The sequence below is a fragment of the Chiloscyllium plagiosum genome, unplaced genomic scaffold, assembly GCF_037043375.1.
Source record: "Chiloscyllium plagiosum isolate Xiang-an unplaced genomic scaffold, Cpla_swu_hap1 HiC_scaffold_14, whole genome shotgun sequence".
Classification (NCBI taxonomy): Eukaryota; Metazoa; Chordata; class Chondrichthyes; order Orectolobiformes; family Hemiscylliidae; genus Chiloscyllium; species Chiloscyllium plagiosum.
In genome coordinates this window covers 107513461-108666893 of record NW_028270152.1, presented here as the reverse complement: position 1 = coordinate 108666893, position 1153433 = coordinate 107513461, and the positions used below count along the sequence as shown (strand labels likewise).

At 42.3% G+C, this 1153433-nt stretch overlaps 4 protein-coding genes, 4 long non-coding RNA genes and 3 other non-coding genes across 19 annotated transcripts; 6 read left to right on the top strand and 5 right to left on the bottom strand.

Moving 5' to 3' along the window:
• The first annotated feature begins 38075 nt into the window (after positions 1 to 38075).
• Positions 38076 to 38149, top strand: trnat-agu (transfer RNA threonine (anticodon AGU)). Its single transcript has one exon. It is a non-coding gene; the product is annotated as a tRNA-Thr (tRNA).
• Positions 38150 to 243098: 204949 nt separating this feature from the next.
• Positions 243099 to 258839, bottom strand: LOC148148126 (uncharacterized). 5 transcript variants are annotated; one of them, XR_015759449.1, is made up of 6 exons: positions 256433 to 258833; positions 254147 to 254308; positions 251875 to 252047; positions 251332 to 251618; positions 250740 to 250925; positions 243099 to 243279 (listed from the first exon to the last, which is right to left on the bottom strand). It is a non-coding gene; the product is annotated as an uncharacterized LOC148148126 (long non-coding RNA). The 5 variants fall into 5 exon arrangements; XR_015759451.1 differs by lacking the exon at positions 243099 to 243279 and having other exon boundaries at positions 250587 to 250928; positions 256433 to 258839; XR_015759446.1 differs by lacking the exon at positions 243099 to 243279 and having other exon boundaries at positions 250587 to 250925; positions 256433 to 258834.
• A 53-nt stretch (positions 258840 to 258892) lies between these two features.
• LOC122545699 (uncharacterized) lies at positions 258893 to 1116554 on the top strand. 3 transcript variants are annotated; one of them, XM_087994564.1, is made up of 4 exons: positions 258893 to 259215; positions 1112313 to 1112446; positions 1113314 to 1113391; positions 1116309 to 1116554. In XM_087994564.1, exons 1-4 carry the CDS (start codon positions 259071 to 259073, stop codon positions 1116396 to 1116398), a joined length of 447 nt encoding a protein of 148 aa, XP_087850690.1. In that variant the 5' UTR covers positions 258893 to 259070; the 3' UTR covers positions 1116399 to 1116554. The 3 variants fall into 3 exon arrangements, with proteins under 3 accessions (XP_087850690.1, XP_087850691.1, XP_087850689.1); XM_087994565.1 differs by lacking the exon at positions 258893 to 259215 and adding an exon at positions 1110110 to 1110402 and having other exon boundaries at positions 1116399 to 1116554; XM_087994563.1 differs by lacking the exon at positions 258893 to 259215 and adding an exon at positions 1110122 to 1110402.
• LOC148148125 (uncharacterized) lies at positions 265871 to 271570 on the top strand. The gene is made up of 5 exons (XR_015759445.1): positions 265871 to 267015; positions 267672 to 267832; positions 270148 to 270320; positions 270577 to 270863; positions 271284 to 271570. It is a non-coding gene; the product is annotated as an uncharacterized LOC148148125 (long non-coding RNA).
• Positions 271907 to 282287, top strand: LOC148148124 (uncharacterized). The gene is made up of 3 exons (XR_015759452.1): positions 271907 to 272122; positions 278923 to 279109; positions 281727 to 282287. It is a non-coding gene; the product is annotated as an uncharacterized LOC148148124 (long non-coding RNA).
• LOC148148123 (putative G protein-coupled receptor 139) lies at positions 344412 to 379156 on the bottom strand. The gene is made up of 3 exons (XM_087994567.1): positions 378983 to 379156; positions 365171 to 365177; positions 344412 to 345331 (listed from the first exon to the last, which is right to left on the bottom strand). Exons 1-3 carry the CDS (start codon positions 379154 to 379156, stop codon positions 344412 to 344414), a joined length of 1101 nt encoding a protein of 366 aa, XP_087850693.1.
• On the bottom strand, positions 483852 to 483925 carry trnai-aau (transfer RNA isoleucine (anticodon AAU)). Its single transcript has one exon. It is a non-coding gene; the product is annotated as a tRNA-Thr (tRNA).
• Positions 873129 to 875711, bottom strand: LOC148148122 (putative G protein-coupled receptor 139). The gene is made up of 2 exons (XM_087994566.1): positions 875651 to 875711; positions 873129 to 874030 (listed from the first exon to the last, which is right to left on the bottom strand). Exons 1-2 carry the CDS (start codon positions 875703 to 875705, stop codon positions 873129 to 873131), a joined length of 957 nt encoding a protein of 318 aa, XP_087850692.1. The 5' UTR covers positions 875706 to 875711.
• Positions 921672 to 921745, top strand: trnat-agu (transfer RNA threonine (anticodon AGU)). The gene has a single exon. It is a non-coding gene; the product is annotated as a tRNA-Thr (tRNA).
• A 6513-nt stretch (positions 1116555 to 1123067) lies between the features above and the next one.
• LOC148148120 (uncharacterized) lies at positions 1123068 to 1129489 on the bottom strand. 2 transcript variants are annotated; one of them, XM_087994561.1, is made up of 4 exons: positions 1129192 to 1129489; positions 1127156 to 1127289; positions 1126211 to 1126288; positions 1123068 to 1123313 (listed from the first exon to the last, which is right to left on the bottom strand). In XM_087994561.1, the coding sequence occupies exons 1-4, from the start codon at positions 1129334 to 1129336 to the stop codon at positions 1123224 to 1123226; spliced, it is 447 nt and encodes a 148-aa protein (XP_087850687.1). In that variant the 5' UTR covers positions 1129337 to 1129489; the 3' UTR covers positions 1123068 to 1123223. The 2 variants fall into 2 exon arrangements, with proteins under 2 accessions (XP_087850687.1, XP_087850688.1); XM_087994562.1 differs by having other exon boundaries at positions 1123068 to 1123223.
• A 263-nt stretch (positions 1129490 to 1129752) lies between these two features.
• Positions 1129753 to 1138199, top strand: LOC148148119 (uncharacterized). Of its 2 annotated transcripts, none has more exons than XR_015759443.1 (4): positions 1129753 to 1130626; positions 1136381 to 1136553; positions 1136809 to 1137095; positions 1137502 to 1138199. It is a non-coding gene; the product is annotated as an uncharacterized LOC148148119 (long non-coding RNA). The 2 variants fall into 2 exon arrangements; XR_015759442.1 differs by lacking the exon at positions 1129753 to 1130626 and adding an exon at positions 1135863 to 1136235.
• Positions 1138200 to 1153433: the final 15234 nt, after the last annotated feature.

Here is a 1153433-nt window from a genome sequence, read left to right as displayed (position 1 = left end):
ATTCACAAAACCTGCACATCTTTGGACTATGGGAGGAAACCGGAGAAGCCATAGGAAACACACGCAGATACGGGGAGATTGCGTAAACTCCACACAGACAGTCTCCCGAGGCTGGAATTGAACGCGGGTCCCCGGCGGTGTGAGGCAGCAGTGGAAAAATGCCCAGGACCTGAGTAGGTGTACCCGAGAGCTCTGTGGGAAGCTACTGAAGTGATTGCTGGGCCTCTTCCTGAGATATTTGTATCATCGATACTCACTGATAAGGTGCCGGAAGACTGGAGGTTGGCAAACGTTGTCCCACTGTTTAAGGAGGGTGGTAAGGACAAACCAGTGAACTATAGACCAGTGAGCCTGACGTTGGTGATTGAGAAGTTGTTGGAAGGAATCGTGAGAGACAGGATGTGCATGTATTTGAAAGGCAAGGATTGATTAGGGGTAGACAACATGGCGTTGTGCCTGGTAAGTCATGTCTCACAAACTTGATTGAATTTTTTGAAGAAATAACAAAGGGGATTGTTGAGGGCAGAGCGTTAGATGTGATCTATATTGACTTTATGAATGCGTTCAAAAAGGTTCCCCATGGGAGACTGATTATCAAGGTTAGCTCTCATGGAATACAGGGAAAACGAGCCATTTGGATACAGAACTGGGTAAACAGTAGAAGGCAGAGAGTGGTGTTGGAGGATTGTTTTTCAGTCTGGAAGCCTTTGACCAGTGGAGTGCCAGAAGGATCGGTGCTGAGTCCACTAAGTTTTATCATTTACATAAATGATTTGGATGCGAGCAGAAGGGGTACAGTTAGTAAGTTTGCAGGTGACACTAAAATTTGAGGTGTAGTGGACAGGGAAGAGGATTACCTCAGATTACAACAGGATCTTGACCAGATGGGCCAATGGGCTGAGATGTGGCAGATGGAGTTTAATTCAGATAAATGCGAGGTATTATGTGAAAGCAAATCTTAGCAGGACTTATACACTTAATGGTAAGGTCCTACGGAGTATTGCTGAACAAAGAGACGCAGGATCATACATCCGTGAAAGTGAAGACGCAGGTAGATATGATAGTGAAGAAGGCGTTTGGTATGCTTTCTTTTCTTGGTCAGAGTATTGAGTACAGGAGTTGGGAGGTCATTTTGCAGCTGTACAAGACATTGGTTAGGCCACTGTTGGAATATTGCGTGCAATTCTGCTCTCTTTCCTATCGAAAAGATGTTGTGAAACGTGAACGTGTTCAGAAAAGATATACAAGGATGTTGCCAGGGTTGGAGGGTTTGAGCTATCGGGAGAGGCTGTACAGGCTGTAGCTGTTTTCCCTGGAGAGTTGGAGGCTGAGGGGTGACCTTACAGTGATTTACAAAATTATGAGGGGCATGGATAGGAAAAATAGGCAAAGTCTTTTCCCTGGTATTGGGGAGTCCAGAACTAGAGGGCATAGCTTTATGGTGAGAGGGGAAAGATGCAAAAGAGACCTACGAGACAACTTTATCACACAGAGGGTGGTACGTGTATGGGATGAGCTGCCAGACGAAGTGTTGGAGTCTGGTACAATTGCAACATTTAAGAGGCATTTGGATGAGTATATGAATAGGAAGGGTTTGGAGTGTTATGGGTCGGGTGCTGGCAGGTGGGACGAGATTATGTTGGGATATCTGGTTGGCATGGCCAGTTGGAATGAAGGGTCTGTTTCCATGCTGTATGTCTCTATGATTCTGTAATTCCATATCCTTTACAATACAATCCAGCACATTCCCGAATTACAGTCAGGCTAACACCGTTTGGTTTCAGACTGAATGAACAAATGGTTGTGGATATCGTTGTGCATCTATCTGAACATGATAACTTTCAGACCACAACGATCCCCTTTAGGAACTGTTCATTCTGTAAGGATTATCGTTACACAAGTCTCACTCTCTGGGCACATTCCCAGCTATCGTTTACTCCTGCACCCTGCCCCCACACTTCCTCTAACATAAATATCTTTCCTGACTGCAATCAAGTCTGAAGATGGATACTGCACCCGAAGGACAAAGAACAAAGAAACTTACAGCACCGGAACAGGCCCTTCGAAACTGCAAGCCTGCGGGGATCCAGACGCTCTACCTAAACCTGCCGCCTATTTTCAATGGCTCTATTCCCTTTGCTCCCAGACCATTCATGTGTATGCCCAGGTACATCTCACCGGCCGCCATTATTCTTATCCTACCACCTCCGCTGGCAACGCATTCCAGGTGCCCACCACCCTCTCTGTGAAGAACTTTCCCCTTACATATCCCATAAACACTTCCCATCTCACTGTGAACTGGAAACCCCTAGAACTCCCCGAATGTTAAGTCTGGTTATTTCTCGGTCGGAGGTATCTGAGATGCAGAACATTTCCAGTAACACACTTCAAGATTACTTAATAAAAATTGTGATGAAGCACAGGTGGATTGTTTTGGCCGGGAGAAATTGAAATAAACAAGTGTACAATCTCTCTTGCTTTTGTAGGTGAGCATTATTAAACAATGGGTCAAACTCAAGGTCGAGGAACGGAAGGGCAAATAATAAAAAAAAAGAGAGTTTTGCAGGGCAGAAGGGCACCATGTGATCATCGACACCCACTCCAGAAAGAGCTCCCCAGGTAGTACCACTGTCCAGCGCTGCCTCGGTCGTCCCCTATCTTCATCCCTTTCAAACAGATATTCAACTTTCTTTTGAAACATTCTATGTAACCTGGCTCCAACACTCTGCCAAGCAATGCATTACAACTCAGAAAATCTCTCTCTGTAAAGACATTTCTCTTCACCTCATTCCACGTAGTCTTACTAACAATATTGAAGTTACAACCATACGTCACTGAAATATTAATTAATCGAAATAAAATATGCTTTTTACACGATTAAAATCATACATAATTTTAATTGCGTCATTGGGATTACCTCCTTATCTTCTCAGCTTCAATGCAAGTGTCTTCAATTGTTCCTTGCATCTAAACACATTTTGTTTTCTGGTACGATTGTACGAAATCTCCTTTGTACTCTTTCCAGGGCTTAAACTAGGCGCCATAATTGAAACAGATACTCTAAACGTGGACTCACCAATGATTTTTTGCGACGTGTCACCATCATTTACTTGTTGTTTCTCTCAAGATCCCTGTTTAAAACCTCAAATATCCTACAAGTATTCTGAAATAATATTTCAAATTACCTGTTCACCTTCAGAGAATTATGTGGAATGAACCCTCATTCTGTCCTCTCCTGTACTGATCTCAAAAGTGTAATTTTGAGCCCATTTTGTCTTTATATGTTTCTGACACCAAACTGTAGTACCTCACAGATTTCTGCATTAAATGTCATCTGACAGGTAACTGATCATTTGAACAAATTTTCAAAGTCCGTCTTAAGTCTCTCAGCATCTTCCTCACAATTCACATCTCTCACTGGCTTAGTATCATCTTTAACTGTAGAAGTTTTGACATCAATAAGCAACTCCAAATCAGAGAAAAGCAAGATCCCAATACAGTTTGCAAGGGAAGACCATTTTCAACTCATCTTCAATTTGTGAAATGACCAGCTGTAACTATCATCTGTTTCATTTCCTTTCGCCAACATCGATTCCATGCTGCAAGAGACACACCAATCCTAAGCATTCCTCCTTTGATAATTAACCTGTTATGAGGAACCGTATCAAAACATTTATGAAACTCCAAATGTACTGCATCCATAGCGTTATCGTGATCTGCTACGTGGGTCACCTCGTCGATGAAATGAACCAAACTTTTCAGACATGAACTGCCTTTCGCAATGCTATGTTTGACTGTCTGGAATTACTTTAGTTTTCTCTACCTGTATATATACCTTATCCCGTGTTAGGTCTGCCATCAGTTTTCTAACTCCGATGTCAAACTGACTGGTTTGTCGTTTCGACAGTTATTCTTTATCCCTTTCTCATGAACAAAATCTAGGGAGGCAGACCTTAAGCATTAACACGATGCACAGTGGGAAGTCTCACCGTCCTAACAGTGGCTCGGAAAGACTCCGAGGTAAAGCAGCAAGTTAAAGGGTTAGATGGAATACAAGATCCTTGCGGAGCTACAGGCTGTCCATTAAATAAAAAGTGCCAGTATGGTTCACGGAAGTCCCAAATCAGGACCCAGCTGTTGGAGTCAGCTCTCGTTGATGCTACGTATTCCAGAAGTGGACAGGAGTGAAAGTTACCACCTCATATTTTGTTTACAGAGATCAATAACAGATGTCCTTGATTAGAGGAACATTGTAAACTAATTGGCGGGGCTTTGCACGCTTGACCAAATAAGCTACATGCTCGAGGAATACATCACAATGGGGAAACATTAAGCAGGAGGACGGAGGGGTCTTCAACAGAGACGTTACAATTCGGCATTACCTTCCGGTGAGAGGTGAACTAATTTATGTACAGGAGGCTGTGAGACAGCTTATTAAAGCTGCATGCCAAGGACTAATGTTCTCCTGGGTGAGTGGCATTTCAGCGAAATGGTTGCTTAACCAGGAGGGAAGCCATTAACAGCAAAATAATTTCCACAAACTCTCCTTTTGTTTTACATAATCAGTTGAGCAGGGTCACGAGCTTCAGTAAAAGAAGAATGTAAGCAGAGCCGGGAGATTATATGGACAGGGAAGCTCAGAATCTGACAGATAGTCCTCAGAATAAGAGGTCTCAGCGCTGTTAGATCTGGAGTCTGGGGCTCAGTGCCCGGAATAGCCAGACAGATGCTGATCAGCTGAAATTATAATGGGACAGAGTGTAGCAGCAGTGAAACAAAGCATCCACAACCTGTACAATGAAACTCTCAAGGACCGCGAGAAGTGAAAAGAAAACAAGAACAATACATCTTTGCAGTAGGGCGCTGCTGCAGGAACCGATCGATGAGCCCACCCCAACTCCACATGTCCCACCGGGAGCTGGGCTTGCTTTGAGGCGGTGTTCTCTTGTAACGACATTTGTGCGTCCACAGAAATATTGCTTTGACTTTGACTACTGTGTGGCTTGCTCTCAGAACTAGGTACCGGCCTTGTCCCCTCGTCTCCAATTTTCCCTGATCCCAAGACTGGGTGTACCTGTGAATATAAACTTTGGAGAGATTTGGTTAACTTGTGCAGATATTTCACACTTGTCCTCCACTATTGTGGAAACAGTATCAGACGTTGGAAGTGTTCCCACTCATCTACTACATACATTTGCTATTATTAGGCAATATTTGCAACAACTTACTCGAGGTAATTCTATGAAATTAATTTGCGAATAAGTGAAAGGGCCGACCACGTAAGCTAGTGGTTCGAGAACCCCCTCTTTCCAAAGTGTGGGATGACGCTCATAATCAGCTAAAATACGCAGGATGTTTCCACAAGGCTCCGTAATGGTGGGTCACACCAAAAGCTCAGCGAGAGTCAGTGAGTGGTTTTGCAAGTTTTAATTATGCTAGGATGCAAGCATGTTGGTCCTAGCGTTATCTCCAAGGCAGCCACACGGGCACTTCGCTCCTCAGTGGCCACATTTCCACATTGGTCCTAGGGTTTTAGCTGGCTTGTTCCCAGTCCCATAGGTGTCATACCGGGTCCTGCTGTCACGTTTCCTATGGTCCTCTCTGGAATCGGTTCTCAACAGTCGTTGCTGGGCGGATATCTGAGGCTGATGCCGGCCCCCACGTGCATGTAATCTCGATCAACCTCTTCAGTGTTGGCACACGGCGTGCATGGATCGCGAGGTTGTTGGGCATATTGTGTTCTGCCTATAATTTGTATCATGGCATGGTCTTGTTCTGGCCATCGCAATAGAAGATCACTGTTCACCCCACTTGCGAACAGAAATTCTGATACGATTTCCAAATGGATAGTACTAAATTCATGATCTGTGGGAGAAAAAAAAAACATTCACGGACCTCGAACTCCAGGCAGCAAAACATAAACGTTCAGTGACCAACAAGCAAATGTGATTTCAATGCAAACCACAAAATGTTACCCTTTCTGCAAGCTTCAGTGACTCAGCGCTGAAGTGGTATCTTTCGCTGTCTGTCAACCTTCATACTTTTCCATTTTATTTTACCATCTGTTGCTTCCTTGCTCGTTAGGGGAATGAAACATTCACATTTCAGAACAGTCAAAATGAGAGAGTTTCAATTCTAACAACATTTTCACGCCAAATTGTCTGTGCTTCTGATTTAATCTATGGCCCAGGGGAAATATAATGGAGCCTTTAGTGGTCGTCAAATGTGTTGCCGAGACTAAATTCATCAATGTTTGGAAATCCTGAGGCATGCAACTATAAGTACAGCAGATTTGTACTCGCCAATTACGAAAATGTTGATCACTAGAGTGGATCAGGTCGTCTTGCATCATGCTCCGGACTTCAGAGCGGATGCAAGGCTTGTGAATTTGGATTCATCTCTCATAATCCTCGGGCAAAAAGATTTTTTTTATTATCAATCACAGTAAATCATACGATGCTTACACCATCATGGCCTTTCCGGAAATTTAGACCCTGTTGAGTACTTACACGAAGAACTTGTGGACAAGTGTCGTGAGCTACAACAGTATATCGACAAGCTTTCTGTCCCTGGCCATCCCTCCCGCTCGTTTGGCAAGCGATAACAGCGGCAATCCGGTCTGGGGCGGTAGTTGTTTGGAACACAGGGGATTCGGGTACTGGTATGGTGGGAGGGTTTACGAAAGAGTTCCCTGGACGCTGATCTCGATTATCTTTATCGGTGGTTGATGACTCTTTTCCACTTCCTTAAACTCAACAACCGAATTTCTGACCTTAAATGTTGCACCTCGTCTGTTTACCATGGGAATACATAGTCTTCTCTGAACAGGCAAAAGCACGGCGTCCCGTCTGCACGACATTGTCTCGAAACCCACGGCTGCACTTTGATCTTGCTTGTAGAGTGATTCGATCGCTTCCTCACCTCGGCGGTCCCAGACGCAGAGCAGTCACCTGCAGGCAAACAAAGAAGACACAAACAAAGCCAAACAACAACAAAAAAAAGACAAAACCCTGGCGCCAGGTCCAATTCCTGAAGGCTTCACCAATCCTGGCAATCAGCAACGTTTTCAATCCCAGACATTTAGATCTGCCCATCTTCCATCGCACCACAAGGAATGAGCCTTCAGGCTCAGATCGGGAGTTTGCCAATTTATACATTAAGAGACACTATCTGCCTATTTTCTGCCTTGCCTCAGGGGAACAGGCAGCAGGGGCAAGTTAGGATTAAATCCTTAACCAAATGTACTACGTTGATGTGATCATTTCATTATTTCGTCTTCCCTCAGGGGATGAGCCTGCAGTCTCAGGTCAGGATCATGCTCTTAATCAATTTTAGCAATTTGATTATCTCCGCACAATACTCACACTTTCTCATACACCAATTCAAATTATTGAAAGCACTAACGTAGGTTCGCACAAGATCATCTATTGAAGTCGAAAATGCCAGTAGTTCAACAAATTCTTGAGAGGCAGAACTCGAGCATTGAGGATTTTATTCCACGGTGAATCATAGGTCAAACCTTTGGCCTAAGCGTGGATCGGTCGGACTCCGAGGCACAGCAGAAATTTACAAATCTACGTAGGAACCAAAAACCAGGCTGAGACACAGGCTGACCATTACTTACGACATGTCAGGATGGTCTTAGGAGCTACTGAAACAGGGTTTAGCTATCGACATCAGCCCTATTACAGCTACGTATTACAAATGTGGACCGGAATGAAAGTTATCATGTAAAATGCATTTTACAAAGATCCACTACACATATCAGACAGATGTCCTTTATTAGAGGAACCACACACATTGGCAATACACCATAAACTAATGTATGGAGCTAAACATTTTCGAGCAACGAAGCTACTTACTCTCTCAATACATGACAGTGGGGAAACATTGAGCAGGTAAACCGAGGGGCCGTGAACAGAGAAGCTGCACATTGGCATTATTCCTAATGAGAGAGGAAATAATCTATGTCTAGGATCATGCAAGCCAGACTCTCACAGCTACATGCCAAGTACAATTGTTCTGCTTGGTGAAGGGCACTTCAGCAAAATAGCTCCCTCACTGAGAGGATAACCATAACCAAAAAAAAAGGCTTCCACACTCTGGTTTCCTCAGTCCCCGAGTCTACCTCTCTTATGTTCTGATGTCTTAATTGCTTATTCATTTATGTTTTTGTTAGGATGTTGCAATTTTGTTATTCATGTATTCCCTTTTACGCTTACCATCTTACGATCATATTCTCTGATGCTCCTGTTTTCTTATTCTGTGAGTTTTATTCTCCTCAGTTATTACATTCTTCTATTCTTTTGTCTGATGTTATTATCTCCTACCCTTTTCTGTTCTCATTTCGTAATGTTCTTATTCTGTCATTCATACGTTTACTGAGTTCCTTGTGTTATTATTCTATTGTGTTGATGTTCTATTCGGTACTTCTCTTATGTTGTTATGGTCATATGTTCTTATTATTTTCTTCACTTTCGTTCTTTTGATTCAATTCTCCTCTCTTCTTATTCAGTCTGCTGTTCATTTCTTATGTACTTGTCTTATTGTGCTCTTATGATGCTATGTTCTTATTCAATTTTATCGTTATGTTCTCGTACTTTTATGTTATTATTAACTTACGCTCTTGTTTTCCTATCCTGTTATGTACTTTTTTTACTGTGCTCATTATCATGTTCTATTATTCTCTGCTGTTCTTATTTTCTCATTCGGCTCTGTACTTACTTTCTTCTGTTATACTCTATTGTAATCGCATGCTATTAATCCAAATATTTTTATTCTTTTATTTTCTCATTCACTTATGTTCTTACTCCCTTATGTTCTTCTCGACCTGTTTTCTTATTCATGTATATTGTTACTCATGTACTTTATTCTCTTACTCATGTGTTATTTTATTAGATTCGTACTGTCTTATGGACTTACAATCGTTTACTCTCATGTTCTTATCATTTTATTCACATATTCTCTTCTGCTATTTTCCATTATGTCCTTATTGCCTTATATACCATCCTCTTTTTTTCTTGGTCGTTAATCTTATTCTCTTATTCAATGATGATCTTATTCATTTATAATCAGAAGCTACTTTTCATGTGTGTTTGTATTCAATCGCTCATGCCTTTTCCTCATCTCCTATGTTCTTATTCTCTTGTATTCATATTCCCTGATATTCTTGTTCTCTTGTTTTCGTAATCTCTAATTTTCTCACATGCACACGTATATTTTTGGGGGGAATTTATACTTGCAGAGTTACATTGTACTTTGCTCAAAAACTGCATGCATTCATGTGGGACTCTGAGCTGAAAAACTGCATGAATTTATGTAAAACTCTGTTATCTTACTTTTTAGAATAGAATCAATCTAAACATCAGGTCATAGACAGAGAACATAGGGGGCTAACACCTTCAACATATTGTCTAGCTATCACCATTGTTAACCCCTTACCCGAGAATGCAACTTAACAAAGACAGGTTTTGTGATTTACACATGAAAGAATTGAAACTATCACTGTATTCTAACAGATGAAACGCTTAACAGAACATCAATTTTTCAATGTATAATTTCAGTTACATCACACTGCAAATTTTTGCTATAAATTCTGTGTTACGATCGAGCCCTCCACAATCACCTGATGAAGGAGCGTCGCTCCGAAAGCTAGTGTGCTTCCAATTAAAACTGTTGGACTATAACCTGGTGTTGTGTGAGTTTTAACTTTGTACATCACATTCCAACACCGGCATCTCCAAATCATGTCTAATTTTCTCATTCGCTTTCAATCTTCTTTTCCGATCTCTTCTGTTCTGATTCTCTGCTGTTCTTATTTTCTTCATGAGTGTATTTTCTTATTCGCTTATTTTCTTCTGTTATTATACCCCTTTGTTCTTCTGTTATTGTCTTATTTTTCGCTTATTCCTTTATGGTCTTACTCTGTTAATCTCTTCTTTTCTCATACTTTAGATCTCTTATGCTAATCTGTTTTTATTCTCTTATCTTCTTATTTTCATACGTTCTAGTTTTCTTATGATGTTATTCATTACGTTCTTTTTCTCTTATGCTCATACATTGTTATTCTCATATTTTCTTATGTTTTAATTTGTTATCATGTTCTCAATCCTGTATGTCGTTATTCACTTTTTTGGTCTTATTTTCTTATTCTCTTGTGTTCCCTAGCTCTTATTCTCCTCTGGTCTTAATTTCATACTCTCATGTTCTCTTGTTCCCTTATGTTCGTGTTCTTTTCTTATTTTTTTTTTATTCTCTTGTGTCCTTACCCTCTTAGTCTGTGATGTTTTTATTCTCCTAAATTCTTGCCTCTGAAGGTCTTTAGTTATTCTTGTTTTAACATTCCCTAAATCTCTTAGATTCATATTTTGTTATATTCTTATTCTCGTATCTTCTAAGTCTCTTATTCTGTTATTCCCTTTTGTTCCTATTTTCTCATGTTCCTAATCTCTCATTCATTCCTGTTCTTATTTGGTCTTGTCATTCTCATTTGTACTGTTTTCTCTTATTCCATTGGATTTTCCCAAGTGTTCTTATTTAGTTGATCTCTTCTGTTCTTTTTCAATTACACTCTTATTCTGTCATTCATGCCGGTTCCTAATCTATTATGAGGTTATTCTCTAATGTTCATATTCTGTTATGTTCTGATTCCCTTGAATTCTTAATCACTTATCTTATTATTCTCTTATGCCTTTTCTTTCTGATGTCCCGATTCCCTCATTTTCTTATTCTGTTTCTTTCTTTAGTTCACATTCACTTATGTTCTTATTCATAATATTCTTATTCTCGTATGTTCTTATTACCTAATGTCCATTTTTGTCTCAGGTCGTAACCTCTTATGTCTTTATTGTCTTATGTTCTTATTCTATTTTTTCTTAAGTTATTCACCTCTCATGTTGTTGTTCTCCATTGTTCTTATGTGCTGATTCTCCTGTGTTCTTACTCTGTTCTGTTCTCTTACTCTTATGTTTTTATTCTCTTATCGATCACTGATGTCACGATGGCCTTAATATCTTCTGTTCTTAAACTGCTATGGTATAATTTTGTTATGCTCCTATTCTCGTGTCGAATGTTCGTATTTTATTATTTTCTTATACTCTTACAATTTTATTTTCTTATGCTCTGATTAATTTCCCTTCACATTCTCTGATGTTGGTTATCTTTGACATACTCATTCGTTTATTCTAATCTGTTGTTATCTTATGTTCTTATTCTCTTAAATGGTCATTCTTTTCTGCTCTTATTTTCTGATGTTCGCAATCTCCTATTCATTTCCATTCTTTTATTTTCTTAGGTTTTTATGATCTCATTTTCTTATACGGTTACGTTGTTGTTCTCTTCCGTTCTTGTTCTCTTACTCTCTTCTCGTTTAATTCATAGTTTATTAGTTTCACAGATTCATAGTAAAAGTTAACGAATGGGCCTATTAGTCCGTCAAGCCTGCTCCGCCATTCGTTAAGATCACGGCCGATTTATCCATCGTGTGTGCTCCTCATACCCATAATTGCCCAACCATGAATATTTTTAGTGGAAGTTCCTCTGCCACCTCATGGACGCAGACGATTCCTTAGGTTCACAGCTCTCTGAGGAAAGCGGTTCCTCCTCATCTCTGTCCTAAAACTGCTCCTGCTAATCTTGAGGACATGTCCCTTAGTTTGAGTCTCATCCATCGATGGAAATAACTTGACTTCCTCTATGTTATCTATGTATTTCATATTTTTTATCTGAAATCATGAAAGGCTTATGACCGAAACGTCGACTGTCCTACTTCTCAGATGTAGCCTGACATGCAGCACCACACTCTCGACATTATTGACGGTCTTCTGGGAATCCAAGTATATATCATCCACCTGCTCCCTCCATCCATGTGCTTGCTTCATCCTCAATGAAATCCAGAAAATATAACAAACACAAGACTCTCTTCCTGAATGCATACTGCGTCTGTCTGAATGGAACCCTTTACACTCGATGTCTCACTCTTTCTTCTTTCATGATTTCCTCCAGCATTTTCCCGACTACAGATATTAAGCTAACTGGCTTGTAGTTACTTCTTTATCGCCTACACGATATTTATAGACATTGGCGTGAAATTCGTCGTCTTCCAGTATGACAGGTTCTGCCCGCAGTCCAGTGAATTTTGGTAAATTATCATTAACGCATCTAGTGTAACTTTTACCATTTATTTCAGCACCCTGGGATGTATTCCATCAGGATTAGGCGACATAACTACATTTAGAATCTCTAGTTTGTTCAAAAATAAAACCTTTAATGAGAAAAGTTGAATTAAGGTCCACACCGCCGATCGTGTCCTCAAAGTTATTCCTTGGCATATTTTCCACTGTGAAGACGGACATAAAGTAGTTATTCATCGCCTCAGCCGTTTCATCATGAACCAGTATCATTTCACCTTTCTCATCCTGCAAGGCAGTTACATCCACTTCAGTAACCTTTTTCGGGTTCAAATATTTATAAAAATAACATTTTTCCTGCATCTGTTTATATTCTGTGTTCAGTTTACATTTAAAATCTAGCTTTGCTTTCTTTGTTGCTTGCTTAATGTTTTTTTTTTTAATCGCAATCTTCCTGTTTCCCATTAATCTTGGCTTCTTTGTAAACCTTCATTGGATCCCTTCCATTATTTCCGTGATTGGCCAAGGCTGGCTCTTCGTACCGTTGTTATCTTTCTTTTAGACCAGAATGTACTATCGATGAACATTGTAATGTATCTCTTTTAAAGTCCTCCAGTGTTCCTCAGATATTTCGCCATACAACTTGTTTTCCTCGTCAAATTTAGCAACTCCTTCTTCCTTCCACAGCTTCCCGTGATTTCGCATAATTCACTGATTTTAGATGACATCACTTCACCCTCCATTGCTGTCTCAAAATCGATTGTACTGTTATCTCTCTTTCCGAGAGGTTCTTCAACGATGGTAAGTTATATTGTGTTTGACTTCTATTATGTTTTATTAGATTAGAATACAGTGTGGAAACAGGCCCTTCGGCCCAACAAGTCCACACCGACCCGCAAAAGTGCAACCCACCCATACTCCTACATTTACCGCTTACCTCACAGTACGGGCAATTTAGCATGGCCAATTCACCTGACCTGCACATCTTTGGACTGTGGGAAGAAACCGGAGCACCCAGAGAAAACCCAAGCATACACGGGGAGAATGTGCAAACTCCACACAGTCAGTCGCCTGAGGCAGGAATTGAACCCGGGTCCTATGTTATTATTCTCTTAGATTCGTATGTTCTTCTCATGCTATTATTCTGTATTGTTCTTATTCTCCTACTTTCCTTTCCCTAATTACTTATCCTCTTCAGTTCTTATTCCCTACAGTTCTTTTCCCTTATCTTCTTATTCTACAATGCATTTCACTTCTTATCCTTTTTTTTATTATGCTCTTATCCTTTGACATTCATTTTCCCTTATTCTTTACTGTTCATTCATGAATGTTCTTATTCTTTTATTACATGCTAGTGGTAGGTTCGGATTCCCTTAGATTCTTACTCTCTTATGCTGTTATTTTATTGTGTCCTATTTTCTTATTCTGTCATGTACTTATATAATTATTCTGTTTGGATGGGTATAGGTTTGCTCGCTGATCTGGAAGGTTCGTTATCAGACGTTTCATCACCATACCAGGTTACGACTTCAGTGAATCTTCGAAAGAATCACTGGTGGCATAGCCCACTTTCTTTTTCGATGTTTGAGTTTCCTAGAATTGGTGATGTAATTTCCTGCAGTGACATCAGTTCCTATGGTGAAATCATTTCCTGTTCTTTTTTCTCCGGGCGTGGTAAATGGGATCCAAGTCTATGTGTTTGTTGACAGATTTCCAGTTGGAAAGCAATGCTTCCAGTAATTCCCGTGCATGCCTATAATTGGCTTGTCCGAGGACGCATGTGTTGTCCCAGACGAAGTGGTGCCCTTCCTCATTCGTGTGTAAGGATATTTGTGAGAGTGGACAATTTAGTTTTGTGGCGAGTTGATGTTCATGTTTCCTGGTGGCTAGATTTCTGCCTGTTTGTCCAACGTAGCTTGGGGCGACACAGTGGCTCAGTGGTTAGCACTGCTGCTCACAGCACCAGAGTCCCAGGTTGGATTCCAGCCCTGGGCGACTGTCCGTGTGGAGTTTGCACATTTCCCCCCTGTCTGCCTGCGTTTCTTTCCGGTCCTCCGGTTTCCTCCCACATCCAAAGATGTGCAGGTCAGGTGAATTGGCAATGCTGAAATTGTGCATAGGTTAGATGAGTTAGTCAGAGGGAAATGAGTCTGGGTGGGTTACTCTACAGAGGATCAGTGTGGACCTGTTGGGACAAATGGCCTGTTTCCACAATGTACAGCATCTAATCTAGTATTTATTACAATTCTTGCAAGGCATTTTGTAAAATATATTGGTTTTACTTGTTGTCTGTATCGGGTCTTTCAATTTCATGCTCCCATGTCCTTGTTCAGTCATGTCCTTACAACCTTATGCTCCTATGATCTGCCACAGTTACGTTATTATTCATCTCAGTTGATTTCCCTTACGTTTTATGATTTATACGCTTACGTTCATCTTTCAAAATCATGAATGTTCTGATTTACCTATTCACTTACGTTCTTATTCTTTCATTCTCTAATTCTCATATTGAAACCTTTTATTCTATTTTCCAATAAATTGTTTTTATCTTATGTTTTTTTCTCTCTCATATAATCCTGTGGTCCTGCACTCTTTTTGGTCTTTTTCACTTTCATTGGAAACTCTTTATTTCTTACGACTTTATTTTATGTGTTTCTTTTCTTATTCATAAATGCTCTTTGTTTTGTTCTCTTATAATTTTATTGTCTTACTCTCCTATGTTCTTATGCGTTTAGCTTTCTTAATCTCCAATGTACTTATTATTTAACTTCTTGTTCTTTTGTGTTTTTATTCGCATATTCACGTTGTTCGGCTTCTCATATGCTCTTGTTTCCGTATTCTGTTATGTACTTATGACCTGACTGTCTTACGTTTTTATTCTGTGCTCTTTTTATTTTCGTATATTCGCATGTTCTTATTCTCTTTTGTTCCTATTGTCTCATTCCTTAATGTTATTTCTCACTCATATTCTTATTGTAACCTTATCTAATGTATTTATTCTCTGAGGTTCTCATTATCTTATTCTCTTTTTCTCTCATGATATGATCATATTAATGTCTTACATTCTTATTATCATATTCTCTTCAGTACTTACCATTGGCTGGTCTTACTCTCGAGTACTCTTATGTTCTTACTCCCGAATATTCTTTTTGCCTTATTCTCTTATGTCCCCATTGGATCATGTTGTATTCTAATTTACTCTTATTCGGTTATTCACTTACTGATGTCTTATTTTTGAGATTACCATTGTCTTATGTTCTTATGATACCTATTTCTCATGTTCTTATTCTCTCGTTGTCTTTGGCTTGCACTCTTATTCTCTTCATTTTTAATCTTTTATTTTCTAATCATATTGTCTTAGTCTATGATTGGCTGATGTCCTTATTCTCTTATGTTTTTATTTACTTATGTTTTTATTCTTTTGTTTCCTAATTTTCTTATTCATGTTCTCATTCTTTAATGCTCTCATCTCCTCGATCCAATATATTATTATTCTCTTGTGTTATTAGTCACTTACGTTCCTATGTTCTTACCTGTTATGTCCTTATTAACTTGTGCTGTTTTTCTCTGTGAATCTTATGTTTCACTCTGCTATGTCTTGTTTTCATATCCATAAATGCTTATTACCTTATTGTCATATGTTCGTGTGCTTTTATGTTGTTATTATCTCAGGTTCGTATTATCTTTCGCCCTATTCTCTTACCTTCTTGTTCACCTAATCACTTGTGCTCCAATTCTCTTACCTTCTTATGACCTTGCCTTCCAATTCTATTGTGGTCTCATTCACAACGTTCTGAATCTCCTAAGTTTCTATTAAGATCAATTTGCATTTTCTTATTTTCTCATTTGCATATTGATATATATATGCTCTAATTTACTTGTGTTCTGATGTTCTCATTCGCATTTGTTTCCTGTCCTCACGCTCTTGTGTTCAAATTCAATGTTTTATTACCGTATTTTCTTTGTACTTATTCTGTCATGTTGTCGTTATCGTTTGTTTTTATTCTGTTCTGTTCTTATAATCGTATGTTCTCATGTTTTTCCTTTCTTATATTCTCAAATTCTCTTCATCCATTATGGCCTTGTTGTCTTATGCTATTGCTCACTTGTGTTCTAATTATTTTGTTCTTGAATTCTTTTATATATTTTTACTCTCTGAGGCTCTTATTTTCTTGTTCTACGTTCTTCTTCTCCTTTGTTCCTATTCTATTATATTAATTGGTTCCGACGATGTTTAGGCATTTTCACTTAAGTTGGTTTTGACTTGTTCTTTTCTTTTCTAATCTTATGTTCTGATGTTAATATTCATCAAACACCTTATGTCTTAATTATATTATTCTCATATGTTCTTACGGTCTTATTATGTTAGTCTCTTATGTCCTTATTATATCATCTTTGCTTTCACTTATGTCCTCAATCGCATATTCACGAAGGATGCGATTCTTTTATGTTTTTGTTGTCTTACCGTCGTATTCTCTTATGTTCTGAATCACTTCTGTGCCTACGCTCTTATGTTTCCATGATGTTACATTCTTAATCTGTTCTGTTCATATTCTTTGACTGTTATTACAATCCTAACTCTTTTGTTATCATGTTCTCAATCCCTTATGTTCTTACTCAGTTATATTTTTATTATCCTATTCACTTATGTACACATTCCCTAATATTCTCATTTTCTTATTCTGTTACTGTCTTCGAACCTTGTTCTCTTTATCTTGCACATTCGTAGACTATTATGTTTTTTTTTATTTTCTTATGTTAGATTCTTATTTGTGTCTTGTTCTATTAGATACTGATTCTCTTATATTCTTATGATCTTCATTTCTCATGGTCTAATTCTTTTATTCTCCAACGTTCCTATTTTCGTCTATTCTTGTTCTCTTGTATTCTCTGTGTTTTATTCATTTCTTCATGTACTCGCATTCTCTTCTGTTACGATCCTCTTATGTTCTTAGGTTTTTAGTCTAAAAGTTTAATTGTGTTTTTCAAGCTCTTATTATCTTATGTTATTACTACCTTCTGTTTCTATAATCCGCTTCGCATATATTCTTTATCACCTTTGTTCATTTATCTGCCTTTTTTTAAATTCTGTTTCCTTATTGTTGTGGTTCTGTTCGCCGAGCTGGAAATTTGTGTTGCAGATGTTTCTTCCCCTGTCTGGGTGACATCCTCAGTGCTTGGGAGCCTCCTGTGAAGCGCTTCTGTGATGTTTCCTCCAGCATTTATAGTGATGACATCACAGAAGCGTTTCACAGGAGGCTCCCAAGCACTGAGGATGTCACCAAGACAGGGGACAAAACGTCTGCAACACAAATTCCCAGCTCGGCGAACAGAACCACAACAACGAGCACCCGAGCTACAAATCTTCTCCCAAACTCTGTTTCCTTATATTCTTCTTTTCATTATCATAAATCGTCTTATGGTCTTCTCAACTTGCGTTCTTGTTATCTATTCCCGCGTACATATATTTAAAGCTTTGTTGTCTAATGATAATATGTTGTTTTTGTCTTATTATTTTTCTCTTTATTCTTTATGAGGATGTGGCCATCCCTGATGAGGCAACATTCATTGCCCATCCCTAATAGCCCAGCGAGTAGCTCAAAGTCATCCACTTTGTTACGGAGCTGGAGTCACATGTAGGCCAGACCAGTTAAGTATTGACAGGTTCCTTCACTAAAGGGCATTAGTGAGACAGATGGAGTTTTTATTTCGAGCAGAGGCAGTGGATATAGAGCAGTCATTAGAGTTTTAATTCCAAATATTTGTTGAAACCAAATTCCACATTTTATCATGGCTCGCTGGATTTACTGTCCACTGATTATACAATTAAGCCATCACATCCCCTTCGCATTTTATGAGCATGCTGTCTTATGTTATTCTGTTCCTCCTCACTTTTGTAGTTTTTCATTTATGTTGATTTCTCTTTAATTCTTATGATTTTAATTTCTGCATTTATTTTGTTATTCATAAATGCTCTGACGTCTCATTTATCTGAAGGTCTAATCCTATTACTCTCATTTTCTATTCTCCTCCTACATTTTAAACTCAAATGTGTTTCTTATTTTAAAATCATGTACCCTTATGTTATTATTCGCAAATTCGATAACGTACTACTTCCTTTATGTCGTTATTTTCTCATTCACTTATGTGCTTTTTCTCTGGAGTGCTCATTATCTTAAGAGTTTATTATTTTCTATTTTTATTCGCGTATTTTTCTAAATCTCTTTTTCATTTATATTCTCACTTTCTTACGCTTTTATATTCTTATTATTTATTATCACATGCACTTATTATCTGATGTTCTCAATCCCTTATTTGGTCATTGTGCATTCTGTTCTTACGATTTCCTTACCATTTAATATTCTCTTATTCATAATATCGAAAATTCGTATTCTCTTATTCGCTTGCTTCTGTATGTGCTTATTCTATTATTTTCACATTGGGTCAAGTTAAAATTACACAACACCAGTTTGGAGGTGAACAGTTTTCCCTGGAAGCATTATCTTTCGAAGCGCTGCTTCGTCATTAAGTGGTTGTGGACCAGAATCATAAGACACAGAAGTTAAAGCAACAAGATTGAATTGTCATGGAATTAAATATTAAACAAAATTAGCTTTAGTCTTTTATCATTAGGAATGATCATGTTATTTTCAGTTCCTTCATATGTAAATCCCAGAGTTTTTAGAAGTGATATGATCAGCATAGTTTTAAAAATAGAAGCCATTTCAGATCAGATAATGCATTGAAGGTGTGAGGTTAAAGTCTGTGTCCCAATGTTCGTTCAGACTGATTGAATTTCAAAAACGGGATTTTCAGAATCGTAAATGAATAATGCAGTTTTCGCGCAAAATAAAATGTTGTGCAACAAGTACAAATTCATAGAAAAAACTTTAAATATATGTGTGAGTGCAGGGTAGACCGAGTGAGTGTGTGTATGTGGGTGTGTATGTGGGCACGTGAGTGTCCATGAGAGCGTGTGTGTATGTGTGTGCAATGGGGTATATGTTATTGAAAGGGTGCGTGCATGGGTTTGAGTGTGGGGATATATGTGTGCGCGCATGAGGGAGAGCTTTTGTGTGAGAGAGAGTTTGTGTGAGTGTCCCGGTCTGTGGCTGTGTGTGTGTGCCTGTATGTGTGTGTATGCGCACGCGCCTATATGTTTACGTGCATGCGTGTGCTCGTACTTGCACTTGTGTGCATGTTTGTGAGAGAAATCTCAGTGTAGTGAGGTCACCTGTCGTGTGACATGAACTCAAGTTTACGCTTGACGCCATCCCCATTAGTACCAAACTTGGCTGGCAGCCTCTGCACGGCCACTTTGCATTTTTGCCTTGCTCACAGTCAGCCTTGGAGGATGGAAAACCGAAGAATCAAGGCCGAATGTCCTGGACCACTGAAGAGCTCCCCGACTGCGAGAGAACACTCCTGGTTGTTGATTGTTTCCTGTTTCGACTCAGCCTTTGTTGTTGCCTCTGCCCTTTTCACCAAAAACGCGTATATCAGTGCATCATGTTTTATGTTGCATTCTCATTGACTCCTGTTCTATTATTGTCTTCTTCATTTTTCATTCTGTTCGTTTGTTATGTCTTATATTATTATGATATTCAGTTCTCATGTTCTTATTGTCTCGTTCTCTTACTGCTATACCTTTCCTCTCTTTTGTTTTTATTCTCTCATGTTCTCATGCTTTTAATCTTATGCTCTTATTGTCTAATTTGCTTACGTCCTAACTTTCATGATCTTATTCATTCATGTGTCTATGTTCTGATTCTGTTATTCACGGTCTTCTTCTCCAATGTTCGTATTCTCTTATGTTTCTACTCGGTAATGTTCTTATTCACTTATAGATTTTTCACTTCAGTTCTAAAATATTTATATCTTATGCATTTAAGTTTATGATCATAAATGTTATTATGTTCTTATTCCCTTATTCTCGTATGTTTTTAACTCGTCATTCATTTTGGTTCTTATTTACTCACCATGCTATTCTCTTATGTTCTAATTCACATATTGATGTATGTTCGAATTCACCTATGTTCTTATTATCTAACCTTCACATTCTCTTATGTCTGTATTTGGATATTCACTTATGTTGTGTTGCCTTCATGTATTCTAATTCGTTTTTGTTCTCGCGGTCACACACACCTGTGTTCTTATTCAACTATTTTCTTATTTTCTGTTTAACTTATGTTCACATTATATTATATTCTTATTCAGTCCTATTCTTATCCTCTTATGTTTTTGTGTTGTTTGTCTCTTATTTTCCCCTTCATTCTTCCCCATGATTTTATGGACGTATTTTACCAATCACTTATGTTTTTATTCCTTTGCTCTTGAAATATTTTCGAGATGTTCTTGTTCTCTTATGCTCGTCTGTTCTTGTCTTTGCGTGTTTTTATTGTCTTTCGTTTTACTCTATTCTGTTCATATGTTCCTACTGTCCTATGTCCGCTCTAACGTCTCTATTTTTTCTATTCTTGTCTTGTTCTCATTTTAGTGTTCGCAAATGCTATGTCAGTGTTATTTTCTCATTTCCGCATGATCTTATGCTCTGACCTTGTTAATCACTAATGTTTGTACTGTCTTATCTTCATGTTCTCTTTTTGTTCTTATTCACCGAGACACTTATTTTCTGAGTCGCTATCGTATTATATTCTCATATGTTATGTTTTTATTCTGTTGAGTTCTTAGTCTCTTATGTTCTTGCTCTCTGATATTCTGTTTTCTGTTCTACCCTTATATCCTTATTGTATTATTTTATCTGTCAGTGTTATTCTTATTGTTTTGGTCTTGAATTTGAGTATTCATGTTCATAATCGCTTGTGCTCTGATGTTCTTGTTCTCCTATGCTCTTATTCTCTTATGTTCTTTTTTTCTAAAATGTTCATATATTCCTGATATCTTATGTTGGTCTTTAGGTATGTTGTTTTAATCTTTTTTGTGAATGTTCATTCTCTTACGTTCTTACCTGAATATTTACACATGTTCTTATGGTCTTATTCTCTTGTGTTATAGTTCACCCATGATATTATTATTGTACCTTCCATTTCCCTTATGTTTTATTTGCATATTTACTTATGTTCTAATTTGCTCCTGTACCTATTCTTTTTCTTTATTAACTTACGTTTTTATTTTGTTGTGTTCTTCTTCTCCAATGTTAATGTACTTATTCTCTTTTGTTGTCGTTTTTTTCATTCCCTTATTTTCTTCCTAATTTATTGTCTTATTATTTTATTCTCATGTATAGTCATTCTCTTGTGTCCTCATTCTCTTCTTCTGTTATTCATTTGGAGTGTTATCGTCTTCATCTCTAAATTTCTTATTCACTTACGTTTTTATGCTGTTATTTGTTATTGCCTTATGTTGCATTCTCACGTATTCCTATTCTCGTCAATTCGTTTTCTCCTAGGTTAAAATTGTCTTATTCTCTTTTTCTAATATTCATATTCTATATGAATCTTTTGTTTTCATTCTTTTATGTTCATATGCCACTAAACATATTCTTAATTTGGCTGTTTCAAATTCTTACATTCTTATGATTATCCGTGTTATTCTCTCTTATGTTCTTACTGTTTGACGTTCCTATGTTCTGCTCACTTATGTTCTAGTCAATTACTTTGAATTCTGTTTTAATCTCCCAATTTTAGTCTCTTATGTTCTTCTTTTCCTAATCATAAATAATCTTATTTACTTATTCACTTACATTCTTATTCTACTTTTCTCTAATTCTGATATTCTTTATTTATTCTCAAATGATCTTGTGTGTTTTTCTTCTGTTCTTTTTCTTTTATTTTCCCATGTTGCTGCTCTCTTATGTTCTTGTTCACATCGATTGATTTCTTTTCCGTTCTTATTATTTTATCTTATGTACTCCTTTTCTTGTTCATAAAAGCACTTTGCTTTTGTTTTCTGAAGGTCTTATTCTCGTACCATCGGACGTTCTTATACTCTTACATTTTAAACTCTACTGTACTTTGTATGTCCTAGTATATTTATGTTCCTATTCACTTATTTTCGTCTTTTCCATTAATGTAATTCTCTGGTTCATGTGCTTACTCTCTAATGCTCTTCTGTTTCTGTTCTCCTGTTTAATTATTCCACTGTGATCCTATACTGTTATGGTCCTATTTTTATACTCACTTATGTTCTAACTCACTTAGATTGTTTTTCTCGATTTAGATCTCATGTTTTTTTTATTCTATGTTCATATTTGCATATTCATAAATGTTCTTATTTTCGTATTCTCTTATACTCGTATATTGTCATTCCTTTATCTTTTATTCGCATAGGTTCTTCTTATTTTATCAACTTCTTCCCTTTTGTTCTTATTCGCATATATAACTCTGCTCAAATTTTCTAACATTATCATTGTCTTGCCTTCCCATTCTCTTATGTTCTTATTCATATATGGACTTATAGTCTGATGTTTATGTTCCTTATGTTTTTGTTCACTGTTGTTCTCACAGTCTCACGCTCTTATTTGCTGACTCACTTGTGTTTTGTTTTCGTATTTGCATCTGCACATATTCCCTTATGCTGTTCTTATCTTATGTTTTCGTTTCGTTCTGGTATTATTTTCTTATGTTCTCCATCTCTTACATTCTCATATTCTCTTCTTCTGTTATATCCCTCTTCACATATTTATTACTCACTTATGTTCTTATTCTTTTGATCTCGAATTCTGTCACTCTTTTTTTATATGTACGTCTTTTCTTGTTCTCCCATGTTCAAGCGCCCGTGTGTTCTTGTTCTGGTAAATTCATATATTTCTCCTCTCTTATTTTCGTATTCACTTATGTGTTTTTCTCGTTTGTTTTGTGTTTATATTCTCTTCTGTTCTGAGTTTAATATTCATAAAATGTCTTGCGTACTTATTCTACTCCTTCTGTGTGTCATATGCTCTTATCATGTTGTCTCTGACGCTCTTATTATCTTAGTTTCCTGTTCTGTAATGTTCTTATTTTCATGTTCACTTATGTTCTGATGCGCATATTACTTAATGTTGTCATTATCTTACAATGTTAATCTGTCCTGTTCTAATTCACTTTTGTTCTTCTATTCTTTGTCATAGTTTTATTAAGTTCTCATTCCCGAATGTCTTATTCGTTCATATGTTATTATCTCATTGTCTTTTGGGCTCATTCTCCTTTGTACTCATGCTCTTATTCTGTTATTCCTTCAGAGAAATATTCTCTTAATCTCTGATTTTCTTATTAGAACTCAGAACATAGAACATCACAGCACAGTATAGACCCTTCGAAACTCGATGTTGCGCTTCTCATTTCGTCCATGTCTGAGGTCCATCTATCGTACACTTTTTATTTTCATCCCCATGTCTAACGAAAGACCATTTAAATGCCCTTAAATTTGAGGAGTCTAAAACTACTGCAGAGATTGCGTTTCACGCTCCCCCCTACTACCTTCTGAGTAATGGAACTACCTCTCACATCTGTCGTACATCTACCACCCCTCAATTTAAACCTATGTCCTCTCGTGTTAGTCATCAGCATCAGAGCAAAAAAGGCTCTCACTGTCTACACTATGTAATCCTCAGATTATCTTGTGTGTCTCTATTAAGTCAACTATAACGTTCTTCTCTCGAACGAAACTGCCTCATGTCCCTCAGCCTTTCCTCATGAGATCTTCACGCCACACCAGGCAAAATGCCTCCGTATTTTGTGCAATCGCCGACCGTCTGTAACCTTATATAACGCCTGAATGAAATCAATATACACCACATCAATCGTTTCAGTCTCATCCACATGTGTGGTCACCATCTCAAGAACTCAATAAGTTTTGTGGCGCATGGCGTACACTTTAGATACTGTATTGATAATACTATATTGATAACACTGAATCAACTTATTCCTCTGCAGATGGTAATAAATCCTGTCTCTTCTATCCTTTTCCAAGACTTTACCCATAAGCCAAGAAATGTGCACTTGTCAATATTTACCAGGGTTGCCTCTACTCCACTTATTGAACAATGGAATAACATTTGAAACCCTCCAGTCGTCTCGCACGATTCCTTTGACAAAGACCAAAATTAAGGCTCTGTATTCTCCTCGCTGGCTCCCAGCGAACCCTCTGGCACAGGGGTTTCATCTATTTTCACATTTTGCACACCTGCTAACACTTCCTAGTTACAAACGTCAATTCCATTTAGTCTAGTTGCATTTGTCTCAGTGTGTTCCTCGAAATTATCTTATATTCCTTAGATTTAGATTTCTCTTGTTTTATTCTCTTATTCTGTTGTGCTCGAATTCTCTTCAGTTCTTTTTCTCATACCTTCTGATGATCTTACTCTCTTATCGAATTACTCCTGTACACTTATTTTCTTAAGATTTTTCATCTTCTGTGTCTTTTGTTTGGAATCGTTATCTCCATTTGTCTTTTCTAAGTTCTTATTCTCTTATGAAGTTACGTTCTTGATCTCATATAGTCTTACTCCCTTCTGTTCCTGTATTATGCCTCACGTATATTCTTATTTACCAATGTTGATTTCTCTTTAGGTCTAATGATTTTATTACGGTATGTTATCTTAAATGTAATAGTGGCTTGAAGTAACTTTAATTAGGGCATATTTGCATTAGTATATTATTTTGGGTTTCAAGTCAGAAAATGTTAAGAGAATGTGGGTTAGAATTAAAATTCTTTGTTGTCTAATGATGAATTTTAGAGTTAAGAAACAAATTGTTTTTTTACAGTGGAAATTAGGAGTTTTCTGTCACTCCTACTTTACCAGATTATGAAGTGAGATGGGATTTTTTGGGTGATTCCTTCATATAGCAGAAGTGCTCACCGCCGTGTCGAAACAGTTTGGGGATCGAATCCATGGTTTCGACGGTTTTAGACAAATCCAATCTGGATTTGGAGAGATTTGAGTTGATTTTTGGTTGGAAAGGTCCAAAAGAATGTAAACACATGCCAATTAGTGGCTCACATCTTTAAAAAAAAGTGAAGGTGAGATTTTAATTTCGGTTACTTGTGTTCAGTTAAATAGAAAGTGAGAAAATTGGCTTTAATATTGCAAACATCGCTCTGGGATTTCAAGACTATTCCCAAATATGTTGGTAAAGTTCAGAAAGACAGAAATACGACACAAGTTTTAAATTAGCAAAGAGGTTAGAATGTGGTTTAACAAAGGACAAATGTAATACTGAAAGGGCTAGGGAGTTAATCAAGCAGGTCGGTCTGTCAGAGAAACAAACAAGTGCAGCAGAGTTAGAAAAAATACTTATATTACATGTTCGGAAAATGGAGATAGAAGATAAAGAAAAGGAAAGAGAGACACAAAGAGAGAGAGAGATACGAGATAGAAAGAAGTGAGAAGAGACAGAAAGAGTAAGAGAAGGAAAAAATAGAGTGAAAAGAAATAAAGAGAAGGTGCTGAGTTGAACAAGGAGACATCGAAGACGGGAAAAAAAGAAGAGCGAGAAAATAAAGAGAAAAGGAGAGAGAAGTTAATCTTCAGAATTTGCACCATATCCAGGAAAGTCAAGTTAACCATGTGGATATGAAGAGAGAAGATTGTGATACACACAAACATGTTAAAGCGCATCCACATTTTGATGAGAATGATTTAGAAGTCTTCTTTATTTCATTTGAACAATTGACTCGGCATTTGGAGTGTTTGAATTGTGGGAAATGTTCGTTCAAACTAGGTTGATAGGCAGAGCGAGTGAGGTATTTATAGTTCTGTCAGTTGAGTGGTCAAGTGATTATGAAGATGGGGAGGAAGTGAGGTCTGCAGATTCTGGAAATCAGAGCTGAAAATGTGTTGCTGGAAAAGCGCAGCAGGTCAGGCAGCATCCAGGGAACAGGAGAATCGACGTTTCTGGCATAAGCCCTTCATCAGGAATTCCTGAAGAAGGGCTTATGCCCGAAACGTCGATTCTCCTGTTCCCTGGATGCTGCCTGACCTGATTATGAAGATGTCAAGCAGTCTGGTTTTGATTACTTATGAATTCGTACCAGAGGCGTATCGACAGCGGTTGAGAAAAGTAAGGAAGGAACAAGGTCAGACCCATGTTGAGTTCAATAGAATTAAAAATCGTAATTTTGATATTTGGTTGCCATAGTTACAATAGCCAAGGCTGACGTGGCTATCAGAGAGATTAATCTTCTGGAGGAGTTTTGAAGAACTCACTCTCAGAGATGACAAGAATTTGTGTGGATGAACAATAACCAATAAGCGAGAATAGCAGCAGAGATGACAGATGAATACGCACTGTTGCATAAGGCAACGTTCAGCTTTTGACAAGAACTCCATCCTGTGAGGGACAGAAATTTGGAGAAGTACTGATCTCAATCTACAAAACAAAATTAAGAGCACGTTGGCACTAGTCTACAACAGGTTAACAAAGAAGCCCAAGAGGAGGAAAAGGAAGTGATATCCGGCAAGTGTTTCCACTGTGGTAAAGGAGGACGCATGAAGTCACTGTACTGGTCATTAAATTAAGCTACTTTGGGAAAAGATGTGATGAAAGACGCTAAGCCATTGGCATTCGTGAATGTAGTAAAAGAAGCCCCCGAGTAAAATCGAGGAGCTACTGGATAGTGCACAGCTCATATACGAGCTGGGTATGGAGTGAGTCCCTGATCTGGAAAATAATTCATCTCTCTGGGTAAAGTTTACTCAGAAAGAACACACAGATAAGGGAAATATGTTACTATTTTCAGAGATACAGGATCGAGAAGTGAATGTTTTTGCACACGTTCTGACATGTTACCCGAGAGAACAGTGATCTGTGGGATAGTTCGACAGGAATTTAGCGTACATTGTAAGATCAGTTTGGAAAGCAAACTCAAGACAAGTTGGAGTAGTGATCGAGTGTGAGTTCCAGGAATACAGTTTTTTCTTGGGATCTATTGATCAGGGTATCCAATGTGGGAGTGCCACCAGTGTTGTGGAGACACCAACGGAGACCAAGGAATTGAAGAGTTAAAAGGTAAATAACCTGGCATGTTTTCAGACAGTGTAGTAAAACGATTCCGCTATCATTGGTCACTGCACGAAGCAGAATGTGAAGAGAAAGACGAAGAAATTGAGCTTCAATTAGCGGGCACACTGTTTGATGTAATGGTTCAGGAAAACTGGAACTGACAAGGGGTCAGGCAGAAGTGACTAAATGGAAGGCTGATGGACTTACAACTGAAAGACGAGACAATAACAGATATATATGTCGACGTATACTCAGAAAATAAGTCAGAGTTTATTCCTGATGGTTATTATTTTAAAATGGACACCATGCAGAAGAGCGTAGGGGAGAACTGGGCTGAAATGCACAAGCTTGTGTTGCAAATAGCAATAAAGGAAGTATTATGGGTCATACATGAACAACAAGTACGAGGTCAACTGTCTGGAAATACGATTCAGGCTGAGGTACAAAAGCATTTATATTGGCCTCAAATGCAATTAGGATGTAAATAACGTTTGCCATACATGTCATGTGTTCCAAATGCTACGTAAGCGACAGCAGTAATAAAAACAGCAACTTTATTGCCAAATAACACATTGGAAGAAGCTTTCATGCAGGTGATCACTAATTCTGCACGTCCCCTCCCCAAATTAGAAGCGAGAAGCAGTGCTTGCTAACCATAATGGAAATGGCAGATTTGCGGAGGCAATTCCATTACGGAGGAAGAAGAAAATAATAATGGTCGTGGAATCAATAGCTTTCTTCACATGGTATAGGCCACCCAGGAATATTCAATCAAACTAAGGCCAAATTTTACTACTCGGCTATCTGACGAAATGGTGGATGGCTGAGGAATACAGCACTTTAAAACAAGTGCGTTCCATCCTGAATCCCAGGGAGCTTTGGAAAGGAGGCATCAGATGCTGAATACCGTGTTAAGAGGGTACTGCCAGGGCTGCCCGAATGGTTGAGATAAAAGTATCCTATTTGCATTGTTTGCCATTGGGCATGCCCCAAAACAAATCTTCTAAGTTTATGCCCTTTCACATAATATTCAAACATGGAGTGAGAGGCCTTTTGAAAATAATTACAGAGAAATTCATAGGGCCAGAGTAGAAGACCGCGCACTTGGATTATGTATCGGAGGTGATGCAGAGATAAATTCGGTTAGGTGAGTTAGTTAAACAACACCTGAAGTAGCACAGCGTAGAAAGGCACGGCGGCAGATAAAATCTCAGAACTTCGGACGTTTTCCCGTGGGGATGACGTATTACCAGTTGTAATATTCACTCAAAAGCCAGCTGTCGTGATCCTTATCAAATTGAGAAGAAAAGTTGAGTCAGGAAAAACGGTTTCATGAAGACGCTGGATTCAGTATTGGGATCCCAGCTTCACTTTATATATAAATTATCTGGTTTAAAAGGCTGGTGGCACACTGGCGAAGTTCGTCGATGATACAAAGTTAGGTAAACAGGCAGGTAGTTCTGAGGAGTTGGGGAGGCTACAGAAAGGCTTGGACAATTTAGGAGTATGGTACAAGATATAGCTGATGGAATTTAATGTGAGAGAATGCGAGGTCTTGCACTTTGGAAAAAAAGAACAGAGGCAAGGACTACTTTATGAACGGTGAGAAAATTCATAAATCCAAGGCACAATGGGATCTGGGAGTGCTAGTACACTGCGGAGTGATTTGCAGGTTGAGTACGTGGTTAAGAAAACAAATGCATTCTTGTCATTTCTCTCGAGAGGGTTGGAATGTAAAAGCAGTGAGTTGCTACGAAGACGTTATAAAGCTTTGGTTAAGCCCCATTTCGAATACTGAGTCCTGTTGTGGACCAAACCTGAGGAAGGACAGACTGGCACGAGAGCTTCTCCAGCGTAGATTCACACAGATGATTGCTGGGATGGTAGGTCGAACAAACGATGAATCGTTGAGGATCCTAGGATTGTATTCGTTCGAGTTCAGAAGGCTGAGGGGAGATCTAATAGTAACATACAAGATGGCTTGGAAAAGGTGGACGCTCGGAATTTGTTTCTGTCTCGTGAGGATACTAGGACTCGTGGGCCTCGCGTTAGACTGAGAGGGGTCAACTTAAAAAGGAAATGAGGAGACATTTCATCAGCCAGAGAATGGCGGACCTGTGGAATTCACTACCTCGGAGCACAGTGGAGGTGGGGGCATTAAATGTCTTCAGTGAAGAGATTGATAAATTCTCAATCTCACAAGGAATTAAGGGATACGAGTAGGTGGCGTTGAAATGCCCATCAGCCATAACTGAATGGTGGAGAGGACTCGATTGTCTAAATGGCCTTACTTCCACTCCTATTTCTTATGTTCGAAAGGTCTTATGCGGATAGAAGAAAACTGTGACGGGCATGTAATATGAACACGTTTAAACCTTGTTACAACAGAGAGAGGGCGCTGAAAAAAACAGAGTTAATTACTGCCCAACAGAATGAGAAAATAAATTCAGATGATGGGGCTTTTGATGGACCGCAAATTAAACAATGAGGAAGTCCCGGAGTACTGTGATGCGTCAGTGAGCTAACTGTCGCAGGGGGAAAAAAAACGCAGTTGAAAGATAGCAGCAGTATGACGACAGTTGCAAGAATAACATGGGGAGGACTAATGCCATTGTGCATGGGGTAGAAGTAGGGAATGCTGTTCTGATAAAACAACACCCCTATAGGATTAATCCTTTCAAAGCCACGCAAGTGTGAAAGGAAGTGGATGGGAGCTCAACGAAAATATTACCGAACCGACTCAGACTGTACCAAGACATTTGGATAAGCTAGCAACATTAGGTAGTGGGAACTAATACGTTGTGCTGGGCAGATACCTTTATCAGAGAAATACAAAGAGGTTTGAGTGCTTCTGACTTCAAATAGGTTACATCAATTCGAAGTGATGCACATTGGAATGAAAAATGCACCAGCCACATTCCAAAGGCTCATGACCTTATGGCTTATGGCTGCATTAGGAAACCGTGCAGTCCATCCAGATGATGTCGTGATCGTTAGTGAGTCATGGGGAGATCACATGCTGCAATTGGCAGAGCTCTTTGAACGATTAAGAGAAGCAAAACTCGTAATAAATTGAAAGAAATCAACATTCACGAAAGCAGAGGAGAGGTTCTTGTTACATAACATCGGTCATGCAATTTGGACACCATCAACATACGCGTTGGAGCTGTACTGCTGTTCGAAGATCATGATGGAATTGAACGCCAGTTGTTTACTGCACACTAAACTCCACACCCACCAGCGAAAGAAAGAATTATTGAGTTTCGTACTGGCCTTCCAACAGTTTAATGTTTATGTGACAGATTGAAATCCTTTTACATTCTTGGAACGAATAAAAGACAAGAATGTGAGTTTTATGCGTTGGAGTCTTTTGTTGCAGACTCTTAATTTAGACATTGCACGTGTTATGGCTCATAATAATTTGGTTATAGGTGCGTTATTGCTGATTTAACAGAAAAAAACTATAGATAAGGTTGAACGGATAAGTGTGTGTGTGTGTGTGTGTATGTGTGTGTGTGTGTGTGTGTGTGTGTGTTTGTATGTGTGTGTGCGCGTGCGCAGGAAATAATATGAAGTAACATTAAGTCCCAACGCATTTCCTTGCAATGGTGAATAAAACCTGTAAAAAAAACGTTTTTCACCGTAATGGTTCATATCGTTTTCGTAAGTGGGGAGATGTTATAAATTTGCGGGTGTCAAATGTACATTAAAAAGAGAGGGAAGGCTGTTTAGCAATGACAGCTTGCAGGTACCAATCATGTGACTGACTAGCAGTATCAGAGTGTACTGGAAATTTGAAAATATACCATATTTCATTGTGAAACAAATACCCGAATATCGGTTCTTGTTTTTGAAATGATTAAAATTGATTAAAAAAACATCAGCTTAAATTAGGCCCAGCAAATTAAAAACTGATTATTTTGAATTTATTGTTTTGCAAATATCATACCACTGATATAATCCAATGCTTGGGCAGTAAAGAATCAGACATTTTGACAGTTAGACAGAGTGAGACTTAATGTCATCGATAGAGTAAACTGTCCACGAATTATTCCCGATTGAAGTTCCTTTTTCACACGAAATATCCTTGAACGATAATATCGAAGATGACCCAGGGAAACCTATAGCCAGAGGGAGATGGAAACTGTCACTGAAAGCCGTTGTGTGGTTTTGAAATTTCGTTGATGTAATTTTAATATATGGTTATTGGAAAAGTATGTTGCTGTCCAGTTGAAGGCCAATAACAATTAGTTAAGAGAAACTGGTTTTAAAGTTGTAAATGGTTTTGCTAAATGTTCACTTTTAGAGTTAAGGAACACATTGAGTTTTTAAACTGTACTGGAATTTGGGAGTTCTTTGTCACTCATACTGCGAAAAAATTCTGAGGTGAGGCCAGTTTCCTGGGTGTTTGGTTTGTTCAGCAGGAGGGTTTTCCACGTTGTCGAAGCAGTGTCAAGCAAAACCAAAGCTGACACAACCAATTACCGCAGAGTATCCTGAAAAGTTAACAGAATAATCTCAGTGATTCCTATGGGCAGGGACGACTGAACTGCCTTCCCATGCTTCATGTGCAACAACGACACCATGTTTTTTTTTTTCTCTGTGACTGCCTTTGGAAGTTTGTGGTGGAAGTTGTACGAGAGGATTAAGGTTGTCAGCATTCCAGTGATATGTTATCGTTAGTCATTGTTTATCTGCAGTTGATATACTATCTATTGATAAATGTACATTCTTGTTTAATATAGAAATGAAATCCCTGCATTCTGTACGTGTTTCTGTGTTTGAAAACACACACACACACACACATATATATATATATATATATATATATATATATATAATATATATACTGAGGCTAATTGGATTTGTTTTAGCCATGTGAATTGGAAAATATGTCAGCTCTGGAACAGGCAAGTGCAATTTGCTGACGACAATAAAACAATTACTATCTGAAAGTTCAGAATATTTGACGACGAGCAGAAGTGCATTGGCATAGTCGGGTCTGGGCACAACATAGATTAATAGGGTCATAGAGATGTACAGCATGGAAACAAACCCTTCGGTCCAACCTGTCCAGGGCGACCAGATATCCCAACCCAATATAGTCTTACCTGCCAGCACCCGGCCCATATCCCTCCAAATTCTTCCTATTCATATACCCATCCAAATGTCTCGTAAATGTTGCAATTGTACCAGCCTCTACCACATCCTCTGGCAGCTCATTCCATAGACGTACCACCCTCTGCGTGAAAACGTTGCCCCTTAGGTCGCTTTTATATCTTTCCCCTCTACTCTAAAACTATGCACTCTAGTTCTGGACTCCACGACTTCAGGAAAAATACTTTGTCTATTTATCCTACCCATGCCACTCATAATTTTGTAAACCTCTGTGAGATCACCCCTCAGCGTCCGATGCTCCAGGGAAAACAGCCCCAGCCTGTTAAGCCTCTCCCTGTAGCTCAAATCCTCCAACCCTGGCAACATCCTTGTAAATATTTTCAGAACCTTTTCAAGTTTCACGACATCTTTCCGATAGGAAGGAGACCAGAACTGCACGCAATATTCCAACAGTGGCCTAACCAATGTCTTTGCACAGCCGCAACATAACCTCCCGACTCCTGTACTCAATGCTCTGACCAATAAAGGAAAGCATACCAAACGCCTTCTTCACCATCTTATTTACCTGCGACACGACTTTAAAGGAGCTATGAAGCGGCACTCCAAGGTCTCTTTGATCAGCAACACCCCCTAGGACCTCACCAATAAGTGCATAAGTCTGCTAAGATTTGCATTCCCAAAGTACAGGACCACGCATTTATCTGAATTGAACTCCATCTGCCACTTCTATGCCCATTGGTACATCTGGTCAGATCCTGCTGTAATCTGAGGTAACCCTCTTCGGTGTCCACTGCACCTCCAATTTTGGTGTCACCTGCAAACTTACTAACTGCGCGTCTTATGTTCGCATCCAAATCATTTATATCAATGACAAAAGGTTGAGGACCCAGCACTGATCCTTGTGGCACTCCACTGGTCACAGGCCTCCAGTCTGAAAAGCAACCCTCCACCACCACCCTCTGTCTTCTACCTTCAAGCCGGTTGTGAATCCAAATGGTTGGATCACCACACTTTGCTAACTAGTCTCCCATGTGGAATATTGTCGACCTGCCTTATAGAAGTCCACAGAGATCCCGTAAACGAGTCTGCCCTCATCAATCCTATTTGTTAATTCTTCAAAAAAGTACTCATTCAATTTAAGGAGACATAATTTCCCACGCATCACGCCATTGCTGACCATCCATAATCAGTCTTGCATTTCCAAATACATTAAATCCTGTCTCTCAGGATTCCCTCCGCAATTTACCCACCGCCGACGTCAGACTCACAGGTCTGTCGTTGCCTGGCTTTTCCTTTCCTCCTTTCTTAATTAGTGGTGTCATATTATCCAGCCTAGTCTGATGCCACCTCACCTGTGATGATCGATGACACAATTTTCAGCACGTGATGCATAAATCACTTGTCTCACTTTTCACAGAGTTCTGTGGTGTGACCTGATCACGTCACAGCGATTTATTAACTTTTAGCCGGTCCACGACATCCGGCGCTTCCTCTTCTGTAACAGTTCTTTTCCTGCAGTGAACAACATCCATTTCCCTACAGACTACATCTTTCATGCCACAGGTGAAACGTTATCGATGGGGCATGGGCAATTATAATGCGATTAGGCAAACTTAAGATGCATAGAATATGGTAGAAAAATGCGAGGGATGCAGACAATGGAAATGTGGAGCTGATTTAAGGAACAGATATTGCGTTTCCTTGATAGGCATATCTCGGTCAGGCAGGGAAGAATTGAAAAGGTAAGGGAACCATGGAATACTACAGAAATTGCAAGTTTTGTTAATAAGAAGATTGAGGCTCATGTGTTGAGAGACAAGGTGGTTCAGATGATGCAATGGAGTGTTACCGATTAGCTAGGAAGGATTTAAACAGATTTTTCAGAAGACGAGCAATCTTCAGCAAATAGAATAAAGGAGAAACCTAAAGCCTTCTGGAGGTATGTGAGGATTAAAATGATGACTAGGGTAGGAATAGGGCCAGTCAAAGACAGAAGTGGGATGTTGATTGGGGACCCTGTGGAGTTGGGAGAAGTATTAAACTAACATTTCCCATCGGTTTCCACTCAGGTAAAGGAGAATAATGTCGGGGAGAAGAATGAGAGAAGAGATATTAGAAAAGAAAGGATCGATGTTAGTTATGAAGAGGTGTTATCAATTCCAGAAGGAGTGAAAGTAGACTAGTCCCCTGTGCTGGTTGTGATTTGTCCGAGGATTCTCTGGAAACAGAGGGAGGAGATAGCAGAGCATTTGGCTTTTATATTTGAGTCGTCATTGTCTACAGGTTTAGTATTAGAGGACTAGAGGATCGGAAACGTTGTGCCCTTGTTCCAGAAAGACAGCAGAGATGACCAAGGTAATTATATATCAGTGACCCATATTTCTGATGTAGGAAAGGTTTTGGAAAGGATTATAAAAGGTAAGGTGTATAATCATCTGGAAAGCAATAATTTGATTTCAGATAGTCAACATGGTTTCGCCAAGGGTAGGCAGTGTCTCACAAACCTCATTGAGTTTTTTATGATAATGTGACCAAGCATGTAGATGAGGGTAGAGCAGTTGACGTGGTATACATGGATTTCAGTAAATCCTCTGTTAAGGTTCCATGTGATAGGATCTTTGAGAAAATGCAGAGGCATGGGATTGAGGGTGGTTTAGCCATTTGGATGAGAAATTGGCTTCCTGAAAGAAGGCAGCGAGTGGTAATTGATGGAAAATATACAACCTGGAGTCCAGTTACTGGTGGTGTGTCACAATGATCTGTTCTGGTGCCACTGCTGTTTGTTATTTCTATAAATAACTTAGACGCATCATAGGTGTATGTATGAGTCAATTTGCAGATGACACTGAAGTCGGTGGAGTAGTGGACAGTTTGGAAATATGTTACAGGTTGCAGGGCGACTTGGAAGGGGTGCAGAATTGTGTTGAGAGGTGGCAAATGGCGTTCAATGCAGCTAAATGTGAGGTGATGCACTTTGGGAAGAATAACAGGAAGGCAGAGTATTGGGTCAATGGAAAGATTGTTGGTAGTGTGGATGTGAAGAGGGATATTGCAGTCCATGTGCGTAGATCCTTGAAAGTTGCCATCCAGGTTGAGAGTGCTGTTAAGAAGGCATGCAGTGTGTTAGGTTTCATTTGTAGAGGGATTGAGTTCCGGATCCGCAATATCATGCTGCAAATACACAATACGCTCGTGTGGATGTATGTCGGGAAGAATGTGAAAGCATTGGAAAAAATGCATAAGGGATTTAGATTAGATTCCCTACAGTATGGAAATAGACCCTTAGGTCCAACAAGTCCACATCGACCCTCCCAACATAAACCCACCCATACCCATTCTCCTATATTTGCCCCAGCTAATGCACCTGGCAATAAGGGCAATTGAGCATTGCCAATTCACCTGAATTGCATATTTTGGGACTGTGGGAGGAAACCGGAGCAACCCACGCAGACACAGGGAGAATATGCAAACTCCACACAGGCAGTTGCCCGAGTCTGGAATTGTAATCGGGTCCCTGGCACTATGAGGCATCAGTGCTAACCAGTGAGCCAGCATGATGCCTGGTCTGGAGGGAAGGCCTAATGAGTAAAGGCTGAGAAACTTGGGTCAGTTCTCATCGGAAAGAAAAAGGCTCAGAGGGGATTTGATAGAGACATACAAGATGATCAGAGAATTAGCTAAGTAGACATGAAAGTCATTTTCCTAGAATGATGATGTCAGTTTGTATGAAGGTACATAACTACAAATTGAGATGTGATAGATTTGAGACAGATGCCAGAGGCAGGTTCTTTACTGAGACAGTGGTAAGGGCGCGGGATACCCTGCCTGTCAGTGCAGTTAACTCAGCCACATTAGGGAGATCGAAACAATCCTTGGAGAAGCACATGGGTGATGATAGTTTCTTGTAAGGGGATGAGCTGAGAATAGTTCAAAGGTCGGCGCAACATTTATATCGGGGGGATACAAGATTACCAAGGTGAAGAACCAGCAAAGATAATTAGCGTCACTGCTTTAATTCAATACGTCACACTTTGTGGAGCAGTGCCTTTCACTGGCAACTTGAACACATTCGTCTTCACGTGCCTCCTTCAGTGTTGCCTGCATGTCTGCTGGACGTTTCCATTGCTGTATTCACAGTCACTACGCGATTACATGATCCACTCCAGTGAAATGTACTTTCATAATCTGAGTCATGGCCTCTTCCTTTCAAGACTCTAAACAAGTTCGGCGAGAAAACTCTGGTCATTTCTAGCCCGGGATCTGGGATCAGACAAGTATCACGACACCCTTATTGGTGCTGCCAGCTCACCGGAGACCAGCGCGTCAAAATGAGGCCCTGTGACCACCAGCCTGTTATGTGCCTTCCTGCAGTACATCTGCTGAACAACATCATATTATCACAGCTCCTCTTTCTTCATATTGCAATCCAGTGCGATAATATGAACTTTTTCGAAACTTGGAGTGAGCAACTTTGCAGCTGAAGTTTGTTATGGAGTCAACGACAGACACAAGAGTGTCTACAAGTCAGGTTTTAATTTTACAGTCATCATCACAGGAGGTCCCTGTTTCGGAGTCCGAGTTTGCATTGCACAGACCTGGATATAATTCCCACTCAGGTAATGAAGATTTATTTCTCTTTTTGTAAATTATTAGAATGAAAACAAATCTTGCTTGCATACAGAGCACTCACCCAGATCCTGCCAGAATCGGTCAGTAATTGTTTCCATCCGTATATAATGACAAAGGCAGCAGAATCACGGGAAACGACCACCGCAAATGCCCTTTCAATCATATCATCTTTCCGAGTTGGATGTATCTCGCTGATCCTTCAATGTCGCTGAGTGTAAATCCTGGAAATACCCCACGAACTGCATGTCTGTGCTGAGGCGTTGAAAGCTTCAGGAAAGTAATTCATCCCCTCCATCACTGTGGTAATTCTGGATATGCAGTGAATCCTTTCCCATTGAGTGACGACTATACTCCAGGAATCCGTTTCGAAAATTTAAAGGTTCCTATCAGACATCTGCAATCGTTTGAAATAAGTTGAGACGTGGACGAAGACAGTGAAATAAAGTGACAGACAATGATGCCTGAGAGGCATAAGGCAGGAAGTCAGCGCGGAACTGATGGAGCAAAACTCAATGTCGGTGCCATTGGGTCAGCTTTTACTGCCCAATGCTCATACTTACTTACACATTACACATTGCACATTGCACATTGCACATTGCACATTGCACATTTGTCGGCGGCACGGTGGCACAGTGGTTTGCACTGCTGCCTCACAGCGCCAGAGACCCGGGTTCAATTCCTTGCCTCAGGCGACTGACTGTTTGCACGTTTTCCCCGTGTCTGCGTGGGTTTCCTCCGGGTGCTCCGGTTTCCTCCCACAGTCCAAAGATGTGCAGGGTCAGGTGAATTGGCCATGCTAAATTGCTCGTAGTGTTAGGTAAGGGGTAAATGTAGGGGTATGGGTGGGTTGCGCTTCGGCGGGTCGGTGTGGACTTGTTGGGCTGAAGGGCCTGCTTCCACACTATAATCTAATTACAGCTAGTCAATTCACCGCAATGACCTTGTTTCTCTTGATGTGATGTTCCCCTCTGTGTGTATTAACGTGGTTCATGGGCCCCGATAGAATGAGCACCTCCTCTTTCTCCTGTCACTTTAACCAGGTGAAAATACCAGTTTTAAATGAATGCAAGAAGAGATTATGTTTTTCTGTGCCTTTTCAGTGGATAATTTTCAGCTGTAAACTGTTTGTATTTGAAAAGTCGAGGATTGAATACAATTCTCTGTGAGCAACATTGATCCGAAAACACATGTCCAAGGACTGTGAGGAAGTGGTTTAGCAACTCCACATATGGATGAGTGAGGGCGTTACTGCTGTGGCGCCGTGGCTTAGTTGGTTAAAGCGCTTGTCTCGTAAACAAGGAATCCTAGGTTCAACTCCCAGCGGTGCCTACTTGTTGCGTTCAGACTTGGGCTTGGTGTTTCCAGTCTTCGCAAAAATAACTGAGCGCCTTTTTGGACTTTCACCCATTTATGATTTGGTGATCCGGGTTAAGTTCCAACTGTGAATGCCATTTTTTTTATATTCCGAACTATTACTTATGTCTGTGGTTTATTTCCATTATTCCACAAGCACTTCTGCTTCTCCTCCTCTTTTATTCCCCCTCCTTCATTCCCAGTCAGGTCGGAATAACAAGATGAGGCAGGAGACGCTGCAGATTTGCCGGGGAATTTTGTGGTAATGGCAGAGATACCAACAACTGATCACTCTCATTCTCTGATGCCACCGTTCATATATTTAAACCAACAATATATACATCAATGCACTTCTTTATTTGTAGTGTAATTGCATTTTTTTTCTTGTGGATTAGGTATTCCATTTTGAATTCGAAACAGTCATAATTGTTTGAGGAAGAAGTGTCGCCTTGCCTGGTTTGAAGTGACAGACACATTATCCGGAGAATATGAGCCCAGTTCAACGCACTCCAGTCAGTGGGCAAAAAGCCTCTCAGCAGCTGCACACTCAAATTGTCTCGAAATGTCAGACTTTTCACAGAGCCGAAATAGGTAAAGAGCTGTATGGACAGGCCGAGTGTCGGAGAATGTGTAACAGGAAGAGGGTGAGGTGGATGCACAGAGACAAAGAGAGACATATGGAGACACATGCTGAGTTAGACACTGAAATGACCAATTCTGTATTCGACATTGCTGCAAACTGAGAGAAAGGAAACGAAAGAAGGCAATCATTTAAGCACAGCCTTTCACCAACTGAGAGCAACGGAAACAGCATTACAGTCAATAAAGACCTTCTGAATTTGTAAAGGTGATGGTTGTCTGTCATTGAGATATTTTGATAAAAATCCTGATTCAAAAGATAAAACTGATAATTTTCCCAGCATTATTATATAGAAATGTATAAGTAACGGGTTTCTGTCGATCTAAAACTTTAACTCAGTTTCTCTCCACAGATGCTGTCAGGTCTGCTGAGTTTCTCCAACAATTCATATTTTTGGTTCAGATTTACAATATCAAAGTAAAATGAAAATCAACATTCTGTTGATCGCTTCATTTTTAAAACCCATCAGAAAATATAACTGGTTACACTCGCAGACACAAATATACACTACAACGACTGTGCACATGCAAACCCACTTTCAAATTTAGGCCGTGGCAGACCCAAGACCGAACGTCTCCGTATCGTATTCGAGACTAAACAACGCATTGGGAATTCACGTTTTCGCGACCTGCCAAATGCACAACTGTCAAATTGACTGGCTGTAACAACAAGCTCCATCGAAACAGCCTGTCCTTGGCAGAGTGGGATCGGGAGAATAATATTGATAAGTTTTCAACTACAAATTCACTCTGTCATCACGACCACGTTATTACATCTCAGGAACAGTACCTGACTGTATCGCACCTCAGCAGAAAGTGATAACTTTAGGTGCTGGAGATCAAAGTCAATAAGTGTAGCACTTGGAAATCACAGCCTGTAAGGCAACATCTGAGGAGCGGGGAATCGACGATTCAAGCCTTCCTGATGAACATCTTGTACGCGAAACATCGAATTTCCTGCTCCCCGGATGCTGCTTGACCAGCACCACACTTTTTGACTCTATTCCCATCTCAGCTGATCTGTTTCGGAAAATTGAAGTTTGAATCTTCTGTCACATGTTTGACAGCTTGCAACATTCCACTCCTCATAAAACTCAGATCATCCAAATTACTAAATAAAAATAAATTGTGGATGCAGGAAATCTGAAACACAAACATAATTGCTGGAGAAAATCTGCATTCTCTGATATCAACTGAATAGTTGAACATTAAACTGTGAACAGGCAAAGAAAAAGCTGCAATTTGATAACTGCAACACTTCGTTTCTCCAAAAAAAAAGACATCATGAAATGCAGTGTTTCGACCAGGCTCTCACCGTCTCAAATACTGATAGGAGTGGGGAAATAAATGTTGGCCCAGTCATTGCTGAACAAATGAATAAAAAGACTTATTGCGTTCCTAATCAGTTGCTACCCCGGCAGACCATGTTAATGTGATCCACAAAGCAGGACAGCCAGGTCCGTCTGTATTTCAGAGTCCTGTAATATCTAATTTAAATAAAAGGGTCGTTATTGAATGTTCCTGCGAACATCTCATTCTCCACTTCATACTGCATTGGTCAATATATTACTCACAAACTTCCTCATCTCGACATCACTCAATTTTTATATCCTTATCGTTCTCTTCATGGTTTACCTTTCAAACTATTTTCCCAAGTACATGCCAATTTTTATTAAGTCGAAGACTAAGTTGAGATGATGTCTGTTGTAAATCCAAATATCGCTCTATCACAATTTGTCCCTTGTGTACTGTGTCCGTGTAAAACACGTTAAACTTGTGCCCTCTCGTTTTGAATTCCACCATCCTGGGTAAAACCATGGCCTAGGCCAGTCACCGATCCAACCCCAATCATGATTTTATAAACGTCTAGAAATTTACACACCAGCCTGGAACACTGCCGGGAAAATCCCCTGCTCAAACAGTCTCGACTTACCACTCAAGCCCTCTCGAAACATCCTTGTAAATCTATTCTGCACTATTTCAAGTTTTACAATATCTTTCTGGTTGAAGGTGATCGGAGTTGTCAGCAGTATTCTAAATGTGGCTCCACTAATGCTCTGTTCAGCCAGAACATGACATGTGAACTCCAATAATCAATGTTCCGACTTATGAAGGCAGGCATGCTAAATGCTTTCTTCACGAACTTTTCTACATGTGACACCTATTTTCCTGCTCTCGCAATATGAGCCGTGACTTATAAAGTCGTGCTTCTCTTCTTAACTACTATATTCTGCTGCCTTCACGAATCTGTGGACCCACATGCAAAGTGACTCTGTTCCTTTGGGTTTCCCAGTGCCCTACCGTTCTTTGTGTACTTCCATGACGTGTTACTTACAAAATGCATCGCCTGATGTTTTTATTGTTATTTTCAGCTCCCCCATCTGCTCATTTGACAAATCCACCTCTGAAATCCTGGAACCTAAGATCTTCTTCCTCACTGTTAACCACTTTGCCAATCTTCATATCCTCCTCAAATTTTCTTATCATTTCCCCAATATTATTTTTATATTGTTTATGTGCAATCACAAACATTAAGGGACACAGCATTGAATCTTGTGGTACACCACTGAATACCCGTTCCACGTCACAGAAACAACACCTTCCTTTGGGTTCCACCACCCAAATAAGTTTGGATCCAACTTAATACGTGACCCTGTATCCCTTTTATATTAACCTTGTTACCAGCCTCCGTTGTGGGATCTTGTCAAAGGCTTTCTAAAATCCTCATAAACTAAATCAATTTCATTATCCTCGTTTACACATCTGATCGCCTCCTAAAAAAATATTTGTTCTGTCAGGCATGACCTCCTCTGACAAAACCATGCTGACTCTCGCTGGTCAAACTTTCTCTGAAGAAATTGCAATTAATTCTCTCCCTAAAGGGCTTCTCCAAAAGTTTCCCTACATGTGATGTCCGACTCACTGCTCTGTAACTTGCTGCATTATCTCTGCCAGCCTTAGTGAAAACTGGAACTGTGTTCGTAGTCCTGAAATCCTCTAACTCCGCCCTGGTGGCCAAAAAGGAATGTAAAACATTGGCCAGAACACGTGTAATTTTCTCTCTGGTCTCACAAAGCAACGTGAATCATAACTCCATCCCGAACTGTGCATTTGCCCACCTTTAGCCTATCAAAACTCCAATACCGTCTCAGTCACGATGTGAAACGGCTCAAGAAACTCTCAGTCCCTCGTCCCTGCATTCTGTACCCATATATTACCACACAAGGACTGTTCCCCGGCTGCATATGTAAGGTGATTCGCTCAGTTATCCCATTTACTGACACAACTGTACTATCACACTGGAGGAAGATCATTCAGGTATTATAAGTGAAAAAAGCTGTTTCAGCCTTTGCGCCTATAAATCCTTTTAGCTTCGATAGCACATTGTCAGAGTGAGAAAGTGTTTTAGTTTTCTCTATCTGAAAAAGTGTCACTAAGTTCCACCTCCTGCAGAAACTCCAGTCTGTTCAGATTTGACATGAGTTTTTTTCTCTCTTTCTCTGTTGTTGATCGCATTCAAAATAGAACTGCGATACAAATCCCATGCTGAATTAATAGACCAAAGAAGTTGATGCCTGTGGCTCACATTGTAATAGGATCAATCGACAAGAGAAGTTTTCAAAAGGAACAGAGGACTGTCTTCGGTGCAGAGGATCATTGAGCACGGACAATCTTAGGCTACTAAAAGGGCACACGCATGACCTTTGTTCCTTGATCATTCACAGTGTCAGATGGCCTGAGACAGAGATGTGGGCCAAGGAACATGTTCAAAAGCAGAAGGTGCTGGAACAGCCAAGCAGGTCTGGCAGCATCTTAGAAGAGAAATAAGAGTTAGCATTTCCGGTCCAGTGACCCTATTTCAGAACTGATGGTACCTATGAAATATTGACCTATATGCAGAAGATAGGGTGGTGGGACTGCGGTAAGAAGTAAACGGTAGGTTGGTGTCGAACTCAAAGAGAGAGAAGAAGAATTGGGCAAACTAATGGATAATGATCAGGCTGGGAGGGTGAGTAGCTTTATATGGCGACTGTTAGTGACTAAACATGGATAGTGTGTAATGGCTGCATTTGTGATAACAAGGAGTGGCGTGTGAGGTAGAGGGCGAGGAGATGGATGAGTTCACGTCCTAAAAATATTGAAATTGATGGATTACAGAGGTCTGCAGCATCCCCAAATGGAAAATGAGATGTTGTTCTTCACGCATGTACTGAGCTTCTCCGGAACACTGCACTAAGCCTGAGACAGAGATGTTGGCCAAGGAACGGGCTGGTCCGCTAATGGGGCGGGGAAGTGATGGTTTAGGGTCTTTCTTGAAGATGGAACTTGGATTTTCTGAAAAGCAGTCACTTAGTCCACACTTCATTTCCCAAGATAGTGGAGACCACATAGCGACCAGTGAATGTAGTAGACTGGGTTGTGCGAAGTGCAGGCAAAGTGTTTGTTCACCTGGAAGGTATTTTTGGGCCATTTGATACTTAGGAGGGAGGACGTAAATGGACAGTTGAGGAGAAACAAGATGTTAAAAGGAAGGATTATTCAGGAGATGTTATGAGAGATGTTGGAAATCATGAGGCTAAGAAAGCTATCATGAAGTCAGTTTCCCAAATGATTGTAGCAATTGGAACAAGGTTGAAGAGTTAATGACACAAATCGTTTAGAATGAATAAGTTTTGGTAGCCATTACGGAGACATGGTTACAGGGTGGTCATGACTGCGAGTTAAATATCCAGGGTTTTCAGACTTTCCGTAAGGACAGACAGGAGAGACTGATATTCAAGAACAACTTCAACGCAGAACTGTGAGATGGTATAGCTTCGATCGAGAATGAGATTGAATCCATTTTGTTGGAAATTAGAAATTCTAAGAAGAAACGTTCACTGATAGACGTAGTCTGTAGACCACAAAATAAACGATTACATTGGGGGAATAAATAGACAAAGAAATAAGTAATGCTGGTCAAAATGGGACGGATATTAACTTTGAGGATTTTGATCGACATTTAGATTGGTCGAACGAGCTCAGTCAATGTTGCTTTGAGGAGTACGTTGTTGGATTTAATCGTGACAGTTTTCTGAACACTATGTCAAACAAACGGCGAGGTAGCAAGCTATCGTCGATCTGGTTCTCTGTAGTGAGACAGGACAAAATTAAAAACTTATCGTTAAGGATCCGCTTGGAAGGAGTGATTACAGTATGTTTGAATTAAGAATGCAGAGAGAGCGCGTGAAGTTAAAAGCCAATGCCAGATTCCTGTGCATATACAAGGAGCTCTACAATAGATAGGGGAGAGCCTGGCTAAAGAAGACTCAAAACAAAAAAAAAATATGGTGGGCCAGCTGATGAGCAAAGCTTTCAATTACATTTTTCAAAGGTCTGAGCAAAATTATATTCCAATGTAAAGGAAGGGCAGTAAAAAAAGGTGTAATCTGGCATGGTTATCTCAAGAAATAAGGGAGACTGTCAAATTGAAGGAGAAGGCATACGAAGTGGTTAAAATCAGCATGAAACTGGAAGATTCGGAAAGCTTTCTCGATCAAAAAAAGCCACAAAAGTGCTGTAATGAATCGTAAGATTATAAAGATTGTAAAGACGTTTAGAAGAAGTTTCGACAAAAATATACAACGAAAAAGAGTGGTTAAAGTGAACGTTGGTCCTTTAGGCATTTAGTTATGGGATGTGATGAAATGTCTGAGCCATTGAACAGTTATTTTGTATCGTTCTTCACAGTGGAAGACACTAATACATGGCAGTAATTGAAAAGAGATAGATGTCAGTGAGGACCTGAAAAAATCTTTATTTCGTAAAAGCTAGTGTTGGGCAAATTAATGCAGCTAAGGATAGACAGTCTCCTGTCGCTGAAGGAATCCATCCCAAGGTGTTAAAAGAGTTGGCGGGGGAACTAACAGGTGTACAGGCGGAAATCTTGCAAATTCGCTGGACTTTGTGGCAATTCGAGCAGATTGGAAACAGTAAATCTGGCGCCACTGTTTAAAAAAATGGAAGGAAGACAAGAGAGGGGGTTATAGACCCACTAGCTTAACTTCTGTATTAGAGAAGGTGCTTGAGTCCACTATCAAGGAAGGGGATAAGATGTCACTGCGATAGAGATTGAACAGACACAGCACAGACTCATGTAGAGCAGGTCATGCTTTACAAATATATTGGTATTCTATGAAAACATGACGAGTATGGTGGACAACGAGGACACACTGAATGCGGTATACCTAGATATCCAAAAGACCTTCGACAAGGTGCCCACAAGAGGCTGATGCATAAGTTGAGGATGCATGGTGTTAGTGATCGAGTATAAGTATGTATCTAGGTTTGGTTAAATAACAGGAAGCAAAAAGTGGCAATAAATGTGTACTATTCTGGCTGGCAACCAGTGAGTAGTAGTGTGCCTCAGTGATGTGTTTTGGAACTGCAATTATTTACAATTTATATAAATAATTTGTAGTTGGGGACAATTTGGAGCACGTCCAACTTTGCAGATGACACGAAAATGAATGGCAGAGGACAGTGTGCAGAGGAATGTCAAACTTTGTAGAGGAAAATAGTTACATTAACGAAATGGGCAAAGATTTGGCAGATGAAATATGAAGTCATCCATTTTGTTAGAAGTTACAGGAGAAAGGGTTATTACTTGTCGACTAAAATGTTGAAGCATTCTGCTGTACAGGGGGACGTAGGTGTCCTTGTGCATGAATCACAAAGGTCGGGTCTGCAGGTACAACAAGGAATTAGGTATGCAAATGGAATGTTGTCTTTCATTACGAAAGGGAGAGTTTATGTTGCAGCTGTACAGGGTGCTGATGACGACATTCTTAGAGTACTGTGAGCAGGTTAGGTCTCATTACTTGAGAAAAGATGGACTGGCACTGGAAGGGGTGCAGATGGGGTACACTGGGATAATGCTGGAGTTGAGGGGATATGGTTATGAGGAGAGACTGAGTAGATTGTGATTATATTCATTGGAATTCAGAAGAATTAAGAGAGACCTTATAGAAATATGTACAATATTGAAGGGAATATGTAAGATAGAAGTAGAAAGGATGTTTCCACTGGCGGGTGAAATCTGGAAAAGAGGACACAGCTTAAAATGTGTTGCTAGAAAAGCGTAGTAGGTCAGGCAGCATCCAAGGAGCAGGAGAATCGACGTTTCGGGCATGACCCCTTCTTCAGGAATTGGGTTGTGCGATTTGGGTTGAGAAGCACAGCAGATAAGGCAGCATCCAAGTCGGAAGATACATTTCAGTCAGAACCTCCATGAGGATTCCTCACTGCTGTTCCAACAATAATGCATTGCCCAACACCACCCAGAACAGAACAGCCAAATTGATCAGCACCGCATGAATGACACAATATCGACACAGATCCACTTCCTCCTCCACCAAATACTCAGACATGCAGGTTGTACCATCCACAAGATTAAGCGCAGAAATTCACCACACCTCCTTCAACAGTACCTTTCACATTCACAATCACGTCCATCTCAAAGAGGGCACAGCCTCAATATTAGACGGAGCAGATTCAGCACAGAATTGATAAGGAACTTTTTAGACAAAGGGTTGTTACTCTTTGGAATCCTCGATTCCTGATGAAGGATTTTTGCATGAAAGGTCAATTTGCCTGCTCATCAGATGCTGTCTCACCTGCTATGCGATTTGCAGCACTACACTCTTACATCTAATCTCCAACATGTGTAGTCCTCACTTTCATAATTAGAATTATTTGCCCAGTGAAGTAGTTGCCACCACTTCAGTAAAAGTTTTTAAGGCCATGACCTTACTTTTGAACAATAAACGAAGTAAGGGATACAGTGAGAGGACGGGTAAATGGATCTGAACGCACGAAATGATCAGGCATGAACCTATTGAATGGCAGAGCAGACTCGAAGGGCTGGAGGGCTGACAGCTGCTCCTATTTCTGATATTTCATGACTGCATGTTTCACATCTTCAGCAATTGGAGGGGAAGATTCCACAGTACCGTGTGGGGAGGTGTTGGGAGTGAAGGCAGAATGCATCAGTGTGCCCCAGATGGAAGGTTTCATGCGGAAGGCAGAGAAGGGAGGTGAGAGGAATATGTGTGGGGTGATGGCATTTTGCTGGAGCTAGGGGAATTGCAAAAAGCAATCGATGATCACTTTAAGCACCACAGCGCATAAAGCTGCAGAATAAGTTCTGGAAAATAGGATGACAGTGGATAGTCGCTTAATGCCTGACATTGGCAAGAAGGGCCAAGAGGCCTCTCGACTTGCTGTGAAAGTCCCAGTCTCTATGAGAAATTAATTGAACCAGCCTTTTGTGGCGACAAGATCAGTCAGAATCCGGGATTTCTTCAGCAAGTAATGCAATTCTTTATTCCTTGAAGCCTATCTATCAGATTGCCTGCCATTACACACCACCTACGAAAAGCAACTAAAAATCTTCATTAACCGATTTTCACTCTCCAAGCCAGATCGTTATCCACTCCATCGTACAACTGTTCTTCTCCTTCTTTGGGTTCTTTCCCCACCTGTCGTTTATTCCTTTACAAGCCAGAAATAAGAAACATAACTAAATACTTCCTATTTGCCTGAATAAGTGCAGTATTGAAAAGCATGTTGCAGGAGAAGCACAGCAGATAAGGCAGCATTCAAGTCGGAAGATACAATTTCAGTCAGAACCTCTTTGAGGACTCCTCAGTGCTGTTCCAACAATAATGCATTGCCCAACACCACCCAGAACAGAACAGCCAAATTGATCAGCACCGCATGAATGACATAACATTGACACAGATCCACTTCCTCCATCGCCAAACACTCAGACATGCAGGTTGTACCATCCACAAGATTAAGTGCAGAAATTCACCACGCCTCCTTAAACAGTACCTTTCACGTTCACAATCACGACCATCTCAAAGGTAAAGGACGACAGGTGGGTAGGACAACCCGAAAAATCAGTCGCCATACTGACCTGGAAATATTTTGCCATTCCTCCCCGGCACTTCGTCAACATTCTGGATTTCCTTCCCTTACAATCTGGATGTACTGATAGCCCATGGACAACAAGGGTTCCAGAAGGCTGCTCATCATCACCTTGGACAGTCAAATTAGGAATGAGCAATACATGCTGACCCTGTCTTGAATATACACATCCGAAAGAAGAATGATAATTAAATGATTTGGTGTTTTGTTTTTAAAATGCTAGCTCTTACTAAGCTATTTCTGTTTTCATTTAAGAATTATTAAAGCTGAGGATTTTCATTGGAAACTGACACGGTATCTGATGGAGTTGTTCAGTTTAAAGTAGCCTGAATACGTCGGCTTTTGAAAATGAAGGAGAAAACAACATTGCGAGTCGAGTGAAACCATTCACGTGTGCTGTCTATGGGCTGGGCGTTAGCCAATCATCTGGACTGCCAAGATATAACTGGAGGGACACTGGAGAGAACCTTTGGACATGTTCTTACTGTGGAAAATATTCAATTATTCACCTACCATGACAATTCACCCGGCCACACTGGGGAAAGGCATTTCACCTGTTCTGAGTGTGGGAAGCGATTTGTGCAGTCATCTAACCTGCTTTGCACTAATGCATTCACACTGAGGAGAGATTGTTTACTTGTTCAGATTGTGGGAAATGCTTTCAAAAAAAATTCTCCAAAACTGGTATCACAAATGTGTTCATACTGATGAGAAATAAATCAAGTATTCTCATAGTGGAAATGGGGTCAGCCCGTCATCTGATCTCACTTTTCATCTGGGAACTCACTGAAGAGAGACCGTGCACCTGCTCTAAGTGTGGGAAAGGATTCACTCGAGCATTTGGTCAACTGAGACACCAGCAGTTTAACAGAGAAAAGAGACCATTTGTCTGTTATACGCGGGAAGAAAGTACTTGATTTCTGCAACCCGCTGAAATACAAGCGAGTTCACACTGGTGAAAGGCCATTCACCTGCTCTGAATGCGGGGAAGGGTTCACTCCATTAACACACTTGCTGAGACATCAGCGAATTAACATTTGCAAGGGGGCATTTATATGTTCCATTTTTGGGAAAGGTTGCACTTAAATCTTCCACTCCGCTAATACACCAATGGGTTACAAGTGAAAAGAAACCGTTTAAATGTCCAGAGTATGGGAAGTGCTTTATATGCTCCCAGGAACTGACCTCCTATCAACGTGTTCACACTGATGAGAAATCATTCACGTGCTCTCACTATGGGACTGACTGCCCACTGTGTATCGACACAATTTAACTCTTGCATCTCCTCAAGCAGTGATTACACTTCTCAAGGACTTCCATTGCAGTGAAACACAGTCCGTAATTCTGAATGCATCAAATAAATTTTTAATACACATCAAGCTTGAATAACGAAGAAAATGCCCAAGAACAGAGTGCAAATGCATATCCACCAGATTCCTCTCATTGGAGAGAAATTGGGGAAAACTGTATATTTGATGTGATTGATACTTGAGCAATTAAAACCCAGTTCAATTAAAGAGGCTATTCACATCCAATGAAGTAAACGCCTGCTGATAGAATGAACACAGTTCATTTCTGGATGGAATAACAGCAGGATACAATCACATTTGACCTCACTGGAATGCGTGTACCACTCTCGGTATGCAGACCATAAGAGCTGTTCTCTTCATTAGACAGACAAAGTGACTGGTGGTGATTTAACCAGTGGACTCCTAGACCTCAGGCAAAGGAAGGGGTTGAGAAGCACAGTTGCTTATGGTATTCTCAACCCGTTGATGGGAACGGAACCCCTGTTGTCAGCATCAGACTAGTTTACCAACAAGCAACCCAGTGAACTGAGCTAAACCAATCTGTTGCATCGCATGTGCGGATGAATTATTGATTCCATTGCTACACATAGTGTAGGTGAACGGCCTCTACCCTCAAAGCGTTTACTGTCGTTTCATCAAAGCATTGTTATGCCTGAAGCTCTTCTCACAGTCAGAGCATTTACCTTTTCGCGCAATGGTCTGAACAAGCCCATAATCTGCTGAGATTGGAGAACCAAATGAATCCCTTTCCACACAAGGGGCAAGTGTTTGTCACTAATGTAAATAATCTGTGCTCACTGACTACAGTTGACCACGTGAATCGCTTCCAACACTCAGTTGAGGCGTATGGTCTCCATCCAGTGTTTATCAAGTTTGTGCATCTGAATCTTTACTGATTTAATACACCTCTTCTCAAGCACAGAGCAGAAGGATGTACACGCTCTAGTTTCAATTCGACTGGTTGACATTAGTGTGGATTGTGGAGGTTATCTCTGCCTAAACGGAATGGAAAAGCTTCTCTCCCAGTGACGAAGATATATATGCGATATTAGGCTGGATCCCCTAGCGAAGATTTGCCCACTCATGGAACAGCTGAAGGAGTTCTCGCCCATGGGAATAACTTGATGTTGAATTAAGATCTCTGAATTTCAGATCTGAGAAAATCTAAAAGATTCAAAGTTTGTGCGAAGATTTGTATCTCGGGTGCTCGTTGTTGTGGTTCTGTTCGCCGAGCTGGAAGTTTTTGTTGCAAACGTTTCGTCCCCTGGCTAGGCGACATCATCAGTGCTTGGGAGCCTCCTGCGAAGCGCTTCTTTGATGTTTCCTCCGGTGTTTATAGTGGTCTGTCCCTGCCGCTTTCGGTTGTCAGTTTCAGCTGTCCGCTGTAGTGGTTGGTATATTGGGTCCAGGTCGATGTGTTTGTTGATGGAGTTTGTGGATGAATGCCATGCCTCTAGGAATTCCCTGGCTGTTCTCTGTCTGGCTTGCCCTATGATAGTAGTGTTGTCCCAGTCGAATTCATGTTGCTGGTTGTCTGCGTGTGTGGCTACTGAGGATAGCTGGTCGTGTCGTTTCGTGGCTAGTTGATGTTCATGTATGCGGATTGTTAGCTGTCTTCCTGTTTGTCCTATATAGTGTTTTGTGCAGTCCTTGCATGGTATTTTGTACACTACATTAGTTTTGCTCATGTTGGGTATCGGGTCCTTCGTTCTGGTGAGTTATTGTCTGAGCGTGGCTGTTGGTTTGTGTGCCGTTCTGAGTCCGAGGGATCGCAGTAGTCTGGCTGTCAGTTCTGAGATGCTCCTGATGTATGGTAGTGTGGCTAGTCCTTTTGGTTGTGGTATGTCCTCGTTCCATGGTCTTTCTCTTAGGCATCTGTTGATGAAGTTGCGCGGGTATCCGATTTTGGCGAATACCTTGTATAGGTGTTCCTCTTCTTGTTTTTGCAGTTCTGGTGTACAGCAGTGTGTTGTGACCCTTTTGAATAGTGTCCTGATGCAGCTTCGTTTGTGTGTGTTGGGGTGGTTACTTTCATAGTTTAGGACTTGGTCTGCATGTGTGGCTTTCCTGTATACCCTTGTAGTGAATTCTACGTTCGGTGTTCTCTGTACCATCACGTCTAGGAATGGGAGTTGGCTATCCTTTTCTTCTTCTCTCGTGAATCGGATTCCTGTGAGTGTGGCGTTGATGATCCGGTGTGTTTTTTCTATTTCCGTGTCTTTAATGATTACAAACGTGTCATCGACATATCTGACCCAGAGTTTGGGTTGAATTTGTGGTAGGACTGTTTGTTCTAACCTTTGCATAACTGACTCTGCTATGAGTCCCGAGATTGGTGATCCCATGGGTGTTCCGTTGATTTGTTCGTATATCTGGTTGGTGAATGGGAAGTGTGTTGTGAGGTACAAGTCCAGTAGTTTCAGTATGCCGTCTTTGTTGATAGGGTCAGCGTCCTGTTTTCTGTTCTGTATGTCCAGTAGGTTGGCTATTGTTTCTCTGGTTAGGCTTTTGTCAATCGAAGTGAACAGTGCCGTCACGTCGAATGATATCATGGTTTCTTTTTTGCCTATGTGTATATTTCTGATGAAGTCCAATAATTCATGTGTTGATTGAATAGAGTGTTTGGATCCGCTGACCAGGTGTTTCAGTTTCTGTTGTAGTTCTTTGGCCAGTTTGTATGATGGTGTCCCTGGTAGTGATACTATGGGTCTGATAGGGATGTCTGGTTTGTGTACTTTAGGTAATCCATAGAATCTGGGGGTGTTGTTGCTTTCCAGTTTCATTTGTTGTAGGTCTGCTCTGATTATCTGTCCGTTTTTTTGTAGATTCCTTAGTGTATTATTTATCCTATTGGTGAGTTGTGGTGTGGGGTCAAATTCCTTCATTTGGTAGGTGTTGATATGGTTTCTTAGTGATTTCAGTGCTTCCCTCTCCTTGGTGTTGAGGTTATGTGTTTGTCTTTTCCTTATTATCATAGGTACGACAGTTTGTCTCACTGTTTGCTGTGCCTCTTCTGTCAGTCCATTGTTCCTGAGTGTGCATTCTCGTGCTGCTAGGAAGTCTGCTGTCTTGGCGTCTCTGTGGTTGTAGTTGCATCAACAGATGACTAAGAGAAAGACCACGGAACGAGAACATACCACAACCAAAAGGACTAGCCACACTACCATACATCAGGAGTATCTCAGAACAAAACTAATGTAGTGTACAAAATACCATGCAAGGACTGCACAAAACACTATATAGGACAAACAGGAAGACAGCTAACAATCCGCATACATGAACATCAACTAGCCACGAAACGACACGACCAGCTATCCTTAGTAGCCACACACGCAGACAACAAGCAACATGAATTCGACTGGGACAACACTACTATCATAGGGCAAGCCAGACAGAGAACAGCCAGGGAATTCCTAGAGGCACAGCATTCATCCACAAACTCCATCAACAAACACATCGACCTGGACCCAATATACCAACCACGACAGCGGACAGCTGAAACTGACAACCGGAAGCGGCAGGGACAGACCACTATAAGCACCGGAGGAAACATCAAAGAACCGCTTCGCAGGAGGCTCCCAAGCACTGATGATGTCGCCTAGCCAGGGGACGAAACGTTTGCAACAAAAACTTCCAGCTCGGCGAACAGAACCACAACAATCTAAAAGATTTTTCCCCACTACCAGAGGAAAGGTCTATTGTCAGTTTAAACCCACAGATGTCACACGAGGCTGAATGACAGAGTAAATCCCTTTCCACACACGGAGCACGTCAGCAGTCTATCGTTAGAATGTCTGTGTCGCTGAGCTTCCAGCTTCTCTGAGCAGCTGTAATCCTTCCCACAATCCATAAATCTCCATGTTGCTGATCTCCTTTTATATCTCCAAGTCCAATGATCTGTTGAATCCTTGCCCTTAAACACAACAAAGGTATGGCTTCTCTTCAGAACTTTTAAAGAATGTTAATTGGATTATGTGAAATAATTTCTGCAGTCGTTGCACTGGAACACTCACAATGTAGAGTGTCTGTTTGTGAGTGTGTGTGCGTGCTTGCATGTGTGTGTATTTGCATGTGTGTGTTTGTTTGCATGTGTGTGTCTGTGTTTTCATGTGTGTGTGTATGTGTGCGTGTGAGTGTGTGTGTTGGCGTTTTACAATCACACAGCCATTTGAAATCTTTTCCCACAGACATACCAGATAAATATATAGCCTTCATGGCCTGCTGAATTTAGTGACTCCGTCGGATCTTGGATCAGTATATTCATGCTTGATTTGACTCACTCAACTTCAATTCTTTCAATCTCGGTATTTGCCGAGAGGTGCGAGGGAGGAGCGAAGAACTTCTGGGAAGGTGAATTTAACAGTTAAAAATCCTTAGATCAGGCGTCGGGGCCTCCATTTGCCAGAGGTGAGAGGCAGGAGCGAAGGACTGCTGGGACGGTGAGTCTGAACTTTTAAAAACCTTAGTTCAGGCGTAGGGGCCTCCATTTGCGGAGAGGTAGAGGGAGGAGCGAAAGACTTCTGTGAAGGTGAGTCTAAAGGTTTAAAACCCTTAGTTCAGACGTCGGGGCCTCCATTTGCCGCGAGTTACAAAGGAGGAGTGAAGGAAATTTGGGAAGGTGAATCTAACAGTTTAAAAACCTTAGATCAGACGTCGGGGCCTCCATTTGCCGATAGTTGCAAGGTAGGAGCAAAGGACTTCTGGGAAGGTGAATCTAACATTTTAAAAACCTTAGATCAGGCACCAACGCCTCCATTTGCTGAGAGGTGCGAGGGAGAAGTGAAGGACTTTTGGGAAGGGAGTCTAATATTTTAACAACCTATGTTCAGGCAACGGGGCTTCCATTTGCCTAGAGGTGTGAGGGAAGAGCGAAGGACTTCTGGGGAGTTTTTAAGTGTGTGACATCTAAACCCGAGACCTTTCACCATCAAGCCGCCCTCCTCCCTACCTCCTCTAACCTTCCTAAGCTTCTGTAAACTAGGTACGTTTTCAGGTTTCTGATTGTTTCTCTCTTCTCTTCGTTTGTTTAGATCTGCGCGAAGTTTCAGACTAGCGGGATATGGAGGTCAGGGCAGTTGCATGTTCCTCCTGCAGCATGAGGCAGGTGAGAGACACTTCACATGTTCCTGTCGACTACATCTGCGGGAAGTGCAGCCAACTCCAGCTCCTTGAAAATCGAATTAGGGAACTGGAGCTGGAGATGGATGAACTACGAATCATCCGGGAGGCTGAGGGGAAATTGAGAAGATGTACAAGGAGGTGGTCACTCCCCAGACACAGGATAAGGACAGTTGGGTTACTGTCCGGGGGATTAAAGGGAACCGACGGTCAGAGCAGGGATTCCCTGTGGTCAATCCCCTCAGCAATAAGTATATCGTTTTGGATACTGCTGGTGGGGACAGCCTACCAGGGGAAAGCCATGGCTGTCAGGTCTCTGGCACAGTGGCTCAGAAGGAAAGCGGGGGAATAGAAAAGCGCAGTGGTTGGGGATTCATTATTTTGGTGGATTGACAGGAGATATTGTGGTCAGGAAAGGGACTCCTGGAAAGTATGTTGCCTCGCTGGTGCCACGGTCCGGGATGTCGCCCATCGAATTTGCAAGATTCTGAAGTTGGAGAGTGAGCATCCAGAAATCATAGAATATATTGGCAAAAATGAAAGACAGGAAAGTGACTGAGGATCTGAAAAGTGACTACAGAGAGTTAGGTTGCAAGCTGAGAGCAGGACGAGTAGGGTAGTGTTCTCAGGTTTGCTACCCCTGCCACGAGATAGTGAGATGAAGAACAGTCAGCGAATGGAACTTAAATCTTGGCTGCGAGGCTGGTGCAGGAGGGATGGCTTCAGATACCTCGACCATTGGGATACCTTCTGGGGAAGGTGGGACCTGTACATGAAGGACAGGTTGCACCTGAACTGGAGGGGTACAAATGTCATGAGTGGGAGATTTGCTCGTGCGATTCGGATGGTTTTAAACTAGTTTTGCAGGGGGTTGGGAATCGGAGCCATATGTCTGAGAGGGGGTAGGCTGCAGACAGGACAGTGACAGGATATATTGAATCTCTCCGGAAGGTTTCTATTCAATAGTACACCCCAGAATGTTGTTCATGGAAGATTCAAGAATAAATTTGGTGTTGAATGTCAAAACGGGAAACTCAAATTGTATCTTGATGAAGATGGTCATTGTAAGGCATATATGTGATATGACGATTATTTGCCACTTGTGCAGATTTTGTATGATATCTAGGTGTTGTCACAAATTAATATACGATTTTTGCGAAGTACTTTTTAGCGCATGTTGAGATTCCGGCTGAAAAGTTGTTCTCAATTAGAACACATCTACTAGCTCAGCTAGCAAACATACAACCTGAACATACGCATATGCGCGACTTCAGTATCTGAGCAGTTGAAAATGATGTTGAATGTTGTCCAACCGTCAACCAACATTCCCACCTTTTTTTACATTACATTACTTACAGTGTGGAAACAGGCCCTTTGGCCCAACAAGTCCACACCAACCCGCCGAAGCGTAACTCACTCAGACCCATTCCCCTACATTTACCCCTTAACCTAACTATTCATCTAACCTGTACATTTTTGGACTGTGGGAGGAAACCAAAGTACCTGGAGGAAACCCACGCAGACACGGGGAAAATGTGCAAACTCCACATGGTCAGTTGCCTGAGGCGGGAATTCACCCCGGGTCTCTGACGCTGTGATTCAGCAGTGCTAACCACTGTGCCACTGTGCCGCCCACTGTGCCACCGTGCCGCCCACGGTGAAGGGAAAGTCATTGACAAAGCAGGTGAAGATGGTTGGGCCAAGACCCCGACCCAAAGGAACGCCAAAGGAAAAGTGTGGACTGCGTATGTTGGAAATCAGAGAAGAGAGGTTGTTGCTGGAAAAGCGTGGGATGTCAGACAGCATTCGAAGAGCAGGTGAATGACATTTCGGCCATGAGCCCTTATTGCTTATGAAGTTCTGAAACCCGGAAAAGTCGATTCTCCTGTTCCTCGAATGCTGCATGACCTGTTCTGCTTTTCCAGCACCACACTCTCGATCCTTTGTAACTCCACTCTGACAAAGAAGGTCTGGATTCTCAAGCACCACCGTCTTCGCAACACGTCTGAACAGGTTGATTAAAAATGTCACCTGCAGAAAAGTCCAGAGTTTAAAGCAGACTGTGGTATTTTTTGACAAATGCACCTGTATGTTATGCTTTTAAAAAGGCTACCAGCCAGGATAGCGCACCACCAAGGAAATGGATTCTGAAGAAAAGGCACACAAGACTGGAATTGTTAACTATGCTTCTTTGTCCATGTGTACTGCCAGACCCGCTGACTTCCTCCATCCCTTTCTGTTTTAATCTCAGATTTTCCATATTTGCAAGTATCACGCTCAGTTACAAATCCGTACTAGGACGTCACCATTCCGCCCACCCATGCGTCCAGAACCTTAGCCAGAATGGCAGCTGTTTACCTTGGAACTGTAAAATATTTACCCACTATTTATTTTTCAAGGTGCTCGATTTTCGCTAGAAGCGTTTTTAACACCCTCGGCCTGAATCTCTCTCTCCAGGCTCCACAGCCTTAACGTCTGGAAAAGTTCATCACTCCCATTGACCACGGAGGTGAAGCCAGCATGCGAATGCCCCTCCCTCTCCTGTTATGAGTACAGTCTCGAGGCGTGGAATGCTGGGTAGTTACCCAGCCATTGAATCCAATTGTTACAGAATGTGGATTATATTCATTCCTAATTTTCTCTTTCCTGCATTTCAAGCTTCTGCTTCCAAATGATCTTTGGAAAACAAAATTGGCTGGTGAAAAGACATCTTAAATTGCATGCATCTATCACATCTCTTAAACCCTCTCGCCAACATAACCTTATCATTAAAATACCTGACTCCTCAAACCATTTTGTAAATTCCCATCCTGAACTGACAGTGCTGGATTTTGGAAAGTTCTTTAACATATGGATGGTTGGAACTCAAACGAAGAGATGTATATGTTTCTTCTGAATGTCTCTCAACATATTTATTTTATCATCTCATTTTACAGAAAAGTGGAAGGCACGAAAACTGAAGTGTTTGTCTGACCCCATTACTGTGTTATATTTTCAGCTACAGTGGATGTGAATCCATGATCATCCATAGCTCTGCTCGCGATCTTTGCCATTGTCCAAACTGTCGTATCTTTAATAATGAATATTTTAATTTTCTCTGTTAGTTTGTTGTTATTTCTTCCAGTCATGATTAAATGAGGGTTGCATAACTGCAGGTCCCGCAGCTATGTGCTGCTAATTTATTCCACTCGTATATGCGGCCTCTTTCACAAGCATCACTCGGACTCTTCTCAGCTCCTGCTTGCCCCTGCTTGGCTTTTGGGGATGAGGCTATGGGGACACATAGAAGGATAGGAATTCAAGGATAGAAAGGGAGATAGTTGTCCTTTTGACAGAGTGAGGGGACTCGGCAGGAACACTATCCCACTGTGGACATTCACCAGAGAAACTGAGAACCCACTTATATTTTTGGGTGACGAGTGGGCCTTCGGGATTAAGGCAGTTGTAACAGACATTTGCTTGACACCTCTTGGCTCCACTCCACGGGGAAATGGAAAAATGTGTGGGAAATACAGTCGTGAACCAATTATAAGGGGAGGAGAAGGAGTTTCATAACTTTCCTACCACAGTGCAAAATGATGTGCAGTTTTCTCGTTGTATGGTGAAAGGATCTCTCAGAGTGGTTTCAGGATATGCTGACAGAATGAGAGGTGAGCGGAGGGCGAATATTCACTAATCGTCGGGCACATTGGCACCAACACTATGTGTGCAAAATAGGGGTGAGGACATAGAGGCAGACAGCAGTGTGTTGGGAAGCAAGCTCAACAGTGTGATCTCAAATGGGGTGATCTTAGAATGATGTGCAGTGCCACCTGGCCATTAGTGTAGAAAGAGAAAGGTATATCGGGCAAAGGTATGGCTAAAGAGATGGCGCTCGAGGGAGAAGGAGTGGAGTGGATGAGGTTCTGATTATGAACACCATTTCTTGCAGTGAAGGAATCAATCCACACTGGAGGCATGACAACTGGGCAGGGACTGAGATCATTGGGGTCGTGGGGCTGTGTGTTGGTTATTCATCCAGGCATATACAAGGACTGTTTATTTAGAATGGCAGTGTGCACCGTGTGAGCAAAACTGGTAAGAACGGGCCGCGGGAAAGCAAAAAGACTGGATTCCATAGGAAACTGGACATTTCGCTTTAAAAAATGCTGGAAGGAGCTTTGAATAGTTCCTACTTATAATCCTCTGGTTTAATGAGGACTGTGATTAACAATGCCTATTTATAATATAAGTTTAGCAGGTCACTGCTGTTTAGTAAGAGTCTGTCCGACGATCTGGAGAAATCGAGCCCATTACCTTTGGTCTAAGTCTAGCTGGAGCTGAAATGACGAGAATCGTTGCGTGAAAGTCTGTTTCTGACTGAGGCTGTTTCCTGGAGCTATGCAGCTGGCGTGAGCTGCGGTGGTTTGGGTCCACCTGTGGACATGAGCAATGCAACAGATCACAACGTGAATGGCCTAAGAAGGCACTGCAGGAAGAAACCTCTAACTCAGCGTTAAGTCATTCGTATGAGGAAAAGAAAATTGAGCAAAGTGTCGAACAGAATTGCTAACAGATGTTTCTATGACCCCTATCCATGTGCAAAATCGTATGTTTGCAAAAGTTTATTCAGCAAGTGAATTAAGTTTCTAACCAGTAATGAGATCGAGAGGACAAAGCGAGATTTTCATGTGAGATGCTACTGCGTGAATTTACATTGACAATGATCACATCAAATGCGTTCAGATCTCCCCAACCCCCACAGCCCCTCATTCTGTTGGAAAAGTTGCCATTTTGTTTCCCATGTGGAATGGACAAACTTGTATTCATCTTAAAATGTGATAGTGTTTGACAATGTATCTCTGAGAGTCATTGAGAGCAAATATGGAAAGGTAAGATTTAAAATGACAGAACGTCGTCCAAACTCAGGGTGACTTTGAAACTAGCAAAACTGTGCCATCAACAAGAACCTATTTTAGACATGCCTGGCCAGTTTTTAAACTTTTGGACCTAATGTGTTCAGTTTTCCAAATATTGGCTGGATGCCTGAAATGTTTACTGCAACTCAAGGTGTACAGTTTCGTGCCAATGTTTCAATCACACTTTTTTTTTCATTTTTCTGTACACTGAAATTACTCCATAGTGGCCAGCATCCTATTACTCAGACATTCCTCATGACAAGTGCGCAACACTTGACATAAGTTCGTCTTCCTCAGAGCCAGCTCTCATAGAGGAAAGAATCTCCCACAATTTAATTGGACCTGCCAGCCAATAATCACTGTATGAACCATATTAAATCATCCTCTACGAATTACACATGGCTGACCTTGTTTTAATCTCTCCAAAACAATTACCATTAGCAATTCAAACAGAGAAATACCTCATGAGCATCACACGGGGAAAAAAAAAGCTAATTCAGTTGCATTGATTGCCTCACTTGCAATTGTAGTAGCAGGAAGAGGAACTCAACTTTTAAGTGGATAAACAGTAAGACAGAGAGAGATATGGGTGGGGGGAGAGACAGGTGGAGAGAGAGACAGAGAGAAAGAAAGAGAGACAGAGAGATTTGTCGCTTGCACAACCACAACAGCTACAGAAAGGTGAAACTAAAACTGTGATTTTGTGGGATACGTCACAAATCTGGTTTCTTCTTTTGCATCAAAATAAATACAAGGCTTCATAAACGTTTTGTTTTTGTAGGCTTCAGGTAGTGATCTCGCCAATTCTGTCTCAACTTCCATTTCTTTCACAAAAAAGACAGCATAAAATGCACCTGTCAAAGCCACAGCATCGCCCCATTCAGTGATGGTTATGGAACAGATTCGTTTCGGCAAATGAGATTGATATAAAGCTTACTGCGGATCCTGATGATAATGTTCTGAAATATCTACTGTCGTTGCTCTTGTAGACAATAGAGAGTATGAGTTTGGAAGGCGTTGTCTGAACAAAATTGATTATTCTCTCAATTTTTCCACGGCTGCGACTTGTGCGCTGGCGTTCGAGGAAGAGGAATTTTCAGTGTTGCCAAAGACAACAGCTACTTTGCCAGGGATGCCATTAGACTTCTGGAGCATTATTGAGAAAGCATTCCAACGAGTAAGTTTTGTTGATTATACTTTGCTGATAGTTGGATTCCATCCTCTGGCGACTGTCTTTGTGGAGAATGCACATTCTCTCTGTGTCTGCTGGGGTTTCCCTGAGTATTTCAGTTCCTCCTACAGTCCAAAGATATGGTGGTCAGGTGAATTGGCCTTGCTAAATTGATCACCGTGTTCGGTGCGTTAGTCAGGTGTAATTATATGGTAGGGGAGTGGGTCTGGTTGGGTTATTATTTGGACGATTGGTGTAGACTAGTTGGACCGAAGGTCCTGTTTCCATGCGGTCGGGAATCTAATCTAATCAGTATATACTGGTTTTCTTGTGAACATTATTTTGCCAGAATGTAGTTGCAATGTCTGGCTCAGAAATAGTGGCTAAACAGCAATGAGCTCCTTGAATTGTCGTGTTTTATTGAATAAAACAAATGCAGCACATGTGGGTCGACTCAGGCTCACCGGGACACAGGTTTTTAGTTGTCCCGGTAGTGTAAGTTGGGGTGGGTATTGGAGAAAGATTGAAGCAGATAGACACAGATCTGTCCGTTTTGCTGAAAAAAAAACTGGCGTACTCTCTCTGCTGTTGTAGAGTTTTTTCTTTTTTTTGCATTTTTTTCCTTCTCCATGACTGAAGATAACCGATTAAAAAGAAGAATCTGCTTATGGGAACAAAAACGACAAATGCTGGAAAACACAGCAGGTTTGGCAGCATCTATGGAGAATAACCAGAGTTAAAGTTGCGTGTCCACTTACACTTCATCAGAACTCATGGTTTTTGGTCATGCTGCTACATTTTAACAGTTGAGAATTTGTAGTTGAACAAAATATACGTTTGGTCAACTTTTATTGGATTAGAAGTGATGCCAATTTTACATTCTTTGTTGTATGTTAACTTTTATTTTAAAGAATAATGTGTATTTTGCTTAAAGCCAAGTAGCTGGAAGAAATCATACATATCTGGAACACTACACTTTTGCATGCCTTTACATCAATACAGGTCAAGGTCTAGGGTATCTTCTTGATAAGTTTTGAACTGAGCTTGTCCAGTTCGTTATACTTCCCACAGATATCACTGGACTAGATTCTGAAGTTTCAATTTAATCAAATATGCATCAGAGGAAAGGTTGAAAATCAGAATGAGAAAATGCAGGAAGACAATGGAATCGGTCTCACTCTGTGAGTGACTTCTCTACATCTGGCAACTACAACAATAACATTTTAAAAAGAAGTACAAAAGATGTGTACTGTCTGTAAAATATTAAAAAAATAAACAAAATCTGTTAGAGAAACTTGGCAATTCTGGCACCATCTGTGGAGACAAAGCAGAGGCAACGTATCGAGTCCAGTGACTCTTCATCAGAAACGTCATTCAGATAAGTTGGTACCATGAAGCTATCCATCATTGCTGAGGGATCACTCCTTAACAAACTCCGCTATGTGTGATTTGGTCGGCACGTTTTGTCGTCAATTTGTCTTTGTATTTCTTGAGCAGTTATAATATGTTTTTGAAAACAGTATCATTGCAGCTGATGTAATGTTTTTGGTCAAGTATGTGCAGCGAATATCAATGATGAGATGCACAGCCATGTTAGTGAGGATGTATTTCAATAACATTCCAGGGCCCACTTGAATTGATCAGTTCAGATGATCTTGTTAAACTATCACTTCCAGTCAAATTAAAACAGCTGCTTATCCAAGAAATAGAACATGCAATAATTGGTGAGTTCGAACGCACTCACTATTCGAATCTGGCAGCTGTTCGGGTCCCCGGTACGCTCCTTTTTAATTGCTGATCTTGAACATCGCTGTGAGCTCTGTATGTTCTTGTCCGCAGTTCTAATTGATTTATTTCACAATCCTTGTTGTCCTTAACAATTGAGCAAAGTGAGTTACTCTGTCCACAATGTTACATTGCTTTAGATTGTGTTGTATCAGCAACGAGTTTGCTTTGTTAGTTTCTAGCATTCAGTTTAACAAAAGGGGCATACTGCTTTCAAAAATGTGCTAGTTCTTGTTCTCTCGGGGGTGTTTGTGAGTCTTCACAATTCTGGGCATCAAATAATAAATGACTCTTTTTATGAGAAGAAATCATGAAAGCAGAGCTAGTTTGTTGATAACCAATGAAGTGAAATAAAAGCAGAGATATTCAGACATATTCAGGAAAGTCGAGATGAGGATAAACGTGTGTGAGTTATGAAATTATCGAATAGCAAAGGAGGCTCTAAGGGAAAAAGCATCAACTTATGTATTTTTGGTTGTATCTTCAAAGGGTTAACGAAATGTGATTTTCCTTGAGTGTTTGTGTTTCGAAATGGCTTCTGGTCAAGTGTCAGGGAGCGGGGAGTCATAAATTCTTTCTACTTTTTCCTTGTGAGCCTGGCGATCAGAATAAGAATGATAAAATACCTTTCGTGTGAAAGCAGGCCATTCGGTCCACAGAATCCACACCAATCCTTCAAAAATATCCAACCTCGCTACCCAAAACCTGTAACACAGATTGCACATGGCTGACACTGCACATCCCTGGATATTATGTGCTATTTACCAAGTGTAACCCACGTTCTGTGCACGTCCTTGCACTGTGAGAGGAAATCGGAACTCAAAAAGGAAATCCATGCAGACACAGGGAGAATGTACCAACTTCGCGTGGTCGCCTGAGGATGAAATTAAACCGACGTGTCTGGCACAGTGAAGCTGCTGTGTTAATCACTGAGACACTGTGACAAGAAAAATCGTTTAATATACATACTTTCACGAAGAGATCTGTGATTTTCCGTCCCAAAATTACGCAGAGGAATCTGGAAATCGTCTCACCCTAATCAGAGGCTTATGTGTGTTAGGATTTAACAATATTGGCTATCTGTCTGATGTTTTATAATATTGTGCATAACTAAGCCTAAAACAGATTGTCGTAAGATTTCCAGTAAGATGAAAAAAAGATGAGAGATTAATGTAAGTTAGAAAGAAAATAGCGTCGAGCACATGCAGGCACAGAAATTGATCAGGAAGAAGTCAGTATAGGTATGGATCTGGGTGGAGCGAGCATGATCGGTAACAGATTAGGAGAGATCAAAGGATGAAGAGATCACACAGACAGAGTGAAGAAAGACACAGGAGGAAGCAACTGCAGGTTTGAGAGGAGACTGTGTTTTGCACAGTTGAGATGCAGACGCAAAACGCCAATTGGGAGTGTCTGAGAGAGAGTGACAGCGAGGGATGGAGAGTAAATTCGAGGGATAGAAAGAGATGAAAAGGTATTGAGATTGATGGGAGAAGCTGTGAACCTAACAGACCATGCACAGTAATTCACGGCAGAAGCTTTTTTTTTGTTTCTTGACAGAACCCTGTCTTATTGAGTGATATTGCAATTTGGCCTTACTTTCTACAATTATGTTCCTTTCAGTATGACAGTCTCTTCCAGAAACCTGTTACCATTCCAAAATCTAAACCGCATTTGTGTCCAATGTCGGATCAATTCTTCACAACACAGTATTTGAAACTGAACATAAAAAGGCCTTTCCCACAGAAACCGGAAACAGCCCAAGTCTGATGGGCTGGAAAGCAATTTAATTCTATAAAAATAGGCCGTGTGGAATTAATAAACTTGGTTTGCACCCTTCGCTTACCTGTCACTAACATCAAAGGCCATATCGATTAATGATTGATACGGCTCTTGAACCATTTACTGTTAGTTTAGTTAAAGAAGCACTGCTGCACTTTAATCCTCCACAGATTGCCGACAGTGTGGAAACTGGCCATTTAGCCAAAACGTCCACACCGACCCTCCGAAGAGTAACCAGCTCCCTACTGTATTACTCTAGCTTTACTCCTGACTTTTGAACTAACATACATACCCTTAAACTATGTGCAATTTATCATTTCCAATTCACCTTACCAGCATATCGTTGGATTAAGGAGGAAACCGGAGCTCCCGGAGGAAACCCGCACACACAGGGAGAATTCTTCTTTTTCTTATTGTTTTAAATGGATCCCGACAGTGTGGAAACAAGTCCACATTGATCCTTCGAAGAGTATCCTATTCAGATCCAACCGCCGGCCCGATTACTCTGCATTTCACCTCAGGAATGCACCTGAATTACACATCCGTGAACTCTATGGACAATTGCGCTTGGCCAATTCACCTGACATGCACGTCTTCGGAATGTGGGAGGAAAAACACTCACACGTAGGAAAAACGTTCAAACTCCACACAGGCTGTCGCCCGAGGCTGCAACTGAACGTGGTTCTCTGGTACTGTGAGGTAGCAGTGCTCACAGCTTAGCCATCAGGCCACTGAGCTTTGATTGCGTTGAAATATAAGCAAATATGGCGGAATTGTGGAAGCACCACAGATATCGTAATCTCAGCGTCTCTGTACGGACATCGATTCTCATCCATTCGTAATAGATACATTTGAATTTAATGATTAAATAAACTCGCATAATTGGCAAATGTTCTCCCTTGTTTCATTTCGTGGAGGAAATCAGTCGGCCTATGTGCGACATCAGAAGAGACAAACAAACCGAAGATGATGAAATCCAAGGCAGACAAGCAGGAGGCTTGGAAAACAAAGGAAGTCAGGTAGCATCAAGATATCAACGTTTCGGGTGTAACCTTCCTTCAGTCGTTGGGCTGGGTGTAAATGGATCCGCAGATTAGGCGGGGTAGTGGTTGAGGATGGGAGTGTGTTGTGTTCAGGACAGGTGAAATAAAACTAGGGCCGGTCTGGTTGGTTTATTGGAACAATACATTTGTTTATTTCTGGAGGAAATGCTTGATTAGACGAATGGAAGATAGGGAGAGGAGATGGGCTGGAAATGTTGCTAGGGGATAGGAAAGGAAGCTATTTGAAGTTGAAGAACTCAATGCTGCGTGTCCGGGCTACATTGTCCACAAACAGAGGGCGAGGTGCCATTTCCCACAACCTGCAGTCAGATTCGCTGTGGCAAAGAGGCTAAGGATGGTCATGTTGGAGAATGAGTAGGAAGGGGAATTACAACAGACAACGACTAGGAGGTCAGGTCGGCTCCAGCAGGCCAGGCTGAGATGTTTAATGAAACGTGGACTCAATTTACGCTTGCTCTCATCGATGACGAGTGGACCTCATCGGGACAACTGGATACAGTAAACTAGTTTGCAGGAGGAGCAGTTGAACATCAGTTTCACCTGCAAAGGTTGTTTGTGGCCCGGGATGGAGGTGAGTGAGTGGTGGTGCGCCAATACGTTTTGCATGCCTTTCAGTCGTATGGGAAGGTACCTTTGGGTTCAGGAGTGTTTACAGGCAATGTCCCCAAAACATTTGAGCAATGCATTGATACTTGACGTACACAGGAGAGGTGGCGAGAGCAAGGTATTCTTGGTGTTGTGGTCTAATTAGAGTTGTCAGAAGGGTTTAAGGATGATCGGTTGAATATAGAGACTGGTCAGCACAAGGGTGAGCACAAGGTTCAACTTATCTTTACTGTGTGTAAAGGGATTTTGAGAGCAGTGCAATGGGGATGGGAGGAGGTGCGATCGAGTGCTCTGTGGATGACAGGGCAGAGCAACATGTTTACCAAAATGGGTGGACATCTATGATGGTTGAGAGTGGAATGTCTCCTCATCCACGCAGATTCGGTACAGGCTGAAGATTTGCGTGAATGCTGTGGACTGCTTGACGGTTATTGGCAGGGAAAAGTTGTCAGTCAGGTAGCGATGAGAGTCTGTGGGTTTTCTTATACTCATCCGCCTGGAGATTGCACCCGAGATAGAAACGGAGATGTTAAGGCAGGGGAGGGTGATGTTCAGGATGGATCAAGTGTGAGTCCTATAATGTGCCTCATTGTTAACTGACCTGATGCAGTTGTAGGGAGTGATAAAATACTACATATTATACTATTCAATGCATGAACTATTAATAGAACATTACCATTTTTGCTTCAAGTATTTCGAACTACCTAATTCAGTCAAGCTGTCTTCACTTGCGTTTCATAACCGTTGCTCTCTCGAGAAACCCAATGTTCGTTTCAAAGTTAAAAACCACACAACACCAAGTTATAATTCAACAGGTTTATTTGGACGCACTATCTTTCTGAGCGCTGCTCATTCATCAGGTCTTTGCGGAGTTTCAAACGTCTTAGAAAAGATTCATTCAGTTCGCACATTTCTCATGCATTCTGCCTTGGCAGAACACAGTCTCTCCTTCTATTTAACATGTTGAAAGGAATATTTTCCGTCAGACTTCATCAGCTTTTAAACTGGTGCCAAATCCGAATTTGTACCATTGGATAATCTGATTGATAAATCATTTTGCCAGTTGCACACTTCACTGTATTTTACTTCAGCAATTCAAGTGGATCCCATGCAATTTTAAAAAATTAAATTACGGTACTGAGTAAATAAATTTTTTTTTTATCAAAGCAAATTGGACAGAAATAGAGAGAAAAATATCATCGTCCATAATAGAAATGGCGAAAATCGATAAAAAGAATTCATCCGAGAAATGTTAATTGCGACTTTGACTCTGCTTCTGATCCAAATCTATTTTGTGTCGTTCGGTTAACCTGAGTATAATCTTTTTCCTGTCCCGCTGAAAGTGTGCTTTGATACTGTCGAATAGACTGATCTATAAAACATTTGATCTCTACCTGACTTCACTGTACCTGACTTCGGCCATTCAAATGGATCTCGTGCTTTTCTTCCTCATTTCCGGTATTAAGTAAATCAATGAGAAGTGATTTCCCATTTCCACCAAAGGAAATCGAACAGAAATACAGAACAAAAGTTTACTTTCCTCATTGAAGTTGCAGAATTTCGTCTAGACATGTTAATTGCGTCGTTGTCTTTGTATCTGATAAGAAAGCTCTGAGATTATTTTTCAGTCTCCTTCAGTTCACCACATTTCAGTTGTCATTGGATCCCCCGCAGCAACTGTTCTTTCTTCAAAAGCATCCTTCACAATCGCCTGGTCGTTCTCACGGGAGTTATACTGTGGTGGACAGCAGCAATGTATTTCCGAGATTCATCCCTGCTCATCACACCTGTTTGTTTTCTCATGGCCACTTTGAACTTTGCAGCCACGGTTGTTTCACTGGCTCACTGTGGTTTTCCCCTCTGATTTATTTTTCTGGCCATTTGCTGTGATTAGCTTAAAACAAAGCTCTGCACTGAAAAAAAGAAAGCAGTGATTTTGGTTCTAACAACAGTGAGCGTACTGGGCTGTTTGGAACCTCTTCCCCGAAGCTTTACACAAGAAGCTCGATTTATGATTGGTATTATTCCCTGGAAATGCAGTTTGAAACACAAACTTGTTGGTTACACGTCATGGACCGCATTTATCATGCTTCATTGCTCCCGTCCGCTCTTGTTCTGCTGCTCAATATTCTGACATTCGCAACGTAGTGACTACTACAGAATGACTTGGGCACGAGGACTGCACCACTGGAGAGAATGACAAAGACCGAGAAATGGTAAAGGGAAGGAGATGCATTATTTTACTCTTTAGTATATCTGATACTTTCATACTTTCATTGGCTACTCGGCTTGTGTATGATATGATGAGAAAATGAGGTCTGCAGATGCTGGAGATCAGAGATGGAAATGTGTTGCTGGAGAAGCGCAGCAGGTCAGGAAGCATCTAGGGAAGAGGAGAATCGACGTTTCGGGCATTAGCCCTTCTTCAGGAATGGGCTAATGCCCGAAACGTCGATTCTCCTGTTCCCTAGATGCTGCCTGACCTGCTGCGCTTCTCCAGCAACACATTTCCATCTCTTGTGTATGATATGGATGTGCGAATTGAAAGCATTGAGTTTTATCCCTCTGATACAGATCACCGAATGATAACAGTACGTATATCTGCCATGATATAGCTCATCAGCAAATGTGCCAACATTTTCCATTGAACTGTAACACAGCAACAATTCGGAAATGAGCTCAATTATACTCTGAAGTAACTATGCAAATGCATTGTAAAATTAATAATAGCTTCTGACCGTTTACAGCGAGTGTGGACTTGCCCCTGGATCAAATATGCTGACTACAACACTGGAACAATGTCGAAGACAGAGGAAGCCTCAATGTGCAAGCAAGTTTACATATCACCGCAGTCATCAGATGGGGTATTGTCTTATTGAGTGACAAGTATGAGGCGGTGAATTCCTTGAATGGACAAGTTATGAGTTGAAACCTGCGGTGTGAATGCGGCATTCAGTCTGTCGTACATTCGGCTCTGCAGTGTTTCCTGAATTCTTTTTGTTGTTTTTGTAGTTAATAATAAGCATACTTAAGCAATGTCCTAAATATTTATCTCGATACACAATTAGCCTGTTCTCTTCAGTCACTTTCGACTTAACTTTTTTTAATTCGTATCCCCGAATGCAGACATAATTACATGAGGCAGAGCTGCATTTTGGGATTCGAGTACAGCGGGATTCTGTCTGAAGAGGTCTGCAAGGGACTGATTATATCGAACGGTTGATTTTAAGAAGGAGTATGCGCTGCAAAATGTTGCAAACATGATAATGCATAAATCCCTTGGGGAGACGGGTCGTACCCAGGGTTTTCACGAGAAGGGAAGGAAGACATTACTGTCTTGGCCATGATCGTTTCAGTCCACTTGAGCAGTGCCAGATGATTGACGCTGGCGCGTGCTCTTCCGTTGCTCAAGAATAGGAACAGGAATAACCCTGGGAATTATTGACAAGTAGGTCTTATATCATTGGTGGGCACAATATGGGAGAGGATTCTGAGAGTTAGGATCTTTTATCGTTCGTTAAAACATAGTTTGACCAGAATAGTCCGAGAGGTTTTGTGAGTCGAAAAGTGTGGTGCTTGAAAGCCATAGCAAGTCAGGCAGCATCCGAGGAACAGCGGAAATGACGTTTCAGGCATTAGCCATTCATCAGGATTGTGGCTGGGAAAGGAGTTGAGAGATAAATGGGATGCAGTCGTGTTGAGGTGAATTTAGCTGGGTAGCCGATAGGTAGATTCAGATGGTGGGGGGGGGGGTGATTGTGTTAGGTCGGGACAGAAGGTGGTGCGGATAGCTGGGCAGTAACATGGAGAGGTGGAACTGGCTAACAGGGCAGTACCACGTTCGAGGTTTGAATGAGGGATGCGGTGGAGGGAGGGAAGATAAGAAAACTGACGAAGTCAACATTGATGCGTGCCATTCGATGATACCAAGCCGGATGGTGAGGTGTTCTTCCTCCTGGCGTTGTCTGTCAAGTATTTGGCAGAGGAGGAGGTCCAGGACTTGCATGTCCTTAGTGGAGCGGGAAGGGAAGTTGAAGTGATCAGGGACAGGACTGTGGGGCTGTCTGTTGCATCTGTTCCGAGATGTTCACTGAAGCATTCAAAGCGTTGCCGCCTTGTCTCCACAAAGTAGATGAAGCCAAATCACTACCAATGGACAGAGTAGGTTAGGTGTTTGCAGGTCCAGGTAAATCTCTGCTGGATGTGGAAGGATCGTTTACGGCCTTGGATAATTTGGCGGGGGGGGGGTGGGGGCAGGTATGAGGGCAGGTGTTACAGCTCTTGCTGCGTCAAAGGGATGCTGCCGTGAACAGACGATGAGTTGGAGGAGTGCGTGGATTTCACGAGGGATTCGTGGATGGTATCATCTCTGCAGAATGCTGAGAATGGTGGGGAGGGAAATATATCTCTGGTGGTTGGCTCTGCCTTTGGTGGCGAGAATGGCAGAGTATAATGCGCTGTATCCGTATGTTTGGGGGTTGGAAGGTTAGGTCCAGTGGGGTTCTATTCTTATTATGGTTGCAGGGTTGGCGTTCAAGGGCGAGGGTCGGGAAGTGGAGAAGATGCGCTGGAAGGAATTCTGACCCTGTGGGAGGGGATGTTGCTCTCCTGAAAAAGAAACCATCTGTAGTGATATGGAGTGGAACTGCTCCTGCTGGATACAAATATGGCCAGGACGGAGGACTTGGGATTAAAGGAACAGCGTTTTAACAGGAGGCGGGCAGGGAACAATTGTAGTACAGTTAGCTGCAGGAATGGTTAGCATTGAACCTCATGTCCGTGTTGAGTTGTTTGCCAGAAATGGAAATGGAAACGTCCAGGAAGAGAAGGGAGTTGTCTGAGAATGTCTGTGAACTTGAGGTCAACGTGGAAGGTGCTTGTGACATTGATGAACTGTCAAACGTCCTCAGGGTCGCACAAGGTGTAGCCCACAGTGTCATCAATATAACGAATAGATATAAATCAGAAATGGTGGAATGTTAACTCCTGAAGGTGGGTTGATCCACATATCCGATGAAGAAGTAGGCATACCTTTGGCTCACAGTCTGACCATGGCTGCTGTTTTGGTGTGAAAATAAATGGAAGGATTCGAAGGAGAGGTTTCTGAGATTGAAGACCGTTTTCACCGCTTGAATGAGTGTGTCGGCGGATGGATAATATTTGAATCAGCGGGAGAGAAGGAAACGGTGGTTTTAGAGGGTTGCACCACGGTGAAAGGATGTGAGTATGGAGTGATTGTCCATGGTGTAGATGAGGCATTGTGAGCACCAGGGAAACGAAAGCCCTTGAGGAGGTGGAAGGCGTGGATTGTGTTCCCAATTTATGGGAATGTATTGGACCAAGGTGGATAGAACATTGGCAAGATAAGGAAAGATAGTTTATGTGGGGCATGGGGTTGGCAGAGACGGTGTTTCGACAGTGGCAGTAAGGTTTGTGAATTTCTGTTCAGAGATAGAAACAAGCACCGTGGATTTTCAGGACGCTGAGACTAAAGGGTGCGCATGAGACATCCCTGAGATGATGAGATTGTGGATAGTATGGGAGATCATGGTTTGTTGATGGAAGGCGAGGCCATAGCTGGGGGGGCGGGGGAGGAGGAGGTGAGATAGCACCTGGCTTCCGTGGTTTCGAAGTCAGGACATCAAATGAATAGAGCGCACCCACAACATCCCGTCACATGGATTTATGCTGACTTTTGGCTTGGAGTGAAGGGAACTGAGAACTGAGCATTGTGAGAGTGAGAGTTCGGAGTGCGTTAGAGGGGTGGACAAGTTGAGGTGACCAAAGTGATGGCGGCAGTTTGTGGTGATGCCGTCTGGGACGGGCAACAGACCAGCACAGTGTATCCAGCGGATACAGTATTTTGAAGGTCGCAGAACGGATCCTCGGAGGTTGGATGGACAAAGTAAGGGAGTAGTCAGAAGCAGAAGAAAAAAGTGGGATGTTGCAACACCTGTTGAATTTTTGTATCCGCAATGTAGTGCAATGAAGGTCAGAAATTTAATGAGTACTGAATGTTCGTGCTCAGTAAGGGGGAGGTGTGAGGGATGGTTTAAAAAAAGGACTCATCAAGGCTGCAATTCAGGTGCAGAATTAGAGTTGAGAGCTGTGGCAGAGACTGTCTCGGTAGCAAATGTGATCATGGCATTCATTGAGACATCATCAAACGAAGTGTAAATAACCATGTTCATTGGAGGGCGGAAGTGCTGCGTTCAGTGGCATCCTAGGCAACGGAAGTGTCCTTACACATGACGTTCGTGGTGTCTTCAGCGGTGGCTGCATTGATTAACTTCACTGACGGTGGAAGTGCCTTAGGGGCCAGCAACCTCTGGGCTGGAAGTGGCGCTGCGAGTCGCCTTGGAAGTGAATTAATCAGAGGGGGACAATCCTGCCTTCGAATTATATCATGGTTCCTGCAATGTGATCGAGTTTATCTCCTGGAACGCCTTCCCTATTGGAAGTGAGGCTGCTCCTATAGCACAACCTTGCTACATCATTCTTAAAACTCTGCCCCTCTATCACACGTAACATGCCTTTCCAATTCTTCAATCCTGTCCTTTCACATCATTGTATGCCCTTTTCTAGTCTTAGCCTTATTCTTTCTCAGCCTTTTCTGTGACAGCAAAATACTTGCATGTCAGTCTTCTCTTCTCTTCATGTATGTCGCTGCTTGACTCTCCATCTATCTCTCTGTTTCCCCCCCTCTCTTTTTCTCTGTTTTACCCTCTGTCAGTGCACCTCTCTGTCCTTCAATGTGTGGTGGTGCCTCTCTCCATCAGTCTCCCTCCATTTGTAAATAATTTGATGGATCACGTATGACAAGTATCCACTTCGGTACTTTATACCTCACAACACGACCCTCCAGTATTCCAGAACACACAATATTACAGTGCAGAGACAGGGTGCTTAATCCATCGTGTTCGTTCCGTCAATGGTGCAGTTCAAATTAATCACAAAGTCCTGCACATTGCCCATTTCCCTCTACGTTCACGTCCACGCTCGCCACCGACTGTTCAAGCGTCTGTCGATATGCTCCTTAAATGCTGAGACCATATCTGCTTCTACCTCTCCCCTGGAAGGTAGGCGCACGCCTACTACCAACCCCTGTGTTGAATAAAAACTCTATTGTCTCTCATCTCCTATAAACGTGTCACGTTCCACCTGAAACATTACATTTGACACTTCAAGTCTCGATCAAGAGATTGTGATTGTCCACCCGATAGATGTCTCTCATAATTGTAGGGGCAGTTGTCAGTTCTCCAGTCAGCTTCCGACTCCAAGCGAAGATAATCCAAATTTCTAAAACTTCTCTTTTCAGATATTACATTACGTTCCAAGTAACGACCAAGAAACTTCGATTACACCCGCTTGAAAGCAACCAGATTGTTGTTCTGCTGTGGTGACTACAACTGTGCTCATTGCAACAGATTGCAAACTTCCTGAAGTATTATGGAGCTGCACCATGACTTACCAAGTTTTATACTCAGTGCCCCAACCTGATGAAGGTAAGCATGTTGTTCGCCATTGTTACCTTCTTATGCGATGATAAAATCACTTTCAAGGAGCTAAGGACTTCCAACAAAGGCCCGTCCTGTGTCAATAGTCCTCTGAGTCATACTATTTTTTCACACTGACTTCTTGCATCAACGTCCTCAAGTGCGTCTGCTGCCACTTGCACAGATGACGTTCCATCTGCCATTTCTATATCTATCTTCACACCCACACAAACACACTAACTTATACAGCTGAAGTCCCATCACTCCTTGCAGATTACCACTTGTTAATTCAAGTCAGAAACAACCCACCACAACGATACGTTCTTCCGTGGACCAAGCAAACGTTTCTAACTTATTATTTCATTCACATGCCACCTCAGTTAATGGTAAATCCCAGTCTTCCATGCTTGCTTGAAGTTTTCGAAAAGCCCACTCAGGTAATATTATGGAAGTTAATCTGGCAGTTATGTAGTTAACGTAGTGATGTAATGCATACCCAGGATCATATCACAGGGCGCCAGTCACAGATAAAGGTCGTGCACTGTGATTCGGCTAGTTAATTCACTGCGAGATAAGGCACTGCTGAAGGTGATGGTAGGACAATGTGGTAGGTTACGTGTAATGTAGGGAACCAGTCTGGCAGACGATGTATAATTTAGAAAGGTAATGGAAGCCAATATGATTTGTTATGCTAATGTCATGCAATAAGCCAGGGAACAACAAATGTATCAACTGCAGTGGAACAAAGGCTTGTTGGGCAATCACGCAGCCATTAGCTGATTGCCAGAGTTTTTCTTCGCAAATTAAAATTTCTCCAGGTAATTTTTGGAAAATATTGAGTGATTCGATGACAACAAAGTTGGCATGCCAGATGGGACTGGGAGAAACATTCCCTTCTGTAAAGATGCTGCAGCTGCAAGGCACTTACATTTGTGCCAAACGCGCTCCTGAGAAAGACAGAGTAAAAGTGCTGGCTACACACAAAAGAAGGGCAAACGTTTTGGTGCTAATTTGACGATATTCTGTCAAATAAGGGAGGTTTTTAGAATCAAAGAAGTGGACAGAAAGCTGCTGATGGATCTGACTGGTCCAAAGAATGAAAGAGTGAACGGTAATTTAAAGTTTGTAGATGTTCAGCAAAACTGTGCGGTGAGGGGGTGATTACGTATAGAAAAGAGAGATTGAAACAAAATTTCACGTCGGGAATATAAGTTCTGTTGGTTCCGCCCTGAAATAGTAACGGTAAATAAAGAAGAAAAAAAAAGGAAAACCAAGTGACCGAACCGTCAGAACTGGTGAGGACTGTTTTGTTGTTAGTGCTATTGAATTTCAATGAAATTGAAAGCCGGCAGTTTGGGAGTAAAATAATAGAAACTAGACAAGTTTTCTAATCAGACCGATGCAATTCTACACATGAACAAAGGATCTGCTAAGACAGATATGTTATCGGTAAAAGAGACAGAGAGAGAGAGAAGCTCTGGCTTGCAGAATGACTTTGTGTGTGTCTGTGTGTTTGAGAAAGAGAGACTCGAGAGTACAACCATTGTGGTCTGGTTTTTGTCCACAATTTCTGGTTGGTTAAATGGTTATATCTTGCTCCCCAGAGCTCGAGATGCGGGAGTGTTTTGATTTTGTTTTGCAATGTAGGAATTCAAGATCAAGTTTTCCTTTAAAGCTTTTTCAAGGAATCATCATTGATTATGTAATCTGCAAATTTAGCCCTGGATTAGTATAGGTAGAACCAACGAGAATAGAAAGTCTTTATTAATTAGTTGAAACTAAGAATGTTTAGGGACTGATGAAATGATGAGGGATGACTGTGATTTGTAGAGTTATGGAATATTCACAAAAATGGACGATTTGCTGCCGGATATTTGAGGCATAAGGGAGTGAATTGTGAGAATAGAAGAAATAGATCAGCTGGACTGTAATATATGTCAGGATGAACAAAGTTGAAATACCGCGTAAGAAATTACCAATAGAAAGAAAGGATATCATAATAAAAACCTGAAAAATGGGAATACAGAAATGAGGGTTTAATATCTTAATGGCCAAAAGAGGGTACTTTTGATGAAAATCTGTGTGATGAAATGGAAGGATTATTTAAGAATTCCAGACCTCAGAATGAATGCTTCCGTGAGTTGTTTAGGGGGTACTTGTCTGCATACGTTTGGTATTGTGACTGCGGCACATTTTCGTGTCCGTGTGATACATGATGAGCTCATCATGAACTCTCAGTTTGTTCCCTTGGTCGATACCTGATAATTGTGCGACCTCGAAATTTGGGCTGTATCCGACGCTTCCCTTTGTTTGGGATGGCACCCGTGTGATGCTACTCTACGAGATTGTTACCTCGCCACGAAATTAGTTTGATGTTCTGTCCCCGCTGACATTGCATCGACCGAAACGGAAGAGTGTCCCTGATTCTGCAGTTCCAATGGACAGTTTTGATCAGCGACCGTGTATTCCCAATGTGTTCAAGGCCAGGAATGAGATATCCATGGGCTGGGAGTCGCTTATCCCTGTCGTTGGTAATATCAAGAATGCTGAGTGGATTAATTATATCTATTACAATCATCCGACATTTATTTATTGCTTTAATGACGGCCTTTCTGGGTTAGTTGCGCAGTCGGATGGTATGGCAGACAAGGCAGTCCTTCAACTGGTTGTCGGCTGAGAAAGGTGCGCTCTGTGTACAGTTTTGGGGACATTCACAGCCCGGAGGGATACTTTACATGGGCTATGGGGAGGCTGTGGAATTTATGGAAGGAGCTAAAGGAGGATGCGGGGTCCGCCGATCGGGTGTTTAGTCTTGTTGGATAGTATTTTGGGTGGATGGGGGTTTAGTTCATTAAGACAGGGGTTGTTGCGGGTGTCCTGGTGTTTGTTGTTGCATTTGTCTTTTGATGTCTTATACCTCTATTTAAATCTTTTCAGTGTGTCTTACTGCGTGACAATTCTCTGTTGTTCCAGTGGACTCTGGCCTGGCCCGTCTTCCACTGTGGATCCACTGTTTGACTACAATGATCTGAAATCTGGTGCAGTGCTGAAGTCTTCTTCCGATGGAGACACCTGACTTGCATGTGCTTCACGCGTGTTTAGATTATGCGGGGTCTTTGGGTCTTTTTTACTATGCCAGTAATTTTGGGACATGTTTTTGACCTGTGCTTCCAGGTGCAGAGGAAGGTTCCTTTGAAATCTACTCCCTGGAAATTGTTCTTGACTGGTTTTGCGACTGTGCGAATGGATTTGGTCTTTGTGCGTCCAATTTCCTTTTATTCTTTCTCTGCATGAGAGCTTTTGATCTCAAAGGGGTAAATGCATGGATGTTAATTTGGCATTTATACCGCTAAGTTAGTGTTGCAATGCATGCGCAAGATCTATCAGATAAGCACAGGAAAAACAACTGTCTCAAGTGCAACAAAACAAAAGGCGCGTGGGCAGACAGGGAAGCGATTTTATAGCTATCACAGCTTTGATTTCACAACATTAAAGTTTAATTTTTTTTTGAAGGATATCCCGTGTGTCCTGGGGTTTTTGTTGAAATATTGAGTGATTCTCCCACAACAGTACACCGTGGACCCCATGCGACTTCATCTTCTCCATCAGCCTACCATGAGAATCCAATCAAAACGTTTTCTTGAGACCCATGGAAATGACATCCAGGGCGCTTCCCTCATTCATCAACTTTGTCACTTCCTTAAATAATTCTATGAAGTTGGGAAGATGTGACTTTTCCAGCACTAAAGCATGTTACCTGTAAATGCTAATACCTTTTATTCCAAGTGGGAATATATCCTATCCGTCACTATCTTCTTCAGCAGCTTCACTACCACTGACGTCAGGATCACTGGTATGTAATTACCTGGATTATCGCTGCTAGCATTCTTCAACAAGGGTACAAAATTAACAATTTTCCAGTCTTCCGTATCCCCACCCATCTTCAAGGATACTGCAAAGATATCTGATAAGACCCCAGCTATTTCCTGTCTTGCATCCCTCAGAACACTGTGATGCATCCCATTCGGATCTGGGGACTTTACCACTTACATGCCTTTCAGAATATGCACCACTTCTTCCCTGCTGATTCCGTTATGATCGAGAGTAATCAAACATCTATCCCTCCCGTCAGCATCCGTTATACCGTTCTCCTCGATGAATACAGAGGTAAAGTACTCGTTAATAATCTCACTAGTTTGCTCTGACTCCACGCATAACTTTCCTCCTTTGTCTTTAATGGACTAACCCTTTCTCTGATTAACCTCTTTCTCCTTATATATGAATTTAAAAAAATTGAGAAAGTTTTCCTTAACCCTGCTTGCAGAACTTATTTCATGACCCCTTTTAACCAACGAAATCCTTTGTTTCAGATTGGTCCTACATTTGCGATATTTTTCCAAAGCTTTGTTTGTCGACAGTCGCCTCAAGCGTATGTACGCTTCTGTTGCCTCTTTGCTAGTCTCACGATTTTACCTGTCATTCAGGTTTCCATAACCTTTCCATTTCAGTACCTCATTTTGTTTCTAAGAGCCAGCGTGACGAGGATAAGGATTCTCTTTAATTCTAGATTATAGGTACATGGCAGGAGCTCAAATCATATCGTCATGCATAACCAGAATTGGAGGCAAATTATTTGAACATATGTACACTGTTGCTCGTAATGGAAAGCAAAGTTTGAAAAAAAAATTCGCAGAGCAGCGTGGATCTTACAGCTGCTCCTGGAATGGCAGACATAGTTAAATATTAATTATAGTTTTACTGCAGTTAATACACATATTATAGTCTATTTATAAAAGATTAGTTGTCTATTTTGTTTTATTAACATGCAAAACAAGCAAAATATCCAAAAATAATTCATGATGATTTTGAAACTACCATTTTTTTAAGCAAGGTGGAATATAATAATATTAGAAATGTCTGTATACGTTTTAAAATGTTTCTTTTTTTCACTGCAAATGTTTCATTTTAGTTTATGAAAACCAAACAGTTCAGTGTTAAATAAGAAGTTGTGCCTAGTCCTTTCTGTCTGCTAGCCAATATCATATTCATTCTATTCCTGACTCATTAATCCTTGAATTTTAATAAAGATGATTATAGTACGTTGTTATGGAGCAGGGCCGACCCCTGCATACATTTTAAATCTAATAGCTCAGACCATAACTTCGCCATTTGTTTTAGGTAAGTGTATCATGGATATCCCCAGAGCGAATTAGCTGGTCCGACTGCCTTTTTTTAAGTAATCGGAACTTATTTACAAAATTATGGAATGAAACACAAAGAACACAAAATACAATACTGGATAACTTATCCTATCCAAACTTGACAGGCTATAGAGACTTAACGATGCTGTTCCAAACTACTTACAACATTCCCAAAAAACAAACCACTGAATACAAAGAATAAAATGGCAAAAAAATTACAGGTTACGATGTCAAAAGGATAGAAGGAGGGGAAAAGCATCCAGTTTCAACTGTGACCCTGACTCAACTAAACCCCGAACTGAACTTACCTGCACACTCAGAGTGCTGGCCACACTCGCTTGGTTGTACCAGTTCATTTTTAAGTCATTTGCATGAAACATTATACGCTTGGTATAAACAAAAGGGCCCCAGTGATCCACTCAAACTTCAGACATGCTGGATACTTGGGTTGGTTTGGAAATCTCTGAAAACATCAAGGACATCATAACATTGTAAAAGGCCCAGCTTTTTGACACTCCCCACCCCCTAAGAAATTGACCATCAATATCCAAAGAACGCTTCATTCGTCAAAAACGCCCAATGTTTGTTTAGTACTCTAAAACATTCGTATATTCACTGACTGTAAATATGCAAATATGTACAACGAACTTCGGATTCAGACTGTCGTACTCCCACCACTCCCACTGCCTTAATCACTCATTCAGGTCTCGACTATGGGAGAGCAAACACTTTTTCACGATCTGCCACTTACACAGTTTTCAAATTGAATAGCGGTTACAACAGGTTCCACCTAAACAATCTTACATTTTTGTTTTTCAATTCCTCCACAAGATTTAATGAGTTATGAATAATGTATAAAAATGTCTCGGATGCGTTGCTGGTCCGTATAAACATTGAAATGTTCTAATGTTATCCCCAAGCTCAAAGTCTCTTTCTCAGCTTTCTAATATATCTGCTGATGAACGTGAAACATCCTGGAGAAATATCCGATAGGTATTTCTATCTTCTTGTGGACTTTCTGAAAAAATAACCATCAACACCTACGTCACTTGCATCCACACTCACACTGAAAGGCCTTGTGTAACACCAGGCCAGATGTCAACACAGCTTTGAGACTGTCAAATTACATTTGTCAGTCCCCTGTCCATTGAAATTCCTTGCTTTTCTTGGGCAACTCAGGGAGTGGAGCAGACACATACCTAAAGTTCGACAAAAACATTCGATTACATCCACCCAATCCCAGGAGACTTAGTACAACTCTTTTTAACGATGGAGTGGGAAATTACACAATTACCTTCGTTTTCGCATCTCTGCGGCCGTTTGTCCGTATCCAATAACACGGCCCGGGAAGGTGAATTGGCCTTTGACAAATTCAGCTATGGCCAGGTTTATCAAAATGAAATAGATTGAACTCGTCTCATAAATGTTGCAAATATTCCTTCCATGAGGCATGACAAATCATCGTCATCAATGCAAGAGAGTTTGGTAATCTGGCAATTACTGTATTGTGTTCTGAGAGTCTTTAATCCCAAACAGTTTGATTTCAAACTGATTCAGTCCATTTGGCGTTATGAAAGCCGAAATTGCCTTTGATTTCTGACATAACTACTAGCCAGTATTCTCAGAGCAAGTCCAAATTAGAAATGTAAGTTGTTTGTCCTACCTTTTCAACACAATCTTGCAACCGCGAAATTGAATGTGTAACGGTCTTTGTAACTGCATTGACTTGTCCATAGGACACACAAGAAGCTTGGTCACCATCTGGCTTTGGTAGTATGACTTTGAATGAGCTCGAGTCACTACATACTCACTTCAAGTATTTCCTCTTGGAACATGCGTTGAATCTCCTTCCGAACCTGTGACAACCTAAGATGGTTATGCCTGTAAGGATGTTGGATATTCGGAACAGCATCACCTAAGTCTACATCAAGAACAATAATATGAGCGTTTTCAAGTTTGTTTCTGCATATGTACCTATATTTTAGTGTTACCTCTTTCAGGTCACTTTGATTTTTCTTAGGAATGTAACTCAATCATTTTTCCGAAGTTTTCACAATTTACTCATTGTCAAATTAAAATTGACGAATGTCCAATTCAGGTTTGCTTGAACTTCGTTCTTGCTTCTGTGTTGTAATCATTAACATCTTCTCCAAATGCTTTCCTTGCTAATCAACATACCATATGTGCCTATTCACATGATACACCCTGTGAGATTTCTTTCTGTCTGGAGTTCCTAACAAGACTTTCACCTCATCAATTTCCTTTAGAATTGATCGTGTACACAAAAAACTTAGTTTTAAAGGTTCACGTATCAATTAAAGTAACAATATCACCTTAATCCCGAGAACAAAATTTCAAATTTTTGATTTCTTGCCCGTTGGCTATCTATTTGCATGATGTCATGGTTTAAAATGCGGTCGAGCAAACTCCCCAGCTCTGTTTAATCTCTGCCTAAAATCTGACACAATATCCAATTCTGTGGTACCTGCATACTGACTTCCGAATTTCTCCTTTATAAATGTTAACGTTCCTCTCAATTTATGTACAAACACTAATTCAAATGGACTGAATTTGGACGATTTATTTGGTGCATCTCTGATCATAAAAGGTACAAACGGAATTCCTTTATCTCAATTCACGGGACAGCCTTGACAATATGCTTCAAAATCGTCTTTAATGTTTGAGGACACCTGTCTAGCCCTCCATGAGATTCTGGGTGGCATGTAGATTTGAGTTGTTTTATACCTAAGCTGTCAAGAAGGACTTTGAATACTAGGGATGTGAAGTTTGAACCTGGATCTGACTGTTTCTCTATTGATAGTCCATTTCTAATTGCAAATTTGAGTAATTTGTCAATAATTCTTTGAGCTGCAATAGTGCATAATATGATGGCCTCTCGAAACCAATTAATACATGTATTATGGTTAGGAAATAGTGATTCAATCTTTTCGTGTGAGTTAGGGCACCGAAGAAATCAATTAAGATTCTTATAAAAAGATCCTCAAATACTGGAATCGGTACGAAAGGTGCAGATTTTATTATTGCCAGTGGTTTTCCAATTCTCTGGCATGCATGGCATGTCTGACAAAATTCAACTGCATCCTTCTGCAATCGAGGCCAGTCAAACTGTCTTTGTACTTTAGCCTGTGTTTTCCTAACTCCGAAATGACCTCCAAGTGGTTGCACATGCGCCATTCACAGCACGTCCCTTCCATACCCCACTGGCAAGATAATGTAATGAAAACATGCCCATTTGTCATCAGGTTGAATATGTGATTGTCTGCATTTCCTAACTAAGACATGATTTTTCAAATGATAACACCCAGAGATACATCCAGGTGCCGCCCCCCGCCACACTGTATATGCTTTTTCATACCAGTGCTTTAAAAGTTCATCTTTCTCATGTAACTAAGTTAGTTTAGTTGAGTTAAAATGTTACATGGTCACCTGTTTGTTTCTGTTTTGTCTCAAATAGATGATCACAGAGTCTGCTGATGCGACTTCAGCTTCCTGATCTGAAGCCTCTCTATCCTGTTTCAACTGGTGAATTTGTGACCTTGTTAAAACACAATCAGGCAAGATTCCAGAATGAGTGCCCTGCCTTGCTTCAGTTTCCTGCGTGTCCACTGTCTGTTCAACCACAGTAGGCAGCATTCCAACTGGTCAATCAGCTATATCATTCACAAGGACAAATTAGATACCCGGAGCTGAGAGTTTGTCCAGTTCTCCTGTCACAAATTCTCAAAACTTTCTGGACGTTCTCACCTCACGTTATATAACTGAGCCCGTTTTTGTCTTAAACGCTCTCGGTTTTTCTTTTTCCTTTTTCTTCAATTAAATAATTTGTTGTTTTACTATTTCCTCTGCTAAAACCGTTCTCTTGCTTTCTCTTCTGATTTTCATAGGAATTCAAAATGTTTTATTTCTGGGTCTAGCTCAAGCTACTCTATTTTCATTTGAGGTTGTGCCATCCCAACAGATCCTGATGAATTTCCAGCAAATTTAAAAGCTGAGATACTGCCACAAACCTCCAACTTGTCCTCACGTTCGGAATTAGCTTCAATTCCAGCTTGTCTACTAATTCCAGAAGCTTGGTGTTATTAGGTTTTTGTGAAAACCCCAATGTCACTGCTTCCACCTCCAGAACGTTCTTGCTGACTGAAATATTAATTGCTGTTCGAAGGTATTGTTACTCAACCAAATGAACACATGAAATAAAAGATACTGACACTTACCACTCGCTACCTAAATCCTGCATAGAACCCACAATGTATTATGGACCAGGCCGGACGCCTGAAAACATTTTTAATCTGGTAGCCCTTGCCATAACTTATCTTTTTGTTGAAAGTAAGTGTACAGTGTCTACTCCTGGAGTGAATTAGCTGGTCAGACTGCCGAGGTTTAAACAAACAGAAATAATTCTGAAGAATACGGAATGAAACACAACGAACCAAAAACAGTATACCCGAACAAACTATCCTCTTAGAACATGACAGAATTCCCAGAAGTAATAAGTTTGTTCGAAAGTACGAGCAAAAATCCCAATAAACGAACCCCTTTGCACAAAGAATATACGTGAAGCGCAGAAGGAGGCGTGAGCGTTCAGTTTCAAGTGATATTCTGTCAAAGAACTCCCGAACTGAAATGAAATGCCCAGCTGTAGACATGTCCATGCTCCCTTGATTATAAGTCTTTCTTAAGGCATTGAAAGCTTTCTGACTGCGGTATTATCTGTTGGGTATAAACAAATGGCCCCCTACTTACCATTCAAACATTTTAAAACTTCGGTCGTTTAGTTCCTCCCTGAAAAAAAAATCAAGGATAACATTACCTTGTCAAAAGAGCAGCTTTGTTACAGCATGCCACATTTGGCTTTATTAAGATACAAACTTGCCTCATTTGAACTCCGAGATGAATGTCCAGCGAAACCACACTTGCTGTATCTCCTCAGGAGAAATATGACCACTGTAAATCTATTGGTAGGTGCCTGTTCCAGTGAAGGAGAGCTCAGCACAGTCGCAAAATGGTGATTGTTTTTTTTCGTTGGTGGGGGCGGGGGAGCATGGTATGGGATTCAGGCAATTGTAGCTTTGAAAACGGACAACACAGCAGAATCATCTCGCCAGTGATCAGAAACATTCATCATTCTCCCTCCCGACTAACGTCACGATGGAAAATGGGAATGGAACATTAGACCAATTGAAAGCGATCTGGATTAGTGGTGCTGGAAGAGCACAGCAGTTCAGGCAGCATCCGAGGAGCAGTAAAATCGTCGGGCAAAAGCCCTTCATCAGGAATACAGGCAGAAAGCCTGAAGTGTGGGGAGGTAAGTGAGAGGAGGGCTGGGGGAGTGGGGAGAAAGTAGCATAGAGTACAATAGGTGAGTGGGAGAGGGGATGAAGGTGATAGGTCGGGGGGAGGGCGGAGTGGATAGGTGGAAAAGAAGATCGGCAGGTAGGACAAGTCAGGACAAGTCATCGGGACAGTGCTGAGCTGGAGGTTTGGAACTGGGGTGAGGTGGGGGAAGGGGAAATGAGAAAACTGTTCACTGTTCAAGTCCACATTGATGCCCTGGGTTGAAATGTTCCGAGGCAGAAGATGAGGCGTTCTTCCTCCAGGTGTCGGGTGGTGAGGGAGCGGCGGTGAAGCAGGCCCAGGACCTCCATGTCCTCGGCAGAGTGCGAGGAAGATTTGAAATGTTGGGCTACAGGCCAGTGTGGTTGATTGGTGCAGATGTCCTGGAGTTGTTCCCTAAAGGACTCTACGAGGAGGCGTCCAATCTCCCCAATGTAGAGGAGAATGCATCGGGAGCGAAGGATACAATAAATGATATTGGTGGATGTGCAGGTAAAACTTTGATGGATGTGGAAGACTCCTTTAGGGCCTTGGATGGAAGTGAGGGAGGGAGGTTTGGGCGCAGGTTTTGCAATTCCTGTGGTGGCAGAGGAAGGTTCCAGGATGGGAGGGTGGGTTGTAGGCGGGTGTGGACCTGACCAGGTAGTCACGCAGGGAACGGTCTTTGCGGAAGGCAGAAATGGGTGGGGAGGAAAATATATCCCTGGTGGTGGAATCTTTTTGGAGTTAGCGGAAATGTCGCGGATGATTTGGGTTATACGAAGGTTGGTAGGGTGGAAAGTGAGCACCGGGACATTCTGTTCTTGTTACGTTTGGAGGGCTGGGGTCTGAGGGCGGAGGTGCGGGATGTGGATGAGATGCGTTGGAGGGCATCTTTAATCACGTGGAAAGGGAAATTGCGATGTTGGACGCCATTAGCCATGCGGCTGCTGCAGCTACCATCAGCACGCTGATTGATGATGTTATTTCCGTCCCCATCATGGCTACTCCCACAGCCACTTCCGCACCTCACAATTCCTCATGCATCACACTTGACATCACTTTCGACCCTCACATCACCGCTGATGTCCTACACTCATTGACTTCTGCCCCGCCATTGCTGTGGTCATTACCACTTCAACCCCCCCAACGCCACTCGCCTGTATTCTGCTGACACGCTCCCCACAAATCCCACTGTCACCAACCCCGCCTCTTAGAACCCTGAGGGGAACACTACCCCAGCTTATGACTCCACCCCCATTCCCCCCACCACACCCATTCCAGTTACAGGCTCCACCCCAACTCCCAGTTCCACATCCACACCATATCCCAGATCCCAGCCCTGTCGAGTTTTCACCGTTCCTCCATACCTTCCCTTCACTGAGGAAGAACGATCAGTCCTCAGCAAAGGACTCACCTTCATCCCCCTCCATCCACGCATCAATGAATTTAATACACACCGTGACTTTGAACAACTCTTCTGCCGCCTCCGCTTCTGAGCTTACTTTCACAATCAGGACTCCTGCCCCCCGTCTGAGGACCCCTTCCACCACCTCCAACACACTGAATCCGCCTGGATACCCCGCGCTGGCCTATTACCCGCCCTCGAACTGTTCATTTATGATGCCACCGGGACATTAACCGCCTCAACATGTCTATCAGCCTCCCCCACTCCAACCTCTAACCGTCACAACGCGCAGCTCTTCAATCCCTCTGCTCAAATCCTGACCTCACCATCAAGCCAACAGATAAAGGGGGCGCAGTGGAAGTCTGGCGTACTGACCTCTACACCGCTTAAGCCAAACGCCAACTCGAGGACACCTCTTCCTACAGCCCCCTTGACCATGACCCCACCACCATCACCAAACCATCATCTCCCAGACAATACAGAACAACATCAGCTCGGGAGATCTCCCACCCACAGCTTCCAACCTCAAAGTCCGGGAACCCCGCAATTCCCAGTTCTACCTTCTTCCCAATATCCACAAGCCTGACCACCCTGGCCGACCCATTGTCTCAGCATGTTCCTGCCCCACTGAACTCATTTCTGCCTACCTCGATACTGTCCTATTCCCCCTAGTCCTGGAACTCCCCACATACCTAAGGGACACCACACATGCCCTCCAACTCCTCCAAGACTTCCATTTGCATGGCCCCCATCACCTCATCTCCACTATGGATATCCAATCCCTCTACACCTTCATCCGCCCTGACGAGGGCCTCCAAGCCCTCTGTTTCTTCATCTCCCGACGTCCCCAACAGTACCCTTCCACCGACACTCATTCGTTTGTCCGAACGGGTCCTCACCCTTAATACTTTCTCCTTCGAATCTTCCCACTTCTCTCAGACCAAAGGGGTAGCCATGGGCACCCGTATGGGCCCCAGCTATGTCTGTCTCTTTGTTGGCTACATCGAACAGTCGATCTTCCTTAATTATACCGGCACCACTCCCCACCTCCTCCTCCGCTACATTGATGACTGCATTGGCGCCACCTCGTGCTCTCGTGAGGAGGTTAAGCAATTCATCAACTTCACCAACATCTTCCACACTGACCCTAAATTTACCTGGACCATCTCTGCCACCTCCCTCCCCTTCCTCGACCTCTCCATCTCCATTATGACGACCGACTTGATACCGACATTTTTTACAAACCCACCGACTCCCACAGCTACCTGGATTACACCTCCTGCCAGCCCACCTCCTGCAAAAATGCCATCCCGTATTTCCAATTCCTCCGCCTCTGCCGTATCTGCTTGCAGGAGGACCAGTTCTAGCACAGAACAAACGAGATGGCCTCCTTCTTTAGAGATCGCATCAATGTGGACTTCAACAGTTTCCTCATTTCCCCCTCCCCACCTCACTCCAGTGCCAAACTTCCAACTCAGCACTTGTCCCATGACTTGTCCTGACTTGTCCTACCTGCCTATTTTCTTTTCCACCTATCCACTCCACTCTCCCCACCCGAACTATCACATTCATCCCCTCCCCCACTCACCTACTGTACTCTATGCTACATTCTCCCTTCCCTGACTCTCCTCTCACTTATCTCTCCACCCTCCAGGCTCTCTGATGAGAGGGCGTTTGCCCGAAAAGTCGAGTTTACTGCTCCTCGGATGTTGCCTGAACTGCTGTGCTCTTCCAGCACCACTAATCCAGAAACTGGTTTTCTGCATCTGCATTCATTATTTTTACCCAATTGACAGCGATGACAGCATTCATTCCAGTACAGTTCTTATTGTCAAATAAATGTGCCATGTTGCAAGGGGTTAACCAGAAGTGTTTCCACTGTGGCTGTGATTGATGTCGGTCTCCATAGATTCTAATTTTGTCATTGGAGGGTTTACCTTTTCTATTAGTAAGGGGGTTCTTGAAATGTTTTCTCCCATTGTAACAGTAGGTGTATGACCTCCGACACTGATAGGGATCAGCAGCTACAGATACACGGACAAGAGAAGACAGACTCCGGGGATAGTCTGGAATGCTACAGCAATAGATCAAAATCAGAGAACAGAAGCTTGGTATGTTGGAACAATGGATCAAAATTTGAGAGCAGCAGACTGCAATGTTGCAACAACGGATCCGAATCTGAGAAAAATAAACTGGGAAGTTAATAAAGTGGATCCATATCTTAGAATAGAAACTGGAATGCTGCAATAATAGACAGCAGTTTATCCACGGCTATTTTCTATCTTCCCTAGGTTTGGTCGACATTTTCAGATCGGATATTCGGTGCACTGCTGATTATTCCGTTGGGCTACTATCCCATTCTCGCTACTGTTGGTATTTCTGATATGTTTCTCCATCACTATTAATTTCTTAATCCCAAGCACTTGTGGTGAACTTCTTTGCAATTTCATTATTTTTCTTTAGCAAAGATGGAAAAAACTTGCAAACGACATTTATAATCACAAATTTGCGAAGGGCCCATACCACCCCGCCCACTCCTTTCAAACATCTGAGAACAGGACTGATCGCATTCCCAAACACAAATTTCAAAGGCCCTGATCATTATCCGAAATTCACTGCTCCTCACCCACCTACAGATGACAGCGACACCTTCTGAGAGTAGTAAATTCGTTAGAGATGTAATAGAGAGGCGCAGGATATTACATTAAAAACAATGGTTCACAACTTCTCACAGACGATAGAGACACTGTGCCAGAGTAGTAAGGTCACTGGAGACGGAATTAAAAGGGAAAGGTTATTCCACTAAAGACACTGTTTCACATACTCCCACCGACGATAGTGGCACTGTGTCAGAGTAACAATGTCGCTGGAGATGTAATTCAAAGGGACAGGTTATTACACTAAAAACACTGTTTACCATCCTCCCACGTAACAAGGACACTGTGTTAGAGTAGTAACGTCGCTGGAGATGTAATTGAGAGGGAAATGTTATGACACTAAATTTTTTGTTTTGCATCAGCCCATAGATGACAGTGTCACTTTGTCGGAGTAGTATTACCACTGGACATGTACTTCAGAATCCCAAGCTATTAAAATAAAGGTACTGTTTCACTTCTTCCACATGTAGGAAGGAAACTGTCAGAGTTTAATGTGGTTGGAGACAAAACTCAAATGGAACAGGTTATTACAGTAAACACACTGTTTCATATCCTCCCACAGATCACAGGGGCACCGTGTCGGAGTCAGGATGTTGCTGGAGATGCAGTTCAGAGGGAAATGATATTCCACCAAAGGAACTGTTTCATAGTATCCCACAGTTGATACGGGCACTGTGCCAGAGTAGTAACATCTCTGGAGATGTCATTCTCAACGACATACTATTGCACGAAAGATATGTTTTCACATCTCCCACAGATGATAGAAACACTGTGTCAAAGTAATAATATCATTGGAGATGCAATTCATAGGCCCAAGTTATTGCACAAAGGACTCTGTTTCACATCCTACCGCAGATGCCATGAGTACGTAACATGAAATGGCAGCAACTGGAAATAAAATCGAATTGCACGAATATCAACCATAAGACTGCCAACATTTTCGCTATTTTACAATATTTTTCACTTCTATCATTTGGTAAATAAATCTTTCATTATTACCTAACCTAGCTTAAGACTGATTCCAGACCCACAGAAATATGCTTGGCTCTGGATCTATGTGAAGAAATAGTTTCATAGTAAATGGCTTTTAGTGAGGTCAACAAACGTCTGCATTGCTAGCAGCCCATATAATAACAACATTACTTATGAATTAATTAAAGAATGATGCTAAATATCGGAAACAATAAAGACGAGCAATTGCCAGAGAATATAAGCAAATTTGGCTGGCTCGAGTGAAAACAAACAGGTGGCACTGTGAGTCCGATGACCATAGATCAGAACTGACCGCAGCTGGGGAATAGCGTGATTGATGCTGGTAACAGGGACGTCTTTTCTCAAGTGGAGCAGGAGCGAGTTGAATGGGTAGAGAAAGAGAGAGATTGAAGAAAAATCAAAAACTGGAATTGTTGACAATCAGTTAGTGTGGAACTGAAAAACGGGATTAATCTAATTTATTTTTCTCCTGTTCCCATATTCGAGAATATCGTGCCCATGTAGGTATACATTAAAGTCATTGTTAAAGTGAGACATGTCCCTTTGCCTCTATTCCCTGAGTGTGATCATTTTCTTTTATTCATTAACGGGATGCTGTGCCAGCATTTAATTTCCTTTCACAATTGTTCCTGAGAAAATGTTGGTGAGCTGCCTTCCAGACACACTGCAGTCCGCGGGTTGTATGTAGTGAGTGCTAAAATACATGTGGTTTCATTTCTTTGAGGCTTTGTAGTGGAGTAATATGACTGAGTGGCTAGCCTGCCATTTCAATGTGAATTCCAAAGTCAACCACAGTGCTGGAGTCACATGTCACAACCAGGTGAAGATAGTAGATTTTCTTTCATGGAGGACATTAGACAGCCAGATAGGGCTTTTTATGACCATCGGTAAGGGTTTCATTGTTTCGTTTAATTCTTCATTCCCGATATTTTATTGAATCCAAATTCCACCATTTGCTGTAGTGGGATTTGTGTCCGTGACATCGGACATCACCAGGGTCCTTAGATCAATAACCTTGAAATAATACCGCGAGGCCATGGTCTCCCAGTATCTCCAAACATCTTCATTGGCACTGATAAGGTGTTGTTACTGATAATGTGGTTGTGCTTGAAGCAGAGCTGTTTGCAAGGTAGAGTAATGTTTTGGCAAAATATACGATCATTCGTAATTTTGTATTTACTAGAAGGTTAGAGGATCGGACGTGGTCTCGGCGAAAATGAACTGGTTGGCCTTCGTGATGATTCAATGACAGAATTCACAAAGAGCAGCAGGAAATCTGCACATTCCATGATGTGGCAAAAGTATTAAAGTATAGGGGTGAATATGCCTTCCTATAGTAGTAATGTGCTGTTATGACAGTACTTGTGACACTGTGTACAGATGTTCCCATCTTTTAAAGGAATTATCATCTTTCCACAGATGGACAATGTAAAGTAGATTCACCAGAAGAATGTCTTTGGTGATGGTCCCATGCGGAAAGCGTGAAGGAAACGTGATTTTAGTCTGGATGGTTATAACTGAATAAAAGCTGTTAATATTAAAACTTGAGTGCTTTGGACCAACAGCCGTTAATTCAGAAACGAAACATTGATAGCGAGAAATATAACACATGTTTTCGCGCAATTTGCATGTTCACATTTGGACAAAGAAATAGAAAGGAAATGTTTAAAATGTGGGTTCAAGCGCAGGAAAATGCGGTAAGCGTGGATGTACATTTTCGTCGTCAAGGACTAGTTTGCGCTGAAGAACCTGTCTCCGTTCTGTAGGACTCTATGACTGTAAGATATTTGCTGTAAGTTGTGCGAGTAAGAGCTTCAGGCTCTAAATGTCTCTCACTGTCTCAATGCGCAGTTGCTGTGTGTCCCTACATCAAGCGTCATTTTTTTTCCCAAGTCTGTCAACAACCACTCTCTGAAAGAGTTAGACATTCCCACCCACTTCTGACTTCCAAACCGAGCATTAACCTATCTTCTCCGAGATGGAATATGCCTCTTTGTGACTTGGCACAAACCATCCATTGTCCCTCCTCACTGTCAGCAAACTATATTAACGTAACATGTATGTACCATTAGCATCAGAGCCAGGAGGAGTAATGTGGAGAAGTCTTCCTTTGCAGTCTCTGTTTCATTGGATTGTCATCTCGGAGCATCAATGTCAAACTCCTGTTATTGTGTTTCAGTATGGAGGTGCTGAATGGCCTCTTCTGTTAATGTGTTCGTGTCTCAAGTGGCTGAATGACCTTCTCCTTGTCCCAGGGAAGACGTTCAATGACAGTATTGGACGACCCGTGGTTCCTCCTTATCAGCGTGCTGGACTCACTGGATACCTTAAATTCCTTTGTAATTGGAGGCAAACAGTAGATTGAAGGACTCTGCACGATAGGCAGCAACATAAGGTGGAGAAGTCAGCATTTCAGGTAAAACCATTCTTCAGGACTTAGGGTGATTTAGGAGCACCTGCAGTTAAAGAGGGTAGAAGTGGTTCGTTTGGCGAAAACAGTAGAATGATGAGGTAGGAATAGGTGAACAGACGTCGTGGGTTCAACTTGATCGTTTGATGTGAGGGGTGAATCTGGCAGGTAGCTGGGAGACAAGGCGATTCGATGGAATGGAAGGCAGGCCGGAAGATTGGAAAGGGAGTTGGGGCATGGTTGGGAAGAGTATTTGAAATAGGAGAAATTATTGTTGAGTCCTCCAGATTGTAGACTGCCAAAGTGGAATATAAGCTGTGAGAACATTGAACATTGCAGTACCAATTTGAAGGCATTCAAACCCAAACTATTCGTTTTTCATTCCTATATCTATCCAGTGATCATTTTGACTAGTTTACCACAGTTGTCGGCAGCGTGTTACACGCCCATTCGACTCTCGCAGTAAAGAAACTACACCTGACATCTGTCCTACATCTATCGTCCCTCGATTTAAAGCTATGCCCACCGTGTGAGCTATCACTATCCAAGGAAAACACTCTCACATCTCCCCCATCTAACCCTCTGATTATCTTGCATGTCTCAATTACTTTCCCTCTCAACCTCTTCTCTCTGACGAAAACAGTCACAATCTTCTGCGTTTTTACTATTCAGAACTTCTCTCCGTAACAAGCAACATCTTCGTAAATCAATCTCCTCTGAACCCACTCCAAAGCTTTCACATCCTTCCGATATTGCAGTGATCAGTGCTGTACACAACACTCAGAGTTGTGTAAAGCTCAGCATGACGTAGTCGTTCCAAACACAATCCCTCTATCAATTAAAGGTTGGGGCACCGTATGCATTCTTAACAAATGCACCAACCTGCGTGGCAACTTTCAGGGATCGATGTGCATGGACACTGAGATTTCACTGCTCATCTACACTACCAAGAATCTTACAATTAAATCCGCAGAATTTACTCATTTGCTCTTTGCAAACTGAATCACCTCACACTTTTCCGCATTAATCTCCCTTTGCCTCCTCCCAGACCAGCTCTGCAGTTTATCTCTGTCCCATTGTTACCTGTAACATCCTTCAGCGCTATCCACAACGCCAGTTATGACAGAGGGAAAGGCATTGATGAAGCTGCTGAAGACTTTTGTGCTGAGGAAGCTATCCTGAGAAATTTCCTTCGTGATATCATAGATTGAGAAGACTGATACCGACCAGCCACATTGTGTTCCGATTGATGCAACCAGAAGGGTTTTACAACTGATTCCCGTTAAATTGCATTTTGTTCAGGCTCTTTAGCGCCTTGTTCAGTCAAATACTGCCGTGATACCAGTGCCAGTCACTCTTACATTATGTTCATATCTTTTGTTGATGTCAATAGGACACGTGAGTGTCTGGAGAGTGTTTCCTTCACACCAAGGGGAGAGATTGCTGAGACTTCTCTATTCCAGAGAGCTGGGAAGATTGATCACCGAGATGTTTAGAAGGCGGTTACAATGGATACTTGAGGCATCAGAGAGTTGAGAGCTGAATAGATTGGACATTCAAGATTACTTGAAGCCAAGGACAGATCAGCCATGATCTGCTGGAATACAAAGACATGCTTGAGGGGCTGAACGACCTTATCGTGTTTCTTATGTGCTTTTATTCTGTAATTGGGAAGTTATTTTCCTGGATGGTCTGTTCTTGGATGTTGCAGTCAGAGAGACCGTAGGATTCTGTGAGTCATCCCTGGGTGTGTTATGGGAGCTATTTTCAGTGAATATGCGTCTACAACATGAACAATGCATGAAGAAAAAACTGTTTCAAAGCGTCATCTGCTGCTTCGTTCCCCAAGGATATTTTCCAAGCCTACACCAAACAGCACGTGACCGTTTTCAGGCGCAGTATGGTCTTCGGGTCTGTGCATAGATTATTTGAGTAACTGGCCTCGAGCTGCTCTTGTGTAGCATGTTTCCGGGGCTGAACGGAACAAGGAGAAACTGGACTGAGGAGCAGGAAGTGGGTCATTCGCCACTTTGAGCGTTCTCCACCAGCCACGGTGATTGTGAACAAACTGGTTGTGGTCTCAGCCTCAAGTTCACATCTGTACATCAACAACCTTTTGTTTTTGCAACATCTGAGCGACACAACTTTGAATAAATGCAAAAAAACCCCACAATCACTACAAACTTCTGGCAAGAGTATTCGCACTAAAATAGCCCTTTATGAATTTCTCCACATACCTGTTCACACTGAAGTTGGAGGGATGCCAGACAGCTAGTCCTTTTTTTTCTAAAAGTTGTTCCTTTTCGGAAGGATACATTGTAATTGTTTTATTTTTTCATAAGGGTCTTCTAACAATCCAGTTTGATACAGAGCTGAAAGTGTATTAGGAAGTCTTTCTATTTATACGTAAACAGATGAGACTTTAGGCCAACGCGTATCTTTTTGAAGTGAACTGTGTAGTGGTCAGTCCTAATAGCTGAATTCTTGATTGAGTCAGTTAAACTGTGGGCTGTGAGGAAACTAGCTGCTAGACTCTCTCACCTTCTCCCATTCTAACTTTGTCCTGCAAACTCTGGTTTCATTTTTTTTTATCTGAGTTAAATGGGTTTGTTTGTTGGGACTGTTGTGTACATTTGGAACAGCATAACTAATTCGAATTTGGATAGATTGAGTTCTGTGGATATTCGATATTCTGCTCTTTGCGTTTCATTCCACAATTTTGTGAATACATGTTTGTCAGTTTTAAAACCTGTAAATCAACCTAGCTTACTGCTCTGGGCAATTTTCAACTGTACACTTCACGACACAAATTAGAATATTACAGTCTAGGCTGCCTGCTGAAGAATGTTTTGACTGGTCTGGCCTAGTCCAGAAGGTACTGGCTCTTTGTGCGATTTTCAACAGCCAGTGTCATGTGCTAGTCTGTTTATTTCGCGTGTTGGTTTGTTTGTGTAGTCAAAAATGGGCTAGCGATTGCTCTTGCAGTCGCCAGGAGTTCCTTTTGGCGGTGGACAGGGTGAACTTGGTAGTTTTGCAACAGGTGATTATGGCGAAGCTGCAGGAATTAGAAGACAATCTGGGGTTGGAGCTGCCTCCTTCTGTGTGGAAATGAGAAATAATTACAACAGTAGAACTACGTTTAAAATGCTGGAAATACCATTCGGATCTATTGTGGTGATAATACTTGAATTGCAAATGAAGAGACAGCAGTTAGAGGCGAAACATAAAGAAAGGGCAGCAAAATTGAAACAGGTTGTGTTCCGAATACAAGTAGAAGGGAGGGCAAAAGAGCGAAGCAGAGGTGAGAGAAAAAGAAAGAGCGTTTGAACATTAGATGCTGACACTCAAATACGGAAGTCAGCATAAAAAGGTGGAGATGAAGGATGAAGTTAACGTTAGCGAGGAAGAAGGGCATACTCATGTGGAAGAGCAGAGCGTTAGAACGGCAAGTGTAGAAGCTGAAGTGGATGATTATGATGGGTTCATCTAAACAAAATGGCTTGGTTTCCAGAATCAATTTCGTTGGACATAAGAGCTAGAAGTTAGTGAAAACAGGAAACCTCACGTGAAAAGGGATAGATCTCAGAGACGAAGGCAAGGAGAACTTACCACAGGGTAAAAAGGAATCCCTTGACTGGTACAAAGAACGCAAAAAGCTCCAGTGCTTTAATTGTAATAATGTGAGTCAAATAACACCACAATGTTGGTAGGCTTGGAGAAAGCCAGATGTAGGAAAAGAAGATAACACTGCATGTTTTGTTGGCATGGTGACAGAAATTCCACTGGAAGCTAGAAAGCGGAATCATGGGTAGATTAGGGAGAAAGTCCCAGATCTGTTAAAAAAAAACAAACAGACGTAAAGCTCATTCGCATAGGTCAGGAGTGGCAGGCAAAGAGGTTATGATATGAGGCGATAGAAGATCACTTCAGTCTGCAACGCTGGAGGATGACGGGACTTGTATTCCTGAAAAAGTATTGATGGAAAAGCTATTGGTAACAGGAATTCATGGTGAGAGTACAAGTGCTCAGTTATGTAAAGCGAGGCTACAATGTCAAGAGAAGAATGTAGAATTTGTGATAGGGGTCCTTGACAAACTCTCAGCTCGAGGAATACAGTTTCGCCTTGCGAATGATATATTTGATTCGCCGGTAGTTGTGCTGCCAGCTGGAGTTGAAATGGCAGTGGAGATGCAAGCAACTGAAGAAATTCAGAACATTTATTCAGAAGTATTCCCTCATTGTGTAGTAACACGATCGCAGAATCACAAGCTGAAGTCGGAGAAATCAAGCGGCACAGATAAGTAAGCTGAATCAGCTTTCTCAGAGACTTTGTTTGATTAGGCAATTGCGACAGAACAGGAGAAAATAAGTAAAAATGCAAGTTCCTTTACCTCTGCTGAGTCTATTGAGTTGCAGCAGGAAGATGAGATCTGAAAGTGCTTAGAACAAAAGCATTTGAACAAGGAGTATATTTGCTTCCCTGTGTCTGTTATTACATAACAAGTCGTGTCTTAATGAGGAAATGGAAACCGTCACATATTGGAACAGATGAGAATTGGGCACAGGTACATCAAATTGGTTTGCCAGTAGGCATAGAACGGATGTGCTGGGAGTAACACATGTGCTTCTACTTGGAGGTAATTGACAAGTGAAGAAAACACCGACCATAATACAAGGACATTTTTACTGTCCTGGACTAAGCAAGAATTTAGTTGGATTTTGCCTGACATGCAATACATGTCAGCTAATCGGATGTTAGTTTTTAATAGGTGAACATTGAAAAGCAACTGTTCGTGACGCTTCTTAAATAGAGAGGAAATTGAGTGAGGTGAATTTCTTGATAGGGATTCTAGACAGAGAGAACTGTCACAAAGTGTGTCATGACGACATGCTCAAAAGCATTTTGACAGGGAAGGAAAGAACCATGTTCAGAGTATTCTGTACTGGACATTAGTCATATCAATTTGGACAACGGAGAAGTTGTCAAATTTGAGATAAATTATTAAGTTACGTTCAGCAAGAAAATCGAAACGACCTGAAAACTTTATGATCGTCACATGTAGAGACATGCAGCAATAACCTGGGGATTAGTAAGCTAGTTGTGTATGATGTAAATATAAGCGATTAGACTGATGTATTTCGACTTCTGTGGCTGGTCACCTGTGTCAAAAAATTGGGCCAATAATGCATTTCTAAGTTGGACTTGGTTAGAGGCTATTAGCAATTATCTCTGATGGAGAAAGCAAAACAGATTCGGATTTCATTACACCTATTCAACTGTGCTGTTCAAAGCCAGGCGATTTGGTATGACAAACGCACCAACCATATTGGAGAGACTGAATAATAAGGTCACTGCCAAATGTATGGTCCTTATTGTTGACCTGGTAATTTTTAATCATTAATGGAAGGAAAATTCACAACATACATCAGTCTTGTTTGATCAATTTTGGAGAGCAGGTTTGGTGATAAATCTCGCTAAGAGTGAAGTTTCCAAAGCTCAAGTCAGCTTCCCGAACCATGTTTTCGGAAGCAGAAAAAATGGCCCCAAGAAATGCGAAAGAGAAAGTAGTTAGGGAATTTCCCACATTGTCGACGAATTGAACAGTACTAAGGTTCCTCGGATTGAGTGGAATTTACCAAAGGTTGGCTCAGGATTTTAGCAGTGCAGCTGAACGACTAAACGAATTCTTATGAAAAAAAGGCAAGGAGTTTCATTGAACAGGGAGCTGTTAAAAGGCATTTGTCAGCCCAGAACTGTGTTAACTACTGCCCCGGTATTAGTCACACCAAATACTCAAATTCTTTCAAATTGTATATCAATTCCAATGATGTCTGTGTTGGTGCAGTGATCCTGCAAGAGGATGGCTAGCGTAGAAGGAAACATCAGGTATTTTTCAAGGCAGTTGAATGTTCATCAACAGAAATATTCTACAGTGGCGAAAGTGATTGTGAGCTTGGACTTGATATTGAATCATTTCAGTGTTTAAATGACCAGCAAAGTATCCCAGACAATTGTATACTCTGGTCGTAACCACTGACACTTGTGGAGAAATTTAAAAACAAAAACGCCAGACTGTTTAGATGGAGATTGTTGTTGCTGCCATTCAATTTGACAATTGTGTATGAGGCAAGTTGCGAACACGTGATTGCTGATGCATCACCAAGACTCCAATGAGATACAGAGGCGTTCAGTAGGGAGTGTGCCACTGCCTGAAATTGAATGTGTTTGCTTGTTTCCATGTGAGCCAATATTGTAGTGTACATTCGTGTTTTAGAGTAATAAACCATTGTTTTTGAGGCGTTTTAAAATCAGCCATCTTTCGACACTGATGGTTCATTTTTTAAGGGAAGAGCTATCAGTAAGCTGGACTTTTTTTCTGAAAGCTGTTCATTTTCTCAAGGATACTGTATCATTTTTTTTTGTTCAGAGAAGCTGTTAAACACTCCCAACTCAGAATCGGGTGTGTACAGAGAGAAAAGTGCATCAAGAGGCACTTTTATTCGTAAACACGTGACTTTAGCCCAAAGCTTATGTTTTAGAAGTGATCTGGATAATGAAAGTGGAGTGGTCAATCCAAAAAACTGAACTCTTGGTTGAGTCGGATATACAGTGGGCTGTGTGCAAACGGCTGCGAGACTCTCTCTCCTTCTGTCCTTCTAAGTTCGAAATAGAAACCTTTGAATCATTTTTGCTCGGTGTTTAAGGGGTTTGTTTATTGAGACTGTTGTGTATGTTCAGAACAGCATAATTATGTCTCGTTTCGAGATATTCTGAGTGCTGTGGGTATTCTATATTCTGTTCTTTGTGTTTCCATCCGCAATTCTGTAAATAACATTTTTTTAGTCTGTTTTCTAACCTGATAGTCAACATAACTAGTTTACCCCAGTTGTTTTCACTGTGCACTTACAAACACGCATTGCAAATACACAGTCTGGGCTATCAGCTTAAGAATGCTTTGGGTGGTCAAGCCCAGTTAATAAAATAGTCTCTCTTTCATTTACTGGTCCTGCTACTTCATTGGTCATGACTAATTTTAAATGTTACCAGGTTAGTGATATGGCTAATGATATCGGTCTCAGAGTAGGTCAGATCCATTGTTAGGGACAATTCAGATATATATCTTAAATTTACAAAAATAACTCATCTTTAACCAAAGCAACGTTACTCAAGTTATGAATCAATGATACATGAGAAGCAATTTGGGCAAATATGTGCATCAATTCTTCTATTTCAATGCATGCAGAGATGCACTTCGTTCGCACATACAGACATACACATACACAGACACACACCGAGACATACACAGAGTCGCGCACACAGGTGGACACAAACCCATACATACACATACCTGAAGACAAACAGAAAAGAAAAACCTGCAGACTATTAACTCGAAAGTGTTTGTCCAAGCAACAGTTAAATTCCAGAAAGGAGGCGAAATTAGATTGCCCCAAATGCTATTTTGCCTGTCTGGTTATTCTGCTCAACCAATTTGTGGGCAATGGTATTACTTCCTGGAAAAGTTGTATTTTGCTTCAGGCAGTGGAAAGGATCCAATGAATCATCAACAGGAATCTTTCACTTTTGTTAAAGATGAATGGCATATTTTCACCTCTCACATTTTACTGTGAGAAGGAACAAGGAAAGAGAGTGAGCAATAAGCCGTGGCTTCTCCAATAGATTACGTTTTGACAGTCTCTGACTGAAATTGACAATAATGTTATCTGACCATCAAACTGGACTACGTGAGGCCTCATTGAAAATTATCTGGAATGTATGACTCCATCCTTGTTCCCTGCTCCATGTCGAAGCAACCTTTAATTTATAATTATACTCTCTTGGTGGCTAAGCAAATTTGAAGATATGTTCAAATGTGTTCTCCTGTTTTTTGTCCAATAAATTCATGTTGTCATAGTAACTGTGTTAAAATGTACACATTATTTTCTTAAATTTGAATCCTTAGCTCTAGTGTACCATGCCAGGGGAAATGTCCATCAGCGACGCACCTCTCATTCTCGACTCTGAAGTGTTTTGGCCTTCTAAATGTGTATTAAACCAAGACGGGCATAGAAATGGTAAATCACCAACGTCATTTTCCTACTTAGGCGGACTCCAAAACTGGAGCACATAGATTTAAACTGAGAGGTGAAATATTGAAAAGGACAAAAGTGGTAACCGTTTCATGGAGTGCTTGGAATTAATTGCCATAAGGTCTGTTGGAAAATGCGACCATAACAGCATCTAACAGCCATTTGGATAAATACATTAATAGGAAAGATTTAGACGGAAATGGACCAAATGCTGCCAAATGAGACTTGATTAATTCAGGACATCTGGTCAGCATGGGCAAGTTCTACGGAAGGGTATGTTTCCGTACTTTATGACAGAACATGGTCTTCTTCCAGGAGCAAGTAAAGTGAAATATATTTGCAAAGCTTCGAAAACAATTGGGTATATATTTATTTTCAGTTTAGGGAATCATAACTACATACAATACATCAGATGCGGCCTCAGAATTGCTCTGTACAGATGCATTAAATCATTCTGATAGCATTTGTATGAAGTAGAATCATTCCATATACGGTCATAATCACTTGTTGCATCTGCATACTAACCTTGTGTGATTTATGTAACAGGCCGCACAAATGCTTTCTACCACTAAAGTTTGTGATCTCTCTCCATTTAAATAGTTTACTGTTGTCTTACACTCTGTCACAGCACGAATTTCGTTATTCCAGTCTATACTGTTTCTGCTGAAGGTTTGCACATAACCCAACTGTCTCTATCCCCTTACAGACGCTCTACCACCAATTGACATCTGATTAAATTTCTAATTTGTTTGCTGAGCTAATTGAGCTCAATCCAATCAGTATACACATCTAAAACATTGACAGATTCTAAATAGTTGCTAATCTTACAGTGTGGAAACAGGCCCTTCGGCCCAACAAGTCCACACCGACCCGCCAAAGCGCAACCCACCCATACCCCTACATTTACCCCTTACCTAACACAACGGGCAATTTAGTATGGCAAATTCACCTGACCTGCACATCTGTGGACTGTGGGAGGAAACCGGAGCACCTGGAGGAAACCCACGCAGACACGGGGAGAACGTGCAAACTCCACACAGTCAGTCGCCTGAGGCGGCAATTGAACCCGGGTCTCTGGCGCTGTGAGGCAGCAGTGCTAACCACTGTGCCACCGTGCCGCCCTAAATAATTGACTCTGTGCCATTCCACCAATGTAAATCTTTCCAACCTGAAAAGAAACATCTAACCCTAATGTCGATTGTCTGACAGGACCCAGTGCTCCCCTGTTCCTGTGCAGCAGGCTGGAAATGTTGAATGACCTCTTCCTGTTCTGTGTAATGTACTCATAAGGCTGAATGACTTCACCCTAACCATTTGTCAAAAAAAAAGGGGAACAGAATGTTATCCTCCTGTCTAATTGCATCGATGCTGACTGGCTGAATGGGATCTTCCTTTCCTTCTGTAACAGCATCGAGAGGCGAAAGTGAATGCTGCAGTTGATGGAGATTAGAATCAAGTGTGTGGCGTCCGAAAAGCACAACAAGTCAGACAGCATCCGAGAAGCAGGAAAATCGGGGTTTCGTGCAAAAGCACTTAATAAGAAAATAATGCTTATGATGTAGGGCTTTTGCCCAAAACGACGCATTTCCTGCTTTGCATTTCCGGCGCAACACTCTTGACAGCATCAATGGATTGAGTGAGAGTACACCACATGGATTGCGTGTAGCAGTTGGCCATTTAGCCCCTCGAGCCCTCTGCACCGTTTTGAATATGCAATGTTGACGTGAATATTGCTGCATAACACTTTCCTGTTTGTTCCCAGTTGGCATGGATTCTTTTGATCATCAAAGATCTATGGACCTGAACCTTGAATGTTTTCAGTAACCCATTCTTCACTGCTCTTTGGGGATGAGAACTCCACAGCTCACACAACGCTAAAGAGAAACGAACATCCCTTCTTCAATATGAAGTGTGAATGCTCTTATTCTCAAATGTCTTTCTCTCTCGACAATCTCCTGTGTTTTGAGACACAAGGATGCAACAACGAGGAACAGATATTGACTAATCACCCTTGATAACTGTCCACATGTCCATTAAATCTCTTCAATGAAATATATACCAAATTTTGCCTCCATTGAATTTAGCAGAATTCCAGATAGCATAAGCTCACAAGAGTATAAGAAATTGGAACATAGAACATAAAAGAGTACAGTACAGCGCTTCAGCCCTCAATGCTGCGCTGACCTTTTATCCTACTCTAAAATTAAACTACACTACATACCTCATTTTACGATCATCCATGTGACTATCCAAGAGTTGCGTAAATGTCCCTAATGTATTGATTCCACGACACCTGCTGGCACATCATTACAAACACATCGGATCTCTCTCTTCAACCTTCCTCCAATCACCCTAATATTCTGGTCCCTTTGTGATCGATATTCCCACCTTGGGAAATACATTTCTGGCTTTGCACCCTATCTATGCATCTCGTCATCGTGCACACCTCTGTCAAGTTCTCTCATCATTCATCACTCGAATGAAAAAAAAGCCCGAGATCCCACAAACTTTCTTCAACAGTCATGCCCCTCCCCCTCCCAGTACAGGCAGAATCCTGGTAAATCACTCCTGCACTCACACTAAAGCTTGCATATTCTTTCTCCAATCGGGCGACCAGAACTGGACACAAAATTCTAAGTGTGATCGAACCAGGGCTCAATAGAGCAGCAACGTCCTGCTAATGAAAGCTTACACGCCATATGCGTTCGGAACAACGTTCAAATTGGGTAGCAACTTCGAAGGGTCTATGGACATTGACTTCAAGATCCCTTTGTTTTTCAACACTGCCAAGAATCCTGCCTTTGAAACTACAATCTGCATTTAAATTCGATCTTCTAAAATGACTCACTTCAGGAAACAGTAATTTTAGCAGAATTGGGACACTTAACCCAATGGATCTGCTGTGCCAATTGATCACGTTTGAAATGCTTCTCAGCCGTATTCTCGTGCCTTCTCCAACTGACCATTGATTACTCTATGAATGAAAAACCTATTTCTGTCCTAAAGAAATTTCGATGTGTTTGCATGTAAGTTAGCATATCCACATGTTTCTGTGGTAGCTGTTTAATATGTGCAGTTATATTTGTGTGCATCTCTGTCTGTATCTCTGTGAAATGCTGTCTCTGTGGTTTTTCCAATAAATCAATTGGAATTGTGATCAACTCCCGCCGCCCCCACGTCATCTGCCTGTCCCCTTCAATTTTATACACATACAATGACTTCTCCAAGCAACCACAAAAATAGCAGATATGCTTTTTTCTTACTCTGAGAGGACAGCAAATACTGTGAAACTCTCACGGTGCACGGCTGTTTAGTTTTTTTTTTCAAATACTGTCTTTGGAAGCACAGAACAGTTTGTCTGATACGGAGTAATGTTGTTCTTGAAATTTTGCCATCACCAATGAGCCAGTTTCAGAGCTTTTAAATCCATTCTCACTTATAGTTTGTAGGATTGCATTACAAATGATTTAAAATTAAAGAACGTACAATAAAGTCATCACATCACCTTACAAATGGTTCTGTCGGAGATGCTTGGATACGATTCCAATGGAAATACACTTTAATGTGCACATTCTGTTACGAATAATCATCAAACATAAATTGCTTCGACATTACAGAGCAAACATATACATTACTCTACATGATCATATTGCACTCTGAGGGCCCTCAGTACAATAAGTTATCCTGCCTCTTTCAGCGTGTGTGAGTGTTCGTGGTGAAGGTGCCATGCACAGTGATACACACAGAGATACACAGAGACGAATACAGTCACAAAGATGCACACAAAGATGAATATTATAGAGTCACACAGATACTAATGCAGCCATACAAAGACAAATACTGATACACAGATGCACATGCACACAAAGATACGCAGTCATCAGTACACACACAGTACACACACTGACCAAAATACAGATTTAGGAAATCTGGCAGTACTTACTTTTCTGCGTGATGACTTTCGCAATATTTTAGTCGCTCTGTGTGGTCTGTGTCAGTATTTCTGCTGTCCTCTGTACCCTCGCTAGAGCTTCACACATTTCGTTTAATAAGTCGACCAGAATTGAACACAATATTTCAAGTGTGGTGTTATGCCTTCTGCTAATTAAAGTTCGCAAGCTTTAGCTGCCTTGTAAGCTATTAATATACAAGTGAAAGAGAATTAACAAAATCAACTATTTTCAAAAACAAAAGAAAACAATTTATTCCTTTGTCTAAAAGTGATCATGAAACAGCAACTGTTCATAGCTCATGCCCACCATTATCTAAACTTGTAATCCGCATCCAACTTTATAACAACGTAGTATTCCAACCAAAACTTGTATTAAGAATACATAAACTTAATTTCTGAACCAGACAGCGGTTATCGTATTCAATGCCCGACTTCTTCGGCTAAGCATCTCCCTGGGTTGTCTCCGGTAAAAATGCTTCATACAAAAAAACGTACCCTTGATAGAGAGTGTTTTAAATATCAGTCTCTCTCAATGGCGGTTTACTTCTGTGTAACATTCAAACTGACTGCCTCTTTATCATCCCAATATCGATCCTCCCATTTGTTCAATTTTGACAAAACAATGAATACAAAATCGATTGAATTTTAGTATCCTGTGACATAATTTAAACTGCTTGGTTAAATTTGAATTATTGTCAAAATAGCACACAAAACCTAGCTATCTATTCCACAGCGAGATGTACATATTTTTCGTTTTTCTGGAAACTCTGAGACTGCGAGTTATTCATAACAAAGGTGCTTGTGAACACTGTACAGAATACCATTCACTCTCTCCTGAAGCTACAGGGCACACTTCCACATTCATAGCAATGGCTTAATGCGGGCTTTATGCAGCTGCATCACAACCTCGCGGCTCATAAAGTCAGTTCCCTGGCTAATGCAAGCCAGCGCACCATGTGCCTTCTTAACAACTCTAACAAACTGGGTGGCAACTTTGATGTATATTGACATAGACCCCAAATTACACTGTTCTTCCACATTACCAAAAATTGTGTATTCAAATTCATATTTGAACACCCGAAGTGTATTATTCACACTTTTCCAGATTGCACTTCATCTGCCAATTATCAGCTCAATTCTGCATCCTGTCAATGTCTCGGTGAAACCTACAATAAGACTACACACTGTCCACAACTCGAACAATCTTAGTGTGATCAACAACATTCCTTATCCACTCTTCCAATTACACATCGAAGTCATTCATAAAGATCAGAAAGAGCAGATATCCCAGAACCGATCTCTACAGAACACCACTGCTCCCTGAGCTCCAGGGTGAATACTTTTCATCTTCTGTCTTCTATGGGACTGCCAATTATGGATCGAGATATCTAGATCAACCTGCATCCCATGTCTTCTTACTTTCTGAATAAGCCAACCATGCGGAAAATTATGAAGGCCTTGGTAAAATCCATTTACAACACATCCAATGTTCTACCTTCAACAACGTGTTTTGTCACATCGTCAATGATTTCAAATAGGCTCGTGAGGCATGAACCGCTCCACAAAAAGCCATGCTGAGTCTACCTAATCAAACTATGGTAATAATGAGTCCTGCATCTTGGAATCCTCTCCAATAAGTTTCTAACCACTGGCATAAGAATTACCAGGATTAACCCTATTCCCTTTCTTGAAAAAGGAATAACATTTCCACCCTCAAATCACAAAGCACTACTCCAGTGGACAGTGAATGCGAAAAGATCAATACCAAAGCAATATCTTTCCTAGCCTCTCATACTAACCTTGAGTCCGACCCAAAAGATTTATCTATCTGTGCGTTTTTCGAAATTTTCGGCAAATTCCCCTTCCTCACATCAACCTGTTCCAGAATATCAGTCTGTTTCACGCTGTCCTCAGAAACATCAAGGGTTCTCTCAGTACAGAATACCGAAGCAAACTATTCATTAAAGACTTACTCTCGCTCCTCCAATACCAGGTGAAAGTACCCAACACCGACCCTGATCAGCCTTACCCTCACTCTGGCCACCGTCTTGTTCCCCACATTAGTATAGAATGCGCTCTGATTTTGCTTAATCCTACCCATATTTTCACGCCTCTTTCCAGCTCCCGCTTAGTCCATTATTCAGTTCCTTCCTGACTACCTTGAAACCCTTTAAAGCCGTGTCTGATCCTTGCCCCCTCAAACATACGTTAGTTCTCTTCTTTCTCTTGTCTAGATGTTCCATATCCCATGGCTCAATTGAGGTATGGAGCTCTGAATGAATGGGAGCTGTACCTCCTGTCATTTCCAGCAGGGGCTGCACGATTCCAACTGTTCGACAGTGATCGAACACAGTCTTAGCAAACAATGCACAGGGGCGTTGCACACAGCTGTACTTTCCGGGAGGGCAACAGCTCCTGTTTTACAGATCAATTCACTGCTATTCGCTGCAAGGATCCCCATGCTGGACAGGCAGCTAATCGACTAGTGTGTTCTGCACGGTCTGCACAGATTGTTGCGGTGCATTGAGCAGGACATTCGACTGGTCTGCACATTGCTCCATACTGCACTGACATCTCATTTGGTTTGTGGTATCTGATTCTCTGAGGTAGATTGATTAACTGATATCACTGTCCATTTCAGCTGATTTATCGCCACATTTATTTTATGATCTCATTCCTGATATTGGACTCATCAAAGTCTGATTCGTCAATCCTGTCCTATTTCTTTAAGACGACCCACATTTCTGCAACTTGGTAAAAACAATGACTGCAGACGCTGATTTCTGCAACTTGCCGATCAAGTACTAATCCAATGATAATGTAAATGTCTGTCCTTCTGTACCTTTACCCGACTTTGTTGCTCATATCCCTGGATCCCTGGGTACAACATCATGAAGCTCAGAAGCAATGTGCAAAATGTATACCTCACGCTCCCCTGTACAACCCGGGTATGGCTCACATTTAGCTCCCTAGTGTATGGAGTGCTGGACTTATGAAACTCAGAAGCACTGAAATGGGGTGTGTCGGGATGGCGTTCACTTCTGGTGTGTCCCGTGTGGTTCTCCATGTTGGACTGGGGAGTTTCAGCAGCTTTCTCTCACATCTTTGAAATCTGGCCAGTGCCTGTCCACTGAGCATCTATGTTTGTCCTTTTCAGGTGATCGTGTGGTCAGTTACATGAGAAAGCCCCTCACGTATTTTTGGAAAGGCAGGCATCTAACTTGTCACTGAGAGGCTTCTGACTGACGCATGTCCTTGAAATTTAAGTTATGGTGCTGAGGTTGGTTTGCTGCAGGTTGTGCAGTGATCTGCCTCTGATATTCCGGGAGTGATGAGGATTAGTGACCCAACTCTGAACTCTGAATGAAGCACGGGGACTGTAGTTCTAGCAACTGGGTGCATAGCATTACCAACAAAAGAGCAGAGGCTCCAGTGTGGGGTTGATCTGAAACCACGGAGTGAGTGCGTTTGGGGAAAGGAGTTTGGCCGTATCCACCCATTGTTTTCCAAGAACAGTTTCTCAAGCTACACGTAACCCAGGAGTTGAGTGTAAGGGGGCACTGATGTAACAATGAATCCGTCACAGTGCAGTGTCACTTCCTTCAACACGACTTGCAGCTTCACACCAGGGGGTGGACCGTGCTTTTACGGGTTATTAGTGTCACACTTTCATTCATCTTCTTTGATCCGGACTTTCCAGGCAGGAGGGCGGTGACATATCGACCATCTCCTCGTATGTTGACGTCAGTGTCACCATTTGGTGACTGAAGAAATATATCGTGTATCAGAACAATAGGGCACTTGGAACATCAGGGAGCAGAGTATTCGGGAATGGAGCACCACGTCCGATGTCTGAACGGTTTGGAGTGAAACCTCCAGTGCGCACTGTATCACTAAGTCCAGTATTGTCTCTACATTTCAGTAACATATTCCTTGCCAGTCTCACTGAAATCAAAATGACATGTTATATAATACGTTAAATTCCACTACTAAACAATTACAGACTGACTTCACTTATCGATATCCATTTCCATAATCTCCAACTTCCCTTGATAATTTAATTCCCTGTTTATCTTAGTTTAATCGCCAAACTTAGTTACAGTACATCTGTTCCCTCCTCCTGATTGTTGATGCAGATTGTAAATAACTGAAGACCGAGCACCGGCCACTATACGGCTCCAATGGTTATGGTCTGTCAAACAGATTAAATCTGATTTATCCTGGGTGCCTGCTGCCTGTTTGCTAACCAATCCACCCCCATTCTTGTGTAAAACATTCGAAGGGCTGAGTAAGAATGCCGAGCATTAGACAGCAATTCAGCTTTTCGAGCCTGCTCCGCCATTTAACACAATCATGGTTCTGTCATCTCGGGCTCAAATGCACTTTCCTGCCGACTCTCCATTCACTTCATTTACACACGATCCAGCATCCCCTGCACTCTGGGGCATAAAATCACAGAGATTTACAACGATTTGAGGGAAGTAAAATGCCCTCAACCCTGTTCAAAGTCTGTTCCACCTTATCCTAAAACTGTGATCTCCTGTTCTAGGTTAGTGAACATGAGGAAATATCCACTCCACATCTACACTGTCAATCACCTTAAGCAACCAACATACGTCAATGAGAACTCCTCTCATTCTTCTAATTCCAGACAGTGTAGGACTGACCTACTCAATATCTCTTCAGAGGACAAACTCCACAACTCTAGAATCAATTCGGGGAACCTCTTCTGAACTGTCTCAAATGCAAATACATCCTTCCAGCAGTCAGGACAGCAAAACTGCACACAATATTCAATTTGATCTCACAAATGCATTGCGTTTTTGCAGCAACATCTCCCCCTCTTTAGAATCGACTGTTTTAGAAATAAATGCTAAAATGACACTGACCTTTCTTATTACCTGCTGCACCTGCATCTGAACCTTCCGTGATCTGTGTGAGGACATCCATTAATTCTGCATCTCAGCATTCTGAAGTCTCTCTCTGTTTGGATAAGGCGTTCTCTTTCTGTTACACTGACCAAAATAGACACCCTCATACTTTTCGTTGTTCATTTTCTACTGCCAAATGTTGGCCCATTCTATTCATATCCTTTTACAAATTTATTACATCTTCATTTAAATTTCACAAATGAGTTTGTGTCATCTGATAATTTGGTTATAGAATGTCTATCCCCTCAAATAAGTAACAGTTTAGATTGCAAACAGTTGGGGCATGGGGACCGAGCCCTATGGTACTCGAGAAGTTGCATTTTGCCAAAAGGGAAATGATACATTTATTCCATCTCACAGCATTTTGTTTGTTCTCCAATTCGGTATCCAAGCTAATAAATTACTTCTAAATATACGCAATCGTATTTCACAGAGAAAAACTTTTTTGCATAATTTTTTCAATGCCTTGTGGAAGTCGAAATATTACATCTCAAGGATCCCCATTATCCAGCTTGCTTTTCACATCTTCAAAGAGATTTAGAGAGTGATTGAAATATGATTAATTCTTTGTCAAATCATATTGATTCTGATGGATTGTGGTTTGCCTTTTGAAATTTCCAGTAATCAATTACTGAATAATTGATTTTAACAATCTTTCTTAAATTTTAACAGTTTTCTCGCTACCTTATATTGTTTAATTCAAAATTCTTATCTTTCTATAATCTCACCATTCCATGCAATGCGATATAAGAAACACAAAGCGTGAAGTCGCCTGCTCTCGCTGCTGTTCATGAGACGGTAGTGGCTAAATGGACTCATTTGCATCTTTGTGTACAAAACCGGTTGGCTATTGTTTTTCTGGTATTTCCACATAATCGTCGTGATGGTTCTCATATTGTTGATGCCGAAGACTCTGCAGGGCTTATGGAACCTTCCTGTTGATATATAATAGTTTGAGCGACTGAAGACCGTCCTCATATTCCTCCATAACAGGCTGGAGACAGTGAATCGTCTCCCCCTGCATCTCTGAAATAGGACTGATGGAGTATTTGGCTTCATTTTGTTCCCATACAACAGACACGTGAGGTGAACGTTTTCCTTCTTTCACAAAAGGAGTCTCATAATTTGCATCCTTTTTCCAATTCCGGTGCAACAAGTTTGATGCAACTCAATGGCCTCATGTTAACCCTATGTATTACCCTCCAGTCACCCCGTGACGCCTTCCACTTCCTGCTTTACAGACTTAAGGAGGCTGAATGGACTGATCCTGTTGCTGTGTATCATGATACTGGTGTTGCATGGCCGACTCTGGATACTGTGCTACAGGTTCGAGAGACTGATTGGGCTCATCAGGATAGCATTCTCCTGTACTGGTTTAACAGGGTCGAAGGCCTCAATATCCTTCTGCTGTTCCTGTGTAACCGGTTGGAGAAGTGTAATGGATTCCTCCATTAACTGTGAAATTGGCTTCTGTTTCTGATATCTTCCAGTGTTCAATGTAAAAATAAGATCATTTTTCAATCTTGTAAACTCCAATTGTCTAGGGATCAACCTGATCATCTTTTTTCGGATAAATTCATAACTTCACTGCAGGAATCAGTTGAGCGCGCCAACACAGCTACCAAAGTCTGACATGCCTTTTTCAGTGTGGAAACTAGCTCTTTACACACGAATCTAGATGTGATTTCACGAAGATACTGTACGGCAGCAGCAATACTTTCCAAGCCTGCTATAAAGTTCCCACTCTCTTTCGAGCAGTTTTAGTTGTCTGGCGGAATACACAGCATTACTGAAATATCATTGTCCTTCTGTACTCCAAACAAAAAGGAGATCTGGTGTAAATATCATAATGACAGTTGAGAGGAACATGAGAAGATGCAGAGGTGTGATCTTAAAAGAAGTCAAAATAGGTCTGGCTGAATCCACCGTGCATCACCCCACAACCCACGTCAGCCAAACTCTACTGAACTTGATAAAATAGAGCTTAGAACAGACTAGCATTGATGGAAGTTATATATCAAAATGAAAACGGTGACACAAATGTCGGGCATGTTCAAAAACAGGAAATTGGATATAGAAGTTTGTGAGTACTGCAGTAACAATGTAAGTTACAGAACAACTCTAGACACATCTAAACCGGCTCAATCCAAATGAATGCTAATGCTCGGAAAAATGGATTTCATGAGTGTGTATGAGATGGCTTGGTTTAATAGTGAATTGACCAAAAAGCGAGAGATCAAGCTGTTTTGGAGTGGATACTGTGTGATTAGAAGACGTCATTGAAAACCTTGTGGTGAAGGAGTTTTTTTGGGAATTTTGATCATAGCACATTTTTCTTTCACAATAATATTTGAATACAAGACGGTTGATGATTTCTGTTTTGGAAATTTTGTCCAATAACCTGAATCATGCATGTAAAGAAGATGTGAGGGCAAGTTGACTTCAGTTAATTGGAAAAGTGAATTGGAAGACAGACACTGCCTTTTAAGAAAAGAAACACTTTCAGGTGTACAATTCACATTTATCCCTTCAAGTTGAAAACATCAAAAGGGAAAGGTGACTCAATAATGGTAAACAAAACGTATTTTGACATTAGATCAGAGTAAGCAGCTGCGATAAATTGAAAATATTGTGAGAAACCATTGATTCAGGGAAAATTAGGATCCAAGCATGGTGAAGCAAGAAGCTAATAAGTCAATAAGAAAGAGAACAAGTTTGTAAAGCAAGTGGAATCATAAATATTGGCGAAAACCTTCTACCGATAATTAAAAGAAAAAGCAAGCAAGGTCAATTGTGGAATGGTGAGTGTGCAAACAGGATTTTATTTGTAGGAGAGAATCGAGAACCTAATCCGTTACTTTGTGCCTATCTTCATGGAGGAACATCCGGGAAACCTCCCAGAAAAACTGTCTGACAATCATACCTTTGTTAATAAAGTCCTTCAAATCAATGACGAGCTTGTAATGCAAACATGTCTGGTTGAACATTGGTATATCTGACGAACCAGATGTAAATCATACTAGCATTCCAGATGAGATGGTAATACACATATTGATTGCATTGGGGAATGAAAGTAATTTCTTCCTGTATATTCTAGAAATTCAGGTAACTCGGCCGATATTGCCAACTGCTTTAAAAATGACGGGTGATTTCAATGAAAGTTAGTTAATTCACACAGACAATAGCACAGAGAATTTGGGACATGTGAGCGGGCAATTTTAAGGAGAATCACAAGATATTTCACAAGGACATCAAGCGAAACAGAATAACCAGGGAAGAATTAGGTTACATTAGAAACAAGGGAAGAACATTTGTGTGAAGCTGATGAAGATTGCCAACTTGCTACCTGATAGATTCACAACAGTTTTACTTGGGAGAAGGAGGATGCAAGTATAGTATTCGAGAAAATAGACTGGGAAGATCCTGAGAAGATTGCCAGAAGATGCAAAGCTTTTCACGGAGAGGGTGTTGGGGGTCTGGAATATGCTTACTGAGACAGCAGTTTCACATGTACCCATACGAACGTTAAAAAGTACTTGGACGAGCACTTGAAGTGTCAGAAAATTCCCAGCGACGGACCTCGTGTAGGAAGATGAGATTTAGGTAAACCGTGCTGTATTTCCTTTGGTACAGAGTCTATGATGCTGTGATTGCATGGCTGTGAAATGCCAATTATTGAGCAACATTAGACAGGACTTCATGGGTTACTGAAAAGTATATTAACAAGGTTCTTTTGACTGAACTGTTATAGCTTCTAAAGGTATGCCAGTGCGAAAGCGAAAGGTAAACACGAGCACTCTCCTTACGGTCTAAAACTAGAGAATGGAGAACTGAGAAATGGCAGAACTATGACGTAATGATTTCAATTCTATTTTCACAGCAGAAAACACAATTTAAAGAAAATTTTCTCAAGTAATAATAGGAATGTTAGGTCTGGTGAGAAAAAAGAATAGAATGAAATTTCTAAAGAGACGATTTTGAAGAAATTATTAGGAGTAAAAGCAATATAGATTTATGAGATAGGAATCATGATTGAAAAACTGACTGGGAGATAAAGTATGAAGAATGTATCAATACAAGGCATTTGGGTTTTCTGAAAGAATATCAGTAAAGTGTCAATCTGAGTGCACAAAATCAAATCGTCTGGAAATGAGCCTTCTAAATGTATATTCTTTTAGGATGGGAGAACTGACAGGAAAGAGTGAGTGGGAAGGAAGCAATGTATTTCTTTTAGTGGAAGGCACGTGGGGTGTCAGAAGAATCTGTACTTGGGCCCCAGCTATTCCCAATACATATCAAGCATTTGGGCGAGGGAATCAAATGCAATATTTCCAACATGGCAGAGGGCACTAAACAATGTCTAATTTTTAGTGGGTGAGGAGAAGGTGATAACTCTCCAAGGTCACTGAGACAAGTGAAATGAATGTGCAAACACGTAGCGGATGAAAATCGATGTGTAGATTTGATGTTCTGCACGTTGTTGGGAATATAGAATAGCAACCTTCCATATTAAAAGTGACTAATCTACAGACACCCAACAACTGGATAGCTGTAACACTGAAAAGGATCTTGATCTCCCTGTACACCAGTCACTGAAAACAATATTTCAGGAGCAGAAAGCAGTTAGGAAGATAAACGGTGCATTGAATTGCACATCAAGAATTTGTGTAGAGGAATAATGGCGTCTTACTGTCGCTGCAAAGACCTTGATGAGACCCCATCTCGAGCATTTTGCAGTATTGTGTGCAGTTTTGTTCTCCTGACCTAATAAAGGACAAACCTGACATTGAGGATATATAGTAAATGATGGCCACACTAATCTCTGCGATGACAGGCTTAATGTGGAAGCAGATTTTGGGTCTGCATTGCATGGAGATTGGTAAAATGAGTGATGAGCTCGGTGAAGACAGGTCGAGAGAGATTTGAAGCAGGGATGATAGTTCCTCTGGCTGGGACGTCTTAAACAAGGGGTCACATAATAAGATACAAACAGACATATCTGCATTGAGTTAAGAATAAATGCCAGCGCTGAGAGTCTGGTGACACTGTGGAATTCTCTGCAACACAAGGTTGTGGAAGCCAAGGCATTTTTAGCCTCTATACGGATAGGGAGAGAGCAGGTGTTCACTGTGGAGATATCGGATCAGACATAATTATAATGGGTTGGGTCCAAACCCTGACAGACAAAAGGGATTAGTGTTGTTCCTATTTTATATTTCCCAAGGTCAATCACATTAAGAATTGTGTACAGTCTGTGCGAAAAGAGGATTGAGGAGACGTTCGGTAATGAACTAGAATGGGAAAGGATCATTGTATTGGATGAGCTACTCCATTCATGATGTTTCTGCGCAGTCGACAGGAAATCTCTGGAAATGTTTTCGAAAGCTCTCATATGTTTGGAAGGACATTTCTACAGGGTCGACAAGTCTCTGGTACCCACTCCTTTTTTTGAAACGTAGGCTGGTGCTGAGTGTTCTGTCCTGATTTATCCTTTAAAACCATGGAGCAGTTCGATACAATTGAGAGATTTGCTTGGCCGTTTCAGAGACCATTGAAGACTTTTTCACGTGTTTCGTAGGTCTGGAGTCACCTTTAGGCCCGACCAGGAACGAACGGCTGATTTCCTCAGTGAAAGTACGTTGGGGAAACAATATGTTGATTAGAATCGACGTTGGCTTTAACGTCACTGTTGATTTTAGATCGCAATGTTTTATAATTGTTTTAAACGTCCACCAGTTACCAGTGCATTAGCCTGATCTGGCTTAGTCACCCATTGATATTTCCACAACAACATCACCTCCACATGGAGACATGTCGGAAATTACCCTGAGCATGTTATTTCTGTGCTGCTTGAGAGCTGTGTCAAAAATAATATCCACAAATTTGACTGTGGTGATGAGACTGAGGGGGAGGTAATTAATCAGGTTGTATTCATCCTTTTCGCGGACGGGACAGAGTTGAGTCATTTTCCACATTGTCGGAGAGATGTCAGAGTTGGGGCGAGACTAAAATAGACACGTACAGACGTAACTTGTTGCGCAGACATGTCTTCATTCTTATTGCAGGAAAGGTGTCGGGCCCAATTCCTTTTTCGTATCTATTGTGTTCAGCTGTTTAATTCGTGTCACGTGCAGCGAATCGATTGGTTGAAGGCTGGCATCTGTGATTCTGTGGGCATCATGACGAGGGTGAAGTTGATCATCGACTGAACACTACTGACTGAGGATGGTGCAGTTGCTACCTCTTTGTCTATTATACTGATGTACCGGGATTTTCCTTTATTGAGCATGGGAGTATTTGTGGGACATTTCTCCAGTGAGTTGTTTAACCGTCCATCACCATTTATGACTGGATGTGACAGGATTCATGGTCTGTTAGTGTTGGGATTCTTATGTCCTCAAATGAGATGTTAGTTCTGCTGTTTGGAATGTAACCAGTCAAGTGTGATAGCAGTAACGAGTCGTCATCAGGTTGAGGCGCACATATTTCTGACCCGGCTATGTTCAGTAACACTATCATTGGATCATAGATCGGCTTGATGATAATTGCAGACCAAGGGAATATCCCGAATAAAAAGTGACAGAGTGTGCTTGAGTATAATTCTGCTGCTGCTGTGGTCTTCATTACCACATCAATGTCAGGAATTCTCTATTTAATAAAGTTCGGAGAGGTAAATCTTTACAGGGGATTTCTGATCTGTAAATGAGGTGAGTGCATTTAAAATTTAGTGATGAAAGAGGAGTTATACAGTCACAGACTCACAGCATCATGCAATTTGCAAATACACCCTCCAGCTCAAACCATCCATGCGCACCAGGTTTGCTAAACTGAACTACTTCTATTTTTCTTTTTTTAGCAAATAACCCTCCTATGCATGTCCCAATCCAATTGTCATTTAAATGTCATAATTGTAGTCCAAATACTACATCCTCTGACAGCTCGCTCCATATACACACCAACCTCTGTGAGGAACAGCTGCCCCTTTCATCTCTTTTAAATTTCTTCCCTCTCACCTTAAATCTCTCCTCTCTGGGTTTGGACACCCCCACCCTGAGGAAAAGCCCTTCGCTATTCATCCTATCAATCCGCCCCGTGATTTGATAACACTTGACAAGGTCATCCTTCAGGATCTGAAGCAATGGGAACAAATTACAGCCCATCAATATACGTAAAAATCTCCAGTCCACATCACGTGACTGAAGAAGAGCACAAAGTTTTGTTGGATGGCAATGCCAGGAGATATTCAACTATTTGAAAACCAAACCACAGCAAACTTCACAAAAACTTTTATAGTCGCATTCGTTGCTAGTGACATAGGAGCAGAAGCTGTACTGCTATAGTAAGATGAGAATGGTGTTGAAATGTCATTGAGTTACGTTTCGAAGAAACTTAACATCCACCAGCGGAAATATTACGAAGAAGTTAAGGTGAATTAGATTGAAGTAATCTGCATGTCATGTCAATATGTTTGAAAAATAGACAAAAATGTGAAGCCGCATTTTCATTATGATTGCTCCTTTTGTTTTTTTTTCGGGGTGTGTTGTGAAGTTCTAAATGAGTTGAAGGACTTAGCAAATACACCGACTACTAGAAAATTTACAATGTAACATTTCACCATGCAGTTGGCAGTGCCTGGGATGCTATGAGACAAAAAAAAAATTCGAATCAGTCAATCCGTTTAAACTATGCCCCAAAAATACACAACTCCAATCAAGTTTGAATTTAGCATTTTGACAATATTATCACCACTGAAACGGTCAGTTTTGGGTATGAAATCGAAAAACAATGAACAGTTGAGGGGAGAACTGCCAAGACACGAGCATGTGCAGACGGCCCGTAAAATGGTTGTCTTGAAAGAACCTCTTTCTGTCAATGAACTGTAAACCTGAAGACAGAGGAAGATGTAAAGTGAAGATTCGACAGCTGACTGGTTTTGAAATCTGAAGTTTTTGGTAAATCTTAATTGGGGTTTTGTGGGACCATGTAGACGGGGAAAGGAAGAAAAATGGGTAAGAGGAAGGAACAGTAAATAGTTATTACTCAATTACTCTGTTAGTTTTTTTTAAATATATCAATTGTTAGTTTAAATAGTGATTTGGGGGAATAGTTCCTTATCTCTCGAGTTTTCCAAGATTACCAAACGGGTTAAATCGTTTCAGGGTTGGATTTCCAAATTAGCAACTGGCTGGGGATTCATCCGTGTCATAACAGAGGTTTCCCCAATCAAAACTAACACCACTCCTCTCATTCCTTCCATTATATCTTTCATGAAGCATCTGTACCTTGGAATAATGAACTAAGAGTTCTGTCTCTCCCTCAGTTGTGTTTCTGTAATACCTGTGAAGTCCCAGTCCCATGTTCCCATCCATACTCTGAGTTCATCTGCCTGAGCTGTCAGGCCCCGTGCAGGTAAATGAATTCAGTTTAATTCATCAGTTTTCCCTCGTTGCTTGCTTTATATTTGTCTGCATTGTTCGTTGAAATTACTCACTTCAACGTCTGCAACAGCTTCAACCTTCTTACTGTCCTTACAACTGTTCAGGTTCCAACATCTCTGCCAGATTAGTTTAAATCCTTTCGGGTAGTTCCAGAATTTCCCCAGCTGGAGATGAAATCCCCTCCCGCTTCCAGTTCAGGTGTCTTCCCCACCCTATCTAACGTTGCTGACAACTTCAGGGATCTATGGACTTGTTCATTGAAGTCCGTGTGTTCCTCAACACTCCCTAAGGATCCATCGTTCACCAGGTTTGTGCTCTATTTATCATACCTCCCAAAATGTATTAAATCATACTGAGCAGGAATATACTACATTTTCCATTACTCTGCACTGTTTTTCATAGGATCAATATCAGACTGTATACAGAAACTATCCGCCTCACTGTGGACAGCACCCTGACATTTCATGTCATCTGCAAACCTGCGACTGAAACCTTCTAGTTTGACATCCAAACTATTAATGTAGATAACAAACAGTTGTGGTACCGCCGCATGTCACCGTCGTACACCACTGGGCAAAGTCTGCTCATCACGAAAGGAACAGTCCACCAATTTTGGATCCAAATTGCCAATTTATCTTGGATTCCATAGGCTCTTCCCTTTTGGAGCAGCCTTCATTTGGAGCACTTCACCTGTGTCCAGCAAAGTATTAAATACATACGCCAGTGCTCCTGCAATCTCCTCCCTTCCCTCCCATAGCAGCCTGGAATACATTCTCTTGGGCCCTGGTAACTCTTCACCTTTATGCCCACGAAACATTTAATACCACAACCTTATTGATCTTAATATGTTCTGGAATCTCAACGTTCGAACTGAAATTTCTTTCTCCAGTGTGAATACTGATGAGAAATATTATTTTAAGACCTCACTTCCTTCATCCGGCTGCATACACAGATTATCGCTTTGGTTTCTAAAACGTCCTATTCTTTCCCTGGTAATCATTATTACTCTAACTATCTTATAAAAATATCTTTTGTCTTTTCCTTAACAGAACCTGCCAAGGATAGTTCATGGCCATTGTCTGCGCCTCATTTTTAAGAACGCCCCTGTATTCTCCTTCAGCTGTTTTTATTGTACTGTAATTTATTTATCAAACTCACCAGTAATGATCAGTATTGACTGGAATTCCTGCCTTTGTCATTCACTTTTGATGAACAAACTGTCCCTGAATTCCCACTGTATTACTTTACATTACTAACACTTCCCGATTTTTGACTCAACTGTAAATAGTTCTTCCCAGACTATATTTGTCACATCCTGTCGAAAAGCGGTTAGAATGTCTAGTGATACCTAATGATAATTGGCCTTACCTAAATTTAGACGATTGTCTTCTGCACAATCCTTATCTCTCTCCGTAATGACTTCGAAACTGACAAAATGCTTCTCACAATACCCAATAAACTACCAAATCCTTATCTCGGTCATCTTGCCAAGTAGCTCCAGCTCAGGTTACCTCTGTAACATCCTCCAGCCATTAGGAATCTCCCGATCTGAGCACCATCCTCCTGACTCTACAGTCTCAATATTCCTATAAACTTCTCCTTTCCCTGAAGCATTCCCCGATCCTGTCAGATTGCATCTCACTCCCTTTAATCTTCTACCATACTTGTAAATCTCCTTAGCTGATTAAATAACTCCAGTTCCTACAGCATTTCAAGTCAATACTCCTTTTATGTGACATTGTAAAACCTTTTGAACCTTCCTTTGATCTGTAAACTCGCCCAATCTTTGAAATCTTCTCTGACTCTGTGACAGCCTACCATTACTATTAGCCTTTCTAACGCTGTCACCTCCTGCAGTTACTGAAATCATCAGTGAATGGATAACATCCAATTGATTACTGTCACCTCTTGTAGTGCGGACAATTCTTTTGCACCGAGTATTATGTGCAAAAACGATAGTAGAGGAGTTAGCAGCTTTCATCACACGGTACCGGCTGCCCAGGGAGATGCAGACGAACCAAGGGTCAAAGTTTAATATGAGGCTGTTTAAGGACGCCATGGATAGCTTCGGTTTACAGCACTTTAAATCCAGTGTAATCATGTCAAGAGGATATGGTCAGGATGACTCAAATGATTGGGATAAAAGCATTCAATTCGTATTGTTTGCCATTCTAGATCTCACAAACGAAACTACTCAGTTCACTCCGTTTGAGTTAATAATCGATCATAACGTGAGAGACCTTTTGAAATTAAAGAATAATTGGTCGGACCAAAGTTAGAGATCTCAGAATTCGATTATGTATCGGACGGGATGGAGAGATTAAATCGAGTAGTAAGTTAGTTGTACAGCAGCGAAAGAGGGCACGGTGTTGATTGAAGCAGGTGGAAGATTAAACCTTCTGAGACTTGGACGTTTCCTCAGGGGATAAATTGATAGTACTGTTTCTGATGGTAGCAGATATCTTCAAAGCCACGTGTACTGGTTCCTATCAAATGGAGAAAAAGTTGAGTCACGTGAATTATTTAGTAAAGATGCTATCAATGAAAAGGAGCTATCAAGTATGTCATGTGAAGACGTTGAAAACATATAGCAGAGAAACAGAACTGGAGAAACAGGTGCTAGTTACTGCGCGCAAATTGAGGAATCAAATCCAGATGGTATGGATTTTGAAGTACCACAGAATAGATTAAATATGAGGACGTCCTTGAGGAGTGGGAAAGATTACTAAACTACCTGTCTCAGGAGCGTAGAACGGTGTTGAAAGAGTTGGACCATAAGGAACGAAGTAAAAATCAGATGAAGAGGACTAATGCTATTGTACATGAAGTAGATGCAGGGAATACTGTTCTATAAAATAATACCACTATCGGCTTAAAGTTTTGAAAGCCAGACAGGTCCAAATGAAGGTAGAGGCCATGTTCGATGAGAACACCATTGAAGCAAGCCAGAGCGAGTGGAGTTTGCCGATCGTCTTAGTGCCCAAAACTGACGAGACACAATGATTCTATACGGATTGTCGGAAGGTCAACGCCATTACAAAATTGGACTCATATCTAATTCCGAGGTTGGAGGACTGTATCGAGAATTTCAGACAAGTCGGTTACACTACCGAAATTGGAATTAATGCGTGGCTACTGGCATGTACCTGTAGTAGAGACGGCAAATAAATTTCTCCCATGTAACACCAAATTTGCTACATTAGTTTAAAGTGATGCCCTATAGAATGAAGAACGCTGCTGCCACATTCCAAAGACTCATGACAAGCGCTTCGGTTAGTTTAACAAGCTGTGCAGTCTATTTGGATAATGTCGTGATACTTAATGTGATCTGGAAAGATCACTTGGTACAGTTGGCATACCTAATTGAATGACTACGAGAAGCAAAATTGGTGATAAAGCAAATAAAATGGAATTTATGAAAACGAAGGTGATGATCTTGGACATAACATCCGTCATGGAAGGATTATCTCCTTCCCTCGGAACACATAACGATGGCTGTCGATACATTTCCATGCCCAACCTCAAAGAAAGAGGTGTTTTGAATATTTAGGACTCAGCGAATTCTGTCGGAAGTTTGTTACAAACGTTAACAGTGTACTGGCAGCGTTAACAGATGTTCTGAAGAAGACCACAACGTTTCGGTGGACAGAACCATGCCAGAAGGCATTCAACCATTTGAAATCGATATTCACGACCAAACAAGTTTTAGCAACACCAAACGTTTCAAAAACATTAAAGTCGCCATCGATGCAATTGATATTGGAGTTGGAGCTGTACTCCTACAGGAAGGTGAAGATGGAATTGAACTGCCAGCTGGTTATTTTTCGAAAACAAGATAAACCTCTTGCAGTGGAAATGTTCCACAATCAAAAATGGGCTATTGAATTTGGTACTGACCTGACAACATTTAAATGTGCATTTCATGAACAATATTTCTGAGACGATTGGTACGCGGATCACAATCCACTTATATTCTTAGAATGTTTTAAAGTTGAGAATATGAGACTATTTCGTTGGAGTCTTATGTTAAAGACGTTTAATTATATATAAAAACATACATGTCCAGATCGGAAGACTGCAATCACAGATGCATTATCACAAATATAACTGATAGAGTTTAGATGACACACACGCACAGGTGGACGGGAAGAAGTTAAGGTGAACTAATACTAAAGTTATTTGTATGTTAGGATAACGAGTTTAAAAAGTAGGTAAAGAAAATGTAGCAATCTTTTCATTATGATCGTTCTTTTTTTAAGGGGGGAGGTGTTATGAAGATGTAGGTGAACGTTTAGAGAGTTAAACGCAGCGGAACTTCCAGACAACTGTTCTCAATAAGGCAACAATGCAAGTTACACTTGGATAACCAAAATGATCAGCTCGTTGCCTGGAGCCAAAAAAAAACAAGTTCGAATTCGGACAAATATTTAAGATTATATCCCGAAAGATATCAAACTCCAATCCTGTTTGAATTAAATATATTGACAATCTTAAAAGCTAATAACATAATCTGATGCTTTGCGGATAGAAGGCCAGGGAAAATTGAACAGTTGAGAGGAGAACAGCCAAGTCCTGCCATGTAACAGACTGCTTGAAATGTTATCTTTCTGAAAATACCTTTTCGATCAGGAGCCTGTGACGCAGACATTCCTGACGAGGACACAAGAAGGCACAGGAAGATCCGAAGACAAGCACCTAAAGTTGCCTACTTTTGTGATAAGAAGTGTTAGAACATAAAACATCGAAAAAATACAGCGCAGTACATGCCCTTTGGCCCACAATGTTGCGCCGATCCAAGCCCACACAACCTACACTAGCCCACTATCCTCCATATGCCTATCCAATGCCCGTTTAAATGCCCATAAAGAGGGAGAGACCACAACTGCTACTGGCAGGGCATTCGATGAACTCACGAATCGCTGAGTAAAGAATCTACACCTAACATCTGTCCTATATCGACCACCCCTTAATTTAAAGCTATGTCTCCTCGTAATAGCTGGCTCCATACGTGGAAAAAGGTTCTCATGTTCAAGCCTATCTAAACCCCTAATCGTCTTGTACACCTCTATCAAGTCACCCCTAAACCTTCTTTTATCCAATGAACACAGCCCCAAGTACCTCAGCCTTTCCTCATGCGATCTTCCTTACCATACTAGGCAACATCCTGGTAAACATCCTCTGCACCAGTTCCAGTGCCTCTACATCCTTCCTATAGTATGGCGACCAAAACTGCACACAATACTCCAGATGCGGCCGCACCAGAGTCTTAAACAACTGCAACATGACCTCAGGATTCCGGAACTCAATTCCTCTACCAATAAAAGCAGTACGCCATATGCCTTCTTCACCGCACTATTTACCTGGGTGGCAACATTCAGAGATCTGTGTAAATGGACACCAAGATCGCTCTGCTCATCCACACTACCAAGCATCCGACCATTAGCCCAGTACCCCATCTTTTTGTTACTCTTACCAAAGTGAATCACCTCACACTTACCTACATTGAACTCCATTTGCCGCCTTTCTGCCCAGCTCTACAACTTATCTATATCCTGCTGTAACCTGACACATCCTTCCTCACTGTCAATAACTCTACCGACTTTCGTATCATCCGCAAACTTGCTCACCCAACATTCTAGCCCCTCCTCCAGGTCATTCATAAAAATGGCAAACAGCAATGGTCCCAAAACAGATCCTTGAAGAACCCCGCTAGTAACAGCACTCCAAGATGAACCTTTACCATCAACTACTACCTTCTTTCTTCTTCCAGCCAGCCAATTCCTAATCCATACCTCTAATTCACCCTCAATGCCACACCTCCGTATTTTTTACAGTAGCCTAACACGGGGAACCTTATCAAACGCCTTACTAAAATCCATATGCACCACATCTACCGCTTTACCTCGTCTACCTCCTTAGTCACCTTCTTAAAGAATTCAATAAGGTTTGTGAAGCACGACTTGCCCGTCACAAAACCATGCTGACTATCCTTGATCACATTATTCCTATCCAGATCTTCATCAATCCTATAACATACAATTCTCTCTAAGACTTTGCCCACAACAGAAGTGAGACTCACCGGCCTATAGTGATGAGGGTTATCCCTACTCCCCTTCTTGAACAAGGGAACCACATTTGCTATCCTCCAGTCTTCTGTCACTATTCCTGTAGACAACGAGGACATAAAAATCAAGGACAATGGCTCTGCAATCTACTCCCTTGCTTCCCAGAGAATCCTAGGATAAATGCCATCAGGCCCAGGGGACTTATCTAATTTCACCCTTTCCAGAATTTCCAACACTTCTTCCCTACATACCTAAAAGCCATCCATTCTAATAAATTGTGATTCAATATTCACATCGGCAACAGTGTCCTGTTCCTGAGTGAATATTGACGAAAAGTATTCATTCAGTGTCTCCCCAAACTCTTCAGCCACCACACGCAACTTCCCACTACTATCCTTGACTGGACCTATTCCTACCCTAGTCATTCTTTTTTTCCTGACATACCTATAGAAAGCCTTCGGGTTTTCCCTAATCCTACGAACTATGGACTTTTCATATCCCATCCTTGCTGCTCTTAGCTCTCTCTTCAGGTCCTTCCTGGCTACCTTATATCTCTCAATCGCCCGAATTGAACCGTCACGCCACATTTATACATAGACCGCCCTCTTCCATTTAACAAGGGATTCCAATTCCTTATTAAACCACGGCTCCCTCGCATGACCCTTTCCTCCCTGCCTGACAGTTACATACTTATCAATGACACTCAATAGTTGCTCCTTGATCAAGCTCCACATATCAATTGTGCCCATGTTTTGAAGCCTACTTTACCAAGCCACGCATCCTAAGTCGTGCCTCACCACATCATAATTTCCCTGCACCCAGCTAAAACTCTTGCCCTGTAGTGCACACTTATCCCTCTCCATCACTCGAGTAAAAGTCACTGAATTGTGATCACGGTCCCCAAAGTGCGCACTTACTCCAATTCTAACACCTGGCCTGGCCTGAACCAAATCCAATATGGCCTCACGTCTTGTTGGCCTGTCTACATCTTGTGTCAGGAAACCCTCCTGCACACATTGGACAAACACATTGGATTTTGTTTTGTAAATCTTAATTGGGAGTTGTATCGGACTGGAATTACAGAAGGGAAGGGAAAAGATAGATTTGAGTAACAAATTGCAAATAGTGGTTAGTTAATTATTCTCTGTTATACTTTATGAAATTATGTTGTTAAGTTAACTCAACACAGTTGTTGTCCACTCGAATATGTACAGCTGACTGCACGGGATAAACCTTTTCTGTGTGACTGGTTTTAAATTAAGCAGGAGATGTTTGCCTATGTCGTAATACTAAGCACATAATGAGACGGGGATAGGGCCTCCATTCCTGAAGAAGGGCCTGTGCCCGAAACGTCGAGTCTCTTGTTCCCTGGATGCTACCTGACCTGCTGTGCTGTTCCAGCAATAAAGTTTCAACTTTGATCTCCAGCATCTGCAGACCTCACTTTCTCCTCCATCCCAACGAACCTGCACTGGCACATGTTGCCTTTCTAAATTTAAAAAGAACGCTCTTGCGTCAACACATCCTATACCATTCTATTCCCCACCGACTCATCTCTGTGCTAAGATACCTCTAAAATGTTGCTAATTTATTTTCTTCTCTGTCAGTGTATTTCAGGCACTTCCACATTCTGTACAGAAAAGAAAAAAAAAGCCTGTCGCATCTCCGTCAAACTTCCCACCTTTTCCTGAAGCATATGTCCCAGAGCTATTGATATTTCTACTCCAGGTGAAAATAGCCTCTAACTCCCCTCCGCTCTATGCCTTTAACAATTTTGTAAATAACTATCAGCTAGCTCCTCAGCCATTGATGTCCACGTGAAAACAACCCATTTGGTACAATTTCTCTTTCAGACTAATATCCTCCAAAGCAGGCGATATTCTGGAAACGTTTTTCTACTTGCTCTCTAGCACCTCGGTTTTGCTGCTGTGAAAACCAATACTGTGCACAATATTCCAAATATGGCCACAGTAAATTTCTATAACTCTGCAACATGATCCATCAATATTTATACTGTATACTCCTACAGATGTACCCAATTCTTCTTAACCACTATGATTACCCATGTTGTCACTTTCAGGGAATTGTGGAGCTGTACTCTGACAACCGTTCCGATATCGATATGACTAATAGTTTTTTCTTCTACTGGATGCTTCTCTCCTGCAATTGGCCTTGTAAAATGCATCATCGCACAACTGTCCATACTAAATTGCATGTGTTTTTTTCTCTCTTCCAAGTTTCCAGCCGACCGATATGCTGGTGCGTCCTCTCGCAATCATTCTCACGATCGAAACTCCCTCACTCTTTTCACATATCTCCAGTCACAAAAACACCATGCCACATCGACTTAGTCCACAATGACCTCACAGTTCTGGACCCATCTGACCGACTTACTGCTGATCCCGTGTGACTTTAATTTCTGTGTGAGCCAACAATAAGGAGCACTATCAAAGGTCTTACTCTGGTCCATAAGAACACCATCAAGCCCCATTCCCACATCAATCACCTTTCTTAATTCTTCAAAATGTTCAATTGAATTTGTCAGACATGATCTTCCCCACACAAAGTCATTCTGCCTTTCGCGCATCACCCATGTTTTTCCATGAGTCAGCTGTATCTTTAAGAATGTTCTCCAGTAATTTCCCTACAACTGACGTAAGGCTCACGAACTGAATTTTCTTCGATCAACTCTCGTTCCCTTCTTCAGAAAGGAAACAATGTTTACTCTCTCCCATTCTCAGTAAACTCTCCTGTGACCAGAAGAGCATAAAAAGGAATGTGTACAATGCTCCAACATTTTCTTCCCTCACTTCCATCAACACTCTGTGATTGATCCAATCATATCTAACAGACCTGTCTAACTGAATGCTTTAGAAGACGACCAGTATATCCTCCAATTTTTCGAAACTGAAGTACCCTGGAATATCACCACATACTTCTCTCGATTTACCATCCATAATGTCCTTCTCGACTTACCATCCATACTGTCCTTCTCCGTTATGAATACGAATACATAATATTCGTTGAGGACTTCACCCACTTCCTCCACGCATTAATTCCCTCGTTTGTCCTGGCATGGACATACTCTTTCCTTGGCTACTGCTTACTCCTGATAAACCAGCTTGGGTTTACCTTAATTCCATATCCCAGTTACATTCCAGGATGTATCTTAACTCTCTGCGCTCCGTGTTAACATTTTTATGTGTTTTTAATGCAGTTTCCGGGCCTGTCAGTGTCTTCAGTTTCCACACACTGACAAGTTCCTCCTTTTCGTTTTTTGAATGAGCTCTCCATTCCTCTTGTCACCAAAGCTTCCCAAATCTTGCCATTCTGAGCACTCTGTGTCGATGATCGGATGTCATGTTCCTAAATGCAGGAACATTTAGACAGTTTACGAAAATGTTCGAAGAAAATTCTCATGAAATTCAATGTGAGCAAATGTGAAGACTTGCACTTTGGAAAAGCGAACACGGCCATGAACTATTTTATAAATGTTGAGGAAATTCATGTTACTAACGTACCAACGGATCTGGGAGTGCTACTACATGTTTCTCTAAGGTTGACTTGCAGGTTGATTCCGTGATTTAAAAAGAAAATATAATATTGTCATTTATTTCAAGAGGGTTGGAATGTAAAAGTAGTGACGTGCTACTGAGACTTTATAAAGATCTGGCTCGGCCCCGTTTAAAATACTGAGTCGAGCTTTGGGCCCCATACCTCAGGAAGGACATACGGGCACTGAAGCATTTCCAGTAGAGATGCACATGAATGATCTCTGGAATGGTAAGCCTAACATGGGATGAACGGTTGAGGATCCTGCGATGGTATCCATTGGAGCTGAGAAGGTTGAGGGAAGATCCAGTAGAAATGTACAAGATATTGCATATCTTGCAATGGGCGGACGCTGGAAAATTGTTTCCGTCATGTAAGGATATTAGGACTTGTGGCCACAGCCTTAGATGTAGTCGAGGTCAATTTAGAATTTGGGCAGCCACAGAGTGGTGGGCCTGGTTAATTCATTGTCACGGAGCGCATTGGATGCCGGGTTATGAAATATGTTCAAGGCACAGATTGATAAATTCTTAATCTCTCTAGGAAGTAAGGGTTATGGAGAAAGTGCAGTTAAGTGGCGTTCAAACATCCATCAGTCATGATTGAATGTCGGAGCGGGCTCGATGGGCGGAATGTAGTCTTCTCAAACAATACTCCCAGATTGATCACTATATCTCACATTGTTGAGGTCCTGTTAAATTTAAATTCAAATTAAGTATCATATACAAACCTTGCACAGCTACAGTGGTTTCTGTTGTTTGCCTTTTGCGTTCCTTACTTTATTTGTTTTCATTTTCTTTATTGCAAACATGTATCCTGAATATTGCTTGCTCTATCTTGCTCTATCATTTCACAATTTCTTTGTTGGTCACACCCCTCGACATTCCATTCTCCTCTGTAGTACTGAGATCCCTCTAAATGACATTACCTAAGCCTTTTTTTGGCAGTATGCTTGTTAACTTCCAGGGAACTCTGGATTTAGCAGCCAGACCCTTATCATTTTTGGGAAAACACTTTCTCAGAGCCACTTTTCTCTAACTGATATTGCTCTGATTCTAGGAGAAAATGAGGGCGGTAGATGCTGGAGATCAGAGTCGAGAGTGTGGTGCTGGAAAAGCACAGGCGATCAGACTGCATCCAAGGACCAAGAAAATCGACTTTTAGGATATGAGGCATTCATCAAGAATGAGGCTGTGAGCCAACGGTTTGGAGAGATAAAGAGGAAGGGGATTGGGCTAAGGGGAGTTAGCTGAGAGTGTGATCGGTAGATGGATGTGGATGTGATAGTGATAAATCAGAGAGGAGGTTGGAGCAGATAGGTGGGAAGGAATCTGGCCAGGTAGGACAGTTCACGAGTGTGGCACAATTTCCAATGAAGAGTTCATGCCCGAAAAGTCGATTCTCCTGCTCCTCAGATTCTGCCAGACTGGATGTGCTTTGCCAGCATGACACTCTCGACAATGTTCTGATTCTGATTAATCTACTTATTCTCGTTTCCTATTCACTTGAATGACATTTTTCCAAAGTTAATGAAATGAGCATCATTCATGCTAAGAAGCCAATTCTTAGTCTAGCTTTGCCATTTGAAATACTTACGTCAATATAAAATGAATTATGATCACCATTCCTTAATTAAGGCCCCTTTCCTTCCAAATAGCAGTGGTCATGAGTGTGGAAAATGCTGTCTAAGGAATGCCACGGCACTCACACCTGCTGCTGTGCCTCAGTGGAGGAGGGTATGAATAGCAATCATGAGGACTGATTTTATCCAGTGTTATTCTGGGACGTATCCATCATAGTCTTTGAGGACAGGCTTTCGGGCATCAGCCATTAAAATGCAGAATTGCTGGCCTCTGACCTGTTCTTGATGGCCGTGTCATTTATATGGCTAGTCCATAACATGTCTGGTCAATGATAACAAATTTTATGCACAGAAGCACTATGTTGGGCACTCTGCGGTGGTAATGCTATTGAAAATCAAAGAAGGATGGTTTGATTACTTCTTGCTGTATTTTTCTAGCATTCATGTGGCATGAATATTATTTGTCATTTATGAGACTAAACGTGGCTATTTTACAGGTCTCATTGCGGATGGACTGTTTCAACATCTGGGGAATGGTATGATCAGTGAATATTTCCACCTCTGAACTTATAATAGACAGAGAGTCATTGCAGCAACTGGAAGTGGCTCAGTCTTGCACACTCGCCATCCTGAGGTATGGCTGCAGAGCTGTCCTGAAGTTCCAATTGCTGACACTCACAACAAGCATTTTAGCGCTGGTGATTATTCCAAGCAGGAGTGTATTTTCCCCAGATTCCAGTTAACTATAATTTTATTCGGGCCCCTATCGTCACACACTTTAAATGGTGCCTCGATGTAAAGAGTAATTGCTCTCACTGCCCTTTTGGAATTCCACTCCTTTAAACTGAGCTTGCAATGGAGATAGCAGCTCAGTGAGCCAAACGACACACTAACTGAATGACACTGAGCAGGTTATTGCTGGTTGATCACATTTTTATTGCTGATTGCTTCCTTAATATTTACATGGTAGATCGTGCACCAATGGTTCAGTGATCAACTGCAATGCAAGTCCCTGCTTTTTGTTTACATGGCATACTGTGCAACGTATCACGTTGTGGGTAGATGTCAATGTTCTTGCTCAAATGGAACAGATTTGTTGGAGGTGTGGCAATCTCTGGAGGTAAGCCACAGTTTCTAGTGTCTCCAGCCATATCTGGACATTGTGTGGGGTAAAGCAAGTTGTCTGAACACTGGGGTCTGTGATGCTGTTGCCTCCTAAAGGAACAGAAATGGATCATCTGCTCATCCCTTCTGGCTGATGGTTGTTAAAAATGCAACAGCTTTAATTTCGCTTCTGAAATGCTGCGCTCCCCCAAAGCTGTGCATTTGATTGTTGGAGAGCAGTCTCCTCCTCTAATGGTCTCTTTCATTATCCACTATCATTTACACCAACATGTGGCAGGACAACAGAGGCAGGTCTAAACCATACATTGTGGGACCACTCAGCTCTGTCCTTCACTTGCTGCTTCTGGTGTTGAACATGCAAGTTGGCATCTTTTTGTAGCTGACGGCAATAAAGCCGTCTCCAGGTTATTCTCAAATATCTCGCTCTGGCTGGTGCTGCTTCCGGCATGTCCTTCTGCCCTCTTCACAGAACCAGGCTGGATCACAGGCTTCATATTTACTGCAGAGATGGAGGTATGCCGGGCCGTGAGGTTCGTGACCGTATGAGTTGTATAGCGCATGATTCTGCTGCTGCCTGATGGCCTATTACACGTTCGTTGCTCTTTCTGTTTAAAGTCTGTCCCATTCAGTTCACAGGTTGCCACACAATATAATAAAGGGTTACAAAATATGAAAATGACCCTTCCTCCACACACGTTCTATGCAATGGCAACTCTTACTGATATATTAAATTCAGAGGTGTCTCTCTGAAGTAGAAGAAACGGTGATGATGTTGTCATCTGTATGCTTCTCATAACGTGCCTCTGAGCAACCTCGCAGCGACAGGATTCAGCATAAATGCTGAACGCAATGCTGATTATATACCAAGAAGCGACCTACCAACCCCACTCACGCACCTCTGACGCACATGGCGTCTTGCACTGAATCCCTCATAAACCATGTTCAGTGCATGTCAGCTCCACAATGTCAGTATGTAAGCAGAAGTGATGACAAACATGATCCCACACCAACTTCCAAGTGTGTGACTCGAGATAGAAATATCTGTGTAGGTATTTTCAGCATTGGTCAAACCATTAACAGCAAAGTCGCTTTATTGACGATTCGACATCGTTAGGTAATATTGACTTTTCCATTGTCCGATAAGCACAAACCCACCCATTCCTCCTGTTCACTTTTATTATAACTATATGATGAATGCACAAATCACAATAAGGGGCTTTGGAATGATACATCTCATTACTACAACCAAGAGAAAATTATTATGAAGTGTAAGGATGCAATTACTTTCCCTTGTAATAACATTGTGAGCTAACATTCACACACAATCATTTTCATGGCAAATGTATCACTGTCTAACGTTCTACAGCTAGATATGGGTACATTGTCAATTGCTTCTGTCCTTCTCATAGCGCAGGAATGTGATGTGTCAATATCAGTGTGTACCTGATGTTAGGTATGTAGGCCGTGCTTTTGGAAGACTGACAATGTGTTTCAAACAGCAAATCCTTTGAGCTGTTCACAGCAATCAAGGTACTGACTGTGCCCAACCAGCATGCGCTCACAAAACCAAATGCTCAGAGCCCAACTTTGGGCATTGATTGGATAAAATATTTTTTATTCTAACTTAGTCATGGAATGGGATTGAGCCAGGAAATATTGCCCTCCCATGTTGCCCTTAAGGAGGTGGTGGTAAGCTGCCACAATAAACCACGACAAACCATGCGCTGTAGGTACGTTTACAATACCCTTAGGGAGGGAACTTGTACCAGTGACACCGAGAAACAGCAATTCATGTCCCAATCAGGATGGTGGGTGGCTTAGTATTGACTGTTCTGGTGTTCCCATGTATCTGCTGCCCATGTCCTTCTTGATAGTGGTTTTTCTGGGGTACTTTGTAAGAGACTTCGGTAAATTTCTGCAGAGAACTATGTAGAAGGCAGGCATTGTTGCTCGTAACTGTCAGTCGATGAGGAGTGAAGCTGCGCTCATATTGATACATGGGGTATAATTCATCACACGCATTTTCAAAATGTGTCAAAATGATGGCGGATAGGCTTTCAGAAATCTTGAGGAAATGTATTTTTACTGGATTCACAGCCTCTGACATACTCTTAAAGACAATGAATTTATTTCAGTTGGCAAGTGTGGTTCCGGAATAGCACAGGATGTCAGACAACAACTGAGGTACAGAGACTCAAAATGTTTCAGTTTAAGCCCCTCACTGGAACGGATAATGAATTTATTTGGTCCATCCAGTTCTGGTTAACAGTAATATCCAGTATATTCGTCCTTCGGAATTCTGTTGTGGCGATAGCATTGAATGTGTTGTTACAGGTGATAGTTGTCTGACATGTTGGGCGGCACGGTGGCACAGTGGTTAGCACTGCTGCCTCACAGCGCCAGAGACCCGGGTTCAATTCCCGACTCAGGCGACTGACTGTGTGGAGTTTGCACATTCTCCCCGTGTCTGCGTGGGTTTCCTCCGGGTGCTCCGGTTTCCTCCCACAGTCACAAAGATGTGCGGGTTAGGTGAATTGGTGAATTGGCCATGCTAAATTGCCCATAGTGTTAGGTTAAAGGGGGTAAATGTAGGGGTATGGGTGGGTTGCGCTTCGGCGGGTCGGTGTGGACTTGTTGGGCCGAAGGGCCTGTTTCCACACTGTAAGTAATCTAATCTAATGTGTGTAAGGATATGCGCCTGCATATTTTGCATATCTGAGTAATCACATATCATGTTGAATATTATGCAATCATTGGAAAACACTCCCACTTGTCAGTTTACGGTGGAGAGATAGTTTTTCATTATGCAGCTAAAGATTGTTAGATCGAGAACAGACATCACTCTAAGAACTCACTGATAATGACATTCTCTGAGCTAGGAAGTTTGCTTCGACTTCCACCGACTCCAGACGTGTGTAACAACATATCTGAGCAGATTAATATTAAAATATCTTCCCTAAGGAGTCCAGTGAGGACGTCGTTAGCTCAATCAGTTGGATGGCTAGTTGTAATGCAGATTCATGCCAACAGTGTTGGTTCAATTCCTGCACTGACTGTTTGTACTGTCCTGCACAGTATTGTTTCACTCAGCCACTCCTTTCTGTGTGGCACACTCACTGTCCAGTTAAAGTACTACCGATTGTCTCTGTCTAATAAGAGCGTAACCACATAATCTCTTCAGATTATGGTGCCTTACCTTTCCATATCTGATCTACAGGCATACCCAGGAACACTTCCCCGAGTTAATCGCTTCAGCGCTGTCGTGGAGCTGAGATAGCTGCTTTCAACCATCATCCTTTGTACCAGGTATAGCTTGAACCATACAGAGGTTTCTCTGATTCTCATTTGCTCCACTTTAGCAATTACTTCTTGATTCCACACCTGATCAAGAGCAGTTATGTTAACGTTAAGTGCAGCCATTTTTGACTCACATGAGAAGTTAGCTGTGTGTTTTCTTGTTGTCCATGTTTAAACCAAGTTTTCAATCGGCCAGGGGATGAGTGCCCTGGCAGATCTCAAACTGAGCTTCACTGAACAAGTTGGTGCTGAGAAAGAGCTGCTTGATACCACTGCTGATGACATTTGTCATCATAATATTCATGATAGGTGTGAGACCAATAGGGCAGTCAGTGAGTGATGTTTTTCTGTGCATGTACAGGACACACTCGATAGTTTCCTACATTGTCAGGTCGATGCCAGTGCAGTAACCCAGCAGGAACTGTTTGAATGTCATGTTACTAAGGCCCACAGCCTTTGCATTATCCAGAACCTGCAGCCTGCTTAGAGATACCACACGAACTGAATCAAGTTAGTTGAAAACTGTCATCTGGAGGAGACTAAAATATATCATCCTTTCGGCACTTCTGTCTGAACCATTTTGTGAACGCTTCAGCCTTATTTTTCTATTATTGTGCTGGCCTCTTCCACCATGTGGATGCCTTTGATGATAGAGTTCCGGTTGGAATGCCAGGAGTTCTCGTGAGTGTGTTTGTTTAGTCTGTCACAGGCTGGAAGTGTTGTCCTCGTCTAACTGATGTCCCTCATCGTTTATGTGCATGATGCCGGTTATAGCTGATCATGACTTTTGGTGGCTAGTTTATGCTCATATATCCTGGTGGCTAGTTTAATGCCCTCTTGTCCAATGTCATATTTGTTGCAGTCGTTGCAAGGCATTTTGTACATGTCGTTCAATCTACTGGTTGTGGTTACGCAGTCGTGTAAAGTCATCAAGAGCTGTTTAAATGTCCTGGTAGTTTTGCGGCCTGCCATGATGCCTTGGGCCAGAGTAACCTGGTCGTCATCTCCGAGATGTCTTTGATGTTCGGAAGGGAGACTCGAGTCTCGGGGGTTCTTCAGTTACCCTGGGAAAAAATACAGAATGTGTTCAAATTCTTCATGCCTCTCATGACCTCTACACTTCCAAAACATACCCCTCTGTCTCCTACTTTCGAAAGATAAATGTTGTAGCTTGTCCAAACTCTTCCTATATCTGAGAGCATTGAGTCCTAGGTAGATCCTTTTAAATTTCTATGGCACTATTTTCCCGTTTAATAATATCCTTCCAATAGCAAGGTTAACAAAACTGAACACAATGATCGGACTACGGCATCACCGACATCCTGTACAACTGTAACATAACTTCCCAAAGTCTGTACTTCATGTCCTGACTGATGAACGACAGTGTGTCGGAAACCTCCTTCCTTGTACTGTGTACCTGTGACTCCACTTTCAGAGAACCGTGCATCTGAAAGTCAAGGTATTTCTTTTCCAGTGAACGCTAAAGACTCTGCTATTCACCATGGAAATTCTACCTTTACTTGATCTTAAAACATACAAGCCCTCACACGTATCTATATTAAACCACATTTACCATTACTCAGCCTAATTCCCCACCTGTCATAATTTCTCATAAACTTTCTCACTGCCAACGATACTGCCCTTTTTAGTGTGATCTACAAACTTCATCATCATGCTTGAACGTTGTCATTGAAGTCATTGAGAAAAAACAACAGTAATGGCCTCAGCACCATTCCCTGAGGAACCGCACTACTCACAAGCACCCAGTCCAACAAGCATCCTTCCACTACTCCCCTCTGTTTCCTACCATCAAGCCAGATTGTATCCAATTTGTCAGCTCCCTCTGAATTGCATATAATCTATTCTTCCAGAGCAGCCTGCCATAAGGAACCTTATCAAAGTTCTTACTGAAATCCACATAGACTATGTATCCCACCCGAGGAGCATTCAAAATTCCCTAAACCTGTAACATTTTCCAGTCCACACCATCCTCCATATCCTTGTAATATTCTCCAGTCCATGCCATAATTCCCATTCGTGTAATATTCTCCAGACTCCACAACTGCTGTTAAATCTACCACATTCTCGACTCTACTGAATGTTTCCACACCCGGCTCAATTTGGCCACTGTAACGATCGACAGCCTTACAGCTGTCCCTACCTCTGAAATCTCATCTAGCCACTCCAAGTCTGCAACTTGCTCCAAACTGTAAAACCCTTCCTTGCGCGATTCTCTGACATTCTCTGACAGCTGGTAACTGCCTTTAATCCTGTAAGAACCTCAACCGCCTTCAGACTTCTGTAACTCTATAATCCCATCTAACCCTCAAACACACACTATCACTGAAACACTCACAGCATTCTCATCGCGGCTTTCAAGGTAACCCTTCTTTCCCGGACTAACCAAAATCTGATAATCACTGTCGGAATTATACTTAATGACCTAGCCTCGACAGCCCTCTGCAGTTACGCAATCCACAGATTCAATACCCACAGAGAGGTTAAATTCATCCTCATCTCCTTATTGAGTAAGATCTTGCTGAGATTTGATTGTCTCTGGTCACAGATTCTCACACAAAGTAAAACAAAACGATGTGGTAAAAATAATTATTCAGCGTAAGGCTGTGGAGATTCTCTACTTTAACATTACTAAACCACTTGACGATGGCAGGTTGGTCTGCAAAATCAAATCACAATCTATGGAATCCGTGAAGATTGATAAGTTGGATATAAAATTTTCTTTGTCACAGTTGTCACAGGTATTGGGCGGTTTATTTCTGTTTACAGGTCTGTGGTCAGGGATGCTGTGCAAGAATCAGTGCTGCAATCTCTGTACTTTATATCAGTTTTGCCTGTATGCATTAGTGTTGACTTTCAGGAGAGGTTGGACACAGTTGGATTGTTTTTCTAGAGTGTGGAAGCTCAAAGGCGACCTGGTCCAGATATATCAGGGGAAAACGTTAGCGCTCTGATTAGTAATTTGACTGACGATATGTGGAAAGACAATTCGTTATTGGGCTATCTGGGAGTATTGTGGATAATGTGGAAGGATGTAAAAGACTGTAGCAGAATGTTGATCAGCTGGAACACTGGTTGGAGAAATAAAAAAAATGCATTTCATCGTGACAAGTATGAAGCGAATCATTTTGGAAGTCAAATGGTAGAGTCAAATACACTACAAACAACCGACTGTGCTATACAGATGGGTCTTGGTTGCATTTCCATAGCTTCCTGAAAATAACAACACGGCATTATGTGATGGTAAAGAAGGTGTACGGCATGTTTGCCTCCCTCGTTCGCAGCATTATTTGCAGACGTTTATATGTCATGCTGTAACTGAATAAAGCTTCAATCGGCTCAGTTTGGAATGGTATGTGTCGTTCTAATCGCCACACGATCGGAAGGATGCGGAGGCTTTGAAGAAGGTGCAAAAGAAGTTTACCAGAATGTTGCCTGGATGACAATGTGACAAGGAGAAGTCGAAGTTTTGCCTGTATGCATTAGTGTTGACTTTCAGGAGAGGTTGGACACAGTTGGATTGTTTTTCTAGAGTGTGGAAGCTCAAAGGCGACCTGGTCCAGATATATGGCATTGGGAGAGGCGTGAATAGTCTGGATGGTCGGAATCTCTTTTCCAACGTGGAAATATCAAATGCTAAGGCGCCTTAGTCTCAGGTGAAAATGACAATTTTAAATGAGATGAACGACACAATTTTTTTTTTTTTTGCACAGAGGGTGGAAGCTGCCCAGGATAATGTAGAAGAGGAAAAGTTAGCAAAACATTTAAGTGGGGTTCAGACAGAAATACGAACAGGCAGAGATTAAAGAGATATGTGCAGGCAGATGGTATTAGTTGATACAAGCATCATGATCAACACAGCCATGGAGTGCCGAAGGGCATTTGCTGTGCTGTATATTCTATTTTCTAACCTCCCAGTTTCTACCATGGCAAATGCACTCAGAATCTTCGATTTGCATTGAAATTCTCTTTCATTCTTCTAAATTACAGTGTGTTCAAGTTCAACTGACTCAACCCCTTATGATTAGAATATCGGTCCAGCCCCAACATCATCCGATCATCCTCTGCCCTGCCTGCAAAGCCAGAATTTCTTTCCCTGGGACATTAGTACTGTTCATATTATTCTATGCTTCATTTGATTCGGTACTTGTATAATTTTAGCAAGTCCTCCCTATGTTTGCAAACCATTCCCATTGTAATAAATTACAGCATCTTGTTTACATGTTGTATTACCCACTGACCTGTAAGCTGCCACTTACACAAGAATTGTCAAATCTCCTTGTGTGAAACCAAACGGTGCTAGCCCCTGACAGTAAGTTGGGAAAAGCTAGACTGTAATATATAGGCTATGACAATAAATAATAACTGCACACATAGAACCAATGGGATACACATGATTTTAGGAAAAGGAAATATGTTTCAACCTGTTTGGATTTTACATTTTGGAGTGACCATTAATGACAGAATTGATAGAGATGTGGGAGAGGACTCTCGGTTTGGGGACGTTTGACGTTCCAGACACGTTTGGAACAATTTGAATAAGGGATAAATCTTAGCTAGGGAGAGATTAGGGCCTCTTAAAGTTCAATGAGGTTGTCCATGTGTATCCACTGTTGATGGGGGAGATCTGAAACAAATATCTTGCTGTAGGACCTCCTATTGAGAATGATAGGAAGCTCAGGAATCACGGAGAATAAATTGTGATATCTTGGAAAGTTTTCACGTTATAAAATAAGATGTGCTGGAAGTCTTGAAATGCTAAAATGTTTACGCAACCTGGGGACATGAGCAGACATATGACAGCACTTTATGAGATGCTCAGGAGGAAATTGAGAGCCGCTCGCAGATATATTTATCTCATCGACAGGCACTAAAGACCAATGAGACTGATCAATGTGGTGCATCAGTTGTTGGAGTAGATTCTGAGAAAATAGATCATCATGCATTTGGAAAGGCAAGGAATAATGAGCAACATTAAGCAAGGGTTTTTGCGTATAAAGTGGTTTCTGACAAACCTGACTGGTTTTTGAGGAGGTAGAGAAGTGTATACCAAGGTAAAGCAGTACACCTTGTCTACATGGACTTTAACAAGGCCTTTGGCAAAGTTCTGCATGGCAGAAGAAAATAACATAAAACTACAAGCAGAGGTCGGTCCTCTGGCCCTTCAAGCCTGCTCCACCATTCAATAAGTTCATTGCTTATCTATTCCTGGACTCAGAACAAACTATCAGCGCGCACATCTTACTCTTTCATTAATTTTTCTTGTCAAGAGTATGTCAACCTTAGCTTTAAAACGTTTACTGAAGTAACGTGAACTGCTTCTCTGCAGTAGGAATTCCACAGATTAAAAGCGTTTTTGGTGTAAGGGTTCCTTCTCAACTTAGTCCGAATGCTGCTCCTTCTAATCTTTTCCCTATGCCATCTTCTCCTAGCTTCACCTGCCAATGGAAATATCTATCATCTCTTCTCCCTTCATAGTTTCATTTTTTCCGCGATCTCCCCGATTGGTTTCAATTCCAATGAATAAAGTCCCAAAATACTCTTTGCATCTCCTTATAAGCCAATCCGCTCAACTTCGAAATCGAACATGTGAACGTCATGTGCACCGCTCCTGTGTCAATACATCCTTCCTCAAGTAAAGAGACCAAAACAACACACGGTAATCCAGGCTTCGGCAGCACCTTGCACAGTTGCAAAATAAAACACTCTGCTCTTAAAATCAATCCATTCAACCAATGAAGGACAACATTTAATTGCCTTCCTAATTAGTTGTTTCACCTTCGGACCAACGTTCTCTGACTCATGCACAAGTGCACCCAGGTCCCTCTGCACAGCAGAGTGCTGCAACATTTTACCATTCAAGTAATAATCGTTTCGACTGTTAGTCCTGTCAAATTCTGAGGGTGCTGGTGTTCGACTGGTGTGCACAAAGTTAAAATTCACACAAAACCGGGTTATATTTCAGCAATTTCGTTTGGAAGCAGCAGCTTTCCATGCAGCGCTCTCCTCATCGACATTTGTCTCTTTATCGATCACTGGCATGTTTTGAGTGTCCTCCACTGTGAAGACTGATCACAAATACCTGTTCAATGCCTCAGTCGTTTAATCATGTTCCATAACTAAATGCCTCAGCTGTTTTATCGTGTTCCTTAACTAAATGTTCCTCATCATCATCTAAATAACTAACATTTAATTTCGCCACTCTTTTGTGTTGTAAATAATTATAGAACATTTTGCTGTCTGAACTGGAACTGCATTTTCTTCTGTGGTAGTTTATCTCATGGTCTACCTTACTATTCTTTGTAGCGCTTTTGGCGGCTCTCTGTTGATCTTTGAAGTGTTCCCAATCTTCTCGATCCCTGATGTTTTTGGAAACTTTGTATCGCTTCTCTTTCAATTGTTAGCCTCCCTTGTTTCCTCAGATAATCATTGCATATTACCCGCTTTTCTTACAGTCGTTTCTTTTCGCTAGAATATGTTTTTTTTTTTTGCTGAGCATCTTGAAAAACATGCTCTGAATGTCCTGCGCAGCTCGTCAACATATTCACATTAAAATATTTGTTTTCTGTCTATTTGAGTCAAGTCCTCGCTCATTCTATTGTAGTCTCCCGTTTTTAAGCACAGGGCCTTGGCATTTGATTTTGTCTTCACACACTCCACTTGTACTCTAAATTGAAAAAAAAAACTATGAACACTCCTTCCAAGAGGATTTCAAACAAACAGATCATTAATTAATCCTGCCTCATTACATAGGACCAGATCTGGGACAGATTGTTCCTTCATTGATTCCATTTCATACTGTACTAGCCAACTATCACGGAAACACTGAACTAACTCTTCCTCAGGTCGAATGTGACCGAGCTGGTTCACCCAATATTCCCCATAACAATTGTCATGCAATTTTAGAGACTATAGTTATTTGTTTGTTGATTGCCCGCCCCTGACATATTAATAAGTTTAGATCACACAGGGCCAGGGAGTGCTCACCATCTGGATTCAATATTTGATTGACAGTTGACGACAAACTGTGTCCATAGTGGGTTGAGGTCAAGGTGCAGGCCAATGTGAAACAGTGAATCGTGAGGTTTGGTGCTGGGTCCACTGTTGTGCATCGTTTATATATACAATTTGTATGTGATAACAAGAGTTATGTATAGCAATTTTACGAGTGACATTGAAATTGGTGGTAAAGTGGACAGTGAAGTGGTTTATCTACGAGTACAACGGGATCAACAATACTGCTGATCCATTGTTGAGGTATAGCAGGTGGAGATTTCAAAGACGTTGCATTTTGCGAATATAAACCATGGCGGTTTAATGAATGCTCGTGGTCTGGGTAATTTTACCAAACAGAAAGACCGAGAGATGCAACGACACAGTTCTTTGAAGGTTGTGTTGCTAATATTTTTTATCTTTCTGTTGAATATGTTACACACTTCCTTCGAATGTTTTCCACTGTTCACTTCCAGCAGCACATTTCAGTCTGTTAACCTGTTTAGTTTGGTTAGTTCTCCACTCAAACTCATGTAATCGACTTTTATATGATTATCAGCTGTGCCTACTGGTCATTTTAAAAAAATCATAATCTCTTTGAATTCCAATATATTACAATTTCGCTGATGTTCGCTCAGTGTGATATCTCTCATTCCCTCACTTTCATCTCCTCATCGATCTGAGAGAGCTATGTTCATAACGACTTGCACTATTTGGTATTCAAAGAAATATGACAAAAAGCATTCCCCACAGTCCAGTTTGAACAACACTCTTGCGAGTGTGACTGTCCCAGAATGTAGAAAGATTAACGTCTCCCAAAACTGTTACAAATTCTAATAATTCATGTCTAATGCCACGATGAGTAATTAAATGTTGCTCAGCAGCTGAGAATCCATTCTCCTGCTGGAGCTTTTGACAAGTTGTACCTGGAGTGCAGTCGGATTCAACTCAATAATCTGAGACCAATTGTTTTTTTTTGTAATGCCTTTGTCAGGATTACACAATCTGCATTCCCATTCAGCCTGCGGCACGGGCCTGTTGTATACTATTGAATATTTATGTTCTACAGGTTGTTCACTCTTCTACCACGTCTGTCCATCGAACCTATTTCAGGTAATTTGTCCTTTCCGAATGAAATATATAATGTTCATGTCATCAGCATTTCCTCTAACTATCCTATTAGGTGATGTACAGATTTAGTTCAAACTCTGTCCATTCCTGTTCCTTTCACTTTGTCTTTTGCCATATCTCCAATGCTTTTCCGATACTTCCCTTTTCCACTTTGAATTTCGAAAGGTTCTTTCACCTGAACAATGTCTCTGCGTCTTCTCTGATTGTTTAAATACCTTTTCATAAACGTATAAATGGGATTGGCCAGGACACAAGTCCCAGCAGGGTTATGTTTATTTGATGCGTGCGATGTAGATGTTTCTTGCTGTTCAGTGTTTCTTGCCTGAGCTGGCCTTGAAGTGAGTGGCTTGCTAGACAATTTCAGAGATCAGCTGAGACTCAAACACATTGCTTTTGTTCTGGATTATATACATGCCAGATAGCTGCTGATAACAGATTTCCTACCCTGAAAGATATTAATCTATCAAATGGATATCCCTTGCTGAATTGTCTTGTGAAAAAGCTTGGCCATCGTCTGACCACTAATAGATCACTCACCCCTGAGTACTGATACAATTCCACCCACGTTCTTCGTGACAATTGTTTGATCCTGATACCTTCCTGAACTCTGGTGCTATCACTCGATATCTATTCATGTGTTAACCCTCTCCATGTGTGTCCAATTTCCTCTGCCTTCACCTTTTGCAGCTACTCCAGATCCTGATTGAACAGAAATTTCCGCTCCAGAGAGATGAGGTATCAGAGGCCAAGGCGGAGACTGGGATTTTCGTGATCTCTATGGGCCTCAGCACCATTCTCCAAGTGTAACACTCAATGAATCACTCTATTTTCCGATTCTCTCTGTTTCTCTGTCTCCAGTAGGAAATGCCCAACTGAATAGACTTCACAAAATCTGGGAGTCTCGTCCATCACCATGAATTTCAATACGTTTGTTGAGCCCACACTAGGATGAATTCATTCTCCCATTCGAAGTAGTGTCCTTCTGTGCATGTCCGTACATATAGTAGTGATAGTTGTTCATGTCTTTTGGTGGCTATTTGCTGCTCGTGTATCCTGGCAGCTGGTGTCCTGCCTGTGAGACTGATGCAGTTTTTAGCTGAAAATGTGTTGCTGGAAAAGCGCAGCAGGTCAGGCAGCATCCAGGGAACAGGAGAATCGACGTTTCGGGCATAAGCCCTTCTTCAGGAATGAGGAAAGTTTGTCCAGCAGGCTAAGATAACAGGTAGGGAGGAGTGACTTGGGGGAGGGGCGTCGGAAATGTGATAGGTGGAAAGAGGTCAAGGTGAGGGTGATAGGTCAGACTGGGGTGGGGGCGGAGAGGTCGGGAAGAAGATTGCAGGTTAGGAAGGCGGTGCTGAATTCGATGGATTAGACTGAGACAAGGTGGGGGGAGGGGAAATGAGGAAACTGGTGAAATCCGAGTTCTTCCCTTGTGGTTGGAGGGTTCCTAGCCGGAAGATGAGGCGCTCTTCCTCCAACCGTCGTTTTGTTGTGGTCTGGCGATGGAGGAGTCCAAAGACCTGCATATCCTTGGTGGAGTGGGAGGGGGAATTGAAATGTTGAGCCACAGGGTGGTTGGTCCGGGTGTTCTCTGAAACGCTCCACAAGTAGCCGGCCTGTCTCCCCAACATAGTGGAGGCCACATCGGGTGCAGAGGATGCAATAGATGATGTGTGTGGAGGTGCAGGTGAATCTGGGGCGGATATGGAAGTTTCCTTTGGGGCCTTAGAGGGAGGTGAGTGGGGAGGTGTGGGCGCAAGTCTTGCACCTCCTGCGGTTGCAGGGGAAGGTGCCGGGAGTGGAGTTTGGGTTGGTGGGGGGTGTGGATCTGACGAGGGAGTCACGGAGGGAGTGGTCTTTACGGAATGCTGATAGGTGAGGGGAGGGAAATATATCCTTGGTGGTGGTGATGATGCAGTTTTTCGTCAGAGGGATGAACGACAACTCCAGGGTTGTGAACAAAAACAACTTCGATTAGCACTGGAATCCAATCCACAAGACAATGGATTTATGGAAGAAACTGAGCATGCCATTAGACAGACAGCAGCTTCAGCACTAAACAGGACAAAACAAGGGACACGCCCCGAATACCCATGAAAGGAAAGCCCTGGAAGGACTGAGAAAATGTAGTGATATTGTAATCCTACCGACTACAAATGGCACGTGGCCGTCAATCTAAAAGAACACAGTACATTGGAAAGGCAAACTCTGTACTCGCATACACTGACACCTTACTACAGGTGGAAATGGATCTGACTCCACAGCATGAAAACTGGATCAGAGCGCACTGCGGGATCTCCACAAAGCAGGCGAAATGAACAAGACTGACGGCTCAAGAATGAAACCTGGTAGATACAACACCTCCCTTTTCTACGAATTACCAAACGTCCACAAATCGGGGATGTGGTGGGGGCGGGGGGGGTACTTCAGACCCATCGTGCCACTCACTGGAACACCGAAGTACAGATGACCAGAGAAGCTTCACCAAAAACTGAAACAGTTATTAGAAGCCTTATGCTACTGAATCCACTCCACCAAACAATTCTGCAGCATCACCCATGCACCAAGCTAGGGGAAGACGAAGTCATGGTTACCTTCGACGTAGCAAAATCAATTAACATCTGCCTGGCCAAAGAAACACGGACTGCACTACGAGACGGTACCAAGGACGTAAGTAACAGACAGCACTAACGCCATCAGAAAGTATAGCATCTTCAAGGTATTAGTCCTGTGTCTCACTGCCCACTTCATGTTCAACGACCAGACAGACAAACAAATCAACGGGACACGCATCAGATTATCAATACCAGGATTCTTAGCAGAAGTAGTTTTCCGGAAATTTTCACAAACAGCCCTTCACATGTTCCAAACCAATCTTTCCATCCGGTATTTGCATGACACATTATTTTTATTGCGAACTGGAACAAATTTGAAGAAACCTGCAAACTCAAGAACTGACTGGTATAATATTCACCAAAGATGGAGAGAGCACAAGCGGACTCCCCATCCCAGGTGAAGCGTTTTTTTTTTGTCCAAAACATCGATTTCCCTGCTCCTTGGATGCTTCCTGACCTGCTGTGCTTTTCCAGCACAACTCTAATCTTGACTGTAATCTCGAGCATCTGCAGTACCCACTTTCCCCTTCCGAGATCTCCCAATAAAAAGGTTGAGAGTCGGCGTTGTGATGTCATGCTGTAGCTGTACAGAACATTGCTGAGGTCACCATATTGATCAGCATTGATGATCAAATCTCCTCTCAGCGTGCTCTGCTCCGAACATTCCTCATAACTGCACTTTGACTTTCACAGACTAAGGAATTTTCTCTGTTCTCTCTTCAGGTCAATTCTTTCCATCCATGTGACAGGGTGACCAGAACTGCACTCAATCCACAAATTGCAGTGAACTCATTATTTCCACATTTGCAGCAGAAGCTTCATGCACTGATATTCTGCATTTTGGCTGATAGAGGAAATAAAGCCATTCACTCACTTAAAGATATTATTGAAGTATTCTTTTACCTTCTGGGTGCCCCCCAATTGTTTGCCTTGCACTTCTCTTAGTTGTTTGCTTCATTCACCTGGGTCCAGGCGATTCGGTTTTTAAATGGTACGCCTTGTGTTCCCTTGCCAAATCCAAGTACATGACATCAAGTTGCAAGTTACTGTCTCAAGCCAAAGCAGAAAGATTAATTCTGCATGATCCTTCTGAAACAAATCCAGCTCGCCTGCCTGGGACTCCCTGGGCAGAAACCCAGCAAACAAAATCATTGCAGTAATGCACAAAATCTTAGTCTGGTGAGAGAAAAACGAATGTAATTTGGAAAGAAATGGTTTTAGAGAAATTATTGGGACTAAAAGCCAAGATAGATTTATGGAATTGGAATCATGTATGAGAAATTGACCGATAGATACATTTTGGAGAAACAATCGATTCAACACATTGGGTTATCAGAAATAAATCAATAAATCCAAGCTTAGTGGGCAATATTAAATATTATGGAATTGGGCAAAATATATTAGCATGTTTTAAGAATGGGAGAGCTGACAGAAAGCAATATGTTTTTGGATCTTAAGAATTATGTTGTATTGCGGTTGTGTTTGCCGAGCTGGGAATTTGTGTTGCAGACGTTTCGTCCCCTGTCTAGGTGATCTCCTCAGTGCTTGGGAGCCTCCTGTGAAGCGCTTCTGTGATCTTTCCTCCGGCATTTGTAGTGGTTTGAATCTGCCACTTCCGATTGTCAGTTCCAGCTGTCCGCTGCAGTGGTCGGTATATTGGGTCAAGGTCGATGTGCTTATTGATTGAATCTGTGGATGAGTGCCATGCCTCTCGGAATTCCCTGGGTGTTCTCTGTTTGGCTTGTCCTGTAATAGCAGTGTTGTCCCAGTCGAATTCATGTTGCTTGTCATCTGCGTATGAGGCTACTAAGGATAGTAAATTCTCACAAAATTTGAGTTATCTGGTATTGCATGGTTTGGTTCTTGGGCCCCAGCTATCTCGACACATGTCAAACGTTCAGTTTAGGGATTCAAATGTAATTTTTCCGAGCCTACTGGTGTCACTAAACAATGTCAGGTTATGCTCAGATGAGGAGGAGATTAATAAAAAAACACGCTCCAAAATGATTGAGACAAGTAGAATGAATCGGGAAGTACATGGCAGACAAAGGGCGATTTGGACTTTGTGCTCTTTGGTGATAGATAGAATACAGCAGCCGACGTTTGTAATAGGTTTGTTTGAAAAATATTGAGCTATAAAACGATTTATCCTCCTTTTATTGTTTTATTCAGTGCAGACCTCTGAGGTCAATGCAAGACAGTATGCTCTTAAGCTAGACATCAATATGGGAATTACTTTGGCACACTGAGCAATGCACGTAGACCAACGAGGTGGGTAGCTGCAACATTTAAAAAGATTTGGATATCCTTATCACCAGTCATTGAAAGCAATATTGCAGGAAAAGAAAGCAATGACGATGATAAATGGTGTGTTGCCCTTCATTGTCATCAACCCTCCACCATCACTTTCGTTTCTTACCTTCGAGCTCATGACTCCAGTTCTCCACGGATTCCATATGATCTAACTTTGCTGACAGACGATCATGTGGGAAATTGTCGAACACCTTACTGAGCTCCATGTTGCGAACATCGGTTGCTGAGCCTTCATCAATCTTTTTCATCATTTCCTTAAAAACTTCAATGAACTTAGTGACACACTATTTCCCACGCACAAAGCCCTGATGTCTACCCCTGAGCACTCCATTGTTTTCCAAATACAAGTAATTCAGTCCCTCAGAATATAATCCAAGAGCTTGCCCACACCGACGTCAGGTTCACAGGTGTGTTATTTCCTGGTATTTCCTTATCACCTTTCCGAAATAATGGTACGGCATTAGTCAACATCCAATCTTCTGGCACCGCGTCTGCGGCTATCCATGATGCAGATATCTCGTTAAGATGCCCAAACAATCAAATCCTTAGCATTCCAAGGGATTTGGTGTTACAACTGATGAGGTTCCCGGGCTGTATCCGCCTTTGTGCATTTTAATACTGTAACACTTCCTCTTCTCGATTATAGACACTTCCCAAAATATCACTATCTATTTCCACAATTTATCTAGATTCCATAAGCTTCTCCACAACAGATATTGATATGAAGTATTCATATAGTATCTCACCAAACATCTGTGGTTCCACAGATAGGTGGATTTGTTGTTCTCTCCCCAATTACTCCATTGCCCTTACTGCATTTGTAGAATCCATTTGGATTCTCCCTGACCCTATTGACTGAAGCTTTCTCCGGTTCACATTAGCCCCCCTGATTTCCATCTTGCGTATGAACCTGCTGTCATTATACTCCTCAATGGATTCAAGTGATCACTGCTCTCCAAACCTATCATATGCATTTTTTCTGTTTCTTGACCAGAGTGTCTGCTTCTAGTCATCCAAAATACCTCACAACTGCCAACATTGCCCTCCTCTTGAACAGTAATATACTGCTGCTAGTCTTTGTAATTTTGTTTCTGAAGATATCCCATTATTCAGCGTGTAATCTCTCCAAAGTACTTTCGAAGTGCTTCGCTAAAACGTGCATTATTGGCCTTAACAAATTTAGAACTTTAATATTTATATCAGGACAATTCTTCTGCATATCTCTTTTAGAGCCAACAGCTGCTGCATAACAAGCTCCAGACTTCCTGCAACATGCACGAAAGGCTGAATGGTCTCTCCCGTCACTTTCTTTCAGAAAGACGGCGATAGACTGTTACCCCCTGTTCCAGAGAAGCCCACCCAATGATCTAAATGATATCTGACTGTTACTATACGATTTGAAAACAGGGTATTTCACAATAGGTGCAGCATTACATGATGTCCATAGGCCATAAATATTGCTACCGTGATTTATAATCTCTGTTAATTTTCCAATCAGTCACGTTCTGCCGCTGGTCTCGTATAAACAGGGTGGAAAATGTACCACTCTGCAGTGGCATGGCACTATTCCCCAATACAAGCACGAAGGATTAAAAACATTGAAAGATTTATGGTCCATCCTTCAAAAACTCTCATTCATTCCATCCATACCCCCTCAGTAAATGTTCCCTTTTATTAGGGCATGAAAAGTGAAGAAAGGAAGGGGTTAATTGAAACTGTTTGTACAGTGACTGTGATTAATGAGAGCCTCCATGGATTCAAATTATTCCAGTGGAGGGTTTACATCTTTTAATGAAAACTGCTCTCCATTAACAGTTTTATAACAAAAAATGAGTAAGAGCCACTAAAGCACGAGCAGGAATCAGCAGCTCCAGGGAGAAGGAAAGGACAGATCAGAATCTTATAGCATTACATGGGAGTGTTCCAACAATGGATCAGAATCTGAGTACATTATACCGGAATATTGCAACAGTGGACAGGGATTTATCGTGAAATATTTGGGCTCTCTCTACATATTACGATTATTTGCCATTTTCAGGGCGAATTACATATGTACATTACATTATTCAATATATTTATTCTCCAATCTTGGCTATCGTTGGTGTCCCTGGTAAGTCTTCCTTTTCAGTTATTAATTACATACACCGTTTGTGAACACAATGCTGTTATTTTCATTTTCTCGACTCTCCTTGCTGCTGCTATTGTACCAGTTGAGAGTCTGAATCCAGATAGTCACTCCACAAACTATCTACATCAGTCAAATTGTTAATACACACTCTCTCTCTCTCTTTCCTTCTGGCAGAGTCCCTTGTGTGTCTCTATGTTGATCTTTCAGTTTCAGCTGTGATCCACGATTCATTGTATCACTGCCCTTGTTATTTGAATATTGTGAGTGTGGAGATTAGTCTCTCCTGTTCTGATTACAAACATCATTTTCTTACTCTCACTCCAATTTCGAGCCAATATCAGAGCCTGAAAGAGACAATGTGCAGCTGTGGTGATCGCTTTGACCATGAACTGATTCCTGCTACCATAACTCACCATTCTAATCGTCATTCATAACAACTCCAGAATATATTTCACTGGCTCAGCCTATCTGGGACATTGACCTATGAAGTACAGACTTACTGATGTCAATAATCTGCTGCTGACAATTCCAGCATCAAACCTGCAGAAGCAAATCTGGGTTGACACTCCATGGCTCGTATCTAAAATCGCACCGAAATTTGTGCGCAGTGATTTATATTGCTATTGGGATTCGTAATGCCATTATTTTAATATTAACAAACATGACATCACATCTGACTGTCCATATCTCCCTTGTCAGTTACCCAAACCCCGGCCAGTTACTCATATTAAAATGGATTTCCAGCATGGGTGTACTTTGTCCCACAATGACTTTCACATCTACCACCGCCTCAGATACAGATGCAAGCACACATAAAGAACCTTTCCTTGAGCTGGTACGTACAGATACAGACATAAATTTGCGGGAGCCCCAATTACTGTCATTTGCAGTGTGGGCTGCAAATCTTCACTTGTTCAGCAGATATCTAGTTCACGGATCACAGCAATACACTGACACAGGTTTGAAATACTTCCAATGTTGGACACAAGCTTGGTTTACTGACCAATGCACGAGCACTGTCTGCACAGCTGTCTGTGCTTGTCTGTTACCTTGTCTCAGTTTCTACTGCCTGGGCTGGTTCTGTGAGGCAGTTTCAGAATGTGATATGACGTGCCATATCAGTTGACCTGGCAAAGCCTTTTTTCAATGTTCTCATTCTTTTGAATTAAACCGTCCAAAGCATAACACTTCTGCCTTTCTTTCCGCTACATTTCCACAACATGTTCTCAGTTAATGAATTGTTTGTTTCTATCTTTTCGTGAGTCTCCCTGTCCCTCTGGATTTTTCCCTGGTAATGGTATCTGAGTCACATCTTTGAAACTTGTTCTGTGCCAGTCCTCTGAACGCCTTTGTTGGTCCCTCCCAGCTGATCGTGCAGTCAGTAACGGGGATGACCCCAAGTATTATTGTACAGGACAAGGCATCTAACTTGAAGCTGAGGGGCTTCTGACCGACTTTTGCTGTTGAAACGTTAATGGAGGTGCTGGGGATGGTTTGTTCGAGGTTGTGCGATAATTTGCCTCAGAAGATCACGGGGAACTGAGCATTTTGTAACTCAATTCTGGACGGCGCATGTGGACCGTACTTACACCATCTGGGTCGGCAATATGAACAAGTGAAGCAGAGGCGCTGAGAGGCGAAGTTCTGAAACAATGGAGTGAGAGCGTGCGGGGAGAGGGTTCTGCAGTATCTGTCTGTGTCTTAAATAGACACACTCTCACTCTCCCTCTTTCACAAGCTCACACTTATACTCTCTCAGACACGAACACAAGCCCATATATTCAAATATTTGGTGTGAATATATATTTGCAGATTTGTATTTGCAGATAGATTATATTTTGTTTTAGACCATAAAATATATGGACATCAGATAATGTGACATTTTATGAAGTCTTACTTTGGAAATAAAACGGGTCTGGCACCAGTTGAAAACACAGACAGACTCAAAACCTCCACACGCCTAAAATACATTACATGACCAAAAGGGTCCCCTCCTTTACATCGATAATGCCTTAAGTTATCTCCAGGCAGTGATTTGACATAAAGTCTGAAATGTTGAATACTGCTGTATCAATCCCTTCACCTCCATTCTCACTGACTAAAGATGTTAGAGCCATCTTACATGTATTGAATCTATGTGCATAAGTTGCATGACCTTTTGATCTTTTCCTCATAAATGATCTCTCTCTCTCTGGTCTTCATTTTCACTAACACCTGACGAAGCTGGAGCGCTCGAAAGGCTAGTGTTTTTAAAAAAATTCCTTTGGACTATAACCTAGTGTAGTGTGAATTTTTTTACCTTGTCCAAACCAATCCAAAACTGTTACCTCCATAGCACGGCGTTCATTGGTTAGCCAATCATCTGTCCAACCAATTTCTTTTAAGCCGGCGGGTGCTTGTATTGCATGGCCATAATTCGTGGGGCACCTTATGCCAATGCCATCTGGATGTCCAATTACAATATATCTATAAGATGCCTTTTCTCCATTTGACACATTTATATATAATCTTAGCAAATAATTCATACTCGACTTATCCTTCTTAAAATCATATTGACTGAAATGGACTTTACTTGGACTTTGAAAATCCCCTATTATTAATCTTTTAATAACAGGTTTCAACTACAGCTTCAATTCCAATAGTTTGCTCTCTACTTTATATCTCCTTGTGGAGCTGGTTATTCTAAGTGCTTATATTTCTATAACCTTTACGTTCCCAATTCATTTCCTGTATAACAGACGCAAAACGCTCAAAGATCTGCTCCGATTGCTGGGTACAGGCATGACTGGCTGAATGGATTCATTTTTGTCCTGGTTTACTTCATTTGTTGAATGTACTCAGGGTGTTTCGACATTATAGTCTCGATGCTCTGAATGTCCTGCTCCTTTTCCTGACTAAGCCGCTCAAGATCTGAATGTTCTCCTCGTGTTGTTGTGGAGACGTTTGGGGATTTACAGAATCTTCCTGCTGTGGTGCAACGTTTCAACAGGCTCAAGTGACTTCTCAAAAACGTCAAGAACAGGCTCGAGATCCTGAACAGTCTCCCCCTACATCGCTGAAATGAGTTTCAGAAAGTGACTGTTTTGCTCCTGGTCTAATTCAACAGAAATGTGATTGAATTACCTCCTTATGTTTACGTGGAAAAAAACTCAACAAGCTTCACGTCTTTCTGCTGTTCTTGTGCAACACACTCAATCGGCGAAATAGCCTTGCTCTAAACTGACAATTTCCCCTCACTTTGGCTTCTTCCAATTATAGATTTTCATCATTGAGAAGGCTGAATAGTCTCATTCTTCTGTTGTGTAACACGATACAGGTGCTGCATGGTCTATTATGGGTCCTATGGTGTTGTATCGATGGACTAATTGTCTTCTATCTTCTATAACATGTTTGATGATGTTTCCCTTGCTGTTCTAATGTTCCAGGCCCGATATCTGAATTGGACTCCTCAATTTGCCGTGTAATTGCTTTCTATTGGTGAGCTTTAAAACAAATCTTATTATCCTTGTAAATTTTAATAGGTGTTGCATCAACCTGCCCATCTCTCTCTCATCTGTTAATATGACGTGTGCCTTAGTTGTTTAAAGTGCCATCTCGTTAAACAAAGATATCCGGGGTTTAAATCTTAGAGGTGCCGACACCTCACATGAACCAGATCTTGCTTAAACTTCTCTCAACCCCATCTTGCTGTTCCATTAGGATGTTGATTCCACTTGGTGATGTGGAAGGAGTCAGACATTGACTGAACGTGATTCCCGTGTTTAAAGGAAACAGTGTTCCCATTCGTGTTACCTGGGCTTGACAGAGAATTTTGTGTTAAGTTCAATTGATGGTTCACTGGATTTATCACTTCCTTGTGCTGCGAGAGATGCAGCAAAACCCTCAGGAGCTGGTAGCAAATTTCACTCATGGATTCAGTTCAATTTGGTCGTGTGGCTGAGTTGGCTTATGTGCTGGATTTAGGCTTTGGTATCGAAGTAAGTGTGGGTTTGTATCGTATTTCTACCACTTATACGTGTTAAGGTGTTAGTTGCATCTTGTTACGGGTGAGTTCTGTTCAAGTTAAACGCAAAAAAGCCTCTTTCGTGGAAATCGATATGTGATGCGTGACAGCACAGAAGCGTCAGAATATGAAATTATCACATTCACTTCATATAGGAAAGTTCCTTTTCCGATACTGGGCAGAAACAAGACTTTGCGAATGCTTCGATGTGCACGAGAGTTCCTTCGACCACACAGGGTAGCGTGGTGGTTAGCTCTGATGCCTCGCAATGTCAGATACCTGAGTTCAATTCCAGTCAGGCATCACTGTGTGGAGTTTGCATATTCCGGTCTTGTCTGCATGGGTTTCTGCAAGGTTTTCCAGTTTTCTCCCACAGTCCCAAGATGACCAGTCTATGTGGATTGGCCAAGATCAATTATCTAAAACATTGGGGACTTGCAGACTGGGTACATTAACTATGCAAAATGCAGAATGACAGAGATTGTGAAAGTTGTGAGTGTGCTGTGGAGGATTAGTGTGAAGTAGATGGGTCAAATAGCCTCCTTCCAAACTGTAGTGATTCTATGATGAATATAGTACTTTCAGAATAACCTCTGAGTTAATTCTAATGCCCTGTCTTGAGTGAGGCTGTTAAATCTGTACAAACTGCTCCAATAGTGACTCCTTACGATCATGTACAGTAGCAGTAACACTTTGCCAGCCTGCTGAAAGGTTCTCATAGTTTACAGCAATCTCAGCTGTTTGGGGGAACAGATACTGTTGTTGAAAGATCATTGTCCTCCCCTACTCCACCAGAGTAACAGGCGATCAGGTAAAAAAAATGTCACAATGCCACTTGAGAAGAAGAGATGAGATGTTGCAACATGATATCAATGCTGAGATCAACCTTGCCGAACACCTTGCATGAATCTACTATTAATCTGCTAGAGCTCACGTCACTCAGATTCCACTGAATCTGCTAAAGTGGAGATTAGGATCAGCATGAAGACGCAAACATGGAGCAAAGTTACATAGTAAAGCAAAAACTGCAATGCGAATGTTGGGCATGTTATAAAATAGGAAATTAGATCTAACAGATTCTGGGCACTGCAGAAATCACGAAGCAATTCAATTTGCGTCAAACCTGCATTAAACCAAGGGAATGCCAATGCGCGGAGAAATGCATATCACAAGCATGGGTGAAATGGTTTCCTTTAACATGATGTTGAGCACCAAGTTTCAGATCAGGCTGTTTTGGAATTGGTGTTGTATGACCAAAAGAGCGAATTGAAAACCTTGCTGTAAAGGAGATATTGGGAATAGTTAATTTGGCATAACAATAGACAATAGACAATAGTTGAAGGAGTAGGCCATTCTGCCCTTCGACCCTGCACCACCATTCAATATGATCATAGCTGATCATCCTTCATCAGTATCCTGTTCCTGCTTTATCTCCATAACCCTTGATTGCACTATCCTGAGAGCTCTGTCCAACTCTTTCTTAAATGAAACCAGAGACTAGGCCTCCACTGCCCTCTGGGACAGAGCATTCCACACAACTACCACTCTCTGGGTGAAGACGTTTCTCCTCATCTCCAACCTAACTAGTCTGCCCCATAGTTTTAAGCTGTGTCCACTGGTTCGGCACTCACCCTTCAGCAGAAACATGTTTCCTGCCTCCAGATTGTCCAATCATTCAATAATTTTATATGTCTCAATCAGATCCCCTCTCAGTCTTCTCAACTAAATGGTATGCAAGCCCAGTCTCTCCAGTCTTTCAGCGCAAGGTAGTCTCCCCATTCCAGGAATTGACCTTGTGAACCTAGGCTGCACTCCCTCAATAGCCAGAATGTCTTTCCTCAATTTTGGAGACCAGAACCGCACACAATACTCCAGGTGTGGTGTTACCAGGGCCTATACAGCTGCTGACTCACCTCTTTGCTTCTATATTCAATTCATCTTGTTATGAAGGCCAGCATTCTATTCGCCTTCTTCATTACCTGCTGTACCTGCATGGTCACCTTCATTGACTGGTGTACAAGAACACCCAGATCTCTTTGTACTGTAATAATCTGCCTTCCTGTTCTTGCCACCAAAGTGGATAACCATTCACACTAAACTGCATCTGAATACTCACCTAAACTGACCAGGTCACCCTGTAATCTCCTAACATCCTCCTCACATTTCACCCTGCCACCCAGCTTAGTATCATCAGCAAATTTGCTAATGTTATTACTAATACCACCTTCTATACCATTAATATATATTGTAAAAAGCTGGGGTCCCAGCACTGATCCCTGCGGTACCCCACTGGTCACTGCCTGCCATTCCGAAATGGAACCGTTTATCACTACTGTTTGTTTCCTGTCAGCCAACCAACTTTCAATCCAAGTTCGTAATTTGCCCCTAATACCATGCGCCCTAAGTTTGCTCACTAACCTACTATGTGGGACTTTATCAAAAGCTTTTTGAAAGTCCAGGTACACTACATCTTCTGGATCTCCCTCGACCACCTTCAGAGTTACATCTTCAAAAAATTCCAGAAGATTAATCAAGCATGATTTCCCCTTCATAAATCCATGCTGACTCTGACCTATCCCGTTGCTACTATCCAGCTGTGTCGTAATTTCATCCTTTATAATAGACTCCAGCATCTTTCCCACCACTGAGGTCAGACTAATAATTTCGGTTTTACTCTCTCCCGCCTTTCTTAAAAAATGGTACGACATTAGCCACCCTCCAATCCGCAAGAACTGATCCCGAATCTATCGAACTCTGGAAAATAATCACCAACGCATCCGCGATTTCTCGCGCAACCTCCTTGAGTCCCCTGGGATGTAGACCATCAGGCCCCGAGGACGTATCAACCTTCAGACCTAACAGTCTCTCCAACACCAATTCCTGGCAAATATAAATTCCCTTAACTTCAGGTCCTTCAGCCACTGTTACCTCAGGGAAATTGCTTGTGTGTTCTCCAGTGAACACAGTTTTGAAGTACCAATTCAATTCTTCTTTCTTCCCCGGAGTATATTCCCCTGTTTCTGTCTTCAAGGGCCCAACGTCTGAACACAAAACTGATTGTTTTATTTTCAATTGGAAGTGCCTAAGTCACGGAAGCCAGGAAAGAATGAAGAAGGTGATAGCTTCAAATGAACTGAAAATGTAAATGAAATAGATTTCAAAAAGACAGGCAATAACTGTTACTTGCAGAATCACTCCAGAGTATGAAGTATGCGTACATCCCCTCAGGGTGCAAATAGCAAAAGAGAAAGGCAACGGAAAGATGGTTAACAATAAAAGTTTAACGTTTTATTAGATCAAAGGAAGTGGCTCAGAAAAATTCCATGTATTGTTGAATCAGCGAATTTGGGACACAACAAAGAAGGGTCAATAAACTGAGAAGGAAATCAAAGAAAAGAAAACAATGATGCAGAATAACAAGAAGCATAAAGACTGGCGTAAAGCTTCTAACAATTCTTGAAAGGAAAATAAAAGAAAGATCATATGTGGAACAGTGAATGTGCGGACAGGGTATTGTTTTGAAATGAACAAAAAAATGACAGTAAAAGTAAACAGTTAATTGTATTTTATTCATGGAGGAAGATTTAGAAAATCTCCCATGAATAACGTATGACCCAGGAACATGTGTAACTAAAACGCAATCATTTATGCCAGTGACGAGGTAGTAATTGGAAACAAAACTTTATTGAGTTTTGTTAAGTCTGATGGACAAAATACACTTGATACCGGAATATCAGAGCAAGCAGAAATCGACTTATTGAATGCCTGGAAGATCATGCACACTTCAAAATTAAAACTGTAAGGGTATAATCGCATTTTAATAGATTTAAAAGGGGAGGAAAGGTTGAGTCGAGAACTACAGACTAGTTATCTTGTCATCTACATGAGGGAATGTGTTGGGATCTAATACTTAAAAATGCGATATTGGACACTCAGTGCTCGTAGAACTGTGAGGCACTGGAAAAGAAAGGGAGGTCATGCAGCATCCAAGTAGCAGGAGGGATGACGTTTCGGCCATAATTACTTCATCTGGAATGTGGGCGGTGCGATGTCCAGAGGCTGTGAAAAATAGGGTGTGGGGATGAAGCTGGGCTAAGGTAGCTTGGAAGGTGATGCGTAGATACCGTGGGAAGTGACAGTGACAGGTGGGACAGAAGATGGACGCGGTGGCAGGTGAAGATGGCCTGTCAGTCTCGTTCTGCTTCCTTCCCATATTCCCGATGAAGGCCCTCTGCCCGAAACTTCGACTCGCCTCCTCCTCCGTTCCTGCCTGGCCAGCTGTGCTGTTCCCATGTCACACTTTTCGGCTCTGACTCTCAAGCATCTGCAGTCCTCACTTTCACCGAGAAAATGAAACAAACTTCAAGAGAATGATTGACTGTTAATGAAAGGGAAGTCATAGTTTACATTCTTCTTGTTTGAAGATATCTCTTGTAGACATCAACAAATAAGAACTTGTGGATGTGGTATAGTTGAATGCTCGGGGGACATTTTTAGGGAGTTCACAAAATGAGTTCTTAGAAAAAATTTAAAGCAAATGATATTGAGACGAACCTATGCAAACAGAGTTTGTAAAATTCAGATTTTCTTCATTTAATGGGTATCACGAGATAGATGATGACGAGTCATCTCGACTCAACGTTAGCTTGCTGTCTCTCCAATTATGCTGCCTGCCCTGATGAGCTCTCCGGCAATTGTTATCTTTTCAGTACAGATTCCAGTATCTGCAGTACTTTGTTTCCACGTGAAGTAAAAAGATCCTGCACCAGTTTCACAGAGTGTTGGTGAGAGCGAAGCTGTAGCATTGTGTGCAGTTATGATTTTCTGATATAAGCAAGTATATACTGATCACATATACTGAATGGCCATTCTCCAGTTTAATGCTGCAGATTCGAAGATTGTCCGATGATTCTCCGTCTGTGTTCAGTGGAGTTTAAAGGAATGAGAGGTGATCGCAGTGAAACATTGAAAATTCACACCAGTGGGGACTGACTAACTCCGGAAAATGAAAAAGTGCAAGCAGGCGAAATTCGGCGGAATCCCAGGATTTTTCACAATTGCAGCAACTAGAAAAATATTACCAGGGAACAATTACTGTCCAATAGAAACCAAGCAGGCAATCTGTGTGTGAAGCTCGTAAGCATTGATAAATTGTTACATGAAAGTTTCACACCTGGTTTGTTATGGAGAAGGATTATGCATGTCAAGAATTCGAGAAGATTGACTGTGAAGCTCTTAAACACATTTACATAAAATGCGAGCAGGAATGATTGCTTTTGCCTAGTCGAAAATTAAACAAATCCCCAGTACTTGGTGAGTTTTATCCCATGCTGCTGTGGGATACAAGAAAGGAAAGGCCATGACACTTACCAGGATGCTGCCTGGACTGGAAGACATGTCTTCAAAAGATATGTTCAGGGAGCTAGGGCTTTACTCAAGGAAAATTAGAAGGATGTGAGGTGATTTGATAGAGGTACAGCACAGGCAGAGATGGAGTGAATAGCCAGAGACTTATTGCCCGTGTTGTAAATGGCTATGATATTGGGACATAACTTTCTTGTTTTTGGAGGAGGGTTTTGGGGCGATGCCTGATGTAGTTTCCTGCACAGTGATTTTGTGCTCGTGGAATGCAGTGACCACAGTATTAGTAGAGTCAGATACATGAGAAGACTTTAAACGAGTACTGGATAGATACATGGAAGATAGTAAAATGAAGGGTGGCTGGCTCTGTTTAATCTGAGAGAAACGTATAAGGTCATCAAAAAATGGAGGGCTGAAATTCCTGTACTGTGCTCTACTGTTCAATGGTCAATGTTCTATGCTCAAACGTTTAAGTAGAATCTGGTCACAGGGGATGTGCCAGAGGAATCGAGAACACCCTTTAGATGAAGGGTGGTGGAGATACAACAGGGAAGTATAGACCAATGAATATCAGATCAGTGTTAGGGAAACTACTGGAGAAACCAGAAAAGGAGAACAATGTTCTCCATTTGGATCGGCAATGCAGAATCAGGAATAATCAGCATGACGTCATTCGAAGGACGTCATGCCTAATAAATGTTGTTGTATTTTTTGGAGGTGTTCGTTTACACGTGTTCTCAGCAATACCTTTGATAAAGCCCCACAGAGTTTCAAGACAAGTTACATACAAAATATTCTTAGGAGCAGGAGACAGGGATAAGTGTTGTGTCGCTTATTATTCACAGTAATCATCAATGATATAAATTGGAGGGTGGAACGCGGATGGGTTGAGTGAGACATGTAAGTTTGAGCTTAATATAAAAAAATCCCATGTGGTTGGCAGTGAAGAGGACTGTCTTCTGTGACTGGAAGATATGGATAGATAGGTCAGGTGGGCAAGTCAATGGAATGTAACCCTTTGAATATGAGGAGATGCACTTTGGGAATCGGAACCAGACAGGAGAATCCTCAAAGATGGGCGGCACCATTGAAAGCCCAGAGTGTGCTTTAGCACAGATCCCTGATTGTGACTGAACAGGATAATAATTCACCTGAGAAGGCTCACAGGACTGTGGATATCGCCTTTATTCATTTAAGCACAGAGAGTAAGAGCTAAACAGAATTTTATTTCCCCACAGGTGGAATGTTGTGTGCTGTTTTGGGCGCCATACCACAAGAAGAATGAAAATGCATGGGAGGGGTGCAGAAGGGATGAACAGGCATGTTCCCTGAGATGCAGCATATCACCTATGAAGAGAGGCTTAGAAGCTCGGATTGTTGGCTTTCGAGCAGAGTAGCCTGAGGGGGGCGTGCTTCAGAAAGATAAGATTACAAGGGGCATAGACAGATTGGATATATCCGAGCTGCTTTTTTTCGTGGTTCGATAAAAAAAAGGAAGCACACATTAGAAGTGAAGCGTTTTCTGTTTTAGACAGGTTTTGAACCTCCCTCTGTCGTCTCCTCTATACCTTTCTCCAAATATGTTAAACAATGAATCCTTGTACCAGTCAATCCTGCCCCGAGGAAAGGTATCTGACTATTGACGATCCATTCCTCTCATTATCTTGTCTCCCTCGATCAGGTCTCCTCTCTTCCTCCTTCTCTCCAGGGAGAAAAGTCCGAGCTTATTCACCCTCTCTTCATAAGACAAGTCATCCTCTCCAGGCAGCATGCTGGCAAACCTTCTTTGCAACCTCTCCAAAGTCTGTATCTTTCTTTCCTATAGTAGGCTGAACAGAGCTGGACACAATACTCCATGTGTGGTCTCACCAGGGACTTGTAGAGCTGTAGCAAAACTGCGTGGATCGTAAACTTTATTCCCCTTTTAATGAAAGCCAAAACACCATGTGCTTTCTAAACAACACTATTCACTTTGATGCCGACTTTGAGAGAACTATGTACTTGCACATCTAAATCCCTCTGTTCCTCCACACTGCCAAGAATTCTGTCTTTAATCCAAAATTCAACATTCGAGTTCGACCTTCCAAAATCATCACTTCGTATTTATCCAGGGTGAATCCATTTACCATTTCTCAGCCCAGGTCTGCATCCTGTCAAAGTCGGGATCTAGAATGGAAAAGCCCTCAACGCTATCAATGACACCTCCAACCTTTGTGTTATCTGCAAATTTAATAACCCATCACTCAGCCTCATCATCTAAGTTATTTACAAAAACTACAAAGAGCAGAGGCCCAAGAATAGAGCCCTGTCGGACCCCACTCGTCACTGACCTTCAGGCAGAACAATTTCCATCTGCAACCACTCTGCCATCTGTCACCCAATCTATTCTGAATCCAGATAGCCAAATCTCCTTGCATTCCATACATTCTGACTTTATAAATGAATCTACCATGAGACTCATTCATTTCAGCAAGGCATTTGATAAGGTTCATCTGGTAATCCTTGAGAATCTTAAGACAGGAATTGATGCGTGGCTAAACAGTACATTAAGAAGTGTTATAAGACGGGGCTGCCAATGGGAAAGTCAAGACAAAATAAGTGCAGCTTCTTTTCAGACTGAAATCAGAGAATGGAGAATGGAGAACGGGGAAATGGCAGAACTATGGAGCAACTGCTTCAGTCCTGTCTTCAAAGAAGATGCAAAACAAAAGAAAACAAAAACGTTCTCTGCAATACTAGGGAAACCAATCCTGGTGAGATGGAGGGGATAGAATGATACTAATAGGTATAGACAAATTAAAGCAGTTTTACAAAATGGGAATCATATCTGAGAGACTGACTGGTAGGTACATCACGGAGAAGCAAAGAATGAAATACATTTGGATTTTCAGAATGACATTTGAATAGGCCGAAGCCTATTGTCACATCTGTTGATGATTGTGGTTAATATTTCGACAAAGTTGTAGAATTGTACGGCTGGCAGGAATCAGTGAGGAGGAATAAAATGTTGTTTTTTTTTGGAGGTGAAGGCACATGTGATATGACAGGGATTGGTACCTAGGTCCTAGCTATTCCTGAAACATCACCAACATTTGGTTGAGGGAATCAAATGCAATATTCCCAAATCTGCTGATGGCACTATATGAATTTGGATTGTGAGTTGGTGAGGAGAATTTAAAGGAACTTCAAGGTGATTAAACTGGTGGAGTCAACTGGCAAACACGTGGAAAATGAAGTGCAATGTGGATAGCTGTAACTTTGGGCACTTTGGTGGAAAATAGAGAACGGCAGTCTACCAATTTAAAAGGCATTGGCTGACCAGGATACATCGACCAACAAGTGGGCAGCCGTAACACTGAAAATGATCTGGAACTCCTTGTACAGAGGTCACTGAAAGCAATATTACAGGAACAGAATGCAAGTCGGAACGTTAATGGTGTGTTCACGTTTATTATAAGGGAAATTTGAGTTCGGGAGGAAGGATGTCTTCCTGCAACTGTACACGGCGGTGGTGAGACCACATGTCAAGCATTGTGCAGCATTGTGCAGCATTGGACTCCTTACCTAATAAAAGGAAAACTTGACACTGAGGGAGGTCAGAGAAAGATGACCAGACTGATCTTTGAGATGACAGGTTTGTAGTGACATCAGGGTTTGAGTCGAATGGACTTGTATGACATGGGTTTTCGAATAATGTGAGAGGGGATCTCAATGAAACATGTAACATGCTGACAGGGTGAGACAGATTGGAAGCAGGGATGGTAATTTCCCTGGCTGGAATGTCTAAGACTTTGAAACACAATATTCGGTACAGGCAAGCCACTCTGCATTGTGTTGAGAGTGAAGGTCAGTATTCAGACGTTGGTAAACATGTTAAATTGTCTTCCACATTCGGCTGTGAAACCAAGGCACTGAATATAACTAGGGATTCCAGACCCGAAAGGGATTGCGAAATTGCAGGTGTATGGTGTGGAAATAATTTGTCAGGCTTAATTAGATTGAACGGGATAGAAAAACCATGTACTGAAAGGATACCTGCAGTTCCTACTTTAAATGCTTCGAATGGTCAATAATTGATAACTTCCTTGTGTGAGAAGATCGCGTTAAAGGATGCGTACAATATGTGAGAAAAATGCATTGAAGACAATTTCGGCCATGTACTAGAATGGTATTTGTTCAATGTCTTCAATGGCCTATCCCTTGTCCTCTGTTTTTGTGCAGTCTGTTGGATAGATCTGTACGTGTTGTCACAAACTCTCAGATGTCCGGAAGAAAAGCTCTGCAGGATCAACATGAAGGTATTTCACGTTCCCTCTTCTGATACAGAAGCTGGTGCTGTGTTTAATCATTTTCGACCTCGGAGCAGTTTGATACAATCGAGTACCTTGCTCAGCTGTATCAGAGACCATTGAAGAGTTGATCACATGTCTGTGTGTCTGGAGTCACTTTCAGACAAGACCAGGAAAACAATGTAGTACTGCATCCTGACATCACACTGGGGATGGGCTTTGGTGCTTACAATCGACATTGGCTTCAAAGTTACGATTACCGATACCAGATCTCAGATCTCGATGTTTTATTAATTGTTTTTAACTTCTACCAACCTCCAGATTATTAGCCTTGTGTAGTCCAGTGACATTTCCACAAAAGCACCATCTCCACATGGAAAACTATTCGAAGTTTGGGAGAAGATTTGTAGCTCGGGTGCTCGTTGTTGTGGTTCTGTTCGCCGATCTGGGAATTTGTGTTGCAGACGTTTCGTCCCCTGTCTAGGTAACATCCTCAGTGCTTGGGAGCCTCCTGTGAAGCGCTTCTGTGCTGTTTTCTCCTGAATTTTTAGCACTATAAATGCCTGAGGAAACATCACAGAAGCGCTTCACAGGAGGCTCCCAAGCACTGAGGATGTCACCTAGACAGGGGACGAAACGTCTGCAACACAAATTCCCAGTTCGGCGAACAGAACCACAATGGAAGACTATTGAACACCATGCTGAACTGGTACTTTCTGTGCTGCTTGATAGCTGGGTCAAAAGAACTCCCACCAATTTGACTATCGTGATGAGACTGAGGACGTGGCAACTATTCAGATTGTAATTATTCTACTTTGAGTGTACTGGAAATGGTTGACCTTTTTTCACAATGCCAGATCCATGTCAAAATTGGAACTGGAATGAGACAGCTTGTTTTACAGCACAGGTCTTCAGTTCTGTTGCAGGAATGTTGTCAGGGCCCATTGCCTTTGCCACATCTCCTGTACCGCTGTTGCTGACGCCATGTGCAGAGAATCTAATCGAAAACTGCCAACTGTGATTTTGTCGGCATAATCCACACAACACTTCTGGCTGTAAATGGTTTCAACACTGCAACATTGTCTTCCAAACTGATGTGCTGGGCTTTTCAGTTCTTTGTACGGATAAGCAATTGGCGAGTCGTACTACTGGTAGGTTGTAGATTAAGGCACTGATGTGTGTCCTGGATACCTGGGTTCATATCTTGACAGGGAAGGTGGCGGAATTCGAATCCAACAAATATTTGGAATCTTGAGTAAATAATGTAACAAATGCTCACAATATGAAAAATCCATCTGCTTCATTAATGCCCATTAGGAATGTAAACTACCATTTCTTACCTGTTCTGGCCGATATGTGACTCCAGACGCATAGCACAGTGTGAGCTCAGTGAACCACTCTGGTTTCTGATGTGGTTATTTTGATATTCTCATTCTGTTAGGGACTCGCCATGGTGTCACGCCTCCAACGAAATTCATTTCTCAAAAGCCTTTTGCATATTATCTGAATCATTTACCTTCCAGGAGGCCCATCTTCTGTGTTTAATGTGAATGCATTTATCTCTGTTTCTCTCCTTGTCTGTGATTACGAGCTCTGTGATGTCAGTAATACCAGACTTGTGTCGTTTCAGTATCAATGAATTTGTGCATCTTGCGTTCTCGCTCACTTCACATTGTATGACACTCGATGTCGGACAGGGTGTTTCAGGGGCTTTGACGCACGCCTTTCAAACTTGTTCAACAGAAGCAATTGTTGGAGAACGGAAGCAAGTTTGGCCGCATCTGTGGAGTCAAAGCAGACTATGTTTTTAAGTTCCAGAGACCATTCATTTTCGCTTTTGTTTTCTCCAGCTATTTTTTATTTTCATTTCGAATACCCATAGTAATTTGTTTAATTTAAAAGGTGAGCTGTGCCTCTTGTTGTCTGGAGAAACTCAGCAAGTCTGGCAGCATCTGTGCAGCCAGCGAAACACATTGAATATTTCACATCCAGTGTGACACTTCTTCACAACTGAAAAGGATTGGAAATTTGGCTTTTCAATATCTTCACATAGGTGGGGGGTTAGATGACTGGAAACACAGCACGTGTAGGAGCAATGCCACAACGCAATGGGACTTAAATTATGGTGAACGAGATAGAGCTGTTAGATTAATGTAAATTAGGGTGTGAACGAATGGGGTAAGGACGTGCTGTCTTTTGAATGAAATAAGCAAGACGCAATTTCCAAGGGAAACCAAGTGGGAGATTGTTTGACAAATGGACAATAGTCATAATGCAAATCAAGCTGAGATGCTTTGGTTTGAATATTGACTCTGACAGGCGAGAACGTACCAGAATCTAAAGTGAGGTTTTACTGGAGCTTGGATTGTGCTTCATTGAAAATCAACAGCAGCTTAGGCCCGAAATGTCAGCATGAGAGCAAGGTAGTTAGTGAAGTGTGAAGCAATGAGAAGGCCAGGCTTATTCTTACAGACAGCTGGTTTTTGGTACTTAAGCAGTCTTATTTTTTGACATCGTAAAAGTAAAGGAGACTGCATTGTGAGCAGCAATTACATTGGACTGGATTGAAAGAGGACAAGTGAAATATTACTTGTTCTAGAAGGTGTATTTGGGGCCTTGGACAATACAGTGAAACGGTGAAAACGAAAACGTTGCGTCTTTTGCAATTGCATGAAAAGTGCCATTGGGGTGTAGGAAAGTGTTTGGGGTGGTGGAAGGGGTCAGAAGTGTAGTGCGAGAAAAGTCCAGCCGGCCAGGCCGCATTTGAGAAGCAGGGAAATCGGCGTTTTATCTCTCCACCCTTGGGGCACACAGCCTCATTCGTGATGAGGACCTTTTGCCCGACTCTAACCTCCAACATCTGCCGTCCTCTCTTTCGCCACGATGGAGGGTGTCCACAGAGGGAATGGCCCCTGTGAATTCCCGACAGTAGATGGAAGGGGAAGATGTGTTTCATGCTGCTGTCCTGCTGGTGGAGTTGGAAGTGGTGTCGAATGATTCTGTGAATGTTGATTCTCGTGCAGTCGGATGTGAGGACAAGGGGATCTCTCTCATGGTTGTGGGCTGGAGGGGAAGGAGTGAGGGCTTAAGGGCAGAATATTGGACAGTAACCTCTGATGGCCCTGTCCATGAGAGTTGGGGGAATTTGTCATTGACAGAAAAGGAAGTCATGCGGGAGGCTTCCTACTGAAATATGGAATCATCAAACGGAAATGACAGAGAGACAGGAACTGGAAGAATTTTGTCAGATGATAAGCATCGGTTTATATTCTCCACTTTTTTTTCTTTAACGAATTCGTTAATCACATACTCCCGGTGTCCCTTATATACTTTGCTGATTTTCCCGCGTCCAAGTGTCACACATTAATCTTGAACTACATCTCAGATGATTTGTTGTTCAGCCGCATGCAAATGATTTAAAATAATCAGACCTCGAAATTACAGCTTTGTATCTTATGTGGGATGCGAAAATATATCCAGGTGAATGTCAGTGGGTGCAGAGTGGCAGACTCTTAAGCAAACATGTCATAGCGCTCAACAATAAATGAAAAGAAGGGCTCGATAAGAAGATGAACTACCCATACTTCACAAAGGCTTTCAAGTATTTTCATTGATCACAAATTGGTGAGAACTAGTGTTGGACAGATTTGCGATGTTTATTGTCGTTCAAGATTAACATGTGTCCCTTGGATGCGAGAAATTCAGGAACATATATAAGGGACACCTGGAGTATGTGACTCGGTAATTCGTTTAAGGGGAAAAAAAGTGGAGAATTTAAACCAGTACGTAACATTGTTATTCACGGTGGAAATTCTGTGTGTTTCAATGATATAAGCAAGACGGTAATGGGAGGCAAATGCTCAAACGGTCCCTCACACAGGAACTAGGATTTTGATAAAACGGTGAAACTAAGTGTAGACAAGTTAGCAGTTTTTAAAAGAAGTGTTTACAGACAACCTGAGCATTGCGTGAAATGTTCCATAAGTGGCCAGATTGCATGAGTATTCCAACGAAACTGAAGAATCTTCAACGTCGCAAATGCCTTCTCCAAGAGAGTGAGACAGAAAAGAGGTAATTATGCGAGAATCAGTTTTTTTTTTAATTAAGGAATTCCAGGGCATTAAGCAACATCAACATGGTTTTGAGAAAGGGAGATGATGATAGCCCTGTAGAATCATGCAACATTTTACCCGAAATCCTTGCAGACATTTCATTCGGGTTTCAAGAGACTATCCACAAATACCACAAAATAAAGGTCCCTACACAAGCCAGGAGCCCCCAGTATGACACATTATATATGAGCATGGAATGAGGATTAATTAACACAAATACGTCTGAGAGTCCGGAGTAAAAGGACCTTATCAGGATAAAATGATGTATTTCCTGTGTTTCCACAAATATCATTGCAATGACATCAGTTATCAACATGTGATGATGCTGGGGTCTCCGTGCGATAAATATCTAAGTTTGCTGATGACCTAAATATATGGGGACGTGCTGCTGCAATAAGGATGTGAGGAACCTCAAATTGGATGTAGATCAGCTCTGCGACTGGGCAAATAATTCACCGATGGAGTTTATTCTAAAAACTAAGCATGAGGTTATGTACTCTGGCACTGACAGCCATAAGTCGAACTATTCTTTAATGTGGAGGAAATCAAAGAAAATTGCAGCACAAAGAGATTGGGGTGTTTCTGTGTATGAAATAGGAAACAGTGTTGCTGAGAAAACAATGGACTGTGTTCATTTGCACTCCGTTGATCTTTCCTTGTCCAGGTTGCCGTTGACAGATGTGAACAGGGCGGTTAATTCAAAGTAGACAATTTATCATCCTTTTCTATCTTGTTATCTTTGACAGTCTTCAGGAAGTTTTGGGTGGAATGGATGGAATGGCGAGAGTCTTTTAGACGTTGGTGCAGCTCTTTGGCCAACCTGCAAGTTGGTGTTCCATGTAGCGAGACTATGGGTCTCAGAAGTCTCCTGGTTTGTGTATTTTGTGTAATCCGTAGATGCGTGGTGTGTTGGATCGGTCTGGTTTCATTTTTTTTGCAAGTTTTTAAATAGGGCTGTGATTCAGTTCTCTAGTCATGCAGTCGAGTCTATCAGCGCGTGTTGTTAAGTTTTGTGATCGGCAAGTAGTGTGTTCGCTTTGTCAATGTAGGACCTTTGATTTAAAATGACCGTCAAGCGTCTTTTTTCTGCAGGTAGATTAACAATGAGTTGATCTTTATTGTCATTTTTTCCGTGCGCTCCATTCTTGTGTATTGAGTGTGTTTCCTTTCTTTGAGGAGAAAGTGAGGTCTGCAGATGCTGGAGATCAAAGTTGAAACTTTATTGCTGGAACAGCACAGCAGGTCAGGCAGCATCCAGGGAACAGGAGACTCGACGTTTCGGGCCCTTCTTCAGGAATGAGCACAGAGTGTTCAGCAGGAGAAGATGAAAGGTAGGGAGGAGGGACTTGGAGGAGGGGCGTTGGACATGTGATAGGTGGAAAGAGGTCAAGGTGAGGGTGATAGGTCGGAGTAGGATGGAGGCGGAGAGGTCAAGAAGAAGACTGCAGGTCAGGAAGGCGGTGCCGGGCTGGAGGGAGGGGGGGATGAAGAAACTGGTGAAGTCCAAGTTCATCCCCTGTGGTTGGAGGGTTCCCAGTCGGAAGATAAGACGCTCCACCTCCGACCGTCGCGTTGTTGTGGTTTGGCGGTGGATGAGTCCAATGACCTGCATATCCTCGGTGGAGTGGGAGGGGGAGTTGAAATGCTGTGCTACAGGGTGGTTGGGTTGGTTCGTCCCGGTGGCCCAGAGGTGCTCTCTGAATCGCTCCGCAAGTAGGCGGCGTGTCTCCCCAATATAGAGGAGGCCACACCGGCTGCAGCGGATGCAGTAGATGATGTGGGTGGAGGTGCAGGTGAATCTGTGGCGGATATGGAAGTTTCCTTTGGGGCCTTGGAGAGAAGTGAGGGGGGAGGTGTGGACGCAAGTGTTGCACCTCCTGCGGTTGCAAGGCAAGGTGCCGGGAGTGGAGGTTGGGTCGGTGGGGGGTGTGGATCTGACAAGGGAGTCGCGGAGGGAGTGGTCTCTACGGAAAGCTGATAGGGGAGGGGAGGGAAATATATCCTTGGTGCTGGGGTCTGTTTGGAGGTGGCGGAAGTGACGGCGGATGATGCGCTGTACATGGAGATTGGTGGGGTGGTAGGTGAGGACCAGTGGGGTTCTGTCCTGGTGGCGGTTGGAGGGGCGGGGCTCAAGGGCGGAGGAGCGGGAAGTGGAGGAGATGCGGCGGAGGGCACCGTCGACCACGTCGGGGGGGAAATTGCGGTGTTTGAAGAAGGAGGCCATCTGTGTTGTACGTATTTTGAACTGGTTCTCCTGGGAGACAGTGTGGTGTTGGAGGAATGGGAGTGTGTGTTTCTGTGTATATATGTATGATGATGGGAGACTGGGTGGTAGTGGTGGAGGGTTGTCTGTATGTTTCTGTAAATAACTGTTTAATTGCTTAAAAACAGGAAACAAATTGCTGTTCAAGGGTTGTGTGTGTTTGTGTGTGTTTCTGTGTATGTCTGTACAATGGCAGGAGACAGGGTGTTGGTGACGAGATGTTTGTGTGTTTCTGTTTAAATCTATTTAATCACCGGAGAGTGTGTGATTGGGGAGGATTGTGTGTGCATGTGTATGGTTATGTGCATATCTGATTAATGGCAACAAACAGGGTGGTGGTGGAGAGTGCTGTATGCGTGTGTGCTTCTGTGTATATCTGTTTTAGGGCAGGAGACAGAGTGATGGTCGAGGATTGTGTGTGTGTATTTCTGTGTATATCTGCTCAATGGCACGAGAACAGTGTGGTGGTGGAGTGTTTGTGTGTGTGTGTGTGTTTCGGTGTATATCTGTTTAATGCCAGGAGACGGAGTGTTGGTGTCGGGTTGTCTGTGCATTTTGTTTCTGTGCCAGTCTGTTTAATGGTAGTTGATAAGGTGGTAGTGCAGGGTTGTGTGCGTTTTTCTGTATATATCTACTTAATGACAGGAGACAGACTGGTGTTCGGGGAGGGTTGTGTGTATGTGTGTTTCTGTGTACATCTGTTTAATGCCAGGAGACGGGGTGTTGGTGTCGGGTTGTCTGTGCATTTTGTTTCTGTGCCAGTCAGTTTAATGGTAGTTGATAAGGTGGTAGTGCAGGGTTGTGTGCGTTTTTCTGTATATATCTACTTAATGACAGGAGACAGACTGGTGTTCGGGGAGGGTTGTGTGTATGTGTGTTTCTGTGTACATCTGTTTAATGGCAGGAGACGGGGTGGTACTGAAGATATGCGTGTATGTTTCTGTGTATATCTGTTTAATGGCAGGAGACAGGGTGGTGCTGAAGAAATGCATGTATACTTCTGTGTATATCTGTTTATTTGCAGGAGACAGGGTGTTGTAGGAGGTCAGTGTGTGTGTGTTTCTGTGTATATATGTTTAATTTCAGGAGACAGGGTGGTGGTGGAGAGATGTGTATATGTGTTGCTGTATATATCTGTTTATGGATAGGAGATGGGGTTTCGTATAGGTTTCTGTGCGAGTGTGTGTTTCTGTGTATATCTGTTTAAGTGCTGGTGACAGGGTGGTGATGGAGGGTTGTGTGTGTATTTCTGTATATCTCTGCTCAATAGCAAGAGAACACGGTGGTGTTGGAGGATTGTGTGTGTGTTTCTGTGTATATTTATTTAAGGGCAGGAGACAGGGTGGTGATGGAGGATTGTGTGCATGTTTCTGTGAATATCTGTATAATGGCAGGAGACAGGGTTATCGTTGAAGGTTGTGTGTGTGTGTGTTTCTGTGCATATCTGATTAATGGCAGGAAACAGGGTGGTGATCGAGGGATGTGTGTGTGTTTCAGTGCATTTCTGTTTAATGGCAGGAGATATCCACCGAGGATATGCAGGTCATTGGACTCATCCACCGCCTAACCACAACAACGCGACGGTCGGAGGAGGAGCATCTTATCTTCCGACTGGGAACCCTCCAACCACAGGGGATGAACTTGGACTTCACCAGTTTCTTCATTCCCCCTCCCCCCACCTTGTCTCAGCCGAATCCCTCCAGCCCGGCACCGCCTTCCTGACCTGCAGTCTTCTTCTTGACCTCTCCGCCTCCATCCTACTCCGACCTATCACCCTCACCTTGACCTCTTTCCACCTATCACATTTCCAACGCCCCTCCTCCAAGTCCCTCCTCCCTACCTTTTATCTTCTCCTGCTGAACACTCTCTGCTCATTCCTGAAGAAGGGCCTGTGCCCGAAACGTCGAGTCTCCTGTTCCCTGGATGCTGCCTGACCTGCTGTGCTGTTCCAGCAATAAAGTTTCAACTGTTTCCTTTCTTTTCCTGCTTAATGTTGGAGTGACTGTCTCTCCGAATGTTTGCTGGGTGTATTCTGTGATTAGGCTGTTTTTCAATGTGGTTTCTCAAGCTGTTAAGAAATCGTTCTTGTCCACATCTTAATCCTCTCACTAAGACGGCTTTTTAGTGTCTATTCAGGATTGGTAAGATAAGTTTATTCTTAAAATCCATGCATCTGTGTTGTCTGTGATGTTACTTTAGAACATAGAACATAGGTCAATACACTGTATTGCAGGGCCATTTGGCCTTCAATGTTTCGCCGCCCTGTCAAACTAATCTGAAGCCAATCCCACCTACACTATTCCACGTCCGTCTATATGCCTGTCCAATGACGACTTAAATGCACTTACATTTGAAGAATCTACTGCCGTTGCAGGCAAAGCGTTGCACACTCTTACTACTCTCTGAGTAAACAAACGACCTCTGACATCTGTCTTCTACCTATTTCCCCTCACTTTAAAGTTGTGTCCCTTCGTGTTTGCCGTTCCCATACTTGGAAAAAGGCTCTCCCTGTCTACCCTATCTAACCCTCTGATTATCTTGCATGTCTCTATTAAATCACCTCTCAAACCTCTTCCCTCGAACGAGAACAGCCTCAAGACCCTCAGACGTTCCTAGTAAGACATTCCTTCCATACCAGGCAACCTCCTGATAAACCTCCTCTGCACCCTTTCCAAAGCTTCCACATCATTCTCATAATGCGGTGACCAGAACTGTGCCCAAAATTCCAAGTGTGGCCTTTCCAGAGCTTTGTACAGCTGCAGAATAACCTCCTGGTTCCGGAACTCAATCCCACAATTAACAAAGGACAAAACACTGTATGCCTTCTTAACAACCCTGTCAATGTGATGGCAACTTTCAGCGATCTGTGCACATAGACACCGAGATCTCTCTGCTCATCTGCACTCCCAAGAATCTTACCATTAGCCCAATACATTGCATCCAGATTACTCCGTCCAAAGTGTATCACCTCGCACTTGTCCACATTAAACAAAATTTGCCACCTCTCAGCCCAGCTCTGCATCCTATCTATGTCTCTCTGCAACCTACTACATCATTTTTCACTATCCACAACTCCACCGACCTTAGTATTGTCCGCAAATTTGCTAACCCACTCTTCTAAGCCCTCAACCAGGTCATTTATAAAAGTGATGAACAGCAGTGGACTCATCACTGACCCTTGCGGTACGCCGCTAGTAATTGGACTACAACCCTCTGTTTTCTTTCAGCAAGCCAATTGCTGATCCAAACTGCTATGTCTCACACAATCCCATTCCTCTGCATTTTGTATAATATCCTACTGTGGGGAACTTTATCGAACGCCTTGCTGAAATCCATATACACCACATCATCCGGTTTACTCTCATCTATCTGTTTGGTCACTTTGTCAAAAAAGTCAATAAGGTTCGTTAGGTACGACCTACCCTTCACAAAACCGTGGTGACTGTCCCTGATCAGATTGTTATTTTATAGATGATTATAAATCCTATTTCTTTTAACCTTTTCCAACACTTTACCAACAACTGAAGTGAGACCCACTGGTCTGTAATTACCAGGGTTGTCTCTACTACCCATTTTGAACAAGCGAACCACATTTGCTATACTACAATCCTCAGGCACTATTCCTGTACACAATGATGATTTGAAGATCAATGCAAAGGATCGGCAAACTCTTCCCTTGCTTCCCAGAGGATTCTCGGATAGATCCCATTCGGCCCAGGTGACTTATCTATTTTCACATTCTGCAGTATTTCTAATAACTCTTCCCTGTGAATCTCAATCTCTTCTAGTCTAGATGCAAGTATCTCTGTATCTTGCTCGCCAACATTTTCATTTTCTATAGTGTAAGTTTGTTTTTCTGCAGATCTAGTTTTCTGGGTTTTTTTGTGTTTGTCGTTTTCCAATGTCGATATCATGTTCTATTCTGTCTCTCCATTCATGGCCCTTTGCATTAGTGTGTGAAGGTTTTTGGTGGAAAACTTCCCTGTTGTATTTATAGAGTCTGTTGTGGGCCTCATTAATCATTTACTGAAGCATTCCGTGGCAATTTTACTCTGCCATTAGCCTGGTACGAGGGTGTACAAGGATATCTGTATTTTGCTCTCTTACTAAGATGGATAATAAGATGCTACTTAAGACATTTAGGTAGCAACTGTTTCGTTCGTCATTCGTACATGAAATACAGCTGCTCGTGGGCGGACCTCTGTTGGAGGGCATTGATTTCTCTTTGACAAAATCCTTTGACGTAACAGCTCTGTTCACATCTATCAACATCATTGTGGACATTGAAACAGTGACTACACCAAAAGACGTACTAATGACACATACACCAAACTCCACCAACTTCCTCAGCAAGGACAATATCTTCAAGCTCTTTGATCCATCCCTTAACACCCACTTCAACTTCAAACAAAGAAAACCTCCAGACAAACCAACAGAATACCCATGGGATCTCCAATGTTAGGTATTCTCTCAGAGGAAGTAATGCAGAGACTCAACCAACCCAAAATTTGGGTCCACTTCGTGGATTACTCCTTTGTCATCACTAAACGAATCAAATTACAGGAAACTTTCAAGACCATCAATATTATGCTAACCGGCGTAAAATTCACGAAAGGGGAGGAAAAGAAAAATAAATTGACGTTTCCAGGTGTCGCAGTAGAGCGAACAGCCAATGTGGAACTTCAACCCAGCATCTTCAGGAAAGCAAAACATACGAAACAAATATTGAACTCCTGAAGCAATCATCCCAATGTTCACAAACCAATCTGGATTACAAGATTACTTCAACGAGCCATCACACACTGCAGCGCAGAAAAACTCCAAAGAGCAGAATTAATCAACTATACAGTGTATTAAAAATAATGGGTACCCAATGCTAATGGACCGCTAGTTTCTCAGCAACAAGCCCAAATCATCAGGCCAAACACGTCCAAACACGTCCAGACAGCCGAGCCACTTTCCACTACATCTAAGATATCTCGGAAATTACTGCCAGTGTACTCCGACACTTCGCATCATAAAAGCCCGAACACATACCAACACAATATCAGAGCAGCTAATGAACATGAAAGTCCCTATACAAGCATCAAGGAAAACTTACATCACTTTACAAATATGTTGCACGAGGTGTACAAACATTACATTACATTGGACAAATATGAAGAAAAATGGCCACCAGGACATTTAAACATCAACTCGTCACAAAAATGCATGAGTCACTCTCACTGGTGTACTTAGATACAGATGAGGAAGGAAAATACTTCGACTGTGACAACACACCCATCCTAGGGTAAGCCAGAGATACGCACGTGTATTCCTAGAAGCATGGCATTCCATCTGGAACTCTATCAACTTACAGGTTCACTTGGATTTCATTTAGCATCCCTGAGACAAAGAACAAGCAATAACATCACCGTGTTAATTAATGACACCACATCAAATGACATAACCAAAAAAGGATTCCCAGACACATAATTAGAAAGCAATCTATAGCAGCAGTGCTTCAATCCTGAGGATCGCTGAAGACGTTACGTAGTATGGTGATGAAGCGCGTGAAAACGACCCTTCCAGCTCAGTGAGCAAACCTACATCCACAGCAGGGAGATCTGGCCATTTGACGACAAAACTTTATCGAACGTGGAAGACAGAGTGTGGTGGCACAAGACTGCTTTTCAGACTGGAGGTCTGTGAAAAGTGGTGTCCCACAAAGTTCGATGCTCTGCCCAATAAGTTATTTGTAATTTATAAATATGATTTGCATGTGAACAAAGGAGGTATACTTAGTCAGATGACAACAAAATTGGAGGCGTCGTGGGCAGCGAAGAAGATTACCTCAGAGTACAACGGGATATTGATCAGATGAGCCAATGGTGTGAAAACTGGAGTTTAATTCACTTGAATGCGATGTGCTTCATTTGGAAAAAAAATCAGACCAGGGTTTATACAATTAAATGTAAGGCCCCCTGACGATTGTTGCTGATCAAAGAGACGTTGCAGTGCAGGATCATAGTTTCTGAAAAGTGGAGTCGCACAAAGATATGGTCGTGAAGAAGGCATTTGGTATGCGTTCTTTTATTTGTCAGACTGTTGAGTACAGGAGTTGAAGTCCATATTGTGACTGTGCAGACCATTGGTTAGGCCACTTTTCGAACTATGTGTGTAACTCCATTCTGCTTCCTCTCAGACGGATGTTCCGAAACCTGAAATGATTCAGAAAAGACTTAAAAGGAATTTGCCAGGGTTGGACTATTTGAGCCGTGTCAAAAAGAAATCCAACATATTTGATGATCATGATGGGGCAGATGGGGATGGCAGTTGGGCAGAATGTAATTATCCTCTTCTTGGGGACTGGGCAAAGTTAAGTCATTTTCCGAATTGCTGGGTAGACGTCAGAGTTCGAGCTGGAATGAAACAGCTTCCACAGTGACTTCATTTATGATGTAGCACAAGTCTTCATTCCTTTTGGCTGGAATGGTGTCAAGACCTTCATCATATCTTCTGTGTTCAGCTGCTTTTCTACGGTATTTGCAGCGGATCGCATTGATTAACGACTCGCACATTTGAATCTCTGGTCATCTTGATGACGACACAGATACGACAACCTTGTCATATGTATAGGAATGCACAGCTCTTCCTTTACTTGGGATGGGGATATTCGTGGAACGTTCTCCTCCAGTGAGCTGTTTAATTTTCTGTCACCATTTGTGACTGATTTTTTTAAAAATTAGATTAGATTACATACAGTGTGGAAATAGGCCCTTCAGCCCAACAAGTCGACACTGACCCGCTGAAGCACAACCTACCCAGATCCAGTCTCTTACATTTACCCCTTCACCGAACACTATGGGCAATTTAGCATAGCCCATTCACCTAACCTGCACATTTTTGGATTGTGGGAAGAAACCAGAGTACCTGGAGGAAACCCACGCAGACACGGGGAGAATGCTCAAACTCCACACAGACAGTCGCCTGAGGCGTGAATTGAACGCAGGTCACTGGCGCTGTGAGGCAGCAGTGCTAACCACTGCTAACCAGTACTAACCACTGTGCCACCGTGCCGCCCACAATGCTTAGATCTGATCTGTTAATGTGGGATATCATTTCTTCCTCTCTACCTCATTCTAGTTCTGCTGTTTGGAATGCAAGGAGTCAAGTCCGACCGTTTTCTGGCTGATAATCGTCTGTTTTAGGTAAACATGATTCTCACCCCAACATGTTCACCACACTCGTCACTGACTTGAGTGTAACGAAGAATTAGTGGTGAAAGATGAGTTGCAAGGTCACAGACTCTTAACGTAGTGCAATATATAAACAGACCCTTCAACCTAAATCGTCCATGCTCACCAGTTTTCCTAAACGTAACTAGTCCGATTTAGCTTCATTTGGCACTAATCCCTCGGAAACTTTCCCATTTATTTATTTACATCTCACTGTCTTTAAAATGTTGTAATTTTACTTGCCTCTACCACATTTTCTCTTAGCTCGTTACATGTACATACTACTCTCTGTGAGAAAAAGCCTCCACTTAGATCTCGTTTAAATCTCTTCGCTGTCAAAATAATCTTCTGTCATCCGCTTTTGGAGATCTTGCCCCTGGGGTAAAAACCTTTGCTGTTCTTCCTATCTATGTCTGGCATGATCTTATAAACCTCTAGAAGATTACCCCATATTTTCCAATGCAAACGAGAAAAAGTCCGACTCTGCACATCCTATCACTGTGTCTCAAATCATCCTGTCTCCGTCACATCAATTTAAATATGTCTTACCATTTCCAGTTTATAATGTTCTTTTGTATCGCAGGGCGACAAGAATTGTACTAACCGTTGTACAGTCATAACTTGGCGTCGCAACTCCTATTCTCAGTGCTCTGACCAATGAATGTCGCATGCCGAATAATTTCATACCATCCTTGTCAATTTGCGATTACATTTCAAGGAACTCTGCAACTGCACCCTGGTTCTGTCTGATTAGCAGCACTCCCAGGGCTCGATTGTTAATTGTGTAAATCCTGCCTTACTTTTTCAAACAAAAATGCAGCAAATGACATTTAAATGTACGATACACCATCTTCCATTGTTCGGCGCACTGGCCCAGTTGAATGAGATGACATTGTCCGCTTAGATAACATTCTTCACACTCCAATATATCGCCAATTTTGAGTCGTCTAAAAACTTAGTATCCCTGCTTCCTATCTTCTCATTCAGCCTATTCAGAAAATTACAAACAACTGTGGATCTTTCAGCGATCCTTGTGGCACGCAGCTGCTCACAGGCCTCTAGTTGAAACAAAGAACCACTGCCATGCTGTTAAGCGAATTGTGTATCTAATTGGCTAGCTTTCGCTGATTCCCTTTAAAATGTCTCCTGTGCAGAACCATGTTTGGCCTCGCTGATGTGCATGTCGACAACGTATGCTGCTGTACCTTCATCTATCTGCTTTGCCACGACTAGGAAAAGTTATGTCAAGTTTATGAGAGACGTTTCCCTCACACACCAAGTTATGCTGACTATCATTAATCAGTTCTTGACTTCCTGAATGCATGTAAGTCCTCTCTCTCAGAATTTACGCCCAACAGTTACCCACCCTGTCAACAGACTCACTGTTCACTAGTTCCCTAGATTTTCCTTTCTGCATGTTTAAAAATAATGTCACAACATGAGCTGTCGGCCATACTTCCAGCATCTCAACCGTGGCTGTCGATGAGACAAATGTAAAACTGAAATAACTGCAGACATTGCAGAAACAAAAACAGAGATTGCTGGTAAATTTCAGCATGTCTGGCAGCATCTGTGCAGAGAAATGATAGTTAACGTTTTGGATCCCGTGACTCTTCTCCAGAACTCCCATGAATGATGCAAATATCTCAACTATGGCGTCCAAAATGTTTCACTAGCTTCCCACAATCACCCGGGACAAACTTGTACAATCCCTGGATATTTATCTCTGGTTAACATATTAAAGACCTCCAGAATTCCTCTTCCATCATGTGGCCTCATTGCATAACATCACGACGTGTACTTATTTCCCCGAGTTCCAGAGCTTCTATGTTTTTATTCACAGTAAGTACTCGTGTAGGATTTCACCATGGAGAGGGAGCAAGCTGTAAGACAGCGGACCGAGGGATCCCGAGTCATTGGGAGTATTGTGAACCCAGCATGACCAGGCGCTTGAGAACTCGTAGTTAAATCGTGTTTCTTTATTTTTACACTTTCAACGGAAGGACAGCCGTGTTTTAGACTTAGACATTTCTTCTATTTTGTGAAACGATACTGTACTATGGGGAGGGCAGGTACCTTCATACCTTATGTTGTGTGATGTGTTGCAAAATGTAAACCTTGAGTGAGTACATGTGACAATTAGTCTGAAAGAGCAGGTTATTCTGCAGTGTTTCCTTACATATATGACTGTTTGATTTTTGTTTTAATGATTGCCTACAGTGTGGAAAGAGGGCTTTCGGCCCAACAAGTTCACACAGACCCTCCTAAGAATTATCCACCCAGACCAATTTCCCTCTGACTCACGCACCTTACACTCTAGGACAATTTCGCATGGCCAGTTCGCCTGACCTGCAAATCTTTGCACTTTGGGAGGAAACCGCAGCAAACCTACATGGACATGGAGAGAATGTGCAAACTTAACACAGACAGTCACTCGAGGCTGGAATTGAAACCGGGTTTCTGGTGTTGTTAGAATGCAATGCTGACCACTGAGTCACCGTGACACCCGTTTTTACGAGGCCAAATTCAAAAACAAGTTTTTGTTTGCAATTAATATAGTTGTAAACTATCTTCCTATTCTCGTTTAACCAATCCTGATGGAGATTTTATCTTCGTGAAACATTGATTCTCATGCTCCTCGGATGCTGCCTAATTGGCTGTGCGTTTACCGCATCACACTCTTCGACTCTTGTCTCCATCATCTCCGTCCTTACTTCCAGAATCAAACAAAATTCGGCTAGTACTTCCCATGTTATTTCCACATATCTCCCCATGTGATAGTAATAACACTTTCGGGTCATTTCCACTTACCTCTGGAAGGTAACTGAATAATTTAACCCAGTTTTTAAAACTTCCTCATTGTCCAATTTAAATTGAGGTACGTCTGATTTAGAATCTTCTGGACTTGGTTTTCCCCTCTGTGTTGAAACCAAGAGCATAGTCTCCTTTTGCTTTCCTTCCCTGTCAAAACACCTCTTGATCATATTCGCATGACACACTTTGTGAAATTCCTTTCTGTCTGGAGTTCACTTCACTACATTTTTGCTTTCGACTCGCTAATCTCCACTAAACCTTAATTGTAAAGTTTCACCGAACATTGGGAATACGATAAACACCTTATACACGGTAGCAGAAACTCCAGTTTTTGATTTCCTGCCTGCTTCCTGTTCCATTGTATGCTGCGATACATTCAAATTCTATCTAGCGATCTCCCCACACTATTTGGTTGTAACCAAACATTTTATGCATGGTCCAAATAGGAGTTCTGTGAATTCTGACTTACCAATTTCTCCTCAATCATTTCTTTGCGATCTTCTCACTTGATGCCAAAAAAGTAGTTAAAATGGACTGAATTTCGTTGATTCATGTGTTGTTTCGCTGATCACTGTGTTTCGTTGTTTCTAGTGGTCTCTGCGCTTCTGCGAATTTCCCACTCTTTGCGCAACATTTTAACCGAACTTTACTTAATTAATTTTTTTTGTCTCACCTTGAATTCTCGTTACTCAGAACTTTTCTGGAAATAGTCCTTCAGAAGTACATATCTCGTTGTCTTTCAACATCACAGATTGAGAGCAAACTGCAAATCTTAATATTGTAATCTCTTAAAATGCTGCTCCTGACATATGCGAATAAACTTTTCATTCACAGTAAATGATTTAAGAAGGTGTGGTACCTCCTCTTTAAAAACCTTTGTCCAGCTTGTGCATTCTGGTGTACCTTTTTAATCTTCATTGTGATTTTTCGCTGCCACTCCAAACAAATTCATTGGCTTATTCTTAATTTTTATTCCTACATCTGTCTTCCCGGTATTTTCCTCACCCACCAACATTGTGACTTCACTTGGCCTATCTTTCTGCAGTGAAAACGCTGGAGGTTTTCTTTTAAACTTTACTTTCCACTTCAAGGGATTCCCTTTTATCCTGTGGTCGATTATCCTTTTGATCCTCACTAAGAATTATATTTCGCTTACCGTTTCCCGAATTTCTGTCGCTGATGGAAAGAAATTTAGTTTGAAATCCAACCTTTCTTTAATGAGCCCATTCATAAATGTCAGCCATTCCAGCTGCTAAGCTTGTCTTTTCAATTCTCTGCACTTCCACGTGAGTTCTCACTGATTTAGAAAGTGAATTTTTGGTCCCCTTTCTTCACGCCACTTTCTGAAGTACAATCCGCCTCGTCCGCCCTATCTCCTCTCTCTTTCCCTCCAATTCTCCTTCTCTCTGTTCCCTCTCTCTCTCTTTTTTTTATTTTTTCTCTGTTTTTTATCGTAATTCCATGTCCTTTCCCTCAATCTCAGGGTGCGGTATGTCCAACTGAATGTTAGCTATATTGAAAGATTCTGATGGCGAGTGCTTCACTCAGAAAGCTATAGAAACATATTCTACAACTGCGATCTGCCCAGCTCTTGTTCTGGACAAATATCTCGTCCGGGTTTATAGATCATTGCAATGGTGTAGTCTGAACAGTGTTCCCCTCTGGGCCGGTTGCTTGATTGGACAGAGCAGAACCGAATGGATATCTCCTTTGGATTTATGGTGTTTGAGTTGGTTTCGTGCGGTGAATTGATAATGTGACACAATAAAACTGTTCAGTACGGAAATGTCTTTACATATTTTTCTCATTCTTATGATTGGAACTTCGTCTCACTCTGTTGACGTTACAGTGTGACCATGCACAGTACATCATGTTGGTGAATACCCATGTCCCATTGTCTTCGGATCTCCTCGACGAAATGAAGAATGGCATCTCGGGTAAAGGCTTTGACAAACGGTCCAGTACACACTGCCCCTCACATTTCGCCACCACCAACCAATCAAATAAAATATCCCGTGTGCACTGAGAGCAATTATGCCAGTGGGAACATCAAGTAAGTCATCATCAGGCAGATGGAGCAATAGTTTCGATGTCTCAATGGGTCAGCGTGAACCTTCCAGTAGACTCTGTATTGTGAAATTCTGTAATTCTTCCGTTGATTATCATATTCAATTTTTTATTTTTTCCTGAAACATTCACAGGTTCTCAATGAACTATGTTATGTGCCAACTGCCAAATCCCTATTGCTTATCATATTACAGACTCTCCGCATCCGGTGACAACTTCGTTTCCTGACTATATTAGCATCACTGATGAATTTAATGAGAATGAATTTCTTCCATTTATTAAACCATTGGGAATGTTTGCAAATAGTTGTGGACTCAGCACTGATTACTCTGTCACTGTAGTTGTTAATGTCTGTTAAACTCAGAGACTAATTTATCAATTTTATTGAGTCTTCCGATTCTGTAACCAGTCCACCTGTGTTCAGATTTGAAAGTCTAAACATTTCTTAACACTTCCTATGTGACAGCTATGAGAGATTAAACGCTCTCCTCCAATAGCTGAGTAACAGCATCGAATGGCTGAATGTCGTCATTCTTTTGCTGTTTGGAACTCTTGATGGGCTGAATGATCTGCTTCAGTGTCGGTGTAGGTGTGAATGGTTCTGAAAGTTTTTGAACCATCAGAGAACAGCCCAGCACTGACTTTACGATGGAGGCAAGGACATTGATTTTGCAGCTGCTTGATGCCCAGTTTCCATTTGCTCGGTCCTTTGGAAGTATATCCAACTTCACAGGAGTTAGTGCCAGACAACAGATTGGGCTGTATCTTCAATTTTAAACTGAGAAATTCACAACACGAGGACGATATGCTGGCTCCTACTACATCTGGCATCTGTTGGATGGTTAAAAAAAAAGGATCTTTCATGAAATGATCTAGATATTGTCTTCGCTGTATTAGTATTGCAACAATGTGCCAATTGAGTCAACATCCCGCACGTCCCCCCTCAAACCCCATCCCTGCAACCGTATCAAGGACAGAACGCCACCCGGTGCTCACCTTCCAGCCTACCAACATTCGCAAAAACAACATTATCCAAAGACATTTTGTCACTTCCAAATGGAGCCCAACACCCGGGATATATTTATTTCCACTTTCCACAAAGAGCATTCCCTCCGTAACTAACTGGTCAGGTCCGCACCCCCAAAACAACCCACCCTCCCCTTCCTGGCACTCTCCCCTGCCGCAGCAGGAATTGCAAAACCTGCACCCACTATCCTCCCTCCCCTCCATCCAAGGTCGCAAAAGAACCTTCCACATCTATCAAGTTTTAAAAACACATCCACCAATATCAATTATTGTACCCGTTGCTCCCAAAGTGGTCTCTACTTTAGAGAGACTGGACGCCTCCGAGCAGAGAGCTGTCGGGAACATCTCCGGGACACCCGCACCAATCAACACCACCGCCCTCTGGCCCAACATTTCAACTGCCCCATCCACTCTGCTGAGGACATGCAGTTCCTGGGCCTGCTCCACCGACGCTCCCTCACTACCCAAAGCCTGGAGGAAGAACGCCTCATCTTCCGACTTGGGCCACTTCAACCCCAGGACATCAATGTTGATTTCACCAGTTTCCACATTTCCCCTTCTCCCACCTCACCCCCCTTCAACCATCCAGCTCAGCACCGCCCTCATGACCTGTCCTACTTGCCTATCTTTCTTCCCACCTATCCACTCCACCATTCTCTCCGAAGTATCACATTCATCCCCATCCCCATTTTCCCATTGTAAGCTTTGCTACCTTCCCCCACCCTCCTCTTTGACCTAACGACTCCATCTCCACCCCTACTCACCTACTGTACTCCATGCAACTTTCTCCCCACTCCCATTCCCCATGTATTTCTCCACTCTGCATGCACCCTGCCTTTATTACTGATAAAGGGATTTTTGCCAGAAATATCAATTTTACTGCTCCTCGGATGCTGCCTGCCCACTGTGTTTTTCCAGCACCACTCTAATCTAGTCTCTCTTCCCCGGAGCATTCTACAACTGACATGCACAAGAAAATTGTGGTACCGACATTCTTCAGAACATTCTACACCCGACACTTTCTGAAACAATCCAAAAATAATTTTCCCGGAGCATTCTATAATTGACATTGTCTGGAAAGTTCTATCACTAACATTGTATAAATGATCCTATGACTGACATTGCCAGGAATATTCTTTCACTGACAGTATTTATGAACGGCCGAATGTCAGTGATTTGAACTAAAGATACGATCCCGAGGGGCAATATCCTTTTGCAAGTAGAAGCAGGACCAGTTCGGACATTTAATGAAGTGAATACATTTTCCCGACGTTTACATTTCTACATGACAGAGCATCCATCACAATTTAGACTGAAAAACAGAAATTTCCAAACTGCGCTTGTCCTTTAGAAACTGGATGAGAAACCTTCAGGACTGCAAAGTTTTCACCCTCTGCACTTGAACTCTCGGGTGAATGAGTGTGTGGGAATGTTCGAGAAAGTATCTGTTATTGTGTCTCCGTGTGCTTGGTGAAGGAGGTTTTCTTGCGTTTTATGTCATACTTTTGTCATTAAGTCAGACCTTGCAATTTATCATTTCAGCTCCAATTATTTGACCAAGTCTATAAAAGCAATGACACATTCAAAAGTGTCACTGGGTCCTCAAAAAAAAACGGATAATTTGACTCCAGGCTGATATATAATTTGTGTTTTCCATTCTCACAGTTAACATAGTGACGATCTACGTCCTTCTTTCTAAAGATTGTGGATTGTCTCCATACGTCAGACATTACCTGGGTGCCATGGCAGTGGCAGATCTACTGGTCATTATCCTCGACTTGATATTAAGACACATTCCTGTTGTTTATTACGAACAGTTTTATTTCATGTATTACATCCCCGTGTGTAATATCCACGCTGTCCTGCTTTATGCAGCCATTGACTGTTCTGTTTGGTTCACCATCAGTTTCACTTTTGATCGATTTATAGCAATTTGTTGCCAGAAGCTGAAAACTAAATATTGCAGTCAGGAAATGGCGGCTGCGGTCCTTGAAACAGTGACAGTGTTGAGCAGTTTAAAGAACATTTTCTGGTACTTTATGTTCACAGCTAAGTATTGGCTGGAAAACTTCCCCTGGTTTTGTGATGTAAAAAAAAAAACTGTTCGTTACTCCAGAGTCTGGATTGCAATCGAGTTCCTACACCACATTCTAACACCGGCTCTCCCATTTCTCCTGATATTGCTGCTCAATGTTTTCACCGTCAGACACATTTTGGTGACCAGCAGAGCCCGCATGAGACTCCGGGCTCACAATAATGTGAACGCTCAGTGTGACACAGAAATGAGAAATCGACAAGAATCTGTCATTTTACTGTTTGTGATCTCGGCAAATTTCATCCTGTTATGGTCAACGTTAATGGTGTATTCTATATGGTACCGGATGCATCTTATTGGGTTTAATGCTATTTTTCTACATAGATTCGTGACGGAATTGGGCTTCATACTGCAGCTCCTCAATTGCTGCACAAACACTGTGATTTATGCTGTAACCCAGAAAAAGTTCAGAAATCAGCTGAAGAATGTGTTGAAATATCCCTTTGCCCAAATTCAAAAATCAATTACATTCCCTCAAAAATCAATACCTTAAGGTCTTTCTCGATTCCGTTCATTGTTTCAACAACAAAACAACCTACCACCGTGATAACCGATTGAGGATCGTGCTGTTTTGTCAAATCTTATCCCACAGGGAATTATAGGGACACATTTCAAAGCTTCTCACAATTCAGGGGCCATTAAGCAAAGACGCATCCCAATATCTGCATGGTTCACTTCAAATTGTAAACAATAAACGTGTTTATTAAGAAGTTCCAAGCAACAGAGTGAGCTATATTGTTATTTCTGTTTGTGTTGAAGAAGCTGAGCTGGAGAGAGACTGACTCAGCACCAAGTCCTTGACCTCAGGGAAAGTAAGAGTAACGGAGCTGATCTCAGGTGATTAATTTAAGTCACTCCATCTCTACTTTCACCTCTGGGTCACTCAGATCGATCTGGCCTTCGGCAGAATTCAACTCATTCGCTTTGTCGGTTTCTATCCATATCTCCTTCCAGCGCTCACATTGTCCCTCTATATATATTTCTCTCTGCTATTTCCGTTATCACACTCAGTTTTTTTGCCCATTCGATATTCTCGTTCACATTCTCTCTCGGTCTTGCACTCTCTATCTCTTAATATCCCTCTTTCCAAACCTAGCTTCTTCGATTCCTCTCTCATCTTCCGTTGTAAGGAAACAGAGACAGGATTTGGTGGTGCTGTGCATTATTGGTCGTTGACAGAGTAACAGAGGGAACGTTGTGGAGTATCAGTCCGTTGCTTCGGTAAAAAGCTGCGGATTGGGTCCAATGCGTTCACAGGTAACACAGTGGGTGTGAGAACATTGAACGTTACTCAGGTGCAAATGTACGAATGGCACCACACTGTTGCCAAGATGTAACAGTGGGATTGGAACAACAGGGGATTGTGTGCGGATGGGGACAGAGGCCATTTCTAGAGGATTCGCTGCGGAGGGGTTTACAGGCCAGTGCTCAGGTTAGTGAGTGTGGGCGTAAGTGATCTTGACAGAGGGGCAGTGAGTGGGATGGTGTGTGTGACGGTGGAGTAGTAGACGTGGAGGTGAGAGTGACGCTGGAGAAGTGTGAGGCTGAGTGTGTATGGCGGAAGGGGAGTGTGCACAAAGTGAAAGAGTTTGTGGAGAAGTGAGCCTGAGGATGGAGTAGTGCCCAGGGAGAGAGACTGACGTTGCAGTAGTCTGGGGGACAGTCAGCGTGGTGGTGGGGAAGTGAGAGTGGAGTGTGTGTGATCGAAGGGAAATGAGCAGAGAAGTGAGTGTAACATTGTTGGAGAGTGCAGAGGAGTCAGCATGATGATGGGAGATTGAATGGGTGTATTTGCATAATGGTGTGGATGTGCCCGGGAAAGAGTGTGACGGTGTGGGGGAAAGTCCATAAGTGTGCTGAACGTGAGTGAGTATGCAGATCAGTGAGCATAACGGTGGGTAAGTGAGCGGTGGTGTGTGCTTTATTAAGGGGTAGTGAGCGAGGGAGTGAGCGTGACCCTGTGAGAGTGTGCAAAGCAATGAGCATGATGGTGGAGTATTGACTGGTGAAGTATGTCTGAATGTGGGAACTTTGAGGGTAGAACTGAGTACAATAGTAGGGGAGAGTGCAGAGCAGCTCGCATGATGCTGAGAGAGTGTGCACTGGAGTTACGGGACAGAGGGTAGTCTGCAACTGAGTGAGAGTGTTGGTGATGTATTGTACAGTGAGTGTTGGTGTGAGGATAGGTGAATGTGTAGGGGTGTGGGCGTGGCAGTGGACGTCGGTGCTGGTTAGTTAGTGTGACAGTGGGGGTGTGGGACCGTGACATTGAGCGAATGTGCAGGGGAGTGAGCATAAAGGTAGGTGTCTGTGTGGGGAAGTGATTATGACGATCTGGGAATGCACATAGGAGTGAAAAATACAGTTCTGACATTAGGATGGTAGAAATGTCTGCGTGTGAGTGACTGAGATGGTGTTGGATTGTTTGGGCCAGTGAGCGCGATGATGACCGAGTGTGCTGAGATGTGAACGTGACGGTGCAGGAGTGTGCAGAGGAGTGTACCTGACGCTGGAGTAGAGTGTGGGCGAGTGCGAATGACGATGTGAGATTGTACAGGGGAGTGCGTTTGATGGTATGGAAGTGTGTGAGGGAGTGCGCATGTGGTTCAGGTGTGTTCCGTGGAGTGCAAGCGATGGTGGCGTCTTGTGCTAGGGAGTGTGGACGACGGTGGGGAGTTGTGTGAAGAAGTGAGTGTGACAGTGGAGTAGTGTGAGGGGACTGAGTGTGACAGTAGGTTAGTTTGCAGGGAGAGTGAGTGCGATGATCGTGGAGTCTGCATGTTATGAGAGTGACACTGATGGAGTGAACAACGAGTGGACATGACGGTGTGCAAGTCAGCAGGGGATTAAGCCTGATGGGTGGTTGTGTGCACGGAGGGTGAACGAGATGGGAGCGATGGGTGCAGCAGCATGAGCTTGACAGTGGGGTCAGTGGAGGACAATGAGTTTGATGGTGGGTGTGAGTGCGGTTCTGAGTATCTGGGAGTGGAGTATCCACGGAAAGTGAGTGTGACGGTGCGGGAGTGTGAGAACAGTGAGCGTGATGGAGGGATAGTGTTATGGTGAGTCAGCATATCGGTGGGGAAATGTGTGGGCAATTGGTAGTGGCGGTAGCGGACCGTGAAAAAATTGGGATCTGTGCAAAACAGTATGAAAATGTGCAGAGGAGTGAACCTGATGGCGCAAAATTATGTGAGGGAGTCAGGATGATGTTAGGGCCGTGAGCCAGAGACTGAGTGTGATGGAACAGATGTGCAGGGAAGGGGAGTGTGCGTGATAATGGGTGAATGGCTGTGAACGTGGGAGAGTATGAGGAATATTTATATTGACGGTATGGATGTGAATGTGAGAACGAGTGTACTGGGGAGATTGAGCACAGGAGCATGCCTGAAGGTCGGTGAGATTGCCGGGGATTGGGCATGATGGTGGGGAAGTTAGTGGGGGTATGCATGATCAAGTGGAAGTGAGGAGAGCCGTGACCATGACTTTGGGAGAGGGAGCACGAGAATGTGTGTGATAGTCATGGAGAAACCGAGGGAGTGTACATGTTCATGGGGTAGTGAGCGAGGGAGTGAACATTACGGTGTTAGAATATGCTAAGCAGTAAGCATGGTGGTAAGGGAGTCAGTGATGGAGTGAGATTGATGGTGGGTAGTGTGCTGAGACATTGAGTGTGAAGCTCAAGGCGTGGTTGGGGGAATGAAAGTGATGGAGAGACAGCATGCACAGAAGTGAGTGAAACTGTGTGGTAGTTTGCGAGGGAGTGAGTGTGACTATGGGTAAGTGTTCAGTTAAATGATCAAAACAGTGGGAGAGTGTGTGCGTGAGTGAACGTGACGGTGAATGAAAGTGTGGGGAGTAAGAATGATGGTGTGGTAATATTTAGGGGAGTCAGCATGACGTTAAGGGTGTTTGTTGGTGAGTGAGTTTGTTGGTATGCCAGTGTGTGGGGAAGTGAGTGTGATGGTGGGAGAGTGTGCAGGTCAGTTAGCATGAAGTAGGGCGTCCGTGCTGGGGAGTGAGCGAAACCGTGTCGTCCTGTGCACGGCAAAAGTGTGTCGGTGGCTTCGTGTGCAGCGAGAGTGACATTACAATCGGGGAATCTGCGGGGGAATGAGGATGAGGGTGGTGGAGTGTATAACAAGTGTGCATGACCATGTAGAATTGTGCACAAGAGAGACTCTGACGTTAGCAGAGTGTGCAGTGGTGGACGTGGGTGAGTGAAAGTGATAGTGGGGGATATGCATGAAGAGTGAGTGCGATGGTGGGGTACTGTGTGTGAGTGTGTGTGACAGAGAGGGAGTATGTGAGGGACTGAGCATGAGGGTGTGGATTTCTATGGGTGAATGAACGTGATACTTGGGCAGTATTCACGGGAGTGAGAGCGACAGTGGCAACGAGGAAGTGTGCAGGAACATGAGCTTCACAATGGCTGAGAACCATCATAATGGGTGATTTGAGGGTGCAGGTGGAGGCAAGTGTGGAAGAGTGAGCATGATTGTGGTATAGTGTGTGGTACGAAAGTGGGGGAGAATGCAGAGAGAGTGAGTGTGATGGTGGCAGAGTGTGCGTTTGAGTGGCAGTGACTGTGGGGGAATGTATGGCGACTGTGCATGATGGTGTTAAAGTTACGCAGGCGAGTGAGCTGATGTGACGTGAGTATACTGCGGAGTCAATGTGATGGCAGTGGAATCTGCAGGGGATTGAATGTGGGAGACAATGTGACAGTGGAGTGTGCGCAGGGAAGTGAAATAAACGGATGAGAGTGTGCAGGGGAATGAACATGATGCTGGTAAAGAGTGCAGGGAAGTGAGTGTGGTGGTGTCATAATGTTTGGGCGAATACGTGTGACAGTGAGGGAGTATGCAGGGGTTTGAGACGTTAGGTTTGGGAGTGTACAGGGGATTACGTTTGATGGGATGTTACTGTGTGGCTGAGTGAGTGTGAGAGACCATAGAACAATACAGGAGAGGAGAGAGTATTTGGCACTCGACGTTGCTCGAAATGGGAAACTAATCTGAAATCTATAAAACGACACTACTCCATGTTAATCCATATGTTTATCCAATGAGCATTCAAGTGGCCTTAAATTTGGCGACTCTACTACTGTTGCAGGCAGGCTGTTTCTCGCCCCTACTATTCTCTAAATTAAGGAAGGACCTCTGAGATCTGTGCTCTATCAATCACCCCTCAGTTTAAAGCATTGTACCCTCGTGCAAGCTATTACCATCGGAGGAAAAAGGCTCTCACTGCCCATCATACTTAACATTTGCATTATCTTACATGTCTCACTTAAGTCACCTCTCAACTTTCTTTACCCTACCGAAAACAGCCTCAAGTCCCTCATGCCTTCCACATCTGACCTTCCCTCCTTAGCAGGCAATATCACAGTAAATGTACTCTGAACCCTTTCCAAAGCTTCCACATCATTCCCATAATGCGTTGACAAGAACTTTCCACAATACTACAACTGCAGCTGCACCAGAGTTTTGTACAGCTGTTATCCATAACTCTGCATGACCTCATTCTCTGAAACTCAATCCCTCTCCTAATAAAAGCTAACACAATTTGTGGCTTCTCATTAAAGTTATCAACCGGGGTTGAAACTTGCAGGAATCTATATACATGGATACCGAGATCTCTGCTCGTCTACACTACCAGGAATCTTACCATTAGCCTTGTGTTCTGCATTCTTGCAACTCCTTACAAAGTGAACTATTTCACACTTTTCGTAATTACCACCTCTCAACCCACCTCGGCACTTTATCTATGCCCCCCTTCTGACTTAAAACAGCCTTCAGCACTATCCATAACTCTGCAACCTCATTGTCATCCGCAATTTTACTCACTCATCTTTCTCCGCTCTCATCCAGGCAAAGTATAAAAAAGACAAACAGCAGTGAACCCAACACAGATCCACTCGTAACTGACGCCAGGATGAACATTTCCCATCAACCACCGTTCTCTGTCTTCTGTCAGCGAACCAATATTTGATTTTCACGGCCGAGTCTCCCTGAATCTGATAACTCCGAATTCTGTGCAATAGCATACAGTGGGGAACCTTATCAAACGCCTTACTGAAATCCATATGCATCACGACAACCGCTTTGCCCTCATCCAACTGTTTGCTCAGCATCTCAAAGATCTGAACAAGATTTGTGAGGCAGAAACTAACTTTGACAAAAGAGTGTTGCCTGTCAGTAATCATTCTTATTCCTTCCCAGAGGATTTGAATCCTATTTTTTAACCTTTTCCGACGCATTATCCAGAACCGAAAAAAATGCCCACTGTTCAACAATTACCAGCATTGTCTCTACTCTCCTTCTTGAACAAATGATCACCATTTGCTAACCTCCAGTCTTCTGGCACTATTCCTGAAAACAAGGACGACTAAAAGAACAAACCCAACCGCTCCACAATCACCGCCCCTCCCCGCACAACCCGACCTCGGTTGCCAGAGAATTCTAAGTAAATCCCATCTGGCCCAGGGGACTTATCAACTTTCACACTTCCATGAATCGCTAAGACCAACTTCTTATGTACCTTAACCTCATTTGTTCTCGTAGCTGATATCCCAGAATGCGATACGACAAATCATTGTCTTTTTCTAGGTGATAATACTGACAACAAATACAAATAGATGCGGTGTGTGTGTGAGGGCGTGGGCATAATGGCGTGGGAGCGCCTTTGACAATTGGGTAATGTGCAGCGTAGGGACTCGTGGTGGGGGAGTGTGTAGTGGAGTTAGTGCGACAGTGTGCAAGGTGTGGGGGGCATGACGGTGAGGGAATGTGCGGCGGGGTGAGCGTGACTGTGGTGAAGTAAATGTGGAGTAACTGTGATGGTGGGATTGAGCGTGTCACTTTAAGAGTGTCTGGGAGAGTGCGCATGACGATGGGTGATTGTGCGCCGTTGTATGCACAGTAGGGTACACCATGGTGGCTGATTATGAGGGTCAATGAGCATAAATTTGTGGGAGTGTGTGGGGACTGTGCGTTAAAGCGGAAGGGTGTGCGGGGCATTGAGGTTGTTGGTAGACGTTTGTGTAGGAGCGTGAGCATAACGGTGTGGGAGTGTGTGACAGAGATAGCATGGTGGTGGGAGAGTGTGCGGTACAGTGAGCGGGATGCTGGCGGTGAGGGCAGAGGAGAGAACGTGACAGTGGGCAACTGTGCGGTGGAGTGAGCATGACATAGGGGTGTGGGCGTGAAGTCAGTGAGCTCGTCGTGGAATGAGTTATGAGCTTGCACGATTATGGATGAATGAGCGGGGATATGAACCTGGTGTCTAAGTCTCTTTGTGGAGTGAGCATAATGGTGGTGGAGTCGGCAGCGGAGTGTCTGCGATGGTGGATGAGAGATAAGCACACTGTGCATGGGTAATGTAGAAATTTGCGGACTGAGTGCAATCACGGGGAGTATCTAGGCAAGTGAACGTGACTGTGGGATTGTGTGCGGGTGAGTGAGTGTGATAGTGTGATGTGCGGAGAAGTGAAATGGGCGGTGTGGGAGTGTGCGGGCGAGTGAATGCGATGATGTTGGAGTGTGCGGGATATTGAGTGAAACAGTGTGGGTGTATGCATGTGATGGCAATGAAGGTGTAGGCATTTGCAGGTGGTATTATTGTGGTGGTGGCGGAGTGTGCTGAGGAGTAAACGTGATGTTGAATGAGAGTGACTCGATTGATATTAATGGCTTCCGAATGTATGAGGAAGTGAGCATGAGGTTGGATTACGTGTGGAAATAGAGTTTGTTGATGTGAGAGTGTGTGGGTTGGAAAACATGCTGGTGGGGAGTATGCGAGGGAGTGTCATAGTCATAGAGTTATAGAGTGCACTGAAGAGCTTGTGTGGGAGAGAGTGAGACGGAAGGAGTGTGCAGATTAGCATGTGAGGGAATGAGAGTGAAGCTGGTGAAATGTGTGACAGAGTCCGTGAAATGGTAGTGAGTAGTGAGGGGGATTGAGCGTGACAATGGAGTTAGTACCCACGATGGTAAATGTGACGGTGGTGGTGTGTGCGAGTGTGTGAGCATGATGGTTGGGAATAGCGCAGGACAACGATCACTATGATGTTGGATTGTGTGTGAGAGTGAGCATGGTGCTGCGTTGTGTATGAGGGAGAGTGTTTGAAAATTGTGGAGTGCGCAGGAGATGGCGTGGGATAGCTGTAGAGTATGTAGTGCATTAAGCATTATGAGGGAGAGTGAACAGGGTTGTGTGCGGGCGATGAGAGTGAGTTTGGGGAAGTTTGCTGTGTTGTGATTGTGGTTTGAGAGTGATAGTGAGGCAAGTGTGCGGGGCACAGAACGTGCCCTGGAACAGAATGTGTGTAGTGAGAATAACGGTGGACAGGTGTGTAGGAGGATGTGAACATATTGGTGGGGACATGTGCCGAGGAGTGAGTGTGACTGTGTTGGTGAGTGCAATAAGTGAGAACTTTGGCGAAGAAGTGTGCAATTGAGTGAGGTTCGATGTTGGGAAGTGTGCAGAGTGTGTGCCGGATAGTGGGAGAGTCTGAGAGGGGTGTGAGAGACAGTGAGCCTGGGGGAATGCGCATAGCAGTGTGTAAGGAAGTTAACGTGACAGTGGGGGAATGCACAGCACACTGATTGGGACAATGGTGGACTGTGAGGGAGAGTGAGGGTAACCATGTGGGTTTTTTTGGGTGAGTGAGTGCCACATTGCGGGAGTGAGCAGGCGAGTAAGCGGGATGGTGGCGAAGTGTGTGCGATTGTGTGCAGGTGAGTGAGCCCGATCGTATGGTCGTCTGCTGTGAATTGAGTGCAATTCTGTGGGAGACTATGGAGAGTGAGTGGAACACTGGGTATGTGATAGGGCCCTTGGCCATGATGGTGTGGAGTGTGTGGGTACTGCGCATGCCTGTGCAGTGTTGTGCGTCAGGGTGAGCTTGACAGTTGGAGTGGGTGCAGGTTTCTGCGCCGAAGTCTGAGGGAATGTGCAGGGGATTGAGCCTGACAGCTGTCTCCTGCGCGGTGGAGTCAACTGGATTGTGTGAGTGTATGAGTGTTTGCGTGTAATCTGTCTGGGTAAGCAGGCGTGTGTGAATTTGGTGGACAGTGAAAGGGGGAGTTGGTGTGATTGTGGGGGAGTGAACGTGGCAGTGAGTGTGACAGTAGGAATGTGAGTAGGGAGTCAGCATGATTCTTGGGGTACGCATGGGGCAATGTGAATTTTGGAGTTGCAGTGGACAGTGAGGAGTGTTACATAAGATGACAACACGATCCTGCGGGTGTGTGAAGGTAGTGAGTGTGAGAGTGACTGTGAGTGCGACGGAGTGAGCGTGACAGAGAGTGAGCAGGAGAGTGTGCATGGTGTGCTGCGAGGGTGACTGCATGCGGCAGTGTGCACGACTGTGGGAAAGTGAACAGGAAGGAAGCACAACGGTGAAGCAATGTGTGGCAGATCAAGCATAGCAATGAACTTTTATGTCACGGTTAGGGAGTGTGCTGGGAAGTGTCTGCCACAGGGGGATGTCTATGTGTGGGTGAGTATGATGTTAGGTGAGTGTGCCGGGGAGTGAGAATGCCATTGGAGGACTGTGTGGGGGACTCCGCATGATGGTGTGGGAATGTGCATACAGGTAAGTGTAACGGTTTGTGGAAGAAGGGTGTGCGCATGGGAGTGTATGAAGGAGGCAGAGTGGTGTTAGGATAGTGTGCTGGGCAGTGAGAGTGATAGTGTTTCTACTCGGGGACGTCGTTCACTTGGTGATCCAACCTGTTGAGAACCCAGCAAGTTCACACTGTCGAGATATATTTTATATTGCGCAGACTGCATGATGTGCCGCATAAGTTCCTGGATAGTGAATTGTCATCAACGTGTTCACACTGAGGAGAGGTCTTGTAAATGCTCAGACAGGTGGAATCAATGCACAAGATCGTGGGAACTGTTTCATCATCAACATGTTCGCATGCTGAGAGAGCTCTCAGATGATTTCATTGTGGGACTGGATTCAGGTGGTCATCGCAACTCTCAGTATACCAGCAAGTTGACAGTGCAGACAAAGCATTTACCTGCTCCATGTGAGAAAAAACAGTTATCTCACTTTTCGAACTGTTGAGAGAACAGAGATCTCCGAGTGGGGTACAGGCCTGAAACTTGCTCCGTGTAAGAAAGGAATCCATTCACTGATTGACCTGCTGAGAAAGCAAAGAGTTCACATATCTCAGCAGGGTTTGAAATTTGCTGTTCCTCACATTAAGGACTGAAATTAAAGCTTTAATAACTTAAAAAGTTAAATAAATGAGCTTTTCTGAAACAGAGTGTGGCAGATCATTGCGAGGATGTGATTACCGAGTATTTGAAGTGTCAGCACAGCTTCGATAAGGGGACATAATATCAGTCAAATATGTTTAAATTCTTTGAGGTGATTATGAGCAAGATAGACAAAGGAAAGCCAGTGGATATCATCTTTTTGGATTAACCGACGGAATTTAGAAAGGTGCAGCATGGAAAGCTGTTAAATAAGATCCATCGTGTTTTGAAGGTACTGGCATGGATTGAGGTTTGAATGACTGGCTGAGGAGAGAGAGCTGGATAAAGGTGTGTTTTCTAGAATGGTAGGCCGAGACAAGTGGAGTTCAGCAGGCGTCAGTGTTGGTACCACAACTATTCACGTAATGCATGAAAGATTGTTCAAAGGAATTAGACGGTGTTATTGTTACGTTTGCAGATCACACAATGACAGATGGAGGGACTGGTCGTTCTGAGGAAGGGGGAAGACTGAACAATGACTCGAATATGCTGGAAAAAGAAGTGGCCTGAGGAATACTATGAGGGAAAGTGTGAGCTCATACAGTTTGGTCGGAAGAATAGAGACATAGATTATTTTTGAAGAAGGAAAGGCTTTAGAAATGTGAGTGCAAATGGTCTTGGGAGATCGTGTTTAGGATTCTATTCGGGCAAACAAATTGGCATAGTTGGTGGTTAGGAAGGCAAACACAACGTTGGTCATTATTTCAAGAGATCCAAGAAACAACAGTTGAGATGTCCTGCTGACACTATAAGAGTTTAACTACAATTGGAATATTTGAGTTATGTTGAGCAACGTGTCGAACGAAAAATGGGTTGGAGTAATCCATCGGAGGGTTACAATCGGCTGCTCAGTGGTTAACACTGCTATCTCACACCCTCAAGCACTGAGGTTCAATTACAACCTCTGATTACTCTGTTGGATTATTGCACATTTTCCCGAGCTCTGCTTGGGGTTCCTCTCACAGCCCAAAGGTGTGCGTGCTATGTGGATTTGACATACTAAAGTATCCATAGCGTCTATGAATGGCTAAGTTAGGTGGTTCAACCATATAAAACATAGAGTTTCAGCGTAGAGTGATGAATTTTTGCGAAGCCCTTCCGAGGTTCAGTGTGGGCTTGTTGGAACGAATGGCCTGATCCGACATTTTAGGGTTTCTATGAGAATAAGATTGATCACAATAATGACAGGCTTCTCATGTAAGAATAAACGAGAATCATTAGATATATAAAAAAAAACTGCGTTCGAATCAATCTAGTTAACAGGACAAAGTGTGCAGTAGCATTCCGAACAATGCGGTCATACAGCCAACGAGGATATATGAGATAGCCTTGGCAAATAGTTGTTAGGACCATCCAAACATATCGAAACGCATATTAAGAGCAAGACAACAAATAGGGCCGGTTTCAAGTGGAAGAAGTCACCTTTTATTTTGAAATGCAGGAGGTGGGAGAGATAGTAAATGACTGTCACAATTAAGATATTAAAGTGAGAACAAAATAGAGAGTGGAGAACTTGCGAAAATATTGGTGTTGTGTGAACAGTTAACTTTACAAAAATGGAAGTGCTGGAGGTCTTTGGAAATATAAACTTGGATATTTCTTCTGGATCTGATCTCGTGTGTTCCACTGAGGCATCATCTATAGTAGTGCCCTGTCCTGTAATGTTCAAGGTATTATTAAGCAAGAGACAGTAAAGCAAACATTTCATAGAACGGTGTTAGGAATAGAAGTTTAGAGTTAAAAGAAGAGGATAACAAGGCTGGGACTTTCTACATTGGAGTGAAGGAGGTTGAGGGGAAACCTAAAGAGGTTTCGAAAATCATTAAAACTACAGGTGCCTTTTACGTTGGAGGAGGGATTGCAAAATTAGACGGTGTATGTTTAAGTTGAGAGGAGGAAGATTTAAAATGACACCGGGATAAGTGTTTTACACTGTGAGTAGTTCGTGTGTGAAATGAAATTCCTGAGTAAATGATGGATGTGAGTCCAGTTACAACATTTGAAAGACATTTGAAAAATAGAAACGATTCAGAATGGACTTTATTCAAGTACATGGGAAGATCTAGACCGCCTTGCCGAGTCTCCTCGGTCTCGGGATAGATCAAAAGGATCACTAGGAGTACGGTCTGTTTAAAGCACGTTTACCAGTTTAATAACTTAAGACAGCCTGGCGCCGATTTGTCCAGAAAGACAGAGGTTAAAATCTTCTGTGTTCCGTGAAGAAATGGCGAAATTACATTCGAAAATTACACATTATTTATATCTTTTTAAAGAGAAAGTACAGCCTTAATTGCAAGAAAAGACCAATGAACATACAACATAGAACAATACAGCACAGAACAGGCCCTTCGGCCCACGATGTTGCGCCAAACATTTGTCCTGAATTAAGCACCTATCCATGTATCTATCCAATTTTCGCTTCAAGGCCACCAATTATTCTGACTCTGCCACTCCCACAGGCAGCGCCTTCCATGCCTCCACCACTCTCTGGGTTAAGAACCTACCCCTGACATCCCCCCATACCTTCAACCCTTCACCTTAAATTTATGTCCCCTTGTACCCGGGGGAAAATGTCTTTGACTATCTACTCTATCTATTCCCCTGATCATCTTATAAACCTCTATCAAGTAACCCAATCCTTCGCCGTTCCAATGAGACAAAGCCCTGCACTCTCAACCTATCCTCTTACAACTTATTGTCCATTCCAGGTAACATCCTGGTAAATCTCCTCTGCACCCTCTCCATAGCTTCCACATCTTTGCTAAAATGAGGCGACCAGAACTGCACACAGTACTCCAAATGTGACCTTAACAAGGTCCTGTACAGCTGCAACATCACTTCACGACTCTTGAATTCAATCCCTCTGCTAATGAACGTTAATACACCATAGGCCTTCTTACAAGCTATTTCGCCCATCAATCCCACACTGATCCTCCACAGAGTAAATCAGCCAGATCCATTCAACTACACCTACCCCAGAATAATGCATCTAACACGATGGGGAACAGGCTATTTCGCCCATCAAGTCCACACTGATCCTCCACAGAGTAAATCAGCCAGATCCATTCAACTACACTTACCCCAGAATAATGCATCTAACGCGATGGGGAATTTAGCATAGCCAATTTATCTGACCTGCACACATTTGGATTGTGGGAGGAAGCTGATTAAAACTGACACAGACACGGGGCGAATCTGCAAATTCCACACAGGCAGTCGCCCAGGTTGGGGACCGAAGCCTGGGTCCTTGAAGCTGTGTGGTAGGCGTTCTACCCACTGTGCCACCGTGGCACCTATCCCTAAGAACCCTTGTGAAGGTGGGGGTGACATGCTGCATTGAACCGCTGTAGTTCAAGCACTGTCAATAGACTTACAATGCCATTAGCGAGGGAACTTGAAACACTGACACTGAAGGAAAAGCAATATATGTCCAAACTAAGATAGCGTGTTGCTTTGAATGCAACGTGAACATGCATCTGCTTTCATTGTCCTTCTTGAAGGTCAAGATTTCAGATGGACATTGTTCTGATCCTTGTAAAATTTTTGCAGAGAACCATGTCGATGGCAGACATTGATACGACTGATTGTCAGTGGATGAGGGGTAAAAATGCACTCACACAATTAAAGGGGGTTATTTCATCATACACACATTCAAAGTGCGCCTCACAGATGGCGGACAAGCTTTAGGAAAACATGAGAAATGTTATTTTTGCAGGAATCATACCACTTGACATTTTCTTCCAGCCAATAGCTGTAAATGTGTGACTCAGCAGGTCAGGGAGTATCCGAGATACAGGAGAGTCGACGTTTTAGCATAAGCCATTTACAAGAATGGGTAATTAATTGATATTGCCAGTTCAGTTCTGGTTAACAGCAATTCCTGTGATATGAGTAGTTGAGAGTTCGATGATGGTGATGGCATTGAATGTTGCAGGATATATGTTCAATTCTGTATTGTTACAAGTGATCGTTATCTTGAAGAGATGTAATGCAAATGTTACTTGTCAATTTTACAAACAGGGCTGCATATTTTGCATACCTGAGCCACCACGAATGGCGATGAACATGGTCATATCATTGGCGAACACCCGCAGTTGTGATTGTACGGTGGAAGGATGGTAATTTATGAAGCAGCTGAAGAATGTTGAGCCAAGGGAAGAGAACAGTCTTATGACACATTGATATTGTCCCTCCGTCTGAGCTAGGAGCTTTCGAGGTTTGTAACTGCTTGTCTGAACAGATTAATATTAACATATCTCCCCTCAGGAGATGAGTGACGACGTGCTTATCTCAATCAATGGGACGGCTAATTTATAATGGAGACTAATGCCAACAATTTTGCATTCCTGCACTGACTGAGGTGACTGGAAAAGACTGTCCTACTCAACCTCTGCCTTGCTTGAGGCAGGATGACTGTCCAGTTAAACTACAAACAGGCGTATCTGTCTGACTGTAGAGCAATCCGATAATCCCGCAGGAGCATAGTGCTTTACCTTTCCATTTCACATCTTCAGACGTACCCAGAAACACCTCCCCTGGGGAACCGCTGCAGAGCTGACCTGGATCTGACATGGCTGCTCTCCAGCAACCGCAACCATCTTACGTTGCACCAGGTATAACTTCAACCAATGCACAGATTTCCCTGATTCCAATTTGCTTCAGTTTTGCTGTTAATCCTTGGTCAAATACGGGTATGATAATGTTAAATGTCATCACTCTCGCCTCACCTCCCGATTTCAGCTTTTAAAAAAATGTTGCCCAACTTTAAATGAAGGTTTCAATGAGGTCAGGGGATGAGTGACCCTGATAGAACCCAAATTGAGCTTCAGTGAGCATGTTGGTGCTGAGGGAGTGCTGCTTGATCCCACTGTTGATGGCGCTTTTCCTCACTTTATTAATGTTAGAGATTAGAGCAATGGAGCAGTCATTGATTGTCTGATGTTTTGTCTGTGTGTGTACAGGACACACATGGATACCTTCCCTCATTCTTAGATAAAGGCCAGTGTTGTAGCTCAGCAGGAACAGATTGAATGGAATGTTATCACAGCCCACGGCCTTTTCATGATCCAATCCTTCCAGTCAATTGTCGAAAGCACACAGTGATTGGAAATAGTTGAAGACTGTTATCTGGATTATACTCAAAAAAGATCATTCAATCGACACTTCTGTCTGAACATTGTTGTGAATGTTTCAGCCTTATTATTTCTATTGTCGTGTTGGGCTGTTCCATCATCGAGAATAACTATGTTTGTGCAGCCGTTTCCTACACTGAGTTGTTTGTTTGTCCAGACACCTTTCAACCAGACTTCATGTGATAGGATGGCAGCGATGGGGTCGGATGTGTTGGTTGTGGTCCGTCACTTGCAGCTTCTGCTTTTTGTTGAAGAAGTTGGTGCTGTTTTGGTAACTTCATCCCACTTGTAGGTGTGCCTAGTGCTACTTTTGGTAGCGCCTCCTTAATAGAACAGAGAACATTACAGGCTCTTCCAGCCTCGATGTTGCGCTGACTTGTGGAAATAATCTGAAGCCCATCTATCCGACAGTACTCCATTTTCATTCAAATATTTATCTGATGAACTTTTAAGTGTCTTAAACGTTGGCAAGTTTCCTTCTGTTGCAAGCAGTGCATTCCATGTCCCTACGACTCCCTGAATAAATAAACTACTTCTGACATCTGTCCGATATCTAGCACTCCTCAATGCATAGTTATGTCCCTTCGTGCAAGTCATCACCGTCCAAGGAAAAATGCCACCGCTGTCCACTCTGTTTCATGCTGATTTTTCTTCAAACTCAATGAAGCCACCTCACACATTTCTTCGCTCTTACGAAAAAAAGCCTTAAGTCCCTCAGCTTCTCCTCGTTAGACCTCATGTCCATACCTGGCAACATCCTAGTAAATCCCTGCTGAACCTTTTCCAAAGCTTCCACATCATTCCTATAAGGCAGTGAGCAGAACTGCACACAATACTCCATGTGCAGCTGCACCAGAGATTGTTCGCAACTGCAGCATGACGTCATGGCTCCGAATCTCAATCCATCGACCAGGAAAAACGAACTAACCATATGCCTTCTTAACAACACTACCAGTTGTTACGTTCAGTGACAACTTTCAGGCATCTATGAACATGGACAACTATTTCTTCATTGAACAATAATTTATCAACTGGCTTGATGGTCAGGGTAATGTGGATAGAGGCCAGACTGTGTTACTGAAAATTGTGCTCGAGTACAATTCTACCTCGGTTGGTAATGACCCTAATCACATCACACAGCCGCGTGTGGAGTTACTCGATCAACTCAAAATCTGTCACGTCGAGTAGCACGATGATGGTATCACACACACACACAAAGAGGGTGCTCGCAATGTAAAAGTGAGTCATTGACTCCACATATGCTGTATGCAGTAGTCACTGTTACCAATATGGTCATCGATCAATGTGTCTGTGGATTGGTGAGTATGAGGTCAAGTATATTTCTCCCACTTCGTCGTTCCCTCCCCATCCAATGCAGACTAAGTCCAGCAGTTATGTCAGTTTTGACTGGACCTGCTCGATTGACAATGCTGAAACCCTCTTAGTGCCAGTTTTGAAATGGCCCTCACAGTAAACATTATCCTCCTTTGCCACTCTCTCAGTGCTCCTGAAATTATTGTAAATTTGTCGAGTGATACTGATCCATCAGCTGAGGGACGGTATTCAGCAGGATGTTTCCGTGTGAATGTTTTTTCTACAACACCATGAGTCTGAGGGAGGAGAGTCAGCAGGAGGTTTCCTTGTCAGTGTTTGATTTGACACCTTGCGGCTGAGAGAGGCAGTCAGAAAAAGATTTGCATATCCGTGTTTGATCTGACACCATGAGGTTTCATTGTGTCATTTGTTGCTTTAACAGTTTGTCGGGCAGCTTCGCCAATTCTGACCCGACCCCCCAAACGTTACAAAGGAGCGGGTTGCAGGTTCCACAGGGCTTTTTTATTGTTGTCGTTGTCAATCGAAGGGCCTCTCCTGTGCTATACGATAGTGACACCGTGTCTCTTTTGATTGGACCCTACGACCTTTTATGACTTCAGTTAGTCCAACTACCTTGTCGATTCCACAGATTTCTACATTTTTCCTCAATACTTTATTATGTAATACCGTTAAACTGTCCATATAATTTCTGTATGTATCCCTTTCACATCCTCCGGCTGCTACATCCATCCCTTTTCTCAGTGACCCATCGTACCTCCACAGTCTTCATCATATTTGCGGCTGTAAATTCAGGCACAATGGCGACAACTCCCACTCTCTGTGATCTCTTAGAGACGTCATACCATTGCCTACCATTCTAACTTCCTCCAGACCCTACACCCCTCTCTATCGCCGTAACATCCTCCAGCCCGACATCCCTCTCTCTCTCTTTGTAAACTCCTCCTGCTACAACATCCCTCATTATCTCTGTAACCCTCTCCAGGCATGACGACCCTCGCTAACTCTGTAACCTCCCCAAGACACTGCACTTTCCCTTTCCCTGTAACATTCGCCCGCCTCGAAACCCCTCCTGATCTCGGTAACGTTCTCGGGCTTATAGAACTCTCCCTACCTGTGTGACATCCTCAAATTTTACACACCTCCCTTTCTATGCAACCTCCTCCAGCACTTACACACTTCTCCATCACTGTAACTTTCTCCAGTTCCTACACCCCTCCTTATCTCTGAAATCTCCTCCAGCAATACAGTTCATCCCATCTCTGTGAACTCATATGGACGTTACAACATTCGCTACCTCTGTGACGTCCTTCTGCACAACAACAATCTCTCTCTCTGTGGCCCCCTCGAGATATTAGACCTCCTCCCTCTCTCGGTGAACCTCTCCAGTCCCTACACCCCTCCATATCTATGTGGTATCCTCTCGCATTACACCCCCTACCTATCCATGAAACCTCCTCCAGCTCCTACCACTCTCCCTCTCTCCCTCTGACCCCCTTCAGCTGTTACACCCCTCCCTGCCTCTGTGACCACTCCAGCCTCTGCAACCCCTCCCAATGTCTATGAACCTTCCGGCTGGTACACCCCTCCCTATCTCTGTAAATGCCTTCAACTCTCCCTCTCGTCCCCGACCCCCTTTAGCTATTACACCCCTCCTTATCTCTGTGACCTTCTCCAGCCCCTACACCCCTCCATATCTCTGTGACATCTTCCAGCATTGCATCACTTCCTTATCTATGTAACCTCCTCCAGGTCTTACAAACCTCCCTCTCTCTCTGTGACACCCTCTAGCTATTACACCCCTCTCTATCCCTGTGACCCCTCCAGCCTCTGCAACCCCTCCTAATATCTGTGAACCCTTCTGTTGTTTCAACGCTCCCTATCTCTGTAACCCTCTTCAACTGTTTCACCTCTCCCCATCCCGCTATCACTCTTTAGGGTCTGCACCCCCTCCCGGTGTCTTTAACACGTTCCAGCTGTTACACACTTCCTGACCTCTGTGACCTCCTCAAGGTGTTACACACATCCTATCACTGTGATCCCCTCCATCCAATACGCCCCTCCCTATCTCTGTAACCTCCTGCTGCCCGACGCTCTCCCTATTTCTGTAACTGCCTCCGCCTACTACATTAATCCCTATTTCTGTAACCTCATCCAGCCCCGATATCTGTCCCTATCTTTGTGACCTCCACCGTTCCATAAAACCCTCCCGGTCACTGTAACCTCCTCCAGCCCCTATATCCATTCCTATCTCTGTGACTTCCTCCTGCATTACACCCCTCTCTATCGATGTAATCTTCTCCAGCCCATACTCCATTCTCTATTAATGTAACCTCTGCAGCTACTACATCCTTCCATATCTCAGTAAATATCTCCAGTTGCTGCATCTCCTCCCTAAATCTCAAACCTCCTCTAGCTCCTACACGCCTCCATTGCTCTGAGACCGCCAAGCTTTTAACTCCTCCCAATCTCTGTGAACCCTCAAGCGACTGTACCCCTCCATACTTCTGTAACTACCTCCAGCCTAGGCAACCCTCTCCCTATCTCCAGAATCGCCTCCAGCTACTAAAACTTCTTATCTCTGTAACCGCCACCAGTTCCTACACGTCGCCCGATCTCTGCAACCTCCGCCAGTTACCACATGCCTCCCTAATCATTAACATCCTCCAGCTACCAGACCCCCACCTCTGTAATCTCCTTCAGCTCCTAAGCCTTCCCGATTTCTGTGATCACCTCCTGCCCCTAGACCCTTGCTATCTCTGTGAAGTCCTCCTGTACTATACCCCTCCTTTTCTGTGTAACTTCCTCCAGATCCAACAAACTTCACATTCTCTGTGAGCCCCTTTTGCCTGTACACTCCCCTATCTCTGGTGCCCCTGCTAGCATTATACCATTCCCTCCCTTTGTTATCCCCTCCAAAATCTGCATTCTTCGCTATATGTGTGACATTCCCCAGCATTTACACGCCCTCCTTTTGTCTGTGGCCACCACCAACTGTTACACCCATTCCTATCTCGGTGACCCGCTTTAGGCCATGCAACCCCTCCCTATGCCTTTTATCCCTGCCAGATGTTACACTCCTCCCTATCTCTGTGAAACCCTCCAGCGACTACAGCACCTCCCTGTCTCTGTACTCGTAATAAATGCGTCATATGAGAGTTCCAGAGACAATTCCATTATGGAGTTTCAAGGCCAAAATGGTGGAAGAGGAGTTGGCAGCTTTCATCGTTTAGTATGGGCAATCCAGGAACATTCAGTCGGATCAAGGGTCACATTTTTCTGCTAGGCTGTTTAAGGAGGTTATGGATAGCTTAGGTATACAACAGGTTAAATCCAGCGCGTATCATCCTGAATCGCAGGGACCTGTAGAAAAATGGCATCAGACCTTGAAGACCACGTTGAGATCTAACTCCCACAATTACCTTATTTCTTGAGATAAAGGCATCCCACTGGTATTTGTTGCCATTATAGATACACCAAACGAATCTACACAATTCATTCCATTTGAATTAATATTCGGACATGAACTGTTAGGCGCTTTGTAAGGAATTAAAGAGAAACTGACTGGACCCCCAAAGTCGGAGATCTCACACATCGATTATGTATTGGAGGTCAGGGAAAGATTAAATCTATTAAGTGACTTCGCTAAACAGAGCCTTAAAAGGGCACATTATACAAAGAAGCGGGTGGCAGGTAAAAAAACAAAACCTGCGAGTCGGATTTTTCCAGTGCAGATGACATGTTAGTATTGTTACACAGATAGCAGATCCCTTCAAAACCAGATGTAGTGGTTCCTTTCAAATTGAGAAAAGCTGTGCCAAGCGAACTAGCCTGTAAAGATGCAAGTTAGAAAAGAAAACTGTCTTAGTAGGTCGTGAGAACATGTTGAAACCGTATTACAATTGACAGAAAGAACTGGAGAAACAGATATTAGTTACTGCCTGGCAGAGAGAGGAATCAAATTCAGATCTTGTGGCTTTTAACGTGGGTCAGAATATATTAAAAATGAAGAAGTCTTTGAGGATTGGGATAGATTAGTGAACTATCTTACTCAGGAGCAAACAACACAGTTGGAAGATTTATTCCTGCATTATGAGGACATGTGCAGGAATCAGATAGGAAGGAATCATGCTACTGTGCATGAAGTGGACCTAGGTAATGCAATTCTGATAAATCAACCTCCCATCGTCTTAATCCGTTTAAATCCAAACACATCCAGAAGGAGGTGAAAGCCATGCTCAACGAGGACATCATCAAATCAAGCCAGACGGAGTGGAGTTCGCGATCGTCTTAGTTCCCAAACCTGACGTGACTCAACGGTTTTGTGTGAATTATCGGAACATGAGCACAGTTACAAAATCAGGCTTACATCAAATACCGACATTGGAGGACTGTATCGAGCAAGTTGGATGAGCTAGTTACAACACCAAGTTGGAATTAGTGCGTGTTTACTGGCAGATACCTTTATCAGACATGGCGAAAGAGATTTTTGTGTTTGCAAACCCAATTGAGCTACGTCAATGAAATGAAAAGAATGCACCTGCCACCTTCCGAAGACTCATGAGCAGAGTTGTGGCTTGGTTAACAAACGGTGCAGTCTATTTACACGATGTATTGATCATTAGTAAGTCCTGGAAAGATCACATGCTATGGTTAGTAGAGCTCTTTGAATAACTCCGAGATGCAAAACTTGTCAGAAACTTAAACAATTTGAAATCTCGAAAGCAGAGGTGACGTTCCTGGGACAAAACCGTCTTTCACTGAAGATTGACCTCTCGAAATGCAACGGTGAAGGCCATCGAGGAATTTCTCAGACGAACTCGAAAAAAGAGGTGCTTTGATTCTGAGGATTAAATGGATTATATTGGAGATTTGTTCCAATCTTCAGCAGAAGAGTGGTAGCGTTAACCCATTTGCTGAAGACAACACAAAATTTCGGTGGACAGAACCAGGCAAGAAGTCATTTAAATACATATTAACTACCGCAAATGCTAAAGCGACCCCAAACATTACGAAAATCTTGAAAGTTGCCATTGCTGCTTGTCACATACGAGTGGGGGCTGTACTGTTGTAGGAAGATGTTGATGGAATTGCTTTTTGAATAAACTCAAAGTCCACCAGAGAAAACACTGTATGACCGACAATGAACTGTTGAGTTTCGTACTAGGTTTACAACAGTTTAATGTTTATGTCACGAATCATGGTCGGAGCCGATTGTGTACAAGGATCACAATTCGTTTACATTCTTAGAATGGTCTTAAACGCAAGAATATGAGACCGTTTCATTCTAGGTAAATGTTACAGATTTTGAACTTAAATATCGTGCATGTTGTGGTTGTAATAAACGCAGGGGCATTATCGTGGAGTTAACTGATAAAGTTTCGATGTAATTCATAGTTATCCAATGTTCTATATATATGGGAAGAAGTGAAGAGTAACTTAGATTAAACTTATCTATATGTTATGGTGATGCGTTGATGGAATAGAGAAAAAAATGAAACCACACTTTCGTTATGGTAGTTCATTTTTTCTGAAGGAAGGAGGTGTTACGAAATTTTCAACGTGTACTCTACCTGAAAGGGAGTTGAAATTAATGGCTGTCACGAAATGTTCCAAATCATTTAAAATGTAACAGTTTTTTGAAATAACCAGCTGCAGCTTTGTTGCGATTGTATACAACAAATTCGAATTTAGCCAATCAGTTTAGTTGATGCGCCAAGTTAAACAAACTGCAAACGAATTTAGAATTATATTGTTTGACAGCACTAACCCAATCATAGGATCCGATGTTTCTGGTATAAATGTCATATATTTCGAACAGCTCTTCTCAGTGGATAAATCGACCAGCACCAACAAGGTGAGACTGATTACAGAAAGACCTGCTCTCTGTAAAATCCCTTTATCTATCAAAGACTTGTGAAGCAGAACACCTAAGAAGAAACGAAGGCAGGAATCTACAGAGAAGAACTGAAATCTGCCTGGTTTTGAAACAAGAAATTTTCTTTGTAAAACTTAATCGGGGTTTTGATCATACTCGCATTGTAGAAGGGGAGTTCAAAGATACGTTTGAGAGAAAGGAGTTGTGAATAGTTGCTGTGTTATGGACTGAAAGAATAAAGACGTGAAGTTTTAATTTAAATAGTGAGATCTGGGATAGTTCTTTGACACACAAAATTTAACAGCTTAGGACGCAAAGTGAGCTTTTTCTGTCTGGTTCGTTTAAAATCGAAGGGGGATTACTCCGTGTCATAACTCTTCCAATATATCATTCTTCTTTACTGCAGTCATTGACCGCGCAATTAATAAAATAATATCATCTCCTGCTTGTAGTTCTGATACCACAGAATATTGACATGCCAATTGTAACCTCCTTCATCCACATCAATGATGGCAAAAATGTCACAATTTCAAATGTCATTCCATTCCCTTAACAGATCTGTCTGATCTGTGATGCTGACAGCATTAAGGTAAAGACCTCCTGATGAGAATATAATAACCAGAACAGTCTATACCCCTGAGTTCTACAGACATTCACTGTTTGTTATCAGGCCTCACAATCTATTAACCAAAACTATAACTATGAAACTGTAAAAAATGCCATTTGTCGAATCATCATTTCTTTTTTATAAATTTGCTGCATCAAATGCAACTTTCCCGATGTGAGCAATCACCGACACATATCATGGGTTTCTAGTGATTATCTCCCCATACAGTGTGCAGAGGGGACAATACTCAGTAATGGGGCAACCTTGTTTGTGTTCTGCACAAGTGCGTGTGCTCCCAGCGATGCTGCTGGTATGTGCAGGGTACTGGCTTGTGCTGACCCTTTATGAACAATAATCACTCTCCACATGGCCGATCAAACCTGTCTCTCGCCAGATGGAATTTCCCACAAGGAAATGTTTGGTGGCTTCTTATGTTATCCATTCCAAAATCCACAGGGTAGTGAAAACCCTAAACGGTCAGGAAGATCGCACCGTATATACCCATGAAATGGAAAGCAACCAGTCAGTGGGTTGAACAGGACATTATGGAGTGGGACAAGTTGAGGTGAATGACAGACTTTTTCACTCAGTTTGTGGTGAGTGTGTGAGGGAGTGAGATGTGTGAGTTCAAGAAGCTGGGGAGCGGCGTTAGGCCAAGATATCCAGTTATTTTGCACATTGTTACATTCAACTGCGTGTCAAGTACAATATGTGTATGTGTGACCAACACCGGACAGAATCCGCAAAGTTCACTGATTAACGTGATGCTCGGGTTGATATTTGCTGCTTTATATTTCAGATGGACTCTGCAGGTCTGATCTCTAAACCTACTTACAAGAAGGTTCAGTTTCCCATGTATTAATCTGTGGCCATCCATGCAGATGTGCAGTTTTATTTTCACACTGATGAATGTGAAGGTGACATATCCTGAATATGGTTTAGCGTGTTCACTGTTCGACACAAGGTGTTATAGATTAGATTACATAACATTACAGTGTGGAAACAGGCCCTTCGGCCCACACCGACCTGCCGAAGCACAACCCACCCATACCCCTACATTTACCCCTTACCTAACACTACGGGCAATTTAGCATGGCCAATTCACCTAACCTGCACATCTTTGCACTGTGGGAGGAAACCGGAGCACCCGGTGGAAACCCACGCAGACAGGGGGAGAACGTGCAAACTCCACACATTCAGTTGCCTGAGGCGGGAATTGAACTCGGGTCTCTGGCGCTGTGAGGCAACAGTGCTAACCACTGTGCCACCGTAATCACTGTGCCACCGTGCCGCCCACACCACTCTGCCACTGTGCCGCCCACAGGACTACAGGAAACTATCAAATTGTTAATTTCTTCACCCTGTGTCAGATCAAGGGTTTTGGTATTGGGTATCTAGACGGTATGGCAGATATCATCACTATAAAAGGCTTGTGGTGTGTGATATTGGCAACCCCTGTTACGACACGGGGTAAACTCCCGTGCTTAACTTAACCCATTACAGAGATAGGATTAATTTTGTTCATTAATCTCTGAAAATTCGGGAGACCAGGAACGACGTAAAGTAAAAATTAACAATTTTGTCTCATTAGGTATAACAGAAAATAATTAACCAACAATTGATTACAACTCTTTCCTTTAACCTATCAATTCCGTTCCTTTCTATAAAACGCCCGAGTAAGATTTTCAGATTTCAAAAACCAGCCAGCTGTCGGATCTTCCCTATGTATCTTCCTCTGTCGATTTGCTTTCCAGTCGGTGTCGATATTTTCTTCACTCTGCGCAAACTCCTTCTCTAGACAGGTATCTGTTTGTCTTTTGGCAGCTCTCTTCCATCTCGGGCTTCGACCACTAAGCATCGGATGGTTTCATTGGATTTTCATATTGTCAATGTCCCAAATTCAAACTTGAAAGGAATTTGGTATTTTTGGGGTATAATATAAAATGATTGGCCGAATTCAAATATTTTTTCACCTCCAGGCAAACAGCTATCCTAGCTGCTGGACCACATGTTACATTGTATCTTATTCAGAACACTTGGTGCTCTCAAGCAGTTCTGCTAGCTTTTCAGGCATCCTACATTCCACACCTTCATAGCATTCCATACATTTGCACCCTGCGCAAGATTGGGACTGAAGATGAATTTGTAAGACCGAGTTGCTGATCGGTCATTGGTATCTAATTTAGACTGCATTTGGGACCTACACGATGACCACTTATCACTATTGGCTAGTTTCCCTCCTATTCATGATGAAGTCCTTATAATTTGCTGTGAAGGAATGTTGGAACGACTGCCCTCATCCAGGTTGGAAGCTTTCTGCAAAGACTTAGGAGCAGGGTCAAAATCACAGGCAGCTGTGAGTTACAGTGACACTGTGCCTTGACTCAGGTCCTTGGGAAGCCATTTTTAATATAGGACGTGATTGCAAATGATGAGTTTCTCAGTCTGAACAACAATAAGATAGTTACTGTGTTGTGTGAGTTGGCAACAATAACATGTGAACTCTGAGTATTTCGCTGAACAATACTTAGATTATCTCTGAGAACAATTACGTTGTAGCTTTCTTTATGGAAATAAAATGTAAATTAATGGAAACACTAAATGATACAAAAAAAACATGTTATTTTATACAGAACAGAGAATATGTTGTCTCATTGTTGTGGTGATCACAATTACATATTCATTGTCAGTATTCAAATGAATACATTGTCACTCTAATATTTCACAGGTTGTTGTTCTCTGAACCGTTGGTATTCACAGTGAGCAATCAAAGTAATCAATTGAGTAATCAAATAGTTTTACCTTTCTTATGACTTTAAATTTAATTAAACTATTTAATTTCTCACTGAAATATACGAGCTTTAGGTAATTGCAAATAATTTGGAGAAAAAGAAACATTAATTCGATACGCACATGGACTATTAACCTTAACAAAAAAAATTGCGTCATTAAAATGTCTAAATTTAATAAGCCAAATCATGCATGCCCATTTTAAAATGGCGATGGTTTTCTGAATATTGAAGTGAACTCAAAGTGCAGGCTCAGCTGTCTGAATGGAAAGGCTGCGAGGTGACATGTTCCAAAATATACATCTGTAACAGTTGGCTGTTAAATGGATACGAAAGTTTTGATTGCTGTTTTGACATCAATTCAAAGTTTAAGATCCGCCCAGGAACGGCCCATCTGAACACTTACTGTCAAAGAAATCAGAAGGCACTCTATGAAAAAGATACCTTTTCTTGTCAAACGTACTCGGAGTAAAAATAAAGACGACCAAGGGAGATCAGCAGACAGGCGATTGAAGGCAAAGGAGGAGACAGAGACTGTATGGATTTGAGATTAATTCAATGTAATGTTTAATAATTGTGTTATTGGAATAGCATGCCAAGAGGATCGTGTTCAGTTAGGTGAAGGAAAATTAAGTTTGTTAATAGTTTTGCTTGGGGTGTTCTACTAAATTGTCACTTTGATTTAAGTAGTGGAAATTAAGAGTTTCCTTTCAGTCCCTCACACTTCTTTTTTTTCTGGGTGTTTGGTTTTAATTAACAGAGAGGTTCGAAATATGCGCTGTTACTGATTGAGTGCTCGTTTGGGATTTGGACATGTTTGAATATATTTGAAGTTCGAAAGACCCCAGCAGATCTAAACTGTTGGCCATTGGTGCCCTGGATATTTAAATAAACTGGAGGTGAAAGAAAGCGTTTAGTTTAGATTCTCATCTGTGCAGAATCTGGCCCTTCACCGAAAACGTCCCCCCGACTCTCCGAAGAGTAACTCACCCTGATCCATTTCCCTCTGACTAATGCACCGAACGCTGTGGGCAATTCACCTGACCTGGACAACTTTGCACTATGAAAGGAAGCCAGAGCACCTTTTGGAAGCCCATGCAGACATGGGGAGAATATGCAAACGCCACACAGACAATCACGCGAGGCTGGAATCGAACTTGGGATTCTAGTACGCTAATGCTGCAGTGCTAACGACTGAGCCACCGTGCCGTAAAATTGCAGTCATTTGTGTTTGTTTAAATTGAAAGTGAGGGAAATGGCACTTACCATGCTAAAGATGTTCCGTGTTTTTAAGATTTTTTCCAAATTTGCCAAGGAAGTTGAGAATGATAGAGGACAGATATACTTTTTTTATTATCTGACAGCTTAAAATTCGTTTTACCCCGGGACAAATGGAAAGCTGAAATTATAATGGACTTGGTCAATCAGTTAGGCATATGGGAGAAACAGAAAAGTGCAATTCAGTTAGAAAAATTAAATTGAAAATTATTCAAATTGAGGTTGAAGAAAAAAAGAGAGAAGGTTCTTCCCTGTGCAATAAGAAAGAGAAAGTGGGAGAATGAAAAAGAGTGAGAAAAAAGATAAAGAGAAATAAAAACAGGAGAGAAGGTTCTTAGATGAGCACAGAGAGTGAAGAAAGAGAAACGGAAAGGGAGAGATAATTTAGACTTCAGAAGTTGTAAAGTAGTCAGAAACGTGAAGTTAACATTTTATACATGAAAAAGAGTGAGGTATTTATTCAACTGTTTTAAAACATTGCCGCATTCCGATGAGAAAGATGTCGAAGCCTTCTTTATTTCGTTTGAATAACTAGCTCGGCAGATGGAGTCGTCAGAGACATTTTGGGGAATGCTAATTCAGACGAAGCTGGAAGGTAGGGCAGTGAGGTATATGCAGCGGTCTCAGCGCGCTCAAGAGATCATGACGTTGTTAAACTGGCTATTTTGAGTGCTTATGAATTGATACAAGAAGCAAAGAGTCAATGAATCACCGACATGAATAAGGTAGCAGATCAGATATGTTGATTTTTAAAAAAATATTAATCATAGTAATTGTTTGTGCGGCACTTAAAAACAGATAAGACCTATGAGACTCCATGCTGAACGAGGTTAAAACTCACTTCCAGAGATGTTGACGAACAGAACATTCAAGAAGTGAGACGAGAGGCAGAGATGGCAGATGAATATGCATTCGTGTCGCACGTAATATATACATTCCGACATGAATTTCATCCAGTAAGGGATAAAATTGGGACAAGGGGTGATGCTTCACCGCAAAACTGGGAATAGTTTACCGGAAGTGAAAAGAGAAAGCCAAGGATGTGCAAGGCCTCGTCATTCTTCACTGATACCAAGGTATCATTGTGGCAAGTGGGAGACAAAAAGTCACTGCATTGTTCATTGAAGAAAGACACTGTGGGACTAGCTGACATAAAAGAGACTAGGCCAGTAACATTAGCGAACATAGGAAAGGAGCCCCCAGGGAAAGTCGAGGAGTTGCAAGAAATTGCACAGCTGAGGCAGGGGCTGGATATTGACCTCTGGAAAGACTTCACCACTGTGGGTAAAGATTATACATGAAGAACAGGATAAGAAGGCAAACAGTAAGAGATGAAAGTGTTTTCAATCGTTCCCACATGTTACCCGAGAAAGTAATAACTTGTGGATTATATTGGCAGAAATGTAGCTTTCCCCTGCGTAAGATCAGTTTGGAGATCCAAATCAAGACTTGGGAAGTAACAGTGGAAGTGATTGACAATGTCATTTCCAGGAAAACAGTTATTCTTGGCAATGTTTTGTCAGGATCCAATGTGGGTGTGAAGCCCCTGGTTTTGGAGGAGCCAAAGGATGACCAGGAAACTGAGTAGTTCAAAGAGAGGTACCCTGGAATGTTTCTAAACAGTATTATAACAAGATCCCATTGCCATAAGTTAAAGCAAGAAGTGGACAACTAAAGTGAAAGATGAGGGTGCTGAGGTTGAGTTAACGGACACTCTTTCTGATGTAACGGTGCAGGAAAATCCTGAACAGGCAGACAGCAAGGCAGTCATGTTTCGTACTAATAGGCTAACGCAAATGCACAAAAATATGAGGTAATAAGAAAGGAAGCAGAGCATCCTAAAATGAAAATGGAGACCTCGGCAGGTTAGTGCACAGGAGAAATGAACAGAAGTATTGCCAGTAGCATACAAGCAGGAGATGTTAAATATAGTAAATGAATTACAAGTAAAAGGTCAGATAGATGTGAGGAAGAGTCAGGCTGATTTTCACAGCTTTTCCGTTGGCATGGACTGCACAAAGATGTGGTTGAATTTTCCGCATATGTCATACCTGCCAAATGGTAGTTAAGCCAGAGGCGGTATTAAAACCAGCAACGTTTTTTTGCCAATTCCTGCATATGGAGAAACGTTCACGTGAGTTATAGTTAAATGTGTAGGTCCCCCCCCCCCTCCACCCCTAAAAGTAAGAGTGGGAACCAATACTTGCTCACCATAATCGATATAGCTTCCAGATTTCCAGCGGCAATTCATGAACGAAGTACTAAGGAAAACTGGTGATGGAGAAGTTGGTTGCTTTCTGTACCCGGTGTGGGCTACCCAGACTGAATTAATCAGGCCACGGGTATAATTTTACTGCTAGGCTTTTGAAGTAAGTCATGGATAGCATAGGCATGCAGAATTTTAATCCAAGTCCGTATCATCCTGGATCCCACGGAGCCTTCAAAAAGTGGTAATAGACCATGAAGACAATGTTAAGACCGCATAATCAGGATTACACGATTGATTAGAATGAAGGTATCCCAGTCAAATTGTCTGACAATCGAGATGCCCCAAACGAATCGAATCAGTTTACATATTTGGGTTAATGTTTGGACAAGAAGTGAGAGGGCCTTTAAAACGAATTAATGAAAAATTGATGGACCAAAGTGATGTCACTTTTGGAATATGCATAGGAGATGAGGGAAATATTAAATCGGGTAGGGGTGAGTGAATTTAACAGCACCTGAAGAGGGCACAGCATAGACTGAAGCAGTTGGCAGATGGAAACTCAAAATTCGGACATTTTCTCGTGGGGTTGACGTATTAGCACTGTTACCAAAGTAAGGAGATCCCATCAATAGCAGGTTTAGTGGCCCCTATCAAATTGAAACTGAAAAAAGAAGTTGCTTCAGGTAAACTATCTGGTAAAGTTGCTAGATGGAACAAAACCTTTATTGTGTATGAGATGTAAATATGTTGAAATCTTAATTCAATATAGACAGGGAAGTGGCGAAATAGGTGTTAGATACTGACCTACCAAGTGAGGAATCACGTCCAAATATCGTGGATTTTGATGTGCCTCAAGTTACGTTAAATAATGAGGAAGTCCTTGAATAATGGGATAGGAGACTCAGCTACCTGTCTCAGGAGTAAGAACTCATTTCAAAAGTTTGTTGCAGCAAGATCAGGACATATGCAGGAATAATGTGGGAGAACTAATGCTATTGAACATAGGGTCCAAGTCGGGAATGCTGTTCTGATAAAACAATACCCATACAGACTTTATCCTTTCATAGCCGCACTGGACGCGAATGAAGTGGATTTGATCTCAATGAAGACGTCATTGAACAGAGCCAGATTGATTCCGGGCCTCCGATCGTGTTAGTTCCCAAACCTGATGAGACTCACCGATTTTCTGTGGACTATTGGAAGGTTAACACTGTTTCAAAATTAAACACTGATCCAATACTCAGATTGGAGGACTGTACGGAGAGACTTGTAACAGCCAGTTCCATCACACCGTTGGACTTACTGCATGGTTACAGACAGTTTACTTGGCCAGAGAAAGCGAAAAAGGTGTCTCTGTTTGTAGCCCCAGATGGGCTGTATCCATTCAAATTGTTGTACCGAAGAACGCACAAGCCACGTTTCAAGGACTCATTAACAGAGTTGTGCCTGGATTAAGAAATAGCGTCGTTTATACACAAGATGCGGTGATCTTTAGCCATTCATGAGAAGATCACACGGTACAGTTGACAAAGCTGTTAGAATAATTATTGAAAGCAAAACCGGAAATGTACCTCAAGAAAACAGAACTCACAAAGTTAAAAATCATGAAACACTACCGGGCGGCACTGTGGCACAGTGGTTAGCACTGCTGCCTCACAGCGCCAGAGACCCGCGTTCAATTCCTGCCTCAGGCGACTGACTGTGTGGAGTTTGCACGTCCCCCCCGTGGGTTTCCTCCGGTTGCTCCGGTTTCCTCCCACAGTCACAAATATTTGCAGGTCAGGTAAATTGGCCATGCTAAATTGCCTGCAGTGTTAGGTAAGGGGTAAACGCAGGCGTATGGGTGGGTTGCGCCCCGGCGGGGCGGTGTGGCCTTGTTGGGCGGAAGGGCCTGTTTCCACACTGCAAGTAATCTAATCTAACCAGGTTAAAGTCCAACAGGTTTAATTGGAAGCAGTAACTTTCGGAGCGCCGCTCCTTCATCTAGTTGTTGTGCAGTACACAATTGTAAGACACAGAATTTATAGCAAGGGTTTACAGTGTGAAATTGTACTTTGCTCAAAAACGACATGAATCCATGTAAAACGCTTTTTAAAATTAGAATCTGCCTAAACATTTTGGCACAGAAAGGGAACACAGGGGGCTAACACCATCAACATCTTAACAGCTTATCTGGCTGACACCAATTGTTACAGTTAATCTGAGGATGTAGATTTTTTAAAATAAAAGTATGATTGACAGAAGAAAGAAGCGAAACGATCATGGTCATTCTAACAGATGAGAGAATCAACAATCAAGGCATTTTTAATGTATAATTTCAGGTACATCACATTATAATGTTTTGCTATAAATTCCGTGTCTTACAATTGTGTACTGCACAACCATAGCAACACTTTCCTCGTTCCTGAAGAAGGGCTCATGACCGAAACGTCGATTCTCCTGCTCCTTGGATGCTGCCTGGCCTGCTGCGCTTTTCCAGCAACACATTTTCAGTTCTGGTCTCCAGCATCTGCAGTCCTCATTTTCTCCTTGTTCCTGATAAGTCTCTGTATCACTATCCATTTATTAATCCCATAAGCCATGTTGAACTTCATGGTTATTTCTATTACCTATATTTGGCAAAGTCGAAATCTGTTGTTTTCAGTTTTAATTTCAACCTGCATTCATCGCCCACATACTTAAGACCTCCCCACTGGCACATCCCCCATCCGGCAAAATGTGTTCACAATCCCGGGATCCCCTTTTGCCCTGAATTGATTTCTGTCTCAGTATTGTCTCCATTACAAAACTTGTCTACTACCAGATCCATAAAATCCCCAGTCTCCACCTCTGTGTCTATAGCTGTTGCTATATAAACCATATTTTATGTCTTGGTAAAATTCAGACTTTACGGTTCCAGCTCTCTTGTAAGCACTCTTTCAGCAACAAATATTTTGACCACAACTTTGCTTTTGTGTCTAAAATAATGACATGATAGCGACATTGCGTCAGATTAGTAATGCTGCTGGACATGTTATTCAGAATTTTTGAAACATTTTAGAAGTAATTACATGAAATACAATGTAACGAATCGTACCACAAATGACGTCAGAACTTAAGTTCAAATGACAGGAAATAAAAGCAAATTTCAACAATGGCACGACAACACTATCAGCATTTTGTTCAAAAGCTTTCCTATTTCACTGATGTCCTTGAAGTGTAGCATTAATACCTGGTCTGGATTAAGAGTGACTTCAGTATCACAGCAATGTGCTTGGCTCTGTACTATCTTAAGGAATGGTATCGCTGTAAGGGGCATTTAGTGAGGTGAACATATACTACTGTTGATAGTGTTGTAGACAGCCTATATTACAAAAATATTTACGGTTAAATCAAACAAAGAATAATGCGAGAGATCAGAAGCAAAAAGAACAAGAAAATGCCAGAGAAACTGATCAGATTTGGAAGCCTTGAGTCGAGAGAAAAAACAGAATTGGTATTTCAAGTCCACTGACCTGACATCAAAACTGAACGCATCTGGGGAACAGTGTTGTGAAGGGGCGAAGGCGTAAGTTGAATAGATAGAGAAAGACAGAGATTTTAAAAAAGGGATTTTTGATGATCGGCTGGCATGGAAATAAAAGACGAGATTAATCATATGTATATTTCTCCTGTTCCCAGATTACTGAAAACCGCGAACATTTAGGGTATGCATCAAAGCCCCGTTTGAAGTGAGTTCGTGCAATAATCGTCTTTCATTCGTTGGATGCTGCACCAGAATTTAATTGCTTATCCCCATTATCCTTGAGAAGGTTTTGATGAGCTGCGTTCCTGACCACTGCAGTGCGTCGGCTGTAAGTGGTCAGTGGTTAGTTCTGTCCGCTTTCACTTCTTTGAGACTTTTTAGAGTGTGATTCAGCTTAATGGCTAGCTTGGTCATTTCACAGGGCAAATGCGAGTCAAACACATTACTATGTATCGGGAATCACACAGAAGCCGGAGCAGGTGAACATGGTAGATTCCATTCCCTGAAGGATATTAGAGTGCAAGGTAGCATTTTCGGACAATCGACAATGGTTTCTTTGTTTCATTTGATACTGAATTCCCTTTTTTTCAAAGAATTCCAATGCCACTATTGGCCATGATTGGGATTTCGGATCCGGACTCTGGGTCATTCTTGGGTTCGTGCATTACTACCGCGAGACCATCGCATCGGCAAGCAGCTCCACTGATGATGGTGGCGTTGCTGCTGGTGTGGCTGTGCTTGAAGAGCAGATTTTCTTAAAGCAAAGAAATGATTAGGCAAAAGTACCACCCTTATGATTTTGTCGATGTGACATTGTCAGAAGATCGGAAGAACACTTGGCGAAAATGAGCTGTGTGTCCCTGGTCATGAGTCACGAACATAATTCATACCAGGCAGTAAGTAATCAGCACAGTAAATGATATATTGTACTTCTTTGCAAAATTATTAAAGTTTAAGAGTGAAAATGCCTTCCTGCAGTGGTCGAGTGTTGTTCAGAAAGTAATTGGAGCACTGTGTACACTTGTCTATCCTTTATAAGAAATTATCTCCTTGCCACAGAGATACAGTGTAAAGGAATTGCTGGAGTTAATCACTGCGGTGATGGTGCCATGAGGAGAGTGTGAAGGAAATAATCTGTATCGCTCGAAAATAATAAAAGGTGATTGCATTAAAACTTGAGGGTTATGAAAAACATTCATTATTTTCAAAACAGAGCATTAACAGCGTGAAGTATAATGTGTTTTCCCGTGCTCCATGTTTCCACATTGTGACAAGTATATCGATAGGAAAGGATTAGAACGACATGGGACAAGTGCAGGGAAATGGCTGGAGTCCTTATCTTCCTGATGAATAATAGATAGGCAGGGGCTGGAAGACCACAGCAAGTAAGGCAATATTTATTTCTCCAATTTCAAATAATCTCCCTTTCAATTGCCCAACTTCCTTCCGAGCCCCTTGGTTACCTTCAATTCCTCTGATCAACCATTCATTCAGTTACTAATCGGATTCATTCCTTCCATCGAGCAGCCGGGTGATACTCTCTTCTTGTGTTCACCGATCCCCACCTCACCGCCCTGCCTCCTCCTCCATCACTTCGCCTCTTTTTCTGTAGCTCCCTTACCCCTACACCTAAAAATACTTATACCCAAAGTAGTGACTTCTTCACCTCCTGATGCTGTCTGACTTGTTGTGCTGCTCCAGACACCTGCCTGTCTATTTTGAAGTCAAACATTTGCATTTCTTTAAAGAACACTCTTCCTGTATAATACACAGGAGACCCTGCACGGGCTGTGCGTCTTCTTGTGCAATAGTTTCGATAGGCTTAATGGATTTGTACTGTCTCTGTTAAACCAGTTTGAGATGCGGAATGAGCTCCTCTTTTTAGACAAAGGAAATGTGCAAAGTCTCGTGGCACTGTTATTGGCATGTTACCGACATGTTAACAGCACAAGATTGAATGCTGTTCAGGGTTTGATACTTTAGCAACTGAGGGGGTGACGCATTGTTTTGAACATTGTGCGATCTTCACTGAACATCCTCATTTCTTTTGGCATGTTGTGGGGAAATACATTGATGAAGCAACTGAAGACATTTGTTTGGACAAATCTACACCGAGGAATGCACATAGCTATATGCAGGGACTGAGAGGAATGATGTCCACCAGTCACATTGTGTTCTGAATGATCCAACCAGTGATGACTGTACAACCGATGCCAGTTAAGATCAATTTTGTTCAGGCTCCTTGACACCTTGCTTCGTCAAACCCTGCCGTGATAACAGGGCCATTCACTCTTATGCTGTGTTCATATATTTTGTTCATGTCAACAGGACAATGTATATGTGTGGGGAGTGTTTCCTGTTGTCAGAGGGTTGTGACTGTTGGGGCCACTTTCCACAGATAGTTAGGGGAGCTACGTCACTTAAATGTTGGGGAGCGTGTCAACGCATTTTGACACGTCAGAAAGTTGAGGTTTACCAAGAATTCGGTATGAAAGAGAAATTGCCTAAAGGCGATTATCTATAATCTTCCTGAAGTGAAAGGTAGGTCTGAGAGGCCTGAGATACTATTCTATTATTCCCCATACTCCAGTCATTTGTTCCCCCGTGTTACTGAATTGAAGAGGTTGAATGGACTGATCCTGTTGCTGTGTAACAGGATACGGGTATCTCATGGCCTAGACTTGGTCCAGTGTTCTCGGCTTGAGAGGATGACTAACCTCCTCTTGTAACTATATATGAGTCTCCAGGGCTAAACCGCCTCATCCTGTTCTGTTGTAACTGAAATCCATACACTAAACCTACTTCCCCCGGAGAAAGTGAAGACAGCAGATGTTGGAGATCAGAGTCTAAAACTTGGCGCTGGAAAAGAAAAACAGGTCAGGCAGCATCGAGGAACAGGGGAATCGAAGTTTTGGACATTTCTAATGAAGGCCTAAAGCACGAAACGTCAATTCTTCTGCTCCTTGGATTCTCCCTGACCTGCTGGGCTTTTCCAGCACCACATCTCCGGATATCTTCCGCGCACTAGTAAACCATTCTGGGCACTTTATCAAACTTCAAGAAATTTGTCAGGTATGAAGTTCCACGCACAAAGCAATGCTTACTATTCCTAATCAAACCTTTTCTTTCCAAATGCATGTACGTCTTATCCCTGGGAATCTTCTCAATTAACTTACCTACCACAGACGTTAAACTTCGTGGTCAATAACGACCCGGTTTTTTTTTTCAGTCTTTCTTGAACAAGGTCATTTTGCTTCCCACCTATTCTCTCCACTCTTCTCTCCGACCTATGACCCCCACCACAGGATTGACAACGTTTTTGGCATAAACCCTTCATCGGAAAGGCATTGGTGCCTTCCCATTCATTACCATTCCAGTATTACAATATGCAATGGAATTGGGAACTGTACTTGCTCAGGAAGGCGGTGCTGAATGGAAAGCGGTCTACCAGATGTTTGAAGGGGGCATTATGGAGTAGAGAATTGGAGATGAAGAACAGACTCTTTGAATTAAAACTCGAGGATACATAAATCTTCTGGGCCAGACGGGATATAACCCAGATTACTACAGGAAGCAAGGGAAGAGATTGTTGCTTCTTTGTCGATGATCTTTCAGTCCTCACTGTCAACTGCAGTAGTGCCAGATGATTGGGGGGTGGGAAACGCTCTTCCCTCATTCAGGAAAAGGAATAGGGAAAATCATGGGAATTAAAGACTAGTCAATCATATGTCAGTGCTGGGCATTGTATTGCAGAGAATTCTGTCAGACATGATTTATAATTACTTTTAAAATGAGTGGTTGATTAGGGATAGTCAGCATGCCTTTCTGAGGGGCAGGTCATGCCTCACAAACATTATTAAATCATTGGACGATGTGGCAAGACACATGGATGAAGATGGTGCAATGATATGATGACCATGGATTTTAGCAAGGCTTTTTATAAACGTCCACTGATGGGTTCATTCAGAAAAAAGGAAGCATGGGATATACAACTGGTATGGAAATACACGTTGTTTGGGTGCAGAATTAGTGGCCATAGCAGCCAGAGGGAGTAGTATATGCAAAGTATTCAGCCTGGAGCTCGGTGATCAGCGGTGGTCCGCAGGGTCGATTTTGGGACATCTGCTCATTTTGAGTTTTACAACTGAGTTGGATGAGTCGAAGGATGCGTAGTATGTTTGCCAATGACACAGACGTTTGTCGAGTTGTGGATAGTGTGAAGGCCTATGGTATGTTGCAACGGGACATTGCCAGGATGCAGGACTGGGCTGAAAATTGGCAATTGGAGATCAAAAGGAAAAGTTTGAAGCGTATGATTTTGGATGGTCGAAATTGAATTCAAAAGACGGGATTAAAGGCAGGATTCTTGGCAGTGTGGAGGAATACAAAGTTCTTGCAGTCCATCACCGCAAATTGCATGACGTTGAAAAGATTATTTAAAATTCTGGATTAGTGGTGCTGGAAGAGCACAGCAGTTCAGGCAGCATCCGAGGAGCAGTAAAAACGATGTTTCGGGCAAAAGCCCTTCAACAGGAATACAGGCAGAGAGCCTGAAGAGTGGAGAGATAAGTGAGAGGAGTGTGGGTGTGGGGAGAAAGTGTCATAGAGAACAATATGTGAGTGGGGGAGGGGATGAAGGTGATAGGTCGGAGGAGGAGTGTAGAGTGGGTCGGTGCAAAAGAAGATAGGCAGGTAGGACAATTCATGGGGACAGTGCTGAGCTGGGAGTTGGGAACTGCAGTGATGTGGGGGAAAGGGAAATGAGGAAACTGTTGAAGTCCACATTGATGCACTGGTGTTGAAGTATTCTGAGGCGGAAGATGAGACGTTCTTCCTTCAGGCATCTGGTGGTGAGGGAGCGGCCATGAAGTAGGCCCTGGACTTCCATGTCCTCAGAGGGGTTTTGAAATGTTGTGCCACAGGGCGGTGTGGTTGATTGGTGCGGGTGTCCCGGAGATTTTCCCTAAAGCGCTCTGCTAGGAGCCGTCCAGTCTCCCCAATGAAGTGGAGACCGCAACGGGAGCAACGGATACAATACATGATATTGGTGGATGTACAGGTAAAAATGTGATGGATGTGGAAGGCTCCTTTAGGGTCTTGGATGGAGGTGATGGACGAGGTGTGGGCACAGGTTTTTCAATTCCTGCGGGTGGCAGGGGAAGGTGCCAGGATGGTATGGGAGGGTGAGTTGAAGGGGGGCCTGGACCTGACCAGATAGTCACGGATGGAACAGTCTTTGCAGAAGGGGTAAAGGGGTGGGGAGGGAAAATGCCATCCCGTATTCCCAATTCCTCTGCCTCCGCTGTATCTGCTCCCAGGAGGACCAGTTCCCCCACAGAACACACCAGATGGCCTCCTTCTTTGGAGACCGCAATTTCCCTTCCCACGTGGTTAAAGATGCCCTCCAACGCATCTCTTCCGCATCCCGCGCCTTCGCTCTCAGACCCCACCCCTCCAACCGTAACAAGGACAGAACGCCCCTGTTGCTCACCTTCCACTCTACCAACCTTCGCATAAAGCAAATCATCCGCCGACATTTCCGCCACCTCCAAACAAACCGCACCACCAGGGATATATTTCCCTCCGCACCCCTTTCTGCCTTCCGCAAAGACAGTTCCCTCCGTGACTACCTGGTCAGGTGCAATTGCTCTTTGTCTGCCATGCTCGGTGTAAATTGTGGGGCAGCTCTCAACTGAGAAAGTTAAACTCTATGCACATTGAACTTTTAAAGATGGTACCAGTGCCACAGATCACAAAATATTCCGGCACATCGGGGAGATGGTGAGTCCCTGCAGCCATGATGTGTAGGAGAATCGTGCTGGCATTGAATGAGAGGGACACTATGGAGAATGCGGGAGGTGGTTAATGAAGTGAGTTCGATAAGGTAGCACTCAGAAAATAGCTCAACCTCTGTCACACTCAATGAAAATGACACTGAGACAAATTATTGTTAGATTAAGCCAAATAAGTCCAAGACTCTGGTGAGCACATCCACAGTCACAAACCTGCAGAACAAATGGTTATTCAGAACTCTCCATCAACTGACCTCATACCAATATCCCGTTCACCTATCAGTTCTGGAAACAATCATTTCGGATTTAGGAAACAATCATTTCTGTTTTAGGATGCTATCGAAATGTCTGTATTTCAGCATTCTGTAACCAGAGAACATATTCTTGCATGGCATTATCTCCCAAACTCCCCTCTGTCTTTATATTGCATATCCCTACCTTTTGTTGGTATTGAAACTGGTTCCCTCGTTATCTCCCTCTGGCAGTGCATTTCATACCGACAGCAGAACTTGTCAGAGCACAATACTGATAATGGGTGTGACCTGCAAATCCAGCACGAGCTGCAAGTTTCTCCATTTTTGACAGCGATCAACACAGTAGTATTGAGCAATACACTGGGGTGGAATGCAATGCTCCATACCTTTGGTGGATAACTGCTCCTGCTACTCACATCAAATCATTGATGTGAAAAAGAATATGAAATGTCGGAGCATGAGCATGCCATCTGGCCTTTGGAGACTACTCTGCAATTGAAAAAAATATCTTTGCTGATCTTTTCATGAACCCAGGTGCACTTATCCGTTCTTTCACTGAATCCCTTAATTTGTTTATTGGTCAACAACGAATCTATCTTTAAAGTCTTTTACTGAACTCGCGTCAACTACTTGACTGGGAAAGGTATTCCATAGATTTTCAACCCTCTGGGTGACAAAGTTCCTTCTAAATTCATACCCTCCTCTGTTCCCTCTAATTTTGAGGCGATTCCCTCTTATCCTAATTTCACCTTCCACTGGAAACATCATCTCTACTTATATATTATCTGTTCCCTTCATGACTTTGTATAGTTCTATAAGATTCTTCCTCATTCGTCTGAATTCCAATAAATATAATCCCAGTCTGCTCGGTCTCTCCTCATAGGCAGTCCCCCTCATCTATGATATTAAGCTAGTGAAACACCTCAGTACCCCCTCTAGTGCCAGCATATCCTTTTGCAAGTAAGGAGAACAACATACCATGCAGTACTCCAGGTGTCGCCTTACCTGCACCTTGTATAGCTCTGGCATTATCTTCTTTTTATAAAACTTAATCATTTTCACCATGGAAGACAAAATTACATTTGTCTTCCAAAGTAATTATAGTCCCTGCAGACCAACCTTCCTTGACTCATCACCAAAACTCAGGTCTCCCTGCACAGCAGCATCCTGATATCGTCCTTGAAGATCAGAGCTACACCACCTCCCTTATATTTCTGTCTGCCCTTCTGAATAGTCTGTTACCTCTGGACATTTAACTCCCAGATGTAATGGACTCGGTCAGACCATTCAAAACATTCTGAAGCAAACAGACCAGGCCACAACTTTGCAATTTGTTTCCTGAAGTTTACAAGATTTTAAAATGAGCAAACATTTATTCACAAAATTACACAATTCAACGTAAAGACCACAGCAAATAACTCCGACAGGACTCAATCTTTCCAAATTTACTTCATTATGCTGTTCCGAATATAAATATACATGCCAATACGCAAATCCCCTGAAACAGCAGTAAAAATGGAACAAATGATTACAGATTGAAGTTACAAAGGCAGAAATAGAGAGAGTGTAGCTGTATTTCTTCACAAAGTCCACTGCTGAACCCCTGAACTAGTTCTGGACTGAACTGCTCAGCTAGAGAGCTGACCACCTCCCTTTCATTATCCTGGTCACTTCTAAATCATGACCACTTTGGCGTGAATTCTCATCAGTTGACACTTAATCAAAAGGCTTCATAAAATCATTCTTCATCTCTGTTCCAAACTAATTTATTCGGAGCCAGGACCTGTTTACTCCCCAACTGAAAGAATACTGAGGGCACAGTATAATTGAGAAAAAGAACAGTTTTTAGAAAAAAATCCAGCTTTGTGACACAGTCATAACCATTCTGTAACCGTGTCTCCATAATTGCTCATAAATCATATTCATTCGCGATGATTCGTGTTGTTAACTCATCGACCTTTTTACAAATGCGACGAGCATTCAGGTAACGTGCCGTTATGATAGCTTTCGTAACTTCATGATTTCCAAAATATCGAAGAAAATCTTTGAGTTATCCTTCTTTTTTCACTCCTTTAATCGTCTGCCTTAAACACTGTTGCACACATGCTAACCTGCTGCCTGCCTTTTTATGTACCATTGCACTTTCTGTGATTTTTTTTTCCTTTCCCTTCCTCTTCCACTCACTAATTGAAAGATCGATTGATCACCCTATTTAGCCTTTTCAGATGAGAACTAATTCCACATCGGAGACCATCCCATCCGTACAGATCCAAAACAGATGTCAATATCCAATGAATTGGACCCCTTTTCCCACATCATTTCCTTAGCCACGTGTTTAACCCCACAGTATTCTTATCCCTAAACCAATTTGCACGTGTCACAGGCAGTAATCCAGAGATTATAATCTTTGAGGCACCGTTCCCTAATTTTGTTCATCGTCTTTGATAATCCCCAAACAGATCTTCCTTCCTCACCATGCCTGAGTTGTTCGTCCAAACGTGGATCACAACATTTGGATCCTCATCCCCACCCCCCGACCCATTACACTTTCTAGCCTGTCAGAGGTGTTCTGCATCGTGGCACCGTTCAGGCACCACGTATTAGGGGCTCTTGATCTGGCTCATGCACCCTGTAGCCATTTTCCTCATCCAAAAAGGGAGCAAGCATTTCACACCTGGTGGATAAGTTCCAAAGCTGAATTTCCTCTATTTCTGAACTCAGAATATCCTTACGTGCTTCATTTGCAACCACACCCTGTTGTTACTGATCACTAACTCAATTTCAATTACGTATTCGACTAGGTGTGACTGCCTCCTGAAATAAAGTTTCCAAGCAACTCTCCCACTCTTGGACCTGCTGCAGTGTTTGACGCTCAGATTCCAGATCAGCAACTCTGAGCTGGCGTTACTCCACCAACCACCATTTGCTGCAGATGGTGTCACTGCCATTCATATTGAGATTCGCCCGCTCCCACATCCGACAGCTGCAGCACATCACCTGCACAGACACCTCTACTTCGTTAATTACGTTATTACTTTATATAACTGTGTTGGTTAATTGTTTTCTAACACTTCCTGGTCACACTCTGTTTCAAATTTTCATGAATAGATAAATAGAAAAAGTAATCAATGAAGTAATTTTTAAACTAATCTCACGATCGAACAGAAATAGAAAACCCTTACCCTTTCAACCCACCACTGTCTTAATTGTTAGAGGAGGAGGGTGGGTAGGAGAAAGTGCACGTGTCGTGTGTTGGCTTCAGCTGATGCCAAAATATAGCAGTTCATTTACCTTCTCAACAGCTCCTGTTCCCCGCTCTCACCACTACCGCTTCAACTGCAAAATGAAGCTATGTTCCACATACTGAATACTTGTCTTCTTCGCATTTATAGAGAAAGGCACTGCTGTGGTCTGCATATCTCCCCATGCCAAAGAGACCGTTTCGTCCTGGTTAAGAATTGAATGTAGCCGTGTGTGCTCCACTGCTCCACATGTTGGACAGATAGCTCGTCGACTGGTGAGCACTGTACAGTGTTCCTGAACAGATAGCTGGGTTGCACTGAGCCTGAACTGCACATTGTTCCATGGTAAGCAGATATCTCATCTGGCCATCCATGTTTCTGAACAGAATCTGTGAACTGGATTGAGTATCGGATATAACCCTGATATCGATATCACTCCTCCATCCTGACCCATTCTGCTGTTAAGCTCCATTCTTCTGCAACATATTGTCCATTAAGTAATTATCCAATTAAATCGTGAATTTCGGTCCCACTCGTTATGGACCAAGTAGAGTCCCTCAAAATGCATGCAGATGGTAGACCTGACCTGCACGCTTTCTTCGTAACAAGGTAGATGTGACGTGCTGAATTTCAGACAAAATTCGATTGGTCAAAATATTCGACATTAAGCAAACCAAAATTTATTCAAACACTGTCGATAAATTAGAGAAAAAGTAAGAGGAACATTGAATAACTTAATTCTATTGGAAAACCTAACAGAAAACTACGTTGTTGAACTACTAAACAGTAAATGAGGAAAATGAAGACTGGCTTAGAACAACAGACTGAAATGTTCTAAGAATGGATCAGAATCTGAGAACGTTGACTGGAATTTTCGAACAATGGATCAGAATCTGAGAACATTCGACTGGAATAATCCAACAATGGACTGGAGTTTATCCTTGGCTCTTTCCTGGTTTTCTCCGGGCTGGACATGTTTAGAGTTGCAGACAGAAGCTGTACTGATGATTGTTCACGCACGTTAGTATCACATCCTCTCTATTGTTGGTGTACCTGGTGAGTCTATCTCTGCCAGTTCAATAAACGACGGTGAATGTTATTGCTATTTTACATATGTATATTTAGCAAATACATAAACTGTTATCTTCAGTTTTACTAACAAACTCCCCCTCATTTCCATGAATTTCAGACACCTCGCTCACACATTTCAGAAGGAACAACACTGGTCCACCCCTTCAATCTCCCTTTTCCCTGGTGTTTTATGACCCGTATACTATCTGTCATCAAACATGCCTACACTGAACTCTATCATATTGACAGTCTCCAATTCCGCCTCAGTGCTGTTGTTGCATGAGCAATCATCCAAATTTGTTAACCTCAGACATTACAGTTCCAGTTCTCGTCTGACTACGTTTCCATTTACTTATGTTTTGACCACAAACTTGCTCTTAGCTCTTCACTTATTTCACAATAGGGACTCCGTATCAGATTTATAACGTCACTGAACGGATAATTCAGAGGCACAAGTTATAACTCTGAAGGCATTGTTTCAAATCCTACCACAGCCGCTGACATAACTTAAATTTAAATGAGAAAAATTGGAACAAAAACTCATTTTACTAATGGCAACAAGAAACTATCGGGATTCATTTTATTATTTCACTGATAACCTTCGGTAAAGAAACTAAACATTATTGGCCAGTCTGGACGAATTGTGAAGACAGATCCACAACATTCTGGCTGGCTCCATATTATCTTGACAAATGGCCTCACAATCAAGGGCAATTAGTGATGGACAAGGAATGCTGTCCTTGCCAGTGATGCTGACATGACGTGACAAACAAAATACTAAAAGGGAAATAAGCCAAGGAACTGTGGATGCAAGAGATCTGAAATGAAATTCTTCAGCGTATGGAAATGTTGGAGAATGTCATCTGATATGGGAACCTCGGTCGGGAGTAAAACAGATGACGTATCGTGTCCAGTGACCCGACATCGGAAATGTAAACAACTGGGAAATATTCTGATTTATATGAGCGATGGCTGGATGACAGATGGAGAGGTTGGGATTAAATGGAAGGAGAAATGTCCAGCGAGAGAGAGAGAGAGAGAAATATAGATAGATACAGAGAGAGAGGAGAGAAAGAAAATGCATGCATTGCTGATGGTGAACTGAAAGGAAAATGAAATAGGAGCTTATTCCAACATTTTTCTTTTTCCCATATTCCTGAATATCACGTCATTTATGTATGTCCCTGTTTGACGTGAGTTATATTCCCTCTCCCTCTTTTTTCTGTATGTGGTAACGTGGTAATCAACGCCATTGTCAAGATTGATGCTGCTGTCATAGTTGCTGAGATGCAGGGGATGATAATTTTACATTGTCAACTGTTTCTTTTGAGGAAGGAACTGCTACTGCGCGATCATGCAGTGATGCCAAGGCATTTTTCAGCCAAAAAGGAAAACATTATCAACACTGAATGGATGCAGCATATATTTGGGAATGTCACTTGCTCCATTCATTGGAAAATATGCGGAGGTTCTATGGACGCTTTTTCTCGGATTTGTGTTGGCAAATGTTGCATTCATTCAGGGAGAACCGAGAGTCTGTTGATCACACTCTGGACCCTGCACCTACAGTGTATTTGGGTCCATGACAAACAAATATCGCTGAGACAACACATAAGGGAAGCCCTGTCCCAGGAAGGAGCAGGGCACTGCACTTCACGCACCGACCCCTCCACTTCCCGAGTTTTCAACGAATATTGTTAAAAGCTGAACCAATTCCAAGTGTAAAATGTGAACCCAGCTTCTTTCGAAAATGTGGTGGTCAGTGTCTGTGTCCCATCCTTCAGAATAATGTAGTTTCACACGTGTGGCATGACTGTGCCGAGACTCGTCATGAAGTGAAAAACATTGAGTTTGACCTTTCCAGGCAGGAGTGGGTAACACATTCATCGTTTCCAAAGTGCAGCCTTTGGATGTATTCACGACTTGACAGAAGCCACCTGACCACTGAGAGGAATACATTGTTTCTATCTCCCACAAGGAAGGTGCAGCAAGTAACTTCCCGAAATACTAGGGAATATAGGGACTGTTGAAGATGAGGAACTGCAGGAAGATAGAATTAACGAAGAGTATGTTTTTATAATGGAATTGACTTGAAGCTTGGCGAGTTGATGCATCTGATGAGCTACATCGAAGAGTACTTTGGTGGGCGGCACGGTGGCACAGTGGTTAGCACTGCTGCCTCACAGTGCCAGAGACCCAGGTTCAATTCCCGCCTCAGGCGACTAACTGTCTGGAGATTGCATGTTCTCCCCGTGTCTGCGTGGGTTTCTTCCGGGTGCTCCGGTTTCCTCCCACAGTCCCAAGATGTGCATGCCAGGTTAATTGGTCATGCTAAATTGTCCGTTGTGTTCGGTAAGGGGTAAACGTAAGGGTATGGGTGGGTTGTGCTTCGGCGAGGCGGTGTGGATTTCTTGGCCAGAAGGGCCTGTTTCCACACTGTAAGTAATCTAAAATAAGTACTGAGGAGGTGGCAATAGAACTAGTGAAAGAATGACTCATTATTCATTAAAGCCATTTGGATTCTGGAAAGGATCCTGCAGACTGGAAAGCAGCTATTGTGACACTAAATATCTAAAACAAGTGGGAAAACAGAAAACAAAATGGCTTGGTGTCAGCTGTGTGAAAAAAATGGAACATTTGATTAGGAATATGAAAACTAGACATTTGGAGAATAATAATATGATTTGGTAGACTTAGGCAAGATTCAGGAAAGGGAAATCATACTTTATATACGTTCTAGAGTTTGTGGAGATTTTTCATTGTGACATCGACTATTGGGAACCACTGGGATTGGAGTCTTCGAATTTTCAGAAGATATTTGAGTTGGTTGAATACAGGTGAGTGGAGAATGTTAGAGTTCATGGGATTAGAATATATACTGTATGTATGAAAACTTGGATCATCGAGTGAATGTGGAGAGTCGTATTTTTCATTGGACTGAAGGCTTGTGTGTCATGAGAGGAATCAGTGCTCGGGCAATAGCTGCTCAGAAGATATAAAAATGATATGAATAACAAATATAATAATTCTCATTTTTGTTAATTAAATGGTGAAATGTTGGGGAGTACTTTTGTTGAAAAGGAGTGGGTGCCCTTGATTATAAGTTACTAACAGAATTCATGTGTGGCAGTAAGTAATTATTACTGTAAATGATATGTGTTCCATCATGCAAAATGATTAAAATACCAGGTTAAATGTATCTTACTCAATGGTGGCGTTTTGTTGAAACACTGTTGGGGATATTGTGCACAGATGGAGTTAGCTTTAGAAGTAATGACCTTCATGTGACCGAGACAGTTCAAGGAGTTTCACCAGACTAAATCCTGGCATGACGTCACCATGAGGAGAAAGTGTTTAATCTTCAGCGCTGTAAGAGATAAGAAGTTGAAACTTGACCGTTATGGACTACACTCATTATATCACAAGCAGCCATTGATAAGGTGAGAAATTCCATACTTTCTGTAAGATGCTCAATTCCCGATAATTTACATGCCTGTCTAGTGACCTCATGTTGATTGACAGAGAGATACAAGGTCTGAGTGAACTCGGGGCTTTTTAATGCACAGTTACTGTGTGACGCTGCACTCAACGTTACATTGTTCACAATCCTGTCAGCAGCGACTATACCTGCATTCTGAAACAGTTAGCCACTCCACACAAGCTTCTGACCTCCAGAAGGAACATGGGTCTGCTCTCTCGGAGATGAAGATGTCTTTGAGAATGGCGAAAACAATGGCTTTATTCCCAATGCCAGAAAACCATGATAAAATAACACGTATGCATATGACGAATGAAGCCACGAGGAACAACATGGAGCAGTCCATCTGTGCAGTACTTGCTCCATTTGTTTTTGACATTAAAGCATCTCTGAACTTTCCTGGTCATGTGTTAGTGAGAAGCTGAATGACCTTTATAAATGATTCCAAGTTTGAAATTCTCTCTTTCTGATCTCGCGTACGTGTTTTATGGGGCTGAGCACATTCCTTGCCTTCATGTGTAATCGGCAGGAGGAGCGAATTGTGCTGTCCCGATTCTTGTCCAATAATTTTGATGGACTGAATGGCTTCCCCACATTCTTGTGAAGCCAGATTGAGGTACTGAATGAAAGTGACCTGACACGTTATTACGTTAGCTGAGAAATCACCAAGACATAGATTGTGTTCGTCGGAAATGTGCAGTGTCTGACACCGTTGTTACATGAATGTTACCGACACTTTAACAACAATGGTTTGAATGACGTCCAGGTCTTTTTGCACATTGATACAGAATGTTCAGGAGCTGAAAGGGTCAAATTGTTCTGAACATTGCGTGTTCTTTAGTGATTTGGATCTACGTTGACTCAATAGGGTGAATGTCCTGCTTCCACTCTGCAGTCATTCCCCACTGACAAATTGGGAATGCTAGGTTGACGAAGCTACCCTGAGGATCTTGCAGGGATAATAAATGTCCACCGATGATAAACAACTGCTATTGTGCCCTGAATGACTCCAAACAGTGGAGAGGCCATAATCGATTCTCATAAAGTGAAATTTTGCTCAGGCTCCATGATGTCATTGTCAGTTAAATCAAGTCTTGATGTTAGGGCCAGTCGCTCTCACATAAGCCTTTGTATTCACCTTTTTTGGCCGGGTGATTAGCAGTAAAGCGGAAAGACTTATGTTACAGGATGATACAGATGGAATAGTAAAATGGGCAGATCAGTGGCAGGTGGGAAGCAAAAAATTATAAATATGTGATGATGCACTTTGGAGGAAGGAAATAGACGGGGGAGTACAATGAATGACAGCACACTAGGTAGCTCAGAGACTGTTTTTCGATTAATTCCTGAATGTGACTGGACATGTTAATTGGTTAGTTAAGAGGTCACACGCGACTGTAGGCACAGCCTTTATTCATCGAGACATAGAATGTGAGAACTAGAAAGGACCTTGTTTAGGCCAGCTATTCCAATTACATTTCAGGGATTTGCTTGAGGGAATCATATGCAATGTTTCCAAGTCTGCTGACAAAATTAAACAATGTCGGATTACGAGTGAGTGCGGAGGACGGAAGAAAGTTGCAAGTTGACGGAAACAAGCAGAGTGAATGGGCAAATACCTGGCAGATGGAGATCAATTGAGGGTGATGTGACGTTGTGTACTTTGGGCGGGGGGAGTGAAGAGAGGATGGCAGCTTAATAGGTGAAACGGCATTGGTTGTAAAACTTTGATCTTTCAAGGGACCGGTGCTCCTTTCTTTTTGTTTCCTTCTGCGGAGACCTCTGAGAACCATGCAGGGTATTATGTTCTGAAGCCAGAAGTCAATTCTGGGAATGGCACTGGTACGCTCACCCGTGTACATAGACCCACCAAGTGGGTAGCTGTAACATTGAAAACGATCTGGATCTCTTGGTATACCAGTCACTGAAAGCAATATTGCAAGATCAGAAAACAATTGGAATGATTAATGTTGTGTTGACCTACATTTCAGGGGGATTTGAGAACAGGGATATGGGTGTCTTACTGCAGCTGTACAAGGCTTTGTTGAAACTAGATCTCGAACATTGTGCAGTACTTGAGAAGTTTAGATCTCCTTATCTAATAAGGGACAAACTTGATACTGAGGGAGTGCAGCGAAGCATGACCGCACGGATGTCTGGAATAACAGGCTTATTGTGGGAGCAGCATTTGGTTCGAATGGGCTTTAGGAAAATGAGTTAAATATATAAAACGCTGACAGTTAGAGAGAAATAGGAAGTAGGGGTGATAATTCCCCTGGCTGGTTTGTCTAAAACGGGAGACTACATATTAGTGAAGGGCAGGTCACTCCGCATTGAGTTGTGAATACGTGTTTGCATTCAGAGACTGGGGAACCTGGGGAGCTATCTGCAACAGAAGACTGTGGAGGCCAATACACAGAATTTAAATCAGGATTCGAGACACAAAAGTTATATGGAGAAATCAGGGGTACGATACGGAGATGGAGGGTCAGTCATCATTATGTTGGATAGAAAAGTCGACGGAACAAGGGGACTATGAAAGTTCATTTTTTATTTTATTTCCCCAAGCTGAATCCGACTGAGGGATATGTACTTTGTGAGGAAAACGTGCATTGACTTGTGCTGATTGACCTCCTCCTTTCCCGATGTTTCTGTGCGAAAGTTCTGTAAATATTTTCAGAAGGATGTCCCTGCAGGGTTGATAGGACTGAATTTCGCATTCCCTTTTCTGCTATCGAGGCTGGTGCTTTATGTTCTGTCCGGTTTATCCTTTGGACGTCGGAGCAGTTTGATACAATTGGGTAGCTTGCTTGGCCGTTTCAGAGACCATTGAAGAGTTTATCACAAGTCTGTGTGTGTGGAGTCAGTTTTAGGCCAGACCAGTAATACACGGATGATTTGCTTCCTGAAAGTACGTTGAGGAAGAAAGTTGATTTTTACTACAGGCATTGGCTTCCGGGTCACTATTACTGATACCAGATTATAGATGTCAATGTTTTATTAACTGTTTTTGAATTTCCATTGGCCTGGTTTGGATTAGTAATCCAATGACATTTGGCAACAGTACCATCCCCACATGGGGACCAAATTGAAACCACACTGAACGGGTTTTTCTGTGCTTCTTGACAGCTATGTCAAAAAGAACACCCACAAATTTGCTTATCGTAATGGGACTGCTGGGGTGGTCGTCTCCTCTTAGGGGATTGGACAGGGTTGAGTAATGTTGCATATTGCCAGGTAAATGTCAGAGTTGAATATGGAATGAAGCAGCTTCCACAGGGACACGGTTTGCTGTGCAACACAAATCTTCAGTCATGTTGCAGGAATGGTGCCAGGGACTATACGTTTGTGGTATCTACTGTGTTCAGCAGTTTTTTCATGCCATGTGCAGCGAATCGAATTGATTGAAGTTTGACATCTATGATTCTGTGGGCATTATGGAGAGAGTGAGGAGGATTATCGACTGAACAATTCTGGCTGAGGATGGGACAGACACTGCATCCTCGTCTTTTACACCGATGTGAACGCTGTTTTCTTTTATTTTTGATGGAGTAATTTGTGGCCACATATCCTTCAGTGAATTGTTTCTTTGTCCATCCACATTTGTGACTGGATGTGGCAGGACTTCAGAACTTAAATCTGATCTGTTACTGTTGGGATGATTTCCCCCTCACCATCAAATGTTCTTCCTGTTGTTTGTACTGTTACCAGTCAAGGGTGGTAGCTTTAAGCATTTGTCATCAGACTTCTGCACATATGTGTCTGGCATGTTAACCCCCACTCATCGCTGAACATAGATGGGATTGATGGTAATGGTTGACTGAGGGATTATCCGGGAAATAAAGTTAAAGTTTGTCGTTGAATGCAATTCTGCTTCTGTCCTGATGTGGTCTACGGCGATACATCAATGTCTGGAATACTCTATTCAAGAAAGTTCGGAGAGTTAAATCATTGACAATATTTATACAAGATTTTTGACTTCGAAATATATTGAGAGCAATGAAGAATTAGAGACACAAGAGGAATTATAGAGTCATGGACACATAGAGTCACGCAATACGTAAACAGACCCTTTGGCCCAACTCGTCTGCGCTCACCAGGTTTATTAAACTGAACTAGTTCCTTTTTTTCTGCATTTGGCGCATACAGCTGCAGACTTTTCCTATTCATGTCTCCATACAACTGTCTGTGAAATATTGTAATTGTACTCGCGACAACCACTTCTTCTGACACCACCGTCTGAGAGAAACAGCTGCCCCTTAGTTCACTTTTAAACCTCTCCCCATTCACCTAAATCCCACCTTCTCCGGTTTTGAAAACTCCTACCCTGGAGAAAATTCCTTAGCTATTCATCCTATATATGCCCTTCATGATTTTATAAAGCTGTTTAAGGTCACCCCTCACCCTCCTACGCAAAGGGAACAAAGTCCCAGCCCATTCTTACATCTCAAAACCTCCAGAGTCCGTCACATCATTTTAAACATTTTAGTCCCCTTTCCAGTTCACAACATCATTCCTGTAGCAGGGCGACAAAGATTATACTCAAGCCTCCCAAAGTGTTCTTACCATTCTCTTGTACAGCCACAATATAATGCCCATATTCCTATACCCAATGCTCTAAGCGATAAAGGTAAGCGTTCGTAATGACTTCTTCAATTTCCTGTCTACCTGTAAATCCACTTTCACGGAACTATGTACCTGCACCCCTGGGTCTCTGTTCGACAACACAGCCTACGGCCATATCATTACCTATTAAACCCTGTCGTCGTTTGTGCAACAAAATGCAACACCTCGCATTTATCTGTATAAAGATCCATCTGACATTCCTTGCCCCACTGGTCCGGTTGATCAAGATCTCATTGTCCTATTAAATGACACTCCCACCATCCTCTAAACAACCAATTTTGGTTTTGTCTACAAAGGTACTCTCCATGATTCCTATATTCTCATCCATAATATTTATAAAAATAACGAACGATAGCAGATTGGTCCTTGTGGCGCACTGCTCGTCACAGGTCATCAGTCAGAACAACAAAACTCTCCAAGCATCCTCTGTCTAATACTGTCAAGACAATTTTATATATAATTGGCCAGGTCTCCCTTATCCCCTGTGATCTCACCTTATGAACGAGGGTATGATGCAGAAAAGTGCGGGGCCGCACTAAGGTCCATGTAGATAACGTATGCCGCTTTACCTTCATCTATCTTCTGGGTCACCTCTTGAAAACTTGCAAACCCGTTTACGAGACGTGTTTTGCCATACACAAAGTCGTGCTAACTATCCAAAACCAGTTCTTGACTTTCTGAATGCATGTAAATCATGTCTCTCAGTATCTACTCCAAACACTTAACGACCCCCTGACATCAGACTCGCCGTTTTATAGTTCCCTGGCTTTTCGTTGCAGCCTTTTAAAAATTATTGTCTCCACATTGGATTAAATTCCATACCATATGAAAACAGGCCCTTTGGTCAAACAAGTCCGCACTGCCCCAAGAGCATCCCGCCGAGGCCATTCTCCGAATCTATATTTACTCCTGACTAATGCACCAAACATTATTGGCAATTTAGCATGTCCAATTCACCTGACCTGCACATCTTTGGATTGTGGTAGGAAAGTAGAGCATTCGTAGTTATCTCACGCAGACACGGGGAGAATATGTAAATTCCACACTGACAGTCGCCGAGGCAGAAATTCAACCCTTGCCCGGAGTACTGAAACCCCGTGTTCCAGTCCTCCAACATTTTCTCCTGTTCCTGAACACTTATTACCACGCTTTTGTAAGACGCTTACTTGCCAGACGTCCCTCTATCCATAAGCAATTTCTGTCTACCTGTACCTTTAAAGTTCCTGCCTAATGTCAGCAAAATTGCGCAAATTTACAACTTTAACTTGTGGACTAGTCTTATATACTTTCAGAACTGCCAGAACTACTTTCAAAATGAGATAATTACATTCACTGATTCCAAAGTGCTCCCAGTCTAACAGCTCAGTCACTTGCCCTACCTTAGTTCCCAAGAGCAAATAAAGTTGAGGCTGACATCAGCTCAGCCATGTTCTTAATAAATTGCAAGGTTGGAACGAGAGAACGAATGTCTGCATATAATTGTTTGTTTATGGGTGTGTGTGTGCCTTTACATATGTTTAACTGTATTAATCTGTGCACCTTTGCATCTGCTCCTCTGAGCATCTGGTTTCTGATGCTATGAGAGCGAATAATTGAACTGAGAATCGAAATATCCCTCCTCGCTCCCTCACTCTCTCTCTCTCCATCTGTTCTTCCATCTTGTGCTAGTGTGATGTAATACCACCCTCTGCCAGCCGCGCCATTCCACTGCATAAGTAGCAGCCTGATTTCGAAAAGGCATCAAAGACAGCCTATTAGAGGCCTTACCCTCTTCCTCGTTACCCTCTTTCTATTAACGTATTTGAACAATATGTTTAGATTACCCTTAACCTTTTCACCTCATACTATCTTATATCCTTTTTTGCCGATATTTCTCTCAATAATGATTAAGAGGTCAAATTGAACAAAGTTGTTTCTTTATGATGTAAGATTCGCTTTTATTCTTGAGTAGAACCGCAATAACTTTCTTCATCCGTTGTTCCTTAATGTTACCAGCCTTACCGTTCAGGCTAACAAGAAGATAATGCCTCGCAACTCTCGTCGTCACACTGTTGAACGCTTCCAACTTGTCAGACCTTCTTTTAATCTTTTAACAGTGCACATCAATCAAACTTGGAAAATCTTTGTCAAATGCCATTAAAATTTGTGGTACTCAAATTAAAAATATAATGTTAATGGAAGGCTTATTCTGTTCCATTACCATTTTGAAAGTAATAGAATTATGACTTCAATACCCAATGTGTTCCCTCACTTTTACTTCAGTCACCTGCCCTGTCTATTCTAGGAAAAGAAGATATAGTATTGCTTCTTCGCTCTAGAGGCATCCACGTATTGATAAAGACATTTTTCTTGAAAACATTTGACAAAATCTTCACCACAAAAAGTTAACACGACGGTAGTACTAGTCAATTTTGGAAAATTAAAATTTATCATTATGAAAACCTTACTATGGTTATGTATATCTGAGACCTCCCTACATATTTGTTCCTCAATTTCTTTTTAATGCTGGGAAATATATAGTGCAATCCCATCAACGTGTCCTTTACTTTCGTGCTGCTAATTTGGGCGGCACGGTGGCATAGCGGTTAGCACTGTTGCCTTACAGTACCAGAGACTCGAGTTCAATTCCCACCTCAGACGATTGACTGTGTGGTGTTTGCAAGTTCTCCCCGTGTCTACGTGGGTTTTCTCCGGTTTCCTCCCACAATCCAAGACTATGCAAGTTAGGTGAATTGGCCATGCTAAATTGCCCGTAGGTGTATGGGTGGGTTGTGGGTTGCGGGTTGCTGTGGACTTGTTGGGCCGAAGGGCCTGTTTCCACCAAGTAATAAAATTTAATCTAATTTCTACCAATATATTTTCACAGGACGATTTGTCACAGATGAGCATATTGTTCAATCTCTTCAGCGTGATCTTACTTTCATATCTTCCCTCGTTACTGCAATACTTTATTCACTCATCATCCTCTGGGTGCTTCGGATTCCTCCCACATCCCAAAGATGTGCAGGTCAGGTCAATAGGCCATACTAAATTGCCCGTAGTATTAGGTTCATTAGTCTGAGGGAAATGATCTGGGTGGGTTACTCTTTGGAGCGTCGGTGAGGACTTGTTGGGTCGAAGCACCTCTTTCCACACTTTAGGGAATCTAATCTAATCTAATCTAATCATGATGGCAGCCCTCCAGCAAGCCCTCGAAACCCAGCCAGCCACCACATGTCTCATTTTCTGTCCTTTTTATGGCTCCAATGCCTGGAACATTGAACTGCCACTCTTGAACATCTCTTTAGGAATAGCTATTATGTCCCACTCCCACGTTCTTCAACCTGCCCTGAATTCATCAGCCTTCCCTGTAGGACCCTTGAAATGAAATGAATGTAATTTAGTTCTTCAGACTTACTATATTTTCTGACTCCCTTGTCTGTTTTTTTTTCTAATTGATGTGCTTCATCAAATTCAGAACCTCCATCCATCCTACCATTTACAATGCTACTTAGAATAACTCCTGTTTCTTTCTCTAAAGATGTAAAGTTTCCCTTGAAAAAGTTAGCAAATCTTCTTTCTCAGATATTGGTTGCTTTTCAGTTTAGATTAGACCAATCATTTTTGGTCTTTTCTATTCCAAATCAAAACATTTTCCAAAAAACTTATATGCCTGAACAATCAATTGTTTGCAATTGATTTTTTCTTCCTACCGTTTTGTTCTTTCCCTTGGTTAAGTTTAGAGTTTGGACCAAACAAGAAATTACCACTTTTAACTTCTTTTTTAAATTCTTCCACCACAACTCTTAAATTTACTCTGTACTATTTATTATTTTCCCGAAAAATGACATTCTTACCAATATGTGTCATAATTTTGGCTTCTCAATCTCATGTTTAACAATATGTTTCAAATGCTTAGAGACGTTCTTTATCTGAATAACGCAACAAGCTATTCTTAATTTACGCTTACTGCCACAGAAGCCTGTGTTTTGCCCCTGTCAGAGCAATCCCCTGTGGCAACAATTCTACCAAATATTTTCAAACGCTTCCAAACATTAGAATCATTCCAAGTGTTCAATAACTGATGGCTCTTCCATTTTCTTCGGAGAGACTACCCCTGCAAAAGTTCCAGTAACTGAATATCTGTTTGATGAAGGAATAGCCAGCCGAGACTTATCAACTATCTTTTTATCTTTCCTGAGTCACCAACTTTCTGAACGGTTTTGCTGGATAATAACGTTCCTAAGTGTTCCAGCCATATCTTTCACTACTTTTTATATGGTCTTAATAACATTATGCCGAAAAGCAGGATTTTATATGATACCTTTCACTACCTACAGACAATAATGTTTATATGTATAGGTATGCATACACACACACATACATATATCAAACATGTAAGATTAAATAAAATCAATCATTTAGCTAAATAACTCAATAAATCGACCCCTCTTCAATAAATTCCTCGACGAAAAAATGTCTTTTCCAGAGATGAACATGCGTTGGACTCTCCACAATGAAGGCATAACGTCTTATTTAAAGCTAAACTGTTTGGTTTTCCAAAACAAAATGAAAACTTTTGCAATGAAAAAAGAAACGCTTCAAAAGATATACAGAATTTTCTAATCTTATTATATTCCACCCTGTAAATCGTGACTTACTTTTGTCTTTTGTTTGTTTGTTTCATGTTAATAAAACAAATAGAGAAAAAAACTGTGTGTTAATAGACTACCATGAATATATTAACTGCAATAAAATAATAATTAATATTTAACTATGCTTGCAATAGCGTGAACAGCTGTAAGATCCATGATGCTCTGAGAACGTTTTTTACAAACTTTCTTTTCCAGTATGAAAAACAGTAGGCATATGTTACAATAATGTGCTTCCAATTCTTGATGATATGGTTTGGTCTCCTGCCGTTTGCTGTAAATCTAGAATTTTAGAGTATCGTTAGAGTATCTGGCTCTTTCAAACAAAATGATGGATAGAAATGACAAGTTTAGGGAGCCATGTATGACAGGTGAAATTGTGAGACTAGCTAAGAGGAAATAGAAGCGTACATAAGTTTGAGACGACTGTAGACAGACCAAGCTTTGGAAAAATATCAGGAATGTAGCACCAATCCGAAAAGAGTAATTTAGGGATTAAAAGGGGTCATGAAATAACTTTAGCGAGCAGATTTAAGCAAAATTCCAAAACCTTTTATTTATCTTAAAGAAACAAGAGGGTAACAAGAGAAAGGGTTGGCGCACTCAAGGCCAAAGTTTGAAAGTTGTGCGTGAAGTCAGGGAAAACGAGTGAGATTCTTCATGAGTACTTTATATCGGTATTTGTCGAGGAGAGGGGCATGAAGGATGTTGAGGGGAGAGATAAATGTTTGATTACTCTCAGTAAAGTCAGCAAAAGTAGTGAGGAAGTGCTGAGTATTCTAAAAGGCATTAAAGTGGTCAAATATCCCGGTCCGAATGTGATCTATCCCACTCTTCTGAGGCATGCAACAGAGGAAATAGCTGGGGTCTTAACAGATATCTTTGCAGCATCCTTGAACACGGGTGGGGACATGGAATACTGGAAAATTGCGAATGTTGTCACCTTATTTAAGCAAGCTCTCAGGGATAATCCAGGTAATTATAGCCCGGTGAACCTGACGTCAGTGATAGGGAATCTGCGGGAGAAGATAGTGATGGATAGAATCTATTCCCACTTGAAATAAAATGGTCTTAACATTGATAGGTAATATGCTTTAGTGCAGGAAACGTCATGTCTTCGAAACTTCATAGAAGTTTTTAAAGAAGTGTCAAAGTTGATAAATGAGGGAATGGCTGTATATGTCATTTACATTGTTTTCAACAAAATGATTAGGTTCCCCATGGTAGGCTTATGGAGAAGATAAAGTCGTATGTGTTCCACGGTGCACTGTTATGGAAAGATCACTCAACGTTCAATTAAAAAATACCAGGAGACACAGAAAATCATTCACGAAATTAAAGTTTAATCTTGCGAAGTCAAAGCTGTGGCAGCTAGAAAATCGCTCCCCTGTCTACCCAAGAGCCTTCTGTTCCTCTGTACTTTATGCAGTTTTCTTTCCTGCGTTTATCTGATAGCTTTACCATACCCAACCATATTGGCTTGCTTTGCTTTCCTCACCTAATAATCCTCTGCCACACTGGTTCGCTACATTGCACGTAACCTGTCAACTTACAGTACAATCGCCTTCAGTACTAGATCATCTAGTGGTGACTGAATTACCCTATGACAATGTGAACTACCATAATTGGTTACTGGTGCTCTGTAAAATGATCCTGTGCATGCATTACAACAGTAAGTTATCGACATAACTGCCAAATTAACATCCATGCATTTACCCCATTGAGATCAACAACACTCATACAGAGAAAGAACACACGGATGTTGTATGCACAAATGCCAAGTCGATTGCATAGTCCCAAAAGCGGGCAACAATAATTTCCAGGGATTAGAACTCAAAAGCTTATCCTTCTGGACCTGGAAGCACAGGCCAAAAACTCGCACCTCTCGCACTGGAAGAGAAAAAACAAAATCTAAAATCCCCGCACAATCGAAATTCGTATGCAACACATGAAATCAGGCGTCTCCATCGGAACAAGGCTTCAGCACTGCATCGGACATCAGATCAAAGTAGTCAAGCAGCGGATCCAGAAGAGCGGGCTGGGCCAGAGTCCACAGGAACAACAAAGATTTGTCGCGCAGCAAGACACATTAAAACTACATAAATAGAGGTAGATCACAGCAAAAGACAAATAGAACATCAAGCAACATGACACCCGCAACAATCACAATCTTACCGAACAAAGTCCCCAATCCACACAAAATAGTATTCAACCAGACAAAAGAACCGATGGCCGGACCCTTCATTCTTATTAAGCTGCTTGCGTAAATTCTGCAGCCTATCCATAGCCCGAGTATAGGATTCCTCCAGGTTAGAAATCTCCTCAGAACTGTACACAGACCCCACCTTTCGCAACTAACAAACAGTCCAAAGCTTACCTATTCAGCCATGCTGTCTGACTGGTCACATCCAATTGCTTAACTCATGTGGAGAGGGCATCATCAGAGTATTAAATAATTCCCTGCTAATTGTAATAGTTATCATTAGTACACTAAGTATTCTTGCTAATACCAATGGCAGGGATAAGCGATTGACCTGGAACATATTGGAGTTACCCCGTGGCTGACCAGTACCTTTCACAGGCAAAGCATTTTCAGGGGCAGACTCCCATTTCGGGTGGCGCAAAGTCGGCGGGGCAGAACATCAACTGAGCCCCTTGCGAAGCAAAAGTCTCATTGAAGAGCATCACACGAGTGCAGTAGCCATCCCAACTAAACAGAAGTGTTGGACACAGCCCCCTTCGACGCCACACAGATACCAGGTATAGGCCAAGGGAACAAACTGAAAATTTATAACGAGCTCATCATGTATCACACGGACATGAAAAGGAGCGGCAGTTACAACACCAAATGTAAGTACACAAGTACCCTCAAAACGGCCCACGGAAACATTTTCCCTTTGGCCTCGAATTTTTAATTAATCCTTTCATTTTATCGCAGAGATTTTCATCAAAGCTACCCTCTTTTGACAATTTAATTAGTATATTTTGAGTTCGTTTTATCCGTTTTTTGGAATTGTTTACGATATCCTTTCTTACTACTGAAAATTTCTTATGCAGTATTTGAACCTCAGTCCCTTTGTTCAACTTGACATATATTCCAATCAAGCTGATCGATTGCCTCTCTTCTCACAATTCAATCCCTATTGCCTTACATATCCGGTAGCACCTCGTCAATTGTTGTGAATATTCCATAACTCCACAATTCGCAATCGTCTCTTATCAGTTTAACTGTCTTGAAACTTCCTTAGTTTCAACTAATTAAGAAAGACAATCTATTCTCGTTCGTTCTGCCTGTACAATTGGAGGAGTACATCTGCACGATACTGTAATCACTGATGCTTCTTTGAAATGGGTTTTAACAAAAGCTCGATTTTAAATTCCTGCAGTGCAAAACAAAATCAAATCACTCCCGGATCTCAAGCTCCGAGGAACAAGACATAAACATTTAACCACCAAGAATGAATTGTGCGTACAAACCAGTAAGTCTCTCTCTCAAACACACACACACACACACACACACACACACACACACACAAACACACACACACACACACACACACACACACACACACACACACACACACACACACACACACACACACACACACACACACACACACACACACACTGTTTCTGCAAGCCAGAGCTCCAGTCTGATTATCATCAAGGCCACTTTAAGAAAAAAAAATCAACAGTCCAGTAACACTTTAGAAAACTTGCTATTCTCTGCTATTTGACTTCTAATCGTGTATTTCCAATCTGCCGGCTTTCAATTTAAATGAAAATTAATTATACCGGTTCTGCCCATTCAGTCAACTAATTTTCCTTTTCTTTCTTTTTTAAACAAAATTCCTTTACTATTTCAGGGCAGAATCCACAGAAGTTATTTACACGACATGGAATTTTGACTCGATCTCTTTAGTCTGTGCCTAATCAACCCCCTGCGCAGTTTTCCTGAACATCTTCAACCTTTGATTTACCATCCAGCTTTTGATTCTTTGGATCAGAGAGACCCACCAGAAGCTTTCTTTACACATTTGTGTTTCCGAGAACCTTGCTTATTTGACAAAATATAGCCCAGATTAGCAGCCAAATGTTTACCCTTTCTTTTGTGTGTGGCAAACATTTTTATTCTGCCCGTCACAGGAGAACTCTCGCTAAACCTCGGATGCTGCAGCCTCTTTTTAAAGGGAAACGGCCCTTCCCAGTCGCATTAAACGTGCCAAGATGGTTGTGGAAGAATCACTCAATATTCTGGAAAAAATTCCTGGAGACGCAGACAATCCCTCAACAAGATAAACTTTAATTAGCAAAGAAAAGCTGTGGCAATCAGCTAATTGCTACCCGATTGGCCACTAAACCTTTGCTCCACTATAGTATGAACAAATGGCAAGACTCAGAGGACCATTGACACATGAAGAGTCTTTGGTTGGAAGTCCGTTGCTCCTTCAAATTTAAATTACTATAGCGTAACGAGGTGACAAAGGTGTACAACATACTTACCTTCATCAGGTTAGGGAACTGAGTACAAAACTTGGCAGGTCACGTTGTTGCTCCATAATACTTTAGTAAGTTGGCAAGTATGGCATTGAGCACAGTTATGGTCACCACAGTAGAAGAACGATCTGAGTGCTTTGGAACGAGTGTAATCGAAGTTTGCCAGGTCATTTCTTGGAAGGTAATGGAAGACCTATAAGGAGAGGTATGAGAAATGTGGATTATCTTCGTTAGGAGTCGGATGCTGACGGGCGAACTGATAGCAGTCCGTACGATTTTGAGAGATTTGGACATTTTCAATCTTTTATCCGAGACGAGAAATATCAAATACAATGGTTACGGTGGAAGGGGCAAGTTTATAGGAGATGCGAAAGGAAAGTGTTCTTTTTTACACAGAGATTGGTGAGTGTGGACGCCGCTTCCAGGGGAGAGGTAGAAGCAGATAAGGTCACGGTGTTTAAGGAGCATATCAACAGACACTTCAAGAGTGGATGTCGGGCGTGGGCGTGATCGTAGAGGAAAATGAACAATGTGTGGACATATACGATTAATTTCAAACTGCACCATTGACGCCACAGACCCGATGCCTCAAGCATCCTGTCTTTGCACGAAATTCTGTATGTTCTGGAGGACTGACGGGTCGTGTTGTGAGGAATAAAGCACCCGAACGGATACTTGTCAAAAGTGATGCACCAAATTATTTACAAATACAGGGAGACTGACGGAGAGAGGGTCCAGACACATTAAAGGACAGCGAGATGCAGTGACAGAGAGATAAAACACAGAAAGAGAGAGAGAGCGGACAGGCAGAGAGATTCAGAGTCAAACAGCAACATACATGAAGAGAAGAGAAGAGTGACATGCAAGTACTTTGCAGTTGCAGAATTGGCTGGGAAGGGATAAGGTGAATACTGGAAAAGGGCGTATAATGATGTAAGAGGGCAGTCTTGCAAGAATGAAAGGGCGTATAATGTGTGACAGAGGAGCAGAGTTTTAATAACGATGTCGCAACGTTGTGCTATAGGAGCACTCTCATCTTCAAAACGGAGGGCGTTCTGGGAGGAAAACTTAATCACACTGCAGAAACCATGATACAATTCTCAGTCTGGATTGCCCTAACTCCTGGCATCACTTCCAAAGCTAATTGCAACATCATTTCCTTCCCTATTGTTGCTGCCCGAAGACAGTTCCACCCCATTGAAGTCAATCAGCAAAGCCGGCGCTGAAGACACCACGAATGTCATACGCAAGGACTCTTCCAATCCCGAGGATGGCACTGAATGCAGCACGTCTGCCCTCCAAACAACATGGTTCATGGCACTTCGTTTCGTGACAGTCTCTGCCCCAACTTCCAACTCCAGCTCTGTGCCAGGTCCTTTATGCCAGCCTTGCTGGGTGGTTTTATCCATCCCTCACACTTGCCATTACTGAGGATGAACGTTCAGTCCTCAGTTGAAGGCAGGCGCCATCTACGTTCATGGATCAATGATTTCAACAGCTGCTGAGCATCACATTTTTCTTCTGCTGCCACTGACTACGTGCTTATTTTATCCTTCAGGAGTCCCATGCAACATCCGAGGATCCCTTCTCCTACTTCCAAAATACTCCATCCACTTGGATACCCTGTACTGCTCTGTTGCCCGCCCCAGACCGCTTCTGCAGCAACTGGCAGTTCATTGCCCATCTTAACCGGTTCACCCCTTTCAGGCACTCCAACCTCACTCTCACACTGCTCAGTCCTCAGTTCCCTTCACTTCAAGCCCAAACTCATCATCAACACACGGGACTGGAAGTTGAGAGTGCGCTGTGTTCGTTTGGTACAATTATTTCTAAACAGTTGAAGACAGGCGCCATCTCACGGATGCCTCCTCCTGCTGCCCCCCCCAACCACGACCTCATCTTTTATCAACAAATCATGATCTCCCATATTATCCACAACCTCACCATCTCAGAGATCTCTCATGTACAGCCTTCAGCCTCATCGTCCAGAAAACCCACACTTTTTAATTCTACCTCTCAACCAATATTCACAAAGCTTATTGGCACCATCGAACCACTATCTCTTCCAAATCATGCCCCACAGAACCTATTTTTTCATATCTTGCCAGTGTCCTATTCCCCTCGGTCCAGGACCTTCCCACATACATTGGCAACACAGTTCACGGCCTCCACCTCCTCCATGACTTTCATTTCTCTTTTAACCGAATATCTCATCTTCACCATGTAGAAGCGTTCCATGCACTCATCCATTCAGCACGGTGCAACCCTCTAAACCCTCCGTTTGCTCCAGTCCAGTTGATCCAGCTATTATCCCTCCACCGATACACCCATTCAAGTGGTGGAACTGGTGTTCACCCTCAGTAACTTCTCCTTTGAATCCGTCAACATTTTTTAGTCCTCAACGGCAGCCATGGCCAAACATGTGGGCCCAAGTCAAGTCTGACTCTTCATCGTAAATATGGAACAATCCACCTTCAGGAGTAACCATTGCGCAATGTCTCATTTTTGTTTCCATTCACAACATTGATGGTTCTGTGGGCGTGACCTTGTGCGACTGTGAGGAGGATTTACAGTCCATCAAATTCACAAGCACTTTCCACGCTGACCTCACGTTCACCTCACCATTCTCAGACACCTCACTCCTCGTCATGGACCTCTCCATTTCCATTTCTGGCAACCAACTCAGCACGCACATCAGCTTCAATCCTAACCATTCCCACAACGACCTGAAAAACAACTGCACCCTCACCTCTTCCTGTGAAAATGCTGCCCCATAATCCTAAATCATCTGTCCCAGCCGTATTTGTATTCAGTAGTAACAATTCAACTCCAGACCATTGCAGATGGCCTCGTTTTCAAGGAAAGCAACATCCCACTCCACGGGGTCAGCATGCCCTCCAGCGCAGCTCTTCCATTTCCCGTCACTCGCCTTTGAACCCCATCCCTCCAACCAGAATAAGAATAGAAATCCCACCGGACCTCTGCTTCCAACATCAAATATACGGACAGAGCACATAATCCTCTGCCACTCCCGCCACCAAAGGCAGACCCAAGTACCAGATGTATGTTTCCCTCTCCACGACTCTCAGCATTCCGTGGAGAAAATTCCCTCTGTGACTCTCTCGTTATCTCCACGCGCCCTTCCAACCGACCCTCTATTCATGGTCGCTGCAGGACGTGTTACACCTGCTCCAACAACTACCCCGCCACCTTTATCCATGGGCCTAAATGATCCTTACACATCCAGCAGAGATTATTCTGTGTTTGCAAACACGTGACCTGCTGTGTCCATTGGTCGTGATATGGTTTCCTCTACTTTGCGGAGACAAGGCGCCAACGTGTGGAATGTTTCAGCTAACATCTCTGGAACATACGTAACAAGCAACCCCACTGCCTTGAGGCCTTATACTTCAACTCCCCCTCCAACTCTGTTAAGGACATGCAAGTCCTGGAACACCTGCACAGCCAAATACTTGCCATACAACTCCAGGAGGAAAAACACCTCACCATCCGCCCTAGTACTCTCGAATGACACGCATCACAGTCGACTTCGCCAGTTTTCCCATCTCCCCTCCCTCCATTTCATCGCAATTCAAACCGCCAACGTGAATTGTTCTATGTCTCCATGTTCCTGCCCACCTTCTGTTCCGACCAATCACCACCACGCCCCAAATGCACCTTCCTTTCGGTTTCCCAGCTAACCTCCACTCAGCACCACTGCCTCCCATTTATCTCTCAGTCCCCTTCCCTGCTACAATCCTGATGAAGGACTTACACCTGAAACGTCGATTCTCCTGCTCCTTGGATGCTGCCTGATTTGCTGTAGCTTCCAAACACCACAGATTTCGACACTCAAAACCATGCTGACTATTTCTACACAAACAATGCTTTTTACGAACATTCATAAATCCTAACTCTCAGAATCCACTCCCATATTATGCCCACCAACGATATAAAAGTGACTTGTCCGTAATTCCCAGACTTATCCCTATTCCACTTCTTGAATAACGGAAGAGCACATGTCAGCGTCAATCATCTGGCACTGCACAAGAGGACTAAAAGATCATGGCCAAAATAGGCATGTCTTCCATCCCTTCTCGTGGAAGCCTTGAGTACAACCCGTCTCCCCACGGGATTTATATATTGACAAACTTTCCAGCGCATCCATCTTCTTAACATCAACCTTTCGATAGTATCAGTCCCTTTCCCTCCTCTCTAAACAAAATCCAGCTATTCTCCAGCCTCCAAATGCAGCCTCATGGAATTGAGTCTGCACTAGAGGATATGAATAACTAAATAATAAATCCGGAAGTGACTGGACAGAACGGGCTTATTGTTTATCGAGATAAATATTTAAGGCATTGTTTAAGTGTGCATATTATTCACTACAACAACAAGAATTCAGGAAACAATGCAGAGCCGAATGTATGGCGCACTAAATGCAATACCAACGCTGCAGGTTTCAATTCACAGCTTGTCCATTCAAAGAATTCACCGGCTCATACTTGTCACTCAGGCAGACAGTACAACCGTTGATGACTGAGGAGATATGTAAATTCACTTGCACATTGAGGGTTTTTCTGTTCTGGACATTGTTCCAGTGTTGTCGTCAGCATATTTGTGCCAGGAACAAGTCCACAGTCGCTCTAAATAGGCAGAAGCCATTACTAATTTTGCAGTCCATTCTCCTTGGTATTTCACAGTGTGATTGAGCTCATTTCCGAATTGATGCTGTGTTACAGTCGAAAAGAAATTATTGGCAAATATGCTGATTAGCTGTATCATGGCAGATGCGCGTTCTGTTGTCATGTGGTGATCTGAACGGGAGGTATAAAACTCAATGTTTTAGTTCGCACATATATATATAATAAAAAAGCCCAGTAGCCAGTGAAACCATGAAAGTATCAGATATACTAAAGAGTAAAATAATGGATCTCCTTCCCTTTACCATTTCTCGGTCTTTGTAATTCTCTCCAGTGGTGCAGTCCTGCAGTCCATGTCACTCTCTCGTAGTCACGACATTGCGACTGTCAGAATGTTGAGCAGCAAAACAAGAACAGACGGGAGAAATGAAACATGATAAATGCGGTCCATGACGCATAAGCAACAAAGCTGAGTTTCAAACCGCATTTCCATGGACCAATACCAATCATAAATCGAGCTTCCTGTGTAAAGCCTCGATGATGAGGTTACAAACAGCCCAGTACGGTCACTGCTGTTAGAACCAAAATCGGTGTTTTGCTTTTCAGTGTAGTGCATTGTTTTATGCTTTTCACAGTAAATGGCCAGAAAAATAAATCAGAGGGGAAAACTACAGTGAGCCAGTGAAACATCGCTGGCTGCAAATTTTAAAGTGGCCATGAGAGAACCAACACGTGTGATCAGCCGGCATGAATTTTGGAAACAATTTGCAGCTATCCACCACCATATAACTCCGGTGAGAACGACCATGCGATTGTAAAGAATGCTTTTGAAGAAAGAACAGTTGCTGCGGGGGAGAGGATGACAAATGAAATGCATTTAACGAAAGGAGACAAAAGAATAATCTCACAGCTTTCTTATCAGATACAAAGACAACGACGCAATTAACATGTCTAGACGGATTTTTTTTTACCGTTTCCTGTACATTTTCAATAAGGAAAGCAAATTTTGCTCTATACTTCTGTTCAATTTCCTTTGCTAGAAATGGGAAATCACTTCTCATTGATTTACTCAATACCGTAATTGAGAAAGAAAAGCACGAGATCCATGTGAATGGCCGAAGTCAGGTGCAGTGAAGTCAGGAAGGGATGAAATGTTTTGTAAATAAAGTTATCCGACAGCATCAGAGCACACTTTCAGTGGGACAGGATCAAGTTTAAACTGAGGTTAATCGAATGAGACAAAGTATACTTGGATCGTAAACAGAGTCCAAGTCGCAATTAACATTTCTAGGATGAAGTTTTAATCGTTTTCCGCCATTTTTATGGTGGAGAATGATACTTTCTCTCTCTATTTCTGTACAATTAACATCGATTTAAAAAAAAAGCTTATCATTTATTTACTCAATACACTAATTTAATAAAAGAATGCATGGGATCCACTTGAATGGCTGGAGTAAAGTGCAGTGAAGTATGCAACTGGCAAAGTGTTTTGTCAATTAGAGTATCCAATGGTATAAGTTCGGATCTGGCACCAGTTTGAAAGCTGGTGAAGTGTGACGGCAAAAGATTCATTTCGACATGTCAAGCAGAATGAGAGACTGTGCTCTGGTCAGGCAGAATGTATGAGAAATGTGGGAATTGAATTAATATTTTTACGACGTTTGGAACTCCACAACGAGCAAAATGAAGAAGCTGTGCTCCTAAAGCTCGTGTTTCCAAACAGACCTGTTAGGTTAGATTAGATTACTTACAACGTGGAAGCAGGCCCTTCGGCCCAACAAGTCCAACACCGACCCTCCAAAGAGCAACCCACCCGGACCCATTACCCTACATTTACCCCTTCACCGAACACTACGGACAATTTAGCATGGCCAATTCACCCAACCTGCACATTATTTTTGACTGTGGGAGGAAACCGGAGCACTCAAAGAACACTTCCTTCTTCATAAGATCAAAAAGGCCCATTCGAAGCTTTGCCCAAAAGTTCCCTAATGCTGAGATTTCAAAAATTGTTCCTTGACACTCGAGCTATTGTACAATATATAACTGTCAACAGAATGATGACTTCCACCTTAATCCTTGTTTTTATATTTAAAATATTTATCTCAAACCCTGTATTAAAAAGATTACACTTAATTTTAAACCATGATTATGTAATTTTAAGGGATTGGGGCTACCATTTCTAAAGTCTCTTAGTAGCCTTAGCAATGTTAGAACAGATTTATGTGAGTAGATAAGGATCATCCAACATGATGCCAGAGCACAAAAGGGTTAATCTGAAAAAAATGTCAAAGCATTATAGATAGAAAATGAAAAATGACAAAAAATATCCTTGGTGCCGACGAAACACCACTTACCCCAGACTTCTCCATTTCTTCTTCCCGTAATTGTGAGCCATGAATATTGAAGCGTGGATTTATGAAGAAAGACAGAGAAGGATCAGAAGCTCAGACAGAAAAGACAAGATCTCAAACATGCAGTAACAGGTGCCAAGGGACATAACAGTCATCACAACATAAACTGACAGAGTCATAAACAGAGTCTTAAATAAAAATTGTTTTCAATCCAGTACAGTGACTTTCATCACTGTAGAAAGTACTTCATAAAACTTTTAGTATGTTAATATTGAAAAATTGAAGGCGGGAATGAAATTATATTTTGTCAATGTTCTCTATAAAGAAAAATGCAGAAGTTATTCTAATCATGATATGGATAATTATACATGAATAGAAAAATGTCATCTAATAATTAGAATGGACCTGTCGAACTAAAGCTTGGCGTTGTGTGATTTTTAACTTTGAAAATAACGTTGGGTTTCTCCAGAGAGCAACGGTTATGAAACTCAAGTGACGACAGCTTGACAGAATAAGGTAGTTTGGAATAATTGAAGCAAGAATGGAAGTGTTCTATTAATAGTTCATGCATTTAATAGCACACTATGTCAGTATTTTATCACACACTACAACCGCTCCAGGGCAGTTAACAATGAGGCACATTGCAGGAGTCACACTTGGTCCATTCCAGACATCAACCTCCTCTGTCTTGACATCTCCATTTCTATCTCGGGTGCAATCTCCAGGCGGATGAGTGCGAGAAAACCCACAGACTCTCATCGCTAGACGAACAACACCCTTTCCCTGCCAACAACAGGCAGGTAGTCCACTGCATTCACGCACTACTTCAGCTGATACTGCATCTGCTTGGATGAAGAGACATTCCACTATCAAGCATCATAGATGTCCACCCATTTTGATCAAAGTGAAATTCAGAGAGCCCTCGAGCGCACCTCCTCCATTCTCCACTGCGCTGCTCTCAAAACCCCTTTACACAAATTAAGATAAGTTCACCCTTGCGTTCAGACAACGGCTGAGCAGTCTCTACATTCAACCAATCATCCTTAAACACTTCTAACAACTCTAATTGAACCACAACACCAAGAATACGTTGCTCTCCCCACCCCCTACCCCTCATGAGAACATCAAGTCTCGTTCCAGTCCCCAAAAGTTTGGTGACATTGCCCCGTAAACGCTCCCGAACCCAAAGGCACATTCCCATACGACTTAAGGCATGGAAATACTATTGGCACACTACCACTCACTCACCTCCATCCCGGATCCCAAACTGTCTTTCCAGGTAGAACTGATGTTCACCTTCTCCTCTCCAAACCAGTTTACTGTATCCAGTGGTTCGGATAAGGTCTACTCGTCTTCAGCGAGAGCAAGAGTAAACTGGGGCCACGTTTCACTAAGCATCTCAGCCTGGCCTGCAGGAGCCGGCCTGACCTCCTAGTCGTTGACTGTTGTAATTCGTTTTCCAGCATGTCCATCCTTCGCCTCTTCTTTGCCACAGCGTATCTGACTGCAGGTTGTGGGAAACGGCACCTCATTCTCTGCGTGCAGAGAATATAGACTGCATTGAGTTCTCTAATCTCAAATACATTCATTTCCTATCCCCCAGCACCATTCCAGCCCCTCCCCTGCCCCCCTCTTTCCATTCCACTAACCAAGCATTTTTTCCAGGAACAAAACGAATGCATTTTTCCCATCAACCAACCAGGCCGTACCCTCTATTTGATTTCACATGTCCCGAACACACCACACTGCGATCCTCAACCACGACTCTGCTTCATCTATGGATCCACTTACATCCATCTCCAGGGCTGAAGGAAGGTCACACCCGAAGCTTTGACATCTTCACCTCCTGATGCTGCCGGACTTCCCTTGTTTTCCAAGCCTCCTGCTTGTCTGCCTTGGATTTCACCATCTGCAGTTTTTTTTGTCTCTTCTGATGTCACACGAAGGCCGACTGATTTCCTCCACTAAACGAAACAGGGAGAAAACTTGTCATGGTGCGAGTTTATTTAATCAATAAATTCAAATTTATCGACTATTATTGGATTAGAATCTATATACATATGGTTATGCTGAGATTACGATATCTGAGCTTCTACCAGAATTCCTTACATTTGCTTATAGTTCAATGCAATTTTAGCTCAGTGGCCTTGTGTCAAAGTTGTTCGCACTGATTCCTCACAGCGCGAGACAACCAAGTTCAGTTGCAGCCTCGGACGACAGCTTGTGTGGAGTTTGCACGTTCTTCCCATGTGTGAGTAAGTTTTCTCCAATATTCAGAACACGTGCACATCAGGTGAATTGACCAAGCGAAATTGTCCATCGTGTTCAGGGATGTGTAATTTAGGTACAATCGTCAGGCAAAATGCAGAGTAATCGGGTCGGGGTATGGATCTGAATGGGATACTCTTCGAAGGTTCAGTGTGGACTTGTGGGGCCAAGTGGCCTGTTTCCACACTATAGGGATTCCATTTTAAAAAAAAAGAGAAAGAAGAATCTTCCCCGTGTGTGTGTGAGTTTCCTCCGGGAGCTCCGGTTTTTGTCTTTAATCCAAACATATGCAGGTAAGGTGAATTGGAGATGAAAAATTGCACATCGTGTTCAAGGTTATGTAGGTAAGGTTCAAAAGTCAGGAGTAAATCTGTAGCAATAGAACAGGGAACTGGTTACTCTTCGGAGGGTCGTTGTGGTCATTTTGGCGAAATGGCCTGTTTCCACACGGTCAGCAATCTGTGAAGGATTCCACTGCAGCCGTGCTTCTTTAACAAACCTAACAGGAAATGGTTCAAGAGCCATATCAATTATTAATCCGTCTGGCCTTTGAAGTTAGTGACAGGTAAACGAAGGGTGAAAACCAAGTTTAATAATTTCACACGGCCGATTTTTTTGCAACAAAATTAAATTCCAGACCATCAGACTTGTGCGTTTGCAATTTCTGTGAGAAAGGCTTTTTTATGTTCAGTTACAAAATACTGGGTTATGAAGATATTGATCCAACATTGGACTCAAATGCGGTTGAGAATTTCGGAATGGTAACAGGTTTATGGAAGAAACTGTTATGCTGAAACTAACATAGTTGCATCAAGTGTGGCCAATTTGCAATATCGCTCAATAAGACAGAATTCTGTCAAGAAACAAAAATCAGCTTCTCCCGTGAATTATTGTGCACGGTTTGTTAGTTTCACAGCTTCTCCCATCCATCTCAATACATTTTCATCTCTTTCTATCGCTCTAATTTATTCTCCACCCCTTGCAGTCACTCTCTCTCAGACACTCCCAATTGCCATTTTGCGTCTCCATCTCAACTCTGCAAAACACAGTCTCCTTTCAAACCCACAGTTGCTTCCTCCTGTGTCTTTCTTCACTCGGTCTGTGTGATCTCTTCATCCTTTGATCTAACCTAATCTGTTACCGATCATGCTCGCTCTACCCACATCCATACCTGTATTGACTTCTTCCTGATCAATTTCTGTGCCTGCATGTGCTCGATGTTATTCGCTTTCTAAATTACAATAATCTCTGATCTTTGTCTCCCCTTATTTAAAATCTTACTACCATCTGTTTTAGGCTCGGTTATGCACAATATTTTACAACATCAGACTGATAGTCAATATTGTAAAATCCGAATAAACATAAACCTCAGAATAGGGTGAGATGATTTCCAGCTTCCTCTACGTATTATAGGGACTGGAAAACAGAGTTTTCCTCCTGAAAAGATTTATATCAAACGGTTTTTCTTGGCACAGTGACTCAATGGTTAACACAGCTGCTTTTGTGGAGCTGGATTGGACATTCTTTGGAAGATTGGTGTGGATTCCATGGACTGAACGGCCGGCCTCCACAAGAAAAGTATTTGGTTATACTTATTCTGATCGCCAGGCTCACAAGTAAAACCTGGTAAAAATCGATGGCTGTCCACTCCCTTCTCATGGCCAGAAGTCTTTTTCTCAACAACAACACTCAAGGAAAATGACAATTCGTTAACCCTTTGAAGATACAATCAAAAATACATAAGTTGCTCATTTATCCCTTAGAGCCTGCATTGCGAATAGATAATTTCACTCACCTTCATCCTCATTTCGACGTGCATGAATATTTCTGAATATCCCTGCTTTTCTTTCACTTCATTGGTCATCAAGGAACGAGCTCTGCCGTCATGACTTCTTTTCATTAAAAATATCATTTATTAAACTTTGATGCCCAGAATTCTGCTGATTCACAACCACCCCTGAGAGAACGAAAACACCACACTTTTTAAATATACATGCCCCGTTTTGTTAAAGTAGGACTGAATGCTAGAAATTAACAAAGCAAACTCGTTGCAAATACAACGCAATCTAAAGCAGTGTAACACTGTGCACGGACTAACTCACTTTGCTCAATTTTTAAATGCAACAAGATGTTCTGAAATAAATCAATTTGAACTGTATCAAGAACATACAGAGCTCACATTGATGTTCAACATCAGCAATTTACAAAGGAGATAACCAGGATCTGAACAGCTGCTAGAATCGGCTAGTGACTTCGCTCTAACTCATCAATTACTGCTTCTACCATTTCTTAGATAAGAAGCTGTTTTAATTAGTCTGGAATTGATAGTTCAATAAGATCCTCTGAACTGACCCATTCAAGTGGGCCCTGGAATACAGTTGAAATACATTCTCACTAACATGGTTGTGCACCTCATCATTGATATTCGTTGAACTCACTTGAGCAAAAACCTTACATCAGCTGCTATGATACCGTTTTCAAAAATATGTTATAACTGCTCAAGAAATAAAATCACAAATTGATGTCAACACTTCTGACTAAACGCATATCGTGGAATTCGTTAAGGAGTGATCCCTCAACAATGAAGTGTAGCTTCATGGCCTTCACTGATCTCAATGACGTTACTGATGAAGAGTTACTGGACTCGATAGGTTACCTCTGATTTTTTTTCACAGATGCAGCCAGAATTGCCGAGTTTCTCGAAAAGATTTTGATTATTTTGTATATTTTACAGACAGTGCACACCTTGTGTATTTCATTTAACATGTTACTGTAGAGAAGTCACACACAGAGTGAGACCGATTTGGAGGTGCCGGTGTTGGACTGGGGTGTACAAAGTTAAAAGTCACACAGCACCAGGTTATAGTCCAACAGGTTTAATTGGAAACCAACTAGCATTCAGAGCGACGCTTCTTCATCAGGTGATTGTGGAGGGCTCGATCGTAACAAAGAATTTATGCCAAAAATTTGCAGTGTGATGTAACTGAAATTATACGTTGAAACATTGATTGTCTGTTAAGCCTTTCATCTGTTAGAATACAGTGATAGATAGTTTCGGAGTGAGACCGATTCCATTGTCTTCCTGTAGTTTCTCATTCTGATTTTGTCTGATGCACGTTTGATGACATTGAAACTTCAGAATCTAGTCCAGTGACAGCTGTGGGAATTGTTACGAACTGGACAAGCGCCGTTCACAACTTTTCAAGAAGATACCCCCGAACCTAAACTTTATTGATTTAAAGGCATGCAAAAAGTGCAGTGTTCCAGATGTGATTAATTTCTTCAAGCTACTAGGCTTTAAGCAAAACACACTTGCTTCTTTTAAAAAAAAGTTAACACACCGCAAAGAATGCAAAATTGGCATCACTTCCACTCTATTAAATGGTTGACCAAACGTATACTTTGTTCCACTATTAATCCTCAACTGTTAAAATGTAGCAGCACCACCAAACACCATGATTTCCGAAGAAGTGTGACTGGAGACGCAACGTTAACTCGGGTTACTGTCTCGAGATGCTGCCAACCCTGCTGGCTTTTTTTCCAGTATTTGCTGGGATTTGTTTCTCCCATCAACACAGATTCTTCATTTAACCTGCTATCTTCAGTCATGAAGAAAGGAAAAATAATAAAAAGAAAAACGCTGGAGCAGCAGACAGAGCGCGCCAGTTTTTTTTCAGCAAAAGGGGCAGATCTGTGTCTATGAGCTTCAATCTCTTTCCACATCCCACCCCAACTTAAAATGATGCGAAAACTAAAAACCTGTTTCCCGGTGAGAATGAGTCCACCCAAAGATGCTGCTTTTGTTTACTTCAACAAAAGGAAACAATTCAAGGATCTCAATGCTGTTTAGCCACTGTTTCTGAAGCAGACATTGCAACAACATTCGGGCAAAATAATTTTCGCAAGAGAACCAGTACACAGTTATTAGATTAGATTCCCGACAGCATGGAAACAGGACTTTCGGTCCAACAAGACCACACCGACCGTCCAAAGTTAAACCCGCCAGGACTCATTCCCGTACCAATAATTACACCTGACTAACGCATCTAACACGATGGACAATTTAGCATGGCCAACTCACTTGACCACCACATCTTTGGATTGTGGAAGGAACTGGAGCACTCAGAGGAAACTTCAGCAGACACGGAGGGAATGTGCAATCTCCACATAGACAGTCGCCCGAGGAGGGAATCCAACTATCTGCAAAGCATAATAAGCAAAGCTTACTCGGTAGAAAGCTTCCTCAATAAGTCTCAAGAAGTCTCATAATATCCCTGGCTAAGTACATGTCTTCTTTGGCAACACTTAAACTTCCTCTTCCTCGAAAGCCTGTGCACAAATCGCAGCCGGAAATAGTGAGAGAATAATCAATATTGTTCAGACACCGCCTTCCAAACTCACTCTGTATTGTCTACAAGAGCAAGGAGAGTAGATATTTCAGAACATCATCGTCAGATCCGCACTAAGCCTTCGTCAATCTCATTTGCCAAAAACAAATTCTGTTCCTTAACCATCGCTGAATGGGGAGATGCTATGGCTTTGACAGGTGCATTTTATGCTCTATTTTGTTTTTGAAATTAGTGAACGTTGAGACATCATTGGCGAGTGTTCCACCTGAAGCCTTCAAAGCAATATGTTTATGAGCCCTTGTATTTAATTTGATGCAAGAGAAGAAGCCATATTGTGAGGTATCCCAAAAAATCACAGTTTTAGTTTCAGCTTTCTGCAGCTTTTGTGGTTGTGAAAGCTACAAGTCTCACTCTCTCTCTCTCCAATTCTCTCTCTTTGTCTGCAACTCTCTCCCTCATCTCTCTCCCTCACTCTCCGTCTTTCTGTTTGTTCTACTTAAAAGTTGAGTTTCTCTTTCTGCTGGTACAACTGCAAGTGAGACAATCAATGCAACTGAATTAGGATTTTTGTCCATGTGTGGTGATGATGAGGCATTTATACGTTAGAATTGCTAATGGTAATTGTTTTGTAGGGATTAAAACTAGATCAGACAGGTGAACTTCATAGAATATTATTTAATATGATTCAGCCAGGGATTATTGACTGACAGATAAAATTAAAGTGTGGGAGGTTCTTTCCTCTCTAAGAGCTGTCTCTGAGGAAGATGAACTTATGTCAAATGTTACGCACTTGTCCTAAACAGTGCCTGGGTAATGGGATGCCGGCGTCTATGGAGTAATTTCAATGCACAGAAAAGTAAAACAAAAGTGTGACTGAAACATTGGCTCGCAATAATAGTCATTGATTTGGAGTAAGCATTTCAGCCATCCAGCCAATATTTGGAAAACTGAACACATTAGATCCAAAAGTTTAAAAATTGGCCAAGCATGACTTAAAATAGAATCTTGTTTCCGACACAGATTTGCTAGTTCCAAAGTCATCCTGAGTTTGGACGACGCTCTGTCATCTTAAATCTTACCTTTACAAAATCTGCTCTCAATGACTTTCGGAGATACATTGTCAAGACACTAGCACTTTTCAGGACGAATACAAGTTTGTCCAATCCACATGGGAAACAAAATGGCAACTTTTCCAACAGAATGAGGGGCTGTGGGGGTGGGGGAGATTTGAACGAATTTGATGTTGTCGTTGTCAATGTGAATTTACGCAGTAGCATTTCCCATGAATAGTTTCACCTTGTCCTCTGGATCTCATTGCTGGTTAGAAACGTAATTGACTTGCTGAATAAAATTTTGCAAACAGACGACATGGCAAATGAATAGGGATCATCGAAACATCTGTTAGCAATTCTGTTCGACAATTTGCTCAATTTGCTGTTACTCATGCGAATGACTTAACGCTGAGTGAGAGTGGTTTAATCCCGCCGTGTCTTACTAGGCCATGCACGTTGAGCGCTGTTGCATTGCTTCTGTCCATAGGCAGATCCGAACCACCGAAGCCAAAGTCAGCTGCACTGATCCAACAAGCAGCCTCACTCAGAAACAGACTTGCAGGCAACGATTCCCGTTGTTTCAGTTCCAGCTAGACTGAAACCAAAGGTAATGGCCTCGATGTCTCCAGATCGTTGGACTGACACTGAATAAACAGCAGTGAACTGCTAAACTCACATTATAATTTGGCATTGTTAATCACGGACCGCATTAAAACCAGGGGTTTATAAAGTGGAACCCTTCAGAGCTGCTTCCAACATTTTATAGACCAAAATGTCCAGTTTCCTCTGAAATCCTGTCCTTTTGCTTTTTCACGGCCATTCTTACCAGGTTTGCTAACAATGTGCACACTGCCATTCTAGCTAAACAGTCCATGTATATGTCTGGTTGAATGACCAACACACCGCCCCTCCATCCCAATGATTACGTATGCGAAATGAAGATGGGTACATGGTGTTTCCTTCAATGTGCCAACTCTCCAAACCCAAGTCATTGCCAGTCACTGATAGTAGGAACAGCCAGTTCTCGGGATCAGTCACCTACCTGTCTTCAGATCTGCAAGCGACTTCCTGGAATGGATCGTTGACTGGTCTTTTTTTGGCACACGGTTCCCCCCCTTGAGGGAAATGTACACCATATCCAAACGGGAACTCTGCTTCTCTCTCTCTTTCTTCGAGAATTTATGATCTTACTTTCTAGGCAATAAGGAAATGTGGCTCAATGTTCAACCCGGACAAACGTAGATGAATCTGTCGGTGTCAGGGACGGTTGTCTTGGGCAAAAAGCAGCGCTCCTATTGGGCGCCTCACCTGCTTTGCTATGCTCGCTATTCAGTCATTGGACAAGGAACCATTTGTTCAGGGCTATTGCCTGTTGTATAAAAACAGGAGTTCATGTGGTTTCGAAAGTCAGAAAACAGCGATGGCTCTCTTTGAGCTCCTCCTCCTTTCCTGCATATCTCCAGGTAAGATGCGGACTTCTTTGAAAAATTTTCCTCTTTTGTACGTTGACAGAGAAAAGGAACGCAGAGTAGGTGTCTAGGAAACGCCGTGACAAACAGCGGTTGTCGCTTCCCAATGCTCTGATGCTGATGGGAATTCACCGCTCTTTTGCTGCTCAAAGTGTAATCTGAAATGTTCCCTGCTCAGTGACAGCGATGGGAAAGTTGCATTAATTTATCGGTTCTATAAGATGCTTAGATGTTTGTATTCATATAATGCGAAATTCTGAGAGAGCTCAGAAAACTTCCTCGGTTGCGTGGTTAGAGAGAAATCGATTTAGATTTAATTGGAACTCATCGATTTAAACGGGGCTATCGACAAAATTGCCCTTATGCTGAGGAAGTGAGTGATCGGAGGCCGTGTTAGAATGGGACAGGGCGTGGGATTCACTCCACAACTGGGCCCTGCATTACCCATGAGGGGATATACTGTGGATTCTGAAAGTCGTCAACGCAGGGCGGCACAGTAGTTAGTACTGTTACAGGACAGCTTCAAGGAATGGCTTGAATTTCACCATCGGCAACTGATTGCATGGACTCTCCCCTGTGTCAGCTTCGGTTCCATTAGGTGCTCTGGTTTCCTCTGACAGTCCACGGATGTGCAGATTATGTGTGTTGTCCGAAAATGCAGGGTGACAGGGAAACTGCGGGATGCACTGCGGCAGGTGTGACGCACCAAATGGCCTCCCTTTACACTGTTGGGAATTAATAGCAACCAAAACTGTTTTATAAAGTGAGCTGGTCTCGTATCATCCGCAGAGACAGAAAGCTGAGTTAATAGTTCATAACTGACACAAATGTCATTGATCTGAATCATTGTCAAAATTGTCGACAATGCAGTCAATCGTGACAAGCACTCTTGTATTTCTTTCGAAAAAAGGGGTAATGAGAACTGTGCCTAACAGCTATCCTGATTCTACATCTGGGAGAGATAATATATCCCTTTATGGCGCGGTTTTACCAATAGCATTTCAGTAAAGCAAATTCTCATTATGACCTGAACAGTCTCTCTGGAAGCATTTTCCAGTCCAGAATCTGTTGAGTCCCGGGCAGCCACAGCTCCTGTGGCCAGTTGTGTCCTTATGCAGGAGAGACAAGAAACACGTCAGTTCAAATGGCACAAAGAATCCTGACCATTCTGGTCTGAGTGTCCCATACTGAAAAATCACCACAAGACATTGTCATTATTCAGATGGTAACTAAGGGGAATGATATAATACCTCGATGCAATCCTAGATTCTCCTATCCTTCTGGATCCTCCAACTCACTTCTCTACAGTAAACAAGAAAATCTGTAATTCTTCCACCTCTGAGCTTACCATTAAAGGCGAAAACTACTTCTGAAACCTTTATGAAGGTCCTTGCTGCCCAGTGTTGCCAGTGTTCTCAATCCAGTTCTCTTTCCATCAGCCTAAATTCGGTGAATCTGATTAACCAGTCAGGGCCAACGCTCATTGATGCATGTCTTTATGGAAGAGTTATTGGAAATGATTGTAAAATGACTCGATTGCTCTGTGCAAGATGAAATGTGTTCTGAAGAGGGTTACAGTGGACCCGAAACATTGACCGTACATTCTCTGACTCCACAGCTCCAGTCGCAATGGAAGGAAGGTGTAGACATGGAAACACTGCAGCAGGAAGTCTGCAACTCGCTGCCTCATGAGTCCAATTTGGCGGTGAGTTTCAGTAAGGATCATCCTGGTGTACCTTCCCTGAAATGCATTCAAGGAAACGATATATTTCCTTAACTAAGCACATTTTCCTACAGTTATGTTTTTTTTCCCAGCACCTTCCATCTCATTCTTACTTCGACACCTTCCTTCCAATGCGACTGGAGCTTAAGGAAGATGTTCTCACACAGGTGACATGACATTGTGGCCCAAACTAAAATTCAGAGACATGGGAGAGATTCTGATTAAATAGGGAATGCTTCCCTGAAGACAATGAATGAACCAGTTTTCATATTTTAGTTGAGTGTGGAGTTGGGGCGACGGACATTTTTTCTTTAAGAAATTCAGACAAAAGAGCGCAAAAGTGATTCTCTCGCTGTTTATCTTCGGGAGTGCGTGCAATTTCAAGACCCGAGGAGAAGATACAGTGAAATTGCTCGAGAAACTCAGCAACTCTGGAAGCAGCTGTGGAGTCAGAGAATGTACGGTCAATGTTTCGGGTCCACTGTAACGCTCTTCAGAACACATTTCATCTTGCACAGAGCAATCGAGTCATTTTACAATCATTTCCAATAACTCTTCCATAAAGACTGGTCAATCAGATTAACTGAATTTCGGCTGATGGAAAGAGAACCGGATTGAGAACACTGGCAACACTGGGCAGCAAGGTCCTTTACAAAGATTTCAGAAGTAGTTTTCGCCTTTATCTCTCTCTCTCCCTCCCTCTCTTCCGAGCTAACTTTAAAGGTAAGCTCAGAGGTGGAAGAATTACAGATTTTCTTGTTTCCTGTAGAGAAGTGAGTTGGAGGATCCAGAAGGATAGGACAATTCAGGATTGCATAGAGGTATAATATCATTCCCCTTAGTTACCATCTGAATAATGACAATGTCTTGTGGTGATTTTTCAGTATGGGACACTCAGACCAGAATGGTCAGGATTCTTTGTGCCATTTGAACTGATGTGTTTCTTGTCTCTCCTGCAAAAGGACACATCTGGCCACAGGAGCTGTGGCTGCCCGGGACTCAACAGATTCTGGACTGGAAAATGCTTCCAGAGAGACTGTTCAGGTCAGAATGAGAATTTGCTTTACTGAAATGCTATTGGTAAAACCGCGCCATAAAGGGATATATTATCTCTCCCAGATGTGGAATCAGGATAGCTGTTAGGCACAGTTCTCATTACCCCTTTTTTCGAAAGAAATACAAGAGTGCTTGTCACGATTGACTGCATTGTCGACAATTTTGACAATGATTCAGATCAATGACATTTGTGTCAGTTATGAACTATTAACTCAGCTTTCTGTCTCTGCGGATGATACGAGACCAGCTGACTTTATAAAACAGTTTTGGTTGTTATTAATTCCCAACAGAGTAAAGGGAACCCATTTGGACCGTCACACCTGCCGCAGTTTCCCTGTCACCCTGCATTTTCGGACAACACACATAATCTGCACGTCCGTGGACTGTCAGAGGAAACCAGAGCACCTAATGGAACCGAAGCTGACACAGGGGAGAGTCCATGCAATCAGTTGCCGATGGTGAAATTCAAGCCGTTCCTTGAAGCTGTCCTGTAACAGTACTAACTACTGTGCCACCCTGCGTTGACGACTTTCAGAATCCACAGTATATCCCCTCATGGGTAATGCAGGGCCCGGTTGTGGAGTGGATCCCACGCCCTGTCTCATTCTAACACGGCCTCCGATCACTCACTTCCTCAGCATAAGGGCATTTTTGTCGATAGCCCCGTTTAAATCGATGAGTTCCAATTAAATCTAAATCGATTTCTCTCTAACCACGCAACCGAGGAAGCTTTCTGAGCTATCTCAGAATTTCGCATTATATGAATACAAACATCTAAGCATCTTATAGAACCGATAAATTAATGCAACTTTCCCATCGCTGTCACTGAGCAGGGAACATTTCAGATTACACTTTTAGCAGCAAAAGAGCGGTGAATTCCCATCAGCATCAGAGCATTGGGAAGCGACAACCGCTGTTTGTCACGGCGTTTCCTAGACACCTACTCTGCGTTCCTTTTCTCTGTCAACGTACAAAAGAGGAAAATTTTTCAAAGAAGTCCGCATCTTACCTGGAGATATGCAGAAAAGGAGGAGGAGCTCAAAGAGAGCCATCGCTGTTTTCTGACGATCGAAACCACATGAACTCCTGTTTTTATAAAACAGCCAATAGCCCTGAACAAAGGGTTCATTGTCCAATGACTGAATAGACAGCATAGCAAAGCAGGTGAGGCGCCCAATAGGAGCGCTGCTTTTTGCCCAAGACAACCGTCCCTGACACCGACAGATTCATCTACGTTTGTCCGGGTTGAACATTGAGCCACATTTCCTTATTGCCTAGAAAGTAAGATCATAAATTCTTGAAGAAAGAGAGAGAGAAGCAGAGTTCCCGTTTGGATATGGTGTACATTTCCCTCAAGGGGCGTACCGTGTGCCAAAAAAAGACCAGTCAACGATCCCATCCAGGAAGTCGCTTGCAGATCTGAAGACAGGTAGGTGACTGATCCCGAGAACTGGCTGTTCCTACTATCAGTGACTGGCAATGACTTGGGTTTGGAGAGTTGGCACATTGAAGGAAACACCATGCACCAGTCTTCATTTCGCATACGTAATCATTGGGGTGGAGGGGCGGTGTGTTGGTCATTCAACCAGACATATACATGGACTGTTTAGCTAGAATGGCAGTGTGCACATTGTTAGCAAACCTGGTAAGAATGGCCGTGAAAAAGCAAAAGGACAGGATTTCAGAGGAAACTGTACATTTCGCTCTATAAAATGCTGGAAGCAGCTCTGAAGGGTTCCACTTTATAAACCCCTGGTTTTAAAGCGGTCCGTGATTAACAATGCCAAATTATAATGTGAGTTTAGCAGTTCACTGCTGTTTATTCAGTGTCAGTCCAACGATCTGGAGACATCGAGGCCATTACCTTTGGTTTCAGTCTAGCTGGAGCTGAAACAACGGGATTCGTTGCCTGCAAGTCTGTTTCTGAGTGATGCTGCCTGCTGGAGCAGTACAGCTGGCTTTGGCTGCGGTGGTTCGGCTCTGCCTATGGACATAAGCAATACAACAGCACTCAACGTGCATGGCCTAGTAAGACACGGCGGGATTAAACCACTCTCACTCAGCATTAAGTCATTCGCATGAGTAACAGCAAATTGAGCAAATTGTCGAACAGAATTGCTAACAGATGTTTCGATGATCCCTATCCATTTGCAATGTCGTTTGTTTGCAAAATTTTATTCAGCAAGTCAATTACGTTTCTAACCAGCAATGAGATCCAGAGGACAAGGTGAAAATATTCATGGGAAATGCTACTGCGTGAATTCACATTGACAACGACAACATCTAATTCATTCAAATCTCCCCCACCCCCACAGCCCCTCATTTTGTTGGAAAAGTTACCATTTTGTTTCCCATGTGGAATGGACAAACTTCTATTCGTCCTGAAAAGTGCTAGTGTCTTGACAATGTATCTCCGAAAGTCATTGAGAGCAGATTTTGTAAAGGTAAGATTTAAGATGACAGAGCGTCGTCCAAACTCAGGATGACTTTGGAACTAGCAAATCTGTGTCAGAAACAAGATTCTATTTTAAGTCATGCTTGGCCAATTTTTAAACTTTTGGATCTAATGTGTTCAGTTTTCCAAATATTGGCTGGATGGCTGAAATGCTTACTCCAAATCAATGACTATTAATCCGAGCCAATGTTTCAGTCACACTTTTGTTTTACTTTTCTGTGCATTGAAATTACTCCATAGACGCCGGCATCCCATTACCCAGGCACTGTTTAGCACAAGTGCGTAACACTTGACATAAGTTCAGCTTCGTCAGAGACAGTCTCTTAGAGAGGAAAGAACCTCCCACACTTTAATTTTATCTGTCAGTCAATAATCCCTGGCTGAATCATATTAAATAATATTCTATGAAGTTCACCTGTCTGATCTAGTTTTAATCCCTACAAAACAATTACCATTAGCAATTCAAACGTATAAATGCCTCATCAGCACCACACGTGGACATAAATCCTAATTCAGTTGCATTGATTGTCTCACTTGCAGTTGTACCAGCAGAAAGAGCAACTCAACTTTTAAGTAGAACAAACAGAAAGACGGAGAGAGAGGGAGAGAGATGAGGGAGAGAGTTGCAGACAAAGAGAGAGAATTGGAGAGAGAGAGAGTGAGACTTGTAGCTTTCACAACCACAAAAGCTACAGAAAGTTGAAACAAAAACTGTGATTTTGTGGGATACCTCACAATCTGGCTTCTTCTCTTGCATCAAATTAAATACAAGGGCTCATAAACGTTTTGCTTTGAAGGCTTCAGATAGAACACACGCCAATTCTGTCTCAATGTCCACCAATTTCAAAAACAAAATAGAGCATAAAATGCACCTGTCAAAGCCATAGCATCTCCCCATTCAGCGATGGTTAAGGAACAGAATTTGTTTTTTTTTGGCAAATGAGATTGACGAAGGCTTAGTGCGGATCTGACGATGATGTTCTGAAATATCTACTGTCCTTGCTCTTGTAGACAATAGAGAGTCAGTTTGGAAGGCGGTGTCTGAACAATATTGATTATTCTCTCAACTATTTCCGGCTGCGATTTGTGCACAGGCTTTCGAGGAAGAGGAAGTGTAAGTGTTGCCAAAGAAGACATGTACTTAGCCAGGGATGTTATGAGACTTCTTGAAACTTATTGAGGATACTTTCTACCGAGTAAGCTTTGCTTATTATGCTTTGCAGATAGTTGGATTCCCTCCTCGGGCGACTGTCTATGTGGAGATTGCACATTCCCTCCGTGTCTGCTGAAGTTTCCTCTGAGTGCTCCAGTTCCTTCCACAATCCAAAGATGTGGTGGTCAAGTGATTTGGCCATACTAAATTGTCCATCGTGTGAGATGCGTTAGTCAGGTGTAATTATTGGTACGGGAATGAGTCCTGGCGGGTTTAACTTTGGACGGTCGGTGTGGTCTTGTTGGACCGAAAGTCCTGTTTCCATGCTGTCGGGAATCTAATCTAATAACTGTGTACTGGTTCTCTTGCGAAAATTATTTTGCCCGAATGTTGTTGCAATGTCTGCTTCAGAAACAGTGGCTAAACAGCATTGAGATCCTTGAATTGTTTCCTTTTGTTGAAGTAAACAAAAGCAGCATCTTTGGGTGGACTCATTCTCACCGGGAAACAGGTTTTTAGTTTTCGCATCATTTTAAGTTGGGGTGGGATTTGGAAAGAGATTGAAGCTCATAGACACAGATCTGCCCCTTTTGCTGAAAAAAAACTGGCGTACTCTGTCTGCCGCTCCAGCGTTTTTCTTTTTATTATTTTTCCTTTCTTCATGACTGAAGATAGCAGGTTAAAATGAAGAATCTATGTTTATGGGAGAAAAAATCCCAGCAAATACTGGAAAAAAAGCCAGCAGGGTTGGCAGCATCTCGAGACAGTAACCCGAGTTAACGTTGCGTCTCCAGTCACACTTCTTCGGAAATCATGGTTTTGGTGGTGCTGCTATATTTTAACAGTTGAGGATTAATAATTGAACAAAGTATACGTTTGGTCAACCATTTAATAGAGTGGAAGTGATGCCAATTTTGCATTCTTTGCGGTGTGTTAACTTTTTTTTAAAAGAAGCACGTGTGTTTTGCTTAAAGCCTAGTAGCTTGAAGAAATTAATCACATCTGGAACACTGCACTTTTTGCATGCCTTTAAATCAATAAAGTTTAGGTTCGGGGGTATCTTCTTGAAAAGTTGTGAACGGCGCTTGTCCAGTTCGTAACAATTCCCACAGCTGTCACTGGACTAGATTCTGAAGTTTCAATGTCATAAAACGTGCATCAGACAAAATCAGAATGAGAAACTACAGGAAGACAATGGAATCGGTCTCACTCTGTGAGTGACTTCTCTACATTTGGCAAATACAACAGTAACATGTTAAATGAAATATACCAGGTGTGCATTGTCTGTAAAATATACAAAATGAACAAAATCTTTTCGAGAAACTCGGCAATTCTGGCTGCATCTGTGAAAAAAAATCAGAGGTAACCTATCGAGTCCAGTCACTCTTCATCAGTAACATCATTGAGGTAAGTGAAGGCCATGAAGCTACCCTTCATTGTTGAGTGATCACTCATTAATGACTTCCGCAATGTGCGTTTTAGTCAGAAGTGTTGACATCAATTTGTGATTTTATTTCTTGAGCAGTTATAACATGTTTTTGAAAACGGTATCATTGCAGCTGATGTTAGGCTTTTGCTCAAGTGAGTTCAACGAATATCAATGATGAGATGCACAATCATGTTAGTGAGGATGTATTTCAATTGTATTCCAGGGCCCACTTGAATGGGTCAGTTCAGAGGATCTTGTTGAACTATCATCTCCAGACTAATTAAAACAGCTTCTTATCTACGAAATGGAAGAAGCAGTAATTGATGAGTTAGAGCGAAGTCACTGACCGATTCTCGCAGCTGTTCAGATCCCTGGTTATCTCCTTTGTAAATTGTTGATGTTGAACATCAATGTGAGCTCTGCATGTTCTTGATACAGTTCAAATTGATTTATTTCAGAACATCTTGTTGCGTTTAAAAATTGAGCAAAGTGAGTTAGTCTGTGCACAGTGTTACACTGCTTTAGATTGCGTTGTATCTGCCACGAGTTTGCGTTGTTAATTTCTAGCATTCAGTCCGACTTTAACAAAACGGGGCATGTATATTTAAAAAGTGTGGTGTTTTCGTTCTTTCAGGGTAGTTATGAGTCAGCAGAATTCTGGGCATCAAAGGTTAATAAATGATTTTTTTAATGAAAAGAAGTCATGACGGCAGAGCTCGTTCCTTGATGACCAATGAAGTGATAGAAAAGCAGGGATATTCAGAAATATTCATGCATGTCGATATGAGGTTGAAGGTGTGTGAAATTATCTATTAGCAATGCAAGGTCTGAGGGATAAATGAGCAACTTATGTATTTTTGATTGTATCTTCAAAGGGTTAACGAATTGTCATTTTCCTTGAGTATTGCTGTTGAGAAAAAGACTTCTGGCCGAGAGATGGGAGTGGACAGTCATCAATTTTTACCAGGGTTTACTTGTGAGCCTGGCGATCAGAATAAGTATAACCAAATACCTTTCTTGTGGAGGCCGGCCGTTCAGTCCACGGAATCCACACCAATCTTCCAAAGAATGTCCAATCCAGCTACCCAAATCCTGCAGCTTGCATTTCACATGGCTCACACATCGACACTGCACATCCCTGGATATTATGGGCTATTTACCACGTATAACCCACGTTCTGTGCACATCTTTGTACTGTGAGAGAAAATCGGAGCTCTCAGAGGAAATCCATGCAGACAGAAGGGGAATGTACAAACTTCCTGTGGTCGCCTGAGGATGAAATTGAACGGACGTGTCTTGCACAGTGAAGAAACTGTGTTAACCATTGAGTCACTGTGCCAAGAAAAACCGTTTGATATAAATCCTTTCATGAGTACAACTCTGTGTTCCAGTCCCCATAATACGTAGAGGAAGCTGGAAATAGTCTCACCCTATTCTGAGGTTTATGTTTATTCGGATTTTACAATATTGACTATCAGTCTGATGTTGTAAAATATTGTGCATAACCGAGCCTAAAAGAGATGGTAGTAAGATTTTAAATTTGGGGAGACAAAGATCAGAGATTATTGTAATTTAGAAAGTGAATAACATCGAGCACATGCAGGCACAGACATTGATCAGGAAGAAGTCAGTACAGGTATGGATGTGGGTAGAGCGAGCATGATCGGTAACAGATTAGGTTAGATCAAAGGATGAAGAGATCACACAGACCGCGTGAAGAAAGACACAGGAGGAAGCAACTGTGGGTTTGAAAGGAGACTGTGTTTTGCAGAGTTGAGATGGAGACGCAAAATGGCAATTGGGAGTGTCTGAGAGAGAGTGACAGCAAGGAATGGAGAATAAATTAGAGCGATAGATAGGGATGAAAAGGTATTGAGATGGATGGGAGAAGCTGTGAAACTAACAAACCGTGCACAATAATTCACGGGAGAAGCTGATTTTTGTTTCTTGACAGAATTCTGTCTTATTGAGCGATATTGCAAATTGGCCACACTTGATGCAACTATGTTAGTTTCAGTATAACAGTTTCTTCCATAAACCTGTTACCATTCCGAAATTCTCAACCGCATTTGAGTCCAATGTTGGATCAATATCTTCATAACCCAGTATTTTGTAACTGAACATAAAAAAGCCTTTCTCACAGAAATTGCAAACGCACAAGTCTGATGGGCTGGAATTTAATTTTGTTGCAAAAAAATCGGCCGTGTGGAATTATTAAACTTGGTTTTCACCCTTCGTTTACCTGTCACTAACTTCAAAGGCCAGAGGGATTAATAATTGATATGGCCCTTGAACCATTTCCTGTTAGGTTTGTTAAAGAAGCACGGCTGCAGTGGAATCCTTCACAGATTGCTGACCGTGTGGAAACAGGCCATTTAGCCAAAATGACCACAACGACCCTCCGAAGAGTAACCAGTTCCCTGTTCTATTGCTACAGATTTATTCCTAACTTTTGAACCTTACCTACATAACCTTGAACACGATGTGCAATTTTTCATCTCCAATTCACCTTACATGCATATATTTGGATTAAAGACAAAAACCGGAGGTCCCGGAGGAAGCTCACACACACACGGGGAAGATTCTTCTTTCTCTTTTTTAAAAAATGGAATCCCTATAGTGTGGAAACAGGTCACTTGGCCCCACAAGTCCACACTGAACCTTCGAAGAGTATCCCATTCAGATCCATACCCCGACCCGATTACTCTGCATTTTTCCTGACGATTGTACCTAAATTACACATCCCTGAACACTATGGACAATTTCACTTGATCAATTCACTTGATGTGCACGTGTTCTGAATATTGGCGAAAACTTACTCACACATGGGAAGAACGTGCAAACTCCACACAAGCTGTTGTCCGAGGATGCAACTGAACTTGGTTGTCTCACGCTGTGAGGAAGCACTGCGAACAACTTAGACACAAGCCCACTGAGCGAACATTGCATTGAACTATAAGCAAATGTAAGGAATTCTGGTAGAAGCTCAGATATCGTAATCTCAGCATCACTATATGTATATAGATTCTAATCCAATCATAGTGGATAAATTTGAATTTAATGATTAAATAAACTCGCATCATGACAAGTTTTCTCCCTGTTTCGTTTAGTGGAGGAAATCAGTCGGCCTACGTGTGAAATCAGAAGAGACAAAAAAAACTGCAGATGGTGAAATCCAAGGCAGACAAGCAGGAGGCTTGGAAAACAAGGGAAGTCCGGCAGCATCAGGAGGTGAAGATATCAAAGTTTCGGGTGTGACCTTCCTTCAGTCCTGGAGATGGGTGTAAGTGGATCCATAGCTTAAGCAGGGTAGTGGTTGAGGATCGCAGTGTGGTGTGTTTGGGACACGTGAAATCAAATAGAGGGTACGGCCTGGTTGGTTGATGGGAACAATGCATTCGTTTTGTTTCTGGAAAAAAATGCTTGGTTAGTGGAATCGAAGAGGCGGACAGGGGAGGGGCTGGAATGGTGCAGGGGGATAGGAAATGAAGGTATTTGAGATTAGAGAACTCAATGCAGTCTATATTCTCTGCACGCAGAGAATGAGGTGCCGTTTCCCACAACCTGCAGACAGATACGCTGTGGCAAAGAAGGAGGCGAAGGATGGACATGCTGGAAAACGAATTACAACAGTCAACGACTAGGAGGTCAGGCCGGGTCCTGCAGGCCAGGCTGAGATGCTTAGTGAAACGTGGCCTCAGTTTACTCTTGCTCTCGCTGAAGACGAGTAGACCTCATATGAACCGCTGGATACAGTAAACTAGTTTGGAGAGGAGAAGGTGAACATCAGTTCTACTGGAAAGACAGTTTGGGACCCGGGATGGAGGTGAGTGAGTGGTAGTGTGCCAATAGTTTTTCCATGCCTAAAGTCGTATGGGAATGTGCCTTTTGGTTCGGGTGCGTTTAAGAGGCAATGTCATCAAACATTTGGGGACTGGAACGAGACTTGATGTACTCATGAGGGGTAGGGGGTTGGTGAGAGCAATGTATTCTTGGTGTTGTGGTTCAGTTAGAGTTGTCAGAAGTGCTTAAGGCTTATTGGTTGAATGTAGAGACTGGTCAGCCGTTGTCTGAATGCAAGGGTGAACTTTTTTTAATTTGTGTAAAGGGGTTTTGAGAGCAGCGCAGTGGGGAATGGAGGAGGTGCGCTCGAGGGCTCTCTGAATGACAAGGCAGAGAAACACTTTGATCAAAATGGGTGGACATCTATGATGCTTGATAGTGGAATGTCTTTTCATCCAAGCAGATGCAGTATCGGCTGAAGTATTACGTGAATGCAGTGGACTATTTGCCTGCTGTTGGCAGGGAAAGGATGTCGTTCGTCTAGCGATGAAAGTCTGTGGGTTTTCTAGCACTCATCCGCCTGGAGATTGCACCCGAGATAGAAATGGAGATGTCAAGACAGAGGAGGTTGATGTCTGGAATGGACCAAGTGTGACTCCTGCAATGTGCCTCATTGTTAACTGCCCTGGAGCGGTTGTAGTGTGTGATAAAATACTGACATAGTATACTATTAAATGCATGAACTATTAATAGAACACTTCCATTCTTGATTCAATTATTCCAAACTACCTTATTCTGTCAAGCTGTCGTCACTTGAGTTTCATAACCGTTGCTCTCTTGAGAAACCCAACGTTATTTTCAAAGTAAGAAATCACACAACGCCAAGCTTTAGTTCGACAGGTCCATTCTAATTATTAGATGACATTTTCCTATTCATGTATAATTATCTATATCATGATTAGAATAACTTCTGCATTTTTCGTCATGGAGAACATTGACAAAATATAATTTCATTCTCGCCTTCAATTTTTCAATATTAACATACTAAAAGTTTTATGAAGTACTTTCTACAGTGATGAAAGTCACTGTACTGGATTGAAAAATATTTTTATTTAAGACTCTGTTTATGACTCTGTCAGTTTATGTTGTGATGACTGTTATGTCCCTTGCCATCTGTTACTACATGTCTGAGATCTTGTCTTTTCTGTCTGAGCTTGTGATCCTTCTCTGTCTTTCTTCCTAAATCCATGCTTCAATATTCATGGCTCACAATTACGGGAAGAAGAAATGGAGAAGTCTGGGGTAAGTGGTGTTTAGTCGGCACCAAGGATGCTTTTTGCCATTTTTCATTTTATATCTATTATGCTTTGACATTTTTTTCAGATTAACCCTTTTGTGCTCTGGCATCATGTTCGATGATCCTTATCTACTCACATAAATCTGTTCTAACATTGTTTAGGCTACTAAGAGACTTTAGAAATGGTAGCCCCAATCCCTTAATATTACATAATGATGGTTTAAAATTAAGTGTAGTCTTTTTAATACAGGGAAAGTATAACTGTTTGAGATAAATATTTTAAATATAAAAACAAGGATTAAGGTGGAAGTCATCATTCTGTTGACAGTTATATATTGTACAATAGCTCGTGTGTCAAGGAACAATTTTTGAAATCTCAGCATTTGGGAACTTTTGGGCAAAGCTTCGAATGGGCCTTTTTGATCTTATGAAGAAGGAAGTGTTCTTTGAGTGCTCCGGTTTCCTCCCACAGTCAAAAATAATGTGCAGGTTGGGTGAATTCGCCATGCTAAATTGCACGTAGTGTTCGGTGAAGGGGTAAATGTAGGGTAATGGGTCCGGGTGGGTTGCTCTTTGGAGGGTCGGTGTTGGACTTGTTGGGCCGAAGGGCCTGCTTCCACATTGTAAGTAATCTAATCTAACCTAACAGGTCTGTTTGGAAACACTAACTTTAGGAGCACTGCTTCTTCATCAGCTAGTTATGGAGCTCCAAACGTCTTAGAAAATATTAATTTAATTCCCACATTTCTCATGCATTCTGCCTGAGCAGAGCACAGTCTCTCATTCTGCTAAACATGTCGAAATGAATCTTTTGCCGTCACACTTCACCAGCTTTCAAACTGGTGCCAGATCCGAACTTATACCATTGGATACTCTAATTGACCATACACTTTGCCAGTTGCATACTTCACTGCACTTTACTTCAGCCATTCATGTGGATCCCATGCATTCTTTTATTAAATTAGTGTATTGAGTAAATACATGATAAGCTTTGTTTAAAATCAATGTTAATTGTACAGAAATAGAGAGAGAAAATATCATTCTCCACCATAGAAATGGCGGAAAACGATTAAAACTTCATCCTAGAAATGTTAATTGCGACTTGGACTCTGTTTACGATCCAAGTATATTTTGTCTCATTCGATTTCCCTCAGTTTAAACTTGATCCTGTCCCACTGAAAGTGTGCTCTGATTCTGTCGGATAGCTTTATTTACAAAACATTTCTTCCCTTCCTGACTTCACTGCACCTGACTTCGGCTATTCACATGGATCTCGTGCTTTTCTTTCTCAATTATGGTATTGAGTAAATCAATGAGAAGTGATTTCCCATTTCTAGCAAAGGAAATTGAACAGAAGTATAGAGCAAAGTTTGCTTTCCTGATTGAAAATGTACAGGAAACGGTAAAAAAAATCCGTCTTGACATGTTAATTGCGTCGTTGTCTTTGTATCTGATAAGAAAGCTCTGAGATTATTCTTTCGTCTCCTTTCGTTAAATGCATTTCATTTGTCATCCTCTCCCCCGCAGCAACTGTTCTTTCTTCAAAAGCATTCTTTACAATCGCATGGTCGTTCTCACCGGAGTTATATGGTGGTGAATAGCTGCAAATTGTTTCCAAAATTCGTGCCGGCTGATCACACGTGTTGGTTCTCTCATGGCCACTTTGAAATTTGCAGCCAGCGATGTTTCACTGGCTCACTGTAGTTTTCCCATCTGATTTATTTTTCTGGCCATTTGCTGTGAAAGCATAAAACAATGCACGACACTGAAAAGCAAAACACCGACTTTGGTTCTAACAGCAGTGGCCGTACTGGGCTGTTTGTAACCTCATCATCGAGGCTTTACACAGGAAGCTCGATTTATGATTGGTATTGGTCCATGGAAATGCGGTTTGAAACTCAGCTTTGTTGCTTACGCGTCATGGACCGCATTTATCATGTTTCATTTCTCCCGTCTGTTCTTGTTTTGCTGCTCAATATTCTGACAGTCGCAATGTCTTGACTACGAGAGAGTGACATGGGCTCCAGGACTGTACCATTGGAGAGAATTCCAAAGACCGAGAAATGGTAAAGGGAAGGAGATCCATTATTTTACTCTTTCGTATATCTGATACTTTCATGGTTCCATTGGCTACTGGGCTTTTTTATTACATATGTGTGCGAACTAAAAACATTGAGTTTTATACCTCCGGTTCAGATCACCACATGACAACAGAACGCGCATCTGCCATGATACAGCTCCTCAGCATATTTGCCAATACTTTCTTTTAGACTGTAACACAGCATCAATTCGGAAATGAGCTCAATCACACTGTGAAATACCAAGGAGAATGGACTGCAAAATTAGTAATGGCTTCTGCCTATTTAGAGCAACTGTGGACTTGCTCCTGGCACAAATATGCTGACGACAACACTGGAACAATGTCCAGAACAGAAAAACCCTCAATGTGCAAGTGAATTTACATATCTCCTCAGTCATCAACGGTTGTACTGTCTGACTGAGTGACAAGTATGAGCCGGTGAATTCTTTGAATGGACAAGCTGTGAATTGAAACCTGCGGCGTTGGTACTGCATTTAGTGCGCCATACATTCGGCTCTGCATTTTTTCCTGAATTCTTGTTGTTGTAGTGAATAATATGCACACTTAAACAATGCCTTAAATATTTATCTCGATAAACAATAAGCCCGTTCTGACCAGTCACTTCCGGATTTATTGTTTACTTATTCATATCCTCGAGTGCAGACTCAATTTCATGAGGCTGCATTTGGAGGCTGGAGAATAGCTGGATTTTGTTTAGAGAGGAGGGAAAGGGACTGATACTATCGAAAAGTTGATGTTACGAAGATGGATGCGCTGGAACGTTTGTCAATATATAAATCCCGTGGGGAGACGGGTTGTACTCAACGCTTCCACGAGAAGGGATGGAAGACATGCCTATTTTGGCCATGATCTTTTAGTCCTCTTGTGCAGTGCCAGATGATTGACGCTGACATGTGCTCTTCCGTTATTCAAGAAGTGGAACAGGGATAAGTCTGGGAATTACGGACAAGTCACTTTTATATCGTTGGTGGGCATAATATGGGAGAGGATTCTGAGAGTTAGGATTTATGAATGTTCGTAAAAAGCATTGTTTGTGTAGAAATAGTCAGCATGGTTTTGAATGTCGAAAACTGTGGGGTTTGGAAGCTACAGCAAATCAGGCAGCATCCAAGGAGCAGGAGAATCGACGTTTCAGGTGTAAGTCCTTCATCAGGATTGTAGCAGGGAAGGGGACTGAGAGATAAATGGGAGGCAGTGGTGCTGAGTGGAGGTTAGCTGGGAAACCGAGAGGAAGATGCATTTGGGGCGTGGTGGTGATTGGTCGGAACAGAAGGTGGGCAGGAAGATGGAGACATAGAAAAATTCAAGCGGGCAGTACCACGTTGGCGGTTTGAATTGCGATGAAATGGAGGGAGGGGAGATGGGAAAACTGGCGAAGTCGACTGTGATGCGTGTCATTCGAGAGTACTAAGGCACATGGTGAGGTGTTCTTCCTCCTGGAGTTGTATGGCAAGTATTTGGCAGTCATTAACAGAGTTGGAGGCGGAGTTGAAGTATAAGGCCACATGGCAGTGGGGTTGCTTGTTGCGTGTGTTCCAGAGATGTTAGCTGAAACATTCCACACGTTGGCGCCTTGTCTCCGCAAAGTAGAGGAAACCATATCACGACCAATGGACACAGCAGGTCACGTGTTTGCAAACACAGAATAATCTCTGCTGGATGTGTAAGGATCATTTAGGCCCATGGATAAAGGTGACGGGGTAGTTGTTGGAGCAGGTGTAACACGTCCTGCGGCGACCATGAATAGAGGGTCGGTTGGAAGGGCGCGTGGACATAACGAGAGAGTCACAGAGGGAATTTTCTCCACGGAATGCTGAGACTCGTGGAGAGGGAAACATATATCTGGTGCTTGGGTCTGCCTTTGGTGGCGGGAGTGGCGGAGGATTATGCGCTCTGTCCGTATATTTGATGTTGGAAGCCGAGGCCCAGTGGGATTTCTATTCTTATTCTGGTTGGAGGGATGGGGTTCAAAGGCGAGGGTCGGGAAATGGAAGAGTTGCGCTGGAGGGCATGCTGACCCCGTGGAGTGGGATGTTGCTTTCCTTGAAAACGAGGCCATCTGCAATGGTCTGGAGTTGAATTGTTACTACTGGATACAAATACGGCTGGGACAGATGATTTAGGATTATGGGACAGCATTTTCAGGAGGAGGTGAGGGTGCATTTGTTTTTCAGGTCGTTGTGTGAATGGTTAGGATTGAAGCTGATGTGCGTGCTGAGTTGGTTGCCAGAAATGGAAATGGAGAGGTCCATGACGAGGAGTGAGGTGTCTGAGAATGGTGAGGTGAACGTGAGGTCAGCGTGGAAAGTGCTTGTGAATTTGATGGACTGTAAATCCTCCTCACAGTCGCACAAGGTCACGCCCACAGAACCATCAATGTTGTGAATGGAAACAAAAATGAGACATTGCGCAATGGTAACTCCTGAAGGTGGATTGTTCCATATTTACGATGAAGAGTCAGACTTGACTTGGGCCCACATGTTTGGCCATGGCTGCCGTTGAGGACTAAAAAATGTTGACGGATTCAAAGGAGAAGTTGCTGAAGGTGAACACCAGTTCCGCCACTTGAATGGGTGTATCGGTGGAGGGATAATAGCTGGATCAACTGGAGTGGAGCAAACGGAGGGTTTAGAGGGTTGCACCGTGCTGAATGGATGAGTGCATGGAACGCTTCTACATGGTGAAGATGAGATATTCGGTTAAAAGAGAAATGAAAGTCATGGAGGAGGTGGAGGCCGTGAACTGTGTTGCCAATGTATGTGGGAAGGTCCTGGACCGAGGGGAATAGGACACTGGCAAGATATGAAAAAATAGGTTCTGTGGGGCATGATTTGGAAGAGACAGTGGTTCGATGGTGCCAATAAGGTTTGTAAATATTGGTTGAGAGTTATAATTAAAAAGTGTGGGTTTTCTGGACGATGAGGCTGAAGGCTGTACATGAGAGATCTCTGAAATGGTGAGGTTGTGGATAATATGGGAGATCATGATTTGTTGATAAAAGATGAGGTCGTGGTTGGGGGGCAGCAGGAGGAGGCATCCGTGAGATGGCGCCTGTCTTCAACTGTTTAGAAGTAATTGTACCAAACGAACACAGCGCACTCTCAACTTCCAGTCCCGTGTGTTGATGATGAGTTTGGGCTTGAAGTGAAGGGAACTGAGGACTGAACATTGTGAGAGTGAGGTTGGAGTGCCTGAAATGGGTGGACCGGTTGAGATGGGCAATGAACTGGCAGTTGCTGCAGAAGCGGTCTGGGACGGGCAACAGAGCAGTACAGGGTATCCAGTGGATGGAGTATTTTGGAGGTAGGAGAAGGGATCCTCGGATGTTGCATGGGACTCCTGAAGGATAAAACAAGCACGGAGTCAGTGGCAGCAGAAGAAAAATGTGATGCTCAGCAGCTGTTGAAATCATTGATCCATGAACGTAGATGGCGCCTGCCTTCAACTGAGGACTGAACGTTCATCCTCAGTAATGGCAAGTGTGAGGGATGGATAAAACCACTCAGCAAGGCTGGCATTAAGGACCTGGCACCGAGTTGGAGTTGGAAGTTGGGGCAGAGACTGTCACGAAACGAAGTGCCATTAACCATGTTGTTTGGAGGGCAGACGTGCTGCATTCAGTGCCATCCTCGGGATTGGAAGAGTCCTTCCGTATGACATTCGTGGTGTCTTCAGCGCCGGCTGTGCTGATTGACTTCAATGGGGTGGAACTGTCTTCGGGCAGCAACAATAGGGAAGGAAATGACGTTGCAATTAGCTTTGGAAGTGATGCCAGGAGTTAGGGCAATCCAGGCTGAGAATTGTATAATGGTTTCTGCAGTGTGATTAAGTTTGCCTCCCAGAACGCCCTCCCTTTTGAAGATGAGAGTGCTCCTATAGCACAACGTTGCGACATCGTTATTAAAACTCTGCTCCTCTGTCACACATTATACGCCCTTTCATTCTTGCAAGACTGCCCTCTTACATCATTATACGCCCTTTTCCAGTATTCGCCTTATCCCTTCCCAGCCAATTCTGCAACTGCAAAGTACTTGCATGTCACTCTTCTCTTCTTTTCATGTATGTTGCTGTTTGACTCTGAATCTCTCTGCCTGTCCGCTCTCTCTCTCTTTCTGTGTTTTATCCCTCTGTCAATGCATCTCGCTGTCCTTTAATGTGTCTGGACCCTCTCTCCGTCAGTCTCCCTGTATTTGTAAATAATTTGGTGCATCACTTTTGACAAGTATCCGTTCGGGTGCTTTATTCCTCACAACACGACCCGTCAGTCCTCCAGAACATACAGAATTTCGTGCAAAGACAGGATGCTTGAGGCATCGGGTCTGTGGCGTCAATGGTGCAGTTTGAAATTAATCGTATATGTCCACACATTGTTCATTTTCCTCTACGATCACGCCCACGCCCGACATCCACTCTTGAAGTGTCTGTTGATATGCTCCTTAAACACCGTGATCTTATCTGCTTCTACCTCTCCCCTGGAAGCGGCGTCCACACTCACCAATCTCTGTGTAAAAAAGAACACTTTCCTTTTGCATCTCCTATAAACTTGCCCCTTCCACCTTAACCATTGTATTTGATATTTCTAGTCTCGGATAAAAGATTGAAAATGTCCAAATCTCTCAAAATCGTCCGGACTGCTATCAGTTCGCCCGTCAGCATCCGACTCCTAACGAATATAATCCACATTTCTCATACCTCTCCTTATAGGTCTTCCATTACCTTCCAAGAAATGACCTGGCAAACTTCGATTACACTCGTTTCAAAGCACTCAGATCGTTCTTCTACTGTGGTGACCATAACTGTGCTCAATGCCACACTTGCCAACTTACTAAAGTATTATGGAGCAACAACTTGACCTGCCAAGTTTTGTACTCAGTTCCCTAACCTGATGAAGGTAAGTATGTTGTACACCTTTGTCACCTCGTTACGCTATAGTAATTTAACTTTGAAGGAGCTACGGACTTCCAACCAAAGACTCTTCATGTGTCAATGGTCCTCTGAGTCTTGTCATTTGTTCATATTGTAGTGGAGCAAAGGTTTAGTGGCCAATCGGGTAGCAATTAGCTGATTGCCACAGCTTTTCTTTGCTAATTAAAGTTTATCTTGTTGAGGGATTGTCTGCGTCTCCAGGATTTTGTTTCCAGAATATTGAGTGATTCTTCCACAACCATCTTGGCACGTTTAATGCGACTGGGAAGGGTCGCTTCCCTTTAAAAAGAGGCTGCAGCATCCGAGGTTTAGCGAGAGTTCTCCTGTGACGGGCAGAATAAAAGTGTTTGCCACACACAAAAGAAAGGGTAAACATTTTGCTGCTAATCTGGGCTATATTTTGTCAAATAAGGAAGGTTCTCGGAAACACAAATGTGTAAAGAAAGCTTCTGGTGGGTCTCTCTGATCCAAAGAACCAAACGCTGGATGGTAAATCAAAGGTTGAAGATGTTCAGGAAAACTGCGCAGGGGGTTGATTAGGCACAGACTAAAGAGATTGAGTCAAAATTCCACGTCGTGTTAATAACTTCTGTGGATTCTGCCCTGAAATAGTAAAGGCATTTTTTTAAAAAAAGAAAGAAAAGGAAAATTAGTTGACTGAATGGGCAGAACCGGTATCATTAATTTTCAATTAAATTGAAAGCCGGCAGATTTGAAGTACACGATTAGAAGTCAAATAGCTGAGAATAGCAAGTTTTCTAAAGTGTTACTGGACTGTTGATTTTTTTTCTTAAAGTGGCCTTGATGATAATCAGACTGGAGCTCTGGCTTGCAGAAACAGTGTGTGTGTGTGTGTGTGTGTGTGTGTGTGTGTGTGTGTGTGTGTGTGTGTGTGTGTGTGTGTGTGTGTGTGTGTGTGTGTGTGTGTGTGTGTGTGTGTGTGTGTGTGTGTGTGTGTGTGTGTGTGTGTGTGTGTTTGAGAGAGAGACAGACTGGTTTGTACGCACAATTCATTCTTGGTGGTTAAATGTTTATGTCTTGTTCCTCGGAGCTCGAGATCCGGGAGTGATTTGATTTTGTTTTGGACTGCAGGAATTTAAAATCGAGCTTTTGTTAAAACCCATTTCAAAGAAGCATCAGTGATTACAGTATTGTGCAGATGCACTCCTCCAATTGTACAGGCAGAACGAACGAGAATAGATTGTCTTTCTTAATTAGTTGAAACTAAGGAAGTTTCAAGACAGTTAAACTGATAAGAGACGATTGCGAATTGTGGAGTTATGGAATATTCACAACAATTGACGAGGTGCTACCTGATATGTTTGGCATCAGGGATTGAATTGTGAGAAGAGAGGCAATCGATCAGCTTGATTGGAATATATGTCAAGTTGAACAAAGGGACTGAGGTTCAAATACTGCATAAGAAATTTTCAGTAGTAAGAAAGGATATCGTAAACAATTCTAAAAAATGGATAAAACGAACTCAAAATTTATTAATTAAATGGCCAAAAGAGGGTAGCTTTGATGGAAATCTCTGCGATGAAATGAAAGGATTAATTAAAAATTCGAGCCCAAAGGAAAAATGTTTCCGTGGGCCGTTTTGAGGATACTTGTGTACTTACATTTGGTGTTGTAACTGCCGCTCCTTTTCATGTCCGTGTGATACATGATGAGCTCGTTATAAATTTTCAGTTTGTTCCCTTGGCCTATACCTGGTATCTGTGTGGCGTCGAAGGGGGCTGTGTCCAACACTTCCGTTTAGTTGGGATGGCTCCTGCACTCGTGTGATGCTCGTCAATGAGACTTTTGCCTCGCAAAGGGCTCAGTTGATGTTCTACCTCGCCGACCTTGCGCCACCCGAAATGGGAGTCTGCCCCTGAAAATGCTTTGCCTGTGAAAAGTACTGGTCAGCCACGGGGTAACTCCAATATGTTCCAGGTCAATCGCTTATACCTGCCATTGGTATTAGCAAGAATACTTTTTGGACTAATGATAACTATTACAATTAGCAGGGAATTATTTAATACTCTGATGATGCCCTCTCCACATGAGTTAAGCAATTGGATGTGACCAGTCAGACAGCATGGCTGAATAGGTGAGCTTTGGACTGTTTGTTAGTTGCGAAAGGTGGGGTCTGTGTACAGTTCTGAGGAGATTTCTAACCTGGAGGAATCCTATACTCGGGCTATGGATAGGCTGCAGAATTTACGCAAGCAGCTTAATAAGAATGAAGGGTCCGGCCATCGGTTCTTTTGTCTGGTTGAATACTATTTTGTGTGGATTGGGGACTTTGTTCGGTAAGATTGTGATTGTTGCGGGTGTCATGTTGCTTGATGTTCTATTTGTCTTTTGCTGTGATCTACCTCTATTTATGTAGTTTTAATGTGTCTTGCTGCGCGACAAATCTTTGTTGTTCCAGTGGACTCTGGCCCAGCCCCCTCCTCTGGATCCGCTGCTTGACTACAATGATCTGATGTCCGATGCAGTGCTGAAGCCTTGTTCCGATGGAGACGCCTGATTTCATGTGTTGCATACGAATTTAGATTGTGCGGGGATTTTAGATTTTGTTTTTTCTCTTCCAGTGCGAGTGGTGCGAGTTTTTGGCCTGTGCTTCCAGGTGCAGAAGGATAAGCTTTTGAGTTCTCATCCCTGGAAATTATTGTTGCCCGCTTTTGGGACTATGCAATCGACTTGGCATTTGTGCATACAACATCCATGTATTCTTTTTCTGTATGAGTGTTGTTGATCTCAATGGCGTAAATGCATGGATGTTAATTTGGCAGTTATGTCGATAACTTACTGTTGTAATGCATGCACAGGATCATTTTACAGTGCACCAGTAATCAATAATGGTAGTTCATATTGTCATAGGCTAATTCAATCACCACGAGATGATCCAGTACTGAAGGCGATTGTACTGTAAGTTGACAGGTTAAGTACAATATAGCAAGCCAGTGTGGCAGAGGATTATTAGGTGAGGAAAGCAAAGCAAGCCAGTATGGTTGGGTATGGTAAAGCTATTAGATAAGCGCAGGAAAGAAAACTGCATAAAGTACAGAGGAACAGAAGGCTCTTGGGTAGACAGGGGAGCGATTTTCTAGCTGCCACAGCTTTGATTTCACAAGATTAAACTTTAATTTCGTGAATGATTTTCTGTGTCTCCTGGTATTTTTTAATTGAACGTTGAGTGATCTTTCCACAACAGTGCACCGTGGAACCCATACGGCTTCATCTTCTCCATAAGCCTACCATGGGGAACCTAATCATTTTGTTGAAAACAATGTAAATGACATATACAGCCCTTCCCTCATTTATCAACTTTGACACTTCTTTAAAAACTTCTATGAAGTTCCGAAGACACGACGTTTCCTGCACTAAAGCATATTACCTATCAATACTGAGACCATTTTATTTCAAGTGGGAATAGATTCTATCCATCACTATCTTCTCCCGTAGATTCCCTATCACTGACATTAGGTTCACCGGTCTATAATTACCTGGATTATCCCTGAGAGCTTTCTTAAACAAAGTGACAACATTCGCAATTTACCAGTCTTCCATGTCCCCACCCGTGTTCAAGGATGCTGCAAAGATATCTGTTAAGACACCAGCTATTTCCTCTGTTGCATGCCTCAGAAGAGTGGGATAGATCACATTTGGACCGGGATATTTGACCATTTTAATGCCTTTTAGAATACTCAGCACTTCCTCCCTACTTATGCTGACTTTACTGAGAGTAATCAAATATCTATCTCTCCCCTCAACATCCTTCATGCCCCTCTCCTCGATGAATACCGATGTAAAGTACTCATGAAGAGTCTCACTCGTGGGCGGGACGGTGGCACAGTGGTTAGCACTGCTGCCTCACAGCGCCAGAGACCCGGGTTCAATTCCCGCCTCAGGCGACTGACTGTGTGGAGTTTGCACATTCTCCCCGTGTCTGCGTTGGTTTCCTCCGGGTGCTCCGGTTTCCTCCCACAGTCCAAAAGATGTGCAGGTTATATGAATTGGCCATGCTAAATTGTCCGTAGTGTTAGGTAAGGGGTAAATGTAGGGTTATGGGTGGGTCGCGCTTCGGCGGGTCTGTGTGGACTGGTTGGGCCAAAACTCCATCTGCCCAAGGGCCTGTTTCCACACTGTAAAGTAATCAAATCTAATCTTTTCCCTGACTCCACGCACAACTTTCAAACTTTGGCCTCGAGTGCGCCAACCCTTTCTCTTGTTACCCTCTTGTTTCTTTAAGATAAATAAAAAGGCTTTGTAATTTTACTTAAACCTGCTCGCTAAAGTTATTTTATGACCCCTTTTAATCCCTAAATTACTCTTTTCGGATTGGTGCTACATTCCTGATATTTTTCCAAAGCTTGGTCTGTCTACAGTCGTCTCAAACTTATGTACGCTTCTATTTCCTCTTAGCTAGTCTCACAATTTCACCTGTCATGCATGGCTCCCAGACTTGTCATGTCTATCCATCAATTTGTTTGAAAGAGCCAGATACTCTAACGATAATGTAAAATTCTAGATTTACAGCAAACGGCAGGAAACCAAACTATATCATCAAGAATTGGAAGCACATTATTCTAACATATCCCCACTGTTTTTCATACTGGAAAAGAAAGTTTGTAAAGAACGTTCTCAGAGCATCATGGATCTTACAGCTGTTCACGCTATTGCAAGCATAGTTAAATATTAATTATTATTTTATTTCAGTTAACATATTCATGGTAGTCTATTAACACACAGATTTTTTCTCTATTTGTGTTATTAACATGAAACAAACAAACAAAAGACAAAAGTAAGTCACGATTTACAGGGTGGAATATAATAAGATTAGAAAATTCTGTATATCTTTTGAAGCGTTTCTTTTTTCATTGCAAAAGTTTTCATTTTGTTTTGGAAAACCAAACAGTTTAGCTTTAAATAAGACGTTATGCCTTCATTCTGGAGAGTCCAACGCATGTTCATCTCTGGAAAAGACATTTTTTCGTCGAGAAATTTATTGAAGAGGGGTCGATTTATTGAGTTATTTAGCTAAATGATTGATTTTATTTCATCTTACATGTTTGATATATGTATATGTGTGTGTATGCATACCTATACATTTAAACATTATTGTCTGTAGGTAGTGAAAGGTATCATATAAAATCCTGCTTTTCGGCATAATGTTATTAAGACCATATAAAAAGTAGTGAAAGAGATGGCTAGAACACTTAGGAACGTTATTATTCAGCAAAATCGTTCAGAAAGTTGATGACTCAGGAAAGATAAAAAGATAGTTGATAAGTCTCGGCTGGCTATTCCTTCATCAAACAGATATTCAGTTACTGGAACTTTTGCAGGGGTAGTCTCTCCGAAGAAAATGGAAGAGCAATCAGTTACTGAACACTTGGAATGATTCTAATGTTTGGAAGCGTTTGAAAATATTTGGTAGAATTGTTGCTACAGGGGATTGCTCTGACAGGGGCAAAACACGGGCTGCTGTGGCAGTAAGCGTAAATTAAGAATAGCTTGTTGCGTTATTCAGATAAAGAACGTCTCTAAACATTTGAAACATACTGTTAAACATGAGATTGAGAAGCCAAAATTATGACACATATTGATAAGAATGTCATTTTTCGGGAAAATAATAAATAGTACAGAGTAAATTTAAGAGTTGTGGTGGAAGATTTTAAAAAAGAAGTTAAAAGTGGTAATTTCTTGTTTGGTCCCAACTCTAAACTAAACCAAGGGAAAGAACAAAACGGTAGGAAGACAAAAATAATTGCAGACGATTGATTGTTCAGGCATATAAGTATTTTGGAAAATGTTTTGTTTTGGAATAGAAAAGACCAAAAAGGATTGGTCTAATCTTAACTGAAAAGCAACCAATATCTGAGAAAGAAGATTTGCTAACTTTTTCAAGGGAAACTTTACATCTTCAGAGAAAGAAACAGGAGTTATTCGAAGTAGCATTGTAAATGGTAGGATGGATGGAGAAGGTTATGAATTTGATGAAGCACATCAATTAGAAGAAAAAAAACAGGCAAGGGAGTCAGAAAATATAGTAAGTCTGAAGAAGGAAATGGCATTCATTTCATTTCAAGGGTCCTATAGGGAAGGCTGGTGAATTCAGGGCAGGTTTAAGAACGTGGGAGTGGGACATAATAGCTATTCTTAAAGAGATGTTCAAGAGTGGCAGTTCAATGTTCCATGCACTGGGGCCATAAAAATGATAGAAAATGAGACGTGTGGTGGCTGGCTGGGTTTCGACGGCTTGCTGGAGGGCTGCCATCATGATTAGATTAGATTAGATTCCCTAAAGTGTGGAAAGAGGTGCTTCGACCCAACAAGTCCTCACCGACGCTCCAAAGAGTAACCCATCCAGATCATTTCCCTCAGACTAATGCACCTAACACTAGGGGCAATTTAGTATGGCCTATTGACCTGACCTGCACATCTTTGGGCTGTGGAAGGAATCCGAAGCACCCAGAGGATGATTCGTGAATAAAGTATTGCAGTAACGAGGGAAGATATGAAAGTAAGATCACGCTGAAGAGATTGAACAATATGCTCATCTGTGACAAATCGTCCTGTGAAAATATATTGGTAGAAATTAGATTAAATTACATTACTGTGTAGAAACAGGCCATTCGGCCCAACAAGTCCACACCAAACCATACGGGCAATTTAGCATGGCCAATTCACCTGACCTGCACATCTTTGGACTGTGGGAGGAAACCGGAGCACCCGGGGAAAACCCACATTGACACGGGGAGAACGTGCAAACACCACACAGTCAATCGTCTGAGGTGAGAATTGAACCTGGGTCTCTGGTGCTGTGAGGCAATAGTGCGAACCACTATGCCCAAATTAACAGCACGAAAGTAAAGGACACGTTGATGGGATTGCACTAAATGATTCCCAGCATTAAAAAGAAATTGAGGAACAAATAGGTAGGGAGGTCTCAGATATACATAACCATAGTCAGGTTTCCATAATGATAAATTTTAATTTTCCAAAATTGACTAGTACTACCGTCGTGTTAACGTTTTGTGGTGAAGATTTTGTCAAATGTTTTCAAGAAAAATGTCTTTATCAATACGTGGATGCCTCTAGAGAGAAGGAGCAATACTATATCTTCCTTTCCTAGAATAGGCAGGGCAGGTGACTGAAGTAAAAGTGAGGGTACACATTGGGTATTGAAGTCATAATTCTATTACTTTCAAAATGGTAATGGAACAGAATAAGCCTTCCATTAACATTATATTTTTAATTTGAGTACCACAAATTGTAATGGCATTTGACAAAGATTTTCCAAGTTTGATTGATGTACACTTAAAAGATTAAAAGAAGGTCTGACAAGTTGGAGGCGTTCAACAGTGTGAGGACGAGAGTTGCGAGGCATTATCTTCTTGTTAGAGTTAACGGTAAGGCTGGTAACATTAAGGAACAACGGATGAAGAAAGTTATTGCGGTTCTACTCAAGAATAAAAGCGAATCTTACTTCATAAAGAAATAACTTTGTTCAATTTGACCTCTTCATCATTATTGAGAGAAATGTCAGGAAGGCAATAAAGGATATAAGATAGTATGAGGTGAAAAGGTTAAGGGTAATCTAAACATATTGTTCAAATACGTTAATAGAAAGAGGGTAACGAGGAAGAGAGTAAGGCCTCTAATAGGCTGTCTTTGATGCCTTTTCGAAATCAGGCTGCTACTTATGACGTGGAATGGCGCGGCTGGCAGAGGGTGGTATTCCATCACACTAGCACAAGACGGAAGGACAGATGGAGACAGAGAGTGAGGGAATGGAGGACGGATATTTCGATTCTCAGTGCAATGAATTCACTCTCGTAGCATCAGAAACCAAATGCTCAGAGGAGCAGATGCAAAGGTGCACAGATTAATACTGTTAAACATATGTAAAGGCACACACACACCCATAAACAAACAATTATATCCAGAAATTCGTTCTCTCGTTCCTACCTTGCAATTTATTAAGAACAAGGCTGAGCTGATGTCAGCCTCAACTTTATTTGCTCTTGGGAACTAAGGTAGGGCAAGTGACTGAGCTGATAGACTGGGAGCACTTTGGAATCATTGAATGTAATTATCTCATTTTGAAAGTAGTTCTGGCAGTTCTTAAAGTATATAAGACTAGTCCACAACTTAACGTTGTAAATTTGCGCAATTTTGATGTCATTAGGCAGGAACTTTAAAGGTACAGGTAGACAGAAATTGTTTATGGATCGAGGGACGTCTGGCAAGTAGGCGTCTTACAAAAGGGTGGCAATAAGTGTTCAGGAACAGCATGTTCCTGTTAATATGAATGGCAACGCTAGCAGAAGTAGGGAACAGGACAGGACAGGAGGTATTGTGACTCTGATCAATGAAAAAAGAAGGAGGGATATTTCAGGCGCTGTAATCGGGATCAAGAGAATCCCTTGAGCGTACGTGCTGTAAGAGTACACTTAGCAGCGACATCACAAGGACAGAAAGGAGATCTGAGGCAGCTTTGTCTGATAAGGTTATGGCAAGTGGACAGAGATCCTGCCAGTACATTAACGATAAACAAAGAAACTAACAAAGGGAGATAATCGGGCCCCTAAAAAAAAAATTGCATTCCGCGTGTAGTTCCAGACGAGATGAATTAGGTTTACCAGGTTTATTGTCACATGTACTCACATGAGAACAGTGAAAAGTTTACAAGTTGCCACATGTGAACCAAACGTTTGGACAACTGTAATCCCCACCAGTTACAGACTCTCAGTGCAAAACGGAAAAAAGAAAGCAAAGTTAAAATGCAAAACATTACATTCCTTCCTGTAAATGTGGAAAAACACAGAAACTCAGTTAAAAGTTGAACAACACCGTCCATAAGTGCCTGTTCATGCTAGGTTCACACTAGTCACAAGGGTTCGATCTCCACCATTCCGTGACCTTACAGCCTGTTCCTGCACGATGGGTGAGATCCAACACAAATATGTAGAATCAGTACTTACTGTGGACAAAGACATGGAGATGAGGGAACTTGGGGAAATAAATCCATGTTATGCCGTTCTGAAAAGCGGCTACATTACAGAAGAGGAAGTGCTGGAGGTCTTAAAATGCATCACCGTAGATAAATGCCCAGTGCCTGTTCAAGGATATCACAGGTCATTGTGGGAAGCTGCGAAGAAATTGTGGGGCCCTCACTGAGATATTTGTATCAGTCCTCAGGGTGCTGAGGAAGGGTCACTGGACCCCAAACTTTACCTCCGATTTCTCTGCACAGATGCTATCAGACCAGCTGAACATTCCCAGAAAATGTTTGTTTTTCTTTCTGATTTAGCATCTACAGTCTTTTCAGGTTTTTTTTTCTTTTATCCGGAGAAAATGCTGGAGGACTGGAACACGGGGTTTCGGTTGTAAGCACTGCTGCCTCACAGTACTCCGGGCAAGTGTTGAATTTTTGCCTCGGCGACTGTCGGTGTGGAATTTACATATTCTCCCCGTGTCTGCGTGAGATAACTACGAATGCTCTACTTTCCTACCACAATCCAACGATGTGCAGGTCAGGGAAATTGGACATGCTAAATTGCCAATAGTGTTTGGTGCATTAGTCAGGAGTAAATGTAGAGTCGGAGAATGGCCCAGGCGGGATGCTCTTAGGGGCAGTGCGGACTTGTTTGGCCAAAGGGCCTGTTTTCATATGGTATGGAGTTTAATCCAATGTGGAGACAATAATTTTTAAAAGGCTGCAACGAAAAGCCAGGGAACTATAAAACGGCGAGTCTGATGTCAGGGGGTCGTAAAGTGTTTGGAGTAGAAACTGAGAGACAGGATTTACATGCATTCAGAAAGTCAAGAACTGGTTTTGGATAGTTAGCACGACTTTGTGTATGGCAAAACACGTCTCGTAAACGGGTTTGCAAGTTTTCAAGAGGTGACCCAGAAGATAGATGAAGGTAAAGCGGCATACGTTATCTACATAGACCTTAGTGCGGCCCCGCACTTTTCTGCATCATACCCTCGTTCATAAGGTGAGATCACAGGGGATCAGGGAGACCTCGCCAATTATATATAAAATTGTCTTGACAGTATTAGACAGAGGATGCTTGGAGAGTTTTGTTGTTCTGACAGATGACCTGTGACGAGCAGTGCACCACAAGGACCAATCTGCTATCGTTCGTTATTTTTATAAATATTATGGATGAGAATATAGGAATCATGGAAGGTACTTTTGTAGACAAAACCAAAATTGGTGGTATAGAGGATGGTGGGAGTGTCATTTAATAGGACAATGAGATCTTGATCAACCGGACCAGTGGGGCAAGGAATGTCAGATGGATCTTTTTACAGATAAATGCGAGGTGTTGCATTTTGTCGCACAAACGACGACAGGGTTTAATAGGTAATGATAGGTCCGTAGGGTGTGTTGTCGCACAGAGACCCAGCGGTGCAGGTACATAGTTCCGTGAAAGTGGATTTACAGGTAGACAGGAAATTGAAGAAGTCATTACGAACGCTTACCTTTATCGCTTAGAGCATTGGGTATAGGAATATGGGCATTATATTGTGGCTGTACAAGAGAATGGTAAGAACACTTTGGGAGGCTTGAGTATAATCTTTGTCGCCCTGCTACAGGAATGATGTTGTGAACTGGAAAGGGGACTAAAATGTTTAAAATGATGTGACGGACTCCGGAGGTTTTGAGAATGGGCTGGGATTTTGTTCCCTTTGCGTCGGAGGGTGAGGGGTGACCTTAAACAGCTTTATAAAATCATGAAGGGCATAGATAGGATGAATAGCTAAGGAATTTTCTCCAGGGTAGGATTATCCAAAACCGGAGAAGGTAGGATTTAGGTGAATGGGGAGAGGTTTAAAAGTGAACTAAGGGGCAGCTGTTTCTCTCAGACGGTGGTGTCAGAAGAAGTGGTTGTCGCAAGTACAATTACAATATTTCACAGACAGTTGCATGGAGACATAAATAGGAATGGTTTGCAGCTGCATGTGCCAAATGCAGAAAAAAAGAACTCGTTCAGTTTAATAAGCCTGGTGAGCGCAGACGAGTTGGGCAAAAGGGTATGCTTAAGTATTGCATGACTCTATATGTCCATGACTCTATAACTCCTCTTGTGTCTCTAATTCTTCATTGATCTCAATTTATTTCGAAGTCAAAAATCTTGTATAAATATTGTCAATGATTTAACTCTCCGAACTTTCTTGAAGAGAGTATTCCAGACATTGATGTAGTGCCGTAGACCACATCAGGACAGAAGCAGAATTGCATTCAACGACAAACTTGAACTTTATTTCCGGGATAATCCCTCAGTCAACCATTACCATCAATCCCATCTATGTTCAGTGATGAGTTGGGGTAAACATGCCAGACACATGTGTGCAAAAGTCTGAAAACAAATGCTTAATGCTACCACCCTTGACTGGTTACAGTACAAACAACAGGAAGAACATTTGATGGTGAGGGGGAAATCATCCCAACAGTAACAGATCAGATCTAAGTTCTGAAGTCCTGCCACATCCAGTCACAAATGTGGATGGACAAAGAAAAAATTCACTAAAGGATGTGGGGCCACAAATTTCTCCATCAAAAATAAAAGAAAACAGCGTTCACATCGGTGTAAAGGACGAGGATGCAGTGTCTGTCCCATCCTCAGCCAGAATTGTTTAGTCGATAATCCTCCTCACTCTCTCCATGATGTCCACAGAATCATAGATGTCAAACTTCAATCAATTCAATTCGCTGCACATGGCATGAAAACACTGCTGAACACAGTAGATACCACAAACGTTATCGTCCCTGGCACCATTCCTGCAACATGACTGATGATTTGTGTTGCACAGCAAACCGTGTCCCTGTGGAAGCTGCTTCATTCCATATTCAACTCTGACATTTACCAGGCAATATGCAACATTACTCAACCCTGTCCAATCCCCTAAGAGGAGACGACCACCCCAGCAGTCCCATTCCGATAAGCAAATTGGTGGGTGTTCATTTTGACATAGCTGTCAAGAAGCACAGAAAAACCCGTTCAGTGTGGTTTCAATTTGGTCCCCATGTGGAGATGGTACTGTTGCCAAATGTCATTGGATTGCTAATCCAAACCAGGCTAATGAAAATTCAAAAGCAGTTAATAAAACATTGAAATCTATAATCTGGTATCTCTAATAGTGATTCGGAAGCCAATGTCTGTAGTAAAAATCAACTTTCTTCCCCAACGTACTTTCAGGAAGCAAATCATCCGTGTATTACTGGTCTGGCCTCACACTGACTCCAGACACACAGACTTGTGATAAACTCTTCAATGGTCTCCGAAACGGCCAAGCAAGCTACCCAATTGTATCAAATTGCTCCGAGGTCCAAAGGTTAAACCGGACAGAACACAAAGCACCAGCCTCGATATCAGAAAAGGGAATGGGAAATACAGTCCTGTCGACCATGCAGAGACATCCTTCTGAAAATATTTACAGAACTTTCGAACAGAAACATCGGGAAAGGAGTAGGTCAATCAGCACAAGTCAATGCACTTTTCCGGTACAAAGTACATATCCCTTAGTGGGATTCAACTTGGGGAAATACAAAAAAAAGATCTGTAGTAATCCCCTTGTTCCGGCAACTATTCTATCCAACATAATGATGGCTGACCCTCCATCTCCATATGGTACCCCTGATTTTTCTGTATAATTTTTGTGTCTCGAAATCCTGATTTAAATTATGTGTGTTGGCCTCCACAGTCTTACGTTGCAGATAGCTCCCCAGGTTCCCCAGTCTCTGAGTGCAGACGCGTATTCTCAACTCAATGTGGAGTGGCCTGCCCTTAACTAATATGTGGTCTCCCGTTTTAAACATTCCAGCAAGGGGAATTATCACCCCTACTTCCTATCTGTCTCTAACTGTCAGTGTTTTATATATTTAACTCATTTTTCTAAACTCCATGGAATACAGGTCCATTCGAACCAAATGCTGCTCCCACGGTAGGCCTGTTATTCCAGAGATCCGTGTGGTCATGTTTCGCTGCACGCCCTCAGTGTCAAGTATGTCCCTTATTAGACAGGGAGATCTAAACTGCTCAGGTACTGCACAATGTTCGAGATCAAGTGTCAACAAAGCCTTGTACAACTGTAGTAAGACACCCATATCCCTTTTATCAAATCCCCCTGAAATGAAGGTCAACACAACATTAATCATTCCAATTGCTTTCTGATCTTGCATTATTACTTTCAGTGACTGTTATTCCAAGAGATCCAGATCGTTTTCAATGTTACAGCTACTCACTTGGTAGGTCTATGTACACGGATTAGCGTACCAGTACCATTCCCAGAATTGACTTCTGGCTTCAGAACATAATACCCTGCATGGTGGTTCTCAGAGGTCTCTGCAGAAGTAAATAAAAAGAAAGGAGCACCCGTCACTTTATAGATCAAAGTTTTAAAACCAATTCCGTTTCACCTTTTAAGCTGTCATCCTCTATTCCCTCCCCCGCCCAAAGTACACAACGTCACATCTACCTCAATTGATCTCCGTCTGCCACGTATTTGCCCATTTACTTGCTTGTTTCCGTCAACTTGCAACTTTGTTACGTCCTCCTCACTCACTCGGAATCCGACATTGTTTAATTTTGTCAGCAGACTTGGAAATATTGCATACTATTCCCTCAAACAAATGCCTGAAATGTAATGGGAATAGTTGGCCAAAACAAGGTCCTTTCTAGTTCTTACACTCTCTGTCTCGATGAATAAAGGTTGTGCCTACAGTCGCGTGTGTCCTCTTAACTAACCAATTAACGTGTCCAGTCACATTCAGGTATTAATCGAAAAACAGTCTCTGAGCTACCTAGTGTGCTGTCAGTCATTGAGTACTCCCCGTCTAGTTCCTTCCTCCAAAATGCATCATGACATATTTATAATTTTTTGCTTCCCACCTGCCATTGATCTGTCCATTTGACCATTCCATCTGTATCATCCTGTAACATAAGTCTTTCCGCTTTACTGCCAATCACCCGGCCAAAAAAGGTGAATACAAAGGCTTATGTGAGAGCGACTGGCCCTAACATCAAGGCTTTATTTAACGAAGAATGACATCATGGAGCCTGAGCAAAATTTCACTTTATGAGAATCGATTATGGCCTCTCCACTGTTTGGAGTCATTCAGGGCACAATAGCAGTTGCGTAACATCGGTGGGCATTTATCATGCCTGCAGGATCCTTAGGGTAGCTTCGTCAACCGAGCATTCCCAATTTGTCAGTGAGGAATGACTGCAGAGCGGAAGCAGGACATTCACACTGTTGAGTCAACATAGATCCAAATCACGAAAGATCACACAATGTTCAGAACAATTTGACCCTTTCAGCTCCTGAACATTCTGTATCAATGTGCAAAAACACCTGGACGTCATTCAAACCATTGTTGTTAAAGTGTCGGTAATATTCATGTAACAGCGGTGTCAGACACTGCACATTTCCGACGAACACAATCTCTGTCTTGGTGATTTCTCAGCTAAGCTAATAACGTGTCAGGTCACTTTCAGTCAGTACCTCAATCTGGCTTCACAAGAATGTGGGCAAGTTATTAAGTCCGTTAAAATTATTCGACAAGAATCGGGATAGCACAATTAGCTCCTCCTGCCGATTACACATGAAGGCAAGAAGTGTGCGCAGCCCCACAAAACACGTCCGCGAGATAAAAAAGAGAGAATTTCAAACTAGGAATCATTTATAAAGGTCATTCAACTTCTCACTAACACATGGACAGGGAAGTGTCAGAGATGCTTTAATGTCACAAACAAATGGAACAAGTACTGCACAGATGGACTGCTTCATGTTGTTCCTCGTGGCTTCATTAGTCATAATGCATACGTGTTATTTTATCATGGTTTTCTGGCATTGGGAATAAAGCCATTGTTTTCGCCATTCTCAAAGACATCTTCACCTCTGATAGAGCAGACCCATGTTCCCTTTGGAGGTCAGAAGCTTGTGTGGAGTGGCTAACTGTTTCAGAATGCAGGTGTAGTCGCTGCTGACAGGATTGTGAACAACGAAACGTTGAGTGCAGCGTCACACAGTAACTGTGCATTAAAGTGCCCCGAGTTCACTCAGACCTTGTATCTCTCATTCAATCGACATGAGGTCACTAGACAGGCATGTAAACTATCGGGAATAGAGCATCTTACGGAAAGTATGGAATTTCTCACCTAATGAATGGCTGCTTGAGATATAATGAGTGTAGTCCATAACCATCACGTTTTAACTTCTTATCTCTGACATCGCTGAAGATTAAACACTTTCTCCTCATGGTGACATCATGCCAGGGTTTAGTCTGGTGAAAGTCCTTGATCTGTCTCGGTCACATGAAAGTCATTATTTCTAAAGCAGACTCCATCTGTGCACAAGATCCCAAACAGTGTTTCAACAAAACGCCACCATTGAGTAAGATACATCTAACCTGGTATTTTAATCATTTTGCATGAAGGAACACATATCATTTATAGTAATAATTACTTACTGCCACACATGAATTCTGTTAGTAACTTATAATCAAAGGCACCCAGACCTCCCCAACATTTCACCATTTAATTAACATAAATGAGAATTATTATATTTGTTATTCATATCATTTTTTATATCTTTTGAGCAGCTATTGCCCGAGCACTGATTCCTCTCATGACACAAAGTCTTCAGTCCAGAGAAAAATAAGACTCTTCGCATTCACTCAATGATCCAAGTTTTCATACATACAATATACATTTTAATCCTACTTACCCATGAACTCTAATATTCTCCACTCACCTGCATTCAACCAACTAAAATATCTTCTGAGAATTCTAAGACTCCAATCCCAGTGGTTCCCAATAGTCGATGTCACAATGGACAATCTCCACAAACTCTAGAAGGTATATAAAGTATTATTTCCCTTTCCTGAATCTAGGCCAACTCTACAAAATCATATTATTATTCTCCAAATGTCTAGTTGTCATATTCCTAATCAAATGTTCCATTTTTTTCACACAGCTGACACCAAGCTGTTTTGTTTTCTGTTTTCCCAGTTCACCCTGTTTTAGATATTTAGTGTCACAATAGCTGCGTTCCAGTCTGAAGGATCCTTTCCAGAATCTAAATAGCTTTAATGAATAATGAGTCATTCTTTCACTAGTTCTCTTACCATCTCCTGAGTACACTTAGATATAGCTCATCAGATGCATCAACTCGCCAAGCTTCAAGTCAATTCGATTATAAAAACATACTCTTCGTTAATTCTATCTTCATGCAGTTCCTCATCTTCACCAGTCCCTCTATTCCCTAGTATTTCGGGAAGTTACTTGCTGCACCTTCCTTGTGGGAGATCGAAACAATGTATTCCTCTCAGTGGGCAGGTGGCTTCTCTCAATTCGTGAATACATCCAAAGGCTGCACTTTGGAAACGATGGATGTGTCACCCACTCCTGCCTGGAAAGGTCAAACTCAATGTTTTTCACTTCATGACGAGTCTCTACACAGTCATGCCCCACGTGTGAGACTACATTATTCTGAAGGATGGGACACAGACACTGACCACCACATTTTCGAAAGAAGCTGGGTTCACATTTTACTCTTGGAATTGGTTCAGCTTATAACAATATTCGTGGAAAACTCGGGAAGTGGAGGGGTCCGTGCGTGAAGTGCAGTGCCCTGCTCCTCCCTGGGACAGGGCTTCCCTAATGTGTCGTCTCAGCTGTATTTGTTTGTCATGGACCCAAATACACTGTAGGTGCAGGGTCCAGAGTGTGATCAACAGACTCTCGGTTCTCCCTGAATGAATGCAGCAGTTGACAACACAAACCCGAGAAAAAGCGTCCATAGAACTTCTGCATATTTTCCAATGAAAGGAGCAAGTGAAATTCCCAAATACAACGCTGCATCCATTCAGTGTTGATAATGTTTTCCTTCCTGGCTGAAAAATGCCTTGACATCACTGCATGATCGCGCAGTAACAGTTCCTTCCTCCAAAGAAACAGTTGACGACGTGAAATTATCTTCCTCTGCATCTCAGCAACTATGACAGCAGCACAAATCTTGCCAATGGAGTTGATTACCACGTTACCATAGACATAGAAGAGAGGAAGAGGGAATATAACTCACTTCAAACAGGGGCATACATAAATTGACGTGATATTCAGGAATATGGGAAAAAGAAAAATGTTGGAATAAGCTCCTATTTCATTTTCCTTCCTGTTCACCATCAGCAATGCCTATATTTTCTTTCTCTCCTCTCTCTTTTTCTATCTATCTATATGTGCCTCTCTCTGTCTCTCTCTCGCTGGACATTTCTCCTTCCATTTAACCCCAATCTCTCGATCAGTGATCCAGCCATCGCTCAAGTAAATCAGAATATTTCCCAGTTGCTTTCATTGCCGATGTCGGGTCACTGGACGCGACACGTTATCTGTTTGTCTCCCGACTGAGGTTCCCATATCAGCTGACATTCTCCAACATTTCCAAACGCAGAAGAATTTCATTTCAGATCTCCTGCATCCACAGTTCCTTGGCGTATTTCATTTTTAGTGGGTTTCTTTTCCACGGGATGTCAGCATCACTGGCAAGGACATCATTTCGTGTCCATCATTAATTGCCCTTGATTGTGAGGCCATTTGTCAAGACAATATGGAGGCAGCGAGAGTGTTGTGGATCTGTATTCACAATTCGTACAGACTGGCCAATAATGTTTAGTTTCTTTAGCGAAGGTTATCAGTGAAATAATAAAATGAATCCCGATAGTTTCTGGTTGCCATTAGTAAAATGAGTTTTTGTTCCAAGTTTTCTCATTTAAATTTAAGTTATGTCAGCGGCTGTGGTAGGATTTGAAACAATGCCTTCAGAGTCATAACTTGTGCCTCTGAATTATCCGTTCAGTGACGTTATAAGTCCCTATTGTGAAATAAGTGAAGAGGTAAGAGCATGTTTGTGGTCAACACATAAGTAAATGGAAACGTAGTCAGACGAGAACTGGAACTGTAATGTCTGAGGTTAACAGATGATGGCTCATGCAACAACAGCACTGAGGCGGAACTGGAGACTATGGATATTATAGAGTTGGATGTAGGCATGTTTGATGACAGATAGTATACGGGTTTCAAAACACCAGGGAAAAGGGAGACTGAAGGGATGGACCAGTGTTGTTCCTTCTGAAATGAGTGAGCGAGGAGTCTGAAATTCATGGAAATGAGGTGGAGTTTGTGAGTAAATCTGAAGATAACAGCTTATGTATTTGCTAAATATACATATGTAAAATAGCAATAACATTCACCGTCGTTTATTAAACTGGCAGCCATAGGCTCACCAGGAACACCAACAATACTGAGGATGGGATACTAACGGGCGTGAACAATCATCAGTACAGTTTCTCTCTGCAACTCTAAACATGTCCAGCCCGGAGAAAACCAGTAAAGACCCAAGGATAAAGTCCAGTCCATTGTTGGATTATTCCAGTCGAATGTTCTCAGATTCTGATCCATTGTTCGAAAATTCCAGTCAACGTTCTCAGATTCTGATCCATTCTTAGAACATTTCAGTCTGTTGTTCTAAGCCTGTCTTCATTTCCCTCATTTACTGTTTAGTAGTTCAATAACGTAGTTTTCTGTTAAGATTTCCAATAGAATTAAGTTATTCAATGTTCCTCTTACTTTTGCTCTATTTTATCGACAGTGTTTGAATAAATTTTGGTTTGCTTAATGTCGAATATTTTGATCAAACGAATTGTGTCTGTAACTCAGCACGTCACATCTACCTTGTAACTAAGAAAGCGTGCAGGTCAAGTCTACCATCTCCATACATTTTGAGGGTCTCTACTTGGTCCGTAACGAGTGGGACCCAAATTCCCGATTTAATTGGATAACTACTTAATGGACAACATGTTGCAGAATAATGGAGCTTAACAGCAGAATGCGCCGAGATGGAGGATTGATATCGGATATCCGATACTCAGTCCAGTTCACAGATTCTGTTCAGAAACATGGATGGCCAGATGAGATATCTGCTTACCATGGAACAATGTGCAGTTCAGGCTCAGTGCAACCCAGCTATCTGTTCAGGAACACTGTACAGTGCTCACCAGTCGACGAGCTATCTGTCCAACATGTGGAGCAGTGGAGCACACACGGCTACATTCAATTCTTAACCAGGACGAAACGGTCTCTTTGGCATGGGGAGATATGCAGACCACAGCAGTGCCTTTCTCTATAAATGCGAAGAAGACAAGTATTCAGTATGTGGAACATAGCTTCATTTTGCAGTTGAAGCGGTAGTGGTGAGAGCGGGGAACAGGAGCTGTTGAGAAGGTAAATGAACTGCTATATTTTGGCATCAGCTGAAGCCAACACACGACACGTGCACTTTCTCCTACCCACCCTCCTCCTCTAACAATTAAGACAGTGGTGGGTTGAAAGGGTAAGGGTTTTCTATTACTGTTCGATCGTGAGATTAGTTTAAAAATTACTTCTTTGATTACTTTTTCTATTTATCTATTCATGAAAATTTGAAACAGAGTGTGACCAGGAAGTGTTAGAAAACAATTAACCAACACAGTTATATAAAGTAATAACGTAATTAACGAAGTAGAGGTGTCTGTGCAGGTGATGTGCTGCAGCTGTCGGATGTGGGAGCGGGCGAATCTCAATATGAATGGCAGTGACACCATCTGCAGCAAATGGTGGTTGGTGGAGTAACTCCAGCTCAGAGTTGCTGATCTGGAATCTGAGCGTAAAACACTGCAGCAGGTCCAGGAGTCGGAGAGTTGGTTGGAAACTTTATTTCAGGAGGCAGTCACACCTAGTTGATTACGTAATTGAAATTGAGTTAGTGATCATTAACAACAGGGTGTGGTTGCAAATGAGGCAAGTAAGGATATTCTGAGTTCAGAAATAGAGGAAATTCAGCTTTTGAGCTTATCCACCAGGTATAAAATGCTTGCTCCCTTTGTGGATGAGGAAAATGGCGACAGGGTGCATGAGCCAGATAACTATAACATTATGGTGCAGAAGGCCATTCAAGAGGGGGAGGAAAAAGACAAGTGGTAGTTATGTGGGATTTTGTAATTAGTGTGACAGGTATTATCCTTTACAAGCCAGATCAAGAGCCCCTCATACGTGGTGCCTGAACGGTGCCACGATGCAGAACACCTCTGACAGGCTTGAAAGTGTAATGGGACGGGGTGTGGGGATGAGGATCCAAATGTTGTGATCCACGTTGGGACTAACAACTCAGGCATGGCGAGGAAGGAAGATCTGTTTGGGGATTATCAAGCACGATGAACAAAATTAGGGAACGGTGCCTCAAAGATGATAATCTCCAGATTACTGCCTGTGACACGTGCAAATTAGTTCAGGGATAAGAATACTGTGGGATTAAACACGTGGCTAAGGAAATGATGTGGGAAAAGGGTCCAATTCATTGGAGATTGGCATCAGTTTTGGATCTGTACGGATGCGATGGTCTCCGATGTGGAATTAGTTCTCATGTGAAAAGGATAAATAGGGTGATCATTCGATCTTTCAACGAGTGAGTGGAAGGGGAAAAGAAAGGAAAAAAAAAACACAGAAAGTGCAATGGTACATAAAAAGGCAGGCAGCAGGTTAGCATGTGTGCAACAGTGTTTACGTACAAGGCAGACGATTAAACGAGTGAAAAAAAGAAGGATAACTCAAGAGATATTCTTCGATATTTTGGAAATCATGAAGTTCCGAAAGCTATCATAACGGCACATTACCTGAATGCTCGTCGTATTACTAAAAAGGTCGGTGAGTTAATAACACGAATCATCGCGAATGAATATGATTTATGAGTAATTATGGAGACATGGTTACAGAATGGTTATGACTGTGTCACAAAGCTGGACTGTTTTCTAAAAACTGTTATTTTTCTCAAGTATACTGTGCCGTCAGTATTCTTTCAGTTGGGGCGTAAATGCTCCGATTAAATTAGTTTGGAAGAGAGATGAAGAATGATTTTGAGAAGCCTTTTGATTAAGTGTCAACTGATTAGAATTCAGGCCAAAGTGGTCATGGTTTAGAAGTGACCAGGATAATGAACGGGGAGTGGTCAGCTCTCTAGCTGAGCAGTTTAGTCCAGAACGAGTTCAGGAGTTCAACAGTGGACTTTGTGAAGAAAGGCAGCTACACTCTTTCTATTTATGCCTTTGTAACTTCAATCTGTAAGCATTTGTTCCATTTTTACTGTTGTTTCAGGGGATTTGCGTATTGGCACGCATATTTATATTTGGAACAGCATAATGAAGTAAATTTGGAAAGATTGAGTCCTGTCGGAGTTATTTGCTATGGTCTTTATGTTGAATTGTGTAATTTTGTGAATAAATGATTGTCTATTTTAAAATCTTGTAAACTTAAGGAAACAAATTGCAAAGTTGAGGCCTGGTCTGCTTGCTTCAGAATGTTTTGAATAGTCTGACCGAGTCCATTACATCTGGGAGTTAAATGTCCAGAGGTAACAGACTATTCAGAAGGACAGACAGAAATATAAGGGAGGTGGTGTAGCTCTGATCCTCAAGGACGATATCAGGGCAGTGCTGAGAGATAACATCAGTACACGTGACAATGCATTCAATTCAATTCAATTCAATTCAATTTACTTAATCCATTTGGGTGAAACTTAGAAGTACGAAGATGAAAAATATCACTGAGAGTCTTAGTCGATGGACCATCAAATAATAAGATCTCCGTGCAGCAGGTAATAAAAAAAGGAATAACTACTGCCTGTAAAGATTGTACAGCAATTACCATGGCAGATTTAAAGATACATGTCGATTGGTTGAACCGGCTGGGTCAGCGTAAACTAAAGGGGGATTTCCTTGAATGCATCCGTTATAATCCTCTTGACCACAATGAAATGGAACCGACGAATGAACAAGCTATCCAAGATCTGGTCCTGTGTAATAAGATCAGAACAATTAATGACCTCATAGGCAGGGATCCACTTGGAAGGAGCGATGACTGAATAGTTGAATTTCAACACAGATGGAGAGTGTGAACATACAGTTGAATAAAAAGTCATGTGCTTAATAAAGAGGGGCTAAAATAGAATGAGAGACGACGTGGCTAAAGTAGACTGGAAGAAAAGATTTGATGGTGGGACAGTTGACGAGCAGGAGAGGACTTTCAAAGGAATTTTCCAAACTGCTCAACAGAAATATCGACAAGTGAAAAAGAAGGACTGTAACAAAATGAGTAATTTTGTCATGGCAGTGGAAGGAAACAAGTGGGAATATTAAATTGAAATGGCAGGCATACAATGTAGCTAAGAACATCAGGAAACAAGAAGTTTGGGAAAACATTAAAAGTCAAAATAAAGTCACAACAGAACTATACGGTACATGAGAAAATACACTGGCACTGAATATAAAGACAGATGACAAACGTTTCTATAAAGAAATAAAATGAAAAGGTAAAGGATAAAGTGAATGTTGGTCCGTCAGAGGATGAGAAAAGACATTTCGTTCATGATATGTTGAAGTGGTCGAGGAGTTAAATAAGCATTTTGAATCTATCTTTACAGTGGAGGACACCAATACTATGCCAGTAATTAATAAAGAGACAAAGGTACGGGAGGACCTGGAAACAATCATTATTACTGAAGAGGTTGAGTTGTACAAGCTAATGGAAAATAGGGTAGTCACGTCTCCTGGTCCTGATGGTATGAATTTCAATGTACTAAAAGCGGTGGTGGGAGAAATAGTAAGCCGCACTATCAGTAATTTTCCAAAATTCTCTGGACTCTGGGGCAGTCCGAGCAGATTGGAAAACAGCAAATGCAATCACAGCAGCTGTACAGCGTGCTGGTAAGGCCACACCTGGAGTACTGCATGGTATGTTGCTCTCCTTACTTGCGAACTGATATGCTGGCACTCGAGGGGATACGGAAGTGTTTCACGAGCTTAATATCATAGATGAGGGGTCTGCCTATGAGGAGAGACCGAGCAGACTGGGATTATATTTATTGGAATTCAGACGAATGCGGAAGAATCTTATAGAACTATACAAAATCATGAAGAGAACAGATAATATATAAGTAGAGATGATGTTTCCAGTGGAAGGTGAAATTAGGATAAGAGGGAATCGCCTCAAAATTAGAGGGAACAGAGGAGGGTATGAATTTAGAAGGAACCTTGTCACCCAGAGGGTTGAAAATCTATGGAATACCTTTCCCAGTCAAGTAGTTGACGCGAGTTCAGTAAAAGACTTTAAAGATAGATTCGTTGTTGACCAACAAACAAATTAAGGGATTCAGTGAAAGAACGGGTAAGTGCACCTGGGTTCATGAAAAGATCAGCAAAGATCTTTTTTTTCAATTGCAGAGTAGTCTCCAAAGGCCAGATGGCATGCTCATGCTTCTAGATTTTATGATCTTTTTCACATCAATGATTTGATGTGAGTAGCAGGAGCAGTTATCCACCGAAGGTATGGAGCGGTGTATTCCACCCCAGTGCATTGCTCAATAATGCTGTGTTGATCGCTGTCAAAAGTGGGGAAACTTGCATCTCGTGCTAGAAGTGCAGGTCACACCGATTATTAGCATTGTCATGCAAGAATGTGTTCTCGTGTTTCAGGATGCTGAAATGCAGACATTTCGATAGCATCCTAAAACAGAAATGAATGTTTCCAGAACTGAGTGGTGAACGGGATATTGGTATGAGGACAGTTGATGGAGAGTTCTGAATAACCATTTGTTCTGCAGATTTGTGACTGTGGATGTGCTTACCAGAGTCTTGGACTCATTTGGCTTAATCTAACAATAATTTGTCTCAGTGTCATTTTCATTGAGTGTGATAGAGGGAGCGTCTGCCCGAGGTGAGCTACTTTCCGAGTGCTACCTTACCGAACTCACCACATTAACCACCTCCGGCATTCCCCATAGTGTCCCTCTCATTCAATGCCAGCCCGATTCTCCTATGTATCATGGCTGGAGGTCCGCACCAACTCCCCGATGCCCCGGTACATTTTGTGATCTGTGGCACTGGTACCATCTTTAAAAGTCCAGTGTGCATAGAGTTTAACTTTCTCAGTTGAGAGCTGCCCCGCAATTTACACCGAGCATGGCAGTCAAAGAGCAATTGCACCTGACCAGGTCGTCACGGAGGGTATGGTCTTGACGGAAGGCGGAAAGGGGTGGGGAGGGAAATATATCCTTGGTGGTGCGGTTTGTTTGGAGGTGGCGGAAATGTCGGCGGATGATTTGGTTTATGCCAAGGTTGGTAAGGTGGAAGGTGAGCACCAGGGGCGTCTGTCCTTGTTACGGTTGGAGGGGTGGGGTCTGAGAGCGGAGTTGCGAGATGTGGACGAGATGCATTGGAGGGCATCTTTAACCACGTGGGAATGGAAATTGCGGTCTCCAAAGAAGGGGGCCATCAGGTGTGTTCTCTGGTGGAACTGGTCCTCCTGGGAGCAGATACGGCAGAGGTGGAGGAATTGGGAATACGGGATGGCATTTTCCCTCCCCACCCCTTTACGCCTTCTGCAAAGACTGTTCCCTCCGTGACTATCTGGTCAGGTCCAGGCCCCCCTGCAACTCACCCTCCCATCCCATCCTGGCACCTTTCCCTGCCACCGCAGGATTTGCAAAACCTGCGGCCACACCTCGTCCATCACCTCAATCCAAGACCCTAAAGGAGCCTTCCACATAGATCACATTTTACCTGTACATCCACCAATATCATTTATTGCATCCGTTGCTCCCGATGCGGTCTCCTCTTCATTTGGGAGACTGGACGGCTCCTAGCAGAGTGCATTAGGGAACATCTCCGGGACACCCGCACCAATCAACCACATCGCCCTGTGGCCCAACATTTCAACTCCTCCTCCCACTCTGCCGAGGACATTGAAGTCCTCGGCCTCCTTCATGGCCGCTCTCTCACCACCAGATGCCTGGATGAAAAACGCCTCATCTTCCGCCTCAGAATACTTCAACATCAGGGCATCAATGTGGACTTCAACAGTTTCCTCATTTCCTCTTCCCCCACATCACCCCAGTTCCAAACTCCCAGCTCAGCACTGTCCCCATGACTTGTCCTACCTGCCTATCTTCTTTTCCACTTACCCACTCCACACACACCCTCACCTATTGTACTCTTTGACACATTCTGCACACCCCCACACTCCTCTCCCTTATGTCTCCACTCTTCAGGCTCTCTGCCTGTATTCCTGATGAAGGGATTTTGCCCGAAATATCGATTTTACTGCTCCTCGGATGCTGCCTGAACTGCTGTGCTCTTCCAGCACCACTAATCCAGAATTTTAAATAATCTTATCAACTAGAGTGGCAACTTCATGCGATTTGCGGTGATGGACTGCAAGAACTTTGTATTCCTCCACACTGCCAAGAATCCTGCCTTTAATCCCGTATTCTGACTTCAAATTCGACCATCCAAACTCAATCGCTTCAAACTTTTCATTTTGATCTCCAATTGCCACTTTTCAACCCAGTCCTGCATTCTGACAATGTCCTGTTGCAACATACCATAGGCCTTCACACTATCCACAACTCGACAAACGTTTGTGTCATCGGCAAACATACTGCGCATTCTTTGACTCATCCAACTCAGTTATAAAACTCAAAACGAGCAGATGTCCCAAAACTGACCCTGCGGACCACCGCTGATCACCGAGCTCCAGGCTGAATACTTTGCATCTACTACTCCCTCTGTCTTCTAGGGCCATTAATTCTGTACCCAAACAACGTGCATTTCCATACCAGTTTGTATATCCCATGCTTCCTTTCTTCTGAATGAGCCTACCAATGGAAGCTTATCAAACGCCTTGTTGAAATCCATGGTCATCGTATCATTGCACCACCTTCATCCATGTATCTTACCACATCGTCAAATGATTTAATAATGTTTGTGAGGCATGACCTGCCCTTCAGAAAGGCATGCTGAACATCCCTAATTAACCTATCATTTTAAAAGTAATTATAAATCATGTCTGACAGAATTCTCTGCAATACTATGCCCAGCACTGACGTATGATTGACTAATCTATAATTCCCATGATTTTCCCTGTTCCTTTTCCTGAACTAGGGAATCGCGTTTCCCACCCTCCAATAATCTGGCACTACTGCAGTTGACAGTGAGGACTGAAAGATCATCGCTAAAGAAGCAACAATCTCTTCACTTGCTTCCCTTGTATCCTCGTGTTTTTACTTCAAACAGTCTGTTCTTCATCTCCAATTGCCATCTCCATAATGCCCCCTACAAACATCTGGTAGACCGCCTTCCATTCAGTGCTGTATACATTGCCGCCTTCCTGAGCAAGCACAGTTCCCAATTCCATTTTATATTGTAATATTGGAATGGAAAACAATGGGAAGGCACCAATGCCTTCCCGATGAAGGGTTTATGCCAAGAACGTTGTGAATTCTGTGGTGGGGGTGATAGGTCGGAGAGGAGAGTGGAGCGAATAGTTGGATGCCCTTGTTCAAGATGCCCTTGTTCAAGAAAGACTGAAGTAAAAGCCTGGGAGTTATTGATCGCTAAGCTTAACGTCTGTGGTAGGTAAGTTAATTGAGAAGATTCCCAGGGATAAGATGTACATGCATTTGGAAAGAAAAAGTTTGATTAGGAATAGTAAGCATGGCTTTGAGCGTGGAACTTCATACCTGACAAATTTCTTGAAGTTTGATAAAGTGACCAGAAAGGTTTACTAGCACGTGGAAGATGTCGAAAGATGTGGTGCGAGGAAGGCCCAGCATGTCAGGGAGAATGCAAGGAGGAGAAGAATTCTCCTGGTCCTCGATGCTTCCTGACCTGTTTTTCCTTTCCAGCGCCAAGTGTTAGACTCTGATCTCCAGCATCTGCAGTCTTCACTTTCTCCTGGGGCAGTAGATTTTGTGTATGGATTTCAGTGACAACAGAACAGGATGAGGCGGTTCAACCCTGGAGACGAATATACAGTTACAAGAGGAGGTTAGTCAGCCTCTCAAGCTATAACACTGGACCAAGTCTAGGCCATGAGATACCCATATCCTCTTACACAGCAACAGGATCAGTCCATTCAACCTCTTCAATTCTGTAACACGGGCGAGCAAATGACTGGAGTATGGGGAATAATGGAATATTATCTCAGACATCTCAGACCTACCTTTCCCTTCAGGAAGATTATAGATAATCGCCTGTAAGCAATTTCTCTTTCATACCGAATTCTTTGTAAACCTGAACTCTCTGACGTGTCAAAATGCGTTGACACGTTCACCAACATTTAAGTGACGTAGCTCCCCTAACTATCTGGGTATAGTGTCCCCAACAGTCACAACCCTCCGACAACAGGAAACACTCCCAACACATATACATTGTCCTGTTGACATGAACAAAATATATGAACACAGCATAAGAGTAAATGACCCTGATATCACGGCAGGGTTTGACAAAGCAATGTGTCAAGGAGCCTGAACAAAATTGATCTTAACTGGCATCGGTTGTACAGTCATCACTGGTTGGATCATTCAGAACACAATGTGACTGGTGGACATCAATCCTCTCAGTCCCTGTATATAGCTATGTGCATTCCTCGGTGTATATTTGTCCGCACAAACATCTTCAGTTGCTTCATCAATGTATTTCCCCACATCATGCCAAAAGAAATGAGGATGTTCAGTGAAGATCGTACAATGTTCAAAACAAGCTGTCACCCCCTCAGGTGCGAAAGTGTCAAATCCTGAACAGCATTCAATCTTGTGCTGTTAACATGTCGGTAACATGCCAATAACAGTGCCACGAGACATTGCACATTTCCATTGTCTAAAAAAAGGAGCTCATTCAGCATCTCAAACTGGTTTAACGAGACATTACAAATCCATTAAGCCTAGCGAAACTGTTGGATAAGAAGACGCACAGCCCATGCAGGGTCGCTTGCGTATAATACAGGAAGAGTGTTCTTGTAAGAAATGCAAATGTTTGACTTCAAAATAGACAGCAGGTGTCTGGAGTAGCACAACAAGTCAGGCAGCATCAGGAGGTGGAGAAGTCACCACCTTGGGTATAAGTTTTTTTAGGTGTAGGGGTAAGGGAGCTACAGAAAAAAGAGGCGAAGTGATGGAGGAGGAGGCAGGGCGGTGAGGTGGGGATCGGTGAACACAGGAAGAGAGTACCACCCGGCTGCTCGATGGAAGGAATGAATCCGATTAGTAGCTGAAACAATGTTTTATCAGAGTATTTGAAGGGAATCAAGGGGCTCGGAAGGAAGTTGGGCAATTGAAAGGGAGATTATTTGAAATTGGAGAAATAAATATTGCCTTAGTTGCTCTGGTCTTTCAGCCCCTGCCTGCCTATTATTAATCAGGAAGATAAGGAATCCAGCCATTTCCCTGCACTTGTCCCATGTCGTTCTAATCCTTTCCTATCTATATACTTGTCACAATGTGGAAACATGTAGTACGGGAAAACACATTATACTTCAGAGCTGTTAATGCTCTGTTTTGAAAATAATGAATGTTTTTCATAACCCTCAAGTTTTAATGCAATCACCTTTTATTCTTTTCTAGCGAAACAGATTATTTCCTTCACACTCTCCTCATGGCACCATCACCGCAGTGATTATCTCCAGCAATTCCTTTACACTATATCTCTGTGGCAAGGAGATCATTTCTTATAAAGGATAGACAAGCTATACACATTTCTCCAATTACTTTCTGAACAACATTCGACCACTGCAGGAAGGTGTCTTCACTCTCAAACTTTAATAATTTTGCAAAGAAGTGCAATATACCATTTACTGTGCTGATTACTTGCTGCCTGGTATGAATTATGTTCGTGACTCATGACTAGGGACACACAGCTCATTTTCGCCAAGTGTTCTTCCGATCCTCTGACAATGTCACATCGACAAAATCATAAGGGTGGTACTTTTGCCTAATCATTTCTTTGCGTTCAGAAAATCTGCTCTTCAAACACAGCCACACCAACAGCAATGCCACCATCATCAGTGGAGCTGCTTGCTGATGCGATGGTCTCGCGGTATTAATGCCCGGACCCAAGAATGAGCCAGAGTCCGGATTCGAAATCCCAATCATGGCTAATAGTGGCATTGGAATTATTTGAAAAAAGGGGAATTAAGTATCAAATGAAACAAAGAAACCATTGTCGATTGTCCGAAAATGCTACCTTGCACTCGAATATCCTTCTGGGAATGGAATCTACCATGTTCACCTGCTCCGGCTTCTGTGTGATTCCCGATGCGTAGTAATGTGTTTGACTCGCATTTGCCCTGTGAAATGACCATGCCAGCCATTAAGCTGAATCACGCACTAAAAAGTCTCAAAGAAGTGCAAGCAAACAGAACTAACCACTGACCACTTACAGCCGATGCACTGCAGTGGTCAGGAACGCAGCTCATCAACTACTTCTCAAGGATAATGGGGATAAGCAATTAAATTCTGGTGCAGCATCCAACGAATGAAAGACGGTTATTGCACGAACTCACTTCAAACAGGGCTTTGATGTATACCCTAAATGTTCGCGATTTTCAGTAATCTAGGAATAGGAGAAAAATAAATACGATTAATCTCGTCTTTTATTTCCATGCCAGCCGATCATCAAAAAGCCCTTCTTTTTATATCTCTGTCTTTCTCTATCTATTCAGCTTACGCCTTCGCCCCTTCACAACACTGTTCCCCAGATGCGTTCAGTATTGATGCCAGGTCAGTGGACTTGAAATACCAATTCTGTTTTTTTCTCTCGACCCAAGGCTTCCAAATCTGATCTGTTTCTCTGGCATTTTCTTTTTCTTTTTGCTTCTGATCTCTTGCATTATTCTTTGTTTGATCTGACCGTTAATATTTTTGTAATATAGGCTGTCTACAATGCTGTCAACAGCAGTATATGTTCACCTCACTAAAGGTCGCTTAAAGCGATACCATTCCTGAAGATAGTACAGAGCCAAGCACATTGTTGTGATACTGAAGTCACTCTTAATCCAGACCAGGTATTAATGTTACACTACAAGGACATCAGTGAAATAGGAAAGCTTTTGAACAAAATGCTGATAGTGTTGTCGTTGCTATTGTTGAAATTTGCTTTTATTTCCTGTCATTTGAACGTAAGTTCTGACGTCATTTGTGGTACGATTTGATACATTGTATTTCATGTAATTACTTCTAAAATGTTTCAAAAATTCTGAATAACATGTCCAGCGGCATTACTAATCTGACACAATGTCCTTATCATGTAGTTATTTTAGACACAAAAGCAAGGTTGTGGTCGAAATATTTGTTGCTGAAAGAGTGCTTACAAAAGAGCTGGAACCGTAAAGTCTGAATTTTACTAAGGCATTAAATATGGTTTATATAGCAACAGCACTGACACAGAGACTGGGGATTTTATGGATCTGGTAGTGGACAAGTTTTGTAATGGAGACAATATTGAGATAGAAATCAATTCAGGGCAAAAGGGGATCCCGGGGATGTGAACAAGTTTTGCCGGATGGGTGATGTGCCAGTGGGGAGGTCTTAAGTATGTGGGCGATGAATGCAGGTTGTAATTAAAACTGAAAACCACAGATTTCGTCTTTGCCAAATATAGGCAATAGAAATAACCATGAAGTTCAACATGGCTTATGGGATTAATAAATAGATAGTGATACAGAGACTTATCAGGAACAAGGAGAAAGTGAGGACTGCAGATGCTGGAGATCAGAACTGAAAATGTGTTGCTGGAAAAGTGCAGCAGGCCAGGCAGCATCCAAGGAGCAGGAGAATCGACGTTTCGGGCATGAGCCCTTCTTCAGGAATGCGGAAAGTGTGCCAAGCAGGCTAAGATTAAAGATAGGGAGGAGGGACTTGGGGAGGGTCGTTGTAAATGCGGAGGTGGAAGGAGGTTAAGGTGAGGGTGATAAGGTGTGGATGATAGGCCGGGGTGGGGGTGGGGGTGGAGAGGTCAGGAAGAAAATTGCAGGTTAGGAAGGTGGTGCTGAGTTCGAAGGGACTGAGACAAGGTGGGGGGGAGGGGAAATGAGAAAACTGGAGAACTCTGAGTTCATTCCTTGTGGTTGGAGGGTTCCTCGGCGGAAGATGAGGCGTTCTTCCTCCAGCCGTCATGTTGCTATGGTCTGGCGATGGAGGAGTCCAAGAACGTGCATGTCCTTGGTGGAGTGGGAGGGGGAGTTGAAGTATTGAGCCGCGGGGTGGTTGGGTTGGTTGGACAGGTTATAGTCTACCAGGTTTAATTGGAAGCACTAACTTTCGGAACGCCGCTCCTTCATCAAGTGGTTGTGCAGTACACAATTGTAAGTCATGGAATTTATAGCAAAACATTATAATGTGATGTACCTGAAATTATACATTGAAATATGCCTTGATTGTTGATTCTCTCATCTGTTAGAATGACCATGATAGTTTCGCTTATTTCTTCTGTCAATCATACTTTCTTTTAAAAAAAAAGTCTACATTCTCAGATTAACCGTAACAATTGGTGTCAGCCAGATAAGATGTTAAGATGTTGACAGTGTTTGTTCCCTGTGTTTCCTTTCTGTGCCAAAATGTTTAGGCAGACTCTAATTTAAAAATGCGTTAACAGAGTTTTACATGAATTCATGTAGTTTTTGAGCAAAGTACAATTTCACATTGCAAACCCTTGCTATAAATTCTGTGTCTTACAATTGTGTACTGCACAACAACTAGATGAAGGAGCGGCGTTCCGAAAGTTAGTGCTTCCAATTAAACCTGTTGGACTGTAATCTGGTGTTTTGTGATTTTTAACTTTGTGAGTTCTGTTTTCTTTAGGTGCATTTCCAGTTTTGCTTTCAATAATTATTCTAACAGCTTTGTCAACTGTACCGTGTGATCTTCTCATGAATGGCTAAAGACCACCATATCTTGAGTGTAAACGACGTTATTTCTTAATCCAGGCACAACTCTGTTAATGAGTCCTTGAAACGTGGCTTGTGCGTTCTTCGGTACAACAATTTGAATGGATACAGCCCATCTGGGGCTACAAACACAGACACCTTTTTCGCTTTCTCTGGCCAAGTAAACTGTCTATACCCATGCAGTAAGTCCAACGGTGTGATGGAACTGGCTTTTACAAGTCTCTCCGTACAGTCCTCCAATCTTAGTATTGGATCGGTGTATAATTTTGAATCAGTGTTAACCTTCCAATCGTCCACAGAAAATCGGTGAGTCTCATCAGGTTTGGGAACTAACACGATCAGAGGCCTGGAATCAATCTGGCTCTGTTCAATGACGTCTTCATTGAGATCAAATCCACTTCATTTTGGTCCAGTGTGGCTATGAAAGGATAAAGACTGTATTGGTATTGTTTTATCGGAACAGCATTCCCGACATGGACCCAATGTTCAATAGCATTAGTTCTCCCACATTATTCCTGCATATGTCCTGATCTTGCAGCAACAAACTTTTGAAATGAGTTCTTACTCCTGAGACAGGTAGCTGAGTCTCCTATCCCATTCTTCAAGGACTTCCTCATTATTTAACGTAACTTGAGGCACATCAAAATCCACGACATTTGGACGTGATTCCTCACTTGGTAGGTTAGTATCTAACAACTGTTTCGCCACTTCCCTGTCTATATTGAAATAAGATTTCAACATATTTACATCTCATACAGAATAAAGCTTTTGTTCCAACTAGCAACCTTACCAGATAGTTTACCTGAAGCAACTATTTTTTTCTCAATTTCAATTTGATAGGGGCCACTAATCCTGCTTTTGATGGGATCTCCTACCTTTGGTAACAATACTAATACGTCAGCCCCACGAGAAAATGTCTGAATTTTGAGTTTCTCTCTGCCAACTGCTTCAATCTATGCTGTGCCCTCTCCATGTGCTGTTTAACTCACTCACCCCTACCCGATTTAATATTTCCCTAATCTCCTATGCGTATTCCGAAAGTGACATCACTTTGGTCCCATCAATTTTTCATGAATTCGTTTTAAAGGCCCTCTCATTTCTTGTCCATACATTAACTCAAATAAGTAAACTGATTAGATTCGTTTGGGGCATCTCGATAGGCAGACAATATGACTGGGATACCTTCATTCTAATCAATTGTGTAATCCTGATAATGCGGTCTTAACATTGTCTTCATGGTCTAATACCACTTTTTCAAGGCTCCGTGCGATCCAGCATGGTGCAGACTTGGATTAAAATTCTGCATGCCTATACCATCCATGACTTACTTCAAAAGCCTAGCAGTAAAATTATACACGTGGCCTGATTAATTCACTCTGGGTAGCCCACTCCAGAAAGCGACCAACTTCTCCACCACCAAGTTTTCCTTAATACTTCGTTCATGAATTGCCTCTGGAAATCTGGAAGTCATATCGATTATGGTGAGCAAGTATTGGTTCCCACTCTTACTTTTAGGGAGGGGACCTTCACAGTTAACTAGAACTCACGTGAAAGGTTCTCCATATGCAGGAATTGGCAAAAAAGTTGCTGGTTTTAATACCGCCTGTGTCTTAACTCCCATTTGGCAGGTATGACATATGTGGGAAAATTCAACCACATCTTTGTACAGTCCACGCCATTGGAAAAGCTGCGAAAATCAGCCTGACTCTTCCTCACATCTAGCTGACCTTTTATTGTAATTCATTTACTATATTTAACATCTCCTGCTTGTATGCTACTGGCAATACTTCTGCCCATTTCTCCTGTGCACTAACCTGCCGAGGTCTCCATTTTCATTTTAGGATGCTCTGTTTCCTTTCTTATTACGTCATATTTTTGTGCATGTGCGTTAGCCTTTTAGTACGAAACATGACTGCCTTGCTGTCTGCCTGTTCAGGATTTTCCTGCACCATTACATCAGAAAGAGTGTCCGTTAACTGAACCTCAACACTCTCATCTTTTACTTTCGTTGTTCACTTCTTGCTTTAACTTATGGCAATGGGATCTTGTTATAATACTGTTTAGAAACATTCCATGATATCTCTCTTTGAACTCCTCAGTTTCCTGGTCATCCTTTGGCTTCACTCCCACATTGGATCCTGCCAAATGATTGCCAAGAACAACCTGTTTTCCTGGAAATGACATTGTCAAACACTTCCACTGTTACTTCCCAAGTCTTGATTTGGATCTCCAAACTGATCTTACGCAGGGGAAAGCTACATTTCCGCCAATATAATCCATAACTTATTACTTTCTCGGGTAACATGTGGGAAAGATTGAAAACACTTTCATCTCTTACTGTTTGCCTTCTTCTCCTGTTCTTCATGTATAAAATTTACCCACAGTGGTGAAGTCTTCCCAGAGGTCAATGTCCAGCCCCTGCCTCAGCTGTGTAATTTCCTGCAACTCCTCGACTTTCCCTGGGGGCTCCTTTCCTATGTTCGCTAATGTTACTGGTCTCTTTTATGACAGCTAGTCCCACAGTGTCATTCTTCAATGAACAATGCAGTGACTTTTTGTCTCCCACTTGCCACAATGGATACCTTGGTATCAGTGAAGAATGACGAGGCTTTGCACATCCTTGGTTTTCTCTTTTCACTTCCGGTAAACTATTCCCAGTTTTGCGGTGAAGCATCACCCCTTGTCCAGATTTTATGCCTTACTGGATGAAATTCATGTCGGAACCGGTATATTACGTGCGACACGGATGCATATTCATCTGCTATCTCTGCCGCTCGTCTCACTTCTTGAAAGTTCTGTTTGTCAACATCTCTGGAAGTGAGTTTTTAACCTCGTTCAGCATGGAGTCTCATAGGTCTTATCTGTCTTTAAGTCCCGCACTAAAAATAACTATGATTCATATTTTTTTAGAAATCAACATATGTCTGATCTGCTACCTTCTTCATGTCGGTGATTCATTGTCTCTTTGCTTCTCGTATCAATTCATAAGCACTGAAAATAGCCAGTTTAACAACGTCATGATCTCTCGACCGCGCTGAGAGCGCTGCATATACCTCACTGTCCTATCTTCCAGCTTCGTCTGAATTAACATTCCCCAAAATTTCTCTAACGACTCCATCTGCCTAGCTAGTTTTTCAAATGAAATAAAGAAGGCTTCGTCATCTTTCTCATCGGAATGCAGCAATGTTTTAAAACAGTTGAATAAATCCCTTCACCCTTCCTTCACTTATAATATGTTACCTTCACGTTTCTGACTAATTTACAACTTCTGAAGTTCAAATTATCTCTCCCTTTCCGTTTCTCTTTCTTCACTCTCTGTGCTCATCTAAGAACCTTCTCTCCTGTTTTTATTTCTCTTTCTCTTTCTTCTCACTCTTTTTCATTCTCCCAATTTCTCTTTCTTATTGCACAGGGAAGAACCTTCTCTCTTTTCTTTCTTCAAACTCAATTTGAATAATTTTCAATTTAATTTTCCTAACTGAATTGCACTTGTTGTGGTTCTGTTCGCAGAGCTGGAAGTTTTTGTTGCAAACGTTTCGTCCCCTGGCTAGGCGACATCATCAGTGCTTGGGAGCCTCCTGCGAAGCGCTTCTTTGATGTTTCCTCAGGTGGTTCTCGTGGTCTGTCCCTGCCGCTTCCGGTTGTCAGTTTCAGCTGTCCCCTGTAGTGGTTGGTATATTGGGTCCAATATACCAACCACTACAGCGGACAGCTGAAACTGACAACCGGAAGCGGCAGGGACAGACCACTATAAACACCGGAGGAAACATCAAAGAAGCGCTTCGCAGGAGGCTCCCAAGCACTGATGATGTCGCCTAGTCAGGGGACAAAACGTTTGCAACAAAAACTTCCAGCTCGGCGAACAGAACCACAACAACGAGCACCCGAGCTACAAATCGTCGCACAAACTTTGAATTGCACTTGTCTGTTTCTCCCATATGCCTAACTGATTGACCAAGTCCATTACAATTTCAGCTTTCCATTTGTCCCGGGGTAAAACGAATTCTAAGCTCTCAGATAATAACAAAAGTATATCCGTCCTCTATCATTCTCACCTTCCTTGGCAAATTTGGGAAAAATCATAAAAACACGTAATGTCTTGAGCATGGTTAGAGCCATTTCCCTCACTTTCAATTTAAACAAACACAAATGACTGCAATTTTACCGCACGGTGGCTCAGTCGTTAACACTGCAGCATGAGTGTACTAGAATCCCAAGTTCGATTCCAGCCTCGCGTGATTGTCTGTGTGGCGTTTGCATATTCTCCCCATGTCTGCATGGGCTTCCAAAAAGTGCTCTGGCTTCCTTTCATTGTGCAAAGTTGTGCAGGTCAGGTGAATTGCCCACAGCTTTCGGTGCATTAGTCAGAGGGAAATGGATCAGGGTGAGTTACTCTTCGGAGAGTCGGGGGGACGTTTTCGGTGAAGGGCCAGATTCTGCACAGATGGGAATCTAAACTAAACGCTTTCTTTCACCTCCAGTTTATTTAAATAACCAGGGCACCAATGGCCAACAGTTTAGATCTGCTGGGGTCTTTCGAACTCGAAATATATTCAAACATGTCCAAATCCCAAACGAGCACTCAATCAGTAACAGCGCATATTTCGAATCTCTCTGTTAATTAAAACCAAACACCCAGAAAAAAGAAGTGTGAGGGACTGAAAGGGAACTCTTAATTTACAATATTTAAATCAAAGTGACAATTTAGTAGAACACCCCAAGCAAAACTATTAACAAACTTAATTTTCCTTCACCTTACTGAACACCATCCTATTGACATCCATTAACACAATTATTAAACATTACATTGAATTAATCTCAAATCCATACAGTCTCTGTCTCCTCCTTTGCCTTCAATCGCCTGTTTGCTGATCTCCCTTGGTCGTCTTTATTTTTACTCCGAGTACGTTTGACTAGAAAAGGTATCTTTTTGATTGAGTGCCTTCTGATTTCTTTGACAGTAAGAATTTAGATGGGCTGTTCGTTCTCTGGCGACACAGCTGTTGCTCTGCTGGTCAGTGGCAGTTGCTCTGACCAATTTTCAAAATGGCCTCTTTTTTATACTCCCACAATCTTTCCCTGTCACTGGTTCTATGTTGACAAATCAAGAAATTCAAACTCGATTTGGTTTCAAAACATTGAATTGATGTCAAAACAGCAATCAAAACTTATGTATCTATTTAACAGCCAACTGTTACATATGTATATTTTGGACCATGTCATCTCGCAGCCTTTCCATTCAGACAGCTGAGCCTGCACTTTGAGTTCACTTCAATATTGAGAAAACCATCGCCATTTTAAAATGGACATGCATGATTTGGCTTATTAAATTTAGACATTTTAATAACGCAATTTATTTATTTAGGTTAATATTCCATGTGCGTATCGAATTAATGTTTTTTTTCCAAATTATTTGCAATTACCTAAAACTCGTACATTTCAGTGAGAAATTAAATAGTTTATTTAAATTTAAAGTCATAAGAAAGGTAAATCTATTTGATTACTCAATTGATTACTTTGATTGCTCACTGTGAATACCAACGGTTCAGAGAACAACAACCTGTGAAATATTAGAGTGACAATGTGTTCATTTGAATACTGACAATGAATATGTAATTGTGATCACCACAACAATGAGACAACATATTCTCTGTTCTGTATAAAATAACATGTTTTTTTGTATCATAAAGTGTTTCCATTAATTTACATTTTATTTCCATAAAGGTAGCTACAACGTAATTGTTCTTAGAAATAATCCAAATATTATTCAGCGAAATACTCAGAGTTCACATGTTATTGTTGCCAATTCACAAAACACAGTAACTATCTTATTGTCGTTCAGACTGAGAAACTCATCATTTGCAACCACGTCCTATATTAAAAATGGCTTCCCAAGGACCTGAAACAAGGCACAGTGCCACTGTAACTCACAGCTGCCTGTGATTTTGACCCTGGTCCTAAGTCTTTGCAGAAAGCTTCCAACCTGGATGAGGGCAGTCGTTCCAACATTCCTTCACAGCAAATTATGAGGACTTCATCATGAATAGCAGGGAAATTAGCCAATAGTGATAAGTGGTCTTCGTGTAGGTCCCAAATGCAGTCTAAATTAGATACCTATGACCAATTAGCAACTCGGTCTTACAAATTCATCTTCAGTCCCAGTCTTGCGCAGGGTGCAAATGTATGGAATGCTACGAAGGCGTGGAATGTAGGATGCCTGAAAAGCTAACAGAACTGCTTGAGAGCACCAAGTGTTCTGAATAAGATACAATGTAACATGTGGTCCAGCGGGTAGAATAGCTGTTTGTCTGGAGGTGAAAAGAAATTTGAAATCGGCCAATCATTTTATATTATACCCCGAAAAATACCAAATTCCTTTCAAGTTTGAATTTGGGACACTGACAATATGAAAATCCAATGAAACCATCCGATGCTTGGTGGTCTAAGCCCGAGAAAACGTGAAGATGGAAGAGAGCTGCCAAAAGACCAACAGAGGTGGTCGTCAGAACCCTCTGAGAGAAGGAGTTTGCGCAGAGTGAAAAAAATATCGACACCGAATGGAGAGCCAATTTCCAGAGGAAGACACAGAGGGAAGATCCGACAGCTGGCTGGTTTATAAAATCTGAAAATCTGACTCGGGCGTTTTATAGAAATGAACGGAACTGATAGGTTAAAGGAAAGTGTTGAAATCAATTGTTAGTTAATTATTTTCTTTTATAGCTAATGAAACAAAATTGTTAATTTTTACTTTACGTCGTTCCTGGCCTCCCGAATTTTCAGAGATTACTGAACAAGATTAATCCTTTCTGTGTAATGGTTTAAGGTAAGCACGGGAGTTTACCCCGTGTCGTAACAGGGGTTGCCAATATCACACACCACAAGCCTTTTATAGTGATGACATCTGCCATACCTCCCAGATTCCCAATACCAAAACCCTTGATCTGACACAGGGGGAAGAAATTAACATCTTGATAGTTTCCTGTAGTCCTGTGGGCGGCACGGTAGCACAGTGGTGTGGGCGGCACGGTGGCACGGTGGTTAGCACTGCTGCCTCACAGCGCCAGAGACCCGGGTTCAATTCCCGCCTCAGGCAACTGAATGTGTGGAGTTTGCACGTTCTCCCCCTGTCTGCGTGGGTTTCCTCCGGGTGCTCCGGTTTCCTCCCACAGTCCAAAGATGTGCAGGTTAGGTGAATTGGCCATGCTAAATTGCCCGTAGTGTTAGGTAAGGGGTAAATGTAGGGGTATGGGTGGGTTGCGCTTCAGCGGGTCGGTGAGGACTTGTTGGGCCGAAGGGCCTGTTTCCACACTGTAATGTAATGTAATTTAATCTATAACACCTTGTGTCGAACAGTGAACTCGCAAAACCATATTCAGTATATGTCACCTTCACATTCATCAGTGTGAAAATAAAACTGCACATCTGCATGGATGGCCATAGATTAATACATGGGTCACTGAACCTTCTTGTAACCTTCTTTCGTGATCGGACCTGCAGAGTCCATCTGAAATAAAAAGCAGCAAATACCAACCCGAGCATCACGTTAATCAGTGAACTTGGCGGATTCTGTCTGGTGTTGGTCACACATACGCATATTGTACTTGACACGCAGTTGAATGTAACAATGTGCAAAATAACTGGATCTCTTGGCGTAACGCCGCTCCCCAGCTTCTTGAACTCACACATCTCACTCCCTCACACACTCACCACAAACTGAGTGAAAAAGTCTGTCATTCACCTCAACTTGTCCCACTCCATACTGTCCTGTTCAACCCACTGACTGGTTGCTTTCCATTTCATGGGTATATACGGTGCTATCTTCCTGACCGGTTAGGGTTTCCACTACCCTGTGGATTTTGGAATGGATAACATAAGAAGCCACCAAACATTTCCTTGTGAGAAATTTCATCTGGCGAGAGACAGGTTTGAACGGCCATGTGGAGAGTGATCATTGTTCATAAAGGGTCAGCACAAGCCAGTACCCTGCACAGACCAGCAGCATCGCTGGGAGCACACGCACTTGTGCAGAACACAAACAATGTTGCCCCATTACTGAGTATTGTCCCCTCTGCACACTGTATGGGGAGATAATCACTAGAAACCCATGATATGTGGCGGTGATTGCTCACTTCGGGAAAGTTGCATTTGATGCAGCAAATGTATAAAATAGAAATGATGATTCTACATATGGCATTTTTTACAGTTTCATAGTTATAGTTTTGGTTCATAGATTGTGAGGCCTGATAACAAACAGTGAATGTCTGTAGAACTCAGAGGTATAGACTGTTCTGGTTATTATATTCTCATCAGGAGGTCTTTACCTTAATGGTGTCAGTATCATAGATCAGACAGATCTGTTAAGGGAATGGATTGACATTTGAAATTGTGACATTTTTGCCATCATTGATGTGGCTGAAGGAGGTTAGGATTGGCATGTCAATATTCTGTGGTATCAGAACTACAAGCAGGAAATGATATTATTTTATTAATTGCGCGGTCAATTACTGCAGTAAAAAAAAGATATATTGGAAGAGTTATGACACGGAGTAATCCCCCTTCAATTTTAAACGAACCAGACAGAAAAAGCTCACTTTGCGTCCGAAGCTGTTAAATTTTGTGTGTCAAAGAACTATCCCAGATCTCACTATTTAAATTAAAAATTCACGTCTTTATTCTTTCAGTCCATAACACAGCAACTATTCACAACTCCTTTCTCTCAAACGTATCTTTGAACTCCCCTTCTACAATGTGAGTATGATCAAAACCCCGATTAAGTTTTACAAAGAAAATTTCTTGTTTCAAAACCAGGCAGATTTCAGTTCTTCTCTGTAGATTCCTGTCTTCGTTTCTTCTTAGGTGTTCTGCTTCACAAGTCTTTGATAGATAAAGGGATTTTACAGAGAGCAGGTCTTTCTGTAATCAGTCTCACCTTGTTGGTGCTGGTCGATTTATCCGTTGAGAAGAGCTGTTCGAAATATATGACATTTATACCAGAAACATCGGATCCTATGATTGGGTTAGTGCTGTCAAACAATATAATTCTAAATTCGTTTGGAGTTTGTTTAACTTGGCGCATCAAATAAACTGATTGGCTAAATTCGAATTTGTTGTATACAATCGCAACAAAGCTGCAGCTGGTTATTTCAAAAAACTGTTACATTTTAAATCATTCAGAACATTTCGTGACAGCCATTAATTTCAACTCCCTTTAAGGTAGAGTACACGTTGAAAATTTCGTAACACCTTCTTCCTTCAGAAAAAAATGAACTACCATAACGAAAATGTGGTTTCATTTTTTTCTGTATTCCATAAACGCATCACCATAACATATAGATAAGTTTAATCTAAATTACACTTCACTTCTTCCCATATATATAGAACATTGGATAACTATGAATTACATCGAAACTTTATCAGTTAACTCCACGATAATGCCCCTGCGTTTATTACAACCACAACATGCACGATAATTAAGTTCAAAATCTGTAACATTCACCTAGAATGAAACGGTCTCATATTCTTGCTTTTAAGACCATTCTAAGAATGTAAACGGATTGTGATCCTTGTACACAATCGGCTCCGACTATGATTCGTGACATAAACATTAAAATGTTGTAAACCTCGTACGAAACTCAACAGTTCATTGTCGATCATACAGCGTTTCCTCTGGTGGACTTTGAGTTTATTCAAAAAACAACTCCATCAACATCTTCCTACAACAGTACAGCACCCACTCGTATGTGACAAGCATCAATGGCAACTTTCAAGATTTTCGTAATGTTTGGGGGAGCTTAAGCATTTGCGGTAGTTAATATGTATTTTAAATGGTCAAATGATTTCTGGCCTGGTTCTGTCCACCGAAATTTTGTGTTGTCTTCAGCAAATGGGTTAACGCTGCCACTCTTCTGCTGAAGATTGGAACAAATCTCAAATATAATCCACTTAATCCTCAGAATCAAAGCACCTCTTTTTTCGAGTTCGTCTGAGAAATTCCTCGATGGCCTTCACCGTTGCATTTCGTGAGGTCAATCTTCAGTGAAAGACGGTTTTGTCCCAGGAACGTCACCTCTGCTTTCGAGATTTAAAAATTGTTTAAGTTTATTACAAGTTTTGTATCTCGGAGTTGTTCAAAGAGCTCTACTAACCATACCATGTGATCGTTCCAGGACTTACTAATGATCAATACATCGTGCAAATAGACTGCACCGTTTGTTAACCAAGCCACAACTCTGCTCATGAGTCTTTGGAATATGGCAGGTGCATTTTTTTCATTTCATTGACGAAGCCCAATTGGGGTTGTAAACACAAAACTCTCTTTCGCCATGTCTGATGAAGGTATCTGCCAGTAAACACGCACTAATTCCAACTTGGTGTTGTAACTAGCTCATCCAACTTTCTCGATACAGTCCTTCAAAGTCGGTATTTGATATAAGCCTGATTTTGTAACTGTGCTCATGTTTCGATAATTCACACAAAACTGTTGAGTCACGTCAGGTTTGGGAACTAAGACGATCGGCGAACTCCACTCCCTCTGGCTTGATTTGATGATGTCCTCGTTGAGTATGGCTTTCACCTCCTTCTAGATGTGTTTGGATTTAAACGGATTAAGACGATGGGAGGTTGATTTATCAGAATTGCATTCCCTAGCTCCACTTCATGCACAGTAGCATTATTCCTCCCTATCTGATTCCTGCACATGTCCTCATAATGCAGGAATAAATCTTCCAACTGGGTTGTTTGCTCCTGAGTAAGATAGTTCATTAATCTATCCCAATCCTCAAAGAATTCTTCATTTTTAATATTTTCTGACCAACATTAAAAGCCACAACATCTGAATTTGATTCCTTTCTCTGCCAGGCAGTAACTAATATGTTTCTCCAGTTCTTTCTGTCAACTGTAATACGGTTTCAACATGTTCCCACGACCTACTAAGACAGTTTTTTTTTCTAATTTGCATCTTTACTGGCTCGTTCGCTTGGCACAGCGTTTTCTTAATTTGAAAGGAGCCATTACATCTGGTTTTGAAGGGGTCTTCTATCAGTGTAACAATACTAACATGTCATCTGCACTGGAAAAATTCGACTCGCAGTTTTTTTTTTACCTGCCACCCGCTTCTTTGTATAATGTGCCCTTTTAAGGCTCTGTTTAGCGAAGTCACTTAATAGATTTAATCTTTCCCTCACCTCCAACACATAATCTATGTGTGAGATATCCGACTTTGGTCCTGTCAGTTTCTCTTTAATTACTTACAAAGCGCCTAACACTTCATGTCAGAATATTAATTCAAATGGAATGAATTGTGTAGATTCGTTTGGTGTATCTCTAATGGCAAAAAATACGAGTGGGATGCCTTTATCTCAATAAATCAGGTAATTGTTTTAGTTAGATCTCAACTTGGTCATCAAGGTCTGATGCTATTTTTCTACGGGTCCCTGGGATTCAGGATGATACGCACTGGATTTAAAGTGCTGTATACCTGAGCTATCCATAATACCCTGAAACAGCCTAGCAGAAAAATGTGACCCTTGATCGGACTGAATGTTTCTGGACAGCCCATAGTGAATGATGAAAGCTCCCAACTCCTCTTCCACCATTTTGGCCTTGAAACTCCACAATGGAATTGTCTCTGGAACTCTCATATGACGCATTTATTACGAGTACAGACACAGGGAGGTGCTGTAGTCTCTGAAGGGTTTCACAGAGATAGGGAGGAGTGTAACAGCTGGCAGGGATAACAGGCATAGGGAGGGGTGTAATACAGGAGGGTGTCACAGTCATAGAGAGGGGTTGCAGCGGCTGAAGCGGGTCACCGAGATAGGAATGGGTGTTACAGTTGGAGATGGCCATAGACATAAGGAGGGCGTGTAAATGCTGGAGAGTGTCACACATACAGGGAAGTGTGCAGATTTTGGAGGGGAGGGAATGGTATAATGCTGGCGGGGGCACCTGAGATAGGGGAGTGTACAGGCAAAAGGGGCTCACAGAGAATGTGAAGTTTGTTGGATCTGGAGGAAGTTACACAGAAAAGGAGGGGTATAGTGCAGGAGGACTTCACAGAGATAGCAAGGGGTCCAGGGGCAGGAGGTGGTTACAGCAATCGGGAGGGATTAGGAGCTGAAGGAGATTACAGAGGTGGGGGTGTGGTAGCTTGAGGATGTAAGGAGGCATGTGGTAACTGGCGGAGGTTGCAGAGATCGGGCGACTTGTAGGAACTGGTGGAGGTGACAGAGATAGGAAGTTTTAGTAGCTGGAGGCGATTACGGAGATAGGGAGAGGGTTGCCTTGGCTGGAGGTAGTTACAGAAGTATGGAGGGGTACAGTCGCTTGAGGGTTCACAGAGATTGGGAGGAGTTAAAAGCTTGGCGGTCTCAGAGCAATGGAGGCGTGTAGGAGCTGGAGGAGGTTAGAGATTTAGGGTGGAGATGCAGCAACTGGAGATATTTGCTGAGATACGGAAGGATGTAGTAGCTGCAGAGGTTACATTAATAGAGAACGGAGTATGGGCTGGAGAAGATTACATCGATAGAGAGGAAGTCACAGAGATAGGAATGGATATAGGGGCTGGAGGAGGTTACAGTGACCGGGAGGGTTTTATGGAAGGTGGAGGTCACAAAGATAGGGACAGATATCGGGGCTGGATGAGGTTACAGAAATAGGGATTAATGTCGTAGGTGGAGGCAGTTACAGAAATAGGGAGAGCGTCGGGCAGCAGGAGGTTACAGAGATAGTGAGGGGCGTATTGGCTGGAGGGGGTCACAGAGATAGGATGTGTGCAACACCTTGAGGAGGTCACAAAGGTCAGGAAGTGTGGAACAGCTGGAACGTATTACAGACACCGGGAGGGGGTGCAGACGCTAAACAGTGATAGCGAGATAGGGAGAGGTGTAACAGTTGAAGTGGGTGAAAGAGATAGGGAGCGTTGAAAAAGAAGGGTTCACAGATATCAGGAGGGGTTGCAGAGGCTGGAGGGGTCACAGGGATAGAGAGGGGTGTAATAGCTAGAGGGTGTCACAGAGAGAGAGGGAGGTTTGTAAGACCTGGAGGAGTTTACATAGATAAGGAAGTGATGCAATGCTGGAAGATGTCACAGAGATATGGAGGGGTGTATGGGCTGGAGGGGGTCACAGACATTAGGAGGGGTATAATAGCTAAAGGGGGTCAGGGACGAGAGTGAGAGTTGAAGGGATTTACAGAGGTAGGGAGGGGTTTACCAGCAGGAAGGTTCATAGACATTGGGAGGGGTTGCAGAGGCTGGAGTGGTCACAGAGACAGGGAGGGGTTTAACAGCTAAAGGGGGTCAGAGAGAGAGAGGGAGAGTTGTAGGAGCTGGAGGAGGTTACATGGATAGGTAGGGGTGGAATGCGAGAGGATGCCACATAGATACGGAGGGGTGTAGGGACTGGAGAGGTTCACTGAGAGAGGGAGGAGGTCGAATATTTAGAGGGGGCCACAGAGAGAGAATTGGTGTTGTGCAGAAGGTCGTCACAGAGGTAGCGAATGTTGTAACGTCCATATGAGTTCACAGAGATGGGATGAACTGTATTGCTGGAGGAGATTTCAGAGATAAGGAGGGGTGTAGGAACTGGAGAAAGTTACAGTGATGGAGAAGTGTGTAAGTGCTGGAGGAGGTTGCATAGAAAGGGAGGTGTGTAAAATTTGAGGATGTCACACAGATAGGGAGAGTTCTATAAGCCCGAGGACGTTACCGAGATCAGGAGGGGTTTCGAGGCGGGAGAATGTTACAGGGAAAGGGAAAGTGCAGTGTCTAGGGGAGGTTACAGAGTTAGCGAGGGTTGTTGTGCCTGGAGAGGGTTACAGAGATAATGAGGGATGTAGCAGGAGGAGTTTACAAAGAGAGAGAGGAATGTCGGGCTGGAGGATGTTACGGCGATAGAGAGGGGTGTAGGGTCTGGAGGAAGTTAGAATGATAGGCAATGGTATGACGTCTCGAAGAGATCACAGAGAGTGGGAGTAGTAGCCATTGTGCCTGAATTTACAGCCGCAAATATGATGAAGGTTGTGGAGATACGATGGGTCACAGAGAAAAGGGATGGATGTAGCAGCCGGAGGATGTGAAAGGGATACATACAGAAATTATATGGACAGTTTAACGGTATTACATAATAAAGTATTGAGGTAAAATGTAGAAATCTGTGGAATCGACAAGGTAGTTGGACTAACTGAAGGAATAAGAGGTCGTCGGGTCCAATCAGAAGAGACACGGTGTCAGTATCGTATAGCACAGGAGAGACCCTTCGATTGACAACGACAACAATAAAAAAGCCCTGTGGAATCTGCAACCCGCTCCTTCGTAACGTTTGGCGGCTCGGGCCAGGATTGGCGAAGCTGCCGGACAAACTGTTTAAGCAACAAATGACACAATGAAACCTCATGGTGTCAGATCAAACACGGATATGCAAATCTTTTTCTGACTGCCTCTCTCAGCCGCAAGGTGTCAAATCAAACACTGACAAGAAAATTTCCTGCTGACTCTCCTCCCTCAGCCTCTTGCTGTCAAAGAAAATACATTCACATGGAAACATCCTGCTGAATACCGTCCCTCAGCTGATGGATCTGTATCCCTCGACATTGTACAATAATTTCAGAAGCACTGAGAGAGTGGCAAAGAAGGATAATGTTTACTGTGAGGGCCATTTCAAAACTGGCACTAAGAGGGTTTCAGCATTGTCAATCGAGCAGGTCCACTCAAAACTGACACAACTGCTGGACTTCGTCTGCATTGGATGGGGAGGGAACGACGAAGAGGGAGAAATATACTTGACCTCATACTCACCAATCCACAGACACATTGATCGATGACCATATTGGTAACAGTGACTACTGCATACAGCATATGTGGAGTCAATGACTCACTTTTACATTGCGAGCACCCTCTGTGTGTGTGTGTGATACCATCATCGTGCTACTCGACGTGCCAGATTTTGAGTTGATCTGGTAACTCCACACGCCGCTGTGTGATGTGATTAGTGTCATTACCAACAGAGGTAGAATTGTACTCTAGCACAATTTTCAGTAATAGTCTGGCATCTGCTCCACATTACCCTGACCATCAAGCCAGTTGATAAACTATTGTTCAATGAAGAAATAGTTGTCCATGTTCATAGATGCCTGAAAGTTGCCACTGAACGTAACCACTGCTAGTGTTAGATTAGATTAATTAGATTACATTACAGTGTGGAAACAGGCCCTTCGGCCCAACAAGTCCCCGCCAAAGCGCAACCCACCCATACCCCTACATTTACCCCTTACCTAACACTACGGGCAATTTAGCATGGCCAATTCACCTGACCTGCACATCTTTGGATTGTGGGAGGAAACCGGAGCACCCGGAGGAAACCCACGCAGACACGGGGAGAATGTGCAAACTCCACGTAGTCAGTCATCTGAGGCGGGAATTGAACCCGGGTCTCCAGCGCTGTGAGGCAGCAGTGCTAACCACTGTGCCACCGTGTTGTTAAGAAGGCATACGGTTAGTTAGCTTTTCCTGGTCGACGGATTGAGATTCGGAGCCATGACGTCATACTGCAGTTGCACAAAACTCTGGTTCAGCCGCACATGGAGTATTGTGTGCATTTCTGCTCACTGACTTATAGGAATGATGTGGAAGCTTTGGAAAAGGTTCAGCAGAGATTTACTAGGATGTTGCCAGGTATGTACAGGAGGTCTAACGAGGAAAAGCTGAGGGACTTAAGGCTTTTTTTTCGTTAGAGTGAAGAAATGTGTGAGGTGGCTAAATTGAGTTTGAAGAAAAATCAGCATGAAACAGGGTGGACAGCGGCGGCATTTTTCCTTGGACGGTGATAACTAGCACGAAGGGACATAACTGTGCATTGAGGAGTGCTAGATATCGGACAGATGTCACAAGTAGTTTATTTATTCAGGGAGTCGTAGGGACATGGAATGGACTGCTTGCAACAGAAGAAGACTCGGCAACGTTTAAGACACTTGCATGTTCATCAGATAAATTTTTGAATGAAAATGGAGTCCTGTCGGATAGATGGGCTTCAGATTGTTTCCACAAGTCAGCACAACATCGAGGGTGTAAGGGCCAATAATGTTCTATGTTCTAATAAGGAGGCGCTACCAATAGTAGCACTAGGCACACCTACAAGTGGGATGAAGTTACCAAAAAGCACCACTTCTTCAAAATAAAGCATAAGCTGCATGTGACGGACCACAACCAACACATCCGACCCCATCGCTGCCATCCTATCACATGAACTCTGGTTGAACGGTGTCTGGACAAACAAACAATTCAGTGTAGGAAACGGCTGCACAAACATACTTATTCTCGATGATGGAACAGCCCAACACGACAATAGAAATGATAAGGCTGAAACATTCACAACAATTTTCAGACAGAAGTGTCGATGGATGATCTTTTTTGAGTATAATCCAGATAGCAGTCTTCAACTGTTTCGAATCACTGTGTGCTTTCGACAATTGACTGGAAGGATTGGATCATGAATAGGCCGTGGGCTGTGATAACATTCCATTCAATCTGTTCCTGCTGGGCTACAGCACTGGCCTTTATCTAAGAATGTGGGAAGGTATCCATGTGTGTCCTGTAAACGCACAGACAAAACATCAGACAATCAATGACTGCTCCATTGCTCTAATCCCTAACATTAATAAAGTGATGAAAAGCGCCATCTACAGTGGGATCAAGCAGCACTTCCTCAGCACCAACATGCTCACTGAATCTCAATTTGGGTTCTATCAGGATCACTCATCCCCTGACCTCATTGAAGCCTTCGTTTAAAGTTGGGCAACATTTTTTTTAAAGCTGAAATCGGGAGGTGAGGCGAGAGTGACGACACTTAACATTATCATACCCGTATTTGACCAAGGATTAACAGCAAAACTGAAGCAAATTGGAATCAGGGAAATCTGTGCATTGGTTGAAGTTATACCTGGTGCAACGTAAGATGGTTGCGGTTGCTGGAGAGCAGCCATGTCAGATCCAGGTCAGCTCTGCAGCGGTTCCCCAGGGGAGGTGTTTCTGGGTACGTCTGAAGATGTGAAATGGAAAGGTAAAGCACTATGCTCCTGCGGGATTATCGGATTGCTCTACAGTCAGACAGATACGCCTGGTTGTAGTTTAACTGGACAGTCATCCTGCCTCAAGCAAGGCAGAGGTTGAGTAGGACAGTCTTTTCCAGTCACCTCAGTCAGTGCAGGAATGCAAAATTGTTGGCATTAGTCTCCATTATAAATTAGCCGTCCCATTGATTGAGATAAGCACGTCGTCACTCATCTCCTGAGGGGAGATATGTTAATATTAATCTGTTCAGACAAGCAGTTACAAACCTCGGAAGCTCCTAACTCAGACAGAGGGACAATATCAATGTGTCATAAGACTGTTCTCTCCCCTTGGCTCAACAATCTTCAGCTGCTTCATAAATTACCATCTTTCCACCGTACAATCACAACTGCGGGTGTTCGCCAATGATATGACCATGTTCATCGCCATTCGTGGTGGCTCAAGTATGCAAAATATGCAGCCCTGTTTGTAAAATTGACAAGTAACATTTGCATTTCATCTCTTCAAGATAACGATCACTTGTAACAATACAGAATTGAACATATATCCTGCAACATTCAATGCCATCACCATCATCGAACTCTCAACTACTCATATCACAGGGAATGCCGTTAACCAGAACTGGACTGACAATATCAATTAATTACCCATTTTTGTGAAGGGCTTATGCTAAAACGTCGACTCTCCTGTATCTCGGATATTCCCTGACCTGCTGAGTCACACATTTACAGCTATTGGCTGGAATAATATGTCAAGTGGTAGGATTCCTGCAAAAATAACATTTCTCATGTTTTCCTAAAGCTTGTCCGACATCTGTAAGACGCAATTTGAATGTGTGTACGATGAAATAACCCCCTTTAATTGTGTGAGTGCATTTTTACCCTTCATCCACTGACAATCAGTCGTATCAATGTCTGCCATCGACATGGTTCTCTGCAAGAATTTTACAAGGCTCAGAACAATATCCCTCTGAAATCTTCACCTTCAAGAAAGACAATGAAAGCAGATGCCTGTTCACATTCCATTCAAAGCAACACGCTATCTTAGTTTCGAAATATATAGCTTTTCCTTCAGTGTCACTGTTTCAAGTTCCCTCGCTAATGGCATTGTAAGCCTGTTGACAGTGCTTGAACTGCAGCGGTTCAATGCAGCAGCTCACCCCCACCTTCACAAGGGTTCTTAGGGATAGGTGGCACGGTGGCACAGTGGGTAGAACGCCTACCACACAGCTTCAAGGACCCAGGCTTCGATCCCCAAACTGGGCGACTGCCTGTGTGGAATTTGCAGATTCGCCCCGTGTCTGTGTCAGTTTTATTCAGCTTCCTCCCACAATCCAAAGGCGTGAAGGCCAGATAAATTGGCTATGCTAAATTCCCCATCGTGTTCGATGCATTATTCTGGGGTAAGTGTAGTTGAATGGATCTGGCTGATTTACTCTGTGGAGGATCAGTGTGGACTTGATGGACGAAATAGCCTGTTTCCAAATTGTGGGGCATCTGATCATATTCCATGAATAGATTCGAATGAAAAATATTGTCCAATCATGCCCATTCCTGGACAAGGAGTGTTGGGATTTGTGAGCGCTAGCTGGTTGGATCCATTCTATACCTTGCTTTATGCAAACAACGTAAGGGATATGCAGTTTGAAACAATCTGGCCTACATTCATGGTATCACACAGACAATGACATTCACTCCCTCCCTTCACCACTGACACTCAGCAGCAGATGTGAGCACCATGACACTCCTCAGACAACACTGCCCACACTCATTATCACTGCCATCTTGTAGAGCAAAGGGACTCGTGATCATAATTCATTTGATTTCTACATGAGTATTTTAAAGCATAAAGCTCGATTAAGAGTTGGTGGTTTAATACCACACAGTCGAACTTTGATAATCTGAGAAGAGATATCATTGAAGTGAACAGAAACAATAAGTAGAAGATAAATCAGAATCAGTGGATTGGCAGGCATTCAGAGGAGAGATTAAAGTGGTTCCAAGAAAATGCATACTCACAAAGTAAAAATCATCAGGCTGCTAAATCCAGAGCTCCTTTGAAATCTAAAAACGCACAGACAGAACAGAAAAGCTTACACCAGACAGTGGGAAAACAACTTACACAACACGAGAGGAGTATGCAATGTAAAGGCATGAAATCTGAATCGAAATTACAAAGCAAGCAGTCAGCGTGAAATGATTCTTGCAAGAAATGACAAGCGACCTTTATAAGATTTATTTCCGAAACAGCGAATGAAAAGTAAAATAAAGAGTATAAATGGCAAGAAATAGAAACCACATGTAGCTGAAGAAGGTTTGTATATGGTTCTGCGTTTCAGCTAAAGCTAAAACGGACCTCAGCAATAAGCGCTATTCTGATGAATCTGGAAGAATTTTCTGAGATGCCCATCAGACTAATTTAGATGTTACGGCATTTAGGAATATGAGATCTAGGCATAGAGATAGGGTGGTAAGAATGGCAAGATTTGGGAATCTTTGATGACAAGAGACATTGCGAGCACAGGCAAAAAGAAAAATGAGGCATATGTAGGAATGTGAATTCAAGACAGTCAGAGAACTCTAAAAACATAACACACAGGAAAAATGTAAAGAAAAATTTGGGAGGGCTATAAAGGAAATGACTTTGCTAAACAGGATGAATGGAAATCCCAAACCAGTTTATCGGGATTAATATATTAGCCAGTGGAAAGAATAGGCCCACTCAAGGACAATGGGGAGAATTAATTGCGGAGCTGGCGAAAGTGGGTGAAGTCCTTAAGGAATACTTTGTATTGGTATTCACAAAGGAGAAGGACGTCGTGGCTCGTGAGCCTAGAGAAGGATCTGTTGATAATCCACGTCATTTCTTTATAAAAAAATTGGAGGATGTGCTGGGTGTTCTGAAAAGCGTTTATATCGACAAGTCGCAAGGATATAATGGGATCAGTCCCAGAATACTGAGAGAAGCGAGGGAGTAAATTGATAGGGAAATACAAGTGGAGTTCAGCAGGAATCAGTTCTGAGTCCACTGCTGTTTTTAATGTTTATTAATGACTTGGAAGAGGGAGTTGAAGAGTGGGTCAGTAAATTTGCAGATGATACGAAGTCTGGTGGAGTTGTGGATAGTGAGGAGAGCTATTGTCGGTCGCAAAGGGACTCAGATATGATGCAGAGCTGGGCTGAGGAGCGACAGATGGAGTTCAACCCTGTCAAGTGTGAGGTTGTCCATTTTGGAAGGACAAATAAGAATGCAGAATACAGGGTTAACGGTGGGGTTCTTAGTAAGGAGGAGGAGCAGAGGGATCTTGGGGTCTATATTCATAGCTCTTTGAAAGCTATCACTCAGGTGGATAGAGCTTGTAAGAAGGCCTATGGTGTATTAGCGTTCATTAACAGAGGGATTGAATTCAAGAGTCGTGAAGTGATGTTGCAGCTGTACAGGACCTTGTTAAGGCCACATTTGGAGTACTGTGTGCAGTTCTGGTCGCCTCATTTTAGCAAAGATGTGGAAGCTTTGGAGAGGGTGCAGAGGAGATTTACCAGGATGTTACCTGGAATGGAGAATAAGTTGTAAGAGGATAGGTTGAGAGTGATAGGCTTTTTCTCAATGGAACGGCGAAGATTTGGGTGACTTGATAGAGGTTTATTAGATGATCAGGGGAATAGATAGAGTAGATAGTCAGAGACATTTTCCCCTGGGTACAACACAGTGTTACAAGGGGACATAAATTTAAGGTGAAGGGTTGAAGGTATGGGGGGATGTCAGGGGTAGGTTCTTTATCCAGAGAGTGGTGGAGGCATGGAAGGCGCTGCCTGTGGAAGTGGCAGAGTCAGAATCATTGGTGGCCTTTAAGCGATAATTGGATAGGTACATGGATAGGTGCTTAAATTAGGACAAATGTTCGGCACAACATCTTGGGCCGAAGGGCCTATTCTGTGCTGTATTGTTCTATGTTGCATGTTCATTGGTCTTTTCTTGCAATTAAGGCTGTACTTCCTCTTTAAAAAGATATAAATAATTAGATTAGATTACTTTACAGTGTGGAAACAGGCCCTTCGGCCCAACAAGTCCACACCGACCCGCCGAAGCGTAACCCACCCATACCCCTACATTTACCCCTTACCCAACACTACGGGCAATTTAGCATGGCCAATTCACCTGACCTGCACATCTTTGGACTGGGGGAGGAAACCGGAGCACCCGGAGGAAACCCACACAGACACGGGGAGAACGTGCAAACTCCACACAGTCAGTCGCCTGAGGCGGGAATTGAACCCGGATCTCTGGCGCTGCGAGGCAGCAGTGCTCACCACTGGCCCACCGTGCCGCCCATAATGTGTAATTTTCGAATGTAATTTCGCCATTTCTTCACGGAACACAGAAGATTTTAACCTCTGTCTTTCTGGACAAATCAGCGCCAGGCTGTCTTAAGTTATTAAACTGGTAAACGTGCTTTAAACAGACCGTACTCCTAGTGATCCTTTTGACCTATCCCCAGACCGAGGGGACTCGGCAAGGTGGTCTACATCATCGCATGTACTTGAATAAAGGCCATTTTGTATGTGTTTCTATTCTTCAAATATCTTTCAAATGTTGTAACTGGACTCACATCCATCATTTTCTCAGGAATTTCATTTCACACACGAACTACTCACAGTGTAAAACACTTATCCCGGTGTCATTTTAAATCTCCCTCCGCTCACCTTAAACATATACCGTCTAATTTTGCAATCCCTCCTCCAACGTAAAAGGCACCTGTAGTTTTAATGATTTTAGAAACCTCTTTAGGTTTCCCCTCAACCTCCTTCACTCCAATGTAGAAAGTCCCAGCCTTGTTAGCCTCTTCGTTTAACTATAAACGTCTATTCCTAACACTATTCTATGAAATTTTTGCTTTATTGTCTCTTGCTTAATAATACCTTGAACATTACAGGACAGGGCACTACTATAGATGATGCCTCAGTGGAACACACGAGATCAGATCCAGAAGAAATATCCAAGTTTATAGTTCCAAAGACCTCCAGCACTTCCATTTTTGTAAAGTTAACTGTTCACACAATACCAATATTTTCGCAAGTTCTCCACTCTCTATTTTGTTCTCACAGTAATATCTTAATTGTTACAGTCATTTACTATCTCTCCCACCTCCTGAATTTCAAATTTAAAGGTGACTTCTTCCACTTTAAACCGGCCCTATTTGTTGTCTTGCTCTTAATATGCGTTTAGATATGGTTGGATGGTCCTAACAACTATTTGCCAAGGCTATCTCATATATTCTCGTTGGCTGTATGACCGCATTGTTCGGAATGCTACTGCACACTTTGTCCTGTTCACTAGATTCATTCGAACGCAGTTTTTTTAATATCTAATGATTCTTACATTGCAAGCCTGTCATTACTGTGATCAATCTTATTCTCATAGAAACCCTAAAATGTCGGATCAGGCCATTCGTTCCAACAAGCCCACACTTAACCTCGGAAGGGCATCGCAAACATTCATCACTCTACCCTGTAACTCTGTGTTTTATATGGTTCAACCACCTAACTTAGCCATTCATAGACGCTACGGATACTTTAGCATGTCAAATCCACATAGCACGCACACCTTTGGGCTGTGGGAGGAATCCCAAGCAGAGCTCGGGAAAATGTGCAATTACCCAACAGAGAGTCATCAGAGGTTATAATTGAACCTCAGTGCTTGAGGGTGTGAGATAGCTGTGTAAACCACTGAGCAGCCGATTGTAACCCTTCGATGGATTACTCCAACCCATTTTTCGTTCGACACATTGCTCAACATAACTCAAATATTCCAATTGTAGTTAAACTCTTATAGTGTCAGCAGGACATCTCAACTGTTGTTTCCTGGATCTCTTGAAATAATGACCAACGTTGTGTTTGCCTTCCTAACCACCAACTGTACCAGTTTGTTTGCCCGAATAGAATCCTAAACACAATCTCCCAAGACCATTTGCACTCACATTTCTAAAGCCTTTCCTTCTTCAAAAATAGTCTATGTCTCTATTCTTCCGACCAAACTGTATGAGCTCACACTTTCCCTCATAGTATTCCTCAGGCCACTTCTTTTTCCAGCATATTCGAGTCATTGTTCAGTCTTCCCGTTTCCTCAGAATGACCAGTCCCTCCATCTGTCATTGTATGATCTGCAAACGTAACAATAACACCGTCTAATTCCTTTGAACAATCTTTCATGCATTACGTGAATAGTTGTGGTACCAACACTGACGCCTGCTGAACTCCACTTGTCTCGGCCTACCATTCTAGAAAACACCCCTTTATCCAGCTCTCTCTCCTCAGCCAGTCATCCAAACCTCAATCCATGCCAGTACCTTACTCATAACACGATGGATCTTATTTAACAGCTTTCCATGCTGCACCTTTCTAAATTCCGTCGGTTAATCCAAAAAGATGATATCCACTGGCTTTCCTTTGTCTAACTTGCTCATAATCACCTCAAAGAATTCAAACATATTTGACTGATATTATGTCCCCTTATCGAAGCTGTGCTGACACTTCAAATACTCGGTAATCACATCCTCGCAATGATCTGCCACACTCTGTTTCAGAAAAGCTCATTTATTTAACTTTTTAAGTTATTAAAGCTTTGATTTCAGTCCTTAAAGTGAGGAACAGCAAATTTCAAACCCTGCTGAGATATGTGAACTCTTTGCTTTCTCAGCAGTTCAATCAGTGAATGGATTCCTTTCTTACACGGAGCAAGTTTCAGGCCTGTACCCCACTCGGAGATCTCTGCTCTCTCTGCAGTTCGAAAAATGAGACAACTGTGTTTTTTCTCACATGGAGCAGGTGAATGCTTTCTCTGCAGTGTCAACGTGCTGGTATACTGAGAGTTGCGATGACTGCCTGAATCCAGTCCCACAATGAAATCATCTGAGAATTCTCTCAGCATGCGAACATGTTGATGATGAAACAGTTCCCAGGATCTTGTGCATTGATTCCCCCTGTCTGAGCATTTACAAGACCTCTGCTCAGTGTGAATACGTTGATGACAATTCACTATCCAGGAACTTATGCAGAACATCATGCAGTCTGCGCAATATAAAATATATTTCCACAGTGTGAACTTGCCGGGTTCTCAATAGGTTGAATGACCAAGTGAACGACGTCCCCCGAGTAGACACACTATCACTCTCACTCCCCAGCACACTATCCTAACACCACTCTGCCTCCTTCATACACTCCCATGAGCACACCCTTCTTCCACAAACCGTTACACTTATCTGTATGCACATTCCCACACCATCATGCGGAGTCCTCCACACAGTCCTCCAATGGCATTCTCACTCCCGCGCACATTCCCCTAACATCGTACTCACACATAGACATCCCCCCTATGGTAGACACTTCCCAGCACACTCCCTAACCGTGACACAAAAGTTCATTGCTATGCTTGATCTGCCACACATTGCTCCACCGTTATGCTTCCTTCCTGTTCACTTTCCCACAGTCATGCACACTGCCGCACGCAGTCACCCTCGCAGCACACCATGCACACTCCCCTACTCACTCTCTGTCACGCTCATTCCGTCGCACTCACAGTCACTCTCACACTCACTACCGTCACACACCCACAAGATCGTGTTGTCATCTTATGTAACACTCCTCACTGTACACTACACCTCCAAAATTCACATTGCCCCATGCGCAGCCAAGAATCATGCTGACTCCATACTGACATCCCTACTGTCACACTCACTGCCATGTTCACTCCCCCACAATCACACCAACTCCCCCATTCACCCCTGTCCACCAAATTCACACTCGTCTGCTTACCGAGACAGATTACACACACACACTCTCACACACACTCACACAATCCAGTTGACTTCACCGCGCAGGAGACAGCTATCTGGCTTAGTCCCCTGCACATTCCCTCAGACTTCGGCGCAGAAACCTGCACCCTCTCCAACTGTCAAGCTCACCCTGCCGCACAACACTGCACAGGCATGCGCAGTACCCGCACACTCCACACCATCATGGCCAAGGGCCCTATCACATACCCAGTGTTCCACTCACTCTCCGTCGTCTCCTACAGAATTGCACTCAATTCACAGCAGACTACCATACTGTCGGGCTCACTCACCTGCACACAATCGCACACATTTCGCGACCATCCCGCTTACTCGCCCGCTCACTCCCGCAATGTGGCACTCACTCACCCAAAAAAAACCCACATGGTTACGCTCACTCTCCCTCACAGTCCACCATTGTCCTAATCAGTGTGCTGTGCATTCCCCCACTGTCAAGTTCGCTTCCTTACACACTGCCATGCGCATTCCCCCAGGCTCACTGTCTCTCACACCCCTCTCAGACTCTCCCACTACCCGGCACGCACCCTGCACACTTCCCAACGTCTAAGCTCACTCAATTGCACACTTCTTCGCCAAAGTTCTCACTTATTGCACACTCCAACACAGTCACACTCACTCCTCGGCGCATGTCCCCACCAATACGTTCACATCCTCCTACACACCTGCCCACCGTTATTCTCACTACACGCATTCTGTTCCAGGGCACGATCTGTGGCCCGCACACTTGCCTCACCATCACTCTCAAACCACAATCAAAACACAGCAAACTTCCCCCAAACTCACTCTCATCGCCCGCACACAACCCTGTTCACTCTCCCACATAATACTTAATGCACCACATACTCTACTGCTATCCCACGCCACCTCCTGCGCACTCCACAATTTTCAAACACTCTACCTCATACACAACGCAGCACCATGCTCACTCTCACACACAATCCAACACCACAGTGATCGTTGACTTGCGCAATCCCGCACCATCATGCTCACACACTCGCACACACCACCACCGTCACATTTACCATCGTGGGTACTAACTCCATTGTCACGTTCAATCCCCCTCACAACTCACTAACATTTCACGGACTCTGTCACACATTTCACCAGCTTCACTCTCCTTTCCTCACACGCTAATCTGCACATTCCTTCCGTCTCCCTCTCTCCCACACAAGCTCTTCAGTGCACTCTATAACTCTATGACTATGACATTCCCTCACATACTCCCCACCAGCATGTTTTCCAACCCACACACTCTCAAATCAACACACTCTATTTCCACACGTAATCCGACCTCATGCTCACTTCCTCATACATTCGGAAGCCATTAATATCAATCGAGTCACTCTCATTCAACATCACGTTCACTCCTCAGCAAACTCCGCCACCACCACAATAATGCCACCTGCAAATGCCTACACCTTCATTGCCATCACATGCACACCCACACTGTTTCACTCAATACCCCGCACACACTCCAACATCATCGCATTCACTCGCCCGCACACTCCCACACCGCCCATTTCACTTCCCCGCACAATCACACTATCACACTCACTTACCCGCACACAATCCCATAGTCACGTTCACTTGCCTAGACACTCCCCGTGATTGCACTCAGTCTGCAACTTTCTACATTACCCATGCACAGTGTGCTTATCTCTCATCCACCATCGCAGACACTCCGCTGCCTACTCCACCACCATTATGCTCACTCCACAAAGAGACTTAGACACCAGGTTCATATCCCCGCTCATTCATCCATAATCGTGCACGCTCATAACTCATTCCACGACGAGCTCACTGACTTCACGCCCACACCCCTGTGTCATGCTCACTACACCGCACAGTTGCCCACCGTCACGTTCTCTCCTCTGCCCTCACCGCCAGCATCCCGCTCACTGTACCGCACTCTATCCCACCACCATGCTATCTCTGTCACACACTCCCACACCGTTATGCTCACGCTCCTACACAAACGTCTACCAACAACCTCAATGCCCCGCACACCCTTCTGCTTTAACGCACAGTCCTCACACACTCCCACAAAATTATGCTCATTGACCCTCATAATCAGCCACCATGGTGTACCCTACTGTGCATACAACGGCACACAATCACCCATCGTCACGGGCACTCTCCCAGACACTCTCAAATTGACACGCTCAATCCCACCATCACACTTACTCACCATTTACTTCACCACAGTCACGCTCACCCCGCCGCACATTCCCTCACCGTCATGCCCCCCACAACTCGCACACTGTCACACTAACTCCACTACACACTCCCCCACCACGAGTCACACTACGCTGCACATTACCCATTTGTTAAAGGCGTTCCCACGCCATTATGCCCACGTCCTCACACACACACCGCATCTATTTGTATTTGTTGTCAGTATTATCACCTGGAAAAAGACAATGATTTGTCGTATCGCATTCTGGGATACCAGCTACGAGAACAAATGAGGTTAAGGTACATAAGGAGGTGGTCTTCGCGATTCATGAAAGAGTGAAAGTTGATAAGTCCCCTGGGCCAGATGGGATTTACCTAGAATTCTCTGGCAACCGAGGTCGGGTTGTGAGGGGAGGGGCGGTGATTGTGGAGCGGTTGGGTTTGTTCTTTTAGTCGTCCTTGTCTTCAGGAATAGTGCCAGAAGACTGGAGGTTAGCAAATGGTGATCATTTGTTCAAGAAGGAGAGTAGAGACAATGCTGGTAATTGTAGACCATTGGACATTTTTTTCGGTTCTGGGTAATGCGTCGGAGAAGGTTAAAAATAGGATTCAAATCCTCTGGGAAGGAATAAGAATGATTAATGACAGGCAACACTCTTTTGTCAAAGTTAGTTTTTGCCTCACAAACCTTATTCAGATCTTTGAGATGCTGAGCAAACAGTTGGACGAGGGTACAGCGGTTGTCGTGATGCATATGGATTTCAGTAAGGCGTTTGATAAGGTTCCCCACTGTATGCTATTGCACAGAATTCGGAGTTATCAGATTCAGGGCGACTCGGCGTGAAAATTAGGTATTGGTTCGCTGACTGAAGACAGAGAACGGTAGTTGATGGGAAATGTTCATCCTGGCGTTAGTTACGAGTGGATCTGTGTTGGGTTCACTGCTGTTTGTCTTTTTTATACTTTGCCTGGATGAGAGCGGAGAAAGATGAGTGAGTAAAATTGCGGATGACAATGAGGTTGCGGAGTTGTGGATAGTGCTGAAGGCTGTTTGAAGTCAGAGGGGGACACAGATAAAGTGCCGAGGTGGGCTGAGAGGTGGTAATTACGAAAAGTGTGAAATAGTTCACTTTGTAAGGAGTTACAAGAATGCAGAACACAAGGCTAATGGTAAGATTCCTGGTAGTGTAGACGAGCAGAGATCTCGGTATCCATGTACATAGATTCCTGCAAGTTTCAACCCCGGTTGATAACTTTATTGAGAAGCCACAAGGTGTGTTAGCTTTTATTAGGAGAGGGATTGAGTTTCAGAGAATGAGGTCATGCAGAGTTATGGATAACAGTTGTACAAAACTCTGGTGCAGCTGCAGTTGTAGTATTGTGGAAGGTTATTGTCAACGCATTATGGGAATGATGTGGAAGCTTTGGAAAAGGTTCAGAGAACATTTACTGGGATATTGCCTGCTAAGGAGGGAAGGTCAGATGTGGAAGGCATGAGGGACTTGAGGCTGTTTTCGGTAGGGTAAAGAAAGTTGAGAGGTGACTTAAGTGAGACATGTAAGATAATGCAAATGTTAAGTATGATGGGCAGTGAGAGCCTTTTTCCTCCGATGGTAATAGCTTGCACGACGGTACAATGCTTTAAACTGAGGGGTGATTGATAGAGCACAGATCTCAGAGGGCAATCCTTAATTTAGAGAATAGTAGGGGCGAGAAACAGCCTGCCTGCAACAGTAGTAGAGTCGCCAAATTTAAGGCCACTTGAATGCTCATTGGATAAACATATGGATTAACATGGAGTAGTGTCGTTTTATAGATTTCAGATTATTTTCCCATTTCGAGCAACGTCGAGTGCCAAATAATCTGTCCTCTCCTGTATTGTTCTATGGTCTCTCACACTCACTCAGCCACACAGTAACATCCCATCAAACGTAATCCCCTGTAGACTCCCAAACCTAAAGTCTCAAACCCTTGCATACTCCCTCACTGTCACACGTATTCGCCCAAACATTATGACACCACTACACTCACTTCCCTGCACTCTTTATCAGCATCATGTTCATTCCCCTGCACACGCTTATCGGTTTTTTTCACTTCCCTGCGAACACTCCACTGTCACATTCTCTCCCACATTCAATCCCCTGCAGATTCCACTGCCATCACATTGACTCCGCAGTCCACTCACGTCACATCAGGCTCACTCTCCTGCGTAACTTTAACGCCATCATGCACAGTCGCCATACATTCCCCCACAGTCACTGCTACTCAAACGCACACTCTGCCACCATCACCCTCACTCTCTCTGCATTCTCCCCCACTTTCGTACTACACACTACACCACAATCATGCTCACTCTTCCACACATGCCTCCACCTGCACCCTCAAATCACCCATTGTGATGGTTCTCAGCCATTGTAAAGCTCATGTTCCTGCACACTTCCTCGTTGCCATTGTCGCTCTCACTCCTGTGAATACTGCCCAAGTATCACGTTCATTCACCAAGAGAAATCCACACCCTCATGCTCAGTCCCTCACATACTCCCTCTCTGTCACACACACTCACACACAGTACCCCACCATCGCACTCACTCTTCATGCATATCCCCCACTATCACTTTCACTCACCCACGTTCATCCGAATGTCGCGCCTCCACCACTGCACACTCTGCTAACGTCAGAGTCTCTCCTGTGCACAATTCTACATGGTCATGCACACTTGTTATACACTCCACCACCCTCATCCTCATTCCCCCGCAGATTCCCCGATTGTAATGTCACTCTCGCTGCACACGAAGCCACCGACACACTTTTGCCGTGCGCAGGTCGACAGGGTTTCGCTCACTCCCCAGCACGGACGCCCTACTTCATGCTAACTAACCTGCACATTCTCCCACCATCACAGTCACTTCCCCACACACTGGCATACCAACAAACGCACTCACCAACAAACACCCTTAACGTCATGCTGACTACCCTAAATATTACCACACCATCATTCTTACTCCCCACACTTTCATTCACCGTCACGTTCACTCACGCACACACTCTCCCACTGTTTTGATCATTTAACTGAACACTTGCCCATAGTCACACTCACTCCCCCGCAAACTACCACACAGTCTCACTCACTTCTGTGCATGCTGTCTCTCCATCACTTTCATTCCCCACCCACGCCTTGAGCTTCACACTCAATGTCTCAGCACACTACCCACCATCAATCTCACTCCATCACTGACTCCCTTACCACCATGCTTACTGCTTAGCATATTCTACCACCGTAATGTTCACTCCCTCGCTCACTACCCCATGAACATGTACACTCCCTCGGTTTCTCCATGACTATCACACACATTCCCCTGCTCCCTCTCCCAAAGTCATGGTCACGGCTCTCCTCCCTTCGACTTGATCATGCATACCCCCACTAACTTCCCCACCATCATGCACAATCCCCGGCGAACTCACCGACCTTCAGGCATGCTCCTGTGCTCAATCTTCCCAGTACACTCGTTCTCGCATTCACATCCATACCGTCAATATAAATATTCCTCATACTCTCCCACGATCACACTCATTCACTCATTATCAAGCACACTCCCCTTCCCTGCACATCTGTTCCATCACACTCAGTCTCTGGCTCACGGCCCAAACATCATCCTGACTCTCTCACATAATTCTGCGCTATCAGGTTCACTCTTCTGCACATTTTCATACTGTTTTGCACAGATCCCAATTTTTTCACGGGCCGCTACCGCCACTACCAATTGCCCACACATTTCCCCACCGATATGCTGACTCACCATAACACTATCCCTCCATCACGCTCACTGTTCTCACACTCCCGAACCGTCACACTCACTTTCCGTGGATACTCCACTCCCAGATACTCAGAACCGCACTCACACCCACCATCAAACTCATTGTCCTCCACTTACCCCACTGTCAAGCTCATGCTGCTGCACCCGTCGCTCCCATCTCGTTCACCCTCCGTGCACACAACCACCCATCAGGCTTAATCCCCTGCTGACTTGCACACCGTCATGTCCACTCGTTGTTCACTCCATCAGTGTCACTCTCATTACATGCAGACTCCACCATCATCGCACTCACTCTCCCTGCAAACTAACCCACTGTCACACTCAGTCCCCTCACACTACTCCACTGTCACACTCACTTCTTCACACAACTCCCCACTGTCGCCCACACTCCCTAGCACAAGACCCCACCATCGCTTACACTCCACGGAACACACCTGAACCACATGTGCACTCCCTCACACACTTCCATACCATCAAAAGCACTCCCCTGTACAATCTCACATCGTCATTCGCACTCGCCCACACTCTACTCCAGCGTCAGGTACACTCCTCTGCACACTCTTGCACCGTCACGTTCACATCTCAGCACACTCGGTCATCATCACGCTCACTGGCCCAAACAATCCAACACCATCTCAGTCACTCACACGCAGACATTTCTACCATCCTAATGTCAGAACTGTATTTTTCACTCCTATGTGCATTCCCAGATCGTCATAATCACTTCCCCGCACAGACACCTACCTTCATGCTCACTCCCCTGCACATTCGCTCAATGTCACGGTCCGACGCCGCCACTGTCACACTAACTAACCAGCACCGACGTCCACTGTCACGCCCACACCCATACACATTCACCTATCCTCACACCAACACTCACTGTACAATACATCACCAACACTCTCACTCAGTTGCAGACTACCCTCTGTCCCGTAACTCCAGTGCACACTCCTTCAGCATCATGCGAGCTGCTCTGCACTCTCCCCCAATATCGTACTCAGTTCTACCCTCAAAGTTCCCGCATTCAGACATACTTCGCCAGTGAATACTCATCATCATGCTCATTGCTCTGCACACTCTCACAGGGTCACGCTCACTCCCTCGCTCACTACCTCTTAATCAAGCACACACCACCGCTCACTTACCCACCGTTATGCTCACTGATCTGCATACTCACTCACGTTCAGCTCCCTTGTGGACTTTCTCCCACACCGTAACACTCATTCCCCGGCAAGTCCACACCATTATGCAAATACACCCATTCAATCTCCCATCATCATGCTGACTCCTCTGCACTCTCCAACAATGTTACACTCACTTCCCTGCTCATTTCCCTTCGATCACACACAATCCACTCTCACTTCCCCACCACCACGCTGACTGTCCCCCAGACTACTGCAACGTCAGTCTCTCTCCCTGGGCACTATTCCAACCTCAGGCTCACTTCTCCACAAACTCTTTCACTTTGTGCACACTCCCCTTCCGCCATACACACTCAGCCTCACACTTCTCCAGCGTCACTCTCACCTCCACGTCTACTACTCCACCGTCACACACACCATCCCACTCACTGCCCCTCTGTCAAGATCACTTACGCCCACACTCACTAACCTGAGCACTGGCCTGTAAACCCCTCCTCAGCGAATCCTCTAGAAATGGCCCCCATCCCCATCCGCACACAAACCCCTGTTGTTCCAATCCCACTGTTACATCCTGGCCACAGTGTGGCGCCATTCGTACATTTGCACCTGAGTAACGTTCAATGTTCTCACACCCACTGTGTCCCCTGTGAACGCATTGGACCCAATCCGCAGCTTTTTACCGAAGCAACGGACTGATACTCCACAACATTCCCTCTGTTACTCTGTCAACGACCAATAATGCACAGCACCACCAAATCCTGTCTCTGTTTCCTTACAACGGAAGATGAGAGAGGATTCGAAGAAGGTGGGTTTGGAAAGAGGGATATTAAGAGATAGAGAGTGCATGACCGAGAGAGAATGTGAACGAGAATGGCGAATGGGCAGAAAAACTGAGTGTGTTAACGGAAATAGCAGAGAGAATATATATAGAGGGACAATGTGAGCGCTGGAAGGAGATATGGATAGAAACCGACAAAGCAAATGAGTTGAATTCTGCCGAAGGCCAGATCGATCTGAGTGACCCAGAGGTGAAAGTAGAGATGGAGTGACTTAAATTAATCACCTGAGATCAGCTCCGTTACTCTTACTTTCCCTGAGGTCCAGGACTTGGTGCTGAGTCAGTCTCTCTCCAGCTCAGCTTTTTCAACACAAACAGAAATAACAATATAGCTCACTCTGTTGCTTGGAACTTCTTAATAAACACGTTTATTGTTTACAATTTGAAGTGAACCATGCAGATATTGGGATGCTTCTTTGCTTAATGGTCCCTGAATTGTGAGAAGCTTTGAAATGTGTTCCTATAATTCCCTGTGGGATAAGATTTGACAAAACAGCATGATCCTCAATCGGTTATCACGGTGGCAGGTTATTTTGTTGTTGAAACAGTGAACTGAATCGAGAAAGACCTTAAGGTATTGATTTTTGAGGGAATGTAATTGATTTTTGAATTTGGGCAAAGGGATATTTCAACACATTCTTCAGCTGATTTCTGAACTTTTTCTGGGTTACAGCATAAATCACAGTGTTTGTGCAGCAACTGAGGAGCTGCAGTATGAACCCCAATTCCGTCACAAATCTATGTAGAAAAATAGCATTAAACCCAATAAGATGCATCCGGTACCATATAGAATACACCATTAACGTTGACCACAACAGGATGAAATTTGCCGAGATCACAAACAGTAAAATGACAGATTTTTGTCGATTTCTCATTTCTGTGTCACACTGAGCGTTCACATTATTGTGAGCCCGGAGTCTCATGCGGGCTCTGCTGGTCACCAAAATGTGTCTGACGGTGAAAACATTGAGCAGCAATATCAGGAGAAATGGGAGAGCCGGTGTTAGAATGTGGTGTAGGAACTCGATTGCAATCCAGACTCTGGAGTAACGAACAGTTTTTTTTACATCACAAAACCAGGGGAAGTTTTCCAGCCAATACTTAGCTGTGAACATAAAGTACCAGAAAATGTTCTTTAAACTGCTCAACACTGTCACTGTTCCAAGGACTGCAGCCGCCGTTTCCTTACTGCAATATTTAGTTTTTAGCTTCTGGCAACAAATTGCTATAAATCGATCAAAAGTGAAACTGACGGTGAACCAAACAGAACAGTCAATGGCTGCATAAAGCAGGACAGCGTGGATATTACACACGGGGATGTAATACATGAAATAAAACTGTTCGTAATAAACAACAGGAATGTGTCTTAATATCAAGTCGAGGATAATGACCAGTACATCTGCCACTGCCATGGCACCCAGGTAATGTCTGACATATGGAGACAATCCACAATCTTTAGAAAGAAGGACGTAGATCGTCACTATGTTAACTGTGAGAATGAAAAACACACAAATTATATATTAGCCTGGAGTCAAATTATCCGTTTTTCTGTGAGGACCCAGTGACACTTTTGAATGTGTCATTGCTTTTATAGACTTGGTCAAATAATTGGAGCTGAAATGATAAATTGCAAGGTCTGACTTAATGACAAAAGTGTGACATAATACGCAAGAAAATCTCCCTCACCAAGCACAATAACAGATACTTTCTCCAACATTCCCACACACTCATTCACCCGAGAGTTCAAGTACAGAGGGTGAAAACTTTGCAGTCCTGAAGGTTTCTCATCCAGTTTCTAAAGGACAAGCGCAGTTTGGAAATTTCTGTTTTTCAGTCTAAATTGTGATGGATGCTCTGTCATGTAGAAATGTAAACGTCGGGAAAATGTATTCACTTCATTAAATGTCCGAACTGGACCTGCTTCTACTTGCAAAAGGATATTGCCCCTCGGGATCGTATCTTTGGTTCAAATCACTGACATTCGGCCGTTCATAAATACTGTCAGTGAAAGAATATTCCTGGCAATGTCAATCATAGGATCATTTATACAATGTTAGTAATAGAATTTTCCAGACAATGTCAATTATAGAATGCTCCGGGAAAATTATTTTTGGATTGTTTCAGAAAGTGTCGGGTGTAGAATGTTCTGAAGAATGTCGGTACCACAATTTTCTGGTGCATGTCAGTTGTAGAATGCTCCGGGGAAGAGAGACTAGATTAGAGTTGTGCTGGAAAAACACAGTGGGCAGGCAGCTTCCAAGGAGCAGTAAAATTGATATTTCTGGCAAAGATCCCTTCATCAGTAATAAAGGCAGGGTGCATGCAGAGTGGAGAAATACATGGGGGGATGGGAGTGGGGAGAAAGTTGCATGGAGTACAGTAGGTGAGTGGGGGTGGGGATGGAGGCGTTCGGTCAGAGAAGAGGGTGGGGGAAGGTAGCAAAGCTTTCCATGGGAAAATGGGAATGGGGATGAATGTGATACTTCGGAGAGGATGGTGGAGTGGATAGGTGGGAAGAAAGATAAGCAAGTAGGACAGGTCATGAGGGCGGTGCTGAGCTGGATGGTTGAAGGGGGATGAGGTGGGAGAAGGGGAAATGAGGAAACTGATGAAATCAACATTGATGTCCTGGGGTTGAAGTGGCCCAAGTCGGAAGATGAGGCGTTCTTCCTCCAGGCTTTGGGTAGTGAGGGAGCGTCGGTGGAGCAGGCCCAGGAACTGCATGTCCTCAGCAGAGTGGATGGGGCAGTTGAAATGTTGGGCCAGAGGGCGGTGGAGTTGATTGGTGCGCGTGTCCCGGAGATGTTCCCTACAGCTCTCTGCTAGGAGGCGTCCAGTCTCTCTAAAGTAGAGGAGACCACTTTGGGAGCAACGGGTGCAATAATTGATATTGGTGGATGTGTGTTTAAAACTTGATAGATGTGGAAAGTTCTTTTGCGACCTTGGATGGAGGGGAGGGAGGATAGTGGGTTCAGGTTTTGCAATTCCTGCGGCGGCAGGGGAGAGTGCCAGGAAGGGGAGGGTGGGTTGTTTTGGGGATGCGGACCTGACCAGTTAGTTACGGAGGGACTTTGTGGAAAGTGGAAATAAATATATCCCGGGTGTTGGGCTCCATTTGGAAGTGACAAAATGTCTTTGGCTGATGTTGTTTTTGCGAATGTTGGTAGGCTGGAAGGTGAGCACCGGGTGGCGTTCTGTCCTTGATACGATTGGAGGGATGGGGTTTGAGGGGGGACGTGCGGGATGTTGACTCAATTGGTACATTGTTGCAATACTAATACAGCGAAGACAATATCTCGATCATTTCATGAAAGATCCTTTTTTTCCATCCAACAGATGCCATCTCTTATTCCGACATCTCCCCCACCTCCTTTGACTTTTTGCATAACACTCAGAAATATGAAATGCTTCAGATGTTCAATTTCCAATGTCAGTCATCCTTTCGTCAGTTCTCTCTAATGCCATTAAATCATATGAACGTCCCCTCAAGTATGCAGTGAACTCCTTGATCTATTTTAAGGATATCATACACATTTTGTTTGAAGACCATTCGTTCAACTGTTTAACCAAATATTCCTTGCTTCATTGTTCCCTTTAGTCCTCATAATGACCAGTCAGGAAAAAGGTTGAAGCTGTCATACTCACAGAATCAAAACTGATGGGAAATGTTTCATGAATTACCATCACCTTCCCTGAGTATATCCTGTCCAAACGAATAGACAGACCACCTCTGGCTACATCGTGGTATGCATTCAGGGTCTGAATTACTTTGGAATTGCCGAACATTGATTCCAAAACTAGAGAAATCTCATGATAACAGTTCTAGGAAATCTCCTGATGGTGGACATCCACTGTCCTCCACACCAGTTGTTTTGCATCAAGTAAGTCCCTGTCAATGCTGAAAATAAATGAAGAAGCGCTAGGGTGACAATGACACCGAGCGTACTCTGGGTCGAGGACTTTCATGTTGATCACCAAGAGTGTCTATATAAGCAAACCCCTGACAGAGCAGGCAGAGGACTGAAACACATAGCAGCCAGACTGTGGGAATTGATGGATGTACAAACATTCTCGCCAAACTACCTGTCACAGATGGATCTGCCCCAAACAATATCTGTATTAGGAGCCAGCACATAGACCTCGTATTGTGAATTTCTCAGTTTAAAATTGAAGATACAGCCCAATCTGTTGTCTGGCACTAACTCCTGTGAAGTTGGATATACTTCCAAAGGACCGAGCAAATGGAAACTGGGCATCCAGCAGCTGCAAAATCAATGTCCTTGCCACCATCGTAAAGTCAGTGCTGGGCTGTTCTCTGATGGTTCAAAAACGTTCAGCACCATTCACACCTACACTGACACTGAAGCAGATCATTCAGCCCATCAAGAGTTCTAAACAGCAAAAGAATGACGACAATCAGCCATTCGAAGCTGTTACTCAGCTATTGGAGGAGAGCGTTTAATCTCTCATGCCTGTCACATAGGAAGTGTTAAGAAATGTTTGGACTTTTAAATCTGAACATAGGTGGACTGGTTACAGAATCGGAAGACTGAATAAAATTGATAAATTAGTCTCTGAGTTTAACAGACATTAACAGCTACAGTGACACAGTAATCAGTGCTGAGTCCACAACTATTTGCAAACATTCCCAATGGTTTAATAAATGGAAGAAATTCATTCTCATTAAATTCATCAGTGATGCTAATATAGTCAGGAAACGAAGTTGTCACCGGATGCGGAGAGTCTGTAATACGATAAGCAATAGGGACTTGGCGGTTGGCACATAACATAGTTCATTGAGAACCTGTGAATGTTTCAGGAAAAAAATAAAAAATTGAATATGATAATCAACGGAATAATTACAGAACTTCACAATACAGAGTCGACTGGAAGGTTCACTCTGACCCGTTGAGACATCGAAACTGTTGCTCCATCTGTCTGATGATGACTTACGTGATGTTCCCACTGGCATAATTGCACTCACTGCACACGGGATATTTTATTTGATTGGTTGGTGGTGGCGAAATGTGAGGGGCAGTGTGTACTGGACCGTTTGTCAAAGCCTTTACCCGAGATGCCATTCTTCATTTCGTCGAGGAGACCCGAAAACAATGGGACATGGGTATTCACCAAAATGATGTACTGTGCATGGTCACACTGTAACGTCAATAGAGTGAGACGAAGTTCCAATCATAAGAATGAGAAAATTATGTAAAGACATTTCCGTACTGAACAGTTTTATTGTGTCACATTATCAATTCACCGCACGAAACCAACTCAAACACCATAAATCCAAAGGAGATATCCATTCGGTTCTGCTCTGTCCAATCAAGCAACCGGCCCAGAGGGGAACACTGTGTTGACTACACCATTGCAGTGATCTATAAACCCGGACGAGATATTTGTCCAGAACAAGAGCTGGGCAGATCGCAGTTGTAGATTATGTTTCTATAGCTTTCTGAGTGAAGCACTCGCCATCAGAATCTTTTGAGATAGCTAACATTCAGTTGAACATGCCACACCCTGAGATTGAGGGAAAGGACATGGAATTACGATAAAAAGCAGAGACAAATTAAAAGAGAGAGAGAGAGATAGGGAACAGAGAGAATGAGAATTGTAGGGAAAGAGAGAGAAGAAAGGGCGGACGAGGCGGATTGTACTTCAGAAAGTGGCGTGAAGAAAGGAGACCAAAAATTCACTTTCTAAATCAGTGAGAACTCACGTGGAAGTGCAGACAATTGAAAAGGCAATTTTAGCAGCTGGAATGGCTGACATTTATGAATGGATTCAGAAAAGAAAGGTTGGATTTCAAACTAAATTTCTTTCCATCAGCGACAGAAATTCGGGAAACGGAAAGCGAAAGATAATTCTTAGTGAAGATCAAAAGGATAATCGACCACAGGATAAAAGGGAATCCCTTGAAGTGGAAAGTAAAGTTTAAAAGAAAACCTCCAGCGTTTTCACTACAGAAAAGTCGGCCAAGTGAAGTCACAATGTTGGTGGGTTAGGAAAATACCGGGAAGACAGATGTAGGAATAAAAATTAAGAATAAGCCAATGAATTTGTTTGGAGTGGCAGCGAAAAATCACAATGAAGATTAAAAAGGTACACCAGAATGCACAAGCTGGACAAAGGTTTTTAAAGAGGAGGTACCACATCTTCTTAAATCATTTACTGTGAATGAAAAGTTTATTCGCATATGTCAGGAGCAGCAGTTTAAGAGGTTGCAATATTAAGATTTGCAGTTTGCTCTCAATCTGTGATGTTGAAAGACAACGAGATATGTACTTCTGAAGGACTATTTCCAGAAAAGTTCTGAATAACGAGAATTCAAGGTGAGACCAAAAAAATAATTAAGTGAAGTTCGGTTAAAATGTTGCGCAAAGAGTGGGAAATTTGCAGAAGCGCAGAGACCACTAGAAACAACGAAACACAGTGATCAGCGAAACAACACATGAATCAACGAAATTCAGTCCATTTTAATTACTTTTTTGGCATCAAGTGAGAAGATCGCAAAAAAAATGATTGAGGAGAAATTGGTAAGTCAGAATTCACAGAACTCCTATTTGGACCATGCATAAAATGTTTGCTCACAACCAAATAGAGTGGGGAGATCGCTAGACAGCATTTGAATGTATCGCAGCATACAATGGAACAGGAAGCAGACAGGAAATCAAAAACTGGAGTTTCTGCTACCGTGTATAAGGTGTTCATGGTATTCCCAATGTTAGGTGAACCTTTACAATTTAGGTTTAGCGGAGATTATCGAGTCGAAAGCAAAAATGTAGTGAAGTGAACTCCAGACAGAAAGGAATTTCACAAAGTGTGTCATGCGAATATGTTCAAGAGGTGTTTTGACGGGGAAGGAAAGCAAAAGGAGACTATGCTCTTGGTTTCAACACAGAGGGAAAGCCAAGTCCAGAAGATTCTAAATCAGACGTACCTCAATTTAAATTGGACAATGAGCTAGTTTTAAAAACTGGGTTAAATTATTTAGTTATCTTCCAGAGGTAAATGGAAATGACCCGAAAGTGTTATTACTATCACATGGGGAGATATGTGGAAATAACATGGGAAGTACTAGCCGAATTATGTTTGATTCTGGAAGTAAGGACGGCAGATGTTGGAGACAAGAGTCGAAGAGTGTGATGCGGTAAACGCACAGCCAATTAGGCAGCATCCGAGGAGCATGAGAATCAATGTTTCACGAAGATAAAATCTCCATCAGGATTGGTTAAACGAGAATAGGAAGATAGTTTACAAATATATTAATGGCAAACAAAAACTTGTTTTTGAATTCGGCCTCGTAAAAACGGGTGTCACGGTGACTCAGTGGTCAGCATTGCATTCTAACAACACCAGAAACCCGGTTTCAATTCCAGCCTCGAGTGACTGTCTGTGTTGAGCTTGCACATTCTCTCCATGTCCATGTAGGTGTGCTGCGGTTTCCTCCCAAAGTGCAAAGATTTGCAGGTCAGACGAACTGGCCATGCGAAATTGTCCTGGAGTGGAAGGTGCGTGAGTCAGAGGGAAATTGGTCTGGGTGGATAATTCTTAGGATGGTCAGTGTGAACTTGTTGGCCCGCAAGCCCTTTTTCCACACTGTAGGCAATCATTAAAACAAAAATCAAACAGTCATATATGTAAGGAAACACTGCAGAATTACCTGCTCTTTCAGACTAATTGTCACATGTACTCACTCAAGGTTTACATTTTGCAACACATCACACATCATAAGGTATGAAGGTACCTGCCCTCCCCATAGAACAGTATCGTTTCACAAAATAGAAGAAATGTCTAAGTCTAAAACACGGCTGTCCTTCCGTTGAAAGTGTAAAAATAAAGAAACACGATTTAACTACGAGTTCTCAAGTGCCTGGTCATGCTGGGTTCACAATACTCCAAATGACTCGGAATCCCTCGGTCCGCTGTCTTACAGCTTGCTCCCTCTCCATGGTGAAATCCTACACGAGTACTTACTGTGAATAAAAACATCGAAGCTCTGGAACTCGGGGAAATAAGTACACGTCGTGATGTTATGCAATGAGGCCACATGATGGAAGAGGAATTCTGGAGGTCCTTAATATGTTAACCAGAGATAAATATCCAGGGATTGTACAAGATTGTCCCGGGTGATTGTGGGAAGCTAGGGAAACATTTTGGACGCCATAGTTGAGATATTTGCATCGTTCATGGGAGTTCTGGAGAAGAGTCACGGGATCCAAAACGTTAACTATCATTTCTCTGCACAGATGCTGCCAGACCTGCTGAAATTTACCAGCAATCTCTGTTTTTGTTTCTGCAATGTCTGCAGTTATTTCGGTTTTACATTTGTATCATCGACAGCCACGGTTGAGATGCTGGAAATATGGCCGACAGCTCATGTTGTGACATTATTTTTAAACATGCAGAAAGGAAAATCTAGGGAACTAGTGAACAGTGAGTCTGTTGACAGGGTGGGTAACTGTTGGGCGTAAATTCTGAGAGAGAGGACTTACATGCATTCAGTAAGTCAAGAACTGATTAATGATAGTCAGCATAACTTGGTGTGTGAGGGAAACGTCTCTCATAAACTTGACATAACTTTTCCTAGTCGTGGCAAAGCAGATAGATGAAGGTACAGCAGCATACGTTGTCGACATGCACATCAGCGAGGTCAAACATGGTTCTGAACGGGAGACATTTTAAAGGGAATCAGCAAAAGCTAGCCAATTAGATACACAATTCGCTTAACAGCATGGCAGTGGTTCTTTGTTTCAACTAGAGGCCTGTGAGCAGCTGCGTGCCACAAGGATCGCTGAAAGATCTACAGTTGTTTGTAATTTTCTGAATAGGCTGAATGAGAAGATAGGAAGCAGGGATACTAAGTTTTTAGACGACTCAAAATTGGCGAGATATTGGAGTGTGAAGAATGTTATCTAAGCGGACAATGTCATCTCATTCAACTGGGCCAGTGCGCCGAACAATGGAAGATGGTGTATCGTACATTTAAATGTCATTTAATGCATTTTTGTTTGAAAAAGTAGGGCAGGATTTACACAATTAACAATCGAGCCCTGGGAGTGCTGCTAATCAGACAGAACCAGGGTGCAGTTGCAGAGTTCCTTGAAATGTAATCGCAAATTGACAAGGATGGTATGAAATTATTAGGCATGCGACACTCATTGGTCAGAGCACTGAGAATAGGAGTTGCGACGCCAAGTTATGACTGTACAACGGTTAGTACAATTCTTGTCGCCCTGCGATACAAAAGAACATTATAAACGGGAAATGGTAAGACATATTTAAATTGATGTGACGGAGACAGGATGATTTGAGACACAGTGATCAGATGTGCAGAGTCGGACTTTTTCTCGTTTGCATTGGAAAATATGGGGTAATCTTCTAGAGGTTTATAAGATCATGCCAGACATAGATAGGAAGAACAGCAAAGGTTTTTACCCCAGGGGCAAGATCTCCAAAAGCGGATGACAGAAGATTATTTTGACAGCGAAGAGATTTAAACGAGATCTAAGTGGAAGCTTTTTCTCACAGAGAGTAGTATGTACATGTAACGAGCTAAGAGACAATGTGGTAGAGGCAAGTAAAATTACAACATTTTAAAGACAGTGAGATGTAAATAAATAAATGGGAAAGTTTCAGAGGGATAAGTGCCAAATGAAGCTAAATCGGACGAGTTACGTTTAGGAAAACTGGTGAGCATGGACGATTTAGGTTGAAGGGTCTGTTTATATATTGCACTACGTTAAGAGTCTATGACCTTGCAACTCATCTTTCACCACTAATTCTTCATTACACTCAAGTCAGTGACGAGTGTGGTGAACATGCTGGGGTGAGAATCACGTGCACCTAAAACAGACGATTATCAGCCAGAAAACGGTCGGACTTGACTCCTTGCATTCTAAACAGCAGAACTAGAATGAGGTAAAGAGGAAGAAATGATCCCCACAATAACAGAGCAGATCCCAACTTTGCAGTCCTACCACATTGTGGGCGGCACGATGGCACAGTGGTTAGTACTGCTGCCTCACAGCGCCAGTGACCTGGGTTCAATTCCCGCCTCAGGCGACTGTCTGTGTGGAGTTTGAGCATTCTCCCCGTGTCTGCGTGGGTTTCCTCCAGGTACTCTGGTTTCTTCCCACAATCCAAAAATGTGCAGGTTAGGTGAATGGGCTATGCTAAATTGCCCATAATGTTAGGTGAAGGGGTAAATGTAAGAGACTGGATCTGGGTAGGTTGTGCTTCAGCGGGTCAGTGTAGACTTGTTGGGCTGAAGGGCCTATTTCCACACTGTATGTTATCTAATCTAATTTTAAAAAATCAGTCACAAATGGTGATAGAAAATTAAACAGCTCACTGGAGGAGAACGTTCCACGAATATCCCCATCCCAAGTAAAGGAACAGCTGTGCATTCCTATACATATGACAAGGTTGTCGTATCTGTGTCGTCATCAAAATGACCAGAGATTCAAATGTGCGAGTCGTTAATCAATGCGATCCGCTGCACATAACGTGGAAAAGCAGCTGAACACAGAAGATATGATGAAGGTCTTGACACCATTCCAGCCAAAAGGAATAAAGACTTGTGCTACATCATAAATGAACTCACTGTGGAAGCTGTTTCATTCCAGCTCGAACTCTGATGTCTACCCAGCAATTCGGAAAATGACTTAACTTTGCCCAGTCCCCAAGAAGAGGATAATTACATTCTGCCCAACTGCCATCCGCATCTGCCCCATCATGATCGTCAAATATGTTGGATTTCTTTTTGATACGGCTCAAATAGTCCAACCCTGGCAAATTCCTTTTAAGTCTTTTCTGAATCATTTCAGGTTTCGGAACATCCGTCTGAGAGGAAGCAGAATGGAGTTACACACATCGTTCGAAAAGTGGCCTAACCAATGGTCTGCACAGTCACAATATGGACTTCAACTCCTGTACTCAACAGTCTGACAAATAAAAGAACGCATACCAAATGCCTTCTTCACGACCATATCTTTGTGCGACTCCACTTTTCAGAAACTATGATCCTGCACTGCAACGTCTCTTTGATCAGCAACAATCGTCAGGGGGCCTTACATTTAATTGTATAAACCCTGGTCTGATTTTTTTTCCAAATGAAGCACATCGCATTCAAGTGAATTAAACTCCAGTCTTCACACCATTGGCTCATCTGATCAATATCCCGTTGTACTCTGAGGTAATCTTCTTCGCTGCCCACGACGCCTCCAACTTTGTTGTCATCTGACTAAGTATACCTCCTTTGTTCACATGCAAATCATATTTATAAATTACAAATAACTTATTGGGCAGAGCATCGAACTTTGTGGGACACCACTTTTCACAGACCTCCAGTCTGAAAAGCAGTCTTGTGCCACCACACTCTGTCTTCCACGTTCGATAAAGTTTTGTCGTCAAATGGCCAGATCTCCCTGCTGTGGATGTAGGTTTGCTCACTGAGCTGGAAGGGTCGTTTTCACGCGCTTCATCACCATACTACGTAACGTCTTCAGCGATCCTCAGGATTGAAGCACTGCTGCTATAGATTGCTTTCTAATTATGTGTCTGGGAATCCTTTTTTGGTTATGTCATTTGATGTGGTGTCATTAATTAATACGGTGATGTTATTGCTTGTTCTTTGTCTCAGGGATGCTAAATGAAATCCAAGTGAACCTGTAAGTTGATAGAGTTCCAGATGGAATGCCATGCTTCTAGGAATACACGTGCGTATCTCTGGCTTACCCGAGGATGGGTGTGTTGTCACAGTCGAAGTATTTTCCTTCCTCATCTGTATCTAAGTACACCAGTGAGAGTGACTCATGCATTTTTGTGACGAGTTGATGTTTAAATGTCCTGGTGGCCATTTTTCTTCATATTTGTCCAATGTAATGTACTGTTTGTACACCTCGTGCAACATATTTGTAAAGTGATGTAAGTTTTCCTTGATGCTTGTATGGGGACTTTCATGTTCATTAGCTGCTCTGTTATTGTGTTGGTATGTGTTCGGGCTTTTATGATGCGAAGGGTCGGAGTACACTGGCAGTAATTTCCGAGATATCTTAGATGTAGTGGAAAGTGGCTCGGCTGTCTGGACGTGTTTGGATGTGTTTGGTCTGATGACCAGCGGTCCATTAGCATTGGGTGCCCATTATTTTAAATACACTGTGTAGTTGATTAATTCTGCTCTTTGAAGTTTTTCTGCGCTGCAGTGTGTGATGGCTCATTGAAGTAATCTTGTAATCCAGATTCGTTTGTGAACATTGGGTTGATTGCTTCAATATTTGCTTCGTATGTTTTGCTTGCCTGTAGATGCTGGGTTGAAGTTCCACATTGGCTGTTCGCTCTACTGCGACACCTGGAAACGTCAATTTATTTTTGTTTTCCTCCCCTTTCGTGAATTTTACGCCGGTTAGCATAATATTGATGGTCTTGAAAGTTTCCTGTAATTTGATTCGTTTAGTGATGACAAAGGAGTAATCCACGAAGTGGACCCAAATTTTGGGTTGGTTGAGTCTCTGCATTACTTCCTCTGAGAGAATACCTGACATTGGAGATCCCATGGGTATTCTGTTGGTTTGTCTGGAGGTTTTCTTTGTTTGAAGTTGAAGTGGGTGTTAAGGGATGGATCAAAGAGCTTGAAGATATTGTCCTTGCTGAGGAAGTTGGTGGAGTTTGGTGTATGTGTCATTAGTTCGTCTTTTGGTGTAGTCACTGTTTCCACGTCCACATTGATGTTGATAGATGTGAACAGAGCTGTTACGTCAAAGGACTTTGTCAAAGAGAAATCAATGACCTCCAACAGAGGTCCGCCCACAAGCAGCTGTATTTCATGTACGATTGACGAACGAAACAGTTGCTACCTAAATGTCTTAAGTAGCATCTTATTATCCATCTTAGTAAGAGGGCAAAATACAGATATCCTTGTACACCCTCGTACCAAGCGAACGGCAGAGTAAAATTGCCACAGAATGCTTCAGTAAATGATTAATGAGGCCCACAACAGACTCTATAAATACAACAGGGAAGTTTTCCACCAAAAACCTTCATACACTAATGCAAAGGGCCATGAATGGAGAGACAAAATAGAACATGCCATCGACATTAGAAAACGACAAACACATAAGAAACCCAGAAAGCTAGATCTGCAGAAAAACAAACTTACATTATAGAAAATGAAAATGTTGGTGAGCAAGATACAGAGATACTTGCATCTAGACTAGAAGAGATTGAGATTCACAGGGAAGAGTTATTAGAAATACTGCAGAATGTGAAAATAGATAAGTCACCTGGGCCGAATGGGATCTATCCGAGGATCCTCTGGGAAGCAAGGGAAGAGTTTGCCGATCCTTTGCATTGATCTTCAAATCATCATTTTGTACAGGAATAGTGCCTGAGGACTGTAGTATAGCAAATGTGGTTCGCTTGTTCAAAAAGGGTAGTAGAGACAACCCTGGTAATTACAGACCAGTGGGTCTCACTTCAGTTGTTGGTAAAGTGTGGGAAAAGGTTAAAAGAAATAGGATTTATAACCATCTATAAAATAACAATCTGATCATGGACAGTCACCACGGTTTTGTGAAGGGTAGGTCGTACCTAACGAACCTTATTGACTTTTTTGACAAAGTGACCAAACAGATAGATGAGAGTAAACCGGTTGATGTAGTGTATATGGATTTCAGCAAGGCGTTCGATAAAGTTCCCCACAGTAGGATGTTATACAAAATGCAGAGGAATGGGATTGTGTGAGACATAGCAGTTTGGATCAGCAATTGGCTTGCTGAAAGAAAACAGAGGGTTGTAGTCCAATTACTAGCGGCGTACCGCAAGGGTCAGTGATGAGTCCACTGCTGTTCATCACTTTTATAAATGACCTGGTTGAGTGCTTAGAAGAGTGGGTTAGCAAATTTGCGGACAACGCTAAGGTCGGTGGAGTTGTGGATAGTGAAAAATGATGTAGTAGGTTGCAGAGAGACATAGATAGGATGCAGAGCTGGGCTGAGAGGTGGCAAATTTTGTTTAATGTGGACAAGTGCGAGGTGATACACTTTGGACGGAGTAATCTGGATGCAATGTACTGGGCTAAATGGTAAGATTCTTGGGAGTGCAGATGAGCAGAGAGATCTCGGTGTCCATGTGCACGGGTCGCTGAAAGTTGCCATCACATTCACAGGGTTGTTAAGAAGGCATACAGTGTTTTGTCCTTTGTTAATTGTGGGATTGAGTTCCGGAACCAGGAGGTTATTCTGCAGCTGTACAAAGCTCTGGAAAGGCCACACTTGGAGTATTGTGCACAGTTCTGGTCACCGCATTATGAGAAGGATGTGGAAGCTTTGGAAAGGGTGCAGAGGAGGTTTATCAAGAGGTTGCCTGTTATGGAAGGAATGTCTTACTAGGAACGTCTGAGGGTCTTGAGGCTGTTCTCGTTCGAGGGAAGAAGGTTGAGAGGTGATTTAATAGAGACATGCAAGATAATCAGAGGGTTAGATAGGGTAGACAGGGAGAACCTTTTTCCAAGTATGGGAACGGCAAACACGAAGGGACACAACTTTAAAGTGAGGGGAAATAGGTAGAAGACAGATGTCAGAGGTCGTTTGTTTACTCAGAGAGTAGTAAGGGTATGCAATGCTTTGCCTGCAACGGCAGTAGATTCTTCAAATGTAAGTGCATTTAAGTCGTCATTGGACAGGCATATGGACGGACGTGGAATAGTGTAGGTGGGTTGGGCTTCAGATTAGTATGACAGGGCGGCGAAACATTGAAGGCCAAATGGCCCTGCAATACAATGTATTGACCTATGTTCTATGTTCTAAAGTAACATCACAGACAACACAGATGCATGGATTTTAAGAATAAACTTATCTTACCAATCCTGAATAGACACTAAAAAGCCGTCTTAGTGAGAGGATTAAGATGTGGACAAGAACGATTTCTTAACAGCTTGAGACACCACATTGAAAAACAGCCAAATCACGGAATACACCCAGCAAACCATCGGAGAGACAGTCACTCCAACATTAAGCAGGAAAAGAAAGGAAACACACTCAATACACATGAATGGAGCGCACGGGAAAAATGACAATAAAGATCAACTCATTGTTAATCTACCTGCAGAAAAAAGACGCTTGACGGTCATTTTAAATCAAAGGTCCTACATTGACAAAGCGAACACACTACTTGCCGATCACAAAACTTAACAACACGCGCTGATAGACTCGACCGCATGACTAGAGAACTGAATCACAGCCCTATTTAGAAACTTGCAAAAAAAATGAAACCAGACCGATCCAACACACCACGCATCTACGGATTACACAAAACACACAAACCAGGAGACTTCTGAGACCCATAGTCTCGCTACATGGAACACCAACTTGCAGGTTGGCCAAAGAGCTGCACCAACGTCTAGAAGACTCTCGCCATTCCATCCATTCCACCCAAAACTTCCTGAAGACTGTCAAAGATAACAAGATAGAAAAGGATGAAAAATTATCTACTTTTAGATTAGATTAGATTAGATTAGATTACTTACAGTGTGGAAACAGGCCCTTCGGCCCAACAAGTCCACACCGACCCGCCGAAGCGTAACCCACCCATACCCCTACATTTACCCCTTTATCTAACACTACGGGCAATTTAGCATGGCCAATTCACCTGACTTGCACATCTTTGGAGTGTGGGACGAAACCGGAGCACCCGGAGGAAACCCACGCAGACACGGGGAGAATGTGCAAACTCCACACAGTCAGTCGCCTGAGGCTGGAATTGAACCCGGGTCTCTGGCGCTGCGAGGCAGCAGTGCTAACCACTGTGCCACCGTGCCGCCCAATTAACCGCCCTGTTCACATCTGTCAACGGCAACCTGGACAAGGAAAGACCAACGGAGTGCAAATGAACACAGTCCATTGTTTTCTCAGCAACACTGTATATTTTATACACAGAAACACCCCAATCTCTTTGTGCTGCAATTTTCTTTGATTTCCTCCACATTAAAGAATAGTTCGACTTATGGCTGTCAGTGCCAGAGTACATAACCTCATGCTTAGTTTTTAGAATAAACTCCATCGGTGTATTATTTGCCCAGTCGCAGAGCTGATCTACATCCAATTTGAGGTTCCTCACATCCTTATTACAGCAGCACGTCCCCATATATTTGAGTCATCAGCAAACTTAGATATTTATCGCACAGAGACCCCAGCATCATCACATGTTGATAACTGATGTCATTGCAATGATATTTGTGGAAACACAGGAAATATATCATTTTATCCTGATAAGGTCCTTTTACTCCGGACTCTCAGACGTATTTGTGTTAATTAATCCTCATTCCATGCTCATATATAATGTGTCATAATGGGGGCTCCTGGCTTGTGTAGGGACCTTTATTTTGTGGTACTTGTGGATAGTCTCTTGAAAACCCAATGAACTGTCTGCAAGGATTTCGCGTAAAATGTTGCATGATTCTACAGGGCTATCATCATCTCCCTTTCTCAAAACCATGTTGATGTTGCTTAACGCTTGTCGAAATGCCCTGGAATTCCTTAATTTAAAAAAAAACGGATTCTCGCATAATTACCTCTTTTCTGTCTCACTCTCTTGGAGAAGGCATTTGCGACGTTGAAGATTCTTCAGTTTCGTTGGAATACTCATGCAATCTGGCCACTTATGGAACATTTCACGCAATGCTCAGGTTGTCTGTAAACACTTCTTTTAAAAACTGCTAACTTGTCTACACTTAGTTTCACCGTTTTATCAAAATCCTAGTTCCTGTGTGAGGGACCGTTTGAGCATTTGCCTCCCATTACCGTCTTGCTTATATCATTGAAACACACAGAATTTCCACCGTGAATAACAATGTTACGTACTGGTTTAAATTCTCCACTTTTTTCCCCTTAAACGAATTACCGAGTCACATACTCCAGGTGTTCCTTATATATGTTCCTGAATTTCTCGCATCCAAGGGACACATGTTAATCTTGAACGACAATAAACATCGCAAATCTGTCCTACACTAGTTCTCACCAATTTGTGATCGAGGAGAATACTTGAAAGCCTTTGTGAAGTATGGGTAGTTCATCTTCTTATCGAGCTCTTCTTTTCATTTATTGTTGAGTGCTATGACATGCTTGCTTAAGAGTCTGCCGCTCTGCACCTACTGACATTCACCTGGATATATTTTCGCATCCCACATAAGATACAAAGCTGTAATTTCGAGGTCTGATTATTTTAAATCATTTGCATGCGGCTGAACAACAAATCATCTGAGATGTAGTTCAAGATTAATGTGTGACACTTGGACGCGGGAAAATCAGCAAAGTATATAAGGGACACCGGGAGTATGTGATTAACGAATTCGTTAAAGAAAAAAAAGTGGAGAATATAAACCGATGCTTATCATCTGACAAAATTCTTCCAGTTCCTGTCTCTCTGTCATTTCCGTTTGATGATTCCATATTTCAGTAGGAAGCCTCCCGCATGACTTCCTTTTCTGTCAATGACAAATTCCCCCAACTCTCATGGACAGGGCCATCAGAGGTTACTGTCCGATATTCTGCGCTTAAGCCCTCACTCCTTCCCCTCCAGCCCACAACCATGAGAGAGATCCCCTTGTCCTCACATCCGACTGCACGAGAATCAACATTCACAGAATCATTCGACACCACTTCCAACTCCACCAGCAGGACAGCAGCATGAAAGACATCTTCCCCTTCCATCGACTGTCGGGAATTCACAGGGGCCATTCCCTCTGTGGACACCCTCCATCGTGGCGAAAGAGAGGACGGCAGATGTTGAAGGTTAGAGTCGGGCAAAAGGTCCTCATCACGAATGAGGCTGTGTGCCCCAAGGGTGGAGAGATAAAACGCCGATTTCCCTGCTTCTCAAATGCGGCCTGGCCGGCTGGACTTTTCTCGCACTACACTTCTGACCCCTTCCACCACCCCAAACACTTTCCTACACCCCAATGGCACTTTTCATGCAATTGCAAAAGATGCAACGTTTTCGTTTTCACCGTTTCACTGTATTTTCCAAGGCCCCAAATACACCTTCTAGATCAAGTAGTATTTCACTTGTACTCTTTCAATCCAGTCCAATGTAATTGCTGCACACAATGCAGTCTCATTTACTTTTACGATGTCAAAAAATAAGACTGCTTAAGTACCAAAAAACAGCTGTCTGTAAGAATAAGCCTGGCCTTCTCATTGCTTCACACTTCACTAATCTACCTTGCTCCACACTTCACTAATCTACCTTGCTCTCATGCTGATATTTCGGTCCTAAGCTGCTGCTGATTTTCAATGAAGAACAATCCAAGCTCCAGTAAGACCTCACTTTAGATTCTGTTACGTTCTCGCCTGTCAGAGTCAATATTCAAACCAAAGCATCTCAGCTTGATTCGCATTATGACTATTGTCCATTTGTCAAACAATCTCCCACTTGGTTTCCCTTGGAAATTATGTGGTTGCGTCTTGCTTATTTCATTCAAAATACAGCACGTCCTTACCCCATTCGTTCACACCCTAATTTACATTAATCTAACAGCTCTATCTCGTTCACCATAACTTAAGTCCCATTGCGTTGTGGCATTGCTCCTACACGTGCTGTGTTTCCAGTCATCTAACCCCTCACCTATGTGAAGATATTGAAAAGCCAAATTTCCAATCCTTTTCAGTTGTGAAGAAGTGTCACACTGGATGTGAAATATTCAATGTGTTTCGCTGGCTGCACAGATGCTGCCAGACTTGCTGAGTTTCTCCAGACAACAAGAGGCACAGCTCACCTTTTAAATTAAACAAATTACTATGGGTATTCGAAATGAAAATAAAAATAGCTGGAGAAAACAAAAGCGAAAATGAATGGTCTCTGGAACTTAAAAACATAGTCTGCTTTGACTCCACAGATGCGGCCAAACTTGCTTCCGTTCTCCAACAATTGCTTCTGTTGAACAAGTTTGAAAGGCGTGTGTCAAAGCCCCTGAAACACCCTGTCCGACATCGAGTGTCATACAATGTGAAGTGAGCGATAATGCAAGATGCACAAATTCATTGATACTGAAACGACACAAGTCTGGTATTACTGACATCACAGAGCTCGTAATCACAGACAAGGAGAGAAACAGAGATAAATGCATTCACATTAAACACAGAAGATGGGCCTCTGGAAGGTAAATGATTCAGATAATATGCAAAAGGCTTTTGAGAAATGAATTTCGTTGGAGGCGTGACACCATGGCGAGTCCCTAACAGAATGAGAATATCAAAATAACCACATCAGAAACCAGAGTGGTTCACTGAGCTCACACTGTGCTATGCGTCTGGAGTCACATATCGGCCAGAACAGGTAAGAAATGGTAGTTTACATTCCTAATGGGCATTAATGAAGCAGATGGATTTTTCATATTGTGAGCATTTGTTACATTATTTACTCAAGATTCCAAATATTTGTTGGATTCGAATTCCGCCACCTTCCCTGTCAAGATATGAACCCTGGTATCCAGAACACACATCAGTGCCTTAATTTACAACCTCCCAATAGTACATCTCGCCAATTGCTTATCCGTACAAAGAACTGAAAAGCCCAGCACATCAGTTTGTAAGACAATGTTGCAGTGTTGAAACCATTTACAGCCAGAAATGTTGTGTGGATTATGTCGACAAAATCACAGTTGGCAGTTTTCGATTAGATTCTCTGCACAAGGTGTCAGCAACAGCAGTACAGGAGATATGGCAAAGGCAATGGGCCCTGACAATATTCCTGCAACAGAACTGAAGACCTGTGCTGTAAAACAAGCTGTCTCATTCAAGTTCCAATTTTGACATGGATCTGGCATTGTGAAAAAGGTCAACCATTTCCAGTACACTCAAAGTAGAATAATTACAATCTGAATAGTTACCACGTCCTCAGTCTCATCACGATAGTCAAATTGGTGCGAGTTATTTTGACCCAGCTATCAAGCAGCACAGAAAGTACCAGTTCAGCATGGTGTTCAATAGTCTTCCATTGTGGTTCTGTTCGCCGAACTGGGAATTTGTGTTGCAGACGTTTCGTCCCCTGTCTAGGTGACATCCTCAGTGCTTGGGAGCCTCCTGTGAAGCGCTTCTGTGATGTTTCCTCAGGCATTTATAGTGCTAAAAATTCAGGAGAAAACATCACAGAAGCGCTTCACAGGAGGCTCCCAAGCACTGAGGATGTTACCTAGACAGGGGACGAAACGTCTGCAACACAAATTCCCAGATCGGCGACAGAATCACAACAACGAGCACCCGAGCTACAAATCTTCTCCCAAACTTCGAATAGTTTTCCATGTGGAGATGGTGCTTTTGTGGAAATGTCACTGGACTACACAAGGCTAATACTCTGGAGGTTGGTAGAAGTTAAAAACAATTAATAAAACATCGAGATCTGAGATCTGGTATCGGTAATCGTAACTTTGAAGCCAATGTCGATTGTAAGTACCAAAGCCCATCCCCAGTGTGATGTCAGGATGCAGTACTACATTGTTTTCCTGGTCTTGTCTGAAAGTGACTCCAGACACACAGACATGTGATCAACTCTTCAATGGTCTCTGATACAGCTGAGCAAGGTACTCAATTGTATCAAACTGCTCCGAGGTCGAAAATGATTAAACACAGCACCAGCTTCTGTATCAGAAGAGGGAACGTGAAACACCTTCATGTTGATCCTGCAGAGCTTTCCTTCCGAACATCTGAGAGTTTGTGACAACACGGACAGAGCTCTCCAACAGACTGCACAGAAACAGAGGACAAGGGATAGGCCATTGAAGACATTGAACAAATACCATTCTAGTACATGGCCGAAATTGTCTTCAATGCATTTTTCTCACATATTGTACGCATCCTTTAACGCGATCTTCTCACACAAGGAAGTTATCAATTATTGACCATTCGAAGCATTTAAAGTAGGAACTGCAGGTATCCTTTCAGTACATGATTTTTCTATCCCGTTCAATCTAATTAAGCCTGACAAATTATTTCCACACCATACACCTGCAATTTCGCAATCCCTTTCGGGTCTGGAATCCCTAGTTATATTCAGTGCCTTGATTTCACAGCCTAATGTGGAAGACAATTTAACATGTTTACCAACGTCTGAATACTGACCTTCACTCTCAACACAATGCAGAGTGGCTTGCCTATACCGAATATTGTGTTTCAAAGTCTTAGACATTCCAGCCAGGGAAATTACCATCCCTGCTTCCAATCTGTCTCACCCTGTCAGCATGTTACATGTTTCATTGAGATCCCCTCTCACATTATTCGAAAACCCATGTCATACAAGTCCATTCGACTCAAACTTTGATGTCACTACAAACCTGTCATCTCAAAGATCAGTCTGGTCATCTTTCTCTGACCTCCCACAATGTCAAGTTTTCCTTTTATTAGGTAAGGAGTCCAATGCTGCACAATGCTGCACAATGCTTGACATGTGGTCTCACCACCGCCGTGTACAGCTGCAGGAAGACATCCTTACTCCCGAACTCAAATTCCCCTTATAATGAACGTGAACACACCATTAACGTTCCGACTTGCATTCTGTTCCTGTAATATTGCTTTCAGTGACCTCTGTACAAGGAGTTCCAGATCATTTTCAGTGTTACGGCTGCCCAGTTGTTGGTCGATGTATCCTGGTCAGCCAATGCCTTTTAAATTGGTAGACTGCCGTTCTCTATTTTCCACCAAAGTGCCCAAAGTTACAGCTATCCACATTGCACTTCATCTTCCACGTGTTGCCAGTTGACTCCACTTGTTTAATCACCTTGAAGTTCCTTTAAATTCTCCTCACCAACTCACAATCCAAATTCATATAGTGCCATCAGCAGATTTGGGAATATTGCATTTGATTCCCTCAACCAAATGTTGGTGATGTTTCAGGAATAGCTAGGGCCAGGCACCAATCCCTGTCATATCACATGTGTCTTCACCTCCAAAAAAGACAATATTTTATTCCTCCTTACTGATTCCTGCCAGCCGTACAATTCTACAACTATGTCGAAATATTAACAGATGATATTAATATCATTAACAGATGTTACATTGTACAATAGGCTTCGGCCTATTCAAATGTCATTCTGAAAATCCAAATGTATTTCATTCTTTGCTTCTCCGTGATGTACCTACCAGTCAGTCTCTCAGATATGATTCCCATTTTGTAAAACTGCTTTAACTTGTCTATACCTATTAGTATCATTCTATCCCCTCCCTCTCACCAGGATTGGTTTCCCTAGTATTGCAGAGAACGTTTTTGTTTTCTTTTGTTTTGCATCTTCTTTGAAGACAGGACTGAAGCAGTTGCTCCATAGTTCTGCCATTTCCCCGTTCTCCATTCTCCATTCTCTGATTTCAGTCTGAAAAGAAGCTGCACTTGTTTTCTCTTGACTTTCCCATTGGCAGCCCCTTCTTATAACACTTCTTAATGCACTGTTTAGCCACGCATCAATTCCTGTCTTAAGATTCTCAAGGATTACCAGAGGAACCTTATCAAATGCCTTGCTGAAATGAATGAGTCTCATGGTAGACTCATTTATAAAGTCAGAATGTATGGAATGCAAGGAGATTTGGCTATCTGGATTCAGAATAGATTGGGTGACAGATGGCAGAGTGGTTGCAGATGGAAATTGTTCTGCCTGAAGGTCAGTGACGAGTGGGGCCCGACAGGGCTCTATTCTTGGGCCTCTGCTCTTTGTAGTTTTTGTAAATGACTTAGGTGATGAGGCTGAGTGGTGGGTTATTAAATTTGCAGATAACACAAAGGTTGGAGGTGTCGTTGATAGCGTTGAGGGCTTTTCCATTCTAGATCCCGACATTGACAGGATGCAGACCTGGGCTGAGAAATGGTAGATGGATTCACCCTGGATAAATACGAAGTGATGATTTTGGAAGGTCGAACTCGAATGTTGAATTTTGGATTAAAGACAGAATTCTTGGCAGTGTGCAGGAACAGAGGGATTTAGATGTGCAAGTACATGGTTCTCTCAAAGTCGGCATCAAAGTGAATAGGATTGTTTAGAAAGCACATGGTGTTTTGGCTTTCATTAAAAGGGGAATAACGTTTACGATCCACGCAGTTTTGCTACAGCTTTACAAGTCCCTGGTGAGACCACACATGGAGTATTGTGTCCAGCTCTGTTCAGCCTACTATAGGAAAGAAAGATACAGACTTTGGAGAGGTTGCAAAGAATGTTTGCCAGCATGCTGCCTGGACAGGATGACTTGTCTTATGAAGAGAGGGTGAATAAGCTCGGACTTTTCTCCTGGAGAGAAGGAAGAAGAGAGGAGACCTGATCGAGGGAGACAAGATAATGAGAGGAATAGATCGTCAATAGTCAGATACCTTTCCCTGGGGCAGGACTGACTGGTACAAGGATTCATTGTTTAAGATATTTGGAGAAAGGTATAGAGGAGACGACAGAGGGAGGTTCTTTCCGCAGGGAGTTGTGAATGCATTGCCTAGGGCGGTCGTGGATGCAGAATCATAAAGGATATTTCAGCGACTGCTGGACATGCGCGTGGATATCAGTGAGTTGAGGGTGCATAGGTTAAATTATTACATTTTGCTTTAGGATTAAATCTCGGCACAGCATCGTGGGCCTCAGGGCCTGTTCTGTGCTGTACGTTTCTGTGGTATACATTCTCCATGTTCGACGATTGACCTCCCAAAATCGGACAATCACAGAGCCATAAACTATGTATCATCAGAAATAAAGCATGGTCTACATTACTCCCACTTTCCGACACGTAGCCCATAGCTGTGAATGTTGTTTTACTTCAAGTGCCCGTCCAAGTGCGTTTTTAACGATTCTGAGGTTACCGTGGCAATGCTTCTCTCAGGACATCTATTCCACCCTTTGTTGGAAAAACAACCATCAAAACCTGTCTAAAACAGAACACGCTTCACTTCTAATGTGTGCTTCCTTTTTTTTTATCTAACCACAAAAAAAAGCAGCTCGGATATATCCAGTCTGTCTATGCCCCTTGTAATCTTATCTTTCTGAAGCACGCCCCCCTCAGGCTACTCTGCTCTAAAGCCAACAATCCGAGCTTCTGAACCTCTCTTCATAGGTGATATGCTGCATCTCAGCGAACATGCCTGTTCATCCCTTCTGCACCCCTCCCATGCATTTTCATTCTTCTTGTGGTATGGCGCCCAAAGCAGCACACAGCATTCCACCTGTGGGGAAATAAAATTCTATTTAGCTCTTACTCTCTGTGCTTAAATGAATAAAGGCTATATCCACAGTCATGTGAGCCTTCTCAGGTGAATTATTATCCTGTTCAGTCACAATCAGGGATCTGTGGGAAAGCACACTCTGGGCTTTCAATGGTGCCGCCCTTCTTTAAGGATTCCCCTGTCTGGTTCCGATTCCCAAAGTGCATCTCCTCATATTCATAGGGTTACATTCCATTGACCTGCCCACCTGACCTATCTATCCATATCTTTCAGTAACAGAAGACAGTCCTCTTCACTGCCAACCACATGGGAATTTTTTATATTAAACTCAAACTTACATGTCTCACTCAACCCATCCCCGTCCACCCTCCAATTTATATCATTGATGATTACTGTGAATAATAAGCGACACAACACTTATCCCTGTCTCCTGCTACTGAGAAGATTTTGTGTGTAACTTGTCTTGAAACTCTATGGGGCTTTACCAAAGGTATTGCTGACAACACATATAAACGAACACCTCCAAAAAAAATACAATAACATTTATTCGGCATGACGTCCTTCGAATGACGTCATGCTGATTATTCCTGATTCTGCATTGCCGATCCAAATGGAGAACATTGTTCTCCTTTTCTGATTTCTCCAGTAGTTTCCCTAACACTGATCTGATTTTCATTGGTCTATACTTCCCTGTTGTACCTCCACCACCCTTCATCTAAAGGGTGTTCTCGATTCCTCTGGCACATCCCCTGTGACCAGATTCTACTTAAACGTTTGAGCATAGAACATTGACCATTGAACAGTAGAGTACAGTACAGGAATTTCAGCCCTCCATGTTTTGATGACCTTATATCTTTCTCTCAGATTAAACAGAGCCAGCCAACCTACATTTTACTATCTTCCATGTACCTATCCAGTCCTCGTTTGAAGTTTTCTCATGTATCTGACTCTACTAATACTGTGGTCAGTGCATTCCACGTGCACAAAACTCACTGTGCAGGAAACTACATCAGGCATCTCCCCAAAACCCTCTTCCAAAAACAAGAAAATTATGTCCCAATATGATAGCCATTTACACCACGGGCAAAAGTCTCTGGCTATTCACTCCATCTATGCCTGTGCTGTACCTCTATCAAATCACCTCTCATCCTTCTGATTTTTCCTTGAGTAAAGCCCTCGCTCCCTGAACATATCTTTTGAAGGCATGTCTTCCAGTCCAGGCAGCATCCTGGTAAGTGTCATGGCCTTTCCTTTCTTGTATCCCACAGCAGCATGGGATAAAACTCACCAAGTACTGAGGATTTGTTTAATTTTAGACCAGGCAAAAGCAATCATTCCTTCTCGCATTTTATGTAAATGTGTTTAAGAGCTTCACAGTCAATCTTCTCGAATTCTTGACATGCATCATCCTTCTCCATAACAAACCAGGGGTGAAGCTTTCATGTAACAATGTAACAATGTTTACGAGCTTCACACATAGATTGCCTGCTTGGTTTCTATTGGACAGTAATTGTTCCCTGGTAATATTTTGCTAGTTGCTGCAATTCTGAATAATCCTGGGATTCGGCTGAACTTTGCGTGCTTGCAATTTTTCATGTTCCGGAGTTAGTCAGTCCCCACTGGTGTGATTTTTCAATGTTTCACTGCGATCACCTCTCATTCGTTGAAACTCCACTGAACACAGACGGAGAATCATCGGACAATCTTCGAATCTGCAGCATTAAACTGGAGAATACCCATTTAGTATATGTGATCAGTATATACTTGCTTATATCAGAAAATCATGACTGCACACAATGCTACAGCTTCCCTCTCACGAACACTCTGTGAAACTGGCGCAGGATCCTTTTACTTCTCGTGGATACAAAGTACTGCAGATACTGGAATCTGTACTGAAAAAAAAACAATTGCCGGAGAGCTCATCAGGGCAGGCAGCATCATTGGAGAGACAGCAAGCTGACGTTGAGTCGAGATGACTCTTCATCATCTATCTCGTGATGCCCATTAAATGAAGAAAATCTGAATTTTACAAACTCTGTTTGCATAGGTTCCTCTCAATATCATTTGCTTTAAATTTTTTCTAAGAACTCACTGTGTGAACTCCCGAAAAATGTCCCCCGAGCATTCAACTATACCACATCCACAAGTTCTTATTTGTTGATGTCTACAAGAGATATCTTCAAACAAGAAGAATGTAAACTATGACTTCCCTTTCATTAACAGTCAATCATTCCCTTGAAGTTTGCTTTCATTTTCTCAGTGAAAGTGAGGACTGCAGATGATTGAGAGTCAGAGCCGAAAAGTGTGACATTGGAACAGCACAGCTGGCCAGGCAGTAACGGAGGAGGAGGCGAGTCGAAGTTTCGGGCAGAGGGCCTTCATCAGGAATATGGGATGGAAGCAGAACGAGGCTGACAGGCCATCTTTACCTGCCACCGCGTCCATCTTCTGTCCCACCTGCCTTCTCCACCAGTCACTGTCACTTTCCACTGTATCTACCCATCACCTTCCTAGCTACCTTAGCCCAGCTTCATCCCCACACCCTATTTTTCACAGCCTCTGGACATCGCACCGCCCACATTCCAGATGAAGTAATTATGGCCGAAACGTCATCCCTCCTGCTACTTGGATGCTGCATGATCTCCCTTACTTTTCCAGTGCCTCACAGTTCTATGAGCACTGAGTGTCCAATATCGCATTTTTAAGTAATAGATCCCAACACATTCCCTCATGTAGATGACAAGATAACTAGTCTGTAGTTCTCGACTCAACCTTTCCTCCCCTTTTAAATCTATTAGAATGCGATTATACCCTTACAGTTTTAACTTGGAAGAATGCATGATCTTCCAGGCATTCAATAAGTCGATTTCTGCTTGCTCTGATATTCCGGTATCAAGTGTGTGTTGTCCATCAGACTTATCAAAACTCAATAAAGTTTTGTTTCCAATTACTACCTCGTCACTGGCATAAATGATTGGGTTTTAGTTACACATGTTCCTGGGTCATACGTTATTCATGGGAGATTTTCTAAATCTTCCTCCATGAATAAAATACAATTAACTGTTTACTTTTTCTGTCATTTTTTGTTCATTTAAAAACAATACCCTGTCCGCACATTCACTGTTCCACATATAATCTTGCTTTTATTTTCCTTTCAAGAATTGTTAGAAGCTTTACGCCAGTCTTTATGCTTCTTGTTATTCTGCATCATTGTTTTCTTTTCTTTGATTTCCTTCTCAGTTTATTGACCCTTCTTTGTTGTGTCCCAAATTCGCTGATTCAACAATACATGGAATTTTTCTGAGCCACTTCCTTTGATCTAATAAAATGTTAAGCTTTTATTGTTAACCATCTTTCCGTTGCCTTTCTCTTTTGCTATTTGCACCCTGAGGGGATGTACGCATACTTCATACTCTGGAGTGATTCTGCAAGTAACAGTTATTGCCTGTCTTTTTGAAATCTATTTCATGTACATTTTCAGTTCATTTGAAGCCATCACCTTCTTCATTCTTTCCTAGCTTCCGTGACTTAGGCACTTCCAATTGAAAATAAAACAATCAGTTTTGTGTTCAGACGTTGGGCCCTTGAAGACAGAAACAGGGGAATATATTACGGGGAAGAAAGAAGAATTGAATTGGTACTTCAAAACTGTGTTCACTGGAGTACACACAAGCCATTTCCCTGAGGTAACAGTGGCTGATGGACCTGAAGTTAAGGGAATTTATATTTGCCAGGAATTGGTGTTGGAGAGACTGTTGGTCTGAAGGTTGATACGTCCTCGGGGCATGATGGTCTACATCCCAGGGTACTCAAGGAGGTGGCGCGAGAAATCGCGGATGCGTTGGTGATTATTTTCCAGAGTTCGATAGATTCGGGATCAGTACTTGCGGATTGGAGGGTGGCTAATGTCGTACCATTTTTTAAGAAAGGCGGGAGAGAGTAAAAACGAAATTATAGACCAGTTAGTCTGACCTCAGTGGTGGGAAAGATGCTAGAGTCTATTATAAAGGATGAAATTACGACACAGCTGGATAGTAGCAGCGGGATAGGTCAGAATCAGCATGGATTTATGAAGGGGAAATCATGCTTGATTAATCTTCTGGAATTTTTTGAGGATGTAACTCTGAAGATGGTCGAGGGAGATCCAGAAGATGTAGTGTACCTGGACTTTCAAAAAGGGTTAGGTAAAATCCCACGTAGTAGGTTAGTGAGCAAACTTAGGGCGCATGGTATTAGGGGCAAATTACGAACTTGGATTGAAAGTTGGTTGGCTGACAGGAAACAAACAGTAGTGATAAACGGTTCCATTTCGGAATGGCAGGCAGTGACCAGTGGGGTACCGCAGGGATCAGTGCTGGTACCGCAGCTTTTTACAATATATATATTAATGATATAGAAGATGGTATTAGTAATAACATTGGCAAATTTGCTGATGATACTAAGCTGGGTGGCAGGGTGAAATGTGAGGAGGATGTTAGGAGATTACAGGGTGACCTGGTCAGTTTAGGTGAGTATTCAGATGCAGTGTAGTGTGAATGGTTATCCACTTTGGTGGCAAGAACAGGAAGGCAGATTATTACAGTACAAAGAGATCTGGGTGTTCTTGTACACCAGTCAATGAAGGTGAGCATGCAGGTACAGCAGGTAATGAAGAAGGCGAATAGAATGCTGGCCTTTATAACAAGATGAATTGAATATAGAAGCAAAGAGGTGAGTCAGCAGCTGTATAGGCGCTGGTAACACCACACCTGGAGTATTGTGTGCGGTTCTGGTCTCCAAAATTAAGGAAAGACATTCTGGCTATTGAGGGAGTGCAGCCTAGGTTCACAAGGTCAATTCCTGGAATGGCGAGACTACCTTGCGCTGAAAGACTGGAGAGACTGGACTTGCATACCATTTAGTTGAGAAGACTGAGAGGGGATCTGATTGAGACATATAAGATTATTGAATGATTGGACAATCTGGAGGCAGGAAACATGTTTCTGCTGAAGGGTGAGTGCCGAACCAGAGGACACAGCTTAAAACTACGGGGTAGACTAGTTAGGGTAGAGATGAGGAGAAACGTCTTCACCCAGAGAGTGGTAGTTGTGTGGAATGCTCTGTCCCAGAGGGCAGTGGAGGCCTAGTCTCTGGATTCATTTAAGAAAGAGTTGGACAGAGCTCTCAAGGATAGTAGAATCAAGGGTTATGGAGATAAAGCAGGAACAGGATACTGATTAAGGATGATCAGCTATGATCATATTGAATGGTGGTGCAGGGTCAAAGGGCAGAATGGCCTACTCCTGCAACTATTGTCTATTGTCTATTGTTATGCCAAATTAACTATTCCCAATATCTCCTTTACAGCAAGGTTTTCAATTCGCTCTTTTGATCATGCAATACCAATTCCAAAACAGCCTGATCTGAAACTTGGTGCTCAATATCATGTTAAAGGAAACCATTTCACCCATGCTCGTGATATCCATTTCTCCGCGCATTAGCATTCCCTTGGTTTAATGCAGGTTTGACGCAGATTGAATTGCTTCGTGATTTCTGCAGTGCCCAGAATCTGTTAGATCTAATTTCCTATTTTATAACGTGCCCAACATTCACATTGCAGTGTTTGCTTTAATACGTAACTTTGCTCCATGTTTGCGTCTTCATACTGATCCTAATCTCCACCTTAGCAGATTCAGTGAAATCTGAGTGACGCGGGCTCTGGGAGATTAATAGTAGATTCATGCAAGGTGTTTGGCAAGGTTGATCTCAGCATTGATATCATGTTGCAACATCTTATCTCTTCTTCTTAAGTGTCATTGTGACATTTTTTACCTGATCGCCTGTTACTCTAGAGGAGTGGGGGAGGACAATGATCTTTCAACAACAGTGTCTGTTCCCCCAAACAGCTGAGATTGCTGTAAACTATGAGAACCTTTCAGCAGGCTGGCAAAGTGTTACTGCTACTGTACATGATCGTAATGAGTCACTATTGGATCAGTTTGTACAGATTTAACAGCCTCACTCATTACAGGGCATTAGAATTAACTCAGAGGTTATTCTGAAAGTACTATATTCATCATAGAATCACGACAGTTTGGAAGGAGGCTATTTGACCCATCTACTTCACACTAATCCTCCACAGCACACTCACACCCTACACAATCTCTGTCATTCTGCATTTTGCATAGTTAATGTGGGCGGCACGGTGGCACAGTGGTTAGTACTGCTGCCTCACAGCCAGAGACCCGGGTTCAATTCCCGCCTCAGGCGACTGACTGTGTGGAGTTTGCACATTCTCCCCGTGGCTGCGTGGGTTTCCTCCGGGTGCTCCGGTTTCCTCCCACAGTGCAGGTTAGTGAATTGGCCATGCTAAATTGCCCATAGTGTTAGGTAAGGGGTAAATGTAGGCGTATGGGTGGTTTGCACTTCGGCGGGTCGGTGTGGACTTATGGGGCCGAAGGTCCTGTTTCCACACTGTAATGTAATGTACCCAGTCTGCACGTCCCCGATGTTTTAGATAATTGATCTTGGCCAATCCACCTAGACTGGTCATCTTGGGACTGTGGGAGAAAACTGGAAAACCTTGCAGAAACCCATGCAGACAAGACCGGAATATGCAAACTCCACACAGACAGTGATGCCTGACTGGAACTGAACTCAGGTCTCTGACATTGCGAGGCATCAGAGCTAACCACCACGCTACCCTGTGTGGTCGAAGGAACTCTCGTGCACATTGAAGCATTAGCAAAGCCTTGTTTCTGCCCAGTATCGGAAAGGGAACTTTCCTATATGAAGTGAATGTGATAATTTCATATTCTGACGCTTCTGTGCTGACACGCATCATATGTCGATTTACACAAAACAGGTTTTTTTTGCTTTCAACTTGAACAGAACTCACCCGTAACAAGATGCAACTTAACACCTTAACACTTATAAGTGGTAGCAATACGATACAAACCCACACTTACTTTGATACAAAGCCTAAATCCAGCACCTTAGCCAACTCAGCCACACGACCAAATTGAACTGAATCCATGAGAGAAATTTGCTCCCAGCTCCTGAGGGTTTTGCTGCATCTCTCGCAGCACAAGGAAGTGATAAATCCAGTGAGCCATCAATTGAACTTAAGACAAAATTCTCTGTCAAGCCCAGGTAACAGGAATGGGAACACTGTTTCCTTTAAACACGGGAATCACGTTCAGTCAATGTCTGTCTCCTTCTACATCACCAAGTGGAATCAACATCCTAATGGAACAGCAAGATGGGGTTGAGAGAAGTTTAAGCAAGAACTGGTTCATGTGACGTGTCGGCACCTCTAAGATTTAAACCCTGGATATCTTTGTTTAACGAGATGGCACTTTAAACATCTAAGGCACACGTCATATTAACGGATGAGAGAGAGAGATGGGCAGGTTGATGCAACACCTATTAAAATTTACAAGGATAACAGGATTTGTTTTAAAGCTCACCAATAGAAAGCAATTACACGGCAAATTGAGGAGTCCAATTCAGATATCGGGCCTGGAACAATAGAACAGCAAGAGAAACGTCTTCAAACCTGTTGTAGCAGATAAGGAGGATGCTATTCAATTCCTGTGTCCTCATATACTGTTTCAGATAGAAGACAATTAGTCCATCGATACAACACCATAGGACCCATAATAGACCATGCAGCACCTGTATCGTGTTACACAACAGAAGAATGAGACTATTCAGCCTTCTCAATGATGAAAAACTATAACTGGAAGAAGCCACAAAGTGAGGGGAAATTGTCAGTTTGGAGCAAGGCTATTTCGCCCATTGAGTGTGTTGCACAAGAACAGCAGAAAGACGTGAAGCTTGTTGAGTTTTTTTTTCACGTAAACATAAGGAGGTAATTCAATCGCATTTCTGTTGAATTGGACCAGGAGCAAAACAGTCACTTTCTGAAACTCATTTCAGCGATGTAGGAGGAGACTGTTCAGGATCTCGAGCTTGTTCTCGACGTTTTTGAGAAGTCACTTGAGCCTCTTGAAACGTTGAACCATAGCAGGACGATTCTGTAAATCCCCAAAAGTCTCCACAACAACACGAGGAGAACATTCAGATCTTGAGCGGCTTAGTCAGGAAAAGGAGCAGGACATTCAGAGCATCGAGACTATAATTTTCGAAACACCCGGAGTACATTCAGCAAATGAAGTAAACCAGGACAAAAATGAATCCATTCAGCCAGTCATGCCTGTACCCAGCAATCGGAGCAGATCTTTGAGCGATTTGCGTCTGTTACACGGGAAATTATTTGGGAACGTAGAGGTAATAGAAATGTAAGCACTTAGAATAACCAGCCACACAAGGGGATATAAAGTAGAGAGCAAACTATTGGAATTGATGCTGTTGTTGAAACCTGTTATTAAAAGATTAATAATAGGGGATTTTCAAAGTCCAAGTAAAGTCCATTACAGTCAATATGATTTTAAGAAGGATAAGTCGAATATGAATTGTTTGCCAAGTTTATATATAAAGGTGTCAAACAAAATGGAGAAAAGGCATCTTATAGATATATTGTAATTGGACATCCAGATGGCATTGGCATAAGGTGCACCACGAATTATGCCCATGCAATACAAGCACCTGCCGGCTTAAAAATAATTGGTTGGACAGATGATTGGCTAAACAATGAATGCCGTGCTATGGAGGTAACAGTGTTGGATTGGCTTGGACAAGGTAAAAAAAAAAATCACACTACACTAGGTTATAGTCCAAAGGGATTTTTTGAAAAACACTAGCCTTTCGAGCGCTGCAGCTTCGTCAGGTGTTAGTGAAAATGAAGACCAGAGAGAGATAATTTATGAGGAAAAGATCAAAAGGTCATGCAACTTATGCACATAGATTCAATACATGTAAGATGGCTCTAACATCTTTAGTCAGTGAGAATGGAGGTGAAGGGCTTGATACAGCAGTATTCAAATTTCAGACTTTATGTCAAATCACTGCCTGGAGATAACTTAAGGCATTATCGATGTAAAGGAGGGGACCCTTCTGGTCAGGTCATGTATTTTCGGCGTGTGGAGGTTTTGAGTCTGTCTGTGTTTTCAACTGGTGCCAAACCCGTTTTATTTCCAAGTAGGACTTCATAAAATGTCACATTATCTGATGTCCATATATTTTATGGTCTTAAACAAAATATAATCTATCTGCAAATACAAATCAGCAAATATATATTCACACCAAATATTTGAATATATGGGCTTGTGTGCGTGTCTGAGAGAGTATAAGTGTGAGCTTGTGAAAGGGGGAGAGTGAGAGTGTGTCTATTTAAGACACAGACAGATACAGCAGAGCCCTCTCCCCACACGCTCTCACTCCATTATTTCAGAACTTCGCCTCGCAGCACCTCTGCTTCACTTGTTCATATTGCCGACCCAGATGGTGTAAGTACGGTCCACATGCGCCGTCCAGAATTGAGTTACAAAATGCTCAGTTCCCCGTGATCGTCTGAGGCAAATGATAGCACAACCTCGAACAAACAATCGCCAGCACCTCCATTAACGTTTCAATAGCAAAAGTCAGCCAGAAGCCCCTCAGCTTCAAGTTAGATGCCTTGTCCTGTACAATAATACTTGGGGTCATCCCCGTTACTGACTGCACGATCAGCTGGGAGGGACCAACAAAGGCGTTCAGAGGGCTGGCACAGAACAAGTTTCAAAGATGTGACTCAGATACCATGACCAGGGAAAAATACAGAGGGACAGGGAGACTCACGAAAAGATAGAAACAAACAATTCATTAACTGAGAACGTGATGTGGAAATATAGCGGAAAGAAAGGCAGAAGTGTTATGCTTTGGACGGTTTAATTCAAAAGAATGAGAACATTGAAAAACGGCTTTGCCAGGTCAACTGATATGGCACGTCACATCACATTCTGAAACTGCCTCACAGAACCAGCCCAGGCAGTAGAAACTGAGACAAGGTAACAGAAAAGCACAGACAGCTGTGCAGACAGTGCTCGTGCATTGGTCAGTAAACCAAGCTTGTGTCCAACATTGGAAGTATTTCAAACCTGTGTCAGTATATTGCTGTGAGCCGTGAACTAGATATCTGCTGAACAAGTGAAGATTTGCATTAATTGGGGTTCCCGCAAATTTATTTCTGTATCTGTACGTACCAGCTCAAGGAAAGGTTCTTTATGTGTGCTTGCATCTGTATCTGAGGCGGTGGTAGATGTGAAAGTCATTGTGGGACAAAGTACACCCATTGGAGGAAATCCATTTTAATATGAGTAACTGGAAGGGGTGATGTCATGTTTGTTAATATTAAAATAATGGCATTACGAATCCCAATAGCAATATAAATCACTGCGCACAAGATGGATCGAATTTCGGTGCGATTTCAGATACGAGCCATGGAGTGTCAACCCAGATTTGCTTCTACAGGTTTGATGCTTGAATTGTCAGCAGCAGATTATTGACATCAGTAAGACTGTATTTCATAGGTCAATGTCCCAGATAGGCTGAGCCAGTGAAATATATTCTGGAGTTGTTATGAATGACAATTAGAATGGTGAGTTATGGTGGCAGGAATCAGTTCATGGTCAAAGCGATCACCACAGCTGCACATTGTCTCTTTCAGGCTCAGATATTGGCTCGAAATTGGAGTGAGATTAAGAAAATGATGTTTGTAATCAGAACAGAAGAGACTAATCTCCACACTCACAATATTCAAATAACAGGGGCAGTGATACAATGAATCGTGGTTCACAGCTGAAACTGAAAGATCAACACAGAGACACACAAGGGACTCTGCCAGAAGGAAAGAGAGAGAGAGAGAGAGCATTAACAATTTGACTGATGTAGATAGTTTGTGGAGTGAATATCCGGATTCAGACTCTCAACTGGGACAATAGCAGCAGCAAGGAGAGTCGAGTAAATGAAAATAACAGTATTGTGTTTACAAACGGTGTATGTAATTAATAACTGAAAAGTAAGACTTCCCAGGGACACCAACGATAGCCAGGATTGGATAATAAATATATTGAATAATATTAAGTACATATGTAATTCGCCCTGACAATGGCAAATAATCGTAATATGTAGAGAGAGCCCAAATATTCCACGATAAATCCCTGTCCACTGTTACAATATTCCGGTATAATGTACTCAGATTCTGATCCATTGTTGGAACACTCCCGTGCAATGCTATAAGATTCTGATCTGTCCTTCCCCTCTCCCTGGAGCTGCTGATTCCTGCTCGTGCTTTCGTGGCTCTTACTCATTTTTTGGTATAACACTGTGAATGGAGAGCAGTTTTCATTAAAAGATGTAAACCCTCCACTGGGATAATTTGAATTCATGGAGGCTCTCGTTAATCACAGTCACTGTACAAACAGTTTCAGTTAACCCCTTCCTTTCATCACTTTTCAATGCCCTAATAAAAGGTAACATTTACTGAGAGGATATGGATAGAATGAATGAGAGTTTTTGAAGGATGGACCATAAATCTTTCAATGTTTTTAATCCTTCGTGCTTGTATTGGGGAATAGTGCCATGCCACTGCAGAGTGGTGCATTTTCCACCCTGTTCGTACGAGACCAGCGGCAGAACGTGACTGATTGGAAAATTAACAGAGATCATAAATAACGGTAGCAATATTTATGGCATATGGACATCATGTAATGCTGCACCTATTGTGAAGTACCCTGATTCCAAATCATATCGTAACATTTAGATATCATTTAGATCATTGGTTTGGGCTTCTCCGGAACAGGGGGTAATAGTCTATCACCGTCTTTCTGAAAGAAAGTGACAGGGGGAGACCATTCAGTCTTTCGTGCATGTTGCCGGAAGTCTTGAGCTTGTTATGCAGCAGCTGTTGGCTCTAAAAGAGATATGCAGAAGAATTGTCCTGATATAAATATTCAAGTTCTAAATTTGTTGAGGCCAATAATGCACGTTTTAGCGAAGCACTTCGAAAGTACTTTGGAGAGATTACACGCTGAATAATGGGATATCTTCAGAAACGAAATTACAAAGACTAGCAGCAGTATATTACTGTTCAAGAGGAGGGCAATGTTGGCAGTTGTGAAGTATTTTGGATGACGAGAAGCAGAGAGTCTGGTCAAGAAACAGAAAAATGCATATGATGGGTTTGGAGAGCAGTGATCACTTGAATCCATTGCGGAGTATAATGACAACAGGTTCATACGCAAGATGGAAATCAAGTGGGCAAATGTGAACCAGAGAAAGCTTCAGTCAATAGGGTCAGGGAGAATCCAAAGGGATTCTATAAATGCAGTAAGGGCAAGGGAGTAATTGGGGAGAGAACAACAAATCCACCTATCTGTGGAACCACAGATGTTTGATGAGATACTATATGAATACTTCATGTAGTTGTGGAGAAGCTTGTGGAATCTAGATAAATTGTGGAAATAAATAGTGATATTTTGGGAAGTGTCTATAATCGAGAAGAGGAAGAGTTACAGTATTAAAATGCACAAAGGCGGATACAGCCCGGGAACCTCATCAGTTGTAATACCAAACCCCTTGGAATGCTCAGGATTTGATTGTTTGGGCATCTTAATGAGATATCTGCATCATGGATAGCCACAGACGCGGTGCCAGAAGATTGGAGGTTGACTAATGTCGTACCATTATTTCGGAAAGGTGATAAGGAAATGCCATGAAATAACACACCGGTGAACCTGACGTCAGTGTGGGCAAGCTCTTGGAGTATATTCTGAGGGACTGAATTACTTGTATTTGGAAAACAAAGGAGTGCTCAGGGGTAGACATCAGGGCTTTGTGCGTGGGAAATAGTGTGTCTCAAAGTTCGTTGACGTTTTTAAGGAAATGATGAAAAAGATTGATGAAGGCACAGCAAACGAAACGTCTGCAACACAAATTCCCAGCTCGGCGAACACAACCACAATACCACATAATTAGTACGATCCAAAAACATATTGCTTTCTGTCAGCTCTCCCATTCTTAAAACATGGGAGAGCTGACATGGAATTTTGCCCAATTCCATAATATTTAATATTGCCCACTAGCTTGTATTTATTGATTTATTTTTCTGATAACCCAATGTGTTGAATCGATTGTTTCACCAAAATGTATTTGTCGGTCAATTTCTCATATATGATTCCAATTCGATAAATCTATCTTGGCTTTCAGTCCCAATAATTTCTCTAAAACCATTTATTTCCTAATTACATTCTTTTTTCTCTCACCAGACTGAGATTTAGTGCATTACTGCAATGTTTTTGTTTGCTGGGTTTCTGCCCAGGGAGTCCCAGGCAGGCGAGCTGGATTTGTTTCAGAAGGATCAGGCAGAATTAATCTTTCTGCTTTGGCTTGAGACAGTAACTTGCAACTTGATGTCATGTACTTGGATTTGACAAGGGAACACAAGGCGTGCCATTTAAAAACAGAATCGCCTGGACCCAGGTGAATGACGCAAACAACTAAGAGAAGTGCAAGGCAAACAATTGAGGGGCACGCAGAAGGTAAAAGAATACTTCAATAATATCTTTAAGTGAGGGAATGGCTTCATTTCCTCTATCAGCCAAAATGCAGAATATAAGTGCATGAAGCTTCTGCTGCAAATGTGGAAATAATGAATTCACTCGCAATTTGTGGATTGAATGCAGTTCTGGTCACCTTGTCACATGGAAGGAAAGAATTGAACTGAAGAGAGAACAGAGGAAATTCATTAGTCTGTGACAGTCAAAGTGCAGTTATGAGGAATGTTTGGAGCAGAGCACGCTGAGAGGAGATTTGATAATCAATGCTGATCAATATGGTGACCTCAGCAATGTTCTGTACAGCTACAGCATGACATCACAACTCCGACTCTCAACGTTTTCATTGTGACATCTCGGAAGGGGAAAGTGGGTACTGCAGATGCTTGAGATTAGAGTCAAGATTAGAGTGGTGCTGGAAAAGCACAGCAGGTCAGGAAGCATTCAAGGAACAGGAAAATTGATGTTTTGGACAAAAAAAAAACGCTTCATCTGGGATGGGGAGTCCGTTTGTGCTCTCTTCATCTTTGGTGAATATTATACCAGTAAGTTCTTGAGTTTGCAGGTTTCTTCAAATTTGTTCCATTTCGCAATAAAAAAAATGTGTCATGCAAATACCGGATGCAAAGATTAGTTTGGAACATGTGAAGGGCTGTTTGCGAAAATTTCCGGATAACTGCTTCTGCTAAGAATCCTGGTATTGATAATCTCATACGTGTCCCGTTGATTTGTTTGTCTGTCTGATCGTTGAACATGAAGTGGGCAATGAGACACAGGACTACTACCTTGAAGATGCTATTCTTTCTGATGGAGTTAGTGCTGTCTGTTACTTACGTCCTTGGTACCGTCTCGTAGTGCAGTCAGTGTTTCTTTGGCCAGGCAGATGTTAATTGATTTTGCTACGTCAAAGGTAACCATGACTCCGTCTTCCCCTAGCTTGGTGCATGGGTGATGCTGCAAAATTGTTTGGTGGAGTGGATTCAGTAGCGTAAGGTTTCTAATAACTGTTTCAGTTTTTGGTGAAGCTTCTCTGGTCATCTGTATTTTGGTGTGCCAATGATTGGCACTATGGGTCTGAAGAACCCCCCCCCCCCCCCCCCCCACCTCCCCGATTTGTGGACCTTCGGTAATTCGTAGAAAAGGGATGTGTTGTATCTACCAGGTTTCATTCTTGAGCCGTCAGTCTTGTTCATTTCGCCTGCTTTGTGGAGATTCCGCAGTGAACTGTGATCCAGTTTTCATGCTGTGGATTCAGATCCATTTCCACCTGTAGTAAGGTGTCAGTGTTTGCCTTTCCAATGTACTGTGTTCTTTAAGAATGACGGCCACGTGCCCTTTTTAATCGGTAGGATTACAATATCATTACATTTTCTCAGTCCTTCCAGGGCTTTCCTTTCATGGGCATTCGAGGCGTGTCCCTTGTTTTGTCCTGTTTAGTGCTGAAGCTGCTGTCTGTCTAATGGCATGCTCAGATTCTTCCATAAGTCCATTGTCTTTTGGATTGGATTCCAGTGCTAATCGAAGTTGTTTTTGTTCACAACCCTGGAGTTGTCGTTCATCCCTCTGACTAAAAACTGCATCAGTCTCACAGGCAGGACACTAGCTGCCAGGATACACGAGCAGCAAATAGCCACCAAAAGACATGAACAACTATCACTACTATATGAACGGACATGCACAGAAGGACACCACTTCGACTGGGAGAATGAATTCATCCTAGTGCAAGCTCAACAAACATAATGGAATTCATGGTGATGGATGACTCCCAGCTTTTGTGAAGTCTATTCAGTTGGGCATTTCCTGCGTACCTACTGGAGACAGAGAAACAGAGAGAATAGGAAAATAGAGTGATTCATTGAGTGTTACACTTGGAGAATGGTGCTGAGGCCCATAGAGACCACGAAAATCCCAGTCTCCGCCTTGGCCTCTGATACCTCATCTCTCTGGAGCGGAAAATTCTGTTCAATCCGGATCTGGAGTAGCTGCAAAAGGTGAAGGCAGAGGAAATTGGACACACATGGAGAGGGATAACACATGAATATATATCGAGTGATAGCACCAGAGTTCAGGAAGGTATCAGGATCAAACAATTGTCACGAAGAACGTGGGTGGAATTGCATCAGTACTCAGGGGTGAGTGATCTATTAGTGGTCAGACGATGGCCGAGTGTTATTCACAAGACTGTTCAGCAAGGGATATCCATTTGATAGATTAATATCTTTCAGGGTAGGAAATCTGTTATCAGCAGCTGTCTGACATGTACATAATCCAAAACAAAAGCAATGTGTTTGAGTCTCAGCTGATCTCTGAAATTGTCTAGCAAGCCACTCACTTCAAGGCCAGCTCGGGCAAGAAACACTGAACAGCGAGAAACATCTACATCGCACGCATCAAATAAACATAACCCTGCTGGGACTTGTGTCCTGGCCAATCCCATCAATATGTTTATGAAAAGGTATTTAAAAAATCAGAGAAGACGCAGAGACATTGTTCAGGTGAAAGAACCTTTCGAAATTCAAAGAGGAAAAGGAAAGTATCGGAAAAGCATTGGAGATATGGCAAAAGACAAAGTGAAAGGAACAGGAATGGACAGAGTTTGAACTAAAACTGTACATCACCAAATAGGTTTGTTAGAGGAAATGCTGATGACATGTACATTATATATTTTTTTCGGAAAGAGACAAATTACCTGAAATAAGTTCGATGGACAGACGTGGTAGAAGAGTGAACAACCTGTAGAACATAAATATTCAATAATATACAACAGTCCCGAGGCGCAGGCTGAATGGGAATGCAGATTGTGTAATCCTGACAAAGGCATTACAAAAAAAACAATTGGTCTCAGATTATTCAGTGGAATCCGACTGCACTCTAGGTACAACTTGTCAAAAGCACCAGCAGGAGAATGGATTCTCGGCTGCCGAGCAACATTTAATTACTCATCACGGCATTAAACATGAATTATTAGAATTTGTAACAAATGCATTGTAATAGTTTTGGGAGACGTCAATCTTTCTACATTCTGGGACAGTCACACTCCCAAGAGCGTTATTCAAACTGGACTGTGGGGAATGCTTTTTGTCATATTTCTTTGAATACCAAATAGTGCAAGTCGTTTTGAACATAGCTCTCTCAGATCGATGAGGAGATGAAAGTGAGGGAATGAGAGATATTCACACTGAGCAATCCTCAGCGAAATTGTAATATATTGGAAATCAAAGAGATTATGATTTTTTAAAATGACCAGTAGGCACAGCTGATAATCATATAAAAGTCGATTACTTGAGTGTGAGTGGAGAACTAACCAAGCTAAACAGTGTAAACAGACTGAAATGTGCTGCTGGAAGTGAACAGTGGAAAACATTCGAAGGAACTGTGTAACATATTCAACAGAAAGTAAAAAAATATTAGCAACACAATCTTCAAAGAACTGTGTCGTTGCATCCCTAGGTCTTTCTGTTTGGTAAAACTACCCAGACCACGAGCATTGATTCGAAAAGTCCCGCCATGGTTTATATTCGCAAAATGCAACGTCTTTAAAATCTCCACCTGCTCTACCTCAACAATGGATCAGCAGTATTGTTGATCCCGTTGTACTCGTAGATAAACCACTTCACTGTCCACGTTACCACCAATTTCAATGTCACTCGTAAAATTGCTATACATAACTCTTGTTCTCACATTCAAATTGTTTCTATAAACGATGCACAACAGTGGACCCAGCACCGAACCTCACTGCTCACTGTTTCGCATCGGCCTGCACCTTGACCTCAACCAACTATGAACACAGTTTGTCGTCGACTGTCAATCAAATATTGAATCCAGATGCTGAGCACTCCCTGGCCCTGTGTGATCTAAACTTATTAATACGTCAGGGGCGGGCAATCAACAAACAAATAACTATAGTCTCTACAATTGCATAGCATGGGGAATATTGGGTGAACCAGCTCGGTCACATTCGACTTGAGGAAGAGTTAGTTCAGTGTTTCCGTGATAGTTGGCCAGTACAGTATGAAATGGAATCAATGAGGGAACAATCTGTCCGAGATCTGGTCCTACGTAATGAGGCAGATTAATTATTGATCTGTTTGTTTGAAATCCTCTTGGGAGGAGTGATCATACAATTTTTTTCCATTTGGAGTACAAGTGGAGTGTGTGAAGACAAAATCAAATGTCAAGGCCCTGTGCTTAAAAACGGGAGACTACAATAGTTTGAGCGAGGACTTGACTCAAATAGACTGAAAGCAAATATTTTAATGTGAATATGTTGACGAGCTGCGCAGGATATTCAGAGCATGTTTTTCAAGATGCTCAGCAAAAAAAAAAACATATTCTAGCGAAAAGAAACGGCTGTAAGAAGAGCGGGTAATATGCAATGATTATCCGAGGAAGCAAGGGAGGCTAACAATTGAAAGAGAAGCGATAAAAAGTTTCCAAAAACAGCAGGGATCGAGAAGATTGGGAACACTTCAAAGATCAACAGAGAGCCGCCAAAAGCGCTACAAAGAATAGTAAGGTAGAACATGAGATAAACTACCACAGAAGAAAATGCAGTTCCAGTTCAGACAGCAAAATGTTCTATAAGTATTTACAACACAAAAGTGTGGCGAAAGTAAATGTTAGTTATTTAGATGATGATGAGGAACATTTAGTTAAGGAACACGATAAAACAGCTGAGGCATTTAGTTATGGAACATTATTAAACGACTGAGGCATTGAACAGGTATTTGTGATCGGTCTTCACAGTGGAGGACACTCAAAACATGCCAGTGATCGATAAAGAGATGAATGTAGGTAAGGAGAGCGCTGCTTGGAAAGCTGCTGCTTCCAAACGAAATTGCTGAAATATAACCCGGTTTTGTGTGAATTTTAACTTTGTCCACACCAGACGAACACCGGCACCCTCACAATTTGACAGGAGTAACAGTCGAAACGATTATTACTTGAATGGTAAAATGTTGCAGCACTCTGCTGTGCAGAGGGACCTGGGTGCACTTGTGCGTGAGTCAGAGAACGTTGGTCCGAAGGTGAAACAACTAATTAGGAAGGCAATTAAATGTTATCCTTCATTGGTTGAATGGATTGATTTTAAGAGCAAAGTGTTTTATTTTGCAACTGTGCAAGGTGCTGCCAAAGCCTGGATTACCGTGTGTTGTTTTGGTCTCTTTACTTGAGGAAGGATGTATTGACACAGGAGCGGTGCACAGGACGTTCACACGTTCGATTTCGAAGTTGAGCGGATTGGCTTCTCATGAGATGCAAACAGTATTTTGGGACTTTATTCATTGGAATTCAAACCAATCGGGGAGATCTCGGAAAAAATGAAACTATGAAGGGAGAAGAGATGATAGACGTGGAATGGATATTTCCATTGGCAGGTGAAGCTAGAAGAAGAGGGCATAGGCAAAAGATTAGAAGGAGCAGCATTCGGACTAAGTTGAGAAGGAACCTTTACACCAAAAACGCTTTTAATCTGTGGCATTCCTACTGCAGTGAAGCAGTTCACATTACTTCAGTAAACGTTTTAAAGCTAAGGTTGACATAATCTTGACAAGAAAAATTAATGAAAGAGTAAGATGTGCGCGCTGATAGTTTGTTCTGAGTCCAGGAATAGATAAGCAATGACCTTATTGAATGGTGGAGCAGGCTTGAAGTGCCAGAGGACCGACCTCTGCTTGTAGTTGTTATGTTCTTTTCTTCTGCCATGCAGAACTTTGCCAAAGGCCTTGTTAAAGTCCATATAGACAAGGTGTACTGCTTTACCTTGGTATACACTTCTCGACCTCCTCAAAAACCAGTCAGGTTTGTCAGAAACCACTTTACACGCAAAAACCCTTGCTTACTGTTGCTCATTATTCCTTGCCTTTCCAAATGCATGATGATCTATTTTCTCAGAATCTACTCCAACAACTGATGCACCACATTCATCAGTCTCATTGGTCTTTAGTGCCTGTCGATGATATAAATATATCTGCGAGCGGCTCTCAATTTCCTCCTGAGCATCTCATGAAGTGCTGTTATATGTCTGCTCATGTCCCCAGGTTGCGTAAACCTTTGAGCATTACAAGACTTCTAGCACATCTTATTTTATAACGTGAACACTTTCCAAGATATCACAATTTATTCTCCGTGATTCCTGAGCTTCCTATCATTCTCAATAGGAGGTCCTACAGCAAGATATTTGTTTCAGATCTCCCCCATCAACAGTGGATACACATGGACAACCTCATTGAACTTTAAGAGGCCCTAATCTCTCCCTCGCTAAGATTTATCCCTTATTCAAATTGTTCCAAACGTGTCTGGATCTTCAAACGTCCCCAAACCGAGAGTTCTCTCCCACATCTCTATCAATTCTGTCATTAATGGTCACTCCAAAATGTAAAATCCAAACAGGATTAAAAATATTTCCCTTTCCTAAAATCATGTGTATCCCATTGTTTCTAAGTGTGCAGTTATTATTTATTGTCATAGCCTATCTATTACAGTCTAGCTTTTCCCAACTTACTGTCAGGGGCTAGCACCGTTTGGTTTCACACAAGGAGATTTGAGAATTCTTGTGTAAGTGGCAGCTTACAGGTCAGCGGGTACTAGAACATGTAAACAAGATGATGTAATTTATTACAATGGGAATGGATTGCAAACATAGGGAGGACTTGCTAAAATTATACAAGTACCGAATCAAATGAAGCAGAGAATAATATGAACAGTACTAGTGTCTCAGGGAAAGAAATTCTGGCTTTGCAGGCAGGGCAGAGGATGATCGGTTGATCTTGGGGCTGGACCGATTTTCTAATCATAAGGGGTTGTGTCAGTTGAACTTGAACACACTGTAATTTAGAAGAATGAAAGAGAATTTCAATACACATCCAAGATTCTGAGTGCATTTGCCATGGTAGAAAGTGGGAGGTTAGAAAATAGAATAGTACATCACAGCAAATACCCTTCGGCACTCCATGGTTGTGTTGATCATGATGCTTGTATCAACTAATACCATCTGCCGCACGTGGCTCATATCTCTTTAATCTCTGCCTGTTCGTATTTCTGTCTGAACCCCACTTAAATACTTTGCTAACTTTTCCTCTTCTACATTATCCTTGGCAGCTTCCACTCTCTGTGCAAAAAAAAAACTTGTGTCGTTCATCTCATTTAAAATTGTCATTTTCACCTGAGACTAAGGCACCCTAGCATTTGATATTTCCACGTTGGAAAAGAGATTCCGACCATCCAGACTATTCACGCCTCTCCCAATGCCATATATCTGGAGCAGGTCGCCTTTGAGCTTCCATACTCTAGAAAAACAATCCAACTGTGTCCAACCTCTCCTTACAGTCAACACTTTTGCATACAGGCAAAACTTCGACTTCTCCTTGTCACATTGTCATCCAGGCAACATTCTGGTAAAACTCTTTTGCATCTTCTTCAAAGCCTCCGCATCCTTCCGATCGTGTGGCGATTAGAACGACACATACCATTCCAAACTGAGCCGATTGAAGCTTTATTCAGTTACAGCATGACATATAAACGCCTGCAATTAATGCTGCGAACGAGGGAGGCAAACATGCCGTACACCTTCCTTACCATCACATAATGCCGTGTTGTTATTTTCAGGAAGCTATGGAAATTCAACCAAGAGCCATCTGTATAGCACAGTCGGTTGTTTGTAGTGTATTTGACTCTACCATTTGACTTCCAAAATGTTTCGCTTCATACTTGTCACGATGAAATGCATTTTTTTAAAATTTCTCCAACCAGTGTTCCAGCTGATCGACATACTGCTACACTCTTTTAAATCCTTCCTCATTATCCACAATACTCCCAGATAGCCCAATAACTAATTGTCTTTCCACATATCGTCAGTCAAATTATTAATCAGAGCGCTGACGTTTTCCTCTTAATCACTGATATAAAGTACAGAGATTGCAGCACTGATTCTTGCACAACATCCCTGACCACAGACCTGTAAACAGAAATAAACCGTCCGATACCTGTGACAACTGTGACAAAGAATATTTTGTATCCAACTGATCAATCACCACGGATTCCATAGATTGTGATTTGATTTTGCAGACCACCTGCCATCGTCAAGTGGTTTAGTAATGTTAATGTAGAGAATCTCCACAGCCTTACGCTGAATAATTATTTTTGCCACATCGTTTTGTTTTACTTTGTGTGAGAATCTGTGACCAGAGACAATCAAATCTCAGCAACATCTTACTCAATCAATAAGGAGATGAGGATGAATTTAGCCTCTCTGTGGGTATTGAATCTGTGGATTGCGTAACTGCAGAGGGCTGTCGAGGCTAGGTCATGAAGTATAATTCCGGCAGTGATTATCAGATTTTGGTTCGTCCGGGAAAGAAGGGTAACCTTGAAAGCCGCGATGAGAATGCTGGGAGTGTTTCAGTGATAGTGTGTGTTTGAGGGTTAGTTGGGATTATAGAGTTACAGAAGTCTGAAGGCGGTTGAGTTTCTTCCAGGGTTAAAGGCAGTTACCAGCTGTCAGAGAATCGCGCAAGGATGGGTTTTACAGTTTGGAGCAAGTTGCAGACTTGGAGTGCCTAGATGAGATTTCAGAGGGAGGGACAGCTGTAAGGCTGTGGATCGTTACAGTGGCCAAATTGAGCCGGGTGTGGAAACATTCAGTAGAGTCGAGAATGTGGTAGATTTAACAGCAGTTGTGGAGTCTGGAGAATATTACACGAATGGGAATTATGGCATGGACTGGAAAATGTTACAGGTTTAGGGAATATTGAATGCTCCTCGGATGGGATACATAGTCTATGTAGATTTCAGTAAGAACTTTGATAAGGTTCCATATGGCAGGCTGCTCTGGAAGAATAGATTATATAGAATTCAGAGGGAGCTGACAAATTGGATACAAACTTGCTTGATGGTAGGAAACAGAGGGGAATAGTCGAAGGATGCTTGTTGGACTGGGTGCTTGTGAGTAGTGCGGTTCCGCAGGGAATGGTGCTGAGGCCATTACTGTTTTTTTTCTCAATGACTTCAATGACAACGTTCAAGCATGATGAGGAAGCTTGTAGATCACACTAAAAAGGGCAGTATCGTGGGCAGTGAGAAAGTTTATGAGAAATTATGACAGGTGGGGAATTAGGCTGAGTAATGGTAAATGTGGTTTAATATAGATACGTGTGAGGGCTTGTATTTTTTAAGATCAAGTAAAGGTACAATTTCCATGGTGAATGGCAGAGTCTTAAGAGTGCACTGGAAAAGACATACCTTCGCGTTCAGGTGCACGGTTCTCTGAAAGTGGAGTCACAGGTACACAGTACAAGGAAGGAGGCTTCCGGCACACTGTCCTTCATCAGTCAGGACCTGAAGTACAGACGTTGGGAAGTTATGTTGCAGTTGTACAGGATGTCGGTGAGTCCGTAGTCCGATCATTGTGTTCAGTTTTGTTAACCTTGCTATGGAAGGATATTATTAAACGGGAAAATAATGCCATAGTAATTAAAAGGATCTACCTAGGACTCAATGCTCTCAGATATAGGAAGACGTTGGACAACTATAACATTTATCGTTAGAAAGTAGGAGACAGAGGGGTATCTTTTGGAAGTGTAGAGGTCATGAGAGGCATGAAGAGTTTGAACACATTCAGTATTTTTTCCCAGGGGAATTGAAGAACCCCCGAGACTCGAGTCTCCCTTCCGAACATCAAAGACCTCTCGGAGATGACGACCAGGTTACTCTGGCCCAAGGCATCATGGCAGCCCGCAAAACTACCAGGACATTTAAACAGCTCTTGATGACTTTAAATTACTGCGTAACCACAAACTGTAGATTGAACGTCATGTAAAAAATGCCTGCAACGACTGCAACAAATATGACATTGGACAAGAGGGCATTAAACTAGCCACCAGGATATATGAGCATAAACTAGCCACCAAAAGTCATGATCAGCTATAACCGGCATCATGCACATAAACGATGAGGGACATCAGTTAGACGAGGACAACACTTCCAGCCTGTGACAGACTAAACAAACACACTCACGAGAACTTCTGGCATTCCAACCGGAACTCTATCATCAAAGGCATCCACATGGTAGAAGGGGCCAGCACAACAATAGAAAAATGAGGCTGAAACGTTCACAAAATGGTTCAGACAGAAGTGCCGAAAGGATGATCTATTTTAGTCTCCTCCAGATGACATTTTTCAACTAACTTGATTCAGTTCGTGTGGTATCTCTAAACAGGCTGCAGCGACTGGATAATGCAAAGGCTGTGGACCATAATAACATGACATTCAACCAGTTCCTGCAGGGTTACAGCACTGGCATCGACCTGACAATGTGGGAAACTATCGAGTGTGTCCTGTACATGCGCAGAAAAACATCACTCTCTGACTGCCCTATTGGTCTAACACCTATCTTGAATATTATGATGAAAAATGTCATCAGCAGTGGTGTCAAGCAGCTCTTTCTCAGCACCAACTTGTTCAGTGAAGCTCAGTTTGAGATCTGCCAGGGCACTCATCCCTTGGCCTTATTGAAAACTTGGTTTAAACATGGACAACAAGAAAATACACAGCTAAATTCTCAGGTGAGTCAAGAGTGGCTGCACTTAACGTTAACATAACTGCTCTTGATCAAGTGTGGAATCAAGAATTAATTGCTAAAGTGGAGCAAATGTGAATCAGAGAAACTTCTGTACTGGTTCAAGCTATACCTGGTACAAAGGAAGATGGTTGAAAGCAGCTATCTCAGCTCCACAACAGCGCTGAAGCGATTAACTAGGGGAAGTGTTTCTGGGTATGCCTGTAGTTCAGAAATGGAAAGGTAAGGCTCCATAATCTGAAGAGATTATGTGGTTACGCTCTTGTTAGACAGAGACAATAAGTAGTACTTTAACTGGACAATGAGTGTGCCACACAGAAAGGAGTGGCTGAGTGAAACAGTACTGTGCAGGACTGTACAAACAGTCAGTGCAGGAATTGAACCAACACTGTTGGCATGAATCTGCATTACAACCAGCCATCCAACTGATTGAGCTAACGACGTCCTCAATCGACTCCTTAGGGAAGATGTTTTAATATTAATCTGTTCAGATATGTTGTTACACACCTCTGGAGTAGGTGGAAGTCGAAGCAAACTTCCATGCTCCAGAGAGAGTGTCATTATCAATGAGTTCTTAGAGTGATGTCTGTTCTCGATCTAACAATCTTCAGCTGCATAATGAAAAACTATCTCTCCACCGTAAACTCACAAGTGGGAGTGTTTTCCAATGATTGCATAATATTCACCTCATCCTTACATACATGTCAGACAACTATCACCTCTAACAACACATTCAATGCTATCGCCACAACAGAATTCCGAAGGACGAATATACTGGATATTACTGTTAACTAGAACTGGATGGACCAAATAAATTCATTATCCGTTCCAGTGAGGGGCTTAAACTGAAACATTTTGACTCTCTGTGCCTCAGTTGTTGTCTGTCATCCTGTGCTATTCCGGAACCACACTTGCCAACTGAAATACATTCATTGTCTTTAAGAGTATGTCAGAGGCTATGAATCCAGTAAAAATACATTTCCTCAAGATTTATGAAAGCCTATCCGCCATCATTTTGACACATGTTAAAAATGCGTGTGATGAGATATACCCCATGTATCAATATGAGCGCAGCTTCACTCCTCATCGACTGACAGTTACGAGCAACAATGCCTGCCTTCTACATAGTTCTCTGCAGAAATTTACCGAAGCCTCTTACAAAGTAACCTGAAAAACCACCATCAAGAAGGACATGCGCAGCAGATACATGGGAACACCAGAACGATCAATACCAAGACACCCACCATCCTGATTGGGACATATATTGCTGTTACTCAGTGTCACTGTTTCAAGTTCCCTCCCTGAGGGTATTGTAAACGTACCTATAGCGCATGGTTTGTCGTGGTTTCTTGTGGCAGCTTACCACCACCTCCTTAAGGGCAACATGGGAGGGTAATATATTTTGGCTCAATCCCATCCCATGAATAAATTAGAATGAAACATATTGTCCAATCAATGCCCAAAGTTGGGCTCTGAGTTTTTGGTTTTGTGAGTGCACGCTGGTTGGGCACAGTCAGTACCTTGATTGCTGTGAACAGCTCAAAGGATTTGCTGTTTGAAACATATTGTCAGTCTTTCAAAAGCATGGCCTCCATACCTAACATCAGGTACACACTGATATTGACACATCACATTCCTGCGCTATGAGAAGGACAGAAGCAATTGACAATGTACCCATATCTATCTGTAGAACGTTAGACAGTGATAAATTTGCCATGAACATGATTGTGTGTGAATGTTAGCTCACAATGTTATTACAAGGGAAAGTAATTGCGTCCTTCCACTTCATAATAATTTGCTTTTGGTTGTAGTCATGAGATGCATCATTCCAAAGCCCCTTACTGTGATTTGTGCACTGCATTCAGCATATAGTTATCATAAAAGTGAACAGAACAAATAGGTGGGTTTGTGCTTATCGGACAATTGAAAAGTCAATATTGCCTAACGATGTCGAACTGTCAATAAGGCGACTTTGCTGTTAATGGTTTGACCAATTCTGATAATACCGACACAGTAATTTCTATCTCGAGTCAACTTGGAAGTTGGTATGGGATCATGCTGGTCATCAATTCTGCTTACATACTGACATTGTGGAGCTGACATACACTGAACATGGTTGATGAGGGATTCATTGCAAGACGCCATGTGCGTCAGGATTCCATCATTTTTATGGCAATTTCTTTTCGGATCGCGTCCAAGGTGGAGACTTACAGAGTTTCAGTGGCATACGAGAATAGATAAAACACGCTTGTGGTCAGATGTTTTTTTACAAATGTTGAATTGTGTTTGGACCAGCACCAAGCACTGTGCTCGTCAATTAGCCATGCAATTCCCTGTTGTTCAGATCTGTCGCTACTTGGTCTGTTGTGAGGGATTGTGCGAAAACTGGCCAGCTCTAGTTTGAAAGGACTCTGGATAGATTTTGGAGCTGGCCAGTGTTTTGGAGGTAGTGGTGAAGCCCAGTAACACTGCGTCTGAATTCAGTTTTTTTAAAAGATATTTTCGACAGCTTTGCTGACTGCAAAATGGTATGTTCACTGATCTGAACAGGAATCAGCTGCTTACTACAGTCACTGGATTGTTTAAAATTTATATGTGCGCTCTGGTAATTTAATTATTGCACACTTCAATTGTGTTCAACTGAAAACAATGAATTTCGGTTCATTTTAAAACAAGTAAGAAATAAAGTGAAATTACATCTTCATGGCACAAAATGTAAAAGGAACCTGCCATATATTTCGCACAGACTAATCAAGCAACAGGCAGACATTGTCTTTAAAGCTGGATTCAGTGAACAGGACTATATCCCAGTCAACATCACCATTTTCTTTTGTAGGTTCTGTCGCCCTGAAAGGACAAACCAGGCGGGGGGTGGGGCGGGGGGGGGGGGGGGCGGGGGTGGGGGGAGGGGGTGAGGGGGGTTGGTACGTCGCTTCTTAGTATATAATCAGCATTGCGTTCAGCATTTATGCTGAATCCTGTGGCTGCTAGGTTGCTCAAAGGCACGTTATGAGAAGCATACAGATGACAACATCATCACCGTTTCTCCTACTTCAGAGAGACACCTCTGAATTTAATATATCAGTAAGTGTTGCCACTTCATAGAACTTGTGGGGAGGAAGGGTCATTTTCACATTTTGTAACCCTGTATTATATTGTGAGGCAATCTGTGAGCTGAATAGGACAGACTTTAAACAGATAGAGCAACGAACGTGTAAGAGGCCATCAGGCAGCAGCAGAAACATGCGCTATACAACTCATACGGTCACGAACCTCACGGCCCGGCATACCTCCATCTCTGCAGTAAATATGAAGCCAGTGCTCCAGCCTGGTTCAGCGAAGAGTGCAGAAGGACATGCCGGAAGCAGCACCAGCCAGAGCTAGATATTTGAGAATAACCTGGAGCAGCCTTTATTGCCGTCAGCTACAAAAAGATGCCAACTTGCATGTTCAACAGCAGACGCAGCAAGTGAAGGACCGAGCGCAGTGGTCCCACAATGTATGGTTTAAATCTGCCTCTGTTGTCCTGCCTAATGTTGGTGTAAATGATAGTGGATAATGAAAGAGACCATTAGAGGAGGAGACTGCTCTCCAACAATGAAATACACAGCTATGGGGGAGCGCAGCATGTCAGAAGGGAAATTAAAGCTGTTGCGATTATAACAACCATCAACCAGAAGGGCTGATCAGGTGATCCATTTCGGTTCCTTTAGGAGGAAACAGCATCACAGACCCCAGTGTTCAGACAACTCGCTTTACCCCACACAATGTCAAGATATGGCTGGAGACACTAGAAACTGTGGCTTACCTCCAGAGATTGCCACACCTCCAAAAAATCTGTTCCATTTGAGCAAGAACATTAATATCTACCCACAACGTGATAAGTTGCACAGTATGCCATGTAAACAAAAAGCAGGGACTTGCATTGCTGTTGGTCACTGAACCATTGGTGCACGATCTACCATGTAAATATAAAGGAAGCAATCAGCAATAAAAATGCGATCATTCAGCAATAACCTGCTCAGTGTCATTCAGTTAGTGTGTCGTTTGGCTCAATGAGCTGCTGTCTCCATTGCAAGCTCAGTTTAAAGGAGTGGAATTACAAAAGGGCAGTGAGAGCAATTACTCTTCACATCGAGGCGCCATTTAAAAGTGTGTGACGATAGGGACCCGAATAAAATTATAGTTAACTGGAATCTGGGGAAAATACACTCCTGCTTGGAATAATCACCAGCGCTAAAATGCTTGTTGTGAGTGTCAGCAGTTGGAACTTCAGGACAGCTCTGCAGCCATAGCTCAGGATGGCGAGTTTGCAAGACTTAGCCACTTCCAGTTGCTGCAATGACTCTCTGTTTATTATAAGTTCAGACGTGGAAATATTCACTGATTATACCATTCCCCAGATGCTGAACAGTCCATCCGCAATGAGACCTGGAAAATACCCACGTTTAGTCTCATAAATGGCAAATAATATTCATGCCACATGAATGCTAGAAAAATACAGCAAGAAGTAATCAAACCATCCTTCTTTGATTTTCAATAGCATTACCGCCACAGAGTGCCCAACATAGTGCTTCTGTGCATAAAATTTGTTATCATTGACCAGACATGTTATGGATTAGCCATATAAATGACACTGCCATCAGGAACAGGTCAGAGGCCAGCAATTCTGCATTTTAATGGCTGATGCCCGAAAGCCTGCCCCAACGACTATGATGGATACGTCCCAGAATAACAATGGATAAAATCAGTCCTCATGAATGCTATCCATACCCTCCTCTACTGAGGCACGACAGCAGGTGTGAGTGCCGTGGCATTCCTTAGACAGCATTTTCCACACTCATGACCACTGCCATTTGGAAGGAAAGCGGCCTTATTTAAGGAATGGTGATCATAATTCATTTGATTTTGACGTAAGTATTTCAAATGGCAAAGCTAGACTAAGAATTGGCTTCTTAGCGTGAATGATGCTCATTTTATTAACTTGGGAAAAATGTCATTCAAGTGAATAGGAAACGAGAACAAGTAGATTAATCAGAATCAGAACATTGTCGAGAGTGTCATGCTGGCAAAGCACATCCAGTCAGGCAGAATCTGAGGAGCAGGAGAATCGACTTTTCGGGCATGAACTCTTCTTTGGAAATTGTGCCACACTCGTGAACTGTCCTACCTGGCCAGATTCCTTTCTGCTCCAATCTCCTTTCTGATTTATCACGATCACCTCCGCATCCATCTACCGATCACACTCTCAGCTAACTCCCCTTAGCCCAATCCCCCTCCTCTTTATCTCGCCAAACCGTTGGCTCACAGCCTCATACTTGATGAATGCCTCAAATCCTAAAAGTCGATTTTCTTGGTCCTTGGATGCTGTCTGATCGCCTGTGCTTTTCCAGCACCACACTCTCGACTCTGATCTCCAGCATTTCCCGCCCTCATTTTCTCCTAGAATCAGAGCAATATCAGTTAGAGAAAAGTGGCTTTCAGAAAGTGTTTTCCCAAAAATGATATGAGTCTGTCTGCGAAATCCAGAGTTCCCTGGAGGTTAACAAGCATACTGTCAAGAAAAGGCTTCAGTAATGTTATTTAGACGAATCTCAGTACTACAGAGGAGAATGGAATGTCGAGGTGTGTGACCAAAAAAGAAATTGTGAAATGATAGAGCAAGATAGAGCAAGCAATACTCAGGAGACATGTTTTCAAAAAAGAAAATGAAAACAAATAAAGTAAGGAACGCAAAAGGCAAACAACAGAAAGAACCTGTAGCTGTGCAAGGTTTGTATATGATACTTAAGTTGAATTTAAATGTAAAAGTATCTCAACAATGTGAGATAAAGTGGTGAATCTGGGATTATTGGTTGAGAAGACTACATTCAGCCCATCGAGCCCGCTCCGACATTCAATCATTACTGATGGATGTTTGACTGCACTTTCTCCATAACCCTTACTTCCTAGAGAGATTAAGAATTTATCAATCTGTGCCTTGAACATATTTCATAACCCGGCATCCAATGCGCTCCGTGACAATGAATTAACCAGGCCCACCACTCTGTGGCTGCCCAAATTCTAAATTGACCTCGACTACATCTAAGGGTGTGGCCACAAGTCCTAATATCCTCTCCTGACGGAAGCTATTTTCCAGCGTCCGCCCATTGCAAGCTATGCAATATCTTGTACATTTCTACTGGATCTTCCCTCAACCTTCTAAGCTCCAATGGATACCATCCCAGGATCCTCAGCCGTTCATCTCATGTTAGGCTTACCTTCCAGAGATCATTCATGTGCATTTCCACTGGACACGCTCCAGTGCCCGTATGTCCTTCCTGAGGTATGGGGCCCAAAGCTCGACTCAGTATTTTAAACAGGGCCCAGCCAGATCTTTATAAAGTCTCAGTAGCACTTCATTACTTTTACATTCCAACCCTCTTGAAATAAATGACAATATTCCATTTTCTTTTTAAATCACGGATTCAATCTGCAAGTCAACCTTAGAGAACCCTGTAGTAGCACTCCCAGATCCGTTTGTGCGTTAGCAATATGAATTTCTTCAACATTTATAAAATAGTACATGGCCGTGTTCGCTTTTCCAAAGTGCAAGTCTTCACATTTGCTCACATTGAATTTCATGAGAAATTTCTTCGAACATTTTCGTAAACTGTCTAAATGTCCCTGCATTTAGTAACATGACATCCGATCATCGACACAGAGTGCTCAGAATGACAAGGTTTGGGAAGCTTTGGTGACAAGAGGACTGGCGAGCTCATTCAAAAAACGAAAAGGAGGAACTTTTAAGTGCATGGAAACTGAAGACACTGACAGGCCTCGAAACCTGCATTAAAACACATAAAAATGTTAACACGGAGTTCAGAGAGTTAAGATACATCCTGGAATGTACCTGGGGTACGGAATTAAGATAAACCCAAGCTGGTTTATCAGGAGTAAGGCAGTAGCCAAGGAAAGAGTATGTCCATGCCAGGACAAACGAGGGAATTAATGCGTGCAGGAAGTGGGTTAAGTCCTTAACGAATATTATGTATTCGTATTCATAAAGGAGAAGGACAGTATGGATGGTAAGTCGAGAAGGACATTATGGATGGTCAGTCGAGAGAAGGATGTGGTAATATTCCAGGGTACTTCAGTTTCGAAAAATTGGAGGATATACTGGTCGTTTTCTAAAGCATTCAGTGAGACAAGTCTGTTAGATATGATTGGATCAATCACAGAGTGTTGATGGAGGTGAGGGAAGAATATGTTGGGGCATTGTACACATTCTTTTTTATGATTCGGAGATGCCGGTGTTGGACTGGGGTGTACAAAGCTAAAAATCACACAACACCAGGTTATAGTCCAACAGGTTGAATTGGAAGCACACTAGCTTTCGTAGCGACGCTCCTTCATCAGGTGATTGTCTCACGTGATAGTGAGGAATGATTGCGAGAGGACGCTGGAAACTTGGAAGAGAGAAAAAAAAAACACTTGCAATTTAGTATGGACAGTTGTGCGATGATTCATTTTACAAGGCCAATTGCAGGAGAGAAGTATCCAGGAGAAGAAAAAACTATTAGTCATATCGATATCGGAACGGTTGTCAGAGTACAGCTCCACAATTCCCTGAAAGTGACAACATGGGTAATCATAGTGGTTAAGAAGACTTGGGTACATCTGTGGGAGTATACAGTATAAATATTGGTGGATCATGTTGCAGAGTTATAAAACTTTACTGTTGCCATATTTGAAATATTGTGTACAGTATTGGTTTTCCCAGCAGCAGAACCGAGGTGCTGGAGAGTAAGTAGAAAAACGTTTCCAGAATATCGCCTGGTTTGGAGGATATTACTCTGAAAGAGAAATTGTACCAAATGGGTTGTTTTCACGTGGACATCAATGGCTGAGGAGCAACCTGATAGTTATTTACAAAATTGTTAAAGGCATAGAGCGGAGGGGAGTTGGAGGCTATTTTCAGCTGGAGTAGAAGTATCAATAGCTCGGGGACATATGTTTCAGAAAAAGGCGGGAAGTTTGACGGAGATGAGATAGGCTTTTTTTTCTTTTCTGTACAGAATGTGGAAGTGCCTGAAATACACTGACAGAGGAGAAGAAAATAAATTAGCAACATTTTAGAGGAATCTTAACACAGAGATGAGTCGGTGGGGAATAGAATGGCATAGGATGTGTTGATGCAAGAGCGTTCTTTTTAAATTTAGAAAGGCAACATGTGCCAGTGCAGGTTTGTTGGGAAGGAGGGCCTGTCCCCGTGTCATTTTGTGCTTAGTATTACGACATAGGCAAACATTTCCTGCTTAATTTAAAACCAGTCACTCAGAAAAAGTTTATCCCGTGCAGTCAGCTGTACATATTCGAGTGGACAACAACTGTGTTGAGTAAACTTAACAACATAATTTCATATAGTATAACAGAGAATAATTAACTAACCACTATTTGCAATTTGTTTCTCAAACCTATCTTTTCCCTTCCCTTCTGTAATTCTAGTCCGATACAACTCCCAATTAAGATTTACAAAACAAAATCCAATATGTTTGTCCAATGTGTGCAGGAGGGTTTCCTGACACAATATGTAGACAAGCCAACAAGAGGAGAGGCCACACTGGAATTGGTTCTGGGTAACGAACCAGACCAGGTGTTAGAATTGGAGGTAGGTGAGCACTTTGGGGACAGTGACCACAATTCAGTGACTTTTACTGTAGTGATGGAGAGGGATAAGTGTGCACACAGGGCAAGAGTTATAGCTGGTGGCAGGGAAATTATGATGTGGTGAGGCACGACTTATGATGCGTGGCTTGGAAAAGTAGGCTTCAAGGCATGGGCACAATTGATATGTGGAGCTTGTTCAAGGAGCAACTATTGAGTGTCCTTGATAAGTATGTAACTGTCAGGCAGGGAGGAAAGGGTCGTGCGAGGGAGCCGTGGTTTAATAAGGAATTGGAATCCCTTGTTAAATGGAAGACGGCGGCCTATGTAAAGATGAGGCGTGAAGGTTCAATTGGGGCGATTGAGAGTTATAAGGTAGCCAGGAAGGACCTGAAGAGAGAGCTAAGAGCAGCAAGGAGGGGACATGAAAAATCCATAGTTGATAAGATTAGGGAAAACCCGAAGGCTATCTATAGGTATGTCAGGAATAAAAGAATGACTAGGGTAGGAATAGGTCCAGATTCTGGATCAATGGTGCAGGAAGAGCACAGCAGTTCAGGCAGCATCGCTGAAGCTCCTCGATACTGCCTGAATTGCTGTGCTCTTCCAGCACCATTGATCCAGAATCTGGTTTCCAGCACGTGTAGTCATTGTTTTTACCCAGGAATAGGTCCAGTCAAGGATAGTAGTGAGAAGTTGCATGTGGAGGCTGAAGAGTTTGGGGAGACACTGAATGAATACTTTTCGTCAATATTCACTCAGGAACAGGACACTGTTGCCGATGTGAATACTGAGTCACAATTTATTAGAATGCCGGCTTTTAGGTATGTTGGGAAGAGGTGTTGGAAATTCTGGAAAGGGTGAAAATAGATAAGTCCCCTGGGCCTGATGGCATTTATCCTAGGATTCTCTGGGAAGCAAGGGAGGAGATTGCAGAGCCATTGTCCTTGATTTTAATGACCTCGTTGTCTACAGGAATAGTGCCAGAAGACTGGAGGATAGCAAATGTGGTTCCCTTGTTCAAGAAGGGGAGTAGGGATAACCCTCGTAACTATAGGCCGGTGAGTCTCACTTCTGTTGTGGGCAAAGTCTTAGAGAGAATTGTAAGGAATAGAATTTATGAACATCTGGATAGGAATAATGTGATCAAGGATAGTCAGCATGGTTTTGTGAAGGGCAGGTCGTGCCTCAAAAACCTTATTGAATTCTTTGAGAAGGTGACTAAGGAGTTAGACGAGGGTAAAGCGGTAGATGTGGTGTATATGGATTTTAGTAAGGCGTTTGATAAGATTCCCCATGGTAGGCTACTGCGGAAAATACGGAGGTATGGCATTGAGGGTGAATTGGAGGTTTGGATTAGGAATTTGCTGGCTGGAAGAAGACAGAGGGTAGTAGTTGATGGTAAAGGTTCATCTTGGAGTGCAGTTACTAGCTGTGTTCCGCAAGGATCTGTTTTGGGACCATTGCTGTTTGTCATTTTTATAAATGACCTGGAGGAGGGGCTAGAAGGTTGGGTGAGCAAGTTTGCGGATGATACGCAAGTCGGTAGAGTTATTGACCGTGAGGAAGGATGTGTCAGGTTACAGCAGGATATAGATAAATTGCACAGCTGGGCAGAAAGAATGCAAATGGAGTTCAATGTAGGTGAGTGTGAGGTGATTTACTTTGGTAAGAGTAACAAAAAGACGGGGTACTGGGTTAATGGTCGGATACTTGGTAGTGTGGATGAGCAGAGGGATCTTGGTGTCCATTTACACAGATCTCTGAAAGTTGCCACCCAGGTAAATAGTGCGGTGAAGAAGGCATATGGCGTACTGGCTTTTATTGGTAGAGGAATTCAGTTCCAGAATCCTGAGGTCATGTTGCAGTTTTATAAGACTCTGGTGCGGCCGCATCTGGAGTATTGTGTGCAGTTTTGGTCGCCGTACTATAGGAAGGATGTGGAGGCACTGGAACGGGTGCAGAGGAGGTTTACCAGGTTGTTGCCTAGTATGGTAGGAGTATCGCATGAGGAAAGGCTGAGGCACTTGGGGCTGTTTTAATTGGAGAAAAGAAGGTTTAGGGGTGACTTGATAGAGGTGTACAAGGCGATTAGGGGTTCAGAGAAGGTTGACCATGAGAACCTGTTTCCACGTATGGAGTCAGCTATTACAAGGGGACATAGCTTTAAATTAATGGGTGGTAGGTATAGGACAGATGTTAGGTGTAGATTCTTTACTCAGCAAGTAGTGAGTTCATGGAATGCCCTGCCAGTAGCAGTTGTGGACTCTCCCTCTTTATGGGTATTTAAACGGACATTTGATAGGCATATGGAGGATAGTGGGCTAGTGTAGGTTGTGTGGGCTTGGATCGGCGCAACATCGAGGGCCAAAGGGCATGTACTGCGCTGTATTTTTTCTATGTTCTATGTTCTATGTTCTAGCACTTCTTATCACAAAAGTAGGCAACTTTAGGTGCTTGTCTTCGGATCTTCCTGTGCCTTCTTGTGTCCTTGTCAGGAATTTCTGCGTCACAGGTTCCTGATCGAAAAGGTACTTTTAAGAAAGATAACATTTCAAGCAGTCTGTTATATGGCGGGACTTGGCTGTTCTCCTCCCAACTATTCAATTTTCCCTGGTCTTCTATCAGCAAAGCATCAGATTATGTCATTAGCTTTTAAGATTGTCAATATATTTAATTCAAACAGGATTGGAGTTTGGTATTTTTCGGGATATAATCTGAACTATTTGTCCGAATTAGAACTTTTCTTTTTTTGGCTCCAGGCAACGAGCTGATCATTTTGGTTGGCCAAGTGTAACTTACATTGTTGCCTTATTGAGAACAGTTGTCTGGAAGTTCCGCTGCTTTTAACTCTCTGAAAGTACACCCACATCTTCATAACACCTCCCCCCTTAAAAAAAGAACTATCACAATGAAAAGATTGCTACATTTTCTTTACCTATTTTTTAAACTCGTTATCCTAACATACAAATAACTTTAGTATTAGTTCACCTTAACTCCTTCCCTAACACCTGTGTGTGTGTGTCATCTAAAATCTATCAGTTATATTTGTGATAACGCATCTGTGATTGCAGTCTTCCGATCTGGACATGTTTTTTTTAATTAAACGTCTTTAACATAAGACTCCAACGAAATAGTCTCATATTCTCAACTTTAAACCATTCTAACAATATAAGCGGATTGTGATCCGCGTACAAATCGTCTCAGAAATATTGTTCATGAAATGCTCATTTAAATGTTGTCAGGTCAGTACCAAATTCAATAGTCCATTTTTGATTGTGGAACATTTCCACTGCAAGATGTTTGTCTTTTTTCGAAAAATAACCAGCTGGCAGTTCAATTCCATCTTCACCTTCCTGCAAGAGTACAGCTCCAACTCCAATATCAATTGCATCGATGGCGACTTTAATGTTTTTGAAACGTTTGGTGTTGCTAAAACTTGTTTGGTCGTGAATATCGATTTCAAATGGTTGAATGCCTTCTGGCATGGTTCTGTCCACCGAAACGTTGTGGTCTTCTTCAGAACATCTGTTAACGCTGCCAGTACACTGTTAAAGTTTGTAACAAACTTCCGACAGAATTCGCTGAGTCCGAAATATTCAAAGCACCTCTTTCTTTGAGGTTGGTCGTGGAAATGTATCGACAGCCATCGTTATGTGTTCTGAGTGAAGGAACTAATCCTTCCATGACGGATGTTATGTTCAAGATCATCACCTCCGTTTTCTTAAATTCCATTTTATTTGCTTTATCATCAATGAGCTCTGCCAACTGTAGCAAGTGATCTTTCCAGAACTCATAAAAGATCACGACATTGTCCAAATAGACTGCACAGCTTGTTAAACTAACCGAAGCGCTTGTCATGAGACTGGAATGTGGCAGCAGCGTTCTCCATTCCGAACGGCATCACTTTAAACTAATGTAGCAAATTTGGTGTTACAATGGGAGAAATTTATTTTGCCGTCTCTACTACAGGTATATGCCAGTACCCACGCATTAATTCCAATTTTGGTAGTGTAACCGGCTTGTCTGAAATTCTCGATACAGTTCTCCAACCTCGGAATTGGATATGAGTCCAATTTTGTAATGGCGTTGACCTTCCGACAATCCCTATAGAATCGTTGTGTCTCGTCCGTTTTGGGCACTAAGACGATCGGCAAACTCCACTCGCTCTGGCTTGCTTCAATGGTGTTCTCATCGAGCATGGCCTCCACCTTCATTTTGACCTGTCTGGCTTTCAAAACTTTAAGCCGATAGGGGTATTATTTTATAGAACAGTATTCCCTTCATCTACTTCATGTACAATAGCATTAGTTCTCTTCATCTGATTGTTACTTCGTTCCTTATGTTCCAACTCTTTTAACACCGTGTACGCTCCTGAGACAGGTAGCTTAGCAATCTATCCCACTCCTCAAGGACTTCCTCATATTGAATCTATTCTGAGGTACTTCAAAATCCATACCATCTGGATTTGATTCCTCATTTTGCGCGCAGTAACTAACACCTGTTTCTTCAGTTCTGTTTCTCTGCTTTCTGTTTTCAACGTCTTCACATGACATACTTGATAGCTCCTTTTCATTGACAGCATCTTTACCAAATAATTCACGTGACTCAACTTTTTCTCAATTTGGTAGGGACCACTAAACGTGGCTTTGAAGATATCTGCTATCATTAGAAACAGTACTATCAATTTATCCCCTAAGGAAACATCCAAGTCTCAGAAGGTTTAAACTTCCACCTGCTTCAATCAACACCGTGCCCTCTTTCGCTGCTGTACAACGAACTGTACTACTCGATTTAATCTCTCCATCCCGTCCGATACATAATCGAATTCTGGGATCTCTGACTTTGGTCCGACCAATTATTCTTTAATTTCAAAGGGTCTCTCACTTTATGATCGAATATTAACTCAAACGGAGTGAACTGAGTAGATTCTTTTGTGAGATCTAGAATGGCAAACAATACGAATTGGATGCTTTTATCCCAATTATTCGAGTAATCCTGACCATATCCTCTTGACATGATAACACTGGATTTAAAGTGCTGTATACCTGAGCTATCAATGGCCTCCTCAAACAGCCTCATATTAAAATTGGACCCTTGGTTCGTCTGAATCTCCCTGGGCAGCCGATATCGTGTGATGAAAGCTGCTAACTCCTCGACGACCGTTTTTGCACATAATACTCTGGAATGGAATTGCTTCCGGAAATCTGGTAGTCACACCCATTACGGTTAACAAGGACTATTTCCCAGTTTTACTTATTTGGAGTGGACCTACACAATAAATTCTCACCCACGTGAAAGGTTCTTCAAATGTGGTCATTGGCAATAGAGCTGCTGGTTTCATTACCGCCTGTGGCTTATCTCTTATTTGGCATGCATGACACTTATGGTTTAAGTTAACCACATCCTTGTGCATTCCTGGCCAACAAATATGTTTTGACCTTAGCCTGAGTCTTTTATAACGCTCGGTGTTGGTTCATGTTTTATGCATAAGATTACAAAGGTAGCGAACCATGGGGAATTGGGGCAAACACACAGACATGGCCACTTGTTTTGGTCAGAGAATCTTCCAGTGATAGCGACTGCTATCGGGAGTATACATGGAGTCGGAAGGGTGAAGTTACTGAAGAGGTTTGCACTGACATAGAGAGTGTTAGGAATCAGAGACTCTGACAAGATAGCGAGCATTCTATAGATTAGAGGAGATTTCAAAATAAGGATTATAGGAATTGGAGGAGATTACAACCAGAGGGAGGTCTGTAGAGTTGGGAAAACGTTACGAAGACGGTCAGTGTCAGGATGGGGGAAACTTAAAGTAATATAGTGCTAGCGATGGTGACCGAGGAAGTGACAGTCAAAAATAACGTTTTTTCTATCTCGATCAGTTTACACTGACATGTGAAATGTTCTTAGAGTTGCAGGCAGTACCAGTGATTCGGAATACAATATAACTTTTTTTTTCATTTCTCTATTCTGTTTGTATGGATTGTGCCGACGTACTCTGTATCTCAGATGAAACTGTGTGTTGATGATATTGTTGCATTGTACCTGATACTGTAACTGAAGAGTGCAAATCAGATGGTGCTGCAAGTGTCGAATACATTTGAGTACATGTGGAAATAAAGCTAATTCATTGATTCATTTATTCGAAATTTGCAGTAGCAAAAAGAATTCTAACGACAGGAAAAAAATGACAATCATGGAACTTTGTGATGACTGCAGAAGCTTACATAGGCGACACGTGTACAACAGACTCTTTACAGATTTAAGGAGAACAGTGGTATCCAGGCAAGATTCTTAAGAAAAGGATGGTCGACTGCGGAAGATGCGATGATACAGAGAGTTGCAAAGAATGGCACAGTTCACAACGTTCACAAGGATTATAGGAACAGGAGGAGGATTCATTCAGGGTATGCTATAGGGACGAGAGGAGGTTACATCTACAGTGTGTATTCAATGGATTGGAGGTGATTACAGCAATTGTGACAGTGGTGGATGATGTAGTCAGTTACAGAGACAAGGACGGTTGTGAAGACTGGATGAAGTTAGAAATACTGAGGGATGCAGAGTTTCAAAGGAATGTTCGGACTGGCCATGGTTACAGGGAGAGAGAATTGTCTGCGCTACAAGACGTGACAGTAATCAATTGGATGTTATCCATTCACTGATGGTTTCAGTGACTGCAGGAGGTGACAGCGTTAGAAAGGCTAGTAGTAATGGTAGGCTGTCACAGAGACAGAGAAGATTTCAAAGATTGGGCAAGTTTACAGATCAAGGGAAGGTTCAAAAGGTTTTATAATGTCGCATAAAAGGAGTATTGACTTGAAATGCTGGAGGAACTGGATTGATTTAATCAGCTAAGGAGATTTACAAGTATGGTAGTAGATTAAAGGGAGTGAGATGCAATCTGACAGAATCGGGGAATGCTTCAGGGAAAGGAGAGGTTTACAGGAATATCGTGGACTGTAGAGTCATGAGGATGGTGCTCAGATCGGGAGATTCCTAATGGCTGGAGGATGTTACAGAGGTAACTTGGGCTGGAGCTACTTGGCAAGATGACCGAGATAAGGATTTGGTAATTTATTGGGTATCGTGAGCAGCATTTTGTCAGTTTCGAAGTCATTACGGAGAGAGATAAGGATTGTGCAGAAGATAATAGTCTAAATTTAGGTAAGGCCAATTATCATTAGGTATCACTAGACATTCTAACCGCCTTTCGACAGGATGTGACAAATATAGTCTGGGAAGAACTATTTGCAGTTGAGTCAAAAATCGGGAAGTGGTAGTAATGTAAAGTAATACAGTGGGAATTCAGGGACAGTTTGTTCATCAAAAGTGAATGACAAAGGCAGGAATTCCAGTCAATACTGATCATTACTGGTGAGTTTGTTCAATAAATTACAGTACAATAAAAACAGCTGAAGGAGACGACAGGGGCGTTCTTAAAAATGAGGCGCAGACAATGGCCATGAACTATCCTTGGCAGGTTCTGTTAAGGAAAAGACAAAAGGTATTTTATAAGATAGTTAGAGTAATAATGATTACCAGGGAAAGAATAAGACGTTTGAGAAACCAAAGCGATAATCTGTATGCAGCCGGATGAAGGAGGTGAGGTCTTAAAATAATACTTCTCATCAGTATTCACACTGGAGAAAGACATTGTAGCCAGAGATTTCAGTTCGAACGTTGAGATACCAGAACATGTTAAGATCAATAAGGTTGTGGTATTAAATGTTTCGTGGGCATCAAGGTGAAGAAATGCCGGTTCAAAGAGAATGTATTCCAGGATGCTATGGGAGGGAAGGGAGGAGATTGCAGGAGCACTGGCGGATGTATTTAATACTTTGCTGGACACAGGTGAAGTGCTCCAAATGAAGGCTGCTACTAAAGGCAAGAGCCTATGGAATTCAAGATAAATTGGCAATTTGGATCCAAAATTGGTGGACGGTCCCTTTCGTGATGAGCAGACTTTGCCCAGTGGTATACGACGGTGACATGCGGCGGTACCACAACTGTTTGTTATCTACATTAATAGTTTGGATGTCAGACTAGAAGGTATCAATAGCAGGTTTGCAGATGACATGAAATGTCAGGGTGCTGTCCACAGTGAGGCGGATAGTTTCTGGAGACATTCTGATATCGATCCCATGCAAAACAGTGCAGAGTAATGGAAAATGTAGTATATTCCTGCTCAGTATGATTTAATACATTTTGGGTGGTATGATAAATAGAACACATACCTGGTGAACGATGGATCCTTAGGGAGTGTTGAGGCACACACGGACCTCAATGAACAAGTCCATTGATCCCTGAAGTTGTCAGCAACGTTAGATAGGGTGGGGAAGACACCTGAACTGGAAGTGGGAGGGGATTTCATCTCCAGCTGGGGACATTCTGGAACTACCCGAGAGGATTTAAACTAATCTGGCAGAGATGTTGGAACTTGAACAGTTGTAAGGACAGTAAGAAGGTTGAAGCTGTTGCAGACGTTGAAGTGAGTAATTTCAATGAACAATGCAGACAAATATAAAGCAAACAACGAGGGAAAAATGATGAATTAAACTGAATTCATTTACCTGCACGGGGCCTGACAGCTAAGGCAGATGAACTCAGAGTATGGATGAGAACATGGGACTGGGACTTCACAGGTATTACAGAAACACAACTGAGGGAGAGACAGGACTGTCAGTTCATTATTCCAAGGTACAGATGCTTCATGAAGGATAGAATGGAAGGAATGAGAGGAGTGGTGTTAGTTTTGATTGGGGAAACCTCTGTTATGACACGGATTAATCCCCAGCCAGTTGCTAATTTGGAAGTCCAACCCTGAAACGATTTAACCGTTTGGTAATCTTGGAAAACTCGAGAGATAAGGAACTATTCCCCCAAATCACTATTTAAACTAAAAATTGATATATTCTTTTAAAAAACTAACAGAGTAATTGTGTAATAACTATTTACTGTTCCTTTCTCTAACCCATTTTTCTTCCTTTCCCCGTCTTCATGGTCTCACAAAACCCCAATTAAGATTTACCAAAAACTTCAGATTTCAAAACCAGTCAGCTGTCGAATCTTCACTTTACATCTTCCTCTGTCTTCAGGTTTACAGGCCATTGACAGAAAGAGGTACCTTCAAGACAACAATTTTACTGGCCGTCTGCACATGCTCGTGGCTTGGCCGTTCTCCGCTCAACTGTTCATTGTTTTTCGATTTCATACCCAAAACTGATCGTTTCAGTGCTGTTAATATTGTCTAAATCCTAAATTCAAACTTGATTGGAGTTTTGTATTTTTGGGGCATAATTTAAACGGATTTACTGATTCGAATTTTTTTGTCTCATAGCATCCAAGGCACTGCCAACTGCATGGCGAAATGTTACATTGTAAATTTTCTAGTACTCGGTGTATTTGCTAAGTCCTTCAACTCATTTAGAACTTCACAACACACACCCTGAAAAAAACAAAAGGAGAAATCATAATGAAAATGCGGCTTCACATTTTTGTCTACTTTTCAAACATATTGCCATGACATGCAGATTACTTCAATCTAATTCACCTTAACTTCTTCGTGATATTTCCGCTGGTGGATGTTAAGTTTCTTCGAAACGTAACTCAATGACATTTCAACACCATTCTCATCTTACTATAGCAGTACAGCTTCTGCTCCTATGTCACTAGCATCGTTTGCGACTATAAACGGTTTTGTGAAGTTTGCTGTGGTTTGGTTTTCAAATAGTTGAATATCTCCTGGTATTGCCATGTCGAACAAAACTTTGTGCTCTTCTTCAGTCACGTGATGTGGACTGGAGGTTTTTACGTATATTGATTGGCTGTAAATTTGTCCCCATTGCTTCAGATGCTGAAGGATGACCTTGTCAAGCGTTATCAAATCACGAGGGGCATTGGTAGGATGAATAGCTAAGGGCTTTTTCCCAGGGTGGGGGGTGTCCAAACCCAGAGAGGATAGGTTTAATGTGAGAGGGAAGAAATTTAAAAGAGATGTAAGGGACAGCTGTTCCTCACAGAGGTTGGTGTGTATATGTAGCGAGCTATCAGAGGACGTAGTATTTGGACTACAATTACGACATTTAAATGACAGTTGGATTGGGACATGGATAGGAGGGTTACTTGCCAAAAAAGAAAAAAATGGATGCAGTGCTTTTTAGCAAACCTGGTGCGCATGGATGGTTTGAGCTGGAGGGTGTATTTGCATATTGCATGATGCTGTGAGTCTGTGACTGTATAACTCCTCTTTCATCACTAAATTTTAAATGCACTCACCTCATTTACAGGTCAAAAATCCCCTGTAAATGCCTTCAAAGATTTACCTCTCCGAACTTTATTAAATAGAGAATTCCTGACATTGATGTGGTAATGAAGACCACAACAGCAGCAGGATTATACTCAAGCACACTCTGTCACTTTTCATTCGGGATATTCCGTCGGTCTACAATTATGATCAAGCCGATCTATGATTCAATAATAGTGTTACTGAACATAGCCGGGTCAGAAATATGTATACCTCAACCTGATGACCACTCGTTAATGCTATCAGACTTGACTGGTTACATTCCAAACAGCAGAACTAACATCTCATTTGAGGGCATAAGAATCCCAACACTAACAGACCAAGGGTCCTGTCACATCCAGTCATAAATGGTAATGGACGGTTAAAACACTCACTGGAGAAATGCCCCACAAATACGCCCATGCTCAATAAAGGAAAATCCCTGTACATCAGTCTTACAGACAAGGATGGAGCAACTGCACCATCCTCAGCCAGTAATGTTCAGTCGATGATCAACTTCACCCTCGTCATGATGCCCACAGAATCACAGATGCCAGGCTTCAACCAATCGATTCGCTGCACGTGACAAGAATTAAACAGCTGAACACAATAGATACGAAAAAGGAATTGGGCCCGACACCATTCCTGCAATAAGAATGACGACTTGTCTGCGCAACAGGTTATGTCCTCACGTGTCTAATTTACTCTCGCTCCAACTCTGACATCTCTCCGACAATGTGGAAAATGACTCAACTCTGTCCCGTCCGCTATAAGAATGAATACAACATGATTAATTACCACCCCCTCAGTCTCATCACCACAGTCAAATTTGTGGGTATTCTTTTTGACAGAGCTGTCAAGCAGCACAGAAATAACATGCTCCGGGTAATTTCCGACATGTCTCCATGTGGAGGCGATGTTGTTTTGGAAATATCAATGGGTGACTAAGCCACATCAGGCTAATGCACTGGCAACTGATGGACGTTTAAAACAATTAATAAAACATTGCGATCTAAAATCAACAGTGACGTTAAAGCCAACGTCGATTGTAATCACCATATTATTTCCCCAACGTACTTTCACTGAGGAAATCACCCGTTCGTTCCTTGTCTGGCGTAAAGGTGACTCCAGACCCACGAAACACGTGAAAAAGTCTTCAATGGTCTCTGAAACGGCCAAGCAAGTCTCTCAATTGTATCGAACCGCTCCATGGTTTTAAAGGATAAATCTAGACAGAACACTCAGCACCAGCCTCCGTTTCAAAAAATGGAGTGGGTACCAGAGACTTGTCGACCCTGTAGAAATGTCCTTCCAAACATATGAGATCTTTCGAAAACATTTACAGAGTGTTCCAGTCGTCTGAGCAGAAACATCATGAATGGAGCAGATCATCCAATACAATGATCTTTCCCCATTCTAGTTCATTACCGAACGTCTCCTCAATTCTCTTTTCGCACAGACTGTACACAATTCTTAATGTGATTGAGCTTGGGAAATATAAAATAGAAACAACATCCCTTTTGTCTGTCAGGTTTTGGACCCAACCCATTATAATTATGTCTGATCCGATATCTCCACAGTGAACACCTGCACTCTCCCTATCCATTTAGAGGCTCAAAATGCCTTGGCTTCCACAACCTTGTGTTGCAGAGAATTCCACAGTGTCACCAGACTCTCAGCGCTGGCATTTATTCTTAACTCAATGCAGATATGTCTGTTTGTGTCTTATTATGTGACCCCTTGTTTAAGACGTCCCAGCCAGAGGAATTATCATCCCTGCTCAAATTTCTCTCGAGCTGTCTTCACCGAGCTCATCACTCATTTTCCCAATCTCCATGCAATACAGGCCCAAACTCTGCTTCCACATCAAGCCTGTCATCGCAGAGATTAGTGTGGCCATCATTTACTAAACATCCTCAATGTCAGGTTTGTCCTTTATTAGGTCAGGAGAACAAAACTGCACACAATACTGCAAAATGATCGAGATGGGGTCTCATCAAGGTCTGTGCAGCGACAGTAAGACGCCATTATTCCTCTACACAAATCCCTTGATGTGTAAGTCAACGCACCGTTTATCTTCCTAACTGCTTTCTGCTCCTGAAATATTGCTTTCAGTGACTGGTGTACAGGGAGATCAAGATCCTTTTCAGTGTTACAGCTATCCAGTTGTTGGGTGTCTGTAGATTAGTCAGCATGCCATTGCTATTCCTATTATTGACTTCTGGCTTCACATTTCGCCGCCCTGCCTGGACCTCAGAGGGCTGCGCGGAAGGAAACAACAAAAAGTCCCCCTTTAGAGTAACGTTTATGTCTAGTTACTTTTAAAATGGTAAGGTGCTATTCTATATTCCCAACAACGTGCAGAACGTCAAATCTACTAACATCGATTTTCATCTGCCACGTGTTTGCACATTCATTTCACTTGTCTCAATCACCTTGGAGAGTTATCACCTTCTCCTCACCCACTCAAAATCAGACATTGTTTAGTGCCCTCTGCCATGTTGGAAATATTGCATTTGATTTCCTCGCCCTAATGCTTGATATGCCTTGGGAATAGCTCGGGCCCAAGTACAGATTCTTCTGAAACCCCACGTGCCTTCCACTAAAAGAAAAACATTGCTTCCTTCCCACTCACTCTTTCCTGTCAGTTGTCCCATCCTAAAAGAATATACATTTAGTAGACTCATTTCCAGAAGATTTGATTTTGTGCACTCAAATTGACACTTTACTGATATTCTTTCAGAAAACCCATGCGCCTTGTATCGATACATTCTTCATACTTTATCTCCCAGTCAGTTTTTCAAGCATGATTCATATTTCATAAATCTATATTGCTTTTACTCCGAAAAATTTCTTCAAAATCGTTTCTTTACAAATTTAATTCTATTCTTTTTTCTCACCAGACTTAACATTCCTATTATTACTTGAGAAAATTTTCTTTAAATACTGTTTTCTGCTGTGAAAATAGAACAGAAATCATTATGTCGTAGTTCTGCCATTTCTCGGTTCTCCATTCTCTAGTTTTAGACCGTAAAGAGACTGCTCGTATTTACCTTTCGCTTTCGCACTGGCATACCTTTAGAAGCTATAACAGTTCAGTCAAAATAACCTTGTTAATATACTTTTCAGTAACTCATGAAGTCCTGTCTAATGTTGCTCAATAATTGGCATTTCACAGCCATACAATCACAGCACCATAGACTCTGTACCACGGTTTACAGAGCACGGTTTACCTAAATCCCACCTTCCTACACGAGGTCCGTCGCTGGGAATTTTCTGACACTTCAAGGGCTCGTCCAAGTACTTTTTAACGTTCGTATGGGTACCTGTGAAACTCCTGTCTCAGTAAGCATATTCCAGACCCCCAACACCCTCTCCGTGAAAAGCTTTGCATCTTCTGTCAATCTTCTCAGGATCTTCCCAGTCTATCTTCTCGAATACTATACTTGCATCCTCCTTCTCCGAAGTAAAACTGTTGTGAATCTATCAGGTAACAAGTTGGCAATCTTCATCAGCTTCACACAAATGTTCTTCCCTTGGTTTCTAATGTAACCTAATTCTTCCCTGGTTATTCTGTTCCGCTTGATGTCCTTGTGAAATATCTTGTGATTCTCCTTAAAATTGCCCGCTCACGTTTCCCATTTTCTCTGTGATATTGTCTGTGTGAATTAACTAACTTTCACTGAAATCACCCGTCATTTTTAAAGCACTTGGCAATATAGGCCGAGTTACCTGAATTTCTTGAATATACAGGAAGAAATTACTTTGATTCCCCAATGCAATCAATATGTGTATTACCATCTCATCTGGAATGCTAGTATGACTTACATCTGGTTCGTCAGATATACCAATGTTCAACCAGACATGTTTCCTTTACAATCTCGTTATTGATTTGAAGGACTTTATTAACAAAGGTATGATTGTCAGACAGTATTTCTGCGAGGTTTCCCGAATGTTCCTCCATGAAGATAGGCACAAAGTAACGGATTCGGTTCTCGATTGTCTCCTACAAATAAAATCCTGTTTGCACACTCACCATTCCACAATTGACCTTGCTTGCTTTTTCTTTTAATTATCGATAGAATGTTTTCGCCAATATTTATGATTCCAGTTACTTTACAAACTTGTTCTCTTTCTTATTGACTTATTAGCTTCTTGCTTCACCATGCTTGGGTCCTAATCTTCCCTGAATCAATGGTTTCTCACAATATTTTCAATTTATCGTAGCTGCTTACTGTGATCTAATGTCATCTTACGTTTTGTTTACCATTATTGAATCACCTTTCCGTTTTGATGTTTTCATCTTGAAGGGATAAATGTGAATTGTACACCTGAAAGTGTTTCATTACTTAAAAGGCAGTGTCTGTCTTCCAATTCACTTTTCCATCTCACTGAAGTCAACTTGCCCTCACATCTTCTTTACATGCATGACTCAGGTTATTGGACAAAATTTCCAAAACAGAAATCATCAACCGTCTTGTATTCAAATAATATTGTGAAAGAAAAATGTGCTATGATCAAAATTCCCAAAAAACTCCTTCACCATAAGGTTTTCAATGACGTCTTCTAATCACACAGTATCAACTCCAAAACAGCTTGATCTCTCGCTTTATGGTCAACTCACTATTAAACCAAGCCAGCTCATACACACTCATGAAATCCATTTTTCCGAGCATTAACATTCATTTGGATTGAGCCGGTTTAGATGTATCTAGAAATGTCCTATAACTTACATTGTTACTGCAGCACTCACAAACTTCTATATCCAATTTCCTGTTTTCGAACATGCCCGACATTTGTGTCACCATTTTCACTTTGACATATAACTTCCATCAATGCTAGTCTGTTCTAAGCTCTATTTTACCAGGTTCAGTAGAGTTTGGGCGACGTGGGTTGTGGGGTGATGCACGATGGATTCAGCCAGACCTATTTTGACTTCGTTTAAGATCACACCTCTGCATCTTCTCATGTTCCTCTCAACTGTCATTATGATATTTACACCAGATCTCCTTTTTGTTTGGAGTGCAGAAGGACAATGATATTTCAGCAATGCTGTGTATTCCGCCAGACAACTAAAACTGCTCGAAAGAGAGTGGGAACTTTATAGCAGGCTTGGAAAGTATTGCTGCTGCCGTACAGTATCTTCGTGAGATCACATCAAGATTCGTGTGTCAAGAGTTAGTTTCCACACTGAAAAAGGCATGTCAGACTTTGGTAGCCGTGTTGGCACGCTCAACTGTTTCCTGCAGTGAAGTTATTAATTTATCCGAAAAAGATGATCAGGTTGATCCCAAGCCCATTGGAGTTTACAAGATTGAAAAATGATCTTACTTTTACATTGAACACTGGAAGGTATCAGAAACAGAAGCCAATTGCACAGTAAATGGAGGATTCCATTACACTTCTCCAACCGGTTGCACAGGAACAGCTGAAGGATATTGAAGCCTTCGACCCTGTTCAACCAGTACAGGAGAATGCTATCCTGATGAGCCCAATCAGTCTCTCGAACCTGTAACACAGTATCCAGTGTCGGCCATGCAACACCAGTATCATGATACACAGCAACAGGATCAGTCCATTCAGCCTCCTTAAGTCTGTAAAGCAGGAAGTGGAAGACGTCACAGGGTGGCTAGAGGGTATTACATAGGGTTAACATGAGGCCATTGAGTTGCATCAAACTTGCTGCACCGGAATTGGAAAAAGGATGCAAATTATGAGACTCCTTTTGTGAAAGAAGGAAGACGTTCACCTCACCTGTCTGTTGTATGGGAACAGGATGAAGCCAAATGCTCCATCAGTCCTATTTCAGAGATGCAGGGGGAGGCGATTCACTGTCTACAGCCTGTTATGGAGGAATATGAGGACAGTCTTCAGTCGCTCAAGCTATTATATGTCAACAGCAAGGTTCCATAAGACCTCCAGAGTCTTCGGCATCAACAAGAGGAGAACCATCACGACGATTATGTGGAAATACCAGAAAAACAATAGCCAACCGGTTTTGTACACAAGGATGCAAATGAGTCCATTTAGCCACTACCGTCTCATGAACAGCAGCGAGATCAGGCGACTTCACGCTTTGTGCTTCTTATACAGCATTGCATGGAATGGTGAGATTATAGAAAGACAAGAATGTTGAACTAAAGAATATAAGGTAGCGAGAAAACTGTTAAAATTTAAGAAAGATTGTTAAAATCAATTATTCAGTAATTGATTACTGGAAATTTCAAAAGGCAAACCACAATTCATCAGAATCAATATGATTTGACAAAAAATTAATCATATTTCAATTACTCTCTAAATCTCTTTGAAGATGTGAAAAGCAATCTGGATAATGGGGATCCTTGAGATGTAATATTTCGACTTCCACAAGGCATTGAATAAATTATGCAAAAACGTTTTTCTCTGTAAAATACGATTGCGTATGTTTAGAAGTAATTTATTAGCTTGGATACAGAATTGGAGAACAAACAAAATGCTGTGAGATGGATTAAATGTATCATTTCCATTTTGGCAAAATGCAACTTCTCGAGTACCATAGGGCTCGGTCCCCATGCCCCAACTGTTTGCAATCTAAACTGTTACTTATTTGAGGGGATAGACATTCTATAACCAAATTATCAGATGACACAAACTCATTTGTGAAATTTAAATGAAGATGTAATAAATTTGTAAAAGGATATGAATAGAATGGGCCAACATTTGGCAGAAGAAAATGAACAACGAAAAGTATGAGGGTGTCTATTTTGGTCAGTGTAACAGAAAGAGAACGCCTTATCCAAACAGAGAGAGACTTCAGAATGCTGAGATGCAGAATTATTGGGTGTCCTCACACATATCACGGAAAGTCCAGATGCAGGTGCAGCAGGTAATGAGAAAGGTCAGTGTCATTTTAGCATTTATTTCTAAAACAGTCGATTCTAAAGAGAGGGAGACGTTGCTGCAAAAACGCAATGTATTTGTGAGATCAAATTGAATATTGTGTGCAGTTTTGCTGTCCTGACTGCTGGAAGGATGTATTTGAAACAGTTCAGAAGAGGTTCCCCAAATTGATTCTAGAGTTGTGGAGTTTGTCCTCTGAAGAGATATTGAGTAGTTCAGTCCAACACTGTCTGGAAGTTAGAAGAATGAGAGGAGTTCTCATTGACGTATGTTGGTTGCTAAAGGTGATTGACAGTGTAGATGTGTAGTGGATATTTCCTCATGTTGAATAACCTAGAACAGGAGATCACAGTTTTAGGATAAGGTGGAACAGACTTTGAACAGGGTTTGAGGCGATTTTACTTCTCTCAAATCGTTGTAAATCTGTGCGATTTTATTCCCCAGAGTGCAGGGGATGCTGGATCGTGTGTAAGTGAAGTGAATGGAGAGTCGGCAGGAAAGTGCATTTGAGGCCGAGATGACAGAACCATTGTGCTAAATGGCGGGGCAGGCTCGAAAAGCTGAATTGCTGTCTAATGCTCGGCATTCTTACTCAACCCTTCGAATGTTTTACACAAGAATGGGGGTGGATTGGTTATCAAACAGGCAGCAGGCACCCAGGATAAATCAGATTTAATCTGTTTGACAGACCATAACCATTGGAGCCGTATAGTGGCCGGTGCTCGGTCTTCAGTTATTTACAATCTGCATCAACAATCAGGAGGAGGGAACAGATGTACTGTAACTACGTTTGGCGATTAAACTAAGATAAACAGGGAATTAAATTATCAAGGGAAGTTGGAGATTATGGAAATGGATATCGATAAGTGAAGTCAGTCTGTAATAGTTTAGTAGTGGAATTTAACGTAATATATAACATGTCATTTTGATTTCAGTGAGACTGGCAGGGAATATGTTACTGAAATGTAGAGACAATACTGGACTTAGTGATACAGTGCGCACTGGAGGTTTCACTCCAAACCGTTCAGACATCGGACGTGGTGCTCCATTCCCGAATCCTCTGCTCCCTGATGTTCCAAGTGCCCTATTGTTCTGATACACGATATATTTCTTCCGTCACCGTCGACATACGAGGAGATGATCGATATGTCACCGCCCTCCTGCCTGGAAAGTCCGGATCAAAGAAGTTGAATGAAAGTGTGACCCTAACAACCGGTGGCAGCACGGTCCACCCCCTGGTGTGAAGCTGCAGGTCGTGTTGAAGGAGGTGATCCTGCACTGTGACGGATTCATTGTTACATCAGTGCCCCCTTACGTGTAGCTTGAGAAACTGTTCTTGGAAAACAATGTGTGTATACGGCCAAACTCCTTTCCCCAAACGCACTCACTCCGTGGTTTCAGATCAACCCCACACTGGAGCCTCTGCTCTTTTGTTGGTAATGCTCTGCACCCAGTTGATAGATCTACAGTTCCCGTGCTTCATTCAGAGTTGGGTCACTAATCCTCATCACTCCCGGAATATCAGAGGCAGATCACTGCACAACCTGCAGCAAACCAACCTCAGCACAATAACTTAAATTTCAAGGACATGCGTCAGTCAGAAGCCTCTCAGTGACAAGTTAGATGCCTGCCTTTCCAAAAATACGTGAGGGGCTTTCTCATGTAACTGACCACACGATCATCTGAAAAGGACAAACATAGATGCTCGGTGGACAGGCACTGGCCAGATTTCAAAGATGTGAGAAAAAGCTGCTGAAACTCCCCCGTCCAACATGGAGAACCACATGGGACACACCAGAAGTGAACGCCAGCCCGACACACCCCATTTCAGTGCTTCTGAGTTTCATAATTCCAGCACTCCATACACTAGGGAGCTAAATGTGAGCCATACCCGGGTTGTACAGGAGAGCGTGAGGTATACATTTTGCACATTGCTTCTGAGCTTCATGATGTTGTACCCGGGAATCCAGGGATATGAGCAAGAAAGTCGGGTAAAGGTACAGAAGGACAGACATTTATATTATCATTGGATTAGTACTTGATCGGCAAGTTGCAGAAATCAGCGTCTGCAGTCATTGTTTTTACCAAGTTGCAGAAATGTGGGTCGTCTTAAAGAAATAGGACAGGATTGACGAATCAGATTTTGATGAGTCCAATATCAGGAATGAGAACATAAAATAAATGTGGCGACAAATCAGCTGAAATGGACAGTGATATCAGTTAATCAATCTACCTCAGAGAATCAGATACCACAAACCAAATGAGAAGTCAGTGCAGTATGGAGCAATGTGCAGACCAGTCGAATGTCCTGCTCAATGCACCGCAACAATCTGTGCAGACCGTGCAGAACACACTCGTCGATTAGCTGCCTGTTCAGCATGGGGATCCTTGCAGCGAATAGCAGCGAATTGATCTGTAAAACAGGAGCTGTTGCCCTCCCGGAAAGTACAGCTGTGTGCAACGCCCCTGTGCATTGCTTGCTAACACTGTGTTCGATCACTGTCCAACAGATGGAATCGTGCAGCCCCTGCTGGAAATGACAGGAGGTACAGCTCCCATTCATTCAGAGCTCCATACCTCAATTGAGCCATGGGATATGGAACATCTAGACAAGATAAAGAAGAGAACTAACGTATGTTTGAGGGGGCAAGGATCAGACACGGCTTTAAAGGGTTTCAAGGTAGTCAGGAAGGAACTGAATAATGGACTAAGCGGGAGCTGGAAAGAGGCGTGAAAATATGGGTAGGATTAAGCAAAATCAGAGCGCATTCTCTACTCATGTGGGGAACAAGACGGTGGCCAGAGTGAGGGTAAGGCTGATCAGGGTCGGTGTAGGGTACATTCACCTGGTATTGGAGGAGCGAGAGTAAGTCTTTAATGAATAGTTTGCTTCGGTATTCTGTACTGAGAGAACCCTTGATGTTTCTGAGGACAGCGTGAAACAGACTCATATTCTGGAACAGGTTGATGTGAGGAAGGAGAATTTGCCGAAAATTTCGAAAAACGCACAGATAGATAAATCTTTTGGGTCGGACTCAAGGTTAGTATGAGAGGCTAGGAAAGAGATTGCTTTGGTATTGATCTTTTCGCATTCACTGTCCACTGGAGTAGTGCTTTGTGATTTGAGGGTGGAAATGTTATTCCTTGTTCAAGAAAGGGAATAGGGTTAATCCTGGTAATTACAGACCAGTGATTCTTATGCCAGTGGTTAGCAACTTATTGGAGAGGATTCCAAGATGCAGGACTCATTATTACCATAGTTTGATTCGGTAGACTCAGCATGGCTTTTTGTGGAGCGGTTCATGCCTCACGAGCCTATTTGAAATCATTGACGATGTGACAAAACACGTTGTTGAAGGTAGAACATTGGATGTGTTGTAAATGGATTTTACCAAGGCCTTCATAATTTTCCGCATGGTTGGCTTATTCAGAAAGTAAGGAGACATGGGATGCAGGTTGATCTAGATATCTCGATCCATAATTGGCAGTCCCACAGAAGACAGAAGATGAAAGGTATTCACCCTGGAGCTCAGGGACAGTGGTGTTCTGTAGAGATCGGTTCTGGGATATCTGCTCTTTCTGATCTTTATGAATGACTTCGATGTGTAATTGGAAGAGTGGATAAGGAATGTCGCTGATCACACTAAGATTGTTCGAGTTGTGGACAGTGTGTAGTCTTATTGTAGGTTTCACCGAGACATTGACAGGATGCAGAATTGAGCTGATAATTGGCAGATGAAGTGCAATCTGGAAAAGTTGAATAATACACTTCGGGTGTTCAAATATGAATTTGAATACAGCATGCAGGGTTAAAGGCACAATTTTTGGTAATGTGGAAGAACAGTGTAATTTGGGGTCTATGTCAATTTACATCAAAGTTGCCACCCAGTTTGTTAGAGTTGTTAAGAAGGCACTTGGTGCGCTGGCTTGCATTAGCCAGGGAACTGACTTTATGAGCCGCGAGGTTGTGATGCAGCTGCATAAAGCCCGCATTAAGCCATTGCTATGAATGTGGAAGTGTGCCCTGAAGCTTAAAGAGAGAGTGAATGGTATTCTGTACAGTGTTCACAAGCACCTTTGTTATGAATAACTCGCACTCTCAGAGTTTCCAGAAAAACGAAAAATATGTAAATCTCGCTGTGGAATAGATAGCTAGGTTTTATGTGCTATTTTGACAATAATTCGAATTTAACCAAGCAGTTTAAATTATGTCACAGGATACTAAAATTCAATCGATTTTGTATTCATTGTTTTGCCAAAATTGAACAAATGGGAGGATCGATATTGGGATGATAAAGAGGCAGTCAGTTTGAATGTTACACAGAAGTAAACCGCCATCCAGAGAGACTGATATTTAAAACACTCTCTATCAAGGGTACATTTTTTGTATGAAGCATTTTTACCGGAGACAACCCAGGGAGATGTTTAGCCGAAGATGTAGGGCATTGAATATGACAACCGCTGTCTGGTTCAGAAATTATGTTTATGTATTCTTAATACAAGTTTTGGTTGGAATACTACGTTGTTATAAAGTTGGATGCGGATTACAAACAGTTTAGATAATGGTGGGCATGAGCTATGAGCCCGATTATAGAAAGAATATGCAAGCTTTAGTGTGAGTGCAGGAGTGATTTACCAGGATGCTGCCTGCACTGGGAGGGGGAGGGGCATGACTGTTGAAGAAAGTTTGTGGGATCTCGGGCTTTTTTTTCATTCGAGTGATGAATGATGAGAGAACTTGACAGAGGTGTGCACGATGACGAGATGCATAGATAGGGTGCAAAGCCAGAAATGTATTTCCCAAGGTGGGAATAGCGATCACAAAGGGACCAGAATATTAGGGTGATTGGAGGAAGGTTGAAGAGAGAGATCCGATGTGTTTGTAATGATGTGCCAGCAGGTGTCGTGGAATCAATACATTAGGGACATTTACGCAACTCTTGGATAGTCACATGGATGATCGTAAAATGAGGTATGTAGTGTAGTTTAATTTTAGAGTAGGATAAAAGGTCAGCGCAGCATTGAGGGCTGAAGCGCTGTACTGTACTCTTTTATGTTCTATGTTCCAATTTCTTATACTCTTGTGAGCTTATCCTATCTGGAATTCTGCTAAATTCAATGGAGGCAAAATTTGGTATATATTTCATTGAAGAGATTTAATGGACATGTGGACAGTTATCAAGGGTGATTAGTCAATATCTGTTCCTCGTTGTTGCATCCTTGTGTCTCAAAACACAGGAGATTGTCGAGAGAGAAAGACATTTGAGAATAAGGGCATTCACACTTCAGACTGAAGAAGGGATGTTCGTTTCTCTTTAGCGTTGTGTGAGCTGTGGAGTTCTCATCCCCAAAGAGCAGTGAAGAATGGGTTACTGAAAACATTCAAGGTTCAGGTCCATAGATCTTTGATGATCAAAAGAATCCATGCCAACTGGGAACAAACAGGAAAGTGTGATGCAGCAATATTCACATCAACATTGCATATTCAAAACGGTGCAGAGGGCTCGAGGGGCTAAATGACCAACTGCTGCTCGCAATCCATGTGGTGTACTCTCACTCAATCCATTGATGCTGTCAAGAGTGTTGCGCCGGAAATGCACAGCAGGAAATTCGTCGTTTTGGGCAAAAGCCCTACATCATAAGCATTATTTTCTTATTAAGGGCTTTTGCACGAAACGCCGATTTTCCTGCTTCTCGGATGCTGTCTGACTTGTTGTGCCTTTCGGACGCCACACACTTGATTCTAATCTCCATCATCTACAGCATTCACTTTCGCCTCTCGATGCTGTTACAGAAGGAAAGGAAGATCCCATTCAGCCAGTCAGCATCGATGCAATAAGACAGGATGATAACATTCTGTTCCCCTATATTTTTTTACAAATGGTTAGGGTGAAGTCATTCAGCCTTATGAGTACATTACACAGAACAGGAGGAGGTCATTCAACATTTCTAGCCTGCTGCACAGGAACAGGGGAGCACTGGATACTGTCAGACAATCGACATGAGGGTTAGATGTTTCTTTTCAGGTTGGAAAGATTTACGTTGGTGGAATGGCACAGAGTCAATTATTTAGGGCGGCACGGTGGCACAGTGGTTAGCACTGCTGCCTCACAGCGCCAGAGACCCGGGTTCAATTCCCGCCTCAGGCGACTGACTGTGTGGAGTTTGCACGTTCTCCCCGTGTCTGCGTGGGTTTCCTCCGGGTGCTCCGGTTTCCTCCCACAGTCCAAAGATGTGCAGGTCAGGTGAATTTGCCATGCTAAATTGCCCGTTGTGTTAGGAAAGGGGTAAATGTAGGGGTATGGGTGGGTTGCGCTTTGGCGGGTCGGTGTGGACTTGTTGGGCCGAAGGGCCTGTTTCCACACTGTAAGATTAGCAACTATTTAGAATCTGTCAATGTTTTAGATGTGTGTACTGATTGGATTGAGCTCAATTAGCTCAGCAAACAAAATAGTAATTTAATCAGATGTCAATTGGTGGTAGAGCGTCTGTAAGGGGATAGAGACAGTTGGGTTATGTGCAAACCTTCAGCAGAAACAGTATAGACTGGAATAACGAAATTCATGCTGTGACAGAGTGTAAGACAACAGTAAACTATTTAAATGGAGAGAGATCACAAACTTTAGTGGTAGAAAGCATTTGTGCGGCCTGTTACATCAATCACACAAGGTTAGTATGCAGATGCACCAAGTGATTAGGACCGTATATGGAATGATTCTACTTCATACAAATGCTATCAGAATGATTTAATGCATATGTACAAAGCATTTCTGAGGCCGCATCTGATGTATTGTATGTAGTTATGATTCCCTAAACTGAAAATAAATATATACCCAATTGTTTTCGAAGCTTTGCAAATATATTTCACTTTACTTGCTCCTGGAAGAAAACCATGTTCTGTCATAAAGCACGGAAACATACCCTTCTGTCGAACTTGCCCATGCTGACCAGATGTCCTGAATTAATCAAGTCTCATTTGGCAGCATTTGGCCCATTTCCGTCTAAACCTTTCCTCTTAATGTATTTATCCAAATGTCTGTTAGATGCTGTTCTGGTCGCATTTTCCAACAGAACTTATGGCAATAATTCCAAGCACTCCATGAAACGGTTACCACTTTTGTCCTTTTCAATATTTCACCTCTCAGCTTAAATCTATGTGCTCCAGTTTTGGAGTCCGCCTAAGTAGGAAAATGACGTTGGTGATTTACCATTTCTATGCCCCTCTTGGTTTAATACACATTTAGAAGGCCAAAACACTTCAGAGTCGAGAATGAGAGGCGCGTCGCTGATGGACATTTCCCCTGGCATGGTACACTAGAGCTAAGGATTCAAATTTAAGAAAATAATGAATACATTTTAACACAGTTACTATGACAACATGAATTTATTGGACAAAAAACAGGAGAACACATTTGAACATATCTTCAAATTTGCTTAGCCACCAAGAGAGTATAATTATAAATTAAAGGTTGCTTCGACATGGAGCAGGGAACAAGGATGGAGTCATACATTCCAGATAATTTTCAATGAGGCCTCACGTAGTCCAGTTTGATGGTCAGATAACATTATTGTCAATTTCAGTCAGAGACTGTCAAAACGTAATCTATTGGAGAAGCCACGGCTTATTGCTCACTCTCTTTCCTTGTTCCTTCTCACAGTAAAATGTGAGAGGTGAAAATATGCCATTCATCTTTAACAAAAGTGAAAGATTCCTGTTGATGATTCATTGGAACCTTTCCACTGCCTGAAGCAAAATACAACTTTTCCAGGAAGTAATACCATTGCCCACAAATTGGTTGAGCAGAATAACCAGACAGGGAAAATAGCATTTGGGGCAATCTAATTTCGCCTCCTTTCTGGAATTTAACTGTTGCTTGGACAAATACTTTCGAGTTAATAGTCTGCAGGTTTTTCTTTTCTGTTTGTCTTCAGGTATGTGTATGTATGCGTTTGTGTACACCTGTGTGCGCGACTCTGTGTATGTCTCGGTGTGTGTCTGTGTATGTGTATGTCTGTATGTGCGAACGAAGTGCATCTCTGCATGCATTGAAATAGAAGAATTGATGCACATATTTGCACAAATTGCTTCTCATGTATCATTGATTCATAACTTGAGTAACGTTGCTTTGGTTAAAGATGAGTTATTTTTGTAAATTTAAGATATATATCTGAATTGTCCCTAACAAAGAATCTGAGACCGATATCATTGGCCATATCACTAACCTGGTAACATTTAAAATTAGTCATGACCAATGAAGTAGCAGGACCAGTAAATGAAAGAGAGACTATTTTATTAACTGGGCCTGACCACCCAAAGCATTCTTTAGCTGATAGCCCAGACTGTGTATTTGCAATGCGTGTTTGTAAGTGCACAGTGAAAACAACTGGGGTAAACTAGTTAGGTTGACTATCAGGTTAGAAAACAGACTAAAAAAATGTTATTTACAGAATTGCGGATGGAACCACAAAGAACAGAATATAGAATACCCACAGCACTCAGAATATCTCGAAACGAGACATAATTATGCTGTTCTGAACATACACAACAGTCTCAATAAACAAACCCCTTAAACACAGAGCAAAAATGATTCAAAGGTTTTTATTTCGAAGTTAGAAGGACAGAAGGAGAGAGAGTCTCGCAGCCGTTTGCACACGGCCCACTGTATAACCGACTCAACCAAGAGTTCAGTTTTTTGGATTGACCACTCCACTTTCATTATCCAGATCACTTCTAAAACATAAGCTTTGGCCTAAAGTCACGTGTTTACGTATAAAGAAAATGGCCTCTTGATGCACTTTTCTCTCTGTACACACCCGATTATGAGTTGGGAGTGTTTAACAGCTTCTCTGAACAAAAAAAAAAGGATACAGTATCCTTGAGAAAATGAACAGCTTTCAGAAAAAAAGACCAGCTTACTGATAGCTCTCCCCTTAAAAAATGAACCATCAATGTCTAAAGATGGCTGATTTTAAAACGCCTCAAAAACAATGGTTTATTACTCTAAAACACGAATGTACACTACAATATTGACTCACATGTAAACAAGCAAACACATTCAATTTCAGGCCGTGGCACACTCCCCACTGAACGCCTCTGTATCTCATTGGAGTCTTGGTGATGCATCAGCAATCACGTGTTCGCAACTTGCCTCATACACAATTGTCAAATTGAATGGCAGCAACAACAATCTCCATCTAAACAGTCTGGCGTTTTTGTTTTTAAATTTCTCCACAAGTGTCAGTAGTTACGACCAGTGTATACAATTGTCTGGGATACTTTGCTGGTCATTTAAACACTGAAATGATTCAATATCAAGTCCAAGCTCACAATCGCTTTCACCACTGTAGAATATTTCTGTTGATGAACATTCAACTGCCTTGAAAAATACCTGATAATACTTCTACGCTAGCCATCCTCTTGCAGGATCACTGCACCAACACAGACATCATTGGTATTGATATACAATTTGAAAGAATTTGAGTATTTGGTGTGACTAATACCGGGGCAGTAGTTAACACAGTTCTGGGCTGACAAATGCCTTTTAACAGCTCCCTGTTCAATGAAACTCCTTGCCTTATTTTCATAAGAATTCGTTTAGTCGTTCAGCTGCACTGCTAAAATCCTGAGCCAACCTTTGGTAAATTGCACTCAATCCCAGGAACCTTAGTACCGTTCAATTCGTCGACGGTGTGGGAAATTCCCTAACTACTTTCTCTTTCGCATTTCTTGGGGCCATTTTTTCTGCTTCCGAAAACATGGCTCGGGAAACTGACTTGAGCTTTGGAAAATTCACTCTTAGCTAGATTTATCACCAAACCTGCTCTCCAAAATTGATCAAACAAGACTGTTGAATGTTGTGAATGTTCCTTCCATTAATGATTAAAAATTACAGGGTCAACAATAAGGACCATACAGTTGGCAGTGACCTTATTATTCAGTCTCTCCAATATGGTTGGTGCGTTTGTCATACCAACTCGCCTGGCTTTGAACAGCACAGTTCAATAGGTGTAATGAAATCTGAATCTGTTTTGCCTTCTCCATCAGAGATAATTGCTAATAGCCTCTAACCAAGTCCAACTTAGAAATGCATTATTGGCCCAAATTTTTGACACAGGTGACCAGCCACAGAAGTCGAAATACATCAGTCTAACCGCTTATATTTACATCATACACAACTAGCTTACTAATCCCCAGGTTATTGCTGCATGTCTCCACATGTGACGGTCATAAAGTTTTCAGGTCGTTTCGATTTTCTTGCTGAACGTAACTTAATAATTTATCTCAAATTTGACAACTTCTCCGTTGTCCAAATTGATATGACTAATGTCCAGTACAGAATACTCTGAACATGGTTCTTTCCTTCCCTGTCAAAATGCTTTTGAGCATGTCGTCATGACACACTTTGTGACAGTTCTCTCTGTCTAGAATCCCTATCAAGAAATTCACCTCACTCAATTTCCTCTCTATTTAAGAAGCGTCACGAACAGTTGCTTTTCAATGTTCACCTATTAAAAACTAACATCCGATTAGCTGACATGTATTGCATGTCAGGCAAAATCCAACTAAATTCTTGCTTAGTCCAGGACAGTAAAAATGTCCTTGTATTATGGTCGGTGTTTTCCTCACTTGTCAATTACCTCCAAGTAGAAGCACATGTGTTACTCCCAGCACATCCGTTCTATGCCTACTGGCAAACCAATTTGATGTACCTGTGCCCAATTCTCATCTGTTCCAATATGTGACGGTTTCCATTTCCTCATTAAGACACGACTTGTTATGTAATAACAGACACAGGGAAACAAATATACTCCTTCTCCAAATGCTTTTGTTCTAAGCACTTTCAGATCTCATCTTCCTGCTGCAACTCAATAGACTCAGCAGAGGTAAAGGAATTTGTATTTTTACTTATTTTCTCCTGTTCTGTCGCACTTGCCTAATCAAACAAAGTCTCTGAGAAAGCTGTTTCAGCTTACTTATCTGTGCCGTTTGATTTCTCCTACTTCAGCTTGTGATTCTGCAATCGTGTTACTGCACAATGAGGGAATACTCCTGAATAAATGTTCTGAATTTCTTCAGTTGCTTGCATCTCCACTGCCATTTCAACTCCAGCTGGCAGCACAACTACCGGTGAATCAAATATATCATTCGCGAGGCGAAACTGTATCCCTCGAGCTGAGAGTTTGTCAAGGACCCCTATCACAAATTCTACATTCTTCTCTTGACATTGTAGCCTCACTTTACATAACTGAGCACTTGTACTCTCACCATGAATTCCTGTTACCAATAGCTTTTCCATCAATACTTTTTCAGGAATACAAATCCCGTCATCCTCCAGCATTGCAGACTGAGGTGATCTTCTATCGCCTCATATCATAACCTCTTTGCCTGCTACTCCTGACCTATGCGAATGAGCTTCACGTCTGTTTGTTTTTTTTAACAGATCTGGGACTTTCTCCCTAATCTACCCATGATTCCGCTTTCTAGATTCCATTGGAATTTCTGTCACCACGCCAACAAAACATGCAGCGTTATCTTCTTTTCCTACATCTGGCTTTCTCCAAGCCTACCAACATTGTGGTGTTATTTGACTCACATTATTACAATTAAAGCACTGGAGCTTTTTGCCTTCTTTGTAACAGTCAAGGGATTCCTTTTTACCCTGTGGTAAGTTCCCCTTGCCTTCGTCTCTGAGATCTATCCCTTTTCACGTGAGGTTTCCTGTTTTCACGAACTTCTAGCTCTTATGTCCAACGAAATTGATTCTGGAAGCCAAGCCATTTTGTTTAGATGAACCCATCATAATCAGCCACTTCAGCTTCTACACATGCCGTTCTAATGCTCTGCTCTTCCACATGAGTATGCCCTTCTTCCTCGCTAACGTTAACATCAGCCTTCATCTCCACCTTTTTATGCTGACTTCCGTATTTGAGTGTCAACATCTAATGTTCAAACGCTCTTTCTTTTTCTCTCACCTCTGATTCGCTCATTTGCCCTCCCTTCTACTTGTATTCGGAACACAACCTGTTTCAATTTTGCTGCCCTTTCTTTATCTTTCGCCTCGAACTGCTGTCTCTTCATTTGCAAGTGAAGTATTATCACCACAATAGATCCGAATGGTGTTTCCAGCATTTTAAACGTAGTTCTACTGTTGTAATTATTTCTCATTTCCACACAGAAGGAGGCAGCTCCAACCCCAGATTGTCTTCTAATTCCTGCAGCTTCGTCATAATCACCTGTTGCAAAACTACCAAGTTCACCCTGTCCACAGGCAAAAAAAAAAATCTCTTGGCGACTGCAAGAGCAATCGCTAGCCCATTTTTGACTACACAAACAAACCAACACGCGAAATAAACAGACTAGCACATGACACTGGCTGTTGAAAATCGCACAAAGAGCCAGTACCTTCTGGACTAGGCAAGACCAGTCAAAACATTCTTCAGCAGGCAGCCTAGACTGTAATATTCTAATTTGTGTCGTGAAGTGTACAGTTGAAAATTGCCCAGAGCAGTAAGCTAGGTTGATTTACAGGTTTTAAAACTGACAACCATGTATTCACAAAATTGTGGAATGAAACACAAAGAGCAGAATATCGAATATCCGCAGAACTCAATCTATCCAAATTCGACTTAGTTATGCTGTTCCAAATGTACACAACAGTCCCAACAAACAAACCCATTTAACTCAGATAAAAAAAAAGAAACCAGAGTTTGCAGGACAAAGTTAGAATGGGAGAAGGTGAGAGAGTCTAGCAGCTTGTTTCCTCACAGCCCACAGTTGAACTGACTCAATCAACAATTCAGCTATTAGGACTGACCACTCCACTATCATTACACAGTTCACTTCAAAAAGATACGCGTTGGCCTAAAGTCTCATCTGTTTACGTATAAATAGAAAGACTTCCTAATACACTTTCAGCTCTGTATCAAACTGGATTGTTAGAAGACCCTTATGAAAAAATAAAACAATTACAATGTATCCTTCGGAAAAGGAACAACTTTTAGAAAAAAACGGACTAGCTGTCTGACATCCCTCCAACTTCAGTGTGAACAGGGATGTGGAGAAATTCATAAAGGGCTATTTTAGTGCGAATACTCTTGCCAGAAGTTTGTCGTGCTTGTGGGTTTTTTTTTGCATTTATTCAAAGTTGTGTCGCTCAGATGTCGCAAAAACAAAACGTTGTTGATGTACAGATGTGAACTTGAGGCTGAGACCACAACCAGTTTGTTCACAATCACCGTGGCTGGTGGAGAACGCTCAAAGTGGCTTATGACCCACTTCCTGCTCCTCAGTGTTCCGTTCAGCCCCGGAAACATGCTACACAAGAGCAGCTCGAGGCCAGTTACTCAAATAATCTATGCACAGACCCGAAGACCATACTGCGCCTGAAAACGGTCACGTGCTGTTTGGTGTGGTCTTGGAAAATATCCTTGGGGAACGAAGCAGCAGATGACGCTTTGAAACAGTTTTTTTTTCATGCGTTGTTCATGTTGTAGACGCATATTCACTGAAAATAGCTCCTATAACACATCCAGGGATGACTCACAGAATCCTACGGTCTCTCTGACTGCAACATCCAAGAACAGGCCATCCAGGAAAATAACTTCCCAATAACAGAATAAAAGCACATGGGAAACACGATCAGGTCGTTCAGCCCCTCAAGCATGTATTTGTATTCCAGCAGATCATGGCTGATCTGTTCATGGCTTCAAGTAATCTTGAATGTCCAATCTATTCAGCCCTCAACTCTCTGATGCCTCAAGTATCCATTGTAACCGCCTTCCAAACATCTCGGTGATCAATCTTCCCAGCTCTCTGGAATAGAGAAGTCTCAGCAATCTCTCCCCTTGGTGTGAAGGACACACTCTCCAGACATTCACGTGTCCTATTGACATCAACAAAAGACATGAACATAATGTAAGAGTGACTGGCACTGGTATCACGGCAGTATTTGACTGAACAAGGCGCTAAAGAGCCTGAACAAAATGCAATTTAACGGGAATCAGTTGTAAAACCCTTCTGGTTGCGTCAATCGGAACACAATGTGGCTGGTAGGTTTCAGTCTTCTCAGTCTATGATGTCACGAAGGAAATTTCTCAGGATAGCTTCCTCAGCACAAAAGTCTTCAGCAGCTTCATCAATGCCTTTCCCTCTGTCATAAGATAAGTTGTTAGGATATTAAGTTCGACCACACAATGTATAGATAAATTTCTCAATTCCACAGGTACTAAAGTATAAAATGAGGACAACATTCAAAGTTGCGGTTTTAACGTGTCGGTAATACTCATGTAAGTGTGCAGCTCAGCAAGCACATTTCCACATTAAAAAAGAGGAGATCATTCAGCATCTCAAGCTGGTTTGACAGGAATCTGAGAAAGCTATTAAGCCCATCAATGCCATTGGATAAGAAGAGGCACAGCCCATTCACACTCTCCTGCCTATTACACTAGAAGTGTTTAAAGAATAAAACTCAAGTGTTCAAATCCAAAGTAGACATGCAGGAAACTGGAAGAACTCAACAAGCCAGACAGCATCAGGAGTTGGAGAAATCAACGTCTTGGGTATAATTGTTCTTCAGGCCGAGGCGTAAGCATTAGGGGAGCTGCAGATAAAGAGGCGGGGGGGAAGGATGAGGAGGCAGGATGGAGGGCTGGGGATAAGTGAACGCAGGTAGAGTGCATGCGTTGTTCATGGGAGGAATGAATCTGGTTTGGAGTTCGAATAAGGGTTTATCAGAGGAATGGAAAGAAGGGGAGGCGCTGGGAACGGAGTTTAGGGATTTAAAGGGAGTCTATTTGAAGTTGGAAGACTGAATTTAGAGTCCTCTGGGTTGCAGGCTGCGCTGGCGGCAGATAAGGTATTGTTCCTCCAAAGTGCTTCTGTCGTTCGCTGTGGTAATGGAGATCGTGAACGATGATTATGTTCAATAGGGATTGAGAGTGCGAATTGAAATAGGTGCGGACCGGACAGTCTGATCATCCCTTAGGGACCCAGCTGAGATGCTCAGCAAAACATTCGCTTAGTTTACGTTTGGTCGTCCAGAGGTAGAGAAATCTCATCTGGAACACCAAATGAGGTCCATGAAATAGGATCCCACCAACTGACACATTTTCCACACGCAGCTTTCCCTTTGGTAATATTCGGTTTGTGCTACATTCCCCACGAATCACTACACTGCAGGTATCGTCTCCTACAACCGGATAGATACATGGCCTTCTCGCACAATATCTCTTTCACCTCCATCCAGTGCCTCTCACAGAACTTCCAGGTTCAGGCAGAGGATCATCTCCCTCTCTTCAAACCTGTTTTACTGCATTCAGTGTTTCCGATCTTGTATTTTCTCCATCACGGAGACCAAATATAAACTAAGGGCACATTTTGCTGTGCATCACAGGTGGGCCCGCAGGGCAGACCTGACCTTCTACTCACCACCAATTTCAAAACCCCCAACCACTCTCTCGCAGACGTAAACAGACCTGGCCTCCTCTATTGCAACAGTGAGTCTGACAACAAATGGAGATTAAGTTGTGCCTCACAAAACTTATCGAATCCTTTGAGAAGGTGGACGAATAGGTGTATAAAGGTAAAGCGGTTGATGTGGATTTCAGTAATACTTTTGATAAGTTTCCCCAAGGTAGGGCATTGCACAAAATACAGATGCATGGGATTGAGGGAGATTTATTGGTTTATATCAGAGGTTGTCCAGCTGAAAGAAGACAGAGGATGGCGATTGATGGGAAACGTTCATCCTGGAGTTCAACTCCTAGTGGTGTACCGCAAGGACCTGTTTTGTGGCAACTGCTGTTTGTCATTTTTGTAAGTGACCTGAATGAGTGCATAGAAGGATGGGTGAGTGAAATTTGCGGATGATATGAAGGTCGATGGCGTTGTGGATAGCGCTGAAGGATGTTACAGGTAACAATGGGACAGAGATAAACTGCAGAGCTGGTCTGGGAGGAGGCAAAGGGAGATTAATGCGGAAAAGTGTGAGGTGATTCAGTTTGCAAAGAGCAAATGAGTAAATTCTGCGGATTTAATTGTAAGCTTCTTGGTGGTGTAAATGAGCAGTGAAATCTCAGTGTCCATGCACATCGATCCCTGAAAGTTGCCACGCAGGTTGGTGCATTTGTTAAGAATGCATACGGTGCCCTAACCTTTAATTGATAGAGGGATTGTGTTTGGAACGACTACGTCATGCTGAGCTTTACACAACTCTGAGTGTTGTGTACAGCACTGATCACCGCAATATCGGAAGGATGTGAAAGCTTTGGAGTGGGTTCAGAGGAGATTGATTTCCGAAGATGTTGCTTGTTACGGAGAGAAGTTCTTAATAGTAAAAACGCAGAAGATTGTGACTGTTTTCGTCAGAGAGAAGAGGTTGAGAGGGAAAGTAATTGAGACATACAAGATAATCAGAGGGTTAGATGGGGGAGATGTGAGAGTGTTTTCCTTGGATAGTGATAGCTCACACGGTGGGCATAGCTTTAAATCGAGGGACGATAGATGTAGGACAGATGTCAGGTGTAGTTTCTTTACTGAGAGAGTCGAATGAGTGTGTAACACGCTGCCTACAACTGTGGTAAACTAGTCAAAATGATCACTGGATAGACATAGGAATGAAAAACGAATAGTGTGGGTTTGAATGCCTTCAAATTGGTACTGCGATGTTCAATGTTCTCACAGCTTACATTTCACTTTGGCAGTCTACAATCTGGAGGACTCAACAATAATTTCTCCTATTTCAAATACTCGTCCCAACCATGCCCCAACTCCCTTTCCAATCTTACGCCCTGCCTTCCATTCCACCGAATCGTCCTGTCTCCCAGCTACCTGCCAGATTCACCTCTCACATCAAACGATCAAGTTGAACCCACGACGTCTGTTCACCTATTCCTACCTCATCATTCTACTGTTTTCGCCAAACGAACCACTCCTTCCCTCTTTAACTGCAGGTGCTCCTAAACCACCCTAAGTCCTGAAGAATGGTTTTACCTGAAATGCTGACTTCTCCACCTTATGTTGCTGTCTATCGTGCAGAGGCCTTCAATCTACTGTTTGCCTCCAATTACAAAGGAATTTAAGGTATCCAGTGAGTCCAGCACGCTGATAAGGAGGAACCACGGTCGTCCAATACTGTCATTGAACGTCTTCCCTGGGACAAGGAGAAGGTCATTCAGCCACTTGAGACACGAACACATTAACAGAAGAGGCCATTCAGCACCTCCATACTGAAACACAATAGCAGGAGTTTGACATTGATGCTCCGAGATGACAATCCAATGAAACAGAGACTGCACAGGAAGACTTCTCCACATTACTCCTCCTGGCTATGATGCTAATGGTACATACGTGTTACGTTAATATAGTTTGCTGACAGTGAGGAGGGACAATGGATGGTTTGTGCCAAGTCACAAAGAGGCATCTTCCATGTCGGAGAAGATAGGTTAGTGCTCGGTTTGGAAGTCAGAAGCGGGTGGGAATGTCTAACTCTTTCAGAGAGTGGTTGTTAACAGACTTGGGAAAAAATATGACGCTTGATGCAGGGACACACAGCAACTGCGCATTGAGACAGTGAGAGACATTTAGAACCTGAAGCTCTTACTCGCACAACTTACAGCAGATATCTTACAGTCATAGAGTCCTACAGAACGGAGACAGGTTCTTCAGCCCAAACTAGTCCTTGACGACGAAAATGTACATCCACGCTTTCCGCATTTTCCTGCGCTTGAACCCACATTTTAAACATTTCCTTTCTATTTCTTTGTCCAAATGTGAACATGCAAATTGCGCGAAAACATGTGTTATATTTCTCGCTATCAATGTTTCGTTTCTGAATTAACGGCTGTTGGTCCAAAGCACTCAAGTTTTAATATTAACAGCTTTTATTCAGTTGTAACCATCCAGACTAAAACCACGTTTCCTTCACGCTTTCCGCATGGGACCATCACCAAAGACATTCTTCTGGTGAATCTACTTTACATTGTCCATCTGTGGGAAGAAGATCATTCCTTTAAAAGATGGGAACATCTGTACACAGTGTCACAAGTACTGTCATAACAGCACATTACTACTATAGGAAGGCATATTCACCCCTATACTTTAATACTTTTGCCACATCATGGAATGTGCAGATTACCTGCTGCTCTTTGTGAATTCTGTCATTGAATCATCACGAAGGCCAACCAGTTCATTTTCGCCGAGACCACGTCCGATCCTCTAACCTTCTAGTAAATACAAAATTACGAATGATCGTATATTTTGCCAAAACATTACTCTACCTTGCAAACAGCTCTGCTTCAAGCACAACCACATTATCAGTAACAACACCTTATCAGTGCCAATGAAGATGTTTGGAGATACTGGGAGACCATGGCCTCGCGGTATTATTTCAAGGTTATTGATCTAAGGACCCTGGTGATGTCCGAGGTCACGGACACAAATCCCACTACAGCAAATGGTGGAATTTGGATTCAATAAAATATCGGGAATGAAGAATTAAATGAAACAATGAAACCCTTACCGACGGTCATAAAAAAGCCCTATCTGGCTGTATAATGTCCTCCATGAAAGAAAATCTACTATCTTCACCTGGTTGTGACATGTGACTCCAGCAGTGTGGTTGACTTTGGAATTCACATTGAAATGGCAGGCTAGCCACTCAGTCATATTACTCCACTACAAAGCCTCAAAGAAATGAAACCACATGTATTTTAGCACTCACTACATACAACCCGCGGACTGCAGTGTGTCTGGAAGGCAGCTCACCAACATTTTCTCAGGAACAATTGTGAAAGGAAATTAAATGCTGGCACAGCATCCCGTTAATGAATAAAAGAAAATGATCACACTCAGGGAATAGAGGCAAAGGGACATGTCTCACTTTAACAATGACTTTAATGTATACCTACATGGGCACGATATTCTCGAATATGGGAACAGGAGAAAAATAAATTAGATTAATCCCGTTTTTCAGTTCCACACTAACTGATTGTCAACAATTCCAGTTTTTGATTTTTCTTCAATCTCTCTCTTTCTCTACCCATTCAACTCGCTCCTGCTCCACTTGAGAAAAGACGTCCCTGTTACCTGCATCAATCACGCTATTCCCCAGCTGTGGTCAGTTCTGATCTATGGTCATCGGACTCACAGTGCCACCTGTTTGTTTTCACTCGAGCCAGCAAAATTTGCTTATATTGTCTGGCACTTGCTCGTCTTTATTGTTTCCGATATTTAGCATCATTCTTTAATTAATTCATAAGTAATGTTGTTATTATATAGGCTGCTAGCAATGCAGACGTTTGTTGACCTCACTAAATGCCATTTACTATGAAACTATTTCTTCACATAGGTCCAGAGCCAAGCATATTTCTGTGGGTCTGGAATCAGTCTTAAGCTAGGTTAGGTAATAATGAAAGATTTATTTACCAAATGATAGAAGTGAAAAATATTGTAAAATAGCGAAAATGTTGGCAGTCTTATGGTTGATATTCGTGCAATTCGATTTTATTTCTAGTTGCTGCCATTTGATGTTACGTACTCATGGCATCTGCGGTAGGATGTGAAACAGAGTCCTTTGTGCAATAACTTGGGCCTATGAATTGCATCTGCAGTGATATTATTACTTTGACACAGTGTTTCTATCATCTGTGGGAGATGTGAAAACATATCATTCGTGCAATAGTATGTCGTTGAGAATGACATCTCCAGAGATGTTACTACTCTAACACAGTGCCCGTATCAACGGTGGGATACTATGAAACAGTTCCTTTGGTGAAATATCATTTCCCTCTGAACTGCATCTCCAGCAACATCCTGACTCCGACACGGTGCCCCTGTGATCTGTGGGAGGATATGAAACAGTGTCTTTACTGTAATAACCTGTTCCATTTGAGTTTTGTCTCCAACCACATTAAACTCTGTCAGTTTCCTTCCTACATGTGGAAGAAGTGAAACAGTACCTTTATTTTAATAGCTTGGGACTCTGAAGTACATGTCCAGTGGTAATACTACTCCGACAAAGTGACACTGTCATCTATGGGCTGATGCAAAACACAAAATTTAGTGTAATAACATTTCCCTCTAAATTACATCTCCAGCGACGTTACTACTCTAACACAGTGTCCTTGTTACGTGGGAGGAAGGTAAACAGTGTTTTTAGTGTAATAACCTGTCCCTTTGAATTACATCTCCAGCGACATTGCTACTCTGACACAGTGCCACTATCGTCGGTGGGAGTATGTGAAACAGTGTCTTTAGTGGAATAACCTTTCCCTTTTAATTCCGTCTCCAGTGACCTTACTACTCTGGCACAGTGTCTCTATCTTCTGTGAGAAGTTGTGAACCATTGTTTTTAATGTAATATCCTGCGCCTCTCTATTACATCTCTAACGAATTTACTACTCTCAGAAGGTGTCGCTGTCATCTGTAGGTGGGTGAGGAGCAGTGAATTTCGGATAATGATCAAGGCCTTTGAAATTTGTGTTTGGGAATGCGATCAGTCCTGTTCTCAGATGTTTGAAAGTAGTGGGCGGGGTGGTATGGGCCCTTCGCAAATTTGTGATTATAAATGTCGTTTGCAAGTTTTTTCCATCTTTGCTAAAGAAAAATAATGAAATTGCAAAGAAGTTCACCACAGGTGCTTGGGATTAAGAAATTAATAGTGATGGAGAAACATATCAGAAATACCAACAGTAGCGAGAATGGGATAGTAGCCCAACGGAATAATCAGCAGTGCACCGAATATCCGATCTGATAATGTCGACCAAACCTAGGGAAGATAGAAAATAGCCGTGGATAAACTGCTGTCTATTATTGCAGCATTCCAGTTTGCTATTCTAAGATATGGATCCACTTTATTAACTTCCCAGTTTATTTTTCTCAGATTCGGATCCGTTGTTGCAACATTGCAGTCTGCTGCTCTCAAAATTTGATCCATTGTTCCAACATACCAAGCTTCTGTTCTCTGATTTTGATCTATTGCTGTAGCATTCCAGACTATCCCCGGAGTCTGTCTTCTCTTGTCCGTGTATCTGTAGCTGCTGATCCCTATCAGTGTCGGAGGTCATACATCTACTGTTACAATGGGAGAAAACATTTCAAGAACCCCCTTACTAACAGAAAAGGTAAACCCTCCAGTGACAAAATTAGAATCTATGGAGACTGACATCAATCACAGCCACAGTGGAAACACTTCTGGTTAACTCCTTGCAACATGGCACATTTATTTGACAATAAGAACTGTACTGGAATGAATGCTGACATCGCTGTCAATTGGGTAAAAATAATGAATGCAGATGCAGAAAACCAGATTCTGGATTAGTGGTGCTGGAAGAGCACAGCAGTTCAGGCAACATCCGAGGAGCAGTAAACTCGACTTTTCGGGCAAAAGCCCTTCATCAGGAATACAGGCAGAGAGCCTGGAGGGTGGAGAGATAAGTGAGAGGAGAGTCAGGGAAGGGAGAATGTAGCATAGAGTACAGTAGGTGAGTGGGGGAGGGGATGAATGTGATAGTTCGGGTGGGGAGAGTGGAGTGGATAGGTGGAAAAGAAAATAGGCAGGTAGGACAAGTCAGGACAAGTCATGGGACAAGTGCTGAGCTGGAAGCTTGGCACTGGGGTGAGGTGGGGAGGGGAAATGAGGAAACTGTTGAAGTCCACATTGATGCGATCTCTAAAGAAGGAGGCCATCTCGTTTGTTCTGTGCTAGAACTGGTCCTCCTGGAAGCAGATACGGTAGAGGCGGAGGAATTGGGAATACGGGATGGCATTTTTGCAGGAGGTGGGCTGGCAGGAGGTGTAATCCAGGTAGCTGTGGGAGTCGGTGGGTTTGTAAAAAATGTCGGTATCAAGTCGGTCGTCATAATGGAGATGGAGAAGTCGAGGAAGGGGAGGGAGGTGGCAAGATAGTCCAGGTAAATTTAGGGTCAGGGTGGAATATGTTGGTGAAGTTGATGAATTGCTTAACCTCCTCACGAGAGCACGAGGTGGCGCCAATGCAGTCATCAATGTAGCGGAAGAGGAGGTGGGGAGTGGTGCCGGTATAATTAAGGAAGATCGACTGTTCGATGTAGCCAACAAAGAGACAGACATAGCTGGGGCCCATACGGGTGCCCATGGCTACCCCTTTGGTCTGGGGGAAGTGGGAAGATTCGAAGGAGAAAGTATTAAGGGTGAGGACCCGTTCGGCCAAACGAATGAGTGTCGGTGGAAGGGTACTGTTGGGGACGTCGGGAGATGAAGATACAGAGGGCTTGGAGGCCCTCGTCAGGGCGGATGAAGGTGTAGAGGGATTGGATATTCATAGTGGAGATGAGGTGATGGGGGCCATGCAAATGGAAGTCTTGGAGGAGTTGGAGGGCATGGGTGGTGTCCCGAAGCTATGTGGGGAGTTCCAGGACTAGGGGGAATAGGACAGTATCGAGGTAGGCAGAAATGAGTTCAGTGGGGCAGGAACATGCTGAGACAATGGGTCGGGCAGGGTGGTCAGGCTTGTGGATCTTGGGAAGGAGGTAGAACTGGGCATTGCGGGGTTCCCAGACTTTGAGGTTGGAAGCTGTGGGTGGGATATCTCCCGAGCTGATGAGGTTCTGTATTGTCTGGGAGATGATGGTTTGGTGATAGTGGTGGGGTCATGGTCAAGGGGGCTGTAGGAAGAGGTGTCCTCGAGTTGGCGTTTGGCTTAAGCGGTGTAGAGGTCAGTACGCCAGACTTCCACTGCGCCCCCTTTATCTGTTGGCTTGATGGTGAGGTCAGGATTTGAGCAGAGGGATTGAAGAGCTGCGCGTTGTGAGGGTTAGAGGTTGGAGTGAGGGAGGGTGATAGACATGTTGAGGCGGTTAATGTCCCGGCGGCATCATAAATGAACAGTTCTAGGGCGGGTAATAGACCAGCGCGGGGTATCCAGGTGGATTCAGTGTGTTGGAGGTGGTGGAAGGGGTCCTCAGAAGGGGGGCCGGAGTCCTGATTGTGAAAGTAAGCTCAGAAGCGGAGGCGGCAGAAGAGTTGTTCAACGTCACGGTGTGTATTAAATTCATTGATGCGTGGACGGAGGGGGATGAAGGTGAGTCCTTTGCTGAGGACTGATCGTTCTTCCTCAGTGAAGGGAAGGTATGGAGGGACGGTGAAAACTCGACAGGGCTGTGATCAGGGATCTGGTGTGGATGTGGAACTGGGAGTTGGGGTGGAGCCTGTAACTGGAATGGGTGTGGTGGGGGGAATGGGGGTGGAGTCATAAGCTGGGGTAGTGTTCCCCTCAGGGTTCTAAGAGGCGGGGTTGGTGACAGTGGGATCTGTGGGGAGCGTGTCAGCAGAATACAGGCGAGTGGCGTTGGTGGGGGTTGAAGTGGTAGTGACCACAGCAATGGCGGGGCAGAAGTCAATGAGTGTAGGACATCAGCGTTGATGTGAGGGTCGAAAGTGATGTCAAGTGTGATGCATGAGGAATTGTGAGGTGCGGAAGTGGCTGTGGGAGTAGCCATGATGGGGACGGAAATAACATCATCAATCAGCGTGCTGATGGTAGCTGCAGCAGCCGCATGGCTAATGGCGTCCAAGATCGCAATTTCCCTTTCCACGTGATTAACGATGCCCTCCAACGCATCTCATCCACATCCCGCACCTCCGCCCTCAGACCCCAGCCCTCCAAACGTAACAAGGACAGAATGTCCCGGTGCTCACTTTCCACCCGACCAACCTTCGTATAACCCAAATCATCCGCCGTCATTTCCGCCAACTCCAAAAAGATTCCACCACCAGGGATATATTTTCCTCCCCACCCATTTCTGCCTTCCGCAAAGACCGTTCCCTGCGTGACTACCTGGTCAGGTCCACACCCGCCTACAACCCACCCTCCCATCCTGGAACCTTCCTCTGCCACCACAGGAATTGCAAAACCTACGCCCAAACCTCCCTCCCTCACTTCCATCCAAGGCCCTAAAGGAGTCTTCCACATCCATCAAAGTTTTACCTGCACATCCACCAATATCATTTATTGTATCCTTTGCTCCCGATGCATTCTCCTCTACATTGGGGAGATTGGACGCCTCCTCGCAGAGTCCTTTAGGGAACAACTCCAGGACATCTGCACCAATCAACCACACTGGCCTGTGGCCCAACATTTCAAATCTTCCTCGCACTCTGCCGAGGACATGGAGGTCCTGGGCCTGCTTCACCGCCGCTCCCTCACCACCCGACACCTGGAGGAAGAACGCCTCATCTTCTGCCTCGGAACATTTCAACCCAGGGCATCAATGTGGACTTGAACAGTTTTCTCATTTCCCCTTCCCCCACCTCACCCCAGTTCCAAACCTCCAGCTCAGCACTGTCCCCATGACTTGTTCTGACTTGTCCTACCTGCCTATCTTCTTTTCCACCGATCCACTCCGCCCTCCCCCCCGACCTATCACCTTCATCCCCTCTCCCGCTCACCTATTGTACTCTATGCTACTTTCTCCCCACTCCCCCAGCCCTCCTCTCACTTACCTCCCCACACTTCAGGCTTTCTGCCTGTATTCCTGATGAAGGGCTTTTGCCCGACACGTCGATTTTACTGCTCCTCGGATGCTGCCTGAACTGCTGTGCTCTTCCAGCACCACTAATCCAGATCGCTTTCAATTGGTCTAATGTTCCATTCCCATTTTCCATCGTGACGTTAGTCGGGAGGGAGAATGATGAATGTTTCTGATCGCTGGCTAGATGATTCTGCTGTGTTGTCCGTTTTCAAAGCTACAATTGCCTGAATTCCATACCATGCCCCCCCACCCCACGAAAAAAAAACAATCACCATTTTGCGACTGTGCTGAGCTCTCCTTCACTGGAACAGGCACCTACCAATAGATTTACAGTGGACATATTTCTCCTGAGGAGATACAGGAAGTGTGGTTTCGCTGGACATTCATCTCGGAGTTCAAATGAGGCAAATCTGTATCTTAATAAAGCCAAATGTGGCATGCTGTAACAAAGCTGCTCTTTTGACAAGGTAATGTTATCCTTGATTTTTTTTTCAGGGAGGAACTAAACGACCGAAGTTTTAAAATGTTTGAATGGTAAGTAGAGGGCCATTTGTTTATACCCAACAGATAATGCCGCAGTCAGAAAGCTTTCAATGCCTTAAGAAAGACTTATAATCAAGGGAGCATGGACATGTCTACAGCTGGGCATTTCATTTCAGTTCGGGAGTTCTTTGACAGAATATCACTTGAAACTGAACGCTCACGCCTCCTTCTGCGCTTCTGACTAGTGTTCTTTTGGTGTCACGCATATTCTTTGTGCAAAGGGGTTCGTTTATTGGGATTTTTGCTCGTACTTTCGAACAAACTTATTACTTCTGGGAATTCTGTCATGTTCTAAGAGGATAGTTTGTTCGGGTATACTGTTTTCGGTTCGTTGTGTTTCATTCCGTATTCTTCAGAATTATTTCTGTTTGTTTAAACCTCGGCAGTCTGACCAGCTAATTCACTCTAGGAGTAGACACTGTACACTTACTTTCAACAAAAAGATAAGTTACGGCAAGGGCTACCAGATTAAAAATGTTTTCAGGCGTCCGGCCTGGTCCATAATACATTGTGGGTTCTATGCAGGATTTAGTTAGCGAGTGGTAAGTGTAAGTATCTTTTATTTCAGGTGTTCATTTGGTTGAGTAAAAATATCTTCGAACAGCAATGAATATTTCAGTCAGCAAGAACGTTCTGGAGGTGGAAGCAGTGACATTGGGGTTTTCACAAAAACCTCATAACACCAAGCTTCTGGAATTAGGAGACAAGCTGGAATTGAAGCTAATTCCGAATGTGAGGACAGGTTGGAGGTTTGCGGCAGTATCTCAGCTGTTAAATTTGCTGGAAATTCATCAGGATCTGTTGGGATGGCATAACCTCAAATGAAAATAGAGTAGCTTGAGCTAGACCCAGAAATAAAACAATATGAATTCCTATGAAAATCAGAAGAGAAAGCAAGAGAACGGTTTTAGCAGAGGAAATAGTAAAACAACAAATTATTTAATTGAAGAAAAAGGAAAAAGAAAAACCGAGAGCGTTTAAGACAAAATCGCGCTCAGTTATATAACGTGAGGTGAGAACGTCCAGAAAGTTTTGAGAATTTGTGATAGGAGAACTGGACAAACTCTCAGCTCCGGGTATCTAATTTGACCTTGTGAATGATATAGCTGATTGACCAGTTGGAATGCTGCCTACTGTGGTTGAACAGTGGACACGCAGGAAACTGAAGCAAGGCAGGGCACTCATTCTGGAATCTTGCCTGATTGTGTTTTAACAAGGTCACAAATTCACCATTTGAAACAGGATAGAGAGGCTTCAGATAAGGAAGCTGAAGTCGCATCAGCAGACTCTGTGATCATCTATTTGAGACAAAACAGAAACAAACAGGTGACCATGTAACATTTTAACTCAACTAAACTAACTTAGTTACATGAGAAAGATGAACATTTAAAGCACTGGTATCAAAAAGCATATACAGTGTGGCGGGGGGAGGCACTGGATGTATCTCTGGGTGTTATCATTTGAAAAATCATGTCTTAGTTAGGAAATGCAGACAATCACATATTCAACCTGATGACAAATGGGCATGTATTCATTACATTATCTTGCCAGTGGGGTATGGAAGGGACGTGCTGTGAGTGGCGCATGTGCAACCACTTGGAGGTCATTTAGGAGTTAGGAAAACACAGGCTAAAGTACAAAGACAGTTTGACTGGCCTCGATTGCAGAAGGATGCAGTTGAATTTTGTCAGACATGCCATGCATGCCAGAGAATTGGAAAACCACTGGCGATAATAAAATCTGCACCTTTCGTACCGATTCCAGTATTTGAGGATCTTTTTATAAGAATCCTAATTGATTTCTTCGGTGCCCTAACTCACACGAAAAGATGGAATCACTATTTCCTAACCATAATACATGTATTAATTGGTTTCGAGAGGCCATCATATTATGCACTATTGCAGCTCAAAGAATTATTGACAAATTACTCAAATTTGCAATTAGAAATGGACTATCAATAGAGAAACAGTCAGATCCAGGTTCAAACTTCACATCCCTAGTATTCAAAGTCCTTCTTGACAGCTTAGGTATAAAACAACTCAAATCTACATGCCACCCAGAATCTCATGGAGGGCTAGACAGGTGTCCTCAAACATTAAAGACGATTTTGAAGCATATTGTCAAGGCTGTCCCATGAATTGAGATAAAGGAATTCCGTTTGTACCTTTTATGATCAGAGATGCACCAAATAAATTGTCCAAATTCAGTCCATTTGAATTAGTGTTTGTACATAAATTGAGAGGAACGTTAAAGGAGAAATTCGGAAGTCAGTATGCAGGGACCACAGAATTGGATATTGTGTCAAATTTTAGGCAGAGATTAAACAGAGCTGGGGAGTTTGCTCGACCGCATTTTAAACCATGACATCATGCAAATAGATAGCCAACGGGCAAGAAATCAAAAATTTGAAATTGTGTTCTCAGGATTAAGGTGATATTGTTACTTTAATTGATACGTGAACCTTTAAAACTAAGTTTTTTGTGTACACATTCAATTCTAAAGGAAATTGATGAGGTGAAGGTCTTGTTGGGAACTCCAGACAGAAAGAAATCTCACAGGGTGTATCATGTGAATAGGCACATATGGTATGTTGATGAGCAAGGAAAGCAATTGGAGAAGATGTTAATGATTACAACACAGAAGGAAGAACGAAGTTCAAGCAAACCTGAATTGGACATTCGTCAATTTTAATTTGACAATGAGTAAATTGTGAAAACTTCGGAAAAATGATTGAGTTACATTCCTAAGAAAAATCAAAGTGACCTGAAAGAGTTATCACTAAAATATAGGTACATATGCAGAAACAAACTTGAAAACGCTCATATTATTGTTCTTGATGTAGACTGAGGCGATGCTGTTCCGAATATCCAACATCCTTACAGGCATAACCATCTAAGGTTGTCACAAATTCGGAAGGAGATTCAACGCATGTTCCAAGAGGAAATACTTGAAGTGAGTATGTAGTGACTCGAGCTCATTCAAAGTCATACTACCAAAGCCAGATGGTGACCAAGGTTCTTGTGTGTACTATGGAGAAGTCAATGCAGTTACAAAGACCGTTGCACATTCAATTTCGCGGTTGCAAGATTGTGTTGAAAAGGTAGGACAAACAACTTACATTTATAATTTGGACTTGCTCTGAGAATACTGGCTAGTAGTTATGTCAGAAATCAAAGGCAATTTCGGCTTTCATAACGCCAAATGGACTGAATCAGTTTGAAATCAAACTGTTTGGGATTAAAGACCCTCAGAACACAATAAAGTAATTGCCAGATTACCAAACTCTCTTGCATTGATGACGATGATTTTTCAAGCCTCATGGAAGGAATATTTGCAACATTTATGAGACGAATTCAATCTATTTCATTTTGATAAACCTGGCCATAGCTGAATTTGTCAAAGGCCAAGTCACCTTACCGGGCCGTGTTATTGGACACGGCCAAACGGCCCCAGAGATGCGAAAACGAAGGTAATTGTGTAATTTCCCACTCCATCGTTAAAAAGAGTTGTACTAAGTCTCCTGGGATTGGTTGGATGTAATCGAATGTTTTTGTCGAACTTTAGGTATTTGTCTGCTCCACTCCCTGAGTTGCTCAAGAAAAGCAAGGAATTTCAATGGACAGGGGACTGACAAATCGAATTTGACAGTCTCAAAGCTGTGTTGACATCTGGCCTGGTGTTACACAAGGCCTTTCAGTGTGAGTGTGGATGCAAGTGACGTAGGTGTTGATGGTTATTTTTTCAGAAAGACTACAAGAAGATAGAAATACCTATCGGATATTTCTCCAGGATGTTGCACGTTCATCAGCAGAAATATTAGACAGCTGAGAAAGAGACTTTGTGCTTGGGGCTAACATTAGAACATTTCAATGTTTATACGGACCAGCAACGCATCCGAGATATTTTCGTACATTATTCATAACTCATTAAATCTTGTGGAGGAATTGAAAAACAAAAATGTAAGATTGTTTAGGTGGAACCTGTTGTAACCGCCATTCAATTTGAAAACTGTGTAAGTGGCAGATCGTGAAAAAGTGTTTGCTGTCCCATAGTCGAGACCTGAATGAGTGATTAAGGCAGTGGGAGTGGTGGGAGTACGACAGTCTGAATCCGAAGTTCGTTGTACATATTTGCATATTTACAGTCAGTGAATATACGAGTGTTTTAGAGTACTAAACAAACATTGGGCGGTTTTGACGAATGAAGCGTTCTTTGGATATTGATGGTCAATTTTTTAGGGGGTGGGGAGTGTCGAAAAGCTGGGCCTTTTACAATGTTATGATGTCCTTGATTTTTTCAGAGATTTCCAAACCAACCCAAGTATCCAGCATGTCTGAAGTTTGAATGGATCATTGGGGCCCTTTTGTTTATACCAAGCGTATAATGTTTCATGCAAATGACTTAAAAATGAACTGGTACAACCAAGCGAGTGTGGCCAGCACTCTGAGTGCGCAGGTAAGTTCAGTTCGGGGTTTAGTTGAGTCAGGGTCACAGTTGAAACTGGACGCTTTTCCCCTCCTTCTGTCCTTTTGACATCGTAACCTGTAATTTTTTGCCATTTTATTCTTTGTACTCAGTGGTTTGTTTTTTGGGAATGTTGTAAATAGTTTGGAACAGCATCGTTAAGTCTCTGTAGCCTGTCAAGTTCGGACAGGATAAGTTATCCAGTATTGTATTTTGTGTTCTTTGTGTTTCATTCCATAATTTTGTAAATAAGTTCCGATCACTTAAAACTCGGCCGTCGGACCAGCTAATTCGCTCTGGGGATATCCATGATACACTTACCTTAAACAAATGGCGAAGTTATGGTCTGAGCTATTAGCTTTAAAATGCATGCAGGGGTCGGCCCTGCTCCATAACAACGTACTATAACCATCTTTATTAAAATTCAAGGATTAATGAGTCAGGAATAGAATGAATATGATATTGGCTAGCAGACAGAAAGGACTAGGCACAACTTCTTATTTAACACTGAACTGTTTGGTTTTCATAAACTAAAATGAAACATTTGCAGTGAAAAAAAGAAACATTTTAAAACGTATACAGACATTTCTAATATTATTATATTCCACCTTGCTTAAAAAAATGGTAGTTTGAAAATAATCATGAATTATTTTTGGATATTTTGCTTGTTTTGCATGTTAATAAAACAAAATAGAAAACTAATCTTTTATAAATAGACTATAATATGTGTATTAACTGCAGTAAAACTATAATTAATATTTAACTATGTCTGCCATTCCAGGAGCAGCTGTAAGATCCATGCTGCTCTGCGAAGTTTTTTTTTCAAACTTTGCTTTCCATTACGACCAACAGTGTGCATATGTTCAAATAATTTGCCTCCAATTCTGGTTATGCATGACGGTATGATTTGATCTCCTGCCATGTACCTATAATCTAGAATTAAAGAGAATCCTTATCCTCGTCACGCTGGCTCTTAGAAACAAAATGAGGTACTGAAATGGCAAGGTTATGGAAACCTGAATGACAGGTAAAATCGTGAGACTAGCAAAGAGGCAACAGAAGCGTACATACGCTAGAGGCGACTGAAGACAAACAAAGCTTTGGAAAAATATCGCAAATGTAGGACCAATCTGAAACAAAGGATTTCGGTGGTTAAAAGGGGTCATGAAATAAGTTCTGCAAGCAGGGTTAAGGAAAACTTTCTCCATTTTTTTAAATTCATATAGAAGGAGAAAGAGGTTAATCAGAGAAAGGGTTAGTCCATTAAAGACAAAGGAGGAAAGTTATGCGTGGAGTCAGAGAAAACCAGTGAGATTATTAACGAGTACTTTACCTCTGTATTCATCGAGGAGAACGGTATAACGGATGCTGACGGGAGGGATAGATGTTTGATTACTCTCGATCATAACGGAATCAGCAGGGAAGAAGTGGTGCATATTCTGAAAGGCATGTAAGTGGTAAAGTCCCCAAATCCGAATGGGATGCATCACAGTGTTCTGAGGGATGCAAGACAGGAAATAGCTGGGGTCTTATCAGATATCTTTGCAGTATCCTTGAAGATGGGTGGGGATACGGAAGACTGGAAAATTGTTAATTTTGTACCCTTGTTGAAGAATGCTAGCAGCGATAATCCAGGTAATTACATACCAGTGATCCTGACGTCAGTGGTAGTGAAGCTGCTGAAGAAGATAGTGACGGATAGGATATATTCCCACTTGGAATAAAAGGTATTAGCATTTACAGGTAACATGCTTTAGTGCTGGAAAAGTCACATCTTCCCAACTTCATAGAATTATTTAAGGAAGTGACAAAGTTGATGAATGAGGGAAGCGCCCTGGATGTCATTTCCATGGGTCTCAATAAAACATTTTGATTGGATTCTCATGGTAGGCTGATGGAGAAGATGAAGTCGCATGGGGTCCACGGTGTACTGTTGTGGGAGAATCACTCAATATTTCAACAAAAACCCCAGGACACACGGGATATCCTTCAAAAAAAATTAAACTTTAATCTTGTGAAATCAAAGCTGTGATAGCTATAAAATCGCTTCCCTGTCTGCACACGCGCATTTTGTTTTGTTGCACTTGAGACAGTTGTTTTTCCTGTGCTTATCTGATAGTTCCTGCGCATGCATTGCAACACTAACTTAGCGGTATAAATGCCAAATTACCATCCATGCATTTACCCCTTTGAGATCAAAAGCTCTCATGCAGAGAAAGAATAAAAGGAAATTGGACGCACATAGACCAAATCCATTCGCATAGTCGCAAAACCGGTCAAGAACAATTTCCAGGGAGTAGATTTCAAAGGAACCTTCCTCTGCACCTGGAAGCACAGGTCAAAAACTTGTCCCAAAATTACTGGCATAGTAAAAAAGACCCAAAGACCCCGCATAATCTAAATGCGCGTGAAGCACATGCAAGTCAGGTGTCTCCATCGGAAGAAGACTTCAGCACTGCACCAGATTTCAGATCATTGTGGTCAAACAGTGGATCCACAGTGGAAGACGGGCCGGGCCAGAGTCCACTGGTCTAAAGATAGATATAGAAATGGCAGATGGAACGTCATCTGTGCAAGTGGCAGCAGACGCACTTCAGGACGTTGATGCAAGAAGACAGTATGAAAACATATTATGACTCAGAGGACTATTGACACAGGATGGGCCTTTGTTGGAAGTCCGTAGCTCCTTGAAAGTGATTTTATCATCGCATAAGAAGGTAACAAAGGTGAACAACATGCTTACCTTCATCAGGTTGAGGCACTGAGTATAAAACTTGCTAAGTCATGTTGCAGCTCCATAATACTTCAGGAAGTTTGCAAACTGTTGCAATGAGTACAGTTGCAGTCACTACAGCAGAACAACGATCTGGTTGCTTTCAAGCGGGTGCAATCGAAGTTTCTTGGTCGTTTCTTGAAACGTAATGTAATATCTGAAAAGAGAAGTTTGAAAAATTTGGATTATCTTCGCTTGGAGTCGGAAGCTGACTGGAGAACTGACAACAGCCCCTACAATTATGAGACATCTATCGGGTGGACAATCACAATCTCTTGATCGAGACTTGAAGTGTCAAATGCAATGCTTAAGGTGGAAGGTGACACGTTTATAGGAGATATGAGAGAATAGATGTTTTTTTTCAACACAGGGGTTGGTAGTAGGCGTGGGCCTAGCTTCCAGGGGAGAGGTAGAAGCAGATATGGTCTCAGCATTTAAGGAGCATATCGGCAGACGCATGAACAATCGGTGGCGAGCGTGGGCGTGAACGTAGAGGGAAATGGGCAAAGTGCAGGACATTGTGATTAATTTGAACTGCACTATTGACGGCACGAACAGGATGGATTAAGCACCCTGTGTCTGCACTGTAACATTGTGTGTTCTGGAATACTGGAGGGTCGTGTTGTGAGGTATAAAGTACCGAAATTGATACTTGTCATACGTGATCCATCAAATTATTTACAAATGGAGGGAGACTGATGGAGAGAGGCACCACACACATTGAAGGACAGAGAGGTGCACTGACAGAGGGTAAAACAGAGAGGGAGAGAGGGGGCAACAGACAGATAGATGGAGAGTCAAGCAGCAACATACATGAAGAGAAGAGAAGACTGACATGCAAGTATTTTGCTGTCACAGAAAAGGCTAAGACTGAAAAGGGCATACAATGATGTGAAAGGGCAGATTTGAAAAATAGGAAAGGTATGTTACGTGTGATAGAGGGGAAGAGTTTTAAGAACGATGTAGCAAGGTCGTGCTATAGGAGCAGCCTCATTTCCAATAGGGAGGGCGTTCCAGGAGATAAACTCGATCACACTGCAGGAACCATGATATGATTCGAAGGCAGGATTGTCCTCCTCTGATTAAATCACTTCCAATGCTTCTCGCAACGCCACTTCCAGCCCAGATATTGCTGGCCCGTAAGGCACTTCCACCCTCAGTGAAGTTAATCAATGCAGCCACCGCTGAAGACACCACGAACGTCATGTGTAAGGATACTTCCGTTGCCGTGGATGCCACTGAATGCAGCACTTCCACCCTCCAATGAACATGGTTATTTGCACTTCTTTTGATGAAGTCTCAAACAATGCCATGATCACATTTGCTACCGAGACAGTCTCTACCACAACTCTCAACTCTCACTCTGCACCAGGTCCTTGATGAGTCCTTTTTTAAACCATCCCTCACACCTCCCCCTTACTGAGCATGAACATTCAGTTCTCAGTAAATTTCTGACCTTCATTGCACTACATTCCGGGATACAAAAAATCAACAGGTGTTGCAACATCCCAATTTTTTCTTCTGCTTCTGACTACTGCCTTACTTTGTCCATCCAACCTCCGAGGATCCCTTCTGCGACCTTCAAAATACGATATCCGCTGGATACACTGTGCTGGTCTGTTGCCCGTCCCAGCCCGCATCACCACAAACTGCCGCCATCACTTTGGTCACCTCAACTTGTCCACCCCTCGAACGCACTCTGACCTCTCACTCTCAAAATGCTCAGTTCTCACTTCCCTTCACTCCAAGCCAAAAGGTAGCATAAAACCATGTGACGGGACGTTGTGGGTGGGCTCTATTCATTTGATGTCCTGACTTCGAAACCACGGAATCCAGGTGCTATCTCACCTCCTCCTATTCCCCCCAGCTATGACCTCGCCTTCCATCAACAAACTATGATCTCCCATACTATCCACAACCTCATCATCTCAGGGATGTCTCATGCACACCCTTTAGTCTCAGCGTCCTGAAAATTCACGGTGCGTGTTTCTATCTCTGAACCGAAATTCATAAACCTTACTGCCACTGCCGAAACACCGTCTCCGCCAACCCATGCCCCACAGAACCTATCTTTCCTTATCTTGCCAATGTCCTATCCCCCTTGGTCCAATACATTCCCATATAAATTGGTAATACAATCCACGCCTTCCACCTCCTCAAGGCTTTCCTTTCCATGGTGCTCACAATGCCTCATCTTCACCATGGACAATCACTCCATACTCACATCCTTACACCGTGGTGCAACCCTCTAAAACCACCATTTCCTCCTCTCCCGCTGATCCAAATATTATCCCTCCACCGACACACTCATTCAAGATGCGAAAATGGTCTTCAGTCTCAGCAACCTCTCATTTGAATACTTCCATTTATTTTCAGACCAAAACAGCAGCCATGGTCAGACTGTGAGCCAAAGGTATGCCTGCTTCTTCATCGGATATGTGGATCAACCCACCTTCAGGAGTTAGCATTCGACCATTTCTGATTCATTTCCATTCGTTATCGAACATCGAACGTAGAAAAATACAGCGCAGTACAGGCCCTGTGGCCCTCGATGTTGCACTGATCCAAGCCCACCTAACCTACACTAGCCCACTATCCTCCATATGACTATCCAATGCCCGTTTAAATGCCCATAAAGAGGGAGAATCCACCACTGCTACTGGCAGGGCATTCCATGAACTCACGACTCGCTGAGTAAAGAATCTACACCTAACATCTGTCCTATAACTACCACCCCTTAATGTAAAGCCATGCCCCCTCGTAATAGCTGACTCCATACATGGAAAAAGGTTCTCATGGTCAACCCGATCTAAACCCCTAATCATCTTGTACACCTCTATCAAGTCACCCCTAAACCTTCTTTTCTCCAAAGAAAACAGCCCCAACTGCCTCAGCCTTTCCTCATACGATCTTCCTTACCATACCAGGCAACATCCTGGTAAACCTCCTCTGCACCCGTTCCAGTGCCTCCATTAGGATAAATGCCATTAGGCCCAGGGGACTTATCTATTTTCACCCTTTCCAGAATTTCTAACAACTCTTCCCTACATACCTCAAAGCCATCCATTCTAATTAATTGTGACTCAATATTCACATCGGCAACAATGTCCTGTTCCTGAGTGAATACTGACGAAAAGTATTCATTCAGTGTCTCCCCAATCTCTTCAGCCTCCACACGCAACTTCCCACTACTATCCTTGACTGGACCTATTCCTTCCCTAGTCATTCTTTTATTGTTGACATACCTATAGAGGGCCTTAGGGTTTTCCCTAATCCTACCAATTAAGGAATTTTCATGTCCCCTCCTTGCTGCTCTTCTTTATGGCGACCTTATAACTTTCAATCGCCCCAATTGAACCTTCATGCCTCATCTATACATAGGCCGCCCTCTTCCATTTAACAAGGGATTCCAATTCCTTATTAAACCACGGCTCCCTCACACGACCCTTTCCTCCCTGCCTGACAGGTACATACTTATCAAGGACACTCAATAGTTGCTCCTTGAACAAGCTCCACATATCAATTGTGCCCATGCCTTGAAGCCTACTTTTCCAAGCCACGCATTCTAGGTCGTGCCTCACCGCATCATGATTTCCTTGCCCCCAGCTATAACTCTTGCCCTGTAGTGCACACTAATCCCTCTCCATCACTAGAGTAAAAGTCACTGAATTGTGGTCACTGTCCCCAAAGTGCCCACCTACCTCCAATTCTAACACCTGGCCTGGTTCGTTACCCAGAACCACCATGGCCTCACCTCTTGTTGGCCTGTCTACATATTGTGTCAGGAAACCCTCCTGCACACATTGGACAAACACCGACCCATCTAACGAACTCGAGCTATAGCTTTCCCAGTCAATATCTGGAAAGTTGAATTCCCCCATAACAATCACCCTATTACTTTCACTCTTCTCCTGAATCATCCTCGCAATCCTTTCTTCTACATCTCTAGGCCTGTAGAAAACTACTAATAGGGTGACCTCACCTTTCCTATTCCTAACCTCAGCCCAAACTACCTCAGATGGAGAGTCTTGATCCATCGTCCATTCCACCGCTGTAATACTATCGTTGACAAGCAATGCCACACCTCCCCATCTTTTACTCCCACCTCTGCACCTACTAAAACATTTAAATGCTGGAACCTGCAACTCCAATCCTGTCTCTGTGCTACCAACGTATCTGTAATAGCCACAACATCGAAATTCCAGGTAACAACCCACGCTGCAAGTTCACCTACCTTATATCGTATACTTCTTGCCTTGAAGTATACACACTTCAAGCCACTTTGCTGTTTACAGGCACCCTCCTTTGAGATTGATACCATGTTCCTAACCTTCCTACACTCCAGGTCCTGCACCCGAAAGCTACAGTCTAGGTTCCCATGCCCCTGCAGAGTTAGTTTAACCACCCCCCCCCCCTCCAAGAGCTCTAGCAAACCTCCCCTCAAGGATACTGGTGCCCCCCAGGTTCAGGTGTAGACCATCCTATTTATACAGGTCCCATCTTCCCCAGAAAGAACCCCAGTTATCCAGATACCGAAATCTCTCCCTCCTGCACCATCCCTGTAGCCACGCATTTAACTCTTCTCTCTCCCTATTCCTCGACTCTCTATCACATGGCATCGGTAACAAAACAGAGACAACAACTCTGTTTGTCCTAACTCTGAGCTTCCAACCGAGCTCCTTGAAAGCCTGACTAACATGCTCAGCCGTCCTCCTACCTGTGACGTTGGTGCCAATGTGGACCACGACTTCGGGCTGCTCCCCCTCCGCATGAAGGACCCGGAAAATACGATCAGAGACGTCACGGACCCTTGCACCTGGGAGGCAACATACCAAACGTGAGTCTCTCTCGCCCCCACAGAACCGCCTTTCTGTGCCCCGAACTATCGATTCCCCAATAACTATTGCTCTGCTCTTCTCCACCCTTCCCTTCTGAGCAACGGGACAGGCTTCGTGCCAGAGGCCTGAACCCCATTGCTTATCCCTGGTAAGTCTTCCCCCCATACAATTATCCAAAACGGTATACTTGTCCTTGAGGGGAACGGCCGCAGGGGGTCCCTGCACTGGCTGCTTCCTCCCAGTCCCCCGCACTGTCACCCATCTGTCTGCAGATGACACTGTGGGCTACACCTTGTGCGAGCGTGAGGAAGTTTAACAGTTCATCAAGTTCACAGACATTCTCAGACAACTCCCTTCTCTTCCTGGACGTCTCCATTTCCATTTCTGGCAAACATCTCAACACGGACAACCATTCCCGCAGCTAACTGTGCTACAATTGTTTCCTGCCCGCCTCCTGTTAAAACGCTGTTCTTTCATCCCAAGTCCTCCGTCCGGCCATATTTGTATCCAGCAGGAGCAGTCCCACTCCAGATCATTCCAGATGGTTTCTTTTTCAGGAGAGCAACATCTCCTCCCACAGAGTCAGAATTCCTTCCAGCGGATCTTTTCCACTTCCCGACCCTCGCCCTTGAACGCCAACCCTCCAACCATAATAAGAATAGAACCCCACTGGACCTCACCTCCCCACCCCCAAACATACGGGTACAGCGCATTATCCTCTGCCATTCCCGCCACCAAAGGCACAACCAACCACCAGAGCTATATTTCCCTCCCCACCATTCTCAGAATTCTGTAGAGATGATGCGATCCACGAATCCCGAGCGAAATCCACGCATTCCTCCAACTCATTGTCTGTTCACGGCAGCATTCTTTTGCCGCAGCAAGAGGTGTAACACCTGCGCTCATATCAGCCCCCCCCCCCCTCAAATTATCCAAGGCCGTAAACGATCCTTTTACAACCAGCAGAGATTTACCGGTACGTGCAATCACCTCATCTCCTCTGTCCATTGGTGGTGATATGGCTTCATCTACTTTGTGGAGACAAGACGGCAACGCTTGGAATGCTTCAGTGAACATCTCGGAACACATGCAACAAACAGTCCCACTGCCCTGTCCCTGATCACTTCAACTTCCCTTCCCACTCCACTAAGGACATGCAAGTCCTGGACCTCCTCCACTGCCAAATACTTGACAGACAACGCCAGGAGGAAGAACACCTCACCATCCGCCTTGGTACCATCGAATGGCACACATCAATGTTGACTTCGCCAGTTTTCTTTTCTTCCCTCCCTCCACCTCATCCCTCATTCAAACCTTGAACGTGGTACTGCTCTCTTAACCAGTTCCACCTCGGCATGTTACTGCCCAGCTATCCGCATCACCCACTGTTCCTACCTATCACATTAACCCCCCCGCAAAGCTGAATCTACCTATCGGCTACCCAGCTAACTTCACCGCAACACGACTGCTTCCCATTTATTTCTCAGCTCCTTTCCCAGCCACAATCCTGATTAAGGGCTAATGCCTGAAACGTCATTTCCGCTGCTCCTCGGATGCTGCCTGATTTGCTATGGCTTTCAAGCACCACACTCTTCGACTCACCAAACCACGATGACTATTTCTAGTCAAACTATGTTTTAACGAACAATCATAAATCCTAACTCTCAGAATCCTCTTCCATATTGTGCCCACCAATGAAAAAGACCGACTTGTCAATAATTCCCAGGGTTATTCCTGTTCCTCTTCTTGAGCAACGGAAGTGCACGCGCCAGCGTCCATCATCTGGCACTGCTCAAGTGGACTGAAAAGATCATAGCCGAAACAGTAATGTCTTCCCTCCCTTCTCGTGCAAACCCTGGATACGACCCGTCTCCCCAAGGGATTTATGCATTATCATGTTGAAACATTTTCTAGCGCATCCTCATTATTAAAATCGACCGTTCGATATTATCAGTCCCTTGCATACCTCTTCAGACAGAATCGCGGTATTCTCGAATCCCCAAGTGCAGCTCTGCCTCATGTAATTGTGTCTACATTCGGGGATACGAATAAAAAAACAAGTCGAAAGTGACTGAAGAGAACAGGCTAATTGTGTATCGAGATAAATATTTAACGCATTGCTTATGTATGCATATTTTTAACTACAAAAACAAAGAAAAGAATTAAGGAAACAACGCAGAGCCGAATGTACGACACACTAAATGCCACATTCACACCGCAGGTTTCAACTCATAACTTAGAACATAGAACATAGAAGAATACAGCGCAGTACAGGCCCTTGGGCCCTCGATGTTGCGCCGATCCAAGCCCACCTAAACTACACTAACCCACTATCCTCCATATACCTATCCAATGCCCTCTTAAATGCCCATAAAGAGGGAGAGTCCACCACTGTTACTGGCAGGGCATTCCATGAACTAACGACTCGCTGAGTGAAGAACCTACCCCTAACATCAGTCCTATATCTACCCCCCCTTAATTTAAAGCTATGCCCCCTTGTAATACCCGACTCAATACGCGGGAAAAGGTTCATACTGTCGACCCTATCTAACCCCCTAATCATCTTGTACACCTCAATCAAGTCACCCCTAAACCTTCTTTTCTCTAGTGAAAACAGCCCCAAGTGCCTCAGTCTTTCCTCATACGATTTTCCTTCCATACCAGGCAACATCCTGGTAAACCTCCTCTGCACCCGTTCCAATGCCTCCACATCCTTCCTATAGTATGGCGACCAAAACTGCACACAATATTCCAGATGCGGCCGTACCAGAGTCTTATACAACTGCATCATGACCTCAGGACTCCGGAACTCAATTCCTCTACCAATAAAAGCCAGTACGCCATATGCCTTCCTCACCGCACTATTTACCTGGGTGGCAACTTTCAGAGATCTGTGTACATGGACACCAAGATCCCTCTGCTCATCCACACTACCAAGTATCTGACCATTAGCCCAGTACCCCATCTTTTTGTTATTCTTCCCAAAGTGAATCACCTCGCACTTAGCTACATTGAATTCCATCTGCCACCTTTCTGCCCAGCTCTGCAGCTTCTCTATATCCTGCTGTAACCTGCCACATGCTTCCTCACTGTCAACAACTCCTCCGACTTTCGTATCATCCGCAAACTTGCTCACCCAACCTTCTAACCCCTCTTACAGGTCATTTATAAAAATGACAAACAGCAATGGTCCCAAAACAGATCCTTGCGGAACACCGCTAGTGACGGCACTCCATGAAGAAACTTTGCCATCAACTACTACCCTCTGTCTTCTTCCATCCAGCCAATTTCTAATCCAAACCTCCAACTCACCCTCAATGCCATATCTCCGTATTTTCTGCAGTAGCCTACCATGGGGAACCTTATCAAACGCCTTACTAAAATCCATATATACCACATCTACCGCTTTCCCCTCATCAACCTCCTTCGTCACCTTTTCAAAGAATTCAATAAGGTTTGTGAGGCACGACTTGCCCTTCACAAAACCATGCTGATTATCCTTGATCACATTATTCCTATCCAGATGTGCATAAATCCTATCCCTTACAATTCTCTCTAAGACTTTGCCCACAACAGAAGTGAGACTCACCGGCCTATAGTTACTAGGGCTATCCCTACTCCCCTTTTTGAACAAGGGAACCACATTTGCTATCCTCCAGTCTTCTGGGACTACTCCTGTAGACAAAGAGGACATAAAAATCAAGGCCAATGGCTCTGCAATCTCCTCCCTTGCTTCCCAGAGAATCCTAGGATAAATGCCATCAGGCCCAGGGGACTTATCTATTTTCACCTTTTCCAGGATTTCCAACACCTCTTCTCTACATACCTCAAAGCCATCCGTTCTACTTATTTGTTCCTCAGTATTCTCATCGACAACAATGCCCTGTTCCTGAGTGAATACTGAAGAAAAGTATTCATTCAGTGTCTCCCCAATCTCTTCCGCCTCCACACGCAACTTCCCCCTACTATCCTTGACTGGACCTATTCCTACCCTAGTCATTCTTTTATTCCTAACATACCTATAGAAAGCCTTAGGGTTTTCCCTAATCCTATCTACTAAGGACCTTTCATGTCCCCTCCTTGCTGCTTTTAGCTCTCTCTTCAGGTCCTTCCTGGCTACCCTATAACTCTCAATCGCCCCAATTGAACCTTCACGTCTCATCTTGAGATAGGCCGCCCTCTTCCATTTAACAAGGGATTCCAATTCCTTATTAAACCACGGCTCCCTCGCACGACCCTTTCCTTCCTGCCTGACAGGTACATAATTATCAAGGACACTCAATAGTTGCCCCTTGAACAAGTTCCACATATCATTTACACTCTTGCCTTGGAGTCTACTTTTCCAAGCCACACATCCTAAGTCATGCCTCACCGCATCATAATTTCCCTTACCCCAGCTATAATTCTTGCCCTGTAGTACACACTTATCCCTCTCCATCGCGAGTGTAAAAATCACCGAATTATGGTCACTATCCCCAAAGTGCTCACCTACCTCTAATTCTAACACCTGGCCTGGTTCGTTACCCAGAACCAAATCCAGTATGGCCTCACCTCTTGTTGGCCTGTCTACATATTGTGTCAGGAAACTCTCCTGCACACATTGAACAAACACTGACCCATCTAACGAACTTGAGCTATAGCTTTCCCAATCAATATCAGGAAAGTTAAAGTCCCCCATAACAACCACCCTATTACTGTCACTCATCTCCTGAATCACCTTCCCAATCCTTTCTTCAATGATTCTAGGACTATTAGGAGGCCTGTAAAAGACTCCTAACAGGGTGACCTCACCTTTCCTATTCCTAACCTCAGCCCAAACCACCTCAGATGGCAAGTCCTCATCCATCGTCCTTTCCACCGCTGTAATACTAAACTTGTCCATTCAAGGAATTCACCGCCTCATACTTGTCACTCAGTAAGACAATACCCCAGCTGATGACTGCGGTGATATGTAAACTTGCTTGCACATTGAGGATTACTCTGTCTTCGACATTGTTCCAGTGTTGTACTCAGCATATTTGAGCCAGGGGCAAGTCCACACTCGCTGTAAACGGTCAGCAGCTATGACTAATTTTACAATGCATTTGCATAGATACTTCAGAGTATAATTGAGCTCATTTCCGAATTGTTGCTGTGTTACAGTGCAATGGAAAATGTTAGCACATATGCTGATGAGCTGTATCATGGCAGATACACGTACTGTTATCATTCCGTGATATGAATCAGAGGGATAAAACTCAATGCTTTCAATTCGCACATACATATCATAAACAAGCCGAGTAGCCAATGAAAGCGTGAAAGATTCAGATATACTAAAGAGTAAAATAAGGTATCTCCTTCCCTTTACCATTTCTCGGTCTTTGTCATTCTCTCCAGTGGTGCAGTCTTGGTGCCCATGTCATTCTGTAGTAGTCACTATGTTGCGAATGTAGGGAGCAGCAGAACAAGAGCGAACGGGAGCAATGAAACATGATAAATGCGGTCCATGACGTGTAACCAACACGTTTGTGTTTCAACCGGTATTTCCAGGGAATAATACCAATCATAAATAGAGCTTCTTGTGTAAAGCTTCGGGGAAGAGGTTCCAAACAGCCCAGTACGCTCACTGTTGTTAGAACCAAAATCACTGCTTACTTTTTTCAGTGCAGAGCTTTGTTTTAAGCTTTTCACAGCAATTGGCCAGAAAAAATAAATCAGAGGGGCAAACCACAGTGCGCCAGTGAAACAAGGGGGCTGCAAACAAAGTGGCCATGAGAGAACAAACAGGTGTGATGAGCAGGGATAAATCTAGGAAATAAATTGCAGCTATCCACCACAATATAACTCCCGTGAGAACGACCAGGCGATTGTGAAGGATGATTTTGAAGAACGAACAGTTGCTGCGGGGGAAAGGAAGACAACTGAAATGTAATTAATTGAAGGAGACTGAAAAATAATCTCAGAGTTTCCTTATCAGATACAAAGACAACGACGCAATTTATATGTCTAGACGAAATTCTGCACCACCAATGAGGAAAGTAAAATTTTGTTCTGTAATTCTGTTCAATTTTCTTTGGTGGAAATGGGAAAGCACTTCTCATTGAGGTATTTAATACTGGAAATGAGGAAGAAAAGCACGAGAAATATTTGAATAACCGAAGTCAGGTGCAGTGAAGTCAGGAAGAGATTAAATGTTTTATAAATCGGGCTATTCGACAGTATCAAAGCACACTTTCAGCAGGACATGAAAAGGATTAAACTGAGGTTAACCGAACGAGACACAATATGCTTGGATCGTAAGCAGAGTCAAAGTCGCAAATAACATTTCTAGGATGACTTTTTAAAATCGTTTTTCGCCATTTCTATTATGGACGATGATATTTTTTTTCTGTATTTCTGTCCAATTTGCTTTGATAAAAAAACTTATCATTTATTTACTCAGTACCGTAATTTAATTTTTAAAAATACACGGGATCCACTTGAATTGCTGAAGTAAAATGCAGTGAAGTATGCAACTGGCAAAATGTTTTGTCAATCAGATTATCCAATGGTACAAGTTCGGATTTGTGTGATTTTTAACTTTGAAACGAACATTGGGTTTCTCAAGAGAGCAACGGTTATGAAACGCAAGTGAAGACAGCTTGACTGAGTTAGGTAGTTCGAAATACTTGAAGAAAACATGGAAATGTTCTATTAATAGTTCATGCATTGAATAGTATAATATGTAGTATTTTATCACTCGCCCACAACTGCATCAGGTCAGTTAACAATGAGGCATATTGCAGGAGTCACACTTGGTCCATCCTGAACATCACTCTCGCCTGCCTTAACATATTCGTTTCTATCTCGGATGCAATCGCCAGGTGGATGAGTATAAGAAAACCCACAGACTCTCATCGCTACCTGACTGACAACTTTTCCCTGCCAATAACCGTCAAGCAGTCCACAGCATTCACGCAGTTCTTCAGAATATACCGCATCTGCGTGGATGAGGAGTGTTTCCACTCTCAAGCGTCATAGATGTCCACCCATTTTGGTAAACATGTTGCTTTGCCCTGTCATCCAGAGAGCACTCGAGCGCACCTCCTACATTCCCCATTACACTGCTCTCAAAACCCGTTTGCCCACAGTAAAGATAATTTCAACCTTGTGCTCACCGAACAGCTGACCAGTCTCTGTATTCAACCGATCATCCTTAAACCCTTCTGACAACTCTATTTAGACCACAACACCAAGAATACCTTGCTCTCCCCACCTCTCCTGAGTACGTCAAGTATCGTTCCATTCCTCAAATGTTTGGAGACATTGCCCTAGAAATACTCCTGAACCCAAAGATACCTTCCCATACGACTGAAAGGCATGCAAAACGTAATGCTGAACCACCACTCAGTCACCTCCATCCCGGGCCACGAACAACCTTTCCAGGTGAAACCGATGTTCACCTGCCCCTCCTGCAAACTAGTTTACTGTATCCAGTGGTCCCGATGAGGTCTACTCGTCATCAATGAGAGCAAGCGTAAATCGAGTCCACGTTTCACTCAGCATCTCAGCCTGGCCTGCTGGAACCGACCTGACCTCCTAGTCGTTGTCTGTTGTAATTCCCCTTCCTACTCATTTTCCAACATGACCATCCTTAGCCTCTTTCTTTGCCACAGCGAATCTGACTGCAAGTTCTGGGAAATGGCACCTCGCCCTCTGCTTTTGGACAATGTAGCCCGGACACGCAGCATTGCGTTCTTGAGCTTCAAATAGCTTCCTTTCCTATCCGCTAGCACCATTTCCAGCCCCTCCCCTCTCCCTATCTTCCATTCCTCTCATCAAGCATTTCCTCCAGAAATAAACAAATGTATTGTTCCAAAAAAACAAACAGACCGTGCCCTCTATTTTATTTCACCTGCCCTGAACACAACACACTGCCATCCTCAACCACTACCCCGATTAATCTGCGGATCCATTTGCACACAGCCCAATGACTGAAGGAAGGTTACACCCGAAACGTTGATATCTTCACCCCCTGATGCTACCTGACTTCCTTTGTTTTTCAAGCCTCCTGCTTGTCTGCCTTGGATTTCAGCATCTGCAGTTTGTTTTTCTCTTCTGATGTCGCACGTAGGCCGACTGATTTCCTCCACGAAATTAAACAAGGGAGAACATTTGCCAATTATGCGAGTTTATTTAATCATTAAATTCAAATGTATCTATTACGAACGGATTAGAATCGATGTGCCTACAGAGACGCTGAGATTATGATATCTGTGGTGCTCCCACAATTCCGCCACATTTGCTTATATTTCAACGCAATCAAAGCTCAGTGGCCTGATGGCTAAGCTGTGAGCACGGCTTCCTCACAGTACCAGAGAACCACGTTCAGTTGCAGCCTCGGGAGACAGCCTGTGTGGAATTTGCACGTTCTTCCTACGTGTGAGTGTTTTTCCTCCCACATTCCGAAGACATGCACGTCAGGTGAATTGGCCAAGCGCAATTGTCCATAGTGTTCAGGGATGTGTAATTCAGGTCCATTCCTGAGGCTAAATTCAGAGTAATCGGGCCGGCGGTTGGATTTGAATGGGATACTCTTCGAAGGATCAATGTGGAATTGTTGGGCCAAGTGGCCTGTTTCCACAATGTAGGGATTCCATTTAAAAAAACAAGAAAAAGAAGAATTCTCCCTGTGTGTGCGGGTTTCCTCCGGGAGCTCCGTTTCCTCCTTAATCCAACGATATGCTGGTAAAGTGAATTGGAAATGATAAATTGCTCATAGTTTAAAGGGTATGTAGGTTAGTTCAAAAGTCAGGAGCAAAGCTTGAGTAATACAGCAATCTGTGGAGGATTAAAGTGCAGCAGTGCTTCTTTAACTAAACTAACAGTAAATGGTTCAAGAGCCGTATCAATCATTAATCCCTATGGCCTTTGATGTTAGTGACAGGTAAGCGAAGGGTGCAAACCAAGTTTATTAATTCCACGCGGCCGATTTTTATAGAATTAAATTGCTTTTCAGCCCATCAGGGTTGGACTGTTTCCGGTTTCTGTTGGAAAGGCCTTTTTATGTTCAGTTTCAAATCCTGTGTTATGAAGAATTGATCCGACATTGGACAGGAATGCGGTTTAGATTTTGGAATGGTAGCAGTTTTATGAAAGAGACTGTCATACTGAAAGGAACATAATTGTAGAAAGTAAGGCCAAATTGCAATATCACTCAATAAGACAGGATTCTGTCAAGAAACAAAAAAAAAAACACAACTTCTCCCGTGAATGACTGTGCATGGTCTGTTAGTTTCACATCTTCTCATATCTTTCTATCTCTTTCTATCCCTATAATTTACTCTACATCCCTCGCTGTCACTCTCTCTCAGACACTCCCAATTGCCGTTTTGCGTATGCAGCTCAACTCTGCAAAACATAGTCTCCTCTCAAACCAGCAGTTGCTTCCTCCTGTGTCTTTCTTCACTCTGTCTGTGTGATTTCTTCATCCTTTGATCTCTCCTAATCTGTTACCGATCATTCTCGCTCCACCCAGATTCATACCTGTACTGACTTCTTCCTGATCAAATTCTGTGCCTGCATGTACTCGACGTTATTCTCTTTCTTACTTACCTTAATCTCTCATCTTTGTTTCAACTTATTTGAAATCTTATGCCAATCTGTTTTAGGCTTAGTTATGCACAATATTATTAAACATCAGATTGATAGTCAATATTGTTAAATCTTAATACACATAAGCCTCTGATTAAGGTGAGACGATTTCCAGCTTCCTCTGCGTAACTTTGGGACGGGAAAGCACAGATTTCTTCCTGAAAGTATTTATATTAAACGATTTTTCTTGTCAGTGTCTCAGTGGTTAACACAGCAGTTTCACTGTGCCAGAAACTTCGGTTTAATTTCATCCCCAGGCGACCACGCGAAGTTAGTACATTCTCTCTGTGTCTGCATGGATTTCCTTTGTGAGCTCCGATTTCCTCTCACAGTGCAAGGATGTGCACAGAACGTGGGTTACACTTGGTAAATAGCCCAGAATATCCAGGGATGTGCAGTGTCAGCCATGTGCAATCTGTGTTACAGGTTTTGGGTAGCTAGGTTGGATATTCTTTGAAGGATTGGTGTGGATTCCGTGAACCAAATGGCCTGCTTCCATACGAAAGGTATTTGATCATTCTTATTCTGATCGCCAGGCTCACAAGTAAAAAGTAGAAAGAATTCATGACTCTGCGCTCCCTGACACTTGACCAGAAGCCATTTCTAAACACAAACATTCAAGGAAAATCACATTTCATTAACCATTTGAAGATACAACCAAAAATACATAAGTTGATCATTTTTCCCTTCGAGCCTCCTTTGCTATTCAATAATTTCATAACTCACACACGTTTATCCTCATCGCGACCTTCCTGAATATTTCTGAATATCTCTGCTTTTCTTTCACTTCATTGGTCATCAAGAAACTAGCACTGCCTTCCTGATTTATTCTCATAAAAAAGAATCATTTATTATTTGATGCCCAGAATTCTGACGAGTCACAACCACCCCCGAGAGAACAAGAACTAGCACATTTTTGAAAGAAGTATGCCCCCTTTTGTTAAACGAGGACTGAATGCTAGAAACTAACAAAGCAAACTCGTTGCTGATACAACACAATCTAAAGCGATGTAACATTGTGGACAGAATAACTCACTTTGCTCAATTGTTATGGACAACAAGGAGTTGTGCAATAAATCAATTAGAACTGCGGACAGGAACGTACAGAGCTCACAGCGATTTTCAAGATCAGCAAATAAAAAGGAGCGTACCGGGGACCCGAACAGCTGCCAGATTCGAATAGTGAGTGTTTTCCAACTCACCAATTATTGCATGTTCTATTTCTTGAATAAGCAGCTGTTTTAATTCGACTGGAAGTGATGGTTTAACAAGATCCTCTGAACGGATCCAATCAAGTGGGTCCTGGAATGCTATTGAAATACATCCTCACTAATATGGCTGTGCATCTCATCATTGATATTCGCTGCATTTACTTGACCAAAAACATTATATCAGCTGCAATGATACTGTTTTCAAAAACATGTTATAACTGCTCAAGAAATAAAAACACAAATTGACGACAAAACTTCCCGATCAAAACACACATAGCGGAGTTCGTTAAGGAGTGATCCCTCAACAATGGTGGATAGCTTCATGGTACCAACTTATCTCAATGACGTTTCTGATGAAGAGTCACTGGACTCGATACGTTGCCTCTGCTTTGTCTCCACAGATGGTGCCAGAATTGCCGAGTTTCTCTAACAGATTTTGTTTATTTTTTTTATATTTTACAGACAGTACACATCTTTTGTACTTCTTTTAAAAATGTTACTGTTGTAGTTGCCAAATGTAGAGAAGTCACTCACAGAGTGAGACCGATTCCATTGTCTTCCTGCATTTTCTCATTCTGATTTTCAATCTTTCCTCTGATGCATATTTGATTTAATTTAAACTTCAGAATCTAGTCCAGTGATATCTGTGGGAAGTATAACGAATTGGACAAGCTCCGTTCAAAACTTATCAAGAAGATACCCTAGACACTGACCTGTATTGATTTAAAGGCATGCAAAAAGTGTAGTGCTCCAGATGTGTATGATTTCTTCAAGCTACATGGCTTTAAGCAAAATACACATTATTCTTTTAAAAAAAAGTTAACATCCAACAAAGAATGTAAAATTGGCATCACTTCCAATCCATTAAAAGGTTGACCAAACGTACATTTTGTTCAACTACAAATCCTCAACTGTTAAAATGCAACAGCATCACCAAAAACTATGAGTTCTGATGAAGTGTAAGTGGACACGCAACTTTAACTCTGGTTACTCTCCAGAGATGCTGCCAAACCTGCTGTGTTTTCCAACATTTTTTGTTTTTGTTCCCATAAGCACAGATTCTTTTTTTTAACCGGTTATCTTCAGTCATGGAGAAATAAAAAATGCAAAAAAAAAACAACTCTACAACAGCAGAGAGAGTATGACAGTTATTTTTCAGCAAAATGGACAGATCTGTGTCTATCTGCTTCAATCTTTCTCCAATACCCACCCCAACTTAAACTGCCGGGACATCTAAAAACCTGTGACCCGGTGAGCCTGAGTCCACCCACATGTGCTGCTTTTGTTTAATTCAACAAAACACAACAATTCAAGGTACTCAATGCTGTTTAACCACTATTTCTGAGCCAGACATTGCAACAACATTCTAGCAAAGTAATTTTCGCAAGAGAACCATAGATTCCCGACCGCGTGGAAACTTCGGTCCAACTAGTCCACACCAATAGTCCAAATCATAACCCACCCAGCCCCACTCCCCTACCATATAATTACGCCTGACTAACGCACCTAACATGGTGATCAATTTAGCAAGGCCAAATCACCTGACCACCACATCTTTGGACTGTCGGAGGAATTAAAAAACTCAGGCAAACCCTTGCAGACACGGAGAGAATGCACATTGTCCACAAAGACAGTCACCCGGAGATGGAATCCAACTATCAGCAAAGCATAATCAACAAAACGTACTAGTTGGAATGCTTCCTCAATAATGCTCAAGACGTCTGATGGCATCCCTGGCAAAGTAGCTGTCGTCTTTGGAAACACTTAAAATTCCTCTTCCTTGAACGCCAGCGCACAAGTCGCAGCCATGTATAAGTTAGAGAATAATCAATATTGTTCAGACAGCGTCTTCCAAACTCATACTCTCTATTGTCTACAACAGCAACGACAGTAGACATTTCAGAACATTATCATCAGGATCCGCACTAAGCCTTACATCAATCACATTTGCCGAAACAAATCTGTTCCATAACCATCACTGAATGGGGCGATGCTATGGCTTTGACAGGTACATTTTATGCTGTCTTTTTACTGAAAGAAATGGAAGTCGAGACAGAATTGGCGAGATCACTACCTGAAGCCTACAAAATCAAAACGTTTATGAAGCCTTGTATTTATTTTGATGCAAAAGAAGAAACCAGATTTGTGATGCATCCCACAACATCACAGTTTTAGTTTCAGCTTTCTGTAGCTGTTGTGGTTGTGCAAGCGACAAATCTCTCTCTCTCTCTCTCTTTCTCTCTCTCTCTCTCTCTGTCTATCGCTCCCGCACCCATATCTCTCTCTGTCTTCCTGTTTATTCCACTTAAAAGTTGAGTTCTTCTTCCTGCTGCCACAATTGCAAGTGAGGCAATCAATGCAACTGAATTAGCTTTTTTTCCACGTGTGATGCTTATGAGTTATTTCTATGTTTGAATAGCTAATGGTAATTGTTTTGTAGGGATGAAAACAAGGTCAGCCATGTGTAATTCGTAGAGGATGATTTGATCTGATTCATACAGTGATTATTGGCTGGCAGGTCCAATTAAAGTGTGGGAGACTCTTTCCTCTCTGAGAGCTGGCTCTGAGGAAGACGAACTTATGTCAAATGTTGCGTACTTGTCATGAGGATTGTCTGAGTAATAGGATGCTGGCCTCTATGGAGTAATTTCAGTCTACAGAAATTGAAAACAAAAAATGTGATTGAAACATTGGCACGCAACTGTACACCTTGAGTTGGAGTAAACATTACAGGCATCCAGCCAATATTTGGAAAACTGAATACATTTCGTCCAAAGGTTTAAAAACTGGCCAAGCATGTCTAAAAATAGGTTCTTGTTTCTGGCACAGTTTTGCTAGTTTCAAAGTCATCCTGAGTTTGGACGACGCTCTGTCATTTTAAAACGTACCTTTCTATATCTGCTCTCAACGACTCTCAGAGACACATTGTCAAACACTAACACATCTTAAGATGAATAAACGTTTGTCCATTCCACGAGGGAAACAAAATGGCAGCTTTTCCAACAGAATGAGGGGCTGTTGGGGTGGGGGAGATCTGAACGCATTTGATGTGATCCTTGTGAATGTAAATTGACGCAGTAACATCTTCCATGAAAATTTTCGCCTTGTCCTCTAGATCTCATTACTGGTTAGAAAATTAATTCACTTGCTGAATAAACTTTTGCAAACAAACGACATTGCACATGGATAGGGTCATCGAAACATCTGTTAGCAATTCTGTTCGATACTTTGCTCAATTTTCTGCTCCTCATGCGAATGACTTAACGCTGAGTGAGAGGTTTCTTCCTGCAGTGCTTCACTAGGCCATTCACGGTGAGTGCTGTTGCATTGCTCATGTCCACATGTGGACCCAAACCACCGCAGCTAACGCCAGCTGCACTGCTCCAGGAAAGAGCCTCACTCAGAAAGAGACTTGCACGCAACGATTCTCATCATTTCAGATCCAGCTAGACTTAGACCAAAGGTAATGGCCTCTATTTCTCCAGATCGTCGGACAGACTCTTACTAAACAGCAGTGAACTGCTAAACTCACATTATAAATGGCATTGTTAACCACAGTCCTCATTAAAACAGAGGATTATAAGTTGGAACTCTTCAGAGCTGTTTTGAGCGTTTTAAAAAGTGAACTGTCCAGTTTTCTATGGAATACGGTCGTTTTGCTTTCCCGCGGCCCATTCTTACCAGGTTTGCTCACACGGTGCACACTGCCATTCTAGCTAAACAGTCCTTGTATATGCCTGGGTGAATAACCAACACACAGCCCCACGACCCCAATGATCTCAGTCCCTGCCCATTTGTCATGCCTCCAGTGTGGATTGATTCCTTCACTGCAAGAAATGGTGTCCATCATCACAGCCTCGTCCACTCCACTCTTTCTCTTTGGCCATATCTTTGCCCGATATACCTTTCTGTTTCTACACTAATGGGCAGGTAGCACTGCACATCATCCTAAGAGCAGCATAACATACAGGTGCATTTGTCAAAAAATACCACAGTCTGCTTTAAACACTGGATTTTTCTGCAGGTCACATTTTTAATCAACCTGTTCAGACGTGTCATGACACACTTGTGAAGCCGGTGGTGCTTGAGAATCCAGACCTTCTTTGTCAGACTGGAGTTACAAAGGGTCGAGAGTGTGGTGCCGGAAAGGCAGAGCAGGTCATGCAGCATTCAAGGAGCAGGAGTGTCGACGTTTCCGGCATCCGAACTTCATAAGCAGTAAGGGCACATGGCCAAAACATCACTCTCCTGCTCCTCGGACGCTGCCTGACATCCCACGCTTTTCCATGCATCAACCTCTCTCCTCTGATTTCCAACATTTGCAGTCCACACTTTCCCTTTGGCGATCCTTTGGGTCGGCTCTTTGCCCAACCATCTTCACCTGCTTTGTCAATGACTTTCCCTTCAGAGGTGGGAATGTTGGTTGACGGCTTGACAACATTCAGCATCATTTTCAACTGCTCAGATACTGAAGTCGCTCATATGCATATGTTCAGGTTGTACGTTTGCTAGCTGAGCTGGTAGATGTGTCCTAATTGAGATCAACTTTTCAACCGGAGACTCAACATGCGCTAAAAAAACTTCCCAAAATCATATATTAATTTGTAACAACACCTACATATCATACAAAATCTGCACAAGTGGCAAGTAACAGTCAGATCACATATATGCCTGGCAATGTCCATCTTCATCAAGATACAATCTGAGTTTCCCGTTTTGACATTCAACACCAAATTTATTCTGGAATCCTCCATGAACAACATTCTGGGGTGTACTATTGAGTAGAAACCTTCCAGATAGATTCCATATATCCTGTCAAGGTCCTGTCTGCAGCTGAACCCCTCTCAGACATGTGGATCCGACTCCCACCCCACTGCTAAACTAGTTTAAACCCATCCGAATCGCACGAGCAAATATCCCACCCATGACATTTGTACCCCTAGAGTTCAGGTGCAACCCGTCCTTCATGTACAGGTCCCACCTTCCCCAGAAGTATCCCAATGGTCCAGGTATCTGAAGCCGTCCCTCCTGCACCAGCCTCGCAGCCACGTGTTAAGTTCCATTCGCCAACTGTTCCTCATCTCACTATCTCGTGGCAGGAGTAGGAAACCTAAGAACACTACTCTCCTCCTCCTGCTCTTCGGCTTCCAACCTAACTCTCTGTAGTCACTTTTCAGATCCTCAGTCCCTTTCCTGTCGATATAATTGGTGCCAATATGTACTATGATTTCTGGATGCTCACCCTCCAACTTCAGAATCTTGCAAACTCGATTGGTGACATCCCGGACCATGGCACCAGGGAGGGAACATACCTTCCAGGATTCCCTTTCCTGACCACAATATCTCCTGTCAATTCGCCAAACTATTGAATTCCCTACCTCTAGCGCTTTTCTATTCCCCCGCTTCCCTTCTGAGCCACAGTGCCAGAGACCTGACAACTGTGGCTTTCCTCTGGTAGGCTGTTCCCACCAGCAGTACACAAAACGATGTACTTTTTTCTGAGGGGATTGTGCACAGGTGATCCCTGCTTTGACCATCGGTTCCCTTTACTCCCCCGGACAGTAACCAAGCTGTCCTTATCCTGTGTCTGGGGAGTGACCACCTCCCTGTACATCTTCTCAATTCCCCCCTCAGCCTCCCGGATCCGAAGTTCATCCACCTCCAGCTCCAGTTCCCTAATTCGGTTGTCAAGGAGCGAGAATTGGCTGCACCTCCCGCAGATGTAGTCGACGGGAACATCTGGAGAGTCTCTCACTTGCCACATTCAGCAGGAGGAACATGCAACTGCCCTGACATCCATATTCCGCTAGTATGAAAATCCGCACAGATCTAAACAAAGAAAGAGAAGAGGGAAATAAAAAACAGAAACCTGAAAACGTACCTAGTTTACAGAATCTTCGTAAGGTTCGAGGAGGTAAGTAGGAGGGTGGCCTGACGGTGAAAGACCTCGGGTTTAGATGTCACACACTTAAATACTCCCCAGAATTCATTCGCTCCTCCCTCACACCTCTCGGCAAATGGAGGCCCCGATGCCTGAACTCAGGTTGTTAAAATGTTAGACTCACCTTCCCAAAGTCCTTCGCTTCTTCCTCGCACCTCTCGGCAAATGGAGGCCTCGAAGCCTGATCTAAGGTTTTTTAAAACGGTAGATTCACCTTCCCAGAAGTCCTTTGCTCTTCCCTTGCAACTCTCGGCAAATGGTAATCCCGATGCCTGATCAAAGGTTTTCATAACGTTCGACTCACCTTCCCAAACGTCCTTCGCACCTTCCTCGCACCTGTCGTCAAATAGAGGCCCCGACACCGAACCTAAGGTTTTTAAACCGTCACACTCAACTTCGCAGAGGTCTTTCACTCCTACCTTGCAACTCTCGGCAAATGGAGGCCCCGGTACCTGATCTAAGGTTTTTAAACCGTTAGACTCACCTTCCCAAAATTCCTTCACACCTCCCTCGCACCTCTCGGCAAATGGAGACCCGTCGCCTGAACGAAGGTTTTTAAACGTTTAGACTCACCTTCACAGAAGTCTTTCGCACCTCCTTCGCACCTCTCGGCAAATGGAGGTGCCGACGCCTGAACTAAGGTTTCTAAAAGGTCAGACTCACCGTCCCAGCAGTCCTTCGCTCCTGCCTCACACATCTGGTCAAATGGAGGCCCCGACGCCTGAACTAAGGATTTTTAACCGTTATACTCACCTTCCCAGAAGTCCTTCGCTCCTTCCTCGCACCTCTCGGCAAATACCGAGATTGAAAGAAATGAAGTTGAATGAGTCAAATCAAGCATGATATACTGATCCAAGATCCAACGGATCATTAAATTCAGCAGGCCATGAAGGCTATATATTTATCTTGTATGTCTGTGGGAAAAGATTTCAAATGACAGTGTGATTGTAAAACGCCAACACACACACACACACACAAACACACGCCAATACAGACACACACATGCAAACAGACACATGCAAACACACACACACTCACACACTCTACATTGTGAGTGTTCCAGTGCAATGACTGTAGAAATTATTTCACATAATCCAATTAACATTCTTTAAAAGATCTGAAGAGAAGCCTTACCTTTGTTGTGTTTAAAGGCAAGGATTCAACAGATCATCGATCGGACTTGGAGATACATAAGGAGATCAGCAAAATGGAAATTTATGGATTGTGGGAAGGATTACAGCTGCTCAGAGCAGTTGGAAGCTCAGTGACACAGACATTCTGAGGATACACTGTTCACGTGCTCCATGTGTGGAAAGGGATTTGCTCTGTCATTCAGCCTCACGTGACATCTGTGGGTTTAAATTGATAAGAGACCTTTCCTCTGGTTGTGGGAAAAAATCTTTAAGATTTTCTCAGATCTGAAATTCAGAGGTTTGTATTCAACATCAAGTTATTCCCATGGGCGAGAACTCGTTCAGCTGTTCCGTGAGTGGGCAAATTTTCGCTAGGGGATCCAGCCTAATGTCGCACATATGTCTTCGTCACTGGGAGAGAAGCTTTTCCGCTCCGTTTGGGCAGTGATAACCTCCACAATCCACTCTAATGTCAACCAGTCGAATTGAAACTAGAGCGTGTACATCCTTCTGCTCTGTGCTTGAGAAGAGGTGTATTAAATCAGTAAAGTTTCAGACGCACAAACTTGATAAACACTGTATGGAGACCATACACCTCCACTGAGTGTTGGAAGAGATTCACGTGATCATCTGTACTCAGTGAGCACAGATTATTCACATTAGTGACAAACACTTGCCCCTTGTGTGGAAAGGCATTCACTTGGTTCTCCAGTCTCAACAGATATGGGCTTGTTCATACCATTGCGAGAAAAAAGTAAATGCTCTGACTGTGAGAAGAGCTTCAGGAGTAACAATGCTTTGATGATGCAACAGTAAACGCTTTGTGGGTAGAGGCCGTTCACCGATACTATGTGTAGCAATGGATTCAATAATTCATCCGCACATGTGACACACCAGTAAGGAGGTATTCGTTTAGCTCAGTTGGCTGGGTTGCTTGTTTGTAAAGCTATCAGATGCGGACAGCATGGGTCCCGTTCCCATCAACGTGTTGAGAATACCATAAGCAACTGTTCTCTCAACCTCTTCCGTTGCTGGAGTCTTGGAGCCTACTGGTTAAATCACCACCAATCACTTCTGTCTCTAATGCAGAAAGCAGCTCCTATGGTCTGCATATCGACGGTGGCACACGCATTCCAGTGAGGTCAAATGTGATTGTATGTTGCTGTTATTGCATCCAGAAATGAACTGTGTTCATTCTATCAGCTGGCGTTTACTTCATTGGATGTGAATAGCCTCTTTAATTGAACTGGGTTTTAATTGCTCAAGTATCAGTCACATCAAATATACAGTTTTCCCCAATTACTCTCAAATGGGAAGAATTTGGTGGATATGCATTTGCACTCTGTTATTTGGCATTTTCTTCGTTGTTCAAGCTTGATGTGTATTAAAAATTTATTTGATACATTCAGAATTATTGACTGTGTTTCACTGCAATGGAAGTTCTTGAGAAGTGTAATCACTGCTTGAGGAGATGCAGCAGGTAAATTGTGTCGATACACAGTGGGAAGTCAGTCTCACAGTGAGAGCACGTGAATGGTTTCTCATCAATGTGAACACGTTGATTGGAGTTCAGTTCCTGGGAACATATAAAGCACTTCCCATTCTCTGGACATTTAAACGGTTTCTTTTCACTTGTAACCCATTGGTGTATTAGCAGAATGGAAGATTTAAGTGCATCCTTTCCCAGAAATGCTACATTTAAATGCTCCCTTGCCAATGTTAATTCGCTGGTATCACCGCAAGTGTGTTAATGGAGTGTGAACTCGCTTGTATTTCAGCAGGTTTCTTACCTGGCACAACAGACAAATGGTTTCTTCTCTGTGTGAAACTATTGGTATCTCAGCGGACCGAATGCTTGACTGAATCCTTCCCCACACTAAGAGCAGGTGTACGGTCTCTCTTCAGTGAGTTCCCAGATGAAAAGTGAGATCAGATGACAGGCTGACCCAATTTCCACTGTGAGCATACTTGAATGATTTATCATCGGGTATGAACACATTGGTAATACCTCAGTTTCCGAGAACTTTTTTGAAAGCATTTCCCACATTCTGAAAAAATAAACTGTCTCTCCTCAGTGTGAATGCATGTGTGCAGCACCAGGTTAGATAACTGCACAAATCGCTTCCCACACTCAGAACAGGTGAAATGCTTTTTCCCAGTATAGCCGGATGAATTGTCATGGTAGGCGAATAATTGAGTACTTTCCAAAGTCAGCACATTTCCAAAGGTTCTCTTCAGTGTCCCTCCATTTATATCTTGGCAGTCTAGATGATTGGCTGAAGCCCCGCCCATAGACAGCACACGTGAATGGCTTCACTCGACCCGCAATGTTGTTTTCTCGTTCATTTTCAAATGCCAACGAGTTCGGGCTACTTTAAACTGAACAACTCCATCAGACACCGATGTGATGTGTCGTTTCAGTTTCCAATGATAATCCTCATCTTGAATAATTCTGAAATTAAAACAGAAATAGCTTAGTAAGAGCTCGCTTTTTAAAAAAACAACAAAGCATTTAATTGTCATTCTTCTTTCGGATGTGTATTTTCAAGACAGGGTCAGCATGCATTGCTCATTCCTAATTTGACTAGACAAGGTGATGATGAACAGCCTTCCGTAACCCTTGTTGTCCATGGGCTATCAGTACATCCACATTGTAAGGGAAGGAATTCCAGAATGTTGACGAAGTGACAGGAGAGGAATGGCAAAATATTTCCAGATCAGTATGGCAACTATTTTTATGGGTTGTCCTAACCACCTGTCGTCCATTACCTTTGAGATGGACGTGATTGTGAATGTGAAAGGTACGGTTTAAGGAGACGTGGGGAATTTCTGCACTTAATCTTGTGGATGGTACAACCTGCATGTCTGAGTGTTTGGCGATGGAGGAAGTGGATCTGTGTCGATGTTGTTTCTTTCATGCGGTGCTGATCAATTTGGCTGTTCTGTTCTGGGTGGTGTTGGGTGATGCATTACTGTTGGAACAGCACTGAGCAGTCCTCAAGGAGGTTCTGACTGAAATGTATCTTCCGACTTGGATGCTGCCTTATCTGCTGTGCTTCTCCTGCAACATGCTTTTCAATACTGCACTTATTCAGGCAAGTAAGGAGCATTCAGTTATGTTTCTTATTTCTGGCTTGTAAAGGAATAAACGACAGGTGGGGAAAGAACCCAAAGAAGGAGAAGAACAGTTGGACGATGGAATGGATAACGATCTGGCTAGGAGAGAGAAAATCGGTTAATGGAGTTTTTAGTTGCTATTCGTAGGTGGTGTGTAATGGCAGCCAATCTGATAGATAGGCATCAAGGAATAAAGAATTGCATTACTTGCTGAAGAAGTCCCGGATTCTGATTGATCTTGTGGCCACAAAAGGCTGGTTCAATTAATTTCTCATAGAGACTGGGACTTTCACAGCAAGGAGAGAGGCCTTTTGGCCCTTCTTGCCAATGTCAGGCATCAAGCGCCTATCCACTGTCATCCCATTTTCCAGAACTTGTTCTGTAGCTTTATGCGCTGTGGTGCTTCAAGTGATCATCGATTGCTTTTTGAAATTCCACCAGCTCCAGCAAAATGCCATCACCGCACACATATTCCTCTCACCTCCCTTCTCTGCCTTCCGGATGTAACCTTCCATCTGGGACACACTGGTGCATTCTGCCTTCAGTCCCAACACCTCCCCACATGGCACTGTGGAATCTTCCGTTGCAATTGCTGAAGATGTTAAACATGCAGTTATGAAATATCAGAAATAGGAGCAGGTGTAAGCCCTCCAGCCCTTCGAGCCTGCTCCGCCATTCAATACGTTCATGGCTGATGATTTCGTGCGCTCAGATCCATTTACCCGTCCTCTCACTGTATCCCTTACTTCCTTTATTGTTCAAAAATAAGATCATGGCCAAAAAAAACGTTTACTGAAGTGGTGTCAAGTACTTCACTGTGCAAAGAATTCTAATTTTGAAAGTGAAGACTACACATGTTGGAGATTACAGGTAAGAGTGTGGTGCTGCAAATCGCGTAGCAGGTGAGACAGCATCTGATAAGCAGGAAAATTGACCTTTCATGCAAAAATTCTTCATCAGGAATCGAAGATTCCAAAGAGTAACAATCCTTTGGTTAAAAAGTTCCTTATCAATTCTGTGCTGAACCTGCTCCGTCTAATCTTGAGGCTGTGCTCTCTTTTCCAAATTTCACCCGCCAGTGGAACCATCCTTTCTACTTCTATCTTACATATTCCCTTCAAAATTGTACATATTTCTATAAGGTCTCTCCTAATTCTTCTGAATTCCAATGAATATAATCCCAATCTACTCAGTCTCTCCTCATAACCCTATCCCCTCAACTCCAGCATTATCCCAGTGTACCCCTTCTGCACCCCTTCCAGTGCCAGTCCATCCTTTCTCAAGTAATGAGACCAAACCTGCTCACAGTACTCTAAGAATGTCCTCACCAGCACCGTGTACAGCGGCAACAGAACCTCTCTTCTTTTAACCTCACCCCCTTTAGTAATGAAAGACAACATTCCATTTGGCTACCTAATTACTTGTTGTACCTGCAGACCCGACCTTTGTGATTCATGCACAAGGACACCCAATTCCCCCTGTACAACAGCATGCTTCAACATTTTATTCGACAAGTAATAACCCTGTCTCCTGTAACTTCTAACAAAATGGATGACTTCACGTTTCTTCAGCCAAACCTTTGCCCATTTAGTCAATGTAACTATTTTCCTCTACAAAGTTTCACATTCCTCTGCACACTGTCTTCTGCCATTCATTTTCGTGTCATCTGTAAAGTTGGACGTGCAACACATTGTCCCCAACTACAAATTATCTATATAAATTGTAAATAATTGCAGTTCCAAAACCCATCACTGAGGCTCACTACTACTCACTGTGTGCCAGCCAGAATAGTACACATTTATCGTCACTTTGTGCTTCCTATTAGTTAATTATTCTTATATCCATGGTTATACTCGCCCACTAACACCATGCATCCTTACCTTATGCATCCGCCTCTTGTGTGCACCTTGTCGAAGATCTTTTGGAAATCTAGGTGCACCACATTCGCTGAGTCCCCGTTGTCCACCATACTCGTCATGTCTTCATAGAATACCAATATATTTGTAAAGCATGACCTGCCCTACATGAATCCTGTGTCTTTTCAATCTCTATCGCAGTGATCTCTTATTCCTTACTTGATAGTAGACTCAAGCACCTTCTCTACTACAGAAGTTAAGCTAGTGGGTCTATAACCCCCTCTCTTGTCTTCCTTCCATTTTTTTTCAAACACAGTGGCGCCAGATTTACTGTTTTCCAATCTGCTCGAATTGCCCCAGAGTCCAGCGAATTTGCAAGATTAACGCCAGGATACCTGTTATTTTCCCCGCCAACTCTTTTAGCACCTTGGGATGCATTCCATCAGGGATAGGGGACTGTCTATTCTTAGCTGCATTAGTTTGCCCAACACTAGCTTTTACGAAATAAGGATTGTTTCCAGGTCCTCACCGACATCCATCTCTTTTCAATTACTGGCATGTATTAGTGTCTTTCACTGTGAAGAACGATGCAAAATAACTGTTCAATGCCTCAGCCATTTCATCACATCCCATAACTAAACGCCTAAAGGACCAATGTTCACTTTAACCACTCTTTTTCGTTTTTTTGTTGAAACTTCAGCGAAACATCCCCATAATCTGTGCGAGTTTCTTTTTTCTCATGTTCTTTCTTGCGGTTATTTTCAGCACTGTTGTGGCATTCTGTGGACCGAGAAAGCTGTCCGAATCTTCCAATTTCATGCTGATTTTAACCACTTTGTATGCCTTCTCCTTCAATTTGATAATCTCCCTTATTTCTTGAGACAACGATGCTAGATTATAGTTTTTCTTACTGTCCTTCCTTTACATTGGAATATAATTTTGATCATCACTTTGAAAAATCTAATTGAAATCTCTGCTCATCGGCTGACCCACCATATTTATTTTTGTTTTGAGTCTACTTTAGCCAGGCATTCCCCGTTCTATTGTACAGCCCCTTGTACAGACACAGGAATCTGGCATTGTTTTTTAACTTCACACTCTCCATCTGCATTCTCAAATCGACCATACTGTGATCACTCCTTCCAAGCGGATCCTTAACGATGAGGTATTTGATTATTCCTGTCTCACGACACAGGACCAGATCGACAATAGCTTGCTACCTCGCCGTTTCTTTGACACACTGTTCAGGAAAACCATCACGATTAAATCCAACATTGTCCTCCTCAAGGCAACACAGACTGATCTAGTTCGACCAATCAAAAAGTCGATTAAAATCTCCAAAGTTAATATCCGGCCCATTTTGACCAGCATTACTTATTTCTTTGTGTATTCACCTCCCCAATGTAATCGTTTATTTGGTGGTCTTATTTCTCTTCTCAGATGCTGCCAAACCGGCTTAGCTGTTCCAGCACCTTCTGCTTTTGAACATGTTCCTTGGCACACATCTCTATCTCAGGCCATCTGACACTGTGAATGATCGAGGAATAAAGGTCGTGCGTGTGCCCTTTTGGTAGCCTGAGATCGTCCGTGCTGAATGATCCTCTGCACCGAAGACAGTACTCTGTTCCTTTTGAAAACTTCTCTTGTCGATTCTTTCTATTGCAATGTGAGCCATAGGCATCAAACTTCTTAGGTCTATTAATCCAGCAATCATGTGTATGGGATTTGTACAGCAGTTCTATTTTCAATGCGATCAACAACAGAGAGAGAAAAAAAAACTCATGCCAAATCTGAACAGACTGGAGTTTCTGCAGGAGGTGCAACTTAGTGACTTTTTCTTCAGATAGATAACACTAAGACCCCTTTTCACTGTGACAATGTGCCATGAGTTATCGAAGCTGAAGCATTTGTAGGCGCAAAGGCTGAAACAGTTTTTTTCCCACTTATAATACCTGAATGATCTCCCTCCCGTGTGATAGTACAGTTGTGTCAGTAAATGGGATAACTGAGTGAATCAGCTTACATATGCAGCCGGGGAACAGTCCTTATGTGGTAATATATGGGTACAGAATGCAGGGACGAGGGACTGAGAGTTTTTTGAGCCGTTTCACATGGTGACAGAGATGGCATTGGAGGTTTTGACAGGCTAAAATTGGGCAAATGCCCAGATCGGGATGGGGTTGTGTCTCACGTTGCTTTGTGAGACTAGAGAGAAAATTACGCGTGTTCTGACCAATGTTTTACCTTCCTTTTTAGCCACCTGGGAGTGGTTATTGGATTTCAGGACTACTAACGTGGTTCCAGTTTTCAATAAGGCTGGCGGAGATAATGCAGCAAATTACAGAGCAGTGAGTCGAACATCACATGTAGGGAAACTTTTGGAGAAGCCTCTTAAGGAGAGAATTAATTGCAACTTCTTCGGAGCAAGTTTGACCAGCGAGAGTCAGCATGCTTATGTCAGAGGAATTCATTCCTGATAGATCAGATTACATTTTTTTGAGGAAGTGATCAGATGTGTAAACAAGGATAGTGAAATGGATTTAATTTATGAGGATTTTAGAAAGCCTTAGACAAGTTCCCCCAACGGAGACTGGTACCAGGGTTAATATAAAAGGGATACAGGGTCACGTGGTAGGTTTGTTCCAAACTTATTTGGGTGGTTGCAGACAAAGGAAAGTGCTGTTTCTGAGACGTGGAACTGGTATTCAGTGGTGTCCCACAAGGATCAATGCTGTGTCCCTTAATGTTTGTGATTGCACATAAACAATACAGAAATAATGTTGGGGAAATGATAAGAAAATTTGAGGAGGATATGAAGATTGGCAAAGTGGTGAACAGTGAGGAAGAAGATCTTAGGTTCCAGGATTTCAGACCTGGATTTGTCAAATGGGCAGATAGGGGAGCTGAAAATAACAATAAAAACATCAGATGATGCATTTTGTAAGTAACACGTCATGGGAGTACTCAAAGAACGGTAGGGCACTGGGAAACCCAAAGGAACAAAGTGACTTTGCATGTGGGTCCACAGATTTGTGAAGGCAGCAGAATATAGTAGTTAAGAAGACAGGCACAACTTTATAAGTCAAGGCAAAGATTACGAGAGCACGAAAATAGGTGTCACATGTAGAAAAGTTCGTGAAGAAAGCATTTGGCACGCTTGCCTTCATTAGTCAGAACATTGATTATTGAAGTTCACGTCATGTTCTGGCTGTACAGAACATTAGTGGAGCCACATTTAGAATACTGCTGACAACTCCGATCACCTTCAACAGGAAAGATATTGTAAAACTTGAAAGAGTGCAGAATAGATTGACAAGGATGTTACAGTGTCGAGAGGGCTTGAGTGGTAAGTAGGGAGTGTTTGAGCAGGGGCTTTTCCCGGCAGTGTTCCAGGCTGGTGTGTAAACTTCTAGACATTGATAAAATCATGATTGGGGTTGGATCGGTGACTGGCCTAGGCCATGGTTTTACCCAGGATGGTGGAATTCAAAACGAGAGGGCACAAATTTAACGTGTTTTACACGGACACACTAAACAAGGGACAAAGTGTGATAGAGCGATATTTGGATTTCCAACAGACATCATTTCAGCTTAGTCTTCGACTTAATAAAAATGGGCATGTACTTGGGAAAATGGTTTGAAAGGTAAACCATGAAGAGAACGTAAAGGATATAAAAATTGAGTGATGTCGAGATGAGGAAGTTTGTGAGTAAAATATTGACCAATGCAGTATGAAGTTGAGAATGAGATGTTCGCAGGAACATTCAATAATGACCCTTTTATTTAAATTATATATTGCAGGACTCTGAAATACAGAGGGACCTGGCTGTCCTGCTTTGTGGATCACATTAACATGGTCTGCCGGGGTAGCAACTGACTAGGAACGCAATAAGTCTTTTTATTCATTTGTTCAGCAATGACTGGGCCAACATTTATTTCCTCACTCCTATCAGTATTTGAGATGGTGAGTGTCTAGTCGAAACACTGCATTTCATGATGTCATTTTTTGGAGAAACGAAGTGTTGCAGTTATCAAATTGCAGCTTTTTCTTTTCCTGTTCACATTTTAATGTTCAACTATTCAGTTGATATCAGAGAATGCAGAGTTTCTCCAGCAAGTATGCTTGTGTTTCAGATTTCCTGCATCCACAGTTTATTTTTATTTAGTAATTTGGATAATCTGAGTTTTATGAGGAATGGAATGTTGCAAACTGTCAAACATGTGACAGAAGATTCAAACTGAATGCTGGCACGTTCATCATCAATTTTGCGAAGCAGATCAGCTGAGGTGGGAATAGAGTCAAAAAGTGTGGTGCTGGTCCAGCAGCATGCGAGGAGCAGAAAATTCGATGTTTCGCGTACAAGATGTTCGTCAGGAATGCTTGAATCGTCGATTCCCCGCTCCTCAGATGTTGCCTTACAGGCTGTGATTTCCAAGTGCTACACTTGTTGACTTTGATCTCCAGCATCTAAAGTTATCACTTTCTGCTGAGGTGCGGTACAGTCAGGTACTGTTCCAGAGATGTAATAACGTGGTCGTGATGTCAGAGTGAATTTGTAGTTGAAAACTTATCCGTGAATCAAAATTATTTTCCCGCTCCCACTCTGCCAAGGACAGGCTGTTTCGATGGAGCTTGTTGTTACAGCCAGTCAATTTGACAGTTGTGCATTTGGCAGGTCGCGAAAACGTGAATTCCCAACGCGTTGTCCAGACTCGAATACGATACGGAGACGTTCGGTCTTGGGTCTGCCACGGCCTAAATTTGAAAGTGGGTTTGCATGTGCATAGTCGTTGTAGTGTATATTTGTGTCTGAGAGTGTAACCAGTTTTATTTTCAGATGGGTTTTAAAAATGAAGCGATCAACAGGATGTTGATTTTCATGTTACTTTGATAATGTAAATCTGAACCAAAAATATGAATTGTTGGAGAAACTCAACAGACCTGACAGCATCTGTGGAGAGAAACTGAGTTAAAGTTTTAGATCGACAGAAACACGTTAATTATTCATTTCTATATAATAATGCTGGTAAAATTATCAGTCTTATCTGTTGAATCAGGATTTTTATCAAAATATCTCAATGACAGACAACCGTCACCTTTCCAAATTCAAAGGACTTTATTGACTGTAATGCTGTTTCCGTTGCTCTCAGCTGGTGAAAGGCTGTGCTGAAATGATTGCCTTCTTTCGTTTCCTTTCTCTCAGTTTGCAACAATGTCGAATAGAGAATTGGTCATTTCAGTGTCTAACTCAGCATGTGTCTCCATATGACTCTCTTTGTCTCTGTGCATCCACCTCTCCCTCTTCCTGTTACAAATTCTCCGACACTCTGCCTGTCCATACAGCTCTTTACCTATTTCGGCTCTATGAAAAGTCTGACATTTCAAGACAATTTGAGTGTGCAGCTGCTGAGAGGTTTTTTGCCCACTGACTGGAGTGCGTTGAATTGGGCTCACATTCTCCGGATAATGTGTCTGTCACTTCAAACAAGGCAAGGCGACACTTCGTCCTCAACCAATTATGACTGTTCCGAATTCAAAATAGAATTTCTAATCCACAAGAGAAAAATGCAATTACACTACAAATAAAGAAGCACAACGATGTGTATATTGTTGGTTTAAATGTATGAACGGTGACATCAGAGAATGAGAGTGATCAGCTAGTGGTATCTCTGCCATTACCACAAAATTCCCCGGCAAATCTGCAGCGTCTCCTGCCTCATCTCGTTATTCCGACCTAACTGGGAATGAAGGATGGGGAATAAAAGAGGAGGAGAAGCAGAAGTGCTTGTGGAATAATGGAAAGAAACCACAGACATAAGTAATAGTTCGGAATATTTTAAAAAATGGCATTCACTGTTGGAACTTAACCTGGATCACCAAATCATAACAGGGTGAAAGTCCAAAAAGATGCTCAGTTATTTTCACGAAGACTTGAAACACCAAGCCCATGTATGAACGTGACAAGTAGGCACCGCTGGGAGTTGAACCCAGGATCTCTTGTTTACTAGACAAGCGCTTTAACCAACTAAGCCACGGCACCACAGCAGCTATCCCCTCACTCATCCATATGTGGAGTTGCTTAACCACTTCCTCACAGTCCTTGGACATGTGTTTTCGCATGAATGTTGCTCACAGAGAATTGTATTCAATCCTCGAATTTTCAAATACAAACAGTTTATAGCTGAAAATTCTCCACTGAAAAGGCACAGAAAAAACATAATCTATTTTTGGATTCATTTAAAACTGGTATTTTCACCTGGTTAAAGTGACAGGAGAAAGAGGATGTGTTCATTCTATCGGGGCCCATGAACCACGTTAATACACATAGAGGGGACCTCACATCAAGAGGAACAAGGTCATTGCGGTGAATTGACTAGCTGTAATGTGTAAGCAAGTATAAATATTGGGCAGTAAAAGCTGACCCAATGGCACCGACATTGAGTTTTGCACCATCAGTCCCGCGCTCACTTCCTGTCTTATGCCTCCCAGGCATCATTGTCTATCACTTTATTTCACTGTCTTCGTCCACGTCTCAACTTATTTCAAACGATTGCAGATGTCTGATAGAAACCTTTAAATTTTCGAAACGGATTCCTGGAGTATAGTCGTCACTCAATGGGAAAGGATTCACTGCATATCCAGAATTACCACAGTGATGGAGGGGATGAATTACTTTCCTGAAGCTTTCAACGCCTCAGCACAGACATGCAGCCATGATACCGCTCGTGGGGAATTTCCAGGATTTACACTCAGCGACACTGAAGGATCAGCGAGATACATCCAACTCGGAAAGATGATATGATTAGAGGGGCATTTGCGGTGGTCGTTTCCCGTGTATCTGCTGCCTTTGTCGTTATATACGGATGGAAACAATTACTGAGCGATTCTGGCAGGATCCAGATGTGCGCTCTGTATGCAAGCAAGATTTGTTTTCATTCTAATAATTCACAAAAAGAAAAATTAATCTTCATTACCTGAGTGGGAATTATATCCAGGTCTGTGCGATGCAAACTCGTACTACTGAACAGGGACCTCCTGTGATGCTGACTGTAAAATTAAAACCTGACTTGTAGACACTCTTGTGTCTGTCGTTGACTCCATAACAAACTTCAGCTGCAAAGTCGCTCACTCCAAGTTTCGAAAAAGTTCAAATTATCGCACTGGATTTCAATATGAAGAAAGAGGAGCTGTGATAATATGATGTTGTTCAGAAGATGTTCTGCAGGAAGGCACAGAACAGGCTGGTGGTCACAGGGCCTCATTTTGATGTGCTGGTATCCGGTGAGCAGGCAGCACCAATAAGGGTGTCGTGATACTTGTCTGATTCCACACCCCGGGCTAGAAATGACCAGAGTTTTCTCGCTGAACTTGTTTAGGGTCTTGAAAGGAAGAGGCAATGACTCAGATTATGAAAGTACATTTCACTGGAGTGGATCATGTAATAGCGTAGTGACTGTGAATACAGCAGTGGAAACGTCCAGCAGACATGCAGGCAACACTGAAGGAGGCACGTGAAGACGAATGTGTTCAAGTTGCCAGTGAAAGGCACTGCTTCACAAAGTGTGACGTATTGAATTAAAGCAGTGACGCTAATTATCTTTGCTGGTTCTTCACTTTGGTAATCTTGTATCCCCCCCGATATAAATCTCGCCATTATACATGGAAAAGGTGAAAGGAAGTCGACGGTGGGTCGGCCCTGTGGTGTAATGGATAACACGTCTTAATTTGAATCGGTCTATTGTAGTTTTGAGTTCTACCTAGCTCAATTGCAGCATGCTGCTTTGTTGAAGTCAGTCATAACTGGTTTTATAAATTCATTAAGGCCAAAGAGGAGTCTGCGAAGAGTACCGGGACACCATAAAATTAAATAAGCCCATCTCTGTTTGGTGCAGCTCTAGATGGGGGAGATATGAAACTTGTGCTTTGTATGAATGCTTACTGTGGGGAAGGACATAGAACACAGAACATAGAAAAATACAGCGCTGAACAGGCCCTTCGGCCCTCAATGTTGCGCCGACCTTTGAACTATTCTCAGCGCATCCCCTTCCAAAATACTATCATCACCCATGTGCTTCTCCAAGGATTGTTTAGATCTCCCTAATGTGGCTGAGTTAACTGCACTGACAGGCAGGATATCCCGCGCCCTTACCACTGTCTCAGTAAAGAACCTGCCTCTGAAATCTGTCTCAAATCTATCACATCTCAATTTGTAGTTATGTACCTTCATACAAACTGACGCCATCATCCTAGGAAAATGACTTTCATGTCTACTTATCTAATTCACTGATCATCTTGTGTGTATCTATCAAATCCCCTCTGAGCCTTTTTCTTTCCGATGAGAACAGACCCACGTTTCTCAGCCTTTACTCATTAGGCCTTCCCTCCAGACCAGGCATCATGCTGGCTCACTGGTGAGCACTGATGCCTCATAGCGCCAGGGACCCGGTTAAAATTCCAGATTCAGGCAACTGTTTATGTGGAGTTTGCATATTCTCCCTGTGTCTGCGTGGGTTTGCTCCGGTTTCCTCCCACAGTTCCAAAATATGCAATTCAGGTGAATTGGCAATGCTCAATTGCCCGTATTGCCAGGTGCATTAGCTGGGCTAAATATAGGAGAATGGGTCTGGGTGGGTTTATGTTGGGAGGGTCGATGTGGACTTGTTGGGCCGAAGGGTCTGTTTCCACACTGTAGGGAATCTAATGTAAATCTCCTCTGCACTTTTTTCCAATGCTTTCACATTCTTCCCGACATACATCCCCACGAGCGTATTGTGTATTTGCAGCATGGTAAAGCGGCTCCGGAACTCAATCCCTCTACAAATGAAACCTAACACACTGCATGCCTTCCTAACAGCACTCTCAACCTGGATGGCAACTTTCAAGGATCTATGCACATGGACTGCAATATCCCTCTTCACATCCACACGACCAACAATCTTTCCATTGACCCAACACTCTGCCTTCCTGTTATTCTTCCCCAAGTGCATCCACTCACATTTAGCTGCATTGAACTCCATTTGCCACCTCTCAACCCAATTCTGCAGTCCATCCAAGTCGCCCTGCAACCTGTAACATATTTCCAAACTGCCCACTACTCCACCGACTTCAGTGTCATCTGCAAATTGACTCATACATACACCTATGATGCGTCTAAATTGTTTATAAAAATAACAAACAGCAGTGGCATCAGAACAGATCCTTGTGACACACCACCAGTAGCTGGACTCCAGGTTGTATATTTTCCATCAATTACCACTCGCTGCCTTCTTTCAGGAAGCCAGTTTCTAATCTAAATATCTAAATCACCCTCACTCCCATGCATCTGCATTTTCTCAAACAGCCTATCACATGGAACCTTAACAGAGGATTGTCTGAAATCCATGTATACCACGACAACTGCTCTACGCTCATCTACATGCTTGGGCACATTATCAAAAAATACTCAATGAGGTTTGTGAGACACTGCCTACTCTTGACGAAACCATGTTGACTATCTGAAATCAAATTATTGCTTTCCAGATGATTATACATCTTACCTTTTATAATCCTTTCCAAAACCTTTCCTACATCAGAAATATGGCTCACTGATATATAATTACCTTGGTCATCTCTGCTGTCAAGGGCACAACGTTTGCAATCCTCTAGTCCTCTAATACTAAACCTGTAGACAATGACGACTCAAATATAAAAGCCAAATGCTCTGCTATCTCCTCCCTAGGTTCCCAGAGAATCCTCGGACAAATCACAACCAGCACAGGGGACTAGTCTACTTTCACTCCTTCTGGAATTGATAACATCTCTTCATAACTAACATCGATCCTTTCTATTCTAATATCTCTTATCTCATTCTTCACCCCGACATTATTCTCCTTTACCTGAGTGGACACCGATGGGAAATGTTCGTTTAGTACTTCTCCCATCTCCACAGGGTCCCCAATCAACATCCCACTTCTGTCTTTGACTGGCCCTATTCCTACCCTAGTCATCATTTTAATCCTCACATACCTACAGAAGGCTTTAGATTTCTCCTTTATTCTATTTGCTGAAGATTGCTCGTCTTCTGAAAAATCTCTTTAAATCCGTCCCAGCTAATTGGTAACACTCCATCGCATCATCTGAACCACCTTGTCTCTCAACACATAAGCCTCAATCTTCTTCTTAACAAAAGATGCAATTTCTGTAGTAAACCATGGTTCCCTTACCTTTTCAATTCTTCCCTGTCTGACCGAGACATGCCTATCGAGGAAACGCAATATCTGTTCCTTAAACCAGCTCCACATTTCCATTGTCTGCATCCCGCGCATTTTGCTACCCTGTTCTATGCATCTTAAGTTTGCCTAATCGCATTATAATTGCCCTTGCCCCATCGATAACGTTTCAACTGTGGCATGAAAGATGTAGTCTGTGGGGAAATGAATGTTGTTATCTGCAGTAAAAGAACTGTAACAGAAGAGGAAGCGCCGGATGTATTGGACCGGCTAAAAGTTAATAAATCCCTGTGACGTGATCAGGTCACACCACAGAACTCTGTGAAAAGTGAGACAAGTGATTTATGGATCACTTGCTGAAAATTGTGTCATCGATCATCACAGGTGAGGTGCCATAAGACTAGGCTGGCTAACATGACACCGCTAATTAAGAAAGGAGGAAAGGAAAAGCCAGGCAACGACAGACCTGTGAGTCTGACGTCGGCGCTGGGTAAATTGCGGAGGGAATCGTGAGGGACAGGATTTAATGTATTTGGAAATGCAAGACTGATTATGGATGGTCAGCAATGGCGTGATGCGTGGGAAATTATGTCTCCTTAAATTGAATGAGTTCTTTTTTGAATAATTAACAAAGAGGATTGATGAGGGCAGACTCGTTTACGGGATCTCTGTGGACTTCTATAAGGGAGGTCGACAATATTCCCCATGGGAGACTGGTTAGCAAAGTGAGGTGATCCAACCATTTCGATTCAAAACCAGCTCGAAGATAGAAGACAGAGGGTGGTGGTGGAGGGTTGCTTTTCAGACTGGAGGCCTGTGACCAGTGGAGTGCCACAAGGATCAGTGCTGGGTCCTCAACCTTTTGCCATTGATATAAATGAGTTGGATGCGAACATAAGAGATACAGTTAGTAAGTTTGCAGGTGACACCAAAATTGGAGGTGCAGTGGACACCGAAGATGGTTACCTCAGATTATAGCAGGATCTGACCAGATGTACCAATGGGCTGAGAAGTGGCAGATGGAGTTTAATTCAGATAAATGCGTGGTCCTGTATTTTGGGAAAGCAAATTTTAGCAGACTTATGCACTTATTAGTAAGGTCCTAGGGGGTGTTGCTGATCAAAGAGACTTTGGAGTGCCGCTTCATAGCTCCGTTAAAGTGGTGTCGCAGGTAGATAAGATCGTGAAGAAGGCGTTTGGTCTGCTTTGCTTTATTGGTCAGAGCATTGAGTACAGGAGTCGGGAGGTTATGTTGCGGCTGTACAAAAACTTTGGTTAGGCCACTGTTGGAATATTGCGTGCAATTCTGGTCTCCTTCCTATCCGAAAGATGTCGTGAAACTTGAAAAGGTTCAGAAAAGATTTACAAGGATGTTGCCAGGGTTGGAGGATTTGAGCTACAGGGAGAGGCTTAACAGGCTGGGGCTGGTTTCCCTGGAGCGTCGGACGCTGAAGGGTGACCTCATAGAGGTTTACAAAATTATGAGTGGCATGGGGAGGATAAATAGACAAAGTCTTTTTCCTGAGGTCGTGGAGTCCAGAACTGGAGTGCATAGGTTTAGAGTGAGAGGGGAAAGATATAAAAGCGACCTAAGGGGCAACGTTTTCACGCAGAGGGTGGTACCTCTATGGAATGAGCTGCCAGAGGATGTGGTAGAGGCTGGTCCAATTGCAACATTTACGAGACATTTGGATGTGTATATGAATAGGAAGAATTTGGAGGGATATGGGTCGGGTGCTGGCAGGTAAGACTATATTGGGTTGGGATATCTGGTCGCCATGGACCGGTTGGACCGAAGGGTCTGTTTCCATGCTGTACATCTCTATGACCCGATTACTCTATGTTGTGCCCAGACCCGACTATGCCAATGCACTTCTGCTCGGCGTCAAACATTCTGAACTTTCAGATAGTAATTGTTTTAATGTCGTCAGCAAATTGCAGTTGCCTGTTCCCGAGCTGACATATTTTCCAATTCACATGGCTAACACAAATCCAATTAGCCTCAGTAATTACTGCAATGGCAATCAGATCTGGCTGTGTGTGTGTGTGTATGTGTATGTGTGTGTGTATATATATATATATATATATATATATATATATATATATATGTGTGTGTGTGTTTTCAAACACAGAAACACGTACAGCATGCAGGGATTTCATTTCTATATGAAACAAGAATGTACATTTATCAGTAGATAGTATATCAACTGCAGATAAACAATAACTAACGATAACATATCACTGGAATGCTGACAACCTTAATCCTCTCATAGAACATAGAACATAGAACATAGAACAATACAGCACAGAACAGGCCTTCGGCCCACGATGTTGTGCCGAACTTCTAACCTAGATTAAGTACCCATCCATGTACCTATCCAAATGCCGCTTAAAGGTCGCCAATGATTCCGACTCTACCACTCCCACGGGCAGCGCATTCCATGTCCCCACCACTCTCTGGGTAAAGAACCCACCCCTGACATCTCCCCTATACCTTCCATCCTTCACCTTACATTTATGTCCCCTTGTAACACTCTGTTGTACCCGGGGAAAAAGTTTCTGACTGTCTACTCTATCTATTCCTCTGATCATCTTATAAACCTCTATCAAGTCACCCCTCATCCTTCGCCGTTCCAACGAGAAAAGGCCGAGAACTCTCAACCTATCCTCGGACGACTTCCTCTCTCGTACAGCTTCCACCACAAACTCCCAAAGGCAGTCACAGAGAAAAGAAAACATGGTGTCGTTGTTGCATATGAAGCATGGGAAGGCATTTCAGTAGTCCCTGCCCATAGGAATCACTGAGATTATTCTGTTAACTTTTCAGGATACTCTGCGGTAATTGGTTGTGTCAGCTTTGTTTTGCTTAACACTGCTTCGACATGGTGGAAAACCCTCCTGCTGAACAAACCAAACACCCAGGAAACTGGCCTCGCCTCAGAATTTGTGACAGTATGAGTGACAAAAAACTCCTAAATTCCAGTACATTTTAAAAACTCAATGTGTTCCTTAACTCCAAAAGTGAACATTTAGCAAAACCATTTACAACTTTAAAACCAGTTTCTCTTCACTAATTGTTATTGGCCTTCAACTGTACAGCAACATACTTTTCCAATAACCATATATTAAAAATACATCAACTTAATTTCAAAACCACACAACGGCTTTCAGTGACAGTTTCCATCTCCCTCTGGCTATAGATCTCCCTGGGTCATCTTCGATATTTTCGTTCAAGGATATTTCGTATGAAAAAGGAACTTCGATAGGGAATAATTTGTGGACAGTTTACTCTATCGATGACATTAAGTCTCACTCTGTCTAACTGTCAAGATGTCTGATTCTTTACTGCCCAAGCATTGGATTATATCAGTGGTATGATATTTGCGAAACAATAAATTCAAAATAATCAGTTTTTAATTTGCTGGGCCTAATTTAAGCTGATGTTTTTTTTTAATCAATTTGAATCATTGCAAAAACAACAGCCGATATTCAGGTGTTTGTTTCACAATGAAATATGGTATATTTTCAAATTTCCAGTACACTCTGATACTGCTAGTCAGTCACATGATTGGTACCTGCAAGCTCTCATTGCCAAACAGCCTTCCTTCTCTTTTTAATGTACATTTGACACCCGCAAATTTATAACATCTCTCCACTTACGAAAACGATATGAACCATTACAGTGAAAAACGTTTTTTTTCAGGTTTTATCCACCATTGCAAGGAAATACGTTGGGGCTTAATTTTACTTCATACTAATTCCTGCGCGCACGCACACGCACGCACACACACACACACACACACACACACACATATATATATATATATATACAAAATATTGTTATCCATTCAACCTTATCTATAGTTTTTCTGTTAAATCAGCAATAACGCACCTATAACCAAATTATTATGAGCCATAACACGTACAATGTCTAAATTAAGAGTCTGCAACAAAAGACTCCAACGCATAAAACTCACATTCTTGTCTTTTATTCGTTCCAAGAATGTAAAAGGATTTCAATCTGTCACATAAACATTAAACTGGTGGAAGGCCAGTACGAAACTCAGTAATTCTTTTTTTTCGATGGTGGAGTATTTTCTCTGGTGGGGTGTGGAGTTTAGTGTGCAGTAAACAACTGGCGTTCAATTCCATCATGATCTTCGAACAGCAGTACAGCTCCAACGTGTATGTTGTTGGTGTCCAAATTGCATGACCGATGTTATGTAACAAGAACCTCTCCTCTGCTTTCGTGAATGTTGATTTCTTTCAGATTATTACGAGTTTTGCTTCTCTTAATCGTTCAAAGAGCTATGCCAATTGCAGCATGTGATCTCCCCATGACTTACTAACGATCACGACATCATCTGGATGGACTGCACGGTTTCCTAACGCAGCCATAAGCCATAAGGTCATGAGCCTTTGGAATGTGGCTGGTGCATTTTTCATTCCAATGTGCATCACTTCGAATTGATGTAACCAATTTGAAGTCAGGAACACTCAAACCTCTTTGTATTTCTCTGATAAACGTATCTGCCCATCACAACGTAGTAGTTCCCACTACCTAATGTTGCTAGCTTATCCAAATTTCTTGGTACAGTCTGAGTCGATTCGGTAATATTTTCGTTGAGCTCCCATCCACTTCCTTCCACACTTGCGTGGCTTTGAAAGGAATAATCCTATAGGGGTGTTGTTTTATCAGAACAGAATTGCCTACTTCTACCCCATGCACAATGGCATTAGTCCTCCCCATGTTATTCTTGCAACTGTCGTCATACTGCTGCTATCTTTGACAGTTAGCTCACTGACGCATCACAGTGCTCAGGGACTTCCTCATTGTTTAATTTGCGGTCCATCAAAAGCCCCATCATCTGAATTTGTCTTCTCATTCTGTTGGGCAGTAATTAACTCTTTTTTTTCAGTGCCCTCTCTCTGTTGTAACAAGGTTTAAACGTGTTCATATTACATGCCCGTCACAGTTTTCTTCTATCCGCATAAGACCATTAGACCATAAGAGATAAGAGTGGCCATTTGGACAATCGAGTCCTCTTCACCATTCAGTTATGGCTGATGGGCATTTCGACGCCCCCTACTCGTATCCCTTAATTCCTTGTGAGATTGAGCATTTATCAATCTCTTCACTGAAGACATTTAATGCCCCCGCCTCCACTGTGCTCCGAGTTAGTGAATTCCACAGGTCCGCTATTCTCTGGCTGATGAAATGTCTCCTCATTTCCTTTTTAAGTTGACCCCCTGTCAGTCTAACGCTGGGCCCACGAGTCCTAGTATCCTAACGAGACAGAAACAATTTCCGAGCGTCCACCTTTTCCAAGCCATCTTGTATGTTACTATTAGATCTCCCCTCAGCCTTCTGAACTCGAACGATTACAATCCTAGGATCCTCAACGATTCATCGTTTGTTAGACATACCATTCCAGCGAACATCTGTGTGAATCTCCGTTGGAGAAGCTCTCGTGCCAGTATGTCCTTCCTAAGGTTTGGTCCACAACAGGACTCAGTATTCTAAATGGGGCTTAACCAAAGCTTTATAACGTCTTCGTAGCAACTCACTGCTTTTACATTCCAACCCTCTCGAGAGAAATGACAAGAATGCATTTGTTTTCTTAACCACGGACTCAACCTGCAAATCACTCCGCAGTGTACTAGCACTCCCAGATCCCATTGTGCCTTGGCTTTATGAATTTTCTCACCGTTCATAAAGTAGTCCTTGCCTCTGTTCTTTTTTTCCAAAGTGCAAGACCTCGCGTTCTCTCACATTAAATTCCATCAGCTATATCTTGTACCATACTCCTAAATTGTCCAAGCCTTTCTGTAGCCTCCCCAACACCTCAGAACTACCTGCCTGTTCACCTAACTTTGTATCATCGACGAACTTCGCCAGTGTGCCACCAGCCTTTTAATCCAGATCATTTATGTATAAAGTGAAGCTGGGACCCCAATACTGAATCCATCATCTTTATGAAACCGTTTTTCCTGACTCAACTTTTCTTCTCAATTTGATAAGGATCACTACAGCTGGCTTTTGAGTGAATATTACAACTGGTTATACGTCATTCCCACGGGACAACGTCCGAATTTCTAAGATTCTATCTGCCCCCGTACCTTCCTACACTGTGCCACTTCAGGTGTTGTTTAACTAACTCACCTACCCGATTTTATCCCTGCATCACCTCTGATACATAATCCAAGTACGCGGTCTCCTCCTTTGGCCCTATGAATTTCTCCGTAATTATTTGCAAAAGGCCTCTCACTCCATGCTCGAATATTACGTCAAAGGGCATAAACTTAGAAGATTTGTTTTGAGGCATGCCCAATTGCAAACAATGCAAATAGGATACTTTTATCTCAACCATTCGGGCAGCCCTGGCAGTACCCTCTTCACACGGTATTCAGCATCTGATGCCTCCTTTCTGAAGCTCACTGGGATTCAGGATGGAACGCACTTGTTTAAAAGTGCTGTATTCCTCATCCATCCACCATTTCGTCAGATAGCCGAGTAGTAACATTTGGCCTTAGTTTGATTGAATATTCCTGGGTGGCCTATACCATGTGAAGAAAGCTATTGATTCCACGACCATTATTATTTTCTTCTTCCTCCATAATGGAATTGCCTCCGCAAATCTGCCATTTCCATTATGGTTAGCAAGCACTGCTTCTCGCTTCTAATTTGGGGAGGGGACGTGCAGAATTAGTCATCACCTGCATGAAAGATTCTTCCAATGTGTTATTTGGCAATAAAGTTGCTGTTTTTATTACTGCTGTCGCTTACGTAGCATTTGGAACATATGACATGTATGGCAAACGTTATTTACATCCTAATTGCATTTGAGGCCAATATAAATGCTTTTGTACCTCAGCCTGACTCGTATTTCCACACAGTTGACCTCGTACTTGTAGTTCATGTATTACCCATAATACTTCCTTTATTGCTATTTGCAACACAAGCTTGTGCATTTCAGCCCAGTTCTCCCCTACGTTCTTCTGCATGGTGTCCATTTTAAAATAATAACCATCAGGAATAAACTCTGACATATTTTCTGAGTATACGTCGACATATCTATCTGTTATTGTCTCGTCTTTCAGTTGTAAGTCCATTTGCCTTCCATTTCGTCACTTCTGCCTGACCTCCTGTCAGTTCCAGTTTTCCTGAACCATTACATCAAACAGTGTGCCCGCTAATTGAAGCTCAATTTCTTCGTCTTTCTCTTCACATTCTGCTTCGTGCAGTGACCTATGATAGCGGGATCGTTTTACTACACTGTCTGAAAACATGCCAGGTTATTTACCTTTTAACTCTTCAATTCCCTGGTCTCCGTTGGTGTCGCCACAACACTGGTGGCACTCCCACATTGGATACTGATGAATAGATCCCAAGAAAAAACTGTATTCCTGGAACTCACACTCGATCACTACTCCAACATGTCTTGAGTTTGCTTTCCAAACTGATCTTACAATGTACGCTAAATTCCTGTCCAACTATCCCACAAATCACTGTTCTCTCCGGTAACATGTCAGAACGTGTGCAAAAACATTCACTTCTCGATCCTGTATCTCTGAAAATAGTAACATATTTCCCTTATCTGTGTGTTCTTTCTGAGTAAACTTTACCCAGAGAGATGAATGATTTTCCAGATCAGGGACTCACTCCATACCCAGCTCGTATATGAGCTGTGCACTATCCAGTAGCTCCTCGATTTTACTTCGGGGATTCTCTTACTACATTCACGAATGCCAATGGCTTAGCGTCTTTCATCACATCTTTTCCCAAAGTAGCTTAATTTAATGACCAGTACAGTGACTTCATGTGTCCTCCTTTGCCACAGTGGAAACACTTGCCGGATATCACTTCCTTTTCCTCCTCTTGGGCTTCTTTGTTAACCTGTTGTAGACTAGTGCCAACGTACTCTTAGTTTTGTTTTGTAGATTGAGATCAGTACGTCTCCAAATTTCTGTCCCTCACAGGATGGAGTTCTTGTCAAATGCTGAACGTTGCCTTATGCAACAGTGCGTATTCATCTGTCATCTCTGCTGCTATTCTCGCTTATTGGTTATTGTTCATCCACACAAATTCTTGTCATCTCTGAGAGTGAGTTCTTAAAAACTCCTCCAGAAGATTAATCTCTCTGATAGCCACGTCGGCCTTGGCTATTGTAACTATAGCAACCAAATATCAAAATTACGATTTTTAATTCTATCGAACACAACATAGGTCTGACCTTGTTCCTTCCTTACTTTTCTCAACCGCTGGCGATACGCCTCTGGTACGAATTCATAAGTAATCAAAACCATACTGCTTGACATCTTCATAATCAGGTCAGGCAGCATCCAGGGAACAGGAGAATCGACGTTTCGGGCATAAGCCCTTCTTCAGGAATTCCTGATGAAGGGCTTATGCCCGAAACGTCGATTCTCCTGTTCCCTGGATGCTGCCTGACCTGCTGCGCTTTTCCAGCAACACATTTCCAGCTCTGATCTCCAGCATCTGCAGACCTCACTTTCTCCCCATCTTCATAATCACTTGACCACTCAACTGACAGCACTATAAATACCTCACTCGCTCTGCCTATCAACCTAGTTTGAACGAACATTTCCCACAATTCAAACACTCCAAATGCCGAGTCAATTGTTCAAATGAAATAAAGAAGGCTTCTAAATCATTCTCATCAAAATGTGGATGCGCTTTAACATATTTGTGTGTATCACAATCTTCTCTCTTCATATCCACATGGTTAACTTGACTTTCCTGGATATGGTGCAAATTCTGAAGATTAACTTCTCTCTCCTTTTCTCTTTATTTTCTCGCTCTTCTTTTTTTCCGTCTTCGATGTCTCCTTGTTCAACTCAGCACCTTCTCTTTATTTCTTTTCACTCTATTTTTTCCTTCTCTTACTCTTTCTGTCTCTTCTCACTTCTTTCTATCTCGTATCTCTCTCTCTCTCTTTGTGTCTCTCTTTCCTTTTCTTTATCTTCTAACTCCATTTTCCGAACATGTAATATAAGTGTTTTTTCTAACTCTGCTGCACTTGTTTGTTTCTCTGACAGACCTACCTGCTTGATTAACTCACTAGCACTTTCAGTATTACATTTGTCCTTTGTTAAACCGCATTCTAACCTCTTTGCTAATTTAAAACTTGTGTCGTATTTCTGTCTTTCTGAACTTTACCAACATATTTGGGAATAGTCTTCAAATCCCAGAGCGATGTTTGCAATATTAAAGCCAATTATCTCACTTTCCATTTAACCGAACACAAGTAACCGAAATTAAAATCTCACCTTCACTTTTTTTTAAAGATGTGATTCACTAATTGGCATGAGTTTACATTTTGTTTGGACCTTTCCAACCAAAAATCAACTCAAATCTCTCCAAATCCAGATTGGATTTGTCTAAAACCGTCGAAACCATGGACTCGAGCCCCAAACTGTTTCGACACGGCGGTGAGCACTTCTGCTATATGAAGGAATCACCCAAAAAATCCCATCTCACTTCATAATCTGGTAAAGTAGGAGTGACAGAAAACTCCTAATTTCCACTGTAAAAAACAATTTGTCTCTTAACTCTAAAATTCATCATTAGACAACCAACAATTTTAATTCTAACCCACATTCTCTTAACATTTTCTGCCTTGAAACCCAAAATAATATACTGATGCAAATAATGTCCTAAGTAAAGTTACCTCAAGCCACTATTACATTTAAGATAACATACCGGAATAAAATCATTAGACCTAAAGAGAAATCAACATTGGTAAATAAGAATATACGTGAGGCAAAATACAGGAACAGAAGGGAGTAAGAATATATGAGATCAAGAACGTAACATCATAAGAGAATAAGAACTTAGAAAAGACAAATGGAGATAACGATTCCAAACAAAAGACACAGAAGATGAAAAATCTTAAGAAAATAAGTGTAAAGGAGTAATTCGATAAGAGAGTAAGATCATCAGAAGGTATGAGAAAAAGAACTGAAGAGAATTCGAGCACAACAGAATAAGAGAATAAAACAAGATAAATCAAAATCTAAGGAATATAAGATAATTTCGAGGAACACACTGAGATAAGTGCAACTAGACTAAATGGAAATGACGTTTGTAACTAGGAAGTGTTAGCCGTTGTGCAATGTGTGAAAATAGATGAAACCCCTGTGCCAGAGGGTTCCCTGGGAGACAGCGAGGAGAATACAGAGCGTTAATTTTTGTCTTTGTCAAAGGAATCGTGCGAGACGACTGGAGGGTTGAAAATGTTATTCCATTGTTCAATAAGTGGAGTAGAGGTAACCCTGGTAAATATTGACAAGTGCACATTTCTTGGCTTATGGGTAAAGTCTTGGAAAAGGATAGAAGAGACAGGATTTATTACCATCTGCAGAGGAATAAGTTGATTCAGTATTATCAATACAGTATCTAAAGTGTACGCTATGCGCCACAAACCTTATTGAGTTCTTGAGATGGTGACCACACACGTGGATGAGACTGAAACGATTGATGTGATGTATATTGATTTCATTAAGGCGTTTTATAAGGTTCCAGACGGTTGGCGATTGCACAAAATATGGAGGCATTTTGCCTGGTGTGGCGTGAAGATCTCATGAGGAAAGGCTGAGGGACTTGAGGCAGTTTCGTTCGAGAGAAGAACGCTGTAGGTGACTTAATAGAGACATACAAGATAATCTAAGGATTACGTAGTGTAGACAGTGAGAGCCTTCTTTGCTCTGATGCTGATGACGAACACGAGAAGACATAGGTTTAAATTGAGGGGTGGTAGAGGTACGACAGATGTGAGAGGTAATTCCATTACTCAGAAGGTAGTAGGGGGCGCGTGGAACGCACTCTCTGCAGTAGTTTTAGAATCCTCAAATTTAAGGGCATTTAAATGGTCTTTCGTTAGACATGGGGATGAAAATAAAAAGTGTACGATAGATGGACCTCAGACATGGACGACATGAGAAGCGCAACATCGAGTTTCGAAGGGTCTATACTGTGCTGTGATGTTCTATGTTCTGAATTCTAATAATAAAATCAGAGATTAAGAGAATATTTCTCAGAAGGAATAACAGAATAAGAGCATGAGTACAAAGGAGAATGAACCCAAAAGACAATGAGATAATAACATATGAACGAATAAGACAGTAGGGAATGAGAACTGAATAAAACTATGATAAAGAATAGAAGAACAAAAGTGAATTAGAAGAGGACAGATTAACATAGTAAGATAATGACAACATTAAGTATTATGCGCATCAGAACATAAGTGAACATGAAAATAAGAACATTACAGAACAGAAATCTAAGATAATAAGAGCGTCAGAGACAACATGATAAGAGCATATGACACACAGAAGGAGTAGAATAAGTACGCAAGACATTTTATGAATATTAAACTCAGAACAGAAGAGAATATAAACACAAAACAAACGAGAAAAACAACATAAACGAATACGAAAATAAGAGAGGAGAAATATATGAATTTAACAGAACAAGAACACACGGGCACATGAACATGGGAGAACGAGAAAAGACGTACATATAAAAAAAGAGTTACAGAATTCGAGATCAAAAGAATAAGAACATAAGTGAGTAATAAATATGTGAAGAGGGATATAACAGAAGAAGAGAATATGAGAATGTAAGAGATGGAGAACATAAGGAAATAATACAAGAAGGAAATGAAAACATAAGATAAGAACAGCATAAGGGAATATGTGCAGATGCAAATACAAAAACAAAACACAAGTGAGTAAGCAAATAAGAGCGTGAGACTGTGAGAACAACAGTGAACAAAAACATAAGGGAACAAAAACATCAGACTATAAGTCCATATATGAATAAGAACATAAGAGAATGGGAAGGCAAGACAATGATAATGTTAGAAAATTTGAGCAGTTATATATGCGAATAAGAACAAAAGGGAAGAAGGTGATAAAATAAGAAGAACCTATGAGAATAAAAGATAAAAGAATGACAACATACGAGTATAAGAGAATAAGAAAATAAGAACATTTATGAATATGCAAATATGAACATAGAATAAAATAACATGAGATCTAAATCTAAAAAAACAATCTAAGTGAGTAAGAACATAAGTGAGTATAAAAATAGGACCATAACAGTATAGGATCACAGTGGAACAATTAAACAGGAGAACAGAAACAGAAGAGCATTAGAGAATAAGCACATGAACCAGAGAATTACATAAATGGAAAATACGAAAATAAGTGAATAGGAACATAAATATACTAGGACATACAAAGTACAGTAGAGTTTAAAATGTAAGAGTATAAGAACGTACGATGGTACGAGAATAAGACCTTCAGAAAACAAAAGCAAAGTGCTTTTATGAACAAGAAAAGGAGTACATAAGATAAAATAATAAGAACAAAAAAGAAATCAATCGATGTGAACAAGAACATAAGAGAGCAGCAACATGGGAAAATAAAAGAAAAAGAACATAAGAATAACACACAAGCTCATTTGAGAATAAATAAAGAATATCAGAATTAGAGAAAAGTAGAATAAGAATGTAAGTGAATAAGTAAATAAGATTATTTATGATTAGGAAAAGAAGAACATAAGAGACTAAAATTGGGAGATTAAAACAGAAGTCAAAGTAATTGACTAAGAACATAAGTGAGCAGAACATAGGAACGTCAAGCAGTAAGAACATAAGAGAGAATAACACGGATAATCATAAGAATGTAAGAATTTGAAACAGACAAATTAAGAATATGTTTAGTGGCATATGAACATAAAAGAATGAAAACAAAAGATTCGTATAGAATATGAATATTAGAAAAAGAGAATAAAAGAATTTTAACGTAGGAGAAAACGAATTGACGAGAATAGGAATACGTGAGAATACAACATAAGGCAATAATAAATAACAGCATAAAAACGTAAGTGAATAAGAAATTTAGAGATGAAGACGATAACACTCCAAATGAATAACAGAAGAAGAGAATGAGGACATAAGAGAATGACAGTACATGAGAGTAAATTAATAAGACAATAAATTAGGAAGAAAATAAGGGAATGGAAAAACGACAACAAAAGAGAATAAGTACATTAACATTGGAGAATAAGAATACAAAAAAATAAAAACGTAAGTTAATAAAGAAAGAGAATAAGTACAGAAGCAAATCAGAACAGAAGTAAATATGCAAATAAAACATCAGGGAATAGGAAGGTACAATAATAATATCATAGGTGAACTATAACACAAAGAGAATAAGACCATAAGAACATGTGTAAATATTCAGGTAAGAACGTAAGTGAATGAAAATTCACAAAAAAGAGAAAAACAGCAGATCTCAAGACCAACATAACATATCAGGAATATATGAACATTTTAGAAAAACGAACACAAGAGGATAAGCGCACAGGAGAACAAGAAGATCACAGCACAAGCCATTAAGAACATGAATACTCAAATTCAAGACCAAAACAATAAGAATAACACTGACTGATAAAATAATACAATAAGGATATAAGGGTCGAACAGAAAACAGAATATCAGAGAGGAAGAACATAAGAGACTAAGAACACAACAGAATAAAAACATAACATAATGAGAATATAATGGAATACGTACAATAGCGACATAGAAAATAAGTGTCTTGGTGAATAAGAACAAAAAGAGAACTTGAAGATAAGGCAGTACAAACATTAGTGATTAACAAGGTCAGAGCATAAGATAATACGGAAATAAGAAAATAACACCGACATAGCATTTGCGAACACTAAAATGAGAACAAGACAAGAATAGAAAAAATAGAGACGTTAGAGCGGACATAGGACAGTAGGAACATATGAACAGAATAGAATAAAACACAAGAGAATAAAAACACGCAAAGACAAGAACAGACGAGCATAAAATAACAAGGACATCTCTAAGATATTTCAAGAGCAAAGGAATAAGAACATAAGTGATTGGTAAAATACGCCCGTAAAATCATGGGGAAGAATAAAGGGGAAAATAAGAGACAAACAACATAAAAACACAAGAGAATAAGAATAGGACTGAATAAGAATATAATATCATGTGAACATAAGGTAAACAGAAAATAAGAAAATATTTGAATAAGAACACAGGTGTGTGTGACCGGGAGAACAAAAGCGAATTAGAATACATGAAGGCAGCACAACATAAGTGAGTATCCAAATACAGACATAAGGGAATGTGAAAGTTAGATAATAAGAATATAGGTGAATTCGAACATACATCAATATGTGAATTAGAACATAAGAGAATAGCATTGTGACTAAATAAGAACCAAAGTGAATGACGAGTTAAAACATACGAGAATAAAGGAATAAGAACATAATATCATTTATGATCATAAACTTAAACGCATAAGACAAAACATTTTAGAACTGAAGTGAAAAATCGAAAAGTGAATAAGAATATAATATAGAGACATAAGAGAATAAGAACATTGGAGAAGAAGACCGTGAATAACAGAATCAGAACATAGACACATGAATGAATAAGATCATGACAGTTAGGACGTAAACAAATAATACAATAAGAGCATAAGATTAAAAGCATGAGAACACGAGAGAATAAAAACAAAACAGAGGAAAGGTATAGCACGAAGAGAACGAGACAATAAGAACATGAGATCTGAATATCATAACAATATAAGACATAACAAACTAAAAGAATGAAAAATGAAAAAGACAATAATAGAACAGGAGTCCATGAGAATGCAACATAAACCGTGGTGCACTGATATACGCGTTTTTGGCGATAAAGAGCAGAGGCAACAACAAAGGCTGAGTCGAAACCGGAAACAATCACCAACCAGGAGTGTTCTCTCGCAGTCGGGGAGCTCTTCAGTGGTCCAGGACATTCGGCCTTGAATCTTCGGTTTTCCATCCTCCAAGGCTGACTGCGAGCTAGGCAAAAATGCACAGTGGCCGTGGAGAGGCTGCCAGCCAAGTTTGGTACCCATGGGGATGGCGTCAAGCATAAACTTGAGTTCATGTCACACTACAGATGACCTCACTGCATTGAGATTTATCTCACAAACATGCACACAAGTGCATTCACGAGCACACGCATGCACGTAAACATATAGGTGCGTGCGCACACACACACATACAGCCATAGACCTGGACACTCACACAAACTTTCTCTCACACAAAAGCTCTCCCTCATGCGCACACACATATATCCCCACACTAAAATCCATGCACGCACCCTTTCAATAACATATACCCCATTGCACACACATACACACACGCTCTCATGGACACTCACGTGTCCACAAACACACCCACATGAACACACTCACTTGGCCTACCCTGCACTCACACATATATAAAGTTTTTTGTATGAATTTGTACTTGCTGCACAACATTTTATTTTGCGCGAAAACTGCATTATTCATTTATAATTCTGCAAATCCCATTTTAGAAATGCAATCAGTCTGAACGAACATTGGGACACCGACTTTAAGCTCACACCTTCAATGCATTATCTGATCTGAAATGGCTCCTATTTTTAAAACTGTGTTGATCATATAACGTTTTTAAAAATCTGGGATTTACATATGAAGGAACTGAAAATAACATGATTATTCCTAATGATAAAAGACTAAAGCTAATTTTGTTAAATATTTAATTCCATGACAATTCAATCTTGTTGCTTCAAATTCTGTGTCCTATGATTCTGGTCCACAACCACCTGATGACGAAGCAGCGCTTCGAAACATAATGCTTCCAGGGAAATCTGTTCACCTCCAAACTGGTGTTGTGTAATTTAAACTTGACCCATTGTGAAAATAATAGAATAAGCACATACATAAGCAAGAATAAGAGAATAAGAATGTTCGAGATTATGAATAAGAGAATATTAAAGGGTGAGAAAAGCGTAAGAACAGAATGCACAATGATCAAATAAGAGATTGAGAACATCAGATAATAAGTGCATCTGGTAATAAGATAATAAGAATATAAGAGCGTAAGAAAGTGAGAATATAAATGCAAAAGAGATTAAGAAAAATAAAAGAATAAAAATAGAAAAGAATAAACTCTTAAGATAATGAGCACTCCAGAGAAAAAGCACAAAGGTGAATGAGAAAATAAGGACATAAAGGAAGCAGAACGTAAGCGAATATGCGAATAACAACACAAGGGTACATGAGTTTAAAATAAGAAACAAAATCGAGTTTAAAATGTAGGAGGAGAATAGCATAGGAGAGTAATAGAAATGAGACGTCAGAGCATTTATGAATAACAAAATAAATGCAGAAATTAAAATTATAAGAATTAAAGAGAAATCAACATAAGTGCAAAACTACATAAGTGAGGAGGAACAGAATAACACCAGAGAGCATGCTCATAAAATGTGATGGGGATGTGATGGCTTAATTGTATAATCAGTGGACTGTAAATCCTTCGAACCATGACAGAATGTGGAATTTGATTTCAACAAATATTTGGAATTAAAAATCTAATGACTGCTCTATATCCATTGCCTCTGCTCGAAATAAAAACGCCATCTGTCTCACTAATGCCCTTTCGTGAAGGAACTTGTCAATACCTACCTGGTCTGGCCTACATGTGAATCCAGCTCAGTAACAAAGTGGCTGACATTCAGCTACTCGCTGGGCTATTAGGGATGGGCAATAAATGCTGCTTCACCAGCGATGCCCGCATCCTCATAAAGAAAAAAGAGAAAAATAATAAGTCAAAAACAACATAATATCATAAGAGAACAAAGCTTTCAATATAAGTACGAGAGAACAAGATAACAAGAAAATAAGTTGAGAAGACCATAAGACGATTTATAATCATGAAAAGAAGAATATAAGGAAACAGAGTTTGGGAGAAGATTTGTATCTTGTGTGCTCATTGTTGGCCGAGCTGGGAATTTGTGTTGCAGACGTTTCGTCCACTGTCTAGGTGACATCCTCAGTGCTTGGGAGCCTCCGGTGAGGCGCTTCTGTGATGTCATCACTATAAATGCCGGAGGAAACATCACAGAAGCGCTTCACAGGAGACTCCCAAGCACTGAGGATGCCACCTAGACAGGGGAAGAAATAACTGCAACACAAATTCCCGGCTTGGCAAACAGAACCACAACAATAAGGAAACAGAACAAAAAAAATGCAGATAAATGAACAAAGGTGAAAAAGAATATATGTGAAGCGGATTATAGAAACAGAAGGTAGTAAGAACATAGGATAATAAGAGCTTGAGAAACACAATTAAACTTTTAGACTAAAAACCTAAGAACGTAAGAGGATCACAACAGAAGAGAATGCGAGTACATGAACAGTGGAAGAAATGAATAAAACACAGAGAATATAAGAGAACAAGAATAGACGAAAATAGGAACATTGGAGAATAAGAGAATTGGACCATGAGAAATTAAGTTCATCAGAATATAAGAGAATCTGTATCTAATAGAGCAAGACACAAATAAGAATCTAAGATAAGAAAATAAAAACATAATCGTCTACGAATGTGCGAGATAAAGAGAACAAGGCTCGAAGACAGTAACAGAATAAGAGAATGAGAATATTAGGGAATGTGTACATAAGTGAATAGGATAATAAAAATATAACTGAGTAAGAACATAAGGGATTGAGAACATGATAACAAAAGAGTTAAAATTGTAATAAGAATCAAATAATATTAACAGAACAGATTAAGAAAGTAACATCATGGAAACATAAGAGCGTAGGCACAGAAGTGATTCAGAACATAAGACAATACGACGGTAAGATAACAAAAACATGAAAGAATCGCATCCTTAGTGAATATGCGATTGAGGATATAAGTGAAAGCAAAGATGATATAATAAGGACATAAGAGACTAACATAATAAGACCGTAAGAACAGATGAGAATAAGATAATTAAGATATAATTAAGTGAATATGACTGAAAGATCGTCGGAACAAATGAAAATAATAGAATAGGAACAAAAGAGAATAAGAACGTAGAACAAGAAAATAAGAGCTTCAGAGAGTAAAAAATAAATAAAAGAATTCAAGAACAAAATAATTAGAACACAAGTGAGCAATAGCATAAGAGAACAAGGCCATAATGGATGAAGAGAATTCGAGAATATAAGAAAGGAAGAACAGGAGAACATACGAAAACAAGAACAGAACAGAATATAAAACAAACGATAACGACAGGGTGACAGAATAAGTACAAAGAAAATACGATCATAAAACATCATTAAATAAGAACACAACAGCGTGAGGACAGGAAACAAATGCGAATGAGAACATCAGAACACAAGTGAATCTGAACATATATATGAATCTGCGAATGAGAACATAAGAAAATGCAAATTGATATTAATAGAAACTTAGGAGATAAAGAACATTGTGAATGAGACCATAATAGAATTGGAAGGCAAGTTCATAAGGAGTAAGCGAATTTGAGCACAAGTGATTAGGTGAACAAGAAGGTAAGAGAATAGGGTGGTAAGATAATACGAACCTGCGATAATAACAACATAAAAGCATACGAACATATGAGAACAAATGAATAAGAAGATAGATGCATTTATGGATATGAAAATAAGAACACAGCAGAGTGAAACATAAGGTTCAAAGACAAAAGCAGCACAAGTTCAGAAGAACATAATGGGTAAGAACATAGGAACGTAAGTGACTAAGAGAATAAGAACATATTGGATCAAGAAGATAAGAGCATTAAAGAATTGGAATATGAATAAGAAAATTAGAGAACAAAAGAATAAAAACATAAGTAAATAAAAACAGAAGAGAATAAGGACATCAGCCAATCATAGACGAAGACAATATGATTAGAAAATAAAAGATTGAAAATGAAGAGAATAATAGTGCAAGCCTAAGAGAACGAGAGAATTAGAACATGAGAATTGGATATCATCAGTCTTAAGGCAATGATAATAAAAAAAAGACATCAGTAAGTGAATAACCGAATAAGAGTAAATGAGAATACAACAGGATCCAATGAGAACATAATAGAATAAAACAAAAAGAATATTCGGGAGTAAGAACATAAGATTACTCGAGAGTAAGACCAGCCAATGGTAGGTACAGAAGAGAATACGATAATAAGAATGTAAGACATTAATATGATCATATCATGAGAGAAAAAGAGAATAAGATAATGAGAACCTAAGAGAATAAATACATTAGATAAGGTTACAATAAGAATATGAGTGAGAAATAACATAAAGGAATGAGACAATAGGAACAAAGGACAATAAGAACATGCGAACAGAAGAAAATAAAAAGAGCACAGAATAAAAACATAAGATAGTCAGGTCATAATTACACAACAGAATACGGAAACAAGAGCATATGAGAACCAGAACAAAGTGAATATGCGAATAAAAATACAAAGGAACCAGAACTTAAATAATAAGTACATTGGAGATTAAAAAGCTAAACGCATATGAACATAGGAGAGTAAGACAATAAAATCATAAGAGAACAAAACAAAGAAAAACAACTTAAGAGCAAAATAGAATAAGAAGTTAAAATATGAGAATTAGAGAATGAAAGAATAAGAACGTAAGTGATAGGTAAATAAGAACATTCATGATTTTGAAAGATGAACGTAAGAGAATAAATCATAAAACGTAAGGGAAATCAACTGAGGTGAATAAGAACGTAACTGTGGCAGATCATAGGGGCATAAGGTTGTAAGGACAGAACTGAACAAGGACATGGGAACATGAAATTGAAAGACCCGATACATACCACAAGTAAAATCAATATATTTTACAAAATGCCTTGCAAGAATTGTAACAAACACTAGATTAGATGCCTTACATTATGCAAACCGGAAGGAAACGCAGGCAGACAGGGGGAGAATGTGCAAATTCCACACAGACAGTTGCCTGGAGCTGGAATCGAACTTGGGACTCTGGTGCTGTGAGGCAGCAGTGTTAACTACTGAGCCACCGTGTCGCCCCAAGCTACGTTGGACAAACAGGCAGAAATCTCGCCACCAGGAAACATGAACATCAACTCGCCACACAACTAAAGAGTCCACTCTCCCAAATATCCTTACACACGGATGAGGACGGACACCACTTCGTCTGGGACAACACATGCGTCCTAGGACAAGCCAAACATAGGTATGCACGGGAATTACTGGAAGCATGGCTGTCCAACCCGAACTCTGTCAACAATCACACAGACTTGGATCCCATTTTCTACGCCCAGAGAAAAAAGAACAGGAAATGATTTCACCATAGGAACTGACATCACTGCAGGAAATTACATCACCAATTCGAGGAAACTCAAACATCGAAAAAGAAAATGGGCACCGCTACCAGTGATTCTTTTGAAGGTTCACTGAAGTCGTTACCTGGTATGGTGACAAAACGTCTGATAACGAACCTTCCAGATCAGCGAGCAAACCTATACCTATCCGAACAGAATAATCATATAAGTACATAACAGAATAAGAAAATAGAACCACAATAAAATAACAACATAATAGATTAAGAATATAAGGGAATCCGAAACTACCACTAACATGTAATACAAGAATAAGAAGATTCATGAATGAACAGTAATGAATAAGCGAAAAAAAGAATAATAATAAAAGGATAAGAAGTGAAATGCATTGTAGAATAAGAAGATAAGGGAAAATAACTGTAGGGAATAAATTCATGCATTTTTTGAGCAAAGTACAATGTAACTCTGCAAGTGTAAATTCACACCACAAAATATACGTGTGCATGTGAGTAAATTAGAGATTACGAACACAAGAGAACAAGAATATCATGGAAAATGAATACAAGAGAATAAAAACAGAAGAGATGAGGAACAGATATTAACGATTGAATACAAACACATATGAAAAGTAGATTCTGAATATAAGTGAATAGAATCATCATTGAATAAGAGAATAAGATTACCAACCAAGAAAAAAGAGGATGGTATATAAGGCAATAAGGACATAATGGAAAATAGCAGAAGAGAATATGTGAAAAAAATGATAAGAATATGAGAGTAAAAGATCGTAAGAAAATAAGACAGTACGAATCTAATAAAATAACACACGAGTACGAGAATAATGTACATGAGTAACAACATACATGAATAAGAATACAGGTCTAGAAGAACATAAAGGACTAAGAACATAAGAGAATGAGAAAAGAAAAGAATAAAAATATTTGAATTAATAGCATGCGGTTACAATAGAGTATAACAGAAGAGAGTAAATACAGAGCCGAATGAGAAAATAAGAACAGCAGAGAATAATGGAACATGATAATGAGCATAGTAAAAAAAAATACCTAACAGGATCGGAAAACAAGAACGTAAGTTAATAATAACATGAAAGTACGAGAACATAACGATAAAACTGAATAAGAACATAATAACATAAGAGCACAATAAGACAAGTACATAAGAAATGAACAGCAGACTGAATAAGAAGAGAGGAGAATTGAATCAAAAGATCGAAAGTGAACAAAATAATGAGAACATATGACCATGCGAACATAAGAGAAGTACCGAACGGAACATCAACACAATAGAATAATAACACAAGGAACTCAGGAAAGGTATGAATGACAGAATAACAACATAACGAAATGAGAACAGAAAAGGGTAGGAGATAATAACATCAGACAAAAGAATAGAATAGTGTAATAACTGAGGAGAATAAAAGTCACAGAATAAGAAAACAGGAGCATCAGAGAATATGATCATAAGATGGTAAGCGTAAAAGGGAATACATGAATAACAAAATTGCAACATCTTAACAAAAACATAAATGAATAAGCAATTAAGACATCAGAACATAAGAGAGGTAGACTCGGGGTCTGAGGAAACCAGAGTGTGGAAGCCATTTTTTTGGTTATGGTTATCCTCTCAGTGGGGGAACTATTTTTCTGAAGTGCCCCTCACCAAGCAGAACAATCGTACTTGGCATGTAGCTGTGAGAGTCTGGCTTGCATGATCGTAGACATAGATTCTTTCCTCTCTCATTAGGAATAATGCCAATGTGCAGCTTCTCTGTTCAAGGCGCCTCGGTTTGCCTGCTCAATGTTTCCCCACTGTCATGTATTGAGAGAGCAAGTAACTTCGTTGCTCGAACATGTTTAGCTCCATATATTAGTTTATGGTGTATTACCAATGTGTGTGGTTCCTCTAATAAAGGACATCTGTTTGATATGTGTAACGGATCTTTGTAAAAAGCATTTTGCGTGATAACTTTCATTCCGGTCCACATTTGTAATACGGAGCACCAATTAGGGCTCATGAGACCATCCTGACACTTCGTAAGTAATGGTCAGCCTGTGTCTCAGCCTGGTTTTTGGTTCCTACATAGATCTGTAAATTTCTGCTGTGCTTCGGAGTCCTACCGATCCACGGTTAGGACAGAGGTTCTACCTATGATTCAGCTTGAAATAAAATCCTTACTGCTCGCGTTCAGCCTCTCAAGATTTTGTTGAACAACTGGCATTTTCGCCTTCAATAGATGACCTTGTGCGAACCGATGTTCGTGTCATCAATAACTTGAATTGGTGTATGACAAAGGGTGAGTATTGTGTAGAGCTAATTAAATCGCTAAAATTGATTAAGGGCATGATCCTGACCTGATCCTGCAGGCTGATCCCCTGAGGGAAGACGAAATAATGAAATGATCACATTAAAGTCGTACATTTGGTTAAGGATTTAATCCTGACTTGCCCCTGCTGGCTGTTCCCCTAAGGCAAGGCAAAATAATAGGCAGAGAGTGTCTCTTAATGTATAAATTGGCAAACTCCTGATCTCAGCCTGAAGGCTCATTCCTTGTGGCGCGATGGAAGATGGGCATATCTAAATGCCTAGGATTAAAAACGTTGCTGATTGCCAGGCTTGGTGAAGCCTTGCTGAATTGGACCCGGTGCCAGAGCGTTATCTATTTTTTATTGTTGTTTGGCTTTGCTTGTGTCTTCTTTGTTTGTCTGCAGGCGACTGCTATGCGTCTGGGACCGCTGAGGTGAGGAAGCGATCGAATCACTCTACAAACAAGATCAAAGTGCAGCCCTGGGTTTCGAGACAATCTCGTGTAGACGTGTCGCCGTACTTTTGCCCGCTCAGAGGAGACTATGTTTTGCCATGGTAAACAGACGAGGTGCAACATTTAAGGTCAGAAATTCAGTTGTTGAGTTTAAGGAAGTGGCAAAGAGCCATCAACCCCGATAAACATAATCGAGATCAGCGTCCAGGGAACTCTTTCGTAAACCCTCCCACCATACCAGCACCCGAATCCCCTATGTTCCAAACAACGACCGTCCCAGACCGGATTGCCGCTGTTATCGCTTGCTAAACGAGCAGGAGGGATGGCCAGGGGAAGAAAGCTGTTCGAAATACTGTTGCAGCTCACGATACTTGTCCACAAGCTCTTCGTGTTAATATTCAACAGGGTCTAAATTTCTGGAAAGGCCATGATGGTGCAAGCATCTTTTGATTTACGGTGATTGATAATTTTTTTTTTTTAAATTTCTTGTCCAAGGATTATGAGAGATAAATCCAAGTTCACAAGTCTTGGATCCGCTCTGAAGTCTGGAGCATGATGCAAGAAGACCTGATCCACTCCAGTGATCAACATTTTTTAATTGGCGAGTTCAAAACTGCTGTACCTATAGTTGCATGCCTCAGCATTTCCAAATATTGATGAATTTAGTCTAGGCGACACATTTGACGGCCACTAAAGACTCCATTATATTTCCCCTGGGCCATGGATTAAATCAGAAGCACAGACAATCTGGCGTGAAAATGTTGTTAGAATTGAAACTCTCTCATTTTGACTGTTCTGAAATGTGAATGTTTCATTCCCCGAACGAGCAAGGAAGCAACAGATGCTAAACAAAAACTGGAAAAGGATGAAAGTTGACATAGAGCAAAAGATCCCACCTCAGCGCTGAGTCACTGAAGCTTGCAGAAAAGGTAACGTTTTGTGGTTTGCGTTGAAATCACATTTTCTTGTTGGTCACTGAATGTTTATGTTTTGCTGCCTGGAGCTCGAGGTCCGTGAATGTCTTTTTTCCCACAGATCATGAATTCAGTACTGTCAATTTCTAAATCGTCTAATAATTTCTGTTCGCAAATGGGGTGAACAATGATCGTCTATTGCGATGGCCAGAACAAGATCATGCCACGATACAAATTACAGGTAAAACACAATATGCCCAACAAACCTCGCGATCCATGCACGCCGTGTGCGAACACTGAAGAGGTTGATTGAGATTACATGCACGTGGGGGGCGGAATCAACCTTAGATGTCCGCCCAGCAACGACTGTTGAGAATTGATTCCAGAGAGGAACCTGGAAAACGTGACAGCAGGACCCGGTACTGCAGCTTTGGGACTGGGAACAAGCCAGCTAAAACCCCCGGACCAATGTCAGGCCCTTACTTTAACTATGGAAATGCGGCCACTGAGGAGCGAAGTGCCAGTGTGGCTGCCTTGGAGCTAACGCGAAGACCAACATGCTTGCATCCACGCATAAGGAAAACTTGGAAAACCAGTCACTGACTCTCGTTGAGATTTTGGTGTGACCCACCATTACGGAGCCATGTGGAAACATCCTGCCTCTTTTAGCTGATTATGAGCGTCATCCCACACTTTGGAAAGGGGGGGTTCTCGAGCCACCCGCTTGCGTGGTCGGCCATTTAACTTGTTCGCAAATTAATTTCATAGAATTACCTCGAGTAAGTTGTTGCAAATATTGCCTAATGATAGCAAATATATTTAGTAGATGAGTGGGAACCCTTCCAACGTCTGATACTGCTTCCACAATAGTAGAGGACAAGTGTGAAATATCTGCACAAGTTAACCAAAACTCTTCAAAGTTTATATTCACAGGTACACCCAGTCTTGGGACCAGGGAAAATTGGAACCGAGTGGACAAGGCCGGTACCTGGTTCTGAGAGCAAGCCACACAGTAGTCAAAGTCAAAGCAATATTCGTGTGGACGCACAAATGTCGTTACAAGAGAACACCGCCTGAAAGGGAGCCCAGCTCCCGGTGGGACATGTGGAGTTGGGTGGGCTCATCGCTCGGGTCCTGCAGCAGCGCCCTACTGCAAGGATGTATTGTCCTTGTTTTCTTTTCACTTCTCGCGGTCCTTGATCATTTCATTAAGCAGGTTGTGGATGCTTTGTTTCACTGCTGCTACACCCTGTCCCATTATAATTTCAGCTGATCAGCATCCAACTGGCTAGTCCGGGCACTGAACCCCAGACTCCAGATCTAACAGCGCTGAGACCTCTTATTCTGATGACTATCTGTCCGATTCTGAGCTTCCCTGTCCATACATTCTCCTGGCTCTGCTGACATTCCTCTTTAACTGAACCTCCTGACCCTGCTCAACTGATTATGTTAAAAAAGGAGAGTATGTGGAAATCATTTTGCTGTTAATGGCTTCCCTCCCGGTTAAGAACCATTTCGCTGAAATGCCACTAACCCAGCAGAACATTAGTCCTTGGCATGCAGCTTTAATAAGCTGTCTCACAGCGTCCTGTACATAAATTAGTTAATCTCTCACTAGAAGGTAATGCCGAAGTGTAGCGTCTCTGTTCAAAGGCCCCTCCCTCCTTCTGCTTAATGTTTTCCCATTGTGATGTATTACTCGTGCATGTAGCTTGGTTGGTCAAGCGTGCAAAGCCCCGTCAATTAGTTTACAATGTTCCTCTAATCAAGAACATCTGTTATTGATCTCTGTTAACAAAATGTTAGTTGGTAACTTTCACTCCTGCCCACTTCTGGAATACGTAGCATCAACTCGAGCTGACCCCGAGAGCTGGGTCCTGATTTGGGACCTCCACGAACCATTCTGGCACTTTTTAATAAATGGTAAGCCTGTAGCTCAGCAAGTACCTTGTATCCCATGTAACCCTTTAACTTGCTGCTGTACTTCGGAGTCTTACCGAGCCACTGTTATGACGCTGAGACTTCCCACTATGCATCGTGTTAATTCTTAATGTCTGTCTCCCTAGATTTTGTTCAATAGAAAGGGATAAAGAATAACTGACGAAACGACAAACCAGTCAGTTTGGCATCGGGGTTAGAAAACTGATGGCAGACCTAACACGGGATAAGGTATATATACAGGTAGAGAAAACTAAAGTAATTCCATACAGTCAAACATAGCATTGCGAAAGGCAGTTCATGTCTGAAAAGTTTGGTTCATTTCATTGACGAGTTGACGCAAGTAGCAGATCACGATAACGCTATGGACGCTGTACATTTGGACTTTCATAAATGTTTTGATACGGTTCCTCATCGCAGGTTAATTACCGAAAGAGAAATGCTTAGGATTGGTGTGTGTCTGGCAGCATGCAATCGATTTTGGCGAAAGGAAATGAAACAGATGATAGTTACAGCTGGTCATTTCTCAAATTGAAGATGAGTTGAAAATGGTGTTCCCTTGCAAACTTTTGGGATCTTGCTTTTCTCTGATTTGGAGTTGCTTATTGATCTACAGTTAAAGATGATACGACGCCAGTGAGAGTTGCGAATTGTGAGGACGATGCTGAGAGACTTAAGACGGACTTTGAAAATTTGTTCAAATGATCAGTTACCTGTCAGATGAAATTTAATGCTGAAATCTGTGAGGTACTACAGTTTGGTGTCAGAAACATATAAAGACAAATTGGGCTCAAAAGCACACTTTTGAGATCAGTACAGGAGAGGACATAATGAGGGTTCATTCCACATAATTCTCTGAAGGTGAACAGATAATTTGAAATATTATTTCAGAAGACTTGTAGGATGTTTGAGGTTTTAAACAGGGATCTGGAGGAAAACAACAAGTAAATAATGATGCCACGTCGCTAAAAATCATTGGTGCGTCCACGTTTAGAGTATCGTTTTCAATTATGGCGCCAATTTAGGCCCGAGAAAGAGTACAAAGGAGATTTCGTACAATCGTACCAGAAAAAAGTGTTTAGATACAAGGAAAAATTGGAGACACTGGTCTTGTTTTTTTAGAAGCTGAGAAGATAAGGAGGTGATCCACAATGACATAATTAAAATTATGTATGATTTTAATTGTGTAAAAAGCATATTTTATTTCGATTAATTAATATGTGAGTGATATGTAGTAGTAACTTCAGTATTGTTAGTGAGACTCCGAGGAATGAGGTGAAGAGGAACTGGTCAAAGTTCAATGGTGCAATATCTTAGCAGGGGTGAGAGTGGAGAAACAATGGCGGGTATGTCTGTGTATAATGCAGAAGTTGCAGGATCAGTTCATTCCAAAAGGAAGAAAGATCCTAGGAGGAGGCATGGGTGGCCGTGGCTGACGAGGGAAGTTAAGAAACACATAAAGTTAAAAGAGAAAAAGTATAACATAGCAAAGATAAGTGGGAAAACGAAGGACTGAGAAGCTTTTAAAGAACGAAAGAGCATTACTAAGAAGGAAATACTCAGAGAAAAAATGAAGTACGAAGGTAAACTGGCCAATAATATAAAGGAGGATAGTAAAAGTTATTTTAGGAATGTAAAAGGCAACAAAATGGTTAAGACTAAAATTTAAGACAGAAACAGGGGGATACATTACGGGGAACAAAGAAATGGCAGAAGAATTGAATTGGTTCTTCAGATCTGTGTTCAATGGGGAACACACAAGAAATCTCCCTGAGGTAAAAGTAGCTGAAAGACCTGAACTTAAGGAAATTTATATTTGCCAGGAATTGGTGTTGGAGAGACTGTTCGGTCTGAAGGTTGATAAGACCCCGAGGCCTGATGGTCTACATCCCAGGGTACTGAAGGAGGTGGCTCGAGAAATCGTAGATGCGTTGGTGATTATTTTCACAGTTCGATAGATTCGGGATCAGTTACTGCAGATTGGAGGGTGGCTCATGTTATACCACTTTATAAAAAAAGGTGGGAGAGAGAAAGCAGGAAATTATAGACCAGTTAGTCTGACCTCAGTGGTGGGAAAGATGCTGGAATCTATTATAAAAGATGAAATTACGACACATCTGGATAGTAGTAACAGGATAGGTCAGAGACAGCATGGATTTGTGAAGGGAAAATCATGCTTGACGAATCTTCTGGAATTGTTTGAGGATGTAACTCTGAAGATGGACGAGGGAGATCCAGTAGATGAGGTGTACCTGGGCCTTCAGAAAGCTTTTGATAAAGTCCCACATAAGAGGTTAGTGAGCAAATTTAGGGCGCATGGTATTGGGGGCAAAGTATTAACTTGGATGGAAAGTTGTTTGCCTGATAGGAAACAAAGAGTAGTGATAAACGGCTACTTTTTGGAATGACAGGCAGTGACCAGTGGGGTACAGCAGGGATCAGTACTGGGACCGCAGATTTTTGCAATATATGATAATGATATAGAAGATGGTATTAGTAATAACATGAGCAAATTTGCTGATGTTACTAAGCTGGGTGTCAGGGTGAAATGTGATGAGGATGTTAGGAGATTACAGGTTGACCTCGACAAGTTAGGTGAGTGGTCAGATGCATGGCAGATGCAGTTTAATGTGGATAAATGTACGATTATCCACTTTGGTGGCAAGAACAAGAAGGCAGATTACTACCTAAATGGAGTAAAGGGGCAGTACAGAGAGATCTGGGTGTTCTTGTACACCAGTCAATGAAGGTAAGCATGCAGGTACAGCAGGTAGTGAAGAAGGCTAATAGCATGCTGGCCTTCATAACAAGAGGGATTGAGTATAGAAGCAAAGAGGTTCTTCTGCAGCTGTACAGAGCCCTGGTGAGACCACACCTGGAGTACACTGTGCAGTTCTGGTCTCCAAATTTGAGGAAAGACATTCTGGCTGTTGAGGGAGTGCAGCGTAGGTTCACGAGGTCAATTCCTGGAATGGCGGGATTACGTTACACTGAAAGACTGGAGCGACTGGGCTTGTATACCCTGGAGTTTAGAAGACTGAGAGGGGATATGATTGAGACATATAAGATTATTAAAGGATTGGCCACTCTGGAGGCAGGAAACATGTTTCTGCTGATGGGTGAGTTCCGAACAAGAGGGCACAGCTTAAAAAATACGGTGTAGACCATTTAGGACAGAGATGAGGAGAATCCTCTTCACACAGAGAGTGGTGGGTGTGTGGAATGCTCTTGCCCAGAGTGCAGTGGAGGCCCAGTCTCTGGATTCATTTAAGAAAGAGTTGGATAGAGCTCGCAAGGATTGTGGAATCAAGGGTTATGGAGATAAGGCAGGAATACGATACTGATTAAGGATGATCAGCCATGATAATATTGAATGGTGGTGCAGGCTCGAAGGGCAGAATGGTCTACTCCTGCACCTATTGTCTATTGTTTAAGAGAAATGTCATCACACAGAGAGATTTTCTGAGTTGTAATGCATTGGTTGGGAGAGTGTTGAAGCTAGGATACATGGAATGTTTCAAAAGAGAGTTGAATATATGTTTTAAAGGGATGAAGATAGGGGACGACCGAGCCAGCGCTGGACAGTGGTACTACCTGGGGACCTCTTTCTGGAGTGGGTGCAGATGATCATATGGTTCCCTTCTGCCCTGCAGAACTCTCTGATTTTGTTATTATTTGTCCTTCCGTTCCTAGACTGCGAGTTTGACCCATTGTTTAATAATGCTCACCTACAAAAGCAAGAGAGATTGTACACTTGTTTATTTCAATTTCTCCCGGCCCAACCAATCCACCTGTGCTTCATCATACTTTTCATTAAGTAATCTTGAAGTGTGTTACTGGAAAGGTTCTGCATCTCAGGTACCTTCTATGGAGAAAGAACCAGACTTAACATTCGGGGAGTTCTAGGGGTTTCGAGTTCACAGTGAGATGGGAAGAGTTTAGGGGATATGTAAGGGGAAGGTTATTCACAGAGAGGGTGGTGGGTGCCTGGAATGCGTTGCCAGCGGAGGTGGTAGGACAAGAATAAAGGCGGTCGGTGAGATGTACCTGGACATACAAATGAATGGTCAGGGAGCAAAGGGAATAGAGCCATACAAAATAGGCGGCAAGTTTAGGTAGAGGGTCTGGATCCCCGCAGGCCTGCAGTGTCGAAGAGCCTGTTCCGGTGCTCTAAGTGTCTTTGTTCTTTGTCCTTCGGGTGCAGTATCCATCTTCAGAGTTGTTTGCAGTTAGGAAAGATATATATATTAGAGGAAGTGTAGGGGCGGGGGTTAGGAGTAAACGATAGGTGGGAATGTGCCCAGAGAGTGAGATTGTGCGAAAATAATCCTCACAGAATGAATAGTTCCTAAAGGGGATCATTGTGGTCTGACAGCATAACACAGTTTTCATAGTTCTGCGTGCAAAAACGAATTCTTGTTATAATATAAGTAGTTCCTAAACCCACGCAGGATAGCAAAGGTACAGGAAACATTACCTGTTCTAAGTCGAACAAACCACATAAAATTACAAAAATATATTTCCCAGTGGGGAACATGTAAGTGTACAGCTTCAGTTCTTCAAGGAAAGAGGCGATTTATTGAATCTTAATGAGAACACAATTCAATATGTATACCTTTAAATTTAGTCCTTCTGACAAGAGAAACGACCAAATCATAACTCCAAATAGGTTTACGTGATAATTCTTTTCCGTTTCATTCATGGGTCACAGTCAATTCAGAAAAACAAACTGTGGTAAATGATCATGCTGATGACATTTCTAATTGGTTGTTTGCGTCATCTGACTTATTATGTTGTTACATTCGATCGTTTCTTTTCATATGTACGGGTATATATGTGGTTGTGAGAGGGAAATAATGCGTACATTTCTTCTGGCTCTGTGTACTCTTATCTGTGCACTAAGATGTCTGTGAAGATGGTTCATCCAGTCTTATTTCATTACAGTTGTTCTTGACTTCCTTCCGGAAATATTCCTCCACTGAAAGTGCAGGAAAGATGCATGGTACAACAGAAACTCCTGTAATATGACTCCACTTGTTTATACAAACCTTTCAAGTTCCATTAACTGCCATTAAAAGCACATTATTCTGAACTTTTGCAAATAGATCTTGCTATTTAGGATACACTGGAAGCTGCCTTATTTAATATTGCACAGGAGCACAGGTTGCTTAACTTATACAAGACCTTTTCTTTCAATGCAGCAATATCATAACCCAGAAAGCAATATCTCAATCTTGCTCCCCAGTTTTGTTCTTACTTGACGATTATTTACACACCTGCTTGTTAGATTTCTTGCACATTTCAATACACCCATCTCTTTGGCACTGTCAATACCCATGACTTCCATCACTTCTTCTTCCACATTCCACACTCTCATTTTTTGCCTTCACATGTTTTTTTCGGAATCTCCGCCCATTACCCATCTCACTCTCTGACCTTGTTAGTTTAAATCCCCCCCCAACAAATTTTGTACTCTTTGTGATGAAGAGAAGCCCATCACTTCAGGAGAACATTGTTCTTGCGCAACAATGATCCCAGTGTCTGAGAAATCAGAACTCCTCCACTGTATGTCACCCCTCAAGTCATGCTGATGGGTTTTGCGTAAATGGTGAAACTCGTAGCATGCAAAACATTTCTAAGATTTTTGCCACATTACTACTATCGATTCGTTCCTGCATTTCAATCTACATCTAAATCCACGGAACGGTTCCTTCATGTTCTCCACGCTGTCCATCGCCATCACATTGGTTCCAACATGTACCCCAATGACTGACCTTTTTACTCTAACTTATGCAATCATTCTCTTTATGATTCAAACACTTGCGCCCGGAGACAGGACATCATAAGGTCCTCGCAATGTAGCTGCAAAACTAAATGTAGTTCTTTCTAACGATTGAGTCACACACCATTACTAATCTGCCTTCCAGCCGCTGGGTCACTGGGTCCTTCAAGGGGCCTTGCACAATTATGATGAGCAAGCAACCTCTCTCAGAATCCTCAACAGTCTCTTCTCAGTGCCACCTTCTGTTGGATGTTCTTCCTCCTGTTGAACACAACTTTCCTTCAAAATCATTATGAAGTTGGCAAGCGAGGCAGCAATTCACAGAAAGCATCTCAGTCATATGATGCCGTTGCCCTGCATGCCTGCAGGTCAGAAGCAGGAAGAGAGTGGTGAGCTTGTGGGTATTTCGCTGGGCAATTTGGGTTGTAATATTTTGTGACTTTACATACGTTAGGGCGAACTGTGAGAAGTACAAAGTATGGGACAATGAAAGTCTGAAATGTCGACAAAGTACGTTGTATACGTTTCTGGAAGAGTACATTTCCAGTCGTACCAGACATGGAATTGTCCGGAATCTGGTTCTAGTAAATGAGGCAGGCCATGTGGAGAACAGCAGAATGGCGGAGCATTTGGAAAATAGTAATCAGAATACGGCAAATACTGAAAATTGTTTGGAAGTGGGTCGAAATCAGGCTGTGTTTAAGATCCTCGGCTGGATCTTAGGCATCTGAACTTTGAACGTGACGAAGCTGATTAGTAATGCATTATGGTTGATAAATCATTGGATGAGAATGTGAGAATTTCAAAAGAAAGATGAATATTGGTGGAAACTAAATATGTGCATATGAATAATAATTGTAGGCTACGTAATGATAGAGTGAATAAATCACGATATCGATGGGAAGACAAGGAAGAAAAAGGAGGCATATTATACATTCTGCAATATTAATTGTACTAGAAATTTGGAAGAGATTCGGAAATGCAGGAGAGAGGCTAAGGCTGGAATAACGTGAAAGTGAGATCTGCAGATGCTGGAGAACAGGGTCGAGAGTGTGGTCCTGGCAAAGCACAAAAAGAGCATTCTCTGAAGTTAACCAGTAAAGCTTAAACAGTTGTTAAGAAGTCGTTTTGGATCCTTGGATTTATCATTGAGGTAAAATGCTGAAAAGGAAGAAGTGCTGCTACACCTCTAAAAAAACATTTGTCAGAACCAGGTCTCTGGCTCAGTTCCTGGTACCTAACTGAAAAAAGAATATCATAAACCTGGACAGAGGACAAGGGATATTTCCTACAATTATTCCAGAAATGAAAATTTCCTTTGGGAAGGAAGGTTAGAAAGGTTTATTCTGCTTGGAGCAGAGAAATTAAAAGAAGACCTTATTGAACAGCTCAATATTACAGACAATATTTACAGTGCAACGAAGGACATTCTGTTTCCACAAAATGGTGCATTAGAAACAAAGGAGTAAAAGTACCAATATTGTTAACATGAGAGCCAGAAGTGAGGTGAAGAGAGACTTCTTTACTCATACAGTTATTCGAATTTGGAGTGTGTTGTCCAGGAAAGTGTAAGACAGATTCCATATGACGTTTCAAAGAGATTTGGATAGACGTTTGAAAGTGACGACATCAGAGGGCTCCGAAACTCGGCCTGGAGAATAGGCTTCGCTGATTCGCTCTTTCATGAGCTACTTTGTACAAATTGTGTTTCATAGCCTTCTTTTGATCTGCGATGTTTTCTGATTTAAATTGTTTTAAATTTTATTGTGGTCCATATTCAAACATAATCTCAATATTTTTCAATTGCAAAGGATGCAAAACATGTCTTCTTTTGTATTATATTTCACGTGGAACTGGCATGAATTTATTCGGCGTTTGCATGAAATGATGCATCTTTTCGACTCTCTCCATATGACATGTAGCAACTGTTCTAGCCCATCGCCTAACCGTTTCGATTACCTGAGATGCTCTATTTCTTACTGCAGAACTTTTGACAGACAATTGATTATTTTTCTGAAGTTAAGCAGGACTTGCAATAAAACAACGTGCACAGAATCGTTCAGAATTATTGATAAAAGCACAAAAAAATAAGATTGGTTTCAGTGGTGAAAATTTCCGAACAAATATTTTGTAAAGGAGCTGAGGAGACCGTTTCCCATTCAATTTTGAAATATTAACATCATGACGGCTTATTTAAATTTGAGAGGCCACTCACAGATCGAGGTTTTCCGTCACATTCCATCACATTTGAACGTTTCGGATCCTTCTGCGTAGTCAACAAGAAACAGAATTTGCTGGACTATTGGCTTTGCTTCCTTGAATTTGCTGAGTTTGCACCCACTGCATGCTGTTTCAAGAGATTGATGAGACACAGAGTCGCTCTGCAGGATATGACACATGACAAGCATTTCTCTCTTCTCACTTTTTCCTATTTAAATCCAGCAGTGATCGTGCTGAAAGGACACACCAGCACCTTCTTTGTCTCCTCTCGGAACTTGTACTGGGAGATTGCGTATATGAAGACGTTGTTGCAGGAACTGAGCAACTGAAGCATATTAATCATCTCTTGAATGATATACCGTGGGTCATTAAAATCCAGGCCAGAGAAGTAGCCTTCACCTGTAATTTGCACGTAGAGAAAATGCCCGAGATCGCTTGCCCACAAGAGAAGGAAGCTGATGGAGATTGTGAAGAGCACGACTATGGACTTCTTGCGATTGGCCATCTCCATATCACCACGATTGTCGGCACCCCGGAGCCTCCTGCGTGCTCTGCTACTAAGATGTGCCGTACGGTCAAGTTGTTCAGAAGCAGGATAAGCAAGAATGGTAGAAAAGGTGTAAATGTGTGGTCCAACCAGTCATAGACTTGCCAGATTGGCCAAGTATAGAAGAGCACTCGAACGTCACAAATACAAGCCCACTCCATTCACAGTGTACAAAGGTTGATAGATGAAGTAGAAAGGGATGTTCTAGATACAGCTCAAGGCAGAGATTACTCCAATCGCCAACGATGCAGTTTTCTCCTTGCAGTATCTGGCCTTCGATCTCTGGCAACAAATGGCTACAAAGCGGTCGAAGGTGAAGGCCACGGTCAACCAGACTGAACCATCCCGGCTGCAACGGACCAGCACTGCACCGAGTCTGCAAGCAAGCGTGGTGGACAGGGAACTCTCCCGAAAGTGAATGCGTCCAATCCGGTTCAGTACAACAGCGGTAATGATGACAATGAAGTCACTCACTGCTATTGCCACCAAGTAATAGGTGATGCACCGGGAAAGTCCACACCATCCTCAGGAGAGGATTGCAATTGCTATCAAGTTTTCTGTGAGGAGTAGGGACAGAGATATGTTATGATACATATGCCACCAGCTTTTGAATCATCTAATGTATTGCTCAAGTTTACCCTTTAAGAATCTGGCTTTGTCAAATCCGTTGATGAATGTTCAACATCCAGTGCTGGATTAATTACTTTTCCGCACATGGAGTCAACGCAAACTACCCCTTCATAAATTCAACGCCTCCCCCACCCCACCTTTGACAGTGAACTATTACTCACGTCTCGCTATCAAAATAAGCATCTGCAAAATGCAAAATATTTGCTGCGACGTTTTGATGAATACCATGTCCCATCCATCCAGCAACACTATGTTTGCTGATGTAAAATATGTCTACATCCAACAGCATTTCGATGGAACTTTCTAACTTTCCAATTAATACATATCCTCGTCACATCAATCGGTGTCATATATTGTTAATAACTGAGGTTACAGCTGGTCGCTAAATCTGGCATTTCTTGAATTCCTGATATATGTCCAAAAGTGGTGATGATGTCTTCCACTGCCCATAAGATATATTGTGCGATTTCATGTCTCAATGGCTCCATCGTTGCATCTGATTTCCAATTATCTGAGTAATGTTATGAAATATTCAAGCTTTGTGCACACTGTTCTATTTTATCCTTATGTCTCTCATGGTGACCTTCATTTGTTTAAGGTCTCATGAATGCCGCTTCGTATTTAAGGCAATCCTCTATGGATCAAGTCAAACCCGACGATTTCAAATATAAATCAAAGATAAGCAACCAACATTCATGATGTCAGTGTCAACCACATCGAACACAAGTAAAATAGTCTGACCCATTACAAAACCCATACGGAATATACTCCATTGGTAACATTTTGAATGCATGATCCATTTTTTTAAAATTGCATTTCCACTCAATTCCTCAACCCTTTCTGAAATTCAATGGTTGAACATCAAGTTTTGCAACGACCACGTGCCATGAATGAATAAAGGAAGTCCCCAAATCTCATTAAAAATCTCCAGTGTGAACGTACTAGACTGCAATATTTGCATCGGTCCAGTAATCAAAATGTAGATTGCTATGCCAATAAACTAAATTATATTTGATCTCGCAACTATCAAGTAGAATTATTTTAATATAATAATCGCACAACCCCGTCGTAATCCGTGATTCTGCATTACGACGGGATTATTTTGTGCAACACTAAAAACGAAAACGCAATGCTCTGAAAATAGTGGATTAATATTAATAGAACCCCTGCAATTTTAATTTCTAGTTCAACCTTAAACTGTATCATATCATAGAATGCAACCATATAAATTACCACGTGCTCACATTAACAGACAATTGAAAAATTTTCAATACATATAAGAACATGTGCTTGATCATGAATAAAAGACGCAACACATTCGTAGCTAAAAAAATACAAAGGTTTGTTGTAAACGTTAGTTACCAGGGACACCAATAAGTGCGAGAATGGTGTAGCAAATGGCAAAGAATGAGCCGTTCGCTGCACCGTGCATTGTCTTTCAAAAGGTGAAAGTACTCCCGAAGCTTCACACGTTATCTCTAAGACGCAAACAAATCATCCCTCATTTATTTAGAGTAAGCAAGTCCACAGGGGCAAATAACTGACAACACGTGCATTCAGAATATTTTATTGAACCAGCGTGTTAACTCACCCATGTGTGCCCAACTCTCTTTCCCATCAGAAAGATGAATCACCTCAAAGAACATCTAAGAAAATTTAATGTTGCAAATGCCACAATTGCCACAGACCATGCCTGCATGAATCCATATCTTAGAATCGCTTATGTTAAATGCTGATACGTGCCCCTATCACTATTTTTTGTTTCTTCTCATCATTGCGATATTCCCAATTAATGCACGTTCATAGGTATCCGTTAACAGTAGTATTTGGCTCCTCATCAGGTGTTCGTGTATTTTATATGATCATGTTGCCCAATGTCATTATTGACTGAAAATCCGCAGCATTTATCCGAGTTGACTTCTGGCTAATTAGGAATGAGCGATAACTTCTGTCATAATAACCAAAACACACCTCCTAGAAATGACGAAGAATGAAAAATCGAACTATTGTTCCTGCCCTATCTGAACTTTCACAGCAAATATGTATCTTTTGTGATATTCTTTAACACAACAAGGAGAAATTCGTTATAGATCTTCCTTCTGTGCCTTCATTTGTGTTCTTATGTGGAAATATTCAGTTTGCAAACAATGCTATAAAGTATCAGTTAAATACATAAATAATTATGAGAGCTTGACATTGCTTGACATCGACTGCTGCTGATGGATGCGTCAGTTGTAGAGAGAAAGTACCTGGAGACTAGGATTATGTGGGAAGCAAGAGAGGAAATTGCAGAGCCGTTGGCAATAATCTTTTCGTCTTCACTGTCAACGGGGGTGGTACCAGGGGACTGGAGAGTGGCGAATGTTGTGCCCCTGTTCAAAAAAGGGAACAGGGATAACCCCGGGAATTATAGGTCAGTTAGTCTAACTTCGGTTGTAGGCAAAGTAATGGAAATGGTACTGAGGGATATGATTTATGAGTATCTGGAAAGACACTGCTTGATTAGGGACAGCCAGCACGGATTTGTGAGGGGTAGGTCTTGCCTTACAAGACTTATTGAATTCTTTGAGGAGGTGACCAAGCATGTGGATGAGGGTAGAGCAGTGGATGTAGTGTACATGGATTTTCGTAAGGCATTTGATAAGGTTCCCCATGGTAGGCTTATGCAGAAAATCAGGAGGCATGGGATAGTGGGAAATTTGGCCAGTTGGATAAAGAACTGGCTAACCGGTCGATATCAGAGAGTGGTGGTAGATGGCAAGTATTCAGCCTGGAGCCCAGTTACAAGGGGAGTTGCGCAGGGATCAGTTCTGTGTCCTCTACTGTTTGTAATGTTGATGAATGACTTGGAAGAGGGAGTAGAAGGATGGATCAGTAAATTTGCAGACGATACGAAGATTGGTGGAGTTGTGGATAGTGAGGAGGGCTGTTGTCAGCTGCAAAGGAATTTAGATATGATGCAGAGCTGGGCTGAGGAGTGGCAGATGGACTTCAACCCTGTCAAGTGTGAGGTTGTCCATTTTGGAAGGACAAATTAGAATGCAGAATACAGGAATAACGGTATGGTTCTTAGTAAGGTGGAGGAACAGAGGGATCTTGGCGTCTGTGCTCATAGTTGTTTGAAAGTTGCCACTCAGGTGGATAGAACTTGTAAAAAGGCCTATGGTGTATTAGCGTTCATTACCAGAGGGATTGAATTCAAGAGTCGTGAGGTGATGTTGCAGCTGTACAGGACCTTGGTAAGGCCACATTTGGAGAACTGTGTGCGGTTCTGGTCGCCTCATTTTAGCAAAGATGTGTAAGCTTTGGAGAGGGCGCAGAGGAGATTTACCAGGATGTTGCCTGGAATGGAGAATAGGTCGTGCGAGGATAGGTTGAGAATGCTAGGCCTTTTCTCATTGGACCAGCGAAGGATGAGGGGTGACTTGATAGGGGTTTATAAGATGATCAGGGGAATAGATAGAGTGGACAGTCAGAGACTTTTTCCCCCGGGTACAACAGAGTGTTACAAGCGGACATAAATTTAAGATGAAGAGTTGAAGTTATAGGGAGGATGTCAGGGGTAGGTTCTTTTTCCAGAGAGTGGTGGGGGCGTGGGCCGAAGGGCCTGTTCTGTGCTGTAGAGTTTAGATTAGTTACAGTGTGGAAACAGTCCCTTCAGCGCAAGAAGTCCACACCCAGACCCCCTCCCCTACATTTGCCCCTACACCTAACATTATAGGCAATTTAGCATGGCCAATTCACCTAACCTGCACATTTCTGGACTGTGGGAGGAAACCGGAGCACCCAGAGGAAACCCACCCAGACATGGGGAGAATGTGCACGACTCCACACAGTCAGCTGCCTGAGGCGTGAATTGAACCCGGGTCTCTGGCGCTGTGAGGCAGCAGTGCTAACCACTGTGCCACCCACGCCAATTTCACCCTCTTCTGTAGTTGACAAGATTCGAACCTGCATGGGAATGCTCCAATGGATTTCAAGTCCATTGCCTTCACCACTCAGCCACAACTACAGATAGACTATTGTTCTATGTTCTATGTTGAAGTGATGAGTTATGATTCCATTGGGACTGCGGGTTGCATTTAGTCAGATCACAAATTTCAAAGGACTTCCAGCTGTGTTCATTTTGACAGACTGAAAACCCATCTGAACCAACGCCCATTTCTCTCAGGTCTAGACATTTTTTATTGATAATCAGGAAACTCGAGTTCTGAACCAGAAGTGTACCAGACTCAGAAGGAAATATTTTGGTATATCTCCTGAGAGTTCCATGTGCTTCACGTCGGCAAGGTCCTCCGTCAAAAGGCAGCTTTAGGTGGAGCACAACCTACTTCTCCAGATAATGAGAATGTTTTGAGGTCAGTTGGGATATCGAAAGGACAGTGAGCTGAAATAGTTGTACTCGCTGCTCTTGTGCAAATTTCAATTTCCAAAATGCACCGACCCAAAACCTGCAGTTTCCCCACGGGATGAGAACGGAGTTTGATAGTCTGGAACTTCCCTCCTCTGCAATTGGCGATTAAGGGGTAACCTCATTGCCATGAGCATTTGAAAGGTCAGAACACACAAGCGCTGGAAACTGGGACTGTATGATGTTCTTCATCGAGACGATGTCACAAAGGCTCATTTTCCATGCCGGATAAACACACCGACAGGGAGAAAGTGATCTGGAGGCAAAATGATCGCAACTGAAAAGTTAAAAACGGAATCAGTGAGAGAAGGCAGAAGAGAGCCGTCTTTTTCCCTGATAGCTTACTGGTGAGGATTTGGTGCACTCAGATCCACAGTCAGTGTTCCATTCCCGATCAGGGAGTTCGAATTCATGAATTCTACTAATTTATCGTGAAGACACTTGTTATGAAGTTGAAGGCGTATAGTGTACCGTTAAGGGAGAGTGAATGTTGTTCTGAACTGAGAGCTTACAAATATCTGCAACATGACTAACCAGCAGTCTCATAGTGTTCGGGAAAATTGAAGATGTTGCAGATTTGACTGTGAAATAGATACCTGAGTTTGTTACCTTTTAACAATTCGTTCTTTCCTATGCCCCAGGAAATGCAAACCCAATCCAACTTGAATTTATGGCTTTTGCCAACATCCAGGAATTAGACGATCCAGTGCTGGAGGCATAAAAAAGGCAGGTAGCTTCAAAGTCAGACAGAGTAACTGATATCAAGAGTGTAACTGTCAACGAAACACTCTCGATCCAAGGTACCTTTATAATTTGAAACATATTTGCAGTAAAAGGACGAAGTTGATGCATGGAGATCTTCAGCCAGAAAAAGGAACATACTGACAACCACAGCCCCTGCATCGATTTCAGATTAAGTTGCTATAATTTCAATAAGTGTTCCATTGGAACTGGACAATTTTATTGAGTTAGAGGCAGATATTTAGCAGTTAAGAGAAAGCGAGGGTTGATTTGTGAATAGTTGTTAAAATGAATAGATATCCATTTCGTTAAATCGTGGAATTTTGGAGTTTTGTATCACTCATATTTTAACATATTAAGAGGCGAGATGAGGTAATCTGGGTGTTCAGTTTAATTAACAGAAGGGTTCACTGCCGTGTCGTTACACATCACTAATTATTAAATTTCAGAAGCAGCATCTACGCTGAATTGTCTCAAGCTTCATTCTGATTTACATAAATCTGAACAAATTCAAAGAAACTCAGCGGTCTGACAGAACCTATGGAGAAAACAAAGTTAACAGGGACCGTTTGTTAGATCTGGGGTCGTTATTCATGGCAGCCATTACATTTGTTGGTTGTTCACCTTGTAATTCCTGTTTCTGCCTATCTCCCCGTTACAAACCAACAAGCTATGACGCAAGTGTTTGCGGTATTGCAATGTCGTGATGGGTCACGTGTCTAACGTTGGCTACGAAGATTGTCAGTTTGACTCCTACCTGGAGTGGAGCGTTCTGCTTTCCCATATTTGAATTTGACAAATTTCCTGACGGAACTTTCCTGACACATGTTCGCTGAGTGCTGTCTTGCCAGGTTCCTTGGGTCAGTGAGATTTTGAAATTTCTTGTGCACATGAGAAGGTTGGAGGCTCTATCCCAGCTCACCGCCCATTTAATATCTCACCTAACCACAACGCTTGTCATTGTCTGGGGAAATGGCTTCCGTTACACCAAAAGTTGCCTTTTGTCAAAGAATATTATGTGGGGGTCCAAAGACTTGACGTGAAGGACATGGAGTGGATATAATCGTGAGGCATCTACCCCTCTCGGGCAAGCGTCTGCGTGAGTTAAAATGAGAACGTGTTACTTAAGGGGATTATAACGCAATGGGACCAATTCAACTCAGGCCCATTATTAAGTCATTTACGATCGCAAGAGGAATACTTTCCCGTTTGCCCTGGAAACACCAGAGCACACGAAGCTCTCAAATAAATACTGGAAACGTGCAATGGAATAGATAAATGGATGTGAGCCACACCGAACGATGGTCCACATAGCATTTCTTCACACTGTAATAACTGGAAGAAATTGAGGATCTGGTCTGCAGCGAAAATGGTCACAAAGTAAATGGCAAACACAGTGTCAAGGAACAAAGATATCACGGCACGTGTTGATCTCCCTGGTAGTCTCGTGGTCAAGATGCGATACTCTCACCGCTGCCACCCGGGCTTGATGCCCGGTCATGAAAAAGGAGTTCGGTTCTGTTCATTCATCATGGTGACAAGCATTTCTGATGGATTTTTAGAATCAGGAAATATTCTCTGTAGTTGGCACGTAATTGATATTGATGCAAACACTACCAAGGTTAACATTAAACCAAGAACCGTGAATGATGGAAATCTGAAAATAAAGTAGGAATTGCTAGAAATTCTCAGCAGGCCTGACAATATCTGTGAGAGAATCATCGTTAAAGTTTCAGATGGACAAAACCGTTTTGTTATTTTTTCGATATGATAATGCTGGAGAAATCATCAGTTTTATCTTGCAAAGCAGCATATATATCAAAATCTATCTAAAGCTTAAAACCATCAATATTAAAAAAAAATAAAAATAGTCTACCCGGTCTAATGTTGCGTCCGTTGCCCTGAGCTGGTGAAAGGCTTTGAATAAATGGTTAGCTCTTGTCTTTTCGTTTCTGATCGTTAGCAAATTTGTCGAATGAAGAATTGAGCCTTTCACTGTGTACCACAATACCTGCCTCTATTTGCAAATCTTTATCTCTGCATATGGAACTCGCCCATTTTTTCACTCTCCAACTCTCGATCCACATACGTCATTTCCGATTTCTGCTCTGTGTAAACTCTAAAAGCTGGACACACTTTGAGGTTGGAGTTGCGGAGGAGAACCCCCGACCCCCCCGCCGACGCACTCCTAACCCTCGACTGCAGTGTGCAGCACAGGACTGACGTGCTCCGAAAACTGCCTCTTACTTCTTTCTCAGGGAAGGAAACATGTATTTCCTCAAAATATCATGAGCCTTTAGATTTCGATATACAATCCATAGACAACTGCAAAGTAAACGCAATGCCAGCACAATAATATAATGACAATGATGTCTGTATTGTTGGTGTAACATGAAAGAATGGTGACTGGAGATAATGAGAATGATCAGTTTGTCAGGTTTGCCATGAGTACAGCATTCTGCAGTAAGTCTGCAGTGTCTCCTGTCTCGGCTCGTTATTCCAACCAAACTGGGGATGAAGGAGTGAGTATAATACAATTCGAGAAAGTGAGGTGCTCGTGGTACGGGGAAAGAAAGGCCAGGTTGAATTTCTATTGATCAAAAAGTGCAAAGAAACCCACGAGTTCTATTCCACGACTCTCAAAGTAAATTTGAACATTGAGTCAGTAGGTAATAGCTATAAATACAATGATGGTATTTATTTTGGGAGAACTTGCATATGAAACGAGGGATTTATTTCGGAGGCGCCGTAAGACTGTATTCAGAACATGTTTGGAGTGTTATCTTCAGTTTGGGTCACATATCTCCGGAAGGACGTCCTGGCCTGGAGCGAATTAAGAGGAGGTTCATGAGAATGGCCCTCGGAATTTAAAGATTTGGGGAAAGTTTGAGGATACTTATTCTCCACTCGATTCGGTTCAGAGGATGAAGGAGGGATCCGACTGAAACAGACATAATGCTGAATCGGCTAGACATAGCAGTTGTTGACAAGCTGTTTCCATTGCGAAAACAGACGAGGACACGAGGGCACAATCTGAGAGTAAAGGGAAGAACTTACAGCACGAAGATAAGGACAAACTTCTTAAGCCAGAGAATGGTGAATGCATGGAATTCATTGCTACAGAGGGGTGTGCAGGCCAGCTCATTCAGTGTATTAAAGAACGAGATGGATAGGTTCTTGACTGTCAAGGAGATTAAGGGTTACAGGGAGAAAGCTGAGAAACTTACCAGCTATCACTGAATGCTGGACCAGTGTCGGTAAGGTAAATGCCTGATTTCTGCTTCTGTCTTATTTTCTTATTGCTGATACTGATATAAACCTGCTAACTAGGGAATTTAGTAGTCGTGAAAGTGGCTGGGTTTGGGGGTTCACGAAAGTTCTTGTTGAGCTGTAGCTCAATAAAACCCCTCTCAGTCACCATCTCCTCTTTTCTGAAGAAGGGCTTATGCCCGAAACGTCGACTCTCCTATTCCCTAGATGCTGCCTGACCTGCTGCGCTTTTCCAGCAACACATTTCCAGCTCTGATCTCCAGCATCTGCAGACCTCACTATCTCCTCTTTTCAGCCAGCTCTCTTCATCAGCTCCCCACAGCCCTGCCATCCCATGGAGCCCAGAGTCCTTTTGGCCACACCGGTAGCCAGTCACAAGGACATTTGTTGATCAGTTGGGGCATTTCACAAATAAATATCGTAGCTTCCTACTCACCTGTTCTGTGTGCAGCCTGAGAGAATAGCAGATACTTTCAGCTGCATTTTGCAAACTGCTCTGTGATTGGGAAAATGAAACTCTGTTGTAAAAATGGAAGTAACAGAGCTATTAAAAATACATGATCAAATCAACCAGAAACAGCATGATTTTGTGAAGAGGAAACCATAGCTGACACGTTTATTAAAATAACTGGTGGAGTTAGCAGCAAGATAGATTTTGGGGAAACCAACAGACAGAATATGTTTGGATTTCAAACTTTGATTCTGCATGGTATTGCATGTGAGATTAATTCAAAAAGGAAGAACCCTTGAGCTAACACTGCTGAGGAGAAAGGTCAGCCAAGGATATTGATCAAGACTTAGGTAATGAATTGAAGACACTGAGTTGAGACTAAAAGAGTATCTTTATGATCGCGAATTGTTACATGTAGATACCTACGTTCATCAGTGTTGAAGCTACATCTATTTAAAATAAATACTAACCACCAATTCTCTTTGCACTTCTTCCAAGTCACCTGTACAATCGAAACGAATGCATTGTCGTCAAGTTTGCAGAAAACCAAACGGACATGGAGGCAGCTAGTGAGGATGGGACAACAAATTACAGAGAGGTATAGACAACTAAGCAAGTGGACAATAAACATAGCGGATAGAATATGGTTTGGGAAAAATTGAGGTTTATGCATTTTGGCAGGACGAATCGAGGAGTTGAATATTAATTAATGGGGAAAACATGCAGAAATATGCAGTACAGAGAGAGTTGTGGAGCCTTCTGTTGAAAGATGAAAAGATCGCATCCATGTTCTGATGGTAATAAGCAAGTTAAATGATATATCTATCTTTTCGCAAAGAAAATGCCGGGAAACTATGGAAGTTTTGCTAAAACAACACAAGATGCACATCGCCTTACTTCAGGAATGGCAGTCCAGAAAAAATTCACAGGAGTGATGGCGGACATCAATTCATTTTTTTCGAGGGATGAGATTTTCCAGACTGCTTCTGATATTATCGATATTTACAAGAATGAGACAAGACGTTACTGGTAGGTAAAAAAAAAACAATACGAGGGGTTTGGCGGGATAGATTCAGAGCTTTTGTTTCTACTTGTCTGTGAGTCTTGGACCAGAGGACATTATCTCAGAGAAAGGAGTCACATATTTAAGATAGAGATGTGGAGGAATTCCATCTCTCAGGGTGCTGAATCTATGGAATTATTTTCCGCAGTGTGCTTTCGAGATTGGCTGATCAGTGTATCTAAGGCTGAGAGAAACAGATTTTTAATTAGTAAGGGAATCAAGGCTAAGGGAATAAGGCAGAAAAGTCGAGCTGACGATTATTACATTAGCCCTGATCTCATTGAATGGTGAGAGTAGACTCTATCGGTTGAATTGCCCGTTCTTCACCTCCACTTATCTTGATTTCTTCTTTTACTGGGCACTCACCAGTCCCTTTTTTAAAATGTTTTCAGCGAAATTAACAGGGGAGGAAGATTTGCAGTGAGGAGTCTTAAAACCAAACATCACTTCTGTATCTGTCACGATACAATTTATTATAGCCTGAATATCATTGGATTTTGAAAATGGAATGGAAAAGCATCATTCACAGCGGGGAGAAACCGTAAACGTGCTGTCCGTGTGTAAAGGCTTCAACAGAACGAACAGGTTGATTGCAAGGTGCATGCTTTTCGCTGGAAGCGTTTTTAAACGCTGTTGGCCTGAATGCCTCTACAGCCTTACCGTCTGGAAAAATGCATCTTTTTCATTTACCACGGAGATAAAGCCAGCATGTGAATGGACTGCCTTCCTCTGTAGCGAGTACAGTCTCACGGCGTGGAAAGCTGGGTACTTACCCAGCCATTGAATCCAATTGTTACAGAATGCTGAAATATATTCATTCCTAATTTTCTTTTTCCTGCATTTCAATCTTCTGGTTCCAACTAATCTTTAGAAAACAAAATTGGCGGGTAAATAGACAACTCAAATTGCATATATCTATCACATCTCTTAAATCCTCTCGACAACATAACCTTGGCATTAAAATACTTGATTCCTAAAACATTTTGTAAATTCCCATCCTGAACTGACGGTGAAGGATTTTAGAAAGCCCTTTAACATGTGCATGTTTGAGACTCAAACGAAGAGATATATTTGTTTCTTCTGAATGTCTCTCAATATATTTATTTCATCATCTCATTTCACCGAGAAGTGGAAGATATGAAAACTGAAGTGTTTCTCTGATCTGCCCTTTCACAATATAAACACAGTCGCGGTGGTGAGACCACCCTGCTGAATCAGTAGCAAGTTCACACAGATGACAAACCATTTAATTGGCCAGAAGATGGGAAATGCTTTAAAATCTCTGGGTCACTGATATCCCATCTACATGTGCACAGTGATGAGATATTATTCAGGCACTCTCACTGAGGAAATTTGTTCAAACAATCATCTGATCTCATTGAAGGCCAGCAGATTCATATTGGGAGGGACCATTGACCTGTTCAGAATGTGGGAAAACATTTTATCGGAAATCCACCCTGCTCAAACAACCGCGAATTCACACAAAGGACGGACCTGAAAACTGCTCGGACTGTGCCAAGTGCTGAAAATGCTCTGGAGCTCTGATGTCCCGTAAACATGTTCACACTAATGACAGAGCGTTCGGCTTTTATCACTGTGGGAGTGAGATCGAATGTTTATCTCAAATGCACAGCGACCTCACACTGGGGACAGGCCGTACACTTGCACTCAGTGTGGGAAGGGAATCGCTGCAATATCCAAAATGCTGAATCAACAACAAGTTCATGAGTAATGACAGCGACTGCAGTTTACTGTGAATATGCACCTGCTTCATAATGTCCCTCCATCTCGGCCATACGATTTGGTTTTCAAATCAAATCTATTGTGAAGTTCCGTCAAAGAGATCAAATTCTTTTTTTTAATTGATGATCGAATGATGCATGTTGGGGGCCTGTTTCTGCTGAAGTTAGAGCATGGCACATATAACATCGTACATTGAAAACAAAACATAGAATATTGAACAATACAGCATAGTACAGGCCCTTCGGCCCTCGAAGTTGCATCGAACTTTAAAACAACCTTAAGCCCATCTCAACGACACTGTTCCAATGCCATCCATCTATTTATCAAATGAACATTTAAATGCCCTGAAGTTTGAAGAGGGTAAAAGCGAGTACTGCAGATGCTAGAGATTGGAGTCCATTGTGGTGTGCTTGAAAAGCATAGCAGATCAGGCAGAATTCATCAGGACTGTCCTGCATAAGACCTTTTACCCAAAACGTCGATTCTCCGGCTCCTCGGATGCTACCTGGCCTGCTATGCTTTTCCAGCACCAGACTCTCGATCGAAAATTGAAGAGTTTGGTACTTTTGCACGAAGAGTATTCACACCCTTACTACTGTCTGAGTAAAGAAGCTATCTCTGAAATCTGCCCAATATATGTCTCCCCTCAGATCAATGCTATGTCCCCTCGAGTTAGCCATCACCACCCGAAGTAATGGGCTCCCACTGTCCTCTTTTCTCCTCCTCTGATCATATTGCCTGTGTATATTAAGTCACCTCTTAATCGTCCTCTCTCGAACGAAGACAGTCTCAAGCCAGTCAGACATTCCCCTGACGTCATTCACGTGAAATCAGACAGAATCCTGGTAAAAAAAAATCTGTGTACTGACGACAAAAATAAAACGGATTGGCTCTGATTGAATGCACAGTATCATTGATCTGCTTATTGACGATTGAGTACAACCTGGTTGCACCGTAGTTACTGCCTTGCATTACTTTGCTGATAATGGAGAGTTCATCTACATTAGGAGAATAATCGGTGGGGTTGATTTGTCCTGTTTTTGTGGAGTTGACATTACCAAGACCAGTTTTAAAGAATGTGCGTCAATCCGAATGTTGGACCAGGTTCGCTGTTGTGAAAACGATAGCAGGGCACTGAATATTATGACCATTCATCTTGGGACTAAACAGCAGGCCAAGCTCAAAGGTCCAAATGACTGCCTGCTCTTCCGACACGTCGATGCTGGAGAGCTTCAGAGGGGACTGATACCGAATCGCACAGATTTATATCATTCCGCATTTCTGCCTGAAGGTTCTTGGCAATACTTTAGCGTTATCTGTTGCACGCATTGTGATGGGATCCCCCATCTTCCTTGTGAAGAGAAACTGCCTTTGAGTTGAGTTGCTCCTTTCCAGTCCATCTTGTTTAAGTGAGCACAGATCAAACTGTCTCACTCAGTAGCCTGCACTGTCAATCGGCTCAGCCCCGCTCCTCCCTCACTCCGTGGTTGGAAGATAAGCCACCCTGCCACCAAACTTGCTGTTCAGTCGCTGCTGTCAATCATCGGGCTGCAGAGAGTGGTGTGAAGCGGTTGCGCTGGAGAATACCGGCGAGGGCGACACAATCCACGGGCTGCAGCCGAATGGACTGGGCTGAGGCATATTTACAGCGTGAGGCGAGAAAATACCCAGCATCTGCCGGAAATTTAAAAGCAGACGATTTTGTCTTTGCTCTGAGTTGGAGTCAGCTGCCCGTTTTGTTCAGGAAGCAAGCCATGTGTTAGCAGTCGAGGCTGAATCTGTGAATTATAACAGAGAGTGATGGTGTGGGAATGCAGATTGGAACAAGGATTGGAAACATTGCCTTAATTCTGCCTAACACATATTTGAGTTTATTAATCAGAATGAAGAGAATGAGAAATCAGGATGGACTACGAGACTGCTTCCAGATGTAATTAAGAATGGGTGGGGAAAAAATGAACAATGGATACTTCAGCAGGTTAGGAGAAACCACCTAGCCATGACAGGCTCCAGCAATGAGACATTTTAGAAATGAAGTTCTATTAGAGAAGGCTGAAAGAACATTTTTGAAAAACGTTTTCAAAGTCATGCAAGTTCCGAACAGAAAAGATAGTGATAGACTGTTTCCAGTCGGAAAAAAATAATGTTGACAAGAACCGTGGAGATGACAAATAAATAAAACAGAATTAAATGTGATGTGAGAAAGAAACTTCACACAGCGAGTAATTATACAAGAATTTATTGTATTGATGCGGTTTCTTTCAAGGACATTATATAACTTTTAATCAGATACAACGTACATCATTACCTGGAGAATGCTAGGAAATTGCTGAAAGTCAGAAAGCGTGGATGTAGTCATGCAATGATTTGAATGGCCTCCTTCTTTCCTTAACAATTCGGTGAATCACAATTTAGAACTGAAACTACACACTGTTAGTAAGGAATATATCACTAATATCTGACATTTTGTTTGGTCGATCAAGCGTGATCAGATTAATTATTTGTGATGGTGAGTGAGTAAAGTTAATTATCAAAGACATTGCAGTCTCGAATTGTGACTTGTGTTTTCGAAAAAATGTTTCCAAAGCGGAATTTGGATTCTGGTAGAGGTTGGTGGAGAGTGTGGTGTATGGAATTATAACTTTAAAGGGAACCAGAAGGAAAACATGTTTAACAGGAGCTAAAATTGCCTGGCAAAATTTCGATTCTGTATTGCAGAGCTGAGTTTTACAATTTTATTTTCAATTGAACGTGTAAGAGATGATATACTGATGGGAACTTACTAGAACATAGAACATAGAAGAATACAGCGCAGTACAGGCCCTTTGGCCCTCGATGTTGCGCCGATCCAAGCCCACCGAACATACACTAGCCCACTATCCTCCATATGCGTATTCAATGCCTGGTTAAATGTCCATAAAGAGGGAGAGTCCACCACTGCTCCTGGCAGGGCATTCCATGAACTCACAACTCGCTGAGTAAAGAATCTACCCCAAACGTCTGTCCTATATCTATCACCCCTTAATTTAAAGCTATGCCCTCTTTTAATAGCTGACTCCATACGTGGCAAAATGTTCTCATGGTCCACCCTATCTAAACCCCTAATCATCTTGTACACCTCTATCAAGTCACCCTTAAACCTTCTTTTCTCCAATAAAAAAACCCCAAGTGCCTCAGCCTTTCCTCATACGATCTTCATACCATACAGGGCAACATCCTGGCAAACCTCCTCTGCACCCGTTGCAGTGCCTCCACATCCTTCCTATAGTATGGCGACCAAAACTGCACACAATACTCCAGATGCGGCCGCACCAGTCTTATACAACTGCAACATGACCTCAGGACTCCGGAACTCACTTTCTCTACCATAAAAGCCAGTACGCCATATGCCTTCTTCACAGCACTATTTACCTGGGTGGCAACTTTCAAAGATCTGTGTACATGGACACCAAGATTCCTCTGCTCATCCACACTACCAAGTATCCGACCATTAGCCCAGTACCCCATCTTTTTGTTACTCTTACCAAAGTGAATCACCTCACACTTACCTACATTGAACTCCTTTTGCCAACTTTCTGCCCAGCTCTGCAACCTATCTATATCCCGCTGTAACCTGACACATCCTTCCTCACTGTCAACAACTCCACCTTCTTTCGTATCATCCGCAAACTTGCTCACCCAACATTCTAGCCCCTCCTCCAGGTCAGTTATAAAAATGAAAAACAGCAATGGTCCCAAAACAGATCCTTGCGGAACACCGCTAGTAACTGCACTCCAAGATGAACCTTTACCATCAACTACTTCCCTCTGTTCTCTTCCAGCCAGCCAATTCCTAATCCAAACCTCCAACTCATCCTCAATGCCATACCTCCGTATTTTTTGCAGTAGCCTACCATGGGGAACCTTATCAAACGACTTACTAAAATCCATATACACCACGTCTACCGATTTACCCTTGTCTACCTCCTTAGTCACCTTCTCAAAGAATTCAATAAGGTTTGTGAGGCACGACCTGCCCTTCACAAAACCATGCTGACTATCCTTGATCACATTATTCCTATCCAGATGTTCATAAATGCTATCCCTTACAATTCTCTCTAAGACTTTTCCCACAACAGAAGTGAGACTCACCGGCCTGTAGTTACTCGGGTTATCCCTACTCCACTTCTTGAACAAGGGGACCACATTTGATATCCTCCAGCCTTCTGGCACTATTCCTGTAGAAAACGAGGACATAAAATTAAGGCAAATGGCTCTGCAATCTCCTCCCTTGCTTCCCAGAGAATCCTAGGACAAATACCATCAGGCCCAGGGGACTTATCTATTTTCACCCTTTCCAGAATTTCCAACACCTCTTCCCGACATACCTCAAAGCCGTCCATTCTAATTAATTGTGACTCAGTATTCACATCGGCAACAATGTCCTGTTCCTGTTACTGACGAAAAGTATTCATTCAGTGTCTTCCCAATTTCTTCAGCCTCCACACGCAACTTCCCACTACTATCCTTGACTGGACCTATTCCTACCCTAGTCATTCTTTTATTCCTGACATACCTATAGATGTGGAAGCTTTGGAGAGGGTGCAGAGGAGATTTACTAGGATATTGCCTGGAATGGAGAATAGGTCGTAGGAGGATAGGTTGAGAGTGCTTGGCCTTTTCTCATTAGAACGGAGAAGGATGAGGGGTGACTTGAGAGAGGTTTATAAGATGATCATGGGAATAGATAGAGTAGACAGTCAGACCTTTTCCCCGGCCAGAACAGAGTGTTACAAGGGGACATAAATTTAAGGTGAAGGGTTGAAGGTATGGGGGATATTAGGGGTAGGTTCTTTACCCAGAGAGTGGCGGGAGCATGGAATGCGCTGCCTGTAGGAGTGGCATAGTCAGAGTCATTAATGACCTTTAAGCAGCAATTGGATAGTTACCTGGATAGGTGCTTAAGCTAGGACAAGTGTTCGGCACAACATCGTGGGCCGAAGGGCCTGTTCTGTGCTGTATTGTTCTATGTTCTATGTTCTAAAGTTCCCACATTTTTCTATAATGCCAGCAAAATCATGCCCCCTCCGACCTCGGTAATATCCTCCTGTAACATCTTCCGTCAACCAGAAGATACTGAAGTATGATCTGGCACCATCAGTTTCAAGAGCAGCGTCTTCCCTGCCGTTATTAGAATGTTGGATGGACTCCCTAACTTCAAATTCAGCTCAACTTGATAATATTGATACTGCTTCATGCATCCCTTGTGCAATGAAAACATTGTGCCTCACTTTATCGAAGCAGCCTATTATGTGTATGCTCTTGATCATTATGATCCACCAAATGCTGCTTACAAACAAAGCTTTTCACTGTACTTAGGTTCACCTGCCTACAGTAAATCAAATTAAATCAGTCAGTCCCAAGTCGACACCCTATCTCTGTAACACTTACGAGCACAAACACACAGCAGATCTCTGTTACCTCCGAGAGCATCTACATCCTTCCGTATTTCATTAACTTATTCCAGCATTTACATCTCTCCCTATCTCTGGAAACCACATAAGCCCTGACATTTTTCCTTATCTGAGTAATGATCTCCAGCAGCTACACTCCTCCATATATATGGAACCGACTCCATAATCTACGTCATTCTCTATCTCAGTGATATATTCTAACCCCACAAAGCTTCGTTTTTTCATCATCTGCTCAAGTCCATTCACACCTTCAGTTACATCCTCTGTCACGTCCTCCAACCCAAGAGCCTCCCTCATTGTATAATTCCATGCAGCAGCAATGTCCATCTATGGAACTTTCGCCAACACTGGCAAACGTCGAGATCTCTGAAAACTCCTCCAGCGGTGACACATCTCCCTATCGCTGTCATCTCCTTCAGATACTCCTGCCCTCTCTATCTCTGCAAACTCTTCTCATCCTTGCCACACCGGTCATCGCTAGAACCTCCTGCAGTCCCTATACCCTTCAATATTACTGTTATCTCCTCCAATCCCCGTAAATCTACCTCTCACTGCTTCATCGTCCAACCTGTGCAACGTTCCTTATCGTTGTAACGATAGGATAAACGGTGAGTCAATTGTAATGCTGTACAGTGAGTCGGTGTGGAATCGTTCATACAAATGGCCTGCTTTCACAGTGTACAATTCTCCTGTTCGGAAATCGGCTTTTCCTTAGTCTGAAAGGACTTTGCAATGTGTTTTTTCAAAAAAATAGAATTCGGAAATCAAGTTTCTTGGAACACATTTATTCCTCCCTTTGTATGGTTGGGAAACCGAATGGGAAGTGAAAGAGTTAAAAAAAAAACGAAACTCGCTCAATCTCTCACCATTTATATGATGGGAGCAGCTATTGTAGATTTTGGAGACCTTAAATGTGTAAAAATTCTGATATGCGTAGGATATATAACCAAGGAAACAACGGAAAAAATTACAGGGACTCTGACTGAAACATTCAATTCCTCCTCAGCCACGGTGGGGTGGGGAGGGGGGAGGGGGGGGGGTGCCAGAGGACTGGAGGACAGCTGGTGTGTTTCCATTTTTCAAGAAGGGAGGTGGAGATCGAACAGGAATAGCAGGCTACTGAGTTTCACATCAGTGTTCAGGACACGATTGGAGAAAAAGAAACCAAAGGATAGAATTAATCTCCATTTAGTGCGGAATGTTTTCAGCATGGATAGTCAGGACGGTTTCGTCAGAGGGGGTCATGCCTCATAAATCTGGTGAAGCTTTTCGATGAGGAGGCCAGATCTGTAGATAAGGGTAGGGCAGTTGAAGTAGTTCATAGGAATTGAGCAAAGCCATTGACAAGTTCGCACATGGGGGACTGAGAATGTGTGTGCGTGTATGTTTTACAGAGTGGGTGTGGCTGGGGAATGGGGAGACGCAGTTGATGAGATTGGGAATGAGAAATAGGATTTTCGATGATACTAGCATTGTCTGGGTCAATGTCAGGGTGGTATACATTCTTAGGTGACAAATAGAAATAGATAGATTGGTCAGATGGGCAGATGAGTGGTTGATGAAATGTAATCCTTCTGAAATGGTAGATAATGCACTTTAAAAAAAAACGCAGTCACCAGAAAGGGTTGTACTCAATGAATAGTCCGACATTAGGAAGATCAGAAGATCCAAAAGGACTTGAGGTGCTGTTGACAGATCCCTGCAGGTGGAATGACAAGATACTTGGGTAATTTAGAATGCGTATAGGACACTCATGATTTGGAGATGCCGGTGTTGGACTGGTATGTACAAAGTTAAAAATCACACAACACCAGGTTATAGTCCAACAGGTTTAATTGGAAGCACACTAGCTTTCGGAGCGACGCTCCTTCGCCTGATGAAGGATCGTCGCTCCGAAAGCTGGCGTGCTTCCAATTAAACCTGTTGGACTACAACCTGGTGTTGTGTGATTTTTAACTTTATAGGACACTCGCCTTTTTCAGTCGATGCATAGATTATAAGGAGAAAGTGAGGACTGCAGATGCCGGAGATCAGAGTCAAACAGTGTAGCGCTGGGAAAGCACAGCAGATCAGACGGTATCGAGGACCTGGAAAGTCGACTTTTCGGGCATAATACCTTCATCAGAAATGTGGGAGGATTATAAAAGGAGAGGGCATGTTGAAGCTGTACAGAACTTTGTTTAATCCAGTTGGAGTATTGTGTGTGGTTCTGGACACTGCACCATAGGACGGGTGTGATTGCACTGGAGGAAGTGCAAAGGAGATTCACCATAATGGTGCTCAGTTTGCAACAATTTAGCTGTGCAGAGGGAGGGTGGATAAGTTCGGAGTGACTTATCTAGAACAGGTGTATAAGTTATAAGGGGCATGGACAGTGTGAATCCAAAGCAGCTGTTTCTCTCAGTCCAAGTGTCAGGAACAGGGTTGCGTAATTTTAAGCTAAAGGCAGGAGGTTTAGAGTGGACATGAGGGAAATTCGTTCCGTCCAGAGGATGGTATTTACCTGAAATGAACTGTCTCGGAGGGTGTTTGAGATGGGAAAACAGACACACTTTTAAAATTACTTGGATGAGCGTTTGAAATGCCATAACATGCAAGTCTATAGGCCAAGTGGTAGAAAGTGGGATTAATGTAGATTTACATTCATTTTGGTGGAATGAACAGGACGAGTCGAAGGGTCACTTATATTATGTATCATTCTGTCATTCTGGATTATGACGTCAATGGTCTAGATCCTTTTCTGTTAAGTTTTGCATTTGTTTTGCGAACTATATCACTTAGTACACGTTCCAGCTGTTGTGGTTTCTATCAGCTCCAGGTTCTGATTGAGAGAGCTCATTCACAGATATAATGTCCCAAATGTGTTGTAAAATTGGATTAACAAGGAAAATCGGGATACAACAATATGCAGTAGAACAGCTCTTAAAAAGCTCCACCGCACGAACTATTGAATGACTGTTAAGCCTGATCAAAATGAATGCCGTCACTGAAAAGAATATCGAAAAATATTTTGGTATTGATGGGATGAACTGCATATGATTTTATACAAGCATTGAAGTTTGAAGAAGATTTACAATTAATATTTGAGATCTAACAGGATCAGATTAATCTAGTCTTTGTTGTATTTCAATTACAGGCTTAAATCCTAATGACATCATTTACAAGATGATTAGGGGGTTAGATAGGGTCGATAGTATGAACCTTTTCCCGCGTATTGAGTCGGGTATTACAAGGGGGCATAGCTTTAAATTAAGGGGGGCTAGATATCGGACTGATGTTAGGGGTAGGTTCTTCACTCAGCGAGTCGTTAGTTCATGGAATGCCCTGCCAGTAACAGTGGTGGACTCTCCCTCTTTATGGGCATTTAAGAGGGCATTGGATAGGTATATGGAGGATAGTGGGTTAGTGTAGTTTAGGTGGGCTTGGATCGGCGCAACATCGAGGGCCCAAGGGCCTGTACTGCGCTGTATTCTTCTATGTTCTATGTTCTATGTTCTATCACAATTTTAAAATAAACCTTCTGTAACAAACTGTTTGTTAAAAATGTTGGACAAAAATTCAATGTTTCCCAGTGGGGCACCACATGATATAAAATATTATCTTTTGAACTGTGTCAGCGCCTGGTAATTCTCCAATTCAGACAGACTGTCAGCAGCAGGACATCAAAGGCTATTTCACAAACAGCGAAATGTATGTTCCAAGGATAATGATCGAAAAACCATACTATGCCGTCTTTGCCATTTTTGGTATTCCTGGTAAGTCTTGAAACAATTCAGTTTTACAAATCTCTGCATTAAATCATACTTATTTCCACTCTATGATTAATAGTTACTTCCTTTCCATTTAGCATGGCCAATACCGATGGCAGATGACAATGTCCCCACTTACTGATTTTAAAGTGAATAGTTTATTGATTCGGAGGCTCCTCAGTAATGTGCAGCATTGCCTGTTTCTCTATACCGCGGAGAATGGGTTGGCACTGAGGCCACACTGATGGAGTTTGAATTAGCACCGGCCCTGGCTGGTCGAGAGAGTGTTGAGGAAGACTGATCTCTCTCCGTGGTAGTTCAAACCCTACTATCAGTCAGATGGTTCTTGTAACGACCGGCATCTTAGGAACCTCTGAGTAAGGTGTTTCGAATTCCTTGATGCAAAGGTATTTTGTTGGTGGATCTCTATCAGGTATCTTGTTCGAAATGGGAGAGCAGATACCAGGTGGGCAATGTTTGGTTTGAGAATGTCATTACGGAGTAATAAGTGAGTGTCAGCACAGGTGGCTTTGAACATCTTGTGTGTTTTCATCAATCAGTGGGTGTGGGGTGCCACGATATATGTGTGGACAGATTGCTGGGAATGGTGTTGAGCACAGGGTTCCAAATATGATGTGTATTTCGGGATTGCTTGCTTCCACAAAAGACATGTGAGTAGTGTCATTTGTAAAAAGATGCACAGAACTGTAGGGAGGAGTCGTATATGAAAAATAATGAGATCTTGAATTTTGTGGCAACAGCAATCCAACAGTGGTGAAACAGGTTTATCAAACAAGATATGTCCCAACTTTCCCTTTGTTGTGTTATAGTTCAATGTTCCTAAACGATACCGGTCTGTATGATTAGCATATAAGGGCATTTGATTGGGATTGTTACTCCGTATTTGGATCTGAATTTACGTTTATATTTATTATTATTATTATTATTATTATTATTATTATTATTATTATCGTCGCTGATATGCAATTTTGGAGATGAACATCCTGGATATAATTTAGACCGATTCACTGTGAAACCGTCATGTTATACGTTGGACTGCAGGTCTCCGTCAATTTTGAGAAATTCCTGTTATCCAGAGGATTCAGATCTTTGGAGCTTGTGTGGTACAACAGATTTTCCCTGATGGGAAAGTAGTCGGTTTGGGGTGACTGAAGTACAATTTAAGATATTTCATATTATTTTACTGCTCCAAGGTTCCAATAAGGCTCAAGGATATCTGGGTAAACGGAGTAAAATTTAGCCCTGCTGCGTGTGCTGATATTCAGAATTGAGATGCTTGGTGAGTTGGACAACGTATCAGGGTCACCAATTGATTTCTAATCCATCAGCAGCGCACTGCTAAAATAATATGTACCGTTTCTCGACCCTGCTTTGAATGACGCTCTTTGCCACATGGTGTGGGGCATCAATGCGATTTTCATGTGGCGTATCTGTCCAAGCAGTGATTTTGATTTACACCACAGAGACAAATTTATATATAGATATAAATGCCAACAGTTATAATTGCTTTGCTATATCTATGCTATATCGATGTAGTTCAAGATCTTGTTGGCCGATTTGAGCCAAACTACTTTTTAATAACGTCATATGTTCCTTGTTCTCTGAATGATTGGAAAGCAGAGGTGAGTGGGAATGACGACTCACCTGTGTTTACTATGTGGGAACTTGTTTATGACTAAACCTGTGCTGGGTGTGGATGACCATTCTGGGCATTGACCCCACGCAAGGCAGTTCATCATGTTCAGCTCCTTCTGCTTCGATGAAATGATTCATATTTTTCGAATCACTGTTTAAAGTGAGGTGATTTATTGAAGATCACATTTAGGTGCTGAGCTATCCCAGAATGCTTTGAGGCAATTGAGGGATAGAGATTATCTTGATGGTGAGAGTGAAGTAAGAATACAGGGACCTGCTGTTTTGTCCAAATGTCATGGTTGCCACATCAACACTGCTTGCTGGGATATTTCTGGCACAGCGTTTGTTACATCACGGGAGAGGATTAGGTAATTTGATGCAATAATGGCCTGTCTTCTTCCATTCCAAAATGGTTCACTTGAAGGAAAATGGAGACTTGTTAGTCAAATAAATTTTATTTCGTACCCAATAAGCCACTGTAAGTTTCAGAGAACACAGATTGCTATCATAATGCAAGAAGTTAGTACAACACAGTAGACTGAGAGTTCTGGGGCAAAAGCATTCTGCGATGGGGTCTTGGAGTATAATCGTGTCTTGAAGTTTGGTCTTTCCTTCCCCAGAGCATCTTACACCCTGATATGGAGTGCTGTCTGAATACTGATCCATCGACATGAATAATGGTTATATTTATCCCTTCACTTCATGGGCACTGGACTGGGGCGGAATGAGTTCTTCATGTGTGATATTATTGTTTGCGGTTAATATTTCCGTACCATTTTTGTCGTGTAACTTCTCAACTGAAATAAAGAAAACCTTTTGTCTGCAGCTTTCAGGCACTCTATGTTATCCCACGATCAACTGGAATGTTGTGTCCAATTGATCTAGATCTCCAGGAATGACTCTGTTGGAATTGCTTACTGATTGTGTCATTGTACTGAACAAGGAACACGAACTTCAGCCCAGATCCTCTGGCTCCAGTGGCCACATGGTACTAGGAGGATATTCCATTGTTGAATTGCGCTGCGTGTGGGTAACTGCTCAAATAGAAACTTATGAGACAACATTCTTGCTTTTCTGTGGAGACCTGTAAATGTAGCATTGTCGTAAGTGTGGAGCACTGAGCGGAGACTACCTGTGACTCCAACTGTAAGTTTTGCTAAGAATATCTTTTACTGTAGACCTATATTGCATGTGGGTCAATAAATTGACACCCAATTCTAGTGACAGAGTGACTGCAAAGGTAACTATGACCATAAGAATATGAAACAGTGAGTGCTTCGTTTGGATGACCTTCCTCATTTCTGTACTGTCCAGTCATGAAGTTCTCAATGCAGTTTGTAAATATACAATGGTTTGCTACTAGGAAAATAGTCGCAACTGGTTGATTATGTTTGATGCTAAGTTTACAAAGTGAAATGTCCCATTGAAGATAAACAGATGCAATATTTTCCGATAGCAATAACGGTCATTCAACAAAATGCCATGAAGACATATAATGTTGATTCAAGCAATGTTTTCGATGCTGATTAATCTTCTAGCAAGATTAGGACAAGTTGTGCTCTATGTCTACACTAATGTCTTATCTGAACATTAATAAGTATGGATATAGAGTTAAAAATGTTGTCACGACATGCCATCTGTGTTTGGTTAGAATAAGATTAACAATTGTTAAATCTGCACTTCATAATCTGCCTACAGTTAATTGTTCAGCGATCGCTGCCCTGCACTTTGTGATGTGTGGCTTCATTAGGAGGAAGAGCTCTCGATAAGAATTGGGTGCATCAATGAGTTTTAAGGCAACATATAAAAATAAAAATACGAATAGCAATACGAAAAAGGTCTGTTTCAACAAATAACTAAATTCAGTAGCTGCAGTATTACATCTATATAATAAATGACTATAAGTGCATCACATCGAATTAAGCCTTTCCATTTACGAAGTGTTCTAACCCTGAATGAGCATTCCACACTAATGAACCTCAGTTGCAGTCTCCATCATTAGTGGAAATATCATTTCCGTAATTACATCACAAAGCACTGTTTATTCTCTACCCATCTGCCATACTCCATGCCACTTCACAGCTTACAAATCCAATTTCCTGATTTATAAGCATTTCTCTTCTTTTAGCGTCATAATGGCAAACATTCCGACGCTCTGGAACACAAATTCTGTCACTTGCTTGTTGTATTTTCGACGATGACCTCTGACCTTCCCAATATTCACATCTTAAATCTGTCTTGCGCCACACTTAGGACTGTTTGCCTTGCATTTACAGTAGGATTGGCTTTCCGTTTATCAATCAATTTAGCCTATATTTACAATTAAATTTTAATTCCTGAAAAATGATTCTATCATTTCACATACAAATCACAAATAGTGATTCACAATAAGGCAGCCCTCAAAAAAACAAAGAACTCAATGAGATTACATTCTGGTAATCTCATTCTACCTGGTTTCATCCTGACCACAGGTGAAAATGGTTTCGGCTGTTGGAACGCAATCATCTCAACTGTCAAACATCGCTGCAGCAACTATTCAGGGTCATTTACTCGGCCCCAAAATCTGTATCTGCCTCAGCAATGCATTTCCTTCCACCATCATTTCCAAATAAAAGATATTTTCTTGTGATTGCACAATGGTTAGCACCATGTATGATGCATTAGGTAAGGAAGAGGTCTGTGCTAATATACAGTAAGATAAAATTTCGTTTAGTCTGATAAGTGACATGCATTGGCTTCAAAACGAAATGCAGAAATTTTGCAATCCATATGTATGTAGGGTGTCTCCCATTCTTTGCTTAAACTGATCTAAATTGTCTTTGTGGTGGATGTTGTGGTTATATGGGAAGACCCCAGCCAGTCTGTGTAGTCTATGAAGCATATTAAACCAACCACTGCCGACACCACAAAAAAAACATGATCGTGTTTTCATGAGCAATCCGCTGATCATGTTCTTCACTATGTCTTTTACAAGTGCAAATGATCCATTTAGAACGTGTGTTCTGTTATGTGGTTCAGATTCTTTAAAATTTATATTACAGGGTACAACAATCATCTTTCTGTCTTTCCATCCAGTGTACATGAATAATGCTCCATCAGCAACTTGAAATCTCTTCTTGTCCTTTCTCTTACAGTTAGTCTCGTGGTGATTGTAATTTCTGCTCGAGGCAAATGTGGTATTTCCACATGCAGCACTATCTACCTGGTGGCCATGGCAACGTCTGATCTACTATTCATTGTATTTTATGTCATACTACTTCGATTTCAAAAATTTTCTTATCCACGGTGTTTCCTGAGCATCACTCCGGTTTGCAGTCTTATCAATGTCCTCCACCACCTGACCATTGATTGTTCTGTCTGGTTCACTGTTGCCTTTTCTTTCGATCGATTTGTCGCCATTTGTTTTCATCAGATGAAAACTACGTCTTGCACAAAGAAAACTGTAATGAGGGTTCCAGCAATCATCTGTATTTTCTTTTCGTTAAAGAACATTCCCACGTACTTTCGAGTTAAACCTGGAACGATTATAAACAACATTAAATGGTACTGTCATGTCTGGTCCAGTTATTATTACGACCGTCGGTGGATAAGTTTCAGATATTTTGAACAATTTTTAACACCAATGTTCCCATTCATTTTTATTCTCTTTCTCAATATTCTGACTATCAGACACATCTTCCAGGCTATTAAGGTGCATGAGGAATTGGGGAATCAGAGAAAAATAGAAAACGATCCAGAGGTAGAGAGTCAGAAAGAAGTCTGTGATTTTACTCTTTGCCATATCTGCCAGCTTCATACTCCTCTGGTTGGGCTGTATTTTATATTACTTTAATACTGATTATTCATTGGATTATGCTGTTTATCGTCACTTTGAACTAATTATATTTATGCTGCGGAACTTAAGCTGCTGCACAAATGCATTTATTTATGTGGTCACACAGAAAAAGTTCAGAGACCAGATAAAGTATGCTGCTAAATATCCAGTGATAAAAATAATTCAATTAATGAATAAATCCAAGTAATTGAGAAACAAGATTATATGCAGCAAATAATGGAACGAGGAGTCTACGTGAGGAAAAGACTGAAAGGATAAGAAGGAGTAGAAATACGACAATACTCTTTTTCTAATGGGCAAGGAATGACGCCTGCTGTTTTCCTGCATCTGTTCTCTCCATCCAGCTGAGGTTGTCCACAGTTTTGTGTTTATTTTTAAACGAAACTCCTGCAAGAAAGTAAACAATCTGAACTAAAATAAAGTTGCCAAACAGGCAATGTGTAACCACATGGTGCAGATGTGCGCTCAATATTTAGGGAGAATAAACTTGCAGTGCAGCTTGCTCAGCATCACAGCAACAAATTCCCCGTCTCCACGACCGATAGTAGCAGTGCGTACCATAGACAAGATACACGGCAGAAATTCCATACAAAGCAACTTCTGAACACACAGCACTCTTATCTGGAATGCAAAGTGCAGCAGATAAATGGGAAAACCACCAATTGAAAATTTCACATCAAACCACTCACCACCTTGGATTGAAAAAACATCAGTTCCAAAAGAAGTGCCATTGTTTGAAAATCCTGGAACTCCTTTCTTTACAGCACTGTGCATTTAACTGCACAAAATGGAATCCAACCGTTCAAGAAAGCAACTTCCTACCGCTTCCTCCAGACCTGCTACGTATAGGGAATAAAAGCCAGCAGACAGCCAGAAATGCCAAAACCCCATGAATAAATTATAAAATCATTTCACTATTTGCTGCCAAGGTTGCATGCCATGCGTCCATAAACTCAGTTATCAGAAAATTGAGAAACGATTCCATTGAAATACATAAGATTCTGAACGACAGAGGCTTGATAGTGGAGATGCTGAGAAATTATTCCCGCGGGTGTGGTAATCTTAAAAACGTGAACACAATCTCAAGACACCGAAAAGCTTATTTGGGAGTGAGAGGAGGTGACGCCTTTTTTCGTCAAAGCATCTCGGAATCTTTGGTATTTGAATCTATTTGATTCCAAAGCAAATAGATCAGATCGAAGCTCTGCAGTCCTGGCACATCCAGTCAGAAATGGAATTCAACTCTGAAACATCTTACTTGAGAAGAGGGTTCCACAAATATTATTTTTAACAGAAAAGTGTTCAAGGGAGTAGGGTGTCCCTGAATTTGTCATGTTTTATTGTCCAGTGGCCAGTTAAGAGTCAGCCACATTCCTGTTGGTCTGGAGCCACATGTGGACCAGACAAGGTGCAGATGGAAGTTGCATTCCCTAAAGGACATTAGTGAACCTCATGGGTTTTACCAACAATGGATTCATGATCATTATTAGACTTTTAATTGCAAACATTTATTGAATTTGAATTTCACCACCTGCTGTGACAGTATTGGAAGTCATGTTACCAGACCATTACTTGCATCACTGATCTAACACCACTAGACTATTTATTTGCCATTCGCCTAAAGAATGGAACTGCTCTTCGCTTCGGTATAAAAACAATGATGCAGTATCTGCACCATCCTCTGCAGAAGTGTTGCATGGATGACGGCAATATAATCTCAGATGCCAGTCTACAAACAATTCGATTCGCTGCACATCACGAAACAGCTGAACACAGTCGGTACGACAAAGGCAATGGACCCTGACACTATTCCTGTAATAGATCAGAATACTTCTGCTTGACAACATGCCATGTTTATGGGGAAGCGGTTTCACTCCAGCTCCAACTCTGACATCTCCCTGGCAATGTGGAAATTACTCGACTGTGTCCAGCCCTCTAAGAGGAGCGCAATTACAATCTGACCAATTACCACTTCCGCACTCTCTTCACAAGAGTCAAAGTGGTGAGAGTTCTTTTTCATAGAGCTTTGAAGCAATACTGAAGTAACCAGCTCAGTCTGGTTTACGATTGGTCCCCACATGGATATGGCGCTGTTGTGGAGCTATCATTGAATTACTCATCCAGACCATGCTAATACTCTGGCAGCTAATGGAAATTAAAATAAAGTAATAAAATATCGAGATCTAAAATCTCGTGTCAGTGAAAATGTCCTTGAAGTCAATGTCAATTGTAAACACCAACTTGCTTCCACAATGTACTTTCTGAATACAAATCTCTCTTGCTTTCCTGGTCTGGCCTAAACATTATTCCAGACATAGAGTCATGTGAGAAAACTTCAATGTTCTCTCTAAACAGACAAGCAAGACACTCAACTGTATCAAATTGCTCCGACGTCTCAAGGGACAAAACTGGTCAGAACACACGTTACCAACCTCAGTATCGGAAAAGGAAATGGGAAACACAGTATTGTCGACCCTGAAGAGACCTCATATCAAATCCTTGTGAGTTGGTGACAACTTTTGCACAGCTTTCCGACAGACTGCATAGAAACATCGGGAAAGGAATAGGTCAGTTTAGCACACTGAACCCTCACCATTCTCATCCATAGCCGAACATCACCCCAATGCAATTTGTTCCACACGATTCACATATCCCTTTATGTGACTGACTTTTAGAAAATACAATATAGGAACTGCAGTAGGCCCTTTGGTCCGTCGGCCTTTATACCTATTTAAAAATATTAATGGCTGATCCTTTATTTCCACACCATACTCATCTCTCTATCTATCCCCTTCATGTCTAGAAATCCTTATTTATATGCGGTGCCTTGTCTTCAACAGCATTTCATTGCAGAGAATTCTGCAGATTCACCAGTCACCCGAGTGCAGACATTTATACTCATCTCAATGCAGAGCGACCTGCATATATCTAGTACTTTGGCCCCTTGTTTTAGATGCCCCAGCCATGGGAATTGTCATCCCTGCTTCCAATCTGCCTCACCATGTCAGATCTTTATATATTTAACTGAGATCTCCACTCATCTTCCTAAACCCAGGGAATACACGCCCAATCGACCCAGACCCCGACCCTGTTCAAGAGGATACATAATCATTTGGTCGGTGTAACAGTACGATTCCCATTATTGACTTCTGCCCTCAGAACTCAATGCCCTGCATGGACCTCGGAGGTCTGCGCAGAAGAAACCAAGGAAAGGAGTATAAGCACCTTTAAATATCAATGCTTTTAACCAATCCCTTTTGAAATGGCAGGCTGCCGTTCTACTTTTCAAACCGAAGTGCACAACATCAAATCTTCCCATATTGTTCTTCATCTGCCACGTATTTTCCCATTCAATCCAATTGTCTCACTCACCGTCACCCACTTACAATCCAACACCGTTTTGTGCCATCAGCCAAAATGGGAAATGTTGCAGTTGATTCCGTCAACCAAATATGTGACATCTATTGGGAATAGCTGGTGCACAAGCAGCAATCCATGCAACGTCCCACGACTCTTCCAAGAGAAAACAGATTGTTTTATTACTGCTCACTGTTTCGTGTCAGCTCTCCTATTCTATAAGCAGATTCATATTCTAACCCCAATCCCATAACATTTGTCTTCATAAACTAGGCCTAGTCTTCATGCAAAATCTTTCTGAAAATCCAAATGAATTGCATTCTTTGCTTCTCTGTAAGTATAGAGACGAGTCAGTTTCTCTTATATGATTCCCATTTCATGTTGATTTGCGTACATATTGACTCATTACATAAGACATATGAGCAGAAGTAGGCCATCTGGCTCTTCATGCCTGCTCCGTCATTAAAGAAGATCATGTCTGTTCTTTTCATGGCCTCAGCTCCACAAAACTGCTCTCGCAGCATCACCCTTAATTCGTTTCCTGTTCAAAAAAAAAAGCTATCTTCGCTTCAAAAAATTCAACGACAAAGCCTCAACGACTTCACTAGGCAGACAATTCTACAGATTCACAACTCTCCTGGTCAAGAGGTTACTTCTCAATTCAGTCCTCAATCTGCTCCCCCTAAGTTCTGAGTTTGTGCCCTTTGTTCCAGTTTCCCCTGCTTGTAGAAACAGCCTTTCTACTTATATCTTATCTTTTCCATTCATATTCAGGCATGTTTTTATAAGACTCTCCCCTGATTCTTCTAAATTCCAACCAGTACATAATTGCAGTGATCTCAGTCTCTCCACATAAGCCAACCCCACAACTCCAGAATCAACTGAATGGACCTCCACTGTATGCGCTCTTGTGCCAGTATTTCCTTTCTCAAGTAAGTAGACCAAAATTTCACGTACTCCAGGTATGGTTTCATTAGCAATCGATGCTCTTGCAACATAACCTCTCTCCTTTTGATCATAATCTGTTTCGCAATGTAGGACAAAATTCCATTTGACTTCTTAATTAACTGTTGCCCCTGCAGACCAACCGTCTGTGATTCATGCACAAGGCCAGCCAGGTCTCTCTACACAGAAGCATGCCGCATTTCTTTTTATCATTCAAATGATAGTCATTTTTTGTAATATTATTCCAACCAAAATGAATGACTTCGCATTTCGCAATATTTTTTCCATCTGCCCGAACTTTGCCCTCTCCCTTATATCTTCGCTACTCACATTCTTTGCTTCCTATCTGGATAACTTGCTGCTTCTTCCTTGATAATAGAACGAAGTATTTTCCCCACAACAGAAGCTAGGTTTTTGGCCTATAATCCCCCACCTTTTGTCCACTTTTTTTTAAACAGTGGCGTCACATTTAGTGTTTACCAACCTGCTGGAATTCTGCCAGAGTCAGGAAACTTTCCACAAGTCCATTTGCTATTTCTTCCACCACCTCTTTTATTTCACTGGGATGCACACCTTCAAAGTTAGGAGGCCTATCTACTTTTAGTTACATTAGCTTGCCCAACACTACCTCATTATTGATAATGATTAATTCCAGGTTCTCACTTCCCTTCGTCCCTTTGTGAATTACTGGCATGTTATTACTGGTCCATTACGGTGAAGACAGACGCAAAATGCCTGTTCAATGCCGCGGCTGTTTCATCATATCCCGTTACTAAATCCCCCTTAACATCCTCTAAAAGACCAATGATTAGCCTAACCACTCTTTTCGTGTCAGAGATTTATGGAAACTTTGGCTAGCTGTCTTGTTTTCTGAGTTTTTATCTTTACTTTCTTGACAGTTTTTTTTTGTGACGTTCTGTTGACCTTTAATGGTTTCCCAATCTTCTAGTTTCAATCTAGTCTTTACCATTATTTATGCCATATCTTTTAACTTGATTACCTCCCTTATTTTCTCAGGCATTCATGGTAGATCATCCCTTTCCGGCAGTCCTTCCTTTTCTCTCGTATATAATTTTGCTGAGCACGTTGAAAAAGAATGATTTGACAGTCATCCCCTGTTCATTAATGGTCCGACCATAAAGTATTTGTTTCCGTCTATTTTAACCAACTCCTCCCTCATCCTATGGTATTCTCCTTTGTGTAAGTACAGGACACTGGTATTGGATTTTGTTTTCTCACCTTGCATTTGTATTCTTAATTTAACCAAAATTTTAGTCCCAAGAATGTTTACCACAGCATTTATTAACGAATTTTATTTTTTTTCTCACAAGACGTAGGGCTCCCATTATTGCTGGGAAGATTTGATTTGTTTGGTTAGTTTTCTTCTGTGAAGATAGAACTGAAGTAGTTGTTTCATAGTTCTGCCAATTCCCTGCTCTCCGCTGTTCTCTTAGTTCAGACTGTAAGGAAGCTGCACTTATGTTCTTTTACCTTTTTCATTGGCAGTTTATGCTTACAACTCTTGTCAATATACACCTCTGAAAACCAGCAATTCCTGTCCACACCTGACAATCATAGGATCGTAAACTCTGTACGATCAGAAATACAGCAAAGTTTACATTAGTACCAGTTTTCTGCACCAGGCCCGTAGTCGGGGATGTTAAGAGACTTGAAGAGTTTATCCACGTACATTTTAACGTTTGTGTGGTTGCCGTGACAACTCTCATCTCGGGAAGTGCATTCCAGATCGCAATATCCTCTGGATGAAAAACAATGATCAAATCCTCTGTAAAACTCATTCATTCACTTTAAAAATGTGCTGTCTTGCCCTTGATCCTTTGAATAGAGGGAACAGCTGCTGTGTATACAGCTTGTCCATCTGAATCAGGTCCATCTCAGTTTTCCCTGCTGCAATTTTAACAATCTGAGATTATCCAGCCTCTTTTCATTGCTGATGTGCTCCATCCCAAATAACATACGAATGAATCTGCTCTGCACCTCATCTAGTGCAATCACATGCTTCCTGGAATGTGGCACCACTACCTACGCACAGTATTCTATCTTGGCCTAACCAAAGTCCTGTATAACCGTTATAATATGTATCTCGATGAGTAAAGGCTATGCTTACTATTCACAATTCTTAATTCGACTTTTAAACTATCCAGTCACATTCAGAGATCTGTGGAGAAACACTCTCTGAGCTTCCTTGTGTGCCGCCATTCATTGAGCGCTCCCCTGTATGGTTCCTTTTTCCAAAGTGCATCATCTTATATTTATCAGGGTTACATTTCATCTGCCAATGATCTGCCCATCTAACCATTCCGTCTATACTTTCCTGAAACATAAAACCTTCCTCCTCACAGCAAAAGTTGGTGTCAAACCCAAACTTACCCATCAGCCTCCCTTACCTCCCTTAACATTCACATCGACATCATTTAGGATTAACTCAAATAACAAGGGGCATACCATTGGTGACTGTGGTACACCAGGGGGATACTCGTTTCCAGTCACACAAACAGACTTTCCCCCACCACCCTCTGTTGCCTGCTACTGAGACAAATTGAATGTAGTATCCCAAGTTACCCTTGATAACATAGATGTTACTTTATTTATCAGTTTCCCATGTGGGGCTTTGTCAAAGACCTGGTTGAAAAACCGTCTAAATGAACTCCTCCAAAAAGTTTAATAAAATTAGTTCAGCATTACTTCTCTTTGATGACCTCGAGTAGGCAAACACTGATCAAACATTGCTTCTCTGAATGAAGATCAATTTCGTCCCTCCCGATTTCCGCAACACTTCCCCTAACACTGATCTGACACTCAGTGGTCAATAGTTCCCTGGTCTATCTCCACCACCCAGCGTGTAAAGGGTGTTCTCCAGTTCTATAGCACCTCTCCTGTCACCAGATTGTACTGAAATCTCCTGAAGGGTTTGGGCCTTTCGTCTCTTGTCTCCAACAGAAGCTCTAGATCCGTGGGAGTGTCCAGTTTTATACAAGCCAAAACTATCAAACACTGCTCACATCTGCTATCAATCTGCTCAACAATTTGCCAGTCCATCTTCACGAATTCTGTATCTGCATCCTTTTACCAAGTAAAACAGATGTGAAGCTCACATGTCCCAATCTATCAATGTTCTCCAGCGACGTAAACAGATTTCCCCTTGTTTTTTAATAGGCCTGAATTGTTCCCTAGGCATTCTGTTCTGCTTGATGTTCTTGTGCAATATGTTGGGATTTCGCTAACCTTGCTCACACTTGTCAATACCCCTATGTTCGTCACTCTGCTCTGTGCGATTTTTACTTTAAGTTTAACTGCGATCACCTCTCATTCTCTGAATGTCTGGAGGGCACAGGCCTAACTTCCTAAGCAGACAATCTTGCCATCTGAGGGATTAATCTTGAGAACTTCCATTCAGTATATGGGATCAGTGCGTTCTACTTAAATCAGGACAGCAAAACTATACACAATGTTCCAGGTACAGTCTCACCAACACTCTGCATATCTGGTACAGAACGCCTTTACTGATACTAGTTGCAAATTACTGAATAATCTGGAATCTGTACTTAAAGCAACACATGCTTGAGATCACAGTGGTCAGAAAGCATCGGTGGAGAGAGAGAAAGCTAACGCTTTGAGTCTCGTTAACTCTTCATCGTCTTTATTTTGATTCCCCTTAAACAAAGGGAAACCTAACTTTTATTTCCACTCAATTGCATATATTCTTCACAATGCAATTTGTTTTCCTTTTTTTTCTGATATGGCACTGCATGAATTCATTAAAAGAACCATCCTGACTATCCAACTGTTCCATAGACACGGATTCTCCATTATTTATATCTGCAAGTGATATCTTAATGCAAAAGGTTTGCAGATTTGACTTCCCTTTCACAAAACTAGTATCGTTCTCGAGACGTTTGCTATAACTTGCTTAATCCCCAATATCGCACAGGTTCGACACTGTGGATGATACATTAACTAGTTTGTAGTTCTTCACTCTCCCTTTTCTTCCCTTCTTAAATCCGTGGAATGAAGTAAAAACCTTCTAAATTGAATAAGTACAGTATTCCCTCATGCAATTTACATGCCCACTGCCGCTTTCTGTGAAATTTTGATATGAAGTACATCTGGTCTGTCAGAATCATCAATGGTCAATCCAGTTATGTTTTCAAACACTGCCTCCTCACTGACATGAATGATTGTCGTGTTTAGTTACACAAGTCTTACAGTCACTTGGTATTCCTGGGATATTATCTGGATATTTCCCCATGAAGACAGGCATCAATAAACTGTTTAATTTCCCTTTCATTTTTCTGTTCTCAAAAATAGATTATCCTGTCTACACATTCACTGTTCCACAGTTGACCTACATTTTGTTTTCAGTCCAAATATTGATAGAGGATTTTCGTTATTCATTGTGTTTCTTGTCAATTTGCATTCTTTTTCTCTTTTTGATTTCTTCATCATGCGTCCCAAATTTCAATGAAACCACAATATCTGGCATTTTACTGAGGCATTTCCTTTGATCAAATGCACTTCTTGCTTCTTTTTTTTTAAACATCCTTGGATCACCTTTTGCTTTTGCTATTTAAACCTAGGAGGAATATATATATATACATATATATATATAGTTCACGTAACAGAATTTCGTTAAATAACAGACATTGTCTGCCTTTCATTAAATCATTTCAAATTCGCCGAAACCAACTTGTTCCTCGTGCATTCATGGCTTGCATGACACAGGGACATGTTGTAATATTAGAAAGAAAACCGGTTTATGTTCAGTCATCATGTAAAATTCAATATATTAAGATATTGAATTCCCCCAAAACACCTTTACAGCAAAGATTTCAATTCTCTGTTCTGATCACACAGCACCAATTCCAAAATTGCCTGATCTCTAGCTCAGGGTTCAATATAATGTGGAATGAAATCATCCCATACATGCCCTTCAAATCAATTTACCCAACATTAGCATTTCCTTGGATTAATGCAGTTTGGATGTAATTGAAGCTGTCCATTATTACTGCAGTACCCACAAACCTGTCTATCTAATTTCATGTTTTATAAATGCTCAACATTTCAATTGCAATTTTCACTTTCATAGAATATTTCCATCATTGTTTGCTTCCCCTTGTTGTTTCTGAGCTCCACCTCACATGATTCTATGGAAGCTGAGTGAGTGGGCTCTGGGGAAATTAATGGAAGATTCAATTCAGGGCGAGATGTTCAGTGAGACATAACTCAACCTTTGCATCATCTCCCCACAACTTACCTGTTCTTCTGCTGTGTCATTGTCACATTTTCAACAGGAGTCGAGAAGGACCATGACCTTTGAACAATGCTATGCATTCTCGCAGACTGCTCTAACGTGGGTGACAACCTTTCAGAAGGCTGGTAAAGTGTTGATGGTGCTGGACATGACCTTGTGACATCACATCTGGAGTATTATGCACAGATTTAAGCTCCTTGCTGAAGGAACTAACACAGAGATTATTCCCTCTACTGTTTCGTTTCTTTTTGCAATGAGCGTGTCTATCATAGAATCCAAACGGTGCGGAAGCAGGCCAGTTGACCAATCGAGTCCACACCGATCCTGCAAAGGCCATCCCATCCAAATTTCTGCACCGCCTCCACACTCCCACCCAATCTCTGTCCACTGGCATTTTCAATGACTAATACATCTCGCCTGCACAGTCCCGAATATATGGAAAGTTTAGCTTGGTCAGTCCACCTAAACTGCACATCTTGGGAGTGTGGGAGGATCTAGAGAACGCGATAGAAACTCACGAAGACACGGGGAGAATGTGCAAACAACACACATCGTACCGAGACTGAAATTGAACTCGGATCTCTGGTGCTGTGAGGCACGACAGATAACCTGGGTGACAACCTTACAGATAACTATTTGAAGAATCCAAATGGGGAAACGGAAGTTACCTGCACAACCCAATCCTTCAAATGTGACATAACAGCTAAGGGTTTCCATCAGTCCCCAAATCTACCATTGATCAACAGGAGGAGGACCATTGAGGTCTTGAGCGGCTGGGTCAGGAACATTAGCAGGACATTCAAACCATGGAGGCTATAATGTTGGAGCAGCAGGAGGACATTCGCCCCGCTGAGCGTGTGAACCAGGAACAGAATGAGTCCAATCAGGCACTAATGCCTCTTTCATAGCAATGGAAGCAGATCTTTTAAGCCTCGTGCCTGTTACACAGAAATTGAAATGAAACATAAAGGTTATAGAAAGGGAAGGACTAAGAATAACCGACTTTACTGGGGAAAGAAAAGTCATGAACAAACTATAGAGATTGAAGGCAAATTATTATAATCGCTTATTAATGCAATAATGGCAGGTGATTTCCAAAGTAAAACCACTATCCAGCATAACCAACATGATTTTATGAATCATAAATCATGTTTGAAAGATTTGACTAGTATTTTTCTTAATGGGACAGGCAAGGTGGGTAAGGGGATGCGACAGATGTATTAATTCTTGACTTCCAGGCAGCATTGCATAATGTGCAACAGATAATATTAGTATGGAAAACAAGAGTGCATCAAGTTAAGAAAATCTTATTTGCTAGGAGAGGGGCCAACCAGTAAAAGCCATGATATGGAAGTACTGGACTTTTACTGAGCTGGAGAAGGTCAAATATTACATTGCACCAGGTTATAGTACAACAGGTTTATATGAAAACACTAGCTTTCTGTATATGAGACAGGAGTGTGTGTGTGTGTCTGTGTGTGTGTGTGTGTGTGTGTGTGTCTGTGTTTGAGAGAGAGAGGGAAGGAAGTGAGAGTGCGTCCTTGTGAGAGAGCGGGAGTGTTTATGTGTGCGTTGGTGTATGTAAGGCAGAGAGTGAGAATGTGTGTGTCCACGTTAAGAAACAGACAGATGCGGCAGATTCCTTTCCCCACATACACTCACTCTGCTGTATTGCCTCAAACGTTTTGTATTTTGGTATTGTTTTCATTTGTATATAAATGCTTTGTAAAGTTTTGAGAAAGTTCCAAATAAAATTATTGAGTAAAAATAGTATTTCATTGTTCAAGTTTCAAATAGCAGATAGGAGGATCCAGTGAAGTACATTCTGGAGGTGTCAGTACTTTTAATTAGGAATGGTCAGGGTATGATGTCAGGAAGCAGCTCATGGCCAAAGGAATCATCATAGCTTTGACTCGTCTGCTTCAGGTGTAGATGTTGGCCAGGTATGGGATGGACTGAGAGGATGGAAATCGAGTTCGTAACCACAACAGAAGGCATTGACCTCCATGCTTTGAATATTTAAACAGCAAGGGCAGTGAAACAATGAATCATTGTTCATTGCTAAAACTGAGTACGTCAACACACAAGGCTCAGTACGAGAAAGAGGAGGAAGAGAAAGAGTTAATACGTTCACTGTTGTTGTTAGTAGTGGTTTGGAGAGTGGTTATTGAGAGAGATTAGTAAATGAGGCGAACAGTTTTCGAGTCCCATGTGGTCAATGCAAACAATGTGAGATTTATCAGGGGCACAAATATCGCCAGGATAGGATAATAAAAATATTGAATAATTTAAAGTCCATATTGTATCCGCCATGGTAATGACTGCCAATAATTCGTAGGAAGAATCCAAACATGATCAGATAAATTCCTGTCTTTTGTTGGAACATTCCTGTCTATCGTTCTCAGATTCAGAACCATTGGTGGAGTATTCTCTGTACTGTTCTAGATTCTGATCCATTGTTTACACATTACAGTCGAATATTTTCAGATTCTGAACCATTGTGTAACATTCCAGTCTGTTGTTCTCACATTCTGTTAGACTGTTCCAGTCTATGCTTCTCAATTTCCGATCTCTTCTCCACCTCTCTCTGGAACTGCTGATCCCCGTTAGTGCAGTCGGTGTTGCTCCTGCTCATACTTTGGGACAACCTATTGAACCCATTTCTCATTAAAAGATAAAGACCCTCCACTAAGATAATTAGATTCCATGGAGAATGACAGTATTCGTATCCACAGAATAAACAGTTGTAGTTAACACCTTCCTGACATCACTTTCCATATCACAATAAAAGGGAAAATTTAATTGATCTGTGTGGAAAAGATGAGGATTGAGGATTGCTGACGGATGGACCATAAATCTTTCAGTCTTTTTAATTTCTCTTCCTATTATTTGGGAGTAGTGCCAGAAGCCTGCAGGAGTATCTCGATGTCCCACCCTGTTTATAAAAAGAGACAGGAATAAAATAACTGACCAGATCCATAAAATGACTAATGGGGATATTTCTAGGGACCCTAATGCAGGGTAACAATATTTTTTGTTCGCTGATTTTGTATAATACTGCTCGTAGTTTTAAATGCCCTGTTAACAAGCCATTTCACAACCTTGAAACATCATTCAGAGTTTTGAGACTGTTGATCGGGAACAGGGAGAAATAATTTTAACCCCATGTGCCATTTACAGAGGGATAAGAGGAGGCCATTCAGCCCATATTAGCCATTCGCCACTTGAAGCGGTGGACAGCAGAAATGATGGCACATTTTCCCAAGGGAATCATTGGAAACATAGAGAAGTGTCACTGCAACTGTATGAGGTGTTGCTGATAGAACGCCTGGTGCACATTGTGTTGGTTTGGTTTCTCTAACTGAGAAGAGAGAGACACCCATAAGATTCAGTTTACCAGTTGCTCATAATGCCGGGTTTGCTGCATCATTTAACGCCCTGTTCTGTTACAGAGGAACTGGAGGAGTCCAGTCAACCTCTCGAGGCTATTAAACCTCTCAGGAGGACGTACACCCTCTCTGTTACAGAGGGACATGGCAGATCTGATTGTGACTACCTCATTCCATTTTACAGAGAATCTCTCTCCGGAGTCCCTGCTCCTTTGTTTTGGACATGTTGAGGACCCAGATGCTGTAACTACAGGAGGGCATTCAACCTCTCATGTCTGTTATCGAGGCACAGGTGGAGGGATTTCAGCCTCTCAAGCCTGTTACAGGGGGCCAGGAAGAGGCCATTCATCCTTTCAAACCTGTTACAGAGAGACATGGCTAAACTGATTGTGAATACCACATTCCATGTTACAGAGAATCGACTGTATACAGCCCCTGCTCCTTTTTTGGACACGTTGAGGACACAGATGTTATAACTACAGTCACCACTCTTACATGATGGGGCAAACCCTTCTGAAAAGTAAATCAAACACACAGAAAAGCTCACCTCGCCTCGAAATCTGTTCATGTTATAATGATAGAAAGCTGCCCCAATTTCAATATTTAAGGTAAAAAATATTGATTTTATTCTTTACCTCTAAAAGTGTACAGTAAACAACAACTATTTACAACTACAAGCATCCTTTGTCTTAAATATTTATCTATCTCCCTCTCCAGAACAATAGACTGATCCCAAAAGCACCGATTAAATTTACAACAACTCGATTTTCACAACGAGGCAGCAAAGTCAATCCTGCTCTATAGACCTTCCGAGCTAATCTTTGGCCTTCTGCTGAACAGATTTTTTTTGAGAAAATAACAGGTAGCTTTGAGCGAGAATAACAGTTGTTCGATGGCAGAAGGTGCTCTTTTTGTGGCTATCTGCCATAAAATGCTGTATTTATCCCCCAAAACATCAGATCGTCTCATATGACTGATGTTGTCAAAACAGTAAAATTCAAATTTGATTGGGTTTTAGTTTCTTGGGGCATAATTTAAACTGATTGGTTGATTTCGAACTGCTGTAAAATCAACGAAGTATCTCATATTACAACTCAAATGTTACACCTTCAAATTTCTCTGTTGAGCCAGCGGTCAGTTACATGACAGGTGCTTGCCAGTTTTTCTTTTGCAATCTCTCTTAACGGTACAGTACACATCATCAATTTCAAAACGTCATGACCCATCCAGAGTGGGTCACTAAATTCTCTAAACTTACTGAATGTCCACAGCAGTTTAATACATAACTTCGAGGAATTCATCCCAGCATTTCTTGTATCATTTTTCAATATCATAACGAAAATAAATACCTCTCAAATTCAAGTAATAATCCTGGACTGAATCGCTAACCGATGAGGGGATTCCTCATCTTACTGAGCACATGATCAGCAGAGAGTGACTATCACAGTCTTTCATTGGAGAGGCATAGAACAAGTTCCAAATATGTCCCTCAGCGTTGCTGGAATCCCACTGTCCAACATGAAGAACGGTGCAGGTCACCGGCAGGTCAAAAAAACACAACAATGATTAATAAAAAATGTTCCTTAACTGCTTAATGGTTGAAACTGATGTTCCAGTATGAGCAAGACTAAAGATTATGCGGTACAGTTACTCACATTAAAACTGGACAATTAAAACTGAGTGATTGTTTAATTACCAGTAAATGGGAGGGTTTGGAAAGTAGACAGAGGGAGACAGAATGAGAGACAATGTTGTGGTAGGATTCATCTAGTTCCATTTGCCAGTATTTAGCCCATATCACTCTCAAAGTTTTTTGTTAATATATGAACGAATCCAGATATCGTTCAAATGTTGTAATTATACCCCTCCGTTATATTTTCTGGAAGCACATTCCACAAATGTGCAAGGCAATGTATGAAAAAAAAAGATTTTTAGTTCTCTTTTAAATGTGTCCCATCTCACCTTCGATCGTAGCTCTCTAGTTTTGGATAAAAGACTTCGGCTATTCAATCTGTCCATGCCCCTCACACCCCAAGGAATGTCGCTCCAACCTGTATAGCAGCTCCACGTAGATTAACTCCGAACTACATTCTTGTAAATACTTTCTGACGCTCTTTAAGTTTCACAACATTTTTCTTATCGGAGGGAAAGTAGAATTGTACGCAGCAACATGACCTCCCAACATGACGCTATTGTCAAAGAGCTGATCACAAAAGGCAAGCATGCAAAACGCCTTCTTCATCATTCTAACTGCGACTACATTCTCAAGGAGCTGTTAACCTGCACTCCAACAGGGCAAAGTCTTTTCCCTGGGCTCGAAGAGTCCAGAACTCGAGGGCATAGGTTTAGGTTGAGAGTGGAAAGATACAAAATAGACCTACGGGGCAACTTCCTTCACACAGAGAGTGGTACGTGCATGGAATGAGCTGCCAGAGCAATTGGTGTGGCTGGTACAATTGCAACATTTAAGAGGAATATGGATGGGTATATGAATAGGAAGGGTTTGTAGGGATATGGGCCTGGTGCTGGCAGGTGGGACGAGATCGGGTTGGGATATCTGGTCGACATGGACGGGTTGGACGGAAGAGTCTGTTTCCATGCTTTACATTTCTATGTCTCTATGACTCTATGACTGTTTTTGGTAAGCGTCAGTGGTAATTTACACAAAGGAATTTGATGAAAGATCAGCAATCAGAATTTAAACACTGGTCAATATTGGATGAGATTTTTCCCTCCTTCCCAGTTGGCATGCTGATACATGGTACGGTCAGTTGGTTGACTGCATGGTGCATTATTCATCCACGAGATGCTATGTGCTGCACCAGGCCCGACAAGACGCCTGGGTATTTCCTTCTCATCGTGTGCTGGTGGATGTAGGCGAGAGGCAATTCCAACTCCCTGTCTGGCCTTGAACCTGCGTTCTCCTCTAAATAATTAAACATTCACCTTCACTATGTGTCCCCTGGTAGCATGACCTCCTCCTGTCGAGACACCTGCTCCCTATACCTATAACTCCTTCCTACCTCCATAGCTACTTTAGCCTCGACACTGTCATCTTTGTTAATTCTACTCTCCCGGAAACGCATCCTTATCTCTGTTATATCCTGCTATTCCTGCACCGCCTCCCTTTCGCTGTAATCTTCTCTGTGCCTACAACTTCACCATCTCTATAATGTCCTCCATCTCCTAAATCCATTCCTCTCTCATTCACTTCCTGCACGTCCTGCATACCTTTCTTTCTCTGGAATTTCCTCTTTTCCATACACCCACTCTCTAAGTCTGCCAACTCCATGATTGCTCCGAGATCGGGCCTAACCTCTGATTCTGGACTGCTGGACAATTCCTTGGTTCCCTTCACTCTCCCCAGCAGTTGTGAGTATTGAAGTTGGGTCGTATTAAATCAGAAAAAGACTTACTCCCTGTCTCTTGCCTCCTTAGAAACTTGAACTTCTAGAACATAGAACATAGAAAAGTACAGCGCAGAACAGGCCCTTCGGCTCACGATGTTCTGCCAAGATTTAATCCTAACGTCAAATATTGTAACTTAACCGACACAACCCTCAACTCACTGCTCTCCATGTGCATGTCCAGCAGTCGCTTAAATGTCCCCAGTGACTCTGCTATCGTTGCTATTCTCTTCCTCATTCCTCATGGGACTCCACTCGGGGGCAGAATCGCCCTCTATGGATTACTCATCTCTCTGAGGCTGAGGGACTGCACTCAGCCTTCTTCCATCTCCGCCACGGCCAAAGACAAACTTGGATCGCTCCTTACTGCAAAACCTAAAATCGTCTCAACTGTGTTCCTGAGGGAAACGCACGCCGCGATGCCTGAAGTTTATCGCCATTCCCCATTTACCCAAATGCCTAATTCCACCAACAACTGCTCCATTGACAAACTCATAGTCCGTTCTCATAGCCAAGTCCTGTGACCCATCCCTATCATATTTCTATAACAGCGGCCTATAGCCCCATCCTCACTGTTTTCTGCAAGCAAAATCATATGACGCCATTCCCACTCTCTTCTCAAGCAACGACCGATGACCCAAGACCTCTCGGATCTCCTGGCAACACCCTGTGAACCCATCTTGTCTGTTCTGTTAGCAACGGCGTGTGAACCCATCTCCAAACTGTCATTCCAGGAATCGACTTTGCTCCATCGTCACTCTGCTGCTCTTGCAAATGCCTGTCACCCTATCCTCACTCAGTTCCCGAGCAATGGTGCCTAACCCCATTGGTAATCTGTTCGCCTAACAACGGTCTTTGAACACAAGCCCAAGCTTTTTTTCCCTTGAACCAGCTGTGACCCCTCATCATCTCCGTACCCCAAGCAAAAACATGTGATATTATCCCCATTCCACTCTCTTCACAACAGCGTATGAAGTCATTCTCTCTCTGTTTCACTCGCAGCCACATGTGAACCCATCCCTGCACTGATCCCCGAGAACCGGCCTGTGGAATCATTTCCATTGTGTTCTCCGAGCAACGGCCTGTCTCTCCATTCGCACTCGGTTGTCCTAGCAACCCTATGCAAAACCAACCCAAGCAACATCAGGTGACCACAACCAATCTGTTCTCGTGGCAATGAACTGCGAACCATTCTTGATCTGCTTCTCTAAAAACGGCCAATAACCCCATCCACTCTCTGTTCCTTACCAACAGCGCTAACCCCCTTCTTGCTCTGCACCCTGCAGCAACAGCGTGAGGCGCCATCCGTTACCAGACAAATAGTCTTTATGCCCACTCCACTCCCATCTCCCTCGTTTACCTGTGAACCCATTCCCTATCTGTTACGTATAAAAGGCCTGTAACTTCATCCCCACTCCGATCTCCTCGCAACGGCCTGTGAGGCCATCTTCAATCTGTTACCCTAGCAGCTAACTGTTATTCCATACACAGTCTGATACTTTCACGAAAAGCTGTGACCCCATCCCGGCTTTGTTTACCTACCAGCTACTTATGACCACATCCCCATTCTGTTCAGCTAGCAATAATCTCTACAAATCGCTACTCTGTTTCACTAGCAATCGCTTCTGAAACTCTGCCCAGTCTGCTTTCCTCCTAACGAACTTTGAAGTCATCCCCACTCTGTATTCTGAGCAAATGCCTGTGACACCATCATACTCTGTTTCACTGGCAACGGCCAGTGAACCCATTCTCACAACTTTCCGCCTCGCCACGGTCTGTGGATTCATGCTCAATCTGTTCCCTAGCTCCTGGCTCTGAACCCATCCCCGCTCTAGTCTACTAGTAATGGACTGTAATCCCATTCTCACTCTGTTCCCTTAGCTACTGCTTGTTACCCCGTTGCGACTCTCGTCTCCAAGCAATGGACTGAAACCGCATCCTCACCCTCTTCTCCCAGCAACGGCTCATTATCCAATAAGCACATTATTCTGACAGCAAAGCCCTGTGAACCCATGTCGTTTGTATTGTCCGACCAATGCCCTGTGAAACCAATCAAAATCTGTCTTTCGAGGAACAGCCTGAATCTGCACCATAACTCTGTTCCCTGAGCAAGGTACTCTTAGCCTGACCACATTCTTATCGACGAGCAACGCTCTCTGAACACATTTTCAACCATTTTACCGCGCAACAGCCTTTGAACCGATTAATCGATGCTCACCACGAGCTGCTGGAGGACTGTATGTTGGCTAACGTGCTGTCACAGTTTAAGAAATGGGGTAAGGACAAGCCAGGGAACGGGAGTCTGACGTTGGTGGTGGCCAAGTTGGTGCAGGGAACCTGACGGACAGAATGCGTTTGGAAAGGCAAGGACTGGTTAGGGATAGTCAACATGGCTTTAATCACTGGGAACCATGTCTCATAAGATTGATTGAGTTTTTTGAAGAAGTAACAAAGATGATTGATGAGGACAGAGCGGAAGATGTGATATATATGCAGACTTCAGTAAGGGGTTCGACAAGGTTCCCCATGGGAGACTGATGAGCAAGGTTAGATTTCATGGAATAAAGGGAGAACTCGCCATTTGGATACAGAATTGGCTCAAAGGAAGACGGCAAAGGGAGGTGGTGGAGGGATGTTTTTTCAGACTGGAGGCCTGTGACCATTGGAGTGCCACAAGGATCGGTGCTGGGTACACTACTTTTCATCGGTTTTATAAATGATCTGTGTGTGAGAATAAGAGGTATAGTTAGTAAATTTGTAGATGATACCAAAATTGGAGCTTTTGAGAAAAGGGAATATGGTTACCTCAGATTAAAATGGTATCTGGATCAAGTGTGCCAATGGGCTGAGAAGTAGCAGATGGAGTTTAATTTACCTAAATGTAACGTGCTGCATTTTGGGAAAGCAAACCTTAGCAGGATTCATATACTTTATGATAAGTTTCCAGGGAGTGCTGCTGAACAAAAAGACCTTGGAGTTCAGGTTCATAACTTCTTGAAATTGGAGTCGCAGGTAGATAGGATAATGAAGAAGGCGTTTGGTATGCTTTCCTTTATTGGTTAGAGTATTGAGTACATGACTTGGGACATCATGTTGTGACGATACAGAGCATCGGTTACGCCACAGTTGGAATATTGCAATTCCTTATCTGAAAGATATTGAGAAACTTGAAAGGGTTCAGAAAATATTTACAAGGATGTTGCCAGGGCCAGAACATTTGAGCTATAGAGAGAGGTTGAATAGGCTATGGCTGTTTTCCGCGGAACTTCGAGGGCTGAGGGGTGTCCTTTTAGAGTTTTGTAAATTCATGAGTGACATGGATAGAATAAATAGACAAAGTCGTGTCCCTTGGGGTTTCAGAGTCCGGAACAAGAAGGCATAAGTTTAGGTTGAGAGGAAAAGGATATTAAAGAGACCTAAGGGGCAACTTTTTCACTCAGAGGGTGGTACGTGCATGGAATGAGGTGCCAGAGGAAGTGGTGGAGGCTAGTAGAATTATAACATTTAAGAGGCATCTGCATGGGTATACGAATTGGAAGTGTTTGGTTGGATATGAGCCAAGTGTTGGCAGGTGGGATTAGATTGTGTTGGGATATGTGGTCGGCATGGATGGGTTGGACCGAAGGGTCTGTTTCCATGATGTGAATCTCTATGACTCCATGACTCTATGATAACAGATTGTGAAACCAACTTCTGTCTGTAGTCGCAAGATTCGTCAGTTACCATTCCCCAGTGTGTCCAGCATTTAGAGGTCTGTAATCCCGTCCCCACTCTGATCTCCCCCAATGTCCTGGAACCGAATTGTGCTCCCTACTTAGGTCTTTAACTCCCTCCCCACACTGAATTCCTCACAACGGTCTATAAAAGCAAACTGCTCTGCTTCTCTAGCAAAAGCCTACGATCTCATCCCCACTCTGCTCTCCAACCAACTAACTGTGACCGCATACCCGCTCTGTTGTCCTTCCAGCTACTTTTTAACCCATCCAGAACAACGACCTGTGATCCTGTTCTCCCAGCAACTCGCTGTGAGTCCAAACCCATTCTGGTCTCCATGGCACTAGCCTGTGTCCCCATCCCCATGCTCGTCTCCCAGGAAGAGCCTGCGACCCAATCCTGCCTTTGTTCTACTCATAACGGCCTCTGAACCCATACCAATCTGGTCTAATCGCAACGGCCTGTGAACGATCCTCATCCTGTTCCAATAGCAACGGGCTGTGGTCTCATTCCCTTTCTGTTTTCCTCGCATCAGACCGAACCATTCCCACAGCCTTCCCCAAGGAACTGCCTATGAACACATCATCACGCTGTTCTCCTACCAATGGCCTGTGAACTCATCCCCACTATGTTCCACTAGCAACTGACTGTTAACCAAACCTCACTCTGGCCTCCTAGCAATGGATTGTAATCTCATCCTTAATCTGTTCACCGAGCAACTGACAGTGAACTCATTCCAACGCTGTCCTCCTAGCAACGGACTCTAACCTCATTCTTATTCTGCTCCCCCAGCAATAGCCTGCGATCGCATACCCACATTATTCCACTGACAGCGCCCTGTGAACTCAATCCCTCTCTATTCTTCCAGCCATGCCCTGTGAACCCTTCCCAACTCTGTCTTTCTCGTAACAGCCTGTAACTCCGTCCTCAATCTGTTCCCCCTAGCACTGGCCTCAGAACCCATCTGCACTCTGTTCTGCGAGCAACGATGTCTGAAAACATTCCCAAGCTTTCCTCCTCGCAGCTTATGAACCGAACCTCGCGCTCTCCCTCGAGAACGGGCTGTGAACCAATCGCCGCTCTGTGGCCTTAGCAACCGCCTGTGATTTCATCGTTAGTCTGTTCGTCTGGCATTATACACTGACCCCGTCCGCACTTAGTTCTCTAGCAACTGCCTGCGACCCCATCTCCGCTCTCTTTTCGTAGCAACAGTTTGTAGCCCCATCCTCACTCTGTTCCTCAAGCTGAAACCATCCCCAGGTTGTCCCCTTTGCAACAGCCTGTTTTCCCATCCGCAGTCTGTTCCGCAGAAATGACCTGTGAACCCAGAGCCCCTCTGTTCCCCGAGCTTCAGCCCGTTAACCCATTCCCACGCTGTTTTCCTGGGAATTGCCTGTGATAACTCCCGCTCTCTGTTATCCCAGCAACGGTCTGTTACAATTCCTCAAATGTTTTCTCCTGACAAAGGCCTGTGACTGCATTCTGGTTCTTTTCCCGTCACAAAGTTCTATGAACGCATATCAACTACATTACCATCGCAACAGACTGTGAACCCATAACCATTCTATTCACCATCAATGATATGTGACCGCATCCTGTTGTGTTGTGTTGACAACGGGCTGTGAACTGAACCCTAAACTGTCCCGCTAGCAACGACCTTAGATCCCATCCTCATTCTTTTCACGTAGTAATTACCTGTTACCGCTTCACCCCTCTGTTCACCGAGCAAGGTCCTGTAAACGCATCCTCACTCCGCTCCCCTAGGAACAGCCTGTGACCTCAAATCTGTCTGTTCTGCGAGCGAGTTCAATGACCCCATCGTCAATCTGTTCTCCAAGCAACAACCTGCGACTCCATCTCCACGCTCTCTCCTCGCAACAGATTGTCTCCCATTTCCTAGTGTTTTCCCAACCCCATTCTGTTCACATAGCAATGGCCTGTCATTCCATCAGGACACTGCTCTACTTGCAGTGGTCTCTGAACACATGTCCAATCTTTTCTCATAACGACAGCCTGTTAAATGAACATCGCGTTTATCCCCGAGCATCAGCCTGTTGAGGCCATCTCCTCTCTTTCCTCCCCGCAACGTCCAGTCAACCCATCCTCAATCTCTTCTCGGTGCGGGGATCTGTAATCCCATCACCTCTCAGTCCCCTGAATAACTGCCCATGAATCCATCTCGAATCTGCTTTTGTAGCAATGGTCTGTTGTCACTCCTTGCTCTGTTCCTGAGCAATGGCAACTAACTCGTCTGTACTCTCTTCTCCTCGCAACGGCGCATGAAGATATTCCCAAGCTTTTCTCCTTGCAACAGCCTGTGACTGCATCCTCTCTCCATTGCCCTAGAAACATGTGTGAAACTATCCCCATTCCAAAGACCTTGCACAGTCCTGTGATCCCAAACCATCTCTGTTCCCCTTGTAACAGTCTTTGATTCCATCCAAATTTCGTTACCTTAGCAACTCCCTGTGACCACATCCTCCCGTTTTCCCCGAGCAACTACGTGTTAACCCATTCACACTAGTGTCGTCCCAGCAACGGCCTGAAATCCCATCCTCACTCTGGTCTCCTTGCAACTGTTGTGCCCGGTCTCCAATCTGTACTCCGAGCACTAGCCTGTGCCCCCACTCCCACAATATCTTGTGAGCAACAGCTTGCACCCCCATCCCTTCTCTGTTTCGAGCAACTGCCTGTGATCCCATCACCACTTTGCTCCGCTCGCAATTGCCTGTACCGACATTCCCACTCTAATCCCCTGGCAAAGGCTTGTACACCAATCCCTACTCGGATTTCTGAACACACTCTCCCTCCCTCAAACTCTCTATCCCCCACTATCTCTTTCCCAAATCTCTTTCTCTCCCCAACTCTCTCTCTCACTCGTTCTCTCACACCCCACTCTCTCCCCCACTTTCTCTACCCCTCTCTCTCTCTACACTCTCTCGAGGTATCTCCCCCACACTTTCTCCCGCCACACTTTCTCTCCCCCACTACTCTCTGTCCCTCTCACCCTCTCTACCACTCCCACTCTCTCTCCGAACACTTTTAGTTCTAACACCCAGTCTCTCTCTCCAACCAGCTTCTCCCTTCTGCCCGACTCTGTCACCCACAAACAATGTCTCCCACATTATACTCACCTCCCACTCTCTGTCTCGCCTCACACCTATCTCTGCTCTACTCACCCTATACCCACTTTGCACCCTCTCTCTTCCTCCACCCTATCACTCTACCCCCACGAACTGGTTTCCCCACTCTCTCTCCACCTCTCTCTACCATCTCTCCCAAACTCTCTCTCCCACTCTCTCTCCCTCTTCTACTCTCTCTTTCCCGCTGTCTCTCCCTAACTCTCTCTTGCTCGTCCAATTATCTCTCGCCCCTCACTCCATCTTTCCCGCCCCTTCTCTCTTCCACTCCCACTCTCTTTCAATCACCCTATTCTTTTGTCCTTTTCACTTTCTCTCATCCATACTATTCTCTCTCCCACGGCCCAACTCTCTCTCTCTGCCCTCAGCCCAGCCCCTCCACCAACCACTCAGTTTGGTGGAGAGTCGAGGTGGGGGAGGCTTCGTGGATGTGAGAATAGACAGCTGTCTGGCGGGTGGGAGGAGGGAGAAAATGGGGAGAGATAGATAGGCGAGTGGGAGGCACGGTGCAGGAGAGTGGGAAAGAGAAAGGGAGTTAGTAAGATAAGAGTGAAGTCGGGTGGAACAACTGGGAAAGGTGATGGGGTGTTAGCGACAGGTGTAGGGCGAGATCAGGGGGAGACAATCGACAATTGGTGCAGGAGTCGGCCATTCTGCCCTACGAGCCTGAACCACCATTCAATATGATCATGGCTGATCATCCTTAATCAATATTCTGTTCCTGCCTTATCTCCATAACACTTGCTTCCACTATCCTTGAGAGCTCTATCCAACTATTTCTTAAATGAATCCAGAGACTCGGCCTCCACTGCCCCCTGGGGCAGAGCATTTCACACAGCCACCACTCTCTGGGTGAAGAGGTTTCTCCGCATCTCTGTCCTTAATGGTCTATCCCATATTTTTAAGCTGTGTCCTCTGGTTCAGCACTCACCCATCAGCGGAATCATGTTTCCTGCCTCCAGAGTGTGGAGAGAGGCGGTGAGAAAGAGATTTGGGGGAGACAGAGTAAGGAAGAGAGAGAGGAAAGAGAGAGGGGAGAGAGAGAGTGTGTGTGGAAAGAGAGGTAGAGAAATGAGAAAATGGGAAGACAGTGCAAGAGTGTCCAACTGTTTAAGAGGGAGAGTGAAGGATGTCGGGAGACAGAGAGAGAGATGCAGTTGACTGGACATGTGCAATACGGGTTGATAATGAAATGTGCTGAAGTTCAGTTCAGAGTGGGAGCGCAGAGGTAAGAGCAAGGACAGATTGATGTAGAACCAATTCCCGAACTCAAAGTCCGGTTCTCTTCCCTCACTGTGGACCAGGACACGTGGCTGAGTATGACTCTCTCCTGCTCAGCTTCTTCAGCACAAAGACAAACACCAGCATCGTTCCTTCTCTGCTTGGAAAGTTTTAATGAACATTTTTGTTGTTTACAAATTGAAGTGCGGGATCTAGTAAGTGGGATGGTGCTGTTTTTCACTGGTCGCTGAGTTGAAAGAAACATTGAAATGTGTCCCCGTCGCGTCGTGTGGGATAAGTTTGGACAAACTGTCACTACCCTCAGTCTGTTCCCATACGACAGGCGGCGTCATTGCTGAAACTTTGAACAGCACTGAGAAAATCCAGGATGGATTGATTAATGCGTGAAGTTGATTGATTGGTGAATTTTGGTAAAGGGATATTTCAGCACATTCTTCAGCTGCTGTCTGAACTTAGTCTGGGTCACGGCATAAATGGCAGTGTTTGTGCAGCAACTGAAGAGTTGCAGCATAAAGCCCAAATCCAGCACAAACCAATGCAGATAAAAAGGGGTATCCATAATCCATTGCATCCGGTACCATACAGAATACAACATTAACGTTGACCATAACAAAATGAAATTAGCCGAGATCACAAACAGTAAAATGATGGATGTTTATCGAATTCTCATTTCTGTGTCTGACTGAGCGTCCCCTTTGGTGTGAGGCCGGAGTCTCCTGCGGGCTCTGTTGGTCACTAAAATGTGTCTGACGGTGAAAACATTGAGCAGCAGGATCAGGAGAAATGGGACAGCCGCGGTTAGAATGTAGTGGAGGAACTCGATTGTGGCCCAGACATGGGATGATAGAACAGAATTTGTTTCCTCACAAAACCAGGAGGCATGCCGCAGCCAATATCGAGCTGTGAGCATAAAATACCAGAAAATGTTCTTTAAACAACTCAGCACAGTGACTGCTCCCAGAACCACAGCTACCGTTTTCTCACGGCAATATTTACTTTTCAGCTTCTGGCAACAAATGGCGACAAACCGATCAAAGGTGAAAGCGACAGTGAACCAGACAGAGCAGTCAGTGGATGCATAAAGCAGGACGGCGTGGATGTTACATACGGGGATGGAGAACAGGAAATCAAACAGTTCCCAATAAACAATGGGAATATGTCTCAGTATCAGGTCGAGGATAATGACCAGTAGATCCGCCACTGCCATGGCTCCCAGATAACGACTGACGCATGGAGACAATCCACAATCTTTGTAAAGCATGACGTAGATGGTCACTACGTTAACTGTGGGGAAGGAAAACAAACACATTATACATCAGCCTGGAGATAATGCGACCAGTTTGACTGAGGACCCAGGGAGATTTTCAAATGCGTCTGTGCATTCAGAAATTTATTAAAATAATTGGAGAGCGAATAATAAATGCGAAGATCTGAGTTAATGATAAAAAAATGTCATAAAGTACAAGAAGCTCTTCCTTGCCCTCACCAAATAGACAAATACACATTCCCACATGCTCGATCACACGAGCGGAGAATCAGTTCAATCTTTCCAGTTTCTGACATGGAGGGTGAAAACTTTTCTGTCCTGAAGGATTCTCTCCCAATTCCTTCAAGACAAATTGAATTTGGAAATTTCTGTCGTTTAGTCTAAATTGTGGCGAACCTTCTGTCGTGAAGAAACGTAAATGCAGGGAAAATATACTGATCACTTTAACTACCTCGGGGAACTTCGGAACAGTGTCTCCTTCTCCCTGGAACGGGATTTCTTTCCTCGGAATCTGATCTTTTGCTCAATTCACTGAGGTTTGGCCGTTAAAAAAATAATATAAGCTATAGAATGCCCCAGGGAATGTCGCATATGGAATGTTCTCGAGATTGTCGGGTGTGGAATATTCCTGGGAATTTCACGTAAACAATGTTCCGGGGAATGTAAGGTATAGAATGTTCCTGGGAATATCTGGAACAGAATGTGACAGAGTCATAAAGAACCCCTTCACAAATGCCCCCCTATTAATTAAGTTTGGTGAGACTCATTCATCCTCACTGTAAGAATCTCTCCCCAAACTCAACTCAACCGGCACTTCCTGCAAAAAAATGAGTTCCATAATTATAATAGCTCAACAATTTCCTGTAAATCCGCTTTTATGGACATACGGAAGTCGTTCCTTGTTCTGACATCTCCCAATTTCCAATTCAGTTCTGTCTAACAGTCCCAGCAGTAAAAAGCTCTGGATATTTTGTTCCCAATAAGTCAAACTCTCGTCATGTCTCCCTACTCCCTAAATGATATCCATTTCCCTCAATGTAGAAATTAATTTCCTCAGTCTATTTTGAGAATACAACACACAGTGGGATAGAGTGAGTTTCATTCATCTTTTGAACCCATTATTCCATGATCAATCGTCTCCTTTATTCCACATATTGACCCGGTCAGGAAACAGTCTGATATCGTCTTACTCACAGAATTAGGCCTGATGGGTAATGTTTCATGAAGCACCATCACTATCCCTGGGTATATCCTGACCCATGGATAGGAGGGATCCACCAGTGTTTGGAATACCGTGGGATACCGTGGGATACACTCGGGAAAGGAATCCCTAGACCTCCCCAACGTTGATTCCAGAAACCGGGAAATCTCTCGGAAACAGTTCAGAAATGGTCAAGGAAATCGCCGGATGATGAATATCTACTGGCCCACAACACCCCACAGTAATAACTCAGTTCCCCATGATGTTGACAATAAAATGGAGGAAGCACTGAGGGTGAAGAGAACACAGTACGTACTCTGGGGGTGGGACTTCAATGATCATCACCAAGAGTGTCTTCACACCTACCACTGATTGAGCAGGGCGAAGCCTCAAATACACAGCAATGGAATTATGGGAAGAGATGGGGGAAACAACAGAAGTGAAACATTCTCTTCAAACTCATTGTCACTGATGTATCTGTCCGTAACAGTCTCTGCAAGAGCACCCAGTACATAGCCCTGGAGCAGGGAAAGTTTCATCCTCATATTGAATTTAGCACCCACACTGGTATGCGGCACCACCTCCTGCAAAGTAGGACACACTTCTTAATGTCCGAGTAAATGGAAACTGGATATCCAACTGGACACTGTTGTCGAGCAGCATATGCCACATCAAAAGCCTTCCCTTCATCATAAAGTCAGAAGTGGACAGTTCACTGGTGGAACCAAAATATTCAGCACAATTCACAACTTCACATCTACTCAAGCAGGCCATTGAGACCTTCGAGTGTCTTCAAGAAGAACATATTTTTAAACAGGAACGTTCAGTCATTCGAAACTGTTACTCAGCAATTGGAGCAGATCGTTTAATCTCTCAATCCTGTTACACAGGAAATGTAAGGGAATTTTGAGCCCTTTAAAATTGTTACATGGGAATACGGGGAGGACGGATTACTGAGCCGTGAGCAGCGATACATTAGGGATAAATCAGTTTTTATCAGTTTCGCAAAAAATAACGACTGCAGTGACACACTGACCAGTGCTGGAGTCTCAGCTATTTGCGAACAATATCAACGTTTTAGACACAACGAAGATTTTGATGTGGTTGTTTGGCGGTGGCAAGGTGAGGGGTTGGGTATTTTGAGCTGTGCAACAAGAGGATGCCCTTTTTCCGAGAGGCCATCTGTGCTTTCTACATGGAGACAGGAAGACGATTGGAATGGCTATCTACTTCTGAATGAAGAGGTTGTGGTTGCTGCCAGGACAGGTTGCTGCATATATCAATGGAGTGAGAGATGGAGGGTCCAATTGTAAGAATTAGAACCTAAAATAAAGGCATTGCCAGATTAGCTGAAATCGTTACCTCTGTCACATTCTCAAACCACCTCACAGACACAATAAACCCAGAGGTGATACATGTTCAGCACAGAGAATTGTGTAGCCCACGCACTGCTCAGTCCAAACCCAGCAACCTGTTGAGGGCGGAAAACTGTCAAGATTACACCAGTGCATTAAATTATAAAGGTGAGAGTGAGGTCTGCAGATGCCGGAGATCAGAGTTGAGAGTGTGACGTTGGAAAAACACAGCACGTCAGGCAGCTTCCGAGGTGCAGGAAAATCTCCAAGATTTTCGTGAAACTTGGATGCTGCCTGACTCATTGACTTTTAATACCTCCAGCACGGGATGTTGTGCAGACCATAGCTCTGCATTGATCTATAAACCTGGACGAGATATAATCCCAGAACCGGCGGTTACGCAGACCACAGCTGTGCCGGTCTAAACCCGGACTAGATATCTGCACCGTACTGGAATCGATGCAGACCACAGCAGTGTATTGATCTTTAAACCCGGTCTCGATATCTGTCCAGTACTGAGAGCTATGCAGACCTCAGCAGTCCAATCATCTATAATCCCGTACGAGATATCTGTCAACCACAGGGAGGTATGCAGACCAGAGGAGCGTTGATCTGTAAACACTGATTGGATACCTGTCCAGCACAGGAAACTGCGCAGACCATAGCAGTGCAATTGTATACAGAACAGTCTTAGAAAGCACTGCGGAAGAGGTTAAGTTCGAATTTTTTGGCACTTTCTCTAACGTTCAATCTTTCTTTGATGTACTATTCCAAATTACAATGGGAACGGATTGTAAACTCCTGAAGCAAACCCAATGACAGCAAACAGGGGCATCGTCATCTCATTTTGTTAATATCTCAGGAACAGCATTGCAAAAAATAGGACAAAACTGCTCTGAGACTCGAAAGTCATTCTTTGAACAGGGAACCAGCTGTGCGATTTCTACAGATCGCCTGCTCAGCTCATTATTTCTTTTTCTCTTTTTTACACTTTGTGGAAGCATTTTATCCCCAAAATGTTAGTTTTAACGTTGCAGCAGTGGGATTAGGAGGAGGTCAGTTCCAGACAGGACTTTGGTTTTGGAAGTTGAAGACTCAGGATTTAGAGCACAGTGCGGCCTGGTGACTGAGCCCGAAGTGCTCTGGAGACTGGGCCTAGTGAAACCTGGAGACGGATGCCAGTGTGGTCTGGAAACTGGGTCTGGTGCGTTCTGGAGACAGGGCATGGTGTGATCTGGAGATTGGCATTGCTGCAGTCTGGAGACTTGGCCTGGTGCAGCCTGGATACTTGAGCAACATACAGTCTGGAAACTGGGCCCGGTGCAGTCTGGAGAACGCACCTGGTGGGGTCCGCAGTCTGGGCCCAGTGCGATCTGGAGACTGGGCCAGGTGAGGTCTGAAAACGGGGCATGGCGTGGGGTCGAGAGACTGGTTATGGTGCCTCGTCCCATTGCAGTCTGTGGACTGGGCCACTGTGGCCTGGAGATTAGGCCATGTGCGGTCTGGAGTCTGGGCCCGATGCAGACTGGGACCAGTGCAGTCTCGAGACTAGGTTCGGAGCGTTCTGGAGAGTGGTGCTGTGCAACTTGGTGACTGGGCCCATTGCCCTCTCGAGTCTGGGCTAGTTGCAGTTTGCAGACTGCGGCCAGTGTGGTCCGGACACTTGCATGGAGAGTGTGTCCAGTGTGGCCTGGAGACTCGGTCAGAAGCAGATGGAGACTGGACAAGTTGCGGCCTGGAAACTTTGCCTGCTGGGGCCTGGAGACTTGGCCCTATACAGCCAGGATGCTGGGCCTGTTGTGTTCAGAAGACGGGCCCCGAAGCGGTGTAGAGACTTGGGCTGGAGACAGAGACCTTCTTTCACTTGGACAATGACGTGAATCTGCGTGGAGACTGGTGCTGGCGCTGCCAGGAGAATGGACCTGGTGCAGACAGGACACTGGGACTGGTGCGCCTGCAGACTGGGCCCAGCATCGTCTGGAGACTAGGCCATGTGCAGGCTAGAGACTGGGGCTGGTGTGCTCTTGACATCAGCCTGAGGCGTCCAGTGAGGCCACTGGGGTCAGGGTCTGTTACAGCCTGGAGTTTCGTTCTGATGCGATCTTGAGACTCGGCATGGTGAGGTCTAATGACTGTGTCTAGGTTGGTCAAAACGGTTGGCCAAGCACGGTCTGGAGACTGTGGCTAATATGGCCTGGAGACTGAGGCCATTGTGCTCTCAATACTGGCCCATCACGCGCTGGAGCAGTCCATCACGGTCTGGAGATCGGGCCAGATGCGGCCTGGCGACTGGGGTTGCAATGGTCTGGAGACTCTGCCCAGAACAGTTTTGAGACTGGAATGTGTGGTCTGAAGACGGGGACCAGTGTCGTCTGCAAACTGGACCCAGTTGTGTTCTTGAGACTGGGCCCGCTTCAGCCTGGAGACTGAACCCAGAGTGCTCTGGAGACTGCGACTGGAGACAGTGCATAGCGCAGCTTGGAGACTGTAGCCAGTGTGTACTGGTCACTGGGCAAGTGCGGCCTCGAGGCTAGACTCATTACGCTCTGTTGACTGGGCCCAATGTGGTTTGGAGACTGGCCCCTGTGCAGTCTGGAGATTTGCCTGGGGCTGCCTGGCGACTGGGCCCAGTGCATTCTGAAGAATGATTCTGGAGACAGGGTCCAGTGCTGTCTGGCGAGTGGGCCTGGCGTATTCTGGAGACTCGACCCGGTGTGTTCTGGAGCCTGTGCGCAGTGCAACCTGGAGATTGCGGTTGATGTGATCTGGATACTGGCCCGGTACAGCAGGGAGACTGGGCCCAGTGCAGTTTGGCGACTGGACCTGGTGCGTTGTGGAGACCCGGCCCGTGCCCTCGAAAGACTCGGCCCGATTCATTCAATAAGATCGTGGCTGGTCTGATCTCCAGATATCCGAATCCAATCTAGTCCCACCTGCCAGCACCGAGCCAATGTCCCTCCAAATCATTCCAGTGCATATGTACATCCAAATGCCTTTTAAATGTTGCAATTGCAGGAGCCTCCACCACTTAGTCTAGCAGCTCATTCCATGCACATATCACCCTACCATATCCACACTATTGTTCTTAGAGATTACAGATATCTCCTTACAAATTTGTTTCTCAATTTCCCTCTGACTATTAGGGGGTTTATAATAATACAATCACAATAAGGTAATCATCCATTTCTTATTTCTCAGTTTAACCCAAATAACTTCCGTGGATGAATTTCCAGGAATGACCGCCCTCATGACAACTGTAATCCTATCCCTTATCAAATAAGCTACTCCCTCTCCTGTCTTGGCTCCCTTTCTATCCTTCCTATAGCATTTGTGTCCTGGAACCTTAATCTGCCAGTCCTGTCCATCCCTGAACCATGTTTCTGTAAATGCTAAGATATCTCAATCCCATGTTCCATGTTCCTAACTAAGCCCTGAGTTCATCTGCCTTTCGGGGCGGCACTGTGCCTCAGGGGTTAGCACTGTTGCCTCATAGGGCCAAGGACCCGGGTTTAATTCTCACCTCTGGCAACTGTCTGCGTGGAATTACAAATTCTCTGCGTGGGTTTCCTACGGTTGCTACAGTTTCCTCCCACGATCCAAAGATGTGCACGTTAGATGAATTGGCCATGCTAAACTACCCATGCAAATGTAAATTGTAAATATAATGAAATGGGTCTAGGTGGGTTGCTCTTTGGAGGGTCGATGTGGACTTGTTGGGCTGTAGGGCCTGTTTCCACACTGTAGGGAATCCAAAAATTCCCTGTTAGGCCCCTCGCATTGAAATAAATGACGTTCAATTTGTCAGGGAGAGTCCACCACTGCTACTGGCAGGGCATTCCATGAACTCACGACTCGCTGAGTAAAGAATCTACCCCTAACATCTGTCCTATACCTACCACCCCTTAATTTAAGGCTATGCTCCCTCGTAATAGCTGACTCCATACGTGGAAAAAGGTTCTCAATGTCAACCCTATCTAAACCCCTAATCATCTTGTACACCTCTATCAAGTCACCCCTAAACCTTCTTTTCTCCACTGAAAACAGCCCCAAGTGCCTCAGCCTTTCTTCATACGATCTTCCTACCATACAGGGCAACATCCTGGTAAACCTCCTCTGCACCCGTTCCAGTGCCTCCACATCCTTCCTTTAGTATGGCGACCAAAACTGCACACAATACTCCAGATGCGGCCGCACCAGAGTCTTATACAACTGCAACATGACCTCAGGACTCCGGAACTCAATTCCTCTACCAATAAAAGCCAGTACGCCATAAGCCTTCTTCACCGCACTATTTACCTGGGTGGCAACTTTCAGAGATCTGTGTACATGGACACCAAGATCCCTCTGCTCATCCACACTACCAAGTATCTGACCATTAGCACAGTACCCCATCTTTTTGTTACTCTTACCAAAGTGAATCACCTCATACTTACCTACATTGAACTCCATTTGCCACCTTTCTGCCCAGCTCTGCAAATTATCTATATCCCGCTGTAACCTGACACATCCTTCCTCACTGTCAACAACTCCACCGACTTTCGTAACATCTGCAAACTTGCTCAGCCAACCTTCTAGCCCCTCTTCCAGGTCATTTATAAAAATGACAAACAGCAATGGTCCCAAAACACATCCTTGCGGAACACCTCTAGTAACTGCACTCCAAGATGAACCTTTAACATCAACGACTACCCTCTGTCTTCTTCCAGCCAGCCAATTCCTAATCCAAACCTCCAACTCACCCTCAATGCCATACCTCCGTATTTTTTGCATTAGTCTACCATGGGGAACCTTATCAAACGCCTTACTAAAATCCATATACACCACATCTACCGTTTTACCCTCGTCTACCTTCTTAGTCACCTTCTCAAAGAATTTTGTCTTCTTCTCCCTTTTAAAATTGCTTCAGATTTAACATTTTTCCCCAAAGTTACAAAACAATGCAACAACATATAAAACAAAAATTGTTGCTCTTCGAATTCAAGGGAATCACATCCATCACGTAAAACACCTCAAAAAATTAGTAGCTATTACAATCACCTTGGATTATGCATGAGCTGAGCGATATCTTACTGCCTCTATACAAGGCATCGTGGAGACAACATCTGATGTATTGGATGCAGTTTTGATACCCGACACTGAAAGAAAGATACACAATTGCTTTCAAATCTTTTCAAAGATATTTACTCATTCTTGCGGTGAAGGCATCATATTATGAAGGATTCACAGTTAAGGCCTCAGAATGAGGGATGTTCTTATTAACCATACAAGGCATTGAGTAGAGTGCAGCTGGTAAATGATGAATTGAATTAATCTGGATAAGTAATTTAAGAAGAAGGCACATTTATTTTAACACGATATTGTGAAGACATTAAAAGTTTTATTTTTAAATTACGTAAGCACATGTAAATATATATCTTAAAATAAATCAGGCTATTATCTCAAAGTGCAGATGACCTTGATCAGATGAGACAATGAGCCAAGTAGTTCCAAATGCGTTTGATTTAGATAACTGTGAGGTGTCGCATTTTGGTAAGGTTAAACAGCGCAGGACTTATACAGTTTATGTTTGGGCCCTGGAGACTATTGTTGAACAAAACGTTGGAGGGTGATAGTTCGTTGAAAATGGAGTCGCAGGTAGACAGGGCGGCGCAGAAAGTGTTTGGTATACTTGCCTTTATTGGTCACAGCATTGAGTTTGAGAGTTTGAGAGTCACGTTGCGTCAGAACAGGACGTGGTGAGGCCACATTTAGAATATTGCGTTTAATTCGCTCCACTCTGTTATATGAAGAATGTCGTTAAATCTGAGAGGATGCAGAAAAGATTTGAAATGATGTTGCTGGGACTGGAGGGATAGAAAAAAGGGAGCGACTTCAAACTGAGGTGTTTTTACACTGGAGCATAGCAGCCTGAAATGTGACATTATAGAGGTTGATAACATCGTCAGAGGCATGATGGTATGAATAGCCAAGGTCTATTTTCTAGAGTAGTGGAGTCCACAAATAGATGGCAAAGTATTGCAGCAAGAGGAGAAAGATTTAATAGGTACTGGCACCAATTTCAAGCAGTGTGTGGTGCATGTGTGGAGTGAGCTGGTTGAAGAAGTGTTGGAGGCAGGTAAAATTACAACACTTGAAAGGGATCTGAATTTTTATATGAATAGGAAGAATTTAGAAGGATATGGAATACCGCTTGCAAATTGGACTGGATCAGATTAGGAATTATTGTTAGCGTGAATTAGTGGGACCACAGGGGCTGTTTCTATGCTCTATTATTCTATAAGGATGAGGAGAAATTCTAAAAGGGACTTTGGAGTGTGAATTTGCTTCACCAGAATTTTGTGCTCTTTTCTGTTGACATTTATTTAAAACTGTGTCAGTTAAATATCTGACAGAGAGTGATAATGTGATACTTAAAGGAAAGTGGAGTTGAGGCCACAAGCCTAACAGCCACAATCTCAATGTCTGACGGAGAAGCTAAAAAGTGTCTCATGACCTACTCCTGTTGCTCAGTCTTATATCCAAATTTTCCATTCAGCTCCTCAAACCAGCAGACTGGCGGAGTTGGAGGCCACATACTCCTACAGCCTAGTGCACAGAAACATATGAGACCATTCAGCCCCTCACGACCGTCACACATGCTTTGTATAATTAAAGAAATATATTGTAAAAATGTGGCCCTTCATCTTTCTTTACACAGCTTCCCCTCTCTGCAACATGTGCTTCATTATTTCTATGGTCATGTGTAGACCCAGATTCATTGTTACTGCAGTCCCCATATTTCACCCAGAGATGGCTTACAAAATATTCTGGTCCCTCTGACTACAACACTCAAAAACAGCATCTCCAGTAAAATATAATTCAAAACTTGACAAATACAGAATAAAAAAGATCAGAAACAGGAGCCCGTTTCACCTCAAGCCTGACTTGCCCTTCACTAACATTGTGGCTGATCTGCTGTTGGTCTCAATTCCTCTTTCATACACAATTCTTCATAGCCCTCACCACTCTGACAGGTCGAAGTCCGTCGAATTACTTTATAAACACTTCCAGTGATCTAGCTCACTAATTCTGTGGAATAGGGAATTCCTGACATTCACTACCCCCTGTTTGAAGAAAATATTCCCTGCTTCCACAGCATGACCTATTGATACGAATACAAGAGGTGACTACGAGGCCTCACTAAGAGCAGTGGCATTAATATCAAGGCAGTATTTGACTGAGTAATGCGTCAAGGACCATTAGCAAATTGTACTTTTCGCGAATCGATTGTAAGCTCCCCACTGTTTCGAGTAATTCACAACACAAGTGAAGATGTTTATCACCTGTACACATCAATAATCTCATCCGTGGAACATCTCTGCAGGAGGTCCTCAGGGTAGCGTCCTCACCCCAGGCATCTCCAGTTTGTCGTCGGGGCATCCTTACAGTCAGTGGAAACAGGCCATTCAACCAATTGAGTCCACTGCGATCAGAAGGAGAGATTTTTACTGAGGACTACATAAACTTCAGAACAAATTGTCATCCCTCAGTACTGAAGTAGTCTGTGTCCATTTGCAACAAAATTTACACAACACTCAATATTATGCTGTTAAATTGTCGGCAACACTCGTGTAACAGAGCAACACATGTTCATTGTAAATGGAGGAACTCGCTCAGCATATGATTCTAGTTTTCACAAGAATGTAGGAAAGCAATTCAAACCGTCAAAACTATTAGACAAGAGAAAGAATGCCTCATTAAAACACTCTGCCTGTTACACAGGAAGAGAAGGAGTTTCATCAGCTCCACATATCTTTTAAGCAGGATCGGAAAGAGACCATTTCGCAACTGGAGTCACTTAGGAAGAGGAAGAGGCCTTAAAGCCCTTCATTCACTTACACAGGAACAGGAAGATGACAGAGATGCTCCAAAGTCACAAACAAATAGAGCATGAACTGCAAAGGCAGACTGGTCCACTTGCATCCTCTTTGCTTCATGTCTTGTAGTAAGATTGCTTTAATCTAGAATGGTTTTCTGGCAGTAGGAATGAATCCAATCTTTTTAACCATTCTGCAAGGCGTCTTCCATCCCCAAGAAGGCAGTCCCTTGGCCTACACGGAGGTCAGAAACTGGTGGGGAATGGCTAACTGTTTCAGATTGAAGATGTTGTTGCGGCTGACAGGACTGTTTTGAACGTGTTCAGTGCAGGTTCACACAGCAACTGCACATTAAAGTGTTCGGATTTCCTTCATAGACTGGACCTCTCTGTGAATCGACATGGGGGCTCTGCAGTGGCCCAGAAACTGTACGGAATCAAACAACTAATGTAAAGAATGGAATTTCCACCCTATTGAGCTGTTTGGGACAGAATGAATGTCCATCCATAATAATGAAGTTTCAACTTCTCAATGTCTCACAGTACTACAAATTAACCACGCAGTTTATTCACCCTTTCCTCGTGGTGCCATCATGCCAGATTTTTGTCTGGTGAAACTCCTTAGCATTGCCTTGGTGACAAGGAGAGTTTTTAAATATAAAATTGACCAAAAAAGTACACAGTACACCAAATGCTTTTTCCAAGCACTAACGTTGGGAAAAATGTGCTAACGCCGGCATTTCAATCATTTTGCATGAAGAGCAACATATCATTTACTTCTTGACCCATAAGAATGATGCTGGTGTACTTTCACCAAGGACATCCATGTACTTTTCATCAATAGCACTCCCAACCTCTCACAATATAATAAAATAAACGTGAATGATGATATTTGTTGTTCACATGTGAACAGTTTTTATACCTTGTCAACAGCTTTTGCCCAAACGCTGATCCTTTGGATGCCCAACACGCCTTCAATCCTGAAGATAGAGCACTACTCTCTTCATTTTCTACAGTATCCAATTTTTAATCCATATGGTGTATGTTCCACCCCAATTAACCCATAGAGTCGAAAATTCTCCACTCTCCTTTACTCAACCTTGTCACCCATCTTCTTAAAATGCAAATAATCCACTCCCGCTAGTTCTAACTTGTTGATGTCACGATGGACAACCTCCACAAACTCCAAGGGGTTTATCATAGATCATATCCCTTTCCTGAATCGAGGCCGAATATACGAGATCATATCATTATTCTATTAATATCTAGTCGACACAATCCTTATGAAATTGTCCAATATTTTACTCACAGGTTTACATCGAGGTTTCCACTCTTTAATTTACTGTTTTCACTCCCCTCCCTGTTTTAAATACTTAGGTTCACTATAGCTGCTTTCCAATCTGCAGAATCTTTTCCAGGTTCTAACCAGCTTTGAAGAATAATCAGTAATACTTCCAAGAGCTCTATTGCCACCTCCTCAATACCCTGGAAAGTAGCTCATCAAATGCAGCAACTTACCAAGGTCCAGTTCAGTTAGACTTTCAACAATATTCACTTCATTGATTCTAATTTCCTGCAGTTCATTATTTTTATCAGTATCCATGATTTCTGGAAGTTTGTTTCTGTACCTTTTCCTTTGGAGGTGGAACCAATGTATTCCTCTCAGATTTATTCTGTCATCCCGTGAATACATTGAAGGACGGCTCTCCAGAGACGGTGGATCTGTTCCCCACTCCTGCCTACGAACGTTCCAGACATGAAACAGTTCACTTCATTCGGTTCCTGGTGTGTGAACACAGCTCAGTTGCTACATCGTTTTTGAAACAAAGTGGCTTCACAATTTACACCTGAATGGTTCCAGTTTATTAAAAAAAGATCCTCGAAATCCCAGTTCGGAAAGTAAATTACCCTGCTCTTCCCTAATTTCAAGGCTCTCCTTCTGTGTAGTCTTGGCTCCATTTGCTTACCATGGGCCAAACACTCAGGAAATTCAGTGTCAAGAGTGGGGTGAGCAGACCCTCGGGACTCCCTGAATGAACTAAGCAACTGGCAACACAAACCCGAGAAATCCATCCACAGAGCCTTAATTGACATTTCAATGAAAGTAACAAGTCAATTCCCCAAACGCATTGTGCACCCATTCTCTGCCTCGCTGAGAAAGACGTTTCACCTCTGCACATTCCCACAGTAACAGTTCCTCTCTCAAAAGAAGCAGTTGACAATGTAACATTACCTTACTCTGCATCTCTACATCTATAAAGGCAGCACCAGTATTTTCAATTGATTTGGACACCCCATTCAGAGAAGAGATCGAGAGTGTACAAAATTCACTTTAAACAAGGAAGTGCCTAAATTAAAATGATATTCTGGAATATGGGAAGAGCGGCAATGTTGGAATAACCTGTCATTTTATTTTTCTTCCAGTTCATCATCACCCCAATCCCTTCGCTTGCTTTTCATCTCTCTCGCTATCTCTCTCACTCTCTCTAACCACCCCTCTCTCACTATCTCTCTCTCGCTGGATACTTCGCATTTCGTTCAATTCAAACTTCCTTCCCCACAACTCTCCCACCCCTCTGCAACCAAAACATCCCTGATACCTGCATAACTAATGTTGTTTTCCGGGTGCTTTCTGTTCTGACTTAAGGTTTACTGGACTGGAATCATTATCTATTTTTCTCCTTACAGAGGGTACCATACCTGCTGAGATTCTCAAACAGTTCAGACGCTGAAGATCTCCTGCACTGACAGTTTATTTCACGGGATATCAGCATCACTGGCAAGGGGAACTTCTGTTTTCCATCTAAATTGATCCTGTCTGCGAGACCATTTGTCAAGACATCATGGAGCCAAACATATTGTTGTGAGTCTGAAGTCAGACTTCGTCCAGACTGGGCAATAATGTTGTTTCATTTACCAAAGGCAATCAGTGAATTCATAAAAGGTTTATGGATTCCTTTTGTAAAAATAGAAGTCATTCCAATTTTTATCATTTAAATTTACGCTCTGTCATCGGCTGCGGTAGAATTTAAAACAATGCCTTTAAAGTCATCGCTTCTACCTCTGTATTACACGTCCAGTGGCATTTCTACTCTTGTACGTTGTCCCTGTGTGAAATAACAGTAGAGTGAAGAACAAGTTTGTTGTTAAAATAATTATAACTGCAAGAGTTGTCAGAAGAGAACTGGAGCCGTAATGTCTGAAGTGAACAAAGTGCTAGATCATTGTGATATCAGCAACAGGAGTGAGGCCAAGCTGGAGACTGGGGATATTTTTGGTGTGAGCGTGGGCACGCTTTGTGACAAAGAGAATACAGAGACGTAAAACAGTTCAGGGAGACTTAAGATTCTGAACAGTTTTGTTCCTTCTTAGAGGCTGCTGAAGCGCATGGAAATGAAATGGAGTTTGCGACTGGAAATGAAGATAACAGTTTATGTATTTGTTAAATAACGAATAAACAAAACAGCAATAAACTTCGCCATCGTTTTTAGAATTGACAGAAATAAGTTTAGCAGGAACAGGGACAATGGTGAGGATGTGCTCATAACCCGCCTGAATATTTCATCAGGACATCTTCCATCTGACACTCTAACCAGGTCCCTTCTGGAGAAAGCTCGTAAAGAGCCCAGTATAAACTCCTGTCCATTTTTGGAACATTCCAGTCTATTATTCTCAGATTCTGATCCACTGTAATCAGTTTCCAGTCTGTTGTTGTATGATTCCCTTCCTCTCTCACTGTGTCGCTGCTGAGACCAATCGTGTTGAGGATGACGCTGACGCTGTTACTATGGGAGAACAGTTTGAAGGAAGTCCCTTCTTCATAGAAGAGGAAACCTTCAGTGTCGCAGTTAGGATTCTTGGAGCCTACCGTCAGGTGCAGTCACTGAAAAAACAGTTCCAGTTCACACATTTTACCACAAAGCTTATATCTCTCAATAATATTTTGTCTGCTCTGCATGCTGATATCTCAGAACATTAGGCTAATGGCAAGTCTGCAATTGTAAAGTTAGAGGTGACGGAGAGAGGAGATGCTTTCTCTTAAAAACCTCGAAGCTTCTACTGCGTTTTGGCAGGATAGGAAGTGTTGGGCTCACGACGGGCTCTGCGTCTGATCAGTAGGCCTTCATTGTCCATTTGTTTTATTAATTTATGTTTAACTTTAACATTTATCTTACCAGAATTTAATTGCTTATGTGGGCGTAGGCCGTTATTAAGAGGTTCTTACAGTGGCGAAGGTAGTGTGGGTATGGTCCGTTCTTTGTGGGCGTTTTGGCAATGTAGAGTCGTGATCTGTTTCAGTGGAGGGATTGTCAAACTCTTGCAGAGCCAAGATTCGTATTTTGAGCTTTGTCCACTTATTGCTGGTGTCTCAGCAAGGTTGGAAAGCAATAAATCTCTCCTGCTGCTACACTGTCTCTCTGTAATTTCTTTAAGAATTGTCTTTGATGCTTTTCCCTCCTGGATTGGAACAATACACGTGAGATAATCTGTTTTCTGAATTTGATTTTCACAGGTGTAAGTTTATAAGTTGTTACCATATTGGATCACTTACTGTTTAGTAGTAAAACAATATATTATTCTCTGAAGTTGTCCAATGGAATTACCATATCTTACTTTTGTTGTAGTTTTTCTACAGTGTTTGATTAAATTGTGTTTTGATTCATGTCAAAGATTTTGACCAACCGAATTGCATCGGAAACACATCACCTCACATTTGATTAAAAATAATAAAACGATCAGATCGTGAATACCTTTATCGTGTATTTTGAGGAGGTCTTCCTGATCCATTACAAGAGGGATAGATATTCATGGTTTCCTTCGATAATTACTTAATGGACTTCGTGTTGTGGAAATACGGTGTTTGACAGTGGAAGAGGACGAGCTGGACTTGTGATATATCAAGCGTTATATCGGATACTCAATCCAGCTCACAGATCAAGACAGGATAATTATAAACACAAATGAGATATCGGCTCAGCCTGGACCACTGTGCAGACCAGGCTCAGTGCAACCCATCAATCTGCCCAGGATGCATTACTGTGCAGGCCTCACCAGTCCTCGAGTTATCTGTCCAACATGGGGGGCAGTTCAGACCACACCGATGCACTGATTTCTAAACCCAGAAGCAAGGATCTGTCCAGCATGGGGAGATATGCAGACCACACCACTGTCTTGCTCTAAAAACACGGTTAAGGTATCTATTCAGTATGGACAGTTGTGCAGTGAACATTGCTTCAGTTTCTGCAGAAGTGGGACCGGTGACAGAGATGGCTGGGGGCTGCTGGAACGTTGAATGTAGTGATATATTTGGGCAGCGGCTGACTCGAGACACTACACGTGTCTCATCTCCCACCCATCCTCTTCTTGTAACCAAAAAAAGGTGGTGTACTGATAAAGTAAAGCTTTTCTGTGTCGTTTTTGTTTTGTGATTGGTGAAAAACTACATTTTTTTTCTTTTTTAGTGTACGTTTTATGTGATTATTTGAAATAGAGCAGATCAGAGAAGTATTAGAAGTTAATTACCTCATAATGTTGCATAAACTAATAAAAATCTTAATAAAGTAAAGATATCTGGGCAGATGATGTGCTGCAGCTGTGTGATCTGGGAGTTGATTGATCACATAATGAACTTCAGTGACCACATCTGCAGCAAGTGTTGGTCGGTGGAGGTAATCCGGCTCGGAATTGACAGTCTGGAATATTAGCTTCAAATTATGTGGCACGCCCGGGCGAGGCAGCGTTAACTGGACACTTTGATTCAGGAGGCAGTCACACGTGGAACATTGCATAATTCAAATTCAGTTAGTTATCAGGGATAACTCTGTGTAATTTCAAGTGAGGCAGGCAGGGTGATCCTGAGTTCAGGAATGGAGGAGGATCAGTTCTTGACCTTATCCACCAGGTATGAAATACTTGCTCCCTTGTGGATAACGAAGAGGGCTGGGGGAGGGTGAACCAGCTGAGCACGGCACCATGGTGCGTAAGGACATTCAAGAGGGGGAGCAAAAAGAAAACTGGTAATTAAATGGGGTGCGATAATTAGTGGGATAGATAGTATCCTTTGCAAGCTGGAGCAGAATTGGACCCAGAAAGTATGTTGCTTGCCCAGTACCAAGGTGCAGAATATCTACTTCCAGCTTGAAAGATATTGGAATGGAACCGAGTGGAATCAATTGTTGTGGTCCACGTTCGGACTAACAACATAGACAAGGCCGGGAAGGAGGATCAGTTTGGGTATTATCAAGCACTGTGAGCAAAATTAAGGAACAGGTCCTCAAGGGTTATATTCTCCAGATTTCTGCCCGAGCCGCGTGAAAACTCGCTGATGGTAAAGAAAATTCCGGATGTAAACGTGCCTAAAGGAGCAGTGTAGGAAAGTTAAAGCTCCATTTCATTGGGCATTGGCTTCAGTTTTGGAACAGTAGAGACCTGTACTGATACATGATTTCCGCCTGAACCGACGGAGAACCAGAGTTCCAGCGAAACCAATAAATTGCACGGTGAGCAGGACTTTAATCATGTGAGCTGGGGGAAGGGAAAGGGAAAACCACACGAAGTATGATGGTACATGAAAAGGTAAGCAGCAGGTGAGCGTGTGTGCTGGATGCTTTAAGTTCAAGGTACACTACGAAAGAAGGGAAAAGGAGTGATAACTAGTGAGATATTCCTTGAGTATATAGACATCATTGGGGTAAGGAAACAACATAAGGACACTTTCACTGAATGTTCGTTGTATTTGCAACAAGATCAAAGAGTTAACAGTCAAATTATCGCGAATGAATATGAGTTAGTAGCCATTACGTAGACATGGTTGCAGGATGGTTATGACCAGGAGTTTAATATTGAGGGGAATCAGTCAATTCGGAAAAACAAACAATAAGGCAAGGGAGGTAGCGTCCCTCTGATGTAAAAGGACGATACAAGAGTGATGCTGAGAGATGATATAGGTTATATGGACAAAAAGATTTGAACTATTTGGGTGGAAATTAGAATTTCGTTGAACAAAGAAAAATCACTGATAGGCATAGTTTTTCAGCCACTAAATAATAACATCACGTTTGGGCGGGCAACAAACAAAGAAAGAACTTATGCTTGTAAAAATTTCACGGCTGCTTTCATGAGGGATTTTAATCTACATTTCAATTGTTCGTACAAGCTCGGTCAGGGTAACCTTGAGGAGGAGAGTGTTGAGTTTATTGTTGATAGTTTTCTAGAACAACGTGTAATGGAACCAACAAGAAAGCAAGCTATTTTAAATCTGGTCCTGTGTAATGCTTTAGGAATAATTAATTTCCTCATGGTTAAGGATCCTCTTGGAAGGAGCGATCTCAGTCTGGTTAAATTTAGAATACAGTTGGAGCGTATGAAGATAATATGCAGTACCATGATCAAATGCTTAAATGAAGGAGACGACAATAGAATGAGGGAGGACTTAGCTAAGGTAGATTGGAAACAAAAATTTTAAGTTGGGACAGTTGACAGTAGAGGAATTTCAAGCTTTTTTCTAAGTAATCAGCAAAAATATCTCCCACTGTTAAGGGAGGACTACACGAAAAGGGAACATCAGCCATGGATTTCAAAGGAAAGAAGGGAGGCTGCCAATTGAAAGAGGACGCATACAAAGTGGCTAAGAGCAGCAGGAAAAAGAAGTCTTGGAAAACGATAAAGATCAGCAGAAAACCACAAAAAGACCTATAGGGAACGTGAAAAAAGCACAGAATGCAACGACAGATAGCAAAAATTTCCATCAATATATAAAATGGAAATAAAACATGGAGATGTTAAACGTTGGTCCATTGTGCTGAGTCTAACAATAATCTGTTACAATGTCATTTTCATTGAGTGTGACAGACGGATGTTCTGCACAAGGCCGAGGTAGATTCCTAGCACCATCTTACCTCGTCATTAACTACCCACCCAACCCCTTGGTCTCCCTCTCATTCAGTGCCAGCCCAATTCTCCCACCCATCATGGAGGTACTCACCTTTACGATTGCCCGGATGCCCCTGGATATTACGTGATCCCTGGCACTGGTGCGATCTTTAAAAGGACAATGGGCACACGGTTGACATTCTAGTTCGGAGCTGCCGAAGGACAGCGCAGTCCGTGTGTCGCAGATAAGGAACAATTACACCACGATTTGTTGACAGGGGTACAGAGGTCTCAACGGATGGCCCCAGAGAAGGACCATTATTTTCCCATACGAGGCCACACCACCAAACCCGCCGAGCATGATCTGAGCTCACCACCCAACCGAGTGCAGTATCTGTGGTCTGAAGAAATGTCCAGTAATACAGAACAAGTACGAATAGCCTTTGCTGCTCTGTCTGGATAAGTATCAACATATTCTCCCTGCTCTCTCACACTCATTGCATATCTGTTAAAACACCAACACCAAACAAGGCTCATGCTGAACCTCTCTCACTACTGCATGCAGCACCTTGCATCTCTCACTCTCCAATATTCCATCAACGCCCACCCACCCCACCCACCGAACACCGCACCTCGCACACTAACAACACTGCATGCACACAACACTGCGCACTGAGTCACTCTGGACACCTCACCTTTCCCCTTGAAACACCTGTACCAGCACTAACAGCACAGACACCCACTTTCTCCCTCAGTCCCTCTCTCCTTTCACCCATTCCAGAAGAAACAATCCGTTGAAAGTTAGAAATAACCAAACCGTGTGGTTGACAGCCTAATATCTCTTCTCTCACGCCCTCTCCCACCGCCAAGTTGGGAAGACACTGCCACGAGCCAGAGAGGACCATAATGACTTCTCTGGAGATTCTGAAACATCTACGTCCCACCACCTGAGTTAGGAGCAATGTTCAGTGAAACACATGTCTCAATTTAACACAGACACTTTCCTTTTCCTCGGCACAACCTCAAAGTTATAGCCCTAATGCAATCTACCTTTTGTGTTGAGCTGGAACAACTGGACTCTCCACCGTCTTGTTAACCAGGCGGGTGGAGACACAACGTACTGGCTTCACCATTTCCCATGCAGGGTGCACGGATGCTCCCTCCTGCACCTTCTCCTGTAAACAGCTCAGGTACTGAAATTAAGCAGCTATATTTACAGCTCTCACCACTTGCCCTGATACCTTCACATCTGTGCTCATATACAACCAGCACTCTCTGCTCCTGCAACTCCTTTTTGAATGTGCAGAGTATCTTAAATTGTCTTTCAATAGGCTTCTTACCAAAGTGCACCATCTCACACTGCTGTGCATTGATCTTCATCTATTGAATACCTGAATACGTAACTAACTTGTCGCTGTCCTGTTCGAGTTCAACACTTCTCCAGAAACCGTGCAATTCTTCAAAGCATTGAGATTGACAGAGAGTCAAAGTCCAAACTGACACACTGAATTCCTGCCACACTCATTCGTGCAAGAATGTGAAATAATGATATCGTCCCACGGAGTCAGTCAAATATTGGCATGCTTTCAAAGGAGAAAATGTGTTGCTGGAAAAGCGCAGCAGGTCATGCAACATCCAAGAAGCAGAAGAATCGACGTTTTGGGCATAAGCCCTTCTTCAGGAAAGCCCTGAAGAAGGGCTCATGCCCGAACCATCGATTCTCCTGCTCCTTGGATGCTGCCTGACCTGCTGCGCTTTTCCAGCAACACATTTTCAGCGCTGATCTCCAGCATCTGCAGTCCTCACGATCTCCTAGATGCTTTCAAAGGAGCAAGGCACATCCTGACACACTCCAGGCAGAGTGAATGAAATATTGAAAATCCACGGCGCAAAAGGAATCCTGATAGGCTCCCCTTATCTGCATTGGCATCAATATATTTATGCGTACATATCTATGTGTCTGTGTGGGGCACGTCTGACAGTCTCTGTGTTATTTAAACTGATGCAATCCTACCCTCTGCTGGCCTCCACACGCACTGTCACGGGCATTGGCGGAGGGTGGAAACGAACAGGGATTCAATTGGAGAGGTAGGGGGAGGGAAACAGCTCACAACACTAATCAAATTGATTTCTTATCCATGTCCTGAAGTATATGTCTTTTAAACGTTGTAACTCTACCCACTTTCTCCATTTCCTTTGGAATTTCATTCCTCACACAAGCCAGTCAGTGTGTAAAATAATTGCTCCTCATATCTTGTTTAAATCTTTACCTGTCTAACTTTAAAACATCCCCCAAATCTTGAAACCCATACCAAAGGTAAAAGACACTTTTCATTCACCTTCTCTGGACACTTCATGATTTTGTAAAACTCTTTAATGTAACTACTAAACTTCCCAATGTCCACTGAAACATGCCCGAATCTATCCAGCCTCTCCCTTTAACTCAGTCAGTCTATTTCTAGAAACATTCTGGTAAATCTCTTTTCAAACTACCTAACATTCTTCCTATTAGAGACCGAGCAGAACTGGACACAGTACTCCAGAAGAGACCTCAACAATGTCGTGTACAATGTCAACGCGACTTCCTAACTCCGAAATTCAATGTTCTGCGCAGTGAAGTCAGGTGTACTAAGTATGCTAAACTTCTTCATAACCCACTATCTATATGTGATGCAAACGTTAAAGAATTATACCTGACGGCCGAGGTCTCTGTTCCACAACACTATTAAATGTCCTATTTGTAATTGAATAAGTAATAACCCTGTTTGTTGTGTTACATTCCAACATCACACATTAATACAATCTACACTCCACCTGTCTCCAACAGCCCAGTGAGGGATATTACAGACACTCATACTCCGCCTTCAGTTTTAGGACATCCCCACCTCTTGAAGAAGGCTTACACACTCGGGTCTTGCTTTACACAATGACCCTGAGCTTGGCTTGTGCTGTGCAGTTAGGCGGAGGAGGAAGGGATGGATTGCAAGCCCACTCAATGTGGGGGAAAAGCTGGAACGTAATCGAAATCTGCCTTATATCGTTTAAACGCGTCATAACGTGCGTAGTCACACTTTAGAAGAGGAAAACAGTTATCAGTGCTTGAGGCTAGAAATTGCTGCCTTTCTTCTTTTCTGGTGTTCAGTTATAATATCTATTTGAGATCTGCCAAAGCACAGAGCATATCTGCAGGATTTCTTCCCTTAATATTGCAGTCGACCGATAATAGCTCTTTAAGCTAGAATTTACAGCCAAACAATTGTAGATGTTAATAGAACATAGAACAATACACGTCCTTCGTCCTTCGATACTGTGCTGACATCTTTCCAACTCGATGATTCGACTAACGTACACACACTTCGTTTCTATCTTCTTTGTGAAATTTTAGAGTCATTTAAATGTCGTTAATGTATCTACAACAAATGCTGGGTGGTCCAACCGACGCACACATGACTGTCTCTGTGAAGAATTTAACTCTGAAATATCCCTTAAACCTTCCTCTAATGACCATAAATTTATACCCATTTTTAATTGCCATATCCTGTGAAGGAAAACAAAATGTCTCTGGCTATCCACTCATCATCTTTTACACCTATGTTTACTCATTTCTCATTCTTCTTCGGTCAAATGAGGAAAAGCCCGAGCTCTCTCAAACTTTCTTCAGAAGGAATTGCCGTAGTGTCCTCGTAGCATCCTGGTAAATCTGTTCTGCACGCTCTCTGAAGTTTTCAAATCGTTACTATAATGAGGAGACTAGAGCTGAACACAGAATTCCAGTTGTTGTCTAACCGGTGCACTGCAGTGCTGCAACATAGCCTAATTGCTCTTAACCTCAATCCTCTGGATTTGAAGAGTAACCGACCATATGCCTTCTTACCCACCCTATCAAATACCTGGCAACGTTGATGGATCTATATACATGGAACCCAAGATGCATCTGTTCCTCCACACGCTAGGTATCCTGCCTTTAACTCTGTAATCTGCATTCCAATTCGACCTACCCAAGTGAATAACTTGACAACTCTCCAGGTTGAACTCGATTTGCAACTTCTCAGCCCATTTCTGCATCCTGTCAAAGTCCCATTGTAACCTACCACAGCCCTTCAACCCATCCACAACTCCTTCAACCTCACTGTCATCGGCAAACATACAAATCTATCCTTCCACGTCCTCATCCAAGTCATTTATTGAAACCACAAAGGGCAGATGTCCCAGAACAGACCATTGTGGTTGAACTCCAGTCTGAATAATGTCATCTACCATCACACTCTGTCTTCTATGGTCCAGTGAATTCTCTTCCCAGTCAGCCAACATTTCCCGTTTCCCATACATTCTTATTTTCTGAAAGAGCTGAAAAATGTGTTGCTGGAAAAGTGCAGCAGGTCAGGCAGCATCCAAGGAGCTGGAGAATCGACGTTTCGGGCATAAGCCCTTCTTCAGGAATGAGCTGAGTTCTGAAGAAGAGCTTATGCCCGAAACGTCGATTCTCCTGCTCCTTGGATGCTGCCTGACCTGCTGCGCTTTTCCAGTGACATATTTTTCAGTTCTGATCTCCAACATCTGCAGTTCTCACTTTCTCCTTATTTTCTGAATGAGCCTACTATGGGGAACCGGATGAGACGTTTTGCAATAATCCATGTACAGCACATTCACTGCTCTATCTTCATCAATGTATTTTGTCACATCCTCAAAGAATTTGATATGGTCTGTGAGGCATGACCTTCGCAGTTACAAAACCGACTGACGAACTCTAATCGAACTACACTTTTCCTATAATCATATTTGTAGTCCCTCAGAATCCACTCCAATCATTTTCCCGCCACAAACGTAAGACTGGCTCGTCTGAAATTCGCAGAAATATGCCACTTCTCTTTCTTGAAAACGGGGATTATATTGTCACCCTCTAAACGTTTATCTCAGTTGCAAAACAAATGCACTCAATATTCTACAGTTGAGGCCTATACTTTGAATTTGTTTTGTGTAATTCAGTAAAGTTAACCAGATTTTAATGAATCCATGCCGAGATGAAAGCTGGCATTGGAAGCGTGACGCAAAATCTGGGCATCGTTTGGTCTTGTGTAATGGGTAGTGCCTCTGCCTCTAACCCAGAGTTCAGGATTTGATACCATTTCCTGAACTGGTGTGGTAGTGTCCGTAGCTCTAGAGCTGAATATCTGAATTCAAGTCCTGCCTGTTACGGAGGTATGTCGCATGATGCCAGTGCAGGCTAATGAACAAACACAGGAGAATAATGTTGCAGGTTTAAGGGATAATGCCACGTGATGGTAGCATCCTTGCTTCTGGGCCCAAAGGACGAGGTTCAAATGCCACAGAGCTGTATCATAATATGTCTGAACACGGTGACAAGAATGAATTTATAATTGTGATTTGATGGAGAAGGAAGAGTTTTCAGTATTGCGTTTCAAAATTTAGGCCCGAGATTACTGACAACACATCAATTCGTGCTGATTAGAGTCAAATTTCGACCTTGTAGAGGTTTAAAAAATGATATAGTGCGTGGATTGTTCGAAAAGTCAATCTGCTTGACCCACGATTTGCAGATGCCGGTGTTGGACTGGGGTGTACAAAGTTAAAAATCACACAACACCAGGTTACAGTCCAACAGGTTTAATTGGAAGCACACTAGCTTTCGGAGCGACGCTTCATCACCTGATGAAGGAGCATCGCTCCGAAAGTTAGTGTGCTTCCAATTAAACCTGTTGGACTATAACCTGGTGTTGTGTGATTTTTAACTTTGTTTTCCCTACCATAGGGATGGCCACAAATAGAGAGCACATGTTAAGGTGAGCGGAGAAAAGTTTTACACGCACCTTAGCGGCAGTCTTTACACGCAGAAAGAGATGCATGTATGGAACGAGCTGCCAGAAGAAGTGGTGGAGGCTGGTACATTTACAGAATTTATAAAGCATTTGGATGTTGCCAGCCCTGGTGAGTTTTATCGGAAATTTCTCTATTTCTTACATGATAAGACGCATTCATTCCAACAGAAGTATTCTAAAGACATTAAATGTTCTATTTTTAAATGAGGTTGGCACATATAAAACATCTTTCGTACGATTATTTCCATTTTCTCCGACGGAAATGGCTCTGTGTATGACAACAGCATCGACTGACCGACATAGCGCAGGAAATGTGATAGGGACACAGTTCGGACAATGTTCAAGCTGACATCAAGTTGTTCATTGTGAGGCCACATAACATTATTATATGATTCAACTCAACGAGGGAGAAAATGTAATTTGCCTGAGAAAGAAAGGCATATTGCACTTCTTCATCTTTCTTGTTTTTCATCACAACAAAAAATAAAAACAGTCAGTCATTTTTACCATTTCTGGAAGATTTCTGTACAGAATTCATCGGAATCTCTCCACTTCCTGAAATAAATGGAATTCAACCAAATATAACTATTCCAGGAGGAAGTCTCATTGCCAGCAACTTTTGTGAGCAGAATGAATGAGGAGGCAGAATAACATTTTGGACTATCTATCAATATTTCCTAATGTCATGATTGCAACTAATATTTGGAAAATTTCTTTCACGTCAACACTGCAGAGATATTGTATATTCTCAGTTTGTCAACAAACGTGAGTGTGTGTTCCTGAAAGTGATCCTGACCCAATGTGAGACCGACATCATCAGCCACATCACCAGTAAGGTTATACATGAAATTTACTGTGACCAGTGGAGGAGTGGAACGAGAAAACGTAGCAGTGTCTCAACAGCCAGAGCACTATAGAACCATGAGACTGACCTCAGCATTGGGTAATGTGCTGGACTGGATTCTGATGGATAGTATTTAAATGCATTTGTGAAGAGAAGGACTGATTAGCGATAGACAATATGGCATTGTGTGATGGAAACCATGTGTCATTAACTTGATTGACGTTTTGAAGAGGTGAGAAAGGAGCTAGATGAAGGCAGTGCAGCAGAGATTATCTGTATGGACCTTCAAGATGTTCATAATGCTCTGGCTGGGAGACCGATTTGTAAGGTAAATTAACATGGGATCCAAAGGAAGCCAACCAATTTGATTCAATATTGGTTTGTATGTAAAGGGTTGTTTTTCATACCAGTGGCCTGTGACCAGCGATGTGCCAAAAGAATCAGTGGTGATTTCATTGGTTTTCAACATTGATATGAAGGATTGCAATGTGAACATCCGAGACATGGCGAGTAAGTTGACAATTTACATCAAAGATGAGATACAGTGGAGAGTGAAAAGGATTATCTGATGATACAACAGGATGACAATCAGATGGGCCAACGAGCAGTAGCAGAGGAAGTTTAATTTCAATAAATGTGAAGTTTTGTATCTTGGTAAGGTAAAGAAGGGCCGGAATTACAAACGTAATGGTTGGCTCCGTGGAAGTGTTGCTGTTGGAGGAGAATGTGGCTGCAGGAACACAATTCCTTCAAAGGGAACTTGCAGGTACACACGGTAATGAACGCGTTTGGCATGCTTGGTTAATTATGCAGAGCATTGAATATAGGAGTTGGGACAACGTGTTGCCCCTGTACAGGGCTTTGATGAGGTCATTTTAAGAATACTGCATACACTTCGATTCGCTCTGTCAAAGGAAGAATTTTGTGAAACTTGACAGGATGCAGAATAGATTTGCAAGGATGCTCCAGGACTGGAGGGTTTGAGGAACAGGGAAACGGCTGAATTGGTTGAGAGGTTTTTTTTTTTACCACTGGCATGTCAGAGTTTGACCGGACATTATACAGATTTATAGAATCAGGAGGACCATGGATAGTCTGAATCGTCAAGGTCCTTTTCTCGGTACACAGGAGTCCAAATATAGAGAGTATAGTTTGAAGGTGAGAAGAGGCAAGATTTAGAACGGATCTTAGGACCTACTATTTCATTCAGAGAGAATCGCATATACCGAAAGTGCTGTCAGAGGAAGGGGTAACGGCGGGTACTATTACACGTCTAAAATGTATCTGGATCGGCACATAAAAACGAAGGATTAAGAGGAATATGTACTAAACATTGGTAAATCAGTTTAGATCAGACTCGGATATCTGGTGTATGAGGCATGACGAGAAATCTAAAAGGAACTTTCGACTAGAAGTTCTCTTATCCTGACGGTTATCACACCTTCAATCAAAGCTGAGTTAGATTAACTATTTGACTGAGACGTGAACCATGAATAACATAACGCATACAGGAAAGTGGGGCTGAGGCCACAACCTAAACAGCTACAATCTTACTGCCTGTTGGAGAACACTCAATGTGTCGTATGGCCCACTCCTGCTAGTCGGTCGTACGTTCCTATGTTTCATTCAGCCACACAAACCTGCAAGAAAGGAACAGTTGGAGGCCACTTATCACTATAACCTGGTGCACAGAAACAGAGGAGACCATTCAGCCCCTCAAACCTTTTACAGAGTGTTTAGGGTTGTTTGGAAATTGTAAATGGAAAACCCAGACTTTGTTAGATGGAAGTGTTTCGTCCTTCTTTACAGAAATTTCCCTCTTTGCAAATTGTGTTTCATTTGCTGATCATGCTGCAGACCGAGATTCACTGTGAATACAGCCCCAATAACTCATCCAGAAATGGCTCAGAAGATCTTTGATCTCCCTGACTGCAGCATGCAGTCATAGAGGCATCCAGCATGGAAACAAACCCTTCGGTCCAACCCATCCATGCCGACCAGGTATCCCAACCCAATCTAGTCCCACCTGTCAGCACCAGGCCCATATCCCTCCATCACTACCTATTCATATACTAATCCAAATGCCTCTTAAATGTTGCAATTGTACCAGTTACCCCCAGGTTCTCTGGCAGCTCATTCCATACATGTATCACCCTCTGTGTGAAAACGTTGCCCCTTAGGTATCTTTTATATCGTTCCCCTCTCACCCCAAATCTATACACTCTAGTTCTGTACTCCCTGAACCCTGGGAAAAGACTTTGCCTAGTTATCCTATCCATGTTCCTCATAATTTTGTAAACTTCTATACGGTCACCCCTCAGCCTCCAACGCTCCAGGGAAAACAGCCCCAGCCTGTTCAGCCTCTCCCGATAGCTCAAATCCTCCAACCCTGACAACATCGCTGTAAATCTTTTCTGAACCGTTTCAATTTTCACAACATCTTTCCGATAGGAAGGAGGCGAGAATTGCACGCAATATTCTAACAGTGGCCAAACCAATGTCCTGTACAACTGCAACATCACCTCCCAACTCCTGTACTCAATACTCTGACCAACAAAGGAAAGCATACCAAACGCCTTCTTCACGATCCTATCATCCTGCGTCTTCACTTTCAAGGAGCTATCAACCTGCACTCCAAGGTCTCTTTATTCAGCAACACTCCTTAGGACCTTACCACTAAGTGTATAAGTCCTGCTAAGATTTGCTTTCTCAAAATGCAGCACTTCGCATTTTTCTGAAATAAACTCCATCTGCCACTGCTCAGCCCATTGGCCCAGCTGGTCCAGATCCTGTTGTAATCTGAGGTAACACTTTTCGGTGTCCACTACACCTCCAATTTTGGTGTCATCTGCAAACTTACTACTACTCGATGTGAAGCAAACCACAGTTTATTTAAACATTGTTATTTAAGTACAAGCAAAGAAAGAGGATTTTTAATAGATATATTTATTGAATAAAAAGGAAATATTTTTAACAATTTTTATGAACTTACAAAATAACACAAACAAATATAAACACTAATTTACCAGTAAATATTAAATAAATAATAACCAAACGACCACAAACACAAAAACGAAAGAGATAAAAACACTTAACTAAGAACTGATCTAACCTACAAATAACTAAAGCATATAATAGAATATCTTACATTACTCAAAAAAAGTAATTAAATAATGAAGTACATGCTCAGAATGAGTGAACATCAAGTCATAATTAAACCCATTTTCGTACTGCTTTCCTCCCCCCGGGGGTCCCCGGACAAGCCAGAACCACTACCACAACTCGATAAAAACACTTGACAATATGGCCGAAATATCTGTATCTAAGAAGTTCAGGACGGGCTGCCAGATTTTATAGAATAATTCCGGTTTTTGTTACACCGTGTTTGTAAGGAAGTCAAGGAAAATGCTATCCACGATTACCGTGTGCCAATTCCAAAGTCCTGGAGGGCCCTCCGCGACCCAATTTAGTAAGATAATTTTCCTTTCACAAAAGGAGAGAATGGAAAATAATTTCCGCCCGTGTACATCCAGCGAAGACAGGTTCGGAAAGCCCAAGAGAAGAGATACTGGATCTACTCCAATTTCCGCTCCCAAGATTTCTGTCAGCGCATTTGCTACTCTGGTCCAGTATTTATGGATCTTATGACATGTCCATAAGCAGTGTGTGAGAGTCCCCACTTCTATTTTACATTTAGAACACATTGGAAATGTTCCTGCCCTAGATTTTGCCAATCGTTCCGGTGTTATTTGAGTCCTTTGAAGTATTTTTAGTTGGATGGCTTGTGTTTTATTACAAATGGGGTTCTTCCTGCACTTTTCCCAGATATTGGTCCCCATTTCTAAAGGGATTTCCAACCCCAATTCCTGTTTCCATGTTTTAAACAATTGTTCCATGTCTTTCGATACTTCATCCTGTAATTATTGATAAAGAGTGCTGATAGAGGGTGGACCAATTGGCCATAACACTCTTCTTTTAACATCCGATTTATAAGAGCGATGCAATAATGGGGTCTTCTTCTGCATATAATCTCGAAATTGGAAATATCGAAGAAGTTCTCCATTTAGCCGTACAAATTTCTGGTGCAGCTGTTCAAAAGAAACCATAACCTCCGCATCGAACAGATCCACTAAGCAAGAAATACCCCAGGACCTCCAGCTTTAAACTCAGCATCTTTGTGCGCAGGTTGAAAATCCCATGCTCCTACTATAGGAGTATAAGGAGAGGTTTTTTTGTGAATTACCCTCGTCTTGCCGCATTGTCTCCAAGCCTTTAATTGTATTTAACACAATAGGGTTTAACAATGGTCCAAAATAACTTTCATCTTATCTAAAAATAAGAGATCAATGAGGGGACACTTTGCTTGACAAGCTTCAATGTTCAGCCAGATTGATTGCGGGTCACAAGAGACCCAGTCGGCTACGTAGCGTAATAGAGAACTCATCTGGTACTCCCTAAAAGTCTGGAAAATCCAGTCCTCACCTTGGCTGTGGGAGCTGCAGCTTCTTTAATTTAGTACCAAGCCAACTATGTACTTTACACAATGCCGGCCTCGGCAACATCAAAAGGAGCATTCTCGTAGATTATAAGAGACGAGGCAAATTATTCAATTTAATTAGAGCTATTCTGCCTAACCAGGATATCGGGAGGTCCCCCCAACGTTGAAGATCCTGCCTTGTGCTCTCTAATAGGTGCACAAAATTGGCTTTGTACAGCTGACCAAAAACTGGCATGATAAAAATCCCTAAATATAATAAAGGCTCCAGAAACCACCGAAAGCGAAGGCTAGATCCGTCCGACAAATTGGACAAAGCAGTGAAGCCATTCATCGTCATGGTCTCCGATTTTGTGAAATTGATTTTGCAGCCTGAGAACGCACTGAATAATGGGAAGGTCCTTGGGAGTGCTGCTGAACAAAGAGACCTTGGAGTGCAGGTTCATAGCTCCTTGAAAATGGAGTCGCATGTAGATAGGATAGTGAAGAAGGCGTTTGGTATGCTTTCCTTTGTTGGTCAGTATATTGAGTACAGTAGTTGGATGGTCATGTTGCAGCTGTACAGGACATTGGTTAGGCCACTTTTGGAGTATTGCGTGCAATTCTGATTTACTTCCTATCGGAAAGATATTGTGAAACTTGCAAGGGTTCAGAAAAGATTTACAAGGATGTTGCCAGGGTTGGAGATCTGAGCTACCGGGAGAGGCTGAACAGGCTGGGGCTGTTTTCCCTGGAGCGCCGGAAGCTGAAGGGTGACCTTATAGAGGTTTACATAATTAAGAGGGGCATGGAGCGGATAAATAGACAAAGTCTTTTCCCTGGGGTTGGGGAGTACAGAACTAGAGGGTTTAGGGTGAGAGTGGAAAGATGTAAAAGAGGCCTAATGGGGTAACTTTTTTCACGCAGAGGGTGGTACGTGTATGGAATGAACTGCCAGAGGATGTGGTGGAGGCTGATACAATTGCAAAATTTAAGAGGCATTTCGATGTGTATATGAGTAGGGAGTGTTTGGAGGGATATGCGCCGGTGCTGGCAGGTGGGACTAGATTTGGTTGGGATACCTGGTTGACATGGACGGGTTGGACCGAAGGGTCTGTTTCCATGCTGTACATGTCTATGACTCTATGAAAAGGAAAACGAAACAGCATCCACAGAAAATTCAGATAGCGTAGCAGCCAGGGGATATTCACTTAAGCCGCCAACTCTGTTAAGACTCCAATAACCTCTGACAAACCAAAACCCAGAAATACTGATCTATTATCTCTGACTAAATCCATTCAATTTCGGTTAAAATAAACCCAAGGCTTCGCAAGGTGTTTACTCAAGGAGTGTTAGCCAGCCAGCTTGACACCTCTCGTTCAATCTCTCTCTCTTAAAAGGAACCAGTAGAAAATAACAACTTATAGCGTCATCACACTAGCCAGCACATCGAGCAGATAAACAGGAAACAGTGTCCTCAATGAGGACATTCGCCTTTTGAAAACGGACAAGGAACAAGCCATTCAGTAAATTGAATCACAGGCACAGGAGCAGGAGGAAGTCTTTCAGCCCCTCCAATCACTTGTCCAAGGAAAGAATGAGGGAATTGATGTCCCAACATGACAAAGGATTGGAGCAGAGGCGGCGCAGATAGACTGCTCTACATTCTTCCTCATGCCTCCATTGCGCGTAGTACAAAAATGAGATTTTCACGTGATTTTCTCAGCAGTGAGGAGGGAAGCCAAATGTTTCCTATGAAGTTTCAAGAAGACATCTTCTACTTCCGGTAAAACAGTCTGGTGTTCCGTATGGAGGTCAGAAGCTGGTGGGAATGACGAACTGTTTCAGAAGGAAGGTATAGTGCCTGCAGTCAGGGACTGTGAGCAACATGACGTTCATTGCTGTATCTCGCACCAATTGCACATTCATATGGGGAGAGTTCATTGAGGCATGTAAATTATTAGGAATGCCCTATAAGACAGATGGATGGACTATCTAACTTCAAATAATGGTGATTTTGCTCATGTTAATCTCGTCTTGTTCGCATCTTGTGCAATGACATCTATCTGCCTTCCTCTGTCTAAGTTTATTTTCTCTGTATGATCTGTATGTCATTGCTTACTATGGTACGCCTGTACCTATCACAGAAAACCTTCTCACTATATATTGGTACACGTGACAATAAATGACATCCATCAATCAATCAAGTATCGAATTTCTCACCCTATCAATACCTCTTTCAGAAATAAGTGATCATGTCTCACCCTCAGGTTTCAATGCAAGTGTATCGTCTTCTCTCACAGCATTACAGATTACACAATCAGTTTCTCCACGCTCTCCTCATAGTACCATCATCCGTTTCTGCAGTGAGGACATCGTTCCTTCTCAAGGAGATCAAATCAGTGCACAGTGCCTCAATTACGATTTCATCACTACTTTACAATTGCAGGAACATGAATTCACTTAGGTACTTGAAACATCTTCCATTGAAGGACAACATACCATTTACTACTGTCATTACTTAGACAGGTTTGTTAAGGAGTCGTCAGCATGGTTTGTGAGTGGAAGACCATGCCATACAAATTTATTAGAGGTTTTGATAAAGTGAAAAAGAATATTTCCCAGGGCAGGGCGGTAGGATTGGTCTGTATGGATTTCAGTCAGGCCTTTGTCAAGGATCCACATGGTGGACTGCACTGCAGCATCGCTCACATTGAATTGAGGTGGGGCTGGCAAATTGGACACCCAATTGTCGACATGGTAAGAAACAGAGGGTACAAATGGAAGTTTCCTTGTCGGACTGGAGGCCTATTATCAGTGGATTGTTTCAGGGATCGGTGCTGGTCCCATTGCTGCTTGTGATCTATATCCATGATCTGGATGTGAATGTTACAAGGCATGATTAGTAAGTTATCGGATGGCACTAAAATAGGTGATATTGTAACAGTGAGGAAAATTACCAAAAACTGCTGCAGGGCCTTGATGAGCTGAGGAAGTTGGCCGAGAAATAGCAAATGGTGTTCAATATAGGTAAATGTAAGATCTTGAATTTTGGGAAGTAAAATCGAGGTGGATGTTTCATGGTAAATGGTAGGGCCTCAAGGAGTGGACTTGAAGTATGTTGGCGATCAACTGCATGTTTATCTGAAAGTGGACTCACCAGTAGGCATGGCAGTGAATAATGATTTTGGCGCACTGGCATTCATCAGTCAGGGAACGATTCACAGAAGTTGGGAGATTATTTTGCAGTTATATAAGACTTCGGCGATGCTGTACTTGAAGAATCGGGTTAAGTTTTGGTCACGTTGCTATATAGGTCAGATGTTATTAAACTGGAAATAGTGCAGAAGCAATTTCGAACGATGTTGCCAGGTGTCATGCAAAATTAACATTGATTGTGAAATACGTAAAAGAATACTTTACGAAGCATTACAGACAGAAAAAAGGTAAAGGTTAAACCGATAGTAAAGAATTACAAAGACAGTAAACTATCATGTCAACAGTCAAGGAATGAGAAAAACAACTCCATATGTGGAAAGGAGCTCGAAAGTTCCAAGCTCTTGGTCTTGAAATATGATAAGGAAAAGTTAAATATGGTATAAAGAGAGTATGTGATAGTTATTCAGGCAACGCTTACATGAAGCATTTTGCAAAATGCATTGAATCGACCCTGCAGAGTTCATAAGTGAACCTTTTCTTTGCTCTCGCTTGCATTTGATTCAAGTCGATTTATTTTCCAGGACAGTAAACTTAGAGGTTCGTCCGGGATCCAACGCCTGGGTAAGATTCTGAAGATTCTCGGGCGGTGTAGGCACCAGCGCCTGAAAGGACTCTTCATGTGAACTCACTGGTCACAAAGGCCCGACAATTTATCTTCTACTTCACGCAACTCATACAATTTGGTATGACGGTGGAGGATAGCTAATGAATGCAATAGGAATCAGAAGAGGCAATAGGACGGTCAGCTTGTTAACACCATAACAGAATATTCCAAGAGATTTTTTTTTAGATGTAAACAGGGAAACAAGATCAAATATTATACTGCCAAAAAATGTGCCTGGAGTAGTTCGTGGGATAGAAAGAAACAGCAAGAGGGTTTGAATTGATTGTTTGCATCAGACTTCACAGTGGAAGATATCAGCAGCCTGCCAGAGCTTTAAGATGGACAGGGCACAGAGAAGAGTGAAGAGCCACCACTTCGGAGAAGGTGGTGGTGAAGCCGAGAAGTCTGAATGTGAACAATTGACCCAGACCAGATGGTTTTCACCCCCTAGTTTGAAGCATATAGCTGAGGAGGTTGTGGAGGTATTGGTCGTGGTATTTCAGAAATCTCTGTAGTCAGCGGGGGCCTGCGAAGAATGGCAAACGTAACCAGTACCATCCCCACGCCCCGGTTAAGAAGCGAGGGATGCAGAAGACAGAAAATTACAGTTGACCAGGCAAATTGAAATTGCTGTGGTGAAGGCTTCGTGGATTCTTGTGTTTCTGAACAGAAGCATAGAGTATGAAAACAAGGAAGTTACGGAGTATATTGTAAATTGCAGTTGAAATAAAGAAAAGCAGTTTGGAGCAAGCATGTGCATATGTGACAAACAAACATTTACCTCGAAACTGTTGTTCGGATGCGTGGAAATGACTGTGACTAAATAGACTTTAAAACTGTTAAAAAAGCACGACTGAAGTTGTTGATGGGAGGCCCCTATGTAATCCGTTTCGAAGACGAAACAACGCCAGATATTTGAAAAGATCGCTGACTCATTCCACATTCGTTCTTTCCAGTCTCCTGTCATTGCTGTTCACAATGAAGTCTCCTTTACATTGGGGAAAGCAAACACAAAATGCATTGAGGAACGCATCAACTCTGTCCGTCGGAATAACACTGACATTCGTATTGTTTCCCATTTCAATAACTCACCTTGCACTGAAGCTATGTTTTCTTTCCTGGGGTGTTCCAAACAGCAAAACTCAAGCACGAGGAACTCCTCACTTTACGCTTTGGTACGTTATTCCCTGTAGAAGTTTATATTCAATTTCATAACTTCACAGGCTGACATCATCATGGCTTTTGTGCACTTTCACACATTCTCCTTCGCGGTCTCCCTGTGACCTTGTCTTGTTTATATTGCTTTCGATGGAATGAATCCAGTTCCCCCATTCTCATCTCACATTACACGTATTTGACATCTGCTCGCTGTCACCACAATTAAAAACCCGTTTGACTTTTGTACTGCACATACACAAAGACTGTTTCCTATCACTCCCTCCTCCGCTGCTGTGACGGTATTAAAAACCACGTTTTCCTATCCTTTTCAGTTCTGAACAAGAGTTACACTAGACTTCAAACGATAACTCTCTGTTTCTCTTTCTCCGCTGATGGTGCGAGACCTGCTGAGTTCCTCCAGAAATAAACAGTGCAATGTTTTAATAAAGCAAAAAACTGAGCATACTGGAATTATGAAGAAAAACAATACATTGCAGGATAAACTAGTAGTATGAAAAATTTATCATTGTGCCTGAAAGATTAACTCTGTCTTTACTTCACAGATGCGCCTCACCTATTTAGTTTCGCCAACAAATGTTAATGAACGAGTTACAAAGCTTTGTGACAAAGCCCCTCTATCACGCTGTCCAACATGGAGCGCCATACAGAAGAACGAAGCGCAGGCCATCTCTATCTTCGAGACTGATCCACCATTTAATAAGATCATTTCGTGGACTCAGTTCCACTTACCCGCACTCTCACCTAACCCCTTCATTCGTTTATTGTTTTAAAAGTATCTATCATCGCTTTAAAAACGTTTACTGAAGTAATGTCAACTACTTGACTGGGCAATGATTAACAATCCTGTGGGCGAGGAAATCCCTTTTCAACACAGTCCTAAATCTCCTCCTCGAATCTTGAGGCTATGCGTTCATGTCATAGCTTTACCTGCAAAAGGAAATATACTCTCTGCATCTATCTTATATTTTCCATTCATAATTTTATATTTTGTATAAGATTCTCCCTCATTCTTTTGAATTTCCGTGAATATAATCAGTGTCTACTAACTCTCTCCTCATAACCAAACCCCCTCAGCACCAGAACCAACGTGGGAAACATACTCTGCACCCTCTCTAATTCCAGTACATCTTCTCAAGTAAGGACAGCAGAATTGTACGCAGTACTCCAGGTGTGTCCTCACTAGCACCCTATACACCTGCAACATGAACACCTTACTTTTAAACCCAATCCCTTCAGCAATGCACAGAAAGAGAACGCTAACATAAGATGCAGAACTTGTTTGGTACTAAAACTATATAAGACTTGCATCACTAACACTACAGATCACTTCATCGTGATCAGGGGGAGAAACAGAGGGAAACGCACTCCTCCTAGGGGGACGAGAGATAAATGGGAGTGGATGGGGCTGTGAACAATTTAGCTTAGAGTGCTTGTGGGAAGTCGGGTTAAAGTTAATAGGTCGGAGAGGCTTTAGGGCAGAGGAGAGAACATGGGGAGTACAGTGAGAGAGGGACTCACTGAGATCTTTGTAGAGAGAGGAGGAAAACTTCTTCAAGGTAGAAATCCTTGGAACATGCTTAGCAGTAAGTTTAAAATCAAGCTGGACACAGTGAGGACTGCAAATGTTGGAGTTCAGACTTGGGAGTGTGTTGCTGGAAAAGCACAGCAGGTCGCGAAGCGTCTGAGGAGGAGGAAAGCTGACGTTTCGGACCGGACCTCTTCATCAAGTGTGAGGTTGGGAGCCCCTGGTTGGAGAGATGATCTCTGAGGTGGGACGGAGGAGAAGGTGGCGTTATTTCTGATTAAGGACTCTGGCGCAAAACCTCGATTTTCCTGCTCCTCAGATGTTAACTGACCTGCTGTGTTTTTCCAGCAGCACACTCTCAATCACCATTTCTGAACAATGTCGAGTTCCCTAAGTGGAGAATAATTACAACCTGACCAATGATCAGACTTTCAGTCTCATCACGATTGTCAAAATAATTTAAGTTGTTTTTTTTACAGAACTGTCAAGCAGCAGAAAGAAAATACTACTCAGTGTGCTTTCCGTAAGCTCCCCATGTTGCTGTGGTGGGAATGTCACTGGATGTTTAATCCAGACCCGGCTAATGCTCTGGCAGCTGGTGGAAAGTAAAAACAGTTAATAAAATGCTGAGATCTAAAATCTGGGATAAGTAACATGGACCTTTGCTTCACCAACTTTCAGGAAGCAAATTTTACGTGCTTTCCTGGTCTAACCTAAAAGTGACACCAGACACACAGCGTGATAAACACCCAATAGTCTCAGAATCAGCCAAGTAATGCACTCAATTTTATCAAACTGCTCCAAGGTTTTAAAGGAAAAAAACCGGAGAGCACACCCATCCCCATCCTCAATATTGGAATAGGGAATGGGAAACATAGTCCTGTCAACCGTGCAGAGACCACCTTCACGACATCTAAGAGCTTGTTGCAACATTAACAGAGCTTTCGCACAGACTGCAGAGAAACATCGGGAAAGGTGTAGGTCATTCAACATGTTGAACCTCTCCTATTCTAATTCATACCAAACATCCACTCAATTCACTTTTTCTACGCAGTGTGCATATCCGTCATTGTTTTTAATTGTCAGAAAAATATAAAAATACGAACTGCAGTAATCACTTTGGTCCATGGAATTGTCTACCCAATTCAATGTTGTGATGACTGATCCTCTATCTCCACACCATACTCTTGGTCTCTCCCCATTCCTTTGGAGTTAAAAAATATTATTTATATCCAGTGCCTTGTTTTCGACAGTATTATGTAGTGCGAATTTCCCAGTTTAACCGTCTCTGAGTGCAGACGTTTATGCCCATCTCAATGCAGAGTGGCCTGCCAGTAGGTAACACGGTAGCCCGTTTTTTTAGATGCCCCAGACAGGAGAACTATCATCCCAGCTTCCAATCTGTCTCGCCCTGACAGTATTCTATATATTGCCTTGAGACCTCCACTCATTTTCCTAAACCCCATGGAACACAGACCCAGAAGACCCAAACGCTGCTCCCACAACAAACCTGTCATCCCAGCGATCATTCTGGTCATCCTTCACAGCCCACCCTTAATGACAGGTTTTCCCTTTATTACGTAAGGAGATAAAAACTGTAAACATGTGCACAATATTCGAGATGAGATCGCACCAACCTGTTCACCTATAGTAACACACCCATACTCTTGTACTCAAATCCATCGTAATTAATGCTTAACACATTATTTATCTTCCTTACTGTTTTCTCGTCATGTAATATTGCTCTTAGTGACTGGTTTTCAAGGAGATCCAGATCATTTTCAATGTTACAGCTACCCACTTGGTGAGTCTATGTACACTGACCATTGTGCTAATCCCATTTACAGTATTATGAGCAAGTAAGGGCGGTACGTTGCTCAGTGGTTAGTACTGCTGCCTCAGAGCGTCATGGATGTTGGTTCGCTTACATCCACGGACGACTGTCTGTGTGGAGTTTGCACATCCTCCTCGTGTCTCTGTAGATTTCCTCCGGGTGCTCTTGCTTCCTCCCACAGTCTAAGGTTGTGAAGTTTAGATGCATTAGTCAGGCGAAATGCAGAGTCATAGAGCAGGGGAATATGGTTGAATGTGATATTCTTCAGAGAGTCAGTGTGGTCTTGTTGGGCCAAATGGCCTGCTTCCATACTGTAAAGATTCAATGTCTAAGGGCTACTGATGCTGGAAATCAAAGTCAATACGTATGTTGCTGGGAAAGCACAGCTAGTCAGGCAACATCCGAGGCGTGCGAGAGTCGACATTCCGAACATAATCTGCTGATGAGGTATCATTTGCAGTAATGACTTCTGGCTTCAGAATTCACTGCCTTGCATGGACCTCGAGGTTTGAACAGAATAATACAAAAAGAAGATCATAAATCAATTTCTCGAATAAATTTTTTCATCCAATCCTTTTCCACATCTCTTCTTAATGGTTGTGAGATGTCCAAGACAACTTTCCTCGCAGGAACTGCATTCCAGAGTCCAACACCCGTTGAGTACAAAAGAATCCTCAAATCCTCTCTAAACCTCAAAGGGTTCACTTTATTCGTTTGCTTTCTTGTTCTTGGCCGATTGACTATAAGTCATATCTGCTGCCTATCCATCTATCCATGCCACTCGTAATCTTAACCTTCTGAATCACGTGCGTGCCATCCTTCTCTGCTCCAACGTAAACAAACCTAACCTTATCCAACCTCTCTTCATTCCTGGTATGCTCCATCCAAGGGAAGATTCTGATGAATCTCTCCTGCACCATTTTCAATGCAATCACATCCTTCACATTTCGCAATCTGTGGAGAAGAACCCTCTGAGCTTCCTAGTGTGGTGGCATTCATTTCCACATCCCCCCGTGTGTTTCATACTCTAAAGTGCATCATCACGTATTTTTCAGAGAAACGTTCTATCTGCCATTGATCTGCCCATCTGACCATTCCATCCGTATCGTCCTGTAAAATCAGATCTTCTTCGTCAGTGTCAACTATCCGCCCATCTTTGTATTGAACACACTCATTTATCACACTCCCCCACCCCCCTCCTCATTCACATCTACATCATTTATGAATACCGAAAATAATAAGTTTAAGAATCACACAACACTAGGTTATAGACAAAAACGTTTGTTCGGAGGCAAGAGCTTTCTCAGCGCTGCTTCATCATCAGTTGGTTGTGCGCTTCGAAGTCTATTGCCTTCCAATAAACCTGTAGGACTATAACATGGCGTTGTGTGAGTTTTAACAATTTCCCCAACAATTCAACACCATCACCTTCGAATCACAAATAATAGAGGACACAGCACAGATCCCTGTGATTCACCATTGGACACTGACATTCTATCACCATCCTCTGTCTCGACATACTATTTTGATTTGGATGCAAACTGGCAAGTCAAGATTTGGTCCTCGCTGTTCGCTTGTTATTCTGTTCTGCTTGACATATCTGTGGAATATCTGGGAATTCACTTTAAATATGCCTGCTAGCAGGTTTCAATGGCATTGTGTTGGTCAGTCCTCACCGTGTGATGAACTTCCTCCTTATTGCATTCTTAAATGTTCTGTCACATATCCAGCTATAACTTGAATGTGAATTAAACTTCCAGAGAGACATCAGTTCCGCTTCTACCTTGTCATCTCATTATTTGAAACTCTCGAGAAAAGAGGCCGAGTTTCCTCATCAAAGAATCTTGCCATTTGAGGGATTTGGAGAATGCTGTTGCACTTCCTCTGTGGTCAGGATATTCTTCCTTCGATCGGGTCACCAAGACTATACATAATACTCCAGATCCAGTCTCACAAGCAATCCATGCAACTGCTTCAACAGTCTTCACATGTATATTCTGACTCCCTTTAAAGAAGGCCAAACTAACGTTAACTTTCATTTACATATATTCCTCCAAATAGTCGTCACATTAATTTTAGTTATGAACTCCCTGCAGGGGTTGTCATAGAAAGCCTTCTGAAAATCCAAATATGCCATTTCTACTGGTTCTTAATCGTCTATGCTGCAAGAAACAACTTTTAAAAATTCTGGAGTTTATCACGTATGATTTTGCCTTCAGAAATATAGACTGATTCTCTTCAATGAGATTGTTAACTGCTAAATATCCAATATCACATGCTATTTCTTAGATTCCAACAGTTTCCAAAGGATTTGAATTTAAGTAGTCTGCAATTCTACACACAATCTGTTCTTTCCTTTGTCGATGCTAGTATTCCTTCCAGTCAATTGGTTGGCACGGTGGCACAGTTGTTAGCACTGCTATCTCACAGCGCCAGAGAGCTGGGCTCAATGCCCGCCTCGAGCAACTGTGTGTGTGGAGTTTGTAAGTTCTCCCCGTGTCTGCGTGATTTTCCGCAAGGTGTTGCGGTTTCCTTTCACGGTCCAAAGACGTGCAGGTTAGGTGAATTGCCCATAGTGTAAGGTGAACCGGTAAATGTAGGGGGATTGGTCTGGATGAGTTGCTCCTCCTTCGGAGGGTCGGTGTGGACTTGTTGGTTCGAAGAGTCTGTTTCCACATTGCAAGTAAGCTAATATAGTTACAACGCTTAAATGATATTTAATAGCTGTGGTTCTGTTCGCCGAGCTGGAAGTTTTTGTTGCAAACTTTTCGTCCCCTGTCTAGGTGACATCCTCAGTGCTTGCGAGCCTCCTGTGAAGCGCTTCTGTGGTGTTTCCTCCGGCATTTCTCGTGGCCTGTCCCTGCCGCTTCCGGTTATCAGTTTCAGCTGTCCGCTGTAGTGGACGGTATATTGGGTCCAGGTCTATGTGTTTGTTGATGGAGTTTGTGGATGAGTGCCAAGCTTCTAGGAATTCCCTGGCTGTTCTTTGTTTCGCTTGCCCTATAATGGTAGTGTTGTGCCAGTCATATTCATGTTGCTTGTCGTCTACGTGTGTGGCTACTAGGGATAGCTGGTCGTGTCGTTTCGTGGCTAGTTGATGTTCGTGGATGCGGATCGTTAGCTGTCTATGTACTGGCCACTACAGCGGACAGCTGAAACTGACAACCGGAAACGGCAGGGACAAGCCACTATAAATGCCGGAGGAAACACCACAGAAGCGCTTCATAGTAGGCTCCCAAGCACTGAGGATCTACTTTTCACAGCATTAGAATAGTTCAGATGCAACTTGAGATCATTCAATACTACTACAGCACCCACAAATCTTGCGTACCTAATTTGCAGACCATATAATGCACAGGTTTTGTGCAACAGTTTGGGTTTGGATGTTAAAAACACCAATGTTATCTTTTCCTTGCTATTTGTAAGATCCACTCAAAACGATTCTGTACAAGCTGATGTAATTAGTCAGTGGTATGCAACACACACTAATAAAACTGCATGGATACAACACTGTGCACTGACTACTTCCAGACACCTCACCATCCCCGCAACCCACCCACGCAAGCACTAACAGCAGGGTCATCCACATGCACCCTCACCCTTCCCTCCCTTTCTCCCATTCACGGAGAAACAGCCTGTACGAGGACAAAAATGGCCAAGCCGGGTGGTAGATTGCCCAGAATCAGTTCCCTCATCCCCTTTTCCCGACATGTCGGAGGACCCTGGCACGAGTCAGAGAAGACCGGAATGATTATTGTGGACATTCTCAAACATGCACGTCCGACCGACCAAGTGAGGAGAAATGTCAAACGATGGCAATTCTCGCTTTAAAACCACTGTCTATTGCAACGTCAGCTCTCTCACTCCAAAAAGAACAGATACCTCATTGCAGAGATGCAGACACATAAATACACAGACGTATTGGGGAAAATACCTCATATGCTAACATGCACAATACATCCAAGGACAGAAAGGCACACAGATACACATGCAGTCACACAGAAATAGACCCAAACACAGATAGAAACACACAGGCTGATATACGGACAGTAATACACTCACACACAAAGACATAGACAACAACCACATAGACACACACACATTCACACACGGAGACACAGACGTTAGTATCACTAAAACACCAATCGACACGCTTTTGATTTATTAGGGGATCAATGGTTCTAGTGAGAAGGCAAGAGAATGATGTTGACAAACATAAAATAAATTATTAAATGGAATATCGATGCTCGTGTGGTATTATGCGATCTGGTATTCCCTTCCCAAGCCAGGAACGGAAGCCGAGTTTGATACATCGTTGATTGAAAGAGTCAGTGGCAATGTGTGACAGGTTTAGAGGGTGGATTGATTTCTGTTTATCAGTCGGTAGATCATCAGACTCTTGATCTGAGGGCCCAAGGTTCGAGTACCCGCTCGGGCGACCTCCATTTTTTTGGGCGGCACAGTGGCTTAGTGTTTAACACTTCTGCCGCATTATTGACCCATCATACATTTCTGAAAGTGCATCAGCTGGAGAAATATTTTCTCTTCTCAGGGAGACTAAAGGTAGCGAATAAGTTTTATTATTAAGAAGTATTGATATTAACACACATATTATGAAGACATCAATCATTTTTAAAGCATGTTCTGAAATTACAAAGCGGGGACATTTTGACTAATAAAAGGTACTAGAAATGACAACAGCAATGATGCATGTGCACATAGTTCATAATCATATATTCCAGAGAATGTTCAAGGAGAATGCACATGGGCCAGTTTTGTGTCCAGTTCACATGATTGTATATTCTAACACAGAGAGGGAGAAAGATCTTATATGCCTGTGAAGCAGCAGCCTATTGATCCCTTTCCCTTACTTCGTCCTTCCTGAGAAGCAAGTATGGGAGCAGAAAATCCCTCAGTCACCTTTAACACTCGTGAAGGATTCCTGATTAGGATTCATTGGAATCTCTCCATTTCTTGAAATAAAGTGCATTCTACGAAATCCAACTGTTCTGTGACGAAATCCCATTACCAACAGCTTGATTAAGCAGAATTACTTCCAAGACAGAATAGAATTTTGGTCAGTGAATCATTTTACTATTTGTTATGAGCTCAACCATCTGTGCCTCACATTTTTTACTGGAAAATGACCCAGTCTGAGACCTATATTACTGGCCAAATCCAGTACTGGCCAAGTTTTTACAATTAAACTTTGTGGTAACCAATGGAGGAGTGCGACTGGAAAAAACATCGTTGACACTCAAACATTGGTCAGAGCATGATTGAGACATTCACAAAGGGGAAGAAGTACAAGTCAGAATTCGACCCTCAAGACGTTTGTGGTGTTTGCATTTATCCAAAGCTGTGTTTTTTCAACAGTTGACAGACAATTCAATGTACGAAAATGATATGCGGACAGAAAAGTACTGCTGAGACCAGAATCAGATCATCTACAATCTTAGTGCCTGGTAGAGAAGAAACAAATGTCTAATAACCAACTCCTGCTCCTCAGAACTATGTTCCTACGTTTCATTCAAACCCTTAATCCTCATTCACAGGAGCACATGGAGGTCACTTACTCCAAATAACTAGTCTACAGTAAGAAAGGTTATCATTCAGTCCATCAAGACTGTCACACGCAGTTTGGTGTGTGTTGGACAAAGTTATTTGGAATCTAAAGTTCTCCTCCTCTCTACAACTTTTACTTCATTTATTGGTCTTGATGTAGACACAGAATCAGTGTGAATACAGCCCCCATACCTCAGCAAGGCATGGCTCACAAAATACTTTTTTCTCTCTGATTGCTACATTCAATAACAAAACGTTCTCAAAAAATACCTCCTTTAATTTTCCAATTACAGCATTTAAAGACATAAGAAGCAGAACTCACTAATATGGACGGTCAAGACTGTCTTGATGTTATATAGGACCATAGCTGAATCATTGTTGGCATCGACTCATCTTTAATGCTGAATTCTTCACACCACTAAATTCTATGACAGGTCACAAATCCATCTACCTCCTTTTCAAATATCTTCAGTGACCTAGCTACCCTAACTCTCCAGACCAGATACTTTCTGACGTTCATTACGCACTTTGAGAAGAAAAACCTCCGTATACATTAACCGTCACTTAATGATATGAACAAAATAATTCAACACAGGGCTCAGTAAAGAGTGAATGCCCTTGATGTTAAGGCAGCATTTGAGTGAGGATGGCATCGGAAGCGCCAACTTATTTAAGCTTTGTGGGGACTAGATGTAACGTCCACTCGATTGGGGTCTTGCAGAGCACAAAAGAAGATGTTTGTGGTTGGTGGCCGACAACTCTCAGTCCCTGGGTATCTCTTCAGGAAATTCTCTGGTTAGTTTCCTCTGCACAAATATCTTCAGCTGCTTCATCAATGACTATGCCCACCACCCCTCCCCAGCTCCTGCCCCAGTCTGTACCTATGTGCAGCAAGACATGGACAACATTCAGTTTGTGCTGAGAAAGTATTGTTATCATTCATGGAGCAGTACTGACTGACTCTGGGCATTTTAAAGAGGATCTCATTCGGCATCTCAAGCTGGCTCCACACGGATATCTAGAGGTCGATCAGCCCTTCGAAACTACTGAACAAGAAGAAGGCAGCCATTCCAACCTGGTGCCTGCTAATCAGGAAAAGAAGGCGTCTGGTCAGCACATTGTGCTGTTAAACATAGTCCGATCGTCCAATCAGACCCATGGACCTGTCTCATGGGAACAGGAGGTGGTCATTCAGCCCCTTGAGGCATTTATCCAGGAACAGGAGGATGTCACTGATACTCCAACATGACAATCCAATGGAGCAGAAACTGCAATCAGAGACCTCTCCACAATGTTCCTCGTGGCTCTACTTCCTGTGGAACACGTGAAATTTTGACTGGAGTGCTGGCAGGAGGGAAGGAAGCAAAATGTTTTGTTTCAAATCTCAAAAAAGCAAATTCCATCTCAGAGAAGAGAGACATATGTTCTCCAAGAATGTCAGAAGCTGTTTTCGAAAGAAGGTATTGTGGCTGCTGTCAGGATTGTGGAGAACGTGACATTCGGTGCACTATTAGACATCAACTGCATTGTATTAATGTGGTGAGAGTTTTTCAAGCGTGGACGTCCACCTCTCTCAATAGACATGGCGCGTGGGGATGGGATAGGGACGTATCTTCACAGGAACTTAACCTATCGCGAATCATGTATCCCGAGTAAAAAAACTAAATATGTAATTTATCATCTTTCAGTGTCTGTTTAGATCATTATGAGCTATTGTTCATCACCCTCAAGTTTCAATGTAATCCCCTCGTATTCTCTCACAGCACGACAGTTTAACCTTTATTAACTCCTCATAGTACTACCGTTCCAGGGATGTGTCTGATGAAACCTCTTTGCATTCCATCTGTGGCAGGAAGATTATATCTTAAAAAGGAGAGAAAATCTGTCCACAAAACCCTAAACACTGCGTCAACAATACTTTCATGTTTTTAATCATAGGAATTCTTTTCCCTCTAGTACCCGCTGCAGTTTTTCTTATGGTGTGAAGAGCCATTCTTTCTCTAAGCACTATGTCTGATGGGGAATTTTCAAGTTCCTTACTTATGTATGTCAGCATCAATAACGCCAGCACCGGAGCTGTCTATGGAGATGGCCTTCACTCTCGAGAACGGACGGAAGTGAGCTGTATAAACATGGGAACCAGGCAGAGAAGGGAGATCCCTTTGCTTTTGTTCACGGGATGTGTGCAGCCTGGTCAGGCGAGCACGTTATGCCTATTTTGAATTGAGTGGCTGTTTCAGCCAATTCACAGGACAGAAAAGAGTAAAACAAATTGATGTGGGTTTGTAGTGACACGTAGACCTGACCATGGGGGGATGACACATTGTCTTCTCTAAAAGACATGAGGCAAGCAGATGGGCTTTTTCCTCACAAATATGATGGCTTCATTTCAATTGCATCAACTTCCTTCATAATATGTCAACAGGTTATTATTCTGTGCATCCAAATTATGTGCAAATGACTTGAGCACAGTACGCTGTCATCCTGTCTGACAGAGTCTGTGCAGGGAACAAGGTAAACACCTCAAGTACAATTATTTTTAATGGACAGATGCTTAAAAGAGATTTGAAACAGATGTATCCAGTTTTAAGAAGGGCACTGATTATGGTGTATTCAGAAGTTGCACTGAGGCTGAGGAGAAGCCTGGGATATGATAGTGGTGGTATTGGGCAGGGTTGTTGAGTGGGGCGGATGTGGAAATGTAAATCGGTGCAGGACTAAAAGGGTTATGGTATTTGAGAAGAGTGTGCTTCCTCCTTGCATATCAATGAGTAATTTCTAAATAGTAATTTGCTCGTTATAATTAATAATGGATGGATTTTTTGTCTGGAACTGAAGACGTTGACTTTCACCTTTCCATAATTTGCATGTCATGAGCAGAAATTCAGTTCAAACGGGTTTAATGCACACATAGAATAACTTACTCGGAACGCCAAATATAGCGAGGATGGGATAGTAACCACCTTGAATAATCCAAAGGATATGTTTGATCCGCGATGCTAACGATATCCAAGGCCGAGAAAGCCAGTAAAGTCCCCAGGATAAACTCCTGTCCGTTATTGTCACATTCCAATCTATTATTCTAAGATTGTGATCCATTGTTGGAACGTTCCAGTCCAATGTTCTCAGGCTCTGAACTCTTCTGCCTACCGCCCGCCCCCCTGCCCGGAGCTACTGGCCCCGTTAGTGATGTCGGTAACGTGCCCGCTCATAATGTGTGATGACACATTGAATGGAGCCCATTTATCATTAAACGATGGAAAGACTCCCTTAGGATAATTAGAATCCACGGAGATCAACATTAGTCACAGTCGCTGAACAAATAGCTCCAGCTAACTACTTTTAACTCAATCCTGTTTATTTTTAATTCAAAATAGCGTTTAAAATTTTCTCACCCGGCATGGGATATGTGGGGTGATTGGGGAAAGGAATGTTGGAGGTGGTAGACCGATTGTGTGCAATCATTCCATCTGCCTTGGAAATGGGAGTAATGCCAAGAATTGACAGAGCATTAACAAGTGTCTCCGTTTATATATGGAAACATACAGCCTGTAACCACTGGTCAGTGATTATGTCAGTAAAACACTGATAGCACTTTTATAGTCCATAATCCGATGGGAAAATGTGCCTTAGAAAACATGGGTCATAACAAACAAACGGCATGGATATGTTAACAGAGAATTGTATGCGACAATCGCAATTCAGATTGTTATTCGAGGATCAAAGAGGGCAATTGAGTGTCGTGCTGTTGATGTTACCGATGTCAATTAATTGTAATGAATTACCATTTCTTGGACTTCAATTGCAGTGTGATTATAACATTGAGGAGGAGTCAGATAAAAAGAAAACAGAGGTTTAGGGACATGCTGCTGAGATTTAAGTGATGTGATATGGCATTTTCCAGTCATCAGTATTGGGATGTTAATCTTTGTAATTCATATGAAGATCAGATTCCAAGATACATCTACAATGAGAAATGTGGACAACCAATGTTATCCAGAAGACAAGAAGGCATAGGAGCAAACATTTGGCCAATTATCCCATCGAGTCTGCTCCACTATCCAATCCTGGCTGTTAAGCTTTTCAACCCCAATTTCATGATTTCCCCCCGTAACCCTTCATCCACTTTAAATCAAGAATCTAACAATCTCAGTCTTTGACACACTCAATGACTTGGCGTCTCCAGCCTTGGGAGGCAGTGAAACCATAGATTCCCCACTCTCCAGCTGAAGAGGTTTCTCTTTATTTCTATTGTTTAAAAAATCTTAGCTTTACTTTGAGCAATGGGGTCCTAGATTCTTCTACCACTGGAAAAAATCTTCCCAATATCCACTCTGTCCAGGTAATTCAATATTCTGCAAGGTTCACCTCCAGCCCCTCCCCTCCACATTCTTCCGAAAGCCATCAAATATGGTCACAGAACCCTCAAATGTTCCTCATATTTAAGCTTTTCATTCCTGTGAACATTCTCCTGTATTTCTTCTGAATATACTACAAGGCCAGTGATCCTTCCTGAGAAATAAGGCCCAAATCTACTCACATTACTTAAAGTAAGTCTGGCCAGAGCCCTACACAGTCTCAGAAGTATATCACTGCTTTTATATCCAAGCTTTCTTGAAATAAATACCACCATTGCAATGCCTTCCTAACTACTAACAACCTGCAAGTTTACCTTGCAAGATTCCTGGAGTAAAACGCAAATGACTCTTTGCATGTCAGACCACTAAATTTACTCGCCATTTAGAAAACAGTTCATGCTGCTATTCTTCCTACCAATGTACATGATCTCACACGTTCCCACGTTGTATCCCATCTCCCAGTTTTTTGCCGACTATCCTGACCGTCTAAGTTCTTCTGCAGGAGACAGTGAGGGCTGCAGATGCTGTAGGTTAGTGTCAAAAAGTGTGGTGGTGCGAGAAAAGCACAGCCGATCAGGTGGCAGCCAAGGATCAGGGGACGTAACGTTTCAGGCATAAGCTCTTCATCAGGAATGAGCGGGGGAGGTGGGCAAAAGGGGAATGAGAAATAAATGTGAGGGTTTGGGGATGAGGGAGAAGTTGGCTTGGAAATGCAATAGGTAGGCGAAAGTTGGGATGATAGTGATAGTTCAGAGTGGAAGGCGGAGTAGATCGGTGGGTAGGAAGATGGACAGGTAAGACAGTTCAACAGAGCAATGCCGAGCTGGAGGGTTAGATCTGGGAAAAGATGGGAAGGGCAGATGAGGAAACCTGCCAAATTGACATTGATGTCGTGTGGTTAGAGGGTGCCAAGGCGGAAGATAAGGCATTCTTACTCCAGACGTTGGGTGACTAGAATTTGGTTAGTGGAGGAGGTCAAGAACTTGTATGAAATTGGCGGAGTGGGAGGGCGAGTTATAGTGTGCTGTCACAGGACAGTGGGGTTGTTGAATGTGAGTCGGTGCAAGAGCTATTCTTTGAACCGTTCTGTAAATTGACGTCCTGTCTCCCAAAAGTAGAGGAGATTGGGAACAACGCACACAATATATGAGATGTTTGGATACACAGGGAAACCTCTGCTGGATGTGTAGGGATCCTTTAGGCTCTTGGATGGACGTGAGGGGGAGGTGTCGGCGCAGATTTTACACCTCATGCCATGACAGGGGCAAGTGCCGATAGTGCAGGCTGGATTTTTGGAGGGCATGAGTCTTCCATGGAATGTTCTCTGCAGAATGCTGATAGTGGTGTGGAGGGGAATGTATCTCTGGTTGTATTCTTACTGTAGGTGGTGGAAATAGCAGAGGATGATTCATTGTATCAGGAGCTTGATTGGGGTCGGAGGGAAGGTGAGGACCAGGGCTGTCCTACCCTTATTGTGTTTGGAAGGGTGCTGTGCAAGGTCAGAGGTGAGGGAAGTTGAGGACATGCGCTGGAGCACCCTTCGGCAGGCTGTCCTCCTCTTCAAGGTTACTTGTCCCTCGACCTATCTGAAAACTGAGCCAGAATGCCCTCAGTTCATTAATCTAGATCACTAATGCATAAAGTGAAAAGTTGTGGTCCCCACACGAGTCTTGTGGAACACCACTGTCACCGGTTGCCATTCTGAGAAGGGCCCCTTTTTCCCTACTCTCTGCTTTCTGCCAGACGTCGACGTTTCTACCCATGGCATTTCCTTGCCTCTAAAACCATGGGCCCCCTGTGTGGCATCTTGCCAAAGGATTGTTGACGTCCCGGTGAATAGCATCCATTGGTTCTCCATGATCTAATCTGCTCGTTACTTCCACAAATAATTCTAGCAAATATGTGGAGCATGGCTTCCCTTGATGAAATAATGATGATTCTGTTCAATTTAACCAAACACTTCCAAGTATTCAGAAATCACATCCTTCACGATGGTTTCCAGGATGCTACCAGGACTACGTTTAGGCTAATGAGTTTGTAATTTTGCATCTTCTGCCTTAGTCCATTGTTAAACTTGGTGCCACGTTCGCGATTTTCCAGTCCCCTTGGATGTTTACTGATTCTAGTAATTCCTAAAAGATTAGCATTAACGCTTATGACGCGTCTTCAACTGTCTCCATTCGGTCTCTCGGTGTAGTCCATCTGGTCCATGTTATTTATTCACATTCTGGTCATTCAGTTTACTATCACGTTCTCCTTGGTAATGACCATTATACTCAACTCTGCCTCCTCATTCTCTTGAGTTTTTTTGGGAAAATATTCAAATCTTCCACCGTGAAAACTGATGCAAAGTTCCTCATCGTTATATTTGTTGAACACTACTGTCTCTCCAGCATCATCTTCCAGCGTCCAATTCCACTTTTGCAGCTTTTTTATCCAAAGAATCTCGAACAGTCTTTCTCTATATTACTGGCTAGCTTACCCCCATATTTAGTCTCTTCCCTCCTTTTTTGTTGCCCTCTGTTGGTTTATGTAAACTTCCCAATTCTCTGTTTCTCCACTGCCCTTTGCCACTTTGTGTACAATGTCTTCTGCTTATATTCTATCTCTGACTTCTCGAGTCAGCTATTTTTACCCCATGCTCCATGTAACATGCCTCTTTTTCCTCGTAATAAATCTCTGTTGTGCCTCCTGAATTACTCCTTGAACCATTGCAACTCCAATAACTTTCCTGTTCAGCTACTTTCCCAGTCAATTCAAAACAGCTTTTGTCTTATGTTTCTGTAGTTGCCTTTGGACAACTGAAACATAGTTACCCCTGATTCTCTTTTCATCCTCTCAAATCGCAAAGTAAATTCAATCACATTATGATTATTGCTTTCGACATGTTCCTTCAACTTAAGCTCCCTTGTCTACTCTGCCTCATTAAACAACGCGAGATCCAGAATTGCCTGTTCTCTCGTGGGCTGCACGACAAGAAGCTCCAGAAATCCATCTTGAAGACATTCCACAAACTGTTTTTATTACAATCCACTACTGTTACGACTTGCAGTAAACTAGCCTGCTTAACTTAAAACAAACATCGCAGGAAGATTTATCCAGTGACGTAATGTGTATACAAATCAAGTGGCCAAGAACTATGTAAATTAACAACTTTATTTCTGAAAGGATAGCAGAGAATAATTAAGTAGACACTACTTATAGTTTCTTCCTTTCGAATATCTTTTATATTCTCTTCTGTAATACTAGCCCAACAAAATTCGCATTACGATTTACAAAACATCAATTCTTATCTCAAATCCAGGCAGCTGTAGCTTGTTGTCTTTGGATTTTCCTGTGTCTTCCTTTTTCCTTGACAGGAATTTCTGCGTCACAGGTTAATGATCGAAAAGGTACTTTTAAGGAATTTTTTTTCAAGCCGTCTGTTACATGTTCAGTCATTTGACTTCTCCTCTCAAATGTTCACAGTCTAATACGCCAGAGCATCGGATTGTGTAATTGGCTGAACAAATTGTCAATATGCAAAATTCAAACTTGATAGAAAATTGATATTTTTCGGGGTATAATTTAAACTGGCCTCATTCGAGTTTATATTTGTCTCCAGGCAACGAATTAATCGAATTGTTCAATCCGATGGGGCATTGTTGCGTTATTGAGTACAGTTGGTGCTGTGTCCGGTGGTTCTGCTGCATTCAACTCTCTTAACGTATACCTTCATTTTAAGAACTCCGCCCCTTAAGAAAATAAGGACGATCAAAATGAAAACTAGCTTCTTTTTCTCTAACTTTAAGCACATAACCCGACCATATACAAAATTTTCATTTAAGTTCACCTTAATTTTTTTTTCCCAAATCTTTAAATAAAGTCAAATCTCATCGACACTCTATAAGTTGAAATCCTGATTACGTGTCTGCAGTTATATTCTTCTGAACAGTAACATACACACTTTTTAAAGTAAAAGTCTGTCACATAAGACTCCAACGAAATAGTCTCATATTCTTATCCTTAAAACGTTCTAAGAATGGAAGCGGATTTTGGTCAGTGTACACAATCGTTTCTGACACATTGTTCATGACATACACATTAAAATGTTCTCAGGTCAGTACCAAGCACAATAGTTTTTTTTTTCTGGTGTGGAGTATTTGCACTTGTGGATGTTGATCTTCAAATAGTAAACAACTGGCAGTTCAATCCCATCCTTACTTTACTGGACGCGTACAGCTGCAAATCCAATGTCACGAACATCGATGGTGACTTTAATCGTTTTGAAAAGCTTACTGTAGCTAAAACTGGTTTAGCGGTCAAGTTCGACTTCAAATGGTTGAATGCCTGCTGACATTGTTCTGTCCATCGAAACATTGTGTTCATCTTTAGCAAATAGGCGAACGGTACCACTACACTGCTGAAGTTTGGAACAAGCCTCTGAAAGCATCCGCTGAGTCCTAAGAATCAAATCACTTCTTTCTTCGAAATTGGTCGTGGAAATTACTCGATGGCATTCGTCTTTGTGTTTCGTGGGCTCAAGCTTACATGACCGATGTTCTGTCACAAAAACGTCACTTCTTTTTCGCGAATTCCATTTCAATTAAGTTTATTACTACTTTTGTTTCTGGTAGTCGTTCAAAGAGCTCTGCCAACTGTACCAATCGATCCTTCCAGGACTTATTAAAGATCACTACGTTGTCCAAATGGACTGCACACTTTCTTAGCCGAGCCACAATTCTGTTCATGAGCCTTTGGAATGTGCCGAGCGCATTCATCATTCCAAAGTTCATCATTTTAAAATCAGACAGCGTAAATTTGGAGTTACAGACGCAGAAATTTTCATTTGCCAACTCTCATAAAGGTAACGAATATTAATCAAGTATTAAGTCTAAATTGCTGTTACAATTGGCTTCTCCAACTTTCTCGATGCAGTTCGCCAATCTAGCAATTCGGTATGAGTGCAATGTTGGAATGGTGTTGATCTTCCGATCATGTTTGCAAAATCATTGAGACCCGATAGTTTGAGAACGAAGATGATTGGCGAGCTTCATTCCTTTTGGCTTGTTTCAATGATGTTCTCGTCGAGTTTGGCCTCCACCTCCAAGTGGACCTGCCTAGCTTTGAGAGCATTAATCCTATAGGAGTGTTGTTTTATCAGAGCACTATACACTACGTCTACTTTATGTACAATAGCATTAGTCTTCCCCATCTGATCCTTACAAATGTCCTTGTTCTGTAGTAACAATTGTTTCAACGTCGTTCAGAGCTCCTGAGACCAATAGTTTACTGATCTATTCTACACCTCAAGGACTTTTTCATTTTGAAATCTTTTTGAGGCATTTCAAAATCCAAATTATTTGGACTGGTTTTCTCATTCTGTTCCTCCCGTTCTTTCTCTCTCATATAAAAATGTTTCAACATGTTCACATGATATACCTGATAACATTTTTTCCAGCTGGCATTTTTACTAAATATTTCACCTGACTCAACTTTATCTCAATTTGATAGGAACCACTAATTCAGGCTTTGAATGGATCTCTTATCGCAGATACCTTTGTGTGCACGTTTTCCCCTTGGGAGAATGTCCGCGTCGCAGAGCTTCTAATTGCCACTTGCTTCATCCTACACTGCACCTTCTCCGCTGCTTCTTAGCTAACTAATCTACTCGGTTTAATCTCTCCGTCATCTCCGACACATAATCGAAATGTGTAATCTCCGACTTTGCTCCTGACAATTTTTCATTAATTTCAAAGGGCATCTAACTTCATGTCTAATGTCAACTTAAAGAGAGTAAACTGAGTAGATTATTTTATGGCATCCCTAATGGCAAACAATTGAAGACCTTAATCACAACAATTCAGGTAATCCTGGCATGATGCTCTCACCATGGTCTTCAAGGTCTGATACTAAAATGCCCAAGCACCCTTGGATTTAGAATGATATGAACTGGATCGACAGGCCATCGTCGACTGCGCACTGTGTAATGATTGGGCGTGTTTCAGAACGTGCTCGACACCAGTACCGGCTAAGATCACAATGAAGGACCCATATTCTTAACATTGTCCCTTGCCTGAGGCACAGTGACGCTCACGTTAAATCAATTTTAGTCATCTCTCTCTCTCTGTTCTCTGTCTTTCGCGCTCTTTCTGGCTTTCTCTCTCTTTTTTCTCTCTCTCTTTCCTTATGAGGGTGTGAGTATAACTTTCAGACACTTTAAAGCAACAGAACAACTGCACCCTGCACCAAGTGAACTACAAAATGGTAAGACTGTAACACTGGGTGGAACCACTCGATTGTAAGTAGTGGTTAAATAAATCTTGTCTGTTACACCTCATCTATTGTTGTGAAATGGATATTGTATCCAATTGTCAAGCGCACCCTGAATCCAATGTGATCTCGCTTTAATAATTAGTCGATCATGCAGAACCTTGTCAAAGCCTTTACTAAAGTCAAAGTAAACAATGTTCTGGCCACATTAATCTTGTTTATTTAATCAAGAACTCAATCAAATTCGTAAGACTCTATTTCCTTGCGCAAGACAATGCTGACGATCCTTGCTCATCATTTGCCTCTCCAAATGCAATCTTTCAGAAACACCTCCAAAAACGTACCCAACACCAAAGTTGGACACACAGGGCTATATTTCCTAGACTTCTCTTCCAATTTCATTAAATTAAGGCACAGCGTTAATCGTTCTCCAGGCGTCCAGAACCTCACCAACATTTATAGGTGATACATATATTCATGCAAGGAGCCCAGGAATTTTCTCCGTTAGTTTTGACAATACCATGGATACGCTAAATCACGTAGCAAATATTTTATTCACCTTTGTACATATTTTTAAGACCTCCAGCCCGTCCTCTACTACACTGTGAACTGTTTTCAAAAGAATAATATTTATTTGCCTAGGTTGTCCAGCTTCCTTCAGTCCAACTTGAAAGGAACAGGGTGGTCATTATGGGGGACATTAACTTACCCTACGTTGATTGGAAATGCTGTACCATTAGTACGTCGGATCGATCAGCTTTTGTCCAATATATTAAGGAGGGTTTCCTGACACAATATTTCAAAGGATCGACAATAGTGGATACCACACGAGATCTGGTGCTTAGTAATGAACCAAGCCAGGTGTTTGATTTAATCATAGGTCACCACTTTGGTGAAAGTGATCACAATTCGATTATGTTTAGTTTAGCGATGGAAAAGAATAGGTATATGCCACAGAGCAAGAGTTATCGATGGTAGATGGGCAATTATAATGCGAATAGGCAAGAATTAAAATGCATAGACTGGGGTAACAAAATGTAGGGGGCGGAGACAATCGAAATGTGGAGACGATTTAAGGAAAATATATTGCATGTCCTTAATAGGAATGTTCCGGTCAGGCAGGGAGGAAGTGATAAGGCAAGGGAACTGTAGTTTCCTGAAGAAATTATATCTCTTCTTAAATGGAAGAAGGAGACTTATGTGACGATGAGATGGGATAGTTCACAGGAGGCAATGGAGAGTTACGGTTTTGCTGGGAAGAATTTGAAGAGAGAATTAAGAAGAGCATAGAGGGGACATGAGTAGCCTGTAGCAGGTATAATAAAGGAGAACCATTAAGCTTTCTTTAGGTATGTGAGGAATGAAAGGATGACGAGGATCGGAATTGGGACAGTCAAAGACAGAAATGGTATGTTGTGGTTGGACTCGGTGGAGATTGGAGAGCTGCTAAACGAATATTTCTCATCAGTTTTCACTCAGTAAATGGATAATATTATCGAGAACAAGAATGAGATGTGAGATATTAGATTAGAAAGGATCGAAGTCAGTAAGGAGGAGGTGTTATCATTATCGAAGGAGTGAAAGTAGACAAGTCCCCTGGGCCGGATCTGATTTATCTGAGGATTCTATGGGAACCTAGGGAGTTGATGTTGGAGCCTTTGGCTTTGGTCTTTCAGTCGTCATTATCTACACGCTAATGCCAGAGGACGGAATGACTGCAAATGTAGTGGCCCTGATCAATAAGGGCAGTAGAGGTGGCAGAGTTAATAATAGACCAGTGAGCCGTACGTCTATTGCACGAAAGTTTTGGAAAGGATTACGAGAGATAGGATTTATAGTCATCTAACAAGCAAAATTTGATTAGGGATAGTCAACGTGGATTCGTCAAGGACAGCTCATGTCTCTCAGACCTCATTGAGTTTTTTGAGAAGGTGACCAAGGATGTGAATGAGGATATGGCAGTTGATGTAGTTTATATGGGCTTCAGTAAGGCCTTTGATAATGTTGCACATGGTAGACTGTTGGAGAAAATGCAGAGACAGGAGATGAATGCTTATGGACTGTGTTATTGAACTGTTAACTGTGTTTCTGTGATTTTCCAGCTTGATAGAACTGGTTGTCAACTATTACATTTTAACTTTTTATATTCTTTTACTGTTTTATACAATGATTCAGTACCTTTTGTGGGAGGGAGAGGGAGATAACTTAGAACATAAGATTGCATCAAATATGGAGACTTGTAAACTTTTCATTGTCCTCGTGTGAGTTCATGTGACAATAAACCTCGTAAGCCTAACTCATCTCCTGTGGAACCACATATATATGTTCATAATTTTTTTAAGAGATCTATTTCTCTCACCAATTTCTCTTTTGCCTTTAATATACTTGTGCAATCTCGTTCCATTTTCCTGAACTTTATTAGCCAATATTCTGTCATTTCCGCTTTTTCAATCCTGATTTCCTTGATAAGTGTTCTGCTATGCTCCATATGCTCAAGGGATTCACATGATCGCAGCTGCGTGTAGCTGGCATGTACCGCCTTCTTTTTCCTCGACCAGCGCCTCAATATCCCCTGCCATGTCCTGTTCCCTACCCCTGGTCGCATTGCCCTTCACACTAACAGGAGCATGCTGTCCCCGAACTCTCACTTTCTCACTTTTGCGAAACTCCCACTTGCCAGATGTAATTTTCCCTAAGAACCGATTCGCCGTTATAATCTTTTGAATGTTACTGCTTTGTACCATCACAATTGGTCTTGACCCAGTTTGTAACGTTAATTATCCTTTTCCAGAACTAATTTCAAACTTCGAGAATTACGGTCACTGGCCTCAAAGTTTTCCCACTATCATAGCAGAGTTACTTGCTCAAACTTACTTCCAAAGAAGAAACGAAGGTGAGGCTAGAATCAGATCAACCGTGTATCTATTGAATAGGAAGTGAGGCATGAAGGGCCAGATTTCTACGCGTCTGTGTGTTTATTATTGTGTGTTTGTGTGCGCGTGTGTGTACGTGCAATCGTATTGTGTTGTGTCTCTGTCTGTGTGTTTGCTTGTGTCTGGCTGTGTGTGTTTGACTGTATGAGAGTGTGTACGTGTGTGTGTGTGTGTGTGCTTGTGTCTGTGTGTGTGTATGTATCTGTGTGTGTGGGTGTGTATCTGTGTATGTCTGTGTGTTTTAGTGAATTATTATGTGCATCTCAGCATCTGCGTCTTTGATCTTTTGGACTTCTGTTGTTTTGGAAGTGAGTCCATTGAAATGTGAATCAAAATGTATGTGTCTCTCTCGCTCTCCCTCTCTCCCTCCCCCTTCTTGTGTTTGAAGTAACTTGAACACTCCTCTGCAGGACACCTCACACCACTGCTGAAACAGCAGTATTGTTTGGAAGAGACATCAAAAACAGTGGCTCTCTCACATTGGACTCGAATTGGTTTTATTATCACGTGCACTACAATGGTGGGCAGTGGAAACTTTACTATGGCTTCACTTTGAGGCCATCTTAGGTAAAGGATACCGAGGTATAGATTCTTAAGCATTTGCTACTAAATTGAAACAATAAAAATGAAAAAAGAACAGACTCAAATTGCAGTCCCTGACATCCCAGTCTGAGAGAACATCAGTGTGGACTTGTTGGATCAAGTGGCCTGTTCCCACACTGCAGGGATTCTGTAATAGTTTGTATCCATCGTCAATTGTACTATAGGTTCGTCTGAAAATCACTCGCAAAAACACAAGACAAGGTTGTCTGCAAGAGCTCTGTTGCACATGCGACATCCGCACAATATTTGAGTATTGAAAATCTCAACATTTGTCGGTCCACACATAGTGTGAGACCTGCTTAATTCTTAAATGGATTTTTTATTTCTCTTACGGGGTTTACAAAGATTCCCTCTTCACTCTCTCTTCCATTGATTCTAATTCCACGCAAAGATTTTGAAGTTTGCTACCACTACCTACGTTGTTGTATAAAGCATAGTTATGAGACTTGCTTTCTTTTTGTGTCTGCCTATCCCCAAACTGATCTCCGCTGGATTATTGATGTCCAGCTTGATTTACTTGATTACCTTGTTGCCCTGGCTACCAGATATGTCATCATTTGCCTCTGTGGCAATTTGCTATTTTGTGCAAATGCTTTGCACTTCCACATGAAAAACATGGTGGCGCAGTGGTTAGCTCTGCGACCTCACAGCATCAGGGGCCTTGGTCCAATTCCAGTCTCTGGTGATTGTCTGTGTGGAGTTTGCCCATTGTCCCCGTGTCTGCATGGGTTTTCTCCTGGAGCCCTCCCATAATCCAAAGATTTGTAGGTTAGGGTGGATTGCCCATGGTAAATTGCCCATAGTGTTAGGTGCTTTATTCAGAGGGAAACAGGTCTACTTCGATTTCTCTTCGGAGGATTGGTGTGGACTTGTTGGGCCGAAGGACCTGTTTCCACACTGTCAGGAATCTAATCAATTGAAACCTGTGCATTCATCCTCATTTTGTTCTCGAAGGAAAGGTCTCTGCACTCAATGTCACTCTGTTCTCCTGAACCTAAAGACCCACACCCAACATACTGTGAACTCATCCCCTCGCTGTACTCCTTACAATGTACAGTGAACGCACCCCCGTTTAGTTCCTTTAGCAAAAGCCTGTGCCTCCAGCCCCACTCAATTTCCTGAGCAATAGACAATTTACCCATGCCCGGTCTATTCCCCCGCAACAGCGCGTGAACCCATTATCATCCTATTAAACGAGCAATGACCTGTGAACAAATTCCAATGCTAATCTTCGAGTAGCATCCTTTCATCCCTTCCCCGCTCTGTTCCTCCAGAAAGACCTGGCACCGCTCACACTCTGTTCCCAGCAACAGCCGGTGACGCCATCCCCATTCTGTTCTGTGAGTGATGTCCAGAGCAAGTCCGCCACTCTGTTTTCCTAACAACTGCCTCTGAATCCAACACCACTCTGTTGCCCTAGCAACAGCTTCTACACCCATTGCCACTCTATGTGTCATAGTAACTGCCTGCAAACCCTTCCTCACTCTGTTCACTGAACAGTAGAACTTGCTCCCATCCACGCTCTGTTCCTCTAGTCACGGTCTGTGAACCCATTGCCACCCTCTTCTCGTGGCAACTGCCTATAAAAAATCCACATTCTCTTCCCTGAAAAACAGCCTCTAAACCAATCGTCACGGTGTTCCTCTAGCACGCACCTGTGAGCCCATTCCCCATTTGTTCACCCAGAAACGACCCATTTTTCTGATCCTGAATTTCTGTCTCTACGTCAACGACGTATTACTATTTCTAAAGGGAAGGCAATATTTCTTATTGATTAGTATAAATGTTCATGATGTGTAGCCCGTGGCTGTGACAGCACTGAATCCGAATGAATAGACTACCAGGGAAGATCTCTATTTCTATCTCCCTGGACACTGTCTGATTCAGCACTGCATTATTCCTCCTTCTGCATGCGATCCCCTCGGGTCTGTCATGGTCTTGTTACCAATGATTTTTAATACTTAGGTTATCCAAATAGCTATTACATTGCAGATTCTAATGTATGAGAACCCTTCTCTCGGAGCGTGTTGTGCTGCCTCCGTAGCTCAGTAACTAGATGGTGGAGGAACACAGACGGGAGAAAGACCAAATGCTTCCTCTTTTTGTTGTAACTGGACTCTGGTGTTGAAATCTGGAAAGGGACAAAGTAAGCCAGTTGGCGAAATACTATTTTCTGTGTGGTCTCTTCTGAGGCCTCAGTCACTCTTGGCCAGTTTTGACTGTGTGTTTCCCTCTATTAGTTAAAATAAGGTTTTAATCAACAAGGGGACGTTAACACAGGTTTTCCATTTCAAACTGTAGTCGAGATTTGTTGTGCAGTTTGGAAAGTTAAACATGACAGAATAATAACGTTGAGATGAGAGCTTGAAACGTCGGAGCAGACAAGGCTCAGGCCAACTGCTAGAAACTTGGACAGTCGTCCTTTTTCTATGCTGGAACAACTCGGTGACTCGATCAAAGTTATCTCCTGATTAAAAAAAAAGCCAAAATCTGCGGCATTAAGAAACAGTCCAACAGTCGTGAGACTGCGCTGCTGATCTCGTGGTTAAGATAAGACTCTTGCAACGTCGCAGCCGGGATGTGATCCTCGGTCAAGTAATCAGAATTTATTGTTCCTGACAGTGATAACAGCAAAGGGAAGAACAGCTCTGACTGGAACCATTTTAATGACTTGGATAATTTCGTGCCCCAGAACATCAGTGTCAATATCTCTGCCTCAAAAAGAAGGGGAAGATGCCTTGACTGCCTCTGCATAGTCGGATAGTTCCCCTTTCATTCCCCTTTGATTTGCCGTCCAAAAGTATTTTTCAAGGTTCGGGAATTTGAAAATGGTCTCTATTTATTTGTTTTTTTTTCCATCCCCGGTAGCCACAGTGATTGGATTGGTCGGTTTGAAAATGTTAAGGTGCCCATGAGCAGCGTGCAAGACTATTTCATCTTCTCCTCCGCTGACAGCGTAGCCTTATTGACCCTGATGTTTTCCGTAATATATATTATTAGGAGACATCGATCGCTATTTTACTAAGCACCACAAATAATCCCAAACATGTTAAAGTCCTTTCAAATGGTATGGCTCTCAAGTATTCAGAAAATGATTTTTGGAGAGATATTGAGAAAACTATCTCGGAAAAAGGATAAACTATTTGCCGTGCAAGATGCTTCTCATGAAGAAATCAGTTCTTTTTATCTCCTTATGGAATTGTAATGATCACTTTAGTGCTTTTATGGCCACATCAAACCCCTGATGAAAAACTACTCTATCAAACAACTTTATTACGACATAATTGATCGTATATTACCTGCATTAAATCTTCACAGACGACAACACTTGTATTTGAACAATAGATTGAAGGTGGATATGAGTGTATATTGATAATTCAGACATCCCAGCATTGCAAACTTTCTGATACAGACCAATGTTATGGAATTGTTAGTGAGAAAAAAATTCTCATACCTGCAAATAAGGAATTCAAATCAGGAAAATGAAAAACATGAAACGAATTCACAAGCCTTTTATGCTATTCATCCCTGTCCACGTTCAGCCACATGAGAAGGTCGGTGATCAAAAAGATTGCTTCTGTTCCTTTCTGCTGAGATCGTCCCCCATAAGTTTGGTTTTTGTAAAAGTTTTCTTTATAATTATGGCATTTCCTTGGAATTAATCCCCCCCCCCCCCCCTTCCACTAACATGTGTCCTGCTTCAAATTAAAATAGCTGAGTAAAATTACCCCCAGCTTGATGGCCAAATTCTCCATGCTCCATGTCTACTGGAACTGCTCCAGGCATGGTTAGAACTCCCAGCCTAATGTCCCAATACTCCCTGCTCCATGTCAATAGAAGCTGCTCCAGGAGAGGTTGCAGCTCCCAGCCTCGGCATTTCACGCTCCCTCTATACATTCACAGACGGACCGCATGCTCACCGATTACATCACTGGAGCCTCAGAGTGATTCTGCGCACTCATTTACATTTCCATTTCCGTTTGGGTCTTCGCGACTGTTTCTCTGAGTGGCCTGTAAACTGGGATTATATGAGCGTCTGCAGCAATGGGTATTGGCTTGTTCAGGGGACTAGCGAAATAACTGATATTAAACTACATTTCCATTCATACATGCATATCAAAAATATCCTGCGCTAGCGTCTGAGCCTTTGGTGTTTTTTAGAAATCTATCAACCTCAGTCTTTAACATACTCAATGATGGATTCTCCACAGCATGTGGGAACATCAAAGTTTAAGATTCACACCCTTTTGTGTCCCCACATCTCAGTACAGTTTTGTAAAGTCAATTTTTCCTGACGCTGTTTTTGACATATCATCTGCCACTTTAATAATTAATGTTTTTAAAGCGTGTAGGTTTGCGTGACACCATGATCGTGTTCAGTAATCAGTGATCAGTATTTTGGCTTGCGTCCGCAGCAACAATTTTATAATCCAAGTCACAGCAAGTAATGTTTTTTTCCCCATTTTACTCCATGTGACACTTGTTAACCAAACGCAGTAAGACATTAATTATTTTCAAATGGAAATATTATCTAAGGTGATGATTTTGTTCCTTCAAACGTTACAGTTTCTGTGCGTCATACATCAGGATTCGAAAACCCCACCATTGTTGGATTTTTGTCCTTGATCCCACAATCTTTAACTTTCCTTGACATAATTTTTCACAATTCCCTGAGGCACTGCACAAGCGAACATTCACTTTGGCATTGACACCGTTCAGTCTGTGCTGCTGCAGACACTGTTGCTTGGTGAACGTTCCTCAATGTCACCATCTGTCATTCAAACCAGCCAATGCATGTCGTTGCCACGTTTGTGAGATCATAGCTCATGTCGCGATTTTCACTGACTGGACCAGAGATTCTTGGGCATTAGGTTCAGGAAAATCCAAAGATGTGCAGGTTTGGTGCTGATTTGGAGATGCAGGTGTTGGAGTGGAGTGTACAAAGTTAAAAATCACACAACACCAGTTGGTTGTAGGAGCGGCGCTCCGAAATCTCGTGCTTCCAATTAAGGCAGTTGGACGATAACCTGGTGTTGTGTGATTTTTTACAGGTTAGCTGAAATGGCCATGTTAAAGTACCAATCGTTTTCGGCATTTTTATACCTTTGGTGCATTAATTATAGTTAATGTTCGGATAATAGTGAAGGGGATTGCGTAGGGAGGTTTACTCTTCGGAGCATCGGTGTGGACCTGCTGGGCCACGCATTCTATGTCCACATTGTAGGGATTATATGATTTTATTAAAAGGACATAGGGCAGTATTGAGCAAAGTCAATTTTACTGGAAAGTTTTCTGTGGCTTTCTGCGTTTTTTTATATCATTTGTTCATTCGCCACTGCCTAGAGTATTGTGAGCAGTTCTACAATTCACATCACAGCAGGAATGTGATAGCACTGGGAACCGTGCAGAAGAGATTTATCAGGATAGTGTATAATTGATGAGCTTCAGCTATGAAGAGCGTTTAGGCATGCTGGGATTGTTTTTCTTCGCGCAGAGGGGATTGAAAGGATACAAGATTGAGATGTACAAAATAATGAGGTAGATTGAAAGAAACGTTTTTTGTTGATGAATATATCAATCACCTGGGAGCATAGATTTGAGTTAAGAGGCAGTAAGGTTTGAGTAACGTTTTCAGCTATGGTGTGTTTGGAATCTGGAACTAACATCAAGGGTCAGAAGCCCCCCGAAATTTAAGGACTGTTCAGATGTGAATTTGTGATGCCAAATTATACAGGACTCTCGGGTAAGTGACTTAAACGAGAAGTTAGGATACTTTAGCGGTTGTTATTGTTCAGTACCAACACAGAGGCTGAGGGAAATCTGTCTGCATAGAAGTCCCGGGTCGTACCTCTGCCCGTTCCCGCGCGAGTCAGAGGTTTATTTCCCCATCGGGGTAACCGTTTGCCTTTTGGGGCAACTCTGTGGTTAGCGCTGTTGTATTTCAGTGCCAGGAACCGGGATTCGAATTCAGCCTTGAGAGACTAACTGTGTGGAGGTTGCACGTTCTCGCGCGCGGGTTCCTTCCAGCTACTCCAGCTTCGTCACCCAGTCTAAGCGCATGCATGTTAGATTAATGCTAAATAAACCCCAAAATAAATTTAAGTGCTGTAAATCAGAGACAAAATTAAGAATTACAGTACAAGAAGATTCGGATTTAATGTTTGGGGTTGAGTGAGCCTTCTTCTGGACAGTTCTCTACTGAAGCTTTGACACTGCTTTCTCCCCACTGACGCTGTCAGACCGCAGAGCTGTCCTACTAATTTCTATTTTCGTCGGTGAATACTCAATGCGGTTTTGGAAAGAAAGGGTAGGTGATTGTGTTGCTCTTTGGTGGTGCGGAACAGATTCAATGGGCCAAACGGTCATTGTCTGCACTGTAGGGATTCTATCATCTTTGACTCTATGAGCTTTTGTCTTTTGTTTGCATTTTTAAAAAATATCTCTAAAATGTGAATTGCAAAAGTGCACGCAATATTCTACCAGCAGCTGAATGAATAAACGAGATATGTTTAAGATTTGGAAATTGGACACTTCGTTCCTAAGTTCGGGTTATTAATACCTGTCCTTACATTATTGATGTGACATATCACAGGAAGGACAATACTGTCTGAATAAGAATGTGGATGGACTGCAACTCCTGGGGACAGAGTGTCAGTGTCCATGATATTTGCAAGCTGCACCTTGTGCCAACGTTGGAATGAAAAGCATTTCGTAGATTTGTTTTGGATTGAAATGTTTACTGGAAGCAGGAACCTGAGGAAGATATTCATTCTCCCCCACTTTCCAATATCCAATATACAATCTCAATGAATAACACCTTTTGACCGCACGATGCAGGAAACTTTCTCTCCGGACACCCTGGTCGAATATTCCTTGAATCCCAGCACTTCCCTACACAGCGCCAATCCGTGAAATCACATAAGCCATAATACCTGCCAGTTTACAATATTTTTCGGAACTGTCCAAGGTTCCAGACCGATCTTCCAGTGATTTATCTGCACTTCCCTCCACCTACGCTTTATTTCCGGCTGACAATGTGATCTCTCTACACTGGGGAGAGCTGAACAGATGGAAAATAAATTTATGAACACCTATGTTCTGTCTGGAAAAAAATGACCCGAAGTTTCCAGTTTCCAGACACTTGAGCAACCCACTATGTTCGCATGCCATCATCTCATTCTCCAGGCTGCGGCAGTTCTCCCGCAATGAGCAGCTGGAAGAGCAGCACCTCATTTTCTAGTAAGCGACCATTCAGGCTTCAGTACCCAAAATCGAGTTTTATCATTTGAGAAACTGACGCCTTCTTTCACCTTTCTGATCCACCCGCACATTCCAACAGTTGCGAAGATGGATAGCTGGACTCGAAACGATATCGCTCCTTTCTCTGCACAGATGTTCAAGACCATCTGATTTTGTTCAGACACTTCTGCTTTTCTTCAGAGAACTTTGTTCCGTTCTGCAGGATTCGTCTGCTTTCAGGAGAAGGTGTTCAGAGGAAATTGTGTATGTTGGGGAGAAAGTGAGGTCTGCAGATGCTGGAGATCTGAGCTGAAAATGTATTGCTGTAAAAGCGCAGCAGGTCAGACAGCATCCAGGGACAGGAGAATCGACGTTTCGGGCATAATTCCTGTGTATGTTTCCTGAGCTAGACCATTGTGAATGAGAAGACAGAAGGGCTAGGTTGGCGCTGTTTATCTGAGTGCAGAGAAGACTGAGGAACCGAGTAACCGGCACATATTGTGAAGCGGGTAGATACCTGTGACAGGAATAAGCGTGTTATCGGAAGGGTTAATGAGAAGGGATACAGATTAAAAGCAAGAGAGAAGAGGTTTAGATAAGATTTAGCAAGAATGCTTTCACCAGAGTTTGCTGTTTGCATGGAATTCACTAACTGAAGGTGGAAATACTCAGTCAACAGAATATTTCAGCGGTATGTAGTCGAGCTCTTGAAGAGTCAGCGCACACGTGGATAAGACCAGGTATTGGAAAGTTGGGCGAGAGCAAACAGATATTGGGTGGGAGTCCGGAACACAATGTGTCAAGGGAGACTTTGTGTGCTGTAACACGGTAGCTGGTGTTGGTCTGTGGCGCAAAGGAAAGCGGTTTGGATTTTTGCATCATTGTTAAGGTTGATGTTCAAAGCCAGGAGGTTCCAGTCCCACCAGAGGCGGGCTTTAGCTCATGGTTTGAAACGTGATGAGACGAGCATCGCTTGCTCACTTGCAAGATTCGTGCAGAAAACGAACTGTCTTGAATCACAACGTTGCCCTCCCACAGACGCATGTTTTCGATATCTATTAAAGGTAGAGCTCGATAAATGTCTGCTACCCAGTTGGGAACAGGATGATGTGTACTGGCTGGAAAAAAACATTGAGTTGTTTGGTCAGCCATGCCGATATCGAATGGCAGGGCCAGTTGGGTGAATGACCTCCCCTTCCCCTCTGTGTCTGGGCTGTTTCTGTCAGAGGGTTTTAAACAAGAACATAATGAGGAAAAAGTGAATCTACACCACGGAATATTAAGGTTCTCACCGTTGTCTCGCCGGTCCAACAACTGGAAGAGACAGTTGGTGTTGCAGTTTTAAATCAGACAGTGAAGGATTCTCACAGGCGTTCTATGAAACTGCACGCTCATTCACACATGTTCCCAATTGGACTCTTGGAACAAATGATCGCGTGGATATTGGGGATCAAGGAGAAATTTCCGATTTGCTAGTCTGGAGTTCTAGCCACTGTAACGAACATGATTTTCTGCCATTCTGAATCTTACTCTGGATTTTTGCTCCTTTGCAATTTAAGCTCAAAATCAATTTATCTTGCATAGCATTCATATGTCTTCAATATTCATAAAAAAAAACATTGCACTGATCACTTGTATGTAATAATGGTGAAGATTGTTGACGGTGGGTATCGTGTGGGTCATGTTCTCTGGATGAGTTTTCGAAAGGAAGTTGGTGAAGTGTCAGTGAATCGAATTCTGTGGCGAATTGAAGCCGATGGAATGAAAAGGTCCTTGACAACGGAGGTGTAATATTGTCTGTAATCAAAAAAGGAAGCCACACTAAGCTCATTTTCAAAACTGCATTTTTTCAAAATATTTTTCTATGTCCTTTTCCTGAACCTGATTCTCCATAATCGATGGCCCATTGTTAGGATAACCTCCTCTGCGTTAGATTTCATTTCAGAGTCACAGCAAAAATTGTGTAATTGGATTGAAGGGCCGAGTGGTAAAATCAGAACCCCAGACAGGCTGATTACCCGTGGCTCGAATAGCTCAATTGGTTAGTGGGTGCACCTATATGACAGTATAGAAATGCGTGATGTGCTGCGGTTTTGATTTCGATCTTTATCTGGTGCAGTTTTTCCTGACAAAGACCAGAGATTATGGAACATCAGGCTAAGGAACAGTTAGAACATAGAACATTGCAGCATAACACAGGCCCTTTGGCACCTGATGTTGTGCCGACTTGTGATTCAAATCTGAAGTCCGTCTTAACTACGTTATTCCAGTACAATCGATGGGTTTACGCAAAGATGATTTAAATGCCCTAAACGTTGCTGCGTTTACGACTGTTGAAGGCAAGGCGTTCCACACCTTTGCCACTCTCTGACTAAATAACCTACCACTGACGTCTGACCTATATCTATCACCAATGAATTTAAAGCTATGTCCGCTTCCGCTAGATATCATTCATCCAAAGAATAAAAGGCCTTCAATCTCCACCTTACCGAAACTTCTGATCATCTTTTACGTCGCTATTAAGTCACCTCTCAAAGTTCTTCTCCGAGCAAGAACAGTCTCAAATCCCTCAGCATTTCCTCGTTAGTCCTTTGTACTATACCAGGCAACATCCTAGTAAAGCTCCTCTTCATCCTTTCCAATCCATCCACATCGTTCCAATAACACGGAGACCAGAACTGTATGCAATACTCCAAGTGCGGCCAAACTAGAAGACGTCTAGAACTGCAACTTGAACTCTTGCCTCCGAAACTCAATCCCTCTACCAACAAAACCTCACACACCGTGCTCCTTTGAAACAAAACCATCAACCTGAGTGGAAACGTTCAGTAGCACTTCGTACAAATGAACTTCAATTCCATCTACTCGAATAGGTTTTATCTCAATATTCTTATCGATAACATCGTCTTTGTCATGTGTAACACTGAAGGAACATTTTCCTTCAACGCCTCCCCTATCTTCGGACTCGACGTATAAATTCCAACTGCTGTCCATAACTGGCCCTCATCTGAGCCGCGTCACTCTTTTATTCATGACATACCAATCGAAAGCTTTAGGTTTTTCATTGATTCTACTCGGCAAGACTTCTCACGTCCCCTCCTGGCTCTCCTTAACTATCTCTTTAGGCCCACTCTGGCCAACGTTTAACTCTCAAGCACTCTTACTGTGCCTTCAAGTCTCATCCTTACAGAAGACTCGTTCTTCCTCTCGATGAGAGATTCAACTTCTTTGGTAAATCAAAGCTCGCTTTCTCGACCACTACCTCACTGCCTGTTGCATACATAGTTATCAAGGACATGCAGTAGCTATTCCTTGAACAAGCTCTTAACCTGAATTGTGACCAACCCCTGCAGTGTCATTCCCCAAACTCTGCATCCTATATCTTGCCTGATCGCATTGTAATTGTCTTTCCTCCAGCTATAACTCTTGCGATGCGGTATATACCTATCCTTATCCATCACTAAACGAAATATAAACGAATTGTGTTCACGATCATCAAAGAGCTCACTTATCTCCAAATCGAACACCAGGCCGGATTCATTACAAAGTACCAAAACCAATTTGACATCGCTTGTTTTGGCCTATGTACAAACTGTGTCACGTAACCCCCTGCCCACATGGCAAAAACTGACCGGTCTAAGTTACTCGAACTATAGCGTTTCCGGCCATTATTAGGAAAGTTAAAGTTCTGCATAACAACTGACCTGTTATTTTCGCTCCTCTCCAGAATCGTCTTTGAAATCCTTTCCTCGACATCTTCGGATCTTTTTGGTGTCCCATCGAAAACTCACCATCATGAGACCTCTCCTTTCCTGATTCTGATCTCAGACAATATCGGCTCAGTAGACGTGTCCTCAGCAAACGCTTTTCTGCCACCGTAATACTGTGCTTGACTAACAATGCCACATCTCTTCTACTATTACCATCTTCCCTGTTCTTACTGAAATCTCTAAATCCTGGAACCTACAATAACCATTCCTGTGCCTGCTCTATCCAAATCTCCGAAATGGCCACAACATCGATATGCCAGGTACCAACCCATGCAACAAGTTACATAGAACATAGAACATAGAACTTCATAGAAGTTCATCTACCATATTCTGGATGCTCCTGGCATTGGTGTAGACACACTTCAAACCACCTTGCTGCTTGCTAGTGCACTCTTGCGACCTTGAAACCTTATTTATGACCTCACTAATCACAGCCTCCTGTAAACTGACGCTACAATACATGTTCCCTCTGAATTCATTTAAAACCTCCCGAAGGGCATTAGCAAATTCCCCCTTCCCCTCCCAGAGTATTGGGTCTGCTAGGGTTCAGGTGAAGACCGTCCTTTGTGTTGAGGTCCCATCTACCCTAGAATGACCACCAATTGTGCAAGTACCAGAATCCCTCCCTCCTGCAAAATCACTGTAGCAACCTGTTCAACTCCTCTCTCCCTATTCCTCGCTTCACTAGCACATAGCATGGGCAATGAATCAGAGATAACAACTTTGTGTGTTCTGGCTCTAAGTTTCCACCTTAGCTCCCGGAATTTTTGCCTCCGTTTTTTACTACCTATGTCAGAGGGAGTAAACCTATGTATGTGGACCAAACTTTGGGGCAGCTCCCCTATCCCGAAAACGATCCAAGACATCAGGAATGCTGGCACCCTGGGAGGCAACACACCAGCACGAGTCTGTCTCATTCCCACAGAATCTCATATCTGTCCCTCCAGCTATAGAGTCCCCAATGACGAACGCTCCACTACTCCTCTCTCCCCTTCGAGTCTGAGCAACAGCGACAATCTCTGTTCCAGACACCTGTACCCCGTGGCGTACCGCTGCTAAATCATCTCCACCAACAGTATCCAAAAAGGTAGTATTGTTATTGAAGGAGACAATCACATTGGATTCCTGTACAGCCTCTCGGTCCCCCTTTCCTCCGACGTCTGTAACCTTTCCCCTGTACCTAACGTGTTACTGTCTCCCTGTAACTACTCTCAATTGTGCCCTTAGACTCCCGAATGATCCGAACTACAGCTCCAGTTCCCTCACCCTCTTTCTGATGAGTTAGAGTTGTCTACACTTCCTGCAGATGCAGACAGCAGAGATATTAATAGTGACACTTATCTCCCTCATTTTACACGAGCAACATTCAGATCACCACAATGCATCCCCATTGATCTGATTTCCCAGACACACTATACACATATAAAACAGATGCAAAACAATGTTGAATAAAGCAACATTTATTCGAGAAGTCCAGATTATGATTTTGAGGAGTGTTCTGCCCTTGGGAAACACCTCAATTATGAATGAACAGCTACAATGTTGCCCAGGTGAATATCCATCTGTGGATTGAGAAACAGAGGTGATGCTTGAGCGCGATACATTTTGTCGTATCAATGATGCTGAGCTGGGTTAAATTGTAGGAAAGGCTCTTTATCTCCTTTCATAGTGTTGCATTTGCTGCAAACTCGCACAGGTTATTAAACCAATGCGAAAGGAATTGGATTTATTTTTTGGACTGTTTAAAAGTTCTTGGAAAAACTAATATCGAAATGATAAAGTTTCTTTAAAGTACTGCTGTGAAGAGCAGAGGCTTTAAGCAGGAGTAATTTTCGAGTCTTTTCAAATGATTTCTTGGGCGGAGATCAGTGATGACTGCAGCGAAGTGTTCAAGGCAACAGGTGACAATAATAATAGTGTGTCACTTCGACAGATCAATTCCTACTCAGTGTGGTATAATTTCCCTTTAATGAGATGTTAGTGTCACCATAGTCTTTTGGAAAGGTGAGTGGGGAAATTGGGATGCTTCTGGAAACCTAAGACGGTGCGAGAATTAATCCCACTCTGTTGGTGTGACTTTGTATCATAATCAAGAAAGGCAGCAGACTGAGCTAACAGGTTTCCCTTCAACACAGCTAAATCAAACATCTCTGATTTATTTACAATTTCTAATAATTCACGTGGAACAGGCTACTACACCTTACAAAACTACCAACTCTTTTTATACATCGTCATTTTCAGTTGTAAGTGTTATGCAATTTCTTTCCAATTAATGCTATGCAATTCAAGAGAACATCCCTTACGCCTACCCATCCCGGCAGCCCAGACTACCTGTCCGTATTAAATACACTCCTTGTGTGTCTGCAGACGGTTTTTCAAATCAGCTACTGGAACGATTTTTTCTCTGAAAAAAAAATTCCCGAATTCAATAACTGTCAGAATGAAAACAAAATCCGTGCTCCAAACTTTCCTTTATCATTGACTGCTGGTCTTGAAGCTCTAAACTCTAGTTATCGACGCATTTCATTGAGGGAATTTCCCTCCTATTCACTCTCACCAAATACGCACCATCTGGTAAACCTCCATGAGGACACAACTCAGTCTTTCCTGTTTTCAATCGACGTGATCTATTCATTTTTTCCACAATTCCATTAAACACACCTTGTATTATATAAAGGCTTTATCTCTCAGTAAACCCGATTGGATTGCTTTACAATGTTTTCGTATTCAAGTAAACAGTGCCCTTACCTTCCTAACGTCTTTATACTCCAGTAAATGCCCTCCCTATCTTTTATCTTGACTCCCTATCTCAGCAAATTCCCTCTTGAGAAAGGATGCTGGGTCCAATTCAACGCATGAAAACTCACTGTCATGCTGTACAATTTCATTTCCAGTTTATATAAGGTGGGGACTCTTTTAGCCACTACTGAATTGTTTGGTGCGAATCCCTGACGGGGAAGTGACTGTTTTTCATCACTTTCCGTCTCTCTCTTAACGTGTGCTAAAGTAATACAATAAAGGATCATGGAATGCCGATAGTGTGGAAACAAATAATTTTCTGCGACAAATCCACAAAGACCACCCGAAGGTTAATGCTCCAAGAGTCACTCTTCTATCCAATTATTCTGCATTTGTCCCTGAATACTGCCCTTCCCAACAGTCTATCTAATCTGGAATCAAACCGGGGTCTTTGGCACTGATTGCTAGCAGTACGCACTACTAATCCACCGCACCACACTGCAGCAATATTGCAAGAGACATATAGAGGCGTGTGAAGTGCCAATATTGAGAACAAGTCTTAACTAGAACAGCTTTTATTAACATAGGCTACTGGTTGTTCTCGCCTCCGTTTCAGTAAGATGATGGCAAACGGTGATGAGCAGAATAGATGTTTTTGGCAAGTACCAATTTCCGGGGTTTCGGTGTTGTTTCGTTCATTTCTGCTTTTTTGACTCTTTTAGGAGTTTGAAATTGTCTGCTATTGACAAAAGGTCATTTATATCTATCCAGAATAGACATGGTCCGAATACTACCTTCTGGAACTAGCACTGTACACTCTCCTCGAGTATGGAAAACAATGCCCACTCAGATGATGCTACATCTCAGCTGCCATGGGACTTCCCATTCCATCGGATTCAATTCTTCCCAGAATTACACACAGCAAATCTTGTCACTGAGAAATCCTTTATATGTGTTCAGATCATGTGAGCAGAGTCTTACAGTGGCACAAAATCCCAGAGGTCAGTCCATACTCTGTGAAATGTACTCTGCTGTTCATCATTTCGCTGACACCGGGTGAACTATCTGCTGCTCTATAAAATTTACTCATGTGTTTTAAGAAGCAAGACAAACTGCCTCAGCTGTTTTCTGTTATCAGTGAATTACCCAATCTCTCAAATGTTGTTATTGAACACGGGCCAAGTTGTCCCTTTCCCCCCGAAAAGGGGTCAAGATTATGGCCTAACACATTTTGAACTGTTCCCTGCCATTCTGGGATGATGTGAGTGGGAAAATGTATTCTCTCAGCTCGTAATAAAGTGAGGAAGTTTATACAGATCAGCTGTTGTATGTCTGTGTAACAGGAATCCCTATAGTAACACTCTATGCTGACTCAGACAGCAGCACAGCAGCACCCACCCTGCGGTAACGAGAAGGACACAGACACAGTTCTCCATTACTGGAAGAGATTCTCGTTTTCGGAGAGGCTCTGCATCTGTCTCTCTCTGTCTCAGAGGGAGTAATCTGGACGATTTACTGAACGGAATTTTAGTTCTAGTGTTTGCCACAATCTCCCTTTTGCTCACCCTTCCACATTTTCCCACCCTCTCACTCCCACCAGTACCCCAACCCCTGCACAAGCCTCTGGTTCACAGGGAGCGGAAGAGCACATTGACGCTTCTCTCCCCCACCTGTTCCTGCCAGCGGGCTTTCCATTGTAAAGGCTTTCCATTTTCCAGCCATCCCTTTACCTGTAAAATTCCCTCGCAAATAAACTTTTGAAATGCCTTCAAAATTGGCCTGTCTCTAATTTAGAAATTTAACTTTTTGATCCGGCCTATCCTTTAACATTACTATTTTAAAACTAATAGAATTATGGTCACTGGCCCAAAGTGTTCCTCCACTGGACTGTCCTGATAGATTGAAGAATAAAACTGGGTGTCTATAGATTAAGGTGTAAAATATCAGCAACAATGTTGTTAACACCGAGGTGTCACCAACTCGACAAAGCAGCTGCACAGTGGTCGGTGGCTGTCTGCCTATACCTCAAGATAATCAGGTTGTGTTTCACTTCTCAAACTGGGGGATCTGAACATTTCTCCAAACAATAAGCACACCGCATCCGTTAAACATTGCTCACAAATACAACTGACAGCAAACATTCACATGATCGAAAGTAGCCAGAAAGGACATTTTCATCAATAAATATCCACAGAGAACAAAGTTTGTTACGATCTAAAAGCAAAGAAGATGAGCTTTCGTTAAGAACCGTGTACCTGACAACATTTAAATATGAAATCTCCTGATCTGAATTCAGACGTGCTATCATTAAGCCATAAGCTTCCAAACAGGAACTCCGTTCCGGATTTGATGAAGAGAAGTGATTCTCCTGCAAAAGCTTTACAATATGACTCACAACGGAGATTACAATTAATGCCTTTCTGTCTCTCTTCCTCTTGTTTCCTCTGTGTCAATAAACAACTTCTCCTTTGGCGGGTTTTGAGAAGATTTGAAGCTTATTATGAGGTTCTGGATGTAGGTTTGCTCGCTGCGCTGGATGGTTCATTTTCAGACCTTTCGTCATCATACACGGTATCATCTTCAGCCAGCCTCCAGATGAAGTATTGCTGATGATTCTTGCCTTCTCTTTATCAGCTTGGGTTAATTTGCGTTATTGATATCATTTCCTGTGGTGATGTCATTTTCCATGACGATGCCATTTCCTGTTCGTTTTCTTAGGGAGTGGTAAATCGGGTCGAAGTCAATGTGTTTGTCGATAGATAAAGGTTCTCATTTGAAGGGTCGGGTCTATCACCACTTGTCGGTAGGTGTTGACATCTGCAAGTATTGCGTTCACTTCTCAATGTAGTCTCTGGTTTAAAATGACTGTCAAGCGTCTTTTTTCTTCAGTTAGGATAACCATGCTTTTATCTTTCTTTTGGTCTTTCTAGTGCTTTCCCTTCTGGTGTACTGACTCTGTTTCCTTCCGTTTTTTTCTGCTTACCGTTAGTGCGACTAACTGTCTGATAGTTTGCTAAATTTCTTCAATGAGATGGTTGTCTTTCAGTGTTGTTTCTAATGATATGAAGAAATCTTTCTCGCTCGTATACTGGAAGCTGTAATTTAATCCTCTTACTAAGATGGCTTTTTCAGTGACTGTTAATGGTCGGACCGATACGTTTTTTTTTATCAATGATTCTGTGTTTTCAGTGTTGTTACTCTGTATAAGTTTGCCTATGATTTTTTGGAAATTCTTTTTTTTATTTTCGCTGTGTTTGTCGCTGCCTAATACATATGGTCTGTTGCATGAGTGATTTTTGGTGCAAACTATCCCAGTTGTATTTACGGAGTCTGTTGTGGGCATCATTAAAAAAATTCGCTAAGCATTCTGCGACTGTTTTGCTCTGCTAGTCTTTTAGCTAGTTGGCTGTTAAGGGGAAGTTTGTAATGAAGACATTTATGCAGTACCTGCTTTCTTAGTCAGTCGTGCAGGAAGTACAGCTGTTCGTGGGTGGCACACTGTCGGATGGAATTCACTTCCCATTTTCGGGCCATTTTTAGTGTATTGTGTCCATATGTGTTAGCGAGCTTTGAGAAGATTTGCAGCTCAGCCTGAGTTTCTGAATGTATGTTTGCTCACTGAGCAGGAAGGTTCATTTTCAGAAGTTTCATCACTATACAAGGTAAACTACTCAGTAAACTTCCGGACGAACCATAGCTTTGATATCTGCTTTCTATTTATATGTTTAAGTTTCTTTGGGCCTGAGGTGATTTCATTTCCTGTTCGCTTTCTCGGGGGTGGTAAGTAAGGTCCAAGTTAATGTTGATAGATTTCCAGTTGGAATGCCATGCTTCTAGGAAATCTTTAGCGTGTCATTGTTGAACTTGCACTAAGATGGATGTTTTTATTTCCCGAGTGGAAATGGTGTACTTCCTTATCTGTGTGTATGGATATTATTGAGAACGAGTCATGTCAGTTTGTGGCCAGTTGATGTTCATATATTCTGGTGGCTAGTCGTCTGCCTGTATGTTCAATGTAGTATTTGTTACAGTCCTTGCACGGCATTTTGTAATTGACATTAGTTTTGCTTGTTATCTGTACACGGACTTTCAAGCTCATTACCTGCTGTCTTCGTCTGTTGGTGGGTTTGTGTACTATCATGATGCCAAGGGGTCTGAGTAGTCTGACAATCATATCCGAGATGTTTTTGATGTAGGGGAGAGTAACTAGGGCTTCTGGACGTGTTTTGTCTGCTTGTTTGAGTTTGTCGCCGAGAAATCTGTGAACTATGGTCAATGTGTAGCCAGTCTCCTTGAATACATTCTCTTTGTTTTTCCTTTGTTCTGCATTGCTTCTCTGTGCTGAAGTGTGTGTCTGGTCGTTGGAATAATGTTCTGACGCAGCTTCGTTTGTGGATGTAGGGATGAATGGTTCTGTAGTTCAATATTTGGTCAATATGTGTTGTTTTACTGCAGGCGCCGGTGTGATGTCACGATTGGCTGCTCACTCTACTGTGACATCTAGTAATGACAGTTCGTTGTTGCTTCCCTCCTCTTTCGTGAGTTTTATGTCAGTAAGGGTATTATTACTGGTCTTGAAGGTTTCCTCTAACTTGATTTGTTTCGTAATATCAAACGTTTCATCCACGTATCAGACCCAAAGTTTGTGTTGCATGGTTGGCAGAGCTTTATGATCGAGTCTCAGCATTACTGCCTTTGCTAACAACCCTGATATCGGTGATTACATTATTGTTCCATTGATTTATCTGTAGGTTTTGTTGTTGAAGGTGAAGTGAGTGGTAAGGCATAGGTCCACAATCTTGACGATACTGTCCTTGCTGATGAAGTTGGTGTTGTTTGGTGGATGTGTCTTTCGGTCTTCTCATAGTGTCGTCAGCATTTCCTTGGCCAGGTTTATTTTGATTGGTGTGAACAGGGCCGTTACATCCTCTTCTCTCTTCACGTTTTAGTGGACTTCAGAAATTCTTGGGTGGAGTGGATGGAGTAGCGTGAGGCTTCTACTAAGTGTTTTAGACTCTGATGTGGCTCCTTGGCCAATCTTTTCCAGGTAGCGAGACAATGGGTCGAAGGGGGGCTGCTGGTTTGTGAAATTTGGGTAATCCATCGAAGCGTGGTGTGTTGGATCCGTTTGTTTTTTTTTTGAAAATCGGTCTTATTTATTTCTACAGCTTTCTTGAAGTTTTTTTTGTTAAGGGCTGTGATTCGGTTCACTAGTTGTTAGTCAATTTGATATCTGCAAGTCGTGCTTTTGTTTCTTCAATGTAGTCTCTTTGGTTTAAAATGACTGTCAAGCGTCCTTAGTCTGCAGGTTGGATAACAATGCCTTTTTCTTAGTTTTTTCGTCTTTCTAGTGCTTTTCTTTCACGTGTAGTCAGTGTGTTTCCTTCCTTACTTTGGTTTATGCTGGTGCGTCTAACTGTCTGGTAGTTAGCTGGATTTTTTTTTTGTGAGTTAATTGTCTTTCAGTGTTGTTTCTAATGCTGTGAAGAAACTTTCTTGTCCGCATTCGGGAAGATGAAATTTAAAACTCTTCCTCAGACGGTTTTTTCAGTGTCCATTAAGGGTCGGACAGGTAAGGTTTTTTTTTTAATTCTTCTGTGTTGTCAGTGTTGTTACTTTATGTAAGTTTGCTAGGTTTTTTCACTGGTCTAGTTTTTTTTTCACTTTCTCCGTTTGTCGCTATCTAATATCTATAGCATGTTGTACTGTATCTGCCCATTAATGGCCTGTTGCATGAGTGAGTAGTGGTTTGTGCAAACTTTCACATTTGTATTTATGGGGTCTTTTGTGGGCTAAGCATTCTCCGGCCGGTTTTTTTCTGTTATTCCTTTAGCTAGTGGGGTATTAAGGGGAGGTTTGCACTTAAGGAATTTAGGAAGCACGTGTTTTCTTAGATATTCGCGCAGGAAGTACAGATTTTCGCTGGGGGCGTTCGTTTCCCGCTTTCGGACCAGTTTAACATATCGCACCCAAAGTTGTTAGCGTGATTTGAGAAGATTTGTACCTCAGTTTGAGGTTCTGGACGTAGGTTTATTCTCTGAGCTGGACGGTTCATTTTCAGATGTTTCGTCAGCATACTACAGAACATTTTCAGTGAGCCACCGGACGAAGCATTGCTGATGATTCCTGCTTTCTATTTTTCCGTTTGAGTTTCTTTCGGTTGGTCATGTCATTTACCGTTGTAATATCATTTCCTGCGGTGATGTCGTTTCCTGTTCTTTTTCTCAGGAGTTTGTAAATCGGGACCAAGTCAATGTGTTTGTTAATACAGTTCTGGTTGGAACACCATGCTTCTCGGAATTCTTTTGAGTGGCTCTGTTTGGCTTGTCCGAAGTTGGATGTGCTGTCCTTCGTGATCTGTATTTATGGATATCAGTAAGAGAGGGTCATGTCGGTTTGTGGCTAGTTGATGTTCATGCATCCTGGTGACAAATTTTCTGTCCGTTTGTACAACGTAGTTTGTTACAGTTCTTGCACGGCATTTTGTAAGTTACATTAGTTTTGCTTGTTGTCTGCACATGGTCTTTCAAGTTCATTAGCTGCAATTTTAGTTTTTTTTTGGCATGTTACGTACCATGATGTCAAGGGGTCTGAGTAGTCTAGCCGTCATTTCTGAGATGTATTTGATGCACGGGGGAGTGGATAGAGTTTGGGGACGTGTTTTGTCTGCTTGTTTGTGTTTGTTGCTGAGAAATATGCGAATTACGTTCATTGAGTTAGCATCCTTTTGGAACACATGGTATAGGTGATTTTCGTCTACTCTGCGTAGTTCCTCTGTGCTGCAGTGTGTGGTTGCTGGTTGGAATAACGTTCTAATGCAGCTCCGTTTGTAAATATTGGGATGTTTGATTCGCAACCCAACGTTTGGGTTGGATGTTTGGCAGAGCTATTTGTTCCTTACAATGAAACATCCCGTACGGATCAAATATTAAACTAGAAGCAGTTTTCCCAACATTCACAAACGATGCTGCGTCATTCAGGCCGTTTTCTAGAACAACAAGTGTAACATTTTAGATACTTTTTAGGATGACGACAAACCAGGGGTAAGCCATGTGTTACTGGTCTCTGGCACAGATTCTGTCCCTATTGCTCAGAATGGAAGGGAGTGAGGAGCACAGCATTAGTCATTAGGGGCTTCATAGTTAGGGGGGGCACATAGCATGTTCTGTGGGAACGAGAGAGTTACACTGTTGGTATGTTGCCTCGCAGGACCTCGGTTTGTGATGTTTCAGATCGTGTTTTGAGGATCCTTATTTAGGAAGGGGACTAGCCCCAAGGAATGATTACATTGCCACAAACACAATAGGTAGGAAATGTGATGCGGATTTAATACCGACATTCAGGAAGCTCAGAGCCAGAAGAAAAGAATTATTATTCTGGTTTGTTACCCGTTCCCCGTGCCAACGAGGGGAGGAATGGAGAGAGAGGAGTGAACAACTGTCTGCAGGGACGGCGAAGGAGGAAGGGATGCAGATACCAGCACAGTTGGGCTCATTCTGGCATAGGCAGGAGCAAAACAAACATTATGGCCAATACCTTAACCGGAATGGTAAAAATGTCCTCGTTGAAAATGTGCAAATGGTCTTCCTCTGGTTTAAACGAGGTAAACAAGAGATTGTGAACCTAAATTTAACACCAGTGCCGAGGAGGGTGAGAATAGTGCGGTCATAAATATGGTTTTAAGTTCGCAAGAGTGCAATGAAAGCTGAAAGGTGGTTTGAAGTGTGTCATTTTCAATGCTATGAGCATTCAAAATAAGGTGAGTGAACTTGCAGCATGGTTGGTATCTTAGATTTCGATGTTGTTTACATTTCCGTGACATGGATAGACGTTGGCCACCAATGGTTGTTACAGGTTCCGGGATATAGATGTTTCAGAAAGAACAGGGAAGGTGGTAAAGAAGTGGGAGGTGTGGCATTGTTACTCAATGACTGTATTATAGTGGCAGAAATGACATTTGGTAACACATCTACGGAGGTAATATAGGCTGAGAATAGAAACAGGAAAGGAGAGGACGCACTATTGGTAGTTTTCTCTCAGCCTCCGAATAATTCCAGAGATGTAAAGGGAAGGATAGCAAAAAACATTATGGGTAGGCGCGATCGTAACACGATAGTTGTTATGGGAGCTTTTACTTTCCAAATATCGGCTGGAAATACGATAGTTCAAATACTTTAAATTGGTCAGTTTGTTTTTGTACAATGCATGCAGGAGGGTTTCCTGACACATTATGTGGAAAGGGATACAAGGAGTGAGGCCACTTTGGATTTGGTACTGCGAAATGAACCAGGCCAGGTGTTAGATTTGGAGGTAGGTGAGGACTTTGGTGATAGTGACCACAATTCGTTTATGTTTATTTTACCGTTGAAAAGGGATAGGTATATACTGTAGGGCAGGATTTATAAAACATAGAACAATACAGCGCAGAACAGGCCTTTCTGCTCTCGATGTTCCACCGACCTGTGAACTAATGTAGGCCCACCAGTCTATACTGTCCCGTCATCATCTATATGATTATCCAAGGACTTTTTACACGCCCGAAATGTGTTTGAGTTAACGGAATTCCGCGCCGTTACTATGCTCTGAGTGAAGAACTTGCATCAGACATCTGCATGAAATCTATCACCCAAATATGCCACCTCGAACAAGCAGATGTAATCATCCTCAGAAAAAAAAGACTCTCATTGTTCACCCTATCTAATCCTCTAATTACGTTACATGCCTCGATAGAATCGCCTCTTAGCCTTTATCTCTCCAATAAGAACAGACTCATGTCCATCAGTCTTCCCTCATAAACCTTAATTTCATACCAAGCAACAGCCTGGTACAATTCTTCTCTACCTTTTCCAATGTTTCCACATCATCCTGTAAAGGGGTGACTACTAATGCACCCAATATTCCCAGTGAGGCTGCACTCGCGTTTTATACAGTTGAAACATGACATTAGTACTCCGGAATTCAATCCTCCTCGTAACAAAACCTAACACACCGAATGCCTTCTGAAGTGCACTGTCAAATTTAGTGGCAACTTTCAGGGATCTATGAAAATGGACACCAAGATCACTCCTCAGATGCACACTGCAAAAAATCTTTCCATTGACCCAATATTCTGCTTTTCTGTTATTCTTCTCAAAATGAATCACGTCAGATGTTTCTGATTTGATTTCCATTTGCCACTTTTCAGCTCAGTTCTGCAGTTTATCCAAGTCTTCCGGCAACCTGCAACAATCTTCCACACTCTCCACCATTCCATCGACTTGAGTTTTATCTACAAACTTACTAAAACATCCACTTATGCTGGCGTCCAAGTCGTTTATAAAAGTTACAGACAAAAAAGCTGCCGAAAGAGATCCTTGTTGCACAGCACTGGGAACCAGACGTCAGGCTGAATATTTTCCTTCAACCAACTCTCGTTGCCTTCTTACAGAAAGCCAGTTTCTAATTCAAACTGCTCGATCACATTCAATCCCATGCCTCCACATTTTGTCCAGAAGCCTTGCATGTGGAATATTTTCAAAGGCTTTCATGAAGTCCATGCACACCATGTCAACTTCCTTACCCTCATCCGCATGCTCAATCACCTTCTCAAAAATCTCAATGAGGTTTGTGAGACACGACCTGCCCTTGACGAATCCATGTTGACTATTTCTAATCAACTGTTGCTTGCTGGATGATTGTATATCCTATCCCTTATAAACCTTTCCAAAACGTTTCCTACAGCAAACATAAAGCTCACTGGTCTATAATTGCCTGGGTTATTTCCACTGCCCTTCTTGGTCAATGGCACAGCATTTGCAATCCTCCAGTCCTCTGATACTAAACCTGTAGACAATGATAGCTCAAAGACCAAGGCCAAAGTGTCGTCCAAATTCTTTCTAGCTACCCAGAGAATTCCCTGAAAAATTCCATTCAGTCCAGATGACTTATCTACTTTCACACCTTCTAAAAATGACAACGCCTCCTCCTTATTAACCTCAATCTTTTCGAGTCTAATAGCCCATAACTAAGGTTTCTCCTCCACAATACTCTCCTTTTCCTGACTGAAAGCAGATGAGAAATATTCGTTTAGCCCCGTTCTGATCTTCACAGAGTCCACACGCAACTTCCCACTTCTGTCTTTGACAGGCCCTATTCCTATCATAGTCATGCTTTTATTCTTTACATATCTATGGAAAGCTTTCGGGATCTCCTTTATTCGACCTGCTGAAGACTCCTCATGTCCCCTCCTTGCTCTTCTTAACTCTCTCTTTAAATAATTTCTAGATAATCTGTAACCCGTCATCGCCTTATCCGAACCATCTCGCCTGAATGTCACATAAGCCTCCCTCTGCCGCTGAAGAAGAGATAAGACTTATTTAGAAAACCTTGGTTCCCTTGTGCCTTGCCTGACGGGGACATACTTATCAAAGACATGAAGTGTCTGTTCCTTAAACCAGCTCCACATTTCAATTGTCCCTAACCTCTGCATTTTGCTGCCCCGTTCTATGCCTCCTCAGTCTATCTTATGGCATTATAATAGCCCTTTCCTCATCCATAACTCTTGCCATGTGGCATGTTCATTGCCTTGTCTATCGCGAAACTAAACATAATCGAATTGTGGTCACTCTCTCCAAAGTGCTCACCGAAAACTAAATTAGACACCTGGCCTGGTTCATTACCAAATACCACATGCAGTGTGGCCTCCACTCTTGTTAGACCATCGATATACTGAGTCAGGAAACCCTCCTACACACATTGGATAAAAAGTGATCCATCAGACAGACAAAAGATATAGCATTTCCAGTAAATGTTGGGGAGCTAATTTCCCCCATAATGACCACCATGTTGCGTTCGCTCTGGCCCAGAATCCATTTGCCTATCCGCTCGTTCACATCCCTGGATCTTTTTGGATGCCTGCAAAAACTCCCAGCAGTGTGACCGCTCCTCTCCTGTTTGGGAACTCAACCGACAACACGTCGGCAGATGAGTTCTTGTCAAGTGTTCTTTCAGTCACCATTATAGCGTCCTTGACGAACAAAGCAACACACCCCATCCCGCTTTTACCACTGTCCCTGATATTGATGAAAGATAAAAACCTGGAACGTGCACCTTGAATTCCTGACCTTGCTCAATCCATGTCTCAGTAATAGCCACATGCTGGAAGTTCACCTAATTTTTTTCCTGATACTCCTGGCGTTGAAGTTCACACTTCAAACCAGCTTGCTGTCTGCCAGCACACTCCTGTGACCCTGAAGACCAGTGCATGTCCTGCCTACTCTCATCCTCGTGTTTACTGGAACTAGAACAGAGGTTCCCACAATCCTGCTGAGCTCGTTGAAACACACGCAAATAGCAAAAGCAAATTACACACCCATGATTTTCGTACCATTCTGGTTCAAGCGAGGCAACACACCAACCGTGAGTCTATTTCATTCCCAACATACCTTCTGTCTGACCTTTTCACTACTGAGTCCCGATTGATTAACACGCTCCTTCTTTCCCCACTTCCCTTCAGTGCAACAGGAAAAGACTGTGTGCCAAAGACCTGCACTCCAGTGCATGCCATCGGTAAGTCGTTGCCTACCCAAATTTATCCAAAACGTCATACTTGATTTCCAGGGAAACGACCACAGGAGATCCCTGTACTGACTATTATTCCCTCTTCTAACATTTACCCAGCTTTCTTCATGCCTAGGAGCCTGTAACTCTTATCTATCACAGACCCTGCCTCCAGAATGATCTGAAGTTCATGCAGCTTCCGCTACAGTTCCCTAACGTGGTCGTGTACGAGCACGAGTTGTGTGCACTTCCTCCAGATGTACTTGTATGGGACACTAATGGCATATCTCGCCTCGAGCATTATGCAGGAGGTACATTCCTCTCCCTGCACTGTCAGTCCTGCTAGTTACCTTACCAGAAAGCAAAAAAGAAGAGTAGCTTAGTTGATCTGTCCCTGGTGTAAAGGTGAAAGAAGGGTGGATGGGTGGGAGGCCCTACGTGGGTGGGATCTCGGGTTTAGAAAACACTTACTTTTATAGCTGAGGGTCAAAAAACGTCCCTCATTTCCCATAAATCTCTTCTCTCCGATGTGATTCCGCTGCTGACGTTATAGGTAAGCTTTTAAAGAATAAATTAGTGACTCAAATTCCTGACAGTCTCCTGTTCCAAGCTCCCGCTATTTCTGCTGCTGGCAACTGACATACAGGGCTCCGACGCTCGAGGTAAGCTTTTAAAGTTTTAAATCAGTGAAGCGCTTTTCCCGACAGACCCCCGGTTGAATCTCCCACTGCTCCTGCTGCTGTCAACTTAATTTAAGGCCTCTGAAGCTCCTGGTGAGCTTTAAAGTTTCAAAACAGTGACTTATCTTTCCCGACACGCTCCTTGTCCAAGCTCCCGCTCTTCCTGCTGCTGTCAACTGAAATGTTGCAAAGACAATTACAAAGCTATTAAGAAAGGTTTAGGATGGAATGGGAAGCAAACTGCAGGCGATAGGCACGATTGTAACGTGGAGTTTATTCAAGGAACATTTACTGCATATCATTGACAAGTATATGCTTGTCGGACACGCAGGAAGTACTCGAGCCAGCGTTCCGTGGTTTACTAAAACAAGTTGAATCTCACGTCAAGAAGAAGAAGACGACTTATGGAGGGAGGAAATTTGAAGGCTCGATTAGGGCCCTTGAGGGTGATAAGTTCGCCAGAAAGGACGTAAAGAGAGCGCGAAGAAGAACGAGGAAGGGACATCCGGTGTCTTTGGCGGATCTGATCAAGGAAAAACCGAAAGCGACGTAAGAGTAAATCAGGTATAAAAGAATGACTGGAGTAAGATTCGGACCAATCAAGGAGAGTCGTGGGAAGGTGTGTGTGGAGTCAGAGGAGAGATGAAAAGAGCCAAATGAACATTTTACCTCAGTATTCACATGAGAAAAGCACATTTCCGTCGAGGAGTATAATATGATACAGTCTCCGAGGTTATACTGGGTTGAGGCTCCCACAGCGGAGGTGTTAGCATTTCTGGAAAGCGTGAAAAGAAGTAATTCCCATTGGCCGGATTGGATTTATCCTAGGATCATCTGGGAAGCCAGGGATGAGATTGTAGAGCCTTTGGCTTTGTTCTGTACGTCGTCAATGTCTCCAGCAATTTGGCCAGATGACTGGAGTAGAGTAAATGTTCCCCTTGTTCAATAAGAGGAATAGAGAAAACTACGCTAATTATAGACCAGTGAGCCTGACTTTGTTTGCTGGTAAGGTTTTGAAAATGTTACCAGAATTACGATTTATCACCATCTAGAAATGAATGGGTTGATTAGAGCTATTCAAAACGGTTTTTTGAAGGGCAGGTCGTACCTCACAAACCTTATTGAGTTTTTTCAGAAGGTGACCAAACAAGCACTAGACGGTAAAGCAGTTGATCTGTTGGATATGGATTTCAATAAAGTGTATGACAATGTTCCTCGTGGTAGGCTTAAGCACTAAATCAGAAGGATTTGTCTTAGCATTATTTGGAATTTTGGATGGGAAGTTGTCCAGCTGAACGAAGACAGAGGATGGGGATTGAAGGGACGTGTTCGTCCTGGAGATCAGTTACAGTGGTGTACCGCAGTAGCTTTGGGTCTACTGCTGTTTGTCGTTTTAATAAATGTTCTGGATCAGGGTATGGAAGGATGGTTGAGAAAAGTTGAGGTTGACATTAAGCTCGGTGGGTTTGTGGGTAGTGCGGAAGGATATTGCAGGTTACAGAGTGACATAGATACGCTATAGAGGTGGGCTGGTAGACAGCAAATGGACTTTAATGTGCGTAAGTCTGCGGTGATTTAATTTGGAAAGAGCAAAAGGAGGATCGTGTACGAGGCTAATAGTAAGATTCTTTAAAATCACACAAAACCAGGTTATAGTCCAACAGGTTTAATTGGAAGCACACTAGCTTTCGGAGCGACGCTCCTTCATCAGGTGATAATGGAGGGCTTTACATCACACTGTAAATTTTTGGTATAAATTCTGTGTTACAATCGAGCCATCCACTATCACCTGAAGAAGGAGCGTCGCTCCGAAAGCGGGTGTGCTTCCAATTAAACATGTTGGACTATAACCTGGTGTTGTGTGATTTTTAACTTTGTACACCCCAGTCCAATACCGGCATCTCCAAAGTAAGATTCTTGTTAGTGCAGATGAGCAGAGATACCATGGTGTCCTTGTGCATAGATCCCCGAAATGTGCCACCCAGGTTGACAGGGTTGTTGAGAGGACATGCGGATGTTGGCTTTTATTCGTAGAGGAATTGAGTTTTGGAGTCACGAAGTCATGTTTTCACTCTACAAAACTCTGGTGCGGCCACACTTGTGAGTATTGCGTGCATGTCTGGTCACCACATCACAGTAAGGTTTTTAAGGCTTTAGAAAAGCTTCAGAGGAAATTTACTAAGAAGTTGCCTGGTATGGAGGGATGGTCTGATGAGGAAAGGTTGAGGGACTTGAGGCTGTTATCATGATAGAGAAGAAGGTTTATATGTGACTAAGTCGAGACATATGAGAACATCAGAGGTTTAGTGAGAGCCTTTATCCTTGGATGGTGGTGGCGATCACGAGGGCACATAGTTTTAAACTGAGGAGTGATAGAGGACATATTTCAGAGGTCGCTTCTTTACTCAGTGAGTAGTAGGTACGTGGAATGCCCTGTCTGCCACAGTAGTAGACTCACCAACTTTAAGGTCATTTAAATGGCCATTAGATAAACATATGGATGAAACTGGAGTAGTTTAATTTGGGTGAGCTTCAGATTGGTTTCACAGTTGGGCACAACATCAATGGCCGAAGGGCCTGTAATGCCGTGTAATGTTCAATGTTTTTTATTCTACGTTGTCTGATATAACCACTTTACTTCCTAATCTCTCTGTTAAGAAAACATGTAAAACTTCTGTACTGTTCAAAAAATGTCTTTGGACCCAGCTGTCTTCAGGTAGTTGTGTTCCCGTGGGACACCATGTTATCAAAAATCACGTAATATAATAAATGTGGCCTAAGCGGAGGGGGGGGGGGGGGGGAATGGTTATGGCAAACCATCAAAAGCATCACTTATAATCGAAGTAAAAACAAACTTGGGGGAACAGAAATGAAAGCAGAGTATACGTAAACATTTTCATCATATATTTTACTGAAATAGTACAATAATTATAACACTTTAACACTACAATGACTGCCTTCAGTACTGTACATTTCACGAACCTCTCCACCAGAAGGCGTGCGAATCAATTGACTGCATGAATCCAACTCGGAATTCATTCATTAAGGAATGGGATAGGCTGATGGACTATCCGTCTCAGGAGCAAAGAGTAGATTTGAAAAGTTTATTTCAGGATACACGCAGGAATAAGGTGGGGAGGACAAACTCTATTGCGCATGAGTCGAGGAAGAGAATGCCGTTGTGATGAAACAACATCCCCACGGGCTTAATCCTCTCAAAGCCAGACAGGTCCAGAAGGAAGTAAATGTGATTCTCAATGAAGATATCACCGAATCGAGTCAGAGTGAGTGGAGTTCCCCCATCGCGATAATCCTTAAACCTGACGGACTCACTGATATTTTGTGGAATATTGGAAGATCGACGCCATATCAGAATCGGACTCATAGCGGATACTATGATTTGAGGACTGTACAGAGAAAGTTGGATAAGCCATTTACTTCAAAACGTTTGACTTACTGTGTGGTTATTGGCATGTATCTTTATCAGAAAAAGCAAAAGGAGTTTTTGCTGTTGGAACACAAAATGGGCTACAAAGTGATGCACTTTGGAATGAAGATCACACCAGCCATATTCCAACGACTCATGAACAGAGTTGTGGCTGTGTTAAGAAAATGTACACTTTATCTGGGTGATGTAGTGATCTTTAGCGAATCATGGAAATAATACATGGTAAAGTTAGCAGAGATCTATGATCGATTATGACAAACAAAATTGGTAATAAACTGAAAATAAACAAAAGTGGCAAAAGCAGAGGTGACGTTCTTGGCACATAACATCGGTCATGGAATTGTGATCACAGGAAATGCCAAGGTGAAGATCATCGAATAATTTCCGGAACCATCCTTAAAGAAAGAGCCGTTTGGAATTTTGGGACTAAACCGATTCTAATTGAAGAATGTAAAATCTTCAGAGGCGTCGTGGCACAATTAGCAGATTTACTGAGAAAAACCACAAAAAACTTGGTTGACAGAACAATGCGAGTAACTACTTGAGAATTTAAAAGCAGTCTGAAACACCGCACCAGTTTGAACTAAACCAATTATTTTGAAATCCTTAAATTTTGCAATTGCTGCTAGCGATATAGGAATCAGAGGTGTCCTGCTACTCGAAGATGATAATGAAATTGAACGGCCAACTAGCTTCTATTTAGAGAAAATACTCCATCATCGAAAAGGAATTGTTGAATTGGTACTGGTCTTACATTTTAATGATTATGTGATAATAAATGTGTCAGAGTCAGTTGTAAACAATCACCAGAATCCTCTTACATTCTTGGAGCGATTTAAAGACAAGAACATGAGACTATTCCAATGGAGTCAAATATTACAGAATTCTAATTTCCAAATTGTACATGTTACGCATAATAAAATTGTGATGGCCGAGGCATTATCGTGGACTTAATGGATAAAATATCGATAATAATGAACAGATCCCAATATTTTATCTATGTATGCAAAAATTAATATGAACTTTGATTAATGTTCAATGTATGTCATGGTAGTGGGATTAAGAATTAAAACAAAAATTAAAGCTTTTTATACTTAAAATGGTTCATTCTTTTCTTAAGATGGGGTGCTTTAAGTTGAAGGCGTGCACTGTACATTTAAGGGACTGTTTGCAAGCAAATGTCATATAACTAGCATTCTAAGAGTGTAATAGAAAACTGAAGATATGTATCGTCTGGCTGAAATAGATGCATGCATTTTTTTTTACAGTTTTGACATCAATTCAAATTTAACGAATCAGTTTCACTTATCCCACAGAACACTAAAACGCAATCGATTTTGAAAGTATTGCTTTTGCCAAACTCTAACCAATGAGCCGATAAGATGTTTGGGGAAAAAATAAAAATTCAACATTGGAGAACACAATGTTGAGTTTTCCGGCTGTAGGCTGCCCAGGCGGAAGAGGTGTTTCTGTGGTTTGGTTCGTTGTGACAATAGAGCAGGCAAAGAATGGTAGTATCGGAAACAGAGTGGGAAGAGGAATTAAAATGGACGGCAACTCGGAGGTCCACCCGACCCCCGTGTGCCCAGCTGAAAAGTTCAGGAAGGCATTCGCTTTTAGCCTGTTTGGTCTCCCCGATGGAGACAAGACCACATTGGAAACATTTGATGAATTAATGAGATTGAAAGAGAGACATCTGAACCTCTGTATCATCTGCAAGTGTAGTCTGGGGCCCTCTTTGTAGCTCTGGTTCTTGGTAGGCCGGCAGGTATTTCATCTTTTGCGGTAACAGGGGATGGTACTTGGGGGTTCGATGGGGGAATGGAACAGTGGTTGTTTGGGAAAGTGGCGCAAAACAAGGAATGAACATTGTGTAAAGCACATAGGAGTGGTGAGGGGAGATGTACTTAGTAGAAGGGTCTATTTAGAGTTGGCAGACGTGTTAGCAGGATACCGTATGGTCGCATATATTGGTGGGATGACTGGAGAGGACAAGGGGGACTCTGCCATTATTACATTCAGAGTGGGGGATTAGAGCATCAGGACAGGAATTGATGTGGTGTGATGGATCGCTGTCTGGATGATATAGCGGAGTGATATCAGTTTTCCAAATAGGTGGACATCTCGACTATCTCGACTCCATCATCGCTCCCTAAGTCAGGCAAATCGCACCTATATCTGAGTCACTAAAGTCGCCCTCCATCTCTTCAGTAACTTTCAGATCCCCAGTCCCTGGCATTATATCGTCATTATGGACGTGCACTCCTTATAAAGTCGATATGACACAAGGATGGCCTTCAGGCCTTCAGATTCTTCTTCTCCAACAGACCCATCCAGCCCCACTCCACTAACATCATCCGCCACTCCACTGAAATAGTCCTCACCCTTAATAAACTTTCCTTTAACTCCTCCCATTTTCTCCAAATGCAAGGGGGTGATCATGGACTCCCGGATCTGCCTAGTTTTGTCTAACACATTGTCAATTATATCGAACAGTCCCTCTTCTCTTCCGATACCGGCAGTGTACCCCACTCTTTCGCCGTTACATTGTTGACTGCATCGGTGCAGCATCATACACGCAGGGAGATCTGGTGCAGTTCATCCACATCGCCCACAAATTCCACCCTCCCTTCAAATAAATATGGTCATTCTTGGACACGATCCCCCCTTTTCTTGTCCTCTCCCTTTCCATCTCTGGCAACAGTCTCCATGCAGAAGTTTACTACAAACACACAGATTTTTACAACGAACTGGAGTACAGTTCCTTTCTGACAATACCCTGCAAGATCTCCATCCCGTTCTTCCAATTGCTCCAACTCTGCCGCATCTGCTCGAATCAATCGGGAGATTATTCATATACTCCAGGATACTTAGTCTTTGAAATGCTCGTGAAACCATCGTATTTATTTTGTGAGTTAAGCTCAGCTTCTGGTCAATGCCAACGCCTGATATGCTGCTTGCGAGCAATTTACTGATTGCATTGTTTTTGAATGTCAAGGCGCCAGAGTCGCTTTCAACAGAGATGGCTATTGCTCGCACCATTTGTGATGTAAATGTTACTTGATCCTTGTCAGGTCAAGAAGGGCTTATGCTCGAAACGTCGATTCTCCTGTTCCATGGATGCTGCCTGGCCTGCTGCGCTTTTCCAGCAACACATTTTCAGCAAGACTGGCTGGCTGTCAAGGCTTGATTCATTTGGATCTGGACTGACTTGTGATTGAGGAATTGAGAATTGTAATTCACACGTACTTGCATATCACAACTGATCGTGAGTGGGGGGGAGCTTACAAATTGTTTTTTTTTTCATTTACCTGCTGCCTTTGTCTATCTAGATGTGTTTGGAAGCTGTTGTCTAATATGCCGTGGTCATCTTCTGAAGTGTTTCTTTGAGATGGTAGTCACTGTAAAAAAGAAGCATAAGTGGTGGAAGGGTTTGATTTCTGTGAATGTAATGGCAATCAAGTGGTCTTTTTTGTGTGGGTATTTCTGCAGGATATTCCAACATACGTTTGACACCCATGTTACAGATTGTGGACAGGCTTTGAAGAGTCAGGAGGTGAGTTTATCACTGTTAGATTGCAAAACTCTGACTTATCCCTGAAGCTACATTTATGTATATGACTCGTTAATACAGTTACTGGTTAGTGGTAATTTCTCCAACATACTGTAAGAAACCTGTTGGGGATGCGGTAATGATAATTGCATTGAATATTAAGGGAGAGCTGGTTTGATTCTTAAAATGCTTGGCTTTTGTCTAACCTGTTATTTATCACTTGTTGTATTAGCCTGAATAGGTTCCAGGTTTTGTTGCATTCAAACCGGGACTGTTTCAGTATCTGCTGAGTCAGATTATCAGCGAACATTCCCATGTCTGACCTGATGATGGAAGGGAGATCACTAAAACAGTTGAGGATGGTTGAGGCTCGGACACTCTGTCTCCAGAGGAATGACTGCAGAGATGCAATGGATTATGAATTACTGACACTAACAACAAACTTTTTATCGCAATGATTACTCCAACCAGCAGACATTTCTTTCCCCAGATTCCGATTAACTATAATTTTACTCAACTTCCCATTGTCTCAGTCTATCAAATGGTGCCTTAATATTCAGAGTAATTACTGTCTCTTCGCTTTGGAAATTGCACTCGATTGAATTGAGCTCGTAATATGATCAGGAGATGCGTGACCCTGACTGAACACTAATTGAGCCTCACACAGCAAGTTATTGCTGAATGATCACATTATTGTTGACAACTTGCTTCTCATTTATGTGGCAGGCTGTCCACTGTCCAGTCGGTGACTGACAGCAAAGTGATACTTTTTACTGTGTACAAGACATATTTTGGTAATTAATAATATTGTTGGTAAATGTCTGTGTTTTTGATGTACTGGACCAGATTGGAGAGACATGTGCCAAATTCTAGAGTTGGATGCAATGAAGACCGACAGGATATCACAGTTTCCAGTGTTTCCAGCCATTTCTTGATACCATGTGGAGTAAATCTAATTGTCCAAAATTGGCATCTGTGATGCTCGTGTTATGGACTAGGCCAGACGACTCAACATATTTTAAGCAGATAGTCCAGATTTATTTAGCTAGGTGTACCGTGGATATTCCCAGTGTAAATTAGCTGGGTCTTCTGCCGGGTTTTAAACAAACAAGATGCATTTATAAAATTATGGAATGAATGACAAAGAACAGAAAACAAAATACGACCTAACTTATCCTATGATCAGCTATGATCATAATGAATGGTGGTGCAGGCTCGAAGGACATCTATTGTCTATTGACTATATTGGCTATTGTCTATCCAAACCAGTGTTAATTATGCTGTTTCAAAAGTACGTGCAGCAGACCCAATAAACAATCCACTTAAACAAAAAGGGAAAATACAGGTTCAAACTTCGAACTTACAGGTCGAAGTTGGAAGGGTAGAAGGAAACAGAGAAGTTCCAGGCTCAACTCTGAATGACTCCCGCAGCCTTTCTTCACACTCACAGCTGCTGAACTTCCCAAATGACTCTCAGCTGCCACGATTGTCCACTCCTCTTTCAATGTACAAGCTATTTCCATAACGCGAATGCTTTTTGCCTGCGGTGTCATCTGCTTAGGGACAAACAATGAGGACCACAATAAACCATTCATCTCTGCACCAATGCAGCCGTTTCGGAGCTTTGACTGTTTCAAGACACTTCTTGAAAAAAAATCAAGGGCATAGTAACCTTGGAAGGGAACCACGATGTTGACAGTGAGACCACAAGAAGATATTGAAATGAGTCACCTGTTCCAAATGCTTCAACGTTAATCTTGCTCTGACGTTTTGTTTTCCTCCATAACTGAGGATGTCGTTTTTGGAGAAGCCTCGTCCTCCAGTAAGTCTGTTTCATGGCCCACCCTCTTTTACGAATAAATATAGGAGGACCACAGAGCTTCCGTCTGCTGCATTGATTGCGAGATCCCTCAGCTCTGCCGATCACTTGCTAATCTTGCAGGGTTTGACAGGCGAGACGGCCTGTTTTGTTTCTGACGACAGGTTCTCTGGGCAAACACCTCCTAACTGGTTCTGACTTGTTCTGCTCCTGGCATGGCCTCCTGCACTCTTCATTGAACCAGTGTGGGTTCTCGACTCGATGGTAAATGGAAAGTGGGAGATATGCTAGGCTGTGAAGTTGCAGACTGTGTGAGTTGTATAGAACATGAATCTACAGCTACTGATGCACCACTGCGTCTCACAGGTGCCTCGTAGTTAATTGCTCGATCCGTTTTAATTCTGTCCCATACAGCAGACAGGGTCTACTTGACTACTAGAACACGGGAGGATGGCCCTTACTACCCACAAGGACTATGCGGTTCTCACATGATGTCTTAAATGAAGATCAGCATCAGCAGCAGGCAGAATGTTGTCAAGTGTGTGTTTTCCTGCTATTGATTCTCCAATAATCTATCACATGGTAATCTCGCATACACAGGATCCAGCATCAATGCCCACCACGAAATTGACTATTTACGAAGCAGCAATCGCTTCTGCCTCACACAGTCCTGCCAGTGGGATAAGACCTACCAGAGAGGATGGTGATGTCGCCTGGATCATTGTCTGTAAATCAGAATTCTGTGAATATGACTTTATCTAACTGCTGTTTGATTATACTGCAAGAAATATTCTTTAGGTTACCTTTATGATCTTTCTTTAACAAGGAAGAGTTAACATAACCTTAGTTCTTACATATGTTAAAATAAAACAGGCGTTCTCGTTTTTCAGTTGAGAATTATTAAACAGTAATTAAGTCACTCGAGTACAAAGGGGCTTAATTCACAATGTACTTACTATAGTAAACAGTTGATTCATGTTCAGATCGGTGAACCTGCCATCTTGCAGTCAGCACAAATGTTGAAAATGACTTTCAGAAAAGCCTGAATTCAGACGCAACGCTCGTGCACCTCGCCATTGCCGCCCAAATATTGGCCTTCTCCTAAAGTTGACATATTCCAGTCATTCCCATGATCATTCGCAATGCATAAGTTAAAGTCCATTGCTGAAAAATCCTCACGCTGCACTGACTCATCAAACAATGAAGGGCAGATTCATCATGGGATGTATAGCTTCTCGACGCTTGCCCGTTTGAAATTCCAAGGCTGGGGGTTTAGTTATTCATTAAAGAACCACCCTATATTGTCGCCATCAATTAAATTACATCACCACATACAGATTCGAACTCATTCTGCACTGTCCTCATCAAACCCTGAAGGGCAGCATGGTCACAGCGTCACAAAGCAAAACCTTCCCCACATTGCCCACTATCAGACACTGCCAGAAAAGATAAAACACAGCTTTGAATACACAGTACAGCTCACTGCACGAGTAAAAACATCGCACAGGATTGTACAGGAAGCAAAAATCCTCCTAAAATTACCCTTGTCAAATATACAGATCATATTGATTAAACCATCCACACATTGTCTCAGTCAAACCTTGTCAGGACAGGGACAGCCCAGTGTTAGACCCAGGATTAATTCAGTCTGCACCGACAACTCATTTTGGCTAGTTGCCAGGCAGGTTTAAATGCAGAGTAATGATCCTGCCACACTGGCCATGGGTTTGATATTGATTAAATCATCAATGACTTTGTCTCATGCCAACAATCCCAGGACAGATACAGGACATATTTAGATACAGAATGATTCTCACTCTGCACTGTCCTGATCAAACACTCCCAGACCAGGGACAGCTCAGCGTTTTACACCCACAAAATATTGAAGAATCCCAGTCGAGCATCTCCTCCTCCCGTCATTGCCCTGTCTCAATTCTGTGCAAAACTGTACCCGCCACCCGATTGCTGCAGCATTGCACAACCCTTGGTATCCCATCGGTTTATAATGACCTTCAAACCTTGCTCAGCTCCAGACCCTGGTTCGGAGGACACATTGAACATACTCAGTGACAATTTCGGGCGACTGTCTGGTGGAGTTGACACGTCCTCCCGTGTCGGCGTGGGTTTCCTCCAGGTTCTTCGATTTCTTCACACAGTCCAAAGATGTGCATGTCAGGTGAATTGGCCATGCTAAATTACCCATAGTGTTAGGTGCATTAATCAGAGGGAAATGGGTCTGGATGGGTTATTCTTCGGAGGGTCGTTGCGGATTGGGTGGGCCAAAGGGCCTGTTTCCACACTGTAGTGAATCTAATCTAATCTAATGTCCCACTCCTTAGGAAACGCCTGCATAGCCTTCATTGAGAAAGAGTTCATCTGTACGATCCATCGTTGCTCAGTTTGGAAAGCTTAGGTATCAAATTCAGGAGCATTTGTGAACAGAAAGATCCCACTGTTAACAGTACAGACATCCTGTGACAATCAGTCCATATTTACAACAGTTAATGGGACAGAGCAGTCAGATTCGCGGCAAAAGACATAACGGACGCTTCGAAAATACCTACGAATATAAAAATGGAAACATAGAGGGAAAAAGAAAGAAAGACTGACTGAAAACCAAACAGAATCAGAAGGTTCGAAATGTCGGTAGAGAAGGACAGCACGGTGGCGGAGTGGTTAACACTGCTGCCTCACCGCGCCACGGACCCGTCTTAAATTCCAGACTCGGGCGAATGTCTGTGTGGAATTTGCTCATTCTCCCTGTTTCCGTGCTTTATTCCCCAGGTGCACTAATTCCATCCCACAGTCGAAGAATGTGTATGCCATATTTCCCTTGGTGGGTAGGTTAGATGTATTAGCCATGGGACTGTAGGGTTACACTTGAATGTGGGTAGCTTGGACAATTGGACTTTATTGGGCAGAATAGCCTGTTTCCACACTTTGCAATTCTATTCCTTTCAAAATTTTCAAGGAGAGGGAAAGCTAATTTACCCTGTGAGATTCCAAATCCATGTTACTTCGTCTCTTGTACTATTTCTCTTCGCTCACAATCGCTCTCTCGCTCTGTCCCTGTCACTCTCATAACATTACTGTGAATGTTTTTTCAAATAATCACTTCCTCAGGAATAGGAACGTGCCACTATGTAATTGGCCTCTCTGTGCGTCTTCACCACCCACTGAAATATCACACTCTCTGGCCCCTCCATTGTGAAACAATGTGTGTAATGGCCGCTCTCTATCTCCATCCGTGTACAACCGGGGGTCTGCGGTACAGATTTACATGGTCTTCTATGTACGTCACAGAAAAGGAGAAATAGAAATGCAAAATAGAAATACAGCTCCTGGCTAATACTATCTGCCTGATGCCACTGAACAGCCTAATCTCTTTTACTTGAGGACAGAAACAAAAACATCCTGCCCTGTTCACAGTACCTTCCCCTCAGACTCTCTCCCGTTCTCCTGCTCCCCTGATATATTTCCTTTATCTTTCCATTTCTCTCTTCTCAAACCCGTCTCAGCCTTTTCGATGTGCTCCCTGTCAAGCTTTGCAGCCTGCCACATGACATCATGTGAATCTCTCTCACACTCTCCGTTATTTTCCCTCTCAATCTCTTCCCTGTGAATGAAGGAAGCATTGTCGTTGTAATATTATTTCTCTCGCTCGCTCGTTCTCTGTATCCCCGTCTCCCTTTCTCCCGGGCCCTGTCAGTCTCGAACAGTATCTCTCTCCCTGTATCTGTGTCTCTCTTTCCTCAGTCTCTCTCTGTCCCTGTCTGTTTCTATCTTTCGATCTATTCACCACCCCATCTTCACTCCCTAGTCCCTCTCCGTCCGTGCCTCTCTATTGACTGCCAGTCCGCCCATCTCTTCCCCCACAACTACCATGGCTCCTACATTGTTCAGCCTTCGCTGTGAAACATTTTTTCTTGTACGGAGAACAACAAAAAGCAAAATAACCACACCCAGAGCCTGATTGTCCTGCTCTATCTGCAACCAAACTTCACTCTCTCATCAGTTCCCGAGGAAAGAGAAAGAAACTATGGAATTCAAGAAGGCTGCTCATTACCATCGTTCAAATAGAAACTAGGGACAGACAATAAGTACTGGCCCAGCCAGCAACATTCACAGCCCGGGAGGAAATTTGATGAAAAGGAAATCACAACGTTATCACTTCTGTGAAAACGCTTGATGATTGCTCATTATTTTTATAGTTTTCTTTATTATGAGCTGGGGATGATTTGTGGCAGTTTGCGTTAAAAAGGAAGGAACAGCCCAAACAAGCTTTGTTTGTTTGAGAGACAAGGACAGGAGGCTAGTTTCAGGCTGAACCTTGATTATAAATTGCGAACAGACATTGTGAAACTCCAGACGAGGATTATGTTGAAACATCAAGCAAAGTTGGCTATTAAGGAAATCAGTCCGCCATAATTTCAAAAAGATCCTTGGACAGTGATTTCCAAATCCATAAAAAAATCCATCTAGTAAGAGTTTGGCAGGAGACTCATGGGAACATCAATTCCTACTCCGACCTGTTCACGATTTTGATTTAGAAACATTGTACATTTCTATCACGGTCTCTGGGATAAGATCCTGGAATTTCGTTCCACGAAGGTGTTCTGGGTCGATCAGAGCACACAGACTGCAGCGATTCAAGAACGTAGTTCACTACCACTTGTCAAAGTGTTGGAAATTCTGGAAAGGGTGAAAATAGATAAGTCCCCTGGGCCTGATGGCATTTATCCTAGAATTCTCTGGGAATCAAGGGAGGAGATTGCAGAGCCCATTGGCCTTGAGTTTAATGTCCTCGTTGTCTACAGGAATAGTGCCAGTAGACTGGAGGATAGCAAATGTGGTTCCCTTGTTCAAGAAGGGGAGTAGGGATAACCCTAGTAACTATAGGCCGGTGAGTCTCACTTCTGTTGTGGGCAAAGTCTTAGAGAGAATTGTAAGGGATAGGATTTAGTAACATCTGGATAGGAATAATGTGATCAAGGATAGTCAGCATGGTTTTGTGAAGGGCAGGTCGTTCCGCACAAACCTTATTGAATTCTTTGAGAAGGTGACTAAGGAGGTAGACGAGGGTAAAGCTGTAGATGTGGTGTATATGGACTTTAGTAAGGCGTTTGATAAGGTTCCCATGGTAGGCTACTGCCAGAAATATGGACGCATGGCATTGAGGGTGAGTTGGAGGTTTGGCTTAGGAATTGGCTGGCTGGAAGAAGACAGAGGGTAGTAGTTGATGGTAAAGGTTCATCTGAGTGCAGTTACTAGCGGTATTCCGCAAGGATCTGTTTTGGAACCATTGCTGTTTGTCATTTTTATAAATGACCTGGAGGAGGGGCTAGAAGGTTGGGTGAGCAAGTTTGCGCATGATACGAAAGTCGGTGGAGTTGTTGACAGTTAGGAAGGATGTGTCAGGTTACAGTGGGATATAGATAAGTTGCAGAGCTGGGCAGAAAGGTGGCAAATGGAGTTCAATGTGGGTAAATGTGAGGTTTGGTAAGATTAACAAAAAGACGGGTAATGGGCTAATGGTCGGATACTTGGTAGTGTGGATGAGCAGAGGGATATTGGTGTCCTGTACACAGATCTCTGAAAGTTGCCACCCAGGTAAATAGTGCGGTGAAGAAGGCATATTGCGTACTGGCTTTTATTGGTAGAGGAATTGAGTTCCGGAGTCCTGAGGTCATGTTGCAGTTGTATAAGACTCTGGTGCGGCCGCATCTGGAGTATTGTGTGCAGTTTTGGTCGCCATACGATAGGAAGGATGTGGAGGCACTGGAACTGGTGCAGAGACGTTTTACCAGGATGTTGCCTGGTATGGTAGGAAGATCGTATGAGGAAAGGCTGAGGCACTTGGGGATGTTTTCATTGGAGAAAAGAAGGTTTGGGGTGACTTGATAGAGGTGTACAAGATGATTAGGGGTTTAGATAGGGTTGACCATGAGAACCTTTTTCCACGTATGGAGTCAGCTGTTACGAGGGGGGATAGCTTTGAATTAAGGGGAGGTAATTATAGGACAGATGTTAGGGTGCGATTCTTTACTCAGCGAGTCGTGAGTTCATGGAATGCCCTGCCAGTAGCAGTGGTGGACTCTCCCTCTTTATGTGCATTAAAACGGGCATTGGATAGGCATATGGAGGATAGTGGGCTAGTGTAGGTTAGGTGGGCTTGGATCGGCGCAACATCGAGGGCCAAAGGGCCTGTACTGCACTGCATTTCTTCTCTGTTCTATGAATAGACAATAAATACTGGCCCTACCAGCCATGCCCTAGTGTGATGAGTTACTAAAAGTGCCACCTCTAAGTTGGTTGAGGCAAGTGTAAACGTGGTGCTTAGATCAAGGAAATGACAGTTGTAATCACAGAAGCTTTGAATTAGAGAATTTTAAAGTAACGGTAATGGGCTGTTCAGCACAACGTGTCCTTCCTGCTCCAGAAGGCTCTCACCAGCTGCTCCCATTCTCCAGCCCTATCTCTGAAGCTAAATAAACATCTAGTTATCCTTTTAAACCTCCTTTGCATTCCACTTCCACCACCCTGCCTGGCAGCATATTTCAAATCCTAAACAGTTTCTGCCTGAAGACTTTGCACCTCATTTTGTTCCTAGCTCGCGCTATCTTGCTGACAATCCAGAAGTTTTGACCATGATTACTGACAAACGAACCAGTGTAAATAGAATATTCAAATTAGCCTGTCACATTTGTTGATAGTTTAAAACAAGTAGTACATTTTTTAATCTCTCCTGCTCCGAGAAGAGAAAGTCCAACTTTTCGAATCTTTCCTTGTGTCTGAAATACATTATTCAATTTTCATTCTCGTCAAACTATTTCCATATCTCTCGGGATTTAAAATTCTTCCTTACGTAAAATTTCCATAGTTGTGCACGATACGCCAAATATAGTTTGACCAATTATTTGTAAATATGTAGCATCATTTCCTCGGGTTTAAATGATTTATAAACCCTAGGATCCATTTAACCTTCTTATCAACTCGTGTACCTTGCCTAGCCACCTTTAATTTCCTACCTACTCTGTCCCTCGCTCCTTAAACTGGGATGATATCTTTTCCAATCCTTTCTGAACGTTCTGATTGTAGTGATTTCTGAATAATCGCCAACAATGCCTGAACAATCTCCTCCGCTGTCTCCATTGAACTATGAGGGGTAACCATCTGGTCTTGGAGGTTTATTTATCTTTTGTCCTTTCAAATTCTCCTCTCACTTCTGCCCTCTGACTCTCTTGAAGTTCTGGAGGGCTGCTGTTGTCTGCCACCATGAAAACTGATGCAAAGTAACTATTTAATACTTCTGCAATGTCTTTGTTTCCCATAATTACTTCTTCAGTCTCATTTTTCAACATTCAAATGTTCGCACTTGCCTCTCTCTAATGTTACAACACGGTGGTGAATACTTCTACTAAAAAACACAACACCCAGAAAAGCTCACCTCGCCTCGTAATCTGCTCAATTATGACTGACAGAGAACTCCACAAATTCCAACTACTTAAAGGAAAAGTAAACATATTTTTCCTTAATTCCAAAAGTGAAAATGAAACAACTACTTGCACCTCTAAGCCTCCTTTCTCTTCATGGTATTTATTTTGATCTGCCTCCCACTCTATAACAATATTCTGATCAAATAAAAACGGCTGTCGTCCGGGGTCTGTCTTCCTTCAGATGAATATCTCCCTGGGTCGTCTTTGGTCTTGTGCTGCAAGATGGCAGTTGGCCACTGTCTGACTAAATGTCAAAATACTAACTTCTTTCGACAATAATTTCAAGTTCTATTGGGTTTTAGTATTCTGGGGCATAACTTGAAGTTATTGTTTGAAGTCAAAATGGTGTAAAACAGACAAATGTTACATAATTTCAACAATTCACTCAGAGGCAGACAATCAGTCACATGACAATTGCTTGCAAGTTCTCAATGCAAAACAGCATTCATTCTCTCTTAAAGTTACAGTACACGATTACAACTTCATGACACCTCACACCGAAGGAAAAAAATGAACCTTCAGAATGGAAAGATGGCTTCATTTTCTTTTTTTATTCTAATGCAGAAGTCTGTAGCATAAGTCTCCAATGAAATAGTCTCGTGCTATTGCTTTTAAATAGTTCCAAGACGTAAATTGACTGTGATTCGTGTACACAACTTTCTTGGACACATTATTGATGACGTAAACAGTATAATGTTGTAAGGTGAGTCCCAAACTTAGTAAATTACCTATCGATCACAGAGCATTTTCTCTGCTGAGTTTTGAGTTTCTATGAAAAATTGCCAATTGGCAGTTGAAATCCTTCATCATCTTCCTGCAGCAGTACAGGTCCAACTCCTATGTCGCTTGCTTCGATTGCAAGTGTGAAGAGATTTTAAAAAGTTTGGTGCAGCTGAAGCAGGTGCGGTGATTAATGCTGCTTTTAAATTCTCAAGTGCCGACTGGCATTGTTCTGACCACCGAAATTTTGTGTTGTTCTGAGTAAATCTGTTTGCTGTTGGGAACAACCCTCTGGTAGAATCTGCTCAGCTGCCAAAAAGTGAAGCACCTCCTTCTTTGAGTTCATTCATGGAAGTTCCTCAATGGCCTTCCTATTTGTGTTCTTTGTGGTTAACATTCCTTGACGAATGTTATGTCCCAAGAGGGTCACTTCTGCTTTCACTAATTCTGTTTTCTTCAAATTTATGACCAGTTTTGCTTCTCTTAATCATGCAAGGAGTTCTGCCAAGTATACCAAGAGATCTTTCCAGAGCTCACGAAATATCACTACATCATGCAATCAGAGGGCACAGTTTGTTAACCCGACCATAACTGTGTTCATGAGTCTTTGGAATGTGGGTGGTGCATTCTTCATTCCAAAGGGCATCTGTTAGAATTGATATAGCCCATTTCTGGTTACAACTACAAATCTTACTCTCGTTTTCTTTGATAATGATACTTGCCAATAACCACGCATTAAGACCCAACTTTCTGATGCAACTTGATTGACTAACTTTCTCTCTACATTCCTTCAATCTTGGTATTGGGTATGAGTCCGACTTTTTGATGTTCTGACCTTTCGATAGTCCACAAAATCGTTGACTCCCATCATTTTTAGAAACTAACAGGATCTGCGAACTCCACTCACTTTGACTCGGTTTGATTATATCTTTGTTGCGCTTCGAATTCGGTTGCATCTGGATCTGTAGGGGTATTGTTTTATCAGACCAGCATTCCCTACATCCACCTCAAGGGCAATAGTATTAATCCTCACGACCTTAATCCTGAATATGTTCTCATACTGCTGCAACAAAACCTTTCATTGGATTCTTTGCTCCTGAGACACATATTTCACAAACCTGACCCACTCCTCAAGATTTCCTCATTGTTTAACGTATATTGAGGCTCATCCAACGCCCGAAAATCTAGATTGATTCCTAAACATACTGGCATCACAAGCTGGTGCATTTCTGCCAATTTCTCCTTTTCACTAACCTGCCTTGGTCTCCATTTTCGTCATAGGATTCTATGTTTAAACAATCAATCCTTTGGAATGTTCACTGCCTTCTTTTCAGAGTACTCATCAGCATATATATGTTTAATTTTCTCGATTATCTGTTGTCCGTCCCTTAGACTTTCAGGATTAAAGACCGCTGCCTGATTGTCTGCCTGTTCAGGGGTTTCCTGCACTATTGAGTTGAACAGTTCAACCCCGAACTAAATTTTAACTCTTTAATCTTTATCTTTAGTTTTTTGTGGCGTTACGTGACTTATAATGGTGGGGCATTGCTACTACACAGTCTTCGAAACTTCCATAGCAATTTTCTTTTAACTCCTCAGTTCCCTGGTCTTCCCTGGGTACTCCACAAGAGAGGGTCTCGATCCCTCTTTGGATCCTGCTGGATTTCACATAAGAGCAAACTGTATTCCTATAATTGACACTCTGTCCATCACTCCTATTGTTACTTCTCCGCATTTGAGTTGGTACTCAATCTTTAGCTGACACAGGGGAACGCTAAATTACTGTCCATCTATTCCACAAATTCCCACACTCTCGGGTAACAAGCCAGAAAGAGCGCAAATACGGTCATCTATTATTATTAGAGCCTGTATTTCTGAAAATTAAACCTACTTTCCCTTCTGCTCCTTTCCGTCTGAATAACGAAGCCGGTAAGTTCTTCATCGAGATCAGGACGTAACGGCAGACCGAACACCTGTCTAGGCTGTGCACTCCCCTGCATCTCCTCGGTTTTGTTTGCTCCTTTCACTAATACCATTGGTTTGGATTCTTCTGTCGCATGTTTCTGAACAGTGCCTATCTTTAACAAAAAGCACGTGAGTTTTATATCCCACTTTACCTCAATGGAAACATCTGAGTCCGTACACCTCTGTTTCACCCCCTTATCCTTATTTTTTAACCTGTAGTGAGTAACCACTGATGCCACCTTTTCCTTGATTTTTAGTGTGGCATGCCCACTTCTCCTAATTTCTATCCTTCTCAGGATTGCATGTTTGCCTAAAGCTCAACATTGCCGTTTGCAATCATGTATGTTCATCTGCGATCTTGCTGCTCTTCTCACTTCTGAAAGTTCGATGTGAATTCTTATCATCTCCAAAAGTGAGATTTTGAACTCTTTCAGCAGAATCAACTCTCTTAGAACGTGAAAGGCATGATATATTTATAAGGCTGCACCCATTTAGCAAAATTACTGTTTAGTTATTTCGAACTCAACATAAGTATGACCTGTTTCCTTCTTTATGTTTCTGTACCTCTATCATTTCGCTTCTGGTACAATTCATAAGCTCTGGTACAATCCACAATAGCCAGTTTGACCTCAACATTATCTCTTAACCCCTCATCTGACAGGGATGCAAATATCTCACTCACTGTGCCGACCAGTTTCGTCTGAAGTATATTTACCCGGTCATTTGACCACTCTATTGAAATTAAATTCCCTAAATTGTGGAACAGGCCCTTCAGCACAACCAGTCTCCACCGACCTTCCGAAGAGTAACCCACCCAGATCCATTTCCCTCTGACTAATGCATCTAACATTATGGGCAATTTCGCGTGGCTGAATTCATCTAACCTGTACATCTTTGGACTGTGGGAGGAATCCGGAGCACCCGGAGGAAACACACGCAGACACAGTGAGAGAGTGAAAACTCCACACAGACGGTCACCCGGGACTGGAATCAAACCTGGGGCACTGGTGCTGTGCGGCAGCAGTGCTAACCACTGAGCAACTGTACTGTCCCAAGCTAATTTTTCAAATGAAATACAGAAGGTATCGACATCTTTCTCTTCAATATGTAATAGCGTCAGCTTAATCTCCTTCCTGTGAACTTTAATTTCGTGACCAAGTCGCAACTATTGAAATTCAAATTCTCTCTCTTCCTCTCTCTTTCCTCTCTCTCTCTCTGTGTGTGCTCATCGACGCATCTTCTCTCTCTTACTTTTTTCTTGCCTTCAAACTGTTACGACGCGGTGGTGAAATATTCTGCTAATTGAAGCAAATACCCAAGAAAACTCACCTTGCCTCGTCATCTGTTTTAGTATGAGTGAGAGACCACTCCACAAATTCCACCATTGAAAGGAAAAATATCAATGCATTCTTCAACTCTAAAAATTAACATTTACAACAACTGTTTGAACTCTAAGCCTACTTTCTCATATTTGTTGTTAGCTCCCTCCCACTCTGGAACAATATGAAAAACCAATAAAAGCCCCTCTTAAAATTCCATCAACTGAATCTTCAAAACCGCCCAACAATGTCATCGGTCTGTTTTTTTTTTCAGCTTCAAATCTCCCTGGTCATCTTTGGTGTTTTGCTGCATAGATGTTACCTTTGAAAAAGAGACGTTTGATTTAGAGTGTTAGCTTGGCACATACTCAGACGATGGCAGTTGTCGCTCTATGGTTGACCCAAAATGCCGACTTCTGTAGACAGCAAACATTGGATTGTCTCGTTGCTTCAATGTTGTAAGAAGCAATAAATTCAAATTTGTTGTACCCTGGAGCATAATCTAAATTCGAGAGTGTAATGCTGGAAAAACACAGTAGGTCAGGCAAAATCTGAGGACCAGAATAATCAAAGTTTCGGCTGTAAGACCTTCATCAGGGCCGAGGCTTGTGTGTTGGAGATGAGAGATAAATAATTGGAGGGGTTAGGTTTGGGAGTAGGTATCTGGGAAAGCAATAGTTAGAAGAAGGTGAGGGAGAAGGTGAAAGGTCGGAGGGGGAGAGCGATCGACGGGTCCGCAGGGCGGTGCCGAGTTGGAGACGTTAGACGTGGAGACCCGGGTGGGGAAATGAGGAAAATGTTGAAATCCACATTTATCTCGTGTGGTTGCAGGGTAGCAAAGAGAAAATGAGGCGCTCTTCCTCCAGGCGTCGGGTCGTAACGTTTAGGAAACAACACAAATACTAACGATAGGACAACTTGATATCATTTTTGAGGAAAATATTAGAATCTTCACAACAGAATGTCATCATTAGACACTTGGGGAGTCAGGCGAGATTCAGAGAGAAATCAACTTTGATAACCCTGCGGCATGTTGGGTTAGTAAAAGCATCTGCAAGTAAGTGCCAGTGGGAGTGGTGTATTTGAATTTTTAGAAGACTTTTGATCTGTCAGAAATTTACCTGTACCTCTACCAATGTCATTTACTGCTTCCGTCGCTGCGTATGTGCTCTCCTCTCCATTGGGGAGACAAGGCATCTTTTTGCGGATTTTTTTCAGAGAACATCTATGGAACACAAACAAACACCGAACAATCCCCATTAGCTGAACACTTCAACTTCACCTCCCACTCCATCAGGTACGACAGCCATAATCATAATTTAAGTTGATCGGTTAAATTCAAGCTATTGTGAAAAAAGCCCAATGTTACTTATTTTCAATTTTCCAGTACACTCCGAGACATCTTGTCAGTCCCATGACAAGTGCTTGCAAACTCGTGGTAACAAACAACTTTCACTCTCTCTTAACGGTACAGAACACGCCTTTAACTTCATAACACGAGCCTGCTCAGTATTTAGAAACATCTTGCAGTCTTTTTAATGCTATTAACAAACTTGCTATCATATTTTAACTTCTCCTTGCTATTGAGGTGTTTTGTTGGATATTCACTGGCTTTTAAAGGCATCTCAATCATTTGGCTTCCCAACAATTTGACGACATTGTATGCTTCCTCTTTTGCTTTCATCCTTGTTACTGTGGTTATAAGGCTTTGTTATGTCGTCCTCACTTCAGTATGGTTATTCTTCCTTGGGATGAATTTCAGCTGGACAACCGAATCATCCGAGAAACTTCTGTCAATACTGCTCCACAGTCTTCCTTGCTAGGCTTCCCATTCCGTCAACTCTGTCCAAGTCCTCCCTCATGTCCTTGTCGTTGCGTTATTCAATTATAATTCTGTCACATCCAAATGTACGCAATAGAGGTGAACTGAAAAATCGTGATATTGAGATGTGGGACATCGAAAACCATTGGGGAAAAAGAGAGTGAGATAATATGGATGAGGAGAAGAATAAAATAGAAAATAACATACATTTAAGACAGAAGAAGATACGTTTCACTTTTTGGGGGCAATTCCAATGTGTTTTGGTCCTTTCTATTGTCTGTGCATAACAGAGCAATATATTCACATTCAAGGTGTTATGAAGAACTTATAACTCTAATAAAATGACAGACACCAGCTATTGGCAGAACCCAGCAGGTCAAGTTATTTATTTACTGGCAAAAAGTGGATTCATTGAAATAAGGTGGGATACCAAATACAGGAATTTATAACACACATCCAGATACGAATGAGAGGCTGGATCAGGAAATCCCAAAAAGGCGCTGGAGGAGGGTCGTTGTTGAAAAACGAGGATAAACTGAGGATCAAATAATATTTCATTTTATTGCACAGTACATGCATTACTTTGTGAACTGTGTCTCTGTTGTTAATTCTTGTTTCTTGTGCACACATGAACAATATTGTCCACCTTCAGCAACACACTGATTAAACAATGTATATGAAATCATTTTTCTCCCACACATTTACATTATCCTGTTTTACTGACATTGTCACTCGTAGTTTCTTCTTCCAAATGGATTCGGTTGCTTTCTACGCATTTACTTTTACACTGTCTGTGAAATAAACAATATTCGTGGCTGGCGTCACTATGCAGTTATTTGTTTTCGTTTCTTAACCAAAGTCAAATGTGCCCTGTCTCTGATCCTTAAATCTATGGTTTCAATAAAGAAGATAACTGTAAATGGATCATATACGAATGGACTAAGGCCAAAGAAAAAGACAGACAAATTATAAATTCAAGTCACGAAAACTGTGCAAAAAGTTGTTTTCAGCCTTGGTTTATAAAAATTGAAATGCTTTGTGTTGCAGATAAATATTGTCTTATTAGAGCATGGAGAGGAAATTCTGAAGAAATCCACACTTCTTACATGCTGTCAGATTTTAAATTTTTAGTTTGCCAGTTGGTTCCGGAGACTTCAGTGGCGTAAGGACCTCTCTATTATCTCAATGGAACGAGGTTACAGAGAGCATTGTATGTGGATAACACAGCACAATCATCAAGCCTGTGAAGTGGAGCATTAACTTTCTCCTTCACCGCTAACATTGATAGATTAATTGGCGATGGGCGATAATGTCAATAGCAGGCGATGTCAACATTCCAGCCAGAAGAAGTGCTATTGTGACATATAAAGGCTGTCGTGAAAGGAGTTAACAGGACATGGTTGTTCAGAGACTAAATGATGTCAGTCTCCATGGATCCGAACTGTGTCAACAGAGGGTTTCTTTTGCTGTGTGGATAAGTAACTTCTTTCAATGTGTTGTATCATTGTCTCAGCGGTAGCGTCATCATCAACATGATTAGGATGAGCCGAGGGGGCAAGACCAGAATCTGAGAACAACAATTGGGATGTTCTAACAATCTATCAGAATCTGACAATAATACTATCGAACATTACAAGAATGGATCAGAATGTGAGAACGACAAATTGGAATATTACAACAATGGATCAGAAACTGAGAACGATAAAATGGAATATTACAACAATTGATCATAATCTGAGAACGATAGAGTGGAACATTACAACAATGGATCAGAATCTGAGAACCATAGACTGGAATGTTTCAAATATGGATCAGGATCCTAATGTTCAAACAACCGACAGAAGTTTATCCTATGGTTGAATGTTACTTTCCCATTTTTGGAAATGGATAGCGTGGCGGATAGAAGGTGTACTCATGATTATTCAGGCAGGTTACTATCCCATCCTCGCTATTGTTGGCGTTCCTGGTAAGTTTGTCTCTGTCCATTTATTAATTCTGTAAACCATTGTGAACACAATCGCATTTCCTGTTATCTATAGTTGGGAAAGACATAAACCATTGTATTCACTTACATTCACAAACTTCATTTTTATTCCTTTGATTTCATTCCTTTCACGAGCAAATATATGAGGAGAAACAAAACATTTTATAACAATGGTAGCCCCATTTTATCCTACGTTGATTTATATTTCAATTTTCCTTCTCTTACGAAACCTGTCCACTACCACCTCCACGATACCCTCAGTCTTTACGTCTGTTTCAGTGTTTTTTTTGTGAACAAACCATCGTCTTGACCTTTCAGGTTGCAGTTCTCTTCCAATCACTCCTCCAGTTACAAATAATTTGGTAATAAACTTATTCTTCTCTTTACCTGGGCTTGTGCTGGTGCAAACTGTGAAGCCGCATTGACTCTAAAATTAGATGTTCCAGATTTCTGTCACCTCTTTTAGTATAACCTGTAAAATTACACTTCGGTACACGAATGTGCTGTCGGTGCCCATGAAATAGGGGTTCCATGGAACTTTTTTTATGCTCGAACGTTTGATTCTTAGAGTGGTGACGTGTCCATCATCTCCCAAGTGCAGTGCTCCGATGTATTCACACGGTGACAGAGGATGTCTCTGTCCCCGCTGAGGGGAATCTTTGCAGAAGAATGTACGGGACAGAGTAACTGATAATAGTGAGAACCTTTGTAAGATTAGAATTAATAAAGAGAAATGACTCAAAAAAACTAATTCGATGGACGGTTACTATAATGTTGCACCAGACGAGCTCCATTCCATAGTATTCAGGAAGGTGGCAACAGAGCTAGTGAAAAGTTATAGCGACATCCAGGATGGAAGTTTCCACTTTGGTGCATGCCAAACATATCCCAATCTCGACTTGTTCCAACTGCTTGGTCTTCCTCCAAATCCCTCCAAACATTCCCTCTTCATATATTTATCCAAATGTATTCCAAACGTTGTAACTACAAGAAATAATTGTTGATTATCCTTCAAAGTCGTTACTAATCTGGAAAATCGAGAAGGTAGTACGCCGGGAAACAAGAAAAACCTAACGATAAGGCAACTTGATTTCATTTTTGAGGAAATATTAGAATCATTACAAAGAAATGTTATCACTAGACACTTGGGGAATTAGAGTCAGGCTAGAATTAGGGAAGACAAATCATCTTTGTTAACCGTGCCACAAGTTATGGTCATTAACGCATCTGCAAGGAAGTGCCAATTGACGTGGTGCATTTGAGTTTTCAGAAGACTTTTGACATGTTGTTCACGAGTGAGAGAAGGCAATCATAATCCAAGGGTGAGGGGCGAAAATACTCCATGGATTAGAAACTGGTTCGTGGAAACAATACTGGAAGTGGCACCCTTTTCTAGACTGAATGCTGTTACTCATGGAGTATCATGTGTGTCAGTATTTGGACCATAGAGACCTTTAATACATATAAATGAATTGGAGGTGGGAACCAAAGAGTATGCATCTCATTTTGTATTTATTGAATGGTGAGAGGTTCAGAAGTATTGTTTAAAATGAACGGAGTGTCCTTGATCATGAACGTGTGTGTGTGTGTCTGTGTCTGTGTCTGTATGTCTGTGTGTGTCTGTGTGTGTGTCTGCGTTGCTCTGTTCTACTGTCTCTCTGAATATTGCTTTTAGTAATACGCCTCCTGACAGCTCGAAGCCTGTTCACTACCTACCAGACAAATATGAGGAGCGTGACGGATTATGACCCATTAACTGGATGGTTCTGTGATGATGGTGATCCTTTGACAAAGTGATGTTCACATTTACATCTTTTTCAGAGTTGTCATAAATGCAGAGGTTTCACAGTGTCTATTCAGGATCTTCATGATTCTGGTGTTGTGTGATTTTTAACTTTGTACATCACACTGCAAATTTTTGCTATAAATTCTGTGTTACGATCGAGCCCTCCACAATCACCTGATGAAGGAGCATCGCTCCGAAAGCTAGTGTGCTTCCAATTAAACCTGTTGGACTATAACCTGATGTTGTGTTATTTTTAACTTTATTCAGGATAGGATTTCACGGTCAATTTGATTATAGCTCACAGAAACTAACTCAGGCAAAAAAGTTTTCTCGATTACACAAAGATCTTGTATAAAGAAAGGGGAATGGCGAGTTCTCCGACCTCAGCTTAAATTTGGTTTGAGCAAGCAGTCGGTTTCTGAGGCTGCTGATCAAAGAGGCAAATGGATTGAAGAAGATATTCCATGCTAAATCTCTGCATCTCTCTCTCTCTCCCCTCTATGGCCATGACTTTGATTTTACCGTTTTGTTTAAGGGGTGATTATGGAACTTTGTGGCAGGCATTTGGAACAACATCGTTAAGTTGGGATAGTCATGTTTATTTTCGGACACGTTAACTTATTCGGTATCATGTTCGCTTTTGTTTGTGTTTCATTCTGTCGTCTGTAAATAAATTATGTTCTGTTTGAAGCTGAGAGACTTGGAACAGCTGTATCATTCCTGAAATTTCCACTGTACACCTGATGATAACAACTGGAACATTCAGCGTCTCTGCTATCTTGTTGAAATGGACTGAGGGTACCTGACATGATCCATAACAGATTAGAAGTTGTTTCGAGAATTTTTCCATATTTTCAATTTTGGATTAGCATTTCTGAATTTAAAGACAACGAGTGATAGGTGTTAATGTCATTTCTTCTGAGTGTTGAATTCGTTTGGTTTCAACAGTGCTCGGATAGCCATGGCTCTTTCAGACACTAAGAATTTTCTGTGTGTGGGAGAAATGATTCTGCTGACTTTATAAAAAGTGAATAAGGTCCAGCTGTCGCGGAAAATTTGGAGTTTGAGCTGTTTCCTTCCGTGAGAAAATGAGAGATAATTGCACCAACTCTCAACATATAAAATTGCTGCAAATATGATCAGAATGTTTAGAGGCAAAAATAAATCAATTGAAAATAAATTTGGTTAGAGGAAAAATAGAAGGAAAGTGCGAAAGAAATGGAACTGTTCGAATTCTGATTAAAAGCAGAGGAAAGAGAACAAGAATGAATCGCTTTTACAGATTGAAAAGAAAAACGAAGAGAGAGAAAGAGAGGAAGAAAGAGAGAAGAGAGAGAAAGGCAGACCGAGAAAAGGAAGAAAGTGAAGGAGTTTGAGCGTCAGGAATTGCTAGATAAGAAATTAATTTTAAAAGAATGGTTGACAAAGGATGAATGTAACCTTCGTGAGGAAAAGCGTGAAAATGAGCAAATCTATGGTAGCGAAAGGCCGAGTGAGAATCTATTTGAATATATTTATGCATTGCATATATTTGACAAGAGGAATGGAGAAAACCTCTTTTTTGAGACAGTGGTTAAACAGATGCACTGGCTCATGACCACGCAGGTTCTGTTGATCCACACAAAACCTGTAGGTAGAGCTCGTGAGGTACTTGCATCATTGTGGAAGAGGAATCTGAGGCGGAAAAGGAGATGAAAGAAGCCATTTTAATTGCATATGAGCCTGTGTCAGAAACCAACGGACAATGTTTCAGAAATCTAAGGAGGCACGCATGCCAAACATACAGTGATTTTGAAAGGCTCAAGCGAAGTGATTTTGACAGTTTGACAAGCCCATTAAAATTAAATCATACTTATAACGTTCTTAGAGAGGTTATTAATTTGAAAGAGTTCAAAAATACACTTCATGAAGTAATAAGAACTCATGTGAGAGGACACAGAGTGAGAATGACAAGATTAGCAGCTGAAAGGGCTGATGATTAGGAGTTGGCTCATAAATCAAATTTTCAATACAAACATCACTTTCAATCTGTGAGGTCGAGAAATTGGAGAGAAGATAAATCCTCACGTTGATAGGGATAGATAGATATTGATGAAAATCATAGGATATCTTACCAAAGGGTAAAAAAAGGATGTCTTTGAAGCAGATGTAGATGTTAAAAAGCTCGGGTGCTTTCACTGCAGTAAACGAGGTCACGTAAAATCACGGTGTTGGCGTGTTAAAAAATTAACTGGGATATCAGATGTAGAAAAACAAGATATGTCAATGATTTCGGTGGATACGAAATACAGTAGCGGTTAAAAGGCGATACCAGCATGTAAGATATGGATGCGGATTGGTTAAGGAGGGGCTGCCAGATCTGCTTAAACCGCACGCAAAGATGAAATTTACTTGCATAGGCCAGAAACTGTATGTAAGAACGTTACAATACTTATAGACACGGGATCCTGTGATGCTGAATCTTTGTTGATTTCAAATGAGTGGATAGATACCTCTGACATATTGTCATAACAAGGTACTCGTGATGGGAATGTACGATGAGAGAAATAGCTTGAAATTACGTAGAGTGATTTTAGAGTCTCCAGTGAAGAGTGGGGATGTCATGGTAGTAGTACTGGAAAAACTCTCAGTTCCAAGAATACAATTTGTCCTTACTTATATAGGCGGTTCACAGATAGGGGTGCTGCTGAAGGTGGTTGAAAAGCGATTCGAAACTCAGGCAATCTAACTATTGCGGGATACACATGCAGTTTTTTTTTTCTGGACTTTGGGAAAAGATGCTCTAAATGTCAACAGTTGAAACAGGATAGATCAAAGAGTATAGACAACAAAGTTGAAGTTGTCATGGATATTCCACAACCCTAAAAAAACAAATCCAAGAAAGTAGATCGAATCCTAACTTTGATAATTGTTTTAACCGGGTGTACATTGAATACTCCAGGAGTAATGAAACTGGTTTTAAACAAAGCCGAATGAAACACAAGCAGAAGAGAACATAATTCAGAACAACTTTCCGAAAAGACAACAGGTTAACCCCGCCAAATGATGCTGTTCCAAATGCATGCACAAATCCCCAGAACCACCCCTTCACAAAAAAGGGAAATTAAAAAAAAGTCTTACATCAGAGATGCAGAGGTAGAGGCAGCATGGACCTGATTATGTGTGGCCCTGCAACTGCAGCACAATGTTTGCTAATATCAAACCAAACCAGAAAAGTGGCCATTACCCTTTTATTAGACAGTGTACTTAGTTTGTCAAATTTGAAAGCCTTTTGTCTGAGGGTCTGTCTGTTGTCTATCATCAAACTGGCCCGAAACCCCTCAAACGTCGATCTCTTGGACTCTCTAAGTTTACAAACACTCTGAAAAACCGAAGGGTAACAAAACCGTGTTAAAGGGGTAGCATCATCACAAAGTGAAATTAGCAGAGACCATGATGCTCAAATATTTGAGTCAAACAAGGAGCAGATTTATGACAAAGCAGACATCTTTCGTTCAGAGAAAATATCTGTGTTACAGCAGAAATGAGATACTAAACTAATTGTCCCCAAAACAACACACAGAAGAAGGAGCTATATGAATCCTCAAATGCAACTATCTGAAGAAGTATAGACCATCACATATTCAGGCAGATTCGAAATGGACCAACGTTCATCAAGTCGTATTGTCGGGGAGTGGTTTATAGAAAGGACGTGTTGCGAGTAGTGCACAGACTACTCATTTTGTGGTGAGTAGGTGCTCATTTTGTGGTGAGAAAAAGTCACGCTAATATGCAAAAGCATTTTTACTGACCTCGATTGCACAGGGATATAACTGACTTTTTTTTCCAGGCATGTGATACATGTCAGGTCATTGAAAAACCACAGGCAACAATAAAACCCGTCCATATAATACGAATGTTTGCATTTGAGAGTCTTTTACAAGACTCCGAATTCGTTGCATCGAACCCCTACCTTAAACAAAAAAAAGGAATCAGTTATTGTTAACAATAATGGATGTGCCCACGAGAATTACACAGCCCATTCCTTTTTTCAATATCACCACGTAAAACCATTGTGGACGAGTTATAGAATTATTTTACGGTACACGCAGTAGATGTAATCAAAACAAGGATCAAGCTTCACAACACGATTATTCAAGGAAGTTATGGATACCGGCATGAATTACGGGAACGATAAAAATGTGGCATCAGACACTAAAGAACGTGTCGAGGGCTCACAGTCAAGAATATCCAAATGATTGGGATAAGTGAATTCCGTTTCTCCTTTTTGCGACCTATGATGCAGCAAACGAAGCGAATAAGTTCATTCCATTTGATTTTGTTTCGGTGCATGAAGTGAGAGAACTGCTAAAATTGATTGAGGAGATATTAATAATCAGAAACCACATACTTGAACTCTATGTCATATTTTTGGTAGTGATCAAATAGTGGCGGGGAGTTGACTTCACAGTACTTAAACGTATCACAACGCACAATGAAACAGGAAGCAGGCCAGAAATCAAAAACATGCAAATTTGCTATTGACGATAAAGTATTAGTGTTACTTACAGTGATAGGTGAGCCTTTAAAAGAAATGTTTAGTGGATCTTATCAATTCTAAAGGAAATTCAGTGAGGTGAACCATTTCATAAGAACTGCAGACATCAATAAATCTCAAGGGGTTAGTCATACGAATATAGCCAAAAGGCATTTTGATAGGGAACGAAGACAAAAGGAGAATGGATTATTGGTTACCAGCAACACACTCTCAACTTTTGCTGACAATGAAGAGTGAAGAACCAAGTTCAGAGGATTCTGAATTTGATATGCATAAATCCCCTGGGCCCGCCGGGATAAAGTTGAGGTTATTACAGGACGCGAGGAAAGAGATTGCTGCAACTTTGGCAATGATGTTGACGCACTCACAGTTCACTTGAGGATTTCGAGATGATTGGAGGGTGGCAAATTCCATCCCTTGTTCAAGAAAGGGAAAAGAGATTATTCTTAGAATGACAGACCAATCACCGTTATGTATGTGGTGGGCAAATAAATAGTGAGGATTTTGAGAGAGAGAATTTCTGATGATTTAGAAAGCCATAACTTGATTAGATATAATCACCAAACCCGTCTGAGAGGCAGGTCATGCCTCACAAAAATTATTGAATTCTTTGAGGATATGACAAAACACATTGACGAAGGTAGGGCAGTGGATATGGGGTCCACTGATTTTAAGATGGCGTGTGAAAATATTCCCCATCGTAGACTCATTCTGAAAGTAAGGAGGCATGGGATGTAGGAAAATCAGCATTGGCTGGTTCATTGCAGACAGAGGGTGGTAATATATTGAAAGTCTTCAGCCTTGGAGTTGGTAAGCAGTGGTGTTCTTCAGGAGTCGTTTCTCGGATCTCTGCTGATTGTGATTTTTATAAATGACTTGGATAAGTAATTGGAAGGTTGCGTTGGCCAGGATGCCGAAGAAAGGATAGTTGTTCGAATTGTAAAGAGTCTGAAAACTATCGAGACATTGGCAGGATGCAGAACTGGTTTGATAAGTGGCATTTGGAGTTCAACCTGGATAAGTGTGAAATGATTAATTTTGGACGGACGATTTTGAATGTGGAATTTATGGTTAAGGGCGGGATGCTCGACAGTGTGGAGGACCAGTGAGACCTTGGTATCAATGTCAATAGAGTTATAGAGATGTACAGCATGGAAATGGAGCCTTCGGTCCAACCCGTCCATTCCGACCAGTTCTCCCAACCCAACCTATTCCCACCTGCCATCACCGTGCCCATATCCGTCCAAACCCTTCCTATTCATATACCCATCCAAATGCCTCTTAAATGTTTCAATTGTACCAGCCTCCACCACTTCCTCTGGCAGTTCATTCCATACACGTACTGTCCTCTGCGTGAAAACGTTGCCCCTTTGGTCTCTTTGATATCTTTCCCCTCTCACACAAAACCCATGCCCTCGAGTTCTGGACTCCCCAAAACCAGGAAAAAAGACTTTGTCTATTTATCCTATCCATGCCCCTCATAATGTTGTAAACCTCTATAATGTCACCCCTCAGCCTCCGACGCTCCAGGGAAAACAGCCTCCTCAAAGTTGCCAGCTAAGTAGATCGAGTTGTAAATAAGGTGTATGGTGTGTTGGCTTTCATTAGCGAGTTTAAGTGATGTGAGGTTGTTCCCCAGCTCTGTAAAGCCCTGGCTAGACCACACTAACAATATTGCGTTCAGTTCTGGTCGCTGCATTGTAGTAATAAGTTGGGAACTTTAAAGATGGTGCAGAGGACTTTTGCTGGGAAGCTGTCCGGACTACAGTGCATGTCTTATGAAGAAACGTTCAGTGAGCTGGGTCTTTTTTCAGTAGAATGAAGGATGATGAGGGTTGGCCTGACAGAAGTGTGTAAGATGATGAGAATCATAGATAAATCTGAGAGTCAGAGTTTTTTTTTTTCTCCAGGCAGAAATGTCTATCACTGGGGGACATAAATTAAGGCGATTGCAGGGACGTTTACGGGAGATATCAGAGATAGGTTCTTTACACAGGGAGTGGTGGGTGCATTGAATCCACTGCTAATTGTATTGTTAGAGTCAGATACATTAGGGACATTTATCGACTCTTGGATTGGCACATGGAAGAAAGTACAACGAAGCGTATGTAAGTTAGTTTGATCTGCTCATCGGAGAAAAGGTAGTCATACCATCGATGACTGAAAGCCCTGTATTGTGCTGTACTGTTCTATGTTCTGCGTTCTATACTTCAAATTACATTGGGCACTGAGTAAGATGTCAAAAATTATGATAAAATATTGAGTTACTTTCCTGAGACAAATCGACCTGCCCTGCAAGAGTATATAGTGTCGCATCGGGAGATATCTTGAAATAAGCTGGGATGTGCTAACCTGATTATGCATGGTGTGAATGTAGGAGATACTGTTCTGATTCAGTGTAACCCACTAAATATGGTACAGTTTCAAAAGGAGATCGAACTCGTCCTGCAAGACGGAATAATCCAATTTAGTTGAAATGATTTGAACACATCCATACTAAGAGTGCCGAAATCAGATGATATCTGACTGTAATGAGTGAATGATCGCAACGTCAATGCAGTTACGAAGACTGTTGGATGTCCGACTCTGTGTTTGGAAGACGGGGTTGAAAAGATTGGACAAACATATTTCTCAATTGGACTTGCTCAAAGGACATTGACAACTACTTTTGTCCAAACGACTGAATAGATTTTCAGCTTTTGTACTGTTGAATAGACTGGATCAATTCAAAGTCATGCTATTTGGTACCAAATAATGTGCCAGACGCATTTCAGCTACAAACCAATAAGATCGTTTCTGGATGATCAAATTGTGCTGGACATATAGATGATGTGGTAACTTTTCGTCAGACATGGAACAATCATTTGTCACATTTATCAAAATTGTTCGATCAACTTCGGAGGTAGGCTTGGTTTTCACCTTGGTAAAAATGAATTTTCCAAAGCCCAAAGCATCTTCTTAGCCATGTTATTGTTCATGGACAAATGGACCCACTGGATGAAATGTAAAGGTAAGTAGAGAGTTTTCCATCCATTCGACAAAACAGAGCAGTGCAACAGATTGGATTTCATTTAAAATTAATACCAAATTGTAGCAGTGAGGCTGCTCCACTCACTGAATTGCTAAAGAAAGGTAATGGGTTTCAGCGAAAAGCGGACTGTCAGAAGACATTTGACAGCCTAAAATGTGTGTGAACCTCTGCCCCAGTATGAGCCAGACAAATTAATGCAAGCTGTGCAAGGTAGCTATTGATGCGAGTGTTGTGGGTTTCAGTGCTATGTCCACGCCAGAAGGCAACGTGAAGAAAGAAAAGGCCTCTCAAGTATCTCTCAAAGAAGTTGAACATTCATCAGCAGAAATATTCGACAGTTGAGAAGGAGACTTTGAGCTTGTTGGTGGCATTATAACTTTCTAAGTGTTTATGCCACCAGTAATGTATCTGAGACAATCATATACACGAATCATAACTCATTGAATTTTATGGAGAAATGTAAGGACAAAAATTCCATACTGGTTAGTTGTAGCTTGTCGTTACAGTCATTCAATTTGAAAATCATGCATGTGGAGGACTAGAAAACGTGAGTGACGACGTGATTCCGAGACTTGAATGAGAAACTGAAGCAATCGATGACAGGAGTAAAGCAGATTGTAATCGAATTTAGTGTGCATGTTAACATGTTTAATGCCAATGTCATCTGTATGAGTGTTGCAGTGCAATGAGAATTTAACATTAATGTTTTAAAATGAACTCATCTTTAGATATTGTTGTTTCGTTTTTATCAGGGAGGAGCTGTGATAATGCTACTTTTTTAACAAGGTTATGATGTCCTTGGTTTTTATTTCAGAGAGGTCGTATTGGCAGAGGTCCGGGATGTCAAGTCTGGATAGGTTTTAGGGTCAGTTTGATTATAGCTAATAGATGCTGCCTCAGAAAAAAAAGGCTTTCCAGTGTAAATAAGTTCACTTGAGCGCAGAAAGGGGAGCAGCCAGTCCTCTCAGCTCAACTTTTCCTCGATCTGGTTTGCTTTTCGCAAGCAGGCAGTTTTGTGTGGCTGCTGGTTAAAGGAACAGTTACATGAAATATGGTGTTCCATGCTGAACCTCTCTGCTATCTCTCACCTGCAATACTCTATGTTTGATTCTAGCTACTTTTTTATTTAAGTGAAGGGCTGTTTATGCGGAATACTGCAGCGATCTAAAAAAAAACTCCTTGTTAAGTTGAGGTAGTCAGTTGGGTTTTCGGATAGGTTAAGACATTTTACGTTGCGTTCTCGTTTGTTTGTGTTTCAATTAGTACTCTGTAAAGAATTTAGTTTTGTACAAAACCGAGGGATTTGACCAGATGCACCACATCTGAAATATTCACTATATATATATCGTGAAAATAACTCGAAAAACAATGGTGTGGGTTAACTTCGTGAAATACGTGATGTTTCCTGACATGGTCCATAACAGGTTCAAATTCAACAACAGTCTTGAAGCTCAACACCATCCAGGAATAAGTAACCGGATCGACTGGTATTACATCCACATGTATGCACCCCCTCAACATCCAACATTTATTAACAACAGTGTCTAACATCTTCAAGATTCATTGCAGAAATACACCAAAAGTCCTCATACATCACCTTCGAAAGCGACGACCACAATATTTCATTTCTCCATGACAACTCATCATCCTGACTCTGAAATATATCAGCATTCTTTCACTGTTGCTGGAATTCACTCAGTAGGGGTAATAATGGGCAAAGTACTGGGGAAGTGATTACTTGGACTCTTGCTGAGATATTTATATCATTTATAGTATCTTGTGAGGTGGCAGAAAATTGGAGTTGGCTAGCGTGGTAAAGGTATTTAAGAAAGGTGGTAAGGACAAGCCAGGGACCGATAGATCTGACGTCGCTGGTGGGTAAGTTGTTGCAGGGAATACTGAAGGACAAGATTTACAAGTATTTGGAATGGAAAAGACGTATAAAGAATGGTCCATATGGCTTTGTGGGTGGGAAATCATGTCTCAGGAACTTGATTTTTAAAATAAGGAACAAAGAGGATTGATGAGTGCAGAGTGCAGAGTCGTTTTGGACTTCAGTAAATCGTTCGACAGGGTTAGCAATGGGGTACTGGCTATCAAGGTTAGATCTAAAGAAATACAAGGAAAACTAGCCATTTGGATAAAGAACTGCTCGACGGTAGATGTCAGACTGTGGTGGTGATGGAGTGTTGCTTTTCAGACTGGAGGCCTGTGACTAGTGGCGTGCCACAAGGATCAGTTATGGATCAAGGATCGTCTCAAGGATCCTCTACTTTTCGTCATTTATATAAATGATTTGGATGATAACATCGGAGTCACAGTTAGTAACTTTGCCGATGAAACTAAAATTGGAGGTGTAGCGGTCAGCGAAGAAGGTTACCTCAGATTACAAGGGGATCTGTATCAGTTGGGCCAATGGGCTGATGAGTGGTTGATGTAGCTTTAGATTTATATAAATGCCAGTTGCTGCATTTTGGAAAAGTAAATCAAAGCAGGACATATACACTAAATCTGAAGTTCTTAGAAAGTGTTGATCAGCAAAGAGACCTTGGAGTGCAGGTTCATTGTTCCTTGAAATTAGAGTCGCTTGTAAATAGAATGGTGAAGAATGCGTTTGGTGTGATTTCTGTATTGGTGAGAGTATTCAGTATAGGAATTGGGTAGTCAGTTGGTTAGATCAGTTTTGGAATGTTGTGTGCCATTCTGGTCCCCTTCCTATGTGAAGAATGTTTTGATATTTAAAGGTTTCAAAAAAGTTTCATAAGGATATTGCCAGGGTGGAAGATTTGAGCTATAGGGGGAGGTTGAAAAGGCTGGGGTAGCTTTTCCTGAAACATGGAAGGACGGCGGTGACCTTCTAGAGGTGAATAAAATCATGAGTAGTATAGATAGAGTAAATAGACAATGTCTTTTCCCTGGGCTGGGGGAGTGCAGAACTAGAGAGCATACGTTTTTGGTGCGAGTGGAAAGAAATAAAAGGGAGCTAAGGGGCAAAGTTTTCACTCAGAGAATGGTGCGTACATGGAATGATTTGCCACATGAAGTGGTGGATGCTGTTTAAATTCCAAATTTTAAACGACATATGGATGGGTATATGAATAGAAAAGGGTTGAAAGGAATATGAGCCATGACTGGCAAAAGGGACTCTAGTGCATTGGTGGGCATGGGCGCGTTGGAGCGAAGGGTCTGTTTGCGTGTACATCTCTGTGACTTTATGATTCTATACTGCACGTCGACTGTGAGGTAATCGAAGAATCCCTTCAGCGTGGAAACTGTGTATTCAAAAGAACGTGTACCCAATGAACATAGTCCGCCGCTTTCCCAGCAACACACCCAACTCGGAGAGAAAACATGTCCACAGTCCCTCACCACTCGCCATTGCAGCGAAGACCTCTCGGAAATGACTGCCAAACTACTTAAACCTCTTGGTACCATGGTAACCCACAAACATACTGACACACGAATACAGTTGCTAATGTACTTGAAAGGCTCTATACAGACAACAAGAACAATAAATGTAATTTACAAAATACTTTCCAAGAACTGTAACAAACACTACCTTGGTCAAACAGGCATAAAACTAACCACCAGGGATACATCAACATCAACTAGCCACAAAAAGACATGACCCACTCTCATTGCTATCTTTTCATACAGGTGGGGAAGGAAAGTACTTCGACTGGGACAAGACAGCAATCCTGGGCTAAGGTAAACAGAAATACGCACGAGAATTCTTTGAAACATGACATTCCAAACGGAACTCTATCAACAAGCCCATTGACTTGTGTTCCATTTACTACCCCAACAGAGAATTAGCAGGAAATGACAGCACCCACAAGAAATTCCGTCAACACAGGAAATGACGTCACGAACTTAAGGAAAAATGACTACACAAATAAAAATCGAGCCATGCAACCAATGGCTCACTGATGGTGTTTCTTAGTATGGTGACGCAAAGTCTGAAAACTAACCCTCCAGCTCAGCAGGCGAACCGACATTCAGAGTGGAAATAGGTTATTCGAGTCCACATCGAACGTGTGGAGAGTATACCAAACTGAGACAACCCCCTACCCTGTTCATATCATCCTGTATTTCCCATGGCTAATGCACATAACATATTTAGCCCTGAACACTATGGACAATGTTAGCACGACCAATACAGCTAACTGAGTAGTTTTGGCGTGGGATTAAACCAGAGTACCTGGAGCAAACTCACGCAAAAACGGGAAGAAGATTCAACTCCACACAGACGGTTGCCCAAGGATGGAGTTGAATCCAGGTCCTTGGCACTGTAGGGCAGCAGTGCTAATCACTGAAGCAACGTGCAGCCTCTGAAAGTTCAAGAAATTACCCCATCAACACCTCCTCATGTGCACCTCGGAACAGGCAATAAATGGCCACATCCCGTGGATACAAAAAAGAAACGAAAACCCTCCTGTTTTTCACCCTCTTCCGTATCCATCTGAGATGTCTTAGAGAAGGCCAGAAGGGAGTGGCATTGCCTAAGGTACGTCACCACACGAACTACTAATCAATAACATGCATAAATGTAGAGCGGTATAGACAAAGAAACACATTCACACGCAGGCACAGCAACATGCACTTTGTCTGTTACACACACACACGCACACACAGAAAAATTCAGGCATCACCAAGGTCACACAGATACAGATACAAAGGCATCAACAAAAATGCAGAGACGAGGAGGTTGTCAGTATTTCCCTTTTTCTGTGGAGGGTTCTTCACGATTTCACCTCTTCCAGAAGGTGTGTTTTAGCATTTATGTTGCTCATTTTGCACGGTGTCATTATTTTCATGGCTCCAATAGCAGTGTGTCAATAGTTCAGCCTCTCTATATGCAGTTGTCCAATCTTTCACTTGCTTATATTAATGGCTGTGCCAGTTTTGCACTTCTTGTGTGAGGGTCTTGACTCTCAGAAAGTGCCAACGCTTACAGGTATCACCAAACCTGGAAGAATTGATAGTTCCTTACTTTCATAAGTAGTGGCATCACATTAGCAAATTTCCAATCATTTGGCACCTGACTTGTGGTAGTAATGACATAAATGAATCAGCAAGGTGCATGGCATTAATTTTCCTAGATTTCCACAAAATTCTTGGAGACAATCGATCATGTCCCAGAGATTCATTCACTTTTATGCAGTTATGAAGGTTTCGAAGTTTATTGTATTTTTAAGAGTGTTGGAAATCTCGCAAGGACCGGCAAAACACAGAGAGTCTTGAACAAGGCAAAAATGTGACTCATTGACGAAACAATTTGCAGCATCTTCTTTACCATGAAACATGACAAAATACAAATTCTGACTGTCAGTTTGAATTGTGTCCCAACACAACAAAATCCACTCAGTTTGAATTTAGTATTTTGATAATATCAAAATCAATGAAACGATCCGATGTTGTGTGTTATAAATCGGAAAGTTTGAACACTTAGAGAGAGAACTGCCAAAGACCAAGAAATGGAGAGTGCTCGCTGAAAAACTCTCTGAAAGCTACCTGTGGATAAGAAATTTGCAGAGCAGAACTTCGAAACTCACCTGGAGAGAACTGAAAGAGGAAAATCTGCAAAGGAGAATCGGCAAAGCTGACTGGTTTTGAAACGTGACTTGTTTTGTAAATAGTAATCTGGATGTTTTATGGGACTCTTTTTGGAGAGAGGGAGGTAAAAGGTAGGTTTAACGAAAAGGGCATGTAAATATTTGTTCGATTTAATATTCTCTCTTGGACTTAAAAAATAAAGTTGAAAATTTGTACTTTAAATAGTCATCTCTTGGATTGTTCTTTGCCTCTTGAATTTTGACAAACTATAGCGTGAGCTAAACCATTTCTGTGATCGTGCTTTAAATTGGTAGAGGGGGTAACCGCGTGTAATAACAGTTTGGGAGCTTTCGTCTGCGATTTGAATAGTTTTGGACAAATCCAGTCGACAATTTGGACGGATGTGAACAGATTTGGGTTACGAAAAAGCTCAGTAAATTTAAACACTTGCAGGTCAGTATCCTCAACCTTCAAAATACGTAAGTGAGGCAATTTGTTTACTTTCGGTGACTTGTGGTTGGACAAAGTAAAAGTGAAAGAAATGGCTGTTAAAATTGCAAAAAACGTACTGTGGTTTAAGAGTGACTCGTAACTTTGCGAATGAAGTTTAGAAGGAAAGAAAAAAATGACGTAATCTTAGAATTCGACAAGAACTTAGATTTGTGACTAACCAAAGGCAAAAGTAAAGCCAATCACAGAGGAGTCTCAGAACAACAGACAGCAGTACAGTTTGCAAAACTTAAAGTAAAATTGACAAAAATGGTTTTCGCAGCTAAAGAATGGGAGAGAGAATGATAAAGAGAGAGAGAACCGTACAGGGAAAAGAGAGAGAGGATTCTTAGCTGTGCAAAGAGAGAGAGCAAGAAGGGAGACAGAAAGATAGAGAGAAGAAAAAATCTGAGAGAGAAAGAGACGAAAAAAGAGAAAGAAGGCACTTAGATGAGAAAAAAAGAGAAATTTGAACTTGATAGTTCCCGACTTAGCAAACCTAAGGTAGCAGGATGGAGTTTAAAAGAGAAGGTCGTGAAATATGCAAGTATGTCAAAACTCTGGAACTCTTTGATTAGAAAAATGTTGAAGCCTTCCTTATTTCATTTGAAAAATTGGCTAAGCAAATGGAGTGGTTGAGAAATCATGGGTAATACCAGTTCAGGCTAAACTTGTTGGCAGAACACGTCAGGTATTTACCATGCTGTTAGATAAGGGGTCAAAAGGTTATGAAGAAGTCAAACAGGCTCTTTTACTTCCTTATGAATTGGTGCCAGAAGCATAAGGGCAGCGTTCAGAAAGGCGATAATGGAACAAGATTAGATTGATGTTGAGTTTGAAAGAATTACACATAGTTGTTTGACGGATGGGTGCGAAATTTGAAGACAGTTATGACCTATGAAGTTCTAATTGAGATAATTCTGCTGGAGGAGTTTGAAAACACACTTCCAGAGATTATAAGAATTCACATCGAGGTACACGAAAAGTGAAGGGCTGCAGAAAAAGCAGATGAATACATGTTCGTGCATATGACAATCTTTCCACCAGAAATCCGTTCTGTGATAGATACACATTGGGAAAGGGGAAATCCAACACACCGAAAAGAAAGAGTACAGAACACCTTTAGGAATTTTCCAAAAGTTCAAGAAGCTTAAGAAGGTGGAAAGGAGGTGAGAAGCCTTGCGTTTTTCACTCTAATGGACTGGGACAAAGAACATTACAGTGCCAGTGCTTTGTGAAGGGCACTGGTAAATTATGTTTTCATTGCCAGAAAGTGGGGCACGTGATGTCACAGTGCTCGTCGTTAAGGTAACGAACTGTGGGGAACGATGAGGTAAAGCGCTGAGACAGTGGCATTCGTGACCGTAGTAAAGAAAACCCCAAAAAGAGCTGAGGAGCTGCAGAATCGTACACAGCCGAGACAGGGACTGAGTATGGAGTTATTACCTAATGTCTATAATTAAATTGCTCCTGCGGTAAAGTTCAGAGAGCACAGCGTGATGAAGGGAAATATGTATGATTTTGAGAGAAACATGGTTTAACCTGTCACTGTTAGTCAGGGATGACGAATTTGAACTCTTACTGATCTGTTGCCCGAGAGTCCGAAAATGTGTGGAACAGAAATTTACAGTTCGCCAATGTAATATCAGTTTGGAATGTCAACTCAAGACTGGTGAAACAACATTGGGAGTGATGGACAGAGAGCCAGCTCCAGAAATCTAGTTTGTACTTTCGAATGATTTAGCAGCGTTCACTGTGGGAGTGACACCCCTTGTTGTGGAGAAGACAAAGGAAGAACAAGAAACTGACCATTTAGAACACAAATATCCTCGTATTTTTCCAGCATATCTCACAACCAGATTCCACTATCATGAATCACAGCACGAGGCAGGAACTAAAGGGAAAGATGAAGGAGTTGAGATTCAATTAGTGGACAAACCGTTTGATGTAATAACACAGGAATAACTTAAAGAGGGAGCGGGTCAGAAAGAAGTGTTTAGTCCTTAAAGGCTAAGGAGTTGAAACAGAATGGCAAGACGGTTGAAGATGTATATGCGAATGCATACTCTGAAAAGGACTCAGGAGAAGCTCTGAAGTGTTGCTATCTGAAAGATGAAATCCTAAGATGGAAATGAATATTGCGGCATGTTGGTGCAGAGGAGAAATGGGCCGAAATGAACTAGAATGTGTTGCCGACAGCGTACGGACAGGAAGTGTTATGACTAGCACATGAACTAACTGTAGGAGGACACATAGGGGTATGAAAGAATCAGGCTAAGGTATAAATCATTTTTGTTGGACTCAAATGCACAAGGATGTTGTTAACTTTTACAGTAGTTGTCATACATGCTAAATGCTAGTTAAGCTACAGGCGGAAATAAAACCAGCACCTTTGTTGGAAATTCTCGTATTTGAAGAATCTTTCACGCGGGTTAGAAATGTGTGTGTTCGTTCCTTCCTGTGAACTAGAAAAGAGACATACCTGGAGAAATGGGTGTTGGTTGCTGCCCCACGGAGTAAAGAATCAAATCCAGAGATTTGGATTTTGATGTGCCTCAAAATATGTTAAAAAGTGAAGGAAGCCTTTTGCAGTGGGATAGTTGAGTTATCTATCTGCGTTAAGAGCGTAAAACACAGTTGGAAGGTCTGTTCCTAAAGGAGGAGGACATGTATTAGGGTCAAATAGGAAGGACTACTGCTATTGCACATGAACTAGATTTATGGGATACTGCTGCGATAAAATAATACCTCTATCATCTTAATCTTTTCAAATCCAGACAGGTCCAGAAGAAGGTGGAGGCTCCACGAGGGTATCCTGTAACAGAGACGGAGTGCGTGTCGTTCTCCGATCATCTTAGTTCCTAATCTGGACAGAACTCAAGATTTTGCGTGGCTCATCAGAAGATTCACGCTATTAAAAAATTGGACTCGAATCCAATACTGAGATTGGAGCGCTATATCGAGTCAAGCCAGATACATCACCAAGTTGGACTTACTGTGTGATTAGTGCCAGGTATATTGAATAGAGATGGCGAAAGAAATTTCTGCATTATAACCCTAAATGGGCTCCATCAATTCAATGTGATGCCCTTTGGAATGAAGAACACATCAATCAAATTCCGAAGACTGATGAACAGATTTGTGTTTGGGTTAACAAACTGTGCAGTCTATTTCGCTGATGTAGTGATCTTTAGTAAGTCCTGGAAAGATAACATGGTACAGTTGCAGAGCTCTTGGAATGACGACGAGAAGCAAACTGGTAAGGATTTTAAATAAAACTAATTCCTGAACGTAGCGGTGATGTTCTTCGGACATAGCATCGGTTGTGGAAGGTTGACCCCAAGGAACGCAAAGACGAATGCCATCGAGGTATTTCCAGGAACAACCTCGAAGCCAAGGGGCTCCGATTCTTAAGACTAAACGGAATCTATCGGAAGTGCGTTCCAATCTCCAGCCGTGTAGTGGCAACATTAACCAAGTTGCTGAAAAAGAAGACAAAGTTCTGTGGACAGAACAATGTAAGTGGCATTCGACCATTTGTAAGTAATATTAATCACCACACCAGTTTATCTCCACCAATGCTTTCAAAACATGTTATGCTTGCTATTGATGTAAATGAATAGGTGTAAGAACTACAGGACGATGATGATGGGATTGAACTGCTAGTTGGTTAAATTTCGAAGAAACTCAACATCCACTGGAGGAAATAATCCACGATTGAAAAAGAACGAATGAGTTTGGTAATATCCTCACAACATTTCAATGTGTGTGTCATAAACAATGTGTCAGAAACGGTTGTGTACATGGATCACAATCCTTTAACCTTCTTGGAACTATTTAAAGGCAAGGATATGCCACTATTTCATTGGAAGCGTATGTTACAGATATTTAAATTGCACATCCACCTGTTACAGGTCAGAAGAATGTAATCGCAAATGCCTTATTGTGAGTTTATCAGATAATTTGTAGGTAACAATGGTATCTATTCAAGGTTATACTTATGTGGGAAGAACTCAATATGAACTTAGATTGAAGTCAGATGCATTTCATGATATTGTGGGTAAGGCATAGTGACAAAGAATTAAGTCATTCTTTTCATTATGACTTTATTTTAACCTAAACGTGGAGGTCGTATGAAAGTGTAGTGGTCTACTCTACCATTGAAAAGGTAGCAAAGCGAGACAGGGAGCAGAGAGCAGAGAGCTCTGAGCAAGGTAACAACGTAAAACTTGGTAGAAACAAATATAACAGCTGGGTTGTCATGAAAAAAAAATTCTAATTCGGCCAATCTGTTTAAATTATGCTCCAAAATGTGAAAATCTAATCAAATTTGAATTTAGCATTTTGACAATATTTAAACCAAAATCAAAATCTGATATTTTGGGCTATAAAACCGGAAATTTTGGACATATAGTGGGACAACTGCCAAAGGCCAATACACGTAGACTGTTAGCTGAAGGGATCTCTGAAAGTTATCTATGTATAAAGAGTGTACATACCAGAACATCGAAATCCACCTGGAGAGAGTCTACATAGGAAATCTGCAAACGAGAATTGGAAAAGCTAACTGGCTTTGAAACGGAATTTTGTTTTGAAAGTCTTAATATGGGACTTTTTTAATCTCTTAAACGTAGTTTGAAGAGAAAGGATTTGTTAACAATTGTTGGTTTTAATATTTGGACGTAAAGAATAACATTGTTCAAATTTACTTTAAATAGTGAACTCTGTGGTATTTTATTTCCTCGCGAATTTTAACAGATTAATGCACGAGGTGAACCTTTTCTGTGGTGCAGGTTTAAATTAACAAAGGGGTGAACACGGTGCCATGACGTTTTGGGGGCTTTCGATAGCGATTTGAAAACGTTTCCACAGATCCAGTCTGAGTTTTGGACAGATTTGGAAAAAAAAAGATGTCGGAAAAAGCTCAGTAGACATGGACATTTGCAGGTTAGCATCCTCGATCTTTCAATAAAATGTAGGAGAGACGATTTGTTTCACTTTGGTGCATTGTGGTTGGTTAAACGAAAAGTGACAGGAATGGCTCTTAAAATTGCTAAAGTGGTTCTGGCCTTTGAAGATGATTCTCAAATTTTCCAAGTCAATTTAGAAGGAAGGAAAAAGGACAGAAAATTAGAATTAACAAAGAAGAAATGTAAAGCTGACGTTTTAAGGGAATTACTCAAACGATCAAGTGTGTCAGAGAAGTAGTGCAGTAGAAGTAGAAAACTTAAACAACAATTGAGGAAAATGGAGTTCGAATATTAAAAAAAGGATAGGCAAAGTGAAAGAGAGAGAATGAAACAGGAAAGAGAGAGAAGGGTCTTAGCTGAGCAAAGAGAGAGAAAAGAAAAGAAGAGCGAAAGAGAGGGAGAAATGGACAGAGAACGAGAAAGTGAAGAGAGAGGGAAACGAATGAGATAAAAGTTTCTTAGCAGAGAAAAAACGTTCCAAAATTCTGGTTTTCCACCTGTTTAAGTAATAATAGGCTCCTCTAGGATGAATTACCTTTTTCTATCCCTCTGAAACAGCCACACGGGGCCAGAAATATTTCCTCCTGTTCCTCAGCAGCAGGACTAATGCTCTGTCTGAAAGTTATGAAAGGATTTTATATCAGGGGACTTCAACCGAGGATTGCCCTCACATAAAGTCAATGGGCAATAATTATCGTGCTTTGGGTTAAGGTGTCTGTAAATATCCCCACCAGACGTTTTATGCAGCTGGTCTGTTATTTTTAAATCTCCCCGTTTCCTTTTTAAAACAGCGGGGGATATAGAGAGCACAGCAATTTTTCAGCAATGCCCTCACATTCAATTTAATTTTTTAAAAAAAGATTGAAAGATTAATGGTCCATTCCATAGTAACGCTCATTCATTCCATCCAACCTGTGTAAATGTCCACTTTCATTGAGATATGCAGAGTGATGTAAAGAAGAAGTTAATTGGGACTGTTTGTTCAGTCACTCTGATTAATGTCAAACTCAATGGATTCTAATTACTCCAGTGGCAGGTTTCGAGCTTTTAATAAGAAATGTGGTCTGTTCAATGTGCTAACCCATGGCATGAGTGGGAGCATCTCCGACATCACTGACAAGGATGAGCAGCTCCAGAGAAAGTGGAGGAAAGATCAGGATCTGAGGACATTAGCCTTGAATGTTCTGACAATGGATCAGCATCTGAGAACATTAGACTGGAATATTACAGCAATGTGTCGGAATCTGAGACAATAAATCGGAATGTTATAACAATAGATTGTCGCTTATCGAATTTTTTTTTACTCTTTCTGCATTTTTTAAAGTTACCATTATCTTCGTGGATAAATGTCGCTCGTTGCGACTTTTATTATCCTATCCTCGCCATTGTTGGTGTCCCTGACACGTCTCACTGTCCAGATGTTATTTCCATAAACAATTTATGACATTGCTGTTCTTTCATGTATTCCACACTTTTGCCACCATTGTTGTTCTTGTTGAGGCTCTGAAACCAGATATGCACTCTACATCCGACTACTAACTGGATTAGTGAATTGTTCAACAGCTGTATCCCTTGTAGCTTCTGGCAGTGTTGTGCACGGCTCTCTGAGTTGATCTCCTCAGTTTCAGCTTTGAACCATTGTCTCACTGCATTGTTCTTTAAATACTGCGAACATGGAGACCACTTTCTTCAGTTCTAATTACAGACTCCGTTTCCTTTCTCTGATACCATCCCATCCCTGGTGGTTATCTGAGTTTGAAACAGACGAGTAACAACTGTGGTGTTTCCTTTGTCATGATTGATTCCTGACACCATACCATGAGCATCATTAGCTTTAACTGCTTGCCACTCCAAAATATATCTGCAATTTGAACCTTGAGCAATGCAGTACAGACTTAACCAAGGGAATAATCTGCTACTGCCACTCCTGGTTTCAAATCTGCAGAAAAAAATCTGATTCAAATTGACATCAAAATCACAGCCATCATTTGTGTGCACTCTGATCTGTATTGCTATTGGGTTTGACAATGCCATTATTTTAATATTCTTAAGTACTATATCTCATCTGTCCATGAAACTTCTCTTAGTCTCTCTCCATTAATAACCGAAAAACCTGTTCATATTAAACTGGTTTCCTCCGTGTGTATTTTCCATCAAGCAATGATTTTCGCACTCAACCACACTCACACACAAACTCACACTCACTTTGGAAAACCAGACACCCACGGACGCACAAACACGCAGACACACACGCAAACATACGCAAACACACACACACACACACGCATACATGCACATCTTTCTTTATTCTCGTCCAATGGAAACGTAGTTGCATAAAATTGTTGCAGCCGCATTTACTGTCACATACAGCAAAGACGTCACATCTTCCCATGCTCCCATGTTAGACAGTAATCTAATGCGAGTACAGTCGCCATAAATGTGCCTATTTGCAAAAGGAATGTGTCTGTGGGATGTTTGCAATACTTCCCATGCTGGTAAGATAATCCAGGTTACTGGGAAACACATGAACATTATCTGCACAGCTATCCATTCTGGGTGGTGATCTTGCCCCAGTTTATGTCGTTTGAGGTGTTCTCTGAAGCAGATTCAGAATGTGATGTAACCAAACATTTTAATTGGTCTGACAACGCCGTTATTCAATGTTGTAATTCTTGTAATTTTACTGTCGAATTTCTCAGAACTCTAGTTCGTCCAACTGCCCTGTCTTTTTCTCTAAATTTTCACAGCATGTTCTCAGTAAATTAATTGTTTGTTTCTATCTTAATGTAAAGCTCTCTGTCACTTTGTATTTTTCCCAAACCTTGTTTTTATTGACTCCTGAGTGTAGAGAGTGTTAGTATTGTGAACCTTGGAAACAATGAAATGGTGTGTGGGGGGCTGCTGTAAACATTGCGGTGACTCCCATGTAGTGCTTCATGTTAGAGAGGTTGTTTCAGTAGCTTGACGCATGTCATTGAACCTTGGTCTGTGCCTGTCCACACAATGTCTGCATTTGCCCCTACAAGCTGACGATGTGGTCAGTAACACGGCGAAACCCGCTGGGTAGGATTATAAAAGATCAGGGGTCCAATTTGTGAGACAACGCTGTCACTTTGAAAAAGAAAGGTTATTTTCTCCTAGGATTTTCTTTTAATGTGCTGCCTAAAAAGCCGAACTCCTGACTGAAAACGGCTCCAATAAATAATTTTGGAAGCATTTCATTTTTGTAACAGTGGAACAAATGGCCAGCTCTCAAGGACAGGGCTTTGTACAAATTTTAGCCTTAACAGTCACCAAGTGCTTGGGGTCTCAGAACGATTGCAAGCTTCCGCATATCGTCCATATCGATTATTCTCCCTCAAGCTTCTCCTGATTTGATTTCCTTCTGGACTGGAGAACTGCATGCAATAATGTACAGCTGAATGTGCCTCTTTGCAAAAGGGATGTGTTTGTGGGATGTTGGTAAATTTGAACAGTCCATTATCTAGATGTTACGGTGTCGATTATTCGATTAAGTTATCGAATAATTGGGTTATTCAAAAGTGCTCTGTTTTTGTTTGCATTTTAATTACAGTGGTTAAATAGATTCTGTTTTGCCTGAAGTTGAGTGGTTTGAACAGCCGCATCACATCTGGAAAACCCATTTCACATTTACCTTTAAAATAAGAAATGGTGGGTGTCCAGGTCACATTATTAAAATATTTTGAGGCATTCTTGTCGATCCACAGAAAACCTGGGGCTTTTTCCTATCCTAATTCGGTAATTACAAATTGGCTTTCGGATTACCAGCCCGACAGTGTGAAAGTAAGCCATTTGGCCCCACAAGTCTAAACCGACCCTGTCAAGAGTAACCCACAGAGACTGATTCCACTACCCTATTACTCAAAACCTACCACTGACTAATGCATCTGCCCAACATATCTCTCAATATTGTGTGCATTTTAGTCCAGCCAATTCACCCATCCTGCATATATTTGGGCTGTTAGTGCAATCCGGAGCACCCGGAGGAAACCCATGCAAACACGGGGAGTATGAAGATGGTAAAATTGTTGTGCTCAAAGGTGGCTGCGGTAGTTGCTATTGCCTTTTGTTCCGGGTGTTATGTTCGGTTGGTTTAAATAGTGTTCAGTGTTGTAATGCCTCTGTCAGTCACGAAACCTTTTCTGGGAATAGAGGAAATGGCTTTCCGGGTTTTAGAAAAGGCGAGCAAAGCAGTGCTGCTGCAACTGGCAGACAAGCTGGAGTTGGGTATGCGTTTGGCTGTGAGAAAAGGAGAGGTAATTACAGCAATAGACAGGCATTTAAATTCTGTTGGAAATGCCACCGAAATATTTTGAAATTGCTAGCATTCAATTGCACACGCAGCAGCTTGAACGTGAAAAGGAATTGAAACAGTTTGACTAATGATTAAATGTGGAGTCAAAAGAAAATGAGAGGAGGAAGAAAGACAAAAAACGTGGGAAGAAAACCAGAAAGAGAGAAAGCTTCAGCTTCAAAAGTTCGTAATTAGGAAGGTCAGTCGACTTAGAGGGGTGGAGATGAAGGTAGAAGGCCGGCTGAATGAGGAGGATAGTGGGGGGCAAAGGCTTGATGGAGATCTGCTTAAATATGTACTGCTACAACACAGTGTCATCTCTCCTGCTTAATTTAAAACCATCAACGTGCAGTAATCTGCAATGTAAAAATTAATAAGTGTAGTTGTTAACCTTTAACAGAGAATAGGTAACTGACCACTATTTACCACTTCTTTGTCTAACCTATCATTGTTGAGTTCTATTCTGCAACACCAGTCCGAGAAAACTCCCAATTAAAATTTCGAACACAACACTTCTTATCACGAAACCACGGAGCTGTGGATGATTATTTTCGATTCTTTCGGTGTCTTCTGTTCACCATGTTAGGAACTTGTACGTCACAGGTTACTGACAGAAAAAAAAAGTGTTTTTAAGAGAGTTTTTTTTCAAGCAGTCTGGAGCATGTTAGGCTTGGCGCTTCTCGTATTAACTGTTCAATGTTCCTCTGGTCTTATAACCAGACCATCGGATTGCGTCAGTGGCTTTTAAGACTGTCAATATACTCTATCCAAACTTGATTGGGCATTGGCATTTTTTCGGGGTACAGTTTAAACTGATTGGCTAAATTCGAATTTGCTTTTATCTCCAGGCAACTAAATATTCGCATCATTTAACCCAGTGCTACATACACTGTTGCCTTATGATAACATTTCGGAATTGACCGGTAGTTCTGCTGTTTTTACCTCTCGTAAAGGTACACCACATCTTTATAACCATACAGGCATGGTTTAAATATGACGAGAAGGACGTCGTAATTCTTTTTAATTTCATTCGTGGAAGTAGCTAGACAAATGCAGTGGCCATTGCCTATGCTGATGTTGGTAATCCAACAGAGATGGTAGGTACAACGGGTGAGGTATTGGCTTCACAATCAGAGGAGGTACCTGGAGCATTTGAGGAGGTGAAGACTGCCATCTGAAGTGCTTATAACATTGTGCCAGAGGTCGACAGACAACATTTCCGGAATCTAAGGAGCGACCCATTTAAACGTATATTGAGTTTGAACAGAACAAACAAAGTGAGCTTGATTGGTGGATGAGGGTATTAAAAATAGAGCAAAACTAAGACGCTCTGAAAGCGATTCTTATTTTGAAGTGAAAATTCAGTCCCTGGGGTCATGTCAACTCAGGAGGAAGAGCAGACGGGTAAAATGCAAAGATTAGTTGCTGAAATGGCTAATGATTTCGAGTTGATCCATAAATCGAACTTTGCCTTCTGTGGGGCATAGAGAAGAATGTGCAAGATCTTTTTCAGCATGTACCTGCGAGTTTAAGGTTTACTGGCATAGGCAGGGAGTAGCAGGGAAAGAAGTTACAGTATTGAAAGATATGAAGCATATAAATCTTTGAAGCTGAGACATGAGGAGATATGTCATTCAGAAGGCCTATTGGGGAGATGATAAGAGCTCCGTAACATAATGTGTGGTCGGTGTGTTCGGGAAAGTCATTAACACAAACATTGCACAATTGAGACGAACTTCTTGACCTTTGCATTGTTGTTGCACAGTTTCAGTTTTAAAATTGCCAATAACTTGTGTGAGACACATCTATACACTGATCATAACCTCTTAACGTTTTTGGAGAAATTTACAGTGACCAATTTCAATATGTTTAGATGTCGCTTATTTTTCCACCATTCAATTTAAAACTTAAACAGGTGACAGAACAGGAAAGCTTAATTGCTGACACATTGTCGAGACGTGGACGTAGAAATACGGAGTTGTTCTATGGTGGAATAAACTAATTGGAATAGAATATAGTTTTGAATACTCGCATGCTGTAATATGTGTATATGCATGGTAGTCTACTAACATAGTTAGAACAAGAGGTTTAAAATTAAGACATATTTTTATATTGATGATTCATTATATTCAAGGGGGGTTTTGATACTGTCACTTTGGAAAGAGTTTTTAAAATCCTGTTTTGTTTTTGAAGAGAGGTCTTGAAGGCAGTGGGACCGAACTGTCGCTGGAAAACGGAATAAGTAAATAACTTCGGAGGCTTATATGTTTTATTAAAACAGTGGTAACAATGGGACGGCAGTGGCCAGCTCTCACAGACCAGATCTTCTACTTAAGATTATAGCTGCAACGTTCAGAAGCTGCTTGCGGTCCCAGAAGGATTGGAAGCTTCAACACATGATTGCTCTCTCCCATTCTCTCTGAAGTCTCTCTTCCTGTTACTTCCTCCTCGATTGGAGATCTGCCCAAATATTTCTTTATTTGGAAATACGCTTTGCCAAGTGGAGTGTTTATGGGGTGGTACTTTATTGGAGCTGTTAATTAGTAGAAATATTGCATCTATTGTTTGGATAAGTGTTCGAATGCATAAGCTATCCAAAACTATTAATCCCTGTTCACGAGAGTGTCGAAACAGCATATTTTACTTAACGAGTGGTTTAACAGGTCTCAACAAATACTTAAATCCAACTAAAATATGGGAAAGTTAGGGTCGAGCCTATTTTCTTAAAATATTTTGAGGGTGTCTGCTCATATTAATGTCCTTAGGCCCTGTATCTCAGGAGCTTCTGGCTGACTCCTGTTATTGAAAAGTTCGTGGAGGTGCTGGGGACGGTTCGCTTCGGATTGTGCTATGGGCTTCTTCAGATATTCAGGGAGACCTTGGGATTTAACAACCCAAATCTGGATGGAGCACGGGAACTGGAGTTTCAACATCTGGGTCTGCAACATGAACAACAAGTGGAGCAGAGGCTGCGGAGAGAGCCATCTCTGAAACCATGGAATGAGTGTGGATGAGGAAAAGGATCTGCGTATCCTACATAGGTATTCCAAGAACAGCTTCATAAGCGACACTTCATCCTGGGGCAGTGAGTGAGGGGACCGCGAATGAACTAGGCGCTGGTCACAGAGCGGTTTCACCTCCTTCAACACGACCTGCAGCTTCACACCAAGCTGCGACTGTGCTGCCAGTGGCTTTTACGGTCACTGTTTCATTCAGTTACTATGGTCCGGATATTTCCAGGCAGGAGTTGTTGACATAGCCATCATCTCCCAGTATGTTGACATCAATGTCACCATTCTGTGACGGAGGATGTTCATAGAGAATGATGTACATATAATGACCTTTGTCTCAGCAAGGAGCTGCCGTATATATCATTGGTTTCCCAGTCTAGCGGGGTTCCCGATAGTATATATGGTTCTGCGGGGTCCTCATGTCAATAGAAAGAAGTAGAGGGACGGAAGGAACTCGGCTTCGATTAGTTTTGCAGTATGACCGTGCAGAGGACATCATGTTTGTAAATACCCACTGTCCTGGCAGAAGCCACAGTTTCTTCATTCAGAAACAGTTAATCATTTTCCACCGTCTTCAGGGGTCATCGTAAAAGAAAGGATGGCCTCTCGGGTAAAGGCCATCCCCTTAATACAGGATTCAAGTCACCCTCCCCCTCATCACTCTCCATTGCCAACCAACCACGTTAAAATATGCTGTGCGAACTGAGAGCAATATGACCCTTGGGAATATCAGGGAGCAGATCAGCAGGGAGATGGAGCAACTCTTCCCTTCTGAATAAGTCAGAGTGAACTCTCCAATACACACTGTCTCAGTAAGTCCAGTTACCGATCTCCATTTCAATGAAATTGTGCCTTCCAGTTTTCCTGAAAAAGCGGACAGAGTGAACATCACGTTATGTTCAATCTGCTGAACTATTATCCATTGACTTTATTTGTTTATGACTATTTCCAAATTCTCCACCTCTTGACAATTTAATTTCCTGCCCAGCTTAATGTCATCGCCTTAAATGTCTCCAGTACGTTTTGTTTCCACTCCACCGTTTCGCTCAGTTTTTAAATAGCTGAGGACCCAAAACTAGTAACGATTTGGCTCCACCTGTTACATTCTGTCAAACTGCTTAAGACTGATTTATCCAAGGTTCTTGCTTCCTATTAAATAAACAGTCCTCCCCCATTCCTGTAGAACACATTCGAAGGGCTGAATAAGAACGAGGAGCATCTGTCGGCAATTCAGCCCCTCGAGCCTAAGCCGCCATGTAATACAATCATGGCTGTTGTCATCTCAACCTGGCTTCCACTTTCCTGCTCGGTCTCCATCACCCGTCATTTACGCAATTCCTCAGCATTCCACACTCTGTGACCGTCCGTTACACAGCTTCACAATCCTTTGAGAGAAGTGTGTTATCCTCACCCCTGTTTTAAGTCTTTTCTGCCTTATTCGAAAACGCCACATGAGGAAATATATTCTCCACATCTTCATTGACAGTCACTTTTAGCATGTTACATATCTCAATGAGATCTCTCATTCTTTGAGGCTCTAGAGAATATTGGCCTTAACTGCTCAATCAGTCTTCATAAGATAAGCTTCTCATGTCCGGAATTTGTCTCGTGAACTTTTTTCGGAACAGTCTCCAATGAACTACATTCCTCCGGCAGTCAGGGCTACAAAAATCTACATAATACTCTAGTCACAGTCTCACTGCTGCCTTGCAGAGTTGCAACAATTCTTCCGTGGTTTGATTCTCGCTCCTTTTTACCAATCAATGTTGATGTGCCGCGTGACTTTCTCATTACCTGCTGCACCTTCATGCCAGTTTTCTGTGTTATGCACGAGGATACCAGATCCATCTGCACGTAAACACCAATACGTTTCTCTCCATTTACTTGACAAGTTGCCTTTCTATTCTTCTGATCCAAATAGATGGCCCCACATTTATTCACGCTGAATTTTATCTGCCAAATTTTGGCCCATCCCATTACTTTAAACTATTCACGTCCATTTGTGAGTTTTTGACATCTCCATTGCATCTGGCTACTTTTCCACCTGTTTCAGTTCCATATAAAAAGTGGATTTTTTCTATCCTGTCATTGAATTAATATAATAGATGGCAAGTAGTCAGGGCATTTGGTTTCGAATTTCGCACTCCAAAGGTTGCCAGCTATAGCGCAACCCATTTGTTCTATCTGCCTGCATTTTGCTGTTTCGTCAATCCTCTATCTCAGCTCATGAATTCCTGCGAAATCCATATACTCTTATTTTACAACTTAAGATTTTGTGCAGCACTGTATGCAATGCTTTCAAGAAGTGTGGGTACTTTATATCATCATGATCCCCACTATCTAATTTGCTTGTCACATCTTTAAATAATTCAAATTAATAGAATCTTCGTAATCTATGCTAACTGTGATGGATTGGAGTTTCAGTTTGCAAATTAATGAATAATAACGGATTCTAACAACTTGCCTTTAATGCCAAAATGTTTCTCACTTCTTTTTATTCACTAAGATCCTTGCCTGTCTATAAACTCCATGTTCCCTTTTCTGTATTCCTGTGTAACAGAAAGACTTTAAATGATCTGCTCCGATTGCTGTGTAAGAGGCATGAGTGTCTGAATGGACTCATTTTGTTCCTGATTTACACAGGAAATGTGCTGAGCATTCACTTTGTTACTATATTACAGCCTCAGTGGCCAGCATGTCCTGAGTACTAGACACAAGTTCTGCTTTTCCTCCTCCTGATGACGTGTCAGAGATTTGAGGGCTTGTGGAATCTTCCTGTTGCTATATAACAGTTTGAGGGGATGAAGCGTCTCCTCAAATTCCTCCATACCTGGCTGGGGACACTGAACAGTCATCTCCTGCATCCCTGAAATGGGATCTAGGGAGTGATTGATATTCCACTGTTGCCATATAACAGATACATGGCTAAATTACCTCCTACCTTTCCATAAGAATGCCTCAAATATTTTTGTCTACTTCTCCCATTCCTCTACAACAGGCACAATGGGCTTCATGAACTTCTCTTCTTCGAATATACAATTCTCCAGTTCCTGTGTGCACAATTGAGGAGGGTGAATGAATTTATCCTCGTCCTGTTGTGGTGTAACAGTGTCGAAGGCCTGAATATCCTTCGGCTGTTCCTGCTTAACAGGCTGGAGAAGTGGAATAGATTCCTCCGTTTGCTGTGAAATTTGATTCTGTTGTTGAATCCTTCCTGTGTTCAATGTAAAAAGAAGATCAGTTTTAATTCGTGTAAACTCCAATGGGTATTGGATCGAACAGATCATTATTTCTTGATAAGTTAACGCGTTCATTGAAGGGATCTGTTGAGGGTACCATCTCAGATTTGCTTCCATTTTAACAATATACTTTCTTCAGTCAGGAGTCTAAACGTGTATGCACTACTCCAAAAGTGAGCTCACGAAGATCCTGCAGAACTCTAAGCAAGAACTAACTGAAAACCTGGCTGTAAAGGAAGTTTGGGGAATACTGATCTTAATATATTGACTTTTCTATGACATCCGAACACAAAGCATATTTTATTTGCAATTACAGCATGGCCCTGAGTTACGCAAGTCATTAAGGTGTAAGGGGCAACTTGGCTTCAGTGAATTGAAACAAAAACATGAAAACCATTTATAAAAGACAGCTAATGGCTGTTATTTAAATAAACACTATAACATGGATAATGTACATACACACACACACATAGAGAGAGAGATATATTTATACATATGTAGTGCAAAGAGCAAAAGAAGAGGGGACCGATGGTAAATGATGAAGTCAAACATTGCAATAGATAAAAGTAAGCGGCTCAGAAAAATGCTAGATATTATGACAATTCACGGATTCAGAGAAAGTTAAGACCCAGTAAAGTAGGACGAATGAACTGATAAGGAAAACAAAAAGAACAAGAATGCAAACTAACAGGAAACATAACATAACGACTACAAAACGCTTCTATCCATACTTGAAACGAATGTGATTTCAAGGCCACGTGTGTAATGGTGCATATCACTTAAGGATAATTTCTTGCAGAGAACCGGGAAATTATGGAGAAACATAAGAGTTAATTGTATGTCTGTCTTCATAGAGACTAGATTATTTGATGCGGAAGTTCAGTCTGTGTTCTCCAGTGATTCAAAGCAGGAGATTTGCTTGCCATGACACTTACTAAATTCACTCAGAATGCATGGAGAAGTGCTCGCGTGCAAGATTAGGGAGAATCCCAAGATATTCTGCACATACATCAAGCGAAACAGAATAGCCAGCGAATAATGAGGGCCCTTTCGAAACCTAAGGGAGCCATTCTGCGTATGAAGCTGGTGAACATTGATAGATTGTTACATGAGAGTTTCGAACTTTGGAGAAGGAGGATTCAGGTGCAGAATTGGAGAAGATTGACTTGAAGATGATACTCTCTTGAGCAGATTGATGTGAGATGTGAATAGCAATTGGATGCTTTGGCTGGTTAAAAAAAAATTGACAAATCCCCAGGTCTGGATGAATTGAATTGCAGGGTGCTGTTCGAGACAAGGGAGGAAAGGCCCTGACCCAAATTGCGAGGTAGAATCTGTCCAGAGAGGAGGTGTCAAAGGACTTGAGAACAGCTAATGTGATCCAAATTTACAGAAAGGGTGTTGGAGATAAGCCAGGGAACTATAGACACGTGAGTATCAGATCAGAGTTCGGGAAACAAATAAGGAGCGAGAATCTTCATCTCCATTGAGAGAGACACAATTTGATCAGGGATGGTCAGCATGACGTTTTCAGATGGAATTCATGACTAACGAGTTTGTTGTTTTTTCAGGGTGTCTATTATAAGGTTTTCAGCAAGGTTTTTGACAAAGCCCCACATGGGAAATTGATGAAGATAGTAAAATCTCATGGCATCAAGGGTATCTTGGCAAGTTACATACAACATTGTCTTAATGGCAGGAGATGGAGCGTAGTAGTAGAATGCAGTTTTTCGACTGGAGGCAGTGTCACCTGGAGTACCACAGGGATCCTGCCATGCCCCTTATTATTTGTAGTATTCATGCATGATGTTGATATGAATGTGGAGGGGGCTAGAGTGTGAGCGCATACGTAAGCTTGTGTTTGACAAAAACGATTGGCGAGATGGTTGGCAGTGAGGAGGAAGCTGTCGTATTAGAGAAAAATACATATGGAACGGTCTGATGGACAGATTAATGGCAGATGCAATGTAACCCTGATAAATATGAGGTGATGGAGAAAAAAAAAAACAGACAGGGGATTATTCAATGAATGGCAGCACACTACGAAGGTCAGAGGGTGCTTTTACCCGGATATCTGAATGCGACGCCACTGAGTTAAGAGTTCAAAGGGGACCGTAGACATCGCCTTTATTCGTCGAGACAGAGATTACAAGAGTTATGCAGGAGTTTAATTGGCCAAGATGAAATATTCTTAGCATTTCTGGGCGCCATATTAAATGAAAAATGTCATTGCAATGGAGGGGACGCAGTGGAGATTTACCAGGTTGGTCTCTGGAATGGAGCATATCAACGATGAAGAGAAGCTGGATAAAGTCGGGTTCTTTAATTTGGAGCAGAGAAGGCTGAAGGTGGTTTAATTTAGAAGGATACGATTACGAGGGACGTGAACAGGGTGGTTAGACAGCGGATGTTTATTTTAGCCAAAGGGCCAAGAACAAAGTATCACCTATTTTAGGCGAGGGGTTTGAGGTTTGGGGAATATTCGCGGATTGCTTTTCAGCCAAAGTGCGTTGCAGTCTGGAATGTTCTTCCTGAAAGGTTAGTTGTCAAACAAACCTCATAACTGTTAAAAGGTACTTGGACAAGAACTTGAGGTATCATAACACTCACGGCTATGGTCCTGATGCAGGAATGTGCGACTGATGTAGAACGTGCTGTATTTCTGAAAATGCAGATTTTTTGCTTCTGTGATATTATGTCTGTAGGAGGTCAATCATTCAGCAGGTTAAGTCAGGACTTGTTGGATTTCTGAAAAAAAGCATGTTGATAATGTTTCTGAGTGAACTGTCATAACTTCTAAACATATGTCAATGGGAAAGATAAGAGGAAATAACTGCAGCTTTCTTACAGTCTGAAAAGAGACAATGGAGAATTTTGAGCACGGACATGGCAGAACTATGGACCAAGCACTTCAGTTCTGTCTTCACAGAAAATAAAACATGAAAAAAAGATCTTCCCAGCAAGACTAGGAAACCCACGCCTGGTTAGAAAAATGGAAGAGAATAAAACTAGTAAATGCAAGGTTTTGGAAAAATTATTGCAACTGAAAGCAAAGGCAGAGACAAGGTCAACATAATTTTATGAAATAGTTATTATGGTTGAGCAACTGTCTGGTAGATGCATTATGGAGAATCAATGTATCCAATTTATTTGGTTTTCGCCAAGATTTTTGATAAAGTCTAAACCCTAGTGTGCAAAATCAGATCTTATGGAATTGTGGCTGAGAAAGGGACATGGTTGTCGAATGGGAAAGTTGGCAGAAGAGGTGAGTGGAAGTCATTGATTTTTACTTTATTTTGAGACGTATTTTACAGGATACATATGACACAATACAATAAAGATTAGTCACTTGTCGCCACAAAATGGCACCATTTAAAAAAAATGATGAAAATGCAACAAACAGAAGAAACAGCTTGAAGAGAGCCCGTGAGTCCTGAGCCAGCACCTTACTATCGAAGACGCCTGTGATTCAGCCTTCCGCAACAGCTTCATTGCCGTCTGAAGCAGACCCGATCAACATCAAGAGCCATGCCCTGAGACCATTCGAAGTCCACACGTTGATCTCTCGCCACTGCCTATACCAGTTCTGTTAGTAAAAAAAACAGAAGAGTGGTGACAGGAGAATCAGAAGAAGCAAAGTGTTCAGAGCGGTCAAGCTCCAGCACAGGAGCCATTGAACTGGAAGCACTGGAATAAAAGAATCCGTTTTTGGTGATAAATGTTCGTGGAGTATCAGAGGAATTGGGGCTCGAGTTCCACCTATTCCAAATGCACAGTAAATGTTGGTTGAGTGAATAAAACGCAGCTTTTCCAAGTCTGCTGAAGAGTTAGATGATGTTGGGTTTTGAGTGGTTGAGGAGGATGTAAAGGAGCTCCAAGTGATTGAGACAAGTGGAGGAAATGGGCATATACGTGGCAGATAAACCACAATGTGGATAGATGTGGCGATATGAACCTCGATGCCTATCATTTGAACACGGATGGTTTGCAAAATGCTGATCTTTAAAGGAATTTACGTTTCTTTATTTCTTTGCTTAGGCACAGACCACCTAGATCCATGCAGGGAAGTGAGTTCTGAAGCCAGAAGTCAATATTGCGAATGGCATTGTCACCCTGACCAGTGAACGTAGATCCAAGAAATGTCGAGCTGGAACACGGAAAAGGGTCTGGATCTGCTTGTACACCTGTCACGGAAAGCGATATTGCAGAAACAGAAAGCAGTTAGGAAGCTAAATGATGTGTTTACCTTCATATCAGTGGGACATGAGTGCAGGCCTAAGTGTGTGTTACTGCACCTCATCTCGAACAGAGTGCAGCATTGTGTGTAGTCTTGGTCTCCTTATCGAACACAGGGGAAACATGACATTGAGGGAGTGCAGCAAAGGATGACCAGATTGATCATTGAGATCACAGGCTTGTTTTGTGAGCAGAGTGTGGGTCGACTGTGCCAGGATAATGAGTGGGGTTCTCAGTGAAATGTATAAAACTCTGACAGGGCGACACAGATTGGACGCAGGTATGATAAATCCTCTAGCTGGGACGTCTAAAACAGGGTACCACAGTATTAGATACAGACAGGCTGTTCTGCATTGAGATGAGAATAAATGTCTGCACTCAGAGACAGGTGAACCTGGGGAAATCTCTGCAATGTCAACTGTGGAAGTGAAGCACGGAATAAATTTAAGGATTTATAGATACGAAAGGTATAGGAAGACAGCAAGAGAATTCTGTGAGGATAGAGGATCAACCAAATTGCAAATGGTTCTCCGATAATGCGTTAGCTGCGTTTCTGTGAACACTATGTAGATAACTGTGCACATAAGTACTGGGGTCGATAGAAAAAAAAAACAATCTACATGGTGAACAGTCAAAAATATGAGTAAAATCCAAAAATTAAAGTAAGTCGAACACACAATAGCACATTCTAAGGAAATCTTTAAACATTATATTGTAATGTAACGCTACAGTAAATATAACCCTTTAACTGTACAATCACTGCCCCCAGCACTGTAGCTTTCACGAAACTCTGCACTAGAAAGTGCGTGGGACGATTGCCCACGTGAAGTCAAAGCAGAATTCCAGTTATTCCAAAGGTTCTCCACCTGGTTTGAAATAATGTACATTCTAAATGTAGACTACATTTTGCAGATTCAGACTCAGTCTCAAGGCTGGCAGAGCTGATGGCATTCCTGTTTTAGCTGAATACACTGTGTGTACATCTTGCAGACGGATGATCCTGAGCTTGGGTTTTGCGGTGGAGCTGGTGCCCGGCATGGATTTGTGTAACAGTGAATGGGAGCTCGCTTTATGAAAGGAACGTTCGCAATTCACTCATTGAGTTACAAAAAAATGTATTTAGTAAACGACCTTTTTATGAGAACAGCCTGCATATCGAATGGGGTAGCAAAATCGATGGATCGAATGGAGATTGCAATTCCTATTTTCTATTTCCCGACGATTACTCAATTTGTACAAAGTGTAAACAATGTGGGAGAGGACCGTTGAGGAGATGTTCGGTGATTAGCTGGATTAGGGCGGCTCAATGTGTTGAATGGCCTATTCCTTTCCCGACGTTTGATGCAGTGTGGGAGAGCTCTGTAAATCGTGTCACAAGCTCTCAGACGTTCTGAAGGATGTCTCCGCAGAAGAACGCTGTTTCCAATTTCCTTTTCTGATACCGATGAGGGTACCGAGAATTCTGCCCGATTTATTCTTTTAAACCTTGCGGCAGTTTGATACAAATGAGTCACATGTTTAGACGTTTCAGAGAACATTGAAGGATCTAGTCTCCAGACCACATCAGGCCCAAACTCCAACCGATGTTAGATCCAAACTCCCGACTGTGCTGTGCCCAGTTTCCAGACTGCACTGTGCAAGTCTCCATGACAAAATTTTCCCAGTCACCAGACTGCACCTGCCCTGCTTCAATACCACACGGAGATCAGTCTCCAGACAACACTCGGCCCAGTGTCTGGACTGTGCTAAGCCAAGTCTCCAGACCTCACTGCGGTCAATCTCCCGACCCCACTGCGCCCCAGCTGTAGACAGCACCAGGCCTAGTCTCAACATTTCATCTTTCTGAGGCTCCAATCCGCACCAGGTCCAGTCTCAAGACTGTGCTCGCCATAGGATTCAGACCATGTCAGGCCCAGTCTCCACACGACATCAGGCCTCATATCCAGATCACACTGGGCCCAGTCTCCAGACAATACCGGGCCCAGTCTCCAGCACCCATTGGCCCAGTCTCCAGAAGGCATCGGCCCCGATCACCAGAGGGCGCCGAGCTCAGTCTGCAGACTGTGCTGGGGCCAGTTTCCAGGCAACACCAGGCCCATTCACCAAATCGTGCTGAGCCGTCTCTGCAGACTACAACGAGTCTTGACAACAGGCCACACTGCGCCAAGTCTCCTGACTGCACGGGACCCAGTCTCCACAGAGCACGGGAACCAATCTAAAGACCGCATTGGTCCAAGTTTCCAGACGTAATTCGTCCCAGTTGTCTGACCGCACTGGGCCCTGTATCCAGAAATAACCGGGCCCAGTTTCCAGACTGCACCAGTGCAGTTGCAATTGTCAGACCACACTGTGTCCAGTCTCCAGGCAGAACCAGGCCCAGTCTCTTGACCTCACCGGACCGAGTCTCCAGACTGCACCAAGTCTGCACAACTCCCCGTGATGGACAGATGTCGAGTCCGGTTTATAGATCAGGACTCTGCTATGTTCTGCATAGCTTTCCATGTTGGGTAGATATCTTGTCCTTGTTCACAGAGCAAGGCACTGGTGTAGTCTGCATATACCCCCCTTGCTGGACAGACTATTTCCTCCGGACATATAATTCAATGCACTGGTGTGTGTCTGTTCTGCTCCACATGTTGTACAGATATCTACTGGTCTGGTGAGCCCGACAGAATGTTCCATCCTGGACAGAGTGTTGGGTTCTATTGAGCCAAGTCTGCACAATGCTCCATGCTGAGCATATCAGTGACTTGGCTGGATCTGTGAGTTGAAGTGTGTATCCGACGTAACTCCTGATATAACTATCACTCCTCCACCTCGACCCATTCCGCTGTCAAACTCTGTATTTCAACAGCATGTTGTCCATTCAGTAATTATCCAATTAAAAAGTGTATATCTATTCGTTTTGTTATGGACCAGGCTGACTTCCACAAAATACATGTAGAAAGCAACCTCGACCCGAACGTAAATGTGAGATGCTCTGTTTCAAATACAATTCGCTTCGTCATTGTATTTGAAATTAAGCAAAAAGGAGCTATCATTATGGATCAAATAAGGCAAAGGTAAGAAAACCTGGAATAACCTCATTCTATTAGAAACCTTAACAGTATAAAATGCTATTTAACTACTGAACACTTACTGCTCTAATATGGCAACATACCACAAAAGCACTTTTGTCACAAATCAAATTCAGAAAATAGATTATCTCACATGCAGTTCTCCAATCCAGGAGTAAAGAACATCAAAAGACAATTTTGAGAGAAATCACAGAGAGAGAATAAAGCAGCTGGGAGAGATTTACTGGCTTCCAACCCTGCTGATACCGCAGCAATAAGTGGCCAAACATTATACGATAAATACTGATTCTGTGAAAGCTTGACAAAAGCTCTACCAAAAAGACCACCACTCCACATTACCCGGACGGGGCCACAATGCCCACAACGAATGGACCACGCCCACAACGCCTACGCCACATTAGCAGGCTCTCAAGAATGGCCGAAGTCAAAACCAGCCTGTAAATGGTAGTAAGATAAATTTTGAAGGTCCGTATCAATTTAAAAAAAAGATGAAGCAGGTTTGGTGAGCTGATGCAGACGGCCTTGCGAGCCCAGCACTTCCTATTTTGCCAAAACTCAGTCGAATAATGCGCCTCGTGAAGATGAAGTATTATCTCTCCTCGTCACCTCTAAGTTTGCGATTGGAGTTGCGTCATTAGCCCAAAACTCAGGTATGTCAACATCCGACCAAGACTAAGTAGTATTGTGAGTTATAAAGGTTGTCGTGAAAGGAGTTAATAAGAACTGTTCGTTCAGTTATTGTGATTGATGACAGTCTCCATGAATCCTAACTGGCGCACTTGAGGTTTTCCTCTTTTATTAACAAGGAACGTTCTTCAACCTGTTAAACAATCGTATCAGAGGCAACATCATTCTCAACACGATTGAGGACAGCAGCGACAGAGAGAGGGACTGGAAGATAGTCTGAGAACATGAAACTGGAATGTTCCAAAAATGGATCAGAACCCGAGAACATTCGAATGGAATGAACCAACAATGGATCAGAATCTGAGAACAATAGAACTGACATTTCACAACAATGGACAACGTTTCTCCTTGGGTGTTTATTATCTTTCTGTGGAATGGACATAAATAGCAGTGCGGATAGAAGCTGTACTGATGATTATTCAGACGGTTAGTATCCCATCCTCGTTCTTGTTGGTGTTACTGCAAAATATATCTCTGTCAATTGTATAATCGATGGAAAACGTTATTGTTGTTTTGAAAATCTATATTTCGCAAATACATAAACTGTTGTCTTCAGCTTCATTGACAACCTCCATTTCCTTTAAAAGTATTTCAAATTCCTTAGTCACAAAACATGTAAGGAGGAATAAAACTGTTTAGACCCTTGAGTCTCCCTTTTGCCCTGAAATGTTTTGTGTCTCTGAATTCTCTTTATCATCATACGTGACCACACCTAACTCTATAATATCCCCAGTCTCCTGCTTTGTCTCATTTCGTTGCTGAATTAGTCACCATCTACCGCGTCTTTAACTTCAGATTTTATGGATCCTGTTCTCTTCTGGCCACACTTCCAATTACACTTTTTTTAAAACTCAAGCTTGCTCTAGCCTCAACAGTTAGTTCACAATCGGGACTCTGTATCAAAGTAATAATGTTACAGGACGTGTAATTCAGAGGCATAAATTATGACTCTAAAGTATTGTTTCAAATTCTATCACAGTCGATAGTAGAACATCAGTTCGATTGACAAAAATTGGAATGAAAAGAATTTTTAATAATGACGACAATAAACCAGTAAGATTTCTTTTATCACTCACTGATAGCCTTTGATAAATAACAACGTGACTGCCGGGTTGTGCACTTAGTCTGACTTCAGACCCGCAACAATAGGTTTAGCTCGTCATTGTCTTGACGTATGGTCTCACAGTCAAGTGCAATTAGGGCGGAGAAAAAATGTCCACTGCTTCGCAGATATTCCGAGAATAAGTCCCATCTGGCACATGGGTCTTATACATTTTCAGATTTTCCAAATTTGCTAAACATCCTCTTTGTCTACTTGAATCCCATCTCTTCTTGTAGTCAGTATCTTCCTATTCTCACTGATATTTACGCTTCCCTGATGTCCTTAGATTCCGCATTCAACTCTCCAATTCTAAATTGATTTGCCTGAACCTTCATCATTCTTTTCTACCAGATATACCGATAGAAGGCCTTGGGATTTTCCTTTATCCTATTCTGCCAAAAACATTTCATGCCCCTCCTGGCTCTTCTTAGCCATGTGTGTAGTTACTTTCTGGCTAACGCATAACTCGCATACCCCTTAACTGAGCCTGCATTCCTCATCCTCACATAAGCCTTATTCTTCATCTTGACAAGAGATTCAGCATCTTTAGTGAACCATTTCACCCTCTCTCGACAACAACCTCCCTGCCTGATAGGCACATACTTATCAAGGGTCCATTGTACTGTTCCTACAATAATTTATTCATTTCAAATCTGCCTATCCCCTGCATTACCATCACCCTTCCGATGTATGCTAAACCTTGCCTAATCACACTATAATTCATTTCCCCCAATTATACCTCGTTCCCTTTGCTTTATATCTATCCCTATCCGTTACTGAAATATACATAACCGAATTATGGTCACTATAGCCAAGTCCTCATCTACCGCCAAATCTCACAGCTGGCCTGTATCAAATCCAATATAGCCTCTCTCTTTGTTGGCCAGTCTATGGACTATACGCATTGAGCAAAAATTGACCAACGCAAACTACTTGAATAATAGTATTCCCAGTCAATATTAGAGATGTTAAGTCCCGTAACAACTATCCTGTTATTCTCGCTCCTGTGGAGAAATGATCTTGGCTATGCTTTCCACTACATCCCTGGAACAATTCGGAGGTGTGCATAAAAATCGCAACAGGGTGACCTGTCCTTTCCTGTTTCTAACCACAGCTCAAATTACCTCAAACGTCAGTCCTCAAACGTTTGATAAGTCCTCAAACGTTCTCCAGCTGTTGTAACAATACCCGTGATTATGAATGCCATACATCCTCCTCTTTTACCATCATTTCTGTTCTTGCTGAAACATGTAAATTCCGGAATCTGCAACAACCATTCCTGTCGCTCGTCTAGCCATGTCCCTGAAATTTCCACAACATCGAAATCCCAGGTCGTTACCCATGCTGCAACTTCACACACATTCTTCCGGACGTTACTAGCTTTGAAATACACGCATTTCAAATCAAAACCCAGATTGCCGGTGCCCTTCCATAATCTTGCAAACCTATCCATGACCTGACTACTCTGTATCTCGGTACATGAGAAATACAATTTAGTTTCTCATCCCTTGCCGCATTTGTTTAACGCCCCTACCCCCCCTCACCAAAGAGTATTAGCAAATTTTCCACCTAGGATATTGGTAAGCCACTGGTTCAGGTAAAGACCATTAAGTTTGCAGAGGTCCCACCTTCCGTAGAGAGAGCTCCTCTTATCCCAGAACACAAACCTCTCCCTGCTGCAACACGTGTTCATCTCCACTCTCCCAGTTCCTCGCTTTGCTAGCTCGTGGCGTGAGCAACAATCCAAAGATAACAACTCTGTTATAATTCTAAGTGGCCACTCAAGCTCTCAGAATTTCTGCTTTTTGTCCCCATTTTTCTTCCTACCTATATCGTCGGTGCCGATGTGGAACACAACTTGGGGCTCCTTCGCCTCCGCTTCAAGGATCACAAAATCACGATGCGCGATCTCATGAACACTGGCACCTGGGAGGCAACACACCAATTATTGTCTCTGGGACCCGACATTAGAGGTGAGTTTTTAATTTTTTTTTTCACCTTCCCGATCGCATCCTGCTCGACGCTTCCACACTTTCTGCATCCGGAACAACAATGGCAAGCCACGATGGGAGAGGTGAGTTTTTAATTATTCTGCACACATTCCCGAGAGACTTCTGCTTGATGCTCCCACACGTCCTGCTGTTGGAGCAACAATTTGTTGGTTTTTAAACTGATTACCGTACGTCCCACTTTAATTGCCGATCTTTGATGTAAATAACTCTCCAGTATTTTTCCCTGGACTTTTGTGTTGCTCACTCGACAGCATCAGTTTCCCCCATTACGAGGCTTAATAGAAAAACAATTTTTAAGGTATAGTTTGGGTCTTTCCACTTTTGGTGTCCTACCCTGTGCTTCATGTGGGAGTGTGGTGTTTCAGCAGCGTTGAGATGCGTCTTTGCAACTTTTTCTGTGCCTATCCATTGAACGTCTGTCATAGTCACTGCCTGCTGACCATGTGCTCCGCAACATGAGCAATGCCCTCAACTATTATTGAATCATACTTGGGATTCTCATGGAGTTGAGTGACGTTTGCCATAATTGTGGTTTTAGAAAGCTAGTAGAAATACTTAGGATGGTTTCCCGGGGGTTGCATGTTAAACTGTTGTGGACAATCAAGAACACCAAACGTTTTGGTGACCCACCCCAGATGAGTCATATTAACTTTAGTTACTGCATCTGGATCTACAACATGATCAACACTTGCAGCATAGGCTGCCGAGAGCAGAATCACTGTAAAATGTAATAAAGGTTCATAATCACAGCAGCATTAATGGCGTGTATTAACAATCAAGTTTGATTCTGTGAGAATAAAGATTTCACAGTTTTTCCGAACAGGGTCATTATGTGGAATACAGATTACAATGGGTCAGGGAATAATGGGTTAAAAAGCTGAATGAAAGGCACGATACCCGAATGTGTTTTATGTTCTCAAAACAGATTGTGGAAATTACTGTATACACTGAGGTAAATGGCCATGATTTAATGGCATCCGAAAGACATCGCTACAGGGTCAGCAATATTAGGAACTGAATACCAGGACATTTTTCTGCTGGGAGTGCGAGACAGAACTGGATAAGAGATGGGGGGGGGGGGGGGGGGGGGGAAGTAGCTGAATAAGAGTTGTCATCTGCTTAGACATTAAAGATGATCTTACTTTACGTTTCTGAGCTTTATCTTTGTCTTATTCATTTTGCAAACGAAGTGCCAATTCAATTGATTTGGGGGAAGGATTCCCAGCGTCAGCCTGAGTGCGTCTCACCAACGTTAGTGGCAGAAGGGTCATTGTGATGTGGGTCTTTACGACTCTATCAAATTCTGTACCCGACATTGCCTGGAACATTCCATACTGACCATATATTCCTCACATTTCCTGGAACATTTTGTACCCGACATTTCCTTGAAAATTATTTTCCCAACATTCCCGGGAATTTTTGATACTCGAAATTACCCAGAATATTCTTTCTCTGATGTTATTTGTGAACGGCCTGACGTCAGTGAATTGTGAAAAAGATTAGATCCCGAGGGATGAGATCCCTTTCCCGGGACAGGGAGACACTGTTCTGAAGTCCACTCAAGCAGTTAAAAGGGTGAATACATTTTTTCCTGCATTTACATGTCTTCACGACCCAGGATCGATCACGATTTACAAGAAAAGACAGAAATTTCCAGACCACGTTTGTTTTCAAGGAACAGGGAGGTAATCGTTCAGGTCAGTAACTTTTTCACCCTCGGTCTTGAGAACTGGAAAGAAGTGAACTGTGTCTACTCTCGAGTGATCGAGTGTGAATGTTCTAAACACCGTCTGTTCTTATGGATGTGTCTCTGTGTTGTTTGCGTTTTATGATACAATTCTTTCATTAATTCAGACCATCCATTTATTATTTCCATTCTAATTATTTGAATAAATCCCTGAATGCAGTGGCACATTTGAAAATCTCACTGGGTCCTCAGTCAAACTGGTCACTTTGTCTCCAGTCTAATGTACAATTTGTTTGTTTTTCTTCCTCACAGTTAACGTAGTGACGTTTTACGTTCTGCTTTATAAAGATTGTGGATTGTCTCCATGCGTCATACGTTACCTGGGGGCCATGTCAGTGGCAGATCTACTGGTCATTATCCTCGACCTGATACTGAGACACATTCCCATTGTTTATCGGCAACGGTTTTCTTTTCTGACGGACATACCTGTGTGTAATATCCACGCTGTCCTGCTTTATGCAGACACTGACTGCTCTGTCTGGTTCACCGTCACTTTCACCTTTGATCGGTTTGTGGCCATTTGTTGCCAGAAGCTGAAAAGTAATTATTGCAGTGGGAAAAAGGCGGTTGTGGTCCTTGGAGCAGTGACTGTGCTGAGCTGTTTAAAGAACATTTTTTGGTATTTTATACTTACAGCACGGTATGGGCTGTCCAACGCCCCCTGGTTTTGTGATGTAACACTCACTGTTTATTTCTCCCATGTCTGGGCCACAATCGAACTCCTCCACCACATTCTAACCCCAGCTCTACCATTTCTTCTGATTCTGCTGCTCAATGTGTTCACCATCAGACACATTTTAGTGACCAGCAGGAGACTCCGGGATCACACCAATGCGGCCGCTCATTCTGACACAGAAATGAGAAATCGAAAAAAATCTATCGTTTTACTGTTTGTCATCTCGGCTAATTTCATCGTGTTATGGTCAATGTTGATGGTGTTTTCTGTGTGGAATCGGATGTATTATATTGGGTATCAGTCTGTATACCTACATCCCTTTGTGCGAGAATTGGGCTTCATGCTGCAGCTCCTCAGTTGCAGCACAAACACCGCTATTTATGCCGTGACCCAGACTAAGTTTAGACAGCAGCTGAAGAATGTGCTGAAATATCCCTGCACCAAAATCCATTAGACAATCTTTTTCATGCATTAATCAATGCATCTGGGATTTTCTTATTTCAGTTCAATGTTTCAGCGTTGAAGCTGCCTGTCGCTATGGCAACACACTAACGGTAGTGCTGGTTTGTCCAAGCTTATCCCAGAAGGGGTTTGGGAAACACATTTTATGGCTTCTCACAATTCATGGGCCAATGAGAAAAGGTACCATCCCATTGCCTGTATCGGTCACTTTAATTTGTAAACATTAAAATTGTGCATTCAAAAGTCACGAGTCGCAGAGTGAACGGTGTGGTTGTTTGCCTTTGCATTGAGGAAGCTGAGCTGGAGAGAGACAGACTCAGCCCCAAGTCCTAATCCTCAGGGATGTGGAGGGTACCGGGGCCTGAGCTCAGGAGTTGGGTTTAAATCACTCTGTCCTTGCTTTCAACTCTTTGTCCCATAATTCGATCTGGCCTCTGTACAGTTCATCTATCATCCCCCATAGATATCACCATCCCACTGCCACACTTTCCATCTGTCTCCCTCTCCTTCTCCCATTTGTATGTTCTATTTCACTCTCCATCCCTTCCCCAATTTCCTTCACTCTCTTTCCGTCATGAACTCCCTCCCTCCCAAGCTTCTCTCTTTCAAGAATCCTGTCTCACCTGCCGTTGCTGGTGGAGCAGAGGAAGTGTGCGGATGTTCAGGCCGATACTACATAAACAGAGATTAGTGCGGTGCTTCAGACGAATGCTAATTAACAATATCAGGCTTGTGTCAATAGCCATTGTTAGAGGACACGGTTGGTTTGAGCGCAAAAGACACCACGAGGGTGTAATGGGGTGGGGGTGGCACTATAGGTTTTGGCTGTGGCTAAAGGTTGGGAGTGGGACAACATACTGTCACACATGTGACGGATTGTTTGATATTCAGGGAAAAGAGCAGGAATGTGTTCCAAGGCAATTTCGAGGGGATTAACGTTGGAGGTGTTCAGAGGACAGTGCTCATGGTAGGGACTGTGCATGAGAGTGACCGTGAAGGTAGGTGAGTGTGTGGGGAATGGAGCGTGACTGTGGGGAGTGTGCGGAGGAGTGATCGTGATGTTAAAGGATGGTGCTGGGGAGTGAGCATGACGGTGCGAGAATAGGCAGGGACTGTAATTGTTACGGTATGGGAGTGTGTGGGAGATTGGCCTAGATGGTGAGGGGGTGTACAGAGGAGTGCGTATGATGGTTAGGAAGTGTGCGAGCAGTTTGGGAGTGACTGGGGAGCGAGTGTCTGAGCAAGGTCTGGGGGAGGTAGCCAGCGAACTGGATGAGAGAGAGCGAGCAAAAGAGTTAGATCAAGTGGGTGGGAACGCGCGAGACTAAATAGGAGAGAGCGAACAATCGAGCGAGACTGGAATAGAGACAGCAAGTGAGCCTATGTTGGAAAGAGCGAATGAAGGATTGAGACCAGGAGCGAGGGAGCGAGGGATCCTTGGTTGCAGAAAGCGAAAAACTATGCGAGTGAATGAGTGAGACTTGAGGGCTGGGAATAAGCCATCACTGGAGAAACAGTGAGTGAACGAGTGATTACGGGAGGTTGGGTGGATCCGCAGGGAGCGAGCTAGAGTGGGGAATAAAGAGATAGCGAACCTGTTGGAGGAAGAGTGCAAGTGAATGAACGGTGCAAGGAGGGAGGGAGGTATCGAGACTGGATGTGAGACAGCTAGCAAACAAGGGAATCCAGAATTTGGGAGCATAAAGATCGTGTGGGAGAGCGCGTACAAACAAGCGAACATCAAGCCCGAGTGCGAGGGAGGAAGCGAGTCTGGGTGGAAGAGAGAGAGCAAACTCGTGAGACCGGGATGGGATGGATGGAGCAAGCCTATCTGGGAGAGAGAAAGCGAATGAGTGAGACGGTGGGAGAGGGACAGAAAAAGCCTGGGTGGGAGAGAGTGAGAGAACGAGCAATGTGGGGAGTGAGGAGGCGGGTGAGCTTGGATGGGACAGAGTGAGGGAGCCTGGTAGGGGAGAGAGCGAGTGAATGAATGGGACCAGGAGTGAGGAGGTAGCTCGCCTGGATGTGAGACAGGGAGCAAACAAGTGAGACCGGGAAGGGCGGAGCGAGCAAGAAAGTGTTGTAGAGTGCCAACAAACAACGGAGATGCGGAGTGAGAGAGAGCTCGAGCCTGACAGGAAGAGAGCAAAAGAACATGCGACATGAGAAGAGAGGAAGGGAGTGAGTCTGGGTGGAAGAGAGCGATTGAGCGACTGAGACCGGGAGGGTGAGAGAAAGCGAACATGTAGGGAGGGAGGTAAGAGAGCCTGAGTGGGAGAAAGTGAGTGAAAGACCGAAACCAGGAAGGGAATAGCTATCGAGACAGAGTGGGAAAGAGCGAGCAAACGAGGCTTTGTGGGAGAGAGCGAGCGATCAAGTCTGACCAGGAGGTTGGGAGTGAGCAAACGAGCGAGACTGGGACGGAGGAAGATGAGTGAGCGGAGATGGGAGAGAGTGAGCGAACCAGTGAGGCCAGAAGGCAGCAAGTATGCCAGGGTGGGAGAGAGTGAGTAAACATTTGAGATCCGGAGGGAAAGCATGATTGAGCCTACATCTTAGAGCGCGAGCAAAAGAGGGAGATTGGGAGAGAGGGAGACCAAGCGAGCCTGGGTGGAAGAGAACGAGCCAACGAGTGAGACTGGGTGGGAGTGTGCAAGCGAATGAGAGGGACTTGCAGGGAGAAGGGGATTCAGCCTCTGTGTGAGAGAACGAGCGAACAAGTGATAATAAGAGAGAGGGAGCGTATGTGTCTAAGTGGGATTGAGTGCGCAAACGAGTCAGACTAAGAGGGAGGAAACGAGAGAATCTGTTTTGGAGAGATCAAATGAATGAATAAGATGGTGAGCGAGGGAGAAAACGCGCCGAGGTGGGAGCAAGCGTGTGGACGAGCGGGACGGAAGGAAGGGAGTGAAAATTCCTGGATGGAAGAATGTGAGTGAATGAGTAAGACTTGGAGGAAGGGAGCGAGCGAATGAAAGAGACAGAAGCAAAACAGCTAGTGAGCCTGAGTGAGAGGGTACGAGAGAACAAGTGAGACCGAGAGGGAGTGAGTGAGTAACACTTGGTGAGAGAGAGCATGCAAATGGGTGAGACCGGGATGGAGGGATTGAATGAGACAGACCGGGAGGGAGAGAACAAACAAGCCTGGTGGGAGAGAATGAGTGGTGAAGTGAGACTGGGTTGGAGTGAGCGACTGAACAAATCAGATCAGGAGGTAAAGAGCCAGTGAAATTGTTTGGCTGAGAGTTAGCGAATGAGTGAGATGGGGACAGAATGAGCGAGTGAGTCTGAGTGGAAGAGAAGAGTGAACGACGGAGAACGGGAGGAAGCGAGCAAGCATGCCTGGGTGGGAGATAGCAAGCAAAGGACTGAGACTGTGAGGTACGCAGCAGGTAAATGGGAGTTTCCAAGAGGGAGAGAGTGAATGAGCCTGGGTGGGAGAGAACGACTGAGACAGGGAGGGAGGAATCGATGGAACGAGAGAGACTGAGAGGAAGAGAGTGAGTGAGACTGCGTGGGAGAGAGCAATCAAACATACGGATGCAGGTGGGAGGGAACACTGTGCCTTGACGACAGTGAGGAAGCAAACAAGTCACACCATGACGCAGGGATGGTGCAGAACTGTTTGGGAGGGAGCAAGTGAACGGGTGAGACGGGAAGGGAGGGAGTGGGCCTGTGTGGCAGAATGCGAACAAACAAGCGAGACCAAGAGGATGAGGGCGAGTGAGCCTGTGTGAGAGAGAGCCAGCGAGGCACTGAGACTGTGTGGGAGTGAGCAAGTGAGTCTTGGTAGGAAAAAGAGTGAGACCAGGAGGGAGACAGTGTGGCGAGCCAGTTTGGGAGACAGTGGGTGAACGTGTGTGATGGAGATTGGGGGACGGAACGAGCCTGCACGAGAGAGAATGAGCAAAAAAGTGAGACAGGGAGGGAGAGAGCGAAATTGGGTGGGTGAGAGCGAACCAGCGAGTCAGATCATGTGTGTGGGACCGACCCTGGGTGGAAGCGAGCGAGCGAGCGAGTGAGACCAGGAGGGAGAGTGAGTGTGAGCGAAACTGGGAGAAACCAGGAGAGCCCCGGTGGTTGACAGTGAGCTAACAAGTGATATTAGAAGGAGGACAACAAGCGAACCTCGATTGGGCAGAACGAATGAGGCCAGGAGAGAGGGAGCTAGCGAACGAGAGAGATGGGCAGAGAGTGTGATAGACAATCTGCCTTGCTGAGAAAGTGAGAGACCGGGAGGGAAGGTGTGAGTGAATGAGCGATACCCGAGGAGGGGGGGAGGGGGGTTGGAGAGTGTGAGCAAGCCTGGGTGGGAGAGAACAAGCGAACATGTGAGACCGTGAAGGACGGAGTAGGTGTGGCTTGGTGGCATTGAGAGTGTGAATGAATCAGACCAAGAAGGAGGGATAGAGCAAGTCTGTTCAGAATAGTGCGAGCGAATGAGCATGACCAAGGAGGAGGGAGCGAGTGGACCTCGCTGAAACAGAGTGAGTGAACAAGGGAGTCCATGAGGGAGGGAGCGACCGTGCCGTGTTTGGAGAGAGCTGGTAAATGTTTGAGACCAGAAGAGAAGTGGGGAATGAACAACGGATACCGGGAAGGAGAACGTGAGCAAGCTTGCATGGGAGAGAATGATCAAACAAGTGAGGCCAGGAAGGAGGTAACGACCGTGGGTGAGAGAGTGAGTGAATGTGTCAGACCAGGAGGAAAGTGTTGTTGTTGGTAGAAGTTATTAGGAACCTACAGGAGACGCAGAGATTTCTTCACGATGACAAGCTGTGCCCATCAGTGCAGTCAACCCCGAAAGCCCGCGAACAGCAAGGATATTCTAATGTTTATGTTGTTCTGAAAGCCACACCTCATCCCCTTTACATAAGCATAACCAATCACACTAAGTCTGCATTGCATTCACTTCAACAATCAGACTCTGCCTCAATTGTCTTGTGGATTGCTGCAAACCATCTCATTCCATTGTGTTTAAATTTCTTCATTTTTTGTCACTTGACCGTCCTCAGTCATGCAAGGTTGACTCGAGCCTGCCACCCGGATTATTTTTAATTAATGCGACATCGCAACATGTATTACATTTTAGCGACATATTCATATTTACTATATATTTCATCATTTGAAATCTATTGTCCTCGCACAAAGAATAGATACAATGAGGGCCGACCTTCAGAACTCAAAGCATGTAGCTCCTGGCTTAAAATTGGGCAGACAAAAATAGAACTTCAGTTCTCAGAGGGTTCTCCCTCTATCCCTGGAGTATCCGATCCAGAAACCCGTCCCCCATTGTCGAGAGCTTGATAACATAACCAGAAAACCTTACAGACTCAGCTTAATTTAAAAAAAAACAAAACAAAATTTAAAATGTCGTGGCGCCACATGACGGCTACACTTCAGTGGATATCGGGTCATAATAATAGAGCGCTGAAACTTTTTTTCTGAGATGGGAGATGACTGAGGACAGATAAGCACCTCGAAGAGTTGCTCACGATGAGAAGTAACACAGCATAGCACAACGGCAAGGAAAATTAACACGATAGCAGCAACGATTCCAATCTTGGGAAACCAAGTTACCCCCCGCCACATTACACTGATGACGCTGTCTAACCAGTCAAAGAACGATGATGAGATCCTGCATTCTCCTTAACTTCTCTGCTCAGATTTCTCAGCTTATCCATTGCCTTAGGAAACGACCCTTCAGGACTAATGTTATTACGTATGAAGTTACAGAGATGTTCCACAAACATTACACAATCGCCGCCTTTCTCAGCCAACAGACAGACCAAGGTCTGCCTATTTTTCCACGCCATTCTGCTGGTTGCATCCAACTGCTGAACTAATACTGAGAGGGCATCATTGGTGTCGTTATTAAATCTCTTCTGGTGATAGTAAATACAATTAATCCATTCAGCATTTTTCCTAAAACCAATCAAAGGGAAAAGAACTTCCCAGCCCGCAGCAATCTGGTTCCTGGGCTTGAATTCATTAGGGATGCCTCTTGGCTGCCCTATACTGTCAATGCCGATCTCTTAGTCAGGAACATAATCTTTCCTGTTTCAAAGCAGTACCTGTTGACGTGGTGTGTCAAACTGATCCTTCGGTGGAATAACAATTTTCTTTAGTAGCATAACTCGCGTGCTGGTGCCTCTGAATTGCAGGGGAAGTGTTGGCCTCAATCCTTCTTCCATGCCACAAAACAACGAAGTATCGGCTAACGAGATAAGCTGGGCATTCAAAGCAGTATCTGCAGGTAGGACACCTGCAACAGTCACTACGCCCATGTCCAGGTGCACTTTACCACTCATTGGCCAATCAGGACGTTACTACGCCGCGTGAAGCATTCAAATCCAAACTGGTGATGGAGAGCAAGGGCATGTATTGGTAATGTACCGTTGACTTTTAAGGTAGAGCGAGGAATACTGTAATTACTTTTTGGGATGTGTTCACTTTGATCATATTGTGGAGATACCTGTTACAACATATACCAATATGGACAACAGGGCGTATTGGTTGTACAGGTGAGGTAAAATGGGTGGATTACAAGGCAGCGCTTTATTCTGCGATCCATAATTACATTGTGGCATTCCTATCTCATTGACCTTAGTTCATTTGATTGAAATGTCACAACGCTTCCAGAACCTGCGCCTTTAGAGGATGTTGCCACTACCTATTCATTAAATCTATCAATCACCACCAACATGCATCTTTTCCCTCTCACTATCTTTCACATAGTCAATCAACAAATGCTTGAAAGGTCCTATGGGGTTTGATGTTCTCTTTCTAGCATGATACTGAGCGTATATCCCACATTGTGACAGGATGTAATCCGCTGTCGTGATCCCCGACCCAAAAGTGTAGCACCGGGGCCTGGCTGTCCGCATTTCAGCGTCTCCTCGGGAAGGGGTTGCTCAGCAATGACTGCTGGGCGGGAATTTGAGGTCGGTTCCTCCCCAGGGGTATCTTGGTCCGACTCCACCCTGCCAGGACTGGCACAGAACGACGGTGTTTGACATATACGATTTCACCTGCCAATTCGATCGTGGTTCAGTCTGATTCAGGCCAATCCAATAGGAAACTACCATTTACCTCATTTGCGACTGTAAAATCCTGGACTGCTTTATATTGTTTTTCGAATCATGTCAGTGACACTAGAAGGAATACAGAGCAAAAACATAAGATTTTCGATTATTTTTCATTCAAGGGCTGTATAACTCTTCTGTCAGACAGATGGCCACTTATTTCATCCTGATAACACACGCCATGCGTATTCAGGCCACTCTGAGAATTTTACTGCCTGTACATCTGCAACATCCTTTGAACATATTGAGCAAATTGGGCTGGTTTGTTCTTGTGGTCGGGGCATGCTTCATTCACATTACTCTGATTCCCGGGATGGCCCCTGGTTTCGGATGGTTCAGGCCACTCATCTCCAATATATCGGCTTTGAAGACTGGACGTTTCATTTTCAAAATAAGGAAAGGTTGTAATGAGGCAGTTTTCTGGGGAGAATCAGAAATTGTTAGGGGATCAGTGGGTATCCTGGAATAAAATCCCCACCAGTGGCATCACCATCCTCAAATAGGATAGGTGTGCCTGACATAGGCTCGGGATTTTGAGGATTAAAAAAAAAATCAGCATTGTTGCTTTTACCTTTATTTACATTCCTGAGCCCTAGTGGCCTTACACTGTTTCTTCTTTTCCCTTTCTTTTTAATCTGACCTTTCAGACTCAGCCATTAGCTTCTCCCAGCTTTGGGGAGTTCGATCAGGTGGACAAGCCTATATTACCGGATCACATGCAGAATTCCTTCAACTGATCAGGAAGATACATTTTTGTTTCATATCCGCTTTATCTTTCCTTTCTTTAATTAATAATTACTCAATGCAGCCATGCTTCAAAATAACCACGAGGCAATGACACAGATCAATGGAAATATGAAAATGTATAAAACCAATCAAACCTGACAACGGATTCCGGTTTTGTGATACAGGGCTAACACAATTGGGCCTTTAAAAATAATAACTAATATAACAAATAGGTGTAACTCCGAGGTGGAAACTGAGACAGTAAATAATACATTTTAGAAGTGATTAATACAAAGTGGAAAATCATTTATAAAAACCATTATAGTTACTTGGGTCCAGTCCCTTAATTTAAATCCCAGATAAGGTACCTTAAGCGGTTTTGACCCGTCATTGCATATTTACAACGTTAAAAAGCTGTAAAGTGAATGCAGCTGCAATAAAACGTCCTGTCCACTCGCATGGTAACAAAATATTTCTCATGCACAAATAATGGCCGAATCCAAGCAGATATTAAGATAAGATATTAAGTTTGGTTTGCGATTTTCATAACTCAATGTTCCACCAAAACTTCACTTCTCAGTGAGGGAGGAAAATCTATGCAGAATAAAACTACAACTGGCACTCCATAATCATCAATGAGCTGCAGCAGTCTTTAGATTGAATTGAGACATACGAGTCCTAAACAAACAAACAAACAAAATCTGCCAGTATCATTTTCTGAAAAAAAATCGTTGTTCGTTTGGGATATTTGGGATCTATCGTTATACTTTCAGTTCTGTGTTTTTAAATAAACTGAATTGCACAAAGTTCATGTAATTTCTCCACTAAATAAGCAAATGTTAAACGCTGAGGTGATTTTTCTCAATGTTACTTCTGGATTATTATTTAACAAAGCAGGCACCTGCTGAGGCCAGGGTTTAGAGGCCAGGCCAGGGATACTGTGTTTACTGCCTTTATCCAAATCTTTGATTAAGCCAATGAGATCAAAAAGGGGTCAAATTGAAATTTGGCAATGGCTTCAAATAATGAGGGTTTTGAGAGCAGGTTCAAATTGAAATGTCATCACCCTCCATATTGAACTGACTCAAATTTAAATAAGGTTGGCTTTTATGTAAACATAAACTGTAACCAGTTGGAAATTAACAGTAGAGCAGTCACGGTCTGTAAGAAGAAATTGTGGGTTAATATTTCATTTATATCATTTTATTTTACACAATCTTTGTTTCATAAACATTCATGGCTACTTAAAAAAAGCTTTACAAAATATCACCTTAAATTCCCAAAGTGCAAATTAAATTCACATCACTCCTGGATCTCGAGCTCCAGGAAAAAAAAATCACAAAAATTGAATCACCAACAAACAAATATGCAGTCAAACTAGAGCACAAAGGTTTAACCATTCGGCAAGCTGCAGGAAATCAAAGCTGAGTCAGTCTCTCTGTCTGTCTCTCGCTCTCTCGCACACACAAGTGAAAATTTTCCAAATACATTAACCATCTTCAAAGGTTTTAATCCAGTTCCCTCCACATTCATGTATACTGGGCAATCAGCCCGTCCAGATCCTGGGTCCCCAGGGAATATATCGTGACTGTCCGACTCCCTCCCAACTTTCGTATGAGCGAAAACATCATTCTTTTTACATGTGGGAGCTCTTTCTCCCTGCTATCATGCTAATCCAGGGAGTTTCTTTCTGATCTTGATCCTGATTCCATCTCCAAGTCATCCCATCAGTCTTCTGCTGGTTGCCTTATGGTCCTCCTCTGAACGCACTGTTCTACTCCCTTTTGCCACTTCCATGGGTCACTTTCCCTTTGACACACTTCAACACTCTGTTTATTGTTGAGAAACTCCTCATGCTGTTTTTGCCCGTGTACTGTCCTCTGTAAACTGAGTTCTTCTTCCAAATTCTCCTTTTTGTGTTTCTGTTTTTTTTCCACTGCCTCCTGGAACATCTTCCACTCGTTCCGCCATTCCTTGATTAACCCCTTCACTTGCTCCTTTTTCTGGTGCAGTTTATCTTTATCATTACCGTCCTCAACCCATTCAATGGAGCTTTATTATTGGGACCGTTGTGTATATTCAGAACAGCACGAAAAAGTCTAGTTTGAATAAACTGAGTTCTGTGGGAGTCCTTCATTCTGTTCTTTGTGTTTGGTTGTGTAATTTTGGGAATACATTTTGTCTGTTTTAATATCTAGTAGTCAACCAAGCTAACTTAGTCAAGGTAATTTTCACCGAAATAAATTGCAAAAGAATAGTCTGGCCGAGTCCATGACATCTCCTAGGACTCCTCCGGCATTTAAAGCAGCGCGTGGCCGATGCGACTGTCATTATTTCAGGTTTTGGTTCAGTTGGGTCGACAGAATTTGGGAAAGTAATGGCTCTTTTAGTCGACAAAAGTTGTCTGTATGTGGATGCGGTGAATAGCAACAAGTTGCAAGAATTAGCAGAGAAGCTGCAATTGAAAGTGTCTGCGGTTGTGAGGAAAGGATGAATAATTACAGCAGTAGCACAGCATTAAATTTGCTGGAGAAACCATCAGAATCTAGAGAATTGGCAAGAATTCAATTGTAAATGAAGCAGGTTGAGTCAGACGTGAGCGATAAGGAAAGGGGAGAAAAATAAAACAATTTGAGTTACGATTAAAAGTAGAAGCGAGGATAAAAGAGAGAGCAGCAGAACAGAACGAAAAAGAGAGACTCAGCAGAACGGAGGGAGAACAGAGAACAGAGAAAGAAAAAGAGAGAGCTTTTGAACTTCAAAAACTGACAATTAAAAAGGAAAGTCAGCCTAAAAGGCTGGAGATTAAGGCGAAGGGGAGGCTTACTGATGAAATGGGTGAGGATGAGCAAACCCCTGGTCGTCCGAAACCTATTAAGAAAGTGGTTAAGTATGTTCAAGCGTGGTCTAAATTTGATGAGAAGGATGTGGACGCCTTTTTTCATCTAATTGAAAAGGTGGCTAAACAAATGTAGTGGCCGGCGCAATGTGGGTTTTATTGATCCAAACGAAACTTGCATGTGGGGCTAGTGAAGAAATCGCAGAACTATCAGATGAAGTATCTGGGGATTCTGAGGAGGTGAAAAAAGCCATTTTAAGTGCATATGAGTTTGTACCAGAAACCGATAGAGAACGTTTCAGGAATCTAAGGATTGGCCCAAGCCAAACATATATTGCATTTGAAAGGATCAAACATAGTAGATTCGACAGATGGATAAGAGTTTTAAAAATCTATGATGCCCTGAGAGAGGTAATTATTTTGGAGGAATTAAAAATATTTACTGTTTGAAGGAGTGCGAACTCATTTAGAAGAGTAGAGATTCAAAACAGAAAGATTAGCAGCTGAAGAGGCTGATGATTATGAGCTGGTCCATAAAACTCGGTTTGGCAAACAGAATCATCTTCAGCCTTTGAAAGATAGTAATTGGGGCAAAGAGACATTCTCACGTGGAAAGGGTAATGTAGGTATCAGTGAAGATCATAATAATAACCTACTACAGTGTAAAAAATGTCTTGAGGGAGACAAAGAAGTTAAAAAAAACCGGTGTTTGCATTGTTATAAAGTGGGCCACACGAAACCGCGGCATTGGTGGGCTAGGAGAAATCCTGATGTAGGAAAACCAGACAAATCAAGTAACAAGAGGCACAAGGGAAGTTAGACAACTGCCTCAGAGTGTACAAGACGATCAGAGGTCGATTAAGGAAGAAGTGATAGATCCACTTTTAAATACACATTCAAACGTAACGTTTATTCACATAGACTCGGAGTCACAGGTAAGGAGGTTACAATATTAAGGAACACAGGATACTCCAGTCTGTAATGCTGAAAGATGAGGAGATATGTTCTCCTGAGTGACTCATTCCAGAAAAGGTGCTGGTAACATGAATACATGGTGAGACAAAAAAGTGCTCAGTTATATAAAGTGAGGCTAGAGAGTCCAGAGAGTGTGAAGAATTTGTGGTCGCAGTACTGGAAAAACTCTCAAATACATGAATACAACTTGTACGTGCAAATGATATAGCTGATGAACCGGTAGGCGTGCTGCCTACTCTAGTTGAAAAGCCAGTGGTGGCGCAGAAAACTGAAGATATGGAAAATGTTTATCCATGAATTTTCGCTGATTGTGTGGTCACAAGATCACAGACTCACAAGCTGATGCAGGCGGTAACAAAAATCACAAATAAGGAAGCTGACATAGCTTTACCGAGAAATTTTTGAACAAACAATTGAAAAAGAGAAAGAGCAAATAGAGAAAAAAATCAAGTATCTTTAGCCCTGCTAAGCTAATTGAATTACAGCAGAAAGATGAGAAGTTAAAACATTTATATTAAAAGGCTTGTGTAGAGACGGAGAGTGAATGCTTTCCTCTGTGTTATTACTTCAATATGATGTATCAACGAGGAAATCGAAACAATCACACATTCAAGCAGATGAGAAATGGGCAGATATTTATCAAATAACGTTGCCTTTAGTCATAGGGAAGAAGTGCTGCAACTGGCGCATGAGCTACCACTTGAAGGTCATTAGGGGTGTGGAAAATACAAAGATATTTTTTACTGGCCTGGACAACGTAAGGATGTCGTTGAATTTTGCCAGACATGTCATACATGTCAGGTAATCGGAAATCGACAGTCAATAATAAAACCGGCACGGTTCATATCGTTTCCAGCATTTGAGGAATCTTTCACAAAAATCTTGTTTGATTGTGCAGGTTCGGTACCTCGAAGAAAAAGTGAGAACAAGTCTGTATTAACAATATTGGATGTTTAGACTCGATTTCCAGAGGCAATTCCATGATGCAACATCGCAGCAAAAGGAGGTTAGAAGAATTACTTCGTTTTTAACCAGATCCGGACAGCCAAAAGAGATCCCGCCAGATCAAGGAGCAAACTTCACATCCAAACTCTGCAAGGATGTTGTGGTTAATTTGTTAATAAAGCAATTCAAATCTACTGCGTACCGTCCAGAATTACAGGCAGCGTGAGAGAAATGGCATCAAACACTGCAGACTGTGGTTTTTTTTGAGACTCTAAATCTCCTGCGTATACTTTTTGCCTTTTTTTTTTGAAACCCACACACTACCGCCTAACTGCGCTCGTGCTTATATTTTCCTCAGCGACCATTTTGTGTGTGTGCGTGTGTGAGACACAGTGAAAAACAACAGGTGCACAAACCTTAATTCAATATCCACTACCAGGAAGAAAGGAAATATCTGAGTGGTCTGTGACAAGCAGTGTGCTTCTCAGAGAGCAATGTTGCATGATCAACTAGTGAGGGGGACGGCAGGGATCAAATCAAAATAGAGTTGGAGGGGCAAGTAATACACTACACTCCCTGCGGTGGAGAGGGCTGGTAGGAGGAGGTGATTGACCTACATCTCAATCATACTTTAGCAAAAGCTCCGCCAACAGCCACTTCCACTGCCATTACGTACCAGGTATGCAGGCATCTGTCGGCGTCATCACCTCGATGCCACTTCGAAGTCGGGCATTTTTACCAAAGTCACGACAAGAAAGGAGGGATCATCTGGGATTTTCACCTGTAACCTCTTGCAGGTTAATGTGACACACGTGCCGAAGCGAGAATCATACCCCTACACCTGAAGACCATGTTAATGTTCAGGATTGTCGAGATGATTTGGATAAGGGAGTTCGGATTGTACTGTTTGCCATAAGAGATGCACCGAATGAATAGACTAAATTCAGTGCATTTAAATTAATTTTTATGCATTAAGTAAGAGGACCATTAAAATCGATTAAGGAGAAATGAGTAAGTCAGAATTAAGAGACCATCCATTTTGACTATGTGTCATATTTTAGAGAACGATTAAATAGAGTTAGAGAGTTGGGTAGACAGCACGTAAAGGTATAACAGCATAGAATGAAACAAGAAGCGAATATGAAATCACAAATTTGCTATTTTGCAATTTGGGCAAAGGGATTCGTGCTATGTCCAGTAACCAGGCAGTCTTTAATAACATGGTTTAATGGAACTTATCAAATTGAGAACAAATTAATGTGAGGTGAATTGCTTGATAAGGATTCCACACAGGACGAGCTGTCACACAGTGTGCCATGTGAATATGCTCACAAGGTATTTTGATATGGAAGGATACTGAATTGGGCATTCCTCTAATCAAATTGTGAAATGAGTAAGTTGACAAAAATGAAGATAAATTATTGAGTTAACTTCCACAAAAAGAACAAAATGACCTGAAAAAGTAATTACGATCACATGAGGAGATATGCAGAAATAAACTGGGAAATATTAACCTAATTGTGCATGTTGTGCATTTCGGAGATGCTTTTCCGATTAAGCAACATCCTAATAGACATAACACTCTAAAGTTGGCACATGTTCAGAAGGAGATAGAACACATGCTCCAAGATGCATAATAGAAGTGAGTTACAGTGATTTGAGCTCACAAATAGTCATGGTGGCAAAGCCAGGTGATATCTGGGTGCTATCTTTGGGGTATCGCAAAGTAAACACCGTTACAAAGTCTGATGCCTATCTAACTCCACGGTTGGAGGATTGGATCGAAAACTTGTATCAAGCAACTTACATTTCTAAGTTGGACTTGCTCAGAAGTTACTGGCAAATACGTCTATCAGAGAGACCAAAGTCAATTTTGACTATCAGAACACCAAATGGACTTTATCAGTTCAGAGTCATGCAATCTGTTATGAGGAACTCTCCAGCCACATTTGAGAGACTGGCTAATAAGGTCATTTGCAGATTACCCAACTGTGTGGCGTATATTGATGATTTTCAGTCAATTATTGAAGGAGCATCTACAGCATTTCTTGCACATGTTCGATCGACTTTGGAAGGCAGTTAAACCTAATTGTCGGTGAAATTAGCCCAATAAATTAGAGATCACAAAACACAGAGCGAAGAAAAATTAACAAAACGTTTATTAACACAGCGATACCGTGGAAGAGAGAATGACTGAGCTGAAACAGCATAGACAGTCGGTCGATGTTGACGACGACACCTTCCCCGAAATGAGAATCAAGCCAGCTGTTTTTGTATATATGGGGATCATGTTCAATGATGCTAATTAAAATAGAAAAATACAATGGTCTTGATAATCAAGGAATTCAGTTAGGATGGTGGTAGTCGCAAAACAGTTATCAGAAGAATATCTTGAATATAGATACAACGCAGCATTCTGGCAGCATCAATCAGTACAAAATGGGATCAGATCTCTGCGGTATTCGAGGGTAGGGGAGAATATTCCTTTTAAAGCAATGAGGTGTTTCCATTGCTTCTCTCCTCTGAGCGAGGTAATCTGGTGCCTCTCCATCTGACCGGTCTTTTGTGCGGCTTTGGTATCATTGGGTTATGAGACTGCCCTTAGGGCTTTGGGACAGCTGTGTTGATAGATCCCAAGAAGCTCATTGTTACTTTCTCTTTGGAAGTGTATTGCCTGGTCTGACAGTGACTATGGACATGTCTGGTTTGCCGTGTCATCCTACTTTGTCAATGCAGAGGCATTCTGGGAATTTATTTCATGGTTGGGACATGCTTGATTTTCTCTGTTCTATGTGGCCATGCTATGGGTTGGCAGGGTAGAGGATGTTTTCCCACAATTCATCCTTTTTTGAGGGTGGGATGAGAAAGGGGCAACGTAGCCAGTTCCAGGGGGAATTGTCGCGTGGAGGGTGGGGGCGTTGTTCGATATCAGACAGATCACCCTCAGTGTCTGAGAATAACTCAGCAGACGTTGCCTTGGGGCAGGGTTGATCCCCCATATGATCTGTTTTATCTGAATGGTCAGGGGGCCGGAGGGCAATAGTCTGGCACACAGGCGTGAACAGCAGAGTCGGATGGCCATGGCCAATGCCACACTCTGGCAATGATAGCAAGGATGGCAATCATTTCCTGTAGCAGGCCTGTACCCCATGAGTCCATCCAGGAGACTGTCCAGTCCCATAAGTCCCAGTGGTATTCCTGATCATGCTAGAGAGAAGCCATCTGCTGGATAGGCTGGGCCAGGTCCGTGATACCCTCGCGGGGCTCAGGGATGTAGGTACAGCATCCAGCACTAACGAGGGCGCATGTGCCTCGTTTTGCAGCGAGCAGGGAGTCTCTGGCCATCTAGTTTTGCAGGGCCACATTGCGAATTGGAATATCTTTCGCATTTAGCTGGCTAAGCACTTCAGCTGTGAGGTTCGCCTCTGCTCTATTGTGGTGGTGAGTTTGTGGGCTTCCATGTGAAACCGCACCGTTGCATGGGGTGTGCCTTCAGTTAGAGCGCTGCATCAAGGGCAGCGAGGGCTCGTTTGCTACACGTCACGGGCTTTAAGACGGTAGGGGACTGGGAGTGATATATTAATGGTACCACGCACATGACAAACCAGCTGCCAGCCCAGGACAGCAACAGAAAGAGGTAGGTTTTGTGGCCACAGATAAAACAGGTTCCATTGTAACTCCAAAGATGCTGGGTCTGGGATCCTCTCCAGATGGTGAGAATGGTGGTATTCTGAGTGATCCTGTAGAGGACCTGTAGGTTTAATATGCTGCCTTCTGTCTTCAGATTGTCGTTCTGAGAGAGTTAGAGGCAGGGATGAGTACACCGAATCCAGCCAACCTCCCATCCAGATGGATGTGTGTTTTTTAAATGGATGGACCCTGTAGGTGTCCACTGTTCGGTGGTGTTAGCAATGGTTAGGGCTGGGGATTCATCAGAGACGTTGTAGGTCGGGTAAAACCACCCTGTAAATTTGTCCAGGTGGCACCCCGCAGATCTCCAGCGGGCTGGGCTGTTGTCCCCATAGATGTCCATTGTTGGTGGTAGTTTGATTGTGGTAATCTTAGAGGACCTGTTTGGTTCCAGCCACCACTCCACCATGTTGGAGATATTGAAGGAGATAGAAGGTAACTGAATGCCCCGTGAGAGTGGTCGGGGATCCTCGTGCAGACCGAACGTCGAGTCCGGTTAAATGGCTGAGCATACCAATGGGCCATTCTCAGGAAAGTGTTGGCCTGTAAGTCACAGCGGATTATTAGATATCTCGCCTTTGTCCCTGTTTACTGGCAAGGCATAGCGTGACAGTCAGACAAGTCAGACTGAGGGAGATGATGTTTATGGCTGCGCTGCGCAGCTGTATCTGTCTTCGGCGTTCCGAGTAGTGTCTTCTCCTGTCTGGTCCCTGTCCGTTGGAAGGGGAATTCTCTTTTATTCGGGTGACATGTGTCCATTCGGACCATCCTTCATCTTTTATAGCTGTCTGGGTCATCAGCAGGGCCAGATATGGACCTTTCCGTCTCTCCGTTCTCCATGGAGAATTTTGGGGAACTGGTACTGGCGAGCCCAGTCGTGCGGTTTGCCTGGCTATGTATAGTGTAAAGAGCTAGTAGCAAGACGACGTCTGGCCAGGTCACTCCTGGGTAATCTTGGTCATCGTGGTTTTAAGGGTGGCCTTCTACTGTTCTAACATGCTTGATGACCGGGGTTGGTAGGGGGTGTGGCCGCGCCATGGCATCCCTAATATCAGTCATGATCTTACAGTGAAATGTTCCCCCTATCTGGCTGTATGTTTCCAGCGATCCCGAATCTGGGGACGACATCCCTCAGGAAGCATTTTACCATTGTGTCTGCATCATTCTTTCTTGTGGGAAACGCCTCCACCCGTTTCGAGAACATGTCGATGATGACAAGGATGTATTTGTAACCCTGTTTTTGGGGCATGTGGTCAAAGTCAATCTGCAAGTGGCTAAAAGGTCCCTCAGTTACTGGCAGCCGGTCATACCTGGCAACAGGCTTTTTAGAATTGTTGTGCAGGTAAACGAGGCACTGTAACAGCAAGGCTTAGGCAGCGGCAGCACATCACAATGCATACAGGATTGCGTGATAACGTGTGACGTGCCCCTCTTGTCCGTATGGTCACCGCCGTGGGCTGCTAGGACAAGTATATGCAGACAAATGATATGGTCATTGGGGTGTTACAGTAGCTCTAATCGGCCGAACAATCCTTTTTTGCGTTACAGCTGCTTGGTAGTCAGCTCGGACTGCTTCCTTGGGGTCAGAGAATCCTGGAGCCTTTTCTATGCTGGGGGCCTGTAGGACGGAAGTGGTGGGGTGCAGTGTGGCTTTCCGGGCTGCTGCATGTGCTGAGGCATTCCCGAGGAGGATAGGGACAGTGGCAGAGATATAGGCAGCGCATTTTGAAATCGCTGGGGCAGAAGGTAACAGGAATGTTTCAAGGAGGTTGGAGATTTATGCAGCGTGTTGCAGTGGCCTCGCTGCTGAAGTGATGAACCCTCTCTGTTTCCAGAGTGTGCCAAAGTCGTGAAAAATAAGACAGCCATAATGGAGTCAATGTCAATGTTGGCTGTGTGACCTTTTGATATGATGCAAACCCAAGTAAGCATGAACAGCTCTGCAGGCTGTGCAGTTGTAACATTGCAGCTTATTCTAGGAAAGTGGAAGAGGTACAGACGGCATACACTGCCAGTGTGCGGTGTCCGAGTGCCTGAAGGAGGACCCATCGCAAAGGGGATGAGGTCAACATTGTCTAAAGAAGTTTCCGAGAGGCCAGGGCGCGGGGTGACGGCCTGTTGCATGGTGTCTAAACAGTCATGGTCGTCTGCGGTTGCGTTCTGTTTGAGTGGAAGTAGTGTGGCAGGGTTCAAGGCAAGAACACCCTGTAGAGAAAGGTTAGCTTTGGACAGTAAAGCGAGGTCATAGCCAGTTCTCCGGGTGGCAGTGAAATGTGGGGTTGCTGATGAATCGAACAGCAGGGATACCAAATGAGAAACCAACAGTGCATGGGTGATCCAGCGCGATGAGGGGTGTTTTTTTCTACAGTTAACGTGGCTGTTGGCACAGCTCGCAAACATGCCAGCATTCCTCTTCAAACAGGCAGGACGTGTCCAGAGTTAAAGGAAACAGGGCGCTGGAGATCTCCAGCTTTTTAATCAGCGTTAAAAAGCTATTTGTAAATCCGTTGGACTCATTGACTTGGAGGTAGAAGGGCTGAGTGTAGTTTGCGACCTGCAGGGCAGGAACAGAGACAAGTCACTGCTTTATTTCGGTGAATGCCTGGTCCACAATTTCATTTAGTGCATTTTCGCTGACTGCCGGAGTGGATCGTCAATGGCAAGGAGGTCAGGGATACAGTGCCTGCAGTAATTCGCCATGCCCAGGAAAGCCTGCAGCCACGTTCTTGTGGCTGGAGGGGAAACTGATCAGTGGCTGCGATTTTCTCTCTCGATCCTGCACTGAGGCCATGTAAGAGTTTGTATCCCAACTACTGTATTTTATACTGGCAGTTTTGCATTTTCTTTCCATTGAAACCCTGTGTCCATCTATTGCTAGACAGCAGAGCAACGCGACAGAGTCCTGCATGCATGTTTTAGCGCAGGTGAATATCGTCCACATATTCGAGGAGGGTGCTGTTTCACGGTATGAGTAGAGTGCAGAGGCATAGACGGTAGGGCTCTCTGTGGATAACTGGGGATCAAGGTCCATGTGCACTGGCAGCCATCGTATCTAAAAACGAAAAGGTACTGACTGTCAGGTGACAATGTGATGGAGACAAAACCTGATCAGAGATCAATTACAAAAAAAAAATGAGTGGCGGTAGCAGGGGTGCTGGTGAGTATGACGTTACTGTCCGAGACCACTGGGGAGCCATGAATAACAATTGGATTCAAGCCCTCAGACCCTGGACAAAACGCCACTTTCCTAGCCGCTTGGGTATTGGAATGTGTTGGGTGGGTGCATTACAGGCACCTATTGTAGGAACTAGGACAACCTGTTGTACGAGGATGTCACTCACCGGCTTGATCCCTTGTACTGCTGCTGGCGTCAGTTTGTATTGCCGTATAGACAGCAGGATGTCTCTCTGCTTGAGTGTGGCAGGGTGTAGTGGGGAGGACCTCACCTGGCCTTCCTGGTCGGGGTGGTGTGCCTACAGTGACGCTGGAGGATTAGCTAGCAACAGGGAATCTTCGGAGGAGTGTAGCACCCAGAGTTTGCGTGGTAAAAGTGGGCTGGAATGTTGCAGGAGCATAGTGCACACAAAACAGAATCTGCCCAAGTTGCACAACCTCTAACAGGGCAACGGGGGCCTAACTGAGGGGCATAAAGTGGAGGGGTAGCTGGCGTAAAAGTATCATGATGAGGTCTAAATGATGCTGGCAAACAAATTTATGTAAGGTTTGCTGGCACAGAATGGCGGTTGGGCAAGAGGTGAATTTAATGGCAGCATCAGGGACAGTGGAAGGTCCAATACTGAAGTTAATGATTTGGGAGATGGCCCCATCATGGGCACTCCAGAAAGTCCTACGGTGTGGACGGTCATGTATCTCGGAAAAAATTCTACAGAGGGGGATTCAAGCCAGTAGGTGGCCCAGAGTCCACCAGAAAAGAGATGATCCGCCCCCAAACCTCCACAGCCAGCATCGGATTTTTGGACAGGGAGTTGGAGAAGCATATTGAGACCAACTGCAAAACACCCCTCGCGACAGCCCTAGTTCCTTTCTGCGGCATTGGGGAAGGGATCGTGCATTGTTTAGGCAGTCTGCTCAGGTTGCCACTGTGGAGCTGTGGGCTGCTGTCGTCCTCCAGGGAGTGGGGGAGGATGGAGGGGCCTGAGCGTCCCTCACTGGGTTCTGTCCAGCACTATTCTGACCACTGTCCCGATTTGCCACAGTTTTGACATTGTCCTTTCTGAAATCGATTAGATATCTGTACCGATCTTGTAGTGTATTTTCGGCAGTCCAGTTGTGCGCTTCGGAGAATGCCGCCGTTTGTTTTGGCATGGTGAACAGCCTAGCAATGTCCAAGTTACTGAGTATGGTCAAAGAGACTCCCAGGCCATCGTATGCCAAGTGAGAATATGTAGTTTATATACGTGAGCATATGGAGGGAGCATGCAGTTCACGAGGGTCTGCACAGACATCTTTTCATTTTCTGCAATAAATGCCCGTCAAGAAGTCCCAGACCTCACTAAAGCAGGCAATGCAATCGGGCAAGGGCTAGTCTGCTCTCTGCAGACACCGGGTTACAGCACCAAAGTCGACTTGCTGTCTTGCGCTGGCATCTATTGCATCCTTCACGGTGCTGTCCAGCCATTTCTCCCGGTCAGCAGTGGTGTCCCAGGGGTGTTTGGGAATGTCAATAGTAGGGCGAATGGTCGCCCAGTGGGCCCCGTACACGAGCTGCAATCGGGTCTGCACATTTTGAGCAAACAGTTTTCGATTATGAAAATTTTGAATAGCCAATTGTAGACTGGGAGTGGGTGCTTCAACAGGTCTGTGGCATCTTACAGCATGGGCTGGACCATTGCATGCGTCCAGGTCTAATCGAGGGGAGTAGAGCCACAGCCGGTGCCCTGGTTTCTCTGGGCAGCAGCCACGCTTCTTGTGATTCTGGGGCTACCATTTGTGTTGGGCAGTGGTGATGGTTCGGACTTAATGGCGGCTGCTGTTTCTTGCTGGAAGCTTCTCATGAGATTGCGTGGTGAGAAATGCAGCCACTTCATTGACAGTGGGTCAGGCTGGTAGGGTAAGTTTCCGAGAAACGGCGTGGGGCCTTGTCGAATTTTATTGGGATCTCCGCCATCAGGGGGTTATTGCGACCGTCTTTTTCCTTCTGGGGCTGATGCTGTTTAGCAAAGTCCCAAAAATGTTCAAGGCACTGAGGGATGTAAAGGGTGTCCCAGGAGGGCTTCCTGTGCCATCCCGTAATGGCCATGGCCCAGTAATCAATGGTATCCAATTTAAAGGCTCCTCCACATGGCCAATCCCCTTGGGAGCTGGTGTAAATGCTTCCTGTTCGGGGATACATACCGGCTGTCACCTGTCTCTTTTAGCATGGTGTCTACCGGTGAACCAGGTGTAACAAGAGCATCTCCAAACTTTGTCTGGAAATTCACGCAGTTACCATTGCTTCTTTACATCATCTTGCTCATCTTCGGCATAGTGCGGTCTCACCACGTGGTTGGGGTTACCCAGCTTCCGCAGCTGACACCTTCCGGCAGAGGGTGGATATCTGTGTCCCATGGCGTACTGGACGTCCTTGGTTGAGTGCTAAGTGCTGTACTTTGTCTTTCGAGGAAAATGAACAGAGAGAGGGCTCATTGAACACACAAGCTGCAAGAGATTGACACGTTAAGTAATCGAGCATGTCCTCGCTGACCACAATGCAGACAAACAGTTTACGGATGGTGAATACAATCAGACGAGACACATGAAATTCACAAGTCAATCACTCAATAACCGCAAAGCAAATAGGCACACACAAAACAAACACTCAGAAGCCATAGAATAGAAAACAGTGAACAGGTCGGTCTCCTGTCAATTTCATTCAATCGTGCCAGACTTCCGTTGGCTGACCGTGTTTCCCCTGGCTGGATCAACGTTTTGGCACAAGCCCTGGTTCAAGTTGGATCACGCGTCTGCCAAATTACTTAAAATTTAGTTGATCAGTTTAGGTCCTTACCCAACTGCCTCCTTAGGCCAAGTCCGTAGTTGCTGAACACTGAACTGCTGCATTGGTTGGATTAGAATTGTGGCTAACATCCTGAGTCGTCCAACCTTTCACTCGGTCTGACCCGCTGTGGCAGGTCTAGCCGCCAAATGTGAATTGGGATAATTTTAAAATGTCTTTTTCGCTTAACCTGTTGAGAGGAAAGGGGCTACCGTCCACGCCAATTTTGTTTTGGAGAAATAAGCACAATAAACCAGAGATGACAAAGCACAGAGATATTGCGGAAGAGAAATTGACCAAGCTGAAACAGCATAGGCAGGCTGTCTAGGTCTAAGTAAAGACTGCAGATGCTGGAGATCAGAGTCTAAATGAGAGTGGTGGTGGGAAAGCACAGCATGTCAGGCAGCATTCGAGGATGAGGAACATCGACGTTTCAGGCAAAATAACTTTATCAGGAATGAAGGCAGGGAGCCCCCGTGGGGAAGAGATAAATGCGAGGGGGCGTGGCGCTGGGGAGAAAGTAGGCAAGTGTACAATAGGTGGATGGTGATGGGGTTGATGGAGATAGGTCAGAGAGGGAAGTCGAGAGGATAGTTAAGAAGAAAGATTGCTGGTAGGACAGTTCATGAGGATGGTGCTGAGCTGGAAGGTAAGAGCTGGGGTGTGGAAGTGGTTGGGGAAATGTGTAAACTGGTGAAGTCCACATTGATACCCTGGGGTTTAAGTGTACCGAGGTGGAAGTTCATGCATTCTTCCACCAGGCATCGGGTAGTGGGCGAGTGGCGTCTGAGGAGGCCCGGGAATTGCATGTCTACGGCAGAGTGGGAGGGGGAGTTGACACGTTGTGACAAGATGCGGTGGGGTTGATTGGAGCGGGTGTCGCGGAGATGTTCCCTAAAGCGCTCTGTGAAAAGGCGTCCCGTCTCCCCAATGTAAAGGAGTCCACGTCGGGAGCAACTGATAAAAGAAATGACATTGGCAGATGTGCAGGTAGCAATTTGATGGACGTGGAAGGTTCCTTTGGGGCCTGGGATGGAAGAGAGGGGGAGGTGTTGGCGCAAGTTTTGCAATTCCTGCGTTGGCAGGGGAAGGTGCCAGGAAGAGAGGATAGGTTGTTGGGTGCGTGGACCAGACCAGGTCATCAAGGAGGGAACGGTCTTTGCGGAAAGTGGAAAGGTGTGGCGCCTCTCGACGTCACCTTAACTCTCTTCCTCGAGTTAAAAATTTAGCCAGCTTTTATAATAATGTTGCACAATGAGATTGTGCAAAATGGGGAAATTACAATGTAATTGAAAAATAAGCAATCCAATTACAATGGTGATAATTGCGAAACATCTAACAGAAGAATGTTCTGATTGCTGAAATATAAATTTCTGGCAACATCAAACTGTTCTTGATGAGATCACTAGATTCCAGCTCTCTTCAAGGATTGGTGAGATATTCTATTTTGAAACAATAATGCGATTCCATTGTTTCTCTCTTGTGAGCGAGGTATTTGGGTGACTCACCATCTGACCTGCGTGTGGCTTTGTGTGGCTTTGGTATCACTGGGGTACGAGACTGCTCTTTCAGTTTTGGCTAAGCTGTGTTGACCGAATCCAGGAAGCTTCTTGTTAGTTTGTTATGAACGTATTCTCTGGTCTGTGAGTGACTATGATGATATCTGGTTATCCTGTCAGACTGTTTGGTCAATGCTAAGGTATTATGGGTATTCTTGTCTGGTTTGGACAGGCTTGATTTTCCCTTCCGTGTGGGCAAGTATGGGTAGGCAGGTTGATAGATCTTTTTCCCACATCTAGGGTATAAGACGGTGCTGGGAATTGAAAACTTGAGAGAAGACCTGCTAACTCCTGGCATGTAAAAAGCTGCTTGAAAACATTTCTTTTCAAAGTACATTTTCCATCAGTAACGTGTGATACAGAAATCCCGAACAAGGGGAGAAGAAGACATAGCAAAATCCGAAGACAAGAACATACAGCTGCCTGGTTTTGAGATAAGAAGTATTGTTTCGTTAATCTTAATTGGGAGTTTTATCAGACAAGTATTTTAAAGGGAAGTTGAAAGATAGATAAGAGAACTAAATTGTAGATCGTGGTTAGATAATTATTCTCGGCTGTATTTTAAGAAATAAAGTTGTTAAGATTTACTTTACATAGTTCTTGCCCACTCGAAGTTTTACAGACTACTGCACCGGACTAATCTTTTCTATGTTGCTTATTTTAAATTAAGCAGGAGAGCAGACCCCGAATAAGAGATGGCGAAAGAAAGTTCTGCATTTGTCACACCAATGGGCTATATCAGCTGAAGGTGATGTCTTTGGAATGGAAATCACGCCCGCGACATTCCAAATACTCAAGAATAGAGTTGTTGTTCGGTTACAAACGGTATAGCCTATTTGGACGAAGCAGTGATTTTTATTAATTCTAGGAAGATTACATGATGCACTTGGAAGAGCTCTTTGAACGAGTTTGAGAAGCAAAACTGGTGATTAACTAAAATAAAACGGAATTGGCAAAATCAGAACTGACGTAATTTTGACATTACATTAGTCATGGAAGGTTAAACCCACGAATGCAAAGATGAAGTTTATCGAGGAATTTCCTTGCACAGGATGCCCGGTTCAAAGTTCTTGTCTTCGGATCTTCCTGTGTCTTTTTCACTCCTTATTAGGAACGTCTGCCAGCGTCTACAGGAGAATAACACATACGGACCAAATATTAAACTACAGAAGCAATTATCACAACATCCACAAACGAAGCTCATCAGAATATCACTTCAAGAGCCAACACACACTGCGGCACAGAGGAACTACGCAGACCAGAGGGAAATCATCTGCACCGTGTATTGAAAACGAATGTGTACCCAATGACCACAGTCCGCCGATTTCCCAGCAACAAACTCAAATAAGCAGACGTAACACGTCCAGAAAGCCGAGCCATACTCCACTATATCAAAGACATCTCGGAAATGACTGCCAGACTACTCAGACCTCTTGGCATCATGGTAGCCCACACACCCACCACCACACGAAAGCAGCAGCTAATGAAACTGAAAGGACCAATGTAGCCAACAAGCAAAACGAATGCCATTTACAAGAACTGCAACAGACACTACATTGGACAAACTCGCAGAAAACTATCCACCATGATACATGAATACCAACTAGTCACAAAACGACTTGACCCTCTCTCACCAGTATCCTTTCATACAGATATGGAAAGACACCACGTCGACTGGGACAACACATCCATCTTCGAAAATGCCAAACAGAGACACACACAAGAATTCCTCGAAGCATGTCATTCCATCCCGAACTCTATCAACAAACACATCGAGTTAGACCCCATCTACCACCCACTTGGAAAAAGAACAGGAAATGATATCACCACAGGAAATGACATCACCTCAGGAAATAATATCACCAACCCAAAGAAACCCAAACATATAAATAGTAAGTAGGAATCATGTACACTGTTTTGACTGAGGCCAAGTGAAGACGTTACCTTGTCGAGTTCATGATACTTCTTGACATGAACCTCCCAGTTCAGTGAGCAAACCTACATACAGACTTATCTGCTTTTGGAACAGGTCGCAATTGAGTATTACAAGGACTATATGATGCCCGAAGCACTCTTGCGTCCAGTAGTCCCCGTATTGTTCCTGCCAATTCCTCCTCTGCCTCTTGGTTCAAAGGATACTGCGAACATCGACATAAATGTGCCCCCAACTTTAACCTAATTTCCAATGGATTCGCTGATTTCATTCTCCCCACATCCGTATCATGTTGTGACCATTACCGAACTGGCAGTGCATCCAACCAATAATTAAACAGATGGCCAGTTCCTCCAGCTATCATTTGCATACACCGTTGGTAAACTACCTCATTGGTGTTCCCCAGCATACCTATACAAAGCACAATTCGAACATAGTTATCATCGCCAGATTTCCAGACTCCTGGCGTAGTCATCTGCTAATCATTTCTACATGCTTAACCATGGATGCCAAATCTTTAGACTGATTTTGCTCATTTGCTAACCATGTCACATTGACCCAAGCACCTGGCACACGGGCCATTTCTCTAGAAAATCATTTTTCTTACCGATATGTTGCTCCCTGCTTCCCTATCATTATAGCTTTACTCTGTAAATGCTGTGTGGAGGCAACCTCACAGTGCCAATGCTCCTCAAATACTTTACTCTGCCTCTCGTGAAAAAAACACTGCACAATGCAGCTCAGACTTCGGTGGTGCAGCCAAAGGCAGTAAAGCAAAAGCATGTTTCCTCTAATTTTCCTAAGTTTCCCAAATCAAACTACCCAGGTCACCTATCTCATATTTTTTGGCCTTTCATTCTCCCTACAACGATAACTGAGAATTTGCTTTATCGACATTAATACCTTTTGAGTACATTCCAATTATAATTTTAACTTCAATAAAGCGTCCTGGCCCAGCAAATTAATTGATGTCCCATTAGACACTAATAAATACAAGACAACTGTTTTACTGTCCACTTGCAAACTTACTGGAATTGTAAAGCGGCTTACCCGAAAATGCTACAGTCTTAGCAAATTTACGTGACATGTGAACGTGGGCGGAATATTGTGTTTGGGCGCAAGTATATGTAGCTCAACTATCTATTACCCTAAACGTCAACGGTTTTCTCCACACTAACCAGTACAATAGCTTCCTGTTCAGCTTCCCACGTGAACATAGGATGCAGCCCCTTCACACAGGGGTTCTCTGGGTACACTTAATGGATCCTATTTGGACTTACAGGTCCCATCTGGCCTGCAGGGATTGTTGTGGGTCAGCTGCACGTCCGTGACTCAGAGGTGCACCCCGGGTCCAGGAGGCCCAGGGCCAATATGAACACATCTCTCCTTAAATGGCCTGGTTGATAATACCCCGAACACACTATTCCTGATCCTCTCTGAATCTGACTTCTCACCATATCCTTTAGCGCCCCCACCTCCTTGTCCCTGTCCTTGGAAACTTTAGTTCCGCCAACGCTGTCGCTTAATTTTATTTTGCCCTTTGTATGGTACTTCTGGAAAATGTCCCTCCAAAAACATTTCTTATCTGCATGTGGTTTCCTTGCCCTTGCCATGTGGCGTTAGGGTGCTCTCCCAACACAGCATGGAATTCATTACATTAGCGTCGATCAACCGATCTGTCACTGGCAACATCGCCTTGCGTTTCTCTCTTTCATTCTTTTTAGATTCCTTGAGCTGCAGTAGTGAAAAAGTTCTTTGCACTTCCTCCTGTTACTCAGCCAGCTTCTTATGGTCTTTCCAGTATCTCTCGACTGCATGGACTACATAATCTCTGAAGTCTTGGCGGTTCATCGACGTCAGACCGCTACCTTCTCTAACTTAGATTTGAATTGAGATGTCATGGCCTCAACAATAGCAGTCTGGAACATTGTGGTCAGCAGTTGACTACCTTCCGTCACTTGATCCATTTCAAGATGCCACTTTTTCAACTGCTTTTCCAGGTAGGCTCCTGGGTTTTCAGTGTCTCCCAGTGGATTTCTCTCAAAGCTTCGGGATCAATCTTGTGCGGATAACAATCTCTAAGTGCCAGCCACGCATTCTGTCTTACTCGATCAAGTGCAGCACCATCAATCATCGGGTTGTTCACCACATGCTTCAGCCACGCTCACTTCATTATCTCTATTATTTGGTGAGTCCCAACACCTTTATTAACGGTGACTTCAATCCCCCATAGCCAACAACCGCCCTATAGTTTCATCCTGAATGTCTCTAATCCACTTTCCTGCTCTGTCATGAAAATTGGGCAACACGTTTCTCAGCCTTTCTAGATCCTGGGTTCCCAAGGAATGGATTTTATAAGCAATGACAGTATCTTTCCCTGTGACAGCTTCTTTCCCTTATTAAAACTGCTACATTGTATTTCCTCATCAGATTCCACTTCAGAACCTACTTCGTATCTTGCCATTCTTTTTTCGCTTCCTCTCCTTGTGCCCATTTTCCTGAACACATTACTGCCTCCTCTGTTCCCCCCATTACTGTCAGTATCACCGTCCGCCTGTTTCTGCCCAACATCCATGCAAAGCTTTAAATATTCCTCATAATCCCTCCGTTCTCTAATTTGTATTGCTCCCGAATTTCACCTCTAAGTCTCTCTTTTTCCATGTCAAAAGCACCTAATTGTGCTTGCTTCTTCGCCTGCTCTGCCTCCCGTTTTATTCTTAACATATTCTATTCTGGCTCAGCTTCTTCCCAATTAAATTTCCCCTCTAACTGTAATGTCCCCCTTACTGCAGGACAGTGTGTTACATTCTCTCCATCTAATGGGTGTGTGATGTGGATTGGGGGGAGGGGGCGTTGGAGCGAGGGTGAAGTTCCAAGTCTTCCAAACTGGGATATATAGATGTTGTCCCCTGCTGGGCCCCCATGGATGAAGGCCCTTTATTTTTCATTGGGTACGCGGAGATGGTTTCATGGCCCCCCTTTGTAAAGAGAAACTGCTTTCTCTGCTCTCTGGCAACCCCATCAGTCGCAAGTGATGCCTGAAAAACGTTCTGCAAATCCACTCCTTCAACTCGAATTACCTTTAAAATTTCCATCTCCTATTCTCTCTTCAACATTCTCTTCTTTGATTTATCCTTACGTCTGTAATTATCAATTAAACCTTGCATTTCATCACACATATTCCTATCAAAGGTACCTTCTTCCATTCATTATGTTAATAAATCCTTAGTTTTTCTTTCCACTTTTTCAGAAATTTATATGATATCGCTTCTTAATACTGGAAATTCCTCCGTAAATATTCCAACTGCAGTCCCTTTTTTCATCGTGACATAGATTTCAATCTCGCTAAACTATTATCTCTGTTTTCACAAATCACACCCTTATGACTTAGAAGTCCAATTGTGCCTCATCAGTTCGTATATGTTTTTCCCGAATTCCTCAATTTGCAATTGTCCCTTACCAACCAATCAGTCCTTAAACTTCCTTAGTTTCAACTAATGCACATAAAAATCTATCCTCATTCGTTCTGTCAGTACTATTCTCGGACTCTAGCCACAGAATACTCGATGGTTCCTTGAAACTTCCTCCAGACAAAAAATGCATATCTTAAATTCCTACAGGGCAAATTAAAATCAAAGCATTCCTGGATCTCGAGCTCTGGGGAACAAAACAGAAATGTTTGACCACCAACAAACAATTGTGCATGCAAATCAGATCACAACGGTTAAACTGTCGAGTCTGTCTCTCTCACACACGCACAGACACAAGCTAAACCTTTCTGCGAGCCAGAACTTCTCTCTCACACACACACGCACACACACAGACACACACATATACACAGCCTTTCTGCAAGCCAGAGCTTTTCTTTCTCACACATGCACATGCATAAACAAAGCCTTTCTGCAAGTCAGAGCTTCTCTCTCTCTCTTTCTCTCTCTCTCTCTCTCACACACACATAAACGTCCTGCAATCAGTCAGTCGCTCAGCACTGAGCCATTATTTTTCTCTCTCTCTATTTCAGAACCTTGCATAAATAGTTCCTTTGTTCATTTCTAAAAGCACTGTTCAGTTACCATACAGACCTGGTCTTAAACATTCAGCAGTCCAGTAACACTTTAACACTCTGATAATCTCTATTATTTAACTTTTAATCTGCCAATCTGCCGATTTTGAATTTCATCTAAATCACTATTACTACCATTAAAACATGCCTTATAGGTTCCTGATCGCTCACACCCCTTTATTTTCCTTTTCGTTTTGTCTTGCTTTTCTTTATTTTCGTAAAACTTGAAACTTTATTTTCTTAAAGCTTCACAGAAACGTAAACACACCACGTGGAGATTTGTCTCAATCCCTTTCGTCTCTAACTGCATACCCCTTGTGTAGTTTTCCTGAACTGTTTTCTGCGTCTCCTGAAAGTTTTCTTTACCACCCCGCCCCCTTCTGGTTCTTTGGATCGGAGAGACCCACCAGTAGCTTTCTGCGTTCCCGAGAAACTACCGTACTTGACAGAATATTGTCCAAATTAGCAGCAAAACGCTTACCCTTTCTTTTGTGGGTGGCCAGCCATTTTATTCCGTCTGTCTCAGGAGAGCTGTTGGTTCAACTGGGAAGTGCCCTGCGGCTGCGGCCTCTTTTCAGAGGAAATGCTCTTTTCCCGGTCCCATCTGGCATGTCAAATTTATTGTGGAAGAACCACTCAAAATTCCAGAAAAATAACCGGGAAACGCAGAAAATCCGTCATCAAATTAAACTCAAGCCTTAAAAAGCAAAGCTATGTCAGCCAGCAAAATGTATCCACTTCGTGCCCACATACTGGTTGTTCTTCTGCAGTTTATGGAGTTGTTGTTCCCGCGCCTATTGGAAAACGTTAGCAGAGCAAATCATGCTGGGTTGCTTTGTCTTTCGAAACTTATCTGCGCCTGCCACACTGGTTCCCTATATTGCACTTAACCTATCACATTACAACACCATCGTCTTCAGCATTAGCTCATCTTCCAGTGATTTAACGAGACGATCACAATGCACTATCATCTTCTATTACTGGAGCCCTGTAATATGATCCGGGGCCTGCATTACAACAAGAAGTTAACTACGTAACTGCCAGAATAACTTTCATAACACCAGTTCAGCAATGATGCTACGAAATGGCAGACCTCTTGAGAGGCTGAATTTCCTCTTATGTCCTATGTTATTATGCTTGAGTTGGAGGAAATTTAGACGAGCTTAGATACCTCCAACACGAGCCTTCAATACTTTTGTTCGTACATTTTCAAAACCTCAGCCATTTTGTGTCTATTACATTATCTGTTTTGCGATTTCCCTTTGATTGAATAAGCTGCGTGTTGATAGATTATTTGTTATTTGCAATTACTCGTCAATTTTCGGCAGAGTTTAAAAAAAAGCTGCAACATTTAAGGCCTGGAATAAACTTCTGAGGAAGGCATACTGGATGCGAACTGTTGCTCTGATTTTATCCACAGCCGATGCAGGACATGATGAGCATCTCCCAGCAATTTCTGTTATTGTTTTTGATTTACAGCATGAGTTGCATAGCAACGATCGATAGCATTTTTTTTCTCCCCGATAGGGGTTGTAACTTACTAGGGGAGAGCGGAAACGTTTCGGGGAGATAAGTGTGGGAAGTTCTTTATGTGCAGGGCGATGGGTGCTTGGAATGCATTGCCAGTAAAGGTGGCAGATGTGGGCACGATAACATCAATTAAGATGTATCAGACAGATTCGTGAAAGGAAAGTGAGTAGAGGGATACAGGCGCTTCGAAAATGAGCTACAGGTATAGGAGGAGTCTCTAGATTCACGCACTTTTCAAGGGCTGAGTGGCCTGCACTTGTGCTGAAATTTACATTGTTATGTGTTCTTTTCTTATTGGATGCGTAATGCACTTTGGTCGTAAACGAATGGAAAAGAATTATAACAGCTTGCAGGAGAAGAGAACTGAGTTTTCCACAGAAAATGTCCATTTCTCAGCATGGCGAGGCATTCGACTCTGCTCAGTTCTGTGTCCAATATCCAGGCAGTCTGGTCTGCCAATGATAATGAAATTAACTGGGATGAATCTGGATTTCTCTTTATCTCATTTTTTTTTACAACAGGACCCAGGCAGTTAACAAAACATTTATGTCCTCCACGACGTTCAAAATCATCTTAGCAGACGCTGTGCTAATCTATTGTAAACTGTTAATGCACTATCTCAAAACAACCAATTATCTCCCTGGAGCCTGACGTGAGGTATATGAGGTAACATTTTCTTTCAGAAACATTTTCTATCTTCTGATAGAAACACAAAGAGTACCTCCAGGTTTAGTTTGCCATTGACTATCCCATCATTGTCGCATTCAGACTGACAGGTAGAGCAGTGTTGTTACTTTTCTATCGCAGAAAACATTATCACTTTCGTTTCTATTTTTTATTTATTACTATTATTTTATTTATCTTTTCTCAATCTCTGGAAGAATGTCATATTTTCACTTGTTTAATTTCTTATCCGTTGCAATTTCACATTTTGCACATTCGTAGTACTAATACGATTTTAAAGTTGCATTACTTATTCAATTTCAAAATTAATGCAACTATCTGTTAAAATTGATTTTATAGCGCGAAACCAGTGTATTTAGTTCTTATCAGATGGTGCATATTTTCCACTTGTAAGTCTCTCTATATTCTGTGATCGAAATCAATTTGGTGTTTTCATTTTATGAATTCAGGCAATTTTGACGAACAGCGGCTGATGTCAGGTCCTGTCTGCTGTGTTATTTGAAGGGGAACTGGTGAATGTCCATACTGCTATCAAGGTGCAAATTGAATGCCATTGTGCTGCAGGAAATGTGTGACTATTCAGAAAATTATATTATGCTTTAGACTGAGATATGACTCTACGTACTGTTGAATTATCAGACTGCTGTCACATCATACATTAATTTGTGAAGGGACGACTGGCTAGTGGAAGGATTTCAAAAATGAGATAATGGATGTTCATAGGAATGTTGTTCCTATTAAGGAGAATGCAAGCCAGTCAGTGTGGGGTAAAAGGATGAATAAAGCTATTGATGCTCTGTTCAATAAAAATGAAGACATATTTGAGGTGGAATTTTTCGATCAAGTGAATATTTCGACGTGTACGAGGGGTGTAGAGGCATTCATCAGATAATAACTAGAATGCGTAAGCACTCCATTTCTCCAATCGAGGGTCAAGAGTGTGGTGCTAGAATAACTCAGTCGGTCAGGCAGAATGCGAGGAGCAGGAGAATCAACGTTCATTTGTCCCACCGAGTCCACATCATCCCTCTGAAGCTAATTATATCCATGCCCATACACATCCCAATACTTACTGGGAAGTTACAGAACAAAGTGTGAGGCCACGAACACATATATTTGTATCATGCATAGACACACGTGAGGGGATGGAGGATTGGAAGCTGGTAAATGTTAAGAATTTATTGAAGAACGTTTCCAACGAGAAGCCTGTGAACTAGTGACTGGTGAATTTGCCATCAGTAATGGTAAGTTATTGGAAGGGATTCTGAGAGACCAGGTTTACATGCACTGGAACAGCAAGGACTGACAAGACATAGTCAGCATGTTTTGTCCGTGGGAACCCGTGTTTGGCAAGCTTGATTGCGGTTGTTTGCGATGTGACCAAGAAGCCAATGAATGCAGAAACGTAGACATTGTCCACATACACTTCGGTAAAGCGTTTGAGAAGTGTCTGCGTGTTAGATTCATGTGCAAAAATCGATCACACAGCATTCAGACAAGCGTTGTCAATTGGATGCAAAACTACATTTATGGTAGAAGACAGAGGGTGGTAGTGACCAGTTGTTTTTCGAACTGACGTCCTGTTACCAGCGATGTTCCACAGGGATTTGTATTGGGTTCAATGTAGCTTTTGAATATTATAAACGATTTGGATATGAATTCAGGCAGCATGTTTAATACAGTTTGTGCATTACACCAAAACAGATAGTATAATGGATAATGAAGAAATTTACCTCTCTTTAAAAGGTTTTCTTGTAAACTTTGACTAGTTGTGCTGAGGGGCGGCAGAATGAGTTTAATTTGGATAAATTTAAAATTCAATTTGATTTTTTTTTGTAAAACGAGCCAGGACATGACTTGTAAGTTAACTGTAGCGCCCGAGGTAGTTTTGTCAATCAGAGTGACCAAGCGGTTCATGTACGCAGTTCGTTGAAAGTTGGGTTATGAGTAGGCAGGAATGTTAAAAAGGCATTTCACATGCTTGAGCTATTGCTCAGACGATTGAGAATTGGATTTGATATGTTATGTTGAGATTGCACAGGGTGTCTGTAAGGCTGCTTTTGGAATAACGTATACAGATCTGGTTTTTAGATTAGATTTCATTACAGTGTGGAAACAGGCCCTTCGGCCCAACAAGTCCACAACGACCCGCCGAATTGCAACCCACCCATACCCCTACATTTACCCCTTACCTAATACTACGGGCAATTTAGCATGGTCAATTCACCTGACCAGCACATCTTTGCACTGTGGGAGGAAACCGGAGCACCCGGAGGAAACCCACGCAGACACGGGGAGACCGTGCAAACTCCACACAGTCAGTCGCCTGAGGCGGGAATTGAACGCGTGTCTCTGGCGCTGTGAGGCAGCAGTGCTAACCACTGTGCCTCCGTGACGCCCATCCACTGTGTCACCGTGTCGCCCATCCACTGTGCCCCCATGCCGCCCATTCTGCAGGAAGGATAATAATAAATTGGAGAGATTTCGGAAAAGTTTTGCTATCATGTTGCAGCTACTGGAGTGTTTGTGTTATAAGGAGAGAATGAATAGACTGGGGCATTTTCCACTGGAGGGTAGAAGATTGCGAAGCACCCTCACAGAGTTTTATGAAGTCTTGAGAGGCATAGACAAGGTGAATAGCAAAGGTCTTTTCGCTTGGGTGTTAGAGACGATGAGAAGGTGAGGAATGCAGATGCTGGAGATCAGAGCTGAAACATGTGTTGCCGCAAAAGCGCAGCAGGTCAGGCAGCATGAAAGGAGCAGGAGAATCGACGTTTTGGGCATAAGCCCTTCTTCAGGAATGAGGAGGGTGTGCCAAGCAGGCTAAGACAAGAGATAGGGAGGAGGGACTAGGGGAGGGGCGTTGGGAATGCTATAGGTGGAAGGAGGTTAAGGTGAGGGTGATAGGAGGTCAAGAGACTATGGTTAGAAGTTATATTTTCAGGAGGAGAAGGAAAACATTGAAAAAGTGACCTGAGGGACAGCATCTCACACAGAAGATGGTTTGTATGCTCAATAATCTGCCAGAAGAAGTATGAGATGGAAGTTTAATTTAGTAATTTATCTGACATCTTAAAAGGTGCATGAATGGGAAAGGTTTATGGAACAAATTGAAGCCAATGGGACGAGCTTAATATTTTTGAAACCATTTGGAATGGGGGAGTGGGAACAAAGGTTTGCAAGCTGGAAGACTATCTGAATATTTGGATCAATGTTATAAAATGTTTTCATGGCATTCTGTTAACAAAGTAATTGATCGTGCACATACGGGTTCGTGACTTTAATAATTCTGCAATTGTTATAAATGGTACATTGATGAAGAGAGTACTTTAAGTATTTCACCAAATTATGTCGAAATAGAACGTTTTCACCAGAAGTGTTTGTCAGACAGCAATCAATATTAATGACTGCTTTTTATTTTTTTTTTCCAAAATTCACATACCATTGACAGGACCCTTAAACTACGAAACACACTTTTGCATCTTGTTTCCACATTCTCTTCGCCTGATGGTTCCGAGTTGACTGATACTAGTTCAGGGTTTCCTCTTACTCTTTGCACCTCGCAATAGAACAGACTGTTTCCTTTTGTCGATTTCAACAACATGAACTGAAAAGTTCTGGAAACCCTTATTATTAAAATGCAATTACTTGTAATGCCTCTAACTATACTTACAACAATTAAACAAGTATGAAAGATAGAATGAGAGAGAAAAAGGTACTCTGCAGAACATTCCCACCGATTTCACAAGCAAGGAAGATGTTCGAATATATTCGAAATGCCATCTTAAATAGAGGTGTAAATCAGTTTTCACAGGACGTGCTTCCAGTCAGCAATCATTTGTGCAAACATAAGTAACTTTTAACGAAACCTTTCATCGAATTTGTGAAGATGTAACAAGAGAAATAATAATAATAATAATAATAATAATAATAATAATAATAATAATAATAATGTGTATTAATCTGGTGCTATCGAAACTTTTGAAGGTTCTCGTTATTGAGGCCGACAGAAGTTCTCACATTCCAAATGGAAGGGTAGAAACCTAAAGTAGAGCACATGTATATTGGAGCATATTAGATATATGAGCTGTGAGAAATTTGTGAAGAAACCTGAGGGAAACATAATAGAACAAAATGAGGAGACATGGAAGTAAATGGATTAAAATGTATTAAAAAATGAAGACGTCCAGTTTGATTGAACATCAGCAAATTGTTGGATAATGCAATATGTTGGTAAGCATAAGGCCACTTTAACGCCTCAAAGATAAGTGAATGTATACGAACATGCAGGAATTTTTTAGGAAGGCATTCAATCGTCAGAACCTTCAGCAAGAGAGTTCAGAACATGTGTAAAGATTTTTCTGATATGACTGCACAGAGGTCTAGGCGAGACTACATCAGCTTCATTATGTCCACTGTACATTTGCAAATGTTTGAAAGAATGCACTGACAAGAGAGCTGTGCAGTATATATTTGAAACACTGATTCGTTATACGGTGTGATTGTACAATGAGGAGAGACTGAGGAAAATGTGACTGCTTTCACGCAAATGTCAAAGACTGAGAGAAAATCTCTTTGACACAAATAAAGGTTTATTAGGACTGTTAGGGTAGATATATGAAGGATAATTTCCATTCTTGTGGAGTCCTGAAAGAAGGGATGTATAATTAGAACACGAGGTAGGCAATTACTAACAGAGGAGAAAGTGAGGTCTGCAGATGCTGGAGATCAGAGATGGAAATGTGTTGCTGGAAAAGCGCAGCAGGTCAGGCAGCATCTGGGGAACAGGAGAATCGACGTTTCGGGCATTAGCCCTTCTTCAGGAATGAGGACAGTTTGTCCAGCAGGCTAAGATAAAAGATAGGGAGGAGGGACTTGGGGGAGGGGCGTCGGAAATGTGATAGGTGGAAAGAGGTCAAGGTGAGGGTGATAGGTCAGACTGGGGTGGGGGCGGAGAGGTCGGGAAGAAGATTGCAGGTTAGGAAGGAGGTGCTGAATTTGATGGATTTGACTGAGACAGGCTGGGGGGAGGGGAAATGAGAAAACTGGTGAAATCCGAGTTCATCCCTTGTGGTTGGGGGGGTTCCTAGCCGGAAGATGAGGCGTTCTTCCTCCAACCGTCGTTTTGCTGTAGTCTGACGATGGAGGAGTCCAAAGACCTGCATATCCTTGGTGGAGTGGGAGGGGGAATTGAAATGTTGAGCTACAGGGTGGTTGGGTTGTTTTTTTTTTTACTAATTACTAACAGATACCAGGTTGACCTTATTTCTGCAGATATGTGCAATGTTAAGGCATTTTAAGCCTGAAATAGCTGTGTAAGCATATTCCATTCAAAGCGTCTTTAAGACAATAATTTTCAGATGACAACGATAACAATAATAACAAATACCAACAGAGACAGCCGCAGACCATACTGGCTTTGAAGTCAATTTCTGTCAATAATTTTAGTACATTTTTGAGTCAAGTCAATCGGTTAGCTGATCTACTATTGTTCCAATGCCCGCCGTTGTACCTCGAGTCCATTTATTCACTATGTTTTAAAATTGCTAATCTATCACAACATTCCAAATCAAAAGAGTGAAATTTTGGATGATGCAAACTCGTATTCATGGTAACATTTCACCAATTATCGCTATCCACGGTTTGCAGAGAATCAGAATTCCTAGTTATGTATCGAAAACCTCAGTGTTTGAAACGTGTTTTTCCGTGCATTTCTCCTTCAACAAAGAATATCGAAACACACAAATTAGGTATTCACTACCGTCTTCTCGGTTTCACACATTGTGCAGTTCATTTATCAATTTATTGCAGTAAATCATTCATATTTTTTAATTAAAACATTCTTCGTGTTCGAATGTAACCCTCTCCAATGACAGTTTCCAATGGCGGAACGGTGGCTCAGATGCAATTCAATTGGTCAAATGTCTCGATATTAAGCAGAGTTTACTCATACAATTGTGGGTGGCACGGTGGCACAGTGCTGCCTCACAGCGCCAGAGACCCGGGTTCAATTCCCGACTCAGGCGACTGACTGTGTGGAGTTTGCACGTTCTCCCCGTGTCCGCGTGGGTTTCCTCCGGGTGCTCCGGTTTCCTCCCACGTCAGGTGAATTGGCCATGCTAAATTGCCCGTATTGTTAGTTAAAGGGATACATGTACGGGAATGGGTGGTTTACGCTTCGGCGGGTCAGTGTGGACTTGTTGGGCCGAAGGGCCTGTTTCCACAGTGTAAGTAATCTAACCTAATCTGTAAATAGCGTTCAAATATAATATGAAAAATAATAAAGAAAATAATTGGTTTGAGGAAACTCTATTCGAATACTATATACTTTACTAGATTAGTTAGCTATTAAGTAGTACTTTTTACAATACATTAACAGAGCATAAGCTCACTCTTGGTAAAAAAACAAGTTCAGAAAATAGACTGGCTATCATTCAACTCCGATAGACCAGTCGGAAAAAAAAACAAGAAGTCCTGACGAGATATGGCTGAACGCATCATGTTGATGAAACATTTTTAATTGCCCTTACAGTACATTGCCTGACAGAGGTATTCGACACGGAGCAGAGCCATTTGGAGGAGAGTGATAGCTAAATTGCCAAATGACAAAATATGTTTCGACCTGTGGTTGGTAACATACATTAATTCAATGAAATCATAAAAATAGGATTAAAGTAGGCGTTTAACAGGAGGAGCTGCTGGGATTCGAAAAATTAACAACATGAAATGGAAGACTGGTGTTTGGAGAATGCAGATTCGAATTACATTGCTCATCGAGTTTTAAAACACTACTGAGGACATATCATTGATCTGCATATACTATAAGAGAAAAATGCAACATCAGGTAACTAGTTACTGATGGTGCCTTGGAATGGGAAGGGGCATTGTGAAGTTCTGCCAGAGATGTACGATATTTGCTCCATGTGAGCCAGGAGGGTCTCCCAAAATAAGTGTTGAGTATCAGCCCCAACACCGAAGTCCTTGGGAACATATCCATAATAAATATATCGTTCACTCTCACATTCACAGGGAAAGTGGATCACCAAGTTCTCCAAGAGAGATTTCCGAAGTGTTGAGAAACATTCCTATGGATGGACTGCTCAGCAGAAGCCATAGCACGAATATGAGGAGATAGAAAAATACTGTGACGTGTCATGCACTCACATGATCACTGAAACACGGGACACAGTTTATACAGAAAGGAATAAAAATGCATGTGTGTCATTCTCAGGTTTAAGCAAAACTTCAATTTACCAACTCAGCCTCCGAATTCACGTATGGCAGAGCGTTTGAATCTGATGCTCAAGAATAGTTTTGCAAATGCACTGATGGAAACAGAAGTTGCCTGGACAAGGGTGCTGACCGCAACTTAGATGTATTCTGGGGGAAATATATAACCCCATTTGAGTTGATGAACGGGAGATATTTGTAACGTCACAGGCAGAGTTTACCAGATTGTGCAAAAATCTGATATGTAACTGCATAGATTGGAGACGGAAGATATGGACAGGGATTAGAAATGGAAGAAAGTTATTTGATGAGGGATAAACAAAACCCAGAAGACCACCTTATGGCTCGACTCTTACGGGACAAAACGGATTGTTGCTCCAGTGGACTGGACCATGTGAGGCCATTATTACAGGTGATATATGCGTATACGTAGATGTTAAAGGGATTCCTAAATAGTAATATTGGTGGCACTTGAAAATCGGTAAAATTGTATGTATTGCCAAAATATGATTAAATGACTAAGCCTCAAGACTTGTTACTATTGTCATCATCGACCCCAAAATAGGACAGCGCAACATGACGACAACCGTTTGGAATAACAGAAGCACTGGAAGCATGTATGGCATTATTACAGAAACCTATGAATGTGATGTCTGATTTAAGCTCATCACTGGAAATATTTAATTGTCCAGGGATTACCATGTAGTCGGGTGGAGGGCATTTTCTCATTTTAAAGTATTGCACATGCCCCAAGGGACAATTTAGCATGCTTCAAATATCTAACTAATGGTGATGGATGTTAGACTGATCATAAACCAAGGCACAATATCATGATTAAATGGCCATGTATCCCGACTAAGTGTAATCCATTCAGCCATGACATTAAAAGTACCCAAATGACATAGCACGCGATGGTCATGTTGGGGACGACGGTCTTTTACAATAAGCAAGGGATCTGACCCAACATGTAAGCACTGGCCACACTAATCCTGCAGTACCCAAGAGCAACGAAACAGAGCACACGAAAAAGAGCAGGACTAACGTTAGAAAAATCAAGGGAATCCGTAAATTTAATATCTGGATACAGGAATGTACAATTAATGTCTTGCCTGGCTAAGAGAGAATGATGCTGATCAACCAGCAAGTAATTGTTTACCAAATAACTCTAAAGACAATTAGAACTAAGATAAGCTTTAGACAGCGATAGGTAAGAAATGAAACCAGCCTTGCAAGAATTAGCCAACACCAAATTTGCTTCTGTAACACTGCAATAACTGCTAAACCCTCCTGCTTAATTTAACCCAGCAATAAAGAAAATATTTATTCTGTTCAGTAATCTGTGAAAACTCAGTAGGCCAATAATTAAAGAAAACAACTTTATTTCCGAAAGTATAATACAGAATAATTAACAAACAAACATTTAGAACTCTTTCCCTAACATTTGATTTACCTTTCCTTCTACAATACTCGTCTGATAAAACCTTCCCATTAAGATTTATCACAATTTAACTTTTCAAAAACCAGCCAAATGTCGAATCTTCTTTTATTCTTCTGAGGGATTTGTGCTTCAGAGGTTACTTATCGATAAAGGTATCCTTCAGAGAGAGTGCTTTTGCAGGCAGACGTTTTATATGCTGGTGGTTTGGCAGTTCTCATCTGAACAGTTCAATCTTCCCTGTTCATACACCCACAAATCATTGGACCGTGTAATTGCCTTTTAAGATTGTCAAAATACTGAAGTCAAACAGGATTTGAGTTTGGCATTTTCGGAGAATATGTTAAACAGATGGGCCTAGTTCTGATCGGTTTTGTCGTTTTCAGGAACCAGCTACCCGAGCTACCCCACTTGCTGGAGCACATGGTATATTATTTCATTTTTAATTCAGAACATTTGGTGCAGTCAGGGGGGTTTGTTAGCTTTTAACTTTCTTAAAGATACAGCACACCCACATCATGACAACAGTACCAGTTAATAGCATTGATACTGTGGATATCGAATCATAGATCAAGTACATGCAATAGACAAAATAAGTTGTTACAAGTAGATGTTACCCTGATCAAGAAAGTCTCAACAGTTAAAAGAGGAATCATCTTACCAGGAGCTAAAAGCTATTAAGAATTTTGAAGAAAGATAGCGCCCAACATATTAGTAATCATAGAGCGAGAATCTCAAAGAAACAGCAATACATTCATGCGGGTATGACTTACACTAGTTGGTTATTCAGTGCAGCCAAGTCGCCAACGTGGTAGCTTAGTGGTTCCCACCGCTGTCTCACAGTGTCAGTGATCTTTGTACAGGTCCAAAGCCAGGGACAGTCTGGGAACCTTTTTATTTTAACATTCTCTCTGTACGTGTTTGGTCGACTCCAACATTCCAAAAGTGTGTGGTTTCGCCATTCGAAATTGTCTAATTGTGCAGTCAATTATATGTATAGGTTGTGGAAAATGTAGGATTATTAGATGGTGTGTCTGGGTAAAAACCTTCCCAGGAGGTAGTGTGGACCTGATAATTCAAATTATCTGCTTCCACAATGTAAGATTCTAATTACCATCAATTGTTGCATGAGGTGCCTGACTGGATGGCCAATTCTGCTGTCATCTAACTTCTGAAGTCTAACTTTAGTCAATATGCTACGAGGTGACTGTGACAGTGACAAAGCAACATAATAAATTCAAGCTACTTCGCCGATTTTCCGACGCTCCCACGGGAATGTTTATTTTCAGAGGAAGGTTCAGTATATTGGTAGAGACAATGAAGATGTCACTAAGTTACCCACAGACTTAAGCAATTATTATAAATGATACGACAAGATGAATTAATTTAACCAAGTATCCACAAGGGGTATCGTCATTGTTCACGATCGAGAAGAAATATTTACAAAAATACTTATGATCTGTCATTTTGTTATGAATGAGTATGCCCTTATTGAACAGAAATAATATCTCGTGACTGCAGCCAGAAATTACAGTAGGGGCACAAACAATGTCCTTAGAGAATCATAACATAGTCATCAGCATTATGATTTTGGATGTTATTCTCAATGGGTGAACATTTCCCTAGACTATCCTACACACAGTGGTAAAGCAATTTAGAAGTTTATGTTCGAACGTTCAGATACTGATTAAGACCAATTTCCCCTGCATTTCAGCACCAATTCCACACTTGATTTCAGATTGGACATGAATGTTCAGGAAAGTTAAGTGTTAATCCAGCATTAAAATGACAAACTATAATATTTAAGACAGCAATGCTAATTAGGTGTTTCCAGAACAGGGATTTTGTGTTAAAGTGTTGAACTGGAGTCTTCGTGCCCAAATACAAGCATGGATTAAGACTATATCTCGCGTCAGCATTTTTTCTATGTCTTGGATTGTCAACACTTATAAGCGTCGTTAAAGGACAGTTGAAGAAATGGCGGAATGCGGAAAGAATATGTGGAAGTCAAATTTTACTTGCACATTGCGAAAAAAAATCCCCGAGTCAGGTTTGGCTTTTTTATGCATGGCTGATTGTCAATAGCGGTGATTGAGGAATGGTATGGATAAGACGAGAGAGTAAAATGCAAAAATAAAAGGAAAGCAATGGAATATAGTAAAACATGGCTGACAGTAGAAAATACATATGGACGAGCAATCGACTGTATGGATAACAGCAAAATTAATCTTCCTAATAAAATAGCAAATGCGCCTTCGATAATTCAACCTTTGGGGAGTAGAACAGGAAAAATTAATAGTGTCCCAGGGCATTAATCTTGATCTGACAAGCAAGTAATTGACATGGCGCTTATTTAATGTCAGCATTGCATGTAATCATTGTGGCACGAAAATGTTAAAGTATGTTCCTTTCAGTTGTATATAGCAGAATGCGTCTGTTTTATTTTAAGCTGGAAAAGATAACCAGAATAGAGATATTTATAGAGTCACCAGAAACAGTTCTTCGTTAGTTTATTTTGGAAATAAATGTCAATTGCATCAAAATCCTATCCTTGCAAAGAAAAAGTGAAAAATAGTTGTTCATTTAATATTGAAGAGACAGAAAATCCCTGTTAATACACTGCGCAGTTAGACTGTTTCTACCCGGTGCGAACGTGGGTAATTGCAACGTAGCTCCAAAACCGATTCCTCCAGATAAGCAATTTCATTTATGTTCTACAATACGAATACTTTCAATACAGCATGATTTAAGAACATCGGTGCAATCATCCAAAGAACAATGTACGTTCATTGGGGTGAGCAGGAGAAATCATAAACCTGTAACTGTAGTTATTTGTGAACGTACTGGTGCCTAAGTGGGTGGGAAGACTGAGTAAATCTCGGTATAGTTTTGCTTGCTAAGCTGGACGGTTCAGTTCCAGAAGTCGCATCACCCTACGAGGTAACATCTTCAGTGGGCCTCAGGCGAACCGCTGCTAATAAGTCCTGCCATCTAATTATATGTTTGGGTTTGTTTGGGTTGGTGACGGCATTTCCTGCGCTTAATTCACTTCCTATTCTTTTTTCTCGGGGGTGGTATATGGGGTCTAACTTGATGTCTTTGTTGATAGAATTCCAGTTGAAATGCCATGCTTCTAGGAGTTTTCGAGTGTGTCTTTGTTTGTTTTGTCCGAGGATGGATGTGTCGACCCAGTCCATGTGTGTCCTTCCTTATCCGTATGTAAGGATACCAAAGAGAGAGGGTCATATCTTTTTGTGGCCTGTTGGTGTTCATGTATCCTGGTGGCTAGTTTTCTCCCTGTTTGTCCAATGTTGTGTTTGTTACAATCTTTCCACGGTATCTCGTAAGTGACATCAGTTTTGCTTTTGTCTGTCTCGGGTCTTTCAAGTTCATTAGTTGCTACTTTAGTGTCTTGGTGGGTTTGTTTGCTATCATGATGCTCAGGGGTCTGAGTAGTCTGGCAGTCATTTCTGAGATATCGTTGATATAGGGGAGACTGGCTAGGGCCTCTGGACGTGTTTTGTCTGTTTGTTTGAGAAATCGGCGGACTGTGTTCATGGTTACCCATTCTTTTACAATACACGATATCGGCGATTTTCCTCTGATCTGCATAGTGACTCTGTGCTGCAGTGGATGTTGACTCATATGAAATAATGTTCCGATGCAGCTTCGTTTGTGGATTTTGGGATGATTGCTTCTGTATTTCAATATTTAGTCTGTATGTATTGTTTTTCTGTCGACGCTGGTTTGAAGTTCCCCATTGTCTGTTCGCTTTTTTGTGACATTTAGGAATGGCAGTTTGTTTATGTTTTCCTCCTCTTTCGTGCATTTTATGCCAGGAAGGATATTATTGATGGTCTTGAAGGTTTTCTCTAATTTCTTTCATTTAGTGATTACAACCGTGTCATCCACGGAGCGGACCCAAAGTTTTGGTTGGATGGTTGGCAGAGCTGTTTGTTGAAGTCTCTGCATTACTGACTCTGCTCAGAACCCTGATGTCGGAGATCCCATGAGTGTTCCCTTTCTTTGCCTGTAGGCGTTGTTATTGAAGCTGAAGTGTGTGGTAAGGTTGATGACACTGTCATTGTCGATGAAGTTGGTGGAATTTACTGTGTGTGTCTTTGGTCTTCTAATAGAGTCATCAATGTTTCCACGGCCAGTTTCATGTTGATTGATGTACACAGCGCTGTCACATCAAAGGAGACCATGATTTCATCCTCTTCTATCTTAGTGTCTTTGATGGTCTTCAACGTGGGGACGGAGTGCCGTGACCGTTTTACTAAATGGTTTAGTCTTTTGTGTAGCTCATTCTTCAATCTGTAAGTTTGTGCTCCAGGTACCATGACTATGTTTCTGAGGGTTTTTCTGGTTTATGAATTTTGGTAATCCGTAAACGTGTGATGTGTTGGCTCCATCTGGTTTCCTTTTTATGAAAATAGGTCTTATTTATTTCTCCCGATTTCAGAAGATTTTTTGAGTAGGGCGATGATTCGGTTCTCCAGTTGTGGGGTTCAAACTATCGCCACTTGTTGGTAACCTTTGGTATCTGCAAGTAGAGCATTCGCTTTTTCGAATCTCTTTCGACACATGGAGCATGAGAATTGTCTTGTTCTGATGTGAACTGGCTGTTGTGTTTGGAGTTTGTATTTCTGAAACAGCCCGCTTCCCACAATCAGAACAAGTGAAGGGTCTGTCCCCATATGACTGCGGTGGTGGGTTTCTTGCTTGCATGAGTAAAGAAATAACTTTCCTGAATTCCCACATCTCAATGGTCTCTCCCCAGTGTGATTGCGCTGGAGTTTGGACATTTCAAATGAATTATTCCAAATGCTGCCAGACGCAAATCATATGTTTCTCTCCCAAGTGAGTGTAACTTTCGCCTTCAATGTAAAAAAAATCCTGAGTCAGCTTGATTGTGATAAAGAGTGACTATAAGATTTGAGAATATGGTTTCGTTTTGAATTCTTTGAAGAGGTAACAAGTCAGTTAGACGAGGGAAACCCAGTGGATGCTATCTATTTGGACTTCCAAAGGGCTCTTAACAGGAGGCTGTTAAGTAAGGTGAGGGCCAATGGAGTTCGAAGTGAGCTATTGGCATAGATGGAGGATTGGCTGTCAGGATGAAGGTCGAGAGTTGGGATGAAATACTCCTTTTCGGACTGGCAGCCGGTGAAAAGTGGCACGCTGCACGATTATGTGTTGGGCCACAGCTGTTCAAATGCTGCAGATACGATCTGGATGAAAGGGCTGGGGATATGCTGGCGAAGTTTGAAGATGATACGAATTTAGATGGACAGGCAGGTGGTACTCTGAAGGTGGGAAGGCTGCCGAAAAACTTAGACAGATTAGGAGAGTGGTCCAGGAAATGCTTGATGAAATTCAACGTGAGCAAATGTGAGGTCTGATACTTTGGGAAACAAAATGATTACAGGCATGTACGATTTTCTAAATGGGGAGAAAATTCATAAAGCCCAACTGCAAAGGTATCTGGGAGTGCTATTCCAAGATTCTCTAAATGTTAATTTGCAGGTTGAGTCCGTGATTAATAAAGCGAATGTAATGTTGTCATTTGTTTCAAGAGGGTTAGAATGTAAATGCAGCGATGTGTATCTGAGAACTTATAAAGCTTCAGTGAGGGCTCATTTTGAATGCTGTATCCAATTTTGAGCCCACACCTCAGGAAGGACACACTGGCACTGGAACGTTTCCAGTGGAGAAATGCACGGATGATCCCTGGAGTCGTAGGCCTAACATACGATTAACGGCTGGGGATCCTAGGATTGTATTCATGAGACATTAAAATGTTGAGGGAAGATCAAATACAAACGTACACGATAATGCATGGCTGAGAAAGGGTGGAGTCTGGGAAGTTGTTTCTGTTATGCCTGGAGACTTAGACCGGTACCACTGCCGTAAAAGTAGAGAGGGTCAATTTAGAACGGAAATGAGGAGGCATTTCTTCAGCCAGAGAGAGATTGACCTGTATAAATCATTGCCACGGAGCAGTGGAGGCCTAGACATAAAATACCTTCAAGGCAGAGATTGATACATTATTGATATCACCATGAATTAAGGGATATGGGGAGAGTGTGAATCAGTGGAATTCAAATACCCATCAGACATGATTAAATGGCGGATTGGACACGATGGGCCGAATGGCCTGACTTCCACTCTTATGTCTTATGTTGTTTTTTAACTGACTAATACGCTTGAACAAACTCATTTTAATGAGAACAATGTGATTGAAATAATAAAACACTTGAGAAGAGATGAGCCTGCTGGGACAGAGGGGATACACGTAAGGTTAATACTGGAAGCGAGAGAAGAGATGGATGTCCCTTTGGCGATGATATTTGCGTCCTCACTGTCCACATTTTAGTACCAAATAAGTGAAGGTTTGTCAAAAGTATTCCAATGTTCAAGCAGTGGAATAGGGATAACCCTGGGAATTATAGACCAGTCAGGCTTACGTTCGTGATGGGCAAAATATTGGAGAGGATTTTGAGACACAGGAGACTTAGAAATGGATACTTACTTGGAAAAACACAGTGGAGTTATAGATAGTCATCATGGCTTTGTAATGGGTAGATCATGCTTGACAAACCTTATTGAATTATTGACAAAACATTTTGAAAAATGGAGGGCAGTGGATGTGGTATCTATGTTTAAGAGTAAGGCATTTGGTGAGTTACCTATGGTAGGCTTATTTATAAATTAAGGAGGCAGTCGATACAGGAAAATTGGATGTCTAGATACACAATTAGCAGGCCCATAAAAGATAGAATGGAATAATAGATGGACAGTATTTTGCCTGGAGCTCAGTGACCAGTGGTGTTTTGCAAGGATTCGTTCTGGATTGTCCATTTTTTATTCTTTTTTGTAAATGACTTGGTTGAAAAAGAGAAAGGATGGTCCGTGTGTTTGCTTATAAAGCAAAGTTTGGTCGAGTTGTTTATAGTGTGGAGGGTTGTTGTACTTTGCAATTAGACCTGGATGCAGTAGCAGATTGCGTTCAACCTGGAATGGTGTGAAAGGTTTCATGTTGGAAATTCGAATATGAATGCTGATTACCTGGTTACTTGTTTCCTGGCAATGTGGATGAGCAGCGGGACCCATACATAACTCCCTTAGAGTTGTCAGCCAAGTCAATTGGGTTTGAAAGAAGGCGTAGGCCGTTTTGATTTTTATTAGCAGCGGGATTGAGCTTAACAGTCACAAAGTAATAATGCAGTTCTGTAAAACCCTGGTTAGACCACATTTGAAATATTGTGTTCCGCTCAGGTCCCCCCATTGTATGAAGAATGTGCAATTTTTGGAGAGGGTGCAGAGGAGATTTACCATGGTGCTAATGTGCTAGAGGGCATGCCTTACGAAGGCTTACGTTAGTGATGGGCAAAATATTAGAGAGGATTCTGAGACACAGGATTTATACTTACTTGGAAAAACACAGTGGAGTAATAGATAGTCATCATGGCTTTGTAATGGGTAGACCATGCCTGACAAACCTTATTGAATTATTGACAAAACATTTTGATGAAGGGAGAGTACCATGGGGAAGCTGGGATTTTTGTTAGTGGAGTGAAGACGGATGGGAGGGGACTTGACATAGAAAGTCCAAGATGATGAAAGGCATAGAGTATATGCCCTGGTACTTTTTTCCCAGGGCCAAAATGACTATCACGACGGGTATAATTTTCAAGTGATCCATGAAAGTAAAGGGATGATGTCAGAGGTAGCTTCTTTACACATGTAGCGCTGCAAGGGTAGCAGTCTCAGATACTTTAGGGACACTTAAGCATGTTTTGGATAGAACTTGCCTGATAGTAAAGTGAAGGGTATTTAGTTTAGTTCACTCATAGTGTAGGACAAAAGGTCGACACAACAACAAGGGCCGAAGGGCGTATTCTATGCTATCTTGTGATATATTCCATAGGTCGAAAGGAAGTTCATGAGATTGATCCCAGGAATGAAAGGCTGAACATATGAGAAAAAGCCTGTGGACTTGTGCTCGATGGGTTTTCGTAAAGTGAAGCAGCTTATGATTGAAACGTAAAGAATACTAAACGGCCTAACCAAATTAGAAATTGGTAAGATGGTGCCATTAGCAGGAGACGAGGACCCGAGGGACCAGACGTAGAGTTAAACGAAGAACCTTTAGAACTGAGATGGGAACAAACATCGGAGCCAGAGAGTGGTGAATCTGTGTAATTAATTATCGCAGAAGGCCATGGACAACAGGTCATTCAATATTTTTGAAACAGAAATAAATAAGTTTTTGATTGCTACGGAGATCAAAAGTTACTGGAATAATGTGGGAAAATGGGATTGAAAAACCTATCAGCTACGACTCGTTTGGCCGATTGGACTAATGGGGTTCCTGTGTCTTATTGCCTTCTCGCAATATTCTGCCTTGATTCCCAATGGGAGAAATTTCATCAGGTTGTCGCGACCCATCAATCTTTAAGCACGCTAAAAGCACAATATTATTTCCTTTTAGATTGCAAATTCTTCAAGTAATTTCTAATTTCAATGCCTCTTTAACACTGGAGTCAACGGATATATCATCAATGCTGAACTAAAACTGAATGATAGCAAACAAACTGGTCATAAATTGGCGGCTTCTTTGTGCTGGAGGAACTTTCCAGTTATGTTCTCCATGGAGCATTGGAGATTTCAAGGATTGTTTTCTCTCATTCTTATTGAATTATACAGCACTTAGTGTGTCGACGATAACTCCCATTTTTGCAAATTACTTAAACATTAGAAGCAATGTGAACTCTGAGAAGGGCCGAACACAATTCAGAGTTATAGAATCACAGAGTCATATTGCAAGGAAAGTGATCATTTCGCCTTTTATGCCGATTCCAGCTCGTTTTCCGAAACTGAACTAATCCTATTTGCCTCCGTCAGGTACATATCTCCCTAAAAACGTTTCTACCCACATAGCTGTCAATTGTTTTCTTTAAATGTTGCAAATGTATCCAGCTGTACTACTTCACTTGACAGGTTTTTTTCGGCTTGCGCACCATCTTTGTTTGAAACGTTTTCTTTTCAGGTCCCTGTTAAGTCTTTCTCCTCTCAACTTAAACTGATGTCATTCGAGATAAGGGCACCCCGACAATGTGGAAAAGACTTTCGCTCTCCAAATTATTTATGCCACTCATGCATTTAGAAAACCGTATAACGTCACATCTGAGCCTTCTAAGCTGCAGAGAGAAGGTTCCAGACAATCCAACCTCTTTTGACAACTGAAATCTTCCACAACTGATAACATGGTAGGAAATACTATTTTCTGTCCTGTCCAGTTGAATGCATCCCTCTTATGGCAGGGTAAACAAAATTGCATTCAATATTCCGAACGTGGCCTGACAAATGTCTTACACACTGCGAGATGACATTTCAACGTCTGTACTCAATGCTCCAATCAATAAAAACCGTGGTGCCAAATGTCTTCTTCAAAAACCAATCTACCTGTGATGCTTTGTTCAAGTAAATATGCATGTGCATCCGGACTGTGTGTTGAACAATGTTCCCTCGGATTCTGCCATTATTTCGGTAAGCCCTGCCTTGGTGTCTCTTTCCGAACTGAAATACCTCCATTTATCCGAATTAAACATCACATTTGTCCATTGCCCCATTTGATCAAGTTGTACTATTCGGTTGCGTTTTTCACTGTTATTGTATCAGCAATTTTGTAGTCATCCGCAAATCTACAAACTATGTCTCGTTGCTTTCGTCTGAACAGTTTTTTTATAAATGAAGAACAGTGTCCTCACCAACGCATGGAAAAATTGCTGACCTGGTTAGATTAGTGATAGGTGAATATATCTGCAGAACAGTAATGTGATATATTTTGATGAAGTGGCTGTTAAGTAGAAGTATAAATAAAGGGTAACTTTGTAATGGTTGTGCAGGAGCACGTGAGTGGTTATGTGCGAATCTCAATAAAAACAGTAGAGCATTTAGGTCAGTTAAGACTATGTATGCTGTTCTGAATCTAAATACTTAATGAAGGGAAAGAAGAGCAAGGAGAATGTATTCAACATTTATAGGATATAAATTAGAAATTAACTAATGTATTCCGTAAAAAAAATCATCAAGTCATCTTAAAGCACCCTTCAAGTCTAGGACTACTGACATTCTGGACGAAAGAGCAGCATACAAATGGGTGCACAACCATGTGAGAAAATGTCTCCATATTAGGACTGTTTGTCTTGTGAAGCAAATATATTTGTGTACTCAAAACAATTCAACATCACCGTTTCAAGGGCAGAAACGTTTGGGCGACAAAACTTGAACCCGTCAGCGATTCTCACGTCCCATAAATTGAGTATAAAACAGATTGTCGTGTGCGACATCTTACGCATGATCCAACATTTATTCGGGAGTGTGGAGAAGAGATTTGCAGTCATGCTTCAAAGCAAGGAAGAGTTCAGTCGAATTGATAAACTGTACAATTTCTGACTGTTTATTCTCGTATCGGAGAGGCGAAGATGACATCTGTCAGAATTTAATGAAATTATCATGGCATTCGAGATGGAAGTAAGGAAAACATGTTTCCCCATGGTAACAGAATGGTAACCATAAGACCCAACTTTGTGGTATTTTGGAAATGAAGCAGAATCGAGAAATTAAGCTAACTTACTTTTCTTTTGTCCAGCGCATATTTAAGTATGGAATGCACTGACTGGAGTCGTGGTTGAGGTTAGTGAAATCGTAGCGTAGAGCAGGTATAAAAATGATCATTTAATTTTAAGTACAGTGCAGGATGAGTGACAAATATGCCGAGATAAACATCCAACAAAGGTGCCAGAGAACAGTTGTAGTAACAATGGTTTCAAGAGTTTTGCTTTTCTGCATAAGAACAATGTTGTGAGTTTATGTTAATATAATACTAAATTTAAAAATGCTTTTTATTAGATCAGCTTCTTTTATCATCGCAGTGGTTTGGCATTTCACTTGTTATGCTTGTCATGCTTACTAAGTTGTGCTAACACCTAAAGTTTGGACAGCATTTTCACTTTGTCGGAACTGCAGTAATTAACTTATGGTGAATGTACCTTATAATATACGGAGTGGGAGAAAATGCCGCAATAGTTTGGAAGCAATTTCAAAGCAATGGAAAAATGCAGATTTATTGATCACACAAACAAATCTGCATGCCATTATATAATGATATCATATCTACTTCCAGATAGGAACAGTAGTAAACGCAGGGCAGTAGAGAACATTTCAATCGAAACATCGAGGAATTAGAGGACAGAGAGAGCAATCGATTTCCGAGAACAAGAGAAAACTGAGCAGAGATGAAGAATGGAATGAGGATAGATGGAAGGACACAGAGTATGACAGTGGAGAGAGACAGAGAAAGAGAGTATGTTTGTATGTGTATGAGAGAGAGGAATAAATGAGAACAGAGAGATAGAGACACTGATCATTTGTTGAGAGCAGAAGAAAGCTAAACAGCGAGAGAAATTGCATATGAGCAGAGAGAGGAGGGTGATAGAAAGAGGGAGAATGAAAGAGTGAGAGAGGGAGGAAGGGCGAGACAGATAGAGAGAGAGAGAGAGAGAGAGAGAGAGAGAGAGAGAGAGATTGATCAAATCTTGAGAGCAGGAAATGACTGACCAGGGATATCGAGAATAATCCGGGCAGAGAAAGGGAGAGAGAGAAATAGAGACAGAGAGATAAAGAGAGAGAGAGGGCACAAAGATGGACCGGGAGGCGCCTGTACTTGTGAAATGATCATCTTTAACATGATGCCACATGCTAGTCAGCGCAAAAAATGAAAGAAAACTCAGAACGAATGAGTAAATTGAGGGATGGTGCAGGAGAGTGATGTTCAGATGTTTGGTATAAGGAAACCTGTTCTGAGGCAGGGAGGACTATTACAAATCAGACTGGCACTACAGGAACCAATATCATAGGAGATGCTTTTGCTAACGCTGTTATGGGAGTTTTATGCTCTTCTCGCAGGGGGTGTGAATTAGCTGAAGAGGTTAATGTACAGTAAGGAGATTGTAACTAATGTGGGGAAGGAGTTCGATAATGAAATCAAAATGACGAAGTGGAAGAGTTGGCAGTGTGCAGATGATAAATGCAAAGGGACAGTTGACCAGAGGTACATTTGTTTTCATGCAAAAAGAGTACTAGACATTAGAGCTTGTATTGGCATCTTGGAGCACGATGCCTATTACTGAGACTTGATTCAGGGAAGGGCAAGATTGGCAACTAAATATATCAGAATGTGGATTTTTCAGCAGCAATAGGGAGGGAGGTAAAACAAGTGGAGGAGTTGCATGCGGTCAGAGACATATCACAGCTGTGCTGAAGGAGGACACGATGGATTACTTTACCAGTGTAGCAATATGAGCAGATTTCAGAAACAGGAAGGGTGCAGTAACAATATTGGTGCTGTACTACAGACCTCCCAATAGTGAACGTGAGATTAAGGTACAAGTATGTCGACAGATTATTGAAAGATGTAGGGACAATAGGGTAGTGGTGACGGGAGGTTTTAATGGGCTGGCATTTACTCACTGTTAGAGTTTTGCATGAAGCAGAAGTTGAATCGAGAATCCAGATGCGTTTTACAGAACAAGCTGAAAGTTGCCCGTTTCAGGAGCGGGTCATACCGGAGATTGTCTTGGCGAATTAGCACGACCAGCTTGTTAATGTACCAGTAGAGGATTACAATTTCCTCAGTTTTGGATAACTCATGGCCAAAGATGAGAGTAGTCCAAAAGTAAGACTACTAAATTTTGGGCAGACCAACAATAGCAAAATTCAACAGACACTGGAGAATGTGGATTGGAAGTAGCTGTTTGAGGTTAAATATACATTTCATATGTGCAAGAGTTTGATGCGTGTGCAGGACAGAGGTGCCGTGCGGACCTGAGGGTTGGACATGGCAAGATGAGAGAACCATGGATAACAGTTGAGCTGTGAATCTAGCAAAGAGGTAAAAGGAAGCATATGCATGGTCTCGGTGACAGATGAGGCTTTGGAAGAATATCGGGAAAGTAAGATCAATCTGAAATGAGGCGATGAAGAAGGTTAAACGTTATCATGAGATATGCTTTTCAAACAGTGTTAAGGCAAATCCAAAAGCCATTTATTCTTTAATAAAGAGCAAGCGGGTATCTGGTTAAAGATGTGGACCACTGAAGGACAATGGAGGAAAGTTATGCGTTGATTTTTAGAAAATGGGTGAGATTCTTAATGAGGACTTTGCGCCGGTATTCACAGAGGCGAGGGACGTTACGGACGTCGAGGTTAGGGATCGATGTTTCATTACTCCAGGTCAAGTGTGCATTTGGAGGGAGGAAGTGTTGGGTATTCCAAAAGGCATTAAATGCACAAGTCCACAGGTCCGTGGGGATCTATTCGGGGTTAATGAGGGAAGTAACAGAAGAAATTGCTGGTGCCTTAACAGATAAATTTGGAGAATCCTTTAACACGGGTGATGTTGTAGAGTCATAGAGTCATTGAGTCACAGACCTTTCTTTCCAACTCGTCCATATCGAGCATATGTCCAACGTGATCTGGGGTCCCGTTTGCCAGCACGAGTCCCGTATTCCTCTCGACCTGTTGGACAATAACCTGCTGTTGTGTGCTTTTTAACTTTGACCACCTCAGTCCAACACCAGCATCTCGAAATGATTTCCTATTCTTATCCCCACCCAGATCACTTACAAATGCTGCAATTGTATCAGTTTCCACTACTTCCTCTGCAGCGTTATGGAGGACTGGATAATTAGTAGGTCTGTCCTTTTGTTTAAGAAGGGTAGGAAGGATAACGCACATAATTATAGACGGGTGAGCTTCACAACAGTGTTAGGCAAGCTGCTGAGGAAGATATTTATTGATAGGATCTATTTACCATATGGGAGAAAATTGTCTTATCAGAGATATTTTTTTTTTTGGATGGAAGGTCAAGTCTTGCTGATTTAATAGAATACTTTCAGGAAGTGATAACGTTGATTATTGAGGAGTGGTCTGTAGATGTCATGTACATGATTTCAGTAAGGCATTTGGACAGACTCACCATGTGACGCCAATGCAGAAATTGAAGTCACCTGGCGCCCAGACTGTACAAACTGGATGAATAGAGAACGATCTCGTCAACAGGAGATGGAGAGTAGTAGTGGAAGGGAGGTTCTTAATATGAAGACCTCTGACCAATGATCTTCCACAAGAATTCGTGCCGAAACCACTGTCGTTTGTTTGATATCCATAAACGATCTGGAGGAAGGTGTAAGTATTCTGATTAGCAAGTTTTCAGATGACACTTAGATTGGTGGAGTACAAGTCAGCGATGGGGCGGGGGTGGGGTCTGACAGAGAATGTATAACAACACAGATAGATTGGAGAATTGTGCAGAGTAATAGCAGATGAAGTTCAAACCATACAAATGTGAATGTTCCATTTTGGAAGAACTAATTCTTGAGGGAATTATGTGGTAAACGGAAAAGGCACTGGGCAACATTGGGCAACAGAGAAATCCATACACACTGAAGGTAGAAATGCAGGTTGATCGAGTGGTCCAGTAACTGCATGCGTTGCTTCATCAGATGGGGCACTCAGTACAAGGTCATGGGAAAATTTCAGTAAGTTTAGGTTGAACCACATTTGGAATATCGTGTACAGTTCTGGTTAACGCATTAGGAAAAGGAGTGGATGCGTTGGAGAAGGTGCAGAGGAGATTCAACAGGATGTTGCCTGATATGGAGGGCAATAACTAAGAAGAGAAGTTGATGAGGTAAGGATTATTTTGATCAGTAAGTCGAAGGTTGTTGGGGTCGGGAGGGAGAAAAATCGTTGAGGCCAAACAATCATGAGAGGTATAAACAGGCGAGATACCAAGAAGCATTTTGTAAGTGTGGGGATTCAATTACTAGGGCTCACGATGTCAAGCTGAGAGAGGAACTGTTTCAGGGAGATGTGCGTGGAAAGATGTTTTCATAGAGCGTGATGTGTGCCTCGAAAGACTTGCCATTGGAAGTGGTAGAGCCGCGCACGATAACGTCTTTTATGATGTGTGCAGACAGGCAGATGACTGGGCACGTGTCAAAGGGATACATATCACTGGAAATTAGGTGACATGCTTCGATAGAAGAATTGGATCGGCGCAGAATTGTGGGTTTGAAGGGCCTGTTCATGTCAGTTAGCTTTCCTTTTCATTTGTTTTATTTCATATCGAATTAGTACCAACACTGGATGGAACGGCACGGGTTTTCTGGACGTTTTAAGGGAGAGGGACGGGGAAAGCGAATTGCTGTCCTTGTTTTTGTTTTTTTATACCCCCCTGGCGTGTCTGAGAACCAGTTGGAGGCGGAAAGTTGAAGACGAAATGAGTGAGGCAGAGTGAGTTAGACAGAGACGGAGGAAGAGTCATGTGCTCTGAGAAGTGGCTGCCTCATCACTATCTTCATGTACGCTCTCTCAGAACAAAGAAAAACAAGGGCAGCATTTGCCTCCAGTTCCACATGAAACGTGTTCCTGTTGTCTGAGGTTCAAGTCAAGGGAAGAAAGCTGAAAAACCGGAGAGACTTTGGAAATCATTCAGTGAAGATATCATGTTTGATTGTTTTTATTTTTGAATACAAACTTCTTGAGTATGATTTGATCACTTTCTGTCGCACTGTCTCACACACGCTCGGAGGATTTCTCAGAGATGAAAGCTTCGACATTGGCACAGGGAGACACGCAGATTCTGGAAGTGGGGCTAAAGGGCTCTGAGGGGAAGGAAGACACAAAGCCGTTGGAATTTATCAAAGAGGAACTGAGTCACGGCCTCGACAGTAGGTATCTGTAGTTCTGTTTCCCTGCAACAGAAACGCTGGCCCAATCCTGAGACAGATTGAGACACCTCCTGCACCAGATTTCTCTGGGTTTAGTTACATTGGATGTGTTGGGCAAATATTACGGAGGTTCAAGCCCAGCAGTGACGTCTTGCTGCGGTGTAGCTGAGAGGCAAATGAGTCAGATTTTGAAAGTAAGGAGCGAGGGAATCTTGTGCTTTTGATACTTTAGTTATTTCAATCAATTTCTATATCTTCCTGAGTCGTTCCATTCCCACTACCGAGGATGTTCGTTTGGCAAGCTGAATCTCAAAATGACGCAGACACAGAAAGAACAAATCATTCTATCGTGAGGAATCCTCTGGCAAGAGCTGAAATTCGAGACAGACAGAGAGAGACCTCGATAATTTTAATAAGCTATGCCGTCTCCTTGTCATTCAATTACACAATTCCAAACTCAGTTCGACAAAGAATTGTGCGACTGAGGAGTTCTCTGGGATTTTTGCCACAAGGTGTGTACTCTTCGCTGAATGGATGGGGACACGAAGGGAAGAGAAGGGCCTATTGTGCAATGTGATCCCACAAATTTCACTATCTCCCTATCTCTCTCTGCCTAAATACTCGCGGATGTCTGTCTTTCCAAAGCTTTCAATAAGTCTCCGATACCCCAAAATCCTTCACTCCGCCTCCCCATCCCGATCAATCTCTCTCCACCTCTCAGATCCCTCCCTCGACTCTGTCTCGTCCCAGGGGTTCACCGGAACTGTTCCATCAATCAGTCTTCCCGATGTCTGAAATGCACTTTTCACTTCTCTCCACATCTTTCCTTCTGTCTCTGGTCTGTCGGATCGTGCTGTTGCTACCTGAGCTTTATTACATCAGCATCCACCTCCGTCTCTCTCCCTCTCGCTTCAGATGGTACGTCTCTAACTCTTCTACCCTCCCTGGGATTTCTCTTGCTCTGCCTCTCTCACCGTCATTCTCTCACTCCGTCCCTCGGTGTATTTCCCCTCAGCTATCTCTCTGCCCTTTTTTTCTTGTTGACAACGGGATTTCTCCCTGTTTCACTGTATTTGTCATTGAATCCATCTCGTGGGCTTTTATTCATATTTATCTCTCTCTTTCTGCTTATCCCGCATGGTATTCTCGTTCTGTCTGTCTCCTTGGATCTCTCCGTCTCTGTCTGCATCCTGCAGGTCTGGACCAGTCTATTTGTCTTTCTCTTTCTGCATCTTTATGAATTTCTGTCTGTCCAAACTCTTCCTGCCTCCAGTTTCAGCCTCCCATTATTTATGTTATCTGGTATGGTAAGGAAGCGTCTGAAAACTAACCTTCCAGCTCAGCGACCAAACTTCCATTCACAACATGCATATGCACCAGCTATCACACACACACACACACACACAAGCTGTTCGAGAGAAGTAGACATACACAGAGATACAGAGACACAAATACAAGCAGGCACAAAGATGCACAGAGACATAACATCACAGACTAATACATAGATTCATATGCACTAGCTCATGCACGCGCAATTATAAAAATGCAGATTTATTCTGACAGAGATAGACACACTGATGCGTAGACATACCATCAGAAACTCAAACACACACAGACACACATGAAGACACACAGACACAATCTGACACACATACGCACACACACCGACACATTCCCAAAACACAGAAACATACACACACACGCAGAACGTTAGCACACACTCATACAGGCAAGATAACACACATTCAGATATACTGACACACGCAACTAAACTAACAAAAACCTACACACTGACAGATCCATTTTCATACAAACGCAATGACACACACAAGCAAAGATAAATAAACGTAGACAAGTGCATACCGTCAAAAACAAATGCATACAGAAACACAAATGCATACAGACGAACACTGTATAATATAACTGACACTGCCCTGACTTTAAACATCTTTAATACACATTGCGTCAATCTGATAATTCCCAACTTATCCTGCTGAATTGTGATGAGAAAGTAGGTCAGTGCTGCTATGTCCCTTGCTCTTTTTTTTCAGAGAAGAGGCAAATGAACAAGCGTACACTCATTCAACAAATCAGTGTAATTTCATATTGTCTATCTGTGAATTGGATTGATGTTTGTTCTCAGAAACACATTGAAAGCAAATTCACAGACTTCATTGGTTAAGTTCAGTCCCACATAAATATCGTGTTTCCTGTGTGAAGTTATGGTTTTCCCTTGTGTGATAAATCTGCGCAAGAGTATGTTGCCCTCTTTGAGTTCAATTTTCTTGGAGTTTGGTTGAAACTTCAGCAGAGTTGTGTTCCAGTTAGAGCGAGCTGGGAACAAACTGGATGAACTGGGATTTTGGTGCAGAAATAGCACAGCCGGTTATGCAATATCACAGTATGACCAATTCCACAATAAAAAAATCCCAGATGGATTCCTTGTTCAAAGGCCGCAATTTTCACTCCCACGTGGTCGACTATGACATCCAGAGGACATCCTCCATGTCCCACATGTCCGCCCTTGAACTGTACCCATCCAAATGCAACAAGGAGAGAACCACCCGCGTTCTCATCGTCTATCCGACCAAACTCCAGATATATTGCATCATCCTACACCACTTCCGCCACCAGAAAACAGACCCCACCACCTGTGGTATATTTCCCTCTCCATTCCAATCAGCGTTTTGGGAAGATCATTGCGAGTCCTTTGTCATTTCTATGTCCACCACCAGCCCACATCCCATTCCCTAGTCATTCCATTGCCACCGCATGAATTCCAAAATCTGCGCCCAAACCTCCCCCTCACCTCCATCGAAGGCCCTAAATAATCCTTGCATATTTGACAGAAATTTACACGTTTTTCCCCTAATTCCCCTCATTGTCTATTGTATCTGTTGCAATCGATGTGGTCTCCTCTACATCGGGGAGACAGAATACTAACTGGTGGATTATTTCACAGAATATCTCCGGGACACCCGGAACAACAGATCCCACAGCCCGTAGCTGAGCACCTCAACTCCCTATCCATCTCCATGTATCCATGCAGGTCCCGGACCTTTTCCATCAACAAACCCTAATCGTCTGATGCCTGGAGGAAGAACGCCACATCTGACACCTTGGCTCTGTGCAACCACACAGGTTGAATGCGGATTTCACCAGTTTCCTCATTTCCCCTCCGCCACTTTACCCAATCTTAAGCCTCCAACTCTGCACCTCCCTCTTGATCTGACCATTGACATTCCCATCTATCCACTTCATCCTCCTCTCCGACGCATCACGTTCTCCGCACCTTCATCTGTCTCTAGAATTCTCAGTTATCTTGACGCCAGCCCCCTACACCTCCCATTGATCTCTCAGTCCCCCACCCCAACGGCCCACAAACCACATTTCTGATGATGGGTTATCCGAAAAAACGTGTATTCTCTTCCGACGTGAATGCTGCCAGACCTGCTGTGCTTTCACAGCGCCACAATTTTTGACTTTGATAGCGAGCATATGCAGTCCTTACTTTCTCCCGATTTGAATCTGCAGCTTTGTCTCTGTGTGGATTTCAGTTCTGAGATGTGTGTGTGTGTGTGTGTGCGCGCGCACACGCGCGCGACTGTGAGCGAGATTGTAACTGTGTGAGGGGTCAATGGAGGGTCAGATAGCAACCATTGGCCTTGCATTTCAGAAGCTGCTTTCCCTGCCACCTCGATCTTTCTTTCTTTGATCTCAGAAAAAAACCTCTTGGTTTGCTCCTTACCTAGCAGAGTTGTGTTCCAGTTAGAGCGAGCTGGGAACAAACTGGATGAACTGGGATTTTGGAGAGAAAAGCGCTTCTGTGACAGAGCCGGGAGTTTATGAAACAGTTGCGTTTATTTGTGTCAATGAGAGAAGGAGGGGGGGGAGAGATACTGGAATCTCAATGTATTGGGGCAGAAATGAGATCATTCAGACCATTGCATCTGCACTGATATCATGGCAAATACATTTTTTTCATCCCCATTCTCTTGCTTTCTTGTGTAACCCTTGATCCCTTTGATACACAAAACCTATCTAACTAAACCTTACGTTAACTCAGTGACCAGGTCTTCATGCCCTTCTATGTCAATGATTTCCGTGGGGGCATCACATCACTGGCTGAGGAAGTATTTCCTTTACTGCGTTGTAAAAGGTTTTGTCTCTCCTCTGAAACTATGCCCTCGTGTCATAGTCTCTTCGAACAGTGGAAACATTTTCACAACATCTACTCCACCGAAGCTATTTAGTATCATTTGCCTTTCAATTAGATCCTCATTCTCCACCTGAACTAGCATATTTCCCTCTCCAACCCTGTCCGCTTTCCGCATATTTCCTTCCCTACCCCTATTAGATTTCCTCCAAGACCGTTCCCTCCGTGACCATCTGGTCAGGTCCACGCAACCTAATAACCCACTCTCCCTTCATGGCAACCCCTCCTGCCACCGCAGAAATAGCAAAGCCTGTGCCCAAAGCTCCCCCACCCCCTCATCTCTTCCCAAGGCCCCCCAAAGAGCGTTCCACATCCATCAAAGTTTCACCTGCACGTTCACATGTGTCATGTATTGTATCTGTTGCTCCTGATGCGGTCTCCTCTTCATTGGGCAAAGTGGATACCATCTCCCAGAGCGCTTTAGGGAATAGCTCTGGGATCCCTGCCAAACAGTCAACCAACGCCCCTTGGCCGAACTTGTCAACTCGCCCTCCCATTCTGCCGAGGACCTGCTGGTCTTGGGCCTACTCCACCGCCATTCCCTCACCACCTGACGCCCGCAGGGAAAAACGCCTTCTGACTCGGACGCTTCAACCCAAGTGCATCAATGTGGAAATCACCAGATTCCTAATTTATCCTCCCCCACAACTCAACCCAGTTCCCACCCTCCAGATCAGGACGATCCTCATAACCTGTCCCACCTGTCAATCTTCCTTCTCAGCAATCCGCTCCATCTTCCTCTCTGACCTATCAACTTGACCCTACCTCCATCCACCTATTGCGCTCTCAGCCGTCTTCTTCCCTGTCCCACAACCCTCCCTATTTTGTCTCCACCCCGAGGATTCCTGCCTCATTCCCGATGAAGAGGTTTTACCCAAGACGTCGATTTTCATCCTCCTCTGATGCTGTCTGGCCTGCTGTGCATTTTCAACGCCAAACTAATCTTGACCCTACAATCAACCCAGAGTAATCAACCATTCCACCCTTGTTAAGCTGTTCATTTCTGCGACCATCCTCGTGAATCTCATCTGATTACACTCCAGTGCCAGTACATCCTTCCTGCAAGAATGTGGCCAAAATTGCGCAAAATACCGCCTGTTGCTCTCTTTTCTCCCAGTTTTTTTGCCTTTGTGTCTCTGCCTCAAAGTCCTTCCCGCTTTCTGTATTTTGTTATTTCTCCCTCTCTCCCTTTCTTTGTCTCTTTCTCTGTCCTGTGCTCTATATCTCACAGGGTTGTCAATTGTATCCACTGACTTCAATCTCTCCCTCTGTCAAGATGTATATATTTCTATAGATAGCGCCCAGAAACCCTAGCTACTCTCCCCTGCAAGAAAGACACCTCAGAAACTACTGCCAGACTACGGAGAGCACTTGATATCATTGTTGCCCACAAACGCACCTACTGAACATAAAAGACCCTATACAGCAAAGCGGAATGCACTTAAAAACACATTGCAAGGTCTGTAATAAAGCACTACATTGGACAAATAAGCAGAAACCTAGCCGGCAGGATACCACGAATACCACCTCAGCACGATAAGGCATGACCCACGATCACAACTATCATTATATACAAACAAGGATGACACCGCTTTGACTGGGTCAACAAATTCATCCTTGTGCAAGCCAAACAGGGACACTCACGAGAATTCCTGGAATTATAGCATTCCAACTGGGACTGTATCAACAAACACATAGATTTTGATGCTATCTACAAACATCTGAGAAGAAAAATATGTAACGTTAGCACCAACACAGGAAATGACATTCAGCAATCCAAGGACACCTAAACGCATGAATAGAAAGTGGGACATAACACTTCAGCTTCATTGCAGGCTCACTGATGACGTTACCTATTCTGGTGATGAAAATCTGATACCATCCTTCTAGCTCAATGAGCAAACGTAAATTCGGAAACTCAACCGGATTTATAAATCTTCTGAAAATTCGGTATCTTAGTGTTAACGTATATCAGTGTATGCTGTGCCTGCACCCCTAACAGTGGGAACACTGTTGTTTTGAGCCAGAGTAACAGTGTCTCTCTCTGTCACTTCCTCCTGTGTTCCCCCACATCACAAGCGGCAGATGTACCTTGAAGAAAGCATCACTGCCTGTAAATCTTCAGGTCTCACAGTTGCTTCATTCTTGAAATGATATCTTCATAGACATAGCAGTTTGGCCCGATCGATGTTGGCTCTGGCATATAATCAGTAGGTGAAAAAAATGGGAAGATAGAAAAATAATAGAGAGAGAGATCATGTGAGAATGAAAGGGGAATATGGAGTGAGAAGAAGCCTGGGATAGAGATAACATCTACAAAGCTCTGTCGGAGTGGGTGACCCAGAGGTGAAAGAAAGGACACAATGACTAAAGCACATTTCCTGAGCTCAACTCTCTCCTGAGGACCAGGACCTGGGGCCGAGTTTGTCCAGCTCAGCTTCTTCAACGAACCGACAAACAAGCAATATAATTCTCTCTGCTGCGAGGCACACTCAATTGGGCATTTTATTAATTACGAGTTCAAGTTAGAGATACAGTCAGAACTTGCTCACTGGCCTCTGAGTTGACAGAAATATTCATATATGTTCTTATAATTCACTGTTGGCTTATGTCGGACAAATCATCAATTCCCTCGGTTGTCACAAAGCGTCTCACATCTTGATTGTTCAGGGTTTGAACTGAAACAGAATATCATGGATTTTTTGCGAAATTAATTAATCTAAATAATTTATGCATTTGTGAAAAGGGATATTTCAGTGTACTCTTAAGCTCCTGTCTAAATATAGTCTGGGTCACTGCATAAATCATCGTGTTTGTGCAGCAACTGAGCAGTTGCATCATGAAGCCCAATTCCTTCACAGAGTTATCGAGATTCACAGAGTAGTAACCCAACCAAGACATCCGGTTGCACAGAGTATACACCATTATTACTGACCATAATATGATGAAATTGAGCGATATCACAAACAGCAAGATTATGGATTTTTTTCGATTTTGCATTTCTGTGTCAGACTGACCGTCTCCTTTTGTCTGAGCCCGGAGTCTCCTGCGGGCTCTGCTGGTCACTGAAATGTGTCTGACGGTGAAAACATTGAGCAGCAAAATCAGGAGAAATGGGAGTGTCGGGGTTATAATGTTGTGTAGGAAATCAATTGAGACCCAGACACGAGAATATTTAACACTAGTTGTCATCACACAAAACCAGGGGGAGTTCTGCAGCCAATATTGACCTGTGTACTTAAAATACCAGAAAATGTTCTTTAAACAACTGAGCAAAGTCACTGTTCCAAGAACCACCGTTGCCGTTTTCTCACTGCAATACTTACTTTTCAGATTTTGGCAACAAATTGCCACAAATCGATCGAATGTGAAAGTTACGCTGAACCAGACAGAACAGTCTGTGGCTGCATAAAGCAAGACAGCGTGGACATTACACACTGGGATATACCAGAAGAAATTGAAATGCTCATAATAAACAATTGGGATGTGCCTCAATATCAGGTCGAGGATAATGACCAGTAGATCCGCCACTGCCATGGCCCCGAGATAACGGCGGACACATGTCGACAATCCACAGTCTTTGTAACAGAAGATGAAGATCGTCACTACGTTTACTGGGAGGAAGGAAAGTAAAGAAAATTATGCATCATCTAGATTCGAAGTTACCAGTATGATTGAGCACGTCATGGCTTCAGAGGTTATTAGAATAATTGATGCTAAAATTACAATCGGAAAAATCTGATTGACTACAAAAAAGTGCTGTAAAACGCCGGGCACACTCCCTAGGCAAACTCACAGGCAAACACTAGTATTGACAGTAGATTTCTTGAACATTCCCACAAACTGGATCCCTCGAGAGCAGATAGATTAGATTAGATTAGATTAGATTAAGTTACAGTGTGGAAACAGGCCCTTCTGCCCAACAAGTCCACACCGACCCGCCGAAGCGTAACCTACCCATGCCCCTACATTTACCCCTTACCTAACACTACGGGCAATTTAGCATGGCCAATTCACCTGACATGCACATCTTTGGACTGTGGGAGGAAACCGGAGCACCCGGAGGAAACCCACGCAGACACGGGGAGAACGTGCAAACTCCACACAGTCAGTCGCCTGAGACGGGAATTGAACCCGGGTCTCTGGCGCTGCGAGGCAGCAGTGCGAACCACTGTGCCACCGTGCCGCCCACTTATACCGGTCACTTATTTTCAGTTTCTAATATGGAGGGGCAATACGTTACCGTTTCTTCCAGTTCCTTGACTACAACGAGAGTTTGGAACTTTCTGTCTTTTAGTCAAAATTTTGGTCGACATTTGTAGAGAAGAAATACAAACGCAGGGAAAACATCCTCATTCCTTTAATTGTCTGAGAAGTTTTGGAAACTGCGTCTCCTTCTCCCTGGAACGGGGTCTCACCCCTCTGAATTATATCTTTAGTTAAGTTAACTAATACAAGGCCAATTTGAAATAATGTCATGTGTAGAATGCTGCACAGAATTTATGTTACACAATATTCCGGGAAATGTCAGTTACGCAATGTTCTGGACAATATCACTGTCAGAATGTTCCAGGAAACGTTAGTTGCAGAATTATCTGGGGAAGGTCTGTTACAGAATAGTTTATAGAATGTGGTTTATGGAATGCTCCCTGTCATTCACTTATGGAATTTACATGGAATGCCAGTTATACAATGCTCCTGAGAACTTCGGTTTCATATTTTTATGAAGGTCAATTATCGAATGTTGCACAGAATGTTGGTTACAGAATGTTCAGGAAAACGTCAGTCACACAATGTTCTGGAGAATGTTGGTTGTAGAATCTTACGGAGAATGTTGTCTAAAGAATATTTTGGGGAATATCAGTGAGCGAATTTCCCATGGCAATACCTTGATGATTTGTTCTCAGATTTTTTTTCCCGAATTTATGGGTGCAATTCCTTTATCATAGAACAAAGCAAATTAAAACCAAACTCGTCTGGATTTTCACTTCTCAATATCCGTCACCCTGCAGCCATTTTAATTAAATCATATTATTTTCCCTCAATGTGTCCATTCAATTCCTCAATGTTCTCGAGAATAAAAGACATATTCTAATTGATTGGCTTTCATTCCACTTTCTAACCCATTATCATCTCCTCCATTGTTGCCATTAATCTGTATTTTGACTATTCAGGAAACAATCTGACACAGTCATGCTCACAAAATCAGACCTGTTCGGTAATGTTTCATTAAGCCCCATCACCATACTGTCCCACCTGCAGGAGAGACCTATCAGTGTTGGTGGCACTGTGGTATTCAGACAAGAAATGAATTACCCTGGAATTCGTCAACAATGATTGTAAAGCTCAAGAAATTTCATATTAAGTGGTCAAAAGCAGTGAAGAAAATCGCTTGATGATGGATATCTACTACCACACATACGACACCTCAATGATGAATAAATTCTCCCCGAGGATGAAACTATGTCGAAGAAAGCACTGAGGGTGACATGCACAGAGAGCAGTCTCTGCGTATCGGACTTGAATTTCAATCGACAAGATTGTATGCACAAACCCACCACAGGCCGAATGCAGGGCGGAGTCTCAAGTACACAGTAGACAGACTTCAGGAAGTAATGAGTGAACCAACAAGAGAGAAGCATTCTCACCAAACCTCTTTTCGCAGATTTATTCGACCCCAACAGTATCTGCAAGAGACGGAGCACACAATCCTGGCGAATGTAAAGTATCCACCTGATTATTGAAGATACCGTCCACTGTGTTTTGTGACATTACCTCCTGAGAAGTAGGACGTAATTCAAGTGGAACAAACAAATCGAAACTGGACACCCATAAGACACTGTGAGTCATCAACACCTGCAACCTTCCTGACATCATAAAGTTGGATGTAGGCTGTTCACTGATAATACTAAAATGTCCAAACCATTCAGAACGGCAACTATACTGAAGCAGTCTATTCAAGACATCAAGTGTTGGAAACCTGAACCTGTGGGCGGCACGGTGGCACAGTGGTTAGCATGCTGCCTCACAGCGCCAGAGACCCGCCAGACAATTGAACTCCACACGGGCGACTGGCTGTGTGGAGTTTGCACGTTCTCCCTGTGTCTACGTGGGTTTCCTCCGCGTGCTCCGGTTTCCTCCCACAATCCAAAAATGTGCAGGTGAGATGAATTGGCCATGTTAAATTCGCCCGTAGTGTTAGATAAGTGGTAAATGGAGGGGAATGGTATGGGTCGGTGTGGACCTGTAGGGCCGAAGTGCCTGTTTCCATACTGTATGCAATCTAAAATGATCATTCAGAATTTCAAGCCAGAGACTCAGCAATTGGAGTAGATGTTTTAAATTGTCACGCATCTTACACAGTAAATGTAACGTTCAGCCATTCAAAGCTGTTACATCTGAGTACTGGGTGAACGAGTTATTCTGCCGGTAACAGTGAAAAATGAGAGATTGATAATCTTTATCAATTTACCAGTAACTAACGAGTAGTTTCATATTGGCTCAATCATGAACATAGCTGCCGAATATCATGGGGTTCCGGATTCGTGTGACTCTCTGGGTGGAGTTTCTATTATATCTGTGGCTGTATGGTCTTCTGGGTGCCCTGGTTTCCAACCACAATACAAAGGTTTGCACATCAGATCCATAGTGTGTAGGGATGTGCCGGGTAGGTGCATTTGTCATGGGAAATTCAGGGTTACGGGGTGACTGAATTATTTTCAGGTGGTCAGTATGACCTCGATGGGCCGAATTATATGCTTCCAGGTTTAAAGGATTTCATGGTTAACGCTGATTCAAGGGTCTCAATGATCAGTACCATGTCCTCAAATATATTCATCCTGTATCAACATTTTCAATAAGTCGCACAATGGTTTTCTAATTCAATTTGTCAACGACGCAAAAAAAAGGCAGGTAACTGAAATATCTTGTCACGAAGCTATTTTCTTAAAGCTTTTCGCTTTGACAAGAATACTGTGCCCTTGCTGTTTTTCAGAGGGATCCTAAACCGGGGGGAGCTCCGAACGCGCTGGTTTAGCACTGAGATGGAAAGCTTTATGAAAAAAGCCCTGTTCTTTTCATGTAAACAGAGGAGATATTAGGACAAAACGTTTATATGTTCGAATTGGCTCAAAGATAGATGACAGAATATGTTGGTGGAGAGTTGCATTTCAGACTGCAGGCCTGTGACCAGTGGAGGGCCACAAGGATCGGTGCTGGGTTCTCTACTTTTTGACATTTACGTAAATGATTTGGATACGAGCATTAGAGGTACAGTTAGTAAGTTTGCAGATGACACAATAATTAGCAGTGTAGCGGACAGCGAAAAATGTTCCCTCAGATTACAACAGGATCAGGACCAGATGGGCCAATGAAAAGTGGCAGAATGAGTTTAATTCAGAAAAGTACGAGGTGCTGCATTTTGGGAAATCACATCTTAGCAGGACTTATACACTTAATGGTAAGGGACAAGGGAGTGTTGCTGTACAAAGAGACATTGGGGCGCAGGTCCATAGTTCCTTGAAAGTGGAGTCGCAGGTAGATAGGATAGTGAAGAAGGCGTTTGGTATGCTTTCCTTTTTTGGTCAGAGTATTGAGTACAGGAGTTGGGAGGTCATGTTACGGCTGTACACAATATTGGTTCGGGCACTGCTGGAACATTGCGTGCAATTCTGGTCTCCTTCCTATCGGAAAGATCTTGTAAAACTTAATATATTCTAATCTAATCTAAATGAAGCGAACTGCAATACAGTTAAACGTGGTTTATCGAAATAATAACTGGACAGTGAGACTTACCAGGGACACCAACTATAGCCAGAATAGGATAATAAAAAAACTGAATAATCAAAAGTGAAATTCTGATCCTTGATGTTACTGACCATTGATGATAATATGTTGAAAGATACCACACAGCCTCATATACACCCTTGTCCAATGTTGTAACATTCCAGTCAATTGTTCTGAGATTCTGATCCATTGTTATATCTTTCCAGTCAAGTGCTGTCAGCTTCTGATCTATCCTCCACATCTCTCTGGAGCTGTTGTTCCCTGTTAGTGCTGTATGAAATGCTCCGCTCTTATCATGTGATACAACATTGAACAGAAATCATTTATAAATAAAAGTTGGAACCCTCCACTTGGATAATTAAAATCCATGGAGACTGACGATAATCACAAGCTCCGAACAATCAGGTTCAATTAACCCCTTCCTTACATGGCTGTTCATATCAGAATAAAAGGGAATACTTACTTAGTTTGGATGGATTGGATGAGAATTTCTGAGAATTGAAACATATACCTTTCAAACTTTTTAATTTTTCATTCTAGTATGTGGGATTACAGAGACAACAATGCAAAGTTGTATATGTCCCATTCTGCAAAATTAGACTGACTACATAAAATGGCTAGAAGTATTTTTCTAAGCAAAAAAGATCACAATATTTGACCCTCGTTGACTTTGTGTAATGCTGTTCCTATTTTAAGTGCTGCATTATTAAATCCTTTCTCAGCTTTGAAACATCGTTCAGAGCATTGAGGCTTTTACTCCGGAACATGAGGAAACATTCTATACCTATATGCCTGCAAGAGAGTGGTGCGAGGAGGCCATTCAGCCCACTACTGCCAATTGGGACTTGAAAAGGCAGAAAGTTGGCATGTTGTCACATTTTGGAAAGGGAGCCATTCAACACATAAAGAAGTGTTCCCAAAGCTCTACGAGGACTCACTGTGAGGCCACCTACAATACATTTTGCTGTTTGCGTTTTTGTATCTGGGAAGGAAGGGGTCTCCATCTGATACAATTTAATGGTGGTTCATAATACACGGGTTTCCGCTTCATTTTCTGTCTCATGGCTGTTTCAGTTCGTCAGGAGCAGGGCATTCAGCATCTGTAGTCAGTTGCACAGTAAAATAAATAGACCATTCAGCGTCGCAAGACTGTTACAGAGGGACAAGAGGAAACCATTCAGTGTCTCGAGTATGTCACAGTGGGATAGGATGAGACCATTCAGACTCTCGAATTTGTAACTGGGACATGAGGAGGCAAGTCAGTCTTTGCGGACTGTAACAGAGGAACAGGATGACGTCATTCAGCCTCTGAACCCCGTTACAAAGGGACAGGAAAATGTTATCCAGCTTATTAAATCTGTGAAACAAGTTTATTTATTTGTGCAATAATGAGAAAAAAACTCTAATGCATCAATCTAATTTTGATGATGTATAAAAACCAGAGAAAGGCAATAAAGGCTATCGGTAATGTGACGAGCAATACAGTCCCTCAGTACCATTCCTGATGAGCATCAGGAGACGATAGAGCTATTCGATGCTGTTGCTCAGGAGCAAAAGGAGGACATTCAGTTCATTAACCTGGTACACAGGAACAGAAGGGCGTCAGTTAAATGTTCCAGCGCGGTGACCACGAATATCTGGAGACCCGTGAGCCTCCAGGAACATATTTCCCACGAACTCGGAGAGAAATCATATTCCCAATGAATGTGACGCACTGGGAGAGAACGACAATTCGTTTGTTGCAAACAGAAGAAAACGAATAGGTTTAAAGAACACGTTATTCAGTCTTGTTACAGCATTGATGAAAAATCATATCTCTCCTCATTCCGTTTAACAGTGGTTTCACTCTCTGCAGCCACTGCTCCATTTGTTGGTCATATCACAGACACGGATGTTGTAACTATTATCACCTGAAACCCCAAACTCCAGGAAACCATCCCCAGTATCTCTACAAACTTTCAAATATCAGAATTAAGTCAAACACCACTCGACTACAGGATCTAATCCTCACCTAAATAAACAATCATCGAGTGATGCCTTACGTGACAGAGCACATGATCAGCAGAGCAAGTGTCGTCAACAGAATTTCTGTGGACAGGATTGGAACACGGTACAAAGATGTACCTCAAAGTTTCTGAAACCAGCTATTTAACATTCACCACCGCACACGACGCTGGGAAGCGAGAGAAAGCGTGAGCCATGCATTTAGACAACATGTGAGATTCTTAAAAGTGGAACCCGATGTTCCAGAGTGAGCCATACCTAGGTCAAGAGAAAAATACAGAATGCTAAAACTGAACAATTACTTAATGGAAAACAAGTAGCTGACATTTGGGATAGATACTGGAATTGTACGACGTGGAGAAGGCAATGTTTGGAGTTCCAATTGTGAGAATGAGAATATGAAAAAAAGACATTACCACATCAGCTGATGTGGTTAGATATGTCACATTCGCCAACCACCTCTCATAAACAGCAGAAGGTGATGGCTGCAGATGCTGGAGAACCAGAATTGGGAAATGGCGCTAGAAAAGCACACACAGTCAGGCAACGTCCAATGTGCAGGAAAGTCAACGTTTTGGGAATACGCCATTCATCAGAAATATCGTGGGGGCGGGGTGAGGTTGAACGGTAGGTTGGCGGGGAGGATGGACTGGATAGATAGGAAGGAACATGGACAGGTCAGAAAGCTCAAGAATGCAGTGCCAAGTTGGGGGATTGGATCTGAGACGAGGTGGGGAAAGGGAAGATGAAGAAAGTGGTGAACCGACGTTGATGCCGTGTTGTTGTAGTGTCACAAGATGGAAGATGAGGCGTGCTTCCTCCAGGCGTAGCGTGGTGAAGGCCCAGATGTTGCATGCCCTTATTGAAGTGAGAGGGTGAATTGAAGTGGCTGGCCGTACAGCAATGTAATTGTTTGCTGTGTGTCTCAAAGATTCGCCCTCAGACATTCCCAGGTAGTTTCCTGTTTCCCTAAAGTACAGCAAACCGCATTGAGCACAATGCACACAGTCGAAGAGATGTGTGCAAATCAACATGCCCTCCAGTTCAGCTGCTCCAATTTCTGCACCTTCTCACTTGAACAACACCACGCCAATCAAATAATGGGCTGAAGTGTTCTCCGATTGGCAGAGAATACCCCTGCCTGGCGAATGTCTCATTTTCTCCGTTGCCATCGCGGCTCCTCGATCTTGACTTAGAGCATCCTTGCCTTCAGTATCCTGGATAGACAAACGTTGTCCGAGTCAAATGAGTATCTGCTGGATCCATGATGGGTGGCGCCCCACGTATAATGTTCGGATCCATCTCGACACTCCTACACGTCTTTCATTGGCTGCTATGGCAGGGTTGTGTGTCCGACTTTTGTCTTAAAGTTTGGGGAATTACAGACAATCGTATGGTGAAAGTATAGCTGTTGTTTAAAGGTGATGGGTGAAGGCGTAGAAAAGTGTTGACGAGGTGCTCATGCTCATGGATAATGTGTTGCAGGCTGCAAATAACTAGAGCTGTTCACTCCCAGTTGGTGAACACTTCAACAATTATGGACATTCGGCCTCTGTTCTTCGGGTGATTATCCTCAAAGGCGGACTTCGAGACAGGCAACAATGCAGATTCACCAAGCAGAGGCTGATAGATAAGTTCAGTAGGCATGAGATCGGCTTCAATCGGGACCTTGTGTTCATGTCTCACTACAGGTGACCCCACTGCACTGTACATTCTCCTTCAAATATACACACTCACACAAGCACCCGGAAACACACTCTCTTACATACTCACACACACTCCACTCCCACATGGATGTGTGCACCAACACAAACACACATGCACACACACATACACTTTCACACAAACTCATGCTCTCACTCTTTTGCCATACTTCACACGCAAACGTACACAAGCACACGCACACAGATGCACACAGACACAGACAGACACACACACACACATACATACACATGTCCAGGGGTAAGTTTGCATTTGCAGAACTGCATTGCAGGTTCTTTCGATTTTGTTCATGAAACACACAATCTGTAGGCAACGAAATAATTTTGGTAATCCAAGCAACATTTTGTAAATTCCTTGCTTGTAATCAGAACCAGACTGGCTAAAGTCTGGAATACCTACAGACTCTAACATCAAACCTTTAATGCGTTGTCTGAGCTAAAATGTCACTTTTCACGCTAAATCTTAACTCTGGAATGTGAGTTTAATGAATATTTGGAAATTACATATTAATAAATTGAAACCTGCAAAACATTTTGAAACGTGAAAGATGTAACAACAGTGTAGGTTGTTTCAATATGTTGCATCCGTGAATGACATTAAGATATTTTCCTACAAATTCTGTGTTTAATGATCCGACTTCACTTGAAGCAGCGCTCTGAAAGCTTGTACTTGCAATTCAATCAGTTGGACTATAACATTGTGTCATGTGATTTTTAACTTTGCCTCTTCACAGGGGAGACAGGATTCCAGCTCGCAGAACAGTTCAGGGAACATCACTGAGACACTCGCATGAAAGAATCCAGCCACCCTGTGGCCGACCACTTCAACACCCCCTCCGCCAAGGTCATGCCATTCCTGGACTTCCTGCACCGACAAATCCAAGCCTAAACCGGGACCTTGAGTTCATGTCGCATACAAGTGGCCAGACCACACTATATTCTCTCTCATACACACACTCACGGAAGCACACATAAACTCACTGTCTTACATACACGATCACACACAGACATACAGACGCTCTTTCCTACCCGCGCTCTCTCTCATGCAAAGACACAGTCAGCCCCAAGGGTCGCACCCATGTGCACACCTCCACATAGGCCAGTACTCTATCGTGCACACAAACACTCTCTATCAAGCACGCACGCACAATAACAGACACACACACGTACCCACGTTCTCAATCTCTCTATATGCCTCACATGCATGTTGAATGAAGTAGGCCTCATCTTACACCATGGTAGCCTACAACAACCTGGCGTCAACGTCGAATTTGCTCTCAACCCAGATCCAATCCTACAACTCGGCAGTGTCCTCTTGAAATGTCATATCTGTCTATTTTAATACCAACTATCTGCACAATGATGCTCTCTGACCTATCACCATCTCCCCGCGCTAGCGTCTACTACTGACTTCCCAGCTCCCTTTCCCCAGAACCACACCCAAACTCCTGTTCATCTTTATCTTTCAAGCACAATCATTCCCCCACAACACATATTCCTGATGAAGGGATAATATTCGAAATATTGATTCGTCTCGTCCTTGGATGCTGCCTGACCCGCTGTGCTTTTCTGGCGCCACACTTTTCAAACTCACAGAAACAGCCCAGTTTTCAGAAACAAGGTGAGATAGTTGTTGAGCAACGAGCGCTGAATAGAAGCTAGTATACCGTCCAAATGATTTTCGCAATCCGTACATGATTAATAATTGTAGAGAGTTGTGCAGACCACACCTTCGCGTCAATCAATATACTCGAACTGAAATTGTTATCGCATTTGAGAATTTGTGCTGATCACTGCCATGCATGGATATCTAAATCAGCGGTTCTAATATGTCTCCAGCATAGGAAAGGTTGCAGAACACAGCAGCTTGTCCAGACAGCTCTCCCGATTCTGTAAGCACCTGCTGTCCCGATACAGATCCCCATCTCTGCAAACCCCATGTACATAATCCTTCCTGATATGCGGAAACATTTCCAGCAATCCCTAACTTTGTAATCTCTTCCAGGTATCTCGAACATTCATGTGCCCCTTCAAATCTCCCAGTCTCTGAAACCTCCAGCAGCTGCTTCAACCCTCTGTTAGATTCTGCAAGAAAAGTCACATCCTTTTCAGCAGAACCTCCTCCTATTAATTTCCTGCAGCACCATTGTAAGTTTTCCTTTCTGTTTTTTGCAAGGACTCCGTCTCAACATCCTCCACCCAGACGTGCTTTGCTAGCTCTAACCGCTTCCAAAAAAACAATCTGCCCGTACACCTGTGAGATTCTCCCACAGGATCAAGGGGTATTGAAACAGGCGCTCTGCAGGTTTGGAGGATGCTGTAAATGCATGAATGTTTGTAAAGGTTATAGAATGTACAGAGGAAGAAAGAGTTATCGAACATAAAAACATGTTATAGAGATTGGCAATTTGAAGGCACAGAGGGAAGAATCTGAAATTCACCTTTTGGCTGTCAGTTTCAAGAAAAAAGCTAAAGAGCTGCAAATGCGAAGGCACATTGTTGAGTCTTGAACCCGTCTGTTCGGACTGTAGAACTACGTACTGGAATAGGTACCAGGGGCTGATTCTGCAAAGGCTGATGAGAGAGTGTTTAGTCTTCATGATCGAACTTTGGAGCTCAGTTCCAATATCGGTGAGATCAGCCGACCACATTCAGACAAGAGACGGAATTTGGCAACATTCTGATCTCATTGTGAGACACGCTTTCCAGAATGGGTGTGGGTAAGTATAAATACCCTTAAGCGCTATGGCTTGTTCAGTTCTGAATGTAGTTTCCTATTCTGTAATTAGGTTTCGATGTGATTCTGAACTGAAACAATTACAACAGAACTTACTCACCACAACAAAAACTCCCAAAAGTCATTACTTGACCAACGGTCAACTCAACAGAGCGGCAGATCAGAATAAGTGATCACTTCCTGAGATGTTACAACTGAAAATACAAAGAAATAGTCGTATCAGCTGCTCAGAATGGAAGGCACAACATTGACCATAAGCTGTGCAGATGAATAATTCGCTTCCCTTTTCATAGTGTCGGCTAAATTTATCGGCCTCATGTACATGATTGTCATGCCCCTTTCTAGTGGAGACAAGCAAACAGCTAAGTCATGTCATAAATTGTCCAAGTATAATTTTCGTCAGATTTCATGGAGGATTTCTCTCCACAATCCTCGTGTACGCAAAATATTGATTTGGCTGGTCCAGTTCCGTTTTTTACTTCAAACAAAAACTATAACTGTCCTTGTATTCATAATCTCTGACAGCCCCTAGAACAATATATGTCCCTGGAAGACCCAGCCTTCACACACCTTCCTATCTCTGTAACGTCTTTTGTACCCTACAGCCATCCTGGTCTCCAGCTGCCATCCCTGAATTCCTTTCTAACTTTTCAAAAAGGCAAACGAAATGATAACTTTAAATATTACGAAGCAGTTTAGATGTAGCTGTTATTCTGGAGATGTCCATGCATTGTGACCAATTCTGATAACTGGGGATTCAAGAGTTTTCACCATTTATACATGAAAGGTAAATAAGCCAACACGCTAAAGTAGCATTGTGTATAAAAGTATGGGATAAGTGTTATTGTGTTACGAATAACATTACACATGGGTCCTTTATGCCCTCTCCCCTCACCCCTGCATATTGATGGCATCAGGTATTGGTAACTTTTGAAAATTTCATAAAATAACACAACGTAAATGAGATCACTGCACTTTGTCTGCATTGACAAAAAAAAGTAACTTTTTTTGCAAAGCCGTTGTTCTGAAATGCCGGAGACGATAGGACTTCAGGTACAGATCTCAGTACTCTTTTTAAAAACAAAATTTTGAGAGTTTCTGCCTCTACTCCGCTTCCATGTGTGACTTCCAAATACCTACCACACCCTGGATGAAATAACATCTTTCCTCAAAATCTCTCTCGTATTTCAACCAATTACATTTAAATATCAACTGCTGGTAACTGCTCTCTGCAAAGAACCAAGATGTTCTATGACTCTCTACACAGATCACTGACAATATGTGCACCTGAATCAAGTCTGCTCTCAGCACTCTCCGTTCCAATCTTTCCTCAGAAATGAACTTTCACATTCACAGTGTAACGACTCTCGTCTGCACACTCTGCAGTCCAATTCTATCTTTCCATATGATGGGGTCGACAGAACTGCACACCGTACACAAGTTGTCACTGAACTCATTATTTATCCGTCCCAGCATACGTTCCGGCTCTCATAATGTCATTATGTCATGGACATGAACAGCACGAAAGGGGACTCTTTAGTCGAACTCCTCCACGCCGACCACATGTCTCAGCCTAATCTCGTCCCGCATGTCAGCATTGGATCAATAACCCTCCAAAACTTTCCTATTCACATTGCGATCTGGATGTTGAAATTGTGTTATTGTACCAGTCTACACCACTACCCTGGCAACTTAATCCACACACGCATCACCTCTGTGTGAAAAAAGATGCCCTTTGTCTCTTTACCCCATCTATGCCCCTCATGATTTTAAAAACCTCTATAACGTCACCCCTCTGTCTCCGACGATCCACGGAACACATTCGCAGCCTATTCAACCTTCCTTGAGGCTCGAATACTCCAACTCTCTCAACTATCTTGCATATCTTTTCTGAACCCTTTCAATTTTCACAACATCACTTTGGTAGGAAGCAGACCACAATCGTACGTTTGGCTGATCGAGGAAATAATACCATTTGCTGCCTTAACGAGATTATTGATGTCTCCAACTATTTTCAGGGATCTGCCGACACTGATTGCACTCTCATTTATTGTAGATTCCTCTTTATTGTTGATGTCGTGAAATGTCTTGTCTTGCACTTCTCTGGGCTGTTGCCCCCTTGACCTGGACCCGATCATTTCTCTTTTTAAACAAGCTGCCATGTGATCTTTTGCCACATCCAAGTACGACACATCGAGTGACATGTCTACTGTGAACCGACAGAGTCAGATTAATTACGCACGATCTTCCTTGAACAAATCCAGGTCGACTATTCTGGAGTCCCTGGAACTTCCTCAGTGACAGTTTTTCCTGCGCCTCAGAGTTCCAGCCTCGAACTATTCAGTCAGTCCCATGCTCCACATTAAATGACGTCACGGTGTTAACCATTCCTCAGTCCTCGGGTACCATCCCTGTATCCAGGAAGGATTGGATAATGATAGCCAGTATAAGGCAAAGGAAATTTCTCTGGCATCTTTTAACAGCCTGGAAAATTGTGTTAGCATCTATTAAAGATGTCAATCTCCTTTGTAACTCCCTACTCCATAAGTTTATAACTCCCAATATTTCACATCTCCCTAGTTGTTACAGACAGACAGACGCCTAAATCATCTTATGATTTGATCAATTCTCATTTTAATCGAGTTTCATGGAGCGTTTCTTCTCACAATTTTAATTGCATTTTGTCATGACACTATCAGCAATCTACCACATTGCCCACCTTCTCTGCCCGCGTGGTCTTCCTCTCAAATGACACAAGCGCAATGATTGTTCTCTTTTTCATGACAATTGCCAGTGCCTGGATCATCGAAAATGAATTGATTTCCCTGTAATAGGTAGCACCGTTAAAACGTCATTGCACTCTTGGATTGTCAATGTTAAATTTCCCTGGACATGGCAGAGGGGTTAAAATTGGCGTCCCACTTTGAGGTTCTGGTGGATGGCTTGGTGCAGAAGAGGAGCATTGTCATCTTCAGGACTGACAGCGGAGGGCATGATATCAAACCCTATCAGTTTTTTTCTGTAATTGAACGCTGGGTCAGTGACGTGCCAGCCTCTTGAGTGAATGCCCAGTAGTGCCGAATGGCAGTCCATGACCTTCTCCACTCCACCAGGGTAAGTGCCACCATCTGCAATTTGTGACCTCGCCTTCAATCTATCTCCCAAACTGCAACCACCTGCCACCAAGGCTCATGTTCTTCCACTTGTCTCTAAATGAAGCAGCTCTCTCAGTATCCCTCTAACCTCTTCTCTTCCCTCTCCCCAACTCCTACTGGTGTGTGTGCTGCCTATTCCCTCATTTAGGACACCTCGCCACCTTTCCTTCCACTGTACCAGCACTAATAGCTGTATCCACAACTTCCATCTCCCTAATACTCCTGGTAATTCTCACATTACTGAAGGAGCCACCCAACATTTAGCTCCTCACCCCCGAACAGGGGAAGGATCCTTACCCAAACAACTACGAAACTCCGTCTGACTGTTTCCAATCTGCTGGACTGGTATCTATGACTCCCCCTCACTCACTGTGTACCTTGATAGACTGGAGAATGATATCAGGTACCCTGTTTTCTTTTCTGTCTGTACTAAACAACAAGAAAATATGGCAGTAGTGTCCAACTGGTTGGCAGGATGAGGGTAAACACAGCTAAAAGTGAGCATGTGTGAACACACAGGGAGCAGCCAGAGTGCAGTCCACGTGCTGGATGTGTGTCCCACAGCACAGTGTCCTTGCAGCAGCATTGCAGTGAGACTTGTCAGTGCAGCACTGATGTACAGAAGCATGCTCTCAGTGATTTGGATATGTGCTGCGATGTCATGGTGAGATTATTATGTGACATATACTCGCTTTGTTTGGTGTGGAGTGCATGCAGCCTCTGTCTTTGTGGTGTTCCCAGAGACGTTTGTTTCCAACATAGAAGTCTGCAAGAGTGAGCAAGGAGATAGAGTCACCAGTTATCAGCTCTGGCTTCCATATCAAATTGTCCAAACTGAGTAAACCGCACAGTGGGAAGGAGGAGAGATCTAAAACAATGTGGCTGTCGATCACTTGTAATCAATCAGTCAGCAATTGGCCTTCATCATGCTGATATCTTGCCTTTAAGAACAGTACAGCGCAGGAACAGGCCCTTCAGCCCAGCAAGCCCGCACTGACACATGCTGCCTTTCGAAAGGTATAAAATTTCCGATATCATTTTATTCCCTGCCTACTCATATATCTGTAAAGATATTTCTGAAACGGTGTTTTTGTTTCTTCTTCTATGATCGCTTTAAAGGCACTTTCATGTTCTGGAACAGAAAATAAAATCGTGCTTCTCAAATTCCATTCAGACTTTCCTCCTTTTACGTAAAACCTATGACACCGAGTAATTAATATATCCACCTTGGGAGAAATTCTCCAACTATCCATGCCTTTAATAATTTACTGTAATGAAAAGAAACTGCTAAATATCGCTTGATATCTCTGGTCAGTATACTTTCACAAATACTGTTGCCTTCATAATTTATTTTCGGATCTCACCCCTCCTCACACCACTGACAGCCACTAGCGCATATTTTGTGCCTGAATGATTGTAGACTTTGAGGAATGTCTGGATTTTGCAACCTGACACTTTTGCCTTGAAGGGACACGCTTTCTCAGAGCCACATTAATCTCCGATCAGAATACCTGCCACAGCTCTGATTTTGATTTATCTAATTGTTATTGTTTCCTTTTCAGCTGGATGATGTTTGTTCTCAGCTTAATAAAATGAGACTGGGTCATACTAATACTCCAGCTCTTAGTCTGGCTTTGTCCCTTCAATATTTAGGTGAGAATCAACTGAAATATGATCTCATTTCCCAAAATGCTACGCTTTTCTTTCCAGATGGAAGTGACAATGAATGGCAGATACTGTTGAAAGCGTACCATGGTATTCACAGCAGATTCTGAGTGTGGATGGTGGACAGAGGGAGTGATTGTGGATTGGAGCCGATCAACGGGGCTGCTAATTCTCAGACTGTGTCAAACTGTTGGATTATTACTGGAGCTGCCCTCATTCAGGTAAATGCAAAGCCTTCTATCATATTCCTGACTTGAGACTCAGAGATAGTGGACAGGCTTTCCTAAGACAGAAGAAAAGTTACTCACTGCAGGCTTCCTAACTTCCGATCTGATATTCTAACCAGATCAGCTGTGTGATCTTGGATTAACCTGAGAATGTTCATGCTAATCGATTCAGCGAAGTGACTGTGGTTGGATGTCAAATGGCGATGGTGACATTATTTAGAATACTTATTATCTAATATTTATTTTGCTCAAATGTTACTTCCAATTTGCCACACCAAGCCTGGCGTTTGGCCAAGTCTTGTTGCACCTGGAGTGATTTCGTAATCTGAGGATATAGGAATAGTTACATCATGAGCCAACTTCATCACATCTGACCCTAAGAAAGAGGGAGCATGCAGAAGGGTGATTTTCCCTTGGACCTGCTGCCTTTGTCCTTGTAGACCGAGGGTTTATACGGTGCTGTCTAATAAGCCTAAGTACAGTTCATCTTGAAGTCACTGTAGTATTTGAAGTACTGAGCATCAGTGGTGGAGGGAATGGATGTTTGTGGAAGTGAAAGCAATCGAATGGACAGGTTTTGTCCTGTGTTATTCCTGGGATGTAATCCTCATCGGCTTTGAGGACAGACTTTCGGGTATCAGCAGGTGAGTTACACATTGCAGAATGCAGAGCCTCTGACACGCTCTTGAAAGAAACGTCAGTGATATAACCCAGGATGCTAATAAGCACCAAATTGAATATCAAGGAAGGATAGTTTGATTCGTTATTTATGAATTTGTCTCTCAATTGTATTCTCTGAATACTATCTGTCATCTATGAGATTAAAGCTGGATATTTTCCAGGTCTTGTGACACATGGACAATTTCAGTATCAGTGGAATGGTGTAATCAATGAACATTCCCACTTCTGACTTTTGGATGGAGAGAGGGTCATTGCAGCTGCTGAAAATGTTTGAGACTCGAACAGCCTCTTTCCTGAGGAATGGCTGCAGAGCTGTCCTGGAGTTTGAATTAGAGACACTGACAACATTACTTTTTTGCTGGTAATAAATACAAACAGGGGACGACTTCCCCCATTTCCAACTAAGTGTAATTTTCCTCAGACTGATATTGTCACACACTGGTATATGATGTCACGATGTTACGGGTAGCGTTCACTGCCCCTTTGGAATTTCATACTTTTGAACTAATGTTTAAATAGGGTCAGGGTTTGAGTGAACCTAATGGAGCACTAACGGAATGCCACTGAACACGTTATTACTGATTTATCACATTATTGCTGGCACCTTTCTTCACATTTACATGGTAGACCGTACACCCATGGCTCAGTGGCTGGCTGCAATGCTCTGCTTTTTGTTTACAGGACAAACTTGGGCCATTTATCACATTGTTTGGAGATGCCAGTTTTCTGCCTGGAATGGAACAGCCTGGTTGAAGATTTTTGAATCTCTGGAGTTAAACCACGGCTTCCAGTGTCTCCAGTCCTTTTTTTTTGACATTGTGTGGAGTGAATCTCATTGTCTGAAAATTGGGGTTTCTGCTGCTGGGGTCGACAGGAAGAGGCCGGAATGAATCATCTGCTCAGCCCTTCTGGATGAAGATTGTTACAAATGCAGCAGTTCTGTTTCTTTTTTTTTCCCATGATGTGCTGCGCTCTCGCATAACTTGGGACTTCATTGTTGGAGAGGAGCCTCTACCTCCAACAGTCTCTTTCATTGTCTACTATCAGTTATGTCTACATGCAGCAGAACTACAGAGTTCGATCTCAAACATTGTTTCAACGATCACTGAGCCCTGTTCATCACTTATTGCTGATGCTGTTTCGCATGCAATTCGTTTTGTTTTAAAGCTGAAGACAATAAGAGCTCCTCCAATTTGTCCACTCCCGTCAAGATCTGGATGGTGCGAGTCCCACCATGTACTTCTGCACCCTTCATTGATTCAGGGTGGATCCCTAGCTTGATGGTTACTATGGTGTGGGAGGTATGCCGGACCGATAGCTTGTGGACTGTTTGAGTTGTTCTGAGTATGAATCTGCAGGGGGCGATGGCCCTCTGCACCATATGGTCCCGTCTTCGTTAGTTAGTCGATCTGCTTACAGTCTGTCCCATTCAGCACACGGGTTTCTACATAAGATGGTGGTGGGTCTTGGACCTTCCTCCCCATAAGGACTGTGCAGTGACCACACTTGCCAATATATTAAATGGAAAGGTGTAGCTGCAGCTGGCAGATTGCTGACGATGTGGTCAATTATATATGTCCCTTCTATTTATTCCCTGATACCCTGATGTAGAGCTGTCTCGCAGCCACCAGATCCAGCATCAATGCTGAGCACTATAGTGACTATGTACTATTAGATATTAGTTGCCTCCCTCTGCTTAGCTTTGCCATGTTAGTGGGACAAAACCTACCAGCATGGATTGCGATGTTGCCAGGACACGTACATGTTCACAGAAGTCTGATTTGTCTGTGGGAAATATATGGCACGTCACTTTTACATTTTGTACAATGAAGAGTTAATATCACTTTACTTCTTGCATATTTTAAAACAAGCCAAGCAGCATTGTTGTTCAGTTGAAAGCAATTCAAGTGAACAATAATTCAATTACCCGAGTACACAACTAAATCTTGCATAATCCAGTGACTGCAGTAAATAGCTGATTCATATTCAGACGATCTTGCAGTCAGCAAAGCTGTTGAAACCGACTTTGAGAAAAAAGACGGAGTTCAGACTCAGTGCTACTTGGCCTCATCACTACCTCCAAAAAACTGGTCGGCCCCAAAGTCTGTCCACAGACCTTCCAAACGGGAACTGACCAGTTATTCACACAATCCTTCATAACAGACCAGTTGCAGATATACATGAACAACTGGGAATGTATGGGGCAGAGTGGTCAATGCCGAGCACAGAGCTCCGTGTTGATCCAAACGCAGTTCAACATGTGGCAAAATCACCAGACAATAGGAACGTCATCCAAGTTTCTCTCTTCTGGTGTGTCACCTAAACTTTGTAATTCTGTACCTTGGACCCGATCCCGAATTACGGTGTTTTGAAGGTGATGGACTCCTGCAACACATGGCGCCTGACATCGGAACCCTCATCTCCCATATCCAGTTCATGTCAGCTCCACAACGTCAGTATCAAACAAAATTGTGCAGCGACATTGATTTCCAGCACGATCCCGGCCCAACGTCCTTGTGTGTAAATCCAGATGGAAATTTCGACGGAAATTTCGTCTCTTTACTGAAGGTCCGACATCTTTTGATAATACCCATATTTCGATTGTCCAATAAGCATAACATCCACCCATTTATTCAGTTCATATTTACGAAGACAATACGATGAAAGTAGGGCTCAAATCACAGTAAGGAGAATTGAAATGATAAGTCTCCTTACCCCATCCAAGGACAAGTTATTATTAATTGCAAGGTCTTTGAAAATATACAATTCTTTTTACATGTAGTACATGTAGTAATATTGTGTGTTAATAATCGATTCTTCTGCTCGTCAGATTCTGCCTGACCGGCTCTGCTTTTTCAGCACCAGCAGTTTTAACTCTGATATCCAGAATTTGCAACCCTCACTTTCTCCCTGCGAATATTCACACCTAATAATTTTCATGACATCAATATTGCTGTGTGTGTAAGCATGTCGCATTTAGTTATGAGTACAATTTCAATTGCTTTTGGCTATCTCCAGCTCAGTAAAGTGGTAATGTGAATGTCAGTGTCGGTGTGATGCTCCTTATGTAGACCGTGACTCTGAAAGACTGTTTCCAACAGTATATTCCATCAGCTGTTCACAACAAACAAGCTACGGACAAGATCCAGCCTGCTTGCACTCACAAAACCCAAAACTCAGCGTTTTGTGTTGGGCATGATCAGATCTTATTTTTCATTCTAATTGATGTCCGAATCTGATTGACCCAGTTCATATTCTTTATAACTTATTACCCTTGAGAATGTTTTGTTGAGCTGCCTTATTTAACTACTCCAGTCCATGTGCTGCAGGTGGACGTAAAATGCCATTAGGGAGGGAACTTGAAAAAGTGTCATTGTAGGAATATCAATATATTTCCAAATCAGGAAGAAAGGTGGCTTGGAACGGAATGTCAACATGGTGATATTCCCATGTATTTGTGGCACTTGTCCTTCTTAAAGTCCAAGTTTTAGTAGTCCTTCGTAACGAGCCTTGGTAAATTTGACACAGCTGAGTGTCAGTGGATTTTTTTTTGTTGTAGACATGTTCAAAATGCATCTTATAGATGGTGGACAGACATTCAGAATTCATGAGGTTAGTTATTTCTGCAGGATTCCCAGTCCCTGAAATACTTTTGTCGCCAATGAATTTGTATGGGTTGAAAGATGTGGCATTCAAAAAACACCGCATGTCTGGCAGCATCCGAGGCACCGGAAAGTCGACGTTTCAGACATCAGCCATTCACAGGAATGGTTAATGAATCTGTATGGGCAGTCCAGTTCTGTTTGACTGTAATCCCTAGGTTATTGGTAGTTTGTGAGTTGGGTGGTAATCATGGCATTGAATGCTGTAGATTTTGGTCCAACTATGTATTGTTAGAGGTGATCCTTGTCAGGTATTTGCGTCATGAAAGTGTTACCTGTAACTTTGAAGCACACGTATGCATAGTGTGCATATCTCAGTAATCACGAATGGTGTTGAACATTGTCCCATCATTGGCAAAGTTCAGCAATTGTGACTTTACGGTGTAGACACCAGGTATATCTTCAACAAGTGCAGAGGATTACCTGATTTCCATTTGCTCCAGTTTTGCTATTAATCTTTGATACAGTACTTGGTCAAATGCAGTCATGATGATGTTAAGTACAGTCACTCTCGATCACCACTCGAGTTCAGTTGTGTATTTTCTTGTTGTCCATCATTAAACCAAGGTGGCTCTGGCAGAGCCCAAACTGATCTTCATTGAGCAGGTTGGTGCTGAGGAAGTGCTGCTTTATCCCGCTGTAGATGTCATTGTTCATAACTTTATTAATGATAGGAATGAGACCAATGTGGCAGCCATTGATTACCTGATGGTTTGTCTGTGTGTGTACAGGACACACCCGGACATTTTCCCACATTGTCAAGTAGATGCTGGTGCTGTAGCCCAGTAGGAACAGCTTGAATAGAATGTTATCAAGGCCCACGCCCTCGCATTCTCCAGCTGCTTTTGGATATCATACAACATGAAGCGTAATAGCTGAAGACTGCCATATTGAGGAGACTAAAACAGAACATTGCATTGACACTTCTGTCTGAACATTGCTGTGAATGTTTCAGCCTTATATTTTCCATTGTGTTCCTGGGCTCTTCTATCATTGAGGAATGTGATATTTGAGGTCCATCCTTCTCCAGTAAGTTGTTTGATAATCTACTACTACTCACTCAGACTGTATGTGACAGAATTTCAGAAAGTCAGTCGGATTCATTGGTTAGCTGTGTCAATTACTTGCAGCTTATGGTGTTCGGTGAGTAAGTGATCCTGTTTGGTAACTTCACCTCATTTTGAGGTGTACCTGGTTCTGCTCTTAACAGGCCCTCCTGCTTTCCCTGTTTACCCCTGGCTTGATGGTCAGGGTAAGGTGGAGCCTAAGGCAGCCAGTGGTAATGACAATTCTGTTGGACTACAATTTTGCTGCCGTTGGAAATACCTGACTCAGGTCTACTGTCCAGTGCTGAGTTACCAGATCTATTCGAATTCTGTCCCATTCAACACAGTGATCGCCTCTCTCTCTCTCTCTCACACACACACACACACACACACCCACACACACACACACACACACACACACACATATAGAGGGTACTGACAAAGGAAAAGTGGACATTTGTCTCGAAAAATACTGTATGCGTTATTCACTGTTGACAATATAGTCACAGATCAATGTGTCTGCAGCCGGTAGATGTGTGAAGATGAGATCAGTAATGTTTCTCTTTTAGTTGTTCCCTCCCCACCTGGTGCAGATCCAGTCTCGCAGCTATGTCCTTTTGTACCCGGCAATTTCGATCGGCAATGTTGCTACTGACCCCTTTTTACTGGTCGTTTTGATTTGATGCATCCAATAGAAATTCTCCAGTTTTGCCTTTCATTCCTCCCTCCAAGCGTTGTTCAATGCGAAGGGTCAGTGATCTATCAGCTGAGAGGGGGAGTCAGCAGGAGGGGTCCGTGTCAATATTTCATCTGACATCATGAGGCTGCGTAAGAGGAGTTCGCAGGATGTTTCCGTGTCGGTGTTTGATCTGATGCAATGAGGTTGAGGGAGGGGAGTCTGCACGAGGTTTCTATGTTAGTGATTCATATGACAACATGAAGAAGAGGAGGGGAACAGCAGGAGGCTCCCGTATCAGTGTTTGATCTGACGCCATGGGTCTGAAGGGGTGGAGACAGCAAGCGGTTTCTTTTTCAGTGTTTCATCTGACACGATGAGGACTCATTGTGTCACATTGTTGCTTGAGTAGGCTGTATAACTGCCAACACTGACCACAGCTCCCAGATGTTAGGGAGGAGCAGTTTTCAGGGCCCACGGAGCTGTTTAAAAAAATTGTTACTGTCAATCGAAGGGCGTCTGCTGTGCTGTATGACACTGACACCATGGCTCTTGCAATTGAACACTACACAGTGTCACGTTTTCTGTTCCTGCCAATGCTGGACTGCAGAAAAAAATGTCGAAGTCCGTATTCCAGAGAAATGGACATTTTTCTCTTCACGATGTCACCATACAATTCCGTTTTGAAGCTGTCCACCTGTCCATCTATATCTTTCCATGTCATTATCTCAAGCCGCTATGCCCATCTATATCTAAGTGACGCTCCACATCTCCAAAAACTTCATTAACATGACGACGAATGTAATTTGCTCCAGTATCTACACTCACCATTCTCTGAAATCTCCTCCAGCTTCTACACTTCTCCCGATCTTTGCAGCCTCCTCCAGCCCCTACACCCTGCTCTATCTCCGTAACGTTCTCCAGCCGCTACACTTCTCTCCATCTCAAACCTCCTTCAGCTGCTCTACCCCTCGCTGTCTCTGTAACCACCTCCAGCTAAGTCACCCCTTTCTATCTCTGTGGGCTCCTCTAGCTGCTACACTGTTCCCTATCTTTGTATCCTGCACCAGTCTCTGTAATATAGTGCGGAAAATACTTCCTTCCAGATCTGTCTCCTCCTCAATAATCGACACACTTTCATATCTCAGTAGCCACCTCAAGACACTGCTCCCTTCCTCATCTCTGTAATACCCTCCAGCATCTGCAATCTATACTATTCCTGAAACGCTTCCTGCACCGACAGCCTTCACTAACTTCGTAGCATCCTCCATCCCAGGCACACTTCCCTATTTCTGTGACACTCTGAAGCCCTATCCTACTCCTTAACACTGTAACCTCCATCACCTATTACAGCTCTTCCTTTCACTGTAACCACCAACAGCATATATATCCCACATGCTCTCTGTGACCTTCAGCTCCGACACTACTACCGATCTCCATAACCTCCACGATGCTATACATAACTTCTGATCTCTGTATTCTTCTTCAGCCCCCGGCAAACATTGTCCTCTGTGCAATCTCATCAAGCAGGTACATACCTTTATGTTCATATAAGCTCATGCAGCCTCCACACAAGTCTCAATTTCTACACTTCTTCCTGTTTCTTTAACCTCGTCCAAAACTGGCATCCCTCTCTATCTCTGGAACTTGCTGGCGACCCGAAAACATTCCTTCTCACTGGAACCTCTACCAGTTATTGTATTTCTCCCTATCGCTAGAACCTCGTGCGGAATGTATCGCTCAATAACTCCGTAATCTCCTCCAGCTCCGACGTTCCTCCTGATATCTGTATGGAGGAATCACCCTCCCATTCTGTGTACACTTCTCTGAAGGTATAATCCTGTCGCTGAAGCATCCTCTAGCCCCTTTACTCCTCTTTATCTTTGCAACTCCTCTTTATCTTTGCAATAATGAGAGCCGTTCCTATTTAATAACCTGCACCAGCAATTACGTAATTCCCTATCTCGCACAACCCACAAACGCCAACTCCCTTCTTTATCTCTGTAACTTCCACCAGCTACTTAGTAGACTCCTCCTTATCACTGTAATCCCCTCTCGCACATACGGCCCTCCTACCTCTGTAGATTTCTCCAGCATCTTCACACATGCCTTTTGTTTTAGCCTCTGCCAGCACTTTAATTCTCCATATCTCTGTAAACAGATCTAATACCTACACCCCTCCCTATCGTTATAAACCTCTCAAGCTACTACATCCCTCCTGATCTCGGTAAATATTTTCATTCCTAACTCTGTAATGTCTACCAGCTCTACACCGTCCCATATTTTTGTTCTGCAGTCGGTGCACAACTTCCTATTTATTTATACTTCTCCAGTTTTGACACTGCTCACTACATCAATCATCGCTTCCAGCGTATTTCCATCCCTATCACAGTTGCCTCCTCCAGCATCTGTATGACTCATATTCATGTATTCTCCTCCAGCACCTGCAATATTCGATATCCTTGTATTGTCTACCAGCACCTGCACTCTTCTCTATTGCTGAGACCGCTTCCAGCATGTATATGCCACTACCCCAAAAAATGTACCTGGTGACTCAGCAGACTCTACTTCACCAGCGGGAGTGGGGCAGCGTGAGCCGCGGGCAGCCGCAAGATAAATTAGAATATAATATACTGACCTGGTGAGTCAGCAGGGCGAACGCTGAACAGGAACGGACACAGTCACATGGACTGCTGGGAAAGTTATCTCGTATATTAGTGAAGATGAAAAATCCAAAACATGACACGTGTAATGTCTCCCACCCATCATTTTCCCTCCTCGAACACGAAAAAAGGTTGTGGTGGTTCATAAGGTAAGGATTTTCTAAAGTTTCCTTTGGCAATTTAGGGCAGAGCGGATGTAGACTCGGGCAGTTCCATGCTGCTCTTGCAGGATGTGGATAGTAAGGTTCACCACTAGTGTCCCTGTGGACTTCACCTGGGAGAAGTGCACTCAACTCCAGCTGCTCACAGACTGCGTTAGGGAACTGGAGCTGGATGAAGATCACATCATTCGGGAAGCTGAGGGGCTGATAGACAGTGGCTATCGGGTGACAATCACTCTTACGTAACAGGATAAAGGCAAGTGGGTGACGTCATGGGAGGGAAAGGGAAAAGACAGACCGTGCAGGGATCACCCTGGCCGTTCCGTTAATAATAAGTATACTTTCGGCACTGTTAGGCGGGATAAACGACTGGCGAAAGCCACAGTGGCCAGTTCTTTGACAGTGGGCCTAGCTCTGCAGCTCAACAGAGAATGGGGCAGAATAGAAGAACGATAGTGGTCGGACTCTCAATGGTAAGAGGAACAGACAGGAGATTCTGTTGTAACAAGCGAGACACTCGGAGGATATGTTTCCTCCTGGGTGCCAGGGTCAGGGATTACTCAGATCGAGTCTTCATGGGAGGATGGGGAGCAGCCAGAGTTCCGAGCACACCTTGGTAATGACATCAGTAATAACATGATTCTCTTCTGCTGGCAGCACATTACACATGCGTAACACCATCTGTGAATAAAGAGGAAATGACTCTCTTGTTCCCTTTTAGTCTGTCCCCTCTGATCTGAAAAAGATGCCCTCGAGTCCTCGCTTACCAAACTGTGGGAAAAGGACTGAGTGGTTTCACCCTATTCATGCCTCCCCTGATCTTGTACACTTCTATAAGACTCTCCCCCACCCCCAACCAGTCTCCTAAATTCTAAAGAAATATATGCTCTCGCTTGTCCAACCTCTACCGATAACTCAGACATTTGAGTGCAGGCAACATTCTTGTAAATTTCTTCTGCACTCTTTCCAGTTTAACAACATCGTTCCTAGAGAATGGATGGGAATCAGTTTAGCTCAGTTGGTTGGATCATTGTTTTACAGAATAGTGTGATGCCAACAGTGTGAGTTCTAATTCCCATCACCTGGTTGATGTGAACATGAAGGACTTTCCTTCTCGTCCTCGTCCCTCGCCTGGCGTTTGGTGGCCCTTAGGTTGAATCGCAAAAAAATGTCGCTTCTCTCTAATGAGTGTAACCCCTATGGTCTGGTACGACTATGGCGGTGCTTTCTGTCCATTAGTTGTGCATTCATAACTTTCTTGATTTCGTCGATCATTCCAAACTGTGTCTCAGTCCAAAGGGAGAGTTTGATGTCCCAGTGAATATGGGGTTATTGCATAAAATTAACATAAGACAAAGACATAGGAGCAAAAATATGCCCATCAGCTCACTGAGTCTGCTTTTCCTTTCAATTCCGTTATTTTTATCTGATAATCTTCCATTCCAATATCCTGCATTTTCCCCCATAACTCTTGTTTAATAATCTGTCTCGCTCAAAGTTGAAGATATGTAATGATACAGCCGTATCAGCCTTCAGAACTTTCTGCAATGTTTCCCTCCCACTAATGTGAGACTTGGTGGTCTTTAATCCTATGTGGTCTTTTTTGGAACTCTGTGTGAAGTTGAAACTATATTAGATGTTGCCCTGTCCTTGCACACCTCTCTGTGGGCAGAGGGAAAACAAAAAGGAAAAAAAAATCAGAGCCTGTCATCTCTTCCCTCATCTCCAACATCAGCCTAACATACAGTTCAGCCAGATCGTGGCGATTGCCCACTCTTTATCCCACACAAAATTCCAATTCCTCCTCAGATCTGCATCACTATGCTCATGGTTCACACGGTCACTCTCCCTGAATCCAGTAACTGCTTCTCCAGACTTAAGGCCGATATGAAGTATGTGTTCAACATATTCTCTGGCTCCGTGTACAGGCTGCCTCCTTAGTCTCTCAGACTCCCCATTCTTTCCAAAGTTATCCTCTTGCCCTTAATACACCGATAGAATATCTTTGGATTCCTGTTATCCTAATCTGTTAATGTTTGAACACGCCCCTGTTTGGTCTTCTTCTCACTTTCTTCGGTGGAGCCCCTCAATTTCTACACTCTTCCAGCACCTCCACTGACCTGCTCAATTTATACCTGCAAGCTTCTCTTGCCCCTTTTATTCCGTTATGAATATTTGTAGACATCCAAGTGTCTCTGGACTTGTTTCCGAAATTTCATCTTCGGTGTAACATGTTTGGCCAACAATCTCATCACTTCCATTTTGATCATGTAATAACGCTCCACGCCGTTCTGCTGCAGCTTTACCTAGAAGTAACTGTATTTTGGTCAGATCCTGTCTTAATTTTGATTTTAAAAAAGTCTGTCTCCACAATGCAAAACCTTATAATTCTCACACCTTTATTTTGGCTGAACAAACTTAGAATGTTTAAGTCAAGGTCACTGGTCCTATAATGCTCTCATAACGTGCCTGGAACTCCTGACTGGCTTCCTTCTCCAAAACGAGGCCCCATCATTCCACTGTCCATTGTTCTGTCGTCTACATGTTAATATAAGAAACTGTCTGGTATAAATTTCAGACCCCTCCTCAAAATTCATCACTGTTCCAATAAACGTTGGTAATTGAAATGCCTGAATATAGCAATGATATTACTGTTTCTACACACCTCAGTGAATTGATTATATATGTATTCCTGTATTTTCTTCTGTCTGGGTGTTCATAATATGTCACCAGAAGTACGTCTGTCATCGTTTTGATCTTAAACAGAATCACACTGCCTCATTTGAAGATCCTTCCAAGATATCGCCCCACCTGACTACATTAACTTACTCCATAACTAATAATGCAACACCACCTCCTCCTTTACACCCTCTCCCGCTCTGTCTATAGCTAACGTACCACAGAATACTGACTTGCCCATCCTGACCTCCCTCACCCACGTCTCTGTGATGGCAAATGTGTAATAACTGCACATGTTACCTCGTTCCCTTATTACCTCTGCCTGTCCGATAATCCGCCCAGCATTATGTTAAGCGCATCCAGCCTGGAATATAACACCTGGAATCATCTGTTCCTCGGAGTTCTTCCTTCATTCACTTTTTTTTTTTATCAGGCTGCCAAAACCATGAACCAAAACTTTCACTCTGGGACTGAATATTTTTTGAATATCAGTATCTTTTTTTTCAAAAATGTACTTATCAAATGCACCTTCCTAGAAATGAGCAGTCACCTCCACATGCCATGAGTTTGTGGTGATTATTTCCTCGCTCAGGTTGCAGAGACGACAGCCATCAGTAATGTAAAAAGTGAGAACTGCGGATGCTGCAGAGTCAGAGTCGAAAAGTGTGGCGCTGGAAAAGCACAGCAGATCAGACAGCATTCGAAGAGCAGGAGAGTCCATGTTTCAGCCATAAGCTCTTCATCAGGAATACATTGGCGCCTTCCCCATGTTTTCTATTCCATGATGCTGAGGATATTGGGAATTGTACTCGTTTTGGAAGGCCGCACCGTATATAGTTTCGAATTGGAAAGCAGTCAGTCAGTCAGTTGGAAAGGACATTATATTGTGGACAAATTGATTTGAAAATCACAGACTGTTTCGCTCAGCTTGTGGATTCGCATCAATTGGTGAATGTGTGAGGGAGTAGCGTTTGTGAGGTCAGGAAGTTGGGGAGGGGCGTTCAGCCATGGCTTCCAGTTGTGGTGCACATTGTAATATTCAGTTGCGTGTCAGTACAATGCGTGTGTGGTGACATATACCAGGCAATATCCACCAAGTTCAGTTTTAAAGTGATTCTTCGCTTGGCATTTGCTGCTGTTTTCTTCAGGTTCACTCTGTTGGATGACCCATCTATTAATCTCTGGCCATGAACACAGATATAACGTTTTATTTTGATACTGGAGAATGTGAAAGTGACATTTATTGGATATGGTTTCAGAGGATTTACTGTGGGACGCAAGATGCTACAGAAGACTGTCAAACTGTTAACGTCTTCATAGAGTTTCTGGTCGAGGCAGCAAATGGATGGAGTCCCTGAGGCAGGCCAGATGTCATTAACACAAGTAAACTGTACAGTGTGATTCCCGCAGTCCATTTCCATACATGTGCTCCCTCTGACTGAAGACAGTTTCTGGGCTGTCACTGCTATCTAATTTGGACAGCATTAGCATCTACACTGAAAACAGTAATAGCCTGCTCACTATGTCCATCCACCCCGCCCGGCCAAGATGGACTCCAAATGATTTCTAGTGAAGGAATGTTTGAGTGCCAGTCCTGACCTAGTTTGGACACTCACGTTGGAAACTTGCGACTTTTTCAATGAGTGTTATTTAATGTAAAATGCGGTAAGTGAAAGAAAAGATACACTTTTTTAGTGTGCGTGAAAACTCCGTATTTAAAAAGCGTGTTGTTAAAACACTGAAATATTTGCTTTGGTCATTGGGATAAAACTTTTGAAATATTTATGATCTGTGTACAAATTAGACTTCATCATTAACCTGAACTGTAATTCTTGCATTTTACATGGTTTTACTGCGCCAAGTATGTTCAGCTGTTTGCTCGCATTTACATTGGGAAATACTTGGATACTGGCTTTTATTAGCATCTGCACAAGATAGCGTCCAGCACTTTAAATTACAGAAGGAGACTGTTTGGTCACTGTGTCTGAATCAGTTCTCGAAATGTCTCTCTAACCCCTCTCATTTGCCAGCTCTAACTCTGTCCGCCTGAATATTCGTAACTTCCAAATATTTGTCCAGGTTGTTTCTCATGTTTCATCCAAAACTCTTCCAGGCAGCCCATGACTCGTTTTTTTTAAAAAAAGGCTTCATTCCTACTGCCAGAAAACCGTGTTAAAGTAACGCAAATGTACTATAAATAATGAAGCCATATGGAACAATGTGGAACAGTCTACCTGTGCAGCCTCTGCTGCACTTGTGTGTGAGCATCTCTGAGACCTTCCTGCTTGTGTATTAGTGACTTGACAAGCTGCATTCGTCATCCTGTTTCTTTTTAAGTGATTCCAGGTGTGAAATGGTTTCTTTCTTAGCCCATGTAAGTGATGCGTGGGAGTGACCAGATTCCGTGCCTCCTTGTGTAATTAGCAGGGAGTCTAAATGGGCGGTCCCCCTCCTTGTCCGACAGTTTTGTTGGGATTAATGAATTACCAATATTATTGTGAACCCAGATTAAGATCCTGAATGAGCTTCACAGTTTATGGTGGAAATGTGGTGTCTGGATGAGCTGTTACATGAGTATTACTCAAATGTGAACAACATGATAGTGAATGTTGGCCAGGTCTTGTTGCACATGGACACAGACTGCTTCAGGAGCTGAGGGGCGACAAACTGCTCAAGACTAGTGGGCGGCACGGTGGCACAGTGGTTAGCACTGCTGCCTCACAGCGCCAGAGATCCGGGTTCAATTCCCGACTCAGGCGACTGACTGTGTGGAGTTTGCACATTCTCCCCGTGTCTGCGTGGGTTTCCTCCGGGTGCTCCGGTTTCCTCCCACAGTCCAAAGATGTGCAGGTCAGGTGAATTGGCCATGCTAAATTGCCCGTAGTGTTAGGTAAAGGGGTAAATGTAGGGGAATGGGTGGGTTGCGCTTCAGCGGGTCGGTGTGGACTTGTTGGGCCGAAGGGCCTGTTTCCACACTGTAAGTAATCTAATCTAAACATTGTAGAAACTTAAATTAGTATACTCACTTCTGCTCAGTGTGGACTCAATGTGCTGAATGGCCTCCTTCCATGCACTGTCAGAATTCTATAATGACCATCGAGAGGTGTCTGGGCTCAGGAAGCAACGCTGACCATCTCCTTCAGAGATGTCCCACAGCAGGTAGATAGGATAGTGAAGAAGGCATTTCGTATGCTTTCTTTTATTGATCAGAGTATTGAGTACAGCTTTTGGGAGGTTATGTTGCGGCTGTGTAGGACATTAATGAGGCTACTGTTGGAATATTGCGTGCAATTCTGGATTTTCTTCTATCGGAAGGATGTTGTGAAACTTGAAAGAGTTCAGAAAACATTTGCAAGAATGTTGCCGGGTTTGGAGGCTTTGAGGTACAGGGAGAGGCTGAATAGGCTCCGGCTGTTTTCCCTGGAGTGTCGGAGGCTGAGGGGTGATCTTATAGAGGATTACAAAATTATGAAGGGCATGGATAGGGTAAATAGGCAAAGTCTTTTCCCTGTAGTGGGGAATTCTAGTACTAGAGGGCAAAAGTGTAGGGTGGGCGGGGAACTATATAAAGGAGACATAAAGGGCAACATTTTAACACAGAGGGTGTTACGGATATGGAGTGGGTTGCCAGCGGAAGTGGTGGAGGCTGGTACAATTGCAACATTTAAGAGGCATTTGGATGGGTATATGAATAGGAAGGGTTTGGAGGTATATGGACCGGGTGCTGGCAGGTGGGAATAGATTGGGTTGGGATATCTCTTCGGCATGGACGGGTTGAACCGAAGCGTCTGTTTCCATGCTGTCTATCTCTATATGACTCTATGGCTTAGATGATTGTTGTCCACTGATAATAAACATCTTCCCTTGAGCTGTAAATGACTGCAAATAGTCGAGGGATCACAATCGATTATCCATCAAAGCAATGTTTATCAGAATTCCTTGATGTCATCCTCAGTCACATTTACAATAGGGCCAATGCTTCTGACCTGAAACCCTGTGTTACCTAACTTTTTCAGGTTATGAGGTAATGCTTTAGGAACAGGGAATGCTTTCTTCAAGCAGATGGTAGGGAATGACAGAAATTCTGTTTTCCAGAGAACCAGGGAGCAAGATCACTGAAAGTATTTATGGAGGAGACATACGGATTTTCACCTGAAGCAGAGTTGGCGGTTGTGAAGAATTGAACATTAAAGATGATTTGAGAACTAGAGAAGATCTGCCATGATCTTATTGAAAGTCAATGCATGCTTGGAGGGTGAATGAAATGTCCAGGCTCTGATGATCTCGCATTCTGTTAATGGAAATGTAGTGGATGCAATTTTCCTGGAAGTTCTGTTATTGATTGTTGCAGTCAGTGAGACAAGAGGACTTTGTGAGCCATCTCTGGGGAATGTATGGGAGCTGTATTCACAATGAATCTGGATCTACAGCATAAAAACAAATGAAGCACATGTTACAAAGAGGAAGACCTATAAAGAGAGATGAGGGGGTTATTTTAACAATTATATTTTTCAAACTACACAAAGTCTATACGACTGTCTTGAGGGGCTGAATGGGTCTTCTCTTTTTCCAGTCACCAGATTATAGCGGAAAGTGGCCTCCAGCTGTTCCTGATGACGGTAGGTTTTGGGTTCCTGATGTAGGGTTTTTGCCCGAAACGTCGATTTTCCTGCTCCTTGGATTCTGCCTGACCTACTGTGTTTCTCCAGAACCACTCTAATCCAGACTCCAGCTGCTACTGTCGAGCAGGTTTGAGGGACTGAATGGAGCCCAGGAACATGGGACTGAGGAACAGGAGTGGGGCATAAGACATTTAGCCGAGGCACTAGGATTGTGGCTGATATGGTCTTTTTCTCAGCCCCACCCTCCTGTCTGTATCAGATTAACCGTGACTGACGTCTCTGTCAAATGTTTAACTAACTCAGTTTTGAAAAACATGTAAACAGAATGGCAGCACAAACTTCCAATGAGGATAATCACTATTCAAAAGACCATTTTAGAATGTTTCCTCATCCCTTTCACAAATTAAAACGGCACGGAAAGAGACCCTTTAGTTCCACTTATCCAGGCCGACCAGAAATCCTAATCATTTCCAGTCCCATTCGCAAGTTTCTGGCACACAAACCTCACACCCTTCCTATTCATATCCCAATCAAGATGTCTTTTCAATGGATGTAGGTTTGCTCGCAATGATGGATGGTTCATTTTCAGACGTTTTGTCACCGTACGAGGTAACAACTTCAGTGAGAGTGAGGACTAAGCACTGCTGATGTTTCATATTTTCTTTTTATATGTTTGGGTTTCTTTGGGTTGGTGATATAATTTCCTGTGGTGATATCATTTCCTATGGTGATGTCATTTCTGTTTTTTTCTCAGGGGTGTCAAACGGGGTCCAAGTCAATGTGTTTGGTTGTAGTTTTCCGGTTGGAATGCCATGCTTCTAGGATTTCTCGTGCGTGTCTCTTTTTGGCTTGTCCTAGGATAGACATATTGTCCCAGATGAAGTGGTGTCCTTCCTTATCTGTATGTCAGGATACCAGTGAGAGAGGTCATGTCGTTTTGTCACTCGTCGATGTTCATGCATTGTGGTGGCAAGTTTTCTGCCGAGTTGTCGCATGTAGTGTTTGTATTTCACGGTGTCAAATACGCTAAAACCGGCTCTAAAATGGGAAACAAATGCCGTCTGGCAGAGTTCAAACCCCGAACAGCTGTTCTTCGTGCATGAATGACTAAAAGAAAACAGGTACCACCGAAATGTCTTAAAAACAAACCTCCTCTTAACACCCCGCTAGCCAAAAGAATAGCAGAGCACAATGGCCGCAGAATGCTTAGAGAAATGATTAACGATGCCCACAACAGATCTACAAATAAAACCGGAAACTTTGCATCAAAAATCTTTACTCACTCATGGAACAGACCATGAATGGACAGACACAGTACAACAATCCACAGATATTAGACTGCGACAAACACAGAAAATGACTAAACTGGACCTGCAGAAAACACTAGACAAACTTATACAAAATAACAACACTGACAATACAGAAGCATGGTTAAAAAATTCGTATTTGATCGAACCTTAACTGACACTAAGAAAGCCGTCTAAGTAAAAGGATTAAATTGCAACTTCTAGGAAGTGCACAAGAAAGTTTTTTTTTAGCAGCATCAGGAACAGCACTGAAACACAACCAAATAACAGAAGAAACCCCCGACACGAGCAGACAGGTAGTCACACCAACATTAAGCAGGAGAAAGGAAGGAATCACACTGAATACACAAGAAAGGAAAGCACTAGAAAGACTAAGAAAAGATGAAAACATTTGCATTCTACCAGGAGACAAATGACGCTTCACAGTCATTTTAAATCAAAGAGACTACTTTGAAAAAGTGAACACACTACTTGCAGATACCATCACTTACCAACAAGTGGCAGGAGACCCGACCCCACAAATAGAGAACCGAATCACAGCTCTACACAATAAACTTCAGAAATCTGGAGAAATAAATAAGACCGACTTCAAAAAAGTGAGACCAGACAGATTCAACACACCACGAATCTATGGATTACACAAAAATCACAAACCAACAGCGCCCCTCAGTCCCATAGTCTCGTTACCTGGCACACCTACTTACACATTGGCCAAGGAGCTACACCAAAGACTAAAACGCTTAATAGAAGACTCAATCTATTCCATCCACTGAACATCGTTCCTGACGATGATCAAAGAAATAAAGATAGAAGAGGTTGAAATAATGATCTCTTTTGATGTATCAGCCCTGTTCACATCAATCAACATCAACATGGAGAAGGAAACACTGACGACACTATTCGTAGTCCCAAAGACACATACACCAGACACCACCAACTTCTACAGGAAAGACAGTATCGTCAAGCTAGTGGACCTATTCCTTACGACCCACTTCACCTTCAGCAACAAAACTCACAGACAAGCTAATGCAACAACCATGCAATCTCCGATATCAGGGTTATTAGCAGAGATAGTAATACAGAGACTAGAACAAACAGCTCTGCCAATCATCCAACCAAAACTTTTGGTCTGCTACGTGGATGACACCTTTGTCGTGACTAAACGAAAAAACGGGGGAAACCTTGAAGACAATCAAAAATATACTTACTGGCATAAACTTCACCAAAAAAAGAGGAAAACAACAACAAACTTCCATTCCTAGATATCACAGTACAGGGAATAGCCAATTTGTAACTTCAAACCAGCGTCTACAGGAAAGCAATACACATGGACCAAATATTAACGACAGAAGCAATCACCCCAACATCCACAAACGAAGTTGCATCAGAACATAATTTTAACGAGCCACCGCCCACTGCAACACAGAGGAACTACGCAGAGCAGAGGAAAGTCATTGATACAGTGTGTTAAAAAAGAATGGGATCCCAATGAAACCAGTTCGCCAATTTCTCATCAAAAACCTAAACAAGCTGACTGCCAGACTACTCAGACCACTTGGCATCATAATAGCCCACATAGCACCAACACACTAAAACAGCAGCTAACGAACTTGAAAGACCGTATACAGACAACAAGTAAAACTAATGTAATGAAAAAATTAATGTGCAGGAACTGTAACACACACTACATTGGACAAACAGGGAGAAACCTAGCCAGCAAGATACATGAACATCAACTAGCCACAAAACTACAGGACCCTTTCTCACTGGTATCCTCATATACAGAAAAGGAAGGGCGCCGATTGGACTGGGACAACACATCCATCCTCGGACAAGCCAAACAGAGACATGCAGTAAAATTCCTCGAAGCATGACATTCCAACTGGAACTCTATCAACAAATATTGATTAGACCACGTTTACCAACCCTGAGAAAAAGAACAGGAAATGACATCACCATAGGAAATGACATCATTACAGGAAATGTCATCACGAGCCCAAAGAAACCCAAACATATAAATACAAAGCAGGGAACATTAGAAGTGATTCTTCCGGAGGCTCAATGAAGATGTTATCTGGTATGTTGACGAAATATCTGAAAATGGACCTTCCTCCTCAGCGAGCATACCTACATACCGAAACTCATCCTGAGCTACAAATCTTTGAAAAAAAAACAGATAATGCCTTTTAATGCAATTGTATCATCCCCCACGACTTCCTCTGGTAACCAGCTCCAGAAACGAACCACCCCCTGCGTGAACAAGGCGTCTGTAGCTGTAAAATCTTTCACCACTCACCATCACATATTGCCCACTGTTTGTTGACTCCCCTACTCTGAGATAAGGACGTTGAATATTAATACTATCCATGCACCTATTGATTATTATCAACCTCTATAATATTATCGCTCAGACTCCGACGGTCCAGGGTAAAAATGCCTCAGTCTGTCCAGCCTCTCCCTTTACTTCAAACCTTCCAGTCCCGGCAACAATCTTGTAAATCTTTTCTGCAGCATCTAACGTTTAACAGCATTCTTCCTATTGCAGCGTGAACCGAGTTAAACACAGTATTCTAAATGTGACCTCACCAACCTGTCCAACCGCAACACGACCCCCCAATTTCAATACTCAATGCTCTCACCAAAAAGGCGAGCACAACAAACGCCTTCTTCACCATCCTGTCTACATGCAATTCTACCTTTAAGGAACGACGAGCCGACAGCTTTTTTTCAACAACGCTTTTCAGGGCTTCACCATTAATTTTATAAGTCATGCCCTGCTTCACCTCACAAAAATTACATAACCTCATGTTTATCTAAATCAAATTTCGTCTGCAACTACTTGGCCATTTGGCCCACCTTATCGATGTCCCATTGAACTCTGAGATAATAGAACATAGAACAGTACAGTACAGCACAGGCCATTCAGCCCTCCATAGCATGCTAGTCGTTTATCCTACTCGGAGATCAAATTAACCTATTTCTCCTCCAATTTACTATCATCCATGTGCCTATCTAAGAATCGCTTGTGTCCCTCTCATATTTATGACTCTATGACCACTGCTGGCAGCGGTTTCGACGCACTCACCACTCTCTGAGTAAAGAATCTGCCTCTGACATCGCCAGTAAATCTTCCTCCAATTACAGTTCCGCTCTGTGTTTGACATCTCGCCATGGGGTAAAAGTCTCTCTCGAAACATTCTACGTATTCTTCCTAAGATCTTGTGCACCTTTATCAAGTCACATCTAATTTTTCTTCTCTCCAGTGCGAACAGTCAGAAATCCCTCAAACCTTCTTCATAAGGCGTGTTTTCCAATCCAGACAGCATTCTGGTAAATCTCCTCTTCTCCCTCTTGAAACCTTCCATATCCTTCCTATGATGAGGCAAACAGAATTGAACATAAAATTCCAAGTGTGATCTTCTTCACTGTCCACGACATTACCTATTTTGTTGATAAGCAAACATGATAATCATGGAAATAATCACATCCAAATCATTTTCGTACATGATGAAAATCAGCGGATTCAACACTAATCATTGCTGCAAACTGCTGGTCACAGGCCTCCTGTTAAAAAGAAATCCTCGACCCACACACTCTGTCTCCTATCTACAATCCAATTTTGTGATCAATTGGCGAGCTCATCTTGGATCTATTTATGACCTAACCGTACTAACTTATCTGCCGTCCACAATCTCATTGAATGGCTTGTTGAAGTCAATATGAATAACGTCTACCACACTGACTTGATGAAGCTTCTTCATTACCTCTTGAAAATAACTGAATCAATCCAGCAAGGCTCGATTTTCCATGTGTAATACCAGATCTATAATCAGTCATTGCATTTCGAAGTAAATGTACATCCTATCCCTCAGAATCCCCATCAACATCATTGATATCAGGCACACCGGTCCATCGTTACCTGGCTTTCAGTCACGATTTCCTTTTCTCGTCCGTCTCCACAAGAGGGCACAGCAAATGCTAAATGTAAGCAAGTTCGTTGTGTGACAAATAATACAGGGCTCACACTGAATCAGCTTCAGTGCTAGGAATAAATCAAGCAGATATTTTAATCTGCTAAAATTAAGCATATGGCCAAAACAGGATTACTCGATCATTGATGGAAAGAGGAATGACAAACAGTTTAGATACTGTAAATACGGAGAGCAATGTTTCCCTTTCTAAAAATACTGACAAACGCACATTTAAGATAATAAACTGAGAAAGAAAATATCTGTGACTTGTTTACTTATAAGAACTTCGGGTGAATATGAGATGAACTCATGACGAAGGTAAAAATGAGGGATATTCGCAAAATATATTCACCTTATGAAGTTATTCTTACTCTTGTAGCAGTAGCAACGGTATTCGACCCTGGAACAGATGGATGTGGATGAGTTCCCTTTGCTTCAGGCAATGGGCGATTCCAATGAATCCTCATCAGGTTGTAAGATGGAAAGATGACAGAGGAGTCTTCAGCTTGTTCACCTTGCTGTGGAGGAACACGGAGAGAGAGAGGGAGCAATAGGTCGTTCCTTCTCAGGAAGATAGAATTTCCTCCTCTCCGAGTTGAATCACACAATAATGTTATCCGACCTCAAACTGGGCCACGAGACGTCTCCTTGAACAGTGCCTGAACTGCACACCATCACATCCCCTGCTCCATGTAGATGCATCATTGCTCTTGCCATACACAGAGCCATTTCCTTCGTAACAAGATACCTCACTTGATTTGAAGACACGTTTATAATTTCCAATTAAGTTAAATAAAAACGTGTAATATCTTGACAATATGTATATTGAAGTGAATGTGTCTTATACTTAAACTACTTCTGCATTTTAAATCCCCCGTTCAAGATTAACTACCCATTAGGTATTCACTAGTTTGTATGTCAGTAAGAACATCTCTCGTTCTCAGTGCTAAACTTTTAACTATTCATAACATAATGCTTTCATTTCAAGAGCGAGCAAAGAGAAACACCGTTTAATTGTTTTGAAAACAATTATCTTTTTCAGTTTAGGAATACATACCTACACAGTGCATCGGATCTGATCTCAACAATGTCCAGTTGAATGACATCCCTGACATCGTCCCCAATGCCCAGAGCAAGAAACAGCAGAATTCCTTTTTCCATCCAAATGACTTGTTGCATCTTCAGACCTGCTTCATGTGATTCATATAGCAGGACACATAAATCCCACTGTACCACCATGTTCTGCATTATTTCTTTATTTGAATAATTTACAGTTGCTTTATTTTTTCCCCAAAACACAAAGTTCCCATCGCCCACATTGTACTGTTCTTTTCTTGCCGATGGCATTGTTAGTCCCCTCCCCTGTCTGTACAACACTGCAGCTGCTCTGATTCCAATTTAAATCTTATCGAATGGTTATGCTGGTGTATGAGCAAACGGAGCTCCATTCCATTCAACTCCTTCATCAAAACGATTAATCGATATTGTAAATTGCTTCTGGCCTCACATTGATCCCTGAGGAATTCCAGTAGGTACGGCTTGCCAACATGACAATAAGTAATTATCTCTGTTGTTTACTTTCCACTAGCTAAACTGGGGTCCCCTGCTCCTGTGTAACAGCTTGGACAGGCTGCATGACCTCCTCCTATGCTGTGTAGCTGATCGTCACGATGTTTTTGAGCACAACAATACTCCATTAGGACATTTGTTGTCAGATCACCAGGTAGAAGTCGTAATATCAGTGATACGAATCCCTGATAGTTTAAAAGATAAGCACATAATGTAGCATAACATTTAATTTGAATGCTGCACGGTCAAAACGCTGTCTTTAAGCTGCAGCAATCAATCTAGTTTGCTTTCTCAGTCAGGTGTTCAATTTACCCCGGACATATATTGAGGAGCAGAGGAAATATCACATTAAAGTCAATAGAGTGGTGCTGGAAAACGACAGCAGGTCAGGGAGCATCCGAGGAGCAGGAAAATTGAAATTTCTTGCGTAAACCGTCAATCAGGAATGAGGCTTTCAGTCCGGAGGGATGAGATAAAAATGTGAGGTGTGTTGGTTCAGGGGAAGGTATTTGGGAATCCGACAGATAGGTGAAGGTGAGGCAGAAGGTGATAGTCGGATAGGAAGATGGAATGGATAGACGGGAAAGGTGTTGACAGGTCAAGAAGGCAGTGCCGATTTAGGATATGTCTGGGAGACCTGCACCAACCAGCCCCACAGTTATGTAGCTGAACACTTCAACTGCCCGCACACTCCACCAACGACATGCATATCCTGGGCCTCCTTCTTCGCCAAACCCTTCCAATCCAATGCCTGGAGCAAGAACGCCTCATGTGTACTCTTTCTGAAGAGATTTCCCGCTCGCCTGATTAACATGCGTCCCTTTAACAACGCAACCAATACAGATAATTGTCATCATTAATTCCAGTTTGGGCCGTGTCTACTGTGTGAAAAGCTTCCCGCGGTCACTGAACATTAAAATTTAAAAAAAATGTCACTGTGGGGTTACCTTATACAGGTTTAGAAAATCATGAGGGACATTGGTAGAGTGAACGGGCAAGGTCTTTTTTTTTTCCTTTTGGTGAGGTTGTGCAGAACTAAAGGGCATATGTCTAGGGTGAGACGGCCAGGATTAAAAAAGTTTCTAACCGGCTACTTTTTCATCCAGAGCGTGGAGCATGTATGGAGTGAGCTGCCAGAGGAAATATTACAGGCTAGTAAAATTACAGTATTTAAAATGCATTTGAGTGGATAAATGAAACGGAAGGGTTTTGGATGGATATGAATCAAATGCTGGCAAGTGGGACGAGATTTGTTTAGGATGTATGCTTGGCATGGCCGAGTTGGACTGAAGGATCAGTTTTACTACTGTATAATTCCCTGACACTGACAGAATATTTAATTCCATTTCTATGTAAACCCTTACAGAGGACTAATGGTCTCCACCGTCTCATTGTCACGACCTTGACTGGCTGAATGGGATCCTCATCTCCCTCTGTAATAGCCTCGAGTGGTGCAGTGAGAGAACACCGCATGGAGTAGATGCTGCAGTTGCCGTTCGGCCCCACGAGAAACTGATCATTTTAGAAAGACCATGGCTGGTCTGTTTGTGAATGAACACCCATTTGCTGTTTATACCCAATAAATATTGACTCTCCTGTCCATAAATGGTCAGTCATGGTCAGACTTGAATATCTTCAATGACCCATTGTTGTCGGTGCCCTGGGATGAAAACACCACAGACAACACCACATGAAGGAGACGGACACAACGTTGTCTCCATCGTAAATGGGGACTCTCTTAATTTTAAAGTGGATCAACCGCACAGCAAGTCACCTCCTCTTGTGAGAAATAAGTGTACAACAATTACGAACAGACATCAACCATTTAGGTCATCAAACCTATCCCACATTCCTATTGATTGTTCAGTAAACTAGTTGTCAAACTCTATGTTCAGTGCATTCTTGGGAAGACATTTCCATTACCGTAAAATATACAGCGTACGAAAGTGGAGCAGAACTAGACCATTTGACACATCGAGTCGAATCTAAGATCAAAGAAGAAAGAACAAAGAAAATGTATAGCCCACGAACAGTCCCTTCCACCATAAAAGCCTGAGCCGATCATAATCCATTGTCTAAAACAGTCGCCCAATTCCTAACCATCTGTATCCCTCTGCTCCCCATCTACTCATGCGTCTGGCTAGATGCATATTAAATGAATCTACTATGCGTGCCTCTACTACCTCTGCTGGCGATGCTTTCCAGTAACCTCCCAACCTCGGTGTAAAGCACCGACTGCGTGTATCCCCTTTAAACATTTCACCTCTCAGCTGGAATGCGTGACCTCTCGTTATTGAAACCTTCACCATGGGGAAAGGTTTATCTCTATATACCCTTCATGATTTTGTGGACCTCAATCAGGTTCCTCCCTTAATCTCCTATAATCGAATGAAAACAATCCTCACCTACCCAAGGTGTCTTCATTGTCAGCATCTTCCATACCAGGCAACATCCTCGTAAATCTTGTCTGCACCCTCTCGAAAGCATCAACATCTTTTTGGTAATGTGGCGACCACAACATTACACAGTATTCTAAATCCGGCCGAACGAAATCTTGTCCACTTTTATCAAGACCTGCTAGCTATTTTATTAATACCCCGTCCGATGAAGGCAAGCATATTACATGACTTCTTGACTATTCTATCCACCTGTGCAGCAACCTTCAGTGAACGAGCACCCGAGCTACAAATCTTCTCCCAAACTTTGAACACCCTTATAGGCTTAATCCTTTAAAATCCAGACAGGTCCAGAAAGAGGTGGAGTCCATGCTTGACAAGGATTTCATCGAACCGAGCCAGAGCGAGTGGAGTTCACTGATCATCTTAATTCCCAAACTGGATGGTGCTCAACGATTTTGCGTGTACTATCAGAAGATCAACGCCATTATAAAATCGGACTCATATCCAATTCCGAGGACTGTATCAATACATTTCATAAACCAGTTACATCACCAAGGTTGAATTACTATGTGGTTAAAGGCAGGTATCCTTTGTGGAGACGGCGCAATGAAAATCCGTGTTTGTCACCCCAAATGGGCCATGTCACTTTAAAGTATTGCCCTTTGGAATGAAGGACGCACCCGCCATATTTCAAAATCACAGGAACACAGGTGTGGCGGGGTTAATCGACTGTACACTCTGTTTGGACGATGTAGTGATCATTACTAAGCCCTGGAAACAACACATGGTATTACATGCAGAGCTGTGTGAACTACTATGTAGAAGAAAACACGTAATAAACTTAAACAAAACTGAAATCACAAAAAGAGAGGTGTCTTTCATCGGCCAAAGGATGGGTCTTGGAATGTTGATCCAATGGAAAGCAACGACAAAAGCCGTCGAAGGATTTGCACGACTAAACTCGATGGACAAGGAGCTTCGATTCTTAGGACTAAACGGATTCTATTGGAAGATTTTCTTCCCAAAACTCATCAGTGAAGTGGCATGGTTAATAGAATTTCTGAAGAAGAACACAATGCTTGGGAGGACAGAACAATGTCAGAAGGCATGCGAACATTTGAAAGCAACATGAATAAATGGACCAGTTTGAGCGACATCAAACATTTCAAAACGTTATCAAGTTGCCATCGATGTTCGTGACAAAGGAGTTGGAGCTGAACTTCCACAGGAAGACGATGATGTGTTTGTACTGGCAGTTGGTTTATTTTCGAAGAAACTTAACATCCACGAAATACTCCAAGATCGAAAATGAAATATTGAGTGATGGTACTGGCCTGACGAGATTTTAATGTGTATCTTACGAACAACTTATCAGAGTCGGTTTTCTACACGGAGTACACCGCTCTTACGTTCTGGAACTCTATAAACACAAAAATAGGTGACCATATTCTAGAATCTCAAGTTACAGACTATTAATTTACATATCGTTTATGTTGGGGTCTTGTGAATGTAATTGCAGATACGTTATCCAGGATTTAACTGATAAACCATAGATAATATTGATATCTATCCATTGTTGTACTTAAGTAGGAAGACGATAATATGGCGTTAAATGTCATGATATTGTGTTTAAGAAATAGAGAAATAAAGAAGCCATACTTTCATTATGATGGATTACTTTCCCTTAAAGTGGGAGGTGTTATGAAGGTGTAGAAATACTACGCTATTAAGAGGATTGAAAAGCTAGCAGAACTGACACCACACGAAGTTTTAGAAGGTAACAATGAACCTTTGGTCGACAATGTTGCAGTAGCTGAGCTGCTATGAGACAAAATCAAATTCAAATTTGGCCAATCAGTTTAAATTGTGCCCAAGGTACCAAACTACAATCAATTGAATGTAGTATTTTGATAATATTAAACCAATAAAATGATCCGACGTTCTGGAGTACAAAACTAGACAATTTTGAACAGTTGAGAAAGAACTGCAAAAACTCCAACAAGTACATGCTGCCTGCAGAACAGGTCTCTGCGCGGTATCTGTTAATAGTTTTGTGCAGCAGAATATTGAGCCCAACCTGGAGAGAAGATCTACAGAGGAAATTTGGCAAACTTGACTGGTTTCCAAATGTGATCGTTTTTCTGTGAAGCGGTAATCGAGATATTTTTTATTGTACTCGTATTGTCGAGTGCGACGTAGAAGATAGTTCTAAGAGAAAGGAATTGTAAATTGTCATTGTTTAATATGCTCTGTTAGACATAAAGAATAAAGTTGTTAATTTTACTTCAAATAGTGACTTTTGAGATAGTTCTTTGCCTGTAGAATTTTAACACATTAAACCTTGAGGTGAATCATCTTTATGATGTTTGTTGAATTAGCAGAGGAATTATATAACACGATATAACAATGAGTTCCACAGAAGCACCACCCTCTGGCTGAAGAAATTCATCTTCATCTTAGTTCACAATCATTATCCCTTTACCCTGAGGTTGTGCCAATGTGTTCAAGTACCTCATATCAGTTGAAACATTTTCTTCAAATGAACTGTATCCAAGCTTATCAGTATTCTGTAAATTTCAATCATAGAGTCATCGAGTCAGACAACAATGAAACAGATTGTTTTTCCCAACAAGTCCGTGCTGAGCAAGTTGAAAACCTAATATAGTTCTGCCTCCATGAACTTGGCCCATATCCCTCTAAACATTTCTTATTCATGCACTTATCCAAATGTCTGATAAATATTGCAACTGTATCGTCATTCATTACTTCCTGTGGACTCTCTGTGTAAAAAAAGATCGTCATCTCTTTTTTTTAAAATCTTCCTCCTCTCACCTTAAGAATAGGCCCACAGGTTTTAAAATTCCCCACCCGAGGGCAAGGACAGATGTAGTTAACTATATCTGTACCCCAGCGAGTTTTGAGAAGATTTGTAGTTCAGGTTGAATTTCAGCATGTAGGTTTGTTCGCTGAGCTGGAAGGTTCATTTGCAGATGATTCGTGACCATACTGTGCAACATCTTAAGCTAGTTGATGTTCATTTATCGTCACAAAACAACATAAACCTTTCTCACTAATATCCTGACTTACTAATGAGGAAGGACACCATTTTGACTGGGACAACTCATCCATCCTAAGACAATCAGAGACATGCACCAGAATTCCTAGAAGTATGGCATTCCAACAGGAACTCTGTCAACAAGTACATTGACTTGGTCCCGATTTACGACCCTCTGAGAAAAGTAACAGGAAATGACTTCACCGCAGGAAATGATATTGCCACAATAAATGACATCACCAACCCAAAGAATCCCAAACACATAATGAGAAAGCAGGAATCATCAGCAATTCTTCGTCCAAAGGTCACTGAAAATGTTATAGTATAGAGACGAAACGTCTGAAAACTTATATGCGGATACCTATACCCCGCAGGATTGTATAGACATCTTTTGGGTAAACCTCAATCTTCATCACTCCTGTGAAAAAAACCGCAGCCTATCTAGCATTTCCTTCTAACTGAATCCATGCATTCCTTGCACCACTCTGGTATATCTCTTCTGAATTCTCTCCAGCTGAATAATAGTTTTCCCATAACAGGGTAACCAGAACTGGACAGAGTACATGAGAAGATGCCTCACCAATATCCTGTACGATCTCACCATGACGTTCCAACTCCTACACATAACGGTTTGAGCAATGAAGGTAAGCGCAGTAACAGCATCATTAATCACCCTATCTACATGAAACACAACTTCAAAAGAACTAAGTCACAGAACCTTTAATCTATGAATTTTGCAGCACTCTTCAAGGCAGTAATTTTAATTGTACAAGTCCTGCATCCCTTGATTTTAACAAAGTAAAATACCTTACATTTATCCAACACTATCTGCCACTCCTCAGCCCATAGACCCAACTGATCAATGTATCATTTAAACTTAGGTAACCTTCTTTCCTCTCTGCGATGCCACCATGGAGAGTCATAGACGTTTACAGCACAGACAGAGGCCCTTTTATCGAAATTGGTTCATTTCGGTCAAAGTACTTGTCCATATTAATCCAATTTCCCAGCTACTGCCCCATATCCTGCTAATCATTTTCTACCCATCCATTTCCCCAAATGCCTTTTAAATGTTGTTGATGGACACACATCAACACTTCCAGTGGCGTCTCATTCCATATACATACTGCCAGTGTTGGTGCTGTCTGCTAAATGATTGTCCCTACCTTCGCTATTCTTTAACAAATCACTTACTGCATATAAATGACAAACAAAATAGCCAGCACTGATCAGTTTGGAGCACCGCTCGTCACAGGCTTCCAGATCATAAATAACCCCATCAGCACTATACCCTTTCTCTTGTTATGAGCAGAACTCATTCTGAACACGATGGGATTGAACTTTACACATTTGTCTACCATTCAGAAAGTTTTCAAAGGCTTTACTTAAGACTAGATGAGCAATGCCTATTGTTCTGGCATCATCAATCCTCTTGATTACTTGATCAAACACTCGAACAAATTTGTAAGACACAGATGCCATATCACAAAACCATGCTGACGATTCCGATTCGTTCCTTTCCTCTGTAAATGCTATCTTTCAGAATCACCTCCACCAACCTTCCCATCACGGAAGTCACACTCACAGTTCTATAGTTGCCAGTCTTCTCCCTGCATTCCTTTCTTCATCAAAGGTATAATATAGGCACTGTCCGTCATTTGGAACCTCACACATATTTATAGATTACGCAATTATTTCTGCATGGTTCCTCCCTGACTTCCCACCATATTTGGGATACACTCGGTCAGGGTCTGGAGATTTAATCACCATTTCTGTTTTCTCTGACCTGGAGCACTTCGACTCCTGAAATTGGAACGATTTTCTAAACAAGTAATATTTATTTCCCTGAGATCTGTCGCCTCCTTCAGTCCAACTAGTCTATGAGAAACCGATTTTCGAAACTGAACTGTTCCACCTTGCATGCAACTTGTGTCTCTCTAAACCCTTCATGCGCCTGTCCAAATGGCTGACAAATCTTGTAACAGTACCTGTATGTACCACTTGCTCTGGCAGTGTATGTATTATGCAACCCTTCCTCTGTGAAAAGGTTGCCCTTTATTTCCCGTTAAATCTTACCAGTCTTGGACACTCCTATCCAAGTTAAAAGATCGTTGTTGTTCATTTTATCTATAACTCTTATAATTTTATCAACCTCTGGGAAGTCCTCCCTCGACCTTCTATGCTGCAATCAGAGAGGTGCCAGGCTATGCACTCTCTCCTCGTAACTTAAAATCCTCCACTACTGAGAACATGTAGACTCTTTGTTGCATGAAGCGACACAGAGTAGAAAGCAATCTAGCTGCGTTAAACTTCCTCTACTCTCCATTTGTTGACCTTTGATCAAATAGTTTAGCAACAGAAACTGCCCAGCTTCATATATGGAATGTGAACATTTGGGCTAGTTTTTTTTATGTTCACTACTTTGGAAGATCAAACAAGTTTTCCTTTTTGCAAATGTCCTCAATCCTCGCACAATGTTGAACTGTGAAGAAAGAAAAGATTCATTTCGATTTTCCACATTTAACTTTCTGAACAAGACAGTTTTACTATTGACGATGAAATAATACCTCTAGAACCAATGGTCAACGAGTGCTTAATTATCAATTTTGAAATTATTCAGGCCTTTCTGCGCATTGCCTTTCTCCGGGCAAATGAGAAAACTTGAAAAGTTTGTTCTTTGTTCTCGGATTGCTTGTGATGATAGATCTCTCGCGACATACCTCGAGGATCACAAGTTTGGACACCACTCAATAGCCAATTGAAAGGAATATTGAACGGAAGAGAAGGAACCCATTTTGCTATTAAACTCAACTCTCTCACTGCACTGGGAAGTGATGATGCCCAGATAATGTCACAGTGCTAATGTTACAGAAATGTTTTGGAACAAAGGAAAACCGTATTCAATGAACGTAATAGAACTAATGTAGATTCAGGCCAGAAAAATAACCCGCCAACTTCTTGCTGTACCGTGGTAGGAGAGTGAGTCGCCCTCATCTTCCCTTACGTATCATGCATTTGATATAGGACTCACTCAAATGTGTTTCGCCGTGAACAAACCTCTGGACAATTTAGTCTTGCTTGTGAATCTTGGCTACGTTCTAGTGCAATAATCGTTTGCCTTTTCTAAAAAGAGCATTCGAAGCCTCTTGTCAATGACTGACGACCTTAGTGCCAAAATGCAAGTACAAAGGCTCTGATTCATCAAGCCAGGTATCACTCCAGGGTAGGATTTATTCTGTGTTCATCAGAGGTCGAAAGAGAATATCAATGAGGGCCGACACCTGCACGCAAGGGCACGAACAGAGAGAGACATCATATACAACCATTTCTTTGTCGTCGAACTGTGCTTCGGAAATGTAACATCTATGGAAGACATATCTGAACTGGCCATTGTAAAGGCGATGAATATCGTGACTACTCCTCGAAATATTCACGTTCGTAGATCTTCAACAAGCATGTTTATGAAAAGGGAATATGTGACACGAACAAACATGTCTCCTCGTATACATGCATAGTTAGAGCCCCCCACACAGGCAGCAGAATAATAATTTATATTTTACCGTTGTCAGATGCATTCAAACCTAAAAAGATAGCGCCGAGTCAATATGTTTTATGAAAGGTGTAATCGATAAAATCTTTTGGGATTTAGTTTGTTCCATCGTCTGCATTCAAGTGACAAATTCATTCAAGATGTACGATTTCCACCGACGAGCCAGAGCCTCATCATGTATGTTTAAAGGTTGGTGGTTCAGCATATCGTTTTCCAATGAAACCAGCAAAGATCATCAGACAATATTTTGAGTCTCCTCACCAAAACAACTGCCCAAAATATGTCCACAGTTTCGACGCATGTCAAAGTGCTACTTGCCACTTGGTCAGCCACTAGGATAAACTAGTTCAGAACAAGGGAGTGCTTGTTTTCCTCTTGCAAAGACTCTGTAGGAAATATCTAATTGCCTTCGGAGAATGTTTCTCTGTGGATGAGGATCATGGTAGCAATAGGAGTCATGGACCTAACGTCGAAGACAACGTGCTGCATCCAGTGACACACTTTTAAGTTCGGCCCTGGTTATTCCGAGAAATACATCACGACTTCAATATGGAAATCAGGGTATAAGTTGGAATTAAATAGTCGTAGGCGATTAGCTTATGTCACCTCGCCCCATCTGAATGGTTGGCTAGCCAAAAGTACTTGTAACGGTATTCTCACCATCAATATTAATGCCAAGTGTCGAAGTGATATTTTATTGTTTGTGTATGGGAGAGGGGGTGCAAGCATGCATACTGTCAGCGAAAATATTGAAAGTAACGCAATGAGAAATTGTTGATGACAGGGATAAAGGTATCATAACGGGCAAAAAAAACACTGATTATCTTAAGGCGTTAAACGTCATGTTTAAAACAATGTTCAAGATCCAAACAGCGAATTCAAAACGAGTTTAGAACATATAATTAAATGAATGTGCTCTGTTAGAAATTCGCTGTTGTCTTTCGACACTCTTGTGTATTCTGGAATGTGTTGACTCCAATAATATGAGACAAATGGAATAACCAGGAACAATAATTGCAAATGATGTTCATCACGATCAAGTACATATATTTTTGCATGGTTATTGAGAAAACCTAAAGAGTGCTTGATGTTATTTAGAGATTTCATTCTTCAACTCGAGTTAAAAGAGATGCTGTTGTCAATAAATGCCCGTGTGTTGTCTGGTCATTTATGAGGACCCATGGTATTGGATGATAGAAAGTTTATCAAGCACCACACACGAAAAAAAATCACTCTACATTTACTTCACCAATTTCATTTAATATGTAATGTACCTCATTACATATTACTCAATGTACTTTCGCTCATTGTCCAGAACTCTCAGAACTATTGATCCAGCCTGCTCATGGTCTCCTCATAAGACAATCATTGCCTTGATAACCAATAAAGTGATCATATTTTGAATTGTCTCCAATGGAGCTGCATTATATCATTCCTCAAGAAAGGGGAAGTGAAACTCTATGCATTCATCCTGATATGGTCTCACCAATGACTTAAAGAGTTGCATCAACTCTCCATGGTCTGGATTCAGTTCGGTCATTTCGCTGGATGTCTAATTTACAATACAGACAGATGCACATAGCGTGGTTTTAATTCCTGCTTCGGCTGCGGTTACTATGACGCACTATTCTTTTCAGGCTGTTTCCACACCTGAGGCGTGGTGACTCTAAGGTTAAACTACCAAACTATTTTCTCTATCATGAGAGGGCAGCTTGTGAACTGAAAGGACACTAGCAACTTTGAGTTTAGTCTTTACTTCAGCACAAAAATCTCCTCCTTATGTCCTTATCTTTACACAAAAGATGTTCGTCCTGCAACCTCTCTAAGAAATTTGCTTTTGTGCCCTGCAATAACTGACCAATATCCCAAAGTGCGTTTCTGCTTTCCAATGGAAATGCCAGTGTTATCGAAATTGGATTGCATAAATTGGAAACTACGGTCAATTAAGGAGGAGAGAGTGAGATTGAACCCTGTGTATCCGAACGTGAACTTTTCCACAGCTGCACACAACATAGACCTTTCTCGGAACAGATCTTGACCTGATTCCATCAGGTTAACATTTCCTTTAGTTTCTTGAGTGTTCGTGATGTTCACCAAATTTGTCAATTATGTTACGTACAAATCTTAATAAGGCTAGTTGAAATTTTAACAATGCAATCACTAAGTCCTGTTAATATGGTCTTCGATGCTGCTCAGCAAGAACTTCGACACACTGTTTATGGAAAGCATAAAAGTTAAAGGGACAATCATGACAATGAGAGTGCTCTCACCAAAGTTGTTTTCAATTCTGAAACACATTACATCAAAGATCACATCTCTCAGAACCATTTTTATTGTTGCTCACAAAGAAACGGTTAAAGATGGTTACAGAACGGGAAAACGTTGGATGGGACAGTCTAAACGAGGGAGTGGGAGAACACACGGTTGATTGACAGAGATAAATACAATGCAGAGCGAGAACAGAAAACACAACCAATCTTGATGGCCTGCCATCGGCTGAGCCATCAGTTCAGACAATAACTGACAATAATGTAGTTCCTAACAGAATATATTGAACTGTTCAGTTACACAGAGCTTTCAGTAAATACAGGAAGAGAATGTTTAATATTAAGTCCGTTTTGTGAAAAAAGTAACATTTGATTGCGATTCAAAATTTATGAACCAATTGCCATTTTATCAGTTTGACGACTTGTGAATCACAATCAAATCAAAGTTAAAGATTGAGGTGGTCAGTGAATCAACATTAAGAAGATAACTTATTAAACCTCATTGCTTCTCGTTTGTAATGTTTGGAATTTCTTATTTTTGAAACTATTTTATGATCCATGGGGGTGACATCGTAATTTAGCAATAGTAACAGAAGGTGATCTTTGTATTTTATTTATTCATTGTATTCTTACTTTCGCTGATACCACATTTGCAAACATGTAAACTGACTGCAGGTTGGTTCACAGTGAGTAGAGAGAAACGTTGGAGTAAAACACATCTGTTTACATCAGAGTGTATAAGAACAACATATTATCAATATCCACGATTGTGGAGAAAAATGAATTTCCTCAGAAATAGTTGACATTGGTATTCAATTACAGATAAGAGTTCAGAGTTTTTATTTTTCACAGAAACTAAAACTTAAGACGTTTGTGTCCTCATCAACATACAGTCAGCTCCAGGAAATGGGCTGGAAAGCAGGTGGGAGTAAGTTGCAAAATTGTGATGTAGATATCTACAACTTTCTTAATACATTACACAACTTGCAGAGTGCTACTGCTTCCAAACAAACCACTATTGATGTTAACCTTGAGGTCATGAATGAATCCAGTAGCAGTATGAAGTAATAAGAACATAATATAGATAAAATGAGTTTCTACACTGAAATCAGCGACTGCTTAATTTCCGAATCATAGTGAACCGATGCAATATTCCGCTCTTTCACAACTCTCTCAACCGACTGTGTTCCCGCATCAATGAATGTATGAACGCACTAACACAGAAACTGAAGCATGCGTGTATTTTCTTCAAAAGTAAATGTTGAGTCACTGAAACCAGTGAAATGAGCAACATTTGCAATCTGGACGTAAACGACGGTCATAGAATATAACGTGCCTAATACTGTGAAACAAAGGATTTTCTGCGTTTGTCCATCTCTGCGTCGCTCTGAATGTCTCAATTTCTCTGATTTCGGAGGCTTCTGCGGGCTTGAATACCCACTATAATATGACTAACGGAAAGTGCAGTGAGCAGTAAAATCACCACAAATGGCAGGCAAGAAGTAAAAATTACGAGAACTAAGCGATATGCAGCCCATGCTGGTGGCTTGTAAAATATTAATGTGACAAAGCAGAATCAGGAAACATCGTCAATTATGGACAGAGACTCAAATATGAAATACGAGAAGATATGCCTTGGAGAGCTCAGTGGGGAGACTATTCCGATGATCCGTGGAGCTGTTTCATCGGTGCCATAAATAAATTTCAAATTTTTGCATCCAATGGACACAAATCGATCAAAGCTGAAAGCAATTTTTAACCAGACAAAGCAGTCTATGATCCACATATTAAAGCAGTCCGCAGACTGCAGATAGGTGTGAACGCCATGCAACTGAACTCTAATAAATACCAGTGATTCGGTTGTGTATTTCATCAGTGATGATGACCAGGAGATCCGTCACTGACATGGACACCAATCAGCCAGTGATACAGCTGGAGTGACCAAATGTTCCTCGAGAAATTATTATAATAACTACAATGTTCGGTGCAAAAGAGATAATCAGATTGAAATGGGGACACTGAGCCAGATGGTTAAAAAGTGATGTGGGAGGTGATTTGTGTGCACGGGTGTTTGACAGCGACATACAATGACTGACAAAGAGAGTGAGTGTATCAAAAGAAGCTTTGCTGGCTTTCAGCAAATTGACCAGGGTTGTAGGAACTGATTAAGGTTTACAGCTTTGTGACAACACATGCATGCTTGTTACAATTGGTATATTCGTGAGAAAATAGGAGTGTGAATACAGTTAATGCACCAATAACAAATGTAGAATCTATTCAAAAAGAGGTCAATTGACAAAACAACGATATCCTAATCGAGACAAACATTTAGTTTTCTTTAGAAACGCGCGTGTAAATGTCTTGCATGCAAGCGAAGAGAACTGAAACTTTTTGTTTTGCACTTTCTGGAGAGGATTTTGGCTAACGGATTATATAGCTGTCAGGTCATTTGAGTCCAAATGGAAGGATTTGGGAACATGGAAGTCGGAAAAAAGGATGGATTTTAACTCTCTGATTCTTATTCTCAGTCAGAGAAATTACCCATCGAGGTCCTGCCATATAATACCCTCTCAATGATAGTAGGCGTTGTTTCCTTCAATAAAAATAAAATGTCATAGCCATTCTCATATTCCAGATACTGAAAGTACGCTAAATAGAGTCACGATGATATCACACTGTGACTTTTAAAAACAGCGAAGACAAGAAATTGTTCTTTTGTTGGACAGAACTGGAATATTGCTGAAAAAAAAACTTCCCAGTTCCAATTAATTGGCCAGGCAAACGAATTGTCTTGTCATGCAGTAAAATACATACAACTTATGTTATTATTTCTTGCTAATTGCCCTGATAATGAAAATTAAAAACAAAGGACTTTGGTGATCTGTGTCCTTATCAGATAAACAAAAGGGTAAAGAATAAGGGGCGAGTGCAGAACATTCTCGGAGAGTAGAAGGAGGAAGAACAAAATTGCACAGCAAACGTTACTGCAGAGGAACCTCAGTCAAGTGTCGTGGAGGAAGGGTACAGAGGAGACCAAACCGATTGAAAACAAAAACGTTGCACACTCCCATTCGGGGGGAAACAGAAAGTATTCAAGAACAGATCTGATTACTGTGCTTATTGCTTTGGTTCTGTTCGCCGAGGTGGAAGTTTTTGATGCAAACGTTTCGTCCTCTGTCTCGGTGACATCCTCAGTGCTTGGGAGCCTTCTGTGAAGCGCTTCTGTGGTGTTTCCTCCGGCATTTATAGTGGCCTGTCCCTGCCGCTTCCGGTTGTCAGTTTCAGCTGTCCGCAGTACTGGCTGGTATATTGGGTCCAAGTCGATGTGTTTGTTGATGGAGTTTGTGGATGAGTGCCATGCTTCTCGGAATTCCCTGGTTGTTCTTTGTTTGGCTTGCCCTATAATGGTAGTGTTGTCCCATTCAAATTCATGTTGCTTGTCGTCTGCGTGTGTGGCGACTAGGGAGAGCTTTTCGTGTCGTTTCGTGGCTAGTTGATGTTCGTGGATGCGGATCGACCTGGACCCAATATTAATGCAAACATTAATCGACTATGATAAAAGTGTTGAGCTTAATCTGCAGAAAAAAACATAAAAAACTTATACACCGTTACCATGTGAGTTCAGTTCAATAATTTCTTTCGAAGGAAACGTGCAAACGACGCAGTTGACTAGGATATGTAGATTGGTGGGTGCTGATCCAGATGTATATGTTCAACAAAATAAAAAGAATGTAAGAAAGTAAGGAATTGTTTGGAAAAGGTCAGCAGTTCTTGCAGCACAGAACAGGCAGCACAGAACAGTAGAGTATAGCATAGGCCCTTCAGAACACGATGTTGTACCGAGCATTTCCCTTAATTCAATATCAAGATAACATAAACACCCCTCAATTTACTGCCGTCCATGTGCTTGCCCAGATGCTGCTTAATTGTCCCTAATGTCACTTACTCGACTGCCACCGCTTGCAGATCATTCTAGCACCCAGGACTCTCTGCTCAAAGAATCCATCTCTGACATCTCCCCACACCATCCTCCAGCCACCTTAAAATTATGACCCTCGTGAGAGCCATTTCTGCCATGGGGAAAGGTTTCTGGCTATCTACTTTATCCATGTCTCTCACTATCTTGCACACATCTATCAAATCAGTTCCTTTCTTCCTTCGCTCCAGTGTGAAAAGCCTGAGGTCACTCAACCTCGCTTCATAAGGCAGCCCCTCCATCACTGGCAGAATCCGGATAAATGTCCTCTGCCACATCCGTAAGCAACCCCCATCCATCCTTATAACAAAGCGACCAGATTGCATACTTTATTCCAATTGTTGTCGAACCAACACTTTCCAGAGTTGCAACAATACATCGTGGCTCATGATATTAATCTCCCGTTAATGAGAGCTAAAACACCGTACATATTCTTAACAATGCTATCAACTTGTGTAGCAACGTTGACGGATCAATGTACGTGGATCACAATATCCAGTTGTTCCTCCACATTGCGAAGAATTCTGTCTTATATCTTTATTCAGTCTTCAAATTCAAGATTGCAAAATGAATCGATTGTCATTTCTCCAGGGTGAACTCCACTGTCACTTCTCATCACAGCTCTGCAGCCTGTCAATGATTTGTTGTTGCTTGCAGCAGCTCTCGACACGATGTGCAACACCGCCAACCTTCGTGTTATCAGCATATTTGCTCAACCACCCTTCCACTTCATCCAAGTCTTTTCTCTAATCAAACCACAGAGATCAGAGGCTTAATAACCGTTCCATGCGGCGCTCAAATGGCCACCCAACCAAAGGAGGAAGGGTTTCCATCTACGACCAAACGTTGCCTTGTTGTGGCCAGCAAATTCTTCACTCAGTCAGCCAAATTTCCCTGAATCCCATACTTCATAACATTCTGAATAAGCCGACTGCAGTGAACCTTTTCAAGTGCCTTACTGATAACTATATACAGAATTTCCTCTGCTCGCCCTTCATCAACTTGACAAGTCACATTCTCAAAAAACTCAATAGTGCTTGTGAGACTTGTCCTTCCCATGGCAAAGCCATGTTGACTAAATTATCCAATTATGTAATTCCAAAATACATCTACGATATTTCGCAGAATCCTTTCCAGTAACTTGTTTACCACAGATATGAAACTGACTGCTCTGTAATTCGCCGGGAGCTACCTATTTAATTTCTTGAACAGCAGAGCAACATTCATCTCCCTCCACTCAGCAGGTACTAGTCTCGTCGAGAGTGAGGATGCAAAGGTCATGGTTAGAGGGGTAGCAATCTCATTCCTCGTATTCTGCAGTAACCTTGGGCATATCTGTTCTCGCCCTGGCGACATATCTATTGTGACGGTTCCCAGAATGTACAGAACTTCAATTTCGGAAATATCTTTGTTTAAATCTACCATCGAGGTCCATGGTGCTTTCACTATCAATAATATCCCTCTCTCTAGTGAATACTGAAGCAAAAACCACACTTCAAGCCTTCCCTACCTCTTCAGACTCCAGCACAAGTTCACTTCACTATCCATGATCGTTCCTCCCGTCTGTCTGGATAATCTCTTATTCCTCACGTACGTGCAGAACGCCTTTGAGCTTCCCCTAATCCTTCCAGCCAAGACTTTTTCATGTCATCGCCAACTGTCCTCAGTTCATCTTCGAGTACTTTCTTCGCTAAAATGTTATCCTCTGAGGCAGTTCCACATCCTTGCTTTCCCAAACTTAAGTAAACTTCCCTCTACCTTTCGCTGAGAAGCTCCTCTACTCTCGTCGTCCAACGTTCAATCACCTTACCATCCCTTGCCTGCCACAGTGGGGAAAAGATATTCAGCACTGGCAGCAAGTACTCCACAACAGCCTCCACATTGATTGTGTACATTTCCTGTAGAACAATTGTTCTCGAGTTTTAATCTACAAGTGGCTATAAGTATCAGCATCTGTCTAATAGCCGTCTAGTTTGCACTCCTCCAAGTAAGTACTTTCCAATACTCCCTGCTCCTATCCCCCTCCATGTTTTATGGTAAATGTAAGGCTGTTGTTACTGTCACTGAAATATTCTTCCATCGAGATGTCTGACACCTAGCCTGACGCGTTGCCTAGCAGCAAGTCTAATATGCACCCACACACCCCTACCCCCAGTCGGCCGATTTACATACTGAGTCAGCAATCCTTCCGGGACACATGTCACACAAACGGCTCCATCCAGACAATTTGCACCAAGGAGTTTCTAATCAATATTGGGGAATTGGACTCAACCAAAACAATAACTCTGTTACAGATGCACCTTTGCAAGATCTACTGCTCAATCTATACTTTCATGTTTCTGCTGCAGTGTGGGGCGGTGGGGGAGTTGGGGGTTGGGGGGGCGTTTATAGAAAACGTCCAATAAAATGACTGCTACTTTCCTGTTACTGAGTTCTAACCTTATTGACTCAGTAGACAAACCCTCCTTTACAAACTCATTTTCTGCGTTTTTGATGCACTCTCCAATTAGCAATGTATTCCCCTATTCCTTTACAACCCTACCCTTCTTAGACCTAAACCCTGTAAACCTCAGCAACCATCGCTGCCCCCGTGAAATCCATAACTCCGTTACCGACCCAGCATCGGAACGTCTGTGGAGTGAAAGCAGAGTTAACGCTTTGTGTCCGGTGACCATTCTTCAGAATGAAAAGAATGTTAACGGCATGAAAACGTTCGTTAACTGTGCAGAAGAAGTACATAATTCGGACAGAGTGAAGAATAAAAGATGTTGTAAAGCAGTAATGGAACTTTTAATAGATTGAATCAGTGTCAAATTTTGTTTGTGGAAGTGAGAACAAAAATTCTTGAATTCGAAAATAAATGCTGTTCAACGAGAATAAGATTCGTCTTTCCAGCAAGACGTTCTGAAAATGGAGACAAGAAATAATACACTGCAGTGAACCACAAGATTAAATGCCGTTTACTTAAAATCCCTACGGTAACTTTTAACACTGATATATATCACAATTATTCCCTTTAGCAAAACTGAATGCTACACCTGGATTCCAGATCACCACAATGACAGGGTAATAAATGGCAAACAGCAACAGTGACTTGCTCATTTTTTATCAGGAACTCTTTTTCCATTCTGATACGTAAATTTATGAGTCATAATTATGCATAATGGCAGTGTCCCGGAGATAATTAGCTCATTTTTTTTAAATTCTTATAATAAAATGCAGGCCTTGATGCAAACAGGATAACTGTAGCAAAATGTTGCTTTTCTTTTCAATGAATATAATTTTTTTCACGGGACCAAATTCATATCTGAACTGAAATTCGAGAAATGAGATCTACTTCTGTAACGCAAAGGAATATAAGATCAACAGTTTCAATGCTGAAAGTGGCCACTGTACGAGAATTATTGTCGGGGATAATAGTGATTTTGGCACATCATATTGCTGACGAGAAATGAGCATTCCGTCAGCAACTACATTGATGACTTGTCAAGTTGTCAACATCACTCATCTTCAACCATGTGATCACAGCTCACGAGGAAGTTGGTTCCACATTGCAGTGAAAGTGTGCATCAACTTTTGTACGATTATTTGTATTTAGTGTGGCAATTCCAGCTGAACACAAATGCTTTCTTTATCATTGAAACAACTTTACTTCTTTCTCATTGAATTCCAGCACTGATTGAAAGATGTCATTGATATCTATATATGTATGAAGATTTATTTAATATTGTCACTTGCACGTTGGTATACTGAAAGCTGCAAAATGTCGCCATGCTGTGGCGCTATTTAGATTATAGAAACAAAATAAATTTCAATTGCATAAATTGAAACATTTGGAATTAATTGATAAAAAATATTATTTTACTGGAAGAGCAATACAATGTTTATTTTAGCACTACAGTCATGTTGTATTGGTTTTGAGGAAGTACAGTTGTCGCCTGATTTATTCGTCGTGAGCAGGCTGTGTACCTTCTGTTTGGATTACTATGAGCATGTCACATCATCATCATTAGCTTCCAATGTCCTGTTTCAAATCCATACTTGCATAAGCTCTTATAAGTTTGCACTTTTATCATTTATTTTGATCTTTTCTCGTTTATCAGAGTGTAAATTAGTCACAGTCATAAGATAACCCAGAGAGTGGTGGGTGCATGGAATGCGCTGCCTTGGGAGTGGTAGAGTCAGAATCTTTGGTGACCTTTAAGCGGCAATTGGATAGGTACATGGATGGGTGCTTAAGCTCGGACAAATGTTCGGCACAACATCGTGGGCCGAAGGGCCTGTTCTGTGCTGTATTGTTCTATGTTCTATGTTCTATGTTCTATGTTCTATAAGTGCAGAAGATGTTGTGAAACTTCAGAGAAGATTTTCAAGCGTTTTTCCTGTGTCCGAGGATTTGAGATATCGGAAGAGGTTGAATAAGCTGGAACTGTTTTCGGAGGCTGAGGGCTGACCTTATAGTACTTCATAAAATCATGGGCGACATGGGTAGGATAAGTTGACAAAGTCTCTTCTTTGGGGTGGGCGAGTACAAAACTAGTGGGCATAGGTTTAGATTCAGACTGGAAAGATTTAAAAGAGATATAATGGGCAAGATGTTTACACAGGCGGTGGTGCGTGTATGGAATGAGCTGCCAGAGAAAGTGGTAGAAGCTAGTACAATTGTAAAATTTAATAGGAATCTGGATGGGTATATGAATAGGAAGGGTTTGGAGAGATATGGGCCAGTGCTGGCAATGGGATTGCATTGTTTTGGGACATCTGTTCAGCATGGACAATTTGGACCAAACGGCCTATTTCCGTGCTGTGCGTCTCTATGATTCTACAATGCTATGGCCAGGCAATTTCCTTATGAATGTGGAATATGGATTGCTGAACCTGTCTATAGTCCTCATAATTCGTTGTCTCATAATAATTTCATTTCCCAATTACCTCCCTTTTCATAAATGAAATTCTACATCTCAGTCAACGATACACTTTAACTTTCCAGGCAAATCTCCTCTGTACACGCCTCAGTAAAATCTAAACCCTCCTATGATGTGGATTCCAGAACGGCATACAATAGTTGATTTGTGAATTAAAAAACAGTCACTCAACAAAATCAAAGAGGAAGTCTTCTCAACGGTGGTAACCTTTAAGGTGGCTTGTTCAAGGAGCAGTGAGAAAGTAACATTGGATTTATTGAGGGCGATATTTGCGACTGACAAATGTTTGAAAAGACGTTTATCAGACATCTCATGATTTTATCCAAGTCGGGAGCAGGATCAAGACACCAATCGATCTAACCCGACTTCCAATTCCATCTCTCCGTTAGCCTGCAATATTTCCAATTCTGAAAGCAAGTTTGCCTTCTGATAGACTGCATGTGTTTTTTTGAAACGGATGCTACTTTATGTCCTCGGTGTTCCTATAGTCTACATTATAATTTCTAATCTGATGTGTATCATTGAGCAGTGGGAATTCTCAATAAACGAAACAGGACAGGAAATAGGGTTGATGACCGGAAAAAACCATACAAGGAAATCTGCCTCCAGGAGCCCGTTCTGTCATTAAATATGATCATGATCAAACCGACATTCACCATGTCTGCTTTCTTTTCTTTCCTGGAACCCATGATTCCCTGACTGATCAAAACATTTTCTCTCTTAGTCTTAAATATTCCCAAGTAATCTGTCCCCACAGCTCTCAGTGCCCAGCAGTTGACGACTCTCTGAGAAAAAAAAATCCTCTTGATCCATAGTCTGAAATGGGTGCCCTGTCAATCTGAGACTAACTTTTCTGATCTTAGATTCTGTACTGATGGGAGATGTCCTCATAGTGTTTACCCGAATGCTTCTTCAGAATTGCACCGATTCAAATGAAATCATCTGTTATTCGTTGAAACTCCACTGACTACTCTCCTAATCTGTTTAACTTTTTACAATTAGATAAGTCCTCTGTAGCTTGGATCATCCTGGTAAACCGTCTCTGAACTAGAATGAACGGATACATTTCTTTATTCCAAGGTTAACAGACGTTGTCGCGTTCTGCAAGTGATTAGATTAAGCTTTAGGCTCAACACACTTGAGTCTAACATAGTAGTTGTGATACAAAACAAGGAAATTGGCATAATTGGAAACCTATCTCGATATTATAGAAAATAATTCATATTTGATCTACTACTACAATACAGCAGCAGGTAACTACGCAAAGCCAAATTCAGCATAACCGAATTGTTTGAAAGGAATAGTCAGAAGAATGAATTTTTCAGTGGAAAAAGACTTCGAGTTTGTTATATCAGCTGAGAGAGAGAGCAGGAGAGAGAAAGGTCTATGCACAACGCCAACTTTAATAATCGCACGACGGGAAGTAAAAATCAAAATATGCATCTACGTTAGCCTGAACCTAGTCACTTATGCTTCACTCAAGATCTTCAACCTCAACGTCAAACAACCAAAAAAAAATCCATAAACCTATTTTGAACACACCGCGACCATGTTCTAATCTGCACCTACATGGATCCTTCATGCATACAAACAATTTTAGGCCCCCATCCCCTGCTTCGTACAGCGAAGGCAATTTGAGTTTAACATTCCAATTTACTCTCGATGCTGGATGCTTTCATTTGAGCCAACTTGATCAGTTTCCTAATCGAGACAATAGTTTGGTATAAATTTCATTTCACCTGTGGAATATTCTAAACGTAAATTGGATGGTAAAGTCCTTTGTTCAAACAGAGGAGTTTAGAACTATAGGACCACGCTGTTCAGCCATTGCATGAGATAATGACATTATACACGTCAGAAATGTAATAACTGTTCGTAGACTGATTCAACAAAAGATGAACGTTGACAAACAGTGATAAATCTGTCTGGAATAAACTGTAAAGAAACAAAGGCAAGTTGTTACTTAACGACTAAAGCAGGTACCCATGCGTTTTTGAGATTATATAAACAAACCTGCACTGACTCTTGCTTGATAAATAGGATGTCTTAACTCCACAGGACAATTGATTTCAATGCAGAAGATTTTACGGAATTAACAACAGGTAATCTATGTCTTTCGACTCTATTGTAAACACGAAATCTTAACAAGATGGAGAACGTTTGATCGGAAGACAAAGTGCAGACTTGCAATAATTTGGCTGAAAGGACCTTAACCAATAATCATCAACCTTGAATACCTTGGAAAATAATGACAAGTTTGGCAATCATCAACGTATCCCTTCAGAGGCTGAAGGACAATATATTTATAATAACGTAAAAGTGAGCAGTAAACTTTCGAAGAATAATCCTGTAGAATGACCGAACACTGGAACTATCCGAAACAACACCACTGTAGGTTGAAGTCCTGGTCAGTTTATGTCCATTAATATGGTGAAAGCTAAATTGTTTCCCTTCTTTATAAATGGCGACCCGAGGGACTTAACATTTCGTTCCTTACTTGGTCATACCGTATACATCCATCTTACCTTAAGAAAGTACCCTGATCTATTATGTTTCAATCCAAACTTCATAAACTCTCACTTGCTTTCATTAATATCTATATCAAATATCTAGATCGCTTGTGCCCATTCACTATGTTTACTCCTGTGTTAAGTGTGTGAATTCTTTTAAACTGCCCATGGGGTTGTGTAACTTTCTGTCATCGGTAAATTTAGATATGAACCTGTCTACTTCATTGTACATGCCGTTATTAACCGATTGGCGCAAATGAGCCCAGATTGCAGATCTGTGCCAGACATTATTGGTCACTGCCTGCTAACTTGAGGCTTGCTCATTCGCCTGAAACAATCATTTATCGATTTCTATTGGAAATGTATCTTTACTTCTGTGAGTTTCTACCTTAGTTAAAAATCTCTGTTTGTTAATTTATTGAATCTGTACTGAAAGTGCTTATAAGCAACATCCATAAACATTCCACACCTCAATTTTCCACCTGGTTCCAAGGACTCTTCCCGCAAGAAATCGATGAAATTCAGCACTTCCGCTATCTCCGTCCCTGATCATCACGTGCAACGAGTGGGAATGTTTACGAGGATTCTTGCAAAATGGTGGAAGGCCAACGGGTTTGGAGGTATGAGCTGTGATTAGGTCAGTGTTTCAATTCCTGTCATTGTCTTCTTTGCCTCCCTGTGAAAGGGCAGATGCCAAGGTGTACATTCGGATATAAAATTGGAGATGCATTAAAACAATCAGTTCGAGTTTTGGTAACTTTCTGCAGTGTTGACTTATGAAGGCTATTTCTCTGAAATTTTTGGTATAATTTTGGTCAGAAATGGACAACTCATTACAATTCATTTTACAAATAGTATATTTCACTTGCATAATGAGCAAGCCTTATCGTTGTTTTCATCGTGTTCTCCAATATATCATCAAAGTAGCAGAGACAGCTAATTTTTAAGTCGTTATCTGCTTTGTCTAATGGTCGAGACTGCCTTTGCAGTTGAAACAAGTGGCATGATTCTCTTCAAATTTGGACACGGTTGGATGATAATCTGAAATACCGAATTGTTGAATTGGATAATGTGCTTGGATAACATTACATGTTCAAAGACTGAACGTACTATATAACTATGTTGTTGTAGCGGAGTGGTTAAGCTCAGAGACATCAATAGCTGAAAAGCCTCCTCAGGATTATATTATACTTTGACTTTACGATTGAATATTCCATACGAAGGTTCGTTCCAAACGTGCAGAGAGGGCGGCACGGTGGTACAGTGGTTAGCACTGCTGCCGAACAGTGCCAGAGACCCGGGTTCAATTCCTGCCTCAGGCGACTGACTGTGTGGAGTTTGCACGTTCTCCCCGTGTCTGTGTGGGTTTCCTTCGGGTGCTCCGGTTTCCTCCCACAGTCCAAAGATGTGCAGGTCAGGTGAATTGGCCATGCTAAATTGTCCGTAGTGTTAGGTATGGGGTAAATGTAGGGGTATGGGTGGGTTGCGCTTCGGCGGGTCGGTGTGGACTTGTTGGGCCGAAGGGCCTGTTTCCACACTGTAATCTAATCTAATCTAAAAACGTCGAAGTAACTAATCACAGTTGTTAATTGCCTCACAGTTGCTAAAAGGAACACATACTGGGATCCATTTGATTTTCACAGTAAACATTTATTGCATGTTGTTTCCTCCCTTGGTACATCACTTTTATTTCTGTCTCTGTTGTACGTTTGAACACGGACTCGCATTTCACGTAGCAAACACCACCGAGTCAGTTATCATGGATACTGGGCGTAGCATTCAATATTTGTCTTCAGCTCCAGCTACTTAATCTCTCCGCCCAGTCAACGTCAGAATTATTTTCTCCTCATGTTTAAATCCAGCTTCCCTAATTTTCTAAAATGTCCTGGTCCTGGACCAGCATTATGAATTTCGACGAAATACACATTTAACAAGTGAGAACAGCTGTTAGCGGTTCAGGCTGTTGAGCCTGCTCTACCATTCCCTACGATTTTGGCCGAAATGACATACCTCAGTTTCACGTCCTTGCCTTTCACCATGATCGAACAATCCCCTCCTGATTAACAATTTACAAAGCAGCCTCCAATATACGAAATGGGACAGACCCCACAGCTGTCTTTAGCAAGGTGTTGCAAAAAGGCACAACACGCAATAACTCTGTTTTCTTGCCCTGATTTCCAAAGTTGTAACTTTGAATATTCGTACGTTTTCTGCGATAAAACAGTGCTACGTTTTCTTAGCAAAGAGGCTTCTTCAAATCTACAGATTGCATTCGATCGTGGGAGTTTTATGATGGCTATTTATCGGATATATGGAATATTCAATCGTAAAGTCAAAGTATCATATAATCCTGAGGAGGCTTTTCAGCTATTGAGTCTGTACTGCGAACAATGCGATAAGGCATAACCTAATCCACAATTACGACATTTCAAGACTTATGTATGTGTGTCTGTGCGCGCACACACACACTTGTATATGTTATATATATATGTATATATATACACACACACACATATATACACAGTTCTTCCAATCCAATCCAATGCATTTTATAATTAGATATATACATATATATTTTGATTATTCGACTAAATGTGGGAGGATTGTAAATTGCTTTCTATAAATTTTGCACACTCCTGTCAAGATCTAATGCAACCGAATAAGATATTCCCTCAACATTCTCTGCTCCAAATAAATAGCCAAACTTCTTTTCAGTGCTGAACATGCTCTAACTTCGGCAACGTCATGGTGAGTGTCCTTGGCAACCCATGAAGTGCAATCACATCTGTCCCGAAGGCCTTAAGATATAGGGACAGGAACGATATTGTTTGGTCCATCGAGTGTTCTCCACCATTAAATCCACGCTGAAAGATATTTCAAACCCATTTTCTGGCGACTCCCTGGAACCATTGATCCATTTGGCAATCACGAAATCTGTTTTTGCTTTAATTTTTCTTAATGACCTGGACTCCACAGACTTCTGTGGCTTTGAACTCGATTGATTCACCAGTTTATGGCGACAGATGTTTCTTCTTATCACTGTTCAAAAGGGCATTCCTTTACTCTTAGCCTGTGCTCTCGTGTCCTTATTTCTGTGTCAATGGGAACATCTTCCCAATGTCAACTCTGACCACATGGTTCAGTATTCTGTAAGTTTCAATCAGATTCCCCCTCATCCTTCTAAGACCATCAACATCAATAGCAGAGTCTTCAAATGTTCCTCATATATTAAGCCTTTAACTCCTGACATCATTCTTGTGAAGCTCGACTGGATCAGATCTGGAACAAATCCATCTATCCTGAGTGTAGGGCTCAAGGTTATTCACAATATCTAAATGTGGATCGTCCATTGCCTTGGAGAAAGTGACGACTGCAGATGCTTGAGGTCAGAGCTGAAAAATGTGTTGCTGGAAAAGCGCAGCAGGTCAGGCAGCATTAAAGGAGCAGGAGAATCGACGTTTCGAACATAAGCCCTTCTTCAGGAATGAGGAGGGTGTGCCAAGTAGGCTAAGATAAAAGGTAGGGAGGAGGGACTTGGGGGAGGGGCGTTGGGAATGGGATAGGTGGAAGGTGGGTAAGGTGAGAGTGATAGGCCGGAGAGGGGGTGGGGGCGGAGAGGTCAGGAAGAAGATTGCAGGTCAAGAAGGCGGTGCTGAGTCCGAGGGTTGGGACTGAGATAAGGTGGGAGGAGGGGAAATGAGAAAGCCTGAGAAATCTGCATTGCCTTGTAAAGTCTGATCAACATATCTTTTTTTTCCATCTTTTCGAGACAAATGGCAACATGGTATTTGCCCTCCTAACTATCGACTCCAACTTCAAGTTCAATTTAAGAGCAACCTGGACAAGGTCCCAATCCCATTTGCACGCCAGATTTCTGAATTCTTTTCCCCATTTAGAAAATAGTATATGTCCCTATTCTTCCTATCAAAGTGCATAACATCACATTTCGAAACATTGCATTTCATCTGTGAATGACTTGCATACTCTCCTAACCTATCTATATCTTTTTGCAGTCTTTCTCCAAATCAACACAATCTTTCCCTCCACCTCCCTTTGCTTCAGCTGCGAACATGGCAAGAATACTCTCAGTTTCTTCATCTAGATCATGAATGGATGAAGCGAAAAATTTTGGATTCACAACTGTTTCTTCTTTAACACCACTAATCAGCACTTCCATCCTGAGATCCTTTTTATCCCCCTTCTGCCTTCTGCAGATAGCCAATCTTCTATCCATACCAGTACGTTGTTCCTTTCACCATGGGCCTTGATCCATCTCCGCAGCCTCTCGCCCCACCCCTTATCAAAGGCCTACTGGAAGTCGAGACTGATAACGTCCGTTGACTATCCTTGCTTTAAGCTACTCGTTAACGCCTCAAAGAACTCTAACAGTTTTGTCAGGCATGACTTCCACTTGATTAAACGATGATAACTTTGTCTCATTGTACCACATATTTCCAAATATTCGGATATCTAATCTTTCCAAATAGAATGCAAAATTCTACCACCAATTTAGGTCAGGATAATCGGCATGTAAATTTCCATTCCCCCCTCCCTTGTTTCCTACTTAAACCTGGGGATACTTTAGCGATTCTACAGTCTTCTGCGACGCTGCCTCACTCTAGTGATACCTGAAAAATCACGATTAAAACATTCATTTTCTCGTCATATACTGCTTCAGAGCTCGAACCTATAGCAGATTGGGTTGATGTGAATTGTTTAATAGTGTGGTGATCAGAACTTCGCACTTCTCTAACGAAAAAAGTACAGTCTTCTTCAAAGATATCAACCCTCCTGTTGTAATCTATCTCTCGATTGTTCAAGGCAAGCACGCTATTTCGTGTAGATGGACACTTTATAGCCGCATCATTACTAGAATGGCAAACTCAAATTGGCTCTATCATACTTTCTATGTTGAGGATAATTCCTATGCATGCAATGTGTTCAGATCAGCCCGACGACGGGAAACCAATGTCATATGACTGATCTCTACCCGCTAAAACATTACTTCCCACACGAATGCCTCAGGAAAAAGGAACAACCACGATGTTTCAAAAACACACCAGCTGTCAACACCCAACCAGCCAGAAACACAGCAGAACAGAATTGCCGCAGGATGCTCGGAGAAATAATGAATAATGCCAACAACCCACTCTAAAACTATGAAGAAGAACGGTCTGGGCAAGAAAATGTTCGTGACAGAACACCAGCGTTTCATCACAGGCTAACTGGTGATTTAACATAGCATGGTGCTGATACGTTTGAGAATAGATCTACCAGGTCAGCCAAGAAACTTACAGCCGGACTCTACATATACCCCTGGTAAAATCAATGACTGCAGATGCTGGAAATCACATTCTGGATTAATGGTGCTGGAAAAGCACAGCAGTTCAGGCAGCATCCGAGGAGCAGGAAAATCGACGTTTCGGGCAAAAACCCTTCATCAGGAATGCAGGCAGTGTCTGAAGCCTGGACAGATAAGTGAGAGGAGCGTGGGGGTGGGGAGAAAGTAGCATAGAGTACCAAGGGTGAGTGGGGAGGGGATGAAGGTGATTGGTCGGGGAGGGAGGGTGGAGTGGATAGGTGGAAAAGAAGATAGGCAGGTAGGGCAAGTCAGGACAAGTCATGGGGACAGTGCTGAGCTGGAAGTTTGGAACAAGCGTAAGGTGGGGGAAGGGGAAATGAGGAAACTGTAGAAATCCACATTCATGCCCTGGGGTTCGAGTTTGTTTCAGGACATGGTTGAAGAGCTTCAGGGCAGAGGAAATGACCTGGCAGTTGCAGTGGGAGAGGGGCTCCCTGAGATTCTAGTAGAGAGAGGAGGAAAACCTCTTCAAGGCAGGCATCCTTGCAAGAGTGTTCGCAGTAGGGTTAAAAATCAACTAGGTAAAAACAATGACTGCAGATGCTGGAAACCAGATTCTGGATTAGTGGTGCTGGAAAAGCACAGCAGTTCAGGCAGCATCCGAGGAGCAGGAAAATCGGCGTTTCAGAGAAAAGCCCTTCATCAGGAATACAGGCAGAGATCCTGAAGGTGGAGAGATAAGTGAGAGGAGGGTGGGGGTGGGGTGACAGTGAAAAGATTGAAACGGAACCAGCAGACAATGCTGGGATCCCCTGTGTCCGTTCCCTCATAAACAAACATATGATCTTGGACAGTGTTGAGGGTTTCGACCGAGCGGGGACAAGTTAGAGTGGTGTGTTCACTGGCACTGAGCCTTACTGTGCGTTTCAGGAGGAAGGGATGAAGGGACAGCGATCGTGACTGGAAATTCTGTAGTCCTGAAGGAAACTCCCAATGGCATGTTACCTCCTCGGTGCTCGGGTCAGGAATGTCTCAGATCAAGTCTCCAGGAATGTTAAAGGGTAGGGTGAGCACGCAGAAGTCGTGGTACAACGATGTAGGTAGAAAAAAAGCATGAGGATCTGAAGTGAAAATTGTGGCAGTCAGGTTGTAAGGTAGGAGTTAGAACGAGCAGAGAAGCGATTCCAGGATTGCTCCCGGTGCCAATAGCTCGTGACACAAGGAACAGAGAGTGGGTGCAGCTGAACACGTGGCTACAGTGATGGTGTAGGAGGGACAACTTTTGATATGTTTCGATATCATTGGGATATATAGGGGGAAGGTGGGATCTGTAAAAGGAAGACACCTTTCAACTCAACTGGAACGGTAACAATATCCTTGGTGGGGGATCTGCCAGAGGCCTTGGCAAGGGGTCAAATACTTTGGCAGGGGCATCGGAGCCGGAGCAATCACGCAGAAAAGACAAATAGTTGAGACGTTAAAGTTCAAGTCAGTGTGATAGGTTGAATTGTGCACATTTTGAGGCAAAAAAACTGCCAGAAATAAGGGTGAAGAACTTCGAGTATGGATCAGTAGTGAGAACTGCAACGTTGTGGCCATTCCAGAGATTTGGATATCACAAGGACAGGATGTTTGTTGGATGTGCCGGGGTTTAGCTATTTCAAAAGGAATAGAGAGAAAGATGAATGAGGTGAGAGAGTGGCTTTGCTAAATAAGTATAACATCGCAGCAACATAAAGTGAGTTCATCGAGGAGGGTTTGTCGACTGAGTCAGTATGTTTGGAAGGCAGACACGGGAAAGGAGCAGTCATGAGATTAGGGGTTTTCTATAGAACAGCACGCCCACCCCCGCCCGCTCTCAATAACAACAGAGACTCGGAGGAGCAGATTGGGAGGCAGAGCTTGAAAAGGTGCTGAAATGTAATGATTGTTGTCGTGGGTGACGTCAACCTCCCTCATAATCTTGGGACCTCTTGGGAGTCATCTACAGGCCCCCAAACAGTAGTCTGGATGTCGGATGTAAGTTAAATCAGGAACTGAAATTGGCCGGTCGCAAAGATGTCACTACAGTTGTTATGGGGGATTTTAACATGCAGGGAGACTGGGAGAATCAGGATGGTATTGGGCCTCAAGAAAGAGACTTTGTGCAGTGCCTCAGAGATGGATTCTTAGAGCAGCTGGTGCTGGAGCCGACCAGGGAGAAGGCAATTCTGAATCTGGTATTGTGTTACGAACCAGCATTGGTCAGAGACCAATGCATGGAGGAACAATGGCGGATATTTCTGTGTATCATGCAGAAGTTGCAGGATCAGTTCCTTCCTAAAAGGAAGAAAGATCCCAGGAGGAGGCATGGGCGGCCATGGCTGACGAGGGAAGTAAAGAAACATATAAAGTTAAAAGAGAAAAAGTAAAACATAGCCAAGATAAGTGGGAAAACTGAGGACTGGAAAGCTTTTAAAGAGCAACAGAGGATTACCAAGAAGGAAATACGCAGAGGAAAAATGAGGTACGAAGGTAAACTGGCCAAGAATATTAAGGAGGATAGTAAAAGCTGTTTTAGCTATGTGCAAGGCAAAAAAATGGTTAGGACAAAAATTGGGCCCTTGAAGACAGAAACAGGGGGATATATTACTTGCAACAAAGAAATGGCAGAGGAATTAGATGGGTACTTCAGATCTGTGTTCACTGGGGAAGACACAAGCAATCTCACTGAGGTAACAGTGGCTGAAGACCTGAACTTAAGGGAATTTATGTTTGCCAGGATTTGGTGTTGGAGGGACTGTTAGATCTGAAGGTTGATAAGTCTCTGGGGCCTGATGGTCTGCATCCCAAGGTATTGAAGGAGTTGGCTCTGGAAATCGTGAATGCGTTGGTGATTATTTTCCAGAGTTCAATAGATTCAGGGTCGGATTCTGAAGATTGGAGGGTGGCTGATGTTATACCACTTTTTAAGAAAGGTGGGCGAGAGAAAGCAGGAAATTATAGACTAGTTAGTCTGACGTCAGTGGTGGTAAAGATGCTGGAGTCGATTATAAAGCATGAAATTACTGCACATCTGGATAGTAGTAACAGGATAGGACAGAGTCAGCATGGATTTATGAAGGGGAAATCATGCTTGACTAATGTTCTTGATTTTATTGAGGATGTAACTCTGAAGTTGGACGAGGGAGATCCAGTAGATGTAGTGTACCTGGACTTTCAGAAAGCTTTTGATAAAGTCCCACACAGGAGGTTAGTGAGTAAAATTAGGGCGCATGGTATTGGGGGCAAAGTTTGAGATTGGATTGAAAATTGTTTGGCTAATAGGAAAGCTGGGTGGCAGGGTGAAATGTGATGAGGATGTTAGGAGTTTACAGGGTGACCTGGACAAGTTAGGTGAGTGGGCAGATGCATGGCAGATGCAGTTTAATGTGGATAAATGTATGGTTATCCACTTTGGTAGCAAGAACAGAAAGGCAGACTACTACCTCAATGGAATCAATTTATGTAAAGGGGCAATACAGAGAGATCTGGGTGTTCTTGTACACCAGCCAATGAAGGCAAGCATGCTGGTACAGCAGGTAGTGAAGAAGGCTAATAGCATGCTGGCCTTCATAACAAGAGGAATTGAGTATAGAAGCAAAGAGGTGCTTCTGCAGCTGTACAGGGCCCTGGTGAGACCACACCTGGAGTACTGTGTGCAGATCTGGTCTCCAAATTTGAGAAAAGACATTCTGGGTATTGAGGGAGTGCAGCGTAGTTTCACGAGGTCAATTCCTGGAATGACAGGATTATCTTACACTGAAAGACTGAAGCGACTGGGCTTGTATACCCTTGAGTTTCGAAGATTGAGAGGGGATCTTTTTGAAACGTATAAGATTATGAAAGGATTGGACACTTTGGCAGTAGGAAACATATTTCCGCTGATGGGTGAATGCCGAACCAGAGGACACAGCTTAAAAATACGGGGTAGATCATTTAGGACAGAGCTCAGGAGAAACTTGTTCACACAGAGAGTGGTGGCTGTGTGGAATGCTCTGCCCCAGAGGGCAGTGGAGGCCCAGTCTCTGGATTCATTTAAGAAAGAGTTGGATCGAGCTCTAAAAGATAGTGGAATCCGGGGTTATGGAGATAAGGCAGGAACAGGATACTGATTAGGAATGATCAGCCGTGAATATATTGAATGGCGGTGCAGGCTCGAAGGGCTGAATGGCCTACTCCTGCACCTATTGTCGATTGTCTATTGTCTAATCATTACAACCTCCTTCGTGCAACTATTTTGAATGTAAATGACTTTGTTCAGTGCATCAGGAAAGATACTTGACTCCTAATGTAGTTATGCCATCGGGAGGGATGTCTTATTTGAATTGGTGCTTGGAAACGAGCAGGTCAGGGGTTAGATCTCTGATTGAGTCGTATTTCAGCGATAATGAACAAAGTCTCTGATCTTTACTATAGTCATGGAGACTGATTGGTGCAGACGATGAGAGACTTACTTTTAATTTGGGGAGGGGTTTACAATGCTATGAGATAGGAACTGTCATTCACAAAATGAGAACAGGCATTTTAATAGAAAGGCACGACCGAAATGTAGAGTTTGTTTATGGACTGCTGGCTACGAGTGTTGGATAGGTTTGTCAAGTGAGTAAAGGAAGAAATGGTAGGGTTAAGGAACCATTAATGACAAGAGATCTGTAACATGCAGTCAAGAGGATAAAGGAAGTTTACTTAAGATTTTGGAAGCAACGACCAGGGAGGTCTCGAGAGGGTTACAAGATATCCCGGAAGTAACTGAAGAATGGACTGAGGAAAGCAAGATGGAGACATGAAAAATAAACCTTGGATGGTAAGATTAGGGAATACTGCAAGGAGTTCCAGATTTGTCAGAAAAAGAGAAGTATGTCCTGAGTGAGAATCGTGTCTATCAGTAACAGTGCACAACAAAGATTAACGAAAAATGAACAAAGAAAATTGCAGCACAGTAACAATTCATTTGGCCCTCCATGCTTGTCGCGATCCAAATTATTGATAAATTATTACTTACCTAAGTATGTTGCCTATTCTGCAAGACGATGTGTCCTTTCGCGCCCTGCCCATTCATATATCTGTCTTGTTTCGTCTTCAATGACGATATCTTGGCCGCCTCTACCATCTCTGCTGCTAAAACATTCCAGACACCCACCGTTCTCTGCTTAAAAAAAACTTTCCCGGCATATTTCCCTCAAATATATTCCCCTCGCCTTGAACTCTTGACCTATAGTAATTGATTCCCCAAGTCTTGGAAAGAAAGCTTCTTACTTTCCACTCTGTCTATACCACTCATGTTTATGCCAACTCAAACCAATTCTCCTCCACCTCCGCCTTCCGAATGAAAACAATTCTAATCTACTCAATCTCTTTCATTGCTAGCGCCCTCCATATCAGGCAACATCCTGGTGAACCTCCTCTGCACCCTTGCCAAAGCATTGACATCCTTACGGTAATGTCGTGTCCAGAACTGTGAACTGTATTCTAAGTTTGGCCAATTTGGAATACGCAGTATTTCAAAGTCCTCTAGAACTGTAGCATGACCAGTCATATCGTGTACGCAATACCCCGTCTGATGAAGGAAAGCTCGCTGTCTGCCTCCTTGAATACTATTAAACCTGCATAGCCACCTTTAGGGTACAATGCACCTAAACAACCAAATCTCTATGTGTTCATCAATTTTATCTAGGAATTTCCCATTTACTCTATTGTTAGCGCTAAACTTTGGTCTTCTAAAATGCATCACCTCCTATATGGTCGGATTGAACTCCATCTGCCTGTTGTATGCCCAACTCTCCAATATATCTATGATCTGCTGCATTCTCTGGCTATCCACTTCAAGATCTGCTCATCTACCAATCTTAATGTCATCTACACACTTGCTAATCAGGCCACCTACGCCTTCCTCTAGATAATCTATGCATATCACAAACAACAGTGGTCCCAGAACTGATCCCTGTCGAATACCACTGGTCACCATCCTCCATTTTGACAAACTCCGTTCCACAAATACTCTCTGTTTACTGTTGCATAGCCAGTTCTCTATTCATCTAGCTAGTACACACTGAACCCGACGCAAGGTGACTTTTTCCACGAGCCTACCATGGGAAACATTTTCAAACACCTTCCTAATATCCATGTATATGACAACTACAGCACGTCCCTCGCCAATCAACCTTTCCACTTCCTCAAATAATCCAATAAAGTTATTAAGAAGTAACCTTCCCTGCACAAAACATGCTGCCTAACACTGATAAGCCTACTTTCTTGGCAAACGCATATAGATTCTATCCCGAGTTCCTTCTTCACTAGCTTCGCTTTCATTCACATTAGATTCTCGTCTTTATAATTAACTGAATAAATTATTAATCATTTTACCATTATTGAAGAAGGATGCAACATTAACAAAACTTCTGTCCGCCGGAAACACACCCGTCTTCAAGGATTCTGCAAAGGCATTAGTTGAAGGCCCAAGTATTTCCTCTCTGGTTTCCCTCGGCATCCCATGCTGACTTGGAGACTTTTGAAAATAGGCAACACTTCCTCCCTACTTATATCATCTTGAATATGAGTAATCAACCATCAATTCCGAACTCAACAGATGTCATGTCCCTCTCGTTTGTGAAGAGCGACTCAAAGTATTTATTAAGTGTCGCACCCTTTTTCTCTCACTCCACACTTATCTTCCCTCCTTTGTCGTTGAGAGGTCAACCCCTTTCTCTATTATTTTCCATTACTCTCTATTACTCTCTTCGTTCCCATGTACGAATAAAAAACTTCATGATTTCCCTTAATTCTGTTTACTAAAGAAATTTCATAACTCATTACTGATCCTTCAACTGATCTTTTCTGATTGGTCCTATTTTCCCAATATTCTTCGAAATCTGCATGTGTCGCCTTAACCATATGAATGCTTCCTTTTTCCTGTTAGATGGTCTCACAATTTCAACTGCTATTCATCGTTCGCTAATGTCGCCTTTTGTATCCCTAATTTTCGCTGGGGCATGTCTTTCCCGCGCTCCAACATCTCTTTAAAAGCCACCCCACATATGAAATGCGGATTTAACTTCAAAGAGCTGCTTCAAATCCAAATGCTCAAGCTCCTGCTGAATCATTTAGATATTTGGCCTTCCCCCAATTTAGCATTCTTCATTTCTGACCATTGCTGTCTGTTTCGATGAGAATTCTGATACTTAGGGAATTGTGATTACTATTGCCAAAGTATTCAGCTACTGAATCTTCAACAGCCTGCCGGGTTCATTCCACAAAATCGGGTGCATAATGTCCCCTTCACGAGTATGACGTCGTATACACGGCTCTATCAAACCCTCCTGGATGCTCCTTACAAATTCTGCTTCATTGAGATCTCGACCACTATATGAATCCCAGTTAATTTTGGGAAAAGTATGAAAGTCCCATCACCATCACTCTATTGCCCCTGCATCTTTCCATTATCTGTCAACATTTGTGTTCCCACATTTCATGCTCGCTGTTACGAGGCATATGAAACCCGAACATTCTGTCTTCACCATTCCTATTTCGGGGCTCTACCCAAAATCCCTCACTGCTCTAGTCATCCACAATGCTGTCCTTCAGCACAGCTGTGATATTTTCTCGAACCAGTAATGCAACTCGCCAAATCCTTTACCCCACCTCTGTCTCTCTGCATGGAAATCTGTGCCTTTAGTCGCAGGAGATAGGCGAAGATCTCAATCCATACTTTCCTTCTGTATTCACTAGTGAGGTGCTTTTTGTCGTTTGTGAGGATAGTGGAAAATAGACCGATAAGCTACAACAGGTTCAGACCGACGAGAATCGAGAGTGCAGTGCTGGAAAATCACAGCAGGTCAGTCGGTATCAGAGGAGCAGGAGAATCGACACTTAGGGTATGATCCCTTCATCATGAATGATGCTCGTGCACTGAGTGGAGCTGCGAGATAAATGGATGGTGTAACACTGGAAGGATGGTAGCTCAATAGATGAGTGAAGGTGGGGAGAATGCGATGGACAGGCAACGATCGTGCAGTGGATAGATGGGAAGGACAAGGACAGGCCGCGTGGGTGTGACCCAATTGTAGGCTTGAACCGGGATAAGTTAGGGGAGGGGAAATGAGCAAACTGGTGAGATTCTTAATTCCGTGTGATTTCAGGGTCCCAAAGTTGAAGATGATGTGTTCTCCTCCTGACGCTGAGAGTGAAGGATTAGGCGATGGAGGTGCTCCCAGGCCTCCATGTCCTGGGTCGAGTGGGAGGGAGAGTTGAAGTGTTCACCCTGGAAGTCAGGGGACAAAAGTAGCACGTCCCACTGTTGCTGACCGCTCTGTCGTGCTGTGTTTAAATTCTATGCTTTTTGAGAAGTAGTTTTGAGTCCAAACACTACAACACTAGTAGATGTAATATGTTACTTAACTTTCTTGACTCTAATCTCCAGCATTTACAGTCCTCATTTTCGCTACACTGATGTCCAACATCGGCAGTCTCAGTTTCGAGACTCTAATCTCCACCAATTTGCAATCATGACTTTCTCCTACACAATTCTTTTACGTTTGCTTTAGCACCGGAAAGGGGTTAGTAGATACGCAGGACAAGAGTTTCAGCGAGAGGAAAGGTAATTATGGGTGTGACATCGAATGCACAGACTGGATAAGGCAACTTCTGGGATGGGCATAATTGAAATGTGTGGGTTGTTCATGGAACAGCTTCTGCGTGCCCTTGATAATTATGTACATGTCAGGCAGGGAGGAGGTGATCGACTGATGGAGACGTGTTTTATGAAATAAGTTGAATCTCTTGTCAAAAGGATGAATGGAGCTGACGTAAAGAGGACATGTGAAGGCTCACTGAGTGCAGTTGAGAATTACATGTTCGCCAACAAAGACGTAAAGAGAGAGCTAGGAAGGGCCAGAAGGGTCCATGGAAAGTCTTTGATAAGTAGGAGCAAAGAAAAAACCTAAAGTATGTCAGAACTAAGAGAATGACAAGAGAAAATTTAGGGTTAGTCAAGGACAGTAGTGGGAAGTTGTGCGTGGAGTATGCGGAAGTAGAAAAGACACTGACTGAATGTGCATCGTCAGTTTTGCCACTGGAAAAATCTTATGTTGTGGAGGAGAATATTGAGATTTAGGCTATTATACAAGACGGGATTGAGCTTGACAAGGAGGTGATGTCAGCAATTGTGGAACGTGTAAGGATAGATACATCCGCTGAGCTGGATGGGATTTAACCTGCTACTCTATGGGCAGCTAGGGTGGAGATTACGGAAAGTTTGGTGTTGCTTTTTATTCCGTCATTGTCTAGAGGAGTAATACCAGAAGACTGGAGAGAGGAAATGCTGTCACCTTGTTCAATAAGGTGAAATGAGACAACCCAGTTAACTTTTGACCAGCGACCCTTACTTCAGTTGTGGCTGAAGTGTTGAAAAGGATTGTAAGAAACAAGACTTATAATAATCTCTAAACAGGTAATTGGATTGGGGACAGTCAACAATGTTTTGTGAAAGTTAGGTCGTTTCTCCAAATCTTCTTCAGTTCTTTCAGAAGTTGATTAAAGCAGTTGTTGTGGTGCATTTGGATTTTCGTAAACACTTCGCTAAGGCTCCCATGGAACTCTATTGCAGAAAGTACGGTGGCGTGGGACTGAGGGTTATGTAGCGGTTTGGATCAGTGATTGGTTGACAGAAGACAGAGGGTGGTGGTTGATGGGAAACGTTCATCGTGGAGATCAGTTACTGGTGGCGTACCACAAGGCTCTGTTTTGCGGCCACTGACGTTTGACATTCTTATAAAAGATCTGGATGAGGGCATGAAAGGATGGACGAGTAAATTTGTGGATGACATTAAGGTCCGTTGAGTTGTGGATAGTGCTGAAGGATATAATAGAGTTACAGAAACACATAGATAAGCTGCAGATTTGGGCAAAGAATGCAGATGCAGTTTAATGCGGAAAATTGCGAGGTGATTCACTTCAGAAGGAGTTACAGGAAGACAGGGACCTCTGCTTATAGTAAGTTTCAGGGTCGTGTGGTTGAGCAGTGATGTTTAGGTGTCCATGTACGTAGATACCTGAAAGTTGCCATGCAGCGTGATAGGTATATTACGAAGGCATAAGATTTGTAACTTGAATTGGTCGATAGATTGAGTATTGAACCATAAGGTCATGTTTCAGCTATACAAAGCTCTGATGCTGTCGTACGTAAATGTTGCGTCCAGTTCTGCTCACTGCATTATAGGATGGACGTGGAAACATTGAAAAGTGTGCCGAGGAAATTTACCAGGTAAGGTCTTATGAGCAAAGTCTACGGGATTAGAGGCTGTTTTCGTTACAGAGAAGAAGTTTAAAGGTGACTTAATAGAGACATACCAGATGATCAGAGCATTAGATAAGGTAGACAGTAGATAGCCATTTTTCCTCGGTTGGTGATGTCTAGCACGAAGGGACAAAGCTTAAAAATGAGAGGGACAGAGGGATGATAGATGTCAGAGGTATTTTCTTTACGCAGAGATTTAACTGAATGCAACACTCTGCCTGTAACAGCAAGAGAATCATTAAATTTACGAGCATTTAAATGATGATTGGATAAACACAGGATGATAAGAAAATAGTGTCGATTCGATGAGCTTCGCATTTGTATCTCAGGTCGGCGGAACATCGAGTGCCGAAGGGCGTTCTGACGTTCTATGTTTTGCCTTTTATGATTCATTTGTGAACGACCACTTTTGTTCCCAAAACCACAGCAGTTTTACTTCACTGAGTTTGATGCGAATCCCTCTGAAAATTTCCCTTTCCTTTACTTATCCAATGTGAGTAAACTTTATAAATGTACCTGGACTCACTCCTTCCTCTAGTAGGTCAGTCCACGTCCATGTGTTTGTGAAATAAAATTGCCTCTGTTTTCATTAAAAAATACTCCTTGGAATTTTTAGGTCATCCACACGTAGGAAAATGTTCTTGTTATTCACCTGGTCTTTGCCAAGAATCTTATCACAATTCTCCACGGGTGGTCTCCCTCGCACTTTGCATTCTAATTATACAACCAGTTTCGTATAAGAATCAATATTCGTTTCGCCTTACTGATTGCTTGCTTTACACGTGTTAGTTTTCATTGTTTCATGCGCGAGTGACCCGACGTCCAGATGTGTTGCAAATTCCTGCAGTATTTCCACAATTAAATCATCATGATTTTGCTCCTTTTATTTTTCCACCATGGACAACATTTTTTCAAAGTATAGTCCCTTTGTCAACTTTATGCAATTTACATAACCAATCGAAATCACTGTGCAAACTTTATTACCTTGCAACTTAATTTTACAACTATTTTTTTCAATCTGAAAATTTGACTACGGTGCATTTACTTAATTCTTCCAATTGATTAATACATATTGCAAATAGTTTAGATCACGGAACCGTGTGGAATTCCACTGACTAAACGTTGACAATCCGAAAAAGAATACCTCTTGTTCAGTTCCGGTTTCCCGCATGTCAATGAATTGTCCAACCAGACTGAGATACTTCCTTCAACATTTCCAAACCTGATTTTAAGAATTCACCATGTGAGAACATTCTTTTAATCTGCTGTCACCCGTAATACTGCACGTCATTGCTTTCAAAGATTTGTTCAATTGCTTCTTCAGAGTTTCTGTTGACTCGTACATTATTTCAGATCCAAGATTTCCCTGTGCAAAACACTGACAACGTGAAATTCCGCCTTATTCAAATGTGATTACGTATCAATATTTATTTACATCTTTGCCCCATGAATTTTCTTCCTAAAACTGTCACAAGATGCATTATGTGGAGCGTAGGAACTTGACAGGTGATGTTATTAAGGCTTATAAAATAATGATATGCATAGATAATGTGATTATCAACAGTTTTTATATTCCCTCAGGCGGGGCAATTCGAAAGTATTCCGATTTTTTTAATGGAGAGGAGAAAGAATTAAAACTGAAACAAAGCCTTTTTTGCAGAGAGTAGTTAGTATGTGGATTGAACTTTCAGATGAAGTGATGGATATGGTAGAGTTACAATGTTTAAAGTATTTTAGATAAGGACACCAATAACAAACGTGTGGAGGGGTGAGGGCCAACCACAGTCAGTGGCATCTAACTGAGATTGGAATTATGGTTGGGCATGGAAGGGCTGGATCAAACATTCTGTGTCTGTGCAGTATGACTCGATGATTCGATAATCATTTCAGGTTTCGTGAACAATCTCTACATTTTTTGCACTCCTCTCACAGTTCTGAATATTTCAGTTCGATCTCTCCTGTGACCCTTCTATTTTTCAAGGAGACAACTTGAGATTTCCCCATCTATTGCAGAAGTTCGAATTGTATAAACCTTGCTTCATTTTCTGTAAACGCTTCTTAACCATGTCCAATACTTACTAATTCTTAATTCTGGATACCAGAAAGTGATACAGTAATGAAGTATTGAGGAAATTTTGATGTAGGTACAGAATGATATGGATTACATTGGCACGTGTGATTCTGATCAAATAACTGGGGAAAGTAGGAAGTAATGTTTCTTTATCAATGCTCATGTCCTGAAATTCCTGCCAAGTTGATCTGATAATCAAGATAATCTGGCCATGGAGTGCTCAGTTATATTTCTTTCTTCAAATGCAAAACAATCATGGGAGGCAATCTCATCTGCATCACTGATTATTTCGCTTTAATGAGCAACTGCATGAGAGAAACTGAGGAGTAGGTGATTGAATTCAAGTTACTTCATTTGATTGATCCAAGATTTCACATTCTCGAATTTGAATTCCATGATCCTCCTGTAGAACTGTCTATTGTTTAAAGTCACAAACTGATTATGCAATTTTAGAGATGCTTGTGTGGGACTGGATTGTACAAAGTTAAAGATCACATGACATCAGGTTTTTTGTTCAACGTGTCTTTTTGGAAGTACAAAGGAAGCGCTGCTCCTTCGTCATGTAGCTTTGTTGAGAAGCATTCAAAGTGCTGTTTCTGTGTTTTGTGGATCTGTGACTCGCTGATACTTTTCGGAAGGAACTTCTTAGGTACCTGCGCTCACATGTCCACCAATTGTGAATATATTAAGCATTAAAGGACTCAAAAAATAACGGTGTCGAGTTAACTCAGGAACATTAAGGATCCGGCAAAGTTGAAAGAAATGTGATGTTGAAGGGATGAGTTATATCAAAGATAGAAGGTGGGTTGCATTGTCGGCGGAGATTAAAAAGAGGAGGAAGGTTGGAGAAACTTAGGAGACGATTACATTGAATGGGAACATTGTTGTGTCCATGTAAGTTTTCATATGAAATGAGAATGGGCACTGTTTTAGAAGATGAAAAAAAGGAAGGTTGGTTGATTGCAATGTATGACACAGAGAGACTCGGGGTTACAGAGCCGTAAAATATGACAGTCAGCAAACTGAGTGTAGCGACTGGAGCATGCAACAAACAAACAGCGAGTGTTTTCGAGGCACAATGAGCTTTCAGAAATGTAGAGAGATACAGAGAAATCTATCGTGGTTTTACAGAAATGGAGGCGAAAGTGAGCTGGAAGAGATGAGATTGATTGGAAAGGATACAGGTTCTGAAAGAGTAAGACAGATAGTGAAGGATATTGACAGTCGATGAGACGACAGAATTTGTGGGCCACCACAAGGTCTAGAGATGATAACGAAGCCTGGAGAATCTGCAGATAGTGGCAATATTTTATCTGGTGATAGAGTCTGTGCGTGTCTTTTGATGTTGCAATGTCCCTGAAAGCCATTTTTTGCAGGAATTTCTCATTGTTACTGCGACATATATTGTTAAGAGATGGGCACGGCTAAGAAACTGAAAGATTTGCATTACTTGAAGATGTTAAATGAAACAGGAAACTGTCGGGGATATTGGAGGGGAGGTTGTCAGTGCTGGAGGACATAAATGTGGATTCCATTTTCGAAACGTCAGCTATACAGAGATGGAGAGTTATGCAAGATCTGAAATGTCGGATGAGGGCTGGCAATATTACACTTTTAAAAAATATTGCAAGACTTTGAGCGTTGCAAAGATTTGGTGTAGTAACAAAGGCTTTCAAGTCGACGATATCAGAGCACAGGGAGGAGAAAGTGTGAAACAGACTGAAGGTAAAAGAATTATATTCTTCAGTCCCCTGAGGCTGTTGCAAGCTGAGTGCAAAGGAAGGGCAACATATACGAAAAACCTCGACGGCGTTGCTGAGTGTTGAGGATAGACATATTGTTCACACTCAAGTGTATAAGTTTAGGATGTAGAAATCTCGTCACTCATACCTTTCCACCATTCAACTTTCTACGGTATTGCTGCACTACGAAGCACGTCGTAATTATGAACCACGTTTCCAGTAATTTCAATTGTGCTGTTTAGTGAGAAATTGAATTATTGTTGTATACAGATACTTCACTGCAATCTTGAGCTGTTCCCTGAACTTAGCCTGGGTCACTCCATAAATTACTGTATTTGTGCAGCAACTTAAATTTCTCAGCATCAATCCAATTTCTCCAAAGACATACGATGAACTGTTGTAATTCAAGGGATCAGTTCCTGTAATTCTGTAGCATATGAAATATATAACACGGTTTAGCCATAGAAGTATAAAGCTTCCCGAAATAGTAAACAGTAAAATTGCTGATTTCTTTCGGCTTTCCATTTCGATGTCTCTTCCCTTGCTGTGACCCTTCAAACACTTGCGCACTCGACTAGACATTAAAATGTATCGGACTGTCAGAGCGTTAAGCAGGAGAATTAAAGTGAACGGGAGCAATGGCGTTAAAACTGTATCGAGCCAGTCAAATCCCAACCATGCAGGATCAGAGTAATAGCTTGGTTTCGTGTGACAATACCATGGTACGTTGTCAATGATCATTCCAGGTTCATATGCAAAGTAGAATGGAACGTTTTTGGAACAAAGCAGAAGGCTGGTTGTCGCTAAAACCAAGCCTGCAGTTTTGCTGGTGCAATATTTTGTTTTCAGATTCTGGCAACAAATGAGGACAAATCGATCAAACGTAAAAGTCACGGTATACCAGACGGAACAATCGGCAGTTGCACGAGCCAAGAAATAGGTCACACTGCACACTGGAGTGATGTCGAGAAAACATAATGGGAAATAATAATACCTGAATTGCCTCAGCACTACTTCTGCAATGATGACCATTAGATCAGCTGCTGCCATGGCTACCAAGTAGCGAGTGGTGCAGGCTGAGAGGCCGCACCTTCCCCGGGATAGGATAGCAATTGCCACCAGGTTTACTGCAAAAAAAATGATTTGGTATTGAAATGGTCTGTTTCTAAACTGTATGCATTCAATTCATACATTGCATGGAGATTTTGCCGAAAGAGGCAGTGAAGAAATGTGAGGGGATTTCTACTGATAGGCGAGAAGGAGATAGATACTCTGTGCATGCAGGTCTGAATTCATATTCTTAAATTGTAAAACCGAATATTGAGTAGTCAAGGCTGTAATATAGATAGATGGAAGATGAGGGAGGAGGTTGATAGGCAAGCACTGCAACTTATGTGGGAAAAATCCACTTTGGGGCGCTGGATTGGTCTGAGGGTGTGAAGTCATGCTAGGTTAGGAGAAGTAGCACACACTCTCCTTCGATTAGTTCTGAGACAGTGTTACTGAATAAGAAACATTAACTGTGATTTGTCTGTACAGATTCTGCAAGACGAGCCGTGTTTTTCTGACGTTTTATGTTTTGCGTGGTTTTGTTGCATCTCCTTCATGTTGATTTCCCATGTCCACAACATTATGTCTGCTTTTCAATGGCTTTTTTCTTTTGGCAGCACAGTGGGCTATTTTCAAATGTTTACATATATTTGCTCGTGGTCTCTTGGCTAATGGCAAGAAAATGGAATTAGAGGAGTGAGAATGTTGTTTTTGGGTGGCACTGATATGATGGGACAAATAACCTTTTTATATGCGCTAGGTCTCTGTGACTATATGTCTGATTCTCGGCTCACGTATAAACCATTTTATTCCCACTCCTCTTATCAGTAATGCTTCTCTTTCTCTCTTTTTTCACTTTTCTATTTAATTCTTTCAATTTCCCAAACCTGCACCAAGTAATCAGCATAAATCCAATTTCCACGTTGATTTACTTGCTTAAACATGATTAACCTTAATACAGATGCAGCCAGACCTGTTCAGTGTGTCCATGAGATTATTTTATGTTGGTGTTGCTGGTGTCCTTTTGTTTTGACATCAAATTTCCATTGGGCATCGCTCCTCTTTGTGCTCTAGGTTATTGCACGTTGATTTATGAAGGGATAAGCTTAGCTGAGCAGAAATCTAAACGGACGAACAGAGAGTAGACCATTCTGCAAAATGATCCACCATTCATAACATGAAACAGAATTAACCAATTGGTGAGATTATAAATACCCGAAATCAGAAAGTGTAGACATTTTCTACGAATTACTCGACCGCTCTGATCTGCAAATACATGTCGAACTATTGATCACCCAATGGAATGAATACTCAGAAGCCAATCAAGTCTTCTGAATTACAGAAATTGCATTTGAACTTAAAATTTTAAATAATAATTCATAACAGGAGAAACATGTCAAATACCGTGGTGAAAGAGTGAAATCTGCATGGAGATCCCTCACACGTAAGTAATGAACATCACCAAAATCTCTAAAGACCTTACGCCATTGCATTCAAAGATCACAAGTGGTTGCTTCAGCCTTATAATACCACACTTCAGTCAAGGGGAGAACTTGAGAATAAGGACCAACATGGCAAGTTTCATGGAACTGAACATTCGCTGTTGGCATGAATGTGTACTGTAAACCAATTGTACAACTAACTGGGAGAAAAGAACCCTCAGATCTATAACATTGGAAAAGTTTACAATCACTTACTTGGAACACCAATGGTAGCCAATATGGTGTAGTATATTTTTCTTATGTTGTCCATTGACTGATGCACTTTCTGAGTGAAGTCGCCTGCACCCTCGTGACAATCTCTCTGTATTGAACTGACGGAAAAATATGCTGGAGTCCGCAAATCATTACTATCAAGTTTAGGAAGAGGAAGCATATCCAAAGCAAAACAGTAATTCCCTTTCCCACCTAATGCAATTTCAGAACTGCTCGGTATTTCCAATGCTTTCTGGTTTGAATTGCGTCCTCCAACACTCTGAAGAATGACAGTCACGAGCATTTAATTAGCAGACAAGCATGACCGCTGGGACACTTGGTGTCTCAAAAGGTTCCAAATGTTATTTTTATAACTATTATTGTTATACTGAACAATGTAAGCAAACCTATGACGAAAGTACAGTGAAATCCCTTTTTCTATAACGTTTGCAAAGTTTGAGAAATTCAATTGAGAAGCATATATTTAGATGGACACTTGGAATGCAAAGATGTGCAAGGCTGCAGAGTTGGTTTGGTGTATGTTTTCCCATCCTGACATTGTGGATCATGAGGCCTTTTTGGCTGTTGTATGGATTGTTTCGATTTTTTCATCTATATGTTTCCCATCAACTCTATTTTAGCTCTCTGGTGTTGAATGCAAGCAATCTTATTGAACATGGCCACACCCACTTCATGGTGTACATTTCTGCACCCCTACTCAATGCCCATTTTCTACAGGGTAATTTCTGAGATAGGCACTTTACTTTTCATTCTACATTTATTGCATATATATTCACAACCCTGGCTTGTTTGATTTGTTATTACAAACAAAATGTTAACTCGTTGAACCTTCAACCTTCAGATGAAAACATATAAAGCACTGAGCATTGGCGAATAAAAGTTCTGATTGTTTCGTTTTAATAATGCATTTTCTAAGATGTCTCCTCCCAACTGTAATGATTCACTGAACATGTCCATCAAGTCAATCTCTAGATGGCACACAGAGTCGCTAATGTCTGTGGTCGAACTTAAAAGGGTAGACAATAGTAATGGTCTTTAGCCCCACAATGTTGTGGCCAGCTTTAATCCTCGTCTGAGTTTAGACTAAATTAGTATGTTTCATTGTACTATCTTCTATGTACCTATCCAAGAGTTGCTTAAATGCCCTAAATGTATCTAATCCTACTACCACTGCTGACAGTGCATTCCACGCAGCCACCACTCTCTGTGAAACAAAAAGTTGACCTCCGACATCTCCCATAAATCTTCCTCCAATCACCTTAAATTTATATCCCCTTTCAGTAGATATTTCCACCATAGTCAGGTCTCTGTCTATCCCCTCTGTCAATGTGTCTCATCATCTTGTATACCTCTATGAAGACATTACATATCCTTCTTCATTCCAATGAAAACAGCCCTAGATCCTTTAACTTTCTCCAGAAGACCTGTCCTCCAGTCCCAGAACAAACTCGTTAAACTTCTCTGCACTTTCTTACTCAAGTTTCCACATTTTACCTGTATTAAGGCGGACAGAATTGAAAACAATAGTCCAAGCATAGTCTCACCGGGGCGCCATAGAGCTGCAGCATTAACTCGCAGCTCTTCAACACAAGCCCACCGCTCATAAAAGCCAAAACATCATATGCCTTCTCAACAATAATGTTGACTTGAGTGGTAATTTAAGGCATCTGTGGGCTCAGGCCCTAAGATCCCTCTGCCCCTCCTCACCGCAAGCATTCTGTCTTTAATCCTGTCTTTGCATTCAAATTAGAACATCCAAAGTGAAACACTTCGCAATTTTTCAGGTTGAAAATCTTCTGCCTGTTATCAGCATTCTGCTAATGACCCGCTGCAACCGAGAGTAAAACTTCACACTGTACACAACTTCACACAACTCCACAAAACTTCGTGTCAACAGGAAATTTACTAACCCACCATTCCACTTCCTTATCCAAATGTTTCCTAAAAATCACAAAGAGCAGAAGTTCCAGAATTTCTCTCTGCGGAACACCGCTGGTCACCGAGTCTTAGTCTGAATGTATTCCATCCACACCAACCTCTGCCATCTTTGGGCGAGCCAATCTGTATCCATGCTGCCTGACTTCACTGAAGCTCATGCCTCATTACTGTCTAAATAAGCATACCATGTGGAAACTTCGCAAATGACTTGCTAAAATTCATGTTCGCCACATCCACAGTTCCACCATAATCGATTTTTTTTACATTATCAAAGTATTCAGTCAGGCTTTTGAGGCATGACGTGCACCTCCCAAATTCAAACTGGCGATCTCGAACCAAATATGGTTTTCCAAGTAATCATAAATCCTCTCAAAATCGTCTCCAATACTTTGCCGAACAGAGAGGTTATTAACCATAATGAATTATTTACCTTCATACACCCAGCTCGTGTATTCCTTCATTTGTTTGCTTTGTCTTACCTCCAAATTGCTTTGCAAATCGGTAAAAAGAAGTATGATAATGATTCTTAAAAGTTGCAGCTGTGAAAGTAATGCAAACACAGAATAGAATACTGACTCATCCCATGGCAGGTGCTGGAATTTTATAGTTTGTGAAAAATATTGCGAGTCTTTTAAAACTAATACGTGTTCAGAAAGTAGTAGAGACGCAGAAAATGATTAAACCCATGAAATTAAGACAGATCCAGAACAAATATATGCCAAAATCCAATGCAAAATCATGAACCTAACACAGACCCTGTAACTCGCACAGGTCTGGGACACATGAAAGCCCTGAAACGAATAATAAACGTTAAAGTGATGCTTGCATTGATTCTGATAAAGGCCCTGATTCTAACAGAATATTGAAGACCAACAGACCCAACTTGCCTGTGTCAACCATGCTGCCATTGTAATAAGATCTAGTCTTGAATCATATGATCAACATTCCCCTATTTCCTGCCTCTTCACGTTTGTATCCAGTTCTCACTTAACTGTTGTTACCTCATTTGATTCTCTCAAGCACTCTGGTCGTGCATTTGAGGCAGCTAACATCTGCGTGAAAAATACACTACCTCACGCATCTCCTTTAGCATCTTCACCCTGGGCCTTTACCTCAAATCTATGACCCTTACCGTTTGATACTTCCATCCTGGGGAACGGTTTTGACTACCCATTCGATCAATGTCTTGCATAATATTACGTACTTCTCTCAGATTGGCCCTCAACTTCCAATGTTCTAGCGAAAACAATCTTGGATTGTCCCAAATCTCCTGAAATGTGATAGAGTTCAATCCTACAGAATCCCTGAAACCACCTTAGTAAACTTTCCAAGGTCCATATCCTTCCTCGTACCGGGACCAGAAGCCCGCAAGACAAATGTAGCCGAATGGAAGTTTCATCCGGCTGCCAGCTTTCCAACATTTATACTCTATGCAACCGCCAATGAAGGCAAACATGTTTCCTTTACCACCTTGTCCAGTTACGTTACCACTCTGAAGTATTTACACTTCTGGAGCCCAACATCCTTCTGTATTTCAATACTTCTAATGGTCCTGTGTTTAATTTATGCACACTTCTTCGACTCCACCTCAAGATCCATCACTTAATATATTAACGGATTAACCACCATTTGACAGTGTTCCATCCAATATATCTATATTTCGCTAGAGCATTTGGTAGGGTTCGCCATTATGCAAAAATCCACCAATATTCTTATCTTTCTTCGATGATTAAGTTAATTTTGTTTTAATCATACAAACGTTCCATGGATCCCGTTTGACTTAACATTCTAGACCGCCCAATCATGAGAAACAGCGTCACAAATTTTAGGAAAGTTTATGTGGATAATATCTGTAGCTGTACACTTACCAAACACTCGTGTCTCTTCCGCATAAGCTGAACCAAATGTTTAAGACACCAGCTTCCCTGCACAAAGCCATACTGACATAAGTTCCTTCTTTTCGAAGTGTAATTAAATGCAATCCCTGAATCTAATACAGAATGTAATTTTCATACGGACCGTGAAACGAATACAGCCCGGGAAAAACTTATGCAGAGTCCAAAAATAATTGAAATCAATAAAACACTGACACTAAGACAGACCCTGAAACTGATAGAAATTTTTCAACTTGCATAAACCTTTACAGTGATCCAGATTCTGAAACCAGGGCCCAACACTAAGTTAATAGAAACAAGTAAAATGATATAGGTCCTAACAAAAACACTGACCCTTGAAATGATACAGAATCCACACACACCCTGAAGCAAATTCAGATTTTGACTGTTATAAGCATAATGATTTCAATCTAGATTCGGAATTTCTGAGAATTGACAGTCAATTTTGGAAAATCTGGACACGAAATTCTGATTGAAATTTTAAAACGTGTGTAACTGGAGTTAGAGGTGAAAAATATATATTTTGTAGCACTGTAGAATCACATTTGGGCTCATCGCTATGTCACAAATCACATCTATGACCATGTTTTCGCTGGCCCTGGAAGTAATTCCACACAAAGAAAGATCATACACTTAATTCATGGACACTCTGTGGAAATCATCGGACGTCAACACCAAAATATATCCAAAAAGATATGGTCTCACATGTTTGTCAAAATGGCAGTACCGAGGCCATCATGCGGAAGTCCACATATCCAAAATTTTATTTCTAAGAGCGTACCTGTGGAAGATATTAAATGGAGCTGTTCCTCCAATTGAAAGTCGTTTCACGCCTGCAGTTCTGCTAACACCTTCAATGATATCAACACATATAGACATAGGGATCTCTGAAATTGGCAGGACAAATCAACAAGTTATTTTATAAGGATGCAGGCCTTCATCAGTTGTGAAATAGGTTGGCAGAACATGACAGAGCTTCATAGAACAAGACGTGGTTGTACTAAAAAGGGTGTAATGCAGATTCAACAGGCTGTTACAGGGATGGGATGTTTCAGCCATGAAGAGAGGCTGCGTAATCTTAAGTTGTTCTCTTTAATTCTGAACATTTGAGGGGCTTAGTGACGGAAGTCCAAACGATTCCGTGGGAGATAGTCTTGATGGATAGAAAGCAAATATTGTCATTTGTTGAAGGACCAAGTCAGGTTTAATAACCCAGGAGATTGTCAGAAGATTTGAAAACAAGAGATCTTACCACCCGTGTGCTGGACGTCTGGGATGCACTATCTGGAAGGTTAGCTATAGAGTTCTTGACTCGCAGAATCAAACAGCTTGGAAACAGACAGTTTTGTGCAACTCGTGCTTGACGAAAATAATTGTAAACTAAACTCGTCCGACTTGTCTGTCCCAAACCAGATTCCCACAAAACATTCCTATTCATGTACATATCTAACTGTTTTTTGTAAAGGTAATGTCGTAGAGAATTGTTGAGAACTACCAGGAGACGAACAGTGTTCTTCAAGAAGATAATTTATTTGCAAACAAAAGCTGTGACAACCAACAAGCTAACGCTTGATTTTCCACGAACCTCGGGGTCCGTTGATCTTGAGGCATTTTTGTTATCATGTTTCCTTCTAGCTTATCAGCGTGTCCAACGGTGTTAGTTCGGCTTATCTCAGTAGACATATACAGGCTTAGTTCCTGTTAATACTTTTTAGATTACAAAATTAGATTAGATTATTTACAGTGTGGAAACAGATCCGTCAGCCCAACAAGCCCACAACGACCCGCAACACACCCAGACCCATTCCCCTACATCTAACCCGTCACCCAAAACTACGGACAATTTATCATGGCCAATTCACCTAACCCACCTATTTTTGGATTGTGGGAGGAAACCGGAGCACCCAGAAGAAAACCAAGCAGACACGGGGAAAATGTGCAAACTCCACTCAGTCGCTTGTGGCGAGAATTGAACCCAGGCTTCTAGCACTATGAGGCAGCAGTGCTAACCACTGTGCCACCGTGCCGCCCACCTCTCTATTTCTGCGACTTTAATCTTTACTGCATTTAACTTAATCTTATTCTAATCTGCCATGATAGATATTTGCTCTCTAAATTTACCAACATGGTCTTTAATCTCAGGCTAACCCTGCTAGCTACTAATTCAGTAACTGCTGTCACATTTTGCCACAATGGTCTCCAGCAACTTGACATGCTGACCCTGCTAACTGCTGATTAAATATTTACAATTACGTCCTTCCAACGTTGATCTTCAGCAGGCGAGTCTACCTTCACTGATTGTTGCTATCTTATCCCGTCTCAATTATCTTTTAGCTTCAGCCTGACTCCGCTAATTGGTGTAGCCACATTCCACAGTCCCTTTAATGCATCATCTCGATTAGTGTAACATTTCACCGACCCCTTGCAATAGTTTACTAATGGTCTTTATGCTTTAGCCCTTCTCATGCTTTTATACTTGTTATTTCCAATCGGAACTGGTATAGCCGCATCTGTCGGATGTTCCTTTAACATTGAAACCATCCTCTGTTGAAACTATTGCCTCACATTTTCTTATATCATCAGCCTTTCACAATAAAATGTGTCCCGAATCTTGAAAGTCAATGCAAAAAACACAACATTAATTCTATCCACACACCTCTTGATTTTTTAAGTCTCTATAAGCTCATATGTCCACTTCTTATATTCCAGTGAGAAATACCCAATTCTATCCAGCTTTTCAATGTAACCCAAACCTTCCACAGAGCAGCATCTTTGTCAATCTCATCTGAACTTTCTCGAGTTCAATAACAGGGCGAGCAGAACTGAACACAGTATTGCAAGAGATGTCTCAGCGATACTCTGTTCAATATTAATGTGACATCCGAACTCCTACTCTCAAAGAATTGTGAGGTGGGAAACCTCAGAGAATTTCCAGAGTACTACTTTGGCTATGGAAAATGTTGTATCATTCTGAGCTGCAGGGCTCCTACAGAAAACGTAGGCTTCCTTTTGGTTGCCTTATATATGCGGCAGAGAAGATCAAAATAGACTTCTTATGCTGGAATCAAAAACAGACAATCAGCCATGCAGCATCACGATGTGGAGAAGTCGATTTTCCAGGTCTAACGCATATTCAGGACTACGAGTAGGTACAGGGGGGCTGCAGATAATGGTGGTTGCAGGGATACGGTGGTGAAGTGGGGATAGGTAAAGTCATGTGGAGGGTACGAACTGTTTTGTCAAGGGGAGGAATGAATCTGGTTGGTGGCAGGGAGGAGTGAATGGGAGGCGGCGCTGGGAAGGGAGTCCATGTATGGGAAAGGTGGTTATTTGAGATTGGATATTTCGATGTTGTCTGCTCCAAGATGTTGGCTGCCCAATCGGAAGATGAGGATTGGTTCCTTCAATTTGCGGTGTGGTTCGTTGGGAGGCCAAGAATGATCATGTCAGAATTCTACCAATTCCTGCACCTCCCCTGCATTTGCTTGGACGAGGCGGCATTACATTCGCGAGCATCCCAGATGTCCACCTATTTCGACCTGTAATGGAAAATTAACAAAATTAACATTTACTCTGATATCCAGATACTCTAACATTTGAAAAATGATGCTTTACTAAACTTAAAAGTTTCTGACACTTCGCTGAGGTCTGCAGTCGAGGGATACCTTGTTTCTGCGGAACTTTGTAAACATTCAACAAGGGAAAAATATAAGAACAGTATGTCCACAACAAGGGAATGAAAAGAATAACAACTAAAATCTTCACAGTCTTTGTCTTTGAGAGCATGATAAGAAATAGTGTAAGACGAGTATATGAATTATGCTCAGGGCCCTTGAGCAAGGCATTTTTGTCAAGTGCATCTGGTCCCTCTGCAATGCAGAAGTTAAAATTATTAAAGCTCATGTGATAGTTGAGTCGAGTCAATTTAATTTCAAAAACAGTAAACTTGGGGTTCGCCCAGCACCCCATCACGGATTAAGATCCTGAAGATTCCCAGGAAGTGCAGGCGGCAGCGCCTTGAAGGTCTTTTACTTCATTTCGATCGCTAAATTGGCCCCACTGCGTGAGAGGTCTGGGAATCTGTGGATCGTCCCGGCGCCGGGGTCTGTACTGAATCGGGTCGGGGTAAGAGTCGTGGCTTCAGTAATCCTACACAGAGACTCATTCTAAGCGAATAAATGAATCAGGAAAACGGTTCAGTAAACTCTCACGCGGTATTCGAGCAAAACTAAAGAAATAGGATTGCCGTCTCGAGAGTGTTTGAGAGACAACAACTTTAAGGGTGGTTTTCGAACTGGAACGAACACTAACTGAGTTGGGGTCTCCAAAAACGTACCAGGTACGCAGTTTCGTTGTTTATGAAAACCAAGGAGTTGAGGGGGACCCGCCCAATGCGAGAGAAGACCATCGGAGGTAAAAAGCAAGTCAAAAGGAAAAAGATAACGGTACCGTAAGTGAAATTGAGAGAGCTGAACGCTTTTTCAGTAACACTGAAAATGGGCTCCGGCAAGAGCAAACAAAAAGAGGGTACTCCGAGGAATTTGAATGGCCAACCAAACGATTATTACGTGATAAGTAATTATGGCCCAGAGTCTCTAAAGCAGTTAGAATTAATGATCAAGGAATGTGGTTTTCCGGAGGGGGGATATTTTAGTAAAAGGCAGTTGGAAATTGAGTTCGAGGGTGGAGGAGAGAGAATTAAGGAGAAAAGGAAGGGAAAAATAGAATCTGTGAATTTGAGTACTTATAACATGTAGAAGGCTGAGGCTAATATCAGGGAAAGGAAGCCTCAAGTAAAAGATAGATCAAATACGCGTACAAACACTCCTGCACACGCAGATATGCCCAGGAAATAACCTAACGATGCTGTACAGTCTCTTAAATCTGTTCAAGTTCCTGACCTTGATGACTGTCCTACAAGACCTGCAGCCCCCTTACGAGATCCGCCTGGCAAAGGTTCCAGCCAGCAGACTCCACCTCAGGGTCTGCTAAACCATTGATAGCAAATCGTACCTGCAACCAACTGAAGCAAGAAGCCCCAAATGACAACGGCCAGTCCAAGATAGAAAGTCATCCAGGGTCTGCTCGCAATGTCCCCAGGATGGATGATGAGTCAGACGATGAGCGGTTTTGCGTACGATCATCCAACCAGGTCGTCCTGCAAGCCCAAACGGTTGAAGTTGCAGCCCAGAAGGGTGCACAGTTCTTTTCCACAGACCATGGACCATGAAGGATTTGGAAAGTGCCAATGGGCAGTTGCCTGATCCACTCGAGGTTGGAGGTAATACGTTCGCTGAAGAAGTGACAAAGGTCTGTACCGAGTTCTGTTTCACGTCACGTGAGACGAGACGACTCCTGGGACGAAAACTGGGCGTTAATGTCACCAAACTCAAGGATACATGGCCAGCCGTAAACGTCCATACCAGATCAACGGACCCACAAGCGGGAGAGAATGGACACTTCAAAGCTTTTGTTGCAGCGCTGGCAACCGCCTGTAGGGAGGCATTCCCAGTGCAAATGGAAATGGCCAAAATAACAATGTGCAAACAACGAGAAGGTGAGACAGTGTCCCAGTACCTTATTGGCCTCACTGAAGTCCATAACGCCATCGTGGACTGAGACCACCTGAAGACATAACGGCTGCAGAAATCACACTGTATGAATCACACCTGCGGAACAGCTTCATCAAAGGAATGAAGGGCGAAAGAGCGAAAAAGGATTAGGGCACATGTATTACCTGGGAAACGGGAAAGCTGAATTTGATAGAACAACATGTGTTACATGCTGAAAAATTGCTTTCCGAAGAGAAGGATAAGTGGAAACTAAAGATTGAACAACAAACACATAAAGCTCAGCTTATTATGATGCCGATGGTCGCCCAGCCGTTGGAGGGAGGTGCTGCTGAAAAAGAGTGCAGAAGAGGCGCTGGCAGAGGTAGATCTGGCGGGTGATTTGTTTTTGGAGCAATGGCCACTTGGCGTGACAGTGCCCACGCAGACAGCCTCAATTAGCCCTGGAGGCTGGACAGCAGGGTGTCTGACGGGGAAGGCTGATGTGGAAGTTGGCAGTCCACAAGGTAAAGTTAAGCCTCTTTCGCTTATGCTTGGAAATGAAGACTCGCTAATGTTAATCTCTCCTACCAACCTTACGGGCACTGAAACATGCCCCAGCCCCATATTGAGCGGTGAGATTTGAGAGCGTGGACTATAGGTTCAGTACAATAATGATAAGTATACGTCAATGTCTACCTCTATAATATGTGTGGAAGGTACCCCAGTTATCGTTTTTGGTAGATACACGGGCATCCCTGAAAGGCTTAGTAGTGACAATGGGACACCAATTGTCAATAATGCCTTACAGCAAGATCAGTGATTATTTGGGAATAAACATGAGACAACACTGTGTCTACCACCCAGCGAGCAGTGGGGCAGTGAAAAAAGAAATTGCGACCTGAAAAAAATAAATTGACAAAATGTTGTGAGGAATTAGGGGTGGCATGGACAAAGGCACTTCCAATTGTGCTGATGTATATGAGATCTAGGAGGAGAGGAAGGGCTAATCTTACGCTTTTGGAAATTTTGATCGGTAGGTCGCTTAACACAGGAATTGGCCCGAGACCAAAGGTAAGACAGATAACAGGCCACTGTGAGGATGAGATGTTGTTTTACTGTATGAAACTCTCTACACTTTTGTTCGAAATGCAGAATCAAGTGAAAGCAGCACTACCCCAACCAACAGAAGGGAAGCTGCACGATCTAGAACCTGGAGACTGTATAGTGGTGAAAGACTTTTGGAGGAAAAACTAGAGAGTAAAGAGTTTAATGTGGCGTCTAAAATGGTCCTTACAATACAGACAGCTGTTAAGATCGCTGGCTTTTAGCTATCTGGCTCTGTAGATTTTTTTTTAAATCTGACTCTATGTTTTGTTGTATTGGTTGTCATAAAATGTCAAGAAGGGGGAAAATGTAATAGAAAATTAACAAAATTAACAATTACTCTGAAATCCAGTTCCGCTAAAATTTGAAAGACAATGCTTTACGAAATTTAAACTTTCTGACACTTTGCTGAAGTCTCAATCGAAGGATAGCTTGTCTCTGCAGAACTTTGTAAATATTAAACAAGAGAAAAATAAAAGAACAGTATGTCCACAACAAGGGAATGAAAAGAGTAACAAATATAGTCTTCACAGTCTTTGTCCTTGAGAGCGTGTTAAGAAACAGTATATGACGAATATATGAATTATGCTCAGGGCTCTTGCGCAAGGCATTTTTGTCAAGTGCATGTGGTCCCTCTGCAATGCAGAGGTTAAAATTATTAAAGCTCATTTTGTTTGCTCTTGTTAATAGTTAAGTCGAGTCAATTTAATTTCCCCGACAGACCAAAGTGTTTTTCCTCCCTCTGTAATTCAAATAGCGCTCCACTGCACCATCTGTTTTCCTGTTCAAATGCTCTAACGTCCCCCTCCCAATGCAATAAATCAGTTCCCACCTTGCCCTCATATCCCACTCCATCAGTTTCCGCATGGAATGCATCATCATGGAACACTTCCGCCAACTCCAGCTAGACCTCATCACGAAGGACATCTTTCCCTCCACACGCCTCTTTTGCCTTCTGCGTGGACTGTTCCCTTCAACAGTTCTTGGTTTGTGCCATTCTTCAAACCAACCCCCGTGAACCCCAACAAATCTTTCCCTGCAACCGGAAAAGATGCAAAATCTGTTCATACACCACTCCTCTCACCTCCGTCCAGTACCCCCAAAAAGTATTTCCAGTCGGGACAGAGATTCCCCTGCCTTTCTTCCAACCTAGTTTACTGCATCAGGCGCATCTCTACATCGGGGAAACTGAACGTAACATCGGGATCAGTTGAGTGAGAATTGTATCCAGGAACACAGACGTCTTCAGAACCTCCTAGACACCGTCCATTTTAATTCCCATTACTACTCCGTTTCCCACATGACCATCCTTGGTCTCCTCCATTGCCTCAACGTGACCACTTTAAGTTGGAGGAATGACATCTTCCACATGGGTAGCTTAATGCCTTGAGGGTCCAAAACTAAGATATCCAATTTAAGATAACCTTATTCCCATCCCCGACTCCCTCCACCTTCGCCACACCTTCCATTTCTTCCTGCCACCAAACGGATTCATTCCTCCCGTTGACCAACAAGGTCATACCCTCTACTTGTCTTCACATGTCCCCATTTCAAAACGCTGCCCCCTCCACCTCCATGATCTGCAGCTTCCCAACACTCGCAGACTTGAAGGTTCACACGCGAAACGTCGAATTATGCACGTCCTGATCCTACCTGGCTTGTTGTGTTCATCCAGCCTCCTGACTGTGTATTATATATTTGGCTGAACAGACTTGATAGGCAGAAGGGATTCTTCTCTCCTGTGCGATTTTACTCTTCTATTTAATCAGATTTTATCATAATGCTAAAATACATTATAACCAACATGCCATGATGTGCTGTTCTGTGAGAGAGAATGCTCCTTTCACTTATTGCGAATTTCACAAGATGATTTCATTCGTGATCTTCTTGCTTCAGCTGGAAGGGCAAAATGCAAGTTTTGTGTTCGAGCATCAGTAAGAACAGTAGTTGCCTCATTTTCAGTTGATACACAGCTAATGACAATGTAATATTTGCAGCACAAAATTCCAGTACAATTAGAATTCTAATCGATGGTATCTTTTCAGATGGAAATGACCTTGGGACTTTCAACTTTAACGGTTGATCGCATGAAAGCCAATAATTCTATCACATAAAACTCAACACAAAATTGAGGTGTTTTACAAGGCTGACATTTCAAAGTGATATTAAAATTGTACAATATCCTCAATGGAATTGTCCAATGAAAGCAAAATTGAGACAGCGTCTTGTGAGGGTCACTCTGCAAGCAGCTGTTTTCCAAGGTACAATAATTACAATACAACTAACAGCCCTTAGAACTCAATATCCAGTTCACCGAAGTCTGAGTGTGAATACATTTTTGCCAGCCTATTACTTAGCATTACATGGTCAGAATATTTCCGCATGTAGCTTGCCTTCAGTAAATAAATACATTTTCAATTCTTCATTTCTTTTTCACATTACCGCATATCTAGCTGGTTTTGTTTTATGGCTCGCCCGAAATAGGCTCTTTGGCTGCCTGCCATTTTCTCTCCCTCCTTCCGGGCTCCATCCCCACGCAGTAGATTAATCATTCCAACCAAACCACTCAAAAAGGTCTTCAGAACAACATTCACGTTTGCTTAGCAGTTGCCAGTTATGGAAATCTTACCTCGCCTCAAAGTATTCTCTTTATTTGTGTAGACAAATATTGTTACACCTGCTAATTTTCTCTAGTAATTTTGCATTTTTTTGCTTCAGTTAGTTATCCTTGAAGATTCTTTGTTTTAGAGCCCCCGACTAAATATGTGAGTGCATCTGCATCAAAAGAGGTCCTTTTAAGAAGACAGCTCAGTGGAATCCTCAGATCACTTTTAAGAACAACCACGATATTCTGTAGTGGTACATGACTTTGGTTAGGTGGCAGCTGGAGTACGCGAACACACATCAAATATGCTGAAGTGGTGATGGTCGACAGCGTCAGGTTTCAGGCAGGGACAATGAACATCAAACTGTCCTAGTCCATCCACTTTAGCGTTACAGTCGAGAAAGAAAAGCAACACTTCTTCTTCAGTAGCCAAAGGAAATTCGGCATGTCCATACAGTTTCCATTCAACGTTTTATAAAAATAGCACAGTAAACATCCGATTGTGATGCATTATAGCGTGGCAACGCAACTGCTTTTCCCAAGATGAAAGAAACTCCAGAGAATTGTGAATCTACACCATTTCATATTGCAGATCAACCTTCCATTCATTGACTCCATCTACACTTCTCACTGCCTCCAGAAAGCAACCGATATTATCAACGACACTGCCCACCTCTTTTCGTCCTCTCTACCATCCTCTTCCATCGGACAGACTATAAATACGTTTGCATACACGGAAGAACAGATTCAAGAACAATTTATTCTCTGAAGTTACTAGACATTTGAACTGACCTCTTTATCGTTCATGCTGATCGCTCTCTGCAACTTATCGCCAGCTGTAACATGTATGGTGAACTTTATTCGAAGATGTTGGTGCACTTATATAGTATGAACAGCCTGAAGAGCTCTTAAGACAATATATTTTCAAAGTATTTCGGTGTAAGAGATAATAGACATAAAAGTAACAATATCACACCATTTATCTTAGTCATTTTAAGCAATGCACATGACGATGTGTGATTACCTCTGCTTTCTGTCCACTGATGCAGCTAAACCAGCTGCAATTGCAGTTAAACCGACTTTCGCTGTATAATTTCTGAAACACCTCCATTGTACATATGTATATTTCGAGGCAATTTTTTGATCTTCTGCCATGGAATATACAAACATAGAGGTCTACAGCTCAGAAAAAAAAAACTTCCGTAGGTGCTGTCTGCACTACTAATTATGGAAGAAAGCTCGACCCGTTCTGATTCTATTTTACGCGAATTCACGCATCGCCATCCATTTCTTGGCATTATAGTTGCACATATAATTCAATTTTACGTCTTCTGAGGGTCTCTGATTCAAAAACCGCAACAAGCAGTGAATTCCAGCATTGTCTCATTTGTTGCTCGTTTGTTTTCATTCTTATTCCGTCTGAACCTCTAGCTCCTCATTTACCTAACTAATATATGTACCTCTCCGTCTCCACAGCGTTGTACCTCTCATATTTCCCTCAGGTTCAACTAAATCATTCAATTCTCTCTCCTGACTGAAACGCACTGTTGTCTAGTTGAACTATGATGACTTCATATTTTTCCTGTTCACAGTATACACTCCAACAGCAAATCTCCCAATCTATTGTTCAAATCAAAGGTTACATTCATATATGCAAGAGAGAGACACCCTGTTCAATTTGCAATTTAATTACTGAATGTTTACATATAGGTGATGGAGACTGGAAAAAAATACAAGCTGAGCAAGAAAGCGTTTGTTTCCCAAACAAAGTTATTCAGAGTTAGTTACAAAGACAGATATGCGTATTTATTCCCAAAGTTAACAGTGGGGTGGCTGAGTGGTTTGCGGTGCTGCCTTTCACTGTCAGGGACTTGAGCCCTCTTTCAACTTTGGGAGTTTCTGTGGAGTTTGCAATAACTCTGGTCTGTGTAGTTCTACTTGGTACTCTGGGTTCTTCCCACAGGCAAAAGAGTTACAGGATAGTCATCATAAACGAAAATTTTGGGGAATTGAATGAGAGGAATGGGTGAGATGCTCTTCGGAGAGTCATTACAGACTGAATTACTCAAATGGCCTCGTTCTGCACTGTCAGGATTCTATGAGTTCATTTAAATACCGGAAAGGACTCGAGAGGACGAAAACCATACTCCTGTTGACATATTGCTAATGGCACATTTTATGCTTGTGTGGGCATGATTATTCCTGGCAAAACGCACCTTCTCATTTTTTTTTCCATAATACTAATTACGGTAACTGAACCGTTAATCTCAGTGGCGAATATGATTTATCAATTGCGTGATTTTACCTCTTGAAGCTAGTTGCATCTTCATTATCAAAAATTAAGATTGAGTCTTTGTATCCCCAAGGTGATTTCACAGGATGTAAATGAAATATTTCCAACTTTGATGCAGACACATTCAATAAATGAGGGATCAGAAGATAGTAATAGTGAAAATGCATCTTCGAATTCAACATGTTTTGAAGATATATTACATGAATCTTGCTACTAGTAGACTTGCTGCTAAGTGATTGCAACCATTAATTAGATATGGAATTGTTAAGGAACCGCCCTCTTGGTTGAGACTGTGATGTTTCACAAATACTTGTCCAACGTAGAATTCATCATTTCACTTATTTTTAGTATTTTCTGCAGTCACTCGATTGACACTGAACGTCAAAATGCCCCTGAATTATCAAGATTATAGATTTAGAAGACTATTATGTGAACAGGCCACAGAGAAGAGGACACGAACTCACAGAATGGAGTCATGAAAGGTAGATCGAGGTAATGCACGTAAACAATTTGCTACTTCGCAGAGTCAAAGTCTCCCGTTCATCTGTCAGGGAAGTGTGAGGATTCAGAATTTAACTTATTCAGGCATTGCCTTTCATTAATGGTCTCCAAAAAAAAACGCAACTATCATTAGTAATCAAAATGGACATTTTCTGCTCGTCAGCCGTCATTTCCTAACAATCATTACCACCGTTCTATGCTGTTGGTGTACCCCATATTTTGGTTACTCCTACACTTGGCCTGATGAAAACAACAGGAATAGTTGGAATTGAGCTTTTTTTCTGAGCAGCACCAAATGTTTGTTTTTCAGGAAAATTTGTCTGCAATGCACTCAATGTGTTTTATCTTACCACGTTTACTTTTGTTTCGTTTGATTTTCGGTGCAATAGATTGAAAATGCATTTGGCTTCTGAATTGAAATGTTCAACCGTGACTGTGTGAAGTGAAATGTGTTGGTGTTTCTCTAATTTTGCTCAATAGAAATAGACATGCACTTTTTCATAGAATCTTTACTTTGTGGAAACAGGCCATTTGGCCCAAAATGTTCATACCGACCTTCCATCAAATAATACATCCAGATCCATTCTCCTACTCTGTGGGAGGAAAGCAGAGAAGCCAAAGGAAACCAACGCAGACATGGGGAGAATCTGCAATCTCCACATAGATAGTCAACCGAGGCTGGAAGCGAACGCGGTGTGACGCAGAGCCGTTAGCGACTGAGCGAACACGCTCAGTGCTGACAATGCATAGAGTGCAATAGGCCAGGTGCTGGCAAATGAAATTGGGATAGTTAATCAGTAGTTGTTCACCCACAGACAAAGTGGGACAAGGACCGTTAATAGTAGACAGTTCATTTACTTGGCAGGATCGGTAAGACATATTGCCTGATTTTTCCATGAAATTATTTACTTCGCGAAATTTGCCCTTCATCTGACATGTATTGATCATCTGGATAAAGTCAGCAGTCTCCATCTGTTTCTCACTGTGGAAAGAGCCATCATCGTTCTGTTGTTAATTTAACAACTTCAATTTAGTGTTAATTACTCAAACTGAGTTCACTATGCGGGATCATCAAGCTCTTTTTCATGGCTTATTTCCTTCCTTCGGGGGCAAGTTTCAGTGACAAAGAGAGATTGAATCGATTGAGCTGGTTTTCCTCAAAAGAGATCGATTGAGGGAAATAGTGCATAAGATAGTGCATTTTATCATCCATTATTGGAGGGATCAATGATCAGCCAGATTAAACTGAACGTAAAGGGCAGCATTTTAGAAGAAATGTGAACAAAACATATTTTCTCCAATTGGGTGGCAACAAAATAATGTAATCACCTACAAGGGTGACAAGGCAGGAAGTGTCATAACATTTTAAAAGTACTTAACAGTGCACTGAGAACACTGAGATACGGGCTATTAGACGAGAAAGCATCGAGGTTAGTAAGTATGAGGCGTTATCGATTGTAGAAGCTGTGAAAGGACATAGGTCCACTGGCCAGATGGGATTTATACAAGGATTTTCCGGCAAACGAGGGAGAAGATGGTGGAAACGTTGGCCTTGAGTTTTGAGTCGTCATTGTCTGAAGGTTTAGTAACAGAGGACTGGAGGTTTGCAAAAGCTGTGCCCTTGTGTAGGAAGGGCATTCCAGATTACCCAGGTAATGATAGACCAATGAGCTTTACGTCGGTTGGAAGAAACGATTTGAAAAGGATTATAAGTGGTAGGATTTATAATCATCGAGCAAGTAACAATTTGATTGGAGATAGTCAACATGGTTTCGTCACAGGCAGACAGCACTGAATGTTTTGAGGAACTGACCAAGCATGTGGATGAGGGTAGGGAACTTGGCGTGGTGTACATGGACAACAGTAAAGCCTTTGAAAAGGTTCCACAACCTAAGCTTTTGAAGAACACGCAGAGGTATGGTATTGAGAGTGATTTAGCAATTTAGATTCGACATTCGCTTTCTATAACAAGAAATGAAGTGGTGGTTGATGGAAAACATTCAACCTGAAGTCCAGTTACTCGTGGTGTGTCACAACCAAGTGTTTTGGGACAATACCGTTTGTCATTTTTACAAATGACTTGGACGCCAGCGTATGTGAATGGCTTAGTAAGTTTGTAGATGACGCTAAAGTCGAAGGAGTAATGGACAGTGTGGAAGGATTTTGTAGGTTGCAGGGAAATTTTGATAAATAGCAGAATTGGGCGAGAGTTGGCAAGTGGAGTTCAATGCAGATAAATGTGAGGTGATATACTTTGGGAAGAATAACAGGAAGGCCGAATACTTGGTGTATGGAAAGGCTCTTGGTAGTGTGGACGTGCAGGGGAAACTTGGTATCCATGTGCATCGATCCCACAAAGTTGCCACACAGATCGATAGTGCTGTTAAGAGGGCATATGGTTTGTTAGTTTGCATTGGAAGTGGAATTGAGTTCCGGAGCCATGATGTCATGCTGCAAATGTTCAAAACACGAGTGCGATCTCACATGGGATATTTCGTGTAGTTCTGGTCGCCCCATTACAGGAAGGATGTGGAAGCACTGGAAATGGTGAAGAGGAGATTTACGAGTATTCTGCTGGTCTGGAGCCAAGGCCTTATGAGGAAAAGTTGAGGGACATTGGTCTGTTCTCGTTGGAGAGCACGTGTCAATGAGGAGACGTTCAAGAAGATCAGAGGATTAGATAAGGTGGACAATGAGAGTCGTTTTCCTGGGATGATGACGTCGTCTTGTAAGAGCGGTCCCAGCTGCAATTTGATTGGTGACAGATTTAAGATAGATGTCAGAGGCAGATTCCTTATTCAGAGAGTGGTAAAGGCGTGGACTCAGCCACATTGGGAGCATTTAAGCAGTCCTTGGATGAGAATAAACATTACGATGAGATAGTATAGAAGAGGGGTTTACATTAGTTCGCATTAGAATTATTCTCTTATGCTTTTTCTTTCTGATGTCCCGATTCACTCATTTTCTTATTTTTTTTTCTTTAGTTCACATTCACTTATGTTCTTATTCATAATATTCTTATTCTCTTATGTTCTTATTACCTTGTGTCCATTTTTGTCTCAGGTCGTAAGCTCATATGTCTTTTTGTCTTGTGTTCTTATTCTATTTTTTCTTAAGTTCTTCACCTCTCATGTTGTTGTTCTCCATTGGTCTTATGTACTTATTCTCCTAAGTTCTTACTCTGTTCTGTTCTCTTACTCTTATGTTCTTATTCTCTTATCGATCACTGATGTCATGATGGTCTTAATATCTTCAGTTCTTAAACTGTTCTCGTGTCGAATGTTTATATTTTATTATTTTCTTATAATCTTACAATTTTATTTTCTCATGCTCTGATTAATCTCCCTTCACATTCTCTGATGTTGGTTATCTTTGACATACTCATTCGTTTATTCTAATCTGTTGTTATCTTATGTTCTTATTCTCTTAAATGGTCATTATTTTCTGCTCTTATTTTCTTATGTTCGCAATCTCCTATTCATTTCCATTCTCTTATTTTCTTAGTCTCTTATGATCTCATTTTCTTATACGGTTGCGTTGTTGTACTCTTACGTTCTTGTTCTCTTATTCTCTTCTCGTTTAATTCATAGTTTATTAGTTTCATAGATTCATAGTAATAGACCAAGAGTGGGCCTTTTAGTCCGTCGAGCCTGCTCCGACATTCGTTAAGATCACGGCTGATTTATCCATCGTCTGTGCTCCTCATACCCATAATTACCCAACCATGAATATTTTTAGTGAAGGTGCCTCTGCCACCTCATGGAAGCAGACGATTCCTTCGGTTCATACCTCTCTGAGGAAAGCGATTCCTCCTCATCTCTGTCCTAAAACTGCTCCTGCTAATCTTGAGGACATCTTAGTCCGAGTCTCATCCATCGACGGAAATAACTTGACTTCCTCTACGATATCTATGTATTTCATATGTTTATGTGAAATTGTGAAGGGCTTATGACCGAAACGTCGACTGTCCTATTTCTCAGATGCAGCCTGACATGCAGCACCGCACTCTCGACAATATTGACGGCCGTCTGGAAATCCAAGGACATATCATCCGCCTGTTCCCCTCCATCCATCGTGCTTGCTTCATCCTCAATGAATTCCAGAAAATATAACAAACACAAGGCTCTCTTCCTGAATCCATACTGCGTCTGTCTGAATGGAACCCATTACACTAGATGTCTCACTCTTTCTTCATTCATGATTTCCTCCAGCATTTACCCGACTACAGATATTAAGCTAACTGGCATGTAGTTACTTCTTTTTCGCCTTCACCGTTTTTACAGACATTGGCGTGATATTCGCCGTCTTCCAGTATGACATGTCCTGCCCGCAGTCCAGTGAATTCTGGTAAATTATCATTAACGCATCGAGTGTAACTTTTACCATTTCTTTGAGCACCCTGGGATGTATTCCATCAGGATCAGGCGACATAACTACATTTAGAATCTCTAGATTGTTCAAGAATAAAACCTTTAATGAGAAAAATTGAATTAAGGTCCTCACGGTCTATCGTGTCCTCAAAGTTGTTCCTTGGCAAGTTAGGCATATCTTCCACTGTGAAGACGGACATAAAGTAGTTATTCAGTGCCTCAGCCGTTTCATCATGAACCAGTATCATTTCACCTTTCTCATCCTGCAAGGCAGTTACATTCACTTCAGTAACCATTTTCTGGTTCAAATATTTATAAAAATCGCAGTTTTCCTGCATCTGTTTATATTCTGTGTTTGCTTTACATTTAAAATCTAGCCTTCCTTTCTTTGTTGCTTGCTTAATGTTTTTTTTTTAATTCGCAATCTTCCTGTTTCGCAGAAATCTTGGCTTCTTTGTAAACCTGGGCATTTCATTGGATCCCTTCCATTATTTCGTTGATTGGCCAAGGCTGACTCTTCGTACCGCTGTTATCTTTCGTTTAGACCGGAATGTGCTATCGATGAACATTGTAATGTATCTCTTTTAAAGTCCTCCAGTGTTCCTCAGATATTTCGCCATTCAACTTGTTTTCGTCGTCTAATTTCGCCTGCTCCCTCTTCATTTCATAGCTTTAGCATAATACACTGATTTTACATGACATCACTTCACCCTCCATTGCTGTCTGAAAATCGATTTTGCTGCTATCTCTCTTTCCGAGAGGCTCTTCAACGATGGTAAGTTCTATTATGTTTGACTTCTTTTATGTTATTATTCTCTTAAAGTCTTACGTTCTTCTCTTGCTTTTATTCTGTATTGTTCTTATTCTCTTACTCTCCTTTTCCTAATTACTTATCTTCTTCAGTTCTTATTCCCTCCAATTAACTTCCCTTATCTTCTTATTTCTCTTCTTATCCTTTTTTTATTATGCTCTTATCCTTTGACATTCTTTTTCGCTTGCTCATTACTGTTCATTTATGAATGTTCTTATTCTTTTATTACATGTTAGTGTTCGTTTCGGATTCCCTTATATTCTTACTCTCTTCTGCTGTTATTTTATTGTGGTCTATTTTCTAATTCTGTTATGTACTTACTTAATTATTCTGTTTGGTTGGGTATAGGTTTGCTCGCTGATCTGGAAGGTTCGTTATCAGACGTTTCATCATCATACCAGGTTACGACTTCAGTGAATTTTCGAAAGAATTACTGGTGGCGTAGCCCATTTTCTTTTTCGATGTTTGAGTTTCCTCGAATTGGTAATGGAATTTCCTGAAGTGACGTCAGTTCCTATGGTGAAATTATTTCTTTTTTTTTCCTCCGGGCATGGTAATTGGGATCCAAGTCTATGTGATTGTTGACAGAGTTCCGGTTGGAAAGGCATGCTTCCAGTAATTCCCATGCATGCCTATGTTTGGCTTGTACTAGGATGTATGTGTTGTCCCAGACGAAGAGGTGTCCTTCCTCATCCTTGTGTAAGGATATTTTTGAGAGTGGACAATTTAGTTTTGTGGTGAGTTGATGTTCATGTTTCCTGGTGGCTAGATTTCTGCCTGCTTGTCCAATGTAGCTTGGGGCAACACAGTAGCTCAGTGGTTAGCATTGCTGCCTCATATTACCAGAGTCCCAGGTTCGATTCCCGGGCCTTGCGACTGTCTGTGTGGAGTTTGCATCTTCTCCCCACTTCTGCCTGCGTTTCCTTCCAGTCCTCCCGTTTCCTCCCACAGTCCGAAGATGTGCAGGTCAGGTGAATTGACAATGCTAAAATTGCGCATAGGTTAGATGCATGAGTCAGAGGGAAATGAGTGGGTCTGTTAATCTTCAGAGGATCGGTGTGGACTTGTTGGGCCGAAGGGCCTGTTTTCACAATGTAGGGCATCTAATCTAATGTTAATTACAGTTCTTGCAAGGCATTTTGTAAAATATATTGGTTTTACTTGTTGTCTGTATCTCGTCTCTCAATTTCATGCTCCCATGTCCTTGTTCAGTTCTGTCCTTACAACCTTATGCTCATATGATCTGCCACAGTTACGTTCTTATTCACCTCAATTGATTTCCCTTATGATTTTATGATTTTATTCTCTTACGTTCATCTTTCAAATCATGAATGTTCTTAGTTACCTATTCACTTAAGTTCTTATTCTTTCATTCTCTAATTCTCATATTTAAACCTTTTATTCTATGTTGCTCTTAAGTTGTTTTTCTCGTATGTTCTTTCTCTCTTATAATCCTGTGGCCCTGCTCTCTTTATGGTCTTTTTCACTTGCATTGGAAACTATTTATTTCTTATGACCTTATTTTATGTGTTTCTTTCCTTATTCGTAAATGCTCTTTGTTTTTTCCTCTTATGATTTTCTTGTCTTACTCTCCTATGTTCTTATGCATTTAGCTTTTTCAATCTCCAATGTGCTTATTATTTAACATCTTGTTTCTTTGTGTTTTTATTCGCATATTCACTTTGTTCTGCTTCTTATTCGCTCTTGTTTTCGTATTCTGTTATGTAATTATGAACTGACTATCTTATGTTTTTATTCTGTGCTCTTTTTATTTTCTTATATTCGCATGTCCTTATTCTTTGTTGTTCCTATTGTCTCATTCCTAAATGTTATTTCTCACTCATATTCTTATTGTAACATTATCTAATGTATTTATTCTCTTAGGTTCTCATTATCTTATTCTCTTTTTCTCTCATGATATGATCATTTTAATGTCTTATATTCTTATTATCATATTCTCTTCTGTACTTACCATTGGCTGGTCTTACTCTCGAGTAATCTTATGTTCTTACTCGCGAATTTTCTTTTTGTCTTATTCTATTATCTTCCCATTGGATCATGTTGTATTCTCATTTACTCTTATTCGGTTATTCACTTACTGATGTCTTATTTTTTCGATTCTCATTGTCTTATGTTCTTATGATACATATTTCTCATGTTTTTATTCTCTCGTTCTCTTTGGCTTGCACTCTTATTCTCTTCATTTTTATTTACTTATGTTTTTATTCTTTTGTTTTTCAATTTTATTATTCGTGTTCTCATTCTTTAATGTTCTTATCTTCCTGATCCAATATGTTCTTATTCTCTTGTGTTCTTAGTCACTTACGTTCCTATGTTCTTACCCGTTATGTTCTTATTAACTTGTGCGGTTTTTCTCTTTGAATCTTATGTTTCACTCTGCTGTGTTCTTATTTTCAGATCCATAAATGCTTCTATCTTCTTATTCCCCTATTCTCATATGTTCGTATGCTTTTATGATGTTATTTTCTCAGGTTCGTATTATCTTACCAATCCATTCTTGTGCCTTCTTGTTCACCTAATCACTTGTGCTCAAATTCTGTTACCTTCTTATGACCTTGCCTTCCAATTCTATTATAGTCTCATTCACAACGTTCTGAATCTCCTAAGTTTCTATTAACATATATTTGCATTTTCTTATTTTCTCATTCGCATATTCATATATATGTTCTGATTCGCTTGTGTTCTGATGTTCTCATTCGCATTTGTTTCCTGTCCTCACGCTCTTGTGTTCTTAATCAATGATGTTTTATGACCGTATTTCCTTTGTACTTATTCTGTCACGTTGTCGTTATCGTTTGTTTTTATTTAGTTCTGTTTTTATTTTCGTATGTTCTCACGTTCTTTCTTTCTTATATTCTCAAATTCTCTTCATCCATTATGGCTTTGTTCCTTCATGCTATTGCTCACTTGTGTTCTAATTATTTTGTTCTTGAATTCTTTTATTCATGTTTATTTTTACTCTCTGAAGCTCTTATTTTCTTGTTCTACGTTCTTATTCTCTTTTGTTCCTATTTTATTATATTCATTTGCTCCGACGATCTTTCAGTCATATTCATTTAAGTTGTTTTTTACTTATTCTTTTCTTTTCTAATCTTATGTTCTGATGTTAATATTCATCAAACATCTTATGTCTAAATTATCTTATTCTCATCTGTTCTTACGGTCTTATTGTGTTAGTCTCTTATGTCCTTATTATATCATCTTTGCTTTCACTTATATCCTCAATCGCATATTCACTAAGGATGCGATTCTTTTATGTTTTTGTTGTCTTACCGTCATATTCTCTGATGTTCTGAATCACTTCTGTGCCTACGCTCTTATGTTTCTATGATGTTACATTATTAATCTATTCTGTTAATATTCTTTGACTGTTATATACAATTTTAATTCTTTTGTTATCATGTTCTTAATCCCTTATGTCCTTATTCAGTTATATTTTTATTATCCTCTTCACTTATGTACACATTCCCGAATATTCTCATTGTCTTATTCTGTTACAGTCTTCGAGCCTTCTTCTCTTTATCTCGCACATTCGTAGACTATTATGATTTTATTTTCTTACCTTAGATTCTTAGTTGTGTCTTGTTCTATTATGTTTTTGTGATCTTCATTTCTCATGGTCTAATTCTCTTATTCTCCAACGTTCCTATTTTCGTCTATTCTTGTTCTCTTATTTTCTCTGTGGTTTATTCATTTCTTCCACTAATCATGTACTCACATTCTCTTCTGTTCTGATCTTCTTACGTTCTTAGGGTTTTAGTCTAAAAGATAAACTGTGTTTTTCAAGCTCTTATTATCTTATGTTCTTACTACCTTCTGTTTCTATAATCCGCTTCACATATATTCTTTATCATCTTTGTTCATGTATCTGCAGTGTTTTGATTCTGTTTCCTTATTATTGCGATTCTGTTCACCGAGCTGGGAATTTGAGTTTCAGTTGTTTCATCCCCTGTCGAGGTGACATCCTCAGTGCTTGGGAGCCTCCTGTGAAGCGCTTCTGTGATGTTTCGTCCGGCATGTATAGCGATGACAACACAGAAGCGCTTCACAGGAGGCTCCCAAGCACTGAGGATCTCATCTAGACAGGGGACGAAACGTCTGCAACACAAATCCCCAGCTCGGCGAATAGAACCACAACAATGAGCACCCGGGCTACAAATCATCTCCCAAACACTGTTTCCTTATATTCTTCTTTTCATGATCATAAATCGTCTTATGGTCTTCTTAACTTATGTTCTTATTATCTTGTCCTCTCGAACTCATATTTAATGCTTTGTTCTAATATGATATTATGTTGTTTTTGTCTTATTATTTTTCTCTGTATTCTTTATGAGGATGTGGGCATCGCTGGTGTGGCAGCATTTATTGCCCATCCCTAATAGCCCAGCAAGTAGCTGATTGTCAGGCACTTTGTTACTGAGCTGGAGTCACATGTAGGCCAGACCAGTTAAGTATTGACAAGTTCCTTCACTAAAGGGCATTAGTGAGACAGTTGGAGCTTTTATTTCGAGCAGAGGCAATGTATATAGAGCAGTCATTAGATTTTTGATTCCAAATATTTGTTGAAATCAAATTCCACATTTTGTCATGGTTCGCTGGATTTACAGACACTGAATATACAATTAAGCCATCACATCCCCATCACATTTTATGAGCATGCTCTCTTATGTTATTCTGTTCCTCCTCACATACGTAGTTCTTCACTTATGTTGATTTCTCTTTAATTCTTATGATTTTAATTTCTGCATTTATTTTGTTATTCATAAATGCTCTGACGTCTCATTTATCTGAAGGTCTAATCCTATTACTCTCCTATGCTATTCTCCTCCTACATTTTAAACTCGAATGTGTTTCTTATTTTAAATTAATGTACCCTTATGTTAATATTCGCATATTCACTTACGTTCTACTTCCTTTATGTCCTTATTTTCTCATTCAATTATGTGCTTTTTCTCTGGAGTGCTCATTATCTTTAGAGATAATTCTTTTCTATTTTTATTCTCGTATTTTTCTTAATCTCTTTTCCATTTATATTCTCACTTTCTTAAGCTCTTATATTCTTATTAAATTATTACCACATGCACTTATTATCTGATGTTCTCAATCCCTTATTTGGTCATTGTGCATTCTGTTCTTACTCTTTTCTTACCCTTTAATATTCTCTTATTCATAATCTCGAAAATTCTTATTCTCTTATTCGCTTATTCTGTATGTGGTTATTCTATTATTTTCACATTGGGTCAAGTTAGTATTACACAACACCAGTTTGGAGGTGAACAGATTTCCCTGGAAGCATGATCTTTCGAAGCGCTGCTTCGTCATTAAGTGGTTGTGAACCAGAATCACAAGACACAGAATTTAACGCAACAAGATTGCAGTGACATGGATATTAAATATTAAACAAAATTAGCTTTAGTCTAGTATCATTTGGAATGATCATGTTATTTTCAGGTCATTCATATGTAAATCCCAGATTTTTTTAAAGTTATATGATCAACATAATTTTAAAAATAGAAGGCATTTCAGATCAGATAGTGCATTGAAGGTGTAAGGTTAATGTCTGTGTCCCAATGTTCATTCAGACTGATTGCATTTCTAAAATGGGATTTTCAGAATCTTAAATGAATAATGCAGTTTTCGCACAAAATAAAATGTTGTGCAGCAAGTACAAATTCATACAAAAAAACTTTATATATGTGTGAGTGCAGGGAAGACCAAGTGAGTGTGTGCATGTGAGTGTGTATGCGGGCACGTGAGTGTCCATGAGAGCGTGTGTGTATGTGCGTGCAATGGGGAAAACGTTATTGAAAGGGTGTGTGCGTGGGTTTGAGTGTGGGGATATATGTGTGCGCGCATGTGGAAGAGCTTTTGTGTGAGAGAGAGTTTGTGTGAGTGTCCAGGTCTGTGGCTGTGTGTGTGTGTGTGTGTGTATGTGTGTTTGTGCGCACGCCCCGATGTGTTTACGTGCACGTGTGCGCTTGTGCTTGCACTTGCGTGCATGTTTGTAAGGGAAATCTCAGTGTAGTGAGGTCACCTGTAGTGTGACATGAACCCAAGTTTACGCTTGACGCCATCCCCATGAGTACCAAACTTGGCTGGCAGCCTCTGCTCGGCTACTTTGCATTTTTGCCTAGCTCACATTTAGTCTTGTAAGATGGACAACCGAAGATTCAAGGCCGAATGCCCTGGAACACTAAAGAGCTCCCCAACTGCGAGAGAACACTCCTGGTTGGTGATTGTTTCCGGTTTCGACTCAGCCTTTGTTGTTGCCTCTGCCCTTTATCGCCAAAAACACGTATATCAGTGCACCATGGCTTATGTTGCATTCTCATGGATCTTGTTCTATTATTCTCTTTTTCATGTTTCATTCTGTTGGGTTGTTATTGTCTTATATTGTTATGATATTCAGTTCTCATGTTCTTATTGTCTCGTTCTCTTACTGCTATACCTTTCCTCTGTTTTGTTTTTATTCTCTCATGTTCTCATGCTTTTAATCTTATGCTCTTATTGTATTATTTGCTTACTTCCTAACTGTCATGATCTTATTCATTCATGTGTCTATGTTCTGATTCTGTTATTCACGGTCTTCTTCTCCAATGTTCTTATTTGATTAGCTTAGATTACAGTGTGGAAACAGGCCCTTCGGCCCAACAAGTCCACACCAACCCGCCGAAGCGCAACCCACCCAACCCCAACACTACGGGCAATTTAGCGTAGCCAATTCACCTGGCCTGCACATCTTTGGACTGTGGGAGGAAACCGGAGCACCCGGAGGAATCCGACGGAGACAAGGGGAGAACGTGCAAACTCCACACAGTCAGTCACCTGAGGCAGGAATTGAACCCGGGTCTCTCGCGCTGCGAGGCAGCAGTGCGAACCACTGCGCCACCGTGCCGCCCACTAGTCTCTTATGTTTCTATGTTTCTACTCGGTTATGTTCTTATTCACTTATATTATTTTTCACTTCAGTTCTAAAATGTTTATATCTTTAGCGTTTATGTCCATGATCATAAATGTTATTATGTTCTTATTCCCTTATTCTCGTATGTTTTTAACTCGTCATTCACTTTGGTTCTTATTTACTCACCATGCTATTCTCTATGTTCTAATTCGTATATTGATGTATGTTCGAATTCACCTTTGTTCTTTTTATCTAACCTTCACATTCCCTTATGTCTGTATTCGGATATTCACTTATGTTGTGCTGCCTTCGTGTATTCTAATTCACTTTTGTTCTTGCGGTCACACTCACCTGTGTTCTTATTCAACTATTTTCTTATTTTCTGTTTAACTTATGTTCACATTATATTATATTCTTATTCAGTCCTATTCGTATTCTCTTATGTCTTTATGTTGTTTGTCTCTTACTTTCCCCATCATTCTTCCTCATGATTTTATGGGCGTATTTTACCAATCACTTATGTATTTATTACTTTGCTCATGAAATATTTTAGAGATGTTCTTGTTCTCTTATGCTCGTCTGTTCTTGTCTTTGCGTGTTTTTATTTTCTTGTGTTTTACTCTATTCTGTTCAAATGTTCCTACTGTCTTATGTCCGCTCTAACATCTGTATTTTTCTATTCTTGTCTTGTGCTGTTTTTCTCTCGTTTCTCATTTTAGTGTTCGCAAATGCTATTTTGTTCTTATTTTCTTATTCCCGTATGATCTTATGCTTGTTAATCACTAATGTTTATCCTGTCTTATCTTCGTGTTCTTTTATTGCTCTTATTCACCTAGACACTTATTTTCTTAATCGCTATTTCTGTGTTCTTCCTCTCTGATATTCTGTTTTCTGTTCTACCCTTATATCCTTATTGTATTATTTTATCAGTCAGTGTTATTCTTATTGTTTTGGTCTTGAATTTGAGTATTCATGTTCGGAATCGCTTGTGCTTTGATGTTCTTGTTATCCTGTGCGCTTATCCTCTTGTGTTCGTTTTTCTAAAATGTTCATATATTCCTGATATGTTATGTTGGTCTTTAGATATGTTGTTTTTCTCTTTTATGTGTTTGAATTTTCATTCTCTTACGTTCTTACCTGAATATTTGCACATGTTCTTATGGTCTTATTCTGCTGTGTTATATTTCACCTATGATATTATTATTTTACCTTCCTATTCCCTTATGTTTTATTTGCATATTTACTTATTATCTGATTTGCTTCTGTACTTATTCTCCTTCTTTATTAACTAACGTTTTTATTTTGTTGTTTTCTTATTCTCCAATGTTAATGTACTTATTCTCTTTTGTTGTCGTTTTTTTCATTCCCTTATTTTCTTCCTAATTTATTGTCTTATTATTTTATTCTCATGTGTTGTCATTCTTTTATGTCCTCATTCTCTTCTTTTGTTATTCACTTGTAGTGTTATTGTCTTCATCTCTAAATTCCTTATTCACTTAAATTTTATGCTGTTACTTATTATTGCCTTCTGTTGTATTCTCACGTATTCCTATTCTCGTCAATTCGTTTCCTCCTACGTTAAAATTCTCTTCTTCTCTTTTTCTACTATTCTTATTCTACACGAATCTTTTGCTTTCATTGTTTTATGTTCATATGCCATTAAACATATTCTTAATTTGTCTGTTTCAAATTCTTACGTTCATACGATTATCCGTGTTATTCTCTCTTATGTTCTCACTGCTTGACGTTCCTCCGTTCTGCTCACTCACGTTCTTATTCAATTACATTGAATTCTATTTTAATCTCCCAATTTTAGTCTCTTATGTTCTTCTTTTCCTAATCATAAATAATAATATTTACTTATTCACTTAAATTCTTATTCTGCTGTTCTCTAATTTTGATATTTTTATTCTCTTATGATCTTGTGAGTTTTTCTTATGCTCTTTTTCTTTTATTTTCCTATGTTGCTGCTCTCTTATGTTCTTATTCACATCGCTTGATTTCTTTTCCGTTCTTATTTTATCTTAGAACTTCTTTTTTTATTCATAAAAGCACTTTGTTTTTGTTTTCTGATGGTCTTATTCTCGTAACATCGTACGTCCTTATACACTTACATTTTCAACTCTATTGTACTTTGTATGTCCTCTATATTTATGTTCCAATTCACTTATTTTCGTATTTTCCATTTATGTAATTCTCTGATTCATGTGCTTATTCTCTAATGCTCTTCCGTTTCTGTTCTCCTGTTTAATTATTCCACTGTGATCCTATACTGTTATGTTCCTATTTTTGTGCTCACTTATGTTGTTTTTTCGATTTAACTCTCATTTGTTTTATTCTATATTCATATTTGCATATTCATAAATGTTCTTATTTTTATTTTCTTATACTCGTATATTGTCATTCTTTTATCTTATTATTCGCATAGATTCTTCTTACTTTATCACCTTCTTCCCTTTTGTTCTTCTTCTCATATATAACTGCTCAAATTTTCTAACATTATCATTGTCTTACCTTCCCATTCCCTTATGTTCTTATTCATATATTGACTTATAGTCTAATGTTTTTGTTCCCTTATGTTTTTGTTCACTGTTGTTCTCTCCGTCTCACGCTCTTATTTGCTTACTCACTTGTGTTTTCTTTTCGTATTTGCATCTGTACATATTCCCTTAGGCTGTTCGTAACTCTTTTTTCTTCGTTTCGTTCTGGTCATATTTTCTTATGTTCTCCATCTCTTACATTCTCATAGTCTCTTCTTCCGTTATATCCCTCTTCACATATTTATTACTCATTACTTATGTTCATATTCTTTTGATCTCGAATTCTGTCACTCTTTTTTATATGCACTTCTGTTCTTGTTCTCCCATGTTCTTACATCCTTGTGTTCTTGTTCTGTTAAATTCATATGTTCCTCCTCTCTTATGTTCGTATTCACTTATGTTGTTTTTCTCCTTTGTTTTGTGTTTATATTCTCTTCTGTTCTGAGTTTAATATTCATACAATGTCTCGGGTACTTATTCTACTCCTTCTGTGTGTCATATGCTCTTATCATGTTGTCTCTGACGCTCTTATTATCTTAGATTCCTGTTCTGTAATGCTCTTATTTTCATGTTCACTTATGTTCTGATTCGCATAATGCTTAATGTTGTCATTATCTTACTATGTTAATCTGTCCTGTTCTAATTCACTTCTGTTCTTATATTATTTATCATAGTTTTATTAAGTTCTCATTCCCTCATGTCTTACTCGTTGATATGTTATGATGTCATTGTCTTTTGGGCTCATTCTCCTTTGTACTCATGCTCTTATTCTGTTATTCCATCAGAGAAATATTTTCTTAATCTCTGAGTTTCTTATTAGAACTCAGAACATAGAACATTACAGCACAGTATAGACCCTTCGAAACTCGATGTTGCCCTGCTCAAGTCGTCCATGTCTGAAGTCCATCTATCGTACACTTTTTATTTTCATCCCCATGTCGAACGAAACAAGTGGAGTATTACCTACCCTACTGATTATTGCATTATAGGAAGGACAGGGTTCAGAGAAGATTTGCAAGGATTTTGCCTGGTGCAGCGCGAAGGTCTCGTGAGGAAAGGCTGAGGGATTTGAGGCAGTTTCGTTCGAGAGAAGAACGTTGTCGGTGACTTAATAGAGACATGCAAGATAATCTGAGGATTACGTAGTGTAGACAGTGAGAGCTTTTTTTTTCTCTGATGCTGATGACTGACACGAGAGGAAATAGGTTTAAATTGAGGGGTGGTAGAGGTAGGGCACCGATGAGAGATAGTTTCATTTCTCAGAGGGGAGTAGGAGCGTGGAACGCATTCTCTGCAGCAGTTTTAGATTCCTCAAATTTAAGGGCATTTAAATTTAAGGACTTTCGTTAGTAACAAAATCTGACACACCGCATGCCTTCTTATCAAAACTAACAACCTGAATGGCAACTTTCAGGTACACTGACACCCATCTCTCTCTGTTCATCTGCACTACGAATAATCTTAGCATTATCCAAATACTCTTTATTCCTGTTGCTCCTTCTACTTTTCACACTTTTCCGCATTAAATTCCATTTGCCACGTCTTAGCCCAGCTCTGCAGCGTATCTGTGCCCCTCTGTAACCTTTAACATTCTTCAGCACTATTCCCAACTCCACCGACTTTGGTGTCATCCACAAAATCAATGACATTCCCTTCTGCGTCTTCCTCTTTGCAAAAAAAGAAAAACAGCAGTGACCCCCAAAACAGATCATTGCTCGACATTACTAATAATTGATCTCCGCCGTGAACATTTCTCTCCAACCAGCACCACCTGCCACCAGTCATCTTCCAGCCAGCCAAATCCTGATCCATAACCGCTAAATCACCCTCAATCTCATGCCTCCGTATTTTGTGCAATCGCTGACCGTCTGGAACCTTATGAAACGCCTTAATGAAATCAATATACACCACATCAATCGTTTCAATCTCATCCACGCGTTTGGTCACCATCTCACGAACTCAATAAGGTTTCTGACGCATGGCTACACTTTAGATACTGTATTGATAATACTGAATCAACTTATTCCTCTGCAGATGGTAATAAATCCTGTCTCTTCTATCCTTTTCCAATACTTTAAACATAAGCCAAGAAATGCGCACTTACCAGGGTTGCCTCTACTCCACTTATTGAACAATGGAATAACATTTTCAACCGTCCAGTCATCTCGCACGATTCCTTTGACAAAGATCAAAATTAAGGCTCTGTATTCTCCTCGCTGGCTCCCAGACAATCCTCGTATAAATCCCATCTGGAACAGCGGTTTCATCTATTATCACACTTTGCACAACTGCGAACACTTCCTACTTACAAACGTCAATCCAATTTAGTTTAGTTGCATTTATCTCAGTGTGTTCCTCGACATTATCTTATATTCCTTAGATTTTGATTTCTCTTGTTTTCTTCTCTTATTCTGTTGTGCTCTAATTCTCTTCAGTTCTTTTTCTCATACCTTCTGATGATCTTACTCTCTTATCGGATTACTCCTGGACACTTATTTTCTTCATTTCTTTCCTCTTCTATGTCTTTTGTTTGGAATCGTAATCTCCATTTGTCTTTTCCAATTCTCTTATTCTATTATGCTGTTCTGTTCTTGATCTCATCTATTCTCACTCCCTTCTGTTCCTGTGTTATGCCTCAGGTATTTTCTTATTTACCAATGTAGATTTCTCTTTAGTTCTAATGATTTTATTACGTATGTTATCTGAAATGTAATAGTGGCTTGGCGTGGCTTTAATTAGGGCGTTATTTGCATCAGTATACTATTTTGGGTTTCAAGGCAGATAATGTTAAGAGAATGTGGTTTAGAATTAAAATTGTTTGTTGTCTAATGATGAATTTTAGAGTTAAGAAACAAATTGTTTTTTTAACAGTGGAAATTAGGAGTTTTCTGTCACTGCTACTTTACCAGATTATGAAGTGAGATGAGATTTTTTGGGTGATTTTTTTATTTAGCAGAAGTGCTCACCGCCGTGTCGAAACAGTTTGGGGCTGGAGTCCATGATTTCGACGGTTTTAGACAAATCCAATTTGGATTTGGAGAGGTTTGAGTTGATGGTTGGTTGGAAAGGTCCAAAAAATGTAAACACGTGCCAATTAGTGGCCCACATCTTGAAAACAAAATGAAGGTGAGAGTTTAATTTCGGTTAGTTGTGTTCGGTTAAATGGAAAGTGAGATAAATGGCTCTTAATATTGCAAACATCGTTCTTGGATTTGAAGACTATTCCCAAATTTGTTGTTAAAGTTCAGAAAGACAAAAATACGGCACAAATTTTAAATTAGCAAAGAGGTTAGAATGTGGTTTAACCAAGGACAAATGTAAAACTGAAAGTGCGAGGAAGTTTATCAAGCAGGTGGGTGTATCAGAGAAGCAAACAAGTGCAGCAGAGTTAGAAAAAACACTTAAATTACATGTTCGGAAAATGGAGTTAGAAGATAAAGATTACGAAAGAGAGACACAAAGAGAGAGAGATAAGAGATAGAAAGCAATGAGAAGAGACAGAAAGAGTGAGAGAAGGAAAATAGAGTAAAAAGCAATAAAGAGAAGATGCTGAGCAGAACAAGGAGACATCGAAGACAGGGATAAAGGAAGAGCGAGAAAATAAAGAGAAAACGAGAGAGAATTTAATCTTCAGAATTTGCACCATATCCAGAAAAGTCAAGTTAACCATGTGGATCTGAAGAGAGAAGATTGTGATACACACAAATATGTTACAACGCTTCCACATTTTGATGAGAATGATTTAGAAGCTTTCTTTATTTCATTTGACAATTGACTCGGCATTTGGAGTGTTGAAATTGTGGGAAATGTTCGTTCAAACTAGGTTGGTAGGCAGAGCGAATGAGGTATTTACAGTGCTGTCAGTTGAGGGGTCAAGTGATTATGAAGATGTCAAGCAGTCTGGTTTTGATTACTTATGAGTTCGTACCAGAGACGTATTGACAGCCCTTTAGAAAGGTAAAGAAGGAACAAGATCAGATCTATGTTGAGTTCGATAGAATTAAAAATCGTAATTTTGATAGATGGGTGCCATAGTTAAAATAGCCAAGGCCGACGTGGCTCTCTGAGAGATTAATCTTCTGGAGGAGTTTTGAAGAAGTCACTTCCAGAGATGACAAGAATTTGTGTGGATAAACAATAGCCAATAAGCGAGAATACAGGAGAGATGACAGGTGAATATGCACTGGTGCACAAGGCAACGTTCAGCTTTTGACAAGGAATTCACCTTGTGAGGACAGAAATTTGGAGAAGTACAGATCTCACTCTACAAAACAAAGTTAAGAACACGTTGGCACTAGTCTACAACAGGTTAACAAAGAATCCCAAGATGAGGAACAGGAAGTGATATCCGGCAGGTGTTTCCACTGTGATAAAGGAGGACACATGAAGTCACTGTACTGGTCATTAACCTAAGCCACTGTGGGAAAAGATGTGATGGAAGAGGCTAAGCCATTGGCATTCGTGAATATAGTAAAAGAAACCTGAAGTAAAATCGAGGCGCCACTGGTTAGTGCACAGCTTATGTACGGGCTGGGTATGGAGTGAGTCCCTAATTTTGAAAATAATTCATCGCTGTGGGTAAAGTTTACTCAGAAAGAACACAGAGAGAAGGGAACTATGTTACCATTTTCAGAGATACAGGATCTGGAGGTGAATGTTTTTGCACACGTTCTGACATGTTATCCGAGAGAACGGAAATTTGTGGGATAGTTGGGCAGAAATTTAGAGTATATTGTAAGATCAGATTGGAAAGCAAACTCAAGACAAGTTGGAGTAGTGATCGAATGTGAGTTCCAGGAATACAGTTTTTTTCTTGGGATCTATTGATCAGTATCCAAGGTGGAGACACCAAGGGAGACCAGGGAATTGAAGAGTTAAAAGGTAAGTAACCTGGCATGTTTTCAGACTGTGTAGTAAAACGATCCCGCTATCATATGTCACTGCACGAAACAGAATGTGAAGAGAAAGACGAAGAAATTGAGCTTCAATTAGCGGGCACACTGTTTGATGTAATTGTTCAGTAAAACTGGAACTGACAGGGGGTCAGGCAGAAGTGACTAAATGGAAGCTAATGGACTTACAACTGAAAGACGAGACAATAACAGATAGATATGTCGACGTATACTCAGAAAATAAGTCAGAGTTTATTCCTGATGGACACCATGCAGAAGAGCGTTGGGGAGAACTGGGCCGAAATGCACAAGCTTGTGTTGCAAATATCGATAAAGGAAGTATTATGGGTAATACATGAACTACCAGTACGAAGTCAACTGTGTGGAAATACGATTCAGGCTGAGGTACGGAGGCATTCGTATTGGCCTCGAATGCAATTAGGATGTAAACAACGTTTGCCATACATGTCATATGTTCCAATAGCTACGTAAGCCACAGCAGTAATAAAAACAGCAACTTTATTGCTAATTAACACATTGGAAGAAGCTTTCATGCAGGTGATAACTAACTCTGCACATTCCCTCCCCAAATTAGAAGCGAGAAGCAGTGCTTGTTAACCATAATGGAAATGGCAAACAGATTTGCGGAGGCAATTCCATTACAGAGAAGAAGAAAAAAAAAAAGGTCGTGGAATCAATAGCTTTCTTCACATGGTATGGGCCACCCAGGAATATTCAATCAAACTAAGGACAAATTTTACTACTCGGCTATCTGATGAAGTGGTGGATGGCTTAGGAATACAGCACTTTAAAACAAGCGCGTTCCATCCTGAATCCCAGTGAGCTTTAGAAAGGAGGCATCAGACGCTGAATACCGTGTTAAGAGGGTACTGCCAGGGCTACCCGAATGTTTGAGATAAAAGTATCCTATTTGCATTGTTTGCCATTGGGCATACCCCAAACAAATCTCCGAAGTTTATGCCCTTTGACGTAATATTCGGACATGGAGTGAGAGGCCCTTTGAAAATAATTACGGAGAAATTCATAGGGCCAAAGTAGGAGATCGCGCACTTGGATTATGTATCGGAGGTGTGCAGGGATAAAATCGGGTAGGTGAGTTAGTTAAACAGCACCTGAAGTGGCACAGTGTAGGAAGGTAAGGGGGCAGATAAAATCTCTGAAATTCGGACGTTTTCCCGTGGGGACGACGTATAACCAGTTGTAACATTCACTCAATAGCCAGCTTTAGTGATCCCTATAAAATTAAGAAGAAAAGTTGAGTCGGGAATAACTGTCACATAAAGATACTGGATTCAGTGTTGGGGTCCCAGCTTCACTTTATATATAAATGATCTGGATTAAAAGGCTGGTGGCACACTGGCGAAGTTCGTCGATGATACAAAGTTAGGTGAACAGGCAGGTAGTTCTGAGGGGTTGGGGAGGCTACAGAAAGGGTTGGACACTTTAGGAGTATGGTACAAGAGATAACTGATGGAATTTAATGGGAGAGAATGCGAGGTCTTTCACTTTGGAAAAAAGAACACAGGCAAAGACTTTTATGAACGGTGAGAAATTCATAAAGCCAAGGCATAAGGGGATCTTGGAGTGCTAGTACACGATTCATTGCGGAGTGACTTGCAGGTTGAGTACGTGGTTAAGAAAACAAATGCATTCTTGTCATATCTCTCGAGAGGGTTGGAATGTAAAAGCAGTGAGTTGCTGCGAAGACGTTATAAAGCTTTGGTTAAGCCCCATTTAGAATACTGAGTCCTGTTGTGGACCCAACCTCAGGAATGACATACTGGCAGGAGAGCTTCTCCAGCGTAGATTCACACAGATGATTGCTGGAATGGTATGTCTAACAAACGATGAATCGTTGAGGATACTGGGATTGTATTCGTTCGAGTTCAGACGATTGAGGGGAGATCTAATAGAAACTTACAAAATGGCTTGGAAAAGGTGGACGCTCAGAAATTGATTCTGTCGAGTGAGGATACTAGGGCTCGTGGGCCCAGCGTTAGACTTAGAGGGTGTCAACTTATAAAGGAAATGAGGAAACATTTCGTCAGCCAGAGAATGGCGGGCCTGTGGAATTCACTACCACGGAGCACAGCGGAGGCGATGGCATTAAATGTCTTCAATACAGAGATTGATAAATTCTCAATCTCACAGGGAATTAAGGGATACGAGTAGGTGGCGTTGAAATGCCCATCAGCCATGATTGAATGATGGAGAAAACTCGATTGTCCAAATGACCTGACTTCCAATCTTATTTCTTATCGTCTAATGGTATGATGCGGATAGGAGAAAACCGTGACGGGCATGTAATATGAATATGTTGAAACCTTGTTACATCAGAGAGAGGGCACTGAAAAAAAGAGAGTTAATTACTGCCCCACAGAATGAGAAAGCAAATTCAGATGATGGGGATTTTGATGGAGCGCAAATTAAACAATGAGGAAGTCCCTGAGTACTGTGATGCGTCATTGAGCTAACTGTCTCAGGAGAAAAAAACGCAGTTGAAAGATCGCAGCAGTATGACGACAGTTGCAGGAATAACACGGGGAGGACTAATGCCATTGTGCATGGCGTGGAAGTAGGGAATGCTGTTCTGATGAAACAACACCCCTAAAGGATTAATCCGTTCAAAGCCACGTAAGTGTGGAAGGAGGTGAATGGGAGCTCAATGAAAATATCAGCAAACCGAGTCAGACTTTATCGAGAAATTTAGATAAGCCAGTTAAATTAGGAAGTGAGAACTACTGCGTAGTGATGAGCAGATACCTTATTCAGAGAAATACAAAGAGGTTTCAGCGTTTGTGACCCCAAATAGGTTATATCAATTCAAACTGATTAACTTTGGAATGAAAAATGCACCAGCCACATTCCAAAGGCTCATTACCTTATGGCTTATGGCTGCGTTAATAAATTGTGCAGTCCATCCAGATGATGTAGTGATCGTTAGTGAGTCATGGGGAGATCACATGCTGCAGTTGTCAGAGCTCTTTGAACGATTAAGAGAAGCAAAACTAGTAATAAACTGAAAGAAATCACATTCACGAAAGCAGAGGCGAAGTTCTTGTTTCGGTCATGCAATTTGGACACCAACGACTTACGCGTTGGAGCTGTACAGCTGTTCGAAGATCATGATGGAATTAAACGCCAGTTGTTTATTGCACACTAAACTCCACACCCCACCAGAGAAAATACTCTACCATCGAAAAAAAGAATTATTGAGTTTCGTACTGGCCTTCCAACAGTTTAATGTTTATGTGACAAACGAGATGTCAGATCAAAACGAAGAAAAGAGAAGAATATGAGTTTTATCCGTTGTAGTCTTTTGCTGCAGACTCTTAATGTAGACATTGTACATGTTATGGCTCATAAGAATTTGGTTATAGATCCGTTATTAATGATTTAACAGAAAAACTACAGATAAGATTGAACGGATAACAATGTTTTATATATATATATAATGCTTGGACATTAAAGAATCGTACATTTTGACAGTTAGACAGAGTGAGACTAAATGTCATCGATAGAGTAAACTGTCCGCAAATTATTCCCGTTCGAAGTTCCTTTTTCATACGAAACATCCTTGCACGAAAATATCGAAGATGACCCAGGGAAACCTACAGTCAAAGGGAGATGGAAACTGTCACTGAAAGCCGTTGTGTGGTTTTGAAATTAAGTTGATGTAGTTTTAATTCATGGTTATTGGGAAAGTATGCAGCTGTCCAGTTGAAGGCCGATAACAATTAGTTAAGAGAAACTGGGCTTAAAGTTGTAAATCGTTTTGCTAAATGTTAACTTTTAGAGGTAAAGAATAAATTGAGTTTTTAAAATATACTGGAATTTAGTAGTTCTTTGTCACTCATACTGCGACAAATTCTGAGGCGAGGCCAGTTTCCTGGGTGTTTGGTTTGTTCAGCAGGAGGGTTTTCCATGTTGTCGGCGCAGTGTCAAGCAAAACAAAGCTGACACAACCAATTACTGCAGAATATCCTGAAAAGTTAACAGAAAAATCTCAGTGATTCCTATGGGCAGGGACTACTGAACTGCCTTCCCATGCTTCATGTGCAACAACGACATCATCGTTTTTTTTTTTGTCACTGCCTCTGAGAGTTTGTGGTGGAAGTTGCAGGAGAGGATTAAAGTTGTCAGCATTCCAATGATATGTTTTCGTTAGTCATTGTTTATCTGCAGCTGATATACTATCCTCTGAAAAATATACATTCTTGTTTAATATAGAAATGAAATCGCTGCATACTGTATGTGTTTCTATGTGTGAAAACATATATATACACACACACATATGTGTATATATATATATATATATATATATATATATATATATATACATACACACACACACACATACAGCCAGATCTGATTACCATTGCAGTAATCGCTGAGGCTAATTGGATTTGTGTTAGCCATGTGAATTGGAAAATATGTGACCTCGGGAACAGGCAACTGCAGTTTTGCTGACGACAATAAGACAATAACTATCCGAAAGTTCAGAATGTTTGACGACGAGGAGAAGAGTGTTTGCATCGTCGGGTCTGGGCACAACATCGAGCAATCGAGTTATAGAGATGTACAACATGGAAACAGACCCTTCGGTCCAAACTGTCCCTGGCGACCGGATATCCCAACCCAATCTAGTCCCACCTGCCAGCACCCAGCCCATATCCCTCCAAATCCTTCCTATTCATATACACATCCAAATGCCTCGTAAATGTCGCAATTGTACAAGCCTCGACCACATCCTCTGGCAGCTCATTCCATAGACGTACCACCCTCTGCGTGAAAAGATTGCTCCTTAGGTCTCTTTTATATCTGTGCCCTCTCACTCTAAACCTTTGCCCTCTACTTCTGGACTCCCCGATCTCAGGGAAAAGGCTTTGTCTATTTATCCTATCCATGCCACTCATAATTTTGCACACCTCTAGAAGGTCACCCCTCAGCCTCCGACGCTCCAGGGAAACCAGCCCCAGCCTTTTCAACCTCTCCCTATTGCTCAAATCCTCCAACCGTGGCAACATCCTTGTAAATCTTTTCTGATCCCTTTCAAATTTCACAACATCTTTCCGATAGCAAGGAGACCAGAATTGCACGCAATGTTCCAACAGTGGCCTAACCAATGTCTTGTACAGCCGCAACATAACCTCCCGACTCCTGCAGTCAATGTACTCAATAAAGGAGCGCATTCCAAACGCCTTTTTCACTATCCTATCTATCTGTCACTCCACTTTCAAGTAGCTAGGTCTCTTTGATCAGCAACACTCCCTTGGACCTTACCATTAAGTGTATAAGTCCTACTAAGATTTGCTTTCTCAAAATACAGGACCATGCATTTATCTGAATTAAACTCCATCTACCACTTCTCAGCCCATTGGTACATCTGGTCAGATCCTGCTATAATCTGAGGTAACCCTCTTCGCTGTCCACTGCACCCCCAATTTTGGTGTCATCTGCAAACTTACTAACTGTACCTGTTATGTTCGCGTCCAAATCATTTATATCAATGACAAAAGGTTGAGGACACAGCACTGATCATTGTGGCACTCCACTGGTCACAGGCCTCCAGTCTGAAAAGCAACCCTCCACCACCACCATCTGTCTTCTACCTTCGAGCCGGTTCTGAATCCAAATGGTTGGATCTCCTCAACTTGCTAACCAGTCTCCCATGTGGAATATTGTCGACCTCCCTTACTGAAGGACACATAGATCCCGTTAACCACTCTGCCCTCATCAATTATCTTTGTCAATTATCTTCTTCAAAAAATAATTAATTTAATTTAACGAGACATAATTTCCCACACAGCACGCCATTGCTGACTATCCATAATCAAGCTTGCCTTTCAAAATACATTAAATCATGTCTCTCAGGATTTCCTCCACAACTTACCAACCGCCGACGTCAGACTCACAGGTCTATAGTTGCCTAGCCTTTCCTTACCTCCTTTCTTAATTAGTGGTATCATGTTAGCCAGCCTAGTCTTATGGCACCTCACCTGTGATTTTCGATGACACAATTTTCAGCACGTGACCCAGAAATCACTTGCCTCACTTTTCACAGAGTTCTGTAGTGTAACCTGATCACGTCACGGTGATTTATTCACTTTTATCCGGTCCAATACATCCTGCACTTTCTCCTCTGTAACACGGTTTTTGTTTTCAAGATAACAACATCTATTTCCCCACAGACTACATCTTTCATGCCACAGGTGAAACGTTATCGATGGGGCAAGGGCAATTATAATGTGATTAGGCAAAGTTAAGATGCATAGATTGGGATAGCAAAATGCTATGGATTCAGGCAATGGAAATGTGGAGCTGGGTTAAGGAACAGATATTGCATTTCCTCGATAGGTATGTCTTTGTCAGGCAAGGAAGAATTGAAAAGGTAAGGGAACCATGGTTTATTACAGAAATTGCATCTCTTGTTAAGAAGAAGATTAAGGCTTATGTGTTGAGAGACCAGGTGATTAAGATGATGCTATGGAGTGTTACCGATTAGCTGGGAAGGATTTAAAGAGAATGTTCACAAGAGCAAAGAAAGGACACGAGCAGTCATCAGCAAATAGAATAAAGGAGAAACCTAAAGCCTTCTGTAGGTATGTGAGGATTAAAATGATGACGAAGGTAGGAATAGGGCCAGTCAAAGACAGAAGTGGGGTGTTGAGTGGGGACCCTGTGGAGATGGGAGAAGTACTAAACGAACATTTCTCATCGTTTTCCACTCAGGTAAAGGAGAATAATGTCGGGGGGTAGAATGAGATTAGCGATATTAGAATAGAAAGGATCGATGCTAGTTATGAAGAGGTGTTATCAATTTCAGAAGGAGTGAAAGTAGACCAGTCCCCTGTGCTGGTTGGGATTTGTCCGAGGATTTTCTGGGAACATAGGGAGGAGATAGCAGAGCATTTGGCTTTTATATTTGAGTCGTCATTGTCTCCAGGTTTAGTATCAGAGGACTAGAGGATCGCAAACGTTGTGCCTTGTTCCAGAAGGACAGCAGAGATGACCCAGGTAATTATATATCAGTGAGCCATATTTCTGATGTATGAAAGGTTTTGGAAAAGATTATAAAAGGCAAGATGTCTAATCATCTGGAAAGCAATAATTTGATTTCAGATAGTCAACATGGTTTCGTCAAGGGCAGGTATTGTCTCACAAACCTCATTGAGTTTTGTTTGATAATGTGACAAAGCATGTAGATGAGGGTAGAGCAGTTGACGTGGTATACATGGATTTCAGTAAATCCTCTGTTAAGGTTCCATGTGATAGGCTATTTGAGAAAATGCAGAGGCATGGGATTTAGGGTGATTTAGCCATTTGGATTAGAAACTGGCTTCATGAAAGAAGGCAGCGAGTGGTGATTGATGGAAAATATACAACCTGGAGTCCAGTTACTCGTGGTGTGTCTCAGGAATCTGTTCTGGTACCACTGCTGTTTGTTATTTTTATAAATAACTTAGACGCATCATAGGTGTATGTATGAGTCAATTTGCAGATGACACTGAAGTCGGTGGAGTAGTAGACAGTTTGGAAATATGTTACAGGTTGCAGGGCGTCTTGGATAGACTGCAGAATTGGGTTGAGAGCTGGCAAATGGACTTCAATGCAGCTAAATCTGAGGTGATGCACTTTGGGAAGAATAACAGGAAGGCAGAGTATTGGGTCAATGGAAAGGTTGTTGGTAGTGTGGATGTGAAGAGGGATCTTGCAGTCCATGTGCATCGATCCTTCAAAGTTGCCACCCAGGTTGAGAGTGCTGTTAAGAAGGCATACGGTGTGTTAGATTTCATTTGTAGAGGGATTGAGTTCCGGAGCCGCAAAATCATGCTGCAAATATACAAAACGCTCGTGCGGATGTATGTCGGGAAGAATGTGAAAGCATTGGAAAAGAGTGCAGAGGAGATTTAGATTAGATTGCCGACAGTGTGGAAACAGACCTTTCGGCCTAACAAGTCCACATCGACCCTCCCAACATAAACCCACCCAGACCCATTCTCCTATATTTTCCCCTGCTCATACACCTGGCAATGCGGGCAATTGCGCATTGCCAATTCATCTGAACTGCATATTTTGGGACTGTGGGAGGAAACAGGAGCAAACCCACGCAGACACAGGGAGAAGGTGCAAACGCCACACAGACAGTTGCCCGAGTCTGGAATTGTAACCGGGTCCCTGGCGCTATGAGGCATCAGTACTATCCAGTGAGCCAGCATGATGCCTGGTCTGGAGGGAAGGACTAATGAGTAAAGGCTGAGAAACTTGGGTCTGTTCTCATCGGAAAGAAAAAGGCTCAGACGGGATTTGATAGAGACATACAAGATGATCAGAGGATTAAATGGGTCGACATGAACGTCATTTTCCTAGGATGATAACGTCATCTTGTACGAAAGTACTTAACTCTAAATTGTGATGAGTTAGATTTGAGACAGATGTCAGAGGCAGGTTCTTTACTGAGACAGTGGGGGCGCGGGATTCTCTGCCTGCCAGTGAAGTTAACTCAGCTGAGATTATGGAGATTTAAACAATCCTTGGAGAAGCACATGGGTGATGATAGTATTTTGCAAGGGAATGAGCTGAGATTAGTTCAAAGGTCAGCACAACATTGAGGGCCGAAGGGCCTGTTCTGCGCTATATTCTTCTATGTTCTATGTACTATGTCCTTCCCCACAGTAAGCGTCCATACAAAGCACAGGTTTCATATCTCCCCCATTTCGAGCAGCACCAAACAGAGAGTGGCTTATTGATTTTTATGGTGTCCCAGTACTCTTCGAAGACTCCTCTTTGCCCTTAATGTATTTATAAAACCAGTTATGACTGACTTCAACATAGCAGCATGTTGCAATTGAGCTTAGTAGAATTCAAAACTACAATACACCGATTCAAATTCAGATGTGTTATCCATTACACAACAGAGCCGATCCACCGTCGACTTCCTCTCATCTTTTCCATATGTAATGGAGACATTTATATCAGGGGGATACAAGATTACCAAGGTGAAGAACCAGTAAAGATAACTAACGTCACTGCTTTAATTAAATACGTCACATTTTGTGAAGCAGTGCCTTTTACTCTCAAATTGCACACATTCGTCTTCACGTGCCTCCTTCGGTGTTGCCTGCATGTCTGTTAGACGTTTCCATTGCTGTATTCACAGTCAATACGCGATTACATGACCAACTCCAGTGAAATGTACTTTCATAATCTGAGTCATGGCCTCTTCCTTTCAAGACCCTGAACAAGTTCAGCGAGAAAACTCTTGTCATTTCTAGCCCGGGATCTGGAATCAGACGAGTGTCACGACAACCTTATTGGTGCTGCCCGCTCACCGGAGACCAGCGCGTCAAAATGAGGCCCTGTGACCACCAGCATGTTCTGTGCCTTCCTGCAGTACATCTGCTGAACAACATCAGATTATCATAGTTCCGCTTTTTTCACATTGAAATCCAGTGCGATAATATGAACTTTTTCGAAACTTGGAGTGAGCAACTTTGCAGCTGAAGTTTGTTATGGAGTCAACGACAGACACAAGAGTGTCTACAAGTCAGGTTGTAAGTTTTACAGTCAGCATCACAGGAAGTCCCTATTCAGTTGTCCGAGTTTGCATCGCACAGACCTGGATATAATTCCCACTCACGTAATGAAGATTTATTTCTCTTTTTGTGAATTATTAGAATGAAAACAAATTCTTGCTTGCATGCAGAGCACACACCCAGATCCTGCCAGAATCGGTCAGAAATTGCTTCCATCCGTATATAACGACAAAGGCAGCAGATACACAGGAAACGACCACCACTAATCCCCCTCCAATCATATCACCTTTCTGAGTTGGAAGTATCTCGCTTATCCTTCAGTGTCGCTGAATGTAAATCCTGGAAATTCCCCTCGAGCGGTATCATGTCTGTGCTGAGGAGTTGAAAGCTTGAGGAAAACAATTCATCCCCTCCATCACTGTGGTAATTCTGGATATGCATTGAATCCTTTCCCATTGACTATACTCCAGGAATTCGCTTCGAAAATTTACAGGTTCCTGTCAGACATCTGCAATCGTCTGGAATAAGTTGAGACATGGACGAAGACAGTGAAATAAAGTGATAGACAATGATACCTGGGAGGCATAATGCAGGAAGTGAGCGCGGAACAGATGGTGCAAAACTCAATGTCGGTGCCATTGCGTCAGCTTTTACTGCCCAATGATTATACTTACTCACACATTACTCCTAGTCAATTCACCACAATGACCTTGTTCCTCTTGATGTGATGTCCCCTCTGTCTGTATTAACGTGGTTCATGGGCTCCGATAGAATGAGCACCTCCTCTTTCTCCTGTCACTTTAACCAGGTGAAAATACCAGTTTTAAATGAATGCAAGAAGAGATTATGTTTTTATGTGCCTATTCAGTAGAGAATTTTCAGCTGTGAACTGTTTGTGTTTGAAAATTCGAGGATTGATTGCAATTCTCTGAGAGCAACATTGATCCGAAAACACAAGTCCAAGTACTGTGAGGAAGTGGTTAAGCAACTCCACATATGGATGAGCAAGGGTTGCTTTACCGTGGCGCCGTGGCTTAGTTGGTTAAAGCGCTTGTCTAGTAAACAGGAGATCCTGGGTTCAACTCCCAGCGGTGCCTAGTTGTTGCGTTCATATTTGGGCTTGGTGTTTCAAGTCTTTGCGAAAGTAACTCAGCGTCTTGGACTTTCACGCTGTTAAGATCTGGTGATGCAGGTTAAGTTCCAACAGTGAATGTCATGCTTTTTTATATATTCCGAAATATCACTTATGTCTGTAGTTTTATTCCATTATTCCACAAGCACTTCTGCTTCTCCTTCTCTTTTATTCCCGCTCCTGCATTCCCAGTTAGGTCGGAATAACGAGATGAGGCAGGAGACGCTGCAGATTTGCCGGGGAATTTTGTGGTAATGTCAGAGATACCACCAGGTGGTCACTCTCATTCTCTGATGTCACCGTTCATACATTTAAACCAAAAATATATGCATCGTTGTGCTTCTTTATTTGTAGTGTAATTGCTTTTTTTCCTGGTGGATTAGGAATTCTATTTGAATTCGAAACAGTCATAATTGTTTGAGGAAGAACGGTCGCCTTGCCTGGTTTGAAGTGACAGACACATTATCCGGAGAATGTGAGCCCAGTTCAACGTACTCCAGTCAGTGGGCAAAAAGCCTCTCAGCAGCTGCACACTCAAATTGTCTCGAAATGTCAGACTTTTCACAGAGCCGAAATAGGTAAAGAGCTGTATGGACAGGCAGAGTGTCGGAGAATGTGTAACAGGAAGAGGGTGAGATGGATGCGCAGAGACAAAGAGAGACGTATGGAGACACATGCTGAGTTAGACACTCAAATGACCAATTCTCCATTCGAAATTGCTGCAAACTGAGAGAAAGGAAACGAAAGAAGGCAATCATTTAAGCACAGCCTTTCACCAGCTGAGAGCAACGGAAACTGCATTATCGTCAATAAAGTCCTTTTGAATTTGTAAAGGTGACGGTTGTCTGTCATTGAGATATTTTGATAAAAATCCTGATTCAATAGATAAAACTGATAATTTTCCTAGCATTATAATGTAGAAATGTATAAGTAACAGGTTTCTGTCGATCTAAAACTTTAACTCAGTTTTTCTCCACAGATTCTGTCAGGCCTGCTGCGTTTCTTCAACAATTCATGTCTTTGGTTCAGATTTACATTATCAAAGTAAAATGAAAATCAATATTCTGTTGATCGCTTCATTTTTAAAACCCATCAGAAAATAAAACTGTTTACACTCTCAGACACAAATATACACTACACCGACTATGCACATGCAAACAAGCAAAACCACTTTCAAATTTAGGCCGTGGCAGACCCAAGACCGAACGTCACAGTATTGTATTCGAGTCTAGACAACGTGTTGGGAATTCACGTTTTCGCGACCTGCCAAATGCACAACTGTCAAATTGACTGACTGTAACAACAAGCTCCATCGAAACAGCCTGTCCTTGGCAGAGTGGGATCGGGAGAATAATATTGATTTCCAGATGCGTTTGCAACTACAAATTCACTCTGTCATCACGACCACGTTATTACATCTCAGGAAGAGTACCTGACTGTACCGCACCTCAGCAGAAAGTGATAACTTTAGATGCTGGAGATCAAAGTCAATAAGTGTAGCACTTGGAAATCACAGCCTGTCAGCCAACATCTGAGGAGCGGGGAATCGACGATTCAAGCATTCCTGATGAACATCCTGTACGCGAAACATCGAATTTCCTGCTCCCCGGATGCTGCTTGACCAGCACCACACTTTTTGACTCTATTCCCACCTCAGCTGATCTGCTTCGAAAAATTGATGATGAACTTGCCAGCATTCAGTTTGAATCTTCTGTCACATGTTTGACAACTTGCAACATTCCATTCCTCATAAAACTCAGATAATCCAAATTACTAAATAAAAATAAGCTGTGGGTGCAAGAAATCTGAAATACAAGCATAATTGCTGGAGAAACTCTGCATTCTGTGATATCAACTGAATAGTTGAACATTAAACTGTGAACAGGAAAAGAAAAAGCTGCAATTTGATAACTACAACACTTCGTTTCTCCAAAAAAAGACATCATGAAATTCAGTGTTTCGACCAGGCTCTCACCGTCTCAAATACTGATAGGAGTGGGGAAATAAATGTTGGCCCAGTCATTGCTGAACAAATGAATTAAAAGACTTATTGCATTCCGAATCAGTTGCTACCCCGGCAGACCATGTTAATGTGATCCACACAGCAGGACAGCCAGGTCCCTCTATATTTCAGAGATCTGCAATATCTAATTTAAATAAAAGGGTCATTATTGAATGTTCCTGCGAACATCTCATTCTCCACTTCATACTGCATTGGTAAATATTTTACTCACAAACTTCCTCATCTCGACATCACTCAATTTTTATATCCTTAACGTTCTCTTCATGGTTTACCTTTCAAACTATTTTCCCAAGTACATGCCCCCATTTTTATTAAGTCGAAGACTAAGCTGAGATGATGTCTGTTGTAAATCCAAATATCGCTCTATCAGACTTTGTCCCTTGTTTAGTGTGTCCGTGTAAAACACGTTAAACTTGTGCCCTCTCGTTTTGAATTCCACCATGCTGGATAAAAAAAAGGCCTAGGCCAGTCACCGATCGAACCTCAATCATGATTTTATAAACGTCTAGAAGTTTACACACCAGCCTGGAACACTGCCGGGAAAAGCCCCTGCTCAAGCACTCTCGACTTACAACTCAAGCCCTCTCGACACTGTAACATCCTTGTAAATCTATTCTGCACTCTTTCAAGTTTTACAAAATCTTTCCTGTTGAAGGTGATCGGAATTGTCAGCAGTATTCTAAATGTGGCTCCACTAATGTTCTGTACAGCCAGAACTTGACGTGAACTTCAATAATCAATGTTCTGACTCATGAAGGCAAGCAAGCCAAATGCTTTCTTCACGAACTTTTCTACACGTGACACCGATTTTCGTGCTCTCGTAATCTTTGCCTTGACTTATAAAGTCGTGCCTGTCTTTTTAACTACTATATTCTGCTGCCTCCACAAATCTGTGGACCCACATGCAAAGTCACTCTTGGGTTTCCCAGTGCCCTACCGTTCTTTGAGCACTCCCACGACGTGTTACTTCCAAAATGCATCACCTGATGTTTTTATTGTTATTTTCAGCTCCCCCTATCTGCCCATTGGACAAATCCACCTCTGAAATCCTGGAACCTAAGATCGTCTTCCTCACTGTTCACGACTATGCCAATCTTCATAACCTCCTCAAATTTTCTTATCATTTCCCCAACATTATTTCTGTATTGTTTATGTGCAATCACAAACATTAAGGGACACAGCATTGATCCTTGTGGAACACCACTGAATACCAGTTCCACGTCTCCGAAACAGCACTTTCCTTTGTCTGCAACCACCCAAATAAGTTTGGGACAAACTTACCACGTGACCCAGTATCCCTTTTATATTAACCCTGGTACCAGTCTCTGTTGTGGGAACTTGTCTAAGGCTTTCTAAAATCCTCATAAACTAAATCAAGTTCACTATCCTTGTTTACACATCTGATCACTTCCTAAAGAAAATGTAATCTGATCTATCAGGCATGAATTCCTCTGACAAAAGCATGCTGACTCTCGCTGGTCAAACTTTCACCGAAGAAGTTGCAATTAATTCTCTCCTTAAGAAGCTTTTCCAAAAGTTTCCCTTCATGTGATGTTCGAATCACTGCTCTGTAATTTGCTGCATTATCTCCGCGAGCCTTGTTGAAAACTGGAACCACGTTAGTAGTCCTGAAATCCTGTAACCACTCCCAGGTGGCTAAAAAGGAATGTGAAACATTGGTCAGAACACGCATAATTTTCTCTCTAGTCTCACAAAGCAACGTGAGGCACAATCCCATCCCGATCTGGGCATTTGCCTAATTTTAGCCGGTCAAAACCTCCAATGCCATCTCAGTCACCATGTGAAACGGCTCAAAAAACTCTCAGTCTCTCGTCCCTGCATTCTGTACCCATATATTACCACATAAGGACTGTTCCCCGGCTGCATATGTAAGCTGATTCACTCAGTTATCCCATTTACTGACACAACTGTACTATCATACTGGAGGGAGACCATTCAGGTATTATAAGTAGGAAAAAAAAACTGTTTCAGCCTGTGCACCTATAAATGCTTCAGCTTCGATAACTAACATTGTCACAGTGAGAAAGGGTTTTAGTGTTATCTATCTGAAGAAAAAGTCACTAAGTTCCACCTCCTGCAGAAATTCCAGTCTGTTCAGATTTGGCATGAGTTTTTTTTCTCTCTCTCTGTTGTTGATCGCATTCAAAATAGAACTGCGGTACAAATCCCATACACATGATTGCTGTATTAATAGACCTAAGAAGTTGATCCTATGGCTCACATTGCAATAGGAAGAATCGACAAGAGAAGTTTTCAAAAGGAACAGAGTACTGTCTTCGGTACAGAGGACCATTGAGCACGGACGATCTCAGGCTACCAAAAGGGCACACGCACGACCTTTATTCCTTGATCATTCACAGTGTCAGATGGCCTGAGATAGAGATGTGCGCCAAGGAACATGTTCAAAAGCAGAAGGTGCTGGAAGAGCTAAGCAGGTTTGGCAGCATCTGAGAAGAGAAATAAGAGTTAGCAGTTCCGGTCCAGTGACTCTTCCTCAGAACTGATGGTACCTATGAAATGTTGCTGAAAATCTGCAGTCCTCACTTTCTCCTAAGAAATGTTGACCTCTCTGCAGAAGATAGGGTGGTGGGGTTGGGATAAGAAGTAAACGGTAATTGGTGTGGAACTCAAACAGAGAGAAGAAGAATTGGGCAAACTAATGGATAATGATCAAGCTGAGAGGGTGACTAGCTTTTTATGGAGACTGTTAGTGACTAAACATAGGATAGCGTGTAATGGTTGCATATGTGATGACAAGGAGTGGTGTGTGAGGTGGAGGGCAAGGAGATGGATGAGATCAGGACCTAAAAGTATTGAAATTGATGGAGTCCAGAGGGCTGCAGCATCCCCAAATGGAAAATGAGATGTTGTTCTTCACGCATAGACTGAACTTCTCCGGAACACTGCAGTAAGCCTGAGACAGAGATGTTGGCCAAGGAACGGGCTGGTCCGCTAATGTGGGGGGGAAGTGGTAGTTTAGGGTCTTTCTTGAAGATGGAACTTGGATTTTCTGAAAAGCAATCACTCAGTCCACACTTCATTTCCCAAGATAGTGGAGTGAACATTGCGAGCAGTGAATGGAGTAGACTGGGTTGTGCGAAGTGCAAGCAAAGTGGTTCTTCACCTGGAAGATGTGTTTGGGCCTTTGGATACTGAGGAGAGTGGACGTAAATGGACAGTTGAGGAGAAACAAGATGTATAAAGGAAGGATTATTTAGGAGATGTTATGAGAGATGTTGGAAATCATGAGGCTAAGAAAGCTGTCATGAAGACAGTTTACCAAATGATTGTAGCAACTGGAACAAGGTTGACGAGGTAATGACACAAATCATTACGAATTAATATGTTTTAGTAGCCATTACGGAGACATGGTTACAGGGTGGTCATGACTGGGAGTTAAATATTCGGGCTTTTCAGACTTTTCTGAAGGACGGACAGGAGAGTCTGATATTCAACTACAGCTTCAACGCGGTACTATGAGATGGTATAGGTTCGATAGAGAATGAGTTTGAATCCATGTTGTTTAAATTAGAAATTCTAAGAAGAAACTTGCACTGAAAGGCGTAGTCTGTAGACCACCAAATCAACGATTACATTATGGAGGTGAATACACAACGAAATAAGTAATGCTGGTCAAAATGGGCCGGATATTAACTTTGGAGATTTTAATCGACCTTTTGATTGGTCGAACTAGCTCAGTCTCTGTTGCCTTGAGGAGGACAATGTTGGATTTAATCGTGATGGTTTTCCTGAACAGTATTTCAAAGAAACGGCGAGGTAGCAAGCTATTGTCGATCTGGTCCTGTGTAGTGAGACAGGAATAATCAAATACCTCATCGTTAAGGATCCGCTTGGAAGGAGTGATCACAGTATGGTCGAATTGAGAATGCAGATGGAGAGTGTGAAGTTAAAAACCAATGCCAGATTCCTGTGTCTGTACAAGGGGCTCTACAATAGAACGGGGAGAGCCTGGCAAAAGTTGACTCAAAACAAAAATAAATATGGTGGGTCAGCCGATGAGCAGAGCTTTTAATTAGATTTTTCAAAGTGATGATCAAAATTATATTCCAATGTAAAGGAAGGACAGTAAGAAAAACTATAATTTAGCATCGTTGTCTCAAGAAATAAGGGAGACTATCAAATTGAAGGGGAAGGCATACAAAGCGGTTAAAATCAGCATGAAACTGGAAGATTCGGAAAGCTTTCTCGGTCCACAGAATGCCACAACAGTGCTGAAAATAACCACAAGAAAGAACATGAGAAAAAAGAAACTCGCACAGATTATAGGGATGTTTCGCAGAGGTTTCAACAAAAAAACGAAAAAGAGTGGTTAAAGTGAACGTTGGTCCTTTAGGCGTTTAGTTATGGGATGTGATGAAATGGCTGAGGCATTGAACAGTTATTTTGTATCGTTCTTCACAGTGAAAGACACTAATACATGCCAGTAATTGAAAAGAGATGGATGTCGGTGAGGATCTGGAAACAATCCTTATTTCGTAAAAGCTAGTGTTGGGCAAACCAATGCAGCTAAGGATAGACAGTCCCCTATCCCTGATGGAATGCATCCCAAGGTGCTAAAACAGTTGGCGGGGGAAATAACAGATATACTGGCGTAAATCTTGAAAATTCGCTGGATTCTGGGTCAATTCGAGCAGATTGGAAAACAGTAAATCTGGCGCCACTGTGTTTGAAAAAAAATGGAAGGAAGACAAGAGAGGGGATTATAGACCGACTAGCTTAACTTCTGTAGTAGAGAAGGTGCTTGAATCTACTATCAAGTAAGGAATAAGAGATCACTGCGATAGAGATTGAAAAGACACAGGATTCATGTAGGGCAGGTCATGCTTTACAAATATATTGATATTCTATGAAGACATGACGAGTATGGTGAACAACGGAGACTCAGCGAATGTGGTGCACCTCGATTTCCAAAAGATCTTCGACAAGGTGCACACAAGAGGCGGATGCATAAGGTAAGGATGCATGGTGTTAGTGGGCGAGTCTTACCATGGATAGAAGAATAGTTAACTAACAGGAAGCAAAAAGTGACGATAAATGTGTACTATTCTGGCTGGCACACAGTGAGTAGTAGTGAGCCTCAGTGATGGGTTTTGGAACTGCAATTATTTACAATTTATATAGATAATTTGTAGTTGGGGACAATGTGTAGCACGTCCAACTTTAAAGATGACACGAAAATGAATGGCAGAGGACAGTGTGCAGAGGAATGTGAAACTTTGTAGAGGAAAATAGTTACATTGACTAAATGGGCAAAGGTTTGGCTGAAGAAACGTGAAGTCATCCATTTTTTTAGAAGTTACATGAGACAGGGTTATTACTTGTCGAATAAAATGTTAAAGCATGCTGTTGTACAGGGGGAATTGGGTGTCCTTGTGCATGAATCAGAAACGTCGGGTCTGGAGGTACAACAAGTAATTAGGTAGCCAAATGGAATATTGTCTTTCATTACTAAAGGGGGTGAGGTTAAAAGAAGAGAGGTTCTGTTGCCGCTGTACACGGTGCTGGTGAGGACATTCTTAGAGTACTGTGAGCAGGTTTGGTCTCATTACTTGAGAAAGGATGGACTGGCACTGGAAGGGGTGCAGAAGGGGTACACTGGGATAATGCTGGAGTTGAGGGGATCGGGTTATGAGGAGAGACTGAGTAGATTGGGATTATATTCATTGGAATTCAGAAGTATTAGGAGAGGCCTTATAGAAATATGTACAATTTTGAAGGGAATATGTAATATAGAAGTAGAAAAGATGTTTCCACTGGCGGGTGAAATTTGGAAAAGAGGGCACAGCCTCAAGATTAGACGGAGCAGCTTCAGCACAGAATTGATAAGGAGCTTTTTAACCAAAGGATTGTTACTCTTTGGAATCCTCGATTCCTGATGAAGGATTTTTGCATGAAAGATCAATTTTCCTGCTCATCAGATGCTTTCTCACCTACTACGCGATTTGCAGCATCACACTCTTACCTCTAATCTCCAACATGTGTAGTCTTCACTTTCAAAATAAGAATTCTTTGCCCAGTGAAGAACTTGACACCACTTCAGTAAACTTTTTTTAAGGCCATGATCTTATTTTTGAACAATAAAGGAAGTAAGGGATACAGTGAGAGGCCGGGTAAATGGATCTGAGCGCACGAAATGGTCTGCCATGAACGTATTGAATGGCGGAGCAGACTCGAAGGGCTGGAGGGCTTACACCTTCTCCTATTTCTGATATTTCATGACTGAATGTTTAACATCTTCAGCAATTGCAGGGGAAGATTCCACAGTGCCATGTTGGGCGGTGTTGGGAGTGAAGGCAGAATGCACCAGTGTGTCCCAGATGGAAGGTTACATCCGGAAGGCTGAGAAGGGAGGTGAGAGGAATATGTGTGTGGTGATGGCATTTTGTGGAGCTGGTGGAATTTCAAAAAGCAATCGATGATCACTTGAAGCACCACAGCGCATAAAGCTACAGAACAAGTTCTGGAAAATAGGATGACAGTGGATAGGCGCTTGATGCCTGACATTGGCAAGAAGGGCCAAAAGGCCTCTCTACTTGCTGTAAATGTCCCAGTCTCTATGAGAAATTAATTGAACCAGCCTTTTGTGGCCACAAGATCAATCAGCATCCGGGACTTCTTCAGCAAGTAATGCAATTGTTTATTCCTTGAAGCCTATCTATCAGATTGCCTGCCATTACACACCACCTACGAATAGCAACTAAAAATCTCCATTAATCGATTTTTTCTCTCCTAGCCAGATCGTTATCCACTCCATTGTCCAACTGTTCTTCTCCTTCTTTGGGTTCTTTCCCCACCTGTCGTTTATTCCTTTACAAGCCAGAAATAAGAAACAAAGCTGAATACTCCTTACTTGCCTGAATAAGTGCAGTATTGAAAAGCATGTTGCAGGAGAAGCACAGCAGATAAGGCAGCATCCAAGTCGGAAGATACATTTCAGTCAGAGCCTTCTTGAGGACTGCTCAGTGCTGTTCCAACAGTAATGCATCGCCCAACACCACCCAGAACAGAACAGCCAAATTGATCAGCACCGCATGAAAGATACAACATCGACACAGATCCACTTCCTCCATCGCCAAACACTCAGACATGCAGGTTGTACCATCCACAAGATTAAGTGCAAAAATTCACCACGCCTCCTTAAACCGTACCTTTCACGTTCACAATCACGTCCATCTCAAAGGTAAAGGACGACAGGTGGGTAGGACAACCCAAAAACCAGTTACCATACTGAGCTGGAAATATTTTGCCATTCCTCCCCTGTCACTTCGTCAACATTCTGGAATTCCTTCCCTTATAATGTGGACGTACTGATAGCCCATGGACAACAAGGGTTCCAGAAGGCTGCTCATCATCACCTTGTCTAGTCAAATTATGAATGAGCAATGCATGCTGACCCTGTCTTGAATATACACATCCGAAAGAAGAATGACAATTAAATGCTTTGGTGTTTTTTTTTTGTAAAAAGCGAGCTCTTACTAAACTATTTCTGTTTTAATTTCAGAATTATTAAAGATGAGGATTATCAGTGGAAACTGAAATGACACATCACATCGGTGTCTGATGGAGTTGTTCAGTTTAAAGTAGCCCGAACTCGTTGGCCTTTGAAAGTGAAGGAGAAAACAACATTGCGGGTCGAGTGAAGCCATTCACGTGTGCTGTCTATGGGCGGGGCTTCAGCCAATCATCTGGACTGCCAAGATATAAATGGAGGGACGCTGAAGAGAACCTTTGGAAATGTGCTGACTGTGGAAAGTATTCAATTATTCGCCTACCATGACAATTCATCCGGCTATACTGGGGAAAAGCATTTCACCTGTTCTGAGTGTGGGAAGCGATTTGTGCAGTTATCTAACCTGCTGCTACACACATGCATTCACACTGAGGAGAGACAGTTTAATTTTCAGAATGTGGGAAATGCTTCCAAAAAAAGTTCTCCAAAACTGAGGTATCACCAATGTGTTCATATCGATGAGAAATCATTCAAGTATGCTCACAGTGGAAATGGGGTCAGCCCGTCATCTGATCTCACTTTTCATCCGGGAACTCACTGAAGAGAGACCGTACACCTGCTCTAAGTGTGGGGAAGGATTCAGTTGAGCATTCGGTCAGCTGAGACACCAACAGTTTCACACAGAGATGAGACCATTTGTCTGTTGTGCTGGGCAAGAAATTACTTGATTTCAGCAACCTGCTGAAAGACAAGCGAGTTCACACTCCATTAACACACTTGCGGTGACACCAGCGAATTAACATTGGCAAGGGAGCATTTAATTTAGCATGCTAAATTAAAAGGATGCACTTAAATCTTCCATTCTGCTAATATACCAATGGGTTACAAGTGAAAAGAAACCGCTTAAATGTCCAGAGAATGGGAAGTGTTTTATGTTCCCAGGAACTGAACTCCCATCAACGTGTTCACATTGATGAGAAACCATTCACCTGCTCTCACTGTGAGACTGACATCCCACTGTGTAGCGACACCATTTACCTGCTGCATCTCGTCAAGCAGTGATTACGCTTCTCAAGGACTTCCATTGCAGTGAAACACAGTCAATAATTCTGAATGTATCAAATAAATTTTTAATACACATCAAGCTTGAACAACGAAGAAAATGCCAAAGAACAGAGTGCAAATGCATATCCACCAGATTCCTCTCACTGGAGAGAAATTGGGGAAAACTGTATATTTGATGTGACTGATACTTGTGCAATTAAAACCCAGTTCAATTGAAGAGGCTATTCACATCCAATGAAATAAACTCCAGCTGATAGAATGAACACAGTTCATTTCTGGATGCAATAACAGCAACATACAATCACATTTGACCTCACTGGAATGGGTGTGCCACCGTCGATATGCAGACCATAGGAGCTGCTCTCTGCATTAGAGACAGAAGTGACTGGTGGTGATTTAACCAGTAGGCTCCAAGACTCCAGCAACGGAAGAGGTTGAGAGAATAGTTGCTTATGGTATTCTCAACTCGTTGATGGGAACGGGACCCATGCTGTCCGCATCTGATAGCTTTACAAACAAGCAACCCAGCCAACTGAGCTAAACGAATACCTCCTTACTGGTGTGTCACATGTGCGGATGAATTATTGAATCTATTGCTACACATAGTATCGGTGAACGGCCTCTACCCACAAAGCGTTTACTGTTGTATCATCAAAGCATTGTTACTCCTGAAGCTCTTCTCACAGTCAGAGCATTTACTTTTTTCTCGCAATGGAATGAAAAAGCCCATATCTGTTGAGACTGGAGAACCAAGTGAATTCCTTTCCACACAAGAGGCAAGTGTTTGTCACTAATGTGAATAATCTGTGCTCACTGAGTTCAGATGATCACGTGAATCTCTTCCAACACTCAGTGGAGGTGTATGGTTTCCATCCAGTGTTTATCAAGTTTGTGCGTCTGAAACTTTACTGATTTAATGCACCTCTTCTCCAGCACAGAGCAGAAGGATGTACACGCTCCAGTTTCAATTCGACTGGTTGACATTAGAGTGGATTGTGGAGGTTATCACTGCCCAAACGGAGCGGAAAAGCTTCTCTCCCAGTGACGAAGACATATGTGCGACATTAGGCTGTATCCCCTAGCGAAAATTTGCCCACTCATGGAACAGCTGAACGAGTTATCGCCCATGGAAATAACGTGATGTTGAATACAGACCTCTGAATTTCAGATCTGAGAAAATCTTAAAGATTTTTACCCACAACCAGAGGAAATGTCTCTTGTCATTTTAAACCCACAGATGTCACGTGAGGCTGAATGACAGAGCAAATCCCTTTCCACACATGGAGCACGTCAACAGTCTATCCTCAGAATGTCTGTGTCACTGAGCTTCCAACTGCTCTGAGCAGCTGTAATACTTCCCACAATACATAAATTTCCTTGTTGCTGATCTCCTTATGTATCTCCAAGTCCGATGATCTGTTGAATCCTTGCCCTTAAACACAACAAAGGTATGGCTTCTCTTCAGATCTTTTAAAGAATGTTAATTGGATTATGTGAAATAATTTCTGCAGTCATTGCACTGAAACACTCACAATGTACAGTGTGTGAGTGTGTGTGTGTTTGCATGTGTGCGTTTGCATGTGTGTGTCTGTATTTGCATGTGTGTGTGTGTGTGTTGGCGTTTTACAATCACACTGTCATTTGAAATCTTTTCCCACAGACATACCAGATAAATATATAGCCTTCATGGCCTGCTGAATTTAGTGATCAGTTGGTTCGTGGATCAGTATATCATGCTTGATTTGACTCACTCAACTTCATTTCTTTCAATCTCGGTATTTGCCGAGAGGTGCGAGTGAGGAGCGAAGGACTTCTGGGAAGGTGAGTTTAACGGTTAAAATTCCTTAGATCAGGCGTCGGGGCCTCCATTTGACCAGAGGTGTGAGGCAGGAGTGAAGGACTGCTGGGACGGTGAGCCTGATCTTTTAGAAACCTTAGTTCAGGCGTTGGGACCTCAATTTGCCGAGAGGTGCGAGGGAGGAGCGAAAGACTTCTGTGAAGGTGAGTCGAAAGGTTTAAAAACTTTAGTTCGGGCGTCGGGTCTCCATTTGCCGAGAGGTGCGAGGGAGGAGTGAAGGAATTTTGGGAAGGTGAGTTTAACGGTTTAAAAAACTTAGATCAGGCGCCGGGGCCTCCATTTGCCGAGAGGTATGACAGAGGAGCGAAGTACTTTTGGGAAGTTCAGTCTACTGGTTTAAAAACCATAGATCAGGCGTTGGGACCTCCATTTGCCGAGAGTTGCAAGGGAGAAGCGAAGGACTTTGGGAAGGTGAGTCTAACATTTTAACAACCTGAGTTCAGGCATCGGGGCCTCAATTTGCCGAGAGGTGTGAGGGAGGAGCGAAGGAATTCTGGGGAGTATTTAAGTGTGTGACATCTAACCCGAGGTCTTTCACCGTCAGGCCGCCCTCCTACCGAACTCCTCGAACCTTACGAAGATTCTGTAAACTAGGTAAGTTTTCAGGTTTCTGTTTTTTTTTTCCTCTTCTCTTCCTTTATTTAGATCTGTGCAGATTTTCATACTAGCGGGATATGGATGTCAGGGGAGTTGCATGTTCCTCCTGCAGAATGTGGCAGGTGAGAGACCCTCCACATGTTCCCGTCGACTACATCTGCGGGAGGTGCAGCCAACTTTCGCTCCTTGAAAACCGAATTAGGGAACTGCAGCTGGAGGTGGATGAACTACGGATCATCCGGGAGACTGAGGGGGAAATTGAGAAGATGTATAGGGAGGTGGTCACTCCCCAGACATAGGATAAGGACAGCTGGGTTACTGTCCGTGGGAGTAAAGGGAAACGACGGACAAAGCAGGGATCACCTGTGCTCAATCCCCTCAGAAATAAGTACATCGTTTTGTATACTGCTGGCGGGAACAGCCTACCAGAGGAAAGCCATTGTTGTCAGGTCTCTGGCATTGTGGCTCAGAAGGGAAGCGGGGGAATAGAAAAGCGCTGGAGGTAGGGAATTCAATAGTTTGGCGGATTGACAGGAGATATTGTGGTCAGGAAAGGGAATCCTGGAAGGTATGTTCCCTCCCTGGTGCCACGGTCCGGGATGTCACCAATCGAGTTTGCAAGATTCTGAAGTTGGAGGGTGAGCATCCAGAAATCATAGTACATATTGGCACCAATGATATCGACAGGAAAGGGACTGAGGATCTGAAAAGTGACTACAGAGAGTTAGGTTGGAAGCCAAAGAGCAGGATGAGGAGAGTAGTGTTCTTAGGTTTCCTACTCCTGCCACGAGATAGTGAGATGAGGAACAGTCAGCGAATGGAACTTTACACGTGGCTACGAGGCTGGTGCAGGAGGGACGGTTTCAGATACCTGGACCATTGGGATATCTTCTGGGGAAGGTGGGACTTGGACATGAAGGACGGGTTGCACCTGAACTGTAGGGGTACAAATGTCTTGGGTGGGAGATTTGCTCGTGCAATTCGGATGGGTTTAAACTGGTTTGGCAGTGGGGTGGGAGTCGGATCCACATGTCTGAGAGGGGTTGGGCTGCAGACAGGACCATGACAGGATATATGGAATCTAACTGGAAGGTTTCTATTCAATAGTACACCCCAGAATGTTGTTCATGGAGGATTCAAGAATAAATTTGGTGTTGAATGTCAAAACGGGAAACTCAGATTCCATCTTGATGAAGATGGGCATTGCCAGGCATATATGTGATATGACTGTTACTTGCCACTTGTGCAGAGTTTGTATGATATCTAGGTGTTGTTACGAATTAATAAACGATTTTTGGGAAGTTTTTTTAGCGCATGTTGAGATTCCGGCTGAAAAGTTGTTCTCAATTAGGACACATCTACCAGCTCAGCTAGCATACATACAACTTGAACATATGCATATGCGCGACTTCAGTATCTGAGCAGTTGAAAATGATGCTGAATGTTGTCAAGCCGTCAACCAACATTCCCACCTCTGAAGGGAAAGTCAGTTACAAACCCGTACTAGGACGTGACCGTTCCGACCACCCATGCGTCCAGAACCTGAGCCAGAATGGCAGCTGTTTACCTTGGAACTGCAAAATATTTACCACTATTTATTTTTCAAGCTGCTCGATTTTCGCTGGAAGCGTTTTTAAACGCTCTCGGCCTGAATCCCTCTCTCCAGGCTCTACAGCCTTAACGTCTGGAAAAGTGCATCTCTCCCATTTACCACGGAGGTGAAGCCAGCATGCGACTGCCCCTTCCTCTCCTGTGATGAGTACAGTCTCAAGGCGTGGAATGCCGGGTAGTTACCCAGCCATTGAATCCAATTGTTACAGAATGTGGATTATATTCATTCCTAATTTTCTCTTTCCTGCATTTCAAGCTTCTGCTTCCAAATGATCTTTGGAAAACAAAATTGGCTGGTGAAAAGACATCTTAAATTGCATGCATCTATCAAATCTCTTAAACCCTCTCGCCAACATAACCTTATCATTAAAATACGAGTCCTAAAACCATTTTGTAAATTCCCATCCTGAAATGTCAGTGCTGGATTTTGGAAGGTTTTTTTAACATTTGGATGATTGAAACTCAAGCGAAGAGATGTATATGTTTCTTCTGAATGTCTCTCAACACATTTATTTTATCATCTCATTTTACTGAAAATTGGAAGGCACGAAAACCGAAGTGTTTCTCTGATCCCATTACTGTGTTATATTTTCAGGTACAGTAGATGTTAATCCATGATCATCCATAGCTCTGCTCGCGATCTTTGTCATTGTCCAAACTGTCGTATGCTAAATAATGAATATTTTAACTCTGTGTGTTAGTTTGTTGTTATTTCTCCAGTCATGTTTAAGTGAGGGTTTCACCACTGCAGGTCCCTCAGCTATGTGCTGCTAATTTATTCCTCTCGGATAGGTGGCCTCTTTCACAAGCATCACTCGAACTCTCCTCAGCTCCTGCTTTCTCCGGCTTGGGTTTTGGGGATGAGGCTATGGGGACACACAGAAGGATAGGAATTCAAGGGTAGCAAGGAAGATAGTTGTCCTCTTGACAGAGTGAGGGGATTCGGCAGGAACACTATCCCACAATGGACATTCACCAGAGAAACAGAGAAACCAATTATATTTTTATGGGTGACGAGTGGGGTTTCGGGATGAAGGCGGTAGCAACAGACATTTGCTTGAAACGTCTTGGCTCCTCTCGACGGGGAAATGGAAAACTGTGTGGGCAACACAGTCGTGAACCAATTATAAGGGGAGGAGAATGAGTTTCTTAACTTTCCTATCACAGTGCGGAAAGGATGTGCAGTTTTCTCGTTGTTTGATGAAAGGATCTCTCAGAGTGGTTGCATGTAATTCTGACAGATTGAGGGGTGAGCGGAGGGCGAATATTCAATAGTCGTCGGGCACATTGGCACTAACACGGTGTGCAAAATAGGGCTGAGGACGTGGGGGCAGATAGCAGCGTGTTGTGAAGCAAACTCAACTGTGTGATCTCAAATGGAGTGATCTTAGAATGATGTGCAGTGCCACCTGCCCATTAGTGTAGAAACGGAAAGGTATATCGGGCAAAGGTATGGCCAAAGAGATGACGCTAGAGGCAGAAGGAGTGGAGTGGACGAGGTTCTGATAATGGACACCATTTCTTGCAGTGGAGGAATCAATCCACACTGGAGGCATCACAACTGGGCAGGGACTGAGATCATTGGGGTCGTGGGGCGGTGTGTTGTTTATTCACCCAGGCATATACAAGGAATGTTTAGCTAGAATGGCAGTGTGCACCGTTTTAGCAAACCTGGTTAGAATGGGCCGCGGGAAAGCAAAAAGACAGGATTACAGAGGAAACTGGACATTTCGCTTTATAAAACACTGGAAGCAGCTCTGAAGAGTTCCAATTTATAATCCTCTGGTTTAATGAGGACTGTGATTAACAGTGCCTATTTATAATCTGAGTTTAGCAGTTCACTGCTGTTTAGTAAGAGTCTGTCCGAATATCTGGAGAAATCGAGGCCATTACCTTTGTTCTAAGTCTAGCTGGAGCTGAAACGACGAGAATCGTTGCGTGCAAATCTGTTTCTGAGTGAGCTGTTTGCTGGAGCAGTGCAGCTGGCGTTAGCTGCGGTGGTTTGGGTCCACCTGTGGACATGAGCAACGTGAATGACCCAGTAAGGCACTTCAGGAAGAAACCTCTCACACAGCGTTAAGTCAGTCGCATGAGTAATAGAAAATTGAGCAAAGTGTCGAACAGAATTGTTAACAGATGTTTCTAGGACCCCTACCCATGTGCAATGTCGTCTGTTTGCAAAAGTTTATTCAGCAAGTGTATTCAGTTTCTAACCAGTAATGAGATCGAGAGGACAAGGCGAAAATTTTCATGGGAGATGTTACTGCGTGAATTTACATTCACAACGACCACATCAAATGCGTTCAGATCTCCCCCACCCCCACAGCCACTCATTCTGTTGGAAAAGCAGCCATTGTGTTTCACATGTGGAATGGACAAACTTGTATTCATCTTAAAATGTGTTACTTTTGACAATGTATCTCTGAGAGCCATTGAGAGCAGATATAGAAAGGTAAGATTTAAAATGACAGAGCGTCTTCCAAACTCAGGATGACTTTCAAACTAGCAAAACTGTACCAGAAACACGAACCTATTTTTAGACATGCTTGGCCAATTTTTAAACTTTTGGACCTAATGTGTTCAGTTTTCCAAATATTGGCTGAATGCCTGAAATGTTTAATCCAACTCAAGGTGTACAGTTGCTTTTCAATGGTTCAATCACACTTCTTTTTCTCTTTTCCGCCCACTGAAATTACTCCATAGAGGCCAGCATCCTATTACTCAGACAATCCTCATGATACGTGCGCAACACTTGACATAAGTTCGTCTTCCTCAGAGCCAGCTCTCAGAGAGGAAAGAATCTCGACACTTTAATTGGACCTGCCAGCCAATAATCTCTGTATGAATCATATTAAATCATCCTCTACGAAGTTCACATGGCTGACCTTGTTTTAATCCCTACAAAACAATTACCATCAGCTATTCAAACATAGAAATACGTCATAAGCCTCACACGTGGAAAAAAAGTTAATTCAGTTGCATTGATTGCCTCACTTGCAATTGGTGCAGCAGGAAGAGGAATTCAACTTTTAAGTGGAACAAACAGTAAGACAGAGAGAGATATGGGTGGGGGGAGAGACAGACAGAGGGAGCGAGAGAGTGAAAGGGAGAAAGAGAGAGAGATTTGTCGCTTGCATAACCACAACAGCTACAGAAATCTGGAACTAAAACTGTGATTTTGTGGGATACGTCACAAATCTGGCTTCTTCTATCGCATCAAAATAAATACAAGGCTTCATAAACGTTTTGATTTTGTAGGTTTCTGGTCGTGATCTCACCAATTCTGTCTCAACTTCCACTTCTTGCAGAAAAAAGACAGCATAAAATGCACCTGTCAAGCCATAGCATCGCCACAATCAGTGATGGTTATGGATCAGATTTGTTTCGAATTGTGATTGATGTAAGGCTTAGTGCGGATCCTGATGATAGTGTTCTGAAGTATCTACTTGTCGTTGCTCTTGTAGACAATAGAGTATGAGTTTGGAAGGCGCTGTCTGAACAATATTGATTATTCTCTAACTTATACACGGCTGCGACTTGTGCGCTGGCGTTCGAGGAAGGGGAATTCTAAGTGTTGCCAAAGATGACAGCTACTTTGCCAGGGATGCCATCAGACTTCTTGCGCATTATTGAGGAAACATTCCAACTAGTAAGTTTTGTTGATTATGCTTTGCTGATAGTTGGATTCCATCCTCGGGCAACTATCTTTGTGGAGATAGCACATTCTCTCCGTCTCTGCTGGGGTTTCCCTGAGTATTTCAGTTCCTCCGACAATCCAAAGATGTGGTGGTCAGCTGAGTTGGCCTTGCTAAATTGATTACCGTGTTAGGTGTGTTAGTCAGGTGTAATTGTATGGTACAGGAACGGTTCTGAGTGGGTTATTATTTGGAAGATTGGTGTGGACTAGTTGGAACGAAGGTCCTGTTTCCATGCGGTCAGGGATCTAATCTAATCAGTATGTACTGGTTCTCTTGCGAAAATTATTTTGTCAAAATGTTGTTGCAATGTCTGCTTCAGAAACAGTGGCTAAACAGCATTGAGCTCCTGGAATTGTTGTGTTTTGTTGAATTAAACAAAAGCAGCACATGTGGGTGGACTCAGGCTCACCGGGACACAGGTTTTTAGTTGTCCCAGCAGTTTAAGTTGGGGGGGGGGGTGGTATTGGTGAAAGATTGAAGCAGATAGACACAGATCTGTTCGTTTTGCTGAAAAAAAAGGCGTACTCTCTCTGCTGTTGTAGAGTTTGTCTTTTTTTGCATCTTTTCCTTTCTCCATGACTGAAGATAACCGGTTAAAAAGAAGAATCTGTGCTTATGGGAACAAAAGCAACAAATGCTGGAAAACACAGCAGGTTTTGCAGCATCTATGGAGAATAACCAGAGTTAAAGTTGCGTGTCCACTTACACTTCATCAGAATTCATGGTTTTTGGTGATGCTGCTGCATTTTAACAGTTGAGGATTTGTAGTTGAAGAAAATATACGTTTGGTCAACCTTTTAATGGATTGGAAGTGATGCCAATTTTACATTTTTTGTTATATGTTAACTTTTTTTAAAGAATAATGTGTATTTTGCTTAAAGCCAAGTAGCTTGAAGAAAACATACACATCTGAAACACGACACTTTTTGCATGCCTTTAAATCAATACAGGTCAGGATCTAGGGTATCTTCTTGATAAGTTTTGATCGGGGCTTGTCCAGTTCGTTATACTTCCCACACCTATCACTGGACTAGATTCTGAAGTTTCAATTTAATCAAATATGCATCAGAGGAAAGGTTGAAAATCAGAATGAGAAAATACAGGAAGACAATGGAATCGGTCTCACTCTGTGAGTGACTTCTCTACATCTGGTAACTACAACAGTAACATTGTTAAAAGAAGTACAAAAGATGTGTACTGTCTGTAAAATATAAAAAATTAAACAAAATCTGTTAGAGAAACTCGGCAATTCTGGCACCATCTGTGGAGACAAAGCAGAGGCAACGTATCGAGTCCAGTGACTCTTCATCAGAAACGTCATTGAGATAAGTTGATACCATGAAGTTACTCAACATTGTTGAGGGATCACTCCTTAACGAACTCCGCTATGTGTGTCTTGGTCGGGAAGTTTTGTTATCAATTTGTGTTTTTATTTCTTGAGCAGTTATAACATGTTTTTGAAAACAGTATCATTGCAGCTGATGTAATGTTTTTGGTCAGGTATGTGCAGCGAATATCACTGATGAGATGCACAGCCATGTTAGTGAGGATGGATTTCAATAGCATTCCAAGGCCCACTTGAATTGATCAGTTTCGATGATCTTGCTTAACTATCACTTCTAGTCTAATTAAAACAGCTGCTTATCCAAGAAATAGAACATGCAATAATTGGTGAGTTAGAACGCACTCACTATTCTAATATGGCAGCTGTTCGGGTCCACGGTATGCTCCTTTTTAATTGCTGAACTTGAACATCGCTGTGAGCTTTGTATGTTCTTGTCCGCAGTTCTAATTGATTTATTTCACAACTCCTTGATGTCCATAACAATTGAGCAAAGTGAGTTACTCTGTCCACAATGTTACATTGCTTCAGATTGTGTTGTATCAGCAACGAGTTTGCTTTGTTAATTTCTAGCATTCAGTCCTAGTTTAACAAAAGGGGACATACTTCTTTCAAAAATGTGCTCGTTCTTGTTCTCTCGGGGGTGGTTGTGAGTCTTCAGAATTCTGGGTATCAAATAATAAATTATTCTTTTTCTGTGAAGAAATCATGAAGGCAGAGCTAGTTTCTTGATGACTAATTAAGTGAAAGAAAAGCAGAGATATTCAGAAATATTCAGGAAGGTCGAGATAAGGATAAACGTGTGTGAGTTATGAAATTAACGAATAGCAAAGGAGGCTCTTAGGGAAAAATGATCAACTTATGTATTTTTGGTTGTATCTTCAAAGGGTAAACGAAATGTGATTTTCCTTGAGTGTTTGTGTTTAGAAATGGCTTCTGGTCAAGCGTCAGGGAGCGGGGAGACATCAATTCTTTCTACTTTTTACGTGTGAGCCTGGCGATCAGAATAAGAATGATCAAATACCTTTCGTGTGGAAACAGGCCATTCGGTCCACAGAATCCACACCAATCCTTCAAAAATATCCAACCTAGCTACTCAAAATCTGTAACACAGATTGCACATGGCTGACACTGCACATCCCTGGATATTATGGGCGATTGACCAAGTGTAACCCACGTTCTGTGCACATCCTTGCACTGTGAGATAAATCGGAGCTCACAAAGGAAATCCATGCAGACACAGGGAGAATGTACCAACTTCGCGTGGTCGCCTGAGGATGAAATTAAACAGACGTGCCTGGCACAGTGAAGCTGCTGTGTTAACCACTGAGACACTGTGACAAGAAAAATCGTTTAATATATATACTTCCAGGAAGAAATCTGTGTTTACCCGTCCCAAAGTTACGCAGAGGAAGCTGGAAATGGTCTCACCCGAATCAGAGGCTTATGTGTATTCGGGTTTAACAATATTGGCTATCTGTCTGATGTTGTATAATATTGTGCATAACTAAGCCTAAAACAGATTGACGTAAGATTTCCAGGAAGATGAAAAAAAGATGAGAGATTAATGTAAGTTAGAAAGAAAATAACGTCGAGCACATGCAGGCACTGAAATTGATCAGGAAGACGTCACTACAGGTATGGATCTGTGTGGAGCGAGCATGATCTTTAACAGATTAGGAGAGATCAAAGGATGAAGAGATCACACAGACAGAGTGAAGAAAGACATAGGAGGAAGCAACTGCTGGTTTGAGAGGAGACTGTTTTGCAGAGTTGAGATGCAGGCGCAAAATGGCAATTGGGAGTGTTTGACAGAGAGTGACAGCAAGGGATGGAGAGTAAATTAGAGGGATAGAAAGAGATGAAAAGGTATTGAGATTGATGGAAGAAGCTGTGAAACTAACAGACCATGCACAGTAATTCATGGGAGAAGCTGTTTTTATTTTGTTTGTTTCTTGACAGAATCCTGTCTTATTGAGTGATATTGCAACTTGGCCTTATTTTCTACAACTATGTTCCTTTCAGTATGACAGTCTCTTCCATAAACCTGTTACCATTCCAAAATCTAAACCGCATTTGTGTCCAATGTCGGATCAATTTTTCATAACACAGGATTTGAAACTGAACATAAAAAGGCCTTTCCCAAAGAAACCGGAAACAGCCCAAGTCTGATGGGCTGGAAAGCACTTTAATTCTATAAAAGTCCACCGTGTGGAATTAATAAACGTGGATTGCACCCTTCGCTTACCTGTCACTAACATCAAAGGCCATAGGATTAATGATTTTTACGGCTCTTGAATCATTTACTGTTAGTTTAGTTAAAGAAGCATTGCTGCACTTTAATGCTCCACAGATTGCCGACAGTGTGGAAACAGGCCATTTAGCCAAAACGTCCACACCGACCCTCCGAAGAGTAACCAGTTCCCTAGTCTATTACTCTAGCTTTACTCCTGTTATTTGAACTAACCTACATACCCTTAAACTATGAGCAATTTATCATTTCCAATTCACCTTACCAGCATATCGTTGGATTAAGGAGAAACCGGAACTCCCAGAGGAAACCCGCACACACAGGGAGAATTCTTCTTTTTCTTATTTTTTTAAATGGATCCCTACAGTGTGGAAACAAGTCCACATTGATCCTTCAAAGAGTATCCCATTCAGATCCAACCACCGGCCCGATTAATCTGCATTTCACCTCAGGAATGCACCTGAATTACACATCCCTGAACACTATGGACAATTGCGCTTGGCCAATTCACCTGACATGCACGTCTTCGGAATGTGGGAGGAAAAACACTCACACGTAGGAAGAACGTGCAAACTCCAGACAGGCTGTCGCCCGAGGCTGCAACTGAACGTGGTGTTCTGGTATTGTGAGGTAGCAGTGCTCCCAGCTTAGCCATCAGGCCACTGAGCTTTGATTTCTTTGAAATATAAGCAAATGTAGCGGAATTGTGGGAGCACCACAGATATCGTAATCTCAGCGTCTCTGTAGGGACACCGATTCTAATCCATTCGTAATAGATACATTTGAATTTAATGATTAAATAAACTCGATAATTGGCAAATTTTCTCCCCTGTTTCATTTCGTGGAGGAAATCAGTCAGCCTAAGTGCGACATCAGAAGAGACAAACAAACTGCAGATGCTGAAATCCAAGGCAGACAAGCAGGAGGCTTGGAAAACAAAGTAAGTCAGGTAGCATCAGGAGGTGAAGATATCAACGTTTCGGGTGTCACCTTCCTTCAGTCGTTGGGCTGGGTGTAAATGGATCCACAGATTAAGCGGGGTAGTGGTTGAGGATGGCAGTGTGTTGTGTTCAGGACAGGTGAAATAAAATAGAGGGCACGGCCTGGTTGGTTGATTGGAACAATACATTTGTTTATTTCTGGAGGAAATGCTTGATTAGAGGAATGGAAGGTAGGGAGAGGGGAGGGGCTGAGAATGGTGCTGGGGGATAGGAAAGGAAGCAATTTGAAGTTCAAGAACTCAATGCTGCGTGTCCGGGCTACATTGTCTACAAGCAGAGGACGAGGTGCCATTTCCCACAACCTGCAGTCAGATTCGCTGTGGCAAAGAAAGAGGCTAAGGATGGTCATGTTGGAAAATGAGTAGGAAAGGGAGTTACAACAGAGAACGACTAGGAGGTCAGGTCGGCTCCAGCAGGCCAGGCTGAGATGCTGAGTGAAACGTGGACTCGATTTACACTTGCTCTCATCGATGACGAGTAGACGTCATCGGGACCACTGGATACAGTAAACTACTTCGCAGAAGGGGCAGGTGAACATCAGTTTCACCTGGAAAGGTTGTTTGTGGCCAGGGATGGAGGTGACTGAGTGGTGGTGCAGCATTACGTTTTGCATGCCTTTCAGTCGTATGGGAAGGTACCTTTGGGTTCAGGAGTATTTATAGGGCAATGTCCCCAAACATTTGAGGAATGGAACGATACTTGACGTACTCAGGAAAGGTGACGAGAGCAAGGTGTTGTTGGTGTTGTGGTCTAATTAGAGTTGTCAGAAGGGTTTAAGGATGATCGGTTGAATATAGAGACTGGTCAGCTGTTCGGTGAGCACAAGGTTGAAATTATCTTTACTGTGTGCAAACGGGTTTTGAGAGCAGTGCAATGGGGAATGCAGGAGGTGCGCTCGAGTGCTCTCTGGATGACAGGGCAAAACAACATGTTTACCAAAATGGGTGGACATCTATGATGCTTGAGAGTGGAATGTATCCTCATCCACGCAGATGCGGTATAGGCTGAAGAATTGCCTGAATGGTGTGGACTGCTTGACGGTTATTGGCGGGGAAAATTTGTCAGTCATGTAGCGATGAAAGTCTGTGGGTTTTCTTATACTCATCCGCCTGGCGATTGCACCCGAGATAGAAACGGATATGTTAAGGCAGGCGAGGGTGATGTTCAGGATGGACCAAGTGTGACTCCTGCAATGTGCCTCATTATTAACTGACCTGATGCAGTTGTGGGTGAGTGATAAAATACTACATATTATACTATTCAATGCATGTACTATTAATAGAATATTTCCATTTTTGCTTCAAGTATTTCGAACTACCTAACTCAGTCAAGCTGTCTTCACTTGCGTTTCATAACCGTTGCTCTCTCGAGAAACCCAATGTTTGTTTCAAAGTTAAAAATCATACAAATCCGAACTTATACCATTCGATAATCTGATTGACAAAACATTTTGCCAGTTGCATACTTCACTGCATTTTACTTCAGCAATTCCAGTGGATCCCGTGCATTTTTAAAAATTAAATTACGGCACTGAGTAAATAAATGATAGTTTTTTTATCAAAGCAAATTGGACAGAAATAGAAAGAAAATATCATCGTCCTTAACAGGAATGGCGAAGAACGATTTTAAAAAGTCATTCTAGAAATGTGATTTGCGACTTTGACTCTGCTTACGATCCAAGTATATTTTCTCTCGTTCGGTTAACCTCAGTTTAATCCTTTTCCTGTCCCGCTGAAAGTGTGCTTTGATACTGTTGATACTATTGATTTATAAAACATTTAATCTCTTCCTGACTTCACTGCACCTGACTTCGGCAATTCAAATACATCTCGTGCTATTCTTCCTCATTTCCGGTATTAAGTAAATCAGTGAGAAGTGCTTTCCCATTTCCACCAAAGGAAATTGAACCGAAATACAGAAAAAAGTTTTACGTTCCTCATTGAAGGTGTAGAATTTCGTCTAGACATGTTAATTGCGTTGTTGTCTTTGTATCTGAGACGTAAACACGAGACTTTAGGCCAAAGCTTATGTTTTAGAAGTGACCTAGATAATGAAAGTGGAGTGGTCAGTCCAAAAAGCTGGACTCTTTGTTGAGTCAGTGGTACAGCGGGCTGTGTGCAAACTAGCTGCGAGACTCTCTCTCCTTCTGTCCTTCTAACTTCGAAATATAAACCTTTGAATCATTTTTGCTCAGTGTTTAAGGGGTTGTGTGTGTTCGGAACAGCATAATTATGTCTAGTTTCGAGATATTCTGAGTGCTGTGGGTATTCTATATTCTGTTCTTTGTGTTTCATTCCGCAATTCTGTAAATAACATTTTTTTTGTCTGTTTTCCAACCTGATAGTCAACCTAACTAGTTTACCCCAGTTGTTTTCACTGTGCACTTACCAATACGCATTGCAAATACACAGTCTGGGCTGTCAGCTTAAGAATGCTTTGGGTGGTCAGGCCCAGTTAATAAAATAGTCTCTCTTTCATTTACTGGTCCTGCTACTTCATTGGTCATGACTAATTTTAAATGTTACCAGGTTAGTGATATGGCCAATGATATAGGTCTCTGTGTAGGTCAGATCCTTTGTTCGGGACAATTCAGATATATATCTTAAATTTGCAAAAATAACTCATCTTTAACCAAAACAACGTAACTCAAGCTATGAATCAATGATACATGAGATGCAATTTGGGCAAATATGTGCATCAATTCTTCTATTTCAATGCATGCAGAGATGCCCTTCGTTCGCACACACAGACATACACATACACCGACACACACCGTGACATACACAGAGTCACGCACACAGGTGTACACAAACAAATACATACACATACCTGAAGACAAACAGAAAAGAAAAACCTGCAGAATATTAACTCGAAAGTGTTTGTCCAAGCAACAGTTAAATTCCAGAAAAGAGGCGAAATTAGATTGCCCGAAATGCTATTCTCCCTGTCTGGTTATACTGCTCAACCAAGCTGTGGGCAATGGGATTACTTCCTGGAAAAGTTGTATTTTGCTTCAGGCAGTGGAAAGGTTCCAATGAATCATCAACAGGAATCTTTCACTTTTGTTAAAGATGAATGGCATATTTTCACCTCTCACATTTTACTGTGAGAAGGAACAAGGAAAGAGAGTGAGCAATAAGCTGCCTCTCCAATAGATTACGTTTTGACAGTCTCTGACTGAAATTGACAATAATGTTATCTGACCACCAAACTGGACTATGTGAGGCCTCATTGAAAATTATCTGGAATGTATGACTCCATCCTTGTTCCCTGCTCCATGTCGAAGCAACTTTTAATTTTTAATTATACTCTCTTGGTGGTTAAACAAATTTGAAGATATGTTCAAATGTGTTCTCATGGTTTTTGTCCAATAAATTCATGTTGTCATAGTAACTGTGTTAAAATGTATACATTATTTTCTTAAATTTGAATCCTTGGCTCTAGTGTACCATACCAGTGAAAATGTCCATCAGCTACGCACCTCTCATTCTCGACTCTGAAGTGTTTTGGCCTTCTAAATGTGTATTAAACCAAGAGGGGCATAGAAATGGTAAATCACCAACGTCATTTTCCTACTTAGGCGGACTTCAAAACTGGAGCACATAGATTTAAGCTGAGAGGTGAAATATTGAAAAGGACAAAAGTGGTAACCGTTTCATGGAGTGCATGGAATTAATTGCCATCCGTTCTGTTGGAAACTGCGATCATAACAGCATCTAACAGCCATTTGGATAAATACATTAATAGGAAAGGTTCAGACGGAAATGGGCCAAATGCTGCCAAATGAGACTTGATTAATTCAGGACATCTGGTCAGCATGGGCAAGTTCGACAGAAGGGTATGTTTCCGTGCTTTATGATAGAACATGGTCTTCTTCCAGGAGCAAGTAAAGTGAAATATATTTGCAAAGCTTCGAAAACAATTGGGTATATTTATTTTCAGTTTAGGGAATCATAACTGCATACAATACATCAGATGCGGCCTCAGAAATGCTCTGTACAGATGCATTAAATCATTCTGATAGCATTTGTATGAAGTAGAATCATTCCATATACGGTCCTAATCACTTGGTGCATCAGCATACTAACCTTGTGTGATTTATGTAACAGGCCGCACAAATGCTTTATACCACTAAAGTTTGTGATCTCTCTCCATTTAAATAGTTTACTGTTGTCTTACACTCTGTCACAGCACGAATTTCGTTATTCCAGTCTATACTGTTTCTGCTGAAGGTTTGCACATAACCCAACTGTCTCTATCCCCTTACAGACGCTCTACCACCAATTGACATCTGTTTAAATTACTATTTTGTTTGCTGAGCTAATTGAGCTCAATCCAATCAGTACACACATCTAAAGCATTGACAGATTCTAAATTGTTGCTAATCTTACAGTGTGGAAACAGGTCCAACAAGTCCACACCCACTCGCCAAAGCGCAACCCACCCATACCCCTACATTTACACCTTACCTAACACAACGGGCAATTTAGCATGGCAAATTCACCTGATCTGCACATCTTTGGACTGTGGGAGGAAACCGGAGCACCCGAAGGAAACCCACGCAGACACGGGGAGAACGTGCAAACTCCACACAGTCAGTCGCCTGAGGCGGGAATTGAACCCGAGTCTCTGGCGCTGTGAGGCAGCAGTGCTAACCACTGTGCCACCGTGCCGCCCTAAATAATTAACTCTGTGCCATTCCACCAATGTAAATCTTTCCAACCTGAAAAGAAACATCTAACCCTAATGTCGATTGTCTGACAGTACCCAGTGCTCCCCTGTTCCTGTGCAGCAGGCTAGAAATGTTGAATGACCTCCTCCTGTTCTGTGTAATGTACTCATAAGGCTAAATGACTTCACCCTAACCATTTGTAAAAAAAAATAGGGGAACAGAATGTTATCCTCCTGTCTTATTGCATCGATGCTGACTGGCTGAATGGGATCTTCCTTTCCTTCTGTAACAGCATCGAGAGGCGAAAGTGAATGCTGCAGATGATGGAGATTAGAATCAAGTGTGTGGTGTCCGAAAGGCACAACAAGTCAGACAGCATCCGAGAAGCAGGAAAATCGGCGTTTCGTGCAAAAGCCCTTAATAAGAAAATAATGCTTATGATGTAGGGCTTTTGCCCAAAACGACGAATTTCCTGCTGTGCATTTCCGGCGCAACACTCTTGACAGCATCAATGAATTGAGTGAGAGTACACCACATGGATTGCGAGCAGCAGTTGGTCATTTAGCCCCTCGAGCCCTCTGCACCGTTTTGAATATGCAATGTTGATGTGAATATTGCTGCATAACACTTTCCTGTTTGTTCCCAGTTGGCATGGATTCTTTTGATCATCAAAGATCTATGGACCTGAACCTTGAATGTTTTCAGTAACCCATTCTTCACTGCTCTTTGGGGATGAGAACTCCACAGCTCACACAACGCTAAAGAGAAACGATCATCCCTTCTTCAGTCTGAAGTGTGAATGCCCTTATTCTCAAATGTCTTTCTCTCTCGACAATCTCCTGCGTTTTGAGACACAAGGATGCAACAACGAGGAACAGATATTGACTAATCACCCTTGATAACTGTCCACATGTCCATTAAATCTCTTCAATGAAATATATACCAAATTTTGCCTCCATTGAATTTAGCAGAATTCCAGATAGCATAAGCTCACAAGAGTATAAGAAATTGGAACATAGAACATAAAAGAGTACAGTACAGCGCTTCAGCCCTCAATGCTGCGCTGATCTTTTATCCTACTCTAAAATTAAACTACACTACATACCTCATTTTACGATCATCCATGTGACTATCCAAGAGTTGCGTAAATGTCCCTAATGTATTGATTCCACGACACCTGCTGGCACATCATTACAAACACATCGGATCTCTCTCTTCAACCTTCCTCCAATACCCTAATATTCTGGTCCCTTTGTGATCGATATTCCCACCTTGGGAAATACATTTCTGACTTTGCACCCTATCTATGCATCTCGTCATCGTGCACACCTCTGTCAAGTTCTCTCATCATTCATCACTCGAATGAAAAAAAAGCCCGAGATCCCACAAACCTTCTTCAACAGTCATGCCCCTCCCCCTCCCAGTACAGGCAGCATCCTGGTAAATCACTCCTGCACTCACACTAAAGCTTGCATATTCTTTCTATAATCGGGCGAACAGAACTGGATACAACATTCTAAGTGTGATCGAACCAGGGCTCAATAGAGCAGCAACGTCCTGCTAATGAAAACTGACACACCATATGCGTTCAGAACAACGTTCAAATTGGGTAGCAACTTTGAAGGGTCTATGGACATTGACTTCAAGATCCCTTTGTTTTTCAACACTGCCAAGAATCCTGCCTTTGAACCTACAATCTGCATTTAAATTCGATCTTCTAAAATGACTCACTTCAGGAAACAGTAATTTTAGCAGAATTGGGACATTTAACCCAGTGGATCTGCTGTGCCAATTGATCACGTTTGAAATGCTTCTCAGCCGTATTCTCGTGCCTTCTCCAACTGACCATTGATTACTCTATGAATGAAAAACCTATTTCTGTTCTAAAGAAGTTTCGATGTGTTTGCATGTAAGTTAGCATATCCACATGTGTATGTGGTAGCTGTTTAATATGTGCAGTTATATTTGTGTGCATCTCTGTCTGTATCTCTGTGAAATGCTGTCTCTGTGGTTTTTCCAATAAATCAATTGGAATTGGGATCAACTCCCCCCGCCCCCACGTCATCTGCCTGTCCCCTTGAATTTTATACACATACAATGACTTCTCCAAGCAACCACAAAAATAGCAGATATGCTTTTTGCTTACTCTGAGAGGACATCAAATACTGTGAAACTCTCACGATGCACGGCTGTTTAGTTTTTTTTTCAAATACTGTCTTTGGAAGCACAGAACAGTTTGTCTGATACGGAGTAATGTTGTTCTTGAAATTTTGCCATCACCAATGGGCCAGTTTCAGAGCTTTTAAATCCATTCTCACTTATAGTTTGTAGGATTGCATTACAAATGATTTAAACTTAAAGAACGTACAATAAAGTCATCACATCACCTTACAAATGGTTCTGTCGGAGATGCTTGGATACGATTCCAATGCAAATACACTTTAATGTGCACATTCTGTTACGTATAATCTTCAAACATAAATTGCTTCGACATTACAGAGCAAACACATGCATTACTCTACATGATCATATTGCACTCTGAGGGGCCTCAGTACAATAAGTATTCCTGCCTCTTTCAGCGTGTGTGAGTGTTCGTGGTGAAGGTGCCATGCACAGTGATACACAGAGACGAATACAGTCACAAAGATGCACACAAAGATGAATATTATAGAGTCACACAGATACTAATGCAGCCATACAAAGACAAATACTGATACACAGATGCACATGCACACAAAGATACGCAGTCATCAATACACACACAGTACACACACTGACAAAATACAGAGTTAGGAAATCTGGCAGTACTTGCTTTTCTGCGTGATGACTTTCTCAATATTTTAGTGGCTCTGTGTGGTCTGTGTCAGTATTTCTGCTGTCCTCTGTACCCTCGCTAGACCTTCACACATTTCGTTTAATAAGTCGACCAGAATTGAACACAATATTTCAAGTGTGGTGTTATGACACGTCAATGAAACCTTCTGCTAATTAAAGTTCGCAAGCTTTAGCTGCCATGTAAGCTATTAATATACAAGTGAAAGAGAATTAACAAAATCAACTATTTTCAAAAACAAAAGAAAACAATTTATTCCTTTGTCTAAAAGTGATCATTAAACAGCAACTGTTCATAGCTCATGCTCACCATTATCTAAACTTGTAATCCGCATCCAACTTTATAACAACGTAGTATTCCAACCAAAACTTGTATTAAGAATACATAAACTTAATTTCTGAACCAGACAGCGGTTGTCGTATTCAATGCCCTACTTCTTCGGCTAAGCATCTCCCTGGGTTGTCTCCGGTAAAAATGCTTCATACAAAAAAAGTACCCTTGATAGAGAGTGTTTTAAATATCAGTCTCTCTCGATGGCAGTTTACTTCTGTGTAACATTCAAACTGACTGCCTCTTTATCATCCCAATATCGATCCTCCCATTTGTTCCATCTTGGCAAAACAATGAATACAAAATCGATTGAATTTTAGTATCCTGTGAAATAATTTAAACTGCTTGGTTAAATTCGAATTATTGTCAAAATAGCACACAAAACCTAGCTATCTATTCCACAGCTAGATTTACATATTTTTCGTTTTTCTGGAAACACTGAGACTGCGAGTTATTCATAACAATGTTGCTTGTGAACACTGTACAGAATACCATTCACTCTCACTTTAAGCTACAGGGCACACTTCCACATTCATAGAAATGGCTTAATGCGGGCTTTATACAGCTGCATCACAACCTCCCGGCTCATAAAGACAGGCCCCAGGTTAATGCAAGCCAGCGCACCATGTGTCTTCTTAACAACTCGAACAAACTGTGTGGCAACTTTGATGTATATTGACATAGACTCCAAATTACACTGTTCTTCCACATTACCAAAAATTGTGCCTTTAACCCTGTATGCTGTATTCAAATTCATATTTGAACTCCCGAAGTGTATTATTCGCACTTTTCCAGATTGCACTTCATCTGCCAATTATCAGCTCAATTCTGCATCCTGTCAATATCTCGGTGAAACCTACAATAAGACTACACACTGTCCACAACTCGAACAATCTTAGCGTGATCAGCAACATTCCTAATCCATTCTTCCAATTACACATCGAAGTCATTCATAAAGATCAGAAAGAGCAGATATCCCAGAACTGATCTCTGCAGAACACCACTGCTCACTGAGCTCCAGGGTGAATACTTTTCATCTTCTGTCTTCTATGGGACTGCCAATTATGGATCGAGATATCTAGATCAACCTGCATCCCATGTCTCCTTACTTTCTGAATAAGCCAATCATGCGGAAAATTATCAATGCCTTGGTAAAATCCATTTGCAACACATCCAATGTTCTACCATCAACAACGTGTTTTGTCATATCGTCAATGATTTCAAATCGGCTTGTGAGGCATGAACCGCCCCACAAAAAGTCATGCTGAGTCTACCTAATAAAACAATGGTAATAATGAGTCCTGCATCTTGGAATCCTCTCTAATAAGTTGCTAACTACTGGCATAAGAGTCGTGGTCTGTAAATACCAGGATTAACCCGATTCCCTTTCTTGAACAAGGAGTAACATTTCCATACTCAAATCACAAAGCACTACTCCAGTGGCAGTGAATGCGAAAAGATCAATACCAAAGCAATCTCTTTCCGAGTCTCTCATACTAACCTTGAGTCCGACCCAAAAGATTTACCTATCTGTGCGTTTTTCAAAATTTTCGGCAAATTCTCCTTCCTCACATCAACCTGTTCCAGAATATCAGTCTGTTTCACGCTGTCCTCAGAAACATCAAGGGTTCTCTCAGTACAGAATACCGAAGCAAACTATTCATTAAAGACTTACTCTCGCTCCTCCAATACCAGGTGAAAATACCCTACACCGACCCTGATCAGCCTTACCCTCACTCTGGCCACCCTCTTGTTCCCCACATTAGTATAGAATGCGCTCTGATTTTGCTTAATTCGACCCATATTTTCACGCCTCTTTCCAGCTCCCGCTTAGTCCATTATTCAGTTCCTTCCTGACTACCTTGGAACCCTTTAAAGCCGTGTCTGACCCTTGCCCCCTCAAACATACGTTAGTTCTCTTCTTTCTCTTGTCTTGATGCTCCATATCCCATGGCGCAATTGAGATATGGAGCTCTGAATGATGGGAGCTGTACCTCCTGTCTTTTCCAGCAGGGGCTGCATGATTCCATCTGTTCGACAGTGATCGAACACAGTGTTAGCAAGCAATGCACAGGGTCGTTGCACACAGCTGTATTTTCCGGGAGGGCAACAGCTCCTGTTTTACAGATCAATTCACTGCTATTCGCTGCAAGGATCCCCTTGCTGGACAGGCAGCTAATCAACTAGTGTGTTCTGCACGGTCTGCATAGATTGTTGCCGTGCATTGAGCAGGACATTCGACTGGTCTGCACATTGCTCCATACTGCACTGACATCTCATTTGGTTTGTGGTATCTGATTCTCTGAGGTAGATTGATTAACTGATATCACTGTCCATTTCAGCTGATTTGTCGCCACATTTATTTTATGTCCTCATTCCTGATATTGGACTCATCAAAATCTGATTCGTCAATCCTGTCCTATTTCTTTAAGACGATCCACATTTCTGCAACTTGGTAAAAACAATGACTGCAGACGCTGATTTCTGCAACTTGCCGATCAAGTACTAATCCAATGATAATATAAATGTCTGTCCTTCTGTACGTTTACCCGACTTTCTTGCTCATATCCCTGGATGCCCGGGTACAACATCATGAAGCTCAGAAGCAATGTGCACTCTGGCCACCCTCTTGTTCCCCACATTAGTATAGAATGCGCTCTGATTTTGCTTAATTCGACCCATATTTTCACGCCTCTTTCCAGCTCCCGCTTAGTCCATTATTCAGTTCCTTCCTGACTACCTTGGAACCCTTTAAAGCCGTGTCTGACCCTTGCCCCCTCAAACATACGTTAGTTCTCTTCTTTCTCTTGTCTTGATGCTCCATATCCCATGGCGCAATTGAGATATGGAGCTCTGAATGATGGGAGCTGTACCTCCTGTCTTTTCCAGCAGGGGCTGCATGATTCCATCTGTTCGACAGTGATCGAACACAGTGTTAGCAAGCAATGCACAGGGTCGTTGCACACAGCTGTATTTTCCGGGAGGGCAACAGCTCCTGTTTTACAGATCAATTCACTGCTATTCGCTGCAAGGATCCCCTTGCTGGACAGGCAGCTAATCAACTAGTGTGTTCTGCACGGTCTGCATAGATTGTTGCCGTGCATTGAGCAGGACATTCGACTGGTCTGCACATTGCTCCATACTGCACTGACATCTCATTTGGTTTGTGGTATCTGATTCTCTGAGGTAGATTGATTAACTGATATCACTGTCCATTTCAGCTGATTTGTCGCCACATTTATTTTATGTTCTCATTCCTGATATTGGACTCATCAAAATCTGATTCGTCAATCCTGTCCTATTTCTTTAAGACGATCCACATTTCTGCAACTTGGTAAAAACAATGACTGCAGACGCTGATTTCTGCAACTTGCCGATCAAGTACTAATCCAATGATAATATAAATGTCTGTCCTTCTGTACGTTTACCCGACTTTCTTGCTCATATCCCTGGATGCCCGGGTACAACATCATGAAGCTCAGAAGCAATGTGCAAAATGTATACCTCACGCTCTCCTGTACAACCCTGGTATGTCTCACGTTTAGCTCCCTAGTGTATGGAGTGCTGGAATTATGAAACTCAGAAGCACTGAAATGGGGTTGTCGGGCTGGCGTTCACTTCTGGTGTGTCCCAAGTGGTTCTCCATGTTGGACTGGGGAGTGACAGCAGCTTTTTCTCACATCTTTGAAATCTGGCCAGTGCCTGTCCACCGAGCATTTATGTTTGTCCTTTTCAGATGATCGTGTGGTCAGTTACATGAGAAAGCCCCTCAAGTATTTTTGGAAAGGTAGGCATCTAACTTGTCACTGAGAGGCTTCTGACTGACGCATGTCCTTGAAATTTAAGTTAAGGTGCTGAGGTTGGTTTGCTGCAGGTTGTGCAGTGAGCTGCCTCTGATATTCCTGGAGTGATGAGGATTAGTGACCCAACTCTGAATGAAGCATGGGGACTGTAGTTCGAGCAACTGGGTGCATAGCATAACCAACAAAAGAGCAGAGGCTCCAGTGTGGGGTTGATCTGAAATCACGGAGTGAGTGCGTTTGGGGAAAGGAGTTTGGCCGTATCCACACATTGTTTTCCAAGAACAGTTTCTCAAGCTACACTTAACCCAGGAGTTGAGTGTAAGGGGGCACTGATGTAACAATGAATCCGTCACAGTGCAGTATCACCTCCTTCAACACGACCTGCAGCTTCACACCAGGGGGTGGACCGTGCTTCCACGGGTTGTTAGTGTCACACTTTCATTCAACTTCTTTGATCCGGACTTTCCAGACAGGAGGGCGGTGCCATATCGATCATCTCCTCGTATGTCGACACCAGTGTCACCGTTTGGTGACAGAAGAAATATATCGTGTATCAGAACAACAGGGCACTTGGAACATCAGGGAGCAGAGTATTAGGGAATGGAGCACCACGTCCGATGTCTAAACGGTTTGGAGTGAAGCCTCCAGTGCGCACTGTATCATTAAGTCCAGTATTGTCTCTATATTTCAGTAACATATTCCCTGCCAGTCTCACTGAAATCAAAATGACATGTATTATATTACGTTAAATTCCACTACTAAACTATTACAGACTGACTTCACTTATCGATATCCATTTCCATAATCTCCAACTTCCCCGATAATTTAATTTCCTGTTTATCTTAGTTTAATCGCCAAATTTAGTTGCAGTACATCTGTTCCCTCCTCCTGATTGTTGATGCAGATTGTAAATAACTGAAGACCGAGCACCGGCCACTATACAACTCCAATGGTTATGGTCTGTCAAACAGATTAAACCTGATTTATCCTGGTTGCATGCTGCCTGTTTGATAACCAATCCACCCCCATTCTTGTATAAAACATTCGAAGGGCTGAGTAAGAATGCCGAGCATTAGACAGCAATTCAGCTTTTCGAGCCTGCCCCGCCATTTAACACAATCATGGTTCTGTCATCTCGGGCTCAAATGCACTTTCCTGCCGACTCTCCATTCACTTCACTTTCACACGATCCAGCATCCCCTGCACTCTGGGGCATAAAATCGCACAGATTTACAACGATTTGAGGGAAGTAAAATGTCCTCAACCCTGTTCAAAGTCTGTTTCACCTTATCCTAAAACTGTGATCTCCTGTTCTAGGTTAGTGAACATGAGGAAATATCCACTCCACATCGACACTGTCAATCACCTTCAGCAACCAACATACGTCAATGAGAACTCCTCTCATTCTTCTAACTTCCAGAGAGTGTAGGACAGAACTACTCAATATCTCTTCAGAGGACAAACTCCACAACTCTAGAATCAATTTGGGGAACCTCTGCTGAACTGTCTCAAATGCAAATACATCCTTCCAGCAGTCAGGACAGCAAAACTGCACACAATATTCAATTTGATCTCACAAATGCATTGCGTTTTTGCAGCAACATCTCACTCTCTTTAGAATCGACTGTTTTAGAAATAAATGCTAAAATGACACTGACCTTTCTCATGACCTGCTGCACGTGCATCTGAAATTTCCGTGATATGTGTGAGGACACCCAATAACTCTGCATCTCAGCATTCTGAAGTCTCTCTCTGTTTTGATAAGACGTTCTCTTTCTGTTACACTGACCAAAATAGACACCCTCATACTTTTCGTTGTTCATTTTCTTCTGCCAAATGTTGGCCCATTCTATTCATATCCACTTATAAATTTATTACATCGTCATTTAAATCTCACATATGAGTTTGTGTCATCTGATAATTTGGTCACAGAATGTCTATCCCCTCAAATAAGTAACAGTTTAGATTGCAAACAGTTGGGGCATGGGGACCGAGCCCTATGGTACTCGAGAAGTTGCATTTTGCCAAAATGGAAATGATACATTTATTCCATCTCACTGCATTTTGTTTGTTCTCCAATTCGGTATCCAAGCTAATAAATTACTTCTAAACAAACACAATCGCATTTTACAGAGAAAAACTTTTTGCATAATTTATTCAATGCCTTATGGATGTCGAAATATTACATCTCAAGGATCCCAATTATCCAGATTGCTTTTCACAACTTCAAAGAGATTTAGAGAGTAATTGAAATATGATTAATTCTTTGTCAAATCATATTGATTCTGATGGATTGTGGTTTGCCTTTTGAAATTTCCAGTAATCAATTACGGAATAATTGATTTTAACAATCTTTCTTAAATTTTAACAGTTTTCTCGCTACCTTATATTCTTTAATTCAAAATTCTTGTCTTTCTATAATCTCACCATTCCATGCAATGCGATATAAGAAGCACAAAGCGTGAATTCGCCTGCTCTCGCTGCTGTTCATGAGACGGTAGTGGCTATATGGACTCATTTGCATCCTTGTGTACAAAACCGGTTGGCTATTGTTTTTCTGGTATTTCCACATAAACGTCGTGATGGTTCTCCTCTTGTTAATGCCGAAGACTCTGGAGGGCTTATGGAACCTTGCTGTTGATATATAATAACTTGAGCGACTGAAGACCGTCCTCATATTCCTCCATAACAGGCTGGAGACAGTGAATCGCCTCTGTCTGCATCTCTGAATTAGGACTGATGGAGTATTTGGCTTCATCCTGTTCCCATACAACAGACACGTGAGGTGAACGTCTTCCTTCTTTCACAAAAGGAGTCCCATAATTTGCATCCTTTTTCCAATTCCGGTGTAGCAAGTTTGATGCAACTCAATGGCCTCATGTTAACCCTATGTAATACCCTCCAGTCACCCTGTGACGTCTTCCACTTCCTGCTTTACAGACTTAAGGAGGCTGAATGGACCGATCCTGTTGCTGTGTATCATGATACTGGTGTTGCATGGCCGACACTGGATACTGTGTTACAGGTTCGAGAGACTGATTGGGCTCATCAGGGTCGAAGGCTTCAATATCCTTCTGCTGTTCCTGTGTAACCGGTTGGAGAAGTGTAATGAAATCCTCCATTTACTGTGCAATTGGCTTCTGTTTCTGATACCTTCCAGTGTTCAATGTAAAAGTAAGATCATTTTTCAATCTTGTAAACTCCAATGGGCTTGGGATCAACCTGATCATCTTTTTCGGATAAATTCATAACTTCACTGCAGGAATCAGTTGAGCGTGCCAACACGGCTACCAAAGTCTGACATGCCTTTTTCAGTGTGGAAACTAATTCTTTACACACGAATCTTGATGTGATCTCACAAAGATACTGTACGGCAGCAGCAATACTTTCCAAGCCTGCTATAAAGTTCCCACTCTCTTTCGAGCAGTTTTAGTTGTCTGGCGGAATACACAGCATTGCTGAAATATCATTGTCCTTCTGCACTCCAAACAAAAAGGAGATCTGGTGTAAATATCATAATGACAGTTGAGAGGAACATGAGAAGATGCAGAGGTGTGATCTTAAACGAAGTCAAAATAGGTCTGGCTGAATCCACCGTGCATTACCCCACAACCCACGTCGCCCAAACTCTACTGAACCTGGTAAAATAGATCTTAGACCAGACTAGCATTGATGGAAGTTATATATCAAAGTGAAAACGGTGACACAAATGTCGGGCATGTTCGAAAACAGGAAATTGGATATAGAAGTTTGTGAGTACCGCAGTAACAATGTAAGTTATAGGACATCTCTAGACACATCTAAACCGGCTCAATCCAAATGAATGTTAATGCTCGGAAAAATGGATTTCATGAGTGTGCATGAGATGGCTTGGTTTAATAGTGAGTTGACCATAAGGCGAGAGATCAAGCTGTTTTGGAGTTGATATTGTGTGATTAGAAGACGTCATTGAAAACCTTGTGGTGAAGGAGTTTTTTGGGAATTTTGATCATAGCACATTTTTCTTTCACAATAATATTTGAATACAAGACGGTTGATGATTTCTGTTTTGGAAATTTTGTCCAATAACCTGAGTCATGCATGTAAAGAAGATGTGAGGGCAAGTTGACTTCAGTGAATTGGAAAAGTGAATTGGAAGACAGACACTGCCTTTTAAGTAATGAAACACTTTCAGGTGTACAATTCACATTTATCCCTTCAAGATGATAACATCAAAAGGGAAAGGTGATTCAAGAATGGTAAACAAAACGTAAGATGACATTAGATCAGAGTAAGCAGCTACGATAAATTGAAAATATTGTGAGAAGCCATTGATTCAGGGAAGATTAGGACCCAAGCATGTTGAAGCAAGAAGCTAATAAGTCAAAAAGAAAGAGAACAAGTTTGTAAAGTAACTGGAATCATAAGTATTGGCGAAAACATTCTACCGATAATTAAAAGAAAAAGCAAGCAAGGTCAATTGTGGAATGGTGAATGTGCAAACAGGATTTTATTTATAGGAGAGAATCGAGAACCGAATCCGTTACTTTGTGCCTATCTTCATGGAGGAACATCCGGGAAACCTCGCAGAAATACTGTCTGACAATCATACCTTTGTTAATAAAGTCCTTCAAATCAATAACGAGATTGTAATGCAAACATGTCTGGTTGAACATTGGTATATCTGACGAACCAGATGTAAGTCATACTAGCATTCCAGATGAGATGATAATACACATATTGATTGCATTGGGGAAATCAAAGTAATTTCTTCCTGTATATTCCAGAAATTCAGGTAACCCGGCCTATATTGCCAAGTGCTTTAAAAATGACGGGTGATTTCAGTGAAAGTTAGTTAATTCACACAGACAATATCACAGAGAAAATGGGAAATGTGAGCGGGCAATTTTAAGGAGAATCACAAGATATTTCACAAGGACATCAAGCGGAACAGAATAACCAGGGAAGAATTAGGTTACATTAGAAACCAAGGGAAGAACATTTGTGTGAAGCTGATGAAGATTGCCAACTTGTTACCTGATAGATTCACAACAGTTTTACTTCGGAGAAGGAGGATGCAAGTGTAGTATTCGAGAAGATAGACTGGGAAGATCCTGAGAAGATTGACAGAAGATGCAAAGCTTTTCACGGAGAGGGTGTTGGGGGTCTGGAATATGCTTACTGAGACAGGAGTTTCACAGGTACCCATACGAACGTTAAAAAGTACTTGGACGAGCCCTTGAAGGGTCAGAAAATTCCCAGCGACGGACCTCGTGTAGGAAGATGGGATTTAGGTAAACTGTGCTGAATTTCTTTTGGTACAGAGCCTATGGTGCTGTGATTGTATGGCTGTGAAATGCCAATTATTGAGCAACATTAGACAGGACTTCATGGGTTACTGAAAAGTATATTAACAAGGTTATTTTGACTGAACTGTTATAGCTTCTAAAGTTATGCCAGTGCGAAAGCGAAAGGTAAACAAGACCAGTCTCTTTACGGTCTAAAACTAGAGAATGGAGAACCGAGAAATGGCAGAACTACGACATAATGATTTCAGTTCTATGTTCACAACAGAAAACACTATTTAAAGAAATTTTTCTCAAGTAATAATAGGAATGTTAAGTCTGGTGAGAAAAAAGAATAGAATGAAATTTGTAAAGAGACAATTTTGAAGAAATTATTAGGAGTAAAAGCAATATAGATTTATGAAATATGAATCATGCTTGAAAAACTGACTGGGAGATAAAGAATGAAGAATGTATCGATACAAGGTGTATGGGTTTTCTGAAAGAATATCAGTAAAGTGTCAATCTGAGTGCACAAAATCAAATCTTCTGGAAATGAGCCTACTAAATGTACATTCTTTTAGGATGGGACAACTGGCAGGAAAGAGTGAGTGGGAAGGAAGCAATGTTTTTCTTTTAGTGGAAGGCACGTGGGGTTTCAGAAGAATCTGTACTTGGGCCCGAGCTATTCCCAATACATATCAAGCATTTGGGCGAGGAAATCAAATGCAATATTTCCAACATGGCAGAGGGCACTAAACAATGTCTGATTTTGAGTGGGTGAGGAGAAGGTGATAACTCTCCAAGGTGATTGAGACAAGTGAAATGAATGTGCGAACACGTGGCAGATGAAAATCGATGTCAGTAGATTTGACGTTCTTCACGTTGTTGGGAATATAGAATAGCATCCTACCATTTTAAAAGTGACTAGACAAAAACGTTACTCTAAAGGGGGACTTGTTGTTGCATCCTTCCGCGCAGTCCTCTGAGGTCCATGCAGGGCGGCGAAATGTGAAGCCAGAAGTCAATAATAGGAATAGCAATGGCATGCTGACTAATCTACAGACACCCAACAACTGGATAGCTGTAACACTGAAAAAGATCTTGATCTCCCTGTACACCAGTCACTGAAAGCAATATTTCAGGAGCAGAAAGCAGTTACGAAGATAAACGGTGCGTTGACTTGCACATCAAGGGATTTGTGTAGAGGAATAATGGCGTCTTGCTGTCGCTGCACAGACCTTGATGAGACCCCATCTCGAGCATTTTACAGTATTGTGTGCAGTTTTGTTCTCCTGACCTAATAAAGGACAAACCTGACATTGAGGATGTATAGTAAATGATGGCCACACTAATCTCTGCGATAACAGGCTTGATGTGGAAGCAGAGTTTAGGCCTGTATTGCAAGGAGATTGGGAAAATGAGTGATGAGCTCGGTGAAGACAGGTCGAGAGAGATTTGAAGCAGGGATGATAATTCCTCTGGCTGGGACGTATTAAACAAGGGGTCACATAATAGGATACAAACAGACATATTTGCATTGAGTTAAGAATAAATGCCAGCGCTGAGAGTCTGGTGACACTGTGGAATTCTCTGCAACACAAGGTTGTGGAAGCCAAGGCATTTTGAGCCTCTAAATGGATAGGGAGAGTGCAGGTGTTCACTGTGGAGATATCGGATCAAACATTATAATAAAGGGTTTGGTCCAAAACCTGACAGACAAAAGGGATTAGTGTTGTTTCTATTTTATATTTCCCAAGCTCAATCACATTAAGAATTGTGTACAGTCTGTGCGAAAAGAGGATTGAGGAGACGTTCGGTAATGAACTAGAATGGGGAAAGATCAATGTATTGGATGATCTGCTCCATTCATGATGTTTCTGCTCAGACGACTGGAACTCTCTGTAAATGTTTTCGAAAGATCTCATATGTTTGGAAGGATATTTCTACAGGGTCGACAAGTCTCTGGTACCCACTCCATTTTTTGAAACGGAGGCTGGTGCTGAGTGTTCTGTCTAGATTTATCCTTTAAAACCATGGAGCGGTTCGATACAATTGAGAGACTTGCTTGGCCGTTTCAGAGACCATTGAAGACTTTTTCACGTGTTTGGTGGGTCTGGAGTCACCTTTAGGCCAGACAAGGAACGAACGGGTGATTTCCTCAGTGAAATTACGTTGGGGAAATAATATAGTGATTACAATCGACGTTGGCTTTAACGTCACTGTTGATTTTAGATCGCAATGTTTTATTAATTGTTTTAAACGTCCATCAGTTGCCAGTGCATTAGCCTGATCTGGCTTAGTCACCCATTGATATTTCCAAAACAACATCGCCTCCACATGGAGACATGTCGGAAATTACCCGGAGCATGTTATTTCTGTGCTGCTTGACAGCTCTGTCAAAAAGAATATTCACAAATTTGACTGTGGTGATGAGGCTGAGGGGGAGGTAATTAATCAGGTTGTATTCATTCTTATAGCGGACGGGACAGAGTTGAGTCATTTTCCACATTGTCGGAGAGATGTCAGAGTTGGAGCGAGAGTAAATTAGACACGTGCGGACATAACTTGTTGCGCAGACAAGTCTTCATTCTTATTGCATGAATGGTGTCGGGCCCAATTCCTTTTTCGTATCTATTGTGTTCAGCTGTTTAATTCTTGTCACGTGCAGCGAATCGATTGGTTGAAGGCTGGCATCTGTGATTCTGTGGGCATCATGATGAGGGTGAAGTTGATCATCGACTGAACATTACTGGCTGAGGAAGTTGCAGTTGCTACATCCTTGTCTGTTATACTGATGTACAGGGATTTTCCTTTATTGAGCATGGGCGTATTTGTGGGGCATTTCTCCAGTGAGTTGTTTAACCGTCCATTACCATTTATGACTGGATGTGACAGATCTCTTGGTCTGTTAGTGTTGGGATTCTTATGCCCTCAAATGAGATGTTAGTTCTGCTGTTTGGAATGTAACCAGTCAAGTCTGATAGCATTAACGAGTGGTCATCAGGTTGAGGCATAAATATTTCTGACCCAGCTGTGTTCAGTAACACTATTATTGGATCATAGATCGGCTTTTTTATAATTGTAGACCGAGGGAATATCCCGAATAAAAAGTGACAGAGTGTGCTTGAGTATAATCCTGCTGCTGCCGTGGTCTTCATTACCACATCAATGTCAGGAACTTTCTATTTAATAAAGTTCGGAGAGGTAAATCTTTGAAGGCATTTACAGGGGATTTTTGGCCTGTAAATGAGGTGAGTGCATTTAAAATTTAGTGATGAAAGAGGAGTTATACAGTGACAGACTCACAGCATCATGCAATATGCAAATACACCCTCCAGCTCAAACCATCCATGCGCACCAGGTTTGCTATAAAGAACTACATCTATTTATTTCTTTTTTTGGCAAATAACCCTCCTATGCATGTCCCAATCCAATTGTCATTTAAATGTCGTAATTGTAGTCCAAATACTACGTACTCTGATAGCTCGCTACATATACACACCAACCTCTGTGAGGACCAGCTGCCCCTTACATCTCTTTTAAATTTCTTCCCTCTCACATTAAACCTATCCTCTCTGTGTTTGGACACCCCCACCCTGGGGAAAAGCCCTTAGCAATTCATCCTACCAATGCCCCTCGTGATTTGATAACACTTGACAAGGTCATCCTTCAGCATCTGAAGCAATGGGGACAAATTTACAGCCAATCAATATACGTAAAAACCTCCAGTCCACATCACGTGACTGAAGATGAGCACAAAGTTTTGTTCGACGTGGCAATGCCAGGAGATATTCAACTATTTGAAAACCAAACCACAGCAAACTTCACAAAAACGTTTATAGTCGCAATCGATGCTCGTGACATAGGAGCAGAAGATGTACTGCTATAGTAAGATAAGAATGGTGTTGAAATGTCATTGAGTTACGTTTCGAAGAAACTTAGCATCCACCAGCGGAAATATTACGAAGAAGTTAAGGTGAATTAGATTGAAGTAATCTGCATGTCATGGCAATATGTTTGAAAAATAGACAAAAATGTGAAGCCGCATTTTCATTATGATTGCTCCTTTTGTTTTTTTTTCAGGGTGTGTGTTGTGAAGTTCTAAATGAGTTGAAGGACTTAGCAAATACACCGAGTACTAGAAAATTTACAATGTAACATTTCGCCGTGCAGTTGGCAGTGCCTGGGATGCTATGAGACAAAAAAAATTCGAATCAGTCAATCCGTTTAAATTATGCCCCAAAAATACAAAACTCCAATCAAGTTTGAATTTAGGATTTAGACAATATTAACACCACTGAAACGATCAGTTTTGGGTATGAAATCGAAAAACAATGAACAGTTGAGGGGAGAACTGCCAAGCCACGAGCATGTGCAGACGGCCAGTAAAATGGTTGTCTTGAAGGTACCTCTTTCTGTCAATGGGCTGTAAACCTGAAGACAGAGGAAGATGTCAAGTGAAGATTCGACAGCTGACTGGTTTTGAAATCTGAAGTTTTTGGTAAATCTTAATTGGGGTTTTGTGGGACCATATAGACGGGGAAAGGAAGAAAAATGGGTAAGAGAAAGGAACAGTAAATAGTTATTACACAATTACTCTGTTAGTTTTTTTTTTAAATATATCAATTTTTAGTTTAAGTAGTGATTTGGGGGAATAGTTCCTTATCTCTCGAGTTTTCCAAGATTACAAAACGGGTTAAATCGTTTCAGGGTTGGACTTCCAAATTAGCAACTGGCTGGGGATTAATCCGTGTCAGAACAGAGGTTTCTCCAATCAATACTAACACCACTCCTCTCTTTCCTTCCATTCTATCCTCCACGAAGCATCTGTACCTTGGAATAATGAAGTGACAGTCCTGTCTCTCCCTCAGTTGTGTTTCTGTAATACCTGGAAAGTCCCAGTCCCATGTTCCCATCCATACTCTGAGTTCATCTGCCTTAGCTGTCAGGCCCCGTGCAGGTAAATGAATTCAGTTTAATTCATCAGTTTTCCCTCTTTGCTTGCTTTATATTTGTCTGCATTGTTCATTGAAATTACTCACTTCATCGTCTGCAACAGCTTCAACCTTCTTACTGCCCTTACAACTGTTCAGGTTCCAACATCTCTGCCAGATTAGTTTAAATCCTCTCGGGTAGTTCCAGAATTTCCCCAGCTGGAGATGAAATCCCCTCCCGCTTCCAGTTCAGGTGTCTTTCCCACCCTATCTAACGTTGCTGACAACTTCAGGGATCAATGGACTTGTTCATTGAAGTCCGTGTGTTCCTCAACACTCCCTAAGGATCAATCGTTCACCGGGTATGTATTCTATTTATCATACCTCCCAAAATGTATTAAATCATACTGAGCAGGAATATACTACATTTTCCATTACTCTGCACTGTTTTTCATGGGATCGATATCAGACTGTATACAGAAACTATCCGCCTCACTGTGGACAGCACCCTGACATTTCATGTCATCTGCAAACCTGCTACTGATACCTTCTAGTCTGACATCCAAACTATTAGTGAAGATAACAAACAATTGTGGTACCGCCACATGTCACCGTCGTACACCACTGGGCAAAGTCTGCTCATCACAAAAGGAACCGTCCACCAATTTTGGATCCAAATTGCCAATTTATCTTGGATTCCATAGGCTCTTCCCTTTTGTAGCAGCCTTCATTTGGAGCACTTCACCTGTGTACAGAAAAGTATTAAATACATGCGCCAGTGCTCCTGCAATCTCCTCCCTTCCCTCCCATAGCATCCTGGAATACATTCTCTTTGAACCGGCATTTCTTCACCTTGATGCCCACGAAACATTTAATACCACAACCTTATTGATCTTAACATGTTCTGGTATCTCAACGTTCGAACTGAAATCTCTGGCTACAATGTCTTTCTCCAGTGTGAATACTGATGAGAAGTATTATTTTAAGACCTAACCTCCTTCATCCGGCTGCACACACAGATTATCGCTTTGGTTTCTCAAACGTCTTATTCTTTCCCTGGTAATCATTATTACTCTAACTATTTTATAAAATACCTTTTGTCTTTTCCTTAACAGGACCTGCCAAGGATAGTTCATGGCCATTGTCTGCGCCTCATTTTTAAGAACGCCCCTGTCGTCTCCTTCAGCTGTTTTTATTGTACTGTAATTTAATTAACAAACTCACCAGTAATGATCAGTATTGACTGGAATTCCTGCCTTTGTCATTCACTTTTGATGAACAAACTGTCCCTGAATTCCCACTGTATTACTTTACATTCCTACCACTTCCCGATTTTTGACTCAACTGCAAAAATTTCTTCCCAGACTATATTTGTCACATCCTGTCGAAAGGCGGTTAGAATGTCTAGTGACACCTAATGATAATTGGCCTTACCTAAATTTAGACTATTGTCTTCTGCACAATCCTTATCTCTCTCCGTAATGACTTCGAAACTGACAACATTCTGCTCACCATACCCAATAGACAACCAAATCCTTATCTCGGTCATCTTGCCAAGTTGCTCCAGCCCAAGTTACCTCTGTAACATCCTCCAGCCATTAGGAATCTCCCGATCTGAGCACCATCCTCATGACTCTACAGTCCACGATATTCCTGTAAACCTCTCCTTTCCCTGAAGCATTCCCCGATCCTGTCAGATTGCATCTCACTCCCTTTCATCTTCTACCATACTTGTAAATCTCCTTAGCTGATTAAATCACTCCAGTTCCTACAGTATTTCAAGTCAATACTCCTTTTATGCGACATTATAAAACCTTTTGAACCTTCCCTTGATCTGTAAACTTGCCCAATCTTTGAAATCGTCTCTGTCTCTGTGACAGCCTACCATTACTACTAGCCTTTCTAACGCTGTCACCTCCTGCAGTCACTGAAACCATCAGTGAATGGATAACATCCAATTGATTACTGTCACCTCTTGTCGTGCGGACAATTCTCTCTCCCTGTAACCTTGGCCAGTCCGAACAGTCCTTTGAAACTCTGCATCCATCAGTATTTCTAACTTCTTCCAGTCTTCACAACCGTCCTTGTCTCTGTAAACGACTACATCATCCACCACTCTCACAATTGCTGTAATTACCTCCAATCCATTGAATACACACTGTAGATGTAACCTCCTCTCGTCCCTATAGCATACCCTGAATGAATCCTCCTCCTGTTCCTATAATCCTCGTGAACGTTGTGAACTGTGCCATTCTTTGCAACTCTCTGTATCATCGCATCTTCCCGCAGTCGACCATCCTTTTCTTAATAATCTTGCCTGGATACCACTGTTCTCCTTAAATCTGTAAAGAGTCTGTTGTACACGTGTCGCCTATGTAAGCTTCTGCAGTCATCACAAAGTTCCATGCTTGTCATTTTTTTCCTGTCGTTAGAATTCTTTTTGCTACTGCAAATTCCAAATAAATGAATCAATGAATTAGCTTTATTTCCACATGTACTCAAATGTATTCCACACTTGCAGCACCATCTGATTTGCATTCTTCAGTTACAGTATCAGGTACAATGCAACAATATCATCAACACACAGTTTCATCTGAGATACAGAGTACGTCGGCACAATCCATACAAACGGAATAGAGAAATGAAAAAAAAAGTTACATTGCATTCCGATTCACTGGTACTGCCTGCAACTCTAAGAACATTTCACATGTCAGTGTAAACTGATCGAGATAGAAAAAACGTTCTTTTTGACTGTCACTTCCTCGGTCACCATCGCTCGCACTATATTACTTTAAGTTTCCCCCATCCTGACACTGACCGTCTTCGTAACGTCTTCCCAAGTCTACAGACCTCCCTCTGGTTGTAATCTCCTCCAATTCCTATAATCCTTAGTTTGTAATCTCCTCTAATCTATAGAATCCTCGCTATCTTGTCAGATTCTCTGATTCCTAACACTCTCTATGTCAGTGCAAACCTCTTCAGTAACTTCACCCTTCCGACTCCATGTATACTCCCGATAGCAGTCGCTATCACTGGAAGATTCTCTGATCAAAACAACTGGCCATGTCTGTGTGTTTGCCCCAATTCCCCATGGTCCGTTACCTTTGTAATCTTATGCGTAAAACATGAACCAACACCGAGCGTTATAAAAGACTCAGGCTAAGGTCAAAACATATTTATTGGCCAGGAATGCACAACGATGTGGTTAACTTAAACCATAAGTGTCATGCTTGCCAAATAATAGGTAAGCCACAGGCGGAAATGAAACCAGCAGCTCTATTGCCAATGACCACATTTGAAGAACCTTTCACGTGGGTGAGAATTTATTGTGTAGGTCCCCTCCAAATAAGTAAAACTGGGAAATAGTCCTTGTTAACCGCAATTGGTGTGACTACCAGATTTCCGGAAGCAATTCCATTCCAGAGTATTATGTGCAAAAACGGTAGTAGAGGAGTTAGCAGCTTTCATCACACGGTATCGGCTGCCCAGGGAGATTCAGACGAACCAAGGGTCCAATTTTAATATGAGGCTGTTTAAGGAGGCCATGGATAGCTTAGGTATACAGCACTTTAAATCCAGTGTCACCATGTCAAGAGGATATGGTCAGGATTACTCGAATAATTGGGATAAAAGCATCCAAATTCGTCTTGTTTGCCATTCTACATCTCACAAAAGAATCTATTCAGTTCACTCCGTTTGAGTTAATATTCGATCATAAAGTGAGAGAACCTTTGAAATTAAAGAATAATTGGTCGGACCAAAGTCAGAGATCTCAGAATTCGATTATGTATCGGACGGGATGGAGAGATTAAATCGAGTAGCAGAGTTCGTTGTACAGCAGCGAAAGAGGGCACGGTGTTGATTGAAGCAGGTGGAAGATTAAACCTTCTGAGACTTGGACGTTTCCTTAGGGGATAAATTGATAGTACTGTTTCTAATGATAGCAAATATCTTCAAAGCCACGTTTAGTGGTCCCTATCAAATTGAGAAAAAGTTGAGTCACGTGAATTATTTGGTAAAGATGCTATCAATGAAAAGGAGCTATCAAGTATGTCATGTGAAGACGTTGAAAACATATAGCAGAGAAACAGAACTGGAGAAACAGATGTTCGTTACTGCGCGCAAAATGAGGAATCAAATCCAGATGGTATGGATTTTGAAGTACCTCAGAATAGATTCAATATGAGGAAGTCCTTGAGGAGTGGGATAGATTACTAAGCTACCTGTCTCAGGAGCGTAGAACTGTGTTGAAAGAGTTGGAACATAAGGAACTAAGTAACAATCAGATGAAGAGAACTAATGCTATTGTACATGAAGTAGATGAAGGGAATACTGTTCTATAAAATAATACCCCTATCGGCTTAAAGTTTTGAAAGCCAGACAGGTCAAAATGAAGGTGGAGGCCATGCTCGATGAGAACACCATTGAAGCAAGCCAGAGTGAGTGGAGTTTGCCGATCGTCTTAGTGCCCAAAACGGATGAGACGCAACGATTCTATAGGGATTGTCGGAAGGTCAACGCCATTACAAAATTGGACTCATATCCAATTCCGAGGTTGGAGAACTGTATCGAGAATTTCAGACAAGCCGGTTACACTACCAAAATTGGAATTAATGCGTGGGTACTGGCATGTACCTGTTGTAGAGACGGCAAAATAAGTTTCTCCCATTGTAACACCAAATTTGATACATTAATTTAAAGTGATACCCTTCGGAATGAAGAACGCTGCTGCCACATTCCAGTCTCATGACAAGCGCTTCGGTTAGTTTAACAACCTGTGCAGTCTATTTGGACAATGTCGTGATCTTTAATGAGTTCTGGAAAGATCACTTGGTACAGTTGGCAGAGCTCATTGATGATAAAGCAAATAAAATGGAATTTAAGAAAACGGAGGTGATGATCTTGGACATAACATCCGTCATGGAAGGATTAGTTCCTTCTCTCAGAACACATAACGATGACTGTCGATACATTTCCACGACAAACCTCAAAGAAAGAGGTGCTTTGATATTTAGGACTTAGCGAATTCTGTCGGAAGTCTGTTACAAACGTTAACAGTGTACTGGCAGCGTTAACAGATGTTCTGAAGGAGACCACAACGTTTCGGTGGACAGAACCATGCCAGAAGGCATTCAACCATTTGAAATCGATATTCACGACCAAACAAGTTTTAGCAACACCAAACGTTTCAAAAACATTAAAGTCGCCATCGATGCAATTGATATTGGAGTTGGAGCTGTACTCCTACAGGAAGGTGAAGATGGAATTGAACTGCCAGCTGGTTATTTTTCGAAAAAAGACAAACATCCTGCAGTGGAAATGTTCCACAATCAAAAATGGACTACTGAATTTGGTACTGACCTGACAACATTTAAATGTGCATTTCATGAACAATATTTCTGAGACGATTTGTACACGGATCACAATCCGCTTATATTGTTAGAATGGTTTAAAGTTGAGAATATGAGACTATTTCGTTGGAGTCTTATGTTAAAGACGTTTAATTATAAAAAACACATGTCCAGATCGGAAGACTGCAATCACAGATGCGTTATCACAAATATAACTGATAGAGTTTAGATGACACACATACACAGGTGTTAGGGAAGGAGTTAAGGTGAACTAATACTAAAGTTATTTGTATGTTAGGATAACGAGTTTAAAAAGTAGGTAAAGAGAATGTAGCAATCTTTTCATTATAATAGGTCTTTTTTTAAGGGGGGAGGTGTTATGAAGATGTGGGTGTACTTTCAGAGAGTTAAAAGCAGCGGAACGTCCAGACAACTGTTCTCAATAAGGCAACAATGTAAGTTACACTTGGCCAACCAAAATGATCAGCTCGTTGCCTGGAGCCAAAAAAAGAACAAGTTCTAATTCGGACAAATAGTTCAGATTATATCCCGAAAAATACCAAACTCCAATCCTGTTTGAATTAAATATATTGACAATCTTAAAAGCTAATGGCACAACCTGATGCTTTGCTGATAGAAGACCAAGGAAAATTGAATAGTTGGGAGGAGAACAGCCAAGTCCCGCCAGAAAACAGACTGCTTGAAATGTTATCTTTCTGAAAAGTTCCTTTTCGATCGGGAGCCTGTAACGCAGAAATTCCTGACAAGGACACAAGAAGGCACAGGAAGATCTGAAGACAAGCACCTTAAGTTGCCTACTTTTGTGATAAGAAGTGTTAGAACATAGAACAAAGAACATAGAAAAAATACAGCGCAGTATATGCCCTTTGGCCCTCGATGTTGCGCCGATCCAAGCCCACACAACCTACACAAGCCAACTATCCTCCATATGCCTATTCAATGTCCGTTTAAATACCCATAAAGAGGGAGAGTCCACAACTGCTACTGGCAGGGCATTCCATGAACTCACGATTTGCTGAGTAAAGAATCTACACCTAACATCTGTCCTATACCTACCCCCCTTAATTTAAAGCTATGTCCCCTCGGAATAGCTGACTCCATACGTGGAAAAAGGTTCTCATGGTCAACCTTATCTGAACCCGTAATCGCCTTGTACACCTCTATCAAGTCACCCCTAAGCCTTCTTTTCTCCAATTAAAACAGCCCCGAGTGCCTCAGCCTTTCCTCATGCGATATTCCTACCATACTAGGCAATAACCTGGTAAACCTCCTCTGCACCCGTTCCAGTGCCTCCACATCCTTCCTATAGTATGGCGACCAAAACTGCACACAATACTCCAGATGCGGCCGCACCAGAGTCTTTTTTTTTTAGATTAGATTAGATTACTTACAGTATGGAAACAGGCCCTTCGGCCCAACAAGTCCATACCGCCCCGCCGAAGCGCAACCCACCCATACCCCTACATTTACCCATTATCTGACACTACGGGCAATTTAGCATGGCCAATTCACCTGACCTGCACATCTTTGGACTGTGGGAGGAAACCGGAGCACCCGGAGGAAACCCACGCAGACACGGGGAGAACGTGCAAACTCCACGCAGTCAGTCGCCTGAGGCGGGAATTGAACCCGGGTCTTATAAAACTGCAACATGACCTCAGGATTCTGGAACTCATTTCCTCTACCAATAAAAGCCAGTACGCCATATGCCTTCTTCACCGCACTATTTACCTGGGTTGCAACTTTCGGAGATCTGTGTAAATGGACACCAAGATCCCTCTGCTCGTCCACACTACCAAGTATCCGACCATTAGCCCAGTACCCCGTCTTTTTGTTACTCTTACCAAAGTGAATCACCTCACACTTACTTACATTGAACTCCATTTGCGACCTTTCTGCCCAGCTTTGCAATTTATCTATATCCTGCTGTAACCTGACACATCCTTCCTCACTGTCAATAACTCTCCCGACTTTCGTATCAGCCGCAAACTTGCTCACCCAACCTTCTAGCACCTCCTCCAGGTCATTTATAAAAATGACAAACAGCAATGGTCCCAAAACAGATCCTTGCGGAACACAGCAAGTAACTGCACTCCAAGATGAACCTTTACCATCAACTACGACCCTCTGTCTTCTTCCAGCCAGCAAATTCCGAATCCAAACCTCCAATTCACCCTCAATGCCATACCTCCGTATTTTCTGCAGTGGCCTACCATGGGGAACCTTATCAAACGCCTTACTGAAATCCATATACACCACATCTACCGCTTTACCCTCGTCTACCTCCTTAGTCACCTTCTCAAAGAATTCAATAAGGTTTTTGAGGCACGATCTGCCCTTCATAAAACCATGCTGACTATCCTTGATCACATTATTCCTATCCAGATGTTCATAAATCCTATTCGTTACAATTCTCTCTAAGACTTTGCCCACAACAGAAGTGAGACTCACCGGCCTATAGTTACGAGGGTTATCCCTACTCCCCTTCTTGAACAAGGGAACCACATTTGCTATCCTCCAGTCTTCTGGCACTATTCCTGTAGACAACGAGGTCATTAAAATCAAGGACAATGGCTCTGCAATCTCCTCCCTTGCTTCCCAGAGAATCCTAGGATAAATGCCATCAGGCCCAGGGGACTTATCTATTTTCACCTTTTCCAGAATTTCCAACACCTCTTCCCTACATACCTAAAAGCCGGCATTCTAATAAATTGTGACTCAGTATTCACATCGGCAACAGTGTCCTGTTCCTGAGTGAATATTGACGAAAAGTATTCATTCAGCGTCTCCCCAAACTCTTCAGCCTCCACACGCAACTTCCCACTACTATCCTTGACTGGACCTATTCCTAGGTAAAAACAATGACTACAGATGCTGGAAACCAGATTCTGGATCAATGGTGCTGGAAGAGCACAGCAATTCAGGCAGTATCGAGGAGCTTCAGCGATGCTGCCTGAACTGCTGTGCTCTTCCAGCACCATTGATCCAGAATCTGGAACTATTCCTACCCTAGTCATTCTTTTATTCCTGACATACCGATAGAAAACCTTCGGGTTTTCCCTAATCCTACCAACTATGGATTTTTCATGTCCCCTCCTTGCTGCTCTTAGGTCTCTCTTCAGGTCCTTCCTGGCGACCTTATAACTCTCAATCGCCCCAATTGAACCTTCACGCCTCATCTTGACATAGGCCGCCGTCTTCCATTTAACAAGGTATTCCAATTCCTTATTAAACCACGGCTCCCTCGCACGACCCTTTCCTTCCTGCCTGACAGTTACATACTTATCAAGGACACTCAATAGTTGCTCCTTGAACAAGCTCCAAATATCAATTGTGCCCATGCCTTGAAGCCTACTTTTCCAAGCCACGCATTATAAGTCGTGCCTCACCACATCATAATTTCCCTGCCCCCAGCTATGACTCTTGCCCTGTGTGCACACTTATCCCTCTCCATCACTACAGTAAAAGTCACTGAACTGTGGTCACTGTCCCCAAAGTGCTCACCTACCTCCAATTCTAACACCTGGTCTGGTTCGTTACCCAGAACCAATTCCAGTGTGGCATCTCCTCTTGTTGGACTTTCTACATATTGTGTCAGGAAACCCTCCTGCACACATTGGACAAACATATTGGATTTTGTTTTGTAAATCTTAATTGGGAGTTGTATCGGACTAGAATTACAGAAGGGAAGGGAAAATATAGGTTTGAGAAACAAATTGCAAATAGTGGTTAGTTAATTATTCTCTGTTATACTTTAAGAAATTATGTTGTTAAGTTTACTCAACACAGTTGTTGTCCACTCGAATATGTACAGCTGACTGCACGGGATAAACCTTTTCTGTGTGACTGGTTTTAAATTAAGCAGGAAATGTTTGCCTATGCCGTAATACTAAGCACATAATGACACGGGGATAGGCCCTCCTTCCCAACAAACCTGCACTGGCACATGTTGCCTTTCTAAATTTAAAAAGAACGCTCTTGCGTCAACACATCCAATGCCATTCTATTCCCCACCGACTCATCTCTGTGTTAAGATACCTCTAAAATGTTGCTCATTTATTTTCTTCTCCTCTGTCAGTGTAATTCAGGCACTTTCACATTCTGTACAGAAAAGAAAAAAAAAAGCCTGTCTCATCTCCGTCAAACTTCCCGCCTTTTTCTGAAGCATATGTCCCCAAGCTATTGATACATCTACTCCAGGTGAAAATAGCCTCCAACTCCCCTCCGCTGTATGCCTTTAACAATTTTGTAAATAACATCAGGTAGCTCCTCAGCCATTGATGTCCACGTGAAAACAACCCATTTGATACAATTTCTCTTTCAGAGTAATATCCTCCAAACCAGGCGATATTCTGGAAACGTTTTTCTACTTACTCTCCAGCACCTCGGTTCTGCTGCTGGGAAAACCAATACTGTACACAATATTCCAAATATGGCAACAGTAAAGTTTTATAACTCTGCAACATGATCCACCAATATTTATACTGTATACTCCCACAGATGTACCCAAGTCTTCTTAACCACTATGATTACCCATGTTGTCACTTTCAGGGAATTGTGGAGCTGTACTCTGACAACCGTTCCGATATCGATATGACTAATAGATTTTTCTTCTACTGGATACTTCTCTCCTGCAATTCGGCCTTGTAAAATGAATCATCGCACAACTGTCCATACTAAATTGCAAGTGTTTTTTTTCTCTCTTCCAACTTTCCAGCGTCCTCTCGCAATCATTCTCACGATCACCTGAGACATTCACCTGATGAATGAGTGTCACTCCGAAAGCTAGTGTGCTTCCAATTAAACCTGTTGGAGTATAACCTGGTGTTGTGTGATTTTTAACTTTGTACACCCCAGTCCAACACCGGCATCTCCGAATTATATAAAAGAATGTGTCCAATGCCCCAACATATTCTTCCCTCACCTCCATCAACACTCTGTGATTGATCCAATCATATCTAACAGACTTGTCTCACTGAATGCTTTAGAAAACGACCAGTATATCCTCCAATTTTTCGAAACTGAAGTACCCTGGAATATCACCACATCGTTCTCTCGACTTACCATCCATAATGTCCTTCTCGACTTACCATCCATACTGTCCTTCTCCTTTATGAATACGAATATATAATATTCGTTAAGGACTTAACCCACTTCCTCCACGCATTAATTCCCTCGTTTGTCCTGGCATGGACATACTCTTTCCTTGGCTACTGCCTTACTCCTGATAAACCAGCTTGGATTTACCTTAATTCCGTACCCCAGTTACATTCCAGGATGTATCTTAACTCTCTGGGCTCCGTGTTAACATTTTTATGTGTTTTTAATGCAGTTTTCGAGGCCTGTCTGTGTCTTCAGTTTCCACGCACTTAAACGTTCCTCCTTTTCGTTTTTTGAATGAGCTCGCCAGTCCTCTTGTCACCAAAGCTTCCCAAACCTTGCCATTCTGAGCACTCTGTGTCGATGATCGGATGTCATGTTCCTAAATGCAGGGACATTTAGACAGTTTACGAAAATGTTCGAAGAAATTTCTCATGAAATTCAATGTGAGCAAATGTAAAGACTTGCACTTTGGAAAAGCGAACACGGCCATGAACTATTTTATAAATGTTGAAGAAATTCATATTGCTGACGCACAAACGGATCTGGGAGTGCTACTACAGGGTTCTCTAAGGTTGACTTGCAGATTGAATCCGTGATTTAAAAAGAAAATGTAATATTGTCATTTATTTCAAGAGGGTTGGAATGTAAAAGTAATGAAGTGCTACTGAGACTTTATAAAGATCTGGCTGGGCCCTGTTTAAAATACTGAGTCGAGCTTTGGGCCCCATACCTCAGGAAGGACATACGGGCACTGGAGCGTGTCCAGTGGAAATGCACATGAATGATCTCTGGAAGGTAAGCCTAACATGAGATGAACGGCTGAGGATCCTGGGATGGTATCCATTGGAGCTTAGAAGGTTGAGGGAAGATCCAGTAGAAATGTACAAGATATTGCGTAGCTTGCAATGGGCGGACGCTGGAAAATAGTTTCCGTCAGGAGAGGATATTAGGACTTGTGGCCACAGGCTTAGATGTAGTCGAGGTCAATTTAGAATTTGGGCAGCCACAGAGTGGTGGGCCTGGTTAATTCATTGTCACGGAGCGCATTGGATGCCGGATTATGAAATATGTTCAAGGCACAGATTGATAAATTCTTAATCTCTCTAGGAAATAAGGGTTGTGGAGAAAGTGCAGTCAAACATCCATCAGTAATGATTGAATATCGGAGCGGGCTCGATGGGCTGAATGTAGTCTTCTCAAACAATAATCCCAGATTCACCACTATATCTCACATTGTTGAGATCCTTTTACATTTAAATTCAAATTAAGTATCATATACAAATCTTGCACAGCTACAGGTTCTTTCTGTTGTTTGCCTTTTGCGTTCCTTACTTTATTTGTTTTCATTTTCTTTTTTGAAAACATGTCTCCTGAGTATTGCTTGCTCTATCTTGCTCTATCATTTCACAATTTCTTTTTTGGTCACACACCTCGACATTCCATTCTCCTCTGTCGTACTGAGATTCGTCTAAATAAAATTATCGAAGCCTTGTTTTGATAGTATGCTTGTTAACTTCCAGGGAACTCTGGATTTAGCAGCCAGACTCGTATCATTTTTGGGAAAACACTTTCTCAAAGCCACTTTTCTCTAACTGATATTGCTCTGATTCTAGGAGAAAATGAGGGCGGTAGATGCTGGAGATCAGAGTCGAGAGTGTGATGCTGGAAAAGCACAGGCGATCAGACAGCATCCAAGGACAAAGAAAATCGACTTTTAGGATTTGAGGCATTCATCAAGTATGAGGCTGTGAGCCAACGGTTTGGAGAGATAAAGAGGAGGGGGATTGGGCTAAGGGGAGTTAGCTGAGAGTGTGATCGGTAGATGGATGCGGAGGTGATCGTGATAAATCAGAAAGGAGATTGGAGCAGGTGGGTGGGAAGGAATCTGGCCAGGTAGGACAGTTCACGAGTGTGGCACAATTTCCAAAGAAGAGTTCATACCCGAAAAGTCGATTCTCCTGCTCCTCAAATTCTGCCTGACTGGATGTGCCAGCATGACACTCTCGACAATGTTCTGATTCTGATTAATCTACTTGTTCTCGTTTCCTATTCACTTGAATGACATTTTTCCCAAGTTAATGAAATGAGCATCATTTATGCTAAGAAGCCAATTCTTAGTCTAGCTTTGCCATTTGAAATACTTACGTCAAAATCAAATGAATTATGATCACCATTCCTTAAATAAGGCCCCTTTCCTTCCAAATGGCAGTGGTCATGAGTGTGGAAAATGCTGTCTAAGGAATGCCACGGCACTCACACCTGCTGTTGTGCCTCAGTAGAGGAGGGTATGGATAGCATTCATGAGGACTGATTTTATCCAGTGTTATTCTGGGACGTATCCATCATAGTCTTTGGGGACAGGCCTTCGGGCATCAGCCATTAAAATGCAGAATTGCTGGCCTCTGACCTGTTCTTGATGGCAGTGTCATTTATATGGCTAATCCATAACATGTCTGGTCAATGATAACAAATTTTATGCACAGAAGCACTATGTTGGGCACTCTGTGGTGGTAATGCTATTGAAAATCAAAGAAGGATGGTTTGATTACTTCTTGCTGTATTTTTCTAGCATTCATGTGGCATGAATATTATTTGCCATTTATGAGACTAAACGTGGGTATTTTGCAGGTCTCATTGCGGATGGACTGTTTCAGCATCTGGGGAATGGTATAATCAGTGAATATTTCCACGTCTGAACTTATAATAGACAGAAAGTCATTGCAGCAACTGGAAGTGGCTAAGTCTTGCAAACTCGCCATCCTGAGGTATGGCTGCAGAGCTGTCCTGAAGTTCCAATTGCTGACACTCACAACAAGCATTTTAGCGCTGGTGATTATTCCAAGCAGGAGTGTATTTTCCCCAGATTCCAGTTAACTATAATTTTATTCGGGTCCCTATCGTCACACACTTTTAAATGGCGCCTCGATGTAAAGAGTAATTGCTCTCACTGCCCTTTTGGAATTCCACTCCTTTAAACTGAGCTTGCAATGGAGACAGCAGCTCAGTGAGCCAAACGACACACTAACTGAATGACACTGAGCAGGTTATTGCTGAATGATCACATTTTTATTGCTGATTGCTTCCTTTATATTTACATGGTAGATCGTGCACCAATGGTTCAGTGACCAACAGCAAATGCAATTCCCTGCTTTTTGTTTACATGGCATACTGTGCAACTTATCACGTTGTGGGAAGATGTTAATGTTCTTGCTCAAATGGAACAGATTTTTTGGAGGTGTGGCAATCTCTGGAGGTAAGTCACAGTTTCTAGTGTCTCCAGCCATATCTTGACATTGTGTGGGGTAAAGCGAGTTGTCTGAACACTGGGGTCTGTGATGCTGTTGCCTCCTAAAGGAACCGAAATGGATCACCTGCTCATCCCTTCTGGTTGATGGTTGTTATAAGCGCAACAGCTTTAATTTCCCTTCTGACATGCTGCGCTCCCCCATAGCTGTTATTTCATTGTTGGAGAGCAGTCTCCTCCTCTAATGGTCTCTTTCATTTTCCACTATCATTTACACCAACATTTGGCAGGACAACAGAGGCAGATTTAAACCATACATTGTGGGATCACTGAGCTCGGTCCTTCACTTGCTGCGTCTGCTGTTGAACATGCAAGTTGGCATCTTTTTGTAGCTGACGGCAATAAAGGCTGCTCCAGGTTATTCTCAAATATCTAGCTCTGGCTGGTGCTGCTTCCGGCATGTCCTTCTGCACTCTTCGCTGAACCAGGCTGGAGCACTGGCTTCATATTTACTGCAGAGATGGAGGTATGCCGGGCCGTGAGGTTCGTGACCGTATGAGTTGTATAGCGCATGTTTCTGCTGCTGCCTGATGGCCTCTTACACGTTCGTTGCTCTATCTGTTTCAAGTCTGTCCTTTTCCGCTCACAGCTTGCCCCACAATATAATACAGGGTTACAAAATGTGAAAATGACTCTTCCTCCCCACAAGTTCTATGCAGTGGCAACACTTACTGATATATTAAATTCAGAGGTGCCTCTCTGATGTAGGAGAAACGGTGATGATGTTGTCATCTGTATGCTTCTCATAACATGCCTTTGAGCAACCTAGCAGCCACAGGATTCAGCATAAATGCTGAACGCAATGCTGATTATATACCAAGAAGCGACGTACCAAACCCCCTCACCCCCCCCCCCCCCCCCCCCCCCCGCCACCCCCGCCTGGTTTGTCCTTTCAGGGCGACAGAACCTACAAAAAAATTGTGATGTTGACTGGGACATAGTCCTGTTCCCTGAATCCAGCTTTAAAGACAATATCTGCCTGTTGCTTGATTAGTCTGTGTGAAATATATGGCAGGTTCCTTTTACATTTTGTGCCATGAAGATGTAATTTCACTTTATTTCTTACTTGTTTTAAATTGAACCGAAATTCATTGTTTTCAGTTGAACACAATTGAAGTGAGCAATAATTAAATTACCAGAGAGCACATATAAATTTTACACAATCCAGTGACTGTAGTAAGCAGCTGATTCCTGTTCAGATCAGTGAACACACCATTTTGCAGTCAGCAAAGCTGTGGAAAATATCTTTTAAAAAAACTGAATTCAGACGCAGTGTTACTGGGCTTCACCACTACCTCCAAAACACTGGCCAGCTCCAAAATCTATCCAGAGTCCTTTCAAACTGGAGCTGGCCAGTTTTCGCACAATCCCTCACAACAGACCAAGTAGCGACAGATCTGAACGACAGGGAATTGCATGGCTAATTGACGAGCACAGTGCTTGGTGCTGGTCCAAACACAATTCAACATTTGTAAAAAAACATCTGACCACAAGCGTGTTTTGCAAGTTTATCTATTCTCCGATGCCACTGAAACTCTGTTAGTCTCCACCTTGGATGCGATCCGAAAAGAAATTGCTATAAAAATGATGGACTCCTGACGCACATGGCGTCTTGCACTGAATCCCTCATCAACCATGTTCAGTGTATGTCAGCTCCACAATGTCAGTATGTAAGCAGAATTGATGACCAGCATGATCCCAGACCAACTTCCAAGTTGACTCGAGATAGAAATTTCTGTGTCGGTATTATCAGCATTGGTCAAACCATTAACAGCAAAGTCGCCTTATTGACAGTTCGACATCGTTAGGTAATATTGACTTTTCAATTGTCCGATAAGCTCATTACTACAACCAAGAGCAAATTATTATGAAGTGGAAGGACGCAATTACTTTCCCTTGTAATAACATCGTGAGCTAACATTCACACACAATCATGTTCATGGCAAATTTATCACTGTCTAACGTTCTACAGATAGATATGGGTACATTGTCAATTGCTTCTGTCCTTCTCATAGCGCAGGAATGTGATGTGTCAATATCAGTGTGTACCTGATGTTAGGTATGGAGGCCATGCTTTTGAAAGACTGACAATATGTTTCAAACAGCAAATCCTTTCAGCTGTTCACAGCAATCAAGGTACTGACTGTGCCCAACCAGCATGCGCTCACAAAACCAAAAACTCAGAGCCCAACTTTGGGCATTGATTGGACAATATGTTTCATTCTAATTTATTCATGGGATGGGATTGAGCCAAAATATATTGCCCTCCCATGTTGACCTTAAGGAGGTGGTGGTAAGCTGCCACAATAAACCACGACAAACCATGCGCTGTAGGTACGTTTACAATACCCTCAGGGAGGGAACTTGAAACAGTGACACTGAGTAACAGCAATACATGTCCCAATCAGGATGGTGGGTGTCTTGGTATTGATCGTTCTGGTGTTCCCATGTATCTGCTGCGCATGTCATTCTTGATGGTGGTTTTTCAGGTTACTTTGTAAGAGGCTTCGCTAAATTTCTGCAGAGAACTATGTAGATGGCAAGCATTGTTGCTAGTAACTGTCAGTCGATGAGGAGTGAAGCTGCGCTCATATTGATACATGGGGTATATCTCATCACACGCATTTTTAACATGTGTCAAAATGATGGCGGATAGGCTTTCGTAAATCTTGAGGAAATGTATTTTTACTGGATTCATAGCCTCTGACATACACTTAAAGACAATGAATTTATTTCAGTTGGCAAGTGTGGTTCCGGAATAGCACAGGATGACAGACAACAACTGAGGCACAGAGAGTCAAAATGTTTCAATATAAGCCCCTCACTGGAACGGATAATGAATTTATTTGGTCCATCCAGTTCTAGTTAACAGTAATATCCAGTATATTCGTCCTTCGGAATTCTGTTGTGGCGATAGCATTGAATGTGTTGTTAGAGGTGATAGTTGTCTGACATGTGTGTAAGGATAAGGTGAATATTATGCAATCATTGGAAAACACTCCCACTTGTGAGTTTACGGTGGAGAGATAGTTTTTCATTATGCAGCTGAAGATTGTTAGATCGAGAACAGACATCACTCTAAGAACTCATTGATAATGACACTCTCTCTGGAGCTTGGAAGTTTGCTTCGACTTCCACCTACTCCAGAGGTGTGTAACAACATATCTGAACAGATTAATATTAAAACATCTTCCCTAAGGAGGCGATTGAGGACGTCGTTAGCTCAATCAGTTGGATGGCTAGTTGTAATGCAGATTCATGCCAACAGTGTTGGTTCAATTCCTGCACTGACTGTTTGTACTGTCCTGCACAGTATTGTTTCACTCAGCCACTCCTTTCTGTGTGGCACACTCACTGTCCAGTTAAAGTACTACTTATTGTCTCTGTCTAACAAGAGCGTAACCACATAATCTCTTCAGATTATGGTGCCTTACATTTCCATTTCTGAACTACAGGCATACCCAGAAACACTTCCCCTAGTTAATCGCTTCAGCGCTGTTGTGGAGCTCTGATAGCTGCTTTCAACCATCTTCCTTTGTACCAGGTATAGCTTGAACCAGTACAGAAGTTTCTCTGATTCACATTTGCTCCACTTTAGCAATTAATTCTTGATTCCACACGTGATCAAGAGCAGTTATGTTAACGTTAAATGCAGCCACTCTTGACTCACCTGATAATTTAGCTGTGTGTTTTCTTGTTGTCCATGTTTAAACCAAGTTTTCAATAAGGCCAAGGGATGAGTGCCCTGGTGGATCTCAAACTGAGCTTCACTGAACAAGTTGGTGCTGAGAAAGAGCTGCTTGACACCACTGCTGATGACTTTTGTCATCATAATATTCAAGATAGGTGTGAGACCAATAGGGCATTCAGAGAGTGATGTTTTTCTACGCATGTACAGGACACACTCGATAGTTTCCCACATTGTCAGGTCGATGCCAGTGCTGTAACCCTGCAGGAACTGGTTGAATGTCATGTTATTATGGTCCACAGCCTTTGCATTATCCAGTCGCTGCAGCCTGCTTAGAGATACCACACGAACTGAATCAAGTTAGTTGAAAACTGTCATCTGGAGGAGACGAAAATAGATCATCCTTTTGTCACTTCTGTCTGAACCATTTTGTGAACGTTTCAGCCTCATTTCTCTATTGTTGTGCTGGCCCCTTCTACCATGTGGATGCCTTTGATCATAGAGTTCCGGTTGGAATGCCAGAAGTTCTCGTGAGTGTGTTTGTTTAGTCTGTCACAGGCTGGAAGTGTTGTCCTCGTCTAACTGATGTCCCTCATCGTTTATGTGCATGATGCCGGTTCTAGCTGATCATGACTTTTGGTGGCTAGTTTATGCTCATATATCCTGGTGGCTAGTTTAATGCCCTCTTGTCCAATGTCATATTTGTTGCAGTCGTTGCAAGGCATTTTGTACATGACGTTCAATCTACAGTTTGTGGTTACGCAGTCATTTAAAGTCATCAAGAGCTGTTTAAATGTCCTGGTAGTTTTGCGGGCTGCCATGATGCCTTGGGCCAGAGTAACCTGGTCGTCATCTCCGAGAGGTCTTTGATGTTCGGAAGGGAGACTCGAGTCTCGGGGGTTCTTCAATTCCCCTGGGAAAAAATACTGAATGTGTTCAAACTCTTCATGCCTCTCATGACCTCTACACTTCCAAAAGGTACCCCTCTGTCTCCTACTTTCTAACGATAAATGTTATAGCTTGTCCAACGTCTTCCTATATCTGAGAGCTTTGAGTCCTAGGTAGATCCTTTTAATTTCTATGGCATTATTTTCCCGTTTAATAATATCCTTCCATAGCAAGGTTAACAAAACTGAACACAATGATCGGACTACAAACTCACCGACATCCTGTACAACTGCAACATAACTTCCCAACGTCTGTACTTCATGTCCTGACTGATGAAGGACAGTGTGCCGGAAGCCTCCTTCCTTGTACTGTGTACCTGTGACTCCACTTTCAGAGAACCGTGCACCTGAACGCGAAGGTATGTCTTTTCCAGTGCACTCTTAAGACTCTGCCATTCACCATGGAAACTGTACCTTTACTTGATCTTAAAAAATACAAGCCCTCACACGTATCTATATTAAACCACATTTAACATTACTCAGCCTAATTCCCCACCTGTCATAATTTCTCATAAACTTTCTCACTGCCCACGATACTGCCCTTTTTAGTGTGATCTACAAACCTCCTCATCATGCTTGAACGTTGTCATTGAAGTCATTAAGAAAAAAAACAGTAATGGCCTCAGCACCATTCCCTGCGGAACCGCACTACTCACAAGCACCCAGTCCAACAAGCATCCTTCCACTATTCCCCTCTGTTTCCTACCATCAAGCAAGTTTGTATCCAATTTGTCAGCTCCCTCTGAATTCTATATAATCTATTCTTCCAGAGCAGCCTGCCATATGGAACCTTATCAAAGTTCTTACTGAAATCTACATAGACTATGTATCCCATCCGAGGAGCATTCAATATTCCCTAAACCTGTAACATTTTCCAGTCCACCCCATCCTCCATATCCCTGTAATATTTTCCAGTCCATGCCATAATTCCCATTCGTGTAATATTCTCCAGACTCCACAACTGTCGTTAAATCTACCACATTCTCGACTCTACTGAATGTTTCCACACCCTGCTCAATTTGGCCACTGTAACGATCCACAGCCTTACAGCTGTCCCTACCTCTGAAATCTCATCTCGGCACTCCAAGTCTGCAACTTGCTCCAAACTGTAAAACCCATCCTTGCGCGATTCTCTGACATTCTCTGACAGCTGGTAACTGCCTTTAACCCTGGAAGAAACTCAACCGCCTTCAGATTTCTGTAACTCTATCATCCCAACGAACTCTCAAACACACACTATCACTGAAACACTCCCAGCATTCTCATCGCGGCTTTCAAAGTAACCCTTCTTTCCCGGACTAACCAAAATCTGATAATCACTGTCGGAATTATACTTAATGACCTAGCCTCGACAGCCCTCTGCAGTTACGCAATCTACAGATTCAATACCCACAGAGAGGCTAAATTCATCCTCATCTCCTTATTGAGTGAGTAAGATGTTGCTGAGATTTGATTGTCTCTGGTCACAGATTCTCACACAAAGTAAAACAAAACGATGTGGCAAAAATAATTATTCAGCGTAAGGCTGTGGAGATTCTCTACGTTAACATTACTAAACCACTTGACGATGGCAGGTGGTCTGCAAAATCAAATCACAATCTGTGGAATCCGTGGTGATTGATAAGTTGGATACAAAATTTTCTTTGTCACAGTTGTCACAGGTATTGGACGGGTTTGTTTCTGTTTACAGGTCTGTGGCCAGGGATGTTGTGCAAGAATCAGTGCTGCAATCTCTGTACTTTATATCAGTGATTAAGAGGAAAACGTCAGCGCTCTGATTAATAATTTGACTGACGATATGTGGAAAGACAATTAGTTATTGGGCTATCTGGGAGTATTGTGGATAATGAGGTAGGATTTAAAAGACTGTAGCAGTATGTCGATCAGCTGGAACACTGGTTGGAGAAATTAAAAGAAATTGCATTTCATCGTGACAAGGATGAAGCGAAACATTTTGGAAGTCAAATGGTAGAGTCAAATACACGACAAACAACCGACTGTGCTATACAGATGGGTCTTGGTTGCATTTCCATAGCTTCCTGAAAATAACAACACGGCATTATGTGATGGTAAGGAAGGTGTACGGCATGTTTGCCTCCCTCGTTCGCAGCATTAATTGCAGGCGTTTATATGTCATGCTGTAACTGAATAAAGCTTCAATCGGCTCAGTTTGGAATTGTATGTGTCGTTCTAATCGCCACACGATCGGAAGGATGCCGAGGCTTTGAAGAAGATGCAAAAGAGGTTTACCAGAATGTTGCCTGGATGACAATGTGACAAGGAGAAGTCGAAGTTTTGCCTGTATGCAAAGGTGTTGACTGTAAGGAGAGGTTGGACACAGTTGGATTGTTTTTCTAGAGTATGGAAGCTCAAAGGCGACTTGCTCCAGATATATGGCATTGGGAGAGGCGTGAATAGTCTGGATGGTCGGAATCTCTTTTCCAACGTGGAAATATCAAATGCTAGGGTGCCTTAGTCTCAGGTGAAAATGACAATTTTAAATGAGATGAACGACACAAGTTTTTTTTTGCACAGAGAGTGGAAGCTGCCCAGGATAATGTAGAAGAGGAAAAGTTAGCAAAGTATTTAAGTGGGGTTCAGACAGAAATACGAACAGGCAGAGATTAAAGAGATATGAGCCACGTGCGGCAGATGGTATTAGTTGATACAAGCATCATGATCAACACAGCCATGGAGTGCCGAAGGGTATTTGCTGTGATGTACTATTCTATTTTCTAACCTCCCAATTTCTACCATGGCAAATGCACTCAGAATCTTGGATGTGTATTGAAATTCTCTTTCATTCTTCTAAATTACAGTGTGTTCAAGTTCAACTGACACAACCTGTTATGATTAGAATATCGGTCCAGCCCCAAGATCAACCGATCATCCTCTGCCCTGCCTGCAAAGCCAGAATTTCTTTCCCTGAGACACTAGTACTGTTCATATTATTCTATGCTTCATTTGATTCGGTACTTGTATAATTTTAGCAAGTCCTCCCTATGTTTGCAATCCATTCCCATTGTAATAAATTACAGCATCTTGTTTACATGTTCTATTACCCGCTGACCTGTAAGATGCCACTTACACAAGAATTCTCAAATCTCCTTATGTGAAACCAAACGGTGCTAGCCCCTGACAGTAAGTTGGGAAAAGCTAGACTGTAATAGATAGGCTATGACAATAAATAATAACTGCACACTTAGAAACAATGGGATACACATGAGCTAGTTCACCCAATATTCCCCATAACAATTGCTATGCAATTGTAGAGACTATAGTTATTTGTTTGTTGATTGCCCGCCCCTGACGTATTAATAAGTTTAGATCACACAGGGCCAGGGAGTGCTCAGCATCTGGATTCAATATTTGATTGACAGTCGACGACAAACTGTGTTCATAGTTGGTTGAGGTCAAGGTGCAGGCCGATGCGAAACAGTGAGCAGTGAGGTTCAGTGCTGGGTCCACTCTTGTGCATCGTTTATAGAAACAATTTGAATGTGAGAACAAGAGTTATGTATAGCAATTTTACGAGTGACATTGAAATTGGTGGTAACGTGGTCAGTGAAGTGGTTTATCTACGAGTACAACGGGATCAACAATACTGCTGATCCATTGTTGAGGTACAGCAGGTGGAGATTTTAAAGACGTTGCATTTTGAGAATATAAACCATGGCGGGACTTTTCGAATGAATGCTCGTGGTCTGGGTACTTTTACCAAACAGAAAGACCTAGGGATGCAACGACACAGTTCTTTGAAGGTTGTGTTGCTAATTTTTTTTACTTTCTGTTGAATATGTTACACAGTTCCTTCGAATGTTTTCCACTGTTCACTTCCAGCAGCACATTTCAGTCTGTTTACACTGTTTAGCTTAGTTAGTTCTCCACTCAAACTCAAGTAATCGACTTTTATATGATTATCAGCTGTGCCTACTGGTCATTTTAAAAAATCATAATCTCTTTGATTTCCAATATATTACAATTTCGCTGAGGATCGCTCAGTGTGAATATCTCTCATTCCCTCACTTTCATCTCCTCATCGATCTGAGAGAGCTATGTTCATAACGACTTGCACTATTTGGTATTCAAAGAAATATGACAAAAAGCATTCCCCACAGTCCAGTTTGAATAACGCTCTTGCGAGTGTGACTGTCCCAGAATGTAGAAAGATTGACGTCTCCCAAAACTATTACAATGCATTTGTTACAAATTCTAATAATTCATGTTTAATGCCGTGATGAGTAATTAAATGTTGCTCGGCAGCCGAGAATCCATTCTCCTGCTGGTGCTTTTGACAAGTTGTACCTGGAGTGCAGTCGGATTCCACTGAATAATCTGAGACCAATTGTTTTTGTTGTAATGCCTTTGTCAGGATTACACAATCTGCATTCCCATTCAGCCTGCGCCTCGGGACTGTTGTATATTATTGAATATTTATGTTCTACAGATTGTTCACTCTTCTACCACGTCTGTCCATCGAACTTATTTCAGGTAATTTGTCTCTTTCCGAAAAAAATATATAATGTACATGTCATCAGCATTTCCTCTAACAAACCTATTGGGTGATGTACAGTTTTAGTTCAAACTCTGTCCATTCCTGTTCCTTTCACTTTGTCTTTTGCCATATCTCCAATGCTTTTCCGATACTTTCCTTTTCCTCTTTGAATTTCGAAAGGTTCTTTCACCTGAACAATGTCTCTGCGTCTTCTCTGATTGTTTAAATACCTTTTCATAAACATATGGATGGGATTGGCCAGGACACAAGTCCCAGCAGGGTTATGTTTATTTGATGCGTGCGATGTAGATGTTTCTCGCTGTTCAGTGTTTCTTGCCCGAGCTGGCCTTGAAGTGAGTGGCTTGCTAGACAATTTCAGAGATCAGCTGAGACTCAAACACATTGCTTTTGTTCTGGATTATGTACATGTCAGACAGCTGCTGATAACAGATTTCCTACCCTGAAAGATATTAATCTATCAAATGGATATCCCTTGCTGAACAGTCTTGTGAATAACACTCGGCCATCGTCTGACCACTAATAGATCACTCACCCCTGAGTACTGATGCAATTCCACCCACGTTCTTCGTGACAATTGTTTGATCCTGATACCTTCCTGAACTCTGGTGCTATCACTCGATATATATTCATGTGTTATCCCTCTCCATGTGTGTCCAATTTCCTCTGCCTTCACCTTTTGCAGCTACTCCAGATCCGGATTGAACAGAATTTTCCGCTCCAGAGAGATGAGGTATCAGAGGCCAAGACGGAGACTGGGATTTTCGTGGTCTCTATGGGCCTCAGCACCATTCTCCAAGTGTAACACTCAATGAATCACTCTATTTTCCTATTCTCTCTGTTTCTCTGTCTCCAGTAGGTACGCAGGAAATGCCCAACTGAATAGACTTCACAAAAGCTGGGAGTCTCATCCATCACCATGAATTCCAGTATGTTTGTTGAGCCCGCACTAGGATGAATTCATTCTCCCAGTCGAAGTGGTGTCCTTCTGTGCATGTCCGTTCATATAGTAGTGATAGTTGTTCATGTCTTTTGGTGGCTATTTGCTGCTCGTGTATCCTGGCAGCTAGTGTCCTGCCTGTGAGACTGATGCAGTTTTTAGTCAGAGGGATGAACGACAACTCCAGGGTTGTGAACAAAAACAACTTCGATTAGCACTGGAATCCAATCTAAAAGACAATGGACTTATGGAAGAATCTGAGCATGCCATTAGACAGACAGCAGCTTCAGCACTAAACAGGACAAAACAAGGGACACGCCTCGAATACCCATGAAAGGAAAGCCCTGGAAGGACTGAGAAAATGTAATGATATTGTAATCCTTACGATTAAAAAGGGCACGTGGCCGTCATTCTTAAAGAACACAGTACATTGGAAAGGCAAACACTGACACCTTACTACAGGTGGAAATGGATCTGACTCCACAGCATGAAAACTGGATCACAGTTCACTGCGGAATCTCCACAAAGCAGGCGAAATGAACAAGACTGATGGCTCAAGAATGAAACCTGGTAGATACAACACATCCCTTTTCTACGAATTACCGAAGGTCCACAAATCGGGGAGGTGGTAGGGGGTGGGGGGGGGGGGTTCTTCAGACCCATAGTGCCACTCATTGGCACACCGAAATACAGATGACCAGAGAAGCCTCACCAAAAACTGAAACAGTTATTAGAAACCTTACGCTACTGAATCCACTCCACCAAACAATTTTGCAGCATCACCCATGCACCAAGCTAGGGGAAGACGGAGTCATGGTTACCTTTGACGTAGCAAAATCAATTAACATCTGCCTGGCCAAAGAAACACTGACTGCACTACGAGACGGTACCAAGGACGTAAGTAACAGACAACACTAACTCCATCAGAAAGTATAGCATCTTCAAGGTAGTAGTCCTGTGTCTCATTGCCCACTTCAGGTTCAACGATCAGACAGACAAACAAATCAACGGGACACGTATGAGATCATTAATACCAGGATTCTTAGCAGAAGCAGTTATCCGGAAATTTTCGCAAACAGCCCTTCACACGTTCCAAACTAATCTTTGCATCCGGTATTTGCATGACACATTTTTTTTATTGCGAAATGGAACAAATTTGAAGAAACCTGCAAACTCAAGAACTTACTGGTATAATATTCACCAAAGATGAAGAGAGCACAAACGGACTCCCCATCCCAGATGAAGCGTTTTTTTTTTGTCCAAAACATCAATTTTCCTGCTCCTTGAATGCTTCCTGACCTGCTGTGCTTTTCCAGCACCACTCTAATCTTGACTCTAATCTCAAGCATCTGCAGTACCCACTTTCCCCTTCCGAGATGTCACAATGAAAACGTTGAGAGTCGGAGTTGTGATGTCATGCTGTAGCTGTACAGAACATTGCTGAGGTCACCATATTGATCAGCATTGATTATCAAATCTCCTCTCAGCGTGCTCTGCTCCAAACTTTCCTCATAACTGCACTTTGACTGTCACAGACTAATGAATTTCCTCTGTTCTCTCTTCAGTTCAATTCTTTCCTTCCATGTGACAAGGTGACCAGAACTGCATTCAATCCACAAATTGCGAGTGAATTCATTATTTCCACATTTGCAACAGAAGCTTCATGCACTTATATTCTGCATTTTGGCTGATAGAGGAAATGAAGCCATTCCCTCACTTAAAGATATTATTGAAGTATTCTTTTACCTTCTGCGTGCCCCTCAATTGTTTGACTTGCACATCTCTTAGTTGTTTGCGTCATTCACCTGGGTCCAGGCGATTCTGTATTTAAATGGCACGCCTTGTGTTCCCTTGTCAAATCCAAGTACATGACATCAAGTTGCAAGTTACTGTCTCAAGCCAAAGCAGAAAGATTAATGCTGCCTGATCCTTCTGAAACAAATCCAGCTCGCCTGCCTGGGACTCCCTGGGCAGAAACCCAGCAAACAAAAACATTGCAGTAATGCACTAAATCTCAGTCTGGTGAGAGAAAAAAGAATGTAATTAGGAAATAAATGGTTTTAGAGAAATTATTGGGACTGAAAGCCAAGATAGATTTATGGAATTGGAATCATGTATGAGAAATTGACCGACAGATACATTTTGGTGAAACAATCGATTCAACACATTGGGTTATCAGAAAAAAATCAATAAATACAAGCTAGTGGGCAATATTAAATATTATGGAATTGGGCAAAATTCCATGTCAGCTCTTCCATGTTTTAAGAATGGGAGAGCTGACAGAAAGCAATATGTTTTTGGATCGTACGAATTATGTGGTATTGTGGTTGTGTTCGCCGAGCTGGGAATTTGTGTTGCAGACGTTTCGTTTGCTGTGCCTTCATCAATCTTTTTCATCATTTCATTAAAAACTTCAACGAACTTTGAGACACACTATTTCCCACGCACAAAGCCCTGATGTCTACCCCTGAGCACTCCTTTGTTTTCCAAATACAAGTAATTCAGTCCCTCAGAATATACTCCAAGAGCTTGCCCACACTGACGTCAGGTTCACCGGTGTGTTATTTCCTGGCATTTCCTTATCACCTTTCCGAAATAATGGTACGACATTAGCCAACCTCCAATCTTCTGGCACCGCGTCTGTGGCTATCCATGATGCAGATATCTCATTAAGATGCCCAAACAATCAAATCCTTAGCATTCCAAGGGGTTTGGTGTTACAACTGATGAGGTTCCCGGGCTGTATCCGCCTTTGTGCATTTAAATACTGTAACTCTTCCTCTTCTCGATTATAGACACTTCCCAAAAAATCACTATTTATTTCCACAATTTATCTAGATTCCATAAGCTTCTCCACAACTACATGAAGTATTCATATAGTATCTCATCAAACATCTGTGGTTCCACAGATAGGTGGATTTGTTGTTCTCTCCCCAATTACTCCCTTGCCCTTACTGCATTTATAGAATCCCTTTGGATTCTCCCTGACCCTATTGACTGAAGCTTTCTCTGGTTCACATTTGCCCACTTGATTTCCATCTTGCGTATGAACCTGCTGTCATTATACTCCGCAATGGATTCAAGTGATCACTGCTCTCCAAACCCATCATATGCATTTTTCTGTTTCTTGACCAGACTCTCTGCTTCTAGTCATCCAAAATACTTCACAACTGCCAACATTGCCCTCCTCTTGAACAGTAATACACTGCTGCTAGTCTTTGTAATTTCGTTTCTGAAGATATGCCATTATTCAGCGTGTAATCTCTCCAAAGTGCTTTCGAAGTGCTTCGCTAAAACGTGCATTATTGGCCTTAACAAATTTAGAACTTGAATATTTATATCAGGACAATTCTTCTGCATATCTCTTTTAGAGCCAACAGCTGCTGCATAACAAGCTCAAGACTTCCTGCAACATGCACGAAAGGCTGAATGGTCTCCCCCTGTCACTTTCTTTCAGAAAGACGGTGATAGACGATTATCCCCTGTTCCGGAGAAGCCCAAACCAATGATCTAAATGATATCTAAATGTTACGATATGATTTGGAATCAGGGTAATTCACAATAGGTGCAGCATTACATGATGTCCATAGGCCATAAATATTGCTACCGTGATTTATGATCTCTGTTAATTTTCCAATCAGTCACGTTCTGCCGCTGGTCTCGTATAAACAGGGTGGAAAATGCACCACGCTGCAGTGGCATGGCACTATTCCCCAATACAAGCACGAAGGATTAAAAACATTGAAAGATTTATGGTCCATCCTTCAAAAACTCTCATTCATTCCATCCATACCCTCTCAGTAAATGTTACCTTTTATTAGGGCATGAAAAGTGATGAAAGGAAGGGGTTAACTGAAACTGTTTGTACAGTGTCTGTGATTAATGAGAGCCTCCATGGATTCAAATTATCCCAGTGGAGGGTTTACATCTTTTAATGAAAACTTCTCTCCATTCACAGTGTTATACCAAAAAATGAGTAAGAGCCACTAAATCACGAGCAGGAATCAGCAGCTCCAGGGAGAGGGGAAGGACAGATCAGAATCTTATAGCATAACACCGGAGTGTTCCAACAATGGATCAGAATCTGAGTACATTATACCGGAATATTGCAACAGTGGACAGGGATTTATCGTGGAATATTTGGGCTCTCTCTACATATTACGATTATTTGCCATTGTCAGGGCGAATTACATATGTACTTTACATTATTCAATATATTTATTATCCAATCCTGGCTATCGTTGGTGTCCCTGGTAAGTCTTACTTTTCAGTTATTAATTACATACACCGTTTGTGAACACAATACTGTTATTTTCATTTACTCGACTCTCCTTGCTGCTGCTATTGTACCAGTTGAGAATCTGAATCCAGATATTCACTCCACAAACTATCTACATCAGTCAAATTGTTAATGCTCTCTCTCTTTCCTTCTGGCAGAGTCCCTTGTGTGTCTCTATGTTGATCTTTCAGTTTCAGCTGTGAACCACGATTCATTGTATCACTGCTCCTGTTATTTGAATATTGTGAGTGTGGAGATTAGTCTCTCCTGTTCTGATTACAAACATCATTTTCTTAATCTCACTCCAATTTCGAGCCAATATCTGAGCCTGAAAGAGACAATGTGCAGTTGTGGTGATCGCTTTGACCATGAACTGATTCCTGCTACCATAACTCACCATTCTAATTGTCATTCATAACAACTCTAGAATATATTTCACTGGCTCAGCCTATCTGGGACATTGACCTATGAAATACAGTCTTACTGATGTCAATAATCTGCTGCTGACAATTCCAGCATCAAACCTGTAGAAGCAAATCTGGGTTGACACTCCATGGCTCGTATCTGAAATCGCACCGAAATTTGATCCATCTTGTGCGAAGTGATTTATATTGCTATTGGGATTCGTAATGCCATTATTTTAATATTAACAAACATGACATCACCCCTTCCAGTTACTCATATTAAAATGGATTTCCTCCATGGGTGTACTTTGTCCCACAATGACTTTCACATCTACCACCGCCTCAGACACAGATGCAAGCACACATAAAGAACCTTTCCTTGAGCTGGTACGTAAAGATACAGAAATAAATTTGCGGGAACCCCAATTACTGCAAATCTTCACTTGTTCAGCAGATATCTAGTTCACGGATCACAGCAATATACTGACACAGGTTTGAAATACTTCCAATGTTGGACACAAGCTTGGTTTACTGACCAATGCACGAGCACTGTCTGCACAGCTGTCTGTGCTTTTATGTTACCTTGTCTCAGTTTCTACTGCCTGGGCTGGTTCTGTGAGGCAGTTTCAGAATGTGATGTGACGTGCCATATCCGTTGACCTGGCAAAGCCTTTTTTCAATGTTCTCATTCTTTTGAATTTAACCGTCCAAAGCATAACACTTCTGCCTTTCTTTCCGCTATATTTCCACAACATGTTCTCAGTTAATGAGTTGTTTGTTTCTATCTTTTCGTGAGTCTCCCGGTCCCTCTGTATTTTTCCCTGGTCATGGGATCTGAGTCACATCTTTGAAACTTGTTCTGTGCCAGTCCTCTGAACGCCTTTGTTGGTCCCTCCCAGCTGATCGTGCAGTCAGTAACGGGGATGACCCCAAGTATTATTGTACAGGACAAGGCATCTAACTTGAAGCTGAGGGGCTTCTGGCTGATTTTTGCTATTGAAACGTGAATGGAGGTGCTGGGGATGGTTTGTTCGAGCTTGTGCTATAATTTGCCTCAGACGACCACGGGGAACTGAGCATTTTGTAACTCAATTCTGGACGGTGCGTGTGGACTGTACTTACAACATCTGGATTGGCAATATGAACAAGTGAAGCAGAGGCGCTGAGGGGCGAAGTTCTGAAACAATGGAGTGAGAGCGTGTGGGGAGAGGGCTCTGCTGTATCTGTCTGTGTCTTAAATAGACACACTCTCACTCTCCCTCTTTCACAAGCTCACACTTATACTCTCTCAGACACGCACACAAGCCCATATATTCAAATACTTGGTGTGAATATATAGTTGCAGATTTGTATTTGCAGATAGATTATATTTTGTTTAAGACCATAAAATATATGGACATCAGATAACGTGACATTTTATGAAGTCCTACTTGGAAATAAAACGGGTCTGGCACCAGTTGAAAACACAGACAGACTCAAAACCTCCACACGCCTAAAATACATTACCTGACTAGAAGGGTCCCCTCCTTTACATCGATAATGCCTTAAGTTATCTCCAGGCAGTGATTTGACATAAAGTCTGAAATTTGAATACTGCTGTATGAAGCCCTTCACCTCCATTCTCACTGACTAAAGATGTTAGAGCCATCTTACATGTATTGAATCTATGTGCATAAGTTGCATGACCTTTTGATCTTTTCCTCATAAATTATCTCTCTCTGGTCTTCATTTTCACTAACACCTGACGAAGCTGCAGCGCTCGAAAGGAAGTGTTTTTTTTAAAAATCCCTTTGGACTATAACCTAGTGTAGTGTGATTTTTTTTACCTTGTCCAAGCCAATCCATCACTGTTACCTCCATAGCACGGCGTTCATTGGTTAGCCAATCATCTGTCCAACCAATTTTTTTTAAGCCGGCAGGTGCTTGTATTGCATGGCCATAATTCGTGGGGCACCTTATGCCAATGCCATCTGGATGTCCAATTACAATATATCTACAAGATGCCTTTTCTCCATTTTGTTTGACACATTTATATATAATCTTGGCAAACAATTCATACTCGACTTATCCTTCTTAAAATCATATTGACTGTAATGGACATTACTTGGACTTTGAAAATCCCCTATCATTAATCTTTTAATAACAGGTTTCAACAACAGCTTCAATTCCAATAGTTTGCTCTCTACTTTATATCCCCTTGTGGGGCTGGTTATTCAAAGTGCTTATATTTCTATAACCTTTACGTTCCCAATTCAGTTCCTGTGTAACAGACGCAAAACGCTCAAAGATCTGCTCCGATTGCTGGGTACAGGCATGACTGGCTGAATGGATTCATTTTTGTCCTGGTTTACTTCGTTTGCTGAATATACTCAGGGTGTTTCGACATTATAGTCTCGATGCTCTGAATGTCCTGCTCCTTTTCCAGACCAAGCCGCTCAAGATCTGAATGTTCTCCTCGTGTTGTTGTGGAGACGTTTGGGGATTAACAGAATCGTCCTACTGTGGTGCAACGTTTCACGAGGCTCAAGTGACTTCTCAAAAACGTCGAGAACAGGCTCGAGATCCTGAACAGTCTCCTCCTACATCGCTGAAATGAGTTTCAGAAAGTGACTGTTTTGCTCCTGGTCCAATTCAACAGAAATGCGATTGAATTACCTCCTTACGTATACGTGAAAAAAAATCAACAAGCTTCACGTCTTTCTGCTGTTCTTGTGCAACACACTCAATGGGCGAAATAGCCTTGCTCTAAACTGACAAATTCCCCTCACTTTGTGGCTTCTTCCAATTATATTTTTTCATCATTGAGAAGGCTGAATAGCCTCATTCTTCTGTTGTGTAACACGATACAGGTGCTGCATGGTCTATCATGGGTCCTATGGTGTCGTATCGATGGACTAATTGTCTTCTATCTGAAACAGAAAATGAGGATACAGGAATTGAATAGCATCCTCCTTATCTGCTACAACAGGTTTGAAGACGTTTCTCTTGCTGTTCTAATGTTCCAGGCCCGATATCTGAATTGGACTCCTCAATTTGCCGTGTAATTGCTTTCTATTGGTGAGCTTTAAAACAAATCTTGTTATCCTTGTAAATTTTAATAGGTGTTGCATCAACCTGCCCATCTCTCTCTCTCATCCGTTAATATGACGTGTGCCTTAGTTGTTTAACGTGCCATCTCGTTAAACAAAGATATCCGGGGTTTAAATCTTAGAGATGCCGACACCTCACATGAACCAGTTCTTGCTTAAACTTCTCTCAACTTCATCTTGCTGTTCCATTAGGATGTTGATTCCACTTGGTGATTTAGAAGGAGTCAGACATTGACTGAACGTGATTCCCGTGTTTAAAGGAAACAGTGTTCCCATTCCTGTTGCCTGGGCTTGACAGAGAATTTTGTGTTAAGTTCAATTGATGGCTCACTGGATTTATCACTTTCTTGTGCTGCGAGAGATGCAGCAAAACCCTCAGGAGCTGGTAGCAAATTTCACTCATGGATTCAGTTCAATTTGGTCGTGTGGCTGAGTTGACTAAGGTGCTGGATTTAGGCTTTGGTATCAAAGTAAGTGTGGGTTTGTATCGTATTGCTACCACTTATACCTGTTAAGGTGTTAGGTTGCATCTTGTTACTGGTGAGTTCTGTTCAGTTGAACGCAAAAAAAAACCTGTTTCGTGTAAATCGATATATGATGCGTGACAGCACATTCACTTCATATAGGAAAGTTCCATTTCCGATACTGGGCAGAAACAAGGCTTTCTAATGCTTCGATGTGCACGAGAGTTCCTTCGACCACACAGGGTAGCGTGGTGGTTAGCTCTGATGCCTCGCAATGTCAGAGACCTGAGTTCAATTCCAGTCAGGCATCACTGTCTGTGTGGAGTTTGCATATTCCGGTCTTGTCTGCATGGTTTTCCAGTTTTCTCCCACAGTCCCAAGATGACCAGTCTATGTGGATTGGCCAAGATCAATTATCTAAAACATCAGGGACGTGCAGACTGGGTACATTAACTATGCAAAATGCAGAATGACAGAGATTGTGTATGGTGTGAGTGTGCTGTGGAGGATTAGTGTGAAGTAGATGGGTCAAATAGCCTCCTCCCAAACTGTAGTGATTCTATGATGAATATAGTACTTTCAGAATAACCTCTGAGTTAATTCTAATGCCCTGTCATGAGTGAGGCTGTTAAATCTGTACACACTGCTCCAATAGTGACTCATTACGATCATGTACAATAGCAGTAACACTTTGCCAGCCTGCTGAAAGGTTCTCATAGTTTACAGTAATCTCAGCTGTTTGGGGTAACAGACACTGTTGTTGAAAGATCATTGTCCTCCCCCACTCCACCAGAATAACAGGCGATCAGGTAAAAAATGTCACAATGACACTTAAGAAGAAGAGATGAGATGTTGCAACATGATATCAATGCTGAGATCAACCTTGCCAAACACCTTGCATCAATCTACTATTAATCTCCCAGAGCCCACGTCACTCAGATTCCACTGAATCTGCGAAGGTGGAGATTAGGATCAGCATGAAGACGCAAACATGGAGCAAAGTTACGTAGTAAAGCAAAAACTGCAATGTGAATGTTGGGCATGTTATAAAATAGGAAATTAGATCTAACAGATTCTGGGCACTGTAGAAATCACGAAGCAATTCAATCTGCGTCAAACCTGCATTAAACCAAGGGAATGCTAATGCACGGAGAAATAGATATCATGAGCATGGGTGAAATGGTTTCCTTTAACATGATGTTGAGCACCAAGTTTCAGATCAGGCTGTTTTGGAATTGGTATTGTATGATCAAAAGAGCGAATTGAAAACCTTGCTGTAAAGGAGATATTGGGAATAGTGAATTTGGCATAACAATAGACAATAGACAATAGTTGCAGGAGTAGGCCATTCTGCCCTTCGACCCTGCACCACCATTCAATATGATCATAGCTGATCATCCTTAATCAGTATCCTGTTCCTGCTTTATCTCCATAACCCTTGATTCCACTATCCTTGAGAGCTCTGTCCAACTCTTTCTTAAATGAATCCAGAGACTAGGCCTCCACTGCCCTCTAGGGCAGAGCATTCCACACAACTACCACTCTCTGGGTGAAGAGGTTTCTCCTCATCTCTACCCTAACATGTCTACCCCTTAGTTTTAAGCTGTGTCCTCTGGTTCGGCACTCACCCTTCAACAGAAACATGTTTCCTGCCTCCAGAGTGTCCAATCATTCAATAATCTTATATGTCTCAATCAGATCCCCTCTCAGTCTTCTCAACCCAATGGTATGCAAGCCCAGTCGCTCCAGTCTTTCAGCGCAAGGTAGTCTCGCCATTCCAGGAATTGACCTTGTGAACCTAGGCTGCACTCCCTCAATAGCCAGAATGTCTTTCCTCAATTTTGGAGACCAGAACTGCACACAATACTCCAGGTGTGGTGTTACCAGGGCCGAGACAGCTGCTGACTCACCTCTTTGCTTCTATATTCAATTCATCTTGTTATGAAGGCCAGCATTCTATTCGCCTTCTTCATTACCTGCTGTACCTGCATGCTCACCTTCATTGACTGGTGTACAAGATCACCCAGATCTCTTCGTACTGTAATAATCTGCCTTCCTGTTCTTGCCACCAAAGTGGATAACCATTCACACTAAACTGCATCTGAATACTCACCTAAACTGTCCAGGTCACCCTGTAATTTCCTAACATCCTCCTCACATTTCACCCTGCCACCCAGCTTAGTATCATCAGCAAATTTGCTAATGATATTACTAATACCATCTTCTATATCATTAATATATATCGCAAAAAGCTGCGGTCCCAGCACTGATCCCTGCGGTACCCCACTGGTCACTGCCTGCCATTCCGAAATGGAACCGTTTATCTGTTTGTTTCCTGTCAGCCAATCAACTTTCAATCCAAGTTAGTAATTTGCCCCTAATACCATGCGCCCTAATTTTGCTCACTAACCTACTACGTAGGACTTTATCAAAAGCTTTTTGAAAGTCCAGGTACACTACATCTCCTGGATCTCCCTCGACCATCTTCAGAGTTACATCCTCAAAAAATTCCAGAAGATTAATCAAGCATGATTTCCCCTTCATAAATCCATGCTGACTCTGACCTATCCTGTTGCTACTATCCAGATGTGTCGTAATTTCATCCTTTATAATAGACTCCAGCATCTTTCCCACCACTGAGGTCAGACTAACTGGTCTATAATTTCGTTTTTGCTCTCTCCCGCCTTTCTTAAAAAGTGGTACGACATTAGCCACCCTCCAATCCGCAAGAACTGATCCCGAATCTATCGAACTCTGGAAAATAATCACCAACGCATCCGCGATTTCTCGCGCCACGTCCTTCAGTACCCTGGGATATAGACCATCAGGCCCCGAGGACGTATCAACCTTCAGACCTAACAGTTTCTCCAACACCAATTCCTGGCAAATATAAATTCCCTTAACTTCAGGTCCTTCAGCCACTGTTACCTCAGGGAAATTGCTTGTGTGTTCTCCAGTGAACACAGTTTTGAAGTACCAATTCAATTCTTCTCTCTTCCACATAATATATTCCCCTGTTTCTGTCTTCAAGGGCCCAACGTCTGAACACAAAACTGATTGTTTTTTTTTTCAATTGGAAGTGCCTAAGTCACGGAAGCCAGGAAAGAATGAAGAAGGCCATGGCTTCAAATGAACTGAAAATGTACATGAAATAGGTTTCAAAAAGACAGGCAATGACTGTTACTTAGAGAATCACTCCAGAGTATGAAGTGTGCGTACATCCCCTCAGGGTGCAAATAGCAAAAGAGAAAGGCAACGGAAAGATCGTTAACAGTAAAAGCTTAACATTTTATTAGATCAAAGGAAGTGGCTCAGAAAAATTCCATGTATTGTTGAATCAGCGAATTTGGGACACAACAAAGAAGGGTCAATAAACTGAGAAGGAAATCAAAGAAAAGAAAACAATGATGCAGAATAACAAGAAGCATAAAGACTGGCTTAAAGCTTCTAACAATTCTTGAAAGGAAAATAAAAGCAAGATCATATGTGGAACAGTGAATGTGCGGACAGGGTATTGTTTTTAAATGAACAAAAAAATGACAGAAAAAGTAAACAGTTAATTGTATTTTATTCATGGAGGAAGATTTAGAAAATCTCCCATGAATAACGTATGACCTAGGAACCTGTGTAACTAAAACTCAATTATTTATGCCAGTGACGAGGTAGTAATTGGAAACAAAACTTTATTGAGTATTGATAAGTCTGATGGACAAAATATACTTGATACCGGAATATCAGCGCAAGCAGAAATCGACTTATTGAATGCCTGGAAGATCATGCATTCTTCCAAATTAAAACCGTAAGGGTATAATCGCATTCTAATAGATTTAAAAGGGGAGGAAAGGTTGAGTCGAGAACTGCAGACTAGTTATCTTGTCATCTACATGACGGAATGTGTTGGGATCTATTACTTAAAAATGCGATATTGGACACTCAATGCTCGTAGAACTGTGAGGCACTGGAAAAGTAAGGGAGGTCATGCAGCATCCAAGTAGCAGGAGGGACGACGTTTCGGCCATAATTACTTCATCTGGAATGTGGGCGGTGCGATGTCCAAAGGCTGTGAAAAATAGGGTGTGGGGATGAAGCTGGGCTAAGGTAGCTAGAAAGGTGATGGGTAGATACAATGGGAAGTGACAGTGACTGGTGGAGAAGGCAGGTGGGACAGAAGATGGACACGGTGGCAGGTAAAGATGGCCTGTCAGCCTCGTTCTGCTTCCATCCCATATTCCTCATGAAGGCCCTCTGCCCGAAACTTCGACTCGCCTCCTCCTCCGTTACTGCCTGGCCAGCTGTGCTGTTCCAATGTCACACTTCTCGGCTCTGACTCTCAAGCATCTGCAGTCCTCACTTTCACCGAGAAAATGAAAGCAAACTTCAAGAGAATGATTGACGGTTAATGAAAGGGAAGTCATAGTTTACATTCTTCTTGTTTGAAGATATCTCTTGTAGACATCAACAAATAAGAACTTGTGGATGTGGTATAGTTGAATGCTCGGGGGACATTTTTAGGGAGTTCACACAATGAGTTCTTAGAAAAAATGTAAAGCAAATGATATTGAGAGGAACCTATGCAAACAGAGTTTGTAAAATTCAGATTTTCTTCAGTTACTGGGTATCACGAGATAGATGATGAAGAGTCATCTCGACTGAACATTAGCTTGCTGTCTCTCCAATTATGCTGCCTGCCCTGATGAGCTCTCCGGCAATTGTTTTCTTTTCAGTACAGATTCCAGTATCTGCAGTACTTTGTTTCCACGAGAAGTAAAAAGATCCTGCGCCAGTTTCACAGAGTGTTGGTGAGAGGGAAGCTGTAGCATTGTGTGCAGTTATGATTTTCTGATATAAGCAAGTATCTACTGATCACATATACTGAATGGGCATTCTCCAGTTTAATGCTGCAGATTCGAAGATTGTCCGATGATTTTCCGTCTGTGTTCACTGGAGTATCAACGAATGAGAGGTGATCGCAGTGAAACATTGCAAATTCACACCCGTGGGGCCTCACTAACTCCGGAACATGAAAAAGTGCAAGCAGGCGAAGTTCGGCGGAATCCCAGGATTATTCACAATTGCAGCAACTAGAAAAATATTACCAGGGAACAATTACTGTCCAATAGAAACCAAGCAGGCAATCTATGTGTGAAGCTCGTAAACATTGATAGATTGTTAAATGAAAGCTTCACACCTGGTTTGTTATGGAGAAGGATTATGCATGTCAAGAATTCGAGAAGATTGACTGTGAAGCTCTTAAACACATTTATGTAAAATGCGAGCAGGAATGATTGGTTTTGCCTAGTATAAAACGAAACAAATCCCCAGTACTTGATGAGTTTTATCCCATGCTGCTGTGGGATACAAGAAAGGAAAGGCCATGACACTTACCAGGATGCTGCCTGGACTGGAAGACATGTCTTCAAAAGATATGTTCAAGGAGCTAGGTCTTTACTCAAGGAAAAATTAGAAGGATGTGAGGTGATTTGATAGAGGTACAGCACAGGCAGAGATGGAGTGAATAGCCAGAGACTTTTGCCCGTGGTGTAAATGGCTATGATATTGGAACATAATTTTCTTGTTTTTGAAGGAGGGTTTTGGGGAGATGCCTGATGTAGTTTCCTGCACAGTGAGTTTTGTGCTCGTGGAATGCACTGACCACAGTATTAGTAGAGTCAGATACATGAGAAAACTTTAAACGAGTACTGGATAGGTACATAAAAGATAGTAAAATGAAGGGTGGCTGGCTCCGTTTAATCTGAGAGAAAGATATAAGGTCATCAAAAAATGGAGGACTGAAATTCCTGTACTGTGCTCTACTGTTCAATTGTCAATGTTCTATGCTCAAACGTTTAAGTAGAATCTGGTCACAGGGGATGTGCCAGAGGAATCGAGAACACCCTTTAGATGAAGGGTGGTGGAGATACAACAGGGAAGTATAGACCAATGAATATCAGATCAGTGTTAGGGAAACTACTGGAGAAACCAGAAAAGGAGAACAATGTTCTCCATTTGGATTGGCAATGCAGAATCAGGAATAATCAGCATGACGTCATTCGAAGGACGTCATGCCTAATAAATGTTATTGTATTATTTGGAGGTGTTCGTTTATACGTGTTCTCAGCAATACCTTTGATAAAGCCCCACAGAGTTTCAAGACAAGTTACATACAAAATCTTCTTAGTAGCAGGAGACAGGGATAAGTGTTGTGTCGCTTATTATTCACAGTAATCATCAATGATATAAATTGGAGGGTGGAATGCGGATGGGTTGAGTGAGACATGTAAGTTTGAGCTTAATATAAAAAAATCCGATGTGGTTGGCAGTGAAGAGGACTGTCTTCTGTTACTGAAAGATGTGGATAGATAGGTCAGGTGGGCAAGTCAATGGAATGTAACCCTATGAATATGAGGAGATGCACTTTGGGAATCGGAACCAGACAGGATAATCCTCAAAGATGGGCGGCACCATTGAAAGCCCAGAATGTGCTTTACCACAGATCCCTGATAGTGACTGAACAGGATAATAATTCACCTGAGAAGGCTCACAGGACTGTGGATATCGCCTTTATTCATTTAAGCACAGAGAGTAAGAGCTAAACAGAATTTTATTTCCCCACAGGTGGAATGCTGTGTGCTGTTTTAGGCGCCATACCACAAGAAGAATGAAAATGCATGGGAGGGGATGCAGAAGGGATGAACAGGCATGTTCCCTGAGATGCAGCATATCACCTATGAAGAGAGGCTTAGAAGCTCGGATTGTTGGCTTTAGAGCAGATTAGCCTGAGGCGGACGTGCTTCAGAAAGATAAGATTACAAGGGACATAGACAGACTGGATATATCCGAGCTGCTTTTTTTCGTGGTTTGATAAAAAAAAGGAAGCACACATTAGAAGTGAAGCGTTTTCTGTTTTAGAAGGTTTTGAAGGTTGTTTTTCCAACAAAGGGTATTGCGAGCCGGAATGTATGTCCTGAGAGAAGCATTGCCACGGTAACCTCAGAATCGTTAAAAAAGCACTTGGACAGGCACTTGAAGTAAAACAACATTCACAGCTGCGGGCGACGTGTCGGAAAGTGGGAGTAATGCAGACCGTGCTTTATTTCTGATGATACATAGTCTATGGCTCTGTGATTGTCCGATTTTGGGAGGTCAATCGTCGAACATGGAGAATGTATACCATAGAAACGTACAGCACAGAACAGGCCCTTAGGCCCACGATGCTGTGCCGAGATTTAATCCTAATGCAAAATGTAATAATTTAACCTATGCACCCTCAACTCACTGATATCCACGCGCATGTCCAGCAGTTGCTGAAATATCCTTTATGATTCTGCATCCACGACCGCCCTAGGCAATGCATTCACAACTCTCTGCGTAAAGAACCTCCCTCTGTCGTCTCCTCTATACCTTTCTCCAAATATCTTAAACAATGAATCCTTGTACCAGTCAATCCTGCCCCGGGGAAAGGTATCTGACTATTGATGATCTATTCCTCTCATTATCTTGTCTCCCTCGATCAGGTCTCCTCTCTTCCTCCTTCTCTCCAGGGAGAAAGGTCCGAGCTTATTCACCCTCTCTTCATAAGACAAGTCATCCTGTCCAGGCAGCTGCTGGCAAACCTTCTTTGCAACCTCTCCAAAGTCTGTATCTTTCTTTCCTATAGTAGGCTGAACAGAGCTGGACACAATAGTCCATGTGTGGTCTCACCAGGGACTTGTAGAGCTGTAGCAAAACTGCGTGGATCGTAAACTTTATTCCCCTTTTAATGAAAGCCAAAACACCATGTGCTTTCTAAACAACCCTATTCACTTTGATGCCGACTTTGAGAGAACTATGTACTTGCACATCTAAATCCCTCTGTTCCTCCACACTGCCAAGAATTCTGTCTTTAATCCAAAATTCAACATTCGAGTTCGACCTTCCAAAATCATCACTTCGTATTTATCCAGGGTGAATCCATCTACCATTTCTCAGCCCAGGTCTGCATCCTGTCAAAGTCGGGATCTAGAATGGAAAAGCCCTCAACGCTATCAACGACACCTCCAACCTTTGTGTTATCTGCAAATTTAATAACCCACCACTCAGCCTCATCATCTAAGTCATTTACAAAAACTACAAAGAGCAGAGGCCCAAGAATAGAGCCCTGTCGGACCCCACTCGTCACTGACCTTCAGGCAGAACAATTTCCATCTACAACCACTCTGCCATCTGTCACCCAATCGGTTCTGAATCCAGATAGCCAAATCTCCTTGCATTCCATACATTCTGACTTTATAAATGAATCTACCATGAGACTCATTCATTTCAGCAAGGCATTTGATAAGGTTCCTCTGGTAATCCTTGAGAATCTTAAGACAGGAATTTATGCGTGGCTACACAGTGCATTAAGAAGTGTTATAAGATGGGGCTGCCAATGGGAAAGTCAAGAGAAAACAAGTGAAGCTTCTTTTCAGACTGAAATCAGAGAATGGAGAATGGAGAACGGGGAAATGGCAGAACTATGGAGCAACTGCTTCAGGCCTGTCTTTAAAGAAGATGCAAAACAAAAGAAAACAAAAACGTTCTCTGCAATACTAGGGAAACCAATCCTGGTGAGAGGGAGGGAATAGAATGATACTAATAGGTATAGACAAGTTAAAGCAGTTTTACAAAATGGGAATCATATCTGAGAGACTGACTGGTAGGTACATCACGGAGAAGCAAAGAATGAAATACATTTGGATTTTCAGAATGACATTTGAATAGGCCGAAGCCTATTGTACAATGTAACATCTGTTGATGATTGTGGTTAATATTTCGACATAGTTGTAGAATTGTACGGCTGGCAGGAATCAGTAAGGAGGAATAAAATATTGTTTTTTTTGGAGGTGAAGGCACATGTGATATGACAGGGATTGGTACCTAGGTCCTAGCTATTCCTGAAACATCACCAACATTTGGTTGAGGGAATCAAATGCAATATTCCCAAATCTGCTGATGGCACTATATGAATTTGGATTGTGAGTTGGTGAGGAGAATTTAAAGGAACTTCAAGGTGATTAAACTAGTGGAGTCAACTGGCAAACACGTGGAAAATGAAGTGCAATGTGGATAGCTGTAACTTTGGGCACTTTGGTGGAAAATAGAGAACGGCAGTCTACCAATTTAAAAGGCATTGGCTGACCAGGATACATCGACCAACAAGTGGGCAGCCGTAACACTGAAAATGATCTGGAACTCCTTGTACAGAGGTCACTGAAAGCAATATTACAGGAACAGAATGCAAGTCGGAACGTTAATGGTGTGTTCACGTTTATTATAAGGGAAATTTGAGTTCGGGAGTATGGATGTCTTCCTGCAACTGTACACGGCGGTGGTGAGACCACATGTCAAGCATTGTGCAGCATTGGACTCCTTACCTAATAAAAGGAAAACTTGACATTGTGGGAGGTCAGAGAAAGATGACCAGACTGATCTTTGAGATGACAGGTTTGTAGTGACATCAGGGTTTGAGTCGAATGGACTTGTATGACATGGGTTTTCGAATAATGTGAGAGGGGATCTCAGTGAAACATGTAACATGCTCACAGGGTGAGACAGATTGGAAGCAGGGATGGTAATTTCCCTGGCTGGAATGTCTAAGACTTTGAAACACAATATTCGGTATAGGCAAGCCACTCTGCATTGTGTTGAGAGTAAAGGTCAGTATTCAGACGTTGGTAAACCTGTTAAATTGTCTTCCACATTAGGCTGTGAAACCAAGGCAATGAATATAACTGGGGATTCGAGACCCGAAAGGGATTGCGAAATTGCAGGTATATGGTGTGGAAATAATTTGTCAGGCTTAGTTAGATTGAACGGGATAGAAAAATCATGTACTGAAAGGATACCTGCAGTTCCTACTTTAAATGCTTCGAATGGTCAATAATTGATAACTTCCTTGTGTGAGAAGATCGCGTTAAAGGATGTGTACAATATGTGAGAAAAATGCATTGAAGACAATTTCGGCCATGTACTAGAATGGTATTTGTTCAATGACTTCAATGACCTATCCCTTGTCCTCTGTTTCTGTGCAGTCGGTTGGATAGCTCTGTACGTGTTGTCACAAACTCTCAGATGTACGGAAGGAAAGCTCTGCAGGATCAACATGAAGGTGTTTCACGTTCCCTCTTCTGATACAGAAGCTGGTGCTGTGTTTAATCATTTTCGACCTCGGAGCAGTTTGATACAATTGAGTACCTTGCTCAGCTGTATCAGAGACCATTGAAGAGTTGATCACATGTCTGTGTGTCTGGAGTCACTTTCAGACAAGACCAGGAAAACAATGTAGTACTGCATCCTGACATCACACTGGGGATGGGCTTTGGTGCTTACAATCGACATTGGCTTCAAAGTTACGATTACCGATACCAGATCTCAGATCTCGATGTTTTATTAATTGTTTTTAACTTCTACCATCCTCCAGAGTATTAGCCTTGTGTAGTCCAGTGACATTTCCACAAAAGCACCATCTCCACATGGAAAACTATTCGAAGTTTGGGAGAAGATTTGTAGCTCGGGTGCTCGTTGTTGTGGTTCTGTTCGCCAATCTGGGAATTTGTGTTGCAGACGTTTCGCCCCCTGTCTAGGTAACATCCTCAGTGCTTGGGAGCCTTCTGTGAAGCGCTTCTGTGATGTTTTCTCCTGAATCTTTAGCACTATAAATGCCGGAGGAAACATCACAGAAGCGCTTCACGGGAGGCTCCCAAGCACTGGGGATGTCACCTAGACAGGGGACGAAACATCTGCAACACAAATTCCCAGTTCGGCGAACAGAACCAGAATGGAAGACTATTGAACACCACGCTGAACTGGTACTTTCTGTGCTGCTTGATTGCTTGGTCAAAAGAACTCCCACCAATTTGACTATCGTGATGAGACTGAGGACGTGGCAACTATTCAGATTGTAATTATTCTACTCTGAGTGTACTGGAAATGGTTGACCTTTTTTCACAATGCCAGGTCCATGTCAAAATTGGAACTGGAATGAGACAGCTTGTTTTACAGCACAGGTCTTCAGTTCTGTTGCAGGATTGTTGTCAGGGCCCATTGCCTTTGCCATATCTCCTGTGCCGCTGTTGCTGACGCCATGTGCAGAGAATCTAATCGAAAACTGCCAACTGTGATTTTGTCGACGTAATCCACACAACACTTCTGGCTGTAAATGTTTTCAACACTGCAACATTGTCTTACAAACTGATGTGCTGGGCTTTTCAGTTCTTTGTACGGATAAGCAATTGGCGAGTTGTACTACCGATAGGTTGTAAATTAAGGCACTGATGTGTGGTCCTGGATACCTGGGTTCATATCTTGGCAGGGAAGGTGGCGGAATTCGAATCCAACAAATACTTGGAATCTTGAGTAAATAATGTAACAAATGCTCACAATATGAAAAATCCATCTGCTTCATTAATGCCCATTAGGAATGTAAACTACCCTTTCTTAGTTGTTCTGGCCGATATGTGACTCCAGACGCAGAGCACAGTGTGAGCTCAGTGAACCACTCTGGTTTCTGATGTGGTTATTTTGATATTCTCATTCTGTTAGGGACTCGCCATGGCGTCACGCCTCCAATGAAATTCATTTCTCAAAAGCCTTTTGCATATTATCTGAATCATTTACCTTCCAGGAGGCCCATCTTCTGTGTTTAATGTGAATGCATTTATCTCTGTTTCTCTCCTTGTCTGTGATTACGAGCTCTGTGATGTCAGTAATACCAGACTTGTGTCGTTTCAGTATCAATGAATTTGTGCATCTTGCGTTATCGCTCACTTCACATTGTATGACACTCGATGTCGGACAGGGTGTTTCAGGAGCTCTGACGCACGCCTTTCAAACGTGTTCCACAGAAGCAATTGTTGGAGAATGGAAGCAAGTTTGGCCGCATCTGTGAAGTCAAAGCAGACTATGTTTTTAAGTTCCAGAGACCATTCATTTTCGCTTTTGTTTTCTCCAGCTATTTTTATTTTCATTTCGAATACCCATAGTAATTTGTTTAATTTAAAAGGTGAGCTGTGCCTCTTGTTGTCTGGAGAAACTCAGCAAGTCTAGCAGCATCTGTGCAGCCAGCGAAACACATTGAATATTTCACATCCAGTGTGACACTTCTTCACAACTGAAAATGATTGGAAATTTGGCTTTTCAATATCTTCACATAGGTGGGGGGTTAGATGACTGGAAACACAGCACGTGTAGGAGCAATGCCACAACGCAATGGGACTTTAGTTATGGTGAACGAGATAGAGATGTTAGATTAATGCAAATTAGGATGTGAACGAATGGGGTAAGGACGTGCTGTCTTTTGAATGAAATAAGCAAGACTCAACCACACAATTTCCAAGGGAAACCAAGTGGGAGATTGTTTGACAAATGGACAATAGTCATAATGCGAATCAAGCTGAGATGCTTTGGTTTGAATTTTGACTCTGACAGGCGAGAACGTACCAGAATCTAAAGTGAGGTCTTACTGGAGCTTGGATTGTGCTTCATTGAAAATCAGCAGCAGCTTAGGCCCGAAATGACAGCATGAGAGCAAGGTAGATTAGTGAAGTGTGAAGCAATGAGAAGGCCAGGCTTATTCTTACAGACAGCTGGTTTTTGGACCTTAAGCAGTCTTATTTATTGACATTGTAAAAGTAAAGGAGACTGCATTGTGAGCAGCAATTACATTGGACTGGATTGAAAGAGTATAAGTGAAATACTACTTGATCTAGAAGGTGTATTTGGGGCCTTGGACAATACAGTGAAACGGTGAAAACGAAAACGTTGCATCTTTTGCAATTGCATGAAAAGTGCCATTGGGGTGTCGGAAAGTGTTTGTGGTGGTGGAAGGGGTCAGAGGTGTAGTGCTAGAAAAGTCCAGCCGGCCAGGCCGCATTTGAGAAGCAGGGAAATCGGCGTTTTATCTCTCCACCCTTGGGGCACACAGCCTCATTCGTGATGAGGACCTTTTGCCCGACTCTAACCTCCAACATCTGCCGTCCTCTCTTTCGCCACGATGGAGGGAGTCCCCAGAGGGAATGGCCCCTGTGAATTCCCGACAGCAGATGGTCGGGGAAGATGTGTTTCATGCTGCTGTCCTGCTGGTGGAGTTGGAAGTGGTGTCGAATGATTCTGTGAATGTTGATTCTCGTGCAGTCGGATGTGAGGACAAAGGGATCTCTCTCATGGTTGTGGGCTGGAGGGGAAGGAGTGAGGGCTTAAGCGCAGAATATCGGACAGTAACAGCTGATGGCCCTGTCCATGAGAGTTGGGGGAATTTGTCATTGACAGAAAAGGAAGTCATGCGGGAGGCTTCCTACTGAAATATGGAATCATCAAACGGAAATGACAGAGAGACAGGAACTGGAAGAATTTTGTCAGATGATAAGCATCGGTTTATATTCTCCACTTTTTTTTCTTTAACGAATTCGTTAATCACATACTCCCGGTGTCCCTTATATACTTTGCTGATTTTCCCGCGTCCAAGTGTCACACATTAATCTTGAACTACATCTCAGATGATTTGTTGTTCAGCCACATGCAAATGATTTAAAATAATCAGACCTCGAAATTACAGCTTTGTATCTTATGTGGGATGCGAAAATATATCCAGGTGAATGTCAGTGGGTGCAGAGCGGCAGACTCTTAAGCAAACATGTCATAACACTCAACAATAAATGAAAAGAAGGGCTCGATAAGAAGATGAACTACCCATACTTCACAAAGCCTTTCAAGTATTCTCCTAGATCACAAATTGGTGAGAACTAGTGTAGGACAGATTTGCGATGTTTATTGTCGTTCAAGATTAACATGTGTCCCTTGGATGCGAGAAATTCAGGAACATATATAAGGGACACCTGGAGTATGTGACTCGGTAATTCGTTAAAGTGAAAAAAAAGTGGAGAATTTAAACCAGTACGTAACATTGTTATTCACGGGGGAAATTCTGTGTGTTTCAATGATATAAGCAAGTCGGTAATGGGAGGCAAATGCTCAAACGGTCCCTCACACAGGAACTAGGATTTTGATAAAACGGTTAAACTCAGGGTAGACAAGTTAGCAGTTTTTAAAAGAAGTGTTTACAGACAAACTGAGCATTGCGTGAAATGTTCCATAACTGGCCAGATTGCATGAGTATTCCAACGAAAGTGAAGAATCTTCAATGTCGCAAATGCCTTCTCCAAGAGAGTGAGACAGAAAAGAGGTAATTATGTGAGAATCTGATTTTTTTTTTAATTAAGGAATTCCAGGGCATTTCGACAAGCGTTAAGCAACATCAACATGGTTTTGAGAAAGGAAGATGATGATAGCCCTGTAGAATCATACAACATTTTACCCGAAATCCTTGCAGACAGTTCATTGGGGTTTCAAGAGACTATCCACAAGTACCACAAAATAAAGGTCCCCACACAACCCAGGAGCCCCCAGTACGACAGATTATATATGAGCATGGAATGAGGATTAATTAACACAAATACGTCTGAGAGTCCGGAGTAAAAGGTCCTTATCAGGATAAAATGATGTATTTCCTGTGTTACCACAAATATCATTGCCATGGCATCAGTTATCAACATGTGATGATGCTGGGGTCTCTGTGCGATAAATATCTAAGTTTGCTGATGACTCAAATATATAGGGGAAGTGCTGCTGCAATAAGGATGTGAGGAAACTCAAATTGGATCAGCTCTGCGACTGGGCAAATAATACACCGATGGAGTTTATTCTAAAAACTAAGCATGAGGTTATGTACTCTGGCACTGAGAGCCATAAGTCAAGCTATTCTTTAATGTGGAGGAAATCAAAGAAAATTGCAGCACAAAGAGATTGGGGTGTTTCTGTGTATGAAATAGGAAACAGTGTTGCTGAGAAAATGGTGGACTGTGTTCATTTGCACTCCGTTGGTCTTTCCTTGTCCAGGTTAACGTTGACAGATGTGAACAGGGCGGTTAATTCAAAGTAGACAACTTTTCATCCTTTTCTATCTTGTTATCTTTGACAGTCTTCAGGAATTTTGGGTGGAATGGATGGAATGGCGAGAGTCTTCTAGACGTTGGTGCAGCTCTTTGGCCAACCTGCAAGTTGGTGTTCCATGTAGCGAGACTATGGGTCTCAGAAGTCTCCTGGTTTGTGTATTTTGTGTAATCCGTAGATGCATGGTGTGTTGGATCGGTCTGGTTTCATTCTTTTGCAAGTTTTTAAATAGGGCTGTGATTCAGTTCTCTCGTCATGCGGTCGAGTCTATCAGCGCGTGTTGTTAAGTTATGTGCTCGTCAAGTTGTGTGCTCGCTTTGTCAATGTAGGACCTTTGATTTAAAATGACCGTCAAGCGTCTTTTTACTGCAGATAGATTAACAATGAGTTGATCTTTATTGTCATTTTTCCCGTGCGCTCCTTTCTTGTGTATTGAGTGTGTTTCCTTTCTTTTCATGCTTAATGTTGGAGTGACTGTCTCTCCGATGGTTTGCTGGGTATATTCTGTGATTTGGCTGTTTTTCAATGTGGTGTCTCAAGCTGTTAAGAAATCGTTCTTGTCCACATCTTCATCCTCTCACTAAGACGGCTTTTCAGTGTCTATTCAGGATTGGTAAGATAAGTTTATTCTTAAAATCCATGCATCTGTGTTGTCTGTGATGTTACTTTAGAACATAGAACATAGATCAATACACTGCAGTGCAGGGCCATTTGGCCTTCAATGTTTCGCCGCCCTGTCATACTAATCTGAAGCCCATCCCACCTACGCTATTCCACGTCCGTCCATATGTCTGTCCAATGACAACTTAAATGCACTTACACTTAGAGAATCTACTGCCGTTGCAGGCAAAGCATTCCATACCCTTACTACTCTCTGAGTAAAGAAACGACCTCTGACATCTGTCTTCTACCTATTTCCCCTCACTTTAAAGTTGTGTCCCTTTGTGTTTGCCATTCCCATACTTGGAAAAAGGCTCTCCCTGTCGACCCTATCTAACCCTCTGATTATCTTGCATGTCTCTATTAAATCACCTCTCAACCTTCTTCCCTCGAACGAGAACAGCCTCAAGACCCTCAGACGTTCCTCGTAAGACATTCCTTCCATACCAGGCAACCTCCTGATAAACCTCCTCTGCACCCTTTCCAAAGCTTCCACATCCTTCTTATAATGCGGCGACCAGAACTGTACACAATACTCCAAGTGTGGCCTTTCCAGAGCTTTGTACAGCTGCAGAATAACCTCCTGGTTCCGGAACTCAATCCCACAATTAATAAAGGACAAAACACTGTATGCCTTCTTAACAACCCTGTCAATATGATGGCAACTTTCAGCGATCTGTGTACATGGACACCGAGATCTCTCTGCTCATCTGCAATCCCAAGAATCTTACCATTAGCCCAGTACATTGCATCCAGATTACTCCGTCCAAAGTGTATTACCTCGCACTTGTCCACATGAAACAAAATTTGCCACCTCTCAGCCCAGCTCTGCATCCTATCTATGTCTCTCTGCAACCTACTACATCCTTTGTCACTATCCACAACTCCACCGACCTTAGTGTCGTCCGCAAATTTACTAACCCACTCTTCTAAGCCCTCAACCAGGTCATTTATAAAAGTGACGTACAGCAGTGGACTCATCACTGACCCTTGCGGTACGCCGCTAGTAACTGGACACTAAGATGAACATGTGCCATCATCTACAACCATCTGTTTTCTTTCAGCAAGCCAATTACTGATCCAAACTGCTATGTCTCCCACAATCCCATTCCTCTGCATTTTGTATAATATCCCACTGTGGGGAACTTTATCGAACGCCTTGCTGAAATCCATATACACCACATTAACCGGTTTACTCTCATCTATCTGTTTGGTCACTTTGCGAAAAAGTCAACAAGGATCGTTAGGTACGACCTACCCTTCACAAAACCGTGGTGACTGTCCCTGATCAGATTGTTATTTTCTAGATGGTTATAAATCCTATTTCTTTTAACCTTTTCCAACACTTTACCAACAACTGAAGTGAGACCCACTGGTCTGTAATTACCAGGGTTGTCTCTACTACCGTTTTTGAACAAGGGAACCACATTTGCTATACTACAGTCCTCAGGCACTATTCCTGTACACAATGATGATTTGAAGATCAATGCAAAGGATCGGCAAACTCTTCCCTTGCTTCCCAGAGGATCCTCGGATAGATCCCATTCGGCCCAGGTGACTTATCTATTTTCATATTCTGCAGTATTCCTAATAACTCTTCCCTGTGAATCTCAATCTCTTCTAGTCTAGATGCAAGTATCTCTGTATCTTCCTCGCCAACATTTTAATTTTCTATAGTGTAAGTTTGTTTTTCTGCAGATCTAGTTTTCAGGGTTTTTTTTGTGTTTGTCGTTTTCTAATGTCGATAGCATGTTCTATTTTGTCTCTCCATTCATGACCCTTTACATTAGTGTGTGAAGGTGTTTGGTGGAAAACTTCCCTGTTGTATTTATAGAGTCTGCTGCGGGCCTCATTAATCATTTACTGAAGCATTCTGTGGCAATTTTACTCTGCCATTCGCTTGGTACGAGGGTGTACAAGGATATCTGTATTTTACCCTCTTACTAAGATGGATAATAAGATGCTACTTAAGACATTTAGGTAGCAACTGTTTCGTTCGTCAATCGTACATGAAGTACAGCTGCTCGTGGGCGGACCTCTGTTGGAGGGCATTGATTTCTCTTTGACAAAGTCCTTTGACGTAACAGCTCTGTTCACATCTATCAACATCAATGTGGACATTGAAACAGTGACTAAACCAATAGAAGAACTAATGACATATACACCAAACTCCACAACTTCCTCAGCAAGGACAATATCTTCAAGCTATTTAACCCATCCCTTAACACCCACTTCACCTTCAAACAAAGAAAAACCTACAGACAAACCAACAGAAAACCCATGGGATCTCCAATGTTAGGTATTCTCTCATAGGAAGTAATGCAGAGACACGAACAGACGGTTCTGCCGTCCAACCAACCCAAAATTTGGGTCCACTTCGTGGATTACTCCTTTGTCATCACTAAACGAATCAAATTTCAGGAAACTTTCAAGACCATCAATATTATGCTAACCGGCGTAAAATTCATGAAAGGGGAGGAAAACAAAAATAAATTGACTTTTCCAGGTGTCGCAGTAGAGCGAACAGCCAATGTGGAACTTCAACCCAGCATCTACAGGAAAGCAAAACATACGAAACAAATATTGAACTCCTGAAGCAATCATCCCAATGTTCACAAACGAATCTGGATTACAAGATTACTTCAACGAGCCATCACACACTGCAGCGCAGAAAAACTTCAAAGAGCAGAATTAATCAACTATACAGTGTATTAAAAATAATGGGTACCCAATGCTAATGGACCGCTGGTTTCTCAGCAACAAGCCCAAATCATCAGACCAAACACGTCCAGACAGCCGAGCCACTTTCCACTACATCTAAGATATCACGGAAACTACTGCCAGTGTACTCCGACCCTTCGCATCATAAAAGCCCGAACACATACCAACACAATAACAGAGCAGCTAATGAACATGAAAGTCCCTATACAAGCATCAAGGAAAACTTACATCACTTTACAAATATGTTGCACGAGGTGTACAAACATTACATTGGACAAATATGAAGAAAAATGGCCACCAGGACATATAAACAACAACTAGTCACAAAAATGCATGAGTCACTCTCACTGGTGTACTTAGATACAGATGAGGAAGGACAATACTTCGACTGTGACAACACACCCATCCCAGGGTAAGACAGAGATACGCACGAGTATTCCTAGAAGCATGGCATTCCATCTGGAACTCTATCAACATACAGGTTCACTTGGATTTCATTTATCATCCCTGAGGCAAAGAACAAGCAATAACATCACCGTATTAATTAATGACACCACATCAAATGACATAACCAAAAAAGGATTCCCAGACACATAATTAGAAAGGAATCTATAGCAGCAGTGCTTCAATCCGGAGGATCGCTGAAAACGTTACGTAGTGTGGTGATGAAGCGCCTGAAAACGACCCTTCCAGCTCAGTGAGCAAACCTACATCCAGAGCAGGGAGATCTGGCCATTTGACGACAAAACTGTATCGAAGGTGGAAGACAGAGTGTGGTGGTACAAGACTGATTTTCAGACTGGAGGTCTGTGAAAAGTGGTGTCCCACACAGTTCGATGCTCTGCCCAATAAGTTATTTGTAATTTATATTTATGATTTGCATGTGAACAAAGGAGGTAAACTGAGTAAGATGACAACAAAATTGGAGGCGTCGTGGGCAGCGAAGAAGATTACCTCAGAGTACAACGGGATATTGACCAGATGAGCCAATGGTGTGAAGACTGGAGTTTAATTCACTTGAATGTGATGTGCTTAATTTGGAAGAAAAGTCAGACCAAGGTTTATACAATTAAATGTAAGGCGCCCTGACGATTGTTGCTGATCAAAGAGACGTTGCAGTGCAGGATCATAGTTTTTCGAAAGTGGAGTCGCACAAAGATATGGTCGTGAAGAAGGCATTTGGTACGCGTTCTTCTATTTGACAGACTGTTGAGTACAGGAGTTGAAGTTCATATTGTGGCTGTGCAGACCATTGGTTAGGCCACTTTTCGAACTATGAGTGTAACTCCATTCTGCTTCCTATCAGACGGATGTTCCGAAACCTGAAATGATTCAGAAAAGACTTAAAAGGAATTTGCCAGTGTTGGACTATTTGAGCCGTGTCAAAAAGAAATCCAACATATTTGATGATCATGATGGGGCAGATGGGGATGGCAGTTGGGCAGAATGTAATTATCCTCTTCTTGGGGACTGGGCAAAGTTAAGTCATTTTCTGAATTGCTGGGTCGACGTCAGAGTTCGAGCTGGAATGAAACTGCTTCCACAGTGACTTCATTTATGATGTAGCACAAGTCTTCATTCCTTTTGGCTGGAATGGTGTCAAGACCTTGATCATATCTTCTGTGTTCAGCTGCTTTTCCACGTTATGTGCAGCGGATCGCATTGATTAACGACTCGCACATTTGAATCTCTGGTCAACTTGATGACGTTGAGGTAGATCATAGACTCAACATGTCGGGCTGAGGTTGACACAGATACGACAACTTGTCATATGTATAGGAATGCACAGCTGTTCCTTTACTTGGGATGGGGATATTCGTGGAACGTTCTCCTCCAGTGAGCTGTTTAATTTTCTATCACCATTTGTGACTGATTTTTAAAAATTAGATTAGATTACATACAGTGTGGAAATAGGCCCTTCAGCCCAACAAGTTTACACTGACCCGCTGAAGCACAACCTACCCAGATCCAGTCTCTTACATTTACCCCTACACCTAACACTATGGGCAATTTAGCATAGCCCATTCACCTAACCTGCACATTTTTGGATTGTGGGAAGAAACCAGAGTACCTGGAGGAAACCCACGCAGACACGGGGAGAATGCCCAAATTCCACAAAGACAGTCGCCTGAGGCGGGAATTGAACCCAGGTCACTGGCGCTGTGAGGCAGCAGTGCTAACCACTGTACCACCGTGCCGCCCACAATGTGGTAGGACTGCAAAGCTTAGATCTGATCTGTTATTGTGGGGATCATTTCTTCCTCTCTACCTCATTCCACTTCTGCTGTTTGGAATGCAAGGAGTCAAGTCCGACCGTTTTCTGGCTGATAATCGTCTGTTTTAGGTACACATGATTCTCACCCCAGCATGTTCACCACACTCGTCACTGACTTGAGTGTAATGAAGAATTAGTGGTGAAAGATGAGTTGCAAGGTCATAGACTCTTAACGTAGAGCAATATATAAACAGACCCTTCAACCTAAATCGTCCATGCTCACCAGTTTTCCTAAACGTAACTAGTCCGTTTTAGCTTCATTTGGCACTTGTCCCTCTGAAACTTTCCCATTTATTTATTTACATCTCACTGTCTATAAAATGTTGTAATTTTACTTGCCTCTACCACATTGTCTCTTAGCTCGTTACATGTACATACTACTCTCTGTGAGAAAAAGCTTCCACTTAGATCTCGTTTAAATCTCTTCGCTGTCAAAATAATCTTCTGTCATCCGCTTTTGGAGATCTTGCCCCTGGGGTAAAAACCTTTGCTGTTCTTCCTATCTATGTCTGGTATGATCTTATAAACCTCTAGAAGATTACCCCATATTTTCCAATGCAAACGAGAAAAAGTCCGACGCTGCACATCCTATCACTGTGTCTCAAATCATCCTGTCTCCGTCACATCAATTTAAATATGTCTTACCATTTCCCGTTTATAATGTTCTTTCGTATAGCAGGGCGACAAGAATTGTATTAACCGTTGTACAGTCATAACTTGGCGTCGCAACTCCTATTCTCAGTGCTCTGACCAATGAGTGTAGCATGCCTAATAATTTCATACCATCCTTGTCAATTTGCGATTACATTTCAAGGAACTCTGCAACTGCACCCTGGTTCTGTCTGATTAGCAGCACTCCCAGGGCTCGATTGTTAATTGTGTAAAGCCTGCCCTACTTTTTCAAACAAAAATGCAGCAAATGACATTTAAATGTACGATACACCATCTTCCATTGTTCGGCGCACTGGCCCAGTTGAATGAGATGACATTGTCGGCTTAGATAACATTCTTCACACTCCAATATATCGCCAATTTTGAGTCGTCTAAAAACTTAGTATCCCTGCTTCCTATCTTCTCATCCAGCCTATTCAGAAAATTACAAACAACTGTGGATCTTTCAGTGATCCTTGTGACACGCAGCTGCTCACAGGCCTCTAGTTGAAACAAAGAACCACTGCCATGCTGTTAAGCGAATTGTGTATCTAATTGGCTCGCTTTCGCTGATTCCCTTTAAAATGTCTCCCGTGCAGAACCATGCTTGGCCTCGCTGATGTGCATGTCGACAACGTATGCTGCTGTACCTTCATCTATCTGCTTTGCCACGACGAGGAAAAGTTATGTCAAGTTTATGAGAGACGTTTCCCTCACACACCAAGTTATGCTGACTATCATTAATCAGTTCTTGATTTCCTGAATGCATGTAAGTCATCTCTCTCAGAATTTACGCCCAACAGTTACCCACCCTGTCAACAGACTCACCGTTCACTAGTTCCCTAGATTTTCCTTTCTGCATGTTTAAAAATAATGTCACAACTGAGCTGTCGGCCATACTTCCAGCACCTCAACCGTGGCTGTCGATGATACAAATGTAAAACTGAAATAACTGCAGACATTGCAGAAACAAAAACAGAGATTGCTGGTAAATTTCAGCAGGTCTGGCAGCATCTGGGCAGAGAAATGATAGTTAACGTTTTGGATCCCGAGACTCTTCTCCAGAACTCCCATGAACGATGCAAATATCTCAACTATGGCGTCCAAACTGTTTCCCTAGCTTCCCACAATGACCCGGGGCAAACTTGTACAATCCCTGGATATTTATCTCTGGTTAACATATTAAAGACCTCCAGAATTCCTCTTCCATCATGTGGCCTCATTGCATAACTTCACGACGTGTACTTATTTCCCCGAGTTCCAGAGCTTCCATGTTTTTATTCACAGTAAGTACTCGTGTAGGATTTCACCATGGAGCGGGAGCAAGCTGTAAGACAGCGAACCGAGGGATTCCGAGTCATTGGGAGTATTGTGAACCCAGCATGACCAGGCACTTGAGAACTCGTAGTCAAATCGTGTTTCTTTATTTTTCCACTTTCAACGGAAGGACAGTCGTGTTTTAGACTTAGACATTTCTTCTATTTTGTGAAACGATACTGTTCTATGGGGAGGGCAGGTACCTTCATAACTTATGTTGTGTGATGTGTTGCTAAATGTAAACTTTGAGTGAGTACATGTGACAATTAGTCTGAAAGAGCAGGTTATTCTGCAGTGTTTCCTTACATATATGACTGTTTGATTTTTGTTTTAATGATTGCCTACAGTGTGGAAAAAGGGCTTTCGGCCCAACAAGTTCACACTGACCCTCCTAAATATTATCCACCCAGACCAATTTCCCTCTGACTCACGCACCTTACACTCTAGGACAATTTCGCATGGCCAGTTCGCCTGACCTGCAAATCTTTGCACTTTGGGAGGAAACCGCAGCACACCTACATGGACATGGAGAGAATGTGCAAACTCAACACAGACAGTCACTCGAGGCTGGAATTGAAACCGGGTTTCTGGTGTTGTTAGAATGCAATGCTGACCACTGAGTCACCGTGACACCCGTTTTTACGAGGCCGAATTCAAAAACAAGTTTTTGTTTGCCATTAATATATTTGTAAACTATCTTCCTATTCTCGTTTAACCAATCCTGATGGAGATTTTATCTTCGCGAAACATTGATTCTCATGCTCCTCGGATGCTGCCTAATTGGCTGTGCGTTTACCGCATCACACTCTTCGACTCTTGTCTCCAACATCTGCCGTCCTTACTTCCAGAATCAAACATAATTCGGCTAGTACTTCCCATGTTATTTCCACATATCTCCCCATGTGATAGTAATAACACTTTCGGGTCATTTCCACTTACCTCTGGAAGATAACTAAATAATTTAACCCAGTTTTTAAAACTTCCTCATTGTCCAATTTAAATTGAGGTACGTCTGATTTAGAATCTTCTGGACTTGGTTTTCCCTCTGTGTTGAAACCAAGAGCATAGTCTCCTTTTGCTTTCCTTCCCCGTCAAAACACCTCTTGAACATATTCGCGTGACACACTTTGTGCAATTCCTTTCTGTCGGGAGTTCACTTCACTACATTTTTGCTTTCGACTCGATAATCTCCACTAAACCTTAATTGTAAAGGTTCACCGAACATTGGGAATACCATGAACACCTTACACACGGTAGCAGAAACTGCAGTTTTTGATTTCCTGTCTGCTTCCTGTTCCATTGTATGCTGCGATACATTCAAATGCTGTCTAGCGATCTCCCCACTCTATTAGGTTGTGAGCAAACATTTTATGCATGGTCCAAATAGGTGTTCTGTGAATTCTGACTTACCAATTTCTCCTCAATCATTTTTTTGCGATCTTCTCACTTGATGCCAAAAAAGTAATTAAAATGGACTGAATTTCGCTGATCACTGTGTTTCGTTGTTTCTAGTGGTCTCTGCGCTTCTGCAAATTTCCCACTCTTTGCGCGACATTATAACCGAACTTTACTTAATTATTTTTTTTGTCTCACCTTGAATTCTCGTTACTCAGAACTTTTCTGGAAATAGTCCTTCAGAAGTACATATCTCGTTATCTTTCAACATCACAGATTGAGAGCAAACTGCAAATCTTAACATTGTAACCTCTTAAACTGCTGCTCCTGGCATATGCGAATAAACTTTTCATTCACAGTAAATGATTTAAGAAGGTGTGGTACCTCCTCTTTAAAAACCTTTGTCCAGCTTGTGCATTCTGGTGTACCTTTTTAATCTTCATTGTGATTTTTCACTGCCACTCCAAACAAATTCATTGGCTTATTCTTAATTTTAATTCCTACATCTGTCTTCCCGGTATTTTCCTAACCCACCAACATTGTGACTTCACTTGGCCTATCTTTCTGCAGTGAAAACGCTGGAGGTTTTCTTTTAAACTTTACTTTCCACTTCAAGGGATTCCCTTTTATCCTGTGGTCGATTATCCTTTTGATCTTCACTAAGAATTATCTTTCGCTTTCCGTTTCCCGAATTTCTGTCGCTGATGGAAAGAAGTTTAGTTTGAAATCCAACCTTTCTTTTATGAACCCATTCATAAATGTCAGCCATTCCAGCTGCTAAGCTTGCCTTTTCAATTCTCTGCACTTCCACGTGAGTTCTCACTGATTTAGAAAGTGAATATTTGGTCTCCTTTCTTCACGCCACTTTCTGAAGTACAATCCGCCTCGTCCGCCCTTTCTTCTCTCTCTTTCCCTACAATTCTCCTTCTCTCTGTTCCCTATCTCTCTCTCTTTTTTTATTTTCTCTCTGTTTTTTATCGTAATTCCATGTCCTTTCCCTCAATCTCAGGGTGCGGCATGTTTAACTGAATGTTAGCTATCTCTAAAGATTCTGATGGCGAGTGCTTCACTCAGAAAGCTATAGAAACATATTCTACAACTGCGATCTGCCCAGCTCTTGTTCTGGACAAATATTTCGTCCGGGTTTATAGATCATTGCAATGGTATAGTCGACACAGTGTTCCCCTCTGGGCCGGTTGCTTGATTGGACAGAGCAGAACCGAATGGATATCTCCTTTGGATTTATGGTGTTTGAGTTGGTTTCGTGCGGTGAATTGATAATGTGACACAATAAAACTGTTCAGTACGGAAATGTCTTCACATAATTTTCTCATTATTATGATTGGAACTTCGTCTCACTCTATTGACGTTACAGTGTGACCATGCACAGTACATCATGTTGGTGAATACCCATGTCCCATTGTCTTCGGGTCTCCTCGACGAAATGAAGAATGGCATCTCGGGTAAAGGCTTTGACAAACGGTCCAGTACACACTGCCCCTCACATTTCGCCACCACCAACCAATCAAATAAAATATCCCGTGTGCACTGAGTGCAATTATGCCAGTGGGAACATCACGTAAGTCATCATCAGGCAGATGGAGCAACAGTTTCGATGTCTCAACGGGTCAGAGTGAACCTTCCAGTCGACTCTGTATTGTGAAGTTCTGTAATTATTCCGTTGATAATCATATTCAATTTTTTATTTTTTCCTGGAACATTCACAGGTTCTCAATGAACTATGTTATGTGCCAACTGCCAAGTCCCTATTGGTTATCGTATTACAGACTCTCCGCATTCGGTGACAACTTCGTTTCCTGACTATATTAGCATTACTGATGAATTTAATGAGAATGAATTTCTTCCATTTATTAAACCATTGGGAATGTTTGCAAAAAGTTGTGGACTCAGCATTGATTACTGTGTCACTGTAGTTGTTAATGTCTGTTAAACTCAGAGACTAATTTATCAATTTTATTCAGTCTTCCAATTCTGTAACCAGTCCACCTATGTTCAAATTTAAAAGTCTAAACATTTCTTAACACTTCCTATGTGACAGGCATGAGAGATTAAACGCTCTCCTCCAATAGCTGAGTAACAGCTTTGAATGGCTGATTGTCGTCATTCTTTTGCTGTTTAGAACTCTTGATGGGCTGAATGATCTGCTTCAGTGTCGGTGTAGGTGTGAATGGTGCTGAACGTTTTTGAACCATCAGAGAACAGCCCAGCACTGACTTTACGATGGAGGCAAGGACATTGATTTTGCAGCTACTGGATGCCCAGTTTCCATTTGCTCGGTCCTTTGGAAGTATATCCAACTTCACAGGAGTTAGTGCCAGACAACAGATTGGGCTGTATCTTCAATTTTAAACTGAGAAATTCACAACACGAGGACTATGTGCTGGCTCCTACGACAGATATTGTTTGTGGCAGATCCATCTGTGACAGGTAATTTGGCGAGAATGTTTGTTCATCCATCAATTCCCACAGTCTGGCTGCTATGTGTTTCAGTCCTCTCCCTGCTCTGTCAGTGGTTTGCTTTTATAGACACTCTTGGTGATCAACATTAAAGTCCTAGACCCAGAGTACGCTCGGTGTCATTGCCACCCTAGCGCTTCTTCATTTATTTTCAGCATTGACAGGGACTTACTTGTTGCAAAACAACAGGTGTGGAGGACAGTGGATGTCCATCATCAGGAGATTTCCTAGAACTGTTACCATGAGATTTCTCTAGTTTTGGAATCAATGTTCGGCATTTGCAAAGTAATTCAGACCCTGAATGCATACCACGATGTAGCCAGAGGTGGTCTGTCCTATCGGTTGGACAGGATATACTCAGGGAAGGTGATGGTACTTCATGAATCATTTCCCATCAGTTTTGATTCTGTGAGTATGAGAGCTTCAACCTTTTTCCTGACTGGACATTATGAGGAATAAAGAGAACAATGAAGCAAGGAATATTTGGTTAAACAGTTGAACGAATGGTCTTCAATCAAAATGTGTATGATATCCTTAAAATAGATCAAAGAGTTCACTGCATACTTTGAGGGGAAGTTCAGATGATTTAATGGCATTAGAGAGAACTGACTAAAGGAAATTGAACATCTGAAGCATTTCATATTTTTGAGTGTAATACAAAAAGTCAAAGGAGGTGGGGGAGATGTCGGAATAAGGGATGGCATCTGTTGGATGGTAAAAAAAGGATCTTTCATGAAATGATCGAGATATTGTCTTCGCTGTATTAGTATTGCAACAATGTGCCAATTGAGTCAACATCCAGCACGTCCCCCCTCAAATCCCATCCCTCCAACCGTATCAAGGACAGAACGCACCCTCCGCCACCCGGTGCTCACCTTCCAGCCTACCAACATTCGCAAAAACAACATCATCCAAAGACATTTTGTCACTTCCAAATGGAGCCCAACACCCGGGATATATTTATTTCCACTTTCCACAAAGAGCATTTCCTCCGTAACTAACTGGTCAGGTCCGCACCCACAAAACAACCCACCCTCCCCTTCCTGGCACTCTCCCCTGCCGCCGCAGGAATTGCAAAACCTGCACCCACTATCCTCCCTCCCCTCCATCCAAGGTCGCAAAAGAACCTTCCACATCTATCAATCCATCCACCAATATCAATTATTGCACCCGTTGCTCCCAAAGTGGTCTCCTCTACTTTAGAGAGACTGGACGCCTCCTAGCAGAGAGCTGTAGGGAACATCTCCGGGACACCCGCACCAATCAACCCCACCGTCCTCTGGCCCAACATTTCAACTGCCCCATCCACTCTGCTGAGGACATGCAGTTCCTGGGCCTGCTCCACCGACGCTCCCTCACTACTCAAAGCCTGGAGGAAGAACGCCTCATCTTCCGCCTTGGGCCCCTCAAACCCCAGGGCATTAATGTTGATTTCACCAGTTTCCTCATTTCCCCTTCTCCCACCTCACCCCCCTTCAACCATCCAGCTCAGCACCGCCCTCATGACCTGTCCTACTTGCCTATCTTTCTTCCCACTTATCCACTCCACCATCCTCTCCGAAGTATCACATTCATCCCCATCCCCATTTTCCCATTGTAAGCTTTGCTACCTTCCCCCACCCTCCTCTCTGACCTAACGCCTCCATCCCCATCCTCACTCACCTATTGTACTCCATGCAACTTTCTCCCCACTCCCATCCCCCCCATGTATTTCTCCACTCTGCATGCACCCTGCCTTTATTACTGATGAAGGGATTTTTGCCAGAAATATCAATTTTACTGCTCCTCGGATGCTGCCTGCCCACTGTGTTTTTCCAGCACCACTCTAATCTAGTCTCTCTTCCCCGGAGCATTCTACAACTGACATACACCAGAAAATTGTGGTACCAACATTCTTCAGAATATTCTCCACCCGACACTTTCTGAAACAATCCAAAAATAATTTTCCCGGAACATTCTATAATTGACATTGTCTGGAAAATTCTATCACTAACATTGTATAAACGATCCTATGACTGATATTGCCAGGAATATTCTTTCACTGACAGTATTTATGAACGGCCGAATGTCAGTGATTTGAACCAAAGATACGATCCCGAGGGGCAATATCCTTTTGCAAGTAGAAGCAGGTCCAGTTCGGACATTTAATGAAGTGAATACATTTTCCCGACGTTTGCATTGCTACATGACAGAGCATCCATCACAATTTAGACTGAAAGACAGAAATTTCCAAACTGCGCTTGTCCTTTAGAAACTGGATGAGAAACCTTCAGGACTGCAAAGTTTTCACCCTCTGTATTTGAACTCTCGGGTGAATGGGTGTGTGGGAATGTTCGAGAAAGTATCTGTTATTGTGTCTCCGTGTGCTTGGTGAGGGAGGTTTTCTTGCGTTTTATGTCATACTTTTGTCATTAAGTCAGACCTTGCAATTTATCATTTCAGCTCCAATTATTTGACCAAGTCTATAAAAGCAATGACACATTCAAAAGTGTCACTGGGTCCTCAAAAAAAAACCCGGATAATTTGACTCCAGGCTGATATATAATTTGTGTGTTTTCCATTCTCACAGTTAACATAGTGACGATCTACGTCCTTCTTTCTAAAGATTGTGGATTGTCTCCATATGTCAGACATTACCTGGGTGCCATGGCAGTGGCAGATCTACTGGTCATTATCCTCGACTTGATATTAAGACACATTCCTGTTGTTTATTACGAACAGTTTTATTTCATGTATTACATCCCCGTGTGTAACATCCACGCTGTCCTGCTTTATGCAGCCATTGACTGTTCTGTTTGGTTCACCGTCAGTTTCACTTTTGATCGATTTATAGCAATTTGTTGCCAGAAGCTGAAAACTAAATATTGCAGTAAGGAAACGGCGGCTGCGGTCCTTGGAACAGTGACAGTGTTGAGCAGTTTAAAGAACATTTTCTGGTACTTTATGTTCACAGCTAAGTATTGGCTGGAAAACTTCCCCTGGTTTTGTGATGTAAAAAAAACTGTTCGTTACTCCAGAGTCTGGATTGCAATCGAGTTCCTACACCACATTCTAACACCGGCTCTCCCATTTCTCCTGATATTGCTGCTCAATGTTTTCACCGTCAGACACATTTTGGTGACCAGCAGAGCCCGCATGAGACTCCGGACTCACAATAATGTGAAAGCTCAGTGTGACACAGAAATGAGAAATCGACAAAAATCTGTCATTTTACTGTTTGTGATCTCGGCAAATTTCATCCTGTTATGGTCAACGTTAATGGTGTATTCTATATGGTACCGGATGCATCTTATTGGGTTTAATGCTATTTTTCGACATAGATTTGTGACGGAATTGGGCTTCATACTGCAGCTCCTCAGTTGCTGCACAAACACTGTGATTTATGCTGTAACCCAGAAAAAGTTCAGAAATCAGCTGAAGAATGTGTTGAAATATCCCTTTGCCCAAATTCAAAAATCAATTACATTCCCTCAAAAATCAATACCTTTAGGTCTTTCTCGATTCAGTTCATTGTTTCAACAACAAAACAACCTGCCACCGTGATAACCGATTGAGGATCGTGCTGTTTTGTCAAATCTTATCCCACAGGGAATTTTAGAGACACATTTCAAAGCTTCTCACAATTCAGGGGCCATTAAGGAAAGAAGCATCCCAATATCTGCATGGTTCACTTCAAATTGTAAACAATAAACGTGTTTATTAAGAAGTTCCAAGCAACAGAGTGAGCTTTCTTGTTATTTCTGTTTGTGTTGAAGAAGCTGAGCTGGAGAGAGACTGACTCAGCACCAAGTCCTGGACCTCAGGGAAAGTAAGAGTAACGGAGCTGATCTCAGGTGATTAATTTAAGTCACTCCATCTCTACTTTCATCTCTGGGTCACTCAGATCGATCTGGCCTTCGGCAGAATTCAACTCATTCGCTTTGTCGGTTTCAATCCATATCTCCTTCCAGCGCTCACACTGTCCCTCTATATATATTTCTCTCTGCTATTTCCGTTAACACACTCAGTTTTTTTGCCCATTCGCCATTCTCGTTCACATTCTCTCTCGGTCTTGCACTCTCTACCTCTTAATATCCCTCTTTCCAAACCTACCTTCTTCGAATCCTCTCTCATCTTCCGTTGTAAGGAAACAGAGACAGGATTTGGTGGTGCTGTGCATTATTGGTCGTTGACAGAGTAACAGAGGGAACGTTGTGGAGTATCAGTCCGTTGCTTCGGTAAAAAGCTGCGGATTGGGTCCAATGCGTTCACAGGGGACACAGTGGGTTTGAGAACATTGAACGTTACTCAGGTGCAAATGTACGAATGGCACCACACTGTGGCCAGGATGTAACAGTGGGATTGGAACAACAGGGGATTGTGTGCGGAATGGGGACGGAGGCCATTTCTAGAGGATTCGCTGAGGCGGGGTTTACAGGCCAGTGCTCAGGTTAGTGAGTGTGGGCGTAAGTGATCTTGACAGAGGGGCAGTGAGTGGGATGGTGTGTGTGACGGTGGAGTAGTAGACGTGGAGGTGAGAGTGACGCTGGAGAAGTGTGAGGCTGAGTTTGTATGGCGGAAGGGGAGTGTGCACAAAGTGAAAGAGTTTGTGGAGAAGTGAGCCTGAGGATGGAGTAGTGCCCAGGGAGAGAGACTGACGTTGCATTAGTCTGTGGGACAGTCCGCGTGGTGGTGGGGAAGTGAGAGTGGAGTGTGTGTGATCGAAGGGAAATGAGCAGGGAAGTGAGTGTAACATTGTTGGAGAGTGCAGAGGAGTCAGCATGATGATGGGAGATTGAATGGGTGTATTTGCATAATGGTGTGGATGTGCCGGGGAATGAGTGTGACGGTGTGGGAGAAAGTCCATAAGTGTGCTGAACGTGAGTGAGTATGCAGATCAGTGAGCATAACGGTGGGTAAGTGAGCGGTGGTGTGTGCTTGATTAAGGGGTAGTGAGGAGGGAGTGAGCGTGACCCTGTCAGAGTGTGCAGAGCAATGAGCATGATGGTGGAGTATTGACTGGCGAAGTATGTCTCAATGTGGGAACTTTGAGGGTAGAACTGAGTATGATAGTGGGGGAGAATGCAGAGCAGCTCGCATGATGCTGAGGGAGTTGCACTGGAGTTACGGGACAGAGGGTAGTCTGCAACTGAGTGAGAGTGTTGGTGATGTATTGTACAGTGAGTGTTGGTGTGAGGGTAGGTGAATGTGTAGGGGTGTGGGCGTGGCAGTGGACGTCGGTGCTGGTTAGTTAGTGTGACAGTGGGGGTGTGGGACCGTGACATTGAGCGAATGTGCAGGGGAGTGAGCATAAAGGTAGGTGTCTGTGCGGGGAAGTGATTATGAGGATCTGGGAATGCACATAGGAGTGAAAAATACAGTTCTGACATTAGGATGGTAGAAATGTTTGCGTGTGAGTGACTGAGATCGTGTTGGATTGTTTGGGCCAGTGAGCGTCATGATGACCGAGTGTGCTGAGATGTGAACGTGACGGTGCAGGATTGTGCAGAGGAGTGTACCTGACGCTGGAGTAGAGTGTGGGCGAGTGCGAATGACGATGTGAGATTGTACAGGGGAGTGTGTTTGATGGTATGGAACTGTGTGAGGGAGTGCGCATGTGGTTCAGGTGTGTTCCGTGGAGAGTGAGCGATGGTGGGGTCTTGTGCTGTGGGTGTGGGCGACAGTGGGGAGTTGTGTGAAGAAGTGAGTGTGACAGTGGAGTAGTGTGCGGGGACTGAGTGTGACTGTGGGTTAGTTTGCAGGGAGAGTGAGTGCGATGATCGTGGAGTCTGCATGTAATGAGAGTGACACTGGTGGAGTGAACAACGAGTGGACATGACGGTGTGCAAGTAAGTAGGGGATTAAGCCTTATGGGTGGTTGTGTCCACGGAGGGTGAACGAGATGGCAGCGACGAGTGCAGCAGCATGAGCTTGACAGTGGGGTAAGTGGAGGTCAATGAGTTTGATGGTGGGTGTGAGTGCGGTTCTGAGTGTCTGGGAGTGGAGTATCCACGGAGAGTGAGTGTGTCGGTGCGGGAGTGTGAGAACAGTGAGCGTGATGGAGGGATAGTGTGACGTTGAGTCAGCATGTCGGTGGGGAAATGTGTGGGCAATTGGTCGTGGCGGTAGCGGCGCGTGAAAAAATTGGGATCTGTGCAAAACAGTGTGAAAGTGTGCAGAGGAGTGAACCTGATGGCGCAGAATTATGTGAGGGAGTCAGGATGATGTTAGGGCCGTGAGCCAGAGACTGAGTGTGATGGAACAGATGTGCAGGGAGGGGGAGTGTGCGTGATAATGGGTGAATGAGTCTGATCGTGGGAGAGTATGAGGAATATTTATATTGATGGTATGGATGTGAATGAGAGAACGAGTGTACTGGGGAGATTGAGCACAGGAGCATGCCTGAATGTCGGTGAGTTTGCCGGGGATTGTGCATGATGGTGGGGAGGTTATTGGGGGTACGCATGATCAAGTGGAAGTGAGCAGAGCCGTGACCATGACTTTGGGAGAGGGAGCAGGGGAATGTGTGTGATGGTCATGGAGAAACCGAGGAAGTGTACATGTTCATAGGGTAGTGAGCGAGGGAGTGAGCATGACGGTGGTAGAATATGCTAAGCAGTAAGCATGGTGGTAAGGGAGTCAGTGATGGAGTGAGATTGATGGGGGGTAGTGTGCTGAGACATTGAGTGTGATACTCAAGGCGAGGGTGGGGGAGTGAAAGTGATGGAGAGACAGCATGCACAGATGTGAGTGAGACTGTGGGGCAGGTTGTGGGGGAGTGAGTGTGACTATGGATAAGTGTTCAGTTAAATGATCAAAACAGTGGGAGAGTGTGTGCGTGAGTGAACGTGACGGTGAATGAAAGTGTGGGGAGTAAGAATGATGGTGTCGTAATATTTAGGGGAGTCAGCATGACGTTAAGGGTGTTTGTTGGTGAGTGAGTTTGTTGGTATGCAAGTGTGTGGGGAAGTGAGTGTGATGGTGGGAGAGTGTGCAGGTTAGTTAGCATGAAGTAAGGGCGTCGGTGCTGGGGAGTGAGCGAAACCGTGTCGTCCTGTGCATGGCAAAAGTGTGTCGGTGGCTTCGTGTGCAGCGAGAGTGACATTACAATCGGGGAATGTGCGGGGGAATGAGGATGAGGGTGGTGGAGTGTATAACAAGTGTGCATGACCATGTAGAATTGTGCAAAGGAGAGACTCTGACGTTAGCAGAGTGTGCAGTGGAGGAGGCGCGATATTCGGGTGTACTTGGGTGAGTGAAAGTGGTAGTGGGGGATATGCATGGAGAGTGAGTGCGATGGTGGGGTACTGTGTGTGTGTGACAGAGAGGGAGTATGTGAGGGACTGAGCATGAGGGTGTGGATTTTTCTGGGTGAATGAACGTGATACTTGGGCATTATTCACGGGTGTGAGAGCGACAGTGGCAGTGAGGAAGTGTGCAGGAATATGAGCTTCACAATGGCTGAGAACCATCACAATGGGTGATTTGAGGGTGCTGGTGGAGGCATGTGTGGAAGAGTGAGCATGATTGTCGTGTAGTGTGTAGTACGAAAGTGGGGGAGAATGCAGAGAGAGTGAGTGTGATGGTGGCGGAGTGTGCGTTTGAGTGCCAGTGACTGTAGGGGAATGTATGGTGACTGTGCATGATGATGTTGAAGTTACACAGGAGAGTGAGCCTGATGTGACGTGAGTGTACTGCGGAGTCAATGTGATGGCAGTGGAATCTGCAGGGGATTGAATGTGGGAGAGAATGTGACAGTGGAGTGTGCGCTGGGAAGTGAGAAAAACCATATGAGAGCGTGCAGGGGAATGAACGCGATGCTGGTAAAGACTGCAGGGTGGTGTCATAATGTTTGGGCGAATACGTGTGACAGTGAGGGAGTATGCAGGGGTTTGAAACTTTACGTTTGGGAGTGTACAGGGGATTACGTTTGATGGGATGTTACTGTGTGGCTGAGTGAGTGTGAGATACCATAGAACAACACAGGAGAGGATAGATTATTTGGCACTCGACGTTGCTCGAAATGGGAAACTAATCTGAAATCTATAAAACGACACTATTCCATGTTAATCCATTTGTTTATCCAATGAGCATTTAAGTGCCCTTAAATTTGGCGAGTCTACTACTGTTGCAGGCAGGCTGTTTCTCGCCCTTATTATTGTCTAAATTAAGGAAGGACCTCTGAGATCTCTGCTCTATCAATCACCCCTCAGTTTAAAGCATTGTACCCTCGTGCAAGCTATTACCATCGAAGTAAAAAGGCTCTCACTGCCCATCATACTTAACATTTGCATTATCTTACATGTCTCACTTAAGTCACCTCTCAACTTTCTTTACCCTACCGAAAACAGCCTCAAGTCCCTCATGCCTACCACATCTGAGCTTCCCTCCTTAGCAGGCATTATCCCAGTAAATGTGCTCTGAACCCTTTCCAAAGCTTCCACATCATTCCCATAATGCGTTGACAAGAACTTTCCACAACACTACAACTGCAGCTGCACCAGAGTTGTGTACAGCTGTTATCCATAACTCTGCATGACCTCATTCTCTGAAACTCAATCCCTTTCCTAATAAAAGCTAACACACCTTGTGGTTTCTCAATGAAGTTATCAACCGGGGTTGAAACTTGCAGGAATCTATGTCCATGGATACCGAGATCTCTGCTCGTTTACACTACCAGGCATCTTACCATTAGCCTTGTGTTCTGCATTCTTGTAACTCCTTACAAAGTGAACCTTTTCACACTTTTCGTAATTAAACCCCGTTTACCACCTCTCAGCCCACCTCTGCTCTTTATCTCTGTCCCCCTCTGACTTAAAACATCCTTCGGCACTATCCATAACGCTGCAACCTCATTGTCATCCGCAACTTTACTCACTCATCTTTCTCCGACCTCATCCAGGCAAAGTATAAAAAAGACAAACAGCAGTGAACCCAACACAGATCCACTCGTAACTAACGCCAGGATGAACATTCCCCATCAACCACCGTTCTCTATCTTTTGTCAGCGAACTAATATCTGCTTTTCACGGCCGAGTCACCCAGAATCCGATAACTTCGAATTCTGTGCAATACAATGCAGTGGGGAACCTTATCAAACGCCTTACTGAAATCCATATGCATCACGACAACCGCTATACCCTCATCCAACTGTTTGCTCACTTTCTCAAGGATCTGAATAAGGTTTGTGAGGCAGAAACTAACTTTATCAAAACAGTGTTGCCTGTCACTAATCATTCTTATTCCTTCCCAGATGATTTAAATCCTATATTTTTTAACCTTTTCCGACGCATTACCCAGAACCGAAAAAAAAAGCCCACTGGTCTACAATTATCAGAATTGTCTCTACTCTCCTTCTTGAACAAATGATCACCATTTGCTAACCTCCAGTCTTCTGGCACTATTCCAGACGACAAGGACGACTAAAAGAACAAACCCAACCGCTCCACAATCACCGTCCCTCCCCGCACAAACCGACCTCGGTTCCCAGAGAATTCTAGGTAAATCCCATCTGACCCAGGGGATTTATCTACTTTCACACATTCATGAATCGCTAAGACCACCTCCTTATGTACCTTAACCTCATTTGTTCTCGTAGCTGGTATCCCAGAATGCAATACGACAAATCATTATCTTTTTCCAGTTGATAATACTGACAACAAATACAAATAGATGCGGTGTGTGTGTGAGGGCGTGTGGATAATGGCGTGGGAGTACCTTTGACAATTGGGTAATGTGCAGCGTAGTGAGACTCGTGGTGGGGGAGTGTGTAGTGGAGTTAGTGTGACAGTGTGCAAGTTGTGGGGGGCATGACGGTGAGGGAATGTGCGGCGGGGTGAGCGTGACTGTGAGGAAGTAAATGGGGAGTGAGTGTGATGGTGGGAGTGAGCGTGTCACTTTGGGAGTATCTGGGAGAGTGACCGTGACGGTGGGTGATTGTGTGCCGTTGTATGCACATGAGAGAGAACCATGGTGGCTCTTTATGAGGGTCAATGAGCATAAATTTGTGGGAGTGTTTGGGGACGGTGTGTAAAGGCGGAAGGGCGTGCGGGGCATTGACGTTGTTGGTAGACGGTTGTGTAGGAGCGTGAGCATGATGGTGTGGGAGTGTGTGACAGAGATAGCATGATGGTGGGAGAGTGTGCGGTACAGTGAGCAGGATGCTGGCGGTGAGGGCAGATGAGAGAACGTGAAGGTGGGCAACTGTGCAGTGGAGTGAGCATGACATAGTGGTGTGGGCGTGAAGTCAGTGAGCTCGTCGTGGAATGAGTTATGAGCGTGCACGATTATGGATGAATGAGCTGGGATATGAACCTGGTGTCTAAGTCTCTTTGTGGAGTGAGCATAATGGTGGTGGAGTCGGCCGCAGAGTATCTGCGATGGTGGATGGGAGATAATCACACTGTGCATGGGTAATGTAGAAAGTTGCGGACTGAGTGCAATCACGGGGAGTGTCTAGGCAAGTGAACGTGACTGTGGGATTATGTGCGGATGAGTGAGTGTGATAGTGTGAGTGTGCGGGGAAGTGAAATGGGCGGTGTGGGAATGTATGGGGGAGTGATTGTTACGGTGGAGTTATGTGCGGGCGAGTGAATGCGATGATGTGGGAGTGTGTGGGGTATTGAGTGAAACAGTGTGGGTGTATGCATGTGATGGCAACGAAGGTGTAGGGATTTGCAGGTGGCATTATTGTGGTGGTGGCGGAGTGTGCTGAGGAGTGAACGTGATGTTGGATGAGAGTGACTCGATTGATATTAATGGCTTCTGAATGTATGAGGAAGTGAGCATGAGGTCGGATTACGTGTGGAAATAGAGTGTGTTGATGTGAGAGTGTGTGGGTTGGAAAACATGCTGGTGGAGAGTATGTGAGGGAGTGTCATAGTCATAGAGTTATAGAGTGCACTGAAGAGCTTGTGTGGGACAGAGGGAGACGGAAGGAATGTGCAGATTAGCGTGTGAGGGAAGGAGAGTGAAGCTGGTGAAATGTGTGACAAAGTCTGTGAAATGGTAGTGAGTTGTGAGGAGAATTGAGCGTGACAATGGAGTTAGTACCCACGATGGTAAATGTGACGGTGGTGGTGTGTGCGAGTGTGTGAGCATGATGGTGGGGGATAGCGCAGGACAACGATCACTATGGTGTTGGATTGTGTGTGAGATAGAGCATGGTGCTGCGTTGTGTATGAGGGAGTGTGTTTGAAAATTGTGGAGTGCGCAGGAGATGACGTGGGATAGCAGTAGAGTATGTGGTGCATTAAGCATTATGTGGGGGAGTGAACAGGGTTGTGTGCGGGCGATGAGAGTGAGTTTGGCGGAAGCTTGCTGTGTTGTGATTGTGTTTTGAGAGTGATGGTGAGGCAAGTGTGCGGGGCACAGAGCGTGCCCTGGAACAGAATGCGTGCAGTGAGAATAACGGTGGGCAGGTGTGTAGGAAGATGTGAACGTATTGGTGGGGACATGCGCCGAGGAGTGAGTGTGACTGTGTTGGAGTGTGCAATAAATGAGAACGTTGGCGAAGAAGTGTGCAATTGAGTGAGGTTAGATGTTGGGAAGTGTGCAGAGTGTGTGCCGGATAGTGGGAGAGTCTGAGAGGGGTTTGAGAGACAGTGAGCCTGGGGAATGCGCATAGCAGTGTGTAAGGAATCGAACGTGACAATGGGGGAATGCACAGCACACTGCGTGGGACAATGGTGGACTGTGAGGGAGAGTGAGCGTAACCATGTGGGTTATTTTGAGTGAGTGAGTGCCATATTGCGGGAGTGAGCGGGCGAGTAAGCAGGATGGTGGCGAAGTGTGTGCGATTGTGTGCAGGTGAGTGAGCCCGACAGTATGGTAGTCTGCTGTGAATTGAGTGCAATTCTGTGGGAGACTATGGAGAGTGAGTGGAACACTGGGTATGTGATAGGGCCCTTGGCCATGATGGCGTGGAGTGTGCGGGTACTGCGGATGCCCGTGCAGTGTTGTGTGGCAGGGTGAGCTTGACAGTTGGAGAGGGTGCAGGTTTCTGCGCCGAAGTCTGAGGGAATGTGCAGGGGACTGTGCCTGATAGCTGTCTCCTGCGCGGTGGAGTCAACTGGATTGTGTGTGTGTGTGAGAGTGTGTGTGTGTAATCTGTCTGGGTAAGCAGGCGAGTGTGAATTTGGTGGACAGTGAATGGGGGAGTTGGTGTGATTGTGGGGGAGTGAACGTGGCAGTGAGTGTGACAGTAGGGATGTGAGTATGGAATCAGCATGATTCTTGGGGTGTGCATGGGGCAATGTGAATTTTGGAGGTGCAGTGGACAGTGAGGAGTGTTACATAAAATGACAACACGATCTTGCGAGTGTGTGAAGGTAGTGAGTGTGAGAGTGACTGTGAGTGCGACGGAGTGAGCGTGACCGAGAGTGAGCAGGAGAGTGTGCATGGTGTGCTGCGAGGGTGACTGCGTGCAGCAGTGTGCACTACTGTGGGAAAGTGAACAGGAAGGAAGCATAATGGTGAAGCAGTGTGTGGCAGATCAAGCATAGCAATGAACTTTTGTGTCACGGTTCGGGAGTGTGCTGGGAAGTGTCTGCCATAGGGGGGATGCCTATGTGTGAGTGAGTATGATGTTAAGGGAGTGTGCGCGGGAGTGAGAATGCCATTGGAGGACTGTGTGGGGGACTTCGCATGATGGTGTGGGAATGTGCAGACAGGTAAGTGTAACGGTTTGTGGAAGAAGGGTGTGCGCATGGGAGTGTATGAAGGAGGCAGAGTGGTGTTAGGATAGTGTGCTGGGGAGTGAGAGTGATAGTGTGTCTAGTCGGGGGACGTCGTTCACTTGGTCATCCAACCTGTTGAGAACCCAGCAAGTTTACACTGTAGAGAGATGTTTTATATTGCGCAGACTGCAGGATGTGCTGCATAAGTTCCTGGATAGTGAATTGTCATCAACGTATTCACACTGAGGAGAGGTCTTGTAAATGCTCAGACAGGGGTCATCAATGCACAAGAACCTGGGAACTGTTTCATCATCAACATGTTCGCATGCTGAGAGAACTCTCAGATGAATTCATTGTGGGACTGGATTCGGGTGGTCATCGCAACTCTCAGTATACCAACAAGTTGACACTGCAGAGAAAGCATTCACCTGCACCATGTGAGAAAAAACAGTTATCTCACTTTTCGAACTGCTGAGAGAGCAGAGATCTCCGACTGGGGTACAGGCCTGAAACTTGCTCCGTGTAAGAAAGGAATCCATTCACTGATTGACCTGCTGAGAAAGCAAAGAGTTCACATGTCTCAGCAGGGTTTGAAATTTGCTGTTCCTCACATTGAGGACTGAAATCAAAGCTTTAATAACTTTACAAAGTCAAATAAATGAGCTTTTCTGAAACAGAGTGTGGCAGATCATTGCGAGGATGTGATTACAGAGTATTTGAAGTGTCAGCACAGCTTCGATAAGGGGACATAATATCAGTCAAATATGTTTGAATTCTTTGAGGTGATTATGAGCAAGTTAGACAAAGGTGAGCCGGTGTATATCATCTTTTTGGATTAACGGAAGGAATTCGGAAAGGTGCAGCATGGAAAGCTGTTAAATGAGATCCATCGTGTTATGAGTAAGGTAGCGACATGATTGAGGTTTGGATGACTGGCAGAGGAGATGGATAAACGGGTGTTTTCAAGGATGGTAGGCCGAGACAAGTGGAGTTCAGCAGGCGTCAGTGTTGGTACCACAACTATTCACGTTATGCATGAAAGATTTTTCAAAGGAACTAGGCGGTGTTATTGTTACGTTTGCAGATCATACAATGACAGATGGAGGGACTGGTCGTTCTGAGGAAGTGGGAAGACTGAACAATGACTCGAATATGCTGGAAAAAGAAGTGGCCTGAGGAATACTATAAGGGAAAGTGTGAGCTCATACAGTTTGGTCGGAAGGATAGAGACATAGACTATTTTTGAAGAAGGAAAGGCTTTAGAAATGTGAGTGCAAATGGTCTTGGGAGATCGTGTTTAGGATTTTATTCGGGCAAACAAACTGGTACAGTTGGTGGTTAGAAAGGCAAACACAATGTTGGTCATTATTTCAAGAGATCCAAGAAACAACAGTTGAGACGTCCTGCTGACACTATAAGAGTTTACCTACAGTTGGAATATTTGAGTTATGTTGAGCAACATGTCTGATGAAACATGTGTTGGAGTGATCCATCGGAGGGTAACAATCGGCTGTTCAGTGGTTAACACTGCTATCTCACACCCTCAAGCACTGAGGTTCAATTACAGCCTCTGATCACTCTCTGTGGGGTTATTGCACATTTTCCCTAGTTCTGCTTGGGTTTTCTCCCACAGCCCAAAGGTGTGCGTGCTATGTGGATTTGACATGCCAATGTATCCATAGCGTCTATGAATGGCTAAGTTATGTGGTTGAACCATATAAAACACAGAGTTACAGGGTAGAGTGATGAAGTTTTGCGATGCCCTTCCGAGGTTCATTGTGGGCTTGTTGGAAAGAATGGCCTGATCCGACATTTTAGGGTTTCTATGAGAATAAGATTGATCACAGTAATGACAGGCTTGTCATGTAAGAATAAACGAGAATCATTAGATATAAAAAAAAACTGGGTCATACAGCCAACGAGGGTATATGAGGTAACCTTGGCAAATAGTTGTTAGGACCATCCAAACATATCTAAACGCCTATTAAGAGCAAGACCACAAACAGGGCCGGTTTCAAGTTGAAGAAGTCACTTTTTATTTTGAAATGCAGGAGGTGGGAGAGATAGTAAATGAATGTCACAATTAAGATATTACTGTGAGAACAAAATAGAGAGTGGAGAATTTGCGAAAATATTGGTATTGTGTGAATAGTTAACTTTACAAAAATGGAAGTGCTGGAGGTCTTTGGAAATATAAACTTGGATATTTCTTCTGGATCTGATCTCGTGTCTTCCATTGAGGCATCATCTATAGTAGTGCCCTGTCCTGTAATGTTCAAGGTATTATTAAGCAAGAGACAGTAAAGCAAAAATTTCATTGAATGGTGTTAGGAATAGAGGTTTAGAGTTACAAGAAGAGGCTAACAAGGCTGGGACTTTCTACACTGGAGTGAAGGAGGTTGAGGGGAAATCTAAAGAGATTTCTAAAATCATTAAAACTACAGATGCCTTTTACGTTGGAGGAGCGATTGCAAAATTAGACGGTATATGTTTAAGGTGAGAGAAGGAAGATTTAAAATGATACCGGGATAAGTGTTTTACACTGTGAGTAGTTCGTGTGTGAAATGAAATTCCTGAGAAAATGATGGATGTGAGTCCAGTTACAACATTTGAAATATATTTGAATAATAGAAACGCATTCAGAATGGACATTATTCAAGTACATGCGAAGATCTAGACCTCCTTGCCGAATCTCCTCGGTCTCGGGATAGGTCAAAAGGATCACTAGGAGTACGGTCTGTTTAAAGCACGGTTACCAGTTTAATAACTTAAGACAGCCTGGCGCTGATTTGTCCAGAAAGACAGAGGTTAAAATCTTCTGTGTTCCGTGAAGAAATGGCGAAATTACATTTGAAAATTACACATTATTTATATCTTTTTAAAGAGAAAGTACAGCCTTAATTGCAAGAAAAGACCATTGGACATACAACATAGAACAATACAGCAGGGAACAGGCCCTTCGGCCAACGATGTTGTGCCGAACATTTGTCCTAGATTAAGCACCTATCCATGTACCTATCCAATTGTCGCTTAAAGGTCACCAATGATTCTGACTCGGTCACTCCCACAGGCAGCGCCTTCCATGCCCCCACCACTCTCTGGGTAAAGAACCTAATCCTGACATTCCCCTATACCTTCAACACTTCACCTTAAATTTATGTCCCCTTGTAACACTCTGTTGTACCCGGGGGAAAATGTCTCTGACTATCTACTCTATCTATTCCCCTGATCATCTTATAAACCTTTATCAAGTCACCCAATCCTTCGCCGTTCCATTGAGAAAAGGCCTAGCACTCTCAACCTATCCTCTTACAACTTATTCTCCATTCCAGGTAACATCCTGGTAAATCTCCTCTGCACCCTCCCCAAAGCTTCCACATCTTTGCTAAAATGAGGCGACCAGAACTGCACACAGTACTCCAAATGTGGCCTAACCAAAATCCTGTACAGTTGCAACATCACTTCACGACTCTTGAATTCAATCCCTCTGTTAATGAACGCTAATACACCATAGGCCTTCTTACAAGCTCTATCCACCTGAGTGGTAGCTTTCAAAGAGCTATGAACATAGACCCCAAGATCCCTCTGCTCCTCCTCCTTACTAAGAACCCCACCGTTAACCCAGTATTCTGCATTCTTATTTGTCCTTCCAAAATGGACAACCTCACACTTGACAGGGTTGAACTCCATCTGCCAGTCCTCAGCCCAGCTCTCATCATATCTGAGTCCCTTTGCAACCGACAATAGCCCTCCTCACTATCCACAACTCCACCAATCATTGTATCGTCTGCAAATTTACTGACCCACTCATCAACTCCCTCTTCCAAGTCATTAATAAACATTAAAAAACAGGAGAGGACCCAGAACTGATCCCTGTGGAACTCCACTTTTAACTCCCCATCAATTTACTCCCTCGCTTCTCTCAGTATTCTGGGACTGATCCCATTATATCCTTGAGACTTGTCGATATAAACGCTTTTCAGAACACCCAGCACATCCTCCATTTTTTATTAAAGAAATGACGTGGATTATCAACAGATCCTTCTCTAGGTTCACGAGCCACGACGTCCTTCTCCTTTGTGAATACCAATACAAAGTATTCCTGAAGGACTTCACCCACTTTCGCCAGCTCCGCAATTAATTCTCCCCATTGTCCTTGAGTGGGCCTACTCTTTCCACTGGCTAATATCTTAATTCCGATAAACTGGTTTGGGATTTCCCTTCATCCTGTTTAGCAAAGTCATTTCCTTTTTGGCCCTCCCAACTTTTTCTTTACATTTTTCCTGTGTGTTATGTTTTTAGAGTTCTCTGACTGTCTTGAATTCACATTCCTCCATATGCATCATTTTTCTTTTTGCCTGTGCTCGCAATTTCTCTTGTCATCAAAGATTCCCAAATCTTGCCATTCTTACCACCCTATCTCTATGCCTAGATCTCATATTTCTAAATGCCGTAACATCTAAATTAGTCTGATGGGCATCTCAGAAAATTCTTCCAGATTCATCAGAATAGCGCTTATTGCTGAGGTCCGTTTTAGCTTTAGCTGAAACGCAGAACCATATACAAACCTTCTTCAGCTCCATGTGGTTTCTATTTATTGCCATTTATTCTCTTTATTTTACTTTTCTTTCGCTGGTTCGGAAATAAATCTTATAAAGGTCGCTTGTCATTTCTTGCCAGAATCATTTCACGCTGACTGCTTGCTTTGTAATTTCGATTTAGATTTCGTGCCTTTACATTGCATACTCCTCTCGGGTTGTGTAAGTTGCTTTCCCAATGGCTGGTGTAAGCTTTTCTGTTCTGTCTGTGCGTTTTAGATTTCAAAGGAGCTCTGGATTTAGCAGCCTGATGATTTTTGCTTTGTGAGTATGCATTTTATTGGAACCACTTTAATCTCTCCTCTGAATGCCTGCCAATCCACTGATTCTGATTTACCTTCTACTTATTGTTTCTGTTCACTTCAATGATATCTCTTCTCAGATTATCAAAGTTCGACTGTGTGATATTAAACCACCAACTCTTAGTCTAGCTTTATGCTTTACAATACTTATATAGAAATCAAATGAATTATGATCACGAGTCCCTAAATACTGTTCTTTGCTCTACAAGATAGCAGTGATAATGAGTGTGGGCAGTGTTGTCTGAGGAGTGTCATGGTGCTCACATCTGCTGCAGAGTGTCGGTGGTGAAGGGAGGGAGTGAATGTCAGTGTCTGTGTGATACCATGAATGTAGGCCAGATTGTTTCAAACTGCAGATCCGTTACGTTGTTTGCATAAAGCAAGGTATAGAATGGATGCAACCAGCTAGCGCTCACAAATCCCAACACTCCTTGTCCAGGAATGGACATGATTGGACAATATTTTTCATTCGAATCTATTCATGGAATATTATCAGAAGCCCCACAATTTGTAAACAGGCTATTTCGCCCATCAAGTCCACACTGATCCTCCACAGAGTAAATCAGCCAGATCCATTCACCTACACTTACCCCAGAATAATGCATCGAACACGATGGGGAATTTAGCATAGCCAATTTATCTGACCTGCACACCTTTGGATTGTGGGAGGAAGCTGAATAAAACTGACACAGACACGGGGCGAATCTGCAAATTCCACACAGGCAGTCTCTCAGGTTGGGGATCGAAGCCTGGGTCCTTGAAGCTGTGTGGTAGGCGTTCTACCCACTGTGCCATCGTTCCACCTATCCCTAAGAACCCTTGTGAAGGTGGTGGTGAGCTGCTGCAGTTCAATCACTGTCAACAGGCTTACAATGCCATTAGCGAGGGAACTTGAAACAGTGACACTGAAGGAAAAGCAATATATTTCCAAACTAAGATAGCGTGTTGCTTTGAATGGAACGTGAACATGCATCTGCTTTCATTGTACTTCTTGAAGGTCAAGATTTCAGAGGGACATTGTTCTGAGCCTTGTAAAACTTTTGCAGAGAACCATGTCGATGGCAGACATTGATACGACTGATTGTCATTGGATGAGGGGTAAAAATGCACTCACACAATTAAAGGGGGCTATTTCATCGTACACACATTCAAATCGCGTCTTACAGATGGCGGACAAGCTTTAGGAAAACATGAGAAATATTATTTTTGCAGGAATCCGACCACGTGACATACTCTTCCAGCCAATAGCTGTAAATGTGTGACTCAGCAGGTCAGGGAGTATCCGAGATACAGGAGAGTCGACGTTTTAGCATAAGCCCTTCTCAAGAATGGGTAATTAATTGATATTGTCAGTCCAGTTCTGGTTAACGGCAATCCCTGTGATATGAGTAGTTGAGAGTTCGATGATGGTGATGGCATTGAATGTTGCAGGATATATGTCCAATTATGTATTGTTAGAAGTGATCGTTATCTTGAAGAGATGTAATGCAAATGTTACTTGTCAATTTTACGCTCAGGGCTGCATATTTTGCATACCTGAGCCACCACGAATGGCGATGAACATGGTCTTATCATTGGCGAACACGCGCAGTTGTGATTGTACGGTGGAAGGATGGTAATTTATGAAGCAGCTGAAGATTGTTGAGCCAAGGGGAGAGAACAGTCTTATGACACATTGATATTGTCCCTCCGTCTGAGCTAGAGCTTCCGAGGTTTGTAACTGCTTGTCTGAACAGATTAATATTAACATATCTCCCCTCAGGAGATGAGTGACGACGTGCTTATGTCAATCAATGGGACGGCTATTTTATAATGGAGACTAATGCCAACAGTTTTGCATTCCTGCACTGACTGAGGTGACTGGAAAAGACTGCCCAACTCAACCTCTTCCTTGCTTGAGGCAGGATGACTGTCCAGTTAAACTACAACCAGGCGTCTCTGTCTGACTGGAGAGCAATCCGAGAATCCCGCAGGAGCATAGTGCTTTACCTTTCCATTTCACATCTTCAGGCTTACCCAGAAACAGCTCCCCTGGGGAACCGCTGCAGAGCTGTCCTGGATCTGAGATGGCTGCTCTCCAGCAACCCCAACCATCTTACGTTGCACCAGGAATAACTTCAACCAATGCAGAGATTTCCCTGATTCCAATTTGCTTCAGTTTTGCTGTTAATCCTTGGTCAAATACGGATATGATAATGTTAAGTGTCGTCACTCTCGCCTCACCTCCCGATTTCAGCTTTAAAAAAATGTTGCCCAACTTTAAACGAAGGCTTCAATGAGGTCAGGGGATGAGTGACCCTGATAGAACCCAAATTGAGCTTCAGTGAGCATGTTGGTGCTGAGGAAGTGCTGCTTGATCCTACTGTAGATGGCGCTTTTCCTCACTTTATTAATGTTAGGGATTAGAGCAATGGAGCAGTCATTGATTGTCGGATGTTTTGTCTGTGTGTGTACAGGACACACATAGATACCTTCCCACATTCTTAGATAAAGGCCAGTGATGTAGCCCAGCAGGAACAGATTGAATGGAATGTTATCACAGCCCACGGCCTTTTCGTGATCCAATCCTTCCAGTCAATTGTCGAAAGCACACAGTGATTCGAAATAGTTGAAGTCTGCTATCTGGATTATACTCAAAAAAATCATCCCATCGACACTTCTGTCTGAACATTGTTGTGAATGTTTCAGCCTTATCATTTCTATTGTCGTGTTGGGCTGTTCCATCATCGAGAATAACTATGTTTGTGCAGCCGTTTCCTACACTGAATTGTTTGTTTGTCCAGACACCGTTCAACCAGACTTCATGTGATAGGATGGCAGAAATGGGGTCGGATGTGTTGGTTGTGGTCTGTCACTTGCAGCTTATGCTTTTTGTTGAAGAAGTTGGTGCTGTTTTGGTAACTTCATCCCACTTGTTGGTGTGCCTAGTGCTACTTTTGGTAGCGCCTCCTTATTAGAACACAGAACATTACAGGCGCTTCCACCCTCGATGTTGCGCCGACTTGTGGAAACAATCTGAAGCCCATCTATCCGACAGGACTCCATTTTCATTCAAATGTTTATCTGCTGAACATTTCAGTGTCTTTCACGTTGACGATTCTCCTTCTGTTGCAAGTAGTGCATTCCATGTCCCTACGACTCCCTGAATAAATAAACTACTTCTGACATCTGTCCGATATCTAGCACTCCTCATTGCATTGTTATGTTCCATCGTGCTAGTCATCATCATCCAAGGAAAAATGCCGCCGCTGTCCACCCTGTTTCATGCTGATTTTTCTTCAAATGCAATTAAGCCACCTCACACATTTCTTCGCTCGAACGAAAAAAAGCCTGAAGTCCCTCAGCTTTTCCTCATTATACCTCCTGTCCATACCTGGCAAAATCCTAGTAAATCTCTGCTGAACCTTTTCCAAAGCTTCCACATCATTCCTATAAGGCAGTGAGCAGAACTGCACACAACACTCCATGTGCGGCTGCACCAGAGTTTTGCGCAAAAGCAGCATGACGTCATGGCTCCGAATCTCAATCCGTCGACCAGGAAAAGCTAACTAACCGTATTCCTTCCTAACAACACTACCAGTTGTTACGTTCAGTGACAACTTTCAGGCATCTATGAACATGGACAACTATTTCTTCATTGAACAATACTTTATCAACTGGCTTGATGGTCAGGGTAATGTGGAGCAGATGCCAGACTGTTACTGAAAATTGTGCTGGAATACAATTCTACCTCTGTTGGTAATGACCCAGTTCACATCACACAGCCGCGTGTGGAGTTACTCGATCAACTCAAAATCTGTCACGTCGAATAACATGATGATGGTAACACACACACACACACACACACACACACACACACACACACACACCTCGCAATGTAAAAGTGAGTCATTGACTCCACATATGCTGTATGAAGTAGTCACTGTTACCAATATGGTCATCGATCAATGTGTCTGTGGATGTGAGTATGAGGTCAAGTATATGTCTTCCTCTTCGTCGTTCTCTCTCCATCCAATGCAGACTAAATCCAGCAGTTGTGTCAGTTTTGACTGGACCTGCTCGATTGACAATGCTGAAATTCTCTTAGTGCCAGTTTTGAAATGGCCCTCACAGTAAACATTATCCTCCTTTGCCACTCTCTCAGTGCTTCTGAAATTATTGTACAATGTAGAGGGATACTGATCCATCAGCTGAGGGACGGTATTCAGCAGGATGTTTCCGTGTGAATGTTTTTTTCTTTGACACAATGATGCTGAGGGAGGAGAGTCAGCAGGAGGTTTCCTTGTCAGTGTTTGATTTGACACCTTGAGGCTGAGAGAGGCAGTCAGAAAAAGATTTGCATATCCGTGTTTGATCTGACGCCATGAGGTTTCATTGTGTCATTTGTTGCTTAAACAGTTTGTCGGGCAGCTTCGCCAATTCTGGCCCGACCCCCCAAACGGTACAAAGGAGCGGGTTGCAGGTTCCACAGGGCTTTTTTTTATTGTTGTCGTTGTCAATCGAAGGGCCTCTCCTGTGCTATACGATACTGACACCGTGTCTCTTTTGATTGGACCCTACGACCTCTTATTACTTCAGTTAGTCCAACTACCTTGTCGATTCCACGGATTTCTACATTTTACCTCAATACTTTATTATGTAATACCGTTAAACTGTCCATATAATTTCTGTATGTATCTCTTTCACATCCTCCGGTTGCTACATCCATCTCTTTTCTCAGTGACCCATCGTACCTCCACAATCTTCATCATATTTGCGGCTGTAAATTCAGGCACAATGGCTGCAACTCCCACTCTCTGCGATCTCTTCGAGACGTCATACCATTGCCTATCATTCTAACTTCCTCCAGACCCTACACTCCTCTCTATCGCCGTAACATCCTCCAGCCCGACATTCCTCTCTCTCTCTCTTTGTAAACTCCTCCTGCTACAACATCCCTCATTATCTTTGTAACCCTCTCCAGGCACGACGACCCTCGCTAACTCTGTAACCTCCCCAAGACACTGCACTTTCCCTTTCCCTGTAACATTCTCCCGCCTCGAAACCCCTCCTGATCTCAGTAACGTTCTCGGGCTTATAGAACTCTCCCTATCTGTGTGACATCCTCAAATTTTACACACCTCCCTTTCTATGCAACCTCCTCCAGCACTTACACACTTCTCCATCACTATAACTTTCTCCAGTTCCTACACCCCTCCTTATCTCTGAAATCTCCTCCAGCAATACAGTTCATCCCATCTCTGTGAACTCAAATGGACGATACAACATTCGCTACCTCTGTGACGTCCTTCTGCACAACACCAATCTCTCTCTCTGTGGCCCCCTCGAGATATTAGACCTCCTCCCTCTCTCGGTGAACCTCTCCAGTCCCTACACCTCTCCATATCTATGTGGCATCCTCTCGCATTACACCCCCTACCTATCCATGCAACCTCCTCCAGCTCCAACCACTCTCCCTCTCTCCCTCTGACCCCCTTTAGCTGTTACACCCCTCCCTGTCTCTGTGACCACTCCAGCCTCTGCAACCCCTCCCAATGTCTATGAACCTTCCTGCTGGTACACCCCTCCCTATCTCTGTAAATCCCTTCAACTCTCCCTCTCGTCCCCGACCCCCTTTAGCTATTACAACCCTCCTTATCTCTGTGATCCCTCCAGCCCCTACACCCCTCCATATCTCTGTGACATCTTCCAGCATTGCATCACTTTCTTATCTATGTAACCTCCTCCAAGTCTTACAATCCTCCATCTCTCTCTGTGACACCCTCTAGCTATTACACCCCTCTCTATCCCTGTGACCCCTCCAGCCTCTGCAACCCCTCCTAATATCTGTGAACCCTTCTGTTGTTTCAACACTCCCTACCTCTGTAACCCACTTCAACTGTTACACCTCTCCCCATCCCGCTATCACTCTTTAGCGTCTGCACCCCCTCCCGGTGTCTTTAACACGTTACAGCTGTTACACACTTCCTGACCTCTGTGACCTCCTCAAGGTGTTACACACATCCTATCTCTGTGATCCCCTCCATCCAATACGCCCCTCCCTATCTCTGTAACCTCCTGCTGCCCGACGCTCTCCCTATTTCTGTAACTGCCTCCACCTACTACATTAATCCCTATTTCTGTAACCGCATCCAGCCCCGATATCTGTCCCTATCTTTGTGACCTCCACCGTTCCATAAAACCCTCCCGGTCACTGTAACCTCCTCCAGCCCCTATATCCATTCCTATCTCTGTGACTTCCTCCTGCATTACACCCCTCTCTATCGATGTAATCTTCTCCAGCCCATACTCCATTCTCTATTAATGTAACCTCTGCAGCTACTACATCCTTCCATATCTCAGTAAATATCTCCAATTGTTGCATCTCCTCCCTAAATCTCTAACCTCCTCCAGCTCCTACACACCTCCATTGCTCTGAGACCGCCAAGCTTTTAACTCTTCCCAATCTCTGTGAACCCTCAAGCGACTGTACCCCTCCATACTTCTGTAACTACCTCCAGCCTAGGCAACCCTCTCCCTATCTCCATAATCGCCTCCAGCTACTAAAACTTCCTATCTCTGTAACCTCAACCAGTTCCTACACGTCGACCGATCTCTGCACCCTCCACCAGTTACCACATGCCTCCCTAATCTGTAACATCCTCCAGCTACCAGACCCCCACCTCTGTAATCTCCTTCAGCTCCTCAGACCTCCCGATTCCTGTAACCACCTCCTGCCCCTAGACCCCTTGCTATCTCTGTGAAGTCCTCCTGCACTATACCCCTCCTTTTCTGTATAACTTCCTCCAGGTCCAACAAACTTCACATTCTCTGTGAGCCCCTTTTGCCTGTACACTCCCCTATCTCTGGTGCCCCCGCCAGCATTATACCATTCCCTCCCTCTGTTATCCCCTCCAAAATCTGCATCCTTCCCTATATGTGTGACATTCTCCAGCTTTTACACGCCCTCCTTATGTCTGTGGCCAGCTCCAACTGTTACACCCATTCCTATCTCGGTGACCCGCTTTAGGCCCTGCATCCCCTCCCTATGCCTGTTTTCCCTGCCAGATGTTACACACTCCTCCCTATCTCTGTGAATCCCTCCAGCGACTACAGCACCTCCCTGTCTCTGTACCCATAATAAATGCGTCATATGAGAGTTCCAGAGACAATTCCATTATGGAGTTTCAAGGCCAAAATGGTGGAAGAGGAGTTGGCAGCTTTCATCGTTTAGTATGGGCAATCCAGAAACATTCAGTCGGATCAAGGGTCATATTTTTCTGCTAGGCTGTTTAAGGAGGTTATGGATAGCTTAGGTATACAGCAGGTTAAATCCAGCGCGTATCATCCTGAATCGCAGGCACCTGTAGAAAAATGGCATCAGACCTTGAAGACCACGTTGAGATCTAACTCCCACAATTACCTTATTTCTTGAGATAAAGGCATCCCACTCGTATTTTTTGCCATTATAGATACACCAAACGAATCGACACAATTCATTCCATTTGAATTAATATTCGGACATGAACTGTTAGGCGCTTTGTAGGTAATTAAAGAGGAACTGACAGGACCAAAGTCGGAGATCTCACACATCGATTATGTATTGGAGGTCAGGGAAAGATTAAATCTATTACGTGACTTCGCTAAACAGAGCCTTAAAAGGGCACATTATACAAAGAAGCGGGTGGCAGGTAAAAAAAAAACCTGGGAGTCGGATTTTTCCAGTGCAGATGACATGTTAGTATTGTTACACTGATAGCAGGCCCCTTCAAAACCAGATGTAGTGGTTCCTTTCAAATTGAGAAAAGCTGTGCCAAGCGAACTAGCCAGTAAAGATGCAAGTTAGAAAAGAAAACTGTCTTAGTAGGTCGTGAGAACATGTTGTAACCGTATTACAATTGACAGAAAGAACTGGAGAAACAGATATTACTTACTGCCTGGCAGAGAGAGGAATCAAATTCAGATGTTGTGGTTTTTAATGTGGGTCAGAATATATTAAAAATGAAGAAGTCTTTGAGGATTGGGATAGATGAATGAACTATCTTACTCAGGAGCAAACAACACAGTTGGAAGATTTATTCCTGCATTATGAGGACATGTGCAGGAATCAAATAGGAAGGAATCATGCTACTGTGCATGAAGTGGACCTAGGGAATGCAATTCTGATAAATCAACCTCCCATCGTCTTCATCCGTTTAAATCCAAACACATCCAGAAGGAGGTGAAAGCCATGCTCAACGAGGACATCATCAAATCAAGCCAGACGGAGTGGAGTTCGCACATCGTCTTAGTTCCCAAATCTGACGTGACTCAACAGTTTTGTGTGAATTATCGGAACATAAGCACAGTTACAAAATCAAGCTTATATCAAATACCGACATTGGAGGACTGTATCGAGAAAGTTGGATGAGCTAGTTACAACACCAAGTTGGAATTAGTGCGTGTTTACTGGCAGATACCTTTATCAGAAATGGCGAAAGAGATTTTTGTGTTTGCAAACCCAATTGAGCTACGTCAATGAAATGAAAACAATGCACCTGCCACCTTCCGAAGACTCATGAGCAGAGTTGTGGCTTGGTTAACAAACGGTGCAGTCTATTTACACGATGTATTGATCATTAGTAAGTCCTGGAAAGATCACATGCTATGGTTAGTCGAGCTCTTTGAATAACTCCGAAATGCAAAACTTGTCAGAAACTTAAACAATTTGAAATCTCGAAAGCAGAGGTGACGTTCCTGGGACAAAACCGTCTTTCACTGACGATTGACCTCTCGAAATGAAACGGTGAAGGCCATCGAGGAATTTCTCAGACGAACTCGAAGAAAGAGGTGCTTTGATTCTGAGGATGAAATGGATTATATTGGAGATTTGTTCCAATCTTCAGCAGTAGAGTGGCAGCGTTAACCCATTTGCTGAAGACAACACAAAATGTCGGTGGACAGAACCAGGCCAGAAGTCATTTAAAATACATATTAACTACCGCAAATGCTAAAGCGACCCCAAACATTATGAAAATCTTGAAAGGTGCCATTGCTGCTTGTCACATACGAGTGGGGGCTGTACTGTTGTAGGAAGATGTTGATGGAGTTGCTTTTTGAATAAGCTCAAAGTCCACCAGAGAGAACACTGTATGACCGACAATGATCTGTTGAGTTTCGTACTAGGTTTACAACATTTTAATGTTTATGTCACGAATCATGGTCGGAGCCGATTGTTCACAAGGATCACAATTCGTTTACATTCTTAGAATGGTCTTAAACGCAAGAATATGAGACCGTTTCATTCTAGGTAAATGTTACAGATTTTGAACTTAAGTATCGTGCATATTGTGGTTGTAATAAACGCAGGGGCATTATCGTGGAGTTAACCGATAAAGTTTCGATGTAATTCATAGTTATCCAATGTTCCATATATATGGGAAGAAGTGAAGAGTAACTTAGATTAAACTTATCTATATGTTATGGTGATGCGTTTATGGAATAGAGAAAAAAATGAAACCACATTTTCGTTATGGTAGTTCATTTTTTTCTGAAGGAAGGAGGTGTTACGAAATTTTCAACGTGTACTCTACCTTAAAGGGAGTTAAAATTAATGGCTGTCACGAAATGTTCCGAATCATTTAAAATGTAACAGTTTTTTGAAATAACCAGCTGCAGCTTTGTTGCGATTGTATACAACAAATTCGAATTTAGCCAATTTAAATGATGCGCCACGTTAAACAAACTCCAAACGAATTTAGAATTATATTGTTTGACAGCACTAACCCAATCATAGGATCTGATGTTTCTGGTATAAATGTCATATATTTCGAACAGCTCTTCTGAGTGGATAAATCGACCAGCACCAACAAGGTGGGGCTGATTACAGAAAGACCTGCTCTCTGTAAAATCCATTTATCTATCAAAGACTTGTGAAGCAGAACACCTAAGAAGAAACGAAGACAGGAATCTACAGAGAAGAACTGAAATCTGCCTGGTTTTGAAATAAGACATTTTCTTCATAAAACTTGATCGGGGTTTTGATCATACTCGCATTGTAGAAGGGGAGTTCAAAGATACGTTTGAGAGAAAGGAGTTGTGAATAGTTGCTGTGTTATGGACTTAAAGAATAAAGACGTGAATTTTTAATTTAAATAGTGAGATCTGGGATAGTTCTTTGACACACAAAATTTAACAGCTTAGGACGCAAAGTGAGTTTTTGCTGTCTGGTTCGTTTAAAATCGAGGGGGGATTACTCCGTGTCATAACTCTTCCAATATATCATTCTCCTTTACTGCAGTAATTGACTGCGCAATTAATAAAATAATATCATCTCCTGCTTGTAGTTTCGATACCACAGAATATTGACATGCCAATCCTAACCTCCTTCAGCCACATCAATGATGGCAAAAATGTCACAATTTCAAATGTCAAACCATTCCCTGAACAGATCTGTCTGATCTATGATGCTGACAGCATCAAGGTGAAGACCTCCTGATGAGAATATAATACCCAGAACAGTCTATTCCTCTGAGTTCTACAGTCATTCACTGTTTGTTATCAGGCTTAGCAATCTATGAACCAAAACTATAACTATGAAACTGTAAAAAAATGCCATTTGTCGAATCATCATTTCTTTTTTATAAATTTGCTGCATCAAATGCAACGTTCCCGATGTGAGCAATCACCGCCACATATCATGGGTTTCTAGTGATTATCTCCCCATACAGTGTGCAGAGCGGACAATACTCAGCAATGGGGCAACATTGTTTGTGTTCTGCACAAGTGCGTGTGCTCCCAGCGATGCTGCTGGTATGTGCAGGGTACCGCCTTGTGCTGACCCTTTATGAACAATAATCACTCTCCACATGGCCGTTCAAACCTGTCTCTCGCCAGATGGAATTTCCCACAAGGAAATGTTTGGTGGCTTCTTATGTTATCCATTCCAAAATCGACAGGGTAGTGAAAACCCTAACCGGTCAGGAAGATAGCACCGTATATACCCATGAAATGGAAAGCAACCTGTCAGTGGGTTGAACAGGGCATTATGGAGTGGGACAAGTTGAGGTGAATGACAGACTCTTTCACTCAGTTTGTGGTGAGTGTGTGAGGGAGTGAGATGTGTGAGTTCAAGAAGCTGGGGAGCGGCGTTAGGCCAAGATATCCAGTTATTTTGCACATTGTTACATTCAACTGCGTGTCAAGTACAATATGTGTATGTGTGACCAACACCAGACAGAATCCGCAAAGTTCACTGATTAACGTGATGCTCGGGTTGATATTTGCTGCTTTTGATTTCAGATGGACTCTGCAGGTCTGATCTCTAAACCTACTTACAAGAAGGTTCAGTTTCCCATGTATTAATCTATGGCCATCCATGCAGATGTGCAGTTTTATTTTCACACTGATGAATGTGAAGGTGACAAAAACTGAATATGGTTTAGCGTGTTCACTGTTCGACACAAGGTGTTATAGATTAGATTACATTTCATTACAGTGTGGAAACAGGCCCTTCGGCCCACACCGACCCACCGAAGCGCAACTCACCCATAACCCTACGTTTACCCCTTACCTAACACTACGGGCAATTTAGCATGGCCAATTCACCTAACCTGCACATCTTTGCACTGTCGGAGGAAACCGGAGCACCCGGAGGAAACCCACGCAGACAGGGGGAGAACGTGCAAACTCCACACATTCAGTTGCCTGAGGCGGGAATTGAACTCCGGTCTCTGGCACTGTGAGGCAACAGTGCTAACCACTGTGCCACCGTGCCGCCGACAACCACTGTGCCACCGTGCCGCCCACACCACTGTGCCACCGTGCCGCCCACAGGACTACAGGAAACTATCAAGTTGTTAATTTCTTCGCCCTGTGTCAGATCAAGGGTTTTGGTATTGGGAATCTGGAAGGTATGGCAGATATCATCACTATAAAAGGCTTGTGGTGTGTGATATTGGCAACCCCTGTTACGACACGGGGTAAACTCCCGTGCTTAACTTAAACCATTACAGAGAAAGGATTAATCTTGTTCAGTAATCTCTGAAAATTCGGGAGGCCAGGAACAACGTAAAGTAAAAATTAACAATTTTGTTTCATTAGGTATAACAGAAAATAATTAACCAACAATTGATTACAACTCTTTCCTTTAACCTATCAATTCCGTTCCTTTCTATAAAACGCCCGAGTAAGATTTTCAGATTTCAAAAACCAACCAGCTGTCGGATCTTCCCTATGTATCTTCCTCTGTAGATTTGCTTTCCAGTCGGTGTCGATATTTTAGATTAGATTAGATTAGATTACTTACAGTGTGGAAACAGGCCCTTCGGCCCAACAAGTCCACACCGACCCGCCGAAGCGCAACCCACCCTTACCCCTACATTTACCCCTTTAACCTAACACTACGGGCAATTTAGCATGGCCAATTCACCTGACCTGCACATCTTTGGACTGTGGGAGGAAACCGGAGCACCCGGAGGAAACCCACGCAGACACGGGGAGAATGTGCAAACTCCACACAGTCAGTCGCCTGAGTCGGGAATTGAACCCGGGTCTCTGGCGCTGTGAGGCAGCAGTGCTAACCACTGTGCCACCGTGCCACCGTTCACTCTGCGCAAACTCCTTCTCTAGGCAGGTATCTCTCAGAGAGTTCTGACGAGCAGCCCACCTCTGTTTGTCTTTTGGCAGCTCTCTTCTATCTTCACGTTTTCTTGGGCTTAGACCACCAAGCATCGGATGGTTTCATTGGATTTTCATATTGTCAATGTCCCAAATTCAAACTTGAAAGGAATTTGGTATTTTTCGAGGTATAATATAAAACGATTGGCCGAATTCAAATATTTTTTCACCTCCAGACAAACTGCTATCCTAGCTGCTGGACCACATGTTACATTGTATCTTATTCAGAACACTTGGTGCTCTCAAGCAGTTCTGCTAGCTTTTCAGGCATCCTACATTCCACACCTTCATAGCATTCCATACATTTGCACCCTGCGCAAGACTGGGACTGAAGATGAATTTGTAAGACCGAGTTGCTGATCGGTCATTGGTATCTAATTTAGACTGCATTTGGGACCTACACGATGACCACTTATCACTATTGGCTAGTTTCCCTCCTATTCATGATGAAGTCCTTATAATTTGCTGTGAAGGAATGTTGGAACGACTGCCCTCATCCAGGTTGGAAGCTTTCTGCAAAGACTTAGGAGCAGGGTCAAAATCACAGGCAGCTGTGAGTTACACTGACACTGTGCCTTGATTCAGGTCCTTGGGAAGCCATTTTTAATATAGGACGTGATTGCAAATGATGAGTTTCTCAGTCTGAACAACAATAAGATAGTTACTGTGTTGTGTGAATTGGCAACAATAACGTGAACTCTGAGTATTTCGCTGAACAATACTTGGATTATCTCTGAGAACAATTACGTTGTAGCTTTCTTTATGGAAATAACATGTACATTAATGGAAACACTTTATGATACAAAAAAACATGTTATTTTATACAGAACAGATAATATGTTGTCTCATTGTTGTGGTGATCACAATTACATATTCATTGTCAGTATTCAAATGAATACATTGTCACTCTAACATTTCACAGGTTGTTGTTCTCTGAACCGTTGGTATTCACAGTGAGCAATCAAAGTAATCAATTGAGTAATCAAATAGATTTACATTTCTTATGACTTTAAATTTAATTAAACTATTTAATTTCTCACTGAAATATACGAGCTTTAGGTAATTGCAAATAATTTGGAGAAAAAAAAACATTAATTCGATACGCACATGGACTATTAACCTTAATAAATAAATTGCGTCATTAAAATGTCTAAATTTAATAAGCCAAATCATGCATGCCCATTTTAAAATGGCGATGGTTTTCTGAATATTGAAGTGAACTCAAAGTGCAGGCTCAGCTGTCTGAATGGAAAGTCTGCGAGATGACATATTCCAAAATATACATATGTAACAGTTGGCTGTTAAATGGATACGTAAGTTTTGATTACTGTTTTGACATCAATTCAAAGTTTAAGATCCGCCCAGGATACTGAAACCAAATCGAGTTTGAATTTCTTGATTTGTCAACATAGGACCAGTGACAGGGAAAGATTGTGGGAGTATAAAAAAGAGGCCATTTTGAAAATTGATCAGAGCAACTGCCACTGAACAGCAGAGCAACAGCTGTGTCGCCAGACAACGAACGGCCCATCTGAACTCTTACTGTCAAAGAAATCAGAAGGCACTCTATCAAAAAGATACCTTTTCTAGTCAAACGTACTCGGAGTAAAAATAAAGACGACCAAGAGAGATCAGCAGACAGGCGATTGAAGGCAAGGGAGGAGACAGACACTGTATGGATTTGAGATTAATTCAGTGTAATGTTTAATAATTGTGTTATTGGAATAGCATGCCAATAGGATCGTGTTCAGTTAGGTGAAGGAAAATTAAGTTTGTTAATAGTTTTGCTTGGGGTGTTCTACTAAATTGTCACTTTGATTTAAATAGTGGAAATTGGGAGTTCCGTTTCAGTCCCTCACACTTCTTTTTTTTCTGGGTGTTTGGTTTTAATTAACAGAGAGGTTCGAAATATGCGCTGTTACTGATTGAGTGCTCGTTTGGGATTTGGACATGTTTGAATATATTTGTAGTTCGAAAGACCCCAGCAGATCTCAACTGTTGGCCATTGGTGCCCTGGATATTTAAATAAACTGGAGGTGAAAGAAAGCGTTTAGTTTAGATTCCCATCTGTGCAGAATCTGGCCCTTCACCGAAAACGTCCCCCCGACTCTCCGAAGAGTAACTCACCCTTATCTATTTCCCTCTGACTAATGCACCGAACGCTGTGGGCAATTCACCTGACCTGCACAACTTTGCACTATGAAAGGAAGCCAGAGCACCTTTTGGAAGCCCATGCAGACATGGGGAGAATATGCAAACGCCACACAGACAATCACGCGAGGCTGGAATCGAACTTGGGATTCTAGTACGCTAATGCTGCAGTGCTAACGATTGAGCCACCGTGCCGTTTAATTGCAGTCATTTGTGTTTGTTTAAATTGAAAGTGAGGGAAATGGCACTTACCATGCTAAAGACGTTCCGTGTTTTTATGATTTTTCCAAATTTGCCAAGGAAGTTGAGAATGATAGAGGACAGATATACTTTTTTTTATTATCTGACAGCTTAAAATTCGTTTTACCCCGGGACAAATGGAAAGCTGAAATTGTAATGGACTTGGTCAATCAGTTAGGCATATGGGAGAAACAGACAAGTGCAATTCAGTTAGGAAAATTGAATTGAAAATTATTCAAATTGAGTTTGAAGAAAAAAAGAGAGAAGGTTTTTCCCTGTGCAATAAGAAAGAGAAAGTGGGAGAATGAAAAAGAGTGAGAAGAAAGATAAAGAGAAATAAAAACAGGAGAGAAGGTTCTTAGATGAGCACAGAGAGTAAAGAAAGAGAAACGGAAAGGGAGAGATAATTTGAACTTCAGAAGTTGTAAACTAGTCAGAAACGTGAAGTTAACATTTTATACATGAAGCAAGGGTGTAGGTATTTATTCAACTGTTTTTAAACATTGCCGCATTCCGATGAGAAAGATGACGAAGCGCGTTTTCGTTTATTTCGTTTGAAAAACTAGCTCGGCAGATGGAGTCGTCAGAGACATTTTGGGGAATGCTAATTCAGACGAAGCTGGAAGGTCGGGCAGTGAGGTATATGCAGCGCAATCAGCGCGGTCAAGAGATCATGACGTTGTTAAACTGGCTATTTTCAGTGCTTATGAATTGATACAAGAAGCAAAGAGTCAATGAATCACCGACATGAATAAGGTAGCAGATCAGATATATGTTGATTTTTTAAAAAAATATTAATCATAGTAATTGTTTGTGCGGGACTTAAAAACAGATAAGACCTATGAGACTCCATGCTGAACGAGGTTACAAACTCACTTCCAGAGATGTTGACGAACAGAACTTTCAAGAAGTGAGACGAGAGGCAGAGATGGCAGATGAATATGCATTCGTGTCGCACGTAATATATACATTCCGACATGAATTTCACCCAGTAAGGGATAAAATTTGGACAAGGGGTGACGCTTCACCGCAAAACTGGGAATAGTTTACCGGAAGTGAAAAGAGAAAGCCAAGGATGTGCAAGGCCTCGTCATTCTTCACTGATACCAAGGTATCCATTGTGGTAAGTGGGAGACAAAAAGTCACTGCATTGTTCATTGAAGAAAGACACCGTGGGACTAGCTGACATAAAAGAGACTAGGCCAGTAACATTAGCGAACATAGGAAAGGAGACCCCAGGGAAAGTCGAGTAGTTGCAGGAAATTGCACAGCTGAGGCAGGGGCTGGATATTGACCTCTGGGAAGACTTCATCACTGTGGGTAAAGATTATACATGAAGAACAGGATAAGAAGGCAAACAGTAAGAGATGAAAGTGTTTTCAATCTTTCCCACATGTTACCCGAGAAAGTAATAACTTGTGGATTATATTGGCAGAAATGTAACTTTCCCTTGCGTAAGATCAGTTTGGAGATCCAAATCAAGACTTGGGAAGTAACAGTGAAAGTGATTGACAGAGTGTCATTTCCAGGAAAACAGGTTAATCTTGGCAATGTTTTGTCAGGATCCAATGTGGGTGTGAAGCCCCTGGTTTTGAAGAAGCCAAAGGATGACCAGGAAACTGAGTAGTTAAAAGAGAGGTACCCTGGAATGTTTCTAAACAGTATTATAACAAGATCCCATTGCCATAAGTTAAAGCAAGAAGTGGACAACTAAAGTGAAAGATGAGGGTGCTGAGGTTCAGTTAACGGACACCCTTTCTGATGTAATGGTGCAGGAAAATCCTGAACAGGCAGACAGCAAGGCAGTCATGTTTCGTACTAATAGGCTAACGCAAATGCACAAAAATATGAGGTAATAAGAAAGGAAGCAGAGCATCCTAAAATGAAAATGGAGACCTCGGCAGGTTAGTGCACAGGAGAAATGGACAGAAGTATTGCCAGTAGCATACAAGCAGGAGATGTTAAATATAGTAAATGAATTACAAGTAAAAGGTCAGATAGATGTGAGGAAGACTCAGGCAGATTTTCACAGCTTTTCCGTTGGCATGGACTGCACAAAGATGTGGTTGAATTTTCTGCATATGTCATACCTGCCAAATGGTAGTTAAGCCACAGGCGGTATTAAAACCAGCAACATTTTTTTGCCAATTCCTGCATATGGAGAAACTTTCACGTGAGTTATAGTTAACTGTGTATGTCCCCCCCCCCCAAAAAAAAAATTTAAGAGTGGGAACCAATACTTGCTCACCATAACCGATATAGCTTCCAGATTTCCAGCGGCAATTCATGAATGAAGCACTAAGGAAAATTGGTGATGGAGAAGTTGGTTGCTTTCTTTTCCCGGTGTGGGCTACCCAGACTGAATTAATCAGGCCACGGGCATAATTTTACTGCTAGGCTTTTGAAGTACGTCATGGATAGCATAGGCATGCAGAATTTTAATCCAAGTCCGTACCATCCTGGATCCCACGGAGCCTTCAAAAAGTGGTAATAGACCATGAAGACAATGTTAAGACCGCATAATCAGGATTACACGATTGATTAGAATGAAGGTATCCCAGTCATATTGTCTGACAATCGACATGCCCCAAACGAACCGAATCAGTTTACTTATTTGGGTTAATGTTTGGACGAGAAGTGAGATGGCCTTTAAAACGAATTCATGAAAAATTGATGGACCAAAGTGATGTCACTTTTGGAATTTGCATAGGAGATGAGGGAAATATTAAATCGGGTAGGGGTGAGTGAGTTTAACAGCACCTGAAGAGGGCACAGCATAGACTGAGCAGTTGGCAGATGGAAACTCAAAATTCGGACATTTTCTCGTGGGGTGACGTATTAGTACTGTTACCAAAGTAAGGAGATCCCATCAAAAGCAGGTTTAGTTGCCCCTATCAAATTGAAATTGAAAAAAGAAGTTGCTTCAGGTAAACTATCTGGTATAGTTGCTAGCTGGAACAAAACCTTTATTGTGTATGAGATGTAAATATGTTGAAATCTTATTTCAATATAGACAGGGAAGTGGCGAAACAGGTGTTTGATACTGACCTACCAAGTGAGGAATCACGTCCAAATGTCGTGGATTTTGATGTGCCTCAAGTTACGTTAAATAATGAGGAAGTCCTTGAATAATGGGATAGGAGACTCAGCTACCTGTCTCAGGAGTAAGAACTCATTTCAAAAGTTTGTTGCAGCAAGATCAGGACATATGCAGGAATAATGTGGGAGAACTAATGCTATTGAACATAGGGGCCAAGTCGGGAATGCTGTTCTGATAAAACAATACCCATACAGACTTTATCCTTTCATAGCCGCACTGGACCAGAATGAAGTGGATTTAATCACAATGAAGACGTCATTGAACAGAGCCAGATTGATTCCAGGCCTCCGATCGTGTTATTTCCCAAACCTGATGAGACTCACCGATTTTTCGTGGACTATTGGAAGGTTAACACTGTTTCAGAAGTAAACACCGATCCAATACTAAGATTGGAGGACTGTACGGAGAGACTTCGAACAGCCAGTTCCATCACACCGTTGGACTTACTGCATGGTTACAGACAGTTTACTTGGCCAGAGAAAGCGAAAAAGGTTTCTGTGTTTGTAGCCCCAGATGGGCTGTATCCATTCAAATTGTTGGACCGAAGAACGCACAAGCCACGTTTCAAGGACTCATTAACAGAGTTGTGCCTGGATTAAGAAATAGCGTCGTTTATACACAAGATGTGGTGATCTTTAGCCATTCATGAGAAGACCACACGGTACAGTTGACAAAGCTGTTAGAATAATTATTGAAAGCAAAACTGGAAATGTACCTAAAGAAAACAGAACTCACAAAGTTAAAAATCACGAAACACCATCGGGTGGCACTGTGGCACAGTGGTTAGCACTGCTGCCTCACAGCGCCAGAGACCCGGGTCCAATTCCCCCCTCAGGCGACTGACTATGTGCAGTTTGCACGTTCTCCCCGTGGGTTTCCTCCGGGTGCTCCGGTTTCCTCCCACAGTCCAAAGATGTGCAGGTCAGTTAAATTGGCCATGCTAAATTGCCTGCAGTGTTAGGTAAGGGATAAATGCAGGCGTATGGGTGGGTTGCGCCCCGGCGGGGCTGTCTGGCCTTGTTGGGCCGAAGGGCCTGTTTCCACACTGCAAGTAATCTAATCTAACCAGGTTAAAGTCCAACAGGTTTAATTGGAAGCACTAACTTTCGGAGCGCCGCTCCTTCATCAAGTTGTTGTGCTGTACACAATTGTAAGACACAGAATTTATAGCAAGGGTTTACAGTGTGAAATTGTACTTTGCTCAAAAGCGACATGAATCCATGTAAAACGCTGTTTTAAATTAGAAACTGCCAAAACATTTTGGTACAGAAAGGGAACACAGGGGGCTAACACCATCAACATCTTAACATCTTATCTGGCTGACACCAATTATTACAGTTAATCTGAGAATGTAGTTTTTTTTAATAAAAGTATGATTGACAGAAGAAAGAAGCGAAACTATCATGGTCATTCTAACAGATGAGAGAATCAACAATCAAGGCATTTTTCAATGTATAATTTCAGGTACATCACATTATAATGTTTTGCTATAAATTCCGTGTCTTACAATTGTGTACTGCACAACCATAGCAACACTTTTCTCGTTCCTGAAGAAGGGCTCATGCCCGAAACGTCGATTCTCCTGCTCCTTGGATGCTGCCTGGCATGCTGCGCTTTTCCAGCAACACATTTTCAAGTCTGATCTCCAGCATCTGCAGTCCTCATTTTCTCCTTGTTCCTGATAAGTCTCTATATCACTATCTATTTATTAATTCCATGAGCCATGTTGAACTTCATGGTTATTTCTATTACCTATATTTGGCAATGACGAAATCTGTTGTTTTCAGTTTTAATTTCAACCTGCATTCATCGCCCACATACTTAAGACCTCCCCACTGGCACATCCCCCATCCAGCAAAATGTGTTCACAATCCCGGGATCCCCTTTTGCCCTGAATTGATTTCTGTCTCAGTATTGTCTCCATTACAAAACTTGTCTACTACCAGATCCATAAAATCCCCAGTCTCCACCTCTGTGTCAGTGCTGTTGCTATATAAACCATATTTTATGTCTTGGTAAAATTCAGACTTTACGGTTCCAGCTCTCTTGTAAGCACTCTTTCAGCAACAAATATTTCGACCACAACCTTGCTTTTGTGTCTAAAATAATGACATGATAGCGACATTGCATCAGATTAGTAATGCCGCTGGACATGTTATTCAGAATTTTTGAAACATTTTAGAAGTAATTACATGAAATACAATGTAACGAATGGTACCACAAATGACGTCAGAACTTAAGTTCAAATGACAGGAAATAAAAGAAAATTTCAACAATGGCAACGACAACACTATCAGCATTTTGTTCAAAAGCTTTCCTATTTCACTGATGTCCTTGAAGTGTAACATTAATACCTGGTCTGGATTAAGAGTGACTTCAGTATCACAACAATGTGCTTGGCTCTGTACTATCTTAAGGAATGGTATCGCTGTAAGGGGCATTTAGTGAGGTGAACATATACTACTGTTGACAGCGTTGTAGACAGCCTATATTACAAAAATATTAACGGTTAAATCAAACAAAGAATAATGCGAGAGATCAGAAACAAAAAGAACAAGAAAATGACAGAGAAACTGATCAGATTTGGAAGCCTTGAGTCGAGAGAAAAAACAGAATTGGTATTTCAAGTCCACTGACCTGACATCAAAACTGAACGCATCTGGGGAACAGTGTTGTGAAGTGGCGAAGGCGTAAGTTGAATAGATAGAGAAAGACAGAGATTTAAAAAAAAGGGATTTTTGATCATCGGCTGGCATGGAAATAAAAGACGAGATTAATCATATGTATATTTCTCCTGTTCCCAGATTACTGAAAACCGCGAACATTTAGGGTATGCATCAAAGCCCCGTTTGAAGTGAGTTCGTGCAATAATCGTCTTTCATTCGTTGGATGCTGCACCAGAATTTAATTGGTTATCCTCATTATCCTTGAGAAGGTTTTGATGAGCTGCGTTCCTGACCACTGCAGTGCGTCGGCTGTAAGTGGTCAGTGGTTAGTTCTGTCCGCTTTCACTCCTTTGAGACTTTTTAGCGTGTGATTCAGCTTAATGGCTGGCTTGGTCATTTCACAGGGCAAATGCGAGTCAAACACATTACTATGCATCGGGAATCACACAGAAGCCGGAGCAGGTGAACATGGTAGATTCCATTCCCTGAAGGCTATTGGAGTGCAAGGTAGCATTTTCGGACAATCGACAATGGTTTCTTTGTTTCATTTGATACTGAATTCCCTTTTTTTCAAAGAATTCCAATGCCATTATTGGCCATGATTGGGATTTCGGATCCGGACTCTGGGTCATTCTTGGGTCCGTGCATTAATACCGCGAGACCATCGCATCGGCAAGCAGCTCCACTGATGATGGTGGCGTTGCTGCTGGTGTGGCTGTGCTTGAAGAGCAGATTTTCTTAAGGCAAAGAAATGATTAGGCAAAAGTACCACCCTTATGATTTTGTCGATGTGACATTGTCAGAAGATCGGAAGAACACTTGGCTAAAATGAGCTGTGTGTCCCTGGTCATGAGTAATGAACATAATTCATACCAGGCAGCAAGTAATCAGCACAGTAAATGATATATTGTCCTTCTTTGCAAAATTAGTAAAGTTTATGAGTGAAAATGCCTTCCTGCAGTGGTCGAATGTTGTTCAGAAAGTAATTGGAGCACTGTGTACACTTGTCTATCCTTTATAAGAAATTATCTCCTTGCCACAGAGATACAGTGTAAAGGAATTGCTGGAGATAATCACTGCGGTGATGGTGCCATGAGGAGAGTGTGAAGGAAATAATCTGTATCGCTCGAAAATAATAAAAGGTGATTGCATTAAAACTTGAGGGTTATGAAAAACATTCATTATTTTCAAAACAGAGCATTAACAGCGTGAAGTATAATGTGTTTTCCCGTGCTACATGTTTCCACATTGTGACAAGTATATACATAGGAAAGGATTAGAACGACATGGGACAAGTGCAGGGAAATGGCTGGAGTCCTTATCTTCCTGATTAATAATAGACAGGCAGGGGCTGGAAGACCACAGCAAGTAAGGCAATATTTATTTCTCCAATTTCAAATAATCTCCCTTTCAATTGCCCAACTTCCTTCCGAGCCCCTTGGTGACCTTCAATTCCTCTGATCAACCATTCTTTCAGTTACTAATCGGATTCATTCCTTCCATCGAGCAGCCGGGTGATACTCTCTTCTTGTGTTCACCGATCCCCACCTCACCGCCCTGCCTCCTCCTCCATCACTTCGCCTCTTTTTCTGTAGCTCCCTTACCCCTACACCTAAAAAATACTTATACCCAAAGTAGTGACTTCTTCACCTCCTGATGCTGTCTGACTTGTTGTGCTGCTCCAGACACCTGCCTGTCTATTTTGAAGTCAAACATTTGCATTTCTTTAAAGAACACTCTTCCTGTATAATACACAGGAGACCCTGCACGGGCTGTGCGTCTTCTTGTGCAATAGTTTCGATAGGCTTAATAGATTTGTACTGTCTCTGTTAAACCAGTTTGTGATGCGGAATGAGCTCCTCTTTTTAGACAATGGAAATGTGCAATGTCTCGTGGCACTGTTATTGGCATGTTACCGACATGTTAACAGCACAAGATTGAATGCTGTTCAGGGTTTGATACTTTAGCACCTGAGGGGGTGACGCATTGTTTTGAACATTGTGCGATCTTCACTGAACATCCTCATTTCTTTTGGCATGTTGTGGGGAAATACATTGATGAAGCAACTGAAGATATTTGTTTGGACAAATCTACACCGAGGAATGCACATAGCTATATGCAGGGACTGAGAGGATTGATGTCCACCAGTCACATTGTGTTCTGAATGATCCAACCAGTGATGACTGTACAACCGATGCCAGTTAAGATCAATTTTGTTCAGGCTCCTTGACACCTTGCTTCGTCAAACCCTTCCGTGATAACAGGGCCATTCACTCTTATGCTGTGTTCATATATTTTGTTCATGTCAACAGGACAATGTATATGTGTGGGGAGTGTTTCCTGTTGTCAGAGGGTTGTGACTGTTGGGGCCACTTTCCCCAGATAGTTAGGGGAGCTACGTCACTTAAATGTTGGGGAGCGTGTCAACGCATTTTGACACGTCAGAAAGTTGAGGTTTACAAAGAATTCAGTATGAAAGAGAAATTGCCTAAAGGCGATTATCTATAATCTTCCTGAAGTGAAAGGTAGGTCTGAGAGGCCTGAGATACTATTCCATTATTCCCCATACTCCAGTCATTTGTTCGCCCGTGTTACTGAATTGAAGAGGTTGAATGGACTGATCCTGTTGCTGTGTAACAGGATACGGGTATCTCATGGCCTAGACTTGGTCCAGTGTTCTCGGCTTGAGAGGATGACTAACCTCCTCTTGTAACTATATATTAGTCTCCAGGGCTGAACCGCCTCATCCTGTTCTGTTGTAACTAAAATCCATACACTAAACCTACTTCCCCCGGAGAAAGTGAAGACAGTAGATGTTGGAGATCAGAGTCTAAAACTTGGCGCTGGAAAAGAAAAACAGGTCAGGCAGCATCGAGGAACAGGGGAATCGAAGTTTTGGACATTCCTGATGAAGGCCTAAAGCACGAAACGTCAATTCTTCTGCTCCTTGGATTCTCCCTGACCTGCTGGGCTTTTCCAGCACCACATCTCCGGACATCTTCCGCGCGCTAGTAAACCATTCTGGGCACTTTATCAAACTTCAAGAAATTTGTCAGGTATGAAGTTCCACGCACAAAGCCATGCTTACTATTCCTAATCAAACTTTTTCTTTCCAAATGCATGTATAGCTTCTCCCTGGGAATCCTCTCAATTAACTTACCTACGACAGACGTTAAACTTAGTGGTCAATAACTACCAGGCTTTTTTTTTCCAGTCTTTCTTGAACAAGGTCATTTTGCTTCCCACCTATTCGCTCCACTCTTCTCTCCGGCTTATCTCCCCCACCACAGGATTGACAACGTTTTTGGCATAAACCCTTCATCGGAAAGGCATTGGTGCCTTCCCATTCTTTAATATTCCAGTATTACAATATGCAATAGAATTGGGAACTGTGCTTGCTCAGGAAGGCGGCGCTGAATGGAAAGCGGTCTACCAGATGTTTGAAGGGGGCATTATGGAGTAGAGAATTGGAGATGAAGAATAGACTGTTTGAAGTAAAAACTCGAGGATACATAAATCTTCTGGGCTAGACGGGATATAACCCAGATTTTACAGGAAGCAAGGGAAGAGAGTGTTGCTTCTTTGTCGATGATCTTTCAGTCCTCACTGTCAACTGCAGTAGTGCCAGATGATTGGAGGGTGGGAAACGCTCTTCCCTCATTCAGGAAAAGGAATAGGGAAAATCATGGGAATTAAAGACTAGTCAATCATATGTCAGTGCTGGGCATTGTATTGCAGATAATTCTGTCATACATGATTTATAATTACTTTTAAAATGAGAGGTTGATTAGGGATAGTCAGCATGCCTTTGTGAGGGGCAGGTCATGCCTCACAAACATTATTAAATCATTTGACGATGTGGCAAGACACATGGATGAAGGTGGTGCAATGACATGATGACCATGGATTTTAGCAAGGCTTTTAATAAACGTCCACTGGTGGGTTCATTCAGAAGAAAGGAAGCATGGGATATACAACTGGTATGGAAATACACGTTGTTTGGATACAGAATTAGTGACCATAGAAGACAGAGGGAGTAGTAGATGCAAAGTATTCAGCCTGGAGCTCGGTGATCAGCGGTGGTCCGCAGGGTCGATTTTGGGACATCTGCTCGTTTTGAGTTTTCCAACTGAGTTGGATGAGTCGAAGGGTGCGTCGTATGTTTGCCGATGACACAAACGTTTATCGAGTTGTGGATAGTGTGAAGGCCTATGATATGTTGCAACGGGACATTGTCAGGATGCAGGACTGGGCTGAAAAGTGGCAATTGGAGATCAAAAGGAAAAGTTTGAAGCGTATGATTTTGGATGTTCGAATTTTAATACAAAAGACGGGATTAAAGGCAGGATTCTTGGCAGTGTGGAGGAATACAAAGTTCTTGCAGTCCATCACCGCAAATCGCATGAAGTTGATAAGATTATTTAAAATTCTGGATTAGTGGTGCTGGAAGAGCACAGCAGTTCAGGCAGCATCCGAGGAACAGTAAAATCGATGTTTCGGGCAAAAGCCCTTCAATAGGAATACAGGCAGAGAGCCTGAAGAGTGGAGAGATAAGTGAGAGGAGTGTGGGTGTGGGGAGAAAGTGTCAGAGAGTACAATATGTGAGTGGGGGAGGGGATGAAGATGATAGGTCGGAGGGGGAGTGTGGAGTGGGTCGGTGGAAAAGAAGATAGGCAGGTCGGACAATTCATGGGGACAGTGCTGAGCTGGGAGTTTGGAAGTGGAGTGACGTGGGGAATGGGAAATGAAGAAACTGTTGAAGTCCACATTGATGCACTGGTGTTGAAGTTTTCTGAAGCGGAAGATGAAGCGTTCTTCCTTCAGGCATCTGGTGGTGAGGGAGCGGCCATGAAGTAGGCCCTGGACTTCCTTGTCCTCAGAGGGGGAGTTGAAATGTTGGGCCACAGGGCGGTGTGGTTGATTGGTGCGGGTGTCCCGGAGATGTTCCCTAAAGCGCTCTGCTAGGAGCCGTCCAGTCTCCCCAATGAAGTGGAGACCGCATCGGGAGCAACGGATATAATAAATGATATTGGTGGATGTGCAGGTAAACATGTGATGGATGTGGAAGGCTCCTTTAGGGTCTTGGATGGAGGTGAGGGACGAGGTGTGGCCGCAGGTTTTGCAATTCCTGCGGTGGCAGGGGAAGGTGCCAGGATGGGATGGGAGGGTGAGTTGAAGGGGGGCCTGGACCTGACCAGATAGTCACGGATGGAACAGTCTTTGCGGAAGGGGTAAAGGGGTGGGGAGGGAAAATGCCATCCGGTATTCCCAATTCCTCTGCCTCCGCCGTATCTGCTCCCAGGAGGACCAGTTCCCCCACAGAACACACCAGATGGCCTCCTTCTTTGGAGACCGCAATTTCCCTTCCCACGTGGTTAAAGATGCCCTCCAACGCATCTCTTCCACATCCCGCACCTTTGCTCTCAGACCCCACCCCTCCAACCGTAACAAGGACAGAACGCCCCTGTTGCTCACCTTCCACCCTACCAAACTTCGCATAAAGCAAATCATCCGCCGACAATTCCGCCACCTCCAAACAAACTGCATCACCAGGGATATATTTCCCTCCCCACCCCTTTCTGCCTTCCGCAAAGACAGTTCCCTCCGTGACTACCTGGTCAGGTGCAATTGCTCTTTGTTTGCCATGCTCGGTGTAAATTGTGGGGCAGCTCTCAACTGAGAAAGTTAAACTCTATGCACATTGGAGTTTTAAAGATGGTACCAGTGCCACAGATCACAAAATATTCCGGGGCATCGAGGAGATGGTGCACACCTCCAGCCATGATGCGTCGGAGAATCGGGCTGGCATTGAAAGAGAGGGACACTATGGGGAATGCGGGAGGTGGTTAATGAGGTGAGTTCGATAAGGTAGCACTCAGAAAATAGCTCAGCCTCTGTTACACTCAATGAAAATGACACTGAGACAAATTATTGTTAGATTAAGCCAAATGAGCCCAAGATTCTGGTGAGCACATCCACAGTCACAAACCTGCAGAACAAATGGTTATTCAGAACTCTCCATCAACTGACCTCATGCCAATATCCCGTTCACCAATCAGTTCTGGAAGCAATCATTTCTGTTTTAGGATGCTGTCGAAATGTCTGTATTTCAGCATCCTGAAACCAGAGAACATGTTCTTGCATGACATTACCTCGCAAACTCCCCTCTGTCTTTATATTGCATATCCCTACCATTTGTTGGTATTTAAACTGGTTCTCTCGTTATCTCCCTCTGGCGGTGCATTTCATACCAACAGCAGAACTTGTCAGGGCACAATGCTGATAATGGGTGTGACCTGCAAATCCAGCACGAACTGCAAGTTTCTCCACTTTTGACAGCGAGCAACACAGCAGGATTGAGCAATACACTGGGGTGGAATACAATGCTCCATACCTTTGGTGGATAACTGCTCCTGCTACTCACATCAAATCATTGATGTGAAAAAGAACATGAAATGTCGGAGCATGAGCATGCCATCTGGCCTTTGGAGACTACTCTGCAATTGAAAAAATATCATTGCTGATCTTTTCATAAACTCAGGTGCACTTACCCGTTCTTTCACTGAATCCCTTAATTTGTTTATTGGTCAACAACGAATCTATCTTTAAAGTCTTTGACTGAACTCGCGTCAACTACTTGACAGGGAATGGTATTCCATGGATTTTCAACCCTCTGGGTGACAAAGTTCCTTCTAAATTCACACCCTCCTCTGTTCCCTTTAATTTTGAGGCGATTCCCTCTTATCCTAATTTCACCTTCCACTGGAAACATCATCTCTACTTATATATTATCTGTTCCCTTCATGATTTTGTATAGTTCTATAAGATACTTCCTCATTCGTCTGAATTCCAACAAATATAATCCCAGTCTGCTCGGTCTCTCCTCATAGGCAGTCCCCCTCATCTATGATATTTAGCTAGTGAAACACCTCAGTACCCTCTCTAGTGCCAGCATATCCTTTCGCAAGTAAGGAGAATAACATACCATGCAGTACTCCAGGTGTCGCCTTACCTGCACCCTGTATAGCTGTGGCATTATCTCCTTGTTATTAAACTTAATCATTTTCACAATGGAAGACAAAATTACATTTGTCTTCCAAAGTAATTATAGTCCCTGCAGACCAACCTTCCTTGACTCGTCACCAAAACTCAGGTCTCCCTGCACAGCAGCATCCTGCACATTTTTAACATTCAGGTAATAATCCTTTTTCCTGTTACTCATATGAAAATGGGTGACCTCACATTTATTATAATTGCATTCCATGTGCCAGACCTTCACTCACTCATTAAAGTATCTATGTTCCTCTGCAAAGTTTCACAGTCCTCTGTACACTTACTCTGCCACTCATCTCAGTGTCATCTCCAAATGTTCGCACACGAGACGTGATCCCCAAGTCCAAATCATTTATATAAATTGCGAATACTTGCGGTCACCACACTGACCCCTGACGGACACCACTATTGACTGATTGCCAACAAGAATAGCACTCATTTATTGCCAAACGTTTCTGCCTGTTCGTCAACCAATCTTCTGTACATGCTAATACTTTTCCCGTAACACCATGCATCTTTGTCTTATGCAACAGCCTTTTCTGCGTCGCCTTGTCGAATGCCTTTCGAAAATTAGGTACACCACATTCACTGGGCCCACGTTGTCTACCATCCTTGTCATGTCTTCATATCATTCCAGAAAATTTGTTCAGTATTACGTACGCTCCATGATCCCATGGTGTGTCTGTTAAATGGGACATTTTCTATCGAAAAGACCTGGTATTTCTTTCTTGAAAATAGACGCAAGCTTCTTCCCCACTAACGAGGTTAATATAACTAGGCTCCATCTTTTGTGTAGCTCTCTTTTTAAACAGTGGCATTGCATTTGCTGTTTTCCAATCTGCTGGGACTGCCCCAGAGTCCAGAGAATTTTGGAAAATTACTGATAGCGCGCTTACTATTTCTCCCACCACCGCTTTTAGTACATTGAAATTCATTCCATCAGGACCATGAGACGTAACTACCCTAATCTCCATTAGTTTGCCCAACTCTACCTCTTCAGTAATAATGATTGTTTCCAGGTCCTCCCCTACCTTTGTCTCTTTATTAATCACTGGCATAGTATTGGTGTCCTCCACTGTGAAGATAGATTCAAAATGCTTAGTTAACTCCTCAACCACTTCAACATATCATTAATTAATTTTTTTTTAATCTTCTGACGGACCAACTTTCACATTATCCTTTACCTTTTCATTTTATTTCTTTATAGAAACGTTTGCCATCTGTCTTTATATTCAGTACCAGTGTTTTTTCTCATGTTCCTTATAGCTCTGTTGTGACTTACTGTTGACTTTTTAAGTTTTCCCAAACTTCTTGTTTTCTGACGTTCTTGGCAACATTGTTTGCCAGAACATTTCAATTTGATCTTCTCACTTGCTTCCTTTCACAGCCAGGGCAAAATTACGCATTTTGTTACAGTCACTCCTTTTCACTGGTCGATATTTCTGTTGAGCAGTTTGGAAAATTCATTTGAAAGTGCTCTCCTATTCGTCAACTGTCCCACCATAAAATCTTTGCGTCCAGTCTACTTTAGCCACGTCCTCTCTCATTTTATTTAGTCCCTCTTTATTAAGCACATGACCTTTTATTCGACTGTATGTTCACACTCTCCATCTGTGTTTGAAATTCAACCATTCAGTGCTCGCTCCTTCCAAGTGCATCCCTGCCTATGAGGTCATTAATTGTTCTGATCTTATTACACAGGACCAGATTTTGGATAGCTTGTTCATTCGCCGGTTCCATTACATTGTGGTCAAGAGGATTATAACGGATGCATTCAAGGAACTCCCCCTTTAGTTTACTCTGACCAAGCCGGTTCAACCAATCGACATGTAAATCTGCCATGGTAATTGCCGTATAATCTTTACAGCCAGTAGTTATTTCTTTGTTTATTACCTGCTGCACGGAGATCTTATTATTTGGTGGTCAATTGACTAAGACTCTCAGTGATTTTTTTCATCTTCGGATTTCTAATTTTCGCCCAAATGGATTAAGTAAATTGAATTGAATTGAATGTATTGTCACGTGTACCTATGTCATCGCTCAGCACTGCCCTGATATCGTCCTTGAAGATCAGAGCTACACCACCTCCCTTATATTTCTGTCTGTCCTTCTGAATAGTCTGTTACCTCTGGACATTTAACTCCCAGATGTAATGGACTCGGTCAGACCATTCAAAACATTCTGAAGCAAACAGACCAGGCCACAACTTTGCAATTTGTTTCCTGAAGTTTACAAGATTTTAAAATAAGCAAACATTTATTCACAAAATTACACAATTCAATATAAAGACCACAGCAAATAACTCTGACAGGACTCAGTCTTTCCAAATTTACTTCATTATGCTGTTCCGAATATAAATATACCTGCCAATACGCAGATCCCCTGAAACAACAGTAAAAATGGAACAAATGATTACAGATTGAAGTTACAAAGGCAGAAATAGAGAGAGTGTAGCTGTATTTCTTCACAAAGTCCACTGCTGAACTCCTGAACTATTTCTGGACTGAACTGCTCAGCTAGAGAGCTGACCACTTCCCTTTCATTATCCTGGTCACTTCTAAACCATGACCACTTTGGCGTGAATTCTCATCAGTTGACACTTAATCATGGGGCTTCCAAAAATCATTCTTCATCTCTGTTCCAAAGTAAGTTAATCGGAGCCAGGACCTGTTTACGCCCCAACTGAAAGAATACTGTGGGCACAGTATACTTGAGAAAAAGAACAGTTTTTAGAAAAAATTCCAGCTTTGTGTCACAGTCATAACCATTCTGTAACCGTGTCTCCATAATTGCTCATAAATCATATTCATTCACGATGATTCGTGTTGTTAACTCATCGAAATTTTCACGAATGCGACGAGCATTCAGGTAACGTGCCGTTATGATAGCTTTCGTAACTTCATGATTTCCAAAATATCGAAGAATATCTCTTGAGTTATCCTTCTTTTTTCACTCGTTTAATCGTCTGCCTTAAACACTGTTGCACACATGCTAACCTGCTGCCTGCCTTTTTATGTATCATTGCACTTTCTGTGATTTTTTTTCCTTTCCCTTCCCCTTCCACTCACTAATTGAAAGATCGATTGATCACCCTATTTATCCTTTTCAGATGAGAACTAATTCCACATCGGAGACCATCCCATCTGTACAGATCCAAAACAGATGTCAATATCCAATGAATTGGACCCCTTTTCCCACATCATTTCCTTAGCCACGCGTTTAATCCCACAGTATTCTTATCCTTAAACCAATTTGAACGTGTCACAGGCAGTAACCCAGAGATTATAATCTTTGAGGCACCGTTCCCTAATTTTGTTCATAGTGTTTGATAATCACCAAACAGATCTTCCTTCCTCGCCATGCCTGAGTTGTTAGTCCAAACGTGGATCACAACATTTGGATCCTCATCCCACCCCCCGACCCATTGCACTTTCAAGCCTGCCAGACGTGTTCTGCATCGTGGCACCGTTCAGGCACCACGTATGAGGGGCTCTTGATCCGGCTCATGCACCCTGTAGCCATTTTCCTCATCCACAAAGGTAGCAAGCATTTCACACCTGGTGGAAAAGTTCAAAAGCTGAATTTCCTCTATTTCTGAACTCAGAATATCCTTACTTGCCTCATTTGCAACCACACCCTGTTGTTACTGATCACTAACACAATTTCAATTACGTAATCCACTAGGTGTGACTGCCTCCTGAAATAAAGTTTCCAACCAACTCTCCCACTCTTGGACCTGCTGCAGTGTTTGACGCTCAGATTCCAGATCAGCAACTCTGAGCTGGAGTTACTCCACCAACCACCATTTGGTGCAGATGGTGTCACTGCCATTCATATTGAGATTAGCCCGCTCCCACATCGACAGCTGCAGCACATCACATGCACAGACACCTCTACTTCGTTAATTACGTTATTAATTTATATAACTGTGTTGGTTAATTGTTTTCGAATACTTCCTGGTCACACTCTGTTTCAAATGTTATTGACTAGATAAATAGAAAAAGTAATCAAAGAAGTAATTTTTAAACCAATCTCATGATCGAACAGAAATAGAAAACCCGTACCCTTTCAACCCACCACTGTCTTAATTGTTAGTGGAGGAGGGTGGGTAGGAGAAAGTGAACGTGTCGTGTGTTGGCTTCAGCTGCTGCCAAAATATAGCAGTTCATTTACCTTCTCAACAGCTCCTGTTCCCTGCTCTCACCACTACCGCTTCAACTGCAAAATGAAGCTATGTTCCACATACTGAATACTTGTCTTCTTCGCATTTATAGAGAAAAGCACTGCTGTGGTCTGCATATCTCCCCATACCAGAGAGACCGTTTCGTCCTGGTTAAGAATTGAATGTAGCCGTGTGTGCTCCACTGCTCCCCATGTTGGACAGATAGCTCGTCGACTGGTGAGCACTGTACAGTGTTCCTGAACAGATGGCTGGGTTGCACTGAGCCTGATCTGCACATTGTTCCATGCTCAGCAGATATTTCATCTGGCCATCCATGTTTCTGAACAGAATCTGTGAACTGGATTGAGTATCGGATATAACCCTGATATCGATATCACTCCTCCATCTCGATCCATTCTGCTGTTAAGCCCCATTATTCTGCAACATGTTGTCCATTAAGTAATTATCCAATTAAATCGTGAATTTCGGTCCTACTCGTTATGGACCAAGTAGAGTCCCTGAAAATGCATGCAGATGGTAGACTTGACCTGCACGCTTTCTTAGTAACAAGGTAGGTGTGACGTGCTGAATTTCAGACAAAATTCGATTGGTCAAAATACTCGACATTAAGCAAACCAAAATTTATTCAAACACTGTCGATAAATTAGAGAAAAAGTAAGAGGAACATTGAATAACTTAATTCTATTGGAAAACTTAACAGAAAACTACGTTATTGAACTACTAAACAGTAAATGAGGGAAATGAAGACAGGCTTAGAACAACAGACTGAAATGTTCTTAGAATGGATCAGAATCTGAGAACGTTGACTGTAATTTTCGAACAATGGATCAGAATCTGAGAACATACGACTGGAATAATCCAACAATGGACTGGAGTTTATCCTTGGCTCTTTCCTGGTTTTCTCCGGGCTGGACACGTTTAGAGGAGAAAGTGAGGTCTGCAGATGCTGGAGATCAGAGCTGAAAATGTGCTGCTGGAAAAGTGCAGCAGGCCAGGCAGCATCCAGGGAACAGGAGAGTTTAGAGTTGCAGACAGAAGCTATACTGGTGATTGTTCACGCCCGTTAGTATCACATCCTCTCTATTGTTGGTGTACATGGTGAGTCTATCTCTGCCAGTTCAATAAACGACGGTGAATGTTATTGCTATTTTACATATGTGTATTTAGCAAATACATAAACTATTATCTTCAGTTTTACTAACAAACTCCCCCTCATTTCCATGAATTTCAGACACCTCGCTCACTCATTTCAGAAGGAACAACACTGGTCCACCCCTTCAGTCTCCCTTTTCCCTGGTGTTTTATGACCCGTATACTATCTGTCATCAAACATGCCTACACCCAACTCTATAATATCGACAGTCTCCAGTTCCGCCTGAGTGCTGTTGTTGCATGAGCCATCATCTACTCATTTGTTAACCTCAGACATTACAGCTCCAGTTCTCGTCTGACTACGTTTCCATTTACTTTTGTTTTGACCACAAACTTGCTCTTACCTCTTCACTTATTTCACAATAGGGACTCCGTATCAGATTTATAACGTCACTGAACGGATAATTCAGAGGCACAAGTTATGACTCTGAAGGCATTGTTTCAAATCCTACCACAGCCGCTGACATAACTTAAATTTAAATGAGAAAAATTGGAACAAAAACTAATTTTACTAATGGCAACCATAAACTATCGGGATTCATTTTATTATTTCACTGATAACCTTCGGTAAAGAAACTAAACATTATTGGCCAGTCTGGACGAATTGTGAAGACAGATCCACAACACTCTGGCTAGCTCCATATTTTCTTGACAAATGGCCTCACAATCAAGGGCAATTAGTGATGGACAAGAAATGCTGTCCTTTCCAGTGATGCTGACATGACGTGGCAAAAAAAAATACTACAAGTGAAATAAGCCAAGGAACTGTGGATGCAGGAGATTTGAAATGAAATTATTCAGCGTATGGAAATGTTGGAGAATGTCATCTCGGTCGGGAGTAAAACAGATAGCGTATCGAGTCCAGTGACCCGACATCGGAAATGTCAGCAACTGGGAAATATTCTGATTTATATGAGCGATGGCTGGATGACAGATGGAGAGTTTGGGGTTAAATGGAAGGAGAAATGTCCAGCGAGAGAGAGAGACAGAGAAATATAGATAGATACAGAGAGTGAGGAGAGAAAGAAAATGCAGGCATTGCTGATGGTGAACTGGAAGGAAAATGAAATAGGAGCTTATTTCAACATTTTTCTTTTTCCCATATTCCTGAATATCACATCAATCTATGTATGCCCTTGTTTGAAGTGAGTTATATTCCCTCTCCCTCTCTTTTCTCTGTGTGGTAACGCGGTAATCAACGCCATTGTCAAGATTGGTGCTGCTGTCATAGTTGCTGAGATGCAGAGGATGATAATTTTACATTGTCAACTGTTTCTTTCGAGGAAGGAACTGTTACTGCGCGATCATGCAGTGATGCCAAGGCATTTTTCAGCCAGAAAGGAAAGCATTATCAACAATGAATGGATGCAGCATGTATTTCGGAATTTCACTTGCTCCTTTCATTGGAAAATATGCGGAGGTTCTATGGACGCTTTTTGTCGAGTTTGTGTTGTCAACTGTTGCATTCATTCAGGGAGAACCGAGAGTCTGTTGATCACACTCTGGACCCTGCACCGACAGTGTATTTGGGTCCACGACAAACAAATATCGCTGAGACAACACATAAGGGAAGCCCTGTCCCAGGAAGGAGCAGGGCACTGCACCTCACGCACAGACACCTCCACTTCCCGAGTTTTCCACGAATATTGTTATAAGCTGAACCAATTCCAAGTGTAAAATGTGAACCCAGCTTCTTTCGAAAATGTGGTGGTCAGTGTCTGTGTCCCATCCTTCAGAATAATGTAGTTTCACACGTGGGGCATGACTGTGCCGACACTCGTCATGAAGTGAAATACATTGAGTTTGACCTTTCCAGGCAGGAGTGGGTGACACATCCATCGTTTCCAATGTGCAGCCTTTGGATTTATTCACGACTTGACAGAAGCCACCTGACCACTGAGAGGAATACATTGTTTCTGTCTCCCACAAGGAAGGTGCAGCAAGTAACTTCCCGAAATACTAGGGATTAGAGGGACTGGTGAAGATGAGGAACTGCAGGAAGATAGAATTAACGAAGAGTATGTTTTTATAATCGAATTGACTTGAAGCTTGTCGAGTTGATGCATCTGATGAGCTACATCCAAGAGTACTTTGGTGGGCGGCACGGTGGCACAGTGGCACAGTGGTTAGCACTGCTGCCTCACTGCGCCAGAGACCCGGGTTCAATTCCCGCCTCAGGCGACTAACTGTGTGGAGATTGCATGTTCTCCCCGTGTCTGCGTGGGTTTCCTCCGGGTGCTCCCGTTTCCTCCCACAGTCCCAAGATGTGCAGGTCAGTTGAATTGGTCATGCTAAATTGTCCGTAGTGTTAGGTAAGGGGTAAACGTAAGGGTATGGGTGGGTTGCGCTTCGGCGGGGCGGTGTGGATTTGTTGGCCCGACGGGCCTGTTTCCACACTGTAAGTAATCTTATCTAATCTAAAATAAGTACTGAGGAGGTGGCAATAGAACTAATGAAAGAATGACTCATTATTCATTGAAGCCATTTAGATTCTGGAAAAGATCCTGCAGACTGGAAAGCAGCTATTGTGACACTAAATATCTAAAACAAGTGGGAAAACAGAAAACAAAATGGCTTGATGTCAGCTGTGTGAAAAAATGGAACATTTGATTAGGAATATGACAACTAGACATTTGGAGAATAATAATATGATTTGGAAGAGTTGGCCGAGGTTCAGGAAAGCGAAATCATACTTTATATACCTTCTAGAGTTTGTGGAGATTTTTCATCGACTATTGAGAACCACTGGGATTGGAGTCTTCGAATTTTCAGAAGATATTTGAGTTGGTTGAATACAGGTGAGTGGAGAATGTTAGAGTTCATGGGATTAGAATATATACTGTATGTATGAAAACTTGGATCATCGAGTGAATGTGAAGAGTCGTATTTTTCACTGGACTGAAGGCTTGTGTGTCATGAGAGGAATCAGTGCTCGGGCAATAGCTGCTCAGAAGATATAAAAATGATATGAATAACAAATATAATAATTCTCATTTATGTTAATTAAATGGTGAAATGTTGGGGAGTTCTGTTGTTGAAAAGGAGTGGGTGCCCTTGATTATAAGTTACTAACAGAATTCATGTGTGGCAGTAAGTAATTATTACTGTAAATGATATGTGTTCCTTCATGCAAAATGATTAAAATACCAGGTTAAATGTATCTTACTCAATGGTAGCGTTTTGTTGAAACACTGTTTGGGATATTGTGCACAGATGGAGTCTGCTTTAGAAGTAATGACCTTCATGTGACCGAGACAGTTCAAGGAGTTTCACCAGACTAAACCCTGGCATGATGTCACCATGAGGAGAAAGTGTTTAATCTTCAGCGCTGTAAGAGATAAGAAGTTGAAACTTGACCGTTATGGACTACACTCATTATATCTCCAGCAGCCATTGATAAGGTGAGAAATTCCATACTTTCCGTCAGATGCTCGATTCCCGATAATTTACATGCCTGTGTAGTAACCTCATGTCGATTGACAGAGAGATACAAGGTCTGAGTGAACTCGGGGCATTTTAATGCACAGTTACTGTGGGACGCTGCACTCAGCGTTACATTGTTCACAATCCTGTCAGCAGCGACTATACCTGCATTCTGAAACAGTTAGCCACTCCACATAAGCTTCCGACCTCCAGAAGGAACATGGGTCTGCTCTCTCGGAGATGAAGTTGTCTTTGAGAATGGCGAAAACAATGGCTTTATTCCCAATGCCAGAAAACCATGATAAAATAACACGTATGCATTATGACTAATGAAGCCACGAGGAACAACATGGAGCAGTCCATCTGTGCAGTACTTGCTCCATTTGTTTTTGACATTAAAGCATCTCTGACACTTCCCTGTTCATGTGTTAGTGAGAAGCTGAATGACCTTTATAAATGATTCCAAGTTTGAAATTCTCTCTTTCTGATCTCGCGTACGTATTTTGTGGGGCTGAGCACACTCCTTGCCTTCATGTGTAATCGGCAGGAGGAGCTAATTGTCCTGCCCCGATTCTTGTCCAATAATTTTGATGGACTGAATGGCTTCCCCAAATTCTTGTGAAGCCAGATTGAGGTACAGACTGAAAGTGACCTGAAACGTTATTAGGTTAGCTGAGAAATCACCAAGACATAGATTGTGTTCGTCGGAAATGTGCAGTGTCTGACACCGCTGATACATGAATGTTACCGACTCTTTAACAACAATGGTTTGAATGTCGTACAGATCTTTTTGCACATTGATACAGAATGTTCAGGAGCTGAACGGGTCAAATTGTTCTGAACATTGCGTGTTCTTTAGTGATTTCTATCTATGTTGACTCAATAGGGTGAATGTCCTGCTTCCACTCTGCAGTCATTCCCCACTGACAAATTGGGAATGCGAGGTTGACGAAGCTACCCTGAGGATCCTGCAGGGATGATAAATGCCCACCGATGATAAACAACGGCTATTGTGCCCTGAATGACTCCAAACAGTGGAGAGGCTAAAATCGATTCTCATAAAGTGAGATTTTGCTCAGGCTCCATAATGTCATTCTCAGTGAAATAAAGTCTTAATGTTAGGACCAGTCGCTCTCACATAAGCCTTTGTATTCACCTTTTTTGGCCGGGTGATTGGCAGTAAAGCAGAAAGACTTATGTTACAGGATGATACAGATGGAATAGTCAAATGGGCAGATCAGTGGTAGGTGGGAAGCACAAAATTATAAATATGTGATGATGCACTTTGGAGGAAGGAACTAGACGGGGGAGTACAATGAATGACAGCACACTAGGTAGCTCAGAGACTGTTTATCGATTAATCCCTGAGTGTGACTGGACATGTTAATTGGTTAGTTAAGAGGTCACACGCGACTGAAGGCACAGCCTTTATTCATCGAGACATAGAATGTGAGAACTAGAAAGGACCTTGTTTAGGCCAGTTATTCCAATTACATTTCAGGGATTTGCTTGAGGGAATCATATGCAATGTTTCCAAGTCTGCTGACAAAATTAAACAATGTCGGATTACGAGTGAGTGAGGAGGACGTAAGAAAGTTGCAAGTTGACGGAAACAAGCAGAGTGAATGGGCAAATACCTGGCAGACGGAGATCAATTGAGGGAGATGTGACGTTGTGTACTTTGGGCGGGGGGAGGGAATAGAGGATGGCAGCTTAATAGGTGAAACGGCATTGGTTGTAAAACTTTGATCTATAAAGGGACCGGTGCTCCTTTCTTTTTGTTTCCTTCTGCGGAGACCTCTGAGAACCATGCAGGGTATTATGTTCTGAAGCCAGAAGTCAATTCTGGGAATGGCACTGGCACGCTAACCCGTGTACATAGACCCACCAAGTGGGTAGCTGTAACATTGAAAACGATCTGGATCTCTTGGTATCCCAGTCACTGAAAGTAATATTGCAAGATCAGAAAACAATTGGAATAATTAATGTTGTGTTGACCTTCATTTCAGGGGGATTTGAGAACAGGGATATGGGTGTCTTACTGCAGCTGTACAAGGCTTTGTTGACACTTGATCTCGAACATTGTGCAGTACTTGAGCAGTTTAGATCTCCTTATCTAATAAGGGACAAACTTGATACTGAGGGAGTGCAATGGAGCATGACAGCACGGATCTCTGGAATAACAGGTTTATTGTGGGAGCAGCATTTGGTTCGAATGGGCTTTAGGAAAATGAGTAAAATATATAAAACGCTGACAATTAGAGAGAGATAGGAAGTAGGGGTGATAATTCCCCTGGCTGGGATGTCTAAAACGGGAGACTAAATATTAGTTAAGGGCAGGTCACTCCGCATTGAGTTGAGAATATGTGTTTGCACTCAGAGACTGGGGAACCTGGGGAGCTATCTGCAACGGAAGTCTGTGGAGGCCAACTTTAAATCAGGATTTAAATCAGGATTTCGAGACACAAAATTATACGGAGAAATCAGGGGTACGATATGGAGATGGAGGGTCAGTCATCATTATGTTGGATAGAAAAGTCGACGGAACAAGGGGACTATTAAAGTTCATTTTTTATTTTATTTCCCCAAGCTGAATCCCACTAAGGGATATGTACTTTGTGCGGGAAAAGTGCATTAACTTGTGCTGATTGACCAACTCCTTTCCCGATGTTTCTGTGCGAAAGTTCTGTAAATATTTTCAGAAGGATGTCTCTGCATGGTCGATAGGACTGTATTTCCCATTCCCTTTTCTGATATCGAGGCTGGTGTTTTGTGTTCTGTCCGGTTTATCCTTTGGAACTCGGAGCAGTTTGATACAATTGGGTAGCTTGCTTGGCCGTTTCAGAGACCATTGAAGAGTTTATCACAAGTCTGTGTGTCTGGAGTCAGTTTTAGGCCAGACCAGTAATACACGGATGATTTGCTTCCTGAAAGTACGTTGGGGAGGAAAGTTGATTTTGACTACAGACATTGGCTTCCGGGTCACTATTACTGATAACAGATTATAGATTTCAATGTTTTATTAACTGTTTTTGAATTTCCATTAGCCTGGTTTGGATTAGTAATCCAATGACATTTGGCAACAGTACCATCCCCATATGGGGACCAAATTGAAACCACACTGAACGGGTTTTTCTGTGCTTCTTGAAAGCTATGTCAAAATGAACACCCACCAATTTGCGTATCGTAATGGGACTGCTGGGGTGGTCGTCTCCTCTTAGGGGATTGGACAGGGTTGACTAATGTTGCATATTGCCAGGTAAATGTCAGAGTTGAATATGGAATGAAGCAGCTTCCACAGGGACACGGTTTGCTGTGCAACACAAATCTTCAGTCATGTTGGAGGAATGGTGCCAGGGACCATAACGTTAGTGGTATCTACTGTGTTCAGCAGTTTTTTCATGCCATGTGCAGCGAATCGAATTGATTGAAGTTTGACATCTATGATTCTGTGGACATCATGGAGAGAGTGAGGAGGATTATCGACTAAACAATTCTGGCTGAGGATGGGACAGACACTGCATCCTCGTCCTTTACACCGATGTGAACGCTGTTTTCTTTTATTTTTGATGGAGAAATTTGTGGCCCCACATCCTTCAGTGAATTGTTTCTTTGTCCATCCACATTTCTGACTGGATGTGGCAGGACATCAGAGCTTAGATCTGATCTGTTACTGTTGGGATGATTTCCCCCTCACCATCAAATGTTCTTCCTGTTGTTTGTACTGTAACCAGTCAAGGGTGGTAGCTTTAAGCATTTGTCATCAGACTTCAGCACACATGTGTCTTGCATGTTTACCCCCACTCATCAATGAACATCGATGGGATTGATGGTAATGGTTGACTGAGGGATTATCCGGGAAATAAAGTTAAAGTTTGTCGTTGAATGCAATTCTGCTTCTGTCCTGATGTGGTCTACGGCACTACATCAATGTCTGGAATACTCTATTCACGAAAGTTCGGAGAGTTAAATCATTGACAATATTTATACAAGATTTTTGACTTCGAAATAAATTGAGATCAATGAAGAATTAGAGACACAAGAGGAGTTATAGAGTCATGGACTCATAGAGTCATGCAATACTTAAGCAGACCCTTTTGACCAACTCGTCTGCGCTCACCAGGTTTATTAAACTGAAGGAGTTCGTTTTTTTCTGCATTTGGCACATGCAGCTGCAAACCATTCCTATTCATGTCTCCATACAACTGTCTGTGAAATATTGTAATTGTACTTGCGACAACCACTTCTTCTGACACCACCGTCTGAGAGAAACAGCTGCCCCTTAGTTCACTTTTAAAACTCTCCCCATTCACCTTAATCCTACCTTCTCCGGTTTTGGATACTCATACCCTGGAGAAAATTCCTTAGCTATTCATCCTATCTATGCCCTTCATGATTTTATAAAGCTGTTTAAGGTCACCCCTCACCCTCCAATCCCAGCCCATTCTTACATCTCAAAAACTCCGGAGTCCGTCACATCATTTCAAACATTTTAGTGCCCTTTCCAGTTCACAACATCATTCCTGTAGCAGGGCGACAAAGATTATACTCAAGCCTCCCAAAGTGTTCTTACCATTCTCTTGTACAGCCACAATATAATGCCCATATTCCTATACCCAATGCTCTAAGCGATAAAGGTAAGCGTTCGTAATGACTTCTTCAATTTCCTGTCTACCTGTAAAACCACTTTCACGGAACTATGTACCTGCACCCCTGGGTCTCTGTTCGACAACACACCCTGGGGCCCTATCATTACCTTTTAAACCCTGTCGTCGTTTGTGCAACAAAATGCAACACCTCGCATTTATCTGGATAAAGATCCATCTGACATTCCTTACCCCACTGGTCCGGTTGATCAAGATCTCATTGTCCTATTAAATGACACTCCCACCATCCTCTATACCACCAATTTTGGTTTTGTCTACAAAGGTACTCTCCATGATTCCTATATTCTCATCCATAATATTTATAAAAATAACGAACGATAGCAGATTGGTCCTTGTGGTGCACTGCTCGTCACAGGTCATCAGTCAGAACAATAAAACTCTCCAAGCATCCTCTGTCTAATACTGTCAAGACAATTTTATATATAATTGGCTAGGTCTCCCTGATCCCCTGTGATCTCACCTTATGAACGAGGGTATGATGAAGAAAGGTGCGGGGCCGCACTGAGGTCCATGTAGATAACGTATGCCGCTTTACCTTCATCTATCTTCTGGGTCACCTCTTGAAAACTTGCAAACACGTTTATGAGACATGGTTTGTCATATACAAAGTAGTGCTAACTATCCAAAACCAGTTCTTGACTTTCTGAATGCATGTAAATCCTGTCTCTCAGTATCTACTCCAAACACTTAACCACCCCCTGACATCAGACTCGCCGTTTTATAGTTCCCTGGCTTTTCGTTGCAGCCTTTTAAAAATTATTGTCTCCACATTGGATTAAACTCCATACCATATGAAAACAGGCCCTTTGGCCAAACAAGTCCGCACTGCCCCTAAGAGCATCCCGCCTGGGCCATTCTCAGACTCTATATTTACTCCTGACTAATGCACCAAACACGATTGGCAATTTAGCATGTCCTATTTCCCTGACCTGCACAACGTTGGATTGTGGTAGGAAAGTAGAGCATTCGTAGTTATCTCACGCAGACACGGGGAGAATATGTAAATTCCACACTGACAGTCGCCGAGGCAGAAATTCAACCCTTGCCCGGCGTACTGTGAGGCAGCAGTGCTTACAACCGAAACCCCGTGTTCCAGTCCTCCAACATTCTCTCCGGATAAAAGAAAAAAAAACTGAAAAGATTGTAGATGCTAAATCAGAAAGAAAAACAAACATTTTCTGGGAAAGTTCAGCTGGTCTGGTAGCATCTGTGCAGAGAAATCGGAGGTAAAGTTTCGGGTCCAGTGACCCTTCCTCAGCACCCTGAGGACTGATACAAATATCTCAGTGAGTGCCCCACAATTTCTTCGCAGCTTCCCACAATGACCTGTGATATCCTTGAACAGGCACTGGGCATTTATCTACGGTGATGCATTTTAAGACCTCCAGCACTTCCTCTTCTGTAATGTAGCCGCTTTTCAAAAAGTCATAACATGGATTTATTTCCCCAAGTTCCCTCATCTCCATGTCTTTGTCCACAGTAAGTACTGATTCGACATATTTGTGTTGGATCTCACCCATCGTGCAGGAACAGGCTGTAAGGTCACGGAATGGTGGAGGTCGAATCCTTGTGACTAGTGTGAACCTAGCATGAACAGGCACTTATGGACGGTGTTGTTCAACTTTTAACTGAGTTTCTGTGTTTTTCCACATGTACAGGAAGGAATGTAATGTTTTGCATTTTAACTTTGCTTTCTTTTTTTCCGTTTTGCACTGAGAGTCTGTAATTGGTGGGGATTACAGTTGTCCAAAAGTTTGCTTCACATGTGGCAACTTGTAAACTTTTCACTGTTCTCATGTGAGTACATGTGACAATAAACCTGGTAAGCCTAATTCATCTCGTCTGGAACTACACGCAGAATGCAGTTTTATTTTTAGGGGCCCTATTATCTCCCTTTGTTTGTTTCTTTTTTTTATCGTTAATGTACTGGCAGGATCTCTGTCCATTTGCCATAACCTTTTCAGACAAAGCTGCCTCAGATCTCTTTTTTGTCCTTGTGATGTTGCTGCTAAGTGTACTCTTACAGCACGTACGCTCAAGGGATTCTCTTGATCCCGATTACAGCGCCTGAAATATCCCTCCTTCTTTTTTCATTGATCAGAGCCACAATACCTCCTGTCCTGTCCTGTTCCCTACTTCTGCTAGCGTTGCCATTCATATTAACAGGAACATGCTGTTCCTGAACACTTATTGCCACGCTTTTGTAAGACGCCTACTTGCCAGACGTCCCTCGATCCATAAACAATTTCTGTCTACCTGTACCTTTAAAGTTCCTGCCTAATGACATCAAAATTGCGCAAATTTACAACGTTAAGTTGTGGACTAGTCTTATATACTTTCAGAACTGCCAGAACTACTTTCAAAATGAGATAATTACATTCACTGATTCCAAAGTGCTCCCAGTCTATCAGCTCAGTCACTTGCCCTACCTTAGTTCCCAAGAGCAAATAAAGTTGAGGCTGACATCAGCTCAGCCTTGTTCTTAATAAATTGCAAGGTAGGAACGAGAGAACGAATATCTGCATATAATTGTTTGTTTATGGGTGTGTGTGTGCCTTCACATATGTTTAACTGTATTAATCTGTGCAACTTTGCATCTGCTCCTCTGAGCATTTGGTTTCTGATGCTATGAGAGTGAATTCATTGAACTGAGAATCGAAATATCCGTCCTCCACTCCCTCATTCTCTCTCTCCATCTGTCCTTCCGTCTTGTGCTAGTGTGATGGAATACCACCCTCTGCCAGCCGCGCCATTCCACTGCATAAGTAGCAGCCTGATTTCGAAAAGGCATCAAAGACAGCCTATTAGAGGCCTGACCCTCTTCCTCGTTACCCTCTTTCTATTAACGTATTTGAACAATATGTTTCGATTACCATTAACCTTTTCACCTCATACTATCTTATATCCTTTATTGCCTTCCTGACATTTCTCTCAATAATGATTAAGAGCTCAAATTGAACAAAGTTGTTTCTTTATGAAGTAAGATTCGCTTTTATTCTTGAGTAGAACCGCAATAACTTTCTTCATCCGTTGTTCCTTAATGTTACCAGTCTTACCGTTCACTCTAACAAGAAGATAATGCCTCGCAACTCTCGTCCTCACACTGTTGAACGCTTCCAACTTGTCAGACCTTCTTTTAATCTTTTAACAGTGTACATCAATCAAACTTGGAAAATCTTTGTCAAATGCCATTACAATTTGTGGTACTCAAATTAAAAATATAATGTTAATGGAAGGCTTATTCTGTTCCATAACCATTTTGAAAGTAATAGAATTATGACTTCAATACCCAATGTGTCCCCTCACTTTTACTTCAGTCACCTGCCCTGCCTATTCTAGGAAAGGAAGATATAGTATTGCTCCTTCTCTCTGGAGGCATCCACGTATTGATAAAGACATTTTTCTTGAAAACATTTGACAAAATCTTCACCACAAAACGTTAACACGACGGTAGTACTAGTCAATTTTGGAAAATTAAAATTTATCATTATGCAAACCTTACTGTGTTTATGTATATCTGAGACCTCCCTACCTATTTGTTCCTCAATTTCTTTTTAATGCTGGGAAACATATAGTGCAATCCCATCAACGTGTCCTTTACTTTCGTGCTGTTAATTTGGGCATAGTGGTTAGCACTGTTGCCTCACAGCACCAGAGACCCGGGTTCAATTCTCACCTCAGACGATTGACTGTGTGGTGTTTGCACGTTCTCCCCGTGTCTATGTGGGTTTTCTCCGGGTGCTCCGGTTTCCTCCCACAGTCCAAAGATGTGCAGGTCAGGTGAATTGGCCATGCTAAATTGCCCGTATGGTTTGGTGTGGACTTGTTGGGCCGAAGGGCCTGTTTCTACACAGTAATGTAATTTAATCTAATTTCTACCAATATATTTTCACAGGACGATTTGTCACAGATGAGCATATTGTTCAATCTCTTCAGCGTGATCTTACTTTCATATCTTCCCTCGTTACTGCAATACTTTATTCACGAATCATCCTCTGGGTGCTTCGGATTCCTTCCACAGCCCAAAGATGTGCAGGTCAGGTCAATAGGCCATACTAAATTGCCCCTAGTGTTAGGTGCATTAGTCTGAGGGAAATGATCTGGATGGGTTACTCTTTGGAGCGTCGGTGAGGACTTGTTGGGTCGAAGCACCTCTTTCCACACTTTAGGGAATCTAATCTAATCTAATCATGATAGCAGCCCTCCAGCAAGCCCTCTAAACCCAGCCAGCCACCACACGTCTCATTTTCTATCATTTTATGGCCCCAGTGCCTGGAAAATTGAACTGCCACTCTTGAATATCTCTTTAAGAATAGCTATTATGTCCCACTCCCACGTTCTTAAACCCGCCCTGAATTCACCAGCCTTCCCTGTAGGACCCTTGAAATGAAATGAATGCAATTTCGTTCTTCAGACTTACTATATTTTCTGACTCCCTTGCCTGTTTTTTTTTTCTAATTGATGTGCTTCATCAAATTCATAACCTTCTCCATCCATCCTACCATTTACAATGCTACTTAGAATAACTCCTGTTTCTTTCTCTAAAGATGTAAAGTTTCCCTTGAAAAAGTGAGCAAATCCTCTTTCTCAGATATTGGTTGCTTTTCAGTTTAGATTAGACCAATTCTTTTTGTTCGTTTCTATTCCAAAACAAAACATTTTCCAAAAAACTTATATGCCTGAACAATCAATCGTCTGCAATTATTTTTTTCTTCCTACCGTTTTGTTCTTTCGCTTGGTTTAGTTTACAGTTGGGACCAAACAAGAAATTACCACTTTTAACTTCTTTTTTAAAATCTTCCACCCCAACTCTTAAATTTACTCTGTTCTATTTATTATTTTCCCGAAAAATGACATTCTTACCAATATGTGTCATAATTTTGGCTTCTCAATCTCATGTTTAACAATATGTTTCAAATGTTTAGAGACGTTCTTTATCTGAATAACGCAACAAGCTATTCTTAATTTACGCTTACTGCCACAGAAGCCTGTGTTTTGCCCCTGTCAGAGCAATCCACTGTGGCAACAATTCTACCAAATATTTTCAAACGCTTCCAACCATTAGAATCGGTCCAAGTGTTCAATAACTGATGGCTCTTCCATTTTCTTCGGAGAGACTACACCTGCAAAAGTTCCAGTAACTGAATATCTGTTTGATGAAGGAATAGCCAGCCGAGACTTATCAACTATCTTTTTATCTTTTCTGAGTCACCAACTTTCTTAACGATTTTGCTGGATAATAACGTTCCTAAGTGTTCTAGCCATCTCTTTCACTACTTTTTATATGGTCTTCATAACATTATGCCGAAAAGCAGGATTTTATATGATATCTTTCACTACCTACAGACAATAATGTTTAAATGTATAGGTATGCACACACACACATATACATGTATCAAACATGTAAGATTAAATAAAATCAATCATTTAGCTAAATAACTCAATAAATCGACCCCTCTTCAATAAATTCCTCGACGAAAAAATGTCTTTTCCAGAGATGAACATGCGTTGGACTCTCCAGAATGAAGGCATAACTTCTTATTTAAAACTAAACTGTTTGGTTTTCCAAAACAAAATGAAAACTTTTGCAATGAAAAAAGAAACGCTTCAAAAGATATACAGAATTTTCTAATCTTATTATATTCCACCCTGTAAATCTTACTTTTGTCTTTTGTTTGTTTGTTTCATGTTAATAAAACAAATAGAGAAAAAATCTGTGTGTTAATAGACTACCATGAATATGTTAACTGCAACAAAATAATAATTAATATTTAACTATGCTTGCAATAGCGTGAACAGCTGTAAGATCCATGATGCTCTGAGAACGTTTTTTTACAAACTTTCTTTTCCAGTATGAAAAGCAGTGGGGATATGTTAGAATAATGTGCTTCCAATTCTTGATGATATAGTGTGGTCTCCTGCCGTTTGCTGTAAATCTAGAATTTTAGAATATCGTTAGAGTATCTGGCTCTTTCAATTAAAATGATGGATAGAAATGACAAGTTTAGGGAGCCATGCATGACAGGTGAAATTGTGAGACGAGCTAAGAGGAAATAGAAGCGGACATAAGTTTGAGACGACTGTAGACAGACCAAGCTTTGGAAAAATATCAGGAATGTAAAATTACAAAGCCTTTTATTTATCTTAAAGAAACAAGAGGGTAACAAGAGAAAGGGTTGGCGCACTCGAGGCCAAAGTTTGAAAGTTGTGCGTGGAGTCAGGGAAAAGATTAGATTAGATTACTTTACAGTGTGGAAACAGGCCCTTTGGCAGATGGAGTTTTGGCCCAACAAGTCCACACAGACCCGCCGAAGCGCAACCCACCCATACCCCTACATTTTCCCCATACCTAACACTACGGACAATTTAGCATGGCCAATTCACCTAACCTGCACATCTTTTGGACTGTGGGAGGAAACCGGAGCACCCGGAGGAAACCCACGCAGACACGGGGAGAATGTGCAAACTCCACACAGTCAGTCGCCTGACGCGGGAATTGAACCCGGGTCTCAGGCGCTGTGAGGCAGCAGTGCTAACCACTGTGCCACCGTGCCGCCCACGAGTGAGATTCTTCATGAGTACTTTACATCGGTATTCATCGAGGAGAGGGGCATGAAGGATGTTGAGGGGAGAGATAGATGTTTGATTACTCTCAGTAAAGTCAGCATAGGTCGGGAGGAAGTGCTGAGTATTCTAAAAGGCATTAAAGTGGTCAAATATCCAGGTCCAAATGTGATCTATCCCACTTTTCTGAGGCATGCAACAGAGGAAATAGCTGGGGTCTTAACAGATATCTTTGCAGCATCCTTGAACACGGGTGGGCACACGGAAGACTGGAAAATTGCGAATGTTGTCACTTTGTTTAAGAAAGCTCTCAGGGATAATCCAGGTAATTATAGACCGGTGAACCTAATGTCAGTGATAGGGAATCTGCGGGAGAAGATAGTGATGGATAGAATCTATTCCCACTTGAAATAAAATGGTCTTAACATTGATAGGTAATATGCTTTAGTGCAAGAAACGTCATGTCTTCGGAACTTCATCGAAGTTTTTAAAGAAGTGTCAAAGTTGATAAATGAGGGAAGGGCTGTATATGTCATTTACATTGTTTTCAACAAAATGATTAGGTTCCCCATGGTAGGCTGATGGAGAAGATGAAGTCGTATGGGTTCCACGGTGCACTGATGTGGAAAGATCACTCAAAGTTCAATTAAAAAATACCAGGAGACACAGAAAATCATTCACGAAATTAAAGTTTAATCTTGTGAAATCAAAGCTGTGGCAGCTGGAAAATCGGTCGCCTGTCTACCCAAGAGCCTTCTGTATCTGTGTACTTTATGCAGTTTTCTTTCCTGCGCTTATCTGGTAGCTTTACCATACCCAACCATACAGGCTTGCTTTGCTTTCCTCACCTAATAATCCTCTGCCACACTGGTTCGCTACATTGTACTTAACCTGTCAATTTATAGTACAATCGCCTTCAGTACTGGATCATGTCGTGGTGATTGAATTAGCCTATGACAATGTGAACTACCATGATTGATTACTGGTGCCCTGTGAAATGATCCTGTGCATGCATTACAACAGTAAGTTATCGACATAACTGCCAAATTAACATCCATGCATTTACCCCATTGAGATCAACAACACTCATACAGAAAAAGAATACAAGGATGTTGTATGCACAAATGTCAAGTCGATTGCATATAACCAAAAGCGGGCAACAATAATTTCCAGGGATTAGAAGTCAAAAGCTTATCCTTCTGCACCTGGAAGCACAGGCCAAAAACTCGCACCACTCGCACTGGAAGAGGAAAAACAAAATCTAAAATCCCCGCACAATCTAAATTCGTATGCAACACATGAAATCAGGCGTCTCCATCGGAACAAGGCTTCAGCACTGCATCGGACATCAGATCATAGTAGTCAAGCAGCGGATCCAGAAGAGGGGGCTGGGCCAGAGTCCACTGGAGCAACAAAGATTTGTCGCGCAGCAAGACACATTAAAACTACATAAATAGAGGTAGATCACAGCAAAAGACAAATAGAACATCAAGCAACATGACACCCGCAACAATCACAATCTTACCGAACAAAGTCCCCAATCCACACAAAATAGTATTCAACCAGACAAAAGAACCGATGGCCGGACCCTTCATTCTTATTAAGCTGCTTGCGTAAATTCTGCAGCCAATCCATAGCCCGAGTATAGGATTCCTCCAGGTGAGAAATCTCCTCAGAACTGTACACAGACCCCACCTTTCGCAACTAACAAACAGTCCAAAGCTTACCTATTCAGCCATGCTGTCTGACTGGTCACATCCAATTGCTTAACTCATGTGGAGAGGGCATCATCAGAGTATTAAATAATTCCCTGCTAATTGTAATAGTTATCATTATTCTTGCTAATACCAATGGCAGGGATAAGCGATTGACCTGGAACATATTGGAGTTACCCCGTGGCTGACCAGTACCTTTCACAGGCAAAGCATTTTCAGGGGCAGACTCCCATTTCGGGTGGCGCAAGGTCGGCGGGGCAGAACATCAACTGAGCCCCTTGCGAGGCAAAAGTCTCATTGAAGAGCATCACACGAGTGCAGTAGCCATCCCAACTAAACGGAAGTGTTGGACACAGCCCCCTTTGACGCCACACAGATACCAGGTATCGGCCAAGGGAACAAACTGAAAATTTATAACGAGCTCATCATGTATCACACGGACATGAAAAGGAGCGGCAGTTACAACACCAAATGTAAGTACACAAGTACCCTCAAAACGGCCCACGGAAACATGTTTCCTTTGGCCTCGAATTTTTAATTAATCCTTTCATTTCATCGCAGAGATTTCCATCAAAGCTACCCTCTTTTGGCCATTTAATTAATAAATTTTGAGTTCGTTTTATCCATTTTTTAGAATTGTTTACGATATCCTTTCTTACCACTGAAAATTTCTTATGCAGTATTTGAACCTCAGTCCCTTTGTTCAACTTGACATATAGTCCAATCAAGCTGATCGATTGCCTCTCTTCTCACAATTCAATCCCTGATGCCTTACATATCAGGTAGCACCTCGTCAATTGTTGTGAATATTCCATAACTCAACAATTCGCAATCGTCTCTTATCAGTTTAACAGTCTTGAAACTTCCTTAGTTTCAACTAATTAAGAAAGACAATCTATTCTCGTTCATTCTGCCTGTACAATTGGAGGAGTGCATCTGCACAATACTGTAATCACTGATGCTTCTTTGAAATGGGTTTAACAAAAGCTCGATTTTAAATTCCTGCAGTCCAAAACAAAATCAAATCACTCCCGGATCTCGAGCTCCGAGGAACAAGACATAAACATTTAACCACCAAGAATGAATTGTGCGGACAAACCAGTCTGTCTCTCTCTCAAACACACACACACACACATACACACACACACACACACACACACAAAGTGTTTCTGCAAGCCAGAGCTTCAGTCTGATTATCGTCAAGGCCACTTTAAGAAAAAAAATCAACAGTCCAGTAACACTTTAGAAAACTTGCTATTCTCTGCTATTTGACTTCTAATCGTGTACTTCCAATCTGCCGGCTTTCAATTTAATTGAAAATTAATGATACCGGTTCTGCCCATTCAGTCAACTAATTTTCCTTTTCTTTCTTTTAAAAAAAAATGCCTTTACTATTTCAGGGCAGAATCCACAGAAGTTATTAACACGACGTGGAATTTTGACTCGATCTCTTTAGTCTGTGCCTAATCAACCCCCTGCGCAGTTTTCCTGAACATCTTCAACCTTTGATTTACCATCCAGCTTTTGGTTCTTTGGATCAGAGAGACCCACCAGAAGCTTTCTTTACACATTTGTGTTTCCGAGAACATTCCTTATTTGACAAAATATAGCCCAGATTAGCAGCAAAATGTTTACCCTTTCTTTTGTGTGTGGCAAACACTTTTCTTCTGCCCGTCACAGGAGAACTCTCGCTAAACCTCGGATGCTGCAGCCTCTTTTTAAAGGGAAACGTCCCTTCCCAGTCGCATTGAACGTGCCAAGATGGTTGTGGAAGAATCACTCAATATTCTGGAAAAAAATCCTGGAGACGCAGACAATCCCTCAACAAGATAAACTTTAATTAGCAAAGAAAAGCTATGGCAATCAGCTAATTGCTACCCGATTGGCCACTAAACCTTTGCTCCACTACAGTATGAACAAATGACAAGACACAGAGGACCATTGACACATGAAGAGTCTTTGGTTGGAAGTCCGTAGCTCCTTCAAAGTTAAATTACTATAGCGTAACGAGGTGACAAAGGTGTACAACATACTTACCTTTATCAGGTTAGGGAACTGAGTACAAAACTTGGCAGGTCACGTTGTTGCTCCATAATACTTTAGTAAGTTGGCAAGTGTGGCATTGAGCACAGTTATGGTCACCACAGTAGAAGAACGATCTGAGTGCTTTGGAACGAGTGTAATCGAAGTTTGCCAGGTCATTACTTGGAAGGTAATGGAAGACCTATAAGGAGAAGTATGAGAAATGTGGATTATCTTCGTTAGGAGTCGGATGCTGACGGGCGAACTGATAGCAGTCCGTACGATTTTGAGAGATTTGGACATTTTCAATCTTTTATCCGAGACTAGAAATATGAAATACAATGGTTACGGTGGAAGGGGCAAGTTTATAGGAGATGCGAAAGGAAAGTGTTCTTTTTTGCACAGAGATTGGTGAGTGTGGACGCCGCTTCCAGGGGAGAGGTAGAAGCAGATAAGATCACGGTGTTTAAGGAGCATATCAACAGACACCTCAAGAGTGGATGGCGGGCGTGGGCGTGATCGTAGAGGAAAATGAACAATGTGTGGACATATACGATTAATTTCAAACTGCACCATTGACGCCACAGACCCGATGCCTCAAGCATCCTGTCTTTGCACTAAATTCTGTATGTTCTGGAGTACTGACGGGTCGTGTTGTGAGGAATAAAGCACCCGAAGGGATACTTGTCAAAAGTGATGCACCAAATTATTTACAAATACAGGGAGACTGACAGAGAGAGGGTCCAGACACATTAAAGGACAGTGAGATGCAGTGACAGAGGGATAAAACACAGAAAGAGAGAGAGAGCGGACAGGCAGAGAGATTCAGAGTCAAACAGCAACATACATGAAGAGAAGAGAAGAGTGACATGCAAGTACTTTGCAGTTGCAGAATTGGCTGGGAATGGATAAGGCGAATACTGGAAAAGGGTGTATAATGATGTAAGAGGGCAGTCTTCCAAGAATGAAAGGGCGTATAATGTGTGACAGAGGAGCAGAGTTTTAATAACGATGTCGCAACGTTGTGCTATAGGATCACTCTCATCTTCAAAAGGGAGGGCGTTCTGGGAGGCAAACTTAATCACACTGCAGAAACCATAATACAATTCTCAGTCTGGATTGCCCTAACTCCTGACATCATTTCCAAAGCTAATTGCAACGTCATTTCCTTCCCTATTGCTGCCGCCCGAAGACAGTTCCACCCCATTGAAGTCAATCAGCACAGCCGGCGCAGAAGACACCACGAATGTCATACGGAAGGACACTTCCAATCCCGAGGATGCCACTGAGTGCAGCACTTCTGCCCTCCAAACAACATGGTTAATGGCACTTCGTTTCGTGACAGTCTCTGCCCCAACTTCCAACTCCAACTCTGTGCCAGGTCCTTAATGCCAGCCTTGCTGAGTGGTTTTATCCATCCCTCCCACTTGCCATTACTGAGGATGAACGTTCAGTTCTCAGTTGAAGCCAGGCGCCATCTAAGTTCATGGATCAATGATTTCAACAGCTGCTGAGCATCATATTTTTCTTCTGCTGCCACTGACTCCGTGCTTATTTTATCCTTCAGGAGTCCCATGCAACATCCGAGGATCCCTTCTCCTACCTCCAAAATACTCCATCCACTGGATACCCTGTACTGCTCTGTTGCCCGCCCCAGACCGCTTCTGCAGCAACTGCCAGTTCATTGCCCATCTCAACCGGTCCACCCCTTTCAGGCACTCCAACCTTACTCTCACAATGCTCAGTCCTCAGTTCCCTTCACTTCAAGCCCAAACTCATCATCAACACATGGGACTGGAAGTTGAGAGTGCGCTGTGTTCGTTTGGTACAATTACTTCTAAACAGTTGAAGACAGGCGCCATCTCACGGATGCCTCCTCCTGCTGCCCCCCAACCACGACCTCATCTTTTATCAACAAATCATGATCTCCCATATTATCCACAACCTCATCATCTCAGAGATCTCTCATGTACAGCCTTCAGCCTCATCGTCCATGAAAACCCACACTTTTTAATTCTACCTCTCAACCAATATTCACAAACCTTATTGGCACCATCGAACCACTGTCTCTTCCAAATCATGCCCCACAGAACCTATTTTTTCATATCTTGCCAGTGTCCTATTCCCCTCGGTCCAGGACCTTCCCACATACATTGGCAACACAGTTCACGGCCTCCACCTCCTCCATGACTTTCATTTCTCTTTTAACCGCAATATCTCATCTTCACCATGTAGAAGCGTTCCCTACACTCATCCATTCAGCACGGTGCAACCCTCTAAACCCTCCGTTTGCTCCACTCCAGTTGATCCAGCTATTATCCCTCCACCAATACACCCATTCAAGTGGCGGAACTGGTGTCCACCCTCAGCAACTTCTCCTTTGAATCCGTCAACATTTTTTAGTCCTCAACGGCAGCCATGGCCAAACATGTGGGCCCAAGTCAAGTCTGACTCTTCATCGTAAATATGGAACAATCCACCTTCAGGAGTTACCATTGCGCAATGTCTCATTTTTGTTTCCATTCACTACATTGATGGTTCTGTGGGCGTGACCTTGTGCGACTGTGAGGAGGATTTATAGTCCATCAAATTCACAAGCACTTTCCACGCTGACCTCACGTTCACCTCACCATTCTCAGACACCTCACTCCTCGTCATGGACCTCTCCATTTCCATTTCTGGCAACCAACTCAGCACGCACATCAGCTTCAATCCTAACCATTCCCACAACGACCTGAAAAACAACTGCACCCTCACCTCCTCCTGTGAAAATGCTGTCCCATAATCCTAAATCATCTGTCCCAGCCGTATTTGTATCCAGTAGTAACAATTCAACTCCAGACCATTGCAGATGGCCTCGTTTTCAAGGAAAGCAACATCCCACTCCACGGGGTCAGCATGCCCTCCAGCGCAGCTCTTCCATTTCCCGACCCTCGCCTTTGAACCCCATCCCTCCAACCAGAATAAGAATAGAAATCCCACTGGACCTCGGCTTCCAACATCAAATATACGGACAGAGCGCATAATCCTCCGCCACTCCCGCCACCAAAGGCAGACCCAAGCACCAGATATATGTTTCCCTCTCCACGACTCTCAGCATTCCGTGGAGAAAATTCCCTCTGTGACTCTCTCGTTATGTCCACGCGCCCTTCCAACCGACCCTCTGTTCATGGTCGCCGCAGGACGTGTTACACCTGCTCCAACAACTACCCCGTCACCTTTATCCATGGGCCTAAATGATCCTTACACATCCAGCAGAGATTATTCTGTGTTTGCAAACACGTCACCTACTGTGTCCATTGGTCGTGATATGGTTTCTTCTACTTTGCGGAGACAAGGCGCCAACGTGTGGAATGTTTCAACTAACATCTCTGGAACACACGCAACAAGCAACCCCACTGCCATGTGGCCTTATACTTCAACCCCCCCTCCAACTCTGTTAAGGACTGCCAAATACTTGCCATACAACTCCAGGAGGAAAAACACCTCACCATGCGCCCTAGTACTCTCGAATGATACGCATCACAGTCGACTTCGCCAGTTTTCCCATCTCCCCTCCCTCCATTTCATCGCAATTCAAACCGCCAACGTGGTACTGCCCGCTTGAATTGTTCTATGTCTCCATGTTCCTGCCCACCTTCTGTTCTGACCAATCACCACCACGCCCCAACTGCATCTTCCTATCAGTTTCCCAGCTAACCTCCACTCAGCACCACTGCCTCCCATTTATCTCTCAGTCCCCATCCCTGCTACAATCCTGATGAAGGACTTACACCTGAAACGTCGATTCTCCTGCTCCTTGGATGCTGCCTGGTTTGCTGTAGCTTCCAAACACCACAGTTTTCGACACCCAAAACCATGCTGACTATTTCTTCACAAACAATACTTTTTACGAACATTCATAAATCCTAACTCTCAGAATCCTCTCCCATATTATGCCCACCAACGATATAAGAGTGACTTGTCCGTAATTCCCAGACTTATCCCTATTCCTCTTCTTGAATAATGGAAGAGCACATGTCAGCGTCAATCATCTGGCACTGCACAAGAGGGCTAAAAGATCATGGCCAAAACAGGCATGTCTTCCATCCCTTCTCGTGGAAGCCTTGGGTACAACCCGTCTCCCCACGGGATTTATACATTGACAAACTTTCCAGCGCATCCATCTTCTTAACATCAACTTTTCGATAGTATCAGTCCCTTTCCCTCCTCTCTAAACAAAATCCAGCTATTCTCCAGCCTCCAAATGCAGCCTCATGAAATTGAGTCTGCACTAGAGGATTTGAATAAGTAAATAATAAATTCGGAAGTGACTGGTCAGAACGGGCTTATTGTTTATCGAGATAAATATTTAAGTCATTGTTTAAGTGTGCATATTATTCACTACAACAAAAACAATTAAGGAAACAATGCAGAGCCGAATGTATGGCGCACTAAATGCAATACCAACGCCGCAGGTTTCAATTCACAGCTTGTCCATTCAAAGAATTCACCGGCTCATACTTGTCACTCAGTCAGACACTACAACCGTTGATGACTGAGTAGATATGTAAATTCACATGCACATTGAGGGTTTTTCTGTTCTGGACATTGTTCCAGTGTTGTCGTCAGCATATTTGTGCCAGGAACAAGCCCACATTCGCTCTAAATAGGCAGAAGCCATTACTAATTTTGCAGTCCATTCTCCTTGGTATTTCACAGTGTGATTGAGCTCATTTCCGAATTGATGCTGTGTTACAGTCTAAAAGAAAGTATTGGCAAATATGCTGAGGAGCTGAATCATGGCAGATGCGCGTTCTGTTGTCACGTGGTGATCTGAACGGGAGGTATAAAACTCAATGTTTTTAGTTCGCACACATATATAATAAAAAAGCCCAGTAGCCAATCGAACCATGAAAGTATCAGATATACTAAAGAGTAAAATAATGGATCTCCTTCCCTTTACCATTTCTCGGTCTTTGTAATTCTCTCCAATGGTGCAGTCCTGGAGCCCATGTCACTCTCTCGTAGTCACGACATTGCGACTGTCAGAATATTGAGCAGCAAAACAAGAACAGACGGGAGAAATGAAACATGATAAATGCGGTCCATGACGCGTAATCAACAAAGCAGAGTTTCAAACCGCATTTCCATGGACCAATACCAATCATAAATCGAGCTTCCTGTGTAAAGCCTCGATGATGAGGTGACAAACAGCCCAGTACGGTCACTGCTGTTAGAACCAAAGTCGGTGTTTTGCTTTTCAGTGTCGTGCATTGTTTTATGCTTTCACAGCAAATGGCCAGAAAAATAAATCAGAGGGGAAAACTACAGTGAGCCAGTGAAACATCGCTGGCTGCAAATTTCAAAGTGGCCATGAGAGAACCAACACGTGTGATCAGCCGGCACGAATTTTGGAAACAATTTGCAGCTATCCACCACCATATAACTCCGGTGAGAACGACCATGCGATTGTAAAGAATGCTTTTGAAGAAAGAACAGTTGCTGCGGGGGAGAGGATGACAAATGAAATGCATTTAACGAAAGGAGACAAAAGAATAATCTCAGAGCTTTCTTCTCAGATACAAAGACAACGACGCAATTAACATGTCAAGACGGATTTTTTTTACCGTTTCCTGTACATTTTCAATAAGGAAAGCAAACTTTGCTCTATACTTCTGTTCAATTTCCTTTGCTAGAAATGGGAAATCACTTATCATTGATTGACTCAATGCCGTAATTGAGAAAGAAAAGCACGAGATCCATGTGAATGGCCGACGTCAGGTGCAGTGAAGTCAGGAAGGGATGAAATGTTTTGTAAATAAAGCTATCCGACAGCATCAGAGCATACTTTCAGTGGGACAGGATCAAGTTTAAACTGAGGTTAATCGAATGAGACAAAATATACTTGGATCGTAAACAGAGTCCAAGTCGCAATTAACATTTCTAGGATGAAGTTTTAATCGTTTTCCGCCATTTCTATGGTGGAGAATGATATTTCCTCTCTCTATTTCTGTACAATTAACATTGATTTAAAAAAAAGCTTATCATTTATTTACTCAATACATTAATTTAATAAAAGAATGCATGGGATCCACTTGAATGGCTGAAGTAAAGTGCAGTGAAGTATGCAACTGGCAAAGAGTTTTGTCAATTAGAGTATCCAATGGTATAAGTTCGGATCTGGCACCAGTTTGAAAGCTGGTGAAGTGTGACGGCAAAAGATTCATTTCGACATGTTAAGCAGAATGAGAGACTGTGCTCTGCTCAGGCAGAATGCATGAGAAATGTGGGAATTAAATTAATATTTTCTAAGACGTTTGGAACTCCATAACTAGCTGATGAAGAAGCAGCGCTCCTAAAGCTAGTGTTTCCAAACAGACCTGTTAGGTTAGATTAGATTACTTACAATGTGGAAGCAGGCCCTTCGGCCCAACAAGTCCAACACCGACCCTCTGAAGAGCAACCCACCCGGACCCATTACCCTACATTTGCCCCTTCACCGAACACGACGGGCAATTTAACATGGCCAATTCACCCAACCTGCACATTATTTTTGACTGTGGGAGGAAACCGGAGCACTCAAAGAACACTTCCTTCTTCATAAGATCAAAAATGCCCATTCGAAGCTTTGCCTAAAAGTTCCCAAATGCTGAGATTTCAAAAATTGTTCCTTGACACTCGAGCTATTGTACAATATATAACTGTCAACAGAATGATGACTTCCACCTTAATCCTTGTTTTTATATTTAAAATATTTATCTCAAACAGTTATTCTTTCCCTGTATTAAAAAGATTAAACTTAATTTTAAACCATGATTATGTAATTTTAAGGGATTGGGGCTACCATTTCTAAAGTCTCTTAGCAGCCTAAACAATTTTAGAACAGATTTATGTGAGTAGATAAGGATCATCCAACTTGATGCCAGAGCACAAAAGGGTTAATCTGAAAAAAATGCCAAAGCATTACAGATAGAAAATGAAAAATGCCAAAAAATATCCTTGGTGCCGACTAAACACCACTTACCCCAGACTTCTCCATTTCTTCTTCCCGTAATTGTGAGCCATGAATATTGAAGCGTGGATTTAGGAAGAAAGACAGAGAAGGATCACAAGCTCAGACAGAAAAGACAAGATCTCAAACATGCAGTAACAGATGCCAAGGGACATAACAGTCATCACAAGATAAACTGACAGAGTCATAAACAGTCTTAAATAAAAATATTTTTCAATCCAGTACAGTGACTTTCATCACTGTAGAAAGTACTTCATAAAACTTTTAGTGTTAATATTGAAAAATTGAAGGCGAGAATGAAATTATATTTTGTCAATGTTCTCGATAAAGAAAAATGCAGAAGTTATTCTAATCATGATATGGATAATTATACATGAATAGGAAAAGGTCATCTAATAATTAGAATGGACCTGTCGAACGAAAGCTTGGCGTTGTGTGATTTCGAACTTTGAAAATAACGTTGGGTTTCTCCAGAGAGCAACGGTTATGAAACTCAAGTGACGACAGCTTGACAGAATAAGGTAGTTTGGAATAATTGAAGCAAGAATGGAAGTGTTCTATTAATAGTTCATGCATTTAATAGTATACTATGTCAGTATTTTATCACACACCACAACCGCTCCAGGGCAGTTAACAATGAGGCACATTGCAGGAGTCACACTTGGTCCATTCCAGACATCAACCTCCCCTGTCTTGACATCTCCATTTCCATCTCGGGTGCAATCTCCAGGCGGATGAGTGCGAGAAAACCCACAGACTCTCATCGCTTGACGAACGACACCCTTTCCCTGCCAACAACAGGCAAGTAGTCCACTGCATTCACGCAATACTTCAGCTGATACTGCATCTGCTTGGATGAAGAGACATTCCACTATCAAGCATCATAGATGTCCACCCATTTTGATCAAAGTGAAATTCAGAGAACCCTCGAGCGCACCTCCTCCATTCCCCACTGCGCTGCTCTCAAAACCCCTTTACACAAATTAAGATAAGTTCACCCTTGCGTTCAGACAACGGCTGACCAGTCTCTACATTCAACCAATAATCCTTCAACACTTCTAACAACTCTAATTGAACCACAACACCAAGAATGCGTTGCTCTCCCCACCCCCTACCCCTCATGAGTACATCAAGTCTCGTTCCAGTCCCCAAATGTTTGGTGACATTGCCCCGTAAACGCTCCCGAACCCAAAGGCACATTCCCATACGACGTAAGGCATGGAAATACTATTGGCACACTACCACTCACTCACCTCCTTCCCGGGTCCCAAACTGTCTTTCCAGGTAGAACTGATGTTCACCTTCTCCTCTCCAAACTAATTTACTGTATCCAGTGGTTCGGATAAGGTCTACTCGTCTTCAGCGAGAGCAAGAGTAAACTGGGGCCACGTTTCACTAAGCATCTCAGCCTGGCCTGCAGGAGCCGGCCTGACCTCCTAGTTGTTGACTGTTGTAATTCGTTTTCCAGCATGTCCATCCTTCGCCTCTTCTTTGCCACAGCGTATCTGACTGCAGGTTGTGGGAAACGGCACCTTATTCTCTGCGTGCAGATCATATGGACTGCATTGAGTTCTCTCATCTCAAATACCTTCATTTCCTATCCCCCAGCACCATTCCAGCCCCTCCCCTGTCCCCCTCTTCCATTCCACTAACCAAGCATTTTTTTCAGGAACAAAACGAATTCATTGTTCCCATCAACCAACCAGGCCGTACCCTCTATTTGATTTCACGTGTCCCAAACACACCACACTGCGATCATCAACCACGACCCTGCTTCATCTATGGATCCACTTACACCCATCTCCAGGACTGAAGGAATGTCACACCCGAAACTTTGACATCTTCACCTCCTGATGCTGCCGGACTTCCCTTGTTTTCCAAGCCTCCTGCTTGTCTGCCTTGGATTTCACCATCTGCAGTTTTTTTTTTTGTCTCTTCTGATTTCACACGTAGGCCGACTGATTTCCTCCACTAAACGAAACAGGGAGAAAACTTGTCATGATGCGAGTTTATTTAATCATTAAATTCAAATTTATCGACTATGATTGGATTAGAATCTATATACATATAGTTATGCTGAGATTACGATATCTGAGCTTCTACCAGAATTCCTTACATTTGCTTATAGTTCAATGCAATTTTATTTCAGTGGCCTTGTGTCTAAGTTGTTCGCACTGCTTCCTCACAGCGCGAGACAACCAAGTTCAGTTGCAGCCTCGGACGACAGCTTGTGTGGAGTTTGCACGTTCTTCCCATGTGTGAGTAAGTTTTCTCCATTATTCAGAACACATCAGGTGAATTGACCAAGCGAAATTGCCCAGAGTGTTCAGGGCTGTGTAATTTAGGTACAATCGTCAGGCAAAATGCAGAGTAATAGGGTCGGGGTATGGATCTGAATGGGATACTCTTCGAAGGTTCAGTGTGGACTTGTGGGGCCAAGTGGCCTGTTTCCACACTATAGGGATTCCATTTTTAAAAAAAGAGAAAGAAGAATCTTCCCCGTGTGTGTGTGAGTTTCCTCCGGGAGCTCCGGTTTTTGTCTTTAATCCAAATATATGCAGGTAAGGTGAATTGGAGATGAAAAATTGCACATCGTGTTCAAGGTTATGTAGGTAAGGTTCAAAAGTCAGGAGTACATCTGTAGCAATAGAACAGGGAACTGGTTACTCTTCGGAGGGTCGTTGTGGTCATTTTGGCTAAATGGCCTGTTTCCACACTGTCAGCAATCTGTGAAGGATTCCACTGCAGCCGTGCTTCTTTACCAAACCTAACAGTAAATGGTTCAAGAGCCATATCAATTATTAATCCCTCTGGCCTTTGAAGTTAGTGACAGGTCAGCGAAGGGTGAAAACCAAGTTTAATAATTCCACACGGCCGATTTTTATGCAACTAAATTAAATTCCAGCCCATCAGACTTTGCTTTTGCAATTTCTGTGAGAAAGGCTTTTTTATGTTCAGTTACAAAATACTGGGTTATGAAGATATTGATCCAAAATTGGACTCAAATGCGGTTTAGAATTTCGGAATGGTGACAGGTTTATGGAAGAAACTGTTATACTGAAACTAACATAGTTGCAACAAGTGTGGCCAATTTGCAATATCGCTCAATAAGACAGAATTCTGTCAAGAAACAAAAATCAGCTTCTCCCGTGAATTATTGTGCACGGTTTGTTAGTTTCACAGCTTCTCCCATCCATCTCAATACCTTTTCATCTCTTTCTATTGCTCTAATTTATTCTGCACCCCTTGCTGTCACTCTCTCTCAGACACTCCCAATTGCCATTTTGCGTCTCCATCTCAACTCTGCAAAACACAGTCTCCTCTCAAACCAACAGTTGCTTCCTCCTGTGTTTTTCTTCACTCGGTCTGTGTGATCTCTTCATCCTTTGATCTAACCTAATCTGTGACCGATCATGCTCGCTCTACCCACATCCATACCTGAACTGACTTCTTCCTGATCAATTTCTGTGCCTGCATGTGCTCGATGTTATTCGCTTTCTAAATTACAATAATCTCTGATCTTTGTCTGCCCTTATTTAAAATCTTACTACCATCTGTTTTAGGCTCGATTATGCACAATATTTTACAACATCAGACTGATAGTCAATATTGTAAAATCCGAATAAACATAAACCTCAGAACAGGGTGAGACGATTTCCAGCTTCCTCTCCGTATTATAGGGACTGGAAAACAGAGTTTTCATCCTGAAAAGATTTATATCAAACGGTTTTTCTTGGCACAGTGACTCAATGGTTAACACAGCTGCTTTTGGGTAGCTGGATTGGACATTCTTTGGAAGATTGGTGTGGATTCCATGGACTGAACGGCCGGCCTCCACAAGAAAGGTATTTGGTTATACTGATTCTGATCGCCAGGCTCACAAGTAAAACCTGGTAAAAATTGATGACTGTCTACTCCCATCTCTTTGCCAGAAGTCTTTTTCTCAACAACAATACTCAAGGAAAATGACAATTCGTTAACCCTTTGAAGATACAATCAAAAATACATAAGTTGCTCATTTATCCCTTAGAGCCTGCATTGCTAATAGATAATTTCACTCACCTTCATCCTCATTTCGACATGCATGAATATTTCTGAACATCCCTGCTGTTCTTTCACTTCATTGGTCAACAAGGAACGAGCTCTGCCGTCATGACTTCTTTTCATTAAAAATATCATTTATTAACCTTTGATGCCCAGAATTCTGCAGACTCACAACTACCCCTGAGAGAACGAAAACACCACACTTTTTAAATATACATGCCCCGTTTTGTTAAAGTAGGACTGAATGCTAGAAATTAACAAAGCAAACTCGTTGCAAATACAACGCAATCGAAAGCAGTGTAACACTGTGCACGGACTTCCTCACTTTGCTCACTTTTGAAACGCAACAAGATGTTCTGAAATAAATCAATTTGAACTGTATCAAGAACATACAGAGCTCACATTGATGTTCAACATCAGCAATTTACAAAGGAGATAACCAGGGATCTGAACAGCTGCTAGAATCGGCTAGTGACTTCGCTCTAACTCATCAATCACTGCTTCTTCCATTTCTTAGATAAGAAGCTGTCTTAATTAGTCTGGAATTGATAGTTCAACAAGATCCTCTGAACTGACCCATTCAAGTGGGTCCTGGAATGCAGTTGAAATACATCCTCACGAACATGGTTGTGCATCTCATCATTGATATTCGTTGAACTCACTAGAGCAAAAACCTTACATCAGCTGCTATGATACCGTTTTCAAAAATATGTTATAACTGCTCAAGAAATAAAATCACAAATTGATGTCAACACTTCTGACCAAACGCACATCGCGGAATTCATTCAGGAGTGATCCCTCAACAATGAAGGGTAGCTTCATGGCCTTCACTTATCTTAATGACGTTACTGATGAAGAGTTACTGGACTTGATAGGTTAACTCTGATTTTTTTTCACAGATGCAGCTAGAATTGCCGAGTTTCTCGAAAAGATTTTGTTTATTTTGTATATTTTACAGACAATGCACACCTTGTGTATTTCATTTAACATGTTACTGTTGTATTTGCCAAATGTAGACAAGTCACTCACAGAGTGAGACCGATTTGGAGGTGCCGGTGTTGGACTGGGGTGTACAAAGTTAAAAGTCACACAGCACCAGGTTATAGTCCAAAAGGTTTAATTGGAAACCAACTAGCTTTCAGAGCGACGCTTCTTCATCAGGTGATTGTGGAGGGCTCGATCGTAACAAAGAATTTATGCCAAAAATTTGCAGTGTGATGTAACTGAAATTATACGTTGAAACATTGATTGTCTGTTAAGCCTTTCATCTGTTAGAATACAGTGATAGATAGTTTCGGAGTGAGACCGATACCATTGTCTTCCTGTAGTTTCTCATTCTGATTTTGTCTGATGCACGTTTGATGACATTGAAACTTCAGAATCTAGTCCAGTGACAGCTGTGGGAATTGTTACGAACTGGACAAGCGCCGTTCACAACTTTTCAAGAAGAAACCCCCGAACCTAAACTTTATTGATTTAAATACATGCAAAAAGTGCAGTGTTCCAGATGTGATTAATTTCTTCAAGCTACGAGGCTTTAAGCAAAACACACTTTCTTCTTAAAAAAAAAAGTTAACACACCGCAAAGAATGCAAAATTGGCATCACTTCCACTCTATTAAATGGTTGACCAAACGTATACTTTGTTCAACTATTAATCCTCAACTGTTAAAATGTAGCAGCACCACCAAAAACCATGATTTCCGAAGAAGTGTGACTGGAGACGCAACGTTAACTCGGGTTACTGTCTCGAGATGCTGCCAACCCTGCTGGCTTTTTTTCCAGCATTTGCTGGGATTTTTTTCTCCCATAAACACAGATTCTTCATTTTAACCTGCTATCTTCAGTCATGAAGAAAGGAAAAATAATAAAAAGAAAAATGCTGGAGCAACAGACAGAGTACGCCAGTTTTCTTTCAGCAAAAGGGGCAGATCTGTGTCTATGAGCTTCAATCTCTTTCCAAATCCCACCCCAACTTAAAATGATGCGAAAACTAAAAACCTGTTTCCCGGTGAGAATGAGTCCACCCATATATGCTGCTTTTGTTTACTTCAACAAAAGGAAACAATTCAAGGATCTCAATGCTGTTTAGCCACTGTTTCTGAAGCAGACATTGCAACAACATTCGGGCAAAATAATTTTCGCAAGAGAACCAGTACACAGTTATTAGATTAGATTCCCGACAGCATGGAAACAGGACTTTCGGTCCAACAAGTCCACACCGATCGTCCAAAGTGTAACCCGCAAGGACTCATTCCCGTACCCAATAATTACACCTGACTAACGCATCTAACACGATGGACAATTTAGCATGGCCAACTCACTTGACCAGCACATCTTTGGATTGTGGAAGGAACTGGAGCACTCAGAGGAAACTCCAGCAGACACGGAGGGAATGTGCAATCTCCACATAGACTGTCGCCCGAGGAGGGAATCCAACTATCTGCAAAGCATAATAAGCAAAGCTTACTCGGTAGAATGCTTCCTCAATAAGTCTCAAGAAGTCTCATAACATCCCTGGCTAAGTACATGTCTTCTTTGGCAACACTTAAACTTCCTCTTCCTCGAAAGCCTGTGCACAAATCGCAACCGGAAATAGTGAGAGAATAATCAATATTGTTCAGACACCGCCTTCCAAACTCACTTTCTATTGTCTACAAGAGCAAGGACAGTAGATATTTAAGAACATCATCGTCAGATCCACACTAAGCTTTCGTCAATCTCATTTGCCAAAACAAAATTCTGTTCCTTAACCATCGCTGAATGGGGAGATGCTATGGCTTTGACAGGTGCATTTTATGCTCTATTTTGTTGTTGAAATTAGTGAACGTTGAGACAGAATTGGCGAGTGTTCTACCTGAAGCCTTCAAAGCAAAACGTTTCTGAGCCCTTGTATTTAATTTGATGCAAGAGAAGAAGCCAGATTGTGAGGTATCCCACAAAATCACAGTTTTAGTTTCAGCTTTCTGTAGCTTTTGTGGTTGTGAAAGCTACAAGTCTCACTCTCTCTCTCTCTCCAATTCTCTCTCTTTGTCTGCAACTCTCTCCCTCATCTCTCTCCCTCTCTCTCCGTCTTTCTGTTTGTTCTAGTTAAAAGTTGAGTTGCTCTTTCAGGTGGTACAACTGCAAGTGAGACAATCAATGCAACTGAATTAGGATTTTTGTCCACGTGTGGTGCTGATGAGGCATTTATACGTTTGAATTGCTAATGGTAATTGTTCTGTCGGGATTAAAACTAGATCAGAAAGGTGAACTTCATAGAATATTATTTAATATGAATCAGCCAGGGATTATTGACTGACAGATAAAATTAAAGTGTGGGAGGTTCTTTCCTCTCTAAGAGACTGTCTCTGACGAAGCTGAACTTATGTCAAGTGTTACGCACTTGTCCTAAACAGTGGATGCCGGGATGGTAATGGGATGCCGGCGTCTATGGAGTAATTTCAATGCACAGAAAAGTAAAACAAAAGTGTGACTGAAACATTGGCTCACAATAATAGTCATTGATTTGGAGTAAGCATTTCAGCCATCCAGCCAATATTTGGAAAACTGAAAATATTAGATCCAAAAGTTTAAAAATTGGCCAAGCATGACTTAAAATAGAATCTTGTTTCTGACACAGATTTGCTAGTTCCAAAGTCATCCTGAGTTTGGATGACGCTCTGTCAACTTAAATCTTACCTTTACAAAATCTGCTCGCAATGACTTTCGGAGATACATTGTCAAGACACTAGCACTTTTCAGGACGAATACAAGTTTATCCATTCCACATGGGACACAAAATGGCAACTTTTCCAACAGAATGAGGGGCTGTGGGGGTGGGGGAGATTTGAACGAATTTGATGTTGTCGTTGTCAATGTGAATTCACGCAGTAGCATTTCCCATGAATATTTTAACCTTCTCCTCTGTATCTCATTGCTGGTTAGAAACGTAATTCACTTGCTGAATAAAATTTTGCAATCAGACGACATTGCAAATGGATAGGGATCATCGAAACATCTGTTAGCAATTCTGATCGACAATTTGCTCAATTTGCTGTTACTCATGCGAATGACTTAACGCTGAGTGAGAGTGGTTTAATCCCGCCGTGTCTTACTAGGCCATGCACGTTGAGCGCTGTTGCATTGCTTATGTCCATAGGCAGATCCGAACCACCACAGCCAAAGCCAGCTGTACTGCTCCAGCAAGCAGCCTCACTCAGAAACAGACTTGCAGGCAACGATTCCCGTTGTTTCAGCTCCAGCTAGACTGAAACCAAAGGTAATGGCCTCGATGTCTCCAGATCGTTGGACTGACACTGAATAAACAGCAGTGAACTGCTAAACTCACATTATAATTTGGCATTGTTAATCACGGACCGCATTAAAACCAGGGGTTTATAAAGTGGAACCCTTCAGAGCTGCTTCCAGCATTTTATAGAGCAAAATGTCCAGTTTCCTCTGAAATCCTGTCCTTTTGCTTTTTCACGGCCATTCTTACCAGGTTTGCTAACAATGTACACACTGCCATTCCAGCTAAACAGTCCATGTATATGTCTGGTTGAATGACCAACACACCGCCCCTCCATCCCAATGATTACGTATGCGAAATGAAGATGGGTGCATGGTGTTTCCTTCAATGTTCCAACTCTTCAAACCCAAGTCATTGCCAGTCACTGATAGTAGGAACAGCCAGTTCTCGGGATCAGTCACCTCCCTGTCTTCAGATCTGCAAGCGACTTCCTGGATGGGATCGTTGACTGGTCTTTTTTTGGCACACGGTACGCCCCTTGAGGGAAATGTACACCATATACAAACGGGAACTCTCCCTCTCTCTCTCTTTCTTCGAGAATTTATGATCTTACTTTCTAGGCAATAAGGAATTGTGGCTCAATGTTCAACCCAGACAAACGTAGATGAATCTGTCGGTGTCAGGGACGGTTGTCTTGGACAAAAAGCAGCGCTCCTATTGGGCGCCTCCCCTGCTTTGCTATGCTCGCTATTCAGTCATTGGACAATGAACCCTTTGTTCAGGGCTATTGCCTGTTGTATAAAAACAGGAGTTCATGTGGTTTCGAAAGTCAGAAAACAGCGATGGCTCTCTTTGAGCTCCTCCTCCTTTTCTGCATATCTCCAGGTAAGATGCGGACTTCTTTGAAAAATTTTCCTCTTTTGTACGTTGACAGAGAAAAGGAACGCTGAGTAGGTGTCTAGGAAACGCCGTGACAAACAGCGGTTGTCGCTTCCCACTGCTCTGATGCTGATGGGAATTCACCGCTCTTTTGCTGCTCAAAGTGTAATCTGAAATGTTCCCTGCTCAGTGACAGCGATGGGAAAGTTGCATTAATTTATCGGTTCTATAAGATGCTTAGATGTTTGTATTCATATAATGCGAAATTCTGAGAGAGCTCAGAAAGCTTCCTCGGTTGCGTGGTTAGAGAGAAATCGATTTAGATTTAATTGGAACTCATCGATTTAAACGGAGCTATCGACAAAATTGCCCTTATGCTGAGGAAGTGAGTGATCGGAGGCCGTGTCAGAATGGGATAGGGCGTGGGATCCACTCCACAACCGGGCCCTGCATTACCCATGAGGGGATATACTGTGGATTCTGAAAGTCGTCAACACAGGGCGGCACAGTAGTTAGTACTGTTCCAGGACAGCTTCAAGGAAGGGCTTGAATTTCACCATCGGCAACTGATTGCATGGACTCTCCCCTGTGTCAGCTTCGGTTCCATTAGGTGCTCTGGTTTCCTCTGACAGTCCACGGATGTGCAGATTATGTGTGTTGTCCGAAAATGCAGGGTGACAGGGAAACTGCGGGATGCATTGCGGCAGGTGTGACGCACCAAATGGGCTCCCTTTACTCTTTTGGGAATTAATAACAACCAAAACTGTTTTATAAAGTCAGCTGGTCTCGTATCATCCGCAGAGACAGAAAGCTGAGTTAATAGTTCATAACTGACACAAATGTCATTGATCTGAATCATTGTCAAAATTGTCGACAATGCAGTCAATAGTGACAAGCACTCTTGTATTTCTTTCGAAAAAAGGGGTAATGAGAACTGTGCCTAACAGCTATCCTGGTTCCACATCTGGGAGAGATAATATATCCCTTTATGGCGCGGTTTTACCAATAGCATTTCAGCAAAGCAAATTCTCATTATGACCTGAACAGTCTCTCTGGAAGCATTTTCCAGTCCAGAATCTGTTGAGTCCCGGGCAGCCACAGCTCCTGTGGCCAGTTGTGTCCTCATGCAGGAGAGACAAGAAACACATCAGTTCAAATGGCACAAAGAATCCTGACCATTCTGGTCTGAGTGTCCCATACTGAAAAATCACCACAAGACATTGTCATTATTCAGATGGTAACTAAGGGGAATGATATTATACCTCTATGCAATCCTGGATTGTCCTATCCTTCTGGATCCTCCAACTCACTTCTCTACAGTAAACAAGAAAATCTGTAATTCTTCCACCTCTGACCTTACCTTTAAAGTTAGCTCGGAAGAGAGGGAGAGAGAGAGATAAAGGCGAAAACTACTTCTGAAATCTTTATGAAGGACCTTGCTGCCCAGTGTTGCCAGTGTTCTCAATCCAGTTCTCTTTCCATCAGCCTAAATTCAGTTAATCTGATTAACCAGTCAGGGCCAACGCTCATTGACGCATGTCTTTATGGAAGAGTTATTGGAAATGATTGTAAAATGACTCGATTGCTCTGTGCAAAATGAAATGTGTTCTGAAGAGGGTTACAGTGGACCCGAATCGTTGACCGTACATTCTCTGACTCCACAGCTGCTTCCAGAGTTGCTAGGTTTCTCGAGCAATTTCACTGTATCTTCTCCTCGGGTCTTGAAATTGCACGCATTCCCGAAGATAAACAGCGAGAGAATCACTTTTGTGCTCTTTAGTCTGAATCTCTTTTTAAAAAAAATGTCCTTCGCCCCATCTCCACACTCAACTAAAATATGAAAACTGGTTCATTCATTGTCTTCAGGGAAACATTCCCTATTTAATCAGAATCTCTCCCATGTCTCTGAATTTTAGTTTGGGCCACAATGTCATGTCACCTGTGTGAGAACATCTCCCTTAAGCTCCAGTCGCAATGGAAGGATGGTGTAGACATGGAAACACTGCAGCAGGAAGTCTGCAACTCGCTGCCTCATGAGTCCAATTTGGCGGTGAGTTTCAGTAAGAATGAGATGGAAGGTGCTGGGAAAAAACATAACTGGAGGAAAATGTGCTTAGTTAAGGAAATATATCGTTTCCTTGAATGCATTTCAGGGAAGGTACACCAGGATGATCCTTTTGTATGGAGGGATTGATAATGAGCAAAGGCTAAACAGGTTGGGACATGAGGTGTTGGCAAGACAATCCAGAGTGGACTTACACAATTTGAGCTAGTGCCTGGGGAAAGTTGCCGAACAGAGAGACCAAGGGGGACAGGTATATATTTACTTGAAGTGACGTCACAGGTCGTCAAGGTGATGAAAATGTATTTTTCGTGCTACGTCCCTACATCGGTCAGAGCATTGAATGCAGGAGATAAGATGTCATGTTAGAGCTGAATGAGAGTTTGGTGACACCACTTTTCGTAAAATGTGCATTATTCTGCTCACTCTGCTGCAGGAAGGATAATATTAATTTTGAAAAGGAGCAAGGAATGATTTACAAGGCTATTACCGAGACTGGAAGGTATGAGTTATAACGCGAGGCTGGGAATGTTGGGAAGTTTTTTTCCTGGAGTTTAAGAGGATGAGTGGGTACCATAAAGAAATGTAGCAAATCATACGGCACAGAGATGAGGCAAATTGCCGTTGTCATCTCTATCAGTTGGATGGTCTAAAAATCAGCCAGCGTAATGTTAAGATGAGTGGCAAAAGACTTAAATGAGAAGAGAGGGGTGACCTTTTCATACAAAGGGCGGTGCGTGTGTGCAGCGAACTAGTCGTGGAAGTGGTGGAGACTGGTACAATTCGAATATTCAAATGCATCTGCATGTAATATGCTGAACACTTTTCTCTCTTGTCCACATCTTGCTCTGACAGTGCATGGATTTTGTCAAAGAGCACATGAGGTTGATCACTAAAGCCGTGAAGATTCCGGGCACTTACGATCTGTGTGGGGTGAGTATCACAGAGTGGTCATTCATCACGCTATTTGACGCTGATGGCGAGCAATTGCAGTCCTCCTATTTCACCGCTCTGTGTATGTCAGAAAAAGAGCGAGCGAGAGAGAGAGAGAGAGAGAGAGGCGGGGTGGGGGGGGGGGGGTGGGGGGTGATTTCGCAATTCAATTAAGGGAATGCAGAGAGTCAGTGGGCCAAATTGCGCCGACTGCTCTCTGCACCTTCACTTTTAGGAACTTGCTCTTCTCAACCTCTGTATCAGTCACAGAGTGTGCTCGAGAAGTTCAGTCATTCCATTGCAGTTTCCTGCTGAGGCAGAGCCTGAGAGTTTGGCGCTGTCCCTTATGGTAAAGAATACCCCAGCCACAACTCACCCCCCCACACACACACAAAAACACACGCACATACACATGCCCTCTGTCACATACGCGCACTCTCACGTCGTCTCCTTAAACCCACGCTCTCTCACGCGCACTCAGATACACACACTCGCAGACACACTCAACTCACTCTTACGCACTCATACACAACTCATTCGTGCAAGCACGCTGAATCCAACCGACATGCAGTTTCATATTTACACTCTCAATCACACACGCACTCACACGAACATGGACACTCACGCATGCCATATACACACAGAGAAGCGCCAGCCCATACACACTCACTCGCACTAACACAGACACACACACACACAAACACGCACACAAACAGGAAAGAAGGGTGTGTATATGTTATAGAATCGACTTGCACAAACCACAGTAGACGCTCCATAAATTTTCAGATTGAAATATCAGAGAATTTTTCTCGTTAAAGGAGGCCTACGTGCAGACATGTGCTGTGAGGCAGCAAATGATATTGTTGAAAGGTGAGAGAGGTTCCAGGATTTGAATGGTCTCCTCCTGTTCCTGTGTTTTACTCGTGGATATGAAGAGTTAGCGTTACACCAAATGGAAGAGGAATCATTAAAGACCAATCGCTAGTCTTCCTTATTAAATTGGAGATGAAATCGAGCGAGGCTTCTAATTAAACTAGACAAGTCGATCGAAGGATAAATATGTTATTACCTAAGAACATTAAATCAGGGAGGAAGCTGTACAGAGAGGGAGCCATGCTTTTTGAAGGAGTTGAAGATGTTGTCCAGAGGAATGAGAAATTTTATTTTAGAATGAGACCGGAAGGCTCAGTTCCAGCGCTTGAGAGTTAAATGTTAGCAAGGAAATTCTGAATCAGAAAAGTAAGAAGCGACAAGAGGGGACATGAGATGTCGTTGGCAGATTCGAGAAAGGAAAAGTGTACGGTTGTCTATAGGTATATCGGTTTAAAGAATGGCGAGAATAAGATTAGGGTCAATCAAGGATAGTAGTAGGAAGTTGTGGGTGGAGACAAAGGAGATTGGCGAAGAGCTAAATGAATATGTCTCCTCAGGAAACATGTTGTCATGGAGCAAACTGCGATACAGGCTAATAGACAAAAAGGGTTTGAGGTTCTCAAGGAGGAGGTGTTAGCAATTTTAGATATTGTGAAAACCAGTATGACCGCCGGACCGAAAGAGATTGATCCCAGGATTCCCTGGGAAGCCAGGAAGGAGAGTGCAGAGCCTTTGACTTTGATCTTTATGTCGTCATTGTCTGTAGAATTAGTGCCAGGAGATTGGAGGATTGCAAATGTTGTTCCCTTCTTCAAGAAGGGTAATAGAGACAACCATAGCAATTATAGAGCAGTGCGCCTTATTTCGGCTGTGGGTAAAGTCTTGGAAAGGATTGTAAGAGATATTATTTACAATCATCGAGAAATGAATAAATTGATAAGAGATAGGAAATACGATTTTGTGAAGTGGAGGTCGTGCCTCACCAAACTTATTGGGTTCTTTGAGCAAGTGACCGAAAAGGTGGATGATGGTAAGGCGACCGATGTGGTGGATATGGATTTCAGAAAGGCGTTTGGCAAGTTCGCTACCGTGGCTACTGCATAAAATGCGGAGGCGAGGCTTTGAGGGTGATCGGGGGTTTTGAATCAGAAATTGGCTAGCTGCAAGAGACACAGAATGTGGTTGATGGGAAATGTTCATCCTGGAGTTCAGCTACTAGTGTGCACGGCAATGATCTGCTTTGCAGCAACAGTTGATTTTCATTTTTTTCATGAATGACCTCAATGAGGGCATAGTATCCCATGAGTTAGTAAAGTTGTGGAAGACCTTGTGATCGTTAGAGTTGTGGATAGTGCTGAAGGATGAAGTAACACAAATGCAGGTAACTGTGCTATTGGTACGATGCTTGGTAGGGTAGATGAGTAGAGGGATCACAGTTTCCATGAACGTTTGCCCATGGGCGTAGTCACCCAGGTTAAGGGGGTGGCTCAGAAGGCATACGGTGTGGTAGCTTTTATTATGAGAGGGACTGCGTTTCACAGCCATGAGGTGATGCTCCAGGTGTACAGAACTCTGGTGAGGCTGCAAATTGCAGAATTGCTTACACTTCTGGTTAGAAGATGGATGTGGAAGTTACAGAGAGGGTTCAGAGGACATTTACCAGGATGCTTCCTGCTATGGAGGGAAGGTCTTACGGGGAAAGGCTGAGGGATTTGCGGCTGTTTTCGTCAGAGAGAACCAGTTTGAGAGGCGACTTATTGAGACGTATAAGGTCATCAGAGGGTTAGATCGGGTGGACGGTCAGAGCATTGCTATGTGTATGGAATGAGCTGCCAGAGGAAGTGTGGAGGCTGGTGCAATTGCATCATTTTAGAGGCATTTCCATGGTACGTGAATAGGAAGGGCTTGGGGGCATATGGGCCGGGTGCTGACAGGTGTGAATAGATTGTTGCACACATCCAGGAAAACAGCGTGGTGCTTGCTCTGTGTGGTTGACGAGAGAGTTGTGCTTCCATTAATGTCACCTTTGTGGATTTGCTTACAGGAACTGCACTTCTGTCCTTGGCTGCTCTGTAGACGTATAGGTGGATGTATCGCTGAAAATGGTGACGTTCCTCCTGTGTTTCGTCCATAGAAAACCCATCCAGTGTGAAGGAAGTTTGCACAAATTCACTGCCAGTCGTTTTGTCGAATATGGAATATTTATGGGACGCAGCCTGACAGGAACATTTAACCGTTTCCAATCAACAAAACATCTGCCTTTAAAATAAAATGATATGGGAAAACTGCAGGCAAAGTGAATTGCTTCCATTTCGTAAACAATGTTCGCATGGACACGAGGGGCCGAAGCGTCTGTTTCGATGCTATATACCCCTGGGACCCTTTGAACAATTCTCTATTCATTGAGCTTGACCTTTCAGCAATAGGAGACAAGAATAGAGACCTCCTTCACCCTCTCCCACTTATTGCGCCTTCCTGCCAAGTTGCCCATCACCCGAGACCCCAGAAAAGCACCATTCCCTTCCATGCTCCTCGAACCCAAACCTGTGATGACTGATATTCACTGAGGTCGTAACCAGACTGACTAATTGTCTGCACTTAATTCGGATCCCTCCTCATTTTTTGTCACTGCATTCACCCCCATAATAGCTCAGGGATAAAACTGTGCATCATCTCAACCTTGTCACCGTGATTCCAGCGTGTTCACCTAAAGGGTAAGACGCTGGTTAAATGTTCACGCAAATTGGTAACCAATGGTGAAAATAGTGCACGATGACGTCGATACCACATGTGCAGATGAGTGGGTGAATTGCTTCAAACTCCCAGCTGACTTGACCTTTCGATCTCTTTGCGTCATTGAGAGTGCTTATTTCTACGACGTTATGGCACCTCCCAGCCCCATCTTACTTTTACAGTGTCGTCAACACCATAACGTTTTATGGATGGCTTATGTCTCTCAAATCAGTTCTGCATTTTCCTAACATGTCTGCATTTTGTCCATTCCTCCGTCTTTCAGAAAGCTTGCTTTTATGTGTGGCATGGCTGGATCGAACAACATTCTGCAAAATTAAAAATGCACTTCCAGGCAAGGTATCACAACGACATTGAAGCAGAATAAAAAGTGATTATATATTTGCTTCGAACTCTCATTGAGGAACAGCACCAATAGTTCAGTCTTTCTGCCTGTTGTAAAATTTTATTTATGTTCTTTTGCCTGCCTTTACAGTTTGTCAGTAATCACTCGCACATCACAATCACTACCGTTGTGTGCAGGTTGGTTATCAAACTAGATTATTGCCTCGCCCTTACCGTCCACACGAATCCGTCCTTCTGGGTGTCCTGTGTACAGTTCTGGCCAGCACGTTGTTGGACATGTGTTGGAGAGAGTGCAGTGGGTGGTTCACAGATCGCTTCGAAAGCGAATTTTTAAAATGGGAGTACTAAATTTGGAGGGGAGAGCGGAAGGCAAGAGAGGTTTAGATAGAGGATTTCAAGACTATGAATTCTTAGCACAAAATAGCCATTAAAACATTGTCTACCTATCTTTAAAAGGCCAATGCGTGAGATGGCTCAGTTTTACAATTATTGTCAACGGATGTTGTTGAGAGAATAACTTTCTCATCCAGCCAGTAGTTACGTGGTGGGATGTTGTGTCTGGAAATGTTGGGAAGGCACGTTCACTTGAATACATTTAGGAGAATGCTTTGGATGGGAAATGAGAAGTAATAATCCTGAGTCATCCTGACATCACTGCTTTTGGGTTGCAACTGCTGTGCTTTCAGCCTGAGACCAAAACGTCTGCTTTGAGAGCCATGACCCTGATGTTAGACACACTTTGTTGGTGGGAATGTACTCCTTGAGTATTGGCTGTTCACCTTCTCCCTGAACCAAACAGTAGGGGCTTTATAACCTCAGGGCTTCCGTATATTTGGATCATGTCTTTCGACACTTCTTCCCTTTCCCCCGTCCAGCAGAAACTAACATGATCATCGATCTTGATTGACCATTGCTGCTCCTCCTTCCCTCGACAACCGATTAGCAATGGAACAGGATCTAAAGCAGTATCTCTTTCGATAGTGAATGGCCAGAACCTGGCAGTATTCCTGCCTCGTCATCTCACTATTGCACTCCCCTTCCTGCCCGTGCAATCCTACACTATTGTTTTACTGCGACCCCTCTCCAACTTCTGCACAAATTGCAATATCCGCCGACATTTCTGCCATCTACAAATGGAGCCCATCACCAGTGATGTATTTCCCTCCACTCCACTATCTGCTCTCCGCAAAGACCGTTTCCTCCACGACCACCATGTTAGGTTCACGCTTTGTAAAAAAGCCGCCCTCCCCTCCTGGCACCTTCCCCTACCACCGCAGGAATTGTAAAACCTGCGCTCTCTCCTACCCCCTCACCTCCGCCCAAGACCCCAAGAAGCCTTCTATACCCATCAACGTTTCACCAGAGCTTCCACACATGTCATTTACTGTATCCGTTGCTCACAATGCGGTCTCCTCTACACTGGGGAGACTGGACGCCTTCTGGCAGAGCGCTTCAGAGATCTTCGCCGCGATACCCGCACCAATCAACTGCACCGCCCCCTGGTCAATATGTTGGATCGTACCAGATTATGCGAACAAGGTATATTCATAATTTTATTGCAGTATTCCGATTATATTCATTTAACATTATCCATGGCCCTGATTTTCAATACATTTAGTGAGACTTGGATTCTAGACAGAGGGGGATTTCAATTATATGAACCAATTGCCAAACCTGAAACTTTTTATCCTCCCAGATGCCAAGAACATGACCCACAATGATGATTCAACTATTTCTTGCTATTGCTTATTCACTTTCAATTTCAACGCTGTGTTCTTCACCAAGTCTCGATCTTGCATCGTGAAGAAAATACGTGTCAATTTATCCTTTTGACATCTTGCCAGACCATCTGAGCTCATTAATGATTTCCGATCCGATGACAAGAGCTACCACGTTCTCTCATAACGCTCTACGTTCCATTGTAAACGGTGTGGAAGTGAGGACAATTGCTCTTTATTTACAGATTGGTCTATCTTTATTTAGATATTTGCACAGGCACATAATACACAGCGATTTGGTCAACTTACAATGTATAAATTGAATTCTAGATTATATATTTCTCTGGAAGATTTTCTTCAGCATTTAATTTCAGTTATGTGTTTATAACTGTGCAGCCTGTGACAATCATTTACCTGAATTTAAGGCTATATCAACGGTTGAACAATGCATGTTCTTTCACAACATTGCCGTCGTGACGTTTTCTGCTCACTGAGGAAGTTATTTTAATGCCCCATTCAGCCAACTGCATTTGTAACCGTTCTTGCAAACTGTGAACTACATGCAATAACACTCATTGTTGTCTGCATTGTAACTGCACTGGCAAAAGCGCCCGTGTGTTCAATTAAAATTGTTCAATTAAAATTGTCAGATAGGACGGAAAATAAATTAAACCCAGGAGGTGACATGGGCCCTCTGCTTGAGTAATAGTATAGAACACTGAAAACACTGAAACATTTAAAGCATGTTTCAGTCTGTTATATAGGAGCAGACTTAGGGTATTCACTCCATGAAAGGAAATCTTGGTTCCACGGTATCATGAGGAAAGTGGAAGTTTCAGGTTGTAGGAACAAGGCTGTTGAGTATTTATACAACAATTAGCAATTAGAGTTTGGGAGGTCTTTATCTTAGGAGTCATCGTTTGTTCGGTCAACAAAAGTTGGGGCTCTAAAGTTTTCGACATGGTTTGACTTTACTTGATGTATAAAAAGGCTAAAACAGTGGGTAACTCACAGGTGACCTCAAAGCTATGGGTTGCTCCTCCCAGTCTAATAATTTCGGAGGAGAAATCTGGGAGTATTTATGGCGCTTGGGACTCAGCATGTAAGCAGTAAATGTCTCCAGTGCACTCTCCTGGACGTGTGGGCATTCGGAACGGGGGCGCAGGACGTTCGTGCGCCTGAGGGAGTTTTGGGTAAAGTGGATGGAGAGGAGAAGCGTGTCAAGAGTGCGTGGTGCTGGAAAAGCGCAGCAGGTCATGCAGCAATCGAGGAGCAGGACAAGTTTTGGGCAGGCGCCCATCATCAGGAATGAGGCTGGGAGCCTCGGGTGTAGAGAGATAAAATCGGGGTGGGGGGAAGGGGTAAAGCAGCTGAGAGTGCAAGAGATGGATGGAAGTGGGGAAGTGGGGTTGATGGTGATAGGTCAGAGAGGACGGTGTAGCAGATAGGTGGGAATGAAGATTGACAGGAGAGATACGACTTATGGACGGTTCTGAGCTGTAAGATCGGAACTGGGGTAAAATGGGGGATGGGAAATGAGGAAAATGGTGCAGTCCACATCAATATCCTGGCGTTGAAGGTTCCCGAGGCTGAAGATGAGGCGTTGTTCCTACAGGCGTGGGGCCGTGAGGGAGTGGCAATAGAGGTATCCCAGTGTCTGTAAGTGGGAAGGAGAGTTGAAATATGTGACCAGGGGGCGGTGCAGTTGATTGGTGCGGGTGTCCCGGCGAAGATCTCTGAAGCGCTCTGCCAGAAGGCGTTCAGTCTCCCCAGTGTAGAGGAGACTGCATTGTGAGCAACGGATACAGTAAATGACATGTGTGGAAGCTCTGGTGAAACGTTGATGGGTATGGAAGGCTTCTTTGGGTCTTGGGCGGAGGTGAGGGGGTAGGGGTGGGCGCAGGTTTTCCAATTCCTACGGTGGTCGTGGAAGGTGCCAGGAGGGGAGGGCGGCTTTTTTACAAAGCGTGAACCTAACATGGAGGAAACGGTCTATGCGGAAAGCAGATAGTGGATTGGAGGAAAATACATCACTGGTGATGGGCTCCATTTGTAGATGGCAGAAATGTCGGTGGATGTTGCAATTTATGCAGATGTTGGAGAGGGGTCGCAGTAAAACAATAGTGTAGGATTGCACGGGCAGGAAGGGGAGTGCAATAGTGAGATGACGAGGCAGGAATACTGCCAGGTTCTGGCCATTCACTATCGAAAGAGATACTGCTGTAGATCCTGTTCCATTGCCAATAGGCTGTCGAGGGCAGGAGGAGCAACAACGGTCAATCAAGATCGATGATCATGTTAGTTTCTGCTGGACGGGGGAAAGGGAAGAAGTGTCGAAAGACATGATCCAAATATACGGAAGCCCTGAGGTTATAAAGCCCCTACTGTTTGGTTCAGGGAGAAGGTGAACAGCCAATACTCAAGGAGTACATTCACATCAACAAAGTGTGTATAACATCAGGGACTTGGTCCTCAAAGCAGACGGTTAGGTCTCAGGCAGCAAGCACAGCAGTTACATCCCAAAAGCAGTGATGTCAGGATGATTCAGGATTATTACTTCTCATTTCCCATCCAAAGCATTCTCCTATATGTATTCAAGTGAACGTGCCTTCCCAACATTTCCAGACACAACATCCCACCACGTAACTATTGGCTGGATGAGAAAGTTATTCTCTCAACAACATCCGTTGACAATAATTATAAAACTGAGCCATCTCACTCATTGGCCTTTTATAGAATGGTAGACAATGTTTTAATGGCTACTTTGTGCTAAGAATTCATAGTCCTGAAATCCTCTATCTAAACCTCTCTTGCCTTCCGCTCTCCCCTCCAAATTTAGTACTCCCATTTTAAAGAAGCGCTTTCGAAGCGATCTGTGAACCACCCACTGCACTCTCTCCAACATATTTCCAACAACGTGCTGCCCAGAACTGTACACAGGACATCCAGCAGGACGGATTAGTGTGGACGGTAAGGGCGAGGCAATAATCTAGTTTGATAACCAACCTGCACACAACGGTAGTGATTGTGATGTGCGAGTGATTACTGACAAACTGTAAAGGCAGGCAAAAGAACATAAATAAAATTTTACAACAGGCAGAAAGACTGAATTTTTGGTGCTGTTCCTCAATGTGAGTTCGAAGCAAATATATAATCACTTTTTTTTCTGCTTCAATGTCGTTGTGATACCTTGCCTGGAAGTGCATTTTTAATTTTGCAGAATGTTGTTCGATCCAGCCATGCCACACATAAAAGCAAGCTTTCTGAAAGACGGAGGAATGGACAAAATGCAGACATGTCAGGAAAATGCAGAACTGATTTGAGAGACATAAGCCATCCATAAAACGTTATGGTGTTGACGACACTGTAAAGGTAAGATGGGGCTGGGAGGTGCCATAACGTCGTAGAAATAAGCACTCTAAATGACGCAAAGAGATCGAAAGGTCAAGTCAGCTGGGAGTTTGAAGCAATTCACCCACTCATCTGCACATGTGGTATCGACGTCATCGGGCACTATTTTCACCATTGGTTACCAATTTGCGTGAACATTTAATCAGCGTCTTACCCTTTAGGTGAACACGCTGGAATCACGGTGACAAGGTTGAGATGATGCACAGTTTTATCCCTGAGCTATTATGGGGGTGAATGCAGTGACAAAAAATGAGGAGGGATCCGAATTAAATGCAGACAATTAGTCAGTCTGGTTATGACCTCAGTGAATATCAGTCATCACAGGTTTGAGTTCGAGGAGCATGGAAGGGAATGGTGCTTTTCTGGGGTCTCGGGTGATGGGCAATTTGGCAGGAAGGCACAATTAGTGGGAGAGGGTGAAGGAGGTCTCTATTCTTGTCTCCTATTGCTGAAAGGTCAAGCTCAATGAATAGAGAATTGTTCAAAGTGTCCCAGTGGTATATAGCATCGAAACTGATACTTTGGCCCCTCGTGTCCATGCGAACATTGTTTACGAAATGGAAGTAATTCACTTTGCCTGCAGTTTTCCCATATCATTTTATTTTAAAGACAGATGTTTTGTTGATTGGAAACGGTGAAATGTTCCTGTCAGGCTGCGTCCCATAAATATTCCATATTCGACAAAACGACTGGCAGTGAATTTGTGCAAACTTCCTTCACACTGGATGGGTTTTCTATGGACGAAACACAGGAGGAACGTCACCATTTTCAGCGATACATCCACCTATACGTCTACAGAGCAGCCAAGGACAGAAGTGCAGTTCCTGTAAGCAAATCCACAAAGGTGACATTAATGGAAGCACAACTCTCTCGTCAACCACACATAGCAAGCACCACGCTGTTTTCCTGGATGTGAACAACAATCTATTCACACCTGCCAGCACCGGGCCCATATGCCCCCAAGCCCTTCCTATTCATGTACCATGGAAATGCCTCTAAAATGATGCAATTGCACCAGCCTCCACACTTCCTCTGGCAGCTCATTCCATACACATAGCAATGCTCTGACCGTCCACCCGATCTAACCCTCTGATGACCTTATACGTCTCAATAAATCGCCTCTCAAACTGGTTCTCTCTGAGGAAAACAGCCTCAAATCCCTCAGCCTTTCCCAGTAACACCTTCCCTCCATAGCAGGCAGCATCCTGGTAAATGTCCTCTGAACCCTCTCTGTAACTTCCACATCCATCTTCTAACCAGAAGTGTAAGCAATTCTGCAATTTGCAGCCTCACCAGAGTTCTGTACACCTGGAGCATCACCTCATGGCTGTGAAACGCAGTCCCTCTCATAATAATTCTACCACACCGTATGCATTCTGAGCTACCCCCTTAACCTGGGTGACTACGCCCATGGGCAAACGTTCATGGAAACTGTGATCCCTCTACTCATCTACCCTACCAAGTATCGTACCAATAGCACAGTTACCTGCATTTGTGTTACTTCATCCTTCAGCACTATCCACAATTCTAACGATCACAAGGTCTTCCACAACTTTACTAACTCATGGGATACTATGCCCTCATTGAGGTCATTCATGAAAAAAAAGAAAATCAACTGTTGCTGCAAAGCAGATCATTGCCGTGCACACTAGTAGCTGAACTCCAGGATGAACATTTCCCATCAACCACATTCTGTGTCTCTTGCAGCTAGCCAATTTCTGATTCAAAACGCCCGATCACCCTCAAAGCCTCGCCTCCGCATTTTATGCAGTAGCCACGGTAGCGAACTTGCCAAACGCCTTTCTGAAATCCATACCCACCACATCAGTCGCCTTACCATCATCCACCTTTTCGGTCACTTGCTCAAAGAACCCAATAAGTTTGGTGAGGCACGACCTCCACTTCACAAAATCGCATTTCCTATCTCTTATCAATTTATTCATTTCTCGATGATTGTAAATAATATCTCTTACAATCCTTTCCAAGACTTTACCCACAGCCGAAATAAGGCGCACTGCTCTATAATTGCTATGGTTGTCTCTATTACCCTTCTTGAACAAGGGAACAACATTTGCAATCCTCCAATCTCCTGGCACTAATTCTACAGACAATGACGATATAAAGATCAAAGTCAAAAGCTCTGCACTCTCCTTCCTGGCTTCCCAGGGAATCCTGGGATCAATCTCTTTCGGTCCGGCGGTCATACTGGTTTTCACAATATCTAAAATTGCTAACACCTCCTCCTTGAGAACCTCAATCCCTTTTTGTCTATTAGCCTGTATCGCAGTTTCCTCCATGACAACATGTTTCCTGAGGAGACATATTCATTTAGCTCTTCGCCAATCTCCTTTGTCTCCACCCACAACTTCCTACTACTATCCTTGATTGACCCTAATCTTATTCTCGCCATTCTTTAAACCGATATACCTATAGACAACCGTACACTTTTCCTTTCTCGAATCTGCCAACGACATCTCATTTCCCCTCTCGGCTCTTCTTACTTTTCTGATTCGGAATTTCCTTACTAACATTGAACTCTCAAGCGCTGGAACTGAGCCTTCCGGTCTCATTCTAAAATAAAATTTCTCATTCCTCTGGACTACATCTTCAACTCCTTTAAAAAGCATGGCTCCCTCTCTGTACAGCTTCCTCCCTGATGTCATGTTCTTAGGTAATAACATATTTATCCTTCGATCGACTTGTCTAGTTTAATTAGAAGCCTCGCTCGATTTCATCTCCAATTTAATAAGGAAGACTAGCGATTGGTCTTTAATGATTCCCCTTCCATTTCGTGTAACACTAACTCTTCATATCCACGAGTAAAACACAGGAACAGGAGGAGACCACTCAAATCCTGGAACCTCTCTCACCTTTCAACAATATCATTTGCTGCCTCGCAGCACATGTCTGCACGTAGGCCTCCTTTAACGAGAAAAATTCTCTGATATTTCAATCTGAAAATTTATGGAGCGTCTACTGTGGTTTGTGCAAGTCGATTCTATAACATATACACACCCTTCTTTCCTGTTTGTGTGCGTGTTTGTGTGTGTGTGTGTCTGTGTTAGTGCGAGTGAGTGTGTATGTGCTGGTGCTTCTCTGTGTGTATATGTCATGCGTGAGTGTCAATGTTCGTGTGAGTGAGTGTGTGATTGAGTGTGTAAGTATGAAATTGCATGTTGGTTGGATTCAGCGTGCTTGCACGAATGAGTTGTGTATGAGTGTGTAAGAGTGAGTTGAGTGTGTCGGCGAGTGTGTGTATCTGAGTGCGCGTGAGAGAGCGTAGGTTTAAGGAGAGGATGTGAGAGCGCGCGTATGTGACAGAGGGGATGTGTATGTGCGTGTGTTTTTGTGTGTGTGTGTCGGGGAGTTGTGGCTGGGGTATTCTTTACCATAAGGGACAGCGCCAAACTCTCAGGCTCTGCCTCAGCAGGAAACTGCAATGGAATGACTGAACTTCTCGTGCACATTCTGTGACTGATACAGAGGTTGAGAAGAGCAAGTTCCTAAAAGTGAAGGAGCAGAGAGCAGTCGGAGCAATTTGGCCCACTGACTCTCTGCATTCCCTTAATTGAATTGCGAGATCACCCTCTCTCTCTCTCTCTCTCTCTCTCTCTCTCGCTCGCTGTTTTTCTGACGTACACAGAGCGGTGAAATAGGAGGACTGCAATTGCTAGCCATCAGCGTCAAATAGCGTGATGAATGACCACTCTGTGATACTCACCCCACAAAGATCGTAAGTGCCCGGAATCTTCACGGCTTTAGTGATCATCCTCATGTGCTCTTTGACAAAATCCATGCACTGTCAGAACAACATGTGGACAAGAGAGAAAAGTGTTCAGCTGATTACATGCAGATGCATTTGAATATTCGAATTGTACCAGTCTCCACCACTTCCACGAATAGTTCGCTGCACACACGCACCGCCCTTTGTATGAAAAGGTTACCCCTCTCTTCTCATTTAAGTCTTTTGCCACTCATCTTAACATTACGCTGGCTGATTTTCAGACCATCCAACTGATAGAGATGACAACGGCAATTTGCCTCATCTCTGTGCCGTATGATTTGCTACATTTCATTATGGTACCCACTCATCCTTTAAACACCAGGAAAAAAACTTCCCAACCTTCCCAGCCTCGCGTTATAACTCATACCTTCCAGTCTCGGTAACAGCCTTGTAAATCTTTCCTTGCTCCTTTTCAAAATTAATATTATCCTTCCTGCAGCAGAGTGAGCAGAATAATGCACATTTTACGAAAAGTGGTGTCACCAAACTCTCATTCAGCTCTAATATGACATCTTATCTCCTGCATTCAATGCTCTGACCGATGTAGGGATGTAGCACGAAAAATACATTTTCATCACCTTGACGACCTGTGACGTCACTTCAAGTAAATATATACCTGTACCCCTTGGTCTCTCTATTCGAAAACATTCCCCAGGCACTAGCTCAAATTGTGTAAGTCCACTCTGGGTTGTCTTGCCAACACCTCATGTCCCAACCTGTTTAGCCTTTGCTCATTATCAATCCCTCCATACAAAAGGATCATCCTGGTGTACCTTCCCTGAAATGCATTCAAGGAAACGATATATTTCCTTAGCTAAGCACATTTTCTTCCAGTTATGTTTTTTTCCCAGCACCTTCCATCTCATTCTTACTGAAACTCACCACCAAATTGGACTCATGAGGCAGCGAGTTGCAGACTTCCTGCTGCAGTGTTTCCATATCTACACCTTCCTTCCATTGCGACTGGAGCTTAAGGGAGATGTTCTCACACAGGTAACATGACATTGTGGCCCAAACTAAAATTCAGAGACATGGGAGAGATTCTGATTAAATAGGGAATGTTTCCCTGAAGACAATGAATGAACCAGTTTTCATATTTTAGTTGAGTGTGGATTTGGGGCGACTGACATTTTTTTAAAAAAAGAAATTCAGACAAAAGAGCACAAAAGTGATTCTCTCGCTGTTTATCTTCGGGAATGCGTGCAATTTCAAGACCCGAGGAGAAGATACAGTTAAATTGCTCGAGAAACTCAGCAACTCTTGAAGCAGCTGTGGAGTCAGAGAATGTACCGTCAATGTTTCGGGTCCACTGTAACCCTCTTCAGAACACATTTCATCTTGCACAGAGCAATCGAGTCATTTTACAATCATTTCCAATAACTCTTCCATAAAGACATGCATCAATGAGCGTTGGCCCTGACTGGTTAATCAGATTAACTGAATTTAGGCTGATGGAAAGAGAACTGGATTGAGAACACTGGCAACACTGGACAGCAAGGTCCTTCATAAAGATTTCAGAAGTAGTTTTCGCCTTTATCTCTCTCTCTCTCTCTCTCCCTCTCTTCCGAGCTAACTTTAAAGGTAAGCTCAGAGGTGGAAGAATTACAGATTTGCTTGTTTACTGTAGAGAAGTGAGTTGGAGGATCCAGAAGGATAGGACAATCCAGGATTGCATAGAGGTATAATATCATTCCCCTTAGTTACCATCTGAATAATGACAATGTCTTGTGGTGATTTTTCAGTATGGGACACTCAGACCAGAATGAACAGGATTCTTTGTGCCATTTGAACTGATGTGTTTCTTGTCTCTCCTGCATGAGGGCACAACTGGCCACAGGAGCTGTGGCTGCCCGGGACTCAACAGATTCTGGACTGGAAAATGCTTCCAGAGAGACTGTTCAGGTCATAATGAGAATTTGCTTTGCTGAAATGCTATTGGTAAAACCGCGCCATAAAGGGATATATTATCTCTCCCAGGAATCAGGATAGCTGTTAGGCACAGTTCTCATTAACCCTTTTTTCGAAAGAAATACAAGAGTGCTTGTCACTATTGACTGCATTGTCGACAATTTTGACAATGATTCAGATCAATGACATTTGTGTCAGTTATGAACTATTAACTCAGCTTTCTGTCTCTGCGGATGATACGAGACCAGCTGACTTTATAAAATAGTTTTGGTTGTTATTAATTCCCAACAGAGTAAAGGGAGCCCATTTGGTCCATCACATCTGCCGCAGTTTCCCTGTCACCCTGCATTTTCGGACAACACACATAATCTGCACGTCCGTGGACTGTCAGAGGAAACCAGAACACCTAATGGAACCGAAGCTGACACAGGGGAGAGTCCATGCAATCAGTTGCCGATGGTGAAATTCAAACCCTTCCTTGAAGCTGTCCTGTAACAGTACTAACTACTGTGCCGCCCTGCGTTGACGACTTTCAGAATCCACAGTATATCCACTCATGGGTACTGCAGGGCCCGGTTGTGGAGTGGATCCCACGCCCTGTCCCATTCTGACACGGCCTCCGATCACTCACTTCCTCAGCATAAGGGCAATTTTGTCGATAGCTCCGTTTAAATCGATGAGTTCCAATTAAATCTAAATCGATTTCTCTCTAACCACGCAACCGAGGAAGCTTTCTGAGCTCTCTCAGAATTTCGCATTATATGAATACAAACATCTAAGCATCTTATAGAACCGATAAATTAATGCAACTTTCCCATCGCTGTCACTGAGCAGGGAACATTTCAGATTACACTTTGAGCAGCAAAAGAGCGGTGAATTCCCATCAGCATCAGAGCAGTGGGAAGCGACAACCGCTGTTTGTCACGGCGTTTCCTAGACACCTACTCAGCGTTCCTTTTCTCTGTCAACGTACAAAAGAGGAAAATTTTTCAAAGAAGTCCGCATCTTACCTGGAGATATGCAGAAAAGGAGGAGGAGCTCAAAGAGAGCCATCGCTGTTTTCTGACTATCGAAACCACATGAACTCCTGTTTTTATACAACAGGCATTTGCCCTGAACAAAGGGTTCATTGTCCAATGACTGAATAGCGAGCATAGCAAAGCAGGTGAGGCGCCCAATAGGAGCGCTGCTTTTTGTCCAAGACAACCGTCCCTGACACCGACAGATTCATCTACGTTTGTCCGAGTTGAACATTGAGCCACAATTCCTTATTGCCTAGAAAGTAAGATCATAAATTCTCGAAGAAAGAGAGAGTGAAGCAGAGTTCCCGTTTGGATATGGTGTACATTTCCCTCAAGGGGCGTGCCGTGTGCCAAAAAAAGACCAGTCAACGATACCATCCAGGAAGTCGCTTGCAGATCTGAAGACAGGGAGGTGACTGATCCCGAGAACTGGCTGTTCCGACTATCAGTGACTGGCAATAACTTGGGTTTGGAGAGTTGGCACATTGAAGGAAACACCATGCACCCATCTTCATTTCGCATACGTAATCATTGGGGTGGAGGGGCGGTGTGTTGGTCATTCAACCAGACATATACATGGACTGTTTAGCTAGAATGGCAGTGTGCACATTGTTAGCAAACCTGGTAAGAATGGCCGTGAAAAAGCAAAAGGACAGGATTTCAGAGGAAACTGGACATTTTGCTCTATAAAATGCTGGAAGCAGCTCTGAAGGGTTCCACTTTATAAATCCCTGGTTTTAATGCGGTCCGTGATTAACAATGCCAAATGATAATGTGAGTTTAGCAGTTCACTGCTGTTTATTCAGTGTCAGTCCAATGATCTGGAGACATCGAGGCCATTACCTTTGGTTTCAGTCTAGCTGAAGCTGAAACAACGGGAATCGTTGCCTGCAAGTCTGTTTCTGAGTGAGGCTGCTTGCTGGAGCAGTACAGCTGGCTTTGGCTTCGGTGGTTCGGATCTGCCTATGGACATAAGCAATGCAACAGCGCTCAACGTGCATGGCCTAGTAAGACACGGCGGGATTAAACCACTCTCACTCAGCGTTATGTCATTCGCATGAGTAACAGCAAATTGAGCAAATTGTCGATCAGAATTGCGAACAGATGTTTCGATGATCCCTATCCATTTGCAATGTCGTCTGTTTGCAAAATTTTATTCAGCAAGTGAATTACGTTTCTAACCAGCAATGAGATCCAGAGGACAAGTTGAAAATATTCATGGGAAATGCTACTGCGTGAATTCACGTTGACAACGACAACATCAAATTCGTTCAAATCTCCCCCACCCCCACAGCCCCTCAGTCTGTTGGAAAAGTTACCATTTTGTTTCCCATGTGGAATGGACAAACTTGTATTCGTCCTGAAAAGTGCTAGTGTCTTGACAATGTATCTCCGAAAGTCATTGAGAGCAGATTTTGTAAAGGTAAGATTTAAGATGACAGAGCGTCGTCCAAACTCAGGATGACTTTGGAACTAGCAAATCTGTGTCAGAAACAAGATTCTATTTTAAGTCATGCTTGGCCAATTTTTAAACTTTTGGATCTAATGTGTTCAGTTTTCCAAATATTGGCTGGATGGCTGAAATGCTTACTCCAAATCAATGACTGTTATTGTGAGCCAATGTTTCAGTCACACTTTTGTTTTACTTTTCTGTGCATTGAAATTACTCCATAGACGCCGGCATCCCATTACCCAGGCAAGGTTTAGGACAAGTGCGTAACACTTGACATAAGTTCGGCTTCGTCAGAGACAGTCTCTTAGAGAGGAAAGAACCTCCCACACTTTAATTTTATCTGTCAGTCAATAATCCCTGGCTGATTCATATTAAATAATATTCTATGAAGTTCACCTGTCTGATCTAGTTTTAATCCCTACAAAACAATTACCATTAGCAATTCAAACGTATAAATGCCTCATCAGCACCACACGTGGACAAAAATCCTAATTCAGTTGCATTGATTGTCTCACTTGCAGTTGTACCACCAGAAAGAGCAACTCAACTTTTAACTAGAACAAACAGAAAGACGGAGAGAGAGGGAGAGAGATGAGGGAGAGAGTTGCAGACAAAGAGAGAGAATTGGAGAGAGAGAGAGAGAGAGACTTGTAGCTTTCACAACCACAAAAGCTACAGAAAGCTGAAACTAAAACTGTGATTTTGTGGGATACCTCACAATCTGGCTTCTTCTCTTGCATCAAATTAAATACAAGGGCTCATAAACGTTTTGCTTTGAAGGCTTCAGGTAGAACACTCGCCAATTCTGTCTCAACGTCCACTAATTTCAAAAACAAAATAGAGCATAAAATGCACCTGTCAAAGCCATAGCATCTCCCAATTCAGCGATGGTTAAGGAACAGAATTTTGTTTTGGCAAATGAGATTGACGAAGGCTTAGTGCGGATCTGACGATGATGTTCTGAAATATCTACTGTCCTTGCTCTTGTAGACAATAGAGAGTGAGTTTGGAAGGCGCTGTCTGAACAACATTGATTATTCTCTCAACTATTTCCGGCTGCGATTTGTGCACAGGCTTTCGAGGAAGAGGAAGTTTAAGTGTTGCCAAAGAAGACATGTACTTAGCCCGGGATGTTATGAGACTTCTTGAGACTTATTGAGGAAGCTTTCTACCGAGTAAGCTTTGCTTATTATTATTTGCAGATAGTTGGATTCCCTCCTCGGGCGACTGTCTATGTGGAGATTGCACATTCCCTCCGTGTCTGCTGGAGTTTCCTCTGAGTGCTCCAGTTCCTTCCACAATCCAAAGATGTGGTGGTCAAGTGATTTGGCCATGCTAAATTGTCCATCGTGTTAGATGCGTTAGTCAGGTGTAATTATTGGTACAGGAATGAGTCCTGGCGGGTTTCACTTTGGACGATCGGTGTGGACTTGTTGGACCGAAAGTCCTGTTTCCATGCTGTCGGGAATCTAATCTAATAACTGTGTACTGGTTCTCTTGCGAAAATTATTTTGCCCGAATGTTGTTGCAATGTCTGCTTCAGAAACAGTGGCTAAACAGCATTGAGATCCTTGAATTGTTTCCTTTTGTTGAAGTAAACAAAAGCAGCATATATGGGTGGACTCATTCTCACCGGGAAACAGGTTTTTAGTTTTCGCATCATTTTAAGTTGGGGTGGGATTTGGAAAGAGATTGAAGCTCATAGACACAGATCTGCCCCTTTTGCTGAAAAAAAACTGGCGTACTCTGTCTGCCGCTCCAGCGTTTTTCTTTTTATTATTTTTCCTTTCTTCATGACTGAAGATAGCAGGTTAAAATGAAGAATCTGTGTTTATGGGAGAAAAAACCCCAGCAAATACTGGAAAAAAAGCCAGCAGGGTTGGCAGCATCTCGAGACAGTAACCCGAGTTAACGTTGCGTCTCCAGTCACACTTCTTCGGAAATCATGGGTTTTGGTGGTGCTGCTACATTTTAACAGTTGAGGATTAATAGTTGAACAAAGTATACGTTTGGTCAACCATTTAATAGAGTGGAAGTGATGCCAATTTTGCATTCTTTGCGGTGTGTTAACTTTTTTTTTAAAGAAGAAAGTGTGTTTTGCTTAAAGCCTAGGAGCTTGAAGAAATTAATCACATCTGGAACACTGCACTTTTTGCATGCCTTTAAAACAATAAAGTTTACGATCTGGGGTTTCGTCTTGAAAAGTTGTGAACGGCGCTTGTCCAGTTCGGAACAATTCCCACAGCTGTCACTGGACTAGATTCTGAAGTTTCAATGTCATCAAACGTGCATCAGACAAAATCAGAACGAGAAATTCCAGGAAGACAATGGAATCGGTCTCACTCCGAAACTATCTATCACTGTATTCTAACAGATGAAAGGCTTAACAGACAATCAATGTTTCAACGTATAATTTCAGTCACATCACACTGCAAATTTTTGGCATAAATTCTTTGTTACGATCGAGCCCTCCACAATCACCTGATGAAGAAGCGTCGCTCTGAATGCTAGTTGGTTTCCAATTAAACCTGTTGGACTATAACCTGGTGCTGTGTGACTTTTAACTTTGTACACCCCAGTCCAACACCGGCACCTCCAAATCGGTCTCACTCTGTGAGTGACTTCTCTACATTTGGCAAATACAACAGTAACATGTTAAATGAAATACACAAGGTGTGCACTGTCTGTAAAATATACAAAATAAACAAAATCTTTTCGAGAAACTCGGCAATTCTGGCTGCATCTGTGAAAAAAAATCAGAGGTAACCTATCGAGTCCAGTAACCCTTCATCAGTAACGTCATTGAGATAAGTGAAGGCCATGAAGCAACCCTTCATTGTTGAGGGATCACTCCTTAATGAATTCCGCGATGTGCGTTTGGTCAGAAGTGTTGACATCAATTTGTGATTTTATTTCTTGAGCAGTTATAACATATTTTTGAAAACGGTATCATAGCAGCTGATGTAAGGTTTTTGCTCAAGTGAGTTCAACGAATATCAATGATGAGATGCACAACCATGTTAGTGAGGATGTATTTCAACTGTATTCTAGGACCCACTTGAATGGGTCAGTTCAGAGGATCTTGTTGAACTATCAATTCCAGACTAATTAAAACAGCTTCTTATCTAAGAAATGGAAGAAGCAGTAATTGATGAGTTAGAGCGAAGTCACTAGCCGATTCTAGCAGCTGTTCAGATCCCTGGTTATCTCCTTTGTAATTTGCTGATGTTGAACATCAATGTGAGCTCTGTATGTTCTTAATACAGTTCAAATTGATTTATTTCAGAACATCTTGTTGCGTTTCAAAATTGAGCAAAGTGAGTTAGTCTGTGCACAGTGTTACACTGCTTTAGATTGCGTTGTATTTGCAACGAGTTTGCTTTGTTAATTTCTAGCATTCAGTCCTACTTTAACAAAACGGGGCATGTATATTTAAACAGTGTGGTGTTTTCGTTCTCTCAGGGGTAGTTGTGAGTCTGCAGAATTCTGGGCATCAAAGGTTAATGAATGATATTTTTAATGAAAAGAAGTCATGACGGCAGAGCTAGTTCCTTGATGACCAATGAAGTGAAAGAAAAGCAGGGATATTCAGAAATATTCATGCATGTCGAAATGAGGATGAAGGTGAGTGAAATTATCTATTAGCAATGCAGGCTCTAAGGGATAAATGAGCAACTTATGTATTTTTAATTGTATCTTCAAAGGGTTAACGAATTGTCATTTTCCTTGAGAGTTGTTGTTGAGAAAAGGACTTCTGGCCAAGAGATGGGAGTGGACAGTCATCAATTTTTCCCAGGTTTTACTTGTGAGCCTGGTGATCAGAATACGTATAACCAAATACCTTTCTTGTGGAGGCCGGCCGTTCAGTCCATGGAATCCACACCAATCTTCCAAAGAATGTCCAATCCAGCTACCCAAAAGCAGCTGTGTTAACCATTGAGTCACTGTGCCAAGAAAAACCGTTTGATATAAATCTTTTCAGGAGGAAAACTCTGTTTTCCAGTCCCTATAATACGTAGAGGAAGCTGGAAATTGTCTCACCCAATTCTGAGGTTTATGTTTATTCGGATTTTACAATATTGACTATCAGTCTGATGTTGTAAAATATTGTGCATAACCGAGCCTAAAACAGATGGTAGTAAGATTTTAAATAAGGGGAGACAAAGATCAGAGATTATTGTAATTTAGAAAGCGAATAACATCGAGCACATGCAGGCACAGAAATTGATCAGGAAGAAGTCAGTACAGGTATGGATGTGGGTAGAGCGAGCATGATCGTTAACAGATTAGGTTAGATCAAAGGATGAAGAGATCACACAGACCGAGTGAAGAAACACACAGGAGGAAGCAACTGCTGGTTTGAGAGGAGACTGTGTTTTGCAGAGTTGAGTAGGAGACGCAAAATGGCAATTGGGAGTGCCTGAGAGAGAGTGACAGCAAGGGGTGGAGAATAAATTAGAGCGATAGAAAGAGATGAAATGGTATTGAGATGGATGGGAGAAGCTGTGAAACTAACAAACCGTGCACAATAATTCACGGGAGAAGCTGATTTTTTATTCTTGACAGAATTCTGTCTTATTGAGCAATATTGCAAATTGGCCACACTTGATGCAACTATGTTAGTTTCAGTATAACAGTTTCTTCCATAAACCTGTTACCATTCCGAAATTCTAAACCGCATTTGAGTCCAATGTTGGATCAATATCTTCATAACCCAGTATTTTGTAACTGAACATAAAAAAAGCCTTTCTGACAGAAATTGCAAAAGCACAAGTCTGATGGTCTGGAATTTAATTTAGTTGCATAAAAATCGGCCGTGTGGAATTATTAAACTTAGTTTTCACCCTTCGCTTACCTGTCACTAACTTCAAAGGCCAGAGGGATTAATAATTGATATGGCTCTTGAACCATTTACTGTTAGGTTTGTTAAAGAAGCACGGCTGCAGTGGAATCCTTCACAGATTGCTGACAGTGTGGAAACAGGCCATATAGCCAAAATGACCACAACGACCCTCCGAAGAGTAACCAGTTCCCTGTTCTATTGCTTCAGATTTACTCCTGACTTTTGAACCTTACCTACATAACCTTGAACACGATGTGCAATGTTTCATCTCCAATTCACCTTACCTGCATATATTTGGATTAAAGACAAAAACCGGAGCTCCCGGAGGAAACTCACACACACACGGGGAAGATTCTTTTTCTCTTTTTTTTTAAAAATGGAATCCCTATACTGTGGAAACAGGCCACTTGGCCCCACAAGTCCACACTGAACCTTCGAAGAGTATCCCATTCAGATCCATACCCCGACCCGATTACTCTGCATTTTGCCTGACGATTGTACCTAAATTACACATCCCTGAACACAATGGACAATTTCGCTTGGTCAATTCACCTGATGTGCACGTGTTCTGAATATTGGAGAAAACTTACTCACACATGGGAAGAACGTGCAAACTCCACACAAGCTGTCGTCCGAGGCTGCAACTGAACTTGGTTGTCTCGCGCTGTGAGGAAGCAGTGCGAACAACTTTGACACAAGGCCACTGAGCTAAAATTGCATTGAACTCTAAGCAAATGTAAGGAATTCTGGTAAAAGCTCAGATATCGTAATCTCAGCATAACTATATGTATATAGATTCTGATCCAATCATAGTCGATAAATTTGAATTTAATGATTAAATAAACTCGCATCATGACAAGTTTTCTCCCTGTTTCGTTTAGTGGAGGAAATCAGTCGGCCGACGTGTGACATCAGAAGAGACAAAAAAAACTGCAGATGGTGAAATCCAAGGCAGACAAGCAGGAGGCTTGGAAAACAAGGGAAGTCTGGCAGCATCAGGAGGTGAAGATGTCAAAGTTTCGGGTGTGACCTTCCTTCAGTCCTGGAGATGGGTGTAAGTGGATTCATAGATGAAGCAGGGTCGTGGTTGAGGATCGCAGTGTTGTGTGTTCGGGACACGTGAAATCAAATAGAGGGTACGGCCTGGTTGGTTGATGGGAACAATGCATTCGTTTTGTTCCTGGAAAAAATGCTTGGTTAGTGGAATGGAAGAGGGGGACAGGGGAGGGGCTGGAATGGTGCTGGGGGATAGGAAATGAAGGTATTTAAGATTTGAGAACTCAATGCAGTCTATATTCTCTGCACGCAGAGAATGAGGTGCCGTTTCCCACAACCTGCAGTCAGATACGCTGTGGCAAAGAAGAGGCGAAGGATGGACATGCTGGAAAACGAATTACAACAGTCAACGACTAGGAGGTCAGGCCGGCTCCTGCAGGCCAGGCTGAGATGCTTAGTGAAACGTGGCCCCAGTTTACTCTTGCTCTCGCTGAAGACGAGTAGACCTAATCCGAACCACTGGATACAGTCAACTAGTTTGGAGAGCAGAAGGTGAACATCAGTTCTACCTGGAAAGACAGTTTGGGACCCGGGATGGAGGTGAGTGAGTGGTAGTGTGCCAATAGTATTTCCATGCCTTAAGTCGTATGGGAATGTGCATTTGGGTTCGGGAGCGTTTACGGGGCAATGTCACCAAACATTTGGGGACTGGAACGAGACTTGATGTACTCATGAGGGGTAGGGGGTGGGGAGAGCAACGTATTCTTGGTGTTGTGGTTCAATTAGAGTTGTTAGAAATGTTTAAGGATTATTGGTTGAATGTACAGACTGGTCAGCCGTTGTCTGAACGCAAGGGTGAACTTATCTTAATTTGTGTAAAGGGGTTTTGAGAGCAGCGCAGTGGGGAATGGAGGAGGTGCGCTCGAGGGCTCTCTGAATTTCACTTTGATCAAAATGGGTGGACATATATGATGCTTGATAGTGGAATGTCTCTTCATCCAAGCAGATGCAGTATCAGCTGAAGTATTGCGTGAATGCAGTGGACTACCTGCCTGTTGTTGGCAGGGAAAGGGTGTCGTTCGTCTCGAGATGAGAGTCTGTGGGTTTTCTCGCACTCATCCGCCTGGAGATTGCACCCGAGATAGAAATGGAGATGTCAAGACAGGGGAGGTTGATGTCTGGAATGGACCAAGTGTCACTCCTGCAATGTGCCTCATTGTTAACTGCCCTGGAGCGGTTGCGGTGTGTGATAAAATACTGACATAGTATGCTATTAAATGCATGAACTATTAATAGAACACTTCCATTCTTGCTTCAATTATTCCAAACTACCTTATTCTGTCAAGCTGTCGTCACTTGAGTTTCATAACCGTTGCTCTCTGGAGAAACCCAACGTTATTTTCAAAGTTAGAAATCACACAACGCCAAGCTTTAGCTCGACAGGTCTAATTATTAGATGACCTTTTCCTATTCATGTATAATTATCCATATCATGATTAGAATAACTTCTGCATTTTTCTTTATAGAGAACATTGACAAAATATAATTTCATTCCCGCCTTCAATTTTTCAATATTAACATACTAAAAGTTTTATGATGTACTTTCTACAGTGATGAAAGTCACTGTACTGGATTGAAAAATATTTTTATTTAAGACTCTGTTTATGACTCTGTCAGTTTATGTTTTGATGACTGTTATGTCCCTTGGCATCTGTTACTACATGTTTGAGATCTTGTCTTTTCTGTCTGAGCTTGTGATCCTTCTCTGTCTTTCTTCCTAAATCCACGCTTCAATATTCATGGCTCACAATTACGGGAAGAAGAAATGGGGAAGTCTGGGGTAAGTGGTGTTTCGTCAGCACCAAGGATATTTTTTGCCATTTTTCATTTTCTATCTGTAATGCTTTGGCATTTTTTTCAGATTAACCCTTTTGTGCTCTGGCATCATGTTGGATGATCCTTATCTACTCACATAAATCTGTTCTAACATTGTTTAGGCTGCTAAGAGACTTTAGAAATGGAAGCCCCAATCCCTTAAAATTACATAATCATGGTTTAAAATTAAGTGTAATCTTTTTAATACAGGGAAAGAATAACTGTTTGAGATAAATATTTTAAATATAAAAACAAGGATTAAGGTGGAAGTCATCATTCTGTTGACAGTTATATATTGTACAATAGCTCGAGTGTCAAGGAACAATTTTTGAAATCTCAGCATTTGGGAACTTTTGGGCAAAGCTTCGAATGGGCCTTTTTGATCTTATGAAGAAGGAAGTGTTCTTTGAGTGCTCCGGTTTCCTCCCACAGTCAAAAATAATGTGCAGGTTGGGTGAATTGGCCATGCTAAATTGCCCGTAGTGTTCGGTGAAGGGGTAAATGTAGGGTAATGGGTACGGGTGGGTTGCTCTTTGGAGGGTCGGTGTTGGACTTGTTGGGCCGAAGGGCCTGCTTCCACATTGTAAGTAATCTAATCTAACCTAACAGGTCTGTTTGGAAACACGAGCTTTAGAAGCGCTGCTACTTCATCAGCTAGTTGTGGAGTTCCAAACGTCTTAGAAAATATTAATTCAATTTCCACATTTCTCATACATTCTGCCTGAGCAGAGCACAGTCTCTCATTCTGCTTAACATGTCGAAATGAATCTTTTGCCGTCACACTTCACCAGCTTTCAAACTGGTGCCAGATCCGAACTTATACCATTGGATACTCTAATTGACAAAACACTTTGCCAGTTGCATACTTCACTGCACTTTACTTCAGCCATCAAGTGGATCCCATGCATTGTTTTATTAAATTAGTGTATTGAGTAAATAAATAATAAGCTTTTTTAAAAATCAATGTTAATTGTACAGAAATAGAGAGAGATAATATCATTCTCCACCATAGAAATGCCGGAAAACGATTAAAACCTCATCCTAGAAATGTTAATTGCGACTTGGACTCTGTTTACGATCCAAGTATATTTTGTCTCATTCGATTAACCTCAGTTTAAACTTGATCATGTCCCACTGAAAGTGTGCTCTGATGCTGTCGGATAACTTTATTTACAAAACATTTCATCCCTTCCTGACTTCACTGCACCTGACTTCGGCCATTCACATGGATCTCGTGCTTTTCTTTCTCAATTACGGTATTGAGTAAATCAATGAGAAGTGATTTCCCATTTCTAGCAAAGGAAATTGAACAGAAGTATAGAGCAAAATTTGGTTTCCTTATTGAAAATGTACAGGAAACGGTAAAAAATCCGTCTAGACATGTTAATTGCGTCGTTGCCTTTGTATCTGATAAGAAAGCTCTGAGATTATTCTTTCGTCTCCTTTCGTTAAATGCATTTCATTTGTCATCCTCTCCCCCGCAGCAACTGTTCTTTCTTCAAAAGCATTCTTTACAATCGCATGGTCGTTCTCACCGGAGTTATATGGTGGTGGATAGCTGCAAATTGTTTCCAAAATTCGTGCCGGCTGATCACACGTGTTGGTTCTCTCATGGCCACTTTGAAATTTGCAGCCAGCGATGTTTCACTGGCTCACTGTAGTTTTCCCCTCTGATTTATTTTTCTGGCCATTTGTGTTGAAAAGCATAAAACAATGCACTACACTGAAAAACAAAACACCGACTTTGGTTCTAACAGCAGTGACCGTACTGGGCTGTTTATAACCTCATCATCGAGGCTTTATACAGGAAGCTCGATTTATGATTGGTATTGGTCCATGGAAATGCGGGTTTGAAACTCAGCTTTGTTGCTTACGCGTCATGGACCGCATTTATCATGTTTCATTTCTCCCGTCTGTTCTTGTTTTGCTGCTCAACATTCTGACAGTCGCAATGTCGTGATTCCTAGAGAGTGACATGGACTCCAGGACTGCACCATTGGAGAGGAAGGAGATCCATTATTTTACTCTTTAGTATATCTGACACTTTCATGGTTTCATTGGCTACTGGGCTTTTTTATTATATATATGTGCGAACTAAAACATTGAGTTTTATACCTCCCGTTCAGATCACCACATGACAACAGAACGCGCATCTGCCATGATACAGCTCCTCAGCATATTTGCCAATAATTTCTTTTCGAGTGTAACTCAGCATCAATTCGGAAATGAGCTCAATCACACTGTGAAATACCAAGGAGAATGGACTGCAAAATTAGTAATGGCTTCTGCCTATTTAGAGCGACTGTGGACTTGTTCCTGGCACAAATATGCTGACGACAACACTGGAACAATGTCCAGAACAGAAAAACCCTCAATGTGCAAGTGAATTTATATATCTCCTCAGTCATCAACGGTTGTATTGTCTGACTGAGTGACAAGTATGAGCCAGTGAATTCTTTGAATGGACAAGCTGTGAATTGAAACCTGCAGCGTTGGTACTGCATTTAGTGCGCCGTACATTCGGCTCTGCATTGTTTCCTTAATTCTTTTTGTTGTAGTGAATAATATGCACACTTAAACAATGACTTAAATATTTATCTCGATAAACAATAATCCCGTTCTGTCCAGTCACTTCCGGATTTATTATTTACTTATTCATATCCTCTCGTGCAGACTCAATTCCATGAGGCTGCATTTGGAGGCTGGAGAATAGCTGGATTTTGTTTAGAGAGGAGGGAAAGGGACTGATACTATCGAAAGGTTGATGTTAAGAAGATGGATGCGCTGGAAAGTTTGTCAATATATAAATCCCGTGGGGAGACGGGTTGTACCCAAGGCTTCCACGAGAAGGGATGGAAGACATGCCTGTTTTGGCCATGATCTTTTAGTCCTCTTGTGCAGTGCCAGATGATTGACGCTGACATGTGCTCTTCCGTTGTTCAAGAAGAGGAATAGGGATAAGTCTGGGAATTACGGACAAGTCACTTTTATATCGTTGGTGGGCATAATATGGGAGAGGATTCTGAGAGTTAGGATTTATGAATGTTCGTAAATAGCATTGTTTGTGTAGAAATAGTCAGCATGGTTTTGGGTGTCGAAAACTGTGGTGTTTGGAAGCTACAGCAAATCAGGCAGCATCCAAGGAGCAGGAGAATCGACGTTTCAGGTGTAAGCCCTTCATCAGGATTGTAGCAGGGAAGGGGACTGAGAGATAAATGGGAGGCAGTGGTGCTGAGTGGAGGTTAGCTGGGAAACCGATAGGAAGATGCAGTCGGGGCGTGGTGGTGATTGGTCGGAACAGAAGGTGGGCAGGAACATGGAGTCATAGAACAATTCAAGCGGGCAGTACCACGTTGGCGGTTTGAATTGCGATGAAATGGAGGGAGGGGAGATGGGAAAACTGGCGAAGTCGACTGTGATGCGTGTCATTCGAGAGTACTAGGGCGGATGGTGAGGTGTTTTTCCTCCTGGAGTTGTATGGCAAGTATTTGGCAGTGCAGGTGTTCCAGGACTTGCATGTCCTTAACAGAGTTGGAAGGGGAGTTGAAGTATAAGGCCTCATGGCAGTGGGGTTGCTTGTTGCGTGTGTTCCAGAGATGTTAGCTGAAACATTCCACACGTTGGCGCCTTGTCTCCGCAAAGTAGAGGAAACCATATCACGACCAATGGACACAGTAGGTGACGTGTTTGCAAACACAGAATAATCTCTGCTGGATGTGTAAGGATCATTTAGGCCCATGGATAAAGGTGACGGGGTAGTTGTTGGAGCAGGTGTAACACGTCCTGCGGCGACCATGAATAGAGGGTCGTTTGGAAGGGCGCGTGGACATAACGAGAGAGTCACAGAGGGAATTTTCTCCACGGAATGCTGAGAGTCGTGGAGGGGGAAACATATATCTGGTACTTGGGTCTGCCTTTGGTGGTGGGAGTGGCGGAGGATTATGCGCTCTGTCCGTATATTTGATGTTGGAAGCCGAGGTCCAGTGGGATTTCTATTCTTATTCTGGTTGGAGGGATGGGGTTCAAAGGTCGGGAAATGGAAGAGCTGCGCTGGAGGGTATGCCGACCCCGTGGAGTGGGATGTTGCTTTCCTTGAAAACGAGGCCATCTGCAATGGTCTGGAGTTGAATTGTTACTACTGGATACAAATACGGCTGGGACAGATGATTTAGGATTATGGGACAGCATTTTCACAGGAGGAGGTGAGGGTGCAGTTGTTTTTCAGGTCGTTGTGGGAATGGTTAGGATTGAAGCTGATGTGTGTGCTGAGTTGGTTGCCAGAAATGGAAATGGAGAGGTCCATGACGAGGAGTGAGGTGTCTGAGAATGATGAGGTGAACGTGAGGTCAGCGTGGAAAGTGCTTGTGAATTTGATGGACTGTGAACCCTCCTCACAGTCGCACAAGGTCACGCCCACAGAACCATCAATGTAGTGAATGGAAACAAAAATGAGACATTGCGCAATGGTAACTCCTGAAGGTGGATTGTTCCATATTTACGATGAAGAGTCAGACTTGACTTGGGCCCACATGTTTGGCCATGGCTGCCGTTGAGGACTGAAAAATGTTGGCGGATTCAAAGGAGAAGTTACTGAGGGTGAACACCAGTTCCGCCACTTGAATGGGTGTATCGGTGGAGGGATAATAGCTGGATGCAGGGAACGCGTCTACATGGTGAAGATGAGATATTGCGTTTAAAAGAGAAACGAAAGTCATGGAGGAGGTGGAAGTCGTGAACTGTGTTGCCAATGTATGTGGGAAGGTCCTGGACCGAGGGGAATAGGACACTGGCACGATATGAAAAAATAGGTTCTGTGGGGCATGATTTGGAAGAGACAGTGGTTCGATGGTGCCAATAAGGTTTGTGAATATTGGTTGAGAGGTCGAATTAAAAAGTGTGGGTTTTCTGGACGATGAGGCTGAAGGCTGTACTTGAGAGATCTCTGAGATGATGAGGTTGTGGATAATATGGGAGATCATGATTTGTTGATAAAAGATGAGGTCGTGGTTGGGGGGCAGCAGGAGGAGGCATCCGTGAGATGGCGCCTGTCTTCAACTGTTTAGAAGTAATTGTACCAAACGAACACAGCGCACTCCCAACTTCCAGTCCCGTGTGCTGATGATGAATTTGGGCTTGAAGTGAAGGGAACTGAGGACTGAGCATTGTGAGAGTGAGGTTGGAGTGCCTGAAAGGGGTGGACCGGTTGAGATGGACAATGAACTGGCAGTTGCTGCAGAAGCGGTCTGGGGCGGGCAACAGAGCAGTACAGGGTATCCAGTGGATGGAGTATTTTGGAAGTAGGAGAAGGGATCCTCGGATATTGCATGGGACTCCTGAAGGATAAAATAAGCACGGAGTCAGTGGCAGCAGAAGAAAAATGTGATGCTCAGCAGCTGTTGAAATCATTGATCCATGAAAGTAGATGGCGCCTGCCTTCAACTGAGGACTGAACGTTCATCCTCAGTAATGGCAAGTGTGAGGGATGGATAAAACCACTCAGCAAGGCTGGCATTAAGGACCTGGCACAGAGTTGGAGTTGGAAGTTGGGGCAGAGACTGTCACGAAACGAAGTGCCATTAACCATGTTGTTTGGAGGGCAGAAGTGCTACATTCAGTGGCATCGCCGGGATTGGAAGTGTCCTTACGCATGACATTCGTGGTGTCTTCAGCGCCGGCTGTGCTGATTGACTTCAATGGGGTGGAACTGTCTTCGGGCAGCAACAATAGGGAAGGAAATGACGTTGCAATTAGCTTTGGAAGTGATGTCAGGAGTTAGGGCAATCCAGACTGAGAATTGTATAATGGTTTCTGCAGTGTGATTAAGTTTGCCTCCCAGAACGCCCTCCCTTTTGAAGATGAGAGTGCTCCTATAGCACAACGTTGCGACATCGTTATTAAAACTCTGCTCCTCTGTCACACATTATACGCCCTTTCATTCTTGCAAGACTGCCCTCTTACATCATTATACGCCCTTTTCCAGTATTCGCCTTATCCCTTCCCAGCCAATTATGCAACTGCAAAGTACTTGCATGTCACTCTTCTCTGCTCTTCATGTATGTTGCTGTTTGACTCTGAATCTCTCTGCCTTGTCGCGCTCTCTCTCTTTCTGTGTTTTATTCCTCTGTCACTGCATCTCGCTGTCCTTTAATGTGTCTGGACCCTCTCTCCGTCAGTCTCCCTGTATTTGTAAATAATTTGGTGCATCACTTATGACAAGTATCCGTTCGGGTGCTTTATTCCTCACAACACGACCCGTCAGTCCTCCAGAACATACAGAATTTAGTGCAAAGACGAGAAGCTTGAGGCATCGGGTCTGTGGCGTCAATGGTGCAGTTTGAAATTAATCGTATATGTCCACACATTGTTCATTTTCCTCAACGATCACGCCCACGCCCGCCATCCACACTTGAAGTGTCTGTTGATATGCTCCTTAAACACCGTGATCTTATCTGCTTCTACCTCTCCCCTGGAAGCGGCGTCCACACTCACCAATCTCTGTGCAAAAAAAAACACTTTCCTTTTGCATCTCCTATAAACTTGCCCCTTCCACCGTAACCATTGTATTTGATATTTCTAGTCTCGGATAAAAGATTGAAAATGTCCAAATCTCTCAAAATCGTCCGGACTGCTATCAGTTCGCCCGTCAGCTTCCGACTCCTAACGAAGATAATCCACATTTCTCATACCTCTCTTTATAGGTCTTCCATTACCTTCCAAGAAATGACCTGGCAAACTTCGATTACACTCGTTCCAAAGCACTCAGATCGTTCTTCTACTGTGGTGACCATAACTGTGCTCAATGCCACACTTGCCAACTTACTAAAGTATTATGGAGCAACAACGTGACCTGCCAAGTTTTGTACTCAGTTCCCTAACCTGATGAAGGTAAGTATGTTGTACACCTTTGTCACCTCGTTACGCTATAGTAATTTAACTTTGAAGGAGCTACCGACTTCCAACCAAAGACTCTCCATGTGTCAATGGTCCTCTGAGCCTTGTCGTTTGTTCATACTGTAGTGGAGCAAAGGTTTAGTGGCCAATCGGGTAGCAATTAGCTGATTGCCACAGCTTTTCTTTGCTAATTAAAGTTTATCTTGTTGAGGGATTGTCTGCGTCTCCAGGATTTTTTTCCAGAATATTGAGTGATTCTTCCACAACCATCTTGGCACATCCAATGGGACTGGGAAGGGACGTTTCCCTTTAAAAAGAGGCTGCAGCATCCGAGGTTTAGCGAGACTTCTCCTGTGACGGGCAGAATAAAAGTGTTTGCCACACACAAAAGAAAGGGTAAACATTTTGCTGCTAATCTGGGCTATATTTTGTCAAATAAGGAATGTTCTCGGAAACACAAATGTGTAAAGAAAGCTTCTGGTGAGTCTCTGGGCGGCACGGTGGCACAATGGTTAGCACTGCTGCCTCACAGCGCCAGAGACCCGGGTTCAGTTCCCGCCTCAGGCGACTGACTGTATGGAGTTTGCACATTCTCCCCGTGTCTGCCTGGGTTTCCTCCGGGTGCTCCGGTTTCCTCCCACAATCCAAAAATGTGCAGGTTCGGTGAATTGGCCATGCTAAATTGCCCGTAGTGTTAGATGCAGGGGTAAATGTAGGGGTATGGGTATGGGTGGGTGCGCTTCGGCGGGTCGGTGTGGACTGGTTGGGCCGAAGGGCCTGTTTCCACACTGTAAGCAATCTAATCTAATCTCTCTGATCCAAAGAACCAAAAGCTGGATGGTAAATCAAAGGTTGAAGATGTTCAGGAAAACCGCGCAGGGGGTTGATTGGGCACAGACTAAAGAGATCGAGTCAAAATTCCACGTCGTGTAAATACCTTCTGTGGATTCTGCCCTGAAATAGTAAAGGATTTTTTTTTGAAAAAGAAAGAAAAGGAAAATTAGTTGACTGAATGGGCAAAACCGGTATCATTAATTTTCAATTAAATTGAAAGCCGGAAGATTGGAAGTACACGATTCGAAGTCAAATAGCAGAGAATAACAAGTTTTCTAAAGTGTTACTGGACTGTTGATTTTTTTTCTGAAAGTGGCCTTGATGATAATCAGACTGAAGCTCTGGCTTGCAGAAACACTGTGTGTGTGTGTGTGTGTGTGTGTGTGTGTGTGTGTGTGTGTGTGTGTGTGTGTGTGTGTGTGTGTGTGTGTGTGTGTGTGTGTGTGTGTGTGTGTGTGTGTGTGTGTGTGTGTGTGAGACAGACTGGTTTGTACGCACAATTCATTCTTGGTGGTTAAATGTTTATGTCTTGTTCCTCGGAGCTCGAGATCCGGGAGTGATTTGATTTTGTTTTGGACTGCAGGAATTTAAAATCGACCTTTTGTTAAAAACCATTTCAAAGAAGCATCAGTGATTACAGTATTGTGCACATGCATTCCTCCAATGTACAGGCAGAACGAACGAGAATAGATTGTCTTTCTTAATTAGTTGAAACTAAGGAAGTTTCAAGACTGTTAAACTGATAAGAGACGATTGCGAATTGTGGAGTTATGGAATATTCACAACAATTGACGAGGTGCTACCTAACATTCGGGATTGAATTGTGAGAAGAGAGGCAATCGATCAGCTTGATTGGAATATATGTCAAGTTGAACAAAGGGACTGAGGTTCAAATACTGCATAAGAAATTTTTAGTAGTCAGAAAGGATATCGTAAACAATTCCAAAAAAACGGATAAAACGAACTCAAAATTTACTAATTAAATGGCCAAAAGAGGGTAGCTTTAATGGAAATCTCTGCGATGAAATGAAAGGATTAATTAAAAATTCGAGGCCAAAGGAAAAATGTTTCCGTGGGCCGTTTTGAGGGTACTTGTGTACTTACATTTGGTGTTGTAACTGCCGCTCCTTTTCATGTCCGTGTGATACATGATGAGCTCGTTATAAATTTTCAGTTTGTTCCCTTGGCCTATACCTGGTAGCTGTGTGGCGTCGAAGGGGACTGTGTCCAACACTTCTGTTTAGTTGGGATGGCTACTGCACTCGTGTGATGCTCTTCAATGAGACTTTTGCTTCGCAAGGGGCTCAGTTGATGTTCTGCCCCGCCGACTTTGCGCCACCCGAAATGGGAGTCTGCCCCTGAAAATGCTTTGCCTGTGAAAGGTACTGGTCAGCCACGGGGTAACTCCAATATGTTCCAGGTCAATCGCTTATCCCTGCCATTGGTATTAGCAAGAATAATGATAACTATTACAATTAGCAGGGAATTATTTAATACTCTGATGATGCCCTCTCCACATGAGTTAAGCAATTGGATGTGACCAGTCAGACAGCATGGCTGAATAGGTAAGCTTTGGACTGTTTGTTAGTTGCGAAAGGTGGGGTCTGTGTACAGTTCTGATGAGATTTCTAACCTGGAGTAATCCTATACTCGGGCTATGGATAGGCTGCAGAATTTACGGAAGCAGCTTAATTAGAATGAAGGGTCCGGCCATCGGTTCTTTTGTCTGGTTGAATACTATTTTGTGTGGATTGGGGACTTTGTTCGGTAAGATTGTGATTGTTGCTTGATGTTTTATTTGTCTTTTGCTGTGATCTACCTCTATTTATGTAGTTTTAATGTGTCTTGCTGCGCGACAAATCTTTGTTGTTCCAGTGGACTCTGGCCCAGCCCCCTCTTCTGGATCCGCTGCTTGACTGCTATGATCTGATGTCCGATGCAGTGCTGAAGCCTTGTTCCGATGGAGACGCCTGATTTCATGTGTTGCATACGAATTTAGATTGTGCGGGGATTTTAGATTTTGTTTTTTTCTCTTCCAGTGCGAGTGGTGCGAGTTTTTGGCCTGTGCTTCCAGGTCCAGAAGGATAGGCTTTTGAGTTCTAATCCCTGGAAATTATTGTTGCCCGCTTTTGGGACTATGCAATCGACTTGGCATTTGTGCATACAACATCCATGTGTTCTTTCTCTGTATGAGTGTTGTTGATCTCAATGGGGTAAATGCATGGATGTTAATTTGGCAGTTATGTCGATAACTTACTGTTGGAATGCATGCACAGGATAATTTTACAGAGCACCAGTAATCAATAATGTAGTTCACATTGTCATAGGCTAATTCAATCGCCACGAGATGATCCAGTACTGAAGGCGATTGTACTGTAAGTTGACAGGTTAAGTACAATGTAGCAAACCAGTGTGGCAGAGGATTTTTAGGTGAGGAAAGCAAAGCAAGCCAGTATGGTTGGGTATGGTAAAGCTATCAGATAAGCGCAGGAAAGAAAACTGCACAAAGTACAGAGGAACAGAAGGCTCTTGGGCAGACAGGGGAGCGATTGTCTAGCTGCCACAGCTTTGATTTCACAAGATTAAACTTTAATTTCGTGAATGATTTTCTGTGTCTCCTGGTATTTTTTAATTGAACGTTGAGTGATCTTTCCACAACAGTGCACCGTGGAACACATACGACTTCATCTTCAACATCAGCCTACCATGAGGAACCTAATCATTTTGTTGAAAACAATGTAAATGACATATACACCCTGTCCCTCATTCATCAACAATGTCACTTCTTTAAAAATTTTTATGAAGTTCGGAAGACATGACGTTTCCTGCACTAAAGCGTATTACCTATCAATGCTAAGACCATTTTACTTCAAGTGGGAATAGATTCTATCCCTCTCTGTCTTTTCCAGCAGATTCCCTATCACTGACGTCAGGTTCACCGGCCTATAATTACCTGGAATATCCCTGAGAGCTTTCTTAAACAAGGTGACAACATTCGCAATTTTCCAGTCTTCCATGTCCCCACCCGTGTTCAAGGATGCTGCAAAGATATCTGTTAAGACCCCAGCTATTTCCTCTGTTGCATGCCTCAGAAAAGTGGGATAGATCACATTCGGACCGGGATATTTGACCACTTTAATGCCTTTTAGAATACTCAGCACTTCCTCCCTACTTATGCTGACTTTACTGAGAGTAATCAAACATTTATCTCTCCCCTCAACATCCTTCATGCCCGTCTCCTCGATAAATACCGATGTAAAGTACTCATGAAGAATCTCACTCGTTTTCCCTGACTCCACGCACAACTTTCAAACTTTGGCCTTGAGTGCGCCAACCCTTTCTTTTGTTACCCTCTTGTTTCTTTAAGATAAATAAAAGGCTTTGGAATTTTACTTAAACTTGCTCGCTAAAGTTATTTCATGACCCCTTTTAACCCCTAAATTACTCTTTTCGGATTGGTGCTACATTCCTGATATTTTTCCAAAGCTTGGTCTGTCTACAGTCGTCTCAAACTTATGTACGCTTCAGTTTCCTCTTAGCTAGTCTCACAATTTCACCTGTCATGCATGGCTCCCTAAACTTGTCATTTCTATCCATCATTTTGTTTGAAAGAGCCAGATACTCTAATGATACTCTAAAATTCTAGATTTACAGCAAACGGCAGGAGACCAAACCATATCATCAAGAATTGGAAGCACATTATTCTAACATATCCCCACTGTTTTTCATACTGGAAAAGAAAGTTTGTAAAAAACGTTCTCAGAGCATCATGGATCTTACAGCTGTTCACGCTATTGCAAGCATAGTTAAATATTAATTATTATTTTATTGCAGTTAACATATTCATGGTAGTCTATTAACACACAGTTTTTTTTTCTATTTGTTTTATTAACATGAAACAAACAAACAAAAGACAAAAGTAAGCCACGATTTACAGGGTGGAATATAATAAGATTAGAAAATTCTGTCTATCTTTTGAAGCGTTTCTTTATTCATTGCAAAAGTTTCATTTTGTTTTGGAAAACCAAACAGTTTAGCTTTAAATAAGAAGTTATGCCTTCATTCTGGAGAGTCCAACGCATGTTCATCCCTGGAAAAGACATTTTTTCGTCGAGGAATTTATTGAAGAGGGGTCGATTTATTGAGTTATTTAGCTAAATGATTGATTTTATTTAATCTTACATGTTTGATATATGTATGTGTGTGTGTATGCATACCTATACATTTAAACACTATTGTCTGTAGGTAGTGAAAGGTATCATATAAAATCCTGCTTTTAGGCATAATGTTATTAAGACCATATGAAAAGTCGTGAAAGAGATGGCTAGAAAACTTAGGAACGTTATTATCCAGCAAAATCGTTCAGAAAGTTGGTGACTCAGGAAAGATAAAAAGATAGTTGATACGTCTCGGCTGGCTATTCCTTCATCAAACAGATATTAAGTTACTGGAATTTTGCAGGGGTAGTCTCTCCGAAGAAAATGGAAGAGCCATCAGTTATTGAACACTTGGAACGATTCTAATGTTTGGAAGCGTTTGAAAATATTTGGTAGAATTGTTGTCACAGGGGATTGTTCTGACAGGGGCAAAACACAGGCTTCTGTGGCAGTAAGTGTAAATTAAGAATAGCTTGTTGCATTATTCAGATAAAGAACGTCTCTAAGCATTTGAAACATATTGTTAAACATGAGATTGAGAAGCCAAAATTATGGCACATATTGGTAAGAATGTCATTTTTCGGGAAAATAATAAATAGTACAGAGTAAATTTAAGAGTTTTGGTGGAAGATTTTAAAAAAGAAGTTAAAAGTGGTAATTTCTTGTTTGGTCCCAACTCTAAACTAAACCAAGGGAAAGAACAAAACGGTAGGAAGAAAAAATCAATTGCAAACAATTGATTGTTCAGGCATATAAGTTTTTTGGAAGATGTTTTGTTTTGGAATAGAAAAGACCAAAAAGGATTGGTCTAATCTAAACTGAAAAGCAACCAATATCTGAGAAAGAAGATTTGCTAACTTTTTCAAGGGAAACTTTACATCTTTAGAGAAAGAAACAGGAGTTATTCTAAGTAGCATTGTACATGGTAGGATGGATGGAGGTTATGAATTTGATGAAGCACATTAATTAGAAAAAAAACAGGCAAGGGAGTCAGAATATATAGTAAGTCTGAAGAACTAAATTACATTCATTTCATTTCAAGGGTCCTACAGGGAATGGCTGATGAATTCAGGGCAGGTTTAAGAACGTGGGAGTGGGACATAATAGCTATTTAAAGAGATGTTCAAGAGTGGCAGTTCAATGTTCCAGGCATTGGGGCCATAAAAAGGACAGAAAGTGAGACATGTGGTGGCTGGCTGGGTTTCGAGGGCTTGCTGGAGGGCTGCCATCATGATTAGATTAGATTAGACTAGATTAGATTAGATTCCCTAAAGTGTGGAAAGAGGTGCTTCGACCCAACAAGTCCTCACCGACGCTCCAAAGAGTAACCCACCCAGATCATTTCCCTCAGACTAATGAACCTAACACTACGGGCAATTTAGTATGGCCTATTGACCTGACCTGCACATCTTTGGGATGTGGGAGGAATCCGAAGCACCCAGAGGATGATTAGTGAATAAAGTATTGCTGTAACGAGGGAAGATATGAAAGTAAGATCACGCTGAAGAGATTGAACAATATGCTCATCTGTGACAAATCGTCCTGTGAAAATATATTGGGAGAAATTAGATTAAATTTCATTACTGTGTGGAAACAGGCCCTTCGGCCCAACAAGTCCACTGCAACCCGCAACCCACAACCCACCCATACACCTACGGGCAATTTAGCATGGCCAATTCACCTAAACTGCATAGTTTTGGATTGTGGGAGGAAACCGGAGCACCCGGAGAAAACCCACGTAGACACGGGGAGAACGTGCAAATACCACACAGTCAATCGTCTGAGGTGGGAATTAACCCGGGTCTCTGGTACTGTAAGGCAACAGTGCTAACCGCTATGCCACCGTGCCGCCCAAATTAGCAGCAAAGGACGCCCAAAGTAAAGGACACGTTGATGGGATTGCACTATATATTTCCCAGCATTAAAAAGAAATTGAGGAACAAATAGGTAGGGAGGTCTCAGATATACATAAACACAGTAAGGTTTTCATAATGATAAATTTTAATTTTCCAAAATTGACTAGTACTACCGTCATGTTAACGTTTTGTGGTGAAGATTTTGTCAAATGTTTTCAAGAAAAATGTCTTTATCAATACGTGGATGCCTCTAGAGCGAAGGAGCAATACTATATATTCTTTTCCTAGAATAGACAGGGCAGGTGACTGAAGTAAAAGTGAGGGAACACATTGGGTATTGAAGTCATAATTCTATTACTTTCAAAATGGTAATGGAACAGAATAAGCCTTCCATTAACATTATATTTTTAATTTGAGTACCACAAATTTTAATGGCATCTGACAAAGATTTTCCAAGTTTGATTGATGTACACTGTTAAAAGATTAAAAGAAGGTCTGACAAGTTGGAAGCGTTCAACAGTGTGAGGACGAGAGTTGCGAGGCATTACCTTCTTGTTAGAGTGAACGGTCAGGCTAGTAACATTAAGCGACAACGGATAAAAAAGTTATTGCGGTTCTACTCAAGAATAAAAGCGAATCTTACTTCATAAAGAAACAACTTTGTTCAATTTGACCTCTTGATAATTATTGAGAGAAATATCAGGAAGGCAAAAAAGGATATAAGATAGTATGAGGTGAAAAGGTTAAGGGTAATCTAAACATATTGTTCAAATACGTTAATAGAAAGAGGGTAACGAGGAAAAGGGTAAGGCCTCTAATAGGCTGTCTTTGATGCCTTTTCGAAATCAGGCTGCTACTTATGCAGTGGAATGGCGCGGTTGGCAGAGGGTGGTATTACATCACACTAGCACAAGATGGAAGGACAGATGGAGAGAGAGAGAGTGAGGGAACGAGGAGGGATATTTCGATTCTCAGTTCAATGAATTCGCTCTCATAGCATCAGAAACCAGATGCTCAGAGGAGCAGATGCAAAGGTGCACAGATTAATACAGTTCAACATATGTAAAGGCACACACACACCCATAAACAAACAATTATATGCAGATATTCGTTCTCTCGTTCCAACCTTGCAATTTATTGAGAACATGGCTGAGCTGATGTCAGCCTCAACTTTATTTGCTCTTGGGAACTAAGGTAGGGCAAGTGACTGAGCTGTTAGACTGGGAGCACTTTGGAATCAGTGAATGTAATTATCTCATTTTGAAAGTAGTTCTGGCACTTCTGAAAGTATATAAGATTAGTCCACAAGTTAAAGTTGTAAATTT

Coding starts and splice junctions, on each gene's coding strand:
- LOC122545699 (XM_087994564.1), top strand. CDS start 259,071: ATGCTCGCTATTCAGTCATTGGACAAGGAACCATTTGTTCAGGGCTAT. Junction 259,216..1,112,312: donor CCTTTCCTGCATATCTCCAG/GTAAGATGCGGA, acceptor TCTGAATTTTAG/TTTGGGCCACAATGTCATGT. Junction 1,113,392..1,116,308: donor GCACTTACGATCTGTGTGGG/GTGAGTATCACA, acceptor ATTTGCTTACAG/GAACTGCACTTCTGTCCTTG.
- LOC148148123 (XM_087994567.1), bottom strand. CDS start 379,156: ATGGATCAGAATCTGAGTACATTATACCGGAATATTGTAACAGTGGAC.
- LOC148148122 (XM_087994566.1), bottom strand. CDS start 875,705: ATGGACAACATAAGAAAAATATACTACACCATATTGGCTACCATTGGT. Junction 874,031..875,650: donor GGCTACCATTGGTGTTCCAA/GTAAGTGATTGT, acceptor TTTTTTTTGCAG/TAAACCTGGTGGCAATTGCT.
- LOC148148120 (XM_087994561.1), bottom strand. CDS start 1,129,336: ATGCTCGCTATTCAGTCATTGGACAATGAACCCTTTGTTCAGGGCAAA. Junction 1,127,290..1,129,191: donor CCTTTTCTGCATATCTCCAG/GTAAGATGCGGA, acceptor TCTGAATTTTAG/TTTGGGCCACAATGTCATGT. Junction 1,123,314..1,126,210: donor GCACTTACGATCTTTGTGGG/GTGAGTATCACA, acceptor ATTTGCTTACAG/GAACTGCACTTCTGTCCTTG.